At 41.9% G+C, this 1051162-nt stretch overlaps 2 protein-coding genes and 2 pseudogenes across 2 annotated transcripts; 3 read left to right on the forward strand and 1 right to left on the reverse strand.

The window, feature by feature from the left end:
* The first annotated feature begins 310127 nt into the window (after positions 1–310127).
* On the forward strand, positions 310128–877267 carry LOC126416252 (ankyrin repeat and IBR domain-containing protein 1-like). The gene is made up of 21 exons (XM_050083876.1): positions 310128–310287; positions 384511–384591; positions 384728–384851; positions 594609–594938; positions 620634–620813; positions 638447–638621; positions 654285–654466; positions 655233–655472; positions 660920–661083; positions 668291–668510; positions 688714–688848; positions 699842–700049; positions 703056–703210; positions 709916–710107; positions 726310–726420; positions 773340–773604; positions 788602–788787; positions 807533–807773; positions 815152–815331; positions 853353–853762; positions 876190–877267. The coding sequence occupies exons 2-21, from the start codon at positions 384560–384562 to the stop codon at positions 876456–876458; spliced, it is 3999 nt and encodes a 1332-aa protein (XP_049939833.1). The 5' UTR covers positions 310128–310287; positions 384511–384559; the 3' UTR covers positions 876459–877267.
* LOC126417378 (5S ribosomal RNA) lies at positions 353226–353343 on the reverse strand (annotated as a pseudogene).
* A 44695-nt stretch (positions 877268–921962) lies between the features above and the next one.
* LOC126416917 (odorant receptor Or1-like) lies at positions 921963–958759 on the forward strand. Its single transcript, XM_050084800.1, has 3 exons — positions 921963–922229; positions 933093–933236; positions 958265–958759. The coding sequence occupies exons 1-3, from the start codon at positions 921963–921965 to the stop codon at positions 958757–958759; spliced, it is 906 nt and encodes a 301-aa protein (XP_049940757.1).
* LOC126417684 (U6 spliceosomal RNA) lies at positions 948259–948356 on the forward strand (annotated as a pseudogene).
* Positions 958760–1051162: the final 92403 nt, after the last annotated feature.

Raw genomic sequence — 1051162 nt, forward strand, 5'->3', positions numbered from 1 at the left:
CAACTTGTACAGAGCTAGTGCAGTCTTTGTACAATATCTGAATTTTTCTTATTAGTCCTTCAGGCACATTCTTTTTCCTCAGGCATTCCCAGATCTTATCTCTTATAACATTATTATAGGCTTTGTCTATATCCAGGAATACAATGACCAGGTTCTTGCCTTTCTCCCAATACTTTTCCACCACCATGAGAGTGCTAAAATTAGATCTATTGTTGATCTGTCACTTCTGAAGCCATACTGTTCCTCCTGCAGTTGTAGTTCTCAGTCTCTTTTCTATGGTCTTCTCAAGTATTTGCAGCCCATGAGACAATAGGATTATTCCTCTGTAGTTTAATAGTCAGTGACAGTTGCAAATTATGAAGCACTCCTGTGGCAAAGGACTTTATAAAGTTAAGTAATTCTTTTTATCATCCATATGATAGAATTTCGAATATCTTGCTCCATTTTAAATTATCGAACAGTTTTTCAGGTCGACAAGTCCTATGAAGGTCTTGCTTCCATTGTCGATCACAACGTCAGAAATGCCTCTCTGGCACCTTTCCCTCTGCGAAAGCCATAAACATCTACAAATCTTCAATTTCATTTCCCACTTGGGGTTCCGTATTTCATCCTGATATTTCATCCATTTAGTTCAAACTGCAAAATCCTTACAGACCGTGTCTGGGTCAGTCATATACGGTTGTTTCACTTATCACTTCCTTCATCTGGAGCAATAATTTATATATGAGAAAAATGACGAGTTACACCGTGCTTCAGGATCAGTCCTAAGCTCAACTTCCCGTGTTTATGATTCGATAAGTTGTTTCAAAAGTCAGAGGAAGACAAGCATACCTACCTCCATTATGACCATGGCTAAGACTGCACTGTGGTATTCCAACCAAACTTCGATCTGACGACAATTTTCTTTGCTTTTTACTTAGTCTCTAAACGAGATCAGCAGTCACACGATTCCATTATCAACTCCGGCTCGTCTGTCCACTATGGATATCTCATTCTTGATTAACGTGCAACCTTTTATAGTAAAAATCACCTGCTCATACGAGGGCGTGATGAAAATTAATCCTTTCGAAAACGCCTAAAACTGAAACTTCCTCGCAGATTATAACTGTATACAAGACCGAGACTGGGATGGCAAGTACTCTATCATCTGAGCTATCTAAGGACGACTCACGACCTGTCCTCACAGCTTCGATTCACCCAGAACCTCGTATTCTACCTTCGAAACTTCATAGAAGCTCTCCTGCAGACCTTCCAGAACTAGCACTCCTGGAAGAAAGGATATTGCGGAGACATGGCTTAGCTACAGCCTGGGAATGTTTCCGGAATGAAATCTCACTCTGCAGTTTAGTGTGCGCTGATATGAAACTTCCTGGAAGATTAAAACTGTGTACTGGTGGAACTGAACCTTTGAGGATGAGTCGTAAGTCGCTGTTGAATAGCTCAGATGTAAGAACACTTCCACGCGAAAGGCAAAGGTCCCGAGTTCGAGTCTCGGTCCGCAGAGATTTAATCTTACAGGAAGTTTCATATCAGCACACACACCGCTGCAGAGTGAAAATTTCATCCTTCAATCTGCGGCAGAGTCATGTCTTCGCAATAGCCCTTCTTCAAGGAGTGCTAGTTCTGCGAGATTCGCAGGAGAGATTCTGCGAAGTATGAGTGGTAGGAGGCGAGGTACTGGCGGAAGTAATGCTGCTAAGACGGATCGTGAGTCGTGCTTGGGTAGTTCAGATGGTACAGTATTTGCCCGCGAAACGCAAAGGTCCCGAGTTCGAGTTTCGGTCCAGCACACAGTTTTAATCTTCCAGGTTTCTTATCAGCACACACTCCGCTGCAGAGTGAGAATTTCATTCTGGAGACTCGGCTTTTTAAAATATAACAAACGATTTTAACATTCTACATCTTTATTCTTCATGTCACAACATTTATTTCTCAGAATACACCTAGGCCGAAGAACACATTTCTTTTAACGAGAGATCAGTTTGTTAATACCGCCACTGTCGAATATTTGATTTTTTTGAAGGAGCCAAGACCTCATTTCTGCTTGCACTGCTTCATCACTATCAAAGTGCAGTCCTCGAAGGTGTTCATTAAGTTTTGGAAACAGATAAAATCGAATAGGGCCAAGTCGGGACTGTATGCCTGATCGATGACACCAAGGCGTCGGACTGTTGTAGATGTCTCAGCCCTCGTGTGTGGTCTGGCATTGACATGCTCAATGTGACTGTGCTCCATGTTGGACGAACGCGTGGAATTAGAAACTCGACTACAGCACGCCGTTCCTCACTCACTGACGTAGTTACCTTACGCACCGCCACGTTGAGCGTTACAATTCGGAGCCCTCTAGCGGAAGAGGGCTGTGAAGATGTAGACATGAAGAATAAAGACGTAGAAGGTTAGTAACGTTGGTTTTATTTCAAAATCTTGAAGAGTATTCAAATAAAAAGTTCGGAGGCATTCCTTTTTAGCACGCCCTCGTACAGGGATACCCTTTGATATAACACATGCCCTTAGTTAAAAATCATTAAAGACAGTAGCACTAACTACTAAACGTTATAAAATTATTTTTTAAATATTTTTTTCAGAGGCTCCTTACGTCATTACATATCGAACGTCACCCAACTAACATGGAAGTGTTTAGGCTCGTTATTTTATATTCACTTCGTGGAATCATTTTGTTAACGATCGCAGAAGGTAATCTTGATACTTTATTTACCTATGTTGTTGTTGTTGTTGTTGTGGTCTTCAGTCCTGAGACTGGTTTGATGCAGCTCTCCATGCTACTCTATCTTGTGCAAGCTGCTTCATCTCCCAGTACGTACTGCAGCCTGCATCCTTCTGAATCTGCTTAGCGTATTCATCTCTTGGTCTCCCTCTACGATTTTTACCCTCCACGCTGTCCTCCAATACTAAATTGGTGATCCCTTGATGCCTGAGAACATGTCCTACCAACCGATCCCTTCTTCTAGTCAAGTTGTGCCACAAACTCCTTTTCTCCCCAATTCTATTCAATACCTCCTCATTAGTTATGTGATCTACCCATCTAATCTTCATCATTCTTCTGTAGCACCACATTTTGAAAGCTTCTATTCTCTTATTGTCCAAACTATTTATCGTCCATGTTTCACTTCCAACCCTGGTTACAATCCATACAAATACTTTCAGAAACGACTTCCTTACACTTAAATCTATACTCGATGTTAACAAATTTCTCTTCTTCAGAAATGCTTTCCTTGTCATTGCCAGTCTACATTTTATATTCTCTCTACTTCGACCATAATCAGTTATTTGCTCCCCAAATAGCAAAACGCATCTACTACTTTAAGTGTCTCATTTCCTAATCTAATTCCCTCAGCATTACCCGACTTAATTCGACTACATTTCATTATCCTCGTTTTGCTTTTGTTGATGTTCATCTTATATTCTCCTTTCAAGACACTGTCCATTCCGTTCAACTGCTCTTCCAAGTCCTTTGCTCAGAGAATTACAATGTCATCGGCGAACATTAAAGTTTTTATTTCTTCTCCATGGATTTTTACTCTTCAAGCTTTTTAAATAAAACCAAAGTTATTAACATTCTACGTTTTTATTCTTCATGTCTACATCTTTTACCTATACTTCGAGTATTTACAAGATTCCATATACTGATTAGGTTTTACCTTGTTTCTTTTGTTATTAACGTTCTCATTTGTAATATTGCTCTGTAACCAGCGGTTTATACCATTTGTACCTCAATTCGTAGTGATACAGAATATCAGTAATGAAAGTATTTTGCGGTGATACTCAGTACCACAATTTAGAATTCTACGACTTCCATGCAGTTTCATGTCTCAGATTCGAAACTATTTGCGCTCAAGGTAGCCGATTTTGGGAACAGCTTTACTTTAAATGCGCCGGCCTACAGCTAGTGAGTATAACATATGTCACACACAGAATAAATAGTTAATACTGTAGGCTAGGAATAAACTACAATGTGGACGAGCTGTCCAGTAGACAACGGATAGATATACGGCACCAAATTCGAGGACAATGGGCAGCTTTTGGGATGAACGTATCTACAGCCGTCATCTTACGCAAGCGCGACGCACTGAAGGCCTGTTTATTACAGCTCACGTGTTGCAAGGTTTCAGACTACTGGTCGGTGAGGATAGCGTCTTGTTATTCGCAGGGGTGGATACAGGAGGAAAGATTCCTATTGAAGTTACTATCTACGGAAAACTGGGGTAGTGCGCTATGGACTTTTATGCGTTGCTTATGGTTTCCTTTACAAGGCCTCCGGCACTTTCGAGTCAGTAATCAGAAAAACGATGATAGTATTCTTCATTTGAATAATAGTAACACTAAAATTTCAGACCATCGTTACTGCCATGGCATGGTGAGAGTTTTCAATCATCACCAATAATACATCATGACACAGTATTTGGTTGTGCAATCCATTCCACACTGTACGGAGGAAGCAATGCAGGTTAACCATAACGTCCAGTCCACTGAGATTTCATCACTTTATCCGAGGCACAAGGGGATGGAAAGTGGCCGCGATCCATCTGAAGAAACCATTCTGAAATTCGTCTCAAGTTAACTGATAGAAATTACGAAAAAAAGGTGACGTTTTAAAACTCAGCACGGGCTGGATCCAGAGGACAATAAATATTGGCTCCCAAGACGCTAACATGTTGCTTTACTTCCAGAATGCTTTCATTATACTTCAGTCCTGTCGCTGAGATGACGGAATACAGATTTACGGAATATCGGGCCTGCCAGCTTTGCAGCTGTATTTTGGACTTCCTGGCAGATAGAACTATCAGGAACAAGAAGTCCTACCGTGAAAGTTATTCCACGATGTCTTAACAGATGTCTGCCATCCTATGCCTGCTACTTGTCAGTGGTTCCATTTATTCCTTTTCTTGCCGGTTCTCGGGAGATCCTCCCGATTCCTACCTAATTTTATAATTATCAACACTCTTCTGTAGCACCTCATCTCAAATGCTTCGATTCTCTTCTTTTCCGGTTTTCCCGCAGTACATTTTTCACCTCCATACAATTCTGTGCTCCAAACGCACATTCTCAGAAATTTGTTCCTGTAATTAAGACCTGTAGTTGAGACTAGCAGACTTCTCTTGACCAGAAACGACCTTTTTACCAGTGCTAGTTTACCTTTTATATTCCCCTCGCTCCGTCTGTCGTGGGTTATTTTGCTGCCTAGATAGCAGAACTCCTTTACTTCATCTACTTTGAGACCACCAATTATGATGTTAAGTTTCGTCTCTGCTACTTCTCAGTAGTTTTGTCTTTCTTCGAATTATTCTCAATCCTTATTCTGTACTCATTAGACTGTTCACTACATTCAGCAGAACTTGTAATACTTCTTCACTTTGACAAAGGATAGCAATGTCATCAGCGAAACTAATGATTGTAATCTTGTCAAGCCGGTCGTTGTGGCCGAGCTGTTCTAGGTGCTTTACTCTGGAACTGCGGGACCGCTACGGTCGCAGGTTCGAATCCTGCTTCGAGCATGGATGTGCGTGATGCCCTTAGGTTAGTTAGGTTTCAGTAGTTCTAAGTTCTAGGGGGCTGATGACCTCAAATGTTAAGTCCCATAGTGCTCAGAGCCATTTGAAATCTTGTCACCTTGAATTATTATTCGACTCTTGAACCTTTCTTTTATTTCCGTCATTGCTTCTTTTATGTACAGACTGAACAGAAGGGGCGAAAGATTGCATCTCTGTTTTATAAGCTTTTTAATCCGAGCACTTCGTTCTAGGTCATCTACTGTTATTGTCCTCCCCCCCCCCCCCCCTCCCCTCCCGGCTATTGTACGTATCACGTATCGTATATTACCCGTCTTTTCCTATAACTTACCACTATTTTTCTCCGACTTTCTAACATCTTGCAACATCGGACATTGTCGAATCGTATGAACGTGTCTTAATTTTTCTTTAGTCTTTTTTCCATTTTCAACCGGAGCGTCAGAACTGCCTCTCTAGTGCCTTTTCCTCTGCTAAAACCAAAGTGATCGTCTTCTAACACATTCTCATTTTTCTTTTCCATTCTTCTGTATATGCGTGATGTACTAAGCTAAATGCGCGATAATTCTCGCACTTTTCGGCTCTTCCAATTTTGGGAATTATATGAGTGGTATATCGGCAGACCTAAACGCTCTGCACACCAACGTGAATAGTCGTTTTTTAGCCACTTCCCCCAATGATTTTAGAATTTCTGATGGAATGTTATCTATTCCTTCCGCCTCATTCAATCTTAAGTCTTCCAAAGCTCTTTTAAATTCTGATTGTAATACTGCATCTTGTATCAACTCCAGTTTCTTCTTCTATCACGTCATTAGACAAGTATTCTCCCTCCTAGAAGCCTTCAGTGTTCTCTTTCCACCTATCCGCTGTCTCCTCTGTATTTGACAGTGGAATTCCCATTGCATTCTTCATGTTACCACCTTTGCCTTTAATGTCACAGAAGGTTGTTTTGACTTTCCTGTATGCAAAGTCTGTCCTTTCGACAGTCATTTATTACTCGATCTTCACATTTTTCATGCAGCCATTTCGTGTTAGCTTCCCAGCACTTCCTTTTAATTTCATTCCTCGGCGACTTGTATTTCTGTGTTCCTGAATTTACCTCAACGTTGTTTTGCTTTCAAACTTCCGTGATTATCTTTTTTAGAGATGTCAATTTTACTTCAACAGAACTACCAACTTTGATTTTCATTATCGCAGTATTTACAGCCTGGAGCACTTCAAGTATATCTCTGCTTTCCTTCCGCATCCCATTTCTTTGTGCATTCATTCTTAATGTCTAGTCTCTTTAACTTCAGCCTACTCTTCACCACTACTACACTCTGTGATCTGAGTCTATATCTGCTCCTGGGTACGCCTTACAATCCAGTATCTGATTTCGGAATCTCTACTTGAGCATGATGAAATCTAATTGAAATCTTCCCGTATCTCCCGGCCTTTTTCAAGTACACCTCCTCCTCTTGAGATTTTAAAAAAGAGTATTCGCTGTTACTTGCTGAGATTAATTGCAGAATTCAGTTTCTTTCTTCTCTCATTCCTAGTTCGAAGCCCATATTCTCCCGTAACCCTTTCTTCTACTCCTTCCCCTAAACCGCTTTCCAATACCCCATGACTATTAGATTTTCAATTGCCTTTACGTACTGCATTACCTGTTCTATCCTCATATACTTTCTCTGTCTCTTCAACTTCGACTTGCGACGTCGGCGTGTATATCCTAACTATAGTTGTCGGTGTTGGTTTGCTGTCGATTCTGATGAGAAGAATCTATCACTGTACCATTCACAGTAACTCTCTCTCTTCCCTAGCTTCCTATTCATGATGAATCCTACACCCGTTGTATCACTTTCTGCAGCTATTCATATTACATTTGACCAGAAATCTTTGCCTCCTTTACATTTCACTTCACTGACCCTCACTACATCTAGATTGCACTTCAGCATTTCCCTTTTTAGATTTTCTAACTTCCATAACATGTTAAACTTCTGACATTCCGTGCCCCGAATCACAGAACGTTATCCCTTCGTTGGTTATTCAATCTTTCGCTCATGATCACCTCCACTTTGGTAGTTCTTTCCCCGAGATCAAAATGGGGGACTAGACCGAAATCTTTTGCCAATGGAGAGATCATCACAACACATTTTCTCTAGTGGCTAGCGTTGCTGCCTCTGGATCATGGGGTCCTGGGTTCGATTCCTAGCCACGTTGGGGACTGGGTATTTGTGCTGTTCTCATCATTTTATCATCATCATTCATGACACTGGCTAGATATGACTGTGTAAAAAATTGGACTGTGAAAAAAATGGGGATTTTGTACGGGCGCAGATGACCGCGCAGTTGAGCGCCCCAAAAACCAAACATCATCATCACAGCATTTTTCCAGTTACAGGCCACTCTTTTTTTAATGCAGTGGCTTCCGTTGCCTTCTGCATCTTCATGTCCTTGTTCATTGACGTATCTTCCGCCTTTTTAAGCTGTGTCCCACCCAAAGGACAAGAGAGCGGCCGGAACCTCTGTCCGCTCCTCTGGCCTCTTTAACAAGGCCATTGGCTGAATGAGGATGATTTCTTATGCCAGAAGTGTTCATCCACCATTGATGATGATTTTCATTGAAAGTTTAAGCAGTGGCGGAACAGAAGATGATCGAAGTGTTTGGTATGTTGCGCTACAGAAGAAGGTTGATAATTCGGTGGACTGATAAGCTATGGAATGAAGAGGTTCTTTGCAGAATCGGTGAAGAACGGAATATACGGAAAACACTGACAACAAGAAGGGAAGGATGATAGGACATCTATTAAGACATGAACGATAACTTCCATGGTACTAGAGGGAACTGTAGAGGGTAAAAAAGGTAGAGGAAGACAGAGATTGTGATACATCCAGCAAAGAACTGAGGACGTACGTTGCAAGTGCTAATCTGAGACGCAGAGGTGGGCGCAGGAGAGGAATTCGTGGCGGACAACGTCAAAAACAGTCAGAAGACTGATGACTCAAAAAAAGTCTCGTGAAGACAACACGATTTAACAGAAAATCTAACGTCAATAAAAACGTTTTAATGTGGAAATCATGTATTCACTGTTCATTAAAAATTTTGTATCTTCCTCAGCGAAGACTGGTCTATATCCGGTGAAATTTTGTATGATGACTGCAAAAAGCAAAACTGTTTAATCAAAGGCGATAACTTGCTACAGAATTGCTAGAGGATACAGTGTCGGTGAAAATTTCAGCTAGTCTGGTTATAATTTTACTGTTTGTATTATTTAAAAACCTGTTCCTTCTGTGCAGTTCTATTAAAATCTTTAGCGCACTGCTCAATATTTTTTAAATTTCTGCGATTGCTGGTGAACAGAAAGATTCCTTGGAAATTTCGCATTCCATACCTCAAACAGAAACTGATCGCTGTCGTCTTCAAATCAGCTGTAATTTCCACTGCTGCTGACATTGAAACATGAAATTTTATTTACTTTCCTTATTTTTGCTCTATTGTGTCCTACTGACGTAAATTCTGGGGTACATCTATTCCGTCAAAAGAATATTTCTAACTCAGAAAACGGCTATCAGAATTGTTAACGGTATAAGTTCTGAAATTTCGTTGTGGCCACAGTTGAAGCGTCTAGAAATTCAAACACTGGCAGCTCAGTACATGTAGTTCATGGAATTCTTGACCCTTTAATATGGGCTGACACAAAGAGACTGCTCCATGTTCTCTGTATGTGCCAACAGATAAAGTATTTGCCCTTGGACAACAGAAATAACTGCACAGAAAGTGTACGCTGTACAGCAAGATTAGCATCAATGGCCTTCCAACAGATAAAAATGTGATGTATGGAAAACAGTTTCTCGGGTAAATGCTATTGTTAATCCACTGCCTAAAGACATGAATGATCCAAAACGCTCGGTCGGGCATCAACGTAACTTCGTTCACGCACACAAAATTGACGGATGTATAAACGATTAGAGTTGCACTTGTCTGTCACAGGCAGAAAGGCGGCGGGGGTACACCTGTGTTTTCGTTTTTACTGTCGTCACCAGGCCTGGTGGGGTATATGAAGGGTGTGAACAGCGTCAAATGCTGAGTGATCACTATCTGGAAGAGTCTGAAAGACGCCTCGCTGTGGCTCTCCATTTGGCCTGTAATCGAATAGTGCAATATACAGGTTTGTGGGAAATTTCAGTGTGACTGCATAGGAACGCGAAGGCAGACATACTCGTTGTCAAATTTCCGGTCGACCACGTCTGACCATGAAAAGAGAGGATCCCCGTGGTGTACACCAAGAACATCGTCATCCCTTCACCTCTGAACAATTAATGGACCCCAGCAACATTACGTGTGATGCCGCACCAGAGACTAGCAATAGCTTTACTAGGGTTGTACCGTCTCACCTGTACGCTAACGTTGACATCACAGCACAAATGACTGAGTTTGGCGTGGTGTCGTAACCGGGAAGTAGGGACTATTGGTGAATGGCATCACAATAAGTTCAGCGATGAATCGCGGTTCTGCACAAGTCCGGATGACCATTGTCGATGAGTATGACGGCGATCTGGAGAGATGTCGCATTCTTCCAATGGTATGGAGAAGCATAGAGATGTTATTTCCGATGACATTATGTAGGATGCCATCAGATACCATTTCAGGTCACTGACTGAGGTATCTCTTATGGCACAGTCGTATGTCGCTGGCACGCTTCGACTTGATGTGTTACCTCTCAAGCTGCAGTGTTGTAGTGTCGTTTATCAACATGGCAGTGCTCGTCAACACTTAGCATTTGTCTCGTCTCTATGAGCTACCTATGTGACATTTTTCAACAGGGCAGTGCTCATCTACACTTAGCACATGACCCTACTAGCTGTCCGCATCGCATTTTTCAACAGGGCAGTGCTCATCTACACTTGGCACATGCCCCTATGAGCTTTCCACATGGCATTTTTCAACAGGGCAGTACTCGTCTACACTTGGCACATGTCTCTATGAGCTGCCTGCACAGCATTTTGCAACAGGGCAGTGTTCATCTACACTTGGCACATGTCTCTATGAGCTGCCTGCATGGCATATTTTAACAGGGCAGTGACGTCTACACTTGGCACATGTCTCTACGAGCCACCTGTGTGCCATTTTCCAACAGGGCAGTGCTTGTTTACACTTGGCACATGTCTCTATGAGCAGCCCACGTGGCATTTTTCAACAGGGAAGTGCTCGTCTACACTTGGCACATGTCTTTATGAGCTACCCTCATGGCATTTTGCAACAGGGCAGTGCTCATCTACACTTGGCACATGTCTCTATGAGCTGCCTGCATGGCATGTTTTAACAGGGCAGTGAAGTCTACATTTCGTACATGTCTCTATGAGCCGCCTGTGTGCCATTTTCCAACAGGGTAGTGCTTGTTTACACTTGGTACATGTCTCTATGAGCAGCCTGTGGGCTGTTTTTCATCAGGGGAGTGCTTATTTTCACTTGACACATGTCTCTATGAGCAGCCCACGTGACATTTTTCAACAGGGCAGTGCTCATCTACACTTGGCACATGTCTCTATGAGCCGCCTGTGGGCTGTTTTTCAACAGGACAGTGCTTGTTTACACTTGGGGCATGTCTCTATGAGCAGCCCACGTGGCATTTTTCAACAGGGCAGTGCTCATCTACACTTTGGCACATGTCACTATGAGCTGCCCACATGGCATTTTTCAACAGAGCAGTGCTCGTCTACACTTGACACATGTCTCCATGAGCCGCCTGTGGGCAGTTTTTCAACAGGGCAGTGCTTGTTTACACTTGGCACATCTCTCTATGAGCTGTCTGCGCGATGGTCATGTACTCCAGCGGCCACCAAGATACCCAAAGCTATCTCCAATACAACACATGTGGTACCAGCTCAGAAGTCAACACTGTCGCAGTGGCAGTATCCATTATATCAAGGATCAGCTGTGGAACATCTTGCCTCCAGAGAGGATACAACGGCATTACGACAACCTTCCAAACTGTGGTGTCACCGCCAGACACCACACTTGCTAGGTGGTAGCCTTTAAATCGGCCGCGGTCCGCTAGTATACGTCGGACCCGCGTGTCGGCACTATCAGTGATTGCAGACCGAGCGCCGCCACACGGCAGGTCTAGAGAGACTTCCTAGCACTCGCCCCAGTTAGACAGCCGACTTTGCTAGCGATGGTTCACTGACAAATTACGCTCTCATTTGCCGAGACGATAGTTAGCATAGCCTTCAGCTACGTCATTTGCTACGACCTAGCAAGGCGCCATTATCAGCTGCTATTTATCTTGTGATGCATGCACCGTCAGACCGATGTTCACCAATTATGGATTAAAGTTAAGTATTCCAGAAGCTACGTACCTTTTTTGCTAGTCTCTATTCCTTTAACTGTTCCAGACCTCACGCCAGCCTGCGTGAGCTTAAACGCGTGCCTTTCGGCTTCCTCTCCTAGTGGCTTGGCTGTCTTGCCAAATCAGTGTTTGCATCCAGGCCAGTTGGGCTGCATCGTCATACTAATAAGTGGGCTCATACTGATAAGTTCTTTGTATATTTGACTCGGTATTGTAAGCACTGAAATAACATCACATATCCACTCGACCGGTGCTGATTCATTTCGTTTGCTCCTTCATTTCCGGGTGCTTCTTTGCTTTATTTAGTCAAGCAACGACGCTTCGGGAGCGTATGCTCATTCTCAGCTGTAACAATACGCTTGCCACTTGTTGAGCCAGGCGCCTCCGTGTATCACAAAATTGCAAAGTAACCTGTGGCTCTCATGCCTCTGTATTTAGCGAGTTCCGCTAGTCACCTGCTCTGAGCGCGGAAATTGCTCTGCCCACACCCCTCGGAAGGCCACCGTGACTCGGTGCTGCCCTCATAGCTAGCACAATGTTCGACCGGTCGGGCCTTGGCCTAAGACGTCACCGTTGTTGACTCTGCGGCTTACGTAAAGCCGCGAAACGCCGGCTATTGCGCCGGCCACACTCGGGGCACCGTTATAGCCTCCCACCACGCCTCGGCGGCCTAGACCAGCCGCCAAAGTCAATATTTTTCTAGTCTCCTCGCTAACGACTCGGTAAATCACAGCCGCCGAAGTTTTCCGACCGCTCCCACCGACCTTGCTGTTGTAGCTACCAGTACCAGCACTTCAAAAATGAGTAAATAGTCACACTATGGATAACCCATTCATTAGCTTTGCTATTCAACAACGGCTCCGCATAGCTCCAACCACGAAACGCCTGCCTGGTGATAAAAAGTAAAAAAAAGAACGTATGTATATATGAAACAGCACTTTTCCGTATTTCATGGGACTATTTGAGTCAAAGGTACTTGGCCAATCGTAAACACATACAGGGTGATTAAAATATTTATGTCATTTAATAGTGAACATAATGGCATTTTAGAATAGATACGGTTATTTTTTGAAGGTGCCATCGTGCACGTGATGCCTTCTCTACTTAAACATTCCTGCAGTCTCTTCGATACATCGTTCATGGTTTGACATAACATCTCAACTGGAATTTCTGCAGTTACGTTTTGAATCTTGGCTTTCAGTACTTTCGTTGTCACAGCTCGACTAAGGAACATTTTGCTTTTAAGGTCACTCCACAAATAGAAATCACAAGCTGTCAGATCAGGGGATCTCGGAGGCCACTGAATATTTCTCGAAATTTCACGTTCTCCAAACAATTGACGTACAGCATCCATCGACATTCGTGATGTCTGTGAACTTGATCCATCTTGTTGATACCAGGCTGTGTCAATAATGCCTGGAAATCTCTGGCCGGCAGCTGTGGCCGAGCGGTTCTAGGCGTTTCAGTCCGGAACCACGCTACGGTCGCAGGTTCGAATCCTGCCTCGGGCATGGATATTTGTGATGTCCTTAGATTAGTTAGGTTTAAGTAGTTCTAAATCTAGGGGACTGATGACATCAGATGTTAAGTCCCTTAGTGTTTAATGCAATTCGAACCATTTTGTAAATCTCTGTAGTTGTTGGACAACAAAGGTTTCAAGCGTGGCGACGCAACGATTCGATGTGACCGTAATAGCATGACCATTCTCGTCCTCAAAAAAACAAAAAAACAAAAAAATGAAGGCCTGTTACCCCGTGTGATGACATAGCACACCACACGGAACTTTGTTGATGTTCGATGGATGCTGGTGCAGCTCCTTAGGACCGTCTTGTGCCCAATTTATAAAATTTCGTGTGTTAACAAAACTTGAATGAATGGCATTACAACTTCTGAACTAACATTCTTCGAGCGATCGAACAATCCAACTGGAAAGATGCTGAGCGACGACGGATTGGCCGAAGTCTGACGTGCGAAAGGTTCGCACACGGCCTGGGGGGGGGGGGGGGGTGCTTTTCCTGGTGCTGAACCAGTTTCTTCGAAAGTACGTATCAATGTTTTAATTGTGTGTATTGCTGGTACACGATCATGGCGTCCTAAATTAAAATGACGGCGGAATTCTCTAGAGGCCCCATAAACACTGTCATTGTCCTATTGTTCTTGCAAAACGTTTTCTTAGTAAATGCACGTTGCCTTCCCCCCCCCCCCCCCCCGGCCTCCCCCCCCCTCGAAGCACCTATGACAACTAAATGGCAAGGTGTCGTTGAGACGCTAGCGTACGTTATTTAGTGTACCAATGCCCCCCCCCCTCCAAAAAAAAGAAAGGCGACGATCATAAGCCTCAGTTATCAACGTAGGAATATCAAAAAACACTTTAGTCGCATTGGTAGTGCTAATTCTTCATGTGACCATGTGCCGGAGAAGATTTCAACTCCATTTAGTTGATACCTACGTAGTCTCATTATACAGGGTGATTCAAAAAGAATACCACAACTTTAAAAATGTGTATTTAATGAAAGAAACATAATATAACCTTCTGCTATACATCATTACAAAGAGTATTTAAAAAGGTTTTTTTTCACTCAAAAACAAGTTCAGAGATGTTCAATATGGCCCCCTCCAGACACTCGAGCAATATCAACCCGATACTCCAACTCGTTCCACACTCTCTGGAGATGTTAGAGAATTGGCTGTTCCCTCAGCTCGAACAAGAAGCACAACAATTCATATTTCAGCAGGATGGAGCGCCACCACATTGGCACTTATCTGTCCGTAACTACCTGAACGTCAACTACCCGAGGCGATGGATCGGCCGCCAAGCAGCCCGTGACAGAGCACTTCATCACTGGCCTCCAAGAAGCCCTGATCTTACCCCCTGCGATTTTTTCTTATGGGGGTATGTTAAGGATATGGTGTTTCGGTCACCTCTCCCAGCCACCATTGATGATTTGAAACGAGAAATAACAGCAGCTATCCAAACTGTTACGCCTGATATGCTACAGAGAGTGTGGAACGAGTTGGAGTATCGGGTTGATATTGCTCGAGTGTCTGGAGGGGGCCATATTGAACATCTCTGAACTTGTTTTTGAGTGAAAAGAAACCTTTTTAAATACTCTTTGTAATGATGTATAACAGAAGGTTATATTATGTTTCTTTCATTAAATACACATTTTTAAAGTTGTGGTATTCTTTTTGAATCACCCTGTACTAACAGTTGTGAGACCTGATGGTACTGCATCTTTTCTTGTCAACTACAACACAAGAAATTGTTGTGGTATTCTTTTTGAATCACCCTGTACTAACAGTTGTGAGACCTGATGGTACTGCATCTTTTCTTGTCAACTACAACACAAGAAATTGTTGTCAGAGAAGCTATTGTGTGCAACAGATACAGTTACGCCTGTGAAATAGATCGCAAATTATGGAGACGCTTAACAAATGAACAAAATAAGACACAATCACTTTGTATCACCGACAATGTTTCAATGAGAAGTAACAATTAACTCTGTTACATGAGGAAATGTTCTTGCTGTTCTGAAGTTAGCTCTGTACAACAAACATTGTTTCTTTGTATTGTCAAAATTTGTCTTTGTGTGGTACACCGAACTGACAAGTCATGGGATAGCGATATGCACATATACAGATGGCTGTAGTATCGTGTATGCAAATATAAAAGGGAAGTGTATTGGCGGGCATGTCATTTGTACTCAGGTGATTTATGAGAAAAGCTATCCGAAGTGATAATGGCCACACGATGGAAATTAAAAGACTCTGAACGCGAAATGGTAGTTGGAGCTAGACGCATCGGACATTCTGTCTCAGAAATCGTTAGGAAATTCAGTACTTCGAAATCGACAGTGTGAAGAGTGTGTTGAGAATGGCAAATATCAGGCACTACACCTCACCACGGACCACGCAGTGGCCGACTACCTCCACCTAACGACCGTGAGCAGCGGCGTTTGCGTAGAATTGCCAGTGCTAATACAGTTCAACGTGGGATGTACGACGAACGTATCCGTTCGGACAGTGCGACAAAATTTGGCGCTGGTGGATTACGACAGCAGACTACCGACGTTGAATGCGTTTGCTAACAACACGACATCGCCTGCAGCGCCTCTCCTGGGCTCGTGACTATTGGCTGGACTCTAGGCAACAGGAAAACAGTGGCCCGGTCAGAGGGGTCCCGATTTCATTTGGTAAGAAAAGATAGGGTTCGAGTGTGGCGCAGGCCCCACAAAGCCATAGGCCCAAGTTATCAATAAGGCACCGTGACAGCTGGTTGTGGCTCTATAACGTGTGGGCTGTATTTACATGGAATGGACTTGGTCTACCGGATGTTCGGTTACTTGGACATTATTTGTAGCCATCTGCGATGGATTTTTTATGGATGTCAATGCACCCTGTCACCGTGCCACAGTCCTTCGCGACTGGTTCGGAGAACATTCCGGATAATTCGAGCGAATGGTTTGGCCACCGAGATCGTCCAGGGTGAATTCAATCGGACATCTGTGGGAGATCATCGAGAGGTCAGTTCGTGCACAAAATCCTGCACCAGCAACAATTTCACAATTATGGACGACTTTTTTATTTTGGGTCATCAGTCTTCTGACTGGTTTGATGCAGCCCTCCACCAATTCCTCTCCTGTGCCTACCTCTTCATTTTACAGTAGCACTTGCAACGTACGTCCTCAATTATTTGCTGGATGTATTCAAATTCAAATGGCTCTGAGCATTATGGGACTTAACTGCTGAGGTCATCAGTCCTCTAGAACTTAGAACTACTTAAACCTAACTAACCTAAGGACATCACACACATCCATGCCCGACGCAGGATTCGAACCTGCGACCGTAGCGGTCGCGCGGTTCCAGACTGTAGCGCCTAGAACCGCTCGGCGCTGTATGTATTCCAATCTCTGTCTTCCTCTACAGTTTTTGCCCTCTACAGCTCCCCCGAGTGCCATGAAAATCATTCCCTCATGTCTTAGCAGAGTCCTGTCATCCTGTCCCTTCTCCTTATAAGTGTTTTCCACACATTTCTTTCCTCCCCGTTTCTGCGTAGAACCTCCTCATTCCTTATCTTATCAGTCCATATATTTTTCAACTTTCGCCTGTAGCACTAAATCTCAACCGCTTCGATTCTCTCCTATTCCGGTTTTCCCACAGTGCATGCTTCACTACCATACAATGCTGTGCTCCAGACGTACATTCTCAGAAATTTTTTCCTCAACTTAAGGCCTATGTTTGATACTACTAGACTGCTCTTGGCCAGGAATGCCCTTTTTGCCATAGTTAGTCTGCTTTTGATGTCCTCCTTTCTCCGTCCGTCATTGGTTATTTTACTTTCTCCGTCAGTCACTGGTTATTCTACTACCTAGGTAGCAGAATTCCTTAACTTCATCTACTTCGTGACCATCAATCCTGATGTTAAGGTTCTTCCTGTTCTCATTTCTGGTACTCCTCATACTTTCGGCTTTCTTCGCTTTTTTCTCAATTCATATTCTGTACTCATTAGATTGTTCATTCCATTCTGGAGATCATGTAATTCTTCTTCACTTTCACTCAGGAAAGCAACGCCATCAGTGAATCTTATGAGTGGTATCCTTTCACCTTGAATTTTAATTCCACTCCTGAACCTTTCTTTTATTTCTATCATTGCCTCTTCGGTGTACAGACTGAACAGTAGGGGCGAAAGACTATATACCTGTCTTACACCATTTTTAATCCGACCACTTCGTTCTTGGCCGTCCACTCTTATTATTCCCTCTTGGATTCTGTAAATATTGTTTATTACCCGTCTCTCCTTATAACTTAGCCCCATTTTTCTCAGAATTACTAGCATCTTGCACCATTTTACATTGTCGAACGCTTTTTCCAGGTCGAAAAATGCTAAGAACGTGTCTTGATTATCAACCGCATTGTCAGTCTTGCATCTCTGCTGCCTTTACCTTTTCTAAAGCCAAACTGATTGCCATCTGTCACATCCTCAGTTTTCTTTTCCATTCCTTTGTACATTATTCTTGTCAGCAACTTGGAAGCATGAGCTGTTATGTTGACTGTGCGATAATTCTCGCACTTCTCAGCTCTTGGAGTCTTCGGAATTGTGTGGATGGTATTTTTCCGAAAGTTAGATGGTATGTCCCAGACTCACACATTCTATACACCAGCGTGAATAGTCGTTTTGTTACCACTCGCCACAAAGATTTTAGAAATTCTGATGGAATGTTATACATCCCTTCTGCCTTATTTGATCTTAACTCCTCCAAGGCTCTTTTAAACTATGATTCTAATACTGCAACCCCTATCTCTACTAAATCGACTCCTGTTTCTTCTTGTACCACATCAGACAAATCAGGGCCCTCATAGAAGCCTTCAATGTACTGTTTCCACCTATCCGGTCTCTCCTCTACATTTAACAGTGGTATTCCCGCTGCTCTCTTAATGTTACCACCCTTGATTTTAATTTCATCGAATGTTATTTTGACTTTCCTGTATGCTGACTCTGTCCTCCCGACAATCATTTCTCTTTCGATTTATTTCTATTTTTCATACATCCACTTCGTCTTAGCTTCCTATTTATTTCATTTCTCTGCGACTTCTTGAGTTTTGCAGAACATTTTTGTACTTCCTCCTATCATCGATCAACTGAAGTATTTCTTCTGTTACCCGTGGCTTCTTTGCAGTTAGCTTCTTTGTACCCATGTTTTTCTTTCCAATTTCTGTGATGGCTCTTTTCAGAGATGTCCATTCCTCTTCAACTATACTACCTATTGAGCTATTCCTTATTGCTATATCTATAGCGTTAGAGTACTTCAAGCGTATCTCGTAATTCCGTAGTACTTTCGTATCCCACTTCTTTGCGTATTGATTCTTCGTGACTAATGTGTTCTTCTTCACCTACTCTTCATCACTACAACGTTGAGACCTGAGTCTATATCTGCTCCTGGATAAGCCTTACAATCCAGTATCTGATTTCGGAATTGCTGTTGAGCATGATGTAATGCAACTGAAATTTTTCCGTATCACCCGGCCTTTCCCACATATACCTCCTCCTATTGTGATTCTTGAACAGAGTATTTGCTGTTACTAGTTGTAGTTTGTTGCAGACCTCAATTAGTCTTTCTCCTCTCTCATTCCTTGTCCCAAGCCCATATTCTCCTGCAACCTTTTCTCCTACTCCTTCCTTTACAACCGCATTCGAGTCCCCCATGACTATCAGATTTTCATCTTCCTTTACGTATTGTATTACCCGTTCAGTATCCTCATATACTTTCTCTGTTCTTCATCTTCAGCTTGCGACGTCGGTATGTATAACTGAATTATCGTTGTCGGTTTTGGTATGGTGTCGAGTCTGATAAGAACAACCCTATCACTGTACTGTTCACAGTAACACATTCTCTGCCCTATCTTCCTATTTGTAACGAATTCTACTCCCGTTATACCATTTTCTACTACTATTGATATTACCCTATACTTCCGTGACTGCTACTATTGATATTAATTACCCTATACTTTTTTGACCGGGAATCCTTGTCTTCTTTCCATTTCCCTTCACTTACCCATTTCGTTGATTATTCAATCTTTTTCTCATGATCGCCTCCCCCTTGACAGTCGCCCCGCCCCCCCCCCCCCCCCTCGGAGATCCGAAAGGGAGACTGTTCCGGAATCTTTTGCCAATGGGGAGACCATCATGATACTTTTTCAATTACAGGTCACGTGCCCTGTGGAAACACATTACTTGCCTTCAATGCAGTGGTTTCCGTTGCCTTCTGCATCCTCATACCGTTGATCCTTGCTGATTCTTCCGCCTTCAGGGTCAGTTTCCCTCCCCTAGGACAAGACAATATCTGTCCGATCCTCCGCCCTCTTTGACAAGGCCGTTGGCAGAATGAGGGTGACGTCTTAGGGCAGAAGTCTTTGCCTGCCAGTGCTGATTATTCGGGATTCGAACCCAGGCCCGAGGACGTTTTGATTACTAATCACTGACGCTACCCCTACACGAAGGATGCAAACTGTAGACTATAGCTGCAAAATGGCTCAGTATTTCTGTAGCGACCTGTTGAGTCCTTGTGACATCGATGTGCTTCACTATGTCGGAGGAGGTCAGACAGGATATTAGGAGGTATCCCACGTCTTCTTCCACCTCAGTGTAAACATCACAGAATGGGTGCGAAAGACTAGCACCGCACAATGGGTCAACATGTGGTTTTTGGGTATAAATGACATTACACACAGTTGTACACATTAAATTCACTACCAAAAGGCATCAAATTAATCAAACTAACTAAAATAAATAAAGCACTGGAGCACTGTACCCATGTGACGAATCCGCGTGAGTAGCGTTATTCTACGTCACTCACTATGCAAGCGCTCGTGGAAGCACCCGATTGGCAGTTCACTCACTCACCGAGCGATGGGCCATAGCAGGATGGCCTTGCGATCGTTCGAATGTATTTAGAATTAAAATTTCTTTTTAGCTGTCAATTTTCCGTGTTTTCTATGGAGAACGCATGTTGTGTAACTGGGATTCACAAAGTGCTACCACAGTATAACGAAAATTAAAGTGCTAAGGGAATATTAAATGTAACTGGTTTAGCTGCAGAACTGTGTAGTTGCTGAAAGAATAGCTGATGAAATAAAGTTCGCTTTCAGTCAGCTGCTAAAATCGCACTGACATTCAGACATATTTTGATCAGAAGTAATTAAAGATTTATGTTGAGAAGCGTGACAACAGGCTATAATTGTCAAATTTGTTTGTAATTAACCAAAAAAAAAAAAAAAATCTTCAGTCCAGCTCCACTGCAGGGTTTCGTCAGACAGTTGAACAAATGAACTGATAGAACTCGTTGCAGTTGATAATATGAACGGAAAGAGAAAAGAAGCGTAAAGTGCATTGATGAGAAGAGATGGGTATTACTCGAATAAGTTCGTATAAGCAGATCATTCAAACAGATTTATTCACCAATAAATTATTTGTAACTTAAACAATGAATAACATATAACGCCACTGTATTTTCTTTGTTTATTTCTTGTACATAATTAGTATCTATTCCCTTGTCTCAGTGCAGTTACTGGTTGGTAAATAACTTGTTAATGGCTTGTCCAGAAATGTGCCTTTGTGGCTCAACGGCTTGTCGGGGTACACATTAGCCGGCACGGTAGCTCAGCGTATTCGGTCAGAGAGGCGCTGGCCATCTGAAATAAAATAACTGAGTAAAGGAATCAACGATCAACTTGAACGGATGTGCTATAACGTCCGCCCAGACCAAAACACAACGAACATTACCTAACAAAGAAAAGGGCTTAAGTTTCCATTTAGAAAACTAAAGGCGTTTGTCCTGCGATTTTCTCTATTAATTATAGCTTCTTTCACCTATAACAATGACAGTAATGCCAAATCAAGTTGCAACGTATTAGTGAATATGTGCTGAAATGTGGATCCCCCTCTAACTCGCTGTATAAGTCTGTTCAGAGGTGTGAGGAAGTCAACTGCACACCACCATGGCTAGTAAAGCACTGCATTGCCGAAGCCGACCTCAGCAGTTAGCGCTAAGCTGCCTGGCTGTGGTAGCCGTAATGTCGAGCAGGCGGTTTAGGATGCATTCACACGGGCGGTATTTACGGAAAGCCAGTTGCGCGGTGAATGGGTGTATTGCTATGGCTCGCGGGGTGGGTGTAGCAGTCCCAGACAAGGTGGAACGTCTGCGACTGCGGAATTTCGCCGCTTGCCTGCTGCATCACCTAGACCGAGAAGGAAATCGCGCGGCGGAAACCGCAGTGCTATGGACCATGAGAATCAATTGGGCAGTTCGCACGGGTTGTGCCGCGCGTATGCGGAGAGAGGCGAGCTGCAGCTTTCAGTGCTGGGATCGGAGTGGCCAGCTGTCAGACAGCAAGAGTGTTGCGATCTGTGTGTCTACAAAGGGTCTTCCACAGTCTGTCTCCTGGACATAGAGAAAATCTACACAGGAATTCTGATAACGGAAATGAAAAAGAGACCTTGTATTTGGGACGTAAGGACGAGAAATACAAGATTCGAAACAAGAAGATACATCATGACATGTGGATCGAAACAGCATATCCAGACACTCTAGGATGATAATGGCATTGAAACAGAGGATGACACGCGTAAAGCTGAAATACTAAATACCTTTTTCCAATGCTGTTTCACAGAATAAGACCGCACTGCAGCTCCTTCTCTAAATCCTCGCACGAACGAAAAAATGGCTGACTTCGAAATAAGTGTCCAAGAAATAGAAAAGCAACTGAAATCATTCAACAGAGGAAAGTCCACTGGGCCTGACGTGATACCAAGTCGATTCTACACAAAGTACGCGAAAGAGCTAGCCCTCCTTCTAACAGCCGTGTACCGCAAGTCTCTAGAGGAACGGAAGGTTCCAAATGATTGGAAAAGAGCACAGGTAGTTCCAGTTTTCAAGAAGAGTCGTCGAGCAGATGCGCAAAACTATAGGCCTATATCTCTGACATGGATCTGTTGTAGAATTTTAGAACATGTTTTTTGCTCGCGTATCATGTCATTTCTGGAAACCGAGAATCTACTCTGTAGGAATCAACATGGATTCCGGAAACAGCGATCGTGTGAGACCCAACTCGCTTTATTTATTTATGAGACCCAGAAAATATTAGATACAGGCTCCCAGATAGATGCCATTTTCCTTGACTTCCGGAAGGCGTTCGATACAGTTCCGCAATGTCGCCTGATAAACAAAGTAAGAGCCTACTGAATATCAGGCCAGCTGTGTGGCTGGATTGAAGAGTTTTTAGCAAACAGAACACAGCATGTTGTTCTCAATGGAGAGACGTCTACAGACGTTAAAGTAACCTACGGCGTGCCACAGGGGAGTGTTATGGGGCCATTGCTTTTCACAATATACATAAATGACCTAGTAGATAGTGTCGAAAGTTCCATGCGGCTTTTCGTGGATGATGCTGTAGTATACAGAGAAGTTGCAGCATTAAAAAATTTGCAGCGAAGTGCATGAAGATCCGCAATGGATAGGCACTTGATGCAGGGATTGGTAACTGACCCTTAACATAGACAAATGTAATGTATTGCGAATACACAGAAAGAAGGATCCTTTATTGTATGATTTATGATAGCGGAACAAACACTGGTAGCAGTTACTTCTGTAAAATATCTGGGAGTATGCGTACGGAACGATTTGAAGTGGAGTGATCATATAAAATTAATTGGTGGTAAGGCGGGTGCCAGGTTGAGGTTCATTGGGAGAGTCCTTCGAAAATGTAGTCCATCAACAAAGGAGGTGGCTTAAAAAACACTCGTTCGACCTATACTTGAGTATTGCTCATCAGTGTGGGATCCGTACCAGGTCGGGTTGACAGAGAAGATAGAGAAGATCCAAAGAAGAGCGGCGCGTTTCGTCACAGGGTTATTTGGTAAGCGTGATAGCGTTACGGAGATGTTTAGCAAACTCAAGTGGCAGACTATGCAAGAGAGGCACTCTGCATCGCGGTGTGGCTTACTGTCCAGGTTTCGAGAGGGTGTGTCTCTCGATGAGGTATCGAATATATTGCTTTCCCCTACTTATACCTCCCGAGGAGATCACGAATGTAAAATTAGAGAGATTCGAGCGCGCACGGAGGCTTTTCGGCAGTCGTTTTTCCCGCGAACCATACGCGACTGGAACAGGAAAGGGAGGCAGTGACAGTGGCACGTAAAGTGCCCTCCGCTACACACCTTTGGGTGGCTTGCTGAGTAGAAATGTAGATGTACATGTAGATATCAACGGTGAATTATTTCCTGATTTTGCTGAGCACTCAAGTAGAGAGAGAAAATTGGTTGGTAACTTTTTTTTGACTTCTTCATTAGTTAAACAACACTTTGGTTTAAAGGATCAGTCGGAATTGCAACAGAATTAGCGATTTAGCTTCCCCATATATGTTGGAAGATGTTCCAAAGTTCCGAGAAAAGAACGAGTAACATACACGGTCCAGCCATAGTAATGTGACCACTAAAACTAAACTCCTCCCCCACAGGCCATGGAGGCCCAAAGGTACCGACTGACCGCCGTGTCATCCTCAGCCCACAGGCGTCACTGGATGCGGATATGGAGGGGCATGTGGTCAGCACACCGCTCTCCCGGCCGTATGTCAGTTTCCGAGACCAGAGCCGCTACTTCTAATCAAGTAGCTCCTCAGTTTGCCTCACAAGGACTGAGTGCAGCCCGCTTGCCAACAGCGCTCGGCAGACCGGATGGTCGCCCATCCAAGTGCTAGCCCAACCCGACAGCGCTTAACTTCGCTGATTTGACGGGAACCGGTGTTACCACTGCGGCAGGCCGTTGGCTAATGTGACCACTATCTATGTTCAACATCAACATGCAATAACCACTCACAGACAGGAGGTGGCAGCGCGAGTGAATGGTATATAAACCGTGTCGGGAAAGGGAGGTGGGGAAAACAGTGGATTAGTTGTCGTAAGTAGGAAATGGAGCGACTTACCTAAGGTCAAAACGGGCATTATCATTGGCTTTCTGGCCAATGGTGGAAGCATTTCCGAAACTACGAAGTGCGTAAATTGTTCACTATCCATCTTAGTTTCACGCATACCGCGCATTGGGAAACAGCGCTTAGCAAAATTGTCGCAGGCCATAGATAGCACGGGAGAGCGACGGCTACGGAGCTGTGAAGGGCCAGTAGAAGTGCAACTGTTGAGCAACTAACCGCCCGGATGATCCAAGGGACCACCAACAGTAGGATTTCGCATCAGGCACCTGGTTCATTCAGACATGCTGCTTTTCATCGGCAATGAAGGCTGGAATCTACACACTATTACCGGATATCCACTGTGGGCGACAGGTGGCCTTCTCAGATGAATCACGTTTTACGCTCGATCTGACAGATGGCCTTTGGCGTGTATGGCCCTGCATCAATCACTGTAAGAGTCCAGGCCGGTCAAGGGAACGTTGTAGTCTGGGGAATGATTTCGTTGTATTCTCTGGGTGATTTCGTCTTTCTGGAAGGCACCATAAATTAACACAAATATGCATCTCTCCTTGGGGACCAGGTCCACCACCACAATCAGTCGGCACTATGGTCTCTACCTGCAGGACGATGCAACATGTTCAAAATAGCTCAAATGGCTCTAAGCACTATGGGACTTAACTTATGAGGTCATCTGTACCCTAGAACTTAGAACTACTTAAACCCAACTAACCTAAGGACATCACACACATCCATGCCCGAGGCAGGATTCGGACCTGGGACCATAACGGTCTCGCGGTTCCACTCTGTAGCGCCTATAACCGCTCGGCCACTCCGGCCGGCGATGCATCATGTCACACAGCTCGCAGTGTATGTGTGCGGTTGGAAGAACACCAGGATGAGTTTGGTATAGTCTCCCTGCCACCAGACTTCCAGGATTTACACCAGATCGAGAATTTGTGGGACCACAACTATCGGGCTGTTCCTGCCATGGATCCTCAACTGAGAAATGACTTTGCGTAATCTTGTAGAACTTCATTGACATTCTTTCCTCCCGTTCGCACTGCAAAATGTGGTTATTCAGGATTTAGACAGATGGTTTCATTAAAACGGTTGGACCGCGTGCCTTAAGTACAAGAATCAAGAGAGAACAATAAGACTGGGAGATTAAGAGCCAGGTGCTCGAATTGAAAAGTGTGTAACACGAGGATGCAGTTTCTCGCCCCTTCTGATCAATCTATACATCGAAGAAGCAGTGTCGGAAATAATAGAAATTTTCAATAGTGGGATTAAAAGACAGGGTGAAAGGATATCAATGATAAGGTTCGCTGATGACATTGCTGTCGTTAGTGAAGGTGAAGACGAATTACGAGATCTGCTTTATGGAAAGAACAGTCTAATTAGTACTCGACATAATTTGAGTGTAATCTGAAGAAAGGCTGAAGTATATATGAAGATAGAAACTGTTCTCGAAAGAGCAGATACCACTGACGACCGTGCAGCTTCTCTAGAATAAAAGATAATTCATTGAAACCCTGAGCTGCCGACAGGTGTGTGATGGGGACGGCTGAAAATGTGTGCCCTGACCGGGACTCGAAGCCGTGATCTCCTGCTTACATGGCAGACGCTCTAGCCATCAGAGCCACCGAGGACACAGATGAATAGCGCGACTGCAGGGAGTCTCACGGGAAGCATGCAAGGGATAAGTGCCTGCAGTGGCGCTATTCATCTGTGTCCTCGGTGGCTCTGATGGATAGAGCGTCTGCCATTAAAGCGGGAGATCACGGCTTCGAGTCCCGGTCAGGGCACACATTTTCAGCCGTCCCCATCAACGTATGTCAACAACACCTGTCGGCAGCTCAGGGTATCAATGAATTATCATTTAAAGACGAAAGTAATGAGAAGTAGCAGAAACGACAGTAACGAAAAGCTTAACGTTAAAATTGGTGATCACAAAGTAGACGAAAATAAGGAATTCTGCTATTTTGGCAGAAAGATTACCCATGACGGACGAATCAAGAAAAAGCGTACCTGGGTAATAGAAGTCTACTAGGTATTAATTTGAGGAAAAAGTTTCTGAGAATGTACGTTTGGAGCACAGCTTCGTAAGGGTTGCGAATCGCGGACTATAGGGAAACCAGAACAGAAGGCAACCAAAGCTGTTGAGATGTGATGCTACAGAAGAATGTTGAATATCAGGTGGAGTGATAAGGTAATTAATGAGGAGGTTCTTCTCAGAATCGGCGAAGAAAAAACATACGGAAAAAACTGACAAGAAGAGGGGACGAGATTATGGGACATACAGTGTGGTCCATTGATAGTGACCGGACCAAATATCTCAAGAAATAAGCGTCAAACGAAAAAAACTACAAAGAACGAAACTTGTCTAGCTTGAATGGGGAAACCAGATGGCGCTATGGTTGGCCCGCTAGATGGCGTTGCCATAGGTCAAACGGATGTCAACTGCGTTTTTTTTAAACAGGAACCCCCATTTTTTATTACATATTCGTGTAGTACGTAAAGAAATATGAATGTTTTAGTTGGACCTATGACAGTGCCATTTAGCGGGCAAACCACAGCTCCATCTGGTTTCCCCCTTAAAGTTAGACAAGTTTAGATCTTTGTAGTATTTTCGTTTGACGCTTACTTTGTGAGATATTTGGCCTGGTCACGATCAATGGACCACCCTGTCTGTACATTAAGATATTATGGAATAGCTTACACGATACCAGAGGGAGCTGTAGAGGGTAAAAACTATAGAGGAAGACAGGTATTAGAGTACATACAAAAACAATTGAGGATGTTGGTTGCAAGTGTTACTCTGAGATGAAGGTGGTACAGAATAGTAATTCCTGGTGGGTTGCATATAAAAAAAGAAAAAAGGACTCTCCTTGCTATGCTCTGACGGTGTGGTCGAGGAATTGTTGCTTAACCTTGTCCCAGTCTTCAACGGTGACCCTACTAAGGCCGTCGAGTGTGGGAGGAGGGTCCCTGTCACGATACACTGCAGGTTTCAGTGCTCCCAAGCGTGCTCATTCAGGTTCATATCAGAAGATAGCGTAGTCCACTGCATCGGATGGATTCATGCCTCCTGGCGGAAGTACTCACAGTGATGACTCTTTTCAAAGAAGAACCTATCGATAAAATGTTACCTACAAGCCTGGCCAGTAAGTATCTCGATTTCTCCACAGCCCTCAGATTACCCTCGATAAATATGAGAGGTGTAAATAAGCCCTCAACACCTGGATGACCGATACCCAGCCCCCTGTGGAACTATTGCCTGAGATATGCCACCCGTCCACCTCGAGATTCTTCTCTGACGATCATCAGGTGTTATGCAGATTCGGCACTCGTTGGTGAAGAAAACCCAAGACTACAGAACCAGCTTCCATTTCAGATGCTCCCTTGCCCATCCCCTTCGTGTACCATTATGATGGTGTCTTATGATGTTGTGCATAACGTAAGCCTAGACGTGAAATTGATCGCGTAGAGATGGTTGCGGACTGTGTAGGTCTAAAGAAACTAGTTGCCTCTCAAAAGGCGGTCTGCAGTTTCGCTGCACTTTCCCTTTGGTATCTACAGCTACGCCGTCGCTATAGTACGATTAAAATTACTTGATAGTTGACTTGCTGCTACAATGTTGCCACATGCGCTGCCGGCTACGGTCTGTTACAGGCGACACACAAACATAGTGGGTTGCTTCACAAATGATGTTAATGTGTAACGCGTAGCAATGTTGAAAGCGGCCACCGCGGGGTATGACGGAAATGGGAGAGGCTCAGTCGACAGCTGATTTTAAGTGACCGGTGACTGAACTGCGGCAGGCGAAGCGTTTTGTAGGCCTAAATTTAGACTGATGTCCTAACCTATCCACAACCTCGTGATGTGCAGTTGTTGTTGTGGTCTTCAGTCCTGAGACTGGTTTGATGCAGCTCTCCATGCTACTCTATCCTGTGCAAGCTTCTTCATCACCCAGTACTTACTGCAACCTACATCCTTCTGTATCTGTTTAGTGTATTCATCTCTTGGCCTCCCTCTACGATTTTTACCCTCCACGCTGCCCTCCAATACCAAATTGGTGATCCTTTGATGCCTCAGAATATCCGAGTAAATGATTAATTAAATGCAGTATATCCGAGAAAAAGGCGAACAACAATCTGTGGTGGAACTAAAATCACGATTGCTTTGTTCACGGTGTTAAAGACTGACGTTTACGAGCAAACTCAAGACACAAAAATTGCATAATATGTTTGTTAGCATAGCTACATTCGGCAGCAAAATTTCTGTTTTAGTGGTAAAAGCAAACTGTAATTTCTCGCTGACAATGGTTACCTGGAACTATCCTCACACTGGCTACAAGGGATGAAGCGTTAGCAACTGATGAACAATTCTGGTTGGCACTCGGTTGCAGATTACAGCGACATAAGCAGATTCCAAACGAAAAAAGAGTGATGGGAATAAAAATGAGAGCAAATAGAGAAGTCAGTACAACGATGAAAATGAATTATGAGAAATAAAAAAAATATATTACTAATTAACTCAATAAAACGATAATCAAAGTCTTTTAGCCGGCCGCTGTGGCAGAGAGGTTCTAGGCGCTTCAGTCCGGAACCACGCGGCTGGTATGGTCGCAGGTTCGAATCCTGCCTCGGGCATGGATGTATGTGATGTCCTTAGATTAGTTAGGTTTACGTAGTTCTAAGTCTAGGTGACGGATGACCTCAGATGTTAAGTCCCATAGTGCTTAGAGCCATTTGAAAGTCTTTTGATTAGGTTCAGAAAATTAAAATTCTTTTCTGAATTTGACTAAATTCGAACCTCTGGCCTTCTAAACCACTACACTGTGCCATTACACTGCAAATCGCTGTTGCGGTTATGGCTCTTGTGTGCCAGTTGCAGCAATTAATTGACAATCTTCAAAAATTCTGCTTCGCACAATACTGTGCGAAGCGTGTCTAATGTACGATGATCTCTGTGATTATAATAACTGTATAAATGACGCTGAATCGCGTCTTGTGCGGAAGGATCCAGCAGTATTTGTTTAGTGCAGTGTATGAAATGAGTTTATTTCGACAGCATCGTTTAGTGTGAGTGTGTTGTTTTTTGTGAGCTTATCATGTCTGATGAAATACGGAACAAAAGATCCAGATCCAGGAATCGGGATCCAAACGCATCAAGAAAGAAAGCCGGACATGGATAGGGAAGTAATTCTTGCGGCATTTTGGCAAACGGTGCGGGCGTGATGTTGAGCGCTCTGATTGGAGGAAACCAGTTACAATGCGTGATGTGTCAGCTGTCAAGTATTTTTAATCGGGCTATAGACGTTACCATCCGCGGCAAGTTCAAAAACTCGCCGCTGGAGCCATGGTGGCACCACCGCTTCGACGCGAGGGCGTTGACAGCCTCCGTGACACAACAGCAGAGACCTCCGGAGCCAAGGACAGAGGCTGCGGTGTTCTGCAAGGAGAACGGGGGACAGTCCACAAGAGGGCACGTGACAATGAACCTGGAGGCACCGCCGAACGAGCGGGCTGGGTGGATTTAACCGCGTGCCCCGGCAGCAGTGATTGAGTCGGCAGCCGTTAAGAAGAATGTGTTGGCCGATGTGTCGCAGTGCGGCGCGCCCGGTGCGGTTTGCTGTAGAGAAGTCGGTGCTGCCTGGGTGCATCGCATTTTCGAGAGTTCCTGCAGTTCGTCGAAGTTTATAACATGCATCTCTGGAATGAAAATGTTTCGTATATGGTGCTACGGTCTAAAACTATTACGGCGGAGATCTTTCATCTCTGTCTACTGTTGTTGAGGATTCGATCGCAGATAAATAATGGTGACAAGCAAGATTGTGAGGATGACTGCTGCTAGATACATTCCCAGTAATTTAAGTTGTGCTCTTAGATTCCTGTCTAACCGCGTACTCGGAAATCGCTACATATTCGGAAAAAATGGTGAATTATTTCTGACAAGAAAAATTATAAAGGTCACTGGCGGTTGTTTCACTCACAGCAATTTCATATTTCGATTTTTAAACTCACAGAAATCACGAAATCATTATTGAGGAAGTGCGCTCTTACATGTAAGTATTAACAAATATTGCAGAAAAATCTTCACTCACACGAACAACATTGTCTTAGAACGTCTTGCATGTATGAAGAGTAAAAAAGAAATTGTACCCCACCCATCCTCGAACCCGCAGCCTTTCTTGTCACATATCTGCGCGCTAACCACATAGCCACCCCAAACATCAGTAATTCAATGCTCAATTCTTGTACTATGGCGGGGAGGAACGTAGGCTGACTTCGTTGTCAAACGGTCCTGCATAAGTCATAAATGAGTGATAGTTTGGACGGTTTCCAGTATCAGGCTTCACATAATTGCTATCCAATGTTACCTGAAAGCTGTAAACACGTTTACATAGTTACTAACTAAATCATTTATGGGTGGTGGTGGTGGTTAGTGTTTAACGTCCCGACGACAACGAGGTCATTAGAGACGGAGCTCATGCTCGGGTTAGGGAAGGATTGGGAAGGAAATCGGCCGTGCCCTTTCAAAGGAACCATCCATTTGTGGGAAAAGTACACAAAGTCACTAGTAACGTCAGGTCACACTCACGTAATATACGTAAGCAGAGCCGATGTCTTGATATTTAATTATCTTTAAACTCTTATTTGCATAAAAGTAACAAGTATTTTGAGAGAATATTGACCGAAAACGTTTTTTTGGATGTAATCATTCACAGTAACAACCTAACCTAACCGTGTTACTTCTATTGTGAACTCACATTCCAACCGGATGCGTCCTCTGGTGATTCTTTAGTAACACAATCACTAAATCCAAAGCTAAAACTGCTAAATACGTTTAAAATAACAAATTATAGGCGTACATAAATCACAGCTCACCGATCGACAGGGCCACACCGAAATCCAAAACCTCTCGGTACAATTGTCGTAAAATCGGTGGGAGGACCGTTCGGTAACAGGTCTCAGAAGCTTACTGAATAGAATATTTCGATAAAGAACCGAAAATGACGTCACTACCGAGACTAACCCACTACACCGATCCGTATGAAAGACACAGAATAGAGCCCTTGGTCCGGAATGGCACCAGAAAGTTCAGCATGGGAGAAGACTGCACATCAGGGGAACCTGGAAGCACTGTGGAGCAAACAGGATGGATCTGACGGAACGCCTGGGTAGCCGCTGTACGAGGCCAGTTAGAAAATAACGAGACTGAAAACTCTGCGAGCGATCCGACAACGCTGTGTTGTTCTACTTGTGTAGACTTGTGTTTTCATCCCTTCCAGATGCTCAGTCTGATTTTCAGCTCCGTACAACCTTCACGTGATATATGAGAGCGCCATCCGTCAAGTTTCGTTGTTGGTTGTGTGTAACGAAAATAGAGCAGCGGAATTTAGAGCTACGTTATACCAGCAAGTTCTGCGTTAAACTTGGGGAACCCGCGAATGAGAGCTTTGGAAAGTTGAAACAGGCCAATGGAGAGCATTCATTATCAAGAGCACATTTTTGAACACGTTGAAAGTGAACCTCGCTCAGGGGGACCTTCACCTTCAAAAATCGACGAAAACGCTGAACATGTGCGTTCTGTTGTGGGATGAGATCATTAACAATAAGGACGACGGACGACCTGTTAAACGCTTTCACCGTACATCAAATTTTGACCATAGTTTTGCACATGCGAAAGGTTTGTGCCAAAATGGGGTCGAAAAACCTCACAACTGAGCAGAAGGACTGTCGACGAAACGTCGCAATCTTCTTGAGAGGATTGTGAAAGGCCACGAATGGTTCAGTCGCGTGATGACAGATGATGAATTCGTCATTTTTGAGTACTATCCTGAGAAAAAGCGACAAAGTGAGGAGTGGCACACTGTGACGTCTCCTCGACCGAGAAATGGATTAAATGAGCAAATCAAAGATCAAAACTATTCTGATTTGCTTTTCTAACAGTATGCGTAACACCCGTAAAGAATTTGTTCCTCCAGAACAAACTGCCATCCAAGGGTTTACAAAAACGTTCTTGAAAGGCTCAGGGAAAGGGTGAATCGAGTGAGACCATACATTGCAGACAAGTGGATACTGCATCGTGACAACACCCCATGTCACACTGTCACTTCCATAACGCAATTTTTAACCTCAAAAGACTCTCTCATTGTTCCATAGTCCCTCCTGGTCACCTGATCTTAGTGACTTTTTTCTTTTTCCGAACGTTATTATGGGCTCTGGAGAACATTCAAAAGAATGTGACAGACATAAAGGCCCTACCATGTGAATGATATCAGCGCTGAAACCATGACTGGGAACGACTTCGCCAGTGTACAGCCGCTGAAGGGGACGATATTGTTGTTTGAAAAAAAAAAAAAAAGTTTTGATAGATGAAATGTCAATATCATTACTTTTCTCACACACCTCGTACACTCGGCGGCGGATAAAAAGAGCAGATGAACTGGCCGAGTAGAGGAGTTACGACATGCTGGGCTCCGTTTGCCATAGATCTGTCTGTCCTGTAGTGTCCTGGAACGCACAAATTAGGGCGACATATTGTGTTGTACGCGTGTGTGGATGTGTGAATGTGTGTGTGTGTGTGTGTGTGTGTGTGTGTGTGTGTGTCATATAGTGTTTCCTTAACTCTTCGTGCAAGTTATGCTTAATTATCTTACCGATGTGATAGCTAGTGTACTCACGGGAAAGAGTAGATTTACTTCTATGTACATACGGTTCTAGCGAGTAGTGATTACTGCGTGCATGCTCAGTCCTTACAGGGTTATGGCTGTTTTTCTTAGCGCGGCGTGTTGTTTATGTAGCGCAGTTATGCAATAATACTCAGCGAACAAAGCACGTTATTGTACCTGTGGCCAGGTCATGGGAGCACTTACAATTGTAACAAACCTTGGCGTATTTTCTGCTAGAGTGCTCGTGTCTCTATCTGGTTTTCTCTTGCAATGATGGCGTTAAAAGCTTTACTTTATCTGGTCAGTGTTGTTGTGCATAAAGCATAAATTATTTTTAAAACATGTGAAAACATTGGTTCTGTTTTGTCTGTTTTCAAATTCCTTAGATATTGCTTGTGTCCGATAACAGTGTCTGTAAATTATAACTGTCTTATTGACCGAACGGTGTGTAGCATTATTCAGCGCAATCTTTCATGCAAGCGGTCTCACTGTTATAGCAAGCTTGTATGTAGTTCACTGGCCTAGGCACATTTATTTTAAATCTGTTACGCATTTTAAAATTTTCTAGCTAATTGTATTTATTTTGGTGGGCAGCACTCTGTAATTTTAATATTCAGTTTTTTTCAACACTATGTGGGTATTCTTGGGGTGTTCGTTACCTGTTTTTTGAATCTTTTTGCTGTAACGCCTTGGACTTTTGGTCTAATTCAGAGGCTATCAGTCTGTTAATACCACTGAATGTTGCAATTTTACAACCAGTGATATTTTTAAAATTGGGAAATTTGTTCTAAAGTTATGGACTTGTTTGTAAATAAATTTTCTGCTAGTAGTCAAGATTTTCCTTCATTTTCTTTTATTTATGTTTTACACGGCGCGTTTTGGGAAATGATTCCCATTTTAAAGTGCGTATTTTATGGTGATATTAAGTAAAATTGTCGTAGTACACAGGAAGCAACTCACATGAAAATGAAAATCATTTCCTGAAACGCGGCGTGTAAAATACAAATAAAAGATAATCGTGCTTGGTAGCAGAAAAGTTATTTAGAAACAAACACATTGTTCTCACAGTCGCAAGCTCTCACAAACGATTTCAAATTGATCAAATCGGATTGTTGTAAAATTGTTTTGATATTTCTTCAAATGAAAATTTCGAAGACTATTGATCACTCACAGCTCAACGCAGTCCTACACTCTCTGAACGGTAGAAGAGCCGTAAATTGTCTGTAGTAGTCATCAACTGGTGTTGTTGATCGCACGCGACCACTACAAAGCAGTTCTTCAATGTTTTGTGCTTCATGTTAGCAATAGAATGTCCGTATGACGTTCCTATAGTGTGCGAATGGCAATGCGCGCACTACAGATGAGTTAGATTGTTCTACTGAACCGCACAGAGAATATTACTTTTACCTTCATTACAAAAGCGGGTGTACTCGGCATTTTGCTAATGGTGAAAGAGCGCTGAAAAATAAGTTCCTGATCAAAAACCAATGTACGAGTCATGAGGACGGCTCAGAACTGAACTCTTTCTGAGCAGTTTAATTATTGATGCTTACCTACAGAATCAAACAGTCCACTTGTACTAAAATGGAGGTACAGTTACACCACCCTTGGTCCTTGATTGATCAAACCGTTATAGTTTGTGAACACACAGCTCTATAGAACTGTATAGCATCCTACATGTTGGTACTTTTTAAATAATTATTGATCTTTTGACAGCCGAGTAGTATCGTGGACAGCACTAAATGTTGAACGCCGTTTGTTAGAAAACGTCTTGCGTATCATTTATCCTTGCATGAGTTATACACTGAAATATCAAAAATCATGGAGTAGCGATACGTCCATTTGACAGAAAAAAAAGGGCCAGTGCTGAACACAACCTATATAATGCATCTGTGTCGCAGGTCATCTGAACACTGAAACACTGTGGGGTACAGTCATTAGACTGTACACAGTGGTCACCACAAGAGACCGCTACAGAACACTACATTTTATAGCAGTCAGTCCAGATGTAAACTAATACCACGATACAACAAATAATAGAAAACCACTTATTAGACATGAGACAGTTCTTAACGCTTTTAAATTGAACTTCATTGCAATAAGTGACGCTGTAGAAGTCTTATCACACTCATTAAATGACATGACGGGTTGTCGTTTGTGATCCGAATTTGAACCCACTGCTAACAAAACAAAGTTTGCGTGTCTGATCGAGACTCGACTAGGCATAAAGAGACATAAAATGTGGAAGTGTTCACCAGTATCAGCTTACAACGCCGACTGTCCAAAGCAGGAAATAAATTACGATTTATTTAGCACTGCAGCGGGAACCCAGTGAAGCTTATATTGCCCTGACAAGTAACCACGAAGATGTATATAATAAAGTGCAACAAAGAAGTGTGAAACGCCGTGAAGTAGAGTTGTGGTGCTGGACGGGGACTACAAGACAGTACCTATATGAATTGTTATCTAAGCACAATCAGATGTCAGATACTAAATATGTTCACCAACAACATGATACCAACATCTGAAATGACGATACAAATGATTTTTGCTTGGCCGTGATTCCAACCCTATTGTCTTATAACTACGAATAGACATGAAATATTTATTGTTTCTTCATCAATAAGAAAGATGTGCTAGACGTAAATCAAACAATAGTTCTGAGTTCTGCGCTGCCGGTGACGCCAACCCCGTGCATAACTTTGTTGTCCACTCCACACGAAGATGTGTCACCTATGAAATTCTCGTTCGCTAGTAGCTATGATGGCGCTGTTTATAAATACCTGGAGGAGTTTCACATCGTGAGGAAACAATAAAATGATAGACAGTATCATCTCTAAGGGTTGAAATCCAGAAAAGATTGGAAATGGACCTCGAATCCCAGTCCAGTTGCAGGAATTTCGATATCTCACTATCACTTAAAATAAGAAACGAAAGTCTTATGACCTTAATTAACGATTAGTTTGTGAACTACATTAAAATTACTAGTGTAAGAAAGCTTACTAGAGTTTCTGCAAGCAGCGTCTTCCTCCTCTGACAGCCAAAACTAATTTAACTCTGTTCCAGTCAGCAGCGAATGGACACGTTTAATGTTGATGTGGAACCACGGCACAGTCCTGTGTTCTTCACTTTGCATTAGTGGAGGTGAAGATGGTATGTTTGTGGGTGTTGAAAAATGGTACCCCCAGCGGGGATCAAACCCGCACCTTAGTCATTACAAGCTAGCCTCAACTCAACCAACCAGCGAATTCTACATGTGTTAGCATCATGCTTTCGTCATAACGGGGTACACAGCACACGGTATACGAGAAGTGTTGACTTCCACATGAGCTGCTGTTATGAATAACCTATTCGTGATATGGTAGTCAACGTCATGCAGTGAGAATGCAAAGCCGTGGCTGTAATACTAAACCTCTCCTTTTCCTTTTTTTTAAAGACGTATTTCGTATGTCTGGTGGGAGCATCAGTTTGACAGAAGGTCAGAGACAGTTTCATTCATTTCATAAACATCAAGTAACAGAAAAATCTTGCGGAAACATGTTTGTGAGAGGGCTCGTGGGTGTTTGTTATGGAAAGAGCAATTTTAGCGCCATGAGCCGGCGGCCTCTCGACAGAGACAGGCATCTGCCCAAGTGATGGAACGCACTGGGCACCGAGCTTACGATCTCCAGCGGTCGTTCCTGGTCTAGATTAAGGAAGTTCAGCATTATGTAACGTTGCGTACGATGTAATACTGTTTTTCAGCAACCTCCGTGGCGTGTTGCTATAAGCGCATTTGACTACTGTCTTATTTTTTCAAAAAATGGTACAAATGGCTCTGAGCACTATGGGACTTAACATCTGAGGTCATCAGTCCCCTACAATTTAGAACTACTTAAACCTAACTAACCTAAGGACATCACACACATCCATGCCCGAGGCAGGATTCGAACCTGCGACCGTAGCAGTCGCGGGGTTCCGGACTGAAGCGCCTAGAACCGCTTGGCCACAGCGGCCGGCCTTATTTTTTCAAGTTTGTAGTATAGCTCGTTCCATGACTGCCTGAATATATCTCATTTCTGACGTTATGAGGAGCGCCGTTTATGCATTAGAAAACGGAGACTTAAAACGGAGTAAATTATAACATTTTTGACATTGTGTTCTGTTTGCGTTTAATAAAAGAGTGAAAGCAGTGGAGACAATTCGAAACACCTGTACGCTGTATGGACTGAATGCTATTGAGAAAGTTAGATTTTATCGTTTCAAGTACGAATGTTTTGAGATAAATTAATCACCACATTCAGAAAGACAAACAGGCATTAATGAGGTCGTTTCTGCGATTAACTACTATGGCCAATGGCAGTGTATCCGATAACTGACAAGTGTGACGACCAGTTAACCTTCATGCGACACTTGCCACCAGCAGTCGACACTGTGTGAAACTGGTGGTGGCTTCATAATGGTGTGGGCTGTGTGAACATAATATGGACTAGGTTGTCTGGTCCAAGTGAACCGATCATTCGGCTGCCTAGAGACCACGTACAGCTATTCATGCACTTCATGTTCCCAAATAATGATGCTCTATGTCGCAGGGCCACAATTGTTCGTGACTGGATTGAAGAACTTTCTGGACATTTCCACGGTATGATTTGGCCATCCACATCGGTCGAGACGAATCCCAGTGAACATTTATGGGACATAACAGAGACATCAGTACTTGTACGAAATCCTCCACAGCCGAGACTTTCTTAGTTACGTAGGGCTACAGAAGCAGCATGGCTTTATAATACTGAAGGAGACTTCCAACGACTTGTTGAGTTCATTTCGCGTCGCCTTGATGCAGTACGCCGGTCAGAAGGATGTGCAACACGATATTAGAAGGTATCCGATGACTTCAATCACGTCAGTCTAATTCAATCATGAGGTGCAATGATGCTCTATGCACGGGCTTCGTCTTCTAGGAAGGCCTCTGTCTTGGACTACAGAGCGAAAGTATATTTATACTCTGTAATTTGGAGGTTGTAGCTGACTGGTCATTCCTGGATAAGCACGGTTCAGACTTCTCCTAGCGTGCCCACGTGGATGGTAAGACAAAAGCGCACTTGTCTTTTTCGGGACTGCCGGGACCAGAAACATCGAACTCATCGCATGGACGGTGACGCATGCTCTTTCCATGGCTCTTATTCGATGACTCGTTTAATGTTTCATTTTTATAATCATTTCAAACCTGAAACATACAAGAATTTATGACGAGAACGTTGCTTGCAAGCGCACTTTGGCGTAACGTAATGTTTTTGTGATCAAGATTAAATCCGTTGTTTAAAGCGTGAGATTTTGTTTTATATTCGGTGATAAATATCGGTCTGTGATTTATTAATCAGCGAATGTAGGCCATGTCATACGCTACTAACCAACTTGTATGATATTATTACGGTGATTATAAATTATAATGAGAGTCCTTTTTAGGGCTCCGTAGCTCAATCGGTAGAAACGGAATCCTTGTACCAGCACTTTGTTATCCATCTGTCTGTCTGTCTGCTTGTCTGCCCCACTGTTCAAAACCCTTTTTTCTTGGGACCGGTAGACGCACTAAGTCGAAATGTATGTCTACGGTCTCTTGGTGGTATAGCAAAAAATAGTTTCTCAGTTAACGCGTTCGGAAAATACGGCCATTAGTGTTACATATTTTAACACTCGCAAACTCAGTCATCGACCCTACAGCGTACTTCCCGTTGACTTAAGATCATGAAATTTGGCAAAAAGAAAGGTTTCGTACTACAACCAAAGAAAAAAGTACGGAAATTGTTACTTTGCAGCTATGTCATACGAAAACCACTTTTCGTTGTTTGTTATCGGACTGTCTGTCTCTCCGTCCTTCTGTTAAGACCCCTTCTTCTCAGGAATTGCCATTTATGTCACTCACTCATGAAACCTTGACGTAGAATCGTGAAATTTACCAAGAAAAAGGTTTCACACAATAAGTAAACGATGAAAAGCAGAAAATTGTTAATTTATAATTATAGCAGACAAAAAAGTATTTCTTTTGTCATTTGTAATCTGACTAGAAACTTGAAATTATAAACATCTCGAAAGTCTAGGAATCAGTGTGACCGATATTTTGCCATTATCAATGTCAATAAAAGGCAAAAATCGTCAATTCCTGGAACGGATGAACTGTCTATATAAATAATTAAGTTTGTACGAAACCCTCAGCGCACGAGTTCTACATACTTGCACCCGGCCAATTATTTTAGTTTTTTCCTGTTTTTCGTAGTTTGTGGTCTTGTAAACCACGTGGTCTGTTGGAGGAGACCTGTAACATTGTTACTAAATTCTATTGTCTATTTGATAAATGACAATGCGAAGTTACATTAAATTCTCTTTAGCTGTTTTTCACTCTGAAGTAAATTAATTTTTATTACATTTTCCCTGTGTTGGTCCCATGTGCTCACTCTTATCCCAATCGAGTTGATGCGAGCACAATTTTCTAAGTACGTTATGCCTTTAGCGGAATCGTTATTCAGACAATTTCCCATCAGTAGGAATAGTTTTAACTTCTTTGCATTAACTTTGCACCAAGTATAAGTTAGGCAGGCGCTGATGACAACTTCGAGAGTTCTTGCTTATACTGAATATGTTCGGAGCGATTATTGTGATTCGTTTTTATTGTGAATAGGTATTAGACTATACATCGTGGGGCTTACATACCCATTCCACGCGTCCTCCCCGCAAGAGAGAATGCAAATGTTTTTTTCAGATCGTACTACGATGTTTGAGTGTTGACAATAGCCCGCATCTCGTGGTCGTGCGGTAGCGTTCTCGCTTCCCACGCCCGGGTTCCCGGGTTCGATTCCCGGCGGGGTCAGGGATTTTCTCTGCCTCGTGATGGCTGGGTGTTGTGTGCTGTCCTTAGGTTAGTTAGGTTTAAGTAGTTCTAAGTTCTAGGGGACTTATGACCACAGCAGTTGAGTCCCATAGTGCTCAGAGCCATTTGAACCATTTTTTTGTTGACAATAATTTTGTATTCATTTAAGTACATTTTTCTCGTTGCGCTATAAAGGTCGTTGCTTTTGAATATAGCACCTACTGTAGTCGTATCGTGTTGTAAATCATTCATGGATCAAACTTTTGTATAAAAATGGGAATATTTTAGGGTCATTTGCACTGAATCATACTATTTATGTACTCAGTTCAAGTATAAAAAGCAGTAGGAGGCATTCAGGGTGGTTAATTAGTTTTTTTTTACGGGGAACTTCTACCTGCATATTTGAAGCGGAACCTGGAAGACTTGTTAAATCATTAGCGTGGTCGAGCATTTCTAATGACTCGTCAGAATATCGCATTCAAGCAAACTAAGTTACATCCTCTTGGAGCCGACCACCGAGCACAAACACGCGTGTGTCAGCCTGTCAATTGCATGTAAGCCCCTCCCCCTCCCCCATATAATACATATGGAAACGTTTTTATACCATAAGAAATGGCAGTTTTGTTTGGAATGTTTGCCATTATGTGAGTCTCTGGATATCTGAACACATAAATGATGAGTGACTCTTTGGCTACCAGAGGTTGTGTTAGTAGCGGACGACAACACTGTGATTCCGTTGCGAGAATCTGTGCCCAATTGTCCGTATGCGAGGAGCCGTGATGACTGGCGTGGCGAACGCACGATGATTTTCCTTTGAGATGCTTCCCGGTATAATGGAAGATAGATGGTGTTGTGACTTGGCAAGACAGCCAAGCCACTATGAGATAGCCGAAAGGCACGCGTTTAAGCTCACGCAGGCTGGCGTGAGGTCTGGAACAGTTAAAGGAATAGAGACTAGCAAAAAAGGTACGTAGCTTCTGGAATACTTAACTTTAATCCATAATTGGTAAACATAAGTCTGACGGTACATGCATCACAAGATAAATAGCAAATGATAATGGCGCCTTGCTAGGTCGTAGCAAATGACGTAGCTGAAGGCTATGCTAACTATCGTCTCGGCAAATGAGAGCGTAATTTGTCAGTGAACTATCGCTAGCAAAGTCGGCTGTACAACTGGGGCGAGTGCTAGGAAGACTCTCTAGACCTGCCGTGTGGCGGCGCTCGGTCTGCAATCACTGATAGTGGTGACACACGGGTCCGACGTATACTAACGGACCGCGGCCGATTTAAAGGCTACCACCTAGCAAGTGTGGTGTCTAGCGGTGACACCACAGATGGTTTTAGAGACGCTTTCGTGGAGTGACTGTACATTTGGAAAGAGGTAAGATGACAGAGTTCGTATCTGCTGCAAGTGCGTCTTGCACATTTAACTTCCACAAATGCGAATACAGAACTGTGATTCCAGTAAACAATAGCTATGCTTTGGTATCCATTGTAAAATAATTGGTCATCTCTTGGGTGTTTCGATACCTACTCTTCGCCTTCCGCCTTTCAGCCAAAAGTACTTCATAAGAAAAACGAGTAAATTTCGTAATTTTAAGACTGTTTGTCTGAATCAGTTTTCACTGTTTATGACAATGCCAAAGGAAAAGCATAACTTTCAATTTATTGTGATCCACTTCTGTGTTATTGAAGGATCGTAATACAACATCAATTTAAAGGAAACGTTTCACTCATTTGCCAACATGTCACTAAATTTCTCCTCACGCCTTGAACGCAAATCTTAATACAACAGTGCTGACATGTCTTACACTATTGCGTGGTCAGCTAGCAGCATTTAGTTCCAAGAATCGTAAAAAAAAGGCAACTGACTTAATTTTAAGAATACTTGTTACGACATGATTTTTTACAGCTGTGTAAATAACCAGGCGGTAATGCAGAGCGGAGCAGCGTTGTCGATTGCGCAAGTAAGAACCAATCGTAGGAGCAATATGAACTTTGTGAGGTGGAATAAGGAAACCGTATGCAGTTGAAAGTTTTTTGTATAATTCAGGAGTGGCAGTTAGCCATTTTGTTGGGTACTGTTGACAGTCAGTCCTTGTATCAAATTTCAGAAATTGTGTAATTTTTTAAATAACATACAGGTTTTGCTTGGAATTCTGTACATTTTGAGATGTCGTCTTTTAAGTTTTTTGTTTCCGCTAAACATTAATTTTGGACTGGGACGATACAGAGTTACACAGTGATTTATGGCGTATCTTATACTGAATATTCATTTTGTGTTATAGACATCCTGTAGAATAGATTTGCATTTCCCTTGGAAATTTGTGTTTCGAGATAGGGACACTGGTATCCTTTCTCAGTTGTTTGCTTGTTTCTTGGATATGTAGGGAGTAAGTTGTGACTTCAGTAACTGTTTGTATATAGTAATTATTCACTAATACTATTAGGATATTTGTGATTTTCCTTCGTTATTGTTGTCTGCGTTTGAGTTAAGGTGTCAAGAACTATTATGTCGAAATCAGGTGTTACAGGACTAATGGAAGCTGCTGCTAATAGTAATCACATTCAGTAATGATGAATGAAGACATGCCTTCTCAGATTAATGATTGAAGTGAGGTAGACGTAACAATGGTTTACAGACATGATCAGAGCAGCCGTCTTTTCATACTTGGAAATGAACAACAAAACGCAGTGCGAGATTCCATATTTGAAAATAATTTTAGGAGATTCCATATTTGAAACTAATTCTATAGTACTTGAATGTCACAACCCTCGAGTTTAGGGATTTCTCTTTAACTCTGCTCACTGCGTCAATATTGGACTAAAAGAGAACAAAAAATGTGTGACAATATACTGACCGACGTCATGAAAGGAAGCAAATGTAACAATACCCAGGCTGAATTGCATAATATCAGCCGCTTGATCAGCGGCCAGTTTAAGACGTTATTTTAAGTACTGATGGGTCAACTGACTGGTTTTCAGAACCATGTAGCCAGTTGATTATTTTCTGGTTCAGTCAGCTTTTTTTGGTCAAATGAAACAACAAAATGAAACTAGTCCTGGCTGTTACCCTAATTATACGAATGTTTTCACTCAGTCTCTGGGTTTGAGTGGTTTCACTTATGTAACTTTCAGCTTTTTCTGTTCCGTCTAAACTAAGACATGGACTGCCAACTTTTTATAGAAACAAATAACTTAAGAGACAAATAACTTACATTATTTCAGGGATAGATGAACAACAAGAATATTTCTGTAAATAATGTATTTTCAAAATTTATATATTTATTTACTTGAATACGATTTTTTCTTACTTGTAGGATTAAAATTAAAATGAACATTCAGTTGATATTAAAACAGTAATAAATGGTGCTAAATTATAAATATTTGTTCAAATAAATGAACAATTGCTTATTTTTTCAAAAAAGATTATTGAATCTCTATCTCTCTCTCTTTCCGCTAGTTAGCACTCATCACCTATAACTTCCTTACGATAACTGCTGAGCTGAACAGAAAGCATATAATATGATTTTTTTAATTGGTTGGTGACTTAATCACTTGCTTTTTAGACATACACTACCACATGTCGGAAGAATTTTGTTTTTTCGCTAGAAAAACTTGCCATCCTTGGTTAATTTTCATTGAATTTTTTAAAGTAGTATAGTTTCAGAAAATGAATCATCTTTGCAGATACGGTATAATTCATTGAATTTGTCTTGAAGATCTTTTTATCCAGCCATACGATTTCTTATATTTTCAAGCCACTGAACGCTTTGGCATTCTGATCCATATGCAAAGCTTACTATTAAGTAAACACCTATTTATAAGCATAGATGAAAAACTGAAATAAAGGCTACCGATCGCCCCTCAATAAAAAGCAAATACCCGAACAGTAATAATAGTGACAATAGGCATCAACAAGGTGAAGCCTACAATAGCAATTTAACAATGTCAATCGGATATTTCCGCTCAGAACTGAATTCACGAAGGATCAGGTGACTCCAATTATCCCTCTCAGCGGTCCAAGGGGAAGGACTACAAAAGGCTCAACTGTGAAACTGAAATACCAATGTGAGAATGTGAGCAGTACTTTTTCATGTTTATGAAATACTTGTTGTTTTTCAAACGCTGTAAAATGTGAACAGATTTGTGTGCAAGGGTACGATTTGTACTTACGTAGCCGGTAACGCTGTGTTTTGTGCAATATATTTACCTTCCAGACAAACAAATGGCTGAATGCCTGTTTATATCGTGCTGTTAGCGAAGTCACTCGCATCCGTCGCCTGTTGTCACAGCCCAGTAGCTACAAACTTAGCCGTAGCAGATACGTTCGTCATACGTCCCACAATGTTTCCTGCGGTTATTTCATGCAGTGTTGCTTGTCTGTTAGCACTGACATCTCTACACAAATGCCGCTGCTCTCGGTCGTTAAGTGGAGGCCGCCGGGCACTGTGTTGTCCGTGGCGAGAGATAATGCCTGAAATTTGCTGTTGTCGGCACACTCCTGCCACTGTGATCTCAGAGTACTGAATTCCTAACGTTTACCGAAATGGAATGTTACATGCGTCTAGCTCCAACTACCATTCCGCGTTCCCGCCGTGCGGCCATAATCACGTCGGAAACCTTGTCATATGAATCACCTGAGTACAGGTGACAACTCCGCCAATGCACTGTCTTTTGATACCTTGTGTACAAGATACTATCGCCGCCTGTATTGTGCATATTGCTATCCAATGATTTAGTCACCTCCTTGTAGTTTGAAATGATTATTATTTAATGGTCATCGTCACACTTTTTCAACAAAATGGAATGCAGTCAGTCGTTAATGTTTGGTATTGTTCCCTTCTTCAAGAGCCCCTGAGGCAACCTTTATATTCAATATTTTACCCCCAACGACCTTAATTAGTTACGTATTAATTTCATCTGGAGAACTTAATCCATAGCAATATATTACACTGTTTTAAATGACAAATAGACTGGTTTCAACTAGAAGAATAAATGGATAACTCAGTCAGCTAAAACACTACAGAGCGGTTATAGTTGAAAGAATGAATACATGTTTCAACAGACAGCTTTCACTTGAAAAGAAAGAATGAGAAATTAAGTGAATGTGCAGATCTTCAACTGACTGAATCGACTGTTCTCGTTCGGTTGCTCCACTCCAGAGAAAAGTGTGGCTCACAGTCCAACCGATACTTAAAACAACCGGCTTAATCCACAGTTTTCATTCGGTTTTGCCATAATGAACTTTAAAAAAAAATTGGGTTTGGTTTTCTCTCACTTTTATCGATGCCCACCAAACAGAGCCTCTCCACGTACCTACCATTTGCGTCAGAACACAAGATTACTAGTGCTCAGGAACACCATGCAGCTATAAGCTGGTTCTACACCTAGCAAGAAGCGGCAAAGTCGCCGTACCTTTGCTAATGAAGTGTGAATGAACAGTTATGTTTGCAGTAAATACTAAGCGAACAGGTGCGGTAAGGTCGTATGTGTAGCTCGAAAGCAAAGTGTTTGTTTAGGAACCTTGTCCATGTGTGCATGTCTGTTCGCCTACTGTGAATGCCACCCTTTCTTAATGGTGCCTGAACACTTCTTTGCTGACGCAACCAACGTTTCATTGGTGTCCTACGCCTACAGGGTCACCACATCGGTAAGTTCGCGGTGTCTCGCAGTGCGAGGGAATAGCAATTTGTGACTATTGCCACTATTCCAGAGGAACTGTTTGGTGGCACCGTAGTACCTCCCATTCTTTCGTCCTACAGTCATCTGTGAGATAAAAACATTGCACCGCTCTGCTCGAGATCCATAAGACATTTGCCCGATGCAGATGTATACTACGTTGTTTACTCATTTTGGCGCTTAAACTAATTGTCGGGAAATGCCTTTGAAAACTCTGTTGAAACCTCCACTTATTTTAAATTTCGTTTTTAATTGTCTGTCTGGTATATATTCATTCAGATTTATTTCAGAATTTCAAAAGTGAAAGTAGGTCGTTTTTTATGTTTTGGCATATAATTCGATCCTACGTCAGCATTTATCAAATATACACCCTCCATGGGTATATTTACTTTGTGTTCTTTCCGTCAGAGAGCTGCAGAACCACGGCTTCATTTGATATCTACGGTAGTGTGAAAGACTTAGTAAATAATAATCATAGTAATAAAAGCTTTACGTAATGGTTATTATTGTTGGTCCCCAGTACAAAAAAACTTGACTCTGCATCGCTTCAATATGGCCACTGTAATTGTTGCCAGTATACTATTTCTTGGAGATGAAAGCACAATCACCTGACGTTTCCCTCACTCTGCTAATAACTACCTACCATCATCTTAAGTAGTTATTTTTATAAATGTGGCTTTTAGCGTTCTTATGGTGTCAGTCAAGCCTTACATCAGAATTTCCACAATCTCTTTTGAATGAAATTGTCATTTATACAGTTTCAAATGACGCTGAAGCAAAATTGGGGAGATAAATTCAGAACTAGGGAATCGTCACGTATTACCGCTTCTGTTCGCATGCAAACAGTGATTATAATGTTTTGCTTGCAACAGTTTGACATGAGACAGAAGGACCAAAACACACGAAAATAAAAATCACTCCAAAATACCAAAATAAATGCTTTACAGAATACAATTTTATAATTACGTCAAGAGATTGGATTTGGTTAACAGCTTACAAACGTGTAGTCGGATTTTGTAAAGACAGTTTTTCCAGTTTTCGATGTATTTTTCGATGTTTTGATAGTAATTAAGACATAGCTTCTTTCATCTAAAACAAAAACTGTATCAAATTATTTAACCTCGAACTTCGACTGAAACGATTGCTTCAGAATGTTTTCTTTAGAAAGTGTAAAAAAATAAGTTGAACAGTGCTCTGCCCATAAATTTGTGGATAAGAGGTAGTCCTGACCCTTAGTAAATGTTACTGATATTGGGCATTATTTGTAATAAGGAAACCAAAAGCAAGAACTAGGATAGCGTTATGAGAGCTGATAATGTAAATATAAGTAAGAAGGCTGATGTGAAAGAAGAGTCGGTGAATTTCAAGCAATTTTATGACGTAGCCTAAAGCATGTTGCTGTATATCAGGGCCAACATTTTTTCCGCTAAAATTTTGGTTGTGGTGAACAAAGAGCCTCCTGTCTCATGCAGTCAATTAGATACAGACAGAGTACTTCCGATAGAACTAATAAGGAGACCTTCTGGCAACCGGATTTTTGAATTTTTTAAATATTTAGAGTGCTTTAAGTTCACAAATTAAATATCAGTTCCCCAAGCAGTAAAAAGTAACTCTTGAAATGTATCGAGAAAATCGAATTTAAAGTTTTCCGTGGACTTTTAATTCGTTAAAACTAAGGCAGCTTTAACGATGTTTCGCGCGGCTCACTCGTTAGCATTTGAGGACGGTGATTAGGTAATAAATAGATTCAAGACTTGCTGTTGTCGTTTCCTTGTTTTATTTTTTGTTCAATTAGAATTCTTACTTCATTTAAACATAAAATTCATCAAAAATATCTTAATTTAGACACATTTAAACATTTTGTATAGAAATGAAAAAATCTACTTGTGCCTAATTATATATCGTACAAAAAATTGCTTTTCATTGCAAATATAAATTCTTAGCTATTGATATTTTACAAGAGATTTAAAATTTAAACTAACTTTATTAACAATATTAAATAAATATCGATAGTTCACAATGTTTGCAATGCATGTGATGTGTAATTAGAAACAAGAAAGATTTTTCATACAAAATTATGACTAGGATATGTATTTGATAAATTTTATATTTAAGCGCTGTAGGTATTGGAATTGAACAAAAAATATAAACAGAAAAAAAGACTTCAGCAAGATTCGACACAGCGCTCCATGATTACCTCATTACCATTCTCCAATACTGTCGAGTGAGCGATGTGGCCTGTCGTAAGATTCACTTTAATTTAAATGCGTTAGAGACACTCAGAAAATTTGTAAGTCGATTTTCTTGAAAATTTTTGATTCTTTTATCTAATGCGGTTTTGGGACCGATTTATAATCTTCACTTACTACACTGCTCAGAAAAACTAATGGATCACTTTTCCGAAACACCGTAACTCCCTCCACATGCGGAGAGAAGGCCACAGCTCAGAAGTTCGTCACTATTCAGCCCAACGCCACCGTGGACGAGTGGACGAGTCACACGAAGTGAAGATCGTCACAGCCTCTCTTACTCAAATATTACGCCTTGTTTTGACACCTCTACGATGGAGGTTAGATCTGCGATGCACGGCATTGAAATCACACTGTTTTTTTACGAGTGGCCGAGAACAACATTCCAGATACACCGCAGCTCAGAATCGGCATAAAAAGGCCTCAGGGGCTCGCGTAAAGGACCTCAATGAAACAACCCCTTCCGCCTGGGGCGTTGATTCCTACACATTTCGCAGTCGAAAACGACAGTTCACAGTGTGATGAGCAACAACAATATGTTCTTGATAACCTCTAACACTGCTGAGATCGCCGGCCGCTGTGACCGAGCGTTCTAGGCTCTTCAGTCTGGAACCACGCGACCGCTACGATCGCAGGTTCGAATACTGCCTCGGGCGTGGATGTGTGTGATGTCCTCAGGTTAGTTAGGTTTAAGTAGTTCTAAGTTCTAGGGGACTGATGACCTCAGATGTTAAGTCCCATAGTGCTCAGAGCCATTTGAACTGCTGAGATCCTTGATCGTTTCAGCTCTTCTCATTAAACGGGATCTGACCTGTTTAGAACACAGTGGTATCACAACTTATGCTCTTGTATACAGGTTGGATCCATTAGGGGCGATTCAGAACCATTCGACACCATTTGACACGAAACAGGAAAGCATGCTTTTGAATTACTCCTATTTTGTGGTATACTGTAGTGTGACAGGAGCGGAGCGATATTGGCAGTTTCGTGAATAAACGGCAAAGAATCCTTGTAAGACCCATCTTCCAGTTCGGCAGTATCCTCAGTGTCATCCACCCACCTTTGCTGAACGCCTTAAAAATGTACCTACAGAGACACAACCTGTCACGATACTACCAGGCGCCTGCAAGCAAGCTACACTACTCTTTCTCAATAGTGGTGCTCTTGCACCTTCTAGTAGACCATCCCTAGTTGGAGGGTGTCGAAGGGCTGCTGGTCTGATTGTGCCTAGGGCTGTGTCACGGGTTCTGTCTGCACAGGCACATTTTAAAAATTCTCAATAAAGATGGCTGGCGCCATCGAGGGTTTTGCAGAACTGGCGTGGTCTTAGAGCGACGCTTTGCCGTTTTGTTTGTGCACGTGTCACTGTAGCATCCGACCCCCTTCCGTGCTCACCCCACAGGAGGCCACAAAATAGGAAAGCTGAAAAAGCATAATCACATTCAGCTGCTTCGTATCTGGGTCAAATTTTGTCGAATAGTTTTGAAGGGTCTGTAGTGCTTCCAACGTGTACGCGAGAGCAAAAATTGCGGTTGCGCAGTGCTCCAGACGGGTACAATCTTGTTCGATGGAGATGCAGACTCAATATATTTTTAGAAAAGTGATGAAACGCTAGAGAGTGCTCACTCTGGCGTTTCATCACTTTTCTAAAAATATATTGAGTCTGCAAGTTTGTGAAAGGAAGTCTTCCTGCTGCTGATCACACTGAAAACTGTCGTTCCAACTGTGAAACGCGTGGAAATGAACGTCCCCAGAGAAAGCAGTGATTTCATTGAGGTCCTTCATGCCACCCCTTGCGGTCTTTCCGTGCCGATTCTGAGAGGTCGCGTGTCTGATATGCTTTCCTGGGCCGGTCACCGGAAAACAGCGTGATTTCAAAGCCGGGCATCTCGGTTCCGACCTCCATCGCAGAGGCGTCAAGATGTGACATGAGGGTAAGTTGGGTTTGACGACACTCCGATCACTTGACACAATGGCATTTGGCAGAATTGTGGTGAAATTTGGTGCCAATGTGACATCATTAACACACCTTACACGCCACACCAGCTTTTCAGCTGTGGCCTTTTCTTCCACATGTGTCGACACCTTGTTGTCAGAAGAATCGTTGAGCCCCAGAGTGACGTTGCAGGGCACCATGCTTTTGAATCATTATGGAGGAAGGCTTTATGCACCTTTGAGCGAAATTTCAAACTTAAGCGTCAAAATGTGTGAAAATTACGGTGTTTCGAAGCAATGATTCTTTAATTCTGTTGCGCATTGCATAAATATTAGAATTACAAAAATCCGATTACTGGATGCTCTTGTTATTAGATTGACAAAATGGGCAAAGAAGTGTGACCAATTAACAGCTTGTCAGAACTAAAAACCTAATGGTAAGTGATGTCATCCCCCAGAAATTAAATTAACGTGTTGACTGTCACGAGGCCCCCGGCAGCCACAGCGGAGCCTGACTCCCGACGCATTGTGCCTGCCAATGTCCGAAATGTTTTCCATCACGTCCACATCAGGCGAATTTGCCCAAGGCATAAACCACCTCCACCGCCCTACGTCCGTAGCAAGATGCATATTTTGGTTTACGGCGTATGTGAATCTAACCATATAGCAAAACCATAATTCATCCAACCAGGTGACTTTCCCCCATCCACGGTCGGGTCTCAGTGGTCCTGTGCTCACTACAATCGTAGTTGATAATGTTGACTGGCCCGCATAGGAAATGTAGGGATCGTCTGCTGAGGGGAGGTCCATGTTCAATAAATCGCGCTGAACGGTGTGCACTGCGACACTTGTCTGCAGAGGCACTACACTCTGTCCAGAGATCTTCTACAGTCCGTCGCCTATCCTACATCACTGAGCGGGGAAACCTCCTACCTACATGTTCTGTGGTGAGGCGTGAACGTACAAACCCGTGTCGCATACTCGTGGTTTAATCGTCTTCCAGCCACTTCTCAAATGGTTCAAATGGCTCTAAGCACTAAGGGACTTAACATCTGAGGTCATCAGTCCCCTAGAACTTAGAACTACTTAAACTTAACTAACCTAAGGACATCACACACATACATGTCCGAGGCAGGATTCGAATCTGCGACCGTAGCAGTCACGCGGTTCCGGACTGAAGTGCCTAAAACTCTCGGCAACACCGGCCGGCCTCCAGCCACTTCTCATACATTCTCACGACAGTAGTACACGAACAGCCGACCAGCTATGTCGCTTCCGAGATATTCGTTTCCAGGCACTGAGGTGTAACTATCTGGCTTTTTTTAAAGTCCCTTATGTCAGTGGATTTCCACTTTCGCAGATTGTATCGTCACTGGAATGTTTCTTTATTCATTTCTCTTCAGCTTATATACCTTCCTTGCGACGTCAGCTAACCACAACGTCACCATGCGGCATACGAACAAGCGATAGACAATGGTCAAGATGTTTTGGTTCATGATGGAGAATTACACATTGGACCACAGCGAGCGGTGTTGACGGGTAACCCACCGACATTGTCAGAGTAGAACAATGCATGTGACCGTAGGTGTCGTTGTTTTAATCAGAATAGCCTCTTCGCACTTCGCTAAGAGATGTTGCTTTCCTCATTTTTTTCGCAATATTATAACGACGTGGTATGGATTTTTACTGCGCCGTTAAACGAAAAGTGGGTTGCTGTGGGAAACGGCTCTGAAATTATGTAATTTGGTGAATGGCTTTAGGGTTCGTAGCAAGAGGCGCCATTGGGATACGTCCCAGAGTGGGAACATCGCCTGCAAAAACATACATTTATTGAAATCCTGACTGTATGATAATTTTTTGCATGATGCAAATAATCACGTGTGTTGAGAAAGGTGTCTTAGACTAAGAGCATGATATATTGAACAGCTTAAAGGTGATTTCTATTAATATAGACATGTCAAAAAAAGTTTTGCATCACAACGGTTCCCAGAACTCCTTGAAGACAGAGGTTGTCTGTGGATATTGTATCACCGACACAGTAATTTTGACTGTTAAGAGATGTCACTAAACCCGCCCAAAGATGTAAAAAACCATGCATGAGCAGCGCCTATTAGATGAGGGGGGGGTGGGGGGGTCAAACAGCCGATCAGTTCCAATCATTTTGCCAGGAAGGAGGGACACGGCTCGTGTTGTCTGTAGTTCAACCATGCCTAGACGGTCAATACCACGGTTCCATCGCGTCCGCATTGTTACTTCGTGCCAGGAAGGGCTCTCAACAAGGGAGGTGTCCAGCGTCTCAGAGTGAACCAAAGCGACGTTGTTCGGACATGGAGGAGATACAGAGAGACATCAATTGTCTATGACATTCCTCGCTGAGGCCGCCCAAGGGCTACTAATGCAGTGGATGACCGGTACCTACGGATTATGGCTCGGGGGAACCCTGACAGCAACGCCACCATGTTGAATAATGCTTTTCGTGCAGCCACAGGACGTCGTGTTATGACTCATACTGTGCGCAATAGGCTGCATGATGGTCAACTTCATTCCCGACGTCCATGGTGAGGTCCATCGCCGGCCAGGGTGGCCGAGCGGTTCTAGGCGCTACGATCTGGAGCAGCGCGACCGCTACGGTCGCAGGTTCGAATCCTACCTCGGGCATGGATGTGTGTGATGTCCTTAGGTTAGTTAGGTTTAAGTAGTTCTAAGTTCTAGGGGTCTGATGACCTCAGAAGTTAAGTCCCATAGTGCTCAGAGCCATTTGAACCATTTTTGAGGTCCATCTTTGCAACCACGACACCATGCAGCGCGGTACAGATGGGCCCAACAACATGCCGAATGGACCACTCAGGACTGGCATCACCTTCTCTTCACCGATGAGTGTCGCATGTGCCTGAACCTGTTTGGAGGCAACCCGGTCAGGCTGAACGCCTTAGACACACCGCCCAGCGAGTGCAGCAAGGTCGAGGAGATCCCTTGCTGTTTTGGGGTGCCATTATGTGGGGCCGACGTACGCCGCCGGTGGTCATGGAAGGCGCCGTAACGGCTGTACGATACGTGAATGCCATCCTCCGACCGACAGTGCAACCATATCGGCACTTCCTTAAGGATAACGACTTCGCTCGACTAGAGTGACCAGCATGTTCTCCAAACATGGACCCTATCGAACATGCCTGGGATAGATTGAAAAGGGCTGTTTATGGACGACGTGACCCAACAACCACTCTGAGGGATCTATGCCGAATCGCCGTTGAGGAGAAGAAGTAGGACAATGTAAACCAACAGATGAACTTGTGGGTAGTATGCCACGACGAATACAGGCATGCATCAATGCAAGAGGATGTGCTACTGGCTATTAGAGGTGCCGGTGTGTACAGCAATCTTGACCTCTACCTCTGAAGGTCTCACTATATGAGCAATAAAAAGGGCGGAAATGATGTTTATGTTATCTCTATCCCAATTTTCTGTACAGGTTCCGGAACTCTCGGAATCGAGGTGATGCAAAACCTTTTTTGATGTGTGTACTTAGTGGTTTAACGAAAATAGAGACCAACATGACAAACAGGCGGCTTTAACTGTATTAAAGTTTGAGTCAGAACCTATAATTACTCTTTGCCCGCAGTGTGAAGTAATTCCTATATTCACATGAGCAAGCAAAGCGGTCGCCCCAGCCGTTCTAAATGCATCTTCTCCGTCTGCCGAGAAAGTTGGTATCAATAAACCAAACAGGAAGTTTTGTTTTCCCCACCGAGCTATCTATCTACCGTTTTTCTTGATCATTGCTATTTTCATTATTGTGACAACTTCCTAGTTCAAAGAGGGACAAGCGCACTGCATCCTTCATCCATTGTAGTTTCTCTTTATCAATGATTACATAACATTTTTGCCCACAAACTCGTACCCAAAACAAACTGCAGAGGAAAATGGCGTATCTCGTGTTCCGACCTGTGTGATGCTGGTCGGGGCTGGAAATCTAATCCTCTCTACGACAGCGTTACAAACACGAAAGCAATCACCGTTCTCACACCACTGCCAGGACCGCATGGCCATTGTATCCACTGTAAAGGTCAGGAACTCATCTCCGCCCTGACACTATCAAATTTCCGGTGCTGCGAAAATACCCTCTTCCATTCAAACATTATTTGAAATGTCTCAATATCTTGAATAAGAAGCGAGTGTTTTGTGGTCGAGAAGGACTCCCCATCTGTTTGTGTACAACCTGATATGAGGGGAGTATGTCTCACCATTTCTTTCCACTCTGTATTGCCATGGCATGATCATGAGAGGAAAGACTTTCACATGACACTGCTTGCGTATAGTGGCCATCGCCATGTGAAAGCTTGAGTACGTGCATTGCTGATCATTCAGCATGGTGCCTGTGGGCCTACTCAGCCACTGCAACACCTGCCAGCAATACTAACCTATGGCCGGAGAAAATCAAGAAAGATGAAACTAAAGAGGAGTACCAGAAAGGAGATTACTGTTAAACATAACTTCAAAATTGGAGAGCACAAAGTAGACGAAATGAAGGAAATCTGCTGCCTTGGAAACAAAATAACACTATGGACGAACACGAAGAACTTAAAAAGCAGTCTAGCAAGAAGTCCACTAGATGAAGAAATGTCTGATAATGTGTGTCTGGGACTCAGCAGTATATCGAAGCGTAATAGTTGTGCCCTCTTGTAATGTTTTGTGGTTCCTGGCTGGTTGGGGAGAGGATGATATGATAGGTGGGTGGCCGGTTTCCTCTCACTACAACACAAAATGTACATATGGTTAAAGTACACTTCATTATAGGAACCAATTAAGTACTTAACTTCAACGATGTCCAGTCTGAAGTTCTGTGGTTAACAGCAATCAAATAATATGTACTAATTCTTGAATCTTTTATGTGTCCCCATCACAGCTATATACAATGACTAACACAGCTAGCTAAGGTGCGAGGCGAAGATTGTCACTGTGGAAGAGTGGACTATAGTGCGACGTATTAAGGTGCAATGCGAACTGAGCCTCGATGCGACGTACTGAGGTACTAAAATCGAGAGATTGAGACAGCTCGGTCGGCGGCGGCGGCTTATTTGCATGCTGCCCAGGGAGCGTTATCGGCGCGTAGCCTGGGGGCCTGTCTCTTGTCATAGGCAAGCCTAGTTCAGCGCCTGCTATACAACGTTTCCTCGTACCGACCCGTGCTCTGGAGAAGGCGTACGCTAGCACAGGAAGTGAATCGTGGACTGTGGGAAAATCAGGAAACAAAAGAATAAGAGCAGTTGAAATGTGGTGTTGTTGAAGGATAATGGAAAGTAGGTGGTTGATGACGTAAGAAATGAGGAGTACCTGCATAGAATCTGCGAGGAGAGGAACTTGTGGAAAACATTGACAAGAAGAAGGGAGAGGGTGATAGGATGGTAGTGGGGAAGGGTACATTCTGGTTCAGATGACGATCTAGATCAAGGTGGCCACTCACACTTCTAGGCCAACTGCATGTGGTAAATTCAAGGTTACGATGTAACCAGATACCTATTACGTATCAAGATATGTCCTAGTTTCGGCACCCAAACCTGTAGGCCAATTGTGTGACGTAAGAATGGAGCGTAAATTAAGGTCACCCATCTACTATGGACATACGAGTTCACTTTCAAGATCACACTCGTTCCCAGTGACCTATGGCAATAGGATGACTTAAAGATGGCAGGAAGATCAAGTCCCCTTTTGCTGCCCCCCCCCCCCTCCCAAGCCTCCTGCTTGTCTAGCCCAGTTGTGTGATTTTCGTTACTCGTGGTCTATACACTCTAGTGAAACGACCATCATCAAGTGTCATCAACACACATCAGCCCTGCCTCCAGGAAGAACAAAAAGAATAAAAACACTATCACATTCAAATGTAAGTATTACACATTTATTAATATTCTATACTCACCATTTTTCTTTTTCCCAGTGGCACAACACCCCCGTCATTCAATAGAGCTGAAAACAGTACTAGCTGATATGTTGGACCAGGACACATCACTGTTCGAGTTTCTGTTGGCTGCACCACAGCAGCAGCACAGACCTAAATTATGGGACCAGGAGACGAAGCCAGCGTAGACACCCTAGTAGCACGGCAATGGGAGATCAGAGCAACCACCGGAGTCTCCTCAAGCTCATGATCTACAGTTAAGTGGTTCCAGAATACTTTTTTTGCCAATACTTGTCACGCGTCAGCCACCAGATCGAAACACAAGAATGCAAGCACAGCACTTGACACAGACTTCGAAACTATAGTAGAAGTAGAGAACAACGTGGTGGTGCTAAAGGGCATTGTATATGGTTTGAGTGGGACTATCAATGTAGCATGTTGGGTCACATGAAGAGTAAGATGATGACAAGATATTACCAGCCGCACACTGTTATTAATGTCTGCTCGTTGCACAGGAAGATATCCACTATCAGTACACATATAGAAGCAAAACTGTGATATACAACTGAAGACTCGTGCATTTCTTTACGTCTTTCAAGTCTGTAACCTATGCAGTATGTGATTGTGTTCTGACAGACAGGCTGAGTCACTAGCAGTCATATGTTAAAGCATTATTCCATGACATTGCAAACAGTCTGTGTGAGCATAGTGTACATACAAGTGAGTTAGAACAATGTATAAATTGGTGTGTTCATTCAGAACCAAAGTACCCTATTATCATCCAAATAAGTATTAAATCCATAGAAGTGTAATTTGCAGCTGGAATACTTAAGTATTCTGTGGCTTCTATTGGTTTGAATTTAAGGCACATAGAAAACAATTATTTGTGAAATAATGCAAAACACAATGACTGTAGTTTTTAACTATCATGACTGACAATGTATGTACATAGTCCAATTAAAACTATTTGATAACTGCCGACTACCGCTCGTTTACAGGTAGCCCGCAAACACGGCAGGTCACTTCACAAATGAAGCAATGTTGGAAGCATCCTGCCGTGAGGTATGATGGACAGGCAAGATGCTCTGTCGACAGCTCATTTAAAGTGATTAATGGCAGAACTGCGGCAGACGACACGTTTTGTAGTCGTGAACTTAAATTCATGTCTTAACCTAATAACAATCTCCTGATGTGCAGTGTATTCGAGAAAGCGGTGGTCAACAATCAGCTGCAGAAGTAAAAATCACGATTTCTTTGTTCACAGGGATTAAAGCTAACCTCTACGAGCAAAGACAAGACAGAAAAATTTCAATTTCAGGGCCAAAAAACAAAATTTAATTTCTCGCTATCCTTCACTGGTTACCTGAAGCTGTCCACACAGTGGCAGGACGAAATTCCACGTTACCAACAAATGAGCTGTTCTGGTTGGCATGTGATTGCTGATTATAGTCAGTATAGGCAAATTCCAAACAAAAAAAGAATGATAGGAAAACAGTGCAAATAAAAAGTCAATTTTTTACTTAGAATGAAGCGGCAAAGTATTAGAAATATAAGAAAAGTTACATTTAAACAAAAATGGTTCAAATGGCTCTGAGCACTATGGGACTTAACTTCTGAGGTCATAAGTCCCCTAGAACTTAGAACTACTGAAACCTAACTAACCTAACAGCACACACATCCACGCCCGAGGCAGGATTCGAACCTGCGATCGTAGCGGTCGCGTGGTCCCAGACTGTAGTTCCCAGAACCGCTCGACCACCCAGGCCGGCTACATTTAAACAAATTAATTGAATAACAGCAATAATTAAAGTCTTTTGACTAGATTTAAAAATAAATGAAGTTTCGCTTCATTTGATTAGCTTTTAACCTACGACCTTCTACACGTCGTGCAACACGTTGCTACATTTATATCTCTGGATTCTCCAGTAGCAACGATGAATTGCAGCCTTCAAAAATTCGGCTTCACACAATTTTGTGTGAAGCTTATCTAATGTAAGCTGGTCTCTCTGATTATATTAACTGTATATGTGGCACTGAATTACGTCTTGTGCTGAAGGATCTAGAAGTGTATGGTTAGTACTGCGTATGAAACATGTGTATATCATTAGCATTGTTCTGTGTGCGTGCGTGTGTGTGTGTGCTTGTGTGTGTGTGTGTGTGTGTGTGTGTGTGTGTGGTTGGATTCAGGATCCAAATACATCAAGAAAGAAAGCCAGACAAGATGAAATGAGCAAGTATTGCGGTAGCTTGGCAACAGCGAACGGCTTGGGATTGATGTCGAACTATCTGACTGAAGGAAACGAGCTCCAGCACTTGAAATCTCAGTTATCAAGTAATTTTAACCGGATTATAGAAAAAATTATATTTCCCATAAAATTGTTTTATTTCCCAGATCCTATTCTGTCAATAAAATGTTGCTATGTGTACCCTGCGCAGAGTCACTCCTTTACATATATCGTAACAGCATCTGCCCAGGAACTACAGCTTACTGGAGACAGAGAGAGGGAGAGCCAGAGATCAGATGCTGCAGCGTCGATAAGAGACATCGGGTCTCAACTCGAAGACCTCGAAGACAGCAAACACGTGGCAGCAACCATCGGAATCACACACACACACACACACACACACACACACACACACACACACACACACAGACACACCAGATAATGCTACTGCAGAGCTAGAGTGATTGATAATGGCTTCTTAGCTGCTCTCGTCGCACCTGAGATGGCCAACCACAAAGATAACATTCCTGCCGTAAGTCCCGCCAACCTGCACTTGTAGTGGCCGCCCGCTGCCGCATCAGGCAGCAAGTTAGTAGAAGCGTCCACACACCTGAGATATAACATTCCCGCCTCATCCTACAGCGGCAGCAACCTCAGAATAAGTCCCACCTCAACTTGTCATTTCTTCATTTCTGGAGCTGATTTTGGAGAAGGGGCTGCGTTTCTGTGTCACACAGACCTAGTGATTTAGTGGTAAAGCCCCTGCACGGAAATGCAGCGGGACTGAAAATACCTGTCGCATCACGGAATTTTCAGTCTGCCTTTAACGAAGCTTTCACCTCTCAGTGATGTGAAGATTCGCCAGGAACACCAACTTATTCGGATTCAGTGTTAAACAGTAGGTCTACTTTCCCCAGCATGGTTACTTCGGAAAGCCATGGACTCACAAGTCGCCGAAGGTATATCAAATTTAGACACCTGCACCAGGCCGTTGATCCTAAGCAGTACACTGAAGATACAAGACTCAAAGGATACCTCTTTCTATCGTGCTGAACCTCCTTTCTCCCGGAATAGTGCAGCAACACAACGTGGCATGGACTCAACAAGTCGTTGGAAGTCCCCTGCAGAAGTAATGTGCCATGCAGCCTCTACAGCCGTTCATAATAGAGAAAGTATTCCCGGTGCAGGATATTGTGCACAAGCTGGCCTCTCGATTATTATAAATAATAAATATTAATATAAATAATATCATTATTATAAATGTTCCACGGGACTCATGACGGGCGATCTAGGTGGCGAAATTATTGCCTCAATTTCTCCAGAATGTTCCCCAAATCAGTTGCGAACAGTTGTGGCCCGGTGACATGACTTCGTTGTTTGGGAACATGAAATGGTTCAAATGGTTCAAATGGCTCTGAGCACTATGGGACTTAACATCTGAGGCCATCAGTCCCCTAGAACTTAGAACTACTTAAACCTAACTAACCTAAAGACATCACACACATCCATGCCCGAGGCAGGATTCGAACCTGCGACCGTAGCAGTCCCGCGGTTCCGGACTGAGCGCCTACAACCGCTAGACCACCGCGGCCGGCGAACATGAAATCCAGGAGTACCTACAAATGGTCTCCATGTAGCAGAATATAAACATTTCCCGTGAATGATCGCTTCACTTGGACCAGACCATTCCTCGCAAATACAGTCCACACCATTACGGAGCCACCAACAGCTTGCACAGTGCGCTATTGACAACTTGGATCCATAGCCTCGCTGGGTCTGCAGCACACCCGAGCCCTACCATCGCCTCTTACCAACTGAAATTAGGACTCACGTCACTCAAGGTTTTACAGTCGTCTAGGGTCCAACCGATATGATCACCAGCGCAATAGATGCGCTGCAGTCGATGTCATGATGTTAACAAAGGCACTTACATCGGTCGTCTGCTGCCAAGTCCATTAACGCCAAAATTCGCGGCACTATCCTAAAGGATACGTTCGTCGTACGTCCCACACTGATTTCTGCGATTGTTTCCCGCAGTGTTGCTTGTCTGTTAGCAATGACAACATTACGCAAACGCCGCTGCTGTCAGTCGTTAAGTGAATGCCGTCGCCCATTGGGTTTTCCATGGTCAGAGTTAATGCCTGAAATTTGGTATTCTTGATACACTGTTGACAGTTTGAATCTTGGAATACTGAATTCTCTAACGATGTCCGAAACGGAATGTCCTATACGTCCGGCTGCAACTATCCTGTGCGTTAATTCCCGTCCTGCGGCCATAATCAAGTCGGATACCTTTATCTGCTCGTGTAGCATAACGCGCGGCGAGATAGAGAGGTGTACCATACCTGTGCATTAACGGACGTCGGACTGGGTTTTTAGGCGGTTTCCTTCTCTCGTCCAAGCAAATACTGGGCTCCCAAAATTCCGCCCCAAAGCATTAAAATGCAATAACAGCGAAGTTACACGATTGAAAGGTAGATAGCGCAACCTCACTTTGTTAGGTTACCTTGACGACTGTGGCGTCACGAAGAGCACCGGGCCACATAGTTAAACCATGAATTAAAATTTGCCAGATTTTGACAAAGCGGACGCCGTACTAGACGAGATAAATGCTAGGAGAAAGAAAGTGAAGAAGGACTGAATACTCTTTATGTACATAGTTTATGTCTTATGAACAGTTTTCACAGGGCAATAATTGTTTTTAATAGACGGAAGGAATTCAGCTACATGCGCTTGCGTAGTTGATATGCTGCGTTTTGCGGATGACATTGCTGTCCTAGTGGAAAATGAGGAAGAATTACAAGTAGTGTTGGAGGAAATGGAAAACACTCTTGCTACACGGTACAACATGAAAATTAATAAGTCAAAAACAAAAATCTTAGTTGAAAGCAAACAAAATAATCAAGAAATTACGAATATAAGGCTGAATGGAGAGAAGCTGAAAGAAATACAACACTTTGTCAACTTGGGAAGCAGAATAACATCAGATGGTCATAGTAGGAAAGATGTAATAAGTAGAATAAATCAGGCAAAGATTGAATTCTATAAAAGGAAAGGACTCCTCACATCAAATATGATAAGTCTGTCGTTAAGGAAGCAGTTAATAAAGACCTTTGTTGGGAGTGTGCTTCTCTACGGCAGCGAAACCTGGAGACTTGGAGAGGACGAAAGAAGAAGGATTGAAGGATTCGAAATGTGGTGTCTGCGAAGGATGTTAAAAATTCCATGGACGGCCCGGATGACAAATGAAGAAGTCCTGCAGAGAGCGGAGGAAGTTCCAGTTCTTTGGAAGACGGTCGAGAAGAGGAGAGATATATGGATGGGACACATTCTGAGACATGAAAGTCTTCTCCACACTATAACGGAAGGCCTTGTGGAGGGCAAAAGGGCAAGAGGCAGACCTAGAAGAAAGTACATAAGCCAGATAATGCAGGACCTAGGATGCGGAAGTTTCACGGAATTGAAGAGGCTGGCCGACAATCGCACTGAATGGAGAGCTGCTGCAAATCAATCTTAGGATTGGCAACTTAAGAAGAAGATTTTACAGGGTGTTCGGAAATTTCCCTTAGAAACTCCTAGGACCTGTAGAGGCGAGTTAGTACGTAATATTTTGAGCAAGAACCGATGTCCCAAAACGTACCGTTTACGTCCTACGACGGTTTCAGTTCAGATTTGTAACGCCTCCACGTCTGATGAGGGGAAGAGAAAAAGTCTCAGAGTTGTTTGTTCTGGTATGCAGCTGGGTGGACAGCATGACGTATAATACGTCCAACGGTCGCCTGATTTCACTTAACGTCTGCCTTGCACAGTTTGACTTACGAGACTCCTGTAAAGACAGAGGAAGGTCTGCTGGCACGACTTCTGGCTGCTGCTCTAGAAAATATGACATGCAGAGTGTGTACCATAATATACCTTGTAGGTACAGCGTCTGTAACAACGTTGTCGGTCGTTACATCGAGTCGTTGCTGTAATGCATCAACTCTGTTCAAAATGTATGAAATATTATGGGACTTAATTGCTAAGGTCATCAGTCCCTAAGCTTACACACTACTTAACCTAAATTATCCTAAGGACAAACACACACACCCATGCCCGAGGGAGGACTCGAACCTCCACCGGGACCAGCCGCACAATCCATTACTGCAGCGCCTAGACCACTCGGCTAATGCCACGCGGCAACTCTGTTCTGTACATACTCTTATTTTACTGGAATCATGGAAACACGTAATGTTTAAGTGTTAATTCAAACAGCTGTGCTAAAGTGATAAACGGATGTTTGGCTATGCTTCCTTTCGAATTGTTACCAAATAATTTTACTGCGTCACACCTAATTCAGTCTCTCAAGCAAAAGTGGATGATTTAAACATCTGAACTGAAACTTTCGTAGGACGGAATTGGCACGTTTCCGGAAATGGGTTCCGATTCAAAATATTGTTTACTCACTTGCCTTTAAAGTCATAGAAGTTTGTAACGGGAATTTCCGAACACACTGTATGCAACGCGAGCAGGTACTCTCCCAGTCAGAGTTCAGATTCTTCATGAAGTCTACGGCATTTCACTGAGGCAATCCGCTCCATCTTTCAAGAAAGAGGTACGGGCTCCACTGCCTGTTAACGAGGAAACGATTAGAAACGGAGCAGGACTGTCATTGTTAAAGGATGAGGAGAGAATCTAGATGAAGTCAGCCAAGCACTCGTTGGAGGAAATACACGGAAGTGTCAAAGAAACTGGAACATCTGCCGAATATCGTGTAGGGCTCCCGCGACACGCAGAAGTGCCGCAACACGATGTGGCATGGACTCGACTAATGTGTGAAATAGTGCTGGAGGGAACTGACACCATGCATCCTGCAGGGGTGTCCATAAATCTTTAAGAGTACGAGGGGGTGAAGATCTTTTCTGAACAGCACGTTGCAAGGCATCCCACATGCGTTCAATAATGTTTATGTCTGGGAAGTTTGGTAGCCAGCGTAAGTGTTCCTGGAGTGTTCCTGGAGTAACTCTCTAGCAATTCTAGACGTGTGGAGTGTTGCATTGTCCTGCTGGAACGGCCCAAGTCCGTCGGAAAACACAATGGACATGAATGGATGCAGGTGACCAGACAGGATGCTTGCGTGCGTGTCACCTGTCAGAATTGTATCTGGACGTATTAGGGGTGCCGTATCACTCCAACTGCACATGCCCCATAGCATTACAGACCTCCACCAGCTTGAATAGCCCCCTGCTTACATGCAGGGTCCATGGATTCATGAGGTTGTCTCCATACCCGTACACGTCCATCCGCTCGAGACGTTTCAAAACGAGACTCGTCCGACAAAGCAACATGTTTCCAGTCATCAATACTCCAATGTCGGTGTTGACGGGCCCAGGCGAGGCGTGAAGCTTTGTGTCGTGCTGTCATCAAGGGTACACAGGTGGGCCTTCGGCTCCGAAAGCCCATATCGATGATGTTTCGTTGAATTGTTCGCACGTCGACACTTGTTGAGATGGCCCAGCATTGAAATCTGCAGCAGTTCGCGGAAGGGTTGCACTTCTGTCACGGTGAACGATTCTCTTCAGTCGTCGTTGGTCCCGTTCTTGGAGAACTTTTTTTCGGCCTCTGCGATCAAATGTTCAAATGTGTGTGAAATCCTATGGGACTTAACTTCTAAGGTCATCAGTCCCTAAGCTTACACACTACTTAACCTAAACTATCCTAGGGACAAACACACACACCCATGCCCGAGGGAGGACTCGAACCCCCGCCGGGACTAGCCGCACAGTCCACGACTGCAGCGCTTAGACAGCTCGGCTAATCCCGCGCGGCCTCTGCGATCTCGGAGATTTGAAGTTGTACCGGATTCCTGATATTCGCGGTACAGTCGTGAAATGGTCGTATGGGAAAATCCCCATTTCATCGCTACCTCGGAGATGCTGTGTCCTATCACTCGTGCGCCGATTATAACACCATGTTCACACTTGGTAACCCGCCATTGTAGCAGCAGTAATTGATCTAACAACTGCGCCAGACACTTGTTGCCTTATATAAGCGTTGGCAATAGCAGCACCGTATTCTGCCTGTTTACATATCTCTGTAATTGATTACACAGGCCTATACCACTTTCTTTGTCGCTTCAGTGTAAAATATACAACCCTTTATATGAGCACGGGTTTTTCAAATCTGCTTCGCTGGAATGTGAGTCCTGACGCTCTATGGTAAGCGTTCTACGTGTAATCTTCCATGATTACTGCAATATACTTGTACGTTCAATATCAACAAGCTGAGTAATGAAATTACTTTTAATTTAAGCACATACAGGTACAATAGTTTATTTCCCGCTACAGATTAAACAAGGAGGCTGGTTTTCTGAAAGTTAACAGCAGTTGTAATTATCATCGGGAAATGGAAGCTATCCAACACCTATCACAGAACATACTCATATCTCCAGTCTGTGTGATGTTTTGTTACAGCAAACTGTACGGCGAGATGCGTTACTTCCATTATCAGATAAACTCTGGACAACAGAAGAAGCCAGGAACTTCCGCATGTTCACGTCTGCGAGGATAAAGCTGCGTCCGAGATAAGCTAACCCTCTGTAAAGATTCTGCGACCCAGTTGTCGGTTCGTGACAGCAAGGAATTCACTTAATCCGTAGGCGTACGGTGACGACACCGAAGATGTTTACTATGTGCTGAAGAATGAGTTATCTACACTTGGATGGTCTGTGGAGCAAATGAAATGCGGGTTTTTTCCATCGCTCCTTTTAACCGCTTGTGCACTTACGTTAGACATTTTGTTCTGTGCACTATGTCTGTCGCTTTTTACGTATGTGCAAGGTTAAAATCACAAGAAGTTTGCAGTTTGAAATAATATCTATGTCTTCTTATTAACATAGCTACGGTAGCGACGTTAGATTATTTCGGTTAATAGTCATTTCCCATATTATTAAATGACTGTACGGTGACTTGCTCGTATATTACCGGTAATACAGTGTATAACATGTATATTTTTAAGTTGTCTTGAGATTCTTCAATAATTCCATAGACGCTCGCAACGGAGGACCTACAACTACTATAGGACCAGCACCATTCGTAGCAAAACAAACCCATAGGGCATCACAACGACCTTATTTACACCTCAAATTTCTACCCCTCCTGCAGGAGTCGAGTGCGGCTAACGTATTATTGAAGAGGCAGCCCTGTTGTCTGAAGAAGGCACTTAGCACCTCCTGATTACGACAGTCGCTCTGAAATTATCGAGTTTGAAAAGTAGCTTGAAAGAAAATAAACCCACAAGTAAGGAAAATCCAACAGTGTAGCCACTGTTTTCTTTTCTCTCCTCACTCAAACATTCCAAATTTCTATCTCTTAGAACTACTGGAAGTCTGCCACTGTAAATGTGTAATCAGAAATCCATTAGTCGAAACATGCCGATAACATCCTCGAGTGCCAATTCTTTCGGGGGTTAAACCATTTTGTAACTTAAATCATCGAGTAGAGTAGTCCCAGTCCTTAGTCAAGAGGAATCCACAGTCGTTGCTCCTCTGTTTTCGTTGTTATTGCACCGATCTTTCTAAATCTCCCATTTCTGTTTCATGCCTTTAAATTCGTCGCTAATTTGACGATAACCAACGATGGTTTGTGTTCTACCATCTTTCGGGTGTGTATTCAGGAAAAAATATTTCATGTTCGGATATTTCTGCTGTTAACGCAACAGCCGTCAAGTCGGTGACTGATTTAAAACCACTTGGCACTGTGGAGTAAAATCCACAAGTGTGAGAGATAACACAAGCACAGCGTCAATAATAAGTAAAACTTACGAATCCCCTAGTCGGAAAACCCACACCGGTTACAAACTACACGGTTAATTTTTAAAACATATGGCACGTGTTGGACTGAAAGACTCAGAACCGTAATTCCTCTAGGAGTGCAGATGCGAAGTGAGAGACTTCCATTAGCTGTTGAGCTGGAAACTCTTGTCGCAGCTGAACAGATTGTCTACCAATAGTATTTTCACAGCTTTCTTAACCACTGAATCCCAACGGGATGACACTGTGGCGAGTATCATAATCTTCCCCTAATCCACTTCAGATTTGATGGACTGTAGCAGATGGGTGTGTCGCTGGTGTTTGTTGCACCGTGTTTGTGCAGTGAGTACTGTACGAGGGTCGTTCAATAATTAATGTCACACATTTTTTTCTCATAACGTATTTATTGATAAGAGTCAGAATTTAGTGACAATATACATCAAAATGTCTTGTCCATGTCCTATTTTTCTACGTGGTCTCCATCACGTTTTATGGCCGTACGCCAACGTTATCGAACAGCATGTACTCCCTGCCGGTGAAACTTCTTGTTTGTAGGCGTAGCCATGTTTTCACTGCATGACTAACATATTCAAAGCGACGGAGACGCCTGTCCGTCGGTCTCAAAATGCTCTAACAGTTCAGATGAAATGGCCTTTCTTTGAATCTTGTGGTCCGCCGTGAGCACTTGTGGAACCCATCGTGAACACCTCTTTGAATATCCAAGAGTCTCGATCTTTGCAGACACGCCTCCAGTGCTGACACACAACTGTAGAGTCAACTGTCGAGTTGTGATGCGCCGGTCGGCGTGAATAATGGCATACACAGGATTCGGCTTGTCTGGGGTAGCGGCTGTGACAGGATGTCCCGAGCGTTTCTGCTGATGGAGCTCTGTTTCTGCATTTTCTAGCACTGCAACTTTCTTTACCTGTCGCCCAACTGTACTCATATCAACTGCAGCATCGCCATACACTACACACAAACGTTTATGGGTGTTCACCACGGTTTGTTTGTCTGTAAACAAGAATTCATTACCAGCACGCAGCTTGTAAGGTGAGTCGTATTCAGTCGCCATTTTGACGCTGTACTACGGCTCTTCCATCTGCCAGAACGGTTCGGAACTTCACCGGTGCACAGAACAAACATCAAATGTGAAGCAACAGCAAGGACGTTTATATATGTATACATATTAATGGCTTTTTAAAAAATGTGGGGCATTACTTACTGAACGATCCTCGTATGTCGACTGTAGCTATATTGACAAGGAATTTCATAAATAACTGCCGTAAAAGCAAGTCGTCGTTTGTACGCCCCAGAAGAGTTGACGTACTGGACGGGGGCTTACATATTTTCTAGCGGAAACGTCAGACTTGTGTCTCACTTGTAACTGTCTTGGCGTCCTTAAGAGATAAGTGCTAGTGATGTGTTCTGTGTTGTTGAGCTGGTGAAAGACAAGTGAGAAGCTGACAAGCAGTACATGTACATCTACACTCCAAAAGCCACCTTACGAAGCGTGGCGGAGACTAATTTGTGTACCATTGTCACTTCTCCTCACTCATGTTCGCGGGATGAATGATTGTTGGTAAGTCTCCGCGTGAGCTCCAATGTCTCTAATTTTACCACATGGAGTTCCGTACTATTTATGTAGGAGAAAGGAATATGTTGGTTCACTGTTCTAAGAACGTACGCTCTCGGAACTTTAACAGTAAACCACACTGATGCGCAACGCCTGCGTTTCAGCGTGACGACTTCGCACTCACTAAAAGAACATATAACGAAACTCACTGCTCTTATTTGGATCTTCTCTATTTCCTTTATCACTCTTTATGTGGTACTGATCCCAGCAATGTTCAAGAATTGGCCGAAAGTCGGTTTTGCAAGTTACTGCTTTTGTCGATGGACTACATTTCCTGAGAATTCTTCCAATGAGTCTGTCTGGACTGTGCCTCACCTGAGATTTAGTTCTGTATGGTTATTCCACCTTAAATAGGTCTGTACGCATAGTATTGGCTAATTTATTGATGTAATTGCTTCCAGCGATTGTTCTACAGTTGTTTACAGTTTTGTGTTTACGGTGTTTACGCAATGTTTACAGTTATGAGTCAAAACATTATGACCATCTGCTTAATGGCTTCTTTGTCTGTCTTTGAAACGAAATACATCATTGATTCTACGTATCAGCGGTCCGACAGTTTGTTGGTAGGTTTGTGCAGGTATGTGGCGTTAGATGTCTTCTCACAGGTCACTTAATTCGCATAAGTAACGGGCCGCTGATTTGCGTACGGAATTCATTCATTTCCGTGTCCGGTCAGCATTTCCAGAAGGTAACAACTCCGATGGCCTTGTTGTTTCCCTCGATCGGGTCCTGTGTTGTGAAGTGTTGTTCAAGTTGAGGACAAATCGGCTTGTGGGCTGGATCTTGCGTTGTTCCGAACTCGCAGGATGTATTTCCATCAGTTGGAAGAAAGCCCCATTTTCGCATGTTGGTCTTGCAAAGAGGAACGCCCACCCTGAGACGATTTAGCGATCTTCAAATAGGGTAGGGTAAGTAATTTCCTGGAGCTAGCTCTTCCTTTACAGGGATATCAGGTGGTAGCTTGCTCTTCCACCTGGGTTTCAAAGGATTTCCAACAGGCGAATTTGGTCATCCAGATATCAACGTGAGTTTAGTATAATGCTTCTCAAACCACTGTAGCACTATTCTGGTTCCGAGACACGGACAATTATACTGCTGATGAAATCACCGTCGGGGAAGACATTAAGCGTGAAGGGATGCACGTGGTTCGAAGCTGTTAGCGCGTCTCCCATTACTACCACGAGTGCCATGCAAGCACAGAACGTCTCCCGTAGCATAATAAAGTTCCCACCAGCCTCCGTCCGTGGCGCACTGCACGTTTCGAGCCGCCGTTCACCTCGATGGCGGCGTTTGTGAAGACTACCAGCGACCAAGTGTGGCAAAAATGTGATTCATCTGAAGAGCCGACACCTTTCCATTGATCGGCGGTCGAATACCGACGATCCCGTACAATCGTAATTGACGATGCCACTGGGTCAGCGTGCGAACACGAACGGGTGTTCTGCTGCGGTGCTCCATGTTCAACAATGTACGATGAACGGTGTGCACCGAAACACTTGTGCGTGCACCAGCATTCTGCTCTTTCGGAAGAGATGCCACAGATCACCATCGCCGCGCGATTTTAGCCTAGCGGTCTCACGCGCTGCAGTCATGGTCTGTGCGGCTGGTCTCGACGGAGGCTCGAGTCCTCCCTCGGGCATGGGTGTGTGTGTTTGTCCTTAGGATAATTTAGGTTAAGTAGTGTGTAAGCTTAGGGACTGGTGATCTTAGCAGTTAAGTCCCATAAGATTTCACACACATTTGAACATTTCCTACTTCACAGAGCAGACAAGCCTCCGAATCCCACGTTTTGCGGAGAGTCGTGGATGTCCGACGATTTAGCGCGCAGTGGTAGTTTCTTATATTTCTTTCTGTAGATGTTCACGACAGTAGCATGTGAACGTCTGACCAGCTCCGCCATTTTCGAGGTACTCGTTCACAGGCTTTGCGCAATAATCATCTACCCTTTGTCAAAATCTCTTACCCCAGTGGATTTCCGCATTTGCAGCCCATATCTCTGCTATGGTAATCCCCCGTCTGTGTCTGTATCGCCTAAATATTTTTGCTGCCGCGTCACTTGCCCGCAACGCCACCCGGCCGCATCCAACGTCGCGGTGTGCAGGTGTCACAATGTTTTGGCTTATCAGTGTACACGCAGTAGCCTACATTTCATTAGACTACGTTGAGGATCAGCTGCCAATCCCTGCATTAATCGTCGATCCTCTACAAGTTTTCCTGAATCTCGTTACAATTTCATAGTGTTGTGACTATTCTATATATATATATATATGAAGATGGTATCTGTTCTATTGTACATGTACGAAAGAACAGATACCATCGGTGACCGTGCAACTCGTTAGAATGAAATTACAATTAAATCAATACAATGAATGAATACCCTTAGCTGCATACAGGCATTGATACACTCAGCGGGGACAGCTGAAAATGTTTTACCCGACCTGGACTCGAACCCGGGATCTCCTGCGTACATGGAATCGATCTGAGCCAGCGAGGACACAGAGGATAGTGCGATCGCAGGGACTTATCTCTGGCACGCGTCCCATGAGATCCACATTCCCAACTTATTGTTCCGCACTATATTCGTATTGCCCCTGCCCATTACACTCATTACTTGCGGCTTTAAAATTCCTGTAAGAGTTCGGGCAATGCGTGTGCATCCGCACAGAAGATGGTCAAATGGCCAGTGAACCTTAACTATATATATAAAGATGGTATCTGTTCTTTCTGAGTTGTCCGAAAAAACAGATACCATCGGTGACTATGCAACTCGTTAGAATCAAATTACAATTAAATCAAAACTTTTTTTTAAGGAATGTCATACCCTCGCGGGTAGTGGTAAATGTTGAGGACCCAAGTCCTTCTCAGCCTGGGGTATATTTATGCTGTTCAGGCACCATTAATTTATTTCATGGGGGAGTCCGGCCTACTTGGTTGTTTATGTTGTACTGTCTACAATGAAATAAATACAGATACCACCTTCATATATATAGTTAAAGCTCACCGGCATTTGACCATCTTCTGTGCCGATGCACACACATTGCCCGAACTCTTATGGGAATTGGTAAAGCCGTGAGTAATGAGTGTAATTGGCAGGGGCACTACGAATACAATGCGGGACAATAAGTTGGGAATGTGGGTCTCACAGGAGGTGCGCCAGCGGTAAGTCCCTGCAGTCGCATTAGCCTCTGTGTCCTCGGTGGCTCGCATCTGCCCTGTAAGCACATGATTCCGGGTTCGAGTCCAGGTCGGGACAAACATTTTCAACTGTCCCCGTTGACGTATATCAATGCATGTATGCTTGTAAAGGTATTCATTTCACTGTATTGATTTAACTGTAATTTTATTCTATATACAGCAACAGCATCTGCGAAAAGCCCCATCGAATTTGCTACTTTATATTTGTTGTTAAAAGTAATGGTCCTTCAACATCACCTTGGGGTACTCCTGAAATTACTTATCGTCCGAGGATTTGCCTCCGTTCAGAATGACATACTGTGTTCTGTATGCCAGAAACTCTTCAGTCCACTTGCACAGCTGATCTCATATTCCTTACTCGTATTATGTTCACTAGGCGGCAGTGCAGAACCGTTTCGACCGTATTTCGGAAGACAAGCAACACAGTGTCAACCTGGGCGCCGGAGTTAGTTGCTTTCAGGGTCTCGTGGACGAAGAGAGCGCTGCCCACGTTAATTCCTTCATAAGATATATTCAGTGTTCAGAAATGTCATAATATGCGAGGGTTGTCTAGAAAGTAAGTTCCGATCGGTCGCGAAATGGAAACCACTGGGAAAATCCGGTAATGCTTTGCACAGATGTGTTGGGCAGTGTCTCTAGTATGCCCGTCGATAGTGTCGCGTCGCTCTTTTTAGTTTTGAGTGAACAGTGAGCGCGTAAAGATGCGTAGGGAATAGCGTCTCCCGCCAAGTATTAGGGCCTGGTTAGAGATTTCGCCTGTGTCATGCAGCCCACATAACACAACTGTCGAGCAGTTCCTTCTTCGTGCCAATTCTCGGCCACACACTGCAGGGACAATGAAGACGCTCCTGCAGCATTTCCGATAAGAAGTGTTTGATCACCCATAATACAGTCCGTAATTGGGTCCCCCTGAGTCTCGTCTCTGTTCACAAGAACCGCTGGCTATGAAGAAAAATTTTTCCAGAGACAACGAGCTGCAGACCAGTGTAGATAACTGGCTGAAAGCACAGGTGGCTGCTTTCTACGACGAGGATATTGGAAATTTGATACAACATTACGATAACACTCGAGTTTGGTACGGCGACTAAGTAGAGCAGTAGGTGGAAGGTGTACCTAACTGTTGCAAATAAAACGGTTCTAGTTTTCACTGTAGTTTCCATTTCGCGACCAATCGGAACTTACTTTCTGGACAACCCTCGTATAACATAAAACATAGCTGTGCATGTGGTGTCACCGCCAGACACCACACTTGCTAGGTGGTAGCCTTTAAATCGGCCGCGGTCCGTTAGTATACGTCGGACCCGCGTGTCGCCACAGTCAGTGATTGCAGACCGAGCGCCGCCACACGGCAGGTCTAGAGAGACTTCCTAGCACTCGCCCCAGTTGTACAGCCGACTTTGCTAGCGATGGTTCACTGACAAATTACGCTCTCATTTGCCGAGACGATAGTTAGCATAGCCTTCAGCTACGTCATTTGCTACGACCTAGCAAGGCGCCATTACCAATTGCTATTTATCTTGTGATGCATGCACCGTCAGACCGATGTTCACCAATTATGGATTAAAGTTAAGTATTCCAGAAGCTACGTACTTTTTTTCCTAGACTCAACTCCTTTAACTGTTCCAGACCTCACGCCAGCCTGCGTGAGCTTAAACGCGTGCCTTTCGGCTACCTCATAGTGGCTTGGCTGTCTTGCCAAGTAACAACAGTGCATATTTAAATATTTTAGGTAAATACAAAGCTTCACGTTGTACAGTGCGGTCCATAAAATTTGTAATACCAGGAAGTATAGCAAACAACAATAAGTTGACTTATTATGCATGTACGATCTATTAGGAAGAATATCGGATTAACACGATATGTTTGGAATATGTACCGCATAAGAAATTTATTACATAGCTGCCATCTATAGCACTAACAATATAATTAGCAAATGAGACATTTTGGTAGAGAACAAACAATATATTTATCTTAATAATGTTCAAAAGTCATTATATATATATTTTCTTGACATCCAGTTTAAGAAATTTCCTTTTTCTGACGGACACACGTCCAGATCGTCCGCTCATATTAACATCTCAAAACTCTGGCCTCTCTCTCCCCACATCCACCACTGCTGGCGGCTCACCTCCAACCGCCCAACGCTACGGGCTGTTCACATCCAACTGCCCAACACTACACTGGCGAATAACTTCCAACAACGAATCCAACCAGCCACAGACTGCACACAGCGCAGTCAGCGATTTTAATAGAGAGCGCCACGTGGCGTTACCAGCATAAAAACCTAAACAGCTTACTGCCTGTGTTGTTCTGAAGTACGATGCAATGTTCGTTCGGATATGCACTGCAGTATCTCATCGTTCCGCCGACTCTGGGCACGCGACTTTCAATAAAAATGACTCTTCTGTACAGGAATATTCATAATGGATGTACGAGTTCAAATTGCAGACACATTGTTGACGTCGAAGTTTGGGTGTGGCCGCGAGTCGTGCTCGGATAGCCTAATGGTAAGCCGACTGCTCGCTAAAAGCGGGAAATCCGGCCAGGAACAAACTTTTGACTGTCGTCTTTCATCATACAGCTGATGGTTCTCCATTTTCGGAAGTGCGAATACATTTCATAGTCCTCACAGTTCTTGTTCCTTCATACATGAATGCACGTCCGAAGAAAGAATCCATCGTACTTTAGAATAGGATGTCTTTGCAGGAAGGATGCGTGGGTTCCAGGGCAGCACACAAACAATTAAGAACCACAGAATAGTGAACAGTAAAACATAAACTTTAGTAAATGTCATTACAGCAACTGTAGAATGCAGGTTTAGACTGGGTAATCTGCGTTGACAACAGTTCTATGAAGACAGACTAAATGATGCTCTCTGAACTTGGGTCGTAAGAAAACTAATCTTCTGTCTTGATGTAATATTCGAAGAACAGTTCCAAACGAATAGTACTCAGTTAACCTCTAGGCAGGTGGTATCTGTCCATACACGATTATTCTATTCACTGTCCAGTTTCTGCCGAAGACTAACCACTGTCTACCTATCGGCCACTGTTTCTATCTCACACGACGACTTGAAGACTTGCAGACACGACGAATGTTTTGCAGGAGCAATACTCGGACTGACTTACAACTTGCAACTGAACAACTTCTGTTCGTGCACGGTTCTGTAAGCACGTGTCTCTCTCCCTAGACCGGCCGGAGTGGCCGAGCGGTTCTAGGGGCTAAAGTCTGGAACCGCGCGACCGCTACGGTCGCAGGTTCGAATCCTGCCTCCGGCATGGATGTGTGTGCTGTCCTTAGGTTAGTTAGGTTTAAGTAGTTATAAGTCTAGGGGACTGATAACCACAACAGTTAAGTCCCATAGTGCTCGGAGCCATTTGAACCATTTGAACCTCTCTTCCTGGTGGCGCTGCCGCTCCAGGGGGCGTGATTCTCGCTGGCAGCGTGATTGGCTTTCACGGAGCGATGTTCCTGCTGCGGACGGACGTCCACGGTACTTCTGGCACCAACAGTCCCAAACTCTTCTTGTCTGGTATCTCGGTACACCACAACAACAACACAGGCACCACAATATCGTATATATCTGATGCGGATCCCACACTGCACAGCAGAACTCCAGAAGAGGGCGGACAAGCGTAATGTAAGCAGCCTCTTTAGTACTCCTGTTTCATTTTCGAAGTGTTCTGCCAATAAATCACAGTCTTTGGTTTGTTTTCCCCACGACATTATCTATGTGGTCGTTCCAATTAAGTTATTCGTAACTGTAATTGCTAAATATTTAGTTTAATTTTCAGCCTTCAGATTTGTGTGATTTATCGTGTAACCGAAATTTAGTGCCTTCCTATTAGTACTCAGGGTGATGACTTGACGCTTTTCGTTATGTAGTGTCAATAGCCACTTTCCACAACATACAGATATCTTTTTAAAACATTTTGCAATTGATTTTGATCATCTGATGGCTTTACAAGACAGTAAATGACAGCATCGTCGGTAAACAATCTAAGAAGTCTGCTCAGATTGTCTCTTGATTCGTTTTGTACATTAGCAACAGCAGGGGGCCTATAACACTTCCTCGGATTTTACTCTAAGACTTTCCGTCAGTTACTACGAACCTTTAGGAAGGAAATCATGAATCCAGTCGCACAACTAGACGGTACTCCATTGGATGCAACTTTATTAGAAATCGCTTGTGAATAACTGTGTCAAAACCCTTCTGGAAATCTAAAAATATGGAATCAATTTGACATCCCCCGTCGGTAGCACGTATTACTCCGTGAGACTGAAGAGCTAGTTGTGTTTCACAAGGATGATATTTTCCTAATCCGTGTTGGCTGTTTGTCAATAACTCGTTTTCTTCGCTATATTTCATAATGTCCAAACACAGTACACGTTCCAAAATCCTACTGCAAATCGACGTTCGTATGCAATTCAGCGGATTTCAACTTTCCAGTCTTTCGGTATGTATCTTTCAACGAGTGAGCGATTGTATAGGACTGCTAAGTGTGGAGCTATTGTATCAGCATACACTGAGAGGAACCTGCGTGGTATACAGTCTGAACCAAAAGCCTTGCTCTTATGAACCGTTTTAAGCTGCGTCGCTACATCGAAGATATCTTCTTTTAAGCTACTCACGTTGGCACTTGTTTTTAATCGAATTGTGGAATATTTATTCGTCTTTTTTGGTTAAATACTTTCGGAAAGCCGTGTTTAGTAAATCTTCGTTAATGGCACCGTTATCAGTAACATCATCATTATTATCGCGCAGTGAAGGTACTGTTGGCGTCTTGCCCCTGGTGTACTTCACATCCGTCCAGAACCTTCTTGGGTTTGCTACCAGATTTGAAGACAGAGTTCCGCTGTCAAAAGTATTAAAATTATCTCGCTTTGAATTTCGCTCTACATTTCGAGATTCTGTAAAATAGTAAAATATTGCCAATCTTGCGGGTTTTGCGTTCTTTTAAATTTGGAATGTTTTCTCGTTGCTTCTACGACAGTGTTCTGACGTGTTTTGTGTACGATATGGGGATCAGTACAACCTCTTATTAATTTATTTGATGTACATCTCTCAACTATTTCTTTGAACTCACACCATGTCTGGTCCACGCATACATAGACTGGGAGAAGTAGAAACTCTCAGGCAAGAGTGAAGCGAATTTTGACCTGCCTTTTTAATTAAGTGTATTTTGCGTTTATTCGCAAAATTATTGGGTTTCGATGTTACGGTTTTCAGTCTCGTTACAACAATCTAGTGGCCACTACTCTCTGTATCCGTCATGATGCTCCCTACTTACTCAGGATTATTTGCTAATTGTAGATCAAGTATGTTTTCGCAACCATCTGCACTTGAAATGGGCTCCTGAACTTACTGCTCAAAATGATTTTCTGAGAAACCATTCAGTACGATTTCGGACGACATTTTATTCTTACCACCGATTTAAAACATGTATTTTCACCATCGTATCGAGTGTAGGCCGAGGTCACCACTAAGACGGTACATATTTGAAGCGAGACTCAAGTTTTCTTTGAACTGTTTATCAACTGTCTCACCTGAGTCGTAGGGGGGTGGGGTGGGGTGGGGGTGGGGGGGGGGGGGGGGGTAGAGGGGCGGTGAAAGGAACCCATTATTAATTTATACCGGTTGACACGTATAACCTCTACTCATACTAACCCACAGGAACTATCTACATCAATAATTTCATTTTAACACATTCGGTATTGAGGTAGGGCAGGGCAGCAAAGGAAAGATGGGATGTTGCGTTATTTTGTTGAAAGCTTACGTCACGGAGAGCTGGAAAATATGGCACAGATGCCGCTACTGTTTCTGTGACCTAGAGGCCAAAGACTGGTTTGATGCAATCGTTCATGCTAGCCTATCCTGTGCAAGTCTCTTCACCTTTGCATAAAGACTACAACCCACATCCACTTGAATGCGTTTGCTGTACTGAATTCTACACCCCCACTTCCCTCCATTATCAAATGATGATTCCTTGATGCCTCAATATGTGTCTTATCCAGTAACCCTTTGTTTTAGGTCGGTTGTACCACGACTTTTTTCAGCAATTCGGCTCAGTATCTCCTCATTAGTTATTCCATCTGCCGAACAAATTTTCAACATTCTTTTGTAACACATTTCAAAATCTTCTATTCTTATCATGCCTCATCTGTTTGTTATCTATGTTTCACTTCCGCCCAAGTCTACACTCCAGACAAATATAGATTGTACGGAAATTGCCGTGACAGTCTTCTAGGGCTTGTAGAGGGAAGTGAGTACGTAATTTTTTGAATTGGAACTCACGTCCAGAAACTTACCATTTCAATACATATTGGTAACGCGACCACTTTTTCGTGAGACTCAGTATATAACTTGTTTTACAATTCCATTCATTAATAGCCAAAGAAATTGGTCGTGTACTCGTCGACGGGTTCTGTTCAACGTGATGCAGTGCAGCCTCTTCCAATTTGAGTGTGCGGCGTCTCGCCGGCCGCTGTGACCGAGCAGTTCTAGACGCTACAGTCTGGAAACGCGCAATCACTACGATCGCAGGTTCGAATCCTGCCTCGGGCATGGGTGTGTGTGATGTCTTAGGTTAGTTAGGTTTAAGTAGTTCTAAGTTCTAGGGAACTAATGACCTCAGATGTTAAGTCCCATAGTGCTCAGAGCCATTTGAACCATTTGTGCGGCGTCTCCTTGGTGCACCACAGTCACGCCAGCTCTTTCTCGAAGCCGTTGTGTAATTGTGGCGAAAAGGATATGCGATGGAGACGAACGTTATGGAGAACGATATTGATAAAGGCGACGAGCAGCTGTTCAATTACCGTGAACTTCGCCGTTCAGAAGTATCATGTCGGTGTATTCTGCAAACGTGTAGTCAGCCATGTTGCTCTAATAGTCATAGACATGTGAATAAAGCTCGAAGCAGGTCAGACAGACAGAGCAGTCGTGAAATAACGTGATCTGATTCGACGTAACCACTCCCCCCCCCCCCCCCCCCCCCTCATCATGACTACCTTGTTGTATATCTACCTAACAAAGATATTCTCAAACGGTTGTAGCACGGACAATGCATGTTTCCGGACATGGCTTCTTATTCAAAATATTATGTACTCACTCCCCTCTGCGACTCCTGCAATGGGAATATCCAGACACTCTGTATATTCAGAAAGGGCTTCCTAACATTTAGATTTATAAGTTGATAAGGTCACACCAGGACTCAAGAAAGGAAATAGGAGTAATTCGATGAGTTAAGGAGCCATATCATAGAATTTTGCAATATGTACTGTGTTCAGACAACCTAGAAGGTAACCATCTATTGACACAGTCTGCACGGATTCAGAAAATGCCGTTCTCGTGAAACGCAAGTTGCTCTTTATTCGCATGAAGTAACGAGTGCTATCAGAAGAGGGTCCAACAACGATTCCATATTTCTTGACTTCCATAAAACTTCTGATACCGTTCCTCACAACAGACTTCTAATCAACTTGAATGCCTGACCAGTAATTCTTCAGCTGTGCGACTGGATTTCTTATTTCCTGTCAGAAAAGAAGCAGTACATAGTAACTGACGGAAAATCATCGAATAACACAGAAGTGAACAGACATAGCTGACAAAAAAAAAGTAATACAGTCTACTATGGACCATGCCTTGCTTCATAAAATTTGTAGATATTGTGGCCACTCACACTAGCAAAATTATTCCGATAGAATTATTCTATCATTAGTAAATCTGAGTGCTTATATATTCTCCCTGATCTTTACCTTCATTTCCCAACTTCTCCGTAATTTCCTTCACAACTAGCTCAGTATTCGACATACAGATTGAATAACGACAGACACAGGCTGCAATCCTGTCTCTCTCCCTTTTCAGTTACTGCTTCCCTTTCACCTTCTTCGACGGATTGGTTAGTGTACAAGTTGTATGTAAATTTTGGCTCCCTGTGTTCTGTACTTGCTACCTGCTGAATTTCAAGGAGTGTAGTGCAGTCGACATGGTCAAAAACTTTTTCTCTGTCTGCAAATGCTATAAACATAGGTTTACCTTTCTTTAACCAAACTTCTAAAATAAGATGTAGGGTTGGGATTGCCTCGCATGTTCCTACATTTCTCCGAGATATAAACTGCTCTTCCCCAAGATTGGTCTCTTCTACCAGTTACTTCATTCATACGTAAATAATCCGTGTTTTTCTCAACTATGTCTTTTTAAATTGATTGTTCAGTTATATTTACACTTTTCGGCATTTGCCTTTCTTGGAAAATATCACAGTTTTAGTGTCTAACAGTTAATTCAAGTACATTTCAACAGACATAAATTACATAGCGTGCCTCAGCAGTTTTCATTCATACCATTACCAATTATGTGACCTCGATGTAACGAGAATATCTGCCTTCATTCCTTGGTAATATCGTTTTTTCTCCTACATACATTTATAGCCGGCCGTTGTGGATGAGCTGTTCTAAGCGCTTCAGTCCGCTTTGCTGCTACTGTCACAGGTTCGAATCCTACCTCGGGCTTGGATGTGTGTGCTGTCCTTAGGTTAGTTAGGTTTAAGTAATTCTGAGTCTGGGGGACTGATCACCTCAGATGTTAAGTCCCATAGCGCTCAGAGCCATTTGGACCATTTTTGTATTTATATCTCTTAATCTGCAGCTTATATCCCATCATTTACATAAGGTGCTTCATCACCATCAAACTTAAATAAAGTATCTCTTTTGGCAGTTAGTATACACGAGTGAAGTAGATAATTTTTCTTGTCTGAAAAACATACCACATTAGGATCGGACTCAGATAGTAATAAGTTCAATACATATACATAACTTCCTACGAAGGGTTCACAAATTGAATTTTTGTAAGAACATAATATTATGACTTGCTAGCTTATTTAAGATACTGAACGACCATTACGCTTACACTAATTATGATTAAAAATAATACTCTATGCTCTGTGGAAAAAAAATTGCAAGAAGCACGTTCGCCAACAAGTTCAAAATGATAACTCAAAAAAAAAAAAAAAAAAAAAAAAGGGAGAAGAAGTTTAGTATGCGCAACACCATTTAAATTTCAAAACCACGAGACAACATTTAATACACAATCACAGTAATAAAAACAAGTGCGAGTTTCCAAAGAGGTCGTGTTAACGTTCAGCACCCACGCCTGTAGCTAGAGCCTAGTACTGTGTTTAACACAGTTAGTAGCAGACATAATTCATAAGTAGCATAAACCACTTACAAATGGCCAATGGCCTCACATAGTGGATACATCGACAAGAAGTTGTGCAGTAAGAACTGACACCCAATGCATATGCCAGCTGGGGTGATGTGTGATGTACGCAATACCAAACCGCAAGGTTTTCTTCCTTTTTTTGTTTAAACATGTTACAGTTACGAGACATGAAATACGAAAATTACTGTAAGGTAGCCTTAAATCAAAATGTCATCATTCGTGAGGAACCGTAGTTAACCAGGAGTGGCGCCAGCCTGCAAGCTCTATTCGAAGCCAATACTTGCACAAGGAAACATGAGCCATCACCATAGGTAAAAAAAAATGCTAGTATCCGTATCCATTACGAAGTTTCGAGTGAATTACATCTCTCCTCACACATGTTCCCTCGAACAAATGCACCAAAGTTTCGTTGATAACAGCTTGGTCTAGAACATCCACTGCGCACCACATTATATACCACATGATCAAAAGTATCAGGACATTCATGACTAATACAGAATTGACCACTAGACGTCACGAGGGTCCACCTGCCAGCTCACAAGGAGGCGGGGAGTACGAGTGTTGTGTTGTCAATAGGGAAGCAGGAGCTGCAGAATGGGTTGGTCAGGAGAGCCCAGTGACTTCAAACGTGATGATGATGATGATGTGATGATTATGATGATGGTTGGTGTGCGGGGCGCTCAACTGCGCAGTCATCAGCGCCCATACAAAGTCTCAATTTTTACACAGTGCAATTTTGTTTACACAGTCCAATCTAGCCACTGCCACAAATGATGATGATGAAATGATGAGGACAACACTGGCATCCAGTTCCCGGGCAGAGAAAATTCGTAACCCGGCCGGGAATAGAACCCGGGATCCCGTGATCCTGGTCTAGCCACTGGGTGTCATCTGAGGGACAAATCTGTCAGGGACATTTTTACCTTTCTAATGCTGCGTAGGCCGACTGTTGGCGTTGTGACTTTTATGTGAAACCACGAAGCAACAATCACAGCTAAATCAAGACCCGGAAGACCTCACGTAGTGACGGTCTGGGACCGTCGAACACTGCGGAGGATGGGTGTAAAATCAGCGGAAGGGATCACTCATGAGTTCCGAAGTGCTATCAGCAGTCCAGACAGCACAATGACAGTGCGTAGGAACACAAGAAAGTCGTCGAGCAGCTCCTCATAAGCCCCAAATTTCTGTAGTCAATGCTAAGCGAAGCTTTTGGTGGTGTATAAAGCGACACCACTGGACAATGGATGACTGGAATCATTTGGAGTGATGACTCACGCTCACCCCTGTGGTAATCCAGTGGCAGGGGTTGGGTTTGGCGAATACCAGAGGATAATGTTAGCTGCGATCGTTTGTAGTACCAACAGTGAAATACAGAGGAGTTGATGTGTATAGTAAGGTAGTGGGTGGTTTTTTTTCGTGGTTGGGATGTGGTCTCATTGTAGCGATTACGAAATCGCTTTTCATCAGTCACGTGAATTCCAGGACAGCTCATGATAAACGTTACAAGCACTTTCGCAACCATTGGGCACTACCATGACACTCAAATATACAGTGCCTCTTACGTTGCTCCCCAGCACGTGGTCACACGGTCGCGTTCTCGCGTTCGCTTCCCGTGCACGGGGTCTCGGGTTCGATTCCCGGCGGGGCCATGGATTTTTACCTACCTTCAAGATGACTGGGTGTTTGTGTTGTCCTCATCATTTCATCATCATTCATGTAAGTGGCGAGATTGGACTTACGTTTCTGTATAATGGGATACTGTATCGACTTGCCGAACTTTGTTCTTTCTCCATAAGCAGAACCTTCCCTTTCGGAAGTCAATACGACACCTGTTAGCAAGCTGCTCCGACGAACCGCCTAGATCTCGGCACATACGAAACCACCAGGCTCAGAATTTAGGATCGTCTTTACGGGGATCAGGCGTACCACGCTAGCTGCGATTTAAACAACGATTTCTTTTATGATCGCAGATGGTGATAAAGACCGTTTCGCCTTTCAGCACATTACAAATACGCGAACAAAAATTAATTAATTCTACAGTGGAAAATTAAATGATTTGCATCATTTTATATCATTGTTGTTCTATAGTGGAGAGTAATTAAGAGGTTTGCTCACTTAAAATTAGACTACGAGAAGCCATATGGTCATTTTAAATATTGTTTCTAAATTTTTAGTTCTGTGCCGTATCCGTTTAAACTGTCTAAGTGTATTAAGCACGAATATTTGTGTTTTGCTTCTTGGCATTGTTACAGAAACATGGGATCATTTTACAGTAGTTTTCAGCTTATGCCCATACAGTCTTAGTAAGCACTGATTTCCTTGCCATGTCTACGTAGTACGGACCGTATTATGTACAGATCTTTTGGAACATGGTGAGCTGTGGCGCCATACCTTACTTCGCTTGGCTCTTGTCTGGCGCCACTGACTGGCGATTGCTATCGATTTACTATTTGTTCATTAAGCATCTTTGGTCGAAGTCGGCCAAGGAGGAAGTGCTGGCTGTGTGGTGTGTCTCTGGATGGGAAGGCAGTTGGTCTGATACAGCAGAGTTGCACGATTAGAGCCGAGTTGTTTGTGACATCGGGTTCCTATGTGAGAGCTGAGTTGGGCTGTTTGAGCAAGTTGGTCTGCGAATGCCGTATCCGACCGACACAGAAAATTGTCTGTCGGACGAGTGGTGGGTGGGTCGTGTCGGTCGGTTGATGGGGCCTGCCTTCGTCGCGTCTGTCTGCTAGTGCTGGCCTCCGGCTGTGGAACAGGGGTCACTTTGTGGCCGTCCCATCGCTGGTTAATGACACCCCGATGCATCGGGTTGTCTGGACTGCCGCTTCACGTCGCTCGCAACCTGGTTCGTCTGCTTCATCCTGGATCGATCGCCGGATGCTCCATCTCAAGGCACCTCTTGCGTCCATGCAGCGCCGACACCTTACACGAGATTAGTAGTAAGTGTGTGCCGCGCGGGATTAGCCGAGCGGTCTGAGGCGCTGCAGTCATGGACTGTGAGGCTGGACCGGCGGAGGTTCGAGTCCTCCTTCAGGCCTGGGTGTGTGTGTTTGTCCTTAGGATAATTTAGGCTAAGTAGTGTGTAAGCTTACGGACTGATGACCTTAGCAGTTAAGTCCCATAAGATTTCACACACATTTCAACATTTTTTAGTAAGTGTGGCTTCGTTTAACTACAGTGGTCTGAAAGGAGTAACCTTGTAGTCATATTTCTCCAAACGATGGCCTTAGGATTTAAATTGCCATTTTTACCTGAACTTTTACATAGCTGGCTATTTTCTTATTAATATTATTAATGATGATGATGATGATGTCCCATACTCCTTGACAGAGCTTAAGGGAACGATGCGGGAGACCCGCACCGCCGTACTAGGCAAGGTCCTAGTGGAGGTGGTTTGCCATTGCCTTCTTCCGACCGTAATAAGGGTGAATGACGATGATGAAGACGACACAACAACACCCAGTCATCTCGAGGCAGGTGAAAATCCCTGATCCCACCGGGAATCGTACCCGGGACCTCGTGCTCGGGAAGCGAGAACGCTGCCTCGAGACCACGAGCTGCGGCTATATTATTAATAGCGTGTTATATTTCCCCAAACTGTTGCGTTAAGACTTTAAATTACAAATTTCACCTGAAGTTTTGCATAGCTGGCCCTTTTATTATTATTAATAAAAGCATGTTGTATTTCTTTTAAAATGTGGCCTTAAGATTAAAATTGCAGTGTTTATTACTTTGATTTTAAGTTAAAATTTAACTTATCAATAAACTACTTGCATGAAATAATAACCAGTCCATTTGACGGCCCGGTCCTTCCCATTTTCCTGAACTCCCGATTGTCCGGCTCATATGGGACATGCCTTCGTAGGAAACTTACTCCTCTAGAATGAAATAGTCTATTTCCCATTGTATTGTGATAGGTGAACGAATACTTTCTTGATTCTGAGATGTTTGCAATTTTGGCGGAAAGCCTTCCGGCGTATGGTGGACTCTGTGCTTGTGTAGATTCCGAGTGTGGCGCTAACGTCTATAATTGTGAAAAATAAGCTAATTACTTGAAACAAAGGTAGTGTGAAAGTATGTTTTTTTGTAATATAGGGTATAGATAAGTGTGTCCTTCGTAGTTATCACAATGTTTTGCAGCATAAGACATACCGACACGATAATTTACTTTAGTAGGCATATCCGTCATCAATAAATAACGCGAACATGTCTGTTGCAATTAGCATCGATTTCGAGAAGCGATGTCACTGTTACAATATTAATGATATACTTCCTGGACTTCAGCCGAGTTGCTTTTTCCGGTTAAAGGCGCTTCAGTCTGGAACCGCGTGATCGCTACGGTCGCAGGTTCGAATCCTGCCTCGGGCATGGATGTGTGTGATGTCCTTAGGTTAGTTAGGTTTAAGTAGTTCTAAGTTCTAGGCGACTGATGACCTCAGAAGTTAAGTCGCATAGTGCTCAGAGCCATTTGAACCAGTTTTTGCTTTTTCCGTTGTATGCACAAACTTTCAATGGCCGACCAAATCGGCTTCTGGTGCTGCGAGTTACACTGTTGTGCGTACTCACTGCGCGGTTCGAGTCAGGCAAAGAGTACACGTAACAGCGTGATCCGCCTTAACTGGAGAATACGGCTTGGTCAGTCGTAGGAATGGAAAAAACCGTCCGGTTGAAACCGATACCGGTATTTTGGTTCTGAATAACCAATACTTTGCGGTATTTGTTTGGTCTCGGTTATAGTAAGGGTTTCTTGGTTTTTACTAATAACCGGTTAGAAAAACGAAATATCAATTACTCACATGAGAAGTGATAAACTTTTTTGTTTTTAAATATACCTTTAAAAAAAAAAAAGAAATTCACCTGTCTCAGTTCCGAGAGTTCCGGAACCTGTATAGAAAATTGGAATAGAGATTAACACAAACATTCATACAGCGAGACCCTCAGTGGTGGTGGTCCACATTACTGTACACACCTGTACCTCTAATACCCAGTAGCACGTCCTCTTGCATTGATGCATGCCTGTATTCGTCGTGGCATACTATCCACAAGTTCATCAAGGTCCAGATCGTCCCACTCCTCAATGGCGATTCGGCGTAGATCCCTCAGAGTGGTTGGTAGGTCACGTCGTCCATAAACAGCCCTTTTCTATCTATCCGAGGCATGTTCGATAGGGTTCATGTCTGGAGAACATGCTGGCCACTAAAGTCGAGCGATGTCGTTATCCTGAAGGAAGTCATTCTCAAGATGTGAACGATGGAGGAGCGAATTCTCGTCCGTGAAGACGAATGCCTCGCCAATATGCTGTCGATGTGGTTGCACTATCGGTCGGAGGATGGGATTCACGTATGGACAGCCGTTACGGCAGTTCCATGACCACCGGCGGCGTACGTCTGCCCCACATAATGCAACCCCAAAACAGCAGGGTTAGCTCCACCTTGCTGCACTCGCTGAACAGTGTGTCTAAGGCGTTCAGCCTGACCAGGTTGCCTCCAAACACGTCTCCGATGATTGTCTGGTTGAAGGCATAAGCGACGCTCTTTGGTGAAGAGAACGTGATGCCAATCCTGAGCGGTCCATTCGGCATGTTGTTGGGCTCATCTATACCGCGCAGCATGGAGTCGTGGTTGCAAAGATGGACCTAGCCATGGACGTCAGGAGTGAAGTTGCGCACCATGCAGCCTATTGCGCACAGTCTGAGTCGTAACACGGCGTCCTGTGGTTGCACGAAAAACATTATTCAACATGGTAGCGTTCATCCACTGCAGTAGTGGACCCTGGGCGAGCGTGGGATATCATCGACAGTTACTGTCTCTCTGTATCTCCTCCATGTGCGAACAACATCGCTTTCGTTCACTCCGAGACGCCTGGACACTTACCTTGTTGAGAGCCCTTTCTGGTACGAAGTAACAATGTGGACTCGATCGAACCGTGGCATCGACCGTCTAGGCATGGTTGAACTACAGACAACACTAGCCATGTACCTCCTTCCTGGTGGAATGACTGGAACTGATCAGCTGTCGGTCCCCCTCCGTCTAATAGGGGCTGCTCATACAAGGTTGTTTACATCTTTAGACGGGTTTAGTGACATCTCTGAACAGTCAAAGGGACTGTGTCTGTGATACAATATCCACAGTCAACGACTATCTTCAGGAGTTCTGGGAACCGGGCTGATGCAAAACTTTTTTTGATGTGTGGATTTGTTTCATGAACCCCATTCGTATCGTTGGATGTCGTTCTCTAAAATATGGATAAAAGCCAAAGATGTTGTGAAGCGTCCTGTTTCCACTGCCTTGGATGCAATCACGCCTAATGGTGATACAGTTACCCATGAGACGCCGAACTACAGACTACGTTATGGTTGATTAGCATCAATACCTGCCTCCAAATCGTAATCCACTTCCACTATAAGTAAGCAGCTGACGGACGAATGTCTGACATGATAAAGTGTTACGTTTATGTTATTCGAGAACATTATACAAATGAAGAGAAATGCAGGGATAAGGTGAAACGCAATGTCGGCTCAAAGACTACTCCCTTCGAGTAGCACTGAAGGGGTAGCCGAACTTAACATTTCAGCGTAACAGACAATTCGCATAAAATGTCGTCCTATCTCTCTCTAGCCCTCTCTCTTTATTATGTGGATCCGAGCGCGCTTGCACAATGATTACGGCACAGGACCCGCATTAGGAATGACGACGGTCAATCCCGCGTGCGACTGTCCTGATTTAGGCTTCCCGTGATTTCCCTAAATCTCTACAGGCAAATGCCAGGATGGTTTCTTTGGCAGGACAAGGCCGATTTCCTTCCCTATCCTGAAATCAATCACAGCTTCTACTCCGTCTCTAATGATTTCAATATCGACGAGCCGTTAAGCCACAATCTTCCTTCTTTTTTATTAAGTAGCCTCTACATCCACATTCGCGTGGTGACCATCACAAAAACTTCTGCTGTAACCACTGGGACGGTATTAGTTGCTATGAGGAGTAATATTGTCCACACGTCAGGGTGCAAACACTCATTAACATAGTAGCAGACAATACGTATAGAGCATTTGAACTGTAATGGCTTAGGGTGGGACAAAAAAAAACATGGAAAAAGAAAAGCTGTGGAACAGTGTGGGTGGCTTGCAGGGCAATGCGCATAGTACGCTTTCCAGTTCCGACAGTCATGGATGCAAAGATGTACTGGTGTTTGGCTAATTACAGTTGTAGCTGCCCAGCCACAGCATTCTCGTTCCAGTAACATGCGATACTTGTCATCAGAGAGACAAATAGGGATATTAAATCGGCCTCGCAGTACATTTGGTGAGAGGGGATGTCTCTCGTTTTTCTGTAACCATCTACCCTACTGCAGCGAGGTGGTAGGCTGCAGAAATAAAGGTAGCAAAGCCCATCAGATTTGCCGATATAGAGGGACTCAGCGTCATCGTACTGACTGCAGTGTGAGGGTTTGAACTTAAATACAGTTTGTTACGTTGCCTTACGTAATAGTATAGTTGGCCGGTTCCCTTCTCACCTATGGTTAGAATGGATTACTCGGAGTCCTCGAGCTCTTATAGTCTATAGTCATATAGTGAGTTTCTTGAATACCTAGACGAGGAACTCGACTTGCAATTCATTGCCATTGCCCGCACTACAGGTTCAGTCCCGCTCAGTATGAGATTCGTGTGCCCTGACGTTCCAACCGCAAGCTACATCTGTGTGTGTCGACAGTGATACAGTGAGAGTCACGTTCATGCGTCTTAGTAACTATGTATTACAGAGGTAATCGCCTGTCGAGCATCGTGTAGATTAATTGAGCCTTTCACAGATGGTTAACCATCGTCTGTGTAGTAGTGCACTGACGGAAAAACTCGCAACACCAAGGAGGAGTTGTCACGTAAACGAAAGTTGGAAGTGTTTCTACATCTGAAGGATGATGTCTATTCAGATTTCCCGCCTGTCGCATAAGAGTGGCGATAGTTACGCGACTATGAGGATGCAAATCAGGCTGGATTTAAATACACGCTGTAACGGCCGTGAGCGTTAGTTACCTCTGAGATTAGACGTGGCGAGTTGATGCCTTTTAGGCGACAAAGACATCATTATCAGCACCTCACTGAGTTTAAACGAGATCGTGTAATAGGGCTACAACAAGTTCGATGCTCCTTTTGCGATATTGCAGAAAGGCTTTGCAGGAGTGTAGCCATTGTACATGATTGCTGGCAGAGGTGGTCACGACATTGTACGGCTGCAAGGAGAAAGGGCTCCCGACGGCCACGTGGCACTGCCGGGAGGGAAGAACATCGGCGTTCGGCGCATGGCTCTGGCGCATCTTACAGCATCTGCAGCAGCCATTTGTAGAGCGGTTGGTACCACAGTGACACAACGAACTGTTACAAGTCAGATACCCTGTAGCGTTCATTCAACTAACCCCAACCCACCGCCGTTTGCGACTTCAGTAGTGTGAAGCGAGATCTCATCGGTAGGCAGGGTGGAGTTGTGCTGTGTTTTCTGATAAAAGCTGCTTCTCCTCGGTGCCAGTGATGACCGTTAGCCGGTCAAGAGGAGGCCAGTTTAGCGCCGCACTAACCTGTCTCCCTGCTAGAGACACGGGACCTGCACCTGGAGTCTGGCGTTCGGTTTCGTATGACAGCAGGAACCCTCTTTCATTGTTATCCCACATACCTCGACTGCAAATTTGTACGTCGATGTGGTGGTTGGACCTGTTGTGCTGTCGTTCATGAATGGCATTCCAGGGGGTGCTTTCCATCAGGATAACGCTCGCTCATATACCCCTATTGTAACTCAACATCCTCTACAGAGTGTCAACATTTTGACTTGGCCCGCTCGATCACCAGATTTGTCTCCAGTCGAGCACACACGGGACATCAACTGGTGACAACACGTGTCATCCACAAATAGAGTTAACGACCCTGTAATGATCGACCAAACGCAACAGGCATGGAACTCCGTACCAGCAAGTGAAATGTGGCACTTGTACAACACAATGCCGCGCGGGATTAGCCGAGCGGTCTTAGGCGCTGCAGTCATGGACTGTGCGGGTGGTCCCGGCGGAGGCTCGAGTCCTCCCTCAGGCATGGCTGCGTGTGTTTGTCCTTAGGATAATTTAGGTTAAGTAGTGCGTAAGCTTAGGGACTGATGACATTAGCAGTTAAGTCCCATAAGATTTCACACACATTTGAACACACATACAATACAATGGATAGTCGTTCGCATGCTTGAATTAAACAACGCGGATTATTAACGTACCAGCATATCACATTTGCAATGGCATATCTCGCGTAACGTGTGATTTTTCAATGTTTATCTCATACGTATGTTACCTAAACTAATGAATTCCAGAAATTTCATTACTCTACATTAATTATTTGTGGGTGTTTCAATTTTTTCAGCGAGTGACTATGTTTGCACAGTGGTTTGGCTTAGTGGGTGGGCATAACTACTTCACACTCATCAAATGATTACTTTAACGTGTCATTTCTCTAGTAAAGGGTAGAATGTTCTATTCTCAGACACTGTGGAGCTTTTGAAATTCACCCTTAGACTGGCACACATCTTACTCTTCAAACCCGTGTCAGCTAAATATTGATGGTGAAAATTACACTTGACTTCGTACTGATCGAGCTGAACTGCGGAGGAATGGGTTAGCGATATCAGGTACGGAGACAGGTTTAGGGAGTATGAGGTGCTTCAGCGAAAGCTTTCTGATTTACGTGCGTGCAAAAAGATTGGAGAGTTATGGAACTAACGGCGGAAACTTATTAAGGAAAACGAAAGACATTTCGTGAAATAGTCATTTTTGTAACGAAAAAGCTGTATTGGAGATGCCGACATAATCTCATCTGATATTAGGTTAGCGATAATCTTTAGACTGTGCAGAGGGTGTCAGATCTGTTGTTGTGCCTATCAGGTCTGCAGACGGGAGCAAAAAGCGCACTCCAAATTTAATGCAGCTTTCAAGAAGGAAGTCGAGGGCTTTCACATCAGCAGAGCGTGCTGCAATGTAATTGGTCCTCTTGTCATGTAACTGACTTCAGTTGATTTATCTTTCTTATCACAAATGGAAAATAACGTCCAGAGAAGTGATACTCGACACTTCTTACAGAGCCGAACAGTCGGTGTAGAACTTATCAGATTAAAGATATATTAATACAGATGCTTCCAAGAGCCCGTTGGGAAAAACTCTGGCCTCAACCTACACTACTGATTTTTCCGTGGGGACCAGATTACGTTTGATTGAGCAGAACAGCAATGCTGTTTTTCGTAAAGCGCAGATCTATTGTAAGAGAAATTAAAATTAGCGTCCTTGGATATTTTTAACTGTTCAACGTGTAATGAGTTATAAAGAACAGTGACAGCGTTATCTGTAATATAACGAACAAAATAGTCCTGTTAAAGTAAACAAAAATCCGTAGCCACACAAATTTGGACAATGAAACGTTTTTAGAGGTGAATGTAGACTGTTAGCAAAATTGGGATAAGCACTGCAATAAACTATTAAAATAGAAAAAGTCTATGTTGATGGATCTAGACAGCATCATTCAACCTCAAAGAGAGCGAAAAAATTAAATCAAAAGGAGACGATTTCTTGCTTATGGGCTTTTGGTAAAAGAGAACATATTGAAGCTAAAAAATCTCATTCAAAAGCTGAGTTATATATTTTCTATAATTTGAGAATATTTTTAAAAAATACTAAATTCTAACTAAACGTTCATGTTAGTTAAAATTAAATGAGTCAAACACCGATATTTTCAACACGGACTCTTTAGAAAGCTGTAGTTAGGCCCAGGACAATCACCTGATCAAACCAAGTATATTCTAAGTTACGTGTAAAACAACGAAATATTTAAAAGTGAAATCAACTGAGGCGACTCAGCTAAAATTTTATGAATGTATAGCCATGAATCGCTTTTCTTTAAGGTGAAATATCAGTTATGAATGAGACTAACGGAAACGTATTCGAGCGCAGGGATGAAATTTCCAAAATAAAGCAAATGGAAAACATTCAGTAAAATGTGTAAAATAAAATAGTCAGGGCATGCCAACCCGAAACCTATTAATTAAAAAATTAAACATGATTTACGTATATGGGAGAATGCATGTTTTAAAGTCTAAAGTTAAGTTATTCCTTTGTGCATAATTCAGAATTTCCAATTAATTTTTAGACAATTCTACTGACGGATAATTAGTGACATCTTGAATTCATCTCTGTGATTTTTCCCTTACAGACTTCCTTATCAGTCATATGGTAAGACCCACAAGACACATGTCTTAGTACGTGCAGAGAGATAGCGGATAGGAACTTCCAGATTAACATACACATTCCTTTACTCTCATTTAAATTGTTTATACATTCTGATTATTTCAGTACATTCTTATTATTTAACACACCGTTATTACTGTACTTCTATAATGAGAGAGAATTGCATTCAGGTGGACCATCCACTCACAGTTTTCTTTCTGGATTTATACACTTAACAGAGATCGATAAAGCATGAGCAACTTCCTTGCACTTTTATAATGACGAGAAAATTGCGTTCAGGTGGACCATCCACTTACGGTTTTCCTTGTAGGTTTACACACTTAACAGGTGTTGATATGGCTTGAGCCACTTCCTTCCGCTTTTATAATGACGAGAGAATTGCAATCAGGGGTCCTTCCACATACAGTTTTCCTTGTGGGTTTACACACCTCACAAAGGGGTGGTAAGGCTTGAACGATCAGTTCGCTAGAAGAAAGCTAGTCAAGCCAAGGTACATGCTTGCCACAATAACTCTCGAGACTTGTGGGTTGTTTGGAAATACTTTGTGAGATGTCAGGTGGTTTTTGTTGCGCATGCGCCGTACTCACCTAAATGTACTTCGTTACGTAAGTAGCACATGATAGCTCAGCGCGGCCTAGGTTTCCCTGTGTACAACTGCTCGTGTAGTGTAGGACAGAACAGTACTTCCCCCGCTTCCGCCTGCGCCATGAGGATACCGTTTGCTGCGAGCGCGTTACGTAAATCCGCAAGGCGAAGGGCCTCCCCTCGGCATACAATGTCCGCCAGCTCATGAGTCCGGTACACCTGTCTTAGGACGCTACAAGTCCTTGTTACTCTGCAGAAGACAGTGGTTCACCCTTTGCACTTCTTAATAACTCCATGCACGGCCTTCACCCTCAACTGCCGGATCTCCCGCTTTCCTCATAAACACAGTCAACAATTTCCTAAAACTACTATTTCAATTTTTTTATCTACTGAGGTACAACTAAATTTACATATTGTTACTTTTTTCAGTTACTAAGGTACAACTAAATTTACAAATATGTAATTTGCCTCAAAAACACAAACAGATTTTCCTCTATTTTTAGTTATTATTTGGGCATTACTGTCATCAGAAAAGATAGACTTGTAAACCTCCTGAGACTGACGCGTATACAAACGGAAAATGTCATTTACCACGTAATAGGGGCTTAATGCCGCTTAGTATGGGTATCACTAACGTAAATATCTGCTGTCGGATGACTTTTTTTCTAATATATGTCGATACACAGCTTTCTCATGAATCACTCCAATTGTAAGGTAAAACCGTATCGAAATCCCTACAATAGCTCGTGAGGTTAAAAACATACAAACAGAAAAAAGTGGCGACGGATTTTAATTTACAACATGTATAGACTCTGTTTAACCTTCACTGCTCTCTGGAGTTTGGGGGCTATTACTTTACTGATTTTCTCGGCACATACCACCTCCTCTGTAGCTGACTTGCTCGTGCTTCCAAACATTGCCACAAGATGTCACCGCACCAATTAAACATGGAAGAGATAGCAAAACATATACTACCCTCATCGCTACTGTAAAAAATAAATTACGTGCACAAACCTTCCTCGTAAACCAGTCGATCTATTAATGAAAACCGTATTAAAATCCTGATAATAGCCAGTGGTGAAGTATTACACATTTGCGAGAAGTGTATAGTCGGGGCTAACGTCACGAATCAGCGTGGGTAATGGTGACTGGACGCCAAATACAGCGCCACGTGAACACATTCTACGTGGAAGCCCCGACAGGCTGCATAGTCATTGGTATCGGCTTATAAGCGCTCCATTCATGCGTTGTCATTCTACCTGTTCATTTTGTCCGTAAGTGATTTAGAAGTAGCTTTGTCGTAGCTTATCCACACGTCCACAACGTAAACATCTGTCGTGACATCCGAGCTGCCTTATCGGCGCCTGTCTGCTTATCTAAATACGAACGGCGACATTAATATTGGCGCGGCTTTCGGTGGGAAAGTCATTAGAAGTTGAGTACGTGACGCAACGTTTAGGTCCTATCACAAGTCGTGGCTGTGGGATTCTGTCGTAGTGTTTTAAAGCGAACATCAAAGGTACATGGGCATAAAAAGAATCTATGTATTCTTCTGCATGTTCGCATTTATCGCGTAAATGGCACTCAACTATGGTATTCCTCGGATGACAGCAAAATATCAACAGCGGAGATGAAATTCTCGAGGACAGTCAAGGGCTGTACAAGATGAGATACTAAAACGCTGGTAATTAGTTGAACATACATCCTATTCATGAGGAAATATCTATAGTCAGAGAGAGGTGGAAACAACATGACAGTTGAATAAGAAATGTAAGGCTAGCCAAGAAAATTAAGACTAGAAACCGAGAGGAAGGAGAAACATAGGTCGAACAAGGAAACGATGGACATACACTTTGCGAAGATAAAACAGATACACTATGTGATCAAAAGTATCCGAACACCTGGCTGAAAATTACTTACAAGTTCGTGGCACCTTACATCGATAAAACTGTAATTCCATGTGGTGTTGGCCCACCCTTAGCCTTGATGACAGTTTCCTCTCTCGCAGGCGTTCACAGAGTGCTGCCCTGAGGAGAGGTTTAGATGTCGGTCGTCGAGGCCTGGCACGAAGTCGGCGTTCCAAAGCATCCCCAAGGTGTTCTATAGGATTCAGGTCAGGACTCTGTGCAGGCCAGTCCATAACAGGAATGTTATTGTCGTGTAACCGCGCCGCCATATACCGTGCATTATGAACAGGTGCTCGAAGCATTATGAACAGGTGCTCGATCGTAATGAAAGATGCAATCACCATCCCCGAACTGCTCTTCAATAGTCTGAAGAAAGAAGGTGCTTAAAACATCAACGTAGGCTTGTGCTATAATAGTGCCACGCAAAACGACAAGGGTTGCAAGCCCTCTCCATGAAAAACACAACCACACCATAACACCACCGCCTCCGAATTTTACTGTTGGCAGTACACACGCTGGCAGATGACGTTCACGGGGCATTCACCATACCCACACACTGCCATCGGGTCACCACATTGTGTACCGTGATTCATCACTCCACACATCGTTTTTCCAATGCTCAATCGTCCAATGTTTACACTCCTTATACCAAGCGAGGCGTCGTTTGGCATTTACCTGCATGATATGTGGATTATGAGCAGCCGCTCGACCATGAAATCCAAGTTTTCTCACCTCCCACCTAACTGTCATAGTACTTGCAGTGGATCCTGATGCAGTTTGGAATTCCTGTATGATGGTCTGGATAGATGTCTGCCTATTACACATTACGACCCTCTCCAACTGTCGGCTGTCTCTGTCAGTCGACAGACGAGATCGGCCTATATGCTTTTGTGCTGTACTTGTCCCTTCACATTTCCACTTCACTATCACATCGGAAGCAGTGGACCCAGGGATGTTTAGGTGTGTGGAAATCTCGCATACAGACGTATGACACAAGAGATAACCAATCACCTGAACATGTTCAATGTCCGTGAGTTCCGTGGAGCGCCCCATTCTGCTCTCTCACGATGTCTAATGACTACTGAGGTCACTGACATGGAGTACGCGGCAGTAGGTGGCAGTATAATGCACCCAATATGAAGAACGTAAGTTTTTTGGGGGTGTCCAGATACTTTTGATCACATAGTGTAAATGTCTAATCCCTGTGCTTAAGAGAAGTATCAGGTTGATTCGAAGACTTGTAACCAGCTGTTTTCTGTTTCCTCCAGAAGATGCAGTGCATAGGCTGTATTGAAAGTCACCGTGTTGCCTATGACTCAGGCGCAGACTAGTAAGGTTAAGCTACAAATGATGGTGCACACAAGGACTCTCTTTAAACTTCCATTTGGCTAACGTGGATAAAAGCGGACACACATTCCACTTAGTAGTTATTTTTAGCCGTTTAGTAAAATAGATTAGCTTGATAATGATTCATTTAAGTGCTACCAGTTAATAGTATAATAACGATTTACGTTTGGTATTTCAGAATGACCAAAATAAGAACATACAGACACTTTGACAACTATTTCTACTTGCCAGTTTTACAAACATACACATTCGTCATTTTTGTTACAATTTTCATTAAGGCTAGCGTCAATCTTCATGGTTTCCTATGAAAACTACAACGCTTAAGTTCAAGGCATCAATTATTTCAATTACTATATCTTGTTATATGCTCGATTGCTAAATTTAACCACTGAAGCCATTTTTAAACAAAACAATATGTATTTAATTTATCACTTTCATCTGTATTACTAACAAGGGGAGGCCGCCAATTGTGAAATTCAGATTCGATTCATACTGTGCATAATAAAAGCTCATGGCCAGAGGTGTAATGTGGCAAAGCACCAAGATGCACTTCTCAGCCGTTGTCGAGAAAATTGACAGTTAAAAGAAACCGTTGCGGTGAAATACTCTCTACGATTAACAACTTCCTCCAGCGTCGTGGCGCAGCGGTATGCGCTCGGGTTCGTAATCCAAAGGTCGCCGGATCGAATCTCGCGCCATGCAATTTCTTATTTTATAGTTAGTTTTTTGTATTTCATATATATATATATATATATATATATATATATATATATATATATACTATTAATGAATTGCTTATGCATGTTGGTGAAGGCGGATCGCTCTCCAATTGTACCGCCTCCATTTTTCCGTTTGTTTAACAGGGTGCACCAAAGCTCTCCCGTCCGCACTGATTTTCGACGATGTTATAAGTTGCGCTAGGGACCGCATCTACCTTCTTTCGAAATTAGCAGGCAACTACGCTAGTTATGCGGCGGCTCGTTTCGGCCCATTCAACGTCTGTTCTTCAAGTGTAACGAGTGAGTAACGGAGTTTATATTTCATACCTGCCACAGTAAATTTGTGTTCGTGGGGTCTCTATTCTAATTCGAACGTTTGACTTACGCTATACGTATTCGTTTCGGAATATCGTATCTACGTCTTCCGTTAACTATACGTGGTTAACATTACGAAGACAATTAATAACATTTGTGAAATACAACTTTGTTTACGGAAAACATAATGATGTTCGAAGTCGCCAGTTTTTCCACGACAAACGACTTTGAACAACTTATTATATGCATAATTGTTGCAACTGATTGCCGGGAATTATATATGTGAATTACAAAAAACAAACCGAGCGAGGTGGCGCAGTGGTTAGCACACTGGACTCGCATTCGGAAAGACAACGGTTCAATCCCGTCTCCAGCCATCCTGATTTAGGTTTTCCGTGATTTCCCTAAATCGTTTCAGGCAAATGCCGGGATGGTTCCTTTGAAAGGGCACGGCCGATTTCCTTCCCCATCCTTTCGTAACCCGAGCTTGCGCTCCGTCTCTAATGACCTCGTTGTCGACGGGACGTTAAAAAACACTAACCTAACCTAACAAAAAACAAATACTAAAAAAAAAAAAATAAGGTTGCATGGCGCGAGATTCGATCCGGCGACCTTCGGATTACGAACTCGAGCGCTTACCGCTGCACAACGACGCTGTAGAAAGTTATTAATCGTAGAGAGTATTTCACCGCAACGGTTTCTTTTAACTGTCGATTTTCTCGACAACGGCTGAGAAGTGCATCTTGGTCCTTTGCCACACTACACCTCTGGCCATGAGCTTTTATTATGCGCAGTATGAATCGAATCTGAATTTCACAATTGGCGGCTCCCCCTTGTAAGTAATACACTCTGTCTCATCACGTTTAGTCCGCAGCTCGTGGTCTTGTAGCTAGTATTGTTGCCCGCGGATCATGGGCTTGTGAGGTAACGGGTGAGTTTTACGCCCTGAAAATATTCTAAGTTCGGAGTTGGCGTGGCCCCACGGGCCGCTCGGCAAGCAGGGGCTCGTCAGCAACGGCGTGGTGCCGAACAGTAGCCGGAGCAAGAGGGGTAGCCCCAGCGCGTGGTCCAGGCCGACTGCGTGGCTGGGAATTCCATGTTGACACTGTGTCAAGGACTGTGTTTTGAGTCGATGAAGGAGACTTGTATGCCGGGAGTGCCAAAGATGGCGGTCTTCGTGAAACCATAATGGCAGACATTTCACAGTTCATTCACAAATTAATAATAGCCAGAGGAATCATGATACCTTAAGAGGGAAACATGTATATTGCCATTATTTGCACGACGATTCTGATGGTGTAATCAGATTTTCAATATCTCTGTTACATATTAGTGTAAACAGAAATTGGTATAAATTATAGGCATGTAACTTGAATAGTACATGAGTTATTGGAGGTCAAATTAGCCAATTAGTATTGATCGCATCAGCCCATTACTCCACAGTTACACGAAAAAACGGTAGATCATGCTTATAAATATATTTATTCGTCTGTGTCTTTGTTTATATCCGATATATATTATTCATGAAGAAATTGGTCAAGTATTTACTGTGTTCTAGAAAGCACACAGACATTAGGCTACTGGCCTACTCTTGTTTCTACTTCTTTAGTATATCTTTATTTAATTTAATTATGTATTTACTAATATGTGTGAGAGGATGTTTATGGTCCAGCTGTAGGAATATTTATTTGATTTTAAGTTATTTAAGTGTATATCCAGTATTTGGTATGTATTTCAATATGTTTATGAGTGTGCGTTGGCTTGGAGAAATGACGGGAGCGCTTTAGCCAATCACAGCGCTCGTTACTACGGTAGGCGACTACCGAAGCCAATGGAGAGACTATATGGAAGTGGGGGAGGATATCGGGTGTCACAGGACATGGGGGAGTGCTGGGTGGGAAGGCACTACAAACGGGCGCAGGAGATACTTGGAGAGTGTTGGGCAGTTTGCGTATGGTCGCGGGAGATAGAAATATTTCGTAGTGCCGACTGGTGCACTTGTGAGATTTCCGTGGCTTCTGCAGTGAAGAAGTAATATGCGTTTAGAAGTGAACATCTCGCGAGCTATGTTGTTGTTCATAACTAACTACATTAAGTGGGAATCTATTGTTTCCCTGTCATTCAAGTTATATTTTATTTAATTGCTGAACCATCGACACCAGTAAGTGTTTTGCAGTAATAAACGGCATTCTTAAAGGTACTTCTGCTATCATACTCATCATTTAAAGTCGTTAAAATAGTACCTTCAGATTTTATTGAATTGCAATCTTTCATTTATAAATTTCAATGTTACATTCAAAATTCGCAATTGCCGAATGATAGGAACCTTGGACCATTTGATTCATGTGTGTATTCACATTGTATACTGCAGACTCAGCATTATTTGACATGCAATGCTGCAACTACGTATCCCAGCCCCTAGGCAACGAAACCAGCCAAAATTTTTAATATTTCAACTCCGAGTCTGAGTGTACGTAGTTAAGGGCCACATGTTTTATTTGAAAGCCCGCAATTGGGGGCTCGTTCAGGATTTGTGTCCTGCAAAGTGGTAATTCTTTTGCTCTCTGTTAATCAGCGTACTATGTGAAGTGTAAAAACCTTTTCAAAACCAAAACCAGTGGAGATTTCTGTAGAGTGAACCTCTCACAGAACACAGTGTCAGATCGGTTTATTCCGCAAGTAGATTTCTGGAAATTGTGAAATTACGCAGTAATTTCTGCAACTAACATATGCTATCGATAGAGGTCCTAATCAATCACATTTAAGGAAAGTTCCTACTCACAGAAACGGTAGAATTCCCTCCGTGAAAAGCTGAATCGGCTGCTGAGAGAGAGCAGGTAGTAAAGGCCGCTGAAAGGAAAAGGCGACACTATGGGCGACACAAACCGATGAAGTATAAAGTGGGGGACAAAGTGCTTGTACGCACCAAAAAGCGTTCCAGCGAAGTGGACGGGGAGATTAAGAAATTATTCGAGTTAAACTATGGACCATTTGTTATAGAAGAGTGCCTTCACCCAAATGCATACCGTTTAAAATATCCTGTCTCAGGAAAACCTTTGGGTCTAAGAAACGTCACCGAGTTGAGGCTGTATATAGAGAAAGGGGAGAAATGAAAAGCGGATCTAATTTGTAATTAGTGATATTAATTTTGGAGGGATAGTTTTATATGTTTTACTTGGGGATTCATTAGTAATTTGTTGGTTTATTGTTATACTCTACGCGTGTAAGAGGGGGACGTTTAGGCACTGAGGGTACGTGGAGGTCAGTGACCTCGTGAATTTAAGTAAAATATGTATTGATTTATACATTTTATAAGAGCGTGACGTGATAGAAACAGGAGTCGATTTAGAAGAGATAAGGGATCCAGTATTAGAATCGGAATTTAAATGAGCTTTGGATGACTTACGGTCAAATAAGGCAGAAGGGATAGATAACATTCCATCAGAATTTCTAAAATCATTGGGGGAAGTGGCAACAAAACGACTATTCACGTTGGTGTGTAGAATATATGAGTCTGGCGATATACCATCTGACTTTCGGAAATGCATCATCCACACAATTCCGAAGACGGCAAGAGCTGACAAGTGCGAGAATTATCGCACAATCAGCTTAACAGCTCATGCATCGAAGCTTCTTACAAGAATAATATACAGAAGAATGGAAAAGAAAATTGAGAATGCGCTAGGTGACGATCAGTTTGGCTTTAGGGAAAGTAAAGGGACGAGAGAGGCAATTCTGACGTTACGGCTAATAATGGAAGCAAGGCTAAAGAAAAATCAAGACATTTTCATAGGATTTGTCGACCTGGAAAAAGCGTTCGACAATATAAAATGGTGCAAGCTGTTCGAGATTCTGAAAAACGTAGGGGTAAGCTATAGGGAGAGACGGGTCATATACAATATGTACAACAACCAAGAGGGAATAATAAGAGTGGACGATCAAGAACGAAGTGCTCGTATTAAGAAGGGTGTAAGACAAGGCTGTAGCCTTTCGCCCCTACTCTTCAATCTGTACATCGAGGAAGCAATGATGGAAATAAAAGAAAGGTTCAGGAGTGGAATTAAAATACAAGGTGAAAGGACATCAATGATACGATTCGCTGATGACATTGCTATCCTGAGTGAAAGTGAAGAAGAATTAAATGATCTGCTGAACGGAATGAACAGTCTAATGAGTTCTCGCTTCCCACGCCCGGGTTCCCGGGTTCGATTCCCGGCGGGGTCAGGGATTTTCTCTGCCTCGTGATGGCTGGGTGTTGTGTGCTGTCCTTAGGTTAGTTAGGTTTAAGTAGTTCTAAGTTCTAGGGGACTTATGACCACAGCAGTTGAGTCCCATAGTGCTCAGAGCCAACAGTCTAATGAGTACACAGTATGGTTTGAGAGTAAATCGGAAAAAGACAAAGGTAATGAGAAGTAGTAGAAATGAGAACAGCGAGAAACTTAAACATCAGGATTGATGGTCACGAAGTCAATGAAGTTAAGGAATTCTGCTACCTAGGCAGTAAAATAACCAATGACGGACGGAGCAAGAAGGACATCAAAAGCAGACTCGCTATGGCATAAAAGGCATTTCTGGCCGAGAGAAGTCTACTAATATCAAATACCGGCCTTAATTTGAGGAAGAAATTTCTGAGGATGTACGTCTGAGGTACAGCATTGTATGGTAGTGAAACATGGACTGTGGGAAAACCGGAACAGAAGAGAATCGAAGCATTTGAGATGTGGTGCTATAGACGAATGTTGAAAATTAGGTGGACTGATAAGGTAAGGAATGAGGAGGTTCTACGCAGAATCGGAGAGGAAAGGAATATGTGGAAAACACTGATAAGGAGAAGGGACGGGATGATAGGACATCTGCTAAGACATGAGGGAATGACTTCCATGGTACTAGAGGGAGCTGTAGAGGGCAAAAACTGTAGAGGAAGACAGAGATTGGAATACGTCAAGCAAATAATTGAGGACGTAGGTTGCAAGTGCTACTCTGAGATGAAGAGGTTAGCACAGGAAAGGAATTCGTGGCAAGGAATTTAGTGGTCAATTTGAAGGATATTAAAATTGTAATTGTATGTGCACGCATTTTTTGGTGTGTGGAGGTAGAAAGAATTTATTAAAGTCAATTAACTAGAACTTCTGGGAATTTGAGCTTACTGTCAATCAGTCATTTGCCTTGTGACTTTGTTCCTAAAGAATCTTTTCCCACTGGAGGGAATCTTTGGCGAGGATCCTGGTTGGGTTCGGGAAATGGTTTGTTGATGGGTTTCTACTTTTGGTTAGACAGGTTTGTCACGTTAAACGGTGGAGCTCGGAATTCAGAGGCAGACACGATTTCTGCGACGCACGTGGTCAAATACTGATGTGAATTGATCAATACTTCGTGCTAAAATCCATGTGAGCGTGTTTAGTGCGATGGAAAAATTAGTGCAAGAAGGCACCTTAGCGTTGAGTGGGTTGCACAAGAAGTGCTTACAAAATCGCACATAAGTGAAAGTGTCCAGAATGAGATTTTCACTCTGCAGCGGAGTGTGCGCTGATATGAAACTTCCTGGCAGATTAAAACTGTGTGCCCGACCGAGACTCGAAATCGGGACCTTTGCCTTTCGCGAGCAAGTGCTCTACCAACTGAGCTACCGAAGCACGACTCACGCCCGGTACTCACAGCTGTACTTCTGCCAGTACCTCGTCTCCTACCTTCCAAACTTTACATGGCTAAGCCATGTCTCCGCAATATCCTTTCTTTCAGGAGTGCTAGTTCTGCAAGGTTCGCAGGAGAGCTTCTGTAAAGTTTGGAAGGTAGGAGACGAGGTACTGGCAGAAGTAAAGCAGTGAGTACCGGGCATGAGTCGTGCTTCGGTAGCTCAGTTGGTAGAGCACTTGCCCGCGAAAGGCAAAGGTCCGGAGTTCGAGTCTCGGTCGGGCACACAGTTTTAATCTGCCAGGAAGTTTCAAGTGAAAGTGTATTTAAAAATTTTATTTTTTGTCCAAAAAAGTCGTTTATGGGTAACTGAAACGCGGGCATTTATTAATATGCCCTTTCGTTCATAATTTGTGTTAGTATAAGTTTAATTCGAAATTCATGATGCTCCCACATCACTACAAAAATTTTGTAAACACTATTGGCTTGGCGTTTTAACCTCTTAATTCTGTTCTTTGTTTCCAAATGGTTCAGATGGCTCTGAGCAATATGGGACTCAACTGCTGTGGTCATCAGTCCCCTAGAGCTTAGAACTACTTAAACCTAACTAACCTAAGGACATCACACACACCCATGCCCGAGGCAGGATTCGAATCTGTGATCGTAGCGGTCGCGCGGTTCAGGACTGAAGCGCCTAGAACCGCTTGTCCACCGCGGCCGGCTAATTTGTTTAAATGTACTTGTATGAACGGGAGGGTGCTACTACTGCACATTGCCGGCCGGGTCCGGGATCTTCTCAGCCTGGATAGAAATCATTTTTTTTTTTTTTTTTTTTTGCCGCTGTATCCTCCAGTTCTGAACACATGCGACTCCTTTTTGCGAGGTTATATTAAAGACAAGGCCTAAGGCAATAACACCAAAACCATTGCTGAGATGAAAACAGGAGTTCAGGAGGTCATTGACAGCATCGATGTTCCGACACTTCAGTGGGTCATGTAGAATTTCGCTATTTGTCTGCGCCACATAATCACCAATGATGGCAGGCATGTAGAACATGTCATAACCTAAATCCGCATATCTGTAGTGACGTTTACATGTTGAATAAAGTGTAGCACGCCACAGTTTGTAACTAATTTACGTTTTTTTTTTCGTATAACTCAATAATTATCACCCTGTATATATGACACTATGGCACATTTACATCAGATACTGTTAATTAAGAAAACTTTTACGTTACTAAGTATACCTAAATGGCACCCTTCATGGACAGAGCAAGGAGGCCATAAAAAAGACTATCACTGGCAAAAAGGGCATTCCTGGCCAAGAGAAGTCTACCAGTGTGAAACAGAGATCTTAATTTGAGGAAGAAATTTCCGAGAATCTACGTCTGCAGCACAGCATTGTATGGTAGTGAGATATGGACTATGCGAAAAGCGGAACAGAAGAGAAGCAAAGCGTTTGGGATGTGATGCTACAGAAGAATTTTGAAAATCAGTTGGACTGATAAGGTAAGGAATGAGGATGTTCTGGGCAGAATCGGTGAGAAAAAGAAAAAAAATATATAGAAAACAACAACAAGAATAAGGAACAGGACGACAGGATATCTATAAAGAAATCAGGGAGTAACTTCCATGGTACTACAGGGAGATGTAAAGCGTAAACATGGTAGAGGAAGACAGAGATTGGGTTACATGCAGCAAATCATTGAGGTCGTAGGTTGCATGTGCTACTGTGAGATGAAAAGATTTGGACAGGAGAGGAATTCCTGGCGGGCTCCATCAAATCAGTCAGAAAATTGATAGAGGCCACTTTCTGTGTTTTGTTTGCACCAGACGTAGTCAACATCTAAATGAGAATTATTAAAACTTAAGTGATGTTTCCATGAACGTTTGATGAATTTGTTACTTTGTGTGACATGAAAAATCTGGATCTGCGTGGACCAAAGAATGTGAGGAGCGTAACATCTAGTGGGCTCTGCGGCAGCTAATAATAATTTACTTTCTAATGAAGAAACAACGTAACCGTCCCATTAAATGTGAACGCCATTTGCATATGCAACAATGTGCATTTTCAAAGTAGGGTCGCATTTTACCAGTCATTCAAAAAGGGCGCACGTTTAGAGAGATGGATATTTCAGTATTATAGAGAACAACAGCGGTTTTCATTGCCCAAGTTGAATGGATAATAAAGTAGCCACTTCGTGTCTGAAGCTAATCGGATTTTCTTTGGTAGGAAGGAAGTGACGCCTTCGGTTAGAAAGTATTGTTTAATCTTCCTTTGTAGAGATTCGTCGAGGCAGAGGTTGTAGGAAAAGTGACAAATGGCTTTTTTGTCAGTTGGGAAATCAGGATATTATGGCATTGGTGCTGTTAATATTTTGTTTTAAAACAGAATTGGGAGATGCAATTGTAGTTTGACCCACTGACAACATGAATTGTGTGGCTATTTAAATAATTTGCACGCTCTGCCAAAACTTTAACAAGCAGAGAAAACACTAAAATCTTAATTTGGGAGCCTTAGGTATGGAGCAGTTGCTAAGGAAACCAGTAAATAAAGTGCAATTTAACGTTGGACACAAATAGTTCGGAGTGAAAGAAGAGAGAAAACGAAACATCAGTAGAAACTTTAATGTCCATTAAAATATAGTCATTAAATTTTCGGTTGGTAATTTTATTTAAGGCAGTTTGAAAAAAGTTCTCAATTAGACTAATTAATAGCTAAGAAATCTCTTCAGTTAAAATATTATAACAGCAAAAGGAATTTCTACATTAAAACCAGATTTTTTCCTTCTTCATACAATCGAATGCATTTTTTTGCAGGCTCTTGATGGTTTATGTAAATAACTTTAAGAGGCAGAGAAAGTGAATTTTAGGACAGTTAGTTTAACTGTCTAAAATGAAGAAGTAACAGACTGGTTGGCGTCCAGGCAGCGAGTACACTTAACAGCAAAACTCGCAGCACCTGAAGTAGGCGGCTGTGTCGGTCGTCCAAATGTTGTGCACAAAATGGAAACAACTCGGCTGAACACCGGGAAGTTCACTATTAATCAGTCACGCCGAGAAAACCTCAGAGCCTGCGAGATCACAAGTAATATTGTGGACAACAAGGTCATTGCGCTCACACAGTAAATATTTGATTTGCAGTTAGATGTGTATCTATGTATGTTCCAGGATACTTTGACCTTCAAACGTCGTCTGAAGGTCATGAAGATGATCCTGTGCACAACACGTGCACCCTCCCCCACCCATGACGCCACAAGCCTCTCATCAGTTACGTCATCCTTATCAATGAAATCATCATCAAGTGAAAGCCAGACACCTGTCCCTCTTCTCCTTTTCTCCTCCACCTCCCTCCTCCCTCTCTCCTACTGATTTGAGTGAAGTGTTAAAATTAGCCAGCCAATCAGAAACTAGCTGTGAAAATACACAAGCTTCATTTTAAGTGACGCAGAGTTCAAAGGTATGCAGTTTTGCAAAAAAAATTGCGTTAACGTTCACTTGAATAGGCGTTTGCATAAATTAGGGTTATGTACGAACATAGAGTATTTACCTCTAAATCGTGTACACATCTTTGTTTGATCACCATAGTATTAAAGAGACGCAGACCGCCTATCTGTATAATAATACATCATTTGTCTCTTAAATACGCACACACACACACACACACACACACACACACACACACACACACACACACATACATACATACATACATGTTATGGACGTCAATTCAGCAACTTGATGTGACAGAGTGAGATCCTGAGGAGGCCAGAGCTGGAGACAGAAATGTCTCTTCATGCATCGGGTGTCTGAGAAGATACAGGCCAATAAGGTCCGCTAAGAGACACAATGAATGGCAACTCGCTAATGTTATGCTGAATGAAACACAACCAGTATGTTACACAGGAAATGGAAGGAATAACAAACAAAAAATACACTACATATAATACTTTTATAAAAAAAATTTACAACGTTTTTACATTGAGTGTCTTTTGTGGTTTCATGTTATCTTTCTACATTTTCATGCAATGTTTTTATATCCAACGTTTTTACATTTCAGCAATTAGTTTTCTTTCACACTTTTTTTTTACATACCAGCCTATCCTATAGGGGAACTCGGGGCAGAACGGGATAGCGGGGCACAAAGGGAAATTGCTCTTTTCTAGGCTGGACAGTGTTGCAACCTGTTGTATGGGCATGTAACTATTTCTCCGAATTCAAGGGAAGTGAGGGCAGCCATTCTGATTTAGTTTGAAGTGCGAGATCTAAGTGAATTGTTGTCCGTCACGTTACCGCTTGCGTTGTTCTAACCTTTGGTGAATTTCAACGCCACGTAAGCTGTTAATTGTTAATTGTATACCCTAAAATGACACATTCTCTTAAAGTGCATGGCATTTGTTTTACTTTAATTATTTAATGCGTTTAAATACGTCAGTTATTACACTCCATAAAAGTTGTTAACCACAAAACTGATCTTGGGGCTGAACGGGACAGGGCAGAATGGTACAGTGTCCTGTTCTGCCCCGTCATATTTTGATGCAAGTAGAAAGCAAACCCAGCCTGGATGTTCATGGATGCCAGACTCTCCCAACCAGCCATGTTCGCCGAACAACTCAGCTTTCCAGATATCGCCCGAGGCTCTCATCCCAATCCCACTAATCTGTCAAAATACTCGGCGGACTACAAGACGAAAAGGAAAAACCGTCGTATTAACAGATTCTCTTTATAAGAAGGAACTGCAGAATTCTGTCGCACGTAAAGTAGGCCTACAGAAAAGAGGAGGGTGCACAAATGTAAACAGTGTCAGGACAGAGACGTCAGGTGCAATGCAACTTAAGGCAAAAATATCAAACTGTTCACCCAAAAAACCAAAACAGAGGACATCAAAGACCTTAAGAAAAATAAAAGGAAGAAGGTGATGGAGAAATATTCAGAGGGAGAGGATGCTGAGTGTCTCTACTGTGGGGACTTCTACTCCGTTTCTAATGAGGGCTAGGTCGCATGCCAGAGTGGGCACACAATTCATGTGCTGGCACAGACAGTGAAGATGAAGAGGAAATACTGATTTGTGAGTATTGTCGAAAGGGCTAGTAGTTAGTGGTTTGGTGGCTATTAAGCATTGTACATTTTTCAGAATGATATTAAAATATTTTCTTATTTTGAAGAATGACTCTTTAATTGTTTAATATACGCATTCCTTAATCTGAATTGCCTGTTATACAACGTTTTGTCATAGTTTAATATGATATTCGTAATTCAAACTCAACGTTTATGCAATAATTTTACAAAAAATACCCTTATCCCATTCTGCCCCGTGGGTGGGGCGGAACGGGAAATATGCAAGACTTTCTTCGAAAAATTGTAAAAAATGCAAAATGTATTGTTTTAAGTGATTTTAAAATATGGTACATTAGGTTACACTACAAGGTGTTTTTTTATCACTTTAAGAAGTGTTTCCTTGTGTTGCCTTATTTTATAGAAATTGTTAAACATTAAGCATCCAGTTCCCCTAACATTTACACTAGCTACAATACGGTCTATTGAGTTTAAATTGTACAGTGTTTGAATATTTTTTACTATCTCAGTAATTATGATGGATCACGAACAAACTAAGTTTCCGTAAAGAAGAATACATGTATTGAACTCAGGCTACTGAAAACATGAGTTTAAGCAGAATGGACTACGTGAATTAATATCAGTTACAAAACCGCTAGTGATATCAAGATATTTACATTTTCTTAGGTATGTGCAATAAAATCAGTCATCATCATTTTTCGTGTAGTAATGGCCCCAAGCCACTGTTTTTATCTTATCCCGAAGTATTAAACTTTTATCGTCCTGTGTAGATGAAGACAGTTTGTGTTACAGTACTAACAACGTGGTGCTTAGACTCCATTAGGTATAGGAGGTATTTGTATGAGTATTTCCGAATCCAACACTCATTGCCTGTAACCATCAATGGTTAACCTATCAACAGAACGTTATGTTACACCCTTTGATCTGCACATTGTGCATCCCGACTCAGTCTCGAGAGCATATATTTTTGCTCACATACCAAAAAATTCTGTAATAAGTTTAACATTAATTTCGTCCTTAATTAGGGCGAACTCTTTTATTCACCAGTGGTATATTGTATCTGTTACGTCCAGGGAAACCTGAAGTATTAACCCTTGTGTGGACATGATTCCTGCTATTCTCGGAGACTTTTAGATTTGTAATGTGATAGATGAAGCTATCGGTGTCGGTGTAGCAGAGCTTTACATGGATTGATGGAAACTTTTTTAATGTGTATCTGCAGTGGAAGTCGATAAGGAGAGTTTTTGAAATATCGAAAATGGCCATTCCTACTGAAGTAGGTTTGTCGAAGACTGCACCAAGCTCGTTCAGTTCAACGGTGGTTAAATTTTCGTTGAACATCAGACTCCTTTGAAAATTAATGCAGCTGCTCCATATCTGTCTTCCCAGAATGTAAATAGTCTTATTTCGCTTATCTTTACCATATTTTGCCTGGTTTTTCCTAATGCACTATTACACATCAGTTTAAAATAGTTTTCCTAGAAACAATTTCCTGTACTCTTGCATATTTTACGTCAATCTCAACGTTTGGCCTCATCCAGGGAGCGTCCCTAAATGAGAAAACTCGCTGGATCATTGTAAAGCCAATTTATGTTGCAAATGTTGTTTCAGATTTCTGTACTGAATAAGATAGTTTTTCTTGTCGTACAAGGTCGAAAATTATTGATTTCTTACTGTCGGATGCTTCCGACAGTTTTTTCAAGGCATAAGGGAAAATCTGAATGAAAATCGGGAATACTCTTGGAGTATTCGATAGCAGCTTCTAAAATGCACTCTATGTTGGAATCGCCTGTTATGTTTTCCACCAGTTTCAAGACTGTCAGGAGAAAGGTATACAGAAGTAAACATTGGAAGTTACTGTAACATCGCACTTCTGTATAGGCTTTTCTCATCAAAATAAATGATGTACGATTCGTCAGTTTTGTTGTTATAACGGCCATGAATCTGCTGTTCACAGCAGTATGCCTGCAAGAAGAATGGACGATAGTATCTCTAATGCCGCTTTCAACAAACTGGGGTTGTTCGTTTCGTTATTAAGCTGCAATTCTTCAGTAATTTTCTGCAGAACATCTCACGCCAAGCTAGGCAAAATCATGTGCATAACTGAAGCGGATTAAAATCTTACGTCTTGAGGCAAAGGCCGCAAAGGTTTTCAAGCGTGTCAGCAAGGAGTTGTACATCAATTTTCAAACATAAATCGGAATAATCCGCAAGTGCTTTACACTTGTATACATTCCATACACTGCAAGCTCTTTACGTATTCGGTTGCTGTTATCATTCAGCTCGTTAATAAACTTTTAAACTTTTCACTTGAGAGTAGGCGAACTTTCAGTGGAATCGATTCTTAGAACACATACTCTAAAGAAAAAATTTCCTTCTGTTAACTATATTACACTCTCGATCATTGGGAAAATACGTCCTCATTACCGTGAGTTTATCTGATTTTAGATATGATGCACACTTTTTGAGACGGAATGTCACGAAATTCAGTGAATCGACGTACCGGAAATGTACACTACTGGCCATAACAAGAAGAAATGCAGATGATAAACGGGTATTCATTGGACAAATATATTATACTAGAACTGACATGTGATTACATTTTCACGCAATTTGGGTGTATAGATCCTGAGAAATCAGTACCCAGAACAACCACCTCTGGCCGTAATAACGGCCTTGTTGCGCCTGGGCATTGAGTCCAACAGAGCTCGGATGGCGTGTACAGGTACAGCTGCCCATGCAGCTTCAACACGATACCACAGTTCATCAGGACTAGTGACTGGCGTATTGTTACGAGCCAGTTGCTCGGCCACCATTGACCAGACGTTTTCAATTGCTGAGAGATCTGCAGAATGTGCTGGCCAGGGCAGCAGTCGAACATTTTATGTATCCAGAAAGGCCCGTACAGAACCTGCAACATGTGATCGTGCATTATCCTGCTGAAATGTAGGGTCTCACAGTGATCGAATGAAGAGTAGAGACACGGGTCGTAACACATCTGAAATGTAACGTCCACTGTTCAAAGTGTCGTCAATGCGAACAAGAGGTGACCGAGACGTGTAACCAATGGCACCCCATACCATCATGCCGCCAGTATGGCGATGACGAATACACGCTTCCAATGTGCGTTCACCACGATGTCGCCAAACACGGATGCGACCATCATGATGCTGTAAACATAATCTGGATTCATCCGAAAAAATGACGTTTTACCATTCGTGCATCCAGGTTCGTCGTTCAGTACACCATCGCAGGCGCTCCTGTCTGTGATGCAGCGTCAAGGGTAACCGCAGCCATGGTCTCCGAGCTGATAGTTCATGCTGCAGCAAACATCGTCGAACTGTTCGTGCATATGGTTGTTGTCTTGCAAACGTCCCTATCTGTTCACTCAGGGATCGACACGTGGCTGCAGGATCCGTTACAGCCATGCGGATAAGATGCCCGTCATGTCGACTGCTAGTGATACGAGGCCATTGGGATCCAGCACGGCGTTCCGTATTACCCTCCCGAACCCACCTATTCCATATTCTGCTAACAGTCATTGGATCTCGACCAACGCGAGCAGCAATGTCGCGATACGATAAACCGCAATCGCGATAGGCTACAATCCGACCTTTATCAAAGTCGGAAACGTGATGGCACGCATTTCTCCTCCTTACACGAGGTTCAAATTGTTCAGATGGCTCTGAATCGAATGAAGGGTAGAGCCAGGGGTCGTAACATATCTGAAATGTAACTTCCACTGTTCAAAGTGCCGTCGATGCGAACAAGAGGTGACCGAGACGTGTAAGCAATGGCACCCCATACCATCACGCTGGGTGATATGCCAGTATGGCGATGGCGAATACACGCTTCCAAAGTGCGTTCACCGCAATGTCACCAAACATGGATGCGACCATCATGATGCTGTAAACAGAACCTGAATTTATCCGAAAAAATGACATTTTGCCATTCGTACACCCAGGTTCGTCGTTGAGTATACCATCGCAGGCGTCAAGGGTAACCACAGCCTTGGTCTCCGAGCTGATAGTCCATGCTGCTGCAAACGTTGTCGAACTGTTCGTGCAGATGGTTGTTGTCTTGCAAACGTCCCCATTTGTTGACTCAGGGATCGAGACGTGGCTGCACGATCCGTTACAGCCATGCGGATAAGGTGCCTGTCATCTCGACTGCTAGTGATACGAGGCCGTTGGGATCCAGCACGGCGTTCCGTGTTACCCTCCTGGACCCACCGCTTCCATATTCTACTAACTGTTATTGGATCTCGATCAACGTGAGCAGCAATGTCGCGATACGATAAACCGCAATCGCGATAGGCTACAATCCGACCTTTATCAAAGTCGGAAACGCGATGGTACGCATTTCTCCTCCTTACACGAGGCATCACAACAACGTTTCACCAGGCAACGCCGGTCAATTGCTTTTTGTGTATGAGAAATCGGTTGGAAACTTTCCTTATGTCAGCACGTTGTAGGTGTCGCCACCGGCGCCAACCTTGTGTGAATGCTTTGAAAAGCTAATCACTTGCACATCACAGCATCTTTTTCCTGTCTGTTAAATTTCGCGTCTGTAGCACGTCATCTTCACGGTATAGCAATTTCAATGGCCAGTAATGTATAAGGCTGGGTTTTGTGCAATACTGCAAAATTTTCGTAAAATATTTATTTTTCTCCATGTTCGATGGCAGAAGAGAACATGGCCTGGATTTCATTTAACTTCTCTCTCACCATTTGATGACTTTTGTTCATAAATGTTCGTGATCAAGAAATATCTATCGTATCTTATAGGTTGTAGAATACAATGGGGGACTATAGTTCATATGCAACTGGGATGTGCTGCATCTCGGTACGGCAGTAGCCTCTGTGTTTAAAATTGCCTTTCTGAAATTGTTCCTGCAAATAAGGCAGATCTCTGCCAAGCGAAACTCTAAATTTTCATCAGGGCTTACTTATATCTCTTAATTTTGCAATAAAATGTCATTCAGACTCTCAGCGATTGCATTCAGCTGTTCAGTGCTACCATTTTATGCAGTCGCTGCCTTTGTACAATTTAAACCCGGAATACCCTTCATCATAATCGCAGTGTATGTAATAGGCAATGTCAAATGGTATATGCACATGTGCCTGATAGGAATACGAACCTGAGTCAATGCTACAGCTGCAACTGGCAATTGATTTTAATACGCATTCCGTATCAGCATAAATTACACAACTCAGCTTAGTTTGGTTGCTGAACTTACTAAAGTTAATAAACTCGTTCTTGCCGCTAAACGATATACTGTTCACTGTTCTAAACTGTGCACAGTTAAGTAAATATGTGTGTAACTTTTCCTTGGAATGGATATAGCACAGGCGGCATTCACATACTTTAATGGATCAACTATGAGCAGTAATACTGTTTCGTGTTAGCCTCGACTGGAATTTTTAATGCACTAGAAATGGTATGTATCTCTAATAATAACCTACAGCGTTAATACACTCCTGGAAATGGAAAAAAGAACACATTGACACCGGTGTGTCAGACCCACCGTACTTGCTCCGGACACTGCGAGAGGGCTGTACAAGCAATGATCACACGCACGGCACAGCGGACACACCAGGAACCGCGGTGTTGGCCGTCGAATGGCGCTAGCTGCGCAGCATTTGTGCACCGCCGCCGTCAGTGTCAGCCAGTTTGCCGTGGCATACGGAGCTCCATCGCAGTCTTTAACACTGGTAGCATGCCGCGACAGCGTGGACGTGAACCGTATGTGCAGTTGACGGACTTTGAGCGAGGGCGTATAGTGGGCATGCGGGTGGCCGGGTGGACGTACCGCCGAATTGCTCAATACGTGGGGCGTGAGGTCTCCACAGTACATCGATGTTGTCGCCAGTGGTCGGCGGAAGGTGCACGTACCCGTCGACCTGGGACCGGACCGCAGCGACGCACGGATGCACGCCAAGACCGTAGGATCCTACGCAGTGCCGTAGGGGACCGCACCGCCACTTCCCAGCAAATTAGGGACGCTGTTGCTCCTGGGGTATCGGCGAGGACCATTCGCAACCGTCTCCATGAAGCTGGGCTACGGTCCCGCACACCGTTAGGCCGTCTTCCGCTCACGCCCCAATATCGTGCAGCCCGCCTCCAGTGGTGTCGCGACAGGCGTGAATGGAGGGACGAATGGAGACGTGTCGTCTTCAGCGATGAGAGTCGCTTCTGCCTTGGTGCCAATGATGGTCGTATGCGTGTTTGGCGCCGTGCAGGTGAGCGCCACAATCAGGACTGCATACGACCGAGGCACACAGGGCCAACACCCGGCATCATGGTGTGGGGAGCGATCTCCTACACTGGCCGTACACCACTGGTGATCGTCGAGGGGACACTGAATAGTGCACGGTACATCCAAACCGTCATCGAACCCATCGTTCTACCATTCCTAGACCGGCAAGGGAACTTGCTGTTCCAACAGGACAATGCACGTCCGCATGTATCCCGTGCCACCCAACGTGCTCTAGAAGGTGTAAGTCAACTACCCTGGCCAGCAAGATCTCCGGATCTGTCCCCCATTGAGCATGTTTGGGACTGGATGAAGCGTCGTCTCACGCGGTCTGCACGTCCAGCACGAACGCTGGTCCAACTGAGGCGCCAGGTGGAAATGGCATGGCAAGCCGTTCCACAGGACTACATCCAGCATCTCTACGATCGTCTCCATGGGAGAATAGCAGCCTGCATTGCTGCGAAAGGTGGATATACACTGTACTAGTGCCGACATTGTGCATGCTCTGTTGCCTGTGTCTATGTGCCTGTGGTTCTGTCAGTGTGATCATGTGATGTATCTGACCCCAGGAATGTGTCAATAAAGTTTCCCCTTCCTGGGACAATGAATTCACGGTGTTCTTATTTCAATTTCCAGGAGTGTAGATTTACATGTTTCGCACAATAATGTTCGGTAATATGCAGATGTACAACTCGGAATTCGTTCTCGTCTCTAGTGTCTTCTGCGCTCATTCGTTCGAAATTTGAATATTGGAAGCCATATAAGTTCATAAAGATGTTTTCATTTTCTCTTTTCTAGCTGTAAACATATGTCAGCTCTACATGGAATAGTATGTTCGCAAAGGTTAGTTTCTTTTTTCGTGTTTCCAATATTTAGACTCGTGTTCTGCATGCTGATTTATGATACACAACCCTGCTAAAATTGACCATTCAAAACATTAATTGTTCTTTGACTTGATGTTTATCACTGTGGTTTTATCTGTCATCAATCTGGGCAGATTGGTATATATTCCCGCATAAAACTCATTATTTTCATTGTCATTAAAATGTAGTTAACTAATCTCTTCAAAGTCCAACCGGAAACTCATCTTGGAATGTCTCAAGTTTTTTTAACAGCGTGTCTGTGACATTAGTCCAGTACCAAAAATCACTTATTTTGGACGGAATTTATTCATGTTCCCGGAATTGAGGTAAGTTTGTTTTCCTTCACCTGACTTGGGAAAGAGGAACTTGAAAATTAGTAAAATATTTATTTTAAGACATTGGTTAATTACACCAGCCCTGTTCTTGAAACCATGTGAATAGGCATCCGCAAAATGTCAAGGCTCCTCAAAACCAAACATCTTATTTATCACACCTTGATCTACAGAATTTCTAAACGCAGACACGACAGCAGCACCTGTGAATCATTCTAGATCATCTAATGTAATTTATTTTGCTGCCGATCCTCGCTTTACTGATAAATTAATTATATTACTACCTTAATTTGAAAGTCGGTGAAGTTAAGTCTACTGAAAGAATTAGATCTTCTTCTTCTTCTTCACCCACTGTAAATGCTCCAATGCTGCTTGCAGATCCTCCAGTGCTTGATCAGGGGTAGGTACTAGAGTACAGATCCTTGTAAATTCTTCCTGCATGACCGAGTAATGCTTGCGAATTCCGTTAATATTGAATGAAAAACATAACTAAGTTGCATTCATAGATGTCAGAACAAATGAAACATACCTGAATGATGGACAGTACAGAGGGAAGAAAACTCACAATTCTTGTTCCAGAGAGTAGCCACACATGTCGAATTTCGCTGTATTTTTACGGCAGACAGTTTACAATAATCACTATTCTTTCTCTGCTGCTTACAGGTACCGCAACATTCAATGAGAAAAATCTTACATGAGTCACAGAAAATAATCAACAGGTTAATATTAATAAGAATTTGTTAGACATACACTTTTTGGTTACGCAGGTATCCTTGATGAAAAAAAACCTGTATTGATGGCTATAATGTGAGACTTCAGTGTCTTCCTCGAGTGGAAGCCTCAATTTCAATAACCCAATCTCCCAACTAAATAGTTCTGAATACTTCTGAGTAGTTCTGTTCCTCCCTTCTGAGTCAGAATTTCCTACCTTGTGTGCCATTTCCTGCTGCATCTGCACACAAAGCATCTGCATTTGCGCTTTCCTGAAATTTCTTATTTAGTGTGAAACGCCAAATTCCCACTACCAGTTTCCAGGCGTGTTCTGACAGGCAAATCGTCCTCTTGTAAACATCTATCTCTTCCTCATTTCCAAGAAAGATGGTGTCGCTTCCACATCTTAATGCTGCGTGCATTTCAGTGGTTTGCAATGGTTACACATTGAAGAACTAAAGAAACTGGTACACCTGCCTAATATGGTGTAGAGCTCCAGCGAGCACGCAGAAGTGCCGCAACACGACGTGGCATGAAGTCGACTAATGTCTGAAGTAGTGGTGGAGGGAAATGACACTATGTAACCTGCAGGGTTGTCCATAAATCCGTAAGAGTACGAGGGGGTAGAGATCTCTTGTGAACAGCACGTTGCAAGGCATCCCAGATATGCTCAATTATGTTGATGTCTGGGGAGTTTGGTGGCCAGCGGAGGCGTTTAAACTCAGAAGAGTGTCCCTGGAGCCACTCTGTAGCAATTCTGGACGTGTGGGATATCGCATTGTCCTGCTAGAATGGCGCAAGTCCGTCGGAATCTATAATGGACATGAATTGATGCAAGTAATCGGACAGGATGCTTACGTACGTGTCACCTGTCACAGTCGTATCTAGACATTTTAGGGGTCCCATATCACTCCAACTGCACAATCCCCAAATCATTACAAAGCCTCCACCAACTTGAACAGTCCCCTGGTGACATGCAGGGTCCATGGAGTTATGAGGTTGACTCCATACTCGTACACGTCCATCCGCTCGATACAATTTGAAACGAGACTCGTTCGACTAGGCGACATGTTTCCAGTCATCAAGAGTCCAATGTTGGTGTTGACGGGCCCAGGCAAGACATAAAGCTTTGTGTCGTGCAGTCATCAAGGGGACATGAGTTCGCCCCACATCGATGATGTTTCGTTGAATGGTTCGCACACTGACAATTGTTGATGGCCCGACATAGAAATCTGCAGCAATTTGCGAAAGAGTTACACTTCTGTCACGTTGAACGACTCTCTTCGTCGTCGTTGGTCCCGTTCTTGCAGAATATTTTTCCAGCCGCAGAGATGTCGGAGATTTGATGTTTTATCGGTTTCCTGATATTCACGGAACACTCCTGAAATGGTCGTACGGGAAAATCCCCACTTCATCGGTGCCTCGGAGATGCTGTGCCCCATCGGTCCCATAGCTCGCGCGCCGATTATTACACCACGTTAAACTCACTGAAATCTTGATAACCTACCATTGCAGCAGCAGTAACCGATCTAACAACTGAGGTGGACACTTGTTGTCTTACATAGGCGTTGCCGTCAGCAGCGCCGTATTCTGCCTGTTTACATATCTCTGTATTTGAATACGGATGCCTGTAACAGTTTCTTTGGCGCTTCAATGTATGTTAGCCATAACGAATATCATCAAAACCAGAAGATAAAAATTATGCCATCCAGAAATGAGATGCCTAGAGATTTTTCCTGGTAATATTGGTGCAGTAGTGTCGTTTTACATGAATCTTACAGCCGTTTATAGCACCATCCCTCAGAGCTTAGCTGCCACTACATACTCGGTTGTCGACGAGAATGGTACGTATCAGGTAATATGAGCCGTTCTGGCTCGAGAGCGACTAGTGTGTTCCTAATGTGACAAATATTTTCTCACGTCTTCATAAACAGAGATAAAAAATGAACACTAAAAAAGACTTACCGCCAAGATGTGCGAACGGTTGGAAGACTACAGCGACATATGACGATGTTAACTGCAGGCCATCGACATTACGAGCAGCATAATATGTACACTGTTCATAGTAGAGATGCTTCAGCTGTTGTGAAATGTACGAGTGGCGTTCGATGAGTAGGCCAGTTTCGGTTTAAAAAGTGGGGAGTTTGTTCTGGGAAAGTGGAATATTCCCGCTTCATCCTGTACTGTTTCATGAAGTTCCGACAGGTGGTGGAGCTACTACACGTAGCCTTAAAATTGGTGACTGTAAGGGATACGCGTTCCAAGCAAAGAGCTGTCATTGAGTTTCTTTTGGCGGAAAATCAGAGTATCGGAAGTATTCTTAGGCGTTTGGAGAGCGTCTCCAGAGACATGGTAGAGGAAAAAAAGCACGGTGAGTTGTTGGGCGTGGTGTCTGTCATCACAGCAAAAGAAAATCGCGCAGACCTGTCCGATCTCACGCGTGCGGCACCTTCCGACTTCCATCTGCTTGGCCCAATGAAGGATGCACTTCGCGGGAAACAGCACGTGGGTGATAGGGATGTTACTGATGCAGTGTGACGTTGGCTCCGTCGTCGACCACTAAGGTGGCTTCAGGCCGTCACATTGAACGGGGATTTTGATGAAAAATAAGGTTTTGTAGGCAAAAGGGTGAGGAATAATATGGTGTATTGGAATCCCGAATAAAAGCAACGTGATTTCAGAAAAAAATGTGTTGCATTACTTATGGAACGCCCTCGTATACTGTACAGTGTCCATAATTATCTTTACACTTGTGGAGTTTAATAACTCTAAAACTATGCTGATTTTGAACATAAGACTAAATGATTTATGAAGTTTTGATTCCTCACTCGTACACGTCAGTGTGTACAACGCTAGTGCTAGGGACAACATCCTCTTCATTTAGCGTCCAGGAATGTCTCTGTGACATGTTCAGATACATTGTGAATGTGTGTCTTCAATTCTGAAACCAAGCTACAGTACACCTGATCCTTTAAAAAAAACCCGTGGGAAGATGTCTAGTGGTGTGATGTCAGGTGATCGTTGAAACCAACGAACCTCAGCATCTCGTCCTATCTTCTTGTCCTAAAATTTTCATCCAGAAAATGATGGACTTAGGTAGTAGGTTTTGCCTACTGTGGTAGGTAAACCTTGATGTTGACGGCAGACTCGCTGAGAAATAAAGAACCAATGAAGTAGTTGTCGACATGTCCGCACCATATACTGAGACTATCCATTTCCATTTCACGTTAGACATGAGGATACTGATCTCCATTTATGAACGTTATGACAGTTAAGTTTCCCAGATGTAGGGAAAGTTCATTCATCGGAGAGAAAAAAAAAAGCTTTTCCAAAAAGTCATCTTCTGTTAATCAAAACTTCCGGGCTGAATTGCCGTGGTCCATATGTAAAATTTCTTCTCCTTACTGACGTTTCGTTGCCTACTGCGGGCAACATCTTCTGAGGTGAGCCGGCGGCTGGCTGCTAGGTATATTAAGTAAGAGGTGGAGCCCATCCACGCCCACACCGGCATGATGGCCAACACAAAAGGTCTACTGCCATCTCTGCATAAGGGTTAGTATTGACTAAGGTGAGGTGTCGCAGGATGTGGGTACTGCGATGTTTGCGTACGTCTGGTTACGATTAACCATTAATACGCGCTCATCTGGAGATAGATTGGTCGAAATATGACGAAGGATAGCGGTTTGAAGGGCAGAGGAAAAAAAGTGCCAAAGCAAGAGCCAAGGGAAAAAAACCTCTGCGAAAGTTAGGTCGGGCGGCTAGAGCAGTGGCTGCTAGGTGCTGGAGGTCCCGCTTATATAGAGCGCTTAGATGGCGCCACCACTCATCACGTGCTTTCGACTTTAATAAAAAAGAAGAAGGATTAAAACTAGACAAGATATGGAGGTCGACTTTATACAACCGAAGTGACAAGCGATTACCTGTAATCGAGAGAGATGGCACTAGCCAGAGATAGTTTTAAAGTCGGAAGCACATGAGGAGTAGTGGCGCCATCTAAGCGCTCTATATAAGCGGGACCTCCAGCGCCTAGCAGCCAGTCGCCGACTCACCTCAGAAGATGTTGCCCGCAGTAGCCAACGAAACGTCAGGAAGGAGAAGAAGTTTTACATATGGACCACGGCAATTCAGACCGGAAGTTTTAATTAATGAAGACGCCGGTCGTGAAAGCATACATGTTATGATTAGTCATCTTTTGTGTCAATGTTGGAAAGCATATCGCCTGCAAACTATTTGTTGTGTCTAGACAAGACAGCCTAGACACAATGAGAGGAAGCCGAAAGGCACGCGCTAAGCTAAAGCAGGATGGCGTGAGGTCTGAAACAGGATACGTAATGAATGCTATAAAGAAAAGTACGTAGCTGCTGGAATATTTAACTTTAATCCATCATTTGTAGACATCGTTCTTGATGCGACATGCTTCATACGATAACTATCAATTTCTATGGCGCCTTGCTAGGTCGTACCCATTGACTTAGCTGAAGGCTATTCTAACTATCTTCTCTGCAAATAAACGAGGCGTCGTCAGTGTTGCATCGCTAGCTAAGTCGTCCGTACAACTGGGGCGAGTGCCAGTACGTCTCTCGAGACCTGCCGTGTGGTGGCGCTCGGTCTGCGATCACTGACAGTCGCGACACGCGGGTCCGACATGTACTAATGGGCCGCGGCCGATTTAAAGCTACCACCTAGCAAGTGTGGTGTCTGGCGGTGACACCACACTATTGACGTTTGAGTATTATCCGTCAGCTTTTGTGCCTGAACTATCTGCATTATATAGGCATAAAAACGTAACCCAGTACGTAAGACTTTGTGCAAGGTTGACCTGGCACATCCAATTCTCTGGCCGCTGTACCCACTGATTTTGTTGGACTCCTTGTAAACGGCTGCCGTACCTTGTGCACGTTGGCGTCTCGAATAGGAAGGAGACACTGCCTTGTTTATGAAGGGCAATACCTGTTTCTTCTAACGGCTTACACCAGGTCGGGATAGTTGGCCGGGTCGGTTGTTCTCTTTCATACTGTGTCCGAAAGTTTCGTTGCACTTCGGACTTCGAATCTGTGACACAAGTTACACGCAGTGCTCTCTCCTCTCGTGTCCACATTTTTCGTCAAATCTGCGGCATCTGGAAATTTTTAAAAAATGCAGTGTTTCACAATAAAACGCCTTTTTTCATGTTGCGCATGATTTTTTTTTAAATTTTATTTATACATCCAGACACCTGCTAAAAACAAGCCGTCTTCAATGGCTGTCCTGGAATATTACATGATTTTTCGTTTCACGAATTGGTTTTAAGATTTAAAGTGGTTAATGGAAATCATGTATTATAAAAGGAAAAGGTGTGGCACAGACGATTTTGCAAATACTTTCAGAGAATATGATAGACGTAGTTATTCAAATAAATCTTCTGTAAAGAATAGCAAATAGAAGAGGTCTAAAAATTTCAGCTGAAAAAAAGAAAAAAATCATGACAAATATAAAAATTCACGAAAATTCATAGAAACACAAATAAGTAAAATAGAGCACATAAGTTATTTAAATATACTGGAGAAACTGTACTGCAGGATGGGCTACAAAAATTTGCAGTAGCTAACAGAGTTAACAAAATGGAGAGAGCATATTCTTTGAGAGAGAATACTTACAACAAGAAATACATATCTAGAAAAACAAAACTCAAACAGTATATCACAGTGGTAGGATCAGAAAGTTTATATGGATGTGAATGTCCAGCAATAAAGTATAAGCTGTACAGAATACAGGTACCTGAAACATGGGTTGTTAGAAAAACAACGGATGCAATACAAACTACAAATGGCGGGAAAATAATAAATGATGACAAAGATCTACAAAAATATAGAGAATATATCCGAATAATGACTAAAAGAAGATTAATCTTTTTTGAACACCTCTATCGAATGAATGAGAACAGGTTCACTAACAAATGTTCTTGTATTTCTGGAAGAAGAAATCGAAAATAGTATGGATTACAGAAATAAGGAAAGAACTAGAAAGAAACAGCATCTACGAGTCCGAAATAATAGACAGAAATTCTTTAAAGAAGAAAATGCTAAATTTAGAAGGCTTCCAGTGCAGAAGAAATAATAAATTGGGAACACGGAGGACAGAAGAAAGTATAGAAACAATACTCAAAGAATACGAAGGAGCACTGCAAAAGTGGAAAACAATAAAGAAAGATTAGGAATTGAAGTTATTACGTGATCCTAATGTGATACCAAATTTCACGACTTTTTTTGTTTACGCTTGTGTGTGTGTGTGTGTGTGTGTGTGTGTGTGTGTGTGTGAGAGAGAGAGAGAGAGAGAGAGAGAGAGAGAGAGAGAGAGAGAGAGAGAGAGGGAGAGACAGAAAGAGAGAGAGCAAGTGAGTGAATCAACATATAAGAGAATCTTTAGTTTTTTTAACTGGGAAAGATATGGTATTTGTGATTACATATAAAGGTGTATGTCTATTATGCAATAAATTAACTTAAACAGTGACTTGTTCATCATACTCATTTGGTTATCAAGCAGCAGTTTCTTCTCTGCAGTTGCGTTGTGTATGTGACATTTTTGTTGGAATTTAGCTGGTGTATTTCTTTATTTGTTCTTATTATTTTTATGCATCTCTCTCTTGTGGTTGGCCTGTGATTCATTACTCTTCAATATTCTACAAAAGTCGAGTGGATCGTTCATACTCCCAGGCTCTGATGTTCTCTATGTATTGAACGTTAAAGGTTCTGCGAGTTTATCCTACGTATCTACCATAATATTTTTTGCATTGTAATTGATTGGTACATTCCTGTCGGCAGAACACAGACCAATTGGAATTTATACGAGGTGGTCAGAAACAGTCTCAAAATATTGTAAGGATGCTGCAGGTTAGCGTGAGACGACAAATAATAGTTAAGAAAAAATTTGATACGTTGCGCCGTTCTTGATTTAATTAACATTGAGGATAGCCTATCAGCTCGTTCGCGAGAAAATTCTAGCTGCCTGGATGATGAAATTGTTATTGTCAGTTGTTTCTCATAAAGTAGATGATAGCGCACGAGACTGCTCAACCATTGGATCGGGTTTGACCTTTGCTACCAGCCTATGTCCAGATTCTCTATCGCTGTCGTGTTTGGTTCTAGGAAAGCAAACGAAGAACACGTCTGGCAACACCGCCGCTGGCAGGCTACATGAATTTTGGCGCGCAACGACCTGAAACGGCGCAACGTATCAAATTATTTTATTAACAATTATTTCTCAGCATAACCTACCCTGTAACACCCTTAAAAGCGTTTCAGATGTTTCTGCCACCCTATGTATAGGTTGTCTATGGGGAATGGTCAGTATTCAGGAATATGACGGGAACTACCATTCAAAGCAAAGAAGTCTAGCAGACATGGGCTCCAAAATGTATAACTTAAAACAGTGAGCGCTTATTCATCTTCGTTACTGTGAAACATATATCTTCTACCGAATAAGTGCACATAGCTCTTACAGTATTCAACTTAGGGCCCATGTTTACTTGATATTCTTTTTTTTTATGGTTTTGGTTCATCCTACCACTTTCCAAAATATGGAAGTGAAAGAGTTTGCAGTAGATGAAATTTGTTTCAAATTATCGAAGATGAAGATGTGCTCCTACCTCTTAAGACATACGTTTTAGAGCTCATGTTTACTCGACTGTTTTTGCTTCGAACGATTGTTCTTACCACATACATGAATACTGATCGTTCCTGCTGGGGCATCTATGTAGCAGCTGCAGAAAACTGACACCACAAGAAACTTTGCAGAAAACTTGTTGTTACTATTTACCATACTTTTAACGTTATTAAAGTGTAAAGTTTTGAAAGTAATTTATGGTTATGCATGGTCAGAAAGTAAGTGTAACGCAACAATATAGGGGAACGTTTTTTTATGTCTGGCAACAATGACCAGAGTGAGCATCGCAGGAACTCGATATTATCTAAACTCACGTTATAGTCTCTAGCTGCGCGAAAGATGTTGATAGCAAATCACGCCAAGTGCGAGACATTCCTACTCTCTGTAAGACATCTATTGAATTTTTTTCATGAATCAAAAAGGCTTACAGCGAAGATGTTAAGAACAGAACGAGTGTGTGTAAGGGGTGTAGGGAGTTTAGTGGAGCCAGAACAAATGCTCATGCTGAACAGAGGAGTAGAAGACCTTCAATTCTGATTGATGACTCAGCGCAAAAAATGGAGGAAACTTTTCATGAAGACCGGCGATTGGCAGTGGATTAAATTTCTTCGATATTTATGCAACTCTCCAGAGTCTCTTATGAGAGACACTCACAGAAACACGTGGGTACCGGAAACTGTGCGCAAGATGGGTCCCAAAATAGCTGACAGTTCAGCATAAGGAAATTCGAGTCAATGGCGCCTGCTCTCTCTTGAGCTTCTTCAGTTAGAAGGTGAGGATTTCCTGACTTCTGTTGTGACTAGAGGCGAAACTTGGGCGGATCATTATACGCCTGAGACAAAAAGTCAAACGTCACAATGACACCACACCTATTCCCCATCTGTCAACAAGTTCAAAACTAGAATTTCCGGCAAAGAAACCGTGGCGTCAGCGTTTTGGGACATAAAAGGCATATTGTTTGTCGAATTTCTGCCTCAGAGGGGAGACCCCCCCATGAACCGCGGAACTTGCCGTTGGTGGGGAGGCTTGCGTGCCTCAGCGATACAGATAGCCGTACCGTAGGTGCAACCACAACGGAGGGGTATCTGTTGAGAGGCCAGACAAACGTGTGGTTCCTGAAGAGGGGCAGCAGCCTTTTCAGTAGTTGCAAGGGCAACAGTCTGGATGATTGACTGATCTGGCCTTGTAACAATAACCAAAACGGCCTTGCTGTGCTGGTACTGCGAACGGCTGAAAGCAAGGGGAAACTACAGCCGTAATTTTTCCCGAGGGCATGCAGCTTTACTGTATGATTAAATGATGATGGCGTCCTCTTGGGTAAAATATTCCGGAGGTAAAATAGTCCCCCATTCGGATCTCCGGGCGGGGACTACTCAAGAGGATGTCGTTATCAGGAGAAAGAAAACTGGCGTGCCGGCCGAAGTGGCCGTGCGGTTAAAAGGCGCTGCAGTCTGGAACCGCAAGACCGCTACGGTCGCAGGTTCGAATCCTGCCTCGGGCATGGATGTTTGTGATGTCCTTAGGTTAGTTAGGTTTAACTGGTTCTAAGTTCTAGGGGACTAATGACCTCAGCAGTTGAGTCCCATAGTGCTCAGAGCCATTTGAACCATTTTTTGAAAACTGACGTTCTACGGATCGGAGCGTGGAATGTCAGATCCCTTAATCGGGCAGATAGATTAGAAAATTTAAAAAGGGAAATGGATAAGTTGAAGTTAGATATAGTGGGAATAAGTGAAGTTCGGTGGCAGGAGGAACAAGACTTCTGGTCAGGTGACCACAGGGTTATAAACACAAAATCAAATAGGGGTAATGCAGGAGTAGGTTTAATAATGAATAGGAAAATAGGAATGCGGGTAAGCTACTACAAACAGCATAGTGAACGCATTATTGTGGCCAAAATAGATACGAAGCCCACACCTACTACAGTAGTACAAGTTTATATGCCAACTAGCTCTGCAGATGACGAAGAAATTGAAGAAATGTCTGATGAAATAAAAGAAATTATTCAGATTGTGAACGAAGACGAAAATTTAATAGTCATGGGTGACTGGAATTCGAGTGTAGGAAAAGGGAGAGAAGGAAACATAGTAGGTGAATATGGATTGGGGCTAAGAAATGAAAGAGGAAGCCGCCTGGTAGAATTTTGCACAGAGCACAACATAATCATAGCTAACACTTGGTTTAAGAATCATGAAAGAAGGTTGTATACATGAAAGAACCCTGGAGATACTAAAAGGTATCAGATAGATTATATAATGGTAAGACAGAGATTTAGGAACCAGGTTTTAAATTGTAAGACATTTCCAGGGGCAGATGTGGACTCTGACCACAATCTATTGGTTATGACCTGTAGATTAAAACTGAAGAAACTGCAAAAAGGTGGGAATTTAAGGAGATAGGACCTGGATAAACTGAAAGAACCAGAGGTTGTACAGAGTTTCAGGGAGAGCATAAGGGAACAATTGACAGGAATGGGGGAAAGAAATACAGTAGAAGAAGAATGGGTAGCTTTGAGGGATGAAGTAGCGAAGGCAGCAGAGGATCAAGTAGGTAAAAAGACGAGGGCTAGTAGAAATCCTTGGGTAACAGAAGAAATATTGAATTTAATTGATGAAAGGAGAAAATATAAAAATGCAGTAAATGAAGCAGGCAAAAAGGAATACAAACGTCTCAAAAATTAGATCGACAGGAAGTGCAAAATGGCTAAGCAGGGATGGCTAGAGGACAAATGTCAGGATGTAGAGGCCTATCTAACTAGGGGTAAGATAGATACTGCCTACAGGAAAATTAAAGAGACCTTTGGAGATAAGAGAACGACTTGTATGAATATCAAGAGCTCAGATGGAAACCCAGTTGTAAGCAAAGAAGGGAAAGCAGAAAGATGGAAGGAGTATATAGAGGGTCTATACAGGGGCGATGTACTTGAGGACAATATTGTGGAAATGGAAGAGGATGTAGATGAAGATGAAATGGGAGATATGATACTGCGTGAAGAATTTGACAGAGCACTGAAAGACCTGAGTCGAAACAAGGCCCCCGGAGTAGACAACGTTCCATTGGAACTACTGACGGCCTTGGGAGAGCCAGTCCTGACAAAACTCTACCATCTGGTGAGCAAGATGTATGAAACAGCCGAAATACCCTCAGACTTCAAGAAGAATATAATAATTCCAATCCCAAAGAAAGCAGGTGTTGACAGATGTGAAAATTACCGGACTATCAGTTTAATAAGTCACGGCTGCAAAATACTAACACGAATTCTTTACAGACGAATGGAAAAACTAGTAGAAGCCAACCTCGGGGAAGATCAGTTTGGATTCCGTAGAAACACTGGAACTCGTGAGGCAATACTGACCTTACGACTTATCTTAGAAGAAAGATTAAGGAAAGGCAAACCTACGTTTCTAGCATTTGTAGACTTAGAGAAAGCTTTTGACAATGTTGACTGGAATACTCTCTTTCAAATTCTGAAGGTGGCAGGGGTAAAATACAGGGAGCGAAAGGCTATTTACAATTTGTACAGAAACCAGATGGCAGTTATAAGAGTCGAGGGACATGAAAGGGAAGCAGTGTTTGGGAAGGGAGTAAGACAGGGTTGTAGCCTCTCCTCGATGTTGTTCAATCTGTATATTGAGCAAGCTGTAAAGGAAACAAAAGAAAAATTCGGAGTAGGTGTTAAAATTCATGGAGAAGAAATAGAAACTTTGAGGTTCGCCGATGACATTGTAATTCTGTCAGACACAGTAAAGGACTTGGAAGAGCAGTTGAATGGAATGGACAGTGTCTTGAAAGGAGGGTATAAGATGAACATCAACAAAAGCAAAACGAGGATAATGGAATGTAGTCGAATTAAGTCGGGTGATGCTGGGGGAATTAGATTAGGAAATGAGACGCTTAAAGTAGTACAGGAGTATTGCTATTTGGGGAGCAAAATAACTGATGATGATCGAAGTAGAGAGGATATAAAATGTAGACTGGCAATGGCAAGGAAAGTCAATCTGAAGAAGAGAAATTTGTTAACATCGAGTATAGATTTAAGTGTCAGGAAGTCATTTCTGAAAGTATTTGTATGGAGTGTAGCCATGTATGGAAGTGAAACATGGACGATAAACAGTTTGGACAAGAAGTGAATAGAAGCTTTCGAAATGTGGTGCTACAGAAGAATGCTGAAGATTAGATGGGTAGATCACATAACTAATGAGGAAGTATTGAATAGGATTGGGGAGAAGAGAAGTTTGTGGCACAACTTGACCAGAAGAAGGGATCGGTTGGTAGGACATGTTCTGAGGCATCAAGGGATCACCAATTTAGTATTGGAGGGCAGCGTGGAGGGTAAAAATCGTAGGGGGAGACCAAGAGATGAATACACTAAGCAGATTCAGAAGGATGTAGGTTGCAGTAGGTACTGGGAGATGAAAAAGCTTGCTCAGGATAGAGTAGCATGGAGATCTGCATCAAACCAATCTCAGGACTGAAGACCACAACAACAACAGGGGAGACCATCAGTACACAACGATGTTGTGAGACTTTAAAAAATACTGAAAAGGAACATTCAAAATGAGGGGAATTCTGACGAGAGATGAGCTTGTTGCACGACAACGCCCATCCTCTCACAGTATTAGCCACCAAGGCGCTCTCGGACTCATTTGCTTGAGATATTTTGAACCACTCCAATGTCTCCATGACTTGGTGTCATCTCTCCATATCCCTGAGATACACGTGAGCAGCATTAAATTTCCAAATGACGAGCAGGTGCAGGAAGAGGTTCTGAGTTGGCGGGAGAGACCTTGGAGCAGGTTGTACCAAGTATCACTACAAGCATTGAATGGGATGTCGAATATGTGGAAAAATAAAGTGTATCAACAATATCTTGTTCCTTTTAAAAAAAACTCTTTCTTTCTAAAAAAAAAGTATAAAAATCTAGTGCACTAACTTTCTGAACATGTGCCTCGAATAAAGGTGTTCAAAAATTCCGGTTACAAACTTCTAGGACATTTTTAATGGGAGTCCATGTCTGGAAACGATATGCAACCGTGTCCAAGAGAACTTTGCATCGTAAATCGGAATAACACAGGCACCGTAATATCGTATTATCCGCCGACATGTGGCAAGCGACTTTCATGTAAAAAGTCGCTAGTGTAATAGAATATACACAGTTTATGTACGAGTACAGGGTGTGGACGTGTGGTTGACGACATACAGAACTTTGGGTCCCGCGAGTCGTGCATGGATACCCAAATGGTAAGGCGACTGCTCGCTATAAGCGGAAAATCCGGGTTTCAATCTCGATCCGACAAAAACTTTCATTGTCGTCATTCCATTCTACAGCTGATCCATTCACAAATGCGATTACACTTACTGTGTTTCCGTTCCACCACGGTTTCAATTCAGATGTTTAACTCATCCACTTGTGCTTGAGGAACTGAATTAGGCGTGACGCAGTACAATTATCAGATAACGTTTCGAGAGAAAGCATAACGAAGCATCCATTTATAACTTCAGCACATTAGTTTCTGTTAACACTTAACCATTACGGGTTTCCAAAACGGAAAAGAAACAGGCGTACTTTAAGTACAGAAAAAGGTGTGACGCGCTGGCCGAAGTGGCCGAGCGGTTCTAGGCGCTACAGTCTGGAACCGCGCGACCGCTACGGTCGTGGGATCGAAACCTGCCTCGGGCATGGATGTGTGTGATGTCTTAGGTTAGTTAGGTTTAAGTAGTTCTAAGTTCTAGGGGACTGATGACCTCAGATGCTAAGTCCCATAGTGCTCAGAGCCATTTGAACCAGTAGTGACGCATTACAACAGCATCTCGATGTGGCCACAACCAACATAGCGACTGGCATTGTACCTACGAATCCTGTTGTGGTAAACACTCTCCATCTCACTTGGTGTCTCTTCAGATTCTAGTACAGCGGCCAGAACTAGTGCCAGCAGATCTTCCTCCGTCCCTACAGGAACCTCGTAGCAATGCAGACGTTGCGTGACCTGAGGTGACCATCTGACGTGGTAAACGTCATGCTGTCTACCCAACTGCGTACCTGGAGAAGCAACCTCGAGACTTTTCTCTGTCCCTCAGCAGACGTGGACGCGTTACACATCTGAACTGAAACCGTCTTAGAATGGAAGCGGTACGTTTCCGGACATGGGTTGCTATTGAAAGTATTATGTTGCTCGCTTCCGTCTACAAGTCCTAAAATCTGTAAGAGGAATTTCCGAACACCCCTTATTACGTACTAAGATGCAGGTACGCCGCTGGAAACTAAAATTACAACACCAGGGAGGTTAACAAACAATAAATTTTAATTTGTATACAGTAGGAGCAATACATAACTAAATTTCTAAGTGATTTGGGGATAGACGGCCTGGTACTTATACTTTCTGATCCAGTATGCTTACGAACTGAAACGCAGGACGTGCGGTGGCTGGGCACGTGGCCCAGTGAGTAGAGCGAGAGCGCCTGAGAATGCTGTCATCAGTTCGTCCTGGACCGTGCCCTCGACCTCATAATATTCAGCATTAATTAGGGCCGCGCAGGCGGCAATCGCAAAGGCGCCACCGAGACTCGCCGTATGCAGGGTTGGCCGCAGGAGCAGCCGCGAGGGCCGGCCACAGACCATACGAGAACGACACACACATCGCGGACGGCGACCGATAACGAAACGTTTACATCTACACCCACACAAATACTCCGCAAGCCACAGTACTGTGCGTGGCCGAGGGAACCCTGAGCCACCACCTGTAATTTCCTTTCTTGTTCCACTCGTAAATAGAGCGAGGGAAAAAATATTGTTTGCCTCTGTATGAGCCCCAATTTCTCGTATCTCATCTTCGTGATCTTTACTCACAGTGTATGTTGGCGTCAGTACAATCGTTTGGCACTCAGCTTCAAATGCCAATTCACTGTTTTTTCTCAACAGTGTTTCTCAAGAAGAATGTTGCCTCCGCTGCAGGGATTCCCGAATTTGAGGTCCCGAAGCATCTCCGTAAAACTTACGTGTTGTTCGAATCTACCAGTAACAAATCTAGCAGCCCGCCTCTGAATTGCTTCGATGTATTCCTTCAATCTGACCTGGTATGGATCTCAAACGCTCTGCCAGTACTCAACAATAGGTCCTACCAGCGTCCTACATGCGGTCTTCTTTACAAGTGAACCACTTTTTCCTAAAATTCCCACTATAAACTGTTGTCGACCATTCGCCTTCCCTACCACAGTTCTCATATGCTTGTTCCATTTCATACCGCTTTGCAGAGTTACGCCCAGATATTTTAACGGCTTGACAGTGTCAAACAGGACACTAGTAATACTGTAACCGAACGTTTCTCTTTTGTTTGGATTTATTTTTCCTACACATATACACTCATGCTCATAAATTACGGATAATTGCAGAATGTGGTGACACACAACATGGCACTACACAAAACTGGCGCTAATACCATAGGCACTTAGGGAACACACACGACACAGATCTGTAAGTCCACGGTATTGGTGATAAGTTGAGAAAACCGTCCCGAAACACATGTGCTACAAAACGCCACTGTTTCCTGTGCATGTACCCCGACATCAGTATGGGATATGATCACCATGCACACGTACACAGGCCGCACAACAGGCTGGCATACTCTGGATCAGGTGGTCGAGCAGCTGCTGCGGTATAGCCTCCCATTCTTGCACCAGTGCCTGTCGGAGCTCCTGAAGACGTGCAGCGATACGTCGACCTAGAGCATCCGACACGCGCTCGATGGGGTTTAAGTCTGGAGAACAGGCAGGCCAGTCCATTCGCCTGATATCTTCTGTTTCACGGTACTCCTGCACGATGGCAGCGTGGTGGGGCCGTGCGTTATCATCCACCAAGAGGAACGTGGGTCCCACTGCAAAGGCGCCCTGGAAAGGCGAACATACTGGTGCAAAAGTGCGTTAAGGGGTTGGTATCTAACCAGATGCGAGATGAAAACCCTGCGAGACTCACTTTTCAGACTATACCTGGACTCGTCTGTGAACGTAACCTGGGACCACTGTTCCAATGACCATGTACTGTGTTCTTGACACCGGGCTCTCCTGTGACCAGGATTCAGTGGAATGAACCTCGCAGGTCTCTGGGTGAATGAACTATATCAGTTCAGTCGTTTGTCGACTGTGTGTCTGGAGATAACTGTTCCAGTGGTTGCGGTAAGGTTCAGAGCAAGGCTACCTGCACGACTCCGTGGCCTTTTGCGGGCACTGATGGTGAGATATCGGTCTTCTTGTGTTGTTGTACACTGTGGACGTCCCGTACTGTAGCGCCTGGGTACGTTTACTGTCTGCTGGAATCGTTGCCATAATCTTGAGATCACACTTTGTGGCACACGGAGGGCCTGTGCTACGACCTGCTGTGTTTGACCATCCTCCAGTCGCACTAGTATTCTACCCCTCATAACGTCACCAATATGTGTTATTTGAGCCATTTTCAACACACAGTCGCCATTAGCACGTCTGAAAACGTCTGCACACTTACTCGCTGCAGCGTACTTTGACATGCACCAACACACCTCTGCGTATGTGGACTGCTGCCAGTGCCACCGTGAGACTACCGCAGGTCAAATGCACCGCATGGTCATATCTCGAGGTGATTTAAACCCGCAAACCGCACACCAGAGCGTTGTTTCACTATGTATGAGCATTATCATTAATTTATGAGCATGAGTGTACATTAACTTACATTTTTACACATTTAGATCTAGCTGCCATTCATCACACCAACCAGAAATTTTGTCTACGTCGTCTTGTATTTCCTGCAGTCATTCGACTTCAACACCTTACTGTACACCACAGCACCATCAGCAAACAACCGCAGATTGCTGCCCACCCTGTCCGCCAAACCATTTATGTGTATAGAGAATAGCAGTGGTCCTACCACACTTCCCTGCGACATTCCTGACGATACCCTTACTCTGATGAACACTCGCCGTCGAGGACAACATGCGGGGTTATGTTACTTATGGAGTCTTCGAGCCACTCACATATCTGTGAACTCATTCCGTATGGTCCTACCTTCGTTAGCAGCTTGCAGTGCAGCACCGCGTGAAATGCTTTCCGGAAATCTAGAAATATGGAATCTGCCTGTTCCCCTTTTCGAGAAATGCGTGCGGAAATTTTGCCCCGATGCATAGCACTAGATATACTGCTACTCTGAACGATGGCGTCGCCATGTATAGGGTGTTTTTGTTGTGTCTAGACAAGACAGCCTAGACACAATGAGAGGAAGCCGAAAGGCACGCGCTAAGCTAAAGCAGGATGGCGTGAGGTCTGAAACAGGATACGTAATGAATGCTATAAAGAAAAGTACGTAGCTTCTGGAATACTTAACTTTAATCCATCCTTTTGGTACATCTGGAGATTGTGGCGATACAAGTGAGACTCTTTAGATACATGCAATGTTACTAATGGCGCCTTGCTAGGTCGTAGCCATTGACTTAGCTGAAGGCTATTCTAACTATCGGCTCGGCAAAGGAGCAAGGCTTCGTTAGTATAGTCGCTAGCTACGTCGTCCGTACAACTGGGGCGAGTGCTAGTCCGTATCTCGAGACCTGCCTTGTGGTGGCGCTCGGTCTGCGATCACACAGTGGCGACACGCGGGTCCGATATGTACTAATGGACCGCGGCCGATTTAAAGCTACCACCTAGCAAGTGTGGTGTCTGGCGGTGACACCACAGTTTTAACTTGTAACAAGTAAATATCTCGAAAATAAAACGTTCGAGATGAAAAGTTAATATTTTCGAAGGGGACTTCTGTCAGTGGTGCAACCGGCCACCCCATAAACACCCACGCCCTCTCCTCTCCCCCGTGGAGGGGCCAACTTTCTATTTTCAAATGGAAACAACCCATTTTATTGAAAATTAGTATTCTTCTCCAAGAAACTCCTAGGGTTTATCCGAAAAATTGTTTTTCCATTCTTGTTAGATGGAGGCCACGGCGTTTAGGCGGAAGAACACACCGAAACCAGTCCCCCTAATAGTGACATACAAGGGGCCTCACCGAATTCAGACATCCCCTTAGTGTAAGGACACACTGAAACCAGCTCCTAACTACGATAAGTTACAAATAATTTATTTGGCAGAGTTTAAAATGACTAAACGAAAGGGTAAACTGTGCGATAAAAGTTGCAATACTGAATTAAATTTTTTACAATAGCGTCAGCTTCTTAGAGCAAAAAATTTACATTTGTATCGAAAATGTAATGTAGAATGTAAGAGTGTGTTCTTAAGAGAAAGAACTGGAAAAATTAAATTTTGTTGGTTACTTTACCGTCTACCACGAATGCGAGAAATGTCTTGGGTATACCCCAGGCATTTTTATGGCGTAGAATCAGAATCTGCAATAAAAAAATGGGTTCCCATTTGCCATTTGAAAATAAAAGCCAATCCGTCCATGGAGAGTGGGAGGGAAAGCCAGTTAGCCAGTTGTAGCACAGAGAGATGTTCCCTTTAAAAATACTGAGCTGTCACCTCAAATATTTTTCCCTTGTGATACGTATCTTTCGAAATATTTAGTTGAACCAAATTAAAACAAACACGCCGTATAAGTTGGGGGTGGTAGAATAAAGTGGAGAGGGCGGAAAAGAGGCAAATCCATATTTTTTGCCCTGAACAATGCTATTATCTGCCGAGGAATGGTGAGACTTGTGTCGGTGAATTATTTGTAAAAACTTTTCTGTCGTCTGTGTAATGTGAATCAATTATATTACTCTTATTGCCTTACTTAAACGTAGAGTAATACTTCTTTTATGAAGCCAACGTTTAAACGACATCTTTTGGCTGACAAATGTAGTTCCTTGTTGTTTCTTTCGATCCGTTAGTTTCATCTGTGAACCATTAGTGTCGACATGGTGTCCGATCGGGAAAGTGGCCACTCCACTAGTCGGGAAATTTGACAAAAGTGCCCACTTTTTCCAACACTTAATTTTTAATCGGTTTACCCGAATAATAGTTACTTCCATATACCACACGTATTAATGCAGATTAACTTCTATATCGTTTTACATACAAAACTTTCGTGCATTAGTCTACCCTTTGTCACGATACTGAAATGGTTAACTAATGTCATTTAAAACCATCTCTGTTCTGTTGTATTTCACCTACTACAAAAACCCGATTGAAAACGTTTGCAGCAGCCTCACCAAATTCTTTGAGGTACTAGGGCGTCAATATGCCGGGAAAATACGTGCAGAATCAGTGCAACAAATGTGCTACATTGTTTCTACGGCAAACGCTGTTGAGCTATGGACAATGAGCCATATTATGTATGTTTGATATGTACTCATACCCCGTAATACGGCGACGGGTTAATAAGTCCAGATATGTGTTATTTCGATGGTGATGTGTAATTCAGACATTTTGTGACATTTCAGTTTTCAGCGAGAATGGCTGTAAAGCCGAAATCATGATTGTGTGAATTAAGTGAATATAAATTCACAGTCAAATTTCTTTGAAAAAGTTGAAAAATATTGTCATATATACACTTTGAATCATAGATAATCATTCAATAAAAGTCTCCTAGCCTGTATTAATAATTTGTAACTTTTTCAATCCCCTTCATATAAGGCTACACCCCGGACAAGCACAGTCAGAAAAAAGTGTATATTCGCTGTTAACATAAATCTCCTTTTCAGAAACACCTTTCTTTCTGTTGCCAGTCTGTATTTTAATCCTCTTTGCCATCGTAAGTTGCTATGCTCCCCAAAAACCCCATATTTTTCCCGATAGTCGCGCGTGGTAGTGCGCCTTGCCACGGTTCGCGTGTCTCCCCCCATCCAAGATTCGAGTCCTCCCTCGGGCATGGATCTGTGTGTTGTCCTTTAGGTTAGATTAAGTAGCGTGTAAGCCTAGAGACCGATGACCTCAGCAGCTTGGAAATTACCACTAATTTCAAAACTTTTTCCCAATGCGAAAATTTCGTCCATTTCAAGAAAATCGTAGCTGCGGCCTTAATTTAATGTATAGCATTCATTTTAATATGCTTTGACACATTACAGAGCTCTGTGTCATACATGACCATCAGAATGAAATTCGTAGGGCATGAGACTTCAAAGCTGCACTGGTGTGCAGAACATAAGACGAAAAGTAACTTCTGCTCGATACAGACAAGTAACATAGTTCGATTAAACTTGTTGCGTATATAGAAAGAACTGTCACAAGTAAGGTAACTGAAAGAAATACGGAATGAGACAAACAGGAATCATAATTTCATTCAAAGATGTCGCGATTTATGGAAGTCGCCCGGACATTACAAAAGGCGGTGCATGATTCTTAAACAGGGTGTGTGAGCACTACGGACGGTACTGCATGTTCTGCAACTTGCTCCCACGCTGGCCACAAGGGTGGAAAGGAGTCCTCGTGGTAGAGCGTTCCATTCCTCCAGCAGAGCGTTGTCGGATGGTCGTTGGTGCATGTGGACGTGCGGCAATAAATCTCCCTAATGCATCTTACACGTGCCAGGTGGGATTTAAGTCGGGGGAATAGGTAGACAAGTCCATTCGCCGAATATTCTCTCGTTCCAACATCTCCTCCACCAGCACAGTTCGATAGGGTCGCGCATTCTAATTCATAAAAATGAAGTCTTGGCCTAGAGCTCCCCTGAAAAGATGCACACGGGGAACCAGTACAGCGTCACAATAACATTTACCAGTGAGTCCACGCAGTTTAGGCCTCCCCACACCATACCATCTGGACCACGAAAACGATCGACAGTGCTGGACGCGCCCTCATATGGTGCGAGATAGGAACTCATAATATACTCAGGAACATTGTCGAACATTATCGTTTTGTTAAATATAGACAAAACTGAAAAAATGGACCACTTTTTCTGAAGTTTATACACATCAACCCTCGCGATACCAGGGGGAGGATATGTCCTTTATGCCCACCTCTTAAAGAAACTATGATCTAGTCAGTTACTTTATATTTGAAATTTTTTAAATGATATTTAATGTTTCTAATAAATTCTTTTACCAGATAACATATATTTTTTAAACTTTTCAGTTAAACTTAAAGCAACAATTTCAGTCTCAGTTACTGATTTCACTTTCCCTGATGTTTGTCATATTGAGAATAAAAGTCAGCAACAATGAACGAAATTTGCATTTTTAAATTTTTGTGTCGTTGCTATGAAGCCTGTAGTACATGTTATTGAAAGTGCATTGATGTTGCTAAGAGGTACTGTTCGTTATGGAAAAGGCGTTGGAATTCGCAGTGTCAAGTGCAATGCGATATGAAACAAGTGATATACAGGGTGCCCGAAAAGTCTTTCCCTGATTACAGGCTAGAAGTAAGATACAAATATGAAACTTGTGTCGAATTGTTTACAACTATCAAAGTTTTTTTTCTGTTTTAGGTTCGCAGTACGTAAGTAGTGGAAGAGGTGCAGTGACCAAGAAGTCATGTTAACAATTCAGGAGAAGGCACAGTGTGTCCTGTGGTACCATGAGACACGATCACCAACCACAGTGCAGAGACACTTCCAGACAACATTTGGAAGGAATCGACCTGATGTCAAGATCATGAAAGCCTGGTATGAGAAGTTCAAGTCTGCTCCACCAAGCACCTCAGCAGACAGGGTGGAAGCTGTAAGGCAGTCTTTTCTGCGAAGTCCGAAGAAATCGGTGCGCAGGGCCTCACGTGAATTACAGATGCCAAAAAGCTCTCTCCATGACATTTTACACAAACTTTTATTGTTTCGTGCATACAAAGTGCAAATCTTTCAGGCCTTGTTGCCCGATGACAGTACACGTCGATATGACTTTGCGGTCGAAATGCTATCACGTATTGAGGACGATGATGGTTAGCTCAGACGAATTGCCTTTTCCGACGAAGCGACCTTTTTTGTCAGTGGAGTAGTGAATCGCCATAATGTGCGCATTTGGGGTTCACAACCCCCTGGCGAGATCATGGAGTGCACCAGAGGCAGTCCAAAGGTGAATGATTGGTGCGCGCTATTGCGCGATCCAATTATCGGGTTATTCTTCTTCGCTGGGCTACCATCACATCTGCAGTATCTGGACATGTTGCAACTGTATGCTGTTCTTCAGCTGCTTCAGTATCACCCTGATGTCTTGATTCAGCAAGACGGTGCACCGCCTAACTGGGGTTTGGACGTCCGTGACTATCTCGATATGACCTTTCCTGGGCGATGGATTGGTCGTGACGGGCCAACGGTTTGGCCTCCACGCTCTCCTGACATAACCCCATTAGATTTCTTTTTATGGGGTTATGTCAAGGACGAGGTCTACCGAACACGTGTACCAGATCTTGAAACCCTGCGGCAACGGATAACCACAGTCGTTGAATCGATTCCTCCAGTGATGTTGGCTAATGTGTGGAGGGAAATTGAATATCGCCTATATGTGCTACGTGCTACCAAGGGCGCTCATGTGGAAGTTTACTGATGTGTGAAAATAACTTTGATAGTTTGTCAACAGTTAGACACCAGTTTCATATTTGTATCTTACTTCTAGCCTGAGTTATCAATTTATGTAAACAGGGAAAGACTTTTCGGACACCCTGTATTTTCGAAATCAACGAATGATAGATACTTATTGCAATGAGTTTAATAGTTTTGGGGATATGATAATTTTGAGACTCTAATACAGGCGCTCAAATTTCACACATTTAAAAACAATTATCACAAGTCCTAGACTAAAATTAACTCGGATGTGGCTCGTCCACCTGTTTCGCAAGGTAGCCCGCTGCACGGTAGGCTCTACCAGCAGGTCCAGACGCTGCATATAGGGCGTGGTGAGGATTACGAGGCTCAGCTATGTGGAACAGCTGTGCCACGTGCTCCCGTGGCGGACACATCGCCGCGGGCCGCAAGTCGCGACTTGCTGGCTGGCTGCTCATCTCCGTGTCACGACCAGCCGCCGGCGAAGAAAAGGCTTCCATTCACCACCGAGCGCGGGTAACTCACTGAAAACCTATTTGAGCGAACGGCCGTTCACATCGTCTTCTGGCCATCCGCATTTAGGTTACCCTAAATTGCTCGAGCCTAATTTCTAGAATGGTTCTTCTAAAAAAAAACACCACCGAATTACTTCCTTCTTCATCTGTAATGAACTCACTGTTCACGTGACTTTAATCCCAGAATTCGTTCCTTGTGTAGAAATCGGCCGATTCCAAACTGCTGTCTCAGTGTGCAAGTTGTCTAAAAAGATTACCACAAACACCTGCACTCCTTCTGCCATTGAAGAAGTTCAAGGAAGGATAACAGCTCTTCTCACAAAACTCTAGGAATAATTATCGTATTTAAAGGTTTTCAGTGACACCGAAGTTGCTGTACAATTCTTCATGGATGACACATGTCCCGAATTTGTGGGTATCTATACAAAAGCAGAAACACCTAATACAGTTTCCGAATTTCTGGTGCACTTCAGGATTTAGGACTGCTTCCTCAGTTTAATTCCTACATCACTGCAAAGAAGAATGATACACATCTTGTGCAGAAATCCACCGACAAGATTTCGGAGGCAGTTCAGGGGTATTTTGGTGCAAATGGCTCTGAGCACTATGGGACTTAACATCTGAGGTCATCAGTCCCCTATAACTTAGAACTACTTAAACCTAACTAACCTAAGGACACCACACACATCCATGCTCCAGGCAGGATTCGAACCTGCGACCGTAGCGGTCGCGTGGTTCCAGACTGAAGTGTCTAGAACCGCTCGGCCAAACCGGCCGGCGTTCAGGGGTATTTTCTGAATATTTATGTGTGATACACCCGTGGTCCCCGGTGGGTAATTGCAGAGTAACTGAATTTCGTTTGATTTCTTAACCAGATCTGTCTTTGTATTTGCTTTGCATGAAGTGTTTTTAACCCTTAATATACCGTACGCACCTCGAACGAAACCCTGTGCCTAACGATTGAGAGAAAGAGCAGAAATGATCCACAGCATCAAAGTGCATTGACGTCTATCTCTTGTAAAATTTTAGAACGTATTCTGAGTTCAAACGTAATAAAGTATCTCGAGTAGAACGACCGATATCATCTTAATGAGAATGGATTCCGAAAGCATCGTCATACGAAACCAAAAAGATTTCTAGGTAGGGAAGATGCAGCATCTTACCTGGAATGGAGAGGTATGGATAGAAGTAAAAGTAATTTTAGGCGTGCCCCCAAGTACGCTGTAGTGGGATAACTGCTGTTCATTTTTTACGCTTATAATATTAATAGTACCCTTAGACTTTTTGCAGATGATGCACTTACGCCGGCCGCTGTGGCCGAGAGGTTCTAGGCGCTTCAGTCTGGAACCGCGCGACCGCAACGGTCGCAGGTTCGAATCCTGCCTCGGGCATGAATGTGTGTGAGGACCTTAGGTTAGTTACGTTTAAGTAGTTCTAAGTTGTAGGGAACTGATGACCTCAGATGTTAAGTTCCATAGTGCTCACAAGGGAACCTCCCCATCGCACCCCCCTCAGATTTAGTTATAAGTTGGCACAGTGGATAGGCCTTGAAAAACTGACTACAGATCAATCGAGAAAACAGGAAGAAGGTGTGTGGAACTACGAAAAAATAAGTAAAATATACAATTTGAGTAGTCCATATGCAACATAGGCAACATCAAGGATAGCGTGATCTCAGGAGCGCAGTGGTCCCGTGGTTAGCGTGAGCAGCTACGGAACGAGAGGTCCTTGGTTCAAGTCCTGCCTCCAGTGAAAAGTTTAATATTTTATTTTCAGTTTATGTGACAGACTCTTATGTTATCATCAATTTTTTTGGAGTGATTAACATCTCCACAAGAAAACCTAAATCGGGCAAGGTAGAAGAATCTTTTTACCCATTTGCCAAGTGTACATTTTGGTGGGTCGACAACATATTCCTGTCATGTGACGCACATGCCTTCACCAGTGTCGTATAGAATATATCAGACGTGTTTTCCTGTGGAGGAATCGGTTGACCTATGACCTTGCGATCAAATGTTTTCGGTTCCCATTGGAGAGGCACGTCCTTCCGTCTACTAATCGCACGGTTTTGCGGTGCGGTCGCAAAACACAGACACTAAACTTATTACAGTGAACAGAGATTTCAATGAACGAACGGACAGATCATAACTTTGCGAAAATAAGAAATTAAAATTTTGACTCGAGGGCGGACTTGAAACGTTGACCTTTCGTTCCACAGCTGCTCATGCTAACCACGGAACCACGGCGCTGGTGAACTTAGATTATCCTTGATGTTGCCTGTCTTGCGCATAGACAACTCAGTTTGTATATTTTGCTTATTTTTTCATAGTTCCATACAACTTCTTCCTGTTTTCTCGATTGATTTGTGTTTAGTTTTTCAAGGCCTATCCACTGTGCCAACTTATAACTAAATCTGAGGCGGGTGCGATGGGGAGGTTCCCTTGTCAGAGCCGTTTGAGCCATTTTTTGATGCCGTTACCTATAACGAGACGGTGGTCTAGCGATGTTCAGATTAACGCGTACTGTGAGGACGTCGTGTGTTCTCCGTCTTTTTCGCGTTGGCACTAGTGTGTGTGTGTGTGTGTGTGTGTGTGTGTGTGTTTAGTCTTACTCTGTCTACTGCGTTACTGAGTTTCAGTGATTGTACGGCTTCAGCTATCATTTCATCGGTACGGCTCACGGAGTAGAGGCTGTGGTATGCCGTTGGATTCCATTCTCCTCTTTCTTTGGCGAGTGAATACATTCCCATCCTCTGTTTGCAGATTCTGGGACATCATCGAGACTACTTTTATTGAATCGAAAATTTTAAGTGACGTTATCAGTGACAGGAATGTCCAAAAGAAGAGAGGACTGAAAAAATTCGAAAAACACGACCTATTGCACTGTTCACTTTGACTTAAACGATCGCCAGAGATATTAACACGAGGACAGAGTTGCTTAAAAAAAGTAGTACAAAAATATCAGCAATGCATTCCCGGAAGTACTATTACGTCCACAGAAGTTGGGGATGTCATTTCAACAACAGCTGTGACTAACATGAAATGCGCTTTTTTTGTCAGGTTCCTTGATTGTCAGTCATCAATACATAATGAGAATAGTGGAGAATGTGTATCTGGAAGAGATTGTAATAAAAGTCATTCTGAATATGATCACTAACGTATCTGCTAGGGTACAAGTTAATGTACAGCTAACAAAATCTGTTGACATTTTGCGGGATATGCCACACGGGCAGTCGGCTCTCTATGCTTCGCGCTGTCACTGGAGCCGTTCTTTAACGAAATATTATCAGGTTCAAATGGTTCAAATGGCTCTGAGCACTATGGGACTCAACATCTTAGGTCGTAAGTCCCCTAGAACTTAGAACTACTTAAACCTAACTAACCTAAGGACATCACACACACCCATGCCCGAGGCAGGATTCGAACCTGCGACCGTAGCAGTCCCGCGGTTCCGGACTGCAGCGCCAGAACTGCTAGACCACCGCGGCCGGCTGTTATCAGGTATTTCAATGGTAGATCAAACGCTGGTTGTCAGAGCATTGCTGATGACGTCGTCCTTCTAATAGTACGTGAAGAAGAGATAGCACGTATGAAACGAGACGTTAATAAACTTAGCGTAACGTCGGGGGCACAACTCACAAGGGGTGGCCGCCAATTGTGAAATTCAGATTCGATTCATACTGCGCATAATAAAAGCTCATGGCCAGAGGTGTAATGTGGCAAAGCACCAAGATGCACTTCTCAGCCGCTGTCGAGAAAATCGACAGTTAAAAGAAACCGTTGCGGTGAAATACTCTCTACGATTAATAATTTTGTACAGCGTTGTGGCGCAGCGGTAAGCGCTCGGGTTCGTAATCCGAAGGTCGCCGGATCGAATCTCGCGCCAAGCATTTTTTTTAATTATTAGTTTTTTGTAATTTATGTATATAAACTATTAATGAATTGCTTATGCATGTTGGTGAAGGCGGATCGCTCTTCAATTGTACCGCCTCCATTTTTCCGTTTTTTTAACAGGGTATACCAAAGCTCTCCCGCCCGCACTGATTTTCGACGATGTTATAAGCTGCGCTAGGGACCGCACCTACCTTCTTTCGAAGTTAGCAGGCAACTACGCTGTTATGCGGCGGCTCGTTTCGGCCCATTCAACATCTGTCCTTCAAGTGTAACGAGCGAGTAACGGAGTTTATATTTCATACCTGCCACAACAAATTTGTGTTCGTGGGGTCTCTATTCTAATTCGAACGTTTGACTTACGCTATACGTATTCGTTTCGGAATACCGTTTCTACGTCTTCCGTTAACTATACGTGGTTAACATTATGAAGACAATTAATGACATTTGTGAAATACAACTTTGTTTGCGGAAAACATAATGATGTTCGAAGTCGCCAGTTTTTCCACGACAAACGACTTTCGACAACTTAATATATGCGTAATTGTTGCAACTGATTGCCGGGATATGAATTACAAAAAACAAATACTAAAAAAAAGGGTTGCATGGCGCGAGACTCGATCCGGCGACCTTCGGATTACGAACCCGAGCGCTTACCGCTGCGCCACGACGCTGTAGAAAATTATTAATCGTAGAGATTATTTCACCGCAACGGTTTCTTTTAACTATCGATTTTCTCGACACCGGCTGAGAAGTGCATCTTGGTGCTTTGCCACATTACACCTCTGGCCATGAGCTTTTATTATGCACAGTATGAATCGAATCTGAATTTTACAATTGGCGGCCTCCCCTTGTCAGCCATCGGAAACGTAAAATCCTAAACGCCAGCGGATTTCCTAACCTCGCTATGCCGTGGGCGCAAGTTGTCTAAAATCACAACACGCCAAGAGTCATACTAGACAGATGTCCTCTAAAGATGAAGATGTGTAACAAACAAAATGCAAGGGGCAGTTGTAGAAAATAACTGGTTCGCCGTGAACCTAATTTAAAAAAAGCTTATAGTCATAAGCACTTAGGTGTTCTCCAAAATATACTACATCGCGCACTTCTTTACAATTCCATAACTACAAGGCAACTAGATAATGCGCCTGACAAGCAGTTGCAAACGGAAGGAAAATGTATTCAAACTGTCATATTATACGATAGCCAAATCGAAGAAGTAAGGTGGGCTCTAATTTGTTCACGACAAAAAAAATGGTTCAAATGGCTCTGAGCGCTATAGGACTCAACTTCTGAGGTCATCAGTTCCCTAGAACTTAGAACTACTTAAACCTAACTAACCTAAGGACATCACACACATCCATGCGCGAGGCAGGATTCGAACCTGCGATCGTAGCGGTCGCGCGGTTCCAGACTGTAGCGTCTAAAACCGCTCGGCCACCCTGACGGCCCACAACAGAAAAGCAATGACGCTTTTCTTCGGGCGTATAATAACGCTGCTGTACAAAAGTCCAGGGAATATTACTATAACGTCTTTCCAAACCGGGCGCCTAGGAAGTATTCGTCCCCCGATCGACGTAAGCAAAACTAACTACAAATTAAAACACTTTGCAGAATTGTGTCTCTTACATAAACACTAGTATTTTAAGGAGCAAGCGCCAGACAAGAGCTTCACAAAGAGAGTGATCAAAGGTGATAAACCTAACAATACGGAATAAAATTAGTTGGCTACCGATAGAGAGCCTATAGAGAAACATAACGTTTAAAATCTATACAACTGACGTTACAATAACATGGCACAAGGAAGTGAACAAAATCACTACAATAAACGAAAAGAGCCACAATGACACAAACAAATGCTCTTCATGTGGCTTAATTGATTAACGTCTTCACTTTCAGCGGTCATTAACGTAACTGGAGATGGTGCTGAAACAGATTTGCACCGCTGCCAAGAACTTCCGAAACCGACTCTACAACCGAGATCCTACCTAGGCCTGACACCAAACTGCGTCTTACATAAAAAAAACCACTGTAATGTATCAGATAGACAATTAACTTAAGAAACTTCAATAACTGCATGAAAACTGTCTTCTGGAAAACAAAAAGTGTTGTAACTTAAAGTTATTCGAGAATAAGCCGGAAATAACATTTGAAACATATGGAATAAGATATCCACAGGAGAAGAATCCAGGGAAAACAACACATATTTTAAAAACAAAAAGTTTGAAAACAAAAAAATCTTAACACTCGAGAACGATACTTGTTTGTAGTTACATTTTTTAAAGTTATTATTAGATTATTTTCAAGATTTTAACTAATGAATATGTTTTCAAGAAAACATCACTTGCCAATTCTGGAAGATTAACATAAAATTCATCTAGAATATCTAATTAGCATCTATTTTAGAAGCAAATTTTATTTATTGAAAAAGAAAGTCACGAGTCAAGAAATATGCTAATTTCGAAAATCGAATACTGGGGTAAAAATGGGTAGCGTCGTTGACTAATAATCATAACGTTCTGGATCCTGTGTCCGAACCCAGTCACTGCTTAAATTTTGAATACCCGTCTTCATCACCAATGGCGGCTGAAGAAATTTGGTATGATCATTCACGATCAGTCTGAAAACGGTCCTGTCAAAGACGTCGAATGAGTGGACAGAGATGTGGAAAACTAAATGGCGAAAGATCAACGGCATGAGAAATGAGAAGGCACTGGAAACCACTCTATTAAGAGATCGTGTATGGTTTTCAGCTTTACAAATGCTGCTATTGCTCATTTTCCGTAACGCTTTTAGGAATGGTGGTACTGGGATCGAGGGTTGTGCGCAACAGTTTGATCATAATTTAACATTCCCCAATTTCTTAAAACAGTCTTAAACTCAATTTCCCTATTAGATTTGTACTTCACTATTAATTAGAAAATCAAGAAGCAGCAAACGTCGAAAGTGTCAAGGAACTCTCTTTAAAGTTGGTCATCCGTAACATTGAAATTTAAAGAACTTTCTAATAATAAACAGAACAGTCTTACACCAAAAAAAATCTCATAAAATTAACTATGCCTGTGGAATACTGATTGTACACAACCGAACAAGAAATCAACTTGGCAAGTGAGAAATCACCAAGAGATCCGTTAAACAACAGGCAAAGCTTTCCTAAACTAAGTACTAGATATCGGCCACTAACACCGGCCTTCAGGAGTAGGATTACAAAATGTTATAACTTCACTTGCTGTTTCAATACGATGTCCGTGAGTTAGAATGGTTCAGTGCTTTCAAGCCGTGCACGGACAACTAACTTCCTTTCGCTACACGGTGCAGTTGTTTCTCAGTAACGTGTTCCCTGTGGACTCAATACAAGAGCCCACTCGCCATCGGAAAACGACGGACATTGCACGTCGTGCTGGACTCGCTGAGCGGAAATACAAATCCGCGGGCATTGGGTAGATATCAGAAACAAAGCGAGGAGGTACCTAACGTTTGGGTTCCATACTTCACAAATCAAGGCGCCGCAGCTACGTCCGTGCTAACGGGCTTCCTGTGTTCCCGCTGTAGTTCAGCGAATATGACGAGTGCGAGAACTGCGGCGCTGCGGTCGCTTCAAACTCGTCGACTCGTTCTCTTTTACAGAAGCACACAGTAGTTTAAGGTTAAGTCGTGACTTATTGTTAGTACTGAAGATGAGTACACGATCCTGCTGCTGTAAAGTACACTGACAAGACGAAATGACCGACTGTCGGGATCAGATGGCCTTTAACGATGCTGTGTTTTTTGAGACTGTGAAGGGTGTACGGTCCGCAGCTCGTGGTCGTGCGGTAGCGTTCTCGCTTCCCACGCCCGGGTTCGATTCCCGGCGGGGTCAGGGATTTTCTCTGCCTCGTGATGACTGGGTGTTGTGTGATGTCCTTAGGTTAGTTAGGTTTAAGTAGTTCTAAGTTCTAGGAGACTGATGACCATAGATGTTAAGTCCCATAGTGCTCAGAGCCATTTGAACCATTTTTTTGAAGGGTGTACGACGAAAATAAGTTAACTGATGCAAAATTCGTAACTGCAGATGTGTTCCGTTAGAAGAGGTGTGATATCTGGAATAAGATTCACGCTATATTCCACGCGTCAGATGAAAAACAAACAAATTTTCTCAAATGGAAACAAAATGGTTCTATTCTTATTTATCCCACGTCCACCGTGAGAAAACATACGTGCTGCGTGAAGCGAAAACTGGGCACTGAGCAGCGTCACTGTTACAGCCCTGCGATTAGAAAGTGCGCTATTTCTGTCTTCATTCGGTCATGACAACTTGCATTTATGGGCTGACAGCGAGTCGTGCAGCTTATCATTTATTTCTGTCGTTTATTTTAATAATTAATCAACATTTAGAGATTGCACTTTATCCGTATGTCACGTTCTCTGGCGCTATCGTTACACACTTGGTAACGCCTCGAAAGTGTGTACATGTCAACGTAATTGTTAGAGATTCTCTGAATAGGTATCAAATATTAAAAAAAAAGTTTTGTCTTTATGAATGTGTACATAAACATAACAATATTCGCTGTTAACCAATCAGTCGTTATATTGGTAAATTATTTGCTTCGTCATTTAGGCAGGCAGGACAGTTTGTGATATTTCAAGTTGCACCTGAGAATGGCTATGAAGCCGTAATCATGATTGTGTGAAGTAAATGAATAGTAATTTACAGTTTAAGGGAGGAAATTTCTTTCAAAACGGTTGCCTATGTAGCGGGAATGTAGGGAGTCCGCCCTTATACTTTCTCAGCGAATCGCGTCTACTTCTACCCTACACCAGACTCAGGTGACGAGTGGGCTTCGGCGGAGACTCACGAGACGGCGGGTTCGGAGATGACGTCACAGGACTCGCTAGTGAGCTTAAAGCAAGTATATGGAGCTCAGTTAGGAACTCCACTACTCATGACGAAAATGAACAATCATACTTTCTCTGTGAGAAAATAAGATAGCACATTTGATTTCACTTCAACAGAAAGAAAAAAAGGCAGTAAACGTTTAAAATCCCATCGGTGATGAATTCCTTGGAGAAGGAGCACGAACTCAGGATGGAGAAGAATCGCGAATGAGGCAGGCAGTTAATCATAATCAGCCTCGAGAAATTTAAGGCAGCCGCTGAAAAAACTAAATTGGGAAGGCTGTAGATGTATTCGAGTCCCATTCTAATAGGAAGTGAACTCACTGTCTTTAACTATTCTGCCACTTCAGCCAGTAGAGCAAGAGAGGTACTTCAAATTTCAAAATGCTCCTATATGTTTTTTTCTGCTTTAGTTAATATGTCCGTCCACCTAAGCTTGTTATACAGAAGTCCTCCAAAGGATTTTACATAATCTTGTATTTAGCGTAAGACCGTTAATGTCTAGGTCCAGTTTTCTCTGGCTGTGAGACTTCCGGCTGGTCTGAAGCGACGTGCCATGACTTTCATTCTTGTGCTTACCTCTTCATCTCAGAGTACCACTTACATGCGACGCTCTCAATCATTTGTTGGATAAATTTCACTGTCTCTCTTCCCATACTGTTTTTGCCCTCTGCTGCTATTTTTGGTGTCACAGAAGTTGTTTTCTGATGTCTTAATATGTTTCCTCTCTTCCTGTCCTTTATTCCAGTAAGTGGTTTCCATGTATCCCTTTTCTCGACGTTTCGCAACGTTAGGGTTCCGTAGCTGACTGTCCGCAGCTCGTGGTCGTGCGGTAGCGTTCTCGCTTCCCGCGCCCGGGTTCCCAGGTTCGATTCCCGGCGGGGTCAGGGATTTTCTCTGCCTCGTGATGACTATGTGTTGTGTGATGTCCTTAGGTTAGTTAGGTTTAAGTAGTTCTAAGTTCTAGGGAACTGATGACCATAGATGTTAAGTGACATAGTGCTCAGTGCCATTTGAACCATTGGAGCTGACTCGGAAAGGTGGAACCGTTATAGGATCACTTCGTTGTCCATCTGTCTGTCAGCCTGCTCATATCTTAAGAGCCCTTTTCTCAGGACGAGTACATGTATCAATTCATTTTTGGGCGCTTGTGTGCTCATTGAGCCTTTCATATAGACGAACGTGCAGGGAGGCGGCGGACTGCGCGTACACCAGGTTTTGAGGATCCGGTTCTGCGGGATATTCAGACGAGCCCCAGTACAAGCTCCAGACAAGTGGCCCGCCAACATGGTGTAAGACTAAGTACGATTATGAGTATGCTGCATGCTACTATCCCTATCACCTGCAACAAGTGCAAGGATTACCAGAAACAGATTTTCCTATATGGGAAGGATTTTGTCGATCGTTTTTGCACCAGACAATCACAATTATGGAATTTTTGTCTTTAGTCCTCTTTACCATGAACCTTTGTCATAATTGGCACTATTAATCTGCATAATCGTCATCTGTGGGCTACAGATAATCTTCGGGGAGCACATTGGTTCAGCTTCGATGTGTGGGCAGGGATTCTTGGTGACCACGTACTTGGACCGGTTATTATTCCACAGTGCCTCGACAGAGGAACGTACCTGGACGTCTTGCAGAATACTCTGCCTGGGTTGCTTGAGAATGTGCCTTTGCCAATACGACAGATTACGTGATTAGGTGGTTTCCGCATGACGGAGCACCACCCCACTTCCGCATTACAGTTGGCTGACGCCTCAAAATCTTTCCCGGACGTTGACTAGGACGCAGAAACCTTGTAGCATGGCCTGCTACGTCACTGGACTTAATTGCCCTGGATCTTTAAAAAAATGGTTCAAATGGTTCTGAACACTATGGGACTTAACATCTGTGGTCATCAGTCCCCTAGAACTTAGAACTACTTAAACCTAACTAACCTAAGGACATCACACACATCCATGCCCGAGGCAGGATTCGAACCTGCGACCGTAGCAGTCGCGCGGTTCCGGACTGCGCGCCTAGAACCTCTAGACCACCGCGGCCGGCTGGATCTTTACCTCCGGGGATATGGGAAAATCATTGTGTATGCTCAACCAGTCCCTGAAGTGCAGACCATTCAAAAACGTGTTCACAACGCCTGTGAAGTTTTTCGGAGAGAGACCGGAACGTACGAAAGACTGCAGCAATCCACGATGCGGCGCGAGATAGCGTGCATTGCATCCCATGGGGCCCACTTTGAACATCTGTTGTGACGTGGATGTAATGCAATTCTGTATTGTGTTCCGGGACAATCTGTTCTCGTTGCATGCACAACGTCCATTTCCGGTCACATGTTCATAGGACCTTGGTTCCTCCGTTACCTGTCAGGAATCGGTTCCTGCAGTTTGTCGATTTTATTGACGTTCATACTCTACAGGTTGTGTCCGTAAGAGCGTGCAAAAATGTAACAGGACATAAAGAATGCGCTACCGAAAAATTTAAGGTCGGACAAGACAGCTCACGGAGATATGGAAGTAAACTTGTCTACCCATTTGTCTAACATTTATGTCTTCCGGCTTATTTACAAATAATATGCGTACAAATTTACACGTATTGTATTGTTTATTTACATGTACATTCTTTATTTCCTGCAAGGAAACAAGGAATAGGAGCATCATTACTAGGAAGTCACGATGCAGGCTTTGTTTACTTTACTTGTCCATAAAGTCTCTCTGTTGTATCGTATTTACATTGTCTCATGACAGAACGTGCTATGAGTCAACGACAGACCCGTTCATTACTCTGTGCTATTCAGAGATGTACAGTGCAATACGATGGAGCAGTACCAGTACAGTTTCGCAGAACCCACTGCCATGCGTCTTGTGTATGGGGAAGTACGTTGCTATGCTCTCGCTAACAGGTATCATCCATGGCGACAAGTATTTATTTCTCTCAATAGACGAATTAAGGAGAGTGGTTCATTGGAAAGAAGAAGCAAGGAACCTGGCAGCATGAGGAACACTCGCACACCCGATTTTGAAGAGTAGGTGCTGGAACATGTTGCAGCGGACCCCACTACAAGTACTCGTCGTATTGCACGTGACATCGGCGCTCCACATACTAGTGTGTGGCGAGTACCCCACGAACAACAATTACACCCAAATCACCCACAACGACTCCACGCGATGCTTGTGACTCACTTTGCACCGAGGGTCGTGTGGTATCGATAGTAACGATGCCACATAGTTCAAAGGTTGTTACTACGAGAGACACTGACGACAGCGCCCTCTAGCCGGTGCTGTCGAGGTCTACGAGCTCCGCGATTGCTTCAGGCCATTCCATCAGGTGCAGCCAGCCAGGACACTACGCTTCAGCTCCGCACCTCATTCCAAGTTATGTATTCTTATCGCTTGAGTAAAGGGGATTTAAATTCATACAGCAGTACCGACCTGTTTTACGTTTTCCTTATCCAACTAGCCGGCCGCGGTGGTCGTGCGGTTCTTGGCGCTCCAGTCCGGAGCCGCGCTGCTGCTACGGTCGCAGGTTCGAATCCTGCCTCGGGCATGGATGTGTGTGATGTCCTTAGGTTAGTTAGGTTTAAGTAGTTCTAAGTTCTAGGGGACTGATGACCACAGCAGTTGAGTCCAATAGTGCTCAGTGCCATTTGAACCATTTGAACCTGATCCAACTCATGCGCCGCCTTCCAGGCGGGATACAAAATTTGGCGACGAGGATGGGATTAAAATTCTTTTGCCTTTCCTATAATTTCCTTTTTTGATCGGTACTGCTTTAGCTTTTTTGAGATACTCCCGTGTGCCTGAGTGTCCTCATCATTCGCTATAAAACTTTCATTTGTGTACACCATGGCTTCGCCACAGGAACAGGCTTCGCTGTCCGATCTTGTACGTTTTCATGCTCAGCATATGTCGCAGCTGCTTGCTGCCATAAATGGACTGGTGACACTACAAACTGCAGCTACTTCGGCGCCTCCGACGCCACCGCCTGTACCGACGCCGTCGCCGACGGCGCCGTCATTTCGTGCCTTCAATCCAGACGTTGAACGCTGGCCAGAATACATCGCCCAGCTCGAGGCACACTTCGCAGCTTACAACATACCAGGTACAGAGCGGCTTGCTTTTTTCATTGCCAACGCGGGTGTTGTGTTGTACCGCGTGCTCGTGAAATTGTTTCCCACCACCCGCCCAGAAACTAAAAGTTACGACGAAGTGATTGAAGCTTTGAACTCCCACTTCCGTGACAGTGTAAATGTGGTAGCTACACGTTACAAATTCTTTCGCCTCCGGCGCGGCCCTACTCGGTCTAATAAATCTTGATTTTGCTGGTCCTCTCTGGGACACTCACTGGCTGATTGTATTTGATGCATACAGCAACTTTCCTTTTGTTGTGCTTATGTCTTCTACTACATCTGCGAGTACTATTCGGGCTTTGACGTCTATTTTTTGCTTTGAGGGCCTTCCTGAAGTTATTGACTCCGACAACGGCCCACAATTCGTGTCCTCAGAGTTTGAAGCGTTCTGTGCCGCTAATGGCAATCGCCATCTGACTTCAGCCCCGTTCCACCCCAGTCGAACGGCGAGGCTGAACGCTTTGAGCATACATTTAAGTCGCAGATGAGCAAGTTGCGCGCCACGCACTCTCGCGAGCGCGCGCTCTGGACTTTCCTCGCTTCCTATCGCTCTCAGACGCGCGGCACCCATTCCCCAGCGGAATTGTTACCGGTCGGTCCTGCAGCTATTGCATCCGCCGCTGCACTCCCCCACTGCTTCGCATCGCTCTGGCTTGGCGCCGCATGATTTGGTGTTGCATCTCGTTTTCTCTGGCAGGCAGCGCTGGGAGCAGGGGCGCTTTCTTCGCCAGCTTGGTCGCACCTTATTTATCATTTCTGGTCCCTTCGGCACTGTCAAGCGACTCCGGAACCAGATTCGTTTTTGCCGTCCTCTGTTTTCTGCCGCTGGTTGTTTTCCGCCAGAATTGGAGGCTTCGCGACTTCCGCCGCCACGGCCCATGACACCACCGACGGCGCCTCCGCAGCGGGCGCGCCTCCTGTCGTCGCCGCTGCCGGTCCGGTCACCTGCTCCGGACGGACGCCTCCTGCCGCCGCCGCCGCGTTCCTCCGCGGTGCCAGAAGCTATGTACGCTGAGGCTGCCGTCACGCCGCCGCCGTCGCCCTTGGAGGTCGTTGCTCTACCTCCTCCTTCGAACATACCCAGTAGCGGTGCGCGGCCTGGGCAGGTTTTCCACGGGGCGTTTTCCTCGCCCCCTTGTGAGCAATTCGGGGTCGCGGGTGGACAGCGCGCCCCGGCTGTTCCGCTGTCTGCACCCTCAGCTTCGCCACCCCTGGGTCTCTCCACCCACCGTCGGAAGCCATACTCAACGACGGCCCGTCATTTCAGGGAGGAGGATGTGGTATCGATAGCAACGATGCCACATAGTTCAAAGGTTGGCACTACCACGAGACACCGACGGCAGCGCCCTCTAGCAGGCGCCGTCGAGATGTACGAGATCCGCGACTGCTTCAGCCCATTTTCATCAGGTGCAGCCAGCCAGCTCCGCATCTCATTCCAAGTTATGTATTCTTATTGCTTGAGAAAAGGGGATTTAAATTCGTACAGCAGTACCGACGTGTTTTACCTTTTCCTGTTCCAACCCACGCGCCGCCTTCCAGGCGGGATAAAAAAGGTCGCATTGTGTCAGTGGTTGCTCCAGTAATGGATTGATCGACCAGACTCCCTCCAAATCGTTCCGTTTACTGAGGAGGCCTCATTCGATTATGATGATATTTGGAACATCAGGAATAGCCATGTGTGGCATGAGGAAAACCCTCATGCTGTAGTAGATTCATACCATCACGTACGTTTTGCTGTGAATATATGGGCCGGCATTATTGGCGACGATCGCGTTGGGCCTTATCTTCTATCCGGCCGTCTGATTGGCCTGCAGTACTTGAGGTTCGTACAAACAGTACTACCTGAGTTCTCGGAGAACGTACCCTTGGCTGTTTGGGAGAGGATGTGGATACAACATGACGGTGCACCGCCTCACTTCAGTGTGGACGTCCGCAATCATCTCACTGCTGTATTTCCTGGTCGCTGGGTTGGAGGGGGACGTCCTATTCCACGGCCTGCGAGGTCACCTGACCCGAAAACCCTTGATTATTTCCTATGGGGACATCTGAAGTCACTTGCGTATTAGACACCAATCGATACGAAGATGGAATTAGTTGCCAGAATTGTAGCTGCCTGTGATGTGATTCGAAACACACCAGTGATAATTATCAGAAAGCGCCAGAATCTTGTTCGCCGGTATCATGCTTGCATTGAGGTTGATATCTGTCAGTTTCAGCACATTTTATAAGAAGCACTACATCTGGTGCGTTCATTGTGTCAGTGACGCCATTTGCAGTTAACTGTAACTACTGTAAATGAAAAAGTACACAGTAATGTGATTTTATTCCCATTATCTCCGTAAGCTGGCTTCTACGACTCCAGGTTCCCTACCTCAAATTCTTCAATGCAGCATCCTCCATATCCTGTTAATTTTTTGCACGGTCTTACGGAAACGATTTGTGTAGTCCCTCGGCGGCATGAAAAACTGAAGCTTCTAAATCATTGTAATCTAAAGACACGGTCATTTGTCATATATTTTGATACTCGCAAACTCACCAAACCCAATAGATACACTAATTACATCCTCGTCGGGCCTGGTAGTCAAACGTTAAATCGCATGCCTCCAAAAATCGAAAGATCACCGGGTCCGATCTCAGTCGAACCAGGGACTTTTCAGTCTTCGCTTTAACCTAGCCCCCATTTCCTAACTGTGTGAGGCATTACCAGAAAGAACACGTAGTTCGAGTTCCACGTTAAACTCCAGGTACCCTTTTCCCAAGGTGTATAACTGGGGTAGATTAATGACAAGCAAGTCGCCAGAGTGGCGTGCGACAAAGTATTGCATCAGACCATTGAGCCACAAGAAATTGCTGCTATTATCATCTGCGTACATAGTAAAGTTGGTACGAAACCCTCAGAGCCCTAGTCCTCCTCGCACTCGTCCGTTTTTTTTCTTTTAAAATCTATCAGTCCACTAAACTTTTAGCATCCTTCAGTAACGACACATCTCTAAAGCCTCGATTTTCTTATTCTGTGGTTTCCTAAATACATGATTCATATCCGTACGATGCTGTGCTCCAGACGCACATTCTCAGAAATTTCTTCCTCAAATTGAGGCCCATGTTTCGTACAACGAGACTACTTTTAGTGACGAACGCTGTCTTTGCCAATGCTGGTCTGCTTCTGATGTCATTGTTTCATCAGTTATTTTGCTTCCAAGATAGCAAAATTCCTTCCCTTCCGCTGCTTAGTGGCCTCCCATTTCAATAATTTTATTGCGAATCTCATTTCTGCTACTCCCTATTGCGCTCGATTTTCTTTTGTTTATTTTCGTTCCACATTCTAAGGTCAGTATACTGTTGATTTTATTCAAGAGGTACGGTGTCGGTCTCGGGCGCTGCAGTCATGGACTGTGCGGCTCATCCCGGCGGAGGTTCGAGTCCTCCCTCGGGCATGGGTGTGTGTGTTTGTCCTTAGGATAGTTTCGGTTAAGTAGTGTGTAAGCTTAGGGACTGATGACCTCAGCAGTTAAGTCCCATAAGATTTCACACACATTTGAACATTTAGGCACGGTGTAGTACTCACTTCCACCGAGGATAGCATTGTTAAGAGGTACTTTGCAACACTCACACTCAGGAAAGAAATATCTCCGTCGAATCACTGATATCCTTAAACCCTAAATTTGAATCCTGCTTCTGAACCTGCTATTTCCATCACAACTTTTGTGATGAATAGGTCGAACAGTACGTGAGAACATTTTAATCCCTGTCTTATGCAATTCTGGTCTTCCTTATTCTAGCTCCGTGGAGCAGTGGTTAGCATACTGAACTTTGGTTTGGAGAGACGATTGTTCAAATCCGCGTCCGACCATACTGATTTAGGCTTCGCACGATTTCCCAAAATCGTTTGAGGCAAATTTCGGGATGGTTCCTTTGAAAAGTGCATGGCCTCTATCCTTTCCCAGCCTTGAATCATTCCGAGCTTGTCCTCGGTATCTAAAGATGTCGACTTGAACCCTATTCTTACTTGCCTTTTCTTTTTCTTCCATTCTTCTCTGGTTCTTGTACTTGTTCTACAAGGGGCAGCCAAATGAAAATGAGACAGATGCAGGTGAACTGTTTATTATTTCAAAATTAATCGCCATGGTTGTTAATACACCTATCGCTCTGTGAGACAAGACGGTCCCTTCGTGCACGGAAAAATATTTACGGTTGAAACTTCCTGGTACATTAAAAATGTGGTGTCACTGCCAGACACCACACTTGCTAGGTGGTAGCCTTTAAATCTGCCGTGGTCCGGTAGTATGCGTCGGACCCACGCGTCGCCACTGTCAGTGATTGCAGACCGAGCGCCGCCACACGGCAGGTCTAGAGAGACGTCCTAGCACTCTCCCCAGTTGTACACCCGACTTTGCTAGCAATGGTTCACTGACAAATTACGCTCTCATTTGCCGAGACGATAGTTAGCATAGCCTTCAGCTACGTCAATTGCTACGACCTAGCAAGGCGCCATTATCATTTCCTATTTATCTTGTGATGCATCTACCGACAGACCCATGTTCACCAATTGTGGATTAAAGTTAAGTATCCCAGCAGCTACGTACGTTATTGGCTATATTAATTACCTTGTCCAGTTCCAGACCTCACGCTAGCCTGCGTGAGCTTAAACGCGTGCCTTTCGGCTACCCGTCACTGTGGACTGGCTCTCTTGGGAGTCCACAACAAAAACTGTGTGTCGGACCGAGACTCGAACTCGGGACATTTGCCTTTCGCTGGCAAGTGTTCAGTGGTAGAGCACTTTCCCGCGAAAGGCAAAGGTCCCGAATTCGAGTCTCGTTCCGGCACACAGTTTTAATCTGCCAGGAAGTTTCATATCAGCGCACACTCCGGTGCGGAGCAAAAATCTCATTCTGGAAATATTTACGGTTGTTTGTGGAATCATAATGGTACCTGGGTGTACACCTTTTCGTCCGAAGCAAATCGACGGCTACGAATGTCTTTCTTCAGGGCTCTAAAAATATGGAAATCGCCTGGGAAGAGATCGCAATTGTATGAAAGATCAGTAAAAGTTTCCCAGCGAAACTACTGGAGCTTAGTCTAAACAACCTGGGCAACATGTGGGTAGGCACTTTTTGGCAGTTTGTTTCGCTGCAGAAGTTTTGCTGGGAAGCCCTTACACTACCGGCATACAGACCCCACGCCATTTCGTTATTTTTGGAACCCTGAAGAAAGACATCCGTGGCCGTCGATTTGCTTCGGACGAAAAGGTGCACACCTTGGTACAATTATGGTTCTTACGCAACTGCAGTTTTCCATGAAGGCATTGATCATGTTGTCTCAGAATGGGATAAATTATTTAGCACCTATGGCGATTACTTTTGCAGTAACGAACAATTTACTACTTTTTTCCATCTGTCTCGCTTTCATTTGATTTCCTCTTATGTAAGACACGTTTTTCCCCTATAAATTACAACAATTTTTCTCAGAAGTTCGAATATCATGCGTAATTTTACTTTATCGAACGCTTTTTTTGTAAGTACACAAATCCTATAAAAGTATCTTGATTTCTTGATATTGTCTCCACTATCAAGCGCAACGTGGGAAATGCCTGTCCAGTACCTTTATCTTTCCTAAAGCCACACCGATCCTCTTCTAACAGGGCGTCACTTTTCTTTTCTGTACTTCTGTGATTCTTCTTATCAATGACATGGATACACGAGCTGTTAATCTGATTGTTCGGGAGTTCTTCCTTCTATCCGCTATCGCTATCTTCGGGATTGCGTAGATGACGTTTCTTCGAAAGTAACATGGTATCAGTTGAGAGAAAACAGCCCTCGGTCACTATTTTTAACGAATTAACCGGGTTTCAACACTGCTAGGAGTGTCTTCCTCAGAATTTAAATCAAAGAATGGTCTATAACATGGTCACAGAATTATGACTAAAAACGTATCATACGTCTATAACATAGTCACAGAATTATGACTAGTCATAATTTTCACAAGTACCTCGGTTCTAGTCATAATTCTGTGACCATGTTAAAGAACATTCTTTGATTTAAATTCTGAGGAAGACACTCCTAGCAGTGTTGAAACCCGGTTAATTCGTTAAAAATAGTGACCAAGGGTGTTTTCTCTCAGTTGTAACTATTCACGGTCCCTGAACATGCAACCATGTACAAAATTTTGTAACATGGTAGATTTCCAGTCACACTAACGTGAATAGTCATTTGGTTGACACAAACTGAATGATTTTAGGAATTCTGAAGGAATGTTATTTATTCTTTCTGCCTTGCTTGTTCGCAGGTCTTCCATAGCTCTATTAAACTATGGCTCTAACACAGGATACCGTATCTCTTCCAGATCGACACACCTTTCTCCTCTATCGCATCAGCAAATAGCTCCTGCTCCTCGTTGATTTCCTGGATGTATTATCTATCCACCAATCCGCTCACTGCTCTGAGTTTAACGGTGGAATTCCTATCTAAGTCTTCTTGTTTCAGGTACTATGCAGTAAAACCATAACAAGTTTCACTTGTAAAGGGTGTTATATATCAAATGAATTTAATTTACAACTGCCACGTTACAGGATAGCGGAGCAATGACAGACGCAAGTGTGTGCGCAGGGCCTTTTCATCGTTATGCGTACGTTTGTTATCGCGGCGATGTCGTCTGTCAAAGATACGAACGTGAGAAAGACGGGCAGACGGCAGCCCGGACCAGCGTGCTGTTACTGCAGGGGTTACCGGGGCAACGGTCAGGCCTGGATGGGGGTGCTGGTATTTGGGCCACGTGACGTTGCTGACATTTCAGCCGCTTAGGCACGCCCCGCCGCCGACAGCGCACACGCCACTGGGCGTCCTTTCCTTCCATTTTGTTTTTTGGGCTGTTCACGCGCGGACAGGCACTGCGAGCGGTATCGCGTAGCTTCCAAAGGGGCGTGGTAGCATCGGCTTGCACATCACTAACTGGAAAGTGTTATACCGCGAGCACCTTCACCGAACTACACCAAATTGATACGCCAGTACACATCTGTGGGGTAAGATGATTGAAATTGCGGTGAAAAAAGACATTGCCCGTAGTAGGCTAGTAATTATATAAGTTACTCGTCGTGCGATCGGCCAGTTTCGACATTCAGTCATTTTCAAGCACTTATACACTATTGGCCATTAAAACTGCTACACCAATAAGAATTGCAGATGATAAACCGGTATTCATTGGACAAATATATTATACTAGAACTGAAATGTGATTACATTTTCATGCGATTTGGGTGCATAGATCCTGAGAAATCAGTAATCGGCACAACCACCTCTGGCCGTAATAACGGCCTTGATACGCCTGGGCATTGAGTCAAACAGAGCTTGGATGGCGTGTAAAGGTACAGCTGCCCATGCAGCTTCAACACGATACCACAGTTCATCAAGAGTAGCGACTGGCGTATTGTGACGATCCAGTTGCTCGGCCACCATTGACCAGACGTTTTCAGTTGTTGGGACATCTGGAGAATGTGCTGGTCACGGCAGCAGTCGAACATTTTCTGTATCCAGAAAGGCCCATACAGAACTTGCAACACGAGGCCGTGCATTATCCTGCTGAAATGTAGGGTTTCGCAGGAATCGAATGAAGGGTAGAGCCACGGGTCGTAACATATCTGAAATGTAACTTCCACTGTTCAAAGTGGCGTCGAAGCGAACAAGAGGTGACCGAGACGTGTAAGCAGTGGCACCCCATACCATCACGCTGGGTGATATGCCAGTATGGCGAAGACGAATACACGCTTCCAATGTGCGTTCACCGCAGTGTCACCAAACATGGATGCGACCATCATGATGCTGTAAACAGAACCTGGATTTATCCGAAAAAATGACATTTTGCCATTCGTACACCCAGGATCGTCGTTGAGCATACCATCGCAGGCGTCAAGGGTAACCACAGCCATGGTTTCCGAGCTGATAGTCCATGCTGCTGCAAACGTCGTCGAACTGTTCGTGCAGATGGTTATTGTCTTGCAAACGTCCGCATCTGTTGACTCAGGGATCGAGACGTGGCTGCACGATCCGTTACAGCCATGCGGATAAGATGCCTGTCATCTCGACTGCTAGTGATACGAGGCCGTTGGGATCCAGCACGGCGTTTCGTGTTACCCTCCTGGACCCACCGCTTCCATATTCTACTAACTGTCATTGGATCTCGACCAACGCGAGCAGTAATGTCGCGATACGATAAACCGCAATCGCGATAGGCTACAATCCGACGTTTATCAAAGTCGGAAACGTGATGGCACGCATTTCTCCTCCTTACACGAGGCATCACATCAACGTTTCACCAGGCAACGCCGGTCAACTGCTGTTTGTGTATGAGAAATCGATTGGATACTTTCCTCATGTCAGCACGTTGTAGGTGTCGCCACTGGTGCCAACCTTGTGTGAATGCTGTGAAAAGCTAATCATTTGCATATCACAGCATCTTCTTCGTATTGGTTAAATTTTGCGTCTGTAGCACGTCATCTTCGTGATGTAACAATTTTAATGGCGAGTAGGGTGCATAAGCTTTATGCAATATATCGTTCGTGATGCTGCATACAATCGAAGTCATTCCATATGTGACACCACATATAAAATAATCCATGAACATTATAATGTTAAGAACGGAAGGATCGTCCTAGAACAATGCAGGGTGATTTTTTCAACCCTGTACAAACTCTAGGAATTGATTGATAAAAGGACACGGTACAGAAAATATCTAATGAACTTACGTTCGGAAATGCCTGGTTTCCATGCAAGTGACAATTTATTCAATCATACATTGTCACAGAGATTACGGTCTAGCGCGCAGCTGCAATATGCAAACAAAGTTACAGTATATGTTGAAACCGGTTTCCATGTGGCTCAACGGATGCGTGTGCGCGCTGTAGCATGTTCTGTCTCTCACGTTCACATTAGCCAGGCTGCATCCGAACAGTGCTAAAGGCAACACGAATATGCTGCTCCAGTGTCCCCTCGTCTGTAAATTTGCTCTGCATACACGATGCCTTTGAGATGGCCCATAACCATTAATCACATGGGTTCGCACGGGATGAGATCCGGTGAACGAGCAGACCATGCAATTGGAACCCCTCGTTCAATTCTTCGTCCAGGGAAGACACGATTGAGATGCGTCCGGACGTTAAAGGTGAAATGGACTGGAGCACCATCATGTAGAAGCCACGTAACCCCCCGAATCATCAATGGCATTTCTTCCAGCAGAGGGGCAAAGACATTCGCAAGAAACGTCGATAGTTCCTACCTGTAAGACGAAGTGGAAAGAAGACTGGTCCCAACTATCTCAGCCAAAAAATTCCGGCTGCACCGATGCTGATGATTCGCTGTCACCATACCGTAGGGGTTCTGCATACTATCCCACATTTGACTGTTATGAAAGGTGAAGATACCACTCCACGTAAACGTAACCACATCTGTTAATCGGATGGATGACACTAATCCCGGAATCGTGGTTGCCTGGTGAAGAAACCACTGACGAAACTGCTCCAGATCGCAGTCGCTAGTAAGCCCTGCAAACGCTGTAAGTGATAAGAGTAATAACAATTGTCATGGAGAATGTTCCACGCGTTCGTCTGGCTTACCCTGTAATTGGAAATTTGTGGTAAGTTCTTTGGGACCAAGCTGCTGAGGTCATCGGTCCCTAGGCTTACGCACTACGTAATCAAACTAACTTATGCTAAGTACAACACACACACACACACACACACACACACACACACACACACACACACACACACCCATGCCCGAGGGAGGACTCGAACCTTCGACAGGGGGAACCGCGCGAACCGTGATAAGACGCCTCGACCGTACGGCTACCCCGAGCGGCACCTACCCTGTACTGGCGGCCCAACTGCCTGGTACTGACACGGCGGTCGCCTTCCACAGTGTTAATCACATTTTCCTCCAAGTCTAATGTCGTAACATTTCGGGTACCTCCCTCATGATTTCCTGCTCCCTGAAACGGCCCTGTCTCAGACAAACGGCTAAACACTGTTGCAAACATTGAATGGTAGGGTTGATGTCGGCGAGGATAGGTCTCCTGATACAACCTTGTTTCCCGCCACCCTTTGCCATTTCACTTTTCGTAAGCAAACACCATGTCAGCAAGCTCTCGATTGGAGAACGGAACCACTGTGAACAACGCTGCATCACATCCACTGCAATTTGAGTCCGCAAGAGAAGTGAGTGGGACATAGCATTACCAGTGACTATGGCAGGAGAGGGCGCCAGGGAATGATGTATGAGGAACAGCACCACCCTCTAGGAGGAAACCATACGTAAACTGTGGCTGCATGGTACAGCGCGTATTAGACCGCAGTCTCTGTAACAAGGTATGATTGAATAAATGGTCTTTAGCATGGAAACCGTGCATTTCTGGACATAAGTTCATTAGACATTTTCTGATCCTTATTCTCACATCGATCAATCCGTAGAGTTTGTACACGATGGAAAAAATCACCCTGTATAATCACGTCATATCATGCGTGAACCACAACAAATTATTATTGTTATCGTCCGTGTGCATAATGTGGAAATGTGTTTCAACCATGGTATCACGTGATTATATGGTTCCAGAACGACGTTTTCTTTCTTACATTGTAATGCAGATGGGTTATTTCACTTATTGCTTCACATATAGATTGATGAGATGACTTTTCGACTGTATGTAGCATCACGTACGACATATTGCATCAGGGTTATGTATAAGTGCTTGAAAAAGACGTAGTATCAAAATTATCCAATCGCACAACGAGTAAAGGATATAATTGTGCAACAGGTGAACGAGTGGTGGCGAGGTGGACTCAGGACAATAGCGTGGCAAGACGAGTAGGCACAGGTGCTTCCAGACGGCCAGTACGACGAGAATGTCGTAGGATCGCTGGAATGACTTTGCCGAAATAAGGGGAGAAGATAAAGGGAGAACGTCACCTCAAACCGCCGGGAGCAAATTGCTGGAGGCTGGAATGAGATCTCAAGTTGCCATGAATAGTTTACCTATGACACCATACGACCCTGAGTCAACTGCGACCTTGAGTGGTATTCTGTGGCATACATTGTTGTGCCTTGTTTCTTTTTGAGGGGGTCAGATTGACGCCAATGTGGCCGTACATGGCCTTGTGAAAGGTGCCAGGAATCAGCGATTCTCGAGACCGGTGCCTCTTCATTCTCTTGAAACCATGAGGTGGAGAGCCATTGCATACAACAAGACGACTGATGTGGTAATTGTTGAAGGGAGACTAAAATTCCCCATTATGCGGCAAGAATGGTAAACCTGTAAGTAGGCTGTTTATGTTTTCGCTATGTAAGTAGGCTGTTTAGGTTTTTTTATTGGTAACGCCACCTCTGTATGAAAATCACTGGCTGTGCTGTGTGCAATCTGTGGCTGCTTTGCATTGTTGTAATACTCGCCATTGTAGTGTTAGGCAGCTGGCTGTGAACAGCGCGTAGCGTTGGGCAGTTGGAGGTGAGCCGCCAGCAGTGGTGGATGTGGGGAGAGAGATGGCGGAGTTTTGTAATTTGTCATGAACTGATATATATATTATGACTTGTGATGATATTAAGGTAAATACATTGTTTGTTCTCTATTAATATCTTTCATTTGCTAACTATCCCTATCAGTAGTTAGTGCCTTCAGTAGTTTGAATCTTTTATTTAGCTGGCAGTAGTGGCGCTCGCTGTATTGCAGTAGCTTGAGAAACGAAGATTATTGTGAGGTAAGTGATTTAGTGATTTGTGAAAGGTATGGTTTAATGTTAGTCAGGGCCATTCTTCTGTAGGGAATTTTTGAAAGTCAGATTGCGTTGCGCTAAAAATATTGTGTGTCAGTTTAAGGACAGTCTTGTAAAATTGTTCAAAGGGGACGTTACATATGTCGACCCTTAGCCGAGGATACCTCACTGGAATCTTCTGATTTTTTTTCTTCTAGTTTGTGTAATTAGTGTAGATTTTGTTTATTGATAGCGCGTAATCATAGAGAGAATTTCCTTTGTAGTTGTAGTTTTTCATTGTTGTACAGTAAAACAGTTGTGGCATGCATGTAGATTTGCACCAAGTATTTCGCAGCTGCGCTGGCAATTAAGTAGACATTATTTCCATTGCTATGTTATTTTATTTTGCTCTTCAAATTGTGCTTTTCTGTGTTATCGTGTGAAATATTGTGACAATTATGGCGTGTGAAAAACGTAATACTAGGCTCCAAAGTAAACTGAGAAATGACAGTGAAGACGAAAGCAGTGTGTTAGCGCCGCAGAGTAATGAATTAACTAATGTTCAAAGTAGTAATTTGGTAATTGCGCATAGGGAAATGGAGCGGGCGGCAAACAATGGTGTAGACAGTGAAACAGGTAGTGAACAGGGAAGCGTTATCGATCGATTGGTCGGCAACAGCTCGCCTCAGGAATCGGGAATGACAGAACACAATATTGCAAATACTGCAGACTCAGGTTTTGGGTTCTCACCGTTGTCTCAAATGAGTCAAGACACATTTTCCGCTTGTCAAAATGTGAATGTTGCCGGTGCAACTTCACTGCCGAAAAGCACTGAGGAACATGTTTCAGACACCAGTGCATTGTTATTACAATTAATGCAACAAATGGGACAAAAGCTTGAAAAGTTAGACACAATGGAACAACACCAGAGACAAACACAGCAACAGTTAGACACAGTGGAACAAAATCTTAAAAAGTTAGACACAATGGAACAAAATCAGAGACAAACACAGCAACAGCTTCAAAAGTTAGACTCATTGGAACAAACTCTTGAACAAACGCGTGAAGATTTAACTACTGAGTTACATAACATTGAATCGAAATGTCAAAAAGTCTGTAATGACGTAAAAACTCAAATTTGTGAGCATTTTCAACCGATTTTTTCGCGGCATGAAAAGGCATTACAGAATCACGAAGCAGCCATAAAAGAACTGCAAATTATTGTTCATGAAAATCATGAGACCTTGCAAGCTAAATTTGACTCAGTTGCATCTACCGATTCGGTTACGCAACTTGCAAAAACTCAGGAAAACTTAAAGAACACAGTAGATTCGATTTCAACACAAATGGACACTCTGAAACTTGGTTCAGAAAAACACATTGAGGAAATGTGTTCACTATCGGAGAAAGTAGCCGAACTTTCGGATCAGTTCACTAACTTATCTACGAAGGTAGATGATAATCTGAACGACACAAAACCGGTAGTCTTTAATGACACAGAAGAGTGCGAACAAATTAGGAAATTCAAACAAAATCAGAATCAAATTAATACGCAACACCAAAGAGAAATCCGGGAAGTACAAGATCAGCTGACTCAGGTAATACAAGAATTACGTATTTCAGAGGCCACTCGCGCTCCAATACGGGAAGAGGGACTTAGAAATACGGAACAACCACAAAATAATAACACAGGACACTTTGGAAGTTATGAAAGAAATTGGCAAGGTGCACCGAATTTTGAAATGGAACCGCCGAAACGACGTAACAATGACCGATATGCGACTCGCCGACATGATGACTTTGACTATAAGCTGTTCATTACTACACGTAAATTCAAAACATTTAAGAATTCTGCCAACGACATTCATCCACAAGCGTGGCTCCATCAATTCTCTCATTGTTTTCCTCCCAACTGGTCATTAGAACACAGATTAGAATTTATGTGTGGCTACTTGGAGAATGAACCAGCTGTAAGAATGCGATCGGTAATTAACGATTGCCACAGTGAAGGAGAGTTTTACCATGCCTTCCTCTCAGCATATTGGTCTCAAGCCACACAAGACCGTGTAAAACATAGCATCATTATGATGAAACACTTTGAACAATCTGAATTTTCCAGTCTTGTCAAATATTTTGAAGACATGTTGCATAAGAATCAGTATCTTTCAAACCCATACAGCCCCTTAGAACTCATCCGCATTTGCTTAATCAAACTGCCTGAACATTTACGACATATTATTTTGGCAGGACGTTGCAAAGACGACATTGAAGCATTTCAGGGACTTTTACAAGAATTAGAAATTGACACTGACAATCGCGGAACGCGAAAGCGGGAAAACAATCACTACAGGTCACATCCGTCACAATTCCGTGACGACAGAAGTAATAACTGGACACGACAAGGCTATTCTCACAACACAAATCGTGACCAAAACAGACACCACCCTTATGACAACCGCTGGCAGAATAATAGTTACAGAGAAAGATCGCATTTCCGTAGAAATGAATATGACAGAGATAACCATAGAAACAGACAATATGGTAACCAGAACTGTTATTATCAAGGGAGACAGAATACTTCAGACGCAACGGTCCAGCGCGCAGTTACGATTCAGGGAGAAATTCTCCACCACATGACCGACAAACAAGAAACTATGTAAACTACCGACAAAACGACAGACGTGAATTTCATCAGAACTGGCGGGATTCTAACGGAGCTGGGCCCTCTCGGCAAGGCGAATTTGTAGAAGTTAGGTCTCCTAATCCCAATAACAACGCGCGCCAACAAAGAGACAGACAATGACTCGCACAGCAGGCAGCCGCGTGCGCCCGCTGGCTCCGAGAAAAATAACATAGACGCTAACCTTGAGAAAAATTTTAGCATTCCTTACCGACGTATAAAACATGACAATTGCTTTTCAGTTGAAAGTCTGCGTACTAGGAAGAGTAAAGGTTTACACCACATTTCACATGTAAAACCGTTTATTGAAAGATAATCTGCTTTTTAACTTTGTCATTGCCATAAAACTTTTCACTTTACATTACTAGTATGCTTGTCAGACTTAGAATCTGTTAACATGCAACAATCTTTGAAGTTAAATATTCAGTCAAGAACCAAGTGAACTTATTTAAACAGAAATTACGAATGCATTGTTATTGCGAACAGACGACACAGTGTTATTGTGTGTGTACATTCTTGCTTGTCTGTTGCACGATTACGTAACGACTATAAGGCTCACATACTTAGAACATTTACCAGTACTGCTAATGAGATTTTAATGCAACATTTTGTTTTATTTGAAAATACATTCTGAATTTAAAGTGCTTTCTGAGAGATACCAGATGACACAGAGGTTAGTTTAAGTGACAACTACACGGTTTTATCACGACGCTACTAATGAGTGACAATTTACAATGTTGCTTTTGCGGTGTATCTGTTTTATATCTGCACAGTTTTCTGAATTCTTCTGGAAAGAAAAACATGTTTTAGTAGTAACTTTTGTGGTATAGCTACAATGAGACTGTCTTTTCCGTAGCACAACAATACGTTACAGCATAGTACTTTCTTCATCACGGCAATAAGCGTAATAACTAAGATATCTATACACAAAGCATTTCACTTTTGTTTATCATGAGGTAAGTACATTGGGTTCTGCAGAGCTTAGCTTTCGGAGGAAAATAACTACGACACTTCCACAGAGATTATCTTACAACAAGATGCACATTTAGCGCTACAGGACACGCATTTCAGTGATTAATTTTGTACTTAAAACATTTATTTTTAAAGATTTTTGAATTACAAAGAAAGTTTTCCGTGATACATTTCATTCCATTGCTGTAATCTGTAACACCTGAGGGTATAATTACATTAATCCTCAAGGGGGTACACGCCTACTTTGTGTACCATGTGTGTGGCAACCACAAGGAACCCTAGCTAATATGGTATTTGCTTATACAACTCTACACATCGGTACCATATTTCTCTAACACAAAATTACACAGCTATCTGATCATTTAACTGAGAGATAAACATTTTTTTTACTACGTCAGTGACACATGTTTACGCAATTACAGAGTTGGATTACTTCACACTTACGAAACTGTATTTTGTCTGTACTGTGTGAACTGTTCATATTTTTTCGGAACCATTGTGAGACTATGAGAGCTTTGAATGATGTATTTGGTATGGATTCATGATTTTTAAAGTACGTTTGAGGCAGATGACACTTTTGACATGAGCAGAGAATTTTTTTAATTATTGGAGGAAGCTACAACGATTTTGAGATTTGACTGAGGTGTTATGATGTTATTTTTATGACGACGATGTGTATTATGCTGCTGAGGTATGTTTAAGATTAATAGGCTGAGGCTATATGAGTTATTTGATTATGCTTCATATTTATAATGACGAAATATTGACGAGTGTCGATGGATACGTATATGTGTAATAAGGTAAGGAGTAATGAGTAGTGGGTAGGGACTCTTGACTTGTGAAAAAGGATGTTGGAAACCAAGAATCGTACTTTAAGAGTTATGAAATGTGTGTAAATGCGTGAATGTATCACAATGCCGGCGAAAATTTTTTGGACAACGTTATATTCATAGGATTTTCTTTCTACAGATTTGCAACGCTAATTCTTGACCTGTGAAATATTTTTGTGTGAGACTGTCACTGTAGCGGAAACTGGTGTCGTAAATATTTCCGTAAGAAAGTTAAGTGACCACCTGCACGTAATGCGTCGTGGGCACGCTGCTGTGTCAAACACCTGGAGAACAAGCCATTAGGGTGTGCCTTTCCGGAAGCACAGGTAGAAAAAAAAAGAAAAAAAGGCAGGCCTTTATCCTCGCCATTGGCATTCCTTTAGAGAAAATATTGCAAATGCGACACCCTCATTACTTCCATTAACCTTGCTATTGACATTCCTTTGTAGAAAGCATCGCAAATATTACACGCTCATTACCTGAAAACATATGATTACTCGTACTTTGTGCTAATTACTGCAATGCTTATGAATTGATGGGAAATATTCGTACATCTGCACACCTGATTACGACAAGTGTCTTTCTATGAGAGTTGAGAGCTACTGACTTACGAAATGCCACATGACTATTGAATGATATTTTTATGCTTTGCTTTTCATAGTTGCTTATTTCACTTGATATCTGGTTTCCAGCTGTGTTGCAGCATTGCTTTTATAAAATAAAATGCATTTGCTAATGTGAACACTTTCTGTCAACAGATCTATTAAATAATTATTTTATGATCCACATTCTTTAAAAAAGGAGCACTTGGAAAGGAAAGAACAATAAGAAGGAACTAGTAACAGTAACACATAATTTTCTTTTCAAGTACATGGTGTGCACCACTTTAATTACATAGACATTAAGATGTGAATATACATTTCCCTTATCTGCATTGTTGTTTTTACTGTAATATTTTTTCTGCTTGAGCTTTGTCATGTATAGATATAAGTTTTATATTTTTTATATATTTTATATTTGCTGCTGCTGTTTGCCAGGCATAGTGCTACTGAATTTTAAATTGTGTTACTCTGTTAAGCTAATTTTACTACTGACTTATTTTTCTTGCTACTGTACATTGGCTCATATTAGTTGTAATGTTGCATTGCTTGGTAATTTATATTTACTGTAGCTTGCTTTGCAATTTTCCATTTTTTTTGCATTGCTGTTTGTGTTAATTTGTTATGTGCTGCTGCATTGCCTCGTCCCTTAGTTTAGTATCTGAGCTCAGTAGATTTAAGTTAGCTTAAGAGGAGACTATGTAAGAAACTTACTATTATAAATTTATAAGAAATGCATTGAGAAGCTATCAGAAAATGGTCTGGCAAAATAAAAAGGATACTGTACAGTGGAGAAAAACTATTATTGACAGAGGATGTGAACAGAATACAGAAAGCAGAGAGAAAAACTATTTTTGACAGAGGATGTGAACAAAATACAGAAGGCAGGCTTAGATAGGACTTTTGGGAATAATGATGAATGAAGGGAGATCTCCAAGAAGCAAAGAAAGTTTTGTTTGCAAATTACTGCAATGAAACAAACACTGTCCTTTCCTTCTGTGTTATCCCACTATGTGTTTGGGTACCCTTGTGTATATATGTTCTTCCTGTCTTTATATGTTTACCTCATCAGACTTTTGTTGTAGAATTTTTCTAATACTAAGCTACATTCACTATGATGAGGAATACTGTTATCCTCGGATATAATTGGCATTAATAATATGTTATTTACTTTGTAAAGATGTTAGACATTATTTATTCTGTTTTGTGTTAATGCTCATGTGTGAAGTTGATGTTTCGAAAGTTATTCTGATCTTTTATGTATTTACTTATGTCATAATTCCTGTAACACTGATGTATATGTTTATTTCTATTCTTTTGTAAAGCCCCTATTACTACAAATGTTATCTGTATTATTATGCTTTTAATGATGTGTTTTGTACCTTTGTTATTGTATTCTTATGTTATAAAATTGTAATTGTCACCAGTTCATGATATTATTAACTTGTTAGTTACATTTCACTGCACACGTTTCTGTTGGTCATAGTATATGGACAATATGTGAGAACTAGGGACTGATAGTGTTTGCACGTGTGTTAATGATTCAGCAAGGGACTGGATAACAGCATTGCTGGTTCTAAGGACAATTTCAAAAACTTTGTGAGTGCACAAGTGGTGGTTTATGGACTTGCTATATTGTCCGCAAGACTCTTCAATGGTGATTGTGCACCTGCACAGTCACAACAGATGGCTGCTGGCCATCTCTTCAAGGACTACAGTGGGTCTACATCTTTGATGATCCATCAATACCATTATTTCTACAAGGACTGCAGTGGGTCTGCACCTCTGGTGGCCCACCAATACCGTAATCTCTACCAGGACTACAGTGGGTCTGCTCTGTGATGACCTACCTACCAATATTCTTCAAAACTTCGAATGACTCTGCTGTGGGTTTGCTCTGTTGTGACCCATTACTTGTCAGCATGTCGAGAGTCAGCACTGTCTTTCCGTTGGAAGGACAACGCTACTTCTTCAAGACTGCATGGAAATCCACTACTTCTGTGTGCATTTTCTTTTACTGCTCAGACTTTGAGAAAAACTCTGCATTTTTACTGTGATGAACAATCTGGACTGTCTTTATGGACTGTGAGAAAATTTGAGTTTTTGACCAACATTGTATCAATAAGTGTGTGCATTCTGTGAGAAAATTTGAGCTTTTGACCAACATTGTATCAATAAGGGTGTGCATTTGATTTCTTTGTTATTGTAATTATGAAAAATTTTTTCAAATCTGTATTGGCCACTGCCCAAACCAATTTGTAAAATTTTTTGTGGGGAGCATGGGGGCTGTTTATGTTTTCGCTATGTAAGTAGGCTGTTTAGGTTTTTTTATTGGTAACGCCACCTCTGTATGAAAATCACTGGCTGTGCTGTGTGCAGTCTGTGGCTGCTTTGCATTGTTGTAATACTCGCCATTGTAGTGTTAGGCAGCTGGCTGTGAACAGCGCGTAGCGTTGGGCAGTTGGAGGTGAGCCGCCAGCAGTGGTGGATGTGGGGAGAGAGATGGCGGAGTTTTGTAATTTGTCATGAACTGATATATATATTATGACTTGTGATGATATTAAGGTAAATACATTGTTTGTTCTCTATTAATATCTTTCATTTGCTAACTATCCCTATCAGTAGTTAGTGCCTTCAGTAGTTTGAATCTTTTATTTAGCTGGCAGTAGTGGCGCTCGCTGTATTGCAGTAGCTTGAGAAACGAAGATTATTGTGAGGTAAGTGATTTAGTGATTTGTGAAAGGTATGGTTTAATGTTAGTCAGGGCCATTCTTTTGTAAGGAATTTTTGAAAGTCAGATTGCGTTGCGCTAAAAATATTGTGTGTCAGTTTAAGGACAGTCTTGTAAAATTGTTCAAAGGGGACGTTTCAAACCTTGTTCTTCTCCCCCTCATGAACAGTCAAACAAATATATTCCACCAGCATAATGAAAGACGTCAAACCAGAGCTCACACCACAAAAGCCTTGAAGACTGATTGATCCTTGATTTGTCACCAATGTGTACCGTTCCCCACGCTGGCTGTTAATAGAGCTCCCACTTCAGGCGGATAATATCAAAGTAACTTGCCCCAGTTTGCAGAGGCGGCAAAGATCAACAGGCCGTCGGGATTCCAATAACTATTTTCTGTTCAATCTCCGATCGCATTAGGCATCGGAAACGTACCTACTTGCAAGGGTCCTTGAACTGTATAGAAACTGAGGAAGACGGGGGGGATAGGTCAGAACTACGTAAAGAAACAGCAGGTTTAAACGGAAAAATGCCTGCATTTAGGGGAGTGTATGGATAAATACCTTAGCTAAAGGGCACAGAAAGTACACGATACAATTTTATTTACACTGAACAAACGTGATAGTCACAGTGGTCTATGAGGAGTGTCTTTGACTAGTGTTGACGACATTCTGGCTCTCGGATTCGATCACAACCACTGCTTAATGTTGAAAAAAATCGTCAGCAATGGCGACCGAAAAGTTCCGACATAAGAGTGACCCTCGTTCCGACAGCAGCCTTGTCAAGGAGAGCGGAGTAGGTGGCAGAGGTTTGGGGCAACCTCTTGTCCTTTGGTTGGAAAACTGCACTACTAAATGCGGATAAATCATCAATGATCAACAGCACGAGGATGCAGAACGCAATGGACACAACTACACTGAAGACAATATGTGTTGAAGGGATATACAGCCTGTAGTTGAACCAAGTATCATGTTGAGAAACGATTCTGTAGCAATCTCCCACTCGGACATCGGGGGATGGACTGCGAAGGGAGAGGAGACCATGAGGAAACGGCTGAGTAACCAACGAAATGGTAGCATTCCACGGGACGGTGCACGGAACGTCAGAAGTCTTAATGTGGTAGGAAAGTTAGAGAATTTGGAAAGAGAAATGAAAACGCTCAATTTAGGCATAGTTGGGAGAAGTGAAATGGAAAGAAGATAAGAATTTCTGGTCATAAAAATATACGGTAATACCAGTAGCAGCAAAAAAATGGTATAACTCTAGTAGGATTCGTTATGAATTGGAAGATACGTCACAGAGTAACTTACATTGAACAATTCAGTTAAGGGATCATTCTCATCAGAAACGCCAACAAACTTATGCCAACGATTTATATATACAATCCGACGTCACAAGCAGAAGATCAGAGAGTAAATGAGGGCATTAAACGGGCAACCATGTGCAAAGGAAGGCGATTTATAATTATGGGTGTTTCGAAAACAGATATTGGAATACAGCAACAAATAAATGTTGGGTGTAAGTGCCACTGTAAGATGAAGAGTTTGACACAGAATGGGAAATTGTCGTGGACCCCACAAATGGAGTCAGAAGACTGATGACAGGAAAAGAATGAGCTATACAAAGGGCGGTGCCCTGCTAGATGCGGAGTGTTGGAGGGAATTTGCTTGGCCCCACGTGAAAGAAGAAGGAATCGTTTGAAGTTTGATGAGTTTTTAACGGTTGCTACTATTTTTACAACACTGATCACGTCTGTCGAAATGACCGCAGCCGAAATTCGCTTGCACATTTCAATTCCTCAGAGCTTTAGGAATAATTATAATTATTCTCTTTTATTCTCAGAATTATAATTAACGGGTTATACGGCAATTGAAAATTAAACGAACTCGAAATAAACCTGATATTCATTATTAGAGGGTGCTGAATGTTTATTCAGCTTGCATGTTTTTTGATTATTAATGTTGTCTGTCTTTGTTCGATGGCTATGTGGGCACACACCCGTGGCGTTACAGGTAGAGCACGTCCGGGATGTGATGGCAAGACATTCTCTCATAACAGCCTCCATCCAGCAACATGTGTTTCGCACATGCCAAGAAACTGACAAGATGACATTTGGAAAATGTCTGCTTCTGTACCACAAAGGATACTGATTGTATACTTGCCCAAGTGGACACACCTCGTACTGAAGTTGTTCTCAATGTAATGAAAGTCACGGAGTTTGATAGACATGGGACTGGTGCTTCATGGGTTATCACATTCCATTTCCGGCAGTGTATCTGAATGTTAACTCACTGTTAGGGACAGTGCAGGATGGCTATACATTAAACGAATAGAATGCATATAGTAGTATACCCTATTCGTCTTATTTGGTTTAACAAATTTTATTAAAGTTTATTATTAACGCGAATGACTCTAATGTTAAACTAAATCTGTGAATCGAACTCGTTACGAAAGTGCGGGGTCTGTGGTCGTTAAATGAAATAATAATTATTAATGTCCGCCTGCTTAGCTATATGCTAATGTGCTTGCCCACCATGTAGCAGGCCCAGCTTTGATTCCCGACCGTGTTAAAGATTTTCTCCGTTCGTGGACTGGGTGCTGTGTTGTCCTCATCATGATTTCATCCTCGTCACCAGCACACGAGTCGCCCAATGTGGCGTCGACTGAAATAAAGACTTGCACTCAGCAGCCAAACTTCTTCGGATGGAGCCTCCCGGCCAACAATGCCACACGTTCATTTCACTTCGTGTCATAATTATTAATCAAGGAATGTAAGCTATCACAAGATAGGATACCAGTTCATGACACACTATAAATCTCAAATATTCCACAAAGTGAATGCTCAGTATTTGACGTATGGATGAAGTTGATTAAATATTTCATAAATTGGGATTGAGATTCTAGTTAAATAAAACACATATTTCTTTTAACATAATTAATTAACCTAGAATATCACACAATCGCACCTTTTCCTCAGAAGTATGTAGTCAGATGGTCGTAATGACCAAAGAGTTGAGTTGAGAACTTTTCGAAACCATTATATTGCAGTTAGATACAGACACTTCGAATTCATACACCGCGAACAAGAACACATCTCTGGTGCAATGTGCGCCCTCGTAAACGTTACTTTACAACAGGAATGCAAATTTACATATAATAAGACCACAAAAGGGACTGCTCAGTATAAAATACGTGTAGACAAGTGTCGACGAAAAGATTGTAGCACTTCGATTCCAAAGTGGGTGCGAGAGACAGCATCTGCCCTCCTCTCCTTAAAAAGACATATAATAAATATACAAATTAGTAGGATAATGCAGTTGGAGGAATGAGTGGGTGGCGTACAACGAATTTTTTTATGCGGAATAAACAAATTAAAAATGTCTTATCCTTAGAGTACCACACCTAAATGTGCCAGTTAAGTACAAATTGTCAGAACAGCTAGTCACCTCAGTTTCATTTTCGCCCCATTAAGTGGGGCATCAATCATCCATTTATTTAAGTTAAAAGTAACGCCACAGTTACGTGCAAGAAAGCTGTTACGAAAATCTGAATGCGTGAAAAAGGCACCAACTGTGGTTGTTAGGGGTAGGGACACCAGGTTTCCTGACAGCCCGGCTGCCAACGGTTGATCCGATGCTTTCGGCGCTATATGACCGCGTCTTGCCAACTGTGCGAGGAGTTTCAAAATGTTCAGATGTGTGTGAATTCCTAAGGGACCAAACTTCTGAGGTCATCGGTCCCTAGACTTACACACTACCTAAACTAACTTATGCTAAGAGTAACACACCCATGCCCCATGGAGGACTCGAACCCCCGGCGGGAGGGGCCGCGCAATCCGTGACATGGCGCCTCAAACCACGCGGCCACTCTGCGCGGCGCGAGTTGTCCCTTGTCTTGTGCGAGACAACCACCGGCGATTGTTCCTTCAAGTCACCCTTGCTTGAGATGGTATCTTGAGCCAGATGGTGGAAGACCGCTCAACGGACATATTTCGACTGCGAAGCTATAAAGCAGTAATCGTTTCTGAAAGCATTAGGGAGATGGAGTTGGTGTTGAATGGTAAGATGAAACAAAATAGCTTTAAGTTTAAAGAAACCGCTGTATTTAAACAATCAAAATTTTTATAAGGTAATCAGTGCAAAAAAAGAAAAAAAAACAAAGAAAAGCCGCCACAGCTCATTTAGTTTACAGTTACGCTTATTGAAAGCAAGTGACAGAAGAGTTTAAAGGAATAATAAGCTACTGGTGGTGGAATGTAAATAAATAACAAAGCAGCAATTTCCCAGCAGGTTAATAATAAAAAACCACAGAAAAAATCTGGTGATGGAATTTAAAAGGCTAATTAACAGTATAAACAAATCAGCAACTGAGCACTACGTTTATAGTTCCACTTGCAGAAAGCCACTGAGGCACAATTTAAAAGAGTAACAACCAACTGGTGACAGAATTTAAGTAACTAATTAATAGAAAAACAGCAACTACTCAGCAGGTCTACGGTTACACTTACGGGAAGCTACAGGCGGCATAATTTAAAATAATAATGAGCAACTGATAGCAGAATTTAAGCAACTAATTGATGCAATACAAAAGCAGCAACTGCTCACAAGAGTTACAATTATGCTGTAGGAAACCACTGGGGGCAGAATTTAAAGGAGTAATAATAACTGGTGATTGAATTTCATAAAAATAATCCATTGAATTAATAAAAACGTAACTTCCAGCCAGAGAACCGTTTAAAAAAAGAACACAGCCATAAATATAATTTAGTACAGCACAGACCATTAAATTGAACTTTAAACCTCACTCAGAGCGGGTAGTCCAGCAAGGCGGCCACTTTTTTCTCCTTCTTATGAAAAATGAAGAGCACTGACCTTCAGTCGGATAACACAAAATTCTGTCTGTAAAAGGGGAGTGTCAGGTTGTAACGGAACGAGTCCAAAGCAGAAATGACTAGACTAAACGGCTGGCCAGCCTAACTAGCACTCCTTATGGATGACATAACTTTTAGTATCAAGTAATTCACCTGTTTCAGAAGAGACGTTACTAATTATATGTTGGTGTCCGGCTCCGGACTCCACGAATACATAAAATGATGAGACAAGTTTATAAAATCCCCTTCCTATAGCACACGAGACACAAATCAAAATAAGTTCACAAACTATACATACACAGAAAGGATCACCATGACATTAACGCACTGAGCCGTGGCGGCTTTAATTTTGGCGGGCATGGAACTCCTCTGGTTCCACTACTTGGATTTCCGATATCGATCTGATCATATGTCTGCAGCTATGGTCTTTGGTCGAGGAGTGTGGTGTTGGTTTTTGGCGGGCTCTGATACTGACAGGTAGCTGAAGGGCAAGTGGCTGGTTTTGGGGGACTCCTGTTGAGTAAGGGCGTCGGAAACCGCCAGTGGTTAAATCGGTAGGAGGGGGCAAGCCTTGCCGGTTGGATTAAGGAACGCTAGCGGCGAGTTGCGGGAAGAGCAGTGGACATCACGCGCAACCTAGACCGCAATTTCCCGGCCTACTTTGCAAGCTTAAGTTTTGCGGCACCTCGAAAACGGCCTCTATGTGTTGGAGGCAATAACTCCCCGGCTTGGAATCGTCGGTCACGGCTCCTTCACACCTGAATGGAGTTAAGTGTTGTGAGCCGTGCGTGGCTCATGTTCGTGCCATCTTTATTTAACATCTTGTTTTTACTGTACGGCCGCCTCGTCATTTTAATTTCAATTACTGGTGTCACTGAATTGTTGTCTTGCCTGCCCATGAGCGGCAGCAGCAGCAGCGCTTATCGATAAGTGCACTGTCGTACTATCTCTGGGCTACCGATAGTATTTCCGGGTCGTCGTGTGTCTGGCAGTCAGCTGGAGAGATCGGACCTGGAGCGGTTGGAGTTGGAACGCGGCAGAAGTTCAGTCGGTGACGGAGCGCTAGGGAGGCGCGGACAGCCAGTGCTCGCAGACCGCTCGCGACACAGGATGAACTGTCCGACGGACAGAGATGGCAGCGGGATCGACCGTTGGTCGGTCGTTCAGTTGGTCGCCTCTTTGGGCGACGTGTGTTTGGTCTTTTGACCGTTTCTGGGCCTCGCCACTGGGTCATCTTGCTGGACGTGGCTCGGATCCTTCTTGTGTGGAGACGTCGTGGTCAATGGGCAAGAGTTACCCCTGCATGATTGGGTCCGAGCCAGTGTGCCCGGATCGCCGTGTCTCCCAGTTCCCGAGAGTTTCATCACCGACCGTCCTTCGGGTTTGTTCGTGTGTCCGCCGGTGATTTGTTCTACATCTACATCGACACTCTGCAAATCACATTTAAGTGCCTGGCAGAGTTGTTCAAAAAAATGGTTCAAATGGCTCTGAGCACTATGGGGACTTAACATCTGAGGTCATCAGTCCCCTAGAGTTAGAACTACTTAAACCCAACTAACCTAAGGACGTCACACACATCCATGCCCGAGGCAGGATTCGAACCTGCGACCGTAGCAGCCGCCTGGTTCCGGACTGTAGCGCCTAGAACCGCTAGGCCACCACGTCCGGCGTTCTAGTTGTTCATCAGTGATTCGTTTTTATGAGTGTTCGAGTTTCTTGCGGCAGTATTTCGTGCAACACTGTGTACCCTGTGTTAGTTCGGCTGAGCAACGCTTTAAATGCTGTTATGCGGTCTGCATACTGCAGCAGCCAGTTGGTCGGTTGCGACAGAGCAGCAAGTGAGTGTTTTCTTATCGCGTTGATACTGTCCGTCACGGCGTGTAGTTCCTCAGCCGTTGCGATGTTCATGTATGTCAGTAGTCGCCTTGTGTGCCTTGGCTTATTAACACACCCATATTTGAAGACGAGCGTTATTCATCTCTTCGCCTCGATGGCATTTTGGTCGTAGTGCTGTTGGTCTGGTGAGCGAAATCAGGTAGTTGGTTCGTTCGCCGGCTGCCTATCGCTTGGGTTGCCTTCCGCTTAAGAGATGTTGGTCAGGCTGCCTGTCACGCCTAAACGGCCGTTAGTGTTAAAATTCCAGGCCGACCCTTGGAAACTTCTGAGCGCCGTTCCGTGTCTGTTATATAGTAACTTCCCTGTTGCAGTTTTAGTTATTTGACTGATGTGTGGCCTTCAGTCGAGTTTTAATATGTCTTCAATTCATGTTCTTGTCTTGCCATTAAGGCATACGATTCTGATGTTTTTGTATGGGGCCTTCAGTAGAATTTGCTCCAAGTGTTTTAAGATAAGGCCTTCTGTCGTTGGATTGAAACACTTGTTATTGCTTAATATGCAGCCTCCAGCCGAGTTTCATTAAAATTAAAGTGCTAAGGCCTTCAGCCTGTCTAGGTTGAAGATGTAGAAAATGTTTTTGGGTGACACCTTCAGAAGAACCTTCTATGTCAATTTCTTATTTAAGCCTTGCATCTTGGATTTTGAGTGTGGCCTTCACCTGATCTAAAGTTAATCAAAGGAGATCCATTACAACTTTCAGTGTTTTGCATTCTTGTTTAATATTGTGTGTGAACAAATAAAGTTTTTATGTTGAGTGCAACTGATAGCAACCTCATTTTGGCCCCTTTCCACAACCTAACCCGCTCTTGCCTGCTAGTCCAGGCATTTCGCGCTTTTTATTTCGTGCTTCTTATCGTAATGTCACGTTTGTGTTAACATGGAATTAGACCTGTTATATTAATGCGGCTCCTAGTGACTGTATGTGTGGTTATCGGTTAGTGTAACTGATGTAATTTACTATTTCAGGCCATATTCGCCGGCCAAAGTGGCCGAGCGGTTCTAGGCGCTACAGTCTGGAACCGCGCGACCGAATCCTGCCTCGGACATGGTTGTGTTTGATGTCCTTAGGTTAGTTAGGTTTAAGTAGTTCTAAGTTCTAGGGGACTGATGACCTCAGAAGTTAAGTCCCATAGTGCTTAGGGCCATTTCAACCATTTGAACCAGGCCATATTCCGAGCAAGTGTACGAGCAATCTTTGTTATAAATTGAGTTAATCAAATTGAAATTGTAACACAGCTTGTGCCAAAGGCAAGGGACCCTTTGTAGATGAGTATGACCTAGCCATTGCATTAGCAGGCGCTCATATTTCATCCTTTTAATTTTAAGTAATTTTAATGAGTGTTAAGCTTTTAAGTTGTGTGTGGTCGCTTCCGTAATAAGTTAATATTGGATAAATCTTAGGCATTCTCGTCTGTAGATTTATTTGGGCAGGTTACTATTCCCTTTTGATGTGTGTCGGCAGGGTAGCTCTGGCAGCGGACGACGCGTTCCTGTTTCCTGCGCCTGGAGCAGAGACTTGTTTTACTTCTGCAGCGGTGACACCTCCGTCGTCGCACAACGTTTAGGTTGGCCCGCAATCTGGTGCCTCTACCAGCCGCATCAATTAAGTAAAGTTGATCGATTGATACGTGCGATGGCGCAGTGTCGCCAATTAATCAGGGACGCTTAATCTATTCAGTTTATAAATTCAATAAGCACATAAGATTTGAAGCGTGTTGTCCAAGCCCGAAGGTCCCCCTCACCATACCTGATCTTATCTACTCGTTTAAACTTTGCACCCTTATTGCTACTTCTGGAGCGTGTTAAGTTTTAAGGCCCTTTACTTATGATAATGAACTGTTGAACTTTTCCTTTCATCCGCAGTCGTTAGCTAACTCAACTCATTACAAAACTTGCCCGCTTGTTGCTTGTTGGCTGCGATAGCCGCCTGCTGTATTTCCCAGCTAGTCTTGTATGTTGGGGGATAGCATATTTCTTTAAGGGCCATTTCAATGTTTCTGCTGTTGTGTAACAGTTGGGAGTCACATTTAAATTGTATGCATTCCCAGCTTTGCTTGTATTTTGGGAGAATGTGTACTTTATTGCTTAATGGATTTCATTAAGGGTTATGCATTGTTAACGGCTTTCCAACAGCCAGAATCAGTGGCGTGACTCGTAATCCTTTCTGTATTTTAGATGGGCGTTATCCATATGTTTAACGTGTTATCCATGCTTGCGAATTGTTTTTAGATTTAGTGGCAGTTATTTGTAATTCATATTACTGATAGAACTCAGATTATTGAATCTGCTTGCAGCCACACGTAGTGGGTGTGGCTTATTACTTGTTTTTGAGGAGTGTACATTCCTGATTTCAAGCCCTGTTCTTAACGGCATAAATTCTTAAAATTTGTTATTAATGAATCGATCATGTTGAAGTTCTTTAAATTATTGTGGGCCTTGTTATCATTTTAATAAGGTTTTTAAATTGTAATCATAATAATTGTTGTTAAGGAATAAAATGTGTTCCATAAAACAACAAATGACGAGATATGTGGGTCCACCTTCCATGTGCTTTTCCTTAAAATTATCCCAACCCTTCTTGTGAGGTATCACGGACCACTCATCCACACGAGGTACAACAGCACATAAGGCTCAAAGTACCACGTGACTTAAATTACCTGCGGCTTAGCTATTCTGAACAGGGCCCACACTTAACACTGCCCGACTTGGCTTAGCGACTTCACTGAAGCAGTAAGATTAATGACAAACAACCGGCACAAAAGCACTTGATAACTAGTTCACCGACTTTACTGCGCTTCTGACAAGTTTACGGGCAATTAGGGCGGCGAGTACACAGACGGGTAACTCACTTAACGATGTAACGGTCGTAAAACAAAATGGTCACCATAATTTCTGAGGATCAATGCGGAATTCAGCATCAGCCCCCAGATAACCGACACTGCTAGCTAGCAGTTGCTTTAGCCGTACAGTTGTCGTTCAAGAATTGCAACAACCAGGACACTCTTATAACAAAATATGGAAACTGACTTACAGGTAACAAACCCGCCACCACAGCTAAGACAGAGTTCCTTCAGAAATCCAAACTCGAAGCACAAATAACGGTTTAACCACCACGTCAAAATAGGTTCTCTGGCCAATCATCACCAACCGTCCAATCAGCACAGACTCGCCTCTTGGTGCATAGCTACTGCCGAAGCCTAGCGCCACACCGGTCTCAAACACAGTGTCTTTACTAGCGGCTCCATGCCTGCCCGGAACTCCAGTCTTCTTGCTGACCACCGTGGCAACCCTTAAATCCCGCACCAATCGATAACCTGTGAAAAGGAAAGATACCCCCCGCGGGACAGTCTGATGGTAAGTTACCTAGTTGCTCTCAGGCGACCTTGATTGTCGCCACCACAGAAAGTTCAAGGAGAACCACGCCAAATGTGAGCAACATGTCCACATTTTGCGGCGTTGTACGTTAGGAGTGGCAGATTGTGGCACGGATGATGACTGGTTTGTGGGGCGCTCAAATGCGCGGTCGTCAGCGCCCGTACAAAGTCTCCATTTTTTTCACAGTCCAATTATTTACCCAGTCCAATCTAGCCATTGTCACGAATGATGATGATGATGGTGATGATGATGATGATGAAATCATTAGGACAACACGAACAGCCAGTCCCCGGTCAGAGAAAAATCCCCAGCGCGGTCGGGAATCGAACCCGGGCTCCCATGATCCAGAGGCAGCAACGCTAGCCACTAGACCACGAGCTGCGGTCAAATAGTGGCAAGGAAAGACACGTACGATGATATAAGTTGTTAGCATCATAGCGTGTTTAATACTGTTACCGAGCTGTACTCTTGCATGCGGATTCCATCACCTTTGGAACGAAGCGGGCCGAGATCTGCTTTATAATGCCATAGCATAACTGTTCCCAACATGTACTTTCACCTCCGTGCCCCGTCGCACAAAAAATTCACCCAATACTCTGCAAATAGCACGCTCACAAGATCGGCAAGAATGAATCAAACACCATGATTGCCATCCGATACCAGCCTGGAATAATTGAACCGAAGTCGAGATAATACTGATAGTTATTACTATAATCTTTCCTCATGTACGATTGCTTTCATGAAGCACAAGTTAAATCCTAAACTAATTATTTACATTTAAGTAGCTGTCTCAAGCAGATGCCAGAGAAGAAGACACACCATCAATGGAACAAGGTAATGTGTGTAAACAATGTCACCAATGTTGTACATCATTACTCTCAAACCCATCGATATCGAAGTCTGGCACGTTTGTCACTCACCTATAGTCTAGAAAGAAGTGCCGTTTTCTGATCTCTACTGTCTCGAGACAAGCTCGTGCCATTTAGGTTTGAGGAGACGGTACCTCCTTCTATGCTTCTTTAGAATTTAATATTATTTTTATGTTAATTACGACCCTGTAAGGTTAATAAACCCTCCAGATGGACGATAGATCCTCTTGGCCCTTATGTATTTTACATAATAATAACTTTTTATACAGTAGTCTGCAAAGCTTAAAGACGAAAGTAACTTTTGGATGATGTGTCATTGACAACTAACGTAGCTAGTTAAAACTTGGACCATACATAGAATGATCTGTTACAATACAGTACAGAAGGTTACTGAAAGAAATACGCAATGACATAAATAAAAATGACACTTTGAAGACAATATTTACACTGAAGTCACCGTAATTCATTATCGTATCTTGGACATTAAAAATGGCAGCAAATGGTTCGTAGTAGAATGTGTGATCACCACAGGTTACAATGCATACTATGCTGTGTGCTCCTGGTGGCCCGAAGGTTGCTGAGGAGTTCTCGTGGCAGGACGTCCGTTACCTCCACCTCTGCGGTTGACAAATGCTGGATGGTCGTTGCTGCCCGTGAACGTGATACGTCTTCCCAAAGCGCTCCTCGCTTGCTCAGAGAGATTTAAGTCGAAAAAACGGGCAGCCCAATCCATTCGCCAAATACCCTCTCGTTCCAAGAGCCCCTCAACCTGTGCAGTTCGATGCAGTCGCGCGTTATCATACATAAAAATGAAATTAGGACCGAATGCTCGCTGAAATGAGGCACGTGACGGAGTGCAGTGTCATAATAATGCTGACAGGGGAGTACACAACGGTGAAGGATTTGGAGGTCAGTGTGCCCATGCTACATTATACCTCCCCACACCACAACTTCTGGATCACAGAAACGATCGTGCTCGTCAATGCTGGATGTACCCTCGTATGGTGATGAGTAGGAACATATTATGCACTCAGGAACATTGTCTAGACAACTGTATCTACGTGATTACTCTGCTGTTCACAATAAAGTGCCTGGCAGAAGGTTCTATGAACCACCTTCAAGCTGTCTCTCTACCGTTCCACTCTCGAACGGCACGCGGGAAAAACGAGCACTTAAATTTTTGTGTGCGAGCCTTGATTTCCCTTATTTTATCGTGATGATCATTTCTCCCTATGTAGGTGGGTGCCAACAGAATGTTTCCGCAATCGGTGGAGAAAACTGGTGATTGAAATTTCATGAGAAGATCCCGTCGTAACGAAAAACGCCTTTGTTTTAATGATTGCCACTCCAATTCACGTATCATGTCTGTGACACTATCTCCCCTATTTCGCGATAATACAAAATGAGCTGCCCTTCTTTGTACTTTTTCGATGTCATCCGTCAGTCCCACCTGATGCGGATCCCACACCGCACAGCAATACTCAAGAATAGGGCGGACAAGCGTGATGTAAGAAGTCTCTTTAGTAGACCTGTTGCACCTTCTAAGTGTTCTGCCAATGAATCGTAGTCTTTGGTTTACTCTACCCACAATATTACATATGTGATCGTTCCAATTTAGGTTATTTGTAATTGTAATCCGTAAGTATTTAGTTGAATTTACAGCCTTCAGATTTGTGAGACTTATCGCGTAATCGAAATTTAGTTGATTTCTTTTAGTACTCATGTGAATAACTCCACACTTTTCCTATTTCAGGGTCAATTGCCACTTTTTCGCAGGGTACATATATCTTATCTAAATCATTTTGCAAGTCGTTTTGATTATCTGATGACTTTGCAAGGCGGTAAATGATAGCATCATCTGCAAACAATCTAAGGCGGCTACTCAGATTTTCTCCTATGTCGTTAATATACAGTAGATCAGGAACAATAGAGGGCTTATAACAGTTCCTTGGGGAACGCCGGATATTACTTCTGTTTTACTCGATGACTTTCCGTCTATTAGTACGAACTGTGACCTTTCTGACAGGAAATCACGAATCCAGTCTCACAACTGAGGCGATACTCCGTAGACACGCAGTTTGGTTAGGAGACGCTTGTGAGGAACGGTGTGGAAAGCCTTCTGGAAATCTAAAATATGGAATCAATTTGACATCCCATGTCGATAGCACTCATTACTACATGAGTATGAAGAGCTAGTTGTGTTTCACAAGAACATGGGTGTTTCCGGTGTCCTGGTGATGTGATGTGGAGATGCATAATACTGCATGGGTCCTCCATCTCCAGATATTTGAATACTGTACACTCACAGACACTGTAGTCCTCCCCAATTTTCAGGGGTGTGTTCAGCCGCGACTTCAGTTTTATGGATGACAATGCGCCCCCGCATCGAACGGCTCAGATGGAGAAGCTCTTGGAACGAGAGGATATTCGCAAATGAACTGGCTTGCCCCTTCTCCTGGTTACAATTCCATCGAGCGCATGTAGGATGTGCCGCGAAGACTTGTTGTAGCACGTCCATATGCAGCAAGGATCATCCAGCGGTCGTCAGCCTAGCTGTCAGAGGACTGGAACAGCATGTCCACATACAAGAAAGGCCATCGAACAATGGTCAACAACGCTGGTGGATGAACAGAACTCCCTGCCACAAGAACTCCTTACCATTATTGCAGGCAGTATAGGAGTAGACAGGGTGGTCCATTGATCGTGACTGGGCCAAATACCTCACGAAATAAGCGTCAAACAAAAAACTACAAAGAACGAAACTTGTCTAGCTTGAAGGGGGAAACCAGATGGCGCTATGGTTGGCCCGCTAGATGGCGCTGCCATAGGTCAAACGGATATCAACTGAATTTTTTTAAAAATAGGAACCCCCATTTTTTTATTACATATTCGTGTAGTACGTAAAGAAATATGAATGTTTTAGTTGGACCACTTTTTTCGCTTTGTGATAGATGGCGCTGCAATAGACACAAACACATGGCTCGCAGTTTTAGACGAACATTTGGTAACAGGTAGGTTTTTAAATTGAAATACAGAACGTAGGTGCGTTTGAACATTTTATTTCGGTTGTTCCAATGTGATACGTGTGCCTTTATGAACTTATCATTTCTGAGAACGCATGCTGTTACAGCGTGATTACTTGTAAGTATCACATTAATGCAATAAATGCTCAAAATGATGTCCGTCAACCTCAATGCATTTGGCAATATGTGTAACGACATTCCTCTCAGCAGCGAGTAGTTCGCCTTCCGTAATGTTCGCACATACATTGACAATGCGCTGACGCATGTTGTCAGGCGTTGCCGTTGGATCACGACAGCAAATATCCTGCAACTTTCCCCACAGAAAGAAATCCGGGGAAGTCAGATCCGGTGAACGTACGGGCCATGGTATGGTGCTTCGACGACCAATCCACCTGTCATGAAATATGCTATTCAATACCGCTTCAACCGCACGCGACCTATGTGCCGCACATCCATCATATTGGAAGCACATCGCCATTCTGTCATCCAGTGAAACATCTTGTAGTAACATCGATAGAACATTACGTAGGAAATCAGCATACATTGCACCATTTAGATTGCCATCGATAAAAGGGGGGCCAATTATCCTTCCTCTCATAATGCCGCATCATACATTAACCCGCCAAGGTCGCTGATGTTCCACTTGATGCAGCCATCGTGAATTTTTCGTTGCCCAGTAGTGCATATTATGCTGGTTTACGTTACCGCTGTTGGTGAATGACGCTTCGTCGCTAAATAGAACGCGTGCAAAAAATCTATCATCGTCCCATAATTTCTCTTGTACCCGGTGGCAGAACTGTACACGACGTCCAAAGTCGTCGCCATGCAATTTCTGGTGCATTGAAAAATGGTACGAGTGCAAATGATGTTGATGTAATATTCTCAACACCGACGTATTGTAGATTCCCGATTCTCGCGCAATTTGTCTGCTACTGATGTGCGTATTAGCCACGACAGCAGCTAAAACACCTACATGGGCATCTTCATTTGTTGCAGCTCGTGATTGACGTTTCATATGTGTGTAAACACTTCCTGTTTCCTTAAATAACGTAACTATCCGGCGAACGGTCCGGACACTTGGATGATGTCGTCCAGGATACCAAGCAGCATACATAGCACACGCCCGTTGAGCATTTTGATGACAATAGCCATACATCGACACGATATCGACCTTTTCCGCAATTGGTAAACGGTCCATTTTAACACGGGTAATGTATCACGAAGCAAGTACCGTCCGCACTGACGGAATGTTGCGTGATACCACGTACTTACACGTTTGACTATTACAGCGCCATCTATCACAGAGCGAAAAAAGTGGTCCAACTATAAATTCATATTTATTCTCGTACTACACGAATATGTAATAAAAAATGGGGGTTCCTATTTAAAAAAACGCAGTTGGTATCCGTTTGACCTATGGCAGCTCCATCTAGCGGGCCAACCATAGCGCTATCTGGTTTCGCCTTCCAAGCTAGACGAGTTTCATTCTTTGTAGTTTTTTCGTTTGATGCTTATTTCGTGAGATATTTGGCCCGGTCACTATCAATGGTCCACCCTGTATTGAAGAGTATGCATCCCCATCTGTGGTGATGCACACCCCATCAAGAACCATGTCCCGCCAATTGTAATCTCCACGAAACATAGTGGACCACAGTGACTATTTGTCTGTGAATAAAAATGATCTTTCTGTTCGCCTCTTTGCGCAGTTGTTGTAGTTACCTTCTGTTCTTAGTGTAGCAGTTCATTTTATGTATCCTTCGTTCGTTGTTTGGCAGGGAGACATCACGTAAAAGTTACTTTCGTCCATAAGTTTTGCATGGCAGTGTAATAAACAGGACAGACACAATACTAACGTCGGACTATATTAGGTACTTTGGTATCTCAATTTTTGACCGGGCGAGTAAGGACGGTCCATCGCCTGTTTTTCGCCATTCTACAAAGGACTTCTTATCCTGTCATTCCCAACAAGAGTGGCGGCCATTTCCAACTGCCTAAGACTGCACGCTTGTTTGAGCAATTTCAAAGCACCTGGGCATGAAACTGTTTGTTTCTTTATTTACTCGCTTCACTAAATTGGACTTCCTGTGTGTGTGTGTGTGTGTGTCTGTGTGTGTGTGTGCGTGTGTGTGTATCTGTATGTGTGCACGCATAGCCGGCCGGTGTGGCCACGCGGTTGAAGGCGCTTCAGTCTGGAACCGCGCGACCGCTACCGTCGCAGGTTCGAATCCTGCCTCGGGCATGGATGTGTATGATGTCCTTAGGTTAGTTAGGTTTAAGTAGTTCTAAGTCTAGGGGACTGATGACCTACGATGTTAAGTCCCATAGTGCTCACAGCCATTTTTGTGCACGCATAATTGTGAGTGCGTGTGCTCCAATTTATTGACCTACATAATTTCAAAGCTCAGCTAGATGTCATCTGTAATACAATGAACAAAGTTCTCGTAACTCAATTTCCACTATATTCTCGTTACTAAAGGCATCAGTTAACTGCGTGTATTCACTTTTCTCATATAAGTATGGAATTTTCACAATGGTTATTTCAGAAAGAAGCAGATAGTCTATCCATTGCAAGTCATGATACGTAGGAAAGCTACTGTAATAGAAAGTACAGTACATGAACGTCTCTTGAAACTAGACGTAGAAGCCCAGATTGCCTGTGCCGCGGAGTATGGATTAGCTTTACATCACAACAACACAGAAGTATTACGACAATCTCTGTATTTATGATAGAGCTTTTCTTGTCAGTCCTGTTGTAAAGGAAGTATAAAGTATAGAAAACGTGACGTAGGCTAACAATTCCATTTTTCCAGCGTTTGATATCGCACGACGGATTTATGTAACCAGATCGGACGGTGATGCGTGCCACGTAGCGTGTCTGCTTCTAGTTGTATGAAGTAGCAATGGAAATTACATAATGGTGTTGGCCGAGCAGTTATAATTTTCAGTGAGTCCTGTGGTCACAAGAACGGGGAAGGTAGCTTGTCAGGTGTATCAGACAGTTTTACGATACAATGTTGGCTCATTGAAACAGGCATCGCTCCCAGCAGGGAACTGCATCTTGTTTAATGTTTCTCTTCCGACTCACAAACGGCTGGACACGAGCAACATTAGCTTAAGGACAGTCAGAAAGATATAACACGTATATCCAGCCACCGCCATTACCGTATTTGAATATTCTAGAGACATTTTGTTTCATATTGGGATAAAACAAAAATAACAAAACAGTTGACGTCAAATCCAATTGCACTTTTTCAAGATTCATGGACGTCGATCTACTGACGATTATGGCAGTTATAGAAGACAAAATTACTTCTTTATCATAATGACGAGAGTTGTTACAACTTTGACCAATGCCTATGTAAGTGCTGGATTTTCCCAACATCCGTCAATGTCCCGCGAGTTTCTTTAATGTCTTCGTAGAAAACTCTCGACACACCCAAAGTGGTGAATTTCCACTGCAATAGTTTTAGCATCAGATGACCTCAGTGGTCATAGCGTACACAAAACGGACAGACGGTTCTCGAAATCGCGATCTTATCGCAATCCTTTATGAAGCCTTGGCGTTCAGTGACAGAGGTATCTAATAATTGGATGACTTTCTCATTTATATTCTGTGTATCCTAAACAAAAACCATCTGACGCTGATGTTAATATTCTCAGGTTTCGACAGCCGAAGACAATAACTATAGCTGTTCGAAATTTAACTTTCAGTGGACAGTCATAATTATTTGTCTACAGATAACCAGGAGCACAAAGATTTACTGGGGAAGCCGAAGCTAAAGACGGGGAAGGCCTGGATGCAAGAGAGAACAAGAACGAATGCATGAGCATTTTGTGGCTCTTAAAGCTAGGAAAAGAGACAGCTGAACTGACGCGGTCCTTGTTGATCGCAACGAAGAAACAAGAAGAAATAACAAAAACGATTTCTTCAAGTCCATAGTCTACAGATACTTATGTAATCGTCCTCGAGTTTAACAAGGAAAAGTTCTATAGCTATTTACTTCGCACTGCCCGATTCATCAAGCGAGACAAGATAACGTTTGTCTCACATCACTAGGTAGGTGTCAGCCCTCCCGACGTGAAAGCGAAGAGCTTTGAACAGGCCGTTTCCTGTGTACTCCTCTGGCTTACTGCCATGATCGATGAGGTAGCGTCCCTTGTCCCTGTGTTTGAAGAGGACCCAGACGCGACATGCCAGTTCGCGCAGCAAATGTTTGGCACGTGATTCGGGCCAGTGCGGCTGCAGTCCCTGATTGGCTGTTGTTCATTGACGTATGTAACACCCAGACCAGTGCTAAACAGCGAAACTGCGGTTACAATGTGCCATCCATCTTAACGTAAAGCCGGATTTCTTACATCGGCATTAAAGAAACAGCAATAAATCAGATTTTTTCAGTGGAATAAGAAATATTTGTGACTGATGCTTCAAATGAAGTAAATTTCAGGATCTAAAAGAATTAGAAGAATAGCTATTATGAAGTATTACGCAAACATTTGAAAAGTTTAACATTTATTTGCTCAAGATAATACATAAATTCATATATAACAAAGTGGTCAAGTCCGAGTAGGACTGGGGCACTAAGCGTTCTATATAAACATAATTACGTATGTAGATAGTTCATCTATAGGCCTTGATGAGTGAATTTTCGAGTGTCCAATCATGCGACATAAATAGCCGTACCTTTGCATTGCATGGATTTAAAAGTTTAAATTTTTTACACCGCTAAGGTACGAGAGGCCTTAGTACTTCACACAAAAATCAAATTGATTCCTCTATCCGTTCCTGAGCAAACGGGTTTCTACAGGCGAACAGATAGAGAGCAAAGCAATCATATATGAGTTCCGAGTGAGATACGGAACGAAAAAAGGTGTTTGTAATGCAGTACTTTTTTCTTTTTTTCTTTGTATCTTGTTTTATTTCTAATTGCCAAACAATGAAAATGATTTTAGTTTTCCCTCTTAGGTCCGCATCTCGTGGTCGTGCGGTAGCGTTCTCGCTTCCCACGCCCGGGATCCCAGGTTCGATTCCCGGCGGGGTCAGGGATTTTCTCTGCCTCGTGATGACTGGGGGTTGTGTGATGTCCTTGGGTTAGTTAGGTTTAAGTAGTTCTAAGTTCTAGGGGACTGATGACCGTAGATGTTAAGTCCCATAGTGCTCAGAGCCATTTGAACCATTTTTTTCCCTCTTAACTGAGCTGCCTGCTTTTGTTATTTCTTCTTCTTTCTTCGTTTCAATTATCTAGGACCACGTCAGTTCAGCCGTCTCTTTTCCGAGCCTTAAGAGCCGCAGAATGTGCCATCCGTCTTAACGTAAAGTCGGATTTCTTACATCGGCATTAAAGAAACAGCAATAGAATCAGATTTTTTTCAGTGGAATAAGAAATATTGAAGCAACTGTCAGTTTAAAATTTTTTATTGTATTTATTGTAATGTATTGATGTATGGTAGAGGCCTTTTCTTTGTCCAGGCAGTGTAGAGACTAAATAAATTTTAGCCATCACATATTGGGTTTCTTTCATGGGGCAGCCTGTGGCGGGTCATGATTTCCATGCTGCGGAAAACCCATCTCAAGGAACTAAAAGAGACTCACTCAAATAAGAACGCCATTAGCGAACACGGAATTTGTTAGCAACTGAAGGAACCGACACATATTTCGCACCCTTGTACCATCTAATCATTTGTGAAACTCTCACTAGGTAGTAATACTTACCTTACAATATTCTAGTGCACTCTGGCAAGACATATACAAATCTTAGCATGCCTTTACTACAGTGGACTGAATCGCCAACGCCAGAAATATGTATATTTAAACCTCTAATAATCACGTACCAAAGGGTAGTGATAGATACAGACACAAAGAGCGAAGGGCCAGCTGCTCTGTTGAATCGCCCTTGTTGCGAACAGCGGAATGTGAAAATCATGTTGAGGCTGGTACGACTCCCTCAGCCTCAACTAGTTCAGGTTTCTAGAAAATGTGCTCCTAAAAATCTGTTAAACGGCTTTCAAGGTACTGCTTTAAGACTGGGTTCTACCCGCTTGAAAAACATCACCCGGTATCAACAGTAGTAAAGAACTGACTGTAGTTATTTAAATGCGTGCGGAAAGTATTCTAAATGCTTCCTGGTAATTTAAATTCTGTATTATATTATCAAAAATATATTTTATTATCTTTTTTGTGGTAGTTCAGCCTTAGAGCCGATAACTATAAGTGCCGCCTGGGTAGAAAATTCCAAAAATAAAAAATGAAATCTGTCAGCAACCTTCGGAATGCGTCAGGAAAACGGCTCACTGAATAAAATAAATATTAAGGTCCGTAGTGAGACAAAATATTTGGTAGTATCATCACTGGTTTTACCAGTGGCAACGATATGTGGTAAGACGAATTCACACTTTTCATATAATTGTTACTTTTGACATTAGGTTATGTAATTTGTATTGTTCGCGTGTAGCCACGAAAGCTGTTGTTTTATTTTGTCCCATGAGTGGCGCAGCAGGAAATTGGTAGCGACGACAGTTTTTACATCGAGAGTTAACGTCACCGGACATATTTGCAACCAAGCTGGTGGCCAGAGGGATAAAAAAAAGATGCCAAGAACAAGAAGTTCTTGCTGTGCCTATTTTTGTTAATAATGTATAAAGAAAGAATGATAATTTGTTCTGAAAAACTTTCGGTCCGTCTTGAGATCATGAAACAACAAGATGTGTGATCTAATCCTGATATTAAGAGTTATTACATTATGTAATGTAACGTATGTACAGGAAAATGAGATGAAAATTTTAATAACAAGTGGTACAAGGACTGAAGATAAAAGTTTTTATTGCAATCTGTAATTACGTTGTATGAAGATGAACAGCAAAGTTAAGATATAATATCGCTAAAGAGGTCAAATGACTCTTAACTAAAGCTGACCATTTTCGATCTTCTTTTATCTTTTGTGATCTGTTTTGTGTTCTCAAATGAGGTACACGATAAATAGTGCTTGTCTGAATAATTAATGATAAGACTTTGTACATTTTACTGAAACATATCTGAAGGAAGTTGAAACGCTGGCTGGGAGTTATTTAAAACCAGTATGCAAGAATTAACCAGCGGTGGAAGAAAATACGTAATTAAAGACGAAATTTAATTTGACACTGCTGAAAAGTTAAAGGGATCTTCGACTTCTAATAACTTACGCAATTGAGCAAATGGACTTCACTAATCTTGTTGGTGAAAGGGAATTATCTCAGAGTGCTTTTGCTCTAGTTAGAAGGATCTGAACAGTTCGGTGAAGTGAATGATGAAATTTAAATACAATTTGCCTTTTATTTGTATGGTGGATATTAAGTGTCAGAGACTATATAATCCAACTGCTTGGAAGTAATGATGACAAATTCTCGCAGACACAACCGGGAAGACCTGCGAAGCCATATCCAGATTCGTAGCTAAAGAAGACCTAAAAAGTTAAACGGAATTGTGACCATAGAACTTAACTAAAGAAATGAATTAACGACTAAGTGGTTAGCTGTCAATTGTTCTTTGCAATGTAAATACAACAATCTCGATTTAAGACGTATGTTAATGAAGAACAAATGCTACCTTGATATGTGTATCTGTATCAATACATTTAAATTGTGATGGCTAAGAAGTTTGTATGCTACGGGCCAATGAAATAAATAAATAGTGATGATTTGTGGTGAAAACAAATTACACAAAAGAGATAGAGTATTACTGATAGAGTACGGTCTTATACACATTTAACAGATAACGTTGCAGAAGATGATTCTCATACATGAGTAAGAAAGTCTCGGAGTGTGTTACAAACGTGAAGATGGGAAAGAAGGCGTATACCACCACGCGAACATACTTCCTTCGATTCCCCTATTGCACGTCTCTAACTACATGAGCCCAGCGATCGGTTACACTTTCGAAAATTGTTGTCGTTCGTCTTAGAATCTCCTAAGGACTTTGCAGTTCATGTGTCCTTAACTGACATTTAATTGTAACAAATTGTACCTAGAGTGACATGTTTGTGATAGATCATCAACGCGCCGTTGCCATGAAACAGCGTACTGTCGTACCACGGAAACTATAAAAGGAAATAACAAAATACGATGAATTTTCCAAAATTAACGAGCGTGGGACATCACGTGACCAATTTCCGACTTCAGACGAACGCCAGTCGAAATCGGTTGTGGCTTCCTCATTTTAGTCGCTCGACATTCTGTCATTGTTTTAAAAGCGAGATGGTACGTGTTCGAACTTGTAAGCTATGCAATTGCAGAATTTCTTTTCGAAATCATGCCTAAAGTTTGCGCAGTCTACAAATGCACTCACAAAAGCAGTAAAACTACGATTATATCTCATTTCATGTGCGTACTATTTAAAAATATTATCTGTTAGTGGTTTTGTTCATTTGTGTTATACTCCAGCACAGAAGGAACTTTCATATGAATAAGTGAATTTATTATTTTATGCTAGGTCTCGTAATTTCCTTACGCACTATCATGTGCTTTGCCCCTTTGTTTCGCTTCCAAAAACATGGCGGCGGGTTGCTCTATTTGCTTCACTCTGATTGCGATGTTGCCTCTCTATGGTATTGTATCTCTTTGAATTGTACAGATTATAAATAAAAAAGTGCAAATGTTCGAAATTTCTTGATACTGTAGCCCCAAGTGAAGAATATTTCAAGTATGTTTATAGAGAAACGCTGATAGTTTTTAAACAGAGATATTGTGACAGCTGGGTTGAAGCCGGTGTCACCATATTAGTAGCTTCTAAATATTAGAAGATTACTGTTTACAATTGCTTCCTGTTCTTCATTGCTGTCGTGTCCACGCAACAGTTGTTTTAAATATTACAGCGCTTTCGTGAATAACACTGTGTTGGGAAGGCATTTTCAGACGCATTTAAGGTCTGGTCCACTAATCGACGCATTTGACCTCCGTACTGTGCTTTCTTTCTGTTACACGTTTTGAATAATCAAGAAGCGAAGTAAGTGTTGTGAAAAGTCTGCTTCCGTAATCCAGCATTTTTCTTAATATGCAATAACGGAACTGTTGTTCTATTTCCTCTTCCCAAAAATGCTAAGAACATATTTAGTTATGTCTGGACGGTTTGCAGTATTTCCTTCATACAACGTTCGGAGTGCTCTCCGAGTTGTACTGATGGGAAATCTAAAGACAAATTCCAGAAACAAAGCCACTACAGTGAAAGTAACAAACGAAACTATAAATGAAAACATCGCTTGAATGAGTTCATTTACGAATGAAATGTGATTCCTTTGCACTTTCAGCTATAATCGTAACGACTAGTACACATGTAAATGATGCAAGCTGGCATGCTTTATCAGAAGCTAATGTTGGGGGCTACCAACATGGCGGACGTCGGCTTCAAGTCTGTAATATCACGACAACGCCCCTTATTATACCTCCATAAGAATACAGCACTGGAGCATAACCTCTGATTGTGAGTCGATATAGCAACAGGAAAATCAACGATTCCGCCTGCGACTGACTGTAAAATTGATTTAGAAAAATAATAGTCTTTACCGCGTGTATTACCGAACTAATACCAACATTCACAACGTGAAAGCGTACAAGAACCTATCAGTATTAAATTATCTTCGTACGAATATCAGAAACCAGCTTCGTCGGTGGAGCTTGCGATCAGATGAAGAGTAGGTACATCGCCTTAGATACGAACTACTGGTTAAATAATGAGATTATGCCACATTAAGAAGGCCACTGCATTACAGAACCAAAAGCACGAACTTCACTGCTAAAAGCATATTATGCGAGAGTACGTTAACTTTCTACGCTAGCGCACGGTGTCACGTCAAAACACAAGTCTCGGTTATGGTTAGCTGCCAGTCACGGAGCGCAGCCGAGCTGTCCCGATCCACAAATGTACTGAGCGTCTGAGACAGCAGTGCAGCGGGCGCCAGCGCTCGCCACGCCATCTGTACGCGAATGCCCTTACTACAGCAAGTGGCGCCGTTTCGGAGGGTTCTGTCAGGAGAATGAAGGCGGTTATACTATGAACGATGAATGCGCATACAGCAGGGGTCACATTTCTACAAATCCGAAAGGATATATAATTGAAATTACTGACGCAGCTGCGTCATGCAAGCACGTTGCTACTAGCTATGCGTTTAATCTATGCAATTACTCTCCAAGTGTCAGCATCGACTCTCCTACGTCGACACATATCCGAGCAAAAATTGATATTCAAGTTACCCAGTCCTGTTTATTTGTTACCTTTCCTTGTTTGTCGGTTTATGTAATTAACCTTGAACTTATGATCAATGTAGTTTTGTTTCATTTTATCAACCAATAATTTCAGCTATTTCTTTCTTTCCTTCTCCTCCACATTCCATTCTTACGCGATGTTGTTGTCTTCTAGCTTCGGTCCAGGTTGCACCAGTTTTCTTTTTGGGCTTTCCTGGAAACTTAACAATTTTGTAACGTTTCTTTAAACTCATGCACATACATGGAATAATTTTGACATCTTCAGTGTCCTTTCTCTGTTCCTAACGAATTAGTTATTTTCCATTTAGTAAACTAATTACATAATTTTCTCCCGCATCTGCATCTGTTAGGGTTCATTCGCCTTTTCTTGTTATGTCTGTAGTTTTATCAACAAAGTTATGTCTCCCTCTCTATTCTTCTCCATCTTTAACTGCGCGTAATAGACTTCTTAATACCTTTCTTTGATTGATATCCGGTTCCTGATGTATCATTTACATATACAGTAATGGGCATTCTACAACATGAAGTGCTTCTAAGCGAACTGCCGTTGCACAGTTTCTAAGCTTAGCGTTTAAGGCCACTTGTTAGTTGTTATACATATCTGTAAGGTGTATGCTACTTTTACTCGTATTTCGGTTACTTTTCAGTATATTTCTTCTTTTTCTGGAGGATTTTGTTCAATATCTTCTCCTGACTATTTGAATTTATTTGGTAATATTTAGTTACCATGTTCTTAGAAGCTGCCTAAATCTTTATCATACATTTAGTTTTCTCGAAGGAAATCCGTAAACCTTTTTATTTCCAGCTTGTAGTTTCAATACTTCAGTTTGTATGGTCTCAATTTCTACAGAATCTGTCAGAATTGCTAGTTCGTCCACGGAGGCTAACCAGTCTATTGCTTGGTTTTCTCTCTTGTATCAAAATTCAATATATACGAGTACATGCTTTCATTTTTCTCTAATGATTTCCTCCATTCTCTTATAAATATGTCAAGAAACTGTTAAGCAACAATGGTGAAGGACCGTCTTCTTGACTGATATTTGTTCGAATTTCGAAGGTTTTGGATATTTCACTTCTGAAATTAACTTTAGAGTTAAAGTTTTATCATTGAAGGTGGCTGTTCTATTTCCTAGACTCATTTGAAACAACGATACCCTATCAACTAGATCACAAATGCTTTTAAAATTTTTCTCTAATGATTTCCTCCATTCTCTTATAAATATGTCAAGAAACTGTTAAGCAACAATGGTGAAGGACCGTCTTCTTGACTGATATTTGTTTGACTTTCGAAGGTTTTGGATATTTCACATCTGAAATTAACTGTAGAGTTAAAGTTTTATCATTTAAGGTGGCTGTTCTATTTCCTAGACTCATTTTAAACAAGGATACCCTATCAACTGGATCACAAACGCTTTTAAAATATTATATTAAAACGAATTATGTTGTCGTAACTTCCAGGCTTTAGGAAATGTCTTGTCATTTTTAAGAGCTTAAGATATTGTAGCAAGTTATTCAGAGCGAATGTTTCGCTCTGCGCTGTTGTCAGGCTTCCTGACTGATTAAAACCGTGAGCTGACTGGGACTCGAACACTGGTCGTTGGCTTTGGGAGACAGTGCTGTTGCCCTCTGAGCCCAGGCATCAGTAACGACGTGCATCGCAGCTTCCATCTCGTAATGCCAAGTTTTTTAAATTACGCAGAAACTTTTCTGGCACACTAGAGTTAAGGGTCTGTGTTCGAGCCGTCTGGCAGACAGTTACAATTTCTGAAGACTTTGGAAGTAATGGTAATATAAATGCTTACGTCTTTTAAACATTCAAAGACGTTCCATAACGCCCGATTCAGTGGAACACGATCTGCGAGACGTTGATCCAGAGGAATACCGACATCATACTCAATGAACCGTTCTGCAGAAAAAGGACCTCCACAGGGCATTGGTGCGGGACTCGAATAACTTTTCAGGACTGGACAATATTTCGTATCTATGATTAGTCTGCTTCCAGAAGCGAGAAAACAAGTGTTGCCAAAAATATTCTATGCAATATCGTTCATTTATGTTGATATCCAGGTGCAGAAAGCTGCCCGCATCTCGTGGTCGTGCGGTAGCGTTCTTGATTCCCACGCCCGGGTTCCCGGGTTCGATTCCCGGCGGGGTCAGGGATTTTCTCTGCCTCGTGATGGCTGGGTGTTGTGTGCTGTCCTTAGGTTAGTTAGGTTTAAGTAGTTCTAAGTTCTAGGGGACTTATGACCACAGTAGTTGAGTCCCATAGTGCTCAGAGCCATTTGAACCATTTGAGCAGAAAGCTGGATTTATTGTACTGAATCGTATGAGGTACTTCAGAAGTTACTTTGCTATAATATTTTACACCTCCGAGAATGAGAACTTTTCGGTCAAGGTTGACTCCAGCAGTATGTGGCTTGTGCCCATTATGCTGTTTCCGTCAGCGAATATGTGAATAGTTTGACATAAATGTATAATAAGTGATTCAGAGACGAGCTGTCTGCGCTTTTGCGCAAGATAGACTGGGACTCGCCTGCAGCTGCTGGTAACACCTTCCCCTCACGCAGTATCCTCACTCCTGATATCTCCATCCGGATCCCCCACCTCTCCTCATTCAAGGAAAAATCATGAAACTTCCTGGCAAACTAAAACTGTTTGCCGGACGGAGACTCCAACTGTTTCCCGGCCCGGCACACAGTTTTCATCTGCCAGGAAGTTTCATATCAGCGCACAATCCACTGCAGAGTGAAAATCTCATTCAAGGAAAAATTCTTTGGACATGCCTACGGAAGGACTCGTTCATGGACGAATACAATAAAGAAAGTATGAGGAGGAGAATAGGAACGAGAACAAGATGGACGCAAAGTGCAGACCACTGACAAGGTGAAAGAGGCGATAACAACGACGGGCACAACAAAGAAGAAGAAAAGATATGAAAAAGAAATTGATACTTAGTGAGATTCGAAAAATCTCTGATTCAGATTTACTAGAACAGCAAGTGGGGTTCCGTAAAGGAAGATCTTGTGGCGACAATGTTACATTCGGAAAGAAATTATACAAAAAAGAAGAGAATTCAATTTGGAGTCACACCTAGCCTTTATTAACTTTGAGAAGGCATCCGCAGAAAAAAATCTGTGGTCAATAATGGAGAAAAGACGTTTCCCCAGACGCCCGATTAAACTATGCCAAGGTTTATACATAACACCAAAATCAGAGTAGATTCTGGCAAAGAGTTGACATCAGAATGGAGGTAAATCCGGGAGCATGGCAAGGCTTTTGTAAGACACCAACACTGGTTTACATTGACGCCCTGGTCAGGGAATGGATGATGGACAGAATACCTCGAGGTATAAGAACTGTGCCACGCATATTTCTAAATACAGTGCGTTTTGTCGATGACCAGGTAATCATACATGGCAGTGAAGGCAAATTATTATCAGCGGTACATAGAGTGAACAATATGAGCCTAAATTACAATTTAAAATTGTCAACATCAAACACAACGCCGTTTTTAGGAAAGTATCCTATAAGAATTAAGGAAGTCATCAATAACACAATAATAGAACAGGTGCCCCTTTCCAGCACCTAGGATGTGACGTAACTTTTGAAGAAGAGAAACACGTAAATAACAAAATTAACCCTATTAACACATATGTGCTACGATGAGAACGTTGAAGGGTAAAACGGGAAGAGGGCGCAAAGGAAGTTTTTGAAGTCATGACACTACCTATAGTACTATATGGAGCAAAAAGTCGGACAGCAATATGAAAACATCAGAAATGAAATTCCTCAAATCAGTGAAAGGCTGCACAAGAGCAGACAGAATAAGAAACGAAAAAATAAGGACAGAACCGAGGATACAGCAATTAACTCAAAAAGTAATGCAATGAAAGCAGGATTTTTAATGTTTCAATAAGTCGCGGTTCAACAGCCGAAAAGTATTTTATACAATGCATTTTAACCGTCAACTGTTTATTGTCCCATTAGTCATCTACCGGTTTCGGTTATTAACCATCATCCAGGACGTAGGGTACAACAGATTAGTTAAAAACATCCCATATTCTTTTGAAGCTGAACCCTGTCGGAATTATCCACAATTGTAGAAGCAGTTTGTCTTAGAATACTATCATATTTTATGTCAAACATACAGACAGCACAGGAGAAACCAGACAAACAATTACTGGTAAACTCCCAGGTTTTCCAGTAATTGTTCGTTTTGTTTCTCCTGTGATGCCTGTATGTTTGACATAAAATAAGACTGTCAGTACTGTAATATGGTTAAAATTGGTTTTATATATATGAAGAAAGCAGGATTGTAAAGAGCACGTATTCCGTATCTTACCTCGGAGAATCCCTTAACAACCGATGGAATACAGTCCTGTTGGAAGAAAGACTGTGGGAAAGCTGAGAAAGAGATGGATTGACAGAAGAAGAAGAAGAAGAAGAAGAAGAAGAAAGAAAGGAAGAAAGAAGAAAAAAATAAAGAAAGAAAGAAAATGGGTAGGTTGTTGACTTTCTGGATCTAAAAGAAGTAAGTGTCTTCCGCCCAAAGATCATTTTGCTGAATATGGTACTGTTGGGCATTGTGCACCGCTGGATTACTGTGTCCCATACCAACCTCACTACTCGAATTTTATTTTAAAGTTTGGTATCGGAATAACTTATCATTTCGCTTACTGAAAATCTTATCTTACGTGGGTGTCCAGATTAATGCCTGGTAGGAACTCTAGGATCAATCAGATATTGATTCTCGAATAGTGGCAATTATATTTGTAATCCCAAAAAAGCTGCACTGCCTTGTTTTGTGTGACTTCGACGTACATGGTCTCGAACTCTAATGTACCCATAAACAGCAGGGTTATTTTATTGGTTAATATACGAAAAGGGAAAAATAATTTAAACAGTGTTAAATATTAATAACTACCAACGTAACAGGTCCGTCTCCGTGGCCGAGTGGTGTCGGCACAGTAGCTCACCGTGTTTCGTCAGGCGTCTGGCCACCCTCTGTAATAATAATAATGATAATAATAAATATAATAATAATAATAATGATAACGATAATGACGATATATGAAGGAAAAAAGTGGTCAACGTGGCTGACTGCAACGCGGGGGGACCCGGTTCGATTCCGTGTGTTTCTTGCAGGAAAGGCTGGTACGAGGAGCAGTCAGCATCGTGATGGCAACTGAAGAGCAGGTCTGCTAAACCGAGAACAGTCGGGAACGCAGTGTGCTGATTTGAGGATGGCATAGCGATCGTTCCCGATTGGTCCGTCTGTGACCAGGATGGCGGGGTTAATAGTTCAAATGGCTCTGAGCACTATGGGACTTAACGTCTGAGGTCATCAGTCCCCTAGAACTTAGAACTACTTAAACCTAACTAACCTAAGTACATCACACACGTCCATGCCTGAGGCAGGATTCGAACCTGCGACCCTAGCGGTCGCGCTTTTCTGGACTGTAACGCCTAGAACCGCTCGGCCACTTCGGCCGGCGGTTAATAGTTACCGAGGTACTATAGGGACGTGGTTTCACTAAATTAAACAAGTTTCTAAGTGTGAGAAAGCAGGGCTGACTGCACAGCACAGTTTTACCGTCACTCCCACATCAACTTGCATAACGAAGATCCGTCCGATCCAGATATTTAAAAAAATTCTGGTTATTTACGCAGAAAGCTTAATTGTTAATAACAGCAAGCCAGTATCATCGCTGCATTCTCGTTTTCCAGAGGAGTCGAATATCTATTAAGAAATATTTTGAATTATAATTTTTGTATCTCGATGGGTAAATACACTCCTGGAAATTGAAATAAGAACACCGTGAATTCATTGTCCCAGGAAGGGGAAACTTTATTGACACATTCCTGGGGTCAGATACATCACATGATCACACTGACAGAACCACAGGCACATAGACACAGGCAACAGAGCATGCACAATGTCGGCACTAGTACAGTGTATATCCACCTTTCGCAGCAATGCAGGCTGCTATTCTCCCATGGAGACGATCGTAGAGATGCTGGATGTAGTCCTGCGGAACGGCTTGCCATGCCATTTCCACCTGGCGCCTCAGTTGGACCAGCGTTCGTGCTGGACGTGCAGACCGCGTGAGACGACGCTTCATCCAGTCCCAAACATGCTCAATGGGGGACAGATCCGGAGATCTTGCTGGCCAGGGTAGTTGACGTACACCTTCTAGAGCACGTTGGATGGCACGGGATACATGCGGACGTGCATTGTCTTGTTGGAACAGCAAGTTCCCTTGCCGGTCTAGGAATGGTAGAACGATGGGTTCGATGACGGTTTGGATGTACCGTGCACTATTCAGTGTCCCCTCGACGATCACCAGTGGTGTACGGCCAGTGTAGGAGATCGCTCCCCGCACCATGATGCCGGGTGTTGGCCCTGTGTGCCTCGGTTGTATGCAGTCCTGATTGTGGTGCTCACCTGCACGGCGCCAAACACGCATACGACCATCGTTGGCACCAAGGCAGAAGCGACTCTCATCGCTGAAGACGACACGTCTCCATTCGCCCCTCCATTCACGCCTGTCGCGACACCACTGGAGGCGGGCTGCACGATGTTGGGGCGTGAGCGGAAGACGGCCTAACGGTGTGCGGGACCGTAGCCCAGCTTCATGGAGACGGTTGCGAATGGTCCTCGCCGATACCCCAGGAGCAACAGTGTCCCTAATTTGCTGGGAAGTGGCGGTGCGGTCCCCTACGGCACTGCGTAGGATCCTACGGTCTTGGCGTGCATCCGTGCGTCGCTGCGGTCCGGTCCCAGGTCGACGGGCACGTGCACCTTCCGCCGACCACTGGCGACAACATCGATGTACTGTGGAGACCTCACGCCCCACGTGTTGAGCAATTCGGCGGTACGTCCACCCGGCCTCCCGCATGCCCACTATACGCCCTCGCTCAAAGTCCGTCAACTGCACATACGGTTCACGTCCACGCTGTCGCGGCATGCTACCAGTGTTAAAGACTGCGATGGAGCTCCGTATGCCACGGCAAACTGGCTGACACTGACGGCGGCGGTGCACAAATGCTGCGCACCTAGCGCCATTCGACGGCCAACACCGCGGTTCCTGGTGTGTCCGCTGTGCCGTGCGTGTGATCATTGCTTGTACAGCCCTCTCGCAGTGTCCGGAGCAAGTATGGTGGGTCTGACACACCGGTGTCAATGTGTTCTTTTTTCCATTTCCAGGAGTGTATCTGCATATACGGAAAACAGCTAATCTTTATCGTATTATAACTGAATGGATAATGTTTTTCGGTAGATCAGTTCGTATCAGTTCGTTCAGTTCGTATCAGTTTAGTTACAAGGCGATATAATCTGTATACCTGTACGTTTGCAATAAAAATAAATTTAGTCTCTCAAATTTTCTCTGCGCGATTGATTGATGATATGTTTCCGTTGTGTTCTGTCTATTTGTTGTTTCCCAGCCGTCTGATTTGGGTGCTGCGAGTTTTGCTGTTACGTTTACTTGCTTCCTGTACTCCAACTATATATTGACAGACAGTAGACTAGGTAGGTGACAGCCAATTCGTGAGCTCTTCATTCTAAACTCTGCATTCTCAAGCTCAGCTAATATATCATCTAAGCCGTACAATGTAAAGAGATTCTTCTAACTTCTCGGTTTGAATGGAGCAGACACAACGGTAAACAGAAAAAGTAGTTGACAGTTAAAGGTTCGGGACACAGAGGTCAATGCATAGTCCACATCCTGATTCAGCGTCTCCCCTGGGATCAGACTAACGCAAGGGGAGGGGAGGGGGGGGGGACAACGTTACGTCTCGACCAAAGGCCGTCACTTGGATCCTTGGCCTAATGCGCGGACTACGTGACGGATAGGAGTGGAGGGCTCTTAGGTCATCGCTTTGTGTGGGGCAGCGAACGACTGCCATACGCAACTATGTAGGTGCCGCAGCACACATGCAAAACATTCACTGACAATGACAACTGTAACATCGTGAAGAAATGCACAATGATCAGCCAGAACATTATGAGCACCTACATGATAATATGTCCACCTTTGCCACGGATAACAGCGGCGACGCGTCGTTTCATGGAAGCAGTGAGGCCTCGGTAGTTCACCGGAGGTAGCTGGCACCACATCTACACATACAAATCACCTAATTCCACTAAATTCCTGGGAGGAGGTCGATGAACTCTGACGCCGTGTTCAGTCACATCCCAGGTGTGTTCGATCTGTTTCAGATATGGTGAGTTGGGAGGTCTGCACATCAACTGGAACTCGACGCTTTGTTCTTCGAATCACTCTATCACACTCCCGTCCTTGTGATATGAGTCATTACCTTGTTGAAAAATGCTACTGCCGTCGGGAAGAAAGATCGTCATGAATCAATGTACGTTGTCTACAACCAGTGCACGATACTCGTTGACCGTCACTGCGCCTTGCACGAGCTCCACTGGGATCATGGATCCCATCCCCACGTGAATGTTCCACAGAGCGTAATGGAGCCGCCACTAGCTTGTCTCTGTCTTGCATTACAGGTGTCAACGAGCTGTTCCCATGGAACTCGCGCCCTCCCATCGGCATGATGAAGAAGGTATTGGGATTCATCAGACCATGCAACGTTCTACCATTGCGCCAACGTCCATTGCCCATATCAGTCGTAGTTGCCGATATCCTGGTGTACGTACATGAGTCGTCGGTTGCAGAGGCCCAGCTTTAGGAGTGTTTGGTGCACTGTGTGTTCAGACACCCTTTTACTCTGCTCAACTTTCAAGCCTGTTGTTAGTTCCGCGACAGTTTGCCGCCAGTCCTGTTTTACCGGTCTTCCCAGCCTGCTCGCCAGTCCATGTCCTTCACTAAGTGCAGGTTTGCCTGGTCTTGGATTAGCAGTATGCTCTCTTGACTGACCCAGTCTGCTCTTCCTGCTTCTGTACTGACAACATCCGCCTCTTCTGACATCTGGTGGTCAATTCCACTTTACACATGCTGTAATTAGTGTAATGAGACTATTATAATAATATTTTTATTCTGTGTAATCTGCAATGCGTTTTGTTTGTTACATATACGTTACAGAAATCTGACGAGCACCGACATCTATATTACGCACGGTGCCTTTTTACCTCATCGCGTAGCCGGGTAGAATACCCAGGTGGTCGACGGACGTCCACCGCACCAAGGAACCTGAAGCTATACATCTTGTCCAGCGGCGATTGTGATTTTACAGTGGAATAAATGAATCGACATTCCGTACTATGTACATCTTTCGCTACTCTCGTATTAAGTTCATTTTTACGTAAACATCTAAGACATCTTATTATGTGGCCTACCATTGTACATTGAAGCGCCGAAGAAACTGGTATAGGCATGAGTATTCAAATACAGAAATATGTAAACAGGCAGAATACGGAGCTGCGGTCGGCAACGCCTATATAAGACAACAAGAGTCTGGCGCAGTTATTAGATCGATTACTGCTTCTACAATGGCAGGTTATCAAGATATACGTGAGTTTGAACGTGGTGTTATAGTCGGCGAACGAGCAAATGGGACACAGCATCTCTGACGCAGCGATGAAGCGGGGATTTTCCCGTATGACCACTTCACGAGTCTACTGTGAATCAGGAATCCGGTAAAACATCGAATTTCTGATATCGCTGCGGCCGGAAAAAGATCCTGCAATAACGGGAACAACGACGACTGAAGAGAATCGTTGAACGTGACAGAAGTGCAACCCTTCCTCAAATTGCTGCAGCTTTCAATGCTGGAGCATCAGCAAGTGTCAGCATGAGAATTCATTCAACGAAACATCACCGATATGGGTTTTCGGAGCCGGAGGCTCACTACCCTTGATGACTGCACGACACAAAGCTTTACGCCTCACCTGGGCCCGTCAACACCGACATTGGACTGTTGATGACTGGAAAAATGTTGCCTGGTCGTAGGCGTCTCGTTTCAAATTGTATCGAGCGGATGGACGTGTACAAGTATAGAGAAAACCTCATGAATCCATAGACCCTGCATGTCAGCAGGGGACTGCTCAAGCTGGTGGAGGATCTGTAATGGTGCAGGCGTGTACAGTTGGAGTGATAAGGGATCCCTGATACGTCTAGATACGACTCTTACATGTGACACGCAACTAAGTATCCTGTCTTATCACCTGCATCCATTCATGTCCATTTTGCATTCCGACGGACTTGGGCAATTCCAGCAGAACAATACGACGCCCCACAGGTCCAGAATTGCTACAGAGTGATTACAGGAACACTCTTCTGAGTTTAAACACTTACGTTCGCAACCAGGCTTCCCAGACATGAACATTATTGAGCAAATCTGGGATGGCTTTCAACCTGTTATTCAGAAGAGAACTCAAACCCCTCGTGCTCTTGCGGATTTATGGACAGCCCTGCAAGAGTCAAGGTGTCATTTCCCTGCAGTACTACTTCAGGCATTAATCGAGTTAATGCCACGTCGTGTTGCGGCACTTCTGTGTTTTCGCGGGGGCCCTACACGACATTAGGCAGGTCTACCAGTGTCTTTGGCTCTTCATTGTATATCGTTGGTGAATACAAATCCAATCACAATGTTTATCAAGAATAATTAATAGTCATTGAATGGTGTTTACTATCTTATGCACGGTCCAGTCACATTGATGTGGTCGCCCGTCAAAAGCATGAATAAGCACCTTTTGCAGTGCGGTCGTGCAGGAAGAGAGTCAATGACGTTGTGGAAGGTACCGACAGGTATTTGGCGCAATTCTGATTCCAGTGGCCGGCCGGAGTGGCTGAGCGGTTCTAGGCGCTTCAGTCTGGAACCGCGCAACCGCTACGGTCGCAGGTTCGAATCCTGCCTCGGGCATGGATGTGTGTGATGTCCTTAGGTTAGTTAAGTTTAAGTAGTTCTAAGTTCTAGGCGACTGATGAACTCAGATGTTAAGTCCCATAATGCTCAGAGCCACTTGAACCATTTTTTGATTCCAGTGCCGTGGCCAGGTGCGCTATGTTCTTCGGTTGAGTATCAATGGCGCGAACAGCCCGATCATCGTGCAGGTTTTCAGCTGGATTTAAATCCGGTCAATCTGGTAGCCAGGGAAGCACGATAAAATCATCCTGGTGATCTTCGAATGACGTATGTACACTGCGAGCAGTGTGGCAATGTCATGCTGGTAGGTGCCATCGGGCCGAAGAAAAAACGAAATGCATTTAGGGATGGACACTGTCCCGAGAGATAGCTTCATACTTGTGTTGATAAACTGTGTCTTCCTGAACGGCGAAATCATCATGGTAAAGTCGTGAAAACATTTCGCAGACCATAACTTTCTCTCCATTGGATCCTCCTGACGGTTGTTTCATTACTGTATACGCCGACAGCCATCCGTCCGATGGAGAAAAAAATGTGATTCAACTCAAAAGGCCACCTGTCGTTAGTGGAGGTTCAGTTGTGGTATTGGCGTGCAAGTTTCAGCCTTCATCGCCGAAAAACAGCAGTCAGCATGGGTGTATGAATGAGGTGCCTGCTGCGGAGGCCCATATGCATTAGCGTTCGCTGGACGGTCGTTGAAACGACACTGATGGTAGCCCCTTAGTTCATCTGGGCAATCGGTTGTTCAACAGTTGAACTTCTGGTCGCTCGTACACATATCTCCGCAGCTATCGTTCACCCCTGTTATCTATGGCCCATGGTGCACCACAGTTACCTCGGCAACGGTTTTGGATAGCGCCATTTTGCCGTGCACGTATACGTTAACGACGGTAGCACGCGAATAGTTTATCAGCTTTGCCGTTTCGGAATTGTTGCCACCCTTGACCCTAAGGGCCAACAGTCATACCCTTTTGGACTTCAGATAAATCGCTCCAGTCCCACGTTATGACAACTACTGCACTATTTACCGCGTCTCCTCAAAATGCCTCATGTATCCTTCAGTGCTAGTGTTGCTGCACGTTTACGTCGAACATAGGCGGTGGTCACATTAACGAGACTGGGTCGTGTACAATCCAGAGGAAGTTACTTCATGCTGAGGTGTACTAGAAGTAATAAGTATATCATTGGTTTTATAGTACTTCGATGACGAGTTTTTACAAAAGAATATTTTTGGCCGGCCGAAATGGCCGAGCGGTTCTACGCGCTACAGTCTGGAACTGCGCGACCGCTACGGTCGCAGGTTCGAATCCTGCCTCGGGAATGGATGTGTGTGATGTCCTTAGGTTAGTTAGGTTTAAGTAGTTCTGTGTTCTAGGGGACTGATGAGCTCAGAAGCTAAGTCCCATAGTGCTCAGAGCCATTTGAACCAATATTTTTGTGTTTTAGTGACAGGGAAGGGATACAAACAGTTCGTTGAAGAAAAGTTTACACTGAGACTGCTGGGAAATAATCTTACGGACTATTAATGTCGGAAAATATTAATTTCAAGTATAACTGCTAACGCAGAAACTAATATTTCAGTGATATTGATGAGTGCTCCAACGCAGGTTGTTTAGATACGGAGAAAATCAATAACTGAATTTACGACAGTTTCTAAAAGCGTCCATAGAAAAGAATTTCCTTTTTCATATTCTTCCTCAGGTGAGGGAAACCTGCAGATATTTGCGAAATTAATGAAATATAGTCAGAGTTTATCAAGCATCACACGATCATAACATCATAACTGATGTTGTTTACCGTCATCTCAAAAGCAAAAAGGACCCGTTTCACTGCACACCCTGCGGTGTAAGTCTGTTGAATTTGCCGCTCTTTAAATCAAAAGCTGATAAGAAACCCTCGATATATTCTTCTGACTGAGACCTCCTTGTCCTTTATCTTAAATTTTAAAGTAATGGAAGTTGCTTCAGATGTAATATAACATACGCTTTCTGTTACAATGTACAGTTACTTAAAATTCTTCGTCTATTTTCATATAAATCATGTTAGGTATGTTAACTTTATCAGTAGTCATAAAGTTATTCAAGCTGTTGCCTAGTGTTGATTTTTAAAATTTGTTCCTAATGTTGGCAACATTTACAGAGTCAATCAGAGTCAACTTTCATTCGCAGTAAAGCAATAGTTTTGTAAAGGATAGCTTCTGTGGGCTAATCTCATCTAGTCTGATACGGAAACACTGCTCTGTTTCTCTCTCTAGTTTTTTGACGATTCTTGAAAACATTTTATGTAACACGTGGGTCATTTTAGTCGAAGCACATTCACACAATCAGCTTTTCGTACAAAATGATATTTGATTTCGTAGAAATTAAATATGCTCTGATTACTTTCCAGATGCGTTGCCCTAACAAGGTCTGATATCAGATTCTTACTCCCAACATCAAACGCTATCGTGTAAGACATTTATCAATAACTTCTTTTTCAGCAATTGTCCTCTGTGAAGCAGGATGAAGCCATGGACCTGAATCGCTAGGTAAAATTACAGCTCTAAAGTCAAAAAGATGATTATAGTTAAGAATTTATTGCTCTACGTAAGTAAAAGTCTGTTCATGGCTGTACCATACTTGCCACTGCCTATCCCCAGAATTGGTTGACTTCTTCCGCACACCTCAAACACCAGTTCTCAGCCGGTAGTTTACAGTTATACTGGCGATGATGTTGAATTTAGGGCGCTCCAAAGCATAGTCATCAGCTCTCTCAATGGATAGTAACATACACATGTCGTTGTCTGAACGATGTCTCTTCTCACAAATGAAACTGCTGCATGCGTTCCCCAGAAACACAAATTAATTAGTTAATTCAGATGTTGAGCCGTGTCGACACAAATTTTGGGTCATCAGTGATAACATCAGTTGATCTGTTACTTTACCATGTATTAAAATACACTACTGGCCATTAAAACTGCTACACCAATAAGAAATGCAGATGATATACGGGTGTTCATTGGACAAATATATTATACTAGAACTGACATGTGATTACATTTTTACGCAATTTGGGTGCATAGATACTGAGAAATCAGTGCCCAGAACAACCACTTCTGGTCGTAATAACGGCCTTGATACTCCTGGGCAGTGAATCAAACAGAGCTTGGATGGCATGTACAGGTGCAGTTGCCCATGCAGCTTCAACACGATACCACAGTTCATCAAGAGTAGTGACTGGCGTATTGTGACGAGCCAGTTGCTCGGCCACCGTTGACCAGACGTTTTCAGTCGGTGAGAGATCTGGAGAATGTGCTGGCCAGAGCAGCAGTTGAACATTTTCTGTATTCAGAAAGGCCTGTACAGGATCTGCAACACGCGGTCGTAAATTATCTTGCTGAAATGTAGGGTTTCGCAGGGATCGAATGAAGGGTAGAGCCACGGGTCGTAATACATCTGAAATGTAACGTCCACTGTTCAAAGTGCCGTCAATGCGAACAAGAGGTGACCAAGACGTGTAACAAATGGCACCCCATACCATCACGACAGGTGATACGCCAGTATGGCAATGACGAATACACAGTTCCAACGTGCGTTCACCGCGATGTCGCCAAACACGGATGCGACCACCATGACGCTGTAAATAGAACCTGGATTCATCGAAAAAAATGACGTTTTGGCATTCGTGCACCCAGGTTCGTCGTTGAGTACACCATCGCAGGCGCTCCTGTCTGTGATGCAGCGTCAAGGGTAACCGCAGCCATGGTCTCCGAGCTCCTGCAAACGTAGTCGAACTGTTCGTGCAGATGGGTGTTGTCTTGCAAACGTCTCAATCTGTTGACTCAGGGATCGAGACGTGGCTGCACGATCCGTTACAGCCATGCGGATAAGATGCCTGTCCCCTCGACTGCTAGTGATACGAGGCGCTTGGAATCCAGCACGGCGTTCCGTATTACCCTCCTGAACCCACCGATTCCATATTCTGCTTACAGTCATTGGATCTCGACCATCACGAGCAGCAATGTCGCGATACGATAAATCGCAATCGCGATAGGCTACAATACGACCTTTATCAGAGTCGGAAACGTGGTGGTACGCATTTCTCCTCCTTACACAAGGCATCACAACAACGTTTCACCAGGCAACGCCGGTCAACTGCTGTTTGTATATGAGAAATCGGTTGGAAACTTTCCTCATGTCAGCACGTTGTAGGTGTCGCCACCGGCGCCAACATGGTGTGAATGCTCTGAAAAGCTAATCATTTGCATATCACAGCATCTTCTTCCCGTCGGTTAAATTTCGTGTCTGTAGCACCTCATCTTCGTGGCGTAGCAATTTTAATGGCCAGTAGTGTATATGAAACGTTCATGTAAATATCCTTACGCCTCTTAATATATTCAGCTCGTTGTTTCTACTGTGGTTGGTTAATTAGTGTTTCCACACAAAGTGGTGCCTCCATAGTTGAAGAAAACATCGACGGAAGGCATCTTATAAAAAGCGTTGGGAAGAGGAAGTTGAGACGTCCCCTTTGAAAAATTGTACAAGACTGTGCTTAAACTGACACACAATATTTTTGGCGCACGCAATCTGACTTTCAGTAATCCCTACAAAAGAATGGCCCTGACTAACATTAACCTATACGTTTCACAAATCACTTACCTCACAAAAATCTTCGTTACTCGAACTACTGCAAAACAGCGAGCGCCACTACTGCCAGCTAAATAAAAGATTCAAACTACGGAAGGCACTGACTACTGATAGGCATAGTTAGCAAATGAAAAATTTTAATAGATAACAAAAAAAGTATTTATTTAATAGTTATAATGTACATAGCAGCTCATGACATCCATTCTTACAAATCTACTGTTTCTGATGGACACACCTCCAGATTATCCATTCTAAAAAATCCGCCACCCCACTTCCCCACATCCACCACTGCTGGCGGCTCACCTCCAACTGCGCAACGCTACGCGCTGTTAACATCCAGCTGCCCAACACTACAATGGCAGACAACAATGCAAACTAGCCACAGACTGCACACAGCACAGCCAGCGATTTTCATACAGAGCGCTACGTGGCGTTACCAATAAGAAAACCTAAACAGCCTACTTACAAAGTCAGTGCGCTTTGAGTGAATGGTTGGGTTCTTGCTTCTTTTTATTAAGTAATCAGCCATCTACATGTAACAGGCAGTGAAGCCAAATCATTCGCTCGAATTGTTCAGAACGGTATTCATACCAATCGCAAACAGTTGTTGCACACTGATATGACAAGGCCTTTTGGGGGCATTAAGACCATGAATGGTTGCAGATGGTCTCCAAGCAGTCGTACGTAACCATTAACAGTTAACTATCGTTTCAGTTGGACCAGAGGGCCCTGTCCATTCCATGTAAATACAGCCCTCAACATTCTGGAGCCACCACCAACTGTACAGTGCCTTTTGACAACTTAAGTCGATGACTTCGTGGGATCTGAGCCACACTCGAACCCTATGAGCTCTTAACAACTGAAATCGGGACTCACCTGGCGTGGCCGCCGTTTTCCTGTCGTCTAGAGTACTCGTGTCGGTCGTCTGCTGCCATAGCCCACCAACGCCAGATTTCGCCACACTATCCTAACGGTTACGTTAGTCGTACGTCCCACACTCTGCGATTATTTCACGAAGTATTGCTTGTCTGTTAGCACTGACATCTCTACACAAACGCCGCTGCTCACAGTCGTTAAATGAAGGACGTCGGCCACTGCATTATCGGTAGTGAGAGGTACCGCCTGAAATCTCGTATTCTTGGCACACTCCTGACACTGTGGAACTCAGAATATTGAATTCCCTAACAATTTCCGAAATGGAATACTCCTGCATCTAGCTCCAGCTACCATTCTGCTTTCAAAGTCTGTTAATTCTTGTAAAGCGGCCATAATCCGGTCGGAAACCTTTTCATATAAATCAACTGACTACGAGTGATAGCTCTGCCAATACACTGTCCTTTAATATCTTGTGTACGCGATACTACCGCTACCTGTATAAGTGCATATTTCTAGTGGATATTGCTATGTCATGACTTTTGCCTCCTCAGTGTACTGTATGCCTAGACACCACGATAAGTACGGGCATGTTTTAGCTTCTCTGCAAGTTAAACTGTTTCTGTCGACCTAGATCATGTAACTTTCTAATTAAACGTCCTTCATTCTAATAGCTCCTAACGATGTTACTTCTAATTCTGCCGAAGAAGGAAAACTAAAACGCTAATTACCTTATCGACGTAATGTTTTATTGCGGAGTAGCTTTCGATTTTGATACATAATGAACAAAATAGCCTTCACTTCCAACGTAGCTGAGGCTGCGATAAACATTCCCCAGAACAGTGTGACGTCACCAACATCTGCGATAAATCCGCAGGGAACCTGGATGGAGAACTAACTACTTCTTACTCCCTATACATATTTTCGCTTTCCCCCACCCCTCTCTCTCACACACATGTACGCATACACACACACGCACGCACGCACACACACACACACACACACACACACACAAACACAAATCGTATCCTGTCGTTTACGAAACTTCTCTGCAGAGCGAAGGCTGCGTGAACTTGTAATGACAAACGGGAAAAAGACAGAAGGGAACTGCCAACCTTCACTTTAGAGGTCGACAACGTTTCCTTTGGAGAGCGCTGTTTCTCCGTAATTTTCCGAAGGTGAGCTAGACTCCTCGATGTAGGAATATTTTTCGAGGATGCAAACCAAATTCTAAGAAGAAAAACACTGAGTGTCGTAAACTAAATTAAGAAGTAGCGTGTGTGTGTGTGTGTGTGTGTGTGTGTGTGTGTGTGTGTGTGTGTGTGCTGGGTGTGTCAGTGTTAGAGACAGAAAAATGGACGAACGCGCAGTTCAGAGGCGGACAACAAGGTTGTGAAAAGTCCTTTGAGATTCCTGATAAACTTCAACAGACAAAAAGTGCGAGCTGTTAAATAAATAAAGGCCTCGTAGCTGTCTGTTCACTGCCTGGGTAGACGAAAACCTTTAATAAGAATCAATATCGTTGTAAATGAGAGCAGCATCTAATCAAGAAATGGCATCCGGGCCGGAGTTGAAACAGCTGAAAGATGTGACGCAGATACGATACATCGAACAGACGTGTAGTAAAAATAAGTTTCTGTGTTTTAACACCCGAGGTTGAGCAGTCGACAGCATGTTGATATCAACTGATTGCGGCTGTATGGATAGTGATGGTTCTGAATCACAGCTCTGGTGTGTGTTCTGGACAACAACTCCGCCGTTCTCGTAAGCGAGAGATTTTTTCAGGACACTGCAGCAAACGAGTGTATGATGCACAGTAAGTGTGTGCCTAAGCTGAGACACATTAAAGCAGTATCCGTTATACATAGAGTATTAGCCGCTGGTCGGTGAGTGGGTAGGTAATATGAACAAATATACTCCTTCGAAGAATATTTTCACACTGTTTTCTTTGCATTATATTCGTGTTCATTCTAATTTATGGTTGTTACGTTATCTCCTGATTTGTCTGGAGCAGCACGTGGAAGCATTGTGACTGATACTCCACAGGTGAAAATTTTTCGATCATCTATCGCAACTATGGCTTTGGGTTTAAACAAGGATTTCGTTTTCAGTATTGTATAACCTCCCCATTATGATAATAAATCAGGTATAAACATGTAAAAACTAAGCGCCTCCGTTGTGCATTTGACTTTTTGTCCTCATAACTGGACGCTGATGAGTATCCACAACAACATCGAGGTGTCTTTTCTCAAGTGGTTTCATTCCAATATACCTCTTTCCTTCAGCTGTCTGCGTAGCAATCATTTTCAATTAGTTTTCAGTATATTGTGTGTGCGCCTAGCAGTGTGTTTGTATACCTGATCAGTTTCATATCATTTTACCCCATAATGGGACGGAAATAGTAGGCTGTTTAAAACGTGCTGTAATTGTAGCTCTGCATCGGGAAGGCTGTTCTAGTAGGAAAGTAGCAATAACAGTTGGAGTAACCTATCTACAGTCTTGTACACATTGCAGCGGTACAAGCAAACTGGTGCCCATGCAAGTGTTTCGTGATCTGGAAGACCCCGGGTAAGGTCATACGGGAGAGGTCAGTTGTGTGAAAAGAGTAAACGTCAGTGGAGACGTACTGCACCTGAAATTCGCGAGGAAGTAAGCAGTATGCGAGTAGCTCCAATCTCTGTCTCAACAGTGTAACGCCGTCTTTGTGAACGAGGTTTAAAGGGGTGCATTGCAGCAAAAAAGCCTTTACTACGCAAACAAAATAATGCGAAAAGAGTGCAATGGGCACATTAACATAAAATCTGAAGCGTGTGACAATAATCCAAGGTGTTATTCGTGGACGAATCTATAGCTGAAGTATTTGGAAACCACTGTCGAATGATTTTTCATCGATCTCGTGGAGAACGTATGAAAAGCTAATGTATGAAGCCAACGGTGAAGTATGGTGGAGAGTCGACGTTGGTGTTTCTAAGGGTGATTTAGTGAAGGAAGGATAGCACAGGATATTGATCAGCAATGCAGTTCCATCTGGAGAGGGACTTACTGGAAAAGGGTACGTCAATAGAAAAAATAAACATGGAGAACAGAAGAATGTGATCTGACGAAGTCAGTCACCTGACTCAATTCCCATTTGCACTCTTATGGGATGAAATTGACATTGAGGTCAGGAAACTGCGGCTATCTAATGATGAAGATCTATGCAATAAATTGCATAATTGTTAGCCCGCAAAATCTGCAAATACACTAGTAAATTTGTCTCCAGAATACTAAGATTTAATGCAGCTGTTCTGAGGACAAAAGGACACTATGAAGAGGGTAACATCTAAATCGTGTTGTACTGTACTAAATGAAGGGAGGGAAAACACTAATTTTGTTGATCTATTTAGTTTGTACGATGTTTTTGCATACTGAAATAAATTATGTAGTTTTTACCATGGGTGACAGAAAGCTTTTGACCGGTAGTGAAGTTTGGTAGAACTGGTATTGCTCACTTTAAGGCTTTTGTGCTTTCTAACTCAGGGAAGAACACGTTCGACCGGCCGGAGTGGCCGGGCGGTTCTAGGCGCTATAGTCTGGAACCGGGCGACCACTACGGTCGCAGGTTCGAATCCTGCCTTGGGCATGGATGTGTGTGATGTCCTTAGGTTGGTTAGGTTTAAGTAGTTCTAAGTTCTACGGGACTGATGACCTCAGAAGTTAAGTCCCATAGTGCTCAGAGCCATTTTGAACACGTTCGGGGAAACGTAGGAACACGCGAGGCAGTAACTGACCCTACTACTTGTCCTAGAAGACAAATTGAAGAAGGGCATCCGAATTTCATAACATTTGTAGATTTAGTGGAGACTTTGTCAAAAGAATTCTCTTTGAAATTCTGAAGGTGCCAAGGATAACTACAGGGAGAGAAAATTATTTACCAACTTGTATAGGAAGCTGGCTGCTGTTAAGAGTCGAACGAAAGGAAACGGTAGTTAAGAAGGGAGTGAAATACGGTTACAGCCTAACGCTGGTGTCACTCAATCTGGACTACGAGATAACTGGGAAGGGAATCGAGGAATGTTTTTGGAAGGAAACATTTAGGTTTACCAGTGAATTTGCGGTTCTGTTAGATACGGCATCGAATGTGGAAAAACAGCTGAACGGAATGGATAGTGTTTTAAAAAGAGATTATAAGATGAATATCGACGAACGTAACAAAAGGATATTGCACTGTAGTGAGCAAAGGTAGGTGAAGAAATCAGCTAGAGGAAAGAGCGTATAGATTTACGCAGGAAAGTTAGAGTGCAGCGTACCGCCAGCAGTGTAGCCATTAGAGATGTTGATATGTTTACCGGTTTACCGCTTATCTCAGACCGAAGTTCCCTGATAAACTTTCAGGCTATTTAAACTGTGTCCCACACGTGGCCCCGATCCCAGGAATTTGCTTCTTCGGCAGGGGTCTTACGGACTTGCTTGTTGTTAGTGGCGTGTTGCACGGCCTAGTAGCGTTGATTACGTATCTGGGAATAACGTTGCAACTCTATATGAAATGGAACGGGCGCGTAAAACTGGTAGTAGGGAAGGTGAGTGGTCGACTTTGGTTTATTTGGAGAACTTTAGGAAAGTGTAGCTCATCTGTGAAGGTGACTGCGTATAGGACACTCGTGCGACCAGTTCATGAGTACTGTTTGAGTGTTTGTGACCCCCACGAGACCGGATTAAAGGATGATATCGATGGAGTTCAGAGGCGTATTGCTACATTGGCTACTGCTAGGTTCGATCAACACGCGAGTATTACGGTGATGCTTCGTGAACTCGAATGTGAATCCATTGATAGAAGACAACGTTCATTTCGCGAAACCCTACTGAGAAAATTTAGAAAGCTGGCATTTGCAGCTGACTGGAGAATGATTCAACTGTCACCAACGTACATTTCGAGTAAGGACCGCGAAGAGAAGGTTAGAGGCTCATATGGGGGCGTATGGTATATGGACAGTCGTTTTTCCCTCGCTCCATTTGCAAGTGGCACAGCGAAAGGAAATGACTAGCAGCAGTACAGGGTGTTCCTAGCCGCGTACCACAAAAAAAAAGGTTTAAATGGCTCCGAGCACTATGGGACTTAACATCTGAGGTCATCAGTCCCCTAGACTTAGAACTACTTAAACCTAACTAACCTAAGGACATCACACACATTCATGCCCGACGCAGGATTCGAACCTGCGACCGTAGCAGCAGCGCGGTTCCGGACTGAAGCGCCTAGAACCGCTCGGCCACAACGGCAGAGGTGTACCCGTGGAGGCCAATCAGCTGCTGATAGTGCCTGCACACGCTGTACATGGTACGGAAACAACTGGTTCTCTCGTAGCACTCTCCATACAGTTACGTGGTCAACGTTACCTTGTACAGCAGCAACTTCTCTGACGCTGACATTAGGGTTGTCGTCAACTGCACGAAGAATTGCCTCGTCCATTGCGGGTGTCTTCGTCGTTCTAGGTCTTCCCCAGTCGCGAGTCATAGGCTGGAATGTTCCGTGCTCCCTAAGACGCCGATCAATTGCTTCGAACGTCTTCCTGTCGGGACACCTTCGTTCTGGAATTCTGTCTCGACACAAACGTACCGCGCCACGGCTATTGCCCCGTGCTAATCCATACATCAAATGGGCATCTGCCAACTCCGAATTTGTAAACATTGCACTGACTGCAAAACCACGTTCGTGATGAACACTAGCCTGTTGATGCTACGTACTGATGTGCTTGATGCTAGTACTGTAGAGCAATGAGTCGCATGTCAACACAAGCACCGAAGTCAACATTACCTTCCTTCAATTGGGCCAACTGGCGGTGAATCGAGGAAGTACAGTACATACTGACGAAACTAAAATGAGCTCTGACTTGGAAATTAAGCGTTTCCGGACACATGTCCACATAACATCTTTTCTATATTTGTGTGTGAGGAATGTTTCCTGAAAGTTTGGCCGTACCTTTTTGTAACACCCTGTATAGGCTCTTTAGCTGCCGCCAGCTGCCTGCCGTGTTTGCGGGAGAGCGTCGATCGGGAGGAGGAACTATGATTGCGGACGTTTTGTTGATGGTTTGGCGTGAACCCTGTCAGGTCTGATGCATCGTTAAAGCCGTGATAGCAGCCAGTGTTACTGTCTTGGTCGCAGGTGGATCCAAGAGGGTGAGGCCTGGTTGCCCATTGAAACTCCGACCCTACGGATGTCATCGGAATTACAGTAAGACGTTTTGACCATTATTTACGTCATTTGCAAACAACTGGGGATTCCGGCGTCTGCAGTAATTCGGCGAAGATTATTTGTTTCGTCGGTGTATAAATATTGAACAAGGAGCGGTTTATTTAATGTTCACACTATGCTCGTGTTCTTCATGTGCTGCTTGCGTGTGTAAACTTGACTCTCACCTTGGTCTGTTGATTTTGAGCGCATCGTCAAATACTGAATCCAAGCAGTGACTTTCAGTTAATTAGCTGGACTCTTTCTTTCCTCGTCACGATGCGTGTTAAATGCCAAAGTAGAATTGTAGATCTTAACTTGCTACCTCATTGCGTGGCATAATTAACAGAACCTAACCTGTTAACTAATTAAGGCTTGTGGTAAACAAAGGTATTTAAATGTGTCAATGATTTCTGTTGCGCTAGTTGATTCTGGGATATGAACGGAAGTGTTGACACGTCTGCCGTGTATGGGAACCCTGCTAGTATTGATTGTTTTGGAAACTTTTGTTGAGAGAGAAATTAGTGTGCTTTAGTCCTGTCTTCGGTAAGGCTGTATGCGGGCATTGTCATTTGTACTGCAAGCTGCAATATCATCCTGTTGTTTCATGGTTGTTTTGTTCTCAAACTAGGTGTTTGCACTAAACATGCTTTGAGTTGGGCGTTTCGCCCCTCAGCATTACACTTGGGTTTCAGCGGAATGTTCAGTCTGTCCATCGTATGCAACATCGGTAAATGTCAACCTGTCATCAGTTGATTTCAGTGCGGTAGTTAGTTGTAAATTAGTACTGGTTCCATTACCTCCTCAACAGGGTTCTTGCTCGACGCCTGTCTTAAAATACGCCGCTACCAACACAGTTTGTCGGCCGTCAGAAGCCGTATATGTGTTGTTATTCCTTTATTCTAATCAATCTATAAGCATGCTATTCTTACTTTTGTTACTCTAGGTAGCCGTTAAGTTGCCATTTTTTGGGATTGCGGCTCCTATGAGTATAGATTTGTCAATTTCCAATTTATTGTTTTTTCACCAGCTTTTAATCGTGGAATTTAAATGTTTTGTTTTTATTACTATTGAGCTGTATTTAATGTCATATTGTAAAGAAAGTAACTTATTGGAGGTTAACTGTGGCCGTAAGGTGTTGTGGACGGAGCACTTTCCTGTTATTCACTTTAATGTTCTGGTCAATGTGTAAACTTGCTGATTACTTTACCTTTAAATGGAGTGTGCTTGCCTTGATGTTGTAAGTGACTGTTTCATAACCAGTTCTTCAATGCGCTTACGCACATATTTATATTTATGGGAGAACTTAAATTGTGTTCGCCTGTTGAACTTTAACTAAAGTGCAGAAAACTGAATCAGAGGCTTATTATTGTTCTAGAGCTATTATCTGGTAAGTGTAACACGCGACATTTTCTTGGTCTGTTATCAAGTGTTACAATAAATGCAAATTGCAGTGAAGTGATGCGCTATTTCAGTTGTTCCCGTGATTTCCTATCTCCGCATATAATATTTAATTGTTTGATAAAATACTGATTAAGCCTTTGTTGAAATATTTGAGGGAGGTGCTCGTGTCTTAGCTTGTATGACGCGAAACGTCTGAAAGTAAACATCTGCAACAATCGTCGAAAGGATCTCCTGACATTCCCTGGGTGATCTCGTCATTCTGGAAGCACAATGGATCAACTGGTTATCGTGCCTACCCCTACATACAGTTTGTTTCTCCTCGCCACGAAGACGTCTACCAGCTGGGCAATGGAACGCGTCACACAGCTCGCCGCGTATGTGAGTGGTTCGAAGAGTTTCTCGTACTTCTCTAGTCACCAAATTCTCCGGATATAAATCCAACTGAGAATCTGTGGGACACCTTGATAAGGCTCTCCGGGTCATAGATCCTCAGCTGAGAAACCTAGCAAGTTGACCATGGCATTGAAGTTGGTAGGGCTCCAAATCCCTCTCGGTACTCTCATTGACTGTCTTCCTGCACGTCTCGCAGACTTTTGACAGGTGGTCGCTTTGCTGTAACTGGACTGTATAGTTTCACTACAACACACGCAGTCCCTGCTGATTCAAAGATTCATTCTAGAACCAGGTCAGAGGTTAATATATGCTTACATATGCTGTAACGCTGTCGCAAGATTTCTCCAAGATGTTTTCAACTCGCGTAACTTTTTCTTATATTACAGATAGAGCTTTATGACATAGCTGGACTAAAGTAAGAGACGGTTTCATAGGACAGTCCGAGAAATATCGAATAAAAGTTAATCTGATAATATAGGGAAGCATGCAGGGTGTATATTGCGAAGGGGAGACAGATTTGAAGCGGGTTCAATAATTATACTGAAATGAAGAAACATGGACTAGCATGAGGAACTGCGTCAGACGCATCTTCGTACTGCGGACTTCAATAAAAACAGCAGATAATTGTCACGAATTTTGTTTCTTCAGCCGAAATTGTTAGACTTGTCAGTATGTTGGGATAATTCCAAATCTCACATTAATTCCCCTCTTCTCTTGTGCTTAGCACTCGTGACGCAGATCCCACAGCTGTATACGAATACTAAGACACCGGCCCCTTCCACTTAAGGGACAGTCTAATGAAAAACAGGAGAACTAGAAAAAAAGTAATTAAACTGTTTACGATTTCAAAAGTAATCGTCCTAACTGTTAATACATTTATCCCACTGCGAGACACGGCAGTCAATGCCTTTATGGAAAAATGTTTTCGGGTGCCTCCAGAAACGTGATGGTACCTATACGTGTACCTTTTCTTCTGAAGCAAATAGACAGCCACGAATTTCTTACTTAATGTGGTATCGATAGTTCCTATGCCACAGCGTAGGTTGGCACTACGAGAGCGGAAGATCCTCGCTGACCACAGCGCCCTCTAGCCGACGCTGTGCAGCCCAAGAAACGCCGCTCCACTTTCGCCCAGTTCATGAAGAGCAGACGGCCGAGAGCCATCGCTTTAGCTTTAGCTTTCTTTAGCTCTATTGAGACTTTCTTATCTGGACTTTGGCTTCGCACCTACGTGCTCCCCTGTACCAAAGCTACGTATTCGTTTTAGTATATTCATACACCAGTAAAAACCTCTCTTACTTTACTTGCAGTACCGACGTGCTTTACCTCACCTGCTCCTACTCGCTTCCTTTCATTCGGTCTCTCTGTCAGATTTCAGGAGCAGACCCACGCGCCGCCTTCCAGGTGGGATACAAAACTCAAGGCCTCCAAAAATATGGAAATCGCATAGGGAGAGATCGGGATAGTATGGAGGATGTGTAAGAGTTTACCAGCGAATCTTCTGCAGCCTACTCGAAACACTTTTGACTACATGAATACAGCAGGAGACGACCCCTATGTGTTGCCATGTTAAACCCAGTGACGTCGTTCGTTTCAATCGCAGTGGGCACGGGAAAATGTTGTCTGGGTCGTGGATCCACGGAATCGTGTAGCTTGGTCGGATGGAACAAGTACCTTGATACGGCAGGTCGATGGTCGTGTCCAGATACATCATTACCCAGGGGATTAGGCGGTGGAGGGGGGGGGGAGGGGGGCAGGCGGGCCATATTACTCTCTGGGTGACACTGGACACTGCCATGGGAGCTGTGGAGTATGTGATCACTACTGCAGATCACCTGCATCCCTTCAACCTGATGTCTTCCCCGACGACGATGGCATTCTCCAGCATTATAACTGTGCGCATCACCAAGCCAGAATCATGCTACAGTGATCTGAGGAGCACGATGGTACTGGCCATCAAATTAGCCTGATGTGAATGCCAGCTCCAGGCTCGTAATGGATCAGTCCGAAGTACACGAGAATTGTGTGATCCATACGTAGTCACCTGTTGCGACATTCCTCTGGAAAACAGCGGAACATGCACATAACGTCACAAAACAACAGCCTTCAGGCTACGTGGAACATAGTGAAACGAGAGACAGGACAACTAACCATAGAAGAGGATAATACCACTGTTGAACTTGTAAAACTTGTATATTTCTATTGTCTATTGTCAAACCACAATTTATGAAAGATGTTTATATTTTATTAATAGGATTAAGTAGGAATAATTAATATTTGTCATGTTGGAAATAATTGTGGTAACAGGGAACGTATGCACCAAAGTATTGTTGACAAGAGAGACCGCAAATTGATATAATTTTAAAAAGGGTGGGACAGACCAGACCGCGTATGGATACATTTTGTAATGGTAGCAGGGATTGTCTGCACCAGAAAGCATTGTTGGCAGGAGAGACCGCACTTTAGCGTTCGTAGGAAGTCAGTAGGGTAACAGGTCTGAAGCGAGAGGTTGAGAGGAGAAAAGATTATAAACGGATGTACAGAGACATCAGCTAATTATTATCATAAGAGGAACTAATATTATTGAATTATTTTCTTTGCCAAACTCAAGACTACTGAAGGTATGTTTGCGCAATGCTAGTTGTAAGATTATTGTAAAAAGTAAGTCCCATTTGAACGTTTGTAAAATCATTTCATTACCAGCAGTAAATATTTGAAGAAACGTTTTCAGAATATAATTAATTTTTGACAGCAATGTTGCGTTACTGATTATAATCCATCCCAAAAACCATCAACGTAAAACTCTGCAAAAATTTTATTGTTGTCAAGAAAAAGTGTAACTATGAATTACGTAACTTCAGTCAAATTAATTAAATAATAACGTCAGCTTTGCTATTAAAGAATAACGTCAGCTTTGGTAATAAATACAGCCACTTATTATGACAGCCCACCAGCAGTTAATAGAGTATAGTAAACCAGAGTAAGTATATTCATGTCGCAGTTCGATGTAACAGTCAGATGGCGATCCAGTAACAGAAAAAAGATAAGGAACAGTTTTGGGTTATTGCAGATAACGACTGAGGGTCACGACGACGACACATTCTATGTTTTGTCGAAATAATCAGAAAATCACTTTTAATATGCAGCAATTAAATTTGTATGCGAAGATTGAGAAAGTGAATAAATTTCAAAGGGAAGATTTTATTTGTTATTATTAAGCAAGAGATAGAAATTCTAAGGAAAGGTTTCATAGGTTATTGTAGAAGGGAAAGTTGCATAACAGAAAAAAAAGAGGTATAGAGGAGACGGGAAGGTTTCAAAGTGAATTGAAGAGCTATAAATGATGAGTCACAGGTAGCAAATTTATTTAATAATCATTTCTTTATTATAGTAGAAAGCATAGAGACAAACAATTCAAGAGAAAAATTATAGCAGTATGTTGAAAAATTAACTGTCGTAAGATGCGATTCTATGGAAATATAACTGTCTTCTCCTTCTGAAATCAAAGAAAATTATACATTCTCTCAAAATATAAGCTCATCTGGCTTTGATGGTGTTTACAATAGAGTTCAAATGGCTCTAAGCACTATGGAACTTAACATCTGAGGTCATCAGTCCCCTAGACTTAGAACTACTTAAGCCTTACTAACTTAAGGACATCACACAAATCAATGCCCGAGGCAGGATTCGAACCTGCGACTGTAGCAGCAGCGCGGTTCCGGAGTGAAGTGCCTGGAACCGCTCGGTCACAACGGCCGGCCGTACAATGGAGTACCAAAGATATGTTCCCATATAATAAGCTCAGTCTTATCTGAAATACGTAACGTATCACTAACTCAAGGCATTACTCCAGAGAGATTGAAATATACTGTTGATAAACAACTCTTTAAGAATGGCGAGAAAGAGATGTCAATAACTACCGACCTGTTACATCGCTGACATCACTTTCCAAAATTTTTGAGAAGGTGAGATATTCGAGAATAGATCTCACCTTAGCAACAATAATATCGTCAGCAAATCACAGTTTGGGTTTCAGAACAGTTGCTCTACTAACAAGCCGCTTACACGTTCACTCACCAAATATTACAAACATTAAAGAATAAAACAGTGCTGGTCGGTATATTCTAGGAACTATCTAAAGCGTATGACTGCGTGAATCACAGTGCTCTCTAAGACAAATTGAAATTCTATAGGATTGATGCTATAGCTAACCATGTCATATCTAACCAAAGAATGCAAAACTTAGTAATTCAACTAACATAGTCTGTAGGCATAGTTCTGACAGGGGAGAAATCAAGTATAGGTTTCCCTGAGGTACAATCTTATGTCCACTATTGTTCCTCATATAAGATTATCTTTAGCACAAAAAGGGGTGCACAATGCTGCAACAAAAATTTTAGATCACTTAACCAGCAATATAAAATGTGTGACAGCCAGAAAAGCAAAATCCGAAAAGAAACAAAAAATTTCTCCTTGACATTTCCTTCTATTCTGTGGTGGAAGAAATTTTACCAACTGCGACATAGTCGCCGGTACAAACAGTGATCCAATACTGTCAAATGTTTTTTATTACAGTCTTTGATCACAATACGAATTCCTTAGACGATGACCGGTTTCAGTCCGTAATTACCATCCTCAGATCTTTTTTACTCCATGTCCTCAAGTGACGATGCCATTATGGCCTTATCACTTTAGGACATGGTGAAAAAAAGATCTGAGGATGGTCATTACGGACTGAAACCGGTCATCGTCTAAAGAATTCATATTGTGATCAAAGACTGGTATAAAAAAACATTTGAAGAAATTTAATTATTCTAATGTGTAAAAGGTGGTGGGTAGGAATTACTAACTCATATCTGTACAACTGTACATAAAAAAACCTTAGAAATGATCAGCATGTAACTATACTTACTGTTTAAATTGCGATGTGAAAGTAAAAGACTTGTTCCACATCATTACGATTTATCGTGCAAATGATCCCTGGAACGTTTAACCACTTAACTAACTAACAAACAAGGACTTGTCGAAAGCATGCCACGCACAATCGCTGCTGTACTCCATTGCGAAGGGGAACCAACACGCTATTAAACAAGTGGTCTCAATGATTTGGCTCATAGGTATATAAATACGGATGTAACATAAGTAACCGTGAGACTCAGGGTGACAAGCTAGATTTGGAATGACTGTCCATTTTGTAAAAGAAGCACTAAGTACTAATTAGCTTTCAGCCATTGTCCCCTCTGCCCTCTCGGCCCACCAGCCCCCTCGAGCTTCAGACGGAGGGCTCTGCATCTTCCTGGCACTGACATTGTCGCGATTGCAAGCCGCCACTCGGCCTCCCCGTGGGTTTCCCGGGGCGCTGGCGCAACCCGCCGGGGCGCGCGCTATGCCATATCCGCGCCTCCCCTGGGCCCGCAGCCACACAAGGGTCAGAGGTCACATGCTGATCGACCTCTCCCAGCTGCCAGCCGCCAGCCGCACCACTTCCGGTGTATTTTTGGAACGAGGAAAGGAAAGCGACTGCCTCCCACGTCGCCAAACAGAGATACGCGAAGGCGAGGGAATTGGGTCCGCCCAGATGCCGTGTGCGCCTAGGATGAGGTTGACACTCTTCCAGGAGCGACTGCAAATGCGCAAAAACGTGAAACAAACTCCGAAGAAACTGATTTTAAGCACCGGAACAACTACTTTTTCGTTACAGCAAAAGATAAATTTTCAGTATCGCTAAATTAAAATCCTAATTACGCAGTGGAACTTACGCTGGTTTTCCTACATATGTTATTTTTCTGCCTATTTTTATCCATTCATTCGCCTAAATAGTACTGCAAAGATTAAAACGTGGTGTGCCCACTGCAGTCGAGCATGTGGAGCTGGTGATAAATGATGAAGAACATTAATTTTCTTGTTGATGTTGTTGCGCTCTTCAGTCCAGAGACTGGTTTGATGCAGCTCTCCATGCTACTCTATCCTGTGCAAGCTTCTAAATCTCCGAGTAACTACTGCAACCTACATCCTTCTGAATCTGCTTAGTGCATTCATCTCTTGGTCTCCCTCTACGATTTTTACCCTCCACGCTTCCCTCCAGTACTGAATTGATGATACCTTGATGCCTCAGACCTTGTCCTACCAACTGATCCCTTCTTCTAGTCAAGTTAAGCCACAAATTCCTCTTCTCTCCAATTCTATTCAGTACTTCCTCATTAGTTATGTAATCAACCCATCCAAACTTCAGCATTCTTCTGCAGTACTACATTTCGAAAGCTTCTATTCTCTTCGCCTCTAAACTATTTATCGTCCATGTTTCTCTTCCATACGTGGCTACACTCCGTACAAATACTTTGAGAAAAGACTTCCTGGGACCTGAATCTATACTCGATGTTAACAAATTTCTCTTCTTCAGAAACGCTTTCCTTGCCGTAGCTAGTCAACATTTTATATCCTCTCTACTTCGACCATCATCAGTTACTTTGCTCCCCAAATAGAAAAACCTATTTCCTACTTTAAGTATCTCATTTTCTAATTTAATTCCCTCATCATCATCATCATCATCATCATTTAAGACTGATTATGCCTTTCAGCGTTCAGTCTGGAGCATAGCCTCCCTTATAAAATTCCTCCATGATCCCCTATTCAGTGCTAACATTGGTGCCTCTTCTGATGTTAAATCTATTACTTCAAAATCATTCTTAACCGAATCCAGGTATCTTCTCCTTGGTCTGCCCCGACTCCTTCTACCCTCTACCGCTGAACCCGTGAGTCTCTTGGGTAACCTTGCTTCTCCCATGCGTGTAACATGACCCCACCATCTAAGCCTGTTCGCCCTGACTGCTACATCTATAGAGTTCATTCCCAGTTTTTCTTTGATTTCCTCATTGTGGACACCCTCCTGCCATTGTTCCCATCTTCTAGTACCTGCAATCATCCTAGCTACTTTCATATCCGTAACCTCAACCTTGTTGATAAGGTAACCTGAATCCACCCAGCTTTCGCTCCCATACAACAAAGTTCGTCGAAAGATTGAACGGTGCACAGATAACTTAGTCTTGGTACTGACTTACTTCTTGCAGAAGAGAGCAGATCGTAGCTGAGCGCTCACTGCATTAGCTTTGCTACACCTTGCTTCCAGTTCTTTCACTATGTTGCCATCCTGTGAGAATATTCATCCTAAGTACTTGAAACCGTCCACCTGTTCTAACTTTGTTCCTCCTATTTGACACTCAATCCGTTTATATTTTTTTCCCACTGACATTACTTTCGTTTTGGAGATGCTAATCTTCATACCATAGTCCTTACATTTCTGATCTAGCTCTGAAATATTACTCTGCAAACTTTCAATCGAATCTGCCATCACAACTAAGTCATCCGCATATGCAAGACTGCTTATCTTGTGTTCACATATCTTAATCTCACCAAGCCAGTCTATTGTTTTCAACATATGATCCATAAATAATATGAACAACTGTGGAGACAGGTTGCAGCCCTGTCGTACCCCTGAAACTACTCTGAACAATGAACTCAATTTACCATCAACTCTAACTGCTGCCTGACTATCCATGTAAGGACCTTTAATTGCTTGCAAAAGTTTGCCTCCTATTCCATAATCTCGTAGAACAGACAATAACTTCCTCCTAGGAACCCAGTCATATGCCTTTTCTAGATCTATAAAGCACAGATACAATTGCCTGCTCCACACATAACACTTCTCCATTATTTGCCGTAAGCTAAAGATCTGGTCCTGACAACCTCTAAGAGGCCTAAACCCACACTGATTTTCATCCAATTGGTCCTAAACTAATACTCGCACTTTCCTTTCAACAATACCTAAGAAGATTTTACCCACAACGCTGATTAAAGAGATACCTCTGTAGTTGTTACACTCTTTTCTGTTTCCATGTTTAAAGATTGGTGTGATTACTGCTTTTGTCCAGTCTGATAGAACCTGTCCCGACTCCCAGGCCATTTCAATTATCCTGTGTAGCCATTTAAGACCTGACATTCGACTGTATTTGATGAGTTCCGACTTAATTTCATCCACCCCAGCTGCTTTATTGCACTGCATTCTATTGACCATTTTCTCCACTTCCTCAAATGTGATCCTATTTCCATCATCATTCCTATCCCATTCTACCTCGAAATCTGAAACATTACTGATCGTATTTTCACCTACATTGAGCAACTCTTCAAAATATTCCCTCCATCTGCCCAAGGCATCCACAGGATTCACCAGCAGTTTTCCTGACATGTCCAAAATACTTGTCATTTCCTTCTTACCTCCCTTTCGAAGACTGCTAATTACACTCCAGAATGGTTTTCCAGCAGTTTGACCCAATGTCTCCAACCTGTTTCCAAAGTCTTCCCAAGATTTCTTCTTGGATGCTGCAGTTATCTGTTTGGCTTTGTTTCTTTCTTCAACATAACTTTCTCTGTCTACCTGAGTTCTAGTATGTAGCCATTTTTGATACGCCTTCTTTTTCCTTTTATAGGCTGCCTTGACTGTGTCATTCCACCAAGCTGTTTGCTTCATCCTACTTTTACACACTACTGTTCCAAGACATTCTTTAGCCACTTCTCGTACTGTGTCCCTGTACCTTGTCCATTCCTTTTCCAATGACTGTAATTGACTACATTCAACTAACTGGTACCTTTCTGAGATCGCTGTTATGTAATTGTGCCTGATTTCCTTATCCTGAAGTTTCTCCACTCTTATCCTCCTACATATGGACCTGACCTGCTGCACTTTCGGCCTCACAATCCCAATTTCACTGCAAATTAAATAATGATCAGTGTGATCAGAGAATCCCCTGAATACACGTGAGTCCCTCACAGCCTTCCTGAATTCCTGATCTGTTATTATATAGTCAATGACAGATCTGGTTCCCCTGCTTTCCCAAGTATACCGGTGAACGTTCTTATGTTTAAGAAAGGAGTTTGTGATTACTAAACCCATACTGGCACAGAAATCGAAGAGTTGTTTCCCGTTCCTGTTGGCCTCCATATCCTCTCCAAATTTACCCATAACCTTTTCATACCCTTCTGTTCAATTTCCAATCCTGGCGTTAAAATCACCCATGACCAGAACACTGTCCTTGTCCCTTACTCTAACAACTAAATCACTGGGTGCCTCATAAAAACTATCCATCTTATCTTGATCTGTCCCTTCACAATGCGAATATACTGACACAATCCTAATTTTCTTGCTAGACACTGTCAAATCTATCCACATCAGTCGTTCGTTTACATACCTTATTGCAACTACGCTGGGTTCCATTTCTTTCCTGATGTAAAGCCCTACACCCCATTGTGCTATTCCTACTTTGACTCCTGACAGGTAGACCTTGTATTCTCCCACTTCCTCTTCTTTCTCACCCCTTACCCGAATGCCACTAACAGCTAAAACGTCCAGCCCCATCTTACTTGCAGCCTCTGCCAGCTCTACCTTCTTCCCAGAGTAGCCCCCATTGATATTAATAGCTACCCATCTCATTACCATTTGTTTGCCACGTCGTATCTTAGGAGTCCCTGGTTGATCAGTTAGAGGTGGGACTCCGTCACCTCCAAAGGTCCAAGGGATTTTGCTCTGATTATTGCCAGCATCATATTTAAAGTACCAGGGAAGCAGGTTACTAGCCTTACTTGCCCCGAGTCCCATTGGGTTTTACCCCTGACGGCTGAGGGACTAACCGGTGGATTTGGTAGTCTTTGCCGTATGAGCACAAAGGTGACCACGACTCAGAATATGTCCGAGATGCCCAGCCTTATTCCAAAGTAACTGGTATCCCGACTGTCGGGACCACTTACTTGGCCACTCATACGTTGCCCGTGGTTCATGAACTAGGACATGACTACAGGAACCCACACCATGAACCGCAAAACCACCCTCAGCATCACCCGATTTAATTCCGATACATTCAGTTATCCTCGTTTTACTTTTGTTGATGTTCATCCTATACGTATCTTCCTTTAAAGACACTGTCCATTCGGTTCAACTGCTCTTCCAAGTCCTTTGCTGCCTCTGACAGAATTACAATGTCATTGGCAAAGCTCAAAAGTTTTTATTTCTTCTCCATGGATTTTCCTACTCCAAATTTTTCTTTTCTTTCCTTTACTGCTTGCTGAATATACAGATTGAATAACACCAGGGCTATTTTTGCAAAAAGTCCTATCGGGTGTTTTATCGGTCTCGTAGTGTTTGTCTTTTCTCGTCAATGACAGAGAGAGGAACCGGATTTCTCTTTAGTTTGTTAATAATGTGAAATATATTAATTCTTGTGGTACGAAGTCAACTTGACTAAGTGAACTTCCACCTGATCTATCTTCCTTCACTACCAGCACCTGTAATAATTCGGAGAAGAAAGAGATGTAAGCAGAATAAACTAGACGCCGAAGTATTGTCTTCAAAGAAGAAGAGGAGTAAATAACTTCAAGGCTCGAAGAACTATCATCTAGTAATTCAGTGCTATATGTTACAGACTTCTCATGTATACGAAAAATCATAAGCATGGCTGTCTGGAGCGTGCGTCACTGTGGGTAAATTAGCCGAGATAGAAGTTCCCGAGTAAACTCGCTATTGTTGCGCCTCTTGTGCGGCACCATCAGACTTCCATCATAATTATTATTCTTAAAATTATTAATTAAACAGTAGATTACATACTACGTAAATTTTGCAATTCTTCGTTTATTCTGTGCCAGTCTGTGTACATAGCTGTTGCTTCTTGTAAGTGGCACTAGATCGAAGACTGACTCTACGAGCACAGGCAAAAGTTACTGTAGACAGGGTTGCCCGGGAAGAAGGCTGCATGTTGTGTTCGGAGATGTGTTGGACATCTCCATGTACACGTCGCAAGTCACCGCTTCTTGCAGGTGGTGGGAACAAAGTCTCGTCAGCGGTACCGAAGTGCATTTGTCTTTTTCATACCCTTTAAGTCTTCAAAGAATGTACTTCTTAAGATATATTACAAATCGTGGAGGGGACTGTACTACTAAGAAAAATTTTCAACACATAAAGCAACGTAAAATGAGGACAAGTGACTATTCGTGGAGGTGCAGCGAGAAAAATTGTGTAGTAGCTTTACAGAACCGAAGCCAGAAAATTTCTGAAATACACCCCGCAACAGAATTAAAAGGATCACTTTTGCGAAACAAATTCTCTCGTCTTGAGGCGCAGAAGTTTAAAATTTAGCTCAAAGGTGCGTACATCCTGCCTCTGCAATTGCCAAGAATCGTGGCGCCCTGCGACGCTTCAAACAACTAGGAGTTGACACTTGCGGAGAAAAGGGTCACAGCTCAGAAATTCGTTTGAGCTGTAACGTTGGTCAGTGATGTCAAATTGACACCAGATTTCACCACAGTTCGGCGCAACTCCACCGTGGATGTATCATACGATGGGAAGGTCGACACAGCCCCCCTTACACACATTTCACCCGCTGTTTCGACGCCTTTTCGACGGATGTCAGAACCGCGACACCCAGGGTTGAAAACACACTGCTTTCTTATGATTGAGCGAGGAAGTCCGCCACTCGGAATTGACATGAAAAGGTGTCAGGGGGGAGCATAAAGGGCGTCTGTGAAATCATCCCTTTCCCTGGGCCGTTGATTCCCACACATTTCGCGGTCGAAATTACTGTTCGCATTGCAATGAGCAACAGGGCAGCTTTCTTGATAGCCTTTGGTATTGTTGACACCTACTGGGCGATTCAACCCTTCTCGACGTACATCACGGAATTGTAGCCCCACTGAATGTGGTCTGACCACTTTGGAGTACAGCGCGACCGCGATTTTTGCTCTCGCGTACAGAATGGAACCACTGCGGACCGTTCAAAACTATTTGAAGAAATTTGAAGGTCATCCGAAGCAGCAGAGGGTGCTACGGCTACTCCTCTGTTTCGCTCTTGCGGCATGATCTCGGCGGGGTGTGACACTGACACGTGCGTGAATAAAATTCAAAGGGTCCCTGTAAGATGCCCCAGTTCGACAAAATCCTCGTGGACACCCGCCCATCTTTACTGAGAATTTTAAAAGTGGACATGTACAGAGACAACCTGTGAAGTCGTCCTAGGCGTCTGCAGGCAGGAATTTGGAGTCGGAGGGGTGTCAAGAGGTCGCGTGGGTGCAGGTGCCTAGGGCTACTTGAAAGATTATCTCTATAAACGTGGGTGGATGTAACCGATAGTGTCGCCGATTTATTCACGCGTGTGTCGATGTCGCAGCCTCCCCTTCCCCACCCCCCACCCCATCCACGCCCCACAGTGATCACACCGCGCTACAGGTTGAAATAGCGTAGGCACCCTCTGCTGCTTCGGATCACCGGGGCACGTTTAAATTTCGTCGAATGGCTTTGACCGTTCACTAGCGGTTTCCACCTGTAAATCAGAGCAAAAATTGCGGTCGCGCTGTTCCCCAAAGAGGTGTGGCGTGCAGTAGATTGCGGTATTTTACAAATCGCGGGAAGGACTACAATAAAACCAATTACTTATTATTAGCGCGACATGAGGTTTCATTTAATCGCTGCCTCTCCCCGCTAAAGATAGCTATTCAGTTAAAGAAATCTCTACTTGGAAACGTGAAGCAATGTTGTTTGTCAAGCAGTGTAAGTAAAACGGTTCAAACGGCTCTGAGCACTATGGGTCTTAACATCTTAGGTCATCGGTCCCCTAGAACTTAGAACTACTTAAATCTAACTAACCTAAGGACATCACACACATCCATGCCCGAGGCAGGATTCGAACCTGCGACAATAGCGGTCGCGCGGTCCCAGACTGAAGCGCCTAGAACCGCTCGGCCACACCGGCCGGCGAAGCAGTGTAAATGGCACTAAGTTCATGCACAAGAGTGATTTCATACAGTTTACTGCTACTGTTGTTATTCAAGGTAGCAACAGTTTTCCGTAAGCAAAATGAACAGTTTTTACACACAATACCACACGCGCACAACACTAACGAATTCATTCCTATCAAAAATATTTCATAAAAGTTATTAGTAAATAATTAGGCTTCATATATTAGCAGAGAACACTTTTTAATCACGGAAGATGGTTGCACTATATTTAAAGATTGTTCACAATCTAAGTGGAATTCGTTACCTCTGAGTGGGTTCTGAGCCACCAACATACAATTATTATCGCAATAATATTTATGTATGTTTAAAAATTCAGTTTAAGACTGCCGCTGCACTAAGATGGCGACTGACATTAGACAAACACTTATCGAATCTGGTTCAGGCTGCGAGCTCAAAGAAGATAATCTAGAGGCAGCACTGTGTGTTACGAAGTCGTTACGCTCGACATCTTTGGCCGCCATGTTACTGAACTCTATCCAACTGTCAGTATATAGCTGTTCCGCAAGTAGAAGAGTAAAATTTTATTTTTCCACCATTATGGGCATAAAACATCACATTTTATGTGAATTTTGTATTTTTGACATTCCTGACTGCTCAATCTGGCAATTATTTGAACATTAAATGCCTACAGAAACTAAAGAACTGTAGCCTTCTGATTAAAAATATCCTTTTCACATTATCGGCTGAAAAACTGTAAAGCAAAACATCCTTGAAGACACAGCAATAAATGGTTCAAATGGCTCTGAGCACTATGGGACTTAACATCTGAGGTTATCAGTCCCCGAGAACAACTACTTAAACCTAGCTAACCTAAGGACATCATACACATCCATGCCCAAGGCAGGATTCGAACCAGCGACGGTAGCGGTCGCGCGGTTCCGAACTGAAGCGCCTAGAACCGCTCGGCCACAGCAATACTGTAATTTGATTGTAACTGATATTACATACGTTAAAAGTTTGACGACCCTCATTCGAAATAAAATGTACTATGTAGGGAGTGGGTGGGCCTACTACAGACGGTTTGTATATTTCACGATTTATCTCGAAACAGTTTGAGGAATACTTTAAAGATTTAATGTGTTTCGATTAACCAGTTTTCATACTAAAAGAATCATTAAGGTGTTTCTACGTGTCTTCAATAGTTTGATCAGCAAATGGAAAAATCTAAACAAATGCAATCTGTCCACATTTACCCCACTGGTAAAGTGTTGCCATTAACTGAAATGGCATGGCATGGGGTAACTCCGCCATTGCCGGTCCCAAGCCCGGGCCTCCATCTCGCAAGTCATGGGGAAGGAGGAGGGGGAGGAGTAACAACCTCGTAAAAAAAACCTGGGTCCATCTGGGTCCGGATGGTAGCACCCTGTTAGGGCCCCTGCCTAGGGTTACAGGCGAAGCCCGGCCAACGGTCTCGAAGGCGGAAGAGGAACGGCGCTTCCCAACGGCAGAGAGAGCGGAACAGCCACTCAAAAACATATCAGTTAGCGGCTGTACTCCATGTTAGGGGCGGCTACCAAAGGCGTCTGTGTCCCCATGTCAGGGGCGGCCTGAACACATCTTCTGGGGCTAACAACTTCAGTCGTATAACTCGACGGACATGGGCCGTCCCATCAGAAATTTTTTTAGCTTATGGAATGGATCGCACTATGGAATCGAGATTACCCCAGGGGGACAATCCCCCGTTGACCAAGGTCGACGCAAGCAGGCATTCGGATTCTGGGGGACCTGCCAAAAAGTGCATAAGGGAAGAGTCGGAGCTCCCAAGAACCTCAAAGAAGATTAAAACTAAAAAGACTTTCAGAACTGGAACCATGAATGTACAGGCAATGATTAAGACTGGTAAACTTAAACAGGTAATAGATGAGCTGAAAGAGAGAAGCATTGGAATATTAGCGATGCAAGAAACAAGATACACTGACGAAGATACAGTGGAGTCAGAAGGCTTCATAATACTGAAGGGGAAACCAGGAGTTAAAGTGGGAAAGGAAAAACATGCACCTAGATGCTTTGGTACAGGGCTCATATTAGACAAGAGATACGAGGATGGCAATACTGAAATGAAGAGCAGGTCAGAAAGGATATATCAACACTGACATTTCAAGCAGGGAACAAAAAGTATACAATAATAAATGGACATGCACCAACAAATGACAAGAACAGGAAAGACAAGAAAGTTGCAGATAGTTTCTGGGAAGAGCTAGATGATACACTGAAAAACATACCATACAGACATGTAAAGATACTCGTAGGAGATTATAATGCACAGATTGGAAGAGAGAAGCAACATAAAGGAGTAGTGGGTGAGTACCCTGCACACCACTGGACAAACAAAAATGGAGAAAGACTAATTGAACTGTGTCGAGAACACAAAATAAGACTGATGACAACACACTTCAGGGCCAAACCGTGTAAGGAAAAGACATGGGCAAACCCATGCACCCGCCTTGCGGAATTCCAAATTGATCACATAGCAATCAGCTGGACAAATGCTAAAGAGATCATGAACACAAAGGTCAGGAAGAACACAAGAATAGAATCGGATCAATATCTTACAGAATTTAAGTGCCTTTGGATTCCAAACAGGGACAGACTGCCACAGACGAATAGAAGAACAGAAAACATAAAGGTAGACAGAGACAAATTAAGACACAATCGATCCAGATATGAGGAAGGAATTGAATCATTCAGTAAATGGGACGACATGAAGCGAAATATGGCGTAACAGGCTGAACTATGGGGAAAGGAAGAAAAGAAACGGAAGCACTGGTGGTGGAACAAGGAATGTGAGAAAGCGGTAGAGACTCGCAGGAAAGCCTGGAGAGACTGGAGCAGCAAAAAGGACCCGAAAAAATGGGATGTTTTCTTAGGAGCAAGAAAGGAAGCGGCCCGAACAATAAGATAGACCAGAAGACAAAAGATGAAGCAGGAACTGGACGAGATTGAGACCAACTTCAGGAAAAACAACAGCAGACACTTTTTCGGGAAATTCAAAAAGAGCCTGATTGGATACAAGGGTAGAGAACTGTTTATAAGAGATAAGAAAGGGGAGCTGGATGTTAGTGCAAAGGAGAACTGTCGGATTTTTGCAGAGCACTTTCACGACCTGCCGAACTGTGAACCACCTGAAGAAGAGCTGGAACTGGGTACTGACACAGAAGAGAGAGAGCCACGCCCTCCAACCAGGGATGAAGTCGCACATGCCATAAGCGATCTGAAGAATAATAAGGCAACTGGAGAAGATGTTATAGCACCCGAGATGATAAAGCGGGGAGGCAACAAAGCAATGGACAACATGACCAACAACATTCACCAGATCTGGAGAACAAAGAAGTTGTCAGAAGGATGGAAGAATGCAATTGTAGTACCAATACATAAGAAAGGGGACAAGAGAGATGCAAACAACTACAGAGGAATATCGCTACTAGAGGTCGGATACAAGGTGCTGTCAAAACTATTGCTCAAGAGAGTAGAAGAACAGGTAGAAAGCACAGTTGGCAACTACCAAGCGGGATTCAGGAAGGGAAGAGGCTGTACAGAACAGATATTTATCCTGAAGCAGCTGATAGAACATAGGGCCTCAAAAAACAAAAAGACAGTAATAACCTTCGTGGACTTCACAAAGGCATATGACTCCATCGACAGACAGACTCTTGTTAGGATCCTGAAGAACAGAGGACTTGATGGAACTACACAAGAACTCATAAAACAAATTCTGACAGAGACAAAACCAAGGGTGAAATTCAGAGGAGGTCAGAAGAATTTGAGATCAAGACTGATGTTAACCAGGGAGATGGATTGTCACCATTGTTGTTCAATATAGCACTGGACGAAGTGATCAGGCAGTGGAGAGCAATGAACGAGGAAATGGGAATACCAAAGACCAATGTGGGAGACAAAAAGAACAACAGGGCTCAAGTGGACTGCCTAGCCTTTGCAGACGACATAGCAATAGTAAGCGAGACGGAAGAAGACGCAAAGACACAACTTGACAACTTAAGTAAGGTAGTCAGAAAGGTGGGACAGAGGATCGCCTATAACAAGACAAAGACATTAAATACCACTGCATACTGGGAAACACCGGAAGGCACTGTGCAAATGGTGGACAAATTTAAATATCTGGGAGAATTCATATCAGGAAGGAACAGGAGCAAGGAGGGAATAACAGAGAGGATAAAGAAGATGAGAGACATAAATAATAAAAAGAATATATCCACAGAGGCAAAGTTACGCCACTACAAGGCAACGGTGAGGAATGCAGTATTATATGCTGCTGAGACGATGACACAAGGAAGAAATGGGGCAGAACAACTAGAGAAAGAAGAGAGAAAAATACTAGGTTCCAAAAGAGGTGGAGAGAGGTGGATGCGAAGACCTAGGGAAGAATTGTACCGGAACATGAGAACAATATCCGGGTAATCAGACTCAAAAGGGCAAGGTTTGCTGGACATGTAGTTAGGATGAGTATGGACAGAATGAAGAAGAGAGTGAGGGAAACAACAGGGAGGACAAAGGGAAAGACAGGAACCAAGTGGATTGTTGAACTTCGGAAGGACTGGTTGGAAGTGGAGATCAAGGTCGAAGGAAAGGAAAATTGGAGGAACAAATATACACCGACCAATATGCCGGAGATCAATGACAGAGAAGAATACAGGAAAAGATTAGAGTGTCACCAGTGGAGCCGACAGGAGAAACGGAAACTGAAGATCTCGGAAGAGGAGCGGGAGAGAAGAAGAGAAAGAATGAAGAGGTTCTGGGAGAAGAAGAGGAAAATGCAGTCCACGAAGGGGCTACCCGTGGTCCTACAGAGGCCGTAACGTAAGAAGAACAAGAAGAAGAAGAAGAAGAAATGGCATGGGGTAAAAGTGGACACCGTTTTTTTAGACACAGGGTGGTACATTGATCGTGACCGGGCCAAATATCTCACGAAATAAGCGTCAAACGAAAAAACTACAAAGAACGAAATTTTTCTAGCTTGAAGGGGGAAACCAGATGGCGCTATGGTTGGCCCGCTAGATGGCGCTGCCATAGGTCAAACGGATATCAACTGCGTTTTTTAAAAATAGGAACCCCCATTTTTATTGCATATTCGTGTGGTACGTAAAGAAATATGAATGTTTAGTTGGACCACTTTTTTCGCTTTGTGATAGATGGCGCTGTAATAGTCACAAACATATGGCTCACAATTTTAGATGAACAGTTGGTAACAGGTAGGTTTTTTAAATTAAAATACAGAACGTAGGTACGTTTGAACATTTTATTTCGGTTGTTCCAATGTGATACCTGTTCCTTTGTGAACTTGCTGTTACAGTATGATTACCTGTAAATACCACATTAATACAATAAATGCTAAAATGATGTCCGTTAACCTCAATGCATTTGGCAATACGTGTAACGACATTCCTCTAAGCAGCGAGTAGTTCGCCTTCCGTAATGTTCGCACATGCATTGACAATGCGCTGACGCATGTTGTCAGGCGTTACCGTTGGATCTCGATAGCAAATATCCGTCAACTTTCCCCACAGAAAGAAATCCGGGGACGTCAGATCCGGTGAACGTGCGGACCATGGTATAGTGCTTCGACGACCAATCCACCTGTCATGAAATATGCTATTCAATACCGCTTCAAAAGAACGCGACCTATGTGCCGCACATCCATCATATTAGAAGCACATCGCCATTCTGTCATGCAGTGAAACATCTTGTACTAACATCGTTAGAATATTACGTAGGAAATCAGCATACATTGCACCATTTAGATTGCCATCGATAAAATGGGGGCCAATTACTCTTCCTTCCATAATGTCGCACCGTAAATTAACTCGGCAAGGTCGCTGGTGTTCCACTTGTCGCAGCCATCGTGGATTTTCCGTTGGCCAATAGTGCATATTATGCCGGTTTACGTTACCGCTGTTGGTGAATGACGCTTCGTCGCTAAATAGAACGCGTGCAAAAAATGTGTCATCGTCCCGTAATTTCTCTTGTGCCCAGTGGCAGAACTGTACACGACGTCAAAGTCGTCGCCATGCAATTCCTGATGCATAGAAATATGGTATGGGTGCAATCGATGTTGTGAAACGTCCCCTTTGAACAATTATACACGACTGTGCTTAAACTGACACACAATGTTTTTAGCGCAACGCAATCTGACTTTCAAAATTCCCTACTAAAGAATGGCCCTGACTAACATTAAACTATACCTTTCACAAATCACTTACCTCACAAAAATCTTCGCTGCTCAAGCTACTGCAATACAGCGAGCGCCACTACTGCCAGCTAAATAAAAGATTCAAACTATGGAAGGCACTAACTACTGATAGGGATAGTTAGCAAATAAAAGATATTAATAGAGAACAAACAATGTATTTACCTTGATATCATCATATATAAATATAGCAGTTCATGACAAATTTCAAAACTCCGCCATCTCTCTCCCCACATCCACCACTGCTGGCGGCTCACCTCCAACTGCGCAACGCTACGCGCTGTTCACATCCAGCTGCCGCTGCCCAACACTACAATGGCAGACAACAATGCAAACTAGCGACAGACTGCACACAGCACAGCCAGTGATTTTCATATTGAGCGCTACGTAACGTTGCCAATAAGAAAACATAAACAGCCTACTTACATAGCCCCCATGGTCCCCACAAAAAATTTTTACAAATGGTGTTGGGCACTGGCCAATACAGATTTGACAAAAATTTTTCACAGTTACAGTAACAAAGATATAAAATGCACACACTTATTGATACAATGTTGGTCAAAAGCTAAAATTGTCTCACAGTCCATAAAGACAGTCCTAATCGTACATAACAGGAGAATAGCAGTTTTTTTCTCAAAGTCTGAGCAGTAGAAGAAAATGCACACGGAAGTAGTGGATTTCCATGCAGTCTTGAAGAAGTAGTGTTGTCCTTCCAACGGAAAGACAGTGCTGACTCTCGACATGCTGACAGGTAATGGGCCACAACAGAGCAAACCCACTGCAGAGTCAGTCGAAGTTTTGATAAATATTGGTAGGTAGGTCATCACAGAGCAGACCCACTGTAGTCCTGGTAGAGAGTATGGTATTGGTGGGCCACCATAGGTGCAGACCCAATGCAGTCCTTGTAGAAATAATGGTATTGGTGAGTCAGCAAAAGTGTAGACCCACTGTAGTCCTTGTAGAGATGGCCAGCAGCCATCTGTTGCGATCTGTTGCGACTGTGCAGGTGCACAATCACCATCGAAGAGTCTTGCGAATGGTATAGCAAGTCCATAACCACCACTTGTGCATTCACAAAGTTTTTGGAATTGTCCTTAGAACCAGCAATGCTGTTATCCAGTCCCTTGCTGAGTTATTAACACACGTGCAAACACTAACAGTCCCTACTTCTCACATATTGTCCACATACTATGACCAACAGAAACGTGTGCAGTGAAATGTAACTTACATGTTAATAATATCATGAACTGGTGACAATTACAATTTTATAACATAAGAATACAATAACAAAGGTACAAAATACATCATTAAAAACATAACAATACAGATAACATTTGTAGTAACACAGGCTTTACAAAAGAATAGAAATAAACATATACATCAGTGGAATTATGACATGAGTACATACATAAAGGATCACAATAACTTTTGAAACATCAACTTCACACATGAGCATTGAACAGAACAGAATTAATAATGTCTAACATCTTTACAAAGTAAATAACATATTATTAATGCCAATTATATTCGAGGATAACAGTATTCCTCATCATAGTGAATGTAGCTTAATATTAAAAGAAGAAAAATTCTATGAAACTACACAGAGACAGGAAGAAAACAAATACACAAGGGTACACAAACATATAGTGGGATAACACAAAAGGAAAGGACAGGGTTTGTTGTACTGCAGTATTTTGCAAACAAAACTTTCTTTACTTCTTGGAGATCTCCCTTCATTCATCATTATTCCCAAAAAGTCCTATCTATACCTGCTTTCTGTATTCTATTCACATTTCTTTCAATATAATTATTTCTCAGTGTACAATACTCATTTTGGCCCAAATCTTTTTCATATTGTCCATAGTCAGTTTCTTATATGGTCTACCTCCTCTTAAGCTAACTTAAATCTACTGAGCTCAGATGCTAAACTAAGGAACGAGGCAATGCAGCAGCACATAAAACAATTAATATAAACAGCAATTAAAAAAATGGAAAATCGCAAAGCAAGCTACAGTAAATCTAAATTACCAAGCAATTCAACATTACAACTAATATGAGCCAATGTGCAGCAACAATAAAAATAAATGAGTAGTAAAACTGGCTTAGCAGAGTAACACAAAGTCAAATTCAGTAACACTATGCCTGGCAAACAGCAGTAACTTATACCTAAACATGACATAGCTCAAGCAGAAAAAATAGTACACTAAAGATAACAATGCAGATAAGGGAAATGTATAATCACATCTTAATGTCTAACTAATTAAAGTGGTGCACCACAACAACTTATTGTAAAAAAAAAATATTACCATGTACTTGAAAAGAAAATTATGTGTTACTGTTACTAGTTCCTTCTTATTGTTCTTCCCTTTCCAAGTGCTCCTTTTTTAAAGAATGTGGATCATAAAACAATTATTTAATAGATCTGTTGACAGAAAGTGTTCACATTAGCAAATGCATTTCATTTTATAAAAGCAATGCTGCAACACAGCTGGAAACCAGATATCAAATGAAATAAGCAATTACGCAAACCAAAGCATAAAAACATCATTCAATAGCTATGTGGCATTTCGTAAGTCAGTAGCTCTCAATTCTCGTAGAAAGACACTTGTCATTATCAGGTTTGCAGATGTAAGAATATTTCCGAGGATAATGGCCTCCCCTTTTTTTTTGTTCTACCTGTACCGCTGAAAAGGGCTCGCAATAATGGCTTTTTCTCCAGGCGTCTGACACAGCTGGGTGCCCGCGACGCATTACGTGCAGGTGGTCACTTAACTTTCGTACGGAAATATTTACGACAGCAGTTTCTGCTACGTTGCAGTCTCATATAAAAATATTTCACAGGTCAAGAATTAGCGTTGCAAATCTGTAGAAACAAAATCCTATAAATATAAGTGTCCAAAAAAAATATTCGTCAGCATTGTGATACAGTCACACATTTCATAACTCTTAAAGTACGTTTCTTGGTTTCTAACATCCTTTTCATAAATCAGAGTCCCTAAACACTACTCATTATTCCTTACCTCATTATACATGTACATATTCGTCGACACTTCTTCAATATTTCATCATGAGAAATACGTAGCATAATAAACATTCCTCAACAACATAATACACATTGTCGTCGTAATAATAACATCATAACACTTCAGTCAAATCTCAAAATCGTCGTAACTTCCTCCAATAATTTCTAAGCCTAAAAAATTCTCTGCTCATGTCAAAAGTGTCAGCTGCCTCAAACGTACTTTAAAAATCATGATCTCATACCAAATACATCATTCAAAGCTCTCATAGTATCACAATGATTCCGAAAAAATATGAACAGTTTGCAAAGTACAGACAAAATACAGTTTCATAAGTGTGAAGTTACCCAACTCTGTATTGCGTAAACATGTGTCACTGATGTAGTAAAAAGAATGTTTGTTTCTCTGTCAAATAATCGGATAGCTGTGTAATTCTTTGTTAGAGAAATATGGTACCGATGTGTAAAGTTGTATAAGCAAATACCATATTAGCTAGGGTTCCTTGTGCTTGCCAAACACATGGTACACAAAGTAGGCGTGTACCCCCCTGAGGATTAATGTAATTATACCCTCAGGTGTTACAGATTACAGCAATGAAACGAAATGTATCACTGAAAACTTTCTTTGTAATTCAAAAATCTTTAAAAATAAATGTTTTAAGTACAAAATTAATCACTGAAATGCGTGTCCTGTAGCGCTAAATGTGCATCTTGTTGTAAGATAATCTCTGTGGAAGTGTCGTAGTTATTTTCCTCCGAAAGCTAAGTTCTGCAGAAGTCAATGTACTTACCTCATGATAAACAAAAATGAAATGCTTTGCGTATAGATATCGTAGTTATTATGCTTATTGGCGTGATGAAGAAAGTACTGTACAGTAACGTAATGTTGTGCCACGAAAAAGGCTGTCTCATTGTTGCTATACCACAAAAGTTACTACTAAAACATGTTTTTCTTTCCAGAAGAATTCAGAAAACTGTGCAGATATAAAATTGATACACCGCAAAAGCAACATTGTAAATTGTCACTCATTAGTAGCGTCGTGATAAAAATCGTGTAGCTGTCACATAAACTAACCTCTGTGTCATCTGGTATCTCTCAGAAAGCACTTTAAATTCAGAATGTATTTTCAAATAAACCAAAATGTTGCATTAAAATCTCATTAGCAGTACCAGTATGTGTCCTAAGTATGTAAGCCTGATAGTCGTTACGTAATCGTGCAACTAACAAGCAAGAATGTACAAATGCAAGGCTGTGTAGTCTGTTCACTATAACAATGCATTCGTAATTTCTATTGAAATAAGTTCTCTTGGTTCTAGACTGGATATTTAACTTCAAACATTGTTGCATGGTAACAGTTTCTAAAGCATACTAGTAACGTGAAGTGAAACGTTTTATGGCAAAGACAAAGTTAAAAGGCAGATTATCTGTCAATAAATGGTTTTACATGAGAAATGTTGTGTAAACCTTTACTCTTCCTAGTACGCAGAGTTTCAACTTGAATGCAATTGTCATGCGGTATACGTCGGTAAAGAATGCTAAATCTTTTCTCAAGGCTAGCGTCTTTGTTATTTTTCCCGGGCGACACCCAATGCGGAATCCTGGCAGGGTCGCCATATGAAACGTCCCCTTTGAACAATTATACACGACTGTGCTTAAACTGACACACAATGTTTTTAGCGCAACGCAATCTGACTTTCAAAATTCCCTACTAAAGAATGGCCCTGACTAACATTAAACTATACCTTTCACAAATCACTTACCTCACAAAAATCTTCGCTGCTCAAGCTACTGCAATACAGCGAGCGCCACTACTGCCAGCTAAATAAAAGATTCAAACTATGGAAGGCACTAACTACTGATAGGGATAGTTAGCAAATAAAAGATATTAATAGAGAACAAACAATGTATTTACCTTGATATCATCATATATAAATATAGCAGTTCATGACAAATTTCAAAACTCCGCCATCTCTCTCCCCACATCCACCACTGCTGGCGGCTCACCTCCAACTGCGCAACGCTACGCGCTGTTCACATCCAGCTGCCGCTGCCCAACACTACAATGGCAGACAACAATGCAAACTAGCGACAGACTGCACACAGCACAGCCAGTGATTTTCATATTGAGCGCTACGTAACGTTGCCAATAAGAAAACATAAACAGCCTACTTACAGTTGGTGTAGCAGTCTCAACACCGACGTGTCCGAGATTCCCGATTCTCGCGTAATATCTGCTACTGATGTGCGTATTGGCCGCGACAGCAGCTAAAACACTACTTGAGCATCCTCATTTGTTGCAGGTCGTGGTTGACGTTTCACATGTGGCTGAACTCTTCCTGTTTCCTTAAATAACGTAGCGATCCGGTGAACGGTCCCGACACTTGGATGATGTCGGCCAGGATACCGAGCAGCATACATAGCACACGCCCGTTGGGTATTTTGATCACAATAGCCATACATCAACACGGTATCGACCTTTTCCGCAATTGGTAAACGGTCCATTTTATCACGGGTAATGTATCACGAAGCAAATACCGCAACTAAAACATTCATATTTTTTACGTACTACACGAATATGTAATAAAAATGGGGATTCCTATTTTAAAAAAACGCAGTTGATATCTGTTTGAGCTATGTCAGCGCCATCTAGCAGGCCAAACATAGCGTGGCGCCATCTGATTTCCCCCTTCAAGCTAGACGAGTTTCGTTCTTTGTAGTTTCTTCGTCTGATGCTTATTTCGTGAGATATTTGGCCCGGTCACTATCAAAAAATGGCTCTGAGCACTATGGGACTCAACTGCTGTGGTCATTAGTCCCCTAGAACTTAGAACTACTTAAACCTAACTAACCTAAGGACATCACACACACCCATGCCCGAGGCAGGATTCGAACCTGCGACCGTAGCAGTCCCACGGTTCCGGACTGCGCGCCTAGATCCGCGAGACCACCGCGGCCGGCCCGGTCACTATCAATGGACCATCCTGTATAAATAAGATCAATTTTCCCAAAACAAAAAGATTATTTAATTAAAATTATTTTGTGTCCACTTTTACCATCCATATTCTCCCAGATGGCAGTTATAAGAGTCGAGTGGCATGAAAGGGAAGCAGTGGTTGGGAAAGGAGTGAGACAGGGTTGTAGCCTCTCCCCGATGTTATTCAATCTGTATATTGAGCAAGCAGTAAAGGAAACAAAAGAAAAATTCAGAGTAGGTATTAAAATTCATGGAGAAATAGTAAAAACTTTGAGGTTCGCCGATGACGTTGTAATTCTGTCAGAGACAGCAAAGGACTTGGAAGAGCAGTTGAACGGAATGGACAGTGTCTTGAAAGGAGGATATAAGATGAACATCAACAAAAGCAAAACGAGGATAATGGAATGTAGTCAAATTAAATCGGGTGATGCTGAGGGGATTAGATTAGGAAATGAGACACTTAAAGGAGTAAAGGAGTTTTGCTATTTAGGGAGTAAAATAACTGATGATGGTCGAAGTAGAGAGGATATAAAATGTAGACTGGCAATGGCAAGGAAATCGTTTCTGAAGAAGAGAAATTTGTTAACATCGAGTATAGATTTAAGTGTCAGGAAGTCGTTTCTGAAAGTATTTGTATGGAGTGTAGCCATGTATGGAAGTGAAACATGGACGATAACCAGTTTGGACAAGAAGAGAATAGAAGCTTTCGAAATGTGGTGCTACAGAAGAATGCTGAGGATAAGGTGGGTAGATCACGTAACTAATGAGGAGGTATTGAATAGGATTGGGGAGAAGAGAAGTTTGTGGCACAATTTGACTAGAGGAAGGGATCGGTTGGTAGGACATGTTTTGAGGCATCAAGGGATCACAAATTTAGCATTGGAGGGCAGCGTGGAGGGTAAAAATCGTAGAGGGAGACCAAGAGATCAATACACTAAGCAGATTCAGAAGGATGTAGGTTGCAGTAGGTACTGGGAGATGAAGAAGCTTGCACAGGATAGAGTAGCATGGAGAGCTGCATCAAACCAGTCTCAGGACTGAAGACCACAACAACAACAATATTCTCCCCTACTTAAACAGCAGTTTCGGAATGATAAAACTTTCGATACTTTGATCTAGTTTTTGCGGAAAAACTTAATAAACCGCTCACGGATGAATGATTGTCAAACAACAGAAAACACAAAACAACACGACGTATACGTACGGAGTTGCCAACCTAACAAAAATTGATCGTCACGATTTCCAAGGGTCCAAAGCACAGCAGTTGTGTATCCTGTTTTTATTGAGATCACTGGGTTCAGGCATTGTTTTACTATTAACAGATAATATACATCAAATTTTTTCGGTACCTTTACTATATATATATTACCATTTAAAAGTAATTTTGAATGTTAATCACTTATTATCAAGCATTTTACCAAGAAACAGCGCTGTACATCAGTAGCCGCTAATGGCTGCATTCCATTGTAGCTGAATAAAAAAAAGACTTAACATTTATATAGGACGAGAATCATACAAAAATAAAATTTTAAACACACATATTGATTTCCATGACACAGAAAGTCTATGTTCAAATATTATTTAACGACGTAATAGGGTTTTTACAGACGTCTGGGCAACAAGACATCAATCACGTCCGATCAGTACAACAGTTCGAACAAGAAGCAGGATTAGTCTAGAAGAATCATAGATAACAAAAGATGGAGTTTTTCAATATCTTTATCGATAGGTATTGTCTGAGATACAGGTTTTCACAGACTATTAAATTATGCCTCTGACCATAATTATTTATTATTTTAGTAACGATGAAGTTCTTTTTTATTAATATCACGAGAATGTTCACTCAGATTCCACACACAATGGTGTCCTATTTTCTCAATAAATATACGCGTGGATATTACAGGGGTCAGATAACATTCAGTAGGGATGCAGTCCCACGGCGTCAGTCGTGAACGGTTGAATCGTCCAGGAGATCTCATCAGTGTTAAATGCTATCAAGAACGTCTTCCTGTCGGGAATCGCACTGCGCACTCTAATTTTCGACAGCGAAATGTGCGGGATTCGAAGCCTGAGGGAAAGGGGTGGTATCATTGATACCTTTTCGCGTCGATTCTGACCGGCGGTGTGTCTGAAATGATTTCTTCGGGTACTCATCGCTCACAAGAAAACCGTCTGAATGTGGGTAAGAGGGTCTGTGACGACCGTCGCATAGTATGACCCGATCCTGGTGGCGTTGGGCACCATGTGGTGAATTTGGCGCCATTATGACAAAATTAACCCGTCTTACAAGTCGCACGAACTACGGAGCTGTAGTCTACTTTTCGAATGTGTTGACACCAAGGGTGACGTCACAGGGCGTTATGATTTTGCACCACTTGAGAGGAAGTTTGTAGGCACCTTTGAGCCAAATTTCAAACTTCTGCGTCGCAATGGGAGACAGTGTTTCGCAAAAGTGTTCCTTTGACTCTGTTACACAGTGTATGTGTTTGGTTTAGGATTTCTACCTGCAAGCATAGTCGGGGATGCAGTCGTAGAGTTGCATAGTATTGCTTCCAATAACAATCAGAAAAAATATTTCTTCGATATTTGCTTGAAAACTATGCAAGTGAAGACGCTAAATTTTGCCGTAATTTATGTGGCAGTATACCTACAGATGAAACCGTGCGGAGTTGTTTCATCGACATTTGAAACAATGATTTAGTTTATTTTGATTCTGCGTGTTTATTTAATATCTAATAGCCACAGTTCTCGCGTTTTCGTTTGCGTCGGAAAATAAACCGATTTCGTGACATATTACAAGTTCCTAATGAGGGGCGAATTATTTAGTTTCACCTGAGTGCTTCGATAATTAGATTTTTGAATCTCTGCGTCTTAAACTATTAGACGTAGTTCTTCTGTTTTCATCAGGGCGCACAGTAGATTTCCGTAGCGAGAGTTGATAGTCGTCTGTTTGTTTGTTTGTATTGAAAGCTTGTGACCGCTTGTTGGCGTTTCTCAGCCAGCCAGCCAGCCAGTGAGTCAGGCAGCAGTAGCCGGCCGCGACGCAAGCAGCAACAGGTAGGTAACCGATTTTGTGACTTTTACGAGTTCCTAACCAGAAGCTAATTTTGTAATATCATCTGTGTGCTTTAATAGTTTAGTTTCTTGTGTTTCTGGGTGTTTATTTAGTATCTAATAGGCACAGATCTCGCGGTTTCGTTTACGTCGTAAAGCAAACCGATTTTATGACATATTACAATTTCCTAATCAAGGGCGAATTATTTAGTTTCACCTGAGTGCTTCGGTAGTTAGGTTTTTGAATCTCTGCGTGTTAATCTAATTTATTAGACACAGTTCCTCCGTTTTTGTCAGGGTCTACAGTAGAGTTGCGCAGCACGTGCCGATAGTCCGTTTATCCGCATAGTTTAGTTTTCCACCGTCTTTTGTATGGGCTGGGACTGCGATTGTTGTGTGCGGATGCGAGCCGAGTTGGTGACACTTGGCTCCCAGCTTCAGGCTGTGAGGGCTTCGGTTACACAGCTTGAGGCTGCAGTGGATGGGCACCACTGTTGTGGGCCGGCCGTGGGGATCCAACGGACGTCCAGCATGGCCGAGTACTCCGATCGCTCTTCACCGGTGGACAGCCCAGCTACTGCTCGTACAGAGGTTGACCCCTGACCTGTGGTCGAGTGGGAGGTCGCCCCGAGGCGTAGCAGGCGGCGAAAGACTTCCCATGCGGCCGCTCGTAAGGCCTCCGCCAGATGCTCTCGCCTGTCCTGCTTCAGAGGAAACCTCTCAGCCTGCGAGATCCGGGCAGTCACAGAGGGTAGGATTGTTGATACACTCCTGGAAATGGAAAAAAGAAGACATTGACACCGGTGTGTCAGACCCACCATACTTGCTCCGGACACTGCGAGAGGGCTGTACAAGCAATGATCACACGCACGGCACAGCGGACACACCAGGAACCGCGGTGTTGGCCGTCGAATGGCGCTAGCTGCGCAGCATTTGTGCACCGCCGCCGTCAGTGTCAGCCAGTTTGCCGTGGCATACGGAGCTCCATCGCAGTCTTTAACACTGGTAGCATGCCGCGACAGCGTGGACGTGAACCGTATGTGCAGTTGACGGACTTTGAGCGAGGGCGTACAGTGGGCATGCGGGAGGCCGGGTGGACGTACCGCCGAATTGCTCAACACGTGGGGCGTGAGGTCTCCACAGTACATCGATGTTGTCGCCAGTGGTTGGCGGAAGGTGCACGTGCCCGTCGACCTGGGACCGGACCGCAGCGACGCACGGATGCACGCCAAGACCGTAGGATCCTACGCAGTGCCGTAGGGGACCGCACCGCCACTTCCCAGCAAATTAGGGACACTGTTGCTCCTGGGGTATCGGCGAGGACCATTCGCAACCGTCTCCATGAAGCGGGGCTACGGTCCCGCACACCGTTAGGCCGTCTTCCGCTCACGCCCCAACATCGTGCAGCCCGCCTCCAGTGGTGTCGCGACAGGCGTGAATGGAGGGACGAATGAAGACGTGTCGTCTTCAGCGATGAGAGTCGCTTCTGCCTTGGTGCCAATGATGGTCGTATGCGTGTTTGGCGCCGTGCAGGTGAGCGCCACAATCAGGGCTGCATACGACCGAGGCACACAGGGCCAACACCCGGCATCATGGTGTGGGGAGCGATCTCCTACACTGGCCGTACACCACTGGTGATCGTCGAGGGGACACTGAATAGTGCACGGTACATCCAAACCGTCATCGAACCCATCGTTCTACCATTCCTAGACCGGCAAGGGAACTTGCTGTTCCAACAGGACAATGCACGTCCGCATGTATCCCGTGCCACCCAACGTGCTCTAGAAAGTGTAAGTCAACTACCCTGGCCAGCAAGATCTCCGGATCTGTCCCCCATTGAGCATGTTTGGGACTGGATGAAGCGTCGTCTCACGCGGTCTGCACGTCCAGCACGAACGCTGGTCCAACTGAGGCGCCAGGTGGAAATGGCATGGCAAGCCGTTCCACAGGACTACATCCAGCATCTCTACGACCGTGTCCATGGGAGAATAGCAGCCTGCATTGCTGCGAAAGGTGGATATACACTGTACTAGTGCCGACATTGTGCATGCTCTGTTGCCTGTGTCTATGTGCCTGTGGTTCTGTCAGTGTGATCATGTGATGTATCTGACCCCAGGAATGTGTCAATAAAGTTTCCCCTTCCTGGGACAATGAATTCACGGTGTTCTTATTTCAATTTCCAGGAGTGTAGTTGGGATCTCCAACATTCGGCCTTTATGAGAGCCCTTAGGGACATGGATGCTAAGAATGGAAAGAAAACCAATGTGCACTCCGTGTGCATACCGGGTGGAGTCATTACAGATGAGGAACGGGTCCTCCCGGGTGCCATGAAGAGCACAGTGTGCAGCCAACTGCAGGTGGTTGCTCACGTCGGTACCAATGATGTGTGACACTTTGGATCAGAAGCGATTCTCTCTGGTTTCGAGCTGCCAACAGAAGATGAAAGTAGAGCTGAGCATTTGCAGCATAGTCGACAGCACCGATTGCGGACCTCTGCTACAGAGCCGAGTGGAGGGTCAGAATCAGAGGCTCAGAGGGTTCTGCGACCGTGTAGGCTGCAGATTCCTCGAAAGGCCAAACGGTGGTTGGGTTTTGGGTTCCGCTGAATAGGTCAGGTGTCCCTTATACGCAGGAGGCGGCTACACGGGTAGCAGGGGCTGTGTGGCGTGCGGTTTTTTGGGTTAGAGGGTGTCCGGAAAACACAAGAAGGGCTTCAGCCACAAAGGGTGGAGGCCGAACACAGGAAGAACGTAGATACATAAACCATCGGATAACAGTTGTAAATTGTCGTAGCTGTGTCGGAAAAGTACCAGAGCACCAAGCGCTAATAGGAAGCACTGATGCTCAAATCGTTGTAGGCATTGAAAGCTGGATAAAGACGGATATAAGCTCAGCCGAAATTTTTGCGAAGAATCCAATTGTGTTCCGAAAGCATAAGGTAAAAACGGTTGGCAGTGGCCTGTTTGTTGCTGTTAGAAGTAGTTTATCTTGTCGCGAAATTGAAGTAAATATTTCCTGTGAGTTAGTATGGGCAGTGGTCATTGTTGGCAACCGGAATAAAATCATAATTGAATCCATTTACCGACCTCCCAATTCAGATGATACAGTTGCTCAAAGGTTCAAAGAAAACTTGAGTTTGATTCCAAACACGTACCCGATTCATACGATTGTAGCTGGTGGTGAGTTAAATTTACCCTCGATATGTTGGCGAAAATACATGTGTAATTCCGGAGGCACGCATAAAACACCACCCGAAATTGTGCTAAACGTATTCTCTGAAAATTATTTCGAGCAGTTAGTTTATGAACCCACGCGAATAGTAAACGGTTGTGAAAACACACTTGAACTCTTAGCAACAAATAATCCTGAGTTAATAACGGATACAGGGATTAGTTATCACAGGGTTGTCGTAGAGCGACTGAATATTGTAACCCCCAAATCCTCCAAAAATAAACGAAAAATATACCTATTCAAAGAAGCAGATAAAAATTCACTTGACGCCTTACTGAGAGACAGTCTCCATTGCTTCCAGATTAATGATAGAAGTGTAGACCAGATGCTTGAATTCAGAGAAATAGAAAATGGGTCAGAACACTGTTGCAGAAACAACGAGAAAAACATGCCAAATTTAAACAGACGAAAGATCCTAAAGATTAGCGGTCTTTTACAGAAGCTCGAAATTTAGCGCGGACTTCAATGCGAGATGCTTATAACAGTTTCCACAACGAAACTTTTGCCGCGCGGGATTAGCCGAGCGGTCTAGGGGGCTGCAGCCACGGATTGTGCGGCTGGTCTCGGCGGAGGTTCGGGTCCTCCCTCGGGCATGCGTGTGTGTGTGTTTGTCCTTAGGATAATTTAGGTTAAGTAGTGTGTAAGCTTAGGGACTGATGACCTTAGCAGTTAAGTCCCACAGGATTTCACACACATTAAAAAAAAATAAAAATGAAAACGAAATTTTGTCTCGAAGCCTGGTAGAAAATCCAAAGAGATTCTGGTCGTATGTGAAGTATGTTAGCGGCAAGAGACAATCAATGTCTTCTCTGCGCAATAGCAGTGCTGTCAAAGCAGAGTTACTAAACACAGCCTTCCGAAATTCCTTCACAATAGAAGACGAAGTAATATTCCAGAATTCGAATCAAGAACAGCTGCCAACATGATCTTGACCTGCTCGAACTTTCCCAGAGAAGTTATAACACTACCGCCCGCTGCAGATACACCATAACCTCTAAGCTGGAGGGAGTTCGTATGGTGAAATTATTTTTATTAAAGCAATTACAGTATAAAGAAGTAGAGCAGTGTTACCCTCTGAATGGAATTTTGTTGTGCTGACCGTGATGTATCTAACGGAGGTGGCTTATCGGAAGTGAAGGTCAGAATTACGTAAACAATCAAACAGTAATAAACAATATTTAGCCTATCCACACTGTTCGAAGAATAAAGAAAACGGTCGCCAGCCTAATTAGACATAAGAATGAGTAACACTCTTGTTCAAGAAACTTAAAATAAGTAACTTCAATGGGCAAACACAGCCTATACTTTGTCACACGAGAGTGCAATGAACTCTGGCACCTGCATATGTTAACGTTAAGTTTGGAGCTGACAGAGTAGAACTAACTGTTTGCATAAATATAACACATAACGACACACACTATTACCTTCAGGACGTAGTCAAACTGAATGATCTCAATAATATTACTATTAATATTCACTGTAGGTTCTGTATTACTTTTCAAACATTTTTCTATCTGAAAAAAATTGTAAATGTAGTTCACGTCTAAATTATGATCTGGGCATAGGCTAAGTCTCTCTCAGCTAAATGCTTTTCTATTTAGAATGAAAGTTGAATGTATTTCACTAACAAAGACATTCTCACTGACCTTTGATTAAAAGAAGCTACTGTTTTCATAGATAGTGGTCTTTCCATTAATCGTTATTTAGCTTGAGCACAACTGACAAACTGTGGGTCCTGTTACACTGTTAATATGAACTTTCAATACACAAGAGAAACAAGTGCTTAGCAAGCATGAGTATGTAATTTTCCACAGTTGCAGTTTTCAATTTTTACAGCAGTGAGGTACAAATTTGACATATTTGTAAGATACTGACTCACGTTTTGCGATTTACGACAGGCAGCAATGTGATCATTTACTAAGCAAAACTTTATAAGCCTTAGTTTTAAGAACTTTTTAATTTTGAAGTTGACAGCAAACTGTTATAATTCCTGTTTGTACTACTTTATTACTTTAAATTTTATTTTTCACTTTAGTTTTTTTAGCAAGCCCACAAACTTTTAATAGGCAGTTTTAATTGCAAAATTACCTTCAGCAAACATTATTTACTTTAGCTCACTCTTTTGCCGCATTAACATTAACTTTCTGTTTACTATGTCCAAGAGGCATTAATTAGTAAAACACTGGGCTTTAATATTCTTTCAATAAGGACACTCGATAATCACTTTAGCATGGGAAGGATCCTAAGGAGAAATGTGACAGAGGATAGATCAAGGTAAATTTACATAAACAATCTTTTGGTTTACCTTATAACTGAAAACAAATAAATCATCCAAATGAGCTGATACTTCACTGTACATTTCTATATTTCCTTGGTTCCTTTTCAGTGATTGCGCGACGTGGTGGCGAGTGCATGTCGGTGAGTGGATTTGCAGGCAGAAATGCTGGACTCTGTCATTTTTTGGTGGCGATGATAGATACCAATTCCAGAATAGTTCCAGCTCTTTATCCATCCATCCGAGGCATTGGAAAGCGCCACGAAAGGCCTTTCTCGGCACCAGCACAATACACAACGTTTACATGAGCTGTTGACAGTTTGGTAGCTCGTCCCCGACTGGCTCTCCCTTCCACCTATCCATCCATGCCAACCACATTTTGTGCCCGCTACAAAGTTCCGTTGCTGAGGGGAACCACACCACCCTTTACATACAAAATAACTAAAAGCCCTTAGTGAGGATCAGTCTTTACATAACAGCAAGTAGTTACTTTAAACAAAACATACTGTTTGTACATATTGGTATTTCTACAAAAATTTATTTAAACAAAATTACAATTATATACATTAAGTTTAGTTCGCTCCAAATGAGACAAAGCATTTAACTAATACAGACAATGCATTACATATGATTAAACCAGGACATCAAAGTTTCTACAAAGAAAGAAGTACACATTTTTATACAATACCGAATTAATCATAGAATAATTACAGAAACTCAACGATATAACATTAAACAAAACAAAAGGCAAAATAAATCAGTACAACATTAGAGCTATGGTGTTACAAAGTGGGGATTCAACTGCCTTTCTGCTGACGGTGTGGCGTAAATGTTTCGGAAACTAAGTTGCTGGAGGGAAGGCGATTTTTTTTTTTTTCGAGATGCGCTATTGAGAAAATTTTGAGAACTGGCATTTGAGGCTGACTGCAGAACGATTCTACTGCCGCCAAAGTACATTTCACGTAAACACGGGGGATGTCAAATTGATTCCATATTTTTACTTTTCCAGAAGGCTTTCGATACCGTTCCTCACAAGAGTCTTCTAACCAAATTGCGTGCCTATGGAATATCGCCTCAGTCGTGCGACTGGATTCGTGATTTCCTGTCAGAAAGGTCACAGTTCGCAGTAACAGAAGGAAACTCACTGAGTAAAATAGAAGTAATATCCGGCGTTCCCCAAGGTAGTGTTATAGGCCTTCTATTGTTCCTGATCTATATTAACGACATAGGAGACAATCTGAGTAGCTTTCTTTGATTTTTTGTAGATGATGCTGTCATTTAACGTCTTGTTAAGTGATCAGACGACTAAAACGAATTGCAAAACGATTTAGATGAGATATATGTGTGGTGCGAAAAGTGGCAATTGATCCTGAATAAACAAAAGTGTGAAGTGTTTCACATGAGTAGTAAAAGAAATCAACTACATTTCAATTATGCGATAAGTCACACAAATCTGAAGGCTGTAAATTCAACTAAATACTTAGAGATTACAATTACAAATGTCCTAAATTGGAACGATCACATAGATAATGTTGTGGGTAGAGCAAATAAAAGACTGCGGTTTATTGGCAGGACAGTTAAAAGATGCAACGGGTCTACTAAAGAGACTGCTTACACCACGCCTGTCCGCCCTATTCTGGAGTATTGCTGTGCAGTGTGGGATCCGAATCAGGTGGGACTGGCGGATGACATCGAAAAAGTACAAAGAAGGGCAGCTCGTTTTGTATTATCGCGAAATAGGGGAGATACTGCCACAGATATGATACGTGAATTGGAGTGGCAATCATTAAAACAAAGGCGTTTTTTGTTGCAGCCGAACCTTCTCATACAATTTCAATCACCAGTTTTCTCCTCCCGTTGCGCAAACATTCTTTTGGCACCCACCTACATAGGGAGAAATGATCATCAGGATAAGATAAGAGAAATCAAGGCCCACACAGAAAAATTTAAGTGCTCGTTTTTCCCGCGCGCCGTTCGATAGTGGAATGGTAGAGAGACAGCTTGAAGGTGGTTCACTGAACCCTCTGCCAGGCACTTTATTGTGAATAGTAGACTAATCACGTAGATGTAGACGTAGATGAAGACCATGAAGATAAGATTAGAGAGCTTAGGGCTCGTACAGAGGCATAGAGGCAGTCGTTTTTCCCTCGCTCTGTTTGCGGGTGGAACAGGTAAGGAAATGACTAGTGGTGGTACAGGGTACCCCTCCGTCACGCACAGTACAGTGGCTGCGGAGTACGTTTGTGGATATAGATGTGGAAGGGCAAATTTCATCTGCTGGTTTACATAATCAATTTCGCTGTCTACATAGCGTCGCACTCTTCTGTCGACTTACTTCCCTCTGCCAACTTTATTACTGCTTCCACAGTTTGGGTTCACACTCATGGGCTGCTCGAAACACGCATCCAAACATCCTCCCCCGCGTATGTGGCGTAGCGTCCACTACCTGTCCCGTCAGCTCTCGTTGTGGCTCGTAGGGTCTATACAGTTTACCACCCTTCGCTGACACTCCCATGAGCACGCACTTGCTCTAGGTACTTTGTCAAAATCTGTCGAATACTTCTTCCAACCGCCTCATCTCATTCGACATTTCCAGTATGTCTGAAACCTTCTTCAGCAACCACTGGTGACTGGTATCTACCATCTCCTCATGCCCTCAGAATAGCACTCCTCCTTCCAGGTGCTTATTCTGCAATGCCTCCACCCCGATCGAGACGAAAAAAATGCAATACCGCTACGTCACGCATTCCTTCCATTCTTGCCATCGACGTATTGCAAACTGAGGACAACGACCAATATCATCTTTCCATTTCCTTGACGTGAAGGTATGCGGTACTACTTGTGTAGACTTGACCACACCCCTTCTCCTAATGTTCTTTTCCAGCTATGCCCTTGAGACAGCTACAATCGACTTTGGACTACCTCAGAAAGGTCATAGATATCTAACATGCCCTACTGTCGTTCTTGTTGGCAACTGATGCTTTATGTTGACTCCATACATGACAGTGTCCTTACTACATTGTGATGAAATTGTTTGTCCTCCCTTTCGGTGTGTAAGGACTGGATAACATCACCCAGTGCCCTACTGTTTACTGCAGTAAACTTGGTGTAAGTTTTACTGATTCCTCCTGCTTCTCTAAAACCTTTGTATTCACCTTCTGTACTCGTTTTCATATTTCTCTTATTGTTTGCACAAACTCGTGAGCGACACCACGTCTTTACCTTACTTTGCCTTTATCAAATCCAACGGTGATGGCATTTTCTGACGATAAACAACCTCATACACTGCGTGATCAAAGGTAACGGGACACCTGGCTGAAAGTTCGTGGCGCCCTCCATCGATAATGCTGAAATTCAATATGGTGTTACCCCACTCTTAGCCTTGATGACACCTTCCAGCCTCGCAGGCATACGTTCAGTCAGGTGCTGGGAGGTTTGTTGGGGAATGGTGGCCCATTCTTCGCGGAGTGCTGCATTGAAGAGAGGTATCGATGCCGGTCGGCGAGGCCTGGCACGAAGTCGGCGTTCCAAAACATCCCAAAGGTGTTCTGTAGGGTTCAGGTCAGGACTCTGTGCAGGCCACTCCATTACAGGGGTGTTATTGTCGTATAACCACTCCGCCACAGGCTATGCATTACGAACAGGTGCTCGATCGTGTTGAAAGATGCATTTGCCATCCACGAATTGCTCTTCAACAGTGGGAAGTAAAAGATGCTTAAAACATTAATGTAGGCCTGTGCTGTGACAGTGCCATGCAAAGCAACAAGGGGTGCAAACCCCCTCCATGAAAAACACTACCACACCATAACACCACCGCCTCCGAATTTTACTATTAGCACTATACACGCTGGCAGATGACGTTTACCGGGCATTCTCCACACCCACACCCTGCCAGCCGATCTCCACATTGTGTACCGTGATTCATTACTCCACACAACGTTTTTCCACCGTTTAATCGTCCAATGTTTACGCTCATTACACCAAGCGAGGTGTCGTTTGGCATTTACCAGTGTGATGTGTGGTCGCTCGACCATGAAATCCAAGTTTTCTCACCTCCCGCCTAACTTTCATAGTACTTGCAGTGGATCCTGATGCAGTTTGGGATTCCTGTGTGATGGTCTGGATAGATGTCTGCCTATTACACATTACGACCCTCTTGAACTATCGGTGGCCTCTGTCAGTCATCATGTGAGGTCGGCCTGTACGCTTTTGTGCTGTACGTGTCCCTTCACGTTCCCACTTCACTATCACAGTAGACCTAGGGATGTTTAGGAGTGTGGAAATCTCGTATACAAACGTATGACACAAGTAACACCCATTCATCTGACCACGTTCTGCTCTCTCATAATGTCTAATGACTACTGAGGTCGCTGATATGAAGTACATGGAAGTAGGTGGCAGCACAATGCACCCAATATGAGAAACGTATGTTTTTGGGGGTGTCCGGATAGTTTTGATCACATAGTGTACGTGCACAACCAGTATTCGTGTGTGTCTTTGAATTAAACACTCATATGACTTACGTAAGATACGTATCCTGATCCCTTTGATGAGCATCCACGTAGTAACTTAACATTTTCCTAATTGTTCAGTATACGCTCTCCGTTGTATCACTGGGTAGTAAATGAAATGAACTAGTTCTTAAATTCTTCAAAGGCAACAATTGGCACAACTGCTTCAGTAAATGCAGCATAAAATTCGTCCCTGGCATTTGTAATCTCCCTCCTCCTTCCTTCTTCCATCTATTGTCCACGTTAAACAATACCCAGTCCAAGTAATTAATAAGCAAAGATTTTTATGAAGATTGGAGGAGAGCGAATATTACAATAAACTTTAAAGTTTACTTAGCTTGTCATGTTGAGATGGGTATAGTTCTTCTTGTCTAGGAGTCTGATTCTTGAAGCTGAAAATCTAAGATCAGATCTTCACGATTGATTTGAACTAAATAAATTGGAAGACTTTTGTTGCAGAATCTCTTACATAAATATATTTTCCACTGATTTTCACGTATTTTAGTATGTCATACAGTATTTTGCTTTTTCACATTAACAAAGCCGAAATTACATTGTTCACACCTATTATACAAAAATGCGCCCGATCAAATCAGAGGCAAACGTACGACTCTACACTCTGCAGAGATAACAACATTCCAAATGGTTTACAATTTTTCTTATCAAATGAACTCCTACTATCTTTCGTTACTTTATTAATTTCGATTATTATTTCACAAACAAATCCAGAAATAAACAGAGTAAACACTACAGGATTGCTTAATTAATAATAGAAATTTTAAGTGTGCAAATAATTCGTAGTTTCAAATGTTTCTAAAAAAAATTTAACTGTACGTACAAAACTAGTACTTATCGATTGTAACATCGAAACTAAAATATTTTATAAAGTAATTCCTTTCATAAATTTTAGCTTGAAATATAACATACTGTGTATAAAATTATATGAAAGTTTTCACAAAAGCAGCTATGATAATAGTGACCTGTCCAAAATTGGAAAAATTACACTGGCATCGACAACTACTGTTGAGGAAAAGTAATGGTAGAGGAGGATCTTCCGTTACACATTCCAGACTTCAAGATCCAGTTGTTACCAATAATTGCTTGTGCAATTGTCACTACCTCTTGGCTTGATATAGCAACCATTTCCATGCACCAAGAAAAGTGATCTATTATTATTAATACAAATCGATTTCCTCCAGGCAATGACTGAATAGTGACAATACATTGATTCCAAGCATTTAAAATGGTTTGGATGAGTCCTGTAGTCTGCGCAATGGCAGTCACTCACAGTTCAAGTCTGCTCGCACATTGCACTCACGTATCGATTCACATCGGCTTTCTTTTCTCCACTATTATCTTTCTCAGCCACTCTTTCGTTTGTTGATTTGCACTCTCCATGGTGTGATAACTCGTGATCATGTGCTTTTTTTTAGAATCTCCTATTTCAACTTTGCTGCTGCTACTACACACGATCCCTGATTCGTCTTGTTGTACAACAGTCTGTCACGTGTGCGAAACTTATTTTGTCGCTACTGCTTACAGTCACTGTCAGAGCTCTGAACTGCCTGCCACTCCCTAAGACCATGACCCAGAATTTTCAACACTGCCATCTTCTTGCTTAATGCGTCTGCTTCCCACGCTTCTTCCCTGACTTGTGTATTATTACACAGTCGAACTCGCTTAGTGTCAGCGTCCACCTCATCAGCCTGCCAGATGGTTCCTACAGTCCTAGTAAACACTTTGAAGCAGCAAGGTCGATCACCACTCGAAATATTTCCCGTAAAGATAAATTCTAAAATGCACACAATAAATGAGGCTCATAATCTTTTTTTCTCTGTCGTTGAATGGTTCTCCACATATTTATCTGTCTTGATCTGTAGGCTACAGGATACTCTTCACTATTGGTCTCCTGGCTTAGGACACATTAGATACATTAGACATATTAAATGCGTTGCTTGAAAGGATAAAATACTTATGAAAATCTGCAAATACTAGAACTGCGCTTTATGTCAAAACTCTCTTCAATTCTTCAAAAGTATCCTAACTCTTTTTTGTCCATACGAACTTCACAGCTCTTCTTAGAAACAATGTGAATGGTCGCGGTATGTCAGCAGACCCTTTGACGAATTTTCTGTAACAATTTGAGATCCCTAAAAGAGACCGCAGTTTCCTTAATCGACTTCGGCACTCGTAACTTTCGTATAGTTGCACTAGCTTTGAATCCATCGTTCCTCCATTTTTTACTAATTACTTGGTCTAAACACCCAACCTCTTCTAATACGTAACAGCACTTCTATCTGATCATTGTCAGAAGTGCTGCCCTCTATCTCTTAAATACTTCAGGTGTTTTCTACGTTGCTCCATGTCTTTTGAGAGTATGGTGATATCATCCAAGTAAACTGTACACTGGGACGACTTCAGACCTCTCAACGCTGCGTCCAATAACTTTTGAAAGATTGCAGGCGCATTTTTCAGTCCAGACATGATTGTGTTCAATGGATAGTGCTGGATAGTGCTCCCTTCTCATCAATATGACCACTCTTTAAATCCACAGTCGAAAAGCACCGACATTGTCCTCTGATATCAGTGGTCTCAGTAATATTGTGGCTGGCATGTGTATCCATTACAGTCTTGCTTTCAGGCGATGGTAATCACAACAGAACCTGTACTATTCGGAACTATCTACAGACTTCTTTGGTATGATCATGATTCCAGCACCCCATCGACTACTACCCTCTTCTGATATCCTATCAGGTAACTGCTGGTCACCAAAATCGCCAATAATCAGCCGCATATATACAGGGCTATTACAAATGATTGAAGCGATTTCATAAATTCACTGTAGCTCCATTCATTGACATATGGTCACGACACACTACAGATACGTAGAAAACTCATAAAGTTTTGTTCGGTTGAAGCCGCACTTCAGGTTTCTGCCGCCAGAGCGCAGTGAGACAAAATGGCGACAGGAGCTGAGAAAGCGTATGTCGTACTTGAAATGCACTCACATCAGTCAGTCATAACAGTGCAACGACACTTCAGGACGAAGTTCAACAAAGATCCACCAACTGCTAACTCCATTCGGTGATGGTATGCGCAGTTTAAAGCTTCTGGATGCCTCTGTAAGGGGAAATCAACGGGTCGGCCTGCAGTGAGCGAAGAAACGGTTGAACGCGTGCGGGCAAGTTTCACGCGTAGCCCGCGGAAGTCGACGAATAAAGCAAGCAGGGAGCTAAACGTACCACAGCCGACGGTTTGGAAAATCTTACGGCAAAGGCTAAAGCAGAAGCCTTACCGTTTACAATTGCTACAAGCCCTGACACCCAATGACAAAGTCAAACGCTCTGAATTTTCGGCGCGGTTGCAACAGCTCATGGAAGAGGATGCGTTCAGTGCGAAACTTGTTTTCAGTGATGAAGCAACATTTTTTCTTAATGGTGAAGTGAACAGACACAATATGTGAATCTGGGCGGCAGAGAATCCTCACGCATTAGTGCAGCAAATTCGCAATTCACCAAAAGTTAACGTGTTTTGTGCAGTCTCACGGTTTAAAGTTTACGGCCCCTTTTTCTACTGCGAAAAAAACGTTACAGGACACGTGTATCTGGACATGCTGGAAAACTGGCTCATGCCACAACTGGAGACCGACAGCGCCGACTTCATCTTTCAACAGGATGGTGCAGCACCGCACTTCCATCATGATGTTCGGCATTTCTTAAACAGGAGATTGGAAAACCGATGGATCGGTCGTGGTGGAGATCATGATCAGCAATTCATGTCATGGCCTCCACGCTCTCCCGACTTAACCCCATGCGATTTCTTTCTGTGGGGTTATGTGAAAGATTCAGTGTTTAAACCTCCTCTACCAAGAAACGTGCCAGAACTGCGAGCTCGCATCAACGATGCTTTCGAACTCATTGATGGGGACATGCTGCGCCGAGTGTGGGAGGAACTTGATTATCGGCTTGATGTCTGCCGAATCACTAAAGGGGCACATATCGAACATTTGTGAATGCCTAAAAAAACTTTTTGAGTTTTTGTATGTGTGTGCAAAGCATTGTGAAAATATCTCAAATGATAAAGTTATTGTAGACCTGTGAAATCGCTTCAATCATTTGTAATAACCCTGTATGATATGGTATCTGATACACCAATGTCCACGGCCATGGCAATGTGCATAAGGCGTTGTTTTTTCTTTTAAATGTTTTATTTACGACAAACCTTTATATAATGTTCTACATTTTATCTGCATGACAATTTAAAGTTAGATCCAACTCAAAGTGAACACATTTTATAACATAAATTTTTCAAGATTGAAGATGACAGAAAACACTTTCAGAACTGGATGTTTATGAATAAAGGAATGTTTATGGGTTATTAGCTTTAGAAACTTTTTACAATTAAAACAAATCTCTCCTTCTACTTTCCCAGCATGAGAAGATTCGATCAAAAATGTCTAAAATTCCTTGGATTATGTTGTCCTCTTGTACATTAGGTACCACCTCCAAACACTGCTTAAACCAAACTCCCCATATATAGAAATCCATGTCCACCAGCCGCAGTGGCCTCACATCATTATCCCCAACCCCACGTAACCTATAGCATGGTGGGTTGCCTCCAAACGACTGAGTCTCTACTGGCAACTGATACATGCTCCCCAGTGTCGAAAAACATTGTGAATGGAACTGCATGTAATAGGCATCTAGATTCAGGTTCTGTGCGAAAGAGAATTGCATGATCGATAGCTAATACTGCAAAAATGATTGGGCACCTAGTTCAGGTTAAGTACAAAAGAGGCATCGGACGGCTCAATTTAATGACATTACCACATCTATGATGCCACATTATTATAAAATGGGTAACACAGTTTTGTTCACATTGCAACACTATCTAAATATGCATACTGTATGCAATCTGATAATGTGCGCCCTGCCATTACCACATATTTCTTTTGTTCACAACCAGATTAGGAGGCGGAGCTAAGACGATGCACCACAAATATATGAAATCGGTGACAAGTATTATTAACAAACTGCTGCTGCATTTCGGGAAACTACTGCTTGCGGAAGTAAAGCCTGTAATTAGCTTTGCCAACAACTAATTAAAGTACCACCACACACACATGCACAACATAATTATTTCATCAGTCAAGGAAGGAATAAGGTATTAGATTTTAGGAGTGATAAGGTGCCTTATTACAACGTATCACTAGAACTGCTGACGACATGGACAGTCACTCGAAAATAAATAAAATTTCTTATTTAATGCGAGACATCTCATACTTTTCAAGCACATTGAGGCATCAAATTAAATATTTCCACGCCTAAGTTGTCTGTATTACTAAAATAAATAATAGGTTAGCAGACGAGGGTAGTTTGATTGCATTAAATTCATCTAAATACGTAACATTGGCTGCACATGGGAACTTAGCCTCATATAAGTAAGAAACAAGGGTTTCTATGCTTTAATATATCTCATTTTGACTACATCCCATGCTCACGCAACTGTCCACATCACATACATATATATCATTACAAATACACCGAAGAGAAAAAGAGACTGGTACGTCTGCGTAATATTGTGTAGGGCCAACGTGAGCACACAGAAGTGCCGCAGCTCGAAGTGGCATGGACTCAACCAATGTCTGAAGTAGTGTTGGAGGGAACTGACACCATGAATCCTGCAGGACTGTCCATAAATCCGCAAGAGTACGAGGGGGTGTAGATCTCTTCTCAACAGGAAGTTGCAAGCCAACCCAGAAATGTTCATTAATGCTCATGTCTGGGGAGTCTGGTGACCAGAGGATGTGTTTAAACTCAGAAGAGTGTTCCTGAGGCCAATCTGTAGCAATTCTGGAAATGTGGGTTGTCGCATTGTCCTGCTGGAATTGTCGAAGTCCGTCGGAATGCACAATGGACATGAATGGATGCAGGTGATCGGACAGTACGTATACATGCGTGTCATCTGTCAGAGTCGGGTATAGACGTATTAGAGGACCCATATCACTACAACAGCACACGCACCACACCGGTACAAAGCCTCCACCAACCAGCTTGATCAGTCCCCTGCTGACATGCAGGGCCCGTGGATTCATGAGGTTGTCTCCATACCCGTACACGTACATCCGCTCGATACAATTTGAAACGACACTCGTCTGACCAGGCAACATGTTTCCAGTCATCAACAGTCCAACGTCGGTACTGACGGACCTAGGAGAGGCGTAAATCTTTGTGTCGTGCAGTCATCAAGGTTACACGAGTGGGCCATCGGCTCCGAAAGTCTATATCGATGACGTTTCGTTGAATGGTTCGCAAGCTGACACTCATTGATGGCCCAGCACTGAAATCTGCAGCAGATTCTCTTCGGTCGTCGTTGGTCCCTTTCTTGCAGGATCTTTTTCCGGCCGTAGCGATGTCGGAGATTTGATGTTTTACCGGATAACTGATATCCACGGTGCACTCGTGTAAAGGTCGTACGGGAAAATCACAACTTCATCGCTACCCCGGAGATTTTGTGTCCCATCGCTCGCGCGCCGACTACATCACCACGTTCAAACCCTCTTAAATCTTGATAACCTGCCATTGTAGAAGCAGTAACCGATCTAACATCTGCGCCAGATAATTGTTGTCTTATATAGGTGTTGCCGACCGCAGAGCCGTACTCTGCCTGTTTAGATAGCTCTGTATTTGATTATGCATGCCTATACCAGTTTCTTAGGCGCTTCAGTGTAGGAGACACGTTTAGAAATTTTTTAGAAATATAGAGGAGAATAGAATTACAGATATTGTTGTATACCATATTTATTAAATCCGACATAAACATCTACACACATAAAATAATGGTTATTTTATTTTTCCTTGGTGTAGATTTAATTGGGCACACGTTCTTACGTGGAAATAGCAATACCAAATCGTTTTTTCTGCACTCCACAAAGCAGGTAGCCGAAGCACTGGCATGTACACATAGATGTGTCATGACGCCACATCCACCTAATATTAGTTAAGTACTGCCAAAACCTTACTTCAGCTCGTATGCATGTATTGAACAGAACACACAACAGCTTTTGGAATCTAAATAAAGAATAAATAGAATATTATAGCTGGGAACAGAATAGATCGTGTGCTTGAGTCTTGCAACGCTGTGAAAGGGTATTAAACACTAACATAGTATTTACAATATACTGCACTACCCTTTGTGCCAATCACCACAATTTAGTATCAGTTAACGAATAACCTAAGCAACAGCTGCTGTGTGGTTGTAACTTATCATAGTGCCACCATCTTTGATGTTTAGCGTATAAAAGAAGACTGGACAGCCACCAGTGTTCAGTCTGTGTGGTAGTGGAAAGTATCATTGATAGTGACAGTGTCCGTGTTTAAGCTGCAGACGCATTTATTATGATACAATGTCCTTCAGACGTGCCAGTCTTTTAAGATAAGCAGCAGGGGAAATCATGAAAGAGATTCACATTTTGTGAATATGTTCTAACATCAGCTACGTATGACAAATGAAAATTTGTGCCGAAACTAGACTTGGCTCTGGGTTTCCCACTTCTCATGAGCGCCTTCGTCAACCACTTGAATACCTGAGTATGGCCCCAGGGCCAGTCCAGACCTCCATGAGTCACATAGTCACAATTCAAATGGTCGCACATTCGTGCAACTAAGCATAGGAAGACCAATATCATTTTTGTGTCGTCATTTTTGCCCCTATAGGTTTGATTATATTAATAATGGCGAAAGTGTCTGTTTATTCAGTAGATGCATTTACTATAGTATAACGTACTTCATATGTGATTACAGATATGTCTGAAGGAAGTAATAAATGCAGTTGCTGCATAAACATGTCATTACTAATGGTATTATCATGCCTGGTGAGGTCAAAACGACGAGACAAAAATAACATTGCTCTTTCTATGCTTAGTTTCACGAATGTGCAAGTATTTTAACTGTGACTGTGTGGCATTTGGAGATTTGGACTGGCAGTGGAGGGCATGCTCAGACAGCCAAAGTATTTGTGGCGACCGTTCATGACAAGCAGGACATCCGGTTTCGAGTCCCAGCCCGACTCAAATTTTCATTTGTGAACTGTTTCATGAACAGTGGTTAGTGTCAACATGGACTGTTTCAAAGCGCTAAACATCCGTCAGTTATAAGGGAGAAAGATGGGGACAACCGAAGAATGCATTGATTTATGGTTATTCCTGGAGTACCTGGACAATCTTGTTACTAACATTGGCAACATAAATTACACTGATATTTGTATGCTCCTTAACAAGAAGAATTTCGAGTGCTTATATCCATTACAGAACTTTCGCATTAAAATTGCGCTAATTAAAACATTTGTGAAGCTGACTGTCAGGAGCGATTGCACAAGGGACGGTCAGTAACGTTAAAGAACGAGATCTGTGGGTTCCATGTTCGTCACTGTGAGACATGCTGTCAAGGCAAAGTTACCATTTATCCTACGTGGGAATGACAATGTAACGGCAAGAGGAATAGTGGAAGAAATCGGCTAGGAAGCACTACAAATCGTTTCAGAGAAACATAGAAATCCATATAAAGCGGAATTAGTCGACTTTAAAATGGACAGTAAAATGAAAGAGCTGCATACAGTGTTGGAGTATATTCGTGTAGATGACTATTACCTTTTGGATTTGGATATAATGCAAGATTTTCCTGTGGTTTCTAATAACATATAGATTTATGATTACCTAATACCAAACTCCGTCTTTTTCCGGGAAGCGAACTGCTAAAAAAACAGCAGTTTGATTGTTGACAATGACAGAAAGTTGAGATTGTTTGTTTATTGTAGCTGAGTTCCAACTCTAAAGATGTATAATAAATTTATATGTCAAATCACAAGTTCAGGAGTGAACATACTTACTGGTAACCGCCTTATAAATTTTATGAAGGGTCCAGACATGCGACTACTGCAATCTCTAATGTCTTCCTCAGCTATTACCAGGCTGGAGGCCACAATATACAGTTACAGAAGGGATCATGTGTTTTATGCAGTACGAGATCGTTTAAATGTATTAAACACATACAAACAATACTTAGAACATGCTCCACTCAATTTTTTGCCAGTTGCTACTATTTGGTGTCAGTTAACGAATAACTTACAGAACAGCTGCTGTGTGAAGTTTAATAATGTTCTGCAGTTTGTCTACTGTGGTAATAAATATTTTTTTTTTAAAAAAAAGGAAAATTGATTGGTGTAGAAGTAATTCTTGAAGACACTCAAGACCGAGAAACACCTACAAACTATGTTCTGACTGTATACAGTTTTGATTATCTACCGTTAAACTATGTGGAGACTCCTATCACCAACATCAACAAACACGATATAAGTGTTGTAAAAATGGTTCAAATGGCTCTGAGCACTATGGGACATAACTTCTGAGGTCATCAGCCCCCTATAACTGAGAACTACTTAAACCTAACTAACCTAAGGACTTCACACACATCCATGCCCAAGGCATGATTCGAACCTGCGACCGTAGCGGTCGCGCGGTTCCAGATTGAAGCGCTTAGAACCGCTCGGCCACAAAGGCCACACCGGCTAAGTGTTGTACAGAAGTGCTGGATTAAAGTAGGGGAGACTTATACCATCAAATAGGCTATAGATATTACGACGTTAGGACTGATTGCTATCAACAATTTAATTCCATAAGCATTGAGGAAAAGATTGAATATACTGAGCAGTCTTAAGGGGACCACACCCAGCCTATCTAACCCATGTCAATTTAGGCAAGTATTTGACCCATTTCTGAAAAAAAAAACTATTTGATGCAGGACCTCAATATTTTTACTGTATGTTACATGATGCTAATAGTCAACTTACTAAAATCTACTTTAGCCATTTTATAGTTTTTAAGAAATACTTTTTAAAATTTATCAACAAAAAATTTTAAGTTTTTTCTTCAGAAAATATTTTTTGTGAGCTTTTGTAATGGGGGAATATTAATGAATGTAGCACCAGAGTTGGCTTTTTATGTTATGCAGAGTTTCTGAAAATTTCATTCGTTTTTCTGTGATGGTTTCTCATATTATGGGTCATATCTACTAAAAAGTTTAGTTTTGTTAGCGGGAGATTGACTTGAAAGAAAAAACTTTTTGAAATTTGCTAGTTACAGTTAATTAAAATTGTCCTGCTGCATATGATGGCCCTTCTTTGGCCTCTAGCAGGTCTTCCATCTTCTTTTTCACCTTCCTGGATGTTTGTCTTACTTTCTTGGCCATATTAGATGCAGACCTGTCTGCATCGGCTATCCTCATTTTATCGCAATGTTGCAGCCCAGTGATCATATTTTCACCAGGATTAATTCCCAGCTTTTTCAGTACCCAACACTTTCCAGTATTACCACAATTGAATGTAATAACAGCATGATGAACTCCTAGTTTCATTGTATGCATGCCTACAAATACAGTTTTAGGAAGATGGTTTCAATTTATGCTGCTGAAACATTCATTTGGATTCTGTATCTGCCCATGCAAACATTTCCTTAGAGGGTTAGGATGACCAAGTCTCTGAAAATAGGTTTAATTGCTATAATAACAGCAGCAGTAAGAGAATGCTGGTAAGAATAAGATTCTCCAGTTGCCTGAGCCATATTGTATTTGCGCCATGAACTTTCTCCTGATGGTCACAATCCATGACATGGCTTATCATCAGTAGAGGATTTATGGAAGAATATGTCTCAACCATCTCTCTTCATTTCCTCCAGATTTTGCTTTATTCTCCTAATTGCCTGACCATAGTATACCTGCAAGTTTTCTATTTCAGTTTTAGTTAACTGACCCTGTCTGGTCAACAATTTTCCATCTTCTATTTTTTTTCCTCTCATATCAACAATTATTTTTCTCAGCCTTGTTCGCAAACGTTTTTGAACATGGCCTACACATTCTATTTTGCTAATAATAGCATCTCCATATGGCTTAGACTTCACCACATTGTTGTATGCCTTACTGTCACCACCGCCGAAATATCTGGTGTACCGTACACCTCTTGTTTCTATGGAGTGATGAAATATTTGTTGTACTCCATGAACTTCCATACCACCACTTGTTCCTCTAAAATTAGCCACACAGTTGGGTTCTTTGTGTTCATTGACTTTACGGCATTCGCAATATTTAGACATTATCTCCACATCTAACACTTTACCGGTGTCTACACTCATGGCAGTCACTACTCCATTCAGCGAAGTATGTCCTCTTTTCTGTCATCTTCCATCAAGTGCAACTGCAATATCCGAACATCCATCAGTTTCTTCCACTGCTTTCCTAGCAGCCAGTTTCATTCTTTCCTCACTGACCTCACATCCAGCTTTCTCTAATATTGCAGTCAGTGTTTCAAATTTATTTGATAGCTGATGTACGTTCATCACTGAAAAAAATGTTCTTCCTGCAGCCATGCCCTTGCCAATGGATCGTAAGGCATAAACTAATCTAGTATTGATTGATAAGGGCCACTTGCATATGGTTTTGAAGAACTCATAAATGTAATCACAGCTGAGCATTTACTGCAAATTAAATCCAAAGCAATTGCTAGGCCTTTTCTCCCACTGGCACTCTCACAAATTTTCACACTCTGTGACTCACCACACTGTCTACATTGTACAAATTTAGAAATTACATCTGATAATATTCTCAGATTTATAATAACGTTACTGCACCCCTTGTCACTTACAGTAAATTCGTCGTAGCTCTTTTGAAATGGTGAGAGCTTCTTTGATGATGCACTTGTTGAAGAGTTGCAATTAGAAACATCGTTGCCATGCGACATAACCTCTTGTACAGAAAGCTTTCTAAACTTAAATAAAACCTTAATCTATCGAAATATGATGAAAACCGAAAATCGATTTTTTTCGACCTGAACCACGGTTTGGTCCCCTCAAACCATTCCCCATTGTAGACATTACGCCTTTAAGCGCTATTAATCTGTTAGGCGCACGAAACAGAAAATTGGAGATGAAAGAGATCAGTCATAACACAAAAACAAAAGTATACGCCTAAAACTGCCATAGAGGAAGAACATAAACTTACTTTAAAATAGAAGAAACCATTATACAGTTGCAACGTATGTTTACATATGGCTTCAAATACAGTGTTTGGACATATCTGACTACGAGTGGGAAATACAAGACATTAGCATCTACTGTAAACAACAATGGTAAGTGGCCATTTGTTAGTCATGGCTGAAAATTATGGATTGGAGCATGGTTACTACGTTATATACGAAAAATCTGTTATAAAACTCCATTCCTACCTGGATATGCTTAAAAAGGATGGTTACATAGCACTGAAATGTGGTGGGCTGGGTGCAGTACACCTAGCAACGGAACAGCAGTCTGCAGAGCTTGTAACCAGCGTATAATAATAACCTCTGATGGTAATTCGTTTGAAAAATTTGTAAACTTTAAGTTTCACATGGAGATTCCACAAGAATTTGCAACAGAAGAGTTGATAGTGTACACCCTGGAAGGTGTGGACTGTTGTAATAAGTGTTATGCATAAAATAATAGTTCCACGAATTAAACGTCTAGAAGATTTACAGGAAGGAATAGAACTTATTGTTAAAACCATAAGTCGGGTATTTTACAGGAAAAAGTTACATATTGGAATACCAAAACATTCCTTCTTTGTGCTTGTCAAGTTACTGTCTGAAGAAAGAATTAGAAGGCTCTCTGCTGTATATATAAGCTATAAGCTAAAAATGATGCTGGACAGTATTAAAACTACACCGAGCAAAAATAAAGAAAGAACTGTTTTCTTTGTGTAAATGTCTATGTAGAATTTAATAAAGATTTTGTACAAGAATTTTAGTTTTCGTATTCTCTATCCTGTCAAAAATCCATAAAAATGCCTCCTATTTACGACGATCTTTGTGTATGGAAGTGAAAGGGCTATATCAGATTTGCAGGCAGGCTATATGTATTCGGTTAGACACATGGGTATATTATCATTTAACTATAGATAGCAATGGTAATACCCATACTCCGGAGTACTGGTGAAAAATGTTGAAGACCTGCACATATCTGCAATGGATCAGGCAATATTATGTTGCTGAACACATTTATGTCGTGACCCAACATTTCCAACAGCGGTAGATTGGAGGTTTGTTGGACCGTGGGTACCTGCAATTGATCTGATAGCTCAAAAAATACTAGCTCGCAGAATACGTACATACCCGACTGCAACAGTTCTGCCAGCATAAACATCTTCGCGATGGGTTTATAGATGGGAAATGGCAACATACGCGCTCTCGGAAACGTTGAAGCACCACACCTCGTATTTTGCTTAAGGGAGTAGTCTCACAGTGATATCATTGCGGTAGCCGCTCAGTGATCGGAGTATTTGTGGATATCAGCTTACATTACGGAATATTACAATAGGAGGTGGAGTTCCTTGCACTTTGGTAAATTGTGGAGAGATGGTTGGTTGTCTTGTGGCAGCAGTGTGCGTGCGTGTACCGCGTGCTGAGTAGCAGTGCCGACAACACTCATGGAGAGGCCATCTGACGTTGCTTTAACAGCAGTAATACATATCACAGGCTGAAAGGATTGGGTCATACTATCGTTATTGGAACATATTGCAACAGTTCTCTTTCACTGGGGGTTTTAACCACTAGATATTGACAGTGACAGCTCTGATAGGAATATAAGGGGACTATATACGAGTATATTGGTAGGTCAGGATGGATTTCTGTGTTCCGCATTAACATACATTATACATGTAATTTTCACGTCTATATGACTTATTAAAATGTGTGCTTATCATAAATACACTACTGGCCATTAAAATTGCTACACCAAGAAGACTAGCAGATGATAAACAGGTATTCATTGGACAAATATATTATACTAGAACTGACATGTCATTGCATTTTCACGCAATTTGGGTGCATAGATCCTGAGAAATCAGTACCCAGAACAACCACCTCTGGCCGTAATAACGGCCTTCATACGCCTGGGCATTGAGTCAAACAGAGCTTGGATGGCGTGTACAGGTACAGCTGCCCATGCAGCTTCAACACGATACCACAGTTAATCAGGAGTAGTGACTGGGCTATTGTGACGAGCCAGTTGTTCGGCCACCATTGACCAGACGTTTTCAATTGGTGAGAGATCTGGAGAATGTGCTGGCCAGGGCAGCAGTCGAACATTTTCTGTATCCAGAAAGGCCCGTACAGGACCTGCAACATGCGGTCGTGCATTATCCTGCTGAAATGTAGGCTTTCGCAGGGATCGAATGAAGGTTAGAGCCACGGGTCGTAACACATCTGAAATGTAACGTCCACTGTTCAAAGTGCCGTCAATGCGGACAAGAGGTGACCGAAATGTGTAACCAATGGCAGCCCATACCATTACGCCGAGTGATACGCCAGTATGGCGATGACGAATACACGCTTCCAATGTGCGTTCACCGCGATGTCGCGAAACACGGATGCGACCATCATGATGCTGTAAACATAACCTGGATTCATCCGAAAAAATGACGTTTTGCCATTCGTGCACCCAGGTTCGTCGTTGAGTACACCATCGCAGGCGCTCCTGTCTGTGAGGCAACGTCAAGGGTAACTGCAGCCATGGTCTGCGAGCGGATAGTCCATGCTGCTGCAAACGTCGTCGAACTGTCCCCGCACGTGGTTGCTGTCTTGCAAACGTCCCCATCTGTTGACTCAGGGATCGAGACGTGGCTGCACGATCCGTTACATCCATGCGGATAAGATGTCTGTCATCTTGGCTACTAATGATACGAGGTCGTTGGGATCCAGCACGGTTCCGTATTACCCTCCTGAACCCACCGATTCCTTATTCTGCTAACAGTTATTGGATCTCGACCAACGCGAGCAGCAGTGTCGCGATACGATAAACCGCGATCGCGATAGGCTACAATCCGACCTTTATCAAAGTCGGATATGTGATGGTACGCATTTGTCCTCCTTAGACGAGGCATCACAATAACGTTTCACCAGGCAACGCCGGTCGACTGCTGTTTGTGTATGAGAAATCGGTTGGAAACTTTCCTCATGTCAGCACGTTGTAGGTGTCGCCAACCTTGTGCGAATGCTCTGAAAAGATAATAATTTGCGGATCACAGCATCTTCTTCCTGTCGGTTAAGTTTCGCGTCTGTAGCACGTCATCTTCGTGGTGTAGCAATTTTAATGTCCAGTAGTGTACAACAAAGACCTCTACGAAAATTCAAGAAAAACAAAATTCCTTAATGAGTAAGATTACTCATACATTGCGAGCACAATGAGGCCTCAAATTAAACATTGCTGCATCTAAATTGCCTGCATAGCTTATAACACTGATCAGCTGCCACATTATGACAAGCTACCTAATAGCCGGTATGTCCACCTTTGACACGGATATTATCGGCGACGCGTCGTGGCAGGGAAGCAATGAGGCCTTGGTAGGTCGCTGGAGGGAGTTGGCATCACGTCTGCACATACAAACTACCTAATTCCTATAAATTCCGTGGAGGTTGGCGATCAGCTCTGACACCATGTTCAGTCCCATCCGAGATGTGTTCGATAAGGTTCAGATCTGGCGACCTGGGGGACCAGCACATTAATTTGAGCTCTCTGCTGTCTTCCTCCTGGTCTTGTTTCATGACGCATTACCTTGTTGATAAATTCCACTGCCGTCGGGAAACATGATCGCATTGAAAGGGTGTAAGTGGTCTGCAGCCACTTCACGCTAATCTTTAGTCGTGATGGTGCTTTGCATGAGCTCCACTGTACCCATGGATGTCCCCAGAGCATTATGGAGCTGCCGCCAGTTTACCTTGGTACCAAAGAACAGGTGTCAAGGAGCTGTTTCCCTGTAAGACGACGAATTCGCGTCCTCCCAACGGCGTGAAGAATAAGATATTGGGCTTTGTCAACGCTCGTCCCTGCGTCAACGTCCAGTGCCGATGGTCATGTGACCATTTCAGTCGTAGTTGCCGATGTCGTGGTGTTAACATTAGACATCGGCTGCGGACGCCAATCGTTGAGGAGTGTTCCGAGCACTGTGTATTCAGACATACTTGTACCCTGCCCACCATTGAAATCTGACGTTTATTCTGTTGTATTCTGCTTACTCGTCAAATACGGGACGCCTAGGAAACCTGCTCTCTCGGATCGCTAATTGTATTAATGAAGTTTATTACAAAAGCAAATGATTACAATACTGAACTTCGTGAAATACAGATATGTCGCAGGCAAAGGGCGTCTGTAATGGTACTTGAATTACGTAACCATTACGGTACCTCACCTCAAATGGCTCTGAGCATTATGGGACTTAACATCTATGGTCATCAGTCCCCTAGAACTTAGAACTACTTAATCCTAACTAACCTAAGGACATCACACAACACCCAGCCATCACAAGGCAGAGAAAATCCCTGACCCGCCGGGAATCGAACCCGGGAACCCGGGCGTGGGAAGCGAGAACGCTACCGCACGACCACGAGATGCGGGCAGGTACCTCACCTCAACCTCTCGATACCAGCAATACTACTGTGTTTCTCTAAAGTAGTTAACATATCTCTGAGACAACATTCAGATTTGATTTCATTAATGTAGAGGTATTTTGATACATCGATATGTTTATTTTGCAATGATATTACTCTTATGTGTATTCTTTCTTTTGTCACTATGTTCTTTGACGTACTTGTAACTCTGATTTTTGGGCGAGTAAGTGATTATTAGTTAGTTAGTTAATAAGTTGTTGAGTCGGACCTTGAAAATGTCAAGTCTTGGACGTCATGTTGGAAAGACGCTTATTGTAGTCAGCTTATAAAATGTGAACTTTAACAGTGAGGAAGATGTTTTCAAGTATGTTTTGTATTGTGAAGTTATGTTTTGTGTGTTACGTGATATTGCAACAAAAGCAATAAAAAAGAAGTGTAACTTAAATTCGGAGTGCTGATTACTTTTTTGCTTCACCATTGTCCTAACTTTGAAAGGTTTAGTCTTCGAGAATGGTTTGTGAAAGACATCTATAAAACTTTTGAATATAGCAGAATAAAACCTAGGCCTCTTTGCATCCGAGCTTGGAATCATCACCACCTAGATTTTCGACGATTGAGCCATGATTTTACAACGAGACCAGCGTGGGAAACACGAACAGATGAGTGCCTAATTTATTCATTATTACATGAAATGACTTTATTAACTGTGCGCTAATGACATTTGCCACATAATAACTTTGTTGTTGCCCGAAAATGCAGTATTTACCAGCGTGAGCAACACCAAAATCATTATTAAATTTTGACCTTTGTTGTGGTAGGGTTGATAGACGTCATACAAACAAGAAATCTCTTCGGTATATACAATTCTAATGCAAGAGAAGTAATACAGTTCTGAGCCGTCCACGGCTCGTGTTCATGCCATTATTGTTTGTCATCTTCTCTTATGATACTGCCGCCTCGTTTCCTTATTCCATTTACTGGCGTCACTAACTTCCTCCCTTACCTGCCCGTGAGTGGCAGCAGCAACGCTTATCGATAAGTGCGCTGTCGTACCATCTCTGGAGCGACCAAGAGTATTTCCGGGTCGTGGTCTGTCGAGAGTTCAGTTGGGAGCTCAGTCGAGACGCAGCAGCAGTGAAGTCGGGGATGGAGCGCCGGTGGGGCGTGGACAGCCAGTGCTCACCGACCGCTGGTGACACACTTCAACTGTCCGATGGAAGGAGACTGGAGTGGCAACGACCGTTGGTTGCTCGCTCGGTCGGTCGTCTCATCGGTCTTTGACCGTTTCCAGGCCTAGGCAGTTGGTCGGTTGGGGCAGAGCAGCGAGGAAGTCTCCGTGGCGCATAGTCAGGCTGGAGCCACTGGCAGCGTGCAAGCGCGGTTGCAGTTGTGAGGCGCTTCTTGCGAGGGTTACGAAGTTTGTCGCCCACCGATCCTGGACACTATAGTTCAGTGCTCATTTAACCTACTAATTAAGCCTCATCTGCTATCACATCTCTTCGTTTGATCCTGGTTGTCGCTTTCCGGGAGATTCCCGCGAGCAACAACGTGTGTGCATTGAAGTTGGCTAGAATTGCAGCCGTCTTCCTGTGTGGTGTTTAACTTAATTTAATTCATTCCTTCATTAATGAAGTGTACCAGTGGTATCTTCTGCCTTGTGGCCGTTGACGTTCCGGTGACCTGCCCCGGTCGTTGATGTAGTTTTCGGCAGTGTATTTTCCTTGTCGTGTTGATGCTGTCCAGCACTTCGTGTAGTTCCACAGCTGACGTGTGTTGGTAGTTTTGGGCGTTTATTCTGAATTGGCTGGATTGGGCACCAATATCCAGAACATTGTGCTATTGACATCTTGTCGCTTTGTTGGTGGGGTGGAGCAGAACCGATCTTGTTGGTTGGTTGGATCGTCGGCTGGATGTCGGTTGGGTTGCCTTCCGATTAACGGGTTGTCGGTCTGGCTGCCTGTCTCACCTGAATGTCCGTTAGTGTTACTTTCCAAGGCCGATCCTTGGAACCTTCTAGGAGCCGCTCCTTGTGTTTTGCATAGTGATTTCCTTTTAAGTCTTAAGTACTCTGTGTGGCCTTCAGCCGAGTTTTAGCTTATTAATCACTATCCAACATATTGTAATGTACAGCAATTTTTTGAGGTTATTTATAGAGATTGTTAATTGGCTTGTACTTTTAGCACCGGTTTTGTAATAACCTCTGTCAAGTGGTGGTCAGGTCACATAACTGACAGTCATACTAGGCCTTTGACAAAATCCATGCACACTACACATTAAGCGTTTGGTTATGAAAATTTATGTTTTCCCAATAGACAAGAAATTTAAATCCTCATCACTTTCAAGTGATTATTTCATGTTGCAAGTTTGTCACTACATTTTAACTGCCTTAGTAAGTAATTGCGAAAAAATGTGTATAATCTGGTTCTAATTTGTCTACAGTATGATGTATATTTTGGGAATAAATTGTACTGTTACCTTTCCTAAGTTGCAGCTTTTTTTCTGGATGTACGATGTATATTACTACTTATCCACACCTTGCATTTTAGATTAATTTTTATGGCCTACTTTGGATATATGGGTATTTTCAAAATCGGCTTTTATGTTATAAGTGGTCCCACTGCTGCTATAAGACATGTAATAAAATTATCTCCTTAATATGAGTATTCAAAATCGTTTGCTTGACAGTTTTCACTTGTGTTGTATCAACTGTAAATGTATGTATGATGTGTTCTGACCAAGTGCTTGTGCACAAGTGTATAACCAGAGTGCGATGTATTTTTTAGGACAATGCTTCTATACTTTAAAGAGAACACTGTTTCCTTACACCCAAGTTCTGTTTTTATCACATGAGGAATTTTTTCTATAAATAGGTGTGGTCGAATTAAGTCGGGTGATGTTGAGGGTATTAGATTACGAAATGAGAAACTTAAAGTAGTAAAGGAGTTTTGCTATTTGGGGAGCCAAATAACTGATGATGGTCGAAGTAGAGAGGATATAAAATGTAGACTGGCAATGGGAAGGAAAGCGTTTCTGAAGAAGAGAAATTTGTTAACATCGAGTATTGATTTAAGCGTTAGGAAGTCGTTTCTGAAAGTATTTTTATGGAGTGTAGCCATGTATTGAAGTGAAACGTGGACGGTAAATAGTTTAGACAAGAAGAGAATAGAAGCTTTCGAAATGTTGTGCTACAGAAGAATGCTGAAGATCAGATGGGTAGATCACATAACTAATGAGGAGGTGTTGAACAGGATTGGGGAGAAGAGAAGTTTGTGGCACAACTTGACTACAAGAAGGGATCGGTTGGTAGGACATGTTCTGAGGCATCAAGAGATCACCAATTTAGTATTAGAGGGCAGCGTGGAGTGTAAAAGTCGTAGAGGGAGACCAAGAGATGAATACAGCAAGCAGATTCAGAAGGATGTACTTTGCAGTAGGTACTGAGAGATGAAGAAGCTTGTACAGGATAGAGTAGCATGGAGAGCTGCATCAAACCAGTCTCAGGACTGAAGACCACAACAACAAATAGGTGTGGTAGTGCAGGTTTCTACTAGGCTAGCGTATTTGTACACTTATCTCTCTAGCCAACATATCACTAATTATTTGCTAATTATTTACTGATGAGTGCGCTAAACGATCTCTGCATCCACAATGTGCTTTTATATCATTCTGCTTTTCGTAATTACGATGGTTTTTTTGTAATTAAGTCTCAGAAACAGTTATAATGTGTTAACGTGTCCAAACGAGGCGAATGAGATGTGTGTGTCATCATGTCGTTAAATACGATAAAAAATTGTTAGTCTGCACCCTAAAAAATTTTTATATAGAATATTATTTCATGACATTTTGACCTGTTAAATCGTTGCATATTGCACAATCAGCACTATTTATCTATTTGACATCTTGTTGTCTACGTAATATTTTACGTAAATTAAGAACTTTGCACCTCTAACTTCCTACGCCAGATGGTGGTTACTGTGCTACAACAAATTGTTATATTTGATGCCATGTTATTTGCATATTTTTCTTTTTTACTAGTCCTGTAATCTAAAACCTTATAATTTACCTGTTTATTTTTATTCTTGCATGTTTTTTTAAGTTGTTTTGAAAATAACACGCCAGTGTATGTTGGCAAGATGTGCATTTCCCCCTTCCATTTTACTATGCGTTTTTAATGTACAATTTTAAATTTGAAATATTCAGTTAATGACTTGCAGGTGCACATTTGGTATTTTGTAGTAATCTATTGCCAAATAATGTAATGTTAAGTCTTCATGTGACAAGTTTCGCATAGAGGGCGTTCCAAGCCCCTGTGACACCAAGGTCTGCTGTATAGGTGAATGTAAACAGCGACTTCAGTTACTGTGCCTTCGAGCTTTAATTTGTACGCTAAAGGTATGTTCTTACCAACAGTTGGTTTCTACTCAGGTGTATTTGTGGTCTTTTGTTTCTTATTCACTGATCGCTATGTGAAATGTTTAACTTCCAGCGCTGAAGATGTTCATTATGTGATCGAAAATCGATTTTGCTGTTTATAAATCATCAAAATTACTGCAAATGCTGACCTTCCTTCTAATTTTATGTAAAAAAAATTCTTTCTTGTTTGGTATGTGGTCTTCAGCCGAGATTCAGCCTTTCATAATTAAAATTGAAAATTCCTTGTGCCTAGGCCTTTAGTCATAAATTGGTGTCAAGTTGGTATGTGGCCTCCAGCTGAGTTTTCAGCCTTTTAAAATCAAAAGTTGGAAAATTTTGTCTAGGCCTTAAGCTGTAAGAAATATTTTCTAGTTTTTATGTGGCCTTCAGCCGAGTTTTCCAGCTAAAATTAAAAATTGGAAGTTTCTTTGTCTGGCTTTAAGCCGTGAAATTCTTTGGGTTTCGTATGTGGCCTTCAGCCGAGGGTTATGTGAAGCATTTGAGGAAAAAGCCTTTAGCTTACTTCAGTTGAAATTTAGAAGCTCTCCCCTTTAGGCCTTAAGCCGTAAAATTGTTTTCTGTATGGTGTGTGGCCTTCAGCCGAATTTTAATCTCTCTTAAATTAAAAATTCAAAATCTTTGTCTCGTCCTTAAGTCATAAGATTTTCTTTAGTACTAGGCCTTCACCCGAGTTTTACACGAAATATTTTCAGATAAGGCTTTGAGCATTTTCATATTGAAAGTTCCTTTTCCTAGGCCTTTAGCCGTTAAATTGCTTTGTTGATATGCGGCCTTCAGCCGAGTTTTCAACCTATTTAGATTAAACTTTGAAAATCTTTGTCTCGGCCTTAAGCCGTAACACTGTTCTTGATTAATGTGAGGCCTTCAGCCGAGTTCTATGGGAAAAATTTAAGCTAAGGCTTTCAGCCTATTTATATTGAAGATAATTCTTTTTTTCTAAAGAAGTGAAACCTCCAGAAGAACTCCTGTACCTCAATTCTTTGCTTAGGCATTGTGCCTTGGATTTTCGATGTGGCCTTCAGCCGATCTAAATCAGATCTAAAGAGGTCTTTCGTTAAAACCTTGAGAGTTCTGATTCTTGCTTGTCTGATTGTGTGTTTTAAGAAATTAAGTTTATGTGTTGAGTGCAACTGACAGTAACTTTCCACAAATATAACCGCATCCGCTCTGGCCTGCTAGCCCAGGGATTTCAAGTTCCTAAGTCGCTGCTGTACAAGTACCTATTCTTGATGCTGCTGTAGAAGTCGGCGAATTGGGTACACTTCAACTGGGCCGGGGCCAGGTAGCGAGACGCTCATGTCGTCTTCGTGTCGAGGGCGCTGCTGTCTCGTTGTCGTCCTAGAGAGAGGTCGGTACGCGTACAATTGGCTTCACAACCCTCTCTGCTCTAACGTTCCCGGCCGGCGTGTCGGCGCTTGACTTTACGCCGGAACAAGTTCCCCTCCCTGTCCGCCGCCAGTCCCGTTATTCCAGTCTGCGCAGTCTACAACGTCTGATATCTGTAATGAAAGATGGCCGCCCAGTCCCACGACTTCTAAACGTAGTTTCACCTTGGTTTCGCCATGTGTTGAACTTTTGGAACACCCGACAAGTTATGCAGTTTCTGAAATGCTAGTGCCGAGCCTCCACAATCAGCCCTCGGTCAAATTCAGACAGATGGCGCGTCTTTCCCATTCTACATACGGACAGCACGCTTACTGATACTACAACGCACCGTGCGTGTGTCTGACTAACATCAGTCCTGGACAGGTGACGCTTCTATCACTGCTAGGCAGGTGATCTTGCTGGACCGGTTTATATCGATATTAGTAAAATACACACACATCCTGCGTGCTTACCTTAATATGCAACACTCCGTCTTCAGGCCACAAGTGGCCCATCGGGACCATCCGACCGCCGTGTCATCCTCAGATGAGGATGCAGATAGGAGGGGCATGTGGTCAGCACACCACTCTCCCGGTCGTTATGATGGTTTTCTGTGTCCGGAGCCGGTACTATTCTGTCGAGTAACTCTTCAATTGGCATCACGAGGCTGAGTGCACCCCGAAAAATGGCAACAGCACATGGCGGCCCGGGTGGTTACCCATCCAAGTGCCGGCCGTTGACAGCGCTTAACTTTGGTGATCTGCGGCAAGGCCGTTGCCCTTTATATACAGGACTTCTACGAAAATTTGAGCGAAACTAAAGTTGTACTATTTGTAATATTTTGCACACTTTGTAAGCACAACGTTGAATCAAATACACGTAACGGCTAACCTAAATGCCTAACGCATAATACCCAACGCTTAACGCCATTGTATGACCACCTACCAACGCTAAAAATGCTAAACAACCATAGCAACATGTATTAAAGTGATGTGTTACATAAAAACGCCGTGATTTTTTTCTGTAAGCACACCAGCCTCCCATTGATATTTCTTATAACATTTTCTGTTTTCTTTCTCTCCAAATATCTACACCTTTCCATCCTAATATACAGAGTGTCCCATTTACCTTGACCACCCTAAATAACTACTTGTCCAAATGAAAATTACAAAATGTTTCAAGAAAATGTTCTTTAGCCGTCAGGGGGACATCAATCAGCATTATTGCCTTCGTTTTAGCTTTGTTTTTTACACAGATATTGTATGTAGGCTGTTTAGGTGTTTATGTTGGTAACCCCACGTAGCGCTCTGTATGAAAATCACTGTGTTGTGTACAGTCTGTGGCTGGTTTGCATTGTTGGAATAGTTGCCATTGTACTGTTGGGCAGTTGGATGTGAACAGCGCCCAGCGTTGCGCAGTTGGAGGTGAGCCGCCAGCAGTGGTTGATATGGGGAGAGAGATGGCGGAATTTTGAGAGCGGTTAATCTGGACGTGTGTACACCAGAGACAATAAATTTGTAAGACTGGATGTCATGAACTGATATATATATATATTATGACTTTTGAACACTATTAAGGTAAATACATTGTTTGTTCTTTATCAAAATCTTTCATTTGCGAACTATGCTTATCAGTAGTTATTCCCTTCAGTAGTTAGAATCTTTTATTTAGCTGGCAGTAGTGGCGCTCGCTGTATTGCAGTAGTTCGAGTAACGAAGATTTTTGTGAGGTAAGTGATTCATGAAAGGTATAGGCTATTGTTAGTCAGGGCCATTCTTTTGTAGGGATTTTTGAAAGTCAGATTGTTGCGCTAAAAATATTGTGTGTCAGTTTATTGTTGATCAGAATAAGTAAAGAGCGAAATGTCTGAGTACGTTCAGTTCTGCTCAGCTGTTTGAAAAGCAAGTAAGGTAAGGGGTTTACCAGCACAGTAATTCAATAATTTTTCTAAGGGGACGTTTCATAATATGAACAGCGGTATGACTTTTTTAAATGGTACCCTGTATTTTTTATTTGGTAATTCATTTCCTCTCCTACAGACTTGTTCAAAAATGTATCGCAGTGTGCCATTCGCTGATACACAACGTTATTTGTTACATAACACAACATTGACTTTGAGCCCAGGATCACAAACTCGTCCACTTGCTGGAGTTGTCAGAAAACAAATGAAAACCAAATAAAAACATAACACGAAATTGACTTTGACTCTCCTGTACCATTGCCCAGGAGTAGAGTATTCAAAGGTGCTCACAGTGGTGGCCCTGGACACTGATACATTGGTGCACTCGTTGAATAAAAGTATTATTTACTGCTTCCAGTGTTACCTGCTGAAGAGAATTAGAAGCAAGCACAATACGTTCCAGCATGTCCTCTGGAGTTGTTGGGATATCGCTATAGACAGCGTCTTTAATGCATCCCCAAAGAAAAAGGTCCAGAGGATTTGAATCAGGAGACCTAGCAGGCGAAGTAACTGTTCCCCCCTCGACCAATCCATCAGGCAGGATACTTTCGGTTCAGAACACGACGTGCACGCCGGGTATTATGTGCTGGACATCCATCGTGTTGGTACCACATAAGCATTCTGGTTCTTAGCGGCATACGCTGTGCCGTTTAGACTACCATTTATGAAATAAGGGTCAATAATTATAGTACCAAGCATTCCACACCAGACTTTAACTCTCCATTGACGCTGATGTTCCACCAAGCCATCGTGGGCTGTCGTTGGAGCAATAATGCATGTTCCTTGTATTTACCTGTCCTTTGTTTGAGAAGTAACATTCATCGGTAAATAGAACATTAGAGAAGAAGTTCGGGTTGGCGAGGATTTGCTGCTGTGCCGACTGGCGAAACTGTACACGATTCTGGAAATCATTGCCATGCAATTCTTGATGCAGGTGTACATGGTAAGGATGGGACCGGTGACGTGTAAGAATACGATGTACACTGGTTTTAGGAATGCCAATCTCGTGTTCAAGTTGTCGTGTGCTCAAATGTGTGGATTCATAGCAACGGAAGCGAGAACAGTAACTTCGGCAGCTTCGTCTGTGCGAGTGCTACGACGATTGCATTGTCGTGGGTTGACTTTGTAGGAAGGACAGCTTTTTTGTATGCCTACTCTAAACAACTGTAGCAATCTGGTCCCTTTAATGCCACAAACCAACCAACCAGCCAACCTATTTAAAAGGACTAAACTACTGTACTAAATGTACCCGTGCATAAGAAAACAGTATTGCAATTACTGTTCTGCTAACTTACGTTCCCCATGGATGAGTAGCATTTCTACCTTCTCTTCGTTGGTGTACATTCTACTCACACGACTCTTCAATTGACGATGATTGACGGAATGACGGGTGTGCATTCTGCTTATGTTTACATTTGTCCTCTGTCAACGTCAGTACGTGGATGTGTTCCATTACCCCGAGTACCTGCACTAAGCGCTGGGAGCGTCAACGTCGATGTTGTGTTATGTAATTAATAACGTTGTGTTTCAGTGAATGGTACAGTATGAAACATTTTTGAATAGGTCTTTAGGAGAGGAAATGAATTACCGAATAAAAAATACAGGGTGCCATTTAAAAAAAGTCATGCCGCTGTTCATATCTTCGTAAAAAAACATAGTTACACCGAAGGCAATCATGCTGACTGATGTCCCCCTGACGGCCATAGAACATTTCCTTGAAACATTTTATAATTTGCATCTGGACAAAAAGTTATTTAGGGTGGTCAAGATAAATGGGACACCCTGTATATCTAAACATGCGATTCTGAACGTCTAAAATTCAGCACAGCGCCATATTTTAACAAAATACACCAATAACAAACACTAAAAAAAGTATCAGAGCATGCAATTGAGTAGAACATTGGTCATAAGACGCAGACAGACGCTTTCGGGCTGCTAGAATATATAATGATATGACACTCTTTAGGTGTGACGGTCGTCTAAACTAAGCTACTGCAATACTTAGATTCATCCCGGCAAAGTATTAAGTAAATAACAGCGGAACTCACCCTGAATTTGGATTACACGCAACAATTATCTACCTGCTGAAAAAGTTATTTCGAACCTAGATGGCTGTAAAATAAGAAAACGAACCACCACAGCCGTATTATCGAAACATACACACTACTGGCCATTAAATTGCTACACCACGAACACGACGTGTTACAGACGCGAAATTTAACCGACAGGAAGAAGATGGTGTGATGTGCAAATAATTAGCTTTTCAGAGCATTTACACAAGGTTGGCGCCGGTGGCGACACCTACAACATGCTGGCATGAGGAACGTTTCCAACCGGTTTCTCATACACAAACAGCAGTTGACCGGCGTTGCCTGGTGAAACGTTGTTGTGATGCCTCGTGTAAGGAGGAGAAATGCGTACCATCACGTTTCCGACTTTGATAAAGGTCGGATTGTAGCCTATCGCGATTGCGGTTTACCGTATCGCGACACTGCTGCTCGCGTTGGTCGAGATCCAATGACTGTTGGCAGAATATGGAATCGGTGGGTTCAGGAGGGTAATACGGAACGCTGTGCTGGATCCCAACGGCCTCGTATCACTAGCAGTCGAGATGACAGGCATCTTATCCGCATGACTGTATCGAATCGTGCAGCCACGTCGCGATCCCTGAGTCAACAGATGGGGACGTTTGCAAGACAACAACCATCTGCACGAACAGTTCGACGACGTTTGCAGCAGCATGGACTATCATCTCGGAGACCATGGCTGTGGTTACCCTTGACGCTTTATCACAGACAGGAGCGCCTGCGATGGTGTACTCAACGACGAATCTGGGTGCACGAATGGCAAAACGCCATTTTTTCGGATGAATCCAGGTTCTGTTTACAGCATCATGATGGTTGCACTCTCGTTTGACGACATCGCGGTGAACGCAGATTGGAAGCGTGTATTCGTCATCGCCATACTGGCGTATCACGTGACGTGATGGTTTTGGGTGCCATTGGTTACACGTCTCGGTCACCTCTTGTTCGCATTGACGACACTTTGAACAGTGGACGTTACATTATAGATGTGTTACGACCCGTGGCTCTACCCTTCATTCGATCCCTGCGAAACCCTACATTTCAGCAGGATAATGCACAGTGGACGTTGCATTTCAGATATGTTACGACCCGTGGCTCTACCCTTCATTCGATCCCTGCGAAACCCTACATTTCAGCAGGATAACGCACGACCGCATGTTGCAGGTCCTGTACGGGCCTTTCTGGATACAGTAAATGCTCGACTGCTGTCCTGGCCAGCACATTCTTCAGACCTCTCACCAATTGAAAACGTCTGGTCAATGGTAGCCGAGCAACTGACTCGTAACAATATGCCAGTCACTACTCCTGATGAACTGTGGTATCATGTTGAAGCTGCATGGGCAGCTGTACCTGTACACGCCATCCAAGCTCTGTTTGACTCAATGCCCAGGCGTTTGAAGGCCGTTATTATGGCCAGAGGTGGTTGTTCTGGGTACTGATTTCTCAGGATCTATGCACCCAAATTGCGTGAAAATGTAATCACATGTCAGTATCACGTGTCTAGTATAATATATTTGTCCAATGAATACCCCTTTATCATCTGCATTTCTTCTTAGTTTAGCAATTTTAATGGCGGGTAGTGTAATAAAATAACATCAAAACGACGACTGCAAGTGCTCATTTTGTTACTTAAGTAAGCGGCCGAAGTCCTACAGACTCAGGATGAACCTACAAAAAATTAGGAGTTCCACAAGGAGTTCGGCTTTCGATAAGGTTGCTTCGAAGGTCTCCGAATATACCGCGTTTTCAGTATCAGTGGCCCCCTTGCGCACCTCGGGGCGCAGCCATCCCCCAGTTGGTTGCGGCTTCTTCCGCCAGGGGCTCTGGCGGCGCTCCGCCAGTATTGACGCACGCGTGCGCTGTGCGGCTCGCCCCCGCCGCCTCCACCGCCTCCGCCGCCTCGGCCTGAGCCGCCGCCGCCGCCACCGCCGCCTCCGCTGGGCCGCGCGGCCGCCGCCATCGATCTGAGCCGCGAGCGACCGTCCAGCCGTCCAGCCGGGGTAGCTGCTCGCCGCTCGCCGCTGCCGCCAGCTGCCGGCAGAGGCACGCAGGGAGCCGCGCAGCATGGCTGGCAGCTGCAGCTGCAACCGCCGACACGGCAGCCTCCGCCTACGCGGCGCCCGCCGCCGCCCCCGCGCGCTGCTGCCGCCCCCGCCGCCTCCGCAGGTAACTAGTCAGCCGCCCCGCGCAGCTCTGCCGCCGCTCGGCTGCGTCGGAGCCCGGCCCTCTTCACTGGTGTCTGCGAGTGCATTCGGCCCTAACCTCTGCCCTCTCTGTGTCGTCCCCTTCACGGCCTGCCCGGCTACATCGGGTCCCACTCGTGCCTCCGCGCAACACACCACCACCACCACCATCTGCTGAGCCGCCAGTGTTGTCCCCGAGCCATGTACGTAGCCTACAGTCGCGGGAATCGAACCCGTATTCCCACTGGCGGTACCTGGAACATCTGTGTTATCGACCACACTGTGGAGTGACCTCTGATCCGCGGGAACGAGAGTGGTGCCGTTTTTCGCAGCAGTGCTTAGTGATCCAGCAGTGCCTAGGAAACGAGTGGAGCTACAAAGTGTTGCCAGCCGCGCAGCTGCTACTGAGATGGCAGCCAACTGGGCCCTGCCACGTCGCCTACTCACCTTCCTCAAGTCTTCAGCTGTCGGCGACGACAGCTAGGACCACAGAAACGGTAACATCATCATCATCATGTAGCCTATCACTCCAGAAGGCCTCGATGAACGCCTTCCTACATGTCGTGTGTTCTGCAACTGTTGCATCACTGAAGGAGGAAAGCCTTACTCGACTGATCCACCCCCAAACGCTGAACACGTTTGGAAGGATAGTGTCTTCTACAGTTCTGTTATCAATGTGGCCCGTAACTCCTTATTACACGTTTTTTCGTATAATATATTACCCTCATGTAATCTACTCTACATGGCATTACCGCGCCGGACATCACGTGTATATTAATCTGATATATTTTCATTTTGGTTTAATCTGTAATGTGTACTTGAACAGCAGATATTCTGTAGGTCATTTCGATTCATTGGGAACCAAAGACGTTGCCCGTTTTATTTTTTAGCCTGAGGGAATATTTTCGTACGCACCGTACAAACTGTTGCATCACTGTGGAATCGAAGCCATTACCCTGTCTAGAAAACTGATTGTGACAGAAGAATAGCACCTACTGCAATTCGGGTATCAGTTCCGAGCGAAATTCTTTGCTACAATGCTTCCCATGGGACAGATTGCTTTCTTGTAACGTTATAGGCGCCGTTTTATAGCACTAAACTTATATTCCTGTCATTTATAGCCTACAGTGTATTTTTACTTTAGTTTAATCTATAATGTGCACTTAAACAGGACTTCAGATTTTTCAAACGTCCTGTAGATTAACTTGGTCCTTGAGGCTTTCAAAAAGTTACACAGGTTTGCTGCAGGACAGTAAATAAAATACAACTCTGTCTTTACAATAAATGCTAATAACTGGAAATGTGTAGCCAACTGATTGCTATGATGAATTGTACGTCTAGCTTTAAAACTATTATCTGTAACGCATCTCTTATTTAGACTAATTTAACTCAAAAATCTTATCCAAATAAATTAATAATACAACATTGTTTCCCCTCCTCTCTCGCTTTATTTGTAATTTATGTACGCTATATGTAGAAATACTTGTCGGAGATTTGACTGCTGTCTACTAAAGTTTTATGACTTTACCTTTCAGTTTTAGTTTTTGTGATGACAAGTGCTTTAAATATTGCTCGAATGTAGACATCGGATTACGCTACAGGCCACTCACGTAGCACAACTACTGTTTTGCTTGCCTATTCGATGGCTTCGTCACCTTACAACCTAACCTAGCCTTCGGGTGCTCTACATATCAGCTTGTCATCACGACCTTGATTTTAGGAGCAGCTACAATCACAATCTATCCTCGAAATGGAATTCGCAATAACAGCAACTATAAATTACCCTGCTTTTACGAACAGCTAGTCAGTCTACGTTACAGTATCCATATTACTGAGAGCAACTACGGGGTACAACTCTTACATTGCCAGAATTGCATATCGTACGAAGAAGTAGCTAAAAAACAGTAAAATTTTTCATGTTATTTTATGAAATGCTCGACGAAAGTGCTGGAGACATAACGAGATTTTGGCGACAGCTTAGAGTTAATCATGAAATTTGACAGGTCAGACAGACGTCACTATTTCGTTAATGAAGCCGACTAATTCAGATTCCAATTATTCCAAGACGTCACAGTTGGCAACACAGAGGTGGTGGTGGTGGTGGTGGTGTGACAAGCTGTTGGCACCATATGTAACATCTGGTCATCGGAAGAACCTCCATTTTATGACTATAATATTGTTTCGACTGTATGAGGGATTCAGTAGTCATAATGGTCTGTATTGGCGTATTTACAGTGTTCATTACTATCTAGCAAATACTCAGAAAGTTAACAGCTATGCAATATATCTGCCTTTCATTTAGATCACGCTGAATGACTCTGTTTCATTAACTTTCCAAACATTCAGTATTGATGTTCCCAGTAGCTTCGCGATCACATGATTGTTTCGAAAATGAGTGTCGTCCGTGTGTGCAGCGACCTAAAATTTGTTCTGCCTGCAGGTCCTGAATCATCCTGAATCGCAGCTACGCCAATAGTAACTTTTGTTTTATTGAACCGTTTTCCACTTTTTAGCACCATGTTGTTTTTTTTTCTTTTTTAACCCAGTGTCAACTGGTTTATGAGGCTGCCGTTGCCCAGCATCGTTACTAGTTTAACATGTTCAACAGTTGGTCGCTAGATGGCAGAGATAGTTTCTTTCATGACCTACCTGAAAATCTACGTAACGTTTGTGACGAGAAAGGTCATTACACATGACAGACGTGTCACCAGTTCAAACTACATACTCCTGTTTTGTTTGATTACGACTAGATATACATTAAATAATAAAGTAGGTACTAAGCGGGAAATGTCCGTCCTGCACCCCTTTTTTTGTCTCTAAACCTATCGGTGACTGATATGGTATGTTTGGCTCACATAGCACCACTTAATGTACCTGCGCTTTGGATGAAATATGAAGCTTCTTGATCTCTTAACCATTCTTCGGTAATGGCGTGTATATTCTTCAGTTACATGATATTTTGCACAATTTTGGTAAACATTTTTGGAAAGCAGTGATCAATTAGTTGTTATATTTTGACTAAAGTTCAGTCTTGATCACATCATGTATGTTTTAATGATATAGGTATTATCATTAAATATGTATATGTATATATGTAAATATGTATATTAAATATGTAACCTATATCATTAAAACATACATGATGTGATCAAGACTGAACTTTAGTCAAAATATAACATGATATTTTGATCATGAAACTGTTAAAATCAGACCATTAAATACCAGTCATTAAGAATACAATAACAGATTATTACTTTATGCCCATTCACTGTTTGTGTTGACTTTACATATACAGTTTTGAATGTGTGTTATAAAGTCAGTAACATTTCTCATTTCGTCGCGTTATTTATATGTTGTTTCGTAGATGATACGATTTGGTAAAGGAAATCTGAATTTTTCGTGTATACTTCTTACTTGCGCTATGATTGTTTAAGGCAGATATGTAACAGTTATACAAAAATATGGTATTGATGATGTAAATATTAACACATCGGAAGGACAGCCAACATTCTTATTTACTTGATGACTAGTTTCGGGTTGGGACCCATTTTCAAATCACCCTGATGGTCAAAATGGCATTCCCAAAAACATAAGTACAATGTCAAGATAAATATATACTGGTTACAAAGTGCAAATGAACAGGTACAGAGCTTACAGATAACACTGCAAATGTTCATTTGCACTTTGTTATGTGTATACTTTTATCTTGACATGATTCTTATATTCTGGGAAATACCATTTTGACTATCTGGATGATTTGAAAATGGATCCCGATCTGACACTATTTATCAAGTAAATAAAAGTGAAAATTGTAACTTTGGCTGTTTCTCCATTGTACTCATTAACACAAGTTCCTGCCCTGCAATTACTTCAGAATGCTGGATGTTCGTCGATATAGAATGTTGTTGCCAACATGATTATTTGGCGGTACCATTTTTGCGTTTGGAATTGAATTATTCAGTTACAAAGAATGGGCTTACTATCTTCAACATGACAAGTACTTCTTATCACGCTTTGTATCTGCCGACTGCTGAGAAAAATTCGAAGTATTTAACTTATTCTCGCTACGGGAGCTCGAGAGGGATTACCGTCTCTGCTTTACACGTGACGAATACTGTCGAAGTCGTACCTGATATTACTTTCCCGTTATTAATAGGTGACGTCCTTCTGTCTCCAATTCTACTAATGCGTAGTTGGATTATATCCCATCTGCCTTGACGTCTGGTGATGGTGAGACGTGTAAACGCATTTTAAAACGTTGAGCACCCGTTTCAACAGAAAAGGCGACAGTTATGTCTCGCTCCTCCACCCTCTTCATTTCAAGCACATGACAAATTCAGTTCTACGATTGATAGTGGATTCTGGTAATAGATCGTAGATTGTGCAGATCATAATAATTTTTTTCACCAGTTTAATATATACAACTGATAACTAAAATCGCGATAGTAATGTGATAACATTTCCCTCTAACGCACTTTACAAGCACTTCAGTAACATTGTAGTAGTTATAGACATTTTTGAGAGGTTGTGTTTGCAATTTTCTGTCTATCTTAATGGGATAAGACTATCAGCCTTTCAATAATGGCAAAATAAAGAAGTTGTTCTCAGTAAGAAACCTATAATGGCGGAAAGAATATGAGCTACTCAATAATCAACGCTACATTTTCCATTACAATGCTCGAATTCTGAGGCTGTTTGAAATGTTTTTATCTTTCCAGATACATCTCCGCATAGCATTCTACTATGTGCGTGTTTACTGCCGTTTTCTGTAGCGCTGTTTCTTGTAAACCACCCGGCGCTCTCCTCTCCGCTACAGCTGGGTACTTCAGCTTTTATACACCGTCATTATCCCTGTGGTTCGCACGGACCATATTTGTTTCTGCTATGTCCAGTATCATGAATTTTGTCTTTCCACACCTATGCTTTGCTGTTTGTATGTTTTCTGGCAGCACCACCATTTTTCTCGCAGCAATGCGTAGTATCCGTCTCACAAGCAGATTGTAATGTGTTGATGATTGGTTTCGGACGCTAAGGATCTAGCATTAAGTTTATAATAGTGGTTAAGCTAGTTGAAACTTGACAATGGATGCTTGCCATCCAAAATCGGTTCTCAGCATACTGCAATACGTAAGTGAGACTGTGTACCTTGTAATATATGCATGATGACTCGCTGGTGCTCCGCATCACCATGGCAAATATTATCAATTTTACCTGAAAAAGCTTGACACTTGGTTTTCATTCTAGACTTTGAAATTCTCATCTCACTTTTCATCTCCAAGTTCGTCACCTTGTTACTCCTCATCATGACACTTATCAATTATAGTACTGAATCCAATATGACATGTTAACCCTGAACATTTTATACAACCTACCCACTACCTAAGCCATGAGGTAGCGTCTCTGAAGCTTTCCTTGATAAATACTTTAGTTAGCCATCAATAATTATAACAATGAACATACATAACTGTATTAAGTTCGAAGTTTAATACTACATTATCTGACGCACTAACCACAGATACACATTTAATTTTCTTCTGGGACAGTGCACAATGTGGGTCTTATCTCCCGGTCCCGCCCAAGGTTTTTAATAAGCTTCCGTTGGTTATTAGCAGAATACCAGGATGGATATTCTCTCCCAGATATTCTCAACCCCTTTGCCCAGGGCTTCAGAACCGCATCCTGAATTCATGAGTAGATAATAAAACCGCCTGATACCCTCTAAGCCTATTTCCAATATTCTTCGCAATCCTCTTTTGTAGAGACTTATATAGAATTTTATTACCCATATGTAGCAACCATATTCTTCCTCCTCCTTCTCCTCCACCACGACCATTCCCAGAATTTTTCATTTTCATTTTCATTTTTTGTTTTGTAGAGATGCCTGACTATTTCTTCTGTCACGTGTTATTGTCCGCCCCCGGTAGCTGAGTGATCAGCGCGGCAGAATGTCAATGCTAAGGGCCCGGGTTCGCTTCGCTGCTGGGTCGGAGATTTTCTCCTCTCGGGGACTGGGTGTTGTGTTGTCCTAATCATCATCATTTAATCCTCATCGACGCGCAGGTCGCCGAAGTGGCGTCAACTCGAAAGACCTGGACCAGCGAACGGTCTACCCCACAGGAGGCCCTAGCAACACGACATTTACATTTACCACGTGTTATTATGCCTCGTTTTTCCTTACAGCTATCCATCTTATTTCTGAACTCCTATTTGAAATGTCCTTTTTTTCTTCGACCCTATTCAGTCTGCATCGCCAGCACCACTTTGCTGACTGGTGAGTGGGGAAACAGTATCAGCGTCGATTATATAAAAATTATTTTTATATAAATGATTTTATTATAACTTGGTGCTGAGACAGAAGTTAACTTTACTCACATTGTAACTTTCTAGTATAATTTCAGGGTTCTGTATCTTCTCGTTTAAGTTATATTCTCCGCCTGCCTGCACAGATATTTCTCTTTGTCTATGAACCACCTTATACGCTTTTCTAATCCTAAAATATAACTTAAAATTTTCTTTCTTCTCTACTTCTTTTTTCCTTTCTTTTTCAGTGTCGTGCGTTTCGAATTTAGTCTTCATTACTGTGGTTAATGCCTCGTTTTGTGTTTGTAGATGATCATTTTGTCCCCACCTTTCTACTTTAACATATTTATGTGCTTAACCAGTCTCTTTAGCTCTCCTCTCATTTCCTTTTTTTTTTATCAAAGCCTATTTGTCTGCAACCATTCCATGAAATACATTTATCTACTCCCTTGATTTTTCCAGATACTTTTCTTTATCGTATTCCATATACAGGGTGTTTCAAAAATGACCGGTATATTTGAAACGGCAATAAAAACTAAACGAGCAGCGATAGAAATACACCGTTTGTTGCAATATGCTTGGGACAACAGTACATTTTCAGGCGGACAAACTTTCGAAATTACAGTAGTTACAATTTTCAACAACAGATGGCGCTGCAAGTGATGTGAAAGATATAGAAGACAATGCAGTCTGTGGGTGCGCCATTCTGTACGTCGTCTTTCTGCTGTAAGCGTGTGCTGTTCACAACGTGCAAGTGTGCTGTAGACAACATGGTTTATTCCTTAGAACAGAGGATTTTTCTGGTGTTGGAATTCCACCGCCTAGAACACAGTGTTGTTGCAACAAGACGAAGTTTTCAACGGAGGTTTAATGTAACCAAAGGACCGAAAATCGATACAATAAAGGATCTGTTTGAAAAATTTCAACGGACTGGGAACGTGACGGAAAGAAGGGCGACTGCGTAGGGCAACCACAGAGGGCAACGCGCAGCTAGTGCAGCAGGTGATCCAACAGCGGCCTCGGGTTTCCGTTCGCCGTGTTGCAGCTGCGGTCCAAATGACGCCAACGTCCACGTATCGTCTCATGCGCCAGAGTTTACACCTCTATCCATAGAAAGTTCAAACGCGGCAACCCCTCAGCGCCGCTACCATTGCTGCACGAGAGACATTCGCTAACGATATAATGCACAGGATTGATGACGGTGATATGCATGTGGGCAGCATTTGGTTTACTGACGAAGCTTATTTTTACCTGGACGGCTTCGTCAATAAACAGAACTGGCGCATATGGGGAACCGAAAAGCCCCATGTTGCAGTCCCATCGTCCCTGCATCCTGAAAAAGTACTGGTCTGGGCCGCCATTTCTTCCAAAGGAATCATTGGCCCATTTTTCAGATCCGAAACGATTACTGCATCACGCTATCTGGACATTCTTCGTGAATTTGTGGCGGTACAAACTGCCTTAGACGACACTGCGAACACCTCGTGGTTTATGCAAGATGGTGCCTGGCCACATCGCACGGCCGACGTCTTTAATTTCCTGAATGAATATTTCGATGATCGTGTGATTGCTTTGGGCTATCCGAAACATACAGGAGGCGGCGTGGATTGGCCTCCCTATTCGCCAGACATGAACCCCTGTGACTTCTTTCTGTGGGGACACTTGAAAGACCAGGTGTACCGCCAGAATCCAGAAACAATTGAACAGCTGAAGCAGTACATCTCATCTGCATGTGAAGCCATTCCGCCAGACACGTTGTCAAAGGTTTCGGGTAATTTCGTTCAGAGACTACGCCATATTATTGCTACGCATGGTGGATATGTGGAAAATATCGTACTTTAGAGTTTCCCAGACCGCAGCGCCATCTGTTGTTGACAATTGTAACTACTGTAATTTCGAAAGTTTGTCTGCCTGAAAATGTACTGTTGTCCCAAGCATATTGCAACAAACGGTGTATTTCTATCGCTGCTCGTTTAGTTTGTATTGCCGTTTCAAATATACCGGTCATTTTTGAAACACCCTGTACTTTGTTTTCCTGTAAGAGGCCTTATGTTGTCCTTTCTTAAAACATTTCTTAACATCATGTTTGCCTCTTGCTAGCAATTGTAGACCATTACCCTCTCCTCCTCCTCCTTCCTTTTAGTCATCAGTGTCCTGAACTGTGTGATGCAGCCCGCCAGTCTGAATGAAAGCGACTTTTCGGAGATCTTTTCAAGGCTTAAAGAACTTTACACCCATTTTCGAAAGAATGAATATAAAGTTAACAGTGAAATAAGTTTCAAGTGACGGTTCACAAGAACTAGACAGAAATCTTCTTTGCGATGGAAGTGAAACTTATGCCAGCAAGCATACTAGTATCGTTTACTGTTGCAAACTGCGCTGACTGCAGTATTAATGTGAAAGGTCATCGTACTTACGTAAGAACTCAAAGCCAAAGGATTCATTAAGACTAACAGTGCAGATTAATTGAGTTTGAACTTCGTGGATTAATTGCAGACTGTTTCAGAATTGAATACTGACGAAATAGATAAAATTTACTGCGCTCATCTCGTATGAAAGTAATATCTGTGAGTTACTATACCAATGAAATAGATGAGACCGTGGTACGGCGATTTTCAAAACTGAAATGTTACAACTGCTGTAAATAATAAAAAGCTTATGCACTCGACGATCGGCCATCAAGACAGAACCTCCTAACTGATTTAAAATTATCTTCCGAACTATACAGTGTTATGTGGCCGGAGTACGAACCCGCATCTCGTAATTGGCAGGTAGCACATTTCGTTACGGCGTAAGGAATACGACAGGCTACTGTAGCTTGCAGCACTGCCAAATACTGAGTCATACACTCCTGGAAATGGAAAAAAGAACACATTGACACCGGTGTGTCAGACCCACCATACTTGCTCCGGACACTGCGAGAGGGCTGTACAAGCAATGATCACACGCACGGCACAGCGGACACACCAGGAACCGCGGTGTTGGCCGTAGAATGGCGCTAGCTGCGCAGCATTTGTGCACCGCCGCCGTCAGTGTCAGCCAGTTTGCCGTGGCATACGGAGCTCCATCGCAGTCTTTAACACTGGTAGCATGTCGCGACAGCGTGGACGTGAACCGTATGTGCAGTTGACGGACTTTGAGCGAGGGCGTATAGTGGGCATGCGGGAGGCCGGGTGGACGTACCGCCGAATTGCTCAACACGTTGGGCGTGAGGTCTCCACAGTACATCGATGTTGTCGCCAGTGGTCGGCGGAAGGTGCACGTGCCCGTCGACCTTGGACCGGACCGCAGCGACGCACGGATGCACGCCAAGACCGTAGGATCCTACGCAGTGCCGTAGGGGACCGCACCGCCACATCCCAGCAAATTAGGGACACTGTTGCTCCTGGGGTATCGGCGAGGACCATTCGCAACCGTCTCCATGAAGCTGGGCTACGGTCCCGCACACCGTTAGGCCGTCTTCCGCTCACGCACCAACATCGTGCAGCCCGCCTCCAGTGGTGTCGCGACAGGCGTGAATGGAGGGACGAATGGCGACGTGTCGTCTTCAGCGATGAGAGTCGCTTCTGCCTTGGTGCCAATGATGGTCGTATGCGTGTTTGGCGCCGTGCAGGTGAGCGCCACAATCAGGACTGCATACGACCGAGGCACACAGGGCCAACACCCGGCATCATGGTGTGGGGAGCGATCTCCTACACTGGCCATACACCACTGGTGATCGTCGAGGGGACACTGAATAGTGCACGGTACATCCAAACCGTCATCGAACCCATCGTTCTACCATTCCTAGACCGGCAAGGGAACTTGCTGTTCCAACAGGACAATGCACGTCCGCATGTATCCCATGCCACCCAACGTGCTCTAGAAGGTGTAAGTCAACTACCCTGGCCAGTAAGATCTCCGGATCTGTCCCCCATTGCGCATGTTTGGGACTGGATGAAGCGTCGTCTCACGCGGTCTGCACGTCCAGCACGAACGCTGGTCCAACTGAGGCGCCGGGTGGAAATGGCATGGCAAGCCGTTCCACAGGACTACATCCAGCATCTCTACGATCGTCTCCATGGGAGAATAGCAGCCTGCATTGCTGCGAAAGGTGGATATACACTGTACTAGTGCCGACATTGTGCATGCTCTGTTGCCTGTGTCTATGTGCCTGAGGTTCTGTCAGTGTGATCATGTGATGTATCTGACCCCAGGAATGTGTCAATAAAGTTTCCTCTTCCTGGGACAATGAATTCACGGTGTTCTTATTTCAATTTCCAGGAGTGTATTTCGTAATTTGTATTTCATCAATTCTGAAATATTAGGCATGACTCTTTCCATACTCCGACTATGGGCAACAACAGATAAAATTGTCACCCTTAATTAAACATTCTTCGTGTGTTGTAAATATATGTGTGAAAAAATCACATTAGGTTCCGAAATGAAAGGTCGGACCATTTCCCTCTTAGATTCTTGGCACAAATGGTAATATGCATTAGTACTTGTGCTTCGCTGTAAAAATGCGGGCACAAAGTGTGTCACACGTCAATCGAGACTCAGACGCCAAACCTGCATATTTTTCTGTTATGTCCAATTCGCTCCACAGTTTTTGCCTTCCAGTTATGAATCGATAACTGTTCGTCAATTGCCACTGAGTCGGCAGACTATTACACTTATCGGGCCATATGGTTAAATCAAATACCACCGTCCTCTCCTCAATCTTCTTCCACAGCACACAAGCAGCTCAATTGTAAACCTTGTACTATGGAGCCTGTAGTGTTTTCTTCTCCTGTCGGATCTACCATGAAAACACTACACTTGTAGGAGGTCTGAACCTTACTAGTTCGTTCAGAGATCGTGCATACTGTTCAGTACCACTCGTTAACATGCAACTGTCTAATACCTTGATGGAAGTTTAATCAGCGTAACATCTGCTCGACAACTGATATGCAGCTGTTCATTTTCATTTCATATGGGCGACAAATGTTTTGTAGTATCCACACACGCAGCTCACCAGTCATATCCAATTCTGTATTAGCAAGTAAATTACGTAGCAGACATAAGATGAATGATTACCACGACTAACAGATTGGAAAAGTAAAATGGAAGACAGGCTACATACATTGTTAATTATCGTTTATTTTACACTAAATTTATCGTAGAGTCTCGAACGAGCGAACACTAACCAGTGCCCAAATCTCACTATGGCAACATACGACTGTTCCAATTATCCTCAATAATTTCCTAGCGATTACGAATTCCTGCAGCTGCCGTTAACGACAGAAATATCTTGTTCAGATTCAATCTGTAAATTGTGCCTGGTACTGCCCACCTCAAACAGAAATGTGAACACAATAGAATGGATGATTGTGAGAGGCAATGAAGTGGGCTACTTGAAGCATTACACCGATGGGGATGTAACTTTTGTGTCAGTATTGTGTTTTGTGAAAAATTCTGCAGTCATAGTTGACAGTAGTTGGTGTAATGATATTGAGAGACAATGTAATTAATAACATTAGCTGACAGTGAGCATTGATTTAAATCAGTAACGAAAGCTGAATATTTACGCCAGGCTGGGATTCAAACCCGGGTCCCCTGCTTACTAGTCATATGCGCTGACCACTGCACCATCTGGATGCAGTGGTCATCACAACCGCATGGACTACCCTAGAACACCTCCTCTCAGACCCAGTTTCTCAATTTCTCCACACTCTACTGATGTAGTGTCCCTTGCCCATTATCCTCATTGCTCGTGGCATTTCGCTGATACGCGTAAGAGTTCGAGCGTGGTGTTCATGAGCGTGGTGTGAATCCGAAATGATTTGCCGCCATCGCTGTAATTATGTGTGTGGTGTCTGTTGTTTCGAACATATCCAAAAGAACAGACACCACATACGTAATGATATTCATCGCTCTCAGCTTACAAAAAATGGTTCAAATGGCTCTAAGCACTATGGGACATCAGTCCCCTAGACTTAGAACTACTTAAACCTAACTAACCTAAGGACATCACACATATCCATGCCCGAAGCAGGATTCGAACCTGCGGCCGTAGCAGGTGCATGGTTCCGGACTGTTGCGCCTAGAACCGCTGGGCCACAGCTGCCGGCCTCAGCTTACAGCACAATGGATTAATGTGTCTGTGTAATGCTAGTAATTTCCCTGAGTAACACTAACCTCAATTCTCTACCAGCATGGAAACAAATATTGCATTACTTTTTCGACTGTTCACATAAGACAGTTTAGTATATCACAAAAGATGTTTGAAAATCGTAGACCCTAGAAATTTCACGACGAAACCTCAAAAATACCAGTATCCTTGCGAAAATTACTACTGTCAATTAAACTCTTGAAACCGTTTTGTGCCGACCGGAGTGGCCGTGCGGTTCTAGGCGCTACAGTCTGAAGCCGAGCGACCGCTCCGGTCGCGGGTTCGAATCCTGCCTCGGGCACGGATGTGTGTGACGTCCTTAGGTTAGTTAGGTTTAATTAGTTCTAAGTTCTAGGCGACTGATGACCTTAGAAGTTAAGTCGCATAGTGCTCAGAGCCATTTGAACCATTTGAACCAAACCGTTTTGTCAGTTCCGCACAAAGCATGAGCAGTCACTCTCATCCAAAGCAGTCAAAAGTATTTATAATATCTACCTTGCAAACGACTGTCCAAGCACCCGCAAACACATCAGCATACAAAAGATCGCTGCATTGACATGTACCCATAAATAACTGCAAAGGAAGTGCTCAAACCAGGAATACATGTCCTTCATCTGTCACAGTTGAAAGCATACAGCGCCTGCTACAGTTGACGGCCAATAATAACACGTAAATTACTCGTCTAATGGGCCAGCAACAACACCTGCTCTTACGGATATTACGTACATTTGGTTCGTAAAATATTATTTTTCAAGTCTCTATTATTAAATACTGCTGTTAAGTGTCACAGAAAGGTACATAATATAGTTAGACACCGACAGAGAAGAAACCAAAATAATTCTTTTGGAGGAAACGGAAAATATAAAAATATAAGCACAGCTTCTATAACAGTCTGTAACAGTAATAGTGGTAGTAATAGCAGTAGTAGTAGCAATACATTCTGCGGTTTGAAAAAGATTGTAAAATTTCGGCTTTAAGTCACTGGAAAAATTTCAAATATCATTGTATGTCACTGTGTTACATCTACAAAAATAGGAGCTCAAAGAAAGAAACAAAGAGAGGCAAGAGGGAAGTCCAAAAGAAAAGATGAACATTTTTAAAATTACACCGAGAAACAAATTTGGACTGAAACAATGCAAGCACAGAACACAAATGAAAACTATGACGTGTGTCTTACCATACTAGTGCTCCATGTTCATGTAGTCTTCCCCAAAATAACCCGTCAGTAAAAGTGAGATCACCGTAAGCAATGGTTTACCAAAGAAACAATCGAACTCCGTACTAGACCAGTGAATCTCAGAGAAATAAGGAATCTGAAGACAAATAAACAGTACCAGAAGAAGGAAACATTCATTTAAAAATAGAAGCAAAGAACATTTTAATAAACAGGACCATACAAACCTTAAGAAAAAAATTGAAATACTGAACACTACAGTAAAAAGAATGTAGATAACAGAAATACAATTAAGTAAATAAAATTGTATAACACCGTGCTACTCAACAACAACTGAAACTGTGAAATAAAACACCAGGGACCATAGCACTCTAGAAATACTTGGGTAACCATCCCGTTCGATGTTTCTAAAGCCAATGTCAGAACAGGAACTCATTAAAGTCTTCCAGAGCCTAAAATACAAGAATACAAAAAGTCTGACGGTGACAATGAAATATCAAATCATACAATAAAGTACATGAGTGAAAAAATAACCGACCCACTCTTGGATCAAGCAAACTGCTCTTTGAAACAGAACATTTCCAGAAAAATTCAAAATAGGCAAAATATGCAACAAAATTACAAAACAACCAAAGTTGCACAGAAGTTTATTTTTATTTAAATGGCGACCTGTTTCGGATTGTGTTCCATTATCAAGACATACTGTAGAACAGAGTGTACCGTATGACAGTTAACATTTACAATACCTAAGGTGAATCCAAGTACAAGTACGTTTGACAAGATGACTACATACTAATTAAGTCCTACCATAGCAACGTAATATTTGTACGCTGGCCACATTGCTTGTATGCGTGGCTAAGTGCAAGGTACTGTTTGAATACGACATTCCAGTCCTGCGTGCAGTGAGACAATGTCACTTGAGCATTGAACGTCGTTGGGTAAACTCAGGTGGGGGGCGCTGAAGGGAGTGCGCCATGGGGAGGTTGTTTTATTTTACAGAATTACAAAATAACGGTTACATATGACCACAAATAATATCCATTTTAGCTTGATATTAAAACACAATCACAACATAAAGGAGGGATGTACAAAAGAAATCTTTCGTACATTTCACACCTCGTAGCACCGCCAGTGGCCAGTCCTTATTATACTAAAATAACTGTAGCTCACATATTAGAACACAATTCAAATTTTTTACACAAAAAGCTAAAATATCCAAGAGGAGGCCACGACTTTGGGATCACGAATACACTTAAAACTTTGTGTAGCCTTAGTAAGCCATTAAAACAACATGGTGTGCAAGTAGCAAGGTGCACTACAGTGGAAATCCAGAGAAAATCACAAGAGAAGTTTTACGCGTCTATTATGTGTGATGTATCCGTGCGAAGGTGTCTCATATAAGAAGTCATTGTGGAAAAGTAGCTATCTTTCGCACTTTGCAAGAGGGTTGTAGACGACACGACGGTACCAAACCTGTCAACACTTATTTTTCAAAAATGGTTCAAACGGCTCTGAGCACTATGGGACTTAACTGCTGAGGTCATCAGTCCCCTAGAACTTAGAACTACTTAAACATAACTAACCTAAGGACATCACACACATCCATACCCGAGGCGGATTCGAACCTGCGACCGTAGCGGATGCGCGGTTCCAGACTGTAGCACCTAGAACCGCTCAGCCACTCCTGCGAGCACTTATTTTTCAATCAATATCTTTTTTATCACTGGTCACATTATTTATGACACTTGTGAGGTAATATAGTGAAAAACTCCCACGTGGTTTTTCACGAAGTTGTAGTGAATATCGTATGTTTTATTGCATCATCTATAGCATTATAGCAATAAAGCATATAACATCATGCTTGCAAAGTCAATTCATACTTACCAGAACCATGCAGCTTCAACACGATACCACAGTTCATCAAGAGTAGTGACTGGCGTATTGTAACGAGCCAGTTGCTCGGCCACCATTGACCAGACGTCTTCAATTCCTGAGAGATCTGGAGAATGTGCTGGCCAGGGCAGCAGTCGAAGATTTTCTATATCCACAAAGGCCCTTACAGGATCTGCAACATGCGGTCGTGCATTATCTTGCTGAAATGTGGGGTTTCGCAGGGATTGAATGAAGGGTAGAGCCCCGGGTCGTAACACATCTGAAATGTAACGTCCACTGTTCAAAGTGCCGTCAATGCGAACAAGAGGTGACCGAGACGTGTAACCAATGGCACCCCATACTATCACGCCGGGTGATACGCCAGTATGACGATGACGAATACACGCTTCCAATGTGCATTCACTGCGATGTCGCCAAACACGGATGCGACTATCACGATGTTGTAAACAGAACCTGGATTCATCCGAAAAAATGACGTTTTGCCATTCGTGCACCCAGGTTCGTCGTTGAGTACACCATCGCAGGCGCTCCTGTCTGTGATGCAGCGTCAAGTGTAACCGCAGCCATTGTCTCCGAGCTGATAGTCCATGCTGCTGCAAACGTCGTCGAACTGTTCGTGCAGTTGGTTGTTGTCTTGCAAACGTCCCCATCTGTTGACTCAGGGATCGAGACGTGGCTGCACGATCCGTTACAGCCGTGCGGATAAGATGCATGTCATCTCAACTGCTAATGATACCAGGCCGTTGGGATCCAACACGGCGTTCCGTATTACCCTCCTGAGCGCACCGATTCCATAATCCGCTAACAATAATTGGATATCGACCAACGCGAGCAGCAATGTCGCGATACGATAAAGCGCAATCGCGATAGACTACAATCCGACCTTTATCAAAGTTGGAAACGCGATGGTACGCATTTCTCCTCCTTACACGAAGCATCACAACAACTTTTTACCAGGCAACGCCGGTCAACTGCTGTTTGTGTATGAGAAATCGGTTGGAAACTTTCCTCACGTCAGCACGTTGTAGGTGTCTCCACCGGCGCCAACCTTGTGTGAATGCTCTGAAAAGCTAATAATTGGCATGTCACAGCATCTTCTTCCTGTTGGTTAAATTTCGCGTCTGTAGTACGTCATCTTCGTGGTGTAGCAATTGTAATGGCCAGTAGTGTACATGCACCGTGCGTGTCTAACTAGCAGTCAGTCCTCACCAGGTGATGCTCCTATCTCAAGGTTTAAATCAATCGTAAATCGGTGGTAATACTGTTCTGGCTGATCACTTAACTTACCAACTTCCTCATTTGTGACACGATCATCCATTGTTAACGTAAATGTCAACAGAAGTGTCTGTGTTTCCACGACAGCAAGTCGGCATTCAACTTCTTTTGTTGAAGGCCAATATTCAGCACCACACAGTTTCACTGAACGGACTACAGATCGGTGTACTTTTGACTTGAACCTGTTTGGGATAATGAGTCACAGAGTACACCAGCACAGATTGCCACTTGAGCCATGTGTAGCTCAGAGGATTAGAGATTCTCACCAGCTCCATTAGTCGAGCCTATGCACTTAAAAGTCCTTACGGTTTGCAGGTCAACACCATTGATTCTGACGGCATCCTAGTCATTTACATCCGCAGTAAGGTATTGCGTTTTCTTCGTGTTGGATCGTACTTATTTCTGCAAGACAGTCGTTCCAGGCTTTTCGTGTCATGGTGGAGCAGTCTGACTCATCCTACTAGTTCTTTAGGTTCTCCATTTGTAGCACCGCACACCAGATCAACTTGTGTGGCGTTCGGCGAAAGTCCCTTTCTGGTTAGAGGAAGGTAAAGTGCAGGTGCCTAACTTTTCACACTGTTTTTCAACAAGTAGGCGAGCAGCATGGATTGCATTCGCCGTCCCACAGCCCTTCACAGATCCATATCTACTGACGGTGAGACTGATAATTTATAGTTTTTTTTTTTTTTGCCAGTAATCCGTTCAGAGACTTTTATTGTGTGTGTAGAAGGTACATTGGGCGAAAATTGTAGTTGTTGTGCTTTATGTCCAATCAGGTGGAATCGTCCCCATCCCCCCCCCCCCCCCCAACCCCACCCCCCTAAAGTTCGTTGCCGAAATATATCAGCCATTTAGTTGAATCCTATCCCTTTGCTTTCCAAAGGTCTGTTGGCATATCATCCGGTCCCGCTGCCTTTCCATTTTCCATTTTATGCAATGCATCGACAAACTCATCCCAGATGATTGGTGTAATGAACACCTGTACAGGTGTTGACACTGGAAGTGGAGCGAGTGGGAACTACTCACTGCAATTTTTTTCGTTTGTTTTAGTAAGTTCTTTAATCTCCCTGGATAGTTTATTGTACAACATTATCCCTTGGATGAAAATGTTATTTAGAGTTTTATATTTACTCTTCCTTGGTAAATATAAATTTAATGTAGATCTTATTGTATGGTTATGAACAGAGCTGTTTTTATTGTATCTAACAACCTTATTTTTGGTGTACATAATTGGCTGGTGAATACAATCAAATGATGTAGTTAAAATCCCAACGTTTGGATTAGATGTTTACAATGAGCTCAGTGACTATTTTGGTTAATATTCTTATGATCCTTCTCTGTAGTTTGAAGACTATGTTCATTTCTGTGCATTTGTTCCCCTTACCCCGTTGGGAATACAATGAAATTTTTTGTAGAATATTTGGCTTCGAGGCATTCTGTTTCATGCTCCTTCCATTTCTCCCTGTAAGTGTTGATTTTTTCCGTTATAAGAAATATTTTAAGCTAATTTCTAATAGCTATCTTCTAGTTAACTCGTCTGAGGAATTTCATTTCTTGCTTCACTATTATATTAATGTCTTCCTTGTTTCCAGAAATTTTGTTGTCTCATTTTTTATAACCTTACCATGGTGATAATAGATGTCACAGTCCAGGTACTTAAAATGATTTACTTGCTCGATTATTTTTTTCTTTAACTATTTTTTCTTCCACTTGCCGTTTTCCTCTGGATGTCATTACTTTTGCTTTTCTACAGATAGTATGAAATTATAATTTTGACCAATTTAGTTAAATTCAAATACATGCCTTTGTACTTCTAACTCTTCTTCTGAAGTGGCTAGTATAGTCTCGTCGTCAGCATACATTAATGTTTTTAATTGGTGTTCCTCACCTGGTTTTACTCCTCCGTTGTTTTTATTTCCTTATTCCACTTTTTAATCATGTCATCTATATATAAACTGAACAAAACTGATGAAATACTGCGACCTTGTTTAACTCCTTGATTAGTTATAATTATATTCTTACTCAATTTGTTCCCTGCTTTTATTACAAGTTTAGATTCATTGTATAAGCTTTTTACGGCCCATGTCAATTGTTGCGGAATTCCATTTTCATGTAACGGAAAGCCGTGGTGAAGAATCCTTCTCTTATGGAAGAACACCTGAAATCATAGTTCCCCGTCCTCCAGGAACAATGGTTAAGTTATAGTCCAGTAGCTTCTACTAGTAAAACAACTAACGCCTTTCAAGCTTTCAACACATACGAATAGTATGTAACTAAAAAAACGGTCGTTGTTACGCTCTGATGCCAGAACTGTAAGACCACTGACACACTGATGGCATTCTGTTTCCAACTTCCTTTGCGTATTCACGACCGAGCTACGTGGTGCGGTGTTCAGCACTGCACTCGCATTAGGAAGCAAGACGGTTGAAACCAGCGTCCTGCCAGCCTTATTTAGGTTTTCCGTGATTTCCTTAAATAGCTTCAGGCAAATGCTTGGACGGTTCCTTTGGAAGGGCACAGCTGATTTTCTTTTCCATCCTTCCCTAATCCAATGGGACCGATGACCTAGCTGTTTGGTCCCCTCCTTCAAACAAACCAACAATCAGCATATTCACGTTACTTAGAATCAATATCCTTTCCTAGAACTTTTGTCTTTGTTACACAGACTATTGAGGTACTATCTACATTTAACTTCATAGTATCGTTTTTCCTCTTCCAACTAAAATTCATGGCATTGTTTCCTTCGTTTTCATTATGTATGGACCCACTCTAAACTTCCGCGAGGTTTTAGTTTGCTTTCACTCCGAGGAGTCTTATTGCGTATCATGACTGTGATATTCCTGTCATCAGCAACGAGAATTCTTTCCCCCATGTCTAATTATATGGGAGATCATGGATGTGTGCCAGCAACAGTACTGTTGTCAGTATGCTACACTGAGCAACTCCTGTGTTAATGCAGTTTGATGTTTTAGCCTTATTCGAGGTTTGGGTTATCTCTACTCTTTGTGCCCAGTTTTCCAAGTAGGTGTTAAGTTTGGTTTTGGGTATTTTTATTGTCTTTTCTCTTCAGCACATAGAAAATGCTCATTCAAGTAAGTTCGTTAGCTGGTGAGTGTCATTATGCTTTTTGTCTCATCCTGTTAACTGTTTTATGACTATTTCGATTTTGTTCTCTTCATTGTATTTTATTTCGTCTTGCAGCTGTCAGCACCATCCCATAAATGTTTATGTAGTATGTATGGGAAAAATTTAAGAACTATGGCTCATTATTACTATTTTTCATGGAAATGGGTTACTTTAGGATCTGTGAGGACTTTTTAATACGTGCTGTTATCCATTTGTTTGAGTGAGACATTGCTACTGATTTAAGTAGTGTCGAAAACGCGATTTCAAACTTCACTTTAAATAATATTGAAAGTTTGTCACGTACATTGGTTTCTCTATACACTTCATCCCAATTCTGGTCTGCTAGTTCTCTTGAACAATCGTGCATTTTGATTTCCGATAAATGTCTGTAGTACCTTCGTAGATATTTGTTTTTAATGTTGTCATTCGGCGGAAATGGTCTGAGGTTGTAAGATCTTTTACAGTTACGTCAGAGTTGTTCCCTTTTCCATATTCGTGGCCACATGGTCGATTACGATGCTGACGTTAAAATTACCATTGTTGCACTGTTGACCAACAGCGATATGCTGAAACTGTGAAGGATGTTTATTCGGGTGCCACTGGTTTCATCTGTGATATTTTTTTATGTTCATTTCTCCCCATAAAATTAGGTTGATTTTTGTAATTGAAAGGTTTAAACTGACTTCGTGATGTCCGAAGTGCCTAACAGCATTTGTACCGGAGCTCTTTAGCGGATTCATCAGATCTGAAGGTGTCTAGAAGCCGAAACCGGCAATATGAATGTTTTATATATATTTTAAGAGTTCTTGAAGTAATAAATTATTATACGGTTCAACAGGCGGTATTTCAATGTGTTTGTATCCACCAACTGTACTAATGTCATACGTCTACTGAAAGCGTGTTCGTTTTTTATATAAATACATTATCCTTAAGCCTCGGCAAAAGTCTTGTAGTAAGGCTCTGTCCTTTCACATAACGATAGTACTACACATTAAATTTCTTCGTTTCTAGGTCAGTGTTCAGTGACGAAATACCGTTGAGTTCAAAGATCGGAGCTCAACTACAAAATGTTGTATTTTTGTCCTTTACCGTTTGTATTTTCTGATAGATGGTGGTTAAGTTAGTAAAATGTCCAATTTTACTTATCTCAATCCGTTCTTTTTCTTTACAGCAACTTTTAAGTGTACCTTTCGGTGTCAGAATCTATCATGTGAGTGCTTACTGCAGTTTTTCTTTTTAATTGATGGATATACTGTCCAGGCAGGGAAATGCGCTATCTGCATTTATCCTAAAAGAGAGCCCCTTTTTCTATCCATGGCAACAAGTATTTATCGATGCTTGATCCCGACGTTAAACCCTATACTTTCATAAATCAGAGCCCTGTCTATCTTCCAACATTAGTCCTAGGTGTGTACAGGCTGTGTCTAGTGAAACCCCATCTATAGAGTAATATGCGCAAAGTCAGCTGCCATCAGTGCCATTTCTAACACAAAAATTATCCACCACACTGCTCCATTAAGACGGTAACTGCATGCTTGACAAACACACCTATGCAAGCTTGCTTGTGGAAGTATTCACAAATTCCTCACGCTTCCATCCGGCTCAAGAATACTTGTACAAGCATCAGAAAATGTCGAGCTCAGGTGACGATGCGCTGGCTTTGGCGGTCTTTTTGCATATGTTACGAAAAACGCAAACGAGGAAACGTGATGATGAAAAGTGGATGAAGAAAGGAAAATGTTATTCATATATTAAGTATTTGCTGCAGATAAGCTACGAAAACTGACTCACAACGTTGCTGCTTTTCTTCTTTTTTCCTCCATGTAATACTGTATTCGTTGATTTGTCCTACTTTACAGTACAAACTTTGTACAGAATATAACTGAACAGGACCAAATAAAAATTAAATCAAATCGTCTTACTGACGAATTCTTGCGCAAGCCTATTCTTGGTACACAGCTCAAACATGCACACGCTAGGACGCTCGCACAAGCATCCATATTCGAAATTTGATCATACATCAAGCTTCTTGTACGGTCCTGATGCTTGCGCAAATTTATTCTACGCACGCAAAAGCATGCTTGGGCAATCACATTTGCGCATGCGTGCTTGTTAAGCATTCAGTTACGTGTGTGGCCGCCTTTAAGGCGAGGCCGATCATGGCGGTGGAACACGTGTACATTGGTTTCCGCTTATTGTACTGAATCGTAGCTTTTCTGAAAGGTACGAGGGCAGTTCAATAAGTAAAGCAACACATTTTTTTTTCTGAAACAGGGGTTGTTTTATTCGGCATTGAAATACACCAGGTTATTCGCCAATCTTTTAGCTACACAACACTATTTTTCAACGTAATCTCCATTCAATGCTACGGCCTTACGCCACCTTGAAATGAGGGCCTGTATGCCTGCACGGTACCATTCCACTGGTCGATGTCGGAGCCAACGTCGTACTGCATCAATAACTTCTTCATCATCCGCGTAGTGCCTCCCACGGATTGCGTCCTTCATTGGGCCAAACATATGGAAATCCGAGATCAGGGCTGTAGGGTGCATGAGGAAGAACAGTCCACTGAAGTTTTGTGAGCTCCTCTTGGGTGCGAAGACTTGTGTGAGGTCTTGCGTTGTCATGAAGAAGGAGAAGTTCGTTCAGATTTTTGTGCCTACGAACACGCTGAAGTCGTTTCTTCAATTTCTGAAGAGTAGCACAATACACTTCAGAGTTGATCGTTTGACCATGGGGAAGGACATCGAACAGAATAACCCCTTCAGCGTCCCAGAAGACTGTAACCATGACTTTACCGGCTGAGGGTATGGCTTTAAACTTTTTCTTGGTAGGGGAATGGGTGTGGCGCCACTCCATTGATTGCCGTTTTGTTTCAGGTTCGAAGTGATGAACCCATGTTTCATCGCCTAACAATCTTTGACAAGAAATTGTCACCCTCAGCCACATGACGAGCAAGCAATTCCGCACAGATGGTTCTCCTTTGCTCTTTATGGTGTTCGGTTAGACAACGAGGGACCCAGCGGGAACAAACCTTTGAATATCCCAACTGGTGAACAATTGTGACAGCACTACCAACAGAGTTGTCAAGTTGAGCACTGAGTTGTTTGATGGTGATCCGTCGATCATCTCGAACGAGTGTGTTCGCACGCTCCGCCATTGCAGGAGTCACAGCTGTGCACGTCCGGCCCCCACGCGGGAGATCAGACAGTGTTGCTTGACCTTGCGGCGATGATGACACACGCTTTGCCCAACGACTCACCGTGCTTTTGTCCACTGCCAGATCACCGTAGACATTCTGCAAGCGCCTATGAATATCTGAGATGCCCTGGTTTTCCGCCAAAAGAAACTCGATCACTGCCCGTTGTTTGCAACGCACATCCGTTACAGACGCCATTTTAACAGCTCCGTACAGCGCTGCCACCTGTCGGAAGTCAATGAAACTATTCGAGACGAAGCGGGAATGTTTGAAAATATTCCACAAGAAATTTCCGGTTTTTTCAACCAAAATTGGCCGAGAAAAAAATGTGTTGCATTACTTATTGAACTGCCCTCGTAATTCCTGCACTAAACACAAATAACCCGATAGCATCCGATTACAAGATTAGGGTAAACGTCTGGAGCCAATTCATTTAAATGATTAGTGGTGATGATACGAAGCAATATGAAAGTGCAGGAACGTGTGATATTAATAGTAGGGAAGATAGACTGGTGCAGGAAAGCTTAGATTTGTTGGGGAAGAGCGGTGCATTTGTTAAAGAAACTGTGCACAGGACGATGCTGCTTACAAAATTTATCGCAGAATGCTGCTACAACGTGTCGTATCCTCATCAGGTAGGCACAGCATCGAAACCGAGTAAGGGGCTGTAGTAGTAAGACAGCGAACTCCTATTTGGGAGGACATCGGTTGTATAATGTATAATATATAATGTTTACCCATCCCCCTCCTCCCTCCGTCACGAAATTGATGCCTCAGATATGTCCTATGAATTTCCCCTCTTTTAGTCAAGTTGTGTCAAATTTTAGTTTTTCGATGTGGTTGATTACTTGGGGCGGTGGTTCCCTACATCAAATATAAGATCGCCACCCAAGTAACTTTCGACACAGTCAAAATTGTTTGACACCATACGTTAAATCCAGTGTTAAACATCAGTAGCCACCTGACCATGATCCTATCGGTTTCAAACTGGTAATGGCGGTATTTGTTCTTAACAAATAGTATGGTTAACAGTGGATGGTTGCTGTTTTTACTTCCTTGCAAGAATTTATCTGTAATATAAGACAGGTCAGGGCTCCTACAGAGGCTTAGACATTTCTTATTTCGTTCACCTTCTATCGTTCACAGCTGTACTCGTTTCATAAGATAAAGAAAAGTCAGAGTGTAATCTATTCCTGTTTTGGTCACTTTTACATTGCGAGACAGAACAGGTTGCAGCATAGTGCTTCTGAATCTACCTACAATGTCGAGCCAACACATTTTGTTCACTTGAGCGGAAGTGAAGCCATGAGGATGCATACTTGTGTAACTCAGGCGGTAGAGTAGTCGTCCGCGAGAGGAAAAGTTCCCAGTTCGAATCTCGGCCCGGCCCACGATTTTAATCTGTCAGGATGTTTAGTAAATGTCAGCTGCAATTGTTCATAAACTCTACCGTCTTGCAAGGCAGGAAAAAAAAGTCACACTGTTATTGTGGTTCAAGTGGCTCTGAGCACTATAGGACTTAACTTCTGAGGTCATCAGTCTCTTAGAACTTAGAACTACTTAAACCTAACTAACCTAAGGACATCACACTCATCCATGCCCGAGGCAGGATTCGCACCTGCGACCGTAGCGGTCGCGCGGTTTCAGATTGTAGCGCCTAGAACCGCTCGGCCACTCCGGCCGGCACACTGTTATTGAGTCTTGTTTTTTGGTGGTTGGTTGGTTCAGGAGAAGGGACCAGACAGGAAGGTCATCGGTCCCATCCGGTGAGGGACGGTTGGGGAAGAAAGTCGGCCATGCCCTTTCAAAGGAAGCATCCCTGCATTTGTCCGAAGAGAATTAGGGATATCATGGAAAACCTAAATCAGGATGGCTGGAAGCGGGTTTGATTTTTTTGGTGACCTTTAGATAGTCAAACAGTATCGTTATTGACGTTGTGCTTCCATGTCCACCTATTTTTATGAGTTATGTTTTCCGAGGATCCCTATTAGAAGAAAGGAGTCAGCTAGAGCGCAGAAGCAGTTACACGCGCAGTGCAGTATGCAGATCAGGGAGCAGAGAGCGACGACCCTCCCAGATAGGCGCAGGGGGCAGGCGATTAGGTGACACGCGGGTCTCTCGAACAGCTGACGAAGCGCCAGTAAGGCGCAGTTCGCGAGCTCTGCTCTAGTGCAGGTGAATCACCCGAGACGCTGCCGCTTCTTCAATGAAACGTGCGCAAAAGTGAATTCGACATATTCTTTTCCTTCTACTTCATGGTGCGCGTGCAGTGAGGCCTAGCGTTTCGCATTGTTATAAACTGGAGATTGCGAAATAGTACTTCGTCACAGGTATGTACCCATGCATTCCTTCTTCCATTTACTATACGTCATTTTTACGTTTTATTGACTGGGGCTAGAAACGACTCTCCACACTTGAAACTACTAACTGTGGCTTATCTACACCGGTTGTGTTGCTGAGCTGTTCTCGTCACTGAGTTGTTGTTGCTGTTGTGGTCTTCAGTCCTGAGACTGGTTTGATGCAGCTCTCCATGCTACTCTATCTAACCATACAGTGAAGCTGCATGCCCTCAGGAAAAATTACGGCTGTAGTTTCCCCTTGCTCTCACCCGTTCGCAGTACCAGCACAGCAAGGCCGTTTGGTTAGTGTTACAAGGACAGATCAGTCAATCATCCAGACTGTTGCCCCTGAAACTACTGAAAAGGCTGCTGCCCCTCTTCAGGAACCACACGTTTGTCTGGCCTCTCAACGGATACCCCGCCATTGTGGTTGCACCTACGGTACGGCTATCTGTATCGCTGAGGCACGCAAGCCTCCCTATCAAAGGCAAGGTCCATGGTGCATGGGGGAAGGGGGGGCATTGAGTTAAAAAAGAAAAAGCTCATGCTTCATTTCAGTACTGATAAACGATAAAAATCTCTTGTGGGAAAATGAAAAGCCTACAGCCATCCTTGTGATTTTATTTATTTTGTTGCAAACAGTTTCGGCGCTTCAATGCGCTATCTTCAAGCTGTAGTTGATGAGGAAGGGGTTGACACCATCCATATTATATATATATCTCATCAGTGGACAGCATAACTGGTCACACAGACTCTCTGAAATCGTTGGTGTCAGCACTCTAACTATCGACTGATGAGATATATATAGGGATCGTGTCAACCCCCTCCGTATCAACTGTAGCCTGAAGATCGCGCATCGAAGCGCCGAAACTGGTTGCAACAAAATAAATAAAATCATGAGGGCGGTTGTAGGCGTTTCATTTTCTCACAATAGTAAAAGGCCGTCGTTCGAAAGACCTCCTCAAAACGATGGACATATAAAAATCTCTGGCGGGATCACGATCACGTGATGTAAAGGTAATCATAAAACTGTTTACTTATGCAGTATCAGTATGCTGTTTAGCAATCCTTGAAAACCACCTCTCTACCTTTTTTTGACTTCAACCTGACTGAACGACATTAATGATTCCAGTATTAATGTCCTGAAAATATACATCTACAGCTACATCATATTCCTTAAGCCATCTAACGACGTGTGACGGAGGGTAGGACTAACTGATTCCTCCAACACTGTTCCACTCCCGAATAGCGCATGGGGAGAACGTTGGTAAGACTCAGTATTGGCTCTAATTTCTTTCGCATTTTCTCCTCGCGGTCATTATGCGAGACGTATGGAGAAGGGGGGGGGGGGGGGGGGGAACTCATATGTTGTCCGACTCTTCCCGGAAAGTGTTCTCTCGAACTATCAATAGTAAATCTCTCCGTGATGCACAACGTTTCTCTTTTAACGACTGCCAATGAAGTTAGTTGAGCATCTCCGTAACGCTCTCGCACCGGCTAAACGATCCCTTGACGAAACGCGCCGCTATTCGTTGGAGCTTCTCTATCTCTTGTATCAGTCCTACCTGGTAGGGATCCCACATAGATGAACAATGCTCAAGAATCGAACGAACAAGCGCCTTATAAGCTACTTCCTTCGTGGATGAGTGACATTTCCTTAAGATTCTTGCTATGATCCTGAGTCTGGCATCTGCTTTTCCCACTATTTGTTTTATGTGGTCATTCCACTTAAGGTCGCTCTGGATAGTTACTCCTAGATATTTTACTGTAGATCTTTCCAGTGGTCTGTTTCGCAAAACTTTTACGTATGAATAGACAATAATGTGATCTGACTTCTGCTGGTGAGATATTATGTAGTAAGCAGACTAACAGCACAACGAAATTTATGAAAGGACCTCTAAAATGTAGTGAAGTAGTGGAAAATTATAAGAAATATATTCACGTATTGGAGCGCAAACTGTAAGTGCGGTTGGTCAACCTATAAGTGGGGTTGCCTCTTCTCTTATAGAGAAAATGCGTGCTATGAAAATGTAAAATGCGCCTTATATTGCCTAACATCTGATGATGCAAAGCATAAATCACGAAGTAACCAAACACTGAAGTCTTCAGAATTTAGCACGTGTCTCTAAGTTGTCAGCAGCTCAAACCTATCTTGAATTTGCTGTAAATCGCGTGCATAGGAGAACGATATCGTATTTGTTGAAAGCAGCTTCTCGTTATATCAGTTCTATGGAAGACAGATTACTTTTCAGTAAGCTTGCATTATTCATGAACCGCAGCAAAATGTGACTTTTATTTAAATAAAAAACATTCTAATGTAACACGTTTTTACAACGGACAAAGAAGTACAAAATAACTTTTCCTATACCCATACAGACCCCTAACCCCATACACATAGTTCGGAAAATCTGTGCCTGTGAATTTTTAATAACTATGACAACACTTGAAAAATTTAAAACTAAAAGAGCGGTGCACATGCAACAGCTAATTAATGCATCAATAGTTCACCTAAGTCACTAACAGTTTTATAGCACTGCAAATGATAAGAACTGTTATGTGAGTTTTCTTGGCAATTGATTCTCTCTACAGTCCTTACAATTATCTATTGCATCACCCCACCACTTTCGTTTTAAATTTTACAATTACTGTCATAGCTACTAAAAAATTCACAAGTACAAAATTTCGTGAATGTATGTGCGAAATTTGGAGTTTGTGTGCGTCTAAGGCAAATTATTTTACAATATTTTGACATGTTATTAAAATGATTTTTATTTAAATTAATATTTTCTACTTTATTGGCTTGTTTGTTTTTAAATCTATTTCTTCTTCTTCGATAATATTACAGCAGGGAAATGTGGTAAATTACAGGTTTATTTCAGTCTGTCTTCACCTGAGTCGACATATATTGCCTCCTCCTACGTATATCTCGCGAAAAAACTGTGAATTTAAGAATTAGAGACATTCGAGTTCATACAGGTGCTTACCAGCAATCGTTATTACCGTGAAACATTGTCGACTGGAAAATGACATTGAGAAACAGAGATGGTACAGAAAGTACCCTTCGCCACACACCAGACAAGAAAGGGAATCTGTATTGCATTGTTGTCCAGTTCTGAGCTATGGTGAAAATTCCAAATCTGTTGGTCATGGGGAAGTTAGTTTAGAATCAGTTGTAAAATTTGTACCGAACAAAGAGACAGAAAAACAAAATACCCTCCACCACATACTAGACACGAAAGTGGAGCAATATTGCATCGTCGTCAAGTTCTGAGCTATGTTGAAAGTTTCAAGTCTCTATTTCATCGGGAAGCTAGTTTGAAGTCAATTGCAAGAATTGTACCGAACACACAAACGACAAAAAAGCGAGGTAATAAAACCGTGTTAAAAAGCACATATAATTTGAGCATGAACCTCGTAAGATTCAGAAATATTTATGGAAGAGAAATAATGAAGGACAGGATTGAAACTAAGGAATAAGCATGACAGTTCACGAGAAAAGATACATAAGAATGTCCCCATTCATACCATTTGAAAGTACATTACGACATGTTCTCAAAAATAACAGAAACGTAACTCACGTATTCATGATAAATTTCCTTGAGACGAAAAAGCTTCTGTCCACGAACAAGCGCAATTTTAGAAAGGATCGCTCGAGCGAAGTTCAGCTTGTGTTTTTCTCACATGACATCCTGCGAACTATGGATGAAGGGCAACAGGTAGATTCAATATTTCTACGTTTTCGAAAAGCATTTGAGACGATGCTCCATTCCAGACTTAACGAAGGTACGAGCATACGAAATAGGTTCCAGATATGTAAGTGGCTTCTTAAGAAGTAACTGAACACAGTACGTTGTCCTCGACGGCGAGTGTTCATCAGAGACAAGGGTGTTTTCAAAAGTGCCCCAGGGAAGTGTGAGAGAACCGCTGTTATATATATATATATATATATGATCCGGCGGAGAGGGTGGTCATCACTCTGCGACTGTTTGCCGACGATTCTGTGGCGTGACTGTAGAAGGATATAAGATGACTTAGACAAAATTCCTACTTGGTGTGGTGAATGGCAGCAAGCTTAAATGTAGAAAAATGAAAGTTAATGCGGACGAGTAGCTTGTCCATTCCAATCTCTGCAAAAGTCAAGAATGCACCTGGACGTTAATTCGAGTTTCTAGATGAATACGGGTGGGTACAACTGTACATATCGTACTGTAGCAGGTAAAGACCTTTCGTCAGTTAGTTCCTTGACGGTCCCAAGCAAGCAACGCTCTCACCATAACCCGAAGAAACAGCGTACAGTGTCAGCGGCAGCGTGAAAGGAAGCCCAATAAATAAGATGAGAGTTCCCAGCTGAAAAGAAGATGTGAGTTCCCAGCACTGCCAACTACGAAATTGACAAATAAAAAAGATATTTTAAAAATTCTTTGTTTAAATAAGAACCTACCCAAAATTTTCTTACAGTGATAATTAATGCATTGATTTGCCTTCATTAAAATGCATTTGAAGTTATTCAACATTTTAAAAGGAAAATATTATTTGTAATTCATATTTTACCTTAATTAGCTGTAATAGTCACTTCATAAATAAATAAGAATTCTGTATGATTTAACAGATAATATTTTAGGTCATCAATTTTATTTAAAATAATTAAAAGAAATAAAACAAAGATTTACCCAAACATAGGATTGAAACTGGATCACCCACTGGGCAAGGGGGTCGGCTACAGACGCAACCACTTGGCTGTCCTGCCGTAGTGTCTAAACTGACCGATACTTATGCTGCGCGTAAATCTTCACAGCGTTTTTCCTCGGATCTTTCTGACTTGTGCGCTTTACAGATTTTACTACTAACCTGCGAAGTCTTATCCCAAACTGAATTTTCGAGATCTTAAGGTCCTCTTCTTAATCACAAACATAGGCCCCATGTCAAGGACCACAATCGCGAATGCAGTACATCTTACGCAGTGAAACACATTGCATGATATAACATACATTGTTCTTGGTACTCTCTTAACACAAAATCTCAGCAATCTAACTCTGTCCATTCCAGTTTGTTAGCTCTTTTTGAACTCTGTAACGGCATGTCGAATATTTCATTTTTGCTCTTACTGCGAACTCTCCTTTATGTTTTCACAAAGGACCACTACATGGCGCTATTGAGAACTGACACTGTCATTGTCTTAACACTCGCAACCAAAAAAGTGGTCTAGAAATTTGTATTCAGTGACTGTTTAACAGAAACAGTGTGGTTATAAAATGAAAATGCTACTTGAAAGGTTCTCGTTGAATGATTTTTTCACGATTTTTATAAAGTCCTAACTCGACAACAAGGCCTCCATCGATTAGTTGTACTTATGGCAATCAGCCAGCTTCAGAGCAAACTGTGTACATTTAGTATTCACAGTTTCGTCGTCATACATCCGTCCGTGTTGAATTTCGTGAAGGTATACCAAAGGAAAGGGGAGAGAAGGAAACATAGTAGGTGAATATGGATTGGGGGACAGAAATGAAAGAGGAAGCCGCCTGGTAGAATTTTGCACAGAGCACAACATAATCATAACTAACACTTGGTTTAAGAATCATGAAAGAAGGTTGTATACATGGAAGAACCCTGGAGATACTAAAAGGTATCAGATAGATTATATAATGGTAAGACAGAGATTTAGGAACCAGGTTTTAAATTGTAAGACATTTCCAGGGGCCGATGTGGACTCTGACCACAATCTATTGGTTATGACCTGTAGATTAAAACTGAAGAAACTGCAAAAAGGTGGGAATTTAAGGAGATGGGACCTGGATAAACTAAAAGAACCAGAGGTTGTACAGAGATTCAGGGAGAGCATAAGGGAGCAATTGACAGGAATGGGGGAAATAAATACAGTAGAAGAAGAATGGGTAGCTTTGAGGGATGAAGTAGTGAAGGCAGCAGAGGATCAAGTAGGTAAAAAGACGAGGGCTAGTAGAAATCCTTGGGTAACAGAAGAAATATTGAATTTAATTGATGAAAGGAGAAAATATAAAAATGCAGTATGTGAAACAGGCAAAAAGGAATACAAACGTCTCAAAAATGAGATCGACAGGAAGTGCAAAATGGCTAAGCAGGGATGGCTAGAGGACAAATGTAAGGATGTAGAGGCCTATCTCACTAAGGGTAAGATAGATACCGCCTACAGGAAAATTAAAGAGACCTTTGGAGATAAGAGAACGACTTGTATGAATATCAAGAGCTCAGATGGAAATCCAGTTCTAAGCAAAGAAGGGAAAGCAGAAAGGTGGAAGGAGTATATAGAGGGTCTATACAAGGGCGATGTACTTGAGGACAATATTATGGAAATGGAAGAGGATGTAGATGAAGATGAAATGGGAGATACGATACTGCGTGAAGAGTTTGACAGAGCACTGAAAGACCTGAGTCGAAACAAGGCCCCCGGAGTAGACAATATTCCATTGGAACTACTGACGGCCGTGGGAGAGCCAGTCCTGACAAAACTCTACCATCTGGTGAGCAAGATGTATGAAACAGGCGAAATACCCTCAGACTTCAAGAAGAATATAATAATTCCAATCCCAAAGGAAGCAGGTGTTGACAGATGTGAAAATTACCGAACTATCAGCTTAATAAGTCACAGCTGCAAAATACTAACACGAATTCTTTACAGACGAATGGAAAAACTAGTAGAAGCCAACCTCGGGGAAGATCAGTTTGGATTCCGTAGAAATACTGGAACACGTGAGGCAATACTGACCTTACGACTTATCTTAGAAGAAAGATTAAGGAAAGGCAAACCTACGTTTCTAGCATTTGTAGACTTAGAGAAAGCTTTTGACAATGTTGACTGGAATACTCTCTTTCAAATTCTAAAGGTGGCAGGGGTAAAATACAGGGAGCGAAAGGCTATTTACAATTTGTACAGAAACCAGATGGCAGTTATAAGAGTCGAGGGACATGAAAGGGAAGCAGTGGTTGGGAAGGGAGTAAGACAGGGTTGTAGCCTCTCCCCGATGTTGTTCAATCTGTATATTGAGCAAGCAGTAAAGGAAACAAAAGAAAAATTCGGAGTAGGTATTAAAATTCATGGAGAAGAAATAAAAACTTTGAGGTTCGCCGATGACATTGTAATTCTGTCAGAGACAGCAAAGGACTTGGAAGAGCAGTTGAATGGAATGGACAGTGTCTTGAAAGGAGGATATAAGATGAACATCAACAAAAGCAAAACAAGGATAATGGAATGTAGTCTAATTAAGTCGGGTGATGCTGAGGGAATTAGATTAGGAAATGAGGCACTTAAAGTAGTAAAGGAGTTTTGCTATTTGGGGAGCAAAATAACTGATGATGGTCGAAGTAGAGAGGATATAAAATGTAGGCTGGCAATGGCAAGGAAAGCGTTTCTGAAGAAGAGAAATTTGTTAACATCCAGTATTGATTTAAGTGTCAGGAAGTCATTTCTGAAAGTATTCGTATGGAGTGTAGCCATGTATGGAAGTGAAACATGGACGATAAATAGTTTGGACAAGAAGAGAATAGAAGCTTTCGAAATGTGGTGCTACAGAAGAATGCTGAAGATTAGATGGGTAGATCACATAACTAATGAGGAGTTATTGAATAGAATTAGGGAGGAGTTTGTGGCACAACTTGACCAGAAGAAGGGATCGGTTGGTAGGACATGTTCTGAGGCATCAAGGGATCACCAATTTAGTATTGGAGGGCAGCGTGGAGGGTAAAAATCGTAGAGGGAGACCAAGAGATGAATACAGTAAGCAGATTCAGAAGGATGTAGGTTGCAGTAGGTACTGGGAGATGAAAAAGCTTGCACAGGATAGAGTAGCATGGAGAGCTGCATCAAACCAGTCTCAAGACTGAAGACCACCACACACACATACCAAACTCTGTAGCTGTTATAGAAACATCGATGCTGTGTGTATCGAAGGTTGAATAAGATCTCTATGCTATTTTGTAAGTGGGCTGCTTGTGTGTTAGCAGCGCTGTGTAGCGCTTTGCATTGGATCTATGACTGCGCTTTTTTTTTTGTAAGAAACTCTGTGGCTGGCGGGACTCGTTGTTGGAAGTTAATCACCAGTAGTGTTGGGCAGTTGGAAGTTAGTCGCCAGCAGTGATGGAAGTACTGTTGGGCAGTTGGAGGTGAACAGCCGGCAGTGATGGATGTTAGATGTGAGAAGTCAGCATTGATGGAGGGTAGAGATCTGAAGTGTTAGCGTAGGCTAACGATCTGTACATGTTCGACTTGGTGATGGAATGTTATTCATGATTATATATCTTTGTACTGGATGTCAATGACGATTTATATTCGTGTTTGAGCTGGATGTCACACTATTAAGGTAAAAAATACATTATTTGATTTGCAACAAAATCTTTCCTTTGCTAACGACATGCCTATTAGTAGTTAGTGCCTTTAGTATTTAGAATCTTTTATTTAGCTGGCAGTATTGACGCTCGATGTATTGCAGTAGTTCGCGTAATGAAGATCTTTCTGAGGTAAGTGCTTAATGAAACGTATAGGTTATTGCTAGGATTTCTTTTTAGTCAGGGCCATTCTTTTGAATTAATTATTTGAAGTCAAGTTATCCTTTTTTTGAGCAGTCAGACTGCGTCGCTCTAGGATATTGTGGGTCTCAGACATTCAGCAATTTAAATACAGACACACTCATTTAAATAATGAAGTTTCAACTTAAGCGTGAAATGGAGATTTGAACGTAAGACCGGCCGGTGTGGCCGAGCGGTTCTAGGCGCTCCAGTCTGGAACCGCGCTACCGTTACGGTCGCAGGTTCGAATCCTGCCTCGGGCATGGATGTGTGTGATGTCCTTAGGTTAGTTAGGTTTAAGTAGTTCTAAGTTCTAGGGTACTGATGACCTCAGAAGTTAAGTCCCATAGTGCTCAGAGCCATTTGAACCATTTTTTTTTTTTTGTACCTAAGAGTGTACAACATTCGATGTTGCATCACGTTTAGTTGTGAAAAAGATCGCTTTGGATCTCGCACAATTTGACTCACGCTCATAAACTGGCTCCTGTCAATTGTTGTAAGGAAATGTTCAAAAAATTCGACCTGGGAGACAGAAAATCCATCTCAGGGGTGGGCTTGCCAGCGGGCGCTGTCAGGTCGGCAGTCCCCCCTCCTCCCCTCTGTTAACACCGTACGTTCGGCATACGCAGCAAGAGGACAAGGCGGGGCTGTTTACTTCCCGTTATTAGTGTTGTCGGTGTCAAAGTCTATTTAGAGTTCGTGGGAGGACATTTTTTATTTTTAATTTCAATTAATTGGCTTTCTGTTCGCGCCCGTACAGCCATCTCAACAGTGCAAAGACGATATGACAATGTGTTTGAGACGACTTTTGTGTTAGGTGTGGCGATACGAATGTAAGGACTACAGTCCTCGACCCGGCCGGGAATCGATCATACTCCACTTCGGTTAGCAATCTACTGTGCTGACCCCGCAGCTAACGAGGCGGACCCAGCACAAAATTAGTGAGAGATGACTGGATGGGGAGGAGTTAAGATCCTCAAAAAGAAAACCGATAATCCCTACGCTTCAGCCCACAGTGGAAAAACGGTTACTTTGTTATCGAAACACAAACCAGCCCGCTTCGTCTCTTCTGCAGTGCGTTGTTTTGGTTAGGAAAAAGGCCAGAGAAGTTGGTGTCTAGGAGGAAATAGCATTGCAGCATACATTGCGTTAATGTGCTAACAAAATGTGCCAAAATAATTGGCGTCATGGAGGTTGTTGTGAAAACCGTTAATAAACATCGCCGGTTCTAGGCGCTACAGTCTGAAACCGCGCGATCGCTACGGTCGCAGGTTCGAATCCTGCCTCGGGCATGGATGTTTGTGATGTCCTTAGGTTAGTTAGGTTTACGTAGTTCTAAGTTCTAGGGCACTGATTACCTTAGAAGTTAAGTCCCATAGTGCTCAGAGCCATTTGAACCAAGCCAATAAACATCGCACGGTTTGGGACATCGGCTTCAAATATTTCCTGACGGAGCTAAAATGTTATTACGGCATGTGGTGTTCTTTTGTGAAGTACACTGGTTGAATCGAGTTGGTGGTGCAGATCATTTCTTTAACTTGTGTAAAGACATAGCATAAAATGAATGGCAGCAAAAGGGTTGAAGAGCCCCACTGAATATTAGATCTTCTATTTCTAACTGACCTTAAAAACATTTTGATGAATATATTAAGGTACTACACACATTCTTAGAAAGTTTTGGTAGTGATCCATTCGAACTTGATTTCAGTATCTTTCGCAACTTCTTTTCCAGTGGACGTTGAAAGTGACCTCCTGAAATTCAACTGGAGCTCATCGACTTGCAGCGTAGTCTTGTGCTCAGCGAGCGGTTTCGCATTGCAGAAACTGTTATAATGTTTCACAAAAAGTTCCCCCGAGAACAGTTCACGCAGTTGTTTCGAGTTGCTGCTCAAATCCACAGAGTTTAGGGACCACAAATTTGTGTGAAAGTGCTTTTTTCAACAATGAAATTATCGCACTGAAAGCTTAGGAATAGTCTTAGTGATGTTCATCTGATTGGAGCAATGCGGTTGATGACCAGTAGTCTCACCCCAAACTTCGAGAAGCTAAAAACATTCAAAGATGAAGTTTTATCCATGTATTGTGTAGGCTGTCCACACTGTATTACCGTGGTCACAAACTATTGCATATATGGAGACATAGCCTTAGGCAACAATTTGAAAGTTGGACGACTCTGCTTCTTGTCCTAATGCAGTAGTTGGCTGCCAAGAGCCTATCTCTGTAACTCCTCGTATCTTGTCATGATTTCATCCGCCTGGAATTCCATAAAGAAGGTTAAAGGTGTAAAGAAACAGAAGGGTACTTTGAACATATGGCTAATGGAAGGTGGTGTAGTCCCCTTGCCGTCCTCCGACCATCTAACTGACTGCTACAACAGAATGTGGACTCCGAAACGTAGGACACGCCACATTTTCCACATAAACAAACATTGGCTGAGGCGGAAGAAGTGATAAGTGACATAAAAATCCTAAGACCTACTGGGAATCGGAGAACTTTAGAGTCGTAGTCTAGCACTTTACAGCTACGTTTCCTGATAAATATCCACTTATTTCGTCCGACTACTAATTACGCTCTACGAAAACTTCACGTGAGAATTGGTGGTCCAAGCTGACAGTAAAATGTCAGGACTCAGATGATCCACTGAAACACACGGAATAATACAGCGGGATAAAATTTGTTCAGCTTACTTATTTTAACTATGAAAATTAGCAGAGACCAAAACAATCGTGTAAATATTAAAAACTTTTTCAAACCCCTGTCAATGTTATCATGCAATAAGTTCTTATTGCATTATATAAATACACCACATTACCGGCCAGTTCGGCCTTTGTCCGTTTTCAGAAGTTTGAGAATACATTACCAATAGAACAATAAACAGGTTACACGTGCCATTTTGCGGCGAGTCATAATTCATAGACAGGCGGAGCTCAGCCATGTGACCACAGCGTTGCGTACTTGCATTAATTCTTAAAAAAAATATTACGTAATGGACTTTGAAAATGTGATATACAGGATGATCTTAATTAAAGCTCCTGTTCCAAAAATGTTGTAAAAAAAAGAACCGCTGTTCAGAATGACGTCAAATTTGAGGGAAACGTTACGCAAAGCAAATATATATATATATATATATATATATATATATATATATATATATATATATATATATATATATTAACCCACTAGATGGCGCTCTGAGCGTCATAACGTAAATGTGTTCGGTTGCAAATGACAAATGCACAGTAATAGGACGGCTAAAGTGCGAGTTGCACATTAAACCAAATGTACTGCGCAATATGCATGACCACACAAGTCTAGCATTCAGTAGTTGTAGCACTGTTAGTTAGGTAAGCCCATCCATAATAGCAAGGTAAAAACCTCATTGGATGGGAAAACTCGGTTTTTAACCATCCAAAGGCCAAAATCCGCATAAAAGTATCAATGAAATCGGTTTTTAACTCTCTTGAGGCTAAAAACCGCATAAAAAGCAACAATGACATCGGTTTTTAAATGTCATGAGCCTGATGCAAGACATATTCAGTACGCTGTCCGCCTTTTTCTGCCACAAGCTGAAATCGAGAAATAGCGTGTTCCATCACAGACAGGAGTGTCACAGGAGACACTTTCAGAATGCGCTGCGCAGTGCGTGTCTTCGTTTCACCTATGTTTGTGATCGGAGCATTGAACACGGCATCTTCCAGATAACCCCACTGCCGGAATCACACGGGTTAAGATCACGTGATCTGGACGGCCAGGCTGTAGGAAAATGATGGCTGATAAATCTAGAATTTCCAAAATACATCTGCAGCTTCTGCTTCGCTGTCTGTGCTACCCACACATCCACGCTGTTTCAGAATTTTATTCACCATGCTCGCAGATACGTCCAAAGTTCAGACAGTTCAAAAAAATGGTTCAAATGTCTCTGAGCACTATGGGACTTAACATCTGAGGTCATCAGTCCCCTAGAACTTAGAACTACTTAAACCTAACTAACCTAAGGACATCACACACATCCATGCCCGAGGCAGGATTCGAACCTGCGACAGCAGCAGTCGCGCGGTTCCGGACTGAAGCGCCTAGAACTGCTCGGCCACCGCGGCCGGCTCAGATAGTTCCCCGTGCACTGCATGGTTGGTTGATTTGGGGGAGTGGACCAAAAAGCGAGGTCATCGATCCCCTCGGGTTAGGGAAGGATGGGGAAGGAAGTCGGCCGTGCCCTTTCAAACGAACCATCCCGGCATTTGCCTGAAGCGATTTAGGGAAATCACGGGAAACCTAAATCAGGTTCGCTGGACGCAACCATTGTCCTCCCGAATGCGAGTCCAGTGCGCTAACCACTGCGCCACCTCGCTGGGTGCATTTCGTGTTTGCCCGCCACTGCTCCACCCCCTTTGCAGTGCTGTGGGCACAGCTTTTACTGAGGTCGGGACAATTGTGTCGCTCCCTCTGCCACACTGTACTTCAAAAGATCCTGCATTTTCGAATTTCGTAATCATTTTCTTCAGATCCTTGGCAGGCATGGCCCTAGGCAGACATCGGACCAAACCCTTTTTTCATACCCTTGACTGGCCTGAACTTCTGCACAGCTAGTACCGATCAGAGCTTTGTCAGAAGCGCGCGATCCTGTCTTGAAAAGTTACGCCGACCGTCTCAAACGCAAGCTGAGGAACAGCATTTTCCATTTTGCAAATTCTGCCGCTTACTGTGACATGTAGTGATAAAATTTTCGTTAATTTTTTTTTGGTTTCATAACGTTTCCCCTCTCTTCGATAGTATTCCGTTCAAAACTGACGTTATTCTCACCAGCGGTTCGTTTTTTTACAGCATTTTGTAACTGAAACTTTAAATACAGGGTGATTCAAAAAGAATACCACAACTTTAAAAATGTGTATTTAATGAAAGAAACATAATATAACCTTCTGTTATACATCATTACAAAGAGTATTTAAAAAGGTTTTCTTTTTCACTCAAAAACAAGTTCAGAGATGTTCAATATGGCCCCCTCCAGACACACGAGCAATATCAACCCGATACTCCAACTCGTTCCACACTCTCTGTAGCATATCAGGCGTAACAGTTTGGATAGCTGCTGTTATTTCTCGTTTCAAATCATCAATGGTGGCTGGGAGAGGTGGTCGAAACACCATATCCTTAACAAACCCCCATAAGAAAAATCGCAGGGGGTAAGATCAGGGCTTCTTGGAGGCCAGTGATGAAGTGCTCTGTCACGGGCTGCCTAGCGGCCGATCCATCGCCTCGGGTAGTTGACGTTCAGGTAGTTACGGACACATAAGTGCCAATGTGGTGGCGCTCCATCCTGCTGGAATATGAATTGTTGTGCTTCTTGTTCGAGCTGAGGGAAGAGCCAATTCTCTAACATCTCCAGATACTGTAGTCCAGTTACAGTAGCACCTTCGAAGAAAAAGGGACCAAAAACTTTATTGGCTGAAATGGCACAGAAAACATTCACCTTAGGCGAGTCACGTTCATACTGAGTTGTTTCCCGCGGATTCTCAGTGCCCCATATACGCTGAACAACTGTCGTCGATTCACTTCTGCCGTACTCAATAACACAAAAAGCTTTCTGTTGAACGGTCGCCATCTTAGCATCAACTCACGCTGACGCCTAGTCAACAGCGCCTCAAGCGAACAAATGTACAACTAAATGAAACTTTATAGCTCCCTTAATTTGCCGACAGATAGTGCTTAGCTCTGCCTTTTGTCGTTGCAGAGTTTTAAATTCCTAAAGTTATGGTATTCTTTTTGAATCACCCTGTATAATCACCCCGTTCACTGAGGTGACAAAATTCTTACAATAGCGACATGCATAAGTACGGATGGCGGTAGTAGCGCATTCAGAGGGTATAAAAGGACAGGCATTGACGGAGCTGTCATTTGTGCTTAGATGAGCCACGTGAAAAGGTTTCCTTCATGATTATGCCCGCACGACGTGAATTAACACACTTTGAACGCGCTAGAAGCGTTCCATTTCGGAAATCGTTAGGGAATGCAATATTCCGAGATCCACAGAGTTAAGTGTGTGCCGAGAATACCACGGACAACGCAGTGGCCAACGGCCTTCACTTAACGGCCGAGTGCAGCGACGTTTGCTTAGTCAGTGCTAACACACACTGCGTGAAATGCCCGCAAAAATCAATGTGGAACGTAGGACGAAAGTATCCGTTAGGACAGTGCGACGAAATTTGTCGTTTTTGGGCTATGGCAGCAGACGACCGACGCGAGTGCCTTTGCTAACAGTACGACATATCCTGCATCAACTTTCCTGCACTAGTGACCATACTGCTTGGCCGCTATACGAATGGAAAACAATGACCTGATCGGATGAGTCCCGATTGTAGTTGGTGAGAACTGATGGCAAGGTCCGAGTGTGGTGCAGACCCCACGAAGTCATGGACGCAAGGTGTCAACAAGGCCCTGCGAAAGCTGGTGGTGGGTCCACTATGGTAACGAATGTGTTCACGTGGAATGGACTGGGACCTCTGGACGCACGGCTAATTGGACACCATTTCCAGCCATTCATGGACGTCACGTTCCCAAAAAACTATGGAATTTTATGGATAATAATTCGCTATGTCACCGGGCTACAATTATTCGCGACTGGTTTGAAGAACATTCTGGAGGATTTGAGTGAATGGCTTGGTCATCCTGATAGCCAGATATGAACCCCATCGAACATTCATGGGACATAATGGAGCGGTCAGTTCATGCACAAAATTGTGCATATGGGATACTTTCGCGGTTATGAACGGCTACAGAGGCAGCATGACACAATATTTCTCGACCTCGAACGACTTGTTGCATTTTCACCACATCACTATGCCGGGAAAAAGAAGGTCCGACATAATATTAGGAAGTATCCTGTGACTTTTGTCACCTCAGTGTATATACCAATTGCAGTAAAGGCATCTTGTATAATAAATAAATAATGTGGTGGTTTTTAAAATGTTTTCACCATTCAGAAGTTAGATTGAGGTCGAGGAACCATACACGAAGAAATTAATAAAATAGTCATGCTGTATTGTCGGTAACCACTCACAATGTTTGCCTTTTGCATACCTGCAACCACATTCCAGGCGATAAATGGAGAGAGAAATGGCTCAAGAATTTTGGAAAAGCGAGTCACGGTGTAAAAAAGCAACTCGTTCTGTGTTAACCGAACGAGGTGACGCAGAGATAACACAGTAGACTCCGTATCTAATGACCCTGACGACGGGACGTAACCCTAACGACTGGAAGCCCTGAATGGAGTAAGTTTTAAAGCAGACAAAAAAATTAGAGTAAGACTAAGATAAAGAGTTTCAAACAAATGTCCCATATTCTTGTACGATATAGTGGGTTTAAAAGTAGAAAAAAAGCGATTAACATATGTCGAAGACAATTACCGGTTGACAAATGGCGCATTTACATATGTCGATAACGGCCATTACTCGGCACTGTATGCCATCTTCAAAAAATGGTTCAAATGGCTCTGAGCACTACGGGACTTAACTTCTGAGGTCATCAGTCGCGTAGAACTTAGAACTACTTAAACCGAACTAACCTAAGGACATCACACACATCCATGCCCGAGGCAGGATTCGAACCTGCGACCGTAGCGATCGCGCGGTTCCGGACTGTAGCGCCTAGAACCGTTCGGCCACTCCGGCCGGCATGCCATCTTCCTGTTGCCGTTAATTGTTCATTTCTAATTATGTTTGGCTTCCATTCTTCCGGCCAATCCCGTTGTCAGGCATAGCACTTACAACTGCCACCATATCAGACATTCCGCATCTGTCGTTTGTAAGTTGCACTGCTATGAGAACAAGATTTGTGATTCTGTGGACTATGAACTCCGATTCTTAATATTCCACGCGGGAAATACCATATGTGGTAGTCTACTAAGTTTTAGGCTATGGCTTTAATGAACAGATACGTGTCATATATAGCGAACGAGATTCTCGACGCCACATTACGTCCAGCAGATTGATACGGTGACCAACAGACGAGCGATCATTCGCATCTAAACGAAGAGACTGACGTAGTTTCATACAGTTTGCCCTCCGATTATGAAGGAGCAAATGTCGCGACGACTAGAAGATGATTCTGAAACGAGAGTGAGAAGATAGCGTAAGGAATGAGGAGGTTCTCCGGAGAATCGGCGAGGAATAGAATTTATGGAAAACACTGACAAGAAGAAGAGACAGGATGGTAAGACACCTGTCAAGACATCAGGTAATAAATTCCATGGTACTAGAGGGAGCTTTAGAGGGTAAAAACTACAGAGAGAGACAGAGAATGGAATACATCCAGAAAATAGTTGAGCAAGTAGGTTGCAAGTGTTACTCTGAGATGAAGAGACTGGCACGGGAGAGGATTTTGTGTCGAGCCGCATCAAACCAGTCAGAAGACTGATGACTCGACAAGAAAAAAAAGAACATTAGGATTTGAGACCCTGAAAACTTACGCAACACACGTGACCGCATCCGTGATACACCGAAGCTTAATTTTTGGTGTGGCGTAATACACGATAACGTGTTAGACCGATTGTTCTTCGCTGAGAAAACTATAATGGGGAACATTTACCCATACGTGTCCCGACGGTTGCTTCTGCAACAGATTGAAGAGCTGCCGCTTTGCGTTATCTACCAACACCGCTACATCGGAGTTTGAACATGTGGGATGTACTGAGTTATGCATTTCCTGAGAGCTGTATGGGTGGTGATGGTCTCATCTCATGGAAACCACACCCCCCTAATGTCACGTCATTAGACTTATTTTTGTGTGGTTACGTCCAGATTCTCGCTTGCACAGCACCAGTCAATGACATCGCAGTCAGTCATGTTGATGCTCGAATAACGATGCTTAGGCCTACACGAATGGAATTGGAATATCACCCTGATTTTCTACGAGCGAAGAGTGGGGCACACACTGAAATTCTGGCATCCCCATTCACTGACATTATTGCCTTAGATTTCTGGCTATGACGGTATCGGAAGGTGTCCCCCACCCATTGAAAAGGCGCACACATAGTAGGAGCACTTCTCCACCGCGGAGGAGCAGGGCTGAAGGTTGTGTAGCAATGGGTGCTAACCACATTAAGTGCCTCCTGTAGTGTCAACAAATACGTGGCTTTCGTAGCACGGAACGAACAAAATCTCAGTATGTGTTTTTCCGGCTATATGTTCATAGGGCTTTTATTTTCTTGTTTTGACAGTATTGTCACATGTAGGATTGTGAGACATTTTTCTTAAAATACACCGTATAACCAACATATCGAAAAGAAAACGGTACAAATTACTGGTTAAGTCACGGAACTAGTTGTAAGTGTTTTCCTAGACAGAGCAATTGAAAAGAGAAAGAAAGAGAGAAGATGAGCTGGAGCGATTTAGGTAAGCTAAACAGGAGTTTTAAAACCAAGCTCCGGATATGAAATGTACACTTGACCATCCGCGACTATTACCAGTTCTCAGTTATGGCAGTGAATATAGTCTTCAAACGCGAAATCATTGAGAAAATGAGGGTATTTAACGAACAATGCATGTCGTGGATTACTAGAGGAGAGAGGAAGGCAAACAAATGGGCGAGCGAACAGATTAAGTAACCATTCCTCTCCGTACGCTATACGCTATAATCGACTGTGATTACGTATACATGGTATGTCGTAAGGTATCTATTCTGAAGTAATTTGGCCAAAAGCATGTGGAGAAGTCTACAACTAATCATCAAAATTGCTATTGAAATCACTGTCTTAATAAGGACTTTGTGAAATAAATGTGATTAACAAGGTCAGTTCAGACAGTTAAGTCGAATTTATCATTAAGTAAAATTAGTATATTAATGAAATTCTAATTGTAGAATGAAATAATTTGTGTAATTAACAAGGTCAGTTCAGACAGTTAAGTCGAATTTATCATTAAGTAAAATTAGTATATTAATGAAATTCTAATTATTGAATGAAATAATTTGGTCGTCAGGCAGGCAGTTTATTTCAGAATCTAATTGGTTGTAAACAGACTGAAATTCGCGTAATGAACAGTTACATATGTATTGGTGACGTCAGACATCACTTGTGCTGGAGTATCCAGGGAATCAAAACGAAAATCTTTAGTTAAATCAGGGTTCATACCCATAATTTTAGAATTGTTTGAAATAATGTTGCACAAACTGAAAAATTAATGGATGGCAGTAGTACCTTGCACGACTACTCCTCTGAAATGATTAGCGCTTAAGTAAAGTAATATTAAGAGTGAATTTTAAGTATTTGGAAAAGACCATTCTTAACAGTAAAGTTCATATAAACTTTACTGTTAAGAATAGTACTAGACAAAGTTTCCCAAATACTTAAAATTCACTCTTAATATTACTTCACTTTAGCGCTAATAATTTCTGAGTAGTATTAAAATACCTTGGCAACACAGGAATACGACAGCCAAAATATAGATATAGAAAACTGCCAAAATAATAGAAAATTAATTCAGTTAAATAAGAAGTAAAATTTAGTTGTTTCAAGAGTTATTTTAAATGTTAATTTCATATCAGTTTTTTTTTCAAATTCTTTAATGACTTTCATTAATTAGCAAGAATATGAAATTTCAAATTCAAGAAAAAATTTGTTTTACTTTCTGACAACGTTACTGTCTTTGGTATTAATCAAATTTAGCATTCACAATGTGACACTCGGAATGTAAGAGAACACGGCATCCAGGTAATAATCATTTGTAATAATGAAATTTCAATTAAAATTCACATGGTAATTATATGTGCAAATAATTTAAAAAACTCGCAGAAGTTTGCAAAGCTAAAAATCTTCGCTCCTACATTTTTGGTTCCTGCAGGTGAGAAATAGTAACTCGGCGGAACAATGCTTCATAATTTCAAATTATAGTTTCTCGTCTCCAGATCCAAACATTTCTAACACTTGCTGTGACCAAACAGTACTCTTATTTTTATTCTTCTTGAAGCAGCATTATAAGTAACCATTGTACTGTGGCCCTTGTAACTCGCCTCTTCAAACGCGAGACATTTCTGCAGCCATGAACGCTATACCTCAGCCAGTCACACTTTCATCTTTACTTAGTCATAGCTAAAGAACTTCCTTTTCTGATGGCTTTTTGTTGTCAAAGACTTTATATATTTCAGAGATTTAGTTTTAACCACTGAGAGTGTTCAGTGATTCGACGCAGTACAAAGCTCCTAACATTGATGTGTGTCTACCGCACAGGTTTTATAAAACTGTTTCTAACTGTTTTAGGTAACAATACACATACAAACACATTTCTCCTATTTAGTTTACAATACTTAGACGACAGTGAAACTGATCACAGATAAAAATGAATTTTAAAAAAACCACATTCGTGAAAAGAAATAAAATTAAACTTTTCACTAGTAAAGCCTGTATTGTCGTGTCATATACTCCACTGCAGTGTCGCAAAAAGACTGACGTTGAAGACGTAATTATAACTGTAATGAAACTGTAGTGCAATTGAGAGTGACATGCAGCTAGGTGAATATATGAAAACTGGACCAAGGACATTCTTGGCTGTATGCTAAGACACCAGTAATACCCCACCCCTAGTTCTTTAAAGAATCGAACTGTCATACGTAAAACAGAAAAGCTAACTTTCCCGACATATCAGTGTTTATGACCTCAACTCTCCTAAACTATGTGCAGTACAGTGACACAATTTTGCAGGTGCATACAGTGGTATACGTGTATTGCATGTAGAGTCAGCAGTGGTGAAGTGATAAATTAAAACGGGATGCCACATACTGAAGTTTTACTGCTTCAACAACGGTGTGTGTGTGTGTGTGTGTGTGTATGTGTGTGTGTGTGTGCGTGTGCGTGTGCGTGTGTGTGTGTGTGTGGCATAAAGTTTGTTGGAAGTCGCTAAGTCCTCTCCTTCCCCAATACTGGATGAATATAGCCTAAGTAATTTGCGTGCCAAGAGTTGCGCTTTCTCGAGGCATTTACAGTTTCTAACTTTAACACTTATAATACTTAATACTTAAACCTCTTAATGAGTAGAATACGACAGCATTTCAAATCTTTAAATTCGGTGAATAATTATATGAAATAGTGAAAAACAAATTTTTGTTGCCACTGGGAGACAGCTGATAGGCAGCCTTCAACTTAAACCTAGTGGTCACATACCTGTTTGGCAACTCGGTAGATAAGAATTGATGATAACACCGACCTAATGGAAGGTGGGTAGATTTCATTAAAGACATGTGAGAGCAGCATGGGTGTTTGGAGCTTAAGACCGTAATGCGCGGTAAAGTCTAGTTGAAGCCTTTATCAAGCAGTGGGTGTCATAACTGGTGACGATAAAGATGTGGAGTAGGAGGAAGAAGTAAGCATAAATTGGATGATTGGAAGATTTGCACCCGAACATTTCTTGCTGTCTTTCATGGAAATATTAATCTCATAAAAATGACAACTGGCAGTCTAAAGCAAGTGTAGTTAGAAGTCCTTGGTTCGCTACTTTCAGTTTTCTACTGAGGCACTGATGCAGTCACAATCTATGCACTTTATGATCTTGAGTGCAACTTGTTGCTTCGAAACGTACGTATATGCTAGTACAACTGGCCGGAAATAGCTTAATTTATCACTGCTCTAAATCTGGCTTTACCGAGTCTCATGCTTTCGCACAGTTAACCTGGCGATAAGGCCAAATCTCTGTGCTGAATGAACACGACTTCGCTTCACGCTAGGCGGAACGTTGTTGGTTGCAAGCATGCTATGTTCCGTTCAATAGGTGGTGGTTGCGTGACCGTATATTCAAGATATACAGCTTTTGTAAATTTCGAAGTCACAGTTATTGGCGGACATGTGACTTCAGGACTTCGCTTCTCGTTGTTGACTGCTAACATGCTATGTTCAGTTCAGTAGGTGCTAGATGCGTGACCGTATATGCAAGATATATACACTCCTGGAAATGGAAAAAAGAACACATTGACACCGGTGTGTCAGACCCACCATACTTGCTCCGGACACTGCGAGAGGGCTGTACAAGCAATGATCACACGCACGGCACAGCGGACACCCCAGGAACCGCGGTGTTGGCCGTCGAATGGCGCTAGCTGCGCAGCATTTGTGCACCGCCGCCGTCAGTGTCAGCCAGTTTGCCGTGGCATACGGAGCTCCATCGCAGTCTTTAACACTGGTAGCATGCCGCGACAGCGTGGACGTGAACCGTATGTGCAGTTGACGGACTTTGAGCGAGGGCGTATAGTGGGCATGCGGGAGGCCGGGTGGACGTACCGCAGAATTGCTCAACACGTGGGGCGTGAGGTCTCCACAGTACATCGATGTTGTCGCCAGTGGTCGGCGGAAGGTGCACGTGCCCGTCGACCTGGGACCGGACCGCAGCGACGCACGGATTCACGCCAAGACCGTAGGATCCTGCGCAGTGCCGTAGGGGACCGCACCGCCACTTCCCAGCAAATTAGAGACACTGTTGCTCCTGGGGTATCGGCGAGGACCATTCGCAACCGTCTCCATGAAGCTGGGCTACGGTCCCGCACACCGTTAGGCCGTCTTCCGCTCACGCCCCAACATCGTGCAGCCCGCCTCCAGTGGTGTCGCGACAGGCGTGAATGGAGGGACGAATGGAGACATGTCGTCTTCAGCGATGAGAGTCGCTTCTGCCTTGGTGCCAATGATGGTCGTATGCGTGTTTGGCACCGTGCAGGTGAGCGCCACAATCAGGACTGCATACGACCGCGGCACACAGGGCCAACACCCGGCATCATGGTGTGGGGAGCGATCTCCTACACTGGCCGTACACCACTGGTGATCGTCGAGGGGACACTGAATAGTGCACGGTACATCCAAACCGTCATTGAACCCATCGTTGTACCATTCCTAGACCGGCAAGGGAACTTGCTGTTCCAACAGGACAATGCACGTCCGCATGTATCCCGTGCCACCCAACGTGCTCAAGAAGGTGTAAGTCAACTACCCTGGCCAGCAAGATCTCCGGATCTGTCCCCCATTGAGCATGTTTGGGACTGGATGAAGCGTCGTCTCACGCGGTCTGCACGTCCAGCACGAACGCTGGTCCAACTGAGGCGCCAGGTGGAAATGGCATGGCAACCCGTTCCACAGGACTACATCCAGCATCTCTACGATCGTCTCCATGGGAGAATAGCAGCCTGCATTGCTGCGAAAGGTGGATATACACTGTACTAGTGCCGACATTGTGCATGCTCTGTTGCCTGTGTCTATGTGCCTGTGGTTCTGTCAGTGTGATCATGTGATGTATCTGACCCCAGGAATGTGTCAATAAAGTTTCCCCTTCCTGGGACAATGAATTCACGGTGTTCTTATTTCAATTTCCAGGAGTGTAGCTTTTGCAAATTTCGACGGCTCGTCATAGCTATTGATGAACATGTCGCATATAGGAATTCTGCTGATGCCGACGTTATGTGGGAGGCGCAACTAGTAGATTTACATGATATGTCTGAACACCTCCGACCAAATATAGGACTTGGATTCTGGAAGATGATGAATTCATCCAGCAACTTAGATTTAATTTCTTCCATTGTTCCCCTAAATCGATGAAGATAAATGATGGGATGGTACCTTTGAAAGGGCCAGGGAGGATTTCCTTTCCAGTCCATCTCTGTGACCATATTAAGATTGAAACGGAGGATGACACAGGAAAGGCCCAAATACAAAACATCTTTTTCCAAAATTATTTCATAGAGGGAGATAGCGCTATAGTTCCTCCTCTAAATCGTCGCAAGAACGACACAATGACCAATATTGAAAAAAAAAATGACCAAGGAACAGAAAAGCAGCTGAAATCGTTTAACAGAGGAAATGTCACTAGACCTGAGGGGATATCAGTTCGATTCTACAAGGGGTATCAGAAAGAAACTCCCCTCTTCTAGCAGCTGTGTACCATAGGTCTCTGGAGGAGTGAAATCTCCCAATTGATCGAAAAATGTACAGGTCATTCCAGTTTTCAAGAAGGGTCTTCGAACGGACGCAATAAACAACAGTGCTATATCACGGACTTCGGAATGTTGAAGAATTTTTTAACATGTTCTATGCTAGGGTAGTGTGAACTTTCTGGAGACCGAGAATCTACCAACATGGCTTCAGAAAACAACAATCGTGCGAAGCGCAGCTCGCTCTGGTCGTATACGAGATTCAGAAAACAGAACATAAAGGCGCTCATGTGGATGCAGTGTTGCTTGCCTTACGAAGACGTTCGGTACTGTTCCGCACCGCCACCTAATGATCAAAATACGCGCATACGCAACGTCAGATCAGTTGTGTGATCGGATTGAAGAGTTTCTTGCAGACAGAACACAGCATGACATTCTGAACGGATGCGTCCATAAAATATCCAAGACTACGCGTATGACGTGATCTGAAGTGGAACAACCACATAAAATTAATCGCAGTTAAGGTGGACGCCATACTTTGATTCAGTGGAAGAATCCTCAAGAAATTTAGTCCATCAAGAAAAGAAGTAGCTTACTGAACAGTCATTCAAGAAATGCTTGAATATTGCTCGTCAGTCTGGGCCCCCCACCAATAAGATTGATAGAGGAAATAGAGAAGATTGTAAGAAGGGCAGCACGTTTCATTATGGGTTCATATAGTAAGAGTGAAAGCCTCACGGCGATGATCAGCCAATTGCAGTGGCAGAGACTGCAAGAGAAGTGGTGTGTACCACGGTAAGGTTCAAATAGCTCTAAGCACTATGGGACTTCTGAGGTCATGGGTCCCCTAGAACTTAGAACTATTTAAACCTAACTAACCTAAAGACACCACACACATCCACGCTCGAGGCAGGATTCGAACCTGCGACCGCAGCGGTCTCGCGGTTCTAGACTGTAGCGCCTAGAACCGCACGGCCACTCCGGCCGGCCACCACGGTAAGATCTACCGTCAAAATTCCAAGAGCATATGTTCCTTGAAGGGTCCACCAATATATTGATTCCTCCTACGTATAGCTGGTGAAAAGTCCATGGAGGTAAGATTCGTTTCCACAGAGGCGCTTAACAGCTGGTTTTCCTGCGAATTACACTTATGGAAAAAGAAATCGCAACAGCAAAGTATAGCAAATGTACAGCTGAAATTTTGTGAATGCTTTTCTCTAGATAACATGTTTAACTGATTAACATTGCAAGATGACAGAGCAATGTAAGCGCGAGATAAGCCATTGCTAATGTGAAATACTGATACATTAATAACCGGTGTAGTCATCAGAATGTTGAACGCAGGCCTGCAAACATGTGCGCACCGTGTTGTATAATTACTGGAAGTCAGTTTGTGGGATGGAGTTCTGTACCCTTTGCACTTGGTCGGCCAGTACAGGGACGGTTAATACTGTTTGTCGATAATGCTGGAGTTGTTGTCCGACGATGTTCCACATGTGCTCGATTGGAGACAGATCTGGTGATCGAGCAGGCCAAGACAACATGTCGACAGTCTGTAGCGCATTTTCGGTTACAACAGCGGTGTGTGAGCGAGCGTTATCCTGTTGGAAAACGCCCCCTGGAATGCTGTTCATGAATGGCTGTACAACCGGTCGAATCACCAGTTTCACGTAGACATTTGCAGTAAGGGTGTGTGGGACAGCCACTCGAGTGCTCCAGATATCATGCGAAATTGCATCACAGACCATAACTCGAGTCGTAGGTCCAGAGTGTCTAGCACGCAGACGAGCTGGTTGCAGGCCCCAAGTGGTATCCTCCTAACCAGCACACGGCCATCACTGGTACTGAGGCAGACCCAGATTTCATCAGATAACACAACAGACCTCCACCTTTCCCTCCAATGAGCTCTCGCTTGACACCAGTGGAGTCGCAAATGACTGTGGTTTGGGGTCTGTGGAATGAACGCTACTGAGCGCCTGGCTCGAGGCTGTAATGAAGCAACCGATTTGTAACAGTTCTTTGTGTCACTCTGGTTCCAGCTGCAGATGAAGTATGGTGCGCCAGAGCCATACTCTCAACACGATTTTCTTTCCTCTCGGTAGTGCCAGGTGGCCATCCAGAGCATCTCAAATGGAACTACCCTGACGACTGTCACAGCGTGTATTTGAAGGAAACCTAATTTGCATCCTCATAGTGACGCAACTAGCTCCACTCTTAAGTGTCAGGCTTGAAATTTGAACAGACGCCATCTTTTAGATGTACAAATACATCTGCCAGCTTTTGATTATGTCGCAAAAATTCTTCTTGGTGTTACAATTTTCTCTCCGTCAGTGTATTTTCTGTTGGAACGTGACAGTACAGGAAGTACTCTACGTCACACACCGTATGATAGCTTGTGGAATATAGAGGTAGACGTGAATGTAGACGTTAGGTGCTGGCCCCTCCGGAAAACCTACAGATTGATCTTCTTGGGTTCCATTTAAAGCTTCCATCGCACCCTACTCCCGAGTTTCACATTATTTTGTATCGCCACCCGAAATGGACATTCCCACAATAACAGAATCGTTAAAAAATATTCTTGCATTCATGACGTCCTCCTCCTTTGATACGAATTTATCTAATGAGCACTGGCCTGTCGGTGAAAATGAACAGTTTTAAATTGAAAAGAGGTGCAGCAAATGCTTAAAAGGGAAATACAGATCCAGGTGAATGGTGAGACGATGTAAATAGTACTGTTTGTAAATCAGATGTGAGACAAGACTACTATAGTTACTGAGGAATTAGTGTGATATCAACGCTGGCTAGATTATAAAGTCGATTCTGAAACAAAGAGAAGAAATAGAAGTACAGGACCTAGAAGAGCAGATTTACGTCGGGGCATTCACATTCTTATGGGTTATTACCTCACAGACTTGGTAATGCAGTGAAGCCAATGACACAAAGAGAATTCTATCGCACCATAGGGGATCGTTATCTTCGTTACTATAAAAATAACATCAAAAATACATGCTCATAAAAACTAATTGTTTCATACTTTAAAATAATAATCTAGATATCTACCAGTGTTGATATCACACTAATTCCTCAGTAACTATAGTAGTCTTGTCTCACATCTGTTTTACAATTCAGTAAATTGATTTTATTAATTTTTTAAAGATGTACTTGTGACTGTTTCTGAAGAAGTTGTAAACAATTTGATTTATGTTACCTCTCTGTTCTTGTTCGTTGTGGACGGTCTTGGCGTGAGCTTGGTTGTGGATGGATAGTCTTCTACATCTACATCTACATTTATACTCCGCAAGCCACCCAGCGGTGTGTGGCGGAGGGCACTTTACGTGCCACTGTCATTTCCTCCTTTTCCTGTTCCAGTCGCGTATGGTTCGTGGGAAGAACGACTGCCAGAAAGCCACCGTGAGCGCTCGAATCTCTCTAATTTTACATTCGTGATCTCCTCGGGAGGTATAAGTAGGGGGAAACAATATATTCGATACCTCATCCAGAAACGCACCCTCTCGAAACCTGGACAGCAAGCTACACCGCGATGCAGAGCGCCTCTCTTGCAGAGTCTGCCACTTGAGTTTGCTAAACATTTCTGTAACGCTATCACGCTTACCAAATAACCCTGTGACGAAACGCGCCGCTCTTCTTTGGATCTTCTCTATCTCCTCTGTCAACCTGACCTGGTACGAATCCCACACTGGTGAGCGTTAAACCGTACCAGCTCGTACATTCGGTTAGATTTTCTGGCACTGTTACCACGTCTGTAGTCTTTGATTGTTGGGGATTTAACTATAGCAGATTAGCAAAGAAGCATTGTTCCCTAGCAGATCACTCACTTACGGATATTCTGTCCCAGGTGTCCGATTTCGTTCCTTACCGCAGGTGTTTCATTTCGTAGCAAAGGATTGGTTTAGAAAAAGGCACTGTGGTAGCTGCAAACAATGAAAGTCGGGATAATCTGGAGAAACATGTATTCAAAAATGAACGCGTAAATGAAAGGTAGTCCTGCCGCCAGTTTCCGTCAATTATCAACCGCAGAATGTAGCCGCTGGCGAGTAATAGACTTCATGCAGGACAAGGTGAAAGTACACAAGTTCTCGCAACAAGTCCGTTTTCAAAATAAAGACCAGTCCCCAGAGAAAGGGCAGAAATGAAATAATGGGTTCCACTGTAAGAGAAGAAACTAACCATGATTCACGCTTAGATAAAAGTAACAAAGGTCGGCCAAAAAAACAGCAAATGAAATAATGGGTTCCACTGTAAGAGAAGAAACTAACCATGATTCACGCTTAGATAAAAGTAACAAAGGTCGGCCAAAACAGCTAAACGTCGATCTGCATCGCCAGTATCTTGATGCGCAGACGTAGTGGTGGTACAGGCGTAACCACTGTAATTGCGACGTGCTTAGCAACTTTAAACATTACGAGTGGTTCCTGGATGACTAACCTGTGCAGTTCCCAAAGTAAAGGGAAGCACTAGCCACCAAATGACTGTAACTGTAGCACACTGAAACTCTCAACGTTGACCCTCTAGAAACTGCAACGGAATGGGCTGGACAGCAGCTCCCCAGGTTATTTAAAGACTCGGTCGGTCAGCTACACGAAAACGTCCTTGTAGCCAGCCTGATCGCGGGTGAGAAGTGGAATCATTCCTGCTGTCCTGGTTGCCTGGAGTACCCGAGTTCCGTCCCTCAAGTTTGGTGACTTGAACTGGCTCGAATTCTCAGAATGTGGGAAAAATTTGTGTGCCTCTGCTATGGCTTCAACGACGATTCGAAATTTCGGTCAGAAAACCAAGCTAGATTTCGCCATCTTGGGCGTTCTCTATATTAATTAAACGGGAGCATTAAATTGGTGCCAACGGCCTTGCCACAGTGGTAACACCGGTTCCCGTCAGATCACCGAAGTTAAGGCCTGTCGGGCTGGGCTAGCACTTGGATGGGTGACCGTCCGGTCTGCCGAGCCCTGTTGGCAAGCGGGGTGCTCTCAGCCCTTGTGAGGCAAACTGAGGAGCTACTTGATTGAGAAGTAGCGGCTCCGGTCTCTGAAATTGACATACGGCTGGGAGAGTGGTGTGCTGACCACATGCTCCTCCATATCCGCATCCAATGACGCCTTTGGTCTGAGGATGACACGGCGGTCGGTCGGTACCGTTGGGCTTTCATGGCCTGTTCGGGAGGAGTTTTTGGTTTTACTTAAATTTGTACTGCCCATCAAACCGATGGTCCTCTCTATGTAGACAATACCTCGGTGGTGTCTACGGACTTGGGAAAATTAATTTAGTAGTATCAATTCAGTAATTAAGTTTGATGAATTGTTTATTAATTTATCGACTGGTCTGAGTTAGATATCAGTTTACTCAGAATTTTATTTCGAGTTCGAGTCTGTGGTCTGTGATTAGAATTAAAGGATTTATTTTATTACTCTCTCTTCCTTTGGTGAGAACTGGTCTGGACAGGTGCGGTGGCAGTGCCACGTGCAGTTTGTGCTTGACAAAGCCACTGCGTTACAAAGTTCCAACAAACTTTGCACGTAATTTCTAACATATACGAAACTTTTGCTCGCTGACATCCCCTCAAAATGATGTAAAGAAAAACAATTATTGCTTAGTACATTTTTGCTGTTCATGCAGAAAAGCTTCAGCAACAGGTATGACGTTTCAATTTATTATTTCTTTACTACCGTCTCTATTCGCATCACAGTTTGCAGATAATATTCACATACACCATTGAATGTATCTAAAACTTATATTATTGTACGACACATAATTCAGGAGATATAACGTCATAAACAATGAGATGTGTGAGAAATTTTCTTTTGCTTAAAATGGAGCGAAAACTACCCAGATTACGTTATCCAGTGAAACATCCTGGCAGATCACAAGTGTGTGCCGGACCGTGACTTGAACACGGGACTTTTGCGTTTCGCGGGCAAGTGCTCTTGCCCGCGGAAGGCAAAGGTCCCGTGTTCAAGTCTCGGTCCGGCACACAGTTGTAATCTGCCAGAAAGTTTCATATCAGTGCACACTCCGCTGCAGAGTGAAAATTTCATACTGGGAACATCCACCAGGCTGTGCTAAGTCATGTCTCCACAGTATCCTTTCTTCCAGGAGTGCTATTTCTGCATAGTTTGCAGGAGAGCGTCTGTGAAGTTTGGAAGGTAGGAGACGAGGTACTGGCAGAAGTAAAGCCGTGAGGACGGGTCGTTAGTCGTGCTTGGGTAGATCAGTGGGTAGAGCACTTGCCGGCGAAAGGCAAAAGTCCCGAGTCCGAGTTTCGGTCCGGCATACAATCTGCCAGGAAGTTTCATATCAGCACACACTCAGCTGCAGAGTGAAAATTTCATTCTACGTTATCCACTGTTTCACAATGAGAGTAGTTAGCGACTTCCAACAAACTTTAAGCATAATTTCGAGCCTTTTATAAATTTTTTTCTCTCTTGGATGTTTAACATCGGATATGTAACACATTAGCCTACTTGGAATGTAATCAGACGTTTGAAGCTGTTGTATAAAAGGGAGCTTGATTCTTCAAAGAATCAGAGGTTTATTTGTTAAGTATAACATATCAGCTGAACAAAATATTACACTTTCATTCAGTTAAGACCTTGTACTTCGGCAACAGAATTTCATCAAAATCTGCACCCCTTTGTGAGTCACGCTATAGTCTCTGTGACTAAATGAAGACAGAAACGACAAAAAGACAAAACGGACTCCCTGCCCTCCCTCCCTCCCTCTCTCTCTCTCCTCTCTCTCTCTCTCTATCTGTCTGTCTGCCTGTCTGTCACGCGCACACATTCTCCCTCTCTCTCTTTGAAAGTGAAACGAAACATCGTTGTACAATGACACGTAATAATAAATGAACTCTGTGGAGTTATAAATGTCTGGGAGGTCCCGAAGTTGAGCCGCACCTGTTAGACGAAGTATTTTCCCTGGGAGATCGATGGCTGCAGCTACCGTATTTGGGAGCCTGTTGGACGTGGGAGTCACGCTATGTGGACTACAGGGAAACTCTGAACTTAAATATTTATGGGGCGTCTCTGCACCCTGCTGCATTTCATTGATCGCTGCTGTTTATTACGGTGTTCCTTTGTTTTGATGCTTAGTCTCTCAGTACTCTAAAATAAGAACCGGCTAAATCGGTCACCCAGTCACCCAGTCCCAGTTGAAGGCTGCTATCTAACGGCTTACAGGGGCAACAAAAGTTTGATTTTCAGTAGTTCATTCAATTATTGAACGAATTCAAAAAGTTAAAATTCTGTCATACTCTATTGACTAAGAGGTATAATCTTACGTTATAGCTTTAACGCTGTAGGTCAAGTATTGAAGTTAGAGAATCTTATACGGCTTGAGACAACATAACACACAGTGCGCAAATTATCCAGACTGTATTCATTCAGTATTTGAGAATGAGAACGCTTAGCGACTTGCATAGAGCTTTAAACATAATTTCAGATCTTCTCAAAACTTTTGTTGCAGACCCCCCCCCCCCCCACACTAAATAATGAGAGGCAAAGATTTTATCACTACCTTTTTGGTTCTTCATACTGCAGACCTTGAGCATCAGGCATGACTTCTTAATTTATTGCTTCTTTACAACTAATTCTATTCGCGACACAATTTGCAAACGGTTTCCACATATAGCACTGAATGTACTTGTAAAATTAATCATTGCACGGGATATAGTTGAGGAGATACGAGATCATAAACGTTGATATAGTTTCTTAAATCGGAGACTATACTCATGCAGTGTTTGATAATTAGAGTATTTAGCGACTTCTAACAATCTTTAAACGTATGGGAGTTCGATTCTTTAACGAATCGTGGCATGGAGAGGGGAGGGTTACTGGTTTGGTACTAAGTTGTAATAAGGAGGAGGTTGCAATTTAATGACTTAGAGTTTCAAGACGTTGAAGGTGGTGCATGGTTGTAGAAAGATGAGGGATAATGTGCAGCCGAAACATGATTAACGAGTGATGCTAAATCAGCCTTAACAGGTTACAAGCAGATAAACGGCTACAACGAAAGGAAATTTCACTGTTTTTATTAAAAGCGACTACCGACGTAAATTACAGCCAGCCTTTACTGATATTTTGCACTCGCCTGCTGCTGAGGCGTAAACACATCTGTAAGCTGTTTCGCCGTAGCGATTTCTCCACGTCGCTCACATACGTCGACAGAACTCTCTGTCCTCTCATCTCTATTGCTCAATGTAACCTGAAACACGAACCTAGTGGGCAGGGGACAAACACAAAGAGGATCAACACTTTCAAACAATTTGATGGATGTTTCAGTTACTTGAATTTTTTTAGTTAACTGCATTGTTCACGTCTTTTAAAAAAATCCAACCTATATAAACCATTTACTTTCACCTCAGACTCCACTGGTCAACGACCCACAACTCAATGCCGCGAATTCCTTTTCAAAGATGTTATACTCACAAGCACTCGACTCGCTGGGAGCGGAAGATAGCTATGCAAGATGCTTACAAGATTTGATAAAACTACGACAATCGTAAAAACCTAAACACGGATGACCAGGCGACACTTTGGACCATGCTCATCCCGATTCAATGTCTAGCGTTCTAGCCATTGAGCCACCTTGCCCGATAGCATAACATTTGCAGTTCCCATCCTGTGCAACGAAAAACAAATTTTTATTGACTGAGCGAAATGGAAGAGCATTACGCTATGATCACCTTGACCGCAAGTTTCCAAACTGATACTCTAGTATTTCCATGCCTATACGATAAGCGGACTAAAATTTCACCCTCATCCACGCTTATTTTCAGTACACAAAGAGAGGAATGACGAGAGAACGTGGTGGCTATTGTGTGTGTGTCTGCCGTTATTGGAACTTTCCACGTCGTTATCTCAACACAGAATACTCAGAGGACGTGGACTTGCATTTTATCAATCGGACACTGATTATAGTTCAGTCACTGGATAGAGGGACATCGGGACAGCATACCGACATATCGCACAGACACTTGATTGTAGTGTAATGATCACAGTAGTAGCGACAGTATGGACTCAGTACAAACACCGAGACAACAAGAGTAGGCGCGGACCCTTCCAGAAGCGTCACACTACTGTGTCCTACCAATTCTACTGGAGTTTCACAATTTTTTACATCTCATTACCTTTGCCTTCTTTCAGTTTACTGTCAAACCAAATTCTGTACACATCAGACTATTCATTCCATTCAACCGATCCTGTAATTCTTTTTCACTTTCATTGAGGACAGCAATATCACCAGCGAATCTTATCATCAACATATTTAAACCCTGAATTTTATCTCCATTCTTCAACCTTTCTTTTATTTCCGTCATCGCTTCTTCCATGTATAGATTGAACAGTAGAGGTCAAAGACTGTATCCTTGTCTTACATCCTTTTTAATCCGAGCACTTCGTTCTTGCGTTTACAATCTTAGAGATTCTTCCAAGCTTAGGGAATACTTCACAAGAAGAGCGTAGGATTGTTGTACTGGCTCTCATGAAGAGACGAATGACAAGAGCTGAAGTCTGGGCGGAGATTACAGGTAGAAAGTCACCACGGACCATCGAGAAGAGATTTGTAGAGACTGAAATGAGAAATCTAGTAGCTGTGCTGACATAGACTACGATATTACACGCAATAGGGACATACACGGTACGGGGCCAGAGTCAATTCGGACGCTGAGTGGCATTCTGTGACGTTCGACGACGACTCTCGTTTCTGTTTGCGGCTGTCAGGTTTATGCCAGGGAATGTTAGAATGGAATTCTTGAAATACGGAGGTGCAAACTTAGTAGAATATCTGTGTGTAATTTTTAATGAAACAGAAGAAGTGGAGGATACACCTAGAGAGATGAACACTTCTTTTATCTATAAAGAAGGGGAAAAGGAGTCCTGTTCAAATTACAAGAGAATTACTGTGATACCCTCAGAAGGGATGACAAATCCCTCAGAGTGGTTCAAATGGCTCTGAGCACTATGCGACTTAACTTCTGAGGCCATCAGTCGCCTAGAACTTAGAACTAATTAAACCTAACTAACCTAAGGACATCACACACATTCATGCCCGAGGAAGGATTCGAACCTGCGACCGTAACGGTCGCTCCGTTCCAGACTGTAGCGCCTAGAACCGCACGGCCACTCCGGCCGGCCCCTCAGAGTGTCGAAGTGCTTTTAGGGCTGGTAAATTATCATTCGATAACATCCACTTAGATCAGCAGTTGAAAAGAACGTAGAAATGCACATGACATTTGTGGATTTAGAAAAAGCATACGACAGCATCCCGAGATTTGAGACTGCATCCATCATGAAGACGTTAAAAGTACGGTATAAATGGATTGATATAGTTACGAGAATGTAAAAGGAGACAGAAGCAGTTAAGACGGCTGAAGGCTTTAGAACTACCAGAGGCCTTAAGCAAAGTTTTAGTCTATCCCCTTTACTTTTTAATACACACACACACACACACACACACACACACACACACACATACACACCAAACGCTGGAGGCATGGTACTAGAATTGTTCAGGTCTTGGTATATTCGCTAGACAGAACAAAACGCTTCCACTACTTTTTGCAGATGACCAAATAATTTTTACAAACAGCATACACAGTGTGGAACACATGTTGGATAAATTACAGAAAAAATACGCAAGATGGGGTGCAAAAATTAATTTTGTCAGGAAAAAATAAGTGTCTTGGTAAACGAGGATCAGATTTAGTTCTCGAAGATGGAAAAACTAAAAATATGACAATTTTAAATATTTAGGTACTGTTATATCCAGTAACAGAACTTGCGACAAAGATATTGAGACCAAAGTAGTGATGGATTAATGAGCAACGAAGTTCCTACACAGAGTAATTTGAAACAATGGCACTAGTCAACAGACAAAAGACAGCATTGTATATATTTGAGTGGTGTTCCCGTCCGGAACGAATTTTTGACTTTCGCCAATATCCAGTGCGGCTGGAAGCCACGAAATACCACCATCCCTTCCTTTTGTTTCCCCATTCTCTGTTTCATGTTTCATACAAATAAAAACAGGACCCTACTTAACGTGCAGAAATGTGTCGACTCAGGAACAAAAGAAGGATAAGTTCAGGGGAGTGGAATTAGATTTTATGACAAGAGTCTTGCAGATTACCCGTAAAAATTAAATCTAAAAATATAAAATGTGAGATAAAACTGTAGTGAAACAAAACAGTGAACAAAAGTCATCAGTGGTTTGGGCATATTAAGAGAAGGGGCAGTGGCAGGTGACTTAATAAGAATTAGTGTGGGCCCCGAGAAGAACTAAAACGGAGCCGGCACCATCGTTATGGGAGTTATATTCATTGAGTCATTGATGAGTAGAGGTTAACAGCTTTCCATCGGAGTAATGGAGACTACTGGAAGGAGAAAACGTATACCCTCTGATGGCAAAAGTCAGAGGAGAGGAAGACTGACACCAACGTGTACATAGACAGTGGGGTGAATGGTCACACAAAGCAGCAATTTTAGAGACCCTTACGGTGTAGGCAGCTATTGGATATGACATCAGGACGATTTTGGCAATTGTGGAGAGGCTGAATTCTCGCCATTATATGTCAAGAACGGTCGAATTCATGTTCGGGATACAAAGTGGTATGTTCCAGCATGATAATGCAAGACCCCACACGGCAGTGCACACCGAAAACGACTTGAGGAATGTACCGATCCTTGCCTGGCCTGCCTGGTCTCCTGTATGTATATTTTCACACCAGCCGCCAGTCAGCAATGCTCATGAACTGACAAAGTACGGATTTCAGGCATGGTAAGAAATTTCTCAACGTGATAACCGGTGACTATTAGTTTCCCTGCAACAACAAACACAAGAGTTTATTTGCGCCCATAGCGTTCACAACTCATATCGATGCTGATGGTAGACATCAGTTCCGAATTAAAATTAAAGTTTAGATAATTAATACCTTTTATGTGGTGAACATCTACAAAAGTTTGGGGCACATCGAAATTGTCTTTCGTACCACTTTCCAATTTCTATCAGTGTATTTTAGTTTGCTTATTTAATTCACCTCCGATAATCAGAAACCAAAGAAAATAAGAAAAGTTTACTTATTATCAGTATGTAGTTGAAATTGTAAGGAGCTTGCATCTGGGAGTGGTAACTTGCTGGACACACCAAATACGAAAATTTGACATCTTTATTTTGCCTCAGTGGCACCAAATACCATAAACAATTAAGGCCTGAATATTTACAGCAGGCTAACTGGAACAACAGAGAAGAATTCACTCAGAAAATTTTTTCAGACTCTGCCGTTAAACATTTCAGAAATTTAATTCATCTTCTTTTTAATTTTTAGCACATCTGTATTTTTAAATCTCACAAACATGTAGAAAAACAATAAAATATCAATTTCACACAGAGACTATAAAAATAACAGATCTAAATTCAAATAACTATTAAAAGGGAACTGGAAATGAATGCATTGGCCAACATAAGGTGACCGGCTTGAGTTCATCCCATCCATCACACAGTTACTTGGTTCAGTTCAGGCTCTAAAACAAAAACAACGTGCAAATAAAATTATACAACAGAAATAAATTGCAGATTGCATTCTAGTCTTTTACTTTGGAATATGAATTTTAAGCAAGAGAAACTGTGCCGATTCAACACTCGAGTCACGAGAGCTTTAGAGTTAATAGGCAGTTGGAGGTATAACTGTTTTATAACAATTTTTAACACCTAAGTATGCACAGTGATACACTCATACAGTTTTATAAGAATCAGTATTTGCACTTAAGGTTAATTATACCATATAATAATGGGACTTGTACTGTTCAAAATATATGGCTCTCTACAGCAGTTTCAAGAATAAAGGAATAACTTGGGCATGTTCCGATTATCAGGGATGCTGATCGACATTCGGGATACTGGAGAAAATCATAGCAGCTAGCAAAAATTATGAAGCTGTATGTGCGAGAACCCAAGAACGAATATATGTAACAGGGCTCGGTAAATCAACAGATGTTTATGCGAATAGTGTCAAATCATACACGAGATTAAATGCTCATCATTAGTTCTCCATGCCGGTCTTTGGTGAAAAAGGAAAGCTGGTAGGGCAACATCCATCAACCCAGGCAGCAGAAATGAGACTCGAAAGACAGAAGACGCAAACCTGCGACCTCGATGGAAGGGGTAAGCAGTAATTCTTCGTACGACATCGGCACTCAGGAAGGATCGCCAACCACAACACCGCCACTCCTGGGCTAGCAACCCTTTTTATCATCCTGGATAGTCGACAAAATAAGACGACTTACAGAGTCACGCATGCGATTAAGTCCCTTCAGAGAGCCGCAAAGGTGTCCCTCGCCAGATGCCAGGGAAGCCGTCGCTATGAAAGAAAGACCACAAAAGTTTACGGAGTGGCAGCAGTCGATACGGGCGCACAAACGACTCAGTAGCATAGTAGGAAGAACACACAATTAAATACCAGTATGTAGGTGATCTGTGGCTGCACAGTGTGCCAAATGCAGTCTACAGAGCTGCCACCTCTGGTGGAAACACTGGCTCTGACCCAACTGGGCATCGAGTCGATCTTTTCGACGACAAATTTGGGTACGTCATTCATCGTTGCGTCACTTCTGTGCCAGAGCCAATCTGTCGTAAAGGGTCGCGAGTGGTGGCTGGTCGTGCCACTCTTCTGGTAACACTCTACCACAATGGTAGAGGTACGCACTAATTCTTCAAATGGTATCATCACGCCCTTCACAGAAAGGGTCCTCTACCGCAAAATGGCGACCCCACATCACTCAAGGGCGAGCAACTCTTGTTATCATCCGCAATAGTCAGCAACATAGGACGACTTAGTGAGACGTTCGTGCGATTAAGACCACTCAAAAAATGGTTCAAATGGCTCGAATCACTATGGGACTTAACATTTGAGGTCATCAGTCCCCTAGATTAAGAACTACGTAAACCAAACTAACCTAAGGACATCACACACATCCATGCCCGAGGCAGGATTCGAACCTGCGACCGTAGCAGTAGCGCGGTTCCGGACTGAAACGCCTAGAACTGCTCGGCCACAGCGTCCGGCTAAGACCGTTTAAAGAGCCGCAAGGCTGCCTCCACATGATACGCCTGGAAAGCCATAACTAAGAATGAAATACCAGAGATGTTCACTGAGCACCAGCAATTGATAGGTGTGCACGAACGGTTCAAAACACGAGATATATGAGAAGAGTAACGGGACTGATAACACAGCGAAAGATACGGCAGTGCTTTCTGTTCTACTTGTGTAGACCAGTGTGTTCATCGGTCTAAGGGCGCTGCAGTCATGGACTGTGCGGCTGATCCCGGCGGAGGTTCGAGTCCTCCCTCGGGCATGGGTGTGTGTGTTTGTCCTTAGGATAATTTAGGTTAAGTAGTGTGTAAGCTTTGGGACTGATGACCTTAGCAGTTAAGCCCCATAAGATTTCACACACATTTGAACATTTTTTTGGTGTGTTCATCCTTTCCAGATGCTAAGTCAGAGTTTCAGCTCCGTACAGCCATCGTGTCATCTTTGAGAGCGCCGCCAGTGAAGTTGTATTTTTGTTGTTTGTTACGAAAATGGAACAGCGTAATTTTGAGTAACATTGTGCCATCAAGTTTAAAAACTTGGCTAATTCGTGAACGTGACATTTGAAAAGTTGAAGTAGTCTTCTGAGGAGCATTCCTCTTAAAGATCACAAGTTTATTGTGGGCAGAAACCATTTTTGGAAGGCTGAGAAGACGTTGAAGACGAACCTCGCTTAAGGAGATCTTCAAATTCAAAATCTGACGAAAACGTTGAACTTGTGCATGCTCTAGAGAGATTAGACCGACGTTTAATAGTACCAATCAAGTATTTTACAAAGATGTCCCAAAAAGGCTCATGAAATGGGTAAATCGTGTGAGACCAGACACTGCAGACAAGTGGATGCTGCATCATGACAACATTCCTTACCACTTCCATAGCGGAATATTTTCCTGTTGTTCTACAGCGCACCCACCTCCCCCTCCCCTCCACTCCCCCCCCCCTTTATTCATTTGAGTACTTGTGACTTTTTTCTTTTCCAAAAATTTAAAAACATCTTAAAGTGATGTCATTTTGGGATTCTGGAGACCATTCATAAGAATGTGAGTGACATGTTAAAGGACCTAACAGTTGGAGCTGTGCAGTCATAACGTATCGACTGCATACCGACCAGCGCAGCGCCGCGATACGGCATCAAGAAGGCGCTGACCAGCGCGCCAATGCAAAGAGCGGGCAGCGCCACGTCCTATAGGAAGACAGAGTTCAGAGAGTTCAGCGCCCCCTGTCAACGCTGACTTCTCTGTTCGGCCCCAGTTCGGTTGCAGACTTCGAGAGTATCAGTATAGAGTAATAGGAAGAAGATACTTAGCCTGTGTTCTGCGAGTAGGAATAGTATGTAATACACTCCTGGAAATGGAAAGAAGAACACATTGACACCGGTGTGTCAGACCCACCATACTTGCTCCGGACACTGCGAGAGGGCTGTACAAGCAATGATCACACGCACGGCACAGCGGACACACCAGGAACCGCGGTGTTGGCCGTCGAATGGCGCTAGCTGCGCAGCATTTGTGCACCGCCGCCGTCAGTGTCAGCCAGTTTGCCGTGGCATACGGAGCTCCATCGCAGTCTTTAACACTGGTAGCATGCCGCGACAGCGTGGACGTGAACCGTATGTGCAGTTGACGGACTTTGAGCGAGGGCATATAGTGGGCATGCGGGAGGCCGGGTGGACGTACCGCCGAATTGCTCAACACGTGGGGCGTGAGGTCTCCACAGTACATCGATGTTGTCGCCAGTGGTCGGCGGAAGGTGCACGTGCCCGTCGACCTGGGACCGGACCGCAGCGACGCACGGATGCACGCCAAGACCGTAGGATCCTACGCAGTGCCGTAGGGGACCGCACCGCCACTTCCCAGCAAATTAGGGACACTGTTGCTCCTGGGGTATCGGCGAGGACCATTCGCAACCGTCTCCATGAAGCTGGGCTATGGTCCCGCACACAGTTAGGCCGTCTTCCGCTCACGCCCCAACATCGTGCAGCCCGCCTCCAGTGGTGTCGCGACAGGCGTGAATGGAGGGACGAATGGAGACGTGTCGTCTTCAGCGATGAGAGTCGCTTCTGCCTTGGTGCCAATGATGGTCGTATGCGTGTTTGGCGCCGTGCAGGTGAGCGCCACAATCAGGACTGCATACGACCGAGGCACACAGGGCCAACACCCGGCATCATGGTGTGGGGAGCGATCTCCTACACTGGCCGAACACCACTGGTGATCGTCGAGGGGACACTGAATAGTGCACGGTACATCCAAAACGTCATCGAACCCATCGTTCTACCATTCCTAGACCGGCAAGGGAACTTGCTGTTCCAACAGGACAATGCACGTCCGCATGTATCCCGTGCCACCCAACGTGCTCTAGAAGGTGTAAGTCAACTACCCTGGCCAGCAAGATCTCCGGATCTGTCCCCCATTGAGCATGTTTGGGACTGGATGAAGCGTCGTCTCACGCGGTCTGCACGTCCAGCACGAACGCTGGTCCAACTGAGGCGCCAGGTGGAAATGGCATGGCAAGCCTTTCCACAGGACTACATCCAGCATCTCTACGATCGTCTCCATGGGAGAATAGCAGCCTGCATTGCTGCGAAAGGTGGATATACACTGTACTAGTGCCGACATTGTGCATGCTCTGTTGCCTGTGTCTATGTGCCTGTGGTTCTGTCAGTGTGATCATGTGATGTATCTGACCCCAGGAATGTGTCAATAAAGTTTCCCCTTCCTGGAACAATGAATTCACGGTGTTCTTATTTCAATTTCCAGGAGTGTAGTAATTTCATGCAGCAGGCACAGAAAGTACAGGAAGCCACTTCATTATGAAAAGTTTTTTTTTTTCCTTCTGTTAATTTAGAAGTGTTATGTACAGATAATATTGGATTCCTGCCACCAGCCATCGCTACTTCTCTCCTTGCATGTTTGAATCGGTGCTGACTCCCACTGCAGCTGATGGTGAAGCCTTTCAGCGCTGCCTCTAAGACTGGGAAGAACGACTCCGCCGTTTCATTATCTGATGAATCTCCTTTGTGGTGATACTTTCTGCTGTCAAGAATTCAATGAATACACGTTGCTTAAATCGCATTGACCGACCGTCTGCGCAGGGCTCCATACTTTACACTGTAACAACACAAATATTCAATGCTAAGGCTCCCCGCCAACTGGAGCTGTAGAGAACAGGCTACGGAACAAGCCAGTACTCGTCGCATACCAATGCTGCCAACTGTTTAAGAGTTACGAAGGTGGAGGCATTACTTCTCAGTCAGCCCTCGTATATGAGGCAGGTGAATTACTCTCACACTTCAAGAAGAATGTAGTAACTCAAATTGATATGTGTGAATATTACAAAATACTACAGAATATCTCGAACAGAAAGAGTTACTCCATGCTAACAAGCAAAACTTCCGAAAACTACAGTCAAACAAAACCCAACTCTCGCTTTTCTCACATGACGTCATAACCGCCATGAATCTAGGTGGCCAGGTAGATGCAGCATTTCTTGGTGCCACTCCTCCTATCAAAAGTACGATCGTATGAGGTATCAGGCTATATTTGTGACTGGATTAAGGATTTCTGCATACAAAAGACGCAGTATGTTATCCTGCATGAAGTGTCATCGATAAATAAACAACACTAGAACAAAAATATAGAAACACCACGAGAAATACTTGCTTGAACATAAATGAAGATGCTAGCCAAGCGAGCAATTAGCGCTGTTGTATTTGACCACGAACGGCACCTGTGCAATGTCCTCATTATGTTGCAAGCGTCAGTCGTGGTCAAAACAGTGTTCCGTGTAGTTGTGAGTGCATTATGCTGGAGCTAAGTGAATTCGAACGTGAGAAAATTGTTAGTGTTTGTATGATACATACTTCCGTAGTCCGCCCCCCGTAGCTGAGTGGTCAGCGCGACATAAGTCAATTCTAAGGGCCCGGGTTCGATTCCCGGCAGGGTCGAAGATTTTCTCAGCTCAGGGATTGGGTGTTGTGTTGTCCTAATCATCATCATTTCATCCCCATCGACACGCAAATAGCCGAAGTGGCGTCAAATCGAAAGACTTGCACCCGGCGAACGGTCTATCCGACGGGAAGCCCTAGTCGCACGTCATTTTATTTATACTTCCGTCGCCAAGGTAGCCGAAGTGTTTTGTGTTTCAAAAAGCACCGTACCGAAAATATGCACTGCATGCAAAGAACGCTGAAAAACATCATCCGTGAACTCACAACGTGGACGAAACTGTATGTTGAGTAATCGTGACAGACAGTCATTGAAGGCGATTGTGTTGAGAAACAAGAAGAGCGCAACCGCAAAAGTCACTGCAGAATCGAATGTTGCACACGCGAGAGCTGTCAGAACCAAAAAAACACCAAGGGAGCTCCATAAGTAGGAAATTTCTGGGTGAGCTGGGATTCCAAAACTATTCATCAGTGTTGCAGATGCCAGTCACAGGAAAAAGTGGTGACAAAGCCATAAAACCTGTACGGTGGAGCAAAGGAAGAAAGTTATTTGATCGCATGAGTCCGGATCCTGGCAGAGTTTACGTCCCGAGAATGAAATATGGCTGTTACTGTGCCAGGACTCATTTTGTGAGCTCGAGGATGAATTGACACATCTCCCCAGGTCACCGCTGTCATTAGACCTCAATATTATTGAGCCTCTGTGGTGTACTTTGGAAAAAAGGACGCGTGATTGCAGTCCTCCTCCATCATCGTTATCTGCGCTTTCCGCTATTTTGTGGCAAGAAGGGTATAAAAGCAGCACTCCGTCTTCAGGCCACGAGTGGCCTACCGGGACCGTCCGACCGCCGTGTCATCCTCGGTGGAGGGTGCGAGTAGGAGGGGCGTGGGGTCAGCACACCGCTCTCCCGGTCGTTATGATGGTATTTTTGACCGAATCCGCTACTATTCGGTGGACTAGCTCCTCAGCATGTGAGTGTGATCCGGAGTCGGAAGCTGATGTCAACCACATCTTATTTATGTCCCCAAATTTGACCGTGAACGGTTGGCCTTTCTGAAGACATTGCTTCCTCAATCAGCTTCTTCTCTTTTGTGTACTAAAGACGTTCGTCTATATAAAGTGATAGTTAACTTCATCAAGAGTACTGGTCCCAATCTGTAGGTTTTAATGGTGTACGTAAATTATAAATATGTCTTGCTGATGAAGATACTTCAGAATTGGTGTGAATTGTAAGCCAAGGCACTTTTAATTATTTTACAATTCAATTCAATTTTTAAAACATTATGTACAAACGTGTAACAGTTAAGCTTTTTATTCTTGTAAATATGCATTTCTGTATTTGTTTATTCAATTATGTGTACATTGTCACTATGTGTTGCCGATGGCTAAATTGAGTACACACTCAAAGGCCAAATAAAAAAAAAAAATTGGCAACACGAGGCTCAGTGCACCCCGAAAAGTGGCAACAGCGCATGGTGGTCTGGATGGTCACCCATCCAAGTGCCGGCCACGTCCGACAATGCTTAACTTCGGTGATCCCACGGGAACCGGTGTACCCACTGCGGCAAGGCCGTTGCCAAGAAGGGTAAGAGATCCCCTTGAAAACCATACAGGACCTATATTTATCCGTTACGAGTTGTTTCGAATGCCGACGTGTTACTCTACAACGTGTTAGTCATGGTGATATGTTAGGTGTTTCCGTATTTTTATCCACTCCCTGCATAAGTGGCTTTGCATGGACCCCATGGAAGTGTTCTGAGACACTTACTGTATATTTTGTATGTCATTGACCTGGGAGGCAAAGTAACAGTAACTTCGGACTATTCGGAAATGGTTCAGTTGTCCTTAATGGAGCTCTGTCTGAAAAATGGCTCAACAGATATTGAGCCAGATCAAGATAAGATTTCGAAGTGCTCCAGATTGACAAATTGCTTTCCACATGCAGAAATGTCAAACTGTGTACTTCACAAGACAAAAAACTTAGTACCCTATAAGGACATATCAATGGGTCAATGTTATAATAAGTCGAATAGTAATATTTACCATGGATATAAAATCCAGCGACCTCTTAGGCCCAGTCTTAGGTAAAGCACATGGTTCATTTGTAGAGTACTAACAAAATGCAATCAGTCTACAAAGAGCGTTGCTTATGAATCATTCGTGCCACCCGTGTTAGAGCACTGCTGAAATGTGAGGACTAACAGAGGCTATCTATTTATTTATTAAGCATACCCATTACCATGTAACATTAAGTGTTTGAAAGTTAACATAAAATGATATCTGTAGAATTTGTGATCAATAAGGGTTACGCAACTCGCGTGTTTATATCAGCTGCCTTACTCTCCAAATACAAAATTGGAATGTCTCAAAACTTAACAATTAACACTGGTATGTACAAGTGCAGATCTGCTTCTTGAAGATATTCATATATTAAATGACTACTGAGGTATTGCTAAGGGCGCTTTGAACAATCTGACAACTGAATCAATGGCTGTATGGCTCAAAATGGTTCAAATGGCTCTGAGCACTACGGGACTTAACATCTGAGGCCATCAGTCCCCTAGAACTTAGAACTACTTAAACCTAACTAACATCCATGCCCGAGGCAGGATTCGAACCTGCGACCGTAGCGGCCGCGCGGTTCCAGACTGAAATGGCTGTATGAGGTATGAATATAAACCTGTCATATTTCTAGCATACATTCAAGTGTTTCAAGACGTATATGAAACTACAACTGCGAATGTTATCGAGCTACAAAAGTTGTAAAAATCTGTTGTGAATCTGCAAACTAAAGCAGATATATTGATGGGCCATCGTCCTCCTTTTTCAGTTGTTTGCTGCCTGATAATATCCTCTCTGTCGTTAAACTGCTGCAGTCGACAAGCAGTTGGTCAGTAGTTTGGTCTTCTCCACTACATATGCACAGTGCATCTTCAGTTATTTTGAACGGTTTCTAATAGGCTTTCTGTCTTCCATGACCTGTTTAGACGGCTGAAAAATTCGGTGATGCAACAGCTGATACTGAATGTATATACGAAATGGCAAAGGATGGTTGATCACTGATTTATTTGATCATAGAATGAAGGCTTTCACGGCAGGTGTTGTCATCACTTAACACTTCCGGGCTGAGATGCCGTACATAAGATTCTTCCCTGACGTTTCGCCTTCGACTGCGGAAGGCAGAACAGATTGACGGGGTTTGCTATGGGAAGTCCTCTTAGTCCAGCTGTGGCAAACTTGTTCACGGAGAACTTGAACAACGGGCGCTGCAAACAGATAGAAAAAGACCAGCCAGATGGTATCGTTATGTAGACGATACATTTGTTACATGGACTCATGGGGAAGAGGAACTGGATGCCTTCCTGTTACATCTGAATAGTATTAATCCAAGAATTCAATTCACAATGGAAAAGGAAATAGATGCTCTCCTGAACTTCTTAGATGTGACTGTAATTGAACGAGAGGACGGATCATTGGGTCATAAGGGTTTCAGAAAAGACACACACACACACACACACACACACTGATCGTTATCTGCAGAAAGATGCTAACCACCACCCAAAACATAAAAGAGGGGTGATTAAAACATTAATAGACATGGAGCACAAAAAATGTGAACCAGCTCGTTTAGATGATGAGATTGAACACCTTAGAGCGACCTTCAAGGAAAATGGGTATTCCAACAGAGAGATAGATCGTGCACTACACCCTAGACTGACAACCAGGACGGACGAGAATCGACACCAAACCAAGGGGAAAGTCTTCTTACCATTCAGAATTTTAAGCAAGTACGATGTGGAAACTGTTTTCAGACCCACCACGAAAATAAAAGAATGTTTAAGATACGCAGAAGATAAACGACATCCTCTAGCTACACCAGGTGTCTATGAAATTCCGTGCAGTTTTGAAAAGGTCTGCATAAGCACAACAAAAAGAAGCGTCAACACCCGTCTGGATGAACATAAAAGGAACTGCCGCCTCGGACATACTGATAAACCGGCTGTAGCAGAACATGTGTTTCAGGAAGGTGATCATGAAATAAAGTTTAGTGAGACGACCGTCATAGCAAAGTCGTCGCATTATTATGCGCGAATGTACAGAGAGGCCATTGAGCTTGCCAAACACTGCAATAATTTTAATAGAAAAGATGAAGCATTAAGCTGGATAAGATATGGATGTCAACATTGCAGCCTCAGCGTGACAATCGATTAATTTCAATTGAGAAAGTTGGCAATATCAGAGATCATAGCACAGCCGACGTCACGTGATTGATAGCGACGCTCTATGGATGGCTTATATATACGGCGGTCACTCGCGCTCTCGTTGCAGTTCGCCGATTGCCCTCGGAGGATGCCTTGAGCAGTCGAAGGCGAAACGTCGGGGGAGAGACTTATGTACGGACCACGGCATCTAGGCCCGCAGGTGTTAAGTGATGACTGAGTTATTTGACTCCCGGGAGTCCCGGAGAAACTGAACTGGCAGACATCTGAAGAGAGATGGCAGCTATCTTCCTAAAGCCTATTTAAGAAGTCTCACTAGACACCTTTACATGAGGAGTTTAGAAATATTCCACAATTCCTTACGTATGGCTACCGTTAGCTATCGCAAGAAAAAGATTAGCACAGTTATAGCGCACAGAGATGTTTAAGTAATCCATCTTCCCGGATTTCGTAAGCGAATGGAACGAGAGAAACCCTAGTAATTGGTACAATGCGAAGTGAACACTAAAAAAAAATTTCAGCTGCCAAGTTCTCTAAAATCGTTTATTCGTACAGATCACCTGTTTCAGCAGTTCTCTGCTTCCATCTTCCGTTCTGCAAAAGAAGTGACCGAATATGCTACGATGCAGGAACTAGCATGACAGCACACATAATTGTATCCAAGATTTGCAATACATGGAATAACGACATTCCTTTGTTTACATCATTACACAATCTTCTCCTTCAGTACATCAAGTGGTTCCATACAATGTATGTCCATGTTGGTATCGTCAGCTATTGTAGAAGTCGGCACATCGGTTTTAAAATAACAGTTATGTGCACACGCGTTATTGCGCCGATTACGATTGCTCACATTCGTCACCATTTTAAAACTGACACATCCCAGCCTAAACATTGTTAGCGACACAGAAGTAAATCAGATGATCCAGTGGTAGTACGTGTCGATATTTCACCTCACATTAAATTAAGACATGGAACTACAACTTCATATAATTACATGTGCCTAACTTATTATCATTACTTATAAGCCGAGTCAATATTCAACAGTTTTAAAAAGTCTCTGAAATCACGTGCAAATGTGCGGTCTTGACAGTTGAAAATTTATTCAGTGTTCATAATACCAGGTGCGATGCATGCTAGTAACTGCTGTAATCGCCGATTACAGTTAAGGATGAGTCGCAGTTATTTATATTTAAAATTTCTTGGTATAAATTTTTTCTGCAATTTCAGTTTGTACAGCGTGCTGTTAACCTGGGGCACTTAACATTATCGGCTATGAACGTGACAGGCGCCAGTTCTGAAGGCCACAGGGGCTGGTCCGCTACATGCAATACTCCTGTAACTTCCCGGCACCAGCTATCAACGATGCGCGCGCATCCCATTGCAAGGTCCTTACCGTCTCTCACTTCCACTGTACAAAGAGAAAGAAGGGTGTGCAACTGGTAAAGGCCGTTGATAATCGTGTAGCGCCTACGAATCATTAGCTCTTCTGAAGACACGTATGTTATACTTTCACGCGTCACAGTGCTGAAACTGCTCCGGTATGAAGGGGGTACATTTCTAGCATCTCATTGTGCTTTAGTGCATATTGTTATTTATTCAGTTGTAGTGAACGGGTATATTTTTAATGATTTTAAATTTGTTTCTGCGTAAGTATGGTTGGGTTGCTGAAGCAATATACAGGATGTATCATAATTAATGGTGTAAATGCATACAGTTGAAAGTACACGATACTAGAAGCAAAAAACTCTGAGTAAACGTAGGGTCGAAACTGCATACCGTAAGAGCTACGAGCAATTTTTCACCATCGATACAGTGAAGCAAATCTCTTCTAATGCAAGCTCTTTGCTTTTCATATTTTGGGAAGTGATAATATGGACCAAAACGAGAAAAAAAAGTCCAGTAAACATGTACTCTAAAATGCATACCTTAAAAGTTACAGCACTTGTTCATTAGAAGAGTTTTGTTCCAAAGTACCGAAGATCAACCAGTGCTCTTAGCTCTTAAGGCAGGCTCGTCCAAACTGTGCCCCTGGGGCGCTAGCACCCGCGATCGCCCGCGGCCAGCGACCCGGGCGAATTCGTATGTTGTCCCAGTGGCCGAGCCATATCGGTTAGCTGGCCGTGCGGACCGCCCGACCGCCCGCCGCGCCTCTCGACCTTATACCATTATAAGACACAACCACGGGTTTGGATGTTTTTCTAACCGTGGAAAACGTGTTAAAGTCAATGGGTTTAAAATGAGAACGCCTGACCATTGTAACAACGGATGGAGCCCCTGCGCTACGAGGGATACGCACTGGATTCCTGGGTCACGTCAGGTCAAAAATGGCTGAAGTCGGCTGTTCCTTATTAGGGGCAGTTCATTGTCTGACATACCAGGAGGCACTTTGTGCGAAAACTGTCAACATAGAAAATGTTACGGACACAGTTCTTCGAACGGTTAATTATCTTCGATCGCATGGACTCACACATCTCCAATTTAAAGAATTTCTGGCTGATATCGAAGTGGAATACCCGGACGTCCCCTACCACAGCGAAGTAAGTTGGCTGAGCAGAGGAAAGGTGCTTCATCGGTTTTTCTCCTTGAGGGGTGAAATAAATATCTTTTTTAGTGAAAGGACGTCTAGAAGAATTACTTTGTGATCCTAAGTGCCGTGCGGGATTAGCCGAGAGGTCTAGGGCGCCGTAGTCGTGGACTGTGCGGCTGATCCCGGCGGAGCTTCGAGTCCTCCCTAGCGCATGGGTGTGTGTGATTGTCCTTAGGATAATTTAGGTTAAGTAGTGTAAAAGCTTAGGGACTGATGACGTCAGCAGTTAAGTCCCATAAGATTTTACACACATTTGAACATTTTTTTTATCCTAAGTGGGTGACGAATTTGGCTTTTTTGAGTGACCTTGCTGGTCTTTTAAATATTTTGAACATTTCACTCCAAGGCGAAAATCACTCTGTTGCTGATTTAGTGCAGACGATTCAAGCATTTAAAAAAAATTATTTTGTGGGGAAAACAGTTGCGCGAGAAGAACTATGGACACTTTCCTGCACTAGACAGTGTTAAAGAAGATGTGGATTTCTGAGATTATGTTGAAATCATTTGCGAATTAGAAGAACAGTTTGAAAATAGATTTTTGGAGATAAGTGAGCTTCACCCGGCCTTATATATATTTGTTCGCCCGTTTTCCCTTCGGGCAGAGGGCGTCTCACAAGTGCTTCAACTAGAGCTGATTGACCTGTAGTGCGATATCCGCCTGAAGAACCGCTTTTTTATGTGTAAAACTTTGGATGACTTTTATAGATGTCTTCCACGAAAGCAATATCCTCTTTTGCACAAGCACGTGGCCAAATTTCTCTCTATGTTTGGTTCTACGTATATTTATGAGCGCTTTTCCTCTCTTTTAAAGCTTGCTAAAACTAAGAACCGTTCATTACTTGGCGATAAAAATTTGACTAATTCTTTGAGGTTAGCAGTCTCACGGAATGTTGTAGCAAACCTAGACAAAATCGTTTCCTCGAAAAAGAAAAACGTGTAAAATGTTAATTGTCTTCTTTAACAATGTTGACTGTAAGAATTAAAGAGCTTTATAATCTTAATTCTATTTTTAATAAGTTTTCAAACTTGGTCAGTTAAAATTATTACGTACAAAAGAGCAGACTAAGGATCCGATTTTTAAACTCTGAAAAGGGATACAAAAAGCTGTAGCACGAAGTATAAAAAAAATATTTACTTGTAACTACTAACAGTAAGAATGAGACACAATATCCCTTACATAAAACTATTTCTAAAATAGAATATGTTGTTTCGTTGGATCAGACCGCGGGACAGTCCAGCGCAGAGCAGTGCTGTGCGGTCTCACTCGCTCCACAGCTCTCTGTCTCTCTCTCTCTCTCTCTCTCTCTCTCCTATGCCGACACTAGCGAAACATGGTCGTGTACGGGGCGCTGAACTACACTGCCTTGGATGAGCCTGTCTTCAGGTATGCATTTTAGAGCACATGTTTACTGGACATTTTTTTCTTCTTTTGGTCCACATTACTACTTCCCAAAAGATGGAAAGCAAAGAACTTGCAGTAGAAGAAATTTGCTTCACAGTACCGAAGATGAAAATTGCTCGTAGCTCTTAAGGTATGCATTTTCGACACTATGTTTACTTAGACATTTTTGCTTCTAGTATCGTGTATTTTCATCTGTATGTGTTTACGCCATTTATTATGATACACCATGTAGACGGCGTAGTGAGCTCTTCGAAAGATAAAAACGTATCAGATTGTAAATATGTGCTGGAAAGTCTGTGAAACATCCATTTGGAGGACTTAGTTTTGAAAGGAAAAGTGACATGACCAAACAAAGATGGGCTACAGCAAATCTTCCACATTTAAATATAGCAACTAAAAATTATTTCAGACATTTCCAAGAATCTTAGCACTACTATTAAGCAAGGCTATGTAGCTGTAAACATACACAAAAATTGCACTTTTGGCCATATATTTTGTTTTCCTCCTAAGTGTTGAAAACAGAATTGCGTGTGTGACACGAACAGTTTCAACAACTAACGGAAACCGTACGAATATTCCAAGGACCAAATTACGTCTGTATAGACACTCATTAAATTTGGTAGGAGAAGTATTGATTTTTGTTTGAATAGTGGTTTGAGGTTAAAAGTTCAGGAGCATAACGAACAAGTGAAGAAAAACAGAACTATTGTGAGCTGTTTAACTGATGTCACATGTTACCTGGCTGCGCAAGAACTTTCTTTCAGAGGACACGATGGAACGGTGATAATTGGGGCAATTACGTTGGACTATTACTACCTACAACTTATCTTAGAAGAAAGATTAAGTAAAGGCAAACCTACGTTTCTAGCATTTGTAGACTTAGAGAAAGTTTTTGACAATGTTGGCTGGAATACTCTCTTTCAAATTCTGAAGGTGGCAGGGGTAAAATACAGGGAGCGAAAGGCTATTTACAATTTGTACAGAAACCAGATGGCAGTTATAAGAGTCGAGGGACATGAAAGGGAAGCAGTGGTTGGGAAGGGAGTGAGACAGGGTTGTAGCGTCTCCCCGATGTTATTCAATCTGTAGATTGAGCTAGCAGTAAAGTAAACAAAAGAAAAATTCGGAGTAGGTATTAAAATCCATGGAGAAGAAATAAAAACTTTGAGGTTCGCCGATGACATTGTAATTCTGTTAGAGACAGCAAAGGACTTGGAAGAGCAGTTGAGCGGAATGGACAGTGTATTGAAAACAAGATATAAGATGAACATCTACAAAAGCAAACCGAGGATAATGGTGTAGTCTAATTAAGTCGGGTGATGCTGAGGGAATTATATTAGGAAATGAGACACTTAAAGTAGTGAAGGAGTTTTGCTATTTGGGAGGCAAAATAACTGATGAGCTCGAAGTAGAGAGGATATAAAACGTAGACTGGAAATGGCAAGGAAAGTGTTTCTGGAGAAGAGAAATTTGTTAACATCGAGTATAGATTTGTATGGAGTGTAGCTATGTATGGAAGTGAAACATGGCCGGCCGAAGTGGCCGTGCGGTTAAAGGCGCTGCAGTCTGGAACCGCAAGACCGCTACGGTCGCAGGTTCGAATCTTGCCTCGGGCATGGATGTTTGTGATGTCCTTAGGTTAGTTAGGTTTAACTAGTTCTAAGTTCTAGGGGACTAATGACCTCAGCAGTTGAGTCCCATAGTGCTCAGAGCCATTTGAAGTGAAACATGAGCGATAAATAGTTTGGACAAGAAGAGAATAGAAGCTTTCGAAATGTGGTGCTACAGAAGAATGCTGAAGATTAGATGGATAGATCACATAACTAATAAGGAAATATTGAATAGAATTGGGGAGAAGAGGAGTTTGTGGCACAACTTGACTAGAAGAAGGGATCGGTTGTTAGGACAAGTTCTGAGGCATCAAGGGATCACCAATTTAGTATTGGACGGTAGCGTGTAAAAATCGTAGAGGGAGACCAAGAGATGGATACACTAAGCAGATTCAGAAAGATGTAGGTTGCATTAGGTACTTGAAGATGAAGAAGGTTGCACAGTATAGACTAGCATGGAGAGCTCCATCGGACCAGTCTCTGGTCTGAAGACCACAACAACAACAACAACATTGTAGCTAATGGCACAAAATAGTGAAAGTTTCTCAAATTACTTGCAGGCTTCAACAGTTTTTCATCTCAAGTGACATATAGGATGACCTCATCGATTCCAGTACTGAAGTCATTCGTACAGAAGTTCCGAACGAACTAAAAGGAACACCATTTGTTACTGTTATTGGGATGTAACGTTAGATCTTTGAAGCCTGTCTCATTCAACTGTTTTACGATACTTGTTACCTACTGGTGAAGGTGGGAGATTTTTGAGATTCGTTGATGTCAATGATCAAATAATGAAATTAATTTTAACAAATCAGTGTTTCGGCAGAAAGATCATTTCGGCGTTGAAGAGAATCAAAATTTACCTTAGAAATACACATCCACAAACCAGACTGTCTCACCTTGCTTTGCTGCGCATTCAAAACGATTGCTCAAGTCCGTGAAACAAGTATCATTCTGCAACTTCGTGACTGAAGTTTTCGCCAAGATGGATCACAGAATTGTCCTCAAATATACCGGTAAATATTACTTTTAATGTCATCCTTATTCATTTAGATACACTAACAGGTATTATCCGAATATCTGGTATCGCTCAGTAGGTCCAACTTTACGAGGTGGGCCCTGGTACATTAACAGGTGGCATACATTATTCATGGTAATACTAGGGCGTGATGCGACGGCACTAACGGATAATCGTAAACAATATCATAATAAAAATAACAGTGACAATAATAATAATAATTACAGCAACACTACTGTTAGTTGGGTAATAGTAAATTACGTAGTAACAATAACAATAATAAGAATTATTACAATAGCCATACTTTTAACAATCTTTTAAAAGCGATTACAGTTGCGATACCTCACGCCTCGAGACTCGATAATGCTACAGATCGCACTCACACCGATGATGTCAGAACTCTGCAATGGGAAGTACCCATTCCAAAGGGGTTTGAAGAACGTTGATGTAGGCCAAGATGCAGAGCTCGTCCTGCTACCAACTGATCGTCCCCAGGAGGCAGAGCAGAAGCAGAAGCAGGGGCGATCCCGGCTCCGTTAGCGGAAGAGCGTCGGCCATGTTGTGGAGCCAGACACTTGCGCAGGTCGATAGCGAGCGCGAGCGGGGTCGAGTGGTGTGCCATAATTGTGCAGCCACCTGTTAGCTCGGGCCGCGCCTGGCGTAGCGTAGCTTAGCTTAGCCTGCAGCACTGCGCAGCGAAACCGTTTGACAGTGCAGGTTGCTCCCCGCGACACGATACCACAATCGAGTGGCACGGCTGAGAGAGCATACGACATTACACGCAAAACCACTCCACCAAATGTGGGAGCGCGAAAGAGGCGTCTGTGTGATAACTGACTTCAGTATGAAATGTTGTCCTAGTTAGTACAAATCCCACCACCGATTCTTCCAAGAGTCGAACTCCCATGTGTGAAAGGACACCCATATATGAAACAGCTTCAAACGTCATATTAATTTACAAATGTGATAAATACTTTACGTTAAGCATGTAAAATCTTTATGATTGCAGACACTATAATTTTTAGTGTATATTGATAATTTTTACTTATGGACCGTCTGACAGTAACTGAATAAAACACAATTTTAGTGCCATACACGTTTCGCCTTTATTTTCTGCAAGGCATCATCAGTGGCCTGGAATATGTACATATGTTTGCTATTTAATTTACGTTTTTGTCACTGTACCTACAGGTTAATAAACTGTTCTGGTGGTTGGTATTTCCTATTAAGTAGTAATGTTTTGAACTGTACTTACAGGTTGCGTGGACAATTTCTAACATATTACGCTCCTGTTGCATTTTTGGAGTTGTTCTTCTTCTTATGAATGCCAATTTGCGGTTTTTTCCCACATTCCACAGCACTATGAACTGAAAGCTTGTTTCAATGTAATATTTTGGTTTCTTTTGCCGACTGTCAAATGTTTTTGCCAATGATCGAACGTTATTGCCAAACTTTCGAGTGTAATTATTGAAGTATCTGTGATTCATTTCGTATATGCATTTGTGTGTGCGTTTGTGTGTGTGTGTGTGTGTGTGTGTGTGTTTAGGTGTGATATAATTTTTGTGCTGTATATATATATATATGTGTGTGTGTGTGTGTGTGTTTTGGTGTGATACAATTTTTTGTGATGTGTGTGTGTGTGTGTGTGTGTGTGTGTGTGTGTGTGTGTGTGTGTGTGTGTGTGCAGAAGGTGAAGGGGGAAGAGTTTTTTTGTTTTATCTTATCATTTCCTTTATTAAGTGTAGTAGGGACCCTGTGTTGGTGTGTGTTTGTTCATTTGTCACATATTTGTTTTCTGCTATGGCTTTCTGGATGTGGAAGTTTTCTTGTGTCTGTATAAGATCTTTGTCATGGTTGCTTATTCTCATTATTTTCATTTCTTGTTCCATGTTTGTAGGATGATGGTTATGGTGTTTTAAATGTTCTGCAAATGTGGAATGGTTTGTTTCATACTTCCAACATCTAATACGTTCTTTGTATCGTGTTTCAAAATTCCTGCATGTCATGCATATGTATACTGCATCACAACTTTGACATTCAAGTTTATGTATTACTGATTGTTGGAATTTGTCCCTCTTGGTAGCTGGCTGCCTTAGGTGTGATTGCAGGATTTGCCCACGTTTATATGCTATTTTGAAGCCCTGTCTCGTTAAGATGTTTGCAACTCTGCGTGTTAGTTTATGTGTGTAGGTCATGGTCTACCATCTGGTTCTCTTCTGTGTGGTGTTGTCAGTGTGTGTGTTTCTTGAATGTGTTTGTAAGTTTTCATGTTGTGAGTTCTCTTGAAACAAAAGTTGAAAACTGTAATTTTTCATGAATCTCGAAGATCATGACGTCATTTCCCCCAAAATATGTGTCGTACAATGACATAATTTTGCAGGTGTATTCAGTGGTGCATGCGGATCACCGGTGTGTGGGGATACAGTCTCCAAAATCCGTTGCCATTCTGCTTTGTCATTTATTTAAAGTGCTGGAGCGAATGATCCTCAAACGCATAGCTGATTATGTGGACAAAGCCCTCATTAACGAACAAGCTGGATTTCGACCAGGAAAATCATGCTGTGGGCAAATCCTTAATCTCACACAGTACATCGAAGACGGCTATCAGAGAGGAGAAGTAACTGGGGTCGCATTCCTGGATCTCAGTGCTGCATATGACACAGTTAACCATAAGTTGCTTACCCAGAAAGTGTATAATGTCACTAAGGACTACACCCTTTCTATGTTCGTGCAATGCATGCTACAGAACAGACGCTACTATGTAACCTTACAATCTAAAAACAGCCGATGGAGGACACAGAAAAATGGACTTGCACAGGGTAGTGTCTTGGCTCCAATATTATTTAACATCTATACCAATGATCTTCCCATCAGCCACCAGACACGAATGTTCATATATGCTGATGATGCAGCAGTGGCCACTCAGGACAAAACCTTTGAACAAGTGGAGGAGAATCTCACAGGAGCCTTAACAGAACTTGCTACCTATTACGACGGCAATAATCTCAAACCAAACCCTAGTAAATCTCAAGTATCCGCCTTCCATCTTAGGAACAAACAAGCCAAACGGAAACTCCGAGTCATGTGGCAAGGGGAAGAGCTGAAACATACAAACAGCCCAAAATACCTGGGAGTAACACTGGACAGAGCACTTACTTTTAAGCAGCACTGTCACAACACTAAAAAAAAGGTCTGTACCAGGAACAACATACTGCGGAAGCTAACAGGTTCATCGTGGGGAGCTCAACCACATGTTTTGCGCACCACGGGTCTGGGGCTGAGTATCTCAGCAGCGGAATACGCGGCGCCAGTTTGGAGGAACTCTGCTCACACAAAGCAAGTTGACGTCGCCGTAAACGAAACTGTACATATTGCCACAGGATGCCTCAAACCAACTCCCACAGACATCATTTATCCCATCATAGGCATAGCACCACCTACTATCCGCAGACAAGTAGCCGCCGAGATCGAAAGATCAAAACAAAAGAATGATCCTCGACACCTAATGCATATGCACCGAAAACAACGTGTCCGGCTGAAATCCCGCAGGAGTTTCATTGAAACTACTGAAGAGCTTGCCACCAAGCCCGTCGTAAGGCGGCTATCTCTCTGGGAAGAAATGGTGCCACACTCCACAATGGAACTACTTGAGGAGGGATCTGTAGAATTTCAACTACCTTTTACAACTTGGAGGTCATTAAACTGGCTGCGCACTGGAGTAACTGGGTGCAAATCAAACCAATTTAAATGGGGTTACAGTGATAGCGATAGGTGTGAATGCGGAGCAATACAGGACTTGGACCACCTACTGATTTGCCCAGATATGTCTATAACATGCACTAAAGATGATATTTTGAAAGTCAATGACAAAGCAAACTACGTTGCTAAGTACTGGGAAGGGAAGATATAATTGGTGCATCCGGATACGGAAGAAGTAGTAAGGAAGTAATAATTTAAAACGTCGTGCTAGATACTGACGTTTTACTCCATGAACAGCTAAACTTTTTTGTTTTGAGGAGGGTGTCAGTGAGAGAAAGTATCTAAAAGTTTTGAAATTCTGTGTAACATTTTTGGAAGTAGCTAAATGCTCTCATTGATTATATTGGATGAATACACTCTAAGTAATTTGTGTGCCGTACGTTATCCTATGTCAAGAAATAGACAAAGTTCTGTGAGTGTGTGGGTTTTATTTTGTCAAGTTGCGCAATGGATTGACCCAACAAGTAGCCTGCGGTTCCTGCAAGAAACAATTTTCTGCTCACACTACTACAGAAGTCAGACAGACGCTACTATTCTACCAACAAGATATGCTTGAAAAACATTCAGCAACAAATTTCTTCTGGAGTCGGCCACTGCAAGCAACAGACAAAAAATATTCTATATTCTTACGTAACTAGTGGAATACTTGATTACTGGAGTATTGCTAGTTGTTGTGAGAAAAACATTAAACAAACGAAAAATATTATTTATTGCAAAAAAATTCTGAGAAATCAAGTGAAACATTTTCTTACAAAAAAATTTCCGAGTTCTTTTCGGAACAGTAGATTGCCTCTTATGGATAGGAATGCTATTATTTTATAAAGCATGGAAAGGTTCTTTTCTCCCTTTTCTTTAAGAATGTTATTTACTCGGCAGAATGGCTGAGAGCCGCGCCTACTCAACTTGAATAACTTTTCTAGGTATGGTCAAGGCTGTCGCGTGAGAAATATAATGGAGTGTACTGTTATGGAGGACAGATGGGGCTTGCATGCGTTGTAGCGCACAATACCGTGAGCTGCGATGACTGCTGCCTGTGTCGCTCGCTGCTAACAGATAACACAACTATCTCTTTCTATCTGGATTGACCTTCGCCAAACAAACTCTCCCTACACCTTGATGAAGTCAAGGACTTCTATCCGCCCCTAGTCTAACTATTAGCGTGGTTTACCGGTCAAATAACCAGTCCAACGCGATGCCACTGAATACTCGCTCGCAGGCGTTTAACTAATACTCTGTCCGTGTTCACACCGCCCAATAAGTGTGGTAGCCAACACAGTGGACAACGCTTAATCGCGAGCGACTCAATATAGAGCGTCACTCCGATTCGCTAACGACAGAGCTGCTCTCCCAGTGAAATACTGAGGAGAGACTTTGTTCCTTGCTCTTTGTGTACACGTACGAGCGCACTCGCTCTTGTCATGTGGTCCCGCTCCAAGAGCGACAACAGAACTGCCCCTTTCCCTGGAAAAGTTGCAACGGTATATCATTCGCTGTCTTCCCTCACTCCTCTGTCTGTTTGCGTCGGAAATAATCCGCCAATCAGCGTTGCTCCTTTAAGTGGGAGAATGACGTTTCGTTTGAGTCGACCAATGCGGAAATCTGTAGCATCTCTGTTAGGCGTATACTGTCCTCCTGTGAGAACTCTGTAACTACGCACTCGGTCTGTGAAAAAAATGTGTCTTCTGGGCGCTCCCACACAATGTAGCGGAATTTGCTTTTAAGTTGAACATGGGGGTCGTTATCCCTTCACTCTGGCAAAAACTGTCTTCTCTCTGGGCGGTCGCTTCGGCCAAAGTAGGTATGTTGATGACCCAGCCCTCTCAAGGGTCAGTCTTCCCAGAGGGCTGGTTTCCTCTTTAGAAGGAAAATTCCTGTGGCCGTCATGTTGTGTACGCCATCCTCGACCTTTTCAACCCCAGTGTGCACTTGCGATTTACTTACCAGATTTGCATATCGCTAACATGAATTCATACAAAATTGACTCTACCTTGTCGAGTTTAGATTCGAATGAAGCGTCTTGATGTGCAGAGTATGATTGTGAGGACAGAATATGTAAGAAATGAAGGTCAAGAGACCATGCCACATTACAAAGTTTCTAACCTTAGTACTTGGTTAATTGCGCCAAATGTAAGATTATAAATTTTAATCAGCAGATGATGACAGCATTTAAAATTCTCAACTTTGATCAATATTTATGTGAAACACTGAGAATCAAATTTTTTTAGCGCCTGTAAGCCGTTTGGTAGGTAACCTGTAGCTGAAACTGAGTGACAGTTTTAGCCATTTAGGAACACGGATGTATCTGAAATATCAACTTTTAGATCAAGTCTGGGACGCGAGTCACAAGAAAACGCAAACACAGGCTTTTAGTTCACAAAATTTTATTACATATATCTCCAAAAACAGTTGCACAAAATCTTTTACAAACCAGCCTTCCAATAGCCACCAACAACAAATATAATTAAAAACTTTATACAGTCTTTGTAAGATTATACAGAATGAAACAAGTTAAGTAAAGATCCTTCCTTTTAAGTAAATAACAAATAGTCCCAGATAAATATAGATGACTAGCATAATGGCCCACAAATTTAATAGGAATTTACCAGGACTAAATACCCAATGGCAAAAACAAACAGTACAGAATATTAAATAACAAATTTCAAGTAAAAGACCAATAGGTAGATCATAGAACAGCGGAATTCTAGTAATTATCAGAAAAGACAGTTATCTTAATAATTTAGGTTCCACCCAACAGCGGGCACAGCCCAACGGATGACCCACCCTAAAACAAGAGTGACCAAACTACTACGAACAGGAGACGCAACTTGGCGCAGACCGAACACATAAACAAGAGGAATCTCCAAATAATTACGAGAGAGAATGCTCAATTTCTGTCAACTACTGCGACTCTGACAGGATACAGCCAAGTAGCGCCGAGCGTCATCAAAACGTAGCTGGCCGAGCTAACGGCGGCGTCCGAACATATTTCAATCCAGGCACCGCCCCTTGTATTGGTCAATCCGGAACTGATTGTGCCCGCCGCTCGTAGTACACGGTAACATTAGGAAAAAAAAAGACAACAAAGGACAGACAACCAAACCAAACGACAGAACACAAACCCTCTTATTTCAGAGTTATGTCCACTCCCCACCCCCTTTCAAATTTAATACCTTTAACACATGTAAACCAACAGCACGGAAAATTATTTACAGCTCATACTTGTTTCTCTTACAGGCAGATCCCAATAACAAGCATAAAGTATGGAGAAGTTAACGGCCTGCCGAACCAAGAGCATAAAAACCCATAATACCACCAAAGCCACGTCCCCTCCAAACTAAAACCACAGAATAAATCATAAGATACTTGAGTAACATCACAAGCACACTGTCTTAATACTAAACATGACCTGCACACTATCCTAGAATGACTCGTGCAGTCTTCACGCTACTCACGCTTAGTGCTCCCATCACTGAGCATTGTTTTACAATCTTAACAGCACTACTCAACATATGTCGGAACCAAGCGTCAATTCCATATTCCCGTCACGGGGGGGGGGGGGGGGGGATAATCACACACAAATCACTTTTTCTGGCTGTGAACACAAATTACTATCAGACTGATCACAAACACAAGTTCAGAGAAATAGCTGATGCCCACCGTTAATAGCAGTAAACAAAGAGAATCCACATAGCATACATAGGCATCCAGCATCTGGTAGTGCATTGGAGGCCATCACCACCAGCCCGCCGCCGACACACTCCTCAAATCATAATACTACGCCGCGAGCAACCGACGCTCCTCCGTAACGGTCACTGCAGGACTCGCCAACACAACACATGCCCAAGCAATGGGCAAGCAAGACCACTAGGGCCACGTAGCGGAAAACCGTGCCAGCATAGCCGGAAGCGCCGCGCTTAAATAGCGGCCAGAAGAGGAAAACCAAAGAGAAAACGCGCATGCCAGAACGAGCGGGATTATTGCCCCTCGCCAGCGACTTCCCCACGGCTCAAAGTCCCCAACAAAAATGGGTTAAATTTCACCTATGCCTTCCTTATCAAGAGATCTAGCCCGAGCATGGACATATCCCGAAGAGCTGTGTGCAACATGCGTTTTTTCACAGGTTCGTATCTTGGATTCTATTCATCACAGAGATAATGTATCAAATGTTTCGGTTAGCCCTTGGCCTATCGGTCATTTGTATACCTGTAGCAAGACCAAACTGTACCTATACTACAGTACAGGGTAAATATTTTCACACTTCCTCCATCCCAGACAAATTGAACAAATCAGAGAGAATGCTCAATTTCTGTCAACTACTGCGACTCTGCCAGGATACAGCCAAGTAGCGCCGAGCGTCATCAAAACGTAGCTGGCCGTAGCTTTACGATGGGGCTAAGGTGGCTTATAAAAATACCATTTGTTCATGAACGGTTCCTGGGGAAACCTCAAGAATACTAAGATTCTTGGATACCAAAAGTACCAGTTGTTGGGATGGTCACTTCTATAATTTCTGTTTATCGCAGATTTTCGAAATTTTTACCATTTGTTCTTAAGATAATGTTCTCAGAGAACCTACAAACTTTTTTCGATATCATTATCTCTTACCAAGATCCAGAGGTCCAGAATTACTTTACTTACGCAAAATACCGGTTTTTAACCATTTTTGCACAGTGGGCCACAATTATCTAAATAACTAACAATAGAAAAAGGCTGAAATTTTAACTTTATGCTTTTTAGACTTTTATTTAGAGACTCCATATTCTTACCACGTTTACTTCATATATTTCATTGTCAGATAACTATTATAGCTATGTACTATGTACTACGACAAATTCTAAATTGTATGTATTGTGTCTTGCCAAAATTTAAGGTTAATCTATTGAATTAGAACTCTCTATTCCTTTATTGATGTTTTCAATTGTTTCGTTAGTTGCAACTTTTCAAAGGGGACTGCTATTAATGTTCATTACTGTGGATGTATCACATTCAAGAAAATGAAATTTAGCTTCTGGCAATGCAAGCCAAAATTTATGTATAACAGAAACAATAGGAGATTCAAAACAGAATCTTGTTGCTTATTATGTCTTACTGCTTCAGATGCTGGGCGCCAATTGTTAACTGACAGACATGAAATTGATACACTCTGCTTTGCATCTTGAGGATAAAGTAAAAATCACGAGTGAACTTATGTCTGCAGTTTTCTTAAGCAGGCGGTTCTCTGCAGCTCACGAACATTGAAGTTTAGTTAATTTGTTGTTTTCGTGTTCCGTAGGTCATTTGCATGACAGATCGTAATGATGTTGAATGTGTCATTTTATTCACATCACAAATTATGAAGTAAATATTGCTACATGCTGACCATTTTCCAATAGTTTTTTTTTAATATACAGATGAGAGTTAATAATTCCCACCCGCCACCTTTTACCCATAACATTAATACAAATTGTTCAACGGAACAGAAGAAGTTGCCAAGGAGAAACTTATCCAATTTGATATCAAATTTTGCTTCACTGTCTATCAGAAATTTTAGATCACTGGGTAAGTCATCAAAAACAAGGTTGCAACATTCTGTACCCTTTTAGTGCTAAAGACAACCTTAATTGGCGTAATACATAGTATTTCTTCTTCAGGTATTGTAATTATGTACAACAGTTTTCCTTCTAACTGCAGTGGATTATTTACAACAAAATTCATAAGGGGATAAGTATTGTACGCTGTGGAGCAGTACAGAGTAGATGTTTACAAGATGATCGTCGCTGAGCACCAAATATGACTCATACAATACGTTTTTCTGCAGTTAAAACTTTCTTGCTTATAGATGGGTTATCCCAGAACATTATTCCATATGACATTATTGAATTAAATTATACAAAATATGGCAACTTAGTGATTCGTCCCCTTTCAAGATTTTTAATGATTCTAAGTGTGAATGTACCTGAATTAAATGTTTTAGGGGTTCCAAAACGCTATTTTTGCAATTTAAGTTCTCATCAGTATGGACACCTAAGAATTTTGAAGTTTTCGCCGTATTTTCATTTTCTCGCCACGTGTTACACTTATCATTTAGTAGTACCTCTTGAGGTGCGTTTTAGAACTGAGAGCGAGCCCATTTGCTGAAAACCAGTCAATGATACTTTTAACGACATTGCTTACCATTTCCTCTGTTGCTGTATGTATGCTTGGACAAATTACAATACTACTGTCATCCTCAAAAAGAACTGATTCTGATTCATGTATGTTGTTTTGTGGTCTTCAGTCCAGAGACTTGATTGATGTAGCTCTCCATGCCACTCTGTCCTGTGCTAACCTCTTCCATCTCCGACTAACTACTGCAGGCTGCATTCCACTGAATCTGCTTACTGTATTCAGCTATTGGTCTCCCTCTACTATTTTTACCTGCCACGCTTCCCTCCAGTACTAAATTGGTGATCCCTTGATGCCTCAAACCTTGTCCCACCAACCGATCCCTTCTTCTTGTCAAGTTGTGCCACATATTAGTCTTCTTCCCAGTACCTCTTCATTAGTTACGTGATATACCCATCTAATCTTCAACATTCTTCTGTAGCACCACGTTTCGAAAGCTTTTATTCTCTTCTTGTTTACAGTATTTATCGCCCATTTTTCACTTATACACACGGCTGCACTCCATACAAATACTTTCAGAAAGGACTTCCTGACACTTAAATCTATACTCGATGTTAACAAATTTCTCTTCTTCAGAACGCTTTCCTTGCCATAGTCAGTCTACATTGTATATCTTCTCTACTTCGACTGTCATTAATTATTTTGCTTCCCAGGTAGCAAAACGCCTTCACTACTTTAAGTGTCTCATTTCCTAATCTAATTCCCTAACCATCACCTGATTTAATCCGACTACATTCCTTTATCTTCGTTTAGCTTTTGTTGATTTTCAGCTTATATTTCTCTTTTAAAACACTGTCCATTCCGTTCAGCTGCTCTTCCAGGTCCTTTGCTTCTCTGATAGAATTACAATGTCGTCAGCAAACCTCAAAACTTTTATTTCCTCTTCATGTACTTCAGTCCCTACTCCATATTATTCTTTTGTTTCCTTTATTGCTTGCTCAATATACAAATTGAATAACATTGGGGGTAGGCTACAACTCTATCTCACTCCCTTCTCAACCACTGCTTCCCTTTCCTGCCCCTCGACTCATAACTGCCATCTGGTTTCTGTACAAATAGTACATAGCCTTTCGCTCCCTGTATTTTACCCCTGTCACCTTCAGAATTTGAAAGAGAGTATACCAGTCAACCTTTTCAAAAGCTTTCTCTAAGTCTACAAATGCTATAAACATTGGTTTGCCTTTCCATAACCTATCTTCTAAGGTACGTCGTAGGGTCAGTGTTGCCACGGTGTTCCACATTTCTACGGAATCCAAACTGATCTTCCCAAAGATCGGCTTCTAGCAGTTTTTCAATTCATCTGTGAAGAATTCGTGTTAGTGTTTTCAACCATGACTTATGAGACTGATAGTTGTGTGATTTTCACACCTGTCAACACCTACTTTCTTTGATATTGGAATTATTGTATTATTCTTGAAGTCTGACTCTGCGTGTCTAACACATCTTGCTGACGACATGGAAGAGTTTTGTCACGGCTGGCTCACCCAAGGCTATCAGTAGTTTTAATGGAATGTGGCCTACTGCCGGGGCCTTGTTTTGACTTAGGTCTTTCAATGCTCTGTCAAATTCTTTACGCAGTATCATATCTCTCATTTCATCTTCGTCTACGTCCTCTTGCATTTCCATAATATTGCCTTCAAGTACATCGCCCTTGTATAGACCTTCTATATACACCTTCCTCCCTTCTATTTTCCTTCTTTGCTTCGGATTGGTTTTCCATCTGAGCTCTTGATATTCATAGATGTGGTTCACTTTTCTCAAAAGATCTCTTTAATTTTCCTGTAGGCAGTATCTATACCCCTAGTGATTTATGCTTCTACATTACATTTATCCTCTATCCGTCCCTGGTTAGCCATTCCACGCTTCCTGACGATCTCATTTTTGAGACGTTTCTATTTCTTTCACCTGCTTCACTTACTGCTTTTTTTTATATTTTCTCCTTTCATCAATTAAATTCAATATCTTTTCTGCTACCTAAACATTTGTACTAGTCCCCGTCTTTTTACCTACTTGATCCTCTGCTGCCTTCATTATTTCAAAGCTGTCCATTTCTCTTCTATTATATTTCTTTCCCGTGTTACTGTCAATCGTTCCCTATTGCTCCCTCTGAAGCCCTCTACAATGTCTGGTTCTTTCAGTTTACCCAGGTCCCATTTTCTTAAATTCCCACTTTTTAGCAATTTCTTGAGTTTTAATCTACAGTTCATAAAGAATAAATTGTGGTCAATGTCTACTTCTGCCCCTGGAAATATCCTATAATTTAAAACCTTGTTCCTAAATCTCTGTCCTACCATTACGTAATCTATTTGAAACCTTCCAGTGTCTCCAGGTCTCTCTCACGCATACGATCTTCTTTTGTGATTCTTAAATCAAGTGTTAGCTATGATTAAGTTGTGTTCTGTGCAAAATTCTATCAGGCACCTTCCTCTTTCATTCCTTACCTCCAGTGCATATTCACCTACTACTTTTCCTTCATTTACTTCTCCTACTATCAAATTCCAGTCCCCCATGACTATTAAATTTTCGTCTCCTTTAACTACCTGAATAATCTCTTTTATCTCATCATACAGTTTTTCAATCTCTTCATCATCTACGGAACTAGTTCGCATATAAACTTGTACCACTGTGGTAGGCGTGGGCTTCGTGCCTATCTTGGCTACTATAATGCGTTCACTGTGTCGTTCGTTGTAGGTTATCCGCGTTCCTTTTTTTTTTTTTTTTTCTCAATAGTAAACCTTCTCCTGCGTTACTCATATTTGATTTTGTATTTATAACCCTATATTCAACTGACCAGAAGTCTTGTTTCTCTTGCCAGCGAACTCCACTAATTCCCACTATATCTAAGTTTAACCTAGCATTTCCCTTTTTAAATTTTCTAACCTACCTGCCAGATTAAAGGATCTGACATTCCACGCTCCGATCCGTAGAACGCCAGTTTTGTTTCTCCTGGTAACGGCGTACTCTTGAGTAGTCCCGCCCGGTGATCCGAACGCGGGACTATTTTACCTCTGGAATATTTTACCCAAGAGGACGCCATCATCATTTAACCGTACAGTAAAGTTGCATGGCCTCGGGAAAAATTACAGCTGTAGTTTCCCCTTGCTTTCAGCTGTTCCCAGTACCAGCACAGCAAGGCCGTTTTGGTTGATGTTACCGGGGCAGAGCAGTCAAACATCCACACTATTGCACCTGTGACTATTGAAAAGGCTGCTGCCCCTCTTCAGGAACAACATGTTTCTGGCCGCTCAACGGGCACATCTCCGTTGTGGTTGGACCCATGGCACGGCCATCTGTATCACTAAGGAACGCAAGTCTCACAACTAACGGCCAAGGTCCATGTTTCATGGAGTGGGCGAGGGGGGTTGGGTTTCTTGTATATTTTTGTATTAAATGAAATGTCATTTACATATATGAGAAACAATAGTGCATCTATGTTTGAGCTTTCGGGAATCACATACGTGAAATCTCCCCAGGCAGAAGAATCTCTCCTGATTACGTTGGCTGAATTACTAAGTAGAACTTTCTGCATGCTTCTGGTTAGAAGTGACATTATCCATTGGTTGACTACGCCATGAATCCCATAAAATCTCAGATTGTATACGAAAATATTGTGGCTCCCACAGTCAAATGCCGTAGATAGGTCGCAGGAAATACCAACCGGTTCTATATTGTTGTTTAAAGCTTGTGAAATTTGGTGACTGAATGCGTAAACCGCAGTTTCAATAAAACAACTCTTCTGAAATTCAAACTGTGATATTCTGAGGATATTATTGTTGCTCGATGGGGATGCTGTTCTAGAATACATCACCTTCTTCAGAATTTTAGAAAATGTCAGTAGCGAAACAGGTCGGTAGTTATTAGAATCAGTTACCTTTCTTATAGGCGAAATTAATAATGGAATATTTCAATCTCTCTGAAAAAATTCCTTGAGTCAGTGCGTCATTATATATTTCAGATAGAACAGGGCTTATCACATGAAAACAAATCTTTAGTACTCTGTTGGAAACACTATCAAATCCAGATGAGCTTTTGTTTTTGACGAAATATGTAATTTTCTAAACTTAAGGATGAGAAGTAGGTGATACATTCATCTGACTGAATTTTTGAGGTTGCTTTTTCAAGATACTAGTATCTTTTTTCTCTGTAACTGTTTGTCCCTGTATTTTCTAGTATATTTAAGACACGTTGTTAAACATATTTGCTACCATGATGCATGTTCCATTAGTTCAATAGGGATGTTATCATGTTCCGTGGCTGGTTGTCCTGACTCCTTTCACTATGTTCCATACAGCCTTAAGTCTGTCTGTGTCTGAATTACTGTTTTCTGACAGAACATATATGTTCATTTTTTTTACTTACGTTTCTTAGTAATTTTTACTCTATTATACTTATTCTGTTTCTCTTCTATTTTGTTTTGTTTTTAGTTTTTTGGGGGGTTAAGGAGGGGGGCGTCTTATCAACACCGGCACAACGCGGAAGAAAAAGATCAAGTGGGAGATATCGTTTCTGTTTACGAAAAGGTGGAGGCGAAATACTTGGAAATCCGCGAACAGTGTGCTGTCACGCCAGTCCTTCCGTGGAGAGATCGTAACGACTTGATAAGAGGATAGGGTAATCAAGTAAAAGCCTGTCGAGTCAGTTTCGTGTCCAATTTCTGTGGGTAGTCAGGGACTCCAAACTAATGAAACAGACCCTAAAAGAACTCGCAACCAGTCCTGTCACAAGAAATATGCAAATTCATTTCATTTTCACTATTCGTTTTGGTTCCATACTTTCACATGAATTAAGAAAATTAGCTGGTGTGTTCAGCGACGTTTCCATCTACGGAGCCGGGAATCAATGAGCCCATGGGCGGCAAACAGCCGGTAGGTACAAGTCAACTTTTAACTGGGTAGACTTTCGTTATAAGAAAAGGATAATAGAATCTAAATTATTTAGATTGGAAAGATTACTGGTATTTGCAGTATGTAACTGGTATTGTCGTCGTCGTCTTCAGTCTGAAGGCTGGTCTCATGCGGCTCTCCACGCTACTCTGTTCTGTGCCAGCCTGTCCATCTCAGAGAAGGGCTCATGATCGCTATCCACATCCATGATTGTTAGCTGAACTTGCCTCTATTTTGCAGGAATAATGGCGTAATATTTCCATGAAAACAATGTGGTGCCCGCGTTTGTCCATTCCGTGACGACTGGAAGCTGTTCTACATGCCAACGGTTTTTCTACACCAGTTTTTCATGGTGATATGTTGTGATTTTTGTGTTTCTATACTTTCGTCCACGTTAAAGAAAGTACTCTAACGAATAATTAATTAGTACGGACGCTAAGAGGGTTGCGGCTGGCTGCTGCCGAAGAGAAATTCGATATGCTCAACTGAATTTTGATCCAAAAACCAACTTCTGTGGGGACCGGCTGTTATGCCAGAACTTCTGGTTCAACAAAACAAGCTCCAAGCCAGTCGACAGAACCTAGCGTACAAATCACGGGTGGATAAAAACTTATGTAGACATGTTTTAAACCAACAGATCGCGTATTTCGTCTTTGACAATGTCAAATAATAATAGGAACCTAGCGTACTGTGTGTGTAAGGGGGGGGGGGGGGGCTGCAAAAGACTGTTCTGAACCTTGCTGAGAGACAAACCAATGAATTTAGTCTCAATAATACCTCGGATTGGACCAGTTCCTAGCTTGACATCAAATGCGTGAACATCCTAATTGGCAATCCGAAGCAGGGAGAACAAACGCGATCTATAAACCACACAAATTGATGGTGCTATGCAGAAAATTTTCGAATAGCTCAGTGAAAGTGATAAGTAGTGTCAGTATTCCCTTCAGCAGTTAACAGACCAGATCCCGCCGACTACCACCCTGATATTAAGACAGTGAAAGCTCAGCTGTAGGGGACGTCTGGAAGTAATAGAGTGACTGCCTCATCAGGAAGAAATCAACTGTTGTTTGTTTCAAAACACTGGGTAAAAATTCTTGCATGTAGTTGGTATCAGTGAAAAAGGTCATCTCCGGAGGAAGACCGTTGACGTGTGATTGAAACAGCAGCAGATATACTTGCTGAAGGTATTCGAAGTCACGTTTACGGTACAACAATACGAAATATCTCCGTCAGACCAGTTTCTGACAGAAGAACTAGGTCTTCACCCCTGATACTGTCCGAAATTTCGTCAATCGCCTAGTGATGAAGAAGCGAGGAAACTTGAATGAACAGAAGACAAAGTGTGGCCATAGCGCACTGCATGGTGGCAGCTGTCAGACCCAACTCTTTCTTGTCACCATTGCAAGCTGGCCAGGCACATTCATCTATGAGACGTGTGGCTCTCAGAAAATCATTAACTGTCAGCTTTAGAATAGATTGTCATCTACGCAGAAGCACAACGTATGATGGCAAAGGGATGGAATTTACTCCATCCCTCTCATTTCAGTTTGTCTCCGACAATGCTGAGCACAATACCCAAACTTTTGATGGCGTATTACCTAGTATGAACTGAAATTAGTCATGTGTTACCTAGCTGTTACCTAGCTATTTATATTCTCATTTTGCCAGTGAATCAAGTAAAGAAGTGGAAAGAGATGGAACTTCTTTAATTTTTTTATGATTATTGTATAAATCATATAATATTATGGTAATAATAATAATTATTATTACTACCAAATGCAAAATGTGCAAATGTGTGTGAAATCTTATGGGACTTAACTGCTAAGGTCATCAGTCCCTAAGCTTACACACTACTTAACCTAAATTATCCTAAGGACAAACACACACACCCACGCCCGAGGGAGGACTCGAACCTCCGCCGGGACCATTACCAAATGCAAACTAAAGCATAATTGTTATGTCATTTACATATGTTACTTGAGACGTGAAAGCTTTCACTTTGCCGATTGAATGAACATAATAGCATATACTTGGTTGTTGGCGGTGGCGCCTGAAATTACGCTGACTTCAACCTGCGCTATGAGCCATACGGTTGGTCTGATGAAAAAATACATTGGATAGTATTTTGTGGGAAATTTTATTTTCATTTTCGTAAATCATCAACTTTGCCGAAAACGGCGTCGTTTCCGTATTATAAGCTAAAAATTCGAAAACGTCCCTTTCGTCATAGTTTATTTTCCATTTTTCATCTACTTCCGAGCAAAAATTTTGATGAGACTTCAAAAATTTTAATTCAATACTCACGAAAACAGAAAGCCTGTCAAAGAAACTTCTGCAAAACTTTTCTCCATGAGTCACCATGTGGCTGGACTATAATGATGCCCTGTGCGCTCGGCCCTTGCAAAACTGTCGCGGAGACTCCAGTAGGGACGGAAAAAGCCAATCGGCTAAAACCGACATCAGTATTGCAGTTCTGAATAATCGGTCTTTTTCGATATTTGTTTGGCCTCGGTTATAACAGGATTTTTTGATTTTTAACTAACAACCGATTGAAAAACTAATATATAAATCTGCCATAATAGTGGTGCTAAATTATTTGATCCTGAAATAAAATTTTTTAACGTTTTATGTTTTTCCGTAAAACTTTCATTGTTTTGAAATAGCGGGTTATTTTAGAAACGTGGTCACTACGTTATCCGTTAGAAACGAACTACAGACACATGACATAAGAAGCTATAGACGAATATGGAAATTTAGGTGGACTGATAAGTTAAGGAATGAGGAGGTTCTGCGCATGTGGAGAAAACACTGAGAAGGAGAAGGGACAGGATGATAGGACATCTGTGAAAACATGAGGGAATGACTTCCATGGTACTAGAGGGAGCTGTAGAGGGCAAAAACTGTAGAGGAAGACAGAGAATGGAATACATCCAGCAAATAATTGAGGACGTAGGTTGCAAGTGCTACTCTGAGATGAAGAGATTTACACAGGAAAGGAATTCGTGGCAGGCCTCATCAAACCAGTCATAAGACTGATTACAAAAAAAAAAAAAAAAAAAAAAAAAAAAAAAAGATAGATCAGTGACTGGAGCTACAAGTTTTTTCACAAGTTTGTCGTAGTTTTATGTAGACAATACTGCCATTATAGATGAAATGTTTTTATTCTCCAACTCTCTACGCTAGGTTCTTTTATGAAATAAAGCATGTATACTCCGTTGGTTAAAAGTACTGTTTCCCAGTACTACCACTAAATGTGTGTGTGTGTGTTTCTTCTTTTTTTATATTAACGTCAGACCTGCTTCTCTTTGGTAATGTTATCCGTATAGTCGACCAATAACAGTAAATTCCAATAATTTATTTAAATAAATCATGTCAGAATTAAAAACTTCAGAGAATACATTTATGCAATATCGCCATTGCTGTTGGTAAATGTAGAAAGTTGTAAGTAAATGTTTTCTACGTTGATTGGAAGTTAATGTCTATACAGAAGTATCCAGTGTCCTCTCATTGTGGTTAATTCTGAAATACTGACACACAAAAACTTGATCTGGTTAACAAAAACGAAGACAGAGTAATTACTTACAATCAGGAATGCTACACTTGCTAACCTGCGCCTGAGTCGTAGGTACCACGGTGCTCTTCTATGTATGCTGCGCCCTGCATCTTCTGGACGACAAAGCAATCACAAAAAAACAAAATCTGCCTGATAGTTCCTATTAAGAATGATTTTCATTTACTTATTTTTGTCAGAATTTAACGCTCATAAATATGACTACATTATTTGACTTCCTAATGTTTAAGTTAGTTTCAATTTACTTCAAATCGCTCTGAACACTATGCGACCCAACTCGTCAGGTCATCAGTTCCCTAGAACTTAGATCTACTTAAACCTAACTAACCTAAGGACATCACACACATCCATGCCCGAGGCAGGATTCGAACCTGCGACCGTAGCGGTCGCTCGGCTCCAGACTGTAGCGCCTAGAACCGCACGGCCACTCCGGCCGGCTCAATTTACTTCCTTCAAAAACATAGCCACACGTGAAAGCAAATCATGATACAAAACGTATCAAATCACATTCCCAGTTCCTTAAGTGCATTCCTTCCAAATTCCAACTGACGGCTTCCCCCTTCTTCTTCTGTTTTCTCGATAGCCCTATCTTCCTACCGAGCTTCTCGATAGTTACAGCCAGTTCATTTTAGTTCGTCGCCTGGTGCTGCCCTCCTGCGACAAAGACAGGAGTGACTTACTCCGTACTGACGTGTTTCTCAACGTGAATACTGCGAAACGTTGTTTACAATGTGATCAGTGTGCGCTAAGAAACGGCCTGATGTGGAACCGCAAGACCGCTACGGTCGCAGGTTCGAATCCTGCCTCGGGCATGGATGTTTGTGATGTCCTTAGGTTAGTTAGGTTTAACTAGTTCTAAGTTCTAGGGGACTAATGACCTCAGCAGTTGAGTCCCATAGTGCTCAGAACCATTTGAACCATTTTGAAACGGCCTGATGTATCACACTGGACGTGCAGTGCAACGTGATTTGCGACCTAGCACACTCCAGCGGCATTTAAGCGACTATATCTGTCACGCAAATCACACAGTTTGGTTACGGAAATGGACGAACGTAAAATAGCTGCGTTACCTCTCTGAGCAATCTTGCAGTTCGTTGGTCCGTGTTTCCTGGCGCGTTATCAAAATCGAACAAACTCACTCCTGAACGGAGAACTCTTGTTTATATATTAACATCGAATATTCAACAACATATTTCTATTAAATTAGAAACAAAGCTACAGAATCTTTTGGAGCCGGCCGCGGTGGTCTAGCAGTTCTAGGCGCTCAGTCCGGAACCGCGCGACTGCTACGGTCGCAGGTTCGAATCCTGCCTCGGGCATGGATGTGTGTGATGTCCTTAGGTTAGTTAGGTTTAAGTAGTTCTAAGTTCTAGGGGACTGATGACCACAGATGTTAAGTCCCATAGTGCTCAGAGCCATTTGAACCAAGCCAAATCTTTTGGAAAACATGAAATTGAGTGACAAATATTTGCACAATGCAGGTGGAAAACACGCAATCTTTCTGTAAACAGTCCATATCTGTCCATTACACTACAACTGACAAAAGTTATTGGAATATGTGTCTTTGAGCTTGCAATGCGCTAACTACTTTCATCGGCACTGAGTCATTAACAAGCATTTAATTATAACTTCGATATATTTTTAATGTGATGATGCCTTGAAATGGTGTGCTTTAATAGCAAGCAAGCCATGATATCAATAACATCAAATTTGAAAAGCCGTCAACCAACTTCATGTCGTTTCTCCTCATTTTATTATAGCAAACTGTATCAAAAACGACGCGTTTCAGAGAGAATATCAATGTACCGTTACATTCAAACAACGTATATTCATATATTGTAAGTTATGATTAGAAAACGTCATATATGTGCATCACCTTGCAAACAACGTAATCCGATGCAGTTTCTTCTGTGTTCTACCAGTAACGTAAAAAATTGCACACGACGTAATCCGATGTAGTTTCTCCTATGTTCTACCAGTAACGTAAAAAGCTATCTTGCATCCTGTTGGCCAAGTTCGTCTCCACACTATAACTTGCGTGATTCTTCTTTTTACGCTCTAGGATGCCGCATAATGTGAAATTCCATACTGTGATCACACAAAACTCGTCCAGCTCCTCGCATTCAGTGTGAGGACGGCTTTAGCTGATAGCCTTCATCTTCTACTTGGCGAAATTACTTTCTTTTATCACATTCTTTATGACGGTGAGCCCCAAAGCACCTTTTTTTCGTAGACCCTATTTTCTGCAACCTTTGATTTCATTTTTATTCCAGATGTACGCATCTAACGTATCCTAAGAGGTGTTGCCGTAGTCCACTGCTATATTTACCTGGAATGCTGTACACAGTGTCTTGTATCAGATGATGCTGTCTAGCCATGAACGTCTTTAGTCTTTTGTAACGGGTGGATGGCTAATTGTTTCACTTTCAGAGGACTGTCGTAAGCTTGGCCGAGAATGGTCCACATAAGGAAAATATTGAATATTCTGTCCCCCTGCTGTACTTCGTGATTGACTGCGTCTTTCCTTCAACACATATCCAATCTGCACTTCCTTGTACTCTTTCAGGCGGTACAAATGGTGACACCGATAACCTCCCAGTAGATCTGTTGCACTTGGAAGAAGTGTTTCGAAAATCGGGTACCACGACGCTCAGATTATAAGTCGGTACTATCACAGTCTGTCTTTCGATCAGTGTAAGATTACAGTACCAATGGGTTCCAGACACATTACAATATGCCAAGGATCCTATCTCAATAAGTATGATGTTGATTTATTGACAGGAATGTCCAAATTTTGTCTGTCTAAGGCTATAATCACTATGTATTTAGTGTTTCAGTCCTGTACTATGGCTGTGTTTCCCAGTCTGCATGCAGTTGTTGATTATTTCATTTCCTGTTTCCTACATAGCAGTATTATGAAATGCTGTGTATGTGTCTGTGTTTTGGAAGAGACACTCACTTAGCATGAGGTCCTACATGTCAGTCGTGGATGTATCATTCCTCCAATGACTGTCAATATTTGTGATCAGCTATAGCCATCGGTGGAGGATAAGTTTCACTTTCTTGTGGTGCATCCAAACTGTCTGTGGTAGAATGAGTGAAGGAGCCATTCCTAGATTAATGAGTGGAACACCTGCATCTCCTTCCCAGAAACTAAGAGTTCACAGGCCATTGTGCTTCGCATTGTTGCATTGTGCTGTGTTTGAGTGGTGTCAAAATGCGATTACGACTATAATTGCCTACTGTGTCTCCTGCACTAAAAAGAAAGCCCTCTGTCATCATTGAGTGCAGAAAGATCTGGTAGTTATACAGCACAATTCTTCCAGTGACAGTCTATGTGGAGACGGAGGTTCTTTCCTCCACTTCTCCTCCCACTAATCCCGCAGTCTTATTTTATCACTATTTGTGTTTGTTTTATTGGCAGGTTTGCAGTGCAAGTGATTATCCTGTGTCACGAAAACTACCCCAATCAAGTATGTAAACAGATGTGCAGCGGACGAAATCCTAGCACTGCTGCACTGATCAGTATGCAATTGTTTTGTTGGCAGGCACGCAGCAGGTGATGTCTCCGTGCCGTGGCGACGTGGCCCCCTCAGAATGTGGTTGCAGTGTTGGCAGGGACGGAGCAGGTATGCCGCCGCACTGTGCCGATCCGAGCCGATCAGTGTGTAGTTGTTGTGTTGGCAGGCATGCAGCAGGTGAAGCCCCCCCCGTGCTTGGCCGTGGCGCCCCGCGCTGACCGCTTTGCGTTTGTCATGTTGGCAGGCGCGCAGCAGGTGATGCCCCTGCGCCGTGGCGACCCGCCCGCCGCAGCTGGCCAGCCATGGGGAGCGCCTCCTCTAAGTTCAAGAAGTACCTGCAGCATGGCGATGAGTTTGCCGCCATGCAGGTGAGTGCACTCGTCCTGCATGCGCCAACCGCTCACCTGCTGCAATGCGTTCACTAGGTCATACTTAGTAACTGAATCCAAAATATCAATTTTAGCCCTACTACCCGGAAATTTCTCAATATCTCGGAATTTCTAGCACAACTGTTTTGAACTAAAAACAATTATCTTAACGCTTTTGTGCCTGCCACAAACAGAATAGTAGCTTTTGAACGAGAAATAAGAAAATAACTTTTTTTACTTGTTTTGTTTCCCATTCATGAGAGCTGAGTGTGCTGTCATACAATTTCGTTCTTTCTAGCCAAGTATCTCAGAAGGCTGGGAGTGGATCATAGGGGTTTCCAACAGCTAGTATTTGGAAAGGAATTTCCAGATCTGGCATTCGCATGATAAACTGGGATAACCTCTCAAAAACTTGGCCAGAACCAGGGGATTGGGTATATTTTTAATTTTCTTATGGAACAATGTTTCTCTCCGACAAAAATTAAAATTTAGTGTCTGTGTGTGTGAGCGTACATGATGACGCCCGACTGTTGAAACATTTATACTTATGTTTGTTTGAATACTATGACACATAACATTACGAAATACATACTGGCACAAAGCCATAGAGAATTGATGTCAGTGAAGATCACTTGCAATGTGGTCACAATTTGCCGCTGTCGGTGTTTTAGACTACTCGCCGGCAAAGATCTTCGTTGATTGTATTGCACACTTCCATAATGCCAGCTCTGAGTTCCACAAGATGTCGAGGATGCTAACGGAAGACTTCTTCTTCCCGACAGAAAATAATCACAAAGACTGATGTTGGAGCTGTGAGGCGGCCAAATTTGCCACACTGAAGAATTTGGGGAAAGCGGTGAAGCAACACTGGCTTACCAAATGTTTCATGCAGAAAGTAGAGAACAACAATGGCTGTGTATGGGCGGGCACGATCTTGTGTAAACCAGTGCCTGCACGTTGGAAGTCGTGTGGCAAAAGTGCAGGAAAGGACTGGTTACGCAACGTCCCCATGTACTGTTCAGAACTGACCGTTTCAGCGAAAAAGAAAGATCCAGTTAATTCGTGTCTAGATATGGTAGGCCAAACAGATATTTTCTGGCCGAATTAACCTTTTCATGAAAGGCCACTGGACGTTCAGTGGCTAAAAAACGTCCAATTTTGTTGACTGATCATGACATTAACACGGATGTACGTCTCGTCAGGGAACCAGACGTTGTGCAGGAATCCTTCCCCTACTGTCTGCGTTACCCAAGTAGCAAAATTACGTCTGCCTTCTTCCTGCTAATCGATTTTCTACCAGAATAAATGAATGTCTGAATGAATGAAGAATGAGCTGAACATAGCGATGCTATACTTATTCCAAGTTCGGCTGTGGTTCCCCTGTGGACTAACGAGAGCATTACCACACTCACAGTTTCCACGTATTCAGGTGATCGGATTTGAGACATACGTGACTGCTTTGGTTCTAACATTTCATTATTTTCAAGTTGCTGATGCAAGCTATGGATGTTTTTTGGATGTTTTAGCGGGAACCCACCTTGCGTTAAAATGTTGACGGGGACGTCTTCATGTAATAAGCACACTCTTGGTTTCTCTGCCTCTCTGCTAAGCAGCTAGCCGCCCCTATCCCGCCATCTTAATCAGCTGATCTGACCTGAGCACTAGAGGACTCTCTAAGAACCACTGCATGTACGACCATGATTTACAAATATGTCCCTTTAGTAGAATGACCATGATTCATATATCAAATGGTCCAACATCCTCTGCAACAGCCTGTATGTTATGTGTGTGCCTATATGTCAGTGTATATGGACCAGTTTACGTCTTTTCGCAAATTATATAAATACCTTTTTGATCTATTAGGATGTGATTCACCTGAATGTGCATTTTGATTCACTAATTCACATATGCTCAGCTGAATGTTACATCCTTGCAGTGAAATACTATAAGGAAAGCAGGTCTTCAGGTACTTGTTTTTGCTTTTTCGAAAAGGAGAACGAACTGTACCGCTCTTTCTGCCTAGAGTAAAAATAGTAGCTTTTCTGACTATCTAACTGGTTTCCACATCACAATATCGCCAGAAGCAACATAATACCCTTTACGGTCTCAAATTATACATTAACTGGCCGTAAGGTACGGTGCCATTAAACTGGAGTAAGTCTTCCCTACTTATTCTTTAAACAATTTATACCCTTGTCAGGTGTGGAAAATAATTAAAGACAGCCCGCTCGGCAGTAGGATAGAACAAGAAGCCTTTAACAGCCAAGGCTGTTCGTAAGACACCCAAAGCCAAATGTCAAATACAAGGCAACATTGGAGCCATCTGTCAAAATTTTGGAATATTGACCATTCCGTACGGCAGCCTTATCAATAAAGGCTTAGCATCAATTACTGGAGTGGTGTAATCAAATGGTTTTGGTTAAGGAGTACGTTTCAACTGAGATGGTACAACCCCTACTGCTGGAACGATATTAGTTGACCGTAAAACAAGATATTAAATCCTCAAGATAATACTATTCCAGGAACTAAATTAGTTACCCTGTCAGCTGGACCCGGGCTTCAACAAGCCTATACACAAGTGCCTTAATTACGGTTATCAATATCAGCACAGCAAGGTAGAACGGCGCGGATGACGCCCAAGTCTGAACTGAGCCAACGTCCAACTGTCACCTGGGTTCGACTGTTACTTGTTAACTTACAACTGTAATTTTCCACGTAAACGGTAGTACACAGAAAATTACAGTAATTAAGTAAAACACAAAGAATAGAATATAATCACCTTAGTACGGAGTACTGATGTCAGTAGATATAGTCCTACATTTGTACTGTCATTGCAAGTGCGTCTGAAAATTAATATATTAGGTGTGAACCACAGGTCCATTACTCTAGCACAGATCAGCGACTCGTGCGCTTTAGGATTAAGCTAAACATGCGTCACATGAAACTTACAACGATAGTTAGACACGGCCACAGAGTAATCAAGAAACGCCTCCAAGGGCAAAATTCAGTACAGTACTGATGTCTGGTGCTAAGCGCGAGCTAAGATTTCATTCATCTAGGTTAATGAGTACTACTAGCGCATGATCATATCTCAGATTATCTGACCACACAGTCCAGCAATAAATATACAGGGTGATTCAAAAAGAATACCACAACTTTAGGAATTTAAAACTCTGCAACGACAAAAGGCAGAGCTAAGCACTATATGTCGGCGAATTAAGGGAGCTATAAAGTTTCATTTAGTTGTACATTTGTTCGCTTGAGGCGCTGTTGACTAGGCGTCAGCGTCAGTTGATGCTAAGATGGCGACCGCTCAACAGAAAGCTTTTTGTGTTATTGAGGACGGCAGAAGTGAATCGACGACAGTTGTTCAGCGTGCATTTCGAACGAAGTATGGTGTTAAACCTCCTGATAGGGGGTGTATTAAACGTTGGTATAAACAGTTTACAGAGAATGGGTGTTTGTGCAAAGGGAAAAGTTCTGGACGGCCGAGAACGAGTGATGAAAATGTAGCACGCATCCAGCAAGCATTTGTTCGCAGCCCAGGAAAATCGACTCGCAGAGCTAGCAGAGAGCTGCAAATTCCACAATCAACTGTATGGAGAGTCCTACGAAAAAGGTTAGTTATGAAACCTTATCGTCTGAAATTGGTTCAAGCACTGTCTGCAGCTGATAAGATTAAAAGAATCGATTTCTGTGATTTTATCCTTGCTCAAATGGAAACAGATGAATCTTTTGTTTCATGTATTGTGTTTAGTGATGAAGCAACTTTCCACACTAACGGGAAAGTCAACCGTCACAATGTCTGTGTATGGGGCACTGAGAATCCGCGGGAAACAACTCAGTATGAACGTGACTCGCCTAAGGTGAACGTTTTCTGTGCCATTTCAGCCAATAAAGTTTTTGGTCCCTTTTTCTTCGAAGGTGCTACTGTAACTGGACTACAGTATCTGGAGATGTTAGAGAATTGGCTGTTCCCTCAGCTCGAACAAGAAGCACAACAATTCATATTTCATCAGGATGGAGCGCCTCCACATTGGCACTTATCTGTCCGTAACTACCTGAACGTCAACTACCCGAGGCGATGGATCGGCCGCCAGGCAGCCCGTGACAGAGCACTTCATCACTGGCCTCCAAGAAGCTCTGATCTTACCCCCTGCGATTTTTTCTTATGGTGGTATGTTAAGGATATGGTGTTTCGGCCACCTCTCCCAGAAATAACAGCAGCTATCCAAACTGTTACGCCTGATATGCTACAGAGAGTGTGGAACGAGTTGGAGTATCGGGTTGATATTGCTCGAGTGTCTGGAGGGGGCCATATTGAGCATCTCTGAACTTGTTTTTGAGTGAAAAAAAACCTTTTTAAATACTCTTTGTAATGATGTACAACAGAAGGTTATATTATGTTTCTTTCATTAAATACACATTTTTCAAGTTGTGATATTCTTTTTGAATCACACCCTGGCAGACGCACTTGCACTAAGCAATCCTCAGTACTGCGACACAGGTAGCGAACAGAAAGGCGTGCAAAACCCACGGGCTTGACGCTTATGTTTTTCCAAAAGCGAGTTTTTTCATAAGGCTTGAAAATACACAAGTGCAGTAGTGAGTAGCCAGACTTGCTCCAGGTGCGGTCAGTACTAAGAGAACTACGCCTGTCTCCACTCCGTGCCATCCAAACACCGACTGCCGCCGCCAGTACTCATCACCCCAGTTTAATCCAACAGTCACAGCGGCACTGCCCGGAATCTGTCCGCTCGCTCAACACTCTCGTCCTCCTCAAAATTTCGGGTAGTTTAGTGAAACGCTGCCTATTTAACTCGTTATAACACAGAAACTGAATACTGTACGACCAACAAACTTGGTAGCGTTAATGTCTAGGGCTTGGTGAAGAGAAACACTTTTAATGTACTGCTTCGGTACATCCTGCCATTACATACACACACCATTACCGCTACAAAAGGGGCTGAATATGGCTCCCATCACTCGAGAAGAGTCTGAAAGCGCAGGATTGCATTCTGCACAGCAGAACGAAGTATGCTGCTCTCTTGATATGCTGCACTTCAGATCAGCACGTGTGTGAATGTTCCTCTGGTAAACCCTGTCCTTCAGGAAGCACCACAACCAGAAATCACAGGATGTGAGATCAGGTAGTCGTACCGGCCAAACCTTTGGATCGTTTCCAAATGTGTTTCGGAGTAGCAGGTGAGCTTCACCAGTGATGCGTGGTGGTGCACCATCTTGCATGAGTTCAATGCGTCTCTCTCCTGTAGGACGGGTATGACATGCTGGTGAAGCATATCGCAGTAACGCTGGCCATTCACTCTGCATGTCTTTGGTCCTTGAGCGCCAAACTGTTCAAAAAAATAATTGGACAATGATGAACATAGCCGCGAAGGCACACTATACGGTGACAAGTTCACCACACAGAGAAACTTCATGCACAGTGACTGATCCCAACAATCAGCAATTCTGTGTGTTCACCTCACCCGTCAGAGAAAAATGAGCTTCGTTTGTCCATAGGATGGTCGAGGGTCATTCCCCGTCAACTTCAATCCTTGTGAGAAAGTGGAGAGCGAAGACAGCACGTCTTTGTGCGTGCTGTGGTGCAAGCTCCTGTACGATATGGACCGTGTACGGATACCATTTGAGAATGGTTCGAAGCACCTTCCGTATAGAGAACTACAGGATACTCAACTGTCGTGACACAGCACACGCACTGCCTAACGATCGGGAGTTGCCGGCAGCGCCGTTTGCCATAGCAACAGCGATTTCGTCAACCACCTGTGGTGCGACCTGTCGACACTCAGTTCTCCAGTTGATTTGAGCTTCATCATGCTCCACACAGCAGGTGTAGAAAGAGGAGACTTCCGTAATCCTTTCAGCCGGCGACTATCCCTAAGTGCAGCTGCAGCATTACTGTTGTTTTGATAATAGAGCCTCACCAATAGTGCCCTGCTCGTTTTGTCCAAGCTCATGTTGGCACGTCGACAAGTGCACTGTGATTGGTCAGGTGTGTGAGACTGTGAATCACGATGACTGATCACGGTACCTGGTGGCCATAGTTGGACCTGGACAGTGGCATTTACACGCATGGAAATCATGCAGCTCATACTCTGGACATTAATACTATCAAGTTTGGTGCTCGTACGGCAATTAATGTTATACCGCGTTAAATAGGAAAGATTAATTATAACCACCCGGTATCTCTGGCGTCATCCAAGCACCAGTGACCTCCGTAGTTTGTAACCACCGGTACATCGATATCCAAGAAACCATCGAGATAACGCGTGCACGGCATACATAGTATAGGGCCAAAGTCGGACGAGATACTGAGAGACATTCTACTTTGGTCAGCTATAGGTCTCACGATTTGGACGCTGAGTGACATTCAGTGTTGTTCAGCGATGAATCTTGTTTCTGTTTCTGGCGATCACATCTACAACTTGTCCGTAGACGATCTGGAGAAGCACACAAGAAGCAAAGATTCTCGAGACCGTTTGAGGACGGTAGCTGGCGGGGCGCTGGGAGTTGAAGGGTGCCATGCTACAAAACATCACACATCACTCAGAAAAGATCAATTTATTTTAAATAACAAGTTGTGCGAAATGTTATTATGATTTTTTTGACAAGTCAAATTTTACAAACTCAAATGAGTGCAATTGTTGATAACAATCGAACGACATTAACGCTGTATTTAAAATTTGGTCAGTATTAATTTAAGGTTTCAGATCCTGATATTGCGTATAGCTTGACGACATTCAGGTTGTTCTGTCTAAAAATAAATTCAATAATGAGTTCAGGTACTACAGACAGAAAAACATTTAAAAATAACAAATGTTCCAGAATAACACATTAATCATCAACAAACGTTTAGCTAACGCATCTGTTAACACGTGTAAGCACAGGCAATGACCATCTATAAAAACAATGTCAAGTAAAACGTTTATGTAAATCGAAAGAACATTAATTGAACTCTCGCAAATAGGAAGTAGTTGTCGCATTAAAGAGCCGGAGATGAGGTACAATTAGACAAATATGGAATTACGCATAAGGCAAATCTCAGTCAAGAGAGAATGTACCAACGCACGAGACATAGCTAGTTTTAAGTTGTGATAGTTCTGTCTAGTTCTACAAAAGAACGTATAAATAAAATTTAAATAACAGCGCCCATATGTCTTAAACTAAAAAAGCAGGTAGCAAAACTAATCCGAAGTTCAAAATAAATTACACGTAACCAGCACACGTAATATGCATAAATTACCAACAGCGTTCAAACCTGATCGACCAGTACTGGATAACCCGACCGGAATAACTATAGCACAAACAATTTTAGAAATGTAAGTTTGCCAATTTGGACCCGGTAAAATAAAATGGGGTAACTCAAACCTAAAACAATACAGCACACATAGTTTAAAAAAGCCTCCGGCACAGTGGATAGCTCTGAATAACTGTTCGTACAGTCTACATGCTAAGGCGCTCACCAAACAATTCCAACATCCTCTGATCACTATGCCTAATTATTCCCACTCTTCCCATGTATGCCGTAAGCACACGAAGTTCCAAGGTTGTGTTCCACCAAATCCAAGGAATTTGCTTCTCGGATGTGCAACTACTCTTGGCATCCACGATCCACATGACGACGTTCCACATGACCAACAGCACTTGTCCTTCGATCTCCATCCTGCTGTTGTCGGTGAAAGGACGGAGAGCAGGTTTATGCACTGATGTGTCGCACGCACCGACACAGCGAAAACGCTGACCAAAGTTTTACAAAAGTTTATTGACAAAGGAAATAAAGCATCTGCTTCGACGATAATAATAAAATCACAATTACAGTGTCTCAAAAGTGTGAAGACTTGACAGTATGGCGATTCCAGAGTCTGACAAAGTAACACAATTAGGACCTTCATAGACAAATACACATGTAAGGAAAATATTTAAGTCAGATGATGCTATCCTGAACAACACCAGCGTAGGAACAGTAGAGTCTATCCTGCCTACAGTATGACTGCAACAACGATGAATGCTGAATACAGCGCCGTCGGTTCCTGCGAAGCACTTCGAGAGTGTCCAAAACGACGGGTATGTAGCTCCTGCCCGGAGGCTAGGAAAGGCTCTTGAAGCGGGAAGAACTGGCACCGACCGTTCTAGAGACCGGCGGCGGAGTACTCGCGACACTGTTTCCTGGTCACACGTGTGGGGGACGCGAATAGATCCTTTGGAAGTGGCAGCCTCTGCTAGCGCTGGCACCGTGGCAGGGCGAGTTCGCGACTCTGCGTCGTACAGGGGCAATGTAGGCTGCACGCATACCCAACGCGCCCAAAGGGTTGCCTATCGTTTTTGCGAGGATCTCTGCTACAGCATGCACAGTCCCGTAAGATGGCGCGGTGGACATCGCGCATTGCCCATGGCGGGGTGGGGAGGAGGTGGTTGGTTAGCTACACAGGCAAAGATGTTGTTGTTGTTGTTGTGGTCTTCAGTCCTGAGACTGGTTTGATGCAGCTCTCCATGCTACTCTATCCTGTGCAAGCTTTTTCATCTCCCAGTACGTACTGGAGCCTACATCTTTCTGAATCTGCTTAGTATATTCATCTCTCGCTCTCCCTCTGCGATTTTTATCCTCCACGCTGCACTCCAATGCTAAACTGGTGATTCCTTGATGCCTCAGAACAAGTCCTACCAACCGATCCCTTCTTCTAGTCAAGTTGTGCCACAAACTCCTCTTCTCCCCAATCCTACTCAGTACCTCCTCATTAGTTATGTGATCTACCCATCTAATCTTCAGCATTCATCTGTAGCACCACATTTCGAAAGCTTCTATTCTCTTCTTGTCCAAACAATTTGTCGTCCATGTCTCACTTCCATACATGGCTACATTCCATACAAATACTTTCAGTAACGACTTCTTGACACTTAAATCTATACTCGATGTTAACAAATTTCTCTTCTTCAGAAACGCTTTCCTTGCCATTTCCAGTCTACATTTTATATCCTCTCTACTTCGACGATCATCAGTTATTTGGTCCCCAAATAGCAAAACTCCTTTACTACTTTAAGTGTCTCATTTCCTACAGCATCACCTGACTTAATTCGACTACATTCCATTATCCTCAATTTGCTTTTGTTGATGTTCATCTTATATCCTCCTTTCATGACACTGCCCACTCCGTTCAGCTGCTTTTTTCCAGTTCACCACGAAGCACCGGACAAGTAACCCATAGTTGTCCGACTCCTTGTATGGAGAGCTATTGGATAGGACAAGAGAACTGTTTTAGTAATTGTTGCAAGGAGGCTGAATACTCTCCACTATGTGACACCAATAGTATACCCTCTTCATGACGATGCTAGCAAATGCCACACTCCAGCTGGACACACAGAGACTCACACTAGAAATGCCTTGAGGAATATATAGATCCTTGACTGACGTGTCCAGCCTCCAACCAGCAACCTTCATGAACTGACGCAGTATTTTTCTTTTTTTTAGGCATGGCAAAAAATGAATGATGATTTTCAGAGGCTGTTTGCTGCAACAGCACAACAAATACAAGATTGTAGTCTTGCCATTTGGGGTCACACATGATACTGATGTTGATGATGGACACTACTTCCAACTGGAACGAATGTGACCTGTATTGTGATGAACATCCGTACAAAGTTTGATGATATCGAACTAGTGATTAGGGGTGTAATATTTTGCATTTCCGTCAGTGTACACGACTGCATGAGATATCAAACTAACTGTACGATATTTCTTGCATTTACCTGCCCTTGCTACAGTGGTTGGAGAAATGTATGGGAGTACCATGAGAAATGCATGCTTGAACATAAAAGCCGATACTAGCCGAGCCTGCAAGTGCCGCTGTCATATTTGACCATGAACAGCACCTGAGCAGTGCGCTCAGTACGTTGCAATGGTCACTCATTGTCAGAACAGTTTTCTGTTTAATGGGAGTCGATTATGGCTCTGAGCACTATGCAACTTAACTTCTGAGGTCATCAGTCCCCTAGAACTTAGAACTACTTACACCTAACTAACGTAAGGACATCACACACATCCATGCCCGAGGCAGGATTCGAACCTGCGACCGTAGCGGTCGCTCGGCTCCAGACTGTAGCGTCTAGAACCGCACGGCCACTCCGGCCGGCGGTTGGTGCTCGTTATCAAGGTAGCCAAAGTGTTTGGTGTTTAAAGAAGTACCACAGCGAAAATTTATACTGCATACAGGGACACCGGGAAAACGTCATAAGGTGATCAAAAGAATGTGTTGACTGATAGTGACAGACGTCATTCAAGACCTTTGTGACAAAAAATAAGTGTAAGACAACTGCAAAAGTCACTGCAGAACTGAATGTAACACTCACGAACCCTCTCAGCTCCAAAACAACACGAAGGGGACTTAGTAAGCAGGGAATTGCTGAGCGAGCTGGAACTACAAAACCACTCATCAGTGATGGAAATGCCCGTAACAGGACAAGTTGTGGCGAAGTCATAAAACCTGGACTACGGAGTAAATTGATTTGGTCGGATGAGTCTTGTTGGCAACTGTTTCCAACTTCTGGCCGGGTTTATGTTCAAATGTTCAAATGCGTGTGAAATCTTATGGGACTTAACTGCTAAAGTCATCAGTCCCTAAGCTTGCACACTACTTAATCTAAATTATCCTAAGGACAAACACACTCACCCATGCCCGAGGGTGGACTCGAACCTCCGCCGGGACCAGCCGCATAGTCCATGACTGCAGCGCCCGAGACTGCTCAGCTAATCCCACGCGGCCCGGGTTTACGTCTGGCATACGCTGTCCCAAGTTAATGATGCAGAATGCCTGCTGCCAAGAGTGGAACATGATGATTCTGGTAGCGATATTGTGATATTCCGTGAGCCCTTTCGTTACTCTACAAGGTCGCCTTATTGCCAAGGAATATGAGATCATTTGGCCGGTCAGGTCCATCCTGTGGTGTCACCGCCAGACACCACACTTGCTAGGTGGTAGCCTTTAAATCGGCCGCGGTCCGTTAGTATACGTCGGACCCGCGTGTCGCCACTGTCAGTGATAGCAGACCGAGCGCCACCAAACGGCAGGTCTAGAGAGACGTCCTGGCACTCGCCCCAGTTGTACAGACGACTTTGCTAGCGATGCTACACTGACAACTACGCTCTCATTTGCCGAGACGATAGTTAGCATAGCCTTCAGCTATGTCATTTGCTACGACCTAGCAAGGCGCCATAGCATTTGATATTTATCTTGAAGCATGTACAGTCAAGAGAGATGTTCTCCAATTGTGGATTAAAGTTAAGTATTCCAAGAACTACGTTCTTTTCTTTATAGGATAATTACTTTACCTTGTTCCAGACCTCACGCCAATCTGCGTGAGCTTAACAGCGTGCATTTCGGCCTCCTCTAGCAACACGGTGTTGGCTCTTCTGCCAACACTTCACATCCCATGGTACAATACTAATTCATCAATGGTGATGCTGTGTTCCAAGACGACAGATCCTGTGTTCACACAGCTCGTATCGTACAGGAGTAGCTTTGTGAGAACGAAGATGAATTGTCACATTTCATCTGGCCACCACAATCACCTGACCTTAATATTATCTGAACATGCCACTATCTTTCAGGAAGAATGGTATTAAATTCCCTTGAAAATCATACAGATATGATACTGCGTGAAGAGTTTGACAGAGCACTCAAAGACCTGAGTCGAAACAAGGCCCCGGGAGTAGACAACATTCCATTAGACCTGCTGACGGCCTTGGGAGAGCCAGTCCTGACAAAACTCTACCATCTGGTGAGCAGGATGTATGAGACAGGCGAAATACCCTCAGACTTCAAGAAGAATATAATAATTCCAATCCCAAAGAAAGCAGGTGTTGACAGATGTGAAAATTACCGAACTATCAGTTTAATAAGTCACAGCTGCAAAATACTAAAGCGAATTCTTTACAGACGAATGGAAAAACTGGTAGAAGCCGACCTCGGGGAAGATCAGTTTAGATTCCGTAGAAATGTTGGAACACGTGAGCCAATACTGACCCTACGACTTATCTTAGAAGAAAGATTAAGGAAAGGCAAACCTACGTTTCTAGCTTTTGTAGACTTCGAGAAAGCTGTTGACAATGTTGACTGGAATAATCTCTTTCAAATTCTGAAGGTGTCAGGGGTAAAATACAGGGAGCGAAAGGCTATTTACAATTTGTACAGAAACCAGAGGGCAGTTATAAGAGTCGAGGGGCATGAAAGGGAAGCAGTGGTTGGGAAGGGAGAGAGACAGGGTTGTAGCCTCTCCCCGATGCTATTCAATCTGTATATTGAGCAAGCAGTAAAGAAACGAAAGAAAAGTTCGGAGTAGGTATTAAAATCCATGGAGAAGAAGTAAAAACTATAAGGTTCGCCGATGACATTGTAATTCTGTCAGAGACAGCAAAGGACTTGGAAGAGCAGTTGAACGGAATGGACAGTGTCTTGAAAGGAGGATATAAGATGAACATCAACAAAAGCAAAACAAGCATAATGGAATGTAGTCGAATTAAGTCGTGTGATGCTAAGGGAATTAGATTAGGATATGAGACACTTAAAGCAGTAAAGGAGTTTTGCTATTTGAGGAGCAAAATAACTGATGATGGTCGAAGAAGAGAGGATATAAAATATAGACTGGCAATGGCAAGGAAAGCGTTTCTGAAGAAGAGAAATTTCTTAACATCGAGTATAGATTTAAGTGTCAGGAAGTCGTTTCTGAAAGTATTTGTATGGAGTGTAGCCATGTATGGAAGTGAAACATGGACGATAAATAGTTTAGACAAGAAGAGAATAGAAGCTTTCGAAATGTGGTGCTACAGATGAATGCTGAAGATTAGATGGGTAGATCACATAACTAATGAGGAGGTATTGAGTAGAATTGGGGAGAAGAGGAGTTTGTGGCACAACTTGACTAGAATAAGGGATCGGTTGGTAGGACATGTTCTGAGGCATCAAGGGATCACCAATTTAGTACTGGAGGGCAGCGTGGAGGGTAAAAATCGTAGAGGGAGACCAAGAGATGAATACACTAAGCAGATTCAGAAGGATGTAGGCTGCAGTAGGTACTGGGAGATGAAGAGGCTTGCACAGGATAGAGTAGCATGGAGAGCTGCATCAAACCAGTCTCAAGACTGAAGACTACAACAACAACAACAACAACAACTGTATTTATCGATTCCGAGGCTACTGAAAGCTGTTTAGAATGCCAACGGTTCTCCTGCAGCTTATTAGGCACGGTAATGTGTTGGGATTTTGGTGATTCCAAATTTTTGTTCACGCCTTACATCTACAGTACGATGAAGGAACTCGACCTCCGGCCGGCCGAAGTGGCCGCGCGGTTCTGGCGCTGCAGTCTGGAACCGCGAGACCGCTACGGTCGCAGGTTCGAATCCTGCCTCGGGCATGGATGTGTGTGATGTCCTTAGGTTAGTTAGGTTTAACTAGTTCTAAGTTCTAGGGGACTAACGACCTCAGCAGTTGAGTCCCATAGTGCTCAGAGCCATTTTTGAACTCGACCTCCAAAAACTCCTCCTCGCTCACCGATCAAATAAAAGGTAAAGTAACAGAAGATATTTTTCAGCGCTACCTTGGGCGGGCTAAGGCAGGCAGTGCCCGTGTATGCGCGTTCTCGGCAGCTGAGAGCTGTGGGCCCCAAACAGGTGGTTCTGCTGGAGTGTGCCGGGTCAGGGCCGACCGGGCTGAGCTCTGCGACCCGTCCCCCAGCTGGGATCACGTGCGCCTGCCTGGCCGCTGGGGGCACTCCACACGAGCGGACAGCCAAAGACGCGGAAGTCGCGGCCGGTAACCACGCGGAAGGGACGCCGGCGGATATCGCTTCAACTCACACTCGCGGCGTTCCTCAGCGCGTTCCTTAAGCCCCTTCGACAAAAGCGACATTTTTGTAGCAATCGACTGCTCGTGGCAGGAGATTCTATTGGAGCGCCAATCGTGGCCTGCTTTTCTACTAAGTCTCGCCTGTGAGCAGTTTACACGTCAGCGCGAAAACTGTGTGTATTGTGAGTGCTGTCTTGTGTGCAGTTTGGCACCTGAACGTTGAAGTGAGGTCACTAAAGCTCATCGTTTTCGCTAAAAAAAAATCGAAATACAGTAACAGAATATAGGAACAAGCAGTCATAATATAGTTTATTAACGAACAAAGCAGAATTCATATTAGAATTTCGTGACAAAGGTCGTTTGATAGATTCTCCACACTCCTGAGGACTACAGGAAAAGGAGAAGTCCTCTCTAAACATTTCAAAACGTCTACATTTCTTTTCGCGAGTACGAAATCACACACAGCCATAAAGTACAAAAACAGTATTGTTTCAGCAAATACATGATTTCAGCTTTGTCCATAAAAGAGCTCACACAACTTGCAGTAGTTGCACTGTCTTGTTTCAAGTCTCCCGTATCTCAAATGTCCTAAAAATTCGCCTGCTGAATAGAAGCAATGATCTAATAAGAATGACCGTAGAGCTTTACAAAAATGACGATACGATTTTTATATTATGTACTAGACTATTGTCAATTGGTATAGCACTACTTGTAGTGTTGTAGTGGGAGTTTAATAGCGCTATTTATAGCGGAAGTTTTATAAGCTAATCCCCTTACTGAGGTGGACATGAAGCCTTTCCTTTTGTTTTGTGCCACGTTCATGTTCATTACAATTTTTATTTATGTCTTTTAAATTATAATATATTTACAAATTTCCATCATATACATACAGGGAAGTGGGATGATTGACGACTTTTGAAAGAGGGGTTTGCAAGTATCTGTCGAGTATGTTGCATTGCTTTTATAGTTTTATTAAGGAAATGACTAAACTAATCGGTATATTACAATAGGATTCTGTGGAATGGGGCAAAATAAGCGAGTAAAAGAGTGTTAAAAGTTGCTTTAGCAAATAGTAAACGTCCACTATATCGTAGTTTGCGTAGTGCCATTCGAAATCATTTTGAAACGGACACGTCCGGAAAAACTGACACCATGTGGAATCCGCGGTTGTGATCCATATTATGTAAAGTGAAGGTGGAGGGAGAGAAAAGAAAGGAGCTGTTTACGTAAGCTGCATTCCGAATCAGCAGCGACGAGTGAAATTGTTTGCTGAACTGAGACTCGAACCCCGGATCTCCTGCTTACGAGGCAGTTCCGTTAACCACTGCACACCCAGAAACAGTGTTTATTGCAGCTGCATGGACTGTCTCGGCGCGCTTCTTGGACGATCCCCCCCCTCCTCCACCCCCCCCCCCCCTACACTACCCCGTCCCAGAGCTCCAGCTACCCGCAGTCCCCTCCATGTCCCCCATGCTCGCTATTTTGTGATTCTCGCAGGAGGCCGTAAGTAATTGTGCACCCGCACTGAAGGTGGCGGATTCATTTCCCACCAAGGCGACTCAGTTACATGGGTGCGTGGCCTCTTTTCTTTCGGACATGTGCGATAACTGATTTGCCACCATCCAGTCCGAAACACATTTCACTCGTCGCCTCTGATTCCACACAAAGTTCCAATGCAGCCGACACCAAATGTTGCTTCTCTTTCGCTTCTAGCTTCTCCCTCTCCACCTGCAATTTACGTGATAGTAAACAGTGTCTCTTCCTTTTATCTATTGTGCCTTGTTTTCATTCTAAGTGCCAAATAACATAGAAAACTGTTTTTATTTTCGTTAATATCTCTGAGTTTACCTAGACTGAACACTTTTCAGTAAAAAATCGATTGTCTGTTTACGTTCTTATTTATGCACTGCGAAGGCTTATTGTTTGAGCAAGTATTATATAACCTAAATACCTTTTTTCTTTCAGATATTTCGTCTCTCTTGAGATAAAACATTACTACGAAAAATATGAGGCCCTTGTGCAACCTTTCGATCGTGTCCGACAACAAAGCGACGAAGAAAATAAAGGCTACGAAAACACAAACGTCCGTTACTGTCGTAGCGAGGAGCCCAGCGAGAGAACGTTAAAACCCGGTGTTAACAGACAACGTCGTAGCTCCCTGTGATTCTTTTTATGCGCAGCCTGTAGCATACTGAAGACTTTAGAACGTGACACTGAGCATAGTTACCTGATCACTCGCAACGTGATTGGCTGCCGATTTACTCCCAACCTCCTGACGCAAAAGCGTCGATTTTGACCAGAAAGACGCTCTTGTAAAACGGAATTTGCAAGTTCGTGGAACTTGAGATAGAAAGATCGAAGCATATGCGTAAGGGCTCACCGATTTACCCCACCTTTCGCACGGTTGTAGTACATGCCTATCTTCAGTTAACGCTGCTCTGGTGCGATCCGCTTCTCAACTGTTTCGAGAACTCGAAATTTTACGAGACTATTAGGTACAGTGTCAGAGTGCTAGCGGTATAGCGGTGGCGTTAGCGTGTCCGCGAAACGGCGACCCAGAAGTCTGCTCATACTGCGTTCAAGTGGTATTTTTTCCATTTTAGAGATACGGGACCTTTATAGGATCACTTTGCTGCGGAGTGTTTAGACACCTTCTTCTCGAGAACGGTTAGATACCGAGTTGAACTACAAGTCACATACCAAGAAGACTATAGTCATTTGTCAGTGTGAGAAGTTTAAACTTGTAAGGCAATGCTATCAAAAGATACAGCGATGTATGCCACATATTTTGATGTTAACTCACTAATCAATACCTATGGATGAAATATATATTTCCGTGTCGGGCCTGGTGGTCTATCGGATGTCTCGTGGGTTTATGACTGCCCGATATTCAAAGTAAAGCGCCTGTGTTATTTGTTCTGCGCACCGTGCTGACTATATCTCATGGTACCCACGCATTCACGTCTCGGTTATTTTACTGTCTGCGGTCGAGCAGTCTTGATCCGCCTGTCGATGTTGGTCGAGAGAATATCCAGTTAAAATATGTCCATGAATTTTATAGTGCTGTCATTTATTTGGGGGCTGATATTCTATAGGCGCAGCGTCTCACTACCACATTTTTGTTAATGCACGGGAGAGGGTTTGACTGCACGGCGTAGGTTGCACGGGCATCACCGCAATCTTCTTGGAAGACGGTGAGGTTTCATCTTAACCTTCCTGTTCTACCAGTGGTGGTGGCGTCCTCCTGGTATCAAGTGGTACGCAACCTGTTACTCAGTGTCATGGATCACTGCAGCCGCTGTTCCGCGACAGACACGCTACAACATAGATTTATTTGTCATGGTCACGAAGCGAACTGGCACTCGTTTATAAAATAGGTAGCGTTTCTAACTCGATTACTCGAGACAGCCTTTTCGGCTGATATTCTATTGCGTCCCGACTCTCCTACTTTCCGAGAGCAAAGTGAAATGCCATTGCATAGTTGTCAGGCCACTATATTGATTACATTATAGATGGAGGGAGCGATAGGGACCCACCAGCTTCCTCCAATACATGGCCGCTGCATATCTGAAGTGTTGGCACCCCCACGAGATCGCGACTTCCTCGCCAATATGTTGAACCATGTATTTAGTCGTCAAGATATCAACTGTGTTAATTGCTCCTCCTGGTATTCTCGTCATGGTGCCTTTCAAGCTTATTGTTATACAGTTTATTTCATTTTTGTGGATCTGTTAGTCTTGTTTTTCCTTTTTTATTAATAAAAAGAAAATAAACAAAAATCTGTTGCAGGCAACGACCGGAAAAGACTTTATCTTTTTTAACAGGTGGAAGCCGTGTAGGATTAACTCAGATTTTGTTCCATTCTTTTTTGACTACCAAGTTGTAAGGTTTTAGAAAAAGAAAAGAAAAAATTATAAAAAATAAAGAAAAGGCCAGTGCCATGTGAGGGACCAGCACGGTGACATGTTTGGGGGGCAGGGGGAGGCATTCACGCCAGGTCTGGGGTTTCGACCTCTCCCACCTTGTCTCCACCCAGCCGGAAGCTGGGTACAAGGATTTTCTGTATCGTAAAAAAAAATGGTAAACGTCGCAAAAAAGCAGTAAAGCGCATGCGTGTAAACGGAGAAGTCGCGGGCTCGGATCTCGGTTGGACTACGAATTTTTCAGTCTTCGTTTTAGATTAGCCCTCATGTCTCAGTCGCCAGAAATTTACACGTGTTTCGGATTCCACGTTAAATTGTAGGTCGCCTTTCCTCGGGTCGATAACTGGAATAGGTAAGGGACAAAATCGCCGAAATGTCGACAGATAGAAAGACTTGTATGGTGCCACTGGGCCACACGAACTTTTATTTACTGTCTACATACATAGTTATGTTTGCACGGAACCCTCAGAGCGTCAGTCCAACTAAGATTTATTTACTTATTTATTTATTTTTATCATCCACCAAACACTTGCATCACTACAACGAATCGTGTTTCTTCAGACATGGACGACAGTGCATCTACACCTATATCTATACTCTGCAAAGCACCGTGAGTTGCGTGGCTGAGGGTACGTCCCATTGTACCACTTATTACGGTTTCATCCTGTTCCATCCACGTATAGAGCGCGGGAAGAATGATTGTTTGAAAGCATCTGTTGTGCAGTAATTACTATGACCTTATTCTCACCATCCCTATGCGAGCGATACGTAGGGGGTTATATATTCCTAGAGTAATCATTTAAAGCCGGTTCCTGAAACTTTGTTAATAGACTTTCTAGGGATAGTTTACTTCTATCGTCAAGAGTCTTCCAGTCAGTTTCTTCACTATCTCTGTGACACTCTCCCGCGGCTTAAACAAACCTGTGACTACTCGTGATAACCTTCTCTGTCTATCTTCATTATCCGCTGTTAGTTCTAGGTACATGTTCTACACACTTGAGCAATATTCTAGAACCGGTGACACGAGTGATTTGTAACCTGTCTGCTTTGTAGACTGACTGCATTTCCCCAGTATTCTACCAACAAACAAGAAGTCTACCATATGCTTTACCCACGACTGAGCTCTATGTAATCATTCCACTTCATATCCCTGCAAAGTGTTGCACCCAGTTAATTGTATGAGTTGGCCGTTTCCATTTGTGACTCCTTGATATAATAGTCATAGGATACTACGTTTTTTTAGTTTTGTGAAGTGCAAAATTTTACATTTCTGAACATTTAAAGTAAGTTACCAGTCTCTGCACCACTTCGAAATATTGTCAATATCTGACTGAATAATTGTGCAGTTTCTTTCAGATAGCGTTTCATTACAGAAAATTGCATCATCTGATCAAAGCCTGATGCCACTATTAATACTGTATGTAAGGTCATTAATATACAACATGAACAGCAAGGGCCCCAACACACTTCTCTGGAGAAGTAACCACGGCAATCAATGTGCTACATACGTCACGATGTACACGAGGGGTAGTAATAAAGTTTTATCACCTCGAATGAATACTTTTAAGTTATGAATTTTTTATTTGTTTGCAGGTATATGTCTGCAGTTCTAATGCACACTGAAATGATCGCGCCGCAGTTCCGTGGAAGGCCTCTAGAGGGCTCAAAACAAAATGGTGCAGCATGTTGATAAAGCAGAGTACGGTGCAGTAACTCACATTCTGCGTTTGAAGGGGAACGACAGTACAACAATCCATGTTGGGCTGGTGGAAGCGTACGACAACGATGCTCCATCATACGACACAGTGGTTTATAGTTACAAACAATAGGGACATATCCCTTCTGGCTCTTTTTTTCCATGGCGCAGAGACGTAGGGACGGGTTTCCGATCCCTCTCTAAAAAGTAGAAACTAAGCCGTCGTCAGGTCTTATAGATAAAGTTGTATCAAAGATCTTCAGGTAGCATGCCTCGCGAGCTTTGTGTCTGACCGCAGAAGCTTAGTATGACCAAGCCTGCTGGAAAAGTGTGTGTGCCTTCCGCCAGGAGGAGGCTCCGCCGGTCAGTACGGCTAGACAAGGCAACGGCTAGACGAAGCAACGCATGTGCAGCCAGTGACCGTTGGTAGTGGGGCACGAGATGGATGCGCAGTCTTGAAAAGAAATTTTGTTTTCTACTGTACATGTCTCTATTCATTTTGGAGTTGATTCGTTGCTGGCATAAGGACCATGTTGAACGTCAGGACTGCAACTGCATCACAGCGACTGCACGCCGGTCGTTGTTACTGGTGAGGATTTGTGTTTGTAACATTGACCGCTGTGTCCCCTGATCTAGTTGGCTCCTGGTCGTGCTCCGATTACAGCCACACGCCAGTCGCGGTTACAGTTAATTGACTGCTCCTTCTCTGTGAGCTGTAGGTATTATTGTTTAGTCTGAAACAAAATCAAGCTATGCTTATATATGCTCAATTAAGTTTTCTGGTCACGATCTCCTATCCGTTAAAGTGCATTTTTAAGATTGCACTCTGGACTTTACAGACTTTACTTATTGCAGCTATTCAGTTAAAGTTATTACTAATCGTTCTCAATTGCTATGTTGCAGAGAACTTACTGCATATTTATTACGAGTGGTGTGTCATTTTGCTGTTTCCTGTACTGTGTTTCGCCGGTTCGTGTGGTGGCGATGAATCTGTTTGTATCCGTTCTGTCGAGAGTGATTTGCCTACAATTATTTTCACTTCGAAAGGTTTCACTAGCATAATTTCCATATTGTAAAATACGTATCTTATATTTGTCAGATGGGGCCAACATGCGACGATCGAAACTAGGGGCCCATCAGACAACTTTTAGCGCGTGTCCTCTAATTTCTGCACTATTGTTACTTCCACACTTCCATTCTTAACTTCCGCGGCGGCGGTTGTGTATCTGTCTTTGTTGTGTGTTCACATGTTGAAGGTAAATGACAAACTGATAAACAGTTCAGCTCGTGTAGATTAGTTCAGTAGTTCAGTTCCTCTAGCTTTAATATTAACTTCTAAAGTTTCTTTTCTTTAAGGTAACTGTTGTATTAGTATTTTTTTATTATGGGTTAAGCACCGAAAAAGAAAGTTGCAAAACAATGAGAGTCAAAGCCGAAAACAGAAATTTAGGGAAGCGCGGCGAGAGTAAGAACACTTTAAAGGGTGGCTAACTGCAGAGCCCAAGGACAATTGTGTTCCTTACGTGGCGTGTGATATTAGTCTTTTTTCAGCCGAACGCTGTGGCCAAGCGGTTCTAGGTGCTTCAGTCTGGAACAGCGCTGCTGCTACAGTCGCAGGTTCGAATCCTGCCTCGGGCATGGGTGTGTGTGATGTTCTTTGGTTATTTAGGGGACTGATGACCTCAGATGTTAAGTCCGATAGTGCTTACAGCCATTTGAACCATTTTTTCATATTAGTTTGTGTGCTAGAAGAAGCGAAGTTTTTAAGCATACAAATAGCGATTAGCACAAAAGTCGAGTGTCACAATTTAATAAACAGTGTTTTTATTGCGGGTGCAACTAAATACTACGAGCACCGCCGATATTGCTCTCGAAAAGTACAACAAAGCTGCTGGAATACGACTGGCGACAGCTTTTGCTGAGCACTCACTATCCTTGTCAACAATAGGCCATATAGGTGAGCTCATAAAGGATATTTTCGTCGCTCATAAAACTGCCCAAAACACTAACAACAGCAAACTTCCCAAATAACGTATTAAAATCTTTTGTTTGAAAACAGTGGTCGTTCAGTGCATAAATTTGTTATCAGTGGTGAAATGTTACTACCCAGTAGGTGATTAGCTTTTTTTTGACAGTCTAGAATTTTTGACTTTCACAGTGAACGTAGGGACCTTTCACGTGTCGTAAAGGGACGCGGTCGAAAATGAGTTGGCAGCACTGCAGTGGTTAGGTGGCACAAACACAGAATCACTTCCAGTATGGTCAAAGACGCCTGATGACGAAGAACGAGTGGCTGACCATCTGCGTCTGAAGAACAGATAATAGCAAGAGAAGTTGATGCCCTGCTAATCCAAGACAGATGTATCGCAATCGAGGCGACGGTGGAAAAAGTAAAAGGCATTGAACTGTTCTCAGTATCCTGTACGACAATTTGACTTGACACAGCTCCCACTACAGTGCCAATCATTTGAATATTTCCAATCTCATAATCCATCACATAAACAAATTGACCAAATAAATTGGGCGCGACTGATTTCGAGAGTACTCTTCATACGTAGGAAGTACGATTTACTACGTCACACGTAACACTATCGATAGTTATATACCTTACATAAGCTTACCGTTTTCTCACATGATATCCTGCTGACCACGGATGAAGAGCAACAGGTGCATTCCCCATTCCTAGATTTCCAAAAAGCGTTTGGCACTGTGCCACACTTCAGCCTGTAACGAAGTTCTGAGCGTGCATAAAAGTTTTCCTGATATGTGAGTGCCACAGAAGCTTCTTAAGTGGTAAAACTCAGGGCGTTCTCCTGGGTAACGAGTCAGAAGTGCCCAAGGATAAAGTTATAAGACCGCTGTTGACGGGGCCGCTCTTGTTCTCTATATACATAAACGATTTGACGGATACGATGAGCAGCAATCTGCGACTGTATGTAGATGACTCTGTAGAGTACGGGAAAGTGTCGTCGTTGAATGACTGTAGGACGATAGAGGATAACTTAGACAGAATTTACATCTGGTGTTAGCATCTGCATTTACGTTCAGGCACGCATTTCTCGCGGTGTTTCCGTATTTCTCTCCTGCCTCTGTAAGTTTTCCGTGGTTTTCCTACATAACTTAAGGCAAATGCTGTCACGGTTCGTCCGAAAATGATTCCACAGCAAAACCTTGTACTAAATTGACCTTGTAGCCATCGAGACGTTAAACTCTAATCTCTTCCTTCCTTCATACGTGAGCGTGAGGTCAATCTGTGCAGCGCGAATAAGCAACAAGGTGTTGTTTTGTGGTTAACATCGTGTGTAACGGGCTACTTCTCCCGGTCGCGAAGCTGTCCGGGCCAGTGAACATTTCAGCGAGCTAATGCCCGAGAGAGCGGCACGTGGGTCCTTGACGTGCTCAGTGCTCACGCACGCGACGCAGAGCAGCGATGCGTGCCCGCCGCTATTCTGGGCTGCGATGACGTGCCAGCCTCACACAGACCATAGGGCGTTGCGGTAGGCCCCACTGCTTCGGCGCGAGCGAGCAGTCATGTCATCTTCGAGGCGCCCACTCTGGTTTCCTTCTTCTATCCTCCACACTGGCGCAGCGGTTAGCACACTGGACTCTCATTCGGGAGGACGACGGTTCACATCCGTGTCCAGTCATCCAGATTTAGCTTTTCCGTGACTTCCCTAAATTGCTCCAAGTAATGGGATGATTAGTTTGAAAGTGCACAGCCGATTTCCTTCCCCATAGCTGACACCATCCGATCTTGCGCTCCGTCTCTAATGACCTCGATGTCGCCGAGACGTTAAACTCAATCTTCTTTCCTTCCTTCCTCCACACTCATAGTAATGTCTTAACCACAGACTACGTTGAGCGGTAACACAATTATATATTGGCAGTGATGACATGACATTTGTAGAAAATGCCTCATCTGTGATATCAAGACATTTTGGATGCTGCTATCACAAACAGCCTATGCCTTTTTCCTGAAATATCTCACACTAAGATGCGATTTCTAAGAAGCGGCTTTCCGACGCGACAGCTGACGCACCTACCGTCGCAGTAGAACTACGAGGGCGTGGCTGAAAAGTAATGCCTCCGTGAAATTCTGAAAGCTTTTTACGAGGGTAAGTCAATTATTATCCGCAAAGTAGTTATAAAATTTTATTGTAATCAAATAGGAAACTTCAAGAATATCGTTTTTCGACATAGTCTTGCGTTTCAACGCACTTCGTCCATCGCTTTACAAGCTTCCTGATTCTCTCTTAAAAGAAGGTTCTCGTTTGAGCTGCAACCCAGGAATCCACCGCTTCTTTCACTGCTTCGTCCGAGGCAAATCGACGGCCCATTAATGCCTGTTTGAGTGGAACAAACAAGTGATAATGAAGGGGCAAGATCGGGACTATATGGAGGATGATCCAGTACTTCAAATTTGAGCCTCTGGAGCGTTCAGCAGTGTGGGCAGCAGTATGCGGACAGGCATTGTCGTGCAACAACACAACACCTTTTGACAGCAATCCTCAGCGTTTGCTTCGAATTGCAGGCTTTCCCTGGCAGTAAGTATCTCATTGTAATGTGCACTGTTTATTGTTGTGCCCCTTTCCCCATAACGTTTCAGTACTGGACCTTGTGCGTCCCAAAATTCCGCAAGAATTAGTTTTCCCGCGGACGGTTGGGTCTTGAACTTTTTCTTGCACGGTGAATTTGGATGTTCCACTCCATACTCTGCCATTTATTCTCCGGCTCGTAATGATGGATCCATGTTTCGTCATCAGTAATGATCCTGTCTAAGAAGTTGTCCCCTTCGTTACCATAGCGATCCAAATGGTTTTTGCAGATGTCCAAGCACGTTTGTTTATGCAACTGTGTGAGTTGTTTTGGAACCCATCTTGCACAATCTTTATGAAACCCAAGTCTGTTGTGGATGAATTCGTAGGCCGAACCGTGACTCATTTGTAGACGATGTGCCACTTCGTCAATAGTTAATCGTCGGCCCAAGAGAAACATAATACGTGAACGCTCAATGGCTTCACTAAACGGCCGTCCGGCTCCTTCATTGTGCGTAGCATTTGTGCGACCATTTCGGAATTTTTCAATCCATTTGTAGACACCCCGTTGTGGCAAAACACTGTTCCCGTATTGTACCGAAAGTCTTCGATGAATTTCAACTCCTGATACGCTTTCCGACCACAAAAAACGGATCACTGGACGTTGCTCTTCCTTGGTGCAAATAGACAGCGGAGCAGCCATGGTTAACAGGACGGCAGCGATAACGAAACTAACCTAGCAGCCTGAAAATTGCAAATATATAACAACAAACAAACAAACAAAGCATGCGTCATCCACGTAAAACGACGGTACTAACAGAATAAACAAAAATATAACTACATTGCGGATTTACCCTCGTAAATAAAACAAACTAAATTAACATTCTACATCTTTATTATTCATGGCTACATATGTATTTCTCAAGATAGCAACCCCGGTGACGAATACGTTTCTCCCAATCAGAGACCAGTTAATTGACGCTGTCAGTGATGGAGCCACAATCTCACCTCGGCTTGCACCGCTTCATCACTATCAAAGTGAAGTACTGGAAGGCGGTCTTTAAGTTCTGGAAACTGAAAATCGCATGGGGACAAATCCAGACTGTGTGGCGAATGACAGATAACAGTGAACACAAGACGTTGGATTGTTACACATATCATAGCGCTCGTGTCTGGTCTGACATTGTAACGCTGAAGGAGATGGTGTTCCATGTGTTCGAATTCGTGCTTTCTGTTTTCTGAGGATGTCATGTACAGACGTACAAACGTCTCACATCGCTACGCTACACGCTACAATTCGGAGCACTCTAGCACCAGAGGATTGCAACTTGGGTCAGCGAAACGGGAAAGTCGACCGAAAATATATATGACATGAAAACCTCAATCTATGTTGAGAAAAGATTTAAAAAATTCGGGGGCATTGCTCTTCAGCACGCCCTCGTGCTTGCCCTTTCAAAATTCAATTTAAATAGCGTTTAATACTTAAGAGAATTTTAGTTTCTCATATATCTCATGACAACATTAGTGTACTAGTACTCTTGAAAACTCTTGTGAATTGAATTTGGATTAATACTTCTGCAGGACTGCAATTCACGAAATTTTTCCTTACCTGATTTTACTGTTATCATTTGGCAGAAATCATCTTTTACTGCTACATCATGTTTCACCGTGTTCATATTTGTGGCCACGTGGTCGATTATTGGTACTGCCGTTGTAATTATTCTAGTTGAACTGCCGACCAACAGGAGCACGCTGAAACTGTGAAGGTTGTTTATGAATGTATTACTTTATCATATGCGGTATTCGTATTCATGTTTATGCCTCCACGCAAAACAGTACCAATTTTTGTGCGTGAATCATTATGTAGAATTTCTTTAAAAAAAGGACCCACATTGCCACTGAGTGATCAATACATAGACAAAATGATTAATATTCTGTTGATGTCGAGCCCTGTTATTTCAGTAGCTGATATTCGTCTTCGCTAATGCACTAAGATCATGTCTTGAGATAAAGTTGCACCTTTTCTTCCAGAATGAGAGTTGTACTCTGCAGCGGAGGGTGCGTCGATATGAAACTTCCTGGCAGATTAAAACTGTGTCCGGTGTCCGGACCGAGACTCGAACGTGGGATCTTTGCCTTTCGCAGGCAAGTGCTCTACCAACCTTTTTTTTAAATTTTGTTCGTATTGTTAGGTTCGTTTGGTCTGGGCGGATGTCACATGACATCCGTTCAAGTTGATCGTCGATTCTTTTACTCAGTTTTTTTTTATTACAGGGGACAATCGGCCATCTGACCGAACCCGCTGAGCTACCGCTTCGGCAGCCAACTGAGCTACTGAAGCTCGACTGACGACCTGTCCTCCCAGCTTCAATTCTGCCAGTACCTCATCTCCTACCTTCCAAACTTACAGAGGCTCTTTTGCAAACCTTGCAGAACTAGCACTCCTGGAGGAAAGGAGCTGTGCTTGGTTATCTCAGTTGGTAGACCATCTCCCGTAAAAGGCAAAGGTCCCGAGTTCGAGTCTCGGTCCGGCACACAGTTTTAATCTGCCAGGAGGTTTCAAGGGCAAGACTTGAGTAAAATGCATTAGTTTCTAAGCAAGATGGTGATCAAGGTAGACGACCCACTGAAGAGGGTCGAGGTGACAGAATAGGCTGTTGCAGAGCTCAGTATAAACACTCTGCATGGTGATCAAGGTAGACGACCCACTGAAGAGGGTCGAGGTGGCAGAGTAGGCTGTTGTAGAGCTCAGTATAAACACTCTGCAATATACACCCAAAATTTCTGCCTATCACGCGGGATTTACTGGGGGAGGATACAGTGCCCAGGTACTTGATGGTCTGTATTCCTGGGAGTGATGCTATTTCAGCTGCAAGGAGGCCACGTACTACTGGTAGAGCTGCAGATTATTCACTGTCATCGAGCTGCCTGATGCTGCATCGTTTGTGACGACTGCAGTCTGTTGTGTTTCCAATTCCAAGCGAACCACGAACAGAAAGTGCATTGTCGTAGCGTGACTCTTATGAGCGTAGATTTCAGGTTCCCAATGAGGGGGTCCAGCACGAAGGGGTATAGCAGGGTCGATAGCGGACAGCCTTTTTGGATAGATCGCCGTAATGAAACTTAAATCGTTAAGCAACGTTGAAATGTACGTGGGAGCTAGCAACTGTCATTTATACCGTTGAGGAATGGGAGCAGATAACCAGTTTGAGCCATCTTGGAGTATAGGGAATCGTGATGTACTTTGCCGTATGCGCTGTCGAAGTGTTTTGTAACGATAGCTACCCGGAGCCGACAGGTCGCGACCAGTGCTATAGATCGCGGCATTCGCCAGTGGTTGTAAGCGTAGTTACCTGAACGCCTCAGGTCGTTTGTTCTGTTGAAAAGATGCTGAGCAGTAGGGTACGAGGGCACGGTGCCAGAATGCAGGCCGAGATTTTATAGTCTGCATTAAGGAGGGTTATCGGATGGTAATTGGTGATTGCCACACCCTTGCTAAAGCCAGATGGGGCAAAGTGACCTGGCGTGGAAAATTTTTGAAACATACTCGTCCATCTTGGGGCCATCGTTTGCGATATTATGCATGGTAGGTGAGTCCTATACATGCATACTCCCTGCAGACGATCTCGGGCCATCGTTGTTATGCGCGTCTTAATCCGCTGCCACTTTCTCTGGGTGGTCGAGTTGCGTCCTTGAGTGTCAAAGTCTCGGAGGATGGCGTAGTAGCAGCTAGTTGTGTGTCGGCGCTATTCTAACATGTACTTTCAGCGGCTCAAGAGAAGGAGGGCTTGGTACTCCCTAATCACCTCTCTAAAGTCGTTCTGTAGGTGGGGATTCTCCTTTGCAAGTCGTCCAAGTCTGTTACATGCTGGAGACATTGCACCTCCTGGAGACGTGTGATGTTCACATTTTCCACTGAATACAACTACGCCAGGCTGGGTGCGATTCGAGGAGGATCGTGCAGTTGTATGCACTGTGTCAGAGAAATCCAGCGGCCACAGTTCAGCTTCTTGGACATTAGACGCCAGCTCCCAGGAGACATAAATCCTATCAAATGGTTTTTTTGATATGTGGGGCCTTGAGCATTGCCATACTTCTCTTCCCATGTGTTGCTGAGCCATAGATCTTGGACAGTCATGCAGACTTCTTGAGAGGTGTTTAAGTTAGGCGTTTGATCTTTCTGTTGCATCACATAGTCGAAGTCATCTTCAAATATACAACTAGTATAACGCTCTAAGAACAACGGGGTGATGTCTTTGGAATAGTGTGACTCTCCTGCTGATGGGTGGAACCGGAGAGGTCGTACATGTTGATGATTCGTGTCTGATGAAGGCTATGCCTCATGCTGTTGGGAGAATGGTGAGAACCGTGACGGGAATTCCTTCACAAACTTATGCAATGGTGCCCCTGCCAAGATGGTCATCAGCAGGGGTGTACGTTATGTATCCAGAAATGTGAAACAGAGCATCCAGTTGTGCTTCCTGTAGGAACGCCATGTCAACGTCAGATGCCCAGATCATATCTCTTCGTCGTCGTCGTCGTCGTCGTCTACCAAAGATTAGGTGTTGTAATCACCTGTTACAATCTCTTTCATCCACCCATCTATCTCTAACAAGGTCTACTTAATTCTCTTTCCAGTCGACCGATAATTCAGTATCTGTTTTGGCAATCTGTTTTCTCTCATTCTGTCAACATTATTCTTCCATTTCATTCTATTTTCTTCTGTCGTGACATTAACTGAAAAGTTTTTGTTTTGTAGTAGAGGTAACTTTGGGCGAAGTGATATGGTTGGTTGCCATCCTGTATGATCGGCGACATAGTGAGTGAAGGTTCCATATCATTTAACCGAGAGCGAACATGTCAGTCTTATACCGTCCAGTCCAACCACCGAAGTTGCAGTCTAAGTATGTTTAGGTCGTAGGCACTGGAGTCGCTTTGTCCACCGGGAGTCAGGATTGATTTCTATGTCATCACTCCACGCGGAACCATGGAGTCCCAGTAGATCACCACGTATGTTTGTAATTGTGCCCACCTTTTGGCTACATAGCCGTGAACGGTTCTATATGGGTGGAAGGGCGTCCATGACGATCGCCTCTGGGAGTTCGAATGGCAGTGCAAAGACCCGAATTGTTCGCATACCTAATTCTACATAGTCGATCGTAGAAACGGAGTCCCTGCTACGTGTTTCGAAGGATCTTATTGCAAGTCGCATCATCGGTGTCTTTAGCATATATCGTCTCGTGCAGTAGAGATAAGTGAATGCCCACTGTGTCGTTCGCCAGGATTTTGGTTACAACAAAGCTCTGTATCTCGAGCGCCTTTGGTAGTGAGTAGTCATTGCACAACGTGAAACGGAGTGTTTATTTGCGTAATCTGTTCGCCGCTGATCTGGACAACAAGGCGGGACGCAAATAACGTCCATAGAAGGTAAACAAATCTAGTACGCGTGATCCGCAAGGGGAAATATGGGACGTCCTCACTGTGTAACTCCTAAAGTCAGACTGACTGAATTGTCCTAGCAATACTCACTACCCGCCCTGATAGCTTTACTTCCGCCAGTAACTCATCTCCTAACTCCAGACTTCACAGACTCTCTTCTGGGAAACTTGCAGGACTAGCACAGATATTGCGGAGACAGGGCTTAGCCACAGCCCCGGAGAACGTTTCCAGAACGAAATTTTCACTCTGCAGCGGAGTGTGCGCTGAGATGAAACGTCCTGGCAGATTAAAACTGTGTGACGGACCAAGGCTAACTCGGAACCTTTGCCTTTCGCTAGCAAGTGGTCTGTCGACTGAGCTAACGTAGCACAATTCGCGATCCGTTCTCACAGTTTTGCTTCATTCCCTGTACCGTATATCCTGCTTTCCAGACTTCTTAGAAGCTCTCCTGAAAGATGCAAGGGTCCCCTTTTCGAGTCTCGGTCTGGCACACTGTTTTAATTTGCCAGGAAGTTTCATATCAATGCACACTCCATTGCAGAGTGAGAGTTTCATTCTGGGGGTTGTCTAATGTTTATCTCCCAATCACCTGTTTCAGAGGAGTCGTATATAGTTTAGTAAAGAAAGACAGAAGGGAAACATAAAATCCCAACAACAGCAGAGATCTTCTAGGAAGATATGCTCCACCTTTTTTGACAGACAATCGAGGCGAGACAACTAGGCGTAGAACTCACCAACGACCGATGGTAAATGACTCTATTGCTGAAGTTCTGCACAACTATGACTCACCCTTGAAGCCTTTAATTGGGTGGCCCTACACCGATGAGCCTAAACCTTCTGAAAACTACCTACAGCAATATCCATGCCACGTGGTGGTGACGTGAACACGTGAGGTGGTATGAAGAGTATACGGCAAGCGGAACAGAGAGGAACAGCGTATCTCTCTAGCGACGACCGGGCCACAGGTAGAGAAATTCACTGACATAAGCGACTTTGATATCGGCAGATCGTTAAGCCGTAGTACCAGGAAACGAGCTTCTTGGAAACGGCGAAACTGGTCCATTGTTCGCCTGCTGCTGTGGTGAGGATGTCCGAAAAAGGGGTTGAAGGTCTCTGAAACCAGAAGTAGACGACAAGGTGATGGACGTCCATGTCAAATCACAGTACGCGGAGGTCGGGGGCTTACCCGCTTTGCGAAGTTGGATAGGCAGATCTGACGACAGTGTGCAATACTGACGCAGGCGTGTTTTTAAACACACCGTCCAGCACACACTGTTGAACGTGGGATCCGCAGCAGACGACCCCTATGTGTACCTATGTTGAGAAAACTACTTCATCAGTCACGAAGCAGAGGGCACGAAATCTTCGAGATTTGACTATGTAACAGGGCAAACGTGTCACTTTGTCGAACAAATCACGTTTCTTGTTTCAACTGACGATCGTGTCTGGATGCGCCGTCATCCGGGCGAACGGCTGCTAGAAACATCCACAACGCCACGGATGCAGGCCCGTGAGGGCAGTATTATGCTATGGGTGTCACTCACCTGGGTATCCAGGGGGCCTGTTGTAATAATCGAAGGTACTGTGTAAAAAGTGAACATTACTGCTTATCACCCGCCGCTATTACATCCACATCTACATCTACATCTACATATATACTCTGCTAGCCACCAAGCGGTGTGTGGCGGAGGGCACAATTCGCGCCAAAGTCATTTTTCCCGCCCTCTGTTCCACTCGCGGATCGCGCGAGGGAAAAACGACTGTCTGAACGCCTCAGTACGAGCTCTTATTTCCCTTATCTTTGAATGGTGATCATTACACGATCTGAAAGTTGGTGGTAATAATGTATGCTCTACATCCTCGGCGAAGATTGGATTTCGGAATTTAGTGAGCAGCCCCTTCTGTATAGCGCGTCGTCTCTCTGCAAGTGTGTCCCACTTCAGACTTTCTATGAGATTCGTGACTCTCTCGCGATGGCTTAATGTACCAGTTACAAATCTTGCCGCTCTTCTTTGGACCTTCTCAGTCTCTTGAGTCAGACCCAACTGGTAAGAGTCCCATACAGACGAACAATATTCTAAGACTGGACGAACTAACGTATTGTAAGCTACTTCCTTTGTTGAAGGACTGCATCGCTTCAGGATTCTACCAATAAACCGCAATCTAGAGTTCACCTTACCCGTTACTTGTGTAATCTGATCATTCCATTTGAGATCATTTCGAATAGTCACGCCCAGATAATTGACTGATGTTACCGCTTCCAAAGACTGATCATTTATTTTGTACTCATACATTAATGGGGATTTTCGCCTTGTTATACGCAGTACTTTACACTTACTAATATTGAGAGATAACTGCCAGTCATTACACCACGTATTTATTTTCTGCAAAGCCTCATTGTTTTGTTCACAACTTTCGTGTGATACTACTTTCCGGTAGACTACAGCATCATCGGCAAACAGTCTAAGGCCGCTACCAATACCATCAACCAGATCGTTTATGTAAATCATAAAAATTAGAGGACTTATTACGCTGCCCAGGGGCACACCTGAAGTTACTCTTCTTTCTGTTGAAGTTACCCCGTTCAGGACGACATATTGCTCCCTGTCTGTTAGAAAACTTTCTATCCAACCGCATATGTCATTCGCTAGACCATAAGCGCACACTTTTTGCAGCAAGCGACATTGCGGGACTGAGTCGCACGCCTTTCGAAAGCCGAGAAATATGGCATCAACCTGGGAGCCGGTATCTAGAGCCTGTTGTATATCATGCACAAAGAGGGCCAGCTGTATCTCGCATGACCGCTGTTTCCTAAAACCGTGCTGGTTTCTGCAGATGAGCTTCTCAGAGTCTAGAAAGGTCATTATGTCTGAACACAAAATATGTTTCATGATTCTACAACAAATCGATTTCAGTTAAATTGGCCGATAATTATGTGCATCCGATTTTATACCCTTTTTATTGATTGCTATGACATGGGCCTTCTTCCAGTCCCGTGGAACTTACCACCATTCCATGTTTGATGTCTTTCCCGATGCCGATGAGCCTGCCGCAAGGTCAAACTCGTGTTGCAGTTGTTTCAGCAGTATGACGCTGATTTCACGTTGATATCCCGGCCACGAAATTCGCCTAGTCTGATCCAATGGAAAGCATCTGGGGCGCCCACGAACGACTGTCCCGTAATTTATGGGAATTGCGTGACCCGTGCATAGACACCAACCTCCGTGATTGTACCTAGGACTCTTATAATCCATGAGATGTAGAAACCATACTGTATTGGTCTCCAAAGTTGGGGAGACACTATTAGGTAGTTAGTCAAACTGTTTTGGTTCATCATTGTACAGGGTGGTTTGGGGCATATACTGTACTCGAACATTATGAATCACCTTGAAGAAAATGATTTATTGATACATAACCAACACGGATTCAGAAAATATCGTTCTTGTGAAACACAGCAAGCTCTTTATTCCCATGTAGTAATGAGTGCTGTGGACAAGGGATCTCAAATCGATTCCCTATTCCTAGATTTCTAGAAGTCTTTTGATACCGTTCCTCAAATTTAATCAAATTGCGTGCATATGGAGTATCGTCTCAGTTGTGTGACTGGATTCGTTATTTCCTCTCAGAGAGGTCACATTTCTTAGTGCTAGACGGTAAAGCATTGAGTAGAACAGAAGTGATATCTGCTGTTCCGCAAGGTGGTGTCATAGGCCCTCTGCTGTTCCTGATTTACATAAATGATCTAGGTGATAATCTGAGCAGCCCCCTTAGATTGTTTGCAGATGACGCTGTAATTTACCATCTAGGAAAATCATCAGACGTTCATTTCCAATTACAAAATGATCTAGAGAGAATTTCTGTATGGTGCGAAAAGTGGCAATTAGTACTAAACAAAGAAAAGTGCGAGGTCATCAACATGGGTACTAAAATAAATCCGATAAATTTTGGGTATACGATAAATCGCACAAATCTAAGGGCTGTCAATTCGAGTAAGTACCTAGGAAGTACAATTGCGAGCAACTTAAATTGGAAAGACCACATAGATAATATTGTGGGAAGGCGAAACAAAGACTGCGCTTTGTTGACAGAACACTTAGAAGGTCGGTCGCAGGTTCGAATCCTGCCTCGGGCATGGATGTTTGTGATGTCCTTAGGTTAGTTGGGTTTAACTAGTTCTAAGTTCTAGGGGACTAATGACCTCAGCAGTTGAGTCCCATAGTGCTCAGAGCCATTTTTTGAACTTAGAACGTGCGACAAACCCACTAAAGAGACAGCCTACAATACACTTGTCCGCCCTCTGCTGGAATATTGCTACGCGGTGTGGGTTCCTCACCAGGCAGGATTGACGGAGGACATCGAAAAAGTGCAAAGAAGAGCAGCTCGTTTCGTGTTATCGTGCAGTAGGGGTGAGAGTGTCACCGATATGATACACGAGTTGGGGTGGCAGTCACTGAAAAATGGCGGTTTTCTTTGCGGCGAGATCTACTTACGAAATTTCAATCACCAACTTTGTCTTCCGAATGCGTAAATATTTTGTTGACACCAACCTATGTAGGGAGAAATGTTCTTCATAATAAAATAAGAGAAATCAGAGCTCGAACGGAAAGATTTAGGTGTTCCTCTTTCCCCACGCGCCATTCGATAGTGGAATGGTAGAGAAGTAGCATGAAAATGGTTCGACGAACCCTCTGGCAGGTACTTAAATGTGAATTGCAGAGTAGCCATGTAGATGTACAATTAAACTTTCGCTACTTGAGAGGGCTCCCATAAAAATCGAGTGATCGTAGAACATTGAAACTATGAGGAAACATTTGTAAGGTGAAGTAAAATAATGAACGATATTACAGGGTAACATTTGTTAATTGCGTACCATGGTTACGTTCCAGGTTACAAACGTTGCACAATGTGACGACCATCTGCACCCACGACATTCCGAAAGTATGCACGGATACCGTTTCACAACTGTTCGCAGCGCTTTTCTACCTGTGGACCATATAACATTCCGTTGTCGTGCACTGTTCGAAGGTCGCATATTGCGTACAGCTCTGTCAGCCATGGCAACAGTAACTTCAATAATTTGTTGCAAAATTGGCCATCGGCCTCTCCAAGGAGCAGTTCCGAAACGCCATGTAATTAGAATTTCCGAATCCAGGAAGAAACTCACACTGTATTCTTTCAACAAGTCGACACTCGCGAAGACCAGCAACGCCATTGTTTCAGTTTCGATAAAATAGCTTTACGAGTAAAGCCCTGCTCACATAGTATAGACCCATGTTCACTGTCTGCAGTTGTAATGCACAATGAAGATTGTGTTTCATCCCAAGGTCGCCTTACCAGTACCGGCGCCTACCGGCAAGCCATGGCAGTAACATTATTAACAACGCAAATCCTGCAGCGCGCAGTCTCCTTATCATTCCTGTAAAGTTGGGTAGCCGTACGGTACATAGCTTTCCGTTCGAAAGGTTAATTATTGAAATAAGTGGTTGTAGTTTCGTCATAAGTTGCATTGCAACCATCTATTTCAATTAAAAAACTAGTTATGGACCTATATTCACCTGCAGCATGCTGCAAGTATGTAAAGATTAATTATAACCACCCTGCGCATCTACAATGAGCGCCAGCTAGCCAAATAAGGATTCTACAGAGCTCACTTCAGCTGGGATTACCGGTAATTACTTTCTAACAGCCCACTGAATTATTTCTTGACATCAGACTCTTTGTATTCGATATTTATTGTCCTCTCTTGGATGACACTCGGACTCGATCCAGGCGAGTTAAGGAACTGTGAATTCGCATACGAAGATCTGGATACTCTCAGCGAACATGTGTTTCTGTATGTACTTTGCCTTTTGTTACAGACATAGTTTCGAAAGTTCTTGAATAACCCTGCCGCCCGCCCCCTATCCTGAGACTCGGGATAGCACTTCCTTTCGATAGGAAACCTAAACTGAGATTTGTACTTTCTGTGAAACCCAGAGACTTTCCAGAAATTCCCCTCAGGATTCATTATATCCAATAGAACCTTTGCTTCCGTTTGGTAATGTATGAAGGACGGCACAATGAAAACGAAACAGATGGAAAAAAAGGTAAACAGCTCATTATTTTAAAAGTAATCGCCCTAACTGTTAACATATTTATTCCACTGTGAATAAGGGGTATTACGTATGAGGCGGAACTATGGGCCACATGGAAAAAGGGTGACCCGGCCGAGTCACGCAATTTGACGCTATGGTCATGAAGTGTGGCCATTACACGCGCTGATCACGTGGGATGACGTAAGGATCAACGAACTACACTTGACGGTATTTATCTGGAACATCTTAGATAATTAGAACTTAGTTGACAGGAATACAATTAAATACTTAGTTTTAATTCAGCATCAGAGATTAACGTCGATCTTGACTTTGCACAATAATATTTACAAGTGCAGTTACAGACTGAACTGCGAATACTGCTTTACAATTCTGATTGCTTCACACATGTAGATCATTAGTCAGTGCTTAAACTGAATGTGGCGCCTGGATAGGTCGTAGCTACTGACTTAGCTGAAGGCTATGCAAACTAGCGTCTCTGAAAATGGGCTCTCTGAAGCTATAACAAGTGAACCATTCCTATTAAAGTCGGCTGTAGAACTGGCCAGTGCGCTAGCTTGTCTCGTAAGACCAGCCGAGTGGCGGCGCTCGGTCTGCTAGCGTCGACAGTGGCGACTCGCGGGTCCGATGTGTACTGACGGACCGCGGCCGATTTGAAGCCTACAATCTAGCCAGTGTGGTGTCTTGCGGTGACACCACAAAGGGATGAAGACCTTCATAGAAAAATGTTCATTGAATCCTGATTGTACCCAGACTTGCACCTCTTCAGCCGAAGAAAATCGATGGCTACGGATGTCTTTCTTCAGCGTTCCAAGAATATGGTTATCGCATGTGGAGAGATCGGACTGTATGGTGGATGCATAAGCGTTAGCAGTGAAACTTCAGCAGCGTAGTCGAAGCAACCTTGGCAACATGTGGGCCCGCCTCGGTGCAATCGAAACCACCTCGGTAACATGTTGGCCCGTCCGCAAGTTGCCACGCTTATTTCGATTATACTGCAAAATTTCGGCTGTGAAGCACTTATATATCCTCCATATGATTTCCGAATTTTTTGTTCAAATGGCTCTGAGCACTATGGGACTTAACACCTGAGGTCATCAGTCCCCTAGAACTTAGAACTACTTAAACCTAACAACCTAAGGATATCACACACACCATGCCCGAGGCAGGATTCGAACCTGCGACCATAGCGGTCGCGATGTTCCAGACTGAAGCGCCTAGAATCGCTCGGCCACCGAATTTTTGGAGCCATGATGAAAGACATTAGTGCCTGTCGATTTGCTTCGGACGAAGAGGTGTACGCCTGGGTACAAGCATGGTTCCATAGGTAACCGCAAACATTTTTCCGTAAACTGCATTAACGGTTATGGCGATTACGTTTGAAGTAATAAAGGTTTACTCACTTTTTTATGTCTGTCTCGTTTACATTTGACTGCCCATTATATGATAAACTTTTTATTGCCTCCACCTAGTACTGTTCCAGCGGGTGTTTCCCTCTCTGAAGTGATCGATCACACACAGACTGGTGCCAAAGTTTCTTAAACGTCGTGGAATATTCTGTAATGTTGAACTCCATAAGTCGTAGTCCAGCGGTAGAATAGCAGAAATCGTGGGAGATTTCCCACGACGGACGAACACTCCTCTCCTCGCTTATATACATTAACTTCCCGGTCACCTAGCAGTCGATTTCAGGTCACTAGCATGCATCTGAGCCAATGATGTAATATGTCCTGTATACTCACGTACACAAGTGATTAATACTGTCCTGTAAGGTGCATGTAAGCGAGTAGTAAGTGTTTATGTCATTCCACCTAGCAGAATGTGTCCGTAACGGATGTTGGGAGCTATCTTCTCTTCTCTTTGAGGTGAAGCCTCTACCAAAGTCTACGGTTTGCTGCGGCTAAGCGCCTCCTCTCGCACTTGCGTCACACCAGGAAAAGCAAACACAGGCTGAAATTTGTTCTCGGCAACGGCCGTCCCACACCACCGTAAACTAAAATCGGCGCATGGGCTAAAGAAGATCGTCTCATACAAAAGCACATCTTTGCTTTACAATACATACCTACCCATTTACAGTCCTTCTGCGAACATCTTATTACGTAATGTATTGTTTCTGTGTTTTTTAAATAGTATCTTCGATGAGTGTAAATTTTATTTTCACTGCTTTCTAATATCTTATGGCGATATTTGGCGTTGCTTTCCGTACTCCGGAATCGCTAGTGTGTCAATAACGATTCAGTGCATACTCGATTCTCACTTCTAATCTGAGTAGCTCGAAAACCGATTTATACACTAATATGCAGCAGCCGAACACAAAACTTATAATGGTAGTTTTTAATTATTTTGTGACACTGAAAAAGTATCAGTCGTGTAAAGACACTTGCCGTCGTAGTCAAGAATAGTGCGGAAAAAGATGCTGCAGAACCGAAAGTTACCGACTCAGATTTCGAGTTCCCGTTTTGCAATCGTGCACGAAACAGCTAGGATTTAATCATCGAATAAGAATCTCTATGGAGTGACCACGACGTACTGCAAAAGTTAGCATCATCAACCTGGAACTATCAAGCGACTTCAGTATAACGCTGTTTGTTTACTTTTTGCACTAAGACCGGAACTTGTACACAATTATATATTAGAAACATCAGTGGTCAACAATTATGGGCACTATAGGTCCAAATGTAAATACACAAAAGGAGGGATAGTTATTTTTCATAGTCTAGTGCCACAAAATCAAGTGACATTGATGTTGGCACGAAAGTTCTGCTCTGCTCATTTGAATGTCCACTCCTTAGATATTCCTACTGTATGGACTTAATCGGAGTTAAGAGATGCCATTTAAGGAACCAAATCTTCCACATGTACAGTCGACTTCTCTGTTTATCTGCCGTAACAAGTTTCGGGACAACGACCTCATTACCAAATGCCCAAGCCATTTGAAACCAAACTTCTGCGGCCACCGTATTTACCTTTATTTGCAAAGAATCATATCACATGTATGCGTCTATTACGATCACGTTTGCGATTGTTAGTCCCATAGCTAGTGAGAAAGCTATCACACCACTTCAGGAAAAATCAAAAAACAAAAAAAACAAAAATTTAAGCAGGCAGAGGTTAACGTCAGTTATGAAGGAAACTTCGGCAGACATGTAAATCATTAGAGGTAAATTCTCTGTGACAGGTCGAACCGCCACCAGAGTGTTATTAGTATTTAGTGCTGTTATAACCCCTATAATAGTACATAAGCGGTGTGGACAGCGTCAGATGTTGGGTGATCGCTATAAAGGACACGGAAATGCTGCGTACTCATAAGAGAAACCGTTATCAGCCGCTGACCTGGGTTTCCACTAATCTAGCTGGTCGAATTGTGCAATATAGAGATTTGTGGGGCATTCGGACAGTCGCCCGACACTGGACTGCAAGGGAATATGAGGGCAGGAAGAATAAAATCTTCTCGATTTTCAAGCCGCATCAATTCGAATAAAATTCTAGAGCTTTTCATGGCCATCTTCGCCATCGTCGTCAGGAGTAAAACCACTGACTGCCGGGCTGGCACGGTTTTCCGTTTGTACAGCCACGACTGCGGCCGCTGTCACCAAAATCGTGTGCGCGAAACCTTACTGTGCAGCTCATAACAGCTCCTGCGGGATGGAGTGACGTCAGGTGGCAAGAGGGGTCGGCGCCATGTTTGAAACTGCCGCTCCCTCCCCGCTACAGGCGTCAATCATCCGTAGTTGCTTCCTTTCGACCTCCAAAGTCAATCTCCAGCCCTGCTAAGTGTGTAAGGCTAGTTTACGTTAAAATTGTTGCTTCTCATTCCAATCTCAGTGTTCTGTACTAGAGTCCTGCATGACCGAGTAAGCGAGCACAAAATACGAGGTGGAGCGAGCACACCCTAACTGGATAGGCTACCCGCACTAGTTCTTGTGACCGAGCATAGAAACCGTGACCGAATACGTAGCACATAACTTCAACACATTACACGTGTTATTATCCGTGTGACACTGCAGCCAGTACGGGCTTCTTATTTGTGGTGTGTCTCTCTCTGTAATCATGCAGCGCGAGGAAGCCAGTGTAGTAAGACGTAAGATTGAAACCAATGTTTACACATTAAAGAAACGGGAAGGTCTAAGAAGCCAAGTATGGAGTACATTTCTGTTTGTTGTAGATGAAAACATTGCGTCTACTGGGTACGTATCGTGCATAAACTGCTCCACTTTATTGTTTTTCCAGTCGGGAACCACTCATTTCAAGAAACACAGTTGCAAGAAACCTCACAAAGATCGTTTCTTTGGCCGTCCTTCCGTTATCTTAATATGCTTGAAATAAGTGAAAAGCAGGAAATTCTTAACAATGTGCGACAAATGTGTGCTACGTACGCAGGTACAACATTCAATCATTAACATAATCGTTTTTGCATAGTTAGTGGAATGTGTATTATAGAGAAACGGGAATGTTGTGACTCGTATAATATTTCATTAACGTAAAACATCTCGTTTTTATGGGAACGGGGGTCGGGTTGTTTGGGGGGAGAGACCAAACAGCGAGGTCATCGGTCTCTTACGGGAATGTTTCGATGATTTCCATATCAGTTCTGTATTACTTGTCTCTTTTGTTTATTATCATAGATCCTTCAAGTACTGTGTCCTCACCACCCAGAAAGAGAGCTCGTTTCAAGGAATGGAGGAACAACAGATCATCCGCAGCAGATGAAGTAGATCTGTACGTTTTAATGCACCCCGGAGATGATGATGACATCTTAAAGTGGTGGAGCAGGCATGAAACAGATCTGCCAGGTTTGCCTGCAGTTGCAAGACGTATTTTATGTATCCCAGCAACAAGCGCACCTAGTGAAAGGTGCCTTAGTAAAGCCGGCATGTTACTAACAAATTGCCGCAGCCAATTAAATCCGGAACTCGTTAGTGATTTCCTGCTGATCAACAATAACTATAATTTTGTTTATGTTGCAAACAATTGAACGTATGACAAGTTACGTCTGTAAATGTTTAATGTTCTTTGTATGCTTTCTTTATGAAGATGGTTGTCTTCTAGATTACAGGGAAAGCACTTATTTAATGTTTCCTATAAATGAAAGGAAAAATATCTTTTTTGTTTGGAAATGAGACTCGTCTTCTATCCGCGATTGTATTGAAATATCATTTTACTTTCCAGGTGCTTTATGAATTTAGCTGTGTCACGTACCCGTTCTTGGAAATGTTACTTTTGTATTAAAAGAGAGAGAGAGAGAGAGAAAGAGAGGCGTTGGATTTGTACAGTAAAGTACAGTGCAGCGAACCGGGGCGAAGCGAGGTGAGACGTCAGCGGTGACCGGCCATGCTCGGTTATCCGCGTGTCCGAAATCCGGACAACAGACATGGGGCGAGTACGTGAGCGAGACGAGTCGTGTGGGGCCGGACACGAGCTGCTCGGTCCCCCCGTCAACAGGCGAGCCGTGACCGGTCAAACACTGAGCGTTGCAGCACTCTATTCTGTACATAGTTCCGCGTAGTCAGCGCCTACACAACTTTCCCACTAGAGCGCGCCCCGCTAAGCACAACAGCGCAAGCGCAGCGCTCGTCCAACTCCGCACTACAAGATGGCGCTGCCATAGAGACGGAGCAAATTCTGCTTCCGCCAATCCGCGTATTAATATGTAACGCAGCCAATGAGATTGCTGCTAACGTAGTACCTTTCCTCCTCGCGGATCACACTCGTGCAGTGATACATGAACGCGCGAGGTATTATAACGAGTGTACAGACCTCCGATTAGTCAGTCTGCATTTGTCTGCACCAGTCTGTACCAGTCTGCATTTGTCTGCACCAGTCTGTACGAGATCTACATTTGTCTGTACCAGTCTATAGTAAAGTTTCAGTCTGCGCCCAATAAGATTACCATATTCCTGTACATAGCCATGAAGATAAATGTATAGACACTTTTGTCAAGTATCAGAGATATATGTGAGAATAAGATTAACGTATCAATACCAAAGGAACTTCAGATTGTCAGTTGTCAATAGCATCCAGAACCAAGTTAAGTAATTTTATGCTTGTTATTATTTTAATAAATGTGTGTGAAAATTAATCAAGTTCTGTTTAAAGTTGGTCACCGTCAATCTACTCTAAGCGTGCAAGTGGCATTTCTATCGTCTGACCTAATGGCAGAAGATAAACACGCCACGATAAGACCACGAGACATATTGCTGACACTGGCCTACTTCGTTACAGCGACAAGTCAAATAATCTGATGGTGTGTGTACTAAAGGTCTTACGGTATGCACACCACACTCGGCTGCATCTTTTATAACAGATTCCTAATATGTTGACGTATGAGCCAAGACACTCGTGTTTCAAACAGTATTTTGTGTCTGTTTTCCAGACAATACTTAGCTACGATCAACTTGTCAAGCTCCCTTCGTTTAATATGTCGCTTGCCCTCAGTATAACACTCTCTAACTGTGCAAATTGTCTGATCCATTTACAGGGCGACAATTATTGAACTATATGAAAAAAAACGTAAAATAGTTACAAACTTTAGCGTGCATAAACTTTAATCAACATGTAAAAATAAGCCGGCCGGGGTGGCCGAGCGGTTCTACGCGTTACAGTCTGGAACCGCGCGACCACTACGGTCGCAGGTTCGAATCCTGCCTCGGGCATGGATGTGTGTGATGTCCTTAGGTTAGTTAGGTTTAAGTAGTTCTAAGTTCTAGGGGACTGATGACCTCAGACGTTAAGTCCCATAGTGCTCAGAGCCATTTTTGTAAAAGTAAATTACAGATATTCGTTTTTAGCCTATGACATATTCGATATGCCTGCCATCGTTGGCGAAGACGTGGCGCAGACGAACAGCGAAATTCTGCATGATCCGCTGAAGTGTCGGAACATGACGCTCTCGATGACTCCTGAATGGCTGTTTTCAGTTCAGAAATGTTTTTGGCGTTATTTATGTACACCTTGTCTTTAACAAAGCCCCACAAAAAGAAGTCGCATGTGTTCGGATCCGGAGAATACGGCGGCCAATCGATGACCATGCCAGCGGCCGTCGAGGGTATCCCAGAGCCAGAATGCGGTCCCCAAAGTGCTCCTCCAGGACATCAAATACTCTCCTACATAGATGGCGTCGGGATCCGTCTTGTATGAACCACGTATTGTCGAAATCAGGATGACTCTGGCCAATGGGGATGAAATCATCTTCCAAAACCTTCACTTACCGTTCGGTAGACACAGTGCCATCAAGAAACATCGCACCGATTATTCCCCGACTGGACATTGCACACCACGCAGTCACTCACTGAGGGTGAAGAGACTTCTAGGTTGCGAAATGCTTATTGAGGAACTCATCCAAATGAATGTGGGCTTCGTCGCTAAACCAAACCATACCGTGCATACTATTTCTCATCATGCCCCGCTGCCAGCCGTGCAGTTTGAACGCCCTAACGCAAACCGTTCAGAAGCTATGATGATTTTATTTCACATAGTCCAATAATTGTCACCCTATAGATGCTCCCACATTCGCAAGGAACACCACACACACCGGTTACACAAAGAGCTATGGCGTCTTTAACAGGGCGGAACACATCCCTTAACTTGGGAGCGGGCTGGAATACTAGTCTCAGTCCATGTCTCAGCAGCACACGTCCTAACTTGCTGCTCGTTTCCCCACAATATCGCAGGATAGCAGACGGGTTAGCCTCTTTTGCCGATTCACAAGTCGTTCTTCTTCGGTGGCACCTAAAAGCGTTTGCAATGTCTCTCTTGCTATAACCATTCTCTCTGAACACGTGTCTCAAGTGTTGTAATTCAGACTGTAGGTGGTCGTCGGCTGAAATACCCTTTCTTCGCTTTCTTTTTTAAGTGGATCTATATATAATTATATTTTCGGATGCAGTAGCATTTCTTATTTCTGAGCTGCTACGAAAAAATTGGAGAAGAATTCTGCCTTATGAAAGACACCGTTTCATAGCGTCGTTATTATCTAAGAGCACAGAATCACTACCCTACGACTGTAGAAACTGGTTAAAAATTGTTAAAGCTAGCAACAGCTTTTATTAAAAATTAACAATAGAAGAGAATTAGCACATCCATTCAGCCTAAGGAAATAGAGTAGTAAATCAGTACACATAGCTGTGAAATAAAACACTCTTTGCCACAATAGAAGAAATGTGTAAATAACCCCCCGCCCACACACACACACACACACACACACACACACACACACACACAAGTCTAAACATCTCAAACCTAACGCGCGGCACACCCCAAAAAAACATGAAGCGAAACGAATGAACACCACGTAGCTATAACAATACATGAAATGACAGCAGATATCTTGTCCCTTGATGTCAAATTATACAAAATAGTTGTGTAACATGCAATAAATGACTATATAAAAACAAATCAGTGCTTTATCACGCAACAAACGAGGAAATTCCCCCACAACATCAAAATGAACCTAACAAGAAGTATAAATAACGCAATATAGAGAGATTCTCAGTAGGAAATCAAAGAACGACAGGCAAAAGAGAACATTTCGTTTTTTTTCAGATGATAAGCTATAGAGTCTACGGTATATACACAGCTGCCAGCATACGCAACTAACACCGTCATGTGAGGTACATACTGGCAGTATAATTCTAGAAATGATTGATTACATCGCCCGAAGATATAAATGGCCAGCAGACTCTCAAAACGTCACTGCGTCGCACGCATTTGTCGTTATTCAGATCGAAGCCTGCCTGGCCTTGTCCCTCCTACCAGAACAAAACAAGAACTGTAAAGTGATTTCGAAGAGAATGGTCGCAGATATCAATCGAGCTGGTTACAGCAGTAATTGTAATAACATTGTTATAATGACGACAAAAATGATTATAGTCTTTAATAGAACTTTCGCACAACGAATCTAAGCATTGATTAAATGGTGAATAAAAATCATCAGCTACGGTAGCCGACGATTTCCGGTCTAAGGAGCCATCCATGTATTACCAATGGCCTCGTCGAAGTGGGCTCAGGAGCGAGCAGAGTTTCAGGACGACCTCTAGGCCTCTGAGTGAGAAACTGCTCGCAAAGGTGGAAGAATCAGCAATGATTAACGACATGAGGATGCAGAAGGCAGTGTAAACCACTGCATTAAAGACATACATTGTGTTTCTACAGCACATGTTGCCTGTAATTCTTAAAGTGTCAGTACGATTTTTTCATTGGCAAAAGAATCCTGATTAGTCCTCCATTTCGATCTCCAGAAGTGGACTGCCAAATGGGAGTTAACTAAGAGAATAACACTGAATGACCAACGATAGGGTAACGTTTTATGAATTGGGGCGTGGAACGTCAGAAGTCTGAACGTGGTGGGAGAGCTATAAAATCTGAAAGGAGGAATGCAGAAGCTCAGTATAGATATAGTAGGGGTCATTGAAGGACAATGGAAAGACGAAGAAGATTTCTGATCTGCTAACAAATTGTTACAGCTAAGAAGCGCTTGTATCCTAGGAGGACACCAACCAACAGGTACTAGCGGAAAGACTGAACATTATTTGTTACCCAGTACTCTAAAAAAATTTATTAACCAACAATAATTTCTTTTCCTCGAAAGCAAAGAGGTACAAGACAGACATTCTTTAAAGCTTTTTGTTCCTTTCTAAATTACAGTTCATCAAAACATTTAATATTAATAAGTTACACTCAAAGCCGTGTCGGGGCACACCACAACAAGAAAATTAAAATACAGTAATGGAGCGATGCCCCGTCACGCCAGGACACAAACTCACAGACGACACAACAGATCCCAGACGCGGACCTCAGGACCCAGTCTCCTAGCGACAACAACCCAAGAGATGATAGGTGGTGCACTAAAACATATACACCAAAGCTCTCTTAGGCAGCGAACAGGTCAAATAAGATCAAAGCTTTCGCCTCGTCTCTAAAAGAAATCCAATAACTAATATTAAGGCTAAAGCACAACTGAATGTTAACTCGCCTCTCGATGCTAGTTCAAGTGAACAGGTTTGAGCGAGGTACACACATAAAGCCAAGTATCAAAAATCATTAGTATCTTAAGTGTAGAACAAATATCACCACAATATTAACAACTGTAGAAGCAGCCTTCAAACTAGTATCCTCACTCCAAGGTGTACAAATGAGCTTTTATTAGCTCAGTAATCAAATCAGAGGTTCTCAGGAATTTCAATTGTCCCCGTGGAATTGTTTTTAGCACAGTATTACGTATACTTTGCACCTGCTCCTCCCTGAAGGTCGCTGTGGTATCTAAGGGGGAAGAAAACTTACTGGCTGCAAGAAACAAGTCAGTGCTGCTAAATAAAACGGATTTCTTGTCTCAAGACTAACAGTGTGGCAAAATATCACTTACAATTACGCACAGGCCTATGGGCCTTAAAAACAAATAGCAAAACAACGGTCTACACTTTATTTAAAACTGGGTGCCCAAAAAAATTTTCAAAACGTTTACTCTAGACAGAAGCTAATTTCCCCAAGGGAGAACTTTGAGCACCTGCCACACACCCTTTCAAAACCACATTAAATGGGAAATAGGGGAGCAAGGCACACAAAAAAATCTGGAAAACCAAGCGGAAGGCCAGCAACAACCTGCTTCAAACATAACCAATAGCAAGCAATGGGGACAAGTCTATGGAGAAAATACTAGCAGCGCTCGCTATAAACATCAAAAAGCGGAACCTGGCTCTTTCCTCGTCCATGGAACCCAAAGAAGACGTTGAGTCTGTGCCCGGTAAAATGGTGTGGTGAAGGCGTTCTGGTCGTCTAGCGCAGAAGGGGACACGACCGGTAGGCTTCGCTGAATCGCCCCCATATTCTGTGGAAGGAATCAGGGTACTGTGGGAACAAGTACAGCCAGGGCTGTACTAGGCTGGCCCAGTACGGCAGCACTGTTCTGCACTGAGAACGCCGACCGCCAACGCTCACACAAGAAAAGCAAAGACCCTCTAATCGGCTAACTAAACTAAACTCCCTCCGAAAAGGCCTTGAAGGCCTTACGTAACGACAGACAGCCGTGTCGTCCTCAGCCCCATAGGCGTCACTGGATGCGGATATGGACGGGCATGTGGTGAGCACACCGCTCTCCCAGCCGTTGTCAGTTTTCGTAACCGGATCCGCTACTTCCCCATGAAGTAGCTCCTCAATTGGTCTCACAAGGGATGAGTGTACACTGCTTGGCAACAGCGCTCGTCAGGCCGAACGGTCACCCTCCAAGTGTTAGCCAACCCCGACAGCGCTTAACCTCGGTGATCTGACGGTAACCGGTGTTACCACTGTGGCAAGGCCGTTGGTATCTCTAACGGGCAAATAACGTGCTCAATTCTCCAGACTCGATCTATCGGATTCCTCTTGTAAACTGAACTCTTGGGGTGAGAGGTCAGTAAGGGAAACCAAAGAAATCATTCAATATTAGCAGTTTTCAATTTACAAAAGTGTACACATTGCATTTGTTGGATGCCTCGTCCTTCCCTCGTAGCGTGACCCGAGTGATGACCCCCAGGATACGGTTCAAATGGCTCTGAGCACTATGGGACTGAACATCAGTGGTCATCAGTCCCTAGAGCTTAGAACTACTTAAACCTAACCTAAGGACATCACACACATCCATGCCCGAGGCAGGATTCGAACCTGCGACCGTAGCAGTCGCGCAGCTCCGGACTGAGCGCCTAGAACCGCGAGACCACCGCGGCCGGCCCCAGGATACGCCATAGACCCAAAACGTGGCATGAAGTTGTCGGATACCTTGCCTCCCTTTGTTACAATCTCCAAGGTTGCGAATGTAAAGCACGTCGCCTATCTTAAATTTGGCAAGCCAGCTTACACAGTTGTGGTGCGTCGCTTCCCTTTGATGGGCCCAAGCGATGTTTGGTATCGCCCTCCGTCATTTATCACTAAGAACCTAGGGAATTGCCTGGTCAGGAAGCAAGTCCGCTCTTTCACACAAGTGGGACAATGGCACATTTACAGGGTGGATGAACATTAAGGATGCCGGTACAGCCTGATGAGCTTCAAATTAAAGGCAAACTTCAACCATGGGAGAGAACGGCCTCATTTCGACGGCGCTTCAGAGAGATATCTTCGAGTTCCTGTTTACGTTTTCCACGAAACATGATTGAAGATAGTAGGCAGTTGCGTGATGGATGCCATGCCAAAACCAAATTCTGCAGAATTCACGAGACAGAAAGGCTGGGGCGTTATTGTTGACGAGAGTGATAGGAGGGCGAAAGAGAGAAATATTTTAACCAACATGTTTTGTGCTGGCCCCTGCAGTTGCTCCCTGCTCGGCGTCAACCATACAAAACCGCAGAAGGTATTGACTGGTACTAAAATGTAGCTGTAACCCACCTGATACCGGGTAAGGGGACCGACGAGGGGTAAATGATTTCAAACACCAAATCCCAAGTAATCTTAAATACACTGACTTGCCTAAGTTCACAGACAACCACAAAAATTTCACCAATTGGTTAACAGCATTTATGGCAGGATAATACTTGCCCTTAAAGACACTAAGAAGCGTACTGGGAAGCTTCGCAAAACACGTCGCCTCATTAGCCATGTTTCGTTCAAAAGGACTGTGACTCTCCCCCGGACGCTCCTTTTCTGGGCCACTCCCCTCACCCTTTCGGGACCGTTTCTAAGGCGCTTAACTTTCTACATTAGCCTTAGAGGGAAAATCGAAAATTACAGATCTCAAATCCTTCACTAGGTTTGACGAATGCGCAGTCTGAGCTTTCGAGTGATAAATTTGGGCGTAAGAGGGAGTAGTGTCGGACAAGAATGCGACATTCTTGTCTGAGTCTGCCTGGGAAGCGAAGCAACTCGCTAACGCGGTAAAAGCTGGCCTCCATGACGAGCGCAGGAAGCGCGGCAGCAACAAGGAGAAGCGCGCACACGTATCACTGACGTCACCTTCCTTTGGCCCGTACTAGCAATTCGTACTAAGTTGCTCCTTCTTGGGGGTCACGAGCTTCCTTGTTGCATAGAGTATCTGAAACAACAATCAAGAGTGAACAGTTTCCAAGAAATACCAAATATTACACAATAAACGAGAAAAAAATTACAAGAAAACAACCGACGTCCACTGAAAGGAGGATAAGACTAGAACGTAACCACGCTCTAGCTACAGTATGGAAACAGGCAACAAGCGCTTGTATCTTAGGAGATCAACATACAGTTCCCAGACGAAGGGATGGAGAAGACTGTTGAAGATTATTTATTGTCAAGTACTCTTCAAAACAATTTGCTAACCGAGAATCATGTCTTTGCCTCAACAGCAAAGAGGTGCAAGGTTCAACTTGAAAAAAACATTAAATACCAAACATTAGCTTTCACCCTTTAAAAAAGGCGTTAAACATGTAATATCTGACGCGAAACAGTTCAGATAGTCTTTAAAATTTTTGTCTTTTTAAGTTTCAGTTCATCAAAACATTAAATGTTTATAATTTACATTCAAAGTCATGCCGAGGCACACCATAACCTGACAATTACAACAGAGTAATACAGCACCCCCCCCCCCCCCCTTCATCTCAGGGCACAAACACGCAGACGACAACAAGCCGAGACAGGATAATGGTTCAAATGGCTCTGAGCACTATGGGACTTAACATCTGAGGTCATCAATCCCCTAGACTTAGAACTACTTAAACCTAACTAACCTAAGGACATCACACACATCCATGCCCGAGGCAGGATTCGAACCTGTGACCGTAGCGGTCGCGCGGCTCCAGACTCAAGCACCTAGAACCGCTCGGCCACTTCGGCCGGCCGAGATAGGATGGGTGGTGCACTTAAACATACAAATCAAAGCTATCTTAAGCAGTGAACAGGTTGAATAAAACCAAAGCCTTCCCACCGGTTCTAAAACAAATCGAATAAATAATATTAAGTTAAGAATAATTGCCACTGAATGTTAATTCGCCTCGTGATGATAGTTAAAGTTAACAGGTTAGGGCGAGATACACACTTGAAGCCGGAATTGCTACTGGCTAAGGATCTAAAATCGTTAGTACCTTAAGTGTAGAACTAATATAACCATAACATTAATAACGGCAGAAGCAGCCTTCGAACTAATATCCACAACCCTTTTATCAGCTTAATAATCAGATGAGAGTATCTCGCGAACTTCAGCTGTCCTTATGGCATTACTTTTAGCACTTTTTTACATATAATTTAACAGAAGCAAGTATCATTTAAGCGTCATATAAAGTATACCACTTATTTCTCCTAAAGGTTGTCCCACGACCACCTTTAGGAGAAATAAGTGGTATATTTTATATATCCAAGTGGGAAAAAGCTTACCAGCTGCAAAAAACAAGTCAGTGCCACTAAATTAACAGGATATCTTTTCTTAAGACCAACGTAGTGACAAAATGTGACTTAGAATAGGGCTCAACCTCTAGGCTTAAAAATTAAATTACCAATCAACAGTATGCACTTCATTTAAAACTGGGCGCTGAAATCTAGAAAAAAAAGTTACTCTAGACATAAGCCAATTTCCCCACCAGAACAGCGCGGAGTAGCCGCGAGGTTTGAGGCTCCATGTCACGGACTGCGCGGCCTCTTACACCGGAGCTTCGAGTCCTCCCTCAAGCATAGGTGTGTGTGTTGTTCTTAGCATAAGTTAGATTAAGTTAGTGTATGTAGAGTCTAGGGATCGATGACCTCAGCAGTTTGTTCCCTTAGGAATTCACACACATTTGAACATTTTACATTGTGCAATTCTGTCGTAATGTTGCAGCGTACTTATCAACTGCAATCATGCAGAGATCTGCGGCGCTGATACGAGGTGCGTGCAGTTGTGTGTCTGTTGGTGAGCTGGGACCGCAGCCGACGCGGGCGCGACGCAGTAAGCGATAGCAGTGGATTTGGTAGCGCCAGCTGACGCAACAACTCTGGCTTATCGGCCTGACGAGGCACGGCTGTCAGCGATTGGTTCAGGGAATATTTTCTGCTCCTCTCGATTTTAATTTATTACTGTTTTCAGAGATTAAGGCGGTGAACTTGGAACTCATCAGATAACACCTAGAAGTGTGTACATCTGTCTGCTTAACTAAAACAAACGTGTATGATTAGAATGATGGGAAAACCTACTCTATATTTGACATCATGTTTTGATATCACTAATTTACTCTCTGTCGTGTCACAAATTTTGAGATGTAGAGCAAGATTGTCTTCGGTATCCTTCCCTTGTCGGTTTCGCAAAATACATTCTTACATTCAATTTGGTTCTTGAATTGACCCGTTTCCGTTTTCTTATCTGTGGAAAACTGAGTTCTGCCAGCATGTTCCCTTTTCCGGTTTGTGTGCTGTGTGTTGTGGCGTAGCAAGACAGCCACGCCACGGAGGTAGCCGAAAGGCACGCGTTTAGCAGGCAAGATATAGGTCTGTAACAGGATACGTAATGAATGTTATAAACAAAAGTACGTAGCTTTTGTAATACTTAACTTTAATCCATCCTTGGTACATCGCTATTGACGATATAAGTGAGACTCCATAGATACATGCAATGTTACTAATGGCGCCTTGCTAGGTCGTAGCCATTGACTTAGGTGAAGGCTATTCTAACTATCTGCTCGGCAAAGGAGCGAGGCTTCGTCCGTGTAGTCGCTAGCAAAGTCGTCCGTACAACTGGGGCGAGTGCTAGTCCGTATCTCGAGACCTGCCTTGTGGTGGCGCTCGGTCTGCGATCACACAGTGGCGACACGCGGGTCCGACATGTACTAATGGACCGCGGCCGATTTAAAACTACCACCTAGCAAGTGTGGTGTCTGGCGGTGACACCACACTGTGCTGTAATCGAAATGGTTAAAATGGCTCTGAGCACTATGGGACTTGGAGGTCATCAGTCCCCTAGAACTTAGAACTACGTAAACCTAACCAAGCTAAGGACATCACACACATCCATGCCCGAAGCAGGATTCGAACCTGCGACCGTAACGGCCGCGCGGTTCCAAACTGAAGCGCCTAGAACCGCTCGGCCACAGGGGCTGGCTGCTGTAATCCCTCGTCAATACTAAACACTTGATTTTGTTTGTTCAGTAGAGCATCGATTACCTGAGTATCGATCAACAGAAACATCGGTTAACCCAAAGGGTTCCGCTAGTTCTTCGCGCTGCAGCTTTTTTCCTCTCTCTATCAACAATGAGCAACCACGTCTTTGAGCTTGAGCTTCTAGCCATCTAGCGTAAGTGGCATCTGAGCCTTTGCTTGTAACATCGTGTTCTTGTTGTATCGTTCGCAATGGCGAACAAAGGTAAAAGCCTTGTTCCTAGTGATTCCAATAAACTCAGAATAACAGACCAATTGAAGAACGGCGCTAGTGAATAGTGAGTTGGGTATGCCGCAGTACTGGATACTGAAAAGAAAAAGAACGTGCTGTCATTAAAAATCTGCAAGTCGATTTGACAGTGACGACGTATACTTGCACAGAAAAACGTGGAAAATGCAGAAAACCAGGATTTAGGCAACGCAATTTACACGAGGTTCATGCAGGGGGTGTACCCAAAGACAACCAATAGGAGACCAATTGATAATGTAGACGAAACTTGTTTCTCGTGGAAGAAAATGCCAACAAAACCCTCGTTTACTAGAAAGAAATGTCTGCACTTTATTATAAGGCAAGCGAAACGACCATCACTGCAATGCCGTGCGGAAATGTCACTGGATCGCATAAGCTATCCTTCCTGACTGTAGAGGAGTTTACGAATCCGCGATGCTTTACGGAACTGAAAAATTTTCCGGTCATCTGCAGAATCAGAGGAATTCATGGATAGATAGAAGCATTTTTACAGAAATATATGAAACTGTATTTATCTCTTAAATCAGAAACCATCAGCATACAACTGGTAATAATGGAAATGTTTTGTTGTTGATTGATGACGAACCAAGTCAGTCTTCAAACCTTTCAACGAATGTGAGATAATGGCAAGTTCAAAGGTTTTTAGTTTCCGAATGTTACTTCATTCCTCCAGCCGATGGGTCAGGCGTTACTGAAAGCTTCAAAAGTTGTTATTGTGCTGAACTACTATGTATCCTTCTGATTGAGGTAGTATGTAAAAATTCAAGAAGTGTGCACTGGAATTAACTTTAAAGCTGCTGTGTACATGGTAGCAGAAGCTTGGGCTACCCGAAGGACACTAACTTAGCAAAACACTGGAATAGCTCCTTCCATCAGATGAGTTTATGACTGCAATTGAAGACTCAACCACTGCCAGTTTGTATCAGAACTGGCTGGATCGATTAAAGAACATTCAGGATTTGAAGACTGTGAGAAGAATACATTCAAGACTGGCTTGAATGTAATCCCGATGACCCTGGTTGCCAATTAATGACAGGTGATGAAGTCATCGCTATTTGATTGGCGACTCCATAGAGTGCTGTGTGCACAAAGACCATGTACGTGAAATTAGAAAAGTCAGCGTTGGCCGTAATATTGATGGTTTATTGACAGAAAAATCGATTTTCAATCACATAGTGATCATCTTCAGTGCTGTTGTGTAGAAATTAAACTCATAGGCACGGTGTCAAGTTATTATCAGTAACTAAAGCTATGAAACGATCACAATAATGATAATCACTTTCGTTTCAACTGCGGTATTGGCGTGCAAATTCCAGCATTCCTCGCCGATGGAACAACAGTCAGCGTGGGTGTACAAAAGAAGAAGCCTGCTATGGACGCCCATGCGCAACAACTTTCGCTGAACGGTCTCCAAGGAGTCACTTTTGGTAGCCTTTTGGTTCGCCTGGGCGGTCAGTTGCTCAACAGTTGCACATATATTCGCCAGTACACATCTCTGCCGTTGTTCATCCCTGTCATTTATGACCCGTGGTGCACCACAATGGCCTTGGCGCTCGTTTTGGATAGCGCCATTCTGCCTTGTACGGTATAGTATAATCATGACGGCACGCGAGCAGTTCGCAAACTTAGTCCTTTCAGAAATGCTTCCAAAACTGGCTCGACAGCCAATGATCATGCCTTCTTGTACACCATATAAATCGCTCCGTTTCCGCATTATGGTAACGACTGCACCTCCCTTCCCCCCTCTCCGACATGCTTTGCATACCCTCCAGTGGTAGTTCTGACACATTGCGTCTGTGATGGACGGTGTAACATATAACACGCTTATCGTAGTAGTACATTTAATGTGTATAGCGCCTGGTGATATTAAGAGTAGGCCTAATGGATAAAAAAAAAACATTTGGTAGAATAAACAAAACAAAATGACAAGGAGGGCAAAACAAAGTTATACCTTGATCCTAAGTGGTAAATTCGCCTCTTAAAAAGATAAAATAAAAAAAGTGCAGGTCACTGTACTTAGATTGACCTAATATAAAACAATCATCGTTTGACATAAATATTGGACACGGATATTGTATCTAATATTTCCATCTGAAATAGCACCGTCTAGCGTAAAGACAGCTGTAAAATACCGAATATAAAAAACAATTCTACTGTTCCAGTTACATTTTCATGTCTGTTAATCGTTTCTTTTCTTCTTTTATTTTTGTTTGTTTGCTGTAACAATACACTAAATGCAAGTAACCAAATAAGAAATGTATGAAACCTTGTCGCATCTGCCCCATCAGTAGGAATCTTATAAAATTTCCCTCCCTTCTGGACTCTAAGAGTCAACAGTGTGGTATTATTTCAGTTGCAACTTCCGAAAATGCACAACACGTCCTATAATGCATACATGACACGAGGACTCAATATGGCCGGAAGAGTCACGTGACGCGACTTTAGCCAATCACAACCGCAGCCGGCTGCAAGCGCAGCCCTCCTGTACACCGAACAGGTCGGAGGCACCTGATTTTCCTGTTAGAGGCGCCACTTAATATCCGTGAAGAAAAATGTTTGTAGCCGATCCTCAGTACGTTTTGCTTCTACCGCTCGGGACTGTTCTCACGCACCGTTGGGGAATAAGATGGATGGCTCGATGTGGACCACTTACTTGGCCATCAAGGTTGTCACGTTTGTGTCCTTTGCACTTTTCCTAGTGGGGCATGATGAAAAGACCTTATTATGAGGCATCCCTGAACTCATTCCCATTACAGAGATTTTGCTCAATTAAAATGAATCAAATCCACATCGGAACGAATGTCAACTGATAGAAATCGTGGAAGAGCTCATCATATATCAAGACAAGGCACGAATTTGGATTTCGACTTTCAAAATCTAGCTGTAAGAAATAAGAAATAGTACAGAGGACCATAACCTTCCCCGCAGAAGCAAAAAAAAAAAAAAAAGACCAGCTCTACCAACCTGATGTATCCTACCAACAACACGAAAAAATGGCTCTGAGCACTATGGGATTTAACATCTCAGGTCATCAGTCCCCTACAGCTGAGAACTACTTAAACCTAACTAACCTAAGGTCATCACACACATCCATGTCCGATGCAGGATTCGAACCTGCGAACGTAACGGTCGCGCGGTCCCGGACTGTAGTACCACCAGCGGCCGCCTTACCAACAACACGACAAGCTTTCACATTATAGGGCACCGATTATGTGTTTCGGAAGAGAATCAGACACTCTAGCAGCGTGAGAAATATAGAATATGGTTTCACAGTTTTGTTAACAAATGTCTCGCCGTAGATTAGGAAGTATAAGGATACATGGAAGAAAGACATAATTTAAAAACGCAAATGTAAGAAGTAGAAAACGTTTTTTCCCTTTTCTTTCATGTTTCTCTCTCTTTCTCTCTATCTCTCTCTCTTTTTCAAGACAGGAGATCATAATTTATTTTACAAATTTATATTTTTTGTTCTTAAGTACTTGTTCTATAATTTATTTGGCAAATCAATTATTTTTGTTCTTAAGAACTTTTTCTATATATTATATCAGTTTCTATGTAAAAGGAGTGGCTGAATAATAAAGTTATCACGTTAATAAAGGGAAAGGATTTTTTGTGGGAGGAATAATGTGCCGTATATCTGACGATGAGCGAATATATCAGCATTTACAGCGGAGCTAGAACTGATTTTATTGCCTTTACAGATTTCTTTTACTCCTAAAATGCCGGTTTCGCTTCCACATGAACTACCCGCATATAAGATGGAATTTGTTACAGTAATAATCAGTCCATCTTACCAGTAAAATTTACATGCTATTTCATAGGATAATATAATCGTGTGACGCAGAATTTAAATTTTACTTATACTTTGGATTCATTATTCTTGTAACCGATTCCGTGAAACCTGAAGATGGGTCATGTGGAACCGAAACCGGCCAATTTAAATGAATCAGTATAGACAGACTATATAAGTTGTCATATAATAAGTGATTGCGAATTTTCCAGGAAATCCATATGTAAATATTTGCCGGCCGCTGTGGCCGAGCGGTTCTACCATTGGGGATTACAGCACAGCACACAAACCGGAAAAGTGAACATGCTGGCAGAACTCAGTTTTCTACAGGTAAGAAAACGGGAACAGGTCAATTCAAGAACCAAATTAAATGTAAGAATGTATTTTGCGAAAGCGCCAAGAGAAGGATACGGAAGTCAATCTTGCTCTACGTCTCAAAATTTGTGACACGACAGAGAATAAAGTAGTGCAATCAAAACATGATGTCAAATATAGAGTAGGTTTTCCCTTCATTCTAATCATACACGTTTGTTTTAGTTAAGCAGACGGATGTACACACTTCTAGGTGTTATCTGATGAGTTCCAAGTTCACCGCGCAAATCTCTTAAAACAGTAATAAATTACAATCGAGAGGAGCAGAAAATATTCCCTGAACCAATCGCTGACAGCCTTGCCTCGTCAGGCCGATAAGCCAGAGTTGTTGCGTCAGCTGGCGCTATTAAGTCCACTGCTATCTGTTACTGCGTCGCGCCTGTGTCGGCCGCCGTCCTAGCGCACCAACACACACACACCTGCACGCACCTGATATCAGCTCCGCAGATCTCTGCATGATTGCAGTTGATAAGTACGCTGCAACATTACGATAGAATTGCACAATGTAATCTATAGAATATCTCTGTACGGAAATCCACCAAAAAATAGACAATTACGTTTAAATGACGCACTCATCCTAGGCGGGACTCGAACCACGGAACTGAACCATTTTCACGGGAATGATACTATCCCAAAACCATGATGGGTAAACATAGAAACAATCATTTTGCCTGTTATTGCACAAGACAAGAAATCTGTCGTGAAATACCAAAGTTTCCAGAATGAGATTTTCACTTGCAGCGGAGTGTGTGCTGATGTGAAACTTCCTGGCAGATTAAAACTGTGTGCCGGACCAAGACTCGAACTCGGGACATTTGCCTTTTGCGGGCAGGTTTGGAAGGTAGGAGATGAGGTACTGGCAAAAGTAAAGCTGTGAGCACGGGGTGTGAGTCGTGCTTGGGTAGCTCTGATGGTAGAGCACTTGCCCGCGAAAGGCAAAGGTCCCGAGTTCGAGACTCGGTCTGGCACACAGTTTTAATCTTCCAGCAAGTTTTAATACCAAACTTTCCTGGTCTCTTTTGGTGATCTCACAAAGTCTGCTTCACTAACCTTCCGGCGCATATCCTGAGTCTCCCTCCCACTGCAGCATGCTCGTTTACTTATTGAAACTTAAATCACGTTGCCTACTACAACTCCCTTGCGCAAAATGTAAGGCAGACTTATAGTAGCAGCGAATGAATTGGACACCATGATTGGCACGTAATTTGTGTTGGGAAGGAACGAAGACTGAAGTCGTAACGAGCTCAGAAACAGAGAGCAGGAAAACGCAATCCCCAGATCAGGCACAGAGGAAAACACGGTGCCGACCGGCCGCCTTGTTAAAAAAAAAAATGGTTCAAATGGTTCAAATGGCTCTGAGCACTATGGGACTCAACTGCTGAGGTCATCAGTCCCCTAGAACTTAGAACTAGTTAAACCTAACTAACCTAAGGACATCACAAACATCCATGCCCGAGGCAGCATTCGAACCTGCGACCGTAGCGGTCGCGCGGTTCCAGACTGTAGCGCCTAGAACCGCTCGGCCACTCTGGCCGGCGGCCGCCTTGTTATCCTCTGCCTTACGACCTCTTTTGGATGCGTATGAAACGTCATGGGATCAGCAAACCGCTCTCAGTGCCTCCGTCAGCTACCGACACATTGGAGTCGATAATTCTCATTCAAACAGCTCTTCAGTTGGCCTGAGTGCTCCCCATTCCACAGCTCCCACAACACAAAACAAAATTCTTGGTAGTACCCGAAATTGAACCATGGTCGATCGTATGGCAGTCAGATGCGATGTACACTCAGCTACGGAGGCAGACATTTCTGTATCGCAAGGGAAAGAAAACTGATCCACATTTCTACTCTCGAGCTTGACTAAAATAAAGTCAAGCACCCAGAAGGGCAGGAGGAAACGATGTGAGACTTAACGGGTTGAAATGATGCTACTTCAGTGATTACGGTAATGACTCAAATTTAAAAATAACTCGTCAGTATTAGCCTACTTATCAGTATAGAGGTACATCTTTCTGCCCTGGACGCATGCACTGATTCTGTTGGGAAGGGTATCATAAAACCTTAGTGCCCTCTGCTGAGGCTAGCTGGCCCACAGTAGTTGTATCTGGTCTTTGATATAGTAGATACTGTCATTGGGGCAGAATTTACGTCCATGCCAGTCCCGCTCATGTTCTATCGGAAACAGATATTGAGATCTTGCTGGCTGCAGGAGTACCTCAACATCACGCAGACCGTTCATTGAGATAAGTGCCATTTTTGAACGAGCATTGTCCTGTTGAAATATGGCCCCGCAATACTATCACGGGGAGACAGGACGTCCGTGACGTATTCGTTGTGCCGTCAGCATTCCCTCAGTCACTACCAGCTGTGACCTGAATTCATACCCGATGGCTCCCCACACCATGACGCCATGAGTGACACGCCATACTTCTCCAACAACGAGTCATGTCTCCAGCTTCCCACCATACCTGCCGACGATAGTCAGCCGCGTAGCGCAGAACCGCTATTTATCGCCTTCATGAGCGGCCCATGCTTCCCCGTCAGGACACCGCTCCAAACGCAACCGTTTCGATTGTGTTGTTAACGGCAACATACGCGGTAATTCCCTAGTTCGGCTGCTGCTGGTCTCCGACCAATGAATGTCACACAATGTTGCACGTACTTGTCCTCAGAGGGCAAGCGCAGATGTGAAGATGTTACGATGTGTATGGAGTACAACATGGCGATGTTCCCTTGCGGTAGTCAGTCGTCGTCGACAAGAACCTTATGGACGATTGTGACTGCTCACACTTTCCCTGCAGTCCAACATCCGTCCAGTGCCTCCTCCAAAAACCACAAAAATCTAGATATTGTACAGTTCGATCAACTGGACAAATGGAGACCCATAATGAGGCGCTTTTCGAACTCTGTCGTGTGCTGATAACGCTGCCTCACACGAGTGTTCACAATAATCACTCAATATTTGGTGCTGCCCACACAATTTACAAGCCTACCAGGCCTGGTAACAGCACTAAACATAAATTGCATTAATGCAACCTGGTATCCGTTCTACTTGCCCCAGAGAATTGCAACTCTAAACCATTTACATGCACTGCAATGGCCTGCACTACGTTACACTGCCATCTGGATGCTTCACTTTTCTTTATGTTGGCTAGTATAGATGTTTCTTATCCACTGAACTGTAAATACTGCTATCCAGCTTCGGTCCACAAACTGTATCTCCCCAAATATTTACATAGAGAGTTCGGAGAAAATCCGCAATCACTTCTTATATAACACCTTATACAGTCTGTCTAGACTGATTCTTTTAAATTGGCCGGTTTCGATTCCACACGAACAATCTTCAGATTTCACGGAATCGGTTACAAGAATAATGAATCCAACATATCAGTAAAATTTACATTCTGCATCACTCGATTATATTATCCTATGAAATAGCATGTAAATTTTACTGGTAAGATGGACTGATTATTAATGTAACAGATTCCATCTCATATGCGGATAGTTCATGTGGAACCGAAACCGGCCATTTTAGGAGTGAAAGAAATCTGTACAGGCAATAAAATCAATTGTAGCTCTGCTGTAAGTGCTGATACATTCGCTCCTCATCAGATATACGGCACGTTATTCCTCCCGCAGAATAATCCTCTCCTTTTTCAACGTGATCTCTTTATTATTCAGCCGCTTCTTTTAGATAGAAAGTGATAATAGTATTTAGAAAAAAATATTAATTTGTCAAAAAAATTATAGAAAAAGTTCTTAAGAACAAACTATATTAATTTGTAAATTAAGTTATGATCTCCTGTCTTGAAAGAGAGAGAGGGGAGGGGAGAGAGAGAGAGAGAGAGAGAGAGAGAGAGAGAGAGAGAGAGACAGAGAGAGAGAGAGACATGAAGGAAAAAGAAACACACGTTTTCTACTTCATACATTTGCATTTTTAAATTATGTCTTCCTTCCATCTATCCTTATGCATACTAATCTACGACAAGACACTTGTTAACAAAACTGTGAAACCATATTTTATATTTCTCATATTGCTAGAGTGTCTGATGCTCTTCCGTAACACATAATCGATGCCCCATAATGTGAATGCTTCCCGTGTTTTTGGTATCATACATCAGCTCGGTACAGCTGTTCTTTTTCGCTTCTGCGAGAAGGTTACAGTCAGGTTGTGAAGAATCCGTTACTGATACTTGGGCCTCCTCGTTACCATTTCTTACACCTATATTTTGAAAGTCGAAATCCAAATTCGTGCCTTATCTTGACAAATGAATTACTGTTGCACGGTTTCTGTCAGTTGACATTCATTACGATGTGGATTTGGTTCATCTTAACTGAGTAAAATCTCTGTAGTCGGAATGAGTTCAGGGATGCCTCATAATTAGGACTTTTCCTCACGTCCGACTAGGAAAAGTGCAAAGGATACAAACGCTACAACTTTGACGGCCAAGTTAGTAGTCCACATCGAGCCATCCATCTTACACCCCAACAGTGCGTGAGAACAGTATCGAGCGGGAAAAGCAAAACGTGTTGGGGATGCAGCAAAAGCATTTTTCTTCACGAATATTCAGTGGGTGCTTCTAACAGGAAAATGTGGGACCTACGACCCTTTCGGTATGGAGGAGAGCTGCACTAAAGATCTGTATCAGGAAAGTAAGGTCATCTTTTTCCCCTCCGCTTGCTGCCGTCTGCGGTTCATGATTGGCTCAAGTCGCGTCACGTGACTCTTCCGGCCATATTGGGTCCTCGTGTCATGTATGCATCATAGGACGTCTTGTGTATTCTCGGAAGTTGCCACTGAAATGAGGCCACAGTGATGTACTCGGTGGGACTCTTCGAGTCCAGAAGGGAGGAAAATTTTATAGCGTTCCTACTAATAGGACAGACGCGACAAGAAGAAACTTTATGCGTTAACATAATCATCTTAAGTTTTTGTATGTCCATACTTTTGGCAGGAGGTCTTTGGGACGAGAGCCGTTTACTATTGTGAGAAAATAAAACACCTACTCTAGCAGTGCTGACACATTACCTGCGTATCCAGTTATGCTGGCAACTGGTGCTATATTTAAAGTAATCGTGTCAATCCGTCCCGCAACAACTACAGCCTAAAGATGGCGCATTGAAGCGCCGAAACTAGTTGCAACAAATAAAATCATAAGGACGACTATAGGTGTTTTATTTTCTCACAATAATCATCTTAAGGCTTACGATTCGTCGACGAGAATATTGCGTAACAAGGAACTGCAGTGTTTTAACTTGAACAAAGTCGTGATTAAAGTAATTGTGTAATACTGTCTGATTAAATCTTTGACGTATCTATGCCTTTTATTTGTCTACATCTGACTGAAATTAACATGTAAGGATGATTTATAAATGAGCCAACATACGTGAATATTTTTTCGTTTCTTTTTATAGTTAATCTTAAATTATTGAAGAGTGTTTCATACATTTCTTATTTGTTTATTTGCATTTAGTGTATCGTTACAGCAAACAAAGGAAAACAAAAGATTAATAGATATGAAAATGTAACTGGAACAGTAGAGTTGCTTTTTTTTTGTTAATTTTCGGTATTTTACAGCTCTCTCTATACGCTAGACGAAGCTATTCCAGACGGAAATACTAGGCACGATATGTGTGTCTAATATGTGTGTCAAACAATGATTGTTGTATATTATTGCAGAAGGTCAACCTAAGTAGAGTAACCTACACATTGTTTATTTTATCTTTATATGTGGCGATTTTACCACTTAGGATCAACCTACAACTTCATTTTGCCCTCTTTGTCACTTTGTTTTATTTATCCAGGCAAGATCAGGTCTATTAGGCCTTTTCTTAATCCAACAAGGCGCTATACAGACATTACATGTACAACGATAAGCATGTTATAAGTTACACCGTCCATTACATTAACGTGATCCCTCCTAAGTCCGATGTAACGTGCAATAACCATTCACAGACACCAGGTATCAGCGCTACAACTGAAGGGTATGCAAAGCTTGTCGGGAGGGTCGCAGAAACAGTGCAGTCGTTGCCGTAATGCGGGAACGGAGAGATTTATATGACGTCCAAAATGGGGCATGACAATTCTCTGTCTGGCCAGTTGTGGAAACATTTCCGCAACGGCTAAGCTTGTAAACTGCTCGTGTGCCGCCATGATTAAATTATACCGTGCAAGGCAAAGTAGTGCTATCCATAACCAGCACCGATGTCATTGTGATGCACCACGGGTCATCGATGTCGAGAGTGAACAGCTGCAGAGACGTGTATGGGTGAATATACGTGCAACTGTTGAGCAACTGACCGCCTAGACGAACCAAAAGGCTACCCACAGTGTCTCCTCAACGACCGTTCAGCGAATGTTATTGCGTATGGGCCTCCACAGCAGGCGCTTGGATTCATAACTGCTGTCCATCGGTGACGAAGTCTGCAATTGGCACACCAATATCGCAATTGGACATCCACTGAGTGCCGACAGGTTGCCTTTTCAAATCAATCACTTTTTATGCTCTGCACTACAGGTGGCTGTTGGGGTGTGCAGCCCTGCAACAACCGTCGGAAGTGTTCAGGCCGGAGGAGGGAGTGTTATGGTCCAGGAATGTTTTCGTGGCATTCACTGAGTGATCTCGTTACCCTGGAAGGCACAATGGGTCAACACAAGTATATTTGTACGCTTGGGACCATGTCCACCCCTGCATGCAGTTTGTTTTTCCCTCGGCACGATGATATCTACCAGCAGGACAATGTAACGTGTCATACAGCTCTCAATGTACGCGCGTGGTTCAAAGATCATGAAACTCCCTGGATTTAAACCCAGTCGAGAGTCTGTAGAGCACCTCGACCGGGCTGACCGCTCCGTACATCCTCAACTGCAGACACTAACATAACTGACCACGGGACTGGAGTCTGCATGCCTCCACATTCCTGTCGGTACCTCCCAGACTGTCATGGACACTTTTCCTGCATGTCCACGCTGCAAAATACCGTTATTCAGGCTTCTGATTGGTTGCCACGTTAATGTGAATGGGCCGTATAGATATAATGTGGAATACAACACTGAAAAATAACAGTGGTGGGGAAAAACACAGTTTACGTTCTTTCATGCTAAGTACAACAATAAATATAAATTATGGGAATATTTAGAAGGTTTAGACTATGAACGCTAGCAGCAATGAACATGAGATGAAACGGTGGAAGAGTTCGAACATAATAAATTTCCTTCAGACGGGGATGCTCACGCCCAGAAATCAGCCCGTATTTAGAGAGCATCGCTCGTGAGAAACTGGTGTTGCCTTTCCTCGCATATCTTGCGAACCGCGGATGAAGGGCAGCAGGCAGATTCCATTTTTCGAAAGGATTTGACAGACTGTAACAAAGGTTCGGGCACACATTTCCAGATATACGAGTTGGGCGAAGTTTTCTCAAGTAATAGAACCCAGAACTTTGCCCTCAACAGCAGTGTCCCGCAGAGGTAAGGGAGTCGTCAGGGAAAATTGGTAGGACAGCTCTGTACGCAAAAATCATCTGACGGATAGGGTGAGTGGCAATCTGCACCTGTTTGCAAATGATATTTGGTATCCGAAAGGGGTCATCACTGAGTGACTGTAGGAGGATACAAAGGCATTTAGACGTAGTTTTCTAGTTGGTATAATTGGCAGCGTGATCTAAATGTAGAAAAATATCAATTAATGCAGATGAGGAGGAAAAACAGTCCGTAATACAGCATTGGTAGTGTGCTTCTTGACACAGTCAGGTCGATTAAATATCTGGCGTAACGTTGCAAAGAAAAATGAAATGGAATGAGTGCGTAAGGTCCGCTGTAGGGAACTTTCATTTATTGGGAGAATTTTCGGTAAGTGTGCTTCACATGCAAAGAAGACTGCTATTAGAACAATAGTGCCGCCCATTCTCGAGTGCCGCTCGAGTGTTTGCAATCCCCGAAAGATTAGATTAAAGAAAGACATCGCAGTAATTGCGTGGCGGACTCCAAGATGTTTTAGTGGTAGATTCGATGAACACGCGACTGTTACGGAGATGCTTGATGAACTGAAATGGGAGTCCGTCGAGGGAAGACGGCGTTCCTTCCGGGAAACAATACTGAGAAAATTTAGAGCACTGGCATTTAAGGCTGAATACAGAACGATTCTACTGGCATTAAAGCACATTTCTCATAAGAATCGAGGAGATAAATTAAATTAGGGCCCGTACGGAAGCATAGCGACTGTCGTTTTCGGCTTGCTCTCTTTGCGAGTGGAGCAGGAAAGGAAGTAGTGGTACAAGGCACCCTCCTTCATGCACAGTTTGGTGACTTACGGAGTATCTATGTAGATGTAGATGTATGGAAGACAGAGAGAGAGAAAGAGAGAAAGAGAGAGAGAAAGAGAGAGAGAGAGAGAGAGAGAGAGCGAAAGAGGAACGTGGTAATATACAAACAAATGAGGACTCATAAAGAAAAGGGAAGAGAAAGAAACGTAGCTGGAAGAAAATACGAGCATTGGTTTCACTGTATGACAGAGCGAAAATTGACCACATTCGTTAATTTTTAGGGAAACGTTATGAGGGTGACAAAAGGAAGTCCTTGAGCTGTTTAAAAACAAGAGGGCACTGAGTGCAGGGCAGCTTCTTCCAGAGGCAAGCGGCAGCAAGAAAGAAGAAAATTGCGATTTTTTTTTATTTTATGAATGGGCATAGCTACCATGCTATATAAGTGAAGCGTCGTGCATCGATTGAGACGGCAGTTTTGTAATCTTTATTGTGAGGTATTGGGTTGCATGTGGACAGAGTGACCGATGAGGTAGATATGGCGTGTGGTAGTAACGTCACTTGTTTGTTCGCAACAAACATGACTGGCAGTGTAAAGTTTGGCGTGATCTTATAGAGCTGTAGTACTCAACCTTTTTTACCTACCTCCCACTTCGCCGGCCGCGGCGACCGAGCGGTTCTAAGTGCTTCAGTCTGGAACCACGCGGCTGCTACGGTCGCAGGTTCGAATCCTGCCTCTAGTCTAGGGGACTGATGACCTCAGAAGTTAAGTCCCATAGTGCTCAGAGCCATTTGAACCTCCCACTTTCGTAACTCTGTTCGTTGCAACATTTTATAACCGCCCAGCATGAAGGCTGGAACCTCCACTAGTGGGCGATGGGGCCAGCTTCACTTCCACTGATACAGACGAAAGTTGCAGAAGTAACGCCAACAAGCATTCGTGCTCAGTTTCTATCTTCCAGTGTTTTCACCAATGGATTACGTCGCAGCAGTAGAGGTTCGTGAGAAACATGCGACGAAACTTTTTGAGGACATAGAAGCCAGCGGAAGTCTTTATGCATGTGGCGACAATATTTCTGACAGTAAAGACGTTCATCAAAAGCTACACCCTTCAGTGTTTCCTGATATGCTATTTGGATACCTTCGAGAAGAAAAGTAGGCAGTAGTCCGTGGAATTGTCAGCTTATTAATTTCTGATAGGATACAATAATTATTTGTAGCTTCTTCTCTTTTAATTTAAGTCCCAAGTTTTGCGCTCATGTTACCAGCGAACACAAATCATCATTCATCTGGACGAGCGCAATATTAATATCTTCAGGCCTGACTTTTAGGTAAAACTGGTAGTTGTCGGCATAGAAATGATATTTTCTGGGAGACAGAACGGTCGAGGTATCAAGGAAAAGCAAAAGTGGACTCTGGACTGACACCTGTGGCATTCATCGAAGAATATGCATCCAGGGCGACTTGTCATTGCCACAGACAACAAATCGCTGTCTATTTCTCAAGTAGCTTTCAAAGCACTTCAGCGCACAACCTGAAAATTTTAGCTGTCGCCTTTCTTTGAGCAGCAAGTCAAATTTGACAGTTTCAAATGTCTTGCTAATACTTTCAATATTTTGGCCTCACGGTTATCTATGACATATTTGACGACTGGTATTTATCATGTAAGTTGAATTTCCATAATTGTTCGGCAATTTGGGTGAACAATATTTTCAAAAATGGTTCAAATGGCTCTGAGCACTATGGGACTTAACTTCTGAGGTCATCATTCCCCTATAACTTAGAACTACTTAAACCTAACAAACCTAAGGACATCAGACACATCCATGCCCGAGGCAGGATTCGAACCTGCAACCGTAGCGGTCGCGCGGTTCCAGACTGTAGCGCCGAGAACCGCTCGCCAACTCCGGCCGGCGAACAATATTATCCACGGCTTTGAATACAGTAGATAAGATGCTCACTAGTCGGTAATCAGAAGGTGGTTGTGATTTTCTTCTTTAGAAATAGCTCACAATATGCTTCTTTTCAGTTGATTGGGGATACGTTCCATTCACGAAAGAAAAATTTAATGTTTCTGTTAAGTAGGTACTAAGCTACCCGCGACATATGTCATCCTTGCCTGTTGCTTCAGAAGAGATTCTCATTAATGCTTTTCTTGATGTACACTGCCGGAAAGAAATTAATACACCCTTTGAGATGTTTCCAATTCACTCAAGATTTATTGTTGCAACAGTGCATACGGAATACATGAAACGACATTTACAGAACAACAGCACAATCGATTCTGAGGTACCAGGTATCGACCATGCTGACACACACATATTAGTACGTACTGTAGCCTCCATAGGCGTCAAAGCTGACGCTGACTCTGGAACACAGTCGATTCGCACACACAGCGAATACTGTCTTGAGATAAGCTATGCCAGCACTGCTCAACCTGTTCACATAATTCTGTAAGAGTAGTTGGTTCACGACTCAAGTGTGTCACTCCTTGTCTCATCATATCTCACACGTGCTCAACTGGAGACAGGTCCAGAGAATGTGCTGTCTGGAAAAGTTGCTTCACATCTTGCAGAGAACGGTAAGTTTCACGGACAGTTTGTGGGCGAGCATTATGCATGTTGCAAGAACGGCAAAAGAATGTGTCCAACAGCATTCTGCGCGTACTGATATCTGGTTAGCGTCCCCTCCAAGGTTAACGAGAGTGGTAGCTTACCTCACATCAGATCATAACACCTGGGTGGGGATAGTGTATCTTGGACGAATATACAGGGTGAAAAGTATTTAAACCGACAAACTCTGGGGGGGTTGTAGGAGACATCAAAACAAATATTTTTCCTTAATATCATTTTTTCCTATGAGGATTATGTAAAGCGGTGGAGGCCGTATTACTCTCTTCAGTCGTTAAAGGCCATATTACGATCTTCAGTTGTTAGGGGACGCATTACACTCTTCAGTTGTAGGCAACTGCTCTCCACCAGTGTAGTAGTGCATTGTCTCTGTTTATTAATGGAGCGATACACCTGGAGTGAGTACACTGATATGGTTGGTGCGTACTACGTAGCGCACCACAACGGACGAGATGCACAGCGGGTTTATCGACAACAATATTCTAATCGCCGTATCCCTCATCAAACGACCTTTGCTGCTGCGTACCAACGTCTGCGTGAGACCGGGTCATTTAGCAGATTACCTGGACAGGGACGCCGTCGCACGGTAAGAACGCTGCAATTCGAGGAAGCTGTCTTGCAGCATGTGGAGCGGGATCCTTCAATCAACACTCGTGCAATTGCACGTAACATGGAGACGAATCAGATGAATGTAAGAACAGTCCTTCGAGAGCAATTGTTACGTCCATTTCAGTTAGAGCGTGTCGACAACCTGGAACCAGTTGATTGTCCACCCAGTGCACAGTTTTTGCAGTGGTACCTAGAACAGTGTGAAATGCATCCTACATTTCCAACCTCTGTGTTAAAAGTTCACCGATGAAACAGCGTTCGGGCGTGATGGAGTCTTCAACATGCACAATTCGCATGTTTCGAGTAAGGATAACTCGTATGCCACAGTTACTAGCGCTCATCAAGTGCGGTTCTTCGTTAATGTGTGGGTAGGTGCTGTTGGGGACTGTTTAACTGGGCCGTATCTGCTACCTAGGCCATTAAATGGCAGGCACTATTACAATTTTCTCGCCAGAGCATTGCCAGAATTGCTGGAAGACGTCCCGCTCCCCACAAGACAACGTATGTGGTTCCAACGTGACGGGGCGCCGGCACATTTCAGTCGTCGTGTGTGACTATTCCTGGACCGACGGTTCCCAGAAACGTGGATCGGCACAGGTGGTCCTGTACCATGGCCTGCTCGATCCCCAGATATGTCCCCTCTGGACTTTTTTGTGTGAGGAGAGATGCGCAACCTTGTTTACACAACTCCTGTTGCATCAGAAGAGGATCTGGTTGCCAGGACAGTAGCATCAGCAGGGACAATTCAGGATACTCCTAAGGTTTTTGCACGTGCCAGACAGAACATGATCCGACGGCGTTACCTTTGTTTACGTGTCAGTAGAGGCATTTTTGAAAATCTACTGTAATTGAAATTAGGTTGTGTTAATGTGTTGTCTCTTGGTCATAAAAAAAATGGATAAGTGTTTGTTGGTTGATTAATTTGCCAGTTTAAATACTCCTCATAGGAAAAAATGACATTAGGGAAAAATATTTGTTTTGGTGTCCCCTACAACCTCCCAGAGTTTGTCGGTTTAAATACTTTTCACCCTGATCTACGTCGTACCCGCAGGCGACCATCACTTGCGTGCAGGCACAATCCGTTTTCATCGCTGAAGACCACGGCGCGCCATTCCAAGTGATCGTCTGACGGCACTAGTCGCGTCGTGCAAGTCGATGCTGTGGGTGAGTGGAAGACGGGCTAGAGGTGTGCGTGCTCGTACACCAACTGGTAACCACCGATACCCAACAGGTCAGGTTAACACGTCTGGGCCCAAAAGCCCCCTTACCTGTGCTGTGGTAGCTGTACGATATGCCACTGTTACCCTTACACTACGACAATTCTGGCGGGCGTCAGTGCCGCGTGGGCGTGCAGAACCTCGTCTACGGGTGTGAGAATTTTCACGTAACCACTAACGCCAGCACTGTTGCACAACTTATGCAGCACGTCCGACACATGTGGCAATTCCGAAAGGACCACCCTGCCACTCAGAAGGGCACATATTTACACCGTTCAAACTCACTAAGTTGTCTGTAGGACGCTGCTTCTACTTGGCACGGTTTCCTGTTTGCTTCACACTGAACCTTCTGGCAGTGAGCATTCCCTGGCTATCTGTAGGCGCACGACGTTAAAATCTACTATCCACCAGGTTGCATATGCCGTAATCAAAATCAGCGTCGTCTTTCTAGGTGTACTATTTTTTTTTTTTTTTTTCAAGTGGTGTATTTATTGTAACGTATGGTTCAAATGGCTCTGAGAACTATGCGGCTTAACTTCTGAGGTCATCAGTCGCCTAGAACTTAGAACTAATTAAACCTAACTAACCTAAGGACATCACACACATCCATGCCCGAGGCAGCGGTCGCTCGGTTCCTGACTATAGCGCCTAGAACCGCACGGCTATTGTAACGTATTTAAAGTTTAAAGTGTCGTAGTTAATTACGAGGGTGAGTCAAATGAAAACAAATTTGTAATAACAAATCGAAATTTCGCGCCGTTATCCTGTATGTTGGTAAGTGTGCTACAAACAGCGTGTAGATTGGCCTGTAGGTGGCACCATAGTGCAGATGCACACATACCGTCGCAGTATCAGTATAAAGATGGCCGCCCCACTTGCGACTTGCACCAGGGAAGAACAGCGTTCTGTTATTCGGTTTTTGCTTAGTGACGGTGTGAAACCTATTGAAATTCATCGACGAATGAAGGTTCAGTACGGTGATGCATGTCCGTCACAGCAGCAAGTCTACGAACGGAGTAGAAAGTTCGCAAATGGTGTGACTTCAGTGGAAGATGCTCCTCGTCCAGGTCAAGCACAACGAGTTGTGACCACAGAATATTGCAGCAGTTGAAGCCATAGTGAAGGAAGACCGCCAAGTGACACTGAATGACATCGCAGCATGTTTACAGATTAGCACATTGTGCATGATCTGCTCCAGTTTCACAAAGTGTCTGCAAGATGAGTGGCACGGCAGCTGACTCCTGAAATGAGAGAACGACGTGTTGATGCTTGTGAAGAACTTTCTCGGCGCTTTGAACGAGAAGGTGATGGCTTCCTTGCAAGAATCGTTACTGCGGAAGAAACCTGGGTTCACTTCCACCAACCGGAAACGAAGAAAGCGAGCGAGGAATGGCGCCATTCCTCATCACTAAAACCAAAGAAGTTTCGAACAGAACCATCAGCAGGGAAGGTTATGCTCGGACGAAAGTACAACAGTTGCACCAATCACAGACCTGCATTTTGAGTGTCTTCCTCATCCATCATACTTACCAGACCTTGCCCCAAGTGATTCCCATACGTTTGGACCACTGAAAGACGCAATAGGAAGAAAGAAGTGACGTTCTGATGAAGAGGTACGCCACGCGGTACATGAGTGGTTGCGCGGACTACCAAAAGAATTTTTTTGTAAAGGAATTTATGCACTTTATAAGTGCAAGAGGACTTGCATTGAGCGTGGGGGAGATTATGTTGAAAAGTGATACAGATTTGTACCACTTCTGCACAGCAAATAATATTTAAAAATATTTAAGGTTTTCATTTGACTCACCCTCGTATGTAGTCTGGGTATTCTTGGGGACTACAGTCCTTTGGAGCATGGGTGTTGATCGCTGCTGAGAAAAATTCAGTCATTTCGTCGTGTGATACCAGGTTCTGATTTGGTTTTTCCAATACCAAACTAAAACGAGCGTGTCTGATTTTGACACTGCGATCGCTTTGCTTTACCCTGTTTCTTCGTAGTGTTCTAGTTTCAGATTTGCCTTGAAACGTCTGCGAGCAGCATCTCTGTTCTTCATGATTTGACGTACGTCATTTGTCAGATAAGGGGTATGAGTTTTTATTAGACGGATTGTACGTATGAGAGCGTGTTTTTTGTACAGAAAAGTGAGCTTATGAGGAAGTTAATCGATTTTGCCACTAATAGTGATTCGGCTGTTAGAGCGTCACGATCTGTATGTTTGATTTTCCTACGGGTTATATGAAGAGAGTTGAGCTTCGAATGCTATGAGAAGTTGACTAAGGATGTCACACCACGTGCTGAAAGGTCTGGAGTTGAAGATTGACCTGTCACATTTCCAATCTTTTTTGTTGTTGTTGTAATTACTGCTATAAGAGTGTGATAGTGCGCCTTGTAGTGGATAGTAGTGGAAGATTGTTCATGTTGTTGCAACTAAACGATCTTCTTACAATAAACGTGGAGGGAGCATCTCTCAACATGCGTATGTTCATATCTCTGTTTACTATGACGTGCTCGCACTGTCACTGAAGTGAATTTAATTCCGACTGAAAGGAAGTCAGTGTGCTGATTTTCGTCGGCAGTTTATAGATTCATCTGCTAAGCAGTTCTGTACAGGTCTTTCAATGTACGTATCTCTATGTCTCTTAACCCCCTCCCCCCCCCCCCCCCCCCAACGCGTTTCTTGGGCCCGTCAGTTCTGAGGAAAGAACATCCGAGAGATGAACAAATACGGAATATATGTTTGATTTAAGCCGTGTTTCAGTCAGGAAGATAGCGTGAAAGTTTAGATGATTGGAAAGGAGCCTCAGCTGTCTGTAATGTGCAAATAAGGGTTGGAAATTGCAATGCGTTACTAACAGGTCTGACCTATATTCCCAGAAGGCCTGCAAGAGGGCTTTTGACTACCTAAGGCGAGGGATAGTAACCCACCTTACCAGGTGCAGATGTAAAATTAAGCCTGTCGACACCAACCACTGCTAGCAAGAGGGGAAGGAGCAGATTATGTAAAGCAACAACGTAAGTAGCTTGCAGACCACTTTATAAAGAAAACGCTATTTTCAAAAGAATTAAAAATAAATACAGTATACAAACATATGTATACAATTTACAGAATACCACAGAAATAAAAGAGAAACGAGTCTGTTGTAATTCTTTTTAATTACACTGCAGTCAGCTCAAGACGGATAACCTATAATAACAGATGTTAACAGCTGCTGCGGAAAATGGCCACACAAACAAACGCAGAAGGTTCAAATGGTTCAAATGGCTCTAAGCACTATTGGACTTAACATCTGAGGTCATCAGTCCCCTAGACTTAGAACTACCTAAACCTAACCAACCTAAGGACATCACACACATCCATGCCCGAGGCAGGATTCGAACCTGCGACCGTAGCAGCTGATCGGAGCCGGACTGAAGTGCCTAGAACCGCTCGACCACAGCGGCCGGCGAACGAAGAAGGAATATTCGTTGAGGAGAGATGTGGCTGAGATAGTGACATCTTTGAAATACTTCACGCCCTGTTTTACAGAACGAAATGTAATTAGTATATCGTTCAGAGTGGAAAGAAAGTATTTACAGCGCTGTCAGCAGACAAAAGTAAACTTAATAACTACTAGATCAGCATAAACACCCACAGTTGAAATAGAAATTGCTATAATTTCAACGGTTGTGATTTTTCTAATTATGAGTTTAGGAAAGAGAGTGTGAGTAACGTGTCAAGAAAAAGAACAATAATCACAGTACTACTATTACGAACTAGTTGGGAATTTTTGGGTGAAGCACTGCAGTACCTACTTTCCCCAGGATATTGAGCAGTCAAGCCACTATAGCGGCAATCTATCCCGAATGACTAGTAATAGTGACTTAAAATAATGAAAACTATTGTAATCGGTCGCATGTTGTACAAACATACAACACTCGTGTTAATGACGCTTTTCTGTACCTTCTAACCTCAAGCCAATTATTACTCCTAATATTCGCAGATATACTCGAAGAAACTGACATCAAAACAGGCCTCTAACTACGGAACTCTGTGACGCTCAGATTCTTTTACGTAGTTTTTGGTAAGAGACAAGGGCTTCAAGCTATTTTCTGTCTGCATGTAGAGAGTAGTGCCGTGGTGGCTGCCTGCAGACAACATTGCAACTTTGTACCTTCAAGTAAAGGTGTCAGCTAATTTTAATTAAACGATACGTTCATAATAGACTGGGGGATGTAGATAGTAACTGCATTGATACTGCTTTTTTTTTTTTTTTTTTTTTTACTACGAAGTTAATGTTCTTGTAACAAGAAGGTCATTTACTGTATTCTCTGTTCAACGTTCAGAACGGGATGGACAGTAAGCTTCCGTCTGGACGAGAGCCGCTTCGTTAAGCGACGTTGCGATGTCGGCAGGGAAACACACGGGCGCAACTTTTTTATCAGCGACGGCGCAGCAAACCCAGCGGCAGGTCAGATAACAAAAGCCGGCGGACAGTGGCGAGCCGTGCCGTGTCTGTGTGGGCGGCCGCTGTGCTATCTGGGCGTCCACCGACGCCGCCGGAAGTCAAGCCAGCCAGCCAGCCAGCCTGGCAACTCTCAATGTCCCCACTGCACGAGCGGGCTCTGCCTGCCTGCTGCCGCTCGCTAAAGCAGACTCCACAGTGACGCGCGATCGCACTCCCACACTTCCAACTCTTTTTTACTGTCTACAGTCTGAGTACCCGTCGCTGTCCGGCTATGTATTTATTCGAGTTCTATGAGTACACGCCCTTCTTTCTGTCCATCTCCTACTCACCTCTCTCTCTGTCCACCCTTCCACCCTCCATTCTCTATCTGCACCTCCCCCTTTTCTCCCTCCATCTCTTCTTCTCCTTTCTCTCCATCACCTCTTCCCTTTCTCTCTGAATTTCCTCCTCCCTGTCTTCACTCATCCACCTCCTCCTCCACCCTCTCTAGTTCCATCTCCTTATTCCCCACTACCTGTCAGTCCATCTCCTCCTTTCTTCTTCTCTCTGTCCACAGCCTCTTCTTTCATTCTTCTGCCTAAGTCCTCCTCCACCCGTATTCCAGGGAAAGCGTCTTCGATTAGCCGTGTGTTCAAGCCCCATCACTGCTTAATTTTTGAATGAAAATCATCGTCAATGGCGGCCAAAGACTAAGTCCCGCATCTCAGCCTGTATAATTTTCTGTGTACCAATGAGACGGCTTTACAGTATTTTGACCACAGGTATGGCACCAAAAATTTCCGCAGTTAGCAACATTTTTTCAGTATTAATACACTACTGGCCATTAAAATTGCTACGCAAGAAGAAATGCAGATGATAAACGGGTATTCATTGGACAAATATGTTATACTAGAACTGACATGTGATTACATTTTCACGCAATTTGGGTGCATAGATCCTGACAAATCAATACCCAGAATAACGGCCTTGATACGCCTGGGCATTGAGTCAAACACAGATTGGATGGCGTGTACAGGTACAGCTGCCCATGCAGCTTCAACACGATACCACAGTTCATCAAGAGTAGTGACTGAAGTATTGTGACGAGTCAGTTGCTCGGCCACCATTGATCAGACGATTTCAATTGGCAAGAGATCTGGATAATGTACTGGCCATGGCAACAGTCGAACATTTTCTGTATCCAGAAAGGTCCGTACAGGACCTGCAACATGCGGTCGTGCATTATCCTGCTGAAATGCAGGGTTTCGCAGGGATCGAATGAAGGGTAGAGCCACGGGTCGTAACACATCTGAAATGTAACGTCCACTGTTCAGAGTGCCGTCAATGCGAACAAGAGGTCACCGAGTCGTGTAACCAATGGCACCCCATACCATCACGCAGGGCGATGACGAATACACGCTTCCAATGTGCGTTCACCGCGATGTCGCCAAACACGGATGCGACCATCATGATACTGTAAACAGAACCTGGATTCATCCGAAAAAATACCGTTTTCCCATTCGTGCACCCAGGTTCGTCGTTGAGTACACCACCGCAGGCGCTCCCGTCTGTGATGCAGCGTCAAGGGTAACCGCAGCCATGGTCTCCGAGCTGACAATCCATGCTGCTGCAAACGCCGTCGAACTGTTCGTGCAGATGGTTGTTGTCTTGCAAACGTCCCCATTTGTTGCCTCAGGGATCGAGACGTGGCTGCACGATTCATTACAGCCATGCGTATAAGATTTCTGTCATCTCGACTGCTAATGATACGAGGCCGATGGGATCCAGCACGGCGTTCCGTATTACCCTCCTGAACCCACTTATTCCATATTCTGCTAACAGTCATTGGATCTCGAACAACGCGAGCAGCAATATCGCGATACGATAAACCACAATCGCGGATGGCTACAATCCGACCATTATCAAAGTCGGAAACGTGATGGTACGCATTTCTCCTCCTTACACGAGGCATCACAACAACGTTTCACCAGGCAACGCCGGTCAACTGCTGTTTGTGTATGAGAAATCGGTTGGAAACTTTCCTCATTTCAGCACGTTGTGTGAATGGTCTGAAAAGCTAATCATTTGCATATCATTGCATCTTCTTCCTGTCTGTTAAATTTCGCGCCTGTAGCATGTCATCTTCGTGGTGTAGCAATTTTAATGGCCAGTAGTGTATAGCGAAGAAGGCAATTCATCTGACATGCCCTCTCTTGCAGCTGAACTTTCTCACTGCCAATGCGCTGGATTCCAAGTTGGTTGTCTCTGAAAACTAGCCTTTGGCTCCTCCCCACTGCCAAATGATAACTGTTAAATAATTACAAGTTCCACTGCGAATTTTCGACAAGAGATCTAACTGCTTCTAGTAGATTATCAAGGCTTCCTCATTTATCGGGATATAGCGAAGTGACCGCTGCACCACTCCACTCTCTTCTGGTAGGACTTCCCGTCACGCAAACGGAGTTTTTTCGTCAACAGTTATGGTCGAGTGGCTCGGCTTGTTAAATTTGCGAGTTAGCCCAAACTCAAGTGTTCGTCCCTTGTGTCACCTGATTTTCTCAAGAAGACAGCGAGACCACTCGTAGCGTGAAGTGAGTGAACCACTATGCAGCCAGAAGTAGGAAGGACGCAAAAGCCGAGATAATGTCACAGTTCGCCCGGCGAAGCTGTCGTTCGCACAGCGTAGCCCCAACTCCTGGTTCCTAAGCTGAAAGGGTCAATGTTAAAAAATATATCGGCTCAGCCACTTGTTTGTAGTGTAAAACACTAAGATTGACGCGTTTCGAAAGTCAAACTTCCATCATCAGAATAATAAAAAGTAAAAGAACATGTTAAAACTCGCTAAAATGGAACATGCACCAGGCACAATAAAATTAAAAAAATTCGTGGCTACAAGGGAAGTAGCCACGATTTTTTAATTTTACTATCAATTTTATTGTGCCTGGTGCATGTTCCATTTTAGCGAGTTTTAACAGGTTCTTTTACTTTTTATTATTCTGATGATGGAAGCTTGACTTCCGAAACGCGTCAATCTTAGTGTTTTGCACCATAAACAAGTGGTTGAGCCGATATATTTTTTAACATTGAACATTCACAACCATGACCTCTTATCTAGTATGGATAAAATCAAAGCTGAAAGGGTGATCGACCTCGCGAACCTTATGGGACCACAACTTTGCCATTCACAGGCAGACTTCACTTATGGGATTCACCAACTCCAAGAAAATTACCGAAAAAATTAGGTGCAATCTCCACCAGTATATATACACTCTGACGGAAAAAAACGCAAAACCAAAAAATTATTAGAGTAATGAAATAGGTCACATATGTAAGTGATTAACATTGCAAGATAACACGTTAATATAAGCGCGAAATAATCTTTTGCAAATGTAAAATGCTGGTACATTAATGGTTCAAATGGCTCTGAGCACTATGGGATATAACTTCTGAGGTCATCAGTCCCCGAGAAGTTAGAACTACTTAAACCTAACTAACCTAAGCATATCACACACATCCATGCCCGAGGCAGGATTCGAACCTGCGACCGTAGCGGCCGCGCGGTTCCAGACTGTAGCGCCTAGAACCCCTCGGCCAACCCGGCCGACCGGTACATTAATAATCGGTGTAACCGCCAGAGCATTGAATGCGAGCTTGCAGACGCGCACGCATTGACTTGTACAGGTACCGGGCGTCATTTTATTGGATGCAGTTCAACGTCTGTTGCACTTGGTCGGTCAATACGGGGACGATTTAAATTTCCTTTACTTCATGTCTATGGTCACAATTTTTTGTCATCAGACTACCGGTTTCGGTCTATAATGCCACCATGGCTCCAGTATATTAGGACATGTTTTTATAAACCAGTTCTGAAGATGGTCATTATAGACCGGGCAGCTCGTGGTCTTGCGGTAGCGTTCTACCTTCCCGCGCACGTGGTTCATGGTTCGATTCCCGGCAGAGTCAGGGATTTTTCCTGCCTCGAGATGGCTGGGTGTTGTTGTGTCGTCATCATCATTCATCCCCATTACGATCGGAGGAAGGCTATGGCAAACCACGTCCACTAGGACCTTGCTAGTACAGCGGTGCGGGTCCCCCGCATCGTCCCTACGCTCCTCGGAGTATGGGACCTCATCATCATTATAGACCGGAACCGGTGGTCTGATGACAGAAAAAATGGTGCCCATAGACGTGAAGTAAAGGAAATTTACTCTATATTTGGATCAATGTTCAATTCGCGACCGTGTCGCAGCGTGTGAAACGAGGATGGTTAATGCTGTTTGTGGATGACGCTGGAGTTGTCATCCGATGATGTCCCATACGTAGACTGGAGACAGATATCATAATCGAGCAGGCCAAGACAACATGGTGACCCTCTGAAGAGCATGTTGGGTTACCCCAGCGGTGTGTGGGTGAGAGTTATCCTACTGGAAAACACCTCCTGGAATGCCGCTCATGGATGGCAGCACAACAGGTCGAATCGCCGAATTGACGTAAAAATTTGCAGTCAGGCTGCGTGGGATAACAACTACAGTGCTCCTGCTATCTTACGAAATCTCAACACAGATCATAACGCCAGGCGTGTAGCATGCAGACAGGTTGGTTGCAGGTCCTCAGCCGGCGTTCTCCTAACCAACACACTGCCATCACTGGCACCGAGGCAAAACCAGTTTTCATCAGAAAACGCAATAGATCTTCACCCTGCTCTCCAATTAGCTCTCGCTTGACACCACAGAAGTAGCAAATGATGGTGACTTGGGGCTGGTGGAATGCGCGCTACAGGGCGTCTGGCTCAGAGATGTTCTTGGAGTAACCGATTTCTAAGAGGTCGTTGTGCCACTGCGCTGCCAGCTGCTACTCATATTGATGCTGCAGATGCGGAACGATGCGCCAGAGCCATATGCCGAACTCGATGATCTTCCCTTTCGGTAGTGCCACGTAGCCGTCCTGAGTCCAGTCCTCTTGCTACCGTACATTATCGTGAACACCGCTGTCATGCGCATCTACATCTAAATCCACATCTACATCTACACGGTTACTCTGCAATTTACACTTAAGTGCCTGGCAGAGGGTTCATCTAACCACTTTCATACTACTTATCTACCATTCCACTCTCGAATGGCGCGTGGGAAAAAGGAACACCTAAATCTTTCCGTTCGAGCTCTGATTTCTCTTATTTTATTACGATGATCTTTCCTAGCTACGTAGGTGGGCGTCATCAAAATATTTTCGCATTCGGAAGAGAAAGTTGGTGATTGAAATTTCGTAAAGAAAACCGCCTTTGTTTCAGTGACTGCCACCCAACTCGCGTATCATATCAGTGACACTCTCATCCCTATTGTGCGATAACACGAAACGAGCTGCCCTTCTTTGCACTTTTTCGATGTCCTCCGTCAATCCTCCCTGGTAAGGATCCCACACCGCGCAGCAGTATTCCAACAGAGGACGGAGAAGTGTAATGTAGTCTGTCGCTTTAGTGGGTTTGTCGCATCTTCTAAGTGTTCTGCCAACAAAGCGCAGTCTTTCTTTCGTCGTCCCTACAATATTATCTTCTATATGGTCTAACCAATTTAAGTTGCTCGTAATCGTAATTCCTAGGTATTTAGTCCAATTGACAGCCCTAAGATTTGAGCGATTTATCGTATACCCAAAATTTATCGGATTTCTTTTAGTACCCTTGTGGATGACCTCGCACTTTTCATTGTTTAGTGCCAGTTGCCACTTTTCGAAAAATGGTTCAAATGGCTCTGAGCACTATGGGACTTAACATCTGTGGCCATCAGTCGCCTAGAACTTAGAACTACTTATACCTAACTAACCTAAGGACATCACATACATCCATGCCCGAGGCAGGATTCGAACCTTCGACCGTAGCGGGCACGCGGTTCCAGACTGAAGCGCCTAGAACCGCACGGCCACACCGGCCGGCTGCCACTTTTCGCACCATACAGAAATTCTCTCTAGATCATTTTGTAATTGAAATTGGCTACATTCCTACCAAGTCTTTCTGCAGTATCCCAAATGGAACATACAGCCCCTCGCAGCCCAATTACACTACCTCGGCCAAACTAAGTGAGGTGTTGGTAATGGCGACTTTTCAACTTTAAGGCATTCTTGACTAACATCAACACAGCAAGCCCAATATCAAAGGTAACTAACTGCCACTACCGTTACAACGTGTATTTATAGCAAACCTGATTTGTATTCTCGTAGTGGCGATACTAGCGCCATCCTTATGCGACTTGTGCGAAACTTTCGGGTGTAAAAACACGCCTGAAAACTTTCTTTTACATCACATAACTCCTTCTCAGTACCGCGATTTTTTCCGTCAACGTATTTAGAGGGAGAAGTAAGATATTAGTCCTAATTAGTTCGCATCCTAATTTCTTCAATCATTGACGTTCCTATCTACACTACTGGCCATTAAAATTGCTACAGCACGAAGATGACGTGCTACAGACGCGAAATTTAACCGACAGGAAGAAGATGCTGTGATATGCAAATGATTAGCTTCTCAGAGCATTCACACAAGGTTGGCGCCGGTGGCGACACCTACAGCATGCTGACATGAGAAAAGTTTCCAAACGATTTCTCATACACAAACAGCAGTTTACCGGCGTTGCCTGGTGAAACGTTGTTGTGATGCCTCGTGTAAGGAAGAGCGCCTGCGATGGTGTACTCAACAACGAACCTGGGTGCACGAAATCGTCATTTTTTCGGATGAATCCAGGTTCTGTTTACAGCATCATGATGGTCGCATCCGTGTTTGGCGACATCGCGGTGAACGCACATTGGAAGCGTGTATTCGTCATCGCCATACTGGCGTATCTCCCAGCGTGATGGTATGCGGTGCCATTGGTTACACGTCTCGGTTTCCTCTTGTTCGCATTGACGGCACTTTGAACAGTGGACGTTACATTTCAGATGCGTTACGACCCGTGGCTCTACCCTTCATTCGATCCCTGCGAAACCCTACATTTCAGCAGGATAATGCACGACCGCATGTTGCAGGACCTGTTCGGGCCTATGTGGATACAGAAAATGTTCGACTGCTGCCCTGGCCAGCACATTCTCCAGATTTCTCACCAATTTAAAAAGTCTGGTCAATGGTGGCTGAGCAACTGGCTCGTCACAATAAGCCAGTCACTACTCTTGATGAACTGTGGTATCAAGTTGAAGCTGCATGGGCACCTGTACCTACGGTACACGCCATCCAAGCTCTGTTTGACTCAATACCCAGGCGTATTAAGGCCGTTATTACGGCCAGAGGTGGTTGTTCTGGGTGCTGTTTTCTCAAGATCTATGCACCCGAATTGCGTGAAAATGTAATGACATGACAGTTCTAGTATAACATATACGTCCAATGAATACCCGTTTATCATCTGCATTTCTTCTTGGTGTATCAATTTTAATGGCCAGTAGTTTATAAAGGCGACCATTCATCTAGTGAAAGAGATCGATCTCACATGAGACGAATCAGTCCAGCAGTAGACTGTCACGTATCAGCTGGACACACGGCTGTCAGTACGACTGTCTCTGCTGCTATGTACAGGCAAGTCGCAACAGTGGTCACCATGCTGACGGTCCTTGATGCGCCAGATGGCGTCGAACTATCCGTGCGGATACGCTTCTTGCTGCAAGCAATCCCATTTCTTTACACAAGGTTTGTGGCGTGTCTGCACAACCGTGCACTCGTCCAAGTGAATAATACGGCTGTCCTTTCGAGAGCTAGTCATGCGGGGCCGCTGAGGTCCTGCATGGGGTAGAGATCACGAAGAAGCAGAAGTATCACGGAACGCACCACTGTCTCGATAGGACACTATCCTGTCGCTACCCAGTTTCAACACACATTGGTAAATGTGTCTCATTCTTACACGAGACATAGAACGACCACCTCACAAAAAAGCAACAAAATGGGATTTATGAATGAGGAACTGCTGTGTAATTTATCCTGACATACAGAATGTAATTATGAAGCATACTAATTATGAAGAGGGCAAAGTGCAGGCTTCCAGTGAGCTACTCTCCAGCTTCTGTGCTCCCTGAGCCACTGAAAAATTGCAGCTTTGTGTCGAGCTGTGAGAAATGGCCTATTTTATGGTATTCTGTTCCAAATATCCATTGCATGCAATTACCTACAATACGTTCAGCCGAAAAATGGTTGCGATGGACCTGCATTTACTAATAGCGGATATTCCTGTCAACTGTGAAGCTGACTGTGATTCACAAGGTATGAGACTCGTCTCTGGTCGCCGTCCATTCGGGATTTTTTTACTACCAATACTCTTGCTGTTGTGGTCTTCAGTCCAGAGACTGGTTTCATGCAGCTCTCCATGCTACTCTATCCTGTGCAAGCTTCTTCATCTCCCAGTACCTACCTCAACCTACATCCTTCTGAATATGTTTAATGTATTCATCTCTTGGTGTCCCTCTACGAATTTTACCCGCCACGCTGCCCTCCAATACTACATTGGCGATCCCTTGATGGCTCAGAATATGCCCTACCAACCGATCCCTTCTTCTCGTCAAGTTGTGCGACAAACTCCTCTTCTCCCCAATTCTATGCAATACCTCCACATTAGTTATGTGATCAGCCCATCTAATCTTTAGCATTCTTCTGTAGCACGACATTTCGAAAGCTTCTATTCTCTTCTTGTCTAAACTATTTATCGTCCACGTTTCGCTTCCATATATGGCTACACTCCATACAAATACTTTCAGAAACGACTTCCTGACGTTTAAATCTATGCTCGATGTTAACAAAGTTCTCTTCTTCAGAAACGCTTTCCTTGCCATTACCAGTCTACATTTTATATCCTCTCTACTTCGACCATCATCAGTTATTTTGCTCCCCAAATAGCAAAACTTATTTACTACTTTAAGTGTCTCATTTCCTAATCTAAATCGGGCAGCATCACCCGATTTAATGCGACTGCATTCCATTATTTTCGTGTTGCTTTTGTTGATGTTCATCTTATATCCTCCTTTCAAGACACTGTCCATTCCGTTGAACTGCTCTTCCAAGTCCTTTGCTATCTCTGACAGAATTAGAGCGTCATCGGCGAACCTCAACGTTTTTATTTCTTCTCCATGGATTTTAATACCTACTGCGTATTTTTATTTTGTTTCCTTTACTGCGTGCTCAATGTACAGATTTAATAACATCGGAGATAGGCTACAACACTGTCTCACTCCCTTCCCAACCACTGCTTCCATTTCATGCCCCCGACTCTTATACCTGCCATCTGATTTCTGCACAAATTGTAAATAGCCTTTCGCTCTCTATATTTTACCCCTGCCACCTTCAGAATTTGAAAGAGAGTATTCCACTCAACATTGTCAAAAGCTTTGTCTAAGTCTACGAATCCTAGAAACGTAGGTTTGCCTTTCCTTAATCTATTTTCTAAGATAAGTCATAGGGTCAGTTTTGCATCACGTGATCCAACATTTCTACGGAATCCAAATTGATCTTCCCCGAGGTCGGCTTCTACCAGTTTTTCCATTCGTCTGTAAAGATTTCGTGTTAGTTGTTTGCAGCCGTGGCTTATTAAACTGATAGTTCGGTAATTTTCACATCTGTCAACACCTGCTTCCTTTGGGATTGGAATTATTACATTCTTCTTGAAGTCTGACGGTATTTCACCTGTCTCATACATCTTGCTCACTAGATGGTAGAGTTTGGTTAGGCCTGGTTCGCCCAAGGTTGTCAGTAGTTCTAATGGAATGTTGTCTACTCCCGGGGCCTTGTTTCGACTTAGGTCTTTCAGTGCTCTGTCGAACTCTTCACGCAGTATCGTATATCCTATTTCATCTTCATCTACATTCTCTTCCATTTCTATAATATTGTCCTCAAGTACATCGTCCTTGTATAGACCCTCTATATACTCCTTCCTGCTTTCCCTTCTTTGGTTATTACTGGGTTTCCATCTGAGCTCTTTATATTCATGCAAGTCGTTATCTTTTCTCCAGTATCTATTTTGCCAATAGTGAGATAAGAATCTACATCCTTACATTTGTCCTCTAGCCATCCCTGCTTAGCCATTTTGCACTTCCTGTCGATCTCATTGTTGAAACGTTTGTATTCCTTTTTGCCTGCTTCATTTACTGCATTTTTATATTTTCTCCTTTCATAAGTTATATTCAATATTTCTTCTGTTACCCAAGGATTTCTACTAGCCCTCGTCTTTTTACCTACTTGATCCTCTGCTGCCTTCACTACTTCATCCCTCAAAGCTACCCAGTCTTCTGCTACTGTATTTCTTTCCCCCATTCTTGTCAATCGTTCCCTAATGCTCTCTCTGAAGCTCTCTACAACCTCTGGTTCTTTCAGTTTATCCAGGTCCCATCTCCTCAATTTCCCACCTTTTTGCAGTTTCTTCAGTTATAATCTACAGTTCATACTCAATAGATTGTGGTCAGAGTCCACTTCTGCCCCTGGAAATGTCTTACAATTTAAAACCTGGTTCCTGAATCTCTGTCTTACCATTATATAATCTATATGATACCTTCCAATACTCTTAGGAGGTGTTATATAACTGCGAGTGCTACGTCACACGTTGTAGACACATTAGATCAGGAGCGGGGCAAGAATTTGGCTCGCGAGCTGTGCAGTGGCACGCCTGCCACACCACTCAGCCTGGCTGCATATTTCCTCCAGCACCATAGCACCATTTCTGAGTGTTAGAAGGGGAGAAGGCGGAAACTGCGAACGCGCCACATTTAAATGGCAACGCAGTCACACTGCTTCCGACTTGGTTTCATATTTCACATTTCTCGACAACGTAAATCAGAAGCGAAGCAAATTTCCAGTATTATTTAATTACTTGTGGCACACTGAAGTCATAAGATAATTTTTGTCTGCTACAAGCTGTTGGCATACGGACAGACGTAGAAGTGGAACATTAGGTCGCAATGACAAGAAATAACTGTCTGGCGCTGAAGGACAGATTGTCTACGCAGTTGTTCCTTTAATTACTTTTATTTTCCAATGAAATGTAATTAAATTAAATAATCTGAAACAGTATATAGATATATTCAATTCTAGCGTGGCACTGCCAGAGAAACAGGGCTGTCACGAATTAAGAACGAGTTACGAGTAGTCGTTGAGTAAGATAGGTATATCTCTGAACTGAGCTCTTCTTATTGTGTTTGTGAGTCGTGAGTTGTCAGTTAGCGAGGCAATACGAAGATGGGAGGAAATGTCGCTTCCTATGATGTATAATTACAATCCGCGTTCTGTTCTGAAGTTAATGTTAAAAGTGTGTACTTTCATGAAGTGAAATAATAAGTGAGTTACTGAAGAGAAAAATGAATATGGGAAATTAATTCAGATTGGGTCTCATAAAAGCCTTACAGAAAAAGAATTCTGCAACCAGGGTATGAATTACATATAACTGCAGGGCGACCAAACTTCTACACAGAATCCGACAAACAATTCGTATGTCGTCGCCTCTTGGACAAATTAAAAGCTACAGGGTACTGTCATAACTGATTAACAAAAGTTATAACAATACAGAACATTTCTGAAAAAAAAAATGCTGTATAGGAACCTAGTATAATTACGCTGCGATGGTATTGTCGGGCTGTATCCAGGGGTACCACAACTTCCAATTCAACACATTTAAATATAGACTTATATTCTCATTTATATAACTAAAAAACATCACTTTATTATTCGTTTTTTATAATTTAATAAAAAAATTTTATACCACAACTTCCAATTCAACACATTTAAATATAGACTTATATTCTCATTTATATAACTAAAAAACATCACTTTATTATTCGTTTTTTATAATTTAATAAAAAAAATTTATTAGGTTCTACTACAACGTGAACAATGTCACAGATATTTGCACTCAGGTTGCCACGTAATCGCGACTTATTTAGTTTCATAATCAGAAAAGGGTCTTTTACACACACATATCATTCGAAATATTGTACCACTTTGCAACTTCGTTATGGAGACGTGGAAACTCTACCGGTGGAAAACAATTTGGAATCCTCAACAGTTTTAACGTAAAACAAGAATTAAACTGCAGATCAATCACTTGCACGTGCCCATGCACAGTGGCGCTTTCAACTGAAATGGCAAACCGTCTCGAAAACAGTTCTAAAGCAGATGCAAGACTGGCAGTGTCTTCAAACCATTTAGAATATTAGTATTTCTTTGAACCCCACAATGAATTCTTCTAACCTCGCTTTCCTTAACGCCAGCGAGCTTAAGGAACAGGACTCGGCTTGTCGGAATTTGTCCCTTCTACAACGTAATTGTCTTTTCAAATGCATCCACATCAAATCAGAACCAAGTTGTTTTCCACCTTGCAACGTCTTGCTTTGAGCAGTGGGTACTGAACTCTACTAACAATGTGAGGTATCAATCGATTTTGGATATTCTAATTTTTGTTCCTGTACTCTCCACAAATTCAACAACAGCTGGTTTTGAATCGAAAAATCATTCCAGGCGTGCTCCTGGATCTATCCATAATACGGGAAGTCTCCAACTCATTGTTTAGTTCTGTTGAATGTTGTTGCAAATGACAGTGGAATAATGTGACTTCAAAAATTTTACTATTCCTACCACCAGTCTCTTCAAATCCTCCATGCCTTAAAAATTAGCAAAAAGTTCTTCTTGACGGACAGAGCAATTAATCCCGTCTGTCGTTCGTTGTATTTCTTTGCTCTTTCTTGCCAACTAAATATTAAATTCTTTGTGAATGGTATTTTAACGTCGTATCGTAGCAAATTTGCAGTACCCGTCTATTATGTGACTGTGTAATAGGTACTGAGAATGGTCATCGGTCTCTGCTGTCGTACACTGGACTCGCATTCGGAAGGACGACGGTTCAATCCCGCGTCCGGCCATCCTGATTGTTTTCCGTGATTTCCCTAAATCACTCCAGGCAAATGCCGGGATGATTCCTCTGAAAGGGCACGGCCGACTTCCTTCCCCATCCTTCCCTAATCCGATGAGACCGATGACCACGCTGTCTGGTCTTCCCCAAACCAACCAACCAACCTCTGCTGTCGTTCTCACTCAGTTTTAAAGGCTTATGACGATCGATGGGTAGACTACCTCTCTCTGTACAAACGGCCACTGGACTTGTCACTGTCCTTCATTTCCCAAACAAACAGCGAAGGGTAAACAGCACTGACACAGTGATCCCGCCGAAGAGAAGAGAATTATGCCGACCACAAAGTGCCACACCGCAAGTGAACTGTCCCACTGTGCCGAGTACTTCCGTGAAGGACTGAGAAAATCCGTGGTAGGACGAGACTCGGCCAGCATGCGGCCCGCACATCCGGCTCCTGCGTGATTTGGCACGCCGTGGCCGACCCTGCGCTAGATAGTCCGCGTTGGTACACCAACAAACGGGAAACATTATCCAAGGTTGGTACGTCCAAACATAACAGCTCATTTATAAATTTTGCCATAGCTCCTTGTCGAGCTATTTTACTGCACTAGCATACACTACTGTCCATTAAAATTGCTACACCACGAAGATGACGTGCTACAGACGCGAAATTTAACCGACAGGAAGAAGATGATGTGATATGCAAATGATTAGCTTTTCAGAGCATTCACACAAGGTTGACGCCGGTGGCGACACCTACAACGTGCTGACATGAGGAACGTTTCCAAACGATTTCTCATACACAAACAGCAGTTGACCGACGTTGCCTGGTGAAACGTTGTTGTGATGCCTCGTGTAAGGAGGAGAAATGCGTACCATCACGTTTCCGCCTTTGATAAAGGTCGGATTGTAGCCATCCGCCGTTGCGGTTTATCGTATCGCGACATTGCTGCTCGCGTTGGTCGAGATCCAATGACTGTTAGCAGAATATGGAATCGGTGGGTTCAGGAGGGTAATACGGAACGCCGTGTTGGATCCCAACTGCCTCGTATCACTAGCAGTCGAGATGACAGGCACCTTATCCTCATGGCTGTAACGAATCGCGCAGCCAAGTCTCGATTCCTGAGTCAACAGATGGGGACGTTTGCAAGACAACAACCATCTGCACGAACAGTTCGACGACGTTTGCAGCAGCATGGACTATCAACTCGGAGACCATGGCTGCGGTTACCCTTGACGCTGCATCACGGACAGGAGCACCTGCGATGGTGTACTCAACGACGAACCTGGGTGCACGAATGGCAAAACGTCATTTTTTCGGATGAATCCAGGTTCTGTTTACAGCATCATGATGGTCGCATCCGTGTTTGGCGACATCACGGTGAACGCACATTGGAAGCGTGTATTCGTCATCGCCATACTGGCGTATCACCCGGCGTGGTGGTATGGGGTGCCATTGGTCACACGTCTCGGTCACCTCTTGTTCGCATTGACGGCACTTTGAACAGTGGACGTTACATTTCAGATGTGTTACGATCCATGGTTCTACCCTTCATTCGATCCCTGCGAAACCCTACGTTTCAGCAGCCTAATGCACGACCGCATGTTGCAGGTCCTGTACGAGCCAATCTGGATACAGAAAATGTTCGACTGCTGCCCTAGCACGTTCTCCAGATCTCTCAAAAATTGAAAACGTATGATCAATGGTGGCAGAGCAACTGGCTTGTCACAATTCGCCAGTCACTACTCTCGATGAACGGTGGTATCGTGTTGAAGCTGCATAGGCAGCTGTACCTGTACACGCCATCCAAGCTCTGTTTGATTCAATGCCCAGGCGTATCAAGGCCGTCATTACAGCCAGAGGTGGTTGTTCTGGGTACTGATTTCTTAGGATCTATGCACCCGAATTGCGTGAAAATTGAAAATGTAATCACATGTCAGTTCTAGTATAATATATTTGTCCAATGAATACCCGTTTATCATTTGCATTTCTTCTTGATGTAGCAATTTTAATGGCCAGTAGTGTATATGCATCACCTTATCGCTGTGACTATCGTCAGCAGTTGAGGTACACAAGACTCCCTGACCTCAGTTCTACAGCATCTGCAGTGTACTTGTACTGCTATTTTAATGTCGTTACTAATATTTTGTCCAGCTAGCTTACGATATTGTTGCATCAGACGATTAGGGAAGAATCCATTTACTTGAATTCGTACAAGGTTGAGTACGGAGACCAGAGTGAGTAGACAGCAACTTGTAGCGCTGTGGAGACGTCCCGGCTGTTCCTCGGCTGCTGCTGCTGCTGCTGCTGCTGCTACGTGGTCTGGTGTGGCTGTGGCAGGCGCCGGCCGGGATATTGATCGGCGGCGCAGCGCGGCCCAGCCTGTTGCTCGGCTGCCACGTAGCGCCCGATTACCAGGCAGCCCGCATAGCAAACAGGCCGCGCGGCTGGCCCACCTCGCCAGCCTAAAACACGGCCGCACCTACAGTGCATACATGACATACTCGGGCAACCTGTCATCCCAAGTATGACGGATGGTACAGTACTTAGTGTACCACTGTCACTTCCTCCCTTTCCTGTTCCGGTCGCGAAGGTTGCGCGCGAAAATCGATTGTTGCTAAGCCTCCGTGTGAGCTCGAATCTCTTTTTACACGATCTCGTCGCGAGATATACCGGTAGCTGGAAACACTAAATTGGCTGACTCTTCTAAAAAAGTACGCTCAACCGTGATGCAAAATGCCTCTCTTGTAGCGTCTGCCACTGGAGTTTGGTGAGCATTTACGGGATGCTGGAGGACTTGTTAACCGAACCTAAACCTTCTCTCCTTTAGATGTTCTCTATTTCCCATATGAAACACACCTGCTAAGGGTCTCAGACTATATCTACAACTACATTTCTACTCCGCAAGCCACCCAACGGTGTGTGGCGGAGAGCACTTTACGTGCCACTGTCGTTACCTCCCTTTCCCGTTCCAGTTGCGTATGGTTCGCGGGAAGAACGACTGCCGGAAAGCCTCCGTGCGCGCTCCAATCTCTCCAATTTTACATTCGTGATCTCCTCGGGAGGTATAAGTAGGGGGAAGCAATATATTCGATACCTCATCCAGAAACTCACCCTCTCGAAACCTGGCAAGCAATCTACACCGCGATGCAGAGCGCCTCTCTTGCAGAGTCTGCCACTTGAGTTTATTAAACATCTCCGTAACGCTATCACGGTTACCAAATAACCCTGTGACGAAACGCGCCGCTCTTCTTTGGATCTTCTCTATCTCCTCCGTCAAACCGATCTGGTACGGATCCCACACTGATGAGCAATACTCAAGTATAGGTCGAACGAGTGTTTTGTAAGCCACCTCCTTTGTTGATGGACTACATTTTCTAAGCAATCTCCCAATGAATCTCAACCTGGTACCCGCCTTACCAACAATTTTATATGATCATTCCACTTCAAATCGTTCCGCACGCATACTCCCAGATATTTTACAGAAGTAACTGCTACCACTGTTTGTTCCGCTATCATATAATCATACAATAAAGGATCCTTCGTTCTATGTATTCGTAATACATTACATTTGTCAATGTTAAGGGTCAGTTGCTACTCCCGGCACCAAGTGCCTATCCGCTGCAGATCTTCCTGTATTTCGCTGCAATTTTCTAATGCTGCAACTTCTCTGTATACTACAAGGAACTATAATCACGTATCGGTCGAGCGAGGGTTTCTTTGACGATTTTTCAATGAATTTCTAAGGCATCAGACTATCCTAGAAGTAGTTTTACAACTTTCAATCGCTCCATCCGCATTGTCCCAAATATTTAATGAATGTGACTGCTTGTAGTGCATCTTCAGCAGTTGTGTAATCGTCGAATAACGCGTCTTTCAGCCTATTTATCCGCGATTCACGTTCAGGATCAACTACCGGTCCCTACACTAAGCGTCTCTCCTCTTCCGATCTTCGCTACAATCTTCTGGCGTTGCTACTTCAGTACATACAAAGAATTAACCACGTACAGCCTCACCAAGTATAATAATTTATAGCATCATGATTGCTTCAACGTATAAAACATTCATATTGCCGGTTTTGGCAAGCAGTTATCATCTTCACATGTGCTTATTTCACTCAAAAGTTTCTTAAAATATGTAACAAGTATTATAATATATTACATAACATATTATGTAACACTTATTAAAGAACAAAGATTATTATTTATACTCTTATAAAGGCTTCAAAATGAGCACTTGTATTTTAATACAACACATTGTTATAAAAATTTGTTTTGAATTTAAATTAGGCGTGAAATTGGCTATATGTTTTTACATTTTAGAATATTAAAGTAGTTGACAAGTGCATAATTTTTTAATGTTTTCATTCACTTTTTCAGAAACTTTAAAACAACTCTTTGAACAAATTTAAAGTCTTATAACTTACGTTATTTGCACTTTAGCTTCTCCTTTTAAATTATCGATTTTGTAGTGTTGGCAGAAGAGGCAACACCGTGTTGCTAGAGGAGGCCGAAATGCACTCGTTTAAACTCACGCAGACTGGCGTGAGGTCTGGAACACGTCAAGGAAATGAGACTAACAAAAAACGTACGTAGCTGCTGGAATACTTAACTTTAATCCATAATTGGTGAACATCGCTCTTGATGGTACATGTTTTACAGCATCAGTAGTAACTGGTAATGGCGCCTTGCTAGGTCGTAGCAAATGACGTAGCTGAAGGCTATGCTAACTATCGTCTCGGCAAATGAGAGCGTATTTGTCAGTGTAGCATCGCTAGCAAAGTCGTCTGTACAACTGGGGCGAGTGCTAGGAAGTCTCTCTAGACCTGCCGTGTGGCGGCGCTCGGTCTGCAATCACTGACAGTGGCGACACGCGGGTCCTACGTATACTACCTGACCGCGGCCGATTTAAAGGCTACCACCTAGCAAGTGTGGCGTCTGGCGGTGACACCACAGATTTTAATTTATAACTTACGGCAAGCATAAGTTGATACACAGTGCGCGTTTATCCACCTCGTTTGTCCTGTGTATTTCCCCCTTCCTCTTTACCTCCTCCCCCATTCTCCCGTAGCCCTCTGTCTCATATACCTGTATTACAACACAGTACGATATTTTAATTTCAGAAGACGATTTCATGATGTTTAATGCGCCTAACAGTATTTGTTCTACATTTTTATCAAGCTCTTTAGCTTATCTGAAGATGGAATCCACTTGCCGAAACCGCTAATGTGAGTGCTTTATACGTTCAACGATAGTGACGAAACAAATTATTATAAAAGCGTTTATACACGTCACAAACTTCCAGTTGACAATATATTAATTTTGAAAAACCTCGCGGAGCTTCACACGTTATCCACGAGGTCAAATCATCACCTGTGATGGATGAAAGAGGAAACAATAAAAATGCAACAAATGAATCAGGTAAAAAGACGCCTAAAAATGAGATTGGGTGAAAGTGCACATGGCTAAGAACGAATGGCTAGGAGAAGCATGCACAACAAGAGGAAAGGTGGATATCACTTACTGGAAAATTAAAGAAGCCTTTGGAGAAAAGAGCAGCAGCTGTATTAATATCACGAGTAGAGGTGGAAAACCAGTAGCAATCAAAGGAGGGAAACCTGAAAGGTGGAAGAAGTATACCGAGGGTCAATACAACGCAGATTAAATTGAAGACAATATTACAGAGAGAGAAGTGGAAGTTCATGAAGATGAAATGGGAAATCTTATATTGTGAGAAAAATTTGACAGAGTACTAAAACATCGAAGTGCGAACAATACCCCTGGAGTAAATGACACGCCGTCAGAAATATTGAGATCCTATTCCACCTGGTGTACACGATACACGAGAAGGGCAAAACAGCCCGAAATGTAAATGTTCCAATTCCGGAAAAAGAACAGTTCTAATTCCGAAGAAGACAGGTGCCGGGAGGTGCTGAATATTACGGAAATGTCAGTTTAATATGTCATGGTTGCAAGATACTCACTCGAATTAGTTACAAAAGACTGGAAAACTGACAGAATCTGACGTTGGAGCAGAACAGTTTGGGTTCTGGTGAAAAATACGAACACGCGAAGCAATAATAACACTACAACGTACCCTATAAGATAGAATGAAGAGAGACAATCCTGTTTTTATAGCATTTGTAGGGAAAGCTTTTGACAGTGTTGACAGGAATACACTCTTCGTAATACTGAAGTTAGCAGGGATAAAGTACAGAGAGCGAGAGATTATTTACAACACGTACCGAAACCAGACTGCAGTCATACGAGTCAAGGGCATGAAAGAGAAGCAGTTGTTGAGAAGAAAGTGAGACAGGTTTGAAGCCTACGCCTGGTGTTACGTAATCTGTGCGCTGAGCAGGCAGTAAATCAGTGATGAATTAGGAAATTTAGACCAGTATCAGATGCCTTCCGGAGCATTATCGCTTTTCTTTTAAAGTCATTTGTATTTCGACTGGCTTATGCTACAAAAGTTGTTTCTAATCTAAAAAAACAAGAGAAAATCATCAAAAATTGTGACATGGTAACATATTGTAAGTACATCATAAGAAGTTTAACAGATGTATAAAAAGAAACATGTCTTACACCCCACTGAAGATGCTTCATAAATAAAAGAGTCGAAACGCTTATGCGAAAAAAAACTGCCTTTCATTTAGTTGCTTGGACGGAACATGCCTCTATGAATTTATACCAATCTTTGTGAAATAATTACCTAATTAATAGACAGATATGTACCAAACAGAACAGTTTGTGAAGGGAGGGACAGTCCATAGTACACACAGTGCCTATAAAGAAACTTCAGTGTCAGGTTGGCTGCGTCGTGGAAAAAGCATATTGTAAACTTTAGTTCATAAATATGGTATTAGGCAAATATGAGTCCACAAAGGAGATTGCTGTCAAAAGTGTCATGCAGTACATCGTAGAGTATTATTGAAGTGCGCGGGCTCATACCAGATGGGATTAACAGAACGTGTTTAATGCGTACAAACAAGGGCAGCACAAATAGTCACGTGTTTGTTTGATCCATGGGACAGCGCAACGGAGGTGTTAAAAGAACATATACTGGCAGATGCCTGAAAACTGACGCAAACTATCCCGCTAAAGCGTACGTATGAAGTTTCAAGAAAGAAGGAGGAATTTGTGAATATACTACTATCCCGTACGTATCAATGCCGAGGTGACTGCGACAAGATGAAACTGGTTATAGCGCGCACAGAATCATTTTTCCAGCGTTTCATATGCGGATGGAACGTGAAGAAAATGTAATGCGTGGAAGAATGAGAAGTACCCTCCGTCATGCACTTAGCGGTGGTTTTAAGAGTACAGTTGTAGATGTACACGAACATTTACAGGGCTTGGACAAAAAATATGGAAATTTCGCGAGAAATCCATGCTTGGACATTTGGACACAAATGCAGACGCTAGCCAAGCGCAGGTTGCGTTGTTGTATCTGACCACGAACAGCAGATGTCCAGTGCCCTCAATATGTTGCAACTCTCCGTCGCGGTCAGAACAGTTTTCTATGTAGTTATGATTGCATTATTTTGCAACTCAAGAGTGGAACGTTGCGGGTTCGGTAATGATTTGGGCAGCTATAGGGTGGTATTCCATGAGCTCCATGGTTACTCTGCAAGGTCGCATAACTGCAAAGAATTATAGACAATTTGGACAGATTAGGTGTATCCCATGGTACAACGTTTCTTCAGAAATTATAATGCTGTGTTTCAAGACGAAAGGGTCCCTCTTCACTCTGCTCGCATAGTCCAGGACGGGTTTGTGAGCATGAGGATGCACTGTCGTATTTCCAGTGGCCAACACAGTAACCACATCTCAATATCATTGAGCCTTTGTGGTCTACTTTGGAGAGAAGGTTGCGTGCTCGCTACCTGAACGTGCCACTCTTTCACAGAAATAATGGCGTAAGATTCCCTTGAAAACTAAGCAGTACCTTGAAAACTAAGCATTACCTGTATTTATGCATTTCAACACGACTGGAAGCTGTTTTGAATGCCAACAATTTTCTTACACCTTATTAGGGATAGCAATGTGTTGCGTTTTTCTGTTTCCATATTTTTGTCCACCACCTATATGGTTTTGACTCTAAATCGGCGAAATTTGTTCGTCCTAATACGTACCCAGAAAACTGGTACACACAGTGCTTTGCGCAGTGGAAGTCACAACACAGTGGAAGAACGCAATCCCAGACACTCATTGGTGTATAACAGTCAGGAGCAGCACTGTCCTCTCGCTATCAAACGCAAGGTAATTCAAATCGAGATATGTGACATTTCCCTAGCGCAGGTGCATTCATGTTTCGCCACGACAACTAACTACTTCCTGAGGAATTCTGCCAATATGCAGCATCTTGACATGAAGGCGACGAAAAGTTGTTCTGACGTAATATTGCGAAGTTCCAGTAACGTCATCTGGCACAATGTTCAAGAGCAGCAGAAACGTTTACTATGACGGGAGGGCCTTGATCAGCACATTGTAGAATTGATTACAGAGCAATTTTATAATATTCGCCATGCAGCGCGCTGTCCCAAGCTGTCTTTAATGTAACAGAGTGTGAGAATGTGCATCAGATTATTGTTGTTGTGGTCTTCAGTCTGAAGGCTGGTTTGATGCACCTCTCCATGCTACTCTATCCTGCGCAAACCTCTTCATCTCCGAGTAACTACTGCAAAATACATACTTCTGAATCTACTTACTGTATTCAGCTTGATCTCCCTCGACATTTTTCCCCTCTCGCTTCCCTCAAGCACTAAATTCGTTGTCCCTTGATGTCTCAGAATGTGTTCTACCAACCGATCCATTCATGTAGTTAGTTTGTGCCATATATTTCTCTGTTCAGTACATCCTCGTTAGTTACGTCATCTACCCATCTAATCAAATGGCTCTGAGCACTATGGGACTCAACTGCTGAGGTCATTAGTCACCCATCTAATCCTCAGCATTCTTCTGTAGCACCATATTTCGAAACATTCTAAACTGTTTATCGTCCACGTTTCGCTTGCACAAATGGCTACACTCCAGGCAAATACTTTCAGAAAAGACTTCGTGGTAGCTAAATCTATACTCGATGTTAACAAATTTCTCTTCTTCAGTAATGCTTTTCTTGCCATTGGCAGTCTATATTTTATATCCTGTCTACTTCAACCATCATTAGTTATTTTGCTGCCCAAATAGCAAAACTCATATACTACTTTAAGTGTCTCATTTCGCAATCTAATTCCCTCAGCGTCACCTGATCTAATTCAACTACATTCCACTATCCTCATTTTGCTTTTGTTGATGCTCATCTTCTACCCTCTCTCCAACACACTGTCCATTCAACTGATCTTCCAAATCCTTTGCTGCCTCTGACCGAATTATAATGTCATCGGCAAACCTCAAGGTTTTTATTTCTTTTCCCTGGACTTTAATTCCTACTCCAAATATTTTTTTTTGTTTCTTTTACTTCTTGATTCGAATACAGATTGAATAACATCGAGGATAGGCTACAACCATGTCTCACTCCCTTCTCAACCACTGCTTCCCTTTCATGCCCCTCGACTCTTATAACTGCCACTTGGTTTCTGTACAAATTTTAAATAGCCTTTCGTTCCCTGTATTTTACCCCTGCTAATTTCAGAATTTCAAGGAGAGTATTCTAATCAAAAGCTTTCTCTAAGTGGGTTCCCTTCCCTCCAGCTATATTTTATGAGAAGTTGTAGGATCAGTAATGCCTCGCGTTTTCCTACGTTCCTCCGGAATCCAAACCGATCTTCCTCGAGGTCGGCGTCTACCAGTTTTTCGATTCTTCTATAAAAAATTCGTGTTAGTATTTTGCGAATGTGACTTGTTCAACCGACCAAACACGCTGCGTAGTAGAAGGCCCAAAGGAAGAACTGAAGTTTATCTGCAGTTTCACGAGATAACAGTACGTGTCTTTCAGTAGCATGAGCGGTGAAGTCGTCAACTTTAACTATGAAGTTAGCGAACGTCTCCATAATACGATGCACTGATCCTAGCGTTGAAGAGTAACAATTAGAGCAATGGACGATAAATGTCAGCATGTTCAGCCATGGGAGAACTCGACATGTTGTTGAAAAAAAGGTGACACATTACTTCCCTCATTTGGTTTTCTCGTTTGCCATGCATATTGTATGTCAGGTACCACATAACATTAGTGGTACATTCTGTAAACACAAGGGACAAATTACAGGAAGCGAACGGTTATCTTCAGCTTTTACGGGAAACGGACTGCAGGACACGAATGGGAGATAGGGTTACAGCCTATCCCCTATGTTATCCGTTATTCAATGCGTACATAAAACAAGCACTATAGGACATCAAGAAGAGCATAGTAATAACCATTGCTAGTGTAGAGAAAGTTGAAAGCAAGTAAGTTGTCACGATTTGATAGAATTCCAGTTCCGTTTTACAAGGAGAGTTCCACTTAGCTTGCATTTATCACGAATCTCACGTGCAGCGCAAAGGCCCAAGCGACTGCAAATCAGCTCAGGTAAGGGTAAAGGAACGGACCCTCAAAATTACGGACCAATATCCCTAACATCGGTTTGCTGCAGAATCCTGTAACATATTCTGAGTTCGAATATTATAAATTGCCTTGAGAAGGAAAAGCTACGGACCACAAATTACAACAGTTTTAGACAGCATTGCTCGTGTGAAACCCGGTTTCCCCTTTTCTCATTTGAGATCCTGCGAACCATGGATGAAAGTTGACAGGCGGATTCCGTATTCATAGATTTCCGTAAAGTAATCGACACGGTCTCAGTCCTTGTGAAGTCAAATGGGGAGCTACTTGATTGAGAAGTAACGGCTCCTCTCACTAAAACTGACATCGGCCGGGAGAGCTATGTGCTGACCACATGCCCCTCCATATCTACATCAATGACCCCTGTCAACTGCGGATGACTCGGCGGTCGTCCGAAAACTTTGGGTCTTGTGAGGCCTGTTCAGAGTTTATTTTTTTAGTTTATTTGACACGGTGCCAGACTGCCGACGGTTAACGAAGGTACAAGCACACGGAATAGGTTCCCAGATAAGAGAGTGGCACGAAGACTTCTTTAGTAGCGGAACTCAGTACGTTTTCCTCGATGGCGAGTAGTCATTAGAGATAAGGGTCTCCTCAGGTACGTCCCACGGACGTGTGATAGGACCGCTGTTATTTTCTATATGATCTGGTGGACAGGGTCAGCAAAAATCTTCGGGTATTTGCTGATGAGTCTATGGCGTACGGCAAGGTGTCCTCGTTGAGTGACTGTATGAGGATACAAGATGACTCAGACAAAATTTCTAGTTAATGTTATGAATGACAGCTAAATCTAAATGTAGAAAAATGTAAATGCAGATGAGTATGAAAAACAAAACCGTAATGTTCGAATACAGTGACACAGTCACGTCGATTAAATATCTAGGCGTAACGTTGCACAGTGATATGACATAGAATGAGCACATAAGGACTGTAGTAGGGAATGCGAATGATCGACTTCGGTGTATTGGGAGAATTTTAAGAAAGTGTGGTTCATCTGTAATGGAAACTGCATATCGGACGCTAGTGCGACCTTTTCTTGAGTACTGTTCGAGTGTTTGGGATCCTCACCAGGTCGAAATAAAGAAAGACATCGAGTCGATTCAGAGGAGGGCTGCTATATTTGATACCGGCAGGTTCGAACGACACGCAAGTATCACGGACATGCTTCGGGAACTCAAATGTGTTTCACAGGTGGTAAGGCGACGATCTTTTCGAGGAAAATTTCTGAGAAAATCCAGAAAACCGGCATTTGAGGTTGACTGCAGAACGATTCTGCTGTCGCCAACGTACATTTCGCGAAAGGACCATGGAGTAAAGATCAGAGAGATTAGGACTCGTAAGGAGGAATATAGACAGTCACGTCTAGCATTAACCAATGTATTATCCCAACCTTTAGGCAGCTAATATATGTAACATGTAATCTTAAGACCCCTTGCCATGTAAAGTTTGCTCTCACACAATTACTCTTTCCACCCTCTCTCTCTCTCTCTCTCTCTCTCTCTCTCTCTCTCACTGCCTCTCTCTCTTCCTCTCCTTCTGCCTCCAGCCTTTCATATCTGTCTATTAATCCCAATCAAATATTGTTATTTATGTATAATTTTATCGCTGTAGCCAATATGATTATTATACTTAAAGTCTGTAACATTTCACCCGATTGCTACTAACAAGTATGAAGTTTGAGCCATTTGAACATTTCATTTGATTGTATGAAATTTAAGCTGTTTTAACTTGTCATAATCGGATTTATATGCCACCTGAAGTACACACACATGTATTCGACACCTCAAAACAAACACCTCCAAATCCTTTAAAAAAATTATTCTGTAATAATGTTGTTACGATGTAGATTCTTTGTACTTTGCGATAATGTCTTCTCTTCTGCAATACGAACCTTGCACCCAGCAGATTCCAGACGCCATATTTGTTTACAAATATGACAGCATACATGTCATGTGTTACGACAGCGAAAGGAACCTGTGACCACTGGAGGTACCCTATTTTACTTATTTTATGTTTACCGTTAGTTAACAGTTTAATTTTTGTCAGAAGAAACCCAAAACCATGCTCTGAAATAGTGTTTTGTTTCTCCACGAGACAGTGCCACAAGTTCCACCACAAAATCGTAAAACAACACACACACAAATGTCATACTAACTAATGTAAATCCCCCTTATGATGGAGGTTTAAACCTTTGAAATGCGTCGTGGAGATAAATAAAACGGTGACTGGTAACAGTAAACATGTTGTTTCATTAAATGTCAGTAACAGTCATGGTAAAGCCTAATCTTACATGTTCGCATTTCAAATATAGGGGGTCGTTTTTCCCTCGCTCTATTGCGAGTGGATCAGCAAAGGAAATGACTACTGGTGGTACAGGATAATCTCCGCCATGCACGATACGGTGGCCTGCCGTGTATCCATGTAGATGTAGATGTAAAAGAAATTTGGAAAAGCTAATAAGGTGGAGGGAGAAGAAATAAAAACTAAAATTTGCCGAGGACATAGTTATTCTGCCAGACACCTCAAAGTAGGTGGAAGATCTGTTGACTGGAATGGATGGTATCTTGAAAAGAGGACATCAGATGAAATGAACAAAAATGAAACGACGATAACGCAATGTAGTCGAATGAAATAAGACGATCGTGAGGGTCTTAGATTAGGGACTGAACTAGTTTTGCTGTTTGAGAGGCAAAATAATGGACGCTGGTCGAAGCAGGTAAAGGTAAAATACAGATTGCCAATGGCAAGAAACGCACTTCTCAAAAAGTGGAATAAAAATTGAAGTGTTGTTAAATCTTTTCCGAAGACACTTGTCTGGAGTGCAGCCTTATACAGATGTGAAACGTGGGCGATAAACAGTTCAGACACAAAGAGAATAGAAGATATTAGAAAGTCATGCCACAGAAAAAAACTGAAGGTTAGATGGATATTTCGGATAATTAATGATGAGGTGAGGAACCGAACTGGGAGAGGAGAAGAAATTTATGACACAACTTGACTAAAATAATAGATTAGTAGGACACTTAATGAAGTAACTAATTAGGTAATGGACTGATGTGGGAAGAATTACAGAAGGAGACGACGACTAGGCTTACAGTAAGCAGATTCAAGCGCATGTGTGTTGCAGTACTTTTGTAAGTTGAAGAGCCTTGCACATGATAGACTAGGGTGGAAAGCTACATCAAACTAGTCTCAGGACCGAAGACCAAAACACTACATCCGATGATTAAAAAATATCGCGTAGGCACTTACAGCGAGGTACAAAAATTCCCACGCGGAAATAAAGCATTTATTCACTGATGAGCTAAACATTCTTATCACTTGCTTAATAGTGTGTTTGTCCATCTTCGGACCGCAGTACAGCAGCGTTGCATGGATTCGACAAGTCCTCTGATAGGTTTCTGGAGGTATGTCGCAGCAGATTTCCACGCACAGGTGACGCAATTACAGTAAATTACGGGGCAGGTGTTTGTGGGCATCGAGCTGTTACCCGATAGCGTCCCACATGTGTTCTGTCGTGTTCAGATCAGGCAAATTTGATGCCCAAGAGACCAGTGTGAGTTCATTCTCATACCCTTCACACCAATGTAGCACGATGCTGATGTGGATAGTTATTCTGGAAGATGCCCTCCTCAACAGCGAAGAAATCAAGCATGAACGAATACAGGTGGTCCGTAACGATGTTCTCATAGTCGACATTTGTCATGGTACCTTCGATTACTACCACAGATCCTAAGGAAACTCAGGTGAATGTCCCACATAGCATTATCCTACCCTCACCAGCCTGCGTCAATGGTGCCGCGCAATTTTCCAGCAGCATCTCTCCTGCGAAGGCCAAGTGACAGTTCCCCTTGATCCACGGTCTACTCTCGATCATCCTATAACCACCGTAATCGGAATTGACGATACCTGTGGATCAACATCCGAACCTGTAGAGGTCGTCTGTTGTGGAATTCAAAGTTCAACAATGTGCACCGAACGGTGTGCTCCGAAACACTTGTGCCTGCACCAGTATTGTGCTCTGTCGTCTGATCCGCCACAAATCACAGCCTTTCTTGCTGTACAGGGCGGGCAAGCCTCCAACCTACACAAATCTACACCTGCACCTACATCCACATCTATATAACGACTCTGCAATTCACAGTTAAGTGTTTGGCAGAGGGTTCAATAAACCACCTCCAGACTATTTCTTTACCGTTTCACTACCGAAAAGCGCGCGAGGAAAACGAGCAATTAGATCATTCCGTGCGAGCTCTGGTTATTATTATGTTATTACGATAATCATTTCTCGTTATGTAGCTGGAGGTCAGCAAAATAGAATTTCGTGAAAAGATCTCGTCACAACGAAAAACGCCTTTGTTTTGATGACTACCCCTCCAACACGCCTATCACATCCGTGACACTCCCTCTTATGTTCCGTGATTATACAAAACGTGCTGTCCTTCCTTGAACAGTTTCGCTGTCCACCGTGAGTCTGGTCTGATACCATCCAGCAGTACTCCAGAAGAGGACTGACAAGCGTAGTTTAGGCAGTCTGTTTAGCATAAGGTGCAGTCAAATGAAAACGAGACAGGTGGGAAAAAATACGTAAACTGTTTAGTATTGCAAAAATAATCGCTATAACCGTTAACAAATTTATCTCACTGTGAGACAAGATATTGTCTTCACGGAAAAATGTTTGCAGTTGCCTACGGAACCATGATTCTACCCAGGTGTGCATCTCTCCGTCCAAAGCAAGTCGACGGCCACGAGCGTCTTTCTTCACGGCTCTACAATAATGATAATTAAATCGAAAACCCTTAGCTGCCGACAAGTGTTGTTGACATACATGAATGGGGACAGCTCAAAATGTGTGCTCCGACCGGGACTCCAACCCGGGATCTCCTGCTTACGTGGCAGACGCCCTATCCATATATTTTTTTAAATCTGATTTTGTTCTCTATTGTTCGTTGAATTCGTTCGGGGTGGACGTCCGATGACACCCGTTCAGGTTCTTAGTTGATCTGTTCACTCAGTTTTTGTTTTTTTTTAATTACAGAGGGTAGCTAACCCTCTGACCCAGCACCCTGAGCTACCGTGCTGGCCTCCATCTGAGCCACCGAGGGCACAGAGGATAGTGCGACTGCAGGGACTCATCCCTTGCACGCTTGCCGTGAGACCCACGTTCCCAACTGTCCACAACCTACATTCGTAGTGTTTCTAACAGACGTTTTCCCATTCCCATAAGAATTCAAGCAAAGCGTGCGCATTCGCACAGAAGAAGGTCAATGGCCGGGTAGCCTTTTAACTATATGAAGATGGTACTGTTCCCGAAAGAACAGATACCATTGATGGCCGTGCAGCTTCTGTAGAATGAAATGATAATTAAATCGAAAACCCTTAGCTGCCCACAGGTGTTGTTGATATACATCAATGGGGACAGCTTAAAATATGTGCCCCGGCCAGGAGTGAATGGGCAAATATACACTCCTGGAAATTGAAATAAGAACACCGTGAATTCATTGTCCCAGGAAGGGGAAACTTTATTGACACATTCCTGGGGTCAGATACACCACATGATCACACTGACAGAACCACAGGCACATAGACACAGGCAACAGAGCATGCACAATGTCGGCACTAGTACAGTGTATATCCACCTTTCGCAGCAATGCAGGCTGCTATTCTCCCATGGAGACGATCGTAGAGATGCTGGATGTAGTCCTGTGGAACGGCTTGCCATGCCATTTCCACCTGGCGCCTCAGTTGGACCAGCGTTCGTGCTGGACGTGCAGACCGCGTGAGACGACGCTTCATCCAGTCCCAAACATGCTCAATGGGGGACAGATCCGGAGATCTTGCTGGCCAGGGTAGTTGACTTACACCTTCTAGAGCACGTTGGGTGGCACGGGATACATGCGGACGTGCATTGTCCTGTTGGAACAGCAAGTTCCCTTGCCGGTCTAGGAATGGTAGAACGATGGGTTCGATGAAGGTTTGGATGTACCGTGCACTATTCAGTGTCCCCTCGACGATCACCAGTGGTGTACGGCCAGTGTAGGAGATCGCTCCCCACACCATGATGCCGGGTGTTGGCCCTGTGTGCCTCGGTCGTATGCAGTCCTGATTGTGGCGCTCACCTGCACGGCGCCAAACACGCATACGACCATCATTGGCACCAAGGCAGAAGCGACTCTCATCGCTGAAGACGACACGTCTCCATTCGTCCCTCCATTCACGCCTGTCGCGACACCACTGGAGGCGGGCTGCACGATGTTGGGGCGTGAGCGGAAGACGGCCTAACGGTGTGCGGGACCGTAGCCCAGCTTCATGGAGACGGTTGCGAATGGTCCTCGCCGATACCCCAGGAGCAACAGTGTCCCTAATTTGCTGGGAAGTGGCGGTGCGGTCCCCTACGGCACTGCGTAGGATCCTACGGTCTTGGCGTGCATCCGTGCGTCGCTGCGGTCCGGTCCCAGGTCGACGGGCACGTGCACCTTCCGCCGACCGCTGGCGACAACATCGATGTACTGTGGAGACCTCACGCCCCACGTGTTGAGCAATTCGGCGGTACGTCCACCCGGCCTCCCGCATGCCCACTATACGCCCTCGCTCAAAGTCCGTCAACTGCACATACGGTTCACGTCCACGCTGTCGCGGCATGCTACCAGTGTTAAAGACTGCGATGGAGCTCCGTATGCCACGGCAAACTGGCTGACACTGACGGCGGCGGTGCACAAATGCTGCGCAGCTAGCGCCATTCGACGGCCAACACCGCGGTTCCTGGTGTGTCCGCTGTGCCGTGCATGTGATCATTGCTTGTACAGCCCTCTCGCAGTGTCCGGAGCAAGTATGGTGGGTCTGACACACCGGTGTCAATGTGTCCTTTTTTCCATTTCCAGGAGTCTATATTAGGAACACTGTGAATGGAGGTTGTGGACAGTTGAGAATGTGGGTCTGACGGGAAGCGTGCATGGGGTAAGTCCCTGCATTCGCACTATCCTCTGTGCCCTCGGTGGCGCAGATGGATGTACGGTCAGAGGGTTACCTGCCCTCTGTAACAAAACAATCTGAGTTGAATAGATCAACAACGCAATCAGATGCAACGAACGAAAACGAACAAAATGAAGCGCCGGCACGGTAGCTCAGCGTGTTCGGTAAGAGGGATAGCTGCCCTCTGTAATAAAAAAAAAAAAAAAAAAAAAAAAAAAAAAAAAAAAAAAAAAACTGAGTTAATGGATCAACAACGAAATGAAACGGGTGTCTTTCGACGTCCGCCTAGAGCAGATACAACGAACGAAAACGAACAAAACGAGATTTTTAAGAAAAGAAAAAAAAGATGGATAGAGCGTCTGCCATGTAAGCAGGAGATCAGCGGTTCGAGTCTCGGTCGGGGCACACATTTTCAGCTGTCCCCATTGATGTATATCAACAACACCTGTCGGCAGCTAAGGGTTTTCGATTTAATTATCATTTCATTCTAGAGAAGCTGCACGGCCATCAATGGTATCTGTTCTTTCGGGAACAGATACCATATTCACATATCCAAAATAATGGAAATCGCATAGGAAGAGATCGGAACCGTATGGGATGCTTTAGGGCTTCCCAGTGAAACATTGCAGCGTAGTACAAGCAACAGAGACGCCAGGTCTGGGAATGTCATGATGACTTTTTTTATTGCAAAGGCCTACTGTTCATTCACTTTTTGGAACACAGCACCACAATGGACGCACAGGGGCACATGGGCACTTTGCAGAAACTGCAGCGCGCCATCAAGTCCAAACGTACAGGAGTGTTGACGACGGCATCATCCTGTTGCAGGATAACGCTCGCCCACTTGTTGCCAAGGTTGTTTCGACTACACTGCAGAAGTTTCGCTACGAAGCCCTTAGACATCCTCCATACAGTGGTTCAAATGGCTCTGAGCGCTATGGGACGTAACTTCTGAGGTCATCAGTCTCATAGAACTACTTAAACCCAACTGCCGGCCGGTGTGGCCGTGCGGTTCTAGGCGCTACAGTCTGGAACCGAGCGACCGCTACGGTCGCAGGTTCGAATCCTGCCTCGGGCATGGGTGTGTGTGATGTCCTTAGGTTAGTTAGGTTTAAGTAGTTCTAAGTTCTAGGCGACTGATGACCCCAGAAGTTGAGTCGCATAGTGCTCAGAGCCACTTTTTAAACCCAACTAACCTAAGGACATCACACACATCCATGCCCGAGGCAGGATTCGAACCTGCGACCGTAGTCCTCCATACAGTATCGATATCTCCCGGCCATCTATTTGCTTCGGACAAAGAGGTGCGCTCCTAGATACGGTCATGGCTCCGTTGTCAACCGAGAAACTTTTCCATGAAAGCATTGTGATTTATCGTGAACTGAAAATTAACGGATTTCTTTTAGTATTCATGTGGATGACCTCACACTTTTCATTATTTACAGTCAGGTACCACTTTTCGCATCATACAGACATCTTTTCTAAATCATTTTGCAACTGTTTAGGATCTTCTGATGACTCTACTCGACGGTAAACGACAGCATCATCTGCAAACAATCTAAGAGAACTGCTGAGATTGTCTTTAAATCGTTTACGGGCACGGTGGCTGTAATTACACTTACGCTATTTAACAGGACTCCCACGAAAAACGAGTGATCGTAGGACAAAGAAACTTCGCAAAACATTTGTAAGCATATGCGGTAGAGAAATAAAGAATAAAAAGTTCTGCATCACTCCGTAAAATATTTGTAGGTGACATGTCGTCAACTTAAATCGTTGCAAGAAACGTAATAGCAAAGTCTACTGGAATGTCTGCGAACGAGGCAGAAGTTGGTCAGTAATGAGAAGTTTGTACGGACACTATTTCAGAATTGTTCGCATTTTGCGATGTACAATGGAGTGTTCAGCTGTCTTGACACGGCTCATGCACTACTTGAACATTGCATATTGCATTCAGCGTTCTCAGCCGTGGGAAAAGTAATTTCTTGAACAATTCGTGGCACAATTGGTAGTCGGTCTCTCCCAGGATCAAATCGAACTTCCGAATTATGTTCTTCAACCCCGGTGCGGAAAGAGAAGCTCTTAATACCAGCACTGGATTCCTTAATCATCATCTGTAGCAGCAGAATCATTGTTATATACAGGTCATCTCATCAAATCATCATATAGATACCTGTGAGGCGCGACAATAAAGTAATGAGACAGATTTTCTTTGCAAGATGTGGCAACCCTACAGGCTTGCGTAGGCACATATCTCTGACCTTGGTCTATAAGCTGCTTCTAGTCCAAGTGGCACATCGATGAAACTTCTGTGCTGCAATAAGTTAGCATGTGTTTGTGTTTCTCGTCATGGAAATGGAACTGCGTAATATTGCGCAACGGTATGCCATTTCTTTTTGCGTTAAATTGGGTGAAAACGCGACGAAAACTGACAGTAAGCTTCAGAAGGCTTTTGGAGAGGAGGTTATGTCAAGAGCTCAAGTTTTTCGTTGGCATAAAATGTTTAGTGAAGGCAGAACGAATGTTGAACATGAAGACCGCAGTGGAATTGCTTAAAGAACAAGCTGGAAAACAGGCTTACAAAATCGCGATTGAGAAAACCAAATTTTGTGACAAACACTAGCTGACAAAGTGGGCATTGCCAAGGTATTCATTTTGCCTATTTTCTATTAGAAACAAAAACAAAAATTGAGCTGTGTTTGAAGAGTAATACCGATTTTGTAAGCCTGAAGAACAGCAGTACTTTTCCTGTTTATTATTATTGTTTTTCTTTATAAAACAGATTTAAGCGAGTTAAGCCTTGCTCAGTTTGTCTAGACAAACATCAACACGATATCGACCTTTTCCGCAATTGGTAAACGGTTCATTTTAACACGGGTAATGTATCACGAAGGAAATACCGTCCGCACTGGCGGAATGTTACGTGATACCACGTACTTACGTTTGTGACTATTACAGCGCCATCTATCACAAAGCGAAAAAAGTGGTCCAACGAAAACATTCATATTTCTTTACGTACTACACGAATATGCAATAAAATAATCCTATTAAAAAAAACGCAGTTGATATCCGTTTGACCTATGGCAGCTCCATCTAGAGGGCCAACCATAGCGCCATCTGGTTTCTCCCTTCAAGGTTCGTTCTTTGTAGTTTTTTCGTTTGACGCTTATTTCGCGAGATATTTGGCCAGTCACGATCAATGGACCACCGCTGTGTGTACCACATCTCCTCCTAAACAACTGAATAGAATTCAACCAAACTTAGGCGGACGTTGTGGCCAAGCGGTTCTAGGCGCTTCAGTCTGGAACCGCGCTGCTTCTACGGTCACAGGTTCGAATCCTACCTCGGGCATGGATGTGTGTGATATCCTTAGGTTATTTAGGTTTAGGTTGTTCTAAGTCTAGGGGACTGATGACCGCACGTGTTAAGTCTCATAGTGCTCAGAGCCACTTGAACCATTTCAACCAAACTTGGTACACATATCTCTTAGTGTCTCTGTGGAAGTAAGAACAACCTAGCTATCAAACAGTTAGATGCGTGAAGAACTTGCGCATAAAGTATGAAGTTTTAAAACATTTATTCTTAACCAGTAAAGACAATCCTACAATCCCTGACCACCGGCACCGTTTTCGACAGCATTGAACAGCGAAGGTCAAACGGCTGTATGCGAAAACAGCAGCCGTCTGTAGGGCTATGAAGAGGCGTTGACATTGAGACGTTTACAAAATCGCGCTGTAGACACTCGAAGCAGCTGCGTCCATTGTAAAGACACATTATGTTTCTTAATTTGGATACTGCACTTATACATTTGTACATTACGCATATTTATTTGTACGACTATTGCATAGTTTCAAAGGTGTTGTCTCTAACACATGAAAATTAATCTTTTTCGGTATTACTCTTCAAACACAACTCAATTTTTGTTTTTGTTTGTAATAGAAAATAGGCAAAATGAATACCCTGGCAATGCCCACTTTGTCAGCTAGTGTTTGTCACAAAATTTGGTTTTCTCAATGGCGATTTGTAAGCCTGTTTTCCAGCTTGTTCTTTAAGCAATTCTAGTTGTCTAGCGGCTGTTTCCATCGGGTGTGAAAAGATAGCTGGGTCGTCTGCAGACGCTAAACAGTCTATTCGTAGGGTGTAAGTTCTTAACCTAATCTAACTCCCTCACTGACTTGGCATCCTCCTAATGACTTTGTTCACTCCCTTTTGACTTTTTCTAGAACACAGTTAAAGAGCAGCGGGAAGGTACCACTCTCCCCCTTCCCCCCCCCCCCCTCCCCCAACTGCCTCATTCCATTTTTAACTTCGAAACACACAGATATTTCACTTCTAAATTTCACTTTAAGGCCCGCATCTCGTGGTCGTGCGGTAGCGTTCTCGCTTCCCACGCCCGGGTTCCCGGGTTCGATTCCCGGCGGGGTCAGGGATTTTCTCTGCTTCGTGATGGCTGGGTGTTGTGTTCTGTCCTTAGGTTAGTTAGGTTTAATTAGTTCTAAGTTCTAGGCGACTGATGACCTCAGCAGTTGAGTCGCATAGTGCTCAGAGCCATTTGAACCATTTCACTTTAAGATTGGTGTTAGTTGGTATTTGCTTAAATAGAGCTGTGGTTTTATTTTCTCATTTCATTGGGTATTTCAAACAGTAACTTCCTATCGACTGAGTCATAGGTTTTCTTGAGGTCAATTTACGAAATTTATACATCTTCTTTTCAGACACATATTTATTGTCTTCAAGCTGAGAATCTGCTCTGAACATGATTTATTCTTTCTAAAATGTGTGTTTATTATATTTATTTATTGCTGTGTTTCCTTACGTCATGTGGTGAAATTGTTCTGACAGGTAATAAGTCTCCAGAGCTTAGGTAAGTTGTTGCATTATATTAATGACGCACAGAAAGTGCTACATAATATTTAAATTTAATGTATCGAGCTCCGTTGTCCACTTCTTGTTACTGGCGATATGTAGAGTGGGATGGTATGTCATACACACTTATGAGCCAAAACACTATGACCACCTGCTTAACAGCGTGTAAGTCCAACCTTGGAACGTGGTACTGCAACGATTGTGTGTGGCATGAATACCACAAGTCCTTTGTAGGTTTCCTGAGCTATATGGCACCTAATGTCTACACACAGCTACCGCATATTACGGAGCGGCGGTTTGTGGGCGCAGAGGTGGCGGCCGATAACGTTCCATCGAGTTGAAATCATGGTGTCCAAGACAACAACATCTGTTAACTATTATTCCACAGCTCAATTGTGGATGTGTTACGGGGACTGTTTCTCGGCTGGAAGATGCCGCCATCGGTGAAGATACCAAGTATGAAGGGATGTTATGACGCTCACATAGTCCACAGCTGTCATGAGGCATTCGAGTTCCCAAGGAACCCAAGGCGAATATTGCTCATAATATACAGGGTGGTCCATTGATCGTGACCAGGCCAAATATCTCACGAAATAAGCGTCAAACGAAAAAACTACAAAGAACAAAACTTGTTTAGCTTGAAGGGGGAAACCAGATGACGCTATGGTTGGTCCGCTAGATGCCACTGCCATAGGTCAAACGGATATCAACTGCGTTTTTTCAAATAGGAAAGTTGGACCACTTTTTTCGCTTTGTGATAGATGGCGCTGTAAGAGTCACAAGCATATGGCTCACAATTTTAGACGAGCAGTTGGTAACAGGTAGGTTTTTTAAATTAAAATACAGAACGTAGGTACGTTTGAACATTTTATTTCGGTTGTTCCAATGTGGTACATGTACCTTTGTGAACTTATCATTTCTGAGAACGCATGCTGTTACAGCGTGATTACCTGTAAATAACACATTAATGCAATAAATGCTCAAAATCATGTCCGTCAACCACAATGCATTTGACAATACGTATAATGACATTCCTCTCAACAGCGTGTAGTTCGCTTTCCGTAATGTTCGCACATGCATTGACAATGCGCTGACGCATGTTGTCAGGCGTTGTCGGTGGATCACGATAGCAAATATCCTTCAACTTTCCCCACAGAAAGAAATCCTGGGACGTCAGATCCGGTGAACGTGCGGGCCATGGTATGGTGCTTCGACGACCAATCCACCTGTCATGAAATAATGCTATTCAATACCGCTTCAACCGCACGCGAGCTATGTGCCGGACATCCATCATGTTGAAAGTACAATCTGTCATGCAGTGAAATATCTTGTAGCAACGTCGGTGGAACATTACGTAGGAAATCAGCATACATTGCACCATTTAGACTGCCATCGATAAAATGGGGTCCAATTATTCTTCCTCCCATAATGCCACACCATACATTAACCCGCCAAGGTCGCTGATGTTCCACTTGTCGCAGCCATCGTGGATTTTCCGTTGCCCAATAGTGCATTTTATGCCGGTTTACGTTACCGCTGTTGGTGAATGACGCTTTGTCGCTAAATAGAACGCGTACCAAAAATGTGTCATCGTCCCGTAATTTCTCTTGTACACAGTGGCAGAACTGTACACGACGTTCAAAGCCGTCACCATGCAATTCCTGGTGCATAGAAATATGGTACGGGTGCAATCGATGTTGATGTAGCATTCTCAACACCGACGTTTTTGAGATTCCCGATTCTCGCGCAATTTGTCTGCTTCTGATATGCGGATTAGCCGCGACAACAGCTAAAACACCTACTTGGGCGTCATCATTTGTTGCAGGTCGTAGTTGACGTTTCACATGTGGCTGAACAATTCCTGCTTTCTTAAATAACGTAACTATCCGGCGAACGGTCCAGACACTTGGATGATGTCGTCCAGGATACGTAGGAGCATACATACCACACGCCCATTGGGCATTTTGATCACAACAGCCATACATCAACACGATATCGACCTTTTCCGCAATTGGTAAACGGTCCATTTTAACACGGGTAATGTATCACGAAGCAAATACCGTCGGCACTGGCGGAATGTTACGTGATACCACGTATTTATACGTTTGTGACTATTACAGTGCCGTCTATCACAAAGCGAAAAAAGTGGCCCAATTAAAACATTCATATTTCTTTACGTACTACATTAATATGTAATAAAAAATGGGGGTTCCTATTTTAAAAGAAGGCAGTTGATACCCGTTTGACCTCTGGCAGCGCCATCTAACGGGCCAACCATAGCGCCATCTGGTTTCCCCCTTCAAGATAAACAAGTTTCGTTCTTTGTAGTTTTTTCGTTTGACGCTTATTTCGTGAGATCTTTGGCCCGGTCACTGTCAATAAACTACTCTGTATAATACTTCTCCTACCGGCCTACACCTGTGGCGCAACACACGTTTTGGGGAGTCGTTCACCTGGATGACAACGTTTCTGGACACGAGCCTCGACCTAGAGCAACAAGGAAATGATTCTGCCTACCAGGCAACACGTCTCTCCTGATTCACAGTCCAATCTCGATATCCCATTCCCACTGCAATCGGGACTGACGATGCCCTTGAGGCCGGCCACTGTGACTGAGCAGTTCTAGGCGCTTCAGTCCGGAACCGCGCTGCTGCTACGGCCGCCGATTCGAATCCTGCCTCCGGCATGGATGTGTGTGATGTCCTTAGGTTAGTTAGGTTTCAGTAGTTCTAAGTTCTAGGGGACTGATGATCTCAGATGCTAAGTCCCATAGTGCTTGGAGCCTTTTGAATTTGATGTCGTTGGTCAAGACGGGAACGCGTAGGGGTCGTCTGCTTCAGAGCATCATGTTCAATAACGTGCGCTGAATGGTGTGCTTTGAAAGACTTTGGCCTGCACCAGGACTGTACTCTGTCGTCTGATCTGCCACAAATCTCTGTCTATCTTGCTTTACAGAGTGGGCATGCCTCCGACTTCCACGTCTTTCAACCACTTTCCAGGGATGCTCGCTACAGTAGCGCGCGAATAGCCGACCAGCTTCGTCGTTTCCAGATATACTCGTTCCCCGGCGTCGCCATAACAGTCTGTCCTCTGCCAGAGTCGCTTACCTGCATGTACATCTGTACTCCGCAAGCCACCTTGCGATGCGTGGCAGAGGGTACTTCGTGTGCCAGTGTCACTTCACTCTTTCCTGTTCCAGTTGGGCATGGTTCGCTAGAAGAATGAATGCTGGTAGGCCTCCGTATCGTCTATGTAAAAGAAATCAATATAGTGGTTGACTCTTCTAAGAACATACGCTGTGGCAACTGTAACAGTGTTTTGTGAGCTACTACCTTTGTTGATGGACTAGATTTCGTGGGGTTCTTCCAATGAATCTAAGTTTTAGGTTATTTGATTTGGGGGAGGAGCCAAAACAGCGTTTTAGGGAAGGATGGAGAAGGAAGTTGGGAGTGCCTTTTCAAAGGAAGCATCCCGGCATTTGCCTTAAGCCAATCAGGGAAATAACCTAAATCAGAGCGGACGCGATTTTAAAACGTTGTCCTCCCGAATGTGAGACCAGTGCGTCGCCTCGCTCGGTCATCTGACTTACCGCGACTAATTTTATATGGTCGTTCCGCACAGGTCGCTCCATACACATACTCACAGATGTTTTATGGAAGTAACTGCTTCCAGTGATTGTTCAAAATGGTTCAAATGGCTCTAAGCACTATGTGACATAACATCTGAGTCAGCGGTCCCTTAGATTTAGAACAACTTAAACCTAACTAACCTAAGGAATCACACCCATCCATGCTCGAGGCAGGATTCGAACTGCGACCGTAGCAGCAGCGCGGTTCCGGACTGAAGCGTGTAGAACCGCTTGGCCACAGCGTCCGGCCCAGTGATTGTTATGCAGACATGTAATCATAAAGTAGGGGGTATCAGCAGTACCTTACATTTCTTTATTATTAGGGTCAGTTGCCACTCCTCGCACCAAACATCATTCAGTTGCATTTCGCTGCAATTTCTTAGCGTTGTGTCACTGTCTTTCCATTCGTCTCTGTTGCGCATATGTACTTCAGATTCTCGCAACCCTTACAGCCATCATTAAATTTCGCGGTGAGCAGTGGTCACAATGTTTTGAATCATCAGCGTACGTATGTACGCAAACACGATGAGCGGAAAACTTTGATCATTCTCAGTTTTAACCGAAAATGATAGGAATAATAAAGATTTTCATTGCAGCTGATAAAGGTTCAATACACACAGAAAGAATAACAGAAGTATAAATCTAATAATCCAGAATGAGATTTTCACTCTCCAGTGGAGTGTGCGCTAATATGAAACTTTCTGGAAGATTAAAATTGTGTGCCAGACCGAGACTCGAACTCGGGACCTTCACCTTTCGCGGGCAAGGGCTCTACCGTTTTTTATTTTTTTTAATCGCATTTTGTTCGTTGAAGTTTGTTCTGTTTGTTAGGGGCGGACGTCCTATGACGTCCGATGAATCTGCGTTGATCCATTCACTCAGTTTTTTTTTTTTTTTTTTTTTTTTCAGAAGGCAGCTAACCCTCTGACCGAGCACGCTGAGCTACCGCACCGGCTGTCTGAGCTACCCAAGCACGACTCACACCCTGTCCTCACACCTTCACTTCTCCCAGTATCGCACTTGCCCGCGAAAGGCAAAGGTCCCGAGTTCGAGTCTCGGTCCGGCACACAGTTTAAATCTGCTTGGAAGTTTTAGAACTAATAATATTCGTTATTTCTACTACTTTGGAGAAGAATAAACTGAAAGAGAAGAAGTTAAGCTGCTGAGAGGAAGTTACGTCTAGAAAACGCAATTTCAATTAAACAAGTGGAACATAAAACGCCATATATACACCAGGGGAAGCCCAAAAGTAAAGGGACTTTTGAGAAAAGGAAACTGAAACATATACTACTTTTTCTACATAACCTCCCTAAACTTCAACGCACTTTGTCCATCGTTTCTCAAGTTTTTTGATTCCGTCTGAAAAATGTTTTGGTTGCATCTGTAACCAATTTTGCACCGCATCAATGATTCTTGCATTGATTCAGAATCTTCTTCCCCTGGGCGAAGAGCTTCAATGATCCAAACGTATGGAAATCGCTTGGAGCCAGGTCTGAGCTGTATGGCGGGTGTTCCAGCAATTCGAAACTCAGCTCTGTTGCTTCGGCCGTCTTTTTGGCAGAATGTGGTAGAGCAGTTTTCCGCATCATTTGGATCTGATTTCAGTTTCAGTTTAGTTCGCAAAACGTCCTAATAATTCTCATTAGTCACAGTTTCGTCCCTTGGGGTGAAATGAACGGCTACCACACCATATATGTCCCAGAATAGTGTTACCATAATCTTACCAGCTGATGGCTGACGTTTAAATTTCTTAAATGGTGATGATGGATGTTTCCAAACTATACTCATAGCCTTACTTTCCGGTCCGTGATGACGCACCCACATTTCGCCTACAGTAAGGATTTGCTGTAAAAATCCATATCCCTTGCGATGATAACGGATCAGATATTTACGAGAGATGTCCATCCTTTACGTCTTATGCTGCCCTGCTAATTCTTTCTGTATCCACTTTGCACACATTTTCCGAAAATTTAGCCTGCCGTGTAAGATGTAATACGCTAAACCATGACTGATGTGTAAAGTACTGGCAATTTCGTCCACAGTGATTCGTCTGTTTCCCATCACCGTACCCTCAACGACTGCTAAATTGTCCTCAGTTGTTGACGTCGATGGCCTTCGTCACACAGAAAATTTCTTCCCTGTTTGAAGTTGTTATAACCATTCGTAGATCTTGGTTCGCGATAAACAGCTGTCACCACACGGCGCTTGCATTCGACTAATAATTTCCGTAGGTTTAGCACCGTACGCAAACAAAAAGCGAATCACTGACCTGACTTCCTCCTTGGTGCAGATCGACAATGTAGTTGCCATATTTCACGGTCTGATGCAATGCAACGACTAACGCGAGAATAAGAGTGACAAGTTAATAGAATTGTTGCAGTCGACAATACTTCAGCCCAGGATACTAGCAGTATGACCCACCTCTACGGCCGGCCGCTGTGGCCGAGCGATTCTAGGCGCTTCAGTCCGGAACGCGCTGCTGCTTCGGTCGTAGGTTCGAATCCTGCCTCGGGCGTGGATGTGTGTGATATCTTTAAGTTGGTTAGGTTTAAGGCTCTTTACTTTTTGATTTCCACTCGTATATACTCATCCACAGAGGATTTTTTGCAGAAATCAAAGTAGAAGATTTTTATAGATTTCGATGCACTATACAAACAGTGTTACAAGAAAGTTGCGTCTTCAGGTATCGCGTGTATTGCTATTGTAATCAATAGTATATCTACATTAATTGAACTTACCTCCTTTATCCGCACCGTTTCTTTGCCGTTCTCTTGTGGGTGGTGTCCGGAGTGTCCAGAACATCTCTCTGTAGCATCCAGCAGAAATCAGTCAACATCGCAGTAGTCCACGTTGCTGTGTACCACTGTTCCATGACACAAATATCCTGCTAGAACTGCTGGCCGTGCTCATCGCTGAAAGCATCACAGTACTCTGGGTACACATCGAGAAGGGAGTAAAGGCAGTGCACTTTCAGTGTCACGTTGCAGCCAAAGACTTTATAAGCATGCGTGAGCCCGTCCAGAAGGTCCATTTAATTTTCGCCTCTCTAGTTTCCCAAGGACAATGTTGTCTCATTCCAAAAACAATGCCACACATAAACTCATCAGGAATTATAGTGGACTTTGTCTGTGATTCCCCCAACAGCTGGCATAACTGTGGGTCAATGAATATCTTTTCTGTACTGAGTCGTGGCAACTTCTTACACAAATACTGAAGTATTGCTTCATTCCTGGGCACGGTCTTACCAAACACTGCCATGAGTTCCAACTTAATGTGCTGTGGTGGGAGAACAATCTGGATCGGATCCACTGGTGGTTTTTCAACAATGTTTTTTTTTTATTTTTTATTGTTTTATCCAGGCACAAGAGCTGTCCGTGTCGGCTATTCCCTCTATGTATTGTGTTTTTCTATTGTATGACTGTCCCACTCACACAGGTAACGGCAATACTTAGTTTAACCCCCTCGCAAACAATAACAACATCGTAATAACAACAACAGCACCGCAAAAACTTTGAAATCTCCACGTACAAGCCAGTTATGCTTTATTTAACTACTACAGTTTACAACGGTTTTCAACATGATACTTAGCTAAAACATTTTCGGTGGTGCTGAGCCACAATCATGCAATATTTTTTGAAAGAATAAACCACTGTTTAATTGTGTATTGCTGTATTTATCTTCTGTACTGTCTAGATTTCGGCTTTTATGCCACATCGAGTATAGTGCTAAAAGTTTTTAGACCATTAACACGTCATATCTGTTAAGGCAGTCCAAACTTAGGTAGCATATGCGACAGAGATAGGTGGTCATTCATTGGTATTGTGTAACAGCACTCCCTTCAGACTTGTTTTTGGCCATCTATAAAGAGTCTCGGACTGCATATGATGTTCACGACATCCAATAAACCGTCAATGTCACCTGCACTATTGAAATGACATCCAAGTTTTTTTCTGACACTCCCGAAATACAGACACACCTGCTGTCTCATCGAGGAGATTCAACTGTTGCAAACGCGATGCCAAGAGTTCGACTTTACGCTTTGGAAGATCTAAATCTGTAATCAGATCACTGAGTTCATACTGTCTGATTTTGTGTGGTTCCCCAGACGGTGTTGGTGAGAATGTAGGGTCAGTGTCACTGGCGGATCATTGTACTTTTTCTGCTATATATGTCAGTTCAGCACCATCGCTACCACTGCTTTATGGTGGAAGGAACAGGACCTGGCAGTCTTTCGCTAGAGCCACAGGGCCAAATACAGGTGCGATGTCAGAGTGTTGAATATTCCTCTTCCTCTTGGTACTATCTCCTTTCTTCAAGGGAATTACCACACAAAAACAGCATTTCGATGCACGATTTGTAGGTTCACACCAAATAGCAGGCACACCAAACTTCATGGAAACGTTTTTACCATGCGTCAAGGCATACAATGTATACGACCACGAGGTGCAACACACGTTTGGAGACTACGATTTATCTTGGTCTCCAGCGCGAAACCCGGAATACAAGGCATATGATTTTTACACTCCTTTAGTCAATGGTTCCCTTCTTGAACCAAATATAACGTATGCACAAATGTAACAAAACTGATCAGGTGTGTTACTGCAGATGTGGGCCATTTCTGTGAAACTGTAAACGTGTACAATAACACATTTATTCAATTTCAACACTTCACATACATTCAATGCCAACTGCTACGACACTCGTCTCATTAAAAAATGAACTAATGCAGCAGAAGAGCACGCATCCGTGGCAAACGACAATTAAAATCGGGTCTGGATTTTCTCAAATGACTGTTTGGTACGCACATGAGTCATGGTGTAAAGCGGTGTTGCCAGATTGTATTGGATGCATCCACCTCATTCAATGACGAACCTTTGTCACAATGTTCTAATATTATTAAATACGTGTTATTGTGAAATGTTGGAAATGAGCGTATGGCGTCATTGGCCGGGAGGCCCCTCGCGGGGCAGGTCCGGCCGCCATATCGCAGGTCTTATTACAGTCGGCGCCACATTGGGCGACCTGCACGCCGGATGGGGATGAAATGATGATGAACACAACACAACACCCAGTCCCTGAGCGGAGAAAATCTCCGACCCAGCCGGGAATCGAACCCGGGCCCAGAGGACGGCAATCCGTCACGCTGACCACTCAGCTACTGGGGCGGACATTGTGAAATGTTAACACCTTGTGTACTTGTAATCCTGAGCTAGGAGACGATTTTAACCTTGACATTTGTGTTCAGCGTATCTAAATCCATTTTTCTGTCAAAAATAATGAGTAAAAGTGTGTGGACCATCTTCCATCATAGAAGAGGCGTTAATGAAAGATGAATGCAAAGGTTGCAAAGGTGGAGCTTGAGCAATGCGTGACCCACGTAATCTAGATTACTGCTCAATGGAAACACTTAATGTGAAACCGTCAGGCTACGTTTACACTGCTCCCTGCAACAGGGTGTGTTTAAATACGTCTACAATGGGAAGCATACAAGGTAAGTTCAAAAAATAAAGGGAATTTTTGTTTTGGAAAGGATTTTAGTTATCCATCCACATCAATTTATCCACTTCAAAATATTCCCTATTATATACTGTACAATAGCTGTTACCCTTGTCTCTATTCACATGTCAGTAAAATGAAATGTGCATATGGCTTTAGTGGCCTGGAGATCCCATTCAGTATTTTCGGCAGCTTGGTGCAAGTCTTTACATCCGAAGCAGCTTCGGTGACTTGCAAGTCGATAATCATAAAATGGTGATGAGGACAACACACGCACCCTGTCTCGAGTGGAGAAAATCTGACCCGGTTGGGAATAGAACCTGTGACCCCGTGATCGACGGTGAGCAACGCTAACAATAAGACTAGTAGTTGTTGATGCATATCAGTAGTTTCGTTATCAAGAGTGATGATGACGGTACTAAAATAAAAGGTGGGCTTTCTAAAATTATTAAATAGCATTAAATTGTCAAAGAAAGAAAGTAAATAATATAAATTTTATAATATTTGTACGTTCAATAACGTCAGCTGTCCTCACGTCTCTACCTTCTGCCTGCCGCTGCATTCGCGTATGCACCCTTACTAAAAGCCTCCCATGCCCTACATGTAAATGCACATCATCTCTCTGTTTGTCATACATTATTTAAATGACGACATCGTTGTAAGTCTACAGAATCTATAAGAGATGCGTGACATTCAGCTGCTAAAATGCAACAGACTTGTGATTGATATTAATGTGGAAGTATCGATTAAATACGTTGCGGATTGTACAAGCGTTGTCTTCATTACGTTAAATCGTATAATGTAGAATATTTCAAACAATTAAAGAATCTTCACAAGAGAAGAGGTCAGAAGTAAAGAGATACAAGAGAAATTTCCCAGAAAAATGAGATAAGTGCATGTAGAGCATGATAAAGCATGTAAAACTGTTTTTCCAATAAGGTAAAAGCGAGATCTCACTTGGGCTGCTCCCTAGCGAACGAAAAGAAAAGTAGTAACAAGATGTCACGAAACAGCTAGTTCCAAAGAGACACATATGTATTTGTGCCTAACAAAACCTGGCACAAAATGTAAAACTCCCACGAATATCATCTTCTCAATTTCCACAGCCAATCCCCAAAGGTTAAGCTTCATAAGCACAAAAATCTTCTGGAATTGTTTCCGTTTATCCCGTGTATCCGCCATGAATTCTTCTGCTCGCTTCCAAGTACAACCAGGAACAACAACTAGGGATGAGACACTTGAAGAACTTAAACCAGATGATAACAAAGACTTTCTGGAATTAAATTATGAATAGACTGTTTCATTAGCATTACATAACTGTTTTGTTACAGCTCTTAATAGCAATTTCATGTAACTGAATTGATGACGACCAATAATAAAGTATTATAGAGTAAATATAAATCACATTCTTTTTAATTCATAACATTCTACAAACAAAGGGATACGAGTGCATACAGACTTTTAAGAATTGTGATTTAAAGCTGATGATTTGTGTTAATCTGTCATTCCAACGTGCAAACGCAAATTGCTATAAAGTATTTTTATGTCTAATATACACAAAAAAATTGAAATTTCATTTTGCAATCTCAAGGTAATTCTGAAAACTTGTGAACTATAACTTCAGTTTTCTCTAAACTACAAAAAGTGTACTTATGCCCATAGGCTTTTGACCTCTCAAACATGATGAAGTTCAAAAGTCAGAAGCTAAGTAGCTTTTTCAAAGAGTAATCATTGTTCCATATGTCGCGTTCGCTCTATTCTTCAAATCAATAAATATCTTGTACTATACACTTTCTAAAGTATACTATGTTCTCCCTCAGCGTTGAAACTATCTCCATACCAAATTACATTAAAATCGGCACTGTGGTTTATACGTGAAAGCGTAAGAGACAGAGTTTCTTTCGCATTTACAATATCAGTATGGACTGAGCCCAGCGGTTTTTTCCAAACCCTGAAACGCTTCTTAAACTCGATCTTTGGGATAGATTTTAGCGCTCTCAGCGAAGCGTTTATAGTCTCGTCTATGCTCGTAAAACGACAGGCTTTTAAAATTTTCTTTATTTTTCGTTACAGAAAATGCAACATATGACCTTATCTGTAGAATATGGAGACTGTGGCTTAACTACAGTATTGATTTTTGGTAAAATTTCACAAACAAACCAAGTCTGAGCAGGTGCGTTATCGTGGTGCAAAAGCTATGAAAGATTTACCTGCAAATTCTGGAGTTTTTTCGGATTGCTTCACACAGGCGGTGTTGAACTTATAAGCAGTGCTCTTTATTGATCGTTCTACCTTGTGGCCAGAACTTGCGTTGCATTATGTTGTTAAGATCGAAGAATGCAGTAAGCATAAACAGTAACCACACCTGTCGAGCTTTTCTCGGTCTTGGCGATCCAGAACGCTTCCACAGGGACCGTTCAGGCTCTGTTTCAACGTCGTATCCTAAACTCAAATTTAATCACCTGTTATGACACGTTTCAGCAGTTTTGCATCGTTGTTGTCCATCTGTCGACTCCTGAGCGTGTCGCCTCTGGTTTTCTTCGAAATTCAACAATTTTCGGAACAATTTTTTCTGTCTCTCGTTTCATAAGAAGTAGAGAGGATATAAAATGTAGACTGGCAATGGCAAGGAAAGCGTTTCTGAAGAAGAGAAATTTGTTAACATCGAGTATAGATTTAAGTGTCAGGAAGTCGTTTCTGAAAGTATTTGTATGGAGAAGAAATAAGAACTTTCAGATTCGCCGATGACATTGTAATTCTGTCAGAGACAGCAAAGGACTTGGAAGTGTAGTTGAACGGAATGGGCAGTGTCTTGAAAGGAGGATATAAGATGAACATCAACAAAAGCAAAACGAGGATAATGGAATGTAGTCGAATTAAGTCGGGTGATGCTGAGGGAATTAGAATAGTAAATGAGGCACTTAAAGTAGTAAAGGAGTTTTGCTATTTGGGGAGCAAAATATCTGATGATGTTCGAAGTAGAGAGGATATAAAATGTAGACTGGTAATGGCAAGGAAAGCGTTTCTGAAGAAGAGAAATTTGTTAACATTGAGTATAGAATTAAGTGTCAGGAAATCGTTTCTGAAAGTATTTGTATGGAGTGTAGCCATGTATGGAAGTGCAACATGGACGATGAATAGTTTGGACAAGAAGAGAATAGAAGCTTTCGAAATGTGATGCTACAGAAGAATGCTGAAGATTAGAAGGGTAGATCATATAACTAATGAGGAGGTATTTAATAGAATTGGGGAGAAGAGGAGTTTGTGGCACAACTTGACAAGAAGAAGGGACCGGTTGGTAGGACATATTCTGAGTAATGAAGGGATCACAAATTTAGCATTGGAGGGCAGCGTGGAGGGTAAAAATCGTAGAGGGAGACCAAGAGATGAATACACTAAGCAGATTCAGAAGGATGTAGGTTGCAGTAAGTACTGGGAGATGAAGAAGCTTGCACAGGATAGAGTAGCATGGAGAGCTGCATCAAACCAGTCTCAGGACTGAAAACCACAACAACAACAACGACGTTTCATGACCAAAACATCTGAAAAACATTCAGTGCATAAACCATCATCGTTAGCGTCTCCTCTGATTGTGATTCGACGAACACTAAAATCATTTTTTCACGACGTCATCACCTAATGACGTGCTGGGACATCCAGGGCGCTCGTCATCTTTAATACCTTGTAAGGTCTTGTTACATAAACCTATGCCACTCGTAAACTCTTTCTTACTCGTAACAGACTCACCAAAAGCAATATTTACCATTTGTAAAACTTTTCTTCTAATGGCAAACGTTAATAAACAGTTCATTCGGACATACACATATGTCCGCTCCCGTAAAGCGGGATATGCAGGTTCGAGTCCCATTCCGGCACAAATTTTCATTAACGTCATGTTATTATACAGCTGATGGTTGTCCGAGTTCGCAACTGCGGATACATTTCATTTATTCCATGGTTCATTTATTGCGTTTCCGGTAATGAATACCTCTTTGAAAGGAAATGTTTAGTGAAAGCCAAATACAGCACATTGTAGTGAAGTAAGCTTTGCCAATCATAATCGTATTACTTGCCACAGTTAGTAAATTATTTTTGGTTTTGAATTATTGCCAAGTGTATTGTCATGATAATTAACCTTCAAAAATTTTCTAATATCTTTCTCTGTAAACCGAGCTCTCACATGTCTTGACTCAACAGTACATAGCGTAAAATAGTGCTACATGTGGCCGCTTATATAATTTTCTGTAATTGTTACCTAATTTCGTGTTTTCATTCGACATAGTTTCCAAATTTTTGTCCAGATATGAGCTGGTGACCATATTATTTTATGAAACAGCTGCAGCATTGCTAAATTTCAGTTCGAAATTAATAACATTATCGTTAAACACTCAAAATCATATCCAAAAGTAGAGACACAGCTTTGATACTGCAGCTACTATGAATCAAGACACAAAGGAATTAATGATATTAGCTGCCAGTAGGCATTGATTTAAATCAATGGGGAAGTTGGAAATTTGTGCCAGACCAAGATTCGAATCCAGGTTTTTTGCTTACAACGCAGATGTGGTCTCCCCTGCGTCAAATGAACACAGTGGTCATTGCAAATTCGCAGACTATTTTAGCACGCCTCCCCTCAGACCTAAATTTTCAACGTATCCACACACTACTGATGCCGTGCCCCTTGCAGTGTACAGTGCATCTGCCTAGTAAGCAGGAGACCCGGGTTCGAATCACAGCCTGGCAAAAATTTTCAACTTTCTCCATAGATTTCAATCAATGCCCACTGGCTGCTACATCATTAATTTATTTGAGTCTTACTCAGAATCAGTTAACACAGTCACATACTTACAGAATCTTCCGTCGGTTCTTGGTAGAACAACATTATAATAAATGAAAAGCACCAGTTTGCTTTTGTTCTACAATATTACTTTTATTGCTAACCGGTTTTCGGCTTATAAGGCCATCTTCAGGCATTTACTGAGTAAATGTCTGAAGATGGCCTTGTAAGCCGGAAACCGGCTGAGGTCTGAGGTCATACAATAAAAGTAATATTGTAGAACAAAAGCAAACTGGTACAGTCACATAGTTCTTTGGTTTTGAACGTTATTAAGGCAGTGTGTCTCGATTACATAATAGCTTTCAGTAGCACACTTATTCGCATCCTGGAACAAAATGCTTCCCAATTGATGCCTTTTCTTTAAGATACAGAGTGTCATTAATGCAGTGAAAAGTGCAGGTAGGTTTAAGACTGTCAGTGTGGCAAAGCCAGATTGATGTTACAGTGCTTTCAGGAGCATGATAGTGAACTGATGTTGAAGTCTTCGTCACCAAATTCGGCTTATGTGAACACAGTGGAAGACATGTGAGACGCTATCGGCCGCCAGCTCCACGTCCACAAATCACCGGCCTGTAATTTAGTAATTTACAGGAATTTCGCGATGTCTGGTGTCACATACCTCCAGGTACTTACCAAGCACTTACCGAATCCATGCCATGCAGAATCGCCGGTGTACTGTGTTCCAACGGGGACCAAATGCGTTATTGAGCAGGTGTTCATCATATTTTGGATCATCAATGTATCTTTCAGCACTGGAATCCAGATACTGTTCAGTTTCACAATCTCCTCCTTCCAATTATAATTATTATTGTCGTGTTTAATAATCTCTGTCACCTCTCCCTATAGTTTATCACAGTGATCGCTCGTATCAGCCAGGAATCGATTCTTATCAAATTCGAATGTGATGTTTTCCCAGCTCTAAAGCACGCTCTGCAACAGGTGATCCATCTGTCTCTCCCCTTATACAGTTGCCAATCTTCCGGCGTCAGCAATGTACACCAGCCCTGCATCCGTCTGGCGAAAGCAGTGAACAGCACGGTACTCATCTATCGCTATGCACGCGCGCGCGAAGCACGCAGGTGGCAGTCACGTCACGCGACAACACGTGACGTTCACTCACTGAGTGCAGTTAAGTGGCGCGTAACCCTCCCACGCGGTTAACACACGTAGTGTGACATGCGAGCGATGTGACACATGGCGTGTGAGATACATGGCACTGGCGTGTGACGCGTGTGACGCGTGTGACACAACGCTGATAGAATAGTTAGTAACGTGACATCATATCTTCTTCAGACGATAAAGCCTTCCTGGCTTTAGTCAACTTAATTAACAATAATCACTACATGTAAGAAATACGTTGTCGGGTACATCATTTCATTGGCGCTGGGGAAATGGCTGCAACAGTGATGGGACAGCATTTAAAAAATCTGTCGTGAAGCCATGCTACATATGTGTCAGTTCAAAAAATATGATGCACCACTTGTCCAGATGCATCCTTACTTTAATTTAAAAACACAACATGTTTTGGAAAGACGTGACCCCTTTATTAAGTTCTTTAAAATGTTATGCCATACTATAATCACAATGAAATAATGTCTTTTCGAAACATGTTGCGTTTTTAAATAAAATACAGCACACACATGGGCAACTTGTGCATAATATTCTCCGTACTAACAAAGTTCTTTTGGTACGAGCTCCCTCGCTTCTGGATCTACACCTTTACTGCCAGAAGACTGCCAGTTTTCTTGTTATTCTGCTGTGGTAGAAGGTTCTGGTGTTACAAAACACATTTCGAGGTCAGATCCTCATAGAAAATTAACTGAAGAAAGGTGCATATTTAAGTATAAATTAGCTAGGGGAAGAGGTATGTACAGTATTTCGGTATGTTAATGCCAAGGTTCCGGGTGCTGGCTCATAGGACGCCACACTGTATATTTCTGTACAGTCCCATATCTTCTTTCTTTTCCAAGAATTCCTTAAACTAATTTCGGTTATAACACCAGACTCCAACATTTCACTCGCAAAAATTTCTTACTCTATATGTTCAAAAAATGGTTCAAATGGCTCTAAGCACTATGGGAGTTAACATCTGAGGTCATCAGTCCCCTAGAACTTAAGAACTACTTAAACCTAACTAACCTAAGGACATCACAAACATCCATGCCCGAGGCAGGATTCGAACCTGCGACCGTAGCGGTCTTGCGGTTCCAGACTGCAGCGCCTTTAACCGCACGGCCACTTCGGCCGGCTGATTAGAAGTGGCCAACACGGTCGAAAGCCTGGCTAAAGTCCAGTGAAGCCAAGGCGCCAGGGAGACTTTGATAATGCGCTAATGCTATCATGTCTCTGTAACGGCAAAGGGCGGCACGGATGTTGTTGTCGCCTCCTAGGGAAGTCTGGTCGCAGGATGTGACGTAACGTGTGACCTTCTTGAGTCGGGATGCCAGTAGCCGTGTGAATATTTTCATGTCGCTGTTGAGCAAAGTAACTGGTCGATAGTCCTGGACCCTCGATAACCCGTGCGGTCTATGTACGGGGATAATAATGCCATCTAGAAAGACGCTCGGGACCACTGTCATCGGTGACATCAGCTCTTGTGCGATTGCCGTCCACGTGGAAGCCAACAGATAGTGAAAACTTTTATAAAATTCGATGGGTATACCGTCAGGTCGAGGAGATCTGTTATCGGAACCCGCCTTGATAGCATCTACCACTTCATCTGTGGTTACGTCGTCTTGGAGGTCATGCACTGCATCCTCCGGAAGAGTGTTCGTAGTAAGCTGAGCGACTTCTGTGATCAGTGCTGCAGAATGCGGTACGGCTGCGTATAGACCCGGCAAAATGAGCATGGAGAGCAATACCGATGCTTTGTTGGGTGTCGTGCCGGCGCCCTTCCACATCAGTGACTACTTGGATCAGAGCTCGTCGTCGTCATCGTCTTTCCTGAAGGAGGTGGTACATCGACGGACATTCTTGAGGGATACGATTAGAAGCACGAGAACGGACTACAGTGCCTTCCAAGTTACGCCGCATGATCAAGGAGATCTGCGCCTTCGTGCGATGGCGACTGCCGGGCTGGCGAGAAAGGCATCGTCGCACAGTCACGTAGTATGGTGTAGTAGAAGTGCAGGGTATTAGTTTGCCACGCCTTAAATTCCTTCCCATAACTTATCAGTGTCTTCCTGAGGGTCGACTTTGTACAGGAGAGCCACCATGATAAGGTGGTGTCATAGGCTTCTCGACGATGGCGGCAGCGTGCCCACGGTTCTTCGACCATACGGCGACAGTCTGAGGAGGTCAGGTGAGCGACATTGAGTTTCCACAGACCACGACTACGCCACACTTGCTGTCGGGCGAGAGTGACGTCACAGAGGTCCGCATCATGGTCTGAAAAGGCCAAGGGCCAGACTCCCGCATGACGTGCGCCATCAGCAAGGGAGCGGGTAACGTAGATGCGATCCATGCGGCTTGACGAGTGAGAGGTGTAGAATGTATAGCCCGGTTGAATTCCGTGGAGCTTCTTCCAAGTGTCAACAAGTCGTAGACGGTCGATGACCACTTAGAGAGATGCACAAGGTGAATGTCGCGGGAGTTGGTCCGCGGGCTCTTGTGTCGAGTTAAAATCCCCACCGAGTACCAAATCGTCCTGCGGACCTGTGAAGAGGGGTGTGACGCTTTCGGCAAAAAAGTTTGTCGGTCATGACGGCGGCCAGTGCCGGACGGAGCGTAGATATTAATAATACGCACGCCGAACTGTGTGAGGGCCATACCTCGCGCAGTGGGGAGGGAGATGACGTCCTCTGCAGGGAATCCGACGCGTAGCAGGATGGCGACGCCGCTACCGGTGTCGGATGCGGGGGAAACATGGGCGTTGTATCTGGTGGGAACTAGGAAGTCAGCCACAAACATCTCTTGTAAGAGTGGTATATCAACATCCGCAGAGTAAATACTGTCTCGGAACATGGCCAGTTTATGGGGGGCACGAATGGTGGCAAGATTCATCGTGGGGATACGATATTGCTGTTTACGGCCACCCTCAGTATTTGCAGAACGTGCGGTAGAAGTAGCCGGCAGGTAGAGACCCGCCGGTGGTGCAGCAGTGGTGATAATTACTGGCGGGGCGCCAGCTCCAGTGCCGCCGTGGTGGACTCCTGTGCAGACACGCCGGCAGTCTGTTCCACTTCTTCTTCAACGTCATCGGCCCAGGAAGCTGACGACGTGGACATGTGACGGTCACGTACTTCCGGAACGGGTGTTGTGGATTCCGCAACATGAGTGGCAGGGGGACCGCCGATATCATTCGTTGACAACGGCGAGGACACGTCCCAGGCTGGGAGAGGAGGCGTCACAGGAGGGGCGCCTGTTGCTGCCACATCGCGTGACTGGACGCAATGTGGGAGATCACCGTCAGACATCAGGTCGACATCTCGCGGGACCGTCTGAGAAAGGGCGTCATCGGAAGACGTTCGTCGTCGTTACCTGTGTTTGCGAGGCGACCGCTGTTTTCTGATGTGGCCTTCTGAATCAGAATGTGGTCGCCCGTCGTCTGACGCCGAACCTGTCTGGACAAAGGCAGACGTCGGCACGACACCGAGGTCGACGTCTATGGTTCCAACAGTAACATCGGTTTCGGTCTGCAACCCGGACGGTCCTGAAGCGAACACCGGAGGCGACACCGTGCTTGTGTCGTCGGCGCGTTGTGCTGCGGCGGGTGGCGTTGACGATGCTGCCGGCGTAATCAGGAGTGGCACGACGGGGTCCTGTGCAACCTTGGCGTAGGAGATGGGTAAGGACGTGACCGTCGAAGCCTGGGTCTCTTCACGTAACGACGTCTGTATTAAACGGCGGTGTAAGCATTCGGAACGTACATGTCCCTCCTGGCCACATCCTGCGCAAGTTCGTGGCTGTCCATCGTACATGACGATGACCCTCACACCGCCAATCAGCAGGTACGATGGCACATGTTTCGTCAGCTCAATTTTTATTTGTCGGACGCCATTTAATACGGGGTAGGTCGTAAATGTTTGCCACTTCTCCGCGACGTGACCCAAGACGGTGCCATGTGGTTGGAAAGCGGCAATGATCACATCCTGAGGCACATCGAACGGGAGCTCAAACACCCGCAAGACCGAATCCAGCATGGGCGACTGTCACAGCACCCATATGTCCATCAGAGTGTTTAAATTTTAGCCCGGTGGCATGACGGTGAATTATGTCAGTGCAAATTTCCTCCGTCGACATCTTGATGTAGACAACACTTCCAGTGATGGAAAAGTGTATGCCGATTACGTCCTGGGGGTTCAAACGTAGATCCTCTCCTATGAACTGTTCGACTTCGTAAGCTCTGGGTCGAGGATGTTCGGCCTGAAACGTTACTTTGATCGTTGCACGGCGGTACGAGTGCGCCATGGAGTACGTTACTACTGGACTCGATAGACACAAACACCGCGACGCGGAAGTAAACACCGCCGAGAGCGGAGCGTCGGACGACGCGCGGAGCAGCTCCGCACGCTGACGCGGCTGTGAGCCGACTGAAGCGCCTAGAACCGCTCGGCCTCATCGGCCGGCTTCTATATGTTCCGCATTCACGTTGATCTATTCAGCACTGTTGTTGTACGTACATCACAAGACCAACAAAATGAATGATAAACTCAAGATCGGTTGTAAATTGCCATTATGTGGTGTAGACGTGTAGTGTGCACATGTGTGTAGTGTGCCCATGTCTAAACGGCATCGCGTACATGGCAAGTCGCCACGGCGTTTTCACATTCTTTTATGCACCTGCTGTTGTGAGCGGCACGGTAGCTCATTTCATTCCGCCCCATTTCTCAGCAGTGAAATTAAACGTCTACAAATGTTTGCATGAGTTTTAACTGAGAGTTTCATGAGTTTTTAACTGGGATTGGACCAGTACACCCACAGCTGGACAGATACGTTGAGAAATTTCAACAAATAATGCGAAGAACCTAATGACGGATTAGTTTTTCACTTCAGCTGGGTCTGTAAACTGACAGTTTTTTAAATATAATTGTATAATAGAGTATACTGCGGAAAACATTTTAATATACCACAGTGAGAGAGAAGGGTGTACTGAAGATATCCACATAAGCAAGAATAAATGTATTAACATACTATTATATGCTGGTGACACTGTATTAATAGCAAATTCTGAAGGCAAAGTACAAAATTCAATCCGTCTTTTAAACGTTATTGACGAAGACTATAATTTTGAGGCAGTACTACATGTAACTGAGGTCATGGCATTCCATGGAAATACCCAGGAGGAAACAGAATTGTACACTACTGACCATTAAAATTGCTACACCACGAAGATAACGTGCTACATACGCAAAATTTAACCGACAGGAAGAAGATACTGTGATATGCAAACGATTAGCTTTTCAGAGCATTCACACAAGGCTGGCGCCGATGGCGACACCAACAACGTGCTGACATGAGGAAAGTTTCCAACCAATTTCTCATACACAAACAGCAGTTGACCGGCGTTGCCTGGTGAAACGTTGTTGTGTAAGGAGATGAAATGCGAACCATCACGTTTCCGATTTTGATAAAGGTCGGATTGTAGCCTGTCGCGATTGCGGTTTATCGTATCGCGACATTGCTGCTCGCGTTGGTCGAGATCCAATGGCTGTTAGCAGAATATGGAATCGGTGGGTTCAGAAGGGTAATACGGAACGCCGTGCTGGATCCCAACGGCCATCTGCACGAACAGTTCGACGACGTTTGCAGCAGCATGGACTATCAGCTCGGAGACCATGGCTGCGGTTACCCTTGACGCTGCATCACAGACAGGAGCGCCCGGGTGCACGAATGGTAAAACGTCATTTTTTTCGGATGGATCCAGGTTCTGTTTACAGCATCACGATGGTGGCATCCGTGTTTGGCGACATCGCGGTGAACGCACATTGGAAGCGTGTATTCGTCTTCGCCATACTGGCGTATCATCCAGCGTGATTGTATGGGGTGCCATTGGTTACACGTCTCGGTCACCTCTAGGTCGCATTGACGGCACTTTGAACAGTGGACGTTACATTTCAGATGTGTTACGACCCGTGGCTTTACCCTTCATTCGAACCCTGCGAAACCCTACATTTCAGCAGCATAATGCACGACCGCATGTTGCAGGTCCTGTACGGGCCTTTCTGGATACAGAAAATGTTCGACTGCTGCCCTGGCCAGCATATTCACCAGATCTCTCACCAATTGAAAATGTCTGGTCAATGGTGGCCGAGCAACTGGCTCGTCACAATACGCCAGTCACTACTCTTGATGAACTGTAGTATCATGTTGAAGCTGCATGGGCAGCTGAACCTGTACACGCCATCCAAAGTGTTTGACTCAATGCCCAGGCGTATCAAGGCCGTTATTACGGCCAGAGGTGGTTGTTCTGGGTACTGATTACTCAGGATCTATGCACGCAAACTGAGTGGAAATGTAATTACATGTCATTTCTAGTGTAATATACACTCCTGGAAACTGAAATAAGAACACCGTGAATTCATTGTCCCAGGAAGGGGAAACTTTATTGACAGATCCCTGGGGTCAGATACATCACATGATCACACTGACAGAACCACAGGCACATAGACACAGGCAACAGAGCATGCACAATGTCGGCACTAGTACAGTGTATATCCACCTTTCGCAGCAATGCAGGCTGCTTTTCTCCCATGGAGACGATCGTAGAGATGCTGGATGTAGTCCTGTGGAACGGCTTGCCATGCCATTTCCACCTGGCGCCTCAGTTGGACCAGCGTTCGTGCTGGACGTGCAGACCGCGTGAGACGACGCTTCGTCCAGTCCCAAACATGCTCAATGGGGGACAGATCCGGAGATCTTGCTGGCCATGGTAGTTGACTTACACCTTCTAGAGCACGTTGGGTGGCACGGGATATATGCGGACGTGCATTGTCCTGTTGGAACAGCAAGTTCCCTTGCCGGTCTAGGAATGGTAGAACGATGGGTTCGATGACGGTTTGGATGTACTGTGCACTATTCAGTGTCCCCTCGACGATCACCAGTGGTGTACGGCCAGTGTAGGAGATCGCTCCCCACACCATGATGCCGGGTGTTGGCCCTGTGTGCCTCGGTCGTATGCAGTCCTGATTGTGGCGCTCACCTGCACGGCGCCAAACACGCATACGACCATCATTGGCACCAACGCAGAAGCGACTCTCATCGCTGAAGACGACACGTCTCCATTCGTCCCTCCATTCACGCCTGTCGCGACACCACTGGAGGCAGGCTGCACGATTTTGGGGCGTGAGCGGAAGACGGCCTAACGGTGTGCGGGACCGTAGCCCAGCTTCATGGAGACGGTTGCGAATGGTCCTCGCCGATACCCCAGGAGCAACAGTGTCCCTAATTTGCTAGGAAGTGGCGGTGCGGTCCCCTACGGCACTGCGTAGGATCCTACGGTCTTGGCGTGCATCCGTGCGTCGCTGCGGTCCGGTCCCAGGTCGACGGGCACGTGCACCTTCCGCCGACCACTGGCGACAACATCGATGTACTGTGGAGACCTCACGCCCCACGTGTTGAGCAATTCGGCGGTACGTCCACCCGGCCTCCCGCATGCCCACTATACGCCCTCGCTCAAAGTCCGTCAACTGCACATACGGTTCACGTCCACGCTGTCGCGGCATGCTACCAGTGTTAAAGACTGCGATGGAGCTCCGTATGCCACGGCAAACTGGCTGACACTGACGGCGGCGGTGCACAAATGCTGCGCAGCTAGCGCCATTCGACGGCCAACACCGCGGTTCCTGGTGTGTCCGCTGTGCCGTGCGTGTGATCATTGCTTGTACAGCCCTCTCGCAGTGTCCGGAGCAAGTATGGTGGGTCTGACACACCGGTGTCAATGTGTTCTTTTTTCCATTTCCAGGAGTGTATTTGTCCAATGATTACCCGTTTATCATCCGCATTTCTTCTTGGTGTAGCAATTTTAATGACCAGTAGTGTAATTGAAGATGACATTTTGGAACAAGTTCAACGCATTGTTTATCTAGGGAGGTACATCACTTTTAATGAAAATAAGAATGTAGACGTTAAATTACACAGATATCAGAGTGAATATGCCACTATAAGCAGAACATTAAAAGAAATATACGAAGAATCACAAAAATGAAATTCTATAAATAAGCTGCTGTTGTACCTGTCGTACTGTACAACAGTGAAACCTGTGTTATGAAGAGAAAAGATTTTAGACATGTTCAGGGGGCTGAAATGAAATGTTTACAAGCAATCGGAGGTTGCACTATGTAGAACCGGCCTTCTGAAGAAAAAGTGGGACAAGAATGGAACATTTTAGCATTAAATGACACTGTAGAAGAACGCAAACAAAGCGAAGGAACATCTAGCACTTTCAACACTGCCCTCTTTACACCCGGCACTTTGCTGTGGACTGGCATATTTAATGAATGTTTGAAATTAGATTGCAAAGAACAGGAAAATGATAGGAATATGGTTCTTGCATCATTTAAAAGGAAAAAGTAAGAGCTTTACATGATAGTGAGTTTATTTTACAATATAAAATACAAATGGGTGTTATAATTAATAAAAGAAAACACAAAAATATCGTGGATAAAAAAGTTTTACATGATCTCTCTCTTGAGTAATGCCATTATTACTGTATCTAAATTTAAAACAAAATATCACTTGACTGTCTAACTGCCGGTACCTGTAAACTAGAGTATTTTAATAGTTCATATGCAGTTAGCCTTCGTGTGAAAATCCTGGAAACACTGTGGGACGCAAAGGCCAACGCCACAGTCCTTGCACCACCATCTACTTCCTTCCTGATGCGCTTACCCGTCTCTTTGTTCCCCCTGTCTGAACATACTTTGCAATACCTAGTAGTGTTCACCTAGTTTGCAGTGGGTGGGACCTTCTCTGGAAAGTACCTTGCAAATGTCCTCTCAATTTGTGAGGATGAAGCGGCTTGTTGCTGAAAAATATTTCCGCCCTTCTCAGGCAATTTCTTCCCCACTCTGTGAATAAAGTCTACTAGGAATACATTCTACCTAGTGTTCTCTTTATATAAAATAAAACTGTTGACAGTTGACACTATAAACAAGTGGAAAAACAGCTTTTACCACCACTCAAAGTTTTTCGGGCAAACGGGCTCTTCACTTTATGAACAATTGAGACATATACATACCTGAATCGTCACTTGTACTTTCGTCTGGAGAGTACGAATCCTCTTTGTCAGAATCATCAACTTCAGATCCTTCATCTTCACAAAGAATATCTAAGATCTCTGCCTCCGCCAACTCGCTGCGCGATATTTTCACGATCGTAAACACCTGTGAATGAACTGCAGGTAACTTCGACTTTGCAGTGCTCACAGCCGCTCCCAGGATGAGATAGCCGATAAGTGCTTGGCTTTTGCGGAAGAAAAACGAAATACGTCCACATTAGTTGACGAAACTGCTTCGGAGACACGCTAAACGTGCTTACGGAGCCAAATAAAGGCTCGCCCGTACGGTATACGGGCGCCGTCGCCAACGTCAGGGCGGCCGCGCCCGTATGGCGTACGGGCACCGTGCTGTAAGTGCTAGGACTAATGACGGGAACTAGGATTCTGAAGATGGCCTTAAAATACAAACCCAGAAGAAAAAAAAGAGGGTGGCTACTTAAAAGATGGAACTAATTCTTCCATCACTTTCTTTTAGGATTGTCCTCCACTGACTTTCTGCAGTTGTTCATTCATTTCGTGATTGAAGCGAGAGAATGAACTAATACGACCCGCTGTAGTCGAAAGACGTGGGCAGCGTAAGGTATATCGGCAATATGTAAGCGTGTGCGAGCGGGTGGTACCCATGTGACGGTAGATAATCGCGTAACTTACGCATGGTGTCAAAAAGCGATCACACGGCTGCGTAGTCAGGCGAGACAGAATCAGTTGTCTTCGGCATCGTACATCGACAATTGCGAAGTTGACGGACTTTGAGCGAGGGCGTATAGTGGGCATGCGGGAGGCCGGGTGGACGTACCGCCGAATTGCTCAACACGTGGGGCGTGAGGTCTCCACAGTACATCGATGTTGTCGCCAGTGGTCGGCGGAAGGTGCACGTGCCCGTCGACCTGGGACCGGACCGCAGCGACGCACGGATGCACGCCAAGACCGTAGGATCCTACGCAGTGCCGTAGGGGACCGCACCGCCACTTCCCAGCAGGCCACGCGGATAGGCCAAGCCTGCAGGGCTCTCATACTACGCGGGTGTGGAGACCTGTACGTGAGTAATAAGAAAAGAACATTGGGTTTATCCAAGAAACTCTTTGGACATAGGTAGAAGACTGGGATATTTGAATAAGTGAAACGTGGTATTACGCAGTCTCGGGTCTGGAAGTAGTGTTTCACGGTTTCCATCACGACTGCCTGTTCCACCTGATTCACATGTCAGAGATAGGAAAGGGCAACACTGCCTATCACAGGCTAATTTCTAAGGAAACATTGTGGTGGTGAAGCTATCATCCGACTTGTTGACTGTTTTATTTTTTCTCAATATAAGGCAGTTGGCAGCAGGGGGCACCAGCCATGAACGAGTAGGATGGTGAGGGGGGAGGGGGGGGGGGAGGTGGAGGCTAGAGCCGCCGGCAGGTCTCCCCTGGCTGCAACAGGTGGCTGCCCTGATTCAGACTACAAGCACACACGCCGGAACTTGCTGGTCGGCCGCTGAGCGGATGAAAGGGGTTGGGCGGCGGGGGGGGGGGGGGGGGGGGAGGGGAAGTGAGAGGGAACGTGGTGCCTAGGCTTTCCGGATTAGGCAAACTTCTCCTTTCTGCACAGCGGCAAGGCCCAGGGAGTGAGTGGAATGGCATAATTCTCTCCCAGAATCGGGCATGATACACTAGTGTTGTAAGACATATTATCATCAAGATTGCGGGTGGCAGCTTGAAGCAAACTGCATGAAATAATTTTTATTGCTTCAGTCACTTTTTACAGATATTTTTTAACATGACGCATTTTGTCAGCATGCTGCCATCATCAGGTGCCTTCCAGTTATACGTACATTAATCTGTAGTGTGGTGAGGATTATTGGCTGGGTGCCCAGTGAACTTACGTACCGAAATTTATATCTGTACAGAAAGATTTATTTATTTTGTTGTATACATGAAGTGAGCTGAATATTTATATCATTTCATTAATGTATTAACATTTTTGAGGGTTATTTATTTGTCTGGCACACATAGAATAGTAATAAACACACCACCACATAACATTTTCACATTCAGATCTTTACAGCAAAGACTCTTAAATTTTAATATAAACTTATTTTCAGTTACTAACACAGCGCAAACAAGTACTATCTGACAAACCCGGAATTGCTCTCGTTTCCATTTTGCCAGTTATCTGTTGGAAATGAAAAAAAAAAAATGAATTTCTAGACTTGAATTTATCCATGCTGTCTGAGGGCTGCAATTGTATTGTAAGATCTTTACGATACAATTTATGCTGCAACAGTGACTAGTTACCAATATTTTCTTAGCACAACGCTGTTCTGCAGCATGGTGCCATCATCAAGAGCATTTACAGTTCCTTTCCATTGTGATTAAAAGAAGTGAGGTTACTTTCATTTGCTCTGTTTGTGACTAAGGTTAAGTGTTGAAAAAGACGCCTGTTCAGGAAGATAAGTATCTTTCATTTATGATATAGTTTGTAGTACATGCAAAGCCCTCTACGTAGGTCCAACCGAGTGAGACTTCCTAAAGTCCAACGAATATATAAATGCATTCCACCCTAACGACTATAACAAATCAGCAATAGCCACCCACATAAAAAACACAAGCCACCCATTCCGTGATATTGCACATGATATTCATATATTACATGAAATGGACAAGGGACACCAAATGGACTTATTTGAAGAATCGGAAATATTCATTCATGGCACAGTACATGGAGACATGTTACTAAATGAAAAGTTGTGGGTAATAACATCAAGTTATTTCAAAACTCCTCCACTATTGAAGGCCTATCTCAAGTGAAAAAACCAATGCTTTTACCAGTTACTCATCTAATATGTGCTACAACATAGATACATATAGATATAAATGTTTCATCTTCACTGCATACTACCGTTTTAACAATAGAAACTACTTTGTCTTAGCTTGTAGCACTGTTTGGATTGATGTAAACAAATGATTGTGAAAGTATTAACTCGTGATGTACTTGTTACCACGCTCTATGTGCCAAACAACGAAATTAACAATAAAACTGTAAGTAAATGCAGTAACAGGAATGACCTAATGATGCCTATCACTTAATGTACACACTACAACGTATTTAACTTTCTCAACAGGCGAATTTTTCGGCACATAACCTCACTGACACACATATTAAAGGGAACTAACCTCACGGTATTTTAATCATAATGTAAAAGTAACTTTAAATGCACCAGATGATGGCAGAATGCTGCAGAAATGCGTCATGCTAATAAAATATTGGTAACTATGACTTTTGCAGTATATGTTATTTAAAAAAATATTTCATAAAAATAAACTGTGTTTTTAATGAAGTATCGAACGAATTTCATTTGCATACACTCGTGAAAACACCTTTTAAATTATGAAACACTCCTACAAAGAAATTTGCATGATATATAAATGTGTAGGTATAGTATCCAAATTAAGAAACATAACCTTCGACAGATTCTGTATGCTAGGCTCTTCCACTTTGTATGTCTAGGAAGCGATTTTGTAAACTCCTCTATGCCTACGATTCTTCGTACCCCTACTATACGGCTACCGTTTTCTCCAACAGATTTTCCGCAATATAGTTGAAAGCTGTCAAAAGTGCTGCCGGGTGTCAGGGATTTCCTTGATTTAACTCGACTGTATGAGTAGTGTCTCAGTAATAAAGAGCAGATGGATTAAAATTTCACGCATGATGCGGAAATTTTTCACGCATCTTAGTGTTTATAACGTCATATGTCTTGAAATATGCGTCGTGCAATAATGTATTTGTGTAGGTACGTTCAGCAACATGTATGGATACTGATTACATAGATTAAGTCTACCTGTGAAATATGTTACGAATGGAGTTAGTAGCAAAAGAGTAACAAATTTAGGCGTCAAGCACGATCTGGCAGATTTTCAAGCATTTCAGTGTTTATGACGTCATATCTCCTGTCTGCGTGTCATATAATAATGTAATTTTGTAGGTACATTGAGCGGCATATGTGGATACTGTCTGCAAAATGTGTTGAGAATAGAGTTAGTAGAAAAGAAGTAATAAATTTAAACGTTATGCACAATGCGGCCGTTTCTCATGCATCTCATTGTTTATGACATTCTCTCTCCTACACTATGTTCTGTAGGTGGTTCTTACCCCCCCCCCCCCCCCCAGCATTGTTGTCTGACAGTAAAGCCGGCCGAAGTGGCCGTGCGGTTAAAGGCGCTGCAGTCTGGAACCACAAGACCGCTACGGTCGCAGGTTCGAATCCTGCCTCGGGCATGGATGTTTGTGTTGTCCTTAGGTTAGTTAGGTTTAACTCGTTCTAAGTTCTAGGGGACTAATGACCTCAGCAGTTGAGTCCCATAGTGCTCAGAGCCATTTGAACCATTTTTCTGACAGTAAAAGAAATGCTTACCAAGTTTGGTTGAAATCGCTCCAGTAGTTTATGGGGAGACGCGAAACACACACACACACACACACACACACACACACACACACACACGCGCGCGCGCGCATCAATTTTTACAACATTTATGGATATTTATGTCTAGGCACATAATGATGTTATGATCATTTGGTATTTCTTAGTTATTCAGTGGTGCTAGGAGTAACAAAGAAATACCGCATAATCATAGTATTCAATGCCATGATATACTCTTTATAAAAAAAGGCTTGTACTAACATTATAAACACGAAAGTGTGCCACTTCGCAACTAAACCTCTGAATCGATTTTGAGTAAACTTGGCGTGGATATAGCTTGAACGCTAGGAGGAACATATGTCACCGGTACTTTGCGAAGTAGTATAAGATATTTATTAATATGTTGAACATAATACGAATTAGGGAAAACGTATATTCCTTGAAGTTATTTACTCTCAATCTTTTGAACTTCATCATATTTGTAAAAATGCTTTCATTGATTGATATGTTCTACGTAACACGATTCAAAGTAATGAATACAATGCTTATATAACCCTCAATACCCTCATACCAATATTTAAAATTATAAATGCGAATGCAACTCTGTTACGTTTTCACGCCAAAACTCCTCAACCGATTTCGATGAAATTTGGTATGGAGATAGCTTGAACACTGAGGAAGAAATAGGCTACTGCAGAAAACGTATAGTAAAAGATATTTATTGATCTGAAGAATATTATGCGAATTACGGAAAATATTTACTCTTTGAAAACGTCTTTTACTCTTTAATCAGGGTATTTTAAATCAGTCTTTACAACAACAAGAAAATTCGTTTATTTGTCATCAAGTATGTTTAGTTTTACTGAACTGAAACGCCATCGGTGGTCTGCAATGATAGATACAATTACCTAAACAAACACTGTTTTTTGGCTTGTGAAACAAGTAAAAACCAGCTTTTGTTTAGTTAAATTACGATGTTTCACCAAGAACCCACAGATTCAATTAAAGTTACTTACAGTTTGACTCGTTTTCTAGACCGAACAACTGTTCGTTACAGAAGACGTTGATTTTTTACTTAACGGTCTTTCGTGCCTGGTTTTTCTGTCACACCAGGACACGCCTCCTGAAAGCAATGTTTGGTGCTATCTCTCTCTGTTTGGCACTTTTTTTTTTGTCCCAATCCGACACTTCGCACTGCTTTGCGGAGCTATGCATAGTTTGACGTTAACCACAACACAGTGAACCACCCAAAGAGTATAACTATCTATAGAGTGGACATTCGGATGCACAGAACGAGAACTCTGTCAGCAACATCACCTGCAGACAAGTCACGCGATTTTGGGACAGCATACTCGTATTTTAGCCCATATAGTGCTTAGCGTATTTTGAAAGTTGTTACTGCGCTGCTACAGATAGACCACCTTCAGAAGTAATGTGAGACTTTGCTGACGCGTTTTACAGACATCTTAACCGTTTAATATCAGGAATTGAAGCTGGCATAAAGAAGTGAAAAGCAATGGTACTGTGAAACTCCCTGGCAGATTAAAACTGTGTGCCGGACCGAGACTCGAACTCGGGACCTTTGCCATGGTTCGGCACACAGTTTTAATCTGCCAGGAAGTTTAATATCAGCGCACACTCCGCTGCAGAGTGGAACTCTCATTCATAATGGTATTGTGCTTTTTCATCAGAGTATCATAGCTCAGATTCCACTTTCCTTACGTTTTTTCGGCAACGGGATAAGAAATGAGAGCCATCAATATTATTTTACGTTTTCTGTTTCACTGAATGTTTCTAATTAATTACGTCACAATGACACTGTAGACGGCGCCGAAGTATCACTAGAAAACAACGAATTTGAACTAGGAAATCGCTACACTAAATATGCTAAGCGACTTGCACCGTTTGCTTGTCGATTATTATTTTCAATTGTTCTTTATTTACCATTCTGCGTTTTTTAGAGAAGTAATATATTTGTAACTATTTTTTTACCATTTCATCAGAAAGTAAAACCGTACACTACACCAAAAAAATAAAAAATACCAGATCAATGCACGAATTTTGGAGTAATAGCAGAAGCGACAGCCAACAATATTTTATTAGCTGGCCTGTCTCGCATTTACTCACGTTGTCGAATATGTTGTAATTAATTACGTGTAAGTAGGCTGTTCATGTTTTCTCTATGTAAGTAGGCTGTTTATGTTTTCTCTATGTAAGTAGGCTGTTTAGGTTTTTTTATTGGTAACGCCACCTCTGTATGAAAATCACTGGCTGTGCTGTGTGCAGTCTGCGGCTGCTTTGCATTGTTGTAATACTCGCCATTGTAGTGTTGGGCAGCGGCAGCTGGATGTGAACAGCGCGTAGCGTTGCGCAGTTGGAGGTGAGCCGCCAGCAGTGGTGGATGTGGGGAGAGAGATGGCGGAGTTTTGAAATTTGTCATGAACTGCTATATTTATATATGATGATATCAAGGTAAATACATTGTTTGTTCTCTATTAATATCTTTCATTTGCTAACTATCCCTATCAGTAGTTAGTGCCTTCCATAGTTTGAATCTTTTATTTAGCTGGCAGTAGTGGCGCTCGGTGTATTGCAGTAGCTTGAGCAGCGAAGATTTTTGTGAGGTAAGTGATTTGTGAAAGGTATAGTTTAATGTTAGTCAGGGCCTTTCTTTTGTAGGGATTTTTGAAAGTCAGATTGCGTTGCGCTAACAAAATATTGTGTGTCAGTTTAAGGACAGTCCTGTATAAATTGTTCAAAGGGGACGTTTCATACGTTACAGTGACATTTAATAGGAAACTGTCTCTTGCAGAAATACCTAGATACACACAAGAGTTTGAGAACTTGCCTAGATTTGAGGAAATCAATCATACTTTCACATATAAATTCTATCTGCATATGATTGGCGGTTTACTCAAACACATTTGCAAAATTATCTAGCTCTTGTCTCATAAACACATGGCAGCAAACTCGCAGAAATTGTATCTACAGTACAAGACTTCATAACAGCGTGTAAGGATATTATTCAGCATATAAAGTGACTCATGTCAATTAGATACTTATAATTATACATTTGTTGTAGATACCTGTGAAAAGTAACTGGTAGTCATTTCACATACTTCTCTTTACGTCTTCAGTAACGACAATACTGCACCTTAGCTGTTACTAAAACTCATACGTACACAAACGTATATAAAACCAAGCGAATATGTGTAATATTCGTTTAGTTGTTAACGCAAGTTGTAGACAAGCAGCATCGTCCCAAAATTACGTGATAAGTCCGTTTCGATGTTGAGAACATGCACAATAGACAGTGTTCTCTCCATAGATATACATAGTCTGTGGCAGCGCTACTACTGTTTGTGTCCTTCTGCCTAATATACCAGCTATACAACTAGTTTCTTCTTTTATCTAAAACTTTCTTTCTTTCTGAAGTTCGTCACTTGTAAGTTATTCCATTTAATTATGATACTATGTATTTATGTAACTTGTAAGAGAGATGAAAATCTAAGTAGTGCGTAGATGTAAGCGTGGAGAGGGCATGAGGGGGCGGAAGGAAGAGACAAAGATGAGTGAACAGTAATTTCAAAATAGTGGGATAGAAAGTGAGATGGAGGGAAAGGGTGAGGAGCAATATGTGAAATGAAATGGGGAGGGGGAGAGGATGGAAAACTAAAAGACTTTTTCCACTGTGTGATTTTTTCAATTATTTTATAGTGTCTGGTTTCCAATATTTATTTGGTTATTGAGTAACTGGTTATTGTGTGTTAGCCGTTTGTGTTTTCTTGGAAAGGGAGGTGATGTACGTCTTTACTAGTTTTTGTGGCGTTCCTATCTTTTTCTATACAGTGCTTGTTTCATTTACTCTTCGTATTTTGAACTTTACCATATTTGTGAAAATACTTTAATTGGTTGATATGCTCTGTGTAATGCGATTCATTGTAGGGAATACAATGCTTACATAATCGTCGACGTGTATAATCCTTATTTCCATAATAATATTGAAGTTCGTACCGTTTTTCCACGATTTTAATAGAAACAACAGACAAACATAACAGCGACTTTAGTCATCAGTAACATATTATCCTTGAATATTTACAACAGTCTGCCAACGCTGTAACTTTTCGATTCCGCGACTGTAGAAATTACTTTATTTTGAGGTGTGAAAAACTCGTCGAGTCATATTTGAAGCGCACTTTCATCCTGAAAGGAAGTTCCTTGAAAGTTGTTTGATAAAGAGCGGGAAAAGTGACAATCTGAGAGCTAAAGCTCAGATGAATAAAGTGGTTGCGGAATGACTTCCTTACCCAACTCCTGTATAATGTTTCTTGTCAGCCTGGCAGAATGCGGACAGGCGTTATTTTGGAGTAGTCTTCCGGATAATTGTTTGTGGATTCTGTTTGCAAGACATCACAGGTGTTGGCAAATGTCAGCAGGATGGATACTGTTATGGTTGGCAGGAGAGCCAACACTGGGTTACTAGAGGAGGCCGAAAGGCACGCGTTTTAGCTCACGCAGGCTGACGTGAGGTCTGGAACAGGACAAGGAAATTAGAATTTAGAAAAAACGGACGTAGATGGTGGAATACTTAACTTTAATCCGTTAATGAAGAACGTAGGTCTTGACGGTACATTATTACAGTATCAATAGTAACTGGTAATGGCGCCTTGCTAGGTCGTAGCAAATGACGTAGCTGAAGTCTATGCTAACTATCGTCTCGGCAAATGAGAGCGTATTTTGTCAGTGAACCATCGCTAGCAAAGTCGGTTGTACAGCTGGGGCGAGTGCTAGGAAGTCTCTCTAGACCTGCCGTGTTGCGGCGCTCGGTCTGCAATCACTGATTGTGGCGACACGCGGGTCCGACGCATACTAACGGACCGCGGCCGATTTAAAGGCTACCACCTAGCAAGTGTGGTGTCTGGCGGTGACACCACAGTCACACCTTGGGCAAGCAATTCGTAGTACACCACACCGTCGCTGTACCACAAGATACGTAACGTTATCTTTTGTGGATGCGCGCAAGTCTATGTACGGAGTGCTGCTGCATTGTTTGGGCTCAACCATTCCTTTCCTTTTCTTTCCTTACGTTAGCATTAACATACCATTTCTGATCATCAGTAACGACACAGGATAGGAATGGTCGGTGTTTTTCAGCAGCCAATTGTTGATTAGCAAGCAGAGATGCACATGTAGTCACCCGCTGATTCCTGTTATTTTGTCTTAGATTATGCGGTATCCAGTGCATCCAGCACCCATACACGCGATTTTTGAGCCTTCTTCATTGCATGTAAATGTTGCAAGATGGTGAAATGATGACAGTTCATCATATTTGCCAGTTATCGAGAACTATGACATGGATTAATGCGTTTAAACTATCTTCATCAAACCCTGAAAGCCTTCCTGTATGTAGAAAATCACTAATGTCGAAATTGTTCTTTTTTTAATTGAAAATGAAACTCCTACAGCTGTATTTACGATTTCATATTTATCTGGCTACTAGTTTTTCGACATTGCGTCAGCGCCATTTTCAGGCCCGTACGCTTTGATGATGTCAATTGTATGTGGCTGAGTACTAGAAGTCCGCGGTGAGACCAATACGTGCTCCACATGGATGGCGGACAGTAACAGCTGGAGGAGTTCCATTTTCAATAAATATTTATACCAGCTGATGTCCCACCATCATCCATTTTAAATGTGGATGTACGAAGAACGTCGAAATGATCCTCCTTAAAAAGAGAAAACCATTTTCTTCCCGTGCTCTATCCAATGACATCATCCCCATATATGGCGCAAATGTTTCTGGGTGCCACCGCTGCTGTCACCCCAATATTATGTCTGAAATGTCCCGATTTCTCCACCTGGCACTCCATTTTCTAACGTCCACAGCTCCACTCACTATCTCGAAAAGACAAAATGACAATATGTAAACTCAGATAGCTATAGTGAACTACAAATAAAAATGACAATCGATAAATAAACCCATAGGAACCGGAATACCAACACGTAAAACAAAAACGCTACGAACTTATGCACCAACCTACTATTATTACATGCGAAAGTAACGTGGTCTGTTAAGTTTTCGCGACTAAACCACTGATCCAATTTCAATGAAATACGATATGGAGATGGCTTTGACTCTGAAGAACAATATGGATTACTTACAACTATCCTGTCAGCGGAACATCCGCAACTGAGCATTATACCAGACGTTGAAAATACCGCTACAGTTGTAAGGTTCTTCTATTTAACACACGACCTGTTTCTGGCTCTTATACGCACATCTTCATGTGTCATACTGTAAATATCAACACACGGGAGATAATTTTTACACGCAGAAACACACACAGAAATTTTAAAAACATTTAAAAACTCCCGGCAGGCTAGGTACTGTGAAATCTAAGTCAATGCTATCGTGACGCCACACAGTACTACGGACGACTGCCTAAGTAAAGGCTCGGTGTCGCAGCCCGAAGTGTAAGTGCCCTGGTCCTCTTTGCATATTTCTCTGTCATGCCGCTCAGCACTCACTGCTCACAGCGCTACGCTACGCGTGCCTATGCTTCTTGCGTTGCAGCAGTTGTGCGGTTGCGGTAGTTGAGGCAGAGGAGGGGCAGCGGCGCACGTCAGGAAGGTGTGGAGAGGACAGTTGAGGGGGAATAGGAGCTGTTGAGTATGTATGGGGGATGGGGCAGATACGGAGGTCGACATTTATAGAAGATCATTACAATCTATATTACTAAGTTGACTAGTTTGGCACATGGGACCCCGACCAGAAGTGCAGGTTCCTTATTTCCGGCTTCCAGTGGAAGAAAAACTTTTATCTTCAATATTTAATACAACTATTGACCGAATTTAAAAATCTAAAACGCTGTCGTAATCTACACATTAAGGGGTTCCATATCAGCCCAATTGTTGAAATTTTCAGTTTTTTTTTCGTTGGTCTCAATCTGCGGAATTTTCTCTTTCTCGTGATACTCTACGTATAAGGGGTGAATCACCTAAAATTGCACCGAAGATATTGCGGAAATGGAAAGTGCTATTGATATGCGGTTTTCTCATATTGTTAGCCAATATACAGATTGTAATAATACTTAGAAAGCGTATTTTTTGTTCAAACATACACTTTTTTTAAATGGAACAACGCCTATTGGCATTAGCACACGAAAAGCAGGGTGAATTAGAATGACAGTGGTGCTTGCTGCAGGTTCTAATGCAAGTCATTTACTAGATATCGTATTTTGAAAAGTTTCCGTATCGACAATTGTTTGTGGCATTCAGGCTGAATAATTAGGTACGAAATTGTTGATGCTTACAGTGTGCTTGTGCACTGCAACTCTCTAGTCAATTAGTGTGTGACAATCCAAGAGTTAGGTTGCCAGTGGACGAAAGGGTTTACCCCAATGCAGAAAAATGGTTCAAATGGCTCTGAGCACTATGGGACTCAACTGCTGAGGTCATTAGTCCCCTAGAACTTAGAACTAGTTAAACCTAACTAACCTAAGGACATCACAAACATCCATGCCCGAGGCAGGATTCGAACCTGCGACCGTAGCGGTCTTGCGGTTCCAGACTGCAGCGCCTTTAACCGCACGACCACTTCGGCCGGCCAATGCAGAAAAATCCGATACGCTCATGGTGTATGGGGGTGCAGGAAGAATGCAGTTAGTTCTTGTACGGTATTTCCGACAAGATATTCGGAGAAACGTAACCAACTCGGCAATTTTTGATCAACCTCTTCAGCCAGTTACGTGGATGTGGTGGTGTAACACCTTGACAGCGTAACAGAAGTAAGCAAGTGACGAGAGAAAAGGGGGGAAATTAATGTTCTTGCTGCCGTTGCACTTCATCTGCACATTAGCTCCCGCGCAATCAGACGAGGAAGTCGCATGAACCAGGCAAGCGTCCTACACATTCTCCATCGACATAACTTCCACTCCTACTACATCTCTCTACATCAACAGCTCCATGGAAACGATTATGAGAATCGTCTTAACTTCTGTACATCTGCATTAAGACAGGATACTCCAGATGTATCTTGTTTAATGATGAAGCCACATTTACCTACAGCTAATTTCTAGCTGGATATCAGCGCTGTCAACGCAGTATTCACACAAATTACTCCTCTGCGTCGTACAGAGCGTTATGCGCTCCTTTCTGCACTTGACGCCATTTCCGTTTTGTCTTACTAAATAACCGAACTGTCTCCCCACCTGCGTTCTTTCGCTCTTCACGTCAAGGCTTTTTCCGACCAATAGGAGCGTTCCTCTTCTTTTGTGGAAAATCTCTCCATCAATCGCAAGGTCCCTACCATTAAACTGCGTAGAAACTTTGGCTCTTTTCTCCTTCCTAGCGCATTTCCGCCAAACGGACGTTGTGTGCCCATTGCAGACGCCGAAATGCGTACATTGACTCTCTCACGTGTGTACCACTCGCTGGATACGTGATCGAAAATGCGTCACTGGTCTTGTTTCGTACCCATTTTGAATTCCGAAATGCAGTTTTCTAAAAGCTTTCTTTCCTGTCCTCCCTCAGTTGAGTCGTTATGCTCGCTCTCTCCATCTGTCGCCTGGTCGGCCATTGACTTTCCACCTGGAAAACCCCTTTAAGTGCTTTCTCTGGTACCCCCTGTAGCACGGCCTTGCCTCTGCGTCGTCCCTCTGTATTCCAAACGCCTCTCGCTGCTTGTTTCCCGTTGCGCTCAAACATGCATTATAGAAACGGTGTGTTAATTACCATCAATTGAGTGTCATCCCTTTTTGCATTACATACTGATTGGCAAATTTGCTCATTACCGCCGAATTAAGTTGGGTGTCATATTCACCTTCCCATTGAGATGTATAAATGTCTCATGTAAGGTGAGAATCTGACCTTCATTTATTCTGCCACCTTACAACTTTGTATGATAATCACACGTAATTGAAGTAATCCATAATCAGAATCTGTACTATTTACAGCATGTGTCTGCACTGTGTAAGTCATTCTCCACGCACGTTCACCCTGGGATAGTGACCACCCCTTCGTGTCAGGCCGTTCTAGTCTCTCTGTCTTCCAGTGTAGCCAGAGGCCAGAAAAGGCAGCTTACATTATAAGGCTGTGCTTTGGACATCCACTGGGGGACTAGAAATGTATTGCTAATTCGTTTCACGTATCCTCCCACGCACCTAATGCGTTACTGCGGCGCAGTAGGTGTCACCTCGTTCAGTTTGCACAGTACTGAACATTAGAGTTTCTACATAACGCGTTATTTGGCTGCGATGACCGTCTCCCAGTAAACTAACATCATGGTTCTCATTTGGCAGGTCTTAGCCAATTAGCCTAAAGAAGATATCGCTGGTGGCCACGAACAAAATGTGCGAAGTGATCTGGACCTCCGTCATGTTTGCACCACATATTTGTACAAAGAGCAAGTGGGATACCTTCTACACTACAGGCAGTTAAAATTGCTACTCCAAGAAGAAATGCAGATGGTAAACGGGTATTCATTGGACAAATATATTATACTAGAACTGAGATGTGATTACATTTTCACGCACTTTGGGTGCATAGATCCTGAGAAATCAGTACACAGAACAACCACCTCTGGCCGTGATAACGTCCTTGATACGTCTGGGCATTGAGTCAAACAGAGCCTGGATGGCGTGTGCAGGTACAGCCCATGCAGCTTCAACACGATACCACAGTTCATCAAGAGTAGTGGCTGGCGCATTGTGACGAGCCAGTTGCTCGGCCACCATTGACCAGACGTTTTGAATTGGTGAGAGATCTGGAGAATGTGCTGGCCAGGGCAGCAGTCGAATATTTTCTGTATCCAGAAAGGACCTAGAGCCACGGGTCATAACACATCTGAAGTGTAACGTCCACTGTTCAAAGTGCCGTCAATACGAACAAGAGATGACCGTGACGTGTAAGCAATGGCACCCCATACCATCACGCCGGGTGATACGCCAGTATGGCGATGACGAATACACGCTTCCAATGTGCGTTTACCGCGGTGTCACCAAACACGGATGCGACCATCATGATGCCGTAAACAGAACATGGATTCATCCGAGAAAATGACGTTTTGCCATTCGTGCACCCACGTTCGTCGTTGAGTACACCATCGCAGGCGCTCCTGTCTATGATGCAGTGTCAAGGGTAACCGCAGTCACGGTCTCCGAGCTGATAGTCCATGCTACTGCAAACGTCGTCTAACTGTTCGTGCAGATGGTTGTTGTCTTGCATACGTCCCCCTCTGTTGACTCAGGGATCGTGACGTGGCTGCACGATCCGTTACAGCCATGCGGATAACATGCCTGTCATCTCGACTGCTAGTGATACGAGGCCTTTGGGATCCAGTACGGCGTTATCACCCTCCTGAACCCACCGATTCCATATTCTGCTAACAGTCATTGGATCTCGATCAATGCGAGCAGCAATGTCGCGATGCGATAAGCCGCAATCGCGATAGGCTACAATCCGACCTTTATCAAAGTCGGAAACGTGATGGTACGCATTTCTCCTCCTTACACGAGGCATCACAACAACGTTTCACCAGGCAACGCCGGTCAACTGCTGTTTGTGTATGAGAAATCGGTTGGAAACTTTCCTCATGTCAGAGCGTGTTGTAGGTGTCGCCACCGGCGCCAACCTTGTGTGAATGCTCTGAAAAGCTAATCATTTGCATATCACAGCATCTTCTTCCTCTCGGTTAAATTTAGCGTCTGTAGCACGTCATCTTCGTGGTGTAGCAATTTTAATGGGCAGTGGTATAAAAACTTGGGAAAGTACAGTAAGTTTCAAAAATATTCATTCTATTTCATAATATGTTCCGTAGAAATTTTGAACCTACAACACTTTTGCTCTGTGCTGTTGGTATATGTAACTCATGAGTGAGACGTACTGTACGTAATTCACTTGCAGTCCTCTGGTCCTACGTAGTACATTTTAGTTTTGAGGGTGCAATGCGAGAGGACTCACCGTCCTCCCCTTGTTTTCATTCGCAATAATTATACCGAAGACAGCCCTTTTGGTGTATAAACACTTCATTCCGTATTACTTTACAAGTGCTATTCAACAATATCCAACAAGTGCGCAAGATGCCCGCGAGCCGGGGCCCTTGGCTGGACGAGACAGTCCTCGCTGCGGGCTACCTGCTGGCGGCTTACAACAGTCGACCAGCTTACCTGCGGGCAGAAAGGACCTGCGAAGTCCACTTCCGCACATACAGTTACAATGTGTCCCGAAAGAGAGCAGATTATACCGGACAGCCTGACCTCCGCCGGACGTTGTGGCCGAGCGGTTCTAGGCGCTTCAGTCTAGAACCGCGTGACCGCTACGGTCGCAGGTTCGAATCCTACCTCGTTCATGGATGTGTGTGATGTCCTTAGGTTAGTTAGGTTTAAGTAGTTCTAAGTTCTAGGGGACTGATGAGCTCAGATGTTAAGTTGGTTGGTTGGTTTGGCGAAGGAGACCAGACAGCGTGGTCATCGGTCTCATCGGATTAGGGAAGGATGGGGAAGGAAGTCGGCCGTGCCCTTTCAGAGGAACCATCCCGGCATTTGCCTGAAGTGATTTAGGGAAATCACGGAAAACCTAAATCATCATGGCCGGACGCGGGATTGAACCGTCGTCCATCCGAATGCGAGTCCAGTGTGTAACCACTGCGCCACCGCTCTCGGTAGATGTTAAGTCCCATAGTGCTCAGAGCCATCAGAGCCAGTCTGACGTCGCCAGTTTTCAAACTGCCGCTAGATGCCGCTTCCAGCGGCAAGTGAGTTAGGGAAGTCAACACGTACTTTCCCTATGCGCAACAAATGTTTTTGGCCTTATTTTTATGAAGTAACCTCCACGCAGAAAAGCAGGTAATCACTTTACCTCGAACATTACTACTCACTTATCTGTATCCGTTTGTGTTGATAAAATGCTGCTATCGTCATCGAAAGCGCGTTTCAGTGGGGAAGATACCTTTCACCTACGGACGAGTCGCTAAAATGCGTACGGTACAGTTAGTGTACGGCTGAAAATGCTCGATTTAGTTGTGGTGACATACTGTCGCAACACCAAACACATTTTCATAGTTACTGTGGCCAGTCCGCCAGCAGTGATACGCAACTGTTTGGATATCTTAAGACTCTGGTAATAGTTACTATTCCCTCTTGCTCCTGGAGTTTGCTGATGTGATTCGCCTGGTGACGAGACATTTGATACCTTAAGAGAGTCATAGTGTCTCCCGCCAGTTGCTGTTCGTGTTTGCTGATGTGTCTGGTCTGATAACGAGGCATTTGCTACCCTAAGTGAATCATACTTACTCCTGCCAGTTGCTCCCCCTTTTGGCAACCTTCACATTTTCATGCTTACTGTGGCCAGTCCACCAGCGGTGATTCGCTTGATACCTTAAGACTCTCATAGTTACTCCTGCCAATTGCTCCTCGAGTCTGCTGATGTGACTCCTTAAGAGGGTCATAGTTACTCCCACCAGTTACTCCTCGTGTCTGCTGATGTGATTGGTCCGGTGACGAGGCATTTGCTACATTAAGAGAGTCACAGCTACTCCTGTCAGTGGCTCCCCGTTTTTGGGCACCTTCACATTTTCATGGTTACGGAGACCAGGCAGCCAGCAGTTATACCCAACTATCTGAATACCTTAAAACTCACATAGTTACCATTCCCAGTTGCTCCTCGAGTTTGCTGATCTGTTTCCCCAGGTGATGAGGTCCGAGGTCTAGGTCAGGTAGAAAGGTGATAATTTGATTGTGAGCCGGCGAAGCCAACGAATGTGAAAGCCAGATAATGGTCGCGATAACAGATTGAGCTGAATGTATCCTAATGTTTACGTTCGCGCCATATTTAATAAGTCGATTTCAGCAGAATGCCAGCTATACCGAACTATAAACGTTGCTGTGCCACCTGGGACGCCTCCCTGGAAGGACAGACACCACCAGGCAGTGGGCAGCGGGGCCGGCCGTCACGCGCTGACGTGTTCCGCCCACGCCGCGCCGCGCCGCGCCGCGCCGCTTCCTTATCGATTCAGAGCCGCACTCGCAAACAACCTACGCCGCAGATTCGCAGCGGATGCTCTGCCAGCAACGCCGAAATACTTCCAATCCCAGAGGACACGAGCTCCGATTCAGAACATATCACGAATGTCGTTAACCTCCTGCCCTGTCCCCAGTGCTAGGCAAAAGAGGTAAATCTTCTGGTAAACCTTCCGGGATGTAAGGTCGTGGTCCATGAAACTCTTCAGCTCCTAACGTTTCGTCCAGAGCTGCGCTGGACATCTTCAGAGGGGTGTTTCTCCTCCGGTGAGTCTTGCCGTCGGCAAGACCTTACATCCCGAAAGGTTTACCAGAAGATATGTCATCCGGTCGTGAAAGCTTTCATACTATGAAAAGAGTTAAACCTAGAATTTAACGCACCGTCGACGTACAGGTCATTAGCGACGAAGCCTCACCTCGGTAGCCCGTGGGTGGGGGAAATGGCGCCTGTAGCATTACTGGGCTGAGAGTAGATTTCAAGCATTCGCCAAAAATTACATATGCGCCAAAAACTATACAGCTTTGTTTTTATCAGTCTTCTGAGTGGTTTGATGCGGCCTTGCCAATGTCTTCACCTCAGAGTTGCACTTGCCAGCGTCCTCAATTATGTGTTGCATCAATTCCAATCTCTGCCGTACTACACAGTTCTTACCCTTGATAGCTCCCTCAAGTGCCATGGATGTTACATCCCGATGTTTTAACACATGTCGTCTCATCCCGTGCCTGCTTCTTATCATTGTTTTCCACGTGTTCCTGTCTTCACCGATTCTGCGGAGAATCTCCTCATTTGTAGAATTCTCGGATGTCCGGCTGGACAGTTACCAGGCACCATCTTGTTTGCCGAAATATCGTGGAGTAATTACGAAGTGACTCGGCCGGACACACGAGAATTGTACAAGTTAGAAATGCGCCGCGAACACATCAGTTTGCGACCTCCTCATTCCTTACCTCATCAGTCTGCAAGAAACTCCCACAAGTACCAAACCTCCACAATGTCTCAGTTTAGCCAGTGAGTCCGTAGATGGTGGTACACGGGGCGTACAGTATATTTGCCCATACTTTCTCACGCGATTTTTGCGACAATTAAGCCAGTCCGTCCTTGAACTGACTTAGTGAGCCGCCGCGTAGGAATTCTTCCTGCCTGTTAAGGGGAGACGCTCTCGTAGTTTTATGACTCCTTGCAGAGCCGTAGAAGCACAGTTGGATTCTGAAAGTGCAACACTGATCTATGTCGTACGTAATCAAGCGGGAAGAAGTTTTTTGTACAAATAATTTTTACACAGGATGCAATTATGGTGCGTTTATTTAAGAAACTCTATAAAACGAACTTTTTCACACTAATTATTAACGGTACGAGAGCATGGTCTACCGCATTACTAGATCGAAAGGCGTCCTATCAACGCCTGCCGACTGTGCTACATAGTCTGTAAGTTGAGCGTACAATCGGTATAGGTCGTTTAAGATAGCACATCTTCGGTTATGCCAAAGTTAATCATTTATATATTAATATCAACGTTTCCTGACATTGTAAAATTACTGAAAGATAGTATTTGTCACCTGTACACTCCTCCTAATGTCAGAGTGGTAAAAGGCAACTTTTGCTAACAAATATATATTAACAGCAATTACTTGATTCGCGCCAGAATAAATGTTCTTTCCCTACGTTTGTCTCTGCTGGTGTCATGAGCAATTTGTGCATCGGCACCTCATCCCATTGGCTCTGAAAGTGCCAGACGGCCAACGGCCTCTGCTAGCCAGCGTGGGAACCTAACGCTTGCTCCTTACTCTGAACGTACCGCAGCACTGGTACATTCACTCCACGTATGTGAAACAGCAAAAGTGGAAATAAAGTAAAATATGCTCTTATCTGCAAATAAAGGATACCTTACAAGTCCACCTAATTTTCAATATTCTTCTTTAACACTACATCTCAAACGCTTCGATTTTCTTGTTTTCCAATTTTCCCAACGGCCGTGATTCACTACCATGCAATAGTTCGATCAAAACGTACATTGTGAGAAATTTCTTCCTCAAATTAAGGTCTATGTTTGACCCTAATAGACCGCTCTTGGGCAACAATGCCCTATTCGTCTGCGAGAGTCTGCTTTTTCTGCCCCGCTTACTTCCTGCGTCACGTGTAAATTTGCTTCCAAGTTAGCAGAATTCTTTCAATTCATGGTCACCTGTTTTGATCTTTTGTTCTCATTTCTGCTGCTCCTCGTTACATTTCGTCTTTCTTCGATGTACCCTCAATCCAAGCCCCGTACTCATTTACTAGACCCTGCAATTCCTCATAATTTTAAATTTTTATGGGCCGTTTCAAACTTTAACAACCGTTTAAGCAGTTTTTCATAAAAACTACGTACTTTTTGAGCACCCCTTATTGCTAATATAGTACATATTGATAAGACGCAAAGTAACCATAATCAATATTAAAATTTGTTGAATATTGTGTTCATAAAATTTATACTTATCCAGCGCTTGCCGCTTTACTAGGAGATGATTTTATCCAGAGTGTTGATTATAAAGCGGAAAGACTATTTTCTCTAATTTTATTTCATCTTTTTTCTGGTATTTTTGAAAACGTTTTGCTCAGGTTGCTCTCTTGCGTCTTTTTACATGTATGAAATGTTTTACTATTGTGACTAGATACCTTGCCCACGCTCTGAATGACGTCTCCGAGTTACATATTATGTGAATCACTGTCGCGAATGCATGAGCAGTCCGTTGTTATACGTGTGTTGATATGGACGATAAGTGAAATGAAGAGGAGGGAGAGACGCAAGCACGTCCTCTGATTCTCTGCCGAGTGCCGACAGTAATGTCTTCCAGCGAAAATGCAATGTCTTCACTCCATGACACACTGCTGGGATACGTGGAGTTCAATCCAGGACATTAGAGTACAGTCTGACGTTCATAAAGTAAGCGTCATCACCTCTTCTTTCGTTTCGAGCCAAGTAGTGTGACCAAACTCTGTTCGTATCATCAGCGATCTAAACTGCTACATGCACCTGAGATATCATTTTTGTGTGACAGCTAACTGGCCTCCTATCCGCAAGCCAGATACTGTAAACCTAAACGTTGCAAAAAGACTGTATGTGTTTACACAGAGATACAATGCGCAGCACAATTAAGGGGGTCGTTGATGAAATTGACCAAAAATATCAATGTTTGATTAATTTTTTATTTGTTAGGACAACTCATGGACAATAAGTTCCCAAAGTTGCAATGTTGAAATCGCATCCTAAGTGCCTAAAAATTAATTAAAGTGTGACGCGGCCTCCCTGCCACGCCCACGTTTTGAAGCAGCACTTCAATACCAGCTCAGTGAACAACGACTCTGTGTATTACTTTAAAACAAACGTGTGCGGGATACATCTAGAAGGTCGTGATACATACTCTTTGGTTTTATAGACCGTCTTTGGCCGATCCTGCACGTCTCAAAAAGTGTGTTCATGGCAAAACCCAAAATCCAAATGATTCTCTAAATTCAGTCATATGGAAACAATGCACTAAAAACACATTTGCATCTGCTACAGTAGTCAGAATTGCAACTTATGATGCATTATTGTATTTAATGATGGGAACGTCGGGAGGATGAAGGTATAAGAAAGAATGGGCTTCCAGATAGGAAATTTTACTCAAGACATCCTGAGAAAAATAGATTTACAGCACGTCTCTGCAGCTGAAAAGTCAATTGAAGACCTGGTAAAGGAAAAAAGACAGAAAACAAGAAACCAGAAGAAAAGCCTTGAAGGGAAAGGGGACCCAGAGTACAAATATGGTACCTTCTGAAGAAGTGACATAAGTAAAAAAGTTAGGTTGAAAATTAAATTGCGTTTACTGAAAAGTTTGTTTTTTAAAGTTTATGTACCTTTTCCTCAGATTCTAGGAATGCTAGAATTATGAAATTTTGTACACATTTTTCTGTAAACCTAATAAGCGTTGTCTGAAGAGCAAATTTTGAAATTCTGATTGCAACCTGAGATATGGGGCAAAGTGCTTGGAATTTTGCATGGATTCAAAATTGTACTTGTGGAATTATAATTAAAAAATCATGAAAATTCTCCTATTTGACCAATTCCAAAAACCTCATGAGAGAAGCTTACAACATATAAAGAGATGAAACAGAAATTTTTGTAGAAATCCCTTGAATACTTTCAGAGTAAAAGGAACATACATTACTTTTTGAAAATAAAACCTCAAATTTCATTCAAAAAAAGTTGATTATATATAATCAAATGATTTTATATGTAAATGTGTTACTTTCATGTAAAGCGTGGTACAAAATTTCATTGCCATATCTTCAAAAATGTGGATTTGGTGCATTTTTGAAGGAGTGTGTCTTATTCATCAACGTCCCCCCTTAAAGGGTCACTTATTCGAAACCCCGTAATTCTCTCCCATTGTGACGCATAAGTTTGTTTAAATGGTTCAAATGGCTCTAAGCACTATGGGACTTGACATCTGAGGTCATCAGTGCCCTAGACTTAGAACTACTTAAACCTAAGTAACCTAAGAACATCACACACATCCATGCCCGAGGCAGAATTCGAACCTGCGACCGTAGCAGCAGCGCGGTTCCGTACTGAAGCGTCTAGAACCGCTTGGCCACAGCGGCCGGCCATAAGTTTGTAATTTGACTCAAACGTGCCTAGTAGCTTCCTCAGTAAGGGTACAAAACCGAGCCGCCCTTCAGTATCACCCACGGACGGCGAAGCTTCAAACATGCAAAAGGGTGGCCAGAACTCAAAAGTTCATGTGAGGTGTAAGGCGGGTTAACGATGTCTCACTGGCACCAAATGTCACCATAATTCTTCCCAACACCACCGTGGACTTGTCACACGATGGGGAGGTCATCACAGCCCCTCTTTTGACGCCTGTGTGGTGGTCACAACAGCGACTCCCAGCCTTGAAATCACGCGATTTTCTTATGGGTGGTAGTGGAAAATATTTCAGAACACCCCATCAGTACAAACACAAAGTGGCCTCAGGTGGTGGCATAAATAGCGTCAATGAAACCACCGCTTCCTTTGCGGCGTTGATTCCCACACATTTTGCAGTCTGATACAAGATCCCAGGACGGTGAGCGACAGGATAACGTACTTGATAACTGCTGACACCCCCGGACGATTCAACTCTCCTCTGAGAATATTGTGGGCCTGCAGTCCCACTGAACGTGATCGTACCTCTCTGGAGGGCAGCGCGTCCGCAATTTTTGCTCTGGTATACAGGTTGAATCCACTAGGAATAGTTCAAAACCATTCGGCGAAACAGCAAAGGGTGTGTATGCTTTTCCAGCCCACCTGTTTTCGTCTCTCCTGTGTCGTGATCACTTGGGAGATGGGAGAGGGGAGAAGCGTAGCGATCGACATTGATAGATGCATCATTTAAACGACAAAGGTCCTCTCTAGAACCCCCAGTTCTGCAACACCTTCAGTGCCACTCGTACACATTTGCTGGGGCTTTAAAAATGTAGCTATAGAGAGACTGCGAATCACTGATCACTAGGCCTACAGGTGCCTACCTGTATGACAGGCATCGTTCTCGACGACCTCAGATTTGGTATGTGGCCAGCAGGCGCTACTTCGGTGACATAGCACCTCTCAGCTCAGGGGTGTCGAAATGGTTGCCTATCAAACCGTGGGCTAGTAATCGCTTTCTCTGTACATGAACATTTTTAAGTGCTCAAAATAGGGTGCGCGTATGTCATTTTAGTCATGCAAGTATCGATGTCACACACCCCAGTGATCACGACGCACGAGAGCGGGAAACAGATGGCCTGAAAAAACATACACACCCTTTGTAGCTTCGGGTCACGTTCATATACCATCGAATGGTTTTGAACAGTCCCTGGTTGTTTTCCGGCAGAGGTTCTCGAATGGTGGGATACCAAGGAGTGGATTTCAATGGTCGAGGAATCGAACGATTGATAGAACGTTTTTTTACAGAGACTTAGTGACTATGTGGAAAAGTAGCGTCCTGTATTTGTATTACTTGATGTGTAGTGCAGCATCCAATTGAAGTTACTTGGTCTGTCATCATAATATGTGTTTCACCTTTTGAAGTCCGCTCGTACAGAGAGCGGAGAAAAAAACTGCAGAAGTTCATGTACTATGTGAATTTTAATTTATTTGATATCAGTTAATATATATTACATGAACATTAAACCACAATGTCCTTACGACCATTATGTATGGGACCCTAGCAGACACCATAACAGTGAGTTGCGAGCTGTCAAGAACAAAAATGGTTCAATTGGCTCTGAGCACTATGGGACTTAACTTCTGAGGTCATCAGTCCCCTAGAACTTAGAACTACTTAAACCCAACTAACCTAAGGACATCACACACATCCATGCCCGAGGCAGGATTCGAACCTGGGACCATAGCGGTCGCGCGGTTCCAGACTGTAGCGCCTAGAACCGCTTGGCCACCCCGGCCGGCTGTCAAGAACAGGTAAAAAAGTTGTCGAAAAGCGAGCTCACTCCCACCGTAGTTAGAAAAGAGAAAATTCCTTCGCCTTCATCACTGTATTCTCTCCTACAGAGTTGGTTGAAAATTCCATTATGAAGAGCTTAGGGAAGGCAGCCTTGGCTGAATGCACCTACTTACATACGCAGTTCAGGACTCTTAGCCGTGGACACTCGGAAATCAAGGAATTACGGAAACAATGTACGTAACCCGTCAGCCTTCGTGGGCGGGTAACCAGGAGGCTATCAAGAAGCATATTTAGCATCTCTGTTCGTGTTCTCAATTTAAGCAAAGTTTAGTTCTTAAATTCATTGCGTATTTTTGTATTTGAGAGGTATAGTAACGAGTTTTAGAAGCGGTCGTCACTTGTTTATTGTTCTGGACGGGCAATACCTGTCGATAACAGCCATTCAGCAGCCAGCCTTCGTCGGAGGAGGCTCCAGGAGGCCAACAAGTAGCCTCTCTGTGTTCTCAGTTTAATTTTTCTTTACTTGTTTTTGTGAGCTTGCAAATTTTAATTCTTGCATTTATTACGTATTTTTTTATTTGAGAAATATAGTAACGCGTTTTAGTAACGGTAACTTGTGTACATTCGCGCAGACGTCATTTGTTTGTTTGTTTGTTCGTTTGCTTGTTTTTTTGGATGTCCAATTACCGTTGAACACAACTATTTCAGCTGCCACCCTCCGTTGGTGAAGCTCTAGGACCCCAACGAGTCACATATTCAGCTTTTTCATTTTGTTTTCATAGTTTAATTCCCAAGTTACTAGTAGCAGGATTGATAGGGCGTGTGCGTGCTGTGTGAGGACGCAGGAACAGCTGGCTGCGGTTCGTGAAAAGCTGAAGACGCTATGACCACGGTCAGCTGTCTGCGTGTTGCTGCCCCGGGGTGTGGTGGCAGCGGAGAAATTGGCACGTCGCTTGGCACACCTCAGGTGTCGCTTACTTCGCCCACGGTCTCAATGTAGAGTCAATGTGGAGCACTGGCCATCTGGCCTCACGCATTAACCCTGTGAGTGGACAGGTGCCCGTTCCATCCGCAGGGCCGAAGCAGGCAAATCGGGGAAAGGGTTTACTAGTTATCGGGAGCTCCAATGTTAAAGCGTGTTATGGAGCTCCTTAGGGAAATAACGTCCAAGGCCGGAAAGAGTTCCAGTCTACACTCGGTGTGTATGCTGGGGACCTTCGTCCGAGATGTGGAGGATGCCCTGCCTACGGCTACCTAGGGTGCTCGGTGCAGTAGTCTGCAAGCTGTTGCTCATGTCGACACCAATGACGTCAGTTGTTTGGGTCCTAAGGACTTCCTCAGTTGCTACGCGCGGCTGGCGGAAGTGGTGACGACTGATTGCCTCATTCTCGGGGTGCAAGCAGAGCTCACAATTTGTAACATCATAGCCAGAGTCGGGGTCCTTTGCTTTGGAGCCGTCGATTCTCTGACGGTTGTTGCTACATATTTCTGAACCTGCGTTATTGGGTGTTTTTTCAGGTCTCACTCAGATATATTTAAAATAAAGATCTTTTTAAAAAATAAAAATTGTCTTGAAAACAGTATCATAAATAACAAAGCTCATGAAAATGACCGTATCGGTCGCGCGGTTCCAGACTGTAGCTCCTAGAACCGCTCGGCCACCCCGGCCGGCCATTATTAAGGCAATCAATATCTAGAACTACTAGCGACTCCCTGAATTCGCGCCAAAACTTGAGGCTAACAAAAACTGACGCTAAGAAAATGATTAAATTTATAACATAAAGAATATTAATACAAATAAGACCGTTGATCATTTCATTTCAGAAACAATTATTTCTCAGGACACACAACTTGCTAAAATCGTAAAACCCACATTCAGTAACTGGCTAGTAATAATTAACATAGATTAAAACGTGATTAAATGTGTTTCGTGCACTTTCACAGGATATAAGAAAATACTGCTGGGCACGCACTAAACTTCGTTCAATTGCCAAGTGGCAAGCAAATTAAGCGAGGCACTCATACAAACCTTTAAACATCATAACTTTAACACAACTGTTATGTACATAACCTATTCCATAACAATGAAAGGCCAAGGCGCCGACCCGTTCCCCTTTGTCACAGCAGTATTACAAATACGATTGCTGCATTGTGCCGTTTTCTTCCTCCATCAACTGACCGGCCTAAACAACTTGGACAGCCATAAAAACTTGTATTCCTTGTCCAATAACGTAGATGTAAAGGCGATTAATTACATTACCCGAGGAGTAGTGCACTGAAACATTACTAACAAGGGAACCTCCCATCGTACCCCCCTCAGATTTAGTTATAAGTTGGCACAGTGGATAGGCCTTGAAAAACTGAACACTGATCGATCGAGAAAACAGGAAGAAGTTGTGTGGAACTATGAAAAAATAACCAAAATATACAAACTGAGTAGTCCATGTGCAAGATATGCAACATCAAGGACATTCCGAACTCAGGAGCGCCGTGGTCCCGTGGTTAGCGTAACGAGCTGCGGAATGAAAGGTCTTTGGTTCAAGTCTTCCCTCGAGTGAAAAATTTAACTTTTTGTTTTCAGTGTATGTGACAAACTCTTATGTTTTCATCACTTTTTTGGGAGTGATTATCACATCTACAAGAAAACCTAAATCGGGCAAGGTAGAAGAATCTTTTTACCCATTCGCCAAATGTACAAGTTAGGTGGGTCGACAACATATTCCTGTCATGTGACGCACATGCTGTCACCAGTGTCGTATAGAATATATCAGACGTGTTTTCCTGTGGAGGAATCGGTTGACCTATGACCTTGCGATCAAATGTTTTCGGTTCCCATTGGAGAGGCACGTCCTTCCGTCAACTAATCGCACGGTTTTTCGGTGCGGTCGCAAAATACAGGCACTAAACTTATTACAGTGAACAGAGACGTCAATGAACGAACGGATAGATCATAACTTTGCGAAAATAAAGAAAGTAAAATTTTCAGTCGAGGGAAGATTTGAACCAAAGACATCTCGTTCCGCAGCTGCTCACGCTAACCACGGGACCACGGCACTCCGGAGCTCATACTCTCCTTAATATTGCCTATCTTAAGCATGAACTACTCACTATGTATATTTTGTTTATTTTTTCATAGTTCCACAGAACTTCTTCCTGTTTTCTCGACTGATCTGTGGTCAGTTTTTGAAGGCCTATCCACTGTGCCAACTTAAAACTAAATCTGAGGGGGGTGCGATGGGGATGTTCCCTTGTAAGGAGCAGTAAGTAGTTGGCCACGCCAAAAGCTTATATTGCTGAAAGTGGCGCTTGGCGTACGACCATTTACACAAGGTTAAACTCAGTTATCTGACAATAATGAAACCTGAATGTACCACGTTACTGCCAGTCTGCACTAATAAGGCCAATGTAAGTAACTACAGCAATCACGACACGGCAAGGGAGCGTTCACAGTTGTGAAGACTAACAGGCTAGATAATGCTATTCAGCTGACCAAGCTATACCACAAAGTCACATGCGAACATATGCTTGAGCCTAATTCACTTGTGAGATCTTTACCCAGCATACACAGTTCCATGGAATAAGCTCGATTCGTCAGATGCAACTGGTCACATCAGAAACAGTCACTACACTCAGATTTGTCCAATGCGTAGCAAGGCTCGCCGTTTTCAGTCTTTGGAAGTGGTCCTAAACTACAGAGTATACAGTGGTTTCAATAAACACGAGGCTACCAATTCACAGCTCCACGGACGAATTCGGCCAAGGACAATCGTAGCCGACCAAAGCAGCTCCAGCCAACTGACTCCGGGCTGGTCTCCACACCCTGTGCAGGCCCACAGCACTACTTTCAATTCCCTCTCGCGCCCGCAGTCCGCATGCGTCTCCTCGGTTCGCGCAGCGATACCAACCTCTCACGGCTAGTTTCTCTACTCGACCTGTCGAAATTCTCTTTATCTTCGTCTCTAATGAAAGCGACTCCTCGCATTGAATGCCATGGCTCACACTACACAACATTCGGATAGCGGAGTACACATGGTTTTTTTTAGACTAGGCAGTAGTCTGAGGTCCACTGATGAACGCTCCCCAGCCGATTGTATTGTATTGTATTGAACTGGGGACCTAGGAATGACGAAGAGGCTTCGTCCCCGCTGTAACCTTAGTAGTAGCCAACCCCACAACAAGCTATAGCAGTCCACTCACCCCTCCGCCGTCCCACACCGAACCTAGTAACGGTTATTGTGCAGTTCGGCCCCCAGTGCACCCCCTCCCCCACCCCCCGGAACCCGGAACGTCTCACACCAGACGAGTGTAACCCCAATGTTTGCATGGTAGAGTAATAGAGTAATGATGGTGTACGCGTAGCAACCGCCGACATGGTGTAACTCAGACGGAATAAGGGGAACCAGCATTCGTCGAGGCAGATGGAAAACCGCCTAAAAACCATCCACAGACTGGCCGGCACAGTGGACTTCGACACTAATCCGCCGGGCGGATTCGTGCTGGGAACCGGTGCGCCTTCCCGCCCGGAAAGCCGTGCGTTAGACCGCACGGCTAACTGGGCGGGCTCCCCAGTCGATACCCAAAGAACGAAACCAGATCGCTTAAAAAAGTAAAGACACTTCAACTGTCAAAATTTTAACAGTAAATTGTTACAGTATTCCCGAATTTACTGCCTCCCCCTCCCCCAGTAAATTTCCCGCTCCCAAAACATTCTCGGGACAGAGAGGTGACTGAAATCCGAGGTAGAAAACTCTGAGATATTTAGCGGTTCATGGAACGTGTAGCGGAAAGACGGATTCGATGAAGGGAAGTATTGCCTCTGCTAACGTCTAATTTGAATGTGACAGCGAAGTTATCTGGAGGCTTATAACAAATCTAGGTGAAATTAAGTTAATTGTTGAATGTTTTTACGGGCCACCTGATTCCGCTGTGCCAGAGACTTCAAGGGAAGTCTACGGTCAGTATCGTGGAAATACCCAGATCATACAATATTAGTTGGAGGTGACTCTATCGGACCGAGTATAGATTGGAACGTCTATGGATTCACTGCAGATTGTATGGACAGCCTTGTTAGTACTTCTGAACATTTTTTTTTCCGAGAACTTCCATGAACATTTAGTTAGATAACCCACCCACAATTTAAATATTTTAGACCTTGTAGCTACAAACTGGCCAGAACTTATCGACAGTGTCAATATAGAGACAGCGATTAGTGATCATGATTTCATCATAGAGATGATGGTTGCTGAAGTTAATAAATCCACCAAGAAGGCTAGAAGAGTGCTTATACCAGAAAAAGGCGATAAGCAGTTATTAACAACCCACTTACCACTCCGTCTTCAGGCCACAAGTGGCCCATCGGTACCATCCGACCGCCGTGTCATCCTCGGGTGAGGTTGCGGATAGGAGGGGCGTGTGGTCATCACGCTCTCCGGGTCGTTATGATGGTTTTCTGTGACCGGAGCCGCTATTATTCGGTCGAGTAGCTCCTCAATTGGCATCACGAGGCTGAGTGAACCCCGAAAAATGGCAACAGCGCATGGCGGCCTGGATGGTTACCCATGCAAGAGCCGGCCATGCCCGACAGCGCTTAACTTTGGTGATCTCACGGGAACCGGTGTATCCACTGCGGCAAGGCCGTTGCCAACATCCCACTTAGACAATGAGTAAACATCATTTAGCTCCAGTTACAAAAAAATAAACCCAGCCTTAAGAGGTTTGATTACAGTAACAAGTTTGCCATCTACTGCAATCACGGCCGGTTGGAAATATCATTCCACACAAACGACATATCATTGGCGCCAACCCCACCACTGCCTTCCCCCCCCCCTCCCACCCCCCCCCCCCCCCCCGCCTTCCGACCCAAAGAACATCCCAGGTATTAGTTGTCTCCCCTTGCGCATATGGTAAGACCTTTAAAAACAAATCTCAGTCTAATGATCGTGGAAAAAGATGGTTTCTTCTTTTGAAGTAACTGCGATATAGTCATTCCTCTGTAAGAGTAATATATTCCCGAATCTTATTCCAGTGCAAAATATTAACGAAGAAATAATTCATTTCCATTTAAGGTAATTCGTGAGATTTTTAAAAGTGTTTAGTGAAAGCAGAAGGAACTCGACCTACTGCACTGTTCTAGTTTCAATGAAAATGTTTTACTCTATCAAACTGAATGGAAAGAAGGAAATTATAAAATTTCTGTTGATTTTTTTTAATGATAATGGAGGTTTTAGTTCTATAATTTACAAAATATTTCACTTTCCATGAGAACAAAATGGATATAAACTTAAAAAATACCATCTAATTTTGTACTGAGGTGTTAAATATAAGATACTGTTTAATAGCATAAGTTGTATTTTAGATGTGAAAAAATTCACCAGTATGTAGTCAAATTACGGAAAATTTGTCGTGAAGTCTTCGATTACATCCCCGTGCAATTGGACTCAAATTTCTCCCACTGCTTACCTGACCTTGTTTAACGTTGGGGGTATGTGGTTGATACAAGCTTAATGGGGCATAAGCACATTTCGTTGGTGATGTTGGACAACGACTAACGCGAAAATGTGGCCCGAGATGCCTAGGTGCCGTAGGACAGCGCTTGATATAAAGCCGTCAGCCACCATAAATTAGAAATTATCTCACAAACGGCCCGTTTGCGGAACCAGGGGCAGAAGTACATTTTCTCTTCTTTGCAAAAATTGACGTAATGTAGCTGAAGACAAAATCTAAGATCATTGGTTTTAAAACAGATTTGTTAGCCGTCTTCAGTGCATTATTTTTTTTGTAACTGACCAGTTCGGTTCAACATCAACCATCCTCAGATCTGTAGGCAACAGTAAAACAACTAATCAGCAAGCTCTCTGCAAAAAATACAAAAGGCTACCATACCATGTTACAAAAAAACACAAATACATCAGAACGTACCTGACTGTATCGGTTACAAGTGTAACCCCTCCGACTATCAGAAAAATTTGGATGCTGCGTCTCGTAATAAAATATTGGTTTGGTAGAAGCGACGTTATCAGTAGCCTATAGCCCACACGGCTACTGCCGACAAGGAGCGTCTGATACATTTATCTCATTTGAATAAAACATATGCATCAACACAGAATTAATAGTAATTACACTCCTGGAAATTGAAATAAGAACACCGTGAATTCATTGTCCCAGGAAGGGGAAACTTTATTGACACATTCCTGGGGTCAGATACATCACATGATCACACTGACAGAACCACAGGCACATAGACACAGGCAACAGAGCATGCACAATGTCGGCACTAGTACAGTGTATATCCACCTTTCGCAGCAATGCGGGCTGCTATTCTCCCATAGAGACGATCGTAGAGATGCTGGATGTAGTCCTGTGGAACGGCTTGCCATGCCATTTCCACCTGGCGCCTCAGGTGGACCAGCGTTCGTGCTGGACGTGCAGACCGCGTGAGACGACGCTTCATCCAGTCCCAAACATTCTCAGTGGGGGACAGATCCGGAGTTCTTTCTGGCCAGGGTAGTTGACTTACACCTTCTAGAGCACGTTGGGTGGCACGGGATACATGCGGACGTGCATTGTCCTGTTGGAACAGCAAGTTCCCTTGCCGGTCTAGGAATGGTAGAACGATGGGTTCGATGACGGTTTGGATGTACCGTGCACTATTCAGTGTCCCCTCGACGATCACCAGTGGTGTACGGCCAGTGTAGGAGATCGCTCCCCACACCATGATGCCGGGTGTTGGCCCTGTGTGCCTCGGTCGTATGCAGTCCTGATTGTGGCGCTCACCTGCACGGCGCCAAACACGCATACGACCATCATTGGCACCAAGGCAGAAGCGACTCTCATCGCTCAAGACGACACGTCTCCATTCGTCCCTCCATTCACGCCTGGAGGCGGGCTGCACGATGTTGGGGCGTGAGCGGAAGACGGCCTAACGGTGTGCGGGACCGTAGCCCAGCTTCATGGAGACGGTTGCGAATGGTCCTCGCCGATACCCCAGGAGCAACAGTGTCCCTAATTTGCTGGGAAGTGGCGGTGCGGTTCCCTACGGCACTGCGTAGGATCCTACGGTCTTGGCGTGCATCCGCGCGTCGCTGCGGTCCGGTCTCAGGTCGACGGGCACGTGCACCTTCCGCCGACCACTGGCGACAACATCGATGTACTGTGGGGACCTCACACCCCACCTGTTGAGCAATTCGGCGGTACGTCCACCCGGCCTCCCGCATGCCCACTAGACGCCCTCGCTCAAAGTCCGTCAACTGCACATACGGTTGACGTCCACGCTGTCGCGGCATGCTACCAGTGTTAAAGACTGCGATGGAGCTCCGTATGCCACGGCAAACTGGCTGACACTGACGGCGGCGGTGCACAAATGCTGCGCAGCTAGCGCCATTCGACGGCCAACACCGCGGTTCCTGGTGTGTCCGCTGTGCCGTGCGTGTGATCATTGCTTGTACAGCCCTCTCGCAGTGTCCGGAGCAAGTATGGTGGGTCTGACACACCGGTGTCAATGTGTTCTTTTTTCCATTTCCAGGAGTGTATTATTTGTATGGTGAGAATACTGTTCTTGGAGGTACTGAACTAAAATCTGCAGTTGGTCAAGGTTTAAAGGCGTTATAACACGCCATAAAAATTTTCTTAATTCAAAAGACGGTGGTATCCACATCCATGGCGTTCTCTCACATCCATGGCGTTCTCTCACCTGTCGTCTTGGTCATACATGTTCAACAATCATCACATTGGTATATCGGCATAAATGTTGAAGTAGTATTATGATTGAATTTGTTCTGCTCATTCAGCACTAGAGTTAGATCTTGCTTTTTGTGAGTACAAATTTCGAGTTCCTCAAGACGTCAAGGCATCGTCCCTTTTGAGTATTGCGTTGACATCCAAATTTTGCTCAATATTCGTAAAAGAATGCTCGCAGATTGCCACGTGTCCTTCAAACGCTGTTTTGTTCTGAAGTGTAAATCGCTTGCCATTTAGAGGTACTTGTAAAAAATGAAATGATCGTATGGCATTGTTGGCCGGGATGTCCCATTCGGGTTCGGCCGCCAAGTGGAAGGCTTATTTCAGTCGGCGCCACAATGGGCGATTTGCGGCCGATGTTGAGGATGAAAGGATGATGATGACAACACAACACCCATTCCCCGATCGGAGAAAATCTCCATCCCGGCCGGCAATCGAACCCTGGCCAGTGCATGGGAGGCATGCTCGTTACCACCCAGCTAACCAGGCGGACAGCGTTCTTGTGGAAAGCTACCAGAGAGGAAGTCCTACCACTTGGAGAGAGGGGGGGGGGGGAGGAGGGGAAGAGGCGGCTCTCACACCGACATCAATTTGCGTTTTGTAGCAGCTTGCCGGATTTTATTACTGGTGAGAACGTTTTGGAACTTTCCCTGTGATTAACGTCGTTGTTTCGCACGTTGTAGCCTTGGCGCAAGAAAGTTGCTGTGCGACCGGTTATTTCATTTCTTCAGTGATTTTAACGGACGGTGTTCTGTATTCTGTAACTCATGTTACCGGCCGATGTGGCCGGCCGGTGTGGCTGCGTGGTTCTAGGCGCTTCAGCTTGGAACCGCGTGACTGCTACGGTCGCAGGATCGAATCCTGCCTCGGGCTTGGATGTGTGTGATGTCCTTAGGCTAGTTAGGTTTAAGTAGTTCAAAGTTCTAGGGGACTGATGACCTCAGATGTTAAGTCCCATAGTTCTCAGAGCCATTTGAACCATTTGAACCGGCCGATGTAGAGCTGATTTCCTGAAGCCGGACAAGCATGTTTTAGTTAGTTAAATTGTTTGCGGTGCAGCTCAGCCTCTCGCAGTATTTCTGGTTTTTGTACTTTTGTTTTTAAGAACTATTTTAAATGTCATGGCTCATAAAACAATTCGGCAATGCACTCTCCGCCTGGGCTTCGTTTGAATGGCCTGTCCGATCAGGGTGATTTGTAAGAATTTCGTGAATTAGTTCTGCTCCCATCTGGTGTGTTGACTGGAGCTGCCTTTTGCTTGGCACAGTAACTCGAAATGCAGCAAGGCGTAACAATTGTTTTTACATCGAAGCAGGTTGACGTGAAACGGGTGAGGGCATTTACCTCTCTTGTTAAAGAACTTCATTTTTATTACGCTATTAAGTTTCCAGAATGAGATTTTCACTCTGCAGCGGAGTGTGCGCTCATATGAAACTTCCTGGCAGATTAAAACTGTGTGCCCGACCGAGACTCGAACTCGGGACCTTTGCCTTTCGCGGGCAAGTGCTCTACCATCTGAGCTACCGAAGCACGACTCACGCCCGGTACCCACAGCTTTACTTCTACCAGTATCTCGTCTCCTACCTACCAAACTGGCAGAAGTAAAGCTCTGGGTACCGGGCGTGAGTCGTGCTTCGGTAGCTCAGATGGTAATTCTAATGTTGCTTGAACGCCTCTTTGCTCATTATTCTATTCTTTACTTTAGCGTATTATAGCAACTCAGCCTGTGTCCTCTGCTTCAAGTTTACATCATCTGCGTTCAAAATCAATTTTAAGTACCTTTTTTAATTTTTTGTCAAGCGTTAAGCTTTCGATTCTTATTTAAGTGCATTTGCGTTCGTTAAATTTCGGACACTTTGCTGTCAGATTTTTACGCGTGTCCATTTGTATCATCGGATTTTGTTGGTAATTATCTTGAGGTACGTGTTTTGCTGACTGTTTTGAACACGCATATGGCATTAGAGATTACTGGGAATCGATTGCATTCAATTTAAATTTAAATGGTTTTAAAGAAAAGAGATTCTCGTGGTTAATGGCAGTATTTAAGGTGCTCTGAGGGTAAATGTGCTTCCTGGCTATGGTTCCGAGGTCCCTCCCTGTTTGTGTAACAGACGCCACCTGTTGTCAGTAACTTTAAGGGCTATATTAATAGCATTATTGTACTAAGCGATGTAGCATGTAAATTTTACTGATAGTGGGACGGGATACTCATGTAACCGATACAATCAGCTTTTTGGTGTTTGATTATGGCATGGTACGATAACATTTTGTATTTTCGTAGAGAATTTGCAGATTAGTTATTTTACGGACATGAGGATGGTTGATGTTAAAACGTACAACCACGCCCTATGCTACTGAATAGTTCTCGTGCCTATTCGACAAATCAGAGATACACTATGTGATTGAAAGTATCCGAACATCTAGCTGAAAATGACTTACAAGTTCGTGGCGACCTCCATCGGCAATGCTGGAATTCAGTATGGTGTTGGCCCACCCTTACCCTTGATGACAGCTTCCACTCTCGCAGGCATACGTTCAGTCAGATGCCGGACAGTTTCTTTGGGCAATGACAGCCCATTCTTCATGGAGTGTTGCACTGAAGACAGGCATCGATGTTGGTTGGGGAGGCCTGGCACGAAGTCGGCGTTCCGAAATCCCAAAGGTGTTGTATAAGATTCAGGTCAGGATTCTGCGCAGGCCAGGCCATTACAGATTGTAGAGAGCTTCAGGGAAAGTATTAGGGAACGATTGACAAGAATGGGGGAAAGAAATATAGTAGAAGAAGAATGGGTAGCTTTGAGAGATGAAATAGTGAAGGTCGCAGAGGATCAAGTAGGTAAAAAGACAAGGGCTAATAGAAATCCTTGGGTAACAGAAGAAATATTGAATTTAATTGATGAAAGGAGAAAATATAAAAATGCAGTAAATGAAGCAGGCAAAAAGGAATACAAACGTCTCAAAATGAGATCGACAGAAAGTGCAAAATGGCTAAGCAGGCATGGCTAGTGGACAAATGTGAGGATGTAGAGGCGCATACCACTAGGGGTAAGACAGATACTGCCTACAGGAAAATTAAAGATATCTTTGGAGAAAAGAGAACCACTTGGATGAATATCAAGAGCTCAGATGGAAACCCAGTTCTAAGCAAAGAAGGGAAAGCAGAAAGGTGGAAGGAGTATATAGAGGGTCTATACAAAGGCGATGTTCTTGAGGACAATATTATAGAAATGGAAGAGAATGTAGATGAAGATGAAATAGGAGATATGATACTGCATGAAGAGTTTGGCAGAGCACTGAAATACCTAAGACGAAACAAGGCCCCGGGAACAGACAACATTCCATTAGAAATACTGACAGCCTTGGGAGAGCCAGTCCTGACAAAAGTCTACCATCTGGTGAGCAAAATATATGAGACAGGCGAAATACCCTCAGACTTCAAGAAGAATATAATAATTCCAATCCCAAAGAAAGCAGGAGTTGGCAGATGTGAAAATTACCGAACTATCAGTTTAATAAGTCACGGCTGCAAAATACTAACGCGAATTCTTTACAGACGAATGGAAAAACTGGTAGAAGCCGACCTCGGGGAAGATCAGTTTGGATTCCGTAGAAATATGGGAACACGTGTGGCAGTACTGACCCTAATACTTATTTTAGAAGCTACATTAAGAAAAGCCAAACCTATGTTTCTAGCATCTGTAGACTTAAAGAAAACTTTTGACAATGTGGACTGGAATACTCTCTTCCAAATTCTGGAGGTGGCAGAGGTAAAATACAGGGAGAGAAAGGCTATTTACAATTTGTACAGAAACCAGATGGCAGTTATAACAGTCGAGGGGCATGAAAGGGAAGTAGTGGTTGGGAAGGGAGTGAGACAGGGTTGTAGCCTATCCCAAGTGTTAGTCAATCTGTAAATTGAGCAAGCAGTGAAAGAAACAAAAGAAAAATTCGGAGTAGGAATTAAAATCCATGGAGAAGAAATAAAAACTTTGATGTTCGCCGATGACATTGTAATTCTGTCAGAGACAGCAAAGGACCTGGAAAATAAGCTGAACGGAATGGACAGTGTCTTGAAACGAGGATATAAAATGAACATCAACAAAAGCAAAACGAGGATAATGGAATGTAGTCGAATTAAATCGGGTGATGCTGCGCGAATTAGATTAGGAAATGAGACGCTTAAAGTAGTAAATGAGTTTTGCTATTTGGAGAGCAAAACAACTGATGATGGTCGAAGTAGAGAGGATATAAAATGTAGACTGGCAATGGCAAGGAAAGCGTTTCTGAAAAAGAGAAATTTGTTAACTTCGAGTATAGATTTAAGTGTCAGGAAGTCGTTTCTGAAAGTATTTGTATGGGGTGTAGCCTTGTATGGAAGTGAAACGTGGACGATAAATAGTTTGGACAAGAAGAGAATAGAATCTTTCGAAGTGTGGTATTACAGAAGAATGCTGAAGATTAGATGGGTAGATCACATAACTAATGAGGAGGTATTGAATAGAATTGGAGAGGATTATGTGCCACAACTTGACTAGAAGAAGGGATCGGTTGGTAGGGCATATTCTGAGACATCAAGGGATCACCAATTTAGTATTGGAGGGAAGTGTGGAGGGTAAAAATTGTAGAGGGAGACCAAGAGATGAATACACTAAACAGATTCAGAAGAATGTAGGTTGCAGATGGTACTGGGAGATGAAGAAGCTTGCACAGGATAGAGTAGCGTGGAGAGCTTGATCAAACCAGTCTCTGGACTGAAAACCACAACAACAACATTGTCTTTAACCACTCCACCACAGGCCGTGCACTATGAACAGGTGCTCGATAGTGTTGAAAGATGCAATCGCCGTACCCGAATTGCTCTTCAACAGTGAGAAGCAAGAAGGTGCTTAAAACATCAATGTAGCCCTGTGCTGTGATAATGCAACGCAAAACAACAAGGGGTGAAAGCCCGCTCCATAAAGAACGCGACCACACCATGACACCAGCGCCTCCGAATTTTACTGTTGTCACTATACAAGTTGGCAGATGACGTTCACCGGGCATTCGCCATACCAACACCCTGCCGTCGGATTGCACATTGTGTACCGTGATTCGTCACTTCAGACAACGTTCTTCCACTGTTCAATCGTCCGATTTTTACGCTCCTTACACCAAGCGAGTCTTCGTTTGGCATTTACCGGTGTGATGTGTGGCTTATGAGCAGCCGCTCAACAATGAAATCAAAGTTTTCTCACCTCCCACCTAATTTTCATAATACCTGCAGTGGATCGTGATGCAGCTAGGATTTCCTGTGTGATGGCTTGTATAGATGTCTGCCTACGCCCCTCTTCAACTGTCTGTCAACTGACGCGGTAGGCCTGTGTGCTGTTGTGCAATACGTGACTCATCACGTTTTCACTTCACTACCACATTTGAAACAGTGGACATAGGGACGTTTAGAAATGTGGAAATCTCTCGTACAGACGTATGACACAAGTGACACCCAATCACCTGACCACGTTCAAAGTCCGTGAGTTCCTCGGAGCGCCTCATTCTGCTATCTCAGCATGTCTAATGACTACTGAGGTCGCTGATATGTAGTATCTGGCAGTAGATAGCGGCACAATGCACCAAATATGAAAAACGTATGTTTTTGGGGATGCCCGGATACTTTTGATCACATAGTGTATGTGAGTAGTGGCGATTACATCCAGATGCGTATAGGGTTGTTGAATTCTGCCATGTGCCTGAAACCAACCTATGCACTGCTTCCTAAGCTTATAGGGATCTATATTTAACGAAATTTTGAAACAATAAAGTCCGCAGCTCGTGGTCGTGCGGTAGCGTTCTCGCTTCCCGCGCCCGGGTTCCCGGGTTCGATTCCCGGCGGGGTCAGGGATTTTCTCTGCCTCGTGATGACTGGGTGTTGTATGATGTCCTTAGGTTAGTTAGGTTTAAGTAGTTCTAAGTTCTAGGGGACTGATGACCATAGATGTTAAGTCCGCCGGCCGCGGTGGTCTTGCGGTTCTAGGCGCTGCAGTCCGGAACCGCGGGACTGCTACGGTCGCAGGTTCGAATCCTGCATCGGGCATGGATGTGTGTGATGTCCTTAGGTTAGTTAGGTTTGAGTAGTTCTAAGTTCTAGGGGACTGATGACCTAAGATGTTAAGTCCCATAGTGCTCAGAGCCATTTGAACCATTTTTTTTGTTAAGTCCCATAGTGCTCAGAGCCATTTGAACCATTTTTTTGAAACAATAAAGTTCACTTTGCGGAACACAGTTTATTAATTCTTGAGACAAGTAAATGGTCCCTAACCGACTCAAAGGCAAATTCACAGCATTCACTCCATCTAACCTCTGAAGCCTAAAACTGACTCACTGACACACAACTTCTTCCAACATCCGATAATATCAACGGTCACTTTATTAATGTTGAAGCACCCATGTGATATTAATGGCGGGAACATACGTAATATGCGATGGTATCTCTTCCACTTCCACTTTTTAACTTAAGATTCTTTGCAAATATACTGACAAAACTTCTTCCACAATTATAGAATTACTTCCTCCATTCACTGAACTGCTCAGAACCTTAATCAAGCAGATATACCATAAGACAAAAAAATAACGAATTATCCAAATGGGACTGCTAACGGTAGACGTACATGTACAGACGAACAAATGATACAGTTACAGGAAAATTTGAAGATTTATAACAGGACGAGCTTCACAGATTGGGAAGGTCAAGCAGTAGAAACTCTCGCCACTTGCAGGCTGGCATCTTCTTCCTGAAATGTAGGGCAGGATAGCTTGCCATCGAAGGCAACAAAACGGGGCGTAGAATATCGTCGACCTACCGCTGTGCTGTAATGGTGCCGCGGATGATAACAAAACGGGACCTGCTATGAAAAGAAATGGCATCCCAGACCATCACCCCTGCTTGCCGAACCCTACCTTGACCAGCAAGGTCGCCAGATCTCTCCTCAGTTGTGAACGTTTGGAGCATTATAGGCAGAGCCTCCAACCAGCTCGGGATTCTGAGATGTGACGCGCCAATTGGACATAACACGGCACGATATCCTTCAGGAGGATATCCAACAACTCTGTCAATCATTGCCAAGCCGACTAACGGTTTGCATTTGGCCACTTGTTACAGACGTCTGCGAAGTGTGCGAGATCTAATGGAGGAACTCACTGTGTACTGGGGCGAAATATTCGTTTCTGGAACCTTCCAGAAGGGCAGCGATGTGGCCTCCACCGAAAGTAGGTGGTTATAATCGACAATTTAGTAAGAGTACCGACAACGGTACGCTTACAAACGAAACCGATCGTTTTAAAAAATTAATGTAATCAACGAAGATAATAAATTTGTTTTTGCAGCTACCATCGTATACTTTCACGCGAGTCAGTTGTAAGGTTATGGTTAGGTGGTTTCTTATTCCATGACTGAACACAACTGTGTAAGCTGTAATGCCATTGTTTAATATTGCAATTTTTTCACGGAAATACACGTGCCGCGCTGGATTAACCGAGCGGTCTTAGGCGCTGCAGTTCTCTTTTATTCTGCTCGGCTGATCCCGGCGGAGGTTCGAGTCCTCCCTCGGGCATGGGTGTGTGTGTTGGTACTTAGGATACTTTAGATTAAGTAGTGTGTAAGCTTAGGGACTGATGACCTTAGTAGTTAAGTCTCATAAGATTTCACACACATTTGGAAATAAGCGCTTTTACACAGTTTACAGTGTGACAATATTAAGACAGTTGTCTAAATGACGCATTTCGGCCTCTGACAGTGAAATAATCCTAAACACAACAACATTAAATTTTATTTCTTTACAAAATTATTCTTAGAGTTACGTGATGGTGTTGGCCAGTAGTGCGATAAATCATCCTATTCCGGTTCAAAGTTCGGTACTATTTTTAGGATGACAATCAAGTCTACAGGGGATGGTTAGTTTTGTGACAAGTCGAGCAAATGATTACCCAAGGTCGCTCGAGTTTACAGTGGACACAGGCTGGTGAACCAACAAGTTTACACCTCTGCACGCGGTATTTGCCTTAGCTGCAATGAGCTGTCACCTGCTCGGCTGCTCAAAAATGGTTCAAATGGCTCTGAGCACTATGGAACTTAACTTCTGAGGTCATCAGTCCTCTAGAACTTAGAACTACTTAAACCTAACTAACCTAAGGACATCACACACATCCATGCCCGAGGCAGGATTCGAACCTGCGACCGTAGCGGTCGTGCGGTTCTAGCTCGGCTGCTCTCGCCCACTGAAATTCCTATAAAACTAATTAAACCTTTGCTGAATTTTCCAGCATTAACTCTCCCTATGTTTCTCGATATGTGAGAAAACATGAACTCATCCCTAGTCTCAGACTATGGTAATTTACACACGCATGACTGGAGCAGCGTGCACATTATAATAGTTAACTAACTGGCTGGTTCGTTTCTCCACAATTGGAGCTCAACGACGCTACAGATAATTTCTAGCTGGAGGTCAGCCACTGTGAACGCAGTGTTCACACTTATTTCTCCTCTGTGTCGTAATGAGCGTTACGCATTCCGTTCTGCACTTGTCGCCAGTTCAGTGAAGTGTCCCCGAAAATTTCGCTCTCGTCTTTCTCATAGTCGAACTTTCTCCCCACCTGGGTTCTTTTGTTCTCCATGTCATGCTTTTTTCCACCAATAGGAGCGTTCCTCTTATTTTGTGGGAACTCTCTCTACCAATCGCAATGGTCCTACCATTAAACTGCATCAAAATCTAATCACTTACTCGTTCTCGGTGCGTCTCCACCAATCGGAAGTTACACGTGTCTGTCACGTGTGTACCACTTGCAGTTCACATGATGGAATGCGTCACTGGTTTTGTTCGTATCCCTTTGGAATTCCGAAACGCAGTTTTCTAAATCTTCTTTCTGTCCAACTTCTGGCGGTCCGTTACTCGCCATGCAGTATGTGTCACCTGTCCAGTCGCTGACCCACCGAGGGACACGCCCCCTTAAGGGCTTTTTGTAGTGCCTCCCGGGGCTGCGACCTCTGCATCTGCCTGCGCTGGCTTCCACACAAAACGTTTCCTCTTGCTGCTTGTTTCACCTTCTGCTCAATGTTATGCATTATATAGGAGTGTCATCCCTTTTGCATTACATACTTATAGGCAAATCTGCTCATTATCACCGAAGTAAGTTAGGTGTAATATTCACTTTCCTGTTACGATGTATGAACTCTTATGTACGAGGTGTGGCTAGAAAAAAACCGGACTAGTACTGGTGAAACAATAAAACGAATGCAATAAGGCTGAAAGTCGCGTGGCCTGTCACGTGACTCTCACTCCGCCTACTGCTCGAGTTTCATCTGCCTCCTGCACTCAGTCTGCCCGTGGCGTCTGTTGTAAGTAGTTGACGTTTTGTCTGTGCGTCGGAAAATGTTGAGTGTACAGAAGGAACAGCGTGTTAACATCAAATTTTGTTTCAAACTAGGAAAATCTGCAAGTGAAACGTTTGTAATGTTACAACAAGTGTACGGCGATGATTGTTTATCGCGAACACAAGTGTTTGAGTGGTTTAAACGATTTAAAGACGGCCGCGAAGACACCAGTGATGACACTCGCACTGGCAGACCATTATCAGCAAAAACTGATGCAAACATTGAAAAAATCGGTAAACTTGTTCGACAAGATCGCCGTTTAACAATCAGAGCAGTGTCTGAGTTAACAGGAGTTGACAAGGAAAGTGTTAGGCAGATTCTTCATGAAAGTTTCAACATGAACAAAGTGTGTTCAAAAATGGTTCCAAAGTGTCTCACAATTGAACAGAAGGAACGCCGAAGAATGATTTGTTCTGACATCCTGGAAAACATTGAAAGTGATCCCACCTTCTTACAAAATGTTATTACTTGCGATGAATCGTGGTTTTTTACTTACGATCCCGAAACTAAATGCCAATCGATGCATTGGAAAACTCCTGGTTCTCCACGACAAAAAAAAGCACGAATGTCAAAATCGAAATTCAAGGCAATGATGATTGTTTTTTTTTTTTTGACATCAAAGGGATTGTGCACATTGATTGGGTACCAGAGGGACAAACAGTGAATCAGCATTACTACATTAGCGTCCTGGCTACCCTACGTGAGCAAGTACGGAGAAAACGGAACGATTTGTGGAGAAAAAAGTCATGGAGCCTTCACCAAGACAATGCCCCAGCTCACAGTGCGTTGTCAGTGAAGACGTTTTTGGCAAAACACAACATTCCCGTCTTAGATCATCCACCCTACTCACCTGATTTGGCTCCCTGTGACTTTTTTCTTTTCCCTAAAGTCAAGTCAGCTTTGAAAGGAACTAGATTTGAGACTGTTGAAGCAGTAAAAGAAAAAGCGACGGAAGTAATGTATGGACTTACCGAAAATGATCTGCAGCATTGCTATGAACAGTGGAAAATTCGTATGGAGCGGTGTAGAGACCGAGGAGGAGAGTACATTAAAGGAGATAACATGAAATTGTAAATAATTGTAAATAAATGTTTTTTCCAGCATCAGGCCGGTTTTATTCTAGCCGCACCTCGTAAGGTGCGAAATTGACCCTCATTTATTCTGCCACCTTACACAGTTTCGTTGATAAATATGATTTAAGCGGTGTACAAATTTTGCTCTTGGGAGCCTCTGGCGCCCCTCTCAACTTGGTGCCCGGGTGGTTGTTAGTGTCACGTATGCCTACAACTGGTGTAGAGTAACGACGTATTAGTTTTCGTTTGATATATGACCATGTGCAGACTTCGTCACCTACGTCAGTTACAACCCACTTCAAAAATGATTCATATTCTTTTTAAATTGTCTGAATCAATAATCTTGTCAAATATATTATTAATCCGTTCACATAACTCTTCATAAATAAATCTTCAAGACACGTGTTTCACCTTTAGTAACATACACTATTTTATTAGCTTCCTACACATACAGACGTGAACTTGAGCGTTGACAGACAGTGACTAACATTTCAATAAGATTAAGATCTATATGATGTCATTGTTGTACAAAAAGAGTATAAAACTTCATTTTTAATTTTTAGAAGCACGACGCAACAACTCGGTTCCAGGATCTTCTGTTGCTCCTTGGCTGTCGGCCCGCGACGTATAGCGGCCAGCAATTTCCTCTCTGGTCGCGGCAACGAAGATGCTGTCCCCGCTTGTTGCGCCGACCTCTCCGTACATGAAACACATAAAAAAAATACAAACTTTTAGATAATTCACACTTATTACAAATAATAAGAAAACACATAAACAAAACTAAATTAAACTTATAGTCACCTGCAAACTGGGCTGACTTTGGTGGATGGGTGACGCTTAATTTCGTCCCACTACATACCCCACCCACAAGCTCAGTTTGTCAGGTTTTAACCGGAATTAAAACTGTTCAATATACAATATTTAACTGTTAATACATTTTCCTCACATTTTACGTAACCTAGAGTCCTTGCTATTAGATAGATTTAATCCTTTTAATACGATATCGTTGTGATTATTTGTCATTTACTCTTAATTGTGCTCTTATGGTAATTCGTAACCGAATATAGGGAGATTGCTCCTCTTCAGTTAATAGTTGCTAATAAATACTAATTTAGTACGTTCTTTAACGTTGTACATTAGGACAGAGCGTTCAAATTGTGATAGATTAGTTCCAGTTTCATTTATTTACTAGAGTTATTCTTTTCAAGAATGTATATTACTAATAAGTTTCTCACAATAACTAATAGTACTATTTACTTTACGTCATTCTCTTCCCTAATGCCTTATTTATGCCTGAGGTCAAGAAGAAATCAAGCAAAACTTTCTTTAGAATCTCGGCACGGCTCTCTTTACCTTCGGACACCTTGTTGGGTAATGGCCATTTATTTAGGAGAAACAAGCGGGAGAGCCCCGTTTGGTGTGTTCTATATTAACACTATTACAAACCTCTATTAAAGGCACTCTGCTATGTTCTCGTGAGCCATATAGCTCTGGACGCCCATGGTCCCTAAAACTATTAACCATCCCCCTTTGGTTCCTACTATCCGAGTAAATTTAAAATACGCAAAATTCCTTTAGACCTAAGAGCAAAATTTCCTCCATATAAATCCCCCTTTTGGTTATCTTCCTCTTTTTAAGTACCAGTAGATTATTGTAGAACACTTGTTTAAGCTTTCTGTTCTATTCTTTAAAATAATACGTAACTATCACGAAAAACTTCACATGAATAAACTATGAACGCTCTTCCGTGTGTAACATATACTAAATATTAACTTATTTAGGAATGAAGGGTTTCATTTGATCAACACTATATAATCCTTTAATTACACCTGATGAAGGTTCCATAAGAAGTAATGCTTTGGGATGTACAATCTTATGTACAACATATGGACCTTCAAAGATCAAGAAGAATTTTCTACATTCCTTACCGATCTTAGAACTTTTAGGATGAGACCGTACTAACACAAGATCTCCTACCTGAAATGAGGGTTCTATAGCCTGTTGATTATAACTTTTAATTCTCCGTTCGGCATTTTTTACAATCTGTTCGCAAACTTTTGCGTCTGGAATGCATTGTTGGATCTCATTTACTGGTGTCCAAGGTAAAGCAGCTAGTAAAGGCTCACCTATATTGATCGTCATTTCTTTGATTGCATCTAACAGCAGTTACTATCCGTTTAACCTTACGTTCGTTCTCGTTAGTTAAAAGGAAATAAACATGGTAATTTGTTCCTGGTTCTTCTGCAATATTAATATTCTCCATTCCTACGGGAAGCCTTGACAAAGCATCTGAAACTACATTCTGAGATCCTTTTATATACCTAATTTCGTACTGAAATTCTTGCAAGCATAATACCCAACGTAATAGCCTACGGTGAAGTAACCGGCAATTGTTCAAAAAGATTAAAGCCTGATGATCAGTATATACAATTGTTTTTCTTCCCATTAATAATTCTCTAAATCGTTGAAAACCCCATACCACTGCGAGAGCTTCCTTCTCGGATACAAAATAATTTCTTTCATGTTTATTTAAAGTTCGACTAGCGAATCCAATAGGCCGATATAATCCCTCTTCATTGGTCAGATCACCTTGGAATATTACACACGACACACCATAATCAGAGGCATCCGTACACATACCAAAGTCCTGATCGAAATCTGGGTGGTATAACATTTTGGCTTTGGTTAACGCTCCTTTTATCTTATTAAAAACTTCCTCTTCCTTTTGTCCCCAGAGCCATACTGACTTCTCTTTCAATAAATCTAGTAATGTAGGATTAACAATATCCTGCCCTGGAAGAAATCTTCTCAGAAATCCTACCATTCCTAAGAATGATTTCAATTGTTTCCGATTTCTAGGACTCGGGCATCGAGCAATAGCTTCAATACGTGCTGGGTCTGGCCTAATACCTTTACCGTCCACTATATGCCCCAAAAATCTCACTTCCTCATTTCCGAAGTAAGACTTAGATAATTTTAAAGTAATTCCTCTGTCAATTAAACGGTTAAACAATTCCCGTAATATCGTTACGTGTTCTTCCCACGTTTTAGTAGCTACCAAAATATCATCTACATATAAAATAATCTTTTGTAACAATTGCTGACCCAAAGCAGAATCTAATGCCCTAATGAAAGTTGACACTGATATATTAAGTCCAAAAGGTAAAACTTGGAACTGATATGATCTGCCTTCAAAAAGAAAAGCCGTATATTGCCGTGAATCCGGGTGTAATGTTACTTGATGGTAGCCAGAGGTTAGATCCATTGTACTCATATAACGAGAACCAGCGATCTTAAGAAGTACGTCCTCCATAGGAATAGGTCTGTCTCTTTCCATCTCTATAATTTTATTTAATTCACGGGCATCCAGAACCAGTCGTACCCCACCAGTAGCTTTCTTAACTACCCACAACGGACTGTTAAAAGCGCTACCTGATCGTTCGATAATGTTTTGTTCTAGCATCTTATTTATTTCTCTACTAGCCGCTTCTTTGAATTGTACTGGAATAGGATAAGGTTTCTTAAAGAATGGTTTCTTATCTTTAATCTTAAGTTTACAAACGTAATCTTTAATTCTCCCCGGTTCATCTGAGAAGACGGCTCTAAATTCTAACATCAAAGATTCCAACTCTTCCTTTTCTTGCTCGGATAGACAATTCGTAGATAAACATTTTTCTTTCACTTCGGTTTCGATACTATTACTAGCCTGACATTGGTATACTGCATACCCAAGATCACTAAAATCTGTTAATAGATTCATGGTCGGTGCGTACTTAATCTGTAAGGACTCGTAGCAATTTTCAGGTACTTGACTGTTAGAGAACCTCACCTTAAAAGTACATGCCTCCTTATGGATGGTTAAGGAAGAATCTTTAAAATCTAATATAGCTTTATATTTACACAGCCAATCTATACCTAAAATTATGGCCACCTTTAAGTTGGCTACGACGAGTACAGAGTGAGCAATTAATTGTTTAGCAATTTCAAAAGTTACATAAACTTCTTCAGTAATATTTTGACTTCTTTTACCAGTAACTCCTATAATTTTCACCCCAGTTACAGGTAAAGTCGGGAAATTCCAATATTTCCTTTTAAGCTGAAATAATTCTTTGGATAAAATACTTACTTCACTACCCGAATCAACTATAATATTTACTTCGGTATCTTTAATATAACCTTTAATAACGGGTTTATATGTTACATTCTCCCTTATCTGATTGTCTTCCTGAAGTAAATCTTGTTGCCAGTCATCGTCCTTTTGGCAGCTTAATGATAAATTGCAATTGGGTCTTGGATAATCTTGACCAATAGTTCCCTTTAGTTGACCCGTACTAAAGGACTTTACTAGTTTTCCGAACGTTCTATGACGACGTCACCTACCACTTGACCTTCATTAATTACTTGAGGATGATTTATCTCATGATCGTTATTGTGTAATTTCCGCACTTTAGAGTTATTACCACGATTTTGTTGGCTTTCTTTATCTTTAGATTGACGTTTTATATAACAGAACCGACTATGATTGTTGTTATTAGCTTTTCGTGGTTCTGAATCATTATTATTATTTCGAGGATTGTCATTTCTACCAAATCTAAACTTCTCGTCTTCCCTTTCTCTATTAAGTATATCTAACTGCTCTAAATATCCTAACAATTCGCACGGCTGTGACCATTCTCTTTCTATCATTCTTTCCTTTACGTAATACGGTAACCTACTAATTAGGACTCGTATTAAATGACTTTCAATAATTGGTTCTTCAATTAATTTAGCACGGTTTAAATGCCATTCAAAATAATTCCTATAACCTCCCCACCGTTTAGAATATGGAGGAGGGTCTAACAACTCTAAAGTTAAGTGTTGTTGTTTTCCCCTTGACCAATAATTTTGTTTAAACTGCTTAACAAAATCATCCCAATCCCTGAATTCAGTTCTATACAGTACTGCCCACTCCGCAGCTTCTGCTTCTAAATGTCCTATTACAAATTGAATGCGTTTTTCATTACTCCATTTAGGAGATAATGATGTTTCAAAAGCTTTTATAAAAATTATAGGGTGCAGTTCGCCTCCTGGTTTGAATACAGGAAATCGACTTGCTACATTCGAATTTGTCGTTATGTCATCCAGACATTCTGCGAGAGAAATAGTCGGATTTTGTTTAGCTTGCAGAGACGGAGTTGCATCGGATTGGCTTGCCGTGATTGCCTTATTCATATTGTTGTCGTCCGTGCTAGCAAATTCGATGCGACTGTTGTCTCTGATTATGTTATTACCTCTGCTACCTGAAATGTTCTCGTTATTATCTAATTCCGATAACCGTTTAGTAATTTCCTGTATCCGCATTTCTGTATTGGATACTCGATTAGCTAATATCGATTCTTCACTGTGCTCACGATGTGAACGCTCTGTACCTTCATCAATGTTATTATCTTTGGCAGTCTCAAGATTACTGCATATTTCAGTAATTAAAAATTTCATGTTTTCGATTTCGGTATGGTCCTTTTCTACTTGATGAGTTAATGTCTCTAATTCTACATTATCTATTGAAGAAATCTCTACAGGTTTGGTAGAGACCTCTTTAATAGATTTCAATAATTCTCTGCGAACAGTTTCTGTTTGCATAGAAAATTCATCTCGTAACATATCGTTATTTTTCTGTATTTCATTTACAACTAAGATATGGACACTATCTAGTCTCTCGGTTAAGTCAGTGATATCGTGTCGCATGCGAGCTTTTTCCTCGCGCGATTCCTGGATATGTTCTTCTAACCTTTTACAATTATCAGCAATCTTATTACTAAGTCCTACTAATTTTTCCTGCATTTCAACTTTAGAAGACTCTATTTTATCACTTAATTCTCGACTGGTTTCATTAAGATATTCCTGCAACCTGTCTGTTGATTTTGTTAGCTCCCCTTTAAGTCTAGCAGTAGATTCCTCGTTAGATTGTCTTAATTCCTGTTTTAGTTCCTGTTTCAATCTAGCAGTAGATTCCTCGTTAGCCTGTTTTAATTCCTCTTTTAATCTAGCAGTAGATTCTTCGTTAGATTGTTTCAATTTAGCGATCGCCCTAAAAAGGGCTCTCATGCTCCTATCGGACATAGATTGCTCTTCGTCTGACATTTCACTTCCCGACATTATTGTAAGATATTAACTATTTACACACGCAGACTTGTAATCAACAATCCTGTAAAAGCACACTTCCTATGTACAACACTCCACTTCCAACTTGAAACAAACTCACCGGACACTAATATTGTAATTTGTAGTTCTCGATGATCAGTGTGCTGCTATGGGCTGCAGATGTAACAGCTGTCGATGCAGCCGAAGAGATGCTGCGACCCCGCTTCCGCAACCGGCAGGACGCTGAGTCGAACACCGGAAACGTCGCTGGCTGCAACCACGCCCGGCACCGCCGTAGACAGGCGAAGCCCTCAGCAACACCTCTAATACCAGCCGGAGGAACGCCCCGCAGCTGACGTACTGGGCCTATTAGTTTAGGGAGAAAAAAGGTTGTCGGGGTTTGCAGCGTTCAGCTGCTGCCCAACAGATGCGCCTTCTCGTGGAACAACTGCGTGACCGTACTGCTTGGCTGCACTCCGTCAGATGCCCACACCCGCGAAGTCGCCGCTGGCTGGTGAAGGCTCCACGAAAACTCGCATTAACTTCCGAAGGACTCTTGATGTTTCGTTTCGTACCTGTGTGCCTTAGTTGCACACAAGTCCTGTTTCTAAGGTCGCCACGGTGTGGTGTAACGACGTATTAAGTTTTCGTTTGATATATGTATGACCATGTGCAGACTTCGTCACCCACGTCAGTTACACTCACTTCAAAAAATTATTTACATTCTTTTTAAATTGTCATAGAATGGTTCTTGAACGAAACTGTAAAACATCAGTTGAGTCGTGTGCAGAGAATTACATCACTTGTGCCAATTGGTTTTCGTAACTTTTTCGAATTTAAATTTCGTTTGTTTCTCCTCAGAAATTATATTGACACACGTTATCTTGATCTAATCGATATCAGAATCACACATTAAATAAACTTTTTAGATTCAAAGTTTCGGCCAACGCTGTCTGAATCAATAATCTTGTCAAATATATTATTAATCCGTTCACATAACTCTTCATAAATAAATCTTCAAGACACGTGTTTCACCTTTAGTAACATACACTATTTTATTAGCTTCCTACACATACAGACGTGAACTTGAGCGTTGACAGACAGTGACTAACATTTCAATAAGATTAAGATCTATATGATGTCATTGTTGTACAAAAAGAGTATAAAACTTCATTTTTAATTTTTAGAAGCACGACGCAACAACTCGGTTCCAGGATCTTCTGTTGCTCCTTGGCTGTCGGCCCGCGACGTATAGCGGCCAGCAATTTCCTCTCTGGTCGCGGCAACGAAGATGCTGTCCCCGCTTGTTGCGCCGACCTCTCCGTACATGAAACACATAAAAAAAATACAAACCTTTAGATAATTCACACTTATTACAAATAATAAGAAAACACATAAACAAAACTAAATTAAACTTATAGTCACCTGCAAACTGGGCTGACTTTGGTGGATGGGTGACGCTTAATTTCGTCCCACTACACTGGCCACGATTTCAAAAAACCAAACGAGGTGGAGCAGTGGATAGACACCGGACTCGCGGTCAGAAACACGTCGGTACAAATCCCCGAGAGGCCATGCAGGTTACCGTTTTACGTGATTTCCTTAAACTGCATAAGCCAATTGCCGTAATGGTTCCTTTGAAAGGGCGTCTCTCATTTCCTTCCGCATCTTTCTGTAAACCGACCTTGCGCTCCGCTGTAATGACTTGATTATCGACGGACCGTTAAATTCCAATCTTCCGTCCTTCCTTCCTTCTAATGAAACAACAAGGAAACAGTACCACCACTGCAGTAGGGTCGATTCCCGTTCGGGAATGGTGACTACTTTTGCAGAGCCAGGCGCCTCTTTTCCAGTGATCTTCAGTTGCCTGGCCTGCAGCATGTTCTGCTGTCCTGCCTCTTCTCGTATTGGCCGACCTGATTATCCCAAGCTGCGCTGCACTGTATCCCAGTTCACACGCAACCTAAAGGGTCCTTTACACGCTCCAGTGTATCTGAGCAGACCATGTTCGCAACGACCGCCTGCACATCTGCTCTGCAGTTTCAGTCACATACACCCTCCATCCACAATGCAGATTTCGCAGAGTCATGTATCAGTAGTCTGCAGAGTATTTTCTGCCCATGGCAAATTAATTAAATTGGCTTATAGGATAATTATTCTGTCTCGTGCTGTTATTTCGGAAGTTATAGAAAGAAATAGATCAGTACGGTGAAGACGGACAAAAGAAAGCTTTCTAAAATGTCTAACGCTTTCGCATGTTAACCTTTTGAAGGAGCTAAATATTGCAAAGGAAGACTAGTTTAATTACCTGAGACTGGACGAAAAGACATTATTTGTGTTGTTGCGGTGTATTACATCCCATGACACTGTAACAAGAAAATATGAAAGAGCTTATGAAAGAGTTATACTAACATTGAGGTGCTTGGCAACTGACAGTAATGTGTACGGGTCGTCTCGGCAGAATACCTTACACGCGTTGTATTAGGTTTAGGTGCTCCAAGGTGGACAGAGGAACCGTGACACACAGAAAAGATTTATTGCACTACGATACTTAACTAAAATTGTACAGCATCTCGTTGGATGTGCTTACGGAGAGATACATCCAAGCAGTGGCCTGTCAAGGCTTGCATTACTGAACACAATGTCAACAAGACTATGTCCTACGTGGGCGCCACCCGCCTCTCACCGCAGTAAACGTCCCTACGCGAAGACTATAGACGATTCGCAGGCTGATCACCTCTATGAACTGTAGCTACTAACAGCAGCCCTGGAACTATGTACTAGAACTGTCGTAAGCCATCGCCAAACATGAACCGTCCGTTGCTGCCTGTAGCCACCGCTTATCATAATGTGGAAGTCCAACTCATTCGTGGCGGCGCGGAAATTGCTTATTGGGCCGTGCTTATGGTTGGCGGCGAATTTCAAAGCGCCACCCATGGTGCCAGTCGGAAACTATCTCAGCGCGCCAGCTCCGATTACATCCACTGGGCGAGGACACAACACTCCTCCCCTCTGAACCTCCTCACCGTCGTCGTGTATTGTCGGTTGCTTCTACGACGGCGGGGGGAGGGGAGGGGTTTGAGGTGTGAATGCAGCAAATCTATGAGGTAACAGGAGCCGAGTCTGTAGCTGGTGTCGAGTCCCCGCTAGTACCCCATCATTGCCTTGCGACTGCCCTCGAACGCCACCTTAAAAACGAGGTGGAGGCCAATCTTCTGCACCTGATAGTGGAGTGCAAACTTCATGGTGTTGACCCGACCCAGTGTCGTGATGTGGGATGGCGCCCTCTTGGTGGCTGTGGCGTGGAGTGGACCATCCCAGAAGACATCTGTTGTCTACTCGGTGCTGGCTGAGCTGTTGGATCCAGGTCCATGGGTTCAGGGCCAGGAAGTGGCGACGCAGGACCACAGGTCACTGGATGGAGTGCAGGCTGCATCATCCGGGCAGGCCACAAATCTGTAAACAAACACTCGGCAGCAGGACCAGGCAAATTACAAGGGACAAGTTAGTTCCGGTGCAGTTGTTGCAAAAAACCTCTAGACCCTGTAGAAGAAACACATGTATCTAATGATTTTACAATACTGCCGCGCTCCCAGGTCTTCCGCCTGCCGCACAATCTGGAAAAAAATTGGTGATTAGCTTTATACACTGCCTGAGTGAGCGGAATAGGCGCCAGCCGCCTTTAGAGGGTGCAGCAGCTGAAGTAGTGTGCTATGACGCTGTCCACGGAGCAACTCCACGAGAAAAGAGTAGCAACGCTTGTTTACGCATGTGGCCGGAGTGTAGCTTGTCCATCCACTGTTTGAAAATGCGCATGAAGCGCTTCACTTCCCCATTTCATAAAGTTTGAAAAGTTGCACTTGTGATGTGACGAATGACCCTGGTTGTACAAAAGTACTCTCGCCAGCAAAAATTAAAGTTCATTGTCAATCACTAGCAACTCTGGAAGACCTTCAACGCAAAATATGGACTACAAAAACTGGAATGTGTGACATGTCGATGTTGAATTCATGGGTACGACGAAAGGAAACTTGTTATATGCGTCGACGACAACCAGCCAACGAATTTTCCAGTGGAGTCCAGCAAAGTCCAGATGAATGTACTGCCAACGCGGTTGTGGTTTTGGCCAGTCAGATAAACTTTGATGATAGCTGCCTGGTGTTCCGCACAAGAATGGCACTGTGTCCTCATCATACCGAACCAAGTGCAGTGTCTGCGAGCTAACTGTCTCGTACGGATCACTCCCCAGTGACCCTGGGGGAGCAAGCTAGCTGAGTACGTATCTCTCGAGAGCCTTTGAGATCACCACACGCGATTGTTCTGAGACTGGTTCAAATGGCTCTGAGCACTATGCGACTTAACTTCTGAGGTCATCAGTCGCCTAGAACTTAGAACTAATTAAACCTAACTAACCTAAGGACATCACACACATCCATGCCCGAGGCAGGATTAGAACCTGCGACCGTAGCGGACGCTCGGCACCAGACTGTAGCGCTTATAACCGCACGGCCACTCCGGCCGGCTTCTGAGAGTTAATGCGTAGCAAAACAACACCTTGAAGCACTGACAAGTCATACCGATATGTAAAGTGTCGGTGGACCTCCGGCTAACGATTTTTTCATTGAATGAGGAAATCCTGTGCGGACATAGTGCAACAAAATCTGCAAGTCCGGGTCCACTGCCGTTGTCTGGGCGACCTTCCGGTGATCTAAGGGGAACTGGTCCAGTACAATTGAATCCTGTGCATTGATGTGACAACACGATGCTTCCGAAGTGTCAAAGTCTGCATCCAGTCACATAGGAAGACGCGAGAGCATATTTGCATTAGCACGCTTGGATAAGGGCCTGCAAATTATCTTCTTCTAATAATGTAAAAGAATAAGAGACCATCGTTGCAATTTTAGTGCAGTGTGGTTTGGAATAGGCTTGACCAGGTTGAAAAGTGACTGCAGCAGTTTGTGGTCAGTGGCTAAGTAGAATTTCCGTCCATACAGGTATTGGTGAAATTCAGTCACTCCATAAACGATTGCAAGAGCCTCCTACACTATCTGCGAATAATTGGTCTGAGCCGGGTTGAGAAGTTTGGAGGCGAAAGCTGTTGATTTGTCTGCAGAACCAGTTCTGTGCGAAAGTACCGCGTCAATGCCGCACGAGGATGCGTCCGTACCGAGACGGCTGCTTTGCCAGCATCGAAATGGACCAGATAACGATCGCTGAGCAAAGCGTCGTTCAGTTTCTAAAATGCAATGTCACAATCGTGGGACCACACGAAAGGTATATTCTTGCGTCGAAGACGAAGTAAGGGAGCCGCGATTTGAGCTGTATTAGGAATGAAGCGGATGTAGTAGATCAGCTTCCCTAGTACTGAATACAATTCAGAGAGAGTTCTTGGAGGCTTCAGGTCACGAAGAGCCTGCAACTGCATCAGATGAACACATTGATGATTGATAACATGACCTAAGTACTCAGTCTCAGTCGGGAAGAACATACACTTGTCTTTGTTACATTTGAGGCCTCTGACAACACTTTGAACAGGGTACGCAAATTACTGAGGTGCTCTTCTGCCGTATGGCCTGATACCATTATGTCATCCAAGTAATTTGTACATGAAGGCACAGATGTAGTTAACTGTTCAAGGCAGCGTTGAAGGATCCCTGGTGCAGATGCGCTACCGAAAAAGAGGAGAGTCTCTTAAATGGAACACACGTGCCAATCATTGTCAAGTACTGAAACGCGATTTTGTATACGTTTAGAAATTTTATTTTGTAATTTTTCCATGTTTTCGACAGTTTTTATGTTTTCGTATAGGAGTATTCAGATAAATTGAAAGCTCGTCATAATTGAAAGTTCTTCCGATTTCGATGCACTAATTTATGACGGTCACCCACAACAGTGGCTGATAACAGCGCTATAATAGCCCTTTACATGCTCAGATATTTGCCCCAATTTTTCTGTATAGACGATGTTTGCGCAGACAAATCGTTACGCCTAATGAATCATCGACTGAAAAAATAGTCTGCCAGTGAAGAAATTTATAGAGCTCCGGATGTGTATCAGTCGCAAACACTTCCTGTGACTGTTCATGAAATGGAATCTGTAGGTAATCAAAGCGCAGATCGATCTTAGAGAAATAGCAAGCCGCTCCTAAGCGGTCCATAAGATCATCAAGTCGCGGCACTCGAAATGAATCAACCACTGTCTGCAGTTGTGCAGTGGTGGTGAAGTGGGTGGTGGAGTCTGAATCTGTTTCTCATTTGTTACCGTCTCCGTTTGGATGGATTCCTTCAACAGTCCCATAAGGTAGTTCATTGACTGAGTCTATCAATGAACAAACCGAATTAGATCGAGCGGTGGTGCCACAGGTGTTTGCGTTTGTGGCGCCACTAATTGTCAGGCAGGGAAATGAGGGGTTTGAAACAGCCGGTTTGACATGATAAACAAATGCGAATACAAACACACAAGAAATCCCAAAGCTAATTTATGAACTATGGCAGCACAGAAAGCAAATAGCAAAAACGAAGAGCATGTCAAGGACCCTTATAGCACTGTTGTCAGCCACTGCAGTGGGTGACCATCATAAATAAGTAAATCGAAATTGAAAGAGTAATAAATCTGCAGAACTTTCGTTTCTGATTAGCTTCCAGTTTATCTGAATACTCCTGTACGAAAAAATAAAATAAAAACTCTTTCCAGTGAGCTTTCAATTTATCTGAACTGTACGAAACAGTAAATGAAAACCTGTCGAAAATTTGGAAAAATTACAAAATAAAATTTCTAAACGTGTACAAAATCGCGTTTCAGTACTTGACAATGATTGGCATGTGTGTTCCATTTAAGAGATTGTTTTCACGAATGGATTCAGTTTTAAATCAACAACAAAATGGACTGAAGGGCAAAATATTTTTTTTTTTTTTTTTGCAAAGCTTAGAAAAAACATTGGAGCTTTTGAAAAAATGTGTTTCTTTATAACTTTCCTTCTAATTTCCACAAAGGTTAATCGAAAAGCCTTTGCCACTATTTTTATTAGCCAAAGTAAGATAGCTACAGATAAGTACAAACACATGCCCTATTCTATGTACCTTACATTATTTTTCCCTCTACTCACCGCACCGGTTTGTCCCATTGCTGCACTAAGAAAACAAACAAAAAAAAAAACAACTGGCTCATGCTTTATACATATAGAGGAAGCAATGCCAATCTTTCAGTTTCGAAAAAAGTGGTAAATTGATAACTAAACTACAGCAGACTTTATGAAAAGTCTTGACAGTCGCAAAAATTAAATTTCTCATCAAATGCAAGAAGAATTACCATTGAAGTTGGGAAGATACAAATAACTTCTTGCTTTTAAGAAAACTTATATTATTTCAGAAACTTTTCTGTATACCATTACCAAAATTTTGATTTCGAAAAGATGGGCATCTAACTCTTTTCGGTGTTATCCTGGCATTTCGATTAATGTGTGTTGACTAATCTCAAGCTTCTGTATAATCATTAGTATGTCCAGTTACCTGTCATTTTGCGTTTGTTGTTACTTTATACCTATATTAAGTGTCATGATGATCCCTCCATTGGCAAAAGATTCAGGACTAGTCGGCCCTTCACATCGCCGTGTGGGGCCTCCAAAGTGGGAGGTGGCCATGAGAAAAAAATTGAATAACCAACGAAAGGATAACGTCCTACGAATCGGGGCATGGAATGTCAGTAGTTTGAACTTGGTAGGGATGCTCGAAAACCCGAAAAGGGAAACGCTAAGACGCAATCTAGGTATATGGGGGTGAATAAAATGAAATGGATAGAAGACAAGGATTTCTGGTCAGATGAATATAGGGTGATATCGACAGTAGCAGAAAGTGGTATAACAGAAGTAGAATTGCCGGCAGGGGTGGCTGAGCTGTTCTAGGCGCTACAGTCTGGAACCGCGCGACCGCTACAGTCGCAGGTTCGAATCCTGCCTCGGGCATGGGTGTGTGTGACGTCCTTAGGTTAGTTAGGTTTAAGTAGTTCTAAGTTGGGGACTGATGACCTCAGCAATTAAGTCCCATAGTGCTCAGATCCATCGCAGAAGTAGGATTCGTTATGAATAGGAAGGTACGGCAGGTAGCGAGTTACTGTGAACAGTTCAGTGATAAGATTGTTCTCATTAGAATCGACAGCAAACCAACACCGAAACGATAGTTCAGGTGTACAGGCCGACGTCGCGAGTAGAAGATGAAGAGATAGAGAAAGTATATGAGGTTATTGAACGGGTAATTCAGTACGTAAGAGGAGATAAAAATCTAATAGTCGTGGTGGTTGGAATGCGGTTGTAGGGGAAGAGGTAGAGGAAAGGGTTACGAGAGAGTGTGGGCTTGGTAGTAGGAATGAAAGAGGAGAAATACTAAGTTATGCAATAAATTTGAGCTAGTAATAGCGAATACTCTGTTCAAGAATCACAAGAGGTGGAGGTATAGTTGTGAAAGGCTTGGAGATATGGGAAGATTTCATTTAGATTAAATCATGGTCAGGCAGAGATTCCGAAATCAGATACTGGAGTGTAAGGCATACCCAGGATCAGATATAGACTCAGATCACAATTTATTGATGATGAAGAGTAGGCTGAAGTTTAAGAGACTAATCAGGAATAATCAATGAGAAAAGAAGTGGGATACGGAAGTACTAAGGAATGAAGACATAGGTTTGAAGTTCCTTGAGGCTGTAGATACTGCGTTAAGGAATAGCTCAGTAGGCAGTTCAGTGGAAGAGGAATGGACATCTCTAAAAAAAAGCGATCACAGATGTTCGAAACAGAAACATAGGTACAGAGAAGGGAACTGCGAAGAAACCATGGGTAATAGAAGAAATACTTAAGCTGATCGATTAAAGAAGGAAGTACAGAAATCTTCAGGGAAATTTAGGATATGCATAGGAGAGAGCGTATATGTGTGAAGTGTATATTAAAGACCTCTATGAAGGGGAAGACTTGTCTGATGGCGTGATAGAAGAAGGAACAGGAGTCCATATAGAAGAGATAGGGGATCCACTTTCAGAATCAGAACTAAAAGAGCTTTGATCGAGTTAAGATCGAATAAGGCAGACACGATATAACATCCCATCAGAATTTCTAAAATCACTAGAGGAAGCGGCAACAAAACTACTGTTCACGATGGTGTTTAGATGGTGATATATCAGCTGACTTTTGGAAAAACGCATCCATACAGTTCCAAAGATTACAAGAGCCAACAAGTGCAAGAATTATCGCACAATCAGCTTAATAGCTCATGTATCCAAATTGCTGGCAAGAATGATATACAGAAGAATGGAAAAGAAAATTGAGGATGTGTTAGGTAACGATCGGTTTGGCTTTAGGAAAGGTAAAGGCACCAGAGAGGCAGTTCTGGCGTTGCCATTGATAATGGAAGTAAGACTAAAGAAAAATCAAGACTTATTTATAAGATTTGTCGACCTGGAAAAAGCGTTTGCCAATGTAAGATGCCGCAAGATGTTCTAAATCCTGAGAAAATAAGGGAAAGCTATAGGGAAAGACGGATGATATATAGTGTGGCCGGCCGGAGTCGTCAAGCGGTTCTAGGCGATACAGTCTGGAACTGCGCGACCGCTACGGTTGCAGGTTCGAATCCTGCCTCGGGCATGGATGTGTGTGATGTCCTTAGGTTAGTTAGGTTTAATTAGTTCTAAGTTCTAGGGGACTGATGACCTCAGAAGTTGAGTCCCATAGCGCTCAGAGCCATTTGAACCATATATAGTGTGAACAAGAGCCAGGAGGGAACAATAAGAGTGGAAGACCAAGAACGAAGTGCTCGGATTAAAAATTGTGTAACTCAGAGATGTAGTCTTTCGCCTCTACTGTTCAATCCCAACTTTGAAGAAGCAATGGAAATAAAACAAAGCTTCAAGAGAGGAATTAAACTTCAAGGTGGGAGGAAAAAAAATTGTGGCAAGGTCTTATGGGACCAAACTGCTGAGGTCATCGGTCCCTAAGCTTGCGCACTACTTAATCGAACTTAATCTAAGGACAAGACACACACCCATGCCCGAGGGAGGACTCGAACCTTCGACTGGGGAAGCCGCCCGTGTGGGGAAATCAGTGATAAGGTTCGTTGATGACATTGCTATCCTCAGTGAGAGTGAAGAAGAATTACAGGATCTGCTGAATGGAATGAACGTTCCAATGAGTACAGAATGTGTATTGAGAGTAAATCGAAGAAAGACGAAAGAAATGAGAAGTAGCAGAAATGACAACAGAGAGAGCTTTAACATTAGAATTGGCAATGACTTAGTAGACGAAGTTAAGGAATTCTGCAACCTAGGCAGCAAAATAACCATGGTGGACGCAGCAAGGAGGACATAAGAAGCACACTAGCACTGGCAAAAAAGACATTCCCGGCCAAGGGAAGCTACTAGTATAAAAGTAATTTGAGGAATCAGTTTCTAAGAATGTACATTTGCAGCACAACATGCATGGTAGTGAAACATGAAAGAAGGGAATCGAAGCATTTGAGATGTGGTGCTACAGACGAATGTTGAAATTTAGGATGACTGATAAAGTAAGGAATGAGAAGGTTCCACGCAGAATCGGAGAGTAAAGGAATACGTGGAAAACACTGACAAGAAGAAGGGACAGGATGATAGATCATCTGTTTAGACATCAGGAAGTAACTTCCATGGTAGTACAGGGAGCTGTGGAGGGTAAAAACTGTAGAGGAAGGCGGAGACTGGAATACATCCAGCTCACAATAGGTTGCATGTGCTAGTCTCTAATCTTAGTTGAAGAGATTGTCACAGGAGATGAATTTGTGGCGGGCCGCATCAAACTAGTCTGAAGACTGATGACGCAAACAAAAAAGAAAAAAAAACTATTGCTGATTGTGATACACAAAATGTTTTACTACCTGGATATCTCTTACTGTTGTGTATGCAGTATTACTCAAAGTGAAGGACAGCAGATTAGTAGGTATCTAACAGAAAATATTGAGTGATATATTGGGTATCTCTCCTAAGAGTCATCAGGTGCATTTTTTTTATTATCTGCGTTTATTTCCTATTTCGTTTCTGCAGAGTTTATCTTGAGTCATCCCAAACAAAGACTACTCGTCACATCTTTCATGTACACTCAGTGTCGCCGGAAACCGCCGGCTTTTTCCCCACTACGAACAAAATTTTTTTGTTCCCCACTACGAACAAAACTTTTTAACGCAGTATTTTATGCATCCATTCGATGGAGCCCTACCAAATTAGTGTAGTGCGATACTCGTCTTATCGATATGTACTATCAGGGACATTAAAACACATACTATTCCAGCAGCGACCGAACAGCACTGCTTCATGGCAGTAGCAGTCAACGAGGGCCATGGCAGTGGTGTCTCTCGCTTCTATAGTAATGGTTATTCTATTTCTTTAACTATCCCTTTTAATACCATCGATAAAACGATAGAACAAACATCGCGCTAGACTAACTTCAAACCTCTCTTTCGAATGCTCACATTAAACTCCACGTGAAGGACTTTGTAGCAGGGAACAAGTCGATGGTTTTTGTTAACACTGGGTGTCGCACGAAAACACGATGAGCAGCGGTGACTCCGGCTACATATTGCGAAAACTGCATTGCAGATATCTGCCGAAATCCCAGAGAAAATGCGCCTGACAATTCTTAGGAGAAAGCAGTCGTAATTTATGGTTTTAGTCTTCTCACTGTAAGGAAGGAAGTATATGAACTTCATTACCGCCACGCTGAGTGGCCGTACGGTTTGAGGCGTCATGTCACGGACTGCACGGTCCCTCCCGCCGGAGGTTCGAGTCCTTGCTCGGGCCTGGGTGTGTGTGTGTAATTCTTACAGGGTGTTTCAAAAATGACCGGTATATTTGAAACGGCAATAAAAACTAAACGAGCAGCGATAGAAATACACCGTTTGTTGCAATATGCTTGGGACAATAGTACATTTTCAGGCAGACAAACTTTCGAAATTACAGTAGTTACAATTTTCATCAACAGATGGCGCTGCGGTCTGGGAAACTCTATAGTACGATATTTTCCACATATCCACCATGCGTAGCAATAATATGGCGTAGTCTCTGAATGAAATTACCCGAAACCTTTGACAACGTGTCTAGCGGAATGGCTTCACATGCAGATGAGATGTACTGCTTCAGCTGTTCAATTGTTTCTGGATTCTGGCGGTACACCTGGTCTTTCAAGTGTCCCCACAGAAAGAAGTCACAGGGGTTCATGTCTGGCGAATAGGGAGGCCAATCCACGCCGCCTCCTGTATGTTTCGAATAGCCCAAAGCAATCACACGATCATCGAAATATTCATTCAGGAAATTAAAGACGTCGGCCGTGCGATGTGGCCGGGCCCCATCTTGCATAAACCACGAGGTGTTCGCAGTGTCGTCTAAGGCAGTTTGTACCGTCACAAATTCACGAAGAATGTCCAGATAGCGTGATGCAGTAATCGTTTCGGATCTGAAAAATGGGCCAATGATTCCTTTGGAAGAAATGGCGGCCCAGACCAGTACTTTTTGAGGATGCAGGGACGATGGGACTGCAACATGGGGCTTTTCGGTTCCCCATATGCGCCAGTTCTGTTTATTGACGAAGCCATCCAGGTAAAAATAAGCTTCGTCAGTAAACCAAATGCTGCCCACATGCATATCGCCGTCATCAATCCTGTGCACTATATCGTTAGCGAATGTCTCTCGTGCAGCAATGGTAGTGGCGCTGAGGGGTTGCCGCGTTTGAATTTTGTATGGATAGAGGCGTAAACTCTGGCGCATGAGACGATACGTGGACGTTGGCGTCATTTGGACAGCAGCTGCAACACGGCGAACGGAAACCCGAGGCCGCTGTTGGTTCACCTGCTGCACTAGCTGCGCGTTGCCCTCTGTGGTTGCCGTACGTGGTCGCCCTACCTTTCCAGCACGTTCATCCGTCATGTTCTCAGTCCGTTGAAATTTTTCAAACAGATCCTTTATTGTATCGCTTTTCGGTCCTTTGGTTACATTAAACATCCGTTGAAAACTTCGTCTTGTTGCAACAACACTGTGTTCTAGGTGGTGGAATTCCAACACCAGAAAAATCCTCTGTTCTAAGGAATAAACCATGTTGTCTACAGCACACTTGCACGTTGTGAACAGCACACGCTTACAGCAGAAAGACGACGTACAGAATGGCGCACCCACAGACTGCGTTGTCTTCTATATCTTTCACATCACTTGCAGCGCCATCTGTTGTTGAAAATTGTAACTACTGTAATTTCGAAAGTTTGTCCGCCTGAAAATGTACTGTTGTCCCAAGCATATTGCAACAAACGGTGTATTTCTATCGCTGCTCGTTTAGTTTTTATTGCCGTTTCAAATGTACTGGTCATTTTTGAAACACCCTGTAGCATAAGTTAGTTTAAGTTAGCATAAGTAGTGTGTAAGTCTAGGGACCGATGACCTAAGCAGTTTGGTCCCTTAGGAATTCACACACATTTGAACTTCATTGCCATATGAAGCAGTAATGCGTATGTATTTTCTATCATACCCATTATTCATTCCACTGCCTTTCACGTTCCGTAAAGTTATGTTAGTTTCGGTGCAATGGTGCCATACCGGAAAATGAGAAGAATACGTCTCGTTTTGCTACCACTTTTCGAAAGTGACGTCACGGGGAAACGCACGATCGCTGCTTAACTCAGTGGCTCAGCATTCTCTGTAGTAATCTTGCACTCCCTGTATTCTGAGCCTTAACTGATGTGATTCTGAAGGCCGAGGTGATGGAAATGGAAATGTCGTGTGGCTAGGGACTCCCGTCGGGTAGACCGTTTGCCTGGTGCAGGTCTTTCGATTTGACACCACTTCGGCGACCTGCGCGTCGATGGGGATGAAATGATGATGATTAGGACAACACAACACCCAGTCCCTGAGCGAAGAAAATTTCCGACCCAGGCGGGAATCGAACCCGGTGTAGGGAAGCAGCCTACTCACGCTGTAGTAAATTCACATCAGTTTCCATTGTGTGCCAGCCAATCTGCTGTAACTAGCTCTGACGTCATAAATGTTGCGTAATACCTTAAAAATCAAGCAAATGACCTAAAACTTTTCTAGCATGTCAGGAATTATACTAAATTAATGTGTGTTAAATATCAGTTCGATAACTTCAGCCATTTTCGAAATTTGGACGTTTTTCTGAAAAAAATCATTGGCGCAACAGAAAAGAGCTAGAGACTTCAAAATTTATATTTAGATTCATCTTTCATAATGATTTAATAAAAACAGTACTTTGGATTTCACAAATTAAGATTTTAGTGGAAATTCATGATTTTCTGGTTTTCATCTCAAAACTGAAGGAAGCAAGATAGATTAAGTAGGCTAATAAATAAGGCTAGGATGTTTAGATTTAAATAGGTTGGAGGTCCGCTATGACTATGAAGATGTGAAAAGTTTCTTTTGAATACCTATAAAATTATAGCGATAGCGGATCTCAAAAGGGCTAGTTCAGAGCTCATCTACTGCGTGCAGTGTAATTAAATTAATTCTCTCGCCCAAAATATTTAACTTAGCCACGTCAAAATTTTATTATCAATACTTACCTGCGTGCTGAATGCACGTTTAAATTAAGAGCTTCATCGGCCATCAGCAAAAGAAGCTATAAATTATTATGTAACTTGAAGTGGTGCGTTACTAGCCCAGCGGCTAGTCGGGAGAGCCGATTTGATCAGGCGTTCCCTTAGCCGTCCGCACCGCGGCTTTATATATAAGAACGCTGTGCGAGGAAGCAAGGCCCCAGTTCTCTCCAGACGCTGAATGACACGCCATCTGTGTCGGGAGTCGCGTCGCATCAGTGTCACTGCTACAAACAGCCTCGGGTGCCGCATTAAGCTACTAGAGATACACGGAACCATGAAAACATTTCAAGTGAAGTGTTAATTCTGGGATGATTTTCATTATCTAGCTTCAGTTTGCGTATTGTCGTATTTTCACGTGCCGTCGCGGGACAGACATTCTACCAAATATTTAGCGGGGCGTTTGATGAAATATTTTCATCAAATTATGGCGAGCATTCTTTTTAACATTTAATTCGGACATTTATAGTTGCATCAGCGCATTAGACTCTGAACTGCTCTGTTAGTTAGGTTGTAGGGATACTTGTGTTTTTTATCAGTGAATTTCAGAATATACTCAACTATTTTGGAAAACCGTTTTTGATTAGAAATCCCGGACAATCTCCTAATTCCTCAGAGCTATAAGCTGCAGCTATAATGGTATTCTCAGATGAAGTGGGCACTAGGATCTCTAAGTACTGGCTTCACGTTTTGTTAAATCACTTTCTGGGTGCTAAAAAGTAAATAGAGAGCCAGTGTTGAGAACGGCGAAAGACAGCATTAACAACATTCTAAAAGCCAGAAACTGATTCAACATGCAAGCATTTATACAGCAATTCATTTATTTTTACAAATTAACCGCCACCCCACATATGGTGCATCGGCCGGGAAATGTTACAACATTCAAACAAGGATACAACAGTAAATTATCCAAATTATTCGCCGCCCCACATATGGTGCATCGGCCGGGAAATCAACTAAGTGAAAGTGATTTTTAACTATTCGGATTCGCGAGTGAAATGCGACACGCAACTGAGTATAAAACAGTGAATGTGTTACGTGTGCATGTGGACGACGCAATTGGATTAACAACGCATCTGGTTTGACGGAGCTGGCACTGAGTCTAGCGGAGCTGCTGGCATCGCGAGAAGCCAGTCTCGCCGCACCGCAGTCGTCCGCTGGAGCAGCCGGCGCAGCGCCTGCAATTGCGGGCCACGCAAACACACAACAGCCGTCGGAGAGCCGTCTGCAGTTCAACGTGCCACGTCGCATCAGGAATCCTGGTACGCCGCGCCGGCAACGCCATACGTCGTGCAGAAGGAACTAAGTTAAGTGAAAAGCTGTTAAAAATTTTACTAACCTGCACTAAAAGACTGTCAGCGATGGAACCGCTAAAAGAAACTGAGTTTAATCTTAAATTAGAACCTATTTCTGTTGAGGGAACTGTAAATCCAGACAACGGTTCAAGTGTAAATATGCATGAAAGTAGTAATGTTAAAGTGAAATATGAAGTATTGTCTCCTGACAGTAGTGTGCGAAGGGGCAATGATTCAATAATAGAGACCCCTGTAGTAAAGCAGAAAGTAGAAAGTGTAATTTTATTGGATGATAGTTTCTCTGATGAATTAAAAATGAAACAGTCTTCAGAGATGGTAGAGTTTAAGAAGGAGAAGTTAGATATGACTAATCAATCAGAAGTTTCATTTAGTTTTGATGATTCTGGTATTGGAGCTAGTTTTTTGTCACCTGAGTGTGATAAAAAGCCAGCTAGTGAGCAACCCAAAGATGCTGGGGCAATTGATTTAAATGTTATATTACAAGCAATAGCTGCCAGTAATGCACAAATGACAGCTGAATTAAAGTCTGAAATTATGGCCAGCCAAACTAATTTTAATAAACGATTGGAGGTAATGGACGATACCTTCAAGGCTGGTTGCAATAAGTTGAAAGAGGATCTAGACAGTTTGAATTATAAAATTGATTACAACCATGAGGATATTAAGAAAAAGGTTGCTCAACAATTTTCTGAAATGTATAAAACAGTAAAATCCGAAGTTGCTGAGGTTCGCAAGGACTTCCAAATGGAAGATGCGAAGCTGGAGCACAAGTTAACAGAAAAGATCGAGGCGGAGTCTGAACTGTGCTCAGATAGATTTAAAGATGTTAATATAAAAGTAAACATATGTCAAGCAGACATAGATGCAATCAAAACTGATACTACTCATATTGTACAAAGAGTAGAAAATGTTGAAATGAAAGTAGAAAATATCAGTACTAACATTGCTAACATTGAGAGTAAAGTAGCTTCAGTAACTTCTGGTAATGGTAGTATACAACAAGTGTTAGCTGCAAACGCCGCTTTTATCGGGTGTCGGCAGTTCTTGCGGTTCGATCCAGATAAAAATATCCATCCGCTAGATTTCTGGAACGATTTTGAAGATGTGATTCCACCAACTTGGTCTGAGCGAGAGAAAATCTCATTTATTAAAAGCCATTTAGCAGGTGACGCCATGCGTTGGTCAGCTGATGTTATGTTAAAGTGTAAAACATTAGCGGAATTTAAAACAGCTTTTATTAATGAGTATTGGTCTAGCAATAAGCAAAATGAAGTGTTGAGAGAATTTTGGAGTGGAAAACGCTTCAATGCAGGCAAGGAATCAATTAAAGAGTTTGCTAGGTCATGGATTTCACGTTTATCACATTTGGACGAAAAGCTAAAACCTGAAATGATAATACTGGGTCTTGAAGCCAAACTGCCATGGTACTGGCAAACTAGAATTATATCTGCCCCTAGAGACAATCTGGATCGTTTCATTGAGTATCTGGAACGTGTAGAACGTGTTGCGGCCAATGAGGAGCAATCACGCAATAACAGAAATTCTAATAACAATAATAGTAATTTTAGGAACGAGCAAAATGGCAATGTAAACATCAGAACAGTAGGTGTTCGCCATCCTAAGAGAGGTAGGAATTGGGGAAATAATTATCAGAACCAACAATGGCGTCCAAGGGATAATAATTTTGTTCCAAATGAAATATGCATGTAAACATCAGTACGGAAAGTAATGCTGTGCCAGTCAACTATAATGAAAATAAAGGAAACAGTAGTAGGCCGAGGCAGGAAAATAGTTCCCGTCTATGAGGACACTGGCGGTTACTTTTCCTAAGCCAGTAGTTACGGGAATTGGTAAAATAAATCAGAATACTCGAACTGAACAGGTGGATGAAGTGTCGGTAGCATCTAAGGATACAACAGAAATATTAGATCACTCACAGTATTTGATAGATACCGTGTTAGAGACGCTTTCTAAGTGGGAAGAGCAAGAGAAGGCGCAGCAGTGTAACGATAGGGACGAGCTACAAAATACTGAATTGACAGGTGAAGAAGCAGAAGAAATTCATGCTTATATTTACGATGAGGATGATGTGCTCTTATCTAAAGTGCCTGTGCAGGAGGTTGATAATGTACTAATAGATTTAGGACAGGAGGTAAGTGAGAATGTAGAGGGTAGCCTGTTGGGGGTCGATGAACCCAGTAGCTGTGACCAGTTGTCACTTGAGAAGGAAACCGACGATAATGGTGAAAGTGGTTTAGCTGTAACTAGTATTATGCCCGGTCTGGGGGCGCAGAATCGCTCAGACTACAGTAATGTGGGTCATGTTCAGCAAACTAAATGTAATGAAGTCGTGCGGTGTTTCGATTTGAAATTAATAGATCGACTGGAAAAGGCAGCTGAAAATGTAATTCAGGAAACCCCTACACACTGGGACCTATATATAATGAAGACAGATGTCGATCACTTTAGTTGGAGACAAATCCAAAAGGAACTATTAGATGAATTTGAGGAACCACCTGTACCACTAGAATAAGCCACCCTATAATAATAGTGAATATGTTGGCTATCAATGTACGTTGTCTCTTAGACAGTGGAAGTGAGGTGAGTGCAATATCTCAGTCCTTCGTTGATGCATTACCTGATAAAGACAAGCTTACAGTAATGAGGGTATCAGGACTAAGAACAATTGGTGCTACTGGCAAGGTTTCAAAAACGGTAAAGCAAGAAGCTTTACTACCCTTTAACATAACGGTAATTTAATTGATCATCCATGTTTAATTGTAAACAATCTCAGTATTGAGGTTTTAATTGGCATAGATTTCTTGTCAAAATATCAGAGTGTTGTTGACTTTGAAAAAAGCCAGTTAAAAATGGTCTTGCCAATAACCGGAGTAATTACAGTCCCTTTTAGTGATAAACATGTAGTAACTGATGATGGAACGTGGGAGCTGCCTATACGAGTTCTGAAAAATAGGAGGTATTGGGACGAAGGTGTTAATCTTAGTAACAGTAAGCTGAACACAGAAGAAGAAGAAGAAGCAATTATTGTGGACAAAATAGAAGCTAAATTGCAGGAAATCTATAAGATTTCAGACAATCAAAAGGAAGAACTGAGACAGGTTCTAAAAAGACATCATAAAGTATTTTCAGATCGACGTGGCGTGGTCAAAGGTTATGAATGAATGCTGTAGGGAGGAGGTTGTTCTGTAACCTCTACACAGTGTGGTAGCTGTGCAGTCCCAGCTGTGTGAGATCTTCTTTCCTTTTCAGGTCTCACTCACTCTTCATCTTTTCTATCCACCTAAAATTTCTAACTCTTCTTTACAGCATTAAACCAATGAATGCTGTAGGGAGGAGGTTGTTCTGTAACCTCTACACAGTGTGGCAGCTGTGCAGTCCCAGCTGTGTGAGATCTTCTTTCCCTTTCAGGTCTCACTCATTCTTCCTCTTTCCTGTCCTCAAAAATTTCGACCTCTTCTTTCATACATTAAATTTTCCGGTATGGTTATCAATACAGCATTAAACCAATGAATGCTGTAGGGAGGAGGTTGTTCTGTAACCTCTACACAGTGTGGCAGCTGTGCAGTCCCAGCTGTGTGAAATCTTCTTTCCCTTTCAGGTCTCACTCATTCTTCCTCTTTCCTGTCCCCAAAAATTTCGACCTTTTCTTTCCAAATACTAAAATTTTCCGTTATGACTACCAAGCCAGCATTAAGCTAATGAATGCTGTAGGGAGGAGGTTGTTCTGTAACCTCTACACAGTGTGGCAGCTGTGCAGTCCCAGCTATGTGAGATCTTCTTTCCATTTCAGGTCTCACTCATTCTTCATCTTTCCTATCCATAAAAATTTCGATCTCTTCTTTCCAACACAAAAATTTTCCGTCATGGCTATCCAGCCATGAGTTCTGTAACCATTCTATCCACCGATTAGTGAAGAAAAATACCTAGTGTGACAAACCTAATAGTGACAAACAATAGAGAAGTATCACGTAATTAAGATGTGTTGTTTTATTGGAAATGGTCCACCAACAGTAATTTAAAAAGATATATGAATTCATGTACAAGCAGGATCTGAAGTGGTAGTGAAACCTAGTGTATGCATTAGAGCTAATTAAGAAATAGTAAAAGAGATTGCTTAGTGTTAGGAAAAATATGCAGATAAGTTGTAAGATTAAACTCACCTGGTGTAGCAAGGAAAGGCAGTGATATAGAATTGAGCAGTGTTTGTGGTTGAGACGTGAAGGACACGTCCCTGAAGTATTTATAAGGTTGGAGCTGGCCATTATTTTAGTGTAGTGTGTGACAGGATACACCTACACATATTGAGGTTATGAGTTGGAGGCGTGAATGCGACCATAGGTACCCTTATGTTAGATGAGACAGAGCAGCTCATGGTGTCCTATAGGTTTAAGGAATTTAGCATTACGCTCGTCCATAATTACTTGATGCACTTTAGTGGTAGGTCTGACAGAGACTACCTGAGGTTTCAGCGTCCGATCGAGTGGAAATGGATTGCCACGTGAGCAAACTAATCAGCTGCAGTACACTATGAATATATATATATCCTCTGCTTTAAATATTAATAGAGTGAGTGTTAAATAAGTACATACACTAGCAAAATAAATAAATAACACACTGACAGACGTGAAACATTATTTTAGCTCAGCATAAATACACTTCAAAGTAAGTAAGTACCTAATTGCAGATGTGGAACTGACACAGCAGCAGAGGACCAATAAGTGGATTTAGTAGTCAACTAAACGTAGTGTGTTTTGAACACTCACAACTGTACTATTACCAAAAGTTACTCACATGTACAAAGAAGCTGAGAAAACAACCACTAATCATACTCATACAATCTCAAAGAATAAGGTAATCAAAGATGAGTCAGTTAAGTGCTTAAAATACAAATGTATCAGGAATGTACCGAGCATTGGTTCAGTGTTCTGGCCCAGAAATAATAAATTCAGATTAAATATGATTTATGATTGTATGCCTTAGGAGCATAAATTTTCTCTAGTACATGACCAAAGGCGTTTTGAGCCATTTGTTTAACGATTTTATGACAGTTAAGTAACCGTAAGAGTAAAATTGAAAAAGTTCTGTTAACTTTGTTCCAGCAAAATATTGAAGGATAAAATGTATATATCCCAATTTCATTGTGACCCACCCATAGATATTAAGTCAACAGAGTCTGAGGCACTCTTTTTGTTTGTTCTACAGGACAAACCAGATAATGGCAGCCTGGTAGCTGCAAGAAAGCGTGGAGTGACTTGGACACAACTCACAGTGACCCCTCCCCTTTCCCCCATGTAATTTAGAGAGAACGTGAAGGACGCACACCATAGCAACTTCCCCTCCTCTACCCTTGTGAATGGAAGTGTAGGACGCCAGCCAAAGCGGCTACAACCACGTGTGTAAAAATTATTTGTGAACTTTTCTTTCAGGTTTAAAAAAGACTGCTAAGATATAATCATCTGTTTATGTATCATGTATTTTCTTTGAATTTGTGTATGTAAAAATGTATTTAATGTATTTAATGGATCTAAGATTTTCATAATTTTTCAATTTGTATGTGTTTGTTTGTCTAAGGCAATATGTATGCCAAAATATTTCATTGTCTTTGCTTAAAATTTTGAGTAATGACATTGTTTAAAAGGCAGTGAACATGCCTACAATTTAAATAATTAATGTAGGTAATCAGTTTTCTTTAATGTTTCTACAGGTTTATATTTCAATTTTGATTTTTCATAGGGAGTGAAACTGTACTCTTGCTTCCCTTTTTGTAATTACATTTTTTTTCTTTCATTAACATTCATAAACAAAAAATTTAAGTAGAGGGTGATGTGGGGAAGCAGCCTACTCACGCTGTAGTAAATTCACATCAGTTTCCATTGTGTGCCAGCCAGTCTGCTGTAACTAGCTCTGACATCATAAATGTTGCGCAATGCCTTAAAAATCAAGCAAATGACCTAAAACTTTTCTAGCATGTCAGGAATTATACTAAATTAATGTGTGTTAAATATCAGTTCGATAACTTCAGCCATTTTCGAAATTTGGACGTTTTTCTGAAAAAAAATCATTGGCGCAACAGAAAAGAGCTAGAGACTTCAAAATTTATATTTAGATTCATCTTTCATAATGATTTAATAAAAACAGTACTTTGGATTTCACAAATTAAGATTTTAGTGGAAATTCATGATTTTCTGGTTTTCATCTCAAAACTGAAGGAAGCAAGATAGATTAAGTAGGCTAATAAATAAGGCTAGGATGTTTAGATTTAAATAGGTTGGAGGTCCGCTATGACTATGAAGATGTGAAAAGTTTCTTTTGAATACCTATAAAATTATAGCGATAGCGGATCTCAAAAGGGCTAGTTCAGAGCTCATCTACTGCGTGCAGTGTAATTAAATTAATTCTCTCGCCCAAAATATTTAACTTAGCCACGTCAAAATTTTATTATCAATACTTACCTGCGTGCTGAATGCACGTTTAAATTAAGAGCTTCATCGGCCATCAGCAAAAGAAGCTATAAATTATTATGTAACTTGAAGTGGTGCGTTACTAGCCCAGCGGCTAGTCGGGAGAGCCGATTTGATCAGGCGTTCCCTTAGCCGTCCGCACCGCGGCTTTATATATAAGAACGCTGTGCGAGGAAGCAAGGCCCCAGTTCTCTCCAGACGCTGAATGACACGCCATCTGTGTCGGGAGTCGCGTCGCATCAGTGTCACTGCTACAAACAGCCTCGGGTGCCGCATTAAGCTACTAGAGATACACGGAACCATGAAAACATTTCAAGTGAAGTGTTAATTCTGGGATGATTTTCATTATCTAGCTTCAGTTTGCGTATTGTCGTATTTTCACGTGCCGTCGCGGGACAGACATTCTACCAAATATTTAGCGGGGCGTTTGATGAAATATTTTCATCAAATTATGGCGAGCATTCTTTTTAACATTTAATTCGGACATTTATAGTTGCATCAGCGCATTAGACTCTGAACTGCTCTGTTAGTTAGGTTGTAGGGATACTTGTGTTTTTTATCAGTGAATTTCAGAATATACTCAACTATTTTGGAAAACCGTTTTTGATTAGAAATCCCGGACAATCTCCTAATTCCTCAGAGCTATAAGCTGCAGCTATAATGGTATTCTCAGATGAAGTGGGCACTAGGATCTCTAAGTACTGGCTTCACGTTTTGTTAAATCACTTTCTGGGTGCTAAAAAGTAAATAGAGAGCCAGTGTTGAGAACGGCGAAAGACAGCATTAACAACATTCTAAAAGCCAGAAACTGATTCAACATGCAAGCATTTATATAGCAATTCATTTATTTTTACAAATTAACCGCCGCCCCTTACCGGGCCCTTAGGATTGACAGTCTGTCACGCTGACCACTCAGCTAGGCCGAGGTGATAACTAGTGGGTCCTGTTCGTAAGGCATTCGAGTTGCCCGCAGGACCAACGAGATATAATGGCCCTACAACAAACTTGTGATGTCACACTATTCGGCTTGTCCGCCACACTTCACGAACGCTGGGCTCGCCGCAGAGCCCATGGGAAATCAATATGTAATTAAAAAGGTAACCATTAAAGGTTTTGATTTTGTCGTGTGTTATCGAGGGCTTGCAAACATTTAAACACACAATCAAGAATTATTAAATTCGTCTGAAATAGTTGCTCGCTCGCTGCCAGAGGAGGCTGCTGGCACTCTAAAGACCTGCAGTGTCACGTGCTGTGACGTGCGCTCCACAGCCTGTCTTCCTCGTGGACATCGCTTGCTCAGAACAGACGTCAGAATGTCACGTCACTCGATGCGCTGACAGCAGTCGGCAACTTTGGAGGCGTAATATTGATTTCGTCAAACTGGTATTTTGCTGTCCTTTGTTACAACATGCGTGTTATAGCAGAACGGCGTTTCTAGGGAACACAGGATTTAAGTTTTATCACAAATTGTCGCGCTTGGTACGATTTCTTATAATTAAATGTCTGTTAATGACGAATCACGGGTAAAAGTCTTCAGGAGATCGTTAAGATGAATAATATTGTTGAGACTTTCATGTGTTCGTCGAGGTCTTGTGGTTAGGGAAGCTACTCACAACGTGGAAGGCAGGTTTATATCCTGCTACATGTCAATGATATATATATTCGTCTTTGCTTTTGTAACAGATTCTGTGACTTTCTTGTTAATGAAATACAAGTATTTGTTGCAATATTCGATATTATTTACATATAAGAGCGCACTCAATCGGGACTGAGTTCTTCGATTTTGTGACATCTGTCCGATAAAATGAAAGGATGAAATTGATATGAGTGAAACGACCAGCAAACACATTCCTGTTCGTTGCTTGTCACAAGAATTTCGCTGTTTATTTCCGAACTGTATCGTTTGTTTTATATACATAAAGCGAAAAAAGTAAATGAATATAATGCGGGCAAGTAACTTCGATGTTAGTTTGTTTTCGTAAAGATAAGACTGCAGCGATTAATTCTACCACGAACGTAGACTTACTACAATTCTTCTGTGACTGAGATGAGACTAACAGCGCCATCTATTGGTTCTTTGATGTACTACGAAACTAAAAGAGCCATTTCTTGCTTCTTTGGTGTGTTATGCCGTGATGATCGTCGCACTAAAGTAAACATATAATCTACTAAGTTGAGCAGACGCCTAAATTATTAAATAACAATATCTTATTTATATAAAATGAAGATGGAGGGAGAGAAGAAAGGATTACTGATGTCAGACGCATCGGTACATCACGCAGAATCTGCGGTGATGAGTGAAAATGTCTGTCAGACCAGGACTTAAACCTGGGATCTACCGCTCACTAGGCAGTTTAACTACTGCGCCACGTAGACACTGTGTTTATCGCAGCTGCTCGGAACGTCTCTGCGCACCTCTCAAGCTGACCCACGTTCCCAGCTAGCGCCACCTATCCACAGTCCTCGCTATGCTGATATTAACTTCGGAAGTCTTTTTTTTATTTTTTTTAATTGTGTAGTGTTGGCTGAAGAGATCACCCTTGATGACTTATTCTTCTAGGATGGGATGTGAGGATAAAAGGAAAACACTTTGTTTATCATACATCCAGTTAGGCTTGGGCACTCAATGGGTCCTTTAGCCTGCTGTCTTTGGTGATGTCTGTCTGCTGTGGAGGGTGAGGTGTGTCTAGGCTGTTATGTGTGACTGCTTCCTCGCGTTATGACAGATTGCCTATGGGGAGTGAAACGTTATTGACTTCGGTACTCGATACTTGTGCCATCTTGCAGGGTTTACCGTTTCTACCGATTCTGATTGTCGAACTTCGTTCCTAAGGGCATCGATTTTGTCAAAAACTCGTAGAGCATTGTCATGGACCTTCTCTTGTATAGTGGTCCCGTGGAGTGCGGTGCGGATGTCGACGTTTCTTGTCCACCATGGAGCTCCTGTGATCCATTGATAGCAAATATTTTGCAGCGTTTGGAGTTGGTTGTAGTTGGAGACGCACGTAGTTCCCCATGAGGTGGAGCCATATAACATTGTGGGTTCCACCGTTGCCTTATACAATTGAAGTTTAGTCTTAGGGTTGAGATCCTTACTCTTCAGGAACGGAATCAATGACCTGGCCATCTTCTGGTGTGGCGTCTTCTTGTCGTCAATATGCTGCGTAAAGAGTAATTTTTTTGTCAAGGTAGACACCGAGGTACTTCACTCCCGGCGACCATGGGTTAAATTGATCAGCTATTTGGAGTCTGTCGTTCAGAACTGGTTTCTAGGAAGTCTTGGGCATCTACACTAAAGAGGGTAGATTAGTCGCCCATCGAGCCGAATCAATTACATCAAGGTATCTGTTCTTTCAGACATGTAGCCCGAAGCTTCGCGCAAGTTACCTGTGAAAACCCCATGAAAATTTTCTAGTCCTTTTGGAGCTTAGCGTTTTCAAGCAGACAGACATGACAGTTTTACAGGTTTTTTTTGTTAGTGTAAATGTGTTGAGATTTCTGAGAATTTGTTAAGTTAGAAATGCAGGAGGAGAGCTTAATTTCTGCGACTGAGACAAACACCAGTGACATTTATATTCTTCCTTGTTACAAGCATTTAGCTTCTTTTCTCTCCGAATACGTTGCGTTTTCCGAGAGCCCGCTTACGCATGGGACGACACTGTCACGCTCGGCTTACTCGAAATGTGGGGTTGGGTTGGGTTGGGATGTTTGGAGGAAGAGACCAAACACCGAGGTCATCGGCTCATCGGATTAGGGAAGGACGGGGAAGGAAGTCGGTCGTGCCCTTTCAAAAGAACCATCCCAGCATTTGCCTGGAGCGATTTAGGGAAATCACGGAAAACCTAAATCAGGATGGCCGGACGCGGGTCTCGAAATGTGCTGCGGACATTGTGACGTCCCTTCCCTCCTCCTTCACTGGCCGGTAGGAGACGCGACTCGTAACGATATTCGTCCCCGTCGCTGTGACGTGGAACAGCACCTGTACCTCTCGTAAGAATACAACTCCTCGCGTGGTTTAGAAATATTCTGTTATCTGTCCGCAACAGTCTTCTCACCTTGTGCGAACTGATAAACTGCAATCGTTTATTTTTATTTTTATGCCCGGTTAGTTTCGTGATGAAATAAAATCTTGAATCTTGATTTCATCATTACGGTCGTTTTTCACTTCATACATATCGAGGATGAACTTTTTCTGTCTACTATTCCGTTGCTATGCCGTTGCTATGTCCAGTTACTAACAACGGTCCGACGTAACTCCAGAGATAACTTATGTTGCGGTAAATGTTTTTTAATACGCCGTAATACTGGTTTAAACTAATCACTTTTCACTGTCCATTATTCATGTACTCATTTAGTCACTTAAAATGTTTAAAGAGTCAATCAATTTGCATTAATACACATTGTATTGTCCGTTTAATGAGTTAGGCAACACGTAAGATTTATCCTTTGACCCATATTTTATTGTTCTTTCTTTAATTAATTGTTTGTCCCTACAACACACGCGCACCGATATATCATTCAAGATTAACTTCTGTTCAGATCAGTAATCGTGATGCTGACGACAACTTTTGACTAATCGGCGTACTTGTCTTTCTTCGTGTCTTCGTTTTATTGTGTTCTACTCAAGAAATGGCTAAATGGTTCAAATGGCTCTGGGCACTATGGGACTTAACATCTATGGTCATCAGTCCCCTAGAACTTAGAACTACTTAAACCTAACTAACCTAAGGACATCACACAACACCCAGCCATCACGAGGCAGAGAAAATCCCTGACCCCGCCGGGAATCGAACCCGGGCGCGGAAAGCGAGAACGCTACCGCACGACCACGAGCTGCGGACGCTCTACTCAAGACTACGAATTGTTTTTCTGTCGTTGATCCATTTCTCTCAAGGTTTGTAACTGTTCTTCAGTACGAAGGCTAAGTCCGATAAACCAATATCACTCAACTGAAGTCTAACACTCGTCTTCCTATACCGTCGCATTGAGAACGGTAAAGATTAACTTTCATCAGTCGAATGACTGAGCAGTACTTCAGTCTCTACCTCACGAATTATCAAACTTCCAAACTGAAACTATCGCTAAAGTACTCTAGAGCGATTCAGGAGCAACTAACTAACTGAACATTTCCATATCTGAGTTGCATTGTAGTCGCATTGAATTTCCTGTTCGATGCGGCCACAACTCTCTTCCATGTTAAATGTTATCTTTGACTGAATTACTTTCTTGGATTTACCCTTCGTTCATGTGATTCTGAATTTATTCTATAGAAGTTTGATAAATAATTATGATAATCCTTTCCTTTTATCTCCCCTTTTTGTGTGCTATTCTCAGTATTTGAATGATATAGGTGTTAATCAAAATATTACCAGTGTAGATTTTATCGTCAATAGTTGCCATCACTGTCCAGATGACTAATTTCCCTACTTCAAGTTTCCACAAAGTTTATTAATTGGGGTTTTTCTGTCCTTGGGGCGTTACAACATGTACAGTACGTGTCATTTTGACGTCAGCCCCGAGTAAGCAGAGCTTGTCACGAACACTACCCGCAACTAGCGAGTAATTTCACTGAGGTTGTAGAGCGCGGCGAGTGAGTGTGACGGCGGGCTGTGTCAGGTGTTCCAGAGCTCAGCCGAGCTGCGGCGCAACCTGGACCCGAACGTGAGCTACGGCGAGAGCCACGGCCACAACACGGCGCTGCACTACGCGGCGCGCCACGGCATGAAGCACCTGCTCAGGACCTTCCTCAACGACCTGGCGGGCAACCCCAACAAGCGCAACGCCGCCAACGAGACGGCGCTGCACGCGGCGTGCACTCTGCCCGCGGGCAAGCCGCTCAGCGCGCAGGAGCGGCGCGCCGCCTGCGCTGCGCTGCTGCTGCAGTGGCGTGGAGCCGCCACGCCGGGAGGGGGCGCCGAGCGAGTCGACCTGCGCGCGCAGGACCAGGTGCGTGCCACTGCTGCCAACTGCCCGCTGCTGCCAACCGGCCGCCCACAGCCTCCAACACCGTCCTTACCTAACATGGAGAATCACCGGGGCGGGATATAGCGATGGGGAAAACCGAACGGCTAAAACCGATACCTGTATTTCAGTTCTGAATAACTGATATTTTTCGGTATTTGTGTTATCTCGGTTACAGTACATTTTTTTCTCGTTTTACTAATAACTGGCTAAAAAACAGGGATATTAATCTGCTATAGTAGCAGTGCTGATATTGTTGGTTTTTAAATAAAACGTTTTTAAAAATTAGTAACGTTTATTCGTAAAATTTCAATTGTTTTCAAATATTGGGTTATTATACATGGTGGCGAACGAAATGTGATACCATTTTGTTTTTGAATATAAACTTTACTGTCAATACAATCTGAAAGGAACATATACTACAATGGAGTTTTGTTCTAACTCAGCACATGCTCCATATGTCCACCATTTCGTTTCCTAACTTCCTTCAGATGAACACTGAAGTCAGTGATTAGCCTACGGCACATGTCTTCCGTAATTTCACTGCAGGCTTGAAGAGCTCCATTAAACCACGTGGACATTTCGAGAAAATTTTTTCCTTTAGGTATCCTCAAAGAAAAAAGTCACATGGATTGAGGTCTGGACTATTGGGGGGGGGGGGGGGGTAATTTTGTCCATCATTGAAGCGACCTGGAAACCTGAGTGAAATGATCCACATGTTGAAATGCTCGTGTAAAAACTCCAACACAGTGTTTGGAATATGTGGCCTTGCTCCATCTTGCATGAACCACTGCGTGTTGAAGGGCAAGGCAGTAGCAAGAAGCTGTGGACTGAAGCTATTGCAAAGCATGCTCAAATAACGTTCGCTCTTCACAGTTTCTTCAAAGAAAAAGGATCCAATAAGTCCGTGACTGGAAATTGCTGCCCACGCTGTAATCCTTGGAGCATAATGTTGTCGTTCATGAAGCACTTGTGGGTTTTCAATGGCCCAAAAGCGTACATTTTGTTTTTAACCACACTGTCTAAATGAAAATGCGCCTCTTCTGAAAACCAAACGTTGTTGAGAGTTTCTTCCCTATCCTCCGCCCACTGAACAAACAGTAGTCTCTGCTGCTTGTGTTCTTCAGTGAGCTTCTGTGCACAGGTCCTCTTGTATGGGTACATATGGAGGTCACTTTTAAAAATGCGTTGCACGGAGCGTCTGGATATTCCCAGTTGCACTGCTGCCTTTCTACACGATTTCCCGGGACTTCTCTGTACAGCAACTCGTACCGCTTCAATATTCTCCGGCGAACAAACAGGCTTACACCGAGCTCGCCTCACTTCCAATACTGTTCCTTCCTGTACAAATTTATCGTACAACCTGTGGATGGTCTTCTTGCAAGGGACCCATCGAGTGTTAAACTGTTGTCGAGAACGCCTCTGAGTCACAACAAGGCTTTCCGTTTCGTGAAAAAGTAACACAATTGCCGATCGTTGCTGTGTCGTCAGTCTTCCATTGTCAGCCATTGCTGCTTACTAGGCTCCTAGCGGCAGTATCGTGAATTACACGTCATTTCGTAACTCGTTTGTTTTTCCAAGCTCTGCTGGTACTGCTGTAGAGATCCCAGCAGGATATCTAATGTGCGTCGTAAATTGTGAAAGAAACAATTGGTAACACATTTCGTGCGCCACCCTGTAGAAACTGGGAAAAGTACTTAGCCCAATTTTAATACTAACACCTAGAGTTAGAAACTATCAACAAACACATGACATAAGAATCGATACACTACTTCCGAGACAATGCTGTACATGTTGCCATATGGCTGGTCTATTGCCCAGAATGCTTGTACATGTAGCATGAAAGACTTGCCCCCAGCTGGTCAATACAATAGTTTCCCGCAGTTGTCTTCGGACATCAGTTGTATTGCAGAATGCTGCCATCCCTAGTTGGGAAGTATTTTACGAAGTTTGGAAGCAATGAACGACAACGCTCCATATGGTTTAAAAAGTTAAAAATGGGAGGAGGCACAACAAGTTTGCGAAGTCATATAAGGAAAAACCGTCCACAATATTCCTTGGAGGTGGAGGTAACTTTAATACGAGGGCTATCCACAAAGTACATTACGTTTTCGTTTGTGTCCGTTAGAGGCGGGGCTAGCGCGCCCATCTTGGTTCAAAAATGGTTCAAATGGCTCTGAGCACTATGGGACTTAACTTCTGAGGTCATCAGTCCCCTAGAGCATAGAACTACTTAAACCTAACTAACCTAAGGACACACACACACATCCATGCCCGAGGTAGGATTCGAACCTGCGACCGTAGCGGTCACGCGGTTCCAGACTGTGGCGCCTAGAACCGCACGGCCAATCCGGCCGGCGGCCATCTTGGTGTCATGGCATTCCGACGCTCAGTCGGCATCCTGCCGTACTAGCGAGAGGTTCGTGCTGTACTCCGTTGAGTTACTGTGACAGTTTGAAATGTCAGCGTTAATTGAAAATGCCGCGAAGTGTGAAGTGCGTGCTGTAATAAGGTTTCTGACTGCAAAAAACTGTACACCCATGGAAATCTATCGGCAGCTTTGTGAAGTGTATGGGGACAACATAATCACTGAAGGTGGAGTGCATCAATGGGTCATAAAATTTAAAAATGGCCGAACTAACGTTCACGACGAAGTGCGAAGTGGAAGACCCAGCAGAGTGACTGCCGAACTTGTCGAAAAAGTCGATGCAGCGGTCCGTGAAAATCGTAATTTCAGAATAACGGAACTCTCTATGAGTTTTCCACAAATTTCACGAAGTTTGCTGCACGAAATCATTACCGAAAAGCTTGGTTACCACAAGTTTTGTGCAAGATTGCAAGATGGATACCAGAAATCTTGACAGAGATTCACAAAAATCAGCGAATGGCTGCAGCGTTAACGTTTTTGGACGCTTACGAGAAAGATGGCGACTCATTACTCGATCGCATCGTTACTGGTGGCGAAACATTGGTTAAGCATGTGAACTGCGAGACAAAATTGCAGTCAATGTAGTGGGGGCACACAAATTCCCCCCAGAAACCCAAGAAATGCATGCAGACAGTGTCGGCAAGGAAGCTGATGGCGACTGTCTTTTGGGACAGAAAAGGTGTAATTTTTGTGGATTTCCTGGAAAGAGGCACTACAATAAACTCTCAAAGGTATTGCCAAACCCTGCACAACCTCAGAAGAGCAATTCAAAACAAGCGCAGGGGAAAGTTGGGCTCAAAGATCTTGCTGATTCACGACAACACCCGGGCCCACACGGCAAATGCCACTCGTGAAGTTCTCGAATCTTTTAAGTGGGAGTTGTTTCCTCATCCACCGTACAGTCCCTACCTGGCACCTAGCGACTTCCACTTATTCCCAGCAATGAAGAAGTGGTTGGCTATGCAGCGTTTTGATGACGACGCACAGCTTCATGAAGAGGTAACCACGTGGTTGAAGGCGCAGGCGGTCGAATTTTACGACGAAGGAATTTCCAAGCTCGTCCATCGCTACGATAAGTGCCTTAATTTAAATGGCAACTATGTAGAAATGTAGTGTGACTTTCATCTGTATATAATAAAAAAAATTCCAATACTTCATTTATATTTAATTCCAAAACGTAATGTACTTTGTGGATAGCCCTCGTATATCTATAATTTTATTGAAGTGCTATATAAACTTGAGATAATGACTGAACCCTTCACTTTGTGGCTGCTTCAGGGCGAGCAGTTGATACTACCCAAAAGTGATGGTGCAGGGAAGTCATCAACTCGTGACCTTTTCTCTCCCTGTCGCCACACCTGTCTCCTTCACCTTCGCAGCGTTTTCTGGAGAAAATTAGACAGATTTCTGCCGCAGCCTAAACCCCATACTCGATCTCCAACTCCTTTGCCTTCATTAAAGATTTTCGATCTTTGTCCATAGTCTATGTATGTTATTGGAAGTAATAGCGGTAAAAAACCTAAAATCAGTATTTTGAGTATTTGTAACAGTCACGTCAGACTGTAGACGAAAATAACGGTGTAACCTAAAACAGGTTGTTTCGGCGATAATCGCCACCCCCCCTTCCGGAAGGTCCGGTCTAGGCTGTCACTGGTTCACAGTAAGGACCAGTTCACACTAGACATCAACGGAACGGAATGAACGGTCAGGTGACGTCGTCATCAAATGGCTGAATATGCGCGTAAGACGAAACTCAAAAAGACCTCAATTCTCTTCGGCCTGTACCGAACGCTGAAAGTGAAGTTGTTATGAGAAACCATCAGTGATACAAAAATTCGTACCATCGGATTTAAGGAAATAACACAATAAATGAAACTACATAATGGATGTTCTTAATCAGTTTTGTATCTTAAACAACTGAGAAGCGGAATAATATTTCAAAACATTGACATTTAAATGCTAGCGAAAATGTATACGTATACAAACACATCTTAGCGTATAACTTCATTAACGACTGTACTTTTTCTCCTTCAGTAGAAATTACTTTTTCACTTAATAAAAGGTTATTTAATGAAAATTGCTTAATCAGTGCATACTCATTTGTACACAGTGTAACTGTCTGCTCTGCTCAGTTACTGAAAAACGAAAATCAGTTTTCGCTTTCAGATATGTGCCTCTCTCTGATGGAAGAACACTCAGTTGAAAAACTTATCCAAGCCGTCATAGAGCATTTGCAATTTGTCTCGAAAACAAAGTAAAATAATAAAGACGAAGAAGATGCAAAAGCACAATATAAATTACTGTAACTTGAGTGGTTGCGGCGAAAATCTGTTAATGTTCTATGTTTGCAGAACGACGACATAGTTGCCGCCAACAGCTTCAACGATAGCATTTTCTTGCCAAGAAAACTTGACGACGACGTCCCGTTCCATACCGTTGACGACCTGTGGAAATGCTCCCACTTGCAATGCAGTGTGCAATATCCTGACATGACGTTCTGTTCCGTCAAGAGCGAATCGACCTTTAATCAGACGTTAGAGTTACCAAATGCAAATCTTTTTAAAGTACAACATTTATTAATAATGAGGAGGAATATTTTTAAAAAGGGGGAACCTTCTAAAAACAAGATACATGTATTAAAATAATTATTAGTTTATCGGCTTAAAAGAAAAAATTGCATTCCTGTTTCTATAATCGGGAATCGCAATCATATGTGGAGCGGCGTTACATATATATTTTTGTCTGGCATCCACTTCACTTCAGTAAGAAAAGATGAATTCTCGCAGCATGTACTATGATGTAATTGTGTAACTGTTTGCAGGGTGTGTGGAAAAACAAGAGTATCTTTGTTTAGCATATGAGATGTTGCTTACAAAAAAGACACTTTCGAAGTTTGCATTGTTGCTTGGAACAGAAAAAAGTAGAATGGTTAAATTTTCCAAAGTTCTGAGAAAGATTCAGCAAAGTATTTTAACAGTTGACAAATTTACATCATTGTTTTTATCTAAAGTTCACTCTCCACTGCTAACATGCTAACTAGCTTTGCTCAAGAAACTGCGTCACTTACAGAAAACAATAGGCAACACAAAGAAACATGATAATAACATTTTTGCTTTTTACTCACACCACAGTCTGTTGCAAACTGTCCAACGATTTATCGGGTCTTTGATCTTGACCGACGAGTACTGATCAACAAAGATTGAGACTGAGTTTTTCCTGGATATTTCGTGTTAGTTCCCTATCCAGACCAGGAATGTTAGAAAAGAGCTGGTTGTTATGTGTAATATCCAAAGGCGGCAGCAGTCTCGTATCGATAGATTAGCACTAATACTCTATTCCCAGAATAAAATGAGACCGGACCAAGATTTGAACTCAGGAGCTTTGAAAAGGTCCCGATTCTGAGTCTCGGTCCGGTTTCATTTCATTCTAGAAATAGAGCATTAGTGCCAATCTACCGATACGAAAGTGCTGCCGCCTATGGATATTATACATAAAAACTCAGTTTTAGTCTGCCAGAAAGTTTCATATCTGATAATTCATTCTGGAAACAGCTCCCAGGCTGTGGCTAAAGCATGTTTGCACAATAGCCTTTCTTCCAGGAGTGCTAGTTCTGCAAGGTTGGCAGGAGAGCTTCTGTGAAGTTTGGAAGGTAGGAGACGAGGTACTGGCAGAAGTGAAGCTCTGAGGACGAATCGTGAGTCGCGCTTGGGTAAGAAACTAACCTTCGAGAAGACCAACTTGACGCAGTCACTGAGCTGGCATTTCTCATGCAGTCAAGCCGAGCGTAGTCGGCTGCGGCTACACTTCACGTGGATATAATACCCACCTGATCCGCGGCTGTCTCCCTACGAAGAAGCCTGAAGCTGTACATCTCCTCCAGCGATTACGATCACAATGAAATAATGGAATGAATAATTAATGTTGTGTAAGTCTTTAAAAGTGTAGTCAGTCTGCTGTTGCCCACTCTCGAACGACTTTCACTTTAATGGTGTGAGTTGTCACATTTTTAAAGTGGTGAAGCTCTGTAATAACGTTGGCGGGAATATGCCAAGTTAAAAACAATTTAAAAAAAGGTGGTAGAGCACATGCCCGAGAAAGGCAAAGGCCTCGAGTTCGAGTCTCGGTCCGGCACACAGTTTTAATCTGCCAGGAAGTTTCAATGCTCTATTTTTTAGACGCTCTTTGGATTTCACATACCAAAATGTGGAGGTGATGCGAGTGGAGCAGTACGCCACAGTAAAATTCTGTGTTCATATAAACCATACAGTCACTAAAACTTATGAAAAGCTGCAGCAGGCGGACTTTGAAGATGACTACCTCGTGCAACACTGTGTAAGTGTTTCAAGGACTTCAAAGAAGGCCGAATTGTCTTTGCTATCCAAGATGGGCATGGTACTCCTGCTTCTGCTGTTACTCATGTCAGCATCAACACAGCTGCTGTGACTGTCCGTTAGGATCGGCAGTTAACATCACGTAATCTCAGTGAAGTGTTGAGAATTTCGTCTGGCAGTGTCTTTAGGATTCTGCATTATCATCTCCACATGACCCATGTTTGTGCCTGTTGGGTGTCACGGTTGTTGACTCCCAAACAAACGGCGGTGTGTGTGTGTCGTTTGGGGATCTTATGGGCGTCCAACGGCGTGGCGTTTAAATAAACGAATGTGGATAAGAAGGAAAACTGTCGTACAGGCATGCACACAAAATGACCAGACAATTACTCTATCGCTCAGGCACTCTCACATGCACTAAAACCAATGAGGAGGTAAGATAGCTAATCAAGATATTAAAAAGAGGGAAAACAAAACACAGAAGAGCTAAAAGAACAGCACAGGGAAATGTGACTGGCTGACCACTTACAAAAAACTTGGGTCAGCCAGCCACCCTGTTGACACATTAAAAACATCTCCCCAAAATCTTGTTAAAAACGTGGGACATTTCACAAAACTTTAAAACGCGAACCACATTCGCTTGATCATTGCATAAAATAGACTGCAGATCCGCCGTCAAATCCGCTGCAGTCCTCTGGTCAGCAAATGAAATACAGTACAATAAAATGTGGTGCACCGTGATCTGCACGCCCCAAGCACCACACATCGGAGGGTCCTCTCGCCAGATTACAAATCCATGCGTCATAGGGCTGTGGCCGATGCGAAGACGAGTGAGGAGGACTTCGTCCCGTCGACGTGGCTGGAAGGAAGTACGCCACGGCCGAGTTGTGGGCTTGACGACACGTTGTCGGTCACTTCTAGCCACTCATGTTCCCACCGACACAGGACTTTATACCGCAACAGCGAGGTGAGGGCATGCAGGGGGATACCACACTGAAAGACCTGACGGTCACGGCACGCCTCCTTGGCTGCTCGATCAGCCCTTGCATTCCCTCGCGTGCCCAGCAGAAAGACACCTCCTTCCCCAGTCGCTGTAGTTGGAGGAGGGCGTCCTGGACAGTCTGGGTTACTTTATCTGCTGGGTACAAACGCTAGAGAGAGTAAAGGGCGCTCAGAGAATCTGAACAGACGAGAAATCTAACACTGGGAGAATGTCTCATCTGCTCCAGTGCCCAGAAGATTGCATATAACTCTGCGTCAAAGATGGTAAATTCGGGAGGCAGTCTGACGTTGAGGACACGATCCAAGAAGACGACAGAGCAACCAACGGAGTCACCCTGCTTAGACCCATCGATAGAAACAGCTACATGGTCGTGGTGCTCAGAGAAAACGGCAGGAAAGACCGCATTAAAAACAGAAGCAGGAGTGCTATCTCTCCTGTACCGCACCAAATCTAAAATCATCTGGGTCGCTCTAGTAACCACGGTGGCAGACGGTTAAAACCCTGGACTTGGGGTCGCACTGGCACCACACCAAATGACTCCATCACATGCTGGACATGGAACCCAAATGGCATCATGGTTTGTGGACGGTTGGAAAAAAGGCGCTCCAGATATGGACGAATAACAGTATGGTGTGCGAGTGAAGTTGGAGCTGCGAGGAACTTACATGCTTGACTCACGATGAGCAGCTGGCGCCGGATGGGAAGTGGCGGTTCCCCCGCCTCAGCACGGAGGCTGGGTATGGGACTGGTCCAATAAGCGCCCGTGGCCACGGAGACATGTCATGAGGTGCTGCGTCACTTTGCTCATGGACGGGATGCGTTTCTGGGATCGATTCTCATCGAGAATGGCTGCATCATAATGATCCTGAAGGAAAATGGACCGGCACAGTGTGGAAATTACCAGGGTCTCCAACACCAAGACAGGCGAAAGTTTTCGATCTGTAGGGAGTGATGATGATCACATTTTTTTTACGCTCATGGAATGATTTACCAGCATGCAGTTCCCCATCACTCTGTTGTTACAGCAGCATACTATAGGTCAGTATTGGCTAAACTGAGGAAACGCATTGCAAGAAAACGACCAGAAGTTTCTCAGACTGAGTGGCGACTTCATCAGGACAACGGGCGGCCACACGTCGCAAATCAAATCATGTAGTTTCTGACTCAGTTCAACATTACCTGTGTACTGTGTCCCCCTTATCGCCCTGATCTTGCACCCTGTGATTTTTTTTATTGCCATCACTAAGGGCAAAGCTTCGGGGCGTTCGATTTGAGAACTAAAGCAGTGCTCAAGAAAAGTGATGCGATTCCCCACGACCTCACAAAGAATGCCCTGCGACATCCGTTCGAGGACTGGCAGAGACTCTATACAGAGTGCATTCAGGGGGGGGGGGGAGGGGGGGGGGTAGGTCTTCGAAAAAGGTCATGTAAACATTGAAATGGAATTACAAACATCTGTGGAAAAATAGTTTCAGTCTGTTGGTCAACCCTCGTTCTTTTTTCGAGGCTTTAATGCCAAACGTGTCTGAAACTAATATTGTTTTTCATTGTTACAATAATCAGAAGCTTATGTTCGTAAAGATCTAATAAAGATCAATTAAAATATTTGAAATGTTGAATTCGTGTAGAGTGAAATGCCAGACATTTTACGAAATTATAGAATGATGCCAGGACCAACCACAATACCAAAAAAGCGGACTTCTCTTACTTTCGCCGGGTGGATGGTAGCCTCACCGTACAACATTACTTTAGAACTGAAATTCAGTAGAATGCTTGGGACTAAGTTGCTACATCTCGCATGAAACAGGTGCGTAATTTTACTTTTCGTTCAACTCACTGAGACTCGCAAACTGATCGATGTACAAAGATATCAGCATATTATGGGGCAGCTGTATTACGTTGTCATTTTGGTTTTACTTTTTTAAGACTACGTTGAGTATACGAAAATATTTTTCTTGTTGACATTACTAAATGAAACATTAGCTTTTACAAAAGTCTGTTTATGATTTAACAGTAGAGAAATTTGCAGCAACGCGAAGCACTATTGATGCATCACAGAGTGGGTGACCGAAGCACGTGAAATGCGCCTGACTGTAGAAGCCAAACAAATTCACAAGCCGATTACAAGCAGATTATCCTCACACTGCACACTCGTCAGTGCAACAGCGATGTGAACATTCTGCGCGTGTTGCATGGTAGTTGGAAGTCTACCAAGTTCGAATGTATTACTTTTTAAGCTAATGCTTAGTCGTACTGTCTTGTATAAAATCACAAACTGCAGTGCCCAGCTTTGCCCGGGATGTTTAATATCGACACACAAACTAATTGGGCCTGTGTCTATTAGCATTATTAATTCATATTTTCAAGCAAGTTTTTGCAAACTTTGTATTTTCCTTGTAGGAAAACAAGGTTAGTTGTGCCATCTGTTGTTACATTTTGCGATAAGTATCTCATTGAGCGTTTGGAGAATTCGTCTTCCTCTTCTCTTTTCAGCTGAGTTGTCACTGTTTGAAGCAGGGCTGTGTTTCACTATGACTCGAACTATTCGAACAGTTCATGTCACAGTTCGGGAAATCTCAGGTTCTGTTCGATCTTTTGATCGGCCCGCGATCTAGCGACATTTGTAGGTACTATATCCACTACCTGTAAGCGTTTGTACGACATTGTGAATTTTAATTGCACGACACTGTGGATTGTAATAATAAAAATAATTGTGAAACACGGATTAAAATATCTTCTAGGTTATATGTCATACGTAACAGCTACCCTTATTGTCAAAAGTATAGTCGCGTGGGATATCAAGTGAAATTTGTGACTGGATTGAGGAAAATTTTGGTAGGGAGCTCGCAGCATATCATCGTCAGATGTAGATGTAAGTGCAGGTGTGCCCCAGACACTGACGGACATATTACTCTCCAAGTGGTACGAAACATTCTTAAGCCTCGAAGGTACGGGAAACAGTCTCGACACTACTGTGAAAGTTGTTATCTCCCTATGGAGAGGAAGCCAGCAGTAAGATTAATGTTTGTTTTTAATCACAGTTCTACCCAAGTAAAAATAATTATTATATTTTTGTGCTCCAAGACTCAGTAAATTATCTAGAGACATAAATGATCGCAAAAAAATATAAAAAGAGCCAAGTCTCACTATCTCAGTGACATAGCCTGTAAATTATTCTAGAAGAAATACTAGCGAACATGCTTCTTACTGCAGCTTACTCCGCTAAGGCGACAGAATATAACCACAATATTAATTTTCATGTATGAGAAGCATGTTATGTCGTGCTGTCTCTTCTTACTATGATAGCCACTTTTCTTGACACATAATAATTTTATATCGAATCTAATGATCCGCTCTTTCTCACACATCACTCTTTTTTTTAAATACACGAATATTTTTGTAAATGTAATTATTTTTCCTTCAAAAGATGATTGTGTTGAAGATCCTTGCGGTTTGAAGTTCAGAGCTAGCAACAATTGCAAAACTGGTTTCATCTGCATTGGAAAACAGTTTTATTGCTTCTTATCATTTATTACCACGTCTGCGTGGTTTTCTGTTGGCTTATTTGATCCGTTAAATAATGTAGGTTGTGCATCCCACACAACTTTCTTACGATCCACATTCAGTGATTTGGCTGGAATTGTAGTGAACTAAACTTCACGTAGTTGGGTAGACATACGATGTCTTTCTGCAAAAGACCAGGTCTTCTGCTGTTTACTAGTTGTATTTTGTTCTTAAGGGAAAACAACATTCTTCAGTACATATCTGTATGTTACTCGAGAATCGTGTATGAACTGTCCTTTAATGTGCTGTTTCATACGTCCCAGGGTCCATAGGATGCTGAAGATTGACAAATGTGCCGTAATGTTTTAATCACTACTGATTTTTATTGGACTGAAAAAACTATGTTAGAAATCAATATAAACGATACTATTCGCATTCATACAATATCGTATAGAAAAGTGTTGCTTCCCTTCGGCGTGAATCGCTGCTGTCGCAATGTATCACACAAATCCACGTTAAGGGCGAGTACGGCTCCGTACAGACTTAATTGTGTACACCAGGAGGTCGATAGAGAAGAGAGCTGTCATTGCGTCACAAACTTGAAGCCAACGTGCAACATCTTAAGTAGCCCAAAACATTAGGTTTCCGCGCTCATCCTTTATAGTTCACCACGGTGATACTTCCCCGTGACGTCAGTCTGACGTACCCGTGCCTAGTTTCGACCGTGCTGGGTGCTTTGACTGTGTGGAGACGTAGTTGTTTCATAAAAAATGCCACCTTGCGTTATTTACTGGTGCACTAATCGATCAGATGGTAATCTAAAGTTTAAAGGAATCACATTTCATTCGTAAGTGGAATCGATCAAGCAATATTTTCTTTTGTATACGTAAATTATGGATGTACTATTTACTTTTATTGCAGTAATTTATTTCTGTCGTTTGACTTTAGATTTGTCGTACTTTATTCAGTGTCCCTTCTTTCTCTTATTTCCAGTGTTTCTCATTGCCTTCTAAATCGAAAACGCTCCGACATCCGAGCCACACTGTATTAACGGTCTCGTACCGGCGCAACACACGGCTAGTTAACCACGCTGATTGCCCTGAATTCCTCCTGCCGATAATTATTCATTGTTCATATTTCCTCCCACTTTAAAAAGTATTCTGGCTACAATAGACGGAGACAGCAGTCACGTGTGTGTGTGTGCGTTTTGCGTGTATAATTGTTTGAATGTGTATATGTGCTTTGCTTCCTTTCTGGAGAAGAATTTGGCTGAAAACTTAAGTGAACACTCTTTTCATAATTCCTGCCTGCTGCTTGGAGTATGAGTATAGTCATTCTCTCATGACGTTTGTTGTAAATAATCCACTGCAATTCAACATGAACAGTGATGTACATAATTACAATACCAGAAGCAGAAAATGACATTCATTATGCCACGTTAAGGTTGTCTGTAGTACAAACAAGGGTTCACAGTGCTGCAACCAAAAGTTCGATCATTTACCCATTGATAGGAATAGAAAAGCAACTGGAATCACTCAATAGAGGAAAGTCCACTGGACCTGACGGGATACCAATTCGATTCTACACAGAGTACGCGAAAGAACTTGCCCCCCTTCTAACAGCCGTGTACCGCAAGTCTCTAGAGGAACGGAGGGTTCCAAATGATTGGAAAAGAGCACAGATAGTCCCAGTCTTCAAGAAGGGTCGTCGAGCAGATGCGCAAAACTATAGACCTATATCTCTGACGTCGATCTGTTGTAGAATTTTAGAACATGTTTTTTGCTCGAGTATCATGTCGTTTTTGGAAACCCAGAATCTACTATGTAGGAATCAGCATGGATTCCGGAAGCGGCGATCGTGTGAGACCCAACTCGCTTTATTTGTTCATGAGACCCAGAAAATATTAGATACAGGCTCCCAGGTAGATGCTATTTTTCTTGACTTCCGGAAGGCGTTCGATACAGTTCCGCACTGTCGCCTGATAAACAAAGTAAGAGCCTACGGAATATCAGACCAGCTGTGTGGCTGGATTGAAGAGTTTTTAGCAAACAGAACACAGCATGTTGTTATCAATGGAGAGACGTCTACAGACGTTAAAGTAACCTCTGGCGTGCCACAGGGGAGTGTTATGGGACCATTGCTTTTCACAATATATATAAATGACTTAGTAGATAGTGTCGGAAGTTCCATGCGGCTTTTCGCGGATGATGCTGTAGTATACAGAGAAGTTGCTGCATTAGAAAATTGTAGCGAAATACAGGAAGATCTGCAGCGGATAGGCATTTGGTGCAGGGAGTGGCAACTGACCCTTAACATAGACAAATGTAATGTATTGCGAATACATAGAAAGAAGGATCCTTTATTGTATGATTATATGATAGCGGAACAAACACTGGTAGCAGTTACTTCTGTAAAATATCTGGGAGTATGCGTACGGAACGATTTGAAGTGGAATGATCATATAAAATTAATTGTTGGTAAGGCGGGTACCAGGTTGAGATTCATTGGGAGAGTGCTTAGAAAATGTAGTCCATCAACAAAGGAGGCGGCTTACAAAACACTCGTTCGACCTATACTTGAGTATTGCTCATCAGTGTGGGATCCGTACCAGGTCGGGTTGACGGAGGAGATAGAAAAGATCCAAAGAAGAGCGGCGCGTTTCGTCACCGGGTTATTTGGTAACCGTGATAGCGTTACGGAGATGTTTAATAAACTCAAGTGGCAGACTCTGCAAGAGAGGCGCTCTGCATCGCGGTGTAGCTTGCTGTCCAGGTTTCGAGAGGGTGCGTTTCTGGATGAGGTATCGAATATATTGCTTCCCCCTACTTATACCTCCCGAGGAGATCACGAATGTAAAATTAGAGAGATTAGAGCGCGCACGGAGGCTTTCAGACAGTCGTTCTTCCCGCGAACCATACGCGACTGGAACAGGAAAGGGAGGTAATGACAGTGGCACGTAAAGTGCCCTCCGCCACACACCGTTGGGTGGCTTGCGGAGTATCAATGTAGATGTAGATGTAGATGTAGATATAAAATGCCTGACGGACAGCAAAGTAAAATTTGGAACTAAACTGAAAACATTTCTCTTTTACAACTCCTCCTATTCCGTAGGAGATTATCTATTACTTAAATGTGTAAATGGCAATAGGTATGGAACTACTGACTAAAATATATGTATAATTAAAAATAGAAAAACTAATAAATGATCGGCATGCAGGCATATTTACAAAAAAATTGATGTCAATATACAATGACTCGTTCCACATCATTGCGATTTATCGTGCCGCAAATGATACATGGAACATGAAACAAACTAACTAACTACGGTATATCACAATGCGTGGTACAGGCTTATACTTTGCAAACCTCAAAATGAAGTTCAAAACTAAAATCAAGCAGATGATGAAAGTAGACGTACATACCAATTGTGCTATGTTTAGTTGTTCCTGAAAAACTGTCAGAGCTAATGGCGAGAAATATTACGGGAAAAGAAAAAAATAGTCTACTGTTGGAAAGGTAGGCCTATATGTTACAGTGGTTAGGCTATCATTAATAAAAAACGACTTACATACATCTTAAAGAAAAATATCCATTTTACGGGCTCTATGCGTTTGATAATATTCCCCTAGTCGTATTTATAGTATTCCAGAATGCTGGAACACGTTCAGATATTTTTTACTCTGTAAATTGCTAATATTGATCACACACTGGATAACACATCATAGGAAAGATTTCAAAGTAAACTACAGTGAAACCAATGTACTGACAATCTAATAAAATAACTTTATTCTGCTTTTTTCCTCGTTACGCACGTTTATGGACTAGCAAAGAACATGTAGGTAAGTTTTTTGCAAACGTGAACATCAAAAATGTTGTGCATACGTGTAGCAAGCTGAAAATGTCACGAACAAAAGCAGTACCAGTGAGCAAACAAGCATTGGTTGTGGAGTTCCAGCTTCATTTGCTATCGATACAAATATAGTAAAAATGGAATACAATGCATTACGAAAACATCTTTGCCTCATCACATCCATTTATTCTTGGTTATTCAAAATATATCAACAAAAACTTGATTATTCGAAATATTTCAACAAAACCAAGTTACATTAACAAGGCCAAATGTGTCGTATTACTAGAGCAAACGAGCATTCGAGAACAGAAAACGTTCTAAATTGCCTTTCTTACACTGTGTTAACCACGTAAGCAGAGTAATTTTTAATATTTAGAACTGCTTTTGCACACGACAGAAATAATAAACAAGCAATCGCAAACAGTAGTCTGCCAATGTTTTGAGCCATTGAAAATCGCGGCAGACCCCGCCCACTCTCGCTTCAAAACAAAGTACAGCGAAAGTTTATAACGTATGATAGTTCATCCATTCCGGGGATCGAGAATTTAGACGATTTGGCCTATTATCGATATGGATGCTGGTAGTGTATAAAAAATATGGCATAAATAACATTACCTTTTCGTTGCGTTGACGTAGGAGATTGAATTTTTCACACCGCCAGGGCCTTAGGGGATACTTTTACCCGTGGATCTTAACAGACGGACAGACAGACAAACGGACAACAAACTGATCTAGGATTTCAGAGACGTTTTAGCTGCCTTTGTGGGCATTGAATTAAATTCAGTGAGGAAGTTGGAAATTTGTGTCCACAGCAGGGCTCGAACTCAGGTCTTCTGCTTACTCGGCAGATACTCGTCCACTTTTTTTGCTGTAATCCACTAAGCCAAATGGACACGGTGGTCGGTGTAGCTGCTCTCAGGTAGATGCAAATTCTCAGCTTTTATCCTACACTACTATCGTATTATCCCTTGCCCATCATTCTCATTTACTCGTGACTGTGGTCAAGCGATTCCTGTAAAGAGATCGAGCCACGTGTGCATCGTCACTGAAATCCAGTATATAACAAAAGTGGTCCTATAAAGGCTCTGTTTCTACCGATTGCTGCGTTATAGGGGAATGATATTCGGAAAATTTGTGCTTCGAATAGTAATTATTTCGTTTTTTTAAGGAAGTTACTGCTCGACCACATAGAGCGCAGTTGGCTGACGGTCTGCTACAAGGTAACAATATCGCTGGAAACACATGGTCGATTTGCTCCACAGACGTGGAGCCTGTTAGTCTCGCCAGGGATTCACGTGGAAAACACGTTGCAAACAGGCAGGTCCTTTCTTCGCACGATTGTCTCAGAGCTGGATGTTGTTCTTGTCGACCACTAGGAAAGTGACTCTCTAGAATCCACGTCACGTAATTGCAAACCAGTTCATCATTTATTTATTGTGTTGCACATGGCAGCAGCACATATATAAATATAAACACAGTAATAAACAGCGGTAGAATAAACAACCCCTTTAACGGAACCCAAAAAACATATAAAAGAACAAGGGCGCTAAAGTGCTACGGTCATTAGCGCCCGACATGAACGTCCAGATCTTGTATACACTTCATAGCATGAAGTGTAGCTTCCTCAGTTGATACACTACATGCTTTTACTCTGAGGCGATAAAAGTCATGGGACAGCTATACGCACATGGCGGGGCGGTAGTATAGCGTATACAATGTATAAAAGAGTAGTGCATTGACGGAGCTGTCATTTGTACTCGGTGACTCATATGAGAAGGTTTCCGGCATGATTATGTCCTGAATTACCAGACTTTGAACGCGGAATGGCAGTTGGAGCTAGACGCATGGGACATTCCGATTCGGAAGTAATTAGGGAATTCTGTATTCCGAGCTCCCCAGTGTCAAGAGTGTGCCGAGAATGGCGCAGACTGACATCAGCTTCACAGCTTTAGAGGGGATGTGATGTTACTGTAGTGATTACAACACCGAGTCAGATTTACAAAGAACTTGATCTTCGACGTACGAGCCCACTTTTCAGTGCGACACTACATATGCACTGGCCTGGATGCATATACTGATTCAGGTGGGAAGGATGTCATAAAGCTGCAATATCCTGGATATTGGCACTGGAACGCAGTTGGCATCTATTCTGGTCCCACACGTATTCTATCGGCGATAGATGTGACGATTTTGCTGGTCACATGTGTACCTCACATTATACGCACATTTCGTAAACACAAGTGCCTCTTGCGACCGAGTATTGTCCTGTTAAAAAATTTCACCTCTATACTGTCACAGGAGAGGTAACACAGGAGGACCTATCATTGTGCCATCGGAGTTCCCTGGATTCGAGCCCTGCTCTGGACACAAATTTTCAATGCCCACAAAAGCAGCTAAAGCGTCTCTGAAATCCTTGATCACTTTGTTGTCCGTTTGTCTGTCTACCCGTCTGTTAAGACCCATATTTTTCAAGAATGGATGAAAGTATCAGTTTAAAATTTATGTTCCCTACTTAGTGCTTCCTCAGGAGTAGCGCTGTTGTGCCTCTCAGAAACATTGGAAGAATGGAACTTCACCTTAGGTCGCGACCATACTCACCAACGTTGGTCATGCAGGGTAGTGTTCAAAATGGTTCAAATGGCTCTGAGCACTATGGGACTTAACTACTGAGGTCATCAGTCCCCTAGAACTTAGAACTACCTAAACCTAACTAACCTAAGGACATTACACACACCCATGCCCGAGGCAGGATTCGAACCTGCGACTGTAGCGGTCTCGCGGTTCCAGACTGTAGCGCCTAGAACCGCACGGCCACTCCGGCCGGCGCAGGGTAGTGTAAACTACGATTCATCACTGAACAGAATGCGTCATCATTCATCAGCCGCCCATGCTTTCCAGTCACGGCACCATTCCAAACCCAGCTGTATATGTAGTGGTGTTGCCGGCGTTGAATGCTAATTCCCTATAGTTGAGACGGCGTAAGGAGATTCCTGACATTTCGTAGCGCTGTTGGTAAGCCTTCAACTGCGAAGCGCTAACGGCTGTAGACGAAAATAGTGGCAATCTAAAGAGCTGCGACGACACTGAAGCGTTGCCATAGAGACGTTTACCAAACCGCCTTACGTTATTGGTTGAGGCAGGCTCTCGAAGCTGCCTCGCCGAGCCCACCTTTAGGGATCAACTTACGCCGACTCACCTGCAGTCCGGCCGCTGCTGGTATCCGACCAGTGGTGCCAGATAACAAAGAATGTTACAGGGAGTCCATTACTTATTCTCGGATAGTAGGCGCAGATGTGAAGGAGTTACGATGTGCCTGGTGCACAATACGGTGATCCTCCCTTATACTGATAGGACGTGATCAGCCGGTACCCTGACGACGGATGTGTTGTCTTTACGTTCCCACGCAGTCCAACGTCGGTCCATTGTGACATCCAATGCGGCACAATCTGGATATTGCACGTTTCGAATAGCCAGCCAAATGGAGACCAATAATGAGGCACAGATTCAAACTCTGTCACGTGATGATGACGCTGTTTCACACGAATACTCACGCCTGTTGTACTGTCTACCCTACCAGGCTTTGTAACAACATTAACCACTAACAACACCAATAAACTCTGGTAGCTGTTTTACCTGTCACAGGAATTTGCAACACTAACCATTTGCTTACTTGCCGAAGGTGTGTACGTGCAAGAAGTTGCATTAACATCAGATGATGACTTCTGGTTGCTTCACTTCTGTTGTCAAGTGGTTTAAACAGGAGTGGACGAAAATATAGAAATATCAAAAAATAACAAATTACCATGACTAATATGAGGTAACAGAACCGTTGGCATTGAAAACAGCTTCAAGCTTTGCAGTTGACAAATACAGGTCCAGTGTGGTATTCGAGAGACTCTTTACCATCCTTTCTACAAAATAGTGGACTGTTAAGGTAAAAATGACGGAGGTGGATAGTTATAATGCATCCTTCTCTCCAAAGTAGATCAGTGAAGGTCAGTAATATTCAGATCTGGTGACTGCGGTGGCCTGGTAAGACGCGACAGTTCATGGTCGTTCTCACAAAAACACTTCTGGAAAATGTCAGCGTTCTGGACGCCCTGTGGAGGTTAAGACTCCAGAAATCAATGATAATATCCATGATATGGTGATGGATGACAGAAGAGTTAAGGTGGGTGAGATTGTTACTGCTGTGGGCATCTCTAATTAACGGGTACATAATATTTTGCATAAACATTTGGATTTGAGAAAGCTATCCGCAAGATGGGTTCCGCGATTGCTCACGCTTGACCAAAAACGGAATCGCGTGAAGTGTTGCAAGGATGGTTTGCAGCTGTTCAGGAAGAATCCGCAGGACTTTAGGCGTCGTTTCGTCACTGTGGATGAAACATGGATACATTACTATACTCCTGAGACCAAACAGAAAGCTAAACAATGGGTTACCAAGGGAGAATCTGCACCAAAAATGGGGAAGACCATTCCTCCGTCCGGAAAGGTTATAGCGACTGTCTTTTGGGATTCGCAAGGGATAATTCTCATCGACTATCTGGAAAAGGGTAAAACTATTACAGGTGCATATTATTCATCTTTATTGGACCGTTTGAAAACGGAGCTGCAAGAAAAACGCCAGCGATTGGACCGCAAAAAAGCCCTTTTCCATCACTACAATGCACCAGCACACATCTCAGTGATTGTGGCCACAAAATTATTGGAAATAGCATTCCAACTCGTTTCACATCCCCCCTCTTCTTCAGACTTGGCTTCCTCGGACTACTATTTGTTCCCCAATTTCAAGAAATGGTTGGCAGGACAAAGATTTTATTCAAACTAGGAGGTGATTGCAGCAACTAATAGCTATTTTGCAGACTTGGACGATTCCTATTATTCAGAAGGGATCAACAAATTAGAACAGCGTTGGACGAAGTGTATAAGTCTAAACGGAGACTATGTCGGAAAATAAAAAAGGTTTACTCCAAACACGTAAGTAGTTTTTATTTTTGGAAGAACTTTTCAAACGACCCTCGTATGTTCGACATCAGAGTGTGATAACCAATCGCAGACGGCAGGCGGCAGCACCAGCAATCAGAGAGTCGTGGAAAAGGTGCAGTTGTTGTAATGCGGAAACGGAGCGATTTATGCGACTTCCAAAAGGGCATGATAATTGGCTTTCGAGTCAAGGGTGGGAGTATTTCTGAAACGGCTAATTTTGTAAACTATTAACGTGCCACCTTGATTAAAGTATACCGTGCATAACAAAACGGCACTACCTAAAACCGAAGGTGAGGCAACTGTGGTGCACAACGGGCCGTAGATTACAGGGGTGAACGATGGCTCCAGAGTTATGTACGGGCGAATAGACGTGCAACTACTGATCAGCTGACCGCCTAGATGAACCAAGGGGCTACCATCGGCGTGTCAACGACCGTTCAGTGAACGTTGCTGCATGCGGGCCTAGGCGGCAGGCGCGTGGTTCATGCACCCATGCTCACTGCTGTTCATCGGCGACGAAGACTGGAATTTGCACGCAAAAGGAGGCCACTGGGTGCCGACAGGTGGCCCTTTCAGATGAATCACTTCCTACGCTGTAGTGGACAGATGATCAGTGACATGTACGGTGTGAAACATCTGAAAGGAAACACCCTGCAACCAGGAAGTAGCGTCATGGTCTGAGGAACGTTTTAGTGGCAATTATTATGTATTATAGAAAATAGCTTGGAATGAAAAATGTGTTATAGAAAATTACATGAAGTAGGTTTATGAAGTCACAATAAGTTCAGTGTTTTGAGTACTCAAATTGCCGGCCATCAGCATTTCCACATTTTTGTAGTGTGGTTACTACACTGTAGCACAGAGTTCTTTATTATCATGAATGTCTTGGCACGCTTCTCTTTTGAACTGACACATGTCATCAATAGTGTTTGGTTTTCTTGCAAATACGTTATATTTGATAACACACCAAAAGAATAGGTCCATTGAAGTAAGTTCTAGCGATCCTGGTGGCGATTCAATTGTACCCTGTCAGCGTATCCAGTTACTGGGTAACTAAAAAAAAAAAATTGTTCAAATGGCTCTGGGCACTATGAGACTTAATATCTGAGGTCATCAGTCCCCTATAACTCAGAACTACTTAAACCTGACTAACCTAAGGACAACACACACATCCAAGCCCGAGGCAGAATTCGAACCTGCGACCGTAGCAGCCGCATGGTTCCAGACTGAAGCGCCTAGAACCGCTCGGCCACCGCGGCCGACCGACGGGGTAATTTGTTATCAAGAAACTGACGCACTGTTAAAGCATAGTGGAGAGGAGGCCCATTTTACTGTAAGAAGAACTCCTTTAGAACCCTGCAGTAGTAATTGTGGAATTGGAATACCAATATCCTGCAGCATGTTGAGACAGATGTTATACAGGGTGTTACAAAAAGGTACGGCCAAACTTTCAGGAAACATTCCTCACACACAAAGAAAGAAAATATGTTATGTGGACATGTGCCCGGAAACGCTTACTTTCCATGTTAGAGCTCATTTTATTACTTCTCTTCAAATCACATTAATCATGGAATGGAAACACACAGCAACAGAACTTACCAGCGTGGCTTCAAACACTTTGTTACAGGAAATGTTCAAAATGTCCTCCGTTAGCGAGGATACATGCATCCACCCTCCGTCGCATGGAATCCCTGATGCGCTGATGCAGCCCTGGAGAATGGCGTATTGTATCACAGCCGTCCACAGTACGAGCATGAAGAGTCTCTACATTTGGTACCGGGGTTGCGTAGACAAGATTTTTCAAATGTCCCCATACATGAATGTCAAGAGGGTTGAGGTCAGGAGAACGTGGAGGCCGTGGAATTGGTCCGCCTCTACCAATCCATCGGTCACCGAATCTGTTGTTGAGAAGCGTACGAATACTTCGACTGAAATGCGCAGGAGCTCCATCGTGCATGAACCACATGTTGTGTCGTACTTGTAAAGTCACATGTTCTAGCAGCACAGGTAGAGTATCCCGTATGAAATCATGATAACGTGCTCCATTGAGCGTAGGTGGAAGGACATGGGGCCCAATCAAGACATCACCAACAATGCCTGCCCAAACGTCCACAGAAAATCTGTGTTGATGACGTGATTGCACAATTGCGTGCGGATTCTCGCCAGCCCACACATGTTGATTGTGAAAATTTACAATTTGATCACGTTGGAATGAAGTCTCATCCGTAAAGAGAATATTTGCACTGAAATGAGGATTGACACATTGTTGGATGAACCGTTCGCAGAAGTGTACCCGTGGAGGCCAATCAGCTGCTGATAGTGCCTGCACACGCTGTACATGGTACGGAAACAACTGGTTCTCCCGTAGCACTCTCCATACAGTGACGTGGTCAACGTTACCTTGTACAGTAGCAACTTCTCTGACGCTGACATTAGGGTTATCGTCAACTGCACGAAGAATTGCCTCGTCCATTGCAGGTGTCCTCGTCGTTCTAGGCCTTCCCCAGTCGCGAGTCATTGGCTGGAATGTTCCGTGCTCCCTAAGACGCCGATCAATTGCTTCGAACGTCTTCCTGTCGGGACACCTTCGTGCTGGAAATGTGTCTCGATACAAACGTAGCGCGCCACGGCTATTGCCCCGTGCGAATCCATACATCAAATGGGCATCTGCCAACTCCGCATTTGTAAACATTGCACTGACTGCAAAACCACGTTCGTGATGAACACTAACCTGTTGATGCTACGTACTGATGTGCTTGATGCTGGTACTATAGAGCAATGAGTCGCATGTCAACACAAGCACCGAAGTCAACGTTACCTTCCTTCAATTGCGCCAACTGGCGGTGAATCGAGGAAGTACAGTACATACTGACGAAACTAAAATGAGCTCTAACATGGAAATTAAGCGTTTCCGGACACATGCCCACATAACATCTTTTCTATATTTGTGTGTGAGGAATGTTTCCTGAAAGGTTGCCCGTACCTTTTTGTAACACCCTATATATATATAAAACTCAATGATCCATTGACATGATAGGCACGCCGAAACTTTAACTCCAGGTTAGTTCAATTGTTTTTTAGTTACAGGATGGAAGCTTTCTGTGTTGTGGCACATATACTTATGCCTATTAATAGCGACTGGCAGCTAAAAATTCGCTTAGTCCAACAAATTTTTCTAATTACGCCGTCACCTTGCACTTCTTCCTTCAAAAGCATCTCGCAGAATTCTAAACAGCGATCTAGATCATCCTCTAGCAATCCTCGAAGTAATCTTGGGTGATACTCTTGGAAACCTAAACACTCCATTAGACAACCCAAGGATCTACAGGAAATGTACGACTCAAAATAGGCTCTCCTTTTGGATTTCTTTGGGCTTTGGATAAATTCCTGCAGGTTACCGTTTCATTTTCATGGGTAGCAACACTCACTTGTCGACCACTCTTTGGCATGTTACAGACAGACCCACTTTGATGAAATGTCTCAACCTGTAAATTGATAGCCTGTTTGGTGGAGGTGTATTGAATACTTCTGTCCATTTTTATAGAACCTGTTCAGCATTCTTTGTAATCCAGTATTGTTCCAGACTGGAACAATTCCATTCCATTGGTCATTGCTTCAGTTACAAGGGATGATTATTGGAATATCTTAAAAAATTACAAAAATGGTCTTAGAACAGAGAAAAATACAGTATACCTGTTATATACCCGTTCATACATCCCCCCAACCATTACCATTGTATACAGAGTTATTCAGCAGCCTTGCCAGTGGATTTTATGCAAACCGCAACGCCTTCAAATAGCGTATGCAATATTTTGGTATTCTCTTGCTCACTATTTGCCAACAGAAAAAGAGAACATCGAACATTTTGTAAGACATTTAATGTAGTTAAATTTTGTATTGAGATACACTACTGGCCATTAAAATTGCTACACCGCGAAGATAACGTGCTACAGACGCGAAATTTAATCGACAGGAAGAAGATGCTGTGATATGCAAATGATTAGATTTTCAGAGCATTCACACAAGATTGGCGCCGGTGGCGACACCTACAACGTGCTAAGAAGAGGAAAGTTTCCAACCGATTTCTCATACACAAACAGCAGTTGACAGGCGTTGCCTAGTCAAACGTTGTTGTGATGCCTCGTGTAAGGAGGAGAAATACGTACCATCACGTTTCCGACTTTGATAAAGGTCGGATTGTAGCCTATCGCGATTACGGTTCATCGTATCGCGACATTGCTGCTCGCGTTGGTCAAGATCCAATGACTGTTAACAGAATATGGAATCGGTGGGTTCAGGAGGGTAATATGGAACGCCGTGCTGGATCCCAACGACCTCGTATCACTAGCAGTCGAGATGACAGGCATCTTATCCGCATGGCTGTAACGGATCGTGCAGCCACGTCTCGATCCCTGAGTTAACAGATAGGGACATTTGCAAGACAATAACCATCTGCACCAACAGTTCGATGTCGTTTGCAGCAGCATGGACTATCAGCTCGGAGACCATGGCTACGGTTACCCTTACGCAGCACAACAGACAGGAGCGCCTGCACGAATGGCAAAACATCATTTTTTTCGGATGAATCTAGGTTCTGTTTACAGCATCATGATGGTCGCATCCGTGTTTGGCGACATCGCGGTGAACGCACATTGGAAGCGTGTATTCGTCTTCGCCATACTGGTGTATCACCTGGCGTGATGGTATGGGGTGCCACTGGTTAGACGTCTCGTTCACCTCTTGTCCTCATTGACGGCACTTTGAACAGTGGACGTTACATTTCAGATGTGTTACGACCCGTGGCTCCACCTTTTATTCAATCCCTGCAAAACCCTACGTTTCAGCAGGATAATGCATGACCGCATGTTGTAGGTCCTGTACAGGCCTTTCTGGATACACAAAATGTTCGACTGCTGCCCTGACCAACACATTCTCCAGATCTCTCACCAATTGAAAACGTCTAGTCAATGGTGGCCGAGCAACTGGCTCGTCACAATACGCCAGTCACTACTCTTGATGAACTGTGGTATCGTGTTGAAGTTGCATGGGCAGCTGTACCTGTACACGCCATCCAATCTCTGTTTGATTCAATGCCCAGGCGTATCAAGGACACTATTACGGCTAGAGGTGGTTGTTCTGGATACTGATTTCTCAGGAACTATGCACCCAAATTGCGTGAAAATGTAGTCACATGTCAGTTCTAGTATAATATATTTGTCCATTGAATATCCGTTTATCATGTGCATTTCTTCTTGGTGTAGCAATTTTAATGTCCAGTAGTGTACATTAAATGTCCTACAAAAAGGAGCTGTTCATTGTTTCTGGAGCCCTAAGAGTTCGCTTGTAGTGAGCAAGACATTACGAAAATCTCGTGTGCAGTTTTGAAGACGTTGGGGGTTGCATTTAACCCATCGGTAGGGGCAGATGAATGTCCTTGTACGGTTAAAATTCGAATAAATAAAATCCACGTGTTTTTGCAGTTGTTTTATGCAACCCACAATGAATTCAGAGTTTCGATAGCTGTTGAATTTCATTAGGGTGCTGGGTAAGCTGTAGCAGAGGTGGTGCGGTGTTGCAGAAGGGGAACACGGCGCTGCACTGTGCGGCGAGCAGCGGCCTGGAGCGGTGCGTGGAGCTGCTGCTGGCGCACGGTGCGCCCCTCTTCCAGGAGAACCACGACAAGCTGACGCCCTGCGACCTGGCCATGCGCGCCAGCCACCACGAAATCGCGCGCCTCCTCGAGTCCCGCATGGTCTTCGTGAGTACCTGCCCCCTCCAGCGAACCGCTCACTTTTGGTATCAACCAATTACTACATACGCTACAAACTACGGTATCGACCTCAGTCGTTATGTAGCATACAGGCCTACGCTACATATAACTTTCTTTTGCTAACTCAGAGTGTAAATCGATTTTACTATGGTTGGTTGTAGCGCACACTTAACAGTTTACACCTTGTACTTTCTGCCCATCAACGTTTTAGTTTCAGAATCCAGATATTCCCTGTAGCTCGCAGTATCTGCTTCGACAAAGTAGTGAGTCTGTCTGCTCTGCGTATAGGCTCTTTATAACAAAGCAATTTGTCGGATAAGGCCCATGTAAACGACCGGAAAATTTGTCAAACTTTACTTGTTTGTCAAATTATTTGGCAGTGTGCAGCTTTTAATGACTTGTTTGCCAAACATAGACTATTTTGAGTTGGTCATGCGTATTTAGCGAAAAAGAGTTTTTCTCTCAGCATCAGGGGAATATATTAGACATATGGATAAAAATAAAAGAGCACTGGCAGTTACCAAGGTGGTAGAGTGTCGCGTTTTCCCCAGCCATATACTCGTAGTACACTTGATGAAGGAAAATCAGTGTTCTTTGGACTACACACAAACGGGTGTGAAATAAAATAAAAAATCGAAGCTCTCGGGTTCTTCCAAGGACGATGTATATGTTACCACATTGTGGTATTTTAATGAACTGAATTACAGAATTACAGGATTTGTTGAGTGGAATGAACAATCTAATGAATACAGAATACGGTTTGAGAGTAAACCGAAGAAAGACAGAGGAAATGAGAAGTAGTAGAAATGAGAATAGCAAAAACCTTAACATCAGCATTGGAGATCGCAAAATAGACAAAGTTAAGGAATTTTGCTAGATTGGAAGCATAACCCATTGTGGAAGAAGCAAGGAGGACATAAAAAAGCAGACTAGCACAGGCAAAAAGTGCATTCCCTGCCAACAGAAGTCTACTAGTATCAAATATAAGACTAACAAAGGCAGAAAGTACATTCATGACCAGTAGATGTCTCCTAACGTCAAACACAGGCCTTAACATGAGGAAGAAATCGCTGAGAATGTTGGTTTGGAACAGAACATTGTATGGTACTGAAACATGGATAGAGGGAAACTGGAACAGAAGAGAATCGATGGCGTTTGAGATGTGGTGTTACAGAAGAACGTTGAAAATCAGATGAACTGATACGTAAGGAAAGATGAGTTCTATGCAGAATCGACCAAGAAAGAATCATATGTAAACACTGACTAGAAGAAGATATACGAGGTGTCACAATACAGTAATGAGACTGATTTTCTTTGCAAGATGTGGCAACCCTGCAGGCTTGTGTAGGCACAATATCTTTGACCTTCGTCTATAAGCTGCTTCTAGTCCAAGCGGCACATCGATGCAACTGCTCAGTCGTGAGTTGTGCTGTAATAAGTAACGCGTGTTTGTGTCTCTCGTCACGGAAATGTAACCACATAATATTGCGCAACGGTATGCCATTCTTTTTGCGTTAAATTGGGTGAAAACGCGACGACAATTTACAGTAAACTTCAGACCGAGCGAGGTGGCGCAGTGGTTAGCACACTAGACTTGTATTCGGGAGGACGACGGTTCAATCCCGTCTCCAGCCATCCTGATTTAGGTTTTCCGTGATTTCCCTAAATCGTTCCAGGCAAATGCCGGGATGGTTCCTTTGAAAGGGCACGGCCGATTTCCTTTTCAATCCTTCCCTAACCCGAGCTTGCGCTCTGTCTCTAATGACCTCGTTGCCAATGTGACGTTAAACACTACCCACCACCACCACTACAGTAAACTTTAGAAGGCTTTTGGAGAGGCGGTTACGTCAAGAGCTCAAGTTTATCGTTGGCATGAGGTGTTTAGTGAAGGCAGAACGAATATTGAAGATGAAGACCGCAGTGGACGACCATCAACCTCACGGACGGATGCCAACTTGGCCAGGGTGCGTGAACTCGTATGATCTGATCAAAGACTATCCATGAAAATGATTGCAGAAGAACTGAACATCAATCGAGAAATGGTTCATCTAATAATAACTGAAGATCTTGGTATGAGAAAGATTTGTGCAAAAATGGTCCCCAAAGATCTCATACCACAACAGTGAGAAACACAGAAAAATGTGGCGGCAGAGCAAACGGAAATCAATCCAGAATTGTTGAGCCGTGTTATTACTGGTGATGAAAGTTGGTTTTTCAGTACGATCCAGAGACAAAGCGCCAAAGTTCGCAATGGTGCGCAAAGGGATCACCCAGACCAAAAAAAGCTCGCATGCTTGTGTGGTTCTTTGATTCCAAGGGAATTGTTCATAAAGAGTGGGTGTCTCCTGCACAAACAGTTAACCAATATTATTACAAAGAAATTTTAGAAAGACTTCGTAAAAGAGTTCTTCGTATCCGTGCCAACATTGCTGATAATTGGAGTCTGCATCACGATAATGCGCCATCCCATACTGCTCTGTCAGCAATTTTTAACCTCAAAACAAATTTCAGTATTACCACAGCCACCTTATTCACCAGATATCGCTCCGTGCGACTTTTTTCTATTTCCAAGAGTCAAAACGGTGGTCAAGGGACACCATTTTCAAACAGCACAAGATGTCCAAAAAGCTGTGACGAGGGTCTTGGGGGATATTACAGAAGATGAGTTACAGAAATGTTTCCACCAATGGCAGAAGCTCTGGAAAAAGTGTGCGCAATCAGAAATTGGAAGACCTCAGGCTTTGTGTCTGACCACCGCCAATAATAATAATAATAATGGAAATGAGTGTTTGGCGTCATTGGGCGGGAGGCACCTTGCGGGGCAGGTTCGGCCGCCTTGGTTCAGGTATTAGATTCGACGCCACATTGGGCGACCTGCGCGCCAGATTGGGATGAAATGATGATGAAGACAGCACAACACCCAGTCCGTGTAGTAGTCATTAGACAGTCACTGTTTTGTTGTGCTGTCAGTTCGTTTGTTGCTGAGACAATCACTCCTGGTGGTCGGGCAATATGGCGGGCGACAGTCAGGTTGGTATCCCACCACTATCCGGCGGATCTCCAGACACGTCTTCGCTGATCATTGAGTCTCAGTTCGAAGCATGACTCATCACTGAAGACAATTCTACTCCAGGCAATGACATTCCAGGCCGAATACGTGTCTGGAGACACTCCAGACAACGGCGGGATACCACATGACAGTCGCTCCCATACGGCCCGACAACAATGTATGATGGTCTGGGTGCCACATTTTATTTCATAGCAGGTTTCTTTGGTAGTCATCCGCAGCACCCTTACAGCACCGCGGTATGTCGACGATATTCTACGTCCCATTTTGTTGCCCTTCATAAGAAGCCATCCTGAGCTAACATTTCAGAAAAATAATGCCCGCCCGCTCCCGGCGAGAATTTCTACTGCTGATCTTCATGACAAATAAACCCTATCTTGACCAGCAAGGTCGCTACATCTCTCATCAACTGAGAACGTTTGGGATATTATGGGCAGGCCCCTCCAGTCAGCTCGGGATTTTGACAATTTAACGTGTGAATTGGACATAATTTGGCACAATGTCTCTTAGGAGGATACAACTCACAGTCAACCAATGCCACGCCGATCAGGCGGATCAACGCGTTATTGACTTGCTCAGTTTGTGAAGCTCTCGCTCTTGAATAAAGATCCAATATTTCTGAAATTGTAATCACTTGTTTGTTTGTACTGAAACGTCCCCTCAGAAAAATTATGAATTACTGTGCTGGTAAACTTCTTACGTTATTTGGTTTTCAAACAGCTGAGCAAAACTGAACGTACTCAGACAGTTCTCTCTTTACTTATTCTGATAATCACTAAACTGACACACAATATTTTTTTAGCGCAACGCAATCTTTCAATAATCCCTACAAAAGAATGGCCCTGACTAACAATAACCTATACCTTTTATGAATCACTTACCTCACAAATATCTTCGTTACAAGAACTACTGCAATGCAGTGAGCGCCAATACTGCCAGCTAAATAAAATATTCTAACTACTGAAGGCACTAACTCCTGATAGGCATAGTTAGCAAATGAAAGATTTTGATAGAGAACAACTAATGTATTTACCTTAATAGCGTTCAAAAGTCGTTATATATATTTCTATCAATTAATGACATCCATCTTTGCAAATTTCCTTTTTCTGGCGGACACACGTCCAGATCGTCCGCTCAAAACTCTGGCATCTCTCTCTTCACATCCACCACTGCTGGCGGCTCACCTCCAACTGCACGACGCTACGCGCTGTTCACACCCAACTGCCCAACACTACACAAGTGAATATTCCAACAATGAGTCCAACCAGCCACAGACTGCACACAGTACAGTCAGTGATTTTTATACAGAGCGCTACGTGGCGTTACCAACATAAAAACCTAAACAGCCTACTTACATAGCGGATATATGTAAAATGACTTTTGAACGCTATTAAGGTAAATACATTGTTTGTTCTCTATCAAAATCTTTCTAACTATGCCTATCAGTAGTTAGTGCCTTCAGTAGTTAGAATCTTTTATTTAGCTGTCAGTGTTGGCGCTTGCTGTATTGCAATAGTTCGAGTAACGAAGATTTTTGTGAGGTAAGTTATTCATGAAAGGTATAGGTTATTGTTAGTGAGGGCCATTCTTTTGTAGAGCCTATTGAAAGTCAGATTGCGTTACGCTAAAAAAAATATTGTGTGTCAGTTTAGTGATGATCAGAATAAGTAGAGAGGGAACTGTCTAACTACGTTCAGTTTTGCTCAGCTGTTTCAAAATCAAATAACGTAAGAAGTTTACCAGCACAGTAATTCATAATTTTTTTAAGGGGACGTTTCAGTACATTTACATCACATCTACCGATTTCCGTCCCATTCGGAAAATTCTTTCGTGGTGCGTCGGTTTCAAGGCGTTTCTAGAAGTCGGTCAAGGGGGGCGGTTGGGGGGGTTGGGGCTAATGGGGGGCAGGAGATTTGGGGGAATAGAATATCGCTTAACAAAAGGAGAGTTGGGGTTCTCCACCTACAAATTGGTAAAATTTGGTGTTGCTTAAATTAGTTTTTGGTAACTATGTTGGAGTTCCCTGTAAAAAAAAAAAAAAAATAAATAAAAAAATAAAAAAAAACCTTATTTTAACATGGGAGATTTTATAAATTACATAAACCATAAAAAAGGTCAACTTACGACAAATAAGTTTTCATTAATTTACTGGATACGTAAGATGACATGAATGTAAAAACTTGAACTTGACATGAATATAAGGAAAGAATCTGTAACTAAATTCACTGGATATTTTCGTCTTCTGCCCAATTTTTCATGCTCATTCGTCTCTATTACTTTTTACTGAATATGTCAACGATATTTTCAATGTCCATATCTGTTTCTTTATTGATATTTGCAAGAGCCATCCCATTTAGTCTCACCTGCCCCATTGTGTTACACAAACGTCTTTATTCGCCTCAAAGTAGAGAAGCTTTGTTCAGGAGTGCTTGTGGTGACAGGAATAGCCCTAAATATTTTAAGTGAAACATATACATTTGGGAAAAACTGCTTATCACAGTTCTTTAAAGCTTCATTGCTGTTTCAGGTCTTTTACTTTCATCAACCCACCTTTTCTTCCATAGTTTCAGCTCTCCTTTCATTATTATGCATTCAATGTATATTAATAAATAATAAGACGCCCATTTTAAGTTGAATGATATTTATTGGTTTAGATAGTAAGGTATTTACCGCTCTTATTCTTTTTTTAAAATGTGTTTGAAATGTAATACACTGAATTCTACATTGCTATATAATTATACAAAAATGATTGAATCTGTTGAAGTAATATATTCGCTGATTTCTGAAGTCATTTTATCCAGTATAATATGATACTGTAGAGGGGGGGGGGCTATAACCCCTCTCCCTTTGCCACCGCTCCTGGTTGTTTTGTCTGTCTTACAGTTTATTTGAAAAAAATAAAAATGTCATTATTGGTAACGTATGTCACCAGTACTATACTCATACGAAACAGTGATAGTAGTAATGGGTTTAAAAAACAATTTAGTTTCGTGACTGTGTTTTACGTTCTCAGAAAATTACATTTTATCCCTCAGAGGGTAGCTATTTACCCTCAGATTGGGAACCACTGTACTAGTGTTATGGAAATAAGCACTGCCGCTATTGAAACCATTTCTCCGGATACATCGATACTTCAAAGCCGTTGTGTAAATACTTGTAGTGAAAACACAGACTAGAAAGATGTGTACAGCACACTTGTTGTGGCCGAAAAAGTAATCTCTGCAATGAAGCATACGATTCTCAAGAAAAGCGTTCCAAAACAAATTTAAGCTCCCATTTCTTTATTTATATTTCTTTTATTTTTATTTATTTATTTATTATCATCCCAATGATCACATTTGTGATATAGGATTTGTCAGGGTACATTTTAACAACTATATAATATCTTTACAAAATTTGTATCTGTGCTGAATTCATATTAATCTATCTTATGTTTAATACAATATACAACTAATAAGTGTTTTTATAACATAATTTCTTATGCACTGATGTAATTTCATTTGTCACATTAACCTAAACATATATTGTTATACAGTTGCGCAGAGATATTCACTTATGCTGTAATAACATTTGTCAAGCATGTGGTTCTATATAACAGTTTTAAATTTATCCTCGTTTTCCAGCTCTTTGATATGTTTTGGTAGTGCATTAAAAAGTTTGATGCCTTGATTACATACATGTTTCTGGCTTCAGGTCCTTGTTACAGCTTGTATTTGGAGATCTTTACATTGCCGTGTATCGTAATTATGGAAGTCTGTATTGGTTTTCATTTTGTCCTGATTTCTTTTGATCACCAACAGACATTTCAGAATGTATAATGACGGAATTGTTAAAATTTTCAATGCTTTAAAAAGGGGCCTACACTGTGTTTGAGGTGGGCTGTGGGTCATTATCTGAATAGCACGTTTTTAGAATTTGAAAATCTCATTTAGACGACAATTTGTTTTTCCCCAGAATACTATCCCATAGGATGCAATGGACTGAAAATAGCCAAAATATACTAATCTGGTACAGTCATTACAAACTCTTGAAATTATTCTACGCACAAAACATGCTGAATTTAGTTTTAGTGCTAAGCTCACCACATGGTCCTTCCAATTAATCTTCTCATCAATGTGCATACCCAGGAATTTTGCACTCTGTACTCTTTCAAGTTGTTTGCCCTCCATGGTGGGATTTAGGTTGTCCTGTTCACTTATTTTTCCATATTGCACATAATTAGTTTTTTTTGCATTCAGTGTTAGCTTGTTAGCACTAAACCATTTTTGTATATCTTGTAGGACATGGTCCACAGTACTGTGCAATGACTGCTTCATATCACTAACTATTAAACTAGTATCATCAGCAAATAACATGATTCTAGCTTTTCTCTCTGACACCTGAATATCATTAGTGTAAATGAGGAACAGCAAGGGGCCTAATACACTTCCTTGGGGTACTCCTACTGTGACCTCCCTTGGATCTGATCTTAGTTTAATTTTTTGATTAATATTTAGTGCTGTAATTTCAACCACCTGCATCCTCTTTTCTAGATAAGACTCAAACCACTTTTTTACCGGTCCTCTGATAGCTATAGCTTCAAGCTTTTTCAAAAGTATGCTGTGGTCAACAGTGTCAAAGGCTTTTGACAAATCTAGATTTATCCCAACTACAATTTTTCCCTCTTCCAATTTAGTGATTATTTCTTTTGTGTATTCTAGTACAACTGTTTCAGTACTTCTCCCAGCTTGAAATCCATGCTGATTACTGTTTATCAGATTGTGCATATTAAGATAATGTGTGACTCTATTTCATTAGTATCCCTAAAACTTTAGAGAAAGTTGGGAGGAGTGAGACAGGTCTGTAGTTTTCTATTTTAAGTTTATCACCCTTTTTCAACAGGAGAATGACTTTAGAAATTTTCAGTTTTTGTGGAAACACGCCCTCAGCCATTGACAAGTTTGCTATGTGCACCAATGGTTTCGCAATCTGATTAGCTGTTTTCTTTACTAATATTATTGGCACCTCATCTACTCCAGCTGACATCTTGGACTTGAGACTTTTAATCACTTTTAAAACTTCCTTTCCATTTGTTGGAACTGCCGTCATACTGCTGGCTGCCTTGAGTGCTTCCATCTTAATCTGCTCCCCAAAATTCCTGCTTAATGTCTGTGGTACATTTAAAAAGTAATTATCTATATAATTAGGTATGACATATTTATCTACCATTTTATTCTCCTCATCTTTTAGAATAATTTCCTTGTCTTTGATAGGTACCCCGGTTTCTTTTTTCACAATTTCCCATGCTATTTTAGTTTTATTTCTGGACTCTTTTATTTCCATATTATTACTTAATAAATTTGCATTTGCAATTACTCCGCGGTATATTTTCCTATACCTCTTTACATATTCTATAAAATCAGTATCTGTACACTCCCTCAACTCTGAATTCAGTTTTTTCATGTTTTCACATGATTTCTTAATGCCAAGAGTCATCCAAGAACTTGACTTTATGTATCCAGTAGACTTGATTCTGGTCAGTTTCTTTGGAAAACACATCTCAAAGTTCATCATATAAATCGATGCAAATAGACTGTATGCCTCATCTGCACTTGACTGTTTCATAACATCTAACCAATTTTCATTTTCTAAGATACTTATGAACTGATGACAGCTGTCCACAGATAAGTTTCTTTTGTAAATATTATTTACACCTTTATCTTCCTTTGACCTTAAAGGGATTTCAATTGTGAGAGCATTGTGGTCAGACAATCCTAAATCTATGCTTGTTACCTCTATGTCAGTTGCTGACATATTTGAGAAAATGTTATCAATGAGGCTTATTGGAGGTGTTTGTTATTCTAGTTGAATTGTTTATGTGTGGTGACATTTAATATGTCCAAAAATTGCCTTTTTTGTTGACTTTCAACTAGAAGATTAATATTGAAATCACCACAAAGAATAATCACAGTTTCTTTTTTGTAAATAGTATTTAGTAACAATTCTAATTTGCAAGTATCTGTCGACATACGGAGAATAACAGCTACCTCTAATAAACAAAGCAGTTCATTTTCCACAGATAGCGGAACTCAACGACACAGTGGCGTCCCAAATTCAGTACTGGTACTGTACTAGTTGAAATTGTTAGATAAATTGACGTATCAGCAGGGTAGAAGCGAGCGCCCGATTGTTTGCTTTATGAACAGCACATCGCCGCGATAGAGCTCTTACGAAAGACGGTGTGTCTTACGTATCTCCACTCTACCACACCACATGTTACTTATTATAAATTGGCACAGTGTTTTATTTTTTTGCCCTGTTCCATGTCCTTCTGCTGTGCGTTAATACGGGCTTGTGCCACAGTATTCACGATGGAAACTCCTTACATTGTTAAAAATGTTCTCCTTAAAACCGTTTGTTGACACCTAGTGACGTAGCCCGCTTGTCGATTGAGCCGGACAACCGTAATACACCCTATGTCTGACAGCTGCTCGTCTGAATTAAGGTTAGTTGTAATGTAGTTCACTTAGAGCTGGTTTTGCTGTACTGTGATACGTTCCTTTCACTACTTTTCAGTTCAGCCACAGTGTGCATTAACGTATATTTGTCTACCATGTTTCGACGAACTTCTCTAAAGTTTTCATGCGTGACATATCCCATTAAGATTCGTCAGTGTGCTCACTTTCCCCCCACCGAATGTCACAGTGTTAAACACTTTCATCTTTAATCCGTTTAAGCTCAGTTAGATCAAACTTTCGAGACTGATGTATCACACATTAATGTGAGTCACCGGTCTATGGAGTGTGTCGAAATTTTTTCTTGTATAGTCTAAAAGGCTATTAATACGACCTTTTTTCGCTCTTTAACTTGAGCTGCATATTTGATTTTGGGAAAAAAAATTGTATGTAGACGTCAGCGCCTGCAACGACAGAAAATTATCAGTTTTGCTTGAGAGAAATTCGAGTTGGTAAAAACCTGAAACAGTGCCTGCCTCACTCACACTTTCCGCTAAAAGAGCTCCTCAACTCAAAGATGGTCAGTTTCACTGTACATGTATAGGCCTATACATGGCGTAAATGAGCACTGATCCAAAAACTTTATTTCAGTTTTATGATGGAGAAACTTAATTTATTAGACGCAACGACAATAAATATTTCAGACTTGAGACAGTACAGATATGTGGTCAACTACAAGTAGTGTGAGTGGAATTGTCAGAGTCGCCAATGCTCCAAGAAGTAAGATAAATGTTACTAAAAAAATTTCCATAAAAAAGCTTACCTGTAACAAGGTGTATTACTGTGCAGCTTTATTTTTGCAGTAATTACACTGTGTAACGGACTAGCATGAGTTTATATTTATTTTCTTAATTTGGAATCTGTTAGACATTACAGTAATGCAGTTAACTGCGAATGTATAACATTTAATTACACGTGCTTGATTATACAGAAACAGAGCTTGACTGACTTGCACAAAACCGGAGTGTTCCAATATTGTTTACCATTGAAGGTTGAAAAATTACGAGTGACCACAAATTCTTAGTGTCTCATGTATTCGTTTCAGATTCTCTCCGAATGTGTTACTCCAATTTTTAATTTCGTGTAGCGCTATTGACGCACTCCGACTATGGTGGTGATTGATGCAAGCGAGCGTAAACAAGTTACCGTAAAGGAGTTGCGAGCCCCGTCTGCTCCCTATGCTGTTCTATTCCTAAAAACGAACAGCAGTACTGACTACTGAGAGTTTGTTCAGGGAAACTGTAGACAAACAAATGTAGTAAAATTACTGAGAATTTAAATGGCCCCTGATGACCAAATTGGTAATTTGGCGTACGAAGCCCGATCGGAAAAAAAAGAGTGGGAACGGTGAGCACATGCGAAAAGAGAGAGAACCAGATTCGAAATAGACAAATGTTAATTAGGTTGCAAGGTATATACATCATATAGCCCCATAAAAGTCCTTGGAGGGCTGATGAATACTAGTTCAATGTTAGAGAAAACAACTACATGATATAAATCGAGAAAGTGTTTCAAAGATTTCAGTCATTTTTGGTATTGTGCCCTCTCACGTTTTAGATTCTTGAAATCAAGACATAATTCCATTTTAGCTTTCGAAAGTGAAGTTTTGTACTCGTGATCGTTAAGTGAGATATACGGTGGTGGTAACAGGACTGTCAACAGCCTTCTTGTAACACAAGTACTCAAAATTTGCACCTGTACATTTAGACATTTATGAGAACAGTGTTGTACTTATTCCAGAAATTCCCGTGTAAGTGGAACATTTCATTGTGAAATGACACTTTCCTTTAGGCAACATCAAGTCAGTGAACAATAACTCTTTTATGCACACCAAGAACGTTAGTGATCCCTTTGTGTTTTAACTGTTACCAGCCCCAGGCTGGGTCTGTCTGGAACGTAAGCCTCACCATATAGTCCTGTTTTTCTGATTCTTTCTATTAGTGTAAAAAATGTCTGCCTCCATAGTTGAGTGGTCAATGTGGCAGAATGCATACAAGGGGCTTGTGTTAGATTCCTGGCTGGGCCAGAGATTTTCTCCACTTGAGGACTGGTTGTTGTGTTGTCTTCATCATCAACTCATTCTCATTGGCATGCTTGTCGCCAGAGTGGTGTCAACTAAAAAATTTGCACCGGGTGACTGGTCTACCTAATAGGAGGCCCTAGCCACACACACACACACACACACACACACACACACACACACACACACACACACACACACATTTCATTTCATTGTAAAAACTGAGAAGTTACATGTCCATGAAGATACCCTGTTTGTTCATATTTTGGTTATTAGTGAACAGCATGGCACAGTACCAAAAACATCTTGCAAAACTAGGTAGGCCTAGATGAAATCCACCTCTTCACCTACACTTCAATATATTGTGTGTGAACAAAGCTAACTGTGTTTCACATAAGTAGTTTATCCAGAATCAATAACTATTGTTTCAGCAAAGCTTTTTTTTCCTCCAGAAATATCATAACAGTCAAGCTTAAAGTATGGTCTAGAGTCCTGCAACAACCAGATTTTAGCAGTATTGGCCTGCAGTTCTGTGTATCCATTCATTTACTTCATTTTCTAATAATATTATTATTATTATTAATAGAGACAAAAGCTTTAATTTTAGAAACCTATGTCATTTAAGTCCTTTGTTTCAGGTGTTGCCATCAGAAATGGTGAGCCTCAGCATCTAAATAAGATAGCTAGGTGAACTGATGAAATAATATGACAAATTGATTTTAGGATAAGGCTGAAAACCTGAGAAGAATACCACTAAGAAAAACTAACCAAGAAGTTCACTTCAGCATATTTTGCACTTAAAGATATCTCACTGTACAAGCCAACTAACCAATACTCCAAAAAATATTTTGTTTTGTATTTTCCTATTGTAATCTGTGTCTTGGAACGGGAGGAACTTTTCTTCCTTCGAGCACAGGGTGCCATTGTGCAGTTTCAGCACAGCATATGTGACTAGCAACCAAGGACACTTTACCTACACCCAACACTGAATGTGCAGTTTGTCTGATCAACCAATTGGGAAGTGCAGGACCCATGTCATGTGATGGGGCACCCCGATCCCTGAAGCTAGTCAAGCTGAACACTCTCTCTTGGTTTGCCAGTCTTGACCAGAACAATTAATTCGTTTGATCATTTGCCACTCTATGACGATGGACTTAGATTCACAAGTGTGTAGGGTGCATCACTAGCTTTACTAAACTTCAGGCATCTCGCCTTTAGCCACTCAGTTTTCCTGTTAATTTTTGTCAATTTTTTTCCATTTTTTTCCTCGTGAGGTTGCTTACTGGCTTCAGCCCCATAATTCTTCCTCAAGGGTTCCTACCAAATATAGCCCCTTTTATCAATAAACCTAAGAACCTTTTTCAAAATTCCTCTTAATCATTTACCTTATAGTCACTGATCCTTATCCAGTGCCTGTTCGTTCATCTGTCCCTCAGGAACACCCCATTATATTGACTTCAAGACCAGGATACAAGATTATTTGCATAGTTTTACTCCCTACTGTCTTATGGGATTATCTACGGGGGCAGTACAGACTTCAGAGACGGTATTTATTCATAACAAAAGCAACTGCCGAGAACGTTTTGGGAAGGAGATGACAATCCTCTTCAGAGATTCTGGAATTCTTGCACCTGTTTCCCAGCAGAATTCATTCTGATGAACTGTTGATCAAACAGCCATAATTGAAGACAAAAGTAATTTCCACATAAATTTTGCCTCTAATCCCAATAAATTCTAAACAAAGTAAAATATTTGCTTGGTAAACCAGTTGTGCTGTTGTTAATTGTCTTCCGTCAGTAACTGAGGAGTCTGGTTTTATGCACAACAAATATCTAATGCAAATAAATATTGTCGTATAATAAATATTGGCATAATAATGTTTGTTAGGTTGTCAATTACTTAAAAAAAAGGAAACGTCTAGACTAGCTGCAATAAGTTTAATATCCATTATTATAACACCTGTTTCAGCTTTAATGCCATTCTCAAGTAACCTGTGAATACGACGTTGGTAAAATTATATACACATATGGTGGTTGTTGATGTGAATAATCATACATTGGAATAGTACATTGATACTTGTGTGTAGTTGGATTTGACATCAATATCGCCTCTATAGTAAACTGTCACTGTCTAATTCATATAGATTACATGACATGCAGTAATTGTACAAGTATGCCACATGTTTCGTCACTTATTTGATAGTCTGTTTACTATAAAGTACAGTTTGACAGTTCTCTAATGTTATGTTTACAATGTGTAGCTAGTTAAACAATGATAATGTTAAATTTCACTGATTGGATTTTGCTGTGAATTATATCTTTGATCTGAGTATGTTTTGTTGTCTGTATATACTGTCCCTTTTCATGTTCCAGTATGTCAATAGAGTTTTCCACATAATGTTTCTGTTTAATGTCTGTGTGTTTGTTTAGTATTTCAGTTGGATAGTACAAAGGACAACAAAATGTACTCAGACCATAGATATAATTTGCAGCAAAATCCAATCAGTGAAATATAACATTATCATTGCTTAAGTGTCTAGACTCTGTAAACATGTAGCATGATAGTAAATCAACTGTCAAATAAATGTCAAATCATACTTTGTAGTAAACAAACCATCAAATAAGTGGCAAAATGTATTCCATACATTTATAATTAGTGCATACCAAGTGATATCTTTGAATTACTTGATGACAGTTTACTGTAGATGCAATATGGATGTAAAATCAAACTAGACACAAGTACCAATGAACTATTCAAATGTATAATTATTCACATGGACAGCCATCACAAATGTTGCATTCACAGTTTACTTGGGAATGCTACTAAAATTTAAACAGCTGTCGTAATAAAGAATATTAACCTCATTACAGCTAATCTGGGCACTTCCTTTTCAAAATGTCTTACTATGATGTTTACCATACTGTAGCCCCAATTGAACGAAAAAAATATTTATTCCGCATTAACCTCCTCTCCTTCTTCTTCTTCTGTCATGTTATCAGACGGCTCCTCTCTGGGTTACAGACTTTCAATAGCTCATCATCCATCCAGCTTTCCTTTGAAGTTGTAACAACTTAAACAGGGGCAAGGTCAACTTTATTATATGAGATTTCAACAACCACAGCACTCTATGGAGTTAATACGAAGACAGTAACAGTGGGGAGGGTATTATTCAGTGGGCTGAAATAGAAATCTATGAGCTGATCTGCATCAATGAACTCCCTGCACTTTGTGGTAGTGCAAGATGGTGAAGAGGATACAACCCAGAACTCCTTTTTGTCAGACAGCTGCTAAACAGTCTATGGATAGAAGATGTTTGCACACTGATACCACACACCCGACAGAGACTAATCAGGCTGCAAGTAACCCATGCAGTCCATCCAGAAAAAGTATTAAACTTTACTCACTTCGTCCAGTATGGAATAACAATGATATGGAAAGATAGACTGTGTCTCACCCTACAGAGGAAGTGGTGAGTTGCAGACAGGCACAATGGAAATGACTGCTAAAATATTATATCTTTTGGACAAAGTTCTTCTTCTGCAGTAGGAAACACACAAAAATCCACACAAGCACAACTCACACACATGACCACTGTCTCAGGATGCTGAAACCCAATGGCGACTTCATTTGAAGGAGCAGCAATCAAGGATGGGTGGTGGGGGTACGGAGCAGATGGGGAGAGGGAAGGATGGCAGGGTGCAAACAGGGGAAGATGCTAGTTTTGCCTCACAGAGCATGTAGGGACTTGATTGGGACGGAAATGCTGTTAGGTGCATTATTGAAAGACAGTGAAAGGGGGGGGGGGGGGGAGTGGAGAGAAGGGGAAAGGATTTGTAGGTGTAATGTAATACTTGAATATGAGCAGGGAAGAGTATGGTAGGTTGGAGACAGGGACTAGTGAAAGTTTATGGCAGGGTGTTATGTATGTGTAGGATATCTTATAGGAAGAGTTCCTACCCACACAGTTCAGAGAAACTGATCCCTTTGAGTCCACAAATATGTTCATTTGTTCATTCAGTTGTTCAAAACAACTCTCTATGTAATTTTCTCTCATACTGTACAGGATATCCACCCTTTTCACCTCTGGCAGTGCACAAGAACTCGTTGGTAGTAAACTGCTCATCCATTGATACTGAATTTGATGTCACAGTGTAATAACACTGTTCAAGATCAGAAACAGTCATGCATTGATCTCCACAACAAATACTTCCCTATTAATATGAGCAGTCTCTCCCTCCCTCCCTCCCTCCCTCCCTCCCTCTCTCTCTTTCCATCCCTTCCTCCCTCCCTCGCTTCCTCTCTCTCGTGTGTGTGTGTGTGTGTGTGTGTGTGTGTGTGTGTGTGTGCTCGCGCGCACGCATGTGTGTGTGCGCGTACGCATGTGTGTGCGTGCGTGCGTGCGTCACTCTCAGTCTCTTTAATGCTGTACATCTCTCTCAGCCGATTTGGCATCCTAAATGTCACCCTCATTGGATACTAAATGTAAATGTCGTGTGACTAGGGCCTCCCATCGGGTAGACAGTTCGCCGGGTGCAAGTCTTTCGATTTGACGCCACTTTGGTGACTTGCGCATTGATGGGGTGAAATGATGATACTGATTTCCTTTCAACAAATTTGTATTGTCTGTCCCATCTGTTACATGTACAACAGATCTTGATCCTCTTTGTGATAACCTCATGTACATTTTTTGACATCGGTTTGTTTTGGGATCTTAGAACATATTCTGAGCTCAAATGTAATGAGGAGTTTTGAACAGAACACTTATTATCAAAATTAAGGTTGTATGAGATATGAAGTTAAAGTTGTGACTGGATTCAGGATTTTTTTGTAAGGAGGATGCAGCAAGTTATGTTTGGTTGTGCCCAGGGTAGTTTTTTTGGGACTCTTGCTATACAAGTTGTTTATTAATGATTTTATTGACATTGTTAACAGTAACCTCAGAATTTCTGCAGATGATGCAGTTATCTATAATGATGTAGGTCTACTGTCTGAAAGAAGCTAGAATGTAAACATCGGCAATTTGCATTAAACATTGAAAAATTTAAAATTGTACGCTTCACAAAACGAAATGCACAGTATCCTACGACCACATTTTCAGTGAATCACAGATGGAATCAGTCAACTCATACAAATACTTGGTGTAACAACTTGCTGGGACATGAAATGGAATGATCACATAGTCTCAGTAAAAGGTAAATCATGTGGCAGACTGGTTCATTGGCAGAATACTAGGGAAATACAATCAGTCTACAAAGGGGATTGCATACAAAACGTTAGTGCTCAAGTGTGTGATACCCATACCAAATAGAACTGACAGAGACCATTGAATGGATAAAAATGATGCTGGCATGAATGCATACAGGTTTATTCATTCTGTTGCTGGGTGTCATGAAGATGCTGAAAGAAATGAACCAGCAGACTCTTGAAGGTAGATGCAAACTATCATGTGGGAACCTATTTATAAAGTGTCTAGAACCAAAATTAAGCAATGAATCTAGGCATATATTACAACCCCCTATGTATCACTCCCGTAGATTTTGTAAGGATAAGATTATACCAATTACAGTGTGCACAGAGGCATTTAAACAATTATTCTTCAAATCCTCCAAATGTGAACGAAACAGGAAAATATCCTAATAGCTGGCACAATGTGATGTACCCTCTGCCATGCACTTCATAGTGGCTTACAGATTACTGATACAGATTTAGGCCCACACCCCCTGACACACATACATTACAATTTTGTTCAGTCCTTTGGTAGTAAATATTCTTGATCCTTGATACTGGAATAATTTTGTTGTAATTAAGTACAAAAATAGGGAGAAAAATGTATAAATATTAATTTTCAAACAAGTTAATAAACCATTTTCAGTAAGTAAATATAACAGAAGTCCAAAGCCTACAATATTCATGCAGTGTTGTTTATTTGAAGGGGGAAGCATAGATTACATCTTTTAGTTAAACACTTTAAATCTAGTGTTCTCTATATGTGTTTGCTGAAAGCAACAGCCATTAACTGTAGTGGTTATTTTCTTCACAGGCAGATAGCAGTGATAGTGTGAATGAGGCAGAGCTGTACGGCAGTGAGCCAGATGAAGTGTACTCAGGATTAAGGACACAGGACCTGCAGGAGGCCAAGGACCAACTACTTGTCGAGACCTCTGACATGCTGCATGTGCCACTTTTTACTGCTGAGGCACTTCTCAGAGACAATGGTATCCCTAGAACTTGTCCTAATATAACATATTAATTGTAATCATATTAGTACATTACTGGTAATGACTGTTCTAGTGTACATTTTTAGAAAAGCATTCAAAAGTTTCTTCACTTATTAAAAATAAATCTAACAAAAAGAAGAGAATTTATCAAACTGTGAGGAAGACTGATAGTAGGAAGTAAAAAAAGTGTATTAATGAGGTACCTACAAGTATAAGTCATGTGATTTGTATTACATCCTGTTTGTTCTTACTCACAAGTCCCTAATGTGTAATGATTGCAGAATGAATTGTCAGTCCTCAAGAATAAATCTGGAGGAATTTACACAGTAAAAGACACACCTATTCTATATGTTTTATGTTATAGTGTCATAAACTTGAAAGTACATCTGTGTAACTCTCATACCTTCGTATAAGTACTATTTATAAATTTGCTGTTCTGATTCTGTCATTAAAACATCTTTAAAACTGATTTTGGGTGTGGGGAATTGCAACATTCACCTTACCTCATTTTTGCATTCATTTCATCAAATCTTTATCTTGAAAGTCTTGTATTTAAATGGAAGCTTGCCTAAATAGAATATTGAAATATTCATGTACATATTAGATTTTACATGTGAAACTCTATTGGAAATATAATGATGTTAGAAAACATAACAAGGATAGGAATTTCCAACTTAGTATGTGTCATATTCCATTACACTCAAATGAATGACACTAAAATTGTTTGACATCTTGATCTTGCTTTAGAGAGGAAAGATAAGAAGTTGTGCTACTACTTCTCCACGTCGTATAGCAGCTGGATGTTGTGGATCCACAATTTTTTACTTTACTTCTTTTGAAAAATATCCATAAATGGGATCCTATCTCAGGGACTAATAATCTGTTGTGAAGGAACAAAGTGCTGTTTCAAGGTGGCATGTATTTGCTGTAATATATCCTAGGCTACAAGAGTGTATTTCAAAAACTAGACTGTGAATGTGAAAAGATTTTAAAATGTACTGATTTTCTTAAAAGTTGTGATATATGAGAGGAGTACCAAAGTACCACCATAATTGCAAAAACCAGCTACAAATAGATCACAAAATTCCAAATAGAATTTCACTAAAAATGGAAAGCCAAGATGAAACTAGTATGCTTTACTGCTATATCCACAGGTAGTCAGACACCTCAGGCAGCATATGATGATCCTGATCAGTGACACAGTTCGAGTTCTTGAGTTTATTAAAGTTCTGTTAAGATCTCATGTTCCAGCCTCTGCTGAATATTGACTTCATAAATGCTGTTTATGACTTGTATGTTGGTTGAGCATTTTACTGCTCAAGCATCATAGCATAGATGTGGATGTTATGGGCAAAATCTTCACCTGAAGATGGCAAGTAAGAAACTTGCTGAAACGTTGCAGGAGAATGATGCATTGACTTGGCTGTCAACCCAAGAAGAGTTTATCATTGAGATTTCCCGAGAAAGCCTGTATTCTCCAAATCAAAATATTTTGTTAATTGTTTAGATATGGGCCTTCTCATAGACTCCCCATTAGGAAATACTTCCATTTGGGGCATTATTAATGAATTTTATATGGACAAGGTAAAAATTTGTGAGCCTGACAAAGAGATGCCATTGAGACAACAAAATGCTGTTATGTTGGTTCATGTTGCGTAACATCATATATCAGCTAGCATCTTGATCTGTGGGACATTTTTATTTACAAAGCTTTTGTAAATGTGGCAGGTGTTTCATTCCAATGGATAAACTGGAATACTATGACATAATAAAATTCTTTGTTTTGTGTTATTTGTAGGAAGCAGAAATTCATCCAAAGTTGGTGGAGGTTTATAAGGAGTTTGCTCTATATTTTTCAACTATTAAGAACTGACTACTTGAATTCAATTGTGAAACTACATGTCTTATCTGAAGGAGGTCCAAACAGTGCAACATAAAATAAAAGATTGAGAAAAAGCAAAATATGGTACTCAGTGATTAATGATTAAAGGCATATTAAATAGCTGATGTGATGAGCATATCACAAGATACTATATAGTACTTGTTACATGAAGAAGCATGAGAGAATGGCTTGTTTGTTTCTTTTGTTTTGTTTTAGGGCACAAAAACAACTTGACTCATATGCACCCATGTCAGAACCATAGAACATAAAGGCAAAAAAAGGAGTTAAAAGTGACTAAATGTTAAGCTCAATTAATGGAAGGAAAGAAAGCTAAAAACCATGAATTGGAGGAAGGTCCATAGAATATGCCATAGAGACAATAGAGGTTCTTAACTAAAGATTAAATGTTCTTCACCATATTGCTACAACGGATAACAAGTAAAATGCGGTCAGCAACCTGTGTGTTGTTTGCTAAAACAACTGATAACTCAGACGGCAAACATAAATGAGAACATAAGAGGTTAAAAAAGGACATTCCATCAGGAAATGGTAAACCGTCAAAGGTTGAGGACAATGAGCACAAAGAGGTGGGGTATCACCACTTAACAAATGGAATTGGCTAAAAAGACAGTGCCCAATATGTATCGTAGCTAAAATGACCTCCTCATGGCGAGAGGGCCGAGAGGAGGCCGGCCAAGCCACTGGGAGAGTTTAATTCTCCAAAGCTTGTTTCCAAGAAGGGAAGACCAGTGGTGATGCAGAAGTGACACCACCTGCTGAGAGATGGCAACACAGAGATCATTGGAGGGAATGGAAAAACTAGTGGGCCGAGGTACGAGGACTGCAGCCATGGCAGCAGTGTCAGTGCCCTCGTTTCCCATCAGACCGATGTGACCAGGGATCCACATAAACATCACAGTGGCTCGATTGAGGGTGAACAAGTGAAAGCTTTCCTGGAGCTGTTGCACTAAAGGATGAATGGTGTATAGCACAAAGAGGCTCTGAAGGATACAGGGTACTTATAATGGTGGAAAAATCAGTACTTCTTTATGACTTTATTAAATTCTATAGTTTTTCCTGATTACATTGATGTATACATTATAGGGTTTCACATGAATAATGACGTTGTTGTTGTTGTGGTCTTCAGTCCTGAGACTGGTTTGATGCAGCTCTCCATGCTACTCTATCCTGTGCAAGCTTTTTCATCTCCCAGTACCTACTGCAACCTACATCCTTCTGAATCTGCTTGGTGTATTCATCTCTTGGTCTCCCTCTACGATTTTTACCCTCCACGCTGCCCTCCAATACTAAATTGGTGATCCCTTGATGCCTCAGAACATGTCCTACCAACCGATCCCTTCTTCTGGTCAAGTTGTGCCACAAACTTCTCTTCTCCCCAATCCTATTCAATACTTCCTCATTAGTTATGTGATCTACCCATCTAATCTTCAGCATTCTTCTGTAGCACCACATTTCGAAAGCTTCTATTCTCTTCTTGTCCAAACTATTTATCGTCCATGTTTCACTTCCATACATGGCTACACTCCATATGAATACTTTCAGAAATGACTTCCTGACACTTAAATCAATACTGGATGTTAACAAATTTCTCTTCTTCAGAAACGCTTTCCTTGCCATTGCCAGCCTACATTTTATATCCTCTCTACTTCGACCATCATCAGTTATTTTGCTCCCCAAATAGCAAAACTCCTTTACTACTTTAAGTGCCTCATTTCCTAATCTAATTCCCTCAGCATCACCCGACTTAATTAGACTACATTCCATTATCCTTGTTTTGCTTTTGTTGATGTTCATCTTATATCCTCCTTTCAAGACACTGTCCATTCCATTCAACTGCTCTTCCAAGTCCTTTGCTGTCTCTGACAGAATTACAATGTCATCAACGAACCTCAAAGTTTTTATTTCTTCTCCATGAATTTTAATACCTACTCCGAATTTTTCTTTTGTTTCCTTTACTGCTTGCTCAATATACAGATTGAACAACATCGGGGAGAGGCTACAACCCTGTCTTACTTCCTTCCCAACCACTGCTTCCCTTTCATGTCCCTCGACTCTTATAACTGCCATCTGGTTTCTGTACCAATTGTAAATAGCCTTTCGCTCCCTGTATTTTACCCCTGCCACCTTTAGAATTTGAAAGAGAGTATTCCAGTCAACATTGTCAAAAGCTTTCTCTAAGTCTACAAATGCTAGAAATGTAGGTTTCCCTTTCCTTAATCTTTCTTCTAAGATAAGTCGTAAGGTCAGTATTGCCTCACGTGTTCCAGTGTTTCTACGGAATCCAAACTGATCTTCCCCGAGGTTGGCTTCTACTAGTTTTTCCATTCGTCTGTAAAGAATTCGTGTTAGTATTTTGCAGCTGTGACTTATTAAGCTGATAGTTCGGTAATTTTCACATCTGTCAACACCTGCTTTCTTTGGGATTGGAATTATTATATTCTTCTTGAAGTCTGAGGGTATTTCGCCTGTTTTATACATCTTGCTCACCAGATGGTAGAGTTTTGTCAGGACTGGCTCTCCCAAGGCCGTCAGTAGTTCCAATGGAATATTGTCTACTCCGGGGGCCTTGTTTCGACTCAGGTCTTTCAGTGCTCTGTCAAACTCTTCACGCAGTATCATATCTCCTATTTCATCTTCATCTACATCCTCTTCCATTTCCATAATATTGTCCTCAAGTACATCGCCCTTGTATAGACCCTCTATATACTCCTTCCACCTTTCTGCTTTCCCTTCTTTGCTTAGAACTGGGTTTCCATCTGAGCTCTTGATGTTCATACAAGTGGTTCTCTTATCTCCAAAGGTCTCTTTAATTTTCCTGTAGGCGGTATCTATCTTACCCCCAGTGAGATAGGCCTCTACATCCTTACATTTGTCCTCTAGCCATCCCTGCTTAGCCATTTTGCACTTCCTGTCGATCTCATTTTTGAGACGTTTGTATTCCTTTTTGCCTGTTTCACTTACTGCATTTTTATATTTTCTCCTTTCATCAATTAAATCCAATATTTCTTCTGTTACCCAAGGATTTCTACTAGCCCTCGTCTTTTTACCTACTTGATCCTCTGCTGCCTTCACTACTTCATCCCTCAAAGCTACCCATTCTTCTTCTACTGTATTTATTTCCCCCATTCCTGTCAATTGCTCCCTTATGCTCTCCCTGAATCTCTGTACAACCTCTGGTTCTTTTAGTTTATCCAGGTCCCATCTCCTTAAATTCCCACCTTTTTGCAGTTTCTTCAGTTTTAATCTACAGGTCATAACCAATAGATTGTGGTCAGAGTCCACATCTGCCCCTGGAAATGTCTTACAATTTAAAACCTGGTTCCTAAATCTCTGTCTTACCATTATATAATCTATCTGACACCTTTTAGTATCTCCAGGGTTCTTCCATGTATACAACCTTCTTTCATGATTCTTAAACCAAGTGTTAGCTATGATTATGTTGTGCTCTGTGCAAAATTCTACCAGGCGGCTTCCTCTTTCATTTCTGTCCCCCAATCCATATTCACCTACTATGTTTCCTTCTCTCCCTTTTCCTACACTCGAATTCCAGTCACCCATGACTATTAAATTTTCGTCTCCCTTCACAATCTGAATAATTTCTTTTATTTCATCATACATTTCTTCAATTTCTTCGTCATCTGCAGAGCTAGTTGGCATATAAACTTGTACTACTGTAGTAGGTGTGGGCTTCGTATCTATCTTGGCCACAATAATGCGTTCACTATGCTGTTTGTAGTAGCTTACCCGCATTCCTATTTTCCTATTCATTATTAAACCTACTCCTGCATTACCCCTATTTGATTTTGTGTTTATAACCCTGTAGTCACCTGACCAGAAGTCTTGTTCCTCCTGCCACCGAACTTCACTAATTCCCACTATATCTAACTTCAACCTATCCATTTCCCTTTTTAAATTTTCTAACCTACCTGCCCGATTAAGGGATCTGACATTCCACGCTCCGATCCGTAGAACGCCAGTTTTCTTTCTCCTGATAACGACATCCTCTTGAGTAGACGTATATATACCAAATTTTAAATTTATGGTTATGTATGCCGCCACGCCTCCTCTATTTCTGTTACAGAAACCAGTATTATTTTGAAAAGAACTGTGAACTTTCTGTTTCCATGGATTATACAAATGGTACATTGTATATTTTGGTAACAGTGCAGGTTTCTATTATCTGTAAATAATTATCTTTGCTAATTTTTATTTTTGTTTTGCTGAAGCAGTTTGTTCACGTGTTACTGAATGTTTGTTGCCCGAGTGCTACATATATTTGTGGAAGTACATATCCTTTAGTGTGCAACAAATACAAACTATGCCACGCATCAAGAAATTCAGTAAAAGGAAATTTCTTGGTAACCAGTTCATAAACAAAGCAAGCCACACTGTTGAAAGTAACCTATGTTCAGATCTTAAGGGACGAAATTCCCACATGGCACGCCTCCTGGTAATTCAAATTTTTGTGTTAACAATGACGCTGTTTGTAGTGGATTTCTTGTTGTCGATGTGGGCATCTTATCTTCTTTGATAAAGGAAGTGGCAAAATGCAAACAATGTGATGGTGTAGACTGCCTGGAAATAACTGAACAACAAAGTAGCAGGAATGGTTTAGTGCCAAAATTAGTTGTTCTGTGTAGATCCTGCAATAAATCTACCTCGAAAATGACTTCAAACATTGTGCATAATTCATATGATGTGAATTTGAATTTAGTGTATGCAATGTGTGCAATAGGAAAAGGAAAAAAGGCTGCTTAAACGTTTTTTGGTTTGATGGACCTTCCTCCTACTCCCAGTAGGTTCAGCAAGTACATAAAAACACTTTTAGGTGCCTTGACAGTTGTGTCTAAAGTATCTATGAAACGTGTAGTAGAAGAAACTGTAAATATTAGTGGAACCAGGGACTTTGCTGTTGCACTTGATGGGACATGGTAACGTCAAGGACATCGTTCCTTCAGTGGTGTTGTAAGTGCTACTTCTCTGGAGAATGGAAAAGGTATTGATGTTGAGGGCTTATCTAAGTACTGCCACACCTGCCATGGTAACACTGAAGGACATATTGAACATCAGCGTTCTAAGAATTATGATGGTTACAGTGAAGGTATGGAGTGCGATGGAGCTCTAAAAATATTTCAGAGGTCAGTGCCCATTTATAATGTTAGATATATGAAGTACCTGGGCGATGGGGACTCAAAAGCTTTCAATAAAATTAATGAGTTCAATGTTTATGGTGATGCTTTGGTGACGGAACTGGAATGTTGTGGACATGTGCAAAAGAGGATGGGTACTCTATTGAGGAAGCTATGAAGAGAAATGAAAGGAAAGTTGCGATCTGATGGAAAATCTCTGACTGAGGCAGATTGACAGAAACTGAAATAGACCTTCTTCAGAGTTGTTATAGACTGGCCATTAGAGGAACTGCACCTCTGAATGATGTTACAGCAATGAGAAAAGCTGTATGGGCCACTTACTTTCATGAGTTGTCCACAGGTGACCACCCTGTTCACAGACTTGGCCCTAAAGGAGGAGATTCTTGGTGTGGTTACCAAAAAGCAAAAGAAAGTGGTCAAATATACCATCATAAGCATTCTCTTCCTGAGCCTGTTATGAATGAAATAAAACCAATTTTTAGAGTCCTTCCTGAGCCTGTTATGAATGAAATAAAACCAATTTTTAGAGACCTTGCTTTGCTTAGTAAATGTCTTCATGGGGGCACTCAGAATACAAATGAAAGTTTCAACCATTGCATATGGGAGAGATTACCCAAGAATGTTTTTGTAGGACTAAATACGTTAAAAGTTGGTGTACTAGATGCAGTGATAAGTTCCAATGATGGAGTGATACGAAGGTTGGAAGTCCTGAGAAATTTAGGCTTAAAATGTAGCTGTAATATGGAAGATCAATTGCTTGCATGTGAGAGACAACGGGTGCAAATAAGCAAGAAGTGCTAAAAGGAATGCCAAGAGGAAGCTTGAAGATTAAGAAACGCTGCAGGATGAAGACTATGCTTCAGGAATGTTCCGAGGCACAATTTAATTGAACTCATATCTTCATTCATTGTATTTATCAGAATTCAGGTACAAATATTTCCTAAATTTTGTAAAGCATTGTTCTAATTTTTTTCTGTAACTTGAAATAGTCCATACTTATGTAGTAGTCCTAAACCATATTGCAGAATCAAGTAAATTATAGAAAAAATAACATTTTTATTAGGGAAAAAATTATAAAAATTAAAATATAATGTGATATTTTTTATCCTTGTAATATACATGATAGGTAGAATTAAATAGGTCTAGTACCTCAGCCATCATGTCATGCTTACCTGGTAAAAATTTGATCTCCTTCAAATGTATAACATTGGATTAAATGGTTTCTCAATTTGAGGAAGCCTTTTGGAAAAAAACGCATCAATTTCTTTGTAATATTTTTAATAACCCTATTCAGGTTCCAAAATATTCAAAATACTTATAATTTGTTTAGAAAGTGTGCTGCATTATCTGATATAAACAAAAAATCTCTAAAACATATACATTATTAACAGTGCCTGAAAGAAATAGGTGTTGGTATTTACATAATATTGAGCTGGAAAAATACCCTGTATCCTGAAGAGCACTAAGAGAGTTGTATCCTGAAGGGCACTAAGAGAGTCAGAGCAGATGACAGAACGGAAAAGCCTCTGTCGCCAGATGTACTGCATGGCCTGACACAGTGCAAAGAGCCCCACTGTAAATACTGAGCAGTTTTCCAGAAACCAATACCAAAAGTTGTTGGTGCCGATGATGAAGGCACATCCAACACGATGGTCAGTCTGAGAGCCATCAGTGTACACAAAGGTACTATATGAAATTCCGTACAAAGGTTGAGAAACTTAACAGCAATAGAGCAAGTCTCGAGTAGTGTCCTTAGGAAGTGAATAAGGTTCAAGGTGAACACGGGCTGCTGCACGAAGCCAAGGTGGTGAGGAATTCACACCTGTTGGGAAAGTGGCAGGTAGTGTGAAGTTAAGCTGCCAGAGTAATAGTCAAAAGTGATCTCCAGGAGGTAACAGAGAAGAGGGATACGTCCCATACTGCCGATCAAAGGAGTCATTGAAGAAGGAGGCATAGAATGGGTTGCCAGGCATGGCAGACAAATGGCATGTGCATCTAGTGAGGAGAAAATGATGGTGGTATGACAGCAATAGTTTGGCAGCTTCTGCATACAGGCTCTCAACCAGGCTAGTGTTAAAAGCCACCAGTGCCAAACGGATGCCATGGTGGTGGATTGTATTGAGACGGAATAATATGAACCGACATGCAGGTGCATAAACGAAACACCCATAGTCTAGTTTCGAACAGACAAGAGATTGGTACAAATGGAGGGGGATGATCCAATCCACTCCCCAGGAAGTTCTGCTGAGGGTACATAGGACGTGTACACCATGTGACTAGGTAAGACACATGGGAGGACTGAGAAAGTTTCCTATCGAGCATGAGCCCCATGAGTTTCATAGTTTCAGTTAATGGAAGAACAACAGGCCCAAGATGTAACGATAGTGGAAGAAACCGATTGTGCTGTCAGACATTCATGCAAACGATTTTGTCAGTGGAAAAGCAAAAGCCACTGTCAGTGCTCCACAAGGAAAGACAATAGAGACAACACTGAAGACGCCGCGTCAAGTAGACGTGTCCATGAAGACCTGCAGTAGATGGCAAAATTGTCAACAAAAAGGGAACCGGAGATGCCCGGTGGGAGAGAGGCCATAATAGGGTTAATGGTGCTAGCAAAGAGGATGACACTCAGGATGGAACTGTGAGGCACACTATTTTTTTTTATAAAGGTGTCCAACAAGGCAGAACCCATATGTGCGTAAAAACATGGCCTTTTAAAAATCCCTGAAGGAAACAGGGCATGTGACCTCGGAAGCCCCATGTGTAGAGAGTACTGAGGATACCAGTGTTCCAGCAGGTGTCATAGGCTTTCTCCAAATCGAAAAACATGGCCATAGTCTGGTATTTCCATGTTAAATCATTCATGACATTGGTTCACAAAGTGATAAGACAATCAACTGCAGAACGGCATGCTCGAAATCCACATTGTGCAGTAGTTAGTAAATTGCGAGACTCGAGCCACCATACCATCTTGGGCATGAATCATACATTCCTTCACCTTGAAAACACAGCTGGTGAGAGTAATGGGGCAGCAGCTAGAAGGAAAATGTTTGTCCTTACTGGGCTTAGGTATGGGTATCATAGTGGCTTCAAATGCCCTCTGCCCAGATGCGATTGTACGTATGAAGGAGAAAGTGCTTGCCCACAAGAGAAAGGTTCTGCAAGCTATGTATACATTGTCTGGTGCTGGAGCAGAGGGTTGGGATGAACTGGGAGCATGATCTAGCTCCCACACAGTAAAGGCAGCATTGTAACACTCACGATTCTGAGAAAAGAAGGATGTGCCTGAGCCCCCTCCACTTGTTTCTGACAGAGGAATCCTTTGTGTGAGATGGTTACTGACTTACTGAAATCTGACCAAAAGCAAATGTGAAAAAGAATTTCTTAGTGAAACTTGGACCCTTCAGAAATGAATCCAATTGTTTTTTTGTGCTACAGAGAGAAAAAGATGTATGGCATTGTGGGGCAGTAAGCCCCTAGAAGTAGTTTCAGCCACCTGATTGGAATGATTTTCTTTGCACACATAGTGGCATCTTTCCTTTGCAGTGTACAAGTGTAGCTGGTTTGTATGGTGGCTGTAATGAGTGCATATTAGATGTAGATGTTGTGTTTTTATTTCTGATGAGACTGAGAAAAAAGGGAGTGGATGAAACCTTGTGCCAGCATGTAGCTTAGTCCTCTCAAGTAGCAAAAAAAAGAGGGCCACTCAACTTAAATGTCTCCATCTGCAGACGAATCACAGTCAACACTATCCTGCACCCTCACTGCATGAAAAAGTGTCGGCTGGTTGGGAATTTAATCCAGCACACTGGTGCAAAGTCTGGTGATCAGGAGCTTAATGCTACCATCTGTCCTACACTTCCCATTCAAATACTGGAGTTGAAAATTATTTTCGTAACTATAATTCAGATGGGCTACCTCCAAATTGAGAAGAACCATACAGGTATGGATTAGTGACAGCATCTATGCATTCTAATTATGTGTCAGTTTGTTATTGTGTACCAAACATGAATTCATCACATCCTTTTTTTTTTTAAATAAAAAGATAGACTGTGTGAAGACTGCACCAAAGAAGACAATTTCGTCTGCTGCATTTCTGTGTATGTGAAATATTCATCTTATTGGGTACTTTGAAAAGCATGTAACAAAAGTAACTAAAATATAATTGGTATGTCTACCTGACCAATTGGATGTCACAGTGACAGAAAGTTCTCAGCCTGTTTCTTCCAAAAATTTTAAACATGCTACAACTGGCACACTGTATACCCAGTTTGAATATTTATCAAGGGTTACTAATTCACAAACAACTAGTTTACAAACATGGCATGCATACTGCAAGTCATATCAGAATCAATTCTCTAATAGACAATGAAAGACACAGTATTGTCCAATTCATACATGATGACAGTTCATGCAAGCCTAGTCACAGATAGGGATTGCAGTAAGAGTTCTTCTTGTGGGACACCCACAGCTGTACAAGTCCATTTTGAAGACTGAAGAAACCACAGGACAGTTGCTTAATCTGAAACCTTTTATTGTGTACATGACTAGTTTTAGAACATTCCATCATCTGGTGTAAAAAATAAAATAACTTAGTCATCTGAGGTCATCCTCATCCCAGTGTTGTCATGGAACCAAAGGTTCCATTTCAAAAGGGTAAAAGAGAGAAAAATTCTGTAACAATTCTTTCCCTGTGCTCTGTGAGCAGGAAACAAGCAGGAAAACTGTGTAATAGTAAGTGCTCCAAAACTGGTCATGTACACAATAAAAGATTGTGGATTAAGCAGCTGTCCTGCGGTTTCTTCATTTTTTGAAAGGTTTGCAGTGTTGCCACCACCAAGCATCAGTTGTGGTGTCCGTGTACAAGTGCTTTGTGCTTGAAGAAAGCACATATCGTGCAAATTGTGTTTCTTGCTTGCTTATGTAGAATTTGTCACTTGCCCCCTCCATCAGGTTTGATTTATTATTTATTTATTTATTTCTTGCTCATTACAAAATAATAAGTGTTACAGACAATAAATATTGAAAAATATGTGTTTACAATAAAGAATAGTCAGGATTACGAATGTAGATTTCGGCACATATTTGCATTTAATAATAAAAGAAATGCAAAACATTGTGGTTCAGGAACTCTTCTATAATATAAAATGATCCTTGTCATAGGAACTGCCTTAAAGTTTTTTTAAACAGGAGTGGATATCATGTATTCTTCTTGTCTCTTGACTATGATACTCACTATTCAGTTTAAAAATGGATTTTTCTTTCCCTTTGAAGAACATCAAAGAGAATATGTATTGCGCAGTAGATGTAAGGATTCCAAGTTTCTTAAAAAGAATCCTGCATGTAGCTCTAGGATGGACCCCGCACATGATACTTATGGCTCTTTTTTGTGCACACAATACTTTTTAGCCAGTGACTGATTACCCCAAACTATAATTCCATATGCCATAATGGCATGAAAATAACCATAATATGCGGACTTCATGGTTTCCATACTTCTATAAGAAGAAACAATGCGTAATGCATAAGTTGCTGAACTCAAAATCATTTGCATAGATTCCGTATGACAACTTGCAACAAATGGAATAAAGACTCACTAAATAACTTTCTCTCTTTATATTTAATGCTTGTAATGGTTACAACATACACAGCAGAGCATTTAGAGCACTACTGAATGCTCATTGACTGTTGGAGAATTTGTGAATCCAATTTTATACATTTGAGGGAGACCAAATTTTTACCAAATATGCATCACATGATGGCTGAGGTACTAGACCTATTTAATTCTACCTATCATGTATATTACAAGGATAAAAACTATCACATCTTATATTTTAATTTTTATTAATTTTTGCCATGATAAAAATGTTATTTTTTCTATAATTTACTTGATTCTTCAATATAGCTTAGCTCTACTACATAAGTATGGACTATTGCAAGTTACACACCTGTGCAGAACAAGTCTAAACTCAACCGCCATCATTCATAACTTCAACCAGAGAGCGGAAGAATAAAAATAAACTCTGTATCAATAAATACAGACTGACAATTCGAATGTCTTCCACAATTGCTCTTCCCTGATAGACTCTGCCCATAGCAGAAATGTTGGCCAACTGTGTTGATCCAAAGGGGGGACTACTTGGGAAACTGAATAAATTCTTGATCATAAAATTACACACTCCATTCAGCAAGGTCATAGAAATTCAGGATTTTTATATTGTTAATATAAATTTCAATATAATTCTTTTGGGACCTTCCATGGTGACTCATGTTACATTTTGAAATCAGTGTTTTATTATGTTGACTTGTTATCAATCTATAAATTCATATTTTCTTTTGTAGATCATCATTATAAATTGTGTTATTCAGGCAAAGATTTTGAAGTGTTATTTAAGCAGGGAAGGGCATTAAAATTAAAGAACAAGAAAGTAATTTATGTTATGACTCACGTTACAAATTTGGGACATCCTATTACTAATGTGCATTTTAGGTCAAAAGTGTTCTCAAACTATCAGGAGTATGGATCTGGTTTTTATCACAGAAAATGTGTATTAGGTTGGCATTCAAATGGCAGAGTTACAGATTTCTAAAAATATTTATACCATGTGAATATTGTAATATATTGAAAAAGGCGTGTGATTCAATGTTACATGACTCATGTTACTTGCTACCTCTTCTTGGAAATTTTTTTCCTGCAAACAGAGATAAGAAAATACGACATTATGTGCTAAATAAGGTAAAATTAACATTAACATTTCACTTTTCAAATACTATGAAAAATTATAAGAGCATGACATCTGGGAAAATGAACTGTTTCAATTAAATGTCAGAGAACTGAAAATATCCTCTTGCATTTTCTTTATAATTTCGTCACATTTTACAGGCCATTTCCAGTAGTGATCAGCACACTCCATTGCACTGATCAAGCAAGAATTTCCAAAAACTGCACGTACTACTCCGGCATTGAATTTTCTGTCATATCCTACTTTGTACCAGTCTCCAGTTTTCACACTTACTATAGTTTCTTCAGTATGATGATCTGCAGCAACAAAATTCTTTGGAGACAGCAGATATGTTTGTAGTACTCCTTTCTTTTGGTGAAAGTAGTGAATGCTCTTTATGTTTGGTACTGATGGTGCTGAATAAATATTTGAGCCAAATTAAGTTTTACATTGATTCCTTGAATTTCATCAATAGACACATGAAAAACCTACATAGTTGTGGTACTTGCAGCTACCTGAGCGAAGGTTGATGCATCACCTACTATGAATTTCTGCATTTTTACTGCATTCCCCATTAGCCATTCCGCAACTGCATCAATTCCGTTTGCGGCTTTTTTACCATGGGATGCAGCAAATAAGTTCCAATAGATTTCCACATTATGAAATGATTGAATTGAGGCAGGTCCATCTGACCAGATTGAAAATACCTTCACATTTTCAGGTATAGTTGACAGTACCTTGCTAATGAAAGCAATTGCAGCATTTGAGCCATGGCTTTATCCAGAGCGCTAAGTGACTTATATGGTGATAAGCTTGCTTTACTAGGCTGCTGATCTTGCATCTTATGTTGCCTGTGTTTTCTAACTCCCTCCCCATTTTTATCTCTTCTTTCTTATGATAACAGCCCTTGCTTATGTTGACTCAAATGTAGAAACTTTTGTTTCTACTTCTGCTGGCCTTTTCGAGTTTCTTCCAGATGCTTCTTCTTAAATTCTTCATTTTTTCCTTCATTCTTTAACTTTTCCCTCCTCCTACTCTGTCTTTCTGCTGCTACTAAGAGCATCCTCTTCTTCTAACCTTAAAATAATACAACTGTGACTCAGATTATGTGAGTCACATTACACTGTTAATTTTCTGTTTTTACTATATTGGTTGAAATTGGGAAATTTTTAGTAGTGATGTTAGTTACACATTCATACTAAGAAGTAAATTACTGAACAAGATAAGGTTATCTCTCATATATCTCTATTGACATGCAAACTTAATTACATGTAAGTGACTCATGTTACATGAAAGTTCATGCTGTTGTGTTATATTGTTTACCCCAGCCTATAATTTACCCACTTCAGTTTTATACTCTTTATGCAATACATTAGGGTATGAAACAGTAATATAAATAATGATATATTAATTCTTACCTGCCAATTAGTTGAAATGAAGGTCTAAAATCTCCAACTCACACTCTCATCACATGAAAAACATATGGCATTATAAAAATGGCTACAAATTAAGGAGGGCAATCAATAATGGGCCACAAACCATTGTTGCCATACAGTAAAAAGTCCAGCCTTTTCAAAAAATATGTAAAAAGTACCAAATTTTAAACTTTTAAATATCGTACATGTGTCCTACTTTATGTGGAAGACCCCTTTTGCGGATATTTTGCCAACACTAATGACAAAGTACTGGATTTGAATTTATCTTGTCTTATTTTCTACCTTTTTCATTTGTGCCAAATTTTATCCTCTCTGCATTTCATCACTGTCATTCATTCTATTTACATGTTATGATGTAGTAATTTAAACTTTAATAACATTTCTGTGCTGTGGTTTTTTTCAAATGTTCATTGTGGACTATGTAATTCAGAGAAGAAACAATGTTTCAGAATGGTCCCGCGAGGCCCTCCTAGACAAGTGGATGAAGGATGCAGTTGCTTGTTGCCAGTTGGCAGGTGTGCAGCCCCCAGCCTCGGCTCTTCAGCTCCGTGACAGTGGCAGCACACCTTCATCCCCAGTTCTGCAGCCTCCAGATATACCACCAGACCCTGAAGACCTTACAGAGCCTGTTGTGAGTGTCATGATAAGATTTTCTTTTGCATGTACTGGCCATGTGAAAAATTAGACATACAAATTTTAACATATAGCACTTGCCAAATAGCTTCCATTTGTGAATACAGCAAACTCCTGATTACCTGGGTGCAAAAAATTCAGTTTGTGGATTATCTGTGCAGAGTTCGCTGGGAGGGAAGGGATGAGGAGAAGAGAGGAGGGGATTGGAGGGGGAGGGGGTGGTAAGATCTGTTACAATTAAAATAATATTTTCATTTGAAACTTGCTATAATGCATGTGACTCATGTTTCCTCATGTGCACTGAGGCACAGACGTGCAGTGATCTTTTATTAGAGTAATGCTGCAGGCTTCCACATGAGACGTATAACATGTTTTAAAAATACAGAAAGTAGCAGTTTCTTGTAAACAGAGAGTAGCAGTTTCCTGTAAAAATGTGTATTTTGGATTGTCCTTAATTTATGGTTATATGTGTAGTCTGTTTCATGATTTATTGTTTGTTACATCATTACTAACTATATGCTTTCTTGCTTTCTTAATGCTTCAGTTTTATTTTGTTTGCCTCTCTGTCTTACACACACACACACACACACACACACACACACACACACACACGAGAGAGAGAGAGAGAGAGAGATCATTTGTGGGAAAAGTGTAGATAATACCATATAAACTAATTGTTCTGCCTTCATGTATCTTCTTTCTTTTCTACCTAAATCTTCTCAGACTGTTTCTGTTTCACCAAATTTTCTTGTTTGCATTATAAGCAGTGTGAAATCTGCACACTGCCAGTGTCAGAGGAGACTGGTGGTGATGTGTCAGCACCCTGTGGTCACCGCTTCTGCACTTCGTGCTGGGAGAATTATCTCACAGTCAAGATCCAAGCTGGCGATGCCCATGGAATTCTATGTCCTGCTTACCAGTGCCCCATGTTAGTGCCTGCGGATGTAATAGAGAAGCTTGTTTCTCCAGATATGGCTCGTCGATATCTTCAGTTTGATATTGAGGTCTGTATGATATACTGCAGTAATTAAATTACTAGGTTTGCATCATGGTTCTAAATTATTATTTTCTAAACATTATATGTAGATTCAATTTATATTTCAACATAATAGAAGCAAAAATTGAGTACTAACTTTTTGACAAAAGCGGAGCACCTACATGACCCCAAGTTAGGAGTAAATGATCAAGGATCACATGAGATAAATTTTGTAGTACTTGAATATCCAGTGCTCAGAATTTTTAAAAATTCTTTCATTACAAGTTTTATATTTTGGTACTCCTGAGGTGACAAGGACAGCATGTAATAAACTTGATTCACTGGTTAATGAAAGAACCAATTTTATGGGTAATGCACAAATGAACAGTTCACAGTTCTGATGTGATGTAGAAAATAAGAGCCACTTATTATGAATGATAGAGTTATCACCATAGTCCAACTCAATGTCTTAGGTCAGTGTCTAGCTGATGCCTGGTTGATGTCGTAGATGGTGTTCTAGTCAATGTGCAGATTTGTGTCCAGCTCAGTCAGGTGCAAGCTGGTCAGTGTCTTGTTCAGAGTCCTGTACTGCCCTGGGTCGACATGTGGTCAGAGATCTGTGTGGTGCTGAAGAATGCTGCTGAAGATGACTACCAATGGATGAGATGCAAGGAACAGCCAGTGTTGAGCCCAGAGTGAGAGCAAGTGCTGTAGGCTAGTGGTCATGCATAATCTTAAGTAATCCTTTCGAAGGATTTCCATGATGATCATGTGACATGCAGGCACATGACATGGCATGCAGACAAAATGTGCCATGTTTGCAGTGGACTGTGTGGCTGCAGGTGCTGGTGGCGAGCAGTGCTGGTCTCTCTCATGGAGCCTGCCAGATTCTGCCATGCACACAGAGGGACATGTTAATGTTGTCATCTGGTATGTACATGAGGTGGTGAGCAGCATATATGAGCAGAATTGGGATTGCCGTATGTGTCTGGGTCGGCAGAGGATGCTTATGGTATGGGAACCAGCTGGCTGGAGATACATTCTGTAGTGGTATTTGGGCAGGCAGGTGGCCAGACATACAGCCCCTCCCCCTGAAACAGATGGCTAAACCATGAAGCACTGATTGCCAGAGGGAAGGTGGAGATGCTCCGGAGGATGGAGAATGGGCCCTGAGTGGGGGCGCAACAGAAGTGCCAGAAAGTGGAAAAGTGGCACGAGCATGCAAGGATCCCGAAGAGCAAAGATGAGATCTGATGCACAAGGAAAAAATGGACTAGAATGTGCAAAGAAAAGGCACTGAAGGAAGAGGAGAAGTATGAAGATGGTGTGGAAGGAAACATATGCATCAAAGAAGCACTAAAGAAAAATGGAAGACTGAAAGACCTGTCCTGATAGTTAGCATCAGACTGGGGAGTGCTACGCAGAGATAGTCCCATGCCCAATTGCAGAGGCAGCTGTAAGTGTGAAGGCTGCAGTGTGTGTCTTGACATGCACAGTGTTGTGAATAGGAGCACAGTGGTGCACGTGGGAGTGCAGTGGCACATGTAGGAAGTGAACGTAAGTGGGGACCTCAGTGCTGGTTGCTATGGCATGGCACTCATGGAAGGGAGACCAGCCATCACTGCATCTTCCTGATGAAGGGCAGGGGGAGGGAAGAAATTTGGACCTCGCAGCCAGAGGGGGTGGTGAGTGTGGCAGTAGGTGACATCGGATGCCAGAAAGACTGCCCGAGGAAGATCGACACATGGCCAGTACTGTCACCATTGTGTATTGAAGATCTGGGTGTGGGGCCATTCTTGAGAGGAGAGCTGACCATGGCAGCATCATTCAGATGAAGTGATCTGGTAGTGTCAAACTTGACTGAAGGAGGACAGTCGCCAGGTGAGAGAAGATGTGGATATGGAAAGCAAGAGGCAAGCAGAGCTGTCATCAGGAAAGAACAACCAGGCCTCCAAGGGTGGTGAGACCTGGTGCAGGATGAGGCAGCAATGGGCAGGACCACACCTTAGGCACAGTACAAACTGTGGAGTCATATGTTGGAGAAGAGGCAAAAACATGAGATGAGTGGAACCCATACACAGAAGCTTAGAGGCCCCAGAGGGAAGCAGGGCACCAAGGACAAGAGCAAAGAATCTTTGACAGGCAGAAAGAAGGCTGATGTGTCAGGGGGTGATACACCAGGGTCATCACAGTTGGAAGGGAGCAGAGCAATGCCATCAGTGGATGAAGAAAGGAAGTCCTTTGAGCGTGCATGTCAGATGCACAGGAAGGAAATGAGAGTATCCAATGGAGAGGGGAGTGAGGAGTCGTGCAGCTAGCTGGCCAGTGGTGAGGAGGATGGCGGTGGTGCTGGAACAGGAAGAGGCACTGGAGCCAGCAGTGATGGTGCTGATGATGCAGGGATAGATGACACAGGATCTGTTGGTACAGCAACAGAAGGCATCACAGCAGGAGGACCCAGATCAGGAGGCACAGTATCGGAAGGCACAGGAGCAGGAGGTGCCCATGGCACAGGATTTGGCCGGCACCCGTGGTTCAGGAACTGACGAGGCCTGATGCACAGGAGCTGGAAAATCCTGTGATACAGGGACCAACACGGCCTGAGGTGCAGGCACTGGAGGACTAGAGCAGGCTTCAGAGCTGGGTGAAGTGCCAAAGCCTGAAAAGGAAGAAAAGTTGAAGAGGGTGGTGGAGCCGAAGAATGTGTCAGAGTGGTAGAGCAAGAGATTCTGAGGATGCATAGAGCAAGAGAGGGCATTGGAATCTGAGGAAACTGTGCTGTAGTTGGGGGTACTGGAGACAGAGGAGCTAGAGGCAGCCAGAAGAGAACAATAAGAAGAGCAGAGATGAGGAGAAGATGGTTCAGCTTTGCGAGGAATGTAGGCCATGAATTCTAAGTAGGATTGAACTGCAGAGGAAGCTGCACTAAGTCTCTAGCCAGGGGAGAGGGGGAACAGCATCAGGATGGGCAAGGCACCATCGAAGAAGCATGCAGTGGTATGCAGGAAGTGCCATGTGTGATGCAGAAACTATGCTGTCCTGTCTGTAGCATGTGGGAGCATTCTCACGGGACAGTGCTGAGTTAAATGAGCAGTGCCCTGAGTGAGATGCTGCAACTACAGATCATGTAACTGTTAAAGTTGGAGCTGTGGTAGTTCCAGTGCAGGAACAGCCATGGTGGTCATGAAGATGTGAGAAGTATATACAAAAGAAAAGACACACATAGGATTGTTCCTCATTGCCACTTTTATGTCTTGGTCCTTATGAGGTGGATAGAACGGCACATGATAGTATGGCCAGGCTGATGTCCGGCTCAGTCAGTGTCTTGGTTGGAGTCCTGGGCCTTGCTGACTCAACATTCTGTTGGAGGTAGGGGAGGGACTGATGGCTGCTGCTGAAGATCGCTGCCAACAGATAAGGTGCAAAGATTTGCAGGCATTGAGTCTGGAGTGAGAGCGAGTGCTGTAGGCTAGTGATCATGCAGCATCTTAATTAATCTAGCTGAAGGGTTTCTGTGACGGTCGTGTGGCTTGCAGACACTTGACGAGTGGTGCATGGATTGGGTTTGCAGTGCAATGATTGGTTGCATGTGCAGCTGGCAGGTGATGATGGTGCCTCTTGTGGAGTCCACTGGAGTGTGGTTTGTACCCAGACGGGTGTGATGCTGTTGTTGTGTGGTGCGAACACAGAGCAGCATGTTGCTGTTGTCATTTGGTCTGTGGTGTGTATGACCAGAATTGTGATTGCTGCATGTGTCTGGTTTCAGTGTAGGATGCCTAGAATGTGCCAACATGCCAGCCAAAGATGTGACCTGTGGTGTTATTTGGTGCACAAGTGGCCAGATGCTACAGTTGGAATATACAAAAATACAGTAAAAAAGGAAGCATGAAAAGAAAAGATACAATAGGTAGTTGCAGGTGGAAAGAAAAAGTTACTTCAAATTGTTCTCTCTCCTGACATAGGCTATAGAGCAACTATCCCTTTGTTCCTTCCTTCCTTCCTTCTAGTATCTGTACATTTTATTATCTTTGTTTCTCTTCCATGTATTTAACTGTTCACCACAAAGGAATTATCCAAATTGGATGCAAATCAGTAAATGTGATGTAGATGTATAAACAAACAAATGATTACTGTTTCAGAAAAATTGGGTGATTTGTTCAAGAGAAAGAGCTTCAGAAGTGGAGCAAGTCAATAATGTGTTGGTCCACTTCTGGCCATTATTTGGCTTGTCACTGATTTACAGAATTGTTGGATATGCTCCTGAGGGATATCGTGTCAAATTCTGTCCAATTGGCACATTACATCACCTAAATCCTAAGCTGTTTGGAAGGCCCTACCCAAAGTATTCCAACAATTCTTAATTGGGGAGAGATCCAATGACCTTGCTTACTAAAGAAGGCTTTGGCAAGCACGAAGACAAGCAGTAGAAACTCTCGCACAGTGCGGGCAGGTATTATCTTGCTAAAACATCAGGCCAGGTTGGCTAGCCATAAAGGGCAACAAAATGGGGTGTAGAATATCGCCAACATACCACTGTGCTGTAAGGGTATTGAGGATGACAACCAATGGGGTCATACTGTGGAAAGAACTGGCACCCTAGACCATCACTCCTGGTTATAAGGCTGTATGGTGAGCGACAGTCAGGCTGGTATCATTCCACTGTCCAGGGCGTCTCCAGGCAGGTATTCACATGTAATCAGGGCTCAGTTCAAAATGAGACTCATCACTGAAGACAATTCTATTCCAGTCAATGAGATTCCAGGTCAAAGACTGTGTGATACCAACCTGACTGTCATCCACAATACAGACTGACAACCAGGAGTGATGGTCTGGGTTGCCAGGGTTCTTGCTTCTCAGAACCCTTTACTTGAAGAGGATTGTAGTTACATCTTTACAACATAACATCCCAGAAGCAGAAATTTTGATGAGAAGTGGTGCAAGTGAGTAAGTTTTTATACCCTGAATCCCGCTTATTTCAAACAATTTACCATTTCACTTTTTACATGTACAATTTCTAGTGATCTTATGTTATGCCATGATCATAAACAAAGCACAAGGTGAGACTCTGTGTGCTGCGATCTTGGAACTTGGTGTCAGCTGCTTTTCACACGGCCAATTTTACATGGCTCTCTCCTGTGTTAGTGAGGCAAACAAGCTCTTCATACATGTCCCCCAATCATACCAGTCAGAGACTGTGTACAAAGAAGCTTATAAGTAAAAAATAAATTCCACACACATGAAATCTCAGGCACAGCCATAAATAAATCCCTGGGCAATGACAGGCTTCTCACTTAGTGCAACATAAAACTTAATTTTAAAAAATTTTTAGTTTCCTATATCTGTAATTTTTGTGGCAGTTCTGTGTTGTTTTGTGAATGCTTCTCTTTTGCTCCAGACACAATCTACAATTTAAATTATTTATAAGAGTTCAGAACTTTCAATGCAGTTGACTTACAAATTATTCTTAAATGCTAGGCGTTTGTGGAGAGCAACCGAAGCATTAAATGGTGCCCAATGCCTGGCTGTGGTCGAGCAGTGCGGCTGCCTGAGTATGAGCAGCCACTACCTGGCTCTCGCTCAGGTTCTCCACCTCCAACATCACATGCTGTTGACTGCGGTAATGGGCATTTCTTTTGTTGGTGAGTATTAGTGGCTACATGATGGTTATTTGCATATTTCACTGGTTTCAATAGGTGTACAATGACATTCTCATTCACTTTGGCTTAACATGCTTAGAAAAATATGCCTGTTCTGGAAGGAGAACAACAATTCTCACCTGTAACTACAGTGTATAAGACCTCAACATCTGAAGAATTTTTCATGACCTCATGCAAGCTCTACCTTCATCAGTTTACATCTCAAACGATGATACAAAATTTTAAGTTTATTTTTACATTCAAGTTCAAGACCTGAAATGGGCAACTTTTTGTTCACAATAGTACTTTCTGTGTGATGGTCGTAGAGAACATAAGGCAGCATGCCTTGCCTCACATATTGGCTGCCCAAAGGAAATGTGCAGTGGTGGGTTGGCATAGAACCAATATTCCTGACACCATTATCTGTGTTTTGTGCTTCTGCAAAAGCAGCCACATAAGAAGAAATGATATTCATTTAAAAGACACTTGCAGTTGAAACTGAAGTCACCATATTAATTGGCATGTGCAGTCCAGATACATATAAATTGAAATTATACATTATTTATCAGAAACAATGAAAAACTAAGATACAGAGAGGTATAAATTTTGATGCCTTTAATTAAAGGCCAATGACTGTTATGTCAAATTCATTGAAACATTAAATTTATTTATTCACTGTAGATATTTAGTGATACGTGAAGACAGGTATATCAGAAATTAATAAAAATGATTAAAAATTATTACAAAAGAACGATTAAAAAGATTACAAATGAATTATCAGTCACTACTCTCATCAGTGTAAGACTCCTCAGCATCATCACTTGAAGCTGCTGTATTATTAACAAATTCATCAACAGCCATTTTGATGACTCCGCGTTGCTTCCAGTACTCTTGCTCCAAGTGTTGTATTTTTCTTTAATAACCATCCATTCCTCCACAACAGTTGAGAGAAATGCAGTATTAATGAGAGTCTAAAGAGTTTCCTTAGACATGTTATCTGTTACATTGCGTTCTCTGAAATTATATTTAATTTTGGCCCATGCAACTTCAGTCACATGCATATCACACAACTGAAGCAGTTTATTTTATGTAGATTATTATGCTGTCTGTTGGCAGCAAGCTTGTTAAGACCATTAACTTTCTTGGCTGGTTTGTTCTTTTTAATTAAGCCACACAGTCCCCCCCCCCCCCCCCTCCCCCACGGTTCTATCACTGCAGTTTATTTTTTCGGCTCATGATCACTCAAACATCGCTCTATCTTTGTAATCTTAAAAGTCATATTTAGATGATGCTTTATTGACCTGGCTGCTGTGGTATGGTGTATTATCTATAACTATCATGGAAATTAGATGGAATATAAGTGTAATTATACATGCCCTGTACTTTGCTTTTGGAATAGAGGATTGTAGAACTGGATTAATAGGAAGAATCCTTTGTATATATTAGCAGCAGCCATGTTACATGTGAAACTACAGTGTGCATATAGTAGCTCTTACAACATGTAGTCCACCTACACTGAGTCCTCCAGCAACAATATAACATACATTTCAAAATAATTGTAATGTAATACTCTGCCATGTTAAAGGATGATCAATAGTAATATTATTAATAGTTCAAATTACAACAGAAATTAAACCTTGTTGCCAGGGGTTCCAAGTGATTCACTCGAATAGTATTGGGAAACCTTCTGAGCCTTGTAGAACTGGACAGGCTTTTACCTTTGTATGTAGCAGCTCGTAATTTAGCCTGTGCAATAGAGTGGAGCTGATACTTTTGCTGTTTTTCTTTGTTGCAGCAATGTAAAATGTAAAAAATCATTTTTCACTTACTGCTGTGAATGACAAACTTCATTTTCCATTATGGTGTTGATGGCAAACTAGATGAAGTACTCGATGGACCAGGGATGGCCTATTCACTCACTTTAAACTGTTATCACAGTCTGCAAATCAGATCAACTCACAAATTCGATAGAGCACAATAAACTAAGAAATACTGGCTCTCTAAAAATGGATGCCACATTTCTATCGAAACATGTGTTCTAGATAATATTGGCAGCGCCTGGAGATTGTGAATATTATCACACTTGTTCCAGTTTCCTGTACTATTGGCAGTGCCAGTATGAAGAGTTTTCCTATCATGGCCAAACAGCACATTTATGTTTCAAGGTTTATGTATACAGGCTGCTTCATAAAGAATTCTGCAAATGAAATGAAATAACTGAGGCACAGTGAACAATAGAAACTTACTAGTTTCCTCTTTATTGAGAATGCCATTAAAGTTTTGTACATAAATTCTGCAATTAATTCCATATGTGTCTAACAGATGGCATGGGACACAGCTATCACTGTAAGGAACCAGAAAAAGTGGTTATGAAGGTTGATATACCCCTTAGATGCACGTTACTGTCACCCACTCATAAAAATGTGAGTTGTCTACAACAATGTAGGAATAACCTGTAGTTTCCACTGTACATTATTGCCTGTCGTCTGCTAAAGTGTATGAATTAAAATGGATGCACATTCCTGGCAGATCAATTTTCTATCTCGTCCAGTGTTGTATGGCTGTTATGGCAAACTGTGCCCTTCACTGTGACCCTCAAAAGTAGTCATTGAGGTCAAGTGAAGTGTGTAGGAAATGTACACAAGAGAAACAAAAGTGGCTAGGGTACAATTACTTACCAAGTAGGTTCTCAGTGCTTGTACTGTAGCAACAATTTTTTTCATAAACAATATGTGCCAGGTAGTAGTACTTCAAAATTTCTAATTACACCTTTTCTCAAAACTACAGCACAAGCTGTCACCTGTGCGGTTGAATACACAGATGTGTGCTTTCAGTGCAATAGCTCAAAAATCACAGATTTGTCCTTTTGTGAAACAATCCAGCTGAAGTTCTGTTTCAGCTGTAAACCATTTTCACGGCACTAAACTTTCTCATGCATCAAGCTCCATAGAGGAGAGTCTTCAGTTATGCAGAATGAGTCATGTTAAATAATAACTGGGAGAAGCAGCCACAGCAGCCACTTGAGGACAGTTTTGTAAAGTATACTAATAATAATAATGTTCATACTGATAATTACGGAAGTAAAGCAACTATTTTGGAAACTCCACACTCTTCCTCTTACACTACAGAATTCAACATAGTCAACCATGGAGAGCATATTCTCCATAAATTCTTATTTTTGTTGCAGAGCGCACTCCGGTATCTTCTTTATCTTGTACACAAACATGTGTAGGGTTTTTCACAGATTTAGTGTGTAATGGATGGTGTTACTTGTGACTCCACTGAAATACAAGAGATGTATCTTCTTGGAATACACTGATTGACAACAGTTACAGTTATGACATTTTTGGGTGAGCTATAATTTGTCTGGGGCCAACATTTTCCACCAATACACCTACCATGCCACAGGACAGCTAAAATTTGTCACCACACAGTAAATGCTTCTCACATGTAGACTTTTTGTAAACTACTCTTTGTTGCTGTTGAACTGTGTTTAACATTTTGAATGCCAATCCCATCAATTTCTGTAGACTGCTGATTCCCTCATTTGATGGGATACGATTTCTCCCATTCATGAATACAAAATCACATATATTCATTGGCTCGATCATTTTTCATTGTTGGCTGTTCTCCTCCTTCTTGTTATTATTTCTCATGTCTCTTCTTCTACTTTTCATGCTTGTTCTTCTTCTTCTCCTTCTCCATTTTTAGTAACCATGAATTCCTCTCCTGTCCCAACCTTTTCATTTCAGAGTAGCAGTTGCAAACTTCATCGGTTATTTTCTGGCTGTATTTCAGTCTATCTTCCTCTATAATTTGTACCATCTACAGCTCCCTATACTGTCATGGAAGTTATCCCCTCATGTCTTGACAGATAACCTATCATCCTGCCCCATCTTATTGTCAATGTTTTCTCTATAATCCTTTCCTCACAGGTTCTGTGGGGAACCTCCTCATTCCTTACCTTATCAGTCAACCTAATTTCCAACATTCTTTTGTAGCACCACATCTCAGATGATTTGATTCTCTTCTGTTCTGGTTTTCCTACAGTCCCTGTCTCACTAGTGTACAATTCTGTGCTCCAAACTTATAATCTCAGAAATTTCTTCCTTGACTTAAGAGCTATGTTTCATACCACTAGATTCTCTTGGCTAGGAATGCCCCTTTTGCTGGTACTAGTCTGCTTCTTTTGTCCTTGTTACCCCATCTGTCATAGGTTATTTTGCTGCCTGGGTATCAGAAGCCCTTAACGTCATCTACTTCATGATGACCAATTATGGTGTTAAGTTTCTCACTGTTCTCATTTCTGCTATTTCCCATTACTTTTTTCTTTCTTTGATTTACTTTCAGTCCATATTCTGTACTCATTACAGTGGTCACTCCATTCAACAGATGCTGTAATTTTTCTTCACTTTCACTTAGAACAGCAATGTCATCAGTGAATCATATCATTGTTATCCTTTCACCTTGAATTTTAATCCCACTCTTGAACCTTTCTTTTACTTCTGTCATTGATTCTTTGACGTACACATTGAACAGTAGAGGGTGAAAGACTACATCTCTGTCCTACGTCCTTTTCAATCTGAGCACTCAGCTCTTGGACTTCAAGTCTTATTGTTCCCTCTTTGTTTTCCTAGATATTGTGTATTACATGTATTTCCCCATAGATTACCCCTATTTTTCTCAGAATTTTGAACATCTTGCACCATTTTACAATGTTGAACATTTTTTGCAGGTTGACAAATCCTATGAACATTATCTTGATTTTTCTTCAGTCTTGCTTTCATTATCAATTGCAGTGTCAGAACTGCCTCTCTGGTTCCTGTACCTTACCTGCAGCCAAACTGATCTTAATCTAATTTTCTTTTCCACTCATCTGTATATTATATTGGTCAGCATCTTGGATACATGAGCTGTTAAACTGAGTGTGTGATAGTTTTTACACTTGTCAGCTCACAATCTTCAGATTTGCATGGATGATATTTTTTTGAAAGTCTGATGGTATATTGCTAGTCTGATAAATTCTACACATCAACATGAATAGTTGTTTTGTTATCATTTCCCCCAATGATTTTAGGAATTCTGATGAAATGTTGTCAATCCCTTCTGCATTATTTGATCTTAAATCTTCCAAAACTCTTTTAAATTCTTATGCTAATGTTGTAACCCTATCTCTTCCCTGCATATTCCTATTTCTTCTCCTATCATGTTATCAGATAAGTCCTCCCCTCATAGAGGCCTTCGATGTACTTTTTTCACCTAACCACTCTCTCCTCTGCATTTAACAGTGGAATTCTGATTGCATTGTTAATGTTACCACCCTTGCTTTTAATTTCTCCAAAGGTTGTTTCGACTTTTCTATATGCTGAGTTAGTCCTTCTGATAAACACTTCTTTTTTGATTTCTTCACATTTTTCATGCAGCCATTTCATCTTAGCTTCCCTGCAGTTCTTATCTATGTCGTTCCTAAATGACCTACATTTATGTATTCCTGAATCTGCGTTAACATTTTTTGTTCTTCCTTCTTTCATGTTAACAAATATTGAAAACCATGAAAGTGGCAGGCATTGTAAGAAACATCAAAGTTTATGTGGTCAGCTGTCAAAATGTTAAATTGGTTACATTTTAGTGTCACGAAAACAGCTTATTACACGGAATGCATTATGTCACCCACATCCTTCAGCACACACAAATGTTTATCATGCTGTATCGGCAAATCAGTCAGCTGACAACTTGCTTTGTACTGCTTCATGCTTGCTGCAGTTCACTGTACAGTTGTATAGTTCAGGGAATATTTAGGGGTTTAGTTTGAAAATATTTATTTAAAATAAATATTTCCAGTCAAAGTGTTCACTCGGCGTAACTTCTGTTGTGCCTACATGACCCACATTGCCTGCCATTCAGAACTGAAGCAATTCTGCCCAGTTAAAGCCACTGACAAGAGATGCCTTCAGCCCTCTGCTAAACTGGCTGTTAAGTCTGCAGTGTCAGTGTAACCAATAGAGAGTGTGAGATGTGGATCACTTGTGTGGCTGTTGAAAGGTTCTGGAGCACGGAATACAGTTGGTTCACTCTCTTCGCTCAGAGAAAATGCTCTTGGAATCCAGACTTCAGAAAGGGCGGATAGCCTGACACCCCCTGCCTCTGTCTCTGCTCATCAGGACTGGCCACCAACAGCATGGACATTACATCCATCAGTACCTTCCCCTATTCCTCTTTATTTAGGCCCCAACGCTTAGACTTGCAGCCAGCCTTTCCGTCCTCCCCCGGGTTGAATCCATTTCCGTATACCATTATTGAAAATATATTCCTAATTTTCTATGATTAGCTCATTTAAATCCCTGTCTTCTTCCAATGCTCACCCACCCTGCTCTGAATCTTGTGCACAGAACCATAACCCATGCCATGTGTTAGCAACAATCACTGTACAATCATTCCATGTAGGCTTTCACGGCCGGCGTCTTCATCAGTAAACACTTCCGGGCTAAGTTGCCGTGGTCGATCTGTAGAACTTCTTCTCCCTGACGTTTCGTTCTCAACTACGGAGAACATCTTCCGAGGTGAGTCAACCAGTCGTTGACTCACCTCGGAAGATGTTCTCCGTAGTTGAGAACGAAACGTCAGGGAGAAGAAGTTCTACAGATCGACCACGGCAACTTATCCCGGAAGTGTTTACTGATGAATCACTGTACAGATCTACATTGTGCAAATATATGTATCACCATCTCAGTACTGGGACATTACATTATTCTTTGAACATACATTCTTTATTGGCCTTCATGTAACATTACCTTTTAATATCATTGGTGCTTGAATGATGACTTGTATGCTTCACTACTGGTAACCAAATTTTTCCTCTAATTTTCGACCTGTTCACACACACACACACACACACACACACACACACACACACACACACACACACACTCATGCAAATGCAACTCACACCACATGACTGCTGCAGTTTCAGGCAACTGTAGCCTCAATCTGTGTGTTAGCATAATCATTCTCTCTTGCTTTTTCTCTTTTAAAATATTTTTCGTTTTTCTGTAAATAATTTAAAAATTTCAGTTTTACAAACTATTAATTAGCTATTGAAACATCATACTACTAGTGATTATTGTTTGTCTAAGGAATGTCTATAATCTATTGTACTAATGAAATAATGTTTTGTGTAGAGAGCGAGGCTAAATTATTCTCAATTGCGCAGGGAATGTTTAGGGGAGGCACATGCGCCTTGTGGTTGTCAGCAGTGGCAACAGTGGCAGCGCAAGATCTCAGAAGTTCGGCCTGAGGAGCTGCGAGCTTCATGCACTGAGACTGAGGATGCTGCTAACTGCCTGTGGCTGGTCACCAACTCAAAACCTTGTCCCAACTGCAAGTCTCCAATACAAAAGAATGAAGGCTGCAACCACATGAAGTGTTCAAAGGTTACCTCCTCAACAATTATTCCTTTTTTCAGAATATTTTTGCTGTCTGCTACATTTATTATTGAAAAATCACTGTTTATTAAAATGTTGTGGACAAATTGCTTAAAAGTCATAACTAAATGTCAAAGAAAACTACTGCCTTGAATTCCACTTTTGCAACTTTTTTCATTTAGTTTTTCAATAAAACTCCTTAAATGTAATAAATGAGGTCACTGGAGATGAAATCAGTGAGGAAGTGGTGTCATGAAATGGCACCAGTAAAGACTGTACAGAAATTCTGAAACTTCATTGCTGTGTTTGTGTTCTGGCAATTGAAAATTTATGCCATACTGAGACTCGAGACCTGGATTTGCTGCTTTATACAAGCAGTCATCTTAACTGTTGGGCTATATGAGCACACCTTCAGGCCTGACACTAACTTTTATTGCCTATATCATCTCAAGGGACTATAGCCCAACTGTGACTGCATCTGAGGCGAGCACCAATCTAGCTACGGCAGGTAGTGAGCCTACAGAAGAGGTGTGAGGTGGAGAAAGCAGGGTACCCACATACCTTAAAAAGGCCCAAAAAGGCTGTAATTTTCAAAATCCTTTGTAGGGTCCCCTAAGAAGACCATATTTTATTAAAGTTTAAGGTCCTAAAAATTGTATAAAAGTTTGTTTTTTAAGTTTCATTACTTTTTCTTTCGGTATGCTAGTGGAAATAATTATTCACATATGAGACAACAGCCAGGAAGGAAAGCTAAAGGTTACTGCCCGTATATGATTTGGCTATGGAAAGAAGGCAGGTAGATACTGTGTGGGGGAATGGAATGTACGGATGGTTGTGGTGAAAGGGCGAGTACTAGTAACCTACAGAAGTGCGCACCTTGTAACATATAGCAGCTACGGTCCCAAACAACCACAACTCTTAGATTGCTGAGCTTGACAAATGGCTACAATGGGGGACAGAGGACAGACAACATGAAAGCCAATAAAACACACCAACATTACACAAAGAATAAACCACCTTCTTTCCATAATCAAACTGTAGAGGGCTTGCCTAATTCAACGGCGAATTGCTGAAATGCGTGATGTTGCATTCCATCTGCCCACTCACAGTGGTTTTTGTTATATCATTATTGGTTCTAGATTTGTACTCGTGAGGGGGGCATGTATCTTCATCGATATTCAACAGATTTTCTATGTGATGAGAAGAGTAAATGTCATATGTCATACCGAATAATCCATTGACTTTCCATTCAGTCCTTTTCATCAGTATCCTGTGAGCTAGTGCTTGTTTAGTTCTTTAATACAGATTTTGTTGAGTGCTACTGTCCTTTAGTGGAAATTTAAAAATTTCACAATGGGAAAATGTGTTTCAGATCATCTTTGGGTTCAATAGTGAGGAGTGTTGCGTAGCTATGTGAGACTAAGCCCAGGCATCACTTGCACAGGAGATTGAAGATGCCACAAGGATAAGTGGCTATTCTATATTGGCAGTAGTTCCATGTAATATGTTAGAAATGCTGCAGGTTATATGGCAACTACAACCAAGAAGGAGTAGGCTTTAATGCCCATGGCATCTTTGATCTCCATCTATGCATGTAATGTCAAGGGCAGAATATTGTGTACCCAGCATTCCTCTATTTACTGTCTTTGGTTAACAAACGACAAATTCAAGAATTAAATTATGCCCTCCATTGAGTAATTTGTTGAATGTTACCGCGATTAAATGCCCATAATGGGTAAGTGTGTTTTTAATCATCTTTGGTTAAAAAAAAGATGAATTCAGGAATTGGATTAAACCATCTGATGATAAGTTCAGAGCAAATTGCACACTGTGTGCAACAAAGATTTTGTGCTTGGAAAGATGGGAGAATTGTCCTTAAAACTTCATATGATCAGTAAGTACATTTTCCATCATTTTTCCATATGTATTTATTTTATTATAGTGAATAATGTTTTATCACGGAATAAGTTTGTGATAAAATAATTAGTTGAGAGCAACTTCTAAAACCTGGACTTGCATGAGTTGGTTGATGCTAGCTCATTTACATTCACTCGTAATTACAAATGGAAGGTAAGTGAATTAATTCTCATTGTTTTCATGTAAAATACCAATCTGTATAGTTTCTAGTTTGCATAAGCTATTTTTATACTGGCACTCATTCCTCGCACTGTTCACCCTATTACGAAAAAATCTTAATATTTCTTTCTGAAAGATGCTAGTTTCTTTTCCATGGTATTCTGACAGAAAGACTAGATTTGTAATTGTTCTTGTTAATGCTAGAATGTAAATCACCTAGCAAACAATTGACATGCACCACTGCAAGTGTAATATCTTGAACATTCACATTATGAGAAACCATAAAAACTATTTGAATTTTGGTATAAAAGCATTTTTTTTTTCTCAAATCCAATAAACTGCCATGACTTTGTTGTTAGATGTAAAGTTCATCTGCTCTAAACCTTTACAATGCTGGAGTCACACCTATATCTCTCACCACGAAGCTTCGCACAATCAAACAGTTCACTTAAATGCAACCAACTGTGATTAGCTTTCATTGCAAATATTTGGGCTGCATACGAGCTGGTGATAACTTAGTGGCTTAGTATGCTAAATATTCTGTTGGGTGACTGGACTAGTGTTGTTCATTTCAACCGTTGTTCTCGGACTGATTGATGTTCTGATTAAATGAGAAATAATTATTGTACTACCTTCATACCTGCATGAAATAGTTGTTAGCACACTTGTAAAAGTAAAGAAACTCAAAGAAAGTCTGGTAATAGTATTGCAGCCATCTTGGATAACTGCAGAATGAAATTACATATTCATTAATGTGACCACTGCATTAGCACTTTTTACCAATCAAAATATATGAAGCTACACCAGACATTGCTTTGTCACGAGAGGGTTAAGTGGTGGTGCATTTGAATGACAAAATTTGATACTAAGTTATTGAGGCAGGAAAACTGTGAAATAATATACAAATTGTTTGGCTCTGTAGTGGTGCATGCAATGTGTGCAATTGGCAGCAACTATGAGCCAAGAAGAATACAGTTTGTTCACATGACGCGAGAACTGTGCTCCTAGCAGATGAAACTGGAAACAGCGACATAAAAATTTATGTGCAAGATAGGGTGGTAAATCTCTTGCATTCATTATGGACAATATGAAATCTAATTTATTAATTCAGCACTGTACTGAGGACATTGTAATAATTGCACAACATGACCATCAACTTGAGTTTGGATTTGAGAAGTTGTACTGTACTACATAGATTTGATGGAATGCTCAGACTGTATGGTGTTTCAGAAAGGGCCTTAATAGTACATGAAACTATATATATATATATATATATATATATATATATATATATAGTAGCTAATGAAAACTACGTTTTTAATATTTTTCTTTAGGTAAGAGACGTATGATATTAATGATGGCCATAGAAACAGGTGCTGTGAACTTAGAATCAAAAAACTAAAGAAGGAACTACAACACCCAATTCTGTAGTTCCCAAACAAGAGGAGAAAAACATTCATGAAGCAGTAGAACAAGTTTTTAAAAATGCAATATTAGATGTTGAAATAATATAGGCAATCAAATGTGTGGCTAATAATTTTTCTTACAGGTCTTGTAAGGACATAGCTTTGGGGTGGCACCATATTTCATGAATATAATGCATGATAAAATTAATAATATGGATAGTTTCACACTACACTCTGATGAAGCATTATATAAATCTTTACAGGCCAAACAATGGACTTACACGTCCATTACTGGGATGACGTAAACAATACAGTAAACACGATATCTATCTTCTACTTACTTAGGTCACAGTGCTGCCAAGGATGCTATGAAAGCATTTTGTGATCTAACAAACGTTAATTCAGAAGTCAGTGGATGGCCCAGCTATGAAATGGAAACTATTTGGTATGATTCGAGGAAATTTAAATTAAGAGATCAATGAACAGGTGCTTAATTTAGGTAGTTGTGGCCTGCATGTGATGAATAATGCTTTTAAGAAGGAAAACAGAGTGGCAGGGTGCAGTTTAGATGCTTTGTTTGCAGCACTTTACTGGCTGTTCAAGGATTCTCCCTCACATAGGAAGGATTTATTAAAAATATTAACCAGTGAGAAAATACCATTTAAATTTTGTAGCCATAGGTGGCTTGAAAATATTCTGGCAACAGAGAGGACATTATAGGTATGGCAGGATGTGAAACAGTTTGCTTCTTGTGTGAAGAAAAGCAGTGTTACAAACCAGGTACAAAATCTTATGAGACAGTAGAAAAATCTACCAAAGGTGACTTGATATCTGTGAAACTCGTTTTTTTACCTGTTGCCAGAATGTTAAAACCATTCTTGGAAAAATATCAAAGCCTTAATCCTATGTTACCTTTTTGCTGAGGATCTAAGAGGGTTTGTTCTTGATGTTTTTATAACTTTTAATATAATAAAAAAATAACACATAGATAAACTAACCTCTGAAAACAGACTATCAAAATTTGATTTGGAAGACAAATCTATGTATTAATTTAGGCTTTATAGGAAACCTATTACCAAAAAATTTACTTTTTGACAAACAAGTCTCAAAGAAAGAGATCTTTAATTCAAGATCTGATGCTCATAATTTTTTATTTTATTAGTTAAAAACTTGCTAGAAAAATCTTCAGTTATGGTCCAAATTTATCTTCTTTAGAGCCAAGGCAAATGGCATTTAATTGCTTTGATTGTTATGCTAAAATGAAATCAGTGTTAAGCAACCTTATGAAGGCTTAAGTTACCAAAGAAGATGAATATGAAGTGCTACTGATAAATTATAATAAATTTCTAAGTGGGCAAGTATCATCTAACTATGATCTCTTTTAAGTTTTCAGTCGTTCAGAGGAAAGACTTGATTCTCTTTGAAGTAAGTTTTTGGCTCCAGATTTTTCAAAGCTGTACAATGTCATCAAAAAGTTATTGATTTTATCTCGTGGTCAAGCAGATGTATAAAGAGGTTTCTCATGAAAAAAAAAAAAATTGATAGCAGTGGAGAATATGAAAAGTAAAACATTTATTGCCAAAAGAGTAATAACTGATCGTGTAATACTCACTGGGGGATTAGCTAATTTTGTAGTGAGGAAGGAACTTCATTTATCTGCTGTTGATGCCAGGCAAAAGTATACATCGTATCTTAAAGAACAGAAAAAATGGAGACAAAGTGAAATGTAAGGCTCTAAAAGAAAATGAGTGGTAGATGAAATAGAAGGATTGTAAACCAAAAAGAGGAGATTAGAAGAAGCTGTTAGTGAACTAAAGAAATGTGCTGATTTGGCAGAAAAAGCTGAAAATGTGGGAGACCGAAATGTATTTTCCAATCAAACAGTTTCAGAAGATCAGTTGAATTCATGCTGAAAGGTATGAAAGTAATTAGAATATGTAATCATAATTAATGTGTATGTAGATAGTGGTGTAGTGTGTATATAAAATAAAATTTAATTATAAAATACATATTTTAAAGTGGCTAATAATGCCTATCAACTGGTTTTGCTAAATAAAAAAAAATCTTGAGGAACAAATGAATATTTTATTTTATCTTAAATTTGCAGCTTCTTTTTTAAAAAAAATTCTCGTTAGAACGCATGTGTTCACAGAATTTAAAAAGACATTAATTTTCAGATCAGGAAAAGAGTGAGAACCCTGAAGTGGGAGACAGAGTAGTGGTGGGGAAGATGCTAGTGCTATTTGTGGGAGTATACAGGGAAATGTTGGAAACAGGTTACAGCTACAGCATTGAAAAATTATGCTACTGGGAGGGGGGGAGATGTTGAGAAGAGGAGAGGACTGTATACATGCATTGACAAGAGAGAAGGAGTGTGTAGTACTGGAGTGTGAGCAGGGAAAAGGACACGTAGGTGGAGGACAGGTAATAGGAAAGGTTGGGGTGAGCAGTATTACTGGAATGAAGTATACCGTATTTACTTGAATCTAAGCCGCACTTTTTTTCCGGTTTTTGTAATCCAAAAACCGCCTGCGGCTTAGAATCGAGGGCAAAGTAAGCGGAAGTTCTGAAAAATGTTGTAGGTGCCGCCACAACTAACTTCTGCCATCGAATATATGTGGCACTACACAGGCATGCTTTGCTGGCACAAAGATAAACACTGGCGCCAAAACCTCTGCGTCAGTAAATAAATAAATAAAAAAAAGGTGGAAGACGAGCTTTTTTTCCTCCGCCCCGAGTTTCGACCACTGCATTTTCATACATTATTCATCGAAGTAAATACAAATTCCGTATTGTTCATCTTCGAATGTTACCGCGTTTCAATGTACTATGAAAATCTGACTGGCAAGACTGTTAGGGATGTTTGTCAATATGGCCAACTCTACTTGCTAATAAGAACTTTTATGAATTGTGAGTCACATTTTGCCATGTATTCTTTCATGTTTGCTGCTATCTCATTTAAATTCTGTCTGCCTAATAAACTACAAAACTAGAGCGAGACAACAGCAAACGCGGAAGAATAGATATACCACGTCATGTTTATATTCTTATTATTCTTATGCGTAGTAGGGATACAGTCAGAAATAAAGCACAGTAATTGACTATTTTTTTAAATCTAAGATGACTCTAATTTCTGTGCAGAGTGTAATGTACTAAAGAGGCGTCTGCAAAGATTTTCAAATGGAGAAAAATTTTCGCTAAACTCTCGTTCAGAACATCTTCTATCATACGCAGTCTATAATTTGGTTCTTGTTGATCATTATCAAAGAAAGCAACAGTGTTAAGTAACAACAAATAGCAGTCTCTTGCCATCGTTTTGCTAATGAGATGATTCCACATTTAAAAAAAAAAAAAAAAAAAGAAAAAAAGAAAGATTAAAAAAAAAGCGGCGGTAGCACACACAAAAGCAACCCATGCCGCAAGCGGCGACAGGCCATAAACACTCATTATCAGAATGCCGTAATCAATGCATGACACAGTACAGTAACGCATCTTCAGCTTAGAGTGTCGTCAACACCTATAACAAAGAGAACGGCACTTATCAAATCAAAGGAAAGTAAGCAATCAATTCAAACCAGACGAAGCACGTGAAAAAGGAAGGGTACGAGTATAAATACGGACGGAGACCTGACACATAGCAATGGCTACCTGGGAAAGCTTAACTGCTAAGCTTACGACTCGAACCAAACTACTGTAGCTGTATCGTCATTCATTCGACCTAAATTGTGTCTCATATTACAATGGACCAACTTTGTTTCGATTTGGAGGTGCGGCCTAAAACGTTTCTCTCCCCTTGAATTTCCAGTCTCAAATTTCAGGTGTGGCTTAGATTCAAGTGCAGCTTAAATTCGAGTAAATACGGTATGTTGCAGAGAGTGCTCCCATCTGTGTAATTCAGAGAAGCTTCTGTTGGTGGGATGAATCCAGATGACACAGTCTGTGAAGAAGTTGGTAAAATGAAACTGATCATATTGGGTGGCTTGCTCATCAACTGGGTGGTACTGAGGTCTTTTGGTCGCTGTTTGGCAGTGGTCAGGGTCATTCATGCAGACAGACAGCTTGTTATTAGTCATGTCCATGTAGAATGCAGTGCAGTGTTGTTACTAAGTTTGAAGATCAAATGCTAGATTTACTGGTAACCCTGCCTTTGATGGGGTAGGAGATACCTGTGACAGAACTAGGGTATGTGATAATGGTGAGATGTATGGGACATGTCCTTGCATCTAGGTCTGATGCTATGCCACACACCCTCCCTCTTCCCATTACTACCTACTCCAGTCCTGTCACTGGCAGGTGGTAGTAAGAAGATGTATGGAACGTGTCTTGCATCTAGGTTTGTAGCAGGGATATGCTGTCTCATACATCCTACATCCTCCCTCCACAACCTATTCTAGTTCTGTCACAGGCGTTTCCTACCCCATGAAAGGCAGGGCCTCCTGTGAAAGCAGCAATGTGGTCTACAAACTTAGCTGCAACCACTGTGCAGCATTTGACTACTAACAAGCTGTCAACTACATAGGCAGCTACCGACGGACTGTGGCCAAGAAGCTGCCTGACGACCCAGTTGCTGAACATGCCACCCAAGGTGATGTGCTTCACTGTAATGGCTACTTCACTGACTGAACTACACATGTGGGTACTCTCTCTGTAACATATCCTTCGTTCCCATAACCCCCCTGTCATCAACCTTCACTGGGCTCTCTCCTTCATCTGCCTATCTACATGTACATCTCTACGTCTATGTCTGAACTCTGCAAACCATTGTAAGTGCATGAGAGAGCCCACATCTCGTTGTACCAGTTATTAGGGCTCTTCCCATTCCATTCACACATGGAGCACAGGAAGAATAATTGTTTGAATGCCTTTGTGTGTAATTATTCTTATTTTGTCCTCATGATCCCTATGTGAGCGACGCATAGGAGGTTGTAGTATATTCATAGAGTTGTTATTTAAAGCTGGTTCTTGAAGCTTTGTTAGTAAACTTTCTAGGGTTAGTTTACATCTATTTTCAAGAGTCCGCCAGTGTAGTTTGAGCAGTATTCTAGAATTGGTCACACCAGTGATTTGTAAGCAATCCCCTTTGTAGACTGATTGCACTTGCCCAGTATTCTACCAACAAACCAAGATCTACCCACATGTCTTACCCACAACTAAGCCTGTGTGATCATACCATTTCATATCTACAAAGTGTTACACTCAGGTATTTGTATGAGTTGGCCAATTCCAACTGTGACTCATTGATATTATAGTCATAGGATACTATGTTTTTTTTGTTTTGTGAAGTGCACAATGTTACATTTCTGAACATTTAAAGCAAGGTGCCAAACAAAAATTCGGAGTTACTGTTAATATTGTCCATGAAGTCTAATATACAATATGAACACCAAGGGTCCCAACACACTTTCCTGGGGCACACCTGAAGTTACTTCTACGTCTGGTGATGACTCTCCATATACAAGATCTGTTCAAAAAATTCCAGAACTTTTTTTTACCTCATCTATCATTGCAAATCTTTATCCAATCAGTGGTGTTTCCAACTTTGGAAATAAAAAAAAAAAAAAAAAAAAAAAAAGAAAAGAAAAGTCTGCAGGGCCAGGTCTGGAGAGTACGGAGGATGAGTCAGCACAGTGATTTCGTTTTTTGTGTAGCAGTCATGCACCAACAGGGATGAATGTGTGGGTGCACTATTGCGATGCAAGAGCCATGATTTGTCTCGCCTCGTTACAGGCCATTTCCTTCTCACATTGTTTTAAAGATGTTGCAACACATCCTGATAGTACCATTGACTAATAGTTTGTCCCTGTGGCACGAATTCATTGTGGACTAATCATTCAAAGGAAAATAAAACTATCAGCATGACCTGATGAGCTTTTTTGAATCTTGGAGAAGTTTTCCCGACTCATTGTGAAGATTGAACCTTGTTCTCAACATCATAACTGTAGGCCCATGTCTCATCACCAGCTATGATTATTTTAAGGAACATCTCATTCTTATTTGCAAGATCCAAAAGCTCTTTGCAGATTGCAAGGTGAAGGTCTCTTTGCTCTTGAGGCATGAGCCATAGGACAAACTTGATGGCAACACAGTGCATTCCAAGAGGCTGCATAAAGATTTCATGATATGATCCAATTGAAATGTTACATTCTTCTACAGTCTGTCAGACAATCAGTCTTCGATTGGCATGCACAATTTTATTGATGTTCCTGACATGAGCGAGGGTGGTAGACATCAAAGGGTGCCCTGAACGAGGGTCACCTTGAACTTCCACCTGGCCATTTTTAAATTGTGTGAACCATTTATAACACCAAGTATGGCTTAAGCACTCATCACTGTTGGCTTTCTGCACCATTTGGTGAGTCTCTCTAAAGGTTTTCTTGAGTTTCACACAAAATTTAATGCAGATGCATTGCTCCTCTAACTCCGCCATCTCAAAATTTGCAAACAGTGTGACACAATATTCTACTCAATACAGTGCTGTACAATAACTAACAGACTTGTAAGTATGAAACTGCCAGCAGTTATACATTAAACACAGGCATGTGCAGGGATGCCAGCCGCATTTCGCTCCAACACACCATTGGTGCAAACTTATGAATGTTGCAGAATTTTTTTAACAGACCTCATAAGATAACATGATGCATCCTCCCTGCCAAAAAGTCCTCAATCCAGACACAAATTTCACTCAACCAATTTGGCCATGCTTTTGAGAATAAATGTAGATTGGTACCAAGTCGAATGCTTTTCAGAAATCAAGAAATACTGCATCTACTCGACAGTCCCAAACCAAAGCTTCGAGTTTTAACAATTTCAGCTGTTTGTTATCATCACCCTTTTCAGTGGTACAAGGGCTAAATTGAGGCAGTCCTCCTGGGTTTTCCTTTGTAAAGGAACATTTGAAAACAAGAGTTAAGCATTTCAGCTTTTGCTTTGCTACACTCAGTTTCAGTTCTTGTCTCATTTGTTAGTGACTGGACAGTAACTGTGTCACTAATAGCCTTTACATGTGACCAAAATTTCTTTTGGTTTTGTGGAAGAACATTTGACAGTATTCTGCTACAGTAGTGTCATGGCCACTGATGTGACATCCTCAAAGAGGTCAGGTCTACTTGTTGCCATTAGATCCAATATATTTCCGTCATGAGTGGGGTTCCAAACTATCTGTTCAAGATAGTTTTCAATTAAGGCATTTAATAATGTTTCACAGGATGTTTTATCGTGTTCACCACTAAGAGAACTGTAATTTTCCCAGCTGATAGTTGTGCTTGTCCGAGAAAAAGTGTGAATTTTGCCGTGAAAAAGAAAAATTGTGACAGTTGTAAGGATGAAATTACAAAGTTTAGCGAACGGGTGGCTAGTTTACAATTTATTATCAGTTCCTTGAAGATGGATATCAAGAAACTTAAAGAAGAAAAAAGTGAACGGAACATGAAAAACTCGCGCCATGAAAGTACGAATATGTCGGAGAATTGGACGGAAGTGAAGTACAAAAGACGCAAACAGATAATACAAGATACAGAAAACGGCGAAAGAAACATAAATATAGTGAACGAAAATTACTTTCAAGCACTTTCGACTACGGATTGTGAAAGTGAAGTTAACAGTGCGAGTGTACCATGTGGAAAACCAAACGACTTTGTGAATAAGGTAAAACATGGAATATTTCAGCAGCAGTTAAGTAAAAGATCATATGCAAAAGTGCTCACGAAAAATCTTCTACCGCTAAGCTGCTCTACTGAGACAATATCGACATGTGTTAGCAAACAAGACACAATAAATAGTACCAAACAAGACTTCGCTTACTGCAAAGGTAGGCAGGAAACAGGCAATCTCGGAACAGTAAGTACCGGTAAAATTGAACTGTATGCTGACAGCCAAGGACGAAATACAGCCGCTGAATTTCGGCGTACAAGTAGTCAGAATTTTAGTTTTAACTGTACAATAAAACCAGGAGCAAAATTCAGTGCTGCTACGTCAATGAGTCAAGAAAAAATTTCCTCATTGAGCAAAAAGGACTTTTCCATCTTCCTGGCGGGATCAAATGATATAGCTAGGAACGAAAAAAACGATCTCTTAATCTCGCTAAAAAGAAAACTGTATGAGCTGAGAGGAACAAATGTTATTGTTTTTTCAGTGCCACACCGTTACGACTTGATGGAATGGTCCTGTGTAAACAAAGAAATTGAAACTGCAAATAAAGAGATGCAAAATATTTGCAAGCGGTTTGAAAATGTAACATTTGTGAACATCAGCAATTTAGGGAAAAGATTTCACACAGCACATGGTTCCCATCTAAATGTACTTGGAAAAAACGTAATAGTAACAAAAATTTTAGAACTTGTAAATAAAATCTCAAATGTGCAGTGTGATGATAGAAAAGTCATACCTCTCATGGACAGGAAGTGTGTGTATCCTGTAGAATCCAATGTGAAATCTGATGTCAGTGAAGCTACACCCCTCCAAGACAAATGTGAAATTTTATTAATGCAAGTGAACACTCCAAATGTTAACAATTCACAGAAAGGCACAGCAGTTATAGAACAACAAACACCAGAAATAAGTGAAACAGCAGCAGCACCATCATTATCAGCAGAAGCAGCAGCAGCAGCAGAACCAACAACGACTGGAGCAGCAACACAGCAATGCTTAAGGAGGAGCCAAAGGAAAAATACATCTGTGTCATTCAGTGATAATTTTTTATGGTTTCAAGCCAAGAAGAAAATAAAAATGTGAAAAACCAGCCTGCTAATTCACAGATAAGTCACAACAACATCCTATTTTTAAACATTCAGGGTCTTGAAAATAAAGTTGAAATTCTGGAGGAGTCATTGCCACAGAATAAGTATTCTTTCTTATGTCTATCAGAACATTGGCTTAAACCGGAACAAATACAATACTATGTACCAGAAGGTTATAAATATGGAAACAGTTTTTGCAGATGTCAGTACCGCAATGGTGGTACTGTTATCTATGTTTCAAATGAAATAGAGTGTAGAGAACTAGATCTTAGTTGGGCATGTGTAGAGAAACACTTTGAAATTACTGGGATCATATGTGATATGATGAAAATTATCATAGTATGTATCTACCATTCCCCTGACTCAGATGATAAAACTTTTTTAGATAATTTAGACAGTGTACTCTGCTACATAACGAAATGGAAACAGTATGTAACTGTAATTGGGGGAGACTTTAATTCAAGCTTTGATGTAACATGTAACAAACCCAGTGTAAATAAGTTACTGAATATGCTAAGGCAGCACAACTTCCATCATGTAAATTCAGAACCAACAAGACTACAAGCGTGCTTGGACAATGCTTTTGTCAACTGTGCTCGTGATATGTACTCCACCAAGGTAAAGGAATTTGTTTTCTCAGACCACTCCATGTTAACGGTAGAGTTAAGACATTTTATAAAAGGGGATGAGAGCAAGGCTGCACAAAAGTTAACAAAATCTAATACCTTAATATTAACAAAACACAATCTCATAAAACTAACACACCAGCTGAACATAACAAACTGGGACAAATTATTTCAAAACTGTGATTCCAGTGCCCAAACAGTTTATGAAACATTCCACAATTACTTAACAGATATTTTAAAAGCCCATCTTGTTCAAAAGAAATACCATAAAACAAGAAAGGGTAAATTTTGGTACACCAAAGAACTGGAGAATCTAAAAAATAAGCTACTGCTGTTGAAGCGCCTTGCCAAAGTAAACAATTCTAATGAAATTAAGGACCTCGAAAAAATCACTAAGAAACAGTATAAGAAAGAGTTGCAATTGGCGAAACTAAGATACAACACAAATTTCATAAGAAATAGTAAAAACCAATGCAAAACAGCCTGGTCAGTAATTAATACTATTAAAGGTGAAGTCAGAAACTTCGACAAGACAGTCCCAATACCAGCAGATACATTCAATAAATATTTTGTAAGCTGTGCTGATGATATCAAAAAGCTGATCAGTAAACCCAATGTAACATGTATAGATTATCTGAAGAGAGCAAACCTAAATCATAATAGGGCCAGATCATCATTGAAACACTTCAAAGAGGTATGCCAACATGAAGTTCTTAAAATAGTCAAAGAAATGAAAAATTCATACAGTACAGATATTTTTAATATGTCAAACAATCTATTGAAAGAAATCATACATTACATTGCAGCACCATTAACATATGCTATAAACCTGTGTCTCATAGAAGGGTTTTTTCCTGATCCTCTCAAGCTATCCAAGGTAACTCCAGTCTTTAAGAAGGGTGTCAAATCAGATCCTGCAAACTACAGACCAATTTCACAAATTCCAGTACTAGGAAAAGTGTTTGAAGGCATAATATATAAGCAGATGTATGAGTACCTAGAACTAAATGGTATGTTAAGTGCATCACAGTTTGGTTACAGAAAAGGAAGTTCAGCTATACATGCCATAGAGCTCTTAGTCAGAGACATTCTAGCAGCATTTGAGGACCATGCGCACGCACAGGTAACCTTATGTGATCTGAGCAAAGCTTTTGACTGTGTTGACCACTCACTTCTGCTCTCTAAACTTGAGTACTATGGAATATGTGATAAAAGTTTAAAACTCATCAAATCATACCTCAATAAAAGGAACCAGGTGGTGAGTTCAGGAAGTCATCTGTCAAACATACTCGAGGTTCAACATGGAGTGCCACAGGGATCTAAATTGGGACCACTTCTTTTCCTTGTACACATAAATGACTTACCAGGAAATATAGATGTAAAGACATATATGTATGCAGATGACACAACTTTTCTATCTGTAAACCATGTACTTGATAACCTTGTAAGTGATATGAAATTGGCAAAAGAAAACGCAACATCATGGTTTAATGCCAATGGTCTGCTATTAAATGAGGAAAAGACCCAGAATATGTGGTTCAGTCTATCAAAGACTACAAAAATAGAAAAACAAAAGGCAAAGTTTTTAGGTATTGTACTTGACAACAGTCTAACATGGAACTCTCATGTTGATCACATAGTGGTTAGGTTGTCAAGAGTTATATATTTGTTGAAGAGACTGATGTGTTGTGTGACATTTGAGTACGTAAGGACAGCGTACTTCGCCTTTTTTCAATCTGTTTTAAGGTATGGGTTAATACTCTGGGGAAACAGCAGAAAAATAAATGAAATTATGGTGATCCAGAAGAAAGCAATCAGAGTAATGGCTAAGGTAGATAATAGAACACATTGTAAACCATTGTTCATTAAATATAGAATTTTAACAGTAATTAACTTATATATTCTTGACAGTGTTAACTACATACTTGCTGAACTACCTAACTTAAGTGTAACAAATGAAAGGCATGGCTACTATACAAGAACGTGTACTTCTCTGCTGTTGCCACAAAATAGATTAGCTAAAACTAACAATAGTCATAAGTATATGGCAATTAAAATATATAACAAATTGTCTAAAAATGGGTCAATCAAGCCTGACAAATTATTTAAAGATAATGTTCATAACTTCTTGTTAACTAATCCATTCTATTCATTAGAAGAATTTTTAGAAATGCGCAATATCAACTTAAATATGTAAAAATTTATTTTGTAAAATTAATAGGTTAAGTGAACTGACGAAGTCTATTGCATGTAACAATGCTGAATGACTAATAAAGAATCTGAATCTGAATCTGAACTAAGGTGCAGTGACTGGTGGGGGCAATAGGATAATCCAATTATGATTTTATGCCCACCATTGATACTGAATCTTGCCCAAACAGTCTCACATGCAACTTCAGTTTTCATCTCAGTGGTTTTGAGTTTCTTGTAGACTGTGACAAATACATATACTTCCGATATGCACTTAAATTTTCTCCAAAAATATTACTGCTCTCCCCTTTGCTGCTCACACTACAATCCTACACTTGCCTTATCCTACTGCAACCATGTTCCTACACACTCCCACTAGCAGCACTAGCATCTTCTCCCACTGCTATCCTACACCCTCCCTTCCACACTCCTCTTATGTACCCACACTACCTACCTCAGCAAGATTGTTGCCCACCACAGACCCACAGACACAGCTGCAATCAGATCTTAGTGCCCAGGGATAACAGTGGTTTTGCAAGCATGAGTTGTGCTTATATGAATTTGTGTTTTCTACTTCTAATGAAGGATGTAGCCCAAAAGCTGAAAATTTCTAGCTCCTCTTTTTTTTTTTTTTTTTTTTTTTTTTTTTAGCTTGTCCACAACAAACACAGTGCCTTCTCTGTATGGTGAGTAACAACCTGTCCATTCGATATCACTGTTATTCCATATTGGACTGTCAATTGTTTCATTGCCACTGGCATTTCCACCTGTAATTTCTCTCAAGAGTTACTTGTGAATAGCATCACAGGGGTGATTGTTGATGAAATATGATAAACTGACTCAGTGGGGATGAAATCAGTGAAGATCCAGAGACATGAAATAGTGCAAGTTACCACCATTGAGAAATGCTAAACCCGAGGCATTGTCCTATACGCTTATGGTCAAGTCGAATGTTTGTGAAAAGCAGGAATCTGACTTCAAGTCCTGGTCAACACAAATTGTAATTCTCACAATACAGTCATTATTTTTTATATTACTGTGCCTTAAACTGACTTTGAATACAATAGATTCCTATGAAAGTGTAGGAAATTAAACACACTACAGATGTAAGACATTGTGCATATAATGTATAAGCCTCAAAGAACATTAACCTAATGAAAGCAATAACTGAAAAAAAAAAGTTTAAAGAGAACTTGAAAATGAAAATAAAACTATACGTACTCCACTAATTTTTAAAAAGTTGAAAAGTTTGAGAAACTTTGGCTATGCATCCATGACGATTTTGTAAGCTCACAAATGCAAGCTGATCTCTATAGGTAGTAGTAATTTATAACCAACCAACAGTTACATTTGAGTCACACATCACACAACTATTTGACATATCTCTTCATGATTTTTTGTTGTAATTTTTCAAAATGTGACACTTTTTGCCGTCTCTCTCTTTCTGATCAGTTACCAGTACTATTGTGATAAGTTGACAGATCCCTTATCATCACTGCTCTGGCACTAAAGATCTCATTTATTGCACTCAAGCAAGCATATCATCATCAGCAACAACAGTGCTTCATTAAATTCTTAATACTCTCATTTTCATCTGCTTAACTTCTTTGTTTCAGTTGTATCCTTATCTGAGACGTGTATGTGTGTATGAAAAAGGAACAGGAGTTATAATTTATAACTCTTTCTTCCTCTTCTTCTTATCCTTATATTTTGTAGAAGCAGTTGGAGACTCCAAGAACTTGAAATATGATCCTGTTGTTCTTATATTTGAATTGGTTCAGTAATAACTTTATTTTTCATTATAGTTAATGTGTGTATTTTAGTAGCTTTCCAGTTCTGTTATTGTTTTCAATGAACAGTATTGTTTTGATTTTGTTATGTACATTAAATGCTACAAAGCAGTATTCAGCAGAGTTGTACTAGCTGCTAAAAATGGCAAATAATACATTCACTCTCCAACACAGAAACAAGCCAAAAACAGTATGGTCAGTTGTTCTGTCGGAGTTAGGAGCAAAAGTGAAAAGATGAGAGATTCTGAAAATTAGATTTGAAAATGATATTATAGTAAGCCCTATTCAGAAGTCCAATTGTTTGAATGAATTATTCTTAAACATAGTCCGCCTACATAGCATAGTAGTCTGCCTCCATAGCATAGCGGTAGTGTTACTGCCTACCACACAGGAGGCCCGGGTTCGATTCTCGGCAGGGGACAGCGTGTTGTGTGGCCTTCATCATCATTGACTCGCAAGTCACCGACATGGTGCCAACTAAAAAGGACTTGCAATACGGTGGCCAAACTCCCCTGAGTGGGGCCTCCGGCCAACAATGCCATATGATCATTTCCATTTTTTTCTTAAATATAGTAAACCCGGACAAGGGTGCCCATACTGGGGGGGGTGGGGGTGGGGTGGAGGGGGGGGGGGGGTGAGGGAATGGGAAAAAAATAGGTAGTCAGATCTTTTTCTTTCAAGAAAATGATTTAACGGTTGTTATTACTCAGGTTAACAGGGTGGGAACTGGAACTTTTTTATGGCTGCTTACAAGTCTCCATTTCTCTTCCAAAACATTAAAATACTCCATAACCCCACCTAGGTCTAGCTCACCCCTCCCCCTTACAAACTATCATAAGGGTGCCCTTGAGCACAGATGTAAATGTGGCAGCCTAGCAAGACAAGAAAATTTCATAAGCTTGGAAAACAACAAGAATACATATTTTAACAAGTTGTAAAACTCACCCAAAGAGATTTGAAAAATGAAATATTGTCTTTAATAAACAGAAACTGATCTTGGTAGGATGAGACACCTGTATCTGTAACCAAGAGTGTGTATGATGTCATTTCACTTCCAGTATCAATTATTGTAAAATTAGTCTTTTGAGCAGGGATTTTGCCAGATAAATTGAAATATGCCAAGGTAAAACAATTCTTCAAAAAGTGATTGATGGAAGATATGGGGAAATGCTGGTCTATCTCTGTTATGTTGGTGTTCTCTAAAGTGTTTGAACATATTGTAGCAGAACAATTTCAAAAACTTCTTTCTATAAATGACACAAGTTTGAAAAACGAGATTGGATTCTAACAACAAAAAATACTGTAAGTGCCCTCAGTGAGTTTACTCAAAATGTATGCTACTCGTTATATAAGGGCAGAGTGCTCACTGGAATATTCTGTGTTCTTGACAAAGCATTAAATTCAGTGAATCACTCCTTACTTCTGCACAAATTACAGGTAGATGGAATCAAGAGACACTGCTCTACAGTGTTCAATTCTTACTTAACATATAGGAAACAAAAAGTAATTCTCATTTCAGATTCAAGCAATTACTAGTTTGAAATTCAAGCAATTACTCCTCAAAGTGGGAAGCTGTTTATCAAAAAGTTTCACAAGGTTTGAAAGCAGGTCCCTACCTGTTCCTTTCCCAAACAAATGACCTACCAGAATGAGATTTTCACTCTGCAGCGGAGTGTGCGCTGATATGAAACTTCCTGGCAGATTAAAACTGTGTGCCCGACCGAGACTCGAACTCGGGACCTTTGCCTTTCGCGGGCAAGTGCTCTACCAACTGAGCTACCGAAGCACGACTCACGCCCGGTACTCACAGCTTTACTTCTGCCAGTATCTCGTCTCCTACCTTCCAAACTTTACAGAAGCTCTCCTGCGAACCAAGCAGAACTAGCACTCCTGAAAGAAAGGATATAGCGGAGACATGGCTTAGCCACAGCCTGGGGGATGTTTCCAGAATGAGATTTTCACTCTGCAGCGGAGTGTGCGCTGATATGAAACTTCCTGGCAGATTAAAACTGTGTGCCCGACCGAGACTCGAACTCGGGACCTTTGCCTTTCGCGGGCAAGTGCTCTACCAACTGAGCTACCGAAGCACGACTCACGCCCGGTACTCGCAGGAGAGCTTCTGTAAAGTTTGGAAGGTAGGAGACGAGATACTGGCAGAAGTAAAGCTGTGAGTACCGGGCGTGAGTCGTGCTTCGGTAGCTCAGTTGGTAGAGCACTTGCCCGCGAAAGGCAAAGGTCCCGAGTTCGAGTCTCGGTCGGGCACACAGTTTTAATCTGCCAGGAAGTTTCAAATGACCTACCATTTGCTATTGATGTTCATTCAGTTTTATTTGCTGACAATACATCAGTTATAATTGAAAAAGAAGTGCCTGGAAGACTCCCAGAAAGTGTTAAAAATACTTCAGAAAAATTTGAATCTCAGTTACATTAAAATGGACTAAAACTAAGCACAACTACACCAAAATGATGCAATCTGAAATTAAATCAGTGGAATAGAGTGAAATAAAAATAACAAAAAATTATCAGGATATCACAGAAGCAAACCATGTAAAGTTCTTAGACCTAAATCCTGATAAAAATTTAAATTGAATGGTAAATGTGCACTGCTTAGCAAACAAACTGAATAGCTTAGCATTTGCAATTCATATTTTGTCAGGTGCGACAAATTTAGGCACCAGAAAGATAGTATATCAGTGCTGTTTTGAGTCAGTTATTAGTTGCAGCATAATCTTGTGGGGAAATTCAGAAAATATCTCAAGGCTCCTAGTATAACAAAAGAAAATACTTAGAAATGTGTGTGTTGCCAAATGATGGAAATATTGTCAATCACTGTTTGAAACTTTAAAAATATTATCCGTTTTCACTTTTACATGTATGAGGTCTTGATTTCTGTATGCAAGAGCCAACATACATTTGACACTTATGATTCCCACACATCTGCAGCACTAACCACACAGATTATTTTAAACTTCCAACACCCCATTTCAAACACTACGCCCAAACACTAGAGTATTTGGTGTTAAAAATTTTCAATTTAATAAGAGACAGTGATATATTTTACATGGAGCTTGGTTTATTGAAAAGATTCCTCTTTACTTTTCTGATGGAAAAGTCCTATTATTTTCTGTTATTTTGCTGATGATTTCACTGAGGAGAGTTTCACAAACTGAATAAGAGAATTATATATTTTATTTTTTTTTTGTATTGAAAACTATAATAAGTATTTGTGTAGCTGTATCTCAGAGAGTATACAAAATAATGAAAACTTTTGTATTTCTCCTAAAATATTCTTACTGTAAAACTTGACATGTCTCCTATACATCACATTAAATGATTTGAAAATTGTATGTAATGAGACGAATAAATCACATTTCACACTTCTTTTGCAGTGTAAGTGTGACTTCTGCTGGGTGTGTCTGGAGAACTGGAAGAAACACAGTTCAGCAACAGGTGGCTATTTTCGTTGCAATCGTTTTGAAGCAGTGCACAAGGCTGATGAGCGGCAGGGGGCTCTTATCACTGAGGTAAGGACAAAAGTGTGAAAAGTGTTTTATGTCCAGACACTGGAAGTTGTTTCGTAGAACTGATGCTAGATAAAAAATAAATAAATAAACTGTCTAATAACTGCAGTATTACATGTTTTCTTTAATTGCTATGAAAGTGAAAGGTGACCAAAATAGAAGATTATTTCAAGTGAATCTACACTCAAAGGAAGGTATGCAATGGTCATTAATGAGAGAGACATTTGTGGCTCAACAGATTAGGCAAGGAAATAAATCAACACCTCAGGCCAAAAGAGAAGCAAAAGAACAATGTTGTTTTTGTGGTCTTCAGTCTGAAGACTGGTTTGATGCAGCTCTCAATGCTAATTTATCCTGTGCAAGCTTCTTTATCTCCAAGTAACTACTGCAATGTACATCCTTCTGAATCTGCTTACTGTGTTCATCTCGTCGCTTCCATTTATTTACACCTTCCCCCCCCCCCCCCCCCATTCCCCCCCTTGCTACCCTCCAGTACTAAATTGGTAATCCGTTGATGTGTTGTACCATCCAATCCATTCTTGTTGTCAGGTTGTACCACAAATTTTTTTCTCCCAATTCTGTTCAGTACATCCTCATTAATCACATGATCTACCCATCTAATCTTCAGCATTCTTCTGTAGCACCACATTTCAAAAGCTTCTATTCTCTTCTTGTCTAAACTGTTTATTGTCCATGTTTCACTTCCATGCATGGCTACACTTCATACAAATACTTTCAGGAAAGACTTCCTGACACTTAAATCTACATGTGATGTTAACAAATCTCTCTTCTTTGGAAATGCCTTTCTTGCGGTTGCCGGTCTACATTTTGTATCCTCTCTACTTTGACCATCATCAGTTATTTTACTGCCCTAATAGCAGAAATCATCTATTACTTTAAGTGTCTCAGTTCCTAATCTGATTCCCTCAGCATCACCTGATTTAATTCAACTTCACACCATTGTGCTCATTTTGCTTTTGTTGATGTTCATCTTATGTTCTCCTTTCAAGACACTGTCCATTTCATTCAACAGCTTTTCCAAGCCCTTAGCTGTCTCTGATAGAATTATTTTGTACAGTCTCATCAGCAAACCTCAAAGTTTTTATTTTGTCCCTGGATTTTAATTCCTACTCCAAATTTTTCTTTTGTTTCCTTTACTACTTGCCCAACATACAGATTGAATAACATCAGGAATAACCCTTTCACTCCCTTCTCAACTACTGCTGTCCTTTTATGCCCATCAACTCTTATAACTGCCGTCTGGTTTCTGTACAAATTGTAAATAGCCTTTTGCTCCCTGTATTTTACCTCTGTAACCTTTAGAACATGAAAGAGAGTATTCCAGTCAACATTGTCAAAAGCTTTCCCTAAGTCTACAAATGCTGTGAATGTAGGCTTGCCTTTCCTTAACCTACCTGTTATGAGAAGTCATAGGGTCAGTATTGCTTCGTGTGTTCTTATCTTTCTCCTGAATCCAAACTGATATTCCCTTAGGTCAGCTTCTACCATTTTATCTTTTCTTCTGTAAAGAATTCATGTTAGTACTTTGCTACCATGACTTATCAAAGTGATAGTTCAGTAATTTTCACATCTGTCAACACCTGCTTCCTTTGGAATTGGAATTATTATATTCTTCTTGAAATCTTAGGGTATTTCACCTGCCTGAGACATCTTGCCCATCAGATGGAAGAGTTTTGTCATGGCTGGCTCTCCCAAGGCTGCCAGTAGTTCTGATGGAACGTTGTCTACTTCCAGGGCCTTGGTTCGACTTAGGTCTTTCAGTGCACTGTCAAACTCTTCACACAGTATCATATATCCCATCTCTTCTTCATCTATGTCCTCTTCCATTTCCATGATATTGTGCTCAAGTACATCTCCCTTGTACAGAATGTCTATATACTCCTTCCAGCTTTCTGCTTTTCCTTCTTTACTTTGGCCTTGTTTTCCTTATGAGCTCTTGATATTCACACAGGTGGTTCTCTTTTCTCAACAGATCTCTTTATTTTTCCTGTAGGTGGCATCTGTCTTTCCCCTAGTGATATATGCTTCTAAATCCTTACATTTGTCCTTGAGCCATTCCTACGTAGCCATTTTGCAATTCCTGTGAATCTTATTTCTTAGCCATTTTTATTCCCTGAAAATTGACTTCAAAAGTTGTGGTCATAATTTCATTTTTTCATAGCAAACAGTCGTAATAATTGTTTTTGACTTTTATTCTATAATTCTGCCAAGATAACAGACTTGTCAGGAAATTAGGTTATTATGATTCAGTATGCATAATGCAGTTGTGAACTTCTTGGTAGATTAAAAGTATGTGACAGATCGGGATTCAAACTTGGAATCTTGCCTTTTGTGGGTAATGCTCTTACCAGCTGATGTAGCCAGCCATGACTGATAAGCTGCTGTTACAACTTCTGTTCTATCAGTACATCTCTCCCACTTTCTAAACTTTACAGAAGTCCCCCTGCATACCTTGTGGGACTACAAGCACACCTACAACAAAGGTTGCCACAGCATAAAGACTGATTCCATACTGAATATTGCCCTCTGAAACAGACTGTGTTCTATTTAGATACTTCCTACCAAATTAGAATGCTATATTGGACAGGAACTTGAACTCACATCTTTCGTGGATAGTTCAGTAATGAAGAACATTGTCGACTGCATGTCCTAGACCCAATCCAGTGCATAGATTTAATTTGGTAGGAAATTTCAAAACTGTATGCACTCCATTACAGAGCTAAAGAATAAATGTGGTTAATATAATTGTACACTCCTGGAAATTGAAATAAGAACACCGTGAATTCATTGTCCCAGGAAGGGGAAACTTTATTGACACATTCCTGGGGTCAGATACATCACATGATCACACTGACAGAACCACAGGCACATAGACACAGGCAACAGAGCATGCACAATGTCGGCACTAGTACAGTGTATATCCACCTTTCACAGCAATGCAGGCTGCTATTCTCCCATGGAGACGATCGTAGAGATGCTGGATGTAGTCCTGTGGAGCGGCTTGCCATGCCATTTCCACCTGGCGCCTCAGTTGGACCAGCGTTCGTGCTGGACGTGCAGACCGCGTGAGACGACACTTCATCCAGTCCCAAACATGCTCAATGGGGGACAGATCCGGAGATCTTGCTGGCCAGGGTAGTTGACTTACACCATCTAGAGCACGTTGGGTGGCACGGGATACATGCGGACGTGCATTGTCCTGTTGGAACAGCAAGTTCCCTTGCCGGTCTAGGAATGGTAGAATGATGGGTTCGATGACGGTTTGGATGTACCGTGCACTATTCAGTGTCCCCTCGACGATCACCAGTGGTGTACGGCCGGTGTAGGAGATCGCTCCCCACACCATGATGCCGGGTGTTGGCCCTGTGTGCCTCGGTCGTATGCAGTCCTGATTGTGGCGCTCACCTGCACGGCGCCAAACACGCATACGACCATCATTGGCACCAAGGCAGAAGCGACTCTCATCGCTGAAGACGACACGTCTCCATTCGTCCCTCCATTCACGCCTGTCGCGACACCACTGGAGGCGGGCTGCACGATGTTGGGGCGTGAGCGGAAGACGGCCTAACGGTGTGCGGGACCGTAGCCCAGCTTCATGGAGACGGTTGCGAATGGTCCTCGCCGATACCCCAGGAGCAACAGTGTCCCTAATTTGCTGGGAATTGGCGGTGCGGTCCCCTACGGCACTGCGTAGGATCCTACGGTCTTGGCGTGCATCCGTGCGTCGCTGCGGTCCGGTCCCAGGTTGACGGGCACGTGCACCTTCCACCGACCACTGGCGACAACATCGATGTACTGTGGAGACCTCACGACCCACGTGTTGAGCAATTCGGCAGTACGTCCACCCGGCCTCCCACATGCCCACTATACGCCCTCGCTCAAAGTCCGTCAACTGCACATACGGTTCACGTCCACGCTGTCGCGGCATGCTACCAGTGTTAAAGACTGCGATGGAGCTCCGTATGCCACGGCAAACTGGCTGACACTGACGGCGGCGGTGCACAAATGCTGCGCAGCTAGCGCCATTCGACGGCCAACACCGCGGTTCCTGGTGTGTCCGCTGTGCCGTGCGTGTGATCATTGCTTGTACAGCCCTCTCGCAGTGTCCGGAGCAAGTATGGTGGGTCTGACACACCGGTGTCAATGTGTTCTTTTTTCCATTTCCAGGAGTGTATTTTCTGTGGTACAGTCACAAATATTGACTGTACTTAAATCATTTCAAAGGATGATAAGTTCTAGAGAATCCATGTCTTGGATATTAAACCTCGTGGCAGTTCTCCCCAAAGCAGATAAAGATCATTTGCTGCATTGTTGAGACACTGTTTTCTTTGTTGGTGGTGATACAGATATTTAACTGTAAATTCATGTGGTCATTCTATGTATGGGTTATTTGGTGCCACATTGGATAGGTTCTGTCCACAAATCCCTATTCAGTCCTAGAATGTTTTTCTGTGACATGTTGTCAGGTTTATACTGGCAGTGATTTGTGTGTGTGAAGAATACAACGTAGTCTAGTGCTTTAAAGTCAATTGTTAAAGTGTAGGTTCTCACTACAAATGCCAATGTTGTTGTTGTTGTTGTTGTTGTGGTTGTCATTCTGAAAAATTGTTTGATGCATCTCACAAAAGTAGTCTATCCTGTGCAACTTTCTTCATCTCTGAATCACTGCTGCAACATACATTCTTTTCATCTGGTTGCTCTATTCATATCGAGGTCTTCCTCTACAAGTTTTACACACCTCACACTTCCTTCCATCACCAAATTTACTATTCTTTGACTTCAGGATGTATCCTATCAACCAATCTCTTGTTTCAAAGTTGTGCCATAACCATATCATTAACTATTCAATCCTCCCATCCAATATTGAGCATTCATCTTTAGCACCACATTTCAAAATCTTCCATTTTGTTTTTGCCTAAACTATTTAGCATCCATGTTTCACATCAGTATGTGACTAGACTTCAGACAAATACATTCAGAAAATTTCCTAACACTTAATTTTGTATTATGTGTTAACAAACTCAGAAATGCTTTTATTGCTACTGCCAGACTGCATTTTATATCCTCTCTACCTCAACCATCATCAATCACTTTACTGCTCAGATAGCAAAACTCATGTACTACTTTTAGTGTTTTGTATCCTAATCTAATTTCTTCATCATCACTTGCTTTAATTCAACTACATTCCACTGCCCATGTTTTACTCTTATTTGTGTTCATCAAAACTCTAACTATCATGCTTTTCAAGATTCTATCCATTCCACTCAACTACTCTTTCACGTCCTATGTCATCTCTTACTGCACTGCAAAGTCATTGGCAAACCTCAAAGTTTTTATTTCTCCTCCCTGAATGTTAATTTCCTATTTCTTCTCAGTTGTCTTTCTGCTTGCTCAGTGGAAAGATTAAGTAACATTGATGATAGGGTACACTGTTTCACTCCCTTCCAAACTATTGATTCCTTCCCGTTTCTTTGACTCTTACAATTGCAGTCTGCTTTCAGTTCTAGTATAACCTTTCACTCTATGTATTTCTTTCCTGTTACCTCCAAAATTTCGAACAGTGCATTCCAGTCAACAATGGTAAAAATTTTCTCTAAAAACTACAAATGCTAGAAATGTAGGTTTACTTTCCTCCAACTTGTCTTCTAACATAAATTGTTGGGTAAGTACTGCTTCACACGTTCCTACATTTCTTCGGAACAGTAACTGATCTTCTGCAAGGTCAGCTTCTTCCTTTTTTTCATTCATCTGTAACTAATTCGTGTCAGTGTTGTGAAACCATGATGTACTAAATCGATGATGAATAAACTCATGATTCAGTAATATTTACACTTGTCAGCACATGCCTTTTTTGGAACTGAAATTGTTACATTCTTCTTGAAGTCTGAGGGTGTTTTTTGTGTCTCATATATCTTGCATACCAGGAGGAATAGTTTAGCTTGTAGCTAGCTCTCCCAAGAATCTCATTTTTTCTGTGAGACTGTTGTCTACTCCAGGACCATTGTGTATGCTTAGGTCTCTCAAAGGTCTGTTAATTTTCTCTCACATTACAAGATTTCTCACATTACAAGATTTCAGATCTCATCTTCATTTACTTCCTCAATTACCTTCCTAGAATATAGTCTTCAAGTTCATTTCCTTTGTATCGCCCCTCCATATACTCCTTTGAGCTTTCCCTTCTTTGCTCAGCATCAGCTTGCCATGTGATTGGTTGATATTTATACAGTTGTTTCTGTTTGCTTCAAAGGGCTCTTTAATTTTCCTATAAGTGGCATCTATCTTTTCCCAGGCATTCACACTTTTACAGCCATGCATTTCTCATAGCCATTCCTACTTAACAATTCTGTGCTTTCTATCAGTCTCATTTTTTAGACTTTGTATTTTCTTTTGCCTGCTTCATTTGATACATTTTTATATTTTCTCCTTTCATCAATTAAATTCCATATCTCCCATGTTATCCATGGATTGCTACTGAGTGCCACCTTCTTACCTATTTTATCTTCTGTCACCTTCACTATTTCCTCACTCAAAGCTACACATTTGTCTTCTATTGTAATACTTTCCCCCATTTCAGTCAAAAATAGCTTAATGTCTCCTGCGGAACTCCCAACAACCTTGGCTCTTTCGATTTATTCAGATCTCAACTCCTTAATTATCTGCCTTTCTGCATTCTCTTCAGTTTTAATCTACAGTTCATAAAAAACAAATTATGATCCACATCTGCCACCAGAAATGGCTCACAGTGTAAAGTGACAATATTATGAAAAGGATAAACTGCTACTCACCATATAGCGGAGATGCTGAACCACAGACAGGCACAACAAAAAGACTGCTAAATAAGTAAGATTTTTACCAAAACGTCTTCTTCTGAATTTGATAAAATACATATACACTTCCATGCAAATACAACTCAACACACACATGACCACTGTCTCCAGCTGCCGAGGCCACACTACTAGCTTCAGCGCATGATAGGAGAAGTAGTCTGGGCGGTGGGGGTAGGAAGAGGCTGGGGCATGGTGGGAGGAACACAGGGTAGCATCCCTGCCCTCCCTGTCCCAGCCTCATCCTTACCCCATCACCCAGAGTGCTTCTCCCATCGTGTACAGTAGTTTGCAATCTGGCGTCAATAGCCAGTGACAGTGGTCATATGTGTGCGAGTTGTGTTTGCATGAATGGGTGTGTGCGTGTTATATAATTCAGAAGAAGGCCTTTTGGCCAAAAGCATACTTATTTAGCAGTCTTTTCATTGTGCCTGTCTGTGACCCAGCACCTTCACTGTGTGGTGAGTAGCAATATATCCTTTTCGTAATATTATCATTATTCCATCCTGGATTTTACTGTTTAAAGTCCTATTTTGAAGTATTTGTGTTATCATTAGATAATCAGTCTGAAACCTTCCAGTGGCTCTGAGTAATTTTCATGTATAGATCCTTCTTTGATGATTCTTGAACTATGTATTAAGAGTATTAACAATGCTTAAATTGCTCTTTGTACCAAATTGTACCCAGCTGCTTCCTCTTTCATTCCTTTCCTCCAAGCCATGTTCTCCTACTCTTTTTCATTCTCTTCCTTTCCCTTCTATCAAATTCCAGTCCTTCATCACAATTAAATTTTCACCTCCCTTAACTATTCCAATGATTTCTTTTGTCATGCCTACAGTTTAGCTATGCTTGAAACTGAAGCACTGAACACAACATCTTTAAGGTGAATCCACATCCAAAAGTCACACAGGTTAAGATTAGGTGATCCGTACAGCCATGCTGTAGGGAAATGATGGCCAATAATTCTAACATTTCCAAAATATCTCAGCAGCAGCCATTTCACTGGCTGTGTAGTGTGCAGAGGAGCACTATCTTCCATAAAAATGATCCTACCAGGTCATCCATGTTGTCGAAGGGTTGGAATGACGTTGGTGTGTGAAAGACTCATAGCGTTTACCAGTGACAGCACAGGTAACAGGACCCACAGGACTTATGTCCTCAACGGCACTATGATAAATGATGCTGTCAACCCGCACTGCATAGTTGCCTTTACAGAATGAAGAGCATGTGAATTTTCTGATGCCCATATTCTGCAATTCTGCATAGTGACAGACCATTGGAGATAGAAATGAGCTCTGTCTGTCCACAGAATGTTACATGGCCATTCATTGTCCACTTCCATGCGAGCAAGAAATTCCAGAGTGAATGTTTGTCTTGCTGGCAAATGAGCAGAAGCAACTCCTGAATATGGGTGATTTTTGTATGGATAGCAATGTAGGGTGTTTCATAGGATTTTAACCACTGTGATCACAGGCATGCCCAATTTTCACGGCAATTCCCTGTGCATTGTATGTTTGCACACCACTGCTCAATCTCTCCTGTAATGCTGTGGCCATATCTTCGACAGACTTTGGATCAACTACCTTCCTTCCTCTTCTGCATTGGACTTCAAAAGAACCTGTCTTTTTGAAGTTTGTAATGATTTTCTCCTGACCCATTGTGGACACTGAACCCCTCCCTTGAGTGTTTGGAACTTCTGCAGGGCTACTGGCACACAGTCACCATTCTTGTAAATGAGCTTTACCAGCAGTGTGTGGTCCTTCATGGAGATAGTCATGTTGGGCATCTCAGATGCAAACTGAGGAACAGCTGTGTCCCCTTTGTCTGTTGGTGTGCTTATTCTGATGCTTACAGAACCATCTGTTGGTCAAATTTTCACTAATTTTATTTTTTCCAGGAAGTTTTCCCCTGCGTCAATAGTATGTTGTTCAAATTTGAGATCATTCTAAGTACTGGTTCTCTTTCTACAGCATTTTGAAACCATAACTTTAATGAAGAAATGTAACAATATTAGAGAAGTAAAGTTGCTACTCACCATATAGTTGATATGCTGAGTCGTGATACGCACAACAAAAAAATTCACACAATTATAGCTTTCGGGCATTAAGGCCTTTGTCAGCAATAGACACACACACACACACACACACACACACACACACACACACACACACACACAGGCGCGCGCGCACGCACACTCAAGCAAAAGGCAACTTGCGCACACATCTGCAGTCTCAGATAGCTGAAACCACCCTGCAAGCAGCAGCACCTGTGCATGATGAGAGTGGCAACTGGGTGGGGGTAAGGAGGAGGCTGGGGTGGGGAGGTGGAGGGATATTATGGTGGGGGTGGCAGACAGTGAAGTGCTGCAGTTTAGATTGATGGCAGGAGAGAAGGTGGAGAGGGGGAGGGGCGGAGGAAGTAGCGGAAAGGAGAGAAATAAAAGAAATTAAAAGACAGGGTGTTGCAGTGAAATGATGGCTGTGTAGTGCTGGAATTGGAACAGGGATGGGGCTGGACGGGTGAGGACAGTGACTAAAGAACGTTGAGACCAGGAGGGTTAGGGGAACGTAGGATGCATTGCAGGGAAAGTTCCCACTTGCGCAATTCAGAAAAGCTGTTGTTTATGGGAAGGATCCATATGGCACAGGCTGTGAAGCACTCATTGAAATGAGGGATATCATGTTTGGTAGCATGTTCAGCAACAGGGTGGTCCACTTGTTTTTTGGCCACAGTTTGTCAGTGGCCATTCATGTGGACAGACAGCATGTTGGTTGTCATGCCTCATAGAATGCAGCACAGTGGTTGCAGCTTAGCTTGTAAATCTCATGACTGGTTTCACAGGTAGCCCTGCCTTTGATGGGATAGGATCAATGCCATGAACTCCAGAGGCACACTCGACTGATGAATCGAAGCAAGTCGGCGGTCGCTGAACATTGTTTGTCGGAAAATCACGCTATGGAGCATGAACGCACGAGGATTCTGGTACAGACGTCGAGATACTGGGACAGCGTTGTTAGAGAGGCCATCGAAATTCGCACCAATGGCGACCTCATAAACCGCGACTGTGGCTATAATCTTAGCAAGGCTTGGAACCAGCGATTGGGTTAATCAAGAGTAAATCGAGCAAACGTATAGTTGTGACGACCACGGCGGACAGAGCCATCACACCGATGTCATTTCAGACGCCATCGCAATCTGTTCCACTGCGCGACCGTGGCGCGGACGGCGGAGGGAGTGCACTGCGAGCGGAGGGTATTTAAATTGGCCGCCGCCATGACCGAACCCAGTTCCCCCTGAGCAGCCATAGCGTATGGATCTCCGTACCGGCACGTTCGCAGGAGCTCAGTCCGTCAGTTCACCTGATGATGGCGACATGTATGATCGCCGAAATATTGTGGCCGTTGGACACTGTAGACCGGCAGTACACCCGTGGATATTTTGATTATATAAGTTGTGTTTAAAGGGCAGTTCCAGTTTCGCTCTCCAACTTTACAGTCCGGTATCTTGTCCATAAGTATTGGAAACTCCTTGCAAATGGATCCTGCAGAGTAATGTATGGTTTTTATGCAAGAATTTTGAAAATAACAGTCCTTGTGCAGATTTGTTATCTTTCTTGTATTCACTGATTAAAATCACATTATTAAAAGCAAAACCTATTGTGCTGTGGAATCAGAATCTGTAGACTCTTCAGTAGTGGTCTATATTAGGTTTCTGTGTGTATCAAAATGTTAAAGAGGCTTTACCTTCAACTCTTAATTTTAACAACATAAAATATTCAGTGCCACCAATTACCAATTACTTGCATGTTAAGTAAAAGTAAATTGTTACTCTTAACTGGATTCTTGTGACCTGCATACTATTTTTTAAAATGTTACAAAGACACCAGTGGAACAATTATGTTTACATATTCTTGAGAAGCTGAGTACAGATACAAGTAAAAGCAATCCACTGCCCTGTGCTTTACATTCAATACTATAATTCTGGACTTTTAATGTGTGCTTTCTACTGTACTTGCTATGCTACCAGGAGAACTACCATCTCAAACAATGATCATAGTTTATGTATTTAATTATTCAATCTTATTAGTGATATTTGTATAGAAATTTAAGTTCTCTTCATGTAAGTATTCTTATTCATTTCTGATATTTCAGGCAGTTGTCCGTAACCAGCAAGTTCAGGAACTTAACCGTTTTTTGCATTACTACACTCGTTTCAAGAATCATGAAAACAGTCACCGTCTGGAGGAGCCCCTGCTGATAAATGCGCGACAAAAAGCTCAGTTGTTGCTGGCATCTACTAGCACAGCACAGGGGCCAGGAACAGGACAGGTTCTAGGAACAGGTCAAGTTTCGAGCACTGGTAAGAAGTATGTACTTATACAATAACAAAAGATTCTTAATACAGAATGTATTCATAATGACAAATGCCAATAGAAACAGGCTGGTTAGTGAACCATAAGCTTAAAGTTTTCAGGAGTCAAAAGAGAAGGATAAAATACTGGAAAAGGGAGGCATGCCATTAAAACAGATGATAAATGGAGTCATGGTACTTACAAAGTGTATGTGCAAAATGTCACTGACTTTTAAATATGTTTTTTTGGCTGATTCTGATGTTGCACAAATTGAGCCAAACCCTCCCTTTCGCTTGTCATTTTTTGTTGTTCTTCCACTGTCGGTAGCCCCTGCATCCTCATGAATCTTTTCCCTTTATATCTGTTGCATTGAAGAGAAAAAACTTATTTTGTGTAGATCCTCTGTGAGCAGAGGAATAACAGGCATGTATGAACGAATGATACCAGATACCTGCTTGTTGATTCAGTTCACTCGTTGCCATTATGCACTGTTTCCACATGTTGAAACCTATCTCCCCCCTACCTGGTTTGCATTCATTCATATGATGCATTCCAACTGCCATGGCATGCCTATTCTCTGCATTGCCAATGAAAATTCGTGGAGAGGCTTGTACACTATCAAATAAGTAAAACATGAATCTAATAATAACACAATATATTGTTTACACCCTATGTCCTCCTATTAGGCTGCTGTACATTAACAACAGTATAAACATAAAGATGAAAGTGCCTTGAACCAGAATTCACAATGCCTACATTATAGCCATTAATTCTTAATAAAACTTGTCTACTGTAAATTTACATATCTAGCTGCTCCAGTCTGAGATCAAACGATGGTTCTGCTACCATCTGAGACTTTATAACTGAGATGTCAGGATAGTTTTGAAACTACTTGGGACCTAAACATGTAATATTCTCCAAGACGATAAAAACTGACAGCCACAACCATGACCAGAAGGCCACCTGTGATTATTTAACCCAATCCTGAGAAACTAACAGCAAGTTAAGAAGCATTGCTCTACTTACCAACATCAGTGTGACACATGACATAATAGGGCAACATACACTTTGTTCATCTGAGCTAACCACATCTAAATCTGTAGTTATTGTCATAGTCAGTAACATAAATTTGAAACACTAATTAATGTCACCCTCCTGTGTCATTGTTCATGTTTTGACTTTGCAAATATCAGATGAACTACCGAAAGCATTAGCACGTCACTGAGGTGTACTGCTACAGGTCCGTCCTCAGTCAGTACTCACTATGATATGCCCTGAATGAGGGAATCCTTTATTTATAACATTTTAGCTGACTATGACATCAGACAAGTCACTTTTACAACAATACACAATTTTGGTATGACACTCCACACATGTTCTTCCCATGTAAACTCACTCTAGAACTTCCACAGAATAAAATTTGCAGTTGCTCCCTCTGCCGTAAATCATATTTTTGTGGACATACTATTCTTGCTTCTCCCACCCTTCAGGGCCATGGATGAATCCTACCCTTTTTGCCAAGGAATGTTTCTCCCCAAAACCTGCATTTTACTTATAGTTTTTCACAAAAGTATTCTTGCACTGAGCTTCAAAATCCTTCCAAATGCCCTTACTTCCTCTTCACCTACAGGCTTTGCATACTCCGTGACCACATTGCTCCATCTTGCCTATGCTATTAAAATTCAAACAACTCATCTGCTGGATGGATTTTGATGCGGTGTGCGCCAGTCAATTTCATTTTAAACAAAGACCTTATTTATTTTATGTTACACCATGAATTATTATGCTACACTAAGATATACTACACTACATACGGTACTTGTTCTTTCTGAATTGAGCATCAGTGAAATAATATAGCTTCGTTATCACAGTATCTATAGCATCAGAGAACTTGAAGTGTATCTCTTCATTCCTTAGCATTTCTGCATCACACTTATTTGCACATTGTTTCTTCCTGACTAGCCTCTTAAGCTTCAGGCTACTCTTCGTCATTACTAAATTGTTATCCAAATCTATATCTGCTTCTGGGTATGCCTAACAATCCAATATCTGATTTTGGAATCTCTTCCTGACCATGATGTAATCTAACTGAAACCTTCCCATATCTCCCAGCATTTTCCAACTATACTTCCTCCTGTTGTGATTCTTGAATAGAGTATTTGTGATAACTACTGAAATTTATTGCAGAACTCAATTAATCTCTCTCCTCTACTATGAAGCCCATGTTCTCCTGTAAACATTACTTCTACTCCTTCCCTTACAACTGCATTCCAGTCTAATATGATTATTAGGTTTTCATCTCCCTTTACATACTTAATTACTTCTTCAATATCCTCATATACTTTGTCTATCTCTTCATCTTCTGCTTGAGACATTGCCATGTGTACCTGTTGTCAGTGTTGCTTTCCTATCTGTTCTGATTATAATAATCCTATCACTGAACTGTTCACAGTAACTCACTCTCTGGCCCACCTTTCTATTTGTAATGAATCCTACTCTCATTATACTGTTTTCTGCTGCTGTTGATATTACCCTATACTCGTCTGACCAGAAATCCTTGTCTTCTTTCCATTTCACTTCACTGACACCCCCATCCCCCCTCCCCACTATATGTACTGAGCCTTTGCATTTCCCTTGTAGATTTTCTAGTTTCCCTATAACATTCAAACTTGTGATGTTACATGTCCTGACTCATATAATGTCATACTTTCTCTAACTTAACTCTTAAGAGACGTGGTGAGGACCATTTCTTTCCAGCTAACAAAATTGATTGAGAAGAAATTAGTATCCTTCACCTGTACTGGAAGAATTCATTAATATGCACCACACACTCTTTTTTTTCGAGATTTTCCATGTAAAGGGAAAATTCACAAGTGAATTTTCCTTTCAGTTTGTGCATTTCTTTTAACAGTGGCAATAGTATCTGTAACATGTATTCTGTAGCTCTGAACAGCAGACTGATTAAGAAGATAAAGAACAGGTTATAATTAAAAATATTTTAATATTGTTGACAGAACGTACTAATCAACTGGGACCAGAAGGAGCTAGATTTGTGGAAGATGGTGTACGAGAGCTACTGAAAGCACGTAGGGTACTCTGTGGCTCATACGTTCATGGGTATTATCTACATGACAATGGTTACAGCAAATCCATCTTTGAATTTATGCAGGTTAGAGAACTGATTTTTGTACATAAATTTCTGTTTTAGCCTCTATGTAGTTGCAATATTGAATAAAACATTTTCTGTGTTAGTTGTGCTGTTGCATCAAAATTTAGTAGACGTTCTTTTCAAGTATACATAAAAAAATTTTCTTACCAAATGGTTGCAGACACAGACAAATAAAAAGAGGCAAAAGTCACATAAATACGACAGTCAAGTAAGGACTGAAGGTTCCTTATAATAATAATAATAATAATAATAATAATAATAATAAAAGGGCGAAAGAATTGATCAATCAAGAATATAAACAGAAAACATTGAAAAATTTTATTATTATTGTAAAACTTAGATTTCAGGTTATAAGCCCATTTTCTAGAAAATGAGCTTATAGCACAAGATCTAGGTCATACAGTAGTAATGAAGTTTGTGTAACTAGGCTAAAAAAGTGTTTCAAAATAATGGAAGGAAACATTCCACGTGGGAAAAATTATATATAAAAACAAAGATGAGGTGACTTACCGAACAAAAGCGCTGGCAGGTCGATAGACACACAAACAAACACAAACATACACACAAAATTCAAGCTTTCGCAACAAACTGTTGCCTCATCAGGAAAGAGGGAAGGAGAGGGGAAGACGAAAGGAAGTGGGTTTTAAAGGAGAGGGTAAGGAGTCATTCCAATCCCGGGAGCGGAAAGACTTACCTTAGGGGGAAAAAGGACAGGTATACACTCGCACACACGCACATATCCATCCACACATACAGACACAAGCAGACATATTTAAAGACCAAATATGTCTTTAAATATGTCTGCTTGTGTCTGTATTTGTGGATGGATATGTGCGTGTGTGCGAGTGTATACCTGTCCTTTTTCCCCCTAAGGTAAGTCTTTCCGCTCCCGGGATTGGAATGACTCTTACCCTCTCCTTTAAAACCCACTTCCTTTCGTCTTCCCCTCTCCTTCCCTCTTTCCTGATGAGGCAACAGTTTGTTGCGAAAGCTTGAATTTTGTGTGTATGTTTGTGTTTGTTTGTGTGTCTATCGACCTGCCAGCGCTTTTGTTCGGTAAGTCACCTAAAAAAGTGTTTCGTTTATTTAATAAGTAGGAAAGTGAGCTATGATTCCAGACCTAGAGAGGTAACAGTATAAGAAAAAGTTTAATGGTTGAATGTTGGCAACAGGTGAGTTTTGAAAACCTGAGGAGCAGTTGACAAATCAGATATAAAGGGAAGGACAAATTGAAAATAGAGGCATAAATTACATTAATATAACAGCAACACAGAAAAAAGGAGCAATTGCTGCTTCCCACCATGAAAGAAGAAAATCTACATACATACTCCACAAGCCACTGTACAGTGTGTGGCAGAGAGAGCTCTATAGCACCAATAGTAATTTGTTTTCCTATCTCACTGGCAAATAGTGCAAGGGGAAAATGTCTCATCTGATCATCATGATCTTTACATGAAATGTATGTTGCTGGTAGTAGAATCATTCTACAGTCAGCTTCAAATCAGTTTTCTAAATTTTCTTAGTAGTGCTCCTTGATGAAAACATCAGCTTCTGTCCAGGGATTCTCATTTGAGTTTCCGAAGCATCTCTGTAATACTTGCATGTTGTTTGAACCTACCGGTAACAAATCTAACAGCTTCGATTTTTTCTTTTAATCCAATGTGTTGTGGATCCCAAATGCTCAAGCAATACTCAAAATTGGGTCTCACTATTATTATGTATGTGGTCTCCTGTAAAGATGAACCACACTTTTCTAAAACTCTTCCAATAAACTGAAGTCGGCCATTCCCCGTCCCCACTTCAATCCTTATATGCTTATTCCATTTCATATTGTTTTGCAACATTATATTTGATCAATGTGACTCTGTCTACTGATGCTGTATTTGAACATTATGAGTTTATTTTCCTATTCATCTACATTAACTTTCATTTTTCTACATTTGGAGCTAGCCGTCTTACATGACACTAGCTAGAAATTTTGTCTAAGTCATCGTGTATTCATCTATAGCCACTCAGTTACGACATCTTCATGTACATCACAGCATCATCAGCAAAGAAACACAGATTGCTGTCCATCCTGTCTGCCAGATGTATAAAGAAAACAATAGTGGTCCTATAACATTCCCTGGGACACTCCCAGTGATACCCTTGTCTCTGATGAATACTTGCTGTAGGGACAACATACTGGGTTCTATTGCTTAAAAAGCCTTTGAGCAAGTCACATATCTGGAAACCTATTCCGTATGCTTGTACCTGCGGTGGGACACAGTGTTAAATGCTTTTCAAAAATCTAGGAATGTGGAATCTGCTTGTTGCCCTTCATCCATAGTTCACAGGATGTATGACAAAAGGTCAAGCTGAATTTTGCATGAGCAATGCTTTTTAAAACAATGCTGATTAGTGGACAGAAGCTTTTCTGTCTCAAGGAACTCTGTTATATTTAAATTGAAATATTCACGGATTCTAAAGCAAATTGATGTTAAGGATATATTCTGTAATTTTTTGGATCCATTCTTTTCCCCTTATTAGATACAGGAGTCATCTGTGCTTTTTTCGAGTCACTTTGGACTTTGTGCTGGACAAGAGATTCGCAATAAATGCAAGAAAAGTAAAGGGCCAATGTTGTAGGGATTCCATCCAGACCTGGCGACTTATTTGTTTTCAACTCTTTTATTGGTTTCTCTATGCCAGGGGTGCCTATTACTATGTCCTCCATACGGGAGTTTGTCCGGTGGTGAAATGGCAGTGTGTTTGTATATTTCTTCTGCATGAATAATTTCTTAAATGTGAAATTTAATATAAATAATTGGATGGATAAAAAATTCACTCACTAAGCAGCAGCAGGGGAACACGCATATAAAAGGTATTATAATTACTTCTATTTTTAAAAAATTGTTTATTTTTGTTGATATCTAGCTACATTCACTTTTTTACCATTGTTGCTTGTTAAAATTAATAAATTTTTTATTGTAACCACCACCAGGTACAATTTTTTGTACCATGTTTAGATTCTCATGTTTTGTAGTGGCATTAGGCATAGTGTTTGTGTATACTGCTATGGAGACTAGGAGGCCAACAAGTAATTATTATGGATGATATGGAGAAAATAATGGGTAAGGTAGACCTCATTTCACAGAAAAACTTCAGAAAGTTATAGCCCTGCTATAGAGGTTGGTAGATTCATTATCCATGCATATTTCTGTCTATCTGTTGTAGTGTGTTAAACAGTGGAAAATCCAGGATGGAATGTAACAAAAGTTGCTACTCACCATATAGCAGAGATGCTGAATTGCAGATAGGCACACCAACAAAGACCCTCACAATTAAAGCTTTCAGCCATTAAGGCCTTTGTCAACAATAGATAAACACACACACACACACACAAATGCAACTCGCACACACAACTGCAGTCCCAGATAACTGAAACCACACTGCGAGCAGCAGCACCAGTGGCAACAGGATGGAGGTGGCTGGGGTGGGGAGGGGGAGGGATAGTATGGTGGGGGTGGTGGACAGTGAAGTGCTGCAGGTTAGATGGAGGGCAGGAGAGAGGTGGGGAGGGTGGGGGGAAGGGAAGTAGTGGAAAAGAGAGAGATAAAAAGACTGGGTGTAATAGTGGAATGACGGCTGTGCAGTGCTGAAATTGGAACATTCCACCACCACACCCAGTCTTTTTATTTCTCTCTTTCCCACTACTACCCTCCCCCCCCCCCCACCCCCACCCCTCCCACCTCTCTCCTGCCCTCCACCTAACCTGCAGCACTTCACTGTCTGCCCCCCCACCCCAGACTATCCCTCCCCCTCCCTGCCCCAACCTCTTCCTTAAAATCATGCACTGGTGCTGCTGCTTGCAGTATGGTTTCAGTTGCCTGAGACTGCAGTTGTGTGTGTGAGCGTGTGTGTGTGTGTGTGTGTGTGTGTGTGTGTCGTCTATTGTTGATGAAGGCCTTCATGACTGAAAGCTTTGATTCTGAGAGTCTTTTTGTTGTGCCTATCTGCGGCTCAGCATCACCACTATATGGTGAGCAGCAACTTCCCTTTTCATAATATTGTTATTGTATGTTAGGTTAGTAAGGAGAAATATTTTATGTCTGTGTTTTAGTTTTCTTACACTTTGAAGATAATGTTCTTATGTATCAAACAATAGAAAATCCAAGATGGAATGAAACAATATTATGAAAAGGGAGGTTGCAACTCACCATGTAGCAGAGATGCTGTCGCAGATAGACACAACAAAAAGACTATCACAAATAAAGCTTTCAGCCATTAAGGCCATCATCAACAATAGATGACACACACACACACACACACACACACACACACACACACACACACACAAACGCAACTCCCACACACGACTGCAGTCTCAGGTAACTGAAACCACAGTGTAGAATGCGATGGGGGAATTACATAACAAGCAGTGGGTAAACTGATCCTCAAATTGAGTGTAATGTTGAGCAAAACACTTTGTCATTGGGAGAACAATTTTGCTGTGCAGACCAGTATAGGTATCGTATTAAGTTTATTTTCAGGTCCTCCACCAAGAATTGTTGTTTGCTTAGTTGAGTAAAAGGAAGGAAGCCAGGAGTTTTAATACCTATTCAGCACTGATATCATTAAACCTAGAACACTGGTTCATTGGGAGAAAAATTACTCTTGGAATCAGTTGTATCCTTGTTGAAGGAGTTGTCTCTGCACTCATCTGCAGTGATTTTGGGCAGTCATAGATAACTTACATTAAGGCAATATTCATTAGCCATTGAAAGCTGTTCTTGGACAATGTTGTTGTATATGAAAAAATATCATTAGAAAGTTGTTGTAGAAAGCAGGAAGACATATAGATGATTAATATTTTTCTTGTTGTTGTATGAAAAGTTTAATTTCTTTGATACAGTTTTCAACTTATCTCAGTATGAATTCTTTTTCCTTGTAACATCTCTGGCAAGTTATTTTTCTGTTGTAGAGGCAAGGTGGCTATTGGTGAGAATGGTTACAAAATAAACAGTTGTTCCTTATTAAACTGGGGACTTAATTTGTTTGTGGGAACACTAATATAGACATTTAATTCTCACATGGTTCCAAATAATAGATACTCACTCTTGACATAATGAAATGTAATGTACTGTGCATAAACTGCTGAAAAAATTACTCGCCTACAAACTGGAGTCACAAACATGAAGTATCTGGATATATCTACGAGCAGCAAATTAAGGTGTAGTGATTACATGATTTAGACATGAGAGAAATGAAGACCAGACATATTTATCAGAAGACGCCATTAATTTGTTTCATCATTTTGTTTATCTCACTAGCTTCAAAATTTTGACATTTTTAAACTTCTTTCACAGTTTTTCCAAGGGCAATCCATTGTTCTCAGTGATTCTTTATTAGTACTGCATTCATTAAACACTCAATAATGCTGCAATCTGTCACAAGATAAAGTGTAAATTTGATCAGCTGCTTAACAAAAGTGACTGTTCAGCTAAAAATACTGTTTTCTGTTGATCTATAAATATTCTTCTTTGTTCCCGAGTGTTATAGTTGGGACAAGTATTTGTAACTGTCTCATTCAAATGGAGTGTTGTAAGTTTTGTATTGTACCTGTTAGTATATCTTTTATGTGTATTACTCATGTCTGAAAGAAATTACTATCCAAGAGATAGAGGGGCTGGCCAGTACTTACCTCAGCTCAGTACAGCCGATAGATACACAAAAAACCGAACTGAAAATTTACATTCCTAGCTTTCGGAACAAATGTTCCTTCATCAGGGAGGAGTGAGGGGAAAGAAAGGGAAGAAGGGAAAGTGGATTCAGTTACTCACAACCCAGGTTATGAAGCAACAGGGAAAGGAAAACAGGGTGGGTAGCAAGGATGGAGGCATGGTTGTCAGAGGGAAGCCAAAGATATTCTACTGTAAGTTCTGTGCCAGCTTCAAACCAAAGAGGATGCATACAGAAGTAAAGAGGTATATAGTATAAAGATAAACACAACTATGAAGGATGAAAAGATGCGTGAATGGCTAAAGAGGAAAGGGAAAGAGGAGAAGACTGAAGAGTAAATGGGAGTGAGGTTGTTTAACGTAGGTTCAGTCCAGGGGGATGGTGGGATGAAAGGATGTGTTGGAGTGCAAGTTCCCATCTCTGCAGTTCAGAAGGACTGGTGTTGGGTGGGAGAAGCCAAATGGCACATACGGTGTAGCAGGTTCCTAGGTCCCTAGAATTATGCTGGAGGGCATGCTCCGCTACTGGGTATTGGACATCTCCTAGGCGGACAGTTCGTCTGTGTCCGTTCATGCGCTCAGCCAGTTTAATTGTTGTCATACCGATGTAAAAGGCTATGCAGTGCAGGCATGTGTTTTCCTTTCCCTGTTGCTTCATAACCTGGGTTGTGAGTAACTGAATCCACTTTCCCTTCTTCCCTTTCTTTCCCCTCTCTCCTCCCTGATGAAGGAACATTTGTTCCGATAGCTAGGAACGTAAATTTTCGGTTCTGTTTTTTGTGTATCTATCGGCTGTACTGAGCTGAGGTAAGTACTGGCCAGCCCCTCTATCTCTTTGTTAGTATTTGTTTCACATCTTTATTTGAGATTTTCCATTAATCATTTAGAAATTACTATCCTCGTAATATTATTGCTGCACTGACTGTAGACTTTTAAGCATCAAATAGGTAACCCTGTAGCTTAAAATCATTGTAACACTTTTCAGAATGAACTTGAGGAGGTCACAGAACGATTGTCAGAGATGGTTGCGCGGCCTTACCTTCGAACACCTCGAGCAGTGATTATCCAGACCACAGCTCTTGCCCGCCGTAAGCGTCATGAATTTGTGCGAGCTGTATCCAAAGGGCTAGTTCCACCTGAAACTCCTCCCTCTTCTCGAAGAATGGAAGGAACCGTAGTAAGTTTTTGGACAGTGGTGTGTACCTCGAACATTATGTTACAGTTGCTGAAATTACTGCAGACAAAGTATGTTGAGAAATTTCATATCACTTTTTACAAACATAATGATGAAATATATATAAATCAGATACATATTTCTGTCTAAAAAGTGAATTTAGGAAAATTTTCAATGTTTTATTACCAGATCTATGTAAGTGAAGAGGTAATCACCTAGGAATGTTTCCATGTCTTGATATTTGTATTTGAATTTCCTATTATACACGCCAGATGAACATAATAATTTTATAAAGTGCCGCGGTTTCTTTGTATTTCTTGGAGACAGCTGAATTGCATCACAACTACTTATGCCTCACTTATTCACCTGAGATTGAAAATTGAATTTTTTTTTGTGTTGGTATTTTGAATTAAGTCCCTCCTCACTTTGGTTATTTACTTCTCACCACGTATGTTCCACAAGTGGAGATTAGACACACTTCCACATCCTGGCACTCTTCTGTAACCTAATTCACAATTTTTATGTTATGTATGTGATATGTATATGTATTGTATACTGCTTGCTTGCTTGCTTGAAAGAGCATGTCTTTACAGTAAGTTCCTTCATTTCTAAGGCATGATCTGTAGTATATTGATTCTTTTTTTTCATGTCCAGTCTTTCAGAGATAATTTCCCTTTAAGCATACTGCTAGCCACCTCAAGATTATCACACAAATGTGCAGTGTGTCATTGTGTGGCAAACTAATCTGCTTAGGTAAATTAATGTCTGAGACTGCAAGATCATTTCACTTGAAGCTATGATTAATTATAATGGTATGAAAACTTTTAATAGTATCACATTCAAACCATATCTTTTCTTGAGGAAAATTGTAGGTTGACTCAAAGAAAATGATAACTTCAAAAGAGGAAACAAGCACTAACTCTAAATACTTGTAGAAAAGATCATAAGCACTATTTGTAGGAGGAGAACTGTTTTCAATGGTAATGTTGCTCCTATGAACCCTACAACACTGAGCGATCACATACATCCTCTGCTACTTTCTCAAGATGAATCAGAGGAGGTAGGGTTCACAGGAGGATATCCAAAAAGGCATTCCATTCAAGATAGAACTCTAAGCCAAGCATAAATTAAAAATTGGAAAAATATGCATAAACACTAGGAAGAAGTGGCATAGGAAGGTAATGTGAAATATTGGGATGAAGTTGAAATCCAGGTGCAAGAAAGAGAAAGATCACAGCTGAAGTAATATGGTCTGTAGATGGCAGAGAGATCAAAGACACTGTCAGCTCATTCGTGGTAACTATGCTGTATTACAGTCATCTTGTGATGCCTGCAGCTGATGTTTCCTTTATTTTATGTATGATCCCACAGTTTTGGCCTGAGACCATTTTCACATATCTAAAATTGAAGCATTATACATTGAATGCATTAGTATCAATTTATGGATTTAACATAAGAACAAGTCATATCCCAAGATTTGCTAGGATGAAATACAGAAAATATCAGCTGAAGGTATCACAAAATGATTTAAAAAATTTTATTACATTTCTGGCAATGTACACTTCAATTACATTATAAGTAGTACAGTAAAGCATGATTGTTGATGTATAACTTGGGACAGTAATTAAGAGTCCACTTAAAAATGGAAAATGTCAGTGATTTACTTAATGGAAACTGAGACTGATTGATTGTAGGTCAGGTTATGTGGTTTCAGTTGAAGTTATTTATCCTCCTGCATCTACGTACCCCTGTTGTAGTGAGCATTAATTTTACTTTATGAAGGAACAATGAGGATTAAGGTGTATCATCCTGTAGACCACTAACCTTCTTCTGGTGACAGAAACATCCTACTTCCAGAAAAGCTGTTCAATTTCAGTGATATGATTCTGCTACTGATTGCTTAGTAGTGTATAATTCACAGACATGCATAGCACTTGTCAACTAAGTTTTCTTACTTTCATAACTATAGGAACTCATTTTCCATATTTGTTAAAACATACAGCTGTAACAGTTGTGTGCCTTTATTAGTTCTAATAAACAACTAGCTTAAAAAAGGACTAAGTAGTGATTATTGTAGACGGAAAATTTCATATATTTGTCAAGAAATAGACTGAAAGTTATATAAGTTCATAGGCATCCATCACCAGTGTAATTTTGTATAAAATATTTTGATTATTGGGCTACATCATTTTAGCTATTAAAAAAGCTAAATTGCCAATGTTGTGACTGACTTGCTATGGCCTTCTTCAGTGAACTATCCTGAAGAGGACCACAGAAAGTCAGTTGGAACTATGGCACTTCAGCTGTTTTAGTAGTTATGATGATGCAGCCCAATACCCAAAATTATTTCATCCAAGTCTGGATTTGTGGTTATACGAACCCTATGGCCAGAAATTCAGTGTGAATTGCGAAGTAGTCATTTAGATGTAGATAGAAGGACCCAAACTCAGCCTTACCATACAGCCTAGACAATAGCTGAACCCATCTGCAACTGGTTCACAGCAATGATTTTGAATCTTAATTTAAGAAAGGCTCATATTTTGCAATTTCAAAGAAGTTACAATTACCCACTGGTTGCAAGGATAGGCAAAAATAGCCATACACTAAATAAAACTCCATGTAAAATTACTTGATGTTCAGTTCAATAGTGAACTGAAATAGACAGATAAATAATAATAATATCGTAAAGAAGGCTCATTTCAGGAAAACTATAAAATTAGAAAGAGGCAAAATGTCTGTCCAGTAATCACCTGCAGAAAGCAAAATTCTGCTACAGGCTGTAAACACATTTAAACTAAAAAATTAATCTTAGCTTTTGAACAATTTATTCCTTACTCTGTGCTTCAGAAGTTCTGTGGTATGCTTCTCCCAAGTGGAATTCTTATAAGTTGTAACCCCAAGAATTTAATGGTAAATCTCTTCCATTTGCTTGTCATCATACTTTGTAGATACACATAGAGTGTGTGTCTTTTCAGTGTCTAGTGGCAAAAAAATTAGCTGAAAACAATTTATTAATGTTCATGAAATATCGGTTTTGGAATCTTTCCAAAATAGCTGAAAGATGTGCATTGAAAACTGTGTTATGGAGGGTGCTGGACTAGGGTAGTCCATGCAACTCTCTGAGCTATACTACTGTGGTGGTGTAATAGCTAGCACACCAGCTTGGTAAGCATGGAGACTTTGGTTCAAGTCCTGGCCATGGCACAAATTTTAATGCATTTCTACAGCTTCTATCATTATCGTAGATTAAAGTAGAAGTGTTTGTATCATCTGCGAATGAAACAAACTTCATGTCTGGTAATGTTTCTGTACAAAGGTAGTTAACATTCACAAGAAAAAGAGGAAGATGAAATCTTCTGAGACATTATATGCAATTAGTTCACAGTGCTGTGACGAATGATAGCTTAATACAGGACTATTTCTCTACTAACACTGTTTGTTTCTTGTTAGATATGACTTGAACCATTTTGGGATTTCCTGTAGCACCACAATATTCTAATTTACCTAAAATTATTTTGTGATTTACATAGTCTAATGCCTTTGATAGATCACAGAATACACCAGTAGACTTCAGTTTATTGTGTAATATATTAAGTACTTTCTTGGTGTATTTTATTTTGTTTATTTTTTGTTTATGAGTAGCTTCCTCAGTATCAGAATCCTTTAGAAAACCAAAGTGTAAGTTTGATGATATGTTATATGTAGTCAGGTGTCTAAGAAACCACTTGTACTTTACCATTTCTAAAAATGTTGAGAATGCTGGTAGAAGTAATATTGTATGAAAGTTTGTTGTAATTTCATCATCTCCTCTGTTACACATGGGATTAACTGCAGCATAATTCAATTAATTAAGAAGCATTCTAATCATAAATGGCTGGTACACAAATAACTTATTATTGAGCTGAACTCAGAAGAACATTCTTTTATTAACTTAGCTGATGTTTTATCCTTATCTACTGATGTTTCAATTTCAAGGATTTTGTAATGGGCATTGCTTCTTCTCATGTGTCACAGTCATACGTTACTGAAGTTATTTGTATTGACTGATCTCAGGTGTTCTGTGGCACCATTTACTGATCCTGACAGCCACAACTTTTCAGTAACAGATATAAAATGCTTCATAAAGTTTTGCAGCAAACATTTGTCACCAATTTATCATTTACACTTAAAGCTACATGATATTCCTTACCTCTGGTCCTGCCAGCCTTTTCCTTCACTATATCCCATACTCTCTTTATTTTGTTACCTGGCGTTACTAGGATTTTGTTACAATGCATTTGCTTTGATGTTTGAATTCGTTTCTTCAGTATTTTGCAGTAAACCTTATAATGAGCAATAGAATAAAGATCAGAAATGTTACTGCATGAAGGTACAGTTCCCTTTTTGTCCTGAAAGGCACCTTTATTCCTTGACAACTTAAGAATTTTTTTTAGACTTTGGTCTAATATTATTAGCTTTTGGGAGAAAACAGTCTTCAAATAAGTTAATAAATGTATGTTAATAAATGGATTTTCCATGCATATCATTAGCACAGTATACATCAATCCAGTTCATAACTTTGAACAATTTCCTAGAATATTCAGATTTGGCTTGTGGTCTACTTTCCCAGACTCAGATTTATTAGCTTTTGTTTCCTGATCAGTATTAACTTTTAGCATAAGGAACTGCATATCAGTCTCAGAGACAATTAATTATGGATTTTGCAATGTACACTATAACACAAAAAATTCCATCTCTGGTCCGTATGCAAACAGTTATTTGGCTTGGCATTGAGTGGCAGAATTATTGGTTATTGTCCTGAGGGTTTTCATGCCAAATTCTGTCCAAATGGTGTGTTAGATTGTCGAAATCACTAGCTGATTGCAGGACCCTGCCCATAGTGCTCCAATTGCTCTCAACTGGAGAGAGATCTGGCAATCTTGCTAGCCAAGGTAGGGTGTGGAAGTATAAGACAAATAGTAGAAATTCTCACAGTGTGCATGCAGGCATAATCTTGCTGAAGTATAAGTCCAATATAGCTTGCCATGAAGAGCAACAAAATGGGGTACAGAATATCATTGACTTACCTCTGTGGTGTATGGGTGCCACGGATGACAAGTGGCTGATCAGTGGACCTGCTATAATGAGAAATAGCATTCCAGATCATCACTCCTGGTTGTTGGGCTGTATGGTGGGTGACAGTCAGGTTTGCATCCCACAACTGCCTAGAGTGTCTCCAGAGACATCTTAACAGTTCATGGGCACTCAGTTATAAGTGAGACCCGTGACTGAAGACAGTCTTAGTCCAGTCAATGAAATTCCGGGCCCTGATGACCATGATGACATGTCTGGTGACTTCCTCCACCTGCCTTGCTGTGTTGGGATACCTTTCTGACTGTCACCAACCATACGGCCCAACAACCAGGAGTGATGGTCTGGTATGCCACTTCTTTTCATAGCAAGATCCCTTTGGTTGTCATCCATGACACCCTTCTGGCACAATGGTACATTGACAATATTCTACACCTGTTTTGTTACCCTTCATTGCAAGCCACCCTGATCTTCCATTTCAGCAAGAAATGCCGACCCGCATGCCACCATAGTTTGTAATGCTTGTCTTCATGCTTGCCAAACCCTACTTTGGATTGCAAAGTCACCATATCTCTTCCATATTGAGAATGCTCAACGTATACATCTACATCTACACTCTGCAAACCACTGTGAGGTGTGTGGCAGAGGCTATGTTCCACTGCACCTGTTATTATGGTTTCTTCCCGTTCCATTCATGTTTGGATTGTTGGAAGAATGATTGTTTGAATGCCTCTGTGCATGCAGTAATTTTTCTATCTTGTCATCATGATCCCTAAATGAATGATACATAGGGGATTGTAGTATATTCCTAGAGTTATCATTTAAAGCTGGTTCTTGAAACTTTGTTAATAACTTTTTCAGGATAGTTTATGTCTTATCTTCAAGAGTCTGCCAGTGCAGTTTCTTCAGCATCTCGGTAGCCCATGGGTCAAACAGACCTGTGACCAGTAGCACTGTACTTTTCCCTGTTTGTTCAATATCCCCTGTTGGTTGTTTTTGGTATGGTTCCCATACAGTTGAAAAATATTCTAGAATGGCTCACATGAATGATTTGTGAGCTATCTCTTTTGTAGTCTGATAGCAGTTCCCTAGTATTCTACCAATAAACCAAAGTCTCCCCCATACTTTACCCACAGCTGAGCGTATGTGCTCATTCCATTTCATGTCCCTACAAAGTGTTACACGCAGGTATTTGTAAGAGTTGGCCAATTCCATTTGTAACTTATTGCTGTTATAGTCATAGGATACTAGGTTTTTTCTGTACAGTAACAGGAATCAAAGGCACAGGAACTTATTGCGATGCAGATGGATGTAGTGCCACTCACTCACCTACTGTTGTGTATGATGTTAGCTGGTGTGTGGACTAAACTACAGTAACAGGAATCAAAGGCACAGGAACTTATTGCGGTGCAGATGGATGTAGTGCCACTCACTCACCTACTGTTGTGTATGATGTTAGCTGGTGTGTGGACTAAACTGAAGACAATGTGTGAGAAAGACTGTGCAGTGAACACTCACCTACTTCAACAAAAGTTTTTCTCTCTCCAGGTGATGACTCAGTGAGTATAGTTATGTCAAAAATAGAAGAAATCAGCACTAAATTGAAGCAATGGGGTAAACCAATTTCAGAGAAAATGATAAGAACCAAGGTGTTGATATCATTGCCAGAGAGAAATAAACATTTCCTTTCAGCATGGGAGTCTGTCCCCTTTCAGAAGGAAACACTTAATGAACTAACTTCAAGACTGTTCATTGAGGAAGAGAGAAACAATCAGTCCAGTTAGCTAGCATGATTAGGAGACAAAAAATTACCTGTTACACTAATGGTAAAGAGGGCCATTTTGCAAAGGGCTGTAAAAAATAAAGCAATGAGAGAAACAAGAAGCAGCAGGAAGTGAAACTGCAGTCCAAGGAAGGCAAAAAGGCTCAGGATGCAAATGCCTTTAGGTGTGTTAGTCAAGGAGTCGATCTAGAAGATTTTTGGTTCACACTGTCAAATGACATTTGTACCTGGTGGCCAAAACTGAAACTAATGTTTTTTCCAGTGTGAAATGGTTCTGCATTAACACATTAGTGCTGTTGTTGTTGTGGTCTTCAGTCCTGAGACTGGTTTGATGCAGCTCTCCATGCTATTCTATCCTGTGCAAGCTTCTTCATCTCCCAGTACCTACTGCAACCTACATCCTTCTGAATCTGCTTGGTGTATTCGTCTCTTGGTCTCCCTCTACGATTTTTACTCTCCACGCTGCTCTCCAATACTAAATTGGTGATCCCTTAATGCCTCAGAACATGTCCTACCAACCGATCCCTTGTTCTAGTCAAGTTGTGCCACAAACTTCTCTTCTCCCCAATCCTATTCAACACCTTCTCATTATTTATGTGATCTACCCATCTAATCTTCAGCATTCTTCTGTAGCACCACATTTCGAAAGCTTCTATTCTCTTCTTGTCCAAACTGTTTATCGTCCATGTTTCACTTCCATACATGGCTACACTCCATACAAATACTTTGAGAAATGACTTCCTGTCACTTAAATCTATACTCGATGTTAACAAATTTCTCTTCTTCAGAAACGCTTTCCTTGCCATTGCCAGTCTACATTTTATATCCTCTCTACTTCGACCATCATCAGTTATTTTGCTCGGAAATAGCAAAACTCATTTACTACTTTAAGTGTCTCATTTCCTAATCTAATACCCTCAACATCACCCGACTTAATTCGACTACATTCCATTATCCTCGTTTTGCTTTTGTTGATGTTCATCTTATATCCTCCTTTCAAGACACTATCCATTCCGTTAAACTGCTCTTCCAAGTCCTTTGCTGTCTCTGACAGAATTACAATGTCATCGGCGAACCTCAAAGTTTTTATTTCTTCTCCATGGATTTTAATACCTACTCCAAATTTTTCTTTTGTTTCCTTCACTGCTTGCTCGATATACAGATTGAATAACATCGGGCAGAGGCTACAACCCTGTCTCACACCCTTCCCAACCACTGCTTCCCTTTCGTGCCCCTCAACTCTTATAACTGCCATCTGCTTTCTGTACAAATTGTAAATAGCCTTTCGCTCCCTATATTTTACCCCTGCCACCTTCAGAATTCGAAAGAGAGTATTCCAGTCAACATTGTCAAAAGCTTTCTCTAAGTCTACAAATGCTAGAAACGTAGGTTTGCCTTTCCTTAATCTAGCTTCTATAGTAAGCCGTAGGGTCAGGATTGCCTCACATGTTCCAATATTTCTACGGAAACCAAACTGATCTTCCCCAAGGTCGGCTTCTACTAGTTTTTCCATTCGTCTGTAAAGAATTCGCGTTGGTATTTTGCAGCCGTGACTTATTAAACTGATAGTTCGGTAATATTCACATCTGTCAACACCTGCTTTCTTTGGGATTCGAATTATTATATTCTTCTTGAAGTTTGAGGGTATTTCGCCTGTCTCATACATCTTGCTCACCGATGGTAGAGCTTTGTCAGGACTGACTCTCCCAAGGCAATCAGTAGTTCTAATGGAATGTTGTCTACTCCCAGGGCCTTGTCTTGCTCTGTCAAACTCTTCACGCAGTATCATATCTCCCATTTCATCTTCATCTACATCCTCTTCCATTTCCATAATATTGTCCTCAAGTACATCACCCTTGTATAGACCCTCTATATACTCCTTCCACCTTTCTATTTTCCCTTCTTTGCTTAGAACTGGGTTTCCATCTGAGCTCTTGATATTCATACAAGTGGTTCTCTTTTCTTCAAAGGTCTCTTTAATTTTCCTGTAGGCAGTATCTATCTTACTCCTAGTGAGATAAGCCTCTACATCCTTACATTTATCCTCTAGGCATCCCTGCTTAGCCATTTTGCACTTCCTGTCGATCTCATTTTTGAGACGTTTGTATTCCTTTTTGCCTGCTTCATTTACTGCATTTTTATATTTTCTCCTTTCATCAATTAAATTCAATATTTCTTCTGTTACCCAAGGATTTCTACTAGTCCTCTTCTTTTTACCTACTTGATCATCGGCTGCCTTCACTACTTCATCCCTCAAAGCTATCCATTCTTCTTCTACTGTATTTCTTTCCCCCATTCCTGCCATTTGTTCCCTTACGCTCTCCCTGAAACTCTCTACAACCTCTGGTTCTTTCAGTTTATCCAGGTCCCATCTCCTTAAATTCCCACCTTTGTGCAGTTTCTTCAGTTTCAATCTACAGTTCAGAATCTGCCCCTGGAAATGCTTTACAATTTAAAACCTGGTTCGTAAATCTCTGTCTTACCATTATATAATCTATCTGATACCTTCTAGTATCTCCAGGATTCTTCCATGTATACAACCTTCTTTTATGATTCTTGAACCAAGTGTTAGCTATGATTAAGTTATGCTCTGTGCACAATTCTACCAGGCAGCTTCCTCTTTCATTTCTCTCCCCCAATCCATATTCACCCACTATGTTTCCTTCTCTCCCTTTTCCTACTCTCTAATTCCAGTCACACATGACTATTAAATTTTCATCTCCCTTCACTATCTGAATAATTTATTTTATTTCATCATACATTTCTTCAATTTCTTCGTCATCTGCAGAGCTAGTTGGCATATAAACTTATAGTAGGCGTGGGCTTCGTGTCTATCTTGGCCACAATAATGCGTTCACTATGCTGTTTGTAGTACCTTGTCCAGGCTCCTATTTTTTTATTCATTATTAAACCTACTCCTGCATTACCCCTATTTGACTTTGTATTTATAACCCTGTATTCGCCTGACCAAAAGTCTTGTTCCTCCTGCCACCAAACGTCACTAATTCCCACTATATCTAATTTTAACCTATCCATTTTCCTTTTTAAATTTTCTAACCTACCTGCCCGATTAAGGGATCTGACATTTCACGCTCTGTAGAACGCCAGTTTTCTTTCTCCTGATAACAACGTCCTCTTGACTAGTCCCCGCCCAGAGATCTGAAAGGGGGACTATTTTACCTCCGGAATATTTTACCCAAGAGGACGCCATCATCATTTAATCATACAGTAAAACTGCATGCCCTCGGGAAAAATTACGGCTGTAGTTTCCCCTTGCTTTCAGCCATTCGCAGCACCACAACAGCAAGGCTGTTTTGGTTAGTGTTACAGGGACAGATCAGTCAATCATCCAGACTGTTGCCCCTGCAACTACTGAAAAGGCTGCTGCCCCTCTTCAGGAACCACATGTTTGTCTGGCCTGTCAACAGATACCTTCGGTTGTGGCTGCACCTACGGTACGGCTATCTGTATCGCTGAGGCACGCAAGCCTCCCCACCAACTGCAAGGTCCATGGTTCATGGGGATACATTACTGTATCTACCAATTTTTGCCACCATACACTAATTACAGCCCATACTGAACCTCTGTGAGTAGCTGCTAGCCAGCCAGTATTCATTCTGCTTTACAAAAAAGAAGATGAACAAGGGAGAAACTATTGACCCCTCATCCTCCTCACTTATAGTGTTTCTAAAATAATATATAATCAACACACAGAAAAGAATGTTGTATTGATAAATAAATCATAAAACCTTTGGATGTGTTTTGGTATTTATAGCAGCTGAAGACTGAATGGAAAGGCAAAGAAATAAACTAAAGAGTTAAAATGTTGCGGAGCCCTTTTGTTAACCTAAGAAGTCTTAAAAGCTGAGATATGACTGAAAAAGAGTATTTACTCTCAGTTGTATGTGTTACGAGTTTTGTCTAATTTTGTGAGACATGGTTTCTAATATGAAGGCTGTTAAAAAACTGATGATTACTCAGCACCAAGAACCAAGGAAGCCCTTTGCTGGATTTAAAGCCTCACACAGTGACCTAGTTGTTGATGACATTGGAAAATATGAGACAGAATCATGGACACATATTGTTGAAGACTCTAAGACATAGAAAGTTCTACATGGTGAAGTACAGGGTTATTACAAATGACTGAAGCGATTTCACAGCTCTAAATAACTTTATTATTTGAGATATTTTCACAATGCTTTGCACACACATACAAAAACTCAAAAAGTTTTTTTAGGCATTCACAAATGTTCGATATGTGCCCCTTTAGTGATTCGGTAGACATCAAGCCGATAATCAAGTTCCTCCCACACTCGGCGCAGCATGTCCCCATCAATGAGTTCGAAAGCATCGTTGATGCGAGCTCGCAGTTCTGGCACGTTTCTTGGTAGAGGAGGTTTAAACACTGAATCTTTCACATAACCCCACAGGAAGAAATCGCATGGGGTTAAGTCGGGAGAGCGTGGAGGCCATGACATGAATTGCTGATCATAATCTCCACCACGACCAATCCATCGGTTTTCCAATCTCCTGTTTAAGAAATGCCGAACATCATGATGGAAGTGCGGTGGAGCACCATCCTGTTGAAAGATGAAGTCGGCGCTGTCGGTCTCCAGTTGTGGCATGAGCCAATTTTCCAGCATGTCCAGATACACGTGTCCTGTAACGTTTTTTTTGCAGAAGAAAAAGGGGCCGTAAACTTTAAACCGTGAGATTGCACAAAACATGTTAACTTTTGGTGAATTCCGAATTTGCTGCACGAATGCATGAGGATTCTCTACCGCCCAGATTTGCACATTGTGTCTGTTCACTTCACCATTAAGAAAAAATGTTGCTTCATCACTGAAAACAAGTTTCGCACTGAACGCATCCTCTTCCATGAGCTGTTGCAACCGCGCCGAAAATTCAAAGCGTTTGACTTTGTCATTGGGTGTCAGGGCTTGTAGCAATTGTTAACGGTAATTCTTCTGCTTTAGCCTTTTCCGTAAGATTTTCCAAACCGTCGGCTGTGGTAATTTTATCTCCCTGCTTGCTTTATTCGTCGACTTCCGCGGGCTACGTGTGAAACTTGCCCGCACGCGTTCAACTGTTTCTTCGCTCACTGCAGGCCGACCCGTTGATTTCCCCTTACAGAGGCATCCAGAAGCTTTAAACTGTGCATACCATCGCCGAATGGAGTTAGCAGTTGGTGGATCTTTGTTGAACTTCGTCCTGAAGTGTCGTTGCACTGTTATGACTGACTGATGTGAGTGCATTTCAAGCACGACATACGCTTTCTCGGTTCCTGTCGCCATTTTGTCTCACTGCGCTCTCAAGTGCTCTGGTGGCAGAAACCTGAAGTGCGGCTTCAGCCGAACAAAACTTGAGTGTTTCTACATATCTGTAGTGTGTCGTGACCGTATGTCAATGAATGGAGCTGCAGTGAATTTATGAAATCGCTTCAATCATTTGTAATAGCCCTGTAATTCAACAGTGGGTGTCAAATCATTGATGACCGTTATTTTGAGTGTTGATCAAGAAATTCATACTAACCATGTACACATGACTTCTTATGTAATTCATGTTTGGAAGATGAAATAATATTCTGTGATTCCAAGAATCTGTCTAGTCTTAGAGCAACATAATGTTGAATGATACACATAATATTGCAATTGGTGTGTCATTGGTTTTCCCTCTTTCTGTAGAGCAACAGAAATTCCCCTGCTCTCCTCACTAACTAGGGTACAGTCCGTCTTCAAGTAAGGCATGTATGATTTTGAAAATGGGCTTATGTACGTGGAACACTAATCAAGTAGATCAGTGAAGATTGTGTCAGGGCCTGGAGAATTATTTTTTATTTCTTTTTCTTATAACATTTCAGTGTCATCCCCAGTTGTGGGAGGTGAGAATAGGTAGTTGAAGGGAATGTAATTGATAATAAGAGTGACTGCAGAGTTCTTAAGAGTCTTGATGGAGGTTTTTTTTTTTTTTTTTTTTTTTTACTGTTCTTGAAAAAAGATCTATAAATTCATTGTCACTCTCGTAACTTTCCGCTTTCACATACAGTGTGATTTTTGAATCAGTAAATTTCCTTTTCTTCCCTAATTTGGTCATTTGTGGTATCTCACACTGCATTCCACTTCATGAGAATAGTTGCTGATCACACAAACATTATGAGCCCCATTTTGCGGATTTATCACTTTTATGTAGAAGTATTAGTACTTTCCTTAGTATGACATAAATTTAAACTGTGCAGTTTGCTAATTTTATGTGATGAGTTCGTCTCTAATTTTATTTGTAAACCACGTGTTTTCCTGTTTTTGACTAATGATTTCTGTTCTTTAAATAGGGTGAACGTGTAATAAAACCAACAAATTTCAGGGATGGATTCCTGACTGGAAATGGAGGAAAAAGGTCCTATGAATATGTGTCCAGAAATGCATCATTGCCACAGTAGATGCACTGATGAATGACAGTTCCCATGATCATGTGCTGCATGTTCCTTGTGTGTTGCAGGCTGTGTTATTGACACAGTGTACTGTAAGCAGCAGAATGGTCTGATATGCATGTTGGGAACAAGCCAGTAGGTGTTTGTGTTTAGCCAAGCAGATGGAAATGGTTGAGAGGTAGCACAGCTATACTAGAACAAATACTCTCCCGGACACCAAACACATCACATGATGTTTCAAGCCCTTTTTGGGTGTTTGTGTGAACATGGGTTCTTTCAGGCAGATGAACATGCTGTTAGATGGTGGATTTTGCATACACCAGATCTGGAGCAGCTTGTACTTGGGTTCATCTCAATATCTTTTAGAACCTGGTCCTCCTAATGAGGTGTATGCACTGTTTCCATTTACTTGGCCATACATGAACACCATCTTGGTTTGTTCTTGACTTGAATACCAGACCATTCTGGTGTGTACAGTACGCTGCATCAACCACACAGCATGCAACACGCAAGGAACATGTAGCATGTAGTCAGACGGACTGTCATTTGTCACTGCCATCTCTTGTGCTTTGATGTTTCTCCAGACATACGTTCATAGGGCCTTTCTTTCCTCCAATTCCAGTCAGGAGTCCATCCGTTCAGTTTCACGGTTTTATTAATGTTCACCCTGTAGAAAGTATCCAGTGAAGGGGTTTTCAGATACCTGCATAGTCTGAACAAACCCCTTTTGTTTGCTGTGAAAGTCAGTAGTACTTATTCCACCCTAGTATTATGATATTTCTCCAGTTCAGTTACTGAGCAGCCAGTTTGTCTGGCCATCATGTACAGGACCTGATTTTGATCCCCATTGGAGTTTGAGAGTTTTCCTTGTTAGAGAATAAGTATGCAGTCGACTCAGTAGACAACAAGTGAGAAGCTATTTGAAGGAAAAGTAGTGCTTCTTATTTTAAAAAATCTGATTCGTACTGCCAGGAGAGTGATGGGATGATAACCTGATTACTGTACTACTCACTGATTCCATCTAGGAGAGAAAGAATTAGTAGTCACTTGTCACTGTGCAGTTCCTTGGAGATGATCCGTCATCAAGAAGTGAATAGACAGTTATTTTGATATTTATAAGGAGTGTCCAGACTAATTGCTGCGTGTTAGTTTTTATTTCTTTCAGCTTTACTATAGATTTGTTTCAACTAAATTGCCATATACTGTCTAAATGGACTGACATATGTATAACATCATTGACAGCTGTATTTTGACTGTTGTTCTATAGTTCCTTAATTAAGATAGTAATTAATTTGTTATGACAGTAATTTTACAGTTTTGTAAGTACAGTGTCATCTGTATATGATTCCACCTAGTCCTGTGTTATCCATTTACCTTAATTCTTTGAGTAAGCCCAGTTTTAATATGATTGATAAACACACATTTTACTCATTTGGTTTAGATTTTTATTATTTCCACTACTCTTGGAGTGATGTTGAAGTGTTTCATGTAGGAAGATATTGGTGCACTGAGAAACAAGAAGTTAAAATATCATGACATTGTACTATGGGGGATGGATGTTGTTTCTAAAAAAACATAATAGGGAAGCATACTATCATTTGAGGATTTGGGAGCTGAGAAGCAAGTTAAAGTGTGCAAACAGCAAAACAATATTGTTTAGCAGGTGTTACTGAGCAAGTTGGTACAGTGGTAAGACGATGGACTCACATTCAGGAGGATGGTGGTTCAAATCCCCCTCAAGTCATACAGCTGAGGTTTCCCTTGAGTTACCCAATCACTTAAGGTGAATGGTGGGATGGTTCCTTCAAATGCTCATGGCTAGTTTCCTTCCTCATCCTTCCTGAATGTGAACTTGTGTTATGTCTCTAATGAACTTATTACTGAACCTGATCTTCCTTCATTGTTTCCTTTGTTTCTCCCTTCCTTTTTTGCTTTATTTGGCAGACAGTCTTTTTCAAAGTGATCGGTTCTTATATTTCTCAGTGACATGTATTTAGTGAATGGACTAAACCTGTTGTAGTGCGGTTGTAGTGTGTTATACAGTAGAAGGTTCATCAACACACATCCTATTTAGATGAACAGATTGAGAGCATGCTGAGCACCCAATGAATTTTGTATGTCAAACCTTTAACCACCTACCTTAGAAAACAACTGTGCAAGACATCACTACTATGTTCATCCATATAATGGTATAATGATTCCAACGATTGCACTGTCAAAACTATCCTTAAGGGGAGCATAGCAAGAAGTCTTTGCTTACCGTATACTCTTCCATCCTCTTTCCTTACTTTTCTATTTCTTTGAGTTCCCTCCTACAATTGGGATTAAAATTAGTGCAGGAAAACGTAGTTACAAAAAGGAGAACAAGACTTATCTTCTGAGTAATTTTTATGATTCATACATGTGGTATTTTAACTGTGGTAGCTGACTGATGTACATAATGATTTTCCATACAGTACATTTATAAAGGATTGCTTGATACAACAAAATATAAACAGGCAATACATTTACAGTAAAGAAGGATCTTGCAAAGGTAAAAATGACCCAATAAAAAAATTTGTTGATAAATATATTGGAAAAGATAAATTATCCATTTATGTTGTTTGGATAGGCAAATATAGAGACAGTTGCAATAGTACATAAAATTTTGTTGAATTCCCAAGTGACATTCAAACTGTGATAAACAGAGAAGCCAAGGCATAACTGTCCAAGTAATGATTAGTAATAATCTAGTGTTGTATCTTCAAGCCAGTTTATACAGGCTTTTTGTGTTGAAGGCTACAATTATTTTTGCTTACATTTTATTTTGTTGGAGTAGTTTCCCTGAAATTTAGTTGCAAATCATTTGTCATTGCTAAATTATGAACACTAGGTGTGTACTACAGGTAATTTCAATGCAACTTGCTTTTGTTTTATCCTGTGCAGTTACCAATGGATCAGGCAGTAATGACAAACCCATGGGTCAAAGAATTGCAGGGACATCCTGGTACCATGGGAATACCCCTTGAATGGCAGCCAATGGACTCTGATGAGGATGTGAGTATTTAGTTAGTACTCTCATCCTTCTCTAAAGTGAGACAAGGTACTAGGAAAGTGAGGCAATGTGCTAGGGACCTTACGCAAGTGAAGGTTAATCTGTTTGTATCCCCAATTAAATAAAAAAAAAGAACCTTCCATGTCCAACAAAAGGGAGAGAGAATCCTAAACTGAGTATTTTGAGATGAGGAACTAAAGCCTATTGTGCAAGAATACAGTCAGCAGTAAGTGGTCTTATGATTAGTGTTGCTGACTCTTAATGAACATGCCCCAGGTTCAATTCCCAGCTGTATCAGGAATTTTCTCTGATGAGGATTGTGTGTGTGTGTGTGTGTGTGTGTGTGTGTGTGTGTGTGTGTGTGTTTTTTGTACTCATCATCATCGATACACAGTTTGCTGAAGTGGCACCAAAACGACTTGCACCAGGCAGCCAAACTACCCAAAAGGGAACTCCCAGCCAAATATACCATACTCACATGCAAGAACACAGGCTGCTATGAATCTCTGAATAAGCTCTGCTTTCTCTAATGAGATATTTGTAGGGTTACGTATTTTTTACACATAATCCAACACTATCTCCTTAAACTCTACTGTAATGTAAGACCAATTTTTTGTAATGGGCCATGGCCACCACTCTGTCACTTAAACAATCCAGTTTCTCATATGTTTCTATCTAGAGTGGCAAACTTTCTTTCACTTAGGAATATATGTTCATTCAGCTTTTGGGGTTCTAAATCCTGCTGGGCCATATATTAAATGTGTTCCTGCAGGATTTTGTACCAAGTAATGATCCATCATCAGCAACCAGCCATGAAATGCAAATACTGGTAAACACCACCTTGCCAACATTGCAGACAGTTGTGCACAGTTTTCCAAGGTAGTGTCGACAATGTCAGTGTTGCAGACATTGTTTTTTTAAACACAGTCTGTATGAGCAATTTACAAACATATGCATCACACTCAACTGTGATTCATTTACTATTATTATTATTATCATTATTTATTTGCTTATTTTCTTGAAGACCATACAGCCAGTATTCAAGATCTTACACCATCATTCATATTCATTTGTGACCATTAGTTTCTTATTTCAAAATACGTGGTTTAGAAACGTCCTTTTTCCATATAATTTGATTCTAAAGATTTGAGACTCCCTGTATACACTTGCAGAGGTATGTGAAAATGGGGTTATAAACTGTTTCCTAGGTTACATGTTTAAAAAGGTAGAAATTGTGAAGATGCACTCAGTGATTTTAAAAATTCCTTTCTTGAATTATTTATTTCCTCTATGTAAAAATTAAAAATGGAAATTGTCCAGTGAGAGCTTCATCAATAGTTTAATGGAATCAAACCTTACCTCTGTAGTAAAGATACACTAAAATTAACTTCTGTAACAGATTAAAAGTTTTGAACTTAAAAAGAATACTTAAGCATTCAGATAGTTTAGTATTTTATCCCAAAGGCAATGATCTTGGCTTAAGCCATGATCTAACATACCAACCCACAGGCCATGGTTAAGCCATTCTGCCTTATCCTTTCTCCTAAGAAGTCTCTGTGGAATTTGAGAAAGCAGAAGAAAGATACTGCAGATCAAAGCTTTGATATAATTTGTGGAAGCAGAAGGTTGTCACCAGCCTGGGTAACTGTGGATGTTAAAAGTGGTTGCTTCCAGGTGATGGGGAGCCAGGCTGCTCTCCGTTCAAATCTGTATGATGAAGGCCCATGTCCTGGCCATTCTGTATGTGGTTTTCAGGCAGTTTTCCACATCCTGATACCTATGTCCTGCTTTAGACACACGTTACACAAGTTTTTCAAAAACTTTGTCACACTTTCAAATTGAATTTACTCAAGACACAGACAGATAAGGTACATGTTTCTACACCGATTCTGTTCTGTGGTGTGAATAGGAATCAAACAACCTCAGATGTTTAGTCTCCTTAAATCCACAATCATCATAAGTAGCAGTATCAGAGTAATGTCAACAAAAGGCAAAGTTGTTGTTTTAATTGCTTCTCTGGTGCACAGTTTTATCCTGTAAAGGTTGTTCATTATATTTATATACCATTTTAATAATTATTGTGATAGTTATCTATTTTTAGAAAAAATTATGTTGACAGCTGAGATTGCAACTGACATTTTATATACTCTTATTTTTATTGGCGCAATTACAAGAACTTTTCCCAATGTTACTGACAATCTACATCATTTCACTACCTGTTTTATGAATGCACCTATTCTTTTAAACTCAGATCTTCTTGCCGTTTCAGGAAATAAAATAATTATATGTTTTATTCCTTTGAATACATTGCCAATAAAGGATTTATTCATTTAATATTTGTTACATCTTTTCATGCCACTTTTTATTGCACCGTAGCTACTTGAAAAGTACTTCCTTTTCTTCAATATTTGAATAAGATTCCTATTAATGTTAACAGATGTAGTTATATAAAAAATGGAGCATTTTTAGGCACATAATCTATTTGTGTTTTGCCTTTATGAATAAGGTTTATGTAACTTCAAATCCTTACAAGTGTCACTGAAGACACTGTAAACAGTGTTTGTGGTTATGTATGACATTTGATGCACACACAGCAGTGAGGAGGAGGAGGGGATGTTCACTCAGTGTAGTTTAGTTATATGTTTCAACTTTGTTAGGATAATGTTTGTGGACTGGCAAGACAGCCAATCCACAGTGACGGGTAGCCGAAAGGCACACGTTTAAGCTCACGCAGGATGGTGTGAGGTCTGGAACAGGTCAGGGATATGAGACCAGCAAAAATAGTACGTATATGTTGGAATACTTAACTTTAATCCATAATCGGTGAACGCCGGTCTGACGGCACATGCATCACAAGATAAATAGCAATTGATAATGGCGCCTTGCTAGGTCGTAGCAAATGACGTAGCTGAAGGCTATGCTAACTATCGTCTCGGCAAATGAGAGTGTATTTTGTCAGTGAACCATACCTAGCAAAGTCAGCTGTACAACTGGGGCGAGTGCTAGGAAGTCTCTCTAGACCTGCCGTGTAGCGGCGCTCAGTCTGCAATCACTGACAGTGGCGACACGCGGGTCCGATGTATACTATACCACCTAGCAAGTGTGGTGTCTGGCGGTGACACCACAGATAACATAGAATGTCATCACATCATGAGCAAATGGTTTCACTGTAATCCACATATGTGCAGCTGGGGGGAGGGGGGGACATTGTTTTATATTTTGTCTAGTTGAGGACTTGGAAATTGTATTCTGACTTTCAACTTTTTTCCTTTCTTTTAGTGTACAGAGATGATACTAAAGTGATTGAAATCAATCACATTGCTTAATGTTCTTGCGGCCCTACCGATAGCAGAAAAAGAACATTTACGTTAAGTTGATTATTGTATTGCTTTATTTTAACATTATTGTTAGAGTACAACTTACTTTGCATTAAAATATTTTTGATATTTACAATGTAAAGTGCTTAATCATCATGCTTCTATAGTAACAGTAAAATATTAACCAAAATTTTTGTTACTTAAAAGTGTGTGAAATCTCTAAAATTTTAGGAAGCATGATGAAAACGTTGTTTGTCTCTTATTAAATTTATAGTTAAATTATCACTAGGGCTAACTGTTTTCTGTTATCGAACTGTTTGTCAAAGATTTTTGATTGAAGATTGAAAGAAAATGCTAAAACAATAATAGAACAAATTTAAAAATTAGTGGCTGATATTGTTAACATATTTCTGCAGCAGAAAATAATTGTTACAGCTGTGTGCAGATAGGCAACAAATGATCAGAATGATTTGAAACAGAAAGAGGTGTCCTACAAGGAAGTGCCGTATCACCACTCCTGGTTGTAGTAGTAATGGATAAGATCATAAAATCTATCAAGAAAATAGACAGTGAACCAAGTGTCCTGGTTTTTGTTGATAATTTGATAGTATGGGGAGAGACAGAAGTGAAGAACAGAAGAAATTTAATGATTGGAACAACACATTAAAAAATTTCAGTCACAAAATAAGTAAAACAAAGAGAGTGGAAATGACCATCAACAGGCAAGGAACAACCTCAAATATATTTCTAGAAGGAGTACCTAGGAAGCATGATCTCGAAAGACACCTCTATTAAGCAGGAAATACTCAGAAGAGCACAGAAAGCACCCAGTTTTTACAATCAAATCATAAATCTTCTTTGTGATGATAAAACATGATGAAAAGCAAAAGCAACCATGTGCCACACCTATTTCGCATGAATGCTAACATACGGTTTAGAAACATGTACCCTACTAAACGAAGACTTCGGCAGAATTCAGGCAACAGAAATGAGATTCATTAGAACTGTGAACCAACCAACTAGAAAGGACACAATCAGGTTTGAGGTTAATCGAAAAGTATCTGATATTGAGCTGACTGTTACCAGTGTCATAAAGAAATGTAGACTTCAGTGGTATGGTCATATAATGAGAATGAACAGCAGAAGATCTGCCAAAAGGTATTTCAACCTGAATGTCATAGGAAGAAGACCTCGGGGAAGACTAAGAAAATGCCACATAGAGACGGTAAGATCAGATGTGGAGGAGATGGGACACAAATGGGAAGTTGTCCTGAAACAGAAGATGTATGAAGACAGAAGGAGATGGTGAGTGCTTGTACACCACACCCAGGAAACTGGAGTTGGAAAATGATGGTGATGAAAATAAGAGAACACTGGAGAGTTTAATAAGTTCACACCCTTTTGAGAAAAAGTTGACCTCTGTGTGTAATGAACTGGATTTTCACAGCACGCATTAGTTTATTATGAAACTGTGGATGCTGAATATAAAAATAATCAAACAGACAATATATACCATGAATTTCATAACTGTGTTGACTTTTATACCTTTGTCACCAAGCTGAGCAAATTTATTGTTATTGATGGATCAATGAGACACAAAAACACACTACAAGAGAACTTAAGACATTGTTTCAAACAAGATATCACTCATTCATCTATTCATTAGTGCTTAACGTCCTGTCTGCAGTGTGGTCCCTTTAGATATATTCATATTGGTACATCATGCTGTATAGATCACATCTTGTAAGACAATCTTTTTGGGCATGGAGTAAGTCAAGTATACATTGGCAATGTGAAGTAGCCTTCATTCACTAGATTTAAAGAGTATATTCTCAGTTAACTATTTTAATGATAATCTACAGTCAAATGTAGATACACATTCTCACTTTTATAGTTCTGGCAGATACAGACACGCACAGGAAATTGGAAGTATGACAAAAAAGATTAAATGAAATCTGTCATGGATTAATTGTGAAAAGTCACTCAAAACACCAGGCTAAGAAGTAGGACTGAAGAAATGAGATCCAAGTTAATTGCTGTTGCTTTACTTTGTTCTTAAAAATCTGTAAATGAATATTTCATACAATTAGTGGAAAATCGGTTTTTGTAGATTCAGATTTGCTTGCTTACCTTGAAATATTCGGCTGCATTTTGACAAAGTTAAAATATTAAACTAAAGAAATTAATCTGTCTGTTTCCATTCATATGGGTTATGTAATATTTTATTGGCAAGACTATGGTTACAGAAATGATAGTTTCATAATGCAGAAACATTTCTAAAAAATTAGGTCTGATTGTTAATCATAGACCATCTTGCAGATACTGCCTTTAAAAATCTGATTAATATACTTATTAATGGCCTTTGATGTTACCAATATTTCTTCCCAATTTATAGTTTTATCTATTAGCAAGCCATTCTTGCTTGTCTAGAACTGAGTATATGATTCTCTTTAAAATGAAGACTTAAACTGATGGCTGTGAACCATTGTAGAAAACTGTGTGGATTGTGTCTGGTAAAGTTGAGTTTTGGCCCTTAATTACGACACAAACATTGTAGTTTTTGTTAAGAACATGAGGAAACCAAGTACCAAATCTTGTGGGGTTCACATGTTATGCACCCCTGTTTTCAGTTTAGTTTTATTTCTGTGATGCAGTCTGTAAATGTGCTGTAATGTCTTATTTTCCAACCAGAAATGTATACTACTGATAATCCAAGGCTTCGTCACAGTCACAGAATATACCATCAATTTCATTCTCCTTGTTTCTCTGTCCTAGGACTTAATTTGTTAGATCACATTTGGCATTTTCTGGTGAGAATCCTTTATAAAAGCTGCGCTGAGAGCAGTGGCGGCTGCTAAGAGATTCCATTGGCGGTGGGGGAGGGGGGGGGGGATTTGTTTTGTAGCATCAAACATATTATGAAATTTTATATAAAAACAAAGATGAGGTGACTTACCGAACAAAAGCGCTGGCAGGTCGATAGATAAACACAAACATACACACAAAATTCAAGCTTTCGCAACAAACTGTTGCCTCATCAGAAAAGAGGGAAGGAGAGGGGAAGACGAAAGGAAGTGGGTTTTAAGGGAGAGGGTAAGGAGTCATTCCAATCCTGGGAGCGGAAAGACTTACCTTAGGGGGAAAAAAGGACAGGTATACACTAGCACACACGCACATATCCATCCACACATACAGACACAAGCAGACATATTTAAAGACTATCTATCGACCTGCCAGCGCTTTTGTTCGGTAAGTCACCTCATCTTTGTTTTTATATATAATTTTTCCCATGTGGAATGTTTCCTTCCATTATATTATGAAATTTTGTCAATAATTCATATATTTTGTAATATATCATATCAAACAAAACATATAGGGAAACAGAATTAAACTGATTACTACAACAGTGCCCTTCTTACGCATAGTAAGTCTTTGATATATTCCTAGAGAATGTAATAAGAAGCATTTAACATTTAGAGAGAGAGGGAGAGAGAGAAAGTGGTTGCTTCAGCTATCTTTTTGACATGTTTGTATGAGATGTAAATCGCAACACAAATTCTGAAAATCTCTCTCGCACATACAAACATACAAAGCAGATTTCTTCACTGCTCACAGGATATGTGTGGTCGCTTTTAAATTGCAGTTGTAAGTGGGGGGGGGGGGGGGGGCGGGTTTGATGTATGGTTGTGTATGATTGGCAAATAAGTCTGTCACTCTTGAATTGAAAGCTTTGGTTTTATACACAAATATCTTTTCATAGGCACTCAGTCATTCCTCTTTCAAAGTGTTTTGTAGAAACGTTTAAATTCTCTTGAGCATTGAAAAGCACCACTCAGCTTCTGATGTCGAGACAGTCTCTTCAAACATGTCACAAAGCTCATCCTCTAGTATCAGTGAAAGAAATGGAACTGCGCCAGGAACTGCTCACTCATTTGCTACATAGTTTAATTCTTAATTTCTTTACGTGTTTTTGGTATTTGCATTGTCTAATTCATAAATTTCTGGAATATTATAGTATTTGAGAGTTGTAGCATCGCGTTTTAGTACCTGAATAGTGTAAATTCGCGTAGTCGTTTGTCTTCTGTTTTTGTTTTGAACGGCCAGTGTCGGTTGGTCACAGTCAGTGTGCTCCCTGCCGCTGTTGGATAAGCAGCTGCAGCAGCAAGTCGTATACTCCTAGCTCACTCATTTGTTACATAGTTTAATTCTTAATTTCTTTGCGTGTTTTTGGTACTTGCATTGTTTAATTCATAAATTTCTGGCGTATTATAGTATTTGAGAGTTGTAGCATCGCGTTTTAGTACCTGAATAGTGTAAAATCGCGTAGTCTCCTTCCGCCGCCGAGCAGTGTGTCAGCAGTGCGCAAGTAGCAGCATTACTGCATTTACTAGGCAATCTTGTATTTTAATAACCGTTTAAATTTTGTGTCGATTTGTTTGCACACTCTGTAGATTAGTTCAGACGTTCTTTGCACAACAGTTTTTAGCATGGATAGGGACTGCAACTGCTGTGTTCGGATGCAGGCTGAGTTGGCATCCCTTCGCTCCCAGCTTCAGGCAGTGTTGGCTTCGGTCACACAGCTTGAGGCTGTTGCCAATGGGCATCACTGTGGGGTTCCGGATGGGGGTTTGTCGGGGACGGCCAGCTCGTCCCACGCATCCCCCGATCGGACTACGACTGTGGTTGCCCAGGATACTGCCCGCATTGAGGCTGATCCCTCACCTGTGGTAGAGTGGAAGGTCGTCTCAAGGTGTGGCAGGGGGCGAAAGACATTCGGGAGGGCTGAACGAAAGGCCTCTCCAGTTTGTCTGACGAACCGGTTTCAGGCTCTGTCTCAGGCTGATACTGATCTTCGGCCTGACATGGCTGCTTGTCCTGTTCCAGGGGTTGCCCCTCAGTCTGCAAGATCCGGGCGGTCGCAGAGGGTGGGCTTATTGGTAGTTGGGAGCTCCAACGTCAGGCACGTAATGGGGCCCCTTAGGGATATGGCAGCAAGAGAGGGGAAGAAAACCAATGTGCACTCCGTGTGCATACCGGGGGGAGTCATTCCAGATGTGGAAAGGGTCCTTCCGGATGCCATGAAGGGTACAGGGTGCACCCATCTGCAGGTGGTCGCTCATGTCGGCACCAATGATGTGTGTCGCTATGGATCCGAGGAAATCGTCTCTGGCTTCCGGCGGCTATCTGATTTGGTGAAGACTGCCAGTCTCGCTAGTGGGATGAAAGCAGAGCTCACCATCTGCAGCATCGTCGACAGGACTGACTGCGGACCTTTGGTACAGAGCCGAGTGGAGGGTCTGAATCAGAGGCTGAGACGGTTCTGCGACCGTGTGGGCTGCAGATTCCTCAACTTGCGCCATAGGGTGGTGGGGTTTCGGGTTCCGCTGGATAGGTCAGGAGTCCACTACACGCAACAAGCGGCTACACGGGTAGCAGGGGTTGTGTGGCGTGGGCTGGGCGGTTTTTTAGGTTAGATGGCCTTGGGCAAGTACAGAAAGGGCAACAGCCTCAACGGGTGCAGGGCAAAGTCAGGACATGCGGGGACCAAGCAGCAATCGGTATTGTAATTGTAAACTGTCAAAGCTGCGTTGGTAAAGTACCGGAACTTCAAGCGCTGATAGAAAGCACCGAAGCCGAAATCGTTATAGGTACAGAAAGCTGGTTGAAGCCAGAGATAAATTCTGCCGAAATTTTTACAAAGGTACAGACGGTGTTTAGAAAGGATAGATTGCATGCAACCGGTGTTGGAGTGTTCGTCGCTGTTAGTAGTAGTTTATCCTGTAGTGAAATAGAAGTGGGTAGTTCCTGTGAATTATTATGGGTGGAGGTTACACTCAACAACCGAGCTAGGTTAATAATTGGCTCCTTTTACCGACCTCCCGACTCAGCAGCATTAGTGGCAGAACAACTGAGAGAAAATTTGGAATACATTTCACACAAATTTTCTCAGCATGTTATAGTCTTAGGTGGAGATTTCAATTTACCAGATATGGACTGGGACACTCAGATGTTTAGGACGGGTGGTAGGGACAGAGCATCGAGTGACATTATACTGAGTGCACTATCCGAAAATTACCTCGAGCAATTAAACAGAGAACCGACTCGTGGAGATAACATCTTGGACCTACTGATAACAAACAGACCCGAACTTTTCGACTCTGTATGTACAGAACAGGAAATCAGTGCTCATAAGGCCGTTGCATCCCTGAATATGGAAGTTAGTAGGAATATAAAAAAAGGGAGGAAGGTTTATCTGTTTAGCAAGAGTAATAGAAGGCAGATTTCAGACTACCTAACAGATCAAAATGAAAATTTCTGTTCCGACACTGACAATGTTGAGTGTTTATGGAAAACGTTCAAGGCAATCGTAAAATGCGTTTTAGACAGGTACGTGCCGAGTAAAACTGTGAGGGACGGGTAAAACCCACCGTGGTACAACAACAAAGTTAGGAAACTACTGCGAAAGCAAAGAGAGCTTCACTCTAAGTTTAAACGCAGCCAAAACCTCTCAGACAAACAGAAGCTAAACGATGTCAAAGTTAGTGTAAGGGGGGCTATGCGTGAAGCGTTCAGTGAATTCGAAAGTAAAATTCTATGTACCGACTTGACAGAAAATGCTAGGAAGTTCTGGTCTTACGTTAAATCAGTAAGTGGCTCGAAACAGCATATCCAGACACTCCGAGATGATGATGGCATTGAAACAGAGGATGACACGCATAAAGCTGAAATACTAAACACCTTTTTCCAAAGCTGTTTCACAGAGGAAGACCGCACTGCAGTTCCTTCTCTAAATCCTCGCACAAATGAAAAAATGGCTGACATCGAAATAAGTGTCCAAGGAATAGAAAAGCAACTGGAATCACTCAACAGAGGAAAGTCCACTGGACCTGACGGGATACCAATTCAATTCTACACAGAGTACGCGAAAGAACTTGCCCCCCTTCTAACAGCCGTGTACCACAAGTCTCTAGAGGAACGGAAGATTCCAAATGAGTGGAAAAGAGCACAGGTAGTCCCAGTCTTCAAGAAGGGTCGTTGAGCAGATGCGCAAAACTATAAACCTATATCTCTGATGTCGATCTGTTGTAGAATTTTAGAACATGTTTTTTGCTCGAGTATCATGTCGTTTTTGGAAACCCAGAATCTACTATGTAGTGATCGTGTGAGACCCAACTCGCTTTATTTGTTCATGAGGCCCAGAAAATATTAGATACAGGCTCCCAGGTAGATGCTATTTTTCTTGACTTCCGGAAGGCGTTCGATACAGTTCTGCACTGTCGCCTGATAAACAAAGTAAGAGGCTACGGAATATCAGACCAGCTGTGTGGCTGGATTGAAGAGTTTTTAGCAAACAGAACACAGCATGTTGTTATCAATGGAGAGACATCTACAGACGTTAAAGTAACCTCTGGCGTGCCACAGGGGAGTGTTATGGGACCATTGCTTTTCACAATATATATAAATGACCTAGTAGATAGTGTCGGAAGTCCCATGCGGCTTTTCGCGGATGATGCTGTAGTATACAGAGAAGTTGCAGCATTAGAAAATTGTAGCGAAATGCAGGAAGATCTGCAGCGGATAGGCACTTGGTGCAGGGAGTGGCAACTGACCCTTAACATAGACAAATGTAATGTATTGCGAATACATAGAAAGAAGGATCCTTTATTGTATGATTATATGATAGCGGAACAAACACTGGTAGCAGTTACTTCTGTAAAATATCTGGGAGTATGCGTGTGGAACGATTTGAAGTGGAATGATCATATAAAATTAATTGTTGGTAAGGCGGGTACCAGGTTGAGATTCATTGGGAGAGTCCTTAGAAAATGTAGTCCATCAACAAAGGAGGTGGCTTACAAAACACTCGTTCGACCTATCCTTGAGTATTGCTCATCAGTGTGGGATCCATACCAGATCGGGTTGACGGAGGAGATAGAGAAGATCCAAAGAAGAGCGGCGCGTTTCGTCACAGGGTTATTTGGTAACCGTGATATTGTTACGGAGATGTTTAACAAACTCAAGTGGCAGACTCTGCAAGAGAGGCGCTCTGCATCGCAGTGTAGCTTGCTCGCCAGGTTTCGAGAGGGTGTGTTTCTGGATGAGGTATCGAATATATTGCTTCCCCCTACTTATACCTCCCGAGGAGATCACGAATGTAAAATTAGAGAGATTAGAGCACGCACGGAGGCTTTCAGACAGTCGTTCTTCCCGTGAACCATACGCGACTGGAACAGGAAAGGGACGTAATGACAGTGGCACGTAAAGTGCCCTCCGCCACACATGGTTGGGTGGCTTGCGGGGTATAAATGTAGATGTAGATGTAGAAATGTGGCCTAGCATAGAAGACTTAAAGCTCACCCTTCAACATCCTTTTTTCCAGAAATGTATATGTTTCTGTAATTTCAAGGTATTTGTCTGGAAAATTTGGGTTATATTTTCTTGGTAGGCATTGTTTTATCATTTTCGAAACTAATTTTGTTAACAGTGGAGTCAGTGTCATCTCTGATGTTTTGAATTACTGCTTCAAAGTTCTGTATGTCTTGTTTTGCTTTAGTTGGTTCAGTTAACTTCTTCTGAAGATGACTGAAAAGCATGTGTGCATGAGGCATTACCTTGTAGAAAAATGATAGCCAGAAAATGAACTCGTTATTTTGCAGTCTTTGTTTGTATGAATCAGCTTTCTCAATAGTAGAAGATGGTTTTATGCTCTAACATGTTTCAATGACTTCCATAACAGTAATAAGATCTTCCCTGTTTTCATAAACATCTTTTGCTATTCGTGAATGGTAATTGCATCTTGTGACACACTCACACAGGGCAAGCTTTTTTGAATAATGCTATGCACCAATTCCAATCTCTGTGGCAATTTAGAAGAGAAAGAAGAAATACCTGAAAACTGTGCAAAAAGGATGTGAGCTTTACGATTAACAAAGACTGCCGTAGACGTAATAAGGTTGAACTGATGCACATAACAGTGGATGTATTTTGCATTTGGATATTTGTCTTTAATTAATTTATGAATGCCATTTGACTTGCCACTCATAACGTTTGCACTGTTGTAGCTCTGAGCTATCAGTTTTGCTCAAACATTGCCAATTAATGGTTCAATTTCTTTCACAATACTCTCAGACATAGTATGAGCATTCTGACTTTCTGGATTGACGAAGTTCCAAAATCTTTCAACAGGTTTTCCTTCAACAACATAATGCTAAGACAATAATTAACAGAAATTCGCAATACACATTTGTGGTTTAATCCACGATCATTCCAGCTGATCGGCACATTTTATTTTTTTATGAACTTCATCATGCTACAGTTTCAACATACATTGCGGTAGTTCATTCTCAGCTGTCTTAAAAATGTTTTTAAATGCTGATGTTTGACTGAGATGAACTTGAAGATGTTTTGTCCAGTTCTACAATGATCTGAGGTAGCTCACGAAAAACCCCCTTATTTTGAGAGGCATCAGTTTCATTGTCGCTCCTGAGGACCAGTTTCCAAAGCGTCACAGAACCAAATACTGTTTACACTTAAATTAAATAAATATCTATTCTTTTGTACATGTTTGTTGTGGCTGTCAGTTGTTTATCTACATTGCAAATCTAATTTCTGCTGAATCTTGGTTTTGCATAGAAATGGAAGACTAGGTACATTATTCATGTGTCACTTTGACACATGTGCTTTCAGTTTAGACCGTATATGCCCAATATAATTTATTCTGATCTGACACCAATGAACGTCTCCCCCAAATAACACACAAGAAAAACAGACAGTGTTGTTTTCTTCACAGCCACAAATCCATTTGTTCTGTTAGTGAATTTCCAGATTGAAGTTACAGCATCGACTTTTTGTGTGCTGCTGCAGATTCAGATTCGTGAGTGGCCTACCTAGAGTTTTTATGTGAATTTTTTCACTGAGTGTCTTGTCACTAAATGGCATCTTTTAATAACTCACTTATTTTGTTCATGTTTGGTACATTCACAGTCAATTTTCACTTACAGCTAACACTTTGCACACAGCTAAATACAGTCAATTACTACACAAGCAAGTTGATACTTGATGCAGTGGCTGATGGGAGTGACCATAAAGGCATTTCCCATTTACAGTCACTCCCATCAGCCACTGCGCCAAGTGTAAACTTTGTTTGCAAGCATATTATCTGACCACAATTACTACAACGTGTTTGTACAGAACTGTATTACACAAATGTAATGAGTATAAACAGAAATACTCCACTGTTCTTTGGAAAATAGATGCTCAACAGATGGTGAACACATTAGTCTTTTTTGTTCTGCATCAATAGCCCTGTTGTTGTGAAATTTGCAAGCACTGGATAACAAGAAGTTTGAGTCCGATATATTCTAACATGGCCACTAATGGCAGATTGTGCTTCTATAGTTCTGCGCTTTATTGCTCTCTGGTAGAAGGAACGTTAAGCTCTGCGTCAGAGCAGCTGTGGCTCCACCTCCGCCACAAGCAGCAACGGCCGAGCACTTCACACAGTGCTTCTGAGGGCAGACAGTGCCAGCCTACAGTTGGCTTCAAGATTCAGAAAACTACTGTGAGGGCACGCACGGTGAAATGTGCCTCTTCAAGTCAGATAATACATACTCTGAAACAATATTTTATACACAGTTCGCATAGATTTCTCTCTCTCTCTCTCTCTCTCTCTCTTTTTCCATACAAGTGGTTCCATGGCACAGTGGCACTACCTCAGAAGCCACCCCTGGATGAGAGTTAATTAATGTTTTCTGTCCAAAAAAATGAGCAAGAAATTCTGTCATAGATCACTTCCTCAAAAATGTTTGAAAAGCCGGGAAGAAGTAAAATAAATCTGAGTCATTAACTCATTAGAAAGGTAGCTTAAGGATAGTCTTATAAAATGGGAATCTTATTTTAACTCTGGGAAAGGAACACCGTCTTAGTCATAAGAATTACCACTTTTTAGAACCTAATGAATTTTGCGATCTCCTTATCAATTGTATTTTTGAAACTGATATTTGTTAGGGGTGTGCCCAGAATTAGTCAGTGTAAATCTGATGCATCTGCATTTGGTTTCTTGTTAGCTGGTACAGAATGGTTGGTCATTACTTATCACAAAGAGGCAAAATTCTAGTACTGATGGTAGACATATTAAAAATGAAAAACTATTCTTAGCTTTTAGAACTAATTGTTCCTTGCTCAAGGAGACTAGGGGAGCCCAGAGAATATTAGAACAAAAGGGCATATCATTCAGATCTCAAGATAGGGACCCATGTCTTGTTCCTATATGATTCACATTTTATGTATTTTCTTATGTTGTTTCATTACTTGCACACACCATTTTTCTTTTCTTTTTTTTACTTAGCTATATTGTTCTGTAATCATTTGGAATGTGAAATATCATTAATTGATTCACATGTCAGATTCAATAGATACTCATGTAAATGAGAACCTTCAGGAATGTCAAATGAGTTTTAGAATACATCATTAGTCACAAGCAGCTTTGTATGCCAGTGGGAAGAATATCATTGCTACCTGATAATATGGGCAGAGCCGTTGTGGTGAAAGGGCAGAACTCTGCTCTCTAGTGGATATTGTACTTTTACCATTGACAGTGTGCTTTTGCTGTTGGTGGAGTGTTTTCTAGGTGGCTGATGACTGCTGTATTTAGCTAGTGTGACAATGTTTTGACTGAAAACATCCCCCAGTCTGTGGCTAAGCCATGTTCCGCAATATCCTTCTTTCAGGAGTGCTAGTCCTGCAAGGTTCGCAAGAGAGCTTCTGTAAAGTTTGGAAGGTAGGAAATGAGGTACTGGCGGAAGTAAAGCTGTGAGGAAGGGGCGTGAGTCGTGCTTGGGTAGCTCAGTTGGTAGAGCACTTGCCCGCGAAAGGCAAAGGTCCCGAGTTAGAGTCTCGGTCCGGCACACAGTTTTTATCTGCCTGGAAGTTTCAAGTTTCGACTGCTTGAGCAACATCTATTCCTGACTTATTACTTGATGCGGCTACACCTAACACTGCCACCTTAATCCTCCTTTATTAGACCGGTGTAGATATTCAGCATTGCAACTCTAGTGATTTACCTCAGAGTCCAGCTATGCTGTGCCCTGTACTTCCTCTGCATCCAACTTCTTGGTTCTGTACAGATTTCTGTAAGTAAAGCGGCTGTAAAATAAAACACTGCTCTCCACTTAAATGAAGTGTAAATTTGTTCTAAATAATTATGTATTTTATCACAAACTTTCACAAAAGGTTACACGGGAACCAACTAATATCACCGTCTCAGAGACTTCTTGTTAACATTCTGTCTGTGAATAGTATATAACAACAATTGCTTATATACCTCATATTCATCTTCCTTGGTGCCAGAAGTCTTCCATTGTACCAGAGCTCCTTCATCCCTCCTTACTCCACAGAGATTACAAATGCTCTCCAGCATGTAGATTCCCCACCTGTTGACTAATACTTTCACACCGTACATGGTTCAGTGTTTATAAACCAACTGCGGTCACGCATCTTTACTCTGAGGCTATATTTGATGTACATGATACATGCCCTTCCATGAATTGCATGGATCACTACATATCCCTTCACTAAGAGAAAAGATATGATCATACACTTAACAATCAATCACTACAAACATTAGCTGCGATTTTTGCTCTTTAGTGGAGTGTGTGCTGATATGAAACTTCATGGCAGATTAAAACTATGTGCTAGACCAAAACTCTTAACTCAGGACCTTTGACTTTCGCAGGCAAGTGCTCTCTCAGATGGTAGAGCACATGTCCACAAAAGGCAAAGGTCCCGAGTTAGAGTCTTGGTGAAGCACACAGTTTTAATCTACCAGGAAATTTCATATCAGCACACACTCTGCTGCAGAGTAAAATTTCATTCTGGAAACATCCATCAGGCTGTGGCTAAGCCATGTCACCACAGTATCTTTTCTTCAATGGATATTAGTTCTCCAGGTTCGCAGGAGAGCTTCTGCGAAGTTTGGAATGTGTAGGAGATGAGGTACTGGCGGAAGTGGAGCTGTGAGATGGGACATGAATTGTGCTTTGGTAGCTCAGATGGTAGAGCACTTACCTGTGAAAGGCAAAGGTCCCAAGTTCAAGTCTCAGTCTCAGTCCGGCACACAGTGTTAATCTGCCTGGAAGTTTCATTACAAACATTCATATCCTCTAATTAGAATTTTCATTAAATTGATTGTTTTTATTTAATAGCTCCTCTACTTTGGCCAGCACAGTGACACAGAGTGAACCATAATTACATTTCTTTCTTTTGGTACACTTTCAGCTCTTTAGCCATTAATTCCATTAATTTGTATTCTTACCTTTGGAAAAGCAATTGTTATACAGTTTTAAGAACAAACATCAGATTATGCAGGGACTCAAATACTGACAGTAAACTATTACCCTGAACAATTTCTCCCTCATTGACGGCTATCTTTCCAGGGATTCAGTACTCTTTTCCTCTTATTTCGTAGGCCCAGTTGCTAAAGTGGTTGGGGTTCTCCCTTCCAGTGATCCACCAAAATCTGGCTTAAGCTCCCTTCTTTTGGGATTACTTACCTGTAACTCCCAATTTGAAGAAGCTCACCCTCTTTTTCTACTACACTACTTTGTACGTCTATGCTCCTCCCCTTTATCATTTCATCTCATCTCGAGGCTGAAACCTCCATGAAACTCCAGCTACCTTCCTCTTTTCCACCACTAATTCTCCTGTCTAACTTCCTTTCTCCAAAACTCCTTTTCCTGTATAGTGTTGGCTTGTCATTTCTGTTTCAAGCTCATCAGTAGGACACCCTGTCCTATTCCTCCCTCCCCCTGAAACAGTGACAGGCCCAGCTAAAGAATACCCCTAAATCATCTGTGTTTGTGCATAGTCTGGTCTGTCTGTGTGTGTGTGTGTGTGTGTGTGTGTGTGTGTGTGTGAGAGAGAGAGAGAGAGAGAGAGAGAGAGAGAGAGAGAGATGAGAGATGTAGTACACACAAATCCCACACCACCTCTGTAAAAACTAAACACAAAGCCACCTTCGACACATCAAATTACTGCAATGTCAGTTATGTCCTTGATAATCACGGCATAATGCACCTTGTTCCATGTCAAGATAGTAGTCCACTATCATTGTCATACATTAAATATAATTTCTGTAGTCAGTCTATTCATCGATTAAGGTGATATCACTACCCGTGATTACTATCCCTTAAAAAAAAAAAAAAAAAAAAAAGTTGATTACAAACCCAACCCTTGTTTTTACCATATGATGGTAAATAACCTGCCTCTTTGGTCAGCGATCTTATACTAAAGAAATAAATAACAGTTGACAGTATTTGTTTACACACTTTCACCATTAGTAACTGTCTTTGTTGCTAACTGTGTTTCTTTCCCAAGTTTAATTTAATGGTGCCTTATGCTGCCTTAACATTTCAGTATAATATAATCCTTTTTATTGACCAGTTTGTGTATCGACCAAGAAAAGTGCGTTGGGATGTAGTATGATTAAAACTTTGTAAGGACCATTATATTGAGGGAAAAACTTGTGTGTTTCTTTCTTCAGATTTGAGCTATGGTGTACTTCCATATCAAAGGTGGGTGTTGTAGCTTTTTCATTATATTTATGACGGTGACACTGAAGTGTAATTACTCAATGGATGAATTCATGCAGGAAAAAGTGGAAGTTTGAGCTGGATACAGTGTGTTACACATTACAAGAAATATCCTTATAGTGTTTATTATTTATGATAGTGTTGTTATTTATTAATGTAGAAATCATTGTAACTGTTTTATAACTTTTTGACCTGTCTCCTGTCCGCAAACCAAATGGATTGCAAATGTACATCACGAGATGAGTAAAACACAATTCACAATATGCAGCCTTTTATTTGCTGGTAATTATAAATTTTCTTTTACAGCCTCGTCTAAACTGTCTTCATGTACATTATTATCACCGTCTGGCCACTTAAATAATGTCAACAGTGGCTTTCTATAAATTTACCTTGCATTATTTCGATGGGAGATAAACCAGTAGATAAATAAGGAAGTTCATTCAGTATTACTTGGAATTCTGGTGTTTTCTGTGCCCAAGTTGCATGTCTGTTTGAACAGTATGTTCTACATAACCTACGAATTTCTTTCACGATAGGTTCACAAGGGTTACTTTGCGGTTGGTATTTCGAGATAGCAATGTCCCACATTTCCCTATGTGTAAAGGATTTACACATAAACTATGGGCCGTTGTCTCTCAACAATCTTATGTGGCTTGCCTGTCTCTGAGAAATATTCCCGAAAACATCTAATCACCATCTTTGTGTTGGATTGTTTAATAGAAAATAGTTTAACACATTTAGACCAACATTCAGCTAGTTCAAATATATACTCTACCCATTGGCAGTTGGCCAAATAAATCAGCAGCTGTGAGGTCATGTAAGGCTTTAGGTAGTATTTGGTATAACTTATACATTATCATTTGATTGTTGTCATTCATCTTTTGGCAAGTTTCACATGTAATTAGTACAGACTGAACTTTTTTACTTAAATTCTTAAAGTAGTAAAATTTTATCATATGTTGAACACATTTTTGTACCCCAAAGTGTCCATACCTTTGATGAACAAATGTAATTAGATCAAGTTCTATAGATTTTGGTATACACAGTCTCCATTTGAGTCTAATTTACTTTGCTTTCGAAAACAAATCTATCTTTCTAGGGTCTTCTCTCTTTTATGGTGTTGATTGTTTTTGTGGTCTTCATCCCTGAGACTGGTTTGATGCAGCTCCCCATGCTACTCTATCCTGGTCAAGTTTCTTCACCTGCAAGTGCCTACTGCAACCTACATCCTTCTGAATCTGCTTAGTGTATTCATCTTTTGGTCTGCCTCTATGATTTTTGCCCTCCAGTACTAAATTGGTGATCACTTGATGCCTCAGAATGTGTTCCACCAACCGATCCCTTCTTCTAGTCAAGTTATGCCACAGATTCCTCTTCCCCCTAATTCTGGTCAGTACCTCCTCATTAGTTTCGTGATCTACCCATCTAATCTTCAGCATTCTTCTGTAGCACCACATTTCGAAAGCTTCTATTTTCTTCTTGTCCAAACTGTTTATCATCCATGTTTCACTTCCATACATGACAACACTCCATACACATACTTTCAGAACAGACTTCCTGACACTTAAATCTGTACTTGATGTTAACAAACCTCTCTTCTTCAGAAGTGCTTTCCTTGCCATAGCCAGTCTACACTTTATATCCTCTCTACTTTGACCATCACCAGTTACTTTGCTCCCCAAATAGCAAAACTCATTTACTACTTTAAGTGTCTCATTTCCAAATCTAATTCCCTCAGCATCACCTGATTTAATTCGAATACATTCCATTATCCTCGTTTTGCTTTTGTTGGTGTTCATCTTATATCCTCCTTTCAAGATGCCGTCCATTCCGTATAACTGCTCTTCCAGGTCCTTTGCTGTCTCCGACAGAATTACAATGTCATCGGCAAACCTCAAAGTTTTTATTTCATCTCCATCGATTTTAATTCCTACCCCAAAGTTTTCTTTTGTTTGCTTTACTTCTTCCTCAATATATAGATTGAATAACATTGGGGAAAGGCTACAGCCCTGTCTCACTCCCTTCCCAACCACTGCTTCCCTTTCACACCACTTGACTCTTATAACTGCCATCTGGTTTCTGTACAAATTGTAAATAGCCTTTCGCTCCCTGTATTTTACCCCTGCCACCTTCAGAATTTGCAAGAGGATATTAAAGTCAACATTGTCAACAACTTTCTCTAAGTCTACAAATGCTAGAAATGTAGGTTTCCCTTTCCGTAATCTATCTTCTAAGATAAGTCATAGGGTCAGTATTGCCTCACGTGTTCCAACATTTCTATGCAATCCAAACTGATCTTCCCTGAGGTCAGCTTCTACCAGTTTTTCCATTCATCTGTAAAGAATTTGTGTTAGTATTTTGCAGCTGTGACTTATTAAACTGATAGTTCTGTAATTTTCACACCTGTCAACACCTGCTTTCTTTGGAATTGGAGTTATTATATTCTTCTTGAAGTCTGAGGGTATTTTGCCTGCCTCATATATATTACTCACGAGATGGTTAAGTTTTGTCAGGGCTGGCTCTCCCAAGGTAATCAGTAGTTCTAATGGAATGTTGTCTACTCCTGGGGCCTTGTTTTGACCTTGATCTTTCAGTGCTCTGTCAAACTGTACATGCAGTGTCATATCTCCCATTTCATCTTCGTTTATGTCCTCTTTCATCTCCATAATATTGCCCTGAAGAACATCGCCCTTCTATAGACCCTCTATATACTACTTCCACCTTTCTGCCTTCCCTTCTTTGCTTAGAACTGGTTTTCCATCTTGATATTCATACAAGCGGTTCTCTTTTCTCCAAAGGTCTCTTTAATTTTCCTGTAGGCAGTACCTATCTTACCCCTAGTGATATATCCCTCTGCATCCTTGCATTTGTCCTCTAGCCATCCCTGCTTAGCCATTTGCACTTCCTGTTGATCTCATTTTTGAGACGTTTGTATTCCTTTTTGCCTGCTTCATTTACTGTGTTTTTATATTTTCTCCTTTCATCAATTAAATTCAGTATCTCTTCTGTTACCCAAGGATTTCTACTAGCCCTCTTCTTTTTACCTACTTGATCCTCTGCTGCCTTCACTATTTCACCTCTCAAAGCTACCCATATTTTTCTATTGTATTTCTTTCCCCTGTTCTTGTCAATTGTTCCCTAATGCTCTCTCTGAAACTCTCTACAACCTCTGGTTCTTTCAGTTTATCCAGGTCCCGTCTTCTTAAATACCCACCCTTTTGCAGTTTATTCAGTTTTAAACTACAGTTCATAACCAATAGATTGTGGTCAGAGTCCACATCTGCTCTCCTGGAAATGTCTTACAATTTAAGACCTGGTCCATAAATCTCTGTTTTACCATTATATAATCTATCTGAAACCTTCCAGTGTCTCCAGGCCTCTTCCACATACACAACCTAGTTTCATGATTCTTAAACCAAGTGTTAGCTGTGATTAAGTTATGCTCTGTGCAAAATTCACCAGGTGGCTTCCTCTTTCATTCCTTATCCCCATTCTATATTCGCCTATTACTTTTCCTTCCCTTCCTTGCCCTACTATCAAATTCCAGTCCCCCATGACTATTAAATATTCGTCTCCCTTCACTATTGGAATAATTTGTTTTATCTCATCATACATTTCTTCAATCTGTTTGTTATCTGTGGCGCTAGTTGGCTTGATACTTGTACTACTGTGGTAGGTGTGGGCTTCATGTCTATCTTGGCTACAATAATATCGCCACTATGCTGTTCATAGTAGCTTACCTGTGCTCCTATTTCTTTATTAATTATTAAATCTACTCCTGCTTTACCCCTAATTTATTTTGTATTTATAACCCTGTATTCACTTGACCAGAAGTCTTTTCCCTCCTGCCACCGAACTTCACTAATTCCCACTATATCTAACTTTAATCTATCCATTTCCCTTTTTAAACTTTCTAACCTACCTGCCCGATTGAGGGATCTGGCATTCCACACACCGATCCGCAGAAGGCCAGTTTTGTTTCTCCTGATAACGATGTCCTCCTGAGTAGTCCCTGCTCAGAGATCCAAATGGGGGATTATTTTCCCTCCAGAATATTTTACCCAAGAGGATGCCATCATCATTTAATGATACAGTAAAGCTGCATGCCTTCGGGAAAAATTTCAGGTGTAGTTTCCCCTTTCATACAGCTGTTTGCAGTACCAGCACAGCAAGGCTCGGTTTGGTTAATGTTACACAGCCAGATCAGTCAGTCATCCAGACTGTTGCCCCTGCAACTACTGAAAAGGTTGCTGCCCCTCTTCAGGAACCACACGTTTGTCTGGCCTCTCAACAGATACCCCTCGGTCGTGGTTGCACCTACGGTACAGCTGTCTGTATCGCTGAGGCTCGCAAGCTTCCCCACAAATGGCAATGTCCATGGTTCATTGGGGGGGGGGGGGGGGGGGGGGGGAACACTTGTGGTAATGACCTGGAAAACACTCGCAGGATGTACGTTGGATGTACTTCCCCATCTGGTTTAAACTTCGGAAAATGGTTATAAAATTTCATTCTGCTTCCCAACTGTAATTCCTCTAAAAGTGCTGTTGCATCAAAAGATTTAACGTTAGCCTGATGTTAATTCCCTTCTAGTTTTTGCCAATTTGTCCCAGAGTCTTTTAAACTCATTGGTGTTGTAGAGACTTCCTCCCTGGAAAGCTGCCCAATTCATGAACTGCATAAAGTCTCCTGAAATTTATGATCTATCAATGCTTGTATTTTTTCCTCCAAACCTTACTGCTGTATCTCATGTGAATATATGGAATCTGTGTTGTTGCTTCTCTGTTAGCAAATATGTATGGCTCTTTGCACATCTGACAGCTGCTCTTTTACCAAATTGCATTTTGTTTCAGCAAAATTACGTGGACTATCTACGCTCATAAGCAAATCTTCAATATTGTCATATATCTCTTCCCAAACTAAGTCACATTGTTTGAAGACTTTGGCATATATTTCTTCTCTTAACACATTGACCCTTTGATGTAGCTTATGTCCTAAACCTGTCTGTAACGTTTCATGAGTGTCTCTAATGTGAGTTTATAATTCTTGTCATCATCTGTTTTGGTTTCCATTACTTGCTCATGAGTTTCATTAAACTAATTTCGTAATGTTGTGTCTGTGCCCTCTTGTAATTTTTGTAGTTCATGGCTGGATGAAGAGAGGGTAGTATGATGGGAGAGCAGTCGATTTCCTCTCACTACAACACAAAATGCACATGTCTACAACATAAAATGCACATGTGGTTAAAATACACTTTATTACAGGAACCAATGAGTGCCTAACTTCAATGATGTCCAGTCTGAAGTTCTGTGGTTAACGGCAATCAAATAGAATGTACTAATTGTTGAATCTTGTCCATGTCCATATCACATATCACAACTATACACAATGACTAATGTTCCCTCACAGCTATCTAAGGTGCAAGGTGATGACTATCACTGTGGAAAACTACAGCATAGTGTGACTTACTGAGGTGCAATGCAAACTGAGTCTGGATGCGACGTACGGAGGTACTGATATTGAGAGAATGAGACAGCTTGGTTGACAGTGGCAGCCAGTATGCATGCTGCCCGGGGGTTGTTATTGGAGTGTAGCCTGTCTTCTCTTGTCATAGGTGCACTTAATTCAGATGCTGCTATACAATGTTTCCTAGTGCTGACCGGTGTGCAGGCGAAGGTGTATGCCAGCACATTCCTCCCCCCTGAAATGTAGCACCGTTATCGTGTATTGGATTGTTGGAGATGCGAATGACAACCGGATGGTGGAGGGAGGGGGGGGGGGGGGGGGCAGGAAGCTGCACATACAGATGAGTTGGAAGAAGCAATAGCTGTGGAGGACGGCATACTCCTGGCCATACCCCACCATGTGGCTTGCGAGAGCAGAGGAATGTCCCAATGCCCAGGATTCATGTCCAGTCCTGATGGCATCTCCTGGGCCGATGACAGCGATGGTGATGGCAATGGCAGGTCCCGGTCCATCGTGTCAGAGAGTGGTGATGGCAGAGGCGAAGGCACAACACCCATTGACTTGTCCTGGGGTGTCGTAGTGGCACCAGTGGGTGGCTGTGAAGGCTGTATGGTCCTTTGAAGCTGGGAATCTGGGGGAAGAAAATAAGCAGAACCACAGGGCAAATTACAAATGCGAATTTAATCCTGGTGATGGCGCTGCAAACCATTGGGACCTGCAATTAGATACGTGCAAGTGCCAATGCGTTTGTGGATCTCGCTTCGCTCCCACACTGACGTTGGTCAAATACCCTGTAAAGAACAAGAAAAGTGATACTTGCAGACCTTTGGTGAAGCTGGATTCTATGCTGTGTGAAGCAAGAGAAGCAGCATCCGATGGCGGTGCCCATGCAGAAGTTTCGCCGGTGATGGTCTGTCACATGGATGGGAGTGATAGGATCATCATCATCATCATCATCATCATCATCATCATCATCATTTAAGACTGATTATGCCTTTCAGCGTTCAGTCTGGAGCATAGCCCCCCTTATACAGTTCCTCCATGATCCCCTGTTCAGTGCTAACATTGGTGCCTCTTCTGATGTTAAACCTATTACTTCAAAATCATTCTTAACCGAATCCAGGTACCTTCTCCTCGGTCTGCCCCGACTCCTCCTACCCTCTACTGCTGAATCCATGAGTCTCTTGGGTAACCTTGCTTCTCCCATGCGTGTAACATGACCCCACCATCTAAGCCTGTTCGCCCTGACTGCTACATCTATAGAGTTCATTCCCAGTTTTTCTTTGATTTCCTCATTGTGGACACCCTCCTGCCATTGTTCCCATCTACTAGTACCTGCAATCATCCTAGCTACTTTCATATCCGTAACCTCAACCTTGTTGATAAGGTAACCTGAATCCACCCAGCTTTCGCTCCCATACAACAAACTTGGTCGAAAGATCGAACGGTGCACAGATAACTTAGTCTTGGTACTGACTTCCTTCTTGCAGAAGAGAGTAGATCGTAGCTGAGTGCTCACTGCATTAGCTTTGCTACACCTTGCTTCCAGTTCTTTCACTACGTTGCCATCCTGTGAGAATATTCATCCTAAGTACTTGAAACCGTCCACCTGTTCTAACTTTGTTCCTCCTATTTGGCACTCAATCCGTTTATATTTCTTTCCCACTGACATTACTTTCGTTTTGGAGATGCTAATCTTCATACCATAGTCCTTACATTTCTGTTCTAGCTCTGAAATATTACTTTGCAAACTTTCAATCGAATCTGCCATCACAACTAAGTCATTCGCATATGCAAGACTGCTTATTTTGTGTTCACATATCTTAATCTCACCCAGCCAGTCTATTGTTTTCAACATATGATCCATAAATAATATGAACAACAGTGGAGACGGGTTGCAGCCTTGTCTTACCCCTGAAACTACTCTGAACCACGAACTCAATTTACCGTCAACTCTAACTGCTGCCTGACTATCCATGTAAAGACCTTTAATTGCTTGCAAAAGTTTGCCTCCTATTCCATAATCTTGTAGAACAGACAATAACTTCCTCCTAGGAACCCGGTCATATGCCTTTTCTAGATCTATAAAGCATAGATACAATTCCCTGTTCCACTCATAACACTTCTCCATTATTTGCCGTAAGCTAAAGATCTGGTCCTGACAACCTCTAAGAGGCCTAAACCCACACTGATTTTCATCCAATTGGTCCTCAACTAATACTCGCACTTTCCTTTCAATAATACCTGAGAAGATTTTACCCACAATGCTGATTAAAGAGATACCTCTGTAGTTGTTACAATCTTTTCTGTTTCCATGTTTAAAGATTGGTGTGATTACTGCTTTTGTCCAGTCTGATGGAACCTGTCCCGACTCCCAGGCCATTTCAATTATCCTGTGTAGCCATTTAAGACCTGACATTCCACTGTATTTGATGAGTTCCGACTTAATTTCATCCACCCCAGCCGCTTTATTGCACTGCAATATATTGACCATTTTTTCCACTTCCTCAAATGTGATCCTATTTCCATCATCATTCCTATCCCATTCTACCTCGAAATCTGAAACATTACTGATCGTATTTTCACCTACATTGAGCAACTCTTCAAAATATTCCCTTCATCTGCCCAAGGCATCCACAGGATTCACCAGCAGTTTTCCTGACCTGTCCAAAATACTTCTCATTTCCTTCTTACCTCCCTTTCGAAGACTGCTAATTACACTCCAGAATGGTTTTCCAGCAGCTTGACCCATAGTCTCCAACCTGTTTCCAAAGTCTTCCCACGATTTCTTCTTGGATGCTGCAATTATCTGTTTGGCTTTGTTTCTTTCTTCAACATAACTTTGTCTGTCTACCTGGGTTCTGGTATGTAGCCATTTTTGATATGCCTTCTTTTTCCTTTTACAGGCTGCCTTGACTGTATCATTCCACCAAGCTGTTTTCTTCATCCTACTTTTACACACTACTGTTCCAAGACATTCCTTAGCCACTTCTAGTACTGTGTCCCTGTTTCTTGTCCATTCCTTTTCCAATGACTGTAATTGACTACATTCAACTAACTGGTACCTTTCTGAGATCGCTGTTATGTACTTGTGCCTGATTTCCTTATCCTGAAGTTTCTCCACTCTTATCCTCCTACATATGGACCTGACCTCTTGCACTTTTGGCCTCACAATCCCAATTTCACTGCAGATTAAATAATGATCAGTGTCATCAAAGAATCCCCTGAATACACGTGTGTCCCTCACAGCCTTCCTGAATTCCTGATCTGTTATTATATAGTCAATGACAGATCTGGTTCCCCTGCCTTCCCAAGTATACCGGTGAATGTTCTTATGTTTAAAAAGGGAGTTTGTGACTACTAAGCCCATACTGGCACAGAAATCCAAGAGTTGTTTCCCGTTCCTGTTGGCCTCCATATCCTCTCCAAATTTACCCATAACCTTTTCATACCCTTCTGTTCGATTTCCAATCCTGGCGTTAAAATCACCCATGAGCAGAACACTGTCCTTGTCCTTTACTCTAACAACTACATCACTGAGTGCCTCATAAAAACTATCCATCTTATCTTGATCTGTCCCTTCACAATGCGAATAGACTGACACAATCCTAATTTTCTTGCTAGACACTGTCAAATCTATCCACATCAGTCGTTCATTTACATATCTTATTGCAACTACGCTGGGTTCCATTTCTTTCCTGATGTTAAGCCCTACACCCCATTGTGCTATTCCTGCTTTGACTCCTGACAGGTAGACCTTGTATTCTCCCACTTCCTCTTCTTTCTCACCCCTTATCCGAATGTCACTAACAGCTAAAACGTCCAGCCCCATAGTGATAGGAGTCAAGAAAGAATTGCAGCACATGTTCCCGTGTGTGGGAGGTGAGAAGCTGGGCCATCTGTTGTTTAAAAGTGCGTATGAAGCGTTCTGCTTCTCCATTGGACTGGGGGTGAAACGGAGCACTTGTTAGATAATGAATCCCATTTAGTTCACAAAACTGTTCAAACTCATGTGATGTAATCTGAGGTCCATTATCCATAACAACGACTTCATGTAATCTTTCAATGCAAAAAATGGAGAACAACACTTGAATGGTGCTACATGATGTGGTAGCATTCATTGGCACCACAAATGGGAACTTGCTAAAAGAGTCTACCACTACGAGCCAATGAGTGTTCCAAAATGGTCCTGAGAAGCCTATATGCACTTGTTGCCGAGGGGATTGAGTCTCAGGCCAAGTTGAGAATGTCTGTGGTGGAGTGTCCATGCCCTGCCAAGTACAGTGCTGGCACACTAACTGTTTAGTGTGAACAACTCCCTAATGTCCTAGGTGAAGCGGTTGTAACACATGCTTTTCAAACACTATGGGAATGAGCACACGTGATTGCCCACTGTCAGATTGTACTAAGATCACACTATGTTGTGCTGAAAGTTTACGCTGACGAGCAAAGTATCAGCACACTACTGAGTTCTGAATACTGTTCAATGAGTGAGGCTGAGTCATGCGAATGTAATGCAACAAAATCTTCAGATCAGGGTCCACTTCCGTGACGTATGAAATTTTTCTGTAATTCAGTGGAAAAGATTGCAGCAATTCAGAGTCCTATGCGTCAATCTGGCAACAAGCTGCGTCAGAGGAATCAAAAGTGGAGACGGGACCAATTGCACGGCAAGAAAGGATGTCAGCTCTGCCATGTTTTGCCGTAGGTCTGTACACAATTTCGTGCTGATAATAGGATAGAACCAAAGTCCAAAGTTGCATTTTTGTGCAGTACATGTAGGAACCGGCTTTGACGAATGAAACAAGGACTGCAAAGACTTGTGATCCGTCACTGAATAGAACTTGTGATCAAACGGATAGTGATGAAATTTTGTTACACCCTACACAGGAGCGAGAGCTTCTTTTTCAATTTTTGAATAATTGCACTGCAAATTTGAGGCAAAAGCAATAGGTCTGTCTTGTGCACCAATTATTTGCGAAAGCACAGCACCGATTCTGTAAGGGGAAGTGTCTACTTGCAAAATCACTGGTCTGCTAGGAACAAAATGTACTAAACATGTCACTGAGCAAGGCATCTTTGAGTTTCTGAAATCGTTGTGACACTCTTTGGTCTGCACAAAAGGCATATTTTTCTGACCCAAGTGATGCAATGGAGCTGTGATCTGTGAAGCATTTGGAATGTAACAAATGTAGTATGTCAACTTGCCTAGCACTGTCTGTAGTTCAGACGCATTACAAGGAACAGGCAGGTCATGGATTGCAAGCAAATGAGAATGGAGAGGGTGCACCCCTGACCGTTTATCACATGATCTAAGTACTGTAGTTCTGTTTGAAAAAAGTCACACTTTTTGAGATGACACTTGAATCCTGCATCTGTCAACACTTGAAAAAGAGTAGGCAAATTGGCAATGCGTTCCTCTGGCGTATGACCTGAGACGACAATGTCATCAAGGCAGTTCAAACAGAATGGCGCTCAAGCAGTCAGCTGTTCCAAGTAACACTGAAAAATGGCAGGTGAGGAGGCACTGCCAGAGGGCAAATGCCAATGCTTGAACAGGCCTGAGTGTGTACTAAGAACAAAAACTTTCTGTGATTTGTCATCTAGTGGTATTTGCAAATAAACTTCACGCAAATCTATCTAAGAAAAGTAATGGCCTGTGTCAAGCCTGTCCATAAGTTCCTCAGGGTGAGGCAATTATTGTCTGTGGATTGGCCATAGTTTCGAAGTCAACAGAAATGTGAATGTGACCAGAAGGCTTTGGCATCAAAACCAATGGACTTGCCCTCTGACTAGCTTGTATTGGAGCAGTCACACCATAGTCTTGCAGTTCCTTTAATTCACTGGCTACTTTGTCTCATAAAGCAATGGGAATGGGCTGAGCCTGGAAAAACTTAGGCTGTGCATTGTCTTTCAGGGTAATGTGTGCTACACAATTATTAGCTCTTCCAAGTTCATCAGAAAGAAGTTAAGGCAATTCCTTAAGCAAACTAGTGATGATGTCTGTTGGATTAAAAGCAGTCACTGAAAGTACATTGTCTTGGATGGTAAGGGCAGACAAGTCAAACGAATCTAAGCAGAAAATATTTTCACTGTCTCTTGATTGCAACAGAGTAAATTTCACTGTCGTAGCGTGAGATTTGTAAGTGGGAGGTAAACTACACTGTCCAAGTACTGTGATTTCCTGTTCATTGTATCTACATCTACATCTACATATATACTTTGCTAGCCACCAAGCAGTGTGTGGCGGAGAGCACAATTTGCGCCAAAGTCATATTCCTCACCCCCCTCTGTTCCATTCACATATCGCGCGAGAGAAAAACAACTGTCTAAATGCCTCAGTACGAGCTCTAATTTCCCTTATCTTTGAATGGTGATCTTTGTGCAATTTGAAAGTTGGTGGTAATAATATATGCTCTACATCCTCGGCAAAGATCGGATTTCGGAATTTAGTGAGCAGCCCTTTCCGTGCCATGGGCCGTCTGCCTGCAAGTGTGTCCCACTTCAAACTTTCAATGAGATTTGTAATGCTCTCATGATGGCTAAATGTACCAGTCACGAATCTTGCCCCTCTTCTTTGGACCTTCTCAATCTCTTGAATCAGACCCAACTGGTAAGGGTCCCATGCAGATGAGTATGCAGTGAGGAGCATGCTAGATTTTGACAGGTGTGGTGAGCCTAACTGTTCACATGTGGCACGGTTAAGCAAAGTTACAGAAACCTCTGTCTCCTACTGAAAGTCAATACAACGGCCAGCAATTTGTAGTGTTACAAACAGTTTGCCGGAATGGTGTTTAACTGCAATGGGACGAGATGAGGGCACGACCTTACTTGAATTACTGCTAGAACCTGTTGTCAGTTTTGAAAACACTGCATTCACAGAATGTGCATGAGACCTGTTGTTGTGCAAGCAGGCAGAATTGATGTTCCTTTGGCTTTGCAAGCAAACTGCCTGGACATGGCCTTTCTTTCCACATGAGTAACATGTCGTGTTGCGCGACATGCATTTTTCCAGTTATGGTGAGCAAAACAGTGAAGGCAAGACTTCACTAGATTTACAGGCCTGGCTTGTTGTTCACTATGCTTTCTGCACATATGTGTGAGTGCTCATTGTAGCAGTGCTCATTGTAGCAGCTGAGTGGGGCAATCACAGGTAAGAGGCAACTGGACCTGACAAATCGGAACCTAATCAAGTTTATTGGCAGCTATGGCACCGGAATTGAATTGTTCTAATAACTGCAGCACTTGATGGAGCAAAGGATCTGAGTACTTGAGAATCTGATCTCTAATTCCGCAATCATGGACATTGTATGTGAATACATCAAGGATCATCATGTCACTATAAAAGTTCCCCAACTACACTTGAATTTACACTTCCTAATGAGACCCTGTAAATCGGTATACCATTGATGGTACATCTGTTCCGGATTTTTTTTCCCAAAAGAACTGAAATCTGGCTGCTATAACCTGAATCTGCTGTTTGTAATAGCAACTTAATGCACCTACTACTTCATCATGTTGGAAAATAACATTGAGAAGAGTTTTTGAATTAATTGAAACGGAGGGGTCCCATGATAGATAAGAAATAATAAGATGTCACAGTTCTTTGAATTTGATGGACTTGACAGTGGGCCTTAAACTGGGTGGTGAGGTATTAGAGCCATTTCTCTTCTTTTACATCAAAGTGCCGAAACAGTGGAATGTTGCTTGGTTACACTTGTTGGATCAGTTGGTTTGTCAGTTGGTTTGTCAGTTAGGCAGACAACGCAGCTTGTGTGGCAAGCAGCTGCTGTACAGTAGACAGCAATGTGGCAATTTGCTGGTTCTGAAATTGAAAAATTTGATTTAGTTCCAGAGCAGGAGCACTCTGTGGCGGAGGTGCAGGGGAATGGGGTGGAGGTGGCGGGGTAGCCATTCCCTCACTAACAAATTGCAGCAAAATATGAAAAGACAACACAAAATGCACATGTTGTTAAAATACACTTTATTACAGGAAGTAATTGAGTACTTAACTTCAATTATGTCCAATCTGAAGTTCTGTGGTTAACGGCATTCAAATAATGTGTACTAATTCTTGAATCTTATCTGTGTCCTATCATAACTGTATACAATGACTAACATTACCTCACAGCAAGCTGAGGTGTGAGATGAATATCACTGTGGAAAACTAGAGCACAATTCAAAGTAGTGAGGTGCAATGTGAACTCAGTCCCAATGCGACATACGGAGGTACTGATATTGAGAGATTGAGACAGCTTGGTTGGCACCCGTTGCCTATATGCACACTGCCCAGGGGCTGTTATCGACACGTAGCCTGCGGGCGTGTCTTGGTCTTCTCTTGTCTTAGCATCCTTAGTTCAGCACCTGCTATACAGTGTTTCCTAATATGGACTGTTGTGCTGGCAAAGGCATAAGCCAGCACACCTAAGTGTTTATATAGTTGCACAAACTTACCATTCAGTTCTTGTAATAACATTTCCATATTATCTTCTGTTGAATTTTCCTTGTTATCACCAGCATGAAAAAACTCACAAATATTTCCAAATCACTGCACTGCAACCACAAAAAAATTTTGAAGTGAAATGCTGGTGTAGCTCACCGTAGCTATACCGTGTGCTGGCATCACAGTGGTGTAGATTGCATGCTGGCATTGTGATGATGCAGACTGTGTGCTGGCGTCGCAGTGGTGTAGACTGTGTGGTAGCATTAGGTCAGTCATCGATGGCTGTGGACTGGCTGGATGTTGCTGGCTGTGTGCTCACTTTTGGCGAGTCATCTATGGCTGTGTGTTTCGCCAGATACTCTTAGCCCAGGCACATCGATGTTGTTGTTTACACTTCCTGTTGCCCTTGGCAACATCTGTTCTCTTTGCAGATTTATTACAGAATTTCTTCCTTTCAATCTGCTTTTTATCTGGCACTTTTCACTTATAACCACATGATCACCACATGGAGTTTTTATTAGGTGGCTGATGACTGTTGTATTTAGGTATTGTGGCCATGTTTTGACAGCTTGAGCAACGTCTGTTTTAGACCTCTAACTCCATGCAGCTACACCTAACACCACCACCTTAATACTCATTTATTAGATTGGTGTTGATATTCAGCCTTGCAACTCTAGTGATTTACCTCAGGGTCCAGCTATGCTTAAATGAAGTGCAAATTGGTTTCAAAAACTCTGTATATTATTAAGAACTTTCACAAAAAGTTACACAGGAACATACTAATATTACTGTCTCAAAGACTTCTCATTAACATTCTGTCTCTAAATAGTATATAACAACAATCACTTATATACATCGTATTCGTCTTCCATGATGCCGGAAATCTTCCATGTTACCAGAGCTCCTTCATTCCCCCTTGTTCCATGGAGATTACAAATGCTCTCCAGCAGATAGATCCTGCACCTGTTGAGTAATACTTTCCCACAATATATGGCCCAATGTTTAGAAACTAATTGCAATCATGCACATTTTTGCTGTGAGCCCTTCTATATTGGACATATGTGGTACACGCGCTTCCATGAATGGCAGGGATCACTACACTGGATGCTGCTGCTAGACCTGTTTGTATGATCTTCGCACATGTGTGACGTGCATACGGTGCATGAATGATATGAAGGATACTTATGTCAGCCTTCAACAGCTCACTTGAACATGATTGACAGATGTCTACATGTACATCTACATAAGCATGACTACTCTACAATTCACACTTAAGTGCCTGGCAGAGGTTCATCATACCACCTTAAGATAATTTCTCTGCTATTCCTCTCTCAAACAACACATGGGAAAAGTGAATGTTTAAATCTTTCCATCTGAGCTCTGATTTCTTTCATTTTATTACAATTATAATTTCCCCTATGTAGGTGGGCATCAACAGAAAAAAACTTTGCATTATTTTATCCATTTTGGTTGGAGAACACTGCAGGTGTTTTCATAAATTATACCATAGGAAATATTTTTGCATTTAGAGGAGAAAGTTGGTAATTGAAATTTTGTGAAAAGATCTTACCACAATGAAAAAGCCTTTATTTTAATAATTTCCATCCAACTTACATATCATACCCCTGATACTTTCTCCACAATTTTGCAGTGATACAAAACAAGCTGCCTTTCTTTGAACGTTTTAGTGTCATCCATTAATCCCCATAGCATGCAGCAGTTGTCCAGAAGAGGACAGACAAGTGTAGTGCAGGCACTCACTGTAGTAGATCTGTTGTATCCTCCAAATATTCTGCCAATCGAATGCAGTCTTTTGTTTTTCAACTTCCCAACAACATTTTGTAGGTGATTATTCCAATTTAAGCTGTTCATAATTGTAATACATAGGTATTTAGCTGAACTGACAGTTTGTAGTTTTGTGTGATTTATCGTTTTACTGAAATTAAACAGATTTCTTTTACCACTCAAGTGGATAACCTCACACAAACAGATATCTCGTATAAATTATTTTGCAATTCGTTTTGATCTTATGATGACTTTATTAGTTGGTAAACAATAACGATATCTGCAAACAATTTAAGAGGCTGCTCAAATTGTCTCCTAAATCATTTATAAAGACTGGGAACAGTAGAGAGCCTACAACATCATTCCTCATGAACAGCTCTAGTATCATCTCACACGAGAAGTCCATTAGGACAACTTAACGTGCAAGTTGTAAGGTGTACAGGTTTGGCAATTTTAAGAAAAGTGCAAGTGAAGTTTTATGCATCAGTGCATTATGACCCTGAACATGAGTTGGCAGTAGTCACATGGTTAGTGTTCAAGCTCCATTATTTCACACACATTACATTTAAAAGGTAACGTAATGAAAAGACGTGCATTTACATGAAATTTCATTGGATTTCCAATGTTATTTGGTTGTTTGCTAATTTTTATTATCACAACAAATATTAAATTTTTATAATTATCAACAAGTAAATGACCGCACACATGAAGTTTTCCTGAGAATGTGTGCCTGTCATAATTTCCGAAATCCCTTGTATCTCCAATCAATTAAGGTACCAAGAAAGCTTTGATCTGTAGACACTGGTTTCACGGAGGAGGAACAGGTTTTGCTGCATAAATATGTAAATAACTTTATCCAATAATACAATGAGTTACAATATGCCAGAATATGATGGTACGAATGATTAATCGTTAGACATGTTTTCCGACGTTACTAGTTTCAGGATGATATTTTTCACATGGACATGGAGAACATAAATGGTAAATGTATCTACTTCATCAAATGAATGCAATTTTCCTGCATGCACAAGGAATCTTAAGAGTTCCTAAGGAAAAACAAAGCTCATTGACATATTAAAAAATTTCTCTTTCTTGCAACAATTTGGATCCAAACCATGCATATGCAACATTTTCACAAATATAGGTACCAAAAATTGGCTATGTATGACTGAATGTATTTTAATAGCATTTTCACAAGAAGCAATTTCTTGTTGTTGACAGTCAAATATGAAGTCAATTGCTAAAGTTTTTAATTTGCCTGTAGAAATAAAAATCACATAATGTTTGTTGTAGTAATAAAAAATAGTTAACAGCCAAATAACTTTGGAAATTCAATAAAATTTCATGCAAATACATTTGTATTTTCATTAGATTACCTTTCAAATGTATATCAAATAATATGGATAGTGTTGGGGAAAAAAAGGAATGAGCTGGACTTATTCCAGAAGTCCACCAGTTATGGAGCTTGAATGCTAACCAAATGAGCACTGCCAGCTTGTGCTCAGGGTCACAATGCACCAATATGTTATTGACACATAAAACTTCTCTTGCAATTTTCTCGAAACAGCCGAAGCAGAACACCTTACTAAGTGCACATTATGTTATCCTAAAGGACTATTGATATTGTACAAAGTCTGAATTAAATCTGTGATCCAAATGCTGCAGCCTACCCTTGTCAGCTGTGCAACTAAATTCACGAATTCCAGTCAGAAAAGTCACAGTTGGTAGTAATTGATGGAGAGTTATCAAATAAAACCGAAGTGATATCTGGCATTCCAAGGAAGTGGTACAGGTGCTCTGCTGTTCGAAACCTGTGAAAATGTACTGAAACTTAGATAGATTGCTTGAAAATTTGAGTACTTAAAAATGACCATTTATGTTTAACATATTTTCTCCTTAACACCCATAAATGGTTTATTTATTTATGTACTTATTTATTTACACTTCTAGTTCCATAGGACAAAATTGAGGAGCAAATCTCAAGGCCTCAGAACATGTCAGTACATGAAATTACATCATAAAAGTAATAACAGATAAAAATAAAATGTTTATGAAAGCAAAAAAAGTCAAACCATAAGTTTATATAAAAGCAATCAACAACTGTCCGTTTCTGAGCCAAAAATATCCTTTTAGAATGGAAAGAGTTACCCCAAAATACGATACCACATGACATAAGCGAATAAAAATAAGCAAAGTGGATTAATTTTTGTGTAGAACTATCACTTGCTTCAGATACCATTTGAATAGGAAAAATGGTAGCATTAAGTCTTTGAACAAGACCCTGAATGTGAGCTTTTCACAACAGTTTACTATCTACTGAACACCTAGAAATTTGAACTGTTCAGTTTCACTAATCATATGCCCATCCTGCGAAATTAAAATGTTGTTTTTTTCTTTTTTTTTTTTTTTTTTAAATTGTGTGTTAGAAACTGTAAAAATTGAGTCTTACTGTGATTTAGCATTAGTTTATTTTCTACAAGCCATGAACTCATGTCATGAACTGCACTGTTTGAAATGGAGCGAACACTGCACACAACATCCTTTACTACGAAGCTAGTGTCACCAGCAAACAGAAGTATTTTAGAATTACCCGTAATACTAGAGGGCATATCGTTTATATAAGTAAGGAACAGGAGTGGCCCCAACACTGATCCCTGGTGCACCCCTTCATTTGATCGTACCCCACATAACAGCCATTCTCAACACTGCGAATAATGACCTTTTGCTGTCTGTTGTTAAAGTAAGAGGTGAACCAATTGTGAGCTGCTCCCTGTATTCTGTAATGGGCCATCTTCTGGAGCAGTATCTAGTGATCAACACAATCAAACGCCTTAGTTAAAAAAAAAATATGCCTAGCATTCAAATCTTTTGTTTAATCCATTCGGTGCCTCACAGAGAAAAGATAATATAGCATTTTCAGTCGTTAGAGACTTCTAAAGCTGAACTGTACATTTGATAGCAAATTATATGATGTAAAATGATCAATTGTCCTTACATACGCAGAATTTTCAATAACTTTTGCAAACACTGATGGCATAGAAATAGGCCTAAATTTTCTACATTATCCCTTTTTATAAAACGGCTTTACTACTGAGTACTTTAATCATTCAGGAAACTGACCATTCTTAAAGGAAAAATTACAAATGTGGCTAAGCACAGGGCTAACGTGTGCAGCACAGTATTTTGCTAGGCACTCCATCATATCCAATAATTATTGACTCAGTCTCCCCCTTGTCAGTATCACAGAGGAGTATTCCAGACATCAGTCTTGGAAAGGCATTTTCCAAGAGTGTTATATGATTCCCTGCAGAAACTAAACTTTTATTTAATTCACCAACAATGCTCAAAAATGATTGTTAAGTACTGTACATATATCTGACTTATTGGTAACCGAAATATTTTTACTACAAACTGGCTCTATACCATTGACCTTGTGCTGCTGATGAGACACTTACTTCACAACTGACCATCTGGTTTTAATTTTGTCCTGTGAATTAGCTATTTTATTTGCATACCACATACTCTTTGCCTTATTAACAACATGTTTAAGCACCTTAAAATACTGTTTGTAATGGGCTACTGTAAGTTGATTGTGACTACTTCTAACATTTTGATATAATTCCCACTTTGTTCTACACTAGTCAGCCACCCAGGCTGCCTTTTACTGCTAGTACCCTGTTCTAATGGGAAGCAACTCTCAAAGAGCATGAGAAATGTGTTAAGGAAAGCACTATATTTGTCATCTATGTTATTGGCACTATGGACATCCTGCCACGCTTGTTCCGTGAAGAGGTTTAAAAAATTCTCTATTTCCATTGGATTAACTTTCCTACATAGTTTTTAATTACATGTTTGTTTGAGTACAAAAGCCTTTTAGAGTTAAAATTTGTGCATTGTGGTCTGAAAGGCCATTCACCCTTTTACCAACAGAATGGCCATCTAGTAATGAAGAATGAATAAAAATATTGTCTGTGGCTGTGCTACTGTTTCCCTGCACCCTAGTTAGAAAAAATACAGTCTGCATTAGATCATATGAGTTTAGGAGATCTATCAACATCCTTTTTCTTGTACAATCAAATACAAAATTAATACTGAAGTCACCATGTATAACTGATTTTTGTTACTTAGCATAAAGTGAACCAAGAACCCTCTCTATCTTGAGCAGAAAGGCTCTGAAGTCAGAGTTAGGGGACCTATAAACAACAGCAATTAGAGGTTTAGTCTCATTAAATTCAACTGTCCCTGCACAACATTCAAATAGCTGTTCAGTGCAGTGCCGTGATATGTCTATAGACTCAAACGGGATACTGTTTTTTACGTACATGGCCACTCCCCCACTCCGCAAGGGACTCCTTGAGAAAGAGTCAGGTAATCTGTATCCTGGTTTGAAGTCTACAGTTGTAACACAACTTATTCAAATAACAATGTTATTGCACCATTTATGTTCACTGCTCTTCAGAACTCAGGGACAAGATGGATAATGTAAAATAACATATTAACAACATGGTGAAAATAAATGAAAGTGTTAGAGCGTGTTGCCAAAGGTCTCTCAGTCATACACAGAAAGCTTGACGCCACATGATATGTGGTTAGCATGACTATAGTTCCAAATGGGGCTGTCCTCACAACATGAAGCAATTGAAGGAATGGGAAAAGCCAGTGTGTGTCAACCAGTAAGCAGTTAAAATGCACTGTGGTGGTGTTCTTCATTACAATATGGCCCGGAGACAATATTTGGATGATTGCACCTGGGGAAGAATCATTGGAAAATGGGAAGGAGGACCCAGTGTGAGAAGTGCAGCCCACAATTTTGGTATTGCTCAAAGCATTTTTTCACTTGCAGGGGTAGCATTTCAAATCACAGGGCTACATTATGCTACAGGCAAGAAGGGATACATGTCAGTCAGGGGGTGCAATAACCATGTTTAACAAGGCAGCAAGGCACACAATTGCATACCCACAGATGCACAGCAACTGCATGCAGCTGTCTCCTTGCCTGGTGACTAGTACATTGTGTTTTGTTGACAGCCACATGTAAGTAGCACTATTTGTGATTATATCAAGAGCATAAGGACAGCACCAATGAGGTGTGCTGTTTCATGCTCTTCTTGGATGAGAGCAGATTCAGTCTGGATGTACCCTTACATGAGCATGTAGTGCCCCCTAAACATTGTCAAACATGATTGGTTTGGTCGACCAGGTGGTGCAGGGATGCATAATGTTGCATGGGCATACTGACTTACAGACATCTGAACACGACACTCACCAGTTGATGTTACTGTGACGCTGTGCTCCTTCCCTATGTGTGTCTTTTCATGGATGCATAAAGCCCTGACTACACTTTTATTGATGACAATGCACAGCCACATTGAACAACAGAGGTGGAGAGGTTCTTTTGGAATGAGAGTATATTTGGCGAAGAGTCTGGCCTGCCCACACCGTCCCCCTTCCCCCCTCGAATTCAGTCTCATAGAGCACATGTGGGATGTGTAGTGGAAATGTTTTGCACCACATATACATGCAGCAGCACCAGTCGCAGCAATAACAACCATCCAGCTGTTATCAGTCATGCTGGTGGAGGAATGGAACACTCTACCACAATAACTCCTTTCTAACCTTAGGGCCAGCACAAGATCATATTGCAGAGCATGCACTGCCATCCTTGCTTATCACATATCCTTTTAAGTAACATGTCTCGCCCTTTGTATCAGTGAGAGGACCATCATAAATCATGGTGAATTCAGTGTAATTATTGTCTTCGAATGAAAAGCATCATTTCTGTTCTTTCAGTTACCTTCTGTAATGTACTTTAGAAATTCTTTGTAACTGTGGTCCAAGTTTTGTGTTTTGTGGCAGTGACACATTATGCAAAATTTAATTTCATCCTTAAGTTTTGTGCACCAGTGTGTTTCTATGCAAACCACAATATATTTCAGGGATTCCTGAAATGTATTTACTTGTTAGTGTTCCTTGAAGATTGGCAATGTAGATATACAGATTATTATTATGAGCAAGTTATGACTTAAATTTTCAGTCTGTTATGCTCTTTCTCTTTCAATTTTCATATGATCACCTGACTGTTTAGTGTCTCAATGTAGAGAATGCTCGTCCACTTCAAATTACAATACTAAAAACATGGCATTAAGAGCAGACACTCCTTCATGTATATAGGCTACTTTAGCTTGCTCACATAGCTAATGAACTAGAGATACTACATATTTGGTACACTGCATGAAATTAGTACAGTCAAAAGAATTTCCTTATTTAGAATTATTTACAGTTTCTCATTATAATTTTCATGTTGTTGTAGTGTAAGAAAAAAACAATTTGGTCATCATCAGTCATTTATCATCCAATGCTGGATACAGACATCTTATGGACTTCACCATACATTACAATCTACAACTTTTCACATCCAAGTTTATCCTGATTGTTTTTTTTAATGTCATCAGTCCATCTTTCACTTTGTCATCCTCTAAGTCTTCTTTTATAACAAGGACTCTAATACAGAATTGCCTTGGTTCATCTTCCAGCAATCTGTCTTGCTACATGGTCAGCCTTTCTTCATTTCTGCTTCATAACAGCCATTATCATGTCATCAACTGCTGTCTTTTTCCTTATTCGTGTATTTTATTGGGTGTTTGTTATTCATTGGCACTACTGTATTGCACCAATATATGATTAATTCTCAGTGATAGCCCAATAACATGCATGACTATTGATCCACCTCTGACCTCTCTCTCAAGACAGAAATGAATAATTTAGAACTGAAAGAAGTTACCACCTGTGTTTAGTAGATTTCATTCATTATGAGTGAACTTATCAGTTTTTTATGACTACATGTATCAGTTGAAAGCCAATTATTCTGCTTTCGATTTTATGAATCCATTTAGTGGTATCTCTTTAATATTGTATAAAAGACAACAAAGTCAGTTTTTATTCTCTTGTTCTTATTGTGGGTACGTTGTAATTTTAGTAGTGTAGATGTATGCCACCTGCAGTGTAATTGTCTCATATTTTGAGCATGGTAGAGTAGCAAGTCAGTACTCACATTTGGTTATAATCCCATACGCAGTGCTGTAGTGTTTTGTAAGTTGGTGCTCTCACAGTAATTTGCACTCTGACTTTTGTGAAAGTGATTAGCAGCATTATTTAGCAATATCAATTTAACTGCCATCTAAATGAGACTTGAACTAGTTTTTATTTTCTTCATTTTATTCTGAGTAGGTCATAATTTTAGTAGTGTATATTCAAGCCTCTTAGAGTGCAACAGTGGTGCATTTTGACCACTCACTGTTGCAGTCTGCTGCTAGTTTCTCAGTTAGCCTTTACTTACTTTGATTAGTTCATTCTTTCAAGTAATCATGTAGTTTGACTTAGTAGGAAATGGATAGCAACTGCATTTGCTGCACTTGAATGCAAGGGTAACTGGCTGTTGTGTGGAAACAGCTATTAGCTACTTTCACTGCCATAAGCAGACTTGAAGCTGCTGTCCTAGGCAGCAGTGATGTTGGTGCACCTGTGGCAAAAGCTGTAGCAGCCCTGATGCACATTCCAATGTGCCTGATCTCGCTTGTTTGTCCCACCTGAGAGTCAGTGATAGATGTTGGTGGGTCAGTGTACCTTTTGACAGAAGGTGAATATGGGTACTGGCCACTTCCAAATGTTGCTGAGACTTCACTCAGTGTTGTGCCTGTACAAGATTTTCCTACCATGTCCAGACAAGCACTGGAATCTCATCCTTGATGTGGAAGAGCCTCCTCCAGTGCCTATTCTGTGTGTGTGTGTGTGTGTGTGTGTGTGTGTGTGTGTGTGTGTGTGTGTGTGTGTGTGTGTCTGAAGTATGATTTACAGCATCATACTCAGAATGAACAGTGGTTCTGTGGTCTGAAGCTGAATGGAAGACTTGAACCAGAAGCTCAGATGTTTCTGCTGTGGACTTCATGGTCTCTGCTATTATGTGAAGAATTGTAGGCCATCTTAAGTAGGCCAGGCAACCACTGTATAAAGGAAACAGCTACTCAGGCAGCAGAGTATGTATGAGTATGTATGGCATGCAAATTTGTTACTTTTTTTAAACATAGGACACTTATCAGTAGGATCAGGGTGAATCTGAGAAAACAGATCAGCCATGTTAACTACTGTGGAGGACATTAGTTCTTGCTGATGAGGAAGAGAAAATGTTACTGTGATATTACTTCTCTGCAAGGACATCAGTGTATATATTGAGCAGTCAGTTAGAGAACTGACTCTTGGGAATAAAGTCTTATATCTCCTATTAATTGTTAACCAAAAGAGTTTTGAATTAATCGAAGTTAAGTGGCTACAGGTGTTAGAAGAAATTTTAATAAAAGTGCAAGTAGCTTCACCAACCAGGCTTGGATTATGCTACCATAATGTGGGGTACTGCAACAGAAAAAAACAGCTTTTCAGCTAATACAGCCTATCCCAAATAGTGCATTGTGAATTGCACGCCTCTTACTAAGGGGCTTTCCCACAGTACAACTGAAAGAGGTGATAGGTGTTGTCCCTCACAGGGAGAATTTCCAGGAAATGCATGATCATTTTTAAAGTTTGGGAAGCACCAGCTATAGACAGCAAGAAACTTAATTAGTCTGTGGCTGGCCAGCTGAGTTATGTTTCCCCACTTATTCTTGCTTTCTTTGTAAAGCGAAAATTTTCTTGTTGTAAGGAAAAGAATTAGTTATTGATCATTATTCTGGTTAGTTTCTGGATCTGTAGACTACACTATGAAAAATGGCGACACTGAAACCACAAAAGGAAAAATCAAATTCAAGCATGGCACAGAGTGAGACGGCAATTTTGTGTTATGAGACTGAACAAGACTGGTTGGAAGAACAATGTTCACTTGTGCGAGAAGAGCTAGAGAGACAGCATAGGGACATGCAAAGGCAAAACACAATACATAATGACGGGAAGCTGCATTGACATGCAGTAAATATGGCAGACAAAGGAACTGTGGAATCTAACAAGGGTGCCAATCTGATGATGAAAACATAAATGCCAAATTTTCTATGGGAGAAACCAGAACTATGTTTTGCTATGTTAGAGTTAGCATTTACTCAGAATGACATCACTAATAACTATACAAAGTTTGTAGTGGCAGTTAATAGTATGGACACTTGAGCAGTAGAGACCCCCTAGAGTTGGGGGAGCACTGAAGGGTTTGCAGTTGGGATGCCGGGATATTCAAGTATATATACTTGAATATTTCTGGTGTCTCAACTGCAGATTTTTCAGCGCTCTTTTGGCTTTGGGACTCTGTGTCTCAGAATGAGGGGGGTGGACTTGTGCCACTATTGAAATAAGCCCTTCGTTCATGCCTTGTCAAGACATCATTTTGATGCCTTCTACACATGATCAATATCGACACTTGCGGGACATGGTGGTCCATCACATGGGCATATATTTAGACCAACAGATGCAGTGGGTCCTACAGTTTGAATTTGTTGGTGACAGGACATCTGCTGCATTTTGTGGAAGGGGCAGCAATGTCAGATGAGAGACTTTGGCATGTGTGGCTTATGCATCTGCCACTGTCATGAATGTAGTGAAAATGGCAGTAGTCACTTGTGGGATAGACAACTTTAGTTCTGTACTGTCAGTCGCTGACAAGGTGCACTTGATAGTGGGGCAAGCAAGTTATATCTACCTTGTAATCATCAAGTAGCAACACTATGATGCACTAGCAGGTAATAACACTATGATGAACTAGTAGCAAACAACACTACAGGCAAACAGTGCCTACCATGAACACTCACCATGTGGCAAGCCTTCAACAAGATAAGAGATAGTTTTCAAAGAACTGTATTGTTGTCTCACCCAGTTAGTTCATAATGAGTTGTTGGCAACTGTTGTAGATACCAGCCAAATGGCTACTGGTACTGCACTCCATCAAAATGTGGAGGGCGATTGCAAGTCTGTAGGGTTTTTCTCCTGAACTCTGTCAGAAGCACAGACTAAGTGAAGGGCACATGACTGGAAATTACTGGCCATTCATGAAGCCATATGACACTTCTGTCCTTATGTTGACACTTGGCCGTGTATGATCTACCCCAGTCATAAGCCAATCATGTTTGATTCCTAAGAATTGAAAGAAGGTTTTCCTCCTTGGTACTTCCACCACCTGGAATTTACTGGACAATTTATAACCAATATAAGGCACATTAAAAGGGGCAGGGAACACGGAAGCTGATTTTTTTGTCAAGAATTGGTTCAATTTCTGGCTGCACCCAGCCCTAACATCATGGGGTTTGGAAAGGGTTCATACAGAAAGAAACTGCAACTTGTTCCCATACGACATTGCAGACAGATACTGCGTGCATGCCTTTACATCATATTTGTGACCTTTCTGAGTATTAAAATGCAGTGAGCATACGGTCCAAATAGCATACAAGACTGGTCCCTGCAGGTTTCATGGGAGCAGGTAAAACACCGTATGTGCCACCACAGACATTCCTATGCAACAGCGAGAGAATGTGAGTTCTACACTGGCAACTTTGCCTCACCAGACATGGAGACCATGCAACCAGCAACAGCACCACCTCCAACATGACAAACAAATCCACAAGATTTCGTCACAGGGTTATTTGGTAACCGTGATAGCGTTACGGAGATGTTTAATAAACTTAAGTGGCAGACTCTGCAAGAGAGGCGCTCTGCATCGCGGTGTAGCTTGCTCGCCAGGTTTCGAGAGGGTGCGTTTCTGGATGAGGTATCGAATATATTGCTTCCCCCTACTTATACCTCCCGAGGAGATCACGAATGTAAAATTAGAGAGATTAGAGCACGCACGGAGGCTTTCAGACAGTCGTTCTTCCCGCGAACCATACGCGACTGGAACAGGAAAGGGAGGTAATGACAGTGGCACGTAAAGTGCCCTCCGCCACACACCGTTGGGTGGCTTGCGGAGTATCAATGTAGATGTAGATGTAGAAGAGAAACCCAAGGGTCCTATCACTTATACAAGGGCAGGTCAATGAGTACAACACAAATCCCCACACTTTCTGGGAGCCATACTCTACTGTTTGGGGTGGGACAAAGTGATGGGGGGAGGGATCCCTGTGTGGCGAGCTCCAACAAGTGAAGAGATTTAGATATTCTTTGACCAACTGGCTGAGTTGTGTTTCCGTGATCATTCTTTGCTTTAATGTTTTTGACAGTTCTCTGTTTAATGATTGTCAAGTGACCATTTTCATGTAATCATGAAAATAAATAAAATAAATAACAATGTAATGAAAAGGATAGCTGCTACTCACCACACAGCAGAGACGCTGAGCTGCTGAAAGTCACAACAAAGCGACTGTCCGAAAGTTAGCTTTTGGTCAGCAAGGCTTAGCATAAACACACACACACACACACACACACACACACACACACACACACACACACACACACACACACACAAATGCAACTCACACACATTATCACAGACGTGTGTGTGAGTTGCATTGTGTGTGTGTGTGTGTGTGTGTGTGTGTGTGTGTGTGTGTGTGTGTTTGCTGTCTATTTTGACAAAGGCCTTGTTGGCTAACTTTTTGACAGTCTTTGTTGTGACTTTCTGTGACTCAGCATCTTCACTATGTGGTTAGTAGCAACTATCCTTTTTTATGTTGTTATATTCCATACCAAATTTTCCAAGAAAATAATTATTACTTGGTATTCTAGAGTTTCTGCATCTATAGACTTCCCCATGGGCTCAAAATCCATCAATACAAAATAGCCAAATCTGCTAATAAGCTAATCAGAATATAATGAATAGTGGAACTAAAGGAATCGCAATAATACAAAAGATGTAGTGCCCAAACTATGGACTAATCAAAATGGAATGAGAAACTGGAAGGTTTCAGGTTTCAAGGCAAGCATTACATACAAAAGACTCCACTGTAAGATGCTGAGTGTAAGCCTGAATGATATCTTTCAGTTTGTCCAATAGTGAAACAGAATACTCATCAGTGATGATTCTGCAGTTGTGGACGTACCCTATAGGCACAATTCTATTGAATCTTAGGAAATAGTACTATTACTTTTAATAAATGGAAAATCCAGGCAGGAATAATGATAATATTATGGAAAGGATAGATTGCTACTTACCATATAGAGCAGATGTTGACTCACAGACAGGCACAACAAAAAGACTGCCAAACATGTCAGCTTTTGGCTAAAAGGCCTTCTTCTAAAGTATACAACACACATTCACACAAGCACAACTCACACACAAATGACAACTGTCTCAGACCACTGAGACTCAGTAGCCAAAGCAGTGTCACCTGTGTGTAAGTTGTGCTTGTGTGAATGAGTGTGTGTGATGTCTACTTAAAAAGAAAACCTTTCCACCATAAGCTCACATGTTTAGCAGTCTTTTTGTTGAGCCTGTCTACAGCTCATGTCTCCTCTATATGGTGAGTAGCAATCTATCCTTTTCTTAATATTGTCATTTAACCATTACTTTTCCTACAGACGGAATCATTTTTTATTTCTTTAATACATTTTCACACTTGCCACTTGCTATGTTTATTTCTGTTTCATTACCAGCATGCAATGATGAATACACATACCACATACTGACATGAACCATTGGAAAGCCTCACTGGAATTGTGTTAAATAGAGAAGAACACTCTTAGCAAAATTCATTTGAATTTCATTTTCGTTAATGATTAATTGATGCGGTACTCTTTGAGGAGAAAGCGGTCACACACAAAACTTTGTGTATAAAGTGGTGAACACAACTTATTGGAATTGTTGTAATGCCACCAAGTTTACATATCTTTAAGTCAATGACCAATGAGTATGGTATTGTGAATCGTGCCACAGCTCAATGGTCTGAAAGATTTTTTATTGCTCTAAGCACTCATAAACATAAAGAAGTAATCCTTTAATGATGAATCTAACATCTTGTATATTAATTGAGGTTAAATCTCTTAAAATGAAGTGCTTTCTGCAGCTTATAATTTAATATTATCAATACCATAAACAAGTGTTTAAGTGTGTGGCTCTGAAACATCACAGTGTTCCATGTGAAGTGTTATACTTTCCAAAAATCATAGTATTTGACCAAAAGTCAAGTATCTCTATCGCAGGCAAAGAACTTCTTGGTGTGCGTATATATATCTATATGTGTTGTGTGTGTGTGTGTGTGTGTGTGTGTGTGTGTGTGTGAGAGAGAGAGAGAGAGAGAGAGAGAGAGAGAGAGAGAGAGAGAGAGAGGGTGGGGGGGGGGGATGCATGTAAGGATAGAAGTAATTATGTTTTCTAATTTGTTGCTGAACCAGTATGTTTTATTAAGAACTTTGTCAAATTTCAGGATTCTCCAACAGTGACATTGCTGGGCAAATGTGAACGAATAGGCTGCCCCCATCCTCGTGCTCGTAACCCTCGCACAGGAGAGCTGCATGCATACTGCAGCTGGCGCTGTTCTCACTTGGCTACTGCTACTGTGGTGAATGGCCCAGCTGATTACAATGTTGACCTGGTCATTGCCCTGGAAATGTCACGATTACAGATGATTGAAGATGAGTTCAAGAAGAGACAGCGTGAAGAAGCTGATACTGGAGAGCCATCAAGATCAGGTATACTGCAGTCCTGTTTCCTTACCAAATCAGTTCAAGCTCCATTCAGTTTGTAGCTATTATTATCTGAGTAATTTTGAAAGTTTAGAGAAGGTAATGCAAACTTCTCCTTTTCAGAATAATTACCTTCACCTGTTCTCAGAGTGCCCTTCTTCAAACTTTATGCACACTTTATGCATCAACTCACACCACTTAGTGCAAGTTGCACAATATGTGTTCTTTGGGGACTGGTAGTTATTGGAATAGGGGTTGCAGGTAGGCATTTTCTGATGAGGAGAACACATCAAGTGCCATAATTTAATTTCCCAGAAACTTCGCTCAGTGGAAGATGAGTCATAACAAGTGAACACGTCTCCACTTAACTGTAGATACTCGACCATTTTTGACAAAATGACAGTCAAAGTTTTCAAGGTACGTGCCTCTTAGCAGATAAATTTTTCAAGCAAAGCGTTGGTGCAGTGGCTAACATTGTAGCTTCACTCTTTCGCACTCCATGATCAAAACCGGATTATTACTTTTATTTTTCATTTATCCACCCACGTCCATAGAAGATTACTACACAAATGTTTTCCAGTAAATATTGAATTAATGTTGTTCTATTAGTCTACTTGGGTAGATGAATTTAAAAAAGCAGTAAATGAGTGAGGAAACTATTGAAAAATGTTTTTGGTGAAATTCCTGTAGTTCATCACCTGCAAGCACCAGTTTTCAGTAAAGTGATCCATGATCTGTGATTTGCTGTGGAATTATTGCCAAAGCATGAAATCTTCAGTAGTGTTAATGACATTTATTTCTCGGGTGAGAGTCATTAAAGAAAATGTTACTGTGGCAAAACTTCCTTCACGCAATGCATGTGGTGTTCAGAATTTCTATGTTTTGAATATGTCTACAAGTGATATCATTGTAGGGAATGCATCAAATCTTCCTGATGAATAAACATATAAATAAATATATGAAGTTATATAAGAATGAAACATAAGAATATGAGAATTTAAAAAGCTTGAAACCCCAGAAAATACCATATATATATATATATATATATATATATATATATATATATATATATATATAGTTATAATAGAGGGAAACATTCCACGTAGGAAATATATATCTAAAAACAAAGATGATGTGACTTACCAAATGAAAGTGCTGGCAGGTCGACAGACACACAAACAAACACAAACATACACACAAAATTCAAGCTTTCGCAACAAACTGTTGCCTCATCAGGAAAGAGGGAAGGAGAGGGAGAGACGAAAGGAAGTGGGTTTTAAGGGAGAGGGTAAGGAGTCATTCCAATCCCGGGAGCGGAAAGACTTACCTTAGGGGGAAAAAAGGACGGGTATACACTCGCACACACACACATATCCATCCACACATATACAGACACAAGCAGACATGTCTGCTTGTGTCTGTATATGTGTGGATGGATATGTGTGTGTGTGCGAGTGTATACCCGTCCTTTTTTCCCCCTAAGGTAAGTCTTTCCGCTCCCGGGATTGGAATGACTCCTTACCCTCTCCCTTAAAACCCACTTCCTTTCGTCTTTCCCTCTCCTTCCCTCTTTCCTGATGAGGCAACAGTTTGTTGCGAAAGCTTGAATTTTGTGTGTATGTTTGTGTTTGTTTGTGTGTCTGTCGACCTGCCAGCACTTTCATTTGGTAAGTCACATCATCTTTGTTTTTAGATATATATATATATATATATATATATATATATATATATATATATATATATATATATATATATATATATATATAAAAACAAAGATGAGGTGACTTACCGAACAAAAGCGCTGGCAGGTCGATAGACACACAAACAAACACAAACACACACACAAAATTCAAGCTTTCGCAACAAACTGTTGCCTCATCAGGAAAGAGGGAAGGAGAGGGGAAGACGAAAGGAAGTGGGTTTTAAGGGAGAGGGTAAGGAGTCATTCCAATCCCGGGAGCGGAAAGACTTACCTTAGGGGGAAAAAAGGACAGGTATACACTCGCACACACGCACATATCCATCCACACATATACAGACACAAGCAGACATATGTCTGCTTGTGTCTGTATATGTGTGGATGGATATTTGTGTATATATGAAATAGTAAATATATGACACATATTGTCAAACACAGGTATAATTTTACAATTAATATAATGCCCTTGTAACTCTGAACTTGATAAGAGACATTTGTGTAGCAATCTTATACGCATATGGGAAAGTACAATTTAAAAAAATAAAATAAAAACAATATTGAATTTTGAACATGGAGCACAGAACTGAGAGGCCATATTGTTTACTTTCAGCAAAGATAGATCATTCTAGTCCTTTGCCTGTCATAGATGAATTCATTGGCTAAGAAGATCTAAAAGCGCAATTGCCATACCATTTTGGCTGAGATTAGCACACCCTGGAAAGCATCTGTATTACATTGAAAACATTGATCATCAATTTTGCAAAACAGTTGATTATTTTTAAATAAGGTGAGACTCATGTTTGCTTGTTTTGACTCTGCTTCTACTGAGCAAAGTTTGAGGGAAATTGGGTTATGACATTTATTGTGTTCTCCTCGTGAGAGTCCAATGTACTACGGTCAGATAATTTCCCTTCTGTTGTGGAAGAGAAAAAATGATTTAGAGCCAAATATGGACTATAAAGTTTATGTTTGAGAGTTTGGTTCTCAAGAAATACTGGTCTTATGGTATACGGAGATCCCATGCAGGCCCATTGTTGGCCACTTCTCCAGTTTTCTAAACACTTGGAGAGACATACTCCACACACCAGTCAGTGCTTGCAACTCTACCTTTGAAAAGTGTAAACCTACTAATATGTTTACTTTAAGCAAAGATAGATCATTCTAGTCATAGCTGAATTCATTGGATAAGAAGATCTAAAAGCGTAATTGCCATACCTCTAAGGTAAATGGGTAAATTAATTATCGGTTACCAGTTTAAATTTTGAAAATCAGTTTTAATCTGTTAAAATTCAACCTATCGAGCATTTTTTTACTGAACACCAAATTCTGTGCTTACTGTTCCTGAGTTAAATAGTGTGGGATCAGCCAACTCCAAATGTTCTCATGATGGAGACTTTTATGGGGAGTCTTACAAATAACCACTGATCCAGTCTCAAACACACACTGAATGTCATAGTAAGTGTGTTGGATAGTCTGTTCACTCATTCTCTAAAACAGAAATGTATTTTCTTTGGCATGATATCAACCATCTTTAAGATGATTTCTCTTGTATCTACCAACAGAAACTCCAGGTAGGAATTCAACAGTGTAGGAAAAGACAGACTGCTAATTACCATTAATTAAAAGGCACATAGACATAAGTTTTGGGCCTCAACCTTTGTCAGAAAAAGATAAACACATGGCATTCATTCACACAAGCAAGCACACCTCATGCACATATGACTGCCAGCTCCAATGAACTGTCTGCAAATTACCATGTTAGCTTCAGAGTGAGTAGCAATCTACCTTTTCCTACATTGTTGAATTCTCTGGTATCTAATTTTTTTTATGAAATTACAATTAAATCAATACAATGAAACGAATACCCTTAGCTGCATACAGGCATTGATATACATCAACGGGGACAGTTGAAAATGTGTGCCATGACCAGGACCCGAACCCAGGATCTCCTGCTGCAGGAACTTCTTTCATAGATGGATTGTTATGGTGTGTTTTAAGTTTCAGACATTTTGAATGTTTGGTTTTGAAATATACCGTATGGGTTTCTGCAATGTTCAGTTTGAATCCTTTTAACTGGAACCAGTTTTCTAAGGTATCCAGTGTGCTTGTGATGGAGCTCGGAATTTTTTCTGCATTGTCATATTCAATTAAAACACAAGCATCATCTGCAAACAGAACTAATGGGGAATTTATACTTATGATTAAGTCATTTATGTAGGAAAGGAACAGGACTGGTCCCAAAATGGAGCATTGAGGCACACCTTGTGATATTGTACTCCATTTAGAATAATAATTCACTGCATCTGAGGTGATAATTACCCTTTGTTTTCTGTTGTGTAAGTATGATGTTAGCCAATTTAGAGCATTGTCCTTAGTCTCGTATTTTTCTGAATTGTAGATAAGCAAATTGTGGTTCATGGAGTTAAAGGCTTTTTTGAGATCATAAAAGATACCTGCAATTTTACTCCTCTCATCCAGTGGTTTGCTTATCTTTTTAATAAAGTTATTCACTGCATCCAGTGTGTTTTTTCCTTACGTGGACTTATATGGAGTCAAATATTCTCACATCACAAAACTATCCCATTGCCCTCAGCACTATTTCTCCCATTTTTTCCATCCCCAAACTTATGCTCTGCTATCACCTCACCTTACAACCACCCAACACTTTCAGTCATCCATTTCTGGACTCATTTTACCATTTCCCTTGCACCATCCCTACCCCCCAGAAGTGCTGCTTCATCTATCTGCATCAGTTCAGAAAAATATCCCTTTCCCAGTCCCTTAAATGCTAACTAAGCTATGGATTCCCCCCCCCCTCCCCCCCCCCCCCCCCCACACACACACAGTGGCATAACCATAAAAATTCCCATCCTTTTTTTTGTAACGAACTTTATATTTTCGGATTCCTCCAGTCCCTATCCCTCACAAACATGGTACTGCAGAAACACCTCTCCATGACACAGGCATCCCAGAACCACCTCTGCTCCCTCTGAAAGATTCTATTACTACATACACCACATCTTCAGAAGTGAAACCCTTGGAATCCAGCACGTGGAAGAGCATTACAGACACTGTCTCCATAAATTGTCTAACCTACAGACGTCCTACTCCTGCATTGTAGCACCACTGTTGCTACCATGGTGAACCTCACCAACCCCTCATAGCACTCAGGCCCTGCCTAGCTGACTTCTTCAATTTACTGTATCCTCCAAAAATTCTCACCAATATTCCAAAAAATCCAGAACCCAAACAAACCCAAAACACTGTTACTAACCTTTCTACCAAAACTCTCAATCTCAAAAGGAGTTTAAATCCTATCCAAAGCCTCACCCTCAGGCCTGTACCTAATTTTAACAGGGTGTACACACTCCAGGACAACTGGGAATTTTTTTATCTGGGAGAAAACCACAAAAAAACCAGGAATTTTCTACAATTCCAGGAATTTTTCATTGTTTTTGGTCTTTGGTTAAATTTTTGTAATTTTGACTGGTAAGAGCTGATAATAACATGGTAATGTTATATAATAATGTTATATAATAATATGGTTAAATGATGATGGCATCCTCTTGGGTAAAGTATTCCGGAGGTAAAATAGTCCCCCATTCGGATCTCTGGGCGGGGACTACTCAAGAGGACGCCGCTATCAGGAGAAAGAAAACTGACAGGAGAAAGAAAACTGGCATTCTACGGATCGGAGTGTGGAATGTCAGATCCCGTAATCGGGCAGGTAGGTTAGAAAATTTAAAAAGGGAAATGGATAGGTTAAAGTTAGATATAGTGGGAATTAGTGAAGTTCGGGGGCAGGAGGAACAAGACTTCTGGTCAGGTTAATACAGGGTTATAAATACAAAATCAAATAGGGGTAATGCAGGAGTAGGTTTAATAATGAATAAAAAAATAGGAGTGCAGGTAAGCTACTACAAACAGCATAGTGAACGCATTATTGTGGCCAAGATAGACACGAAGCCCACGCCTACTACAGTAGTACAAGTTTATATGCCAACTAGCTCTGCAGATGACGAAGAAATTGAAGAAATGTATGATGAGATAAAAGAAATTATTCAGGTAGTGAAGGGAGACGAAAATTTAATAGTCATGGGTGACTGGAATTCGACAGTAGGAAAAGGGAGAGAAACATATTAGGTGAATATGGATTGGGGCTAAGAAATGAAAGAGGAAGCTGTCTGGTAGATTTTTGCACAGAGCATAACTTAATCATAGCTAACACTTGGTTCAAGAATCATAAAAGAAGGTTGTATACATGGAAGAATCCTGGAGATACTGAAAGGTATCAGATAGATTATGTAATGGTAAGACAGAGATTTAGGAACTAGGTTTTAAATTGTAGGACATTCCAGGGGCAGATGTGGACTATGACCACAATCTATTGGCTATGAACTGTAGATTAAAACTGAAGAAATTGCAAAAAGGTGGGAATTTAAGTAGATGGGACCTGGATAAACTGACTAAACCAGCGGTTGTACAGAGTTTCAGGGAGAGCATAAGGGAACAATTTACAGGAATGGGGGAAAGAAATACAGTAGAAGACAAGTGGGTAGCTCTGAGGGATGAAGTCGTGAAGGCAGCAGAGGATCAAGTAGGTAAAAAGACGAGGGCTAGTAGAAATCCTTGGGTAACAGAAGAAAAATTGAATTTAATTGATGAAAGGAGAAAATATAAAAATGCAGTAAATGAAGCAGGTGAAAAGGAATACAAACGTCTCAAAAATGAGATCGACAGGAAGTGCAAAATGGCTAAGCAGGCATGGCTAGAGGACAAATGTAAGGATGTAGAGGCTTATCTCACTAGGGGTAAGATAGATACAGCCTACAGGAAAATTAAAGAGACCTTTGGAGAAAAGAGAACCACTTGTATGAATATCAAGAGCTCAGATGGAAACCCAGTTCTAAGCAAAGAGGGGAAAGCAGAAAGGTGGAAGGAGTATATAGAGGGTCTATACAAGGGCGATGTACTTGAGGACATTATTATTGAAATGGAAGAGGATGTAGATGAAGATGAAATGGGAGACATGATACTGCGTGAAGAGGTTGACAGAGCAAGACAAGGCTATGGGAGTAGACAACATTCCATTAGAACTACTGACGGCCTTGGGAGAGCCAGTGCTGACTAAACTCTACCATCTGGTGAGCAAGATGTATGAGACAGGCGAAATCGTCTCAGACTTCAAGAAAAATATAATAATTCGAATCCCAAAGAAAGCAGGTGTTGACAGATGTGAAAATTACCGAACTATCAGTTTAATAAGTCACGGCTGCAAAATACTAATCCGAATTATTTACAGACGAATGGAAAAACTGGTAGAAGCTGACCTCAGTGAAGATCAGTTTGGATTCCACAGAAATATTGGAACACGTGAGGCAATACTGACTTTACGACTTATCTTAGAAGAAAGATTAAGGAAAGGCAAACCTACTTTTCTAGCATTTGTAGACTTAGAGAAAGCTTTTGACAATGTTGACTGGAATACTCTCTTTCAAATTCTAAAGGTGGCAGGGGTAAAATACAGGGAGCGAAACGCTATTTACAATTTGTACAGAAATGAGATGGCAGTTATAAGAGTCGAGGGACATGAAAGGGAAGCAGTGGTTGGGAAGGGAGTGAGACAGGGTTGTAGCCTCTCCCCGATGTTATTCAATCTGTATATTGAGCAAGCAGTAAAGGAAACAAAAGAAAAATTTGGAGTAGGTATTAAAATCCATGGAGAAGAAGTAAAAACTTTGAGGTTCGCCGATGACATTGTAATTCTGTCAGAGACAGCAAAGGACTTTGAACAGCAGTTGAATGGAATGGACAGTGTCTTGAAAGGAGGATATAAGATGAACATCAACAAAAGAAAACAAGGATAATGGAATGTAGTCAAATTAAGCCGCGTGATGCTGAGGGAATTAGATTAGGAAATGAGACACTTGAAGTAGTAAAGTAGTTTTGCTATTTGGGGAGCAAAATAACTGATGTTGGTCAAAGTAGAGAGGATATAAAATGTAGACTGGCAATGGCAAGGAAAGCGTTTCTGAAGAAGAGAAATTTTTTAACATCGAGTATAGATTTAAGTGTCAGGAAGTCATTTCTGAAAGTACTTGTATGGAGTGTAGCCATGTATGGAAGTGAAACATGGACAATAAATAGTTTGGACAAGAAGAGAATAGAAGCTTTCAAAATGTGGTGCTACAGAAGAATGTTGAAGATTAGGCGGGTAGATCACGTAACTAATGAGGAGGTATTGAATAGGATTGGGGAGAAGAGAAGTTTGTGGCACAACTTGACTAGAAGAAGGGATCGGTTGGTAGGACATGTCCTGAAGCATCAAGGTATCACAAATTTAGCATTGGAGGGCAGCGTGGAGGGTAAAAATCGTAGAGGGAGACCAAGAGATGAATACACTATGCAGATTCAGAAGGATGTAGGTTGCAGTAGGTACTGGGAGATGAAGGAGCTTGCACAGGATAGATTAGCATGGAGAGCTGCATCAAACCAGTCTCAGGACTGAAGACCACAACAACAACAACAACAAGAGCTGATAAACAGCAAAATGTGTCAAATACTTTAGGATGAAGACTATGGAATACTTCATAACAGCAAACTGCTTCTGATGAGTGTGACGTCACAACTGTTTACATAAAGTTCATTTTGAGCAGTTGCCAGCAGGCTCGTGCACATGCACAGTTGAGTTGTTTATGAGCGGTGCCTTCTCTCACTTGTGACTACTTGAAGTGTGGCTGCAGTAGTAGCAAGAAGCATTCAAGCTACACAGAAACATTTTTCTGGTGCCCCCAAGCTGCCAGACTTGTGCGTGTGCAGAGCAGTCTGGATTTTAGTGGGGAGGGGGATATTGACCCATGTTTACGTTTAGTGATTTTGCTGTTTCCTGATGTCTTATTTCCTCTTCATTTACAATTCACATATCAAATGAAAACAAAACGAATTTTTGTGATCAGGAGCTATCAAGTGAAGTAAAAAACATTCACATAATAACAGAAGGCTGTTAATAGTTTCAGTTTTCTGACTCTGTTTTATTTCTGCCTTTTTGACAGTCAAGCATTAATTGCCTTGCACAACAATGAAGTTATTTTTGTCAGTTTGCTAAATAAATGTGGCTTTTATTAATCTTTTCTGCAGATGCAGTCAATTTATAAGAAATGAAGTATTTCATTCCACACTATTCAAGTGCATATTTTTACCTTCTGGCACATATGGCATTATGCCATAATAAAGGATCCAACATGAGACAATACAGTACTGGTATTCCGAGAAAATTTGCATCCCAAAAGGTGCATTGTAAAGCTTAATATCAGGCGGGGCCTACTGCACTGTGAATATGGACACATGAATGCGTCCTTTAAGCTGAATTACACATTTTAGTATGGCTTATGAAATTCCTGTGGTCTTGGAGCATCCTCTGATGTCCTATTTCTTTTATGACATCATGTAAGATATCTTAATGCTATGTGTGTACGAACATACGGGCTTCCTGCATCATCGTAGCTGCCCATGCGCAGTAACGCCTGTTTTCTGGTGTTCCATGGCAACTGCTGAAACGAACCCATGTCTAAGAGGCCACGGGAAAGAACTGCAAATGGTTCTTTGAAAAGTGTTATTTTAGAAGGAACTATTCTTTTAAGCAAGATGAACTATGTAACATGTGAGAATGTGCAATGAATCTCTTAAATCACAGAGTGTTTCACTTTCATTTAACACTTGAAAACTTTAAGGACCAACCACATAGAATAATTTTGAGCCCATAAGACCAGACATTGTCATTGTTTAAAATTTTACTGGCACATTTGTGTGATGTATCTTAAAGTGCAACACAAGCTAAAAATACCAATGTTATATGTGAAAGCTTAACTTTTCTTGTGGGTTATTAATCTTAAAGAGCTGTATTATATCTGAAAGCTTGGCTTTTCTTCTAGCTACTGTATGTACATTAATTTAAGCTATTAACTTTTCCTATTTGTGTGCTCATGCTACTTAAGTGATGTTGGTATCGGCTGAATACATCATGTGTCCTATGCTCCAAATATCTGATGTGATTGGCTCATGAGATCACTTGACATGAGCTATGATTGGCTTACAGTAGCACATTGCAATCTCTTATTTCAGTGCTTTGCAGACTAACATGCTGTGTTCAATGGAATTCGAATTTTTGCTTACAATAGTGCATTGCAATCTCTGTTTCAATGCTTCAGAAACTAATGCGCTGTGTTTGGTGGAACTCAAATTTATACTTTCATAATAAAAAATATGCAGCATATCTTGATATGAAAGTATGCAATGTACATGTTGCTGCACATCAAAGATCTTTCTAAAGTGCCGTTTCCTTTTCTCCCTTGCCGAGTTTTGTTTTCTAAAGTGCTGGGAAGTTCTCACTGGTGTATAAAACCTTTACCACTCAAAGGATTGATGCTTTTAGAGCTCCAATGGAAAGTACACTGTTGCTTATCATGGAAAAAGTGTATTTTCACCTTGGAAGATGTGTATTTTAACATGGGAAATAGTGTGTTTTTAACCAGGAGATCCAGGAAAAATCCAGGAATTTCTTTTTTTTGTCCATGTATACTCCATGTTTAACCATGTTGCACTTGTCAAAGAACTAGTCTCCTTTCCTGATCCCTAGTGGAAACACTTCTCTGCTACCACTGATACCAACCCTGCCAACCATAGCCAACCTAATCCCAACATCCAACGTCGCCTCAGCCATGTCATACCACCCCAGCCAACAACGAACCTCCCCCTGTTTCACCTAAACAGCCCCTGGTCATGTTATGAGAGTTCCTTACCTCCGACTTGGCCTCACCATCCTTCCCCAGGTCCCTTCCTCAGAATGCTAACCATTCAGCAGAGGAAAGAACAGCCATACACCTCAAAACAGATCCTGGCCTAATCATACTCCCTGCAGACATAGGCTCCACAACTTTTCTGATGAATCACAGGGACTACCTGGCAAAAGGCTTCTGTGAACTTTCCAACTCCTCCTTCCTAATGAAATCCTTAACCACTTCCCAGAACATCTACCTGAGTATCCCCCTTCTCTCCCCAACATCATTCCACACACGCACACATTCCACATGCTCCCCAAAATCCACAAACCCAACAGTCATTGACACGCTATTGTAGTTGGTTATTGTGATCCCACTGAAAGAATTTCTGCTCTTGTTGACCACCACCTCCAATTAATTGCCTGAAACCAGTCTCCCACATCAGAGATGCTAACCAGTTTTTCACTGTCTCACCACCATCTCCACACCCTTACTTCTTAGACCCCTACTCATCACTATTGATGCCACCTCTCTATAGTGAACTTTCCTTACGCCCATGGACCTATTGATCACTACCTCTCCCAGAGTCCTTCAGGCTCCAAACTCACTACTTCATTTTTCATACAACTTACTGACTTTATCCTAGCACACAATTACTTCTTCTCCAAAAGTGAAGGTATACAAACAAACAAATCTGTGGCACAGCCATGGACACCCATATGGCACACTCCTATGCCAACCTGTTTATGGACCATCTAGAGGAAACCTTTCTAGCCTCCCAAAACCTCAAACACCTGATCTGGTTTAGGTTCATTGGTGATATGTTCATGATCTGGATTCAGGGCCAAGACACCCTATCTTTATTCCTTCACAACCTCAACATTTCTCCCACCTGTGCCACATGGTCCTGCTCAACACAGTGTGTCACTTTCCTTGACATTGACTTTCTCTTCTCTAACAGCCCCACAAACACCTCTGTCCACATTATGCCACCTACCACCAATACCTGATTTTCAAAAGGAGCCATCCATTCCACACCAAAAAATCCCTTCCATGCAGCTGTGTTACTTGGGAACAGTGTATCTGCAGTACCAAGAAATCCCTTGCCCAATATGCTGAAGGTCTCACAAAGGCCTTCACAGAGAGGCACTATTCTCCAGACCTAGTCCACAAACAGATTTTCTGTGCCATATCCATCCCCTCATACGCCCAATCCTCCCACCACCCCAAAGAACCAGCTACAAAGGGGTGTGCTCTTCATCACCCAATGCCACACTGGGTATAAGCAACTGAACAACATCCTTCATCAGGGCTTTTATTATCCTTAATCATGCCCTGAAATGAGGGAAATCCTACCCAAGATCATTCCCACCTCTCCTAAAGTGGCGTCCATTGCCCATCCAATCTCCAAAACATCCTGGTCCATTCCTATGCCACTCCCAAACCTACTCCCTTCTTACAGGGATCATATCCCTGTGGAAGACGCAAGTGCAAGATCTACGCAGTCACCAACCCAGCTCTTCCTACTCCCATCCTGTCACAGACTTATCCTACCACATCAGAGGCCAGAAGCCATGCTATACACCAACACTGCTGCAAACACTATACTTTTTGTGTTTGACTACCAACCAGCTATCCACCAGAATGAGTGGCCACCACCAAACTGTTGCCAAGAAGGTTGTTGTCACCCTTTCCCAATTCAGACACACATGCCACCTTCATTGTATGTTCCTGTTAACAACTCAACACTTCTGCTTTTCAGTGAATGGTCTCCTTCGCTCCTACAGTATTTAGGTTTGTCTTTTTTCAATATATTTTCTTAGACAATTCATCTGGTGAGTATTGCCACCAGGTTCCTACATTTCTCTGGAATCTAGGTTATCTTCGCACAGGCTGGTGTCTACCAGTTGTTCAATTCTTCTGTAGATAATTTGTGTAAGTATTTTGTCACAATGATGTATTAAACTGATGGTTCAGTAATATTCACACCTATCAGCACCTGCCTTCTTGATCTGGTAGGCCACTGCATACAGTATGTTATCTTGACCCCTAGGTACTTAGGGTAGTCTGAACAACTGCTTCATGAGGGAGGTTATTAAGCCTGTAGCACTGCCCCTACCTCATGCTGTTCAAGTCTTCAGTAGATAATATGGGTAAGTACAGGGTGTCCACAATGAGACTCCAACATTTGAACTCATAAAATCTGAGAGGAAACACAATTTATTGACAAACAAATACAGGGAAATCATACGGCAGTTCATCAAGTTTTCATACACAGATGGACAGTTCAGTACCCTTGAACATGGGTGCCATGGGTAGCGTGAAGAATATCAAATCTATAATCTATTTCGTGCCATGTATTGTGGAGAATCTGTTCTGTGACAGAGTTGATGACAATTCTTATGCACTGTTTCAAGTCTTGCAGGTCCTTTACTGGTGTAGCATATACCTGGTCTTTCACATAACCCCACAAGAAAAAATCGAGGGGGGTTATGTCGGGCAAACGTGGCGGCCAAGGAATTGGACATCCACGGCCAATCCATCATTGCGGGAATGTGTCATTTTAAAATTTTCGGGCATCAAGACCCCGATGGGGTGGTGCACCGTCCTGTTGAAACATCACATTTGGCTGCAGGTCTGTTACCTGTGGCACAGTAAATTGTTCCAACATGTCCAGGTAGATGGCTCCATCCACAGTCGGCTCCTGAAAGAAAAACGGCCCAACAATGCGATTTATCATCAAACCACACCACACATTAACTTTTGGACTGTCGCACATATGTTCCCAAGGTGCATGTGGATTTTTGGACACCCAGATGCGCACATTGTGATGATTGACAGCCCCTGACACATGAAAGGCTGCCTTGTCAGTAAACATCATGCATGATAAAAATGTCTCGTTCGCGGCAATGCGATCTAACATGACACATGCAAATTTTTCTTGCTTTGGTCGATCATCAGGCTTGATTTCTTGCACAACCTGCACTTTATATGCGTACAAACATAATCGCTGATGAAGCACTTTGTGCACTGTTGAACGTATCATACAAAGTTCTCGTGCTGTCTGTCACACTAACTTCTGTGGACTTTGTTCGAATAACTGCCACACTTGTTCTACATGATGTTCGTTGATCCTACGCTTACCACCACCATGCCCTTTCGTAACCCTCCCAGTAGCCAAAAACTGATCACACCACTTCTTTATAGTCTTGAACGACGGGGGCGCTTTGTTGTAAACTCGACAAAAGTTTCTTTGCACTTGGGTCTCAGATTTTGTCTATGCTTACCACCAGACCACTTGTGCATGATCCTTCATATCCTCCATTTTGCTAAAACAATTGATTGCAGCTCCACTATGGCCACTTGGTATATCAAATTTGCACACCACAAACTTGTTGAGTTGCTCTGTCTGCCCCTTCAGGATTCACAGGTCCACCATCTGAAATGAGAAAGATATAGGATATTAAAATGTCAGAGCCTCATTGTGGACACCCTGTATTTTGCGACAATGATGTATTAAACTGATGGTTCAGTAATATTCACACCTATCAGCACCTGCCTTCTTGATCTGGTAGGCCACTGCATACAGTATGTTATCTTGACCCGTAGGCACTTAGGGTAGTCTGAACAGCTGCTTCATGAGGGTAGTTATTAAGCCTGTAGCATGCCCCTCCCTCATGCTATAATATGCATACAAGTCACCATCACTGAGCTTAGTAGCATCACCACATTGCTTACACCAGGTTATAAGATTAGCATGTGCACCAGTTTCACATATTCCATGGGAATGAATACACAAAGAGTAGCTACATTAACTCTTGCAGAGGCTTTCTCAGAAAGAGTCCACATAGCTTTACTTAACATGAATGGCTTATCTTGGCAGAATTCTATCTAAATTAGTTTTACTAGACAGCATAGAGTTATTACAGTGTGAAACAGTAACAATAAACAATACTTAAGCAAGGCAATGCCAAGCCATAATGGTGAAAAATTTGCAAGCCTTCCTTGAAGAACTATGAATAGTACTACTTCCTAGTCTGCACTTTTGTGTGATATGTTCCACACCAAACACACTTGGAGTATAGTTCGTTGAAACTTTTTTGTCACTCTCTTGTAAGAAACATTTTTGATGGTTTGTGAACTCACATACAAATTATGGGGAAGAAGATTTTTCAGTACTAGGCCTTCTTTGATTCCATTACAGGATACTTTGAGGCTCTAATTGCAGAGCCTGAGGGCTCCACCCTATACTAAATTCTCAAAGACAGAGATCATGGATAGATCTGTATTTCTAATCATTTTTGTATTGTCTTATGTGTCTTGCTTGATATAAATTTCATTTCAGCCACAATTATCATTGGTGTTGCAATTTTCACTTATGTCAGTGTATAATGACAGTATGAAATCATTGCATTGCATTGCATGATTTGTATCCGGATGACATACAATAGTAATCAAATACTGAAACTACTGTAGTGTTACATGTTAGTTTAAATTGATCCACCAAAATGTATTATTTTATTCCAGGGAATCGTGAAGATCAACATCAGTTAGAACTTGCAATTGAATTATCTCTTTGTGATCGTGAACAGCAGCAGGACTCTGTGCAGGAAACTGAAAATGACCAAGATATGGATATTGACGTTGATGTTGCTGTCGACAATTTTCTTCGTAGTTTAGCTGGCCAACGACTAGACGCCAGCAGTGAAACAGGTGTGTATATTGTTACTGAAATGAAATTTAATTCTTTAATTCAAAAGAACTACCTTATCATTATTTTAGTGTTGGTACTGAAAACCTAGCCACTTGTACAAGAATTGCTTTTATTACTGTCAATTTTCTATCTATAAAAATTATATGTCAAAATAGAAGCAGTGTCCTAATTACAGATGTCGTGCCCTTGTATTTCACGAATAGAAAATGCTCTCAACCAACAGTTAAATGTTTTTCACAAGTTGCAACATAGTTGTGGGTCTAAACAGTGATCCAGGAAGTGCAGAATGAGTTTCTTTTATTTCTGCCAATGATCACAAAACCTTTGGTCATTAGACTACCAGTTTCAGTCAACAATCACCATCTTCAGATCTGTTTTTTAACTTGTTCTAAAATAATAAAGGCATAGTGGAATTGCCACAAAATATACACTAAATCAGGATAGCATAGCAAGCCACAGCTCTGGTAGAGTCATGCGGCCTCTATCGCTGCTGGTTGTGGCCAGTAGCAATAGAGGCAGTATGACTGCCAGAACTGTGGCGTAGTTTACATCATATTTTAAATATGTGTGGTATAGATATACTGATTTTGTATATATTTTGTGATGATACCATTATGCCTTTTTTATTTTAGGATGAGTTATGACACAGACCTGAAGATGGTCATTGCTATTTAAATGTTTTTTTCTGTCTATTTTCGAAAAATGAGGTTGCATATACTGCAAACAGGAAAGGAAAACAGCGACACACAATAAAAAGATACACAAAGGACCTACTCTCAGAGAAGACATCCAATTAATGAAACTGAGTATCTCTTTTTAATTTATGCATTTACAATAAATGAGACTGCAGAAATGTTGCTGGAAAATCTCTGTAATTTTACTGATAATCATAGTTATTAAATTTTTTTGTAAGAAAGTTCTGGTAGAATGTAAATACTTTGGGAGTAAAGGAGACCATTTCCTAAAAAGCAGAAGAATTGTCAACAAGCACACATGAAAAAGAGAAAGAAAACTTGCTCTCCTTCAGAGGAATCCCTGTATTTGCCACAAGCCAGCAAGCATTCTATCTCTGTTTTGTATGTGACTGTCTACAACTCAATGTTTCTGCTTGTCGGTGAATGGTCTCCTTTACTCCTAAAGTTATTAATTTCCACAGTTTGAAATTTGTGAACACTTTACTTGAAAACACTTAATTTTATACTCCACATGAAATTAACCATATAACTGTCAAATTCCTTTGTTGTGAAACTACATCACATATAAATACTGGAAGGATTAAACAAGAAAACTCTCCATAAAGCGGAGGAATTGAGCAGTCAGTAGCCCATAAACAGGACTGAAAATGTCGCTAAGCTTTCAGACGGTGTTATCCTGGTTGATTACATGGTACCTCGCATTATAGCTCAACCGGGATAAGGATATGAAAGGGAAAGGTAGGAAGGGAACAGGCTGGAAATGTGATACTAGTGAGCTGGACCTGGTGCGGGCGTGGGGAGTTACATGTGGCACACAGTGAAGTTAATGGAAGTGGGAGCTAGAACAGGGGCCATGAAGAAGACTCTGTAAGTGTGGAATGAGTGAAGTGAGAAGGTGGGGGTAGGGGAGAGCCATGAGAAGAGAGACAGGGGTGGGTTGGGTGTTGGACAGGGGCTAAAAGAGACTGAGGCCAAGAGGATTATGAGCTCACCAGTGTCACATTCCTGTCTTGTTCTCCTGCAGCCTCTTCCTCATAGACCTTAGTCACCCTTTACTATGCTTTACTGTGCTCTTCCGTCCCCACCCACCTCCTTTTTCCATTTACCTACCCCATGGACAGATGGGGAATCAAACTCCTGTCCTTCTGAGTAGAAGTCCATCGCCAAATCCCTTGGTTAAAATCTAATTTAATATGTCCTCTTCACAAATATTTCTGTTCCTTTGCACATTCTCCCTCATCTAGCTTCGCATATTTTAACCCTTTTACTGCTACAAACGGGTTTGCTACACTCCATGGAGAGCATAGCTTTGTCATCGCCTGGGAGACCATGTTCTGACCACTACCTAAATACTGGATTTACCACATGGTCTATCTCCCCTGTGCTGCATATTCCTGGAGTGCTGGGCATGACGACTTTAGCTGCTGTTACAAGTTTTGTCTTCCCCCAGCCCCCATCAGTAAGAAATAAATACAGTTACTCTATTAACAATAAATATTACAGGTTGCCCTGATGCCGTGGATGCAGAAAGAACAGAAAAATGCATTTTAAAGGAGAGAAAGACTATCTACTTGAGTACAGAAAAATACATTTTAAAGGAAAGAAAGACTATCTACTTGAGTACGCATAGTCTAGGGGTAGTGTCTTTTTGGTACTGGGTTCCAATCCTGCCACCATTTAAATTTTGAATAAAAATCATCAGCAATGGTGGCCAATGACTTCTGGCATAAGTAGTCACCCACATTCAGCAAACAGCTTTGTCAAAGAGTTTGCAGGAGCGAACACAGGCTCAGGGCACTCTCTTGCCCTTGGGGTGGGAAACTGCCCCTAAAAGCAGAAGAATCAACAATGATCAGGGGCATGAGGATGCAGGAAGCAATGGAAGCCACTGCTTTGAAGACACATAATGTGTATTCACAGGACATACAACAATAATTGAAGAAGTGTCATGGTGATATCTCCAGTGGCAAAAGATTCCAGACTGGTCCACCATTCAGATTTCCAGGAGATGACTGTCAAGGGGAAGGTGACCTTGAGAAAAAGACTGAATAACCAATGAAAGCACAATGTTCTATGAGTCAGGGCATGGAATCTCAGAAATTTGAATGTGATAGGAAAACTAGGAAATCGGAAAAGGGAAATACTAAGGTTCAGTCTAGATATAGTGGGGGTCAGTGAAGTGAAATGGAAATAAGACAAGGGTTCCTGGTCAGGCAATTACAGGGTAATATCAACAGCAGCAGAAAATGAGGGTAATATCAACAGCAGCAGAAAATGGTATAACCAGAGTAGGATTTGTTATGAATAGCAAGGTAGGGCAGAGAAAGAGAGTTATTGTAAACAGTTATAGTGAACACTGTTCAAGAATCATAAGAGGAGGAGGTACACTTGGAAAATGCTGGGAAATATGGGAAGATTGGCAAGGAAAGGAATATATGGAAAAAACCAACAAGAAGAAGGACAGGGTAGCAGGACATCTGTTAATATGTCACAGGATAACTTCCATGGTACTAGAACGAGCTTTAGAGGGTAAAAACTGTAGAGGAAGTCAGAGGATGGAATACATCCAGAAAATAATTGAGGGCATAGGTTGCCCGTGCTACTGTGAGATGAAGAGGTTGACACAGGAGAAGAATTTGTGGTAGGTTTCATGAAACCAGTTAGAACACCGAAGACTCAAAAAAGAAAGGGAAAAAAGAACTTAAGTTTCTCACTTTAAAACTCCTCTGGAGATGAAACACTCCATAGACAAACACACAGGTGTGTCAATACTGTTTTGTGCCTAAGAATTGTACCTTTCCTGGAATTTTTAGTAGGATGGTAGAAGCCTATGACAAAAGCAATGCATCACATAGGATTCATCTCAGTAACTTAGAATTCTTTCATAGTTACTCTTCCATAAATCTGCTGCCCCACACATATTCATAACTGTAGTAACTCGAGGAAAGGGTGAATCTATTAGTGATAGTTCTCTAATACATCGTCAGTCATTGGGAACCACAGTAATAACTTTTTCACTCCTCATTTGTTGATTTAATTCATGAATTGTCAGTGACACAGGTGAGTGGCAGGCCACTAATGAAATACTTATCACTTCACTCTAAGAAAACTATTTGGCAAAAAAATTTGACATGTTACAGTATGACATCTTTCTTTTCATTATTATCCAAATTGCTGACCTGCATCTGGTTAAATAAAAGACTGCACAAAATTTTAAGACTTTTGTGAGGTAAAAATATATTACATAGACTTTACATATGGTTCATTTTAGGACATTTATTGTCATGTATGAAATGTAGCTAACAATTCAAAAATCATCACCTTGTTTGAGACAATGGTTTTATATCTACAGGTGGGTTACACAAATTGTCAGAGCCACAGAGGAGTGAACATTCCAGCCACTATGAAACACACGCAATCTGGTTTTAAGAAAACCATTTGATGCTTTAAAATCTTACAGTATGATATCTTGTTGTTGTGATCTTCAGTCCAGAGACTGGTTTGATCCAGCTCTCCATGCTACTCTGCCCTGTGCAAGCTTCTTCATCTCTGAGTAACTACTGCAATGATATCTTAAAAGAATGAATTTCTTTCCATTACTCTTCTTAGTTACTGTACTGCATCCAATAAAATAAAGCATTACATGATATTTCAAGATTTTTAAAGATGTAAAAACTCATTGTGTAGACTTTTCGTATGGTTTATTTTATGTCATTTATTGCTGTGTATGAAATGAAACTAACAAATTGAAATTTTATTTAAAAAATGGAATGCAAAGTCATATGATCACTGTTCTCAGGATACTGGTTCTCATATCCATGGGAGTGTTTTTTGCATTTCTGCCAGTGTTCTGCCCATTTGCAATGGCAGTCATGTGGTTTTAATATCCTTTGTATTTAAAAAACAATTCAAAACATTGAAATGAGTTTTTTTTTTTTTTTTTGCAATGAAAGCCTTTTATCTATTGAGATGTAGATGTTTGTGTGTGTGTGTGTGTGTGTGTGTGTGTGTGTGTGTGTGTGTGTGTGTGTGTCTATGTATCTCTTTCGACAGCATTTTATGTCTTGTCAGAAAAGAATACTGTGGTATTGCACACATTAATACTTATAATACCTTGTGTGGGATACTCACCTTTAATCGAAACCTGTTTGTTGTTATGTACCAAAAGATGTAATCGCTAAGTAACCAAATGGATTGATTATTTTAGTTTCCACTGAGACCTTTTGTTTATTTAAACCTTTAGAATTCATGACAACTACATGTAATGATATCAGTTTGCCTGCTAGTCTCTCTAGCAACACTTTTGCAGTGGTCTTTATATGGAGGCATCTGATACTCTACTTCAGTTTGTTTTATCCTGTGATGCCAAGCACCAAGTATAATTACCTTTCACTATTTTCAAGATTTCTTCCTCTGTTCAACCACAGTAATGTGCCATTTTCTCAGACAAAAAGGAAGGTGAAATCAGCAACGTGAATAAGATTACAGCAGCAAGTCCACAAAGGCCGAATGATGGAAAGCTGCTGAGCGCTCAGGGCAGAAATTCAGCTACTTGGCTTCTCTATGTGGGTGCTAAGTGCCTTGTGCGTTTACTCATCCGGAGCACACAGAGACATAAGCAGGCAGATGCGTTAACATGTAGGGAGCACAAAGGGTGTGGAAACGGAGTGCACATGTACATGCCTAGAGCAGCTGATGGGAGGACAAAAGGTCCATGTAAAAATGTCCAGAGCACTTGGGGACAGTAGCGGTGGTGCATGTTAACACATCCAGGACACTCGTAGGGTTAGATAACATTTCCTGGTGTCTTCTTTGTTGGTTTTTAATTACAGTATAAATATAAAATATTGTAAACTTTCAGTAGAGTTAATAGTTTCTAATACTGTATACTATACGTAGCACAGACCTACTCAGTAGCAAATTTATTGCTGTCACCAATGCAATAGTCCTTGTGAGTACTTCTCTTTTTCTTCTCTGGGTGAGTTTCCCTCTTCACTTGATAGCATGTCCACACATCCCCTCCACCCATCCCCCCCCCCCCCCCCCCCCAAAAAAAAAAAAAAAAAAAAAAAAAAAAACACACAACATGAAATAAAATAAATAAATTCCTTTTTTTGCACAGTGTTTACTTACTAGGCTTTATCATCCTGGTATCATATTCTGTCACTTTCTCCTTCAAAACCATTGTTAGTTTTCCCTCTCATTCAATAAATTGAATAACATACATAACAAGCAATGATACTTGTCAGTGAAGGTATTTTCCTTGACAATTTTTGATACTTATACTAAGAGATAACTGTGCAGACTACACTGAATAGGATCATAAAAATATACAGGCATGTGACCAAGTTATTTTTCATTATGACCTAGAATCACAGTTCAGTTTATCAGTATTATATGAAATGCTTGTGTGAATTAATAGTTGTCCCAGTGTTGAAGAACCTATAAAGAAAAAGCTAGGATACCTAACGTAACAGTCGCCTTCTGGGCAGAATACATTTATTTACACTACTGGCCATTAAAATTGGTACACCAAGAAGAAATGCAGATGATAAACGGGTATTCATTGGACAAATATATTATACTAGAACTGACATGTGATTACATTTTCATGCAGTTTGGGTGCATAGATCCTGAGAAATCAGTACCCAGAACAACCACCTCTGGCCGTAATAACGGCCTTGATACACCTGGGCATTGAGTCAAACAGAGCTTGAATGGCATGTACAGGTACAGCTGCCCATGCAGCTTCAACACGATACCACAGTTCATCAAGAGTAGTGACTGGCGTATTGTGACGAGCCAGTTGTTCGGCCACCATTGACCAGACGTTTTCAGTTGGTGAGAGATCTGGAGAATGTGCTGGCCAGGGCAGCAGTCGAACATTTTCTGTATCCAGAAAGGCCCGTACAGGACCTGCAACATGCGGTCGTGCATTATCCTGCTGAAAGGTAGGGTTTCACAGGAATCGAATGAAGGGTAGAGTCATGGGTCGTAACATATCTGAAATGTAATGTCCACTGTTCAAAGTGCCATCAATGCGAACAAGAGGAGACCAAGACATGTAACCAATGGCACCCCATACCATCATGCCAGGTGATACGCCAGTATGGCGATGACGAATACACGCTTCCAATGTGCGTTCACCGAGATATCGCCAAACATACGACCATCAAGATGCTGTAAACGGAACCTGGATTCATCTGAAAAAATGACGTTTTGCCATTCGTGCACCCAGGTTCGTCGTTGAGTACACCATCACAGATGCTCCTGTCTGTGATGCAGCATCAAGGGTAACTGCAGCAATGGTCTCCGAGCTGATAGTCCATGCTGCTGCAAATGTTGTCAAACTGTTCGTGCAGATGGTTGTTGTCTTGCAAACGTCCCCATCTGTTGACTCAGGGATCAAGACATGGCTGCACGATCTGTTACAGCCATGCAGATAAGATGCATGTCATCTTGACTGCTAGTGATACGAGGTCGTTGGGATCCAGCACGGTGTTCCATTTTATGCTCCTGAACCCACCGATTCCATATTCTGCTAACAGTCATTGGATATCGAGCAATGCGAGCGGCAATGTCACGATACGATAAACCGCAATCGCGATAGACTACAATCCGACCTTTATCAAAGTCGGAAATGTGATGACATGCATTTCTCCTCCTTACATGTGGCATCACAACAACGTTTCACCAGGCAACGCTGGCCAACTGCTGTTTGTGTATGAGAAATCGGTTGCAAACTTTCCTCATGTCAGCACATTGTAGGTGTCGCCACCAGCACCAACTTTGTGTGAATGTTCTGAATAGCTAATCATTTGCATATCACAGCATCTTCTTCCTGTCAGTTAAATTTTGCATCTGTAGCAATTCATCTTCTTGGTGTAGCAATTTTAATGGCCAGTAGTGTATTTTCCTGACTGTTGAAACATCTAGTGCATCAATACAGTTCTTGGTACATATGAATGTCACTAGTACAGAGTATGGTAATGGAAAGTCCCTGATAAAATATAAATAATTTAAGGAGTAATGGTAACAGCTCACCAAATAATTCAGGCATTGAGTCATGGACAGGTTCATAAACAAGTCTGAGAACATTGCTAGTGTTTGAACAAATTCTTCTTCAGAACTCTAGAGTATGTGTACATTGTCCAAGCACTACATTATAAAGTGTAATTTAATAACAATATCTTCATTGTGAAGAGTGAGTTAATAAACTGGACAAACTGCTACAGGAGTTTAATTGACTAGAACTTCTTTCATAAATTGTCTGAATTTTCTCACAGTTTCACTTGCTGTCTGCTTTGTGCTTAGTTATGTAACCAAAAACCCTATTGTGCTGTAGAATAGCATTCAAAGTAAAAAATTAAAATTTAAGAAGTGCTAGATATGTCTGCAGTATTGGTTTAGCAATGAAAACGAAATATAATTAAAAAACCTGTACACAGTGACACAAGATAGTAAAGATACGGAATATAATGCAGATGACGTAATATATAGGGTAGTGGGTGGCATCAAAATAGGTTGTTTCTTAAGAGTAACAGAATATGGAGTGTGCAGTTTTCATTTTTGTGCATGCATCCTGAGAACTTGATGACTCCCCACCCTCTATTCAGATTTGCACTTGAGTAGTAAACTTACCAAAAGCTGTAATTTGATCACAACTCTGACATCTATTTGAGACAAACAAACTGGCACACATACTAATGCAAAAGGAAACAGAGTTACTCATCAACAACAGAGGAAGAGTTTCTATGAAGAACTTACACACACATTTAGACTCTTTGACATTTTATCTGACAGCTTTAATACCACTTCTGTAGTGCTGTAATGATATCTGTGTAATTGTGTATATTCAGTTTATGTGTAAAGTGGTTAAAACACAGAACATTTTATTTTCTGTGTGATAAAATTCAGCAGCCCTTGTAGAAATCTACGTTAGGGTGTGAAGTTTTTTTCCTGTGAATTAAGTTACACTAATTACGAACTGTGTATTCATAAGTGTTAGAGGGTGCAGTTGTAAATAATGAGCATTAAACCGTAGGTCCCCATTCCCCAGTTGGATAAATGGGGCAGGTTAGCACCATGCAAGTCACCAAAGTGGCGTCCAATTGAAAGACTTGCACCAGGCCAGTGAGCTACAAGGAAGCTCTGGGTTGAAGGACCACTCCAGCCAATCTGATTTATGTTTTTTTTGTGGTCTTCCTAAATCATCTAAGGTAATTTTGGGATGATTCCTTACCGTATTTACTCGAATCTAAGCCACACTTTTTTTCCGGTTTTTGTAATCCAAAAAACTGCCTGCGGCTTAGAATCGAGTGCACAGTAAGCGGAAGTTCTGAAAAATGTTGGTAGGTGCCGCCACAACTAACTTCTGCCATCGAATATATGTAGCACTACAACAGGCATGTTTTGCAGGCACAAAGATAAATACTGGTGCCAAAACCTCTTCGTCAGTAAATAAATTTTAAGAAAAAAGGTGGAAAACGGGCTTTTTTCTCCTCCCCGAGTTTTGACCACTGCACTTTCATACATTATCCAACGAAGTAAATAGAAACTTCGTATTGTTCATCTTCTAGCAGCATTTCAATGTACTACGATAATCTGACTGGCAAGACTGTTTGGGATGTTTGTCAATATGGGACACTCTATGTCCTGAATTTTTTCCTACCTGTGAGAAGAGATATTTGCTACTAGGAACTTTTATGAATTGTGAATCACATGCAGTATTCTCTTCACCATAAGAATAATACGAATATAAACATTTTGCCATGTATTCTTTCGTGTTTGCTGCTGTCTCATTTAAATCCTGTCTGCCTAATAAACTACGAAACTATAGCGAGACAACAGTAAACGTGGAAAAATACACATATCATGTCATGTTTATATTCGTATTATTCTTATGCCTAATAGTGATACAGTCAGAAATGAAGCACGGCAATTGACTAGATTTTTAAATCTAAGATGACTCTAATTTCTGTGCAGAATATAATGTACTAAAGAGGCGTCTGCAAAGATTTTCAAACGGAGAAAAATGTTCGCTAAACTCTCGTTCAGAACGTCTTCCATCATATGCAGTCTATTATTTGGTTCTTGTTGATCATTATCAAAGAAAGCAGCAGTGTAAGTAACCGCGCACAAGAGCAAGCCATGCCGTGAGCAGCGACAGGCCGTAAACACTCATTATCAGAATGCGACAGACAATGCATGACACAGTACAGTAATGCATTTTCAGCTTAGAGTGATGTAAACACATAACGGCACTTATCAGATCAAAGAAAAATAAGCAATCAATTCAAACCAGACGAAGCACGTGAAAAAGGAAGGGTACCCATATAAATACGGACGGAGCGCCTGACGCATAGCATTGGCTACCTGGTAAAGCTTAACTGCTAAGCTTACGACTCGAACCAAACTACTGTAGCTGTATCGTCATTCATTCAACCTAAATTGTGTCTCGTATTATAATGGACCAACTTTGTTTCGATTTGGAGGTGTGGCCTAAAACTATTATCTCCCCTTGAATTTCGAGTCTCAAATTTCAGGTGCGGCTTAGAATCGGGAAAATTTTTTTCCTTGATTTCGAGTCTCATTTTTCAGGTGCGGCTTAGATTCGAGTGCGGCTTAGATTCGAGTGCGGCTTAGATTCCAGTAAATACGGTACGCTGTTCTTCTGTTGAGGACAGTGATATGGAGCTGGATGCCTTCAGTAAGAGTAGAGGTTCAAATGCCTATCCAGTCATTCATATTTAAATTTTTCAAAATTGATTAAGGTAAATCCTAGGATACTTTCTTAAAAAAATGAAAATAAAAAAAAATAAAATAAAATAAAAAAATTGGCCAGTTTTCCTCCCCACCGTTGTAAAAAGTGAGATTGTGCCCCATCCCTAATGACCTCATTATCCATGGGATATGAAACACAAATCTTCCTTCTTTCCTTCTTCTGCTGTTTTTCCAAATGTTATTACATATGCCCAACATAACAATACACTTGTGTGTCATTATTTATTAGCAGATGAGTTTAAGATTACATATGAGGAGGCTGTGTCTTGTCAGGGCTGGGGAAGTTGGTGGTTGTTAGCTCCCCATTGCAGCTCCAAGTGGACCAATCACCTCAGTATGGAAAATGTTGGTGGTTGAGATCTTAATCGTTAATCATCTGTACAATGTAAAATTCTTAATGCACAGAACTGAAAACTGTTAACATGAGATAGAGGTAATAATTCCTGAAGACCACTTGTTGCGTAGGAAGTAGACAGAGACAAAATAATCACTGCACGTGAATGTGCCATTTCAAATCTTTCCATGTGTTTCTCTTGATCTGTGTTCTCAGTAATTTATCTTTCCCTTCAACTCATTTTCTTTGTATGAATGAATGAATCTATTAGATGGATGCAAAAGTTTGTAGCATTTTTCCCACAAGTTTAATAAACACAACAGATACACATAACAGAGACTTTAATTATCCGTAATATATTCTCCTTCACTATTGGTTTCGAGCCAAAGATCTCATTGAGCCATGTTCAGAGTGCATTTTCATCCGGAATGCAAGTTTCTTGAAGGTCGCTCAAGAGAGTGTGGAAAAGGTTAAAATATGAGGGCACAAGGTCAGGTGAACAAGGTAGGTGCAGACTGACTTCCCAACCCAACTCCTGTACAGTGTTTTTTGTCAGTCTAGCAGAAAGCTGGCAGACATTATCATGGAGTAGCATCACTTCACACAGTCTTCTTGGTCATTGTTCTAGGATTGCATCTGCAAGACATTTCAGTTGTTGACAGTAAATGTCAGCAGTGATGGTTACACTTTGGGGAAGCAATTTGTACTACAGCACACCATCGCTGTTCCACCAGATGCATAACATTGGTTTTCGTGGATGAACATAGGTCTTTGTACCAGGAGCAGCTGCACAGTTTTAGCTCAACTATTCCTCTCTTTTCTTTATGTTAGCATAAAGACACTATTTCTTGTCACCAGTAACGATAGAGGATAGGAATGGTTGGTGTTTTTGTCATGAGCCAATTGATGACAAGCAAGCACAGATCACATGTAGCCACCTGTTGATTTTTGTGATGTTGGCTTATAGCATACAGTACCCATACACCCCCCGGTGTCACTCAGCCTTGTGATGCCAATTGAGGAGTTACTCAACTGAATAGTAGCAGCTCTGGTCAAAGAAAACCATCATAACGACCAGGAGAGTGATGTGCTGACCACATGCCCTTCCTATCTGCATTCTAAGCTGAGGATGACACGGTGGCCAGATGGTCCCATTGGGCCACTTGTGGCCTGAAGACGGAGTGCATACCCATACAGTTTTTGAACATTCCCCATGGAATGATCACAGGTCATCACATTTGTCAGCTCTCAAGTACACTGATGTGGACCATTGTGAATTAATGTGTTTAAATGATCTTCATCAAACTCTGAAGGTCTTCCTGAACATGGAGAGTCACTAATGTCAAAGTGATCCTTCTTAGAACAAGACCACCATTTTCCTGCTGTGCTCTGTCCAGTGGCATTATCTTCACATGTGGTGCAAATGTTTGTGCCATCTCCACTGCTGTTACCACTCAACTGAACTCAAACAGAAGAATATGTTGGAAATGTTCAGCTCTCCCCACTCAGCACTCTATATCCTAGCATGCACAGATCTAATCACTATCTCCAAATGACAAAATGGCAATTTGTAAACTCAAATAGCAACAGTGAACTACAAATAAAAAACAACAATCGATAAAGAAACCCTGAAGCAACCAGAATACCAATGTGCAAAACAAAAATGCTACTAACTTATGCAACTACCTAATATATAACACCATATCTTCTCACCTCAGTGATAGACATTGTTTCTCCCAGAATAATTGTCATTTAATGACTGAGATTGCTGTCATTGTTTAGTGATATCATGTTGTACAATACTCAACTAATTTAGTGGCAAGTAGTACTTGCCTAATATAGAAGTAATTCATTCAGATTTAATCGTCTGGATGGAAAAACCACTGTCAACATATTTGTAAATTTATGCTTCTTCATTACCATTATATTTAAATAATCTGTTTGGAATGGAAATGGAAAACCAATAAACACGTCGTTTGGTGGTTGTGAATAAACACCTAAAAATTCTGTCAGTATTGGTTCCTTTTAGAGCCGTGCTTGTTTCTCCCCAGCTATACATGTGAAGTGAATACAGTTTGTTTTCCTAATTCAAAAACTAGCAAACGTATCTTTACTCCCATTTATTTTCACCTTTAGCAAAGGAAACTAGTCAAGTCAGTGTTACATAGATCGTTTGTAAGATTTATGTGATAGTAGTGTTGCTGCTTAGTAGGCGTGACTCACTTGTGTATGTGGCTACATGTTGACCTTTTAGAGTTTGACAAGTACCGTAAAAGAGTACGCTTGAATTTAATAACAAAATAAACAAATTCATCCTTTACACTACCAGTGCTATAACCGAAGTATACTTTTAACATGTTGATTTTCTACTTTCGTTCAAAGTGTTGTATCGATCCCACCGAGAACAATAGCCTTCAGGCATGTGACATAAGTCAAGGCATACATTAACAACATCGAAGTAGCTCCTAGAAATTTATTACTAACAATGTGTAATACTAGATAAATGAAATCTAGTTAACCAGCAAGAAATCTGTACTTTGAAAACAGCTACTGCTTTCTCATTTACAATATGTAGCTAACACTCTTAACCTAACAGGATCTTCAATCCTTAAATGTAGGTAATCAGGTAATTTGTAGAATTGGTGAATGATGCATGTTTTTAATTTTCTTTTAAATTGTTATGGTCTGCCAATTTCTTGGTTTGTATTGGAGATTTTTTTCATATGAGTACATAACTCCATTCTGAACTGCAGAGAAAAAGACAAATTTAACCTGAAACTTATTTTTGTTTCTTTTGTTGTAGTAGAGGAAACCACACTTCAGCAGAAACTGTAATTTTATCCACTGCTGAATAGGTTGCTAAAATAATTATTCACTTTGCAGCTCAGGAGTGACTCTGTCCATCTCCAGAAATATCAGCCAGGGAAGGATACAAAGTCGTAACCACAAATGTACTTAACAACACTTTACTCAGAATAGATTTTACAAAAGGTGTTACATGATGCACATCAGTAGGCATACCAAAACAGGAACAAAGTCTTTGTACAGGGTATGGAGTCATGTGCATCACCCATCAGTACCAGAACTTAACTGACAACAGCCCAGTGTTACAAAACTTAACTGACAACACATGCTGCCAGGTGATGTGCATGTGTAGACAATGGCACTGTATTGTACCCATGGAAATAGATGAACAACCTTAAATCAAAAATATAAAAATAAAAGAAACATATTTAAGTGTGAACTAAATGAGAGAAGAAGACACAAAAATGTGTACAGTATACAGGATACAATAAACAGCTTTACAAAAAATATAGATGATGATAGGAGCTGCCACCAGGTGACAAGACTGAGTTGAGAAATGATGTAATTTGCATGACATTAGTAGTAAATTGTAAAATACCAACTGCTCATAATGCACTATTCATATAAATACAAAATGTAAGGTATGTGTCTATTCAGTCAAGCTTTGTAGTCATATTTTGTCATCAGATTAATTGTTTTGCCTTATTTTTTTATATGAATAGTGAATGACATGTAGTTTGTATTTTATCACTTATTACTAATATTGCCTAAATTATGATATTTCTCAACTCAGTCTTGTCACATGGTGGCAGCTTCTGTCAGCTGTTTTTTGTGAAGCTGTTTATTGTGTCTTGTATACTGTATGCACTGTTGTATATATCCTTTCCTTTTCGTATTTTTAGATTTATACTTAGATTTTTCCTGTGTTATTTATATTTTTAATTTAAGGTTTTCAACTATTTCCATGGGCACAATACAATGCCACTGTCCCATACCTGTACAGCAGCTGGTGGCAAATGATATCAGTTAAGCTTTTCAAGGCTGTCCTGCTATCAATTAAGTTCTGGTATGTGACACCATGCTCCTTATAAAGACTTTGTTCTTATTTTTGTATGTCTACTCCTGTACTTTATGTAACACCTTTTGCAAAATTTATTGTATGTGTATGTTAATTACATTTGGGGATACGACTATGCATTCTTTGATGGCAGATATTTCTGATGAGGGCAGAGCCCAAAATGCACCACAAGAAATTGCTTCTGAACAGCAAAGTGAATAATCATTTTAGCAAGCTATTCAGCAGTGTTTAAATATTCAAGTTGATTTGATGGTTGCTTGCTTCCTACATGACTTCATGTTGTATCTCCAAGCTGTAATCCGTAGGTAGCGGCCTGAGTGAGGCATGTTATCGACATTTCCTGTCTTTCTGTATCTCCTCCATGTCTGAACAACATCACTTTGGTTCACTCCAAGACGCCTGGATGCTTCCCTTTTTGAGAGTCCTTCCTGGCACACAGTAACAATGTGGACACGATCAAACTGCGATATTGACCATCTAGGCATGGTTAACTACAGACAACAAGAACCGTGTACCTCCTTCCTGGTGGAATAACTGAAACTGATTGGCTGTCGGACCCCCTCTGTCTAATAGGTGCTGCTCATGCATGGTTGTTTGCATCTTTGGGCAGGTTTAGTGACATCTCTGAACAGCCAAAGAGACTGTGTCTGTGATACAATATCCACAGTCGACATTTATCTTCAGGAGTTCTGGGAACTGGGGTGATGTAAAACTTTTTTTGATGTGTGTATTTAGCATCATCATTATTCCCATACTAATGTGTTCCCCGTCTCTTCTCTGTAAAACTTCTTATATTGTTCTTCCTCTTACAAGATGACTCTGGGTTTTCTTCATGCAGTAGCCAGTGATAGTCACCAATGATAGAACCCTTCCAACTTTCTTGATATCTCCTCTCCATGACACAAATGTCCTGTGGGATCTTTCCTCCTGATCATCACTGACTGCTCTTAGATTTTCTGGAAAGAAGTTGAAATATGATTTAAGAAAGTGAAGTTTCAAGCCCATCAGACAATCCAATTTTTCAAACTTTTGAAGCATGTGTTGAACAGTGTTCCTGTAATCTGAATCCTTTGTATTTCCAAGAAATTTGCAAATGACATCTCTGAATGCAGTCCATGCCTCTCTTTCATTATACATTATTGCAGCAACAAATTTGTCATCACACATTAATTTGTGGTTGTCAGGACCAACAAAAACACCATTGAGTTTGGTCTCTGACAGACTAGGAAAACAAACAATGGAAAATCCAGGATGGAATAGTGACAATATTATGAAAAGGATAGATTGCTACTCATCATATAATGGAGATGTTGAGTTACAGACAGGCATAACAAAAAGCTTAGGCAACCAGAGACAGTGATCATGTATGTGTGAGCTGCATTTGCTTGAATGTGAGTGTGTATGTTCTCTGTTTCAGAAGAAGGCCTTCTGACCAAAAGCACAAATGTTTTTGGAAATTAGGAAAACATTCACACAAATTATAGAAACATATCCCAGTTTTAGGAAGTGTTTTCACAAGTTACTTCATCATACCAAGCTAAATGTGGGGTCAGACGTGTAATATTTTTTCACAGTCAACAAGGCTCAATCAAAATTTTTAGTTCCAGGTATGAGATTTTGGTGAAGTGTCCATTTGTCTCTGATCCAGTTATCAACACTTGCTCTGCTGTATAGGTGACACAGGAAACATGGGTACTTCATAAATCCTGCATGCTGACCAAATACCATGCATAGAAACGGATCATCTGTTTATGATCTGAGTATTTTGCTTTTGCAAGGATCAATTGTATGTTTCCATAAGTTTCTTTTAAGTGCACTTAATGACCAGTTGGCACTGATGCATATTTGTCACCATAATGTAAAAGGACAGCTTTTAAGCTTGTTTTAGGGGAATCAATAAACAGCCTCCAAGGATCTCTTCATACTTTATCAAAGTTCATGCATTAATCCTGGTACATCCGAATAAAACACTAAGTCACTTTCTTGTTCAAACTAAGATGTAAAGTGCAAGTCTCTCCACCTATAGAAATGAACAGAGATACCTTCAGAAGTAAATTCTTATGTTTCAATCTAGCTGCAAGCAGTTTTGCGTTTTCTTTGGTTAGACTTAAGTCTCTAGCAAAGTCACTAAGTTCAGGCTATGTAAACACCTCACAGTTTTGATGTCTAGCACATTTGAAAGTAGGATCTACATCATGACTGGAATCTGCTGGATCACAATCACTTCAAATATTTGTAGGAAGTGCAGTTTCTTGTCGTGACTGTGGAGGTTGGAATGCTTGGACCATGAGGAATCACGTGGATGACAGATGGAAAGGCTGGGTATAGAGTGTTTTCTTGAATTATAACCACTAACATCACTACAACAAAAACAACAATTTTCACAGTGGTTCATTTGATCCTGCCTCACCATTTGGATGCTGAATCTGAAACTCTTTTTTCATTCCCTTTAACCATGTCCTTAAGTCTTCTATGCACACATAACACACTTTATTGGGTGCCCAATATTTGTCTTAGTTCCCCAGTTGAAAGCAAAAATATGCAAAGTGCACCTTTCTAATGAAGTCTGTTACATTTTGTTGATGTTTTCATATTAAATATTCACCACAAATATAACAGAATAAATTTGGAGAATTCACACAACGATGAGGTGTCATACTGCAATCTCATAATGAGTATTTATCAAAACTTGGAGCACTTCCGCTTTATTACACTCACTCTCTGATATCAAGTTACTGATGTTTAATTTTGTCCAGTGACATACAGCTTGCAGTAGTACAGTTTCCTGGACACACAAACACACACACACACACACACACACACACACACACACACACACAAAAGGAAATAAAAAGAAAAAGCATCCAGTAAGCAGTGAATCATGAATTTAAAAAATCTGAATAAACTGCATGTGCTACACACTTTTTATGCTGATTTTCATATTGAGCATGGACAAATACATAAGGGAGAACTGAACTTATTCAAAAGCTTTTAGTGGTTGGCTAGTCTTATTTTGTGAGGTTATGTTTTATGCTTAAAATTTTCGATAAAGATTTTGGCTTCTTGTGGTTTCCAGTAGAGCTGTGATTTTAGTCCATAAAATCTGAACTACATTCCAGTTATGATATTTTTCATCCTCAAGGTAGCGCAAACTTCCTTTTTCTTGCACTAAGCTTACCAGTTCTCCACAGTCCTCACAATGAGAATGTTGGCTGATTTGCTGTTGAAGTTCACCAATTGTCATTCAAAGTCTATACATTCAGATGCTCAGATCACCTGCATTGCGGCTGTGTATGTAGTGGAATACTTATTTGGAAAGATCAGCCATCTTCAGCTGATGGCGATCATTGGGGAATCCACCAATATCAGTGCCACTGTGACTGCAGCCTTAGTCATTTTTGGCTGATCCCAGAAGTGCCAAATTTTTGCTGAAGGCTTGAAAACCACTTTAACCTTATATTTTCTTAAGCAAGTAATTCCTGTACAGCAATATTTGATTGTACTAGCTTGCAACAGAGTGGTCCTAAAGAGGGGAGCTCAGTGTACTTTTGCCAGTATACACCCAAAGATGGCCAGAAGACCTCGCACTGAAATATCAGTGCAGGAAGTTGCCAACATCAGACAGTTCAGCTGAAATTCCATGGAACAACATAATGATTTGTTAGTTTAGAAAACTCACATTAAAGCAAAGTACCAAAGATTCGGCCGGCTGGAGTGGCCGAGCGGTTCTAGGCGCTACAGTCTGGAGCCACGCGACCGCTCCGGTCGCAGGTTCGAATCCTGGCTCGGGCATGGATGTGTGTGATGTCGTTAGGTTAGTTAGGTTTAAGTAGTTCTACGTTCTAGGGGACTGATGACATCAGAAGTTAAGTCGCATAGTGCTCAGAGTCATTTGAACCATTTGAACCAAAGATTCTCAACATTGTTGTTTGTTAAATATTTCTTCCACTTTAGATATCATGCAGTTTGGAGTGTTCTGCTCTACGTTGTCTGTGAATGATGGGATATCATTATAAATTTACAATGCACATTTATCAATCTTTTTACAGGGTCAGGCAGCAGCACACTTCAGAGCCAAGGACCGGGACCGGGTAGCAAAGAGGATGGCCGTTTCCAGATTGGAGAACTGCACCAGAACGGCTGGGTCGAGGGCCCGGGGTCTGGCACCAGCCACCTGCTGCAGCTGCGGAGGGCGCACTCCACAGGAGACTTGTGCTGTGCGCGTCCCCCACCTCCACCACCACCTGCATTCCTCTGTGCTGTCGCCCATACAGCTCATAATGCAGATTCGTAAGTCTCTATCTTTACTGCAGTTTCCTGTGTTTTTGTTTTATTTTTTCAACGAATTCAATATTCTGACTTATTAGTTATATCTTACTTTTGTACAAATAAATTGGCCAGCAGATATCAGTCCTCTATAAATGATAATTATTTTATTTTGTCACATTTGTGGGGAAATAGTTAAAAAAAAAACCTTAAAGCTTTTTTATGTTTAACTTTCTGACAACATTACTAATCAAGGAAAATCTTTGAGCTGAACTGTGAAAGTGATAAAGAAGATGAGGAAGAAAAAAGAAGCAGCTTTGGAACATTTTATAATGAATTCCAGAACACTCTGTTAGAGCTCATAGCATGATTAGAGTTGTATTAGAGCCACACACATGTGATTATGGTTAAATAAAATGTAGACTGAAAAAATTTCTGCATGTCGAACAGCAGGAATAGATACTAACAAGTAGGGCTACTAAATGACTCACAACATGGGTTCAGAGCCAGAAAGTTAAACCAGTCAACAATTTTTGCCTTTTTAAATGAAATACTAAAAGCCGTGGATGATAAGCAACATGTATCTAGAATATTTCTTGATCTTAGTAGAGCTTTTCATGTTACTAATCGTGGAATTCTATTGCATTAGTTAAGTAATTATGGAATTAGAGGCCAGTCTGAAAGGTGGAGTCAGCTATACCTCAACAATCATCAACAGATTACAGAAATAAAATCTAAAGACAGTGAATCCAAAAAGATTCTAGTTTTTGCAGTAATAGGGCCTATTCTATTTCTGCAGTTCGTAAATGACTTGGCTGATAAAATACATGCTGAAACCACAGTACTCTTTGAAAAGGACACTAATATTTTAATTAAATCACATGGTGAGGAAAATGTGCAGGAAATTACAATATTAATAGCTTTGCACAGTACTTCAGGACCAATAGGCTCATCATAAATTCTGAAAGAAATTGTGGCAGTTAACTTTCACATCACACAAACCTCAATCTTGTAAACCCGGTTTTCACCATTTAAGGAAAAGATGTCTCAAGTGTGTGTCATACAGAATTTTTAGGTATACCATTCATGAGGGTTTGAAGTGGGAAATTTATCTTAAGAATTAATATAAAAAACTTAATACACTTACATTTATTGTTGTGATTCTCACTCAAAATATGAGCTGCTTACCAGTGGTGACAATGGCATAAATGACAGTATACTGTCAGCAAATAAGTACAAAATAATTTTTTGGGTGAATTCCACAGTTCTTTTAAAAAATTAAAAATACAGAAAAGATCAGCAGAATGATAAAGAAAGTCAAATACAATTATTCCTGTAGACCCCTTTTTAAAAGTCTGAAAGTACTGTATCTGCCTTCTTTGTATATATATATGAAATACTGATTTTTACCAAATGGAGCCTCTTAAGAAAAAAACAACTTCTTCAAATATAACTATTATATAGAAGCTTATGAAACTAAGCAGAAGCTGATCCTACACATAAACACAGAAAGTACAAAAGAAATAATGCAAAATCCAGGATGGAAGTAAAAATATTATGAAAATGATAGTTGCTACTCGCCATATAGTGAAGATGCTGAGTTGCAGATAGGCACAACAAAAAAACTATAAGAAAATGAACTTCCATCCAACAAGGGCTTTGTCAAAAATAGACAACATGAACATACACACATTCACACAAATGCAACTCACACACACATGACCACAGTCTCTAGCAACTGAAACCAGATTGCAAGCAGCAGTGCACGATGGAAGAGGCAACCAATTGGTGGGGGTAAGGAGAGGCCGTGCAGAAAGGGGAAGGGATAGCCGGGTAGGGGTGGCAGATAGTAATAAAGTGCTGCTTGTGGGAATGTAAAGGGCTGAACTGGAGGGAGGGTAGGGCAGCTAGGTGCAGTTGGAAGGTTAGATGGGTGGTGGGGGAGAGGGTGGGGAGAGGGGGTAGCAGAAAAGGAGAGAACTAAAAAGACTGAGGGTGCTTTGGTGAAATAGAGGGCTGTATAGTGCTGGAATGGGAACGAGGAAGGGGTTAGATAGGTAAGCACAGTGACTTAACGAAGGCTGAGGCAATGAGAGTTACGGTAATGTAGGTTATGTTGCAGGGAGAGTTCCCACCTGCACATTTCAAGAAAGCTGGTGTTGGTGGATACAACGGCATAGGCTGTGAAGCAGCTTTGTGTTGGGTGGCGTGCTCAGCAACGGGATGGACCAGCTGTTTCGTTGTCAGTTCGTCAGTGGCCATTCATGTGGATAGATATCTTACTGGTTGTCATACCCACATAGAATGCCGCACGGTGGTTGCAGCTTAGCTTGAAGTTCACTGTGAAACCATTCATGGGATCTCTGAGCTAAGTGGCTACCACTGTGCTGCATTCTACATGCACGTGACAAACAACATACAGTCTTGACAAAAAATAAAAGCACCTACAGCTGTCCTTATGATTTTATTTTATTTTGTCACTACCAGTTTCAACACTTCATTGCTTCATCTTCAGGCTATTTTGATGCGGTACAGGTTGATACGATCCCCATGCATAACCCATCAGTTGCCAGCATTACTGGATATGCATATAATGTGTCAGCACTCCAACCATGAAGTTGATCAAAATTAGTTGTTCTGTGTAGATCCTGCAATAAATGTACCTCAAAAATGACTTCAAACATTGTGTATAATTCATATGATGTGAATTTGAAGTTATTGTATGCAGTATGTGCAATAGGAAAAGGAAAAAAGCCTGCTCAAACGTTTTGTGGTTTGATGGACCGTCCTCCTCCTCCCAGTAGGTTCAAAAAGTACATAAAAATACTTTTAGGTGCCTTGACAGTTGTGTCTAAAGCATCTATGAAATGTGCAGTAGAAGAAACACAAATGTTAGTGAAACCAGGGACATTGCTGTTGCACTTGATGGGACGTGGCAACGTCAATGACATCATTCCTTGAATGGTGTTGTAAATGCTACTTCTCTGGAGAATGGAAAAGTTGTTGATGTTGAATGCTTATGTAAGTACTGCCACACCTGCCATGGTAACAATGAAGGACATATTGAACATCAGTGTTCTACGAATTATGATGATTACAGTGGAGATATGGAGTGTGATGGAGCTCTAAAAATATTTTAGAGGTCAGTGCCCATTTATAACATTAGATATACAAAACTGGAGTGTTGTGGACATGTACAAAAGAGGAAGGTTGCTATATTGAGGAAGCTTCAAAGAGAAATGAAAGGAAAGTTGCTATGTGATGAAAGATCTATGTCTGGCCAAGGCAGATTGACAGAAACTGAAATAGACCTTCTTCAGAGTTATTATGGACTGACCATTAGATGAACTGCACCTTTGAATGATGTTACAGCAATGAGAAAAGCTGTATGGGCCACCTAATTTCACATTTTGTTCGCAGATGACCACCCTGTTCACGGACTTTACCCTAAAGGAGCAGGTTCTTGGTGTGGTTACCAAAAAGCAAAAGAAAGTGGTCAAATATACCATTATAAGCATTCTCTTCCTGAGCCTGTTATGAATGAAATAAAACCAATTTTTAGAGACCTGAATGACCCTGTTTTGCTCAGTAAATGTCTTCATGGGGGTACTCAGAATACAAATGAAAGTTTCAACCATTGCGTATGGAAAAGGTTACCCAAGAATTGTTTTGTAGCACTAAATACATTACAAGTTGGTGTACTAGATGCAATGATATGTTTCAGTGACATAATGATAGAAAGGTTGGAAGTCCTAAGAAATTTAGACATAAAATGTGGCTCTGATATGGAAGATAAATTGCTTGCATGTGACAGACAACGGGTGTATGAAGCTGTAAGATTCACTCTTCAAGTTACCAAAGAAGCAAGAAGTGCTAAAAGGAATGTCAAGAGGAAGCTTGAAGAGGAAGAAATGCTGCAAGATGAAGACTGTGTTTTTGGAATGTTCTGAGGCACAGTTTAATTGGACTCGTATCTACATTCACAATTTCCCACAAGTTGTATTTTTCAGAATAGGTACAAATATTTCCTAAAGTTTATAAAGCTTTGCTCTAATTTTTTCTGTGACTTTCAATAGTCCATACTTATGGAGTAGACGTAAGCTTTATTGAAGAATCAACTAAATTATAGAAAAAATAACCTTTTTATCAGGAAAAAAATTATAAAAATTAAAATATAAGATGTGGTATTTTTTATCCTTGTAATAAACATAAAAGGTGGAATTAAGTAGGTTGGTACCACAGCCATCATGTCATGCATATCTGGTAAAAATTTGGTCTCCTTCAATTCTATAACATTGGACTAAATGGGACCTCAATTTGAGGAAGCATTTTGGAAAAATAAATTGCAGCAATTTTTTGTAATTTTTTTAATAACCCTAGCAGGTTCAAAAATATTCAAACCATTTCTAATTTGTTTAGAAAATGTGCTACATTGGCTGATATCAGCTAACAATCTGTAAAACATATACATTATAAACAGTGCCTGAAAGAAATAGTGTTAATTTTTACATAATATTGAGCTGGAAAAGTACCCTGTATCCTTAATAACTGCTGCTATCACATGCAGAAACAATGTAGTTTGTCAGTTTATATTATTAATTGTGCCTAATTTGGTTGTGTTGACCATGTAGTTACAATGTGTACTGTAATTGTAAATTAATTGTGTTTACTCTTTTCCTGTATCATATGAACAATCAATGTGCTAAAAATGATTTCTTGGAGCAAATAAAATAAATAAACAAAAAATAAATAAGTCACCAATGCTTACAGCATGGAATGAGAGGTACCTTCATCTGTGAAAAGAGACTGAAAGGTTGGAAGATCCCTCAGGATCTTGTGCCAAAGGAAATATAATGTTGCAGGGCATGAGGGAAGGGTTAGCAACAAAAGAGCTCTGCAAACCTGAAAGAAGTGTTAGAGAGATATACTGATAAGTGAAAGATGAGAGAAAAACACAAAACAATAGAATTACAAGTGAGGCATTTATGATGGGTGGGGTATTATTGGTAGTGTTTTCATGTAGTGTATCAACATCCACACAAATACCTTTCCACAAATGCCAATGCTGCCAGAACAGACAGTGTCTGTCTTGCATGGAAAGACTTGACAACTACCAAATTTCAAGCATTTTTAAGCTGTATTAGAATATGCAGTTGGGCAGCAGTGAAACAGAGGTTGAATGAGGTAAATATTCTGAATTTACATACATACACAGCAAACCATTGTGATGTGCATGGTAGAGGATACTTAACATTTTACCAAATGTTAGGGTTCATTCGTATTCCAACTGTGTATGGAGTTCAGAAAGAATGTGTATTTAAATTCCTGTGTCTATTATCTTTGCAAGTTCAGTATGGAATCTGATAGGAGTTCCATGGAGACTGAGACATTGTACAGTTTTAACAGTTTCAGTTGTTTCTCAACACCAATGACACTAATATCTATTCCAGTTATTTTTGCAGTGGTACTACAAGAATTAAGTTGGGACAATATCCTGGATTTTCCTTTGTAAAGGATTAATTGAAAATAGGGTTCATTTAGTTTCTGACTCGTCCATGAGTGTCTGGACAAAATGTTTTTGTACCACCAACAGCCTTTACATGTGATCTGAATTTATTCGGCCGTTGTGGAGATCTTTTGATAATATTCTGTACAGTAATTCTTGAAGGCATCACACATTGCCCTGTTGACAGCTAAATGCGTTTCATTGTGAATCTCTCATCTATAGCTCTTTTGTTCATTTTTCACCTATTTGTGGTAGTCTCTGGTTCCTTACAAGTTTATTTACAGTGACTGTATTCCATGGAGGATCCCTCCCATCATGAACTGTTCTACTAAGTACATACAAGGTGTGTTCAAAAATTTCCTCAACTTTGTCCACAAAATTTTTATATGCTCACCTTTTACATTATCTTCTCCTTCAAAATACTCTGACTATTGATAAACTGCTCACAACATCATTTCCACTTCTGGAAGCAGTCTTGGTAAGCCTTTGCTGGTTTGTGTAATGTGCTGTCTGCGAATTTTCTTTTATCTCATGTATCATTGCAAATCTTTGTCCTTTCAAGAGGGTTTTCTGCTTTGGAAATAAAAAAAGTCTGCAGGGGCCAGGCCTGGAGAGTACAGAGGATGAAGCAGCACAGCAATTTCGTTTTTTGTGCACTAGTCATGCTCAAACATGGATGGGATGTGTGGGTGCATTATCGTGATGCAAGAGCCATGAACTGTCTCACCACATTTCAGCCCATTTCCTTCTTATATTTTCTTGCAGGCATTGCAATGCATCCTAATAGTACAATTGATCATCAGTTTGTCCCTGTTGTGCGAATTCATAATGAACTAATCCTTCAGAGCCAAAGGAAACTAACAGCATGGCTTTGACATTTGACTTGACCTGAGAAGCTTTTTCTGGTATTGGGGAGCCTTTACCAACCCATTGTGAAGATTGAACTTTGGTCTCAACATCATAACTGTTGACCCACGTCTCATCATCAGTCATGATTCTCTTAAGGAACATCTCATTCTCATTTGCACAACCTGAAAGCTCTTTGAAGATTGCGGGGCAAAGGTTTTTCTGGTCTTGACTCATGAGCTGTGGGACAAACTTGGCAGCTACATGATGCAGTCCAAGATGTTGTTTTAGGATTTCATGACATGAACCAAATGAAATGTTACATTTTTCTGCAATCTCTAGGACAGTCAGTCTTCAAATGGCATGCACATTTTCATTGATGTTTCTGACATGAGCATTGTCAGTTGATGTCAAAGAGCGTCCTAAACAAAGGTCATCTTTAACTTCCATCCAGCCATTTTTAAACCATGTGAATCATTCGTAACAGCTTAAGCACTCGTCATCGTAGGCTACTTGCATCATTTGGTGTGTCTCTGTAAAGGTTTTCTTGAGTTTTGCACAAAATTTAAAGGACATGCATTGCTCCTCTGACTCTGCCATTTTGAATTACACAAACTGTGTGACACAACATGCTACTCAATACAGCACTGAACAATAACTAACAGACATACAACAATGAAACTTCTGGCCGTTACACATTAAACACAGGCACGTGCAGGGATGCCAACCGCATTTGACTCCAGCACACCATTGGCACAAAATTACTAATGTTATGAAATTTTTTGAACAGATGTCATATCTGTCGAGTGGATTACCAACTATTCTTTTAAACTTGAGCCATAGTTGTTTCACATGCCCTTGTCCAGAGCTAAATTTGGCAAATTTATCTCTTGTAGGAGAAGAGCAATAGAATCACATCCAGTCATACTGTATTTTAGCAAGCAACAATCTTCATGTTCATCTTATGGTAGTATCAATCTGTATGAGAGAATACTAACCATTGCACCAATTTGACTGTGCAGCTTACTGATCCTCTTACAATGTTTATAGGGTAGAGCATGCGGGAGGCCCTGGTGGTCAGTCTTCCATGGAAGACACAACAACCACCACAACTGCATCAGACTCCCTCAATGCTGACTTGGAGGTGTGTGGGATTCTGGGCACCAGCACGAGCACTGCCACTGAGGAGGAACCAGACCCCGACCCTGAGGCTGCAGGGCCCAGCACAAGGTGCCTGCCATTTCTTCTCCTGTAATCTTTATACAGTTGCAAATCTACATACATAATGTTCTTCTTTGCACTATTTCATGCTGCCATTCCTTACTAACAGCATTCTCCCTTTCCTAAGGAAGAATAGAGACACCATAATGAAAAAGAATGAATAAAATCTTCTGGGTTTCAAAGGTGCATCAACTGGAATAAAATTCTCAAGCTTTTGATGGTTATCTCCACCATCATCATCAGGAATAAAAACCACTGATTGCCAGGACTGGCATGTTTTCTGCTTATATGGGCACAATTGTAGCCTTGCAACAATCAGAGAGGGCCAAAATGATACATGCCCAGAAGGTATGTGGAGCAGTTCACAACAGCTCTGGCACACTGTAGGACCTAGTGATATCAGGTAGCACAAGAGGCCAGCACCACATTTGTAGCTGCTGCTCCTACCTCCCTACAAGCATCAAGAATCCATTTTTGTTTCCTTTTGATATCCAAAGCCTGCACCCATGCCTTACTAAGTGTGCGCCCCAGGTCTCTGTTAAAATTGCTGCTGTTATTCTACTTTCAGCTGCCTCCTAACGGAATCCCAATATGATGATGCATGAGCCAAGATTCTTGTGTTTTCAAACTGTTTTTTGTGCCACATGAGCCGTGTTCATCTAAACATTAAATTTACTATTGAGATGGAGAATGATGGCTAGCTACTGTTCTTGGATGTATTAGTTGCAGGCAGAACGCTTGGTTGGTCATCCAGTGTACAGGACATCAACACATGCTGGTTGCTATTTGAATGATGGTAGTTTTCAGCACTGTGGACACAAGAAAGCATTCCGGAACATTTTAATACACAGAGCAAAAGTTATTTCTAATAATACCACCTACAGTCTGAGCTGTAGTACTTGAGACACATGTTCAGAGAGAATGGTTATAGCAAAAGAGACACTGCAAATGCTTTCAGGTGTCACTGGAATCAGCAGTAGGGACCAAGCCAGCTGCTTTGCTACCAGACTGCAGGGCAACAAGCTGCGAGTTAGGACATATGCTGCAGAGGTATAGACTCATATGAGATATGCTGTGCCCTGTTAAAGATGACATAGCTCTTCATGTGCCCAGTGTGCATGGTGTCCTTTGCAAATGTGACAGCAGCTATATAGGTCAGTCAGCTCACACAGCTGCAGAGTGCTGTGCCAAGCAAAAATGACATATTAAACAAAGGAAGCTTGACAAGTCAGCCATAGCTGAACATTACCTGGAAAATGACACAAAATACAGTTTGAAAGCACAAGAGTCTTAGCTCATGCATCAACATATTGGGATCCATTATAAAGGAGGTGGCTGTGATCAGAATAAGCAGTAAAAATTTAACAGAGAAAATTTTAACAGAGGCTAAGGGTGCACACTTAGAAGAGCATGGGGGCAGGCTTTGGCTATCAAAAGGAAGCACAGGCAAGTGTTTGATGCTTTTAGAGAGATGGGAACAGCAGTTTCAAACATGGCACAGCCCCCTCGTGCCACCTGACATTACTCAGTCCTGCAGTGGGCTAGAGCTTCTGTGAGCTGCCCCACTCACCTTCTGTGCATGTGTCATTTCAGTCCTCTCTCTGATTGGTACCCAAAGCTGAAATTGCATCTGTATAAGTGGGAAACCATGCCAGTCCTGGAAGTCAGTGGTTTTTATTGCTGATAATGATGGTGGAGTTAGCCATTGAAAGTTTGATAATTTTATTTAAATTGACATGGCTGGAAACTGAGAAGATTTCATTCAGACGTACTGCCACAAAGGACTCCAAGAACAGTGAAAAAGAATATTAATTATGTATGGTGTGGCAGTCAACATATACAGAAAATCATCACTGTAAATGTACCATCAGACTGATAATGAAAATCTCTTATGCATTTTTGATGAGTCATGGATGAGTAAATAATTAATGCTATAATGACTTGAGAGCCATGTAGTGAACATATCTGCCACAAAAGCCTGCAGGATCACAGTGCTAAAATGCTTTGTCTGTAGATCAGACTTTTGGAAATATGTAGTGAGTGATCAGAGTGTGTAGCCACCTGTAGTCAAAATTTCCAGTTGCTGTTTTCTATACAGGCATAGTCATAAAAAAATTATGTATCATGTACTTAATTTTTGTTTATTTGCAGGTAGATGTCTGCAGTCCTGATACACATTGAAATGCCCACACCACAGTACAGTAACACACCACTGGAATAACAAAATTATGCTGCCAGGCAAAGTCAGATGTTGGAAAGAAAAAAGCCTTCTTCTTCTTCTTCTTCTGAAGAACACACACACACACACACACACACACACACACACACACACACACACACACACCACACCACACCACTGTTTCTGCAGCAGCAGGAGTGACCACCAATCTTCATTATACTCAAAAAAGCATATCACCACTTATTGGTAGTCATGTCTTCTTTTGAAGCTCTGTTTTACAGTGTGTTTGGAAACTCACTGTGCACTGAACTACAGATGTAGATTATGTTGCAAGTTGTAAGTGGACAGAACTGTTTATTCATAGATACGTGATTGTGTTTTAATTTGTCCTACTGTTATGTATCATTTGACTGTTTGGTTCAGTTGATTAAAGCTATTGAGTGTTAGATGTTCAATTTTTTTTTTTTTCAATTATGCTGCTTTCAATTGAGGAATGTATTTTTCCTGTTGAACGCATGTTCTGACGAGGTGATAAACACATAGATTTAGTTGAGGTTGCATTTGCCACAAAATATCCTTAGACAGCTGTCTTTCATCATAATGTGGTTCATCAACTTACTGAGAAATTTTGAGAAACAGGTTTAGTGTTAGACGCCGTATGACATGAAAGACCACTTAAACTAAGTGAACAGAAGTTTTTGGACATCTCTAACCCTATGCAGCAGAGCCCAGCAAAATCATTGCACTAGTTAGAGAAAGGAAAACATATTGCTCTTGCAACTGTGCAGAAAATGGTTAGGCAAATACTGAAATTGTTCCTTATGAGTTATAGCAGTATATGAATTGAAAGATGCAGATCATGAAAAGTGAAACCATTACAGAAAATGAGTGACATCTTTTATTAAGAGGAAAACCACTGATATTCTTGCTGTCATTGCCTATACAGATGAGCCTGTGCCAATTTTCTGCTCATATTAAAACACAAAACCCACACTTGTAGTCAAAATCCTTGTACTGTGCTTGAACCACCATTGCATGATCAGGAAATTGGAGTGTGGATAGCAATATGTAAGCGGTGCATCAGTGGACCTTTATTTTTTTAAGGAACAGTGAACTGTGAACATTGTTTAATTATACATGTTTTCATTGGCCAGCTAAAGGAGAATGAAATCAACTACCAATAGTTTCAACAAGAAGACACTACTGTGCACACAGCTAACAACACTATGCATCTTCTGGAAAAGTCTTATGGCCCCATTGCTTGTTGGACCTTACTCCACCAGTTGTTTTTTCCTTGGAAAGCTGCAAAACCTGTAGTGTAACACATTTTCCCATACACACTTTGTGACATAAAAACTCAAATAACAGCATATGTGAGAAGTGTATCACAATCATATCTGCAGAAAATGTTTTCCAGTAAAATTAAGCATGTTCTGTCTTGTATATATGCCAATGGTTATGATTTACAACATATGTTGTAACTGCACAGCAACTAAATAGTGCATTTTTGTCCAACTTGAAAACATTTGTGGAAATTAACTGTTACCTTAAAAATCCAGTGTTGTCTGTTTTGCATATTTTCATGTGTCTGATATGCATTTAATTAAAACAAGCTTTTTCATGATAAATATATCCTTTTTCATGCAGTGACTTTCTGAATATCTCCATAACTCATAATATGTACCTACATCTACATTGATACTCCACAATCCACCTTACAGTGCATAGTGGAGGGTACCACGTAGCACTATTAGTCGTTTTCTTTCCTGTTTCACTCACAAATAGAATGAGGGGAAAATGACTTTCTATATGCCTCTGTATGAGACTTGATTTTGGGGGTATCTAACCTTCTTGGTCCTTATGTGCAATCTATGTTTGAAGCAGCAGAATTGTCCCGCAGTCAGCTTCAAATCGTGGTTCACTAAATTTTCTTAATAGTGTTCCTTGAAAAGAATGTTGCCTTCCCTCCAAGGATTCCCATTTGAGTTCCTGAAGCACCTCCATAACACTTGTGTTCAAACCTGTCAGTAACAAACCTAGCAGCTCCCCTCTGAATTGCTACAATGCCTTCCTTCAATCTGACGTGGTATAGATTCCAAACACTCAAGCAATACTCAAGAATAGGTTTCACTAGTGTCCTATCTGCAGTATCCTTTACAGCTGAACCACACTTTCCTATATTTCTCCCAATAAACTGAAGTCAGTCATTTGCCTTTCCTACCACAATCCTTACATGGTTGTTCCATTTCGTATTTCCTTGCAGTGTTAGGCCCAGAAATTTAAACGCCATGACAGTGTCAAGCAGTACACTCCTAAAGCTGTATCTGAACATTACAGGTTTGTTTTTCCTACTCATCTGTATTAACTTTCTCTACATTGAGAGCTATCCACTGTTCATGACCCTAACTAGAAATTTGGTCTAAGTCATTTGTATCCTCCTACTGTCACTCAACTTCAACACCTTACCATACACCACAGCATCATCAGCAGACAACCACAGATTACTGGCCAGCTATCTGCCAAATCATTTATATATATAGAGAACAATAGCAATCCTATCATACTTCTATGGGGCACTCCTCGCAATTTCCTTGTCTCTGATGAATGACAGCCATTGAGGAGAACATACTGTGTTCTATAACTTAAGAAGTCTTCAAGCCACTAACATATCTGTGAACATATTCCATATATTCTTACCTTCTTTAACAGCCTGCATTGGGGCACTATGTCAAATGCTTTCTGGAAATACAGAAATATGGAATCTCACTTTTGCCCTTCATCTATAGCTCACGGAATATCATGTGAGAAAAGGGAAGTTGAGTTTCACATAAGCGATGATTTCTGAAATCTTGCTGATTCCTGCTCATAAGTTTATCAGTCTGAAGGAAATTTTCTTATACATGGGAGTCATCTGAACTTTTTTTCAGTCTCTTGAGACTTTGCACTGGGCTAGTGATTAACAATAAATGCAAGCTAAGTAACAGGCCAGTGCTGTAGAGTACCATCTGGTCTGTGCTGAATTGGAGGGTGGTGTCCAATGGTTCTTCATACTGATGATGGTCTTGATTATTTTGTAGGAGTAGACACATGTCCCAGGGCATTTCTTACAACATTTCACAGTGTATCAGCTTCAGGATCCAATGTTCCCTAATCACATATATGAAATATTTCCTGTGAAAATTGCAAGGTAAACAACGTTCTCAGAATCTGAATTAAAAGAGAGGGGGGGGGGGGGGGGGGAACAGAAATGTCAAAATGACCTCTTAATTTATATGAAGTTAAGTGAGAAGAATACTTGGCATTCTCTTAGGCGAAAGCAAATACTAACTCATCTTGGAAAAAAAAGTTTGAAAAAGGTCACTTCTCAGAGGGGGGGAGGGGGGTGGGGAGAATAATATTTTAGACTTTGTCAGATGTAATTATACTGTTGAATTTTGTACAAATACTATTTAGAAAAAGGTCACTTTAGAAAAAGGTCACTTCTCAGAGGGGGGGAGGGGGGGGGGAGAATAATATTTTAGACTTTGTCAGATGTAATTATACTGTTGAATTTTGTACAAATACTATTTAGAAATATTAAAGAAAAAATACTTATACTAAGACAAAATTGTAAAGCAAATATTAATGCATTAGGTTAACAAAACTAAAACTAACACTCAGCAGTCAGTAAATTTTAACTTGGATGCAGAAGATAATAAGATAAATGATTTGTTTTCTTATACACTTGACTTTCTAAAGTTACTCAATTTTTGAATGGTTAATATTATTTTGAAAACCATCTTTTCTGTTACTTTCATCATAACTGCAATATTATAAATTACGATGCCAATATCACTACTGAAAAATGCGATACCATATCACAGAAGCAAGTCCTCTGTGCCTTTTTTGGTACTACCATGGCTTACAACACCATTTTACATTGTCAATAGTTCATGAAATACTATGTGCAGCACAGACATTACTAAAATGTCAAAGCATATGATAAAGTTCTGTGTGTTACATAAGCATTACGCAATTCCAGGATACTAGATTATGTGTATAGTAGTTCAAATATAAGTCCTGTGTGCTAAAATAGCACAACTGTTATTTGGAATACCATGTAGTGTGTTTAAACAAACAGACAACCAAAGTCACTATCAGTTTGATTCCACTCATGGTTTAGGATACTATACAAGATCAATGAAATAACTTATATTTATAAGCACTATGGTGAGTATCCATAGAACATGTCATGTAACTAACAATTAAAGCACAAAAATGAAAATTTCCTTTCCATATCATGGGGTTGTCTGAAGTTTACATATCATTTCTGGTTGAAAATTTACTTAAAGCTAGATAGAACTGGAAAATGCCTTCTTAGGTAATACACAAAATTATATACTGCACACACATGATATTATGAGTCTAATTTTGGGAAACAAGTGCCTACAGATTTCAATACTCTCGTGATATCTTTTACACTCTTCAGTGAAGATAGGATTTGTTTGTTTCAGAGTTCTGTGACAGACATCTATGTAAAATTGCATGGTGCCTTCTGCACTGTTTACAGGTAGTTCAAGGACAAAGAATAGTATACATATATTACTAGTTATCAGACAGTATCTTCAAGGTATTTACAGAAATATTAAAATACTGTATTATGCAGTTTTTTTATGGGGTATGGGTATAGTATTCAATGGCAAAGTCGTCTTTGTACCAGTTAGTATCTTTCAAGAACTGCCCCCATACTCATAGTTGGTTACATAAATAGCAAAAATCAAAGAAAATGTGTAATACCACTAACATATTTACAAGTCATTGTGTGGGACATGGTTGTGTTGAACACTGAAAAAAACTAGAATTTCTGTACAGATAAATGTTGATCATTACATGTTTCAATAAGTCGCTGTATGGTTGTAACACTTGGTGCACATAAAGCACAAGGTAAATTCAGTATAAAGTCTCCTATCTGGGGTAAAATATTTCAAAACTTAGTATATACCTCACCATGTTTTCAGAAAAGTAACAAAATAATTCCCCCTCTCATTAGTTTTTCAGAAACAGTAATGAAACAGTTATACCATACATCTCAAGTATGTAGTCTGATACAATAAGTAGTTCAATTTATAAACCTTTGAGTACTGAATATGTCAACCATCAAGTGGTCAGATGTGTCTTCCAGACTTACCTTATATGATTCAATGTAAGTATAAAAAATTTTGTAAGTTCAGAAATAAACAGTTTTCATTTCTCATTACCTTTCAACGGTGTACAAGTATGTAGTGGTGTATAGGTATAGTTGTTAATTCATTAAAACATTCTTCAGTTTACTTCCTACTTTCAAGTGTCATGTTCTTCACATTAATTACCAACTTGATGCTTAATCAATTTTCAATGTACAGCTTTCTGACATGTTGCTTAATTACAGAAGATGTCACACTTCACCTAGAATCAACATTTCTGCATAAATATGTATAGTATTTACTTGCATCTGTCACTTCAAATAAAAAACAACCTACATTACAAACCTCACTGACTGTGTGTGTCTTTCGTAAACTTTCTCCACAGTAAGAAAAAACAGGGTCCCTGACCAGTCCTTACCTAACATCATTCTCCTCATTACATCAGTAATACATCAATACCTCATTAAATTCATCAAATATCTCTTCAATGCATCAACTTAATAACTCCACCTCATATCCTCATATCACTTCACTACTGCACTAAATACTCCATAGTAATAATCCTAGATCATGAGGTCCGAGGTTCGATTCCCAGCTGGGTTGGGGATTTTCTCTGCCAGAGGACTGCGTGTTTGTGTTGTCCTCAACATTTCATCATCATCATCATCATCATCTTCATCATCATTCGTGACAGTTTCTTGATTGGATTGCATGAAAAATTGGACTGGGTAAAAATTGGGACTTTTTACAGTGCTGATGACACAGCAGTTGAGTGCCCAACAAACCAAACATCATCATCACCATCATCTTAATAATCACCTAAGAAAAGTCACCTGCTTCATCTTAGGCAATAGATCAACCTCACAAAATAACATCACGTAGCAGCAGACCTCACAACTGATATAGCTTTTCTTCTATAACAATAGAAAAGACATTACACTATTTATATGTTTTATTACTTTACTGTATGTAATCATTAAATTGCTTGCACAACTAATTACTATATACAATCATATTATTTCAACATAAGGGTCAGAAGGGTAACACTCCCAACAATCACTTTATTACTTTCCAATACACTTCATTAGGCAACTGTACTTTCACTTGTTACATTGTACAAACGCTTTGAAAACTAGTGCATTACACTAAATATCTCAGGTGTACTCTTCTACTAATAGCTATATATATATCCCCTATACTTCCTCAAAACTTACCAAAAATTGTGTATACATTGTGTACTAATCTCATTACTCCTGCAGTTATACAACCTTTTACACTTACATGTTTACTGGTTACTCAGGGTGTTGAACATAATTTGATATACTTGTACATATTGTAAAATTCCATTACCTTACCTTTTCGGTATACTCAAAAAACTTTTTTTTCTCAACTACCTAACTTCTACAAACTAATGACACAATAGGAAGAAGAATATGTGACATTGCCACTGAAGAGTCCCAGACACATCTTGGAATTCCATACTTTTCTGCAAATTTTGAAAAGGTGGCAATATTTCACAAACCTAGGAGTTTTCTAGACTTTGGGTATACCAGTCTATTTGCATTGAGGTGGAGGATTTCAACTACTTCAAAGCGTCCAATGTAAATATGGAAGAATTTCTTATTTCAGAAGTGGGGGATTTTGATCCATCGTGAATCTTAACAAGGAGCAATTCACCAAGATTTATCTGAGTGGTTTTTACTTCATTCTCATGTCTCTTTTTTCTAGCATCACCATGTTTCGTCATTATCTTTCTAACAATTTCTTCTCTTTTCTGGACTGAAACGGGTGTACAAGTTGGGAAATATATAGATTCATTCATGAACTTTGGTGGATTCCTATTAAATATAACTTCGAAAGGGGAAAAACCTGTACTTGAGTGTTGTAAACTATTTATAATGTCTTAAAAATCTGCAATGTTTTTAATCCAGGATGTATGTTTATGGCTACAGTATGTTCTACACAATCTCCCAATCTCTTGCATGCTTCTCTCTGCTGGGTTACTAGATGGATTATGGGCAGATATTAAAATGTGTAATTTTTGATCTTGGAATTGTGTATCTCCAATTATTTGCAATGAATTGTGACCCATTATCTGATAAGATGGCTTCATGTTTACCTACTGTAGGGATATACTTGTTTTCAACTATTAATGCAGTTGCATGGTTAGTGGATTTCCTAATAGGTTAGAGTATAATAAATTTTGAGAAAATGTCTACCATCACTATAATATAATTATATCCGCCTTTTGATGTGGAGAGGGGTCCATAAAGATAGGCAGCCACGAGACTTGATGGTTTTTCAGGTAAAATATTCTGCATCAAACCTTGACTAGTTTGGCAACTCACCTTTAATCTTTGGCAATTATCACTACCAGCAATAAATTTCTTAACATGTTTTGAGACACTATAAAAATAAATGTTTTCTAGTAGTTTTTGTAAACATTTTTGTGCACCAAAATGTCTTTAGCTCTGATGAGGACAACTAACTAATTTTTCAATAAATTGTTCTGGCCAGCCTAATTTCCAAACATCTGAGTCATCTTGTGTTCTACGAAACAGTATACCTTTGAGTACTTTGTAAAATTTTGCTACTTTATCTTCACCTGGCTTTCCTAATAGGTTCTTAACTAGTTTCCAATTGTTATCATGAGTTTGGTTCCTTCTGATGTCATCACAAATTGCTTTAATAGTTTACTCACCCTTTACTCCTTTCATATATGTAAGTGTAAACTCTTTCTCTTTCATCATGAATTATTTGGTAATTACATACAGGTACTCAAGATAATGCATCTGCAATTTTGTTACCTGAACCTTTGATGTACCTAATTTCATAATCAAATTGTTGAAGAAACATTGCCCATCTGGTCAAGCACATGTGGTACAACCTACGAGGGTTGCCCAGTAAATAATGCCCCATATTTTTTTTTTCTCCGAAATAAAAAATATTAGAAATGTGACACTTTAGGTGCGAGTTATTTGAAGTTTCCCGCGTGTGTACGCAAAGTTTCAATTTCCTCCGACAGAGAGCGGTGGTGTAGGAATGTTCTAAAATGGCGTCTGCAGGTGACATTCGTCATAAACAACGTGCAGTGATTGAATTTCTCATAGCAGAGGAAGAAACCGTGGACAATATTCATAAACGCTTGTGCAAAGTCTACGGAACATCTGCAGTCGATAGGAGTACTGTTGGTCGCTGGGCACTGAGGGTGAAAGCATCAGAGGGCGGTGCTGCGGAGCTCCGAGATTTGCCGCGGTCGGGAAGGCCTCCCATGGCTGTCACACCTGACATGTTGCAGCGGGCTGATGTTCTCATTCGACGGGATCGACGCATTACGACTCGACAGAGGCTTATGTCAAAACATTAGACAAACTTAAGCAGCGCTTCCGGCGCCTTGGGCGTCATGTTAACCCACAGGATGTTTTGATTCAGCATGATAACACTCGTCCTCACACAAGTTTGAGGACTTGTGAACACATCGCGAAAGTGGGTTGGATAGTGTTACCCCATCCACCCTACAGCCCCGATTTAGCTCCTTCAGACTTTCACTTGTTTGGGCCAATGAAGAATTTCATTCGTGGAAGACGTTTTGCCGATGACGAAGAAGTGATTCACGAAGTGACAACCTGGCTCCGTAGGCAGAGTACAGATTTTTACCGGCAGGGAATACACGCTCTTGTGTCTCGCTGGAAAAAGGCCATCGAACTTGAAGGAGATTATGTGGAAAAATAAAGCAAGTAGACAAAACATCAGTCTTTCACATATGTAAATTTGATTGTTGTGGAATAAATACTTCTGGAGAAAAAAAAATATGGGGCATTATTTACTGGGCAACCCTCGTACATTCTTGCAAGTAACTCAGTGCTGTATGGTCAGAAAACACTATTACTTTGTGGCCTAGAAGATAAGTCTTAAATTTCGTAAAAGCTCTATGTATGGGAAGAAATTCCTTTTCAGTCACTGTGTATTTACACTCATGTTTTAATAGGACTCTACTCACAAATGCTATTGCACAACATTTCCTTATTCCATTTTCTTCATGTATTTGAAATAAATGAGTTCCTAAGCCTTAGTCACTTAAGTCACAATATAAACAAAATAGTAGAGAAGAGTCTGGTCTAAATAGGATTCTAATATTGCATAGGGTTTGTTTGATCTTTTCAAAAGCTTCCTAACAATTTTGGTCCCATTTACAAATAGCATTTTTCTTAAGTAGGTTACTGAGACAGGGTGTGTTTAATACTTGGTTATCTAAAAGTTTTTGGTAAACTGCCACTAAACCAAAAAATGATTTCAACTGCTTCCTATTCCTTGGGGCTGGTAACTTCACAATGGCTTCATGGCTTCTACCTTTTCAGGATCAGGCAGAATACCATCTTCAGAAATGTAATTATCTAAAAATTTTATTCCTTTCATTCCAAAATTACATTTTTTTAATCATACCCCCTTCCCATAATTTTGGAAATATTTCCTTCAACAACCAGTAATGATTATCCCATTTTGAGTTACATACCAAAATGTCATCTACATAGATAGCTAATTTAGATCTGAGTTCTTCATCCAGTACACTGTCCAATGCCCTAATGAATTAAGCGAACGACACAGTTAAACCAAATGGTACAAATTTTTACTGATAACACTTACCATTGTACAAGAGGGCACTATATTTTCTAGATTCTGGTGACAGAGGTATTTGATGAAAACCCGATTTTAAATCTAGGGTACTCATTAGAATTGCACTCTTGAATTTATATAAGAGTTCATCCGTATTTTCAGGGTGGTCATTTTCTCTTTGTACGTACTTGTTCAACAGCCGAGAGTCCAGAACAATTCCAACAGCCCCACATCATTTAGAAATAATGACTATTGGGTTGTTGTATTCATTTTTACTCCTTTATATAATCCCAAATCTTTCAAGTTTTTGTAACTCTTTTTCTACTGCTTCTTTCTTAGAAATTGGAACATCATACAGTTTTTGAAAAAGTGGCATATGAGGTTTCATCCTAAGTTCACATTCAAAATTCTTAACTATTCTGGTACATCACTAAAAACACCATAATACTCATAAAGTAAGGATTTAAGTTCACTTTTCTGTCCATCATCTAAACTATTTGCAATTATGACTTTTTCATTAACAGTCTGTCTGAAGTCATCATATATACCTCCCTCCTCCACACACTCTGTTGTAAAAATTTCTCTTCAATGAAAGTTAATTTATTTGCCTTAACTTTTAATGATGTGTCCCCGTCCTGCAAGGATGGTGCTTGTACAATTTTATCATTATGGCCTAAAATAAACAGAGATTTCTCTTTCCAGTTAATTACTGCATTTGTTTTATGTAGCCAATCAACCCCTAAAATTATGTGGTCATTCAAATCCTGTATGACAAGAAACCCATGGGTAAATGTAGCATTGCTAAGTTGGAAAGATATGCAAGCCTGGACTTAAATTTGTTTCCTGTATCTGCCAGTTGCTCCTCTAACCTTGACTCCCCCAACAGGTGCTTCTAAATAGCTAGGATTTTGTCTGAGCTCTTTACTCAAAGTTTCTGAAATGCCTGAGATCTGACTACCACTATCCAAAAGGCACCTCCCTTCTCAGTTCCAAATTTTTAGATTAATGTAAGGAATTTTGATCTGATCATGGGTATTATGGTCAACAGGTTCAGTAAGTAAGTCTTGTTTCTTTTCACCAAAGTTATTCAGGTCAACCTCCTTATTTATTAACTGTATAGCTGTCTGATTGCTAAGTTTATGTACTTCTTTACTGTTACTATCTACTTTACATAAATATAGGATCCCCTCTCTAGCTTCCTTATCATAACAGTGTGAATTTTTTCTGTCCTTCTGTTGCATTTTCCCTCAACATCATGTAAGCCTTGAGCATAGCTGAGCAATTATAATACTTTAGTTTTTAGATAACTTAAAATGTTCTGCAAAAATCCCCTTTCTACCATTAAGTTCAATTAATTCTGAAAAATCTCCATCATTATCATCACAACCCATCTTCACTTCTTCCTTTATATTTCACATCCTCAGCACTATCATCATTAGCTTCTATCTCATTATAATCACTAATAATACAATCAGCATCATCAACATCTGCATCATTCACAACATCCTTATCAATAACACCATCATTTACAGAACTATAAGTTACACTATTACCCTTGGTATTATTATTCTCTTTCAACTCAAATAAATTTTCAAGAATATTACTTTTGCTACAGCTAGTATGCTCATTCACAGGCACCTCATTAAAAAGATGGAATCATTAGGCCCATTAACTAACCCCATTTGAATTCTTTCTGGTAGCCTATTTGAGTTAATTCATCAAAAGATTGGTCTAAGTGTGCAAGTTCCATGATCTAGTCTTTGAAAAACTCTTTCATACCCCCTCTCTACTCCCTGTACATTGGACCATTTAAAAACTCACTCTTTATCCTAGATTGTTCGGTGTCAAACCAAAACTTTTTGAAGAAACACATTTCAAATTCATCTATGGATAAATTGTTACAGTCAAGTTGGTTGGGCCATGACAAGGCTTCTCCTTCCAATGTTCTTTTAAAGAACTTAATTTTTAGTTCATCCCTCATACCAAGGAGAAAACTATCACGGCAATGTTGTATAATATCAACTGGATGAAAATGTTTGTCACCAGGGAAACACTTTAGTGTCGTAGTAGGATAGCTTGGATGTCGTACATTACTGAATGTTTTTAGATAAGCCCCATATTGTAACTGTTGTACTTGTTTTTTGGTAATAGTGACATCACTATGTAAGTCTGGCCCTTTTGAGTCTGTTATCTCCTCAACTTTTTCATCTACATTCAAGGCAACACTGTCTATTTTTTCATTTAGCTTATTTATAAAGGTTACAGCTTGTTTACTAGTGTCTCCAACAGAATCATTACATCTAACTTCAACAGCACCTATTTGAGATCTGAGATCCTTGTCTACTTCCCCTATTTTTGTCTCTAAAGATTGTATTTTGGACTCTGAAGCTTCTACCCTCCCTTCTACTTTTATCGCACATTCATCTGTAGCTTTCACTCGAGAAAACACACCAACTAAGTCTTTTTAACATTAGATATTTGTGCATTAAGCTCTGCTCTAATGAGATTACATTCTGTGACTATTGACTTTTCAAGTTTTACACTATTTTTTCAAGTTTTTCACTGTTTTTGTTCATTGATGACGTTAATGCAGTAAACATGTCCTGTATAACTGTTTAGGTTTCTCACTCAACATTGTTTCACTTACGTGTGACTGTTCTTGTTTCTCACAGTCTGGACTCGAATCTAACACGCTACTATCTAAAAATCCCGAGTCTGCACTGATTTCATTTAACTGTTTAGGTTGACTATTGTCTAATACATCCTAAAACATGTCTTTATTGGCTGTTTCCTGTTTAGAGTCACTATCTGAAGCTGGTAAGTTCGGCATATTTATTTCATTGTCCTGATCACGATCCATTTTTTGTAAATGTGTTCGTAAATTATCAATGCAAGAAAAAACCGATCAAAATGTTCACATAACACTGCACTGAAAAAATACAAAAATAAATGTTTTAATTAGTACTTAGCTTATTATTGTCCTGGATTGGGTAGGTGGCATCAACTTTGGTAATAATGCTTCGAGCTTTTACAACCATGTATGTCCATAGTGTTGCCTCATTCCAATACTTCTCCACATGTTCTACATAAAATTATATTTGGTTTTAAAAATCATTTCACTTTGCAACAGAATTATGTGCTGTTTGGTCACCTGAAACATAAACACTGTCAAAAATCCAAATGTACAAGTATCCTGGTCACAATGGCACCACTTTAATGACTTCTTTTGTTTCGTACATTGTATGACCATTAATTGTAATAAATTTTCATGGAGTAAAAATACTGTTGGCTGGGTCTAGTGGTAGCTGTAAAGAAAAAATACTCATCTTGTTTCTTGAGGATCTCCTTAAATCCGTTGCTTGAATTTCTTCTATCTGGAAGCCAGATTCTCTTGTAGGTCTCAAAGCCCTATTGGTTGATGTGTTTGTAGAATAATGTAGACAAGAAAACTGATTCATATGTAATTTTTCGTATTTAATACTTCTGGATGCCTTGCTGCAATCATTTACAATGTTCACTCAGTGAAATACATTCCATTTGTACACACTTCCAGAAAACTTCTCATATCTCCTTCCTTCCTTCCTTCCCGCCATACACACATGCAAGCCAACCAAAACCAGTTAACATCATTCCAAAGTACATAAGTAAAGACATAGTCATATTAAGATCAAAACATATAACATTAAATCAAAAATAATTTACAGAAAATGAAATTTACTCAACAGCACAATAAAACAATTATGATAATATATATCACATAAAAAATATATGTTTTTGTAGTACAATACTTTTATGAATTTTTCTTTTAATCACAGTGGCTAATTGTGTTAGCATGACATACTACACAGTAGGAGTTTAAAACATTTCAAATAAGATCGTAAATTTGAGAATATATGTGGTCCAAATGGCTAATTGCATGTTACACCTATCAAGGGGGTCCTACAAATCCCCAACCGATAAAGCAGGTCTAGAAATCTGCAGCCAAGACCCTAACAAAGTTGACAAATCCTTTGGTTGAGACCTTCCACTCAGCTCCAAATCAAAGGACCTTGATCAACCTGGGAACACTGCTGCAAATTGCAAGCTCTGCTTGCACCCCACATGCGAGGCCAGCAGCCTTCACCACTTCCACCAGCCACTTGTATGAACTGAGGTTGGCCTCAGAACACATGCGACAGGCATTGTTGGTGTCAACGTGAGCCACAGCTTGCAGATGACTGCACCCAGTACACTCAATAGCTGCAGGCAAAGCCACCTTCACATGTTGGCCAAGCGCCCCCCCCCCCCTCCCCCACCCCCTCCCCCACCCCCTCCCCCCTAGTACATACTGTACTGAGTGCACATTGGCTTTCTTGCCAGCCCTGAATGCTATCTGCCTAAGGGGCTCCATAATGCGCCTAAAGTTGTACTAGTTAAGCTCTCCCCCCATGTGCAAACTTGGACCATGCTGAAGGAACAGCCACATGTCTACTCATAGGGTGAGTGGGCGAGGCCAGACGACCAATCTCCACATTTGTCCTGCGCCTCGAATGACACAAATGCGTTACCACCCACCACTCACTCTTCTGTGAGAGCAGATCCACTGCGTTTAGTACAAAAGGAGGTGCCTTGATAGCAGAACCCATGGGTAAAACAAGCAGTACCTTAGGTGTCCCATGTGATGCTCCAGATTCTCTACCACTGCTGCACCCCTAGGCAGCTGCCTGAAGGAGACTATGACTGAAGCCAAAAGTTCCTTCAGCTGTTTGCAAACTGTGGCCAGCTCCTCCTGCATCTGCACATAGCATGCACGCATCCTAACCATCCTAGTGACACTAACTCAAGAAGTAACAATATTATGAACAGGATTGTTGCTATTCACAATATAGCAGAGATGCTGAGTCACAGATAGACACAACAAAAAGACTGTCACAAAATGAGCTTTCAGCTCAACTTTGTCAAAAAAAGACAACACACACACACACACACACACACACACACACACACACACACACACACACACACAAATGACCACAGTCTCTGGCAACTTGCTACTCTCCTGAAGTGTTACCAGTGGATGCTGATGCCTAAATGTAGTTGGCTATTCAGAAGGAATGAAAACTGTGCTAAGGACTGTGCAAATTTACATTTACGAATGAGAGCTCACACCTCTTAAATGGAAAAATGCATGCAATTTAATATATATACTAGGAGGAAAATACAGGAAAAGTAACTTGCTGCTCTGTAGATCTGTTTCAGCTGAGAACTGGAGCCGTACTAGATCCTATGGCTTTAGTTCTTGGGATACAGCGGACAATGTCGTCAGTTCATCCCTCCCAATCAAATAACTTGTTTACTAAAGTGAGCAGGGAAGCAGTGTTTCGTGAGAAATATAGTCATTTAAGTAGCCAAATTGATACTATCCAACAATTTACGAAGCTTCTTTTGTAAAAGCATGAGGTAGCTGTGGTACTGTCTTTATATATTGTTATCGAAGTCCTTGTCACCATAGCACAACAAACTGAGAGAAAAAGAACATGTCTTGGATAATTTTTTAATATACTGTATCACTGAAACTGGATATTTGGGCTGTACACAAGTATAGATATGAAATCCGCCATGTATGGTACGATAGCCTCAGAAACTGTGAAATTGAGATTGCACTGTGAGATGTACTTTTGTTACACAATCTGAGCACAGAACATATGCTCTCCTTAGCCAATGAGAATACAAAATCAGAGCACATTACATATTATGTAATCAGCCAATCCACATCATTACATTTTCAATGCACAAACGTACAAATGACAAATAATTGTTAAACGTGAATAAAGTAGATGTTTCAGAGTAATGTATAAAATCTACAGTACCAAGAAAAGAGACGCTGTAACATACCTTTAATGTGAGGAAAGTGAAGGTGCTGGTTTTCCTGAAAGGCACAGAAGTGATGATATCTTCTCGGGCTTCCATATGGGTGACTGTATTCAAACTCCGTGACGTTTTGATGAGTATCATTCTCCCCATCTTCTGGCAAAGAAGATAATGAGGATGACACTCATCAAAACATTGTAGAATTTGAATGCAACTACCAGGATGGAAGCCCAAGAAGATTTCCTTACACATACCAAGAAAATCTGCATTCACATAAACGGCATGGAATTGTACTTGCTAACTGTTCTTGCAGTATCCTTCAAAAGAATTATTGCATCACAGTTCCGTCAGATGGGTAAAGCTTACCTGCTTCAACAAAAAAAGTTATCTAATTTTTGTTTTTAGTTATGTGCTTGATAGAACATATATTCAGCTAGAAATCAATGAAATCAATGAAATTTTTGGTCTATCTGCCATATCATGGGATAGCATCTTTGGTATCCTGTCACATTCTCTCCACACTCCATGTGTGAAGGGAACAATCTTTCAGATCTACAAAGTCCAGACTATGCTTCATTCTAAGGTGCTCAAAACTTTCGGTACCTAGAGTGTTGTATTAACTGAATTGGTCGCTAATGATAATTGTTTGTGTGAATGGAACAATCTTTTGGATTTATGAAGTTCAGACTATGCTTCACTCGAAGGTGCTGAAAACTTTCAATACCTAGGGTGTTGTGTGAACTGAACTGGTTGTTAATAATCATTGTCCCAGAGAGGATCTTTTCTTTGATTATTCTTTATCTACACTTCCTTGATTTGAAATTCAGCTGGCTAAACAAAGCCTTATTCGATGCTGCTTGAATTCCGATGAGCACCCAGTTTCCACAGATTTTATGGCCTCTGCTGTGTTCCCTTTTCCCAAATTTCATCTCGTCTATTTCAGTGATGACTCCTAGTCCCCATAACTGTTTTTAACTGTTTGTCACCCACTCAGTACACACTTCACAACAAAAGAAAGAAATTGGAGATTTTTCAGACTGTCATCCATGAGTGTCTGAACCAAGTACCATTCCGAGCATTGTGCTTGGGCTTTATAGACTATAAGATACATTTTGATTTTTATCAATTTTTTTAGAAAATAACATTTTTACTATTTTTTTTATTACCTTATGAAGCCAGGCAAAAGAAGGCTTAGTATATAAAACTAAACTAACCTTTAAAATCCCTGAAAATTGTCATTGGAGCTTTCTTCTTCTTCATCATCATTATCCTCTTCATATATAAGATGGTCTTCACTGCCATCGAGAGTATTACTTATGCTGCACTTCTTGAAAGATTTAACAGTAATGTCTTCTCTCAATCAAGACACGAAAGAACTTGCCCCTTCTAACAACCGTGTACCGCAAGTCTCTAGAGTAATGGAAGGTTCCAAATGATTGGAAAAGAGCACAGGTAGTCCCAGTCTTCAAGAAGGGTCGTCGAGCAGATGCGCAAAACTATAGACTTATATCTCTGACGTTGATCTATTGTAGAATTTTAGAACATGTTTTTTGCTCGAGTATCATGTCGTGTTTGGAAACCCAGAATCTACTTTGTAGGAATCAACATGGATTCCGGAAACAGCGATCGTGTGAGACCCAACTTGCTTTATTTGTTCATGAGACCCAGAAAATATTAGATACAGCTCCCAGGTAGATGCTATTTTCCTTGACTTCCGGAAGGCGTTCAATACAGTTCCACACTGTCGACTGATAAACAAAGTAAGAGCCTATGGAATATCAGACCAGCTGTGTGGCTGGATTGAAGAGTTTTTAGCAAACAGAACACAGCATGTTGTTCTCAATGGAGAGACGCCTACAGACGTTTAAGTAACCTCTGGCGTGCCACAGGGGAGTCTTATGGGACCATTGCTTTTCACAATATATATAAATGATCTAGTAGATAGTGTTGGAAGTTCCATGCGGCTTTTTGGCGGATGATGCTGTAGTATACAGAGAAGTTGCAGCATTAGAAAATTGTAGCGAAATGCAGGAAGATCTGCAGCGGATAGGCACTTGGTGCAGGGAGTGGCAACTGACCCTTAACATAGACAAATGTAATGTATTGCGAATACATAAAAAGAAGGATCCTTTATTGTATGATTATATGATAGCGGAACAAACACTGGTAGCAGTTACTTCTGTAAAATATCTGGGAGTATGCGTGTGGAACGATTTGAAGTGGAATGATCATATAAAATTAATTGTTGGTAAGGCGGTGTAGTGTAACGACGTATAGATTTGTTTAAATGATTTTCTTTTGACATATGACCATGTGTAGACTTCCGTCATCTACGTCAGTTACAACCCACTTCAAAATTATTTATATTCTTTTTAAATTGTCTCAGAATGGTTCTTGAACGAAACTGTAAAACATCATTTGAGTCGCATGCACAGAATTACATCACTCGGGCCAATTGGTTTGCGTAAACTTTTTCAATTTAGATGTCATTTGTTTCTCCTCAGAAATTATATTGATACATGTTATCTGATTTAATCGATATTAGAACCACATTGAATAAACTTTTGAGATTCAAAGTCGCGATGAACGCTGACAAAATCCAATAATCTTGTCAAATATATTATTAATTCATTCACATAATTCTTCATAAATAAATCCTCGGAACACGTATTTCAACTTTAGCAGCATCCACTAGTTTATTATCTTCCTACATACAGACGTGAACCTGAGCCTTGACGAGACAAAACTAACATTTTCAATAAGATTAAACTTCCTATGATATCATTGTTGTACAAAACATTATAAATTCTCATTTATTTGATTTTTAGAAGCACGACGCAACAATTCAGTTTCAGGATCTTCTGTTGCTCTTTGGCTGTCGACCCGCGACGTATAGTGGCCAGCAATTTTCTCTCTGGTCCCGGCATCGAAGATGCTGTCTCTGTTTGTTGCGCCGCCCTCTCCGTACATGAAACATAAAAAAAAAAGTACAAAAACTTTAGACAATTCACAACCATTACAAATATTACAAAACTACATAAACAAAACTAAATTAAACTTATATTCACCTGCAAACTGGGCTGACACTAGTGGATGTGTGACGCTTCAATTTCGCGTCCCACTACATACCCCACCCACAAGCGCAGTTTGTCAGGTTTTAACCGAAAATAAAACTTTTTCTATATACAATATTTAACTGTTAATACATTTTCCTCACATTTTAATTACTCTAGAGTCCTTGCTCTTAGATAGATTTAATCCTTTTACTACGATATTGTTGTGACTATTTGTCATTTACTCTTAATTGTGCTATTATGGTAATTCATAACCGAATATATGGAGATTACTCCTTTTCATTTAATAGTTGCTAGTAAATAATAATTTAGTACGTTCTTTAACGTTGTTACATTAGGACAGAGCGTTCAAATTGTGATAGATTAGTTTCAGTTTTATTTACTAGAGTTATTCTTTCCAAAAATGTATATTACTAATAAGTTTCTCACAATAACTAATAGTACTATTTACTTTACGTCATTCTTTTCCCTAATGCCCTATTTATGCTTGAGGTCAAGAAGAAATCAAGCAAAACTTTCTTTAGAATCTCTGCACGGCTTTCTTTACCTTCTGACACTTTGTTGGGTAATGGCAATTTATTTAGGAGAAACAAGCGAGAGCCCCGTTTGGTGTGTTCTAAATTAACACTATTACAAATCTCTATTAAAGGCACTCTGCTATGTTCTCGTGAGCCATATAGCTCTGGACGCCCATGGTCCCTAAAATTATTAAGCATCCCCTTTGGTTCCTACTATCCGAGTAAATATAAAAATATACAAAATTCCTTCTGACCTAATAACAATATTTCTTCCATATAAATCCCCTTTTAGTTACCTTTCTCTTTTTGAAGTACCGGTAGATTATTGTAGAACACTTGTTTAAGCTTCCTGTCATTTCTTTAAAATAACACGTAACTATCACGAAAAATTTCACATGAATAAACTATGAATGCTCTTCCATATGTAACATATACTAAATATTAACTTATTTAGGAATGAAGGGTTTCATTTAATCGACACTATATAATCCTTTAATTACACCTGATGAAGGTTCCATAAGAAGTAACGCTTTGGGATGTACAATCTTATGTACAACATATGGACCTTCAAAGATAAAGAAGAATTTTCTACATTCCTTATTGATCTTCGAACTTTAAGGATGAGATCGTACTAACACAAGATCTTCCTTTTCTCGTTCGGATGGACAATTCGTAGAATAACATTTTTCTTTCCTTTACATAATACGGTAACCTACTAATTAGGACTCGTATTAGGTGACTTTCAATAATTGGTTCTTCAATTAATTTAGCACGGTTTAAATGCCATTCGAAATAATTCCTATAACCTCCCCACCATTTAGAATATGGAGGAGGGTCTAACAACTCTAAAGTTAAGTGTTGTTGTTTTCCTCTTGACCAATAATTTTGTGTAAACTGCTTAACGAAATCATCCCAGTCCCTAAATTCAGTTCTGTGCAGTACTGCCCATTCCGCAGCTTCTGCTTCTAAATGTCCTATTACAAATTGAATCCGTTTTTCATTACTCCATTTAGGAGATGATGAAGTTTCAAAAGCTTTTATAAAGATTATAGGGTGAAGTTCGCCTCCTGGTTTGAATACAGGAAATCGACTTGCTACGTTTGAATTTGTCGTTATATCATCCAAACATTCTGCGAGAGACATAGTTGGATTTTGTTTAGATTGCAGAGACGGAGTTGCGTCGGATTTGCTTGCCATGATTTCTTTATTTGTATTGTTGTCATCCGAGCTAGCAAACACGATGCGACTGTTGTCTCTGATTACGTTATTACTTCTACTACTTGGAATGTTTTCATTATTATCTAATTCCGATAACCGTTTAGTAATTTCCTGTATTCTCATTTCTGTATTGGATACGCGGTTAGCTAATATCGATTCTTCACTGTGTTCACGATGTGAACGCTCTGTACCTTCGTCAATGTTATTATCTTTGGAGGTCTCAAGGTTACTGCATATTTCAGTAATTAAAAATTTCATGTTTTCTATTTCAGTATGATCTTTTTCTAATTGATGAGTTAATGTCTCTAATTCTACATTATCTATTGAAGAAATCTCTACAAGTTTGGTAGAGACCTCTTTAATAGATTCTAATAATTCTCTATGAACAGTTTCTGTTTGCATAGAAAATTCATCTCGTAACTTATCGTTATTTTTCTGTATTTCATTTACAACTAAGATATTGACATTATCTAGTCTCTTGGTTAAGTCAATAATATCATTTCGCATGCGAGCTTTTCCTCACGTGATTCCTGGATATGTTCTTCTAACATTTTACAATTACCAGCAATCTTATTACTAAGTCCTACTAGTTTTTCCTGCATTTCAACTTTAGAAGCCTCTATTTTATCACTTAATTCTCGACTGGCTTCCTTAAGATGTTCCTGTAACCTGTCTGTCGATTTTGTTAGCTCCCCTTTAAGTTCCTCTTTTAATCTAGCTGTAGATTCGTCGTTAGACTGTTTTAATCTAGCCATACATTCTTCGTTAGACTGTTTTAATTCCTGTTTTAGTTCCCCTTTTAATCTAGCAGCAGATTCTTCGTTAGACTATTTTAATCTAGCAGTAGATTCTTCGTTAGACTGTTTTAATTCAGCTAGAAAATCCCCATTAGATTGTTTTAATTTAGCAATCGCCCTAAAAAGGGATCTCATGCTCCTATCGGACATGGATTGCTCTTCGTCTGACATTTCACTTCCTGACATTATTGTAAGATATTAACTAGTTACACACGCAGACTTGTAATCAACAATCCTATAAAAGCACACTCCCTACATACAACACTCCACTTCCAACTTAAAACAGACTCACCGGACACTAATATTGTAATTTGTAGTTCTCGATGATCAGTGTGCTGCTATGAGATGCAGATGTAACAGCCGACGATGCAGCCGCTGAGATGCTGCGACCCCACTTCCGCAACCGGCAGGACGCTGAGTCGAACACCGGAGACGTCACTGGCTGCAACCACGCCCGGCCCACCGTTGACAGGCGAAGCCCTCAGCAACACCTCTAATACCAGCCGGAGGAACGCCCCCCCCAGCTGACGTACTGGGCCTGTTAGTTTAGGAGAAAAAGGTTGTCGGGGTTTGCAGCGTTCAGCTGCTGCTCAACAGATGCGCCTTCTCGTGGAATAACTGCGTGACCGTACTGCTTGGCTGTGCTCCGTCAGTTGCCCACACCCGCGAAGTCGCCGCTGGCTGGTAAAGGCTCCCCGAAGACTCGCGTTGACTTCCGAAGGATTCTTGATGTTTTAATTGTCTCGTACCTGTGTGCCTTAGATGCAAACAAGTCCTGTTTATAAGGTCGCCACGGTGTAGTGTAACGACATATAGATTTGTTTAACTGATTTTCTTTCGACATATGACCATGTGTAGACTTCCCTCACCTACGTCAGTTACAACCCACTTCAATATTATTTATATTCTTTTTAAATTGTCTCAGAATGGTTCTTGAATGAAACTGTAAAACATCATTTGAGTCGTATGCACAGAATTACGTCACTCGGGCCAATTGGTTTGCGTAAACTTTTTCAATTTAGATGTCGTTTGTTTCTCCTCAGAAATTATATTGATACACGTTATCTGATTTAATCGATATTAGAACCACATTGAATAGACTTTTGAGATTCAAAGTCACGATGAACGCTGACAAAATCCAATAATCTTGTCAAATATATTATTAATTCATTCACATAATTCTTCATAAATAAATCCTCGGAACACGTATTTCAACTTTAGTAGCATCCACTAGTTTATTACCTTCCTACATACAGACGTGAACATGAGCCTTGACGAGACAAAACTAACATTTTCAATAAGATTAAACTTCCTATGATATCATTGTTGTACAAAACATTATAAATTCTCATTTATTTGATTTTTAGAAGCACGACGCAACAATTCAGTTTCAGGATCTTCTGTTGCTCTTTGGCTGTCGACCCGCGACGTATAGTGGCCAGCAATTTTCTCTCTGGTCGCGGCATCGAAGATGCTGTCTCCGTTTGTTGCGCCGCCCTCTCCGTACGTGAAACATAAAAAAAAAAAATACAAAAACTTTAGACAATTCACAACCATTACAAATATTACAAAAATACATAAACAAAACTAAATTAAACTTATATTCACCTGCAAACTGGGCTGACACTGGTGGATGTGTGACGCTTCAATTTTGCGTCCCACTACAGCGGGTACCAGGTTGAGATTTATTGGGAGAGTCCTTAGAAAATGTAGTCCATCAACAAAGGAGGTGGCTTACAAAACACTTGTTCGACCTATACTCGAGTATTGCTCATCAGTGTGGGATCCGTACCAGATTGGGTTGACGGAGGAGATAGAGAAGATCCAAAGAAGAACAGCGCGTTTCGTCACAGGGCTATTTGGTAAGCGTGATAGCATTACGGAGATGTTTAGCAAACTCAAGTGGCAGACTCGCAAGAGAGGCGCTCTGCATCACAGTGCAGCTTGCTCGCCAGGTTTCGAGAGGGTGCGTTTCTGGATGAGGTATCGAATATATTGCTTCCCCCTACTTATACCTCCCGAGGAGATCACGAATGTAAAATTAGAGAGATTGAAGCGCGCATGGAGGCTTCCAGACAGTCGTTCTTCCCGCGAACCATACACGACTGGAACAGAAAAGGGAGGTAATGACAGTGGCACGTAAAGTGCCCTCTGCCACACACTGTTGGGTGGCTTGCGGAGTATAAATGTAGCTGTAGATGAAGACCATGACTGTTTTATCTACTGACACAATCGTTCAATTGTAGGTTGTTTTAAAGCTCCCTTTGGTGTGAATTCATGTTTGGTTTCATACATGAGCAATTTGATCCATTCCTTTCTCATATACACTTTAAAATGGTGTATTAACAATAAACTAACCCATCAAAGAAAGGGCTATTTGTGAAACCAGTCGTGTGATCTACAATCTATACTTGCAACCAGTTGCTGCATTCTATGTGGGCATGGCAACCAACAAGGTGTTTGTCCGCATGAATGGCCCTGTTGCTGAGCATGCTACCCAACACAACAACCTCCATTTCAATGACTGCTTCACAGCCTGTGCCATATGGATCCTTCCCACCAACACCAACACCTCCCTCTCCCTTGCCCACCGCCTAACCTTCCGACTGCACATAGCTGCCCTGCTCTCTCTCCATCTCGTCCCTGCGTGCTCCTCAGCAGCACTTCATGTCATCCACCCCTACCATAATACTCCTCCCCCTTTCTGCCCAGCCTCCTCCTAATCATCACCCATTCACCATTGGTACTGCTGTTCGCAGTGTGGCTTCGGTTGCCAGAGACTGCAGTTACGTGTGTGTGAGTTGCGTTTGTGTGAATGCGTATGTGTATCTGTCTTCTGTTTTTGACGAAGGCCTTGCTAGTTGAAAGCTTCTTTGTGACAGTCTTTTTGTTGTGCCTATATGCAACCCAGCATCTCCAATATGTGTTGAGTGGCAACTTTACTTTCATAATATTGTTTCATTCCATCCTGGATTTTCCATTGTTTAAAATGGTTTATTTGTTGATACATCAATAGGTTGCATTTGTGAAGTAAGTTCTCCCAGAATAACAGCAAGCTCTGTGTTTCCCTGTCTCAATTTCTCTTTCATTGATTTTTTTCAAATGACTACTAAATTGATCTACCACAAGAAGCACCTTCCTTCTCTCCCACACACTATTAATCCATAATTTCATACCAGTGTTGTCCATCCTACCCTTGTCATGTACATGAACAAAAACACCTGGCAGTATTTCAGCAGGTTTTGACATAGTTTTTTGCTTAAAAATGATCATTGGATTAAGTTTGGTACCAATGGCACAACATGAAAGGACAACAGTGTGTGAATTTTTATCATGCCCACTTATTTTTATAGTTATGGTTTTAGCACCTTTCATAGCAACAGTTCTCTTGCTCAGCATAAGTGTCAAAGGAGTTTCGCCCATATTAACTATTTAGCTTAGTTCCATACTGGTTTTCTTTCAGTGTTGAATAATAAAGCAACAGCAAGAAAATATTTTCTCTTCATACACTTCTGGCATTTTATGAGATATTTTGGTTCTGTTTGCGTGCTAAGTCCATGATGTTTCATAAACCTGTAACACTAACCAACTCCAACTTTAAAATCTGTTAAATTCCACTGTAGCACTAGCTTACGAGTGTGTATTTGAATCACTTTTGTATTAATTCCATTTCTATTTTGATGGTGTCCTTGGATCCATTTCAGTGTGTCTTCTTCTAGTTTGGGCCTTTTTGCATTCAGTCCTCTATATTCACATATTGTCTCCCTCAATTTTTTCGGTTCTTCTTTACTAGACTGCCAATCACAAATGTTTTTTTCTGTTGGTAGATGGCCAAAATGCCACTCAGTTGTTCTTCTGCATACACCATTACTTTCAATTTATAACCCGCTTCATATGAATACCTGTTATTTTTTTCCATTATGAAGCTAACTACTAACAAAAATATTGTACTGTTACTGATAACACAACTCATTTTTAATTCAAGTTCACTGGCACCATAGATTGCAATGATGCATCATGGGCTAGCAGTGTTCTGGGTTTGTAATGATGGGGCAAGAGGGAGATAGCATTAGCAAGCTTGTGAATCCTCACAACTCATGTTCGTCACATCAGTGCACTGGTGCTGCCAGTTGAATCCAGTGTTGTGATAGGTTTCCCATAGCATTGAATAACAGGCCATTTTTTAAGACTGGTGGGAATTTTAAATCAAACACTGGACATTTTTATATTAATTTCAAGTATAAGATGCACCTGAATTTTGGAGTCAATTTTCGGAAGAAAAATAGTCTCTTATAGTCTGTAAAATATGGTACTTCACCCAGACAGCATACAACCCACTCCATGTTGAAGATGAATTATGACTGGCCAATTGGCAGTCACCTTCGAAGGGGCCCAAATTTTATAATATGTCACAGCACTTTATACCATACTGACACAGAGTAACTTCTAGAGATGTACTGTGAAACAGTCACAATGAACTATAACTCTGCTTTTAGGTTATAATGGATAGTTTTCTCTATCTATTGAAGTTATACTCTTAGTTTCCTGCCTACCGATGCCATCGGAAATTGTGACGTATTTGGGAAAATAAGCGATTATTTATGACAAGAAAAGTTATACATTTCACTGTTGCTCCACAAGCTACACATAACTGTGTCACCACAACCAGGTTCTTTGCTTTCAAATTCATAGGTTTCACCAATTAGCAGATAAATAATTACCTTCCAACGCAACCAGGATCTCATACTATGCTGCAGATCATTGTGTCATCACAACCAGATTTTTTGCTTTCACATTCATTAGCTTTGCCAAGTGACAACCAAACTGTTGCATTCCAACCTAACCTAGACCTCTGGCTATGCTACACGTCAGTCTGTCTCCACAACCAGATTTTCTGCTTTCACATTCATTGACTTCACCAACTCACAACCAAACTGTTGTGTTCCAACCTAACCTAAACCACTGGCTACTCTACAATCAGTCTGTCACCACAACCAGATTTTTTGCTTTCAAGTTCATTGAATTTGCCATCTCACGTCCAAACTGTTGCATTCCAGCCTAAGTAGACCTCTGGTTGTTCTGCAGTTCAGTCTGTCTCAGAACAAGACTTTTTGCTTAAACATTCCTTGGCTTTACCAACTCACAACCAAACTGTTGCATTCCAACCTAATCTAGACCTCTGGCTATACTGCAGATTAGTCTGTCACCAAAACAAGACTTTCTGCTTTAATATTCATTTGCTTCACCAACTCACAATCAAACTCTTACATTCCAACCTAACCAAGAACTCTGGCTATGCTACAGATCAGTCTTTCATCACAACAAGATTTGTTGCTTTCATATTCATTGACTCCACCAACTCAGAACCAAACTGTTGCCTTCCAATCTAGATCTCTGGCTATACTACAGGTCAATCTGCCACCACAACCAGGTTTTTTTCTGGCAAATTAAGCTGTGCTCTTTGTGTCCCAGCCTAACCATACCCTCAGAAATTGCAAGATAAATGAAAAAAAAAACTGCCAAAAACAGCCTAACCACATACATGGAAATTGCAACCTATTCATAGAACAGCAGCTAAATATTTATTAAATGAAGAATATAAATCTCACTGCTTCATTCTCAGTCAATTAACCCTAGGTTAGCAAACCCTCGTAAAGTTTATGAATCCTAAAGTTGCTACCAATTCGCAGTTCCTGCCAAAATTTTGAGCGGTACAGTTGTCAGTGCAGAGTGTAAAACAGAACATTCTGTACTTATTTTGTATGTGATGCAGCACTGGAGACCTTATAATTGTAATTAACTTGTGCATAAACTACAAATTATGACTTTCTTTGTATAATATATGGAGTAGTAAAATTTATGATGGTTTGGTAACAATTAACATTTTCCTCCCTTTACTTTTCTAGGATTAAGTTCTGTTGTTATGTCAGAGCTGAAACACACTCTCAGAAATTGTGATGTGGAAACCACGTCATATTTGGAATAAAACAGCAAATATTTCTTGCAAACAAGAATAGGGATGTCGTTGCTTCACTTGCAACAATTTAAGATGTCCTCTTACACCACAGCCTAACAACATCTCTGAGGGGAAAAAAAGAAGCCAGTATTTGTGACAACCAAAATGGTATATGAAGCCACAGCTCTACTTAACTTCTATACCGTATGTATATTAACTTGTGTGCACACGATGAGATAGTCATGTTTGAATTGGCAGAGTGCATCATGTCTGCTGTGCTCACTGTAATTGGCTAATTGGATCATATGTCATGTGCTCAGATTGTGTAACTAAAGCACATCATGCAGCACAATCTCGATTCCACAATTTCTGAAGCTATAGTGCCATATTTGGTAGTTTCGTATTTATACTTGCATATTGAGCAAATATGCAGTTTCACTGATACAGTGCATTAAAAAATCTGTCCAAGACATGTCCTTTTCTTCTCAGGTTTTTGTGCTACAATGCCTAGTCCAATAATGATATATCAAAACATTACCATAGTGGCACCTGACGAACATGGTCGTAGAACATGCGATCTTATGAAGTCGTACTGGTAATATAGCTCCAATATTATCCTAAAATTCTCCTTTTTACTACTTGCATTATTTTGTAACATGAGAGTTTTCTATCGGTCAGGTGTGGATACTGAGTGCACTGGAAAAGTCGATGGATTATAATTTTGCTTTCACCAATAACAAGTTACACCCAGTACATTTTTGTTATATATAATGTGGTGCATGATTTTTTGATTTATTTTGGTATTATAATATGCTGTATACATTGTGCTGACTTCCATATATATTGCAGTGCTGCTCTGTATAAGTGTGCAGAAAGAACACACATTACAAAGTAGGGTCAACCTGAGCAGAGCAGCCAAATGCAAACAATAATCTTCCTTTTGAGGAAAAAAAACAGTGAGAATTTAAGAGCAAAAAGTTGGGAAGTGTGAAGAAGGATATATGGGATATAGCTGCAAAGGCTTCTGCGGCCAGAGTCAGTTGACATAAAAGTTTTCTGAGTATCATACCATGTCATAATTTAAAAAAAAACTATATAGGAGAACCCAAAGTTTCAGCCACAATTACAGTGGCCGAAATACTAGTTTCTCCAATATAGTTTTTTACATTATGATGTGCTATGACAGAAAACTTTTATGTCAGTCTATATATAGGACGTTTCCAAATTACCCTTTTAAACTCCTAAGTCATATAGCGGGTGCTTCTTAATGATTTGAATGGAAATGTATTTCCAAGGAGATAGCATGTATGTGCTTCAGCATTTTACTATGTCTTTGATAATCATTACATTTGAAACCAAGCAACTAATATGATAAAAATGCTTAATGCTAACTGCTGTTGTAATAATGGAACAGAATATGAAATACTAGTGGAAGAAAGTGAATGAGTAGCTGATACAACACATGAATACATATGTTTTGTGTGTACTTTCGTACTGGAAGCTGTTATAACTTTGGTTAATTTGGTACCAATGATAAAATTACTGTGGTGACGATAAATTACTACTGTCAGCCATCAGCTGCAGGAGAGTTGAAGAAATTGGGTTGTTCTTCTGTAGCATTATTCATCTGTATGCATTCCATATGTAAATTCCTAATCAGGTCATTATCTACATTTGCCATCTACGCGTTCTTGAAGATTAAAAGTGAAATTTAGAAACACTTTGTATAAGTAATGTAGATAATTGAGTCACTTAGTACAACTGACCAAAAGGTTCAGGCACTAAGATAGGCATATGGCAGTCTGCATAAGTTAGGATTTAAATTCCAGATTGTTAATGCACCCGTGATCTAGGGACTCCGTATTTTAGTAGTAATGAAAAAATCCTTTGTTCTGGGTCTGAACCTCTCCACCCCTTAAATTTTGAATAAAAGTCATCATCAGTAGTGGTCAAAGACTTCTGGCATGAGCAGTAACCCACATTTAGCCAACAGCCTCGTCAAAGATGGTGGAGGAGCCGAAAGAGGATGATGGCAATTCTTGCCCTTGGGGTGGGAAACTGCTCCTAAAGGCAGAAGATTTAGCAATGATCAGTGGCATGACGATGCGAAAGGCAATGGAAACCACTGCATTAAAGCCATATAAGAGGTATCCACTGGACATTTTGCCTGTAATTGAAAAAGTGTCATGATTAGCTGTCCAGTGGCAATAATATTTAATGGTATTGTATGAGCCGAGTATGGTAACTTACTGAAAAATTTGTAGTTCTTATGCATTAAAGCATGTCTTGAGGACAAAAGATCAAGCAAGTGAATCCTTCTGGGATTTTGTACCTTCCTTACTGTGGATGGCAAGAGAAGAAAGCAAAATATGAGTGGGATAACAACTGTTTGCCCACACTGTTTCTTAAATTATACAATAAAAAGATTAGACAAGCTAGTTTGCTGCATAGATAATTAATTAATGTTTACTTCCCAAGAGACGTTTTGATCGGTGAACAGTTCAAGTAGTTTTAATGTTTTATTTTCATTTTTAATTATCTTTAGATTAAAAATTATTTTTTCTGTTTTTGTCTGATTTATGCACAGCTAGTTCTGTTGTGACTCGCCGATCTTACAAAGGAGCCAATTGCGACAACAATCGATACATTTGAGGTGAAATCCATGAAAGGAACAGAGACTTACATGTTTGGTCATTCGCGACATGAAATGCCAAGAAGTGCTGTCGAAGGCGTTTTTCGTAATCAGACCAGTCTTCCGCTGTCTCGTCGTAAGGAGGAAAAGGAGGTAGAGACAACGATGAGAGACGCCCCGCATTTGATGCCATGACGAAATCACAAATCGCATTTGTGAGAAGCATTTGTTGTTCTGTGAGACCTTGCAATAGTTGCTCTAAAGTACCCATGGAAACACGTGGGTCAACGATGAAAAAGAAAAATACACTACCTTGTCACCAATTGTTATAACTTCAAGTTGAACAAATATATTTCAAGGGCGACGCAATACATGAAAGTCGCAGATCAAGTAAGCAGAGTAAAATGTGTGATCAAGTAAGCAGAGTAAGATGTGTGTCACTTTAACAGTCAAATCATAACTGAGTCTGATTCTAGAGGCCACTGGCTAGCTGGCCGCTTAGGTGGCGCTGCTGCTGCATGGCTGGCAGACAGTGCCGCATGTAGAGGATGCGCGGCGGAACTTTGAGAGATCGGCGAGTCACAACAAGTTCACTTTGTAAAGTCTTACCTATGGTTATTAGTCTCTTATCATCAGCATATAGTATATTCTTACATGCTATATAACTCAAAAACCCATTAATATCTACAATTTACAGGAAAGGCCCAAGAACAGAGCCTTGGGGTATTCCTCTTTTTATTTGGAGTTTTGCTGATCTCTGCTTATTTGCATACTCAGTCTGTAACTGTGTTGTGTGTCACTGAGTCAAATGTTTTGCTCAAATCAGTAAGTGTTCCAGACATACATAATCTTTTGTAATATGCTCCATATATATAATAGAGGGAAACATTCCACATGGGAAAAATATACCTAAAAACAAAGATGATGAGACTTACCAAACAAAAGCGCTGGCAGGTCGATAGACACACAAACAAACACAAACATACACACAAAATTCTAGCTTTCGCAACAAATGGTTGCTTCATCAGGAAAGAGGAAAGGAGAGGGAAAGACGAAAGGATGTGGGTATTAAGGGAGAGGGTAAGGAGTCATTCCAATCCCAGGAGCAGAAAGACTTACCTTAGGGGGCAAAAAGGACAGGTATACACTCGCACACACACGCACATATCCATCCGCACATACACAGACACAAGCAGACATTTGTAAAGGCAAAGAGTTATTGGGGCAATGGTGTTTGGGTGGTTTCAATGAGAATCAGACACTTTTTACAGTATTTGTAATCTTACCCTCCCACACATCATTATTAAAATTATCATTCTTTGCACAAATTTTGAAAGCTTCGAGAGGCATAAGATATACAAAAGAATAACTATGTACTTATCTTCATTATCTCTTTGTTATTGTCGATGGCTCAGAGTTTTGTCTAGGGGGTACATTCGTGTATTTCAATTTTGTAGTTTCTTGATGACTAAATAACTGATGAAGATTTGCCTGTATTATTCTTGAATTTTATTCTTTGTCACGTCTTTGCACATCACACAGTCTTTGCATTTTCCACAGTTAAAAAAAAAAAAAAAATACATTGTTGGTGACAAACTCAGAAAACATCTACTTCCATCTGAGGCATGCTCACCAGTACCTACATTCTGCAGTACTGACTTTATTCCAAAGAGTTTACAAATCAAAATAGTTGACATAACTATCTTTACCAAAGAACAATCTTTGCTAAAATATGTCACTATTTTTTAAATCAATCCAGAAATAAATTTAATAATTAACATTAGACTGTGCAATTAATAATATGTATTTTAAGTATGCGACAAATTTTGTAATTTCATTTACTTTTTAAAAAAAGAGTAATTTTAACTGCTAGTACATATTGATTGTAACACCTTAATTTCTTTTTTATACATTTTAGCCTGAAATATAATACATTGCATTCAATTTGTACAGAAAGCAGATGGCAGTTATAAGAGTCGAGGGGCATGAAAGGGAAGCAGTGGTTGGGAAGGGAGTGAGACAGGGTTGTAGCCTATCCCCGATGTTATTCAATCTGTATATTGAACAAGCAGTAAAGGAAACAAAAGAAAAATTCGGAGTAGGTATTAAAATCCATGGAGAAGAAATAAAAACTTTGAGGTTTGACATTGTAATTCTGTCAGAGACAGCAAAGGACTTGGAAGAGCAGTTGAACGGAATGGACAGTGTCATGAAAGGAGGGTATAAGACGAACATCAACAAAAGCAAAATGAGGATAATGGAATGTAGTTGAATTAAGTCGGGTGATGCTGCGGAAATTTGATTAGGAAATGAAACACTTAAAGTAGTAAAGGAGTTTTGCTATTTGGGGAGCAAAATAACTGATGATGGTCGAAGTAGAGAGGATATAAAATGTAGGCTGAAAATGGCAAGGAAAGCGTTTATGAAGAAGAGAAATTTGTTAACATAGAGTATAGATTTAAGTGTCAGGAAGTCATTTCTGAAAGTATTTGTATGGAGCGTAGCCATGTATAGAAGTGAAACGTGGACGATAACTAGTTTGGACAAGAAGAGAATAGAATCTTTCGAAATATGGTGCTACAGAAGAATGCTGAAGATTAGGGGGTAGATCGTATAACTAATGAGGATGTATTGAATATGATTGGGGAGAAGAGAAGTTTGTGGCACAACTTGACTAGAAGAAGGGATTGGTTGGTAGGACATGTTCTGAGGCATCAAGGGATCACCAATTTAGTATTGGAGGGCAGCGTGGAGGGTAAAAATCGTAGAGGGAGGCCAAGAGATGAATACACTAAACAGATTCAGAAGGATGTAGGTTGCAGTAGGTACTGGGAGATGAAGAAGCTTGCACAGGATATAGTAGCATGGAGAGCTACATCAAACCAGTCTCAGGACTGAAGACCACAACAACAACAAAATCATATGAATTCTTTTAATGAAACAGCTGAGGTAATTTTAACCTGATAGAGTTCTCGGGAATTGTTGCAGACGAATTTCATTCAAAGGTTTGCAGCTGCCATCTGTGCACTCCATTCGTATCTCAACAACCTTATCAAGGAGTGACTTTGGAATCCTTGAACTCTTAAGGCAACATGTTGGAGGTTCCTGTTCTTTTGAAATGTGTTTCTAAATTTAACTTTTCCCTCTCAAAAAATATCAGAGCCACTGAACATGAGAAGAAATAACATGTTTTTTTGGCTTCTTCAAAGAGCTTAGAACTGTTGTGGGTGTAAATGAATGTGTCTTGGTTGCCCTTTCTATGTTTCATAACAAAGATGTTGGTGACAGGTTCTTCCTGATCACTAATATCAGCTATGTGGTCAGTCAGCAGGACCAAAAAGTCGTTATCTTTCTTCACTATGAAGACGTTGCCTCCCTGTCTCATAGAGGCACTACTCAGTTCTTCCACAGGAACCGCACTTTCTTAAAGTGTTTTTCCCTTGAATATTTTCTATGCTTTTTCCCTTTCCTCATAAACTCCTTGGCAGTAAATAACACCATCCCTCAACACTCTTGTATTAATGCACATGACGAATGTTCTTTGAGGGAATAGATCTTGAGAATAAAACCACTAACTGAATTTCTCCATATCAGTGCTGTTTGAATATTTGGATGAATGTGGATGATTTGGGGTTCAACAGTAATTTGACTTCACCAAAAACGTCTTAGTATGAATTTAGCCCTACAAATAGTTTCACATTTTTATTTGTATCTTTGCAAAGAAATGAGTGAATTTTAAAATTTAGGAGCTCTGTTTAGGCAGAATTTGATGCTTTACAACTTTCATAAATCACACTTTTCATTTGTAATAGCAGTTTAGGAGCCACAGGTGTTGGAACATGAACGTAACTTATTTTTCCATTAAGTTGGTAAAAATTGCTGATCTTTGATGATTGATTGTGGCTAAATGACTGAAACAATTTTAAATCCTACATTGGTCATTCTACTCAAAATTTCGATGCTCTTTCAATTTGATGTTTAGCAAATTTCCTGTAGGATATATTGTTAAGCAAAAAATTGAAAAAGGTCCAAAAATTTCATGGTTTGTCCTGTCAGATTTGCCAGTGGTAGCGGCCATATGTGTATGAGGTGTGCTTGCTTGTGTGAATATGTGTGTGTTTTTTCTTTGCTGAAGAAGACTATGGCTGAAAGCTATAATATGCTACAGTCTTTCCATTGTGGCTGTCTGCAACTCAGCAGGGCATCTTTACAGTGAGTAGCTATCTGTCCTTTTCCTAATGTTATTAATGTCAATTAAAATTATTTCCAGGTTGTGCATATTTACTGGCATGACCTTTGATCAGGATAATTTTCCTAGGTGATAGTTAATGTAATTGTGAGCTTAAGAAGTTTATCAGACTAATTTTCCTAGGCTATAGTTAATGTAATTGTGAGCTTGAGACGTTCCTGGATTATACCTTCATCTAGAGAGAAATGGCCTCTGCTTGTGAATGTCACTTAAACTGATTAGGATCCAAAAAAGTTCTCATTTGTTTGTTTTGTATGCAAGCAGGGCTTCTGCGTCCCTATTTAGTGGGGAGGAGGTACTGGCACTATTTACGAAATATTTTTGAGCATATCACAGTCAATAGCAATACAGATTTCTTTATTGATATTATTAATTTCTTTTTTAATGACGTTTCAGGCTGTTTTACATTTATTTCCAGGATTTAAAATAAACTCATCATTTGCACTGCTATTATCATTTTTACTGTTGATCTGTACAGTTTTCTCATATTTACATAATTTTCCTTGTCCCAGCCACATTCATGAGACCTACTTTTCAGGATGAGTGGTAGTATCCTGAGTTCGTTACATTGTAGAATGCACCAAATGATGGTATGATGCTGCTTACATGTAATATTAGTATACTACCTGTTGGTTACAGAGGGAGAGATCTTTTCTGCTATGCACTTAATCTCTGTTAGGAAAGTGGAAAAGCATTTACCAATTATTTTATTGTTACTATCGATTGTGTAAGACCAATTTATTTTGTTTAACAGTAGCACAGAAAGGATAAGCCAAAAGGTATTTGATCATTGTGAATGAAAGGTGGTGGTAGACAAAAAGAAATTTGAAATCATTTCTGCTTGGCACTCTATCTAATTCACAGATGAATTTCTGTGTAGGTAATACATATGTGTGGTTGGGTTAAATTTATTAAATTTTGTTGTAGATGAAGATTAAACTAAATATCTAACTACATAAATGGCCAGCATGTAACCATATTTTCATAAAGGAAATTTATCCTATTGATGAAACTATTAACATGTTTCACATCACACTAAAATGTCAAAAATATAGTCCACAGATATCATAAATACCTAAATGTTAATGTGAATTTTGTCTGTTATAATCAACTTCAACTTCTGCTTCCATTCAAGAATCTGCATGTGTTCTTCATTGAGAAGAACACACAGTCTGCAAATAATTGAGATGTGCTATCTTTTATGAGGAACGCAAGTGCAAAAGCTCAGCTACTGTGTCCAACATCTAGTTTATTTGCTTGTCTGGAGCTCAGTTTTTCTTATATCCTGTTAGTGATTGTATTTTATGATGCCACTGTTGCTACTCAAAATAGTGAAATTTTTTTATATGCCCTTATGTTTATTGTTCTGTACTCAGTATTTGTTATTTCATCGTAGGCATTCCTACAAATAAATAATTCCAAGCATAGACACACCTTTATTACCATGAGGCTTAAAACTGTGTATTTATGGTTCTTCTTGAAAGCGCGTGTGTGCGTGCTTTTGTGTGTGTGTGTGTGTGTGTGTGTGTGTGTGTGTGTGTGTGTGTGTGTAGGGAGATAATGAGATCTGTTTTGTTTTTAATAATCACCTACTTGTCTCATACTGTCACACAATTTATTTTGTTGGTATCTAGTGATTCGCCCTCTTTCAGCAAGCATCTATTGGAACATACAAATATACTGTGTGTAGAAACATTTATAGTTACAATATTTTAATGTTTTATTAATAAAAGTGAGGTTTGCAGATGCCACAACATATATTTCTTTTTCTCTGTTGACAGTACAAGTCCAGCTCCTGCTGCCACAAGTGTGACTGTCAGTAACGCACAACTGAGAGCACCGTCCCAGGCACGTTCACTGCGAATACGCATATGCCGTTCCCCAGGGGCTGGCGGTGGTGGCTCTGGTGGGGTCCAGAGCACTACGTCTGGAACAGACCGTGCACGAGGCCCTCTGGAGACAGACTCCAGCAATGAGTACGAGAGTGAAACGGGCATTCCCCGCTCCCCGACGCTCTTCATCAGTGGGGTGTCCATCAGTCGGACGCCTGAGCCTGCAGCAGTCCCTACTCTGCCACCTCCTGCAGTGCCCGAAGAGGGGTCGCCAACCTCTGGTGCTGCCTCTATTGCCCCTACACAGCCTATTTCACCAGCCTCTGTATCTCCAGCTCCAAGCTCACCTCGTGACACTGGTATGCTTTCTATTGCTCACCATCACATTTTCCCCCTTCATTTCTTGCTACTTATTTTTTGTTGTATGAGTTGTGTATGTAAAAGTCTTCTTCCTTCAGTGAAGTTCACTATAAAACTTTTATCCATGTGAGCAGAATGTTGATCTCTGTCCAGATTAATGTTTATCAGGCCATTCTCTATTTTACCTATTTACTGCAGATAAGTATTGATATTTTGTTTTGTTTGTCACTCCATAATGCATAATTTTGCAATAGAATGCTGACAACTACTTCAACTAATTTGGCTCTTGATCCAAGGTCATTAAGAAATGTTACTCTGACAGTGCTCAAACAAAATGCAGCTTATTCAAGTCCTGCTGTGGCTTACATTTTATTTACCAGTGTTTGAACTCCAGGGAGAATAGTGGTAGCATAAAGTTTCTGATCAGTAGTGTACAGTGAAACCCTTGTTTTACATTTTCTTGCAGTCCAGAGTTAAGAAACACAATACTAAGGAAAATGGAGATCTGAGAAAAATGTTAAAACCGTTGAAATAGGAACAAAAACATGCAGTTGGTATGTATAATAAAAAATCATAATCCTCTTCAATACACTGTATAAAATTTGCATAAGGGAAGGAAATTAAATGTACAATAAGATGTTTATGCCTTAATTTGTGGTAATGAATTTCATTAGTTTTTTAAAAACTCACAGTTCTTAAAAAACACAAATGTGTAATAGCAAGTAAAAGTTCCTCAACAATTGAAATTGGTATTTGGGTACAATGTATGACCACAAATTATATGTCAAAACACATATTTTTGAGAAATTCCTTTGTGCTCACACAGCAGAAAGCAAAAATTAATTAACATGGCACATTAAACTGAAAACTATGTTGTATTTTGTAAGGCATTGGAATATAACATGTGGGATGTGGGAGGTAATGACAGTGGCACGTAAAGTGCCCTCCGCCACACACCGTTGGGTGGCTTGCATGAAAAGTAAATTTTCAGCACTTCAGAAGATGCTTTCACTTCTACATAGACTCCCGTCATTGAAGGATCACTCCCCCCTCTCTATACATCCAGCAGGCAAGCTCATTTTATGTTTGTTAGTGCATAGTGATGGCTGCACTGGCTGTTGGATGATGTAACAAGTCGCCAGCCAATAAGAGCTGACTAGCTGGAAATGGCTGATGTTTCCTTGACTCTGACTGAGCATATTCTTTGAGACTCAGTGTTGGAATTTAAAAGGTGATATTGTTATTGAATACAGTACATCAGAAATATATGCAAATAAATGAGACTGAGCTATAAGTGGCACAGGAAAAGATTGTATTCCTTCATCATGTATTTGTTAAGTCCTGAACACTTTCAACACTTCCGTTAACTTTCCTTTTTTTCCATTGCTGCCGCAACCTAGCAGTGTGGTGAAGATAATTGTTGCAAGTTGCATTGCCAATGCCTATGGTGAATTATGTCAGCATTTGCTCTCTCATGTCTCCCCTCTCCAGAATGGCCTAAAATAATACCTTAACTCCAGCACCACCCTTGGTGCAAACTGTCTGTCAGTTGTACCACTTATAACTTATTCAGTCACATCAAATGTCAATAGGAAGAAAATGGGATGAAGTCAAGCAAGATTTTGAATAAGAAGTTGGAATTGGGGTAAACCTTACTAGGAAGCAATGTAAAATCGGGGAATTTTTAGCATTGATCTTATGGGTTTTTCACAGGGGCTATGAATTTATGGAGTAGAATCACAAAAATGTAAAATTGAAGAACATTAAATCTAAGTTCCACTTTATGCACCTAAGTTATAGATTAAAACTCAAACTTCCATGCAGTGTCACATGGAGCGACAGGGAGTAGCAATAATAAATCTTGGCAGTCCATTTAATGCTCTTTGAGAGAAGTTCGTTATGTCAATTTCAGTTCCTCTTTTCTCATCATTAAGTACTCCGCCATACCAACACAGACACAACATTACACTGCACAAGCTTTCATCAGAGTCATCTGTATGACTGAGATAGAGATTTGACAAACCATATCCAGGTTGGAGTATCTCATGTTTCTTAATTCTGGATTTACCCTTATTCCTGCACCATGGGCCATTGAAGTTACAGTTAATGTTATCAGTATAAGGTTTTGGAACGATAAAGGTACCTTTAATACTAGCACACTGCTTGATCATTTCTACTTACTTTTGCTTATTAATAAAATCTTCATAGTAAATAACTTGTATCTAATTATACTGAAAAACTCAATGATGTGGAAGTCACAATTATCATCCTCTCTGGGAGGCAATGACTTCTCAGCCTGTCAGCTTTAATCTGCTAAAATCAAGACCAGATTACTTCCAATTAAAGAATACATCCCTTTTATTGCAGTAGCCTGATTGCTATAAAAGTGAATAAGTATTTCTTGTGTGAAACCAGTTGACCTAGGAATTAGTAATAGCTTTCTAAATTGAATTGTGTGTGGGCTGTATGAGGGTCCACTTGAAAGAATTTTGGATACCAATGTATGGTGAATGCTATGAAAATTTTGTGAAGTTTATTCACTTCAGGGTAACACTGTGATACAAAAGAGTTGATATCAATTGGCGATGCAATGATTTAGGTAGCCTCCTATGACATGCTGTTGATGCGGTGATGATTATGACAACAGTCATAGAAATAAAGCAGAATGAACATTCATGTTGCTAGTGATCAGGGAAGTACCAAGGACAAGAAGGAAGTATGTGGCAGTTTTTAGAGGAGAGTATTGTTGACTGGCTGGGTCACATCCTTTTTAGTCATGGTAGTGCAGAGTGAAACTAAATCAGCAAGGTCTTGTCCTCTCTGTATGACTAATACTGGTGTTAATATAATAGAGGGAAACATTCCACGTGGGAAAAATGTATCTAAAAACAAAGATGATGTGACTTACCAAACGAAAGCGCTGGCAGGTCGATAGACACACAAACAAACACAAACATACACACAAAATTCAAGCTTTCGCAACAAACTGTTGCCTCATCAGGAAAGAGGGAAGGAGAGGGAAAGACGAAAGGATGTGGGTTTTAAGGGAGAGGGTAAGGAGTCATTCCAATCCCGGGAGCGGAAAGACTTACCTTAGGGGGAAAAAAGGACGGGTATACACTAGCGCACACACACACGTATCCATCCACACATATACAGACACAAGCAGACATATTTAAAGACCTCCTTTTTTCCCTCTAAGGTAAGTCTTTACACTCCCGGGATTGGAATGACTCCTTACCCTCTCCCTTAAAACCCACATCCTTTCGTCTTTCCCTCTCCTTCCCTCTTTCCTGATGAGGCAACAGTTTGTTGCGAAAGCTTGAATTTTGTGTGTATGTTTGTGTTTGTTTGTGTGTCTATCGACCTGCCAGCGCTTTCGTTTGGTAAGTCACATCATCTTTGTTTTTAGATATAATACTGGTGTTATGTAGACTTTCACTGCTGCACAGAAAATACTGATTTCTCACATTTGAAGATGTTGACAAGTGCTGAGTCTAAGGTGTGTGCAAGTGTGCAGCTGTGCTTGCTGATGCATATTGGATCTTTGAACAGGTTTGAAAGCTTAAGTAATTTTTAGAACTTGTTCTGAAGAAAGATATGCTAACTTTAATGCTTTATGATGGATTTCCTAGCCTGGGGCATATGATGTGGATTAGAAAATCTTTGTATGGTGCTTGGTAGTTCTGACAAACTGAAAACTCGCAGTTCTCTATGCAAGAAATCAATTATCCCGTCTTATTTAACTGGCCTGGTTTCTTTCATGACTGGTGAAAATGTAATCTAGAAATTAAGACATTTCCTGGAATTAAGTTTTTTTTTTTTTTTTTACAAAATATTATTGTTTTCTGACAGACACACTGCCCTCTACAAACATTTGTCTACTGGACTGTGCCAACATGTTGTTGCATAGATCACTGTAGACTGTAGACAAACAATACCAGTAGAACATGTTTTCTGAGCACTGAGCTGAGACTGTGATGGGGTATCCATAGGTATCCATAACATGGAATCTACTTTTGATGACATCACATCAGAAGCTAGTAGAAACTGTATAAAGAGTATGAGAAGTGAGTGTGATAATATGAGGGACATCCAATAAGTAATGTGACATATTATTTTTCTGAAAGGAAGTTGCTTTTATTCAGCATCACAATACACTGTATTGTTCCCTACTTTTTTTGGCTACAAAACCCTATTTTTCAATGTAATCTCCATTCAGTGCTGGCCTTACACTACCTTACTGAGAGAGCCTGTATGCCTGGGTGGCATGAGTCTACTGGTCAGTGTCAGAGCCAACATCTTGATGCATCAGTAACCTTCCTAACATTCACGTACTGTTTTCCATGGAGTGCATCCTTCATTGGGTGAAACAGGTGGAAGTTGGAAGGTGTGACATGTGGGCTGCAGGGTGTATGAGGGAGAACAGTCCAGTGAAGTTTTTTTGATGAGTATGTAAACACTACCAACAGAGATATCCAGTTGTGCAGCAAGGTATTTGATTGTGATCCGTCAGTCACCTTGAATGAGAATGTTTGTACATTCCAACATTGAAGGAGTCACAGCTGTGTGTGGCCAGCCAGTATGGTAGAGATCAGACAGGTTTGTGTATTCTTGTTTTGATGATGACAGACACCTCATCCAACACTGTGCTTTGTTCACTGTTGGGTCTCCATACACATTCTTCAAGTGCCTCTGAATACCTGCAATGCTCTGGTTTCCTGCCAAAAGAAAGTCAGTGAGAGCGCTCTGCTTGGAACACACCTCTGTTACAAATGCCATTTTGAAGGGAACATATAGGGCTGCAACCCGTTGGAACTTCATGAAACTGTAGGGGCTGAAGCAGTTTGTTGTTGCACACCAAAGTCTGCAATTTTTAACTGAGATTTGCTGAGAAAAAAATGTGTTGCGTCCTTACATCCAGGAGGAAGAGCGAATATGAGAACCACAACATTGGAAGGAAATGTAAAGTTCAGGAAGGAAAGTGGAAGAAAGAGTTGGTGGAGAAAAGGAGAAATTCTGGACAGTGTTATTTTTCACTAGAAATTCGATGTCAGTAAGGACTGTTGTGCAAAGCTATATTTTGTAAAAATATACACAAAAGATGAAGAAGAGCTCCATGAAAGCTTTTGGGCTGTAAGGGGAAATAACGCACAAGGTAGTGGAAAGTTCAGGTTGGAATGGCAACTCACCATAAAGACTGGCAGTCTGGCACAACAGAAAGACTGTTACACACTGAGCTTTTGGCCAAAGCGTTCTTCAGAAAAGAAAGGAAAACACACACACACACACATTCACACAAGCAGGCACACCTCATGCACACATGACCGCTATCTCTGGCTGCTCTGACCAGAATGCAACTGTTTCAATTGAATGGAAGCAGCAATCCTAAGTTGGGTAGGGAATGGAAAGGAATAGCAGGATACAGGTAGGGCGAGAGAAGAGTGCTTTCGGACAGTGGGCGCAGGGACTAGAAGGAAGCAGGACAAGCCACACACCGTCAGGTGGCTTGCGGAGTATAGATGTAGATGTGTAGATGTAGAAGCCTGCCAGGTGCAGCATCAGGAGATTGCATGTGGGGGGGGGGAGGAGGGGGGGGGGGGTTGGAGCAGAAAAAGAGACTAGTGGGAGCACTGGTAGAGAATGACACACAGTGAGGGTGAGGCAGTGTGATTTGAGAGGAAATGATAGAGCAGAGGCGGAATAAATTATTGGATGGAGGGCATGGGGCAGCAGGTTATTGTAGGTTGAGGCTGGGATAATTTCAAGAGTGGAGAATGTGTTGTAAGCATAGCTCCTATCTGTGCAGTTCAGGAAAGCTGATGGTGGAGGGAAGGATCCTGATGGCCTGGTTTGTGAAGAAGCAATTGAACTCAAAAACATTATGCTCATGTGCATGCTGTGCCACAGGGTGATCCACTCTGCTCTTGGCCAGAGTTTGATGGTAACCATTCATCCTGGTGGATAGCTGGTTTGTAGTCATCAGTGTTTGCAGCAGAAGTGGGATATGTCATGGCTACTTTCACAGATTCTGTATGACAATACAAGACTACACATTTCCTTGACTATGTTGTTGTCTGGGAAAGACAACGGCAGCATTGAGGCAGGGATTCCTGTGCTACTTGAAACATTTAGAGGTGCAAAAGAAGGTCCGAACCCTTACATAAAATGGTTGCAGCAGCTGTCAAGGTCAGTGATCAGCAAAGCCTGAACACTTTATTCTTTCTTAGGCAGGTACTGTGATTTATTACCCACCAAGAAAATTTGCCCCATCAGCAGACTCTGAGGCCCTCATATTTTCAGAAATATATTACTATTTATGATGCACAGTACTAATATAAAAGAATATCATTTGTAACTTAGGTGTTCTCTGGAGCAATGACTTAACTGAGATATAATGAAACTGAGTTACAGAGCATCCTCAGTTTCTCATACATGGATCAAATTTCACTCAAATATAGACAAAAGAGCTTGGTTTCAAAATATCTGATGCGATAGTGTAACATGTAAGACTTACTGATTTGAAGTGTCAATGTAATATCAAACTTAAGTTTTTTTCCCTTAGATCTATGCATAAAATAAGAAATAAAGTGAAATCTTCTGTGGTTTAATATGAAACAGTTGTTAAAACTAGAAGCAGGAGTCTGAGACCTTAATTCAATAAAAATTGTATTTTCAAGGTGTAGAAGTGGACAAGGAAAAAAAAATTCCTGAGTTCTGCCTGGTTGAAAATACACCTTTTCCCGGGTAAAAATACATTTTTTTAGATCTTGATGTGCAGCAACAAATATGCTGTGTATCTTCATATTATGATACGATGCATATTTTCATATTACAAAAGTATGTATTTGAATTCCACCAAGCACAATGTTAGTTTCTGAAGCACTGAAATCGAGATTGTGAAGCGCTTTAGTATGCCAATCATTGCTCATATAATGTGATCTCACCAGCTGATGATAGCAGATTTTTAGAGCATATTACATATGATGTAGTCAGCCAATAGCAACATCACTGTTCCATAGTGCGAACATACAAATAGGAAAAGTTAATGGTTTAAATTAATATACATGATGTAGCTACAAGAAAAGCTAATCTTTCACAGATAGTATCGGTCTTCTTTGCGTGTGTTACAATTTAATATACATCACATAAATGTGCCACTAAAGTTATAAATAATGACATAAATGTCTGGTCTTCTTGGCTTGAAATTCTTCTAAGTGCCTGGCCCTCAAACTGTTAAGCTTTAAGGGGATACGGAATCACCTATCCCCGCAATGTTAATATATGCCTACTATAGGGAACATTTTCTCACAAACTACTGGAGACAGAGAGGTAAAAATTTTACTGTATGTGCATTCATATGTTACAACAATACTGAAACAACAGTTTATTGTCAAAGTATTTTCTTACAGAGATATTGTACATTTATTTTTAAGTAAATTTTTTCCATCGCTTTTTACTAGACTATCACCCCTAAGTCTTTTGTAAATCAAGTAATTAAAAAATCGTTGTTTCAGTATGTAATAGGGACCTATGTCACTACGTCATAAAAATTTCAGACTTCTAGGTTGACCAGTACCTGAGATAATGTTCCTAGATGAAGTAAAAAGTAAACTTACAGGAAACGGAGAAAGAAGATTAAAACATTCCTGATCCGTAGCTAATACCCCCTTCACAGTCTTCATAATCATCTTCAAGTCTTCTTTTGGCACCCCTCTGCACCTGTCTTGCTTTTTTCACTAATGTCTTGATTATATTATCAGCATGCCTTAGTCTGTGCTGATCTAAAAAGAACATAGCACGTACCGTACGGGAACCAACACACATACCCAACTTTTGAAGGACCTGGCATTTGGTTATATTTCCAAGATTGAAGGTTGCCACAGCATCATACACACCAAAATGTAGTGTATTAATTCCGACAAACACTGTTTTTGGGAGACGATGCCATATCACACTATTCAAGCACTCGTTGGGGTTCTGCGTTTTTCCGTGAAGACATTTCATCAGAAGACTTCTGTCAGCCAGATCTCTGAAAATGGGCTTTATTTCTGCCATGATGGCTGATGGTAGACTGTGGTGGTGAATGTATTTCTCTCCTGTTGTTAGTCCCCTATTGTATTTACACCAGCTGTTTTCACCTTTGGGGCACAAACCATGTTGTGGATGCTCATCCGTGGATGCGGTGTGGAAATATAAAGCCCATATAGCTCTCCTCATTTCTTCAAGATTGCCTGTATTTTGCCTGATTGCAAGGCCATAGCAGTTCTGAATGTGGTCTATTATGGAATCAGTCAATCTTCCTCTGCCATCCAAGGTTTTCCCATCATCTAGTTTTTTCCCTTTCATAACTGATTTTAACCTTCTCAGCCTGGCACCCATTCTCTTCTGCACATGTCCTATACATTCAAGTTTGCTTATATTTACACTGTTCCCATATGGTTTGCTTTCCAAAACTTCTTTGAATGCTTTAGAGTCACCATCTCCCAGATATTTGACATAGCGAACATTATACCACTGTGAAGAGCGATGAAAAATTTTCTTCACCCCAGCAACCTCCATGCCACCACTACTACCATAATAATTAGCAATACAGTCATCACTGTGTTCATTTTTCAGCCTGCCTGTGCACCTACAGTATTTAGACATTATTGCAACATCAATAACCTTGCCAGTATCAACACTAGTTGCTGTTACAACACCATTGTTGGAGGTGTGGCCCCTTTTCTGCCACGTGCCATCAAACGCCACTGTGAGGTCACGACTGCCGTCATTTTCTTCCACTGCTTCTTCCACAGCAACCTGCATTGACTTCTGTGCTACATCTTCAACTGCAGATCCTAGTACATAATTGTAAGCTTCAAACTTTGAAGGTGCACTTGGAAGATTTAGAACACCACATAGCATATCACCAGCTGCTTTGCCCTTACCAATTGCTCGCAATCCATAAACTAACCTAATATTTACACTATAAAGTTCAGTTTTCTTGTATCCATTATTTACAGTTACTGAAACCGAACTTGGAAACTTACAGCTGTATTTACAAACACTGCATATTAAATTAAACTGGGCAGCCAGGCCAACATGGGATTCTACTTTCAGAGAAACGTTTCCATGACATTTTTTGCAGCACAAACTGTTTTCAAGAGCTTCACACAATATATTCGTATCAATGAGTTCAAAAACTTCATTCCCTCTATCAAGTAAATTATATTTCTCTTCCAAATCTCTTAGTTTTTTATGAGAAGCACTGTTTTCATTTGGTGTAAGTTCGTTCGGCAAATCAGTAATAAGTGGATTCACATTTTCCAACAGTGATGATGATGAACTGCTTTGCTTTGCTAATGAATCATTATTTATTTTCTTTTGCCAGTTCACACGCTTTTTAAATACTTTTGCTTTAGCTCTAGGCATTTTCACTGCGAAAAATGAAGCACTAAATACGAAATAACTCAACAACAACTACTTTCTTATATCACACTGTTTACAAAACAGTCCCGCCACAAAGTCAAAGAGTAACTTGAGGAAACCAGAGAGAAACATTTTCGGGCAACTAGTGTATAAATAGTCGCTGGAAACCGGGATATTTGAATTCATGTCACTTTAAAGGTACTGCCAAAAAGTTCATGGTCAGCCACGAGAGACGTGTATAACTAAAGCGCAATACCCGATCTCACAAATATATAAAAATAAAATAGTTATAATTGTAGTAGAGCTATGTATGATACGTCATTTTAAAGAGGAAACATGGCAGAATATAATACGCCAATAAAAAAAAATTCGATTTTTTAACCCAAAATCCGATTCCGTATCCCCTTAAATGAGAATCAAATGCTCTGTGATTTAAGAAACTCAAAGCACATTTGCATATCTAACATAATTCATTTGGCATAAAATGAAATTTACTTTGAAAGTAATGATTTTGAACCACCATTTACAATATTTTCCCATCACTTGGTAGAATTCATTTCAATGGTTGTCAGAGAGTGCCAGAAAATGGTGTTACTGTGCATGAGCAGCTATGATGACATAGAAAACTCACAGGTTCGCATCTATATAGCATTAAGAGATATTACATTATGTTATAAATGAAACAGGACATCAGAGCATACTCTAAGAGCATCGGAATTACATAAACCACACTAAAATGCATAATTCGGCAGAAAGTGAAAATTCATATGTCCAGAGTCACAAAGAAATAGGCCCCAACCTGATATTAAGCTTTTGAATGCAGTTTTCGGGCTGCAAAGTTTCTTAGAGTACCACTATGGCATAATGCCATAAGTGCCAGAAGATCAAAATGGGTACTTGTAATTCAGCAAACAGTTGACACTAGCCAATAGTGTGGAATAAAGCACTTTTTTTCTAATAAATTTGCTCCCTCTGTGGAAAAAATTAATTAAAGAAATTAAGTCTTTAGAAAATCAACAAAAATATCTTCATTGTTATGCAAGGCAATTAATGCTTGACTGGCAAAACCTGGAAATAAAATAAAATCAGAAAACTGAAACTAATAACATATTTTAGCCTTCCATAATTGTGTGAATGTATTTTAATTCACTTGCTAGCTACTAGCCATAGAAATCTGTTTTGTTTTCAATTTTCGTGTGATGTGAGAGCTGTAAATGAAGAGGAAACAGCAAAATCACTAAACCTAAACATGGCTCACATGAAGACCATCCCCCTCCCCACTACAGCTCAGACTGCTCTATGCAGGCATGAAGCTGGCAACTTTGGCACACCAGAAAATTTTTTCGTGGTAGCTTCTAGCTGCTCGTTGCTTTTGCCGATACAGCTAACAGCCACACTTAAAGTAGCCATAAGCAGGAGCAGGTACTGCTCATAAGTGACTCAACTGCACATGTGCATGAGCCCATTGGCAACTGCTCAAACGAACCTAATGTAAAATGTTTTGACATTATGCTAATCGGAAGAAGTTTGTTGTCATGAAGTATTGCATAGGCTTCATCCTAAAGCCTTTGACATATTTTGCTGTTGGCAGACACTTGTGTTTTGTTATTAGGTATTTCCTTTGCAACATAAATTTTACTTTATTGCCCCCCCCCCCCCTGCCCCCCCCCCCCCCACCCCCGCCTTGTTTATGGTTTATTGCTGCATTGCTGCAGTATCATTGTGCAGTAGCTGGATAAAGTAAAATTCTTTGTTAGAGTATCAGTTCTTACCGGAGTTCTTACCAGTCAAAATTACAAAAACTTAATTGAAAACTAAAACAACAAAAAATTCCTGGATTTTTTCCAGAGTTTTTATTAAACAAACATATTTACTTTGCAAAGTAAAATAATATTTTAAATCTCTTTCCTAAGTTATTTTATGTAATAGCACACTGAATGTGAAGAATACTCCAGCTTCAAAGAAACTTTGAAATAATCAATCAGAACAACTCTCTGATAATCTGTCAAAATGCAGGTACTGTTGGTAGTTGGTGGGATTAATGTGGATAGAGGAATGGATGGAGCCACCATAGAGAACATCTTGACGTGATGGACTGAGGAGAGGGTGTGTTGACCTTGAGTGCAGATCATGAAGATATCATTAATGAATCTGAACCATACCAAGGGCTGGGGGTTTTAGGAGGCTGCGAAGGTTTCTTCTAGATGGCGCATAAACAAGTTTGTGTAGGAAGGTGCCAGAGGGTGCCCCTGGCTATGTCGTAGATTTTGTGTATACCTTTTCTTCAAAGGAGAAGTTGTTGTGTGTTAGGATAAAGTTAGTGAGGTGTATAAGGAATGAGATAGTGGGTCTGGAGTCTCAGAGTTATTGGGAGAGTTAGTGTTCAATAGCAGCAAGAATGTGGGATGAGGGATGCTGGTGTACAGGAAAGTGACATCAGTGAGGGTCGAAATTCTTTCAGTGGAGACTCTATAACCAGCTACAATAGTGTATCACAGATTGATGGGTTTCTTGATATTTGGAAACAGGAAGAAGATTGGTGTACTGAGGACTTGTTTTGAGGCTGTGTAAGGCTACCTTCTGCTAAAGGTTGATGTTTTTGGTACGTGACTTGGGAAAGGATGGAGAGGCCAGTTTGGAGGTAAGCAATTCCTGGAAGGTGACCAGGGGGCAGGGGTGGGGGAGAGGATCAAGGTTGGATGGTGGAATGAGCTGGGAGAGGCAGCATTAAGTGTTGGGATTATGTTAGCTTTGGTTCAAAGCGTGTCCTTCTAGATTAATGCACTTGGTCCAACGATGTTCCAATGACTTGATCCCATCTTGAAAACGGGTTTTCTCCAGGCCTGCAAAATAGTTGTCGACTCAGGCTATCAATTCTTTGTTTGAAGTGAATCTTTGTCCACCAAGAAAAATTTTCTGTTTTGGGAAAAGATGGAAGTCTGATGGAGCCACATCAGGTGAATAAGGTGGGTGTGGCAACAATTCATACCTTAATTCATGTAATTTTGCCATGGCGATGGCATATGTGTGCGGGCACATCAAGAGTTGCGGCGCCCTTCTTGCAGATAATTTTTTCATTTCTAATTCTTCAGTTAAAATGTGATACCACCTTTCAGATGACACCTGTCAAGCATGAGTAATTTCACACGCTTTCAGTTGGCGATCTTCCATGACCATTTTGTGCACTTTTACAATGATTTCCGGAGTAGTGACACATCTTGGCCAGCAACTGCACAGATCATCATCTAAGATCTCCCTACCAAATTTAAATTCAAACCACATCACTGCCACAGCTCTCTTCCAAGAACACTGATGTGGCATGTGTTTACAGGCAACAGTCCAATGAATATTACGTGAACAACTTGTGCTAGCACTGATCTCTTGTGCTGATTACAAGAACTTTTCAGACCACCATCATAAGACCCTCTCCAAACTTCAACTTTCTATCCTTAGAAGTCGGGGCTGGGTGATGATGAGTCAGTGAATCAGTCTGACCCGATTTCACCCCCTTAAGGGTTGAATTTCCAAAAACACTGAAACATGTATTTTTTATCTCTAATCGAGACACCAAACACCAATTCTCAAAGATTTAGCTTTTAAAATGCTTTTGCAATGAAATATTTTCATAAAACATTTCATGCCCTATTTCACCACCTTAGGGGTTGAAATTTCCCGAACAGTGATGTATGTATGTTTTATTCCTAACAGTGGAGCCATTTACAAATTTTCGTTTCACCCCCATAGGGATTGAACTCCCAAAAACAGTGAAACACTATCTTTTTATTTCTAACTGGGAAGCCAAATCTAAATTTTCACAGATTTAACTTTAAAAATGTTTTCATAGTAAAATATTTTCATAAAAAGTCTCATCTCCTATTTCATCCCCTGGAGGTTCACTTTCCAAAAACACTGAAACATATATTTTCTTTATTGGTAACTGAGAAGTCAGATACCAGCATTCAGAGACATACTTTAAAACTCCTTTAGTAGTTCTTTAATAATGTAATATTTTAAAAAAAAGCTTTCACCCACTATTTCAACCCCCATATGGTTAAATTTCTAAAAATGCTGGAACAAGTATTTCTTTAGTTCTGAATAGAGAAACCAAATACCAGTTTTCATAGTTTTAGCTTCAAAATTCCCTTAATTGTGACATACTTTCAAAAAGCCTTTCATCGCCTATTTTGCCCCCTGAGGAGTACAATTTTGGGTTGTCCCTTCTTAAATGATGCCTACAGTATAAGATCCACACCCTCTCTAAAACGTCAAGTTTTTATACTTACCAGTTTGGGCTGGATGATGATGAGTCAGTGAATGTCACTGACCCCATTTCAGCACCATAAGGACTGCATTTCCAAAAACAATGAAACATATTTTTTATTTCTAATTGAGAAGCCAAATTTAAAAATGCTTTCATAATATATTTTCACAAAGACTCTCATTCCCCATTTCTCCTGCTTAGGAGTGCAATTTTCAGAAACACTGGAACACGTACTTCTTTAGTTTGTAACCAAAAACTCAGATACCAATGTTGATAATGTAGCTTTAAAAGTCCTTTAGCAGTTCTTTAATAATAATATACTTTTTAAAAATGCTGAAACGTATTTCTTTATTTCTGACCAAGAAACCAAATACCAGTTTTCGTAGGTCTACCTTCAAAATTGGCATAACAGCAACATGTTTTTTTTTTTAAAAAACCTTCATCCTGTATTTCACCCGCTTAGTGATGGAATTTTGAAAAATGCTTTCTTAAAAGACACCTAGAGTATAAGCTCCACACTTTCTCCAAATTTCAAATTTCTACCCATAGCAGTTTGGGGTGGGTGATGATGAGTCAGTCAGTCAGATCATTGCCTTTTATATATAGAGATTTATTCAGTACAATGCCAGACTCTTAAAAAATTGCTATGTTTGCTGATGACACAAGTATACTGATAGAAAGCCCAAACATATCCATACCAGTTACAACCAAGAGAATAATGGGCAGGTTTACACTGGTTCTAATAAAACAGCTGACTGATAATCGTACAAAGCCTCATATTATAAAATTACCGAGCTATTAAAAGGCTGCCCAGTACTGACCTGCAAGAAGCAAAATTCCAGCATTGCTAATACACACATTTAAAAGTGAAAAACCATCCCTAGCTTTCAAAATTATTAATTGTCTCCTCAGGGAGGAAATAGGGATGTGTTGGGGAAGTATAGAAAGGCCCCAGAAGAAGAGGACCTCTTATGATGAAAAAACTTATGTGTAACAATATATTGTGTGTGCAGTTAAGAGTGACAGTGTTTTGGATTTATTGTGTTGTATAGTTGAAGAGTTGGCAGACTGCATTCTAACATTACATTGTTCTCCTTTCTTGTGAAGTGTGAAGATAATCACTGTGAGGTTGAAACCAGTAACATTGAAAGATGTTCTTGTGATTGTATCAATATCAGAATAAAAGAATATTTACTTGCAATTGAGCTTTATATGGCACTCTTTTAACAATACTGTCAGAGAACAGCGTACACAGTATTAAAATATTTTGGCTGTTTATTGCTAAGAGCTTAATCATTACACCTCCCTAAAAATATTAAAACATTTACTAAAATTACTGTCACTGAAAAGAAATATCCTGTATATTCATGTGACTTTCCAGACAAAACATCCTGCATCATTGTCATTAAGTACATGAAATATCCTGTATATTGATTTGACTTTCTGGGCAAAACATCCTGCAGCACCATCATTAAGTACATGTTATTACATTCAAAACTATATACATTGGTGTAGTCCATGATGGCAACATCACAGGTTATACTGTACTGTTTTTGAAAACTAATCTACTAACATCAACACAGATACATAAGCAATTCACAAACATGTGATTCAGATGCATTACTCATTCAAAATATTCAGTTTAAGATCCTCTACCATGTGTCTAAAAATTTAGAACTAAATGACCCTCCTCCCCCTCCCCCCTCCCCCCCCCCCCCCCCACACACACACGCACACAAATCAACGACCACCTTAATGAAAGCACCTTTTGTTATCCTGTCATTCATCATTAAAGTATGTCTCTTTCCATTTTCCATAATTAAATTTAGTTATTACATAAACCCTCACAGTAAATTATTACAATGGAAATTCAATTTTACATTAACTGATTTTATGTTTTTCATGATCCTACTCCATAAATTCATCACCACTGTGAAAAAAAACCATAAGACGAATGCTAAAAATTCCCCATTTTACGTTTCTTCCAAGTAAGGTCTACATCGATTCTACGTTCTTACTCAACGGCTCACTTGACTTCATTCCGTTTTGTTCCTATTGACATTTGATGTGACTGAAAGAGTTATAAGTGGCACAAGAGACAGACAGTTCACACCACTGATGGTGATGGAGCTAAAGGAATATTTTAGGCCATTGAGTAGAGGGTAGACATGAGAGAGGAAATGCTGATGTAATCCATGATTGACATTACCAACACAACATGCAACATTTAGCTTCATCATACAGCTACTGTTAGCTTGTGGCAGCAATGGAAAAACAGGACAGTTGACGTGAAGTTTTCCAGATGAAGCCAATACATGACAAAGTGGCCCAGCTGCCACATTTTGTTGTGTCACTTATAATTCAGTTTCATCTTTTTGTATGCATTTCCGATGTACTGTATTCAGCAATAACATCAAGAGCCAATCTTTTAAATCTAACACTTAGTCTTGAAAAATATACTTGGTCAGAATCAAGGAAATGTCAGCCATTTCCAGCTAGTGAGGTCTTATTAGCTGGCGACTTGTTATATCACCCAACAGCCAGCGCAGCAACCACACCACACTAATGTATTTGTATTTATTTATTTATCCTGTGGATCACATATTGTACAAAGTACACATGATATAGGACAAGTACATAAAAATGAGCTCAGCTTCTTGATGTGTGGAGAGGGGGAAGGGTCCTTCAATTACAGGAGTGCAGGTAGGTGTGAAAGCATTTTGTAAAATGCCAAAAATATACTTTTCGTGCAGATTGTGTATTATGGGAGGGATGTCACATGGAAATATAACAAGGGTTCTGTGACAGTACATTTTAAAGACTTTCTTCTTAAAATCAGACATGATACAGCTGCAACAACCACATACACTATACACATATATACTTTGCACCACAAACATACATCATAAAGATAGGCAGCGGGGATGGAAGGCATGAAGTGAAACTGTAGCACCTGAGCTTTCTTTTAAACTTAAATTTTAAACAGTGTACAGAAATTCACTGAGCCGACTTCTAATAAACTTGTAAAGTCAGCTGGGGAAACTCATTTTTTCACATATCTGTTTCTCTCATTGAGAAAAGAAAAACACATACCGGTACCCCACATGTTAGATTCTGACACCTTTCACCATACTTCACCATTTTTTGGTTTAATTCACCATATTCATCAGTTTTCCTTTCTCCTGGGTGAGCAAAAAGGAAAGATCTCTCAAAATCGTGTGTTTTGATGTATACTTTGTGGTCATAGCATCTAAGAAAATAGCTCAGTTCCCTTGTATGCCAATACCGATTTCATTTTTTTGATGACTTTTCACTTGCTGGTTTTTAAGAATTGGTGGAATTCATTACCACAAATTATTTTATAAACACCGTATTGTACATGTAATGTCCGTTGCTTATATAAGTTTTATACAATGTATTGGAGAGGGATATGATGTGTTCAGTGACTCATAGTATTCTTTGATCAATAATGAATGCTTTTTATTCCTTTCGGTTAATGTGTTTATCGCTGGGCGTGTTTTATGTACTGTTAAGGAAATGGAAAAAAAAAAATACTTTCCTCATGTTTAATGATAACACTGTCAAACACATTTCAGTAGAAGATGTAATCTAGAATTGTAGAATTACTGGCAATAGGCACTAATTTTCTGTTGTTAAAAATGGGAAAAAGTCAAGATTTTTTTGCACAGATATCCTTCTCTTTTTTAAAAAAAATTCCCATCAGAATCAACTCAACATTATCACTGGCCAAGCACTTACCTCTAGTTTTTTTCACAAGTGATCCGATTTGAAAATGACTCCATTGCTGCTAAAATGAGACACAACTGTATCAAATGTGCAAGTCAAACACTTTTCCAAAGGGGCTCGCCACTGTTGGATTCAATAGACTGATTTACAATGTAGTATCTGACTCACCAAGCCAGTGAATCACATAGCAGTAAGCTATATGAACAGCTGTTTTATGGAACAAGATGTTTCTCAATTTCAAGCTAGGTAATTATTGTTAAATGAATCTTTAGTTCACTAGTCACCATCTTTAAATTCAGCGTCATTGCAAGACGACCACAGTGAGTATCTATTTAATTTCTCAGCTGTGATTTGTCAAAGCCTTCATTGTCTAGTAAAATATGTTCAGTGATAAAAGAACTGCAGTCAAATGCAAAATCTGTTCCAACCATCTGAGGAATATAGCTGAAGTTGTGAAGGCTGCTTGAAGAAGTGAAATCAAGTAGTAGAATGTCCAGGATGGAATAACAACAATAAGGAAAGGAGAGACAGGTACTCATCACAAAGAAGTGTTGAGTCACAGACAGGCAAAATGGAGAAGAATACTAGTAATATTAAAGCTCAGTCAGCCCTCAGTACCAGGAGACAGTAGGCATATGTGTGCGAGTTGTTGATGTGTGAACATGTAAGAAAGTTAAAAATTTGTAGCATTCTTTTTCATTGTGTCTGTCTGTGACTTAGTGCCACCACTACGTAAGATTGTATCCTTTCCATACAGTTGGAAATATGAAATCAAATTCTACAAAGCTGATATTGATCTTTACTGCACAAGGCCTGACCACAACTTTAGAAATAATGGATGAGGGAAAATCAATAAATAAAAGAAATACTCAAGATTCCTTGGTATTCATATGATAAGAATATGAATTGGAAATCAGGTGTTGTAGATCTACACTGAAGAGCCAAAGAAACTGGTACACCTGCCTAATATAGTGTAGGACCCCCATGAGCACACAGAAGTGCGCAACATGACATGGTATTGTCTTGACTAATGTCTGAAGTAAGGCTGGAGAGAATTGACACCATGAATCCTGCAGAGCTGTCTATAAATCCATAAGAGTACGAGGGGGTGGAGATCTCTTCTGAACAGTACGACGCAAGACATCCCAGATACACTCAATAATGTTTGTGTCTGGGAAGTTTGTTTAAACTCAGAAGAGTGTTCCTAGAGGCACTCTGTGGCAATTCTGGATGTGTGGGGTGTCACATTGTCCTGCTGGAATTGCCTGAGTTTGTCGGAATGCACAATGGACATGAATGAATGCAGGTGATCATACAGAAAGCTTATGCTTGTGTCACCTGTCAGAGTCATATTTAGATGTATCGGGGGCCCCTATCACTCCAACTGCATATGACCCACACCATTACAGAGCCTCCACTAGCGTGAACAGTGCCCTGCTGACATGCAGGGTCCATGGATTCATGAGGTTGTCTCCGTACCCGTACACGTCTACCCACTCGATACAATCTGAGACAAGACTCGTCCGACCAGGCAACATGTTTCCAGTCATCAACAGTCCAATGTAGGTGTTGACAGGCCCAGGCAAGGCATAAAACTTTGTACCATGCAGTCACCAAGGGTACGCAAGTGGGCGTTTGGCTCCGAAAACCCATGTCAATGATGTTTCATTGAATGGTTCACATGCTGATACTTGCTGATGGCCCAGCATTGAAATCTGCAGCAATTTGTGGAAGGATTGCACTTCTGTCATGTTGAACAATTGTCTTCAGCTGTTGTTGGTCCCATTCTTCCAGGATCTTTTTCCAGCCACAGCGATGCTGGAGATTTGATGTTTTACCGGATTCCTGATATTCACGGTACACTCATGAAATGGTTGTAGATGAAAATCATCACTTCATCTGTACCTGGGAGATGTTGTGTCCCATTGCTCAGGCACCAGCTGTAGCACCATGTTTAAACTCACTTAAATCTTGGTAATCTGCCATTGTAGCAGTAGTAACCAATCTAACAACTGCACCAGACATTTGTTGTCTTATATAGGCATTGCCGACCACAGTGCCGTATTCTGCCTGTTTACCTATCTCTGTACCTGAATATACCTGAACCAGTTTCTTTGGTTCTTCAGTGTATAGAAACATCTAAACTCTGAAACTTTTGAACGACAGATAAAAGCAGACTTTGGACATGATAATGGCAAAAAAATTGATTTAATTTTTCCATTCTTACTCCATTCTTGCCAATGTTGTATGGTAATATGTTATGCTGCAATTCTTCATTAAGATAGAAAGTGCTCATTCCACAGAAGAATGTAATAAGGATAACATGTGGTTCCACTCTAGAACCTTTTGTAGACGGTTATTCAATCAGTTGGGCATACTGACAACATCTCCACAGCCCCTTTACTCCCTTATGCACTTTGTTGTCAACAGTCAATCTCAGTTTGGAACCAAAATCAAGATTCATAAATGTAATACTAGAATAACTTATACTATCAAAAACTCATTCTTAGTGTGGCCCAGAAAGGTGTGTTTTCAGCCATGAAAATCTTTGAACAGTTACAATACAATAAAAGAATGGTTGATATTCACCATATAATGAAAACCTGAGTCACAGAGAGGAACACCAAAAAGACTGTCGGAAAGTTAGCTTTCAGCCAACAAGGCCTTTGTCAAGAATAGAAAACATATACACATGAACACACTCATGCAAACACAACTTACACACACATGACCACATTCTTTGGCAGCTGGAGCCAGACTGGGAGCAGCAGGGCATTATGGGGGAGGCAACCAGGTGGGGGTAAGGAGAGGCTGGGTCAGGGAGAGTAAGGATAGCAGGGGGATGGCAAAGTGCTGCTGGAAGTGTGCAGGGACAAGGTGGAGAATGGGGCAGCTAGGTGCAGTCGGGAGGTTAGACAAAGGGGCGAGGGGAGGAGGGGGGTTACTGCAAAAGGAGAGAAGTAAAAAGATGGGTACATTGGTGGAAAAGAGGACTGTGTAGTGCTGGAATGGGAATAGGGAAGGGGGTAGGTGGGTAAGGACACTAACTAAGATTGAGGTGAGGAGGTTTACAGGAACATTGGATATATTGCAGGGAGGGTGTGAAGCAGTCTTTGTAATGAAGGACATTGTGTTGGGTGGCATGCTCAGCAACAGGGTGGTTGAGTTGTTTCTTGACCATAGTTTGTCAGTGGCCATTCGTGTGGACAGACAGCTTGTTGGTTGTCGTGCCTGCACAGGATGCAGCACAGTAGTGGCAGCTTAGCTTGTAGATCTCATGACTGGTTTGACTGGTAGCCCTGCCTTTGATGAGATAGGTGATGTTTGTGACAGGACTGGAGCAGGTGGTGGTGGGAGGATGTATGGGACAGGTCTTGTATGTAGCTCAATTCGGGGATATAAGCCACGAAGCTAGGGTTGGGAGCAGGGGCTATGCAGGGATTGACGAGGATGTTGTGTAGGTTCGGTGGGCAGTGGAATACCACTGTGGGAGGAGTGGGAAGGGTAATGGGTAGGACATTTTTCATTTCAGGGCACAGTAAGAGGTAGTTGAAACCCTGGTGGAGAATGTAAACCCTGTCATCTCTCCCCTTCCCTGCCCCAGCCTCTCCTTACCCCACATGGTTACCTCTCCCATAATGCCCTGCTGCTCACAGTCTGGCTCCAGCTGCCAGAGACTGTGGTCAAATGTGTGTAAGTTGTGTTTGCAAGTGTGCGAGTGTGTGTGTGTGTGTGTGTGTGTGTGTGTGTTGTCTATTTTGACACAATCAAGTTGCCATATTTTTCACTGGGAAGGTGTATCTACTTCGGTAGACTAACAACTAACACTTTCTGCATCTTTGTGAATAGCCACAAAATTATGATTGACTGAAATGACATAAAATGAAATGAAATGATTGTATAGCATTGATGCTACCGACTTGTGAGTCTTTTGAGTTGACACCACATTAGGCAAATGATGACAAATTGATGATGAGGACAACACTACACCCAGCCTCTAAGCAGAGAAAATCTCAGTCAGCTAGGAATCGAACCCAGTCCCACTGCATGGCGGTCAGACATGCTGACCAGTCAGCTAAGGGAGAGGACTAATAATTGATTAACCAGCTAAGTAACTGTGTTTTGTGGGGCTTAATTGTCCAGTGAATTAATATATTTCTCCTCATTTTTACCTATGATGTTCTGTGGCCCATTTTGAAATATAATCCCTTTTTTCTTTTATGCAGAGCTTGTCATTTACACTGACAACTAATATTAATTTTAGGGACAATGTCAGCCACGATGCTTCTTCCCTAGATTTGGTAGACAGTGCATCAGTTATGCATAGCTAATAGGGATTATTGCTGTAAGTAACCACAGAGAAATGAGAAAAATGGTAATGTATTTCCAGCACAAAACATGAAACAATTGCACATCCTTCCAAATTGATTTGAGTTTTGCTGATATTCTGTTGTGCAGTTTTTGATTTCTTCAGAGCTTTATGTCTAAAAAAGACTGCTTACACTATGCTTGCCCATCCTCTTCTGGAATATTGCTGTGCAGTGTGGGATCCCCATTATGTAGGATTGACAGAGGACATAAAAAAAATTTCAAAAAACAGCTGGTTGTTTTGTGTAATCGTGAAACAGGGTAGCAGCTGCTACAGATATGATATGTGAATCATTCAAAAAGGTGTTTTTCATTGCAGCAGGATCTCGTTGTGGGATTTCAGTCACCAACATTCTCCTGAGAGTGTGAAAATATTTTGGTGGAATGGTAGAGAAATATCTTGAAGATGATTCAGTGAACACTCTCCCAGGCACCTAACTGTGAATCACAGATTAATCATGTAGATCTAGATCATGTGGATGTAGATGAATGTTGATATAATAGATCCTTAGTGACAATTTTGACAACTGGTCCATTTTCAAATGACTGCTTCCAAGAAATGGTAATTAATGAGTGCCTTTTGCTATCCCACATATTATGCAGATTTTTAATATGAGCCTAATCTTGTTTACTGTGCAGCCAGTGTCGCAGCAGTGCCAACGACTCCAGCTGCCCCTGCTCCCGGACAGTCACGGTCAGCAAGCGAACCTGAGCGTGAGCGGTCCGTGTTCCGTTTTCCCAAATCACAGACAGATGGAGCACTCAGCTCAGTGCTTCTTGTGCAGGAAAGCAATCTGAGTTCTGATGATTTCCACGAAGCGCTGTTCCTGCTCGAACCAAAGGAGTCCTGCAAGCGCCGCAAGAAGTCGAAAAAGGAACGCCACAAAGAAGCCAGCTCTGCACTGTGAGATACAACATCTACGTTGGTGCCTCGTTCTGAACTAACTTCTCGGCATGTGGATGCATATACATTGATCCTCTTGTATTGTGCTTACATGTGTGTAGATCATGGCACTCAAATGTGGAGCTTTTTCTATTACTTTCTCTTGGAACTTTTGCCTGAGAGATACCAAGTCTCTCAGTCAGATCTCTTAAGGTGCGGGGACAATTCCTGGTGTTGAAAAGTCTGTAGTTGGAAATGATAGTTGCAGATCATCTGTGGACTCGACAGGCAGTTCTTGTGTGGCGGTCAAAAATTAATCTGTTTTGTGCAATAAACTGTGATGCAATCTTGTTTATGAGTTGTGTTTTATAAATCACTGGGATGCTATTAGTACGATGTAATGACTGTGTGGTTAGAGAATGTTCATTCTTTACTGTAAACTAACACTGGAATTGTTATTGTAAAGGGATTCTGAATTCTTTTATGTGGAGTGGATCAATTTCTGAGACTGCTTTTTTAGCACTCTCTTTCAGACAAATTTTTGTTAAGAACAAAATGATAACCAAACAATTTTTTGACATTTATGCATATTTAGTGATAACATGTTCCTTTGATTTTTCAAGAATGGTGTAACAAGTTTTCAACATTTGTAAAAAATTGAACCAACAGCTTTTCTGTTACTGGAATCACAGAAAAGGTTTTGAAACATTTGTCTGTGTGTATGCAACGCTGATTCTTACAATTTGCATGTAATTAAAATAATCCTCAAACATTCCATGGTACAATACTTTGTAAATGCAATTAAAACCGTTTTTACACTGTGTAGAATGTTTTCTGTATATGTAATTACATATTATTTCGGATACACAATAAGACCACAATTACATTGAAATCAGCTATATAGCATAAACAGTCACTGTTATTTATGATATTTATGTCCTAATACTGACTGTTCTGAGTTTATCTGAATACTTTTTTAGATGGTACTAGAACACTGTTGTCAACAATTTCCTGAGCTTGTGATATGTCCTAAAGTTTAATATGTAAACATGCAGACAATACTAAAGAAACAAGTGGAGCAGACTAGAAGTTAAGGTTGACAGTAGAGAATAGTATTTACAGAAAAACAGTATAGTAAATACTAATTCTCTTAAGATGATTGATTGTCATAGTTCAATCCTAGTCAGCAGCTAATATCTCTGCAGGAATTGGTACACAGATTTATAGTTTGAATTGGTGATTTGTAGCTTATATACATGTAATCTAAATGGCTACAATATGAAAAGAATGGGTTGGTAAACCACATAGAGGAGGCACTGAGTAGCAAAATAGTTGCTGAAATATTTTAGTTTTGTGACAGAGTCATTCTTCACAAGTAGTTATACACATTGACACATTGTCAAATACACATGACCACTGTCTTCAGGCTGTCACTTTCACAGCCATGTGATCTGCCAACTTAGCTGCAACCAGTTTGCTGCATTCTACAATTCTTCGTGGGCATGACAAATAGCAAGCTATCTATCTGCATGAATGGGCATTGCCAAATTGTGACCAAGAGACAGCAGGACCATCCAGTTGCTGAACATGCTGTCCAACATGGTATGCTTCACTCTAATGATTGCTTCACAGCCTATACCATGAATTCTTCCCAACAACACCAACTTTTCTGAATTGTGCAAGTGGGAACTTTCCCTACAAGATATCCTTTGTAAACCCTGACCACAACCTTTGCTACTACCTGTCCTCCACCTGTGTATATTCTTAACATACCAACCTAGACCTTTCTATTCTCAACTTATCTTCTCTCCCTTTCTCCTCCACTCCTCCCATCACCCCTCCCAGCCCCACCCCTTTGCCCAAGCACAGGCTTCCGATGCTGTGCCTGTCCTCATCATTTCCATGGGCTTGCAATCTTCAACAGGCAGCACCAGCATCTTTCCCCATCTCTACCATGCTATAACCCCCATCCCTCCCTGCCTCGCATCATTTTCTTACCCCAACTTCCCACACCAGCTAGACTGCTGCTGACATGAGAAGTAGCCGCAGTCGGCCCTCAGTACCTGGTGACAGTGGCCATGTGTGCTTAACAGCATGTGAATATACATAGCTACTTCTGAAGAAGGACTTTGTCCAAAAGTTAAAATATTTCACCATTCTTTTTCTTTGTGCCCACTCAATACCCCCTCTATGTGGTGAACAGCAGTCTGTTCATTCCATATCGTTGTTAATCCATCCTGGACATCACATTGCTTAATTCTAAAAAATATAATACTGCATTCCATTGTATCAGATAAAGGATTTCTGACATAGTTTGCCATATAGGTAATATAATCCAAGTACTGCTTTGCCTGAGTGTTACAGTGATGGGTTCCAGTGACAGGCTTCAACAGTATTCCAATATGTTTCTCTATCAGTTTATTATGAGACATGAATTTGTATTTTAAAATATCTTTTAAAAATGGGAGTACTTGATCTGACAATGAGGAGAAATCTCATCAAACGCAACACTGTTTCATTCTGCGCCCCACTTCCAGTTATATACTAGCAGCAATCACTGCCACTTTTTATTACACTCTTCGACAATGGGTCATGAAGTAGTTTCGGAAACAGTACAGGCACTGTCCTATGAATATGTGCTGTCAGGAAAGAAGTTTCTTAGTACAAGGTCAGAATTATTGAATTTGGGAAATAATCTGTGTGTTTATTGTGTTTGACTGATTTGGCCTATTCCTGTGATTGATGGTTGAATTGTGACTGAGTAAATTATTAGATGTCAATTAAGATTATAAAATGTTTTATTGCCAGAAACATGACAAGCAAAATAAATCAAAGCACAAGAAAAATCATGAATGACATCAGTGTACATGATGATTATATCATCTTTCAGTAAGGGAAATTTGAATAAGTTGTTTTTTCCTTCTCTTTATGATGCTCGCTATTTCTGATTTGTTTTCCAGGTAATATATCATTAATTCTTATGTTTGTTTCTGTGTTAAGGACCAAACAGCCAGAATTCTCAAAATATTGAATAAAAATGTAATGCAATTTTCCAGAAGACACAAAGAATCTGTGCAATGACAGCTTCCTTCATTCCATTCTGAAAGACAGTGTGACTACCTGAAATCAATTGGCCAGCTGTTTACCTAATAACTGATGAGGGAGTGCTTGGTATCCATCAAGACAAAGACTGGAGTCAACTCCTAAACACATACAAAAACTAAGGTCTGTGTATGGGGGGGTTCTGTGTGCTTTATTCACGAAGTGGGGGGAGGGGGGGGGGGGGGGAATTGCGCGTGGCTAATGAGGTTTATTCGATCTCTGACATTGTTTCACTTTACAATGGTTACTGAAGTCACTCTCCCCTACCATTTTTACATCCTCTTACAGTGACATGTATCAAGAATGTAGGAGACTGCATAAAAACCAGTTTGTTGAACTCAAGTTGTGGATAGCAGCAGCCTCTCAGTGAACACAACCCCAACAGCATTGTGAAACATTATACAATACTGATGCAAGCACTCAATTTACTGTGCAGAAGATGAGTAGAAATCTTCATATTTAGGTAGTAATATAACAGTCAAAAACTTAGAATAATGGGCCATTTATGAGGTAAAAACCACAAACTCTGGTCAGTATCCACACAAAAATAAAAATCATATTTTCGTACGAATAACAAACGTATTTTTGAGCTGTAATGCCTACAGGAGCAGATAATATTTAATCACACATGTCAGAACAGTGGTTCAATCTTTTTTGTTTCTGATGTTAAATATATCAGAATTTTTCTGTGGTGGCCTAACTCAAAGCATTGATCTATTTGGTACAGTTTCTTCACTGATATTAGTTTTACAGTATAATTATAAATGAAACACTCATTTTCAACACAAACAATTTTTTGAACAGATTTATCAGTTTCTCAAGCCTGCCTGCTTATCTGGATGGTAACATGCTTGCCTCTCATGTAAGCGGGCCTGGGTTTGATTCCCAGCGGGGTTGGAGATTTTCTCCGCTTGGGGACTGGGTGTTGTGTCGTCCTCATCATCATTTCATCCTCATCACTGGTGCACAAGTCACCTAATGTGGCAGCAACAGAAAGAAGACTTGCACTTGGTGGCCACCAAACTACCCCGGATGGAGACTCCCAGTCAACGATGCCATACTCTCATTTTTTCAGTTTTTCAAATCTTGTAATCAAACAGGATACAGCTACCCTCATTTCATACATCACACTATTTTTTTTCCACAATAGAACTCTCTATTACAACAGCTGCAAACCAAGCTGCACACAAATAAGGTGCAAATGTAATTATTGTTCATTGAGCGCTACCACTGAGCAACAGTTCATCTATTATTGCTGTTCAAAAAATCACAAGTGGTATACTGCTAATGCTTGCCTTCAATGTACTGTCAAGGCAGAAGAATATGGTTTTTCTGTTCCAAGGAAGTAAGTTGTGTTGGATATCTCTTTCTAAATAGATCTGGAATCCATGCAAATTTGCAGGTAGTAACTATTTGAAAGTATTTATTGTACTGTTTGATAAGTTGTGATAGATGATCTTTGAAATCTACTTCATAGATGATTATAAAATAATGCAACAAGAGGAAATAATCATGAGTAACATCTTACATGTTTTTTCTTTTCCGTGGGTTTAATTTTATTTTGTAAACTGAAATTTGCTAGATGAATTTTAAAGTATGCAGTATGCATCCTTGCAGGGAGAGATTCAGTGTATACCCTACACTTTGTACACTAACCCCCTTCAGGTGGCACTGCAAGGGTCTCACAGGATAAAGTGTTATAACTTCTGGCCCTGCAGCACCCTCATTCTCCAGTATGTTACTGTGTGTGTATTGCCCAAGTGTACATCTGTGAGTAGTCGTAGACTTGAGAGTGACAGTTTGATTTATTACCATGCTTGATACAATAGACATTTCTAAGGTAAAACATCTCAAATGACTGACCATATTCTATATTCAACTGATATTCTATTAATATACCATAGTTAATGTTGATTCCAGGAAGGCTCCTACCTGAAGTATATTTTGGAGTAATGTATGGCATTGAGGTCTCTGCTACACCTATCCTGATACCAGAGCATTGGTTGCTGTGCCCACAACAGCACATGAAGCCCAAAAAATACCTCAAATAGAAATTGTAAAACACAAGCAGAATATGAAACTTCCTGGCAGATTAAAACTGTGTGCTGGATTGAGACTCAAACTCGGGACCTTTCACTTTTGCGGGCAAGTGCTCTACCATCTGAGCTGCCCAAGCACGACTCACGCCCCATCCTCACAGCTTTACTTATACCAGTATCTCGTCTCCTACCTTCCAAACTTTACAGAAGCTCTCCTGCGAACCTTGCAGAACTAACACTCCTGAAAAAAAGGACATTGCAGAGACATGGCATAGCCACAGCTTGGGGGATGTTTCCAGAATGAGATTTTCCCATCTGCCAGGAAGTTTCATATCAGCACACACTCTGCTGCAAAGTGAAAATCTCATTCTATATGCAGAATAACCTGGCACATGTTACTTAAGTAAATCATTGCTCTACAAAATTAAACTCTTGTCTAGTATTAATTAGTGTCATTTCAGTATGACAATATAGTATGTTTGCTCATTCTTAATCAACACTAAGAATACAACAGTTTTAAATAAAAAATATTTATGAAGCTCTCACAAACTAAAACCTCAAAATTTACATGCCCCCTCACACACTGACCCTATGAATGAAATTCTATTCACTAATGAATCAAACACACAAACCTTAAGAAAATATTTATTTTGTATAGCAAATAATTACATTTGTTGTGATGATAAGTAAAGGAAAATAGATAAACTGCCGTATTTATTTACAATATGATCTAGATAATAAAGTTGTTCTTTTGTCATTACAGCATTTCATATGAGTGTTTAGCAGATCAATGCTCTGATCAGTTAATATTTTCTGGTTTAGTCAAACCAGTTCTAATTATTATAAAATGAAATTCTGCAGTTTACATCACAGAAAAAAATTTAGTGATCAGCAATATCAATCGCAATTATATTTGTGAAAGACTTAGCATTGCATCTGACTCCCATCAGACAGTAAAAAATCTGCTACATATTTATTGATATAGATGAACAATTCATTTTTGAGAGATTCAAATGTCTTTCCTTTTTCAGCCATAAATACATAGAACATTAATCCTAGCTTAATATGTACCGGCTTTGTAACAACGGTCAGAAGTTGTCTAGGTCTACACTGCCTTGAGATGCTGTGACCTATAACTTTCAACTAACCTAAAGCTGATTTGATAAGCATTTACATGGTTAGCAGTTACTGCACTTCAGTTCTTAACAGGGATGGTCCCTGCTATACATCTAAGTATAGTCACCATCCCATAGAAAATTTTATATAAACCCAACCAATTCAAACAGTATATCTACAAAATGTAAAAATACTTGCTTCTACAAAATTTGAGTAAAGTGTACCGGTACCTGCTATTGCATAGAAAATTATATAAATCCTCCCAGACGTGGTTATCTGATAAAACTTTCCCTGTAGACTTATCATACATAATGTACAAAACTTATCATAGAGTTGTACCCAAAATTTATCTCAATATTACCCAATTCAAAAGATCTTTTCCTTATGTAACCCATTTCTAGTTTAGAAAAGGTACTTAAATTCTGAGTACTGTTTGTGGATGGGCATTGTTGTACTGGAAAATGCCTTTCGCAGTGGACAGATTTAGAAAGGTTTTGTGCTCCTTTCAGTTACACTACTAACTACATTGTTACTTGTTCTGACAGACTATACTATGAAGGTACATGCCTTCCAAAGGAGAATTACCTGATCGTTAGGGATACCTGGAAGAAGCCTGGTGATACTAGAAGGTATCAGATTGATTATATAATGGTAAGACAGAGATTCAGGAACCAGGTTTTAAATTGTAAGACATTTCCAAGGGCAGATGTGGACTCTGATCACAATCTATTGGTTATGAAGTGTAGATTAAAACTGAAGAAACTGCAAAAAGGTGGGAATTTAAGGAGATGGGACCCAAACAAACTGACTAAACCAGAGATTGTACAGAGTTTCATGGAGAGCATAAGGGAACAATTGACAGGAATGGGGGAAAGAAATACAGTAGAAGAAGAATGGGAAGCTTTGAGGGATGATGTAGTGAAGGCAGCACAGGATAAAGTAGGTAAAAAGACGAGGGCTAGTAGATATTGAATTTAATTGATGAAAGGAGAAAATACAAAAATGCAGTAAATGAAGCAGGCAAAAAGGAATACAAACGTCCCAAAAATGAGATCAACAGGAAGTGCAAAATGGCTAAGCAGGGATGGCTAGAGGACAAATGTAAGGATGTAGAGGCTTATCTCACTAGGGGTAAGATAGATACTGCCTACAGGAAAATTAAAGAGACCCGTGAAGAAAAGAGAACCACTTGTATGAATATCAAGAGCTCAGATGCAAACTCAGTCCTAAGCAAAGAAGGGAAAGCAGAAAGGTGGAAGGGATATATAGAGGGTCTATACAAGGGCAAGGACAATATTATGGAAATGGAAGAGGATGTAGGTGAAGATGAAATGGGAGATATGATACTGCGTGAAGAGTCTGACAGAGCACTGAAAGACCTAAGTTGAAACAAGGCCCCAGGAGCAGACAACATTCCATTATAACTACTGACAGCCTTGGGAGAGCCAGTCCTGACAAAACTCTACCATCTGGTGGGCAAGATGTATGGAACAGGCGAAATACCCTCAGACTTTAAGAAGAATATAATAACTCCAATTCCAAAGAAAGCAGGTGTTGACAGATGTGAAAATTACCGAACTATCAGTTTAATAAGTCATGGTTGCAAGATACTAACATGAATTCTTTACAGACAAATGGAAAAACTGGTAGAAGTCGACTTCGGGGAAGATCAGTTTGGATTCCATAGAAATATTGGAACATGTGAGGTAATACTGACCTTACGGCTTATCTTAGAAGATAGATTAAGGAAAGGCAAACCTACATTTCTAGCATTTGTAGACTTAGAGAAAGCTTTTGACAATGTTGACTGGAATACTCTCTTTCAAATTCTGAAGGTGGCAAGGGTAAAATGCAGGGAGCGAAAGGCTATTTACAATTTGTACAGAAGCCAGATGGCAGTTATAAGAGTTGAGGGACATGAAAGGGAAGCAGTGGTTGGGAAGGGAGTGAGACGGGGTTGTAGCCTCTCCCCGATGTTATTCAATCTCTATATTGCGCAAGCAGAAAAGGAAACAAAAGAAAAATTTGGAGTAGGTATTAAAATCCATAGAGAAGAAATAAACACTTTGAGGTTCGCCGATGACATTGTAATTCTGTCAGAGACAGCAAAGGACTTGGAAGAGCAGTTGAGTGGAATGGATAGTGTCTTGAAAGGAGGATATAAGATGAACATCAACAAAAGCAAAACGAGGATAATGGAATGTAGTTGAATTAAGTCGAGTGATGCTGAGGGAATTAGATTAGGAAATGAGTTTTGCTATTTGGGGAGCAAAAAATAACTGATGATGGTCGAAGTAGAGAGGATATAAAATGTAGACTGGCAATGGCAAGGAAAGCGTTTCTGAAGAAGAGAAATTTGTTAACATCGAATATAGATTTAAATGTCAGGAAGTCGTTTCTGAAAGTATTTGTCTGGAGTGTAGCCATCTATGGAAGTGAAACATGGACGATAAAGAGTTTGGACAAGAAGAGAATAGAAGCTTTCGAAATATGGTGCTACAGAAGAATGCTGAAGATTTTATGGGTAGAACACATAACTAATGAGGAGGTATTGAATAGATTTGGGGAGAAGTTTGTGGCACAGCTTGACAAGAAGAAGGGACCGATTGGTAGCACATGTTCTGAGGCATCAAGGGATCACAAATTTAGCATTGGAGGGCAGCGTGGAGTGTAAAAATCGTAGAGGGAGACCAAGAGATGAATACATTAAGCAGATTCAGAAGGATGTAGGTTGGCAGTAAGTACTGGGAGATGAAGAAGCTTGCACAGGATAGAGTAGCATGGAGAGCTGCATCAAACCAGTCTCAGGACTGAAGACCACAACAACAACATCCTTTTACCTTGAGTTTTAGCCGGCCGGAGTGGCCGAGCGGTTAAAGGCGCTACAGTCTGGAACCGCACGACCGCTACGGTCGCAGGTTCGAATCCTGCCTCGGGCATGGATGTGTGTGATGTTCTTAGGTTAGTTAGGTTTAAGTAGTTCTAAGTTATAGGGGACTTATGACCACAGCAGTTGAGTCCCATAGTGCTCAGAGCCATTTGAACCTTGAGTTTTAATTCCAATCGTGAACCTTTCTTTTATTTTCGTCATTCCTTCTTCCATGCATAGATTGAGCAGCAGGGGTGAAAGACTACGTCTCTGCCTTACAACCTGTTTAATCAGAGCACTTCATTCTTGCTCTTCCACCCTTTTTGTTCTCTCTTGGCTCTTGTGCATGTTGTATATTACCCGTCTCTCCCTGTAACTTAGCTGTTTTCCTCAGAATTTCGAGTAGGCCTTATCTTGCACGATTTGACAATGTCGAACGCTTTTTCCAGCTCGGCAAGTCCTATGAGTGTATCTTGATTTTTCTTTAGTCTCGCTTCCATTATCAGTCCCAACGTCAGAACTGCCTCCCTAATGTCTTTACCGTTCCTAAAGCCAAACTGATCGTCATCTAACACACCCTCATCCGAGCTGACTAGGCAGCAAAATAGCAGCAGCCATACTGCTACAGGCATAAACTCAACTATGCGAGAATGGAAGTACAAGTCAGTACAAGAAGCAGTTTATCATCCAGTAAAGAGACAACTGAGTTTGATATTATTACCACTACAACAATTCCTGACAGGGCAGCGCCTAGTTTGAAATATATTTGCTGCGCAACTGTACTTCATTTATCGTAAGAATAAACCCGATGTAAATGTTACACTACGATTCTTCAGCGTTTGCAGGATCCTCATTGGATGTCGATCCATGTAGAGAAAAAGCCAAGCCGTCTCGAGTACAGTCAAGTGCAATAATAAAAATACATTTTATGCTGTGCGTTAAGGGCGTTACTTAGCGATGTTGCGAGACAACAGCTTTACCGGTTCATTTAACATGGACAGTACTATCCAGCCAGATTTTCCAGCTAAGCTGCAGTGATATGAACAGTGCAAGTTAAGACGTAAAAAGAGCGAGCAGAGAAACAATATAGCTTCGAATATCATTCGATTTTTAAACAGAATGAAATAGTATGTGACAAAACTCCGATAATGCGCTTCTTAGGTATCCAGACGAAAAATGGAACATGCTTTCGTCTTTAGCTAACATAAATTGTAATTAAAAACTAGAATGACTGAAATTCCTAATATAAACACAGGATAATTTTTCTGTATGAGCTATGTGCAAAGCTTTGCTCATTAGTTCGAGTATGTCTGGCAACTTAAATGTCTTGCGGGACTGATGACCTAAGATGTTAAGTCCCATAGTGCTCAGAGCCAAATGTCTTGCTATTTCTCGCGACAACTCCGTAACTTGGCTCCAGACAAGTTCCAAGATGGCGGCCGTGACACCAGCTGATGACACATGTACCATTATCCAAGATGGCGGCTTTTGGCAGGAAAGTGCGACGCCCCCTGGTGGGAAGTTTGAATTTTGGCGGGAAATTGAATTAAGTGCTTCTATGGCCCCCCGCACCCCCCCCCCCCCCTTTCCAACTTTTTGAGTAATGGTGCGTCATCCTCTTGGAAAATGGGTTGGAATTTCGAATTTTGGAGAGAATTTTGTTCTAAGAGCTTGCATCTGCAGCTGAGGGGGAGTTAATATGGTGTTGTCCCCACTAGAGACTGCTCATGATGTCATTCAATTCGAATATAATTTGTCTAAATTTGTTTAAATATGCTGAAATTTGATTAAATTTGTTATCTACCTACAGCAGTAGCGGCTTAGTTTGGTGTTACCGCCACAAGAGACAGAGATATCAGTGCTTGTTGAGCTGTCAGTGTGGAAGGAACATGTATTCAATTAGCAAGATGATGGTGCCAGACAGGGAGTGTTTTAATAGCTCTATTTGAGACATGGAACTTAGTGAAAGCAGGAAAGGTGTGGACGGGGCCTAATCAGTTACTGCTGGTTGCACAGAAAACAGATACATTTTATTTTAAAAAACAAAACTCTCAACAATCATTTTTAAAAGATTCTGCTACACTGGTGGCTGAAAGCATTATTAGAAGAATTGCAAGTTATTGTTGGCTGACTGTCACAAGCAGTGTTACACACAATCAATGGCTGAAGGCCTGATTAAGAAGGTTCAAAATTATTCAGTGGTTGAAGACCCGAAGAAATTTAAAAAATACACAATGGCTGAAGGCCTGAATTACCAATAAGGTCGACATTTACACGTTAAAAATACCAAAAACCGCTTTAACAATCTTAGTAACTGTAACAAGTTATAGGGATGGCTGAAGGCCTTATCAAGACAGGACAGAAGCTATCTGTCAGCTGAAAGCCACAAGCAATGTTACAGACAATTAACAGCTGAAGGCCAGCAGCAATTTCAGAATATGCAACGGCTGAAGGCCTGAATTACAAGTGAGGAAGGCAGTTACACATTAACAAATACTAAGATATTTTCTTCTTAACAATCAAATGGTAACAACCTATAGTAATGGCTGAAGGCCTTATTAAGAAAAATTGCAAATTATTGGTCTGCTGAAGGCCACAAACAATGTTACACACAATCTTTGGCTGAAGGCCTGATTAAGAAAGTTGAAAATTATTCGTGGGCTGAAAGTCACAAGCAATTTCAGAATACACAGGGGCTCAAGACCTGAATGACAAATAAGGTGCTTTCAAAATACTAATAACCTTTCTAAAAATCTTAATAACTTATTACAAGCTATAGTGATGGCTGAAGGCCTCACTAAAGCTAGATTGAAAATTATTTGTTGGCTGAAGGCCAGCAGGAATTTCAGAATATATTAATGGCTGATGGCCGGAATTACAAGTGGGGAAGGCAATAACTTGTTAATATATTAGGGTAAATTTTAAACAGTTATGGCAACTTGTCCAAATAAGACAGAGTGATCCACAGGCAGTGCTCCCTGGATCGACCTGAGGAAAGTGACTACAGCAGTGTAAGCAGTGAGACAGGCAACCAAGAGTTGTACTCACGTAACAGGTTGGCAACTGACACTCGGTGTAGCTTAAGCACTGACCGACTGACTAACCAGCCCGCCTAACATCCGATCACCGGGAACGACGATGAAATATTTTTAGGCAAGGGCGAAGAGACGGACAGCACTACGTCTTCAGAAAAAACACCCAAGGCCGAAGGAAACACTAGAATCAAGGTAGACCTCCCAAAAACATATGCACAGTACAATTCAAGAAGCTGTCGAACTACACACCGTGTCGGACAGCATCAACACCACGAGGAAAGGTACACTGCCGGAAAAGTATGCTTATCTCCAGTGCAGGTAACTGGGGCGTTAAGGCCACAAGGCAGAAAATACCGCTGGTTGCACTCCACTAATAAGAATAATACTAAATTCAAATTAACATCAAGGAGTAGAAGGCGGCTAATACCTTCCACCAACTTGACAGACTCCACTTGTTGTGGTTGCTCTCGCCGACCCTGGGAGCAGCAACACACAAACAACAGCGAGATCTCAAACGGTGGAGGTTTCAGTACTGGACACGGTTCACTCAACTTCAAACGTCCTGGGTTTGGTCGTCGGCCACAGCCCCTCGGTCCGACAGAGGCTGCACGCTGCCAGTGGTCCCGGCCTGCCCTCCGCTGCGGACCTCCTCACAGCTCAGTCCGAAGCAGAACTGCCTGACACACACGACGACCCAGAATGCAGACAGCATATAAATAACTGCACATCAAAAACCATACAAAATGCACACGGATCGGTGAAGACAGTTCCACAATGCCTCAAACAATGCTAAAACCAGTCACTGTGAAACAACACGGACGAATTGTAGGTCAGAACAAACTCAGAGAAGCCAGAAGCGGTCGGAAAACAAAATGTACGTCGTACGCTGCGACGACCGAACGAACGACTGTCATCCCTACTCAAGTCATGCATGGAAAAGATCCCAATATAAATCGTCAAATGACAACTTATTGCCATGAGGGCACTTCGACCGGAAGACACACACACACACACACACACACACACACACACAGGTGAAAGTTGCGCTACTCGAATATCACGGCCCATTCAACTAAAACTCGCTGAATCCGGTCCTTGACGTGGTCGTGCAGTCTCGCGACCACATCCTTCCGTCGGACAGTGCATGTCTGTCGCCAGCAGTTGGGCGAGTACTGACTGTCCGGACCTCACTGTTGTTCCGTCCCAACTCAACTAGCTCGACACATGACGACCCGGAAATACTAGAGACCGCACCAAAGATGGTACCACAGTACACGCTACCAATAAGCGCTGCTGCTGCCACTCACGGACAGACAATGCGAGCAAACATAATGGCGCCAGTGAACACACTAAGAAAACGAGACGTCGCTATCGCTATTACAAGATGCCAAGCTATGAACGGCATCAACGCAAGCCGCGCACTGCATGAAGCGTGGAAGCGAGCATTAATGCTTGAACATATGAAGAGGAAGAATACGGTCCTTAAAATAAATGTTTTGCATTAAAGATGCATTACACGATGCATGGAAATTTCTGTGTCAGCTCCCACCCCACGAGAGACAACTGTCTCCGATCCAACAGACCAAAAAACTGAACTAGTTCGCTAGTTCACCACGTGATCGTGCAGTTCAGTCAATAGCAGCACAACATCATGATGACCTCGTGTGTCAACTAAGGTGTTTCTCATGTCTAGAGAACCAGCAAACGTGTCCTCCACCTGTATTTCACCTGCTAGATCCACTCAACATACACCACAATGTTTTAAGGAAGTAGTTTTTTCGTTTTACGGTTCTATAACATAGTTTGTCGTAGAGAAACCGGGAAGAAAGATGTATGTCATGTGCTCGAAATATATTTCTTACATGGAAATATTGACAGCGCTGCTTTCCGTAAGACTGATAGGTCGGAAAGTCAAGCGATCCAACATTATAGCCTGTTTTAAGTACAGAACAGTTTAGCCTTAGGAGTGCGTATGTTTATGTTCTCTCTTATCAGTACCTTCCAAGTTGATATATGTAAAAATGATTCGAATTCCTTTCATCTGGATCTCCATCACGCATAAAAATCACCCGTTTCTTGTTCTTCTTAACTGTCTGCTATTACATCACAACACTTTCAAATCTGTTACTATACATCGATAATGAGTGCTAATCTCCTCGATATGGGCGCATCTCGAGAAATCTTGTGCACTTGGATGGGCGAGGACTCGGCAAGCACCATTCATTCACGAGACGTGGAATGTAGTGGTCTACTTCTGGTTGGTTTCAGATTAAATCGGTAACGGTGTTGCTGGGTGGGTTGGTCAGTGACAGTGCGAGGGGCTCTTTCTGTCTAAAGACTGCGAGAATGCTCTGTGACTCTCATCAGCATTGAGATAGATCGTAAATTAAGCACATGCTCGAGGTGTTAGAAATATGTAGTGCGCTGTCTGGTATACTTTGATGATGTATGTGTTCGAGGATTAACAATGAATAGACGTACTGGACAGTCATCTGTCTACATTCGCAATTATATTTGCAAAGTGGAGAAGAGGTGGTTTAGCTATGATACTGAAATTGGGAAACATGCTGTCGCATCATTGATCAGTGTTGAAATTACTGTAAAATTGCTAAAATTGTTTGCACTATCAACTGTGATGCTTATTATTTCATTACATTGATGATGTCGTTTCTATCCCATCCGTCTATTGGCACGCTGTTGTTTACCACTTAATGATTGATTGACAATGCTTGTTTGAGTTGGAGAAAGAGTTTTGTGGAGGGGCAACACCTTCTGGGGATGGCTAGCAACAAAACAGAGATCTCGTACATGACTGCAATGTGAGGAATCAGTCGAAATGGAATGCACAGCCATCAGCTATTCCAGCACAGTGACAGCTGAGTTTAAACGTAGAGGTCATCAATCACCTTCAGACTGTAGTTTGGAGACTCTCCACAACACCGCAAAGCTCTTTCAGGTTCCTTATGCTGTAACTGACTTTTATTTGAAGTCATCCAGAGTGTGTGGGTTGTTATGATAGCAGCAGCAACAACATAATTTCCACCGTGCGAGAGGCCATGGATCAGAACGTGTTAATGTCAGTTTAGAACCTGACACAGACTTCGAAGTCGTGGCAGAAAAACGAAATGTATGGCAGTGTACAAAGCATGTTACAGCAGAAAAAAACAATGTTTCAAACAACGAGACAGGGTCAAAGGGAGCGTGTCTTGCGACTTACAGTATAGTCTGGGGGATACAATGATCCTCGTACAGTACAGGTGATGAAACTTTAAATTGGTCTGTGCAGTTGATCAATACCTGTACATTTAATAGGATCGTCACATGTGCTCGATGCTGGCATGTTTGCGGTATTTGTTTTCGATGTATGGGAGGAGAGAGATATGGTAAAAATCTTACCGAGTTCTCTATCGGATAAAGTTAGTAGAGCTTTTATAGTTGGTAATTTTTCGCCGTTGGATGGTACAGAATAACAAAGATAGCATTTTGGGGTGATAGATGTGAATGGTCTCTGAGGGACGCAGATCTGTAGTACTTGTATGTAGTTTGGAGATGCACCACAGTGCAGTAGCAAAACTCCTCGTCCTTCTCCCAGTTTCCGTTTCCATCGAATGGTCAAAACACAGTACTGTCACAGTAATGCAGCTTAGCTTGTTTCTAAATGGGTTGCAGAATGTTGTAGATATAGTTTTCTCCGACTTCTCCTCAGTTTCAACTTAAATTGGAACGATCACCTGCATTAAGCTGCATAAATGGCAACAGCTGCAAGATGCTTAGGGACTACCTAGAACGACGTCGGAATTTTACCGTAGCAGATAGGTTCGTGAAAGGTGACTCGTTACAAGATATGAGAGTGCCAGAAATATGATTCACTAATGGCTGTAATCATTGAAGGACTTCTCCATTGGATCCAACGCAGGTGTGTGCTTGAATGGGGAGACTTGATTCTAAATCCCAGACAGCTTTTATAGCGGATAGCATAGCACTAGAGATATGAAAAGCTAGTGTACATTTCTTACGATCTCAATCAGCACACCATCTACTGTTTGTGTGCCTGCTCAATCAACCATCGCCTATTACCCAGTCGATAATCACCGAACCTCTGAGATGGCATTAAGACAGAATGCGTTACAAATACTGGAGAAATATCTAGCAGCGGCAGCATGTAGGAGTTGCAAATACCAGTTTTATACCACATTCCTTAGCCGAATCACTTCCTAAATTTAGGAATTTTGTTACAAGATTCAACCATTGGTGACATGTAACTGCACTGTTGGTCTCATACTATACAATTCGGCAATCACCGTCTATATTCAGTGTCACGGTATTTGTCTGGAAAAAACCACTTCATTCAGAGATAATGCCATACCTCGATTTATAAAGCCAGTGTAGCTTTTAACATTGGTACATGCAGAACCAAGACCGCTTGTGATGGTAATATGGTTGTGCTTTTTTAACAACTGAAGGTTTGTACGATGATTACGCCTCTCTTTCAAAGATGCAGTGGTTTCACTCGTAAGAAAAACTTATGACACATGTCCACCCATCGTTGATTTTCGGTCAGTATTATTTCGTATCGCCAGCAATCAGCTATTTACGATGTATTACACTTAGTAGTAGGGGATGTGTGATAGGTTCGCTCTGAGCGTCAGGCTTGTAAAGTATGTTTGTGTTCTGACATGTGCAAAGGAAATGACTATGTCCAGTCGTAAGGAAGGTATGGATTTGACGTGGATTACTGTGATAGCAAAGGGAAGAGTATGTCAAGTTATAAGAATGGTGCAGATATTTCTATTTCCAGAGCCACAGTCGTCAGAAGGGTGTATTTCCAATACTTCACTCGGTGTTGAATGTCGTTCAACTGAAACCGCAATCCTAACATTTAATTGTAAGTACAGCAATGAAATATATTTGTGACCCATTTCGTAGGATGATTCTGTCCATGTGTGCTTGGCGCGGTGGTGGCAGTGGCCCTTGGCGGGAATGATTCACGTTTCCCGCTAACCACAGGAGCCATCTGAATGGTGAGGCCTGCTGCAATGCGTGAATGTAGTTGACTTAACCATGTCGCCCTCTAGACAGCCGAATAGCGGACTTGTACTTAGTGTGTGTTGGACAGCTTTCGTGATCATGTGAAAATTTGAGGAAATTCAATATGGACATTTGTTTGCGCTGGACCGTTATTACCACCCACGTAAATGGGCCAATTGACTACTTCTTCACATTTCTCATCTTTATTTGGTTGAGAGAAGATCGATTGTGGTGTTTGTTGAGTGCATCTAGCATGTGAAAAGACGGGTGGAGTACACGTTTGCTTGTTCTCTAGATGTGAGAAACACCTTAGTTGGCTTTGTAAATTGTAAGGATGATTTAGAATCTGTTATATCACCGACAACGCAATTCGCGAGTGGAAATATCAGTTTCCTCTATTTTTTTTCGAGTTTTCACGTAACGGTCTTCACAGACGGGATAAGTTTCTGAGTTGAATGTAAGAAGATATACTGATTTTGCTCATAAAACTAAATGAAAATACACTTTGTTTATTTTCATGGAAAGAGGACGTTTATTATCATTGTGAATGTTTTTTTTCCCTTTTTTTAATCTGCTTTACTATAGGAGTCGAGTTGATGTTAAATAATCCTGCGCAGAATGACAGGTGACTACTGTACCAGACCGGTCCCAGCTGGAGCACCCTACGTGACATTAAGCAAAAGTGTTTTCCACCTGAGAACGAGAGGCCTATTGGAGGTGTTGGGGACCTGTCTAGTCTGTTATAGCTCGTCGCCTCAGCGGCACCTCCTAACCATTAGGGGCAGCTAGGTCACTAGATGATCAAGACGCATTTGGGAAAGCCGCCCTTTTACCTCTATATATGCTTTTGTGTTGGCGAAGTACCATCGCTTCAAGGTGGACGGCGGCCATCACAAGTTGCAAGACTGTCGGAAGAGTAGCTCCCTCCATCTTTCCTTCCAACCTGTAGGTGGATTTTTGGCAGTTTGTAATTCTACATGGAGGAGAACGCACGTCAACTGCAGTGTTTTAGGACAATGATTTTCCCCAGTACCTGTTCAATACGAGTGCTGGTTTTTTCACGACAATTTCGAAGTGAAATTAGAATTGTATTGCATTTTTTTCCATCAGCTGTGATAGCGCGTATTGGCTTCAGTTAGCCGGGCTGTATGATGATTTTTATTAGGTGTGTGTAGTGAACTCTGACGCCAAACAGTGATAGATGCTGTATGCTTGAAGGTAATACACTTTTTTTAAACTCCTCTCAATCGAAAACTAGCATCTCGTCAGTTGAACTTATTTCCCACCAAAAAGAATAAAGATAGTAGCTTACACCCCAGCCTTTTCCCCTCCTAGCTTGGTGGTGTAGGGTAGAGTTTGAGTGTTTCTCTCGCTGGTTTCGAGGGGTATTGTGACTTTTTTTCCCAGTAGGATAACACCAGTTGTATGCTATCGTCAGTTTTTGCGGCATATACCGTCCTCGTGTAGCGCCATGCATATAGTTGTGTAATTAGGCCCGATATTTGTGATTGACTATGTAATTAGGATCGATATTTGGGTCAGTTTCCCAAGAACAATAAATAAAGTGCTCTAAACTAACCTTCTTCTCCTGCATCTGGACAGTGTCCACGTGTTAGGCGGTGCACTTAGGCTTTCCATCCAGTAGAATCAGGGTTCGAGTCGCTGATGCGATACATTTTTTACATGCACTGAATGTTTGTGTAGTGCATTATTTTCTGGTGTTTAAGTGTTTGCATAGTGTTATACATGCATTATTTCGGTGAACCACCAGTAGTTCGCACATCTGTATGCTGTGTACTGGATTATTTCGGTAATTTACAGGTTGTTTGCGTCTCTGCACATTAGTGTACTGCATTATTTATGAGTAGTTTCCAGGTCTGTAAACTGTATATTGAGACCCCAAGCATGTCAGGGTGAGTGTTTTGTATCATCATAATAAATAAACTAAGTGAAATCCGTACTTTATTTATTTTTGGAACAATTTATTAATTGTTCCAAAAATAAATAAAGTACGCTCCTTACTCCAGCAGCCCAGAACAGGCTGATTCCTTTCCCCGCCAATCCCCCCCCCCCATCCCCCAGACCGTTGGGGGGGGGGGGGAGGGGAGGGGATTTGGAGGCTGGGGCACACGTACTGGAATAACACATGAGGTCATTATGATGCTGGGCTCCTGTTGACTGAACTGCACAATCACATGACCTATCGGAGTGAACTCGCGAACTAGCTCAGTCTGTTGGATTGTAGGCAGTTGTCTCTTGTGGGGTGGGAGCTGAGACAGATGTTTCCATGCATTGTGTAATGCATTTATTTGCAGAACCATATTCTTCCTCTTCATATGTTCAAGCATTAATGCTCGCTTCCATTCTTCATGCAGTGAGATGTGGATGTACTTTTCAGCTGATTGAGTGCATGCATACAGCTCTTAAAACAATCCCTATCTCGCACCAACATTTCGCTAATTGAATACATGCTCTTTCCACACCGACAGCTCAACAAGCACTGATATCTCGGCCTCTTGTGGTGATAACACCACACTAAGCCGTTACTGCTGTAGGTGGATAATAAATTGCCACATATTTCAACAAATTTAAACAAAGTTATACACATTTAAACAAATCATATTCGAACTGAATGGCATCATGAGCAGTCTCTAGTGGGGGCAACATCATACTCACTCCCCCTCAGCTGCAGAAGTAAGCTCTTAGAGCAAAGTTCCATCAAAAATTAGAAATTCCCGCCCATTTTCCAAGAGGATGACGCGCCATCGTGCAAAAAGTCGGCAAAAGAGGGTGCGGGGGACCCGTAGAAGCACATAATTCAAGTTCCCACCAAAATTCGAACTTCCCGCCAAAATTCGAACTTCCCGCCAGGGGGCGTGGCAGGGGTGCGTGTCACTTTCCCGCAAAACCCGCCATTTTGGATAACGGTACTCGTGTTATCAGTTAATGTCACGGCCGCCATCTTGGATAACGGTAGTCGCGTCATCAGCTGACATCACGGGCCCCATATTGGATGATGTCAGTGGGCCAGCACTGACCTAGTTACACTGCTCTTCAACTAATTCATTCTGCATTGTATTCACCAAAGAAACTGTTGGAAGTACTCTCACCACAAAATTTAACCTGTCTTAACAGCGCCCCAAACCCTGACCTCATTCACTTTTTAGATACACTATAGTCTGGGAGACGAGTCTTTGGTATTGACAGCTCGGTAGCGTCTTTCCGTTGCCTAGCGACCGCAGGCAGGCAGCCAATGACGGCCTGACTTTGAGCGGGTAGCAAGGGCCACGTTGCCGCTCTGAAACCCGGTCGCGCGCGATTTTGAAACTTACCAGTGTCTCGCGTGCAGGCGGTGCGGTCGTTCGTCGTTTGTCTGAAGTTGAATTCGCAATTTATTTCGTTTTTGTTGTTTTTAGTGTTTTTTTGTCTATGTTTCGTTGTAAACAATGTCTAGTGCGGCGGGTAGTACCAGCCCAACACAAGAAGTGAAACGGAGGAAGAAAAGTGTGCTACACACCCAGGCCCGTGAATTCGTGTGCTCTGTGAGGGATTACTTTGAGAAAGAAAAGGACAAAGGTGGGCCCTTAATTCCTGTTGTTCAGGTTGTGAAGAGAACTGCAGCAACATTGAAAATAAGTAAGAACACTGTTGTAAAGATAGGAAAAAAACAGTATAGTGTAGAGAGTGGCACAACAAAGCTGCACACACCAGGAAAGAAGCGACCGAGAAATAAGCAGGTGACAGCTTTGGACGATTTTCAGAAAGACGCTATTCGTCGTCATATATACAGCTATTATAAGAGAAGGGAACATTCCACTCTGTCTAAATTACAGGTGTCGCTTCAGAAAGACAATCTTTTTAAAGGGAGCAAATTTTCATTGCGTACAGTGTTGAAAGACATAGGCTTCAGCTATTCACTGTTTAACGGACGCAAAATATTAATGGAAAGGACAGATGTAGTTGCATGGCGGTGCAGATTTCTGCGCAGGATCATGGGTGTGGAATTCGAAAGTATAGTGTGGTTAGATGAAACTTGGGTCAATGCCAGCCATTCTTTACGTAGAGGTTGGAATGATGGAACGCCCGAGGGGAAAATGGCAGTGCCTGTTGGCAAAGGAGGGAGTATTATTGTCTTACATGCAGGAACATCGAAAGGTTTTGTGTCAAACTGCTTGAAAATGTTTCGGTCAAAAAAGACGGGAGATTACCATGAAGAAATGAACAGTGTAGTATTTCAAGAATGGTTCGAGGCATCGCTTATGACGAATCTGACAAGTCCATCAGTGATTGTTATGGACAATGCGCCTTGTCATTCCGTTGTTCACGATAAGGCACCAACCTTGGCAACAAAAAAAGACGATATCATTCAGTGGTTGAAACGGCGAAAAGTAGATTTCAGAGAAGATTTAAGGAAGGCGGAACTGGTCGAAATTGTGGCACAAAAGAAACCACAATTTCCAACATATGTAATTGACGAGATTGCTGAAAGGCACGGGCATGAAATCGTTCGGCTTCCTCCATACCACTGTCACTTCAATGCAATTGAAGGAGTGTGGGCGCAGATAAAAAATTACATTGCTGCAAACAATAAAAAATTCACGATCTCTGAAGTGGAAACTCTCCTTCCAGAAGCTATCAATAAAGTGACAAGCGAGACGTGGGCTAAAATTGTAAACAGCACTGCAGGTGCCATCAGAGAGGCGCCCAAAACCGAAGGGGTTGTGGAAGAATGCATCGAAAATTTAATTATACATCTGGGAGAGAGCAGTGATAGTTCGAGTAGTGCTGAGGAAGACAATGTCAAATCAGATTCTGACAGTGATGTGAGTGGTGTTTTTCCATTACAGCAACTACAACGTATTCAGGAATGTAAGGAGGGAGTTTGCTATCGATCTACAACCAGATCATCATATTGTGAGTACTTTCTTCAGATTATAACTCTTAATACACTGACCAATTTTTCTGTAGCTTGTAGTAGAACAAATTAATAATGCTAATACTTAACAATGGAAACCAAAACTGCTAATGTTCAACAACTTGCGAGAATAGTTTTCATTTCAGTTGTGAAGTTTAACAAATAACTTTATTATGTTTCAGCATCTTAGATACTTGTACTAAATAGCTCTTATCAGTTTTCGAGTTAATATACACTCCTGGAAATTGAAATAAGAACACCGTGAATTCATTGTCCCAGGAAGGGGAAACTTTATTGACACATTCCTGGGGTCAGATACATCACATGATCACACTGACAGACCCACAGGCACATAGACACAGGCAACAGAGCATGCACAATGTCGGCACTAGTACAGTGTATATCCACCTTTCGCAGCAATGCAGGCTGCTATTCTCCCATGGAGACGATCGTAGAGATGCTGGATGTAGTCCTGTGGAACGGCTTGCCATGCCATTTCTACCTGGGGCCTCAGTTGGACCAGCGTTCGTGCTGGGCGTGCAGACCGCGTGAGACGACGCTTCATCCAGTCCCAAACATGCTCAATGGGGGACAGATCCGGAGATCTTGCTGGCCAGGGCAGTTGACTTGCACCTTCTAGAGCACGTTGGGTGGCACGGGATACATGCGGACGTGCATTGTCCTGTTGGAACAGCAAGTTCCCTTGCCGGTCTAGGAATGGTAGAACGATGGGTTCGATGACGGTTTGGATGTACCGTGCACTATTCAGTGTCCCCTCGACGATCACCAGTGGTGTACGGCCAGTGTAGGAGATCGCTCCCCACACCATGATGCCGGGTGTTGGCCCTGTGTGCCTCGGTCGTATGCAGTCCTGATTGTGGCGCTCACCTGCACGGCGCCAAACACGCATACGACCATCGTTGGCACCAAGGCAGAAGCGACTCTCATCGCTGAAGACGACACGTCTCCATTCGTCCCTCCATTCACGCCTGTCGCGACACCACTGGAGGCGGGCTGCACGATGTTGGGGCGTGAGCGGAAGACGGCCTAACGGTGTGCGGGACCGTAGCCCAGCTTCATGGAGACGGTTGCGAATGGTCCTCGCCGATACCCCAGGAGCAACAGCGTCCCTAATTTGCTGGGAAGTGGCGGTGCGGTCCCCTACGGCACTGCGTAGGATCCTACGGTCTTGGCGTGCATCCGTGCGTCGCTGCGGTCCGGTCCCAGGTCGACGGGCACGTGCACCTTCCGCCGACCACTGGCGACAACTTCGATGTACTGTGGAGACCTCACGCCCCACGTGTTGAGCAATTCGGCGGTACGTCCACCCGGCCTCCCGCATGCCCACTATACGCCCTCGCTCAAAGTCCGTCAACTGCACATACGGTTCACGTCCACGCTGTCGCGGCATGCTACCCGTGTTAAAGACTGCGATGGAGCTCCGTATGCCACGGCAAACTGGCTGACACTGACGGCGGCGGTGCACAAATGCTGCGCAGCTAGCGCCATTCGACGGCCAACACCGCGGTTCCTGGTGTGTCCGCTGTGCCGTGCGTGTGATCATTGCTTGTACAGCCCTCTCGCAGTGTCCGGAGCAAGTATGGTGGGCCTGACACACCGGTGTCAATGTGTTCTTTTTTCCATTTCCAGGAGTGTATTTCAAGCATCAACTTTAAATAAATTCACGCGTACCAATACGACTTGTATTTTGTCTCGCTTTTATTTCTGCTGCTAGAGAATGGGTGTAGCAGACAGGGCACCGCGTGCTGTGAGCCACGTTCGGCAACAGCGTCGTCTGCCCGCCGGAACTGTCAGTACCAATCACTCGTCTCACGGACTACAATAGCATCTCAACAAGGGAAAATTTCCGCAGGAGAAATATTCAACACATTCAGCAATATCAAGAGAACGACGTCGAAATGCGATAACTATAAGCATTACACCCACCAGTCTTGCCGTGTTTCTGATAGCTATATCTGCATACCTTATTTTTGTTAGGCGTTGTAGTCGGCTTTCCCCAGATCTACTGACACTTCAAATACCTGTCGAGTGGTTAACTGACATAACACGGAAACCATAGAATCAGAAAAACTGTAAATTTGTGATGGCCTGTAAACACTGAAAAGGATTCAAGAAACCAAAACTTAAAAATAACGGTGTAGAATTAAATAACAAAAGGAATATTCATGGTGGTCAGTACACACGAGCAAAACAGTTGGCGTATTGGGCACAGTGTAAAATTACGCTACGCAACAAAATCAAACGATCGCTTTCCCGAAATAATTGTCTCCATTTCCAACACATAAGTTTGAAATTTGGCTCATAGGTGCCTACGACCTTCCTCCATAATGGTGCAAATGCATGGCGCCCGGCGATATTACCCTTGGGCTGGGCCTCTCTGCCAATAGGAAGGTGTCGAGACGAGCGAAAAGAAGGCCACAGCTCACGAATTCATGTGAGCTTTAAGGTGGGCTAATGGTATCACCAAATTTTTCCACAGTTCTGTCCAGCACACGGGATGGGAATGTCGTCACACCCCTTCTTACCCACGTTTCATCCCTTCATTTGCCGTCTGTACGATGGAGGACAGAAGCGCGACACCCAGCGTTGAAATCACGTGGTTTTCTTATGGGTGGCCGAGGGAAACATTTCAGACACAGCTGCTCAGAACCGATACGAAGAGGCCTCAGGAATTGGCAAAAAGGGGGTCAATGAAATCACTCTTTTCCCTGTGGCGTTGATTCACAAACATTTGGTCGTCGAAAACGATAGTTTGCAGAGCGATGAGCACCAGGACGATATTATTGGCAGCGTCCGACACTACAGGCACCCCCTGGGCTTTTAAATGCTACTATAAAGGCATCGTGGGGCTGTAACCCTATTGAATGTGATCTACTAAGCAGGGCCGTTCAAAACCATTCGACGACATATGAAAGTGATCCGAAGCATCGAAGGGGTTATATACTTTTTCGGTGCTTGTGTTTCGCGCTCTCCCGTGGCGTGACAAAGGGGAGGGAGTGGGGGGACTGTCGGTAGCTACTTTATATGTGCGTGAATGAAACGGCAAAGGGTCCTCTGAGACCCCAAAGTTCGGCAACGATCACGGTGGCACCCACTCATCTTTGTTAAACACTTTAAAAATGTGCCGGTCGGGAACTTCGAGGCCAATTTAGTCTCGTAGCTGCTCTAAGTCTGGGAGTTTGGCATCCCTTTCGACAACTTTTAGGTGTAGTTTGCCTACCTTCAGGCGTTAGAGGGGATGCGAGACTAAACTGGTGTCTTGCCCGCGAAAGGCAAAGGTCCCGAGTTCGAGTCTCGGTCCGGCACACACTTTCAATCTTCCAGGAAGTTTCATATCAGCGCACACTCCGCTGAGAGTGAAAATCTCATTCTGGAAACATCCCCCAGGCCGTGGCTAAGCCATGTCTCCGCAATATCCTTTCATTCGGGAGTGCTAGTTCTGCAAGGTTCGCAGGAGAGCTTCTGTAAAGTTTGGAAGGTAGGAGACGAGGTACTGGCAGAAGCAAAGCTGTGAGGACGGGGCGTGAGTCGTGCTTGGGTAGCTCAGTTGGTGGAGCACTTGCCCGCGAAAGCCAAAGGTCCCGAGTTCGAGTCTCGGTCCGCCACACAGTTTTAATCTGCCAGGAATTTTCATATTAGCGCACACTCCGCTACAGAGTGAAAATCTCATTTTGGTGTCTTAAATTCCCAACAGCTACATTTTTAAAGTTCACAACAAACGTGAGTGGTGGGCACCGAGGATGTTGGGGGTCTTAGGGGAACCGTTTGTCGTTTTATTCACGCACCCCATCCCCCACCCCCCACCCTTTTCCTCTGTGATCACGTCAAAAGAGAAAGCGAAAAAAAAGCGATCAGATCACGTGCAGTGGGGTTGGAGGCCCACGTTGTTTTTAGAAAAAGGTTGGAACGCTCAGGTGGTATCAGCAGCGTCGAGCATTATGAAGTACGTCATCCTGTTGCTCATCGCTTTACAAAATTGTCGTTTTCGACGACGAAATGTGTGGTAAGCAACGCCCCAAGGGAAAGTGTGGTTTCATTAACGCCCTCTATGCCACTCCTGAGAGCTTTTAGTGTCGGTTCTGAGCGGCGGTATGTCCGAAATGTTTGGCTAGGCCACGCATAAACCTCGTGATTTCAACTCTCGGTGTCGCGGTTCTAACCTCCATTGCAGTGGCGGCAAAAACAGGGGTGAAACATGATTAAGAGTACGTATGACGTCCTTCCCATAATGTGACGCGTCGACGATGGCTTTGGATAGAATTGGTGAAATCTGGTGCTTATGCGACATTTAGCACACCTTAAAGCTCACATGAACTTGTGAGCAGTGACCTTCTTTCCGCACGTCTCGATACGTCGGTGTTTGAAGTGTCGCTGAGCCCGAGGGTGACGTCGCAAGGCAGCATGCTTTTGTAGAGGAAGCTTTTAGGCGCATTTGAGCCAAATTCCAAACTTACGCGTTGGAATGGGGGACATTTATGAGGTTTCGTAAAATTGCTCTTTAAATTTTGTTGTGTAGTGTGTCTAAATAGCTCTGAGCACTATGGGACTTAACTTCTAAGGTCATCAGTCCCCTAGAACTTAGAACTACTTAAACCTAACTAATCTGTAAGTAGGCTGTTTAGGTTTTTATTTTGGTAACGTCACGTAGCGCTCTGTATGAAAATCACTGACTTCCTTAGAAATATTGTGTGTCAGTTTAAACAGTCATTTATAATTTCCCCTTAGAAAAATTATAAATGACTGCTTAAACTGACACACAATATTTTTAGCGCAACGTAATCTGACTTTCAAAAATCCCTACAAAAGAATGGCCCTGACTGACAGTAGTCTATATCTTTCATCAATCACTTACCTAACAAAAACCTTCGTTACTCGAACTACTGCAATACAGTGAGCTCCACTACTGTCAGCTAAATAAAAGATTCTAACTACTGAAGTCACTAACTACTGATAGGCATAGTTAGCAAATGAAAGATTTTGATAAAGACAAACAATGTATTTACCTTAATAGTGTTCAAAAGTCATAATATATATCAGTTCATGACATCCAATCTTACAAATTTACCGTCTCTGATGGACACACGTCCAGATCATCCGCTCTCAAAACTCCGCCATCTCTCTCCCCACTTCCACCACTGCTGGCGGCTCACCTCCAACTGCGCAACGCTACGCGCTGTTAACAGCCAACTGCCCAAAACTACAATAGCAGATTACAACAATGCAAACCAGCCACAGGCTGCACACAGCACAGTCAGCGATTTTCATACAGAGCGCTACGTGACGTTACCAAAATAAAAACCTAAACAGCCTACTTACAAACCTAAGGACATCACACACATCCATGCCCGAGGCAGGATTCGAACCTGCGACCGTAGCGGTCCCGCGGTTCCAGACTGTAGCGCCTAGAACCGCTCGGCCACTGCGGCCGGCCGCAGTGTGTCTATTTAAATGTATGAGGCTGATGCAGAGGATAAACAGTGGAAAAATTGGCGAGAAATTATTTAGAAGAAGTGAGGAATATTGCACCACAGAATAATTTGGGTGTACGTGCCTAAATGTTTTAACCCATTAAGTACCAGTGTCCTATTTTGAGGACAGAGCACATATTTATTTATAAATACACAATAAATTATTAATTTGCAACTATTACTGTTCTACGTCATTTGTTGATGCTTTTTATAACAAATGTATGCTTACAGGAAATTAAAAGCAATAAATCCTAACATTAATTGATTATTGAATACTAAGGCACACTTTCGTTGTTACAGGTATTTACTTTACCGACAATTTAGTAATATTTGAAATATGTGGCAAAGATCTTTTTGCGATTATTTATAGTCAACAATGTGTCTTTTAAACTACTTGCATTGTTAGCTCAATTGGAGCTATATTCATTGTTTTCCATTGTTATAAAATTTGGTGTACTCGAAATAGGGCACTGGGACTTGGTGTTATCATTTCAGTGATTTGTATTGTTGTACATTCGAATATGAAACTCTGCTACTGCTGGTGTATTTTCTTTTTTGAACGTGGTAATTTTACCAGATTTTGTTACTGAGGTAAGTAACGACCCCTCTTTATATATATAGGATATGAAGTTACTTTGAAATTTACAGTGTATTATGTAAGTATATTTACGAATATGTTACCCATTACCAAATAATACAGTTCCAGATGAACAGTTTATCCGAGGCAAGCCTATTAGATTTGGCTATAAGTTGTGGTCTCTTTGTGGAGCAAGTGGCTACTGTTTCAAATTTGATTTACACTGTGGAAAGGATCCAGAAGATACTGCAAGGGATGACCTACTATTGGGATCAAGAGTAGTCCTAAACATGTTGGACTTCATTGAAAAACCCGAGAATCATTGTGTGTACTTTGACAATTTCTTCACTAGTAGAGATCTTCTGATTCATCTGAGAAATTTAGGTTTTAGAGCAACTGGGACTGTCAGAGAGAATCGAGTTGATGACTGTCCACTACTGAGCAGCAACGAACTGAAAAAGACAGTTCGAGGAAACTATGACTACCAGTTCGACAGTAATGATGAAGTCTTATTTGTTCGATGGCACGACAACAGATGCGTTACAATTGGTACAAATTTTGACCAAGTTAAACCTTTGGGAGGAGCTACGCAGTACAGTAGACAAGCAAGTAAGAAGACACAAGTGCAACAACCTGCCATTTTAAAGTCGTATAACGCGTACATGGAAGGTGTTGACCACCATGACTGGTTAGTTGGGAAATATGCGACGGTAATTAGAGGGAAAAAATGGTACTGGGTCCTATTACACGTTTGCTGGAAATGGCCCTAGTAAATGCCTGACTCTTCTACAGACTAGTACACGGGAAAAATGCACAGGATTTACTGGATTTCAGATGTGCTGTTACAGTTACATACCTGAAATTGGACACTGGAAGACCGAATATTGGACGTCCAATGGAATACCCATCCAGTCAGTTGAGAGTGATACGAGACATCAGGTTTGATGGAATTGGTCATATGATTGACAAAAGAAGCACGCAAAGAAGATGTGTAAGAGCTAAATGCAACGGGAAACCAAAAATATATTGTGTTAAATGCCATGTAACGCTGTGTGTGAAGTGTTTTGTACCATTTTACAAGAAATAATAGTTAAGACTTGAATACAGTTTAGTGTGGTATACGATACTGTTAGATCCCAGTGTCCTATTTTGAGGACGGCCATTATATCAGCATGTATAAATATTCTTTGGCTATTTTTGTACTTATTGTGGTTCATACACTATGTACATTATAATTCATGATCATCATCATCTTGGACAGTTTCCAGCCACTGGCTGGGACTGTCGGGAACACAAGCCTCTCCATCGTGTTCTGTCTTTCCACCATTCCCCCTCTTCCACCTTCGTCCAGTTCTCTCCTCTTCTCATCACACATTCCTTCACTCCCTTCACCCATCTATCTCTTGGTCTTCCCCTGGGCCTCTTCCCCTCCAGTTGCAGATCAAACATCCTCTTTGGAATTCTTCCCTCATCCATTCTCTTCATGTGTCCATACCACTGCAGTCTTGATTTTTCTATCCTGTCCTGTACTGGTTCCTCCTTTAGTCTTTCCCTCACATACACATTTCTCAATCTGTCTCGTCTTGTTACACTCAACCTGCTCCTCTGGAACTTCATTTCACTAGCTTGTATTCTACTTTTGTCGCTTTTGTGCATTACCCATGTCTCACTTGCATATGCCAATATGGGGACAAAGTAAGGAAGCTAGGGTAAAATATAAGGGAAGCAAGAAAGCGGCACAGACCATAGTAAGGGCGGAGAAGAAAAAGTGGATGGAAAAATGGACAAGAATGTTAGAAGAGGACAGTGAAGGGAACAAAAAAGTACTTTACACCATGGTAAGAAATAAGAGGAACGACAGAAGCGAGTGCCTGAGGATCATGGATAATAATGGAAGAGTTGTGGAGGAAATGCATGAGCTCAAAAAGATTTGGAAGGAGTACTTTGAAGATCTGTTGAATGCCGTCAAGCGGGTAACTAACAGCGATGGAGAGCCTAAGGCAGCAGATGATTATAATAGTGGGGAAATTGATGATCTAACTTGGAATGAAGTGGAAGAAGCCATAAAGAGGATGAAAGGGGGCAAGGCACCAGGTTGGGACGAAGTAACAGTGGATATGATACGAGCAGCAGGAGAAGTAGGAACCCAGTGGCTATACAGAGTGCTGAGGGTGGTGTGGAAGGAGAACAGAATTCCTGAGGATTGGAAGAAAGGAATTATAGTCCCGATCTTCAAGAAAGGGGATAAAAGGAGATGTGAGAACTACAGAGGAATCACCCTGCTATGCCACTGTGGAAAAATCTATGAAAAGATCCTGGAGAAGAGAATAAGAAGCAGTATTGAAAGTAGACTGCAAGAGGAGCAGTATGGTTTCAGACCGGGAAGATCAACAACGGACCTCATATTTGCGGTAAGGCAACTGCAGGAAAGGCACTATGAGTACGGGAAGGACTTAATCCTGGCCTTTTTAGATATTGAGAAGGCGTATGACAGTATCTATAGGGACAAGCTCTGGGATGTGCTGAACGCAAAAGGGATAGATGAAGAGATAACACGAAAAGTCAGAAAAATGTATGAGAGAAGTGAGAGTTGTGTGAAAGTTGGGAGGGAACGTACTGCATGGTTCAAGCTGGAAAATGGGCTGCGACAGGGAAGTGCACTTTCGCCTTTATTGTTTATTATTGTTATGGATGAAATCCTACAGCAAGTATCAGATGCAATTGGAGATCATAAAATGAAAGCAGTGCTTTTTGCCGATGACCTGATGTTATGGGGAAATTGCGAGAAGGAGGTGCAAGAGCAGTTAGATGTATGGGAGGCAACGGCAGCACAATATGGAATGCATTTCTCTGCAAAGAAAAGTGAAATAATTGTCACAACAAGGAAGAAGAATAGGCCAAATGTGGATATAACTTGTGGAGGGGAAAAACTACAAGTGGTAGAGAACTTCAAGTACCTGGGAAGCATGATTGAAAGTAAGGGGGGAAACGCAATGGAAATAAATGAAAGGTGCAGAAAAGCAGGGCAGTTCTTCAAATGCATTAGGGGGCTTACTTGGAGCAAGGAGGTGCCACAGAAATCCAAGGGAATTATATACCGAACCTACATTATAATTAAGGAATAAAAAATTCAGTTTAAAAAAATTAATTTGGGACTTAATGGGTTTAGTTCTACACAGCGAGCTGAGAGCCGGGGAGGCCACCTGAGGACCGGTGTGCCAACATTAATATAAATAAGGCATGCCTCTGACAGCGGAAGACTGGGCACCAGGCGACCACAGCCACACACCCTCCGAGCGCGGCTAGCAAGAGCAAACGTCGCAGTACGACATAACTGAGTAGTATGAAGTAACAAACCGTAGCTTCAAGCACCAGAACGCACTTCAGCAGTCAAGTTTCAGAAATACCCGAGCTCGGCGACCCAGAATAATTACTGAACAACCATAGCGAGGCAAGGAGCTCTGACAAGACCAGTAAACGAAATTCGTTCATGAACAGAGAGCCACTGCATCATTTGCGTGTGTTCAGCCCTTTAAATCGTGGAGCTTTTGGAGCTCAGAGACACACACAGTCGTGCCGCCATTCTGTCCGTTTCGCTAGAACCAAAGAGAATGACGCTCTATTGAGTTTACGTGAAACCACAAGTTGAAACCACAACAAGTTGATCCATGATGATCCACCTGCTACTTGCTTGCTGGCTTCAATACCAAGGTGCAGCCAACATGATGCAAACCAGAGCCATGGTCTGCCATTGCTGCCACAGATGAGGAGAAGACTGGTGTGCTGACACCCCTCCTCCCACTCAGGGTCAACCTTGGTTGATATGCACGTTCTACAGTGTCCAGGTGTGATGCATTCGTGCAGCCCCTGGCCGAGTCGTGAACATCTGCTGCCGTCTTGATAGATGGTGGATGACTATGGCCTGACCTTCATGACAACCGACGCCGTGGACCACACAGGCCGCTATCCTCGCCTCAGTGCACGACGGGCTGTTCACGAGAGCTCTGGGGTGTAGCGTCGTACCGTACTGCAGAACGTCTGGGCTGGCGATGTCTTCACATCTTCATACTGCCACCTGCATGACAATACACGGCCGCGGCACAATGACATGAGGCTTCGACGTGGCGACTCGCTGACAAGGAATGTCAGCACTTCTTCGTGGCACGCACTGCTGCCTGGCTGCTGTATGACGCACGGGGGCAGCTTTATAACTCTGTGAACTCATCCTGGCAAATAAATATTATTACAGATGCTGCTGTGTTTCTAATGCCTCCTAATGTGTCCCACACTCTGAGCTTGGCCTCCTGCACACGAAGTGTCTGTAGCTCTCTCTGTTGTTACGATCCCAAGTACAATACATGAAGCCGGCCGCTGTGGCAGAGCGGTTCTGGGCGCTTCAGTTTGGAACCGCGCAGGTTCGAATCCTGCCTCGGGCATGGATGTGTGTGATGTCCTTAGGTTAGTTAGGTTAAAGTAGTTCTAAAGCTAGGGCACTGATGACCTCAAATGGTAAGTCTCATAGTGCTCAGAGCCATTTGAGCCATTTGAGCCAATACATGAAAGAAACTCTTCCAAAAATTTTACAACACTGAAACAACGCTAGTCACAACACACATGGACCAGTCTTACAAACCTCACACAGTTTAAAGAAATCCGTAAAGATAACATAGGAATCGAATAAATGCGCCACACAGTTAAATTATTTCTCCTTCCCTTACCAAACTTGTTTATTATCGTACTAAGAACACTCTTCTATCTTTCGAACAGTGCGAATTAACTTTACCCTTACTTTCTGCATGCACTTAGTCTTTATCAGTTCTTTTGAAACCAAACTCCTCATAATAATGCAAGTGAAGTGCTAGAGGCACCCCCACAACCAAAATTATCAGTGATGCGGTCATGAAGTTACAACCATGGAAAAAGGACAAAACTCTAATGACGAATATTTCTCTGAAATGATCGGAGGTTATCTAACTGCAAGTATCCAGACAGGGTCCGCCAATTTAATAGTTCAAATGGCTCTGAGCACTATGGGACTTAACATCTGAGGTCATCAGTCCCCTAGAACTTAGAACTACTTAAACCTAACTAACCTAAGGACATCACACACATCCATGCCCGAGGCAGGATTCGAACCTGCGACCCTAGGCCAATTTAATTCAAGGGGCTACTGGACTATAGATGAATGCATATAGTGGCTCTGATCTGTGTCAGATAAACCCTCGATATGCTTCCGTCTCAGATGTGATGTGACAAACTGTACCCAGTGGAAACGATTTGGAAATTAATGGCCCTGACAAATTAGTCGTGTGTGTGGTCTTGCCAAAATCAGCAATTATGAATGGAGTAACTGGGTACATCCGTTTACTGAAATCAAAGATGAGTCTACTTCGGGCATAGTTTATTGTTGTTTAGCAGTCTTGGTAGAACTACTTGACAAAAAATTAAGCACGCTCAATTCTGTTGTGGGAAGTCCGTGGACGCAAACACAAAGAAACACTCATAGATTATATATATGTATTCAACAGTAAATTTCCCGAAAAATAGCAACTTGAATAGTTAAAAAAATTTCAAATGACAGGTACGCTGGCATGCAGCGAACGACATAGCTTCCAAACAAACATCCCCTAAGACCTTGTTGACCGCTTCCTTCACAAAATAATTTGTTAATGTTGTTACGATCCCAAGTACAATACATGTAGCCGGCCGTTGTGGCCGAGAGGTTCTAGGCGCTTCAGTCTGGAACCGCTTCAGTCGGGTACAGGCAAAATCTAAAACGTACACGCATTAAAAAATTACAAAACGTACACTGAAGAAACAGCGCTCCAGTCCACAACATTACGGCCAGAATGTTGGCTCCGATATGTTGATGATACCAAGGAAACCTGCTTGAAACTTAAACGTAGGCTTCCCCGGCCACTGTCGCAGTCAGTAAAATTCTTCTGGGTTTGTGACCGCGTTGTCAGTACGTAACACTACCGACGTTTCAAGTGACCTTCTTCAGGGTGTTTTTGTTTACTGCTGAATGAGAAGACTTTGTTTCTTCTATATCTGCAGGCAGTACTTTTATCTAATTCTGACAGGCTGTTAAGGATGAAGGAGAGGGATGTTAGAAGTTCTTTATTGGTGTTTTTATAATTTCTTCTCGTTGGTAGAAACCCGACCTTTTGATGAATGTTTGCATTCCTGCTTGCGATTCGTGGAAATCGGCGAATGGAGAACCATGTGGCAGCTTTGGAGCCAATTACTTTGCTAGGCTGTACGTCGGTGAATTATTGGTACTCACAATCGGTCGTAAAGGAAAGGCCTCTTTATGGACTTCTGTACACCATATATCCTTGGTGCCTGTAGAACTTGTGGGATGAGTATTCTGGCCGTGTCAAAATATATTCTAGTTTGCTTTAGCAGTGCTTTGCTTTAGCAGTGCTTACGTCGATTTGGTGAGCCACAAAAATTCGTACGTTGAGGACTCCACCCATTTCCTAGAACTCATTTTGTAGAACTTCTAAAAGAAAAGTGTATCTCGACCACAGACCTGATAGTACCTTCGACGTGAAGTCTTTACTCACGAATGTACCGGTACAAGACACCATGAACATAATGGAGGAACGCATGGCACAAGCCGGCCGGAGTGGCCGAGCGGTTCTAGGCGCTACAGTCTGGAGCCGCGCGACCGCTACGGTCGCAGGTTCGAATCCTGCCTCGGGCATGGATGTGTGTGATGTCCTTAGGTTAGTTAGGTTTAGGTGGTTCTAAGTTCTAGGGGACTGATGACCACAGCAGTTAAGTCCCATAGTGCTCAGAGCCATTTGAACCATTTGAACGCATGGCACACGATATCTGCTAGCTAGTGCGCCACTGTTTAACGACCACATTTTTCAGGTGGAAATGGGAATTCTATGAACAGACAGATGGGGTAGCTATGGGCTCCCCTCTCTCGCCTACTGCAGCAGACATCTTCATGGAAGCATTTGAAGAAACAGCGCTCCAGTCCACAACATTACGGCCAGAATGTTGGCTCCGATATGTTGATGATACCAACACCTTAACCAGCAGCACAGCAGACTCAAATTCTCTACTGAGATAGAAAATAATGGGGTGCTGCCTTTCCTCGACGTGGAAAAACCACCCACCAACATGAACAGAGAAGACATGTACTGACTTCAGACGTCTTGGCTGCCAGCAATAACAGCGTTACGGGACGACAGCTCACGTGAAGCAACACATTCAAGTGCGCGGAAGACTGCAGCGGCCGCAAGTACGTACAGTACTGGCGCGATCAGCCGTCGCTAGAAAGCAGGAAAACAACTAATTCTGATAGGCTGGTAAGGATGAAGGAGAGAGATGTTAGAAGTTCTGTATTGGTGTTTTTATTATTCCTTCTCACTGTCGGAAATCTGACATTTTGATTGGTGTCTGCATTGCAGCTCGTGATTGGTGGAAATCGGCGAATGAAAAACCTGGCGGCAGCTGAGGCAAATTCGAAACTAGAGCCACAAAAGTCAGCATTTGGTTTCTCGGTCATAAATAAAAAGATACGTGTTTCAGCACTTTTGGAAATTCAGCCCTTAAAGGGGTGGTGTCGGTGAAAGTTTTTTTTATGATAATAAGTCATTACTAAATAACTATTAAAACATTTTAAAGCTAAATCTATAAAATTGCTATTTGACTTCTTGCTTGGAAATAAAAAAGATATTTTTTCGGTGTTTTTGAAAATTCAATTCCCTAAGACAGTGAAAAACACGATGAAAAGTTTTATGAAATCATTCATTACGAAAGCCTTTACAAAGTTAAATCTATGAAAATTTGTAATTGGCATCTCCGTTTGAACAAAGAAAAATGTGTGTTTCACTCTTTTAGGGAATTCAATCCCAAAGGGCGCGAAACAGGGTATGAACATTTTTAAGAAAATATTTTATTATATTAAAAAACGCTAAATCCATGAAAATTGGGATTGCACTTCTCTATTAGATATGAAGAGATATGTGTTAGTGGATGACAGTTTCTATGGAAATATCACTTCAAAAAAGAAAGAGGCTTGATTAACAAAGCCTTGGACTACAGCTATCAGAATCGCTTTTTGGTCAGAAGCACATTCGCCAAAGACTACGCTTTAGAAGCTTTAATTACCGTGAGAAGTTTAGAAGGTGTTGCAATTTGTGAATGAAATCAAAGAAGCTGTTAACAGTCACCATGGCAAATTGATAACCTGACTTTGTCAAAATTGTAGAAAGGGGAATGACTCATTAAAACATTAATTTTTGGTATGCCTAATACATGTTTACAAAATTCCCTTTCGATGTTTATAAAATTCCCTTTCCTTTTCGATGTAATTACTACGCAAACGCATGCGGTAAAATACTCGTTTGTCACAACTTGTAACTCTTGGCAAATCGTCGGTGAGGGTACACAGTTTCGGACCATCAGCTAGTTGATCTAGGAATAATAATAATAGCAATAATGTGGCAAGAACTATCCGCTGGAACTTACGCCAAAATTACCACCTGCTTTCTAAGACGAACATGCCGATTACTGTGGGGCTACCGACTTCAGCGAGATCGAATGCTGGAACACAATACACCAGACATCACAACAGTGGTAAAAAATAAAGTGAGGGCTATTGACATTGTCATCACAGGTAGGAGAATCTAAGAGAAACAACTTGACAAACTTAGCAGATACTATAACTTGAATATCGAACTACATCGACTCTGGCGTAAAACAGTAGAAGTGGTCCCTGTAGTCCTCAGCACAGTGGGAGCAGTATCAAGATAGCTTACTGGGCACTTGAAAACCACTACCATTGATCAAAGATCTATCAACCATTCCACAAAAAGCCACTTTACTGGGATCTGTACTAATTATCTGTCGATATATCACGCAGTCCTCAGCGCTTGGGAAGTGTCCGAATAGTGATCAAATAGGAAATCCAGCGTAGTGAACTTATCTGCTATGCTTACTTTGATAAACAATACTAGCAGAGAAACCCGGCATTGTTCAGGTATTTATTTATAGCTGTGTTTCCACGCCTGTACCAAGCAGCGTCTGGCCTTGTCCTCGACGTTTGTAACGTCATATCGCCTGAACTGTGCATCGTACAATGATATAATTTTATTGGCTCATTCAGCGGCATATGCGAATACTGACTGTAAAACTTTTGCGATTGGAATTAGTAGCAAAAAAGTAATAAATTTAAACGTCATGCTCGATGCGGAAGGTGTTCACGCATCTCACTGTTATGACGTCATATCTCTTGACCTGTATTTTGTACAATGATAAAATACTGTAATTACGTTCAGCGTCATACGTGCATACTGTCGGTGAAATTTATTGCGAATGTAGTAGCAAAGAAGGAATAAATTTGAACGTCATGCATGGAGTCGTTGTTTCTCACGGATCTAATTGTTTATGACCTCATATCTTCTGAATTACGTGTCGTGCAATATTGTAATTTTGTATTTATATTCAGTGCTATATGTGAGTCGTGCCTGCAATATATGCCGTGAATAGAGGTAGTAATAAAGAAGTAATAAATTCTAACGTCACGCATTATACGGTACCTGCACTTCACAAACAGCGGAAGAGAAATATGTGTTAAACTGTTTTCCTTTTATCATTCTGTAGGCGTTGCAAGTTGCTAAATGCTCTCATTTTCCAATATTGGGTGAATAAATTCTGAGAATTTACGCGTCATGGGTTGCGCTCCTTTTCCACCCCACCCCCACCCCACCCCCACCCCTAGCCCTATAATAGGTGATTCTTACCCACACAGCAATTGTTGCCTGACATTTAGGTATATGAGTACCAAGTTTGGTTGAAATAGGTCGAGTGTATTAGGAGGAAATGTGGAACATATATATACACACACACACTTACATGCATACATATATATTTTATAATGTGTATAGATGTATAATAATAATAATAATAGTAAGGATAACAAAGTGTTCCTTGAACTGAAAACGTCGATACATCTCTAAGATATTGCAATGATTAAGGGCAAAATGTCTCTCATAGGTCATTTTTAAAGCATTACTGCAGAAGGTCAAGTTTTCTGTCCAGAGCCGAAAATACTAGTAAAAATTTCTTAAGCTTTTTACGTTTGCAATGTAAGAAACTACCACAAGGTCAACAAAACGCTCATTGATCGGTTGAAACCTGTCATTACGTATGGCTGCCCGTGACACGTAAAGCGACTGCTAACGTTGTGGCACGTAGCACCTGTAACCACGCTTGGTACCATCCTCACCCTACGTTAGGTGAATGAATTTTACATTAACGGGATCGAAAGTTCTCCAGTACATGGCCGTATTCAAGTGAATTCGAAACTAGTAACGAATCAACGAATCTCAAAGGCACCCCTTATTTCTACGCGTAAAGGACTTGTTGTAGCAATGTTATTTGACAGTGGAAGTCGGAATGGTCATTGAAAGGCGGAGTAGAGATAGGAATGACGTTTCACAGAATCTGGCACGTGTCCGTTAATACTTAACGAAGTCGAGGCTAAACATTTCACGCCTCAATTACAAGCTAAAGTGCGAACTCTGTAACACATGTGGGATTGTTACCCATAGTTTTTACTGACAGAGGTGGCCACCACGTTATTTATAAGAGGCCCCCGCCAAGTACGCAGTCGTAGGACATCATGCAACTTCTTTTACCGTACTGTTCTGTCATATACCGTCGTCACCGATGCTAGTCTTCTTTCGTGTACCAAAGAGCAGACAAGATATCGGTGCGTACCTTACAAATAACATAAAAGATAGATAGTGAAGGGAAACCCCGAAGTTACTCAGAAACATAAAGCCACTCTTTTTAAATTAATTTTGATTATTTTTCTGTAGGTACAAAGGTGGGCGTTGAGTGATGCCACAGTTGAAGTAGTTAAAATGTACCGGCGAGACAGTACCTCATATCTGGACGTATTTACTTAACATTTCTGAAACGTCCATTTTCGTTATTTGTGAAGCACAGAAATACTGTCATATTTTTGTTTCAGTAGCATGAAAGATTTTTGAAATATTAAGCACGACCATTTTACACGAGGGATCTTTAACACTAACAATTTTTTAATATTTGGGATCGTGAACATTTCTGCAATCCTGTTATTTTGTATATTGTCACTTATTTAATCTGCGGTATAATATTTTCAGTCAAATGTGACTTTCTCATAGCTGCTGTTCTCTGTCGGTCGCCGCTTGAGGTCAACAATTTACTCATGGCACCGACCGCATGCATATGGCTACCTGAAATAAGTGTATAAAATACTCTGAATGAGTAACCGCTCACATTAATCGAAATGAAAATACCCTGGATCAAAGGACATCGGTTCTATGCTACTTGCAGTGTTGCGCAGTAACACTGTGACCGTTGATCGAGTCTAGAGCAGCAAAATGACTGGAGGTACATACAAAATTTATTGTTTTCGCTGGGTGTGAGAGGGAATTTATGGTCACAGGAATCCTGATGAAAAGTGGATATGTTATGGCCAATGTGCGAAATCGGCCAAAACGCGATGTGGCTACCAAGTCAGCAATTGGCCAGTGTCGCTGTTAACTGATTGACCAATGTCTGATCTTTTCTTGATTTTGGGACATGGCCGGCCAATTAGCGAAATGCTGTGGACCCATCGGCCAAAATCGAACGAAAAAAAAAAAAAAAACTGAGCCGATCTGAAGAGTCTGAATAATTTCAGACAAGCTATTCTTATTACGTTCTCACTTACACGACCTGTCGTCACTTAAACTATAATATGAACTTTTATGACATTTAGAATTGTAAAAACTGTTTCGACATGCCGGCACGGTAGCTTAGCGTGTTCAGTCAGAGAGCTGTTCGGCCGCGGTAATAAAAAAACTGAGTGGAAAGATCAACAAACGAACTTGAACGGATGTCATATGACGTCCGCAACGACCAAAATACAACGATCAACAACGAGAAAAAAAAAAGAATTGATGAGCGTAGATGATTTCAAACTTTATACAACCTGTTGCCGTTGTCAGTCTCATTATCGCAATAAGTCATCATTTATTACAAGATAACCTTTTATGACATTCGTAAGAGCACAACAGTTTCTGACTTCTACATGTGCAGCGGTTTTGTTGCGCACTTATCAGCGCATTTGAATCGAGTGTATCCTTGGCCGCCGGTCGGTGACTGTGAAGAAGAGATGGTTCGTAATGATTTTTCTTCTGTAACGAGAGATTACAGGGTGAGCGGTTTCTCGTGCAGAAGGGAAAACGTACGTCTGTAATAGAGTTGATTTACAAACACCGCTGTCTGTTCCTGGCTTGCAGAAAGCATCGTCGACGTTCATGACAACTGCAAGAACGCCTCTGGGATCACCACGACCTCAACATCTGGTACACGGTCGCCAACATTGTCTCCCACTTTTGCTGGTGGGAATTTTGCATCTGAATTTTTACGTATTTACGCACCATGTGTTTGCAAACTGACATCAGCTCCTGACCTCATGTTCCTTATTTCTTATTTATTTTGACATAGTTTGCAAATAATTTTCTCTCCATACCCTTCGTCCGCTTCGTTACTTGTTCCTAAAATTGCACGGACATCTTGGCCGAAGGATACACAATGAGTGGCTGCACTACACTCTGTTTCACACGCCACAAACGATACTTTCGCATTGTTATTGTCAGACAACTGGTCTGCACATTCACAACCACGGCGTCAGTTTCGCCGTCGGGGAGGGGTTTTCTGCGTTTACAGCATCCTCGTCCGCCCCCGGTAGCTGAGTGGTCAGCGCGACGGAATGTCAATCCTAAGCGCCCGGGTTCGATTCCCGGCTGGTCGGAGATTTTCTCCGCTCAGGGACTGGGTGTTGTGTCGTCCTAATCATCATCATTTCATCCCCATCGACGCGCAGGTCGCCGAAGTGGCGTCAACTCGAAAGACCTGCACCGGGCGAACGGTCTACCCGACGGGAGGTCCTAGCCACACGACATTTCATTTCATTTCAGCATCCCTCAATTCTTGTCAACGTTCTCAAGGTCTTCATCTGCTGTCAGTATGCTATCCATAACCTCTGTTGGTAGATTCAAGGTGGGCAGGTCAGAGGTTCTCAGGCCCACTTTTGCTTTGCAACCAAACATGGCCCCATATGGCGATGGCATGGATGAAAAGAACTGTTTTTCATGAACTGAATAAATAAATAAGAGACTCTCAGCCCAGTGTGCTGATTCATTCGTCAGCTACACTTAACACGAAAGTGAAAGAAGTGCTGCCTACTGCACATTGTTCCAGCATGACATCGAACTTTAACCAGAGACTTCCACCAATCCGAGAAATAGCCGGACAATTAGGCAACTGGCCGCACTTCGGGCTTTGGCTATAATATACACAACTGGCCATTAAAATTACTACACCACTAAGATGACGTGCTACAGAAGCGAAATTTAACCGACAGAAAGAAGATGCTGTGATATGCAAATGATTAGCTTTTCAGAGCATTCACACGCCGGTGGCGACACCTACAACGTGCTGACATGAGAAAAGTTTCCAACCGATTTCTCATACACAAACGGCAGATGACCGGCGTTGCCTGGTGAAACGTTGTTGTGATGCCTCGTGTAAGGAGGAGAAATGCGTACCATCACGTTTCCGACTTTGATAAAGGTCGGATTGTAGCCTATCGCGATTGCGGTTTATCGCATCGCGACATTGCTGCTTGCGTTGGTCGAGATCCAATGACTGTTAGCAAAATATGGAATCGGTGGTTTCAGGAGGGTAATACGGAACGCCGTGCTAGATCCCAACGGCCTCGTGTCACTAGCAGTCGAGATGACAGGCATCCTATCCACATGGCTGTAACGGATCGTGCAGCCACGTCTCGATCCCTGAGTCAACAGATGGGGACGTTTGCAAGACAACAACCATCTGCACGGACAGTTCGATGACGTTTGCAGCAGCATGGACTATCAGCTCGGAGACCATGGCTGCGGTTATCCTTGACGCTGAATCACAGACGGGAGCGCCTGCGATGCTGTACTCAACGACGAACCTGGGTGCACGAATGGCAAAGCGTCATTTTTTTGGATGAATCCAGGTTCTGTTTACAGCATCATGATGGTCGCATCCGTGTTTGGCAACATCGTGGTGAACGCACATTGGAAGCGTGTATTCGTCATCGCCATACTGGCGTATCACCAGGCATGATGGTATGGGGTGCCATTGGTTACATGTCTCTGTCACCTCTTGTTCGCACTGAAGGCACAGTGGACGTTACATTTCAGATGTGTTACGACACGTGGCTCTACCCTTCATTCGATCCCTGCGAAACCCTACATTTCAGCAGGCTAATGCACGACCGCATGTTGCAGGTCCTGTACGGGTCTTTCTGGACACAGAAAATGTTCGACTGCTGCCCTGGCCAGCACATTCTGTAGACCTCTCACCAACTGAAGACGTCTGGTCAATGGTGGCCGAGCAACTGGCTTGTCACAATACGCCAGTCACTACTCTTGATGAACTGTAGTATCGTGTTGAAGCTGCATGGGGAGCTGTAACTGTACACGCCATCCAAGCTGTGTTTGACTCAATGCCCAGGCGTATCAAGGCCGTTATTACGGCCAGAGGTGGTTGTTCTGGGTACTGATTTCTCAGGATCTATGCACCCAAATTGCGTGAAAATGTAGTCACATGTCAGTTCTAGTATAATATATCTGTCCAATGAATACCCGTTTATCATCTGTATTTCTTCTTGGTGTGGCAATTTTAATGGCCAGTAGTGTACGTATTCTTAATGTACTGAAAGCCCACAAATCCGATGAGGGTGGAGAAAACAGAGCAGCCATAATTGCGACAGTCTTTTGCTAGCTACGGAGAGTTTAGCTGCTTACTGCAACATGGTTTGCTGCGACGACGGTGACCTCAGTGGTGCATGGACTCGGCGTCGGAAATAAGACGCCCATTCGTCATTGAGGCAGTTGTACGACACTTCTCGTTTCTTATACTACTACTCCGAAAACCGTTGACTTGAGTTCTATGGTAAGTTCCAGAGAATCTACTGCACCGGTTCTTCACAAGTTGACCAGGCTGACGACCTAGTTGTTGTAACAGGCAGAAACGACAGTAGAATTCGTCTGTTTAACTTTGTTTCTTGGTAAGATCGGTTTTGAAGAAGTCCTGAATATGAAAATTATCTTCTTCTCCGAATTTGATCTTAACACAGGTTCTCATTTCCTGTTCCAAGAACTGGCTATTGTGCAGGATTCCTCCCAAAACACGATCAAAGACCTTGTAAGAATAACTAGACTCCTCGAGAAGCTGCGGGCGCGTAGTATTTTGAACTTAAGGCTGGACGGCATTTTGGTGGAAAGAGCCTGGAAAGTTGCAGTGTATTGTGGTTTCTAAGGATTCTAACAGAACATTAAGTATTGACGAGTGCACACATACAGTATTTTTCACTAGGAGAACACGGCAAGTCTCATAACCCTACTTCCGAGAAACTTCGCTCATTGGAAGAGGGGTCAAAATAAGCGAACACGTGTCTCAGCTTATGTGTTCTTTGCCGTTTCCGAGCAAACGACGGTCAAATTTTATGTATCTTTAGAGAGTGAGCAATGCAGCCGAAGCGGTGGCACAGTGGCTAGCGTCACAGTTTCACACTTTTGAATCCGTTGTTCGAAACCCGAATATTATCTTTATTTTTCATTTATCTACCCATGTCCGCAGAAGATAACTACACCAAAATTTTTCCAGTGCATGCTGAAATAATATTGTCCTTATTCTTCTACCAATTGTATGTCCGGTCAATGAATTTAAAAAAATGAATGATAAAAATATTTGAAATAGTTTCGTTGAAATTCCTGGATTCAAAATTAATTTTAATCGCCAGTTTTCGGTAAAGGGATCCTTTATGCGTGGTTTGCCGGGATTTTATTGCCAACGCGTGAAATCTTCAGCAGTGCTATCGTTGTTACCTTCCAGAGTGAGATTTATACGGAGAATATCGCTGTGGGACACCTCCCTTCGCACGATGCTCTTGTTTTTCGGAATTTCCATGTTAAGAATGTTTATACCATCGGTGTCACCAAGGCAACCCACCAAATCTTCCAGAAGAATAAAATATAAGGATTAATATAAGAATTGATGTAAGAATGTAATACAAGAATATGAGAATTTAAAAAGGTTGTAAGCTCTGAAAATACATTTATTATATAAAGAATGTGTGACACTTCCTGTGAAACCCAGCTGGAATTTTAAACTGATATAACGCCCTTGTATGTCTGAGCCGTGCGCGGCTCGTGTTCATGCCCGTTTATTGCTTGTCACCTTATCTTTACAGTACTGTCGCGTCCCTCTTATTCGATTTACTGGCTTCACTAGGTTGCTGGATTTCTTGCCCGCGAGTGGCAACAGCAGCGCTTATCAATAAGTGAACCATCGCACCATCTCTGGAGCGACCGCTAGCATTTCCGGGTCGTCGTCTGTCAGAGTTCAGTCCGTACGCAGTAGCAGTGAAGTCGGGGACGTCATTACACTTCTAATTTCTAATATAATGTGTGGTGTCACCGCCAGACACCACACTTGCTAGGTGGTAGCCTTTAAATCGGCCTAGCACTCGCCCCAGTTGTACAGCCGACTTTGCTAGCGATGGTTCACTGACAAATTACGCTCTCATTTGCCGAGACGATAGTTAGCATAGCCTTCAGCTACGTCATTTGCTACGACCTAGCAAGGCGCCATTATCATTTGCTATTTATCTTGTGATGCATGTACCGTCAGACCGATGTTCACCAGTTGTGGATTAAAGTTAAGTATTCCAGCAGCTACGTACGTTATTGGCTATATTAATTACCTTCCAGACCTCACGCCAGCCTGCGTGAGCTTAAACGGCTTCCTCTCCTAGTGGCTTGGCTGTCTTGCCAAGTCACAACATAATGTTTAATATAATAGACCGAAATGATAAATAATCTTTAAATTAATTTTTAAACTTACTCTACTTGCGACTTATATTCTGGCTGCTCTCTTACAAAAGCAAGCACTCTTCGACATACGTCATCAGCATCGTGGTTCCACCACAGTTTTCCCACAATTCAATTTTACCAGGTTTTAAATAAAACAATAGTAAGTTTTAACGTATGTGCACAGACACTCTCTCATTCATTCCCATGTATTCACACAACAAGCTAATCAGCAGATAATAATTCTGAATAATTTTCACACTGCAAAATGCAGAGGATTTGAAGTTTTGAAAATAAGAACTTAAGCACGAACCCATTACTTTGTCTTTGCGCCTTTTTGCTAAAATAGTTTCACTAACGATTACTTCAATCTACCACGTAGCTGAGCACACCCGAAAGCCGCACTGCACGTTGCGTGTGCCCGACACACTTGCGAGATGAGGCAGTGGGAGCGGGAGTCCATCAGGCTGATGGGCGTCAGCGCCGCGGCGTTCCGCCTGCTGGGCATCTGGCCGGACGGGGGGCGTCGCGACGGCGGGCGCCGCGACGGCGACGGCCCGGTGGGAGCCCTGCTGCTGGCGGCCAACGACGTGTCTCTGGGCGTCTTCGCGCTGGCCTACGTGCTCATGGAGAGCGCACGAGACCTCAAGAGCCTCAGCGACGCCTTCTTCGTCATCGCCACTTCCGTCTCTGTCAGCAGCAGGGTAAGGGCGACACCGCATATGCAACTTAAAATGTTTATTTGACACCACATAAGGTCGTCACGCCACAGTCACTAAAACAATAACATTTTTAAAAGGTTATGTAACACGACACACTGAGTTGTGATTTTCAAATATAATAACAAACATGCAAAACTACACTAATAATTGCAACCATACTTATTTCAAATACACTACTGGCCATTAAAATTGCTACACCAAGAAGAAATGCAATTGATAAACGGGTATTCATAGGACAAATATATTATACTAGAACTGACATGTCATTACATTTTCACGCAATTTGAGTGCATAGATCCTGAGAAATCAGTACCCAGAACAACCACCTCTGGCCGTAATAACGGCCTTGATACGCCTGGGCATTGAGTCAAACACAGCTTGGATGGCGTGTACTGCTACAGCTGCCCATGTAGCTTCAGCACGATACCACAGTTCATCAAGAGTAGTGACTGGCGTATTGTGACGAGCCAGTTGCTCGGCCACCATTGACCAGACGTTTTCAATTGGTGAGAGATCTGGAGAATGTGCTGGCCAGGGCAGCAGTCGAACATTTTCTGTATCCAGAAAGGCCCGTACAGGACTTACAACATGCAGTCGTATATTATCCTGCTGAATGGATCGAATGAAGGGTGGAGCCACGGGTCGTAACACATCTGAAATGTAACGTCCGCTGTTCAAAGTGCCTTCAATGCGAACAAGAGGTGACCGAGACGTGTAACCAATGGCACCCCATACCATCACGCCGAGTGATACGCCAGTATGGCGATGACGAATACACGCTTCCAATGTGCGTTCACCGCAATGTCGCCAAACACGGATGCGACCAGCACGATGCTGTAAACAAAACCTGGATTCATCCGAAAAAATGACGCTTTGCCATTCGTGCACCCAGGCTCGTCGTTGAGTACACCATCGCAGGCGCTCCTGTCTGTGATGCAGCGTCAAGGGTAACCACAACCGCGGTCTCCGAGCTGATAGTCCATGCTGCTGCAAACGTCGTCGAACTTTTCCTGCAGATGATTGTTGTCTTTCAAACGTCCCCATCTGTTGACTCAGGGATCGAGACATGGCTGCACGATCCGTTACAGCCATGCGGATAAAATGCCTGTCATCTCGACTGCTAGTGATACCGAGGCCGTTGGGATCCAGCTCGGCGTTCCGTATTACCCTCCTGAACCCACCGATTCCATATTCTGCTAACAGTCATTGGATCCCGACCAACGCGAGGAGCAATGTCGCGATACGATAAACCGCAATAGCAATAGGCTACAATCCGACCTTTATCAAAGTCGGAAATACACGAGGCATCACAACAACGTTTCACCAGGCAACGCCTGTCAACTGCTGTTTGTGTATGAGAAATCGGTTGGAAACTTTCCTCATGTCAGCACTTTGTAGGTGTCGCCACCGGTGCCAACCTTGTGTGAATGGTCTGAAAAGCTAATCATTTGCATATCACAGCATCTTCTTCCTGTCGGTTAAATTTCGCGTCTGTAGCACGTCATCTTCGTGGTGTAGCAATTTTAATGGCCAGTAGTGTATTACGAAAAATACACTTCAACCTGAATGACATTTTCACTCTGCAGCGGAGTGTTCGCTGATATGAAACTTCCTGGCAGAATAAAACTGTGTGCTGGTCCGAGACTCGAACTCGAGACATTTGCTTTTCGCGGCACATCACTTGCCCGCGAGTGAAAATTTCATTCTGGAACATCCCCCAGGCTGCGGCTAAGCCATGTATCCGAAATATCCTTTCTTCCAGGAACGCTAGTTCTGTCAGGTTCGCAGGAGAGCTTCTGTGAAGCTTGTGAAAGCCGGCACGGTGGCTCAGCGTGTTCGGTCAGTGTTAGCTGCTCTCTGTAATAAAAGAACTGAGTTAATGGATCAACGATGAACATGAACAAGTGTCATAGTACGTCCGCCCCTAGCGGACAATAACGAACAAAGTGAGATTTATAAAAAAGTCAGTAGAGCACTTACCTGCTAAAGGCAAATGTCCAGAGTTCGAGTCTCAATCCGGCACGCAGTTTTAAGGAAGTTTAACACTACAACCTCTAAACTGTAGCAAAAGCATCAGAAACGGGTCACAAGACGTCATGATGGGTTTTTGTTTATTAGTCATTCCACACTTTAATGCAGTGTACATGAAATCGGAATGAAAGATAATATGTACTCTTCCTTTACGTCCTGCAGTGATGCGACGATCATTTTACAAACAAAGGCTCACACGTTGTAATCTTATAACGTGCAGCAAGCCCAAAACTAGACCGCAGCACGCAGTCGTGCTGTGCTGTGGTAATGGAATCTTACAAAAACGATTGACTCCCATTTGGGGCTAACACAAGCCAAAATATTGTGATTACCTGCTTCATAGCGGTTTGGTTCACCATTGGAACGTAATATAACACCGGTCCATGCCAAAAGACATTGGTAGGTTGCCAGAGGTATCTGGCACCTGATCTCTACCCAGATGTCTACATCTACATCTACATGCATACTTTGCAGGCAACCGTACGACGTGTGGCGTATGGTATTCATACTACTACTAGTCGTTTCCTTTCCTGTTCCACCTGTAGATAGAGCGAGGGAGAAACGACTGTATTTGCTTCCATATGTGTCCTAATTTCTCGTACCTTATGTTCGTGGTCCTTACGCGAAAAGTACAAGTTATCCCACTCAAGCCTCCCAGATTTCAAAGACCAAGGAAAAAAATACCACAGTAGATACGACAATGAAAAATGCACCACATTGTAGAGCATCTCAAAGAATTTATTTATTTTTCATCAATATACCTCTACATGTGAACTATTTGTAGCACGAAAAATATCGAATCTAGATTCAATTTCTAGCCAAGTTTTTTGTAACATTTCCTCTGTTATTGTTGTAATCGCATTAGTGATACGATGTCGCAACGTAGGAATATCGTCCACTTTCGTCGCATACACGGGATCCATCACGAATCCCCACATTAGGAAATGAAGTGGCGTAATGTCGGGTGAACGTGGTGGCCAGGTAATGGGTCCTTCGCGTCCGATCCAACGATTGGGAAATTTCCTATCCAGGAACTTGCGAACAGCCGTTGACCAATGTGGAGGACTCCATCTTGTTGAAAAATGCTGTTGGGTTGCAAGTCTTGTATCTGAGGGTACACAAACTGCTCCAACATGTCCAGATACACTGACCCATTCACTGTTTGCTCCACAAAGAAGAACGGTCCAACAATCCTGTCGTACATTATCCCACGCCAGACGTTTAGTTTAGAGCTATCACGAACATGTTCAATGACAACGTGCGGATTTTGCGAACCCCAAATCCGAACATTATGCCTATTAACTTTTCCTGATAGATGAAAGGTTGCCTCATCTTAGAATAAATATCTTTCCAGGAAGCTGGCATCCATGTCAATACGCTGCAGCATATCCGCAGCAAATTGTTGTTTGCGTGGTTTGTAGTTCGGCGTCAGATCTTGCAGAATTTGCACTTTGCAAGCACACATACGAAGACGCTGGTGAACTACACGATGCAGTGTTGATTGAGGTACATCAAGTTGCCTAGATGCTTCACGAATTGACTTACGTGGGCTTCTGAGAAACTTTTGTCTGATGTCCTCTCTTCTGAAACTCCGTAACGTGCACTCCCAGAATGCTTCAGTACACTTCCTGTTGCCAGAAACTTCCTATACCATTCCTTAATTGTCTTCACGTCAGGTAGATCACATTCATACACATGGCGATAATATCTTTGCACAGTAAGCGGCGATTTTGTTTCTGCAAACCACACTACTGCTTGCGCGCTCTGCTGTGGAGTCACCATTTTCACTTCATGAGACCATGTTGCACTGTGGCGAATATACTTGGCACTTCTGATGTCGGAATATAATTTTTTTTTGAGATACTCTACAATGTGGTGCATTTTTCATTGTCATATCTACTGTGGTTTTTCTCTCCTGGGTCCTTGAAATCAGGGAGGTTTGAATGGGACACCCTGTATATCGGCGACAGTACGATCGTTCTGCAGTCAACTTCAATGCTGCTTCTTTAAATTTTCTCAGTAGTGTTCCTCGAAGAGAACGTCGCTCCAGGGATTCCCATTTGAGGTCCCGAAGCATCACTGTAACACTTTTGTGTTGTTCGAACCTACCAGTAATAAATCTAGCAGCCCGCCTTTGAATTGGTTCGTTGTCTTAGTTTAAGCCGAGCTGGTGTGGATCCCAAACACTCGAGCGGTACTTAAGAACAGATCGCACTAGCATCCTGTATGTGATCTCTTCTACAGTTGAACGACACTGACGTAAAATTCTCCCATTAAACCGAACTCGACCATTCGCCTTCCCTTACACAATCCTCGCATGCTCGTTTCATTTCAAATCGCTCGGAAACGTTACGTCCAGGTATTTAAAAGGCACGACTGTGTGAAGCAGGACACTGCTAATGCTATACCCGAACATTATGGGTTTGTTTTTCCTTCCCACCCGCATTAAATTTCATTTTTCTACATTTAGAAGCAGCTGCTATCCACCCCATAAACCAGAATTTTTGTCTAAGTCATCTAGTATCCTTCTACAGTCACTCAACCTTGCAACCTTCCCATACACCACAGCGTCATCAGCAAACATTCGCAGACTACTGCTCGCCCTCTCCCCCAGATAATCTTCGTATATAGAAAATAATAGCTGTCCTGACGCACTGTCGCAGGGCACTCCTAACGATACCCTTGTCTGTGATGAGCACTTGCCATCGTGGATAACATGCTGGGATCTATTACTCATAGTCTTCGAGTCACTCACTTACCTGGAGACCTACTGCGTATGCTGGCATCATCGTTAACAGTCTGCAGTGGAGTACCATGTCAAATGCTTTTCGAAAATCTAGGAGTACGGAATCTACCTGTTGCCCTTCATTCATAATTCGCAGTGTCTCATGTGAGATAGTGGCAAGCTGAGTTTCACACGAGCGTTTCTTTCTAAAAACGTACTGATTGGTGGACATGAGTTTTTCGGTCTTTAGGAAATTTATTATATTAGAGCTCAGAATATGTTCTAGAATTGTGCAGAAAACTGATGTTAAGAATATTGGCCCTTAATTCTACCGGTCCGTTCTTTAACCTTTCTTATATACAGAAATCACCTGCGCTTTTTCCAGTCGCATGGGACTTTGCGCTGGGCGAGAGATTCGCAATAAGTACAAGCTGTGTAAGGAGCCAGTGCCGTAGAGTATGCTTTTTAAAATCGAATTGGGATTCCATCTGAACCTACCGACTTATTTGTTTTCGATTCTAAAAATGGTTCAAATGGCTCTGAGCACTATGGGACTTAACATCTGTGGTCATCAGTCCCTTAGAGCTTAGAACTACTTAAACCTAACTAACCTAAGGACATCACACACATCCCTGCCCGAGGCAGGGTTCGAACCTGCGACCGTAGCGGTCACGCGGTTCCAGACTGAAGCGTCTAGAACCGCACGTCCACACCGGCCGGCGTATTCGATTCTGTCAGTTGTTTCTCTACACCAGGGATGTCCTCCATGTGATGACCAGACGAAGGTACGTTTGTGCCATCCTCCTGCTTGAACGATTTCTTGAACATGAAATTTAAAACTTTTGATTTCGTTCTGCTATCTTCAATTTTACACGAGACGGGTCAAAGAGTGACCTCATGGAAGTCTTAGACCCGCTTAGTATTTTCCCAGAACTCACGTGGCGGTGGTCTGTTGGTGTGGAACTGTAGCTCGATAGCGTTCCAGATGTATTCCATTGGGTTCAGTTCAGGCGAATTTGGTGGCAAAGATATCAACGTGATTTCACTGTCATGCTCCTCAAACCACAGTACCGCGATTCTGACCTTGTGAGACAGACCACCTGCTGGAAGATGCCATTGCAGTCGACGAAGACATCAAGTACGAAGTGATGGAAGTGCTACCCAATAATGTTCAGGTAGAGTACAGTAGTTGTGGTTCCTCATATTGCTTCCACAGGTCCAATGGAAGCCCAGATGAATGTCCCCCATATAATAACGCCGCCCCCACTTGCTTGCAACCGTGGTGTAGTGCATGTTTCGAGCACTCATTTGTCTGGATGAGGGCGTATCCTGACACGACCATCGTACTGATGTAACAAGAAATGTGATTCATCGCACCAGGTCACATGTTTCTGTCGATTCACGGTCCATTATCGATGATCGCATGCCCTCTCCTGTTTTTAAGTTATCGTTCTTCTGACTGGTTTGACATGGCTCGCCACGAATTACTCTTCTGTGCCAATCTCTTCATCTCAGAGTAGCACTTGCAACCCACGCCCCATGTGATTTGCTGGATTATTACAAAATCTGTCTTCCTCTACGGTTTGTACCTTCTACAGCTCCTCCTAGTGCCACGGAAGTTATTCCCGGAAGTCTTAACAGACATAATCACCCTGTCCCTTCTTCTTGTCAGTGTTTTCCATATATCCTTTCATCGCCGATTCTGCGGAGAACCTCCTTATTCGTTATGTTATCGATCCACCCAGTTTTCAACATTACTCTGTGGCACCACCATTCAAATGCTTCGATTCTCTTCCGTTCCGGTTTTCCCTCAATCCATGTTCCATTACCATAGAACGCTCTGGTCCAAACGTACATTCTCAGAAATTTCTACCTCAAATTGAGACCTATGTTTGATACTATCAGACTTCTTTTGGCTAGTAATGCCTTTAGCAAACAATAGGCTGCTTTTGATGTACTCTTTGCTCCGTTCCTCACAGGTTATTTTGCTGCCTAGGTAGCATAATTTCTTAACTTCACCGCCTTCTTGATCCCCAATTCTGATGGTAAATTTCTCGCTGTTCTCGTTTATTCTATTCCTCATTACTTTCTTCTTTCTTCGATTTACGCTAGTCCATATTCTGTATTCATTAGACGGTTCATTACTTAATTCTTGTTCACTTTCACTGAGGGTAGCAATGTCATCAGTGAATCATCTTTGTTATCCTTTCACCATGAATTTTAATCCTACTCTTCAACCTTTCTTTTATTTCCGTCATTGCTTGTTCAGTGTATGGACTAAACAGTAAGGGTGAAAGACTACTTCACAGTGTTACACACTTTTCAATCCGAGGGCTTCGTTCTTGGTCTTCCAGTCTTATTGTTCCCTCTTGGTTTTTGTACGTATTATATAGCCTATATCACGCATCTTTCCCTGTAGCTTATCTCTATTCTTCTCAGAACATCGAACACCTTACATCATTTTACATTTTCGAATGCTATCTCCAGGTCGCCAAATTCTAAGAACGTGTCTTGATTTTTCTTCAGCCTTGCTTTCATTATCGACCGCAACGTCAGAAAAGCCTCTCTAGTGCTTTTATCTTTCCTAAAGCCAAACTGTTCGTCATCTAACAGATTCTGAATCTTTTCAATTTTTCTGTATATTATTCTTGTCAGTAATTTGGATGCATGAGCTGTTAAGCTGATTGTGCGGAAATTCTCGCACTTGTTGGTTCTTGCAATCTTCAGATAGTGTGGATGATGTTTTTCCGAAATTCTGATGATATATCGCCAGTCTCATATATTCCATACGCCAAGATGCCCACTGCAGTCTTGATTGACGATGCCGTTGGGTCAGCGTGAGAACACATTTTGCGTCGTCTGCTGCGGAGCCCCATTTTCAAGACCCTACATCTACATCTACATCTACATCTACATACATACTCCGCAAACCACCGTACGGTACATGGCGTTGAGTGGCACGAACCACTACTAGTCATTTTCTTTTCTGTTCCACCAGCAAACAGAGCAAGGGAAAAACTACTGTCTATTGTCCTCCGTACGAACCCTAATTTCTTCGGGGTCCTTGCGAGAAACGAGCGATGGCGGCGGTACAATCGATCTGCAGGCGACCTCAGAAGAGGCGGTTCTCTGAATTTCCGTAATAGTGCCTCACTAAAAGTGCATTGTCTTTCCTCCAGGGATTCCTATTTGAGTTCACGAAGTATTTACTTAATACTTGCGTGCTGATCGAACCTTCCGGTAACATGTCTAGCAAACCGCTTATGCATCGCTTTGATATCTTCTTTTAAACTGATACGATGAGGATGCCAAACACTCGGGCAGTACTCAAGAATGGGTCGCTACCGTCATACGTCGTCTCCTATTTAAATGAAGTACACTCTCCTAAAATTCTCTGAATATAACGAAGTCAGTCTTTCGCCTTCCCGAATACCAATCTGACGGGCTCACTCCATTTCTAATCGCTTTGCAACTTTACGCCCAGATATTTCATTGATGTGACTCTGTGAAGCAGCATAATACTAATGCCCTATTCGAACGTTATAGGGTTGATTACCTACTCATCCGCATTAATTTACATTTCTCTACATCTAGAGCAGACTGCCATTCATAATATCAACTAAAAATTCTAAGTCATCTTGTATCCACCTATCATCACTCAAGGACGACACTGTTCCGTCCACCACTGTGTCATCAGCAGACAGCCATAACATCTACATCTACATCTATATGGTTACTCTGCAATTCACACTTAAGTGCCTGGAAGAGGGTCCATCGAAGCACTTTCATACTACTTCTCTGCCATTCCACTCTCGAATGACGCGTGGGAAAAAGGAACACCTAAATCTTTACGTTCGAGCTCTGATTTCTCTTATTTTATTATGATGATCATTTCTCCCTACGTAGCTGGGTGTCAACAAAATATTTTCGCATTCGGAAGAGAAAGTTGATGACTGAAATTTCGTAAATAGATCTCGCCGCAAAGAAAACCGCCTTTGTTTCAGTGACTGCCACCCCAACTCGCGTTCATGTCAGTGACACTTTCACCCCTATTGCGCGATAACACGAAACGAGCTGCCCTTCTTTGCACTTTTTCGATGTCCTCCGTCAATCCTACCTGGTAAGGATCCCACACCGGGCGGCGATATTCCGGCAGAGGAGGGACAAGTGTAATGTAGGCTGTTTCTTTAGTGGGTTTGTCGCATCTTCTAAGTGTTCTGCCAACAAAGCGCAGTCTTTGATTCGCCTTCCCCTCAATATTATCTATGTGGTCTTTCCAATTTAAGTTGCTGGTAATTGTAATTCCTAGGTATTTAGTCGAATTGACAACCCTTAGATTTGTGCGATTTATCGTATGCCCAAAATGTATCGGATTTCTTTTAGTACCCATGTGGATGACCTCGCACTTTTCTTTGTTTAGTGCCAATTGCTACTTTTCGCACCATACAGAAATCTCACTAGATCATTTTGTAATTGGAATTGATCGTCTGATGATTTTACTAGACGGTAAATTGCAGCGTCATCTGCAAACAATCTAAGGGGGCTGCTCAGATTATCACCTAGATCATTTATGTGAATCAGGAACAGCAGAGGGCCTATGACACTTCCTTGCGGAACGCCAGAGAGCACCTCTGTTCTATTCGATTATTTACCGTCTATCACTACGAACTGTGACCTCTCTGATAGGAAATCACGAATCCTGTCACACGACTGAGACGATACTCCATATGGACGCAATTTGATTAATAGTCGCTTGTGAGGAACGGTATCAAAAGCCTTCTGGAAATCCAGGAGTATGGAATCGATGTGAGATCCTTTATCCACAGCACTCATTACTTCATGGGAATAAAGAGCTAGCTGCGTTGCACAAGAACGATATTTTCTGAATCCGTGTTGTTTATGTATCAATAAGTCATTTTCTTCAAGGTGATTCATAATGTTCGAGTACAGTATACGCTCCAAAATCCTACTGCAAATTGAGGTCAGTGATATGGGTCTGTAATTCAATGGGTTACTCCTATTTCCTTTCTTGAATATTGTCCGCCAGATAATTTATTTATATACGGAATGAGAGCGGCCCTATCACACTTCCGGAGGGCACTAATGACGATGTCCTTATCTCTGATGAATACTCTCTGTCGATGACAAGGTATTGGGTTCTACTGTTTAAAAAGTCTTCGAGCCACTTACATATCTAGGAACACAATCAGTATGTTCGAACTTTTGTTAACAGCTTTCAGTAGGGCACGGTGTCAAACGTTTTTTGGAAATCTCGGATTATGGAAACTGTCTGTTGCCCCCCATCCATGACTTGTAGGGTATCATGTTTATTACAGCAATAAGCTCGACCGCCATCTGCTGACGGCTGCGCCGGCGCCGTTCTGCCCAAGTCGGCAAGTGTTGACGGTACGCCACATTTTAACGTCCTGTCCGAATTTTAATACACTGCGCATTGATCTTGGCCTGCCATGTACTCTGGATGAAATTTTAGCGGATGACCCACGAGCAGCTGCTCGCGTTCTTCGTTTTATCCACTTGACAAACCTGTCTAAAGACATTTGATTATGCTGTTTTCTTTTAATCCCTTGCCTGTTAATGTGCCTTTTGTAGTGTTGTCCTTTTTAGTTGCTGTTTTAACATTGTGCCTCGCAGTGCCTTCATAATTTAGTCTGGGTGCTAATAATCACTGTAGTTGTGCCCCCTAAAACCACACAAAAAAAAGATCGAAAAATGTAATGTTTGTGAAGAGATGTGTAAACAATTTGTTCTGTACTTCGAAAACACAATACTTTCGTTGACTGTATTTTCTTTCCAATAACAAAACGAAAAGAATACATTTCATAACAGGTTTCCACAGGCACACAGACAGCTCTCGCCATAGTGCTTCAGCCAAGAGGTTCAGTCGCATGACCCGCAACTCAGCAGTGCGGCTCAACCGCGCGATTGTCGAGGATTACAGCAATTGAACCGCACGACTGATTCGACGCGTCGGAGTCGCCAATGTGAAAGCAGCCGAAGTATGCTTAGAGTTGCTTACAGCAGCCGTTCAAAATTAGCGTTGCAATTTCTTTTACTGTTGATGTTTCCAGATCTTTCTGTTGACGGGGCAGAAGGACCTGATGCAGGAGCTCGTGACGCTGCTGATGAAGGCCAGGAAGAGCTTCCCAGAATCTGTGCCAGGAATCCGGGACCGCTACCAGAGGCTGGCCATCATCATGTTCCGCATCTGGCAGGTAAGACTCTACAAATGCTTTTCTTACAGTAAGAACTTCCACTTAGATTGATGAACCAAAATACTATCACCACAGCCGAACGTAAGACTGAATGCCACATGGTGGAATTGTGGACACGTAATTCGTTAAGGAAATATGCGCGGTCCAGTCAAATTAACGTAATGTTACTGTTCGACGTCAGCGTGCTACAACACTCACAGACAGCAGGTGGCAGCACAAGCAGTCGAGGGTATTTAAAGCGCGTCGGGGAACGCTGGAACACTGGACGTCCACTGAGTAGCGACAGGTGGTCCCTACAGATGAATCACGTTTTATGCTCCATCGGACAGATGTGTGTTGGTGTGTACGGCGTGCAACGTCTGAAGGCAAACAAGGAGGGAGCGTTATGGTGTGGGGAATGTTTTCGTAGTATTTCCTGTAGAGATGGGTCGAACTCGTTCATTCCCGTGATCTACTTCATTCATTTCACTCTTTGCCGTGAAGCGCTCAAATGAAGTAGTTAATTCATGAAGTACGGAAGCCTGGCGAAGTTGCCCAGTTCGCCGCTCAGCCGCGGCTACGCTCGCTTCGCCTCGCTCGTGCAATAAAGCTTCGTATTACTTCATAATTCTACCAACAGATGGCCGAACTATGCAGTAATGTGCACGCAACTTTTTACGCTCTTACAGCGTCTGAGTTAAATAGAGCATGGTCGAAGGGGACAAAGGAAAGATAAACAGAGAAGCCTGTCACATATAAAGAGGGTATTACATTTAATCTTGCTCGACATTTTCTCATGAAGCGCTCAAAAAAGTCTTTATCTACCAAATGAAACATTATTTGTTGTATTCATGGACTGAAAACTAGGGCTACCAACGAAATGCAGTCCAATTTTATGTTCCTTTTAAAATTTAATCCAAAATAGAATGAGTATGTTTACCACCGTCACAAAGTCTATATACCTACGTTAAGTAATTGTTCATAAGTTTTCCTGTAGATTTTATTTTTGTTGAAAATAATAACCCTCCCTCAAAACGTAAACTGTCACCTGTAGTCATTGTTACAATTTCAGGTAAAATCCCTCTTTCAGTGTTATTAACAAACCTTTTATTTTCATGTTGGCCGCCGATGTAGTGGGAGAGGAAGAGGGGAAGCGAGCGAGTGAACTAGAAAAAAGTGAGGAGTGTGCTATCTGTGAAGAGTTTGAAGTACCAGTTCATTGAAATTGAGTGGTTAGTTCACACTTCACGGGAGTGAAGCGTTCATCTGAACGACTCATTCACGAGCTCCCCATCACTAATTTCCTGGGTGATCTCATTCTGGCAGGCTCAATGGATCACGACAAACGTACGTGTACCGTTGGAGACCATGTCTACCAATACATGCAGTTTGTTTTTCCTCAGCACGATGGTATCTACCAGCAGGACAATGAAACGTCGCACAGCTTACAGTGTACGAGTGTAGTTCGAAGAGCACCAGGGTGAGTTTACCACACTCCCCAGCCACGAGGTTTCTCGCATTTAACGAGAATATAGCAGACCACCTCGATTGGGCTGGATGCCTCGGGCGCCATGGACCCTCAACCTAGAGATTTATCGGAGCTGGCCTCGCCACTGGATTCGGCATGGCTCAATATCCATGTCGGTGCCTTCCAGAAACTCGCTGACTTTCTTGCTGCACGTTTCAGAGCGGTCCGCGCTGCGAAAGAGGGTTATTCAGGCTTTTGGCAGGTGATCACGTTAATGTGACTGGACTGTGTATAATCGGAGCACAGGCGAATGGAGAATCATTCCAGCGGCGATATGGGGCACAAAGTGGCAAGTCCACTGACATACACGACTTTGACAAATACGAGGGTTATTCGGAAAGTAAGGAACGATCGGCCGCGAAATGGAAAATACAGTGAATATCGTATGAAGCTTTGCACAGACGCGTTGGGCACTGTGTCTAGTACGCCTGTCGATCGCATCATGTCGCTCTTTCCAGTTCTGAGCTCACAGTGAGGACGTAAATATGGCTAGAAATTAGTGTCTCCCGCCAAGTATGAGGGTCTGGCGAAAGATTTCACTTGAAGCTATGCAATCCACATAACATAACTGTCGTGCTGTTCGTTCTACATGACAATTCTCGGCCGCACTCTGCAGAAGCAATGAAGATGCACCTGCAGCGTTTTCGATGGGAAGTGTTTGATCACCCACAATACAGCTCGTAATTGGCTACCCCTGAGGTTCATCTCTGCTCAATTGACCAGCTGGCTATGAAGACAATATTTTGACACAGACAACGAGCTGGAGTCCAGAGTAGAAAATTGTCGAAAAGCACTGGCGGAATTGAAAAGTTAGTACAACGTACGACAGATGTCCAAGTCTGAGCGGCCACTGTGTAGAGAAGTAGCTGAAGGTGTAACTAACCGTTGCAAATAGAGCAGTTTAATTTTCACTGTGGTTCTCATTTCTCGACCTATCGTTCCTTGCTTTCCGAATAGCCCTCGTAGTTAATTGTTATGGTCCGGCCCCTGGGAACGGGTATAATGGGGAAGCTCGCCGGCTGTTCACGCTGTACTGTCACGAGTACTTACAGAAAGTGGTGGAATGTTGGTGAAAGTTGTAAGTCCACCACTCAACACAGAACTTGGAGGCTGGGGGCTTGACCGTTCTGTAAAGCAGGATAGTACGCGATCTGGAGCAGATCTGACGATATAGTATAATGCTGGTATAGGCATACGTATTCAGGGGTACAACGTTTAGCGCACATTGTTGGACACGACGCTCTGACACAGACAGCCCTTCCAAGTTTTCACGTTGACCCTACAATATCATCAACTACAACTACAGTGGGCACGGGATCATCGAGATTGGACAGTGAATTAATGGAAACGTGTCTTCTGGTCGGATGAATTACGTTTCGTGTTACATCAAGCCGATGGTCGGCCCTGGTGGGATATTCCGGCCGCTCGAAACATGTACTGAAACATGTACTGCACTAAGTACGCAGTCGAGTGGGGATAATATGCCATGGAGTGTATTCACATGTGCTATCATAGGTCCTGCGGTAGTAATCGTACGCACCATGACTGTTATGGACTGTGTGAGTATTATTGTGGCCCACCTGGATCGTTTCATATTTGATGTATTCCTCGACGGCTACGGCATCTGACAGCAGGATAGCGGTCCGTTCCCAAGGAAAGAATCGTGCTACAGTGATTTATAGAGTGCAAATTTTGTGCTCACAAACCACCGGCTCGTAATTTATGGAAACTGAAAGACCTGTGCGTAGGCATCTGGTGCAATATACTTTTGAAAACCTATCAACAACTTATAGAATTCACACCACGCAGCATCGCTGTTATATTGTGTTCCAATTTTGGACCAACGCACTACTAAGGACGTGGTCGGTATGTCTGGCACATCACTATGTGTCTCACACTATGCAAGCTGTAGACGATACATGAGACTGTTGCCCTAAGCTGCTGTACTCGACTGTTAACATTCTGAGGATTCATACCTTAGTCGGTAAAAAAGGATCTCCTACAGGCTCACAATGTCCGTATGTCTGTCCGTTTGTCTGTCCGTTTGTCTGTCCAACTGTTCAGAACCCTTTTTCTCAGGAACGGACAGACACATCAAATTGAAATTTATGTCACATCTTGAGGTCTACATTTTGAGGTCTAGGTCACTAGACAACGTAAAAATTGAAGCTTCTAAGTCAATGCAATCAAAAGATAATGTAATTTAGGTCACGTGTTTTCATACTCGCAAACTCAGACATCGAAACCTACAGGGTTTGACCTAGACTCATTAAATCTGGCAAGAAGCAAGATTTCACACTACAACCAAAGAAAAAAGTCCGAAAATTGTTAATTTATAACTGTATTATAGTAAAAAAATTTTGTCTTTTGTTATCAAGCTGTCTCTGTGGCTGTTCTTCTGTTAACACCCCTTTTTCTCAGGAATGAGTAGACATACCAAACTAAAATTTATGTGACTTTGTGTGGCGGTATAATAAGCATCAGCTCCCAAGTCAATGCAGTCACAAGATACGGCCATTTATGTCACATATGAATAAGTCTGTGCGTATACAGAGTGGTCCATTGATAGTGACCGGGCCAAATATCTCACGAATTAAGCATCAAACGAAAAAACTACAAAGAACGAAACGCACCTAGCTTGAAGGGGGAAACCAGATGACGCTATGATTGGCCCGCTAGATGGCGCTGCCATAGGTCAAACGGATATCAACTGCGTTTTTTTAAATACGACCCCCATTTTTATTACATATTCGTGTAGTACGTAAAGCAATATGAATATTTTAGTTGGACCACTTTTTTCGCTTTGTGATAAATGGCGCTGTAATAGTCACAAACGTATAAGTACGTCGTATCACGTAACATTCCGCCAGTGCGGACGGTATTTGCTTCGTGATACATTACCCGGGTTGAAATGGAGCGTTTACCAATTGCGGAAAAGGTCGATATCGTGTTGATGTACGGCTATTGTGATCAAAATGCCCACTGGACGTGTGCTATGTATGGTGCTCGGTATCCTGGACGACATCATCCAAGTGTCCGGACCGTTCGCCGGGTAGTTACGTTATTTAAGGAAACAGGAAGTGTTCAGCCACATGTGAAACGTCAACCACGACCTGCAACAAATGATGATGCCCAAGTAGGTGCTTTAGCTGCTGTCGTGGCTAATCCGCACATCAGCAGCACACAAATTGCGCGAGAATCGGGAATCTCAAAAACGTCGTTGTTGAGAATGCTACATCAACATCTATTGCACCCGTACCATATTTCTATGCACCAGGAATTGCATGGCACGACTTTGGACGTCGTGTACAGTTCTGCCACTGGGCACAAGAGAAATTACGGGATGATGACAGATTTTTTGCACGCGCTCTATTTAGCGACGAAGCGTCATTCACCAACAGCGGTAACGTAAACCCGTATAATCTGCACTATTGGGCAACGGAAAATCCACGATGGCTGCGACATGTGGAACATCAGCGACCTTGAAGGGTTAATGTACGGTGTTGCATTATGGGAGGAAGGATAATTGGCCCCCATTTTATCGATGGCAATCTAAATGGAGCAGTGTATGCTGATTTCCCACGTAATGTTCTACCGATGTTACTACAAGATGTTTCACTGCATGACAGAATGGCGATGTACTTCCAACATGATGGATGTCCGGCACATAGCTCGCGTGCGGTTGAATCGGTATTGAACAGCATATTTCATGACAGGTGGATTGGCCCGCACGTTCACCGGATCTGACGTCCCCGGATTTCTTTCTGTGGGGAATGTTGATAGATATTTGCTATCGTGATCCACCGACAACGCCTGACAACATGCGTCAGCGCATTGTCAATGCATGTGCGAACATTACGGAAGGCGAACTACTCGCTGTTGAGAGTAATGTCGTTACACGTATTGCCAAATACATTGAGGTTGACGGACATCATTTTGAGCATTTATTTCATTAATGTGGTATTTACAGGTAATTACGCTGTAACAGCATGCGCGTTCTCAGAAATGATAAGTTCACAAAGGTACATGTATCACATTGGGACAACCGAAATAAAATGTTCTAACGTACCTACGTGTTCCCAACTGTTCGTCTACAATTGTGACCCATATGTTTGTGACTATTACAGCGCCATCTATCACAAAGCGAAAAAAGTGGTCCAACTAAAACGTTCATATTGCTTTACGTACTACACGAATATGTAATTAAAAATGGGGGTTGCTATTTTAAAAAACGCAGTTGATATGCGTTTGATCTATGGCAGCGCCATCTAGCGGGCCAACCATAGCGCCATCTGGTTTCCCCCTTCAAGCTAGACAAGTTTCGTTCTTTGTAGTTTTTTTGTTTGACGATTATTTCGTGAGATATTTGGCCGATCACGATCAACGGAGCATCCTGTATATGTCTGAAAGACACGTCCGAAAGAACATACACCACGTGATTCCACAGCCGCATATGTATTTGACAAAAGAGAAATCCAGACATCAGCTGAAGTCGCTCATTGAAATAAATCCAATGGCGACAAGAGAAAATTTGTGCTGGACCGGAACACGATGTGGCTAAGGTGATGATTAGTTGGACATTCGAGTTCGAGTCCCGGTTCGATACACGTTTTTACTTGTCGCCACTGGATTTATTTCAATCCCCGACGGCCGGTGTGGCCGTGCGGCTCTAAGCGCGTCAGTTTGGAACCGCGTGACCGCTATGGTCGCAGGTTCGAATCCTGCCTCGGGCATGGATGTGTGTGATGTCCTTAGGTTAGTTAGGTTTAAGTAGTTCTAAGTTCTAGGGGACCGATGACCTCAGTAGTTAAGTCCCATAGTGCTCAGAGCCATTTGAACGTGCTCAGAGCCATTCAATGCCCGACTTCAGCTGATGCCTGGATTTCTCTTCCGTCTTGTTAACATTTTATTTTGTATACAGTGTGTGCCATTTGACTCTTTCACCTCCAATTTCATTTGGCACATAAGTGTTATTGTTGAACTGCTTTCATCTATATGAACAGTTACGAGGGGTTCATAAAATAGTGACAAACACGTTTTAGAAAACTTATCAATCACTGAGAAAAAGTGTGTTTAAATGAAACTTCTCTCAATTAGATCTTTGCATATAATGAGGTGTATCGGTGTATGTTTATATTCTACATTGCAATGCAAAGTTCCTTTGGACGGGCATGCATATTCAAAGGAACAGGCACTGCGGTGACTACAGCCGTTACGTAATACATTAAATGTATTCGCAGTTGCGAATATGGACAACCATCAGCTGAAGAATGGAATGTCAACACTGAAAAATGGTAAGGCGAGCGCTCGTAATAAGCGGGAAATCCGGGTTCGATTTCCGGCCCGGCACAAAATTTTCATTGCCGTCATTCCGTTCTGCAGCTAATGGTTGTCCATGTTAACAATTGCGGACACATTCAATGTATCGCATAGAATGTTCTCGGGATTCTTACTGCGTATCAATTTATAACGAGTGGTATTCAAAAATTTAAAAACCTCTCTCACACCGGCCTGATTTAGCTTCACTGATCAGGATAGTAAAAACATACGTATGTTAAGGGAATTTTTATTCACAAAGCAGCTTATCACATTCACACGGTTCAATACTGTTCTATCCTGATTAAATTGAGCTTAACTTAAATTCCATAAGGCAGTGAAGCAATTTCGAAGTCTCGGTGCGACGAAAATTGTCCGTCGATCTCCTAAAAACATTTGTAATAATTATTAACTTTCGGTGATCACATGGGGAAGACCGGAGATCTGCTGGTAAGACCGTGTTAGCCTATTTATTTGAAGTAACTGGATATCTTGAGCATACAAAACGGCAGGTTCGTCCAGTGTAAATCAGACGTTCCCCACTGATCCCGTGCAACACAGCTTAGTAAGCAGACACTGTCAATAATAATCAGTTAAATAATACGCGAACACACTTACTTTATATTAGTTCATGTATTAAATTCCTTCTCATACAGAATCTCATCAAGATGGCGACTAGCTCAACAATACATACATATACATCCTCGTTCTTTCACGGCTAATCGGCAAGATCTCTCATTCTTTTCATAAGAGAAAACATAGATAGCAGAGAAGCTATTCCATGGAGTAAATGGACGCTCCAAGGAATAATAGTGCTTGAAACTACTTTGCATTGATAATCATCGTATATTAAACTTTAGGAATCGGTACGATAGGAAGAGATATTTCGAGATATGTACTGAGTTATATAATTTATAAAATTTCTGAAAATATCGCGGAGAGACCGCTGCAAGAGACATTACAGTATCCCAACCTTTACCTGACATACGAAGAAACTCAGGGCCAGGTGCTTGCTAATTAATTTTTCTGTCCCAGATAACATCTTCAAATTCCTCTTATGCTAGAAACGTTGCCTGTTTTTCAACATTTCTGTGGGCTCTCAGTTCAATTTAGGAGTACTGGTAGCTTGCCAATGATTGAAGTGGAAGAATACAGTCTCATATTTTGAGTCTCCATAATTATCTTAGATAGAAGATATTTTGTGTTCACATTTTTTGCTAGCCCCAAATTTAATTAAACGTTAAAATGCACTGGCACATAATATATCCAGGTCTTTCCAAAACTTCTATACAATGACTGTAAACTCTGAATGGTACTTTTACTGTTCGTTTTCGTGATATAAGAATATTGTCTGACAAGAGAGGAGTCTACCTTACTGCAAAGAGTGGATATTTATACAAGCGTCATGTAATTAAAATTTTTGATAATGTTGATATGTTTCGTCCACGGTAGAGGGTTGACAGCTGTTCGCATTCCTCTAGTAGATCATTCACGCATCTCTATTACCCGCACAAAAACGTTCGGTCTCAATTTTCAGCTCCGAAATGTGAGGAATAATGTTTTCTGCGAGTAAGCTAAACAGATACTTCGGGGTTCTACATCCTACTTCGATATGATGAGCCACACAATTTGGCGTAGAAAAGGCCACAGTTTGGATAGAATTCGTGAATTTTCATACGTCAGTCTGTTACACTAACGATTCAGTCACTAGCATTATTATTAAACCTTCTTTTAAGGCGGAAAGAAAAAAATGGTGGCCTTCAAAAACGAGATTTTCGCATGAATCTCTTCACGGTATACATTTCGTAGGGATCAGCTGACGAAATAGTGTAGTTAAATACTTTTCTACTGCATTTATAGCTTTTCCCAGATGCAGTGTCTTGTTCAAGAGTAAACAAATCTACTATCATGTCATTCAGATTTCTTCTGTGATTAAGTATAGCGCTGCACCTACCGCATTTGGTTTACATCAGCAGAAATATAATTTCGAATTTTAGAAACAACGATAACCTCTTTTCGGCGTATGTGAGGAACATAATAAACTTAAAGTAAGACACCAAATACGACATACTCCCTTCAGATTTATTAAATGAAATAAACAAATTTGATGTCTGCCCAGTCTGTTCTCTATCAACCAGTCCTCGCAAATAGCTGTCTGTTAGTAATAATAGTTAAAAAGGCACTACCGAAGAACGACTGTTGCTGGAGTAACTGGATCGGAAAATATCCGTTTGTCCCATTTCCTTGTACCGATAACGACGAGAAACTGTGTTCAGTCGCTAGTGAATATTCTATATCAGCTCCAATTATAGTTGACTGGAGAAGAAACAGAAAACAACTATTCACGTCCGTGTTCAGAGTGGGGCCTATGATGTAGCCGACTTCCGGAACAGAGATGAGATTGTTGACCTTGTTCTAACAACAGAGGTAGTAGAGATATTGGGATCTGTCATGTACATTTACATCTACATCTACACAGGTTCAACAATCTGATCTCTATTGCGGAAGTCAGCTGCATCACAGGCCCTGTTCTGAACACGGACGAGAACAATTGTTTTCTGTTTCTTCTCCAGTCAACTATAACAGGAGCTGACACAGAATATTCATTAGCATCTGAACACAGTTTCTCGTCATTACCAGTACATACTCAGCAAGCCACCGTACGGTGCATGGCGGAGAGTACCTCCTGCCACTACTAATCATCACCCTTCCTATTCCACTCGTAAATACACTGACGGGGGAAAAAAATCGCAACACCAAGAAAAGTGTTGTGGGACGTAAACGAAAGTTGGTAGGTTCTACGTCTGAAAGATGATGTCTATTCAGATTTTGCGCCAGTCGTATAACAGTGGTGCTAGTAGCGCCACTATAAGGATGCAAATCAGGTTTTGCTTTAAGTATACGCTGTAATGGTCGTGAGCGTTAGTTACCCTTGGGATTGGACGTTAGCAAGAATTGGATGTTAGTCAAGAATGCCTTTAATACCAAATTGTTGTTGTTGTGATCTTTATCTCAAAGACTGGTTTGATGCAGCTCTACACACTATTCTATCATGTGCAAGCCTTTTCATCTACTGCAACCTACAACCTTCTGAATCTGCTAAGTGTATTCATGTCTTGGTCTCCCTCTACAATTTTTACCTTCCATGCTTCCCTCCAGTACTGAATTGATGATCCCTTGATGCCTCAGAAGGTGTCCCATCAACAGATTCCTTCATATAGTCAAGTTGTGCCACAAATTCCTGTTCTCCCCAGTTGTGTTCAGTACCTCCTCATTAGTTACGTGATCTACTCATCTAATCTTCAGCAATCTTCTGTAGCACTACATTTCAAAAGCTTCTGTTCTCTTCTTGTCTAAACTGTTTATCGTCCATATTTCACTTTAATACATGGCTACACTCCATACAAATACTTTCAGGAAAGACCTCCTGACACTTAAATCTATACTCGATGTTAACAGGTTTCTCTTCTTCAGAAATGCTTTCATGCCAGAGCCAGTCTACACTTTATATTCTTTCTACTTCGAGCATCATCAGTTATTTGGTTTAAGGCAACAAAAACACTATTATCAACAAATCACTAAGTTTAAACGAGGTCGTGTAATAGGCCTACGAGAAGCTGGTTGTTCCTTCTGCAACACTGCAGAAAGACTTGGCAGGAATGTAGCCAGTGTACATGATTGTTGGTAGCGGTGGTCACGAGAATGTACGGTGGCAGGAAGACGGCAACATGGCACTACCGGGAGGGAAGCCCATCATAATCGGCGTATGGCTCTGATGCATCGTACTGCAGTTCGAGCAGCAGTTGGCACCACAGTGACAGAACGAAATGTTACAAATCCGTTACTTCAAGGACAGCTCCAAGCCAGACACCCTGTTGCGTTCATTCCGCTGACCCCAAGTCACCGCAATTTACATCAGTTGTGTCAAGCGAAAGCTCATTGGAAGGCAGGGCGGAGGTCAGTTTTGTTTTCTGTTGAAAACCGGTTCTGCCTTGGTGCCAGTTATGACTGTGTGTTGATTAGAAAGAGGCCAGTTGAGGCAACCAACCTTTCTGAGTGCTAGACACACTGGACATACACCTGGAGTGATGGTCTGGAGTACGATTTCGTATGACAGCAGAAGCTCATGGTTATCCCACGCACCCTGACAGAAAATTTGTGCATCAATCTGGTGACCCGATCTGTTGTGCTGCTATACATAAACAGATTTCCAGGTTTTTTTTTTTTCCAACGGGATAACTCTAACCCACATACCACTGTTGTAACCGAACATGCTCTACCGAGTGTCGACATGTTGCCTTGGTCTGCTCGATAAACAGATCTGTCTTGAATGGATCACATATGGGACATCTTGAGACGATGACTCCAGCGTCATATACAAACAGTATTAACTGCCCCTGTATTGACTCATCAAGTGCTACAGGCATGCCGGCCGCGGTGGGCGAGCAGCTCTAGGCGCTTCAGTCTGGAACCGCGCGACTGCTACGGTCGCAGGTTCGAATCCTGCCTCGGGCATGGATGTGTGTGGTGTCCTTAGGTTAGTTAGGTTTAAGTAGTTCTAAGTTCTAGGGGACTGATGGCCTCAGATGTTAAGTCCCATTGTACCTAGAGCCATTTGAACCATTTTTCTGTTACAGGCATGGAACTCCATCCCCCAAACTAACAACCGGCATCTGTACGACACAATGCATGCACTTCTGAATGTTTTCATTCAACATTCAGGCGAAATATGGAGTCTGTATATTGTCCTTCAATCAGAGTTGGCAGGATATCGCGTAAACAAAGGGCAAGATGAGTTTCGCCCGAACAATGCTTTCTAAAATCGTGCTGATTTATGGACAGAAGCTTTTACGTCTTAAGGAACTTCATTATAACCGCAACTAAGGCGAAAGCACTGCCTGTAACGTTAAGTGATACGGAAAAAATATAGTGACAGAAATAGAAGCTGTTATACCATGAACACCTTAACCTAATGCTACCAAACTGAATCTACAACTTTTGAATGCTTCTGGGGTAGGCTGACTAAAATTTCATGTCTGCGAGCCTATTCTCAGCATTATCAGTAATGAAAAAGCCTTTCCTACATATGATGAGTGGTTTGACTTCATGCTAGCTATTGGACCCGCCTAATATCACTGGAACTTTTCAACTAAAGTTTGAAGCATAAAAAGGTCGTGCACTCGTAGCTTGTCGCCATATGTCGGTCGTACATTCTTCAGTGACATTAACGTGACCACCTGTCAAAAATCTGAATAGTCGCCTTTAGCAGCGGGGACCGCTGCGGCACGTGCAAGAAGAGAGTCACTGATGTACTGGAAGGTACCGACAGCCCTGTGAAGGCATGCCGAATAGTAATGAGTCGTTCGCGAACTAACGGGTCCAAAGGAACGGTTCATCAAGTTGAACGGAACGAGCGAGGAACGAATCCTAAGGAACAGTCTTTCATAGTTCACTTCGGTCGCTGCTTTCTCCTTATGGTTCCGGGAAAGGGAAACGGTCGGTCTCGTTCCCGCAACGGCACGTCGGCCAGTCTCGTTCCAGCCTCGGTCCCGTTCCCGTCTGTCTCGGTCTCGGTCGGCCCGACTCGTCTTTCTTGGCGTGGCCACTCGTGGCAGTTCCACTGCCGGCTACTCATAGTTAGTTGAGTATCGAGTTATTGTTCGTTTCGTTCGCTGCGCACGCCAATTCTAGATGTGTTTCAAACCTTTCTTGAAGTCTGAACTTCTGGTTCTTTTCGTATTCTATTTCGCGTCCACGACCGGTAATTAAAATGTATTTTATAATTACATAAAAATCATTACGTGGTATGTAATAAATACATCTTTTCAGGTAATGAAACGGCATCAGCTTACTTCACTATTTCGATAAACAGCAGAAAAAATACTTGTAAAAAGGCAAGACTTTTTGTTATCACACATGCAAGGGAAGTCGGCATGGCACACACGAGTGGCCATTTTCCGTCTTTTTTTGATCCAAGGTAAGAGAGCATGTTCATTGTTATGGAAGGCAGACCGACTTACAACCGAATGAAGCCCGCGCTCCATAATCGAGTGTCTGGTGTCACATTTTGTAAAGAGAATATGATAACTTCTACAATATTATTTCGGTGGTACAGGATGGCGCACGAAAATCGGCCCCGAGTACTAGACTGCTCATTGTCACCCACTAATCGTCATCTATTGTTTCGAAGTTGTTGTTTGCATTAGCTTATTTGTTATATCTTCGCTGCCTAATTATTACATGTTTATCTATTCTGCTCGTACCGGTCAACAAATCGTGCGTAACTGGCGAGTAGTCTGTACTCGGGGCCGGTTATTCGCGCGCCACCTTAATATTTCACTGCAGTCAGCCGCATAACGCTATAGTCGGCTAAATGAGAGGTTTTGCAGAATAAAGAAAATTACAGGTGTGTGAGTATTCTGTTATGAATAAAAACGCTGTACTCCAGTGGGGAGGCAAGTGCCCGCTCTGGGCGCCTTCCTCATCTTCAGTCACCTATGCTACAAATTTTCAATTTTTGATAAGAACCATATACCAAGCACAAAGGAACGGTGAACAAGTAGAAATGAACGGTTCCCAAAAAAGAGCGATCACCAGTGAATTAGTTCCCAAGGATGAACGAGTTTGCCAATCTCTAATGCCGAACCCCAACGCCGAGGCCAGCTACACTGCGTCTCTCCGTTGAGGATCCATGGCGGTAACAGCCCGATGGACGTGGTTCCACTGATTCTCGACTGGGCTTAAATCTAGGGCGTTTGGTGAACAGGGAAATACGATAAACTCATCCTGGTGCTCTTTGAACCACGCACCTACATTGCGAGCTGTGTGACACGTTGCGTTGTCCTGCTGGTGGAAGTCATCTTGCAGAGGAAAAAACAAATTGCATGCAGGGGTGGGCATGGTCCACAAGGATAGGTGCATACTTGTGTTGATCCATTGCGCCTTGCAGAATGACAAGATGATGCAAGTAATGCCACGAACACATTCCACAGACTGTAATCTGGCCGAGAAATGATAATTCGTGATGGTGCTGTTCTTGGACCAAATGTGCTGTTGAATGCGCGTCCCACGACAACGGTGCGTCCAGAATTTGCGTAAAAAGTGTTTACGATCAACATACTATGTTCCATTGTTAGTGCTTCCATTCTGCATCGTAAATTGAGACATCGGTGAGTGAGCTATAGAATTTTCATAGCTACAACACAAGAACATCACAAGGAGAATCATTTACCACATTAGACAAATACCTTATAACGCCTATTTTACGCCACATCAGCCTCCAGCCAGCAGTTTTCACAAAGTGACACAGCTCATGTTTCAGCCACGGCAAGAAGTGACTAAAGATGACATTAGTACGCAGTTTGCTTCTATGACACAACATAACGAAGTCTGCATTCGTTGCCACGGAGGGGGAGGAGGGGGGAGCATGGGGACGTGGGGTAAGTGGAGTCACATCTCATACTAATGTTGAAGACGGAACGGAAGTTTAATTATTTGATGTTCGTTATGTGAAGGACGTGGCCACAAGTTCACAATGTTTGATGAATGTCAGAGTGTTTCCTCATGTTGTGAAGTTATGAATAAGGCGAATTTACTGCCTGGAAAGTACAGTTTTGGAAAAAAAAGTGAAGGCTTCTTAAATAGATGGCAAACGCTTTATGAGGTACGGCAGCTACAGCCCATCAGTAGGTGAAGAAGCAGGTCTCTTTGGTTATGTAAATAACTTCGACATTTGATCAGCTATATTGTACTATTGAAAGGAGCACCCATTAAAGCATTGTGAAACGATAAAGATCGCATCTCAAGTCTCTTCTATTGTTGCTCAACGCTCAATTTCACCCTGTGAAAGCTCATTTAAGAAATAGGAGTAAAAGCGAGTTTTTCCTGCCCCGCGTTACAAGACTTATGTAATCTGTGGATTGAGGTGTCAATAAGACCTTTGAAGGTCGTTATGGAAAACTGCTCTTCCATGAAGTTACCTTTACGGCCCGCCAACATCTATATGCTGCTTAGAAGAAGCCTGGAGTACAACTTGCGGAGAAATTGCTAAAATCGTCGTGGAACTTACAGAACGATGAAGAAGATGATGAAATTAAGGGCCTTATAGTCAAAGGATATTGCATAACTTGAAGAAAGACGTCGATGTTTCGCTGCAGTACTAAGTTCTCATAACAAAAATAACGTGGTCTAGAGGTAGCAGTGATTTCGATGGCAAGTTAACTAAAATTGGAACACTGTAGAGAAGTTAGCATGTCCGCTGCGCAAGGATGACACTCAAAAGAAGGAATGGCGTCTTTGGCTAGTAATCAAAAAGTCCTGGATCCCAGATTCTATTCCAGCCAGTGCTTAAATTTGGAATAAATGCTATCATCAATGACGGCCGAAGAGTACCACTACAAGGAGTCACTATCGCTCTGTTAACAGCCTTTTCAAAGGTGGCGGAGGTGCGTACATAGATTCAGGGACTCTCTTGCGCTTGGGGTGCGAAACTACCCATAAGAGGTTTAATAATCTACAACGACCAACGGCATGAGAATGCAGAAGGCTATGGAAACCACTGCATTAAAGACGCGTAATGTATATTCACAGGATACGTGTGGCCTGCAACTGAAACAGTGTCATGATTGTCTTTCTATTGGCAAACGTTTCCTAATTAGGTCCCCATTCTGAGCTCCGAGAGGGTACAGCCAAGGAAGAGGTAAAGGGTAATAATCTACAAAACGGATCTTTGAATACCAGCCTCAATGTGCTAGGAAAAGCGGAGGCTCAGCCTAAATGTTCAAATGTGTGTGAATTCCTAAGGGACCAAACTGCTTAGGGCATCGGTCCCTAGACTTACATTCTACTTAAACTAACTTAAACTAAATCATGCTGAGAACAACACACACACTCCAAGGCCCGAGGGAAGACTCGAACCTCCGGCTGGAGGGGCCGCGCAGTCCGTGACATGGCGCCTCAAACCGCGCGGCCGCTCCGCGCGTCTCAGTCTAAATGTAGTGGAGGCTGGTGAAATGAAATAGAAGGAAGAGAAGGATTTCTGGTCACACAAAGATAGGGTAATACCAACAGCTACAGAAAATAAATTAACGCGAGTAGGATTCGTCATGAATAGGAAGGGGGGAACAGAGAGTGTGTTACTGTGAACAGTTCATTGAGAGGGTTGTTCTCATCAGAATCGACAGTTCACCAACACCGACAACAATATCTCAGGCATACAAGCAGAAGAAGAAGCGATGTAGTGTATCATGACTAAACGAATTTGCAATATGTAAAGGGAAATGATAATCTATTAATGATGGAGTACTGTAATGAGATGTTATGGGGAGGAACAGAAGGCAGAGTTACGGAAAAATATGGGCTTGTTAGTAGAAATACGAGAGGAGAAAGAATAATTGACATGCATAATAAATTTCAGCTAGTAATAGAGAACACAATGTTTGAAAATCAAAGAGCAGGAGATTCAATAAGAAGACTCCCAGAGACACGAGGAGATTCTAGCTGGATTACATAGTAGTCAGTCATACAATTTCAAATTAGATATTTGATTGTACAGCGTACCCAGGAGCAGAGACCGATTCCGGTGACAATTTAGCGACGATGAAAAGTAGATTGAAGTTTAAGAAGACCACGCTGATTAATCAGCGTGGAAAGAAGTCGTATTTGGAAGTACTGAGAAATGATAAGATGCCTTTGAAATCTTATAAGGCTGCAACTACTGCATCAGTGATACTGCAGGAGGCAGCTCTGTTGAAGAGATGGACATCTCTAACCAGGTCAACCACAGAAGTTGGGTAAACAAGGTAACTGTTAAGTAATCTCGGGTAACAGAAGATGTACTTTAATTGGTCGATGAAAGAAGGAAATATAGAAATAATCAGAGAATAACAGGAATACAGTAATATAATTCATTTAAAAGTGAAATAAATAGGAAGTGCAGGGAAGCTGAAGCGAAATGGCTGCAGGAATAATTTGAAGAAACGGATAACGAAATAGCTATCAGAAGAGCTGTTTCACTATTTAGAAAAGAAGAATCAACCTTAGGGGAAATTAAAATAAGCAAGGGCGTCAACATTAAGAGAGCAACGGGAATCCCACTGTTACAGAGAGAGAAGAGCGCGGATAGGTGGAAGGTCTGTGTGAGGAGGAGGAACTGACTGACGACTTGATAGAAGAAGAAGTGGGAATCGATATGGAGGACACAGAAAATACAGCATCAGAAATAGAATTTAACGGAGCGTTGTAGCGCTTGCGATTAGGGAAAGTGGGTAGATAACATCCCTTTGGAATTTCTAAAATCATCGAGGGAAGTGGATATTTTCTGACAAGAATAATAACAGAAGCTTGGAGAAGAAAATTCAGCGGCTCTTAGGTGACGATCAGTTTGGCTTTAAGTAACATAAAAGCACCAGGAGTGTAATCCTGACCTGGCACTTCATAATGGAAGCAAGACTGAAGAAAAATCGAGACATATTCATAAGATTTGTCTACCTGGAGAAAGATTTAAAATGGAGCAACATGTTCGAATTCTCAGAAAAAATAAGTGGTAGCTATAGAGAAAGACGAGTAATGTGCAATATGTGTAAAAAGCAAGAGGGAACAATAAGGATGGAATACCAAAGCCGAAATGCTCGAATCAAAAAGGGTGTAGGAAATGTAGTCTTTCAGTCCCATTGTTCAATCTGTTGGGTTGTGTTGTGTTGGGGGAGGAGACCAAACTGCGAGGTCATCGGTCTCATCGGATTAGGGAAGGAAATCGGCTGTGCCCTTTTCAAAGGAACCATCCTGTTCAACCTGTTTATCGAAGAAGTAATAATGGAATTAAAATAAAAGTTAGAGAAATAAATTAAAATTCAGAGTGAAAGGCTATCAATGATAAGATTCTTTAGTGACGTTGCTACCCTCAGTGAATTTAAAGATGAATTACAAGATGTGTTGAATGGAATCAACAGCCTACTGAGTACAGACTATGGATTAAGATTATAAAAAAAATGTAATGAAGAGAAGCAGAAATGAAATCTTCGATAAACTTAACATCAAAATCGAATACCGGGAAGTAGACGATGTTAAGGGATTCTGCTACCTTGGAAGCAAAATATTACATGAGGATCGAAGTAAGGAGAACATAAAAAGTAGGCTGTCACAGGCAAAGAGAGCGTTCCTGGTTAGAGGAAGTCTCCTAATATCAAACATATATCTTCATACGAGAAAGAAATTTCTGATAATGAACATTTATAGCACAGCATGCTTGGTAGTGAATCAGGTACTGTGCAAAACCGTAGAAGAAGAGAACCAAAGAATATAGATGTGGTGCTACTGAGGAATTTTCAAAATTTGTGAACTGATAAGAAATGAGGAAGTTCTCTGCAGAACTGGCGATGAAAGGAACATATGGAGAACTCATCCTAGACAGAAACTGGAGTACATCCTGCAGACAACTCAGGACGTAGGATGCAAGTGCTGCTCTCAGATGAAGAGATTGCCACAAGAGATGAATTTGTGGATGGCCACATCAAACCAGTCAGGAGACAGATGACTCAAAAAAAAAAAAATTTATATTCAACTGTGTCAAGTCTTTCACAAAATTAAGAATTTACAGTTTCAAATAAATATACAATCCCAGGCTCGGCTCCCGGTTCGGCCCACAGTTTTAATCTCACAAGATGTTTCAAATCAGCGGACATGCCGCTGCAGGATAAAGATTCATTTTGCTAACGTATACATTGTCGTTGATAAGCATTTTTCATGTTATTGCAGAAGATAACACTGCTCAAAAGTAGAGAGACACGTATTGAGGAAATATTTGCTAGTAATGAACCTATTTACGAAAGCCGAGAACAGTCAGTGCAAAATTTCAATCTGTTCACATTCGGTCCAGAGAAGGAAGAAATCCTGGACTCTGCAGTCTGGAGCAAAATCGACGCCCTAACTCATCCAAAAGCAGTTTAATGAAGTTAGGGTCAAGACTCAAGGCAGGCCAGTCTATTTCAGGAACGTAACTGTCCAAAATCATAGTCTCACAGATACTGTTTTATGGCAGGGTGCGTTGTTATGCTGATACAAACAGCCATCGTCTCAGAACCGTTCCTCTACTGCATTCTGTAAACTGTCTATATATCCTTCCGCATTTAGCATTTTCTCATCACTCTAAATCAATCATTTTTAGTCATTCTCTGCCCAATGGAATCACTCCTTACGCCATCTTAAGCGTCGCTTAGCACTGACTATAAAATGTGTAGGCTATAATGAGATGCTCGACCATTTTTACCCATCCTTTTTAATTCCTTATGCACCGTTACTGAGTTAGATGGACTGCCTGGCAGCGCTTTGAACTCACAACTGATTTTCCTTCTGATTTCATGAGCACTAATGTTTATTTGACGGACATTCACAGCGTAAAAGCTTCATGTTCATTGAAAAACACCCTTGGAGCTGTATGATTACTTTATTTGAAAAGCACCATCGATTTAGTAACGTTAGTTACATCATCAGGCGAAGTCACAATATCATATGGGCGTACAATTGATATTAAACTTTCCCCACGATTCCTAGAATTTCATTCCCTACGACATGATTTTTTAAATTGAGTGGAAGACTAGGAATTGGGGAGAAAAGTTTAATATCAATTGTACGCCAATATCATGTCGTCACTGACTTCACCTGATGATGTAACTAACGTTACGAAATCGGTCATGCTTTAAAAAAAAATAACCGTACAGATGCAGTGATGTTTCTTTGTCATTATAGTTTCATGTAGTTTTTATAACCACCTCGACGGCCCCTACACGTCAGTACATTAGGGCAGCGTGATTTTGGTTTATCTGTCGTTATTACTTCACGTTTCCACTTCACAACACCAAAATCGACAGCCGATTTTGGCAGTTTTAGAAATGCTGAAATGTTCCTGACGGGTTTGCTAATCATATGACATCCAATTCGAAACACACTACCGGAAACAAAAATAAACTCGCAAATAAAACAGTATATCTAGCAAACACTGTTAGCAAGTTTGGATCATGTTTACAGCTGATGCTCTGCGCGTCCTTATTTCGTCAATCACTGAATTCGCTAGGTAACATTTATATTGTTGTATTTTTTCTTGTACACTCTTCCGAGTCTTTTAAAAGCTTAGCATGTATTTATTACCGTGAATACAGTTGGAAATGCGATAAACAACGTAAAAAAGTTAAATCAAGCTTAGATGAAGTATAATACAGAGATAGAGAGACAGAGATTCGAGAATGAAGACCAAGCCACTCCCTTGATCTCTTACGTTGTGAGCAACGTAATATGAAACTCATTCGCGGTTGTTATGACTCCCTTAGGCCTATCGAATCTTCTAGAAGAAGCCACGCACCCGAACCTACGTGGAGCTTACTGAAAAATCAGGGTGTAGCCTTAAGAGTAGATATACATTATTTGGAAAACATCGCTTGATACCAACAGTTATAAAAACATTTGTGTTTTGGAAACAAACGTCCGACACTACACTGTTTTAATTTAATTTATCTTTTGTGCTCGGTTCTAGCTTCTGTGTTGTCGCCTCATTTTCAGGTAATCATTTCCGGCATCAGCCAAGCCATCAGACTGGGATCCAGCATCAGTACTGGATGGTGAGAGAGGCTGCCGGTCCCAATTTAATGAACATGATGACAGGAATGAGTGCTTTTTTCTAAGCAGGTCAAATGTTTCGTGAAATGATTTGTTTGAAAGTAAGAAATAAAATAAACTATACAAACATTCAACACACTTTTAAACGATAAGCGAAATCACGAACAGCCAATGAGAATGCGCGTTCTACGTAATCCACCAGACAAATGTCCTCTAGAGCTTTTCAAAATTCTAAGATTCTTAGTTCAACTTTGAGCTTTAAATTCTCAAACGGGGCCTTGCTTACTGTACATGACTTTGAGCATCTTTCAAAGATAAGTCAAATGTCTCTTTAATCTCTTTCAGCCGCGCGGGATTAGCCGAGCGGTCTAAGGCGCTACAGTCATGGACTGTGCGACTGGTCCCGGCGGAGGTTCGAGTCCTCCCTCGGGCATGGGTGTGTGTGTTTGTCCTTAGGATAATTTAGGTTAAGTAGTGTGTAAGCTTAGGGACAGATGACCTTAGCAGTTAAGTCCCATAAGATTTCACACATATTTGAACAATCTGTTTCATTTCTTACTTTTAGACAAATCACTTCACTGAACATTTTACTTTCTTCTAATTTTTTATTTCAATTTTTTTTACTGACGGATAAATATCACACCAATGTGCTATGAAAATCCGTACAAAAATTCATTGTGTATTTTCGAGGGAGCCTTGTTTTCGATTTGCTTAGACATTTTGACCAGAAATAGGACTATGAATACGAAACTAGTACCTAGAACAAATTACCAATAAATTAAATAAATCAGATATTTTATCAGCTATGGATCTGCCAGTAAAATTCTCCTTGAAAAGCAAGGAACATGTCATGAAAAAGTTTTAAAAACGTTGACTGGTATTCTTTAAATACCCGTGGAAAATATTCGAAATGCTTGCTGATCAGTTAAATTCTGTAACAAATTATTGAAAAATATATTTGAATCTGTTTTTTGAAAGCTCTCTACGTTTAACCTTGAGCTGCGCTTGTCATGTGGTATCAACAGACACAAAGCTATCACAGGGCAGAATGGCCCATATCTCAAGAAATGTAGAGGGCGATTCCGTGATGATGTTACAGACTGTCAGGGATGATGGAGGAGGGTAAATGTGTCAATCACAGCTAAGGGACTCTGATCGGGAAACGACCGAGTCGAAAATTTTAAGCGGAAATGATTCTGCTACCTGTGGCAGTGGAATACATGTACTGGTACTGTTGTTGCTAATATTGCAGGATAGGCAGCTTTCAAAGGTGGTAGTATGAACCAAGGCAAGGAAAAATGTAGAGTGAACGTTGGCTCTAAAATACATACATTTAGAGCTGTGGGCACCTGTTCAGTAGAAGAGATGCGTTTCACAGTAGCGAAGATGAAACAGTGCACGTAGCTCTTAAGGTACCTACCCTGCAATATTAGCAGCAACAGTACTGGTACATGTATTCCACTGTCAAGAATTACCAGAACGATTTTAGTTATGACTTTCGACGAAATCCTTTCCGGACCTCAAAATGATACATTTACCCATCTCCATCATTCCCGAAAGTCTGGGCATTGGATCTGTTCTTTAGTTCTGTCCAGTGCCACACCTTAGAAGAATGTGGACCAAGTTTTTAAATACCCCACATATGTTCATTGTCTCTTTTTTTTAATGTCCAATTATCACTAATTAACAAATTAAAACTTTTTCCTGCATCTGGTTAGTAAAAGGGAAGTTTTACCTAACTTTGTGGTGCTGAATTCACTGGTGAAATCAGCTTTCCTCTATCACGTTACATTCCCTAGATTCATAGAAGAGTCTAAAATAATACTTGGCAAAATTACAAAATTAAAGCAACCAGGAAATACACACTCATAACTTTAGATCTCACTACTATTTAATAATCATTAGTGGACGTGAGACAAAGGCCTCGCCGCAGGTGTAACACCGGTTCCCGTTAGATCACCGAAGTTAAGCGCTGTCGGGCTTGGCTAGCACTTGGATGGGTAGCCGTCCGGCTCTGCTGAGTGTTGTTGGCTAGTGGGCTGCACTCAGCCCTTGTGAGGTCAATTGAGGAGCGACTGAGTAGTTGCACCGGTCACGAAAACTGACAACGGCCGAGAGAGCTGTGTGCTGACCACATGCCCCTCCGTATCAGCATTCTGTGACGCCTAAGGGCTGAGGATGACACGGCGGCTGGTCGGTACCATTTGGCCTTCAAGGCCAGTTCGGATGGTGTTTGTTTGGTGGACATGACGCCAATAGAAGATCTAAATCAGTTCATAAATGATCTTCTTTTGTTTACCGTTTCGTCTATTTTCCTAGCAAGAACCCAGAAGAAGTTGCACATCATAAAAGGGGTCTAGTAAAGTTGATTATGGCATTTCATAGTACGGACGTCTTTGCGCGAAAACTTTCATCCCGATCATCGCTAATGGCTCCCAAATTTTCCGGTAAGAAATCAAAGTGGCAATGTAAAACGTTTTAAGCGACATTCTACACCCCATATTCTTGTAGCCGTGTAGTAGATAATTCACATTGAAAACATGGTTATCATCTTTTCTGTTGCTCGAAAAGTCCTGAAATTGCTTTGAAGGAAGAGTAAGCAGCTAATTCGATATTTGTGAGTTTGGTATCAAAAGTTTGATCTTTGATAGATTTTTTTGTTTGTTGTTCAACAAATACACTTCCTTTCAGCTCTGCTTTTCAATTTGGGAAACTTTTCTTCCAGAGGATTGAGGGCCCGATCTCCTTCATCCATAGCTTTTACGAAGCTCTTCATAAGGCCCAAAGTAAGTGAAGAGGAACCAAAGTAAGTTAAGAGGGACCAAAATGATTTTATCGTGCTCAGCCAACGGGGCGTTTGTCACATTCTCCATTCCAGATACATATAATTATGCCCCGTATAGTCCATTCCTTGACAGTGTAGTGGTTCTTGGTGATACTGCTATCCCATAGGCACGAAAAACAGGAGTATTTCGTGAACCCACCCTGTAAACCTTGCAAGTTACAGTTAAAAAGAGGCAACCCTTTAGCTTGGAGCACAGACAAATGCAATGAAGATACATTGAGATACTTTATTTTAAGTCTAGTTTTACCTGAATGCCCCGTAATATTAGTGAGGCAGGAGTAGTAGTTCGAAAAGTGATTTTCAGCGGCACAAAACGCCACTGGAATAGCGAATAGCGTGGCTGTGTGTTTTCCTTTCAATCATTCGTTTAAAGTGGTTGGACAAGTTATACAGCCCATATGAATGTGCAAAATTTTTATCTTGATCACCAACAGAACAATCAACATACAGTTTACATGCCTTCTTAGCTAAATCAGTGATCAATTTTCTTTGAGATCGTGGGCTGAATTTCCCACACACATACCAGTAGTTGTCGGTGTGGTTTAGACAACTACGTTTGCGAGTAACCATTTTCATTAACTGTAAGTTTAAACACACCGGAAGCACTGACTGAGGTATCAAAATTTGCAATATAATGCAGGACCGAGATAAGTTTGATGAAATTTGCGCCATGCTTGTTTAAACATGCACAATGTCTCTTTCGCATTATGTGTTGTGTTGGCAGAAGAGCCAACACCGTGTTCCGAATGGAGGCCGAAATGCACGCGTTTTAGCTCACGTAGGCTGGCGTGAGGAGGGAAGGACTATACTGACGTGAGGTCTGGAACATGAAAAGGAATTACAATTCAGAAAGCGGACGTAATTAGTTTCATATTTAACTTTAATCCATTAATGAGGAACGTCGCTCTTGACGGTACATGATTCACAATATTATCTGTTCAGAAGACATATAGTAACTGAATATGCCGCCTTGCTAGGTCGTGGCAAATGACGTAGCTGAAGGCTATGCTAAACTGTCGTCTCGGCAAATGAGAGCGTATGTAGACAGTGAACCATCGCTCGCAAAGTCGGCTGTACAACTGGGGCGAGTGCTAGGGAGTCTCTCTAGACCAGACCTGCCGTGTGGCGGCGCTCAGTCTGCAATCACTGATAGTGGCGACACGCGGGTCCGACGTATACTAACGGACCGTGGCCGATTTAAAGGCTACCACCTAGCATGTATGGTGTCTGGCGTTGACACCACATTATGGATTCTCTTGCCATCAGGTGAGTAAAGTTTAGAATGTTTGTCACACCTGCCATCTGGTGATATATTCTAGCATTCCTGCAAAAAAAAAAAAAAAAAAAAAAAAGGATACAGACAAGCAAACAAAATACTAAACAGCGACATATGCAGAACAATCAATAAACAATAAAAACCCTGGAAACCTCAAAACTTTTACGTAACAGAATATTTGGAAGGAAGACTCGGATTCCACACACCAAAATAAATGCTAATTGATATATCCCACTCCGGATGCAAAATGGGCTGTTGAGTAGTATCATCAGAGTTTTTGACTTATATGTGATTATCTGGGCCCAGACTATATCAGATAATCGGGTTTATAATGGATTTTTTAATATTTGTATACCACTGTAGCTGCGTTGCGTAGTTTAGATGTATGTGATGTTCCTGAACCGATCATAGTAATTTTATGTAACCAAGTATTTGGCGTCCACTTTACGGCTGCATTTTAAAACGCTCTGTTGCAGGTTCTGCCGATGTTCCCGCTGACTCTGTGGGTGCTGGAGCCGGTTCTTCTGGTGAAGTTCTCCACTCGAGAAGCGAACGTTACTGCAGAGTCCCTGAGGAACACCCCACTACCCATATGGGTGCCCATCGACATCCACCGGTCCCCCAACTACGAAATCACCTACGCGCTGCAGGCTACAAGTTTAATTCTCGCCATCGGGTTCAACGGTTTCTTTGATATTATTTACGTAGTCTTTATGGTCCACATCACAGCCGAATTAGACGTTCTGAACCAAAACATCTCGCGTATGAAGACTGGAGGGGAGGAAAACGCAGCGGATAGCAGGGGACAGTATAACACTAGAGTCAAGCTCGAATCTGATTTCAAATCAGCTATGGTACCTGTACAGTTTCGTCAACATTTATCTTCATTTCCTGGAGACTTGGGAGAAGAAGACAGGATGTACTTTATTTTGGTGGAGAACATTAAACACCATCAACTGATCTTGGTGTAAGTTTTAACAAAGTATATTCATTCGAACACCACTTTCCTGGAAATTAGTTAAGGAACTAATTCGAGGATGCCTAGTTTTAGATTACAGAATAGATTAGACACATTGTTTTGATCATAGATCTATAGTGAGGAGATAGTCATGGATGTGGAGCCAGTAAGAAAAGGAAAGTACAAAATATATAATTTATATAATATTTTAAAGTTAATTCCATACAGTTTAACGCAAGTGCTACTCAGGCACGAGAAATGATAAAAATTGGAATTACTTCTTGATAACAAATCAGACACAGCTCCAGTCTCAAACCTGTATAGACCTATATCAATATACACTGAAGTGCCAAAAAAAAAAAAAAAAAAAAACCGGTACACCTGCCTAATATCGTGCAAGGTCTCTGCGAAAAAGCAGAAGTGCCGCAACACGACGTGGCGTGGACTCGACTAGCATCTGAAGTAGTGCTCGAGGGAACTGACACCATGAATCCTGCAGGGCTGTCCATAAATCCTTAAGAGTACGAGGGAGTGGAGATCTCTTCTGAACAGCACGTTGCAAGGCATCTAAGATATGCTCAATAATCTTGATGTCTGGGGAGTTTGGTGATCAGAGAAAGGTTTTAAATTCAGAAGAGTGTTCCTGGAGCCACTCTGTAGCAATTATGGACGAGTGGGGTGTCGTATTGTCCAGCTGGAATAGCCCAAGTCCGTCGGAATGCACAATGGACATGAATTGATGCAGGTGATCAGACGGGATGTTCACGTATGTGTCACATGTCAGAGTCATATTTAGACCTATCTGGGGTCCCATATCACTCCAACTGCACACGCTCCACACCAGTACAGAGCATTCTCCAGCTTGAGCAGTCCCCTGCTGACATCCAGGGTCCATGGATTAATGAGGTTGTCTCCACATCCGTACACGTCAATCCGCTCAATACAATTTGAAACGAGACTTGTCCCACCAGGCAACATTTTTCCAGTCATCAATAGTCAAGTGTCGGTATTAATGGGCCCAGGCAAGGCATAAAGGCTTTTTGTCGTGCAGTCATCAAGGGTACACGAATGGTCCTTTGGCTCCGAAAATCGATATCGATGATGTTTCGTTGAATGGTTCGCACTCTGACACTTGTTGGTGGCCCACCATTGAAATATGCAGCAGTTTGCGCAAGGGTTGCACTTCCGTCACGTTGAACGATTATCTTCAGTCGTAGTTGGTTCTATCCCTGCAGCATCTTTTTCCGGCCGCAGCGATGTTGGAGATTTGATGTTTGATTGGATTCCTGATATTGTAGCGTACCTACAACAAATACAGCTTATGTTCGTCTGCGAAAGTGGACTCGATAAGTAACCTGAGGGAATCTAATCTGCATCACACTGTTTGCGTGTTGTATGAGTGTCAGTTTCGCTGTCATTTAAGGCATTCACAGATCGTTATATGAAAAACTTAAAACTAACATTTGGATAAGCTATCTGACTGCGAATTTGAATATGAAAAACTACAGGAACAAATGAACCTGTAACAGTGAATACCTAAACTATCTGACTGCTTATTTGAATAAGAATTTATGAGTGACACATATTCTGGCTTGTGCAATGGAACTTACTGGATTAGAGATCATGACAAGTTGTGGTGTGTCAGTGTCTCTGTTTTGGCCCTAAGTTTTGGACTCACCTCTTTAGATGACTGTCTTTTTCCAAAAGGTTTACAGCAATTAACAGCGGTGGCTAAAGCTTATTGTTACTAAGAATGAGTTTAATAGAAACGAGTTTGCTTGGGTCCTGTTAACTACTAAATAACTTATAAGAAGGGATTTCATTAATGAAGTATATTTAAAAACTTCAGAAATCATCATGACCAATAATACTGTAGTTTGACAAGTATTAATATTGGCGAAATGCCTGACAATGACCTTGTAAGTATCAATAACGACTGAGTGCCAGATTAACAAATTATTTCAATTTTAAAGTTACATTAACATTTAATAACCACAGCATATTTATGAATTAGATGTGGAGAATAACTATTATTATTTGGAAGATAAGGAGGCTTCTTTAACTGATAAGCAAAGACATGGGATTATTGCAAACTCGGACTAACAATCGCGAGCCTAACCCTGCAATTGCGCTTTACTCTATGCTTGCGAATTGTACCTTGAATTCCATCTTCAAGCGTAGCTAAGCCATCTAAATCTCTCCTGGCCGTGTAAATATAATCAGACATTGAGTGTGGTAAGATATGCCATCACCGACGTGAGGGCAGCGCGACACGTCTTCTGTCTCCGAGCTCACGACCAACACTACAGAAATTTTACTCTCGCAACATTGCTTAAAACCGCGCTCCCGTGTTTCGCCCTCAGATTGTTACTATCGATATCCGAGTGCTTATTTATTTCCATACAGAATTGCAGAATCTTACACAAAGGAAAGAATAGCTTTAAGTTGGCTATATTGTTTTCGATAGTCAATATAATATTTAATCAATGCAATAGAGAGTTCTGACATACTCCTTACAATATTCACGGTGCACTCGTGAAATGGTCGTACGGGAAAATCCCCACTTCACCACTACCTCGGAGGCGATGTGTCCCATCACTCGTGCGCCGACTATAGCACTTACTTAAATCTTGATAAGCTGCCATTGTAGCAGCAGTAACCGACGTAACAACTGTGCCAGACACTTGTTGTCTTTTATAGGCGGTGCCGACCGCAGCACCGTATTCTGCTTGTTTGTATATCTCTGTATTTGAAGACGCATATCTTATAGCAATTTTTTGGCGTTTAAGTGTACAAGTGTGGTTTGTCTGTGTGTGCCGCCAAAGCTCCGCAGTCCACCCAGACAGCACTATGGGGTTGTATGGTGTGGTAGCCATACATCCCCTATGGATGGAGAACGTTCCCATTTGGAATTGCAAGAGTTGGGCAAAGAGGCATCGCACGAATAGATTTTTTTTATTGGAAGTCGGCGAAGAAGCTGGAAATCGAGCACCGAAGTGTCTGAGACTAGCTAGAGTGTTCCTTCTGGAATCTCCAGGAATGTCTGAGAATGTTGTAGAATGTTCCAGTATCTTCCATAATGATCGAGACTGTTTTAGATGTTCCAGAATGTTGTAGAATCTCACAGAATGTTGTAGTATCTTCCAGAAGGTTCGAGAATGCTCTAGAATATAGCCCAGTCGAATTAATCTGATCGTCACCAATGTTCGACGTCAATGTGCAGTGACCACTCAAAGATGTCAGGCGGCGCACTTGCATTGGATGGCATGTATATAGCATGTCTGGGGGGGCATTCGGGAAACAGTGCAGTCATTGTCGTAAAGTGGAAATGGAGCGGTTTATCTGATGAACAAAACGGCATGGATATCGACTTTCGGGTCAAGGGTGGAAGTATTTCCGATACAGCTAGGTTTGGAAATTGTTTGCCTCTTCACATGCCTGTGTGGTTGAAGCATACCGTTTATGGCAAAATGGCTCTATCCAAAACTGGCGCCAAGACAATTGTTATGCACCATGACTGATAGATGGCAGGGACGAATGCTGGCTGCGGAGATGTGTATGAACAAATAGATATGCAGCTGTTGTATAACTGATCACCCAGATGAACCAAAGGACTACCAACAGTGACTCCACAACTAACTTTCAGCGAACGTTACTGCGTATGGGTCTCCATAGCAGGTGCCTAGTTCACGCAGTCATGCTGACTGCTCTTCATCGGCTATAAATATCACCAATGCCGCAACTGGACATTCATTAAGTGGCGACAGGTGACCTATTCATTAGAATCACTTTTTATACACCGTCATACAGATGGCTGTTGACGTGTACAGCGTGAAACGCCTGAAAGCAAATACACTGCAAGAGTCGTCGGAAGTGCCCAGGTGAGTCCCTGGGTGATCTCGTCTATTCTGGAAAGCACAATGGATCAACACAAGTATATGTATGTCCTAGGGGACGGTGTCTAGAGAACCATGTCCACACAATACACGCAGTCTGTTCTTCCTCGGCATGATGGTGTTTTCCAATAGGAGAGTACAACATGTCACATAGCTCGCAGTGTACATATGTGGGTGGAAGAGCACCAGGATGGAATTACCGTGCTCCATTGGCCACCAAATTCCAAGAACTAAACCCAGTCTAGAATTTATTGGACTACCTCAAGCAGGCATTACCGAGAAACCTAGCGCAGCTGGCCAGGGTACTGGAATCGGTATTGCTGCACAACCCTGTTGATGCCTTCCAGAACCTCAGTGACTCATTTTCTGCGCGCCTCACGGCGGTCCGCACTGCAATATATCGTTTCTTATATATACGAGGGTTGGGGCTTTAATAGTGGCAACTATTTATTTACAGCTCTTACAAAATAGATACGTGTTTCAAAGTTTTACTGACCTTCAAAGTAGTCACCGGCATTGAGTATAACCCGTTGCCAGCGATGTGGAAGTCGTAGGACACCCTTAGTAGTGCCAGTTGTGTTGACAGTTCGAGCGACGCGGTCTTTTGCCGGACGAATTTGTAGCAGTTCTAAAGCGAATGCCGTGAAGTGTTTCCTTCAGTTTAGAAATCGAATTGAACTTACGAGGGCTTAAGTCACTCGAGTGCATTAGGTGGTATAGCACTTGGCAGCCCTAACAGTCAAACAAATCAGCAACAGCACACACTGTACTTGCTTGAGCATTGTCCTGAAAAATGATGGCCGGCTCCTGCAGAAAGTGTCATCACTTGTGTCTCTAAGCTGGTCATGCGTTGTGTTCCAAAAATCAACAGCACAGAGGCAGAAGCGATGACACTTTCTGCAGGACCTGACCATTATTTTGCAGGACAATGCTCAAGCCCGTACAGTCCGAGCCGTTACTGATTTGTTTGACTGTTGGGGCTGCTAAGTGCTATTCCACCTACTGCACTCCACTGACTTAAGCCCTCGTAAGTTCAGCTCGATTTATAAACTGAAGGAAACACTTCACGGCAATCGCTTCAGAACTGCTACAAATTCGTCGGGCAATAGACCGCGCCGCTCGAACTGTCAACACAACTGGCACTGCTAAGAGTATCCTACGACTTCTACATCGGTGGCAACGGGTTATACGCAATGCTGGTGACTACTTTGAAGGTCAGTAAACTTTGAAGCACGTATCTATTTTGTACGAGCTGCAAATAAATTGTTGCCACTATTAAAGTTCCAACCCTCGTATATACATACGAACACATACACTGCACAACTGAGTAGCCAGCATGGCTGATTGCCATCTGGAGGACCCAGGTTCGATAACCTGTACGGCCTGTAATTTTTCCTTGGTGGGTTGGTGGGAAGACTGGAATGGGATGCCCTTAGTCTCGTGAAATCAACTGAGTAGCCAGCTGGCCGAGCAGTAGTGGCACCAGGACAGGAAAACTGAAAACGGCTGGGAGAGAAGTATGCTGGCGCCAAACCTGTCCATTCTAAGAATTGTAATAATCTTATTCCGCATTACATTGTCACATATTTTATCTACGTCCATTGAGCCAAGTAAGTATCTTGATATTTCTTTAAACTGTCTTTCATTATCAACTACAATGTTAGAACAGCTTCTCCGGTACCTTTTGTATTCCTGAAAATACGTTAACCTTCATCCAGTACATCTTCAGTTTCCCTTCCGTACTTCTGTATGTTGTTCTGATCAGCAGTTCACAATAATTTTCTCATTCTTGCCTTCCTTTTTTATAATGGAATCGTAATGATATTTAAGAAAAATCTGAAGGCAAATCACCCGTTTCTTAGATTTCTGACAGCAAATCTAACTGATGGAGAAACTCCGAAGCCATATCATTGACTACTACTGACTTGTTTGAGCTCGGGTTATTCAGTCATCTGTTAGGCTCTGACCGCGTTACTTTCTTACCTATTTCTTCCACTCCAACTTCTGTACCTGTTCTAACACATTTCACATCAGTTCCTCTCAATAGTGCTGGCGTTAGATCTACTTCTTCCATCTTTCTGCCCTCTCTTATTCGAGATACGTTTAATCTACCTGTACGATGCGTCGATTTTTTCATATAATTGTTCAAATGGTTCAAATGGCCCTGAGCACTATGGGACTTAACATATGAGGTCATCAGTCCCCTAGAACTTAGAACTACTTAAACCCAACCAACATAAGGACATCACACACATCCACGCCCGAGGCAGGATTCGAAGCTGCGACCGTAGTGGTCGCGCGGTTCCAGACTGAAGCGCCTAGAACCGATGGGCCACACCGGCCGGCCCTATAATTGTATCTGTCTGAATATCCTGACATGTTCCTCGCACCCATTCTGACTTAGCTTGTTTGTACTTATCGTTAATTTAATCTATATTGCTGCCTTCCTACCTCATTCACAAGATTCTTGTATTTTCTTCTTTCATCCATAAGCTCGAGTGTTTCCTGCGTCATCTGGCAATTCTTTACCTCTACATCGTTTATTATCTGCCTAATCATTTACTTTTGTGTTATATTACACTTCTCTTTTACTGGGTTACCCTCGATGCTCTTCTTGTAGGTCATTGATCAACAACTTCAAAAAATTTCCAATTCGTCTCAATTAGTTCCACATTTTCAGCAATTCATTTTATCACATACTTATTTTTTTCTTTATGCTCTTGAATTTTAGCCTGCTGTTCGTCACTATTTGATTATGGTCGGTGTCTACGCCCGCACTCAGGTAACCTTCACAATCCAGATTTTAATTTCTAAATCTTCGCCTAATGATGATGTAGCGTACTCGTAATCTCCCTGCTTCTCCCGGTCTTTTCTCTTAGAATGCATTTTGTATGCAGCTTATTCTCCACCTCACAATCCTCCGCATTCTATACTGTCGCTCGCCCTTCAATGGAGCGACTATTCAGAAATAATCTTCGTACAACCATAGTTGAAATGGAGGACAGTGGGACGTCAGCTGGTATAAATTTATATTAAAAATGAAGAAATTTCTCCAGCTGTATTTAAGGTGTCGATTTTATTTTGGCAACTAGTTTCAACGTTGAAACTTCCCGGCAGATTAAAACTGTGTGCCCGACCGAGACTCGAACTCGGGACCTTTGCCTTTCGCGGGCAAGTGCTCTACCAACTGAGCTACCGAAGAACGACTCACGCCCGGTACTCACAGATTTACTTCTGCCAGTACCTCGTCTCCTACCAAACTTTACAGAAGCTCTCCTGCTAACCTGGCAGCCCCCAGGCTGTGGCTAAACCATGTCTCCGCACTATCCTTTCTTTCAGGAGTGCTAGTCCTGCCAGGTTAGCAGGAGAGCTTCTGTAAAGTTTGGAAGGTAGGAGACGAGGTACTGGCAGAAGTAAAGCTGTGAGTACCGGGCGTGAGTCGTGCTTCGGTAGCTCAGTTGGTAAAGCACTTGCCCGCGAAAGGCAAAGGTCCCGAGTTCGAGTCTCGGTCGGGCACACAGTTTTAATCTGCCAGGAAGTTTCATATCAGCGCACTCCGCTGCAGAGTGAAAATCTCATTCCAGTTTCAACGTTGTAACAACGTCATCTTCAGGCCCATGCACTTGTTGACGTCAACTGCGTGCTGCTGATACTAGAAGTCCAAACTTCTAGTATAAGCCGCACGCAGTTGGCGTCACCAAGGCCATGGGCCTGAAGATGACGTTGTTACAACGTTGAAAATACGGCTGGAGGAATTTCTTCGTTTTTAATATGAATATATTTATAAATAGCCTGCGAGCAACATAGCCATTCGGATTTCGCATGCGGCAGGACTTAGTAGCTCTTAATGCCAGCCATATTTCTGTGCTTTACCGATGCTGGAGTCGTTCGCCGCCAATAGGAAGACACAGAATTATTTTAAATTTCTCTGTCTAAAAAAAGAATTTTACTTTAGTCTACGTTTTTAATTTGATGTTTTACAGAAAATTATCCGCGCACTGCCACTGTATGGTCGTTTCCACTGATGGATCCAAGCAGGGTAATTTCATCGGCTGCGATGTGTTATTTCCAGAATGTGTTCTCAAGATTTGCTTACCTGGTACTTTCACAGTGTATGACGCTGAATTAAATGCGATATCGAGGACACTACTACCAAATTCCTCATCTGCAGCGACTCCCTAAGTGCTCTTCAAGCTATCCTTCACATCATAAAGTATCTTCAGCTGATGCACGACACCCTTTTCCGGCAGGTCAGGGAGGTGTTGGTACTGGATGCCAGGGCACGTGGGCATTCAGAGTAACGAAACAGCTGAGAGTGCCTGCTTGGAAAATACCAATTCTGAATGAGCTGGCACGAACATGTAGTGACGTCGCTGTCGAGGCGTGCGTCTGTGGGAGGAGGAGGGGCAGTTGGGGTTGAGGAACAAGAAGCTGCGGCCGCTGCGCAGGAGGGAAACACTGTCGGCGCACCTCCGGATAGCCGCGCTGGATTAGCCGGGCGGTCTAGGGGCGCTGCAGTCATGGACTGTGCGGCTGGTCCCGGCGGAGGTTCGAGTCCTCCCTCGGACATGGGTGTGTGTGTTTGTCCTTAGGATAATTTAGGTTAAATAGTGTGTAAGCTTAGGGACTGATGGCCTTAGCAGTTAAGTCCCATAAGATTTCATACACATTTGAACATTTGAACCTCCGGATAGCGCACTGTCCTCTGAATAATGCGTTCCTCCTCCGACAGGAGGATCCACCAGTATGCGGTTCTTGTGGTGTACAGGTATCTGTTCCCAACGTTTTAGCAGAATGGGTTTTATACTAAGCTACGACGGCTTCAACCAACACTCCAGCTGACCTGCCCTCTATTTTAGAAGACAATGAATCGAATGTGGTTCGTGTTTTAAGATTATGTGTAATGTCTGGTCTCCTCAGTAGTATCTTAAGTACAGGATTTTAATCTGTCTACAGGATCGTTCCTTTTACAGAGTCCAGTCACATTAACGTGACCACCTATCAAAAGTCTGAATAACCACCTTTAGAGGACCACTGTGAAACGTGCAGGAAGAGAGTCAGTCAGGTTGTGGAAGGTACCAGCACGAATGTGGAGCTATGCGGACCCCAGTGCTGTGCCAGCTACTCTACGTTTCTCGGTTGAGGATCCATGACGCGAACAGCCCGATCGAAGTTGTTTAGTAGATTCCCCGCTGGGTTTAAATCCGGGGAGTTTGGTGGTCAGGGGAGTACGATAAACTCATCCTGGTACTATTTCAACCACTCACATACATTGTGAGCTGTTTGACTGGTTGCATTGTTCTGCTGGTAGATGCCATCGTTCCAAGTTAAACCAACTGCATTTAGGGACGGACATGGTCCCCGAGGACAGATGCTTACTTTTGTTCATCCATTATGCCTTTCAGAACGCTCTCCGGCCTGGATCGTTCCAACGATTGTTGTAGGGTGTTTGCTTTGGGTGTTTCACACCGTACACGCCTACGGCCATCTGCCCGATGGAGCATAAAATGTGATTCGTCAGAAAGGCCACTTGTCATCACTTATTGGACGTCTGTTTACGACATTGGCCCGCAAATTCCAGCTGTCAGCGTGGGTGCATGAATAAGCGCCTGCTGCAGAGGCTCATACGCAGCAAAGTTCACTGAACGTTCGTTCTGAAGACGTTGCTGGCAGCCCCTTGATTCATCTCGGCGGTGGGTTGCTCAACAGTTGAGCGTCTATTAGCCCGTACACATCTCCGAAGCCATCGTTCGCCCCTATCACCTACAGTCCCTGGAGTGTCACAGTTGCGTTGTCATTGATATGCACGGTATACTTCAACCACGGAATCACGCGAACAGTTTACGTACTTAGCCATTTCGTAAGTGTTTCGAGTCTTGATCCGAAAACCAATGATAGTGCCTCTTTGGACGTCAGATAAATCGCTCCGTTTCCGCATTCCAATATCCACTGCTCTATTATCCGCGTCCCTCCCGCCACCCACGCCCCCGTCTTGCTTTATATACCCTCCAGTGCTAGCACTATCACCTGCCTACTGTGAGCTGTTTGTTATTCCACGTTGACTCAATATAGATGGTGATGACACTGATGTGACTGTACCATGTGTTTTCCAACTCATCAACCAGGCACACTTCCCTGATGCGCAATTTTAGATGTTGTGTATTTATAGACCGTGTATTTTAATCACAAACTGCCTTAAGGCATACTTCTTTTGCTGTTCTGTTTGGAAGTATGAGCTTGAGTGAGAGAGTTTGTCAGGGTGGCTGGGGACTACCTTTTATATTTCATCATCTTTTGCATACTTTTCACAAAACGAAATGACATTCGTCTCCCTCGTTTGCAGTATGGGTGCTGTTATCATCGCTGTTGAGCGCCCTATACATACGACCATCAGTTTCGGTGTACAGAGTATTCCAGGAAGGATGGTAAATATTCAGGGATATGATAGGAACTATCGTTAAAGGAAAAAACTCTAGTAAAAGCATATCTTAAGATCTATGAGCACTTATTCAGCAGAAGAGATGTCTTCCACTGTAGTGAAGATGCCCTTTAGGTATGCACTTTAGAGCCTATGTTTACGAGAGACTTTTTCCTGTTTTGGTCCATAGTGCCACATCTCAAAATATGGCCTTTTCCAAGTATACATCCTTCTCTTGTCATTTTGGAAGAGGGTGCTCGCTACAGTCGATTGAAACCTATGACAAAACTTTTGAAGCTTACCTGTCCTTTCGTCCCACTATCGCAGCCCTAGTCACCAGTAACACTGCCGTAACCCTGCCTTCTATTCTTTCTCATTACCTAGAATTATCAAATTTCTATCGTATTTCATATTTTTTGCAATACTTAGTCGAATGCAGTCGACACTTCAGTTAGCGAGGAAATAGCGACGAAGTATCATTGGTACATTAGAGACACGTCGGAGGTGACAAGATGAAGAAATTTTCGTTCTTCCATCACTCGTATAACATCAGCATCGGGTTCCATGAGATTCAGCCAAGGGTGATGCAACGCGAGGACTTGTGCACAGTCACTGGAAGGACGATGGCGTTGATCAGTAGGCGCAGAACGATACAGGGATGAGCCGTCCTTGCGAGGCTACAAGCCACTTTCACACCGCTGATCGTCTGTCAAAAAGCAGAGCGTTTGCAGTTGGTATGATGGGCTACAGAATCGTCCCAGCATATGTCGGCAAGTGACAAATCAAATGGTTCAAATGGCACTAAGCACTATAGGACTTAACGCCTGAGGTCATCAGTCCCCTAGAACTTAGAACTACTTAAACCTAACTAACCTAAGGACATCACACACATCCATCCCCGAGGCAGGATTCGAACCTGTGACCGTAGCAGTAGCGCGGTTCCGGACTGAAGCGCCTAGAACCGTTCGGTCAGAACGGCCGGCCGGCAAGTGACAACAATAGATTTGTAGAGAAGCCGGAAACTGAAACCAACCGTTAAACGTCCATGAAACGGAGGCTGTCGGATCAGGTTGTGTCGATATATGATGAATTATAAGTATAGGGGGACGCACATATTCCCATACCTTCCACGTGTAACCGTGACTAAGCAAGTCTGCAGAAATGACACCCTTGATGCTTATGTCATCATTGTCTGGTGCAATTATGATCTAGATCGTAGGATTCGTGGATGAATACCTTCAGCAGCTTACTACAAACAGTACGGTCCTGAGCTGACCCCCAAAACATGTTTGGGGTAATATCGCGAAATGTGTCTCAGTCGGCGGTCTTTTCTGAGAGGCGTTTTGCAAAGAGGATGCATTATCTGTTTACTGCTATCTTACATGCTATTTCGTGCAGTATTTTTTACTCGCGCCAATGATTTAGCATTGTCGTTACATGCGTTGTACTCAATAGACACATCCACTTAGTGCATTCAGTATAAGTTCCAAGATCAAACTAATATTTTATCTGCAGCTGTGCTGTGGGTTTTATTTCTTCTGTGTCACCTCTTTCAAAATTCTCGTAGTTAGACACACAAACAAACACACACACACACACACACACACACACACACACACACACACACACACACACACACATACATACATACACGTACGAGCGCGCGCGCGCGCTCAAAGTATTATTACTTACGGGATGTTCCAGGAGGAAAGGTAAACAGAAGGAATGGTCAATATTGTTGACACAGCATTCAAGAATATGATAAGACGAAGCATAAAACGGCTAGTACATATGGGATGTAAAATGCATACCACAGGAGCTATGAGTACTTCTTCATCTTCGATACTGTGAAACATATATCTTCTTCCGCAAGCTCTTTGCTTTTCATATTTTGAGATGTGGCACTATGGACAAAAACAGAAAAAAGTCTCTCATAAAAATGAGCTCTAAAGTGTATACCTGAAGGGCATCTTTACTACAGTGGAAGACATCTTTTCTGCTGAACAAGTGCTCATAGATCGTAAGATAGGCATTCACTACAGTTTTTTCCTTTAACGATAGTTCCTATCATATCCCTGAATATTTACCATCCTCCCTGGATTACTCTGTACATCGAAATTCTTCTATGATACAGATGTCAAGCAGACAGGATTTCAGTTTGTGTTTGTAGTTAATTTTGTTATCCATTAAATTCTTCACTTTACTGAGTAGGTGGACAAATATTGTTGTGGCTGAACACCTCACTATTTTTTGTGCCACACTAAGTAAGTCTGAGTGAAGGATAGTGCATGTCATTTTTTCTTCTCGTATTATGCTGGATGAACATGAATAAAAGTAACGAACTGCACGGATTCCTGATTGTAAATGCAGGAGTAAAGGTCCTAGGAACATATGTCCGGAAATGCATCATTGCCACAGCAGATGGCGCTGACGAATGAAACTTCCTCTGACCATGTATCATGTGTTCCTTGTGTTGCAGGCTGTGTGATTGAGGCAATGTACTTTAAGCAACAGAATGTTCCGGTATCCATGTCGGGAACAAGCCGAGATGGTGTTTGCGTACGGCCACCCTAAGGAAACAGTCGAGTGGCAGAATCTGGTCCTCCAAATCTGGTGTTCGCACAGTCCACCGCCCATTTGCCTCGTTCGTCTGTCTGAAAAGACCCATGATCACACAAACGCCCAAAAACGGCTTGGAGTGTTGTGTGATGTGGTTAGTATCTGTGAGGGTACTTGTTTCGGTGTATCCGCGCTGCCTCTTGACCGTTTCCACCTGCTTGGCCATACACAGACACCATCTCGGCATGTTCCCGACGTTAATACCGGATCATTCTGTTGCTTACAGTACGCTGCGTCAATGATAAAACATGCAACACACAAGGAATACACGGCACGTGGTCAGAGGAACTTTTCGTTCCTCAGCGCCACCGACCGTGGAAATAATGCATTACTGGACACATGTCCATAGCACGTTTTTTCCTCCGTTTCCACTCAGGATTGCGTCCCTGCAATTTGTCAGTTTTGTTAATGTTCATTTTGTATTTGTGAATATTACAGTTGTTCTCAAACTGCGACTGATGGTCAATAAAATAGCTTCATAACGGAGTACTTTGAGGCTGCTGTCAGCATGCTCAACCGTTTAAAGAGCTTTCTACAAGAGATTCTTGAGTGGACACCACACATTATCCTTACTGCACGCTTCTATGCAAAAAGACTTTTTGTCTCAATGACAAGTTGCCTCAGAATATGATGCCATAAGACATTCATGAATGAAAAAAGGAAAAGTCATTTCCACCTCAAATGTGTACTACCATAGGTTAATGCTATTATCATGTTAATAATGATTGTTTTATTTAGAATATCTTAAGAGTTTACGGATTAAAAAGTTCTAAGGCATTACATTTAATATCTGTTTGTAGGTATTAGTGACCTGTTACAGTAAAGTTTACACTGGGGGATAAGGTTAAAAAATTATAGTTGCAGCACATTATTGTTTTTGTGAGTCTTTCTTTGATTTATGGAAATTAATGTACAAGTATTTCAAATTTATTCATTAAATTTTTGACAATACCTGATAGTCTACGGTTTGAACTGCTACATATATTGAGTCCAATACTCCTAATAGAGAGGACAAATGACGTAAACCGTTATTTAAGTGACCCACCATAATATTTGGCTTAAATAAAATCTAACATTTATGGGACATTTCGGCGTTATGTGTTCATTTCAAAAAAACTTCTCACGTAAGTGAAAATTGTTTTCCAGAATCAGAGGGATATTAATTAAGAATTTAAAATAAAATGTTGCAGCTACATCAAGAAGCTGGAGGAACTCATGAGAACATCAATTTTCATAATTCTTCTTTCTAACGCGCTGAGCATCTGTTTACATGTCCTTGGATTGGCGGTGGTAAGTCTTTTACTTCGTATCTTATCTTTTTTACCTTTTTTAAAAATGTTGGTGACCTGAGGACTATGTTGATTAAATCGAAACATTTATTTTCGTATGTTTTCCACATTCTTCTCACCTTCCAATAGCTTTTCATTGTTTCTCCTTCTCATTTCTTTGTTGTAATATAATTTTGTTTTGTATAATGTCTTTCCCTTTCCCTTCGAGGATTTCTTTTACATAAAACTGAAAATCTTTTCGATGTTATGAGGTCAGAGAACCTGATTTGTGTTCTCCTTCTGTTGGAAAAGTTTTACACCTAACTCTTATTGAAGTTTTCATTTACTTTCTGTCTGAGTTGTCTCTATTTAGCTCCGAGTTTTTCTCTTAAAATTATTCAGTTCAATCTTTCTTTTTCTTTTTATTTAGAAGTTTTTTAAGACGCAATGCAGAACAAACGCTGTCCAGTATAAAACTTGCTTTTTCTCTCTAGTATTACAGTATCTCGTTTCGAATTCTTTTCTTCGCTTACTGTTATTTCATTCTTCGTCTGAGGTTGGGCTGTCAACAGTATATTCGCCGCTCTTCAGCCGACATAATTTCAGTTTACAAAGATATTTTTAAAATATTTGCATGCAAAATCGTTTACACATACACTCCTGGAAATTGAAATAAGAACACCTTGAATTCATTGTCCCAGGAAGGGGAAACTTTATTGACACATTCCTGGGGTCAGATACATCACATGATCACACTGACAGAACCACAGGCACATAGACACAGGCAACAGAGCATGCACAATGTCGGCTCTAGTACAGTGTATATCCACCTTTCGCAGCAATGCAGGCTGCTATTCTCCCATGGAGACGATCGTAGAGATGCTGGATGTAGTCCTGTGGAACGGCTTGCCATGCCATTTCCACCTGGCGCCTCAGTTGGACCAGCGTTCGTGCTGGACGTGCAGACCGCCTGGGACGACGCTTCATCCAGTCCCAAACATGCTCAATGGGGGACAGATCCGGAGATCTTGCTGGCCAGGGTAGTTGACTTACACCTTCTAGAGCACGTTGGGTGGCACGGGATACATGCGGACGTGCATTGTCCTGTTCGAACAGCAAGTTCCCTTGCCGGTCTAGGAATGGTAGAACGATGGGTTCGATGACGGTTTGGATGTACCGTGCACTATTCAGTGTCCCCTCGACGATCACCAGTGGTGTACGGCCAGTGTAGGAGATCGCTCCCCACACCATGATGCCGGGTGTTGGCCCTGTGTGCCTCGGTCGTATGCAGTCCTGATTGTGGCGCTCACCTGCACGGCGCCAAACACGCATACGACCATCATTGGCACCAAGGCAGAAGCGACTCTCATTGCTGAAGACGACACGTCTCCATTCGTCCCTCCATTCACGCCTGTCGCGACACCACTGGAGGCGGGCTGCACGATGTTGGGGCGTGAGCGGAAGACGGCCTAACGGTGTGCGGGACCGTAGCCCAGCTTCATGGAGACGGTTGCGAATGGTCCTCGCCGATACCCCAGGAGCAACAGTGTCCCTAATTTGCTGGGAAGTGGCGGTGCGGTCCCCTACGGCACTGCGTAGGATCCTACGGTCTTGGCGTGCATCCGTGCGTCGCTGCGGTCCGGTCCCAGGTCGACGGGCACGTGCACCTTCCGCCGACCACTGGCGACAACATCGATGTACTGTGGAGACCTCACGCCCCACGTGTTGAGCAATTCGGCGGTACGTCCACCCGGCCTCCCGCATGCCCACTATACGCCCTCGCTCAAAGTCCGTCAACTGCACATACGGTTCACGTCCACGCTGTCGCGGCATGCTACCAGTGTTAAAGACTGCGATGGAGCTCCGTATGCCACGGCAAACTGGCTGACACTGACGGCGGCGGTGCACAAATGCTGCGCAGCTAGCGCCATTCGACGGCCAACACCGCGGGTCCTGGTGTGTCCGCTGTGCCGTGCGTGTGATCATTGCTTGTACAGCCCTCTCGCGGTGTCCGGAGCAAGTATGGTGGGTCTGACACACCGGTGTCAATGTGTTCTTTTTTCCATTTCCAGGAGTGTATTTTTAAACGACTAGAGAAAGCCAGCCGTATATTGATGTTAAACATTATTTATTAAGTTTTAAAAATAAATATTGATTGGGGTCTGGAATGAAGTCGTGTATTAGACAGCACTAAAAATTTAGGTTATGTAACTAAGAGAGCTAAGAAGTCCTGCGAGGAATGGGCTTGCAATGGATGTAGAAGATTTGTTTGTGGGGATGTATAGTCAGATAGGATGGCTGACAGCGTACATGGGATTTGGGAAAATGGCTCTGAGCACTATGGGACTTAACTTCTGTGGTCATCAGTCCCCTAGAACTTAGAACTACTTAAACCTAACTAACCTAAGGACATCACACACATCCATGCCAGAGGCAGGATTCGAACCTGCGACCGTAGCAGTCGCGCGGTTCCGGACTGAGCGCCTTAACCGCGAGACCACCGCGGCCGGCATGGGATTTGGGGTAGGAGTAGCTAGGATGAGGACCAGATCATGGTTATGCAGGACGCAGGAATGGATAGGGTGTATAGGAGGAGGTGTGGTAACTTGGGTAGGAAACTATGGGGGCTGTTGCAATCAATATTTTGGAAGTATAATATTCAGATTTGTTCAATCTGCAGGAGCATCTTTGGTTAGGAACAAGATGAGATCACTGGGAAATGAAAGACCCGACGTAATTATGATTTGAACTAGATCTGCAACAAGTCAAATATTGAAGGCCTGAGAACCAAAGGGGTTGTATGAGCAGGTCATATCTCCAGGACGGATAAACATTGATCATCGATGGCCTGTGAAATCCTCGTTCTCCCCGCGGAAGAACATAACTAAGTACACCAAAGTAATGGTGGAGGGAGGAGTGGCATAAGGCCATCGCACTGATCGGTGACTGTGCTGGAAAATAGGATTTTCCAGTCTAAAGAGGGGAAATAATACGGTGTATCCGAATTCTGAATAAAACCAACCCACTTTCAGAAAAAGAAAATGTTGCATTACTTATCGGTTGCTCCTCGTATTTTCGTCTGGTGGTTTGCCTCAAGATTTAGTAAACTGGCCATTTTAATTTTTAGTTCAAAGGACTAGCTAAAATAAATGATGGATAGGACACACGAGAGAAGACGCTACGGACTCCCTGCTATTTATCAAGTTTTAAAAGAATGTTGAAATTCAGTCACGGTGCTTTGGCTTGAGGAGGGGCGCGGAATCAAGCTACGACATGTAGTGATAAGGAAAAGACAAATCGCACAAAATGCATTTTCTTCTGAGGGTCATAATTCAAATATTTCGTGGAAAAGAAACATTTTCAAGCAATAAATAGCTTACAGCATCCATTCTGAATGATGGATACCCCATTGAGCACGCTAAGGTACTCAAAAAAATGTTACTTAGACGAGAGATGTTGCAAATGATTCAATATAATTCTATCTAGTCTGCTGTTAATTCAATGTGTTGCAAAGAAAATCTACATTTAGAGGCATATCGACTTCCTCTGAGTGTCCCTTGACGTCCCTATTGTGTCCAGCATTTTGAACACTGACGTGGCTAGTAATAATTCAGTTAATCACAACACTCTGAATAAGTAATTCTTAATTGATTGCAACAAAACTTATTTTTGTTCGCCAAGTTCGGCTGTAGCTATGATACTGCTCACGTGGACTTGGTTCAGAACACACTATACGAGCCACGATTACTGAATGGGAAATTGATACAAGTTCAGAATGGCCGTACTGTAGCTTCAATACAGTCACTGGAAAACTCAAGTTCGTGGACAGTTGTTGACGCAGTTCTGATAGCGTTGGCGCGTAGGTACATTCCACAGCAGATGGAAGTCTCTTCACTCCCCGACGTATGACACGGTCTGTGTCACGGCGAGCAGGCAGCACAACGACGTGACTCCGACAGGAACTTTCTAAAGGCGTACAGGATCCTACCTCGACCAGAACTGCCCTCCTGGCCTCTGGCGACGCTATTTCATGGCAGAGGTGCGTCGGTGGCTCCTCGGAACTACGGGAGACACGGCTTCTTTTTAGCTTTTCATTGGCACCTCGTGAAACTGCTTTGCAGTGCAGCATCTGTGCGGTGATTGATACTTCTTGCGCCAATCTCGATACTCGACGACACCACACTGTCTGTGTTGAATACTTTTTAAAATTACCTTACATCAATTTCATACTAAGTCTTTTGAATGTTTCCAAACACGATCGCAGCTGCGTTCCTACAGCACATCTTTTCCTGAAAAACGCCTCTGAAAATGATTTCAAGTATCTGATGCCTTGTACGTAAATACAAGATGCCTTTTTCCAAAATGTTTCGAGCAAAACACACACACATACACACACACACACACACACACACACACACACCTCTAAAAGTGCTCGTATTCGCTGCTGCTGTGTGAAAACGTAATGCTTTAACTTAGAATTGAAAATTCCGTTCTGGCTTCTTTTTTCCATAGTGCGTTAAACGACTGACATATGCGTAAAATTATCGGTTGAGTTTTATTTTCTTTCATTTTGAAATTAATTTATGCCAAATTTTTTTTTATAAGTACGTATAAGTATGGCTGCCTCTGTTCGTTCAGAAACTCTCTCTCCCAAATATCTGTTGATATAACCGATGCATCAGCCTTGGCTCTTCCTTCAGCCGTTGACTAACCAAAAAGTATCTTCAGAGCAATGGGATGTAGTGTGTCCACAAAATAAAAGAATAAGCTGTTTTAGCTTATGAACCTCCTAAGGCCTTTCATTAAAGTTTGTTTGACAAACGGCAGTTTACTTCCGGTTCATTCGTTTAATATCGAATGAATATATTGTATGCTGAAAATGAACTAGAGGCAACAACATTGTATGTGCTACGACTATTACCTTATCTAGAAAATGAAAGGTCATTAGAGTGAACCGCACTGGGTCGTAAAAAGAAACAACTATTCTTGCTCTGCCCTCTGTACTCCTGTCTTGGGTTCAGTGGTAGATTAGTGTGATACATAGAATGAGAACGTATTCGTTTAAGATAAATGCGAGATATAAACTGCCGATTATACTATTATCATACAGAAATAATATTTTCCAAAGTTTACAGTTTTTTCCCTAGCTTTCCCATATTCGAAGGCCCAAGGGCACCTTTTCCCTTAACTTTATTTTTTTGTGGATTGGAAGCAAACTGCATAGTATCTCAAGAAAAAATATCCTATTGGATAGGGATAATGTCATAGAACGGTTTCTCTAGTGTAGTTGTGTGATCGGTGGGATTTACTGGTTTCGCTCAGCTGCATGCAAGGAGTAGTAACTGGGGAGAAAGCGATGGGAGTTGCTGCAATCAGGATTTTGAGATGTACAATATTCAGAGGTGTTCAACATGCAGGAACATCTTTGATCAGGAACAGGATGAGATCACTGGGGAAAGGAGGATTCACTATAATTATGAGCAAGATCAGATCTACGACAAACCAAAAATTGTAGGTCTGAGAACCAAAGGTCTTGTATGGGCAGGTCATAACTCTAGGATGAATGAACACTGATTATCGACGGCCCTTGAAATCCTCGTACCCCCCGCGGCAGCAGACAGCTAAGTAGACCAAAGTAAGGTTGGAGGGATGGAATCCATAAGGACTTGCTGTACATCGGTATAGAAGGTGATTCGTGGCAGAAAGCAGGAAATAGATTGCAAGAGAAGTCTTGCGGCTGCGTGCGGTCCTCTGGTCCCAGTCGAGTGAAGTAAAGTAAGTAAGTTGTAGGTCAGTAAGTAAGATGTTCATTGTAGAAAAGAACGCGGCGAATTTTGTGCGTTGATTAAGGACTGGAGCAGGAGCGGTTAGTGGCTGTGGAAAACAAGATACTGTGTATAGGGTGCACGAATTTGAAGGGATCGGTGGAAACGCTGTGGTAGTAGGTATCCATCTGATACTGGCGTTAGAGAGGATGATTTGGATTAAGGTTTTGTGAATTTTGTGAGTGATAGAGGCATGCGTTCCTTATGTCTTACCAGTTGGTTAATTTAGTTTGTTGTGGGATTTCTGCTGGATGGTTGGTTAGTTGGGTATCCATGTTGGTTTACAGTCAAGGTTTAGTCTGAGGTATTATAGCGTATTAGTTAAATGGACATGGCAATCGTAAGTGGTCGAGTAGAAGTCATGCGGATGGTAGCTGTGGGACGATAGTCCTGTATTGTGTGGGAGCAATTATCCTGAGGAATCACTGGTGTCATCAGGAGCTAGACTGGTTACTTAAGATACACTGGACCAGAACATTTTATATATATATATATATATATATATATATATATATATATATATATATATATATATATATGCCAGATCTCATACCTTTTTGCTTTTTAAACTGTCCATTGGCTTTTTCCACCTGCTAAATGTTTGCGAATATAAGCAACCTCTCGAAAAGAAATGTGCCATTGTTTCATTTAGTTTTACATGTTTATTAATTGTTAATATGGATTTGTACTCCTTACTTTGTTGTTAATCCAGATAACGTGAAAATCCCATCCGATAACAGACCAGAAAAACGCAGATTAGTAAAAGGAACACGGGAAGATGCTGGCGTGTGTGCCATTACTTGCACTTTGACCAACACATCGGCCTGCTGTAATTAAAAGTCAGTTAAGTTTGGTTTTCGCCAGTAATTTCAGTGTGAACAGAGCAGAAACAAATGCAGCCACCCTCGTGATTAGCTTCAGTTAATATGATTTAGACAGACAATCTGATGCTCCTCTTAACAAGTCAAGAAACGTGCAAGTCAGATCTTACTGAAATAATAATTTTTTGTTTGGCTTAGTTTCACACGCAAGTTGAGTGCGTCTTAGGGCAGGGCGACCATTTTCGTGATGTTCAGATAATGCAGCACCTTCGTCTAACGCAGTCAGAATAGACGCTTCCCAGTACGGTCACTTTACATACCCTACAGGGATTCCTCATGGTACGTTCTCGCCGGTATGCACCAAAGTGGACACTTCTCTGAATAATAGCAGAGACATGCGGCTTGCGCAATCGATGGTTCCAGCTCAGAAACGACAGGTCATAAACTAATGCCCGTTTACGCCCCCCGGCGACGTAATGGCACCAGATGAAGTTCAACAACCTGCTGGAACGTTACGCTCCGACAGACATATCGACGCCATAGATGTTTACCAAAACCAAAACTGTGGGGAGAGGTGAGACACTTTCAATAAATAATCAGTGTGGTAGGGGTTGAGACGAGTATTTGCTCATGTTTCATAGGCTAACTCCAAGACTAGAGCCCTCGTTGACCGCTAATATGAGGCATGGGTATAGTTTAATACTTCATGTATTGCGTTTTATTTTTGAGCGAAGACGTTCACAGTGTTTAGGTTGCTTCTTGGTGAAATATATTCGCAGTAATCGAATTCCTCTGGATATTGTTTCAGTAATTAGTTAACCCCATGTCACTTAATCAAGGCCATCAGTACTAGTTATACCATATGTGAGAGACATTGTTTTTCATGATAGTTCCTTGGTGATCTCAGGCATCTGGCGGCACTTGTATTAAATAATTAGCAGAATCAGCAGCACCAACTTACTTTTCATTTAGTTCCTCCCCACATAATAATATTAGTTATATAGATGACGCAAAGGGGAGGAAAGAGAGGACAGAGCCTTGGTACACATCTGCAGTGTGATGGAGCTTACAGAATCTGATATTCTTAATAGTGAAACAGGATGTATGATTGCATAGGAAGGACGCAATAAGGCGACCATAGTTAATTGAAAGTGTGTATATCTTCAGTTTTAGTAGGGCACCAGAGAGCTATATAAGTGCGTAAGGTTTCTCAAGATCAAAAGACACTAAAAGGCACCAATGTATAAAAGCATGAATATTTAAAATATTACTTGATTTTATTCGTTTTAGTCAGAAACAAAACAGTGAAGGCTAAATAAAATTGTAGTTAAAAGACGTTGCAGACAGGTGATGATCTCAATAATAGGCACACCACTTTCAGTAAATGCTGACGGACCTGCGACAGTTCCGTTGAGTTGTAGTTTCACAGATAAGGGTAGTGTTTGGGGTGAATTCTGGGAAGACAAGAAAGGAGTGGGAGAGGTTTGTGTACTGGTGTAGGATGAAATACGCAAGGAAAAGTTACAGTTGATGAGTTGGATAAATATTGGGTGGATTTCTTTGCCTGGAAGAGGGAGTATGTTGAAGTTTTGTTGAGAGATGATGAAAAGTATGTGTGTGCATGTGTATGTAGGTTCGTGCTGTATGTTGGTAAAGGCCAGCAATGTACCAGGATTGGAAATTAGGGGAGAAATAATAGGAATGGTGGTTTCGAGTTTGCTCATAGTATAAAATGGATGGAGATGCTCAATGTGAGTGAGTAGAGATGAGAATTTGATGAAATGCTGAGGAATCTATGTGGAGAAAAGCTGACAGATGAAAATGGAGAGGTGGATTGCTTGACGTTCAAGGATTTCGAGGGACTGATATAATATGAACTGAGCGGATGCTCATGTAACATTGGCATCAGAGATAGTTCGAATCAACGTTCTGTTAGTGTGAAGCATAACGGAGGGATAGGATCCCTTTGTTCGATCAGTCGGTAGTTTTACCTTTTTAGTGTATTTTGGGCATTTTGTCAGATGTCTAAGAGGTGAGGTTTCCATTTTAGTTTATGATCGAGCGTAGTCGCGGACGGTCATGCAGAACCATGGTAGCGGATGCTGTAGGTAGTTTGTCGAATAAGTACTGCCAGCGTCTTGGAAATGGCGACTTTGAGAAGCCACTGATTGCACCAGGGTGTAAACTGAGATGAACTTGATGGAAGTGTGATTTATATGGAATAGAGTGTGCAGCTAGGAAGGCTGTGTCTTCGACGTTCTGAAGGAGGTAGACAGGAGGAGGATGTCTTGGCATATCAGCAATGGATTGGAAAATGCTGGAATTAGTGTTGTAGGATGAGTAGTTGTATAAAAAGGATTCAATTATGTGGGCTTTGTTTACCGGAAATGCAAACATCTGTAGTCTGAAAAGTGGACCAGAATGAAATACACATCAAATGTTTTCTGAAGGTTGAGATCCAGTAAGATGGTAGACCTGCAGTTATTGAGGTGCAGGGATGGGAGGTGGGTAAGCTGCAGGAGCTGTTCATTGGAAGAGAAATAGGAATGGGAACCACTATGGTTGGTAGGATGTGGTAGTTGCTGGTTTAGGCGTTTATGTATGAGTTGGGAGAGAATGGATTTGAAGACTTTGCTGAATACTGAGGTGTGGTTAATGGTTCAGTAGGGGATAGTGTTACTGGTGGTTTGTTGGCATTAAAGAAAAGTAGGGCGTAGGAAGTTTTCCACGGCCCAGGATAATTATCTGTGTGGTGGATGATATTGTAAAGACTAACAAGGGTTTCTAGCAAGAAATGTAGACATTCAGGTACGCATCACAAAGGATAGTAATTCGTTTCTTGTGTAAAATTTATGTAAGGTCTGTTGCTGTGACTGGAGTATTAATATCTGTCTTAGGTATGTGTTCTGTGTACTGAAAACTAGTAACAAAAGATGGAACAGAAGTGTCAGTCCGGTCATAGACTGATGAATAACTAGTAATCAGACTGAGGGTCATCATCAGGGATTGTAAAAGTATGTGAGAGCTAGGATACAAAGTGATTAGTTTTACTTAAGTAATCAGAAAATGGATGATTTATTGTGCAGTATTGGGAAGCAGTCAGTAGTACTGTTACCAGCGAGGCGATAGAAGGCTTACCAGTACTTAGAGGCAAAAAGGGGTTGTGTAGTGTTGATACTGATATAGGTGTGACGTCAGTCCAAATATTGCTTTGCGTTTCGTAGAATTCTTATATTTGTCTGTATTCGCCAGTGGTCTGTGAGAGTGTAGCGGCCACAAGTCTGCATAAATGAATGGTGTAGTTAACAGGACACTGAGTATGGCTCATGGATGAAGTATGGGGCAATATTACAGATGGGATTGGTTGAGATGTGGCTGTATGTGGCTTCTAAGAAGGTGTGATGTGATAAGGAGGAGGCAAGGGGGATGTCATCAGAGAGTTGAAAGATTAAGGACTGACTTCCAATTTGCCTGGTATGCACTTCACTTGGTATGGGAGAAGTCTTGGATAAGTTTCAGGTTAGTGTTGGAAATGAGTGTGTGACTGTGGGGTGTTCTGGTGGATATGGTCACTTCCAGTATGGTGAAGGATTTATATACTAATGTGCCCAAGGAGGTTAGGAGATGTTGGGGCAACATCAGGGTAGGAGTTGGTCTAAGGACGGGTAAGCTGTAGGATAGATGCATTATCATCTTGAATTGTGCAAATAAACTGCTTGCACCTCCAGAACTCTGCAAGAAAACGGCTGGGGATGTTTGGGTTGACAGCAACAATAGAGGTGGAATGGGAGGAAGCCAAAGGGATGATGTCTGATGTATGTGGTGCCAGTAATAGTACTTAGGGTTTGGAAGAATTGTTAAGAATGATGTGCTTGGTGAGAATATTGTATAGAGGTGGTGGCCAAACAAGGATGTTCTTTTGGTGATCAGTAGTAACTCTACCACAAGTCGTGGTAGTGGGTTACTAATCTGATATGGGATATGGTGGGGGGGGGGGGGAAGTTTGGATGCTGTGATAGGATTGAAGGAAGGTTTTATTGTGAACAAAGGTATGGCCTTGATTCTGTGAGAGGGTATGCAAAAATAAATGTTATTTGATTGGTATGAATTGGATATTATGGAAAAGAATATTGTAATTCTATCATGCCATAGTAATAGGCTAGCAGAGATACTTGATGTTGAAACCAAATGAACTTGACTGCAGGAAAGAAGAAAGACGAACAGGCAGTAATGGATAACTGTTGGAGATTGTATGTTTCTGGAGGGAACAAAATGCAGTTTGTCTTCTTTAAATATTAAGTACCAAATTCTTCTACCAAGAATTGATGGAAGAATCCATTATATGATATTGTGTATTTAACAGATTAGCAGTAACACCTACATAAACAACTCCTTTTCTCCACTTGTACAAAACTGAAATAAAAATCTTACCATGAAAAACAGTTTTCAGTAATTTATGGCTCGTAATTTACAGATGCTACAGGAAGGAGTTGACTTACCTTCAGTACTGAAGATGTTAATTACTTTTCCTGCCTATTCTTGTGAAACTGGTCTCTACTGCATGTTTGGACAAGCAATAATCGATCAGGTCGGTATAACTTCGTCTACACAGCCTCTCTATCACAAGATACATGTATGTCCCAAAGTGTGAAGTTTCTAGTTTGCTATGACTGCAATGTACGACTAATAATAATTTTAATACATTTGTTAAACATTCTTTTTTCTTTTACATTGTATTTCTTAAGTAGAAATCTGAAGTTATATAAGTTATTAAACGAATTTGTAGTTTGCTACAACTACAATGTGCAACTAATAATTTTAATATATTTGTTAGACATTCTGTTTTCTATTACATTGTTTTTTAAGTGGAAATCTGAAGCTATATAAGTTATTAAACGAATTACAAGTGGGACATTAGCAGGAGATGATTGATTACTGTGCGCAGATATTGGCTGTGATAACTGCAGTGGAAAGAGAAATTGTATATTTGCCAGAGGGCAAAGGAAATATTTTTGTTGTGAGATAGCTGTTGGTTTGTGCTATGTTGTTGTGAGCTAGTTGGCAGTATGTGCCCATTCTGCACTGCAAGGGTATCATGTCCATCTACTGTGCTACATACTGCATAGTCGAGGCATTGTGTCCATGTATTGTATGGGACAACACACCACACACTCCTGGTATTATACTGTACATAGAGGAGGCATTTGGGTGAGGGGGGGGGGGGCAGCCTCTCCCAAAGCCACCTTATACAGTTCATCCACACATACTTTAATTTTTTACCTAAGAGTGCATATTTAAATTAGAACCATGAATGAGCAGTTACCACTCACACAAATTTGTGTAACATGAGGCACTCTGTTACAATTTCAATGTTACCTGCGTCAATTTGTTACAGTTTGTGTAACATGGGTGATTTGTTACAATTTTGCATTAAAATTAAGCAGACTGTTACAATTTCAGTGTAAAGTGTCAAAATTTGTTATTTAATGGTTGTGAAAGATATTAATAACTTACCAACGTTCTGCAGCTTACAAAGTCTGTATGGCTGTTCATAATGCTTCATCTTCCCTACACTCACATTACACATCAATCAACACTGAAATATCACTCATGATTGGTTATTTATTACCCTCAACACCTCTCCTTGCCTATATAAAATGAGTTTTATATACTTTGGCTTTATATAAGTTTGCTCTGCACACTATTAGCATTCTTATCATCATCATCAAGCATACCACAAATAGCAGCCATAGCCATGGCCTTGTTTCGTTGATGGTTACAGCATATCTTCACAGTGATGTATGTGGCTAATGATTCATTTTTAATAGTCACATAGCCATTCCTGAAGTAGGAAGGTGTGTGTGTGTGTGTGTGTGTGTGTGTGTGTGTGTGTGTGTGTGTGTGTGTGTGTGTGTGTGTAATTACCAGCTGTTGTTTTTCTTTCTAAGATTGTTGTCTGATGGTGAGTATACAATGCAGACTCAATAATAATGATTTGGCCATTAGTCAACTCACAGTATCGCTAGTATCAAAGGGCTGTTGATCTGATGTTGATAGCTGCTTTCGTAAAGATTTGACCACAGTATCTCAGGGGTGGCAGTACAATATTATGCATGGTAAGTGCATGCCCATATATCAGAAACAGCTGGAGGGTAGATGTGCATTGCATATGACTTTGCATAAATATCAGTCTCTCTCTGTTTCTCCCTATATGTGTGCATATAAATTTTTTGCATGATGCTTGTAGATGGTTGTGCACTTTGAGAAATGTTGATGAACAATGGTCTGCCACAGGTATCAGTAGCTCCTTACCCATCAGCAGTACTGCCAGCTCCTCTACCATCACCCACACATGAGCTGTCACAGGCACTGATGTAGGCATTGTCTGTACCCACATCCAGACCTAAAACCTTGATACCAGTATTATCATCATCTCCATCACCAGCACATCGTCCATCTCGGGCACCAACATCAATGACACCTGGACCCTCAACCTCAGCACCAGCACCATCTCTGTCACCTGCACTGTTGAGATCTGTATGGCGTCACTTTAATTTTAATAATGATCTTCTGTAAGTCAGCAGCAGTGTCTCTGCTATCTCTCTTAATGAGGATGAGCATGAGGTATATCTTACCACAGAATTGCAGCACTCGTTGTTTCATCCTCCACTAATTAATAGGATATTGTTTGCCTGCATTGATATATGGTCAGTTATCCTGAAGCACTACTACTGCTAAACTCTTTGCCCAACAGGGTTACAGAGATTTATTGTTGTTACATACCGTTATTTTTCGTTACATGTATTTTCAAAGTTAAAAATGGTTGCTATCCATCTTGTAACTTAATATAAACATGTTTCATTCTCAAATGTAGAGCGTCCATACTGTCTGCATATAAGCTGTTTTGTGTGCTGATAACTTACCTGTGGGTTGGCTGTGAGACCTGACTTGTTCATATCACTCTCTGATACTAAATTCACACATACAACCCTGATTTTCCATAGCTGCATTCTACCCTTGATGTGGTGGTAATACAGAAATGATAAAGTAGACCAGCTAAAGCTTGGTACCATAGCTGTCGCCCCTGTCTAATGAGATGGGATGGTGAAACATATTTTAAAACACTCTGTCAGAACATCCATAGCACAAGTCTTCCCTGAAGGAGAGTGTGGTGGAATTTTTGAACTTCCCATGGGATTAAATGAAATGTTTTAAATAACATGTGAGTGCACAGCTAGGTTATCTGACACCGTTTTAAACATAGAGTGTATCTGAATTTCCTATCATTTTTTCAATATAGTTGAAACCGGGCTAAAACATAAGTGTGGTTTTTTCGTTTCAAATTTCCATTATTTTTATAATTAGATCAAGTCATCTAGTAACCATACAGGTTGTCAGTATCCACCAGGTTCACCATCTTGGATTATGATGTCAAAGAGCTGAGATAAACCCAGTGGTCTTCTCGAATTTAAGAATCCATCGGGTACGCCATCTTTGATTCTGTCAAAGGGATGGGAAATGGCGGTAGGACTAATGATGTCTGCCATCGTGAATTTTTTAATTTCCTGTCAGTTTTTTAATTTCCCGCCATTGTACACATAGGGCCATTTGTCTGTGTCATCAGAAGGAAGGGAGAGGAGAGGAAGTACGTCTGACAGTATTGTGTGGTTATGCCATCGATGCCGTGCAGGATTAGCGGAGCGGTCTGAGGCACTGCAGTCATGGACTGTGCGGCTGGTCCCGGCGGAGGTTCGAGTCCTCCCTCGGGCATGGGTGTGTGTTTGTCCTTAGGATAATTTAGGTTAAGTAGTGTGTAAGCTTAGGGACTGATGACCTTCGCAGTTAAGTCCCATAAGATTTCACACACATTTTTATGCCATCGATGACCTCATCATAAAACTGACAACAACGCAGACTGTTGGAATTTCCTGCCATTGTATATTTAGGACAGTTTCGGTAGGTCTGCTATGACATCAGAAGGGAGGGTGAAAGGGTGATGATCATTACAACTGCATGATGATGAAGACAGTGTGGTTGCTCATGCAGTACAGTCGTCTCATAGTTTATAGTACAAGTTATCTATCTATGTTTCCCCTGTGCTCAAACAACCATAGCTCCACTGCTACTACAGCCACTCCTAATACTGAGGCCTGACGCTGACCACAGTGCTTTCTGATGCAGGAACAGATGCATTTAGATTTAAACTTTGGTTTGTGACACAGACTCTTCCACCCTCACCATCACTGAGATTATTGGATTATCCTGTTCATCCACCATCAAAGCCATTGGTTTTCTCCGTCTTCATCCCTAGAGAGGGGCTCTCGAAGGATAAATCCTTTCTTTTTTTATATGGTGTCACTCCTCCTTCCTTTTACAACTGGGCGGTTCTAAAACATTTCTGATGTCATTGACACTACTATGTTTGACGAACAAGGCCTCTACATTAGGTTAGTATATATTTTTAATCTCAAACGAACAGTATGAAACAGGCTACAGGATATTCTACCAATTCGTCAGTGGTTGGGACATTGGACTCTTATCTAAGAAACACTGCCCAGCCTGTGATTTGAGGTTTCTTTAAACAACTTCAACTGAATGCTTGGAAGATTTCTCTAACAATCGCACATCGTATCCCTCATCGCCATTATTTGAAGAGATAGATTTTCTGTTTTTACAGTATATACACTACTGGCCATTACAATTGCTACACCACGAAAATGACGTGCTACAGACGCGAAATTTAATCGACAGGAAGAAGATGCTGTGATATGCAAATGATTAGCATTTCAGAGCATTCACACAAGGTTGGCGCCGGTGGCGACACCTACAACGTGCTGACATGAGGAAAGTTTCCAACCCATGTCACATACACAAACAACAGTTGACCGGCGTTGCCTGGTTGTGATGCCTTGTGTAAGGAGGAGAAATGCGTACCATCTCGTTTCCGACTTTGATAAAGGTCGGACTGAGCCTATCGCGATTGCGGTTTACCGTATCGCGACATTGCTGCTCGCGTTGGTCGAGATCCAATGACTATCAGCAGAATATGGAATCGGTGGGTTCAGGAGGGTAATCAGGACGCCGTGCTGGATCTCAATGGCCTCGTATCATTAGCAGTCAAGATGACATACAATTTATCCGCATGTCTGTAACGGATCGTGCAGCCACGTCTCGATCCCTGAGTCAACGGATGGGGACGTTTGTGAGACAACAACCATCTGCACGAACAGTTTGACGACGTTTGCATCAGCATGGACTATCAGCTCGGAGACCTTGGCTGCAGTTATCCTTGACGCTGCGTCATGGACAGGAGCGCCTGTGATGGTGTACTCAACGACGAACTTGGGTACACGAATGGCAAAACGTCATTTTTTCGGATGAATCCAGGTTCTGTTTACACCATCATGATGGTCGCATCCGTGTTTGGTGACATCGCGGTGAATGCACATTGGAAGCGTGCATTCGTCATCGCCATACTGGCGTATCACCCGGCGTGATGGTATGGGGTGCCATTGGATACACGTCTCGGTCATCTCTTGTTCGCATTGATGGCAGGAACTTTGAATAGTGGACGTTATATTTCAGATGTGTTACGACACGTGGCTCTACCCTTAATTCGATCCCTGCGAAACCCTACATTTCAGCAGGATAATGCACGACCGCATGTTGCAGGTCCTGTAGGGCCTTTGTGGATACAGAAAATGTTGGACTGCTGCCCTGGCCAACACATTCTCCAGATCTCTCACCAACTGAAAACGTCTGGTCAATGGTGGCCGAGCATCTGGTTCGTCACAATACGCCAGCCACTACTCTTGATGAACTGTGGTATCGTGTTGAAGCTGCATGGGCAGCTGTACCTGTACGCGTCATCCAAGCTCTGTTTGACTCAATGCCCAGGCGTTCCAGGCCGTTATTACGGCCAGAGGTGGTTGTTCTGGGTGCTGATTTCTCAGAATCTATGCACCCAAATTGCGTGAAAATGTAATCACATGTCAGTTCTAGTATAATATATTTGTCCAATGAATACCCATTTATCATCTGCATTTCTTCTTGGTGTAGCAATTTTAATGGCCAGTAGTGGAATTTCACTGTCTAGATAAACATTAAATATATTTCTATATAGGTGATGTTTACCCTTTAGAACATTTCTTAATATCTTGTTCTGATGTGTTTAAATCAAGTTAAATGATGTCTTTCTATGACAAATCAAAATTAAAAGAAAACTATACTATACTCATTCTGTATGGCCCATCACGGCCGGAACGCATTGCTGGTAATGTACCCATTCTATTGATAATAATCTCAGGACCATTTTATGAGTCTTAATTATTATTGCAACTGACACGAACAAATATTGTCAGTTGACTTTTACTGGAATATGTTAATTCATTTTGTTATTTGATGGCGACTTATGTTATAATGGGTTCAGGTAATACCGGGTGATCAAAAAGTCAGCGTAAAATTGAAAACTGAATAAATCACGCAATAATGTAGATAGAGAGTTGCAAATTGACACACATGCTTGGAATGACATGGGGTTTTATTAGAACCAAAAAAGTACAAACGTTCAAAAAATGTCCGAAAGATGGCGCTTCATCTGATCAGAGTAGCAGTAATTAGCATAACAATGTAAGACAAACAAAGATGATGTTCTTTACAGGAAATGCTCAATATGTCCAACATCAATCTTCAACAATAGCTTTAGTCGAAGAATAATATTGAGAACAGTACTGTAAAGCATGTCCAGAGTTACGGTGACGCATTGGTGTGGGATGTTGTCTTTCAGCATCCCTAGAGATGTCGGTCGATCACGATACACTTGCGACTTCAGGTAACCCCAAAGCCAATAATAGCACGGACTGAGGTCTGGGGACCTGGGAGGCCAAGCATGACGAAAGTGGCGGCGGAGCACGCGATCATCACCAAACGGCGCGCGCAAGAGATATTTCACTCGTCTAGCAAATGGGGTGGTTTTTTTTGGTTCTAATAAAACCCCATGTCATTCCAAGCATGTGTGTCAATTTTTACCTCTCTATCTACATTATTCCGTGGTTTATTAAGTTTTCAAATTTATATTGACTTTTGGTCACCCGGTATATGGCCCACAAGGAATATGTGGGAGATGCTAGCATCTGCGTGCAGCACTTATGTGCATGGTCGTTACAGTCAGGTCAAACTGCACCAGGCGTTATCAGCGATGACTCTGACTGACATTTATACCTACAACAAAAGGCAAGAGTGAACTTCGAGCAGTGGCTCAAACAGGTGTCTAAGTAATGTGCCACTAGCTGGAGTATACTATGATCTCTATTTCACCTTCTGAACGTCGCTAAATTTGATTGGACAGCTCAGCTTCTAACTCACACCATCTGAATTATTTGTTAACAACTTTCATTGCTGTTAAGTAACGATTTTTTATCCCACCTTAAAAACACATACAAAAAAAAAAGAATCCGTCCTATTCCGTGTGAATGCGCAGTATGCTTAAATTTTGTTTCAAAACCTGCACTCTAGCTGAATTCCGTGCCTTCAATTCTGTAAAGTTTTATGAGGCCCTAGACAGTGCTCCGGCTCGTCCATTGTGCACCCGCTGTCGCCTGCTGTCCAACAACAAGCCAGAGGTACTTGCCACGACTACAATAGAGCTCTTAGAGACGCCTGGGGGGCGTCAGTGACTGGCGACATTCATTGCTTTTCCTGTCTTCTGGCTCTCTCTTTGTGCGGACACAAGATATTTTACAGGAGGGGTATATTATATGACAAAATATCATCTTCATTATAACTTATTTATTTTGAAATACTGGAAGAGACTTGGAGACGCTGAGACACAAACTCGACTACATAATGGTGAGGCAGAGATTCCCAAATAAGGTATGAGATACTAAGACACATCACAAGCATGTACAGACTCAAATCGTAATTTGTAAATGGCAAAGAGTAGGCGAATTTTAAGAATACTGAGGAATGACGATATGCATACAGAGTTATCTAAGGCTACAGATACTGCGACAATAAATACCAAAACACGTAGTTCATTTAGAGAGGTCAGTTAATCATGGAAGGTGGAAACAGGGAACGTATCTGCAAAAAATCTTCCTAAGAAACAATTTTCGATTTTAGAAGGAAATACAAAAATATTCAATAAAAGAAATGTACGCTGCAAAATTAACCAATTAGAAATGAAATAAACAGATAGTGCAGGGAAGCTGAAAGGCTTTGGGAGCTGCAAATCTGTGAATAAACCGAAATAGAAGATGATGTTTGGCCTTGGAGATTGGCGAAAGTAGTATCACTCTATAAAAAAGGTGCTAGAAAAGCTTGCGAAAATTACAGTGCAATACGTCTGTTGAACACAGTCTATAAATTATACGCACGAATAATTAATGACAGACTAAAAATAAAAATAAAACTGACGTTCTCTTGCTGGAGGTACAAAATGGTTTTAGAGAAGTTCGACGATGCAGTGACAGTATTACAGTAGTGCGGCAGATAACTGAAAAGAGACGAAAACATAGAGTCTCGTTTGTAGATTATGAAAAAATCTTCGACAGAGTGAACAGGTACGTGCTTGGAATATAATAGAAAGACGTGATTATCCGAAACATTTAATACGCTTTATAATAAATTTGTATTTAAATAACGAAATTTTAATTAATACAGGCAAAGAAAGAATAGCACCAACAGCAGTTAATAAAAGAGTACAACAAGGGTGCAATCTCTCATCCGCTTTATTTAATAAGAAGGTAGTTCCAAAAGTAATGCCTCCTATTTTCATTCATAAAATCTGCAGGAGATACGTAAATTATAATAGCACAGCTAAATAGAACAATATTTCAGCTACAGACTATCATTTTTCCACAGTCATTACCATTCGTTATGCACTTTTGCCAATGATGAACCAGAGCATGCATGCCACGCTTGTAAAAGTCGAAACCAGCTGACGTTAACCACTTCCTTACAGCTTTAACAACAGCATCCGAGTCTTGAAAATGATCACCACGTAGTCCATCTTTCATAGTCCCAAAGAGATGGAAGTCTGAAGGCGCTAATTCGGGACTGTGCTGTGGACGTTTTTTAGACAGTCCAGCCAAATTTTGCAGTGAGTTGCGTGGTCGTAAAACTGGTGTGGAGCCTGGCGTTATCTTGTTCCAGATAAAAGTTGATCTTCTTCTCTGCCCTCACTCTGGAAACTCGGGCTTTCATCTTAGTCAGTGTCGTCTTGTAGCGTGCTGAATTGACAGTTTCTGCAGGCTCCATGACATCCAAAGCAATCACACCCTGGCTATCCCAGAAGACTGTGCACATAACTTTGCCTGCAGGACGGTCGTGTCTTGAATTTCTTCTTGGACAGAGAATTCGCATGTCGCTATTTCATGGACAGTCTTGTAGATTCCAGCTAGTAGTGGTGACACCACGCCTCATCCCCGGTGATGAGCCTACTTACTTTCATTACTTTCGGAACGACCCTCGTACACGCACTCACGACAATGTTAGTCAGTGGAAACAAAAAGCTAAGCAAGGAATAACGCCGAGGAACACACATTTAAACGATATACTCTTGGCTAATGAGGAAATAATATTACAAGTGACAGTGGATGATTTGGAATTGCTCTAAAGCCGGTAAAGGCACAAAGACAAAATTTTAGAAAGTAAAGGCAACGCCTATGCTCACATATGGAAGTGCGACCTGGACAGTAATTAAGAAAAGCAGAAAAGGGATACATGCAGCAGAAATGATTTTTTTAAGAAAGGTAAAAGAATGTACTCTGAGAGATCATATAAATAATTCTGATATAAGAAACGAATGAAGCATATTTTACGCGAATGAAATATGGTATACAGGATAACAAAATAGGAGAGGCATACTGAAAGAACAGGGGGCAGAAAGAATAGCCAGACATGTAATAGACGACAGATGTAAAGGTAAGAGAGATACAGGGTGACCAAGCAAAATGTCGTTTTTGTGAAGATGGAATAGACAATAAACCCACTCCTTGCAATACAGCAGAAGAAAAAGGAGGTTCAAAAATGGTTCTGAGCACTATGGTACTTAACATCTTAGGTCATCAGTCCCCTAGAACTTAGAACTACTTAAACCTAACTAACCTAAGCACATCACACACATCCATGCCCGAGGCAGGATTCGAACCTGCGACCGTAGCAGTCACGCGGTTCCGGACTGAAGCACCTAGAACCGCGAGACCACCACGGCTGGCAGAAAAAGAAGGGCTGGGCTGATTCAGGATATAGAAAAGTCAAAATAGCTTTCAGTAAAATTAAAAACAATAGTATCAACATTAAGAGTATCAATGGAATTCCACTGTTGAACACGAAAGGGGATATATATATATATATATATATATATATATATATATATATATATATAGAGAGAGAGAGAGAGAGAGAGAGAGAGAAAGAGACGCGGAAACAGGGCGTAGAGGGTCTCTACAATGAGGAGGTAGTTTCCTGATGCAGTAGTAGAAGAAATGGGAGGTGGTTCGAAAGACATAGTGGATCATTTTCGAATAAGTTTGCCAGAGCTTTGGAAGCTTTGCGATTAAACAAAGCAGAAGAGATACATAACATTCCTTCGGAGTCTTTAAAACCACTGAGGGGAGAACTAACCAATTTATTTTTGAAATTAATTTGTAGAATCTATGAGATAGAATACATACCACCGGACTTACTGAGGAATACCACAAAAGCCCGAATATCAGCAGCTCAATGCGAGAACTGTCGTTCAAACACTCTGATTTGACTCCTCATGTATCCAAATTGCTGATATGAATTATATAAAAAAGAATTGACAAATAAACCTAGGATCTGTTGAATGTAGATTAATTTGGATTTAGGAAAATTAAAGACGCTGGAGAATCAGTTGTGATATCACGTTTCACACTGGAAGCAACATCACGTCACTCTAATAAGATTTGTAAACGTAGAAGAAACATTCAATATTTGAAATGATGCAAGGTGAAATACAGAGAAAAAAAGTATACGCCATAGGAAAATGTGCGCAATATGTACAAGACCCCCCCCCCCCCCCCCCATGAACCATGGACCTTGCCGTTGGTGGGGAGGCTTGCGTGCCTCAACGATACAGGTAGCCGTACCGTAGGTGCAACCACAACGGAGGGGTATCTGTTGAGAGGCCAGACAAACGTGTGGTTCCTGAAGAGGGGCAGCAGCCTTTTCAGTAGTTGCAGGGGCAACAGTCTGGATGATTGACTGATCTGGCCTTGTAACACTAACCAAAATGGCCTTGTTGTTCTGGTACTGCGAACGGCTGAAAGCAAGGGGAAACTACGGCCGTCATTTTTCCCGAGGGCATGCAGCTTTACTGTACGGTTAAATGATAAAATATTCCGGAGGTAAAATAGTCCCCCATTCGGATCTCCGGGCGGGGACTACTCAAGAGGACGCCGTTATCAGGAGAAGGAAAACTGGCGTTCTACGGATTGGAGCGTGGAATGTCCGATCCCTTAATCGGGCAGGTAGGTTAGAAAATTAAAAAAGGGAAATGGATAGGTCAAAGTTAGATATAGTGGCAACTAGTGAAGTTCGGTGGCCGGAGGAAGAAGACTTTTGGTCAGGTGAATACAGGGTTATAAATACAAAATCAAATAGGGGTAATGCTGGAGTAGGTTTAATAATGAATAAGAAAACAGGAGTACGGGTAAGCTACTACAAACAGCATAGTGAACACATTATTGTGGCCAAGACAGACACGAAGCCCACGCCTACTACAGTAGTACAAGTTTATATGCCAACTAGCTCTGCAGATGACGAAGAAATTGATGAAATGTATGATGAGATAAAATAAATTATACAGGTAGTGAAGGGAGACGAAAATTTAATAGTCATGGGTGACTGGAATTCGAGAGTAGGAAAAGGGAGAGAAGGAAACATAGTAGGTGAATATGGATTGGGTCTAAGAAATGAAAGAGGAAGCCGCCTGGTAGAATTTTGCGCAGAGCATAACTTGGTTCAAGAATCACGAAAGAAGGTTGTATACATGGAAGAACCCTGGAGATACTAAAAGGTAACAGATGGATTATATAATGGTAAGACAGAGATTTAGAAACCAGGTTTTAAATTGTAAGACATTTCCAGGGGCAGATGTGGACTCTCACCACAATCTATTGGTTATGAACTGTGGATTAAAACTGAAAAAACTGCAAAAAGGTGGGAATTTAAGGAGATGGGACCTGGATAAACTGAAAGAACCAGAGGTTGTACAGAGTTTCAGGGAGAGCATAAGGGAACAATTGACAGGAATGGGGGAAAGAAATACAGTAGAAGAAAAATGGGTAGCTTTGAGGGATGAAATAGTGAAGGCAGAAGAGGACAAATAGGTAAAAAGAGGAGGGCTAGTAGAAACCCTTGGGTAACAGAAGAAATATTGGAGTTAATTGATGAAAGGAGAAAATATAAAAATGCAGTAAAGGAAGTAGGCAAAGAGGAATACAAACGTCTCAAAAATGAGATCGACAGGAAGTGCAAAATGGCTAAGCAGGGATGGCTAGAGGACAAATGTAAGGATGTAGAAGCTTATCTCATTAGGGGTAAGATAGATACTGCCTACAGGAAAATTAAAGAAACCTTTGGGGAAAGGAGAACCACTTGCATGAATTTCAAGAGCTTTGATGGAAACGCAGTTCTAAGCACAGAAGGGAAAGCAGAAAGGTGGAAGGAGTATATAGAGGGTCTATACAAGGGCGATGTACTAGAATACAATATTATGGAAATGGAAGAGGATGTAGATGAAGATGAAATGGGAGATATCATACTGTGTGAAGAGTTTGACAGAGCACTGAAAGACCTAAGTCGAAACAAGGCCCCGGGAGTAGACAACATTCCATTAGAACTACTGACAGCCTTGGGAGAGCCAGTCCTGACAAAACTCTACCATCTGTACCATCTGGTGAGCAAGATGTATGAGACAGGCCAAATACCCTCAGACTTCAAGAAGAATATAATAATTCCAATCCCAAAGAAAGCAGGTGTTGACAGATGTGAAAATTACCGAACTATCAGTTTAATAAGTCACAGCTGCAAAATACTAACGCGAATTCTTTACAGACGAATGGAAAAACTGATAGAAGCCGACCTCGGGGAAGATCAGTTTGGATTCCGTAGAAATGTTGGAACACGTCAGGCAATACTGACCCTACGACGTACTTTAGAAGAAAGATTAAGGAAAGGCAAACCAACGTTTCTAGCATTTGTAGACTTAGAGAAAGCTTTTGACAATATTGACTGGAATAGTTTCTTTCAAATTCTGAAGGTGGCAGGGGCAAAATATAGGGAGTGAAAGGCTATTTACAATTTGTACAGAAAGCAGATGGCAGTTATAAGAGTCGAGCGGCATGAAAGGGAAGCAGTGGTTGGGAAGGGAGTGAGACAGGGTTGTAGCCTATCCCCGATGTTATTCAATCTGTATATTGAGCAAGCAATAAAGGAAACAAAAGAAAAGTTCCGAGTAGGTATTAAAATCCATGGAGAAGAAATAAAAACTTTGAGGTTCGCCGATGACATTGTAATTCTGTCAGAGACAGCAAAGGACTTGGAAGAGCAGTTGAACGGAATGGACAGTGTCTTGAAAGGAAGGTATAAGATGAACATCAACAAAAGCTAAACGAGGATAATGGAATGTAGTCGAATTAAGTCGGGTGATGCTGAGGGAATTAGATTAGGAAATGAGACACTTCAAGTAGTAAAGGAGTTTTTCTATTTGGGGAGAAAAATAACTGATGATGGTCGAAGTAGAGAGGATATAAAATGTAGACTGGCAATGGCAAGGAAAGCGTTTCTGAAGAAGAAAAATTTGTTAACATCCCGTATAGATTTAAATGTCAGGAAGTCGTTTCGAAAAGTATTTGTTTGGAGTGTAGCCATGTATGGGAGTGAAACGCGGACGATAAATAGTTTAGACAAGAAGAGAGTAGAAGCGTTCGAAATGTGGTGCTACAGAAGAATGCTGAAGATTAGATGGGTAGATCACATAACTAATGAGGAGGTATTGAATAGAATTGGGGAGATGAGGAGCTTGTGGCACAACTTGATTAGAAGAAGGGATCGGTTGGTAGGACATGTTCTGAGACATCGAGGGATCACCAATTTAGTTTTGGAGGGCACCGTGGAGGGTAAAAATCGTAGAGGGAGACCAAGAGATGATGAATACACTAAGCAGACTCAGAAGGATGTAGGCTGCAGTAGGTACTGGGAGATGAAGAAGCTTGCTCAGGATAGGATAGCTTGGAGAGCTGCATCAAACCAGTCTCAGGACTGAAGACCACAACAACAACAACAACAACAATGTACAAGAACCAAGAGGAAATTTCGAGACTCGATGACCAAGTCAAAAGTGCTCGAATTGAAATGGGAGTATGGCAGGGATGCAGCGCAACTGAAGTGAATCGGGTTGCAGGAAAAAATGAAAGAGGAGAATAGAAATATTTCAGATCTGGTGTGAAGTAAGAATGTAGAAAAATGTGTGGCCTTATAAAACAAAAGAGTAGGTTCTTTGCAGAAACAGTGATGAATATATGAAAAACCCAATAAACTGTTCATGCCATTCAGAAGGTTCCGCAATTCATCACTTTCACTAGAATAGCATTTTCATAACCACAACTTATCGCTGATATCCTTACATCCTGAATTGTAATTAATTCTCCTGAACTGCATCCCACCCTACGACCTTTCTCGCCTGACCCTTTTTATCTTGACCTTCCATTCTTATTTGCTCTTGGTTCTTGTTTGTACATCACTCGAGTTTCCCTACTGCATATACAACACAAAATTTAACACATCTCTCACCATTATACATTGCTGAATGCTTTTCCTACGTTGACTAATCAGCTTTCTGTTTCATTCTTCTGTAGACTATTCTTGTCGGTAACTTGGATTCATAAGCTTTTAAGCAGATTATACGATAATTGACTCATTTATCGTCATTTTCCGTTTTCAGAATTGTATAGATGATATTTTTCCGAAAGTCTGATGGTATTGATGGTATGTCTTTAGTCTCTTTGATTCTACACGCCAGCTTCAATAACTGTTATTTGTCTCTTCCCCCGGTTATTTCAGAAATTCAGAGAGAATGTTATTCATCTCGTTTACCTTTTCGTTTACTGATCTCCCAAAGCTCTTCAAAACTCTGACTCAAATACTCGATCCTTTGCGTCTTTCCAATCGACATCCATTTCTGCTTCTATCACGTCGGCATGCGCTGCACCCTCTCGTAGAAGGATCAATATACTATTTTCATCTATAAGCTCTCTCTCCCCTGCGGTTAACGGCGGAGTTCCTCTTCTTTCACTCTTAATGTTGATGCCTTCGTTTTTAATTTTACCGAAAAATATTTTGATTTTTCTATTGACCTATACTGAATCTGTTCTTCCTTTTTCGTATTCTTCAAATTTTTCTGCAGCCACTAACTATTTAATTTCAGACTCTATAATTATGCAAATACACTACTAACATGAAAAAAAATTCTTCTGGTTTAATACTCAAATATGTTTCGGTGGAGTTCCTACATCGTTAGTGGTTTTACTTATTTTCTGTCAAATAACGTCTAAAAACATTTTCAGTGATAATAATATTCTCAGTCTTGGAATTGTGTTATCCATATATATAACATTATTAACAGGAATAAATATATACCCAAGTATTACGTACTGATATTTGTATAGCCGCGTAGCATTTGCAGTACAGCTGATATTTTGCTCCAGTTCGTTATCTGCATCAATCATGATTTTTTAGTAGTATGTTGCGTAGATTTAGCAAAATGTTAAGCCTGGAATGAAAACTATTACTTCTTCCCCCTTTGTTAATAATATAATGCAGTAATTATCTTATATTCTTCAGTCAGCGCTGATCTAATATTTTATTTTTTAACTGTAGTTTGTTAGGTTACATTAATAGCTTTCGAAAATGTTTTGCGATATGTTGATTATGAATAAGGTTTGTAAATTGGTGGATGGTGGAAGTGGGATGGAGGAAGGAGGAAGGGTGGAGAGGGTGAGGTTTGAGGGTAATTTGGGGGGGGGGGGGGGGGGAGAAGGCAGAGGGAAGGCTGTACACTTATATTTAAATTGAGTGTACCTACTTTTTGTTGATTCTGCGTGTTCTTGCCTCTGCAGAGTATGTAAACTGTTCAGATGGTTCAAATGGCTCTGAGCTCTATGGGACTTAAATTAGAAGGTCATCAGTCCTCTAGAACTCAGAACTACTTCCACCTAATAAAGCTAAAGAGATCACACACATCCATGCCCGAGGCAGGATTCGAACCTGCGACCGTAGCGATGTAAACTGTGTTTCCTACCTCGCACTGTGCCACAGTTTACCAAATGTTTTACTTTACTCTGTGAAGGAAAAAGCTGCTCACGAAGCCGCCATTACACGCAATTGACAATGCAGCCTTCTGCTCTTCTGTTGATAGTGCTGTTTATCTTATTTTATCTGCCTGCGATATTTTGAATGGTAGAATGGAAAGCGAGTTGATGGAAGCAATATTACAAGAAGAAATCTATGCTGCAAGTCGTAGTGGTGAACTAAACTTGTATTTGAAACGGGGCCTACATCTAGAAAAAGAACGAGATTTCCTGAAATGTGGAAAAGGAATGTCGCTAAGAGAGATATGTTTCACTTCGTTTCATAATAGGTTTAACGGAAGTATTAGGCGATTTGTTGTTACACATTAGTTGTTTACGCTTTGATTTGACTGGCATTTTTAAAATCCTTTAGCATGATTTTTCCTTTGTCCCAGACTTGTAGCTAAGCGACTTTCTAAGAAAACAAATAGCTAACATATGGCAGGAACCTTTCGTTGGCTTGAGTTGTCGATGCAAGATGTGCGCAAAATACATCAAAAGTATTATAAAAACCTGACCTGCTGTCGAAAAAAAAAACTTCATTCTTCAGCTCCCAAAAAGAAATCTGTTGCATCGTGTTTTGCTAGTATAAGAAATTTAAGCACCTGTTTTACTATTCTTAAAAAAAGAGGTGGCGTTATTGAAAATGTAAGCGTATGCCGAGTGTTATTTTATATATTTTGCGAGAGACACGTGATCGTGTGTACCGACAATGTCAGAGATTTATGGAGAGTGCTACTACAACATCTGAAACACGAGAAGGTAACTGTAGACCTGAAATTTATAAACCAAAAAATTAAGCAGTGGAGGCTTTTATTAAAAGTTTCAAACCAGTAAAAAAACATTATTGTCATGGGAGGAACGCAAACGACAATAGCTTCCAAGCGAACTGCATTCAGAAAAGATGTAAGTAACGTATGTAGAAAAACAAGGAGGTGATCTTCATGTTGAATTGAATCTTTTCAAAAGCTGTGCTTGCAGCTGCATTCAGAACAAAATTTTTCAAGGAAGATGCCAAGACAAGAAAGATGATCTCAAATTCCAGTTAAAACTACAGAGGAAATAACCTAATGCATTAGACGATAAGATTCGTTTACGGGAAATGAGCTAACACTAGCTACGACCATCATAAAAACTTGGTACTGCCGAAGATAACAAATCAGACAGTTTACTACTCCCGAGAGCTGTATCTGTGCAACTTCACCACATGCCATGATTCGTCATCATCACAGAATAAAAACAATTCTCTCACTTATTTCAGCTATCCGTGTACCGAAAGTGAATATCACGAGGGGTAAACCAAACTGCTTCAGCGCTGCAGCACAGACTATGAAACTCTGCTTGAGAAGATCTTTTCTGCGGCTGTGGCAGGCTGACTAAGAATAAAGAAGTGTTGGGAATGTTGTCTCACTGACTATTGTATGAAGCTCCACTAAATGTTAAAACAGTTGGAGATACGGTTTTTCGTTGTGGTTCCCAGGCAGCATTTTCGGCAAATTGGAAAGAGAGTTCAGGCACATGGATGTGACTGAGAGCCCAGAAGAGTACACAAATATAATAGAAAGGCATGCTACGGTAATCCACCTCCAACAAAGCTGTGCAGTCAAGAACTCGAAGTCCTGCTTTGACGTTATTTTAAAGCAGCCAAGCCAACGGGATTTCAAATTCCAGACGTAAAAAAAATTACAATTACTCATAGCAAGACCAAGAAGGTGACTTTAGTTCAAGGTGATCCATTTCACAACAATGACATAAGTGAATCTAAACGCCATGCAAAAAGGGGAAAAAACTTCAGACAGAACAGTTGCACTGAAGGTATTGAAAAAGGGGTTCATGTGAAGACGACGGAACTGAGGGATATTGGGTGACATTTATGCCTGTGCTTTGGTGAAACCGGGATGCAAAAGAAAAGTTGCAGTTCTAATAAACGCTCCTTCCTACTGATGATGCTATGACAGAAGGCTATGTGGGTGACTATGGAGAGAATGAGTCAGAGCGATTCTGATACAGGGGAAGAGGACCAAGTGGATTTCACGAAAGCCAGGATTTATTACATGGTCACTTGACTTTATCGCACTAGTGAGTGTTATTGGTCAACATGATGAATTTTTAAGTTTAAAAAATAGCGTAAAAATAGTTTCCCTTATTAATAAGTTAATACAAAGTGTATGTTAAATAAATTTCTTTTGAAGTCATTTGGTTCGATTCACTCATATTTTGATGTTAAAGTACTATTTAATTTTACAAGTAATATTTGTGAACTGCTAGTACTTCGGCTGTAGATGGATGTTAAGCTAACGAAAACATTTCGTTAAAATAATAATTATTTTTAGCCCACCTTTATCCTTTCCAAATCCTTCTTCAAAAAATAGCAGCTCCTTGCTGACGGAAAAGAAAAACGTCTGCACACTGCCTTGAAAACCCCTGCTTAGCAGTTGTAAAACCTGTTATGTGTTCAAGAAATTATTTAAATAGTGGATTATCTATAATCATGAGATTATGGGCTACTATATAGATTTTTAAGCTGTTTCTCGAAATTTTTGTAAATAGGAAACAGTATTCTATCAGGTTTCCGATAGTTTGTGCAGATTTTTCATCAATACCCAAAATTTTCTTATAGTGCATATGTTAATAATCTCAAAACTGTATACGTTATTGTACAAACTATTTTTACCTCTTATTTGATAGAAAATAAATGAATTCACTAACGAGGGCGGAAAACGTATTTGGGTGCTAAACATGAAACATTTGTGTTCGGTGAAGACAGAACGGTATTTTCATAATTCTATATTAGAAAGCAAACATGAAGAAAAGGGAGCTTCAACAACAAGATGAGCATGTGACTGACTCTGTTCCCTTCTTTTCTTGAACATATTTCTTTTTCCGTATTTTGTCGTTTCCTTAAATTATTTCTTCTATTACCCAAGGTTTCTTCCCAGTTACCGCCTTTGCAGGTATTTTCTCTGTCCAACTTCTGTGGTTATTATTTCTCATCAACTGAACTGCATACTGTGGTAGCCCATGTACTATCGCATTATCTATAGCCTCAGGGAACTCCAAATTCACGTCATCATCCCCGTCAATACTTTAGTGTCCCATTTTCTTACTCACTGATATCTGCTGACGATTCCCTGCCCCCCTTCGCCCTACTGTTCGTCATTACCAGCTGTTCAGCATTATGGAACCCAGGCTGCAGAAGCGCAGTGTTAAATTTGGCTTCCTTATTTCTCGTACTATTGTCTGCAGCGACCGATCGATTGTTGCAGAGTGAGCGCCTGGTGGACTCGGCTTTCAACTGCGACTGGATCAACATGGGCCCTCGGTTCCGGCGTTCGCTCACCATCTTCATGCTCCAGGCGTCACAGCCGCTCAACGTCAAAGTCGGGAAACGGGTCATCCTGTCGAGGCATACATTTCTGAGGGTACGTAAATGTTTAATACTTACTACAGAACGCGCATTATTATCGATCCATGCACCGTACCGCACGATAACAATATCTTCCAAAAAGCATTGCTCGAATAACGCGTCTTTTCGGGGCTCATATCTCGGGTTCTGTCTATCGCACAAATTAAGGATGAAGTGTTTTGGATAGCGGACATATGTATACATATCTGAAGAGCAAGTATACAACAGCTATTACACGGCATTGGATTAGGTGTGGTCTAGGGTGGACCTTTTTTTTGAGTCATCAGTCTTCTGACTGGTCGGATGCGGCTCGCCACAGGTTCCTCTTCTGCGCCAATCTCTTCATCTCATAGTAACACTTGCAATCAACATCCTCAAATATATGTTGGATGTATTCAAATCTCTGTCTCACTCTACAGTTTTTGCCTCCTACAGCTCCCTCTAGTACCACTGACGTTATTTCCTGATGTCTTAACAGATGTCCTATCATCCTGTCTCTTCTATTTGTCACTGTTTTCAGTATATTCCTTTCCTCGCCGATTCTGCAGACAATCTCCTCATTCCTTATCTTATCAGTCCATCGAATTTTCAACATTCTTCTGTAGCACCACATCTCAAATGCTTCGATGCCCTTCTGTCCTGGTTTTCTCGCAGTCCATGTTCCACTACCATAAAACACTGTGCTCCAAACGTACATTCTTGGGAATTTCTTGGTCAGATTAAGGGTTATGTCTGACACTAGTAGACTTCTCTTGGCCAGGAATGCCCTTTTTGCCAGAACTGGTCTGCTTTTGACGTCATTCTAGCTCCGTCCCTCATGGGTTATTCTCCTTAGATAGCAGAATTCCTGAAGTTCGTCTACTTAGTGATTTCCAATTTTCATGTTAAGCTTCTCGCTATTCTCATTGCTGCCAGTTCTCATTACTTTCATCTTTCTTCAGTTTACTCTCAATCCGTATTCTGTACTCATTAGACGGTTCATTCTATTCAGCAGGTCTTGAACTAAAAGACCTGCTTCCCTTTCACTGACGATAGCAGTATCACCAGGGAGTCCTTTCAGCTCGAAGTTTAATTCCAGTCTTGAACCGTTCCTTTATTTCTGTTAGTGATTCTACGATGTATAGACTGAACAGAAGGGGAGAGAGACTACATCCATGTCTTACGCCCTTTTTAATCCGTCCACGTCGTTCTTCGTCTTTCACTCTTACTTTTCCCTCTTATATCTTGTACATGTTGTATATTACCCGTCATTCCCTTATCTTACTCCCGTTTTTCTCAGAATTTCGAACATCTTGCTCCATTCCACACTGTCGACCGCTTCTTCAATGTCAACAAATCCTATGAACGTGTCTTATTTTCTTCTTCGATCTTGCTTCCATTACCAAACGCAACGTCAGAATTGCTTCTCTTGCGCCTTTATCTTTCCTAAAGACAAACTCAATTTTTTTCCCTTCTCTGTATATTATTCTTGTAAGCAACTTGGATGCATGAGCTGTTAAGCTGATTGTGTAATAATGCTCCCACTTCTCGGCTCCTGACATCTTCTGAATTCTGTGGATGATCTTTTTCCAAAAGTCAGATTCTATCTCGCCAGACTCATACACAGAACACACCAACATGAATAGTCGAGTAGTAGTCACTTCCCCCTACGATTTTAGAAATTCTTATGGAATGTTATTCGTCCCTACTGCCTTATTCGGTTTTAAATCTATCATGTCGTAAGACTAATCTTCCTAAACAGGACTTAAATGTGCTCTTACCACCTATCCGCTCTCTCCTCTGCATTTAAGAGTGAAATTCCCACTACACTTTTAACTGATTTTGGAATCTCTGCCTGATTATGATGTAATCTAACTGAATTCTTCCCTTACCTCCCGGCGTTTTCCAAGTGCACCACCTCCTCCTGTGATTATGCAACAGACTATTTTCTATTACTAGCTGAAATGTATTGTAGAACTCAATTACTCTTTCTCCTCTCTCATTTCTACTACCAAGCCTATATTTTCACGTAACATTTTCTTCTACTCCTTCCCCTACAACCGCATTCCAGCCTCCCAAGGCTATTAGATTTTCGTTTACCTTTACGTACAGAATTACCTGCTCAATATCCTTATATACTTTTTCGATCTCATCATCTTCGGCTTGGGACGCCGGCACGTATAAGTGAACTACTATTGTCGGTGTTGGTTTACACTTGATTCTGATGAGATCAACGCTCTCACTGAACTGTTCACAGTAACACACTCTCTGCCCTACCTTCCTATTCATGACGAATCCTACTACCTTTATACCATTTCCCGCTGCTGGTGATATTACCCTGTACTCAACTGACCAGAGATCCTTGTCTTCTATCCATCCTACATCTGGATTGAGCCTCAGAATTTTTCTTTTCAGATTTGGTAGCTTTCCTCCCACGTTCAAACTTCTGACGTTCCACGCCCCGATACGTAGAACATTATCCTTTCGTTGGTTATTCAACCGTTTTCTCATGTCACCTCACTCTTGGCAGTTTCCTCTGGGAGATCCGAATGAGGGATTATTCCGGAATCTCTTGCCAATGTAGAGATAACCACGACAACTTTTCCATCACTGGCCACATGTCCTGTGGATACATGTTATGCGTCGTTAATGCAGTGGTTTCCATTGCCTTCTGCATCCTTATGCCGTTGATCATAGCCTTTACAGGCAGTTTCCCACCCATAGTGCAAGAGAGTACCGTGAACCTCTGTCTGCTCCTCCGCCCTCTTGTCAGGGGGTTGTCTGACTGAGACTGACTTTTTGTGCCGGAAATCTTCAGTCGCCATTGCTGTCGATATTTATTCGAAGTTTAAGCGGTGGTGGGGTTCGATCCCACAACCGATGACGTTTTGATTATTAATCCAAGACGCTACACCTAAACCACCAACGCATACCAGGGTGGGCCTCAGGCAGCTTGTAAAAGTACTATTTGTTCATGAGCAATTCCTGAGGAAGCCCCGAAAAACCTTGACTTTGGAGTACGAAAAGTACCAATTGTGGGGAAGGCCACATCTATAATTTCTATTCACGGTAGATCGTGGAAATTTTTATCACACATTCTCAAAGTAATATTCTAGGGGACCTTCAAAACTTTTTTAGATTTCGTTATCCGTTACGGAGATCCAGAAGTTCAAAGTTGCTGTTACTTTTGCACGGAAATACATACATAATATCCGGCTTGTGGCATAAATGTAGTTTTAACTGACGTAGTGAACATGTGGTAGGAGTTATGTGGGCATCGTAAGGGTTCTGAAGTCGTCAAACTATGTTTTTAATCAGAATGTTTTCACCAACGAAACTTTATAAACACGGTGTTTCTGTGTAATGGACACTTTGCGCCTACATATGACATGGTTCTGCAGCGACAAACTATGGATAAAAAGTGTCTTAACATGCCTGAAAAGAACTTAATATGACTACTAAAAGTGACCTAAAACTGAAAAGAGTGCAAATTCAGTAAAATATTTTTAATAATTCTTTTAAGATTCAAATCAGAAGCCAGGCGTTTTTATGAATTGTGGTCGATGAGCAAAATGTATCAAGAAAAAATGAAGAGCAAACGATTTTGTGTTTAACTTATATTATGCACAGTTATTTGTTGTTCATATGTATCAAAGTATATAAATAAACCGTCAAAACTTAACTGGTTTACAGAAGTCGTTTTATATAACAGCACATTCTGTTGCAGCAGTGAAAAAAGGGAACCAGTCGAAATATGCTCCTGTTGGAGCTCAAAAAAGGCGAATATATTCCTCTTTCAAAGCGCCTGACAGAAAAAATGGGGAACCAAGAGCCTCAGTCCTGATTCAGACTTCTTCAACAGAAATTTTGGCATGCGAACGTATTAGCGCTCTTGTGTGCTGGAAGAGAGTAGCAGAGAGACAGTTGTGGAGGAAGAGAGAGGAGATAGTGCCAGTGGAACAGAAAGAGAGGGGAGAGAGTTATGGTGGGAGAGAGAAAGTGCCAGTGAAACGGAAAGAAAGAGGGATGAAAACAACGGCAGTGGGAGCCAAATAGAGAGGAGATACTGTCGGAGATAATGACAGGAGAAAAGAAAAAAGGAGACAGTTGAGATAGGCAGTGGCAGTGGGTTATACTGTAATGGGAGAAAAAGGATACAGTGGGAGAGACACATGTACAGACAGTGGCAGTGAGAGGGAAATGGTGACTACGAAGGCTTAAGTACAAAGAGAGACTGGGTAAAAGGATTTATAACGTTCTGTGTTAAGAAAGTGCGAATATGTTTGCTTGTCTATAATTTGTGGTGAAGAATGAGTAATGAGGACTGAGGCGGTCGATTTCTCACTTTCCTGTCAGGGTCTTAAGAAGATTACGACATTAGCTTTTTTTGTGCACCGACACGAGCATTTTCTCGCTGGTTATATAACGCGAAGTTTCAGAAAGTATATCTGACTTTCATAGATAAATGTTGTATGAGCTGGATAATTATTCACACGATTTCACCAACATGTGTTCGTCACCTCTTACAGTTTTCCACCAAGTAGGTCTTCCAGTGTTTTCGTCGGCATGTCTGATGAAGCTAATTCAACAAGTCTTTCCGTACTTTTTGCAATCAGACGGTGAAGACACAAATACATCATTGTCTGTAAACTTCCAAAGAAAGAATTCATCTCATATCGCGTTAATGAGGTAATGGCAAACAAGCTCAGAAAGCTGGTCCCTTCCAGATAATTTAGAGATGGGGGTAAACTCATATCGTGCGAAGTATCCAGTGAAGAAGGCCATCGCCCTATCATCCAATAAAGCACCCTAGTCCAGCTTTCAACCGTAAGAGAGCCATAGCTGTGTATCGCGACAAGCAAAGCTTGAAGTCACATCAGCTTCAGAGGAATAGAGCGGCTTATAAACTTATCGTCGTAATATGACATAAGAAGCATCCAAATTTATGGAGCCTCTTTCACACTGCAACATGTCGTCGGTCTTTCTTATCCTGAAATACTAAAAATATGAGTGTTTTGCGCTCCGCTTCCCCGAATAGTAGTGCACATAGAATCTTACTTAATAAACTTCATCATGTCAAAACTTCACTTTCCGCTACTCATTTACCCATAAAAATCTAGTAAAATCTAATTACGTGGAACCGTTGCTGTTACGCAGCTATGTTTAAAATAATGAAAATCTAGTAAAACTTTCTTTTGTCTGTGCCTTGCTGCATTTTTTGCGTTGCAAGGAACAACTTACTTTCCCTTTTTTGATCAAATCTCTTTCTGCATCAGTCTATTCTGTTTCCTTTCATTGTGTCGCCCTTAGCGCTAATTTTGATCATAGTACTGATCTAGTATTTATTTTTGCAGCTGCTGAATGGATCATATTCATTATTCAACATGTTACACGGAGTGCAGAAATAGCAGGCATCTGAAAAACGGTAGTAACAACTTTGCTACGTATTGCTACAAGAAAGTGAGTGCCGAAGCTGAAACGTACTAACGCCATCACATAATTGCTCAAAAATAGCTTCATTACGGTTTTAAAACACAGCCTCTAAACAGAGCAGTTCTTGCACTTTGAGCTGAAATTTGGTTAATTACAGTTGTTTTTGTACAATACTGAAACTTGCTATTTGTGTTGTTTATGTACTTAACAGTATCTATGATACAATCTAATATCATGTAGAGCAGTATACCCAACTAAAAGTTGTACCAGTTAGTGGCTAAGACATTTATATAGCGCACAGAGATAAAACGTGCACTGAGATGAAATTTACAAGAAATTAGTGTTCCACCATACCACTCAGCTATTATATTAACTTTAAGACAATATCTGGTATGAAAATTTCTGTGCTAACTTGACGTGCTTTGCACAGCTGTCTGTCAACTTGTGGAAAGTTTGTGAAATGTGGCACTAAAACTGAGTCATAGTAAATAAAGAGGCTCATCAATATAATGTTCGTGCTGTTTTACTAAACACCTCTAAATCAGCCTTGAGGTACATCTGGTTCATTCACTGCAAAAACAGTTGCTTTTGCTCTCTGGCTATGTATGGGTACCACTTCCTCAATATCTTGCAACTGCTACCAACTGTGCTCTTGCGCTCATGTCCAGTAAACTATTTGCAGATATTTCAGGTCACTGCTTCTTGTTATTATCCATATTTAGAAAAGAATTATCTTAATGGTTATGATGTAATAATTTATATTTGCATTTGTGAAATATTAGTACTCTTAGCAATCAGGACCACTGTATTTCAAAACCGAATACACAATGGAAATCTTCGACAAAAATACTTTGTCCAACGATGAGCAGTCTGAAAGAAAAACTGACATAACAACAGATGAAAATTATGAACTGTACGTAACTCTGGTTGTCCTGCAACTTCACGTAATCAGGCCACCATGGCTACCTTACTGCAGGCGCCCCTCAGTATTTATTTCTGGAAATTATGCTTCTTCATTTGAACAGAGACACTAATAAAAGAATATATGCTTGCCATGTGAACACGAGAAGGAAACACCTTTGTGTTAACATTTGTCTAATTAATTCTGTCCAGATTTATCTTACTGGAATTCATTAAAGTTAATGAACATACTTTGATTCGCAGTTAAATAAAATGTTGTAAATGTCAGACGTTTGAACAAACGGAAAAAAGAATGTATGTATGTACGGTGCACATCTCCTTCGAAACCACTGGATCGATTTCAACCAAATTTGCTACATGTATCAATTACTATCTACCTCCAGTTGTGTGGGTGTGGAGGAGGTGGGTGAAAAGGCGGCAACATTAAAACATGTTGCCTCTTCCAAGGAACGAATAGCAAGGTAGACAGCTGTAGACAGCGGTACGTAGAAGGTAGCTCTGAAATGTTCACCTCCTCTTTGCTTACCGCTAAAGCAGTCTTCTGCCTACATTTTTACCTACTACTGCGTTTGCTGAATGTGTCTGCTCCTGGCCGAAATACTGTGTTTTAAAATAAATCTAAATGTAATAGAATCTTCATTTACGTGATCTACATGCTAACAATCCTAATCTATTGTTATATACGTATATTTATAAAAATCATTGTATGTCTCTATGCATGTATGACTGTATATATGTATATTTCACATTGCCTCCTAAACCAGAAGATTTCACGCAAACTTGGTGCACATATCAATTACTATCTAGAAATAAGCAATTCAGCCGTAAAAACCTTGAGCGTTGCGGTGGGGGTGTAGAAGGAGTGACATAGAAGCATAACTCAATGGCTTCCTGAGCAATTTCACCCAAATTTTTTATGTGCTTCACTTATTATTTGCGTGAAAATACTATGGTGGTAGTACACCTTTAGTAACTATGAGGGCGGAAGGGACGGAGATCAGAAGCCAACAAATGTGAAAATATTCTATTACGACCGATATTAGTATCGAATCCATAGTTTTCGTGGTCGCTGGGTTCGTTGATGAATGTCCCAATGACGTATCACTACCAAGGTTGGGGAAAGGTGTGCAAATACAGTGACGTATCGACATATCTATATACCACCAAAAGCAATTACTTAATGTTGTTGTTGTGGTCTTCAGTCCTGAGACTGGTTTGATGCAGCTCTCCATGCTATCCTATCCTGTGCAAGCTTCTTCATCTCCCAGTACTTACTGCAACCCACATCCTTTTGAATCTGCTTAGTGTATTCATCTCTTGGTCTCCCTCTACGATTTTTACCCTCCACGCTGCTCTCCAATGCTAAATTTGTGCTCCCTTGATGCCTCAGAACATGTCCTACCAAACCGGTCCCTTCTTCTAGTTTGTGCCACAAACTCCTCTTCTCCCCTATTCTATTCAATACTTCATCATTAGTTATGTGATCTACCCATCTAATCTTCAGCATTCTTCTGTAACACCACATTTCGAAAGCTTCTATTCTCTTCTTGTCTAAAATATTTATCGTCAACGTTTCACTTCCATACACGGCTACACTCCATACAAATACTTTCAGAAACGACTTCCTGACACATAAATCTATACTCGATACTTCTTCAGAAACGCTTTCCTAGCCATTGCCAGTCTACATTTTATATCCTCTCTACTCCGACCACCATCAGTTATTTTGCTCCCCAAATAGCAAAACACCTTTACTACTTTAAGTGCCTCATTTCCTAATCTAATTCCCTCAGCATCACCCGACTTAATTCGACTACATTCCATTATCCTCGTTTAGATTTTGTTGATGTTCATCTTATATCCTCCTTTCAAGACACTGTCCATTCCGTTCAACTGCTCTTCCAAGTCCTTTGCTGTCTCTGATAGAATTACAATGTCATCGGCGAACCTCAAAGTTTTTATTTCTTCTCCATGGATTTTAATACCTACTCCGAATTTTTCTTTTGTTTCCTTTACTGCTTGCTCAATACACAGATTGAATAACATCGGGGAGAGGCTACAACCCTGTCTCACTCCCTTCCCAACCACTGCTTCCCTTTCATGCCCCTCGACGCTTATAACTGCCATCTGGTTTTTGTACAAATTGTAAATAGCCTGTCGCTCCCTGTATTTTACCCCTGCCACCTTTAGAATATGAAAGAGAGTATTCCAGTCAACATTGTCAAAAGCTTTCTCTAAGTCTACAAATGCTAGAAACGTAGGTTTGCCTTTCCTTAATCTTTCTTCTAAGATAAGTCGTAAGGTCAGTATTGCCTCACGTGTTCCAATATTTCTACAGAATCCAAACTGATCTTCCACGAGGTCGGCTTCTACTAGTATTTCCATTCGTCTGTAAAGAATTCGCGTTAGTATTTTACAGCTGTGACTTATTAAGCTGACAGTTCAATAATTTTCACATCTGTCAACACCTGCTATCTTTGGGATTGGAATTATTATATTCTTCTTGAAGTCTGAGGGTATTTGACCTGTCTCATACATCTTGCACACCAGATGGTAGAGTTTTGTCAGGACTGGCTCTCCCAAGGCTATCAGTAGTTCCAATGGAATGTTGTCTACTCCCGGGGCCTTGTTTCGACTTAGGTCTTTCAGTGCTCTGTCAGACTCTTCACGCAGTATCGTATCTCCCATGTCATCTTCATCTACATCCCTTCCGTTTCCATAATATTGTCCTCAAGTACATCGCCCTTGTATAGACCTTCTATATGCTCCTTCCACCTTTCTGCTTTCCCTTCTTTGCTTAGAACTGCGTTTCCATCTGAGCTCTTGATGTTCATGCAAGTGGTTCTCTTATCTCCAAAGGTCTCTTTAATCTTCCTGTAGGCAGTATCTATCTTACCCCTAGTGAGATAAGCCTCTACATCCTTACATTTGTCCTCTAGCCATCCCTGCTTAGCCATTTTGCACTTCCTGTCGATCTCATTTTTGAGACGTTTGTATTCCTCTTTGCCTGCTTCCTTTACTGCATTTTTATATTTTCTCCTTTCATTGATTAAATTCAATATATCTTCTGTTACCCAAGGATTTCTACTAGCCCTCGTCTTTTTAGCTCCTTGATCCTCTGCTGCCTTCACTACTTCATCCCTCAAAGCTACCCATTCTTCTTCTACTGTATTTCTTTCCCCCATTCCTGTCAATTGTTCCCTTATGCTCTCCCTGAAACTCTGTACAACCTCTGGTTCTTTCAGTTTATCCAGGTCCCATCTCCTTAAATTCCCACCTTTTTGCAATTTCTTCAGTTTTAATCTACAGGTCATAACCAATAGATTGTGGTCAGAGTCCACATCTGCCCCTGGAAATGTCTTACAATTTAAACCTGGTTCCTAAATCTCTGTCTTACCATTATATAATCTATCTGATACCTTCTAGTATCTCCAGGATTCTTCCATGTATACAACCTTCTTTCACGATTCTTTAACCAAGTGTTAGCTATGATTAAGTTATGCTCTCTGCAAAATTCTACCAGGTGGCTTCCTCTTTCATTTCTTAGCCCCAATCCATATTCACCTACTATGTTTCCTTCTCTCCCTTTTCCTACTCTCGAATTCCAGTCACCCATGACTATTAAAGTTTCGTCTCCCTTCACTACCTGAATAATTTCTTTCATCTCATCATACATTTCATCAATTTCTTCGTCATCTGCAGAGATAGTTGGCATATAAACTTGTACTACTGTAGTAGGCGTGGGCTTCATGTCTATCTTGGCCACAATAATGCGTTCACTATGCTGTTTGTAGTAGCTTACCCGCACTCCTATTTTTTTTATTCATTATTAAACCTACTCCTGCAGTACCCCTATTTGATTTTGTGTTTATAACCCTGTGTTCGCCTGACCAAAAGTCTTGTTCCTCCTGCCACCGAACTTCACTAATTCCCACTGTATCTAACTTTAACCTATCCATTCCCCTTTTTAAATTTTCTAATCTACCTGCCCGATTAAGGGCTGTGACATTCCACGCTCCGATCCGTAGAGTGCCAGTTTTCTTTTTCCTGATAACGACGTCCTCTTGAGTAGTCCCCGCCCAGAGATCCGAATGGGGGACTATTTTACCTCCGGAATATTTTACCCAAGAGGACCCTATCATTATTTATCCATACAGTAAAGCTGCATGCCCTCGGGAAAAATGACGGCCGTAGTTTCCCCTTGCTTTCAGCCGTTTGCAGTACCAGCACAGCAAGGCCGTTTTGGTTAATGTTGCAAGGCCAGGTCAGTCAATCGTCCAGACTGATGCCTCTGCAACTACTGAAAAGGCTGCTGCCCCTCTTCAGGAACCACACGTTTGTCCGGCCTCTCAACAGAACCCCTCCGTTGTGGTTGCACCTACGGTACGGCCATCTGTATCGCTGAGGCACGCAAGCCTCCCCACCATCGGCAAGATCCATAGTTCATGGGGAATTACTTAATATGTGAGAAAAATTACTGTGACAATAAGACCGCCCTAGCACCCCAGCAGTTGAATGTGTGGGTGAATAGGGGTTACACAGAAGAGTACCTCACGAATGCCTGGAGCAATTTCAAGCAAATTTGCTATAAACAAGGCACCTTATTTGTATAGATACGCTGTGGGACTGAGATATCTCTGCTGTACCTAGGTGTCGGGGTGGGTACGACGCCGGCCAATTCTTACCCAGGAAGCATTACAAATATCCTCAGGATTCAAATGAAACTGCAAAGTGCAGTGCAGTTACAGATACAGATGAAATATAAGCACAAATACGTATGAAATATTTTCAATGCATGTGAAATTTTTATTTGTGTAAAATCCGAGGGCTATTTTCTCCAACATCCAATTAGTCGCGAAATGGACGAGCCAGTGAAAATCAATCAGAAATGTTTCATTTGCAACATTGGGATAGGTCTTCCATCTACTTGTTTACATAGCCGCCGCTCCGACTCAGATACTTCTAGTAGCGCGGTATCAACTCTCCAACACCCTCGTCACAGAAGGCAGCCGCCCGTGGTTCCTGCCATTTCCCTACGCTGCTTTGCAGCTCGTTATTCTGTTCCAACGCACTGTCCATTTAGGCAGCGTTTCATGTGCTCGAAGAAATAAAAATGAGAATGAGCGAAGCCTTGGCTGTATGGTGGGTGATCAAACACTTCCCATCAAAAACGTTGGAGGAGCATCTTTGGTGCGTCCGCAGTGTGCGGCCGAGAATTGTCGAGAAGGAGGTAACGCGTGACTATGACGTTATGTGGGCTGCATGGAATCAGGTGAAACACCTTATCAGGCAGTTCATATTTGGCGGGAGACACTACTGTACATCTGTGTGTGGTCACAACGCGCTGAGAACTGTGGCTTTAATTTCGCGAGCGATTGGAGATACGAAAAAAAAAAGAACTATGGCTCTTGTATATGTGACATATGCGTACAGGGACATGCCGCGCGGGATTAGCGCGGTCTAAGGCGCTGCAGTCATGGCCTGTGCGGCTGGTCCCGGCGGAGGTTCGAGTCCTCCCTCGGGCATGGGTGTGTGTGTTTGTCCTTACGATAATTTAGGTTAAGTAGTGTGTAAGCTTAGGGACTGATGACCTTAGCAGTTAAGTCCCATAAGATTTCTCACACACACGTACCGGGACACAGGAACCAGCTACAATACCTGACAAAAACAAAGAAATACCTACAACGCATGTTTGCTTTATCTTGCCTCGAGTTGACTAGGTGTTGTTGTGTCGTCTTCATCATTATCATTCATCCCCATTGCGGTTGGAGGAAGGCATGGCAAACCACCTGCCTGTTACGGCAGTCCGAGATTTCCGCATCGGACCGTCTTAGTATGGAACCTCATCATCAAATCATGTGAATTCTACCGAGTAAACGTATTCGTTTCAGTTTTACTTGAATGAACAAGACAACATGCCTCTTAAACGCAAGTGACCAACTGAAAATTAATCACTAAGTTTTATTTACCTGAATACGGTGACTGTTGACCTGATAGTTATATTGAGAAACGCATGCATCCACTAAAGCAATGCTGGATTTGAGACAGATAATCACAATGACTTGAGCAAATGTAGACCAAGTGTTGTCCTATGACGCCAGTGCTGCTAATTCACAACAATCAGCATGAGACCTGCAGAAGGCCGTTGTCCTGCGGTGTAGGGTCAGGGTGGAGCTGCTGTCGACACGAACTCTGGGCCCCTCTCATCTGCTAAGATATGCCCTAAGTGCACACGGCTCTCCGTCTCCGAACTAACGCTGCTGATGTATACAAGATGCACACACCTCCCTATCTCCCACGAACTCGAAGGCTTTTAGCTGAAAAGTGCAGCTTGCTGTTCCTTTCCGCCAAACAGGACATCCACCAATCGCACAATATGAACACTTATTTCGCCAATGGCAAGATTCAAGAACAAAAGTTCCATCAAGAAAAATGTGTTGCTATATAACGCCAATGAGTTTTAGATTCACCCTTTTTCTTCCAAAAAGGCGCCGCTTCTGCTCCGTCCCCGCGATGTCACAAACATTTTTACCACTCGTATGTTTCGGCATGCAATAACTAGCCTCACACAAGAGGTCCTCTGGAAGTAAAAACCGCACCCGAGGCTGGTCACTTATTCTTCTGCAAGCCGTGTTTCTTTAGGAAAGTGTAAGATTGTTACCCCCTAAAGACATTCTTCAGAAAACGTGAAAGCGATGGTTTCCCGTGGCGTCAGTTTGGCTGCAGGGCTGGACTCGGTCTAAACACACACTACCTAACACCTGCCTTGGCTGGATGATCGTGGAGACTTTGATGGAGTCAACACCAGTGACTGCTTGCCTGTGCTTATGCCAGAGGGCCACTTTTTTCGTTACACCAGTCACTGCCTTTCCTGTCCCAGATCCAGTGTGCTTCACACTCCCACCCATTCACAGGAAGCATATGAAATACAAGTAAGACACGCATCAGGTTAAATGTATTTGATATGAAGTTAGCTAGAAGTCAGTGCGTGCAGCCTCTGTAATCCAGTTCACTTTCATTGAGCATTATTACCATATTCCGCTTTGTCATTATCCTGTAATTAGTGTGTTATTCTCATATTAAATGAAAAGACAGGTACAAAATGGTTCATGACTTTTCAACTAAACGCCAATGCTCAGCTAGCTACAAAGCAGCAACACTCGCCCAGAAATCCTGAACTGATATCCATTCCCACACATGGCAATGCACTTTCAGGTTCTCCATACGGCAAGAATTTCCATACTGCAAATAGAGCTCACTTGATCATGGTGCATCATCTTCTCCTGACTTCTACAGTATACTACAAAAACACTATTTACGCTCCAGACCGCACACAACTTATACACCCCATCAGAACTGCAGGCCGACTTTTCTACTTCATGAGCCCCCCAAACGCATCCCAAAATTGTTTGTCATTTAGGCCTCCCAGCTAACCGTCAGGGGCAGGACGTAGGTACTTTCATGGGCCATTTTCTGCTCCCATTTATAGTTCTTTTGTAAGGTTTTGCTTCCTGACCGGACTGGAAGAAATTTCTCTGCGGCGCCTGTTGGAAGACATTGGCCGTCATGGGGAAGTTACCTGCCCTTGAGACCAGCATAGTCGGCTCCAACTGCCACCCATTTAGAAGGATTAGGTAAAGACCAGCCATTCATACTGATGGTGAAGAAAAACAGATTTTCCCAGAGGCTGAACGATGGCAATAGTGAGTGTACAGGCACGACCAGAAATGAGACATTGAAGTTGAAGGTTCCATTTTGAAGTAAAATATTTTGCAACTGACCAACTGCCTCAATCTTCATGCCAGATGCTACCCCCCCCCCCCCCCACCCTCTCTAATTATTTTATTTGAACTATTCACATTTTCAAATTTCTCATCTGATTCTTGGAGAATAATACTGCATCAAAAAATATGTCTCAAAATTGCCAAGAAATCTTGGAAAGTTAAGGCTGTGTTTAAAAAAGGATGCATATGAACTGCTTGTCTCAGGACTTGTGACATGATCAGCTATAGAAAAAAAATCGAGACTGTAAAAGGAACTCGTTCACAGACTGACCGTACTTGCTGTCACCAGCGAGCCCGACACATTTCGTCAGTCCACAGGTAGAAATAGTAAACCACAGGAGGCTGACAAAGGCAGCACTGAAAAGGAAAACCCTCCACTAAGAAGAAACATAACAGAAAGGCTATCTTTCCTGAAGGTATGGGAAATGACTGAAAGAAAAACGTTATCCCTATTTGCATCTGCGTTCACAACTGTAGTGCTAAGAGAAATACTGATAGTGGTAAGTAAACTCATTGACTTTATATCAAGTAAATGACGTCACAACTGAGGAGCTCATTGTCGAAGATTAACAACTCCACTTTTCACTTTCTGCGGTAGACACCAAAAACTAATACACACGATGTACAGAAATAGTCTGTAAAGGTTGTAAAGGTGTTGCACGTAGATTTTGTTGAGAAATAATTGCTAAGGAAAAATTCGATACGTTGCGCCATTTCGGAGTTAATTATCATTGAAGCTAACCAATCAGGTCTTGCGTTCGCAAATTCTATTGGCCTCCCAGAGATGACTTCGCCAAACGTGTTTTTCGTTTGGTTTCCTAAAACCGACCAAGAGAGCGATACGAAAATTGCACCTTGGGCGGTAGTAAGTATCGAATTCAAGCCAAAGGACGAGCAGTCTCTTGCCCAGTAATCTACGCTGTTGGAACAACTGACACTAAATGTATCTGGCAGGCTGCTTGAATTTGCGCTAGTAACGGCCTGATTGTCTAAATTCAATAGAATACTAATTAACTCTGGAACGGCGCAAAGTGTCGAATTTCTTTCATAACAATTCTTTCACAGCACAACCTACCCTGTAACAACCTCGCAAGCTTTTGAGACTTTCTCTGACCACCCTGCATAGAGATGTATATGGTGTAAAGTACACTTCTTTCAGGTGATTCTTATGCTCCCTTAAAAGAAATTTCGGTTTATCTCCTTATACGGCGAGGATGAAAAACCTGAAATTTGTGAATAAATTTAGGAGTTGTCTGATTTTGTTGCTGTTATGGTTCTTAAATCAGCTGCATGATACAGTGCTTTTCAAATTTTTGGACAAGTGCATACCAAATTATGTTTTCGTCTGAGCTGCAATTTCTTGGAAGGTGCAGACTGATGTGGTAAACACTGATATAAACAAATTACAGTTATCATACTGAAACACATTATATACGTTATTGTTATTATTGTTAAACTCCTAGATTTAGGTGGCACGTTAAAGCTATGGGTGTAAGAATGCTATATTTAGGGGCTGGGGAAGGCAGGGCAGGTGGGGAGAGGCAGTATCATTCTGTACAATCCACAGACCAACTGGAATACTCATTTGGTTCTCTCTTACCCCAGTGACTTTTAAAATTTCGAAGGAACTTTAGATCTGCTTTCTGCCTTATTTGATCGCAAGAAATCGAAAGCTCTTATGTTGTCCAAATCGGCTCCAGTTTCTTCTTCTGTCATGGCGTTATTTTGTTTTTCCCCCTCGTAGTGACCTTTGATGTACATTTTCGACTTACGTTCGGCCAGCGCTTAACAAAAGAATTTTTTTTATACTCTTCACATTATAGTGTTATGTTGCTCTGTTTACAAATCAATTAAGTGTTTTAGACGTCCCTTAGAGAAACTCAAAGAACAATGAAAAATTGTGTACAAATATTAGTTTACAATGATAATATTTGTTGGGTTGTAATTTCCGGTGTAATTAGAGGTGCTGATTTTTCTGGAAATAGTTGTGATCGGCGTTTTGCCTCTTCAGTGTGCGGTCTTACAGTCTCTGTAAATTAATCGTGGCCTGCGAAAACGAATCTTGCGTTATTTCCGCAGTACCTGGATTCAGAGATCGCACGTACTTTTTCGTCTCACCTTCCTCCATCATATATCTGCCAGAAATCCTTTTCTCGTATCGGGTGCGTAAAGAAATTAATTGAATAAATTTTGTGTTAATAAAGACAAGTATATTTTCCCTTTCAAAGCGGATTTTTTGTTAATGTGGCTGGTTCGCTCAACATGTTCAAGCATCGATTCGTATAGAAGAAGCTAATTTAAAAAAATTGAATGTATCCCACTCTTCGACTTTTATTTATGACTTCAAAGGTATTATGATTTTTACCTCCTATTACTATGTACAGTCTACTGGAAGTAGTTACAAAATAATAAAGTTTACTTTTTAAAAAAGAAAAAAGTTCTTTCTTGTCTCATACTTCTTAGGTACATTACAACGCAGACGCCTTTGCTTTTAATTTTATTCAAAAATTTTTCATTCTTTTGTATTCTTACTGTTTCCTTCCAACGACCATTTCCATTTCCAATTTTTCACTTTTTCCCCCACAGCCATCCCACTTTAGCTTCGCTGCACTTCCAGTTGATTTCATTCGCAAGTAACTTATATTGCTGTATTCCCCGTTGTTCCTTAACATTTATGTACTTCTATCTTCCTTCAGTTAATTTACGTGATTGTTTTGTTAATTTGGGGTTCTACACAGTTACATTCTTAGTACATACCCATCTTCGACTGTCCAGTTTCTGTGATACCTACTACAGTGTTCATTATCGCGGTATCTGCAGTCTCAGAGAACTTCACGTGCACATCATTATTCAGTACTTCAGTATTACATTTCCTTACACGCTGACTGTTTAAACTTCAGTCCACTCTTCATCATTACTAAATTGGGATATCTCCTCCTTACAATCCACTATCTGACTTCTGAATCTCTTGTCAGACCATGACGTAAAACGTTTCCAAATATACTTCCTCCTCTTGTGGTTCTTGAATAACGCCTTTTTTTTGTTAATTCTTCGGAATGGTTTGATGCAGGCCGTCACGAATTCCTCTTCGATGTCAGCCTCTTCCTGTTACAGTAGCATTTGTACCCAAGGCTCTAAATTATTTGCTGGATAATTTCCAATTTTCTTCTTCAAAAAAAAAAAAAAAAATGCCTCTGAGCACTATGGGACTCAACTGCTGAGGTCATTAGTCCCCTAGAACTTAGAACTAGTTAAACCTAACTAACCTAAGGACATCACAAACATCCATGCCCGAGGCAGGATTCGAACCTGCGACCGTAGCGGTCTTGCGGTTCCAGACTGCAGCGCCTTTAACCGCACGGCCACTTCGGCCGGCTTTTCTTCTTCGTCTACAGTTTTAATATTCTACAGCTCCCTCAAGTATCATGGAAGTTATTCCTTGAACACATGTTCTATCATGTAGTGTCCTCTTGTCAACGTTTTCGATATGTTCCTGTCCTCGGACAATTCTTTGGAGAACCTCCCACTTCTTACCTTGTCAGTCCACTCCATTTTCAGCATCCTACAGCACCAGAGCTCAGTCACTTCGATAGCTTATTTTCCTTATTTCCCCACAAGTCCATGTTTACTTCCATCCATAAAGGAACCCAAAGATTCTCAGAAATTTACTCCAAAAATGAGATCGCAACTTGATACTAATAGACTTTCTTGGCCATGAATCCCATTACTGGTTCATATCTATTGCAGAACTCAAGGAAACTTTCTCCTTCCTCATTGCTACCTGGGCAACGCCGGTACATATCGATAATGGAATTCAGGAGTGAATACCATCAGTTAGAAGTGGTCCCAGAGGGTAGAGCAAAACTACGTTATTAGATTTTGGTTTCCCTTTACGCACATTAGTCAGAACAAATGACGCATATTCCTTTTTTGTCAGTACTGGAAATAATAGGAAACAAAACTAATTGTGATCTCTAACGTACAGTCATAATAAAACAATATTGAAGAGGATACACACATTTTCACTTGATAAACACAAACAAAAAACTAGAAGAAGGCTTACAACAGACTACACTGCAAACACTACAGTTTCTTCTCACTGTCATCTTGTACAACACATTGTTTATGAACTAATTCGGTCTCCTCGTAACTGGAGGCACTTCTGAATGCTTTTAGGTATACTACTAAGTAAATTGTCCAGGTAAGCTCCTGGGATGGATACTCTGCAAATCACGCTTGGCAGAGGGTTCATCGAACCACCTTCACAATAATTCTATATTATTCTAACCTGGGGCAGCGCGCGGAAAAAACGAACACGTATATCTTTCCATGCGATCTCTAATTTCCTTTATTTTCTTAAGATGATCGTTTCTCCCATTGTAGGACGTCGTCAACAAAATATTTTCGCATTCCGAGGAGAAAGTTGGTGGTTGAAATTTCGTTAGAAGATTCTGTCGCAACGAGAAAACCGTTTATTTTAATGATGTCCACCCAAATCCTGTATCTGTCAGCGACACTCTCGCTATAATACAAAACGTGTTGCTCTTCTCAGAACTTTCTCGATGTACTCCGTTAATCCTATCTGGCAAGGATCCCAGACCGCGCAGCAGTACTGCAAAAGAGGACGGACAAGCATAGTGTAGGCAGTTTCTGTTACATTTTCTAAGTGTTCTGCGAATAAAATGCCTTTTCTATGTGTTCCTTCCAATTTAAGTTGTTTGTAATTGTAATACCTAGGTATTTATTTGAATTTACGGACTTTAAGGTTCAAATGGTTCAAATGACACTGAGCACTATGTGACTTAACAGCACTGAGGTCATCAGTTCCCTAGGACTTAGAACTGCTTAAACCGAACTAACCTAAGGACAGCACACAAATCCAGGATTCGAACCTGCGACCGTAGCAGACGCGCGGTTCCGGACTGGAGCGCCTAGAACCGCTCGGCCACACCGGCCGGCGGACTTTAAGGTTTGACTGATGTATGTTGTTGTCGAAGTTTAGCGGATTCCTTTTAGCACTCACGTGGATGAACTCACACTTTTCATTATTTAGGGTCAGCTGCCAATTTTCGCACTCATTCCTTTTCAGGCGGACTCTGTGATGCTTTGTAAGATCACTGATGGGACAGGACGACTGAAAACGCTCGTTTTTAGCATGGCTCTTGCTTCTTCTATGCAACTCAGACCTGGAGAATATGGTGGCCACTCCATTTGATTCTATGCTCCAGTAGGAAGGTATTCACAAGATTGTGACGATAGGCACTTGCATTGCCATCCATCAGTGCGAATCCCGCTCGAATATGTTCACCAAATGGAGCCACAATGCTTGCAAGGATGCCGTCCTGATACTTATCATCATCCTCCCATTTTTAGCACAGTCCTGCGGCCATACAAGATACTAAACTAAAACATGACTGAACAACTCTTATAAGAGTGGCGGTCTACTAAATAGTTAAGGTGGAAACGTAACCCTCGTTGCTGCCACACATGAATATCAATGTTCTCGTGGGGGAGACCGATACGGATCTCGTCAGAAAAGTGCGTTTTGTCGGACTGCTGCCTAATCCACAAAAAGTGGTCTCTCGCCCATGTGACAAGAGCCCCACGCCGAATCCGATTTGGAGCAGCGGCCTTGATAGGTCCTCTGGCACGTAATCCCTGCTCATGGAGCCTGTTTCGTATCGTTTATGTTGACATCTGCGCTCCTGTAGCTGTTTGGAACTGACGCCGCAGACGTGTAGCGTTGTGTTGAGTGCTTCTGCTTGGAGTTACAAGCAGGTATCGGTCACATACATCTGTTGTTTTTCTTCCGTGACAATTCCTGCGACGATCCTGAACTGATCTTGCCGCTAGAAACTTGTTACACTTCAATCAACCATCCTGAAGCAACACAACTCGTAATGACAGGATTGTTTTAGACTGTACGTACTGCCCCCTAACGGTAATAACATGGGCTGTTTCCACTAGACAGACATTAGAAACAAAACGATATATGGCCGTGCGGTTAAAGGCGCTGCAGTCTGGAACCGCAAGACCGCTACGGTCGCAGGTTCGAATCCTGCCTCGGGCATGGATGTGTGTGATGTCCTTAGGTTAGTTAGGTTTAAGTAGTTCTAAGTTCTAGGGGACTGATGACCTCAGCAGTTGAGTCCCATAGTGCTCAGAGCCATTTGAGCCAAAACGATATATAAATATCATAACGTATTTCTGGACCACAATGTTCAACATTAAAATTTCGCGAATGTGCAAAATATGACCACTGTAGGTAAGAAAGGTTTTTACAGGGTAATTGACGGTTTTCTGGAAACTGTCTTAAATAGTTAATTATGCCATCTTACGCACATACTATGCTTTTCACCCTTCATGAATTTCAGTATTTAAAAAGAAAAAAAGAATACGAAATTCAAATGATTTTAAATGCCACTAAAACGCTTCATTTGAGTGATGTGATGCCTGTGACGTCACTTACTAGCGAGCTGCTCCTACTGTCGTAAAACTTGTTCATAATGATATTTGGTTTTGGAATTTACTTTTTGGAAAATGGATTACAAATGGTGTGTAATATTACAGCGCACAGATACATCTATAAAAAAACCCTAAAAAGTCGTTTTTGAGTTTTTCAAAGAATGAAAAGGTTCATAAAATGTGGTCGCTCGTAGCGATCCAAGTGAGATAGTGTGACCTGTGTTTATTCTTGTGACGATCATTTTAATGGAAGTAAACACTCCATATGTACGCTTTGTCGCTTGTAGCGTAATAGGCTAATGTAATGTTCGCAACACTGGTCCTCATTCGGAACAAGTTATTTTTTCTGTTCCCTTCGCTTACTACTACTGTCTTCTTAATTTTACTTTATTTATAATACAGTTATGTAAACTAAGCTAAACTCCGTCCCAACAGGCCTTGGGAGGCCCAACGGCACTGACCGGCCACCGTGTCATCCTCAGCCACAGGCGTCATTGGATGCGGATATGGAGGGGAATGTGGTCAGCACACCGAGACCGGAGCCGCTAATTCTCAACCAAGTAACTCCTCAGTTAGCCTCACAAGGGCTGCGTGCACCCTGCTTACCAACAGCGCTTGGCAGACCGAGTGGCCATCCATCCAAGAATTAGCAAAGCCCGACAGCGCTATACTTCGGTGATTTGACGGGAACCGGTATTACAATGCGGCAAGGCCGTTGGCAATACAGTAGTTATTTAGGAGCTTTAAATTTGATATCATTACTTTTTAATATCTGATTTCATTTATTAGCTTCATTCTACATCTGATCAATTTTAACTGTGTTTCATGCCTGATGTAGCTCTTATTGCGAAGAAACGGAGAAACTCCGACTACATTATTCCTCCCAAATAAGTCATACAAGACAATAATTTGCTACTTCAAACTACGTCGATTGAGCCTGTTGTAAGGATGTATGATTTTGACAGAGAGAAAAACTGATCAGTGCTTGGAACCTATGAGGAACTATAAGATCAGGGCATTGTAGTAAGATGAATGTTGGTCCTGCTTAAGCACTTTTACATTATAGTATTTCAGCAGCAGGCAAGTATGCAGTAGAACAACAGATATCGCAGTTTAACGTTCTGCTGCATCAACTGCATGTTTTATAGACATAATTCTCCGGCGGTTAAAATTAATACCTGAAGGAAGAGAAAAACTGGGGTGTGTAAAGCTGTTGAAAGCAAACACGATGATGCTCTGCACTTCCCAACGAGTGTTAATTCTCTGTCTGAAAATTTGAAAATTGAGAAATAGGTACCGGTACCTGAAACACAGTAGTACTTATGGTAACAACCACAGAAATTAATTGCTAGTTTCTCTTCTGAACGAAGGAGTTGCCGCTGTCTTTTACTGTACAGGACTTCACAAGTTGCCCTAGAAAACCATCTCAGCATGGTCCGAGAAAATAACTCAGTTCCAGATGCCCTCAGTTTTAAGACAATTCTGGAACTTATTGCTATCGAAAGACGGGTCAGTCTAGGGAGTTTCCTAGCGTCAAAATTATTCTCAGTTGTTCTAGGAGAAGATTTCAGACCTAAAGGCAAACCTACGTTTCTAGCATTTGTAGACTTAGAGAAAGCTTTTGACAATGTTGATTGGAATACTCTCTTTCAAATTCTAAAGGTGGCAGGGGTAAAATACAGGGAGCGAAAGGCTATTTACAATTTGTACAGAAACCAGATGGCAGTTATAAGAGTCGAGGGACATGAAAGGGAAGCAGTGGTTGGGAAAGGAGTAAGACAGGGTTGTAGCCTCTCCCCGGTGTTATTCAATCTGTATATTGAGCAAGCAGTAAAGGAAACAAAAGAAAAATTCGGAGTAGGTATTAAAATCCATGGAGAAGAAATAAAAACTTTGAGGTTCGCCGATGACATTGTAATTCTGTCAGAGACAGCAAAGGACTTGGAAGAGCAGTTGAACGGAATGGACAGTGTCTTGAAGGGAGGATATAAGATGAACATCAACAAAAGCAAAACGAGTATAATGGAATGTAGTCGAATTACGTCGGGTGATGTTGAGAATATTAGATTAGGAAATAAGACACTTAAAATAGTAAAGGAGTTTTGCTATTTGGGGAGCAAAATAACTGATGATGGTCGAAGTAGAGAGGATATAAAATGTACACTGGCAATGGCAAGGAAAGCGTTTCTGAAGAAGACAAATTTGTTAACTTCGAGTATAGATTTAAGTGTCAGGAAGTCATTTCTGAAAGTATTTGTATGGAGTGTAACCATGTATGGAAGTGAAACATGGACGGTAAATAGTTTGGACAAGAAGAGAATAGAAGCTTTCGAAATGTGGTGCTACAGAAGAATGCTGAAGATTAGATGGGTAGATCACATAACTAATGAGGAAATATTGAATAGGATTGGTTGGTTGGTTTTGGGGAAGGAGACCAGACAGCGTGGTCATCGGTCTCATCGGATTAGGGAAGGATGGGGAAGGAAGTCGGCGTGCCCTTTCAGAGGAACCATCCCGGCATTTGCCTGGAGCGATTTAGGGAAGTCACGGAAAACCTAAATCAGGATGGCCGGACGCGGGATTGAACCGTCGTCCTCCCGAATGCGAGTCCAGTGTCTAACCACTGCGCCACCCCGCTCGGTTTGAATAGGATTGGGGAGAAGAGAAGCTTGTGGCACAACTTGACCAGTAGAAGGGATCGGTTGGTAGGACATGTTCTGAGGCATCAAGGGATCACCAATTTAGTATTGGAGGGCAGCGTGGAGGGTAAAAATCGTAGGGGGAGACCAAGAGATGAATACACTAAACAGATACAGAAGGATGTAGGTTGCAGTAGGTACTGGGAGATGAAGAAGCTTGCACAGGATAGAGTAGCATGGAGAGCTGCATCAAACCAGTCTCAGGACTGAAGACCACAACAACAACAACAACATTGCTATGTCACAGTACTTCCGTCCCAATCGCCAGGCAATGCAGTTCTCACGTTTCTTATTTTCGAAACATGTAGGTTTGATTTGACTTTGAAGAAGGGAGAGACGATGAACGCGTCAACTTTTGGCAAGTTTCCACTGTCAGCCTTCACAAAATTTCTTTCCATTGTAATTCAAGAGTTGTAAATGTGTTGCCGGCAGCTGTGGCCGAGCGGTTCTAGGTGCTTCAGTCTGGAACCGCGTGACCGCTACGGTCACAGGTTCGAATCCTGCCTCGGGCATGTATGTGTGATGTCCTTAGGTTAGCTAGGTTTAAGTAGTTCTAAGTTCTACGGCACTGATGACCTCAGATGTTAAGTCCCATAGTGCTCAGAGCCATTTGAACCATTTTGTAAATGTGTTTTACATCATTAAACAAATAAAATATTTCCAGTAAAAGTAAGGAGAAACGCTAGTAACTTAGGCTGAAACTCCTATTACGGACGTACAGCTTCGTCTTACTCCTAGCCTGTGACGTCACTAGATTTTCACGCCAATAACAGAGCGTTTCCCCACGTGACCAAATTTTGATGTACGAGGTACATTTCATAAATAATGCACAGAGTGGTGTTATTACGGATCGTTTGATGCAAAAACAACGAAAATTACTTCAGAAGTAGCTTGAGGAAACAGCACACGTTTTTGTTTGTTTACTGTATACACTTGAAGACCGGAGGTCGTACATCAAGATCGATACTTTGAGCGGCTAAAACCCAACAGAAATCAACAGTGAGTTAAGTGAAGTTTGAGGTGGGTTTTCAGTGGATTACGTTGGGTTACTCGTTTTCGTGGTGGTCGTATGAGCATAGACGATAACGCAAGATCCGGGAAAGCCATAAACGTCAACAGATGAACGAAGTGTGAAACTTGTGGCAGATTCTGATGAAGAACATCGCAGTGTGACTTGTCAGGAACTCTCTCAAGCCACCGGAAATCTTCCAGCATCATTATTTCGTATTCTGACAAGTGATCTGAAGAAGATAAATATTTCTGCGACATGGGTCTCACACTGTTTGACTGCTGAAGAGAAGCTGAAACGCCTGGATATTGCAACCTTCCTCGAACAACGATTCGACCGTGAAAGTCAAAGATTCTTGAGTCGAATAGCTGCTACTGGTGAATCGTCGATTAGAGACTTTGAACCGGAGTTGAAATCACTGTCCAATGAGTGGAGAGCTTCTGATTATCCACGTCCAAAAAATATCGCTGCGCTCAATCAAAGCTCAAGCTAATGATGATTATGGTTTATGATCACCAAGGAATCATCATGAGTCCCATGTGGAACAAGTGTCACAGTAGTGTATTATCGTAAATTCACGCAAAACCTGCTCTGGAAAATGCACAAAACCCCACCTCAGTTGTTCGAGGCTGGGCCACTGTTATCTCGACGACAATGCCCGCCCGCATGTCGGCAATGTTGTAGCCCAAAATTTGCGCGAATACTGATCGCCCCTACAGCCCGGACCTTAGTCCACCAGACTTGGACTTGTTCGCGAAGTTGGAAAAAACATATGCGTGGACATCGTTATATTTTCTGGATGGAATAATAGAGCTACCGAGACGTTGGGATTCAGTCATAGAGAAGCAGGGAGACTATATTGAAGGACTGTAAAGAGATACTGAAAATAAATGAATAAATGCGGAAGTAAAAAAAATTTGTGTGCATTTGTTATGAAATTTCCCTCGTACAATGATATCTAACAAGGGAAAGGCCTCAGACACGGCCAACCGATTCGGCTCAAATTTGGCAGGCCACTTGTGTACAACCTAAAACCAAGGAATCTAAGATATTTTAGGCCAACACCCCCGCGTTTTTGAGAAAATCACGCCTAAAGATTATGACAAGCAATCGACTCAAAATTGGAACGATCGATAGATAATTGTAAATACAGTACTTTTCATCACCAGGTACCGGGTCCGAAAACGCATACTTTTCTGGAAATCGAGGTAAGAAACTTTTACAACGGCCGCTTCTGTACCCACATGGTAAACGCTTTTCGCTGACAGCACCGATAGCTCAACGGCCAAGGTAACGCCGGCACGGTAGCTCAGCGTGTTCGGTCAGAGGGGTTAGCTACCCTCCAAAATGGCTCTGAGCACTATGCGACTCAACTGCTGTGGTCATAAGTCCCCTAGAACTTAGAACTACTTAAACCTAACTAACCTAAGGACATCACACACATCCATGCCCGAGGCAGGATTCGAACCTGCGACCGTAGCGGTCGTGCGGTTCCAGACTGTAGCGCCTTTAACCGCTCGGCCACTCTCTGGCCGGCAGCAACCCTGCATAACAAAAAAAAAAAAAAAAAAAAAAAAAAAAAACTGGGTAAATGAATCAACATAGAATCTAAACGGGTGCCATAGGAAGTTCGCACCAAACAAATTCTACGAGCAATGTGGAACAAAATGAGATAAAAAAAAGGTAACTGCATTGGAACCGGAGAACCCGGGTTCGAATCTTGAAGAAACCTATCGGATGTTCTTCTTTTCGTTTGTCTTTTTCCATATCTCAACTGATAGGGATAGGAGGGTTAATAAGGTAAGTAAATCAATAAGGAATGATAATAATAATTAACCCTCCTATCTCTATCAATTGAGGTATGGAAAAATACAAACGAAAAGAATAACATCTGCTAGGTTTCTTCGAGATTCGAACCCGGGTTTTCCGATTCCCAACCAGTTACCTTGCCCGTTGCACTATCGGCGCTGTCGACAAATACAGAAGCGGCAGTTGTAAAAGCTTGTTTCCTCGATTTCTAGAAAAGTTTGCGTTTGTGGACACCATACCTAATGATGAAAAATGCTCTATTTACAATTATCTATCGATCCCGCCAATTTTGAGTCGATTGCTCGTCATAACCTTTAGGGGCGGTTTTCTCAAAATTTCTGGTGTGTTAGGTTGTACACAAGCGACCTGCCAAATTTGAGCCGAATCTTTTGGCCGTGTCTGAGGCCTTCCCCTTGTAAGCTCTAATTAAATAAAAGTAACACATATTTTGTAAGAATATTGACCAAAAATGCTATATGAACGCTAAAATCGGACGGTCGATGTGGCCGAGCAGTTATAGGCGGTTCAATCTGGAACCGCGGGACCGCTACTGTCGCAGGTTCGAATCCTGCCTCCGGCATGGATGTGTGTGATGTCCTTAGGTTAATTAGGTTTAAGTAGTTCTAAGTTCTAGGGGACTGATGACCTCATAAGTTAAGTCCCATAGTGCTCAGAGCCATTTGAACCATTTAACTGTCATAGTACTTGCAGTGCATCGTGATGCAGTTTGGAATTCCTGTGTGATGGTCTGCCTATTACACGTTACGACCCTCTTCAACTGTCGGCGGTCTCTGTGAGTCAACAGACGAGGTTGGCCTGTACGATTTTGTGCTGCACGTATCCCTTCACGTTTTCACTTCACTATCACATCGGAAACAATGGACCTAGGGATATTTAGGAGTGTGGAAATCTCGCGTACAGACGTATGACACACAATCATGTGAGCACGTTCGAAGTCCATGAGATCCGCCGAGCACCCCATTCCGGTCTCTCACGATGTCTAGAGGTCGCTGATATGGAGTACCTGGCATTAAGTGGCAGCATAATGCACCTAATATGAAAAAAGGATGTTTTTGGGGGTGTCCCGATACTTTTGACCACATAGTGTATCAAGTTAAACAGGCAAGTTTCAGAGTTGTTATTTAATGCCACCAACACACTTTTGCAGATGTGTCCAGATAGCGAAAGAGTATTAGTGACTAGTAATAACAACACTGTCGCTTGCCTTTTTGTTTTAATGTTGAGGAACTACACTGGTGTGCAAAGATAGGGGAGCGGCGAGCATAACAGCTACCCTAAGGTTTGCCAATTTTCTTAGCTATGTTTTAATCGATCTAGAAACTCCAAAATCACTTGGTTTTTGGGAAATAACCTACTCTCTTTCCAAGGTTGGATGTCAGATGTTAAGTCCCATGGTGCTCAGAGCCAGAGCCGTTAAAATCGATCAGAATAACAGCAATCCGAACCATATTTTTAACGTAGGAAACTAGCCTATTGTGCATCGGTCGTAGTCGTTGTGGTGGGATGGTGCGCGGCTGATTCCCGATCTGTGGAGCGCCACCGACGTCCGCGGCCGGCTCCAGCGGAAGGAGGCTGGAAAGCCAATAGCTGGCGTCGGCGGCGGTGGCCGCCATTGTGGTCCACTTTGCGTGGGCATTGTGCGTGGCCAGGATGCGCGCCGCCAATTCTGCCGGCAGGGTGCCGGCCCGGTAATTAGGTAGTGGCCAGTTAGGACACAATGGCGCCCCGCGGACGCGAGCTCCAGGATGCGGGCCGCTCCTTCCGCCCGCCATCGCTGCCCCTCGCCGCCGCACGGCCTCCGCAGAGCTGGCCCACTTCCTTAGCGGCTGCGTGTCCACCACCACCACCACCTGCACCTACACTCACAGGCGTCCGCAGGGGAGTGGGCTCTCCCTGGAGTCCGGGAATACCGACATTTCTCTGTTACAAAATTCTCATGTGTTTACACTTAAAAAGGTTGAAAACTCAACCAGCCAGTTGTAAATAAAGGTTTATTGGAACCCTTGACTGACGTTTCGACAATTTTAAAACTGTCTCCCTCAGAAGGCATGAGATGCATTTGATAAGCAGTGCAACACATTGCCTTCTGGAGCAAAAGATGGTTTTATTCAGGAATCCAAAACACCTTATTATTATTGACTACAAAACCATGTTTTCCAGCATACTCTCCTTTCAGTTCGACAGCCTAAGGTCACCTTACTGGCAGGGACTGTATGTCCGAATAGTACCACTCTGCTGGTCAACGTCGCAACCAACCTCTTATTTCAGCAATGACCTACCCATCATATACACTACTGGCCATTAAAATTGCTACACCACGCAGATGACGTGCTATAGACGCGAAATTTTACCGACAGAAAGAAGATGCTGTGATATGCAAATTATTAGCTTTTCAGGGCATTCACACAAGGTTGGCGCCCGTGGCGACACCTACAATGTGCTGACATGAGGAGAGATTCCAAACGATTTCTCATACACAAACAGCACTTGACCGGCGTTGCCTGGTGAAACGTTGTCGTGATGCCTCGTGTAAGGAGGAGAAATGCCTGCGATGGTGCACTCAACGACGAAGCTGGGTGCACGAATGGCAAAACGTCATTTTTTCAGATGAACCCAGGTTCTGTTTACAGCATCACGATGGTCGCATTCGTGTTTGGCGACATCGCGGTGAACGCACATTGGAAGCGTGTATTCGTCATCACCATACTGGCGTATCACCTGGAGTGATGGTATGGGTTGCCATTGGTTACTCGTCTCGCTCACCTCTTGTTCGCAATGACGTCTCTTTACACAGTGGAGGTTACATTTCAGATGTCTTACCACCCGTGGCTCTATCCTTCTAAACCTAACTAACCTAAGGACAACACACACATCCATATCCTAGGCAGGATTCGAACCTGCGACCGCAGGGGTCGCGCGGCTCCAGACTGAAGCGCCTAGAACCAAACGGCCACTCAGGCAGGCCTCTACCCTTCATTCGATCCCTGGGAAACCCTACATTTCAGCAGGATAATGGGCGACCGCATGTTGTAGGTCCTGTACGGGCCTTTCTGGATACAGAAAATGTTTGACTGCTGCTCTGGGCAGCACATTCTCCAGATCTATCACCAATTGAAAACGTCTGGTCAATGAGTGGCCGAGTAAACTGACTCCACAATACGCCTCTTGCAAGTATAATACTGTATATTTGTCCAATGAATACCCGTTATCATCTGCATTTCTTCTTGGTGTAGCAATTTTAATGGCCAGTAGTGTATGTACTGTTCCCCGTGGAGTGCACCCTTCATTGGGCCAAACAAATGGAAGGTGCGAGATCCGGGTTGTAGGGTGGATGAAGAAGAACAGTCCAATGAATTGCATTTCTATGGCGGCAAATACACTGAAGTCGTTTCTTAAATTTCATGACGGTAGCACAGTACACATCAGAGTTGGTCGTCGCATCGTGAGGGAGTACGTCAAACAAAATAACACCTTCAGACTCCTAGAAGATCATTGCTATGGCTTTACTGGCTCAGGGAGCGGCTTTGAACTTTTTGCTTGGAGGAGAGGTAGTGTGACGCCATTCTATGGATTGCCGTTTTTTTCCAGTTCGAAGTGAAGAACCCATGTTTCATCGCCTGTGACATGTTCGACAAAAAAATTACACGATCAACCAAGTAGCGCGCAAGCAATTCCGCACAGACGGTCCTCCATTGCTCTTATGGTCTTCTTTTAGGCGATGAGGAACCCAGTGCGCTAATTCCTTTGAATCCCCAACTGGTGGACGAGTGTGTCAGTACTACCAACAGAGACTTCCAGTTGAACAGCGAGTTGTTTGAATGTGATCCGTCGCTCACCTCGAACGAGAGTGTCCGCACGTTCCAATGTTGCAGGAGTTACAGCTGAGTGCGGCCGGCTAGCACGCGGGAGAAGTGACAGGTTTGTGCGACCTTGTTGCGGTGATGACAGATGCCTCACCCAACGACTCACTGCTGTTTTGTACAGTGCCAGCTATCCATAGCCACTCTGCAGACGCCTGTGAATATCTACGATGCTCTGGTTTTTGCCAAAAGAAACTCACTGGCTGCTCTATGCATGGAATGCACATCTCTTAAAGAAGCCATTTTGAAGACTACCTAAAGCGCAGCCACCTTTCTGAAATTCATGAAACTATAAGGGGCTGAAGCGGGAACATTCCACGATGTCCCACATCAAATTCCGCATTTTTTAACCGAAATTGGCCTAGAAAACAATGTGTTGCATTACTTATTGAACGTCCCTCATATAATGGCCCTTCATATAATGGGCCTAAAAATTACGTTAGTGGTTACAAAAATATTTTACACAAAAAGGAGTAATAGATGTTGACAAATAATGTAAGATGAGCACACTCACTTGTTATATCACATACTGATAAACGGGTCTTGTCATATGAGACATTCACCTTACGAACACGAACAATCACAAGCCATGACGTCTTAAGACTACTGCAACACAGTATTTCAAGTCTGAAAATTAAATGTCAAGTGCCCCATTGATGTAAGATTCTTGTCGACGTAAAAGTTGACTTATATACATTGAAACACAATAATGGCATCTGGATCATGACAGGATGTGTATGAAAAATAGAAAAACTCAACTGCGCAAATTTATAGGTTCTAACGCTAACGAAAGCTGTATGCAGAAAGCGCTAAGCATGTGGGCATAAGAAATGCGCATTAAATAGCTTGTGTAAATTTAACTCAGTGTTCTAATTTTGAGTTTCCTCAGAAAATTTGATTTCCTCTTGAAAGCTCTAAAAGCTGTCAAACCGTTGCAGTTCGTGGTCAGTCCCATCGAATGCAAAAATTAAGTCATCAACATAACAGGTGTAAAAGATTATCTTACTATTTGATTTAGTCATGGAGAAGCCATCTTCTAGGAAGCTATTAAAATTATCTGTAGGACACGGGGTAAACGATTACCCATAGTTTGGTCATAGCACTGAACATAAAATATACCCTTCAAAGTAAAATAATTGTACTCAATCATTACTTTTAATAAGCTCATAAGTTCAGCGATTTGCACCTCTGGGAGTTTCTTTGTCCAACAATAGGTTCTTTTCAAATTTATTAAGCGTCAAATGGATAGGAACATTCGTGTCAAGGCTTGTAGTATCGAAAAAGATCCACCTAGTATGAGGTGCACATTCAAGCATTTTCATTTTCTTAACCAGGTCTAGACTATTTTTTACAGAAAAACTACAACAAAGGTAAAACCAAATTCTTTAACTTTGCATTGCTAATGCCTACCTACCTTGTGGTGAACACTGCCCATACTGTTAAAGTCGGGCGGACCGGATGGTTACCCTTATGTATATAAAACTGGCTTCTCAAAACAGGATGCTTAGATTCATGTTCATGAACCACATTTTCTTCTGAAATTTCCCTATATATTTTGTGTGTTGCTTACACAATTCCGAACCTCTTTTTGCTAATTATCGGTGAGGTCTGTATGAACCTCGGAGACGTCATTTTCCTCAAAACACTTTATAATTATAGCTATATATTCGCTTTTATGGGCAACGACGACTGTACTGTTTTTATTTGACTTCGTATCAAAGTTTCACCGGTCTTCATTTTTCGGTTAATATTCTTAATCACCTTCTTCTCTTTAGTGCAGATATCACCGATAGTTGAAATTTCTTTTTCTGTATTGTTATTACATTCATGTGTTATTGTAACTAGTTGGGCCTCTGACACCGTCTAAACCAATTTTAAGATCAATAGCATTCTATTGTAGTAGAATCAGTAGACCTAGGAATTATATTGTACGTTAAACCTTTTTGTAAAATTCAGTCTTCTTCGTGCTTAAAGTTTGAGCATTATCAGACGAATAACCTGAAGCGCAGTCTCAGTTGCAGGTGGCCTATCCAACGGGCTCCAGGTGAAACAAAATTAGATTTTTAGTTTTTCGCGTAATTATTGACCGAATTTAACAATTTAAAATACTGTCACAATCTATTCAGTAAGAGGTGTAACACAATAAGAGAAGTATTACAATTGGAAAACACGTTTATGCCCTGTGGCAGTATAACTCAAGGTGTGCAAATTCCGCAGACTGTATTCATCAAATATTTAACAATGAGAGCACTTAGCAGCTTCGGACAAACCGTACACATTTATCAAAACCTTTTCTGGTCGACAACCCCCAAAAATGAAGAAACGAAAAAAGTTTATCGCTCACTACATTTTCGTAACTCATGCACTAAAATTTTTGCATCAGTTTATTACTTCTTTACTACTAACTCTATTTGCAGCAATTTTTGCAGCTAGTATCCCAGCACCACTGACTGTACCTGCAAAACTACGCTGTCCAGTCACATTAATGTGACCACCACCTATGTTCGACGACAACGTGCAATAATCACTCACAGACGGCAGATGGTAGCACAAGAAGTGACACCCCCAAAAACAAAAGTTTTTCATGTTAGTTGCATTGTGCTGCCACCTACTGCTAGCCACGTACGCCATATCAGCGACCTCAGTAATCATTAGACATGGTGAGATAGCAGAATGGGGCGCTCTGAGGAACTCACGGACTTCGAACGTGGTCAGGTGATTGGGTGTCACTTGTGTCATACGCCTTACGCGAGTTTTTCACACTCCTAAACACCCTTAAGTCCATTGTTTCCGATGTGATAGTGAAGTGGAAACGTGATGGGACACGAACAGTACAAAAGTGTGCAGGCCTACCTTTTCTGTTGACTGACAGAGACCGCCGACAGTGGAAGAGGGCCGTAATGTGTAATAGGCAGACATCTACCCAGACCATCACACAGGAATTCCAAACTGCATCAGGGTCCACTGCAAGTACTATGACAGTTAGGCGGGAGGTGAGAAAACTTGGATTTCATGGCGAGCGGCTGCTCATAAGGCACACATCACGCCGGTAAATACCAAATGACGCATCGCTTGGTGTAAGGAGCATAAACATTGGATGATTGAACAGTGGAAAAACGTTGTGTGGAGTGACGAACCGCGGTACACAATGTGGCGATCCGATGGCAGGGTGTGGGTATGGCGAATGCCCTGTAAACATCATCTACCAGCGTGTGAAGTGCCAACAGTAAAATTCGGAGGCGGTGGTGTTATGGTGTGGTCGTGTTTTTGATGGAGAACCTTGCACTCCTTGTTGCTTTCCGTGGCACTATCAGAGCACAGGCCTACATTGATGTTTCGAGCACCTTCTTGCTTCCCACTGTTGAAGAGCAATTTGGGGATGGCGATTGCATCTTTCAACACGATCGATCACCTGTTCATAATGCACGGCCTGTGGCGGGGTGGTTACACGACAATAATATCCCTGTAATGGACTGGCCTGCCGAGAGTCCTGACCTGAATCCTATAGAACACCTTTGGGATACTGTGGAACGCCGGCTTCGTCCCAGGCATCACCGATCGGCATCAATACCTCTCTTAAGTGCAGCACTCCGTGATGAATGGGCTGCCATTCCCCAAGAAACATTCAAGCACCGGATTGAACGTATGCCTGCGAGAGTGGAAGCTGTCATCAAGGCTAAGGGTGGGCTAACACCATATTGTATTCCTGCATGAAGGGCGCCACTAACTTGTAAGTCATTTTCAGCCAGGCGCTCGGATACATTTGATCACATAGTGTATGTAATCCGTGGCGTGGGGACACAGAAAACAGTGCAATGTTTGTCGTAATGCGGAAATGGAGCTATTTATCTGACGCCCAAAAGGGCATGATCATTGGGTTTCGGGATAGCGGTGGAAGCATTTCAGAAACGGCTAAGTTTGTAAACTGTGCGTGCTGCCATGGTTAAGATATACTGTGCAGGGCAAAATGGCGCTATCCGAAAGCGCGCTGAAGCAACTGTGGTGCACCAAGGGTCATTGACGACAATGGCGAACGACTGCTGCGGAGATGTGTACCGGCGAATGGACGTGCAACTGTTGAGCAACTGACTGCCCAGATGACTTAAGGGGCTACCAGCAGTGTCTCTTCAACGACTGTTCAGCGAACGTTTTCCCCTATGGGACTCCGCAGCAGGTGCCTGGTTCATGCACCCATGCTGACTACTGTACATCGGCCACGAAGGCTGCAATTTTCACGCCATCATCGCAACTGGACGTCCACTGAATGGTGGCAGCTGGCCTTTTCAGATGAATGAAGCTTTGTGCTCCTTTGGACAGGTAACCGTTGCATCGTCGGAAGGGTCTAGGCCAGAGGAGGTCGCACTATGGTATGGGGAATGTTTTCGTGGCATTCCCTCGGTGATCTCATTGTTCAGGATCGCACAACGAACCAATACTAATATGCATCTATTCTCGGAGACCATGTACACCCCTGTATGCAACTTGTTTTTCCTCGGCACGATGGCATCTACCAGGAGGACAATTCAACGTGTCACACAACTCGCAGTGTTCGTGCGTGTTTGAGACAGCATCAGGATGAGGTTACCATGCTTCCCTGGCCACGGTAGTGCCCGGCTTTAACCGAATAGAGAATCTGTGGTATCACCTCGATATGGCTCTTCGACCCATGGAACCTCACTCGAGAAACCTAGGACAGATGGCCACGGTACTGGAGTCACCACGGGTCTACATCCCTGTCGCCGGCCTCTATGGTTGAGTGGTTCTAGGCGCTTCAGTCCGGAACCACGCGGCTGCTACGGTTGCAGGTTCGAATCCTGCCTTGGGCATGGATGTGTGTGATGTCCTTAGGTTAGTTAGATTTAAGTAGTTCTAAGTTCTGATGACCTTAGATGTTAAGTCCCACAGTGCTTAGAGGCATTTTTGAACATCCCTGTCGGTGCCTTCCACGACGTCACTTACCCTCTTCCTGTACTTCTCGTAAAGGTCTCCGCTGTCACCACATCAATGTGACTGCACAGTGTATATGCTACAATAGTAAGACACATAATTCAAGAGGTATGACGTCATGCATAATGGCTAGCGTTAAAAATTAGCTTTTGCTTAAAACAGGTTGCAAATTATCCGGACTAATCTTAACGGGTGTTTCATAATGAGAGTTGTTCGCGGCTACCAAGAATTTTGAAACATAATTCCAAGCCTTTCTTAAATCTTACTTCTTAATGTTAGACATTTAACACATATACTCACTTGTAAAATTATCAGACTTTTGACTATTTCATACAAAGAAGTTCCATTTTAAAGAATCGAGGATGGAGGAGTTTACTGCTTTTCTACTAACTCGCATATTTAGCATTTAGCAGTCCAGGAAATACTGTAGTTTTACCAATCATCAGGTAACTCAAGTTTGTTTCGTTATCAGACCGTTTATAGGGAAATATTCCATTTTCTTGGAGCGGCAGCGGCTTTTGAGCTGTCCTGGAGTTAACATAGAAGTAAGGTTTAATAAGCCATGCGCGGATCGACAGCAGCTGGGGAAGGGGGGTGGATGGAGGGTATCAATATGTATAAATATATCAAAATATAGTATAAATATATCAATATATACAAATAAATAGCAGCTTCAAGAATGGCGAAGAATTTCAGAAAATCATAAGCTGAGTTTAATACAGAATAACAAGTTTGTTTGTGTGGTCATCCTCCGCAGCAAGCATATAAATACTTGTTTTTCAAGTAAAACTGCCTTTTCCTGCTGCTAGTTACTTTATTTATCCCATTCCCGTTTCGCCTTTTCCTGTTCTAAGGCATCATCAGGGCATCTATAACGATACAGTTTTGTTAGTTTTAGATTATTAAACAGTTCACTGCGCGATTTTTTTTGTAAAAATAGTTATTACTTACGATTTGCTGATCTGCGTCTCCTCACATCTCGTCTGGAGGTCGCACTACCACTTTTATCACTGCCATATAATCACAACTTTGTGTTCTGGCCTTCCTCATACTGTTCCCCATTTTCTCAGTCTTTTTTGTGGTGTACTTTTGTTCTTTTGTCACTCGATACAACTATTTCGTCGTACAATGTTTTTCACAACGCAAATATTGCAACTCCGTTACTTGTTTCATCCTCTTTGGTATGTTTACCTATTAGTTGCCAACCTAACGAAGTATATGTTCGAGACTAACTTCTATTTATGATGTTTATACCGTGTGTGTGTGTGTGTATGAGTGAGAGAGAGAGAGGGAAAGAGCCGACGATTTTTTTTTTATGTTGGGGGGAGGGAGGGGGTTGGTCTAGCTGTTAGCGAGTGGTTGGAAACTTTGGTGACAGCTGATTTGACCTTTCGATTCAATATTCTGTGGAGGGGTTCATGGATGAATGAGTGTAGATATGTTGGGTTCTATTATTATTATATTGGACAGTACTATTATATTAATCCTTTTTGCAAAAGTTATTCTATTATTTTATCTATTAGTGTAAATAATGAATTGATTGGCATGTGTACTTGGTCATTCAACAAGATTTTTCCTTCTTATTGGTTTTCTGTATGTAGTAATTTCCTTGCATGGTTAGGAGGAGTTTTTTATTGTTTATTCTAATTATTTTCATGTCATTGTCTCTAGTGGTTGGTTTGTGGTCATGTTCTCTTAGGTTTTCTGCAAATAAGGAGTGGTTTGTCGCATATTTCCAGGCTCTCATGTGTTCTTTGTATCTGACATCAAATGTTCTACCTGTTTGACCTATGTATGTGCCTTCACAAGTGTTACACTGTAGTTGATATATACCTGCTGTCTGGTTTTTGTCAGTTTTAGAGTGTATTTTTGTATAGAATTGTCTGTTGACTATGCTATGTTTATTCCCTGTCTTTTGAAAATGTTGGTGGTTTTATGTGTGATTTTGTGTTTGTATGTCATTGTGTACCATCTTGTGTTTACTTTCATCTTTTTCTGATTATCCTGTGTTGTTGTTATGGGACTACGTGTTTGTGTTTGGTTCTGTTATGTTGTTGTCTGTAGTTTTGGAGCTTTCTGCTTTTATTTTACTGTTAATTTTGTTCTTTGTTTGTGACTGTGTTATTATTGTAACCATTATTTTGTGCTATCTGCATTATTATGTCCAGTTCTTTTTGGTAGCTTTCGTGGGGAAATATAGAATTTTAAAACTATGGGATCGACAAGGGATTATCCGTAGGGAACAGATAATCTCACTATAAATTTCCAAGACAGCGGAGTAAAAGAAGAGTTGGAACAAAGAATATGGTATACACACTATCTGAACAAAAATATCCGGCTATCCGGATACCCTGACGTAATCGGAATGGAGTCGCGGACAGTGTCCACATGCCATATTTTGCGGTATCAAGGAGTGCGGGACAAACTTTACATACACTTTTCTCTGCTTCAAAAGATTCGGTCAGTCTCTTGAACACTTGCTTTAGAGATGTCCAGCTCGTTGCTGCATTGCAATTTGTGATGCAACGACGTTGATACACTATGGTCAGACGTCCAGTACTTAAAACTGGCTGCTCACAACTGACTGGTGGAACGCACGTCTATTGTTTACAGTTGTTATTCAAACTGCCACCTTAGCTACCACTCCGACTGTCGCTTGTGTTTCAGGAATGAAATCGGCTTCGGAACTCTTGGGACGGATGGTGTATATTGGCTTACAAATATCCTTCCAAAACTCTCTTATTTGTTCAAAGCTCCACAAAGTACGGTCAAATCGAGAGAGTCGCGCACTGCAAGTATCTAGATGAGATTATTGAACCTACTGATAAAAATTGCGCAAAGGAAAAATTCATGACTTCTACACGAAATTTGTCTCCATAAACACAAAAATCACGCACTACAGCTTAGTTACCAAACCAGGAGACCTGAATGTCAGAGCAACTGGAAATAAGAGGAACGCAGAATTATCATAAATACTCTAGAACGGAAGATGGTTACAGACTAAAATATCGGGAAAAGTACCAGAAGTAGCCAAAGTATTGGCAGGCGTCGAAAAAGATGTATTGTAATTTCATGGCATATCCACAGACTCCCAGCAACAAAACTTACAAAACTGCAACAGGCACAAGCATGGTTCTAGGCGGTTCAGTCCAGAACCACCCTGCTGCTACGACCGCAAGTTCGAATCCTGCCTCGAGCATGGATGTGTGTGATGTCCTTAGGTTAATTAGGTTTAAGTTGTTATAAGCCTAGGGGACTGATGACAACGGGAAAACTATACCCTTCATTCGCTAAAAAAAAAAAAAAAAAGAAAAAGGAAGAGTGTGAACCTGCGAAGAAAACTGAAGCAAAACGTTTTGAAGAAAGAAGTAAGATTCATGGTGGTATAACTAAAATCTGGCTGAAAATTTATATATTTGAATCATAAATCTTTGCGTGAGCTAATAGTGGCCAATTGGACCTAATAAATTAATATGCGGGGTTATTCTTCACTACCTCTGAGATTTCAGAACACGACTGCGAGAGGACTACAAGACTAGAACAAAGAAACACATATCAGTGGATAAAGCAGTTCTCCAAGTTTTAACTCAATATGTGCACTGTTTGTGAAGCGGTAAGCCGGCGATAGTCGAACTCTTGCCACACACGTCCCAAAACGTCGAGCACGATATTAGCGACCGCAAAAACTTATCCTTTATTGCAACTCTTCCAAATTAATGGCAGTGTGGGCAGGAACACATCATCTTTGACAAAACTCTCTCTCACAAAAAAATCACGTGGAGTTAGGTGATCTTGGTGGGCGCAGAAGAAGAGGAGGGTCATTATAGAAATCACTTAGATAAATTAAGGTATGGTACAGCCAACCAATGGTGTCATATGTAACCAAAAGCTAAACTGAAGTGTTATGGGACTGATGGTATACTCAGTCAATGTATAATGTCATGTCTAACCAAAAGAAGGCAGACTGTTGTACTTAGTAATTCAACCACTGTAGTCCAGAGACATTATTCTCACGAACGAGAAATCTCGTATGGGATTCCCCAAGGTTCAATCTCAGTTCCGCTGTTGTTCCTCATATATGTAAATGATCTCCATGTAATATACAACAAGACGAATTAGTTCTTTTTGCAGAAGAAATGGTAAACAGTGTTTTTAAAAGTATCACAGACTTGTTTTCTGTCAATGGACTCACCCTTAATTAGAAAAAAAACCATATTCTGTTCTGCACATCTGGGGGTACGATAAGTGTAATAACACATGGTAAGGAAATAATAGAGTGGAAATTTCAAAATTCTTAAGTATCCGTATCATCATGACAAAACTCTACCATCTGGTGAGCATGATGTATGAGACAGGCGAAATACCCTCAGACTTCAAGAAGAATATAATAATTCCAATCCCAAAGAAAGCAGGTGTTGACAGATGTGAAAATTACCGAACTATCAGTTTAATAAGTCACAGCTGCAAAATACTAACGCGAATTCTTTACAGACGGATGGAAAAACTGGTAGAAGCGGACTCGGGGAAGATCAGTTTGGATTCCGTAGAAATGTTGGAACACGTGAGGCAATACTAACCTTACGACTTATCTTAGAAGAAAGATTAAGAAAAGGCAAACCTACGTTTCTAGCATTTGTAGACTTAGAGAAAGCTTTTGACAATGTTAACTGGAATACTCTCTTTCAAATTCTGAAGGTGGCAAGGGTAAAATACAGGGAGCGAAAGGCTATTTACAATTTGCACAGAAACCAGATGGCAGTTATTAGAGTCGAGGGGCATGAAAGGGAAGCAGTGGTTGGGAAAGGAGTGAGACAGGGTTGTAGCCTCTCCCCGATGTTATTCAATCTGTATATTGAGCAAGCAGTAAAGGAAACAAAAGAAAAATTCGGAGTAGGTATTAAAATTCATGGAGAAGAAGTAAAAACTTTGAGGTTCGCCGATGACATTGCAATTCTGTCAGAGGCAGCAAAGGACTTGGAAGAGCAGTTGAACGGAATGGACAGTGTCTTGAAGGGAGGATACAAGATGAACATCAACAAAAGCAAAACGAGGATAATGGAATGTAGTCAGATTAAATCGGGTGATGCTGAGGGAATTAGATTAGGAAATGAGACACTTAAAGTAGTAAAGGAATTTTGCTATTTAGGGAGTAAAATAACTGATGATGGTCGAAGTAGAGAGGATATAAAATGTAGACTGGCAATGGCAAGGAAATAGTTTCTGAAGAAGAGAAATTTGTTAACATCGAGTATAGATTTAAGTGTCAGGAAGTCGTTTCTGAAAGTATTTGTATGGAGTGTAGCCATGTATGGAAGTGAAACATGGACGATAACTAGTTCGGACAAGAAGAGAATAGAAGCTTTCGAAATGTGGTGCTACAGAAGAATGCTGAAGATAAGGTGGGTAGATCACGTAACTAATGAGGAGGTATTGAATAGGATTGGGGAGAAGAGAAGTTTGTGGCACAACTTGACTAGAAGAAGGGATCGGTTGGTAGGACATGTTTTGAGGCATCAAGGGATCACAAATTTAGCATTGGAGGGCAGCGTGGAGGGTAAAAATCGTAGAGGGAGACCAAGAGATGAATACACTAAGCAGATTCAGAGGGATGTAGGCTGCAGTAGGTACTGGGAGATGAAGAAGCTTGCACAGGATAGAGTAGCATGGAGAGCTGCATCAAACCAGTCTCTGGACTGAAGACGACAACAACAACAACAAAGTATCCGTATTGATGAGAATTTAAACTGAAAGAGGCAAATTTTGAAACTTCTGAAACAACTTAGTTCAGCCACATCTGCATTTATAATCACTGCAGATCTTGATGAAAAGTTCTGGGTAACACAACTTTGAAAAGGAAAGTCTTCATTGTTCGAATAGGTGCTGTGAGAGTAATATGCGGTGGTCATCCACTATGATCTTGTAGACATCTGTTTAATAAGCTGGGTACTCTGACTACTGCCACACTGCGTATTTACTTCCTCAGGAAATTTGTTGTGAATAATCCCTTGCAGTTCAAAAGGAACAATGATGTATGTAACTAAAGTACCAGAAGGGAAAATGAAAATCATTACTCCACATTAAGATTGTCTTTAGCACAAACATTTTTGATGACGTACCTAGCGATAAAAATGCCTAACAGACAGCACACCCCCCACATTCTCTCTTGGTGGTCCTGGACAGATTGCTTTCTTCGCACCACACAAGCATCCAGTCTCATGGAATGTGTTGTACCAACCACAGATTATTTTCTCTGCCGAAGCTTTAATCTGAACTGCTGAACTCTCACAACTGACTCATCTATAGCGAATTCTGTGGGCACAAGACACGCGCATTTTTCACTCCTAGTAGTCCACTCCGCAAGTATGCCATGCCTGGCGCTTATTGTGAATCGATAATTGGAGAGAGAATCTACCTACTGATATGTGTCATTTTCAGTATGTCTTGTAGTTTTGGCATAGTAATCTTCTGAGGCCTCGGAGGTAATTATGAATAAACCCGTATACAAATAAATATATACCATATTTGAGGAACAAATCAAAATGTGTCAATTAAGTCATGCTACACACATACAATCAGGTACATATTATACATACGTAGGCCATCATATTTTAATCTGAGATGTGTTGTCGCAGAAATAAAAAGTAATAGCTCCATTTTCAGCAAAATTTTCATGAACTGAGGCAAATTCAGGAAAGAGTGATGCCTTCATGTATATTTATGATCTGTCTGAGCTACAATGTTCACTGGGGTGTGCATGAAGGGATCTGAGGGCCAATTCTCAGTCAGCATGCCACTGTACTGGATGGCAGGGATTGAAGTGTACAAACAATAAACTTTCACCTGATGACCTAATTATTGTGAAAGTTTCATGACACAGAAATATTAAGGAAAGAAAGCAATATCTTTAATTTTTCTCAAAAAGAATATATATATATATATATATATATATATATATATATATATATATATATATATATCACCCCCATTCCCCCATACACATATATACATTTATATATCGATGTGTATATGTGTGCATCTGAAATCTCCTTCCAAACCTCTGAATCCATTTCAACGAAATTTGGCATAGAAACATCAGGCCTCAAGAATATCAGTACTGTGGTATTTTACAACCACTTAGCTCCAATAGGAGTGGAGATACAGGCAAAGACGAGTTATTTCCAACCTTCTGTGGTATAGGCCACCTTGCAAAACAGACATATTGTATGGGAACTGTAGCGGCCTGCCAAATCAACCTGCTTTTCAGGGCACATTTCAGGAGCAAGAAATTGTTTTTCTCGATGTAGGCTGCCCTGCATGACAGGTGTGTTGCACAGCTTGTGTTATCGACCTGCTCTTCGCGGTGTCCTATACAACAGGGGCAAATGAACGACTTTCAAGCCCCTGATTCATAGCCTACCCAGTATGACAGGTGTGTTTTGGGATTAGTACCGAGCGAGGTGGCGCAGTGGTTAGCACACTGGACTCGCATTCGGGAGGACGACGGTTCAATCCCGTCTCCGGCCATCCTGATTTAGGTTTTCCGTGATTTCCCTAAATCGCTTCAGGCCAATGCCGGGATGGTTCCTTTGAAAGGGCACGGCCGATTTCCTTCCCCATCCTTCCCTCACCCGAGCTTGCGCTCCGTCTCTAATGACCTCGTTGTCGACGGGACGTTAAACACTACTTTCCTCCTCCTTCCTCTTGGGATTAGTGCTGGCCTGTTTTACTGAACCATCTTGCAAGGGATACTGATTAGCATGGCTAGGGTCAGGTTGGGATGGACAGAGGAGAGGATGGACAGAGTGACAGAGGAGGAAATGGACAGAGACAGGGGAAGAGGGGTAGATAAATGAGGCAGGTGGAAGGTATGGAGAGGTATTGAGCAGGTAGAAAAGGAAGAGGGGGGATGCAGAGATGGAAAGACAGAAGGGAAGGAGGACATGGTCAGAGGGAGGCTAGAAGGATACAACTAAAGAGATGGGGTAGAGGAAATGGACAAAGAGAGGGGGAGGCAGAGATGGACAAAGGTAGTCGCGAGGAGGAGGATGTAGACAGACAGAGGTGAGAAGATGAAGTGGATAGACAGAGGGAGGAAAAGTTGGACAAGGAGAGGGAGAGGAGGAGTTGTGTTCAGTATATGTGTCGAACACATAAGCAGGCGAAGCAGTGGGTAAAAGGCTAGTATTTTTCTGTTTGGAACGCTCCAGAGACAAGTCAAAAATAGATACAGCCAGATTTTCTAGTTTATAAGGCATGTGCCGGAACTGATAGTCCGCTCCAGAATATTCTCAACAGCAATCCACTGCCCCAGTCTTAGGCTAGTGCAATGTGGCTGGTACGATCTGAGATCTGTAAGGGGCAGAGCTCTCAAACAACCCGCTTTGTCCATTAGGACATGGAATGAACTTAAAGAACGTTATGTTTCGATGTAAGACACTATGACCCATATACAGCCTCTAGAAGTGTGTAATACGGAATACAGGGGAGCAATGAGACTGGGGCAAATCGGCAATATTGCAGGATTACCGACAACAAGGCAGCCCTTGGCATCTTAAGGAAAGAAAACAAGGATAAAGACTAACTACAATGCAGAGGAGGCTTTTTTTTTATCAAAATCATAGAGGGAACAAGAAAGGGGGTGTTGGGGGGGGGGGATACTTGGCCTCACCCTGACCCCACTGGAATCTAACGTACGGAATTTTTATTCATTTATTGAGTGGATAATCATCCATTTAATAGGATATAATAAGTTTTTCGTGTGAACAATAGAATGTAGTTCTTATGAGATGACATATCTGGAAAATGAACAACTCATTTATGTCACAGTGACAATTTTAAAGCTTTGCCTCCCCCCCCCCCCCCCAACCTCCCCCGCCCTTCCCCTTGCAAAAAAATTCTGCGGTCTCCCCTATGACCTTAGTATTGGTCGACATAAGCAGGTCAAGTGCCGCTGCTGCTAACCACTAGAGAACTTCGAAATGCCAGTTGAAATTCTTCAATAAATTACTTGTACTTGGCGGGATCGATGACAGCCACCGATCGCGTATAATGTTGCCACAGAATTAGATATCGTTGGTATGTCGGGTTCTCAATGTACTTGTCAATGTAATTACTTGATGTGAAGAACCAGGAGCATACATTGCTGCAAGGGATCATGTACAAACGGCACTAACTAATATAAATTACTTACGTCTGAAATGAAACAGAGCATTCGATCACGCCATAAATCCTACGCTCATTGGCAGCATCATTTACCTATCCAGTACTGCTGAGACGAGAAGGAATGAAAATATGGGCGCACTGCACTGGGAATGGGGATACGAACTGCATTGCCAGAGAAACGATATATGTAATATTTTCAGCAGATAGCAACAATTTCAAATCGCATGTCATTCCGTTAATAGCTAAACTTTTCAAGACGCTTGTGATTTAAAAGGTAAATTAGTTTGGTGACAAAAATATAGCTTAATGCGTGAAATCCATCTTTAATGAGTAAAAAGTCCTATAGAAATGTATTATGTCTTACAATACGTGCATGAAAACCCACTGTGGTGATATAATCAACTGGTCGAAAATTATCTATAGTGCACTTGGCGCAGAAAATTCGTAGGAAAATGTATAAGCTGTAGTATTCGATTCCCTTGTAATTACGATATTTATAAAATTCATATATGGAGATGGTATCTGTTCTTTCGGACATGTGCGGAAGAACAGGTACCATCGGTGACCATGCAGTGCTCTAGAATGAAATGATAATTAAATCAAGACCCTACGCTGCCGACAGGCGTTGATATACATCAACGGGGACAGTTGAGAATGTGTCTTCTGACCGGGAGTCGAACCCGGGATCTCCTGTATACACGGCAGACACTCTATCCATCTGAGCCACCGAGGGCACAGAGGCGAGAGTGACTGCAGGGACTTATCCCTTGCACGCTCCCCGTGAGACCCACATTCTCAACTTTAACGTCCACATACTACATTCGTAGTGCCCCTTCTCATGTCTGAAAGAACAGATACCATCTACATCTTCATATAGTCGTGGTTAATCAGCCATTGACTTTCTTCTTCTGTGCGGATGCACACATATTGCCCGAACTCTTACGGGAGTAAGATTGTCTGGCGCGAGTAATGAGTGTAAAGGGCAAGGGCACTACGAATGTAGTGTGTGGACATTAGTTGGGAATGTGGGTCTCACGGGGAGCGTGCAAGGGATAATTCCCTGCAGTCGCAATATACTCTGTGCCCTCAGTGGCTCAGATGGATAGAGTGTCTGCCACGTAGGCAGGAGATCCCGGGTTCGAGTCCCGGTGGGGGCACACATTTTCAACTGTCCCCATTGATGTATATCAGCGCCTGTCGGCAGCGTAGGGTCTTGATTTAATTATCATTTAATTATAAAATTCAGGCTTCTACAGCACAAAACACTTCACACGAGCCGTGATAATTGGTTTCAAAGACTATCCTGAATATTATTTTCCACTGTGTTTGTTTTACGATGTACTACACAATGTTATTCAGACGTACATGCACGTTTGAAGGAGCAGACATAGCTAAGATTTACATACATCTGAGTGAAATGGAAGAAATGTATTCACGATTGTGAATCCGATTAGACTTCAGCTGCACAATGTATTGGTAGCGCGAAAATTTGTGCTAGACCGGTACCCGAACACGGATTTCCCACTTTTCGCGAGCAATCTCCGTAGCCACTTCGGCTATTCGAGCTCACCTCCCAGAACGACGTAAACCCCCATTTGTCACTGTGTGTCCACCTCCTGCACTCGCACAGCTGCTGTGATCGACGCACAGGTAGAGACGTGTTTACTATCGCGACCTGTATAGCTATGTAATACTGTTTTGGAGACACACAACGCAAACAGTGTAAAATAGTGTTAGATGCCTAGACAGTCCGCGATAATGATATAAAGTCTCTCCCTGTGCAGCAATTGCAGCAACTGGGAGTGCAGGACGTGGTTACATGTTGACATATGGAGGGTTTGGGTCGCTCCGAGAGACGAGCACGGATAGCCGAAGTGGTGAAGGTGATCACCCACGTAAAGCAGGAAATCCGGTTTCGAGTCCCGGTCCGGTGCAAATTTTCATATGTCGTCATTAAACTGTGTAGCTGACATCTCATCGTATTTGCAATCGCGAATACATATCTTCTATCCCGAATATAGCTACAGTGTCCAAAATCTTGGTGGGACCAGCGGAGTGAAATAAGTAATTCTGAATACGAAAAATCAGGAGTAAGTCAATTACACAGAACAGAGCATTACAGCACGTCATTAAGATAACGTCACAGAATACACAAAACATAGTCATAGAGGTCTATTACACTCCGCGCAGTATACTTTGCCTTAGACACCTGCACATACGAAATACACTGATAATTTATATTGTGTGGCCACAGAAAGGTCCTATCGATTTGACGCCTGTGTTTTGGTTGTCAGGTATCGGCAGAACTCGGAACTTCGATGATGGCTTACCTTCTGACTGCTATCACTGCGCTACTGTATTTCACAGTTTCTTCTTTGCTGACTAGGGATGGACGCATTCGTGTCGCTCGCCAATCGTCTTGCCCCAAACTGATCCTCAGCAAGGAGAAGGGCCATTGCAGAGACCCCAGTATTGTTGAGAACTGCGCCACGCCCTGACTTCTTGTTTACTTTAAGGGGCCCCACGCACGAGCAATGGGTCGCAGCAATCAGTCGCGATGTCGCACGGTCTGCCTGCAGATCGCTCGATTGTGGGCCGATCGCTAATCGCAGCGATCGGTAACTGATCGCTTGGAATTCCACCGCATTCAGATGACCCGCACGTGGTGCATACAGCTGCGACTCGTGTCCGTAGGTATTAACCTTGGCTATGTAGTTTTCTTTCATTTCGCTAGACCTGCGCTGAGTAAGACCAATACGTTTGAATTCAGGGAGGACGAAACATTCTGAAAAGTGAAGTTTGTAATGGTTCTTTATTTACGTGACCATTTCGGCACTCCAACCTGTTCTCGATACCAGTAATATCATACTACTTTTCTGCGAAGTAACAGACATATTTTTGTGACAATATTCACATTTGGTTTTATTAATGTATAGGTACTCCGATGTATCGATATATTACAGTGATATGGTTCTTGTGTGTATTCATTTCTGTGAGACTGTCATAATCTTTGACTTACTAGTAAGTGTTTTGGCGCGAATGCGCACAGAGCAGTCTTTGTTTCACTTTGCAGAAGTTAAGTTGTAATTTCGCTCTGTAAAAGAACAGTCAAGTCTTGTGTTTGGTTAAAGTGGAAATTAAATATATGAAGATTGATACAAAACTGTTTTCTTGATGATGTGACAATTAAGAAAGAAGTATATGTGAATTTACAAGAAGTTTAATAAAAATGTGGATCGTGAACACCAAGTCAAAAATTATTTCTACCATACCATTGTTCTGATCTGGGATTGTTTGATCATTAAGAATTTCCTGAAAAACTCATTTGTTAGGTCTTCAAATATTGCTAAAATACAGATCTGTACCTTCTAGCAGTCAAAGTGGAATCACCTTAGAATCAACAAGATGAGCCATAACAACTTCGACGAAATCCACGTGGGAATCCATTAAAGATAAGTGCCGAAATTAATGGCTTTTTTACAGTGACTTCATTATTTCCATTCTGACGATACCATCCACATTCAATAACTTTGCTGTTGCCCGATAAAGGGAACATATGCTGCGTGAGCAACATTATTAATCTGATTTCTAAGCTACTTTGCAAGTGGTGGTATTTTTAGAAGTTGAGGCCGGAGTTGCTACTTATACTAAGAAGGAATCCAATTACATGGGGTCGACAAAAATATGGACGCACCAAAA

Source organism: Schistocerca serialis, chromosome 8 (assembly GCF_023864345.2).
Source record: "Schistocerca serialis cubense isolate TAMUIC-IGC-003099 chromosome 8, iqSchSeri2.2, whole genome shotgun sequence".
NCBI lineage: Eukaryota > Metazoa > Arthropoda > Insecta > Orthoptera > Acrididae > Schistocerca > Schistocerca serialis.

Bases quoted from the DNA above. Each gene is read 5' to 3' on its own strand.
- LOC126416917 (XM_050084800.1), top strand. From the start codon at position 921,963: ATGAGGCAGTGGGAGCGGGAGTCCATCAGGCTGATGGGCGTCAGCGCC. The intron at 922,230-933,092 runs GTAAGGGCGACA...TGATGTTTCCAG, and splicing joins CCGTCTCTGTCAGCAGCAGG to ATCTTTCTGTTGACGGGGCA. The intron at 933,237-958,264 runs GTAAGACTCTAC...GCTCTGTTGCAG, and splicing joins TCATGTTCCGCATCTGGCAG to GTTCTGCCGATGTTCCCGCT.
- LOC126416252 (XM_050083876.1), top strand. From the start codon at position 384,560: ATGTGGTTGCAGTGTTGGCAGGGACGGAGCAG. The intron at 620,814-638,446 runs GTGAGTACCTGC...TTTTCTTCACAG, and splicing joins TCGAGTCCCGCATGGTCTTC to GCAGATAGCAGTGATAGTGT. The intron at 688,849-699,841 runs GTAAGGACAAAA...CTGATATTTCAG, and splicing joins AGGGGGCTCTTATCACTGAG to GCAGTTGTCCGTAACCAGCA.